This window comes from Sarcophilus harrisii, chromosome 3 (genome assembly GCF_902635505.1).
Source record: "Sarcophilus harrisii chromosome 3, mSarHar1.11, whole genome shotgun sequence".
NCBI lineage: Eukaryota > Metazoa > Chordata > Mammalia > Dasyuromorphia > Dasyuridae > Sarcophilus > Sarcophilus harrisii.
In genome coordinates, this window is record NC_045428.1 from 190,068,830 (window position 1) to 191,222,262 (window position 1,153,433).

Consider the following 1,153,433-nt stretch of genomic DNA (forward strand, 5'->3'; position numbering starts at 1 on the left):
TTCTATGGAATTTTTTTCCATTTCACAAATTCTGTTTTTTAAGAAGCTATTTTCTTTTTCTGTTTCACAAATTATGTTTTTCTGTAAGTTGCTTTCTTTTTCCAGTTTATCAAATCTATCTTTTAATGAATTATATGCTTTTTCCATTTCACTATGTCTATTTTGTGTTACCTTTTCCAAACTGTCTTGCAAGGCTTTCATTTCTTTTCCCCATTTTTCTTATAGCTCTCTCTTAGGTTGCTTTTTAAGTTCTTCTAGGAGAGCCTTGTGTGATGGGGATCCGGTTATTTCACCTTTTGGAGCTTCATCTAGAGACAATCTTTCTTTATTCTTCTGTGGATTTGACATATGTTCTTCTCTTTCCCCATAAAAGTTGTCAATTGTTAGAGTCCTCTTTACTTTTTTACTCATTTTTTTTTAAGTTAAGGTCTGCCTTTAGGGTAGGAAAGGTTATCCAAGCGACTGCAGCTGCGCTGGGTCAGTGCTGATTCACTCCTGGTGCTGGCTTTGCCATGTGGAGTCATCAGCAATGCCCTGGGACTATGTGCTGTCTGCCCTAGTACAGTAGTGCCCTAGTGTTTCTGGTTGGAATCTGCCCTGCCGTCCTGAGACTGCACTGCTCCAGGACTCTGAGCTGTCTGTGCTGGCGTTTGTGGTCACCTGCCTGGGCCTCGCTGTATCTCTCTCCTGCTTCCAATTGAAACAGACCTTCTCTGGCCTGTTTTCTCCCATAAATTCTCTGCCCCGGGACTCTGAGCTATCTGTGCTGGCCTTTGTACTGGTTGCCCGGCTGCCTCCCTCCCATTTCCAATTGAAACAGACCATTTTTTTTGGCAATCTTTGAAATTATCTTCTGCTGATAATTTGTTGTACTCCCAATATTTGTGGGTTCTGCCCATCCAAAGCTAATTCAGAGACTGAATTTTGTAATTATTGTGAGGGTTGTAAAGAATGTCAGAGAAAAACGTGTATCATTTCTGCCATTTTGACTCAACCCTCATATTGTGAATTTAAGAAAAGCAACACACAAACTTATTTAGACTGATTGTAATGTTACAGCTGTCACATATATGTCACACTTGGTCCAAGCTACTAACCACTTTAAGATTTACCAGGATGTCTGAAGGGAGGCAAACGCAGCCTACAACTGTAGCCTTTTACCATATATATATATATATATATATATATATATATATATATATATGTATATTCAGCTATGAAAGTACCACTCAGAATCTTTTCTGAGAACACTTTCTCTTTCTCTCATACCAAGGATGTCAAGTGTTCAGCAAAATAAAAAGCTTTTCATTACAAAAAGATTTTTTTTTAATCCTTAATGAATCCTTTTTAGAAAAAGAAAACTAGCATCCAAAGAAGCTAAACATAGTTATTTAGAAGCAGAGCAAGAAATAGAACCTAAACTTCTTTTCACTCAATCCAGTGTTTTCAGTATTTAGCCTTTCTGTTCCTAATTTAGAATGACTATAAAATGCAAACATGATAATGTCACATCTCACATATGTGACAACACATTGTTGTCACTGCAAAAGTCAAATGTGACTCCAAAACAAGTATTTTGTCAGAAAAGTCTACCCACAGGATTAAATGTATGCTTGCACCCTAGAGTACAGTGTTTACCATGTGGCAGGTGGCCCAGGCATATTAAGACTGCTATCAACATCAAGAACAGTACCAACCCATGAAAGCCAAGCAGATGGAATGGGTCATTTTGTTAGCTGCTTCCTATTAGACTAGCTGTATATGGCCAAGATGAGGCAATGCCATTCTGCCCAGGGCAGCAAACAGTCATTACTAAACCTTGGCTCTCAGTTCAGAATTAAGGAAGAAAAGCCAGTTCCACTATGATTCCTTAGCTTGTCTAGCTGCAATTTTCATGAAGAACTACTAAAACAAATGAAAAAGGGAGAAAATGATAGCACTTCCCATTCTGTTATACCTAGATTATCATGGTTTGAACACATGGGGGGAAATCTCTTTGCCTTGATGCTTCACTGGGAGCAGATGGTGGAATTTTTAAGTAATTGGACATTCTAACTTTAACTGGATCTCAAAGTTATTCAATATTTGTTTTTATGGAGAATATGAGAATGAGATTCTTCAGATAGCATTCTTATACTGCTTAATATGAAGTATATTAATCTAAACCAAATTATATTTACATATATTCCTATTCCATTTTCTAATACAGTGCAATTGTTATGGCTATAAAAAGTAAAAGGATTCTTACATGACTTTTGGAATCTCTCACATCATTAAATTTAATAAAAATATCCTTGAACAAAAATATATTTACCAAAACATCTGTATTCTGAAAACAGTTTGCAAGCTGAAAGAAGAAATATTTCTTTGGCACAAGTATACAGTAGGACAAAGACATTCCAAAAGAATTGTTCGTATAATTTCAATTTGATGTTGTCCATTGCTTGAGTCACATAATCTGAAATACACTGTGCCATATTATTAATTTTATTAATGTCTAATTAATAATGCATCCATAGAAAATGGCTCAGCATCCTAATCAAGTCATTGTCATGTCAAAAACATCATATATTCACTTTTTGCCACTTTATCCAGTTGTTTGTAAAATTATTTATTAAATTAGAATACAAAGAATTGCATTTTATGATATAGCAAGCATTTAAAAAAATTTTTTTCTAGAAAATAGATGTTTTAAAACCATACAAAGTCCTACTTTTGAGTGAAGTACATTTATAGGGCTTCATGAAACAACTCTTTAGAATAAAAGTTGATTTACCAAACCAGTTCTTCCCAATGTTGATGTCTTAAAAGATAGAGCCTTCCAATAATCCACTGCGCTCTCTCTCTCTCTCTCTCTCTCTCTCTCTCTCTCTCTCTCTCTCCACTTTGTTTGCAGGATGATATTTTGCAAGAGCGTCTAAGAAGAAACACATGGCCAGCTGCTATTTTGAATAAATGTTCTGGTTCAAAGAGAAAAGGCAGCTGGAAACAATGCCCGTGAATATAATTAAGGATGAACCCTAATTTTCACATGAAGCTATTAGAGGATTTTTACCAATCTTTCTCCCAAACAATTTCTCTTCAAAAGAAGAATGTAAAAATTAATCACTTGATATAACATGGGGTGTTCACGTTTAACTGGTGCTTAAGATATCAGATTCTGAATTTATTATACTTACACAGGGAACTCAATTAAAAAAGGGAAGGTCCCTTTAAAATATTTCCCAAGTTAGTAGTTCAAACCAGATCTTATTTTAAAAGTGGCTAATTAAGAAGAAAATAACATGTGATTTTTTTTTCATTTCTTCAAAAGTAAATACAAAGCATATTCTGATTATATCATACTAATCTATATTAAATAATTTGGGCTGCCAAATTAACCTTTTGATATAGAAGAATCCCTTTAATACAAGCTTGCTATACTAAAATATAATTGGCCTTGAAAGTATCACAGTGTTTTCAAAGGATCATTACTTTACAGAAAGAGGTAACCTTTGAGATCATCTAATTCAGAGGTGTCAGAAACATTCCCTGCAGATTACATGCAATTTATAGCACTTCTGGTGTGACCTGAACTAGATTAAAATGTAATTGGGAGATATTTTTTAAAAATTAAAAAAAATATAGTAAAACAGTGTTGTAATATGTAATTTTTGAAGTCAATATGAGGTTTGCATATTGTATATATTATACATTAAACCACATTATGTAGTGGCTCCTGTTTCTTTTTGAGTTTCACATCACTGATTTAGTCCAACTCCTGTGATTTTTTCAGATGAGAAAACCAAAGCCAGAGAGTTTAAGTGATTTTGCAAACCGTATCTGTAGCAAGTAACTGGGCCAGAATTTGATATCAAGTGTCTTAATTTTAAATGGAATACTGCTCCTCCTATGCCATGATATTCAAGCAATCTATATACTCTTACCCATCATTCCTTTTTTCTTCTCTATTGGATACTGGCCACAAAATTCCTTCTTATTCCAAGAGGTCAATGAAATAGTTTTTTAAAAAAGATGGAAGGTCAAAGGATATGAACAGACAATTCTCAGATAAAGAAATTGAAACTATTTCTAGTCATATGAAAAGATGCTCCAGAAGTCATTATTAATCAGAGAAATGCAAATTAAGACAACTCTAAGATACCACTACACACCTGTCAGATTGGCTAAGATGACAGGAAAAAATAATGATGATTGTTGGAGGGGATGTGGGAAAACTGGGACATTGATGCATTGTTGGTGGAGTTGTGAACGAATCCAACCATTCTGGAGAGTAGTTTGGAACTATGCCCAAAAAGTTATCAAACTGTGCATACCCTTTGATCCAGCACTGTTACTACTGGGCTTATATCCCAAAGAAATACTAAAGAAGCGAAAGGAACCTGTATGTGCATGAAGGTTTGGGGCAGCCCTTTTTGTAGTGGCTAGAAACTGGAAACTGAGTGGATGTTCATCAGTTGGAGAATGGCTGAATAAATTGTGGTATATGAATATTATAGAATACTCTGTAAGAATATGACCAACAGGATGATTTCAGAAAGGCCTGGAGAGACTTACACGAACTGATGCTGAGTGAAATGAGCAGGACCAGGAGATCATTATATACTTCAACAACAATACTATATGATGATCAGTTCTGATGGACCTGGCCATCCTCAGCAATGAGATCAACCAAATCATTTCCAGTGGAGCAGTAATGAACTGAACCAGCTACGCCCAGAGAAAGAACTCTGGGAGATGACTAAAAACCATTACATTGAATTCCCAATCCCTATATTTATGCCCACCTGCATTTTTGATTTCCTTCAAAAGGAATATTTCAGATATTTCATATAGACAATATTTCAGAGTCTGATTCTTTTTGTACAGCAAAATAATGGTTTGGTCATGTATACTTATTGTGTATCTAATTTATATTTTAATATGTTTAACATCTACTGGTCATCCTGCCATCTGGGGGAGGGGGTGGGGGGGTAAGAGGTGAAAAATTGGAACAAGAGGTTTGGCAATTGTTAATGCTGTAAAGTTACCCATACATATAACCTGTAAATAAAAGGCTATTAAATTAAAAAAAAAAGATGGAAGGAAGGAAGGAAGCAAGCAAGGAAGGAAGCAAGGAAGGAAGGAAGGAAGGAAGGAAGAAGGGAGGGAGGGAGGGAAGGAGGAAGAAAGGAAAGGAGGGAAGGAGGAAGGAAGGAAGAAAAGAAGGAAAGAAGAGAAAGGGAAGCAAAGGAAAGAAATTCTTAAGCTCTTACTACACACCAAGCAAGTACTATGTCAATAAAATCACAGGAAATTATGAATGTTCTATTTATCATAGTTTTCTATTTTTAGTACAAATAGTTATTTGTCAAGGATTGTCAACTTTGTGACAAGGAAGGAAATTAAGTGTGGTTAAGTATTGATCATTCTCTAATCATCCATGCCAATTATTCACTCCATGTCAAATTCTCTTTCACTATGCACATTTTCCCAGGCTTCCTTTCCCCAGTTTATAAATCCTGTGCTCAAGGAATGCAAATTAATTGTTATCCAGTGTTAGCTAAATTGAGAAATGGCAAACAGTATGGTTTAATATAAAGAACCAGCAGAACTGGATTCAAATTATGATTTGTTATTTAGTACCTATATGACTGTGGGCAAATCTAATTTCATATGTAAGATGAGGAAATAGATAACTTCTCAAATTCATTCTAACTCTAAATCCTATGATCCTGTCTTGTTACCAGATCCTGTGTAGTACATTCCAATGCCAGATAGAAATTACTTTTGACTCTGGTCATCCTCCTTTGTTTCTTTCCTCAATTTCCGAACTAATGAAAATAACAGATAGTTGCCTATATGTAGAAAAGAAGGAAGTCTCGTTTGAGAATCCATTCTAATTATGCCATCTATTATGGCTCTTCAAAATACAGCACCTCATTTTGCCATCAATAAAATGAATAAATAAATAACAAATGAAATCTAAAAGATGTATGACAAACTACAATAAATTCTATGTCCTTAAAGATCTTTTTCACATTTTGTAAATTTCTAGAAACTGTGTAAGTCTTTAGAATGCATGGGAAGAATCAATTCATTTCTGAGCCCAGAAAAGGTCAGGTTTGAGTTGAGACAATGGACAATAGTCAGTAATATCTTTTTTTTTAATGGCAAAATAAAGTCAAGTAATTTCACTATGATCAAGGAAGATTAGTGTCAACATACTTCATAAATTTCAAATATATGATGTGTAGAATGAATGATTCCCAAGATGAGTTTAATGTTAACAGTTTTTAATAATAGGAAGTCACCATAATTATATTTTAGCTTCTATTCTACATCCACGATATAGGCTTCTAGACGACTTCTGTAGTTCATCAGTTTTTTATTTTTCGTTTGGCTAATCATATTCACATTATTTGGAGTAATGAGCAGCCAATTAACCACATACAAATACGTTTCCAAGAACTTCCACTGGTCTTAATTTTAATTAGATTAAATGCTAGTTCCATTTCTGTCTGGTCATGCAGAAACTCTTTTAAGTTATGAAACCGAAAGTATATCATCAAAAATTCCATAAGTATTCATACCACATAGACAATAAGCTTCTTAAAAACAAAAGCTTTTAATGCATGCCTTGTGTCACCACTAGAGAAAGAATATGGATATGTATTTTCATTCATTTTCTTTCACCTCTCACAATTTAGGAAAATCTAAAGAGTAGAATTGAATCGATTGATGATGATGATGATGATAATGATACTATTTATGTATTTAGTATTGCATGCCAAGTTTTCTGCTAAGCATTTTGTAAATATTATTGCATTTGATCCTTAAAAACGCACCAGAGGGGCAGCTGTTTGGTGCAGTAGACAGAGCACCAGCCCTGAAGTCAGAAAGACCTGAGTTCAATCTGACCTCAGACACGTAACACTTCCTGGCTGTGTGACCCTGGGCAAGTCACTTAACCCAAATTGCCTCAATAACAACAAAAAAAGATGCAACAGAAAAAGTAGATCCTATTATTATCCCCATTTTACAGCTGAGGAACTGAGACAAACAGGGATTAAGTGATTGGTTCAAGGTTAAATAGCTCATAAATGGACTCCACATCCAATGCTCTATTTATTACACCGCCATTGACCCAGAAAACTTCAGTTTAATTATAAAATTAACTTTCTTATACAAACTAGGCACTGATAAAACTATTTCAGATTGGCAATTAAGTAACTTTATATATACCCTGGAGATAGAGATTTTGGTCTCTCAAACTACCATTCCAAAAGCACACTGAGTTTGTTGTGTGATTCTAATCATTGCTAAACAACCTTTCTCTAAGGAAAAAAAATCAAATCATCTCTATCCTCCTTTCCATTGACTGTGGGAACAATATTCATGATTCTACATCTCAAATACATTTTTTCAGTTATGAACACTTTCACAAAAAAAAAAGAGACACTCTAAGATAAATTTCTAAGTGTGATGGCTAATTTATTAAATAAGGATACTTTCACAGGGAATTTTAACAGTAGAGACATTTTGGCAATCTGGAGTTCCTCACTCCTAGATTCTAAGAATTCTCTACAAAAGAAATAACATTATTCTGACAAAGGCTTTTTTATATTTGCTATTCTTACTCTTCTAGGACAGCATTTCTAAACTTAATAAGACAAGTCCTGCATACAGAAAAGTTAATTACAGTTTGTAGAGTAATGGAAAAAAAAAAACAAACTATCAATTAGTAGAACTTGGGTTTTGATTGAAACTTCACTCCTATCATGTTATAAAACTTGAAGCAAATTACTTAATTCATCAAGGTTTCAGTAAAGGGTTTGGATTAGATGATCTAAATTCTATTCTAACTGCAAAAATTTGTGATTAGAACTTAAAAAACAATCAGTAATATCCATGAGCACCCACAGTACTAAATACATTAAAGTATATAATTAATATTTGGTTGTTCATTGATTTGGTGGAGCAGCATTTGTGTCAATATAATACTAGAAAATACAATTAGTGCTATATGAACTATCAAATGTCCTGAAATATAAGGACTTACTTAAGTTAATATAAAACAGTTTTTAGTAAACCATTTCCTACATTTTTGGCCTTTAAAATAATTTTCTGATTAAAAAATAAACTGAAATGTCAAAGTGTGAAAAGTATGGACATAGAGTACTTGCGGCACTGATCCTAACATGACCTATATAATCTGGGTATTTAGCTGCCAAGTCATGAGCTAGACAGGTTAGACCAGCAGATCAAGCTGGAGAAATCATAACATTGACTGAGTAATTCACTTGAGAACTCAAAATAGGCTGTGGATGAATGTTTAGTAGGTAAAAGTCATACTTAAGTTGCCTTCAATGTCACACTTACAAAGATGTCCACTGTAACAGGGTCATATTTATGGCATCACTGTTGTAAAATAATCAGAAATACACTTGGCTTACCTTTAATTTTCTTGAATAATAGTTTAGTTTTTCCAATTACATGCAAAAACAATTTTTAACATTCATTTATAAAAAAAATTGAATTCCAAATTCTTTCCTTTCCCTCCGGTTCTCTTTTCCCTTCTTTAGAAAGTAAGTAATTTGATATAGGTTATAGAGGTGTAATAGGGCATCTAGGTAACACAGTGGATAGAACACTGACCTTGAACCCAGGAAGATTCATCTTCATGAGTTCAAATGTGACCTCAGCCACTTAGTGTGTGACACTGGGCAAGACACTAAACCCTATTTGCCTCTTGCTTATCTGTAATATGACTGGAGAAAGAAATGTCAAACCACTCCAATATCTTTGCCAAGAAAATTGCAAAACCAGGTCACAGAGAGTCAAACACAACTGAAATGACTCAAGAGTAATACATGTGCAATTATATAAAACATATTTCCATATTAATCATGTTATCACAGTTTTTTCCAGAGGGTATTTAACAAATGCCTTTTTGATGATGGTGACGTAAAAAGTGTGTTTTTTACACTTAATTTATACTTATAAATAGTCATATATTTATAAATAGTCATAAGTAGTATAAGTCATACCTATAAATTCATTTTCTGAAACTATACCCTAAATTTCACTTGAAAACGCCTTCTATGAGTGCAAATATGGTCTTAATACCTAAACCATGGAAAGTAAAGCAGAGAAATAAAGCTAATAACAAATATCCCTAATAAATATTAATATAAAAATATAAAATAAAATATTTGTGGAGAGGGTAAAACAACACATTAAAAAGTTATAAACTTTAGGCTGGCTTAATACCACTGATATAAGGTTGATTTAATATTAGGAAAACCATAAATACAATATCATTTATATTAGTAATATAAACAAGTAAAATTTACATGATTATTTTTTTTTATACATGACCAAACCGTTATTTTGCTGTACAAAAAGAATCATACTCTGAAATATTGTACAATTAGCTTGTGAAGGAAATCAAAAATGCAGGTGGGCATAAATATAGGGATTGGGAATTCAATGTAATGGTTTTTAGTCATCTCCCAGAGTTCTTTCTCTGGGCGTAGGTGGTTCAGTTCATTACTGCTCCATTGGAAATGATTGGTTGATCTTATTGCTGAGGATGGCCAGGTCCATCAGAACTGGTCATCATCTAGTATTGTTGTTGAAGTATATAATGATCTCCTGGTCCTGTTCATTTCACTCAGCATCAGTTCGTGTCCTTTCTGAAATCATCCTGTTGGTCATTTCTTACCGAACAATAATATTCCATAATATTCATATACCACAATTTATTCAGCCATTCTCCAACTGATAGGCATCCACTCAGTTTCCAGTTTCTAGCCACTACAAAGAGGGCTGCCATAAACATTCGTACACATACCAGTCCCTTTCCCTTCTTTAGTATCTCTTTGGGATATAAGCCCAGTAGTAACACTGCTGGATCAAAGGGTATGCACGTTTGATAACTTTTTGAGCATAATTCCAAACTACTCTCCAGAATGGTTGGATTCGTTCACAACTCCACCAACAATGCATCAATGTCCCAGTTTTCCTGCATCCCCTCCAACAATCATTATTTTTTCCTATCATCTTAGCCAATCTGACAGGTGTGTAGTGATATCTTAGGGTTGTCTTAATTTGCATTTCTCTGATTAATAATGACTTGGAGCATCTTTTCATATGACTAGAAATAGTTTCAATTTCTTCATCTGAGAATTGTCTGTTCATATCCTTTGACCATTTTTCAATTGGAGAATGGCTTGATTTTTATAAATTAGAGTTAATTCTCTATATATTTTGGAAATGAGGCCTTTATCAGAACCTTTGACTGTAAAAATATTTTCCCAGTTTATTGCTTCCCTTCTAATCTTGTCTGCATTAGTTTTGTTTGTACAAAAACTTTTCAGTTTGGTATAGTCGAAATTTTCTATTTTGTGATCAGTAATGATCTCTAGTTCTTCTTTGGTCATAAATTCCTTCCCCTTCCACAGGTCTGAGAGGTAAACTATCCTGTGTTTATCTAATTTATTAATAATTTCTACATGATTATTTTAACAGATAAAATTGTTTGAGAAAATGTTCATTTATGTTAACAATATTAAAAACATGAATAAATAGGCCTATCCTTAATATGATATATAGTATCTATGTAAAACCAAGAATTAGCATTATTAGTAATAAGATGATTTCACAAGACCTTCACAATAATATTGAATAAATAAAAAAGCCTCCATTGTCACCACTATTACTATATTGAATGTAGTTTTAGAAATGCTAACTACAGCAATAAGACCAAAAAAAAAAAAAAAAAAAAAAAAGAAATAAATTTAAGGAATGAATGTGGTCAAGAAAAGAACCAAAACTGTCTCTTTTTTTTTTAGATGGCATGATTTTCCTAGAGTCAACAAAAAATAATGGAAATAATAACTCAATAAATATTCAGTAATTCAGTCAAGTGTTAGGATATAAAGTAAGGACACATAAACCTTAGCTTTTCTACATATTGTTAAAACTCAAAAGAGAGACAGAAAAAGGAATTTCATTTAAAATGTAGAATGTATAAAATATCTTTGGAAGTTAAATACCAAGAAACAGACAGGAATTATATGAATTCCAGTACTAACACTCTTTGCAGAAATAAGGACAACCTAAATTATTAAAGAGATATTAAGTGATTATAATTGAATTGTTCTGATATGATGAAAATAACATTAGTAACTAAATTAATTTACAGATTCAGTACAATTTGACTAAAACAAACAAAAAAAGTAGGACTAAAACCAAAACCAACTGAACAAAAAATTTACCTGGAGGAACACAAGATTCTTATCTTAAAGGAAATGATGAAAAATAATGGGAAGGACAAGCCTGCTAGTGCCAGATTTCAAATTACATAACAAAGCAGTAACCATCTTAATTATTTGGTAGATTGATCAGTAGAACAAATTACCTAAAACATACTGAGAAACAAATAAACCTAGTATCAAGTATCAGAAATATCATAAACTTAAGGATTCTAACTACTATGTGATTCACTATTTGATTAAAAAAAACCGGCTAGGAAAAGTAGAACGCAATCTAGCAATTCAGTTTAAAACAACATCTCAAGATATATATAACAATAAATTTCAAGTTGATACAAAGTCCTAGATCTTTGCTTATATACATTATTTTCATTGAGATGCATTAGATGTCTTGTCTTGTCTTTGTTAAAACTATATTTGTACTTGAGGAATTTGGTTGAATTCTTTCTTTTGCCAATGTTTAAAATAGTTATTATAATATTAAAATAAACTTTAAAAAGTAGAATTCATCTGTAGATTCATATCATTTTGGTGCTTTTCTTTCTTTGGGAATTAATTTATGGCGTGCTCAATTTCTTTTTTCTGAGGTTGGGTTATTTAAATTCACTATAACTTGTTATATTAATCAAGACATTTTATATTTTCTAAGTATTCATTTCATTTTAATTGTCATTTCTATTGGCATTTAATTAGAAAAAGAGTTTCTAACAATTTTATTTTTTTACTTTCTGTGAATTATTTGTTTTTAATACCAACAATTTGGTTTTCCTCTTTTTAAAAAAATCAAATTTTATTATGTACATATTGTACATATATCCATTATGTACATATGTACACATATGAAAACTTCTAGTTCTATTAATTCAACAGATTTTTGTTTTTAATTATATTAATTTTCTCTTTGAGTTTCAGAATTTTCATTTTGGTCTAAAAGTTCATTTTCTATGTTTTAGTTGTCAATCAAATTCATTGATCTTTTCTTTCTTTCTTTTGTTGATGAAAGTGTAAAAAAGGTAAAAATTTCCCCTAAGGTCTGCTTTGACTCTATCCTAAAATTTTTAGTATTATTGTCTCATTGTTGTAATTTTCTTTGCTGAAATAATTTATTATTTCTATGATTTTCTCTTTAATAACCAAATTATTATTTATCTAATTTTAATGTTTTCTCCAAAGGATTTTTGTGAATATAGTTTTTATTGCATTGTGGTCATTAGCAAATATTTAATATTGTCTTTCTGTCTTTCTTTATGGGGTTTTATATTTTAGTACATGGTCAGTTTTTGTTAAGGTATCATACAGTGTAGGGGTATGTGATGACCGCGTATTTTAAAATCAGCCAGAGTCAGGAATTCAGGTTAGGGGAAAATCGTCAATCTTTATTCTCAGTGAAGAAAGATCGGAGATGGAAGGGAATGGGCAATAGCAATGTGTGCAGCTGAGTCAAGAAGCTAGCTAGACCAGCAGCCACACGACCAGCAGCTGCTAGCATGGAACCCAGGCCAATCTCTCCCAGCTTCTCTTCCTGTCTCTCTCTGCCTCCACCCACCAAAATCATCATTTCCTATACAACACATCAGGACTTGCACAGAGAATGGGCGGGGGCCATTCTTTATCCAAGCATGTATATTAATAGAGTATAGTCCAATTACTATTTAGCCTCACGTGCTTGAGACCTCAGTGCATCAACTCAAGCCTCAGCCCATTGTAGGGGTATATGTATACTCCCTTATTTTCTCATTCAGTAATTACCATAGAACTAGCATATCGAACTTATTCTAAGATGCTATTGAGGTCCTTAATACCTTTGGGTTTTTCTGCCATTGTTAGATTTGTTTTTTCTGAAAGTGACACATTGAGGTTCCCAACTATTATAGTTTTATGATCTATTTCTCCTTATAACTTTTTAACTCTCTTTTCAATATTTAGATGTTAAACAATTTTGTGTCAATAGTAGTTATTTATACTAATCGCTTATGTTGCCTTTAAGCATAATGTACTTTCCAGTGATATCTTTTGAGTCTATTTTTGCTGTTGTCGTTTCTGAGATCATGATTGTTACCTATATTTTTTCACATGAGGCATGAGCCCATTAATTTAACTGTGAATCTTTGTGTTTTGAGTGTGTATATGTGTGTGTATGTGTGTATTTTTATAAATAACCTATTACTGGTTTCTGTTTGTCAATCCTCTATCTGCTTCCATTTTGTAGTTTAGTATGACTGGCTTAGAGAGCACTTGCTATGCTGATGTAACTAAGGCTTTAAGACTGCTGGTAGAAGCTGTAATAAACAGAGTTTGCACCACCTCTGCTCCCTGTCTCATCATTATTCACGATCTCTGCATTACTAGGCCTTGAGTTTCTGCTGGAAAGCAGTCCTCACTTATGTATAAGTAAGGGGTCCTAAGAATTGGTGCCTGAATATGGTCAAGGACAAACTGAATTACAATAGAGCAGAAAGCAGTGGAGGGTAAAAGACATAGAGATTCTTGCAAGAATAAAGACATACCTGCATTCCTCAGAGGTGCCTCACAGTTGGGGAAGAGTCATGTGTGGGAAGACTTGTGCATCAGCCTCTGGGAGATAGATAAGGCATACTTCAAAATTGTGAGTAACCAGCTGGTGTTAGCAGTGAGGCAACAGTTTTGTCATGGGACAAATGATTTCTCAGGTAATCATATGGCTTTCCATGATAAAGAAACACTGGGAACCATCCCAGAACAGCATCACCTCATTTATCAAGTGATTGGAAGCATTTTAAGAGTTGCAAACTGCAATCCATTAAAAGTAGGTAAGGAAGTGCAAAAGGAGAGTCATAAAACAAATGAGGATTGTAAACCAGCACTCACTAGGACTAGCCATGCCCATAAAATGGAGCTGGTGGAAGTTAGCTGTGGGAAAGAATCAGGAAGTTAATAAGAAGAAGGAGATGGATGTGATGAAAAAGGAAGAGGTAGTGAGAAAGAAGCAGAAAGTGGTTATGACGGAAAAGGAGAAGGCGATAAGGTGAGGAATGAGGGAGTAAACAGAGGGACATAAGACCTTGAGGAAAAAAAACAGTGATAAGACAAAGGAGAAGAAAACGGTGATAAGATAAGGGAGGAGAAAGTGAACAGAGGGAAGGTGGCCTCTGTCTCTGAGGCAGATCCTTCTTTCTCATCCTCTGTCTTCCCTGAGGAGATATGTCTCCCGACCACTTCCTCTATGCCCCCTTGTAAAAGCTTTGGAGATTCCCAGACAAGTTTAAGACAATACAGAAAGCTAGAAGATATGAAAAAAATGAGGAACAAATGTAATGTGATGCAGCAGTATAAGCAGCTGTGTCCCAATGTGCCCAAAGAACATTTAGCAAACTTCAAGCTTCTGGAAAGCAGAAGATAGAAGAGTTCAAAAACAGGGTTCAGTCAGGAGAAAGTTACAGGATAGTGAGAACATAGGAACTTTGTTAATGTGAGGAAAGTGTACATAAAATAGGGCAGAAAGACAAGGAAACATCTGGTGGTCTGCATAGAAACAAGCAGAATAAATTCGTAGGAGGCAGAACAGCACCACCTAGTGGAAAAACTACATAAAATGATTCAGAAGTTAAGAGAACAAGAGAGATCATGATACATTGGAGGAATTAGGACTGATTATTTGGAACTGGAGATTGCTCCAGTGATGCTCAACAATTAAATTTTGCTATAGAAACTTATGAAAGAGTTGCCTGTTGTGTTGAGAGAGCTTATGATAAAGTTCCAGCAAAAGGGCAAGCTCATCACCACTGCAAATTTTATGGAGCCCCCTGGTGAGGCTGTTACAGAAGCTCCACAAATACAGTGGATGTCTTCAGATCCCATATGGATTGACCAGTGGACCCTTAGAAAAGAAAAGTTAATGGTCTTGCATGACATAGTTCAGGAACAACTACAATTGGGACATACTGAAGAATCATTTAGTCCTTGGAATTCTCCAATGTTTGTTATAAAGAAAAAATCAGGAAAATGGAGAATGCTTACAGATTTGAGAGCAGTAAATGCATCTATGACCACTCTGGATGCTCTTCAACCAGGCTTTCCATTATCTAATATGATACCTAAATTGTGGGTTATTGACATCAAAGACTGTTTTTATAATATTCCCATCAATGTAAAAGATAGACATAGAGTTGCATTTTCTGTGCCTTCCATCAATTTGATGGAACCTTCACACAGTGAAGTGGTATGTAGATAAAGTTATTCAACCGGTTAGGCAGAGATTTCCAGACGCAATCATCATACACTAAATGGATAATATATTAGCTGTACATTTGAAGCTTAATATATTGGAAAATATGTTGGAAGAGACAGTTAGGGAGCTTAGGAAAAATGGATTAATTATTGCAGAAGAAAAGATACAAAGAAATACTTCCATAAATTATTTGGGTTATCAGATATATGATACATGTGTAAATGTGAGAGCACCAAAATTTGATTTGACAAAAGTGACTACTTTAAATGATTTTCAAAAATTGATAGGAGAAATTCCATGTTTCAGACCTAGACAGGGTATAACCACCAATCAGATGACACCTCTTTATGATATTCAGAGAGGTTCATCTGAGTTATATTCTCCTAGGGAATGGACTCCAGATGCAGTGAAATGTATTCAATTAATTGAAAATTTATTACAAAGTCAAATGATAGAAAGGATTCAGGAATGGAGTGATGTTGAGGTCTCTATACTCTTTACTATAGGATTTCACCAACAGGTGATACATATCAAAAAGAAATTGTGTTAGAGTGGGTGCATTTACCACAAGTTAAAAATAGAACTTGTCAAATTTATGCATTATTGATGGCCAATACCATTCATAAGGTCTATTGGGAAAGTTTGTGCTTTAACAAGAAGAGATCGTGATACCATTCATATACAATATACTTCACAACCAATAGAACGATGGTTGAATGGCCAAATATATACATATTTATACATATATATATATTTATACATATATATTTATATATATGTATAAATGTACATATATATTTATATATATAAATATATATATATATATATATATATATATATTTATCCTGCTACACAAGAAAAATAGGATTTAGGAAGAACATAAAAATAACCTGGGAAGAAAAGAAAAAAGCAAGCAAACAATAGCAAAAAGAGTGTAAATGCTATGTTGTGGTGCACACTCATTTTCCAGTGTTCTTTCGCTGGTTGTTCTGCTACCCCTTTATTGGGAATTAACATCTTTATTGATGCCACCAAAGATAGAAAAGCTGCTTTGTACGTTCCTGCATTGAAACAATTGGATAAATTCCAAACGACATTTACATCCACTCAACAGAATGAGATTTTTGCAGTGATCAAAGCCTTATGTTTTGATCAACCTTGTAATATTACTACTGATAGTTCATATACATCAGGATTGATTCCATGCTTAGAAACATCGTATTTCCCCAACAGAGGGGATGTCATAATTCAATTGACCCTTGAAGCACAATTAGTCATTAGAAATAGAATAAATTTCACATTATGCATATCAGATTGCATAGCAATTTACCTGGTCCCCTTGCTGAAGGCAATATTGTGATAAATCTCTTACAATTTTCTTTTTGATACATCACCTCAAGATACCCATAATAAATTACATATATCCACTAGGTCTTTAAGACACATTTATGGTATCGGTAGACATGAGTCTAGGAATATAGTGTAAAGCTGTTTTCTATGTGTACCTTTTATGCCTCCTCCATCATATAAAGCAAAGAATCTGAAAGGTGACAGTTCTAATGATATCTAGCAAATAATGTTACTCATTTTTCCCACTTTTGGGAGGCAGAAGTATATTCATGTATGTATTGATACTTTTTCAGGATTTATTATTGGAACAGCTAGGAATGGAGAGGCTTTAAAGGATGTTAGAGCACATTTGTTATATTGCTTTGCTAACCATGGTGTTCCCAGGATTTTGAAAACTGATAATGGCCCTTCCTATACTTCAAAAAGGTTTCAGGAATTTTGTTTTGAATTTGGTGTCAATCATATTACAAGAATTCCACACAACTCTATAGGTCAAGCTATTGTGAAAAGAACTAATCAGTCTTTGAAAACTTACTTGCTAAAACAAAAAGGGGGACTTTCATATATGGCTTCTTCTGATAATAAATTACAAAGAGCAATTTATACTCTGAATTATTTTAAATTTGATGATAAATTCAGCCATGAAACTTACAATTGAAACAAAAGACCAAAAAAAATCATGAAATAACTTATTAATTGTGATGATAAATTGGAAACTATAATGGACCCTCTAAAGGTCATTGTGACAGGAGGAGAATAAAGAATGGCATAGTTCAGACATTGTGCTAACCTGGGGAAAGGCTTAGGTGTGTGTATCCACGGGTATGGAGGAAGGTTGGATCCCAATAAGGAAAATCAGGATTATGGATGCTAGTGAAGATTTCACAGGGCCCTTGACAGAGAAGACAAACATTCCTCAAAAAAACTGCAGCTCTTCAATTAACCATGGCAACAAAGATAGTTTTCAATGCTCATGGATGAGAGGTTTTTTAATCTTTAGACTTGGAGACTCGATGGGATAGATGTTTTTCTTAGCTATACCAGCCAAATGCAAGAGTGTTATTATGTTTGATAGGTTTAAAACATAATCTAACTGTTTATGATAAGTATCTGGGGTTTTTGATGTTTCAGGATTGTGATACACATCACTGTTATCCATATTATGCTTAAAGATAAGGAATAGTCTGAAACACTTGTATCCTGTCATAATATGACACTTTATCCACCTGATTCCCATATAAGTGCTTTTTCATGTCAATTATATGTCAACAATAAGGATGTAGCAATAAAGGATTTGTATATAAATTGATTCTAGCTATAGGGGGACAGACAGTGCAACTGATTCCTATGAATATGAAAAATGGTAATTATACAGAGCAGATATGTTTGGGGAAAGATCATGTGTTTTTAATGGATCACTTTGGGAACCAATCACAATTAATTGTGTATAGGACTGGAATTTACTTGTTTAGACTGTACAGCTTGTCTATATATAGGACCTGAGATTACTGAGTAAGTTTTTATATTAAGGCCAAAATATGTTATGACTGTGATAAAAGCAAAAGGATGGTTTTGAACTCCTGGAGATAAGATATTTGATAGATTGGTAGAACATATATATCAATTAATGGTTGGAACAAAAAGATGATTTCATGTGTGGTACTGGGAATTACATTACTCATTGAAGCCATTCTGTCATATACAATATTAACTATGGCTGTATCTACCACACAAAACTCAGTCAGGTAAATCCATGAAGTACATAACCTTATGAAAAATGTGTCTGAAGGACTCAGAATATAGTTGAAAGTAGATAAAGAGATTTATGGTGCCATTCATACCTTACAGGAGGCCACACAATTGTTGGAGGAGGATGTGGCATATTTGGAATTACAAAAATTACAATGTGATTATCATTATAGTACCTTTTGTTTTACACCAAAGAAATATAATGAAACCCAGATGGAATAGTAACTGATAAGAGTTCAATTACATGGGCTCATACCAAATAATGTTACTTTGGAATTATCTATATTGGTGCAATTTCCATCTGATATTGATTTAAAAACTGATGCTCAGATGCAGGCTGATGTGATAACCGACAAGATCTTGAATTACTTTCAGAAAGCAGACCTATAGGATACTGTGAAAAGTTTGCTCACTCCAATAGGAACTAGTCTTGTTGGATTTTTAATTGTTATAACTGCTTTTATATTAATTTTGAAATGTACTCTGAATACTCTTCAGGATTCTGCCACATTTGCCACATTGAAGCCTAAAGACATAGCCTTCAAAAACAAAAAAGGGGGATTTATAAGGAGTTGCCAACCCTCAGGTATCTTTGGACAACCGCATGGAAGGTGATTCAGATAAATTGAGGGCGTTGCTGTAAGGGTTGAACAAGATGGCGCTGGGAGGAAGGATCCCCACCACTGTGGACAACAAGATGGTGTTGAGCAGAAGGATCCTTGCCCCTGTTGACTACATGGCATGTCTGAGATGGGAATGAGATGGGTGTGACAGTAGTTTAGTATGATTGACTTAGAGAGCTCTTGCTATGCTGATGTAACTAAGGCTTTAAGACTGCTGGTAGAAGCTGGAATAAATGGAGTTTGTACCACCTCTGCTGCTCCATGTCTCATCATTATTCACGATCTCTGCCTTGAGTTTCTGCTGGTCAGAAACTTATCTGTAAGCAAGGGGTTCTTAGGGGGCCGCCAACAAAAATGACTTAACAGTCATTTTTTGTGCTTTACAAAAACCAAACTGGAAGCCAAGTAGATGAACTGGGATAGAGTGATAATTGTAGTATGCAGGTGAACCAGAAAGCTATTATTATAATCTTAGGTGTGAGGGGATGAAGGCTTGCTATAGCAGAGGGTGGGAGCAGTTGTGTGAGAAAGAGAAAAGGGTGTATTTAAAGTATGTTGTGCAGATAGAAATGATAAGACTTGGAAACAGTTGTGTGTTTGGGGTGAAAGTGAGGAATAATTGATACTTGGGTTGCAAAAGCTTTGGGTGAGTAGCAAGATGACAGGGCTCTTGTGAGTAATGGGGAAACTAGGGAGAAAGAAAGAAAGATTTTTGGAAAAAGAGAAAATATTGTTTTGGATATGGTGAGTTGAAGAGGTCTGTAGGATATGGTGGTTGGAGCTTCAGTAGATAGCTGTCCCAACCCATTGGTGACTGGAAAGCTCTGTAGGTTCAGAGCGACAAAATCAGATGCTAATTCCTAGTCCATTGACCCTGTTTTGATTATTCATTTATAAGACTCGCTCCTGTCCATTCTGCTCTAAGGTCAGCATGACAAAGCTGTAGGCTCACTCCTGGTCCTGACTCACTGTTTTAATACACAACCATAGCCCCCAGCTACCAATTGCTGAGTCTTGCACCCAGTCTCAGATTAGGTCAGAGACACACAGTTTTAGGTTTACCTGTTTCTGCTTTCTTCTCTGGCAAGTAGCTGGAAGCAGAAACAATGCATCCAGCTTTTATGTCTCAGGCTGTCTTCCTGTGCTGACTTGGGCTGGAAAAAATGAATGTGGTGTGTCCTTGGATTTCAAAATCACCAATTTGTCTGGTACCTTTCCTTGATATTTGTTGAATTAGCAAGAGAGAACTGGGCCATTTTATTTTTCCTTCTCCAATTATCCTAATCTATATCTTGGCATTGGTCCCACAGATGGCTCTGAAAGGGAAAGTGAGGCTGGTGACTTTGCATAGTCCTCCCCATTTAAATCCAATTCACTTTCATGTTATGGTCCTCTTCAAGAATGAAGAACAAATAACTTCTACTTCTTTTTTGTTAGATCCCTTTATTAATCCTCTCTAATTCTTAAACTCCCTAGAGTCCTTAGTAACTTTAAACATTCCAAGATCTCAACGGTTTTAGGAAAACAAACAGCTTTGACTTGATCATGTTATTCCTTTCAGTTATACTCTTTCACATTCAAACTCTTAGAAAAGACATAACTGGAATTGGCTGTTTACCAATTACTTGCTTTCAACCTTTCAACTCTCAACTTCTCTCTATCTGGGGAACCCCCATTTGGGGTTTTTCTTGACAAAGATACTGGAATAATTTCTCATTTCTTTCTTCAGCTCAATTTACAAATGATGAACTGAGGCAAACAGGGTTAAGTAACTTGCCCAGGGTCACATAGCTAGCAAGTGTCTGAGACCAGATTTGTACTCAGGAGACTGAAATTTTATATTGAGCTTTCTTGACTTTCCCTAGTTTTCCCTAGCTACTTCTTTTGATCCATCATTAGCACATTGCTGCTAATATATATATATATATATATATATATATATAATTATTATTATTATTATTTTTTTGCTGAGGCAATTGGGTTTAAATGACTTGCCCAGGATCACACAATTAGGACGTCTTAAGTGTCTGAGATCAGATTTGAACTCAGGTCTTCCTGACTTCAGGGCTTCCTTCTCTTAGAGAAATTTCATATTATAAAGTTTATGTTCATGTTCCATATCTCTGATTCAGAGTGCAATTCAGAGACATTTCTGGGGGTATATACTAATCTAGGAATTTGTTTTGCTTGACTATACGTATTTATTTGAAAGGTTTGTGTTTTTCTTCTGTTCACATTGGGGCAGAATGGAAAGAATTTAGAGTTAAAATAAAATATGCTCCATGTCAAGATGATCTTAATACAAACAAATCTTGGAAACCATTTAAAAATCCTTCAACTCAGTTTGATTCAGTTTAACAAGCATGTTTTAATTATTTGTAGAAGAGTGCTAAACAAAGTTTAGATAAGTCATGGTTCCTTCTGAATATTCTTACAAAGTAACCATAATATCAAAGTAACTTAGCAAAAGATAGATAATTATCCTTAGATCAGAGAATATGAACTGAAAGAGTCTCTATGCCATCTAATCCAAATGCTTTATTTAGTAAATGAGGAAACTAGGAATCTATCTCAGTTTCAAGTCACTGAAACCAAGTACGTAAGTAAAATGAATCTAGAATGGGCTCTAGATAGGCTATTTGTGTTCTTTTCTCTGATTCAGATGTGAGATTCAAACTCTCCCTTCTCCTTCCTCTTCCTTATTTATATAATCATATTCTTGCGTAATTCTTCTTCTTTCATAAGGAAGAAACAGTCAGTGTTGCTAGTTAAGTTAAACTCCTGACATCTGACTACTTTCTTTGACTACTATCAACGATGATGATATATTAAAATAGAATTCCACCTCAGAGGAGGAGAGGTTGCTAGTCATAGAGAAGGAGAAAACAGAGGTGGCTGTGAGAAGCAAATGTATTTACTACTTCTCCTGGCCTGGTGTTCTACAGCATATGAAAAGAGGATCATACAATTCTAGTGAAAGTGTAGCCAGGGAGGCAGTGTTTTCTAGAGAAGGTCAAGTTTCCCTGAATACAAAAAAAGATGGAAAAAATATGCAAGTAAGAAATAGTTTCAAAAGCATATGAAATAGAACCTCCAGAGGTATGATAGAAGGGGAGAAAAAGATAGCAAATTCAGAGTAGGTCTGAAGTGAATAGCAGAGATTGATAGCAGAAAACAATTTTAGTAATAAAACACTGAAGTGTTATTTCTTTTAACCTTTCCAGTATGCAAAGGCTACTCTATACCAGACCTCATGAAGGACTGAGATAATGCTGATTTTCTTATCCTCTTTTGTGTCTGAATCACTGGTTTAGAGTAAGAGTTAGCAAATTATAACCCTTGGGCTGAATTTGGCTTCCCACTTTTTTTTAGTACAATCCATGTGCTAAGATTATTTTTTAGATTATTAAATAGTAGGAAAAACTCAAAATAAGACTAAGATTCAAATTTCTGTGTTCATAAAGTTTTATTTAAACACAGCCATGCTAAATTGTTTATGGGTTATCTACAGCTTCTTTTGGGCTCCAATATGAGAGTATTTGGGACAGAGACCATATATGGCAGTCATCACTCATATTGCTTCTTGGCACATTACAAATTGCAGTGATGTAATTATAATTTGACTGCAATTTGTACCATATTGCCACATTTAAAAAAATGAGCAGTGCTTACCTGTCATTATCAAAACAAGAAAAATGGACTACAAAAATAGAGTAGAGTTTGTATTGTTTTGTTACATATGTAGATGACAAAGCATTGTTTATTATGCAATAACAAGACAGCTAAGCTAAAAGAATACAGTATATATCAACATTACCAGACAAATAATTTGTTATAATATTCCCAACTCACAGGAAAGCAGTGGTAAAAAAAAATGAGAACATTTAAAATGGAATATCTAATCATAACAGAATTTCTTGACAAAAATGAAAATGAGACTGCAAATAAACTTCCAAGTAAGTTATTTGTTAGTGAAGCAAAGAAAATTGTCCACCAATGGCAAGTTAATTACATTATTTGATTATAGCAGCCAAAGAAATATGTGCAGAGAAAACAAAGTTATTTATTTGACATTTTTGCCCTTTAAATTAATTAAAATTATATGCTCATGGACTGATGTCAGTATTTGGCAATACCTATCTGTATGAAATTATGAAATACATAAAAATTTTATTACTGGTCAAGACTAATAGATGAATATTCACAATCAAGTTTGATGATTAGAAATGCTAATTTTAAACCTCAATTAAGTGAAACATTACCCTCCCCCCAAATCAATTCTTATTATTCTGTATTATGAAATTATATTATTATAACTATATATTATTATATTTTTCATTTATTTTTATTATATATAATTATAATAATTATTTATACATACATATATAATAAAAATAAAATTATAATCATTAAATTTCATCAATGAAATAACAAAATGTTTTTTGACTATTATGTAAATATCTTTATGATATACTTGATTTGGCTCTCAACCTGCACGGACTAAAATACTATTCAGCCTTTTATGGAAAAGATTTAGTGATTTTTTGGTTTAGAGGGCTGGTGAATCTTTGGACCTTTGACGGTAGCTTTTCCATAATTTTTAGATGAAAATATGGAGAACTAGACATATGTAGACCATAAAGTTTTGAAGATACAAGAGTAAATCATTAATTTTGTGCTTCTAATTATTTTTAATGCATATTTAAGCTCAGACAAGTGAGGTAGTATGGCACAATGGGTAAAAGGCTCATGCTGAAAACAGTAAGATCTGAGTTTGAATTCTGAGTACAACACTACTACCTCTGTAGTTATGAAGTCTTTTTCTTTGAGCCTCTGGTTTTTAATCTGTAAAATTGGGATAATATCTACACAATATCTACCTCACAGAGTGCTCGTGAAGATCAAATTAGAAATGCATTTGCAGTTGTCTGAACATTTTAAATCACTACATAAAAGTCAACACATCTTAGAAAATTTTGCTTTGTTATATTTTTAAAACTCTTTTGCTTTCTCTAGTAAAAAGACTGATGTCTTTAATTTTAATTGAAAGTCTCTGTGGACAAAGAAAGTTATTTCATTATTCCAGTGCATTGTATGATACATTTATTATACTTTTTTTTTTTTTTTTAATCATTCTTGGTTTTTCCATTTTCTCAACTCAGGGCACTTAATAAGGTTAAACACTCCTGTAATAATTCCTTAAGAAAAATGTCCTCAGCTTTGAGGCCATTTCCTTATTAAAAAACTTATTTCCCCCCTTAAAAATATATTGCCTCAGTGACAGTTTACTGTTATAATTTCCTAGGTGAAGGTTGCCTGTTTTTAGTGGCTTTGGTCAATGTGTTTCCTGAAGAGAAATCGGTGACAAAATAAGAGATTTTGTACATTTGATTTCTATGTTTTGAATGCATCTTCAAATCTACAGTGTAATGATTTTGCAGTGTATATATACAACATTTTCCTTAAAGCATACAGTTTTGTAATTGATCATTGTCTATCATGACAAAGCTCTGTGAGAAAAGAAGTGGCAATGTGGTAGCTTAATGTGAGAACTAAAGCCTAAAGTAGAGTCAACCATAAAAGCTGTAACAGGAAAAAAAGAACTTTCAATTATATTTTTCAGTCTAGAATAGAAATTAAATTGCCTAATTAGACAAAGAAAGGAAGACCTATATTATACTCAAAGAAATCATATTTTCCTTTAAATATTAGTTCTGTTTCAAATGACAATAAAATATACAAGGTGTTATTTGGTGCCATCTTAAAAAAAAGCATTGTTCTTTTCACTCTAAACAAACACACGTTAGTTGATACATTAATTTCATATTTTATTAATGATAACATATGATACTTAGTAACAAATTCAATAAATACTAATAACCAGAATCCCTTATGAGCGTCTGTAAACAGAATTCATAAAGTTTCATCATACACTAAATTACAAAAATGAGACATCTTTTAAAATAAAATATATTTTTCAAAAGATTGAGTCAGGATATAGAGATGGCATATATTTAATTTTTCAGTATACTACAATGCCAAAAAATGATTAAAATTGAATGCAGAAATTTCATTTAGTGGACTTATTATTCTAGTGTCCCTGCTAAAAAAAGATTTGGTCTGAAAATAACTCATGGTCTCAGCATACCTGAGAAGTTATATTGCTAAAAAATAAAAAGCTTATTCTTCTTGAGTCCATGAAGGCAAACAGAATAATGTATGATAATGTATGAAATTCTTAAATATACACACAGGCAAAGCCTAAAATAAAAAAAATAATAAAGTGTGCTTTAAGAAATCATGCCTTTAAATGAAATAACTGTTGAAGTTTATGAACATCATCATCATCTCTTATAATCATTATCTTTTCATGTCTTCACCGCTTGGATCTGATCTGGTAATGAGAGATAAAAATAAACAAGAACAAATCCTTATAAATACCAAAGTGAATACATACATACATACATACTCCATATCTATATACACACACACATTTTTATAAAGCTTTATGCTATCAATTTGAAGATAAGTGACAGCATTTATCACATTGAAATATATGATAAAAGAAAATATGAGCCAAACATATGATCTAAGGTGGATATGGAATGCTTTTATTTTTAAAGGTATTTTTAAAAGGGGGAAGGACCAAATAATTTATGGTTCTATAAAAGGAATGCATATTTTATTAAGATTTTACTAAATAATACATTTCACTTTGCTGGGTATCTAAGAATCCTGCTTTTATTTTCTAATAAATAGGTGGTTATATAAAGCCCCCAAAACAGGATATAAGAGAACATGGTCTTAGAAGTTATTGATTTGCCTTTTACATGACAATTATAAGAAGCAATTTTTCAAAATGAAGCCTACAATGTTAAATATGTGCAATATTAGCAAGAAAATGAACCCAAATTCTCTTTCCCCCCTTTATTAAGACATGAGAAGAAAAAAAAAACAAAGTAACCAAGATTTCTTGACTTTATATTTTACAATGTCTTCTTTAATAATTTAACTTCACATAGATGTCTTTGGTCAACATATCAGCAATTATATGCACTAATGAATACAATTTTGTTTATTGTTTATTTTCCAAAACAGCTTAAGCTTGGGCCCACAACCACATTTAATAAATGTCTATTTAATTAAATTATGGAAGATATTTAAGAGAATTTTAAGGTTCAGCTAAAATGAAGCTTTTTAAATGAGATGATCAAGAATATTTCCAGCCCACTAAGCTTTCCCCTTAAAAGTCCTAAAATACTGTTAAAATTTCTTATATGCTTGTCATTCTCTATTGCTATTGTAAATTACAAAATTCTTAGAAGTAGGGAGAATATCTTATTTATTCTTGTAACCCCCTTACCACTTAGCACTGGCACTTGGTAGACGTTTGATGATTATATATAGCTATACTTATATAAGGCACTTGGTAGATGTTTGATGAATGAATTCATTAAGCAATGAACATTTAAAGCTGTCTAATATTATAAAAGTCAAAACTTAACAATATTGTTCCCCAGTGAATTTACAGGTAAATTTGAATGCCAAGATGCACAAATGTTAAACTCATAATTTTAAAAAAGAATACAATTTAATCGTCAAGGCATTTTCATTGCGATTTTAGATCACTACTGACACCTAGTGGTTAGTTCAAAAAAGAATGCTTTTTTTTTTTTTTTTTTTTTTTTTTTGGGAAACCCAGTACTGTTCTTTTTAAACAGACAGTTCTGACAATCCATACTTCCTTTTCCATTCTCCTGTACAGTCATTAGTAAGCATGTGCAAAATGACTGGCCAACCAGTCAATTAATAAGCAAATGTGCTAGGCATGGTGCTAAGCACTTGGGAATACCAAGAGAGAAAAAACTACCCCTGGTCTCAAGTTGATATTTTTAATGGAGGAGCCAACAGGTACATATAAGATACATAGAGAGTACTGAGAAGATAACCTTAGAAGGGAAGGTTCTCCCAGCTTAGGATTCCTGCAGGTGGCAGCCATTGAGCAGAGTCTTGAAGGAAGGTATATGAGTCTAGGAGATAGAGCTAAAAAAAACTGGCATTCCAATCTCAGCTTGGGGACAGTCAGATCAATGGCCTGGAAATGGAGATGAGGAAGAGCAGGTAGGCATATGGGGTGGGGTGGGGAAGTAGAGTGTAAGAAAACCAGAAAGGTAGAAAAAAGACAGGTTGTGAAGAAGTTTAAATGTAAAGCATCTTAATTTTGATCTTGGTGGGTAAGTTTACTAAGTATATATGATGGTGGGTAACATCATCAGATCCACACTTTAGGAATGTCACTTTGGTAGTTGTATGAAAAATGGATCAGAGTGGGGAAGAGAGAGGAGGCAGGGACACCCAAGAGAAGGTTACAGCCATCTTCATGGGAGAAGTTTTGAGGAGCTGAAAAATGGAATGAGGGTGGTGACTGCAGAAAAAGGAACATGATGATGCTACAAAGAAAGAAAGGACAAGATGTGACAAAACTGAGAGGATATATAAAATGAGAGGAGATGAAGTTGATACTGAAGCATCTGGCCAGAGTTAGGCATGCCTTCCTTGCCTTCAGAATAAGGTGTTTCTCCCTGCAACTTAATGGCCCCATGTGGGAATTCCACAAAACCTGTAATTGATTGAAATCAGTTTCTATCACTAAGGTCACAGATCCATTGAAGAATTCTGAAATGTAACATGAATTTAGGCCAGTTTGGGCACAGATGTACTACTCTTGATGTAGAAATTTTTCTGATAGTACTTAACATGAAAGAGGCAAAGAATGATTAAACTCTGATCAAGAAGTAGAGAAAAGGGAGATTTAAAATATTAAGTCCTTGTTAATTCATTTCATTCATTATTGTGCCCTAACCAGAGTAGGAAAATACTGTTCAAAAGGTCTAACTATTTATTATCAATTGTGAGCATGAGAAATGAATCTACTATGAATGACAAGGAACAGCTGGTGTTATCTGTGTCCTTTTGAGAAGCTTTATCTTTGAACTTACAATAAATTCTGTTATTATTTACAGTGCAAATTCACGTGAAAAAAGTATCCCAGTTTTTTTCTCTCAAAATAAGATAATATTAACTAACCTACTGCATGAAACTACCCTAATGAGTAGCGTAAAATACATCTATAATTAAATTCAACAAATTTTAAAATCCATATTATGTTCAAGGCACTATGAGCATAAATATTATACTCTTTATAATGTTATGTGTAAGAAGTGGAGAGAGAGGACATGTAAGATTCTTAAAAGGACAATTTGGTTCACATTATTCATGTTATTTTCCTATCACTACGCATGCTTGAAACCAATCACAGAAATATGTTAAAAATTTGACTAAAATAACTTCTATTACTATATCATTCTGTACTTAGATTTACTGTCAAGTTTTAGAAAAATATTAATTATATTTTTCATCACTTATCAACTTTTCTGCACACAAATGCTTAAAAATATGAGAAAATGGAGTAAGATTGTGGGTACTTACTCTGTAGTTTTTTCTGACAGCAGGATTAAGTGGAAGTAAGGAAAAAAAAAGATAGATGACATAATCAAAAGAAAACTTAGAAAAGAAATAACTGAGTAGAAAGGAAACAAAAGGATGATGATATATAAAATACCAGGTATACCTTGTAGCCAGTCTACACCTTCCTGTAATCCTTCTCCCTTAATGGCATCACTAGCACTGAAACAAAAACAAAAACAAAGTAGAAATCATATAAGTGTACAAAGAGTTATATTTCAAGTCTAAGCACAGTTATCAATAACACACCACATTTTTCAAGTTTTATGAAAATTTTAAATAAGTAAAAACAGCAGATGACAACATCTGCTCAAGAGCAAAACATGAGTTATTCATAAACACATGAATTTTTGATAGTTTTGTCACCCTCAAAAAATGCTACTCTTATACCATACTGACCTAACATCGATAGAACATGCAATTTCAACTGTTTTTCCAGAACTAGCAATGGATTTATATTGGGTGATTTATACTGAACCTCCTTTGTCCTTGGCTTTTCCTTTGAAATATTTACTTTTAAGGATAATGTTATAGTCTGCCTATGGAACTGGGTCTTTTCACTGTCTAAAGATAGTTGGCATGTACAGGGACCAAACCTATAATTGTTCAGGGAAATCCTCTAATCAAATGAATTCTCCAGATTGTCTTCCAGACACACTGTTTTACAGATAGCCACAATCAAATTATAAAATCGATAAGAACATAATTTAAGATATATATATATATATATATATATATATATATATATATATGGAAGACCTGCCCTTCTTTTTCTTTTTATTATCTTTTTATTGACAGAACATATGCCTGGATAATTTTTTACAACATTATCCCTTGCACTCACTTCTGTTCCGATTTTTCCCTTCCTTCCCTCCACCCCCTTCCCCTAGATGGCAAGCAGTCAAATGTTAAATGTTAAATATGTTATAGTAATATCCTAGATATAATATATGTGTACAGAACCGAACAGTTCTCTTGTTGCACAGGGAGAATTGGATTCAGAAGGTAAAAATAACCTGGGAAGAAAAACAAAAATGCAAACAGTTTACATTCATTTCCCAGTGTTCCTTCTCTGGGTGTAGCTGCTTCTGTCCATCACTGATCAATTGGAACTGAGTTAGATCTCTTTGTCAAAGATATCCACTTCCATCAGAATACATCCTCATACAGTATCGTTGTTGAAGTTATAATGATCTCTTGGTTCTACTCATTTCACTTAGCATCAGTTCATGTAAGTCTCTCCAAGACTCTCTGTATTCATCCTGCTGGTCATTTCTTACAGAACAATAATATTCCATAACATTCATATACCACAATTTACCCAATCATTCTCCAATTGATGAGCATTCATTCATTTTCCAGTTTCTAGCTACTACAAAAAGGGCTGCCACAAACATTATGGCATATAGAGGTCCCTTTCCCTTCTTTAGTATTTCTTTGGGGTATAAGCCCAAATATATTATATTTGCCTATCCCAAATCAGAAACTATTTAGTTTAGAAATTCAGAAATTACTTAGACAATATTTGATACTTACTAAAGCATCAGAGTTTGGCTTATTATCGAATAATTTTAAGGTAGAAATAAATGCCGGACACTTGGCCTAAGTTTCTTCATTCCTCTTCATAATAAATCTCAGTAGCATTATTTCTTACTGATAAGGTTTTGATTTAGGGAACAAAAATGAAATTAGGGTTTCTAGTAGTTAGGGAGTTAAATGATAAGGTCTAGTGGGCAGGTTCGAGGTTCAGGGAACCAAATGGAGAGGTTTGGCTCCTCTGCAACCCCTTGGGATTTGGCGCAAGGATAGGGAGTTTTGCGGACTCCCTTATAGCAGCGCAGAAGATCTCTGTAAAAGAATTTACAGACCCGAAAACCTAGGTTGATAAAAGATGTTTACTATAGGGATGGGAAGTAAGGTTAGAAATCTTGACAGAGAGGCATAAAGTCTTGTTAGGTGAGGATAAAAAGAGGATGGCACTAGAAAGAGTATTCCAGTGGACAGAGGCTCCTTGGCATAGCATGGCATAGCCCAGCATGGCATAGCATGGCATGTTTGGAACCTCTGCAAAGTTGGCTCTTTTATAATGGGAGCTTTGACTACAAGCTAGAGGGGGCTCATGGGTGGAGTCCTAAGTTAGCTCATCACTGGGTTTCAGCTTGAGCTGGAATTTGAATTGAATTCAATGAGTTCCAGGACTGAGGTGACCCCACCCAGATAAGGATGAAACTGTTTGTCCCTCAGGGCGGGGTCCCTCACTGAGGCAGAATTGAAGATTTTCTCCTTTAAAGATATTTAGAGTTTCAGGGTCCTTTCTTCATTACTTTTCTCTTGTCATAGAAAAAGTGATATTCTCATTTCTTATCAACAAAAAAAGTTGAATTCTTCTATTTGTACCCTTTGTTCCATTAACTCCTACCTTCCACTGGATCCTGCTCCAACTGTTTTCTTTTTTCTCATACATCTTCAATCTTTTTCTCCTTCCTATTTATCTGCAACATGTGATTGTGTCTCACCAATCCTTTAAAAAACAAATCATCCTGCCTTTCACTCAGGGGTGAGGAAATATCCACTCTGGGGATGCGAAATCATTTGCTCAGATCCTGCTAAGGTAACTGCACCCCCCACTGCTAGAATGCTTATGAATGATAATTTTATGTGGCCCTTGAATGATGTTATAACTAAATGGCCTTGGCAAAAAAAAAAAGGTTCCCCACCTGTGCCATAACTCATTTAGCCCATTGATATACCATCTTTTCCCTCTTTACTTCACTATTACACCAGCTGGAAAAGTTGTCTGTACCCCATTTCCTCAATATGTTTTTTTTCCTCTCTTTTATTATGTGTTTTCTATCTTACTAGTCTATAGAAAGTTATCTAAACACTGCGTTCACTGTTTTTTCTTCTTAGAATTCACCCTTCATTGGTAGCTCTTGATACAACTGAACATGTCATCTTGATATTCTTTTTCCTTTCTCTGGCTTCAGCATACCCACAGAGATCTTCTACCTCTTTAATCACTCCTTTGTTTTCTTCACTAGTTTTATCATTTTTATGGACCCTTTAAGATAGACATTATGGGTACTGCCCAAGGATTTGCATGATACATACATATACATATACATTTGGATATGTCCATACAATTTTATCATTGTGAAGAACTGTGGGTGAAGAAACAGACTTTGCCAATGCAGACTGACAACCATTTTGTAACTTTACATCTTAGAAAGTTAACTTGCCTGGGGTCATATAATAACTCTTATTTCAAAAAGAAAGATCTGGATACAGGTTTTACTGCCTCCAAGACCATTTGTCTCTTCATTACTCACGATTTTCTCTATTCATGCTGCTTCTCTACTCTAACTTATCTTCTCTCTATGCTGCCTCAGCTATTTTATACCATCCTACAACTTTGCCTGTAGGATGAAGATGACTCTTAAATTCCCATCTTTGAGTTCCATGCACAATATCTTTCTTGTTTCTGACATTGTTGGCAATGTGCTCACTCTTTTTCTTCATTTTTAGATATATTATAGGGATATTATTAGATATATTCAGGGTTAACTGCTTGCAGAGTACATCTTTCTCTTTCTTGCCAGATATATTCAGCTACTATAATCCTATAAAGTTCTATAAAGTACAGCTGTGCAATATCTCCCATTATTACTCTTCTCTTTATTACCATTGCCACTACTCTAGTTTAGGCCATTATTACTACCCTCCTGAAAGTAAATGAATATGTTAATCACATTTTCTCTTTGTAACCTCTTATAAGGTTTGTAATTTAAAGGGAAAAAAAGAGAAAAGAGAAGGTGAGGGATACTAGAGAAAAACTTTGGCTACCTCACTTTTTTTAAAGCTGGAGTTGTTTCTTTTGGGATACTGTGTTAGGCAAGTATCAATTATTTAAGTAATCTAGAGACTGTTTCTCAAATATACAATAAATTCAATTCTAAAAGTAATTCATGATTTTGAAGTTCAACCTCATTAATTTTTCCAAACATCTTGCATTATTGCCACAATAACCTTAGGAACATATAATTCTGAAAACAGATATCTTAGTTTTCAAAGAAGCTTCACATCATTAATGTCTAGCTAGTCAGTATATACTGAACACACCTTTACTGCAGTATTGTAGACTAGAAAAAAGTGATCAAAGCTGAAAACTATGTTTTTAATGAAAAAGGAAAGGAAAACATAAAATTTTACCAAATATGCCATGGTTTATCTTTGATGTTTTCTAAAGACAGCAACTGAGACACTTTTACAGATGTTACCGCATCTCTAAGATCCATTTTGTTAGCAAAGAATAAAATTGGTATTCGGCGGTGTTTAATGTCTAAGAAAGAAAAAACAAAACTGCAAATCATTATATTAAATTTATCAGAAATAAAAACAAAATAGGAAAAGTACTTAATATCTGTATGTTTCTATGTTTTATAAAACACATTTTAAAATATATATGCATATATATATATATACATATATATATACACACATGATGAAATTTATAGTTTATCATAAGCAGAAGTTCTGAGCCAAACCCAAGGTAGAAGACAATAGAAAGTTTGATTCAAAGAATGATTCAAGAACTTTGGAGAAGCAATCAATTGCTTGTGAAAAAAAAAATCTCATCTCACTGGCATCACCAACAACAGGTACATTGTATTTGAACATTAAGAATCTGTTCCAAAGATTTTTAACTTATAGGGTGAATGTAAATTTCAAGAATATGTTTCTTAAATTTAAAACATAGTATATTTCATAAGTAGCTCTATAAAAGCTTTAAGTCATAGTGTGCTTTTAATAAAAAGCTTTTAATAAAAAGAAAAGCTTTAAAAGATTGAAAAAATAGTAAGAAAATGAAGCAAAGGGAATAATTTTCTGTATTATATACTGCATATTTATAAAGTTTAGAAAATTTAATTATATAAATACAGAACAGTGTATATTACCATAAAGTACAAAAGAGAAAAGTCACTTACCTGGGTGATTCAAGAGAATATCAAGTTCTTCTTTGGCTACAACCATTCTTAGTCTGTCACTACTATCAATGACAAAAATAATGGCCTGGCCTTCTCTGTGTAATATATAAAAATGAAGAAAAAAATTACAAGTCTTTACAAATTATCAACAGCTTTACTGGTAACAAATTAAAATTTCTTTTTTGATGTATAAATATATGTTCCTCCAAACACAGGAGATAGTGCTTTTAAACACATTTGTTGCTCCAACTATGGTCTTGAGGATCATAAAAAATTTTGGGAATATAGCATTCAAATTCTGTGTAGTAAAGTTGGGCAAATTTTCCATATAAGAACCTCAGAATATTAAGAGTAATGAATAACAACTGACATTTATTTAATGCTTTAAAATTTGTAAATTTTACTACATATAAAATGCATTTTCATTTCTCTGGCTTCAGCATACCCACAGAAATCTTCTACCTCTTTAATCACTTCTTTGTGAGTGCTATTACAAAAGTTGACATTACAACTTAACTTCTCTGGGCCTTATATTCCTCACCTATAAAATTACCCCAAAGGCATCCCTTCAAGCTTTCAATATCTGATTCTAGATGCCTATGAACCTTTTCAGGTAAGTACTACAACTGTTATGGTCCTTGTTTTCTATATCACAAAAAATGAGACTCATAGAGGTCCAATAGGGTTAACAGAGCTAGTTAATGTCAGAGAAAGAAGAGAATCCAGGGCTTTTTTTTTTTTTTTTTTTTGGATCCAAATTAAGCCACATAGTTTATTTTAAGCAAGGGAGTAGCAAAGTAAAATCATTTGCATCAGTTTATATTTATATATTAATTCTGTAAGTCTTTTCTTACAGTGTAATAATCCTTTTTTGCATTCATATAACACAATTTGTTCATTGTTGGATTCCGCCAACTATAAACTGATGGGCATCAACCATGTTTCCAGCTTTCTTACTAGAAAAAATGTTACTGTGTATATGGCATTTTTTTTTTTATGTATTTTTTTTTTAATGTAAACATAGGAATATGTTTACAAGTGAGTTCTCTTGAATGAAAGGGTATGGGCATTTCAGTCATTTTATTGAGATAATTCTAATTGACTTTCCAGAATATTTGGACTATTCCTATCTATTGTCATCAATGCAAATTTTATAGGTAAAATTTCAAAGCTCTGTTGCTCTGCATTTTTCTTCTTATTAGTGATTAGAGATGATCTTTTATATGCTAATGGTTTGTAATGATTTTTTCTTTTTTATTTTTGAGAATTTTTTAACTCTAGCTTTAATGATAAAGCTTAGCCCTGAAGTAGAGAGATGAGACTATATATATATATCTTCTTCCCTTCTTTGCACTTTGGGAGATTTATTAGTTAGCTTCAGTGAATTTTTCCCCCCTTGATATTCTTTGATATAAGGAATAGCTTTATGGAAAAAATAACTACCATCTATCATAGGTTCATAGATTTAGAAATAGGAGGGGCCTTAGAAGTCCTCAAATACAACCCCCTCATATTAGAACATTATAACCTAGAGAGATTAAGTGACATGCTCCAAGTATACAAGAATTAAATGGCAGAGTTGGATTTTGGACCTGAGTTCTCTAACTCCAAATCCCACAACTTTTCCAATGAAGTAGAAAGCAACAAAAATTAAAAGAAAAAAAAATTGCCATTTCCCAGGCAATTATATTGCATTTTGTGACAACTACAATATAAAAATTTGACTGACTTTATAATTGTGTAGCAAAGCTATGGATAATAATATGCTACTTTAATTCTTTTTTTTTTTTTTTTGCTACTTTAATTGTTGAATAGAAACATCAAAATAGGCTAAAATGAAATGTAATTAAAAACCTTAAAAATTTTCATTTCAAAATAAAACAATCAATTCCGTATGTTATATCATACCTCTGACTATACTGCTTGGTTGTTCCTTAAATACTGGCTTTATAAGAACATATCACAAAATCAATCATATGTAAATTAAACTAAGATACTATCACATTATGTGATAAAACTTTCAAAAGAAATATTGCTCAACCTATAATTAAAACTCAAAACCTCTAAATGAACTATTCCTCCAATGTAGTAGATTTTAAAATATAAAACCATGCAGTGGTTGTTTTTTTTTTTTTTAAACAAGTGTATTAATGTAACAAGCTAATGAAATTGCTGTCTGTGTCCCCTACTGAATGAGTTTTCTTTTGTGTTACTTCTGCACTTAATGGATTTTGAAAAGAGCAATTTGGGGCATACTTTAAAGAAGTGGAAAAATCTGAGAGAAGTTTCTCATGCTGTCCTAATTCATCTTGTTCTATCAAATATCAGTATAAAATTATTGCTGCCTAAGAGGAAGTTAGTATCAATATTTTCAAAATAAGCTATAGAATCAATGATGTTCATATTTGTATACTAAAAGTATATATAGTGTAGCATAGTATAGTGGAAAGAACACTAAACTAAAGTCAGAAGAACCTGAAATTGAATTCTGGCTTTGACACTTATTTGATGTGTAACTATTTCACCTTTTAAATTCTTACTTCCCTCATCTGTAAAATGGGGATAATAATATTTGCACTACCTATCTCACAGAGTTGTTAAGGGAGGAATCACTTTGTAAACCTTAAAATACTCTATAATTATGAGCTACTTCGGTTGTTTGGCAGTAGGACAGAACATACCAGTCAACATCAGAATCTAATCCCTCATTAATTACAGTTTTTAATCAGACAACTATACATACAAATAAAAGCAGTGCCCAGCACAGCATCTTATACATTGTCTTCTTAATAAATCATATATTTTTAATTAAATTGAATTTACCTGACTACTGAATCATCTTGTGGATGTTTCTCTTGAGATGTTAATTATTTAAATTAGGAAAGAATTTAAAATTACATATTACAAGCCCATTCAAGTCTATTAAAATGACCATTTATATGACCTGCTATAATTTGTTATTAAAACAGAAACATCCACTTCATCAATTCATATTGACACTGATTCAAATCATATTCTACAAATGCTTCTTAAAGTCCTTACTTTGTTAAACTCCGTGTTTATCATAAAAGTAAGATATAGTCTTTATCCTCAATGAGAATATTAATATATATCTCCAAAGTACTTTAATGTGAAATAGGATATTAAGTCTTTGGAAGAGGAATAAAATTCTGTGGAAAAATTAAGAATTTACTTACTTATAATAATGTTCCCATAGGTTTCTGTATCTTCCTTGACCTGACATATCAAACACTGTGAAAGCCAAACTGCAAAAGAAATTCCGGGCCAAACTATGAGTCACTAATTAGATATGTACATGTACTGTTTATTTATTTTTTTAAATTAAGAAACAACTCTGAGATAAAACCTTTAGCCCAAAGAAGCTTTAATTTTTCCCATAAAAAAAGTGACTAGTGAAATGGGATAAAATATTACTAGCAAATATGGCTTTGCACAATATAAAAAGATGTTATCTTTTTACTGGTAAAGTTACCAGAATTTATTTTAATGTAAAGTAAAATAAAAATTCACTGAACTTTGCCTTTTGATGGCTTTCAAATTATTCATTTTGGAACAAAAAGATAGTAACTAAGATTTATTAGTCACTTATATTTCAAGAAACAATACAATTAGAAGTTTGTTTTTTAAACTAACCTGAAGCAAATAAAAACTAGGAGTGCACTGGGATCCCAGATCCTCAAAACTGAATCCTCAAAACTGACAGAAGAATATTATTTGGCTTTCAGGTTATACATTTCACTGAATTTTATAACCACTGGCAGACCCAAGAGACAGCAATCTAATTGAATTGTCTCATCACTTTCCTCTAAATAACATTAAAATAACTTCAAATTGAATATTGGAGAGGTAGAAGCAAAAAAAGGTGGGGTGAAGACAGCTTAGGAAGTTAGCAAAAGAGCTTTGTCATACTGGGGAAGGGGGCCAGTCTGGTGTTCTGCAGCTGTGAAAACAACTGTGAGGTTTGGAGAAGGTTATAACAACAGCAGCAGCAGCAATTTTGGGGCTTTCAACCCAGAGATGGATTGGAGATTGGACAAATGGTCAAGAAACGATTATAGAGGGTCATAAGTTAACACTGGGCACAGAAGTAGCCTCTGCTTGACAAATCTATCACCAATATGCAGTTCTGGATCGCAATTCCATGGTGCAGAGGAGAACAGCACTTTGTGGCTACAGGGGACACAACACTTACTAGCTATGTGACCCTGGGCAAATCACTTAACCCCAAATGCCCCACAAAAAATTAGAAATTTAAAGAATGCACAGATCACTTCTTGAAAGAGATCCCCAAACAAAAATTCCCATAAATATTATAGCCAAATTCCAGAGCTGCCAGGTAGAGGAGAAAATGTTGCAAGCAGCCATAAAGAAACCATTCAAGTATCATGGAGTTATAGTCAGAATCAAACAAGATTTAGCAACTTCCATTTAAGAGGAGCTGTGAGCTTAGCATATGATATTTTGAAAGGCAAAGGAGCTAGGATTACAATAAGCAAAACAATATAATCCTTCAGAGACAAAAAAAGATATTTAATGAGATAGAGAACTTTTAAGCATTCCTAATGAAAAGATCAGAGCTGAAGAGAAAATATGATATTGAAACCCAAGATTTAAGAGAAGGTTAAACAGATAAACATGAAAGAGAAATCACAAGGGACTTAATAAGGATAAAATGTTTATATTCTTATATGAGAAAATGATATGTGTAACTCCTAAGAAATTTATCATTAGTCTATGTAGACAAAGAGTGAGTTATCATGTTGGGATGATCTAAAAAAAATGAAGAGATAAGAAAGAAAAATGCATTGCAAGAAAGAGGAAAGGAAAGAAAGAATGGGGAAAATTATCTCATATAAAAAAGGCATCCAAGGAAGAGCTTTTACAGTGAAAGGAGAATGGGAGAATGGGAAACACAAATCTCACTCTCACTGGAATTAGTTCAAAGAGGGCAGAATAATAAATAAATACACACACACACACACACACACTCACTCAATTGGTAATAGGAATCTATTTTAACCAATAGGGAAGTAGTAGAGGAAAAGGACAAGAGAAGGGGGAGGTGTTAAAAGGGAGAGCAAATAAAAGAAAGCAGTGGTCAGAAGCAAAACAAATTTTAGAGAAGGGAAAGAATGAGAAAAGGAGAGAAAGAAAGAGATGGAGAGAGGCTGATTAAAGAGAGAGTGAAAGAGAGAAAAGGATAAATAGAAAAAAAATTGGATGGAAGGAAATGTGCAGTTAGTAATCATGAATGTGGTATAAAGGGAATGAGTTCACTCATAAAATGGAAGTAGATAGTACATTATATTAGAAACCAGACTAACAATATGTTGTTTTTAAGAAACTTACTTGAAACAGAAAGACACACATAAGAATCAAAATAAGAGACTGGAGCAGAATCTATTATGCTTCAAATGAGGTAAAATGGCAGGGATGGCAATCATGCTCTCAGACAAAGCAAAAGCGAAAAATAGACTTAATTAAAAGATATATTTCTAGGAAAATGACATTTTGCTAAAAAATAGCATAAACAATTAAGTGATAAAATTTTTTACAACAAGTTTCTCTGATTAAAAACCTCATTTCTCAAATGCATCGAAAACTGAGTTAAAATTATAAAAATAAGAATATTCTCCAGTTGATAAATGATCAAAAAATATGGATAGGTAGTTTTCAGATGGAGATATCAAACTATTTAAGGTCACATGAAAAAAAATCCTCTAAATAACTATTAATTTGAGAAATGTAAATTATCAAATCATAATTATTGAACTGGCTAACACATCAGAAATGACAAATGCTAGAAGGAATGTGGAACACCAGTACACTCATGCATTGGAGATAAGAGTTGTGAATTGATCCAGCCATTCTGGAAAACAATTTGGAATTATGCCCAAAAAGGCTGTAAAACCATGTTTATCCTTTGATCCAGCAATAACATTAGATCTGTATACTATACAGTGCAAAGTAAAAGGAAAACAATCTACCTGTACAAAAGCATGTATAAAACAAGTCTAGTATATGATTGTGATGGAATCACACACACACACACACATATATTTTCACCTTTTATTTCTGGTGACATGGCAATATGGAAACATATTTTACATGATTTTAAATGTATAACTGACATCATATTGCTGGACAGAGATACTTTGAAATTCAAAATTTTTAAAAATAATCTTTAAAATAAATGAAAAAATTTCACATTCATAAGTTGTAATAAAACTGAGTTACCTGGATGTCTTAAATTTCTCTATACTGAATCCTATTGTTGGAACTATGTCTTGAGTTTGAGCCTATAAAAGAAAAAAAGTAAAGTTATAAAAATTTCAACTACCTGAGACTTTTTCTTGTTACATCAAAATATTCAATTTTAATAACATCTACCTTAACAAATCATATTAGCTAAGTAAAAATTATCTTTTGAATAGTTGTTTATAGTAGTTTATAATAGTTTTTAATAGTTGTTTTTTATAGTAGTTTATGTCTAATATTTGCCCATCTAAGTAGCATTTTATTTTGAGTTTGAGTCACCATATCCTATCCCAAAAGCACTAGAAAAAGGAAATATAGCTTTTTTAGTGTCATTGCAGGAACAACTATTATCTTATTAATGAGCTGTTTTTTGTGGTAAAAATGTCTCCAAGTCAGGTTTTTTTTTTTTTTTAACATAAATTTCTTAATTACAAAACAAAGGAAAATTCTTCCTCCTACCAATCCATAAATTACAACAATACTTTCATTAATAAAGAAAATATTCTGTATAAATCTGCTTGTAAGGAGAATCTTAAAGTCACACATCATGGTCAGACATTTTAAAAAATCACAATGTTGTCAAAAAAAAAAAAAAAAAGCAAAAAGAACAGAAATTTTTGCCAGGATTATAAGGCACCATTATATAAAATGTACTTAACAGCTATGTCAGACTTCTGATTTTGTGAATTCAGGATCAAATTCAGTATTATGTATTGGTCAAACCAGCCATTATTCAAACTCTGAGTTTTTTTCCCTAATATTAAGAAGCAACAATGAAGAGTTATTTCATGAATTTTAAAGTGAAATTATTTGAGCTAATAATAGTATGATAGGGAAAGCAGAAAAAAAGGTGGGGAGGGGGCTTTTTACTTAAAAAAAAAAAGGAAGATCAATTTGATCTCTTAAGTTATAGGGAGAAAAGAGAGCAGTAAAATGCCTATTCCTCAATTACATTTTCAAAAAACCCAACCATTTTCTCCCAAATCTGCTTTAAAATTTCATCAAATGCTTTAATCAAAATTTAACTGATAAGACTATTCTGAATTCTATGATGCTGATCAAAGTGCTATAATTATGAAGATTTTGATCTTATATAGACCTTGTATAGCAGCCTATAGTATACTAGACTAATGCAAAAATTATTCTATGTATTTTACTTACAACATACTTTATTAATAGTATTTATTACTAGCAACATTAACAAAATGTATTGTTATCACAAGCTCGCATTTATAATTTTTATAGATTTTGGCTGAAAAATGCTTTATATATGAATGGAAAAGCATTAATTAAGTGTCTATTATCTTCAAAGTACATGCACTACATATTCCACTTTTTCCATAATAACTCTAAGACAAAAACCACTAACAATACAGAGAAAATAAGATAGAAATTACATGCTTATCTTTAAATATTTTCTTTCAGTTTGGTCAGGCATTTTCCATTAGTAGGATCTCTTATAATACTAAGAACTCTATTCAAAGCAAAGCAAAACAAAGAAAACAGAACTCAGAAAAGCTTGTCCCTTGGTATCTTAAGAGTTTCCTAAGGATTGAGAGAACATAAAAACAATTATTAAGAACAACGCTTTTAATTTGTTTCTTTACTAGACATTTATCATACTGTAGTGTTGTGGTTCTAAAAACCGTAGATATCAGGTTACCTTTTACATGTAATTAACCTTTAAAAATAAAATTCTGGAATTATTAATGAAATTCTGCATTTTTTCTTGATACTTTGAAGGATCCATGATTTTACTGAACTCTATCAATAATTAACAACCATTAAACAACTTACTATGTACCAGGCACCGGAGATACAAAGAAAATTACACACATCCTTATATCTAGAAGTTTACCTTCTATTGAATATAAAAGCAGATGGCAACCTCTTTGTGCTCTCCCCTATTATAAGTTTCAAATTAAAAAAATGAAGATGAATCATTCAAACTGTGTCTATTATAGCTTATTATAGGTTTTCAAATTAGAATAGCAGATGGTGAGTCAAAAGATCTAGGTTTTAGTCCTGGTTCCTCTTTATTAACCATGAAAAAAGCAGAGACAAAATGTTGGAATAAGAGAAGACATTCCAGTGGGATCTCCTCCACAAATTCCTCTAAACAGAAAGAGAAAGTGCACTAGACTGAATTCTGATGAGGAAATCTGAACCAAGTCACAGAGAGTCATTTGTCTAGCCCAGCTAGGCATAGGGAAGCAGAGAGGTCTGTGAACTGTGGGGTTTAGAGAGGGCTGGAAGCACACTCTGCAGACATTGTAGAAAAAGAGGTTTTGCATTAGCATTAAGATACTCAGACCATATTGGGGCTCTGTCAGATTTATACTAGGGCACTACAATGACAACAGTTACCAGTTGGCAGCTTTGGAGTTCATTATGCATAGGACAAAAATACAGAGTGGAATAAGGAGACCTCATGAGGTAGGGAGGCCCTGTCGACCAATCAATAAATATTTATTAAGTGCCTACCATGTGTCAGGCACTATATTAAGTGCTGAGCATTAAAAAAGAGGCAAAATGGTTTTGCCTTATATCTAATGGGGGAGACAACAAGCAAACATACATGCATACATACATACATACATATATATACATATATATGTGTATGTATATACACATATATATGTGTACATGTATATATATAAATTAAGTTTTGTTCATGATAAATTGGAAATAATTAACAGGGGGAAGGCACTACAGTTAAAAGTGATGGGAAAGGCTTTCAGTAAAAGATAGAATTTTAATTGGGACTTAAAAGAAAGTCAGTAGGTTAGAGGTAAGGAAGGAAAGCATTCCAGAAATAGCAGGAGAAATTGCCCAGAGCTGAGAGAGGGATTATATTGTTCATGGAATAGCCAAGAAGTCAGTGTCACTGAGTTGAAGAGTACATGTCACAAATAACAGGTAAGAAGAGGCTGAGTTATGAAAGTCTTTATTGGTCAAACTGGAGTTTTTTGGGTTTAAGGATGACATGACATGGACCTGTGCTTTAGGAAAATCTCTTTAGTGGCTGAAAGGATGGATTGAAATGAGCGGAGACTTGCAACATGCACACCCAGTAGTAGACTATTACAATAATCCAGGCATGAGGTTGTAAAGTCCGGGTTAGCTCCCCAGAGGCCTCAGGAACAGCCGGAGTCAGGATAAGTAAAAGTCCTTTGTCTTCAGGGGGAGAAGTGAAGGAGACAGACAAAATGCCACAAGCTTGCCACCAACCTCCCTTTTCCTGGTCCTACTGCAAAGTGAAGTTCTCTTGCCTCTCTCACCTCACCCCTTAATCCTTGTCTACAATTATCTGTATACACCAAACATCAAGCCAGCATGGATCAGTGAGAAGGGCCATTTTTCCAAACATATGCTAATAGAATCATTGGTTGTCTGATTCAAGCACACCTTTTAAGAGTTTCAGCCCTTTACATTTCCTGTTTTCTTTTGTTTTAGTACCCAGGTGGTCACTCCATCACTGACTTCTCAGGGAGGTGAGAACCCCAAAAAGAAGATGATCACGCTCTTCCTGACTTCTCAGGGAAATGAAAAGCACCAAAGGGAAGTGGGGAATCAAGCCAGATATTGTTAGTGGGTTTCTGGGCTGAAGGATCTTACTAGAAACAGGTATGCACAAACTCATCAGCATGGTGGTGTTACACAAGCACATAGCAATAAAGCACAGGCTAGTAGTGATGACTCTCCCCACAGCCGATGCAGGCTCAATATGGTGTAACAAACATGAATTTTACATGTAAGTAGTGATATAATAAACAATACGAAAAAAATTTCCAGAAGTCCTAGAAGGAGGGTATGTAAATAACAATCACATATACGCCTCCTTTAGCAGCCAAGAGATAGTCCAAAACCAATCTATTGTCCATTCTTTTATGTGTCAGGGAATCCAATGATCCTCACAAGTTTTTGAAGTCCTGCAACAGCCTTATCATGTCTCAGAGAATCCAATGATTCCTGCACATTTTTGAAGTCTTGCAACAGTCTTATTATGTCTCAGAGAATCCAATGATTCCTGAGGGTTTTGAAGTCCTGCATCAGTCTCATTCATAATTTTTGATGTTCATGAGTCAATCACCATAACTTTCATGCTCTTTAAGTGGTGGGTTTACAATAAGCGATGGAACCACCTGATGTTTCTTGGGTCTTCTTCTTTGTAATGGGCTGAGGCTTGAGTTGATGCACTGAGGTCCCAAGCACGTGAGGCTAAATAGTAATTGGACCATACTCTATTAATATATATTCTTGGAGAAAGAATGGCCCCTGCCCACTCTCTGTGCAAGTCCTGATGTGTTGTATAGGAAATGACGATTTTGGTGGGTGGAGGCAGAGAGAGATTGCTGGCTGGGTTCTGCTCTGGTGATTTTGGGTCTCGTGGCTTCTAGTCTAGCTGACTTCTTACCTCTAATTCCCTTTTACCTCCGATCCTTCTTCACCTCTACTGAAAATAAAGACTGACGATTTTCCCCTAACCTGAATTCCTGACTCTGGCTGATTTTAAAATATGCAGTCATCACACTTCTTCATATCAAGGGTTTGCTCCGTATTTCTCCAATGGACAAGGCGAATATGGCTCATTGGCACCATCTGATTCCTTCTCCATCTGTAGAGATACAAGCAAACCCTCTCCCCCAAGCAGTTAACCTATCTGATCCCTTCCATTCACCACTTTCTGGATCTCTTCATATCACCTGGCGATTATCTAAAGACAGTGGAGTTGCTCCCACTGGACACTCCCCTTTTGGTGAGTTATAAAACCTGCCTGCTGGAGCCAGTGCATCTTTGTTAAAAATCAAGAAGTTAATAGTATAAAGAACTAAATTTAGAAATTCTCTAGGGTTACCTGTGGTTCCCCCTTTCTTTTGTTTTTGGAGGAGCATCTTAAATGACTCTGTTTCTCCTCTCTACTATTGCCTATTGAGGATTAAAAGGTATGCCAATGGTGTGTAAAATCTTATACTGTGCACAAAAATGTGCAAAATGTTTGGAAATATATGCAGGATCATTGTCTGTTTTTATTGCTTGTGGCACACCCATAATGGCAAATGCCTGTGTGAGGAATTCAGTGACCACTCGGGCTGTCTCTTTTGCTGCTGGTACTGCAAAAGTGAATCCTGAAAAGGTATCTACCATAATATGGATAAAAGACAAATGACCAAAAGATTTATAATGGCTCACATCCATTTGCCAAATTTCATTGGGTCTCAAATCATGAGGGTTCTTCCCTGGAAGGCGCGTAGGAGCATGGAAAGGAAGGCAAGCTGTACAGGCTTTTAAACTATGTTCCTAGCTTCTTCTCTTGTTATTCCAAATTGTAAACGTAAAGCTTGAGCAGCCTGATGATATTTAGAATGAGATTCTTGGGCTTCCTGATAAAAAGGAGTATTGGCCAACAAAGTTAGAAGGCTATCTGCCTTTGAATTACCATCAAAACTAGGACCTGGAAGTCCACTATGAGAATGGACATGCAAGATATAAATCTTACCTGGATGCTTTCTCACTTCCTCTTGAAGTTCCTTAAAGAGCTGATATATATTGGAAGCTACAAATTTTATTTGGGCTGTAGCAATTCTTTGTACCACACCTACTGAATAGGCCAAATCATATATTATATTTATATTTCCTGGATAATAAGTAAGAGCTAGAATGATTGCATACAATTCATTCTGCTGAGTAGACTGAAAAGGAGTTCTTACTACTGTCTTTATAGTTAAATCATGAGAGTATACAGCACAAATATTATGTTTGGATGCATTTGTAAAGATACCTTTAAGAGGAATTTTAGAAACTTTTTCAAGAATCCATTGCCAAGTATGTAATAGCTAGGTTATCTTTAAAGGAGACCTGTGTGTAAGATTTGGAACTATGGCCAATAAAATTTGCCACTCTGGGATGGTTTCACAGCATACATCAATTTGTGCATTAGTGTAAAAGGTGTATATCTTGTCAGGTCTTCTCCCAGATAATTGTACTGCTTGCTTAATAGCCTTTAATAAAATTCTAGCTACAAGCACTGGGTAAGGATTAAGGCTTTGTTCTGGTTGTGGTGGGAGGTTCACCAACTCTATCACACTGTGTCTCCTTGATGAAGGACTGCTCTGGGTGCCTCTTTTGTGGCAAAAACTGATATTTCTAAGGGTTTTTGAGTGACTCTTTCAATCACATTGGATAAAGCCAGGTCAACTTCTCTCAAAGCCTCTTGAGCTTTCATTTATAAGCTGGTGTGGTGACTTTAAAGCACTGTCTCCCTTTAAAATGTCATACACTGGTTGCAACTGATAGAAAGTCAAGCTTAACACTAGACGCATCCACTGGATATCTCCTATCAATTTCTGAAAGTCATTTAAGATGTTTAGCTTCTCTGTTTTGTTTTTTTTTTTAATTTAATAGCCTTTTATTTACAGGTTATATGTATGAGTAACTACAGCATTAACAATTGCCAAACCTCTTGTTCCAATTTTTTCACCTCTTACCCCCCCACCCTCTCCCCCAGATGGCAGGATGACCAGTAGATATTAAATATATTAAAATATAAATTACATACACAATAAGTATACATGACTAAACCGTTATTTTGCTGTACAAAAAGAATCAGACTCTGAAATATTGTACAATTAGCTTGTGAAGGAAATAAAAAATGCAGGTGGGCATAAATATAGGGATTGGGAATTCAATGTAATGGTTTTTAGTCATCACCCAGAGTTCTTTCTCTGGGCATAGCTGGTTCAGTTCATTACTGCTCCATTGGAAATGATTTGGTTGATCTCATTGCTGAGGATAGCCAGGTCCATCAGAACAGGTCATCATATAGTATTGTTGTTGAAGTATATAATGATCTCCTGGTCCTGCTCATTTCACTCAGCATCAGTTTGTGTAAGTCTCTCCAGGCCTTTCTGAAATCATCCTGTTGGTCATTTCTTACAGAACAATAATATTCCATAATATTCATATACCACAATTTATTCAGCCATTCTCCAACTGATGGGCATCCACTCAGTTTCCAGTTTCTAGCCACTTTGTAGAGGGCTGCCACAAACATTCGTGCACATACAGGTCCCTTTTCCTTCTTTATGATCTCTTTCGGATATAAGCCCAGTAGTAACACTGCTGGATCAAAGGGTATGCACAGTTTGATAACTTTTTGAGCATAGTTCCAAACTACTCTCCAGAATGGTTGGATTCGTTCACAACTCCACCAACAATGCATCAATGTCCCAGTTTTCCCGCATCCCCTCCAACAATCATCATTATTTTTTCCTGTCATCTTAGCCAATCTGACAGGTGTGTATCTTAGAGTTGTCTTAATTTGCATTTCTCTGATTAATAATGACTTGGAGCATCTTTTCATATGACTACAAATAGTTTCAATTTCTTCATCTGAGCTTCTCTGTTCTTAAGGAAAGTTTTTGTACTGTAAGAACCTTAGGGTATACTTCATATCATAAATATTGAAAAGGAGCATGTCTTTGAATTTTTTCTGGAGCTACATGCAATTTGTAGTTCCTTAATGTTTCTATGGTTTTTTGTAGACATGCTTCTAACATTTGCTCCTCAAGTGCACATTCCAAAATATCATCCATGTAATGTAATAACATTACTTTTGGAAATGCTTTTCTTACTGGAGTAAGAGCAGCAGCAGCATATATTTGACACATAGTAGGGCTGTTTTTCATTCCCTGTGGCATTCAAATCTTTTGTAAGGCTCAGCTAAGTTAGCACTGGGCACTGAAAAGGCAAATCTTTTCATATCTTCCTTATCTAGAAGGATAGAATAGAAACAATCCTTAATGTCTATAACCCAAAGAGGCCATTCTTAGGCAATTGAGTAGGAGATGGCAGTCCAGGCTGAAGAGTTCCCATATTTCCATCTATTCATCTACTTTTCTTAAATCAGTCAATATCCTCCATTTTCCAGATTTCTTTTTTCAACAAATACAGGGGAATTCCAAGGACTTAGATAAGGTTGAAAGTGCCCTTGGTCAAGTTGTTCCTGTACTATATATAATAAGGTCTGAATTTTATCTTTGGCTAAGGGTCACTGTTCTATCCATACTGGTGTATCAGTTTTCCATTGAATAGGAACAGGCGACAGTGTTGGCAGGCCTTCAACAGCAGCTCTGCCTAAAAAAAATGAAGTACTCATTTGTAATCCTAATTGTTGTAAAATGTCTCTTCCCCACATATTGATGGGGATTTTTTCAATTATAAAAGAAGTAAAAACTCCTGTTTCACCTTCAAAAGTCTATCTCAAAGGGGTCGCACTAACTTCAACTGCTATTGATCCTCCTACATCAGACATGTAGGTGTCTGCCTTAATCTTTAGCCAGTGACTGGGCCAGTTGTCACCTCTAATGAATGTACGATGGGCACCTGTGTCTACTAATCCTTCTAATGGTATGCCATTTATATAGATAATGAGCATAGGAAGGTCAGCTGTCACAGCTGCTGTACAGAATATTCCTGGATTTTGTTGCTTGGAGTCAGAATCTGGGCACCTATCACCAGATGGCTTATTAGGAGTCTGTATCAGTAAATCTGATGCTATTATTTCTCCTGATTGATAAATTCTGCATTTTCTATCTGTATTAGTGACTGGAATATTATCTACACATTCCCCAGTGTATGGATGAACATTGTTTTTGTAAGTAGTTTCAGGACGTGAAATGGTCAAGCTTACTGTGCCTGGAGGCAAAGGATCCATAGGCTGGGAGAGGAACAGATTTCACCTATCTGGGGGTATCTCAGTTGTCCCAGCTGCATACAACTCTATTCTCCCCAATTATAATCCCTTTTTCCCATCAGGTTGCTTCCTGGCTGATTGGTGATGTCTGGGTATTGAACTTCTAAAGGCTTTCTGGGTGTAGCATTGGCTGCCATCATGCCCCAATCATTTTTTGCCTTGGGCCCTGGGGCTGTGCCCCTCATCCCGTTTTCCTGATCAATCTATATTCTGATGCCCAATTTCCATGAATTCATACTTCCACCTCTGTTGCATTTTGGACATGGGCTTTTGGGTCTTGTTCTACCACTTTGTTTTCTCACTGTGTCTCTATGCCAACACTGAGCTTTCAGATTCCCTACTTTACCACAGTGAAAGCATTGACGAGTTTCTCTGGAAGTCCCTTGCCAAAAGGGACTCTGTCTTCCCATGTTTGGATCTTAGAAAGTCTGCATCAAAGACTGGCTATAAAAAGTTATTTGTGTCCACTGTGGCACAGCATCTTATGATCTTCTCTAAAGGAACATCCTTGTGTAATTGTAGTATAATTCTTCTACAAACCTCATTAGCATTTTCTTTAGCAAGTTGCCTTATCATAATTTCTGTTGCTGCATTTTCATCAAGAGTTCATATGACAACTGTCTGCAAATGTCCCACAAAATCAGCAAAGGGTTTATTTGGCCCTTGTGCTATTTTTGTGAAGGCCTTTCCTTTGTCCTGTTTAACTGAGATAAAACCCCATGCTTTGATAGCAGCAGAAGCAATTTGCTCACATACTGCTATAGGGTAATTAATCTGTGCTGAAGGGGGGCAGAGCCAAGATGGCAGAGAAGGCACATGTGACTTTCTAAGCTCTTCTCTTACCCCCTTTATCAATATTATATCGAGCCTCAAAAGTAGTCTTGACTGCTATAATTCATAAACATAAGAAGTATAACAACTCACCAGCTGAAGAAAATCTGCAGTCTCGCCAAAAAAGGTTTGTTCCAGGGCTAGGGGGGAGATCACTGTAGACTGGGAGAGAAATTAGTTTCCGAGAAGAGCCTCAAACCGAAAGTGAGAGCACAGATCTCAGCACAAGCTCGCAGCCCCAACCTGAAGTACGGGGCTTTTCTTTGGGGCAGTTGCGAACCTGCACAGCAGGAAGGCACAACCCAGATTAGCCTCTAATCTGCGCAGTGGGGGGCTTGCCTTGGGGCCATAGAGCTTTTGCAGGGCCGATTTGCATCAGGCAGAGACATTGGGGTAGAGGTCCGGGCAGAGTGCCAGTAGAATCACCTGCAATCAGCTGCTAATACCCACAGCCCCACAAGAGGCTCTGGCCTGGGGCAGTGACACTTTCACCTCTTAGTCTCTAGCCTAGGGCAATTGCTAACCCACACAGCCCAACTGGGCACTTTGATACCTTGGCCAGTGCTGAATCCACCTCCTGTTGGGGGAAGGGAAACCTCTCACTCAGAGCACTCCCATACCTCAGAGCCGGAAACTGGTTTACATCTCTCCTGTTCTGCAAAGGAAGCTGGTAACCCCCTTGCCTAGGAGGCATACCCTAAAGGCTTTAAAACATGAATAAAAAGATGAAAAGAACAGCTTCTATGCAGAAAAAGAGCAGGTCAGCAAACCTGAAGAGACTAATAGCAAACATGCACCACTGTCCTCTTTTACATGATGCTCTCAAAGAAGAGACCATTAAAAGTCTCAAAAGAGAGTTAGAAGATAAATGGGGAAATGAAAGAGAAGCCTTACAAGAGAGGAACAACTTCCTGAAATACGAATTGGAAAAAATAAAAAAATCTCAGGAAAGTAAGAATTGTGAATTGGAAAAAATAAAGAATTCACTAGAAAGTAGGATTTGTGAATTGGAAAAGACAAAGAACTCGCAAGAAAGTAGCATCTGTGAATTGGAAAAAGAAAATAATTCACTAAAAAAAAATTAGTGAAATGGAAAAAAATTCCACAGAGCAAAACACAACATTTAAAAACTCAATTGGACATATACAGAAAGAAGTAAAAAAAGCTAATGAAGAAAATAATTCTTTAAAAATTAGAACTGAACAAATAGAAACTAATGATTCATTGAGACAGCGAGAATCAGTCAAGCAAAACCAAAAAAATGACAAATTGGAAAAAACCCTGAATTATCTACTTGCAAAAACGACAGACTTGGAAAATAGATCTAGGAGAGATAATCTGAGGATCATTGGACTTTCCGAAAATGATGATGAAAAAAAGAGCCTAGATACTATTTTACAAGAAATCATCAAAGAGAACTGCCCAGATGTAATAGAATCAGAAGGTAAAATAGGCATTGAAAGAATTCATCGAACACCTTCTGAAAGAGACCCTAAAATAAAAAGCCCAAGGAATATTGTGCCCAAATTTCAGAACTATTAGATTAAGGAAAAAATTTTACAAGCAGCCAAAAAAAACAAAAAAAAAACCACAACAATTTAAATACCAAGGTGCCACAATAAGGATCACCCAAGATCTGGCTGCCTCCACATTAAAGGATCGAATAGCCTGGAATCTGATATTCCGAAAGGCAAAAGAACTTGGAATACAGCCAAGAATAAACTACCCAGCTAAGCTGAGCATTTTCTTCCAGGGAAGAAGATGGACATTTAATGAAACAAATGAATTCCATTTGTTTCTAAGGAAAAAAACAGAACTAAAAAAAAAAATTGATCTCCAACCATAGGACTCAAGAGATGCAGAAAAGGTAAAAAGAATTCTTGAGAATTGTATTTCTGTTGTAGATACAGAAAAAGAATACATGTATAATTTGATTTTACTGATATAACATAAAAAAGGGAAGTAGATATGGAAAAGGGATGATGGCAGAAAAAGGTGGGAAGGAGGGATAAAAAGAGGGAAACCACATCCCACAAAGAGGCAAATGAAACTTATCATATCTGAGGGAATTTAGAGAGGGGGAGGAACATTGTGTGAATCTTACTCTCATCAGAGTTGGCTCAAAGAAAAAATAATTGACATTTGTTTTAGAGAAAATTCTCTCTCGCCTCATTAAAAAAGGGGTAGAGGAAAAGGGAAAAGAAAAAGAGTAATAAGGGAAGGAAGGGGAAAAGATTCAAAGTGGGGGGAGGGAGGGATTCTAAAGAGGGTAAGCGTCATGATACAAGTGGGGTACGTAAATTCAAAAAGGGGTAAAGAGGTTGGGGGAGACAAGAAAAAGTAAAGCATAATCTGGGGTTATTAGGATGGTAGGAAATACAGAATTAGTAATTCTAACCGTAAATGTGAATGGGATTAACTCCCCCATAAAGAAGAGGCAGATAGCAGACTGGATCAAAAGTCAGAACCCTATAATATATTGTTTACAAGAAACATTTAAAGCAGGGAAATATAGAGTAAAGGTAAAAGGCTGGAGAAATCTATTATGCTTGGGGAATAAAAAGAGGGAGCATCCTTATCTCAGATCAAGCAAAAGCAAAAATTGATCTAATTAAAAGAGATAAGGAAGGAAACACATCCCAAGGGTAATAAACAATGAAGCAATATCAATATTAAAATATTGCACCAAGTGGAGGATCCAACTTCCTAAAGGAGAAGCTAAGAGGTTAAGAAGAAATAGACAACAAAACTGTAATAGTGGGAGATCTCAACGGCCTGCCGAATTAGAGAAATCAAACCACAAAATAAATAAGAAACAAATTAAAGAAGTAAATAGAATATTAGAAAAATTAGGTATGTTAGATCTTTGGAGAAAATTGAATGGAGATAGAAAGGAATATACTTTCTTTTCAGCAGTTCATGGAACCTATTCAAAAACCAATATTAGGGACATAAAGACCCAAATTAAAATGCAAGAAAGCAGAAATAGTAAATGCTTTTCGATCATGATGCAATAAAAACTATATTCAACAAAAAGTTAGGGTAAAAGACCAAAAAAGTAATTAAACTAAAAATATCTTAAAAAAATGATTGGTGAAGAAAATTATAGTTACAATTAATAATTTACCAAGATAATGACAATGATGAGACGTATACCAAAATTTTGGGATGAAAAAGGTAATAAGAGGAATTTTATATCCGAGGCTTACTTGAATAAAAAGAAAGAAAAAGATTAATGAATTTAAATAAAAAACTAAAAAAAAAAAAAAAAGACCAAATTAAAACCTAATCAAATACTAAATTTGAAATTTAAAATTAAAAGGAGAAATTAAAATATTGAAAGTAAAAAAAAAACTATTGAACTAATTAATAAAACTAAGAGTTGGTTTATGAAAAACCAATAAAATGATGTTTTTGGAAATCTGATTAGAAAAAAAGGGAGGAAATAAATTAGTAGTCTTAAAAAATGAAAAGGAGAACTTTCCACCAATGAAGAGGAAAATTAGGGAAAAATAGGAGTTTTTCCTAACTTTTATGACAATAAATTTGATAACCTAAGGGAAATGGATGACTACCGAAATATAGATTCCCGACTAACAGAGGAGGAAGTAATTTTTGAATAGTCCCATTTCAGAAAAAAGAAATAGAAAAAAAAAACCCCAAGAAAAAATCCCGACCAGATGGATTTACATTGAATTCTACCAAACATTTAAAGAACAATTGGTCCCAATTATATAAATTATTTGATAAAATAGGGAAATAAGGATCCTACCAAATTCCTTCTATGAACAGACATAGTATGATACCAAACCAGGTAGGTTGAAAACAGAGAAAGAAAATTATAGACCAATCTCCCTAATGAATATTGATGCTAAAATCTTAAATAAGATATTAGCAAAAAGACTACACATAATCTTCCCCAGGATAATACACTATGATCAAGTAGGATTTATACCAGAAATGCAGGGCTGGTTCAATATTAGGAAAACTATCAATATAATTGGCCATATTAATAACCAAATTAACAAAAAACATATGATCATCTCAATAGATGCAGAAAAAGCATTTGACAAAATCCAACATCCATTCCTATTAAAAACACTTGCCAACATCCGAATAAATGGACTTTTCCTTAAAATAATCAGCAGCTTCTATTTAAAACCATCAGTAAGCATCATATGTAATGGAGACAAACTGCAACCATTCCCAATAAGATCTGGAGTGAAACAAGGTTGCCCACTATCAACGTTACTATTTAATATTGTATCAGAAATGCTAGCTTTGGCAATAAGACCTGAGAAAGAGATTAAAGGAACAAGAATAGGCAATGAGGAAACCAAATTATCACTCTTTGCCGACGATATGATGGTATACTTAGAGGACCCCAAAGATTCTACTAAAAAGTGATTAGAAATAATCTACAACTTTAGCAAAGTTGCTAGTTATAAAATAAACCCACATAAGTCATCAGCATTCTTATATATCACTAACAAAATCCAACAGTTAGAGTTACAAAGAGAAATTCCATTTAAAGTAACTACTGATAATATAAAATATTTAGGAATCTATCTGCCAAGGGAAAATCAGAAACTTTATGAGCAAAATTACAGACCACTTTTCATACAAATTAAGTCTGATCTAAACAATTGGAAAAATATTAAATGCTCTTGGATAGGGCAAGCAAATATCATAAAAATGACAATATTACCTAATCTATTTATTTAGCACTATACCAATCAGACTCCCAAAAAACTATTTTAATGACCTAGAAAAAATAACAACAAAATTCATATGGAAAAACAAAAGGTCAAGAATTTCAAGGGAATTAATGAAAAAAAAATCAAATGAAGGTGGCTTAGATGTACCAGATCTAAAATTATATTATAGAGCAGCAGTTAGCAAAACCATTTGGTATTGGCTAAGGAATAGATTAGTTGATCAGTGGAATAGGTTAGGTTCAAGGGACAAAACAGTCAACCACTATAGCAACCTAGTCTTTGACAAACCCAAAGACCCCAGCTTTTGGGATAAGAACTTACTGTTTGATAAAAATTGCTGGGAAAATTGGAAACTTATATGGGAGAAACTAGGCATTGATCCACACTTAACACCGTACACCAAGATAAGGTCAAAATGGGTTCATGACCTAGGCATAAAGAATGAAATTATTAATAAATTAGAGGAACACAGGATAGTTTACCTCTCAAACCTGTGGAAGGGGAAGGACTTTATGACCAAAGGAGAACTAGAGATCATTACTGATCACAAAATAGAAAATTTCGACTATACCAAACTAAAAAGTTTTTGTACAAACAAAACTAATGCAAGACAAGATTAGAAGGGAATCAATAAACTGGGAAAATATTTTTACATTCAGAGGTTCTGATAAAGGCCTCATTTCCAAAATATATAGAGAATTGACTCTAATTTATAAAAAATCAAGCCATTTTCCAATTGAAAAATGGTCAAAGGATATGAACAGACAATTCTCAGATGAAGAAATTGAAACTATTTGTAGTCATATGAAAAGATGCTTCAAGTCATTATTAATCAGAGAAATGAAAATTAAGACAACTCTAAGATACACACCTGTCAGATTGGCTAAGATGACAGGAAAAAATAATGATTATTTTTGGAGGCGATGTGGGAAAACTGGGACATTGATACATTGTTGGTGGAGTTGTGAACGAATCCAACCATTTTGGAGAGTAGTTTGGAACTATGCTCAAAAAGTCATCAAACTGTGCATACCCTTTGATCCAGCAGTGTTACTACTGGGTTTATATCCCAAAGAGATCATAAAGAAGGCAAAGGGACCTGTATGTGCACAAATGTTTGTGGCAGCCCTCTACAAAGTGGCTAGAAACTGGAAACTGAGTGGATGCCCATCAGTTGGAGAATGGCTGAATAAATTGTGGTATATGAATATTATGGAATATTATTGTTCTGTAAGAAATGACCAACAGGATGATTTCAGAAAGGCCTGGAGAGACTTACATGAACTGATGCTGAGTGAATGAGCAGGACCAGGAGATCATTATATACTTCAACAACAATACTATATGATGACCTGTTCTGATGGACTTGGCCATCCTCAGCAATGAGATCAACCAAATCATTTCCAATGGAGCAGTAATGAACTGAACCAGCTATGCCCAGAGAAAAAACTCTGGGTGATGACTAAAAACCATTACATTGAATTCCCAATCCCTATATTTATGCCCACCTGCATTTCTGATTTACTTCACAAGCTAATTGTACAATATTTCAGAGTCTGATTCTTTTTGTACAGCAAAATAACGGTTTGGCCATGTATACTTATTTTGTATGTAATTTATATTTTAATATATTTATCTACTGGTCATCCTGCCATCTGGGGGAGAGGGTGGATGGGTAAGAGGTGAAAAATTGGAACAAGAGGTTTGGCAATTGTTAATGCTGCAAAGTTACCCATACATACAATATGTAAATAAAAGGCTATTAAATAAAAAAAATTAATCTGTGCTGAAATGTCTCCATAAGAACCTACACCTATTAGTTGGTCATAGGTGATTGGAGTATTAACTCCACTTTGACTATTTCACTGGGCTTGTGTCCTACAGAGCTCACTATATTCAGAAAACCACATTAAGTTTTGTCCAGGTTCTAAGCATGTCCTTGCTATAGATTTCCAGTCACTAGGGGTTAAGACTTCATAAGCCAAATTATGTAATAACATCTTAACATAAATTGATGTAGTCCCATAGAGAGTGAAAGCCCTTTTCTGGTCTTTGATGATTTCTAGGTCAAAAGAGGTATGTATATCTTCTATTTTCTTGACCTGAAGAGTTAAACTGTTGAATCACAGGATACATTTCTATTCTCAAATCAGCTGTATTCTGCCCTTCTGTGGCTTTAAGTTTTGCCTTTTGTAATCTAGTCATAGGAGGGAGTAATTGCTGAGGGGGGAGGTGCTGGTGATATTACTGGCCCTCCCACTCCTCCTCCTCCCTCCAACCCCAGAAGGTGAAGTAGATGGGGGTGGGGGAGAGTTCAAGGACCTGCTCTGGTGTAGGTGGGGTTGAAGCTGGGCTGTTGTGAGAGTGAGAAGAACCATGTCCTTCAAGTTCACTTAAGTCCTCATGTCCTCTGGTGATATTGCCATTAATCTGCCTTTTTTTCCTCTTTTCCCTCACACTTTTTCACCTGGCTGTTCTTAAAACTTTTCTTTTTTCTATAACTTGTGGGATTTTTTAAGGCCAATTGTATTATGTTGTATATATAGAATGTTTCCTTAGAAACTGAATCAGGACCTTTATCACTGTAGTATTCACATAGTTGATCTCCTACTAGTTTCCAATTATCTGCCTCTATTTCTTCTTCTTGAAGAACCAAAGGGACATGCATTCTAATGTATCCAAGAGTCCACCAATCTGCTCCCAAGTTACAAGCAAACCTTGTCTATTGATCAATTTAAGTATGCTTTCTATATAGTTCCCTTGGGGCAGGGCTGTGGGGGTGGAGTTGGGGGTGGGGAAGAATCTTTTCCTAATATCTGCCCTATTTCAGTTAGAAAAGGTTACTACTTTAGCCATTAATAAATTAAGTTCCCTGTTTGCCTATTAAAATACTCACCCTATTTCCTAGTCATCTGAACTTCTTCAGTGAAATTAAGGTCCTTAGTTCACCAAGGGATTGGGCTCCTTACTCCTTACAGTAATAAAGAAGATAGGAAAAAGATGATGGTAGGGGATGGCTTTAGAGGAAAAATAATGACTAAAAGTTGGAATAGTGAATTGGACATTGAGTTCAAGATGTCTAAAAGGCCATTGCAAGATTGATGTGTGCCAAGAGTTTGGCACAGTTTGGCACAGGCTAGACAATCTAAAAGTCTTCAGCGTATAGATGGTAATTAAATCCATAAGAACGGATGGGATCACCAAATAAAACAGTATAGAGGGAAAAGAAAAGAGAGTCCAGGATCAAATCCTGAAGGATCCATATATGAAGGATCCAGAAGACTGGATATGGATGTGGATCCAGTAAAAGGAGACAGAAAAGAAATATTTAGATAGGTGGGAGAACACAGAAGAGAGTGGTATTCTGAAAACTTAGTGAGAAGCTAACATCAGGGAGGAGAAAGAGAGAAGGTGTTAAACAAACCCTGTAGAGAGATTAAGAAAAGTGAGGAGAAAAGGCCATTAGATTTAGCAATTAAGAGATCATAAATAATTTTGGAGAGAGCAGTTTCAGGGGAATGATAAGATCAGAAGATAGACTGTAAGGAGTTAAGAAGAGAATGAGAGAAGGAAAAAGTTGAAACACCTATTGTATTGACCTTTTCAAGGAATTTAGAACAAAGAGCAAGAGAAATAGGATGATAGCAGGAATGAAAGGATCAAATGAGATTTTTCAAGAGGGGAGAGGACATGTTTATAAGCAGTAGACAATAAGCCATTTCACAGGAAGAGATTGAAAATTAGTGATATAGTGGGAATGATAACAGGGCAGAATTTTTTTGAAGATATGAAATGGAATGGGATCAGCCGAACAGAGAAAAAATAAGGGAAAAAATAAGACCACTTTATGTGAGACTGGAGTGAAGAAAGAGAGAGCAACAGAATGTACCTGAGGGATAGAAAGTGAAGAACAGAAAAGAATGGCCTCACTTTTTTTCTATAAAATATAAAGCAAGGTTCTACATTGAGAGTAGAGGGGGTTGTGTAATATACATTTGTAGTGAACTCAGAATGGTTACGTGATTTCTTTAGAAGCATATGTATAAGAGTGAAGGTAATAGATAATGGGAGTGATCCAAGACTGAGACTTATCCAGGCATAATTGATGACATGATAAGAGGACTAGAGATTCAAGAGAGGAGGTCAATGTAGAGGTAAATTAATTCACTAAGGTGACAAGATGGAGATAAAAGCAAAGAGTGTTTAGTGCAAGGAAGATGGCCTGAGAGAGAATTGAGGGGTCAAAAGACTGGAGGTCACAATGTTGACAAAGACTGGGGTTTGATAAGGGAAGGAAAGGAGAGGTGAAAAGTCAATAGATTATGTTTGGACAAGGGAATTTTAAAATTCTTCAACAAAGAGGTGATGACAAGATAAGAGAATGGCCATCTTTGTGTGTCTGAGATGAGGTAGCGTGGTAGTTCATGAGAAGTGAATAATTTGAGTGATTAGAGTGTTAGAGAAGTATGTGACATGTATGATAAAGTCAAGTAAAAAGGCAGAAGAAAAATTGTGAACCACGTATCCTAATAATTGAGGAAGGGCTGTGACTGACAACAGGTATAAGGATTTTGACTAGATGCTAGATATAACTAACATGAATCTAAAAGGAAGAGAGGTTACTGAGTGATAGAAGTAGGAGGAAAACCTGTAAGTAGAACAGTGTTTTAAGAGGAAATTCAGAAGCCAGTAGTGGCAACAGTGGTATGGTTCAGACTTCTAGTTCAGAGCAGGGTCTTCCTTTCAGAATCTATTATCAAAATAACCATGGCATGAATTCCAGGTTAAAAGGGAACCTAGAATTCTGTCTCTGAATTAGAAGAGCTTACTATCTGACTGATAGTGGTAGAGTTCTACAGTGGTCTACTTTTCTATACCTAAACTCAGATCAGGAACATGCAGAGCTCAAACCAAGGGAGCAACGATCAGACTTAATCTTGGTTTAAACCACTCTGAAGGGACTGAAAGCTTATAGAGCTCCAGCCTGTGTCTGAGTTCTGGAAGTATACAATATTCAAAATCCCAAGAAAGTAGCAGCTAGACCTCTTAAGACCTTCCTCTCAGAAGTATAGCCAATCCCACTCCTTACATAAAATACGAAATAAATTGGAATGATGGGTGAACAACAACAATAAAAAAGAACCTATCATAATAAGCTATTATAGAGGCAGAGATACTCAAGACAAAAAGATAAAAGTAAATGAGTCCAAAGAATCTATAAGTAATGCCTTAAAGAAAAATATAACCTGGGTATAAACTCAACTAAAATTTCTGGAAGAGACAAAATAAGAGGGTTTTTTGTTTTTAATAAATAAAATGAAAGATCTTGTTTAAGAAAAAAACTGGAAATGAAATGAGAACAATAGAAGAAAGAATTGGAAAGGGAATTAGGGGCTTTACATAAGAGGCACAAAATCTTGCCCAAACAACAAACTCTCTAAAAAGAGAATGGACCAAACAGAAATCAATGATTTCATTAGATAAGAGAAAATATCAAAATAATTAAGACTGAAAAAAAAAAGAGGAAAATGTAAAGTATCAGCAGTTACAACTAATCCAGAAAACAGGCTAAGGAGAAAAAAAATTAAGAATCATGGACTATTTGAATTCCATTAACAAAAAAGATATTATTTTTAGGAAATCTTAAAAGAAAACTATTTAGACTTTTTAGAACCAGAGGGCCAAGTGAAAATAGAAATGAACTGATGCTAAGTGATGAAATCCTAAAATAAAAACTCCAAGAAACAGCCTAACCAAAATCCAGAAGTAAAAAAAATAGTTATGCTTTCTCTACAAAACCTTTTGTTTTCTCTTCTGGAAACTGATCATGTCTATTCCTCATAAGGGAATAAGAAGATATCTACTTAAAGTATCTCTTGATACTTTAAGTGAAACTAAAGTGATACTATGAGTATCCATTCAAAACCCTATTTTAATTAAATACTATTGAGAATAAGTGATATGTAGGGTAGGGTTCAGCCTGCTAGTCCTATATGTTACAAAATGCTTTAGTTTTTGAAAAGCTTTGATAAAATCATTTAAAGTTAAATTAAGTTAAAGAAAGTTTAAGGTTGTAGAACTATAACAGCTTAACATCTCAAAATAGAAGAAATATCAACAACCTAAAACATTTTACATAAGTGCCAACAAAAAGGTAATGAGACTAGTAAGGGCAATAATAAATAATAGACATACTAAAAATACATAAATGGCACAGCTGTGAAATGGCTCATACCCTTTGAGAGATCCCACTGATAGGTTTATATCCCAAGAAAAATAAAGATAGAAATGTTAGTTGAACTTGTTACAATAATATATTTGAAAGTAAAGGTGATGCAAAAAAAAAAAACTTTTGAAAAATTAGCACATGATTTAAAAAATTAATAGCTTTTTATTTTCAAAATGTATGCAAAGATAGTTTTCAAGATTCACCCTTGCAAAACCTTGTGTTCCTGATTTTTCTTTCCATGTGTTCCCCCACCCCCTCTCTTAGAAAGCAAGTAATCCAATATATGTTAAACATGTGCAATTCTTCTATACATATTCTCACAATTACAATACTACACAAAAAATCAGATCAAAATGAAAAAACAAAAACAAAAAGCAAGCAAACAACAACAAAAAAGGTGAAAATATTATGTTAAGATGTATATTCAGTCACTACAGTTTGCGTTCTGGATGCAGATGGCTCTTTCCATCACAAGTCTATTGGAAATGGCCCGAATCATCTCATCGTTGAAAAGAGTCATGTCCAGAATTAATCATTGCATAATTATGTTGTTGCTGTGTACAATGGTTCTACTTGGTTCTACTCATTCCACTTAGCATCAGTTCATGTAAGTTTCTCCAGGCCTCTTTGAAATCATCCTGCTGATCTTTCTTATAGAACAATAATATTCTGTAACATTCATAAACTATAACTGATTCATCCATTCTCCAACTGATAGGCATCCACTCAGTTTTCTGTTCCTTGACACTACAAAAAGGGCTACTTCAAACATTTTTGCATAAGTATATATATATATTTTTTGGTTAGAAGCAATACTAAAGAAGAACATCATCAGCATAGCCTTTTAAGGATAACAATGTTATAAATGAATTACCTGTGTAAATTAACAGATTATAATGTTTCATTCACTATATGATTTAAGACTTTGATTATAATGTATTAATGGTATTATTTGCAAATTGTATTAGTTAAAGTGAGATCTGACTTTATTTTAAAGGAATGCACATAACTTTCGTTTCATATTTTAAAATGAATCTTTTGATATATTTGTCTTGAATAGCTATTCTATAATCTTGGATGCACCTTAAATATGACAAGTGCTTCTATTTAATATCAATATGAGCTTTGAAAAGTCCTTAACCAATCTGAGTCTCATTTTCCTCATCTATAAAATGTAGTGTTGAACTAATGATTACTTAAGTCCCTTTTAGCTCTGATCTGTGATCTGTACAAGTGGTAAATTAATCCCAACAACAGTAACAACAAAACAATGTGGATTTGAGTCAATTCTTGTCAAAAAAAAGTCTCCTAGCTATATTTGATTTAGGATTTTTATACAAGGAAAGTGTTTTTTAAAATTTTTTTTAAATAACTTTTTATTGACAGAACCCATGCCAGGGTAATTTTTTACAACATTATCCCTTGCACTCACTTCTGTTCTGATTTTTCCCCTCCCTCCTTCCCTCCATCCTGTCCCCCAGATGGCAAGCAGTCCTATAGATGTTAAATAGGTTACAGTATATACTAGATACAATATATGTGTGCAGAACTGAACAGTTCTCTTGTTGCACAGGGAGAATTGGATTCAGAAGGTATAAATAACCCGGGAAGAAAAACAAAAATGCAAACAGTTTACATTCGTTTCCAGTATTCTTTCTTTGAGTGTAGCTGCTTCTGTCCATCACAAGGAATGTGCTAATCAATTACTCATGAAGTAAATTTTTTTTATTTTGAAATAAAATTTTACTCTTGTGAAGGATATCATTGATAACACAACAAAAACAGATTAAAAAGTGAAAAAAATAGCATTGTCTTGTAAAAATTTTCTGACTCCCCCATTACAGCATTCCTTTCATACTTTCCTGTATCACAGAGGTAAGCCTAGGTTCTTGAATGCCAGATTAAGCACAGTAAAAATTCTAGAAATTCCCACTATAGTGCTAAAAATGCAGAGCTTTAACTGGCTTATGTTTACAATATCAAATGCAGAAGGATGATTTTTTTTTTTTTTGCCCACAACAATTCTTGAAAGGCAGGAAACAATTTTGATTTATATCAGAGGAGAACTAGATACTAGCTAGTACTAATGTAATTAGAAAGTAAAAAAAAAAATATGGATTCAAAGGTTTTAACTGGAAGCAGTAATTACTCTCATTCTCAGCTTTTAGCGTTTTCAAAAGCAAAGAAAAATTTAAGTTCATTTTTAAAAGCTTTTGTTTGCTTCTTTCTCCAGGATCTCATTTACATGGTGTCAAAGGTGTGATACTAGTATCAACATAAATTGTGCCAGAGAAGATTCGAATAATAATATTGTTAATAATAATAACTGTTATAATAATGGAAACAATTGCCTCACTTAAGGAAAACAAAGACTAAAAGAAAAATGTTAGGGATAGGTAGGTGGATAGTGGATAGAGCACCAGTCCTGAAGTCAGAAGGATCTGAATTCAAATTTGACCTCAGACACTTAACCCTTCCTAGCTGTGTGACTCTGGTTAACTCTAATTGCTTCAACAACCAAAAAAAAAAATGCTAGTAAATTATGAATGTCTACTTGAATGCAAAGATTAGGTCTACATACACAAAACTAGGTGGCACCAATTTAAAAATGGCTCACTAAAAATTAAATGACTGAATAGCAGACATAAACGAATGACTCTCTGATTTCTTGTACCATTTAACAGCCCTAGGAAACTCTTTATAATTCTAGGTAGAAAAAAAAAAGGTCCTTTAGTTCTGAAGATCTTAGGAAGTGGGTGAATTTAAGATGTTTCCCACTTAGTTACACATACTAGAATGGCAGTCTAATATAATCTTCTAGAATCATTCTGAATCCAATAAAGAACATATATACCAAGTATCCCTGGACTCAAGATTGACCCAAGGCTTGTCAAGGCCTCAGGGGTCATTGTTTTTGTGATCACTATCAGTTAATGTGATCTGGTAACTAAACTAATATCGACTTAAACTTAAGATGAAAAAACCCCTTAGGATTCTAGTGACTCATACTATATCTGACTGTTATAAACTTGGCACAATACTTTGCACTTAGGTATGCATTAAAAATCTGTTGAAGAGTAATGTTGTCCTAATACCATGTTTTACCTATCTTTGGTTTAATAGGTTTAATGCCATTTTTGGTCAGCTTAGAAAATCACATCATAGTAACTATTAAATTCAATAAAATTACATTGATATGGCAATTTTATTTTTACTATAGTCCTATTTCAATGTCTTATAAAAATAGATACTTAAAATTTATCCCATTTTCTGGTATTATTTTTATAATATTCTTCATATGTACTAAATCACCAACATTAATAAAAATAAATCATTATTTTTGTGAACCGGGTTTGATTAGGGAAAAAAAGAACTGCTCTATCATCTTATTCCACCCCCTTCCATCTGATCATATCCCAATATGCTATTTCCCTACAGAGACTTTATGTGAGGATAATGAGATAGAGAATGGAAGTATAGGTAAGAATGGATAAGTATGTCAATCACTCAAGTCTCTTGGTCTAAGGCTCAAAGTCTGGTGTGAGGTTAAAACCCAGATGCCTTATTTTTGTTCTATAACCAAATCACAGGGCCAGCCCTAGCTGAATGGTTGTGATTGTCTCCCTTCAACTATTCAGTTAGTCACATATATTTTATCTTGTTTTATCAGTTCTAGAAAAAGTCCTTGTCAGATGATATGCTTGCTGCAACTGATACTGCAACTGATAACAACAAGTTAGGAACCTTGTTCACTGCTATATAAGTTGATACACTGTGGGCTTTGTTGGTTTAAATCCTATCTCTAAATTTTTAGTTCTTGGCTCTAGCCACCTCCTTTATCATCACTGGCAATGCCCTGTCGGCATTCAGTTATTGTAAAAGACAGAACATTCATTTTGTCCAATCTATGGAGTTATGAGTGTAAAATTCATTTTTAATGACTGAGAATGCTTTATTCATAGAACTTCATTATGTTGGTCACTACTTAGGCACCTTCCTACTAAATCTGGTTCTTCAGTAAGCAAGATAATGGGAGGAAGAAAAAAATGAAACTGAAATAAACATATTAGGAAATTAGAGAGAATTTTTTAAAAGTAATGGTTGAAGTTAAATTGCGGTCATTTAAAAATCTTTTTTTTTTAGCACAAAAAATTGATAGTTGGCTATATACAAAAAATTTTAAGCAATACCTTTATTTAAGTATATTTTTAAGTATTTTTTTTTATTTAAGTGTACTACTTTATGTCCCAGTAGAGGTATTCTGCACTTATCTCAAGGTGGTATGATAGGCAAAAAGAGCATTTACACTAAGAGTTGGGAGATCTAGATCATAATCCTGGCTTTGTTCACTGTATAGCAATAGAAACTTTGGCATATCATTTAATTATGATAGGAATCAGTTTCCCAAAAAATGAGCACAAAAGGATAGATCTCTTTGGATTTTGGAGTTATGACATCAAATAACATAAGAGTTCACAGTTATACATGCTAACTTTCCCCAATTACAGATTAAAGAAATTTAAAAAGCTACTTACATTCGAAGGTTTGAGTTTGTTTATGATGGTTGTTTTGCCACTGTTATCTAGCCCAAGGCACAGAACATGAACTTCCTTCTTCTTCAGGCCAAGTAAGCCTGACAGCTTGTCCAGCAATCCCATTATGATGATTCAAATTTTCACAAACCAGCTGTGAATGCACAAATGAACACAAAAGTATTATAAAAGGCACTGCAAGTATACAGTGAATACATATGTGGGTCAAGAATATGAAGATTGGAGGGGCATTGGAAAAGCCAATGTTGCTACAGTTTGTAATCAGTAAATAGAATATAAGCAGATTATAGCAAAGAAGTATTGTCTGCAAAGCAGATTGACTGCTTATAAACCTGGGCACACAGGATAATGGATATCCTTGGAATTGCTAGACTAGTTTCATTTCAGATATAATATATTATATGGATCAGACTCACGACTGCTTTGCAGTTTTATAACAAATTTGAAGAGGGCCTCTCAGTTAACAGTGATAATTAAAGGGTTAAAATTTAAAACCTATGAAAAATGTGATGACTGAAATAAATGTACAAAAGAGGGAAAAAAACATGTTAATCATCATTTTAAAAATGTTCAACCTCATTAATAATGAATAGACATAAAAATTAAAACAAATTTTAGGAATGATCTCATATCCATTAAATTCTTAGAAATAAAAACAAAAAAACACAATGCTAATTGTATTGTGGATAAAGAAGTATGTTCACACATTGACAATGTTCACTCAGATAGTTTTTTAAAAAAATATGGTACTACACAGCAAAATTGGAAAAAAAATAACCCTTTGTACCAATAATTCTATTTTTGGAAATATACACTGAAAATGTAATCAACAACAACAAACTCTGTTTGAAGATTCTTATAGCATCATTTTCTAATTGTAAAAACAAAAATTTAAATAAAACTGGAAGCACATTCAATGAGAGAATGAAATAAAAAAATTTTGGAGAAATCGTTATTAAATATAGTAGAAAAAACAAATGTAAAGGAACAGAGTACACTACTACCACATAAGAGGAAACAAGGATAAACAAAAATGAAAAAAAGGATTACATACGTAAGGATTACACACATAAAGGATTACAGTGAATACTTACAAAGAGTAATTAAAAAGTCCTAACATTTTACCAACTGAAATTCACTGAACAAATATCTGGTAAGGCAATTTTGGTTGTATTGATAATTAAAATAATAATAAAAAAACTAATTAGTCTGGAAAACAGTACAAATGAATGACTCAATCCTTTGTTTATTAGATAGTATTAAGATGTTTTTCATTTTTACTGAGACCCAAAGTAAATAAAACAGGTTTATGTTAGATAGGAGAAATATCCTGCCTAGAATTGATAGCAAATTTTTATGAAGAGATGAAGACCATGTATTCTCCTTTCATATAGGGTTATTAAAGTATAAGATGCTATTCATTTGGAATCTTTAGATGTAGTTTAGACTATCAGGTCATGTTTCTTCACTGTGTACATGCCATTCAAGTTTTTTCCTTTCAAGCCAGAGAAAGATAAAACTGAAAGATGAAAAATGACCAATCAATTATATATATATTCCAAGTCTGGCTAAATTTCTTAATATAACAATATCCTATCACATTCATATACTATAACTTGCCCATCTATTCCACAATTAGTGGGTACTCTCTCAGATTCCTGTTATTTCAAAAAAGAGCTAAAGCTATTAAAATATATCATTAGTGTGTGTTTTGTTTAGGACTAATTTCCCTCTATTCTCTAATTCCCTCTTTCCCTTATTTTCTTGCCTTCAGATTTCATTTTGATTAAAATGCAGTTCTCTACTCAACTGTGGATATTATGTATATATAATCTCCCCTTCCTTGACCAGTTCAGAAGACAGTAAGGTTCAAATGTCAATTGTACCCCCAAACTGCTCTCTGTTTGCATAGACTTCTAACTGCACATCTCAACTGTCAGATATTTTCGCCTAGATATTTTTTAGATATTTCCTTCTTTTCATCTTCCTTTGTGTTTTCTTCCTTTCCTTTTCTGATTGTCTTTTAAGATCATTAAATATGAAATATAAAAGAATCACTTCTAGAATTTCTGTCCAATTAGATTTTATTACCACTGTAGATGACAGGGTTCAAAGTTGTGTTACATTGTGTTGTTACTTCTCAGTGATGTCTGACTGGGTTTTCCCATTTGGCATTTTCTTGGCAGAGATAACTGAAGTGATTTGCCATTTCCTTCTCCAGATTATTTTGCAGAGGAGGAAACTTAACTGAGGGTTAAGTGACTTGCTCAGGGTCACATAGCTATTAAATATGTGAGGTCAGATTTGAAATCAGGAAGAGGAACCTTCCTGACCCCAGATCCAGTACTCTATTAGGCCTTAGGGGTCAAAGGATCTCCTATCAACTTCCTATTTTAGAATGTAAGCAGTTTATCCCTGTTAGATCTTTTGTAAATTGTTGTGCTTACTCTTTTATGTTTCTCTTAACTCCTTTGTGTTTGAAATAGTTTCTATTCAGCTCTGGTCATTTTGTCAAGAATGTTAGAAAGTTCTCTTTCATTAAAGTCTCTGGATAAGTTTCTGGATAAGACTATATTGTTTGCCTTCTAGAATATCATATTCCAAGTTCTTCATTACTTTAAAGTAATGGTTAGTGAATCATGTGTGATTTTGATTGTTTCTATATATGAATTCTTTCCTTCTGACTGCTTACAGTATTCTTCTTTGACCTTGAAGCTCTAGATTTTAAATATCCTATTACTACGGTTTCTTTTAGGAGGTGACTGGTATTCTTTCCATTTCTACTTTGCCCTTTGGTTCTAAGAGTTCTGAGCAATTTTCTTTTAAAGATTTCTTTATATATGATATTTTGATTCTGGTTTTCAAATAGTTCAATGAATCTAAGGAAGCTTACTTTTTTTTTCCTCATTGGCCTATTTTCTAAGCCAGGGTTTGGTTTGGTTTTTGCTATGAGATAGATACCTTACATTTTCTTCTAACTTGTCAGCTTTTTGACTTTTGTACATTTCTTAGTAAGTTGCTTCTCCTTGATCCATTCTTATTTTGTGGGAGTATGCCACTTTGGTAAGGTTTTGTAATTTTTATTCTAGATTGTTAATTCTTTTTCCAATTATTTCTTCCATAGATTTCATTGCTTTCCTAGTTTTTCTTCTAAAATCTCTGAAGCTTTCTGAAATGAGGGCATTAGATTTTATTTCATTTATAAAAACATCCATTCTTTTTTAGAACTCACTTCATTTTTTCTAAGAATTCTAGTTGAATTTGTGCCCAAACTATGTTTTTTTTTCCTTTGAAGCTTTATTTGCAGATGTTTTGAGATCATTTTTTCTTCTGAGTTTGTATATTCAGTGTTTCTATCACCATAATAGTTTTTTTCCCCAACAAATTTCATTTTCCCAGTACCTTTTGACTTCAGACTTTATATGAAGAACAGGATCTACACACTGCTATAGGAAGGTCTAGGTTCAATTGATTGTTGCTGTCTTAAGATCAGTGAGAATTGTGTCATTTTAGACTCAGGAATACAAATGTCAGTGCTCTCAAAATTCAAGAAAAAGTTTGTTAATCTCCCTCCACTCAATCTGAGTATGAGCAACAATTCACTGCTGCTGCTGGATTAAGACACTGTGATCTAGGTAGAAAGTTCTGGTGGTTGAGAGTGACAGAACTGTAGGCCTCTTTAAAGTCTAGGGATTTCTTTCCTGATTATTCCTCTACAAGCTTCAGAATGTACTAGAAGCTAGTATTAACAGTATTCTCTGGTCACAAGTCTCTTCTTAAGGCCAATCTGGATTTGTGACAGAATTGTTATTAGGCAACAAACTTGCCAGTTAATGGCGAGTTACTATACAAAGTCATTGTATAGTACCAATCAAGTTACCAGAGAATATTTTATAGAATTAGAAAAACTAATAAAATTCATAAGGTAAGGGGAAAAATGGTGAAAAATCTCAAAGAAATTAAAAAGTGGTAAGGATAAAAGTCTGGGGATATAAAGAAATATAAAGGACAATCTTTGCTCTAAGCAGTTCATAGAGAAAATATGTAAACAAAGATATACAAATAAATTATATATACTGGTGTATGCACTGCCAGCAAATGGGGGATTTTATATTTGAATTTGAACGTGGTAGGGATCTACTACTGGAGTTTTACTAAGTTAGGAAATGGCATGGTCAGAACTTTGCTATAGGAAGATCACTTTGTAGTAGTATAATAGAATAATAATATAATATTATAATAAATTTTTATTAAATATTACTTTAATATTAAATAAATAAAAATAAAGTAGTATAATAGTAGTAGAGTAGAGTAGAGTATGGTAAGAGTTGTATCATGGAATCAGGATGTTCATGATTCAACTTTCTCCCACATAACCTGATTAGTCTCAGTTTCCTTGATGTGGCTTTCTAGTCTAGGGACATAAAATGTCCCTGACCTTTTAGTTAGTTAGCTAGACATTTAGTTAGTGGTCCCTGGGCCACTAACATTCTGGATGCCTGAGACCAAGTGAGTTCCATATTTTGATGACCCTTGTTCAGATGGAGATGTGAAGGACCATCAAACATTCCATTAAATCTAAGAGCCACTGTATCTTTGTTCATATTCTTACTGTTAAGTCTAAGCAAATTTCCTTTGTGAAATGTTCAGTGACTTATATCAAACCTGACTAAGAAGAATGCTGGCCTTGCAGTTGGAGTTGTCTTTCCCGCCGCCTTTGCCCCCCCCCACAAACAAGTAGGGAAGGCCTTGTGGCAGGCAGCTCCATTTAAGGGGATGAAGGCCTTCCTCAGAGTAATGGTGATATCAGAGGAGAGAAAAGAATGAATTTCTGATATTATGGAAATAAACTCAATAGACCAGGCGACAGGTTGAATATAGGAGAGATCAAGGAGTCTTGAGTGACATTTCCTAGTCACAAACTTAAATAAAGAGAAGGAGGAAGAGGAGAAGGAGGAGAGAAAAACGAATATTAGAAAACAGGAAGCGAAAGAAGAGGAGGAGGAAGAAAAGAAAAAGAGGAAGGAGAAAGAGGAGGAGGAAGGACAGAGGCAGAAAGAGAGGAGGAGGAAAAGAAAGAAGAGAAAGAGAAGGAAAACAGGAGAAAAAGAAAGAAGAGAAGAGAAGGAAAGGGAAGAAAAATGAAGGAGAAAAAGGAGAGAAGGAGATAATGGGGGTACCGACTCCCTTCTCCCCAATTCACACTCACCCTCGATTCACCACAGGGAATTCCCGCTGGGCGGGAATCTTCTGCGTCTCTGGTCGGGGCACAAAGGAACCCTTTCCTCAGCTCTCGGATCCCGTCCGATTCCACCTAAGAGGCCTTTCCCGTGGACCGGAGCTATTCATCTACCCAGATCTATAGGGTCGGGAAAACCAAAACTCCTATAGTCTCAGAGGAGATAGTGGAGGACCTAGCGGTATCGTAGGCGTCCCCTAGGCAACCGCGGCTCCTTCCGGTACTGAAGGACCGCCCTCCCCCCGGCTCCTCCTTTCTGCTTCCTCTTACTGAACACGGGAATTAGCTCAGTCCAGGCAGCCCTGCTGAATTTTTTTGGGGAAGATCGGAACTTCGGGGGCGTGATTGACGAGGTGGGCGGTAAGGAGGGAGTACGCATGCTTGGTTAATGAAGCGTCAGAAAGCCTCTCAGCTTTCAAGCACAATTCTAATATGGAATTGGTTGATATGGGGGTGGAGATGGGAATGAGGTATGACTGCAGGAGCCTCACGGGAAATGTAGTCCTTTTCCTTCCTCCGAAGTAATTTGTTTGCGAACCTCAGGAAGCATCTTTCGTTGCTGTGATTTCTCCCTTCCGTTTGCCCCACTCAAGGCTAGATGCCTTTGCCCGGGGCAGGCCGCCGAGTTTGTGTGGGCTTCCTTCTGTAGGAACTGACATTAGAGGATTTGCCATTTCTTGCTGGTGCCTTTTCTACATTAATGCCTTCCTCCAAGGACAGAGTAGCCTGAAGCTGGGGCGCGGAGCACACGCTCTGAGCAATGCTTGGCAGCTGCTGGGCTGCAGAGGGGAGTTTGCAAAGTTTTAACTTTTCATTTTTTTCTGTACGACAGCTTGGGGGAAGATTTAGTCCCCTCATTTTTGTTTTAAAGGACAAAGGGGGTAGAACCTTTTAGTCCTTTCGTGCTTTGGGGGAGATGGGAACAGGACCTCATTTAGCTCAGAATCCTGAAATTCTGGGGCAGAGAATAATTATCACAGATCAGTTTTATGTCAAATCTGTCAGGAACTTTGCTTGACTACTAGTTAATGATTAATCGTGCAACTGTTACTATCTTTCTTAGAAACTTTCCCTTCCCCTAAATGTTGTCTTGTTACTACACTTTATTTCATAGTGATCTCATCTGCTCTATGTATCCCTCTGTAATTTATCATTTTAGAGAGTTGCCGGAGTGCTGAGCTTTTAAGTAATTTAACTTGCACACTTCTATGCAAAATACTTCAAAATTTATAAAAGCTATCCATATCTTTCTCCTAGGCTGTAGTTCTACATCTCCAACTTTCTGCATCAAGTTCAATATGTCGAAAAAGGAATTTACTTTTGGTACAAATTCTTATTTCTCTTCGATGATGATCATCATCATGATATTACTAAAGTTTAAAAATTGTCATTTTTTAACTCTTCTCTCTCCTGCATCCTGTCTCATATGCAATAAATTGTTAAAAAAAAACAAACACCTTTCTTTTACCTTTGCAATATCTCATATCAATCTTGTTTTTTACTACTCATACACATTAGCATCACCCTAATGATCAGATCGTCTTGTTTGGATTACCATAATCTAAATAGTGTCGTATCTTTTACTTTCCTCTTTAACCTTTACCCAGCTACCCCCAAAAATATGGGCATGCTATTCCCCTTTTCAAAAAAAATAACTGACTCACTGTTGTCTATAGGATAAAATGCAACTTCCTTACCCTGACTTTATCCTACTTTTCTAGACAGAGTTGACATTATTGCCCCTGACATACTTAACAAACTAGGCTAACAATTGTTATCTAAAGTTTGTATGCCATCTTTTGGTTTTGTGCATTTTTTTTGGAATCTCCTCACCTCTAAGTTCCTTATCCTCCTTCAGGGGCAGCTAGGTGAGCAGTGAATAGAGTAAGTCTGGAATCATGAAGACCTGAATTGAAATGCAGTTTCAGACAGTAGCTCTATGACCCTGGGCAAGCCACTTAATAAAGTAGATCATATTTTTGTAGTCCAAATGATTGAAAAGTGAAGAAAATTCAAGATATCACTGTATATTGTTTATTAACTACAATAAAGCATTTGATTCAATACAGCAAAATATCTTAAAAGCTCTCTAAAGAGGTATCTTTTATGAGTGTGTAAAAATCATGTAAAATTCATTGAAAGATATAACAGCAGAGATGATTTTGTCCAGTAATGCTCTGATTATAAATAGCAAGCGGAGTATACAGGGAGATGTATAATTATCAGAAGTATTTGCTACCATTTTGGGGATTTTTATTGCAGAGTCCAAATGGAAGAGATAATTCCACTTTATCAGGTCCTCCAGAGGCTCTTGTTGGCAGATAAGTTTATGTTGCTTATGTTATTCCCAGGAACACTGCAGAGTCTTCTACATGACTTCCATAATTACTCAAAATAGTTGTCTTAACTAGCAAAAATTTAGTTGGTGAAAAATTCATTTTTCCCAATAATTATTTACTGTTGTAAAGATAACTAATGGACCTAGTCCATTTCTTGCATGGTCACTGTACATAGCTAACCAGTTTGATAAGAGTGGGTTGGATGGTCTTTATGAAACTGTGCTTTTAGTAACCCCAGAATCATCCTGAAAACAAAGACATTTAAAAAACAACAGCATTCTTCCACTGATGATATATGTCTGTCTGATATAGATTACTAGAGCCTTTGAATAACTGAAAATGAAGAATACAGAGATGCATTTCAGGTATAGTAGACTTTATATGTATTAAGGTATGTAAAAATTGAAATATATTATCATGAAGTGCTTCCACTTCATGACACCTGTCTGGACCGTGAGAAACATAATCTTGAAACTCTGTAGTTAGAAGTTTGTTACTAGCTCTTCACGCCCTAATGCAGATGGTATTTTTTACACCCCCAGATCTGCTGCCCTCAAAAAAATCTAAGACCTTGACTTGATAAAAAAGAAATACTGTCTTATTGCCTGTCTGGGAATGGCACCCTTAGTGTGATAATCTTTGCCTCTTGTCTAGGATGAAATTCCTTTAGTATGACAAATGCATTAGGGAACTTTTATGTTTCTATAAATACATGTCTCTGAAATTGCTTGATACTGACTTCCTGTTCTGGTGGGTTCAGTTGTTAGCTAGCAATAAATGCTCTTAAATTTTAATTATTCTGGCTGTCCTGTATTTTCTCTCGCCTGGGCATTTCAATCAGAGAAATGAAAAAAGAAAGAGGGACTTATATAGTAAGAACAAGATAGATATCCTATGTAATCTATTGGTACTTAATAGAATAAAAAGATGTAGACCAGAGGTATCAGCCTCAAATTCCTGCGTGCAAGGAATATGTAATTAACATGTAATTAGGAAATAGTTAACAAAATTAATAAAAATACAGTACAACACAGAAATATGAATTTTTAGATTTTTTTAAAGTCAATATATTACCTGCAGGGATCTATTTTTATTTGAGTTTGAATACTAGTTTTGAGAAATGCTGAAAGAAAACAAGTGCATTAATGCATTGTAAATCTGTGAATTAATCATTCTGGAAAGCAATTTAGAACTCTGCTCCCCAAAATCTATTAAACTGCATATTCTTTGACTTAACTAAATCACTATCAGGTTTATATCCCAAAGAGATCAAAGGCAGATCAGAAAATACAACAATATTTATAGCAGTTTTTTTTTTTTTTGTGGCAAAGAACTGGAAAATGAAGGCATACTAAATTATTGGTTAAAGGCTGAACAAGTTATGGTATATATGATGAAATGCTTTTGTGCTGTGAGAAATAATGAAGGGAATAGTTTTAGAAAAAACCTTCAGACTATAAAACTATTTATACCCTTTGATCCAAAAGTCTTAATAATAGGTCTATATCCCAAAGAGATCATAAAAGAGGGAAAAGGAGTCATGTGTGCAAAATAGTAGCATCCCTTTTTGTAGTGGCAAGGAATTGAAAATTGAGTAGATGCCCCTCAGTTGGGGAGTGGCTAAATAAGTTATGATATATGAATGTATTGGTATTTTACTGTTCTATAAGAAATGATGAGTAGGATGATTTCAGAAAAGCTTGGAGAGACTTATATGAACTGATCCTGAGTGAAGTGAGAAGAACCAAGAGAACATTGTACATAGTAACAAGATTATATGAGGATCAATTGTGATTGGGCTCTTCTCAACCATGCAGTGATTCAAGGCAATTCTAATTGATTTGGGATGGAAAATACTATCTGCATCCACAGAGAAAACTTTGGAATACTATTGAAACATAGTATTTCTCCTCCCCAAACCCATTCTGCTTTTTTTCTTTTTTTGGTTGCCTGTTTTTTTTTTTTCCTTATGTTTCTTTTCCCTTTTAGTATGATTTTCCTGCACAACATGACAAATGTGGAAATATGTTTAAAAGAATTACATATATTTAACCTATATCAGATTGCTTGCTATTTTGGGGAAGGATAAGGGAGGAAGAAAATTTGGAATACCAAGTTTTACAAAAATGAATGCTGAATAAAATACCACTGAAAAATTTAAAAATAATAAAAAAGAAAAACCTTTGAAGATCTATATGAACTGATGCAAAGTAAAATAAGCAGAAGCAAGAAAACAATTTATACAGTAGTGTTATGGGCCAGAACTCTGAACTTGAAACAAAGGATTTTTACAAGGTACTAAGTCAGTGAAATTGATAGAGACAATAGTTATCTAATTTAGTATAATTCAGTATGATTGATTTAATCCTACAAGGAGATATTGTGGGCCAGAACTTGAAACAAGTACTAAGTGGAATTGAGGAGACAATGGTTAAATCTAGTTTAGCATGGATTTAATTCTACTTTGAAACAAGTACTAAGTGGAATTGAGGAGACAATGGTTAAATCTAGTTTAGCATGGATTTAATTCTACAACAAATAATGGTTTCCTAGTGATATAATGATTGGTGTATACTCAGTGTGGGGCATATAAACAAGAAACTCTCAGGGCTAGAAAGACAAGTACAATAGAAGCTCTCGGAGCCTCAGCCAGAATCAGAACTAGGAAAGACCAGAGAAGTGGTGGCAGTCCTCCTGCCTCCCCCACAGAAACCAAGACATTCAGGAGGACCTCAAGAAGCTAGCAGAAACAGAGAAGACAAAGGACTGGTGGCAGAAGCTTAAACTCTTGGAACCAAGGAGAGAGAATAGGTCCATCTCCCCTGACTCAGTCTTCACTTGCTTCTGTGCCTGGTTCTCTGAACCCATAGTTTTTCATTTTAAACAGCTTTCATTTCTTAATACCCTAGAAATTCTTGCTCCTTTACCCAACTTGTGAATCCTTGTCCTTGGTAATCTCCACTATCTGATTCCTCCACTCTTGCTCCCAGGGCTGTTTACCATTACTAAAGCCATACTAAAGCATATCAATAAATTCATTTTAAATGACATCAACTGTATACCTTCTATTGCTCAACAATCCCTCCCTCTCCTCTACTCTTGCCGAATCCTATCACTAGTGCCTGTTCCAACTCTTCTCTTCTACCAAACCCACCTCCAGTTTCAATATTTGAAGCAGATAATTTAGCCATTTATTTCATTAAGAAGATTGAAGCCATCTTCTTTGAGAATCCTCATCTATTCTTCAAACCTTCATGCATCCGTCCATCTTTCCTTTCCTTCCTCCATTTATATTTCTAATTTAAATTAATCCCTTCACCTGTATCTTTGATCCCATTCCTTGCAATATCAGAATTTTGGTCTAGCAATTATTCACTATATCATGCATTTTCTATTTCAAATTTAGTTTGAAACCAATTCCTTTCTATCTGACTATAAACATGTTTCTATCTCCTCGATCATAATAAAGACTCTCTTGACCTCATCTATTTACTGTTCTATCTTCCTGCTGTCCTTAACAGGTGAATTATTGGGAAAAACAAACCTCAGTGCTCGATGTCTTTACTTCTTCAGTAATCTCTTACAATTTGATTTTTGTCCTCGTTGCTCTTGACTTAGGGAGAACATGGTAGATATCATCAAGTTTTTGAAGGACTGTCATTTGGAAGAGGGATAAAATTTACTTTTTATGGCCTTAGGAGGCACAACTAGAAATAATAACTTGGAGTTGTGAAAGGGTAAATTTATCTTGATCAGGAAAAATTCCTAATAATTAAAATTATTGCCAACCTTGGTGATGGAGGCCTATAATTTCTGCTAAGGAGGCTAAGGACTGATTGAACTCATTAGTTATAAATTACAGCTAATTAGATGGCTGCACTGGGAGCAGGAGGCAAAGTGACTACCAGGTTGCCTAAGGAAGGACAAAATTTCCAAGGTCAGAAATGGAAAAGATCCAATCTTTCACACCCATCACCATGGGTCACCATGGGAGAGATAGAAGATTCAGTCTCAAACAAACAGAACAATTAGAACCATAAAAAAAAAAAAAAATAAAAAGAATGGGCTCCTAAAGAAGCAGTGGGTATCCCTGCCTTGGAAATCTTCAAGAAATAAGTAAATGATGACTCGTTAGACATATTGTAAGGCAGTAGTGTCAAACTCAAATAGAAACAGATGCTTATGACTACATATTGACTCAGAAAAACACAAATTAACATTATTTGTATTTAATTATTTTTAAATTTATTTTGTTAAACATTTATCAATTATATTTTAAACTGGTTCTGCCACACTGGTGAGTTTTGCAGAGCACAGAGTTTGATATCCTTGTTGTAGATAGAATTATTTTTCAGTCATATTCCCTGTGGTATGATTAGTAAAAGTAGGGGAATTCACAAGAATGGCAGTGATAAATACAGAGGATGTGCCTGCAGATAGATGGAAAAATAATCAGAAGCTACTATCCCTACTCAGTTTAGGAACTCTCACAAGTGTCTTCTCAATTGTTTATCAGCCAGTAGCCTCAATTTTCTTTTAGAGAGATTTATTGAGTATGGTATTGTAAAAAACATTTCCTCCAGATTGGAGATATTCTTTCCATGTGTTCATAATAAGACCCTAGGATGAGTGGACTCAGATTTACAAAAGTAGTTTGGCCAACACTTATGACTAAATGGTTCCTTGAAGATCTTGGTTCCTGGAAATCCTTTTCTCATTTTGTCATCCTTGTGGGATTGCTCCAGAAACCAGTGCCTTTGCCATAGTAATTTATAGCCAACACTTCTATCTGTTGTGATGGGTCATGTCATTTCCATGTTACTATCTTTTCATCTATCTGCAGAGCTTCCTTGTTATTTATTCACTATTACTCTGATAAGCTCTGCTACTCTAATCACTACTCCACTAATCATGAGTGGAAGTTTTGATGAAACTTGAGGGTAGGGTGGGAGAGGAGGAATTTTATTTCTCCTCCAAAGCGATGTCCTCTAAAGGGCTTGATTGGAATTTGATGTCATCTAAAGGGCTTGATTGGAGTTTTTCTATCACTAGACAGTCCGCTGCTCAAATATGAGATTCTTTTTTTCTTTTAAAAACAATTTTGAATTAAAAAATAATTTATTGATAAAACAAGTGTTTTCCTAACAGTATAATAAAAAAGATGATTGTTTATGAAGCTGCAAATCTATACTCTCCTTCATTTGTCTTTGTAGCTAAAGAATGTGTGTGACACTATCTCATTTCTGTCCCTAAGCCACTAAGAACTAGTTCTTCTCTTTCTTTCTCTTCTAAATGGTTCTAGATGGTTCTAAATGGTTCTAGAAGAGAAGCAATGGTTGTGTGTTTGTGTCTGTGTGTGTGTGTGAGAGAGAGAGAGAGCGAGACAGACAGACAGACAAACAGAGAGAGACAGAGAAACAGAGACAGACAGAGACAGACAGAGACAGAGAGACAAGGAGAAAGAGAGAGAGAGAGAGAGAGAGAGAGAGAGGGAGAGAAAGAGATAGAAATAGAAAGAGAGAGAGCACAGTAGCTTCCCTGAGGTAGAAGGGATAGTTTTTATTTTTTAAGAATTAGGAAGAATTAGGAAGATAGGAAGTCAAATGGAAAGGAATAGTAAGGGAAAGAAATAGATCAATGATCAAAGAGAACAGTTGAGGGCTTGAGATGCCAAATATTTTGAAAGAGTCATCATAAGAAATAAGATTTGCTACTATTTGTTTCACAACTCTCTTCAACTTAATTTCTATTTCTCTCCCCAGCTTTAAAATATAATTGTTAAATATTTAAATATTTAAAATACTCTAATTTCAGCTCTCATTTTACACTAGTTCTTTGGAATGTAATAAATTAGTAAGAAAAGATTTAACATTCAGGACTTAAATTGCATTCTTCTTATCAGAAGTTGGTTTATCAACCAATGATACTTTAAATGTTATTTAATTTGTGTATTACAAGAATTTTAAAATAACAATAGCTAGCATTTATAGAGTTCCTTAAGGTTTACATGTGCAAACGTTGTTATCTTATTTTATCCTCCCACCTCTGAGAGATAGATACTATTTTATATATGAGGAAACTGAAGTAGATAGAGATAAGGTGACTTGCCCAGGGTCACAAGCTAGTAAGTTTCTGAAGCTAGTTTTGAGTTGAGGTTTTCCTGATTTCAGGTCTTATTCTTCAATCACGATGCCACATAGCTCTGGCCTTTAAAAGAAAATGGCAAATATGACTCTCTCTCATAGACCTTATAATTCTGAGGTGTATAGATTTTACAGAACTAATATTAAGAAGCTTTAGGCATCTTTTAGACAATGACCTTTATATGTATTTATTTTGACTATTTTTGGCATAGCACATAGCAAAAAAACAGCAAACAAAATGAAAACATTTTATAAATTAGGAAATGAACAATTATTTGATTTGTTCAAAATCTAGTAACTAGTGAGTGAATAAAATAAAATAAATAAAATTAAAAAAAATTTAAAAAGCTGGGATAAAATCCAATTTCTAATCTCATCTCTGCCACTAACTAACTGTGTGACCTTAAGCACACCTTTAACATTTTAAGGCTTTGGTTTCCTTTTAAGATGAAATAGCTTCAAACACCTCAAAGTTCCCTTGTAGATATGTGATTTAAAAAAATAAATCTGTGAAGTTCAAAGTACTAAAACAATTGACCTGAATCTCATTTTATAATCCTTTCTCTAGTATATCAATACACTATGAAAATGAAAACATTTTTCCACCAGATGTTAATTCTTATTAACATAGGATTAACATAAGATATTGGCTAGATTAGATATAGCCTAACTGAATATCCCAATATGCTCATCAGAATAATGTAGGGAATGGAATGTTGATCTGGTACCAAGTATGTAAATTTATTTTGTATAATGATAACAATAATGAATTAAGTAGACAAAATCCCTAAGGGTCTGTGATAACAATAAAGTTGCCACAATAAAAAATAAAGATATCTTGAATATATATGTATATATCAGTGAGGGCAAAGCAAAAAGTCTTGAACTCAACCACCAGAACTGTAACTTTTATTTGCTAATAACTATCTTAATAAACTTACATACTCCATATGTAAGACCTGATAATGTCTCTTAGTAAATCATAGAAAAATAAAATACAATAATAATTAGTAATTTGTACTTAGTACAAAAATCTTATTATGTTGCTCACCAGGTAGTTTTGCTAAACCCCATATTTTTTTCAGCAAATGGATGGCAAATATAATGCAGACCACCATAAAAACTTCCTAGTGTTGAGAGCTAAGCATTCTATAACACTATTAACTTGTAGGCATGCCAGCACATGAAAATTTACTCATATCGTATCATAATAGTATATTGGGTTTTTAAAAGATAAAAACAATACCATTTCAAACAGGTATGGGATACCTCACTCATGAAATAAAGTGGATAATTGGTAGACTCCTCTAGAGATGGTGGTTCAATTGTTAATACCATTTCAGTATGTTTGTCTCCCTATCATATTGTGATCAGAACTAGAAAAAATAATGTAGTATGTATTGGGAACCTGAGTGCAAGGTAACATTGGTGTTTTGAATGCTGATATTATCCCAAGAAGAAAAGTAGTTTAATTCCTTGTTTGCCTAAATTATGAGATCTTATTTCTCTGTTGCAAAATCAGATAGATACATTGTTAATGTTTATAACTAAGGCAGCCATGTTCAAAGATAAGTTCCCCAAAAGACATGCTATCATGACCTTTTATGTGGACGAAAGCAACTTTCAGCAGCAATTATATCTCTATGAAGGATAAAAACCTAGAAAGGGATAAGCTAGGTATCTTTATATAACTGTACTCTTTAGTATTCAGCCAGTCAGTAAAATTTGTAAGATTTCTGCCATAACCAAAGATTTCTTTGATTTTGATAATTGCAACTATAGAAGCTATCTACCATTTAAATTCTGACATGGTTGTTTAAATATTGTCTAAAGTGTCTCATCAAACACATATTATTATGTATACATACAGTATTACATCTTATGGCTGTGCTAGAATAGCAAACAATGAAAAGCAATCTTATTTACTTACCAATCTAATTTCACGGAAAATCCACAGAATAGAAACTCATGTTTAAAGTCCACCACATTGAATTAGAGATTCTCCTGAGATAAAACACCAAATACAACTAGAATCATCACATTCTTTCCATCAAATAGGAAGTTTTATATGTAAGAGTGTAATGACCATTTGCCTTATGGTTCTTTTGAAGGAAGGAAAGGCATGAATGCTTTTAATTTGACAACAAAATGGACAAAACAGAGTTATTGCTTAAAAAAAAGTATTAGTACATATTTCTGTCTTTCATCAATTTTTGGAGTTGATTAAAAATGAACTAATGAAGATGACCTTTTAAAATATAATTTTTTGTACTAAAATTTTATTATTATTATTATTATTATTTTGGTTAAAGCATTTTATGAACAATATGTCTTTTGAAAGTCAATGCATTTAAAAAAAAAAAAAGAGGAATAGTGGGGCAGCTAGGTGTCACAGTGCATAGAGCACCAGCCCTGAAGTCAGGAGGATGTGAGTTCAAATCTTATCTCAAACACTTAACACTTCCTGGCTGTGTGACCCTAGGCAAATAACTTAATCCTAATTGCCTCAGGGGAGAAATGAGGAATAGTGAAGATTTTGGTCATGAATCTCCTTCTTGGTTTTTATTCCTACTATCAAAATTGGAAGACTAAAGCCATAAAATGAAACAATGTTGATACTCTAGGAAGAATACAGTGATCACTGGGAAAATGATATTCATGCATATATGAGACATCTCTTTACTGTATGTTAGCTCTGAATTTTTTTTTATCATATACATTTTCCATATTTCTTAAAAAAAAATGACCAAGAAATGTTTCCCTTTCTTCAAGTTTGAAAAAGAGGGGCAAAAAGTAAATCTGTTTTAAGGACTATTTTGAAAAACTTTGACATTAGAAAAATGAAAAGCAATATGTAAATTAATAAATCCAAAATGGTTCTTTAACAATTCAGAATATCTGAAAAAAGGAGGAATTCCCTGAAGTGGGAATATTTTATTGGCATAAAAAGAAATAAAATAAAAATAGAGATTTGGATATAATTTTAAGCTCTAAGAAAGTAAAAAAAAATGTATTTCTTTGATTTTATGTAAACCTGATTAAAAATGATACCAATTAAGTAATTTATAACATATTGAACAGGCTGTTCTTTTGAACACAATCATCCCTGTTTTAGGCATATTATGTTATCAGTTTCATATTTATCTGTCTCTGACCTAAACTAGTATTAGAACATTCCTTTGAAAAGTAATGACAAATCTACTTAATAAGTTAAAAGTAATTTGAAAGGAAAACATTAAATGCATTATTGATATTTTCCAAATGCAATATGGGGATATGTTAATTATGTGAAAGCAGAATTAAAAGTGAGAAAAATATAATTATAAATAAGAACTATTTGATCAGGGTATTTTCATACAGCTACTTGTTTTTTGTCATAATTTTATATAAACATATTTGAACTTATGGTAAAATTATTTATTTGAGACATTCCTACACTGATAATAAATTTAGATTTAAAAAGTATATCACTAGAGCTTAATGTATGGTAAGCCATAATTATCTCCTTAAACCAGCATTTTACTAATCATGTAAAGAAATTACTGATTAATAATATAAAGTTATTTGTGTAGCAAATTGTCTGATTCCCTTTATCCCTCTTTTTTTGAATTATTACTTGGTCTTTTAAGGTTTTGTCCATGAATATCATCCTTTCATCTTCCCTGCTTGATTTTTCACAAAATGTGGTCATTATACTTAGTGTAAAATAACCAGTAACAATATAGTAATAAAAACAAAATTCACTTACAATTCTAAAGAGTCTGCCCTGCATACACAATTGAATTTAAACACAATGTTTGGCATGAATTTGTTATCTGTGAAGCTAGAGATACACACCTGTTAATCTTAGTGTACTATGAATAATAGTGAACTTGGCAGTTTTGAACAGCACAATACAGACCTGCAGTGTAAATCCTGTCCTAATAACATGGCATTATAGATTTTTCCAAAAAAAAAAGAAGCTTCTAACATCACTGAATTTCTTTTCATTTTGAAATCCACTAATGGAAGGGGACCTTTTCTGAAATTTTAGAATTGGAAGTCTAAAATTTAAATATATATATAATTCATGTATATAGTCACATTAATTTGCTAATTGAGAGATTGTATAGGTAACACACACACATTGTTAATACAGTGTCAAATTCCATGCTAAGAACATGTGTATGTGTGTATTCAGTGTCACTAAAGCAAATCAAAATTTAGATTACAAATTTACAGCATGTGCATATATTGTATAAAACCAAAGCTAAAGTTGCAGAGAATGGGCAGGCACAAATGGGGTATGATCTGCATCATTGGAAAGAGTACTACATCCATGAGACCACAGATCATTTGACACTTGAAACTTCATCTTTCATTCAATGCTGGAAATGTAAAACCCACAAAAATTATTATTTTTTTATTTTCCCCATGAAATCAGTGATTATTCCAAGATACTTTTAGAATAATATGACAACAAATAACTTGAATAAAAGCATTTTGTTCATCAAACAAGTTAGGTGTAGGAATAATTAATCATCATGATAGCCACAAATAGATACATTTTGTAAAATTGCATTTGTTAGCAAATTACTGTATATGATGACCTTTCCAGAATTCTCAGCCTTCTATAAGTATGAATTAATTATCATAATACCTTTGAAGATTAAGCAGTATTGTTTTAAAGACACTCAAAAATCACAGCAGTCAAATAATTAAAATAACTCAGTTGGGAAAAAAAGGTAACAAAATTTTTGCTATGATGTGATAGAATTCTCATCCTCAGAAGGAATAATAATGCTGTAGGTATTGAAATGAATGAGGTAGAAATAGTATGTAGTGGTTTCTATCCATTGCAATCAATAAAATAGGAGAATGTGTTTAAGTAAAAATTAAACAAAGAGTGTGGACTATTTCCACAATGTATTCATAGGGTTCATTTTGGTAATAACAAACATGTTATAAGCAAGATCTCCTCTAATTTTAGAATGAAAAGGTTAAAGTGAGTGGACCTGGGCAATTTAGCTCTTTTCTTCAGACCTCAATTTCCTTACTTGTAAAGTGACAGAGTAAATGATCAAATGATTTCTTGGGAGCCTTCCAGTCTTAAAATCCTAGAATTGGTACCTGAAGTTAAAAACAAACAAACAAACAAATAAAAACCCCTAGATTCATGATTCAACTTTTCTAATCTCAGTACCATTGTGGAGGGTTTCTTTTTTTTGGGGGGGGGGAAGCATAAGAGGGTATGTATATGTTTGTGTGTGTGTTCATCAATGTGGGGAACTTTTCATAGAGAAACTCCCTTTGCTAATGAAGGTGAGCAACTCATCTGAAATTTATAGCAACATAGTGTTTCTTTCCACATAGTCGTTTATGGTTATATAGTCAGTACATTTAAGAGTTAGGACTTAAACCAAAATATTCCTTATGTTATGACCAACTCTCTACTCACTATACCAAGCTTTCTAATAACAAAAAGGCAAAGTGATATGATCTTAGATTTATATAGAGTAGAAACATATCAAAGAGTCATTCATAATAGTGAAGAAGAGATTTAACTATAAAAAGTCTTTTATAGAGCTATTCAAAACAATACTACTTTTTATCTAAGTTCAAATTTAATTTGTTAAAATAAGGGAATCTAATTTCAAAGTTCTTAATACTTGCAAGCAAAAATATCTTCAGCCAGCTTTTAACCATTCAATTATTGCTTTAGCCTTTTTCTAAAAATTAATATAACATAAATAAATTTTTAAAATGTAGAACTTATAATTCTTATGTTAATGTCAATATCTTTGGGGGAAAGATGTCTATTAATCCCTATTATTGAGGCAAATTCATAAAATGAATTTTTATGATGAAGTGGAGAGTCCAGTGTTACCTAAACCAGAGGCTTGAGGTATAGCTAGGTTTTTTTTTTTTTGTTATTTTAAAGAATTATCCACTCATGTTCTAATAGGTTATTTGATTTATCTATATCTCATCACAATGTTCCAATCAAGAAAATGATCATAAAATAGAATTCCAAATGGAAATACTTAATAGTAACAAAGGATGGAGAGAAATTAGCCATACTTGAAGTCCTGGTCTTACATCGTAGACACCTTTTGATAAGACTAGCATGATTTGTATTGATATTTCTCTACTTAAATGTTTAAAGATAGGATAAATAAATGCTTTTATTTCTTCAATAAAATCTACTTCTCCCCTTTCTATTTTGCAGAAAAGATCCTTCCATTCTGAACTGTTAGTCTTTTTATCTGTCATTTTGGAGGAGGACTATAGTAGCACTCTGTTTCTAAATTCTTAGATTAACTCTAAACAGCTAAAAGAGAATTGAAGCTTACTTGTTTCTCTAGTGGATTAATACAGGTTCTTATTAGCCATTTTGGATAATTGAGAAGAAATTCCTTTCTGTTTTGGTTATGTGTAACCTTAGCTTTAGTAGACAAAAAAATGTGGTGGAATATAGAAGAGAACAAAGATTTTTTTTTTGTAGCTGGGTACAAACCAACCAAGCATTTATTAGTATTTTGTCATAGAAGCAATGGGAGAAAGTTTTTTCTATTTACTTACAAATCTGCTCTACTAACTAAAACCTAATGGATCTTTTTTTGTTTGTTTCAGGTAGAATGTTTCTAAATATGTTTTAGAATGTTCCCAAAATTGCAAATAAAAGTTCTCTTAAAATAGTTATCTCTCTAAACTCAAAGGTAAAAGAACAAAAGGCTTCAGGTAAAGACCAAATGACCTTTCTATGTCATTGTAATAAAATCCAGGATAATGTTAGATTGATGGAAACTTATCAAAAACACACTTTGAAGTTTGTTATCCATTTTCAAAACAGAATAATGTTACATTTCACTAATGTTAAGAGGGAGAACTTGGATTACCTCAAAAAAAAGTTCAGCCCACTTGCCTGATACTCAGCATCTTTGTAAAAGAAGCTAAAAAAAAGATGGGGATATTTTACTCATCTGGAACATTAAGACTTTTTTTTCCTTTTGTCTTATATATCTCTATATTAGTTATGAAGATGAGTAGTCACATCTTTCCTTTGTTAGATGGGGAATAAGCAATTGAAGTTATTCAATGCAAATTCATTAAATTTACTAGGATCATTAGATTGAGTTGGACAAGAGATAAGGAGAAATGAATGTCATTGACCAAGGGATTGTTAAGTGAAAGGGAACTTTTGAGGAATCAGCTAAGAACTTTGACAGATTGCTCTCTCTCTCTCTCCAAGTTTCAATTAACTAATATGGAAAAATGGTTTGCAAAACTCAGTAGGATGGTTTGGGAATACACCTAAGACTTAAGTTCTTGAACTGGGAATATTTAGGAAAATAGAAGTTAAGAAGTTTGTTCTATGGGAATTTGGGTCCATGTAGTTGCCACATCCACATGATTTATTATTTACTGAGCAAAGTTTCTGGGTATTTTTTCTCTGTCCCCAAAGAAAAAGCTATCCACCTAATAGAATGATGACTATAACATAAGGACTCCATGTTCCATAATGCCCATAAAAAAGAACTCTACTAAATATCAAGAGATTGAACTATGCTCGAGTTCCTGGACAAAGTTGATCACAAAAAGTCTTGTTTTGGCAATCTCTAATAAGCCTATCTCCTCCAGGAATCTCAGTTTCTAGTATTGACAGAGACAGACATTGGGTAGCAGAGATCAGGAAGCAAATCTATTTTTATTTTTCCTGATGTGCTTTATTTCTTAGTATCTTCTACAGAGCTCAAAGCAGATGCTCCATAAATACACAGAGGATTCTCTCTGCTTAGGAGAGGGGAAAAAAAAGTGGAACAGAATTAAGGAAGTGTGCATGTTTGCTTCTCTTCCCTAAATTATCAGGGAAGAATTACTTATGATCAATAAGCCAACAACTACATGTTTTGATTTCCTTCATATTTAGAGTAAAACATTGATTAGAAAGTCATAATGAATTTCTTTAGTGAAAACTCTGGAAAATGATCCCAGTTCATTTTGGAACTATCTTTTCAATTTACTTTATTTTCAGTTTTTGGTAATTATTTTCAGTTAATGGTAACCTCGAGCTAATATCCCATGTGAAGCTAAGTACTAACGAATTTTAAAGGGCAATGCAGTAGAAAATAGCACAAATCTGTTCTATTTGGCCACATGTCCATGATATAAATAACCTCTTATAGCAATTGTAACAAAATTCAATAAATATTCAAGTTTTTTTTCTACTATTGACAATTTTGCTAAATACTAGGTATTTGAACATATTGTTCAATTTATTTAAAAATTAAATTTAAAAATTTAAAATTTAAAAAATTTAAAATTTTAAATTAAATTTAGCAATTTAATATTGCTAAATACTAGGTATTTGAACATGTTATTGGTTTTCTTATTTACTTTATCTCATTCCCAAACTTTTCATTGTTTTTATTTTTTCAAATAAACATGGACTAATTATATTAGATAATGAGTCTTTGTAAAGCAGAATGAGAGCTGTTAAGGCACAAAACTCAATGGTGTGAATTCATCATTATAAAGAATAGCTTAATGCATGTGCAAATTTCAATTATGTATGTTTCTTCCTCAAGATTTACTTCTGATTTTTATGTAGGCTATTCATTTTCTTCTATTGACAAATTCTATTCTGTGCATGTAAATAATGATTTCTATGCATTAAATATATCCAGATTCAACGTGTAAACATATATTTCTCAAATTTTCCTGATAGTTTGACTATTAGCATGACTGCTAGGGCCAAATATCATAAGTGATAAACAATCTTTAGGAAAAATGGTGGATAATTATGATCCATCTTAAATGGTTAATATTTCTGATTAATTTTGCAGACCTACCCTGTCCTCTGCCCAAGTTTTGTTAAAAAATATACAATGAAATTTATTTAAAAATGTATGGGATCTAGAAAAATTCCTGTTTTACTCAAAACTGGGCTAGAAGGGTATAGAAATTATTAAGTTTTTCTTTAGGATAGTTAATAATTAAAAAATGAATAAAAACCAATAAGACCTAGTATTATCCAAGTTTTAAATAAAAGGGTATTCCATAGAGATCCTTAACCTTAAAATCACTACAATCTGTGCTTACAGAATTTTTTAGCCAATTTATAGAGATTGATTTGACCTAGAGTAAACAGAATTTGCTAGACAAAGGATAGTCCTACTGAAGATCATCATCATTTCAATTTTCACTTTCAGATCACTTTTTTCTCTTTTTGTTTTATAAAAATAAATATATTCTAAATTTGTTTATATTATTATATCTGTTCTTAATGAATATATGCATATACTTAAAGGAAGGTAAATATGGAAATTATATTACCTCTAAATGTATCTAGGTTTGTGTAAATGCATCAAACAGCTTGCATCTAGTCTACAAGAGATGCATGAACATGCAAAGGACAGCAAGAATACGCACCTAAGTTTTAGACTGATGCTGAGCTATTTCACACACACACACACATACACACACACACACACACATGCTTAACAATTGTTAATGATTGATCACCCTGGTTTTGCTTTTGTTTTAAAATTATTTAAAGGACTACTTGCAAAGGCCATCTTCTTTCTATCTGTATTAAATGTGGTTGACAAAAACAGGAGATGAATTGATAAAAGAAATTCCATTTGAGAAATCTAGTCTAATAGTATAATCAACAACGTTTTAAAACAAAAAAGAGTGTTTGTGATATTGAAGAAACTGGGGGTTGTTTCTTATGAGAATATTTTCCTTAGAAATTGTAGTTTAGGGAGAAATTTAGGAGTTTGGTAAGGTGCTGTCCTCTCTGAGATTTAAAAAAAACTTATTTGGTAAATCTTTAGAACTCTCTTTTTTCTATTTTTTATTTCAGGACTGCTTTCTCATTCCATTTCTCTTTTACAAATCCCGTTAGGAGGGTTAGTTTTTTGGTGTCTTTTACACCTAGTCACAGCAGTTACTTTTCTAGTTTCTAGTTTCCCAGAAAAAAATTTTTGTCCTTAAAATAGCTTAAGAAATAGAATTATATTGGTATGATGACTGAGCTTTAAGTCACTGAGAAATGTATTGCATAAGGTTTTTTTTTTTTGTTTTGTTTTGTTTTTTGGTGTTCATTCAAAAGTAACCAGAATGACAAAGATATCGCATTTTAGCCAGTCTGTCTCCTCATTAGTTACTATCACTTCCAAAATACACAGGTTGACATTCAATTTGTATATGATCATATGGATAGAAATGCTTCCTTTGAGGCAGAAAAGTATATTTGTATTATGTAAGATTTTGAAAATGCAGTTCACCATGATCATATTACCTTTTAAAAAAAATAATAAAAAATAAAAAAAATCTTAGCATATTAATTAATCTTAGCATATGTAATTAATTACAGACAACAGCATGGTATCATTGTCTATTTTCCTGGACCTCAGTATTAGTATAAAATAATTTTAAATTTTAAGAATGTCACTTCTATTTCATCCAAGGTATTTAAATAAAGAATAATTACTTTCTTTGCTTCTTTGATAATGATTCTTTCCCCCAAACTTCTAAAGGTAAAGCCAAGGCAGTATTTTAATTATATGTTCCCCAGTGCTTCCCTCTTTCAACTTACATGGAAGTTATTAGTGCCATATGCTCATAGCTTTTCCAGGGATGATTTTAATAATGTATTTATTAAGAATCAAAGGGAAAATGACAATAACAAACCCCTACAATCAATGCTATAGCAATTGGATGTTGGTTAAAAAAAGAAAGTGAAACTCTGGGCCTTGGATGATTTAGAAGCATTTTTTCCCCCTCTTCCTTTTCCCCTCCTCCCAATAGCTAAAAATAATGAGAATTTACCATATGAAATTATTGGTCATTTATGCAAAGAATCCTAGTATGATCAGGTACTATTTACCAACAGTTAAATTATTACAAAGTAAGTTACAGTTAAATTTAGTTAACTATAAAATAAATATTTATGTCAAATTGGAAACCACATGATCACAAAACATGAAAAGAAATCAATTACTTTTTTTTTTTTTTGATCTATCACCAAACTCTAATTAGGAAGCCACACCTGGGCAAATGGGATATTGCTTTCTATGACCATTTCCCAAATGTGATTATACAAAGTTACATATCCATGCTGAATTATTTACCAGTGTGTAGCGAGTCTGCAGTGGGCCAGTGTATTTGGCAAGTAATTGAAGGAAGAATTATGCAGTGTGATTAAAATTCCAAGTAAGAAGCATAAACATAAAATGTGTTCATAATCTGAAGAGTTGTCATTTGTGAAGTTAGGAGAATCAGAAGGGAGAAAGAAGAGAGAATATCTTCCATTTTAGAAATGCTGAGGCACAAAACATAGTTGCTTCTATAGTACGTTCATACATGATATCCCTTCTCCTGTATGTGTATCATGTGTAAACGTAAAGTCTGTATGCTGCTCATTATTCGTCTCTGGTGTCCAATGAGTATGACCCCAATTCTTCTAATATCACTGTGAGAAAAAGGAAAAAAAAAACAGGCCTAGTGATCTTAGGTGCATAAGAGAATTGGAGCATTTGCTAATCAAAGATGACTGATAAAAACAAAATGGAAACTTTAGAAAAAGTCAAGAAACAAATGAAGAAAACTTAGTGGCAAGTATATACATCAGAATATTCAAATTCAGATACTTGCATATTATAATTATACTTTTTAGAAATGGAGTTCAGATATTCCAAGAAGTACAATTTAAGTAATTATGCAAATCTTATATGTCTCAATAGGGTATGAAAATCCAGAGACAAGGTCTCTGGAACCTTGTAAAGTTTAATAAACAAAGAATCAATTCATATAGATAACTCCAATAATTTCCCCATGTGAAGCTTTTGACTTATTTAAATTATATGAATTTCTAGATTTTTCCATTGCTCTTAAAGTGGTAAAGCATTTTCTCTCTTCATGCTGACATTGACTCATTAATGGATTACTTTGGGGGAACAGCCATTCAACAAGTTCCTAATTCACTTAATAATATTATCATTTAGCCCTATAACATCTTGCCTATAAGGAATGCATTAGAGATTTTTGCCATATGCTTTGCTAAAGTCTAAATACATTATATCTATATTATTTCCCTAACCCACTGTTTCCTTTTAATCTTAAACTAATCACATCCTCCCCCAACTTTCTCTCTTTATTTTTGGTAGAAAGATCTCTTGATTAGATTCATACAAGTCCAAGAAAACATGGTTTAAAATTAATTTTTCTCAATTAATAAGTAATTTTTGTCTTTCTCTTTATCCCTCAAGAAGAAAAGAAAAACAAAATCCTTTTAAGAAATAAATTGTTTTTGAAATGATTCAGGCTAATTCCAGTAGACTTATGATTGAAGAGAGAGGACTATGGAGACTGAATGTGTATCACAACATTTCATCTTTTTTGTCTTTGTTTTTGTTTTTTGCTTGCTTGTTTTTTCTCTCTCACTTTTTCCCCCTTTTGATATGATTTTTTCTTGTGTAGCATGGTAAATGTGGAAATATAATTAGAGGAATCAACTGTGTTTGATTTATATTGGATACTTGCTGTCTTGGGGAGGGGAGAGGGAGAGCATGAAGGAGAGAGAAAAATATCTAAAACTAGATTTTGCAAGGGTGAATGTTGAAAACCATCTTTGCATGTATTTTGAAAAATAAAAAGCTATTGTAAAAAAGAAATTGTTTTTATTGGTTATTTCTGGTACACTTCATTTTTGGTGAAGAGCTCATAATTTTTATATTTAAATTGTGATCCAGAAGTATAAATTTTCTTTTTCATACACTTTCTCTTAGCCAATTGTTCAATGTCCAAATCTGTACTTTTTTCTGAAACCCTAATGTCTAACTGGCAGTTGTTATACCAACTCTACTTGTATTCCTCTTAAACTCCTTAGTTATCTTGCCCAGAAATTCCTAACCTTTAGCTATGATTTCTAGAAACTTTTTTGGAATGCATTGGAATCCACATAAATCACCTCAAGTAGGTAGTACTCAACATATTTGGTAAATCTTGGAAAACTCTTCATTACATCCTGTATTCATATTCCAAGAAAATCGCAGATGTTTCTGTTGTTCATGTCAAGTCTTCAAATGGCTGTCTCACCTGTTTATAGATGCAGGACCGTGTTCTTTGAACGCAAGACACTACTTCCTTGAGATATTGTCCCTCTGACCTCTCTAAAGAAGTTTCATACTTGTTAAACAGTTTTAAACATTCAGTATTCTTTTCCCTTCCTTTCTTTCTGTCTTACATTCTCCCACCTTTCATAATCCTGATAAAGATGAGAATTTCTCTCTTTATACCCCTTTTCTTGTCGATATCTTCCTTGATGCCCTTATTTCATTCTTTCAAGAAACACTTCATTCTCCTTAGTTTACTATTCTTATGGCTAATTTCCCTAGAGGCTATAAATGCTTCTGTATGGCCATTTCACTTTCTCCTCTAAGATGGATACAATTTGCATTTTATGCAAACATAGGCATTAGATGGTACTAGCAGAAACACAGACACAGCACATTCTCTGCAGTATCCTTCATTATTTGTTTTGTTCTTCATATTTACTTGAAATAAGAACAATTATCTATTAAGATTTAATATACATTCAGATAGTTGAGATAGTTACTATACTTAAAAAAAGACAGGATAAAAGCAGAAACAATGAAAAATAATTGAATATAATACAAAGGTAGAACTTTAATTTAATGAAACTATATTTTGTATGTATATGTTTGTAAATATATGTATATATATATATATATATATATATATACTCTATATGATGTTGATAAATAAGAAAGAATTGATTGGAATTGGTTATATTGTATGACTAATATTTGATCCAAATAACTAAATGGTATGAGTTCTGTAAGTTATGCATAACATATTTTTCAGAAAGAAGCAATTATGGCAATTATTTTTTTTATTTTTAATTAAAGCTTTTTATTTTCAAAATATATGTATGGATATTTTTTAACATTCACCCTTGTAAAACCCCATGTTGCAATTTTTTCCCTCCCTTTCTCTCACCCCCTTCCCTAAAGGCAAGTAATCAAATATATGTTAAACATGTGGAATTCTTCTATACATATTTCCACAATTATTATGCTGCACAAGGAAAATCAGGAAAAAAAGAAAAAATGAGAAAAAAAACAAAATGCAAGCAAACAATAACAAAAAGAGTGAAAATACTATGTTGTGATCCACACTCAGTTCCCTCAGTCCTCTCTCTGGGTGTAGATGGCTCTCTCCATCACAAGACTATTGGAACTGGCCTGAATCACCTCATTGATAGCAATTATTTTAAATAACCCCATGATGATTGAGAGAAAAATGTAGCCTTGGGAATCTATACTTGCTCAATATTGAGACTTCAGTATTACCTATTGCTCTTCAAAGTATTATAGAATGGCTAATTTCTACTTGGAGGCTTTCCAGAGGAAAGGATAGAGACTTGCAAATGTCATTTTAACTGTTGAAATGACAATTACAGCCACAGTGAACTAGAAATAGCATACAATTGTATAGAACTATAGCACAGCAAATAAATATGGTAGTAAGAATAGTGTCACTTACTCAATGCTCATTCTTGAAATTAAATCCAAGGTTGTAAACCCTGCTGCCATAAAGTTATTTTTATATTGGCCCATTTTAATTGAATCCAGCCAGTCACTGACTGAAATAAACAAAGGATATTCTGGGAGTTCACCAGGTGAATCTGGCATTCTGTAAAAACAAATAATAAAAAAAAAAAACAAGCAAATTATTTGAATCAGGTGAAGCAAGCTTTACTTTACTTTTACTTTTTGCTGGTTTTTTTTTTAATGCTACTAAATTTAGTAGTTTCTTTGTTTTTTTTTTTTAAAGGGACAACTTGCTCAGGGTCACATAGCTAGTAAGTGTTAAGGATCTGAGGTTGGATTTAAACTCAGGTCGTCCTGAATCCAGGGACATTGCTCTATCTACTGTGCCATCTGGCTGCTACTATACCTTTCTCTTTAAATTTTAATTAGAAATGATGTCAGAGGTCTTGTGCTTGAGTATTGGCACTGCCACTTCTTATCTGTGCAAACTTGGGCATTCTGTTTCCTATCTCTGAGTCTCATTTTCCTCATCTATTAAGTAGGAATGATACTTGCCTATGCATTTATGTGAGATTCAAATAATATGAAGTACAATATGAATGTGAATTTTCATGACTATTAATAAAAATCTTTCTCTCCAAACTCCGTATTTTAATCCTTTTCCCTTCTCAAATTACTCTATTTTTCTTAGGCCAAACATAAATTATTGTTATAAAATTTTTTTGTATGTTTACTTCCACCATTGTCGCTAACCTACCTTACACTGTGTAACAATATACCCTGAAAAAACTTCACATTCCATAAACATTTATTCTCGTTATTTCAAAGTATATGTGTAAACTTTTAAAAGTCTGTTCTGCCCAATGGAAGTTTAATTAGTCATAGGCTTGATGTAAAATGCTTTACTACATTGTTTTGTACTCTTTGCTTTCCTACATCTTTATTCCTTTTACATATTAATACTTATCTTCTTCCTTTTGCTGCTGTCTGCTAGATAAATACCATTCAAAATTTTTCATCTAGTCAAAAAGTACTCTCTTCAAAGTTACAAGTGATTTCTTAATTGTCAAATATGATGACCTTGTTTTAATTGTTATCCTTCTTGATCTTTCTGAAGTATTTGATGCTGTTAACCACAATTTCCCCCCTGGATTCTTCTTTCTCTTTTTTTCAGGTCACTGTTCTCTTGATTTTACTCCACAGTTCCCTGTGCTTATTCATCATTTGTATCATGCTTCCTAATTATGAGTGTACCCCAAGGTTCTGTCCTGACACCTCTTGTTTCTCTACACTTTCTCACTAGGTGACTTTATTAATTTCCAAGAGTTTAATTATCCTTTCCATGAAGATGATTCTCTTTTTTTCTTTCTCTCTCTCTCCTTCTTTCTCTCCTTCCCTCCCTTCCCCCCTCTCTCTCCCTTTTTCTTTTCTCCCTCTTTCCTTACCTTCTTTCCTCCCTCTCTCTCTTTCTTTCTCCCTCCCTCTCTTTCTCTTTCTTTCATTCTCTCCACCTCTTCTCCTCCCCCCTCCCCCCCAGTCAGTCATCTTGGACACTTTAAACTCATTAATCTGAAACATCTCAAACTCAACATGTCTGTGCTACTAGGAAAACATAATATGGTAATAAGTATTAATAATACACCAAGAGTAATAAATAATACAAACATAAATACATATACATATTTACAATAGAGCTCTAAGAAGTATCCTAACCTGTTATGTCAATAAAAATCATTTTAAAAAGTGTTTTTAAAAAAATCTATATTTCAGGGTAAACAAGACCTTTCCCTTTGGGAATGATTTGCCTCTTGAATGGTAGTCTCTCACTGAGCAAGGTAAATGAATCAATTCATTTATTCAACTGGTTTGCATGTTTATTCTCTGTAAGGCTCTATTAGATGTTGCAGAGGATGGGAAAATTATATATAGTTTTTGCCCTCAAGGAGTATAGACTCTAAGTAGAAATTTCTCTTCCATTCCCTTTGGGATTAAAAATGACAAAGTTTAAAAAAATGGAATAGATCAGATGACTAGAGCAATGTCCATTTCCCCCTCCTATTAAATGATACTAGAAATCTTCTTGGCTTATAATCACTCAATATGAAGGATGTGAGGAAACTTATTTCTGGGAGAAATCATGATGACTTTTAAGGGAAATGCCTTGGATTCACTGTGCTGTAATATGTGCAAAAATTCTATAACTGGTTTTTATTAACTAACCATGGGTGAAAGAGATTCTTTGAATAAATTTTGGAGGTATTCACAAGGACCTGTCATTACTAGCAATCTTCTCTTTAGTCATTCTTGGGGGAGATTGTTAATTCTTGCTCATGGTGCTAGATGAGAAACCATGTTATAAGGTATAAATATAGTATTTTCATCTTGTTGTTTGTTTTGCTTGTTCTTCTTCTTTGATCTGATTTTTCTTGCATAGCATGATGAATATGGAAATATGTTTAGAAGAATTACATATTTTAACCTATGTCAGATTGTTTGCTGTCTTGGGGACATGGGAGTGGGGAGAAAAAGGGAGAAAAATTTGGAATACAAGATTTTGCAGATGAATGTTGAAAACTATCTATATATTTGGAAAAATAAAATACTATTTAAAAATTAATTGGCATGGATTAAATGATACTGAAGTATTTGTTGAAGGCCCCTAAGAGGGAGAAATATACAGAGGTCCCAAATCAATGGAAGTAGAGAAAAGATATCCTAAACCTCTAAGGGTTAGCTCCCAGAACACTAAGAAGGGAGATATAGCTAGCTTGACCCTGAGAGTTAGAATACATTAATTACATTTATATTTAGCATTGGTATTTCTTTTTTACTCTCAATAAGTATTATCTAACAAGCAATACTATTAATAGTTATATCACACAAAATAAAAGATTCTCCCACTGTAAATTAGACACATTAGGTATATCATCTCATGTTTTCCTGATTCTTAGAATGACTACTTATGAACACTGCTTATGTCACTGAATTACTACGTCACTGATCAATGGTCAGCTCTTCTACTTTACTGTCTAACATCAACAAAGCATTACCTTCTTTGTCTATTAATGTAAATAAACCTTCACATGTCAGAAAATTATGTGTCATAATTTAGAAAAAGTAATTGTTTTCATTCTTTCCCTATCCTTTCCCAAGAAGTTTGGTGATGTTAGGTAATAAGATTAAAAAAATCTGATTCTGTCATTTCCTCTGCAAACATTTTTACTTCTGTACCAATCAATAAACTTTTATTAAATACCTACTATGTCCTAGACATTAAGCTAGATCTGCAACTTTTCTCTTCAGAAAAAATGATGGAATACTTATGGAAATTATACAATTTAGTATAATTGTTTGGTGAATGACATGAAATTTTCCAATTTTTTGTTTTTAGTTAGAAAGGTCACTAAAGAATATATTATTCACTAAACCATTCAACTAAGCTCTTTCCCTGAAAAAGGAGCCATAAATTGTTTCCAGAGTATTACTACATAATAATTTCTTTTTTTCTTCACAAAATGGTATATTATTATCCTTCTAGTAAACTTGTTACTTTTTAGTTACTTTCTATGTCATTGACAGGAAATTTAATAAGGTATTCTCATTGTTTAGAGCAACTCATGCTTTATCTTCTAATTAGCTGGGAAATGCCAGTGGCTAGAGCCTGACATCGTCACCTCCGGATAAATCATCTGGAATATTACCTAGCAAACAATAAATGTCCTTTCTTATATAGAACGATAAATTCAGCCTGTCTTTTAATGAGCATATAGATATCTCTGTTATTTGGACAGTGGCAGCTGTCCACCAGTGAGAAGTGCCTTTATTAAAACAACAAAAAACAAAAAACTGTAGCACAAGAATGTTCATGATGCAGAATGGCAGAATGTTGGGCAACTTGTCTGCGGGATTTTTTCTTAATAAAAATGAAGAGGGGTGTAATGTTAGGTTTAGAAAACCTATCAAGTGGGGCAAATTTTCTTAAGCAAAATGAACAATAAACATACATCCCTATTCTTATCAGGGGCAATTCAGACACAGTATGAACAAGCAGAGCTTACTTAGCCAGGAAGCTCTTAACTTAATGGGTATCTGCACTTAAAGTAGTACCATTTTTGACACTAAAAGGTTTTTAGATATATTGTCAATAAGCTTCTAAAACTTCCATGAATAAAAGCAAAAGTTTCCATTCTTATATGTTTTCTGTAGCTCATTGTTATCATATAACTATAAATTCTAAAGGAAACTTTAAAATGCTAAAAATGAAAGACAAGTTTACTTGTATTCAGAGGCAGAATATCTCTAAATGCCTAGCTATTAGTTCTTTAAAATAACCTTTTAAATTAAAACAAAGCAGAAAGTAACCCCAACATAATAGTATACATCATAGTATATATGAGATATATAGCAGAAAATATTTTGAGAGTACTAGATATAAATTCCTTAGTGACACAGTGCTGGTATGTAGAAAACTGCTGTGACAATCAACACTCAGTTTCTGAAAAATACTAAGAACAACAGAAAAGGATTTCTTTTGTTAGTTTCAGGGTAATAAGACTCAAGGATCCTACTGATGGCAAAAAAAAGTCAAAAAGATGCCCAACTTCAAATCTTACTTTGTTTCTGATTTTTCTATCAAGCAGAATGAAAGGCAAAATAGAAAAGATAGAATAAACAAGAATTAAAGACCCAGATCGATAAGAAAGCATTTCTTCTAAGAGCTTGGCTCCTCATGCTTGAATCCTTACAGTTCTCACAGATGGTATTAATCCATATCTGTCAATGATTATTCTTATAGCTTTGAAATAAATCTAAACCCTAATCGGGGACTGGTAAGATTCCCTGAAGTCATGATTTAGCTGCCTCATTGTTAACCCAGCTTTATTGCTGGTTCCATTCTGACCTTGTATAATAATACTAGTACTAGTACTTATATACTAGCCTAAGGAAAGGCAAGAGCTATTTTAGTGCTATCTATGTTTCTACATCTGTTCATGGATTCCAATGAGTCCTAGTATCTTAAGCATTTCCTGCTGGAGTGAAATAAAGTCTTGTTTAATATCATATATCCATGTTGTATATGGAGTACCTTTGCTGGAGTTTATGGTTCTTTCAGTGACATTTGAAGAAACCTAGAGAAATATCTTGGATCCAAAGTCCAATCAAATCCAAGTCTTATTTTGGAGTGGAAATCTAGAGAAGTATCTTGGGTTCATGGTCAAGCCAAATCCAAGCCTCATTTTGGAGTACTCATTTTCTCTGAGTACTCCAGATCAAGGTAATGAAGCAGAAAGAGTGGGATCAATCAGTCATTTAGGTTGGATGTGGTTCATATGAATCCATGGCATATAAACCCATGGTTTCACATCTGGCTTCAGACTCTTGCTAGCTATGTGAGCCTGGATAAGTCACCTAACTTCTCTGAATTTTAATTTCCTCATGTGTAAGATAGAGATAATAAAAGTACCTATCTCATAGGGTTGTTGTAAGGATCAAATGAGATAATATTTGAAAAGTGCTTTGTATGGTTCCTGGCACATAGTAGTGCATAATAAATGAACCCATGGTTCATAGTTCATATGAAGCAACATGTGGGGCTTTTTTTTTTTATTTAGAATTTTAAATTTTGAAAACAATATACTTACATGTATCATCTTACTAGATTGTCACAGTCTTGCTAGGCAGGCACTATAGGTAGCAGTTAATATTACAGTAGGCAGAATATTGAACCTAGTGGTCAAGAAGACCCTCTGAGTTAAAATCTGACCTTGATCACTTCTTAGCTATATGAATCAAGGACAGTCACTTTACCCATATCTACCTCATTTTCCTTATCTGAAAAAATGGAAATAATAATAGTATCTGATCTCATAGGATTGCTGTGAAGAAAAAAAAAAGAATATTTGTAAAGCACTTGAAGGCAGCTAGATGGTACAATGGATAAGTACTAGACTTGGAGTTGGGAAGACTTAAATTTAAATACTATGTCAGAGAATTAGCTGTGAAACACAGTAGATAGAACACTGAGTCTGGAATCACAAGATCCAAGTTTCAAATCTGGCCTCAGACTCTTGCTAGCTATGTGAGCCTGGATAAGTCACTTAACTTCTCTGAATTTCAGTTTCTTATGTGTAAGATGGAGATAATAAAAACACCTATCTCATAGAGTTGTTTTAAGGATCAAATGAGATAATATTTGAAAAGTTCTGAGTATAGTTCCTGGCACATAGTAGTGCATATAAATACGTGTTCTTTCCCACTCATCTGTTTGAATTCCTCCCTTGCTTTTCCCCACTCCATTCCCCATAAGTCACTTAATCCTTCTCAGCCTTAGTTTGCTTAACTGTAAAATGGGGATAATAACAGCACCTTTCTTACATGGTTGCATGAACACATATATACATATATACACACATACATATTTATAAATTGCTTTGTAAACCTTAAAGCATTAGATAAATGTTAGATTTTATTATTATTATTTTTGCTGAGGCAATTGGGGTAAAGTGACTTGCTTAGGGTCACACAGCTAGGAAGTGTTAAATGTCTGAGGCCAGATTTTAACCCAGGTTCTTGTGACTTCAGGGCTAGTGCTGTATCCACTGCACTACCTAGCTGCCCCTTAGATGTTTATTATTACTATTATCATTCTAATTTATAAATGAAGAAACTGAGTCTTAGGTAAAGTAATTTGACAATATCCACACAGGTAGTTAATGCCAAAGATGGAATTTGAACCCATGCTTTACTGATTTCAAGTCCAATGCCTAATGAACAATTCCCATAGAAGTTAAAAGATTTCACTAAATTCACTGTTTATTAATGACAGAACTGATAGGAAATTATGGGTTTTCTGACCCAGTTCTTTCCCTCCATACTAACTATATTCTTATATTATATAACATAGTACCTTTATTAACATTATTATAACTTTCAAGAGTTTATAAGTAATGCTTACTATACCTGATATTGGATAATTTTTCATTAGAACATTGTGTCTTCCATACTCTAAAAGTGGTATGGAGTAAGCCAAGTCTTAGCAAACTTAAACATTGAAAGAGAGTTAAAGAAACTGTAGCGATTTATCCCAGTAATGGGGAACAGCCAACTGATGATTATTTTAAAATTAGATTTACTAAGGTCACTTTGGCAGTTCTAAGTTTATGATCCAATCTTTATATACTTACTTTTTCTTAGTTGGTTTTTTTTTTGATGAAAGAAAAATCTGCAGTTCTCTATAAATTTATTACTCTTTTATTTGCCTTGGAAGATTGAGCGATTTTATTCAGATACTTTTATTTCTCCTTTGATAATTTCTGAATTCCATTCAGCGATCAAATTTTTCAAAGCTCATTAGAAGTTTTTGATTGTTAAAGCACTCAACAGCTTTGTTGGGTGCTTGATTTGAGTTATATTTCACCCTTCAGTACCCTGTGATAGATGTAATTTGCAAATATTTCTCACCCAGGAAACAGGAAATTAAAAGTCTAGGATAGTGCAGATAATGGCAGGAGCAGGTTATTTTGTATATTTTGTACATGTGGCATTAAATTAGCTCAGGAACAACTTGATCCTCATCAAACAGAGAAAAAAGGGACAAGATGTTGCCAAGCATGGTACTATTTCCAGAGCTAGAGAATTTCTATATTAATTATTAATAGCAGTGATTAGGAATGATTTGCTTAAGTTAGATAATTTAATATCTAATTTAGAATAGGTCTAATTCTGCACTCCACTCAGGCAGAATACCTACTTAATAAGAATCATGGTAAACACTTCTTGGGAGAAAGGAAAGAAATCTTCAAATGACAAAAGAAGGCATTGGTAAATCAAGTGGATCAGTACTATAACTGTGGGTATAGAGAATATAGACATGGGCAAATTTTCATTTGCATTTGTCCATCTGTAAGCAAAGGATATTTCATATAGGAAAGAAAATCCAAATGACCAACTTAGGCAGTATTGGATTTCACAAAGCAAAATGAATATTCTCTTTACAATTAGGTATCAATACAAGCAAATTATAAATGGCGAATGATTCCCATTTCATAATACTTTGGCAACTTTTAACTGTCATCCCTCTCCTCAATTACTTCAACTATAAAATGAGGATAATGATAGTACTTATCTCCCAGGGTTGTTGTGAGGATCAAATACGATAATATTTGTAAAATAATTAGCACAACACCAGGAACATAGAAGATGCTGAATAAATGCTTATTCCTCCCCTCCACCTGAAACTTTTCCCAGATTAAAGACCTCTAATTTCATCAATTAATCCACATATGATATGATTTTGAGGCACATACTAGTTACCCTCCTATAGAAACTTCTCAGCTCATCAATGTCCTCATTAAGAGAGAGTTCCCAGAATTAATCAGTGTTTCAGATATGTTCTGACCAAGGAAGAGTATTATGAGATTAACATTTCCCTTATTTTGGATATTATATCTCTTTTAATGTGTCTAAGATTAATCTTGAAGCAAATTTATTTTTTCAGATGAACACTGTTAAGCCATAGCTAATCATTTTATAACTGTGACATTGATATTTTGACCTACATATAAAACTATGTTTATTCTTAATAAATTTGATTTGATTGACTATATTTGATTGAGTCTTCTAACCTATTGATCTTTTCTGGATCTGGATTTTATTGTGGCATTCGCAAATTTGATGAGTGCCAACAAATACGAAATTGTGTATTTATCAGGCTATTAAGAAAAATAACAAGCTGCCCAGGGTCAAGTACAGATACTTGAGGTATGCTATTAGAGACCTCCTTCCAGACTGAAACTGATAAATCTTTATATCTGGGTGTTCAATCTCTTCTGAATTCACTTAAATCATGCTATCATCTAGCCCAGGGGCAGGGGATGTCCAGCCCATGGATCTTATAAGGGTTGTGAAATCATTTGCTAAGGCAAATGAAGGAGATGATGAGCTCAAAGTAAGATACAACAATCTTCTACTGACTGAGTCCTAAACTTGATAATTTTGTATGACCCATGAATGATGTTATAAATATCCAAGTGATTCTTAGCAGCCCATAAGATAACATGATAAATTTCTAACTTTTTTGTGAAATCTATTGTCCAGTAACTAGTAGCAAGTTCCACATATTTTTCAATGAATATTTATTGACTGAATGACTGAATATAATAGGGGCCAGTTGTATCTGCCACTTTAAATTTTTATTAGGATTCAGGGATAAATTCTTCAGATCAATAAAGCCCCACTAAGTCCCCAAATGCAGTTCGGGGAGAAAATGAATTATGAATTTTTAAAAATATTTTTTAAAGTCATGGACCATCTTTATGGTGAAGCCTATGGACTGCTCAGAATAATGTTTTGTGTCTTGCATTCATAATTAAAGTTTATGCTAGATATAAGTTAGCGCTGAAAAATAACCATCTGTTCTAGTCAATTCACTGTCATCATTATCAAGCTATCATTAATGGACAGGTAATGCCAAGGGCTCCAGGAACAGTAGCACCCACATCAGCCTTAGATTATTGGTCTTGATTCCGACTCACCTCTTAAAGCTTATCATTTAGGAAAACAGTGCTTTTGTAGAAGGGGCTGTCCATCCTCACCAACTGCCAGACAGCCATTTGGGAGAGGCAAGCTAATCCAGTTGAAGCAGCAAGGCATTCAGAAGAGAAATGTGAAAGCTTGCAATCACCTCAACCATGACTCCTAGCTACTGACCACCTGCCATTAATGAGCAGGTGCTACAGCTTCTGTCTTGTCAATATTCATATCTAATGAAGAGCCAGAAAAAAAAGTTCTTGATAACAAAATCATTGGTACTGTCAAATGGTTCAACATTAGAAACAGATATGGTTTTATCAATAAAAAAGTATTTTAAAAAGATGTATAAACCAGCTATTAATTTTTTTTTTTGTCCCAAATAGGATCTTTCAACTTGATTTTCTAATTAGTTGAGTCCTTTTCTATGTTTATTTCTCCCTTGAGAGCAGGGACTGTCTTGCTTTTTTATTTGTAACCCCAACACATAAGACAATGCTTTCTACATATTATGTGCTAATTAAACACTTTTTAAATCATTTATTAATTTATTTTCTGCCTTTAGTTATAATATTTTTTCTTCTCTTCTACCAGCGTCCTTCTACCTAGTTGAAGGCATTTTCAAGAAAGGCAGTATAGTATAATGGGAAGATCATTGGTAGAGGAATTACTAGAAATTATGAAACCTAAGGCACATTTAATTGTGAGGGTGGGCTTGGGTTTGGTTGAAGAACATATCCTAGTCTGTTGAAATCATACCAGAAGAAGGGATGCTTTTAGCATGATCAATAACTCCTAGCTCTCCAATCTCTGGGAGGAGGCAGGGGAAGAAAATAAGTAAGGGTAACAACAGTAGAAGCTAGGCTCTAAGAGATAGATGGGATCTTTATGGGTAAGATTATGATGCATGGGCACCACTGGCTAGATGATTACTGTTCTATATAACTATTGGAGGTTGTCTCCCTGATGTAAAACCCAAGTAGCAACCTCATTGTATCTGTAAGCATCAGGCTGGCACCTAGGATCCTGGTTCTAACATTTGCTAGCTATGTGATCTGGGGCATATCCCTTAAGGCATATCACTTAACATCTCTGTTTCAACTTCATCAGCTCTTAATTGCAGACAAGAAGATTTTCTCTGAATATTTCACAAGACTGTTGTGAGAACCAAATATTATAATGCACATTAAAGAATTTTATAAAGTATAAAGCTTTGTGCAAACATTTAATCAAGAAACATTTTTTTGGACTAAGCTTGTATACAATGATTATTCCTTATAGCTCACATTTCCTTGGGATTTTTGTGCAGATTATGTAGACTTGATATGTAACTATTCTTTCTTCAAATCTGTAAGACTTCCCACCCTATACAATTATGTTTCTTTTGATAAGAATGTCTCAGGGATTGCTGAATGAGAAAATACTTCAGTTCTCAGATCTGCTTGCAGATGTGATGCTAGAACTCTACCACTGACACATACCTGGCTTTGGTTTTGGCTTTTTTCATTTCTTTTTTCTTTTTCTCCCCTTCTTCATTGCAGGACATGCTTCAAGCAGCTGGACTAGCAGACTGTGACATATCCCAGGCTGTATAAAATGCATTTTTGCCACTGATTCTCATTTCTGAGGGGAAGTGTTAGACATACTTTGGTAAAGATTCCTTGAAAGTACACTTAATTGAACACTGATTATTGTATTGTGAACCACAGAAGATGATATTTGGGATTCTAACATCCTTCCTTCATGAAACATGATCAGACAAGAGAAAATTGCTGATACTCTGTCCTCTCTCCAATCCATCTTCAACACAGCTATCAAGATAATCTTGGTGCTGTCTGATCATGTCACTTCCCTCTCAGAAACCATCACTGGCTCCCAAGTGCTGACTGGATAAATATAAATGCTGCAGCCTGACATTTAAGGCTTTCCACAATCTGACCATAACCCTCTTTCTGACCCTATTTTACACTGTTCTCTCTTACAATTTTCTCACTTTGCATATGGCCAGAACATTCCCTACTTTTCTTCCTTCAAGGTATAGTTAAGTGGTCATGTCTTTTATGAAATCATTCTTTTTTTTTTTTAAAAAAAATAGCTTTTTATTTACAAGTTATATGTATGGGTAATTTTACAGCATTGACAATTGCCAAACCTTTTGTTCCAATTTTTCCCCGCTTTCCCCCCCACCCCCTCCCCTAGATGGCAGGATGACCAGTAGATATTAAATATATTAAAGTATAAATTAGATACACAATAAGTATACATGACCAAACTGTTATTTTGCTGTACAAAAAGAATCGGACTCCGAAATATTGTACAATTAGCCTGTGAAGGAAATCCAAAATGCAGGCAGGCAAAAATATAGGGATTGGGAATTCAATGTAATGGTTCTTAGTCATCTCCCAGAGTTCTTTCGCTGGGCGTAGCTGGTTCAGTTCATTACTGCTCCATTGGAACTGATTTGGCTCATCTCATTGTTGAAGATGGCCAGGTCCATCAGAATTGATCATCATATAGTATTGTTGCTGAAGTATATAATGATCTCCTGGTTCTGCTCGTTTCACTCAGCATCAGTTCGTGCAAGTCTCTCCAGGCCTTTCTGAAATCATCCTGTTGGTTATTTCTTACCGAACAATAATATATATGAAATCATTCTTAATCTCTCCTAGATAAAAGTACTCTTTCCCTCCTAAATGTTTTTTCTTAGAATGTTTGGTCTTGAATTCTTCTTTTTCCTGACACTTTCTACTTTGCTTCATACTTATTTTCAACATACAGGTCATATCCCATCATGAGAATGTAAAGACTGAGATTTAAAATTTTTTTTTAATCTTCTTACCCCATAGTACCCAGTACATTGCCTTGTAATAATAGAAAATTGTCAAATTTCAGAGTTGTAAAGAATCTTCAAAGATTTGAAGGATTTATCTAGTCTAATCTTTATCTGATTGGATTGAGCATCAAAACTATAGTCAAAAAGACCTGGCTTCAAATCCTACTTGAGACCTTTATTGATACAGTCTGGGACAGGTCACAACCTTTTCTAGTTTTCTGTTTTCTTATTTTTTGGGAGGGAAGGGGAATGAGGCAATTGGGATTAAGTGACTTAACCAGTCGCACGGCTAGTAACTGTTAAGTGTCAGAGGCTGGATTTGAACTCAGATCTGTGCCATTTAGCTGTCCCCACAGTTTCCTCATTTGTAAATTGAAGGAGTTGAACTGGATGATCTTATGATCCTTTCCAGTTCTAAATGCATACATTTCATTAAGTGCCAGCTTTTCCCTAAAGACTTGCAGTGAAAGGAAATTTCTTTCTCCTAGTCACCATCCTACATCTTTTGCCTTCATTCCTATATGCATGCTGCTTAATGAAGCTGAAGAAAATCAAGAAACTGTAATAATTAATTTCATCAAAAATTCATGTTGCAAGGCAATATTTTTGTACCTCCCTAATCATCCCACTAAACACAATGATTCTTCTAAACTTTTTATTTCTCCTCAAACCCCTTCCAACTCCTTTCCCCTTACTCTCAGCTGAAAACCCTGCATTATATTTTACTGAAGACAAAACAAGGCTATTTGTTGAGGCCTTCAACTTCTCTCCTCTTCCTCATTTCACACTATTAGATGCCATCTACCACTACCTCTTCCTTCATGTTTATCTCACACAGTAAGGTGGCCCTTCTCCTTACTAAGGCAAACCTTATTACATGAACAAGTGATCCCATTCTATTGGTCTTTTCCAGTTTATTGCCTTCTGTATCATACTCTCAGTTATCTTTAATCTCTTTCTGCTGGACTTTCCTACTGACTTTAAATATATTCATGTCTTCCCATGCTCAAAAGCCATTTTCTTGAGCCATCCATGGCCATATTTCCTTGCCTTTTTGTGACTAAATTCCTTCTGAAGGCCATCCACAATAGATGCCTCTACTTCCTTTTCTCTCATTCTCTTAACTCTTTGTAGACTAGCCCTCTGTTCCAAACATCCTTTTTTTTACCTATTAAAAGAATGACTAAACTCCCAGTCACCCAAATTCTCAACCTAGACGTGACCCCATAGTCAATCATTGCCAAGTCTCTGGAATTCACCCCCTTCTCTCTTCTGACATTATTACCATACTGGTGTAGTCATTCATCATTTCACACTTAGACTATAGTATTACCCAACATGTTGGTCTGTATACTACTAATCTCTATACCAGTCCAGCCTCCATTCAGGCGTCAAATTGATTTTCCTACAGCATAGATCTGACCATATTACCTCTCTACTCAATAAATTCCAGTGGCTCCATGTCACCTTCGAGATCAAATACAAAACCTTCTATTTGACATTCAAAGCCCTTTATAATATGACTTCTCCCCTCATTTTTCAATCTTTTTATACCTTGTACATTCCATATATGCTGTAATTTAGTCTCCTTACTGTTCCTTGAATAAATTGCACTATTTTCCAATTGTGAACATTTTCATCAGCTGTCCTCCACTCCTGTAATGATCTCACTCCTTGTCTTCCTGCCAACTAAAATATAACTTTCTACAGGAAGCTTTTCCTCCTATACTCCTTAATTTTAATGTCTTCCCTCTATTGATTATCTACAATCTAGCTTGTATAGATCTTAATTGTGTATACTTGTTTGCATGTGGTCTCAACCTCATTAGATTGTGAGCAGGGACAGACTTTTACCTCTCTTTGTATCCCTAATGCTTAGCACAGTGCCTAGACTTAATAGGACTTAGGGACTTAATAAATGCTTATTAATTGAACAACTAATATAATGGAAAGGGCTTCAGACTAGGAGTCATAAGCCCTGTGTTCAAATCTTGTCTCTTCTACTAACTTGTATATGGCTTTGAGCATATTTTATGTTTCATCAATTTTAAAGTGAAAGGTTGAACTATATAATCTTGAAGGTCTCATACTTATAAACCTATTGTAGGATTACAATATCTCTTTGACACTAACAGTCCTATGTTTGAAAAGCATTTCTTCTTGAAATAAGTAGAAATTTACAAGTTAAAATCTTAAAAATCAAGGAAAAGCATAGTGTCATTTTATCTTTATAAATAATCACCTAATATAGATTTTTTTTGAGAAAACTTACGATTTTGCTCATGTTTTATTGGCAAGGAAGACTGACCATTCTGGTTAGTTCTATGGTATTCTGACAATAATTTCTTAAATACTAAAATCACTCTTACAAAATTCTGATTCAAAAACTACACGATAAACATTATCTCCTCTTTGAACAGGAAAATTTACAGGTATAAATTGAAGAGTTCTCAAATGAGATTCCATTTAGTTTGTTACCTATTTTCTGATTTAACAATCATCCTTTAACTCGCTTGAATTTTTTTACATCTTTTCCCTCAAACTAAGTTTAAAATGGTTAGGGGAAATAAGAAAGCTGGTGAAAGGTTTGGAAATGATAAACTTAAAAAAAAATTGATCATTTTTTTCTTTTCATTCCAGAGGTATAGTAAGGGTAGGAGCAGAAACATATATATCTTAGTCAGGAGTTAGGATAGAGCTTGACCACCTAGAGATTAGCCCTGGGCTGAATAATTACTCCCAACTCTTTCTCTCTTTCTCCCTCCCTCTCCTTCCTTCTTCTCCATCTTTCTCTCTCTTCTGTCTCTTTCTGTCTCTCTGTCTCTCTCCTTATCTGCCTCCCAAATCTCTCTCATATACACACATGTCATATGACCATATATAAACTTAATTTATTTGTATATGTAAATTTTAATTCCCATTTTTAGTATGACCTGCTATATCAATGTGACTGAGATTTTTTCTGTTATATAGACCTTTCCTCTTGGATATCTGTTATGGGCCAGAACTTGAAACAAGGTACTAAGTGGAATTGAGGAGACAAATCTAGTTTAGCACTGATTTAATCCTACAATAAATAATGGTTTCCTAGTGATATAATGATTGGTGTATACTCAGTGTGGAGCATATAAACAGGGACTGAGAGCCACAGAGGGGAAGCTCTGAGGGTCAGAGAAGACAAGCACACTAGAAGCTCTCAGAGGCTGAGATAGATTCATTCCATCATCCAGCTTTGTGATGATTGGAGGCTGAAGCACAAATCTTTGGATTAGGAGAGATTCAGAGGGCAGAGAAGACAGGCAGGAGCTGAAGCTCTCGGAATCAAGGAGAGAGGCCTTCTAAGAAAGCTAACCGGGCCCCAGGAAAGGAGACAAGATTTTGAAAGAGATAATAAAGGATTTGGATTTTAACCCCTGGCTACTTGTGTGGTGATTACTGAACTGAAACGAAGGCTGCTCCCAGAGACCCCAAGAAAACTAAAAAAGAGAACATTACAGATACCCTCCATGAACAGTAATCCATATAGGCCACAGACTTCTCTAGGAACCTTCAGGTGACTCCCAAAACTTTGATTTGGCTTGACTATTAGCTTTTGTCCCCTTTTATTCTGTTTTCATCTTCACTCCCTCATTAACATGTTTAAAATCCAAATAAGATTCTTAGTCCTCATATTACCAAAGGGAGGGATCCAATTACTCCTTCTCCCAGAGGAAATATTCTTATAGATATAACTATTCCTTACACATTGTGACTTTTGCCATCATAGATATGATATAATGGTGCATCAGCATAAGAAATTAAATGGAAATTTTGTGGAAGCCACACATTCCAGCAGACAACATAGAGAAACTCAGAAATGCATGAAATATATATATATATATATATATATATATATATATATATATTTAGAGAGAGTTGTACAATATCAATCCCAATTTTATAACAAGGTACTATAAGTACCCCATAAAAGAAAAAGACATAATTCAGAATGGTATGAAGGGAGGGCCAAAAAATTTTATGTGGATTTTCCAGATCATGGGGGCATCATGTCTCTAAAGGATAACTATTCTGACTGCTTCTGCAGCAATTAATAGCCAAGAAACTTCATTAGTGGGAAAAAGAGACATATTAGGGTTACTCTGATGCCATGTGAAACAGTTGGCTTATGATTCTGATGACATATGCCAACCCACTTCTTCATTAATTAGATATTGAAAGTTGATTATTATTGAGGTTACCAGGTAGCAGAATGAATACTGTGAATAGAGTATGGAGGACCTGAGTCCAAATTCAGGTTGGGCAAAGTCACATAATTTGTTTGCCTTAGTTTCCTCAATTATAAAATGGGGGTAACAATAGCACTTGCCTCCCAAAGTTGTTGTGAGGATCAAATGAGATTTATAAAGTCCCTGGCAGAGTGCCTGGCACATAGTAGGCACTTAAAATACATATGCTCTTTCCCTTTTTTGTGTCATTTTATTTTCATAATAATCATCTGATGTATATTTTTTAAGAGAAAACTTATGCTTATTACCCATGTAGGGAACTCCTGGCAGAGAACAACCTTCTATGGATGTATACTGGCGTCTCATCTGCAACTTGTATTTCCAGACAGTTGTTTGCAGGCACTGAATGGTTAAGTAATTTGATCAGGCACACACACCCTATTTCAGAGGAAGGAGAACTTAAATCTAAGCCTTCCTGATTTTAAGGCTGGCTCTCCATCATATTGCTTCTAGAGAAGACTTTTCACTTTAAAGATAAGAAAAGTGATTCACAGCAAGGTTCAGGGTCACAGAGATAATGAAAGGAAGGGCAGGGACTACCTCTCAGTTTCCTATTTGTAGGAAAAATGTCCTTTATTTCAGCTTTCAGTTGTGCCTTTACTTTTAACTGCAAACTTCTTTGGGTAGATAGACTGGAGTAATAGTTTAATATCTCTAGCTATTTCATGCATGGTCTCACATTGCTGAGGTTGCCAATTAGAGGTTTGGAGCTGAACTCCTGTGTGCTCAGACCGAACTGAGACTGATTTCAAGGAGGCCTTGAACAGCCTAAAACCTTTCTAAAAACTGGCAGATTTGAATTTGTGATTCAAAGTTAACAATCTCCACATTCTGTTAATCATCCCTTGCATCATGAGATTGGGTTTTAAAAAATGTTTAGTTAGGAGATTTTTATGTAATTTTCAATTGTGGTTGGGTAAATGAAAATATTTTAAAAATTTATTAATAATTTAAATGGTATAATATTGATTCATTGTTCATTTTTTTCTTTCTTATATTCTTTCTCATGATTTTGCTTCAGAGAAGAGTCAGTTTTTAAAATTCGACCAAATATTTTTAAAATGGCATTTCACTGTCAACATTTTATTGTCATCAGTCTTTCTTGGGAAATAATGGAAGCAGAGTGAAACCATTCTATCAGGGAAATGCTCCTGCTCCTAGCCAAATCACAAATTATCCCTATTTAGTTTTCCATTTCAAACAGATTGGGAAGGGCATAGAATAGACAAGAAAATTATAAACAGGGCTTAAGTAGAGGGATTCCACTACAAATAGTAAAGAAACTTTAGTAAATAGTGAAAGAATATATAAATATCAAAGCCCACATGGGAATAATATTAAGAAAGCAATTCAAAAAAATTAGATATGGAGAGAAGAAAAACCAAGTAAACTGCTTTCTTGTGTGAAAAGAAATCCATTTTTCTTTATCGTCTTAACAATTTGCAAATTCAGCTGATAAATAAAACACTTGTCTATCAGCAGTTCAATGATGATAGATCTGAGTTTCTTATTTCTACCTCATTCTTTTCCTGGAAGTAATCACATAGTCAAGGAAAAAAGCAACTTTCTGCAACTTACACGAGTATATCCTCCACCAGAGTGTGAAGGGAACTGGGATTTCGGATCAGTTTGTCTAAGAAACTGACAATATCAGTAAATTTCGGTCGGTGATTTCTCTCTTTTTGCCAACAGTGGAGCATCAGTTGATGGAGAGATGCTGGGCAGCCCATTGGAGCTGGGAGTCTGTAGCCTTCCTCAATGGACAGAATTACCTAAACAACAGCAGCAAAAATAAGTCTATTACATCAGTCTATTACATTTAATTTAATTTCATTCAACAAGCAATTATTAAATGCCTGCTATGTGTAAGTTACCATCTTCTTGATTTTCCTTTATAATATCTCTCAGATTTGTCTCTTTCTTTATATTTGCCAGCCAAATTCACACTCTTTCTCTCTAGTCTGGGTTATTAAAATCAACTCCCAATTATAACTTCTACATATAGTCTTACCTCTTTCTGAATCATCTTTCTTGTAGAGGCCAATATAATCATTTTAAAGCATAGGTCTGACCATGTCTTCTTCCTGCTCAAGAATCTTTTGTCTCTAGAACAAAATACAAGTTCTTATATTTGACATCTAAACCCTTCACAATCTTACTTTAGTCTAGTTTCCAGATTTATTTCACGTTATTCCTCATTCATATACTCTATATTCTAGCCCAAATGGCTTGCTTTTTCTCTAATGACCTTGCATCAACAGCCTCCATGCCTTTTCATGGGCTGTTCTCTATCTAAAAAGAACAACCTTCTCACTTCTGTCTCATAGGATACTTCATTTCTTTCAAGATTCAATCAGATGTCACGTCGTATGCAGGCTTTCTTACCTGGTTAGTGCTTTTGTTTTGTTAGTGCTTTTCTTTCTCCTCAAAAGATCAATAAAGCTATTTATCTGTTTACATGTTGTATCCCATAGGAGTGATTTTTCTTTTTCTACTTTTTTTTGCTTTTGTATCTTTCTTCCCTAGTATAGCATCTTGCAAATGGAAGGTAATTTATAAATGGATGCAAAAGGAGTTGAAGGTACTGTAAGCTCAGGAACATGGATCCCTTCGTAGAGATCCTATTTCGCCTTGTTGTGTTGTGAAGATGACTGACAGTTTCATCAGCTGAGAAGGCTTTGAGTGCAGCTTAGATTTATGGCTATTGGCTGAGGACCAACTTGGCTAAGTTCAGAAAGGCCTATTGTCATAATGAATTTTTTAGCCACAATAATTCTCAAAGATCATTTACTAAATATTAGTAGGAAAAAAATCTTAGTAGTGTACAATATAGATTAATTTAATGGTGACATTGACAAAAATTACCGCTCTTAAAACAACTGAAGTAAAGAGAAACAGAGAAAAGCCAATAAGGAAAAAAAAACATCAAAACTGTGAGTTTATTGTCTGAAATAAAGAAAAAAATTATGATAAGATAAATAGGAGAATCTGCTGAATTCTACCAAGGGAGAGATCATAATAGTTCTAGTTCTGGAGGAGCCCTTAGAGGCCAACTAGTCCATCCCCTGATCATACAGATGAGAAAACTGGTGTTCACAAAGGTTGTGATTTTCAAATTCACATTGGTAATGTCAGAGACAAAATTTGAATCCATGTTCTCTGACTCCTGAAATAGTTCTTTCTGTATGGACAAAAACCAATAGCTGCTAAAAATAGGGACACCGGCACACTTTGAAGAAAAGGATTAGGTCAAGTTTGGGGGAAATCTACTGTTGTGCATTAAAGAAAAGTCCCCAAAGTTTATTTTCTGAGATTTTTGCCTAGTAAAGATGTCAGCACAAAATCAATAGGCTCTGTGCAAACTAAGAGTCATCTAAGTGAAATTTTACGTCTCCTACTGATTTGTGTCTTGTCATTTTATAATAAAATTTATAGGCAGCATTTCCTAGTTCTCACTCCTTTTCTTTTCTATACTTTTCATCTCTTCTTCATTCATTGCTGGCTTCCTCCTTATTCTGACAGTGCATGTTATTATGGCATTCTCCCATTTCTATTTTGACCAGGTAAGACTTAACTGGGCCATCACCCTGCTTATACTTGAAAGCTCACGCTTTTCTACAATCCAATCAGAGCTAGGAGAGTCCTGAAAGACCAGACAAAAAAAAGACCATAGAAAGAATAGGTATTTTTTCATTTGTAAAACAATGAAAAATGAAAATGAAAAAATGAAAAAATAAAGGCAGACAGAGAATAAGTGGTTTGCCCAGGATCACACAGTGTCTAAGGTGGGACTTGAACTCTTAGAGTCTTCCTGACTCTCAGTGTAGCATTTTATCTGCTACATGATATAGTTTCCTGTGGGATGTTGTCAAGTCATTTAACTTCTTGTCTCAGGTTACTATCTAAAAACTGTAAGGGACAGGATAGTTAATGATTTGGTTCCCTCTTGTGGCATAACAAATGCAGTTCATTAAAAAAAAAGTCACATAAAACAATATAAAAATGTCATCAAAGAAATGTTTTACTGAAAAGAAAGTGGACTATTTTCATAGGGAAAGCTGGGGAAAACTAATGGACCACAACACAGTGTCCACATATAATCAAAAGAAATATAGGATATTACTCAAGATGTTAGGTGGACCCCCTATTAAATATTTATACATATATATGGGCAAAATGAACATAGGACAGGAAGCCAGGAGGGCTTGTGATCTATACAGTTGGAGAAAGTGTTCATATCAATGTGATCATGGAGTTAATAAAGTTATTAAAGTACTGAAGTATTAAATTTGGATCCAAATGATGATATTGAAGTCCAATTATCACTTTGTCTTAGTGAAACAGTAGATTGATTTAGAAACAAGAAGACCTAAATTCAAATTCAGTCTCAAATACCTACTAGCTCTGTGACTGGGCAAGTCACATAATCTCTGCCAGCCTCAGGTTTCTTATCTGTAAACTAGGAATAATAATAGCAGATAATGTTTGTGAAGCACTTTGCAAATCTGAAATAAATGCCATTATACAGAGAAAGAATAGGTACTAGAAATGTTTTTCTTGGTTCACGAGAAATCACACAGTTTGTCTCCTGAGAGTTTTCTTTGGATCTGTATTTGCTATATAAGTGCAATAATAATTCAAAAAGAGAGTCCTTTCTGAATTTCTCAAAGGGATTTCTGTATGTTGTTTTATTCTTTTCACATCCTTTATCAGAAAGGCAAGGGAGAAGTAATAGCTTTATCTTTCGGATGAGGAAATTGAGGTACAGAGTTGGTCTTCTGAAGAAAGTCACTTATCAATTATATAGAAAAAAATACTACAAATAATGATGTGATTGAACTTTCACTGAGAAGAAAGAGCTTCTATTTTTATTTTGCAGACTCCCTTTATATTAAGTCATAGCATTGTGTACATTTATGTTAAACTTATTTACCATAATTTTAGATCCTTTCTTTAGTCAATACCTATGGATCTGCCCATAAAGTAATCAATAAATAAATATGTATAAAGCACTTACTATATGCCAGACACTATACTAAGTGCTAGGGATACAAAAAGAGGCAAAAGATATTTCCCTCAAGGAGCTTAAATTCTAATGGGGAGAAAATATGCAAATAAATATACAACAACAGGTTATGTACAGGAAAAATAAAGAATAATTAACAGAGGGAAGCAACTAGAATAGGAATTAGGAAAGGCTTCCTGTAGAAGATGGAATTTTAGTTGGGACTTAAGCCAAGAGGCAGTGATGAGGAGGAATGCATCTGTTTTATATGTCTAGATATTTTCAAGTAACAATAATGAAATGTAATCAATTGGGCCTCTCTGTATAATGGATTTTTGGATAACATTAAATAATATACAATGTCGGTGTGACCAGAACATATTACACAGACTAATTTGACATTTTCTATGTCAAACATTACATTAGTAAACATTATTTATAATTTCCAGCAATTTTCTGACTAGATGTATAATTGGAGGGATCACAAGCTTAGGGAAATTTTGAAGAATAAAGCATATATCAAAATTGTTGCAAAAGGGTAATTTTTAAAAATAAAATGTAAGAAAAGGAAATTATCATTCCATTGTGAAGCATTTTCAATCAATCAATAAGCATTTACTAAATATCTATTCCATGCCAGGTACTGTACTAATTGCTAGGGATATAAAATATAAAATGAAATGCGATGTCTTCAAGGAACTAGTCTTCTATGGAGGATAAAATGATAAAAATAATAACTAGCATTTATTTCAGATTTGCAAAGTGCTTTACAAACATTATCTGCTATTATTATTCCTAGTTTACAGATAAGAAACCTGAGGCTGGCAGAGATTATGTGACTTGCCCAGTCACAGAGCTAGTAGGTATTTGAGACTGAATTTGAATTTAGGTCTTCTTGTTTCTAAATCAATCTACTGTTTCACTAAGACTTCAATATCATCATTTGGATCCAAATTTAATACTTCAGTACTTTAATAACTTTATTAACTCCATGATCACATTGATATGAACACTTTCTCCAACTGTATAGATCACAAGCCCTCCTGGCTTCCTGTCCTATGTTCATTTTGCCCATATACATGTATAAATATTTAATAGGGGGTCCACCTAACATCTTGAGTAATATCCTATATTTCTTTTGATTATATGTGGACACTGTGTTGTGGTCCATTAGTTTTCCCCAGCTTTCCCTATGAAAATAGTCCACTTTCTTTTCAGTAAAACATTTCTTTGATGACATTTTTATATTGTTTTATGTGACTTTTTTTTTTAATGAACTGCATTTGTTATGCCACAAGAGGGAACCAAATCATTAACTATCCTGTCCCTTACAGTTTTTAGATAGTAACCTGAGACAAGAAGTTAAATGACTTGACAACATCCCACAGGAAACTATATCATGTAGCAGATAAAATGCTACACTGAGAGTCAGGAAGACTCTAAGAGTTCAAGTCCCACCTTAGACACTGTGTGATCCTGGGCAAACCACTTATTCTCTGTCTGCCTTTATTTTTTCATTTGTAAAACAATGATAATAGTAGCATTTTCCACCCAGGATTGTTAGGAGTATAAAATGGTGGTGATAGCAGTAGTAGCAGTAGCAGTAGCAGTACTAATAATTTATGGAAGGGCAGGATACTTGAGCCTATTCTGTTTAATTTTAAGGCTGGATCTCTATTCATTATGCTATGCTACCTATCAAGTATCCTGCATGATAGTTTATTAATAATGTATTGTATCCTATTCACATTCACCATAAAGTATTTAGTTGCCATTTGGGTGACCTTCGACTTGAATTCTTTGAATGGCAAAGGATCTCATGATTTAGTTTAATATCCAGCCAAAATGAAAATCTGGACAATTTTCATGTTCTTAAAAATGATTTCTTGGACAATTATTTTTAATAAGGATTTTGTTTTTGGAAAATATTTAATATTTATACCCAGGGACTACTGGAAATATTTTTTGCAGACTATTGTTCCAGAATAACTTTGCCAGAACATCCAACCTCAGTTATACAGGAGTATCATGGCTTAGTTGATTACTAGACTGGATCCGGGAGATTTAATTTCATATTTATCTTTGAAAGTCATTAGATGTGTCTGGACAAATCACTTAACTTTTTTATGTTTAAACAAGAAATTTGAACCAACCCTGGTTCTTTTACCAACAATTTCTGTGCCAGGAATTGTTTGTACAGCACAGAACTAAGATGAAATGTAAAATATCGAATCTTTAATCCCATCAACTATTTTATATTCTGATGAAGTTTAAATATTAGATTCTTAAGAGATGATTGTAAAAACAGTTATGTTGCTCAATCCTATTTTAAAATGATCAATGAACTCTTGTGAGAATCTTTCATGTGAAAGAAAGAAATAACTATTCCATACCTAATTATGTATTGAATACTTTTAAAATCTACCTTTTGGGGAAGCACAAGATAGGAGCCTAAATTTAAACTTTGAGTAATTTGTCTGGGACACTGGGTATAGGATTTTTTAATGAGATGAACAACACTAGGAAAGGTATTCTAGCTCTCTTTTATGAGAGACTTGGATCCAAAGCAGAGGGGGCTCTTTTGGAATGAGGACTTAGGTGAGATCTTTAGACTTTGGGCCCAGGAATGGTTCTATAAAATTAGAATCAAAGACTGAGAACTTAAAGGTACTTCAAGAGGGCATCTAATCCAACCCCTTCATTTTGCAAATGAAACTGATGTTTAGAGATATTAAATGACTTATCCAGAGCTATGGAAGTCATGGAAGCCCCAGATAACCAAAACATGAACCAAGACAGCTAAATATTAGAAGCAGTTTGAACAAGGTCCACTTTGATTTAGTTTTCCCCTATAATTATTCCATTCCTAGAAAAATTTTGCTTTATAATGTATTTCCTGATTTATCAGTTATAAGGGGAATTAGAAATATGCATGATATTTGACCTGCAGACCTACTTTTTTTAAGGTTAGAGAAAGGTAATAATTAACTGAGCAATGCTTTTAAACAACCGAGTTATATATTTTAATAGCATCATCCTTCTGGATAAAGGCTATATAAGGAGAGATAGCTTTTCAAAGCTGTAACAAGAAAATTAAAAGCAAAGTAAAAAAATGAAATGGTATAATTTTCATTAAAAGGTAGAAGGGATTAGCCTCCCTCCAGTAATGATTACATAAAACCAAGTTGCTTATTATAGATAAACCTTACTCGATACTTGTCATTAAAACTGCAATCTTTAATAACCTAGAAACAGCCTAAGCCACAGTAGGCACACATGGCAGATTATATTGTGCTTGCTGAATCTAATGAGTTTTTGAATTTTGTTTACTGTTTTGGAATCAAAGCAAGTGATGTTTTATTAAACAAAGAAAATCCAGATGCATTAAACAATAAAAGATGCTGAGATATTCTGGGAAGGTACATAAGCTATATGGGCATTGAGAGCAGTGCACATTATAATAACTGTTGTATTGCTTACAGAAAGAGATGGAGTACATGCACTTTTCCCCCTTAATGTTCAAAAGGAAAAGTATGAAATATCCAGGATGTATCTCCTCAAATGTATCCCATCAAAGGAATGAAAAATGACAATATTTTTGCTTTTCTTAACATTCTTTTTCCCCTTAGTTTTGGAAAGAAATTATTTCCAGGTAAAGCATTTATAGTGCATTTGTTCATATAAACTACTAAATACATTTAAGAATCTATGAGTTTATAAGTAGAAGGTCTCTTCATTACACATGTCCTCTTTTGAGGATGCATGTGATATTTATTTGTTCTTGGAAATTTAGTTTTTATGAAAGGAAATGACCAATGGGACTGCTAATGTGCTTGATTGGTGTTGAAATTGAAACGTAACTACAGTAACCAAAATACATGGTGAAAATTGTATAATTGTGGGACAGGGAGTAGAAGTTTATTGTTTTTCTTTCTTTATCACAATTTATGTCAATGGAAAAAGTTTGGCAAACAATGAAACATCAGATTCAAGAAGAAATAGGGATGTAGGTCCAATTGAAAGCATGTTGCAATGAAAATGATAGAAGTAGTTGAATATAAAGAAAGACAATAATTTTCAGATAATAATTACTTGGAAATTTATGGGATTCAGTTTCTTTACAAAGGTTGAGGTAAACTCTAGTCAGTAGAATAAACTTCCTCCCTCCCTCTTTCTCTCTCTCCCTTCCTTCCTTCCTTCTCCTCTTTCTTAAAATTCAATTAAAAAAAATGAAGATCTATCTTTTCTTTCTTTTACCTTCCCCCATTCCCCTCTTAGTAATGAAGCTAAAAAAAAGTCTTGGTATAAACACATGTAGTTAAATAAAACAAATGATTAAATTGGCCATCAACACTCCAAAGCCTCAGCCTGCTCTTTAAATCTATCACTTAGACAGACTCACAAATACTTTACATTTTCTATAGTATCTTTTTTCTTTCTTTCTTTCTTTCTTTCTTTCTTTCTTTCTTTCTTTCTTTCTTTCTTTCTTTCTTTCTTTCTTTCTTTCTTTCTTTCTATTCATTCATTTATTTGTTTGTTTATTTTGCTGAGGCAATTGGGGTTAAGTGACTTGCCCAGACTCACACAACTAGTTAAGTGTCTTGAGGCCAGATTTGAATTCAGGTCCTCCTAATTTTAGGGCTGGTTCGCTATTCACTGCACCATGCAGCTGCCCCTCTACAATGATCTTAAATGGATTTTTTTCTTTCTGTTGATTTTTGTGGATAATATCCAGAAATCCTGATGACTTGAGAGGTATTATGTTATATCCTGCCATTTTGCTTAAGTTAATTGTTTCAATTAGTTTTTTTAAAGTTTATTTTTCCTCTCACTAGGCTAAAAAGTTCTATGGTGAAGGATTATTTTATCAATTAATTTTGTATTATACTCACTTTATATATTTGTTTCCTTGTTATTTCCCCCATTAGGGCAGCCAGGTGGCACAATGTACAGAATGCTGGGCTAGGAGTCACTGAGACCTAAGTTCAAATTTATCCTTAAATACTTACTAATTTTGTGTCCACTTTGCCTCTTTTTCCTCATTTGTAAAATGAATCAGAGAAAGAACTGGCAAACCATTTCAGTAAATTTCCCAAGAAAATCTCAATTAAGGTAATGAAGAATTGGATGTGCCTGAAATAACTGAACTCTCCCCTGTTAGACTTCGAGTTCTTTGAAGGAAAGTACCATTTTTTTTCACCTCCTTTTGTGTCTAAGTGCTTAGCATACTGCCTGGAAGATAGTAGGTATTTTATAAGTGTTTATTGACTGACTACTGATTTACTCAGTGTCAAGAACAATGACTTGAACACAGGATGCGTTTAATAAATACTTGTTGACTATGATTATCATATAAGCAAAGTTTCAAAAGATCATAGAATTGAATAGGGCCATGTGAGTTGAAAAATTGTGACTGTGAATGTAAGAAAATATTATTAAAAATTTCTCCTGTTTGAGAAAAAGTGTAAATTCAAATTCTTGAAAATGATAAGATAAAAATATCTTATCAAGTTTCTCGTAGAATTCAAGAATTAGATTTTAGCTCTAGAAATAGCTCTAAATTAGAGTCTAGATAGTTAGCAATAGCTCTAGAAATTAGCAAGTGGTAGAGGAATATTCTTTTCTGTTATCTTCTCCCCAATATTGATCGATTTTGTTTATAGTGGTGAATGATTACATGACAGTCTTATTTTTCTGATTATTCCAGCTAGTGTAGCAGAGGTACTTAAAGTGATAGTTTAATTTTGTTGTTCAGTTATTTCAGTCATGTCTGACTACTTATAATCCTATTTGGAGTTTTCTTGGCAAAGCTACTGGAGTGGTTTGCCATTTCTTTTTCCAGATCATTTTTACATAGGAGGAAGCTGAACATAAGAGGGTTAAATCACTTGCCCAGAGTCACACAGCAAGTGTCTGAAGTCAGATTTGAACTCAAGAAGAGACTTCTTGTCTGACACTTTATCCAGTGAGCCAATACCTGCCCTGATAGTTTAATTTCCAAGTACTTAATTAAAATATCAGTTGTCTTTATAATACCAATAGCGGAATTAGTTGGAAAATATGGTGAGGAATAGATCCTTTCAATAATTGCTTTGATAATCAAACTAAGACAGCTGCTTCCTTAGTCATATGAAAAGCAGAATTAGTGATAATGATTGTGTTAAGCAATTATTTGTGTCTTAAATGACAGTTTCAAGGCAATGTTGTTTAATCAATTGGAGTCTGAAAAATGTGTAATAAGAGTCCCAAGTTTGAAATAGCTGAACTCTCTGAATCATAAAATCTTATGGCATTCCTGTCTGGGTAAGTAGATTTTTACATGTCCTACATTGTCAGCGCAAGCACTGACCCATACTCAAAAAAAATTGCAGAATTACAATAAGAGAAGCAGGAATTGTAATTAAATGTAAAAGTTCCCTCTCCTATTTTCATGCTTGAAGAAGTGAATAAATTCAGGCCCCCCTAAAAATCTTTAGAAAAGAAAACCCCAATACAACTTATCATTCTGTCCTGAAATGAATCTAAGAAAACAAATAAAAGTGTATCTTGTATTGCTATTGGAAAGATCCTGAAAGGAGAAGAAAAAGAAATTGCGGTAGAAGGTTTTTTTTTCTTCTCCTAGTCACTTTCAAAAATGAATTCACTTTCTGGAAAGTAGAACTACCTAAGCAACATGTGCCTAAATTAGGTTGTACTAGGATGCAGACAGTGCTTGAAATAGCTTCAAATTGAACAGTTTTATAATAACATCAGGTCAGGAAAACACAAGACTCAGTTCTTGTAATACAGATTATTAGCTTGAGCTATCTCTTCTTATTCTATTAGTGCTGGTTCTTTCTTGGACATTAGCTCTCTTGGAATTTGATTGTTTAATGTTGCCTGCTGTTCCTTTTTGACTTAATTGCACTCTACTAGCTATATACTATCTCGAGTAGTAGTTGTTATTAGAGGAGCCATCAAAATAATTTCATGGAAAGAGATGTAGTATCTGGGCAGGAATGTGCTGGTAAATTGTTTTTAAAATGGAATTTTAACCCCACATAAATACTATTCAGTATCATCTCATTCTCATCTTTTTTGGATAAAGTTATGATAGATTCAATCAGTCAGTCAATATTTATTAAGTGCTTACTATGTGCCAGGTACAGGGCACAAATATGAAAAGTTAGATAATCCCTTGCCCTCAAACAACTTACAGTCTAATGGGGGAATTTAACAAAAAAGAAAACTGAAGAGGGGTGAGGGGAGACTTCTAAGGACAAACCACTGTTCTGATATTATTTTATTTTATTTTTGTGAGTTTTAACTTCTTTAGTTAAAGACTAAATACCTACAGAGACCTAGTTAGGTCTCTATTTTGAAAACTTGAATTCTGTTTTGTTTTGACATTGCAAATATTCAATATGGGCACCATTTCTTGTTCTGAAAAGTTTATGCCTCAGTTCTGTGGTTTTTGTTATGAATTCTATTATAGCACACTACCTATTGGTGTTTGTAGTTTGCAACATATCTTCTTATTGGATCCTAAGTTCCATGAGACCAGGAATAATGGTTTATCTAAATTTTTGTACCTCCTCCAATGCAGCAGAAAAGACAAGGCATACCAAAATGCCAAGGGAACAAGATAAATTTGAGTGTTAGTACTGCAACTTACTGCTCAATCTAAATTTTTTAGACTCTGTGGGACCAAACTGCCCTCCCTGGCCATTATCTGACTCTAAGCCTATCCATTCTGGTCATCATTTGGCCTAGTGACTATAAATAACAATTCAAATCTCAATTGATCTTAGAGAAGAGAGATATTTCTCTCCATCCTTATCCCCTCTGGCCCATGACAAAAAGTTTAAGCTGACAAGGTAACTTTAAACTTACATATCTGAGGCACTTACATCTTGGTTGGACATTTCCCAGTAAGGTCTTTCTCCATAGGACATCACCTCCCACATGACAATGCCATAGCTCCATGCATCACTAGCTGATGAGAACTTCCTGTAGGCAATAGCTTCTGGGGCTGTCCATCTTATGGGGATTTTTCCACCCTGGAAAATATGTTGTAGATTATTCAGTTGATTCACAGTAGAGAATTCCAGTTCTATTTCAACCTTGGCATTACTGTCATTAAAGATCTTTTGGACAAAAAATTTCTGAACATTCCATAATGGCTTGGCAATTTAAATGGAAAATAGAAAGAAAATGGAATATTTTTAAACTGTTAGTGAATTTCTCTAAGTTGAAACAGCATTGTTAGAAAGAAATCACACTTTATAGGAAAGAAAACATTTTATTCATTAGAGATATTGGATGTTTTTGCCTTTTGTTGGAAGTTCCAGATTTGGAATATTAAAATCAAATACTACTCTGCAGTCATTTAACATTTCATTTAATTTGTAAATATAATAATTATAATAAAATAAATATTGAATTGAGAAGCACTTTGTTAAATCAGCATTGAACAGAGTAGAACTGAATTTCTTTTCTTTTCTTTATTTCTGTAATCATTTCAGTTATATTTTAATCTTTTCCTATAAATCTCTTGACATGCTAAAAATGCAGCTAAAATAGACAATTTTTGTGTAAAAGAGCTTTAAATTATTCAATACTTATGTTTTTAAGCTTTCATTCTAACAGCTGAGCTCACTGAAAAGAAAAAATTAAGGTTCAACCTATACAGTTTAGCTATTTTCTGATTTTTCAGTAGTTTGACTTTAGAAGATATAAATAACATTTTATGTATTATATTTAATTTTTTAGTAACATTTGCAGCATCTTGTTAAGAAAATTATAAAAATTTCTTTGCAATGATAATGGAAGGAACAAAATCATTTGTTCATTTCGTTTGGCATTTTAGAAATCTTTTTACCTCCTCAGTGGGAATATAATAAGTTTGTGTATATGTGCATGTGTGTTTAATGCAAGATCTCTTGAGCCATGCTTTATAAGTCCATTAGATAACAGAAGAGAACAACAAGCAGGTTTTGAACATTAATAACCAACTTTTCAGAACCCTGCAATTCATTTATAGTTAACTAATATCTTGTTTTCTTTTTTTGACAGACAGAACACATAGCAGAGGAAAATTCTGATGAGTAAACTTTGCTGCTAGTTATATTCTCAGCAGCATCTTCATAATCATCATTGTTTGAAAATCTGCTTTGTTAAGTTCTTTGTATAGACTAGAAGGAAAATCAGAAAGGAAAAAAGCTTCCTGCTTTAGAGAAAGAGTCAAGGACATTAATAATGAAACTTTAAATGCAAAAGACAATTGTTGCTTTTTAAGGTTGTATTAGGCAAATATGTGGTATTTTTGATAGAGCTCTAGGGGTATAGGCAGGAAAAAATGACTTAAATTGGGTTTTAGACCATTTACTGGTTGTATGACTGGACAAGTCTCTGAATCTCCCTCACTGGGCCTCAATTTCCTCCTCTATAAAATGAAGGTGTTAATGACATCTACTTCTGAGGGTTGTTGTATGGATAGACTGAGAAACTCTTTGTAAAGCACTTTGTTAATCTTAAAGCATGACATAAATGTAAGCTGGTTATTATTATTGTTGGGGAAAAGTGATTAATATTCAATAGGAAAAATAATGAACTGCAAGGCAAAATTAAGGATTAATTAAACACACATTTATTTAGTCATTTACTATGTACTAGGTCTAGTGTATTAGTATGAACAAGGATTTGCATATAAATTGAGAAGTACAGATCATTCAAGTTGGAAGATACCCTAGAGACCATTTGGGTGAGCCTCTTCATTGTTCAGATGAAACAACTGAAGTTCCAAGAATTGAGATGATTTGCTCAAGGTCAGATAGCAAATCAATAGCATACTTGGGATTTGAAGCTATGTCTGCTGATCTTCTCCCATTGAGCCTCAGTCCCCAATCAAAAATTCTATAGAGAACAAATCATGATTATACTTTTTAATATCCCAACATATATTAAGCATAAGAACAAAGCTGCAATTTGATAAAAAGGTCTAAAATGTGTTGTCTACCCAAATCAATATAGAATCAATTAATCAACACATATTTATTAACTATCTCTTATGTGCTAGGAAGTACAAATACAAAGAATGAAATAATCTCTACTTGCAATATCAGAAGCATTAGGCAAGTACATAATGAAAATGAAAATTCTGAATATTCAGCCACGGTAGCTAAAAGTAACATTAATTTCGAGTTAATTTGTAGCTCAATATTGGAGTAGAGTCGGTTTTAAAAATGTAATCAGATTAGTATGGGCTTTCATACAACTGAATTTTCTTTCATGGACATAGGACTGATATTTGCATGTAAGAAGAATGTCAAATAGGATTTAGGTTATAAGAAGAAAAAAAGGGCTTTAGTTTTTGTCTTTATATTTCAATGCCCAGCTCATACTAAGAACTTAATGATTATTTCTTGAGTTGGAATGAGTTGAATTAAATTGTTGAATATGTTTGGACCCTTGGATATAGATTTATGAAAAAATTCTGGTCCTAACAAAATGTTGCTACACTGAATGCATTGAATAAAGTGTTTGTAACTCAGGTCTTCCTCATCCTATCCCCCAAACTTTTCTAGCAGTGGTGAGGAAGAACACTATCTTAGTGTAGGTCACTTGGCAGATCCCAGCATTTGGTATTTCCACAGGTGTGACTTTCCACTTAATCAATACCCTCACCAGACTATTAAGGGGGAATGGGATTTTCAAAATTCTGATGCTGGGAGAGACAATGGGAATGGAAGTTGTCTAAGAGCTTTGCTTCAGATAGAGCTCATTCCACTCCCTCATCAAATCTACTCCTACCAGAAAACTGTTGGCTTATTCTATATCCAGGATACTCAGGATTTACTTACGCTTATTTTGGGGGTAATAAAAAGCATCAAAAAATCTTTCAGACAAATAATTTTTCTCTTTCATCATTTCTTAGCTCATTTGTTCTCTCCCTTCTTTCTTTCCTTCTTCCTTCCTTCCTTCCCTCGCACTCTTCCTTCCTTCTTTCCCATCTCTGTCTTTCCTTTCCTCCTCCTCCTGCTCTTCTTCCTTTTCCTCCTCCTTTTCCTCTTCCTCTTTTCTCCTCCTGCTGCTTCTTACCCTTCTCCTCCTTTTTCTCTTCCTCCTCCTCCTTTTCCTTCTTCTCTTCCCCCTCCTCCTACTCCTTTCCCGCTTTCTTCTTTTCTTTTTCTACCACTTCCTCTTCCCTTCTTCTCAAAGTGACAAAAAAAGATGAGGAAACAGGAAAATCAGGTTTTATTCTTGGAAACAGGGACAGCTTCCATGTTATTTAGATACAGCCTTTGTTCAACTTTTTATTTCTATTCATGGTAGTCATGGTGGTGGTGCTAGGTAGACTCCCAGAATAGCCAGCCTCTTGTGCTTTTCCTTCTCTTTGTTGTATTGTCCTAGGTGTGTTTGTTTACTTTTTCTTTTGATATTTTGGCATTGTCCCTCTTATTTTGGAAGCTCTCTTTTTCATACATATAGTTATAACTATTTTGTTCTTGAATCAGAATATATTGAGACCTTCTGTCCTGTCCTGTAGGCATCCAAATCAGCTACATTCCAATTCTTTGGGTAAACTAACACTACACTTTGATTACCAAGTAGGAATTGGAGTAACAGTATTTTGCCAATCACTGAAAGCACCTAAATTCCTTCACAATTTGGGCATTTGCAAATATTAGAGTGAGGTTGCCAAGATCACCACTGATTCTCTATTGTATTTTTCATCTAGTTTCATGGTCATAGACAGCATTTTTGAGCCCTTGTGGCTCTGTATTTCAAACTTGGAAATTATATTTCTAAGCTCTGCAGGTTAAACTTGAAGATCTATTTTCAAAAGGAACAAAATGACCATTTCTTTTACTGAATCTTATTTGCCATAGTGGGCAAACCAGATGCAAGAATATGGTACTAAATATTTAACAACTGATTCTCCAGGAAAAAAATAGGCATGACATTCTTATAAATTCAATATGCATTATTTATACTTTTACTACCACTTTTTAATGTCTAAACAACATGCAAAATAGTAAATCAATCCCTGATTTGTAGTGTTTGCCAATTTGCAAATGCTCACACAGAAAATTTAATAATTGGTTCTCTAGTTGGATCAGCTGACTACAGTGTATCACTGAGTATGTAGATGTTTGTATCTATCATAAGGTGGCAGAGGTTGCTCCTTTGCTGAGTCATTGTTGGTTACTCTCAAAACAGGCTTTAAAAAGAGTGAAATTTTTTGTACATTCATATGCAAGCTGTTAATTCATCATTTTTTTCTTATAGTGTAATTTACTACCAAAGGAAGACATTTTTGTTACTTTTCAAGTTGATTTAATTCATCGTCTTATCCCTTCCCTTCCCCACTCCCCCGAAAAAATCCTAATATGTTCTTTGGCATATCCAGTACTACAAAACTGTTTTTGAAAGTTAATTGACCTTGAAATTTCATGTTACAATTTTAGCTAAGAAAGTAAGAACTGGATGTCATTAAATATAACATATTCTTATTAATGTGGGATTTCCTCTTTCCCAATCTTTTTTCAGCTCCATAAGTTGAGTCTCTTAGAGGTAGTGCATCCTAAGTTTGATGTAGTCTGGGGGTGTTCTCTCTTGCATTTATAATTCATAAACTCTCTACAAGTGATATTTCCAGGCAGAGGACACAATTCGCTCAAAGTAAAGACATTTATTGAGATGGCATTTTGAGAACAATAATAATAAAATATCCCTCCTCCCAATAAAACTGGGGCTCACTTTCCCACAATTTGTTCTTTTTTGTCTGTTGTTTTCAAAGAGGACCACTAACATCACAATTGATTGATATCTTTACTCAAGCATGAACTGAATTTAAGAGTTGCAGAATTGCACAAAGTCATCAACCTTACTCTCTTTGATAGTCCTCCAAGTCCAGTGGCAAGACAAAAAGTCAAGGCGACCGGTGATGGCCGAGGACCCTGTGGATGACCTTGACATCTTTAATTTCTGACCAAGCTCTAAGCACTTCAATTTTTAAAGATCTAGAGAGCATGACTAATCCCTGATCAACCAATGTCTAATTGCCTTCTAATTCCATCAATTTTGAATAGATAATTTCTTCATACCTCAAAAAAAGGTATAAACCATATTGCAAATATGTGTTTATATATAAATATAAATTTTCCTTTAAGACTTTAACATCTCACTGACAGTGTTATTTTTTTTTTTTGAGTTATTTTCAATTGTGTATGGCTTAAGGTTTTCTTGGTAAAGATATTGGAGTGATTTTGTTATTTCCTTTTCAGTTCATTTTACAGATGAGGAAACTGAGGCAAATAGGATTAAGTGGCTTGCACAGGGTAGTGTCTGAGGTCGGATTTGAACTCAGGAAGATAAGACTTTCTTATTTTTTATTCCAGTCTTGGTGCTCTAACTACTGCATCACTAACTTCCCCATTGTTTCTGTTATTAGCCTCTTATCTTCTACTATTTAATCAACTGGGGTGGGAGGAAAACAATCACGGGTGTATGTATCATTATCCCCCTCCCTTCCCCCATTAAAATAAAATAAGAGTATTTCAGAAAGGATTAGTAAAATGGTAAAGGCATTTCAAAAATAACTAGACAATGATACAAAAAAAAGCCTTTAAAATATATTCTGGAAGTAAGAAGACTGAAGAAGGCCTAGGATCACTGCTCAGGAAGTGTGATGATACCAGATGACAGAAAAACATAGCATAAATCAATTCTTATTTTGCATCTCCTTTCTGTACTCAGGAGTGTGATTTTTAAACTTGAAAAGATGGAATAAAAATGGTACATGGGGAATTGAAATGCAAAAGTGGCAAGGGAGCATCTAGGGATCCTCAATTAGGTTGAACCCTTGGTCTGCATCTGCCTGTGTCACCTTGGATGATTCATAGAGCTTCTCTGTACTGTCTTTTGGAACCAAGAAAACTAATTTTTTTGTTGTCTACAAAATGATGACATTGGATTACAGGATGACTATGATTGCTTTTATTTCTAAAGCAGAGTGAATGGATCTATAGATCCATAGATTCTAGAAGAGATCCAGACTATAGATCATCTAGTCCAGTCCCTTTGTTTTATAATTAAAAAGTGAGGCCTCATAGGCAATAAGTAGGAGAGAAAGAATTTGAATTTGGTTTCCAAATCTAATGATAACAGCTAGCATTTATATGTGCTTTAAAATTTTATAAATTGTCTTACATATATTACACAATAATCCTGTGAGATGGGGGAATGTTATTTCCATTTTGCAGATGAAGAAATTAAGTCTGAAAGAAGTTAAGTCACTTGCTCAGTGTCACATAGCTAGTAAATGACTCAGCTCATTGACATCATAAGTTGTTGAACATTGGCAGACTATAAATTTAACTGATTTACTAGAACCATAGATCTCAAAGTATGGTCCAAAAACTGCTAGGGGTCCCCAAGGACTTTTCAGATGATCTTCAAGATCAAAACTATTATATAATAACTCTAAGACATTTTAATTTCTAATACAGTACATATTGATAACTATAAACCACATAGGGCAACAAAGTAGAAAAGTGGATAGAGTACTGGGCATAGGGATGAGAAGACCTGGGTTCACATACAGCCTCAGATATTTATTACTGTGTGATCCTGGACAAGTCATTAAATCCTGTTTGTCTCAGATTGTTCATCTATAAAATGAGATGAAGACAGAAATGACAAACCACTTCAGTATCTCTACCAAGAAAATTGGACGTGACTGAAATGCCTGAACAACAAATAACTCATATAAATAAAAGTTCTTTGAGATAGTTGTCTTTTATAATTTTTAAGTATGTAAAGAAAGTCCAAGACCAAAAAGTTAAGGAACTACTACCCTAAATGTATTTTCTGCCCTTTAAAAATCCTTTAAACATGAAAAACCTTTCATAACCTCCTCTCCTCCTGCTCTGCTCAGATTCATATTGTTTTTTTTATCCATTTACTAAATTTATAATTAGCATCTTGAATGCCAATTTTGTTTGCCTGTAATAGGACGGTGTTAATGGGACTCTTCAGAGTCATATAAATTAGGGTCCTTTTTACCTGTTTCCTCCTGAAGAGTAACAGTCCTGAAATACTCTTGATAATAATTCAGTGGCAAGTACTACTATGCAAGGGGCAAGTATTACTCTCTTTCAAAGAGAATTTAAGTGATGTATCACTTACTAAGTGATAAGTACTAAGCACTATTCTGGAGGACATCTTTTTAAATGAGGTTTATCCCTCCCCACCATATCTGCTAGAAAATGTAGGACACTATGCTACTATCATGCAATAGAATTAAAAATATACATTATGGGAGGATTGCCTTGCTTCTGAGTACATATAGCTAAATACTGAATATGGAACAGATAGATTTTCCAAAGCAGCCTCCTATCACTCTTTATAGCCTTAAACAAAAATAAAATCTACTATTTGGAAAAAGCCCCAGTGAGACAGCTGACAAGAGTTAAAAATACTGGTACTGCAGACAGTGGCACATTTCCCTTTCATCTCTCCCATTCTCCTCCCCATTCTCTTTTGCCATGCTCACTCTTCCTCCCTACCTCTTCTGCAGATGATTTTTTACTTAGGACTTTTATTTAATGGCTCCATCTTCCTGAACCATTCATCTATGTCCTCTCTGACAAAGCTCCATGGAAATTAGTATGGAAAAAATGATAGCAACAGTATTTCATTCGCAGGGAGAAAAGGCCAGTTAATTCTTTTAATCATCAAGAGCTATGAAATATAGTAGTATCACATGAAATGTGATATTCCAGTGACTTCAAAGAATTAAACAGCACTAAATACTGAGAATTGTATTTCCTCAGCAGGTAGGGAGAAACATCTTAATAATGAGAACAATAGTAATAAAGTCACTCAATCACTGAATTAAATTCCATTTCCAATCCTATAAACATGAATTTGATACTTACATATATATATATATATATATATATATATATATATACATACACACACTGTGCTAGACATGGGAGATATAAATAAGTTTATTTCCTCAAGGATCTTTCATTACACTACAGCAATAAGCAAATAGGCAAGTTTCTACACATTATAAGGTGCTTTAAAAGTTTTAGTGCAATTTTATGATTTAACAAAAATTCTTTGAAAGAGGAATCCTCAATTTTTAAGAGTGTAAATGTTCCTAAGACAAGAAAACAAGAAGTGAAGCAGAATTATTAATATCTAAGGTATCAGAAAAGGCTTCTTATAAGAGGTAGCATGTAGAAGTAAGCTTTGAAGAAAATTAGTGGAATCTAAGAAAAAGGTAGAGGATGGCAAACATTCTAGACACAGGGGATGGTATATGCTAAGGTAACAAGATCTAAATCTTGACTGATTCCTCTTATTGGAGAATTCAACAAATCTCTGAGGTAAGAAAGGGGAGTGGTTTCCAATACTTTTTCCTGCAAAGGAATTTATATTATCTTCAGGAGGAAGTATGTTAGACAGGTACATGGGTATGGTGAGGATTGAAGAGATGCAGGTCCTTGCAGAATATTGCAGTTGGACTTAGATGAACTCTTGAGCATACTCTCTTGCATGAATACAATAATATTAGAGCCTGCTGTGGAAGACAAGTTGGGAGAAAGTGTGGCAGCTGATGTCCTGATGAAGTTGGGACAGGACTGTTAATCTGGAGATATATACAGTATCTTTACAAAGTATATTTTCATAATTTTGTTCAACTAGTTACATTCCCTTATTATATGGTAAATATCAGAACCTCATTATTAGAGAGAAATGTGATAGTGAGGGGGTCTATGTGCTCCATTTTAAGAAATACAAACTGCAAAACTTACAAAATAGATATATCATAGAGTAATTATCCATTGGATTGTTGGACTAACCAAAGAACTTTCAAATAGCAGCTCCTCTAGTGCAAAGATGATTCACTGTCAGAGAAGTCAGGTGGGGGTAAGGAAATAAAATTGAAGAGAGAAGAAAAGAAGATACCTCTTAAGATATGTTAATAAGAAAATAAGAAGGGCAGTGTGATATAGTGATATAGGACCCAGCATTAAACCTCTATATGCCTCAGTTTAATAGCACCTGGGTCCCAAGATGGTTGTGAAGATCAAATAAGATAATATTTGTAAAGTGTTTAGCACAGTTTATGGTATATAATAAATCCTAGAGAAATGTTAGAAGATCCTTTAAAACTTGGCAGTGTTATATTAGGTAAGTCATTTAACTCTTTAGGACCTCAGTTCCTTCATTTGTAAACTGAGACGGTCAGACAAAATGATGTGTAAGGACACTCCTATCATCTCTAGATGCTTTTTTATTTCTTTGGAATCAAATTTTAGGGACAATGAGGCATGTTTGGAGTCAATAATTTCTCAATCTTAATAATTACAAATCTTATTTATAAACAAACATTCAAACTAGAGGTGGTAGCATGGTCTAGAGGACAGAAAAGTGATATCTGTGAATTAAGAAGAAAATCTATTCAAATCTGTTTTTAATACATACTGGTTGACTCTAGGTAAGTCCCCCCATCTCCATATTTTTGCCCTGATGTTCCACATATCTGGAATGAATTTCTTCCTTATTGCTAACTCAGAATACGAAATGTGAACAAAATTTCAAAAGGGGAGGTTACTAGCAATTTAGTGGATCAGAATATATCTCATGCAAACCTGAATCCTTAAGGAAAATAGAGACTTTATTTTTAAGTATGTTACTTTGGCATGGCTTATTTTTGATCGATCAGCTGTGGGACCTCAATAATTTCAATTATCTAAGTATTCTAGAATTCTGCCAGGAACAATTAAACTTCCTAGCCTGTGGTTTAAAAAACCTATCCTCTTCCTATTTTTGAAAGCTGAGACAGTATATGCTTGTATGTGATCTGACAGTAACTTTTCCAGTCTCTATGACTTTTCAAAAGTGATTGACAACAACAGATCCTCAATCTTATTAAAAAAGCTTTTTTTTTTTCTTTCTAGAAACCAGGAATATATTTAATAAGGAACTAATGATTTAAATTACTTCAGTACAATGTGTTCTTTTACTTATTATCTCCTCACTAATCTTGGGTTTCAATTTCCTGTGAGTCATTTTTGCTGTAGAAAGAATATATTCTAATCTGAAGATAATTTATTGATAGAGAAATATTTTAACATAGTGATAGGGGGGTGGAGCCAAGATGGTGGAGAAGGCAAACGCGACTTTCTAAGCTCCTCTCATTCCCCTCATAACCAACTATTTAATTCAATCTCAAAAATAGCTCTTCACTGCTTAAATTCATGAAGATCAGAAGCACTACAATTTACCAGCTGAAGTCAATCTGAAAGATTGCCAGGAAAGGTTTGTCCTGAGGGGCCAGGAACAGACTAGCACAGGCAGGGAGAGACTATTGTCCTGAGCAGACCAGGGGCGGGGGCTAGAGAAGGTATAGAGATGACTCTGCTATAGGCTAACTGCTCTGCCTTGATTACAAAGCAGTAAACTGGCAGAGAAATTAAAGCCTAAAACAGAGGGTACTCTAAAAAACACCAGAACCTAACAAGATCTGGCAGTAACTACTCAAACCTGGAAGTAACTCAGACAGACTGTAATGCAGCCCTGCAGCCACATCCTGCAGGGCTTTTGCAGGGGCAGTTATAAATCTGCACATCTGTAGGGGGCTTGGCCTGGGGCAATAGAACTTCCCCAGCAGGAATGTGCTTCCTGGGGGAGAGACACTTCCAGTCCTTGCAAATCCATTCATTGCTCAACTGCTAATACCCACAGCCCCAGGGCGGGATTTGGCTTGGGGTAGTGAAACTCTCACTGCTCAGCATCTAATCCCAGGGCAGTCGTTATCTCACACAGCAGGGGTTCTTTGCAGGGCACTTTCCCAGCTCTGCCCTGCAGGGCTGAATTACTTCCAGTTGGGGAACTCTTTCCCAGAGCACTCCAGTACCTCCCTGCTTTTTGTAGCTGGCTGGCAGGACAGCTACTTGTCCATATACCTTTCACTGCTCTGCAGAGGAAGCTGGTAATCTCCTGGCCCTGAAGGCAGATGCTACAGGCTTTAACAAAATGAGTAAAAAAATCAAAAGGATAGTTTCTACTCAGAAAGAGAACAGCTTTTCAACCCTGAAGAGACTAATAGCAGAGAGTCTCCAGACAATTGTTGGTCCCCACTACAAAAGGCTCTTCTAGAAGAGACTATTAAAAACCTTAAAAGAGAACTAGAAGAAAAATGGGGAAAGGAAAGAGAAGCTATGCAAGAGAGTACAGACTCACTAAAAGAAAAATTTGATGAAGTGGAAAAAGAAAACAACTTCCTGAAATGTGAATTGGAAAAGGTAAAAAACTCCCAAGAAGTGCAAGGAAACAGAATTTATGAATTGGAAAAAGAAAATAACTCACTAAAAAAAAATTAGTGAAATGGAAAAAAATTCCATAGAGCAAAACAACTCATTTAAAAACTCAATTGGACATATAAAAAAAGAAGTAAAAAAAAGCTAATGAAGAAAATAACTCATTAAAAAATCAGAACTGAACAAATAGAAATGATTGATTCATCAAGACAGGAAGAATCAGTCAAACAAAACCAAAAAAAAAAAATGAAAGATTGGAAAAAAATGTCAAATATTTACCTGGAAAAACAACAGACCTAGAAAATAGATTTAGGAGAGATAACCTGAGGATCATCGGAGTACCCAAAAAATATGATGAAAAAAGAGCCTAGATACTATTTTAAAATAGGCGTTGAAAGAATCCATCGAACACCTTCTGAAAAAGACCCTAAAATAAAGACTCTGAGGAATATTGTGACCAAACTTCCAAATTTTCAGACTAAAGAAAAAATTTTACAAGCAGCCAAGAAAAAAACAGTTTAAATACTAAGGTGCCACAATAAGGTTCACACAAGATCTGGCTGCCTCAACATTAAAGGATTGAAGAGCCTGGAATTTGATATTCCAAAAGGCAAAATAACTTGGAATGCAGCCAAGAATAAACTACCCAGCTAAGTTGAGCATTTTTTTCCATGGAAGAAGATGGACATTTAATGAAACAGGAATTCCATCTGTTTCTAAGGAAAAAAACCAGACTTAAACAAAAAATTTGATCTCCAACAACAGGACTCGAGAAAAGCAGAAAAAGATAAAAGGAATTCTTGAGAACTGTATTTCTGTTGTGGATATACATAAAAAACCACATGTATAATTTGATTTTACTGATATAGCATAAAAAAGGGAAGTAGAAATGGAAAGGGGATAGTGTCAGAAAAAGGGAAAAGGGGAGATAAAAAGAGGGAAACTACATGCGACGATGAGGCAAAGGAAACCTATCATATCTGAGGGAACTTAGAGAGAGGGAGGAACATTGAGCGAATCTTACTCTCATCAGAGTTGGCTCAAAGAGAAAATAATTGACATATTTGTTTTACAGAGAATCTTCTCTCACCTCATTAAAAAGTGGGAGAGGAAAAGGGAAAAGGAAAAAGAGTAATAAGGGAAGGGTACAAGAAAGGGGAAGGAATTCAAAGGGAGGAGGAAGGGATACTAAAGAGGGAAAGCTGGGTGATGCAAGTGGGACCAATCCGTTTAATACTAGGGAAGGGGGGGAAGAAGGGCAAGAAAAAGAAAAGCATAATCTGGGGATATTAGGATGACAGGAAATACAGAATTAGTAATTTTAACCATAAATGTGAACAGGATGAACTCTCCCATAAAGAGGAGGCGGATAGCAGACTGGATCAAAAGTCAGAACACTTGTTTACGGGAAACACATTTAAAACAGGGAGATACATACAGAGTAAAGGTAAAAGGCTGGAGCAGAATCTATTATGCTTCAGGTGAAGTAAAAAAAAGCAGGGGTAGCCATCCTTATCTCAGATCAAGCAAAAGCAAAAATTGATCTAATTAAAAGAGATAAGGAAGGAAACTATATCTTGCTAAAAGGTACTATAGACAATGAAGCAATATCAGTATTAAACATATATGCACCAAGTTGTGTAGGATCTAACTTCCTAAAGGAGAAGTTAAGGGAGTTGCGAGAAGAAATAGACAGCAAAACTATAATAGTGGGAGATCTCAATCTTGTACTCTAGATTTAGATAAATCAAATCACAAAACAAATAAGAAAGAAATTAAAGAGGTAAATAGAATATTAGAAAAATTAGGTATAGAAATACCTAGAGATAGAAATCTGGAGAAAACTGAATGGTGACAGAAAAGAATATACTTTCTTCTCAGCAGTTCATGGAACCTACACAAAAATTGACCATATATTAGGACATAAAGACCTCAAAATTAAATGCAGGAAGGCAGAAATAATAAATGCTTTCTTTTCAGATCACAATGCAATAAAAACTACATTCAACAAAAAGTTAGGTGTAAATAGACCAAAAAGTAATTGGAAACTAAATAATCTCATCTTAAAGAATGATTGGGTGAAACAGCAAATTATAGACACAATAATTTCACTCAAGATAATGACAATGGTGAGACATCATACCAAAATTTGTGAGCTGCAGCCAAAGTGGTGAGACTTACTTGAATAAAATAGAGAAAGAGAAGGTCAATGAATTGGGCTTGCAACGTAAAAAGCTAGAAAAAGACCAAATTAAAAACCCCCAATCAATTACTAAACTTGAAATTCTAAAATTAAAACGAGAAATTAATAATATTGAAAGTAAAAAAAAAACTATTGACCTAATAAATAAAACTAAGAGTTGGTTTTATGAAAAAACCAATAAAATTGATAAACCTTTAGTAAATCTGATTAGAAAAAGGAGAGAGGAAAATCAAATTAGTCGTCTTAAAAATGAAATGGGAGAACTTTCCACCAATGAAGAGGAAATTAAAGAAATAATAAGGGGTTACTTTACCCAACTTTATGCTAATAAATTTGATAACCTAAGCGAAATGGATGACTATCTCCAAAAATACAGGTTTCCCAGATTATCAGAGGAGGAAGTAAATTGCTTAAATAGTTCCATTTCAGAAAAAGAAATAGAACAAACTATTAATCAATTCCCTAAAAAAAATCCCCAGGACCAGATGGATTTACATGTGAATTCTACCAAACATTCAAAGAACAATTAGTCCCAATGCTTTATAAACTATTTGAAAAAATAGGGAATGAAGGAGTCCTACCAAATTCCTTTTATGACACAGACATGGTACTGATACCTAAACCAGATAGGTTGAAAACAGAGAAAGAAAATTATAGACCAATCTCCCTAATGAATATTATGCTAAAATTTTAAATAAAATATTAGCAAAAAGACTACAGAAAATCATCCCTAGGATAACACACCACAATCAAGTAGGATTTATACCAGGAATGTAGGGCTGGGTCAATATTAGGAAAACTATCAGTATAATTGGCTATATTAATAACCAAAGTAACAAAAACCATATGATCATCTCAATAGATGGAGAAAAAGCATTTGATAAAATCCAACATCCATTCCTATTAAAAACACTTGAGAGTATAGGAATAAATGGACTTTTCCTTAAAATAATCAGTAGCCTCTATTTAAAACCATCAGTAAGCATCATATGTAATGGGGACAAACTGCAACCATTCCCAATAAGATCAGGAGTGAAACAAGGTTGCCCACTATCACCATTACTGTTTAATATTGTATTAGAAATGCTAGCTTTGGCAATACGAGTTGAAAAAGAGATTAAAGGAATAAGAATAGGCAATGAGGAAACCAAATTATCACCCTTTGCTGATGAGATGATGGTATACTTAGATAACCCCAGAGATTCTACTAAAAAGTTATTAGAAATAATTCACAAGTTTAGCAAAGTTGCTGGTTATAAAATAAACACATACACTATTAGCATTCTTATGTATCACTAACAAAATCCAACAGTCAGAGTTACAAGGAGAAATTATATTTAAAGTAACTACTGATTATATAAAATATTTAGGACTCTATCTGCCAAGGGAAAATCAGAAACTTTATGAGCAAAACTACAAAACACTTTCCACACAAATTAAGTCTGATCTAACCAACTGGAAAAATATTAAATGCTCTTGGATTGGGCGAGCAAATATAATAAAAAATGACAATACTATTTAAACTAATCTATTTATTTAGTGTTATACCAATCAGACTCCCCAAAAACGATTTTGATGACCTAGAAAAAATAACAACAAAGTTCATGTGGAAAAACAAAAGGTCAAGAATTTCAAGAGAATTAATGAAAAAAAAAATCAAATGAAGGTGGCCTAGCTGTACCAGATCTAAAATTGTATTATAAAGCAGCGGTTACTAAAACCCTCTGGTATTGGCTAAGAAAAAGACTGGTTGATCAATGGAATAGGTTAGGTTCAAAGGACAAAACATCCAATAACTTTAATTATCTAGTGTTCGACAAACCCAAAGACCCCAGTTTTTGGGATAAGAATGCATTATTTGACAAAAAGTGCTGGGAAAATTGGAAATTAGTGTGGCAGAAATTAGACATGGACCCATACTTAACACCGTACACCAAGATAAGGTCAAAATGGGTTCATGATCTAGGCATAAAGAATGAGATTATAAATAAATTGGAAGAGCATAGGATAGTTTACCTCTCAGACCTGCCTGTGGAAGAGGAAAGAATTTATGACCAAAGAAGAACTAGAGATCACTATTGACTACAAAATAGAAAATTTTAATTATATCAAATTGAAAAGTTTTTGTACAAACAAAATTAATGCAAGATTAGAAGGGAAGCAATAAACTGGGAAAACATTTTTACAGTCAAAGGTTCTGAGAAAGGCCTCATTTCCAAAATATATAGAGAAGTGACTCTAATTTATAAGAAATCAAGCCATTCTCCAATTGATAAATGGTCAAAGGATATGAACAGACAATTCTCTGATGAAGAAATTAAAACTATTTCTAGCCATATGAAAATATGCTCCAAATCCTTATTAATCAGAGAAATGCAAATTAAGACAACTCTGAGATACCACTACACACCTGTCAGATTGGCTAGAATGACAGGGAAAGATAACGCGGAATGTTGGAGCGGATGAAGGAAAACTGGGACACTGATGTATTGTTCGTGGAGTTGTGAACAAATCCAACCATTCTGGAGAGCAATCTGGAATTATGCCCAAAAAGTTATCATACTGTGCATACCCTTTGATCCAGCAGTGTTATTACTGGGCTTATATCCCAAAAAGATCCTAAAGAAGAGAAAGGGACCTGTATGTGCCAAAATGTTTGTGGCAGCCCTCTTTGTAGTGGGTAGAAGCTGGAAAATGAATGTATGCCCATCAATTGGAGAATGGTTGAGTAAATTGTGATATATGAATGTTATGGAATATTATTGTTCTGTGAGAAATGACCAGCAGAATGAATACAGAGAGGATTGGCGAGACTTATATGAAGTGATGCTGAGTGAAATGAGCAGAACCAGGAGATCATTATATACCTCAACAACAATACTGTATGAGGATGTTTTCTGATGGAAGTGAATTTCTTCGACAAAGAGAAGATTTAAGTCAGTTTCAATTGATCAAGAATGGATAGAAGAAGCTACACCCAAAGAAAGAACACTAGGGAATGAATGTAAACTGCTTGCATTTTTCTTTTTCCTCCTGGGTTATTTGTACCTTCTGAATCCAATTCTCCCTGAGCAACAAGAGAACTGTTTGGTTCTGCACACATATATTGTATCTAAGATATACTGTAACCTCTTTAACATGTATAGGACTCCTTGCCATCTGCGGGGGGGGGGGGGGGAGAGGGCAGGGAAAAATCGGAACAGAAGTGAGTGCAAGGGATAATGTAAAAAATTACCCTGGTATGGGTTCTGGCAATAAAAAGTTATTAAAAAAAAACAAAACAAAACATGGTGATGGGTCCGTGATGTTATTCATATGAGTATTCCTCACAACAATAATCACAACTCATCCATAATTTTTCGTTTGTGATTTCCTAAAGCACAAATGTTGCCATTTCATTATCATGCTCACTGAATTCATTTGATTTCCTATTACTTGTAGTATCAACCACAGCTAGATTCCTATTAGTATGAAAAAATAATATTGTAAAGTAATCAATTTATTAAAATCTACACTATTTGAAGTATAATTATATGTAAAATATGATATTTGGTTTCAGTCCAGTGGTAATTAGAGCCATCATTTATACTAATTAACAATTAGCTATGCAAACTTCTCTGGCATTTGGCTCCCACTTACCTTTATGGGCATTTCACACATTGCTCCCCTTTTTATACATTCTATGGTTCAGCCAAACTGACATCTTTGTTGTCTTTTATAGATAATATCTAAGTATATTTCTTTTCACTGACTCCCTTTTACTCATCACTGCACTGCCCTTTCTCTTCCTAAAATCCTTAGTTTTCTACAATTTTTCATTCAGCCATTTTTGAGTTGTGTCATACTCTTTATGAAAGATACTAATATGCCATTTCCTTCTCTAGCTCTTTTACAGATGAGTAAACCAAGGAAAAATAGTGTTAAATGACTTTCACAAGATCTCACAGTTAATGTCTTAAGCTGATTTTAAACTCATGAAAAGTAGTTTTCCTCATGCCTGACTCCAGGCCAATGAATCTATCTACCATGTTACTCAGCTCTCTATTTCCTTCAAAGCTTATATTAAATGCTATCTTATTACTAAAATATTTCTTGGTCACTCCTAGCTGCTAGTGCTGGTCTCCTCAATTAACTTGTATTTTTTTTGCATATGCTTATGAAAAGTACATTGCCCTTCATAAACACTGCTCTATTGAAATGAAGCAGTTTGTGATGAAAGGGACAGAAAAAGTATTTTTATGTGAAAGAAAATAGCTATGTCAGCTGTCAAATGCTACTGTTATTATAAATGAACATTTTGATGCATAAAACAAGTAGGAAAAGAACTTTGTTTTAGTAAGAATCTTACATACACACATTGTTCAGATGGGATTTGAACAGCTTTGGACAGAAAATGAACTATGATGTAAAAATAAAGATTTAAATCACTTTGAACATTTAGAAAAAAGTATCACTTGAATGTGAACAATTTGATGATTTGATGAAAACAATGACTAGAAGGAAACACAGTTGAATAATATCAAATGGATTGGAGGACTCTGAAAAATTTTTTAACTGTAGGACTTTATGGCACTTCAGTTCATTTGCATGTAATTATGACTAGAGAGTAAAACAAACAAAAAAAAAAGACAAACAAACATTTGGAGATTAAAGTGTGATTTAAAAAGTACTATTGATTTCATACAACAAACTTGAAAAGTTATTACCTCTTAAGTGAAAAATGAGTCACATTAAGTTAAAAAGCTCTCATTTCAGCCACCAAATAACCACTGAACTTGACATAGGATCCAGAGGAGAAGAATTGAAAACACAATAAGAAACTGAAAAACTGTTCTATTGGATCTGTGGCAACTAGAAGCAGTTCACAGAAAGCATCATCTAGGGAATTTCTGATTGATGAGAGAGAAAATTCACCTTACTGGACAAGAGTTTCAGTGACAGCTATTTCCCTAAAGCTTAGGCTAATTGCTTAAGCATTACTTAGGGTTGGATAGAGGTGAAGATTCCCATAAGGATATTTGCTCTATGCTAAATCTCTAGAAAGAAAAGGGGGGAAAAAAGAAGAGGCTTTGCAATGACTTTGTATCCAGGTGAGCTAGATAGATTTGTTTGCTTAAGAATCAACTTAAATTGAATTGTGGTGAACTGTTTTGTTTGGACAATGCAACATGTGGGCGAGTGAATAAAACTAGCTGGTCTGGTTAGTATAGCCTAGAGAAAACCAGTCAAATGACTCTGAGATTCTGTGGCTCAAAAGGAATTGCTATTCATATGATGAGGTAATGCTTTCCAAATTTTATAAGGCAATTCTAAGTTGAAAGAGCTTAAATGCTAAATTAGAGTATTAAAGAGAAGAGTATTTGCCCAGCTGAAGTTTGGTATGGACCAACAGATGAACACTGAATAGAGAAGCAGTTCCACATGATGCAGATATTCCTAAATGGATTAATGACAGCTAAGCCTGCAAGTCCAGAGTTGTGCTTTACTCCAAGTTTATGAGTCCCCTCCCCCCAAGCTTCCTTTTCAAGTTTTTTGTAAATATACAACTATACTTCTCTCTATTCCCCTAGATGCTGAATGTTTTATGGAGCAGGATGCTTTTATGTGTAAATTTTTATATACTTTATTATTTTGATATGTGATTATGATTTTTTTTGCTTTATTATGAAACAAATGGTTATGCTCAGGTTCTAAAAGTATTATTGTGATTGCCTGATTTATGTAAATAGAAGTATAGTTTGAGGGTTCAAGAGCTAGAAGGGTGAGTGGGAGCAGCATATTTCCTCTCAGTAGAGTTACCCATAGAATCTTTGAGAGAATTTGAGTGTAATATATAACAGTGGCCTGTCTATTTCTAAGAGAAGACTGGAGATAATGAGCCAATCCAGAGAGAGAGAGAGTAGATGTCCACATGTCCATTGCAAACTTTGACATTGTGCAGCTATCTCATGTCACCAAAGACATCAGACTATTATATCCATCACTTATGGAAGTGATGACAACACTAATGGTTTTAAATATAGTGCTTGTTGATTGATTGATTGATTATTAAATATTTCCTCACAGAAATTAAATCCCTTCAGATTTTTTTTAGGTGATAACAATAACAGCTATATATAATGCTTTACATACATTGACATATTTTATCTTTACAACAATTCTATAAAGTAAAAGCTATGGTTATCTACATTTTACAGATAGAGAAACTGAGGCTAATTAAGTAATCTGGCCAAGATTGTATAGCTGAGAAGTGCCAAGGCAGGACTTGAGTTTTTTTCTGATCCCCATTTTAGCATTCTATCCACTATGTTATACTACTTCCCTAGGTAAAGGAAATAAAAGCAAAAAGGAGAAGAATGGCTTATTTTTGTACTTTTTTACTATTCAATCTATCCCAAAGAGTGTGATTTTCTTCTCTCCTCCGTTCCCCAACCAGCTAAGGATAACATTTTGCTGTCAAGCATTCATAACAAGCTTCAGTTTATTCTGATTTAGCATTCTTGACATAATTCCTGTAGGACTATCCCACTTTTTTGGTACTTCTTGTTATCTCTCTGCTTTAGCTTCTTCCATCTTTTGTAAGATCCAAAGATTTTATTTTTTTAAGAATCCAAATTGGATGATAAATTTCTTGTGGACATACCTTAGAGTTTTTAAATAACTCACTTTTTTCTTCCTAATTGGAATCATTAGAGTTTCATTGTTTATAGTAGTCTATTCCTTTAAAAAGATTTAAAGTTTATATTACTTTCATTTCCAAATTTATTTTCTCCTCTCCTACTCCTCAAATCATCTCTTTAAAAAAGGATACAAAAAAATCAGTTCTAAGAAACTAATTAAGTTAGCCAAATGTGATTATATGTAATGTACCATATTCATAGTCCCCCACTTATGCAAAGAAAAAGAGAGATACATTTTCTCATCTCTTCTTTCAGTACAAGCTTGGTGATTATAACCTTGCATTTAATTTCCCCATTGGTATTTTTATTATACTTTCCATTTGCATTATTTTTCTGATTCAGCTCCTTTCACTTAGAATCATCTCATATATTCTCATGCTTCTTCATATTCACCATTTCTTATGGTACAGTATAAACATTCATACATCACAATTTCTTTGGTCATTCCTCTCTTGAGCTTCTTGTAGACTATTAGATCATGAAATTCTACTTATCCTTTATCTGAGTTTTTGAAATTTTTCCTTCTTTATGTATCACGAACTCTAATGTGACAGTCATATCCTTCCAAGCTTCCTATTATTTCTTTTATGACATGTGGTGCTTATATTTTCATTTAATTTTTCATATGTCTATGTTTTGACTTCTAATTAGACTATAAATGTCACGCCCTTTTGTAAATGAGCTAAAGTGTACAGATTGTGTAGGGTGGGGAGAAGCAGGGCCTGTGGGAGGAAGAAGGGAATGGAAGAAAGGAATATGCGAATATAAAGTTAAAAGGCCAAACCAGGCTAGGTATCAGGGTATTTTAATAGTACCTAAGTCCAAAGGATTGAGAAGAGGGAATAAGCATTTATTATGTACATACTATAGTCTAAAAACTTTGCAAGTATTATCTCATTTGTTATTTTCATCTTACAGCTGAGTAAACTGAAGCAGAAGGAAGTTACATGACTTGTCAGAGGCCATAGAGCTAATAAGGATCTGAGATTAGATTTCAACTCAAGTCTTTAAGACATGTACTTTAAACTTAGTACCTTATTCATTGCATCACCTAGCTAGATATCTAGAAGGAGGTGACTATAAATGAAGAATCAGATGGGGAGGTCAGTTCAATCCTGGGCAAAATATAGACACAATGCTGAATATCTTGTTAGATTCAAAGACGCTTTAGAGCTTCAATCTCTTTATGGAGACTGGGTATATTTCGTGGTACTGCCTTAAGCAGTAATAATAACATATACTGAATAATTAGTTAAGGTCTTCTGTGACTTCTGACTCTGCCATACCATAAAAACCATAAGCTTTTTTTCTGGTTTTTGGTTTTGGACCATAAGCTTTTTGAAGTAAGAATCTGTGCATCTTTTTTCTTTCCCTTGCATCAGGTATGGACTTAGAGAGAATTCAATAAATTTATATTGAAAGAAGCAGAAAAATCCCAAGCACTGAACATCAGTGGGATGCATAGCAGGTCTAATACACACCTTTCATTTCTTCCTTGTATGCCATTATGTGTGTTGTTGATATAGGCTACTGAGCTAGAGAAAGGGAGAAGTGTCAATTTTTTCACTTTATGCATAAACCTAAGTCTGTTAAGCATTGGGGGTGCTAGAAACTCAGAGATGGATGGGTTCATTATGTTATTTTTGCTAGAAGTCTATTTCTGAAAAATTTGGTAGGAAATGCTATTTAGGGCATAACTGTCAACCTCCTAGTATGTGAGATGATTACTTTAATGTATGAAAAGTTATCCAGCTTGATTTTTCTGTCTTTATTTTTTCCTCTCTGTTAGCCCTAATTTCATTTTAGTTTGGAAGATTGACAGCCTTTTCATTCGTTGATGAGTAATGTCAATCCATTTTTTCTTTCCCAGAAGTTTTAAAAGTTCCTCAGTCTCTCCTCTTATTCTATATGCTAAGTGACCAGAGGCAAAAAAAAATCATTCTTTTTTTTTTTTAACCACAGAATTGCTTGAATGAAATATGTGCAATCATGCATTTACCCCTAGCAAGTTGAAAAGTCTAATTTTAGTTGGTTAATATATTCACATTTTATGCAGATTCTACCAGTGAGTGTTGTTTTGGCCAGAGGAATGTTTTATAGAATAAACTTTTGGTTTATTTTGTTTTAAGATGTTTTGTGAACTGAGGAATGAGTCTGAATCTATTTTTATGACTGAGGAACTTGAGGGATGCTCTCTAGCACATGTGTGAAAATCAGAATAACTTAGGCTAGTGATTATATGAGTATAGATCCAGAACTGGAAAATACACTCAAATGCCCTTTAATCCAATTCTTTTCCTTTTCACTTCCCATGTTACATGTGAAATAATTTAGGAGCAAGAAATTTGTGTCATGAAGGTAAAGATGGCTTTTGTTGTTGTTCAGTCATTTCTGTCATGTCCAACTCTTTGTGATCTCATTTGGGATATTCTTGGCAAACAAATTGAAGTGGTTTGTTATTTCCTTCTCGAGCTCATTTTACAGATAAGGAAATGAGGCTTCATCTTCCTGACTTGCTCTCCTGGCTTTCTATTCACTTAGATTTTGCCACTTAGACTATGCCACTTAGATAACCCTTCCTGACTCCATATAAAATATTAGCAGCCCGGACTGCTACAACCTAGTCCCAATTTACAAATGGTAGTGCTGAGTAGTAAATCATTGTTTGCAACCTGGGCTATGGGGAATATTAATGGCTGAATCAAGATTTCTAATCTTCCTGGCCCTTTAAAATTTATTTCTATATAATATGCTTCTGAGACTTGAGATCTGTGTCCATGGCTACGACCAAATGACTGAAATAGCAACAGATTATTTTACAAACCTTTTGTGGCTGAAGAACACCAAGTCCTCATACATTAAGATCTAATTAATTTAAATCCTACCAACTGGGAATTTGTTACAGATAAGTCTGGAATGAAATTTACCTTTCCTTAATAAAATTTTTATTTAGCGATTTTGGAAATTAGTAGCATTTGAAAAATTGCAAGGGGGGGCGGAGCCAAGATGGCAGAGAAGGCACACACGACTTTCTAAGCTGTTCTCTTACCCTCTTTATCAATATTATATCGAGCCTCAAAAATAGTCTTGACTGCTACAATTCATAAAGATAAAAAGTATAACAACTCACCAGCCAAAGAAAATCTGCAGTCCCGCCAAAAAAGGTTGGTCTCGGGGCTGGGGGGAGATCAGCGCAAGCTGGGAGAGAGGGAAGGCAACAAGTGGAACCACAAACCAGAAGTGAGAGCACAGATCACAGCACAAGCTCGCAGCCCCAACCCCCAGCTTTTCCTTGAGGCAGTTGTGAACCTGCAAGGGAGGAGGGCACAGCCCAGGTTAGCCTCTAATCTGCACAGTGGGGGGCTCGGCTTGGGGCCATAGAGCTTTCACAAGGGCTGGTTTGTGTTGGGCAGAGACTTCCCGGCAGACTTCCAGTAGAATCGGCTATCTGCAGTCAACTGCTAATACCTACAGCCCCACAAAGGGCTCTGGCCTGGGGCAGTGACACTTTCACCACTTAGTCTCTAGCCTAGGGCAGTCGCTAATCCACACAGCCCAACTGGACACTTTGATAGCTCGGCCAGTGCTGAATCCACCTCCTGTTGGGGGAAGGGAAAACTCTCACTCAGAGCACTCCCATACCTCGGAGCTGGAAACCGGTTTACATCTCTCCTGTTCTGCAGAGGAAGCTGGTAATGCCCTTGCCTAGGAGGCATACCCTAAAGGCTTTAAAACATGAATGAAAAGATGAAAAGAAGATCGACAGCTTCTATGCAGAAAAAGAGCAGGTCAGCAAACCTGAAGAGAATATCAAACATGCACCAGACAATACCCCAAAGGGGAATGTCACCTGTCCTCTTTTACATGATACTCTCATAGAAGAGACCATTAAAAGTCTCAAAAGAGAGTTAGAAGGTAAATGGGGAAAGGAAAGAGAAGCCTTACAAGAGAGCAACAACTTCCTGAAATACGAATTGGAAAAGATAAAAAATTCCCAGGAAGTGCAGGGAAATAAAATTTGTGAATTGGAAAAAGTAAAAAAATCTCAGGAATGTAAGAATTGTGAATGGAAAAAATAAAGAATTCACTATAAAGTAAGATTTGTGAATTGGAAAAGACAAATAACTTGCAAGAAAGTAGGATCTGTGAATTGGAAAAAGAAAATAATTCACTAAAAGAAAAAATTAGTGAAATGGAAAAAATTCCACAGAGCAAAACAATACATTTAAAAACTCAATTGGACATATACAGAAAGAAGTAAAAAAAGCTAATGAAGAAAATAATTCTTTAAAAATTAGAACTGAACAAATAGAAATTAATGATTCATTGAGACAGCAAGAATCAGTCAAACAAAACCAAAAAAATGACAAACTGGAAAAAAACCCTGAATTATCTTCTTTCAAAAACGACAGACTGGGAAAATAGATCTAAAAGAGATAATCTGAGGATTATTGGGCTTTACGAAAATTATGATGAAAAAAAGAGCCTAGATACTATTTTACAAGAAATCATCAAAGAGAACTGCCCAGATGTAATAGAATAGGGTAAAATAGGCATTGAAAGAATTCATCAAACACCTTCTGAAAGAGACCCTAAAATAAAAACCCCAAGGAATATTGTGGCCAAATTTCAGAACCATCAGATTAAGGAAAAAATTTTACAAGCAGCCAAAAAAAAATACAATTTAAATACTGAGGTGCCACAATAAGGATCACCCAAGATCTGACTGCCTCCACATTAAAGGATCGAAGGGCCTGGAATCTGATATTCTGAAAGGCAAAAGAACTTGAATGAGAAAATAAACTACCAACTAAGTTGGATTTTCTTCCAGGAAGAAGATGGACATTTAATAAACAAAAATTCCATTTGTTTCTAAGGAAAAAAATCAGAACTAAACAAAAAAATTTGTCTCCAACCATAGGACTAAGAGATGCAGAAAGGTAAAAAAACTTTGAGAATTGTATTTCTTTGTGGATATACAAAGAATACGTAAATTTGATTTTACTGATATAAATAAAAAGGGAAGTAGATATGGAAAAGGGATGGGCAGAATAAGGTGGGAAGGAGGGATAAAAAAGGAAACCACATCCCATGAAGAGGCAAAAGGCTTATAACCTGAGGGAATTTAGAGGGGGGAGGAATTTGTGTAATCTTTTCATCAAAGTTGGCTAAAAGAAAAAAATAATTAATTTGTTTTAGAGAAAATTCTCTCCCACCTCTTAAAAAAGGGGGGAGGAAAGGGAAAAGAAAAAGAGTAATAAGGGAAGGAAGGAAAAAAGATTCAAAGGGAGGGAGAGAGGATTCTAAAGAGGGTAAGCATCGTGGATACAAGTGGGGTACATGTTCAAAAGGGTAAAGAGGGTTGGGAAGGCAAGAAAAGTAAAAGGTAATTGGGGTTATTAGGATGGCAGGAAATAAAATTAGTAATTTCACCATAAATGTGAATGGGATGAACTTCCCATAAAGAGGAAGGGCAGAAGGACTGGATCAAAATAGAACCCCACAATATGTTGTTTACAAGAAACAATTTAAACAGGGAGATACATATAGAAAAGGTAAAAGGCTGGAGCAAAATCTAATGCTTGGTGAAGTCAAAAAAGAGGGTAGCCATCCTTATCTCAGATCACAAAAAGCAAAAAATTGATCTAATTAAAAGAGATAAGGAAGGAAACACATCCTGCTAAAGGGAAAAAAATGAAGCAATATCAATATTAAACAATATACCAAGGGGTATGGCATCCAACTTCCTAAAGGAGAAGAAGAGGTTGCAAGAAGAAATAGACAACAAAACTGTAACAGTAGGAGATTCAACCTTGCACCTCAAATTAACAAATCAAACCACAAAACAAATAAGAAAGAAATTAAAGAAGTAAATAGAATATTAGAAAAATTAGGTATGTTAATCTTTGGAGAAAATTGAATGGAGACAGAAAGGAATATACTTTCTTCTCAGCAGTTCATGGAACCATTCAAAATTGACCATAAAGGACATAAAGACCTCAAATTAAATGCAAGAAAGCAGAAATAGTAAATCTTTCTTTTCAGACTGATGCAATAAAAATACCAACAAAAGTTGGGGAAATATACCAAAAAGTAATTGGAAACTAAAAATTTCATCTTAAAGAATGATTTGAAGCAAATTATACATAAAAATAATTTCACTAAGATAATGACAATGATGGACATCATACTAAATTTGTGGGATGCAGCCAAAGGGTAATAAGAGGGATTTTTACCTTAGAGGTTTACTTAATAAAACAGAAAGAAAAGATTAATGAATTGGGCTTGCAACTAAAAAAAACTAAAAAAAGACCAAATTAAAAAACCCCCAATTGAAATTCTAAAATTAAAAGGAGAAATTAAAAAATATTGAAAGTAAAAAAAACTATTGAACTAATTAAACCTAAGAGTTGGTTTTATGAAAACCAATAAAATAGATAAACCTTTGCTAAATCTGATTAGAAAAAGGAGGGGGGAAATGAAATTAGTAGTCTTAAAATGAAAGGGAGAACTTTCCACCAATAAAGAGGAAATTAAGAAATAATAAGGATTATTTTGCTCAACTTTTATAATAAATTTGATAACCTGAATAAATGGTGACCACCTAAAAATATAATTCCCAGACAAAGAGGAGGAAGTAAATTGTTGAAAGTCTCATTTCAGAAAAAGAAAAGAACAGGGAATTAAACAACTCCCTAAGAAAAAATCCAGGACCAGATGGTTTTAATGTAATTCTACCAAAACATTTAAAGAAAAATTGGCCCCAATGTTTAATATAAATTATTTGATAAAATAGGGAATGAAGGAGTCCTACCAAATTCCTTCTATGACACAGACATGGTACTGATCCTAAACCAGATAGGTTAAAACAAGAAAGAAAATATAGACCAATACCCTAATGAATATTGATAAAATCTTTAAATAAGATATTAGCAAAAAGACTACAGAAAATCATCCCCAGGATAATACACTATGATCAAGTAGGATTTATACCAGGAATGCAGAGCTGGTTCAATATTAGGAAAACTATCAATATAATTGGCCATATTAATAAACAAATTAACAAAAACCATATGATCATCTCAATAGATGCAGAAAAAGTGTTTGACAAAATCCAACATCCATTCCTATTAAAAACACTTGAGAGTATAGGAATAAATGGACTTTTCCTTAAAATAATCAGCAGCATCTATTTAAAACCATCAGTAAGCATCATATGTAATGGAGACAAACTTCAACCACTCCCAATAAGATCTGGAGTGAAACAAGGTTGCCCACTATCACCGTTACTATTTAATATTGTATTAGAAATGCTAGCTTTGGCAATAAGAGCTGAGAAAGAGATTAAAGGAATAAGAGTAAGCAATGAGGAAACCAAATTATCACTCTTTGCCGACGATATGATGGTATACTTAGAGAACCCCAGAGATTCTGCCAAAAAGTTATTAGAAATAATCCACAACTTTAGCAAAGTTGCTGGTTATAAAATAAACCCACATAAGTCATCAGCATTCTTATATATCACTAACAAAATCCAACAGTCAGAGTTACAAAGAGAAATTCCATTTAAAGTAACTACTGATAATATAAAATATTTAGGAATCTGTCTGCCAAGGGAAAATCAGAAACTTTATGAGCAAAATTACAGACCACTTTTCACACAAATTAAATCTGATCCTAACCAATGGAAAAATATTAAATGCTCTTGGATAGGGCGAGCAAATATAATAAAGATGACAATATTACCTAAACTAATCTATTTATTTAGCGCTATACCAATCAGACTCCCAAAAAACTATTTTAATGACCTAGAAAAAATAACAACAAAATTCATATGGAAAAACAAAAGATCAAGAATTTCAAGGGAATTAATGAAAAAAAAATCAAATGAAGGTGGCTTAGCTGTACCAGATTTAAAATTATATTATAGAGCAGCAGTTACCAAAACTATTTGGTATTGGCTAAGGAATAGATTAGTTGATCAGTGGAATAGGTTAGATTCAAAGGACAAAACAGTCAACAACTATAGCAACCTAGTTTTTGACAAACCCAAAGACTCCAGCTTTTGGGATAAGAACTTACTGTTTGACAAAAATTGCTGGGAAAATTGGAAACTAATATGGCAGAAACTAGGCATTGATCCACACTTAACACCACACACCAAGATAAGGTCAAAATGGGTTCATGACCCAGGCATAAAGAATGAAATTATTAATAAATTAGAGGAACACAGGATAGTTTACCTCTCAGACCTGTGGAAGGGGAAGGACTTTATGACCAAAGCAGAACTAGAGATCATTACTGATCACAGAATTGAAAATTTCGACTATACCAAACTGAAAAGTTTTTGTACAAACAAAACTAATGCAAGACAAGATTAGAAGGGAATCAATAAACTGGGAAAATATTTTTACAGTCAAAGGTTCTGATAAAGGCCTCATTTCCAAAATATATAGAGAATTAACTCTAATTTATAAAAAAATCAAGCATTCTCTAATTCAAAAATGGTCAAAGGATATGAACAGACAATTCTCCAGTGAAGAAATTGAAACTATTTGTAGTCATATGAAAAGATGCTCCAAGTCATTATTAATCAGAGAAATGCAAATTAAGACAACTCTAAGATACCACTACACACTTGTCAAATTGGCTAAGATGACAGGAAAAAAAATGATGATTGTTGGAGGGGATGCAGGAAAATGGGACATTGATGTATTGTTGGTGGAGTTGTGAACGAATCCAACCATTCTGGAGAGTAGTTTGGAATTATGCTCAAAAAGTTATCAAACTGTGCATACCCTTTGATCCAGCAGTGTTACTACTGGGCTTATATCCCAAAGAGATCATAAAGAAGGGAAAGGGACCTGTATGTGCACGAATGTTTGTGGCAGCCCTTTTTGTAGTGGCTAGAAACTGGAAACTGAATGGATGCCCATCAGTTGGAGAATGGCTGAATAAATTGTGGTATATGAATATTATGGAATATTATTGTTCTGTAAGAAATGACCAACAGGATGATTTCAGAAAGACCTGGAGAGACTTACACGAACTGATGCTGAGTGAAATGAGCAGGACCAGGAGATCATTATATACTTCAACAACAATACTAGATGATGACCAGTTCTGATGGACCTGGCCATCCTCAGCAACGAGATCAACCAAATCATTTCCAATGGAGCAGTAATGAACTGAACCAGCTACGCCCAGAGAAAGAACTCTGGGTGATGACTAAAAACCATTACATTGAATTCCCAATCCCTATATTTATGCCCACCTGCATTTTTGATTTCCTTCACAAGCTAATTGTACAATATTTCAGAGCCTGATTCTTTTTGTACAGCAAAATAACGGTTTGGTCATGTATACTTATTGTCTATCTAATTTATATTTTAATATATTTAACATCTAGTGGTCATCCTGCCATCTGTGGGAGGGGGTACGGGGGTAAGAGTTGAAAAATTGGAACAAGATTTTTGGCAATAGTTAATGCTTTAAAGTTACTCATACATATAACCTGTAAATAAAAAGCTATTAAATTAAAAAAAGGAGAAAAATTGCAAAGGGACTGTTTTAAGTACTTGTGAGAAATATTTTTTCTTCAAGAATAGTCAAGTACATTAGAAACACTATTTACATATAATTAAAATACTAATTATAAAGCATTTTTACTTATTCATAAAACTGTATTTCCAGGGGACTTTAGCTAGATAATTTTTTCACAGAAACAAAAGATTTCAGAGCTTTAAGATATCTTCCTTATTATTTCTTTTAATGGATGAGAACATTGAGGTCCAATGAGATTGAGGAGAATGCTCATCACCACAAAGCTGTATGGCTACACCTGAATTTCTCAATTCATTTTACCACAAAATACTGTTTCCTTTGCTAACCAAATACTTGAAAAATAAGATAACATAGCCCAGAAGATAAAGGGTGCATATTCAAATCAGAAATTCTACTTGTTCAAATCCTGCTTTTGACACTATACAGGGATTATTGTTCTTTTGGTTATGCCATTTCTTTGTGACCCTTTTTTGAGATTTTCTTGACAGAAATACAGGAGTGATGTGCCATTTTCTTTTCCAGCTCTTTTTATAGATGAAGAAATGCAGGAAAACAGGGTTAAATGACTTGCCAAGGGTGACATAATTAGTAAGTTTCTGAGACTGGTTTTGAACTTGTGATTTCTTGACTCAATGTAATGTCTTTGATTATTTCTTCTAAGGCATATTTTTGCTTTTGCTTTGTCTGAGATCATAATGGCTTGTTATTAAGCTTTATAGTCATATCTGACTCTATGACCCAATGGACTCTATGTGGTTCTATTTCCACTGGAGTGGTTTGCCATTTCTTTCTCCAGTATGTTCCCATTTGAAGAATTGAAACAAATAGGGTTAAATGACTTGCACAGCATCACATAGCTAGTTAAATATATGAGACTAGATTCAAATTTGGATTTTCTTGATTTTAGATCTGATGCTTTATCCTTTGCATCACTTAGTCTCCCCTATCTATTCATGAGTAAATCACTTAAATTCTTGGTGCCTCAGGCAACTTTTCAAAATAATAAGTTACAAGCAGCTGGCTGATGGTAAGGGAATTCTTCATTATGAATACCTTGATAAAGTCACAGGTCTAGAGTTTAAAAAATGTATTTGGAAGGAATTTTAATTTTAATTATAAGTATAATATTTAATTTAACATGACAAATATTTAATAATCCCCTCTTGAGTGAAGAGTAATATGAGCACTAGAAATGCATTCAAAGGCTCTAGGTTTGAATCCTGGTTCTTCTACTTCTCAATTGTATACTCAAGGGCAAATTATACCAGTATTTTCTACTCCAGGGCTCCTTCGGAGTTCAGAATGAAGGGTTACTTCAAATCTATATTTAAGGTGGACTGAATCATTTCTTTATTTCCCACTAGTCTTTATTTCTTTGAACTTAATGTCCCACACCCCTTCAATACTGATTGATTTAAATACTTTATAACTCAGATTCCCTATTTGGATCATTTTCTACTGGGAAAGATTCTTTGAAAACAATGGATCCATAAGAAATGGATTTTTTAAAATCTAAGTAGTACAATGAATTGGGATGAGTTGTACTATATGCTCTATAAAGTTTTTTTCTAATTTTTTCGCTTTTGAAATTTGACCTCCCTATTTTGCCCAGCTGGAATTATAAGAAAATCACTGGTTTGATCTTCCCTGCTGATTGGTACCATGGGAGTTTTGACCTGCTCTGCTTTTGACGATGAATAAAGCAGTTCAACCTCAGACAGTCTAGTGGCTGGAACCAACACTGCTTGTCCTCCCCAGCTCTTGGGGGACATATTCTATTAATGCCAAAATTAGTCTAGCATATTGCAGCTCAGGATCCATGAACTCAAAGAGATCAACCATCTTTAGCTTCCCCTATAGCAAGAACTTTAAGCTTGAGTCACCACACCCAGCCCAGTTCTAAATCTTTCACTTTCTATTCATCTGGCCTAAGTATCAGAGGTTACACATAGGGACACAAACAGACACACCCAGATGCACATATACATACACATTATTATTTTTTAATTAAGACATGGTTCTTACCCACACAGAGATCTTAAAAAAAATACAATACAGAATAATATTTCCTTCAAAAAAAATAAAACAAATGAGCTGTAACTGTACTTGAACTTTACTTGGGGTTTCATGCTTAGTTATAGAAGAAGACAAATATATTTTTCTATTCTTACCTAGCTGTATGGTTTTTCTGTGTGGGTCAGCAAGTAAATTCATTTGAGAGGTCAGGTCTATGTGACCAAAGCTTAGTTTTTCTCCTTATCAACAAATTTGCCCAGGATTTTGGAGTAGTTAAATGTTTTACTGCAGAAGGCAAACCAACAAACAAAACTGGAACCAAGTTCAAAGTATTGAAACAGTTCAGGTAAATGACAGGAACAGTTACAGTTTCTATTTGTTTCATCCATTACTTAAGCACCAGAAAGGTTGTTTCATTATATTTTTTATTATAACTTTTTATTGACAGAACACATGCATGGGTAATTTTTTACAACATTATCCCTGTTCTGACTTTTCTCTTCCCTTCCTCCACTACCTTCCCTAGATGGCAGGCAGTCTTATACATGTTAAATATGTTATAGTATCTCTTAGATACAATATATGTGTGCAGAACTGTGCAGTTCTCTTGTTGCACAAGAAGAATTAGATTTAGAAGGTAAAAATAACCTGGGAAGAAAAACAAAAAATGCACAGTTCACACACATTCCCAGTATTCCTTCTCTGGGTATAGCTGATTCTGTCCATCATTGATCAATTGGAACCATATATTATGACATAAAAACCTTAACTCAAATGCAGTAAGGCAGAAATAGTAAATGCATCCTTTTCAGACCACGATGCAATAAAAATTACACTCAACAAAAAGCCAGGGGAAAGTAGACCAAAAAATAATTGGAAACTAAATAATCTCATACTAAAGAATGATTGGGTGAAACAGCAAATCATAGACATAATTAATAACTTCACCCAAGAAAATGACAATAATGAGACATCATACCAAAATGTGTGGGATGCAGCCAAAGTGGTAATAAGGGGAAATTTCATATCTCTAGAGGCCTACTTGCATAAAATAGAGAAAGAGAAGGTCAACAAATTGGGCTTGCAACTAAAAATGCTAGAAAAGGAACAAATTAAAACCCCCCAGTCAAACACTAAACTTGAAATTCTAAAAATAAAAGGAGAGATCAATAAAATTGAAAGTAAAAAAACTATTGAATTAATTAATAAAACTAAGAGTTGGTTCTATGAAAAAACCAACAAAATAGACAAATCCTTAGTAAATCTGATTAAAAAAAGGAAAGAGGAAAATCAAATTGTTAGTCTTAAAAATGAAAAGGGAGAACTCGCCACTAATGAAGAGGAAATTAGAGCAATAATTAGGAATTACTTTGCCCAACTTTATGCCAATAAATTTGACAACTTAAATGAAATGGAAGAATACCTTCAAAAATATAGCTTGCCCAGATTAACAGAGGAAGAAGTAAATATCCTAAACAGTCCCATCTTAGAAAAAGAAATAGAACAAGCTATTAACCAACTCCCTAAGAAAAAATCCCCAGGACCAGATGGATTTACATGTGAATTCTACCAAACATTTAAAGAACAATTAATTCCAATGCTATATAAACTATTTGAAAAAATAGGGATTGAAGGAATCCTACCAAACTCCTTTTACGACACAGACATGGTACTGATACCTAAACCAGGTAGGCTGAAAACAGAGAAAGAAAATTATAGACCAATCTCCCTAATGAATATTGATGCTAAAATCTTAAATAAAATATTAGCAAAAAGATTACAGAAAATCATCCTCAGGATGATACACTATGACCAAGTAGGATTTATACCAGGAATGCAGGATTGGTTCAATCTTAGGAAAACTATTAGCATAACTGATTATATCAATAACCAAACTAACAAAAAACATATGATCATCTCAATAGATGCAGAAAAAGCATTTGATAAAATCCAACATCCATTCCTAATAAAAACACGAGAGTATAGGAATAAATTGACTTTTTCTTAAAATAGTCAGGAGCATATATTTAAAACCATCAGTAAGCATCATATGCAATGGGAAAAAACTGGAACCTTTCCCAGTAAGATCTGGAGTGAAGCAAGGTTTCTCACTATCACCATTATTATTCAATATTGTATTAGAAACACTACCCTCAGCAATAAGTGTTGAGAAAGTATCTACCAAAGGAAAGTCAGGAATTATATGAACAAAATTACAAAAAAAACTTTCCACACAAATAAAGTCAGACTTAAATAATTGGAAAAATATTAAGTGCTCTTGGATAGACCGAGCGAATATAATAAAGATGACAATACTCCCTAAACTAATCTATTTATTTAGTGCTATACCAATCAGTCTCCCAAGAAACAACTTTAATAATCTGGAAAAAAATAACAACAAAATTCACATGGAAGAACAAAAGGTCGAGAATTTCAAGGGAATTAATGAGAAAAAAAAATCAAATGAAGATGGCCTAGCTGTACCTGATCTAAAACTGAATTTTAAAGCAGCAGTCACCAAAACCATTTGGTATTGGCTAAGAAATAGATTAATTGATCAGTGGAACAAGTTAGGTTTACAAGACAGAATAGTCAACTATAGCAATCTAGTGTTTGATAAACCCGAAGATCCTAACTTTTGGGATAAAAATTCATTATTTGACAAAAACTGCTGTCATAACTGGAAATTAGTATGGCAGAAATTAAACATGGGCCCACACTTAACACTGTATACCAAGATAAGATCAAAATGGGTCCATTATTTAGACATAAAGAACAAGATTATTAAATAAATTGGAGGAACATAGGATAGTTTATCTCTCAGACTTGTGGAGGAGGAAGAAATTTGTGACCAAAGACGAACTAGAGACCATTATTGATCACAAAATAGAAAATTTTGATTATATCAAATTAAAAAGCTTCTGTACAAACAAAACCAATGCAAGATTAAAAGGGAAACAACAAACTGGGAAAACATCTTCACAGTTAAAGATTCTGATAAAGGCCTCATTTCCAAAATATATAGAGAACTGACTCTAATTTATAAGAAACCAAGCCATTCTCCAATTGACAAATGGTCAAAGGATATGAACAGACAATTTTCAGACAATGAAATTGAAACTATTACCACTCATATTAAAGAGTGTTCCAAATAAACTATTAATCAGAGAAATCTAAATTAAGACAACTCTGAGATACCACTACACACCTGTCAGATTGGCTAAGATGACAGGAAAAAATAATGATGATTGTTGGAGGGGATGTGGGAAAACTGGGACACTGATACATTGTTGGTAGAGTTGTGAATGAATCCAACTATTCTGGAGAGCAATCTGGAATTATGCCCAAAAAGTTATCAAACTGTGCATACCCTTTGACCCAGCAGTGGTACTACTGGGCTTATACCCCAAAGAGATACTAAAGAAGGGAAAGGGACCTGTATGTGCCAAAATGTTTGTGGCAGCCCTGTTTGTAGTGGCTAGAAAGTGGAAAATGAATAGATGTCTATCAATTGGAGAATGGTTAGGTAAATTTTGGTATATGAATGTTATGCAATATTATTGTTCTGTAAGAAATGACTAGCAGGATGAATACAGAGAGGCTTGGAGAGACTTACATGAACTGATGCTAAGTGAAATGAGCAGAACCAAGAGATCATCAACAATGATACTGTATGAAGACGTACTCTGATGTAAGTGGATTTCTTTGACAAAGAGACCTAATTCAATTTCAATTGATCAATGATAGACAGAAGTAGCTACACCCAAAGAAAAAACACTGGGAAATGATTGTAAACTGTTTGTATTTTTGTTTTTCTTCCCGGGTTATTTTTACCTTCTGAATCCAATTCTCCCTGTGCAACAAGAAAACTGTTTGGTTCTGCACACATATATTGTATCTAGCATATACTATGACATATTCAATATATATAGGACTGCTTGCCATCTAGGGGAGGGGGTGGAGGGTGGGAGGGGAAAAATCAGAACAGAAGTGAGCGCAAGGGATAATGTTGTAAAAAAATTACCCTGGTATAGTTTCTGTCAATAAAAAGTTATTATATATAAAAAAGAATTGCTATAAATATTTTTGCAGATATTAAAAAAATAAAACATCAACTGGACATATACAAAAAGAAGTTAAAAAAAGCTAATGAAGAAAATGACACTAAAAATCAGAACTGAAGAAATAGAAATGAATAATCATTCATTGAGACATCAAGAATCAGTCAAGCAAAACCAAAAAAAAAAAAAAAAAAAAAAGAAAAATTAGGAAAAAATGTTAAATATCTACTTGGAAAAACATCAGACCTGGAAAATAGACCTAGGAGAGATAATCTGAGGATTATTGGCCTTCCTGAAAATTACGATGAAAAAAAGAGCCTAGATACTATTTTACAGGAAATCATCAAAGAGAACTGCCCAGATGTATTAGAATCCGAAGGTAAAATAGGCATTGAAAGAATTAATTGAACACCTTCTGAAAAAGAACCTAAAATAAAAACTCCAAAGAGTATTGTGGCTAAATTCCAGAACTATCAGACCAAGGAAAAAATATAACAAGCAGCGAGAAAAAAACTGTTCAGATACCAAGGAGGCACAATAAGGATCACTCAAGATCTAACTGCTTCCATATTAAAAAATCGAAAGGCCTGGAATCTGATATTCTGAAAGGCAAAAAAACTTGGAATGCATCTAAGAATAAACAACCCAGGTAGCTGAGCATTTTCTTCCAGGAAAGAAGATGGACATTTAATGAAAACAGATGAATTCCATTTGTTTCTAAGGAAATAACCAGAACTAAACACAAAATTTGATCTCCAACCATAGAACTCAAGAGAAGCAGAAAAAGGTAAAAGGAACTCTTGAGAACTGTATTTCTGTTATGGATATACATAAAGAGTACACATATAATTTTATTTTACTGATATAACATAAAAAAGGGAAGTAGAAATGGAAAGGGGATAGTATCAGAAAAAGGGAAAAGGAGAGATTACAAATAGGGAAACTATATCCCACAAAAAGGCAAAGGAAACATATCATATCTGAGGGAATTTAGGGAAGGGGAAGAACATTGTGTGACTCTTACTCTGATCAGATTTGGCACAAAGAGAAAACAATTGACGTATTTCGTTTACAGAGAAACTTCTCTCGCCTCATTAAAAGTGGGAGAAGGAAAGGGAAAAGAAAAAGAGTAATAGTGGATTGGTACAAGGAAGGGGAAAGGATTCAAAGGGGGTGGGAGGGATTCTAAAGAGGGAGAGGTGCATGAGGCAAGTAGTGCCAATAAGTTTAATACTAGGAAAGGGAGTAAGGGTGGTAAGAAAAAGAAAAGCATAATCTGGGGATAATAAGATGGCTGGAAATATAGAATTAGTAATTTTAGCCATAAATGTGAATGGGATGAACTCTTTCATAAAGCAGAGGCGAATAGCAGACTGGATTAAAAGTCACAATCCTACAATATGTTGTTTACAGGAAACACATTTAAAGCAGGAAGATACATATCGAGTAAAGGTAAACAGCTGGAGCTGAATCTATTATGTTTCAGGTGAAGTCACAAAAGCAGGGGTAGCCATCCTTATCTCAGATCAAGCAAAAGCAAAAATTGATTTAATTAAAAGAGATAAGGAAGGAAACTATATCTTGCTAAAGGGTACTATAGACAATGAAACAATAGCAACACTAAACATATGCACCAAGTGGAATAGCATCTAACTTCCTAAAGGAGAAGTTAAGAGAGTTGCAAGAAGAAATGGACAGCAAAACTATAATAGTAGAAGATTTCAACCTTGCACTCTCAGAATTAGATAAATCAAACCACAAAACAAATAAGAAAGAAAATAAAGAGGTAAATAGAATATTAGAAAAATTAGGTATGATAGATCTTTGGAGAAAACTGAATAGAAACAGAAAGGAGTATACTTTCTTCTCAGCAGTTCATGGAACCTATTCAAAAATTGACCATATGTTAGAACATAAAGACCTCAAAATTAAATGCAGAAAAGGCAGAAATAGTAAATGCATTCTTTTCAGTTCATGATTCAATAAAAACTAAATTCAATAATAATTTAGGGGTAGATAGACTATGGTGTTCTTTTTCCAAAACACAGCCAGGTGATAAAAGAGTTCAGATCTTTTATTGTGTCCTTCAATATAGCCCGGTTAGCTCAGAGGCCTATCGCTCTGCTTGGTTCCAAGAGATCTTGCAGCTTTGTCCTTTATCGCCTCCAGCTCACCTCCAACTTGTGGCTTCTCAGTCTTCAACAGAGGCGAGTAGGCTTCTGTATCTCCCAGAGTGCTCTGTCTCTGACCCCAGTCGTTTTTCCCCAGAAAATTCTCTCCAGCTCTAAGAGCTTCCTGTATATATATGATCTCCCAAAGGTTAACTGTGCCTTCTGGGGGGAGAGGGATTCTGGGTTATCTCCCAGAGTGCTCTCTGGCCCTAAGGGAGGTGTGAATTAGGATATCTCATACTAAGCCTGAAATCTCTCAAATGTGTGAACTCCATTGAGTCCTTAGATATTTATGAGCTCTCTAAAGGTGTGAATACAAGCATTGTTTCCATCAGTTGTACTTAGTACCTTGTTTCAAGTTCTGGCCCAAAATATCTCCTTCTAAGATCAAATCAATCATATTGAACCATGCTAAATTAGATAATTATTGTTTCTATCAACTCTAATGGCTTAACAGTTTGTAAAGATTCCAACATAGACCAAAAAGTAATTGGAAACTAAATAATCTCATCTTAAAGAATGATTGGGTGAAACAGCAAAATATAGACACAATAATTTCACCCAAGAAAATGACAACAATGAAACATCATACCAAAATTTGTGGGATACAGACAAAATGGTAATAAGGGGAAATTTTATATCTTTAGAGGCTTAGTTGAATAAAATAGAGAAAGAGAAGATCAATGAATTGGGTTTGCAACTTAAAAATCTATAAAAATACCAAATTTAACCCCCCCAATCAAATACTAAACTTGAAATTCTAAAATTAAAAGGAGAAATTGATAAAATTGAAAGTAAAAAAACTATTGACTTAATAAATAAAACAGAGTTGGTTATTTATGATGAAACCAATAAAATAGATAAACCTTTGGTAAATCTAATTAAAAAAAGGAAAGAGGAAAATCAAATTGTTAGTATTAAAAATGAAAAGGGAGAACTTTCCACCAATGAAAAGGAAATTAGAGAAATAATAATGAGTTACTTTGCTCAACTTTGTGCCAATAAATTCAATAACTTAGCTGAAATGGATGACTACCTCCAAAAATATAGGCTTCCCAGATTAAGAGAGGAGGAAGTAAATTGCTTAAAGAGTCCTATTTCAGAAAAAGAAATAGAACAAGCTATTAATCAACTCACTAAGAAAAAATCCCCAGGACCAGATGGATTTTCAGGTGAATTCTACCAAACATTTAAAGAACAATGAACCCCAATGCTATATAAACTATTTGAAAAAATAGGGAATTAAGGAATCCTACCAAATTCTTTTTATGACACAGACATGGTACTTATACCTAAACCAGGTAGGTTGAAAACGGAGAAGAAAAATTACAGACCAATCTCCCTAATGAATATTGATGCTAAAATTCTATATAAAATATTAGCAAAAAGATTACAGAAAATCATCCCCCGAATAATACACCATGACCAAGTAGGATTTATACCAGGAATGTAGGAATGATTCAATATTAGGAAAATTATAGCATAATTGAAGATATCAATAATCAAATTCACAAAAACCATATGATCATCTCAACAGATGCAGAAAAAGCATTTGATAAAATCCAACATCCATTCCTATTAAAAACACTCTCAACTACACAGGAATAATTGGACTTATCCTTAAAATAATCAGTAGCATCTATTTAAAACCATCAGTAAGTATCATATGTAATGGGAATAAACTGGAACCATTCCCAATAAGATCAGGAGTGAAGCAAGGTTGCCCACTATCACCATTACTATTCAGAATTAGAATGCTGTATTAGAAATGCTAGCTTCGGCAATAAGAGTTGAGAAAGAGATTAAAGGAATTAGAGGAATGAGGAAACCAAATTATCACTCTTTGCCGATGATATATTTAGAGAACCCCAGAGATTCTACTTAAAAGCTATTAGAAATAATCCACACCTTTAGCAAAGTTGCAGGATACAAAATAAACCCACATAAGTCATCAGCATTCTTATATATCATAAGCAAAATCCATCAGTTAGAGATACAAAGAGAAATTCCATTTAAAGTAACTACTGATTATATAAAATATTTAGGAATCTATCTGCCAAGGGAAAATCAGGAACTATATGAGCAAAACTACAAAACGCTTTCCACACAAATAAAGTGAGATCTAACCAATTGGAAAAATATTAAATGCTCTTGGATAGAGCAAGCAAATATAATACAGATGACAATACTACTTAAATTATTTATTTAGTGCTATACCAATCAGATTTTCCAAAAATGATTTTAATGACCTAGGAAAAAATAACAACAAAGTTCATATGGAAAAACAAAAGGTCAAGAATTTCAAGGGAATTAATGAAAAAAAATCAAATGAAGGTGTCTTGCTGTACAAGATCTAAAATTATATTATAAAGCAGCGGTTATCATTTAGTACTGGCTAAGAAATAGACTAGCTGACTAGTGGAATAGGTTAGGTTCACAGGACAATATAGTCAATAACTTTAATAATCTAGTGTTTGACAAACCCAAAGACCCCAGCTTTTGGGATAAAAACTCAATGTTTGACAAAAAAAACTGCTGGGAAAATTTAGAAATTAGTAGGGTAGAAACTAGGCATTGACCCACATTTAACACCGTACACCAAGATAAGGTCAAAGGTGTTATGACCTAGGCATAAAGAATGAAATTATAAATAAATTAGAAGAACATAGGATAGTTTATCTCCCAGACCTGTAGAAGAGGAAGGAATTTATAACCAAAGAAGAACTAGAGATCATTATTGATCACAAAACAGAAAATTTTGATTATTGAAAATTATTTGATAATTGAAAAGTTTTTGTACAAACAAAACTAATGCAGACAAGCTTAGAAGGGAAGCAATAAACTGGGAAAACATTTTTACACTCAAAGGTTCTGATAAAGGCCTCATTTCCAAAAATATATAGAGAATTGACTCTAATTTGTAAGAAATCAAGCCATTCTCCAATTGATAAATGGTCAAAGGATATGAACAGATAATTCTTAGATGAAGAAATTGAATCTATTTCTAGCCATATGAAAAGATGCTCCAAGTGATTATTAATCAGAAATGCAAATCAAGGCAACTCTGAGATACCACTACATACCTAGAATATTGGCTAGAATGACAGGGAAAGATAATGAAGAATGTTGGAGGGGGGGTGTGGGAAAACTGGGACACTGATACATTGTGGGTGGAATTGTGAATACATCCAGCCATTCTGGAGAGGGATTTGGAATTATGCCCCAAAAGTTATCAATCTGTGTATACCCTTTGATCTAGCAGTGCTACCACTGGGCTTATATGCCAAAGAGATTTTAGAGAAGGAAAGGGATCTGTATGTGCAAGAATGTTTGTGGCAGCACTCTTTGTAATAATAAATTATGATATATGAATATTATGGAATATTATTGTTGTGTAAGAAATCACCAGCAGGATGATTTCAGAGAGGCCTGGAGAGACTTACTGAACTGATGCTGAGTGAAGTGAGCAGGATCAGGAGATCATTATATACTTCAATAACAATACTATATGATGATCAATTCTGATGGACATGGCCCTCTTCAAAAATGAGATTAACCAAATCAGTTCCTATAGAGCAGTAATGAATTGAACCAGCTACATCCCACGAAATAACTCTGGGAAATGAGTATGAGTAGAATTCCCAATCCCTCAATTTTTGTCGACTTGCATTTTTTATTTCCTTCACAGGTTAGTTGTACACTATTTCAAAGTCCGATTCTTTTTGTACAGCAAAATAACTGTATGGACATGTATACATATATTGTATTTAACATATACTTTAATATATATAACATGTATTGGTCAACCTGCCATCTGGGGCAGGGGGTGGGGTGAAGGAGGGGAAAATTTGTAGCAAAAGGTTTTGCAATTGTCAATGCTGACAAATTACCCATGCATATATATCCTGTAAATAAATAGGTATAATAAAATTTTTTTTTTGGCTCAGCCTCTTTCTCAGTGTGTGACTCTGGGCCAATTACTTCACCTTTTTAACACTCTCTGTTTCTACATTTACATTTAGTGGGGACATATTTTATAGGGTTTTTTTTTTTTTGTGTGTGTGTGTATGTGAGTAGGGTGCTTTATATGTTCTAAATACTATGGAAATATGAGTGTTTAATTAAAATTTGTGGGTGTAAGGAATGGCATAAAATACATAAATAAACATAAAAAGATGGTTTGGCCACTTAAGTAAGAGTAAGGGATAAAAGATAAACACTAAACATTGCACTTTATCTAGGATAGACAAAAAATCAGGGGAAGCGATCTAGCTTGTTGGGTACCTCTTCTATGAAGAATAGTGAAAAGAATTATATTGGATAAAAGGTATAATTAAGTTGCTATCTATATAGATAAAACATTTGCATTATGGCAGAATATATGGAAGAAATGTAAGATTGGACCTAAAGAGAAAGATTTAGGCTGGAGATACAGATTTAATGGCTATCATTGTTGAGAAGCATTGGAAATGGATCAATCCCTGAGAAAATAGGTCACAGGTTGGAAGAGACAGAACAACTAGGGAAATATACAAAATAAGAGAAGTCAGAAAGGTGATAGTAAAGGGGAAAGGAGAGTTTCCAGAAGGGAATAAAAACTGTAAAGTACCATATAGAGGTCAAGGAGGGTAAGAATTTTTGAGAATGTTGGGATTTCAACCATCTTTAAAAAGCAGATAGAAGAACCTGGGGAGAAACAAAGGACATTGAAGATAGAATGGATGAAGAGCCATAGTAGAGGAAATTAGCAAGACAATATAACTAGTCAACTCAGTTGTTTTATTTTGATTAATTGAATTAATGGAATATTTCACAATTGATTGCATATTTTATAAATACATTCACTGAAAGATAAAAGAAAAATAGAGTTTCTATAGAAATAGGAAAATCTGGGTAACAGATATATTTATAAAATCACTGAATCTTAGGATTAGAAGGAATTTCAGGGGCCATTTAGCCCAACTGGGACCTGAGCAGAGATATTTGGAGAGTATTAAAACCATCTCTGGCATTTCTTTTTTCATTTCATTCTTTTGCTCAAAGGCCTTAAATATTTCCTAGGATTTATCTAGATTTATTAAGCAATTTTAGAAGTTAACTACTACAGCACTTTCATTTTACAGATAAGAAAACCAAGGCTCAAATGGGTTTTGATTTCCCTAAAGTCACACAGCTAGTCAGTCAGTCAACAAATATTTCATAGTATTTAAAAGTACTTCCTATGTACCAGATATCTTCTAACTGCTAGGGATACAAAAACAAAAGTTAAAAAAATATATTCTCTTACCTCAGGGAGCTCACATTCTAATAGGGAAGATAACTTGTGAACAACTTTGATACATATAAGACAAACACACACATATACACATATACATACATATATATATATATATATATATATATATATATATATACAGATATAGGTATATATAGATACATATATATATATATCTGTAATACACGCATACATATATAAATGGAAGATAATCTTAGAGGAAATGCTTAGTGATAGGGTGAGAAAGTGGGATTGGAAAAGGAATTTGAAGTATTACAGATAACTTGGAAGCCAAGAAGAGCTGAGGCATGATAGACAACCTGTGTCAAAGCAGAGATTATAGAGAGAGTGGGTCATATGTGGAGAATTAAAAAGTAAACCAATGCAGTAAGATCATAGTGGGAGGGAAGTAAAATATTAGAAAATTAGAAAGCTGTTAAGGGATTGTGTTATAAAGGGCTTTAAATACCCAGCAGAGGATTTTATATTTGGCTCTGGAAACAATAGAGGAACTACTGAAATTTGTTGAGTAGGGGAAACAAAGTGAGACCCATGCATTAGAAAAATTACTTTGGCAGCTGAATAGAGAATGGATTGAAATATGGAGAGACTTAAGATAGGAGACTGATTAGAAGACTATAGTAATAGTTCGGGAAAGGGGAGTTGAAGGCCTAAAAAGCTGGGGGTACTTCCATGTAGAGAATGGCATATATGCTACAGATGTTGCAAAGCTGATAAATAGCAATAGTTAATATTGAACTGAGTTCTTTCTACTACATTATCTTATGGAATCAAGGCCAAAATTTAAACAGAATGGTTTGTTATTTACTATTTGTGTTCTGTTTCATGTCAGCCTACTGAAATCCTACTTATCTTTTAAGTCTTAAATTCTTCTTTGAAGCCTTCTGTGATTCTCACCCTTTCTTATCTTTGAATTCTTTTACTTTTGTTGTTCAGTTGTTTATAGTTATTTTCAACGCTTCATGACTCCATTAGGTATCTTCTTGCAAAGATATTGTAATGTCTTGCCATTTCCTTCTCATTTTACAGATGAAGAAACTATAAACTGTTTATAGTTGTTCACCATTTTAGCAGCCTCAAGGAAAGAAATTAAATCATCAGCAATAGAAATAATGGCTTACATCCTTGGCAATTACAATCTTGATCCTCTTGCTCTTCTGCAGAATTTACAAAATAATTTGGGCCTCCAAACTCTTGACTAAATTAGGAAAAACACAGGTCTGATTTTAATAGCCTGAAAGTATATCATGTATAGTTCTTAACTTGCCTTGCCTTTGGCACTATTCATCACTATGACCTGCACCTGGCAAGTCCTATTTGCATGGCCAAGGTCTTAAATAGACCTCTCTCTAATTCATCAAAATCTTCACACACACACACACACACACACACACACACACACACACACACAAATCTTTTATTATGGGCATAGATCAACTCATTGAAATAGGAATGCTTATTTTCCAAATGAATATTCAGATTTAGATCCTATACAACCAAAGAAAAATAACTCTTCCCCAGTTTAATCTCTTCCTTTCCATTTCCTGTCCTAGGCATCTTGGGAAGTGCCTTATCATCACTTGCTTATATCTATTATAGAAGCATATTATTAATTCTGAATCCTGCCTTATTGATCACAAAAGACTACCTTGCTCTTTGTATTCCAGATCACTGGATGGTTATTTTGTGCAGTTTCTATGTTATTCACTATACAGATAAACCCAGTGATCCTAATTTACATATTCATTCACTTTCAGTGTCATCATTTTATATGGTTTCATTGCATAAACAAAGTTATAAAGCAAACTATTAAACAAAAACCAAAGTAATATATAAGCAGAACTCAGATTGTATCCTAAAAAAATTAACTGCCATTCAACAACAAAATCTTGATGACATTTCTGTCTGGTTCAGTGGCATTTAGGCATAGTATATCTGTCATTACAATGTGTCACATGCAGATTGCTGAATAACAGGATAACCATTAGTCTCATGGTGGATGGTTTGTTAGAAAGACGTAGTTAGTCTTCTTGCAGATAACTATGTAGAACTAAATCTCTGTCATTTGAATAAAGGGCAGGAAATGACTTTTGGTTTAACTTAATATTCAAAATTGCCTACAGCAATAATGTTTAAAGTGACAGTATTGTTTTTTTTTAAACTATCCTACCTCCTGGAGCCATCTTTCTTTAATTTGTTTTCAGCATCATGGTTCATGGCCACATACTACCTATCCATGAGTTCTAGCATCAGGCTATTCCTGAATCTATTAATCAACTGCATATGCTTTTGGTTTTCCACAATGGTGTCATCTTTTGAGTAATATGGTATCAGATTATCTTTCACTGATGATGTATTTCACTAAATCATCATCTGAGTGATGATAACATAATGACAATAACATATTAGCATAATTTACCTTTGTAAAAAAAAAGCTTGTACCTTTGCTCTAGGGATGTTTTTGTGATGTGTAATACTGTGGCTGTCATTCTAATGATATATTATAATAAAACTTCCTTAAAAACAAGTGTTTTGATGGAATGCCAGGGATAAACAGTTCTAGAAGTTGACTTTATTTGTTTTAGATTTGCAGTGAAGTTCAAAGACACAAGGACAACAGGTGCAAGACAGAGTTCCAGAGTAGTGTCTTCATGTCAACCAGAAAACCTAGTTGGTTTTCTGGAGGTCTTGGAGCAGCCTTCATTTCAGTCCAAATTCTTTAATGCCTCCTTGCCTGGAGCCCGGCTAGCTTTCTTGAGGCCCTAAGTGGGGGGAGCAGGAAGAGAGGCCAGCGACTCACGAGGCTGATGAAGATGGAATGAATCTGTCTCTGAGTCCAAACCAGTCTCTCCCAAAGTGAAGGAAGGAGGAGAGCCACTAGGAGCCTTATCAAAGATGGAATGAATCTCGTCCAGTCCTTGCTGGCTGTTATATACTCTATTATAATTTCATTATCATAGGTGTGAATCTTGTGGAACTATATTGAGTACTAAGTACATGTGCTGAACTAGAGAACTATTAATCACCATGATAAACTAGATAGCCATTGTCTTATCAATTCCACTGAGTTAGCACCTTATGAGAATCCTTGTTTCAAGTACAGAGTTCTGGCCCATAACATCTTCAGACACAATAAATAATGTTTAGCTCTGAGTGAGTTATTCCTGGTAAATTTTTAAAACTCACATCTCTGATAGAATACTGAGGTGGCTTCTGCAGTGTCAATGTGACCGTGAAAATGACACTGAGCTACACCGTAAAAGAAGGTCTGTCTGTTGCAGCAATACTGAACTTATTTATGAGGACAAATGAAAAGCCATTACCTACACTATGTAGCTTCTTATGTCACCTGATTAGCAAGAATTCCCAATTCATGGTGGACCTAATGCATTTCAGGTTAGCCAACTTTTTATGCATTAATCAGAAGGTCATGTGTTGCTGGTGGCATTCAATTATTTCCATGCCTATCCAATCAGATCACAGGACTCATGCAAATAAATGTCAGCTTGACTGCCCACAATTATATCAGTCTGCTCACATTCCATTCTTCTCACTCAGACTGTCATAGCACTAAGACTTCAATTTTAGGGACCATTGCCTTTGGGGGGACAGTCTACGAAAAATCAGTTGTTATTTCTTCCTTCCTAAGAAATACTAGACTAAGTATAGAAACCATTGCACATTTATCCCTCTCTCAGGCACTTTTGCTGATATTTTGCGCTCTTCAAACTATAGCCTTTATATGCCTCAAACATCAAAATAATTGCCCCTTAGAAGATAAAAGGGCATATTTTTTATTCCCTCCACCTTTTGATTAGATTGGTTTTCTTTAAACAGATACATTGAGAGAGCTACTAGATTGCCCCTGACAACACCAATGTCTCAGCTTTCTGTGCTACAGATATGCCTCCTTTACTCTGTAATTCTAATGATGCTTTTCTGTATTTTTGTTAGCTGTCTAATTTAAATGATAAGGAATCCACACTGGCAGACACTGTGCTGCTCTCTATATGGTCTGTGTAGGGCAGAACTTTTTGCTGGTACTCAATCTTCTTTATAAATGCAGTTCTTCCTGAGCCAGATAGCAAGTTTCCTTATTTATTCTCTTTTGTGCCATCAGATCACCATAAAGCTGGACAAAGGCCATTTAAATACAAGGCGTGTCACTATTTCCATTATTGTCTCAGATGTAATATAGACAATGGAGTGGACCCTAAGAAATGTTCAATGTTGTTGCTGCTTTTATTAATAGCTGGAATACAATGCATGAATTCAATAAGATACAGCAAAGGTCTTTCAATTTTAAAGATGGAGTACTATTGTATGGCTTAATAGATATGCCATTAATATAGATCTCAATGAAGATGTTGGCTACACTTTATTTTTAATGTGAAAAGTCAAACAAATTGAAATCACTGATAACTAAACCACTCATCTGAATATGAATAAGAAATATAAGATATAAGAAGCCTTTTCTCCTTTTCTTCTACTTTCAAAGTATACTACTGAATCACAAGTAAGCTTGTCAAACACAAATGTTTTAGTGTTTACTATCAAATCTTACAAAATTATTTAAAAAAGTAGTTAATGTGTTCAGGTTTTTCTTTTTCTTTTTCTTTTTTTTTAGATTCACAATCTTCTGTGAATAAAAAGGCCTGAATCAGACAAAACAAATAAACAAATGATTTTGAATTATCCTCTAAGACTACACAGTTATTTAAAAGCCCTGATCAAATATTGATTGTTTCTGAGAAATGAATTATATTTGATAGAAATGTTTCTTCATACTTTATCTTTGGAAAATATTGATTATTATTATTATTACTACATTACATATTATTATTACATTATAGATACAATTTATTAAAACATCAATGGTTTCATAACAGTTAAAATTTCTGAAGTAATATAATGCAAAGGAAAAGCAAGAAGAAAATAATTTCTTTAAAGTACTACAATTTGACTGGAGATGGGTTAGTGTTGGTATCCACAGATGTAGAGGTGGAGTTTACACATGAAGTCTATATTTTTCTACTCTGGGAATGAAGAGATACTTGAATTCACAAAGGGGATGACCCCTCATGCCTCTAGCTGGTGGAATGTTATTGTATTGCAATCCTGTGCTTTCTTGTGATAAAACTCAGCTGAACAAGGCTCTGAAAAGGAGCTTGGTCAAGGGGCAAGACATGAATCTGTCACCTGTATTTTCTGTGCTCTCAATGTGACTGACAGTTTTCTTACTTTGACTTCAAAGCAGTGCAGAAAATAGGTATTGCTGATATACATGGGCCCATGAAGGAGTTCTCATAGAATGAAGGCAAGGATGTTTAACTGTAGTTAAAATTTATGGGGACTTTGTACATAATGACTTCTTTCCTCTAGACTCAGATGAAATTTTATTTGGACCCTTCCAAACCCTAAGAAATTATCACCATCATTAAATTGAAACTCTTCCTTTAATGGATATTTCAATGTAGATGTGCAAATAAATTGTTTTCCTCAATTGGGAATTGGGATTATTGTAGTAGAAAAATCAAGCATGTGATTTGTAGGAAAAATCTAAACTGAAGCCTGGAATGGATTTTAACATGTGTATGAACTGGTTTACTGTATCTTTCTTTTACCGTCAATTCATGTAAAAAAATATAAAATGAATTAACAAAGCTCTTTCACTTGGAATTATCATAGCTAGAAAAGTCCTCAGAATTTATTTAGCTCATTTTACAGATGAAGAAATTAAGATACAAAGAGAATAAGTGAATTACTTTCTTAAAACTTCACATCTTGGCCTGAATCCACCTTTACAACCTTATTAAACATTTTATTTTTCTTCCTGCGCTTTGTGGTTTATTGAGCTTGGACTTCTTTGTATTCCTAACACATGACACTACATCTCCCATCTGTTTTTACATAGTTTATCTCCTATTCCTGGAATGTACTACTTTTTATCTTGAAATCTTTTGTTTCCTCCAAAACTCAGCTCATTTTCTACACAAAGTCTTTTCTACTCCCCCTAGTTTTTATTGTTTCCCCTCCTCCAAATCATCTCCTATATATCTTAAGTATGTATTATATATACTTAGATATGTAGCTATTGTCTTTTTTTTTGCATCCTTAGTATCTAGCACAGGCCCTAGAATGTAATAAATAAATTCTTAAATTGTTGATTGATTAATTGATGGAGTAACAATGGGATATAAGGAAAAAAGGGAGAGTAGGTGAGTACCAAAACATCAGAGAAATTGTAAACATCTCTAAATAAATATTGTCTGTAAAAAGAAATTTGAACCTGATTCTTAGTGACAGTTTGGAACCTCAGAAGAATGCTGTAGACTAGAGAACATCTTGTTTGAATGGAATGTACTAAGTGGTAAAGTTAGGACTGAAACTCTAATCATCTGACTTCAGATTCAGTAGGAAAATTAGAAAGCAGATAGTCATCTCTGAATTTTTAGCCAGAATTGGGTTTTGTTTTTATTCTATTTACTTTTTTTTTACTTATTAGATTACACATGTTCACGTAATTTCCCCCCAGGAATTCTTCAAATGCCTCTCTTTGATTCAATGTCCATTTTTTTTTTGGTTCATTAATGATTAAGTTCAAATTTATAAAACATGTTATTCTGAGTCTTTCTCTCAATTATTTGCTGAACTGGTTATCTGTCATTACAATTGTTGAATATAATCTTTACATGTCCTGGATTTTGCAAAATAGGCTTCTCCATTCATTCATTCATTTATTGGATTCTCTTTTTCTATTTCTTTATTATGTGGGTTCTGGTCAGTTTTCTTCTATTATTTCTTGCATTATGATATTCACTTTTTTTATTTGTCCTTACTTGTTAGGTAGGCAATAAGCTATAAATTGTGTCTATAATCCTGTCTTTGAAATCAATGGTTTTTGCTTTTGTAGAATTCAGATGTTCTTTTAACATTATTGCTGTTTGCTTTTCTTCAAAATTGTTCTTCACTCCAGTATATAGGCCTTCCCAATATGTTTTTTCTCTGTTATTTTCTTGGAGACTTACAACAGTGGATTGTGTTTTTTATGTTGATAATAATTTTTACTATGCAGAATATAAATTTTGTTATCTATTCCCTTGTAATTTCTCTCATGATTCTGATTTCTCTTTTGAGCTATTCTGGAATATCCTGTTTGAAGTTCTATATTCTCTTGAGAATTGGGTTAAATTTTCTTTTTACTTGCAATATTTATTGGAAAGATTTACTATCTCTTTTATAGTTTGGTATCATCTGCCTTAATCATCTGCATCAATCTTAGTGTCTTCTCAGTTGATTTATATTTAGTGTTTTTAAATGAATTTTCTTTTTGAAATCTTTAATTCTTTTTTTTCAAGTTTTTATTTTCAAAACATATGCAAGAATAATTTTTTCAACATTGACCCTTGAAAAACATTGTGTTCCAATTTTTTTTACCCCCTTCCTCTCCGCCCTCTCCCCTAGATGACATGTAATCCAATATATGTTAAACATGGTAAAAATATATGTTAAATCCAATATAAATATATGTATTTATATAATTATCTTGCTGAGCAAGAAATATCAGATCAAAAAATAAAAAAATTAGGAAAGAAAACAAAACGCAAGCAAACCACAACAAAAAGAGTGAAAATGCTATGTTGTAATTCACACTCAGTTCTTACAGCCCTCTCTCTGGGTGTAGATGGCTTTCATTGTCACAAGATCATTGGAATAGGCCTAAATCATCTCACTGTTGAAAAGAGCATGTCCATCAGAATTTATCATAATATAATCTTGTTGTTGCTGTGTACAATGATCTCCTGGTTCTGCTCATTGAACTTAGCATCATTTCATGTAAGTCTTTCCAGGTCTTTTTGAAATTATCCTGCTGATCATTTTTATAGAACAATAATATTCCATAACATTTATATACCCTTAACTTATTCAGCCATTCTTCAATTTATGGGCATCCATTAAGTTTCCAGTTTCTTGTCACTACAAAAAGGGCTGCCACAAACATTCCAAATTGCTCTCCAGAATGGTTAGATTAATCCACAATTCCACCAACAATATATTAATGTCCCAGTTTTTTCGCATCTCCAACATCCTTCATTATCTTTTCCTGTCATCTTAGCCAATTTGAGAGGTGTGTAATGATTCCTCAGAGTTGTCTTAATTTGCATTTCTCTGATCAATAATGATTTAGAGCACTTTTTAATATGATTAGAAATGGTTTCAATTTCTTCATCTGAAAATTGTCTGTTTATATCCTTTGACCATTTATCAGTTAAAGGATGGCTTGAATTCTTATACATTTGAGTCAGTTTTCTATATATTTTAGAAATGAGGCCTTTATCAGAACCCTTGAATGTAAAAATGAAACCTTTAATTCTTTTAGTTTTCTTCCCCTCTCCCTGTGGGTTACACATTTTTCCTGATTCTTTTCATTTCAATGACCAGGGTTGAATCACAAGTCAATCTCAACATCACGTCATATTGGAGGAGCTATTGAAAGATAGGACTGGATTTAGTTGGATTCAAGTTCCCTTTCCTTCAGACCCAGAACAACCACGTATGCTGGGCCTTTACTTTAGTTCCCTTTATTCTTTAGCTCTCTGGATGGGTTGAATCAACTTCTGTTTCATTTAGTGGCATTGGGGAAGGTAGGATGGTTGTCCCGGAAAGAATTTATATTCTTTTGTGGTTTCTTAACTAGGGCTCACCCCAAGCAGAGGAAATCATGGATCTTCTTCCCTCTCATATTGTCTCTTTTTTCTCACATTGATAAGCAGAGTTGACATCCTTTGCTTATTGCAACAGGACATCACGGTAAGATAGAAAGGACATGCGCAAGCAGATATAGTATAAGTTAGTTCCAAAGCACAAGCATGTTGGGGGAGATTTACATAGTGAGTGTGTTACCAATTACTATTCTCTCCTGTTAATTCATAGGGTTGTTTCTTGTTGGACTTCTTGCTTTTTTATCTTCCTGCTTAAGCCATAGTTGTTCTACTTCTGATATATAATTACTCTCTTTTTTTTTTGAGAGTTAATAGGGACTGGAGAAAATGTCTAAGTCTTCCATCTTTTTTGTATTAAAAATATCTTCACTAATACACTTGAAAGACATAATGTTATTTTGTATTTAACTTATACTTTAACATATTTAACATTCATTGGTCAACCTGCCATCTGGGGGAGTGGGTGGGAGGGAAAGAGGGGGAAAAATTGGAACAAAAGGTTCTGATTGTCAATGCTGAAAAATTACCTATGCATATATCTTGTAAATAAAAAGCTATAATAAAAAAAGAAAGACATAATGTTGGCTTTACTGTTTTCTGGGAGCTGGAAATTAATAAATTATATCACAAATTAATAAATATATAAATATGGAAATGAACACAAAGTATTTTTCTCATCTCTAATAGGAACACCAATTATGCAATGAATTTTATTTGGTTTTCAAAAGTTCCATTATCTATAGATAGGATCATTTGGCAAAATCAATCAGTTTCATATAAGTATTGTTATGGATTTAATATGTACAAAACTGTATCTTTTTCTTTTCATTTTGTGGTCATTTTAAATGTGGTAAAAATAAGAAGAAAAATCCCAGGGTTCACAGAAACAAATAAATGCCATAAAAATGTCATAAGGGAAATAATGATAAAGAAATTAGAAATCAGAGAAATTAAAATAAAAGGTCCATAATTTCATTTCAGTGAGCTAAATGTATTTAGATAAAATACTGAAATAACTCTATTTAAGATCATGTATTTTTTGGAAGATCTTTACTCTTAGTAAGACAAGTTTAAAATAAAAAACACATTAAGCTTTAGATGTAGTTAATAAAATAAAACAAAATGTTTCAAATAATAAGATAAATTCATTTAAAGATAAATGGTTCCAATCAATTCTAGTGGAATATGGTTAAAGGAAGAGGTAATGTGGCACAGGAATAAGACTATTATCCTTGGAATCAGGAAGGGTTCAAGTCCCACTTCTGATGTATAAATGTATATAGCTGATACAAACATACACATATATACACACATAGCTATATAATCACAGATAAAGTCTTTTAACGTTTTAATGTTCAAAGTGACTCTCTCACTTATAGATGAGTTGCCAATTTGCATTAATGGTAGGAATTCCACACATAAAGTTACTCTTCTTAGAATAAAAATTACATATCTAGGCAAAAACAACTTAAAGTGATTACTTTTCTTTGATTTAAATTGATGAATTAAAACAAAACACAAAGGAGAAAAGATTATATATAGATACTATAGAAGTGCCATACTACTAGATAATACATACGGGAGATTTTTACTGAAGATTTCTATTAAAAAATGTCAGCTTTGATGATCATAATCCATAGAGCCTTGTGGAAGCAAAGAAACTGTAGTATATTTTCAATACTTTGGGTAAATTCTTCTCATTTTCTTTAAATGTGAAGGGACTTATTGTAAAAGGGACTAAAGAGAAGACATTCCCTGCCTTGGAAAGATGTATGTGTATTTGTGTGTGTATATGCATATCTATACACACATACATATAAGTGCACATATGCATAATTCAAGATCCTTTTCCTGAAAGTATACATATTTTCATTCAGCATAAGGGCTAAAGAAAATATAGAAAATATATTTAGAAATTTGTCATATTGTTTTTTTCTGACAGTTTTTTTCTTTGTCTCTTAGTATGAACTGTTTGCAAGATGTCAGATTTCTGAACACATGAAACATCCATGGTGCTCAGTTGCACTTCTGCAAAAATAGACTCTATCATTCATGTGGTCATGGAGAACAAAATGATGATATAAATTAGACATTATTCAGTAGATAGCATATAGCAAGAACATTATCTTTAGTTTTTTTTTTCTTTTTAATAAAGGACCAAACACAGCACTTGAAAAAAAAAGACAAGCAAACATAAACTAAAAGGAGATAGGATATAATGTTAGTAATTAAAGTGGCAAAATGGACTCATATTATCTGAAGAGATATTGCAGATAAAAGGACTTTCATTTATCCTCTTCATGCCCCATAAAGTGCCAAAGCTTGATGCATAAATCACTTGCAGATGGAGTATAGGAAAGTCCCCCTGCAAGTCATTCATAAACAACTTTGTCTCATAAGAAAGCACATTATGGATCTGTCCATGGAATTTTTCCCTTGATCTGCACTGACATATGAAAACAATCTACCCATAACAGGAAAGGGAGTGAGATTAGACTATTGTAGGGGGAAATATAGAATACAAAGACCAAGAACTAATGTTTTTTGATGGCCACAAAGTAATCTCTTCACAATGATTGTGAGTGATTTTAGTGCAAACACTTGAAGTCTTATCTATGCACAAAGCCATACTACTGTGTATCACTGCAAACAAATGTTGGCACAAAAGTCAGAAGAGATATTGTAAGTCAGCTATAAACATATCAGTGGGGCAAGAGAAGGAAATCAAAAGGTCTGACGCACTAAAAAAAGATTTAAATAAATCTTCATGCATGGAAAATACTACTTGAGAACTAGAATAGAATATGTCTGCACAAAGTATTCTGTCATCTGCAACATTTTAAAATTTTATGTATAAAAGGATTTTCTATACATGTGCATATATAGGGCAGTTGGCATGGCTTGGGATGAAATCTAGCCTCTAATATATACTGTCTGTGTGATGCTGGGCAAGTCCCTTTACATTTCAATGCCCCAGGAAATTCTCTAATATTTTGGTAATTTAACAGCTATTCATTTGTAGTGATAGTAGGAGTTTTCTCACTAGTGAAATCACAGTTCTGAAACAAAAATATTTATGTGATAGGATAGGGATAAGAACTGTAATTTCGGAAACTCTCTGTAACTTACATTCTTAGAGAATTGTATAGGGCAGTGGTATCCAAATATATTTTTAATATAAATCCCTAGCAGTAAAAAAAGAAAAAAAAAGTTAGACTATGCATCCTCAATACATACATGCTGATTTAATAATTATATGCATTATATATTCCCAAAATAGAAATTAAAAAGGATAAGATAAAAATGAAATAGCATTGGCTAATAAGGAGTTCTTGGAATATATTGAGTAAGGAAGTGACATTGGTAGACCTTTACTTACATAAATCACTTTCACACATGTATGGAGAATAGAATGGAAAAGAAAGAGACAGAATGGAAAGAGACTGAATGAAGACTCAAGGACAGCAATTAGGAGGCTATCATAGAAAAGCAACTAGGTGGCAAGTATATAGAATAATGAAACTGAAGCCAAGAAGACTTGAATTCAAATTTTACTTCAGACATTTATTAGCTATGTGACCCTGCAGATCTGTCTCAAGTTTCTCAGAACTTTGGAGAATACTGCCAATTAGGAAGAGGGAGAGTGATGATTATTAAAGGACACTGAAAATCAGTCAAACAGAGATAGGAGAACCAATGGGAGTTGTGCCTGTCAGTCTAGAGAAACAAAAATAAGTATTGAGGAGAAGAATATAGTCAAATGCCACAGAGAGGTCATAGAGGATGAGAGTTTTAGAAAGGCCATCTGAGTTGGCAATTAATAAATCTTTGGTGAAGGGGCAGTTAGATGATGCAGTGGATAGAGCACCAGCCCTAAAGTCAGGAGGACTTGAGCTCAAATCTGGTCTCAGACAATTAATACCTCCTAGCTGTGTGACCTTGAGCTTCTCTTAACCCCAATTGTATCAGCAAAAAAAATCTTTGGTAATTTTGAAGGAAACAATTTCAATTAAGTATTCTTAGGGCTCGGTGAAAGGAACTGCACCGAAGGGCTACATTGCTAAAGGGAAGTGAAATAATTTGTGCTGAGGAACACATTTCATTGAGTGTTTTTGGAAGAAGAGTTCAGCAGGAAATGGACAGAAAATTTTGTTACTACTTCAGGCTAAAAGGCTAACCAAGAATAGGAAGATGAATTTCATTTCCATGAGAGTGTTTCTTTAAGAGAATAGTTTATAAATAACATTTATAATAATTATATTTCAAGAAGTCCAAATCTAGAAATCTAAATTCAAGGTACTTTAACAATTTATATGATAGTATCTAATTCTAAAATATACAAATTGAACTTTTTTAACTTTATGATTCAATTCATTTTTGACCAAATATATGAAAAATAAAAATATCATAAAACATTAAGAGAAAAATTAAATATAAAGTAAGATCAAATATAAACTCTCTGTTTATATTTTAAACCATTTTTAATCTGACTTCAATCTATCTTTCCAACTTTAATTCATTGTCTTCTCCACTCTGGTGCCCCAGCCAAATTGGCCTTCCTGTTTGTCACACACAATACTCCATCTTTCATGCCTTAGAATTGGCCTTATATCCCATGCCCAGATTATACTTCAGTCTCATATCTATTTTTCAAAAGTCTGTTCCTTCTATGTGAACCCTTGGCTGATTCTGTCAGCTGATAATTCCCACCCATCTTTATTTTACCTACTATTTATTTTGTGTATACAGGGCCTGTCATGCAGAAGGAATTTAAATGCTTGTTAACTGATTGATATTAAACTTTAGGTCTCCTAAAACCTTGAAAATTCTTTTGCCTTGTTAACTCTTTTACTTTATTTCTTCCTGTTAACTTGCTTTGCTCTTATTTAACTTTCCCATTCTCCCCTTCTCCCTACCATGCATCCCTCTTTTATTCTCCTCCCCCCATCCTTTCCCTCCCTCTTTATCCCTTATGAATCTACACACCTTGTCCCACTCCCATTAATTTACACACTCTTCTATACTCACTTTATCCTATTCTCTCCCATTTTATTTCTTTATAGATTTTGGAGAATGCCATACTCTACTTAATATACATATGTATTGCTCCCTCTTTAACGCATTCTTGATGTGAATAGTTTTCAGAACTATATAATTCCTTTGTGTTAGTTCTTGATGTTGCACCTCATTCATATAGTATAATTACTATTTTTACCTTTCCTTAGATTGCTTTATTTTTTAGACTCACATCATACTCAGCTCTACCCTAATCTTTCTTTTGGAACGACCAATTAATACTGTCAATCTTAGACATATAGTTTACATTTCTAGGTATAAGACATTAACATTAACAATTTTTTTCTTATTGAGTCCCTTGAAATTAGTCTTTAAAGATGGCTCTTATATGTTAAATTTTCTATTGAGTTAACTGAGTTTTCTTTTAAAAAATGTTGTTTGGCCATATTTTCCTTACTAAGGAGGAGACTTTACATATATCTTCATTTAACTTATATTTGGTCTATTGTTCTGGGCTCTCAAGGTCTTTTGGGATGCTTTCTATTAAACAATTTATTAGCTTTTCATACAAATATTGTTTGGTCTACAGTTTTTGCAAATATATCATTAATGCCTTAATTCCAAATTGCTGAAATGCTAAATAGCATAGAGCTCAAGGAAGATCATTGAATGGGTGTAGTAGAGTCTTCCCTTAAAGGTAATATCATTAATAATTATGTCTGTTGTCATAATGCTTATCTTATATAATCATATGACTATGCCATATAGCCTTTTGATTGGGTGCATCAATTCTAAATCCACCTAATGCATAGTTTATCTAGCAACATTTCAGTTATTTGCTGAAATCTAAATATATTGTATCTATAATATTTCTATGATCTAGCAGTCTGGTAATCCTGTCAAAAAAGAAAATGAATTTGGTCTAGAATAACTTTTTTCTAAACATGTCATGCTGGGGTTAATGATCATTACTTCCCTTTATAAAATTTCACAAACCATCCATTTAATGTTGTATTTTGGAGTTTGCCAGGATTTGAAGTAAAAATCATTAATTTATAATTTGCAGACTCAATCTGCTTTCTCTATTTTTGAAAATTAGGACCCCTATGTGTCTTCAATACTCAGAATTGATTTTATGTGCTATGAATGGCTCTTTGATCTCATCAATTCTTCATTGAATATACTTCATATTTACTCCTCTTCTTTGGCTCTTCATCATGGTGCTGGATATTGCCCCTGATTTATGCATAGCTCATAAATATTTTTTATTAAAATTTTCTAAGAGGCTCACTAAGACTAATGAAGTTGTGAATCCTGCTTAGCCATCCTCCTAGAAAGCTTTAGTAAAAAAGCAATGATGAAGGGAAAATTTCTTTGTATCATTAATTCAATATTTTTAAAAATAGCACTTCTTGAGTGCCTGCTCTGTGCAGAGTAGTGTTCTAGCCAACAGTGGAGGATGCACAGATCATATGATCCTGCTAGCTGCTAATTCCCTTGTTGCATATTAAGAAATCAAGAATTTCCTTTTTTTGTACATTTAATGTTATGAAATATAGCAATCTATTTAGTAAAAGGTTTTACTATGAATTGGCTTTCAATTTTCTTTGAATTTACACTGAATTGGCATTGAATTTGAAACTACTTTCCATGTTCAGTTGAAATTCTACCACTAAATATTTATTAATTTGAATTAAGCATTATCCCTTTTCATCCATACCCTGCATTCCATTCCTTTAAATTGCTATTACTCTTAGGAGGGGTAACATCAAGTGATCAATACTTTATATTGGTCACTTTATCTTTTCTTTCTGACATTAATTTTCTTTTTGAAAGGATAGAGGAAGGTACAAGAGAGCTATGGGTACCCAGAAGCTAGTTGATGCAAGGGGAGGTGTTAGAAACTACCTCCTACTAAGTTTTCCCTGCTATACTCAGTCAGGCAATAAGTATTTAAGTACTTGCCATGTACCCAGGCAAAGGTACTGATGGCTGGAAAAAAATTCTTTTTACTCTCAAGGAATTTGCAATCTAATATCACAAGATATCACTTTATAAGTCCAAGTCTTTCCATATTTTAAAAAATCCATCAACTCATCATTTTCTATACCACAGAAACTTTTTACTATATAGTTTTTCTAAATGGTATAAAACATTATTAATTAATATTGCTGATATATTGTGCAGTTTCCTTATTTTTCTCTTTTGATTAAATCTATTTTAGTTTTAACTTTGTCTAAGATCAATGATTACTATCCATGATTTTTTCCAATAAATTCCACTGTTGATCATTATGTTTATGTGTAATTCTTATTTTCTATCCTTGCTGACTTCTCTGCTTTACTACCTTGCCTTATTACTTAACCTATCCCTTCTTCAAATATCCCTCCCTTATCCTCTCTCCTAACCTTCTCACTTCCTCTTCATCCCATTCTCATTTATATACTTTTTATTCCTATTAATCTTCATTCTCTTTATCATCTTTCTGTGTATAGGAAGCCTTTATGCCCATACATATTATATACATATGTGTGTGTTTATGTTTGTATTGTTCCTTCTTTAACTCATTCCCCATGAGAATGGAGTTCCAGAACGACCAACCCTCATCCCCTATCTAATTTCTCTGTCTTTTCTATATAAATTTCCTTTTTAGAGTCACATTATACTTAGCTCTCTTCTAATCTTTCTTTCAAACTACCTAAATAATAATGGCAATCTTAAACATGTGGTTTACATTTCCATGTATAAAACATGAACAGTTTGTCCTTATCGAAGACCTTGTAATTAGCCTTTGATCTTTATCTTATATTTCTCTTGGAACTTACGTGTCAATTTTTCTATTAAGTGTAGATCATTTTGCAACAAAATCTTAAAATTACTTAATTTTTTATTCAGGATTATGTTTAACTTTCCTGGGTATGATATTTTTGGCTGCAACTCTGGTTCTTTTGTTCTTAGATATATCATGTTCCAAGATTGTGATCTTTTAGTATATCTAGTGCTAAATCTTGTGTGATTGCAATTGTGGCTTCACCATATTTATGTTACCCATAATCTTTTTTCCTTGACCTGAGGATTTCAGAATTTAACGATAATGTTCCTATATATTTTCCTTTGTAGGATTTCTTTCAGATGGTGATCAGTGGATTTTTTCTATTTCTATTTTCTTCTCTTATTCTAATATTCAGGGACAATTTTCTTTAATTATTTGATGTATTATTGTATCAAGAATCTTTTTTATTGTTATTTTCACGTAGTACTATTATACTTATGTTTTCTATTTTGATCTGTTCTCCAAATACATTGCTTTTCTTATGAGATGTTTTCCATTCTGTTTCTTTTTAATTTTTTATATTTTGTTTTATTATTTCTTGATTTCTTATGACTTTGCTACCTTTTCCTTCCTCAATTTAGTTTTAAGGAGTCATTTTCTGCCTTAAGATTCTGCATCTTCTTTTCTAATTGGTTGACTTTCTTTTCATAATCTTCTTGCTTTTCTTGGAATTTAAATTTAAATTTAGTTTCTTTCTTATTTGATTTCTAAAATCTTTTTTGAGTTCTTCTATGAATTCATATTGGACATGTGATCATTTGATATTACTCTTTGTGATATGAAGAGCATTTTTAACTTCAATATCTTTCTCTGAAATCAACCTCCAGTCTTCCTGATTCCTATAGTAACTTTCTCTAGTTAGGTTCTTTCTCCTTTGCCTGTTCATTTTTTAAAAATTATATTTGCTTATTAATGTAAAAATTTCTAGACTGGAGTGTGGGAGATGATTCCTCTGGCCTCAGATCCTCCTTCAGCTCTTTGCTCTGTCCTGGAACCCCAAACCAAGAACTCTTCCCTTCTGTAACTTTCTGCAGCCAGCAGCATCCCTGCCCAATTGTTTCTGCACTACCTGGGCATTTGATAGTTCCTTCTCACCTAGGATGATATCTTGTAGAACAACTGGTGCCTCTTGTCAGCAAAAGTTCTCTCAATCTTCCCTGATTCAAACAATGGACTTCCCTTATTGTCCACCAGACTCCCCCCACTGTCCTGGAGGTAAAATGGCTGTGGTAGGGGCTGAGGCTAGCTCCCAACCCAGTTAGTCCCAGGCCTCACCACTTGATGTTTCATCAGAGTTAGCCTGGGGGTGTTTACACTTCCCACAAGTCACTCTTGTTTTAGCATTTTTCTGGATCTTCTCAGATTGTCCTAGGAGGACCACTGTTCTGCCCCCAACTCTTTTGTTTTTACCCTTTTTATTGTCCTGCATGTGGGGGAGATCTGGAGAGCTTGCAATTTTCTGATTTACTTTGTCATCTTCCCATCCTTTCAAAAAGGATTTTTGTTTTTACAATAAGCCAGAAAACCATAAATTAAATTGCTATTATTGACACCATACCTTCAAACTTAAAATTGTATTGATAAGCTACTCAGAGGGTGATTGTATAATATGTGGTTCATAATGGTTGAAATACATTGAATATCTCAGAGGACAATTAATTTATATACGGTCCACAATTACACTAATATAAGAAGCTACTCAGTACCTCAGGGAGTAATAAGTCTGAGTCAGAGTCAATAAGTCTTAGTCAGAGTTTAAGTTTGAGTTAGAGTCAATAGACATTTATTTAGCACTTACTCTGCATTGTGCTAAGCATTGTATATACACAGACAGATATAAAGACAATTCCTGTCTTCATGGAGCTCATAATCTAATGGGATAAGATAACACATGGAGATAAGTTGAAAAGGGAAGGGAAGTTATCTGCCTTGGAGGAAAGGGAAGGATCATGAAATTCTCTATCTGGGGAAGAAAATAATTTAAAGAGGTAAGAGTTTTAGAGTTGATTTGATGAAGAATTAGTTCATGGAAATCATGAAGTGGGAAATGATGAGGCAAATTCCCAGAGAGCTCACCTTATATAATGGAGTATTGGGGAGAAGATCTCTGGGGTCCATCTTTCACTCTCTTCAATCAAGAGTAAAGGAAGCCCAAGGGAAGGAACTGCTGAGGAACTGAGAATTTAGAGTTGGTTTTTTTCTTCAATAATAATTTTTAGAGGTCATGAAGTTCAGGAAGGCATCAGTTTAGAAATGATGGTCCATAGTAGTCCAAATATAAGAAGATTTAGAATACTTCAGAAAGTGATGAGTTATCTTTTTTTAAACAGTCACAACCTCTGCACATGTATTCATGGTTTTTATGTTATTTTCTAGAATTTTCCTTAACAGTGATTACAAGGAGCTAGAATTGTTAGATGAATTTTGATGCACAGGCTGCTCTGGTAACATCAGGAGGATGTAAAAGATAGATGTTGATTAATGACTGGAAAATTTCTCCTTAATAGAAAAAAGTGTGGTAAAGTGTTCATGGTAACACTGTATCAATGAAGGCTCAAGAAGATCAGAGTTCAACTCCAACCCCAGGTATTATTTGTGAGTCATTTAACACAATGTTTGCCTCAATTTCCTCAAATGTAAATGGTGATAATGATAGTTACTTCTTAGTGTTTTGAGAGGATCAAATGAAATAATTATTTCTAAAATACTTAGCACAATGTTTGGCACATAGTAGATGCTTTGTAAATGCTAATTATTGTATTGTAAATGCTAACTATTACTACTACTAACTACTACTACTAAAAACATGCAATCAGGAGAGTCATTAGATAGTTTAATATTCATTTTAAAATAATAAAATATTTCTTTAGAAAAAGAAGTATCTTTGCTAATTGCTGCATCATCAAATTGTCTCTTTAATTGAAAACTTCTGTATTTACCCAAACTGGCAAAGATAGAGAAAAATTGTACAAATAATTTCTATTTTATAAGAAATTACAAAAATGGCCATAAAAAGAGCTCTGTGGAAAACTATTTATTGTTTTTCTGATTAGTTTCAAAAATACATTTAGCAAGTTGCTAATGTTTTCCATATTTCAAATGTAACTAGGTGAGATCATCTGTATTTATACATTCTTGCAGAGCAACTTGTCATAGTATTGAAGAAAGTATTTTGTCTTGAACAAAAGGACAGGGATATACATACTGTACACAGAGTATAGATGACAGATCAAGAGGAAAATGAGTTCTCTGAGATTTTTTCCAATGTCCTTCATTGTAAAATATAACAATCATAGTATATTCTTGGTGTATGGCGGGTTTCTTTATTATCACCCACATTCCTAGAAAATGTTTTGTTAAACTATTGAACACAAATGATTCTATTTAAAATTTAATAGGATGATTATTACTTCCAAAAAAAGCTTTTCAGGATGAATATTATAGAATCCAAACCTAGAGAGGAAATGAGAAGCACCTTGCTAAGCACTGTTAAAGGTATTGCCTGTATACTTTATGAGAGTAAATAGATGATATAGTAAAGAAAATGAAAATTATTTCGTGGATAGACAAGTATTAACTATTCTAGATATACTTCATTAAGCCTAGGACTTTTGTTCATTTCCTGGATTCAATCACATTTTCTGATTATATATACATTCACACATTTATTTACAAATGTTAATGTATATTTGTGCATTATATATGTGTACATGTACATTTGACATGTACACACACATAATATACATATGTATCTGTGTGTATGTACCCATGATTTCATCTAATATAGAGACTTCCCATTGTAGAAATTCCCTCCATGATTGACAACTAACTTTAACTTGTAGTCTTAAAGTGTTGCTTGGAGTATTTAAAGGTTAAGGGACTTCCCCATGGTCACATAATTAATATATGTCAGAATTAGGGTTTAAATCCCAGTTTTTTTTGTCTTTAATGGTGACTGTCTTTCCACTACATCATTGCCTCTCAATGTATACACGGACAAAAGCATTCCAATGTTCCAAATACTAAGATACTATATAGTGTTAAGATCTTATTATATAAAGTTTTTCTTTGTCTTGTGTTTTCTTTGTTTTTGTGGCACAGTGTTTGGAGCACCAGACCTGGAGTTAAGAAAACCTGACTTCAAATCCAATCTCAGACACTTACTAGCTGTGTGAGCAAGTCACTTAACTTTGGCTCAGTTTTCTCAACTGTAAAATAAAGTGGAGAAAGAAATGGCAAATAACTATTCCGGTACCTTTGCCAAGAAAACAGCAACTGAAATGGTTGGAGCTCAATCCTCTTACTGCTTTCTTCTTCCTCTTCTTAAAAATCCAGAGGCAAAGCTGGTATACTGTCAAACCCTTCCTCTTGTTGGAATAGCAAATTGTGCTGGCTATCCTGTCATCCACTCTATTCATTCACTGAATTGTCCCACCATAAGGTTTTGTCATTATTTTTAGAGGAATACAAATGGTATAAGGGACCCTTCAGATTGCTCCATATATCCCCTAGGGAAAAAAATTCCTTTTTCCTCTCACATATTCCCAGTTGTCCTAACTTAGATACTGTTAATATTGAATCAAGGATGCTCTTTCACAGTAACTGACTGGCAAGACTCAAAGCACTGAAAAATACTCTACCATTATGGGTCATCTGACCCATTTCTTTCATTGTTTGAATTTTGTGTATCCTGCCTCAGGATAGGATTTTTAGTCAATGACTTGAGATCAGGCTCTTTTGTTCACATTTTCTGGACAACAGGATTTTACTATGTTTTAAAGGGTTGGCTTTTTAAATTTTATTTTACGTTGACTATGTTTTAAGTTCTATTTTACTTTAAGAATTACAATGTTAAGAGCTGTCAGGAATAGTAGCCTTTCTTAGAATGTAGTCTAATTTGTAACAGGAAAAAAGAGACACCCCAAAGAAGTCAATGGATCTACTTAAGGTACAAAAACTAAGACTCAAATTCAGGTCTCTTGTGTCCAGGACAATTGTCAAGTGCAAATTATGTGTGTGTATGTATGTGTGTGTGTATGATTTTTTGGTGTGTGTGTATCTGTGCACATGTATGTGCAGTTTTGTGAAGATACTACCTTTAGCAAGTTGGTGATCTATGAAGAGTTTCACAGATTCAAACCTGAAATGAAGTCATCATGGAATTGTACTTTACTAAAACGTAGGAATACAATAATAGGAGTGCCACCTAACTATGGTAGATCTTTGGTTGCCCTCTAGTATTTTAAGTTTGAGAACTCAAAAGTTTAAAAGTGATGATGCTTCACTGGAAGAGTTGCTTGAGTGATAAGTATAAGATCTAAGCTGGTCTTTACACACAACAGTTTGGTGATATAGTGGACAGAGGACCTGGAATCAGGAAGATTTGAGTTCAAATATGGGCAAGTCACTTAACCCTGTTTGACTCAGTTTTGGTATCTGTGAAATGAGTTATAAAAAGAAATGGCAAATCATTCTAGCATCTTTGCCAAAGAAACTCCAAAAGGGGTCATGAAATATTGGACACAATCAAAAACAACTAAACAACAATAAATTAAAAATAATATCCATTTAATGCAGAATTTGTAGTATTGAACATATCCTGAAAGGTTTGAGGCTCATGGAAATCTAGAGGGAAGTCCCATGAGTCAAAGACTAATGGTGCTGCTCTATTGAATATCTATTTCAAGATAACTGCATAAAACTAAAAAACCAATATTTACTTCAACTTCTAGCTACTAATTTTCCTCTTAAGTCAACCAATTAATAAATTCAAATCATTATCATCTAAAATAGTACTGATAAGAAGGATTCGTTGTGTTGTATTTTTCTAAGCTCAAATTTGAGGTCCATAATTGTGTTTTCCTGATTTCTTTCAAGACCATAAGGGCTTTTGCATAAGCAGAGAATTGTAGAAGTCATTAAAATCTAAAAGAAATACTCATTTTCAGCTTCTGTAATTATAGAATAAACATTATGGATAGACAATAAATTAAATTATGTTTAACTAAATTTCTCTATAGCCTCAAATGGAAAAGTTACCTGTAGTTTAAAGTAATGAGAAGTTTCAAAATGCTCTTTAAAAAACTTTAGTTGTGTTTAAATAGAAAAAAATGAATAGTTAAAATGGAGAAGCACATAGCAATTTTTCTGGTCTGAGTATATTAGGAAGATTTAGCACAGAGAGCAGGTGTAAATCAATATAGCATTACTAAAATCATTTAGATGTATAATTAGAATAGAAACAATAATGTGCACTTGGTTGGAAGGCAGTTTCAGCCACTTAGCAAAGAAATGCTGCATTGTTAATATGCTTCCATTATAATTGACAAAGGTACTATTTCCGAGGAAATGAATCACCCCATAATTATCTAGACTTTCTCCTTTACTTAATAGAGAATCAGTGCTAGTATTGACCCATATCTATTTTACTTGTATGGTTATGCTATTTCAAATATATTTATCCTCATATAATCAAGATATCTCTTATTTTGATTTTAAAAATCCTTTATGGATATACTAACAGCATGCTCTCCAAATAAATTATCTTGTAGGTTGACAAAATTGTTAAGCATGGATGAAATATAAAATAGCAGGTATAGTCATCATATCTCTTTATATATGATAGTTTGTTCACAAAGGCACAGGCTTGGATTGTCAGAATCATAAATAAACCAGTATGATGGGCATGGTTCTAAATGCTGCCATTCAAGGGTGTATGTGTATATGTGTGTGTAGAGCTTCCTCCTGAGGAAAACAACTTGGAATTTGAAGCATATTATTTTTACCTTTCCCCTTTATGATTTTACTACAAGACTACAGCATATGAACTTCATCTCTTATGCTTACCATAAGCACATCCGACTTACCACCCTCAGAGTTGGTCCTGTCACTGTCATACTTCTTTTTGGGGCTAACTTCTTTCCCCATCCCTTGTCTCTCTAGGTGACTAATTCTTCTCTCAGTTTAGTCGCACTCACAATCAAACTATTGTTTGCATCACTGTCATTACCCCATACTGTCCAGCCCCAACCCAATTTAACATCTTTTTCAGGTAAAGGAATTCTCAATAATTATTTCTTTGGTAGAAAGCAGTGTAAAATTTTGATGTACATCTATCAGTAATATGCTACAATATGGGGTTCCTTTCTTTTCAATAGGAATTGTTATTATTTTCAGCAATAAGACCTGGAAAAAAGTTAGTTTTATTGGTATGTCATATCTTCTTGGAGGTTCTCTGCTATGATTTTTTTACCTTTGTTTCCGATTCCAATTGTTTATTTTTTGTATGATAAATCTCTTCTTAATAAAACTTAGCTTTATCCATCAGTGGAAATTCATTAAGTACTTGTCACATGTCCTAATTGCTGGAGATACAAATATAAGGAATGAAATATTGACTCATAAAGAACTTACATTTCAAAAGGAAGAAAGTGACATTCTATTATTGTCTTCTCTGATCTCCAGTGGTGTGTATGTGTGTGTGTGTGTGTGTGTACGTATTTTACAGTTAGATGTTGTTAAAGAGAAGTTTTTTGGGGCGGAGCCAAGATGGCGGAGAAGGCACATGCGACTTTCTAAGCTCTGCTCTTACCCTCTTTATCAATATTATATCGAGCCTCAAAAATAGTCTTGACTGCTACAATTCATAAAGATAAGAAGTATAACAACTCACCAGCTGAAGAAAATCTGCAGTCTCGCCCAAAAAGGTTTATTCTGGGGTGAGGGTGTGGGGGGGATATCAGCACAAGCTGGGAGAGAGGGAAGGCAATGAGTAGAACCACAAACCAGAAGTGAGAACACAGATTGCAGCACAAGCTTGCAGCCCCAACCTGCAGTACAGGGCTTTTCCTTGAGGCACTTGTGAACCTGAATGGCAGGAGGGCAAAGCCCAGGTTAGCCTCTAATCTGCACAGTGGAGGGCTCGGCTTGGAGCCATAGAGCTTTCACAAGGGCTGGTTTGTGTTGGGCAGAGACTTCCAGGAAGACTTCTGGGCAGACTTCCGGTAGAATTGGCTATCTGCAGTCAGCTGCTAATACCGACAGCCCCACAAAGGACTCTGGCCTGAGGCAGTGACACTTTCACCACTTAGTCTCTAGCCTAGGGCAGTCGCTAACCCACACAGCCCAACTGGGCACTTCAATAGCTGGGCCAGTGATGAATCCACCTCCTGTTGGGGGAAGGGAAAACTCTCACTCAGAGGACTCCCATATCTCAGAGCCTGAAGCTGGTTTATATCTCTCCTGGCTCTGCAGAGGAAGCTGGTAACCCCTTTGCCTAGAAGGCATACCCTAAAGGCTTTAAAAAATGAATAAAAAGATGAAAAGAACTATCAACAGTTTCTATGCAGAAAAAGAGCAGGTCAGCAAATCTGAAGAGACTAATAGCAAACATGCACCAGACAATACCCCAAAGGGGAATGTCACCTGTCCTTTTTTACATGATGCTCTTATAGAAGAGACCATTAAAAGTCTCAAAAGAGAGTTAGAAGATAAATGGGGAAAGGAAAGAGAAGCCTTACAAGAGAGCAACAACTTCCTGAAATACGAATTGGAAAAGATAAAAAATTCCCAGGAAGTACAGGGAAACAAAATTTGTGAATTGGAAAAAGTAAAAAAATCTTAGGAAAGTAAGATTTGTGAATTGGAAAAAATAAAGAATTCACTAGAAAGTAGGATTTGTGAATTGGAAAAGACAAATAACTTGCAAGAAAGTAGGATTTGTGAATTGGAAAAAGAATATAATTCACTAAAAAACAATTAGTGAAATGGAAAAAAATTCCATAGAGCAAAACTATTCATTTAAAAACTCAATTGGACACATACAGAAAGAAATAAAAAAGCTAATGAAGAAAATAATTCAATAAAAATTAGAACTGAACAAATAGAAACTAATGATTCATTAAGACAGCAAGAATCTGTCAAGCAAAACCAAAAAAAAATGACAAATTGGAAAAAACCATGAATTATCTGCTTGCAAAAATGACAGACTTGGAAAATAGATCTGGGAGAGATAATCTGAGGATTATTGGACTTTCTGAAAATTATGATGAAAAAAGAGCCTAGATACTATTTTACAAAAAATCATCAAAGAGAACTGCCCAGATGTAATAGAATCAGAAGGTAAAATAGGCATTGAAAGAATTTATCGAACGCCTTCTGAAAGAGACCCCAAAATAAAAATCCCAAGGAATATTGTGACAAAATTTCAGAACTATCAGATTAAGGAAAAATTTTACAATCAGCCAGAAAAAAACAATTTAAATATCATGGTGCCACAATAAGGATCACCCAAGATCTGGCTGCCTCCACATTGAAGGATCAAAGGGCCTGATATTCTGAAAGGCAAAAGAACTTGGATTGCAGCCAAGAATAAACTACCCAGCTAAGCTGAGCATTTTCTTCCAGGGAAGAAGATGGACATTTAATGAAACAAATGAATTCCATTTGTTTCTAAGGAAAAAACCAGAAGTAAACAAAAAATTTGATCTCTAACCACAGGACTCAAGAGATGCAGAAAAGGTAAAAAGAACTCTTGACAATTGTATTTCTCTTGTGGATATACAAAAAGACTACATGTATAATTTGATTTTACTAATATAACATAAAAAGGGAAGTAGATATGGAAAAGGGATGATGGCAGAATAACGTGGGAAGGGGGGATAAAAAGAGGGAAACCACATTCCACAAAGAGGCAAAGGAAACATCATATCTGAGGGAATTTAGAGAGGGGGAGGAACATTGTGTGAATCTTACTCTCATCAAAGTTGGCTCAAAGAGAAAATAATTGACATTTGTATTAGAGAAAATTCTCTCTTGCCTCATTAAAAACGGGGGAGAGGAAAAAGGAAAAGAAAAAGATCAATAAGGGAAGAAAGGGGAAAAGATTCAAAGGGGGAAGGGAGGGATTCTAAAGAGAATGAGTGTTGTGATACAAGTGGGGTACATAAATTTAAAAAGGGGAAAGAAGGTTGGGGGGGCAAGAAAAAGTAAAGCATAATCTGGGGTTATTAGGATGGCAGGAAATACAGAATTAGTAATTCTAACTGTAAATGTGAATGGGATGAACTCTCCCATAAAGAGGAGGCAGATAGTAGACTGGATCAAAAGTCAGAACCGTACAATATGTTGTCTACAGGAAACACATTTAAAGCAGGGAGATACATACAGAGTGAAGGTAAAAGGCTGGAGCAAAATCTATTATGCTTCAGGTGAAGTCAAAAAAGCAGGGATAGCCATCCTTATCTCAGATCAAGCAAAAGCAAAAATTGATTTAATTAAAAGAGATAAGGAAGGAAATTACATTTTGCTAAAGGGTAGCATAGACAACGAAGCATTATCAGTACTAAACATATATCTACCAAGTGGTATGGCATCCAACTTCCTAAAGGAAAAGTTAAGAGAGTTGCAAGAAGAATTAGACAACAAAACTGTAATAGTGGGAAATCTCAACCTTGTACTCTCAGAATTAGACGACTCAAACCACAAAACAAATAAGAAAGAAATTAAAGAGGTAAATAGAATATTAGAAAAATTAGGTATGTTAGATCTTTGGAGAAAATTGAATGGAGACAGAAAGGAATATAATTTCTTCTCAGCAGTTCATCGAACCTATTCAAAAATTGACCATATATTAGGGCATAAAGACCTCAAAATTAAATGCAAGAAGGCAGAAATAGTCAATGCTTTCTTTTCAGATCATGATGCAATAAAAACTACCTTGAACAAAACGTTCGGGCTAAATAGACCAAAAAGTAATTGAAAACTAAACATTCTCATCTTAAAGAATGATTGGGTGAAACAGCAAATTATAGATACAATTAATAATTTCACTCAAGATAATGACAACGATGAGACGTCATGCCAAAATTTGTGGGATGCAGCCAAGGTGGTAATAAGAGGAAATTTTATATCTTTAGAGGCTTACTTGAATAAAACAGAGAAAGAAAAGATTAATGAATTGGGCTTGCAACTAAAAAAACTAAAAAAAGACCAAATTAAAAACCCCCAATCAAATACTAAACTTGAAATTCTAAAATTAAAAGGAGAAATTAAAAATATTGAAAGTAAAAAAACTATTGAACTAATTAATAAAACTAAGAGTTGGTTCTATGAAAAAGCCAATAAAATAGATAAGCCTTTGGTAAATCTGATTAGAAAAAGGAGGGAGGAAAATGAAATTAGTAGTCTTAAAAATGAAAAGGGAGAAATTTCCACCAATGAAGAGGAAATTAGAGAAATAATAAGGAGTTATTTTTTCCAACTTTATGCCAATAAATTTGATAACCTATGTGAAATGTATGACTACTTCCAAAAATATAGACTTCCCAGACCAACAGAGGAGGAAGTAAATTGCTTGAATAGTCCCATTTCAGAAAAAAGAAATAGAACAGGCAATTAAACAACTCCCTAAGAAAAAATCCCCAGGACCAGATGGATTTACATGTGAATTCTACCAAACATTTAAAGAACAATTGGTACCAATGCTATATAAATTATTTGATAAAATAGGGGATTAAGGAGTCCTACCAAATTCCTTTTATGACACAGACATGATACTGATACCTAAACCAGGTAGATTGAAAACAGAGAAAGAAAATTATAGACCAATCTCTCTAATGAATATTGATGCTAAAATCTTAAATAAGATATTAGTAAAAAGACTACAGAAAATCATCTCCAGGATAATACACTATGATCAAGTAGGACTTATTCCAGGAATGCAGGGCTGGTTCAATATTAGGAAAACTATCAATATAATTGGCCATATTAATTACCAAATTAACAAAAACCATATGATCATCTCAATAGATGCAGAGAAAGCATTTGATAAAATCCAACATCCATTCCTATTAAAACACTTGAGAGTATAGGAATAAAAGGACTTTTTCTTAAAATAATCAGCAGCATCTATTTAAAATCTTCAGTAAGCATTATATGTAATGGGGACAAACTGCAACCATTCCCAATAAGATCAGGAGTGAAACAAGGTTGTCCACTATCACCTTTATTATTTAAAATTGTATTAGAAATGCTAGCTGTGGCAATAAGAACTGAGAAAGAGATTAAAGGAATAAGAATAGGCAACGAGGAAACCAAATTATCACTCTTTGCTGATGATATGATTGTATACTTAGGGAATCCCAGAGATTCTACTTAAAAGTTATTAGAAATAATATACAACTTTAGCAAAGTTCCTGGTTATAAAATAAACCCACATAAGCCATCAGCATTGTTATATATCACTAACAAAATCCAACAGTCAGAGTTACAAAGAGAAATTCCATTTAAAGTAACTACTGATAGTATAAAATATTTAGGAATCCATCTGCCAAGGGAAAATTAGAAACTTTATGAGCAAAATTACAGACCATTTTTCACACAAATTAAGTCTGATCTAACCAATTGGAAAAATATTAAATGCTCTTGGATAGGGTGAGCAAATATAACAAAGATGACAATACTGCCCAAACTAATCTATTTGTTTAGTGCTGTACCAAATAGACTCCCCAAAAACTATTTTAATGACCTAGAAAAAATAACAACAAAATTCATATGGAAAACCAAAAGGTCAAGAATTTCAAGGGAATTAATGAAAAAAAAATCAAATGAAGGTGGCTTAGCTGTACCAGATCTAAAATTATATTATAGAGCAGAAGTTACAAAAACCATTTGGTATTGGCTAAGGAACAGATTAGTTGATCAGTGGAATAGGTTATGTTCAAGGGACAAAACAGTCAACAACTATAGCAACCTAGTGTTTGACAAACCCAAAGACCCTGGCTTTTGGGATAAGAACTTAATGTTTGACAAAAGTTGCTGGGAAAAATTGGAAACTAATATGGCAGAAACTAGGCATTGATCCACATTTAACACCGTACACCAAGGTCAAAATGGATTTATGACCTAGGCATAAAGAATGAGTTTATAAATAAATTAGAGGAACACAGGATAGTTTACCTCTCAGACCTGTGGAAGGGGAAGGAATTTATGACCAAAGAAGAACTAGAGATCATTACTGATCACAAAATAGAAAATTTCGACTATATCAAACTGAAAAGTTTTTGTACAAACAAAACTAATGCAGACAAGATTAGAAGGGAAGCAATAAACTGGGAAAACATTTTTACAGTCAGAGGTTCTGATAAAGGCCTCATTTCCAAAATATATAGAGAATTAACTCTAATTTATAAAAAAATCAAGTCATTCTCCAATTGATAAATGGTCAAAGGATATGAACAGGCAATTCTCAGATGAAGAAATTGAAACTATTTGTAACCATATGAAAAGAGGCTTCAAGTCATTATTAATTAGAGAAATGCAAATTAAGACAACTCTGAGATACCACTACACACCTGTCAGAATAGCTAGAATGACAGGGAAAGATAATGTGGAATGTTGGAGGGGATGTGGGAAAATAGGGACACTAATACATTGTTGGTGGAACTGTGAATACATCCAACCATTCTGGAGAGCAATTTGGAACTATGTTCAAAAAGTTATCAAACTGTGCATATCCTTTGATCCAGCAGTGTTACTACTGGGCTTATATCCCAAAGAGTTCATAAAGAAGGGAAAGGGACCTGTATGTGCAGGAATGTTTGTGGCAGCCCTTTTTGTAGTGGTTAGAAACTGGAAACTGAGTGGATGCCCATCAGTTGGAGAATGGCTGAATAAATTGTGGTATATGAATATTATGGAATATTATTGTTGTGTTAGAAATGACCAACAGGATGATTTCAGAAAGGCCTGGAGAGACTTAAAGGAACTGATGCTGAGTGAAACGAGCAGGGCCAAGAGATCATTATATACTTCAACAACAATACTATATGATGACCAGTTCTGATGGACCTGGCCACCCTCAGCAATGAGATCAACCAAATCATTTCCAATGGAGCAGTAATGAACTGAACCAGCTACACCCAGCGAAAGAACTCTGGGTGATGACTAAAACCATTACATTGAATTCCCAATTCCTATATTTTTGTCCACCTGCATTTTTGATTTCCTTCACAAGTTTATTGTACAATATTTCAGAGTCTGATTTTATTTGTACAGCAAAATAACGGTTTGGTCATGTATACGTATTGTGTATCTAATTTATATTTTAATATATTTAACATCTAGTGGTCATCCTGCCATCTGGGGGAGGGAGTGGGGGGTAAGAGAAGAAAAATTGGAAGAAGAGGTTTGGCAATTGTCAATGCTGTAAAGTTACCCATACATATAACCTGTAAATAAAACGCTATTAAATAAAAAAAAAATAAATAAAAAAATAAAATAAAGAGAAGTTTTTTCTTTTCAAGGTTTTACAATTATGCTCATTTCCATTTTGAGGAATAGCATTTTTCATATTTGTCTTTGAGTTAAAACTTCCCCTGTATTATCAATTCATACTTCAAATTCTATATATTCAATAAGCTTATATTCTTATTTTTAAAAAATAACCTGTGGAAGCCTTAGTTTCTGGGTATAGTCTGTTAGGATACAAGATTCACTGATAAAGTCAAATGATTTTGAAATTCAAGAGACTCAGAATACATGCAAAAGAAATACATGTCTACAGGAAGCAGTTTAATAATACACATGCTTGGATAGGTTCATTCTGGGCACACCTTTGTCTCAGGAAATGTTTTTACTCCCATTTCACCACTACAATCACTTGAAAAAGAAGAAACTTTCAAAATTAACATTCAGCTTTGATGGAAACATATTCCAGAAAAGCTGCTTTTAAAGGAAAAGATACTAAACCAATTAATCCCACATTGTTCAGTGTCTTACACTGCATTCTTAAAGTAGGAGAGTGAGTGTCTGTTTCCACAGGACTTTTGGATAGGATACTTATGCAAAGAGGTAGCAATAATACAACTTCTCCAGGTATTAAGATTCGAGCCTTCAAATTTTCAAAGTGCTTTTTCCCCACTTAAGAGCTTTATGGTGAATAGCACATGGTGAAAAGCACAGTAGAAATGCCAAGTGATTACAGTCAAAAAAATTTATAAATACATTCATAAAAATTATATATAAGTGGGAAAATGCCACCATCTTTAAGATATTATAATTCAGTTGTCCTTTAAACTTTATTATTTATACATGATTGACTGGCTTCATGGAATGTAGGAGGAAGAGAGAAATTGGGAGATTACAAAGCAATAGAACCCTACACATTTTCAGGCAAGTATCTACTCTCATCTTTGCATGAGTTCCACTATTCCTTTCTCTGTTCATGCTATTTTTCCTCTGAACTTAAAGGAGCTTTACCTCCTCCCCTAAAAGAAAGCTGGAAATAGAATAAATTCAGGACTTATCATTAATGATACCCCTCTTCTCCCCTCCCACTCATTCCCCCTCTCCCCCCTCCTTTTCCCCTCCCCGAAGCTGAAGAACTGACTGGATAGATTTTTTCAGAGATAGGAATAGTGTGAGAAACTATTTTATGATTAAATAAATTGTGACTAAAAGGAAAAGGAATAAGAGATTGTAAGTATAAAGGTCAACAGTATGCTTCAGAAAAGAACATTTTTTTAAAAACTTGGATGTTAACAGGATTGTTTTGTAGAATCATAAAAGCATTTGGGGGTGATTTAATGGGTGAGAACTAGAACCTGAAATTGGAATTGAAAAAGACTTATTACATTATTTCATCCCTCTGATCAGTGAAGGGACAATGCAATTTTGGACCTAAATTTAATTGAGACTTAACTAGATTCTTTGAAACTTTTCCTTTTTTTATTGGAAAAGCACAAAGTACTCATCCTTTCGATAATAGTGATGGACTGCAGACTCCAATATTGTGCAGTGTATTCTAAATCAGGCCCAAGGCAGCCACAATGGGGCTGTCATAGGCACCAGATTGATCTTAGAATCTAAACTGCTCAAAGGTGTGCATTGGGAGGAAGGTGGTCTTTGGGGTAGAAAATGATCAGAATCACAGTGTTCATTTCTACTTTCTCTTCTTTTGACATAAAACTGTCTGTATTTCATCCCCTGTCTTGAGCCTTTTGCAGGAGTCTATTAACAAATCTTGCCAGGCAAAAAGAATGGATTATGAGTTTTCATTTTTAAGAGCTTATAGTTTAGCATTATTTATAGTTTATAGTTTAGCATTATTCTTTCTCACAAACAATTAAGGGAATTAAAAATACCATGCAAATAATACCAAGATTCTCATGAACCCAAGGAAGAGATATCTAAGATTAAACATATAATGTTTGAGTTTTATGACTTTCAAAAGCCATATTATCCAAAATTTGTTGGATATATTGTTATTCACAGTCTATGGTACTCTTCTAAATTCAATGGAAGTTGGGACTATGTAACAGAAACAAATGGACCGTGGGGTTAGGAAGTTTGAGTCTCAGTTCTGACACTATGTGACCATAGGTAAGTCATTTAATTCTTTTGATCTTCAAGTTTCCCATCTGTAAAATGGAAAAAAAAAACCCTACTTATCCTATGAAGCCAGTATAAGGAAAACACTTGTGTAAACCTTAAGAAGGAACATAAATGAGAATTGTCATTTTTAAAGCAAAAACCTGGTAGGCATTGTAGTACTAGATATTTATTTATCTCATCTACCATTCCTTTACATAGATACATATGAAGTCAAGTAGCTACATCTTTTATCAATATACACTTATATCATTATAGAAGAATGAGGTAAAATACAGAGAGATAAAATGGATGCTAGTATACTAGTCAATCAACCTGCTTAAGGACCATAAGGTTTTCTTAGTCTGAGAATTCTCTCTGTTCAAAAAGAAGATTCCAAGGAGAACATGCCATTTCTAATAAGCTATACATTTTAGGCAAAATGACATTATTTCCAGTAATATCTGACAGGAATCCTATAGAAAATTAGATATAAAGTTAGTTTAATTCTAGAACTTTTAAAAGATCTTAAATTTTACTTTTTTGTCATCCTTACTTATACCAAAGTAATCCAGACTTTATATTTTTAGTGAAGGAAATAAGTATTTTTTAACGTCTACCATCCTTCCCTCCTCCTTTCCTTCTCCCCTTCCTTCCTTCCTTCCTTCCTTCCTTCCTTCCTTCCTTCCTTCCTTCCTTCCATCCTTCCTTCCTTCCTTCCTTCCTTCCTTCCTTCCTTCCTTCCTTCCTTCCTTCCTTCCTTCCTTCCTTCCTTCCTTCCTTCCACGGACAAAAGACTTGCCCCCTCATCCCTGGGTCAAGGGGCCTCAGGCTTATAGGAAAATGTTTAAATTAAATTAAGGGAAGTGTTTTTTTTTTAATTTTATTTTCAGACAGAATGCTTGCCTAACAATGTCAGACATCCTGTAAGCTCCCCAGCATCCCCCTTCTCGAGCGAGAAGTCGAGTCACTGTTGTAACCGCAAGGCAGAGCAAGAATTGCTTATAAGCCTATCTCAATTTGGGTTCGCCGGTACTCTACTGAGAATCCGTCCTGGCTGGTAAATAAACAATAAATGATTTCTAAATTACAAACACCTTGGCTGTCCTGAATTTTATTGCCTGGGCTATTTCACTTCCTTCCTTCCTTCTTTCTTCCTTCCCTCTCTCCTTCCTTCCCTTCCTTCCCTCTGTCCACATAAGGTATCATGTAGGTAAAGCTACAGATGGTTTTTTCCTCCCAGATTCCTTGCTTCCTTCATTTGTTTACTCAGATTTTTTGGACTAGGTAAAAGAGGAGATTCTTTGTTTCAGTTGTTACCTAGTCTTAGTCACTGAAGGGGTACAGCCTCAATTAAACTCTAGTCACCTTGATCTATATTTTGCCGCTGGACCCAGATGGCTCTGGAGGGGAAAGTGAGGCAAGTAATTTTGCTCAGCCCTCCCTCACTTAAATCCAATTCATTTGCATGTCATGGTATCATCTCCTTGATGTCATGGTCCTCTTCCAGAACGAAGGACAAACAACAACTGTGGCATATAATTATAGGAACATTAAGAGTGCTGAATCTGAAAGTGTGATCTCTGGACTTCATGAAGTTCCCAAGACCATTTTTAGTAATTCTTAAAGTTAAAACTATTTTTTAATGACACTAAGATGTTTTAATAACCAATATGGTAAATATTGATTGATATAGCCCATGTAAATAAACAACACTGGGGAGTCCTCAAAATTTTTTAAGAATGGAAAGAGATTTGAAAATACTTTGTTTCCCCAAGCTTGTAATGATTGCTTCAAAAAAGGAAACCTGCATTTGATATGCACTTTAAGCAGGTTTTATCCATTTAGGAATGAGGGAATTCACACATTGTGATTTGTTCCTAAATCTGCAACCCACACAAATTATTTGATTTTATCCATTGGACCTGTATACAAGGCCTGACAGCATATAGAAGTTTTGTAATCATTACAAGCTTGGGGAAAAAAGTATTTTTAAATCTTTTATCACCAACCACTTAGCTTCCTATGTCTTAAATAGCTTTCTTGTACTCCTATTTCCCTTGCAGGAAGAGGACAAAATGGAGGAAATTATGAAGTTCTTGGTGTCATTGTGTTTGGTGGAATCATGAACATGAATTAAAATGTGACTTCAGACATTTATTAACTATCTTATCCTGGAAAATCATTTAACTTCTGTTTGTCTCAGTTTCCTCAACTCCAAAATAGGAATAATAAAAGCACATACTAATAGGGCAGCTATATGACCCAGTGAATAAGTTAATGAGTCTGAGTCAAAAAGACCTGAATTCAAATAGGCCCTCAGACACTTAGTACCTGTGTGACCCTGGGCACATCATTGAACACTGTTTGCCTCAGTTTCTTCATCTGTAAAATGAGCTGGAGAAGGAAATGGCAAATCACTGAAGTATCTTTGTCAAGAAGACCCCCTCAAAAAGATAAGGAAGAATTGAATATAACTGAAATGACTGAACAACAACATCTACTATGCAGGGTTGTTGTGAGAATCAAATGAGGACACATTTGTAAAAAGTGCTTAGCATAGTTCTTAGTACATAGTACTTCTATATTACTTACTATGTACTATATCACATTTCTTCCCTTCAGTTGGAAAGTAAATTATTTCAATCAATCATTATTTAGTGCTTACTATGTGCCAGGTATTTGGTATACAAAGACAAAAGTAAAAGTCCCTGATCTCAAGGAGCTTCTATACTATGATGGGAGATATAATATACTTTCACAATATGAAAATTATTAAATATGATTAAAATAAGATATGAGGTATTTGTGACAGAGTATTAGCAGCTGATATGGGGATCATTTGGCTATTTCTTTTGTAACTCTGTGATGGAGGAAAACACGAATCCTATATTATATAGACAAATTTGTATGAGTGCTGTATTGTTTATAGTTCAGTGGAAAGTGTGCTAAATTTAAAATAGAGGACTGGTTCAAATTTTCCTAACTAGCTATGTGATGTTAGACATTTCCCTTCACCTCATGAGTCCTCAACTTCCTCATCTGTAAAATGAACAAGTTAGACCAGATAGCCTCAAAGATTCTTTTTAGATAGAAATCTACCTTTAGCTTCCTTGATCCAACTCACTTTGTTGAATTTTGTTTGTCCCTGTCTTTTGATCACTATTTCTGTGACAATATCATCCTGGCTCTAGAAATTCGATTGTACTTGAGAAGTTTCTTTTTAAAAATGCCACATATTTTTAGCAAATGTTAGGCAAAACAGTACTGTTATTATTTTTTTGTCTATAAGGAAAAAAAATCATCCCAGATTTTCTATAATAATCAGCTTTCTATGGTACCATGGAGTAGACTACAATATATAAATTAAACTTGCAGATAAACCCCAAGTGACATTTGTAGCGTAGAATCATAAGCTGAAAGGGACTTTAGAGATCATGTGGCTGAATCGTCTACCAAATTCAAGAATCTGTAATAGGTAGTCATCTAATCTCTGCTTGAATACTTTTTTAGCTGATTTGACATCTTATATAAATTATTATTATTATTTTTTTGTGATATCAGTTTCTCCATCTTGTGTAGCAGCAATTAATGGGAAACTTATTCAGACTCTCACCTGACCCCTTCTCTATTATTCAGGGAAATAAGTGGAAACTAGATTCTGTCAGGCCCTTTTCTAGCACTACAACCCCTGCCTTCTCTATGGAACAGTCAAAAAAGGAAGGTTCTTTCAGTATAAAAATGGATATTTTTGTCAATAGAAATGATACTAAATAAGATATGTTTCTACACCAACTTTTTCTCTACTTAATATTCCAGTCAAATAGGATTAGTTGCCATCTGGTTCACAAGGATGTATCATCTATCCGACAGATGCATTCTTTAGACAAATCAATCAATCAGCTTTTAGCATTTAGTCAGTGCCTCTTTTATAGTAGGGTGTAGTGTTCTTGGTTTGGTTTTCTGGAGGTCTTGGGGCCAGCCTTCGGTTCAGTTCAGTAATCACCACAAGAATAGCCAGTTGTTAAAGTCCAAATTCTTTATTTTCTCCTTCACAATCTAGTTTCCTTGCCTGAGGTTCGGGCCAGCTTTCTAGAGAGCCTTTGAGATCACCTGAGGCCTTGGTCTTAGTGGGAGAAGTGCAGGGGGCCAGCCACCATGGTGGTGTGAGATGAAGATGAATGAATCTGGCTCTCACCCTGGCTGAGTTTGTCCCGGTTTATATGCTCTATTATAATTAGATCATTTACAGTATACTGAGTATAAACCAATTATTATATCACTAAGGAACCATTATTTGTTGTAAGATTAAATCAATCATACTGACCTAGAGTACTATTAATCACCATGCTAAACTAGATAACTAGATAGTATTTATTAATTCCACTGAGTTAGCACCTTGTAAGAATCCTTGTTTTAAGTACAGAGTTCTGGCCCATAACAGTAGGGGAATCATGTGTGAAGAGCAGTAAGGAGGACAATGCCATTGGATAGGGAGTAGGTATTCAGGATTGTTATTGGTGGTATAAAATTATTACTATTGTTTTTTCTTCATTTTCAAAGAGAACCATGATGTCAGAAGGTGATGCCATGAATTGGATTGAAATGAGGGAGGGCTGGGCTAGGTCACCAGCTTTACTTTCCCCTTTAGAGCCATCTGGATCCAAAGGCAACATATAGGATTACTCTGATGTAAGATACAGGAAGACTGGACAGTTGGAAGGAGTCAACTGTGAAAGGTTTTAAGAGTTGAACCAGATTTTATATTTGAATCTGAAGGCAGTACAGAACCACTGGACTTTATTGAATGGAAGATGGTGATATGTTTTAGAAAGATCAACCTGTGGGCTTCCTTCCAGAGTGCTCCTCTCTGACCCTCTCTGACTCCTGTCAATGTTCCAAAGTGACTAACCTGAAGCTAAGAGCTTCTTTATATATGATCTCCCAAAGGTCTCTCCAGTCAGCACCAAGGTGAAAGTTGGAATGAATCTGGCTCCACCTCAGAGAGTGGACTTCTTCTGAACTGACCCTGAACTGTTGAGTGGAGGTTGGATTGGAGTGAGGAAAAACTTGAGATAGAGAGACATAATATGTCATAACCAGGATGGTATTAGTGCCAGAAGAGAAGAGATATACAAGAGAGAAGTTATTAAGATAGAAAGTGAAAGTTAAAAGTGAAAGACCCTTTGGCCTTGTCATTTCAACTCCCAGTCCCCTAAGGCTCATGGAATCCTTTCAATTTACCTTGCAGTTGATCTGTGTTCTTAATATCTTCCTCCCACTAGAATAGGAACTCTTTGAGAGAAGGGGTTGTATTATTTTTCAGTGTGTACCTGTAATGTTTAGCACCATGCTTTGCACATAGTAAGAACTTAATATTTTTCATTTATTCATTCTTTTTTTTATTTAATAGCCTTTTATTTACAGGATATATACATGGGTAACTTTACAGCATTAACAATTGCCAAACCTCTTGTTCCAATTTTTCAACTCTTACCCCACCCCTCCCCTAGATGGCAGGATGACTAGTAGATGTTAAATATATTAAAATATAAATTAGATACACAATAAGTATACCTGACCAAAACGTTATTTTGCTGTAGAAAAAGAATCAGACTCTGAAATATTGTACAATTAGCTTGTGAAGGAAATCAAAAATGCAGGTGTGCATAAATATAGGGATTGGGAATTCAATGTAATGGTTTTTAGTCATCTCCCAGAGTTCTTTTTCTGGGCATAGCTAGTTCAGTTCATTACTGCTCCATTAGAAATGATTTGGTTGATCTCGGTGCTGAGGAGGGCCTGATCCATCAGAACTGGTCATCATATAGTATTGTTGTTGAAGTATATAATGATCTCCTGGTCCTGCTCATTTCACTCAGCATCAGTTCATGTAAGTCTCTCCAGGCCTTTCTGAAATTATCCTGTTGGTCATTTCTTACAGAACAGTAATATTCCATAATTTTCATATACCACAATTTATTCAACCATTCTCCAACTGATGGACATCCATTCAGTTTCCATCATTTATTCATTCTTTCATTTGTGGAGATCTAGACATAAATTTTATTTAGATTAAATTCTGAGATTTCTCAGATGTTCTTATGGGTAAGATAAAAGAGAGACAAAGAGAACCTTCCATTTCCAATTACCTTTCATTTAATTTATGTATATCTTTTTTATACACAGTTTTTGCATGTTGGACCATGTTATGAGCCAAAACTTAAAATAAGGTGATAACTCAAGGGAGATGTTAGAATCCTAGTGTTAACTCAATGGAATAGATACAATGCTTATTGGTTCACACATTAGAGCAAATGCTTACAAAGTGATGTCAGTTGCCTGATTTAGCATGGTACTTAGCAAATTCACTAACTCACTAATGTATTTAAGTACTCATTGGAGTTCACAAGTATGGGAGATTCATAAAGTTAACTTTGTAACTTTGTGAATTCACACCTTCCTTAATCCCTCCCTCAGAGAGGAGTCAATCTTTTATACCCAGCATCAATAAAGCTTCAGTGAGCCAGTCAGGGTCAGTTCAGAAGAAGCCCACTCTCGGAGGTCGAGTCAGATTCATTCCAACTTTCACTTTGGTGCTGGCTGGAGAGACCTTTGGGAGATCATATATAAAGAAACTGTTAGCTTCAGCTTAGTCACTTTGGAACATTGACAGAAGTCAGAGAGGAGCACTCTGGGAGGAAGCCCATAAGCCCACTCTCAGAGGTGAAGTCAGATTCATTCCAAACTTTCACCTTGGTGCTGGCTGGAAACATTCAGAGTTGAGCTAGAGGCAAAAGACTAGCAATGGAAAATGTGGCGGAGCCAAGATGGCGGAGAAGGCACATGCTACCTTCTAAGCTCTTCTCTTACCCTCTCTATCAATATTATATCGAGCCTCAAAAATAGTCTTGACTGCTACAATTTGTAAAGATAAGAAGTAGAACAACTCACCAGCCGAAGAAAATCTGCAGTCTCGCCAAAAAAGGTTGGTTCCGGGGCCAGGGGGGAGATCGGCGCAGACTGGGAGAGAAATTAGGTTCCAAGGAGAGTCTCAAACCGAAAGTGAAAGCACAGATCTCAGCACAAGCCGCAGCCCCAACCTGTAGTACGGGGCTTTTCCTTGGGGCAGTTGCGATCCTGCACGGCAGGAGGACACAGCCCGGGTTAGCCTCCAATCTGCACAGTGGGGGGCTCTGCTTGGGGCCATAGAGCTTTCCCAGGGCCGATTTGCATCAGAGACTTGGGGGCAGAATTCGGTGGAATCGGCAGTCTGCTGTCAGCTGCTAATACTCATAGTCCCACAAGAGGCTCCGGCCTGGGGCAGTGACACTTTCACCCCTTAGTCTCTAGCCTAGGGCAATCGCTAACCCACACAGCCCTACTGGGAGTAGGGCTCCTCCTACAGAGGAGGAAGTAAATTGCTTGAATAGTCCCATTTCAGAAAAAGAAATAGAACAGGCAATTAAACAACTCCCTAAGAAAAAATACCCAGGACCAGATGGATTTACATGTGAATTTTACCAAACATTTAAAGAACAATTGGCCCCAATGCTATATAAATTATTTGATAAAATAGGGAATGAAGGAGTCCTACCAAATTCCTTCTATGACACAGACATGGTACTGATACCTAAACCAGGTAGGCTGAAAACAGAGAAAGAAAATTATAGACCAATCTCCCTAATGAATATTGATGCTAAAATCTTAAATAAGATATTAGCAAAAAGACTACAGAAAATCATCTCCAAGATAATACACTATGATCAAGTAGGATTTATACCAGGAATGCAGGGCTGGTTCAATATTAGGAAAACTATCAATATAATTGGCCATGTTAATAACCAAATTAACAAAAACCATATGATCATCTCAATAGATGCAGAAAAAGCATTTGATAAAATCCAACATCCATTCCTATTAAAAACACTTGAGAGTATAGGAATAAATGGACTTTTCCTTAAAATAATCAGCAGCATCTATTTAAAACCATCAGTAAGCATCATATGTAATGGAGACAAACTGCAACCATTCCCAATAAGATCTGGAGTGAAACAAGGTTGCCCACTATCACTGTTACTATTTAATATTGTATTAGAAACGCTAGCTATAGCAATAAGAGCTGAGAAAGAGATTAAAGGAATAAGAATAGGCAATGAGGAAGCCAAATTATCACTCTTTGCCGATGACATGATGGTATACTTAGAGAACCCCAGAGATTCTGCTAAAAAGTTATTAGAAATAATCCACAACTTTAGCATAATTGCAAGATTGCAGAATGTGACCCTTGATTGCAAATGTTTTGGGTATCCTAAGTTCAAATATGGCCTCAGACTTACTAGCTGTGTGACCCTGAGCAAGTCATTTAACCCACTTTGCCTCAAGTTTCCTTACCTGTATAATGAACTGGAGAAGGAACTCAAAGGGGGTCACAACAAGTCACAAAAAATCAACAATTCCTCAAAAAATAATAACACAACAGACCCATACTTGAATTCTTTCTAGTTTGGTAGAATCTGCCAATGTGCTCTGCTGGTATACCCTTCAAGAAAGTATAGTCTCTTCTAAATTACAGTGAAGTATCAGCATTTAGAAGAGGAGAGATAGAATACAGAAAAGAGATTGTTAGAATAATAAGTAGTTCATGCTTAAAGTCACTTTAAGTGAAGGAATGAAAAGAAAAACTACATGGACACAAGTAAAACTGCAGGCCTTCCTCAGATATGCTCTGTGACATTCCACAGACAATTTAGAATTATTAGGGTTACTAGAATTTGCCTTAATGAGAGCATTGTCAAAATGAGGAAGATTTAACAAGTACCATAGACAACCACAAGATAAGGAAATGAAATTTGATTTAATGAGATATTAGTCAATCTTGAAAATGAAACTTGGATCACATGGCCTGAACTGAACCTTCTTAAATATACAGAACATTTAGGAATGAAAGGAACAGATGGTAGCCAACAATCCATTAAATGATAATTAGCTAAATAAGAGGTCAAGGGATGAAACTGAGAAAATTAAGCTATAAATGTTGCCAGTAGATTTGCTACAATATTGAACACATTGCCTGAGATAATAAAAGCGACTAACAGGAAAAATACAGTGATTAAACAGAGTAAGAAAATAGACTTCCTTCATTACAGAGTTTGGGGCACTATAAATACAGACTATTCTAATAAATAAGGTTAATGTTGGTTAATTTTGATGAATAGCTTTTTTATTATTCTTTTAACAATCTTAGTTTCAAGGGGATATTTTACTAGATATGGGAATGAAAATGGATGTGTGTGCAGATTAATTGCACTGTTCTACACTTTACAGTTATCTCATATGATCTCACAACACTCTGTGAGGTAGATGCTACCATTATCTTCATTTTACAGATGGGGAAACAAAGCAAACAGAGGTTAAATGTCTTGTCCACGATCACAAGACTAATAAGTGTCTGAGGCCACATTGAATTTAATCTTCCTGACTCCAGGGCCAGCACTCCATCTACTGAATCACCTAGATGCCCCTAATCTTTCTACAACATCCTACGAACTTTATATTTTAAAGAAACTTAGGAGAATCTCTGATCCACAATGTTCAATACTGATTATTTCTTTTAAAAATCTAACATTAGAACCATGCCATATTTAATGTGCATTAAAATCCATCTCATAGGCTTCAGGTTTATTTTGGCATGCATATGAAGTTTGATTGCATGAATTCATAATTGAGATTCACTTTTGATTTATTAATCAGATCCATCATATCTTCAGATGATAATTAGCATCAAAGTCATAGCAAACATATGTAAAGTTATTTATAGGAGGTTTGCAGTCATTCCTTGAATGCTAACATTGCCTAATAACATCACATTGTAGTAAAAATAACAAGCTATCTAGACCAGATCTCTTGCTTTAGTTGAAAGTTATCTGAATGAGCATTAAAATAAGACTTTCATTTTTAAAAATTTACAATATCTCTAGTTTTATTAACTTTCCCTTCCATAATTTATCATTTGTATTTTAAGGCAGCTATCATCAGTGTACATTCTTATTCAAAATGCAAGTTAATTATATGCAACAGATGTTAAAAGTGGTCCCTGATTTTTTTAAATTGTGTGCTAAAACAATATATTCTTCATTTTTCAATTGACTTTTTTACCTTTTTTCCATTTAGTTTGACTTTGGTCTAATTTTTATACTACAACACATTGCACTATTTCATATCTAGATGAAAATGTTCAGGTGAATGAATATGAAGGGAAAATTTTCCCATTCCAATGAGCTAACAGCAATCGATTATTTCATGGCATTAAGTAAGCAGTTAGGAAACTCTTAAATAGGGAATGTAATTTTTTTTTGTTTTTTCCCTGCTTTTCATTTTAAACCTGCAACTGCTTTGAAAATGATATTTGTTTCATCTTTGGTAGTAGTCAACTTTGGAGAATAGACTGATATATAGTGTAGTATCCTGGACAGTAGGTAATCTGGTAAACAGCAGACACATAGTATATGTGATGATTGGGCTGATTGAATCTTAGGGCACAAGTCCTAGCTACATAGCTGAGGTTTTTCCCTGGAGCAAATTAGAGAACTAACTACCTAGGCATAGCTTCCAACATAACTTCATTTACTCTTTCCCACGTTCCTCTGTCAAAAGGGAATTGAGCAAAGAAACAAGAAGTAGGAAAATATAATAACTAGGAGTGTTTATTGATTCCTTATTTTCTGTTAATCATTTAATCAGTTCCCCTTCTCTTTTAGTTTTATCCTTTGCTTTCAATAAATGAAACAAACCCCATCAAACCCTTCTCTTCTCTCCTTATATTATATAGGGGGGGATCATGTGTAATGTGTCTATTATAGACACATAATCATATGTATCACATAATTATAATATAGTATTATAAGTTTTTAACTTAAAAAACTGATGCTACATCCAGAAAGGGATCTTTTGTCTGTCACTGTCTCTCTTTTCTAGCATACTGAAATTTTAGAAAGTGAAACTCTTTCTAATATACAGATTATTGTAGTTCCAGATGATAGTGATGGAAGAGTATATTGTTATCTGAGGGCAAAAATAAACACCAAAAAACTGAGGCTGATCTCCAGTCTAGAATTTCAAATTCTTTTTTCATTTTATTCTCATAAAATTGTAATTTGAGGACAAGACAGTACAGTCACGAAGCCCCATCTACTCTACAATAATGTAAAATCAATCAAATAATCAATCAATCAGTCTACACATTTATTAAGCACCCTATGATTCTCAAATGACACACAAATTACAACCCAATGGATGATTATGGCTGAAAAAGAAATAACCACACACCGTGGTAAGTTCTGGGGACACAAAGTCTGAATGAAATACTCCCTATCTTCAAGGATCTTACAGATGGAAACAAAACATACAAAGGTGAATAAGTACAAAATGTATGTAAAGAGAATACAAAATAATTTCAGGGATAAAGAAACTATTAGTAAAGTGATTAGCAAAGGATGAACAGCAAAGACTGCAAGAAAGCAAAGGCTAGCAGAAAGGCTACAAGTACAAATAAGTACATGAGCTGTCTAAAACTTGAATCTAAAGTGAGAAAAAATAAAATGGAAAAAGAAAGACAGATAGTAAAAGAAAAAAAAGAAAAAATATTGTCATGTGCTCAACAGCCACTAGAAATGATTCAAAATATGTAATAATAAATATCTAGTTCAAGAAAGCATATATAATAATAGAAGGCATTGTATGCATAACTATTCATCTTTGCTTTTTTAAGTTTTTTTTTTGTTCTCTGCTGTGCACTTTTTGCTTTAATCTTTCCCCTCTTTTCTGCATAAGCTGAGTCTTGAAGAAAGATTGTTCAAGAAGTGAAGGTGAGAAGTTATAAATTAGGTCTCAAATAGTATGAATTAGAAATCCTATGAAGTGGTAGCATTATTCAGATTTGCAGTATTCAAAGTTATAATTTTATGAAAAATATGCCAATTGGTTTCAGCCCAATGGAAATATACAATGAAAATGCAAATAACATGATCATTTCATAGGGTTTCTTATTTGTACTAAAGGGGACATACATAGTTATATTTCATTCCAGGCACAAGAGAAAGAGAGTTTGTACAAGGATGTAGAGATGGGAAGTCACGTATAAGGACCAACAAATAGAATAGTTACTGTGTGAAGAACAGTAAACTATAGTGGTGATGGTTGTCCTTTGCTTGTGAAGTATTAACATGTTAGAGTCAAGTTATAGTGTGTCCAGCTGTGATTGATCAGACCAAAATGAGCTTGGAATGGTCTACCACAGTTGGGCACAAATAATGTATGTGAACATTTGGGGGTGGATGCTCTAAATTTTCGCATCTTACATTTCTTTTGAGTTGATGCAATTCTGCTTTGCTCATAGAGTACATCACCTTCTCTGATGCAGGGACACACCATGCTTAGCAGTCCTTTGCCAGTATCTACAATGTTGTGAAATCAACTCCAAAATTTTTCAGAGTGTTGTTGTGGAGAGAGTGTCCTTTTTGAGTGTCAGAGAATGTTCTTGAGAGTGTCCTTGTAAAATCTAGGAAATTAGGCTGGAACTGAGTAATGAAGGGATTTAAATACCAAATAGGGAAGTTTTCATTTGATCTGAGAAGAAAGTGGGATCCATTCGAGCACACTGAGTTGGGGAATAACATGATCCTTATATATAACATTGTCCTTTATTAATGTTAATTTGGGATCTGTGTGGAGGATGAATTAATAAGAAGAAAATCTTGCAGTAAGAAGGCTACTACAATTACAGTGAGACATAATTAGGGTCTGAATTAAAGTGGTGGCTATATGATTTACGATGAGAGAATATATTCACACATAAACACACACATATTAAAGACATGGAGATAGAAATTTTGAGACTTGAGAATTGATTGGATTGGATCTGTAGGATGAGAGGAAGTGATGGGTTAAGGGTGACTAAGTCTGAGAACTTGAATAACTGGATGGATCATGCATGGTACACTTGACAGAAGTGGCAAATACTTGTATAAAAGCAATGAAGTGATTGGAATTAAGGGCAATGGAATAAATTGACTGCATGAGAGAGATCTTCAAAATCTTAAATGGATCTGTGATTCCATCAATTGCGAATTCCCTCCAAAGATGTAAATCATACTATCTATGCCTGCCTATGGGAATTTTGTCTAGATTCTCCAATAAAATCATTACAGGAAATCTACTTAATATACTGGAGGTCTTCCTCACTCTTTTGACTTTACAAAGGTACTAATAGAACAGTCTGGCTGTTCATCTGTTATCCCTCATACTTTCTACATGACAAATCTATCTCTTCTTCCAATTATACAATTCCTTGAGAATGTCTTTAGATTATCTTATTGGTAATATATTACAGGCTATTCATATCCTCCATGTATCTATCCAGTTTTGTATATGTGATAGTCATTTTTAGTTCTTCAGTGGCAATTACACTCCATGACTCATTCAACAATCACTGGAGTGTTGATTTTTTTTTTTTAAATGGGACTTCACTTTCATAAGAAGTATGGGGTTAGGTAATACAACTTGCTCTTTTCCTTCTGTTCAACTCTATCTGTATCACAGAAAATATGTACATGTATAATATGAAATAATATTTATAAATATGTAAATATTTATATGTACATAAAATGATAGACAAACTGTAGAATATTCATTTAAAGGTATGACGAAATTTCATTTATTATTCATTTGGTTCTTCTTATGTGGAAATATGGGGCAGATAAATGGCACACTATGCTGGAAACACTTATCTTCCTGAATTCAAATGTGGCCTCAGATAATCACTAGCTTTATGACCATGAGCAAATCACTTAGCCCTGTTTGTCTCAATTTCCTTGTAAAATGAGCTGGAGAAAGAAATGATAAATCACTCCAGTATCTTTGCAAAAAAAATTCTTAAATGATGTCAGGAAGTGTCAGACAAGACTAACCAACAACAACAATGTGGAAATAAAGGTTAATTTCCTTTGAATGACTACAAATCTCTTCCAGGAGGTTCCACCATTACTATTTTTGGAACTAGAGATAATAAGCACAATGTCATTGAAGGGCCTTACTATTCAAAGGGACTTTTCAACATGTCTGACTTGGGACTTTTCCATTACGGAGGTGAATTCTTTTAGTGAACATACAACTCACAATTTTATGCTGTGATTGTATTAGAGGATTATTAAAATATTATTTATATTATTTCCTTCAAGGATTTTTGAATAATTTTGATATATTTATGGAAGAAATCTTGTTGAAAAAAACTTGCAAAGAAATGTTCTGTTTTACCAAATCAAATGCTTTTTTGGGGTAATCCATAAAAAATAAAAAGTGAGATTTTATGTTTTCCATATTTTTCAATTAATTGTGAAATAATAAAGCTATAGTCTACCATTGAATATCTCTTTTGAAGGGTCTACTTGTTGCAAAATAATAGCTCCATTAAGAATGCCTTGATCTATACATATATGGATGATTATCATAAAGATTTCATATGTATAAGAGAATAGGGTTTCATAGTCATTAATGCTCTTTTAAAAATCATATTTTGATATTAATAAGGTCTGAAAATTTTCCCTTGTCTTTGGTATTTTCTTTTCTTTCAACACTATCACAATTGTATCCCCTTCAGCACAGCTCTCCTCTACATATAATTGGTCCTAGCCAGATGCTTTTCTTATTTTTGTTTATTTTAGTGAAGTTTCTACATTCTCTAGAAACATAACTAGATCTGTGATATTAGAGTCAAAGTTCCATTTTTTTTTAAGAGAGAATTTTTACAATTATTGCTTAAAAATGTTTTCCATTTTTTATTTTGTTTATACTCCTCCTTCTACTTTTGCCTTTGAATGTCACTGGGATAATTGGTCAGCTAGCTATCTTGCCAAATTTTCTTTTAATTGGCTTTATCCTTTACTGTTTCCCTCTGGTTTATATACGGACTCTACTCATATTATTCCATTATCCTTCATATGAGATTTTCCAAATGACTTTTTATTCTTTATGCTGCTTTTGTCAGTTATCAATACCTGTTTTATAACCAAATCATAGCTTAATGTAATATATATGCTTTTATAATATGTATGTATGTATGTATGTATTCATGTATGTATGTATATCTTTATATCCTGACCTGGAGTCAGGAGGATAGTTTAAACCTGACTAAAGATGCAACTATCTATATATGTGATTTTTGGATAAGTCACTAAACCTGTGCCTTTCTTGGTTTCCTCACTGATAAAGCAATATTTACCTCCCAGATTGTTTGGAGAGATAATATTTATAAAGTGTTTTAGCAAGCCTTAAAGTGCAATATAAATGTTAGCTATTAGCAATTATTATTATTCTCATCATTGATTTTGTTATGGATTTGAATTTGCATTTAATTATTTTAGTTACTGGTGTTGATGTTATTTCCATTGTCCATTTCCAATTTTTTTTTCTATTTTCAAATAATTAAATAATTCAGGAATAAATTGTTTCAATTGAGAATCATATTTTTACTTCATTGTCATTTAAAACATTTAAAAAGAATTTTGATTTTAATTGTGGAGTCAATGGTCTTACTGTACAGAGATTGTTAGCTTAGGAATAATTCTCCAATTAACATAAGCTCCTATTTGTCAATATATTTATTTTGTTCTTTATGGCATTTGCTATGTCCATGCTTATCAAGTCTATATTTTTGAAGAAAAGGTATTGTTTTAGTATTCTGCCTAATCTAAATCTTTCATCTCTTTCAGCCTTCTTCCAAAATTATATACTTTTCTTCATCTTCGTTTTCCCCATCTTTGTTCTAAAATTGCCAGTCATCAGATGGTATACTTAATTGCCATAGCACATACATTTTCTCTGTTCCAAATGGGGACACTAAGTATTTTCCCCCGACTTGTTTCAAATGAGTTAAGGAAGCAATGTGAAGTAATAGAAAATTAAAAAAAACCCACAATGAAGTAGGAATTATTACACTTGGGATCTAGTTCCTAATGTGCTACTAAGTATCTAAATTATTTAAACATAGCAATCTTAATCTTTATTGGCAACACAGGGATTATATTTTTCACTCTTCCAATTTTATAGGGACTTTGTGATGATAAAATTAGATAATGTATGTGAAAGTTATTTGAAAACTACAAAGATCTCTAAAAGGAAGCTAAATAAAATAACATTCAAAGAAAGACATTCTAGATGCAATGCTCATTATTGGTTATTGTTTGGCCTCAAAATCATTAATATTTGAAGTTCTTTGTGATAAAAAAGAATGTTTTATGGCTTTGTCATTTCAGGACCATTTTCAATGGCCTGTTAAGATTTGATACTGACCTTGGGGCAGTTTTAATGGGACACTTCATTCAGATTAAGTTCTTTCAGAATGCTTTTAGTCTGTTGCATGTTCCATACAATATATTTTTTAAAATTTTGGTGTTGATTGATTCAGAGATATGAGGTAACTTTCTCAGTTTCTTTGCTATCTATATTAATCTTAAACAATTCTCAGTGAGCACTAATATAGTCATTACAGCTTTTTTTGCTGGAAAAAAATAAAACATTAGTGTAATGGGCTGAGGCTCGAGTTGATGCACTGAGGTCCCAAGCACATGAGGCTAAATAGTAATTGGACCATACTCTATTAATATATATGCTTGGAGAAAGAATGGCCCCCACCTACTCTTGTGCAAGTCCTGATGTGTTGTATAGGAAATGACAATTTTGGTGGCAGGGGATTGGAGAGAGAAGTGGAAGGGACTTCTGGCTGGCTTCCTGTCGCAGCTGCTCACATTGCGATCGTGATCCCCCTTCACCTCTGCTAGCTGGATCTTGTCGCAGCTTCCCATATTGCTATTGAAATCCCCCTTCACCTCAAAAAGAATAAAAATTGAAGATTTCCCCTTAACCTGAATTCCTGACTCCAGCTGATTTTCAAATACGTGATCATCACACGTTAGTAGCAAAAGAAATTAAGTTATCTGTTCATTGTCCATGTTGGCTCCATTTCCTGAGGTTTTTTAAATCAGTGTCAGTGAACAAGTGTTGGAATCTTTACTAAAGTGTTAAGACATTTCTTTACAAAGTGTTAAAGACATTGGAGTTAATTTAATCTTAGAGTTATTTTGGGCCAGAACTTGAAACAAGATACTAAGTGGAACTGATTGAACAATGCTTGTGTTCACACCTTTAGAGAGCTCAAGTATCTAAGTACTCAATGGAGTTCACATGGGAATTCAGGGCTGGCTTAGTCTGAATTCACACCTTCCTTAGGACTGGAGAGCACTCTGGGAGATAACCCAGAATCCCTCTCCTTCCAGAAGGCGGAGTTAACCTTTGGGAGATCACATAAATGAAGGAAGCTCTTGGAGCAAAAGAGAATTTCTCCAGAACATCAACAGGGCTCTGAGACAGAACACTCTGGAAGAAAAGACTACTTGCCACAGACTGGAGATTGAGAAGCCACAATTCGGAGCTGGCTGGAGGCTGAAGAAAGCAGAGGCAGAAGCCAAGGACAAAGCTACAAGATCTCATCATATAAAAAATATGATATTAAAAAATAGAGAGATAGGCATCAACTAACCGGACTAATTTGTAAGGAGAAATAAACGTTTGCATTTTTAGCAGCTGGCTGCGATTTCAAAGTAATTATTTATTGCAACTGAGACTAAGGCTGCTCTCCCAGGATAAACCACCACAAACAAGTATTTATTAAACATTTGATAAACACTAAACACAAAACTAACCACAGTGGATACAAAAATAATGTCCTCATTATTAGAGCAAGGAGCACAATTTTTATTGGAGAAAAATCATATATAACTATGTACGTGCAAGGTGCATAAATGTAAATAGAAGATAATGTCAGGGAAAGACATTAACAATGTAAGGGAGCAGGAAAGTTTCTGCTGAAGTGTTACTCTAGGCCTACAATATTTCTTTGTTCTAATTCTATATAGATGCTTAAACAATTGGGCCGCTAAATGGTGGAATCACCAATTTCTAATTTATTTTTTATAACAAATTAGTTTATGCTAAAGCTAAATAGGGCAAGGAGAACAATCCTTCATTAGGCAGGATCCATCTAGTTTTCACTACTGAAGTGATAATAATAATAAGTAACATTTATATAGAACTTACTATATGCCAGGCACTATGCTTAGCACTTTAGAATTGTGTCATTTAATCCTGCCAAGTAGGTGCTATTATTATTCTATTTTTCCAGATGAGGAAGCTGAGTCAAACAAAAAATTATGACTTGCCTGGGGGTCACATATTTATTCAGTGTCCGAGGCAGGATTTCAATTTAAGTCTTCCTGATTCTAGGACTAGCACATTATCCATGGTGCTATGAATGGCTCCTAAATCAATTCATTATAATTTAATAATAATTTATTAAATATGCACTATGTGTGAGGTATTATTCTAGATTCTTGGGGTACAAAGATAAAATTGAAAAACAATTCATACTCATAAGGAGCTAGTGTTCTAGTGGGAGTAGGAAACATGCAAATAATTATATATATTATAAGCTCCTTAAGAATAAGTATTCTCTTTTTGTTTCCCTAGTGCTTAACACAGTGCCTGGCAAATAAGAGACACTTACTGCATCTATATTGATTGAATGATAATATTTGAGGAAGAAAGAAAGAGCAACTCATAAAGAATGTTATTGATGGCCCCCTGTTCTTTTTGTCTGCCATAACCAATTCTATCACCTGAACCACTGGGGAATCTTTAATGCTGGCATTAGCTATAAATGGCCTCAAACTATTTTTATTTATTATGTTATTTTTCACAGTTATGTGTAAAATAATATTTTAACATTTTTATTGTCTATTGATCTATTTTAATAAACATTGCTTTATTAATCATGTTGGGAGAGAACAAAAGGGAAAAAATCCATGGGAAAGAAAAAGAAACAGAAAAAATAATAGCATATGTTGACTTGCATTCAATCTCCATAGTTCTTTTTCTGAATACAGATGGTGTTTTATGTTCAAAGTCTATTAGGATTACCTTGGATTACTGAATCATTGAGAAGAACCGAGTCTTTCTTAGATGATCACTACATATTCTTGCTGTTATTGTGTACAATATATTCTGCTTGTTTCATTCAGCATCAATTCATGTAAATTTTTTTCAGGCTTTTCTAAAATCAGTTTGTTCATTATTTTTTGTAGTATAATAATATTCCATTACCTTCATGCACCACAACTTGTTTAGCCATTTCCCAATTGATGGGCACCCACTCCTTTGTCCAATTCTTTGCCATCATAAAAAGAGTTGCTACAAATATTTTTGCACATATGGGTCCTTTTCCTTCCTTTATAATTTCCTTGCAATATAGACCCAGGAGTGGTATGCACTCGAAGTGTTTACACAGTTTATAGCCCTTTGGATATAGTTGCATATTGATTGCCAGAATGTTTGGATCAGTTCACAACTTCACCAACAATGTATTAGTGTCCCACTTTTCCCACATCCCCTCCAACATTTATCATTATCTTTTCCTGTTATTTTAGACAATCTGAGATATGTGAGATGATACCTCAGAGCATTTTTAATTTGCATTTCTCTAATCAATAGTGATTTAGAGTATTTTTTCATATGACTATAGATGCCTTTAATTTTATCATTTGAAAATTGTTCTATCCTTTGACCATTTTATCAGCTGGGGAATGACATGTATTCTTAAAAATTTGATAATGCTTTTGTTTTTTAGAAGTGAGATCTTTATCAGAAACAATGGCTGTAAATTTTCCCCCCAGCTTTATACTTTACTTTTAATCTTATTTCTGTTGGTTTTGTTTGCACAAACCATTTTTAATTTAATGTAATCATAGTTGTCCATTTTGCCTTTCATAATGTTCTCTAGTTCTTCTTTGGTCATAAATTCCTCCTTTTCCCAAAGATATATAATTTAGGCATAAAGGTGATTCCATAAGTAAATTAGGAGAGCAAGGAATAATTTACTTATCAGATCTTTGGAGAAAGGAGGAATTTTCCAGATACATGTGTCTACACAATAGCCTTGAATGTATTCAGGCAACATGGACCTTCTTCTGCTGTGATCCTCAGGCCTCCTTCAACTACCTTAGTCCTGTTAGAGGCAGAACTGTATCAATTGGTTGTATAGCTCATTTACCTCCTACAATTCATAAGAAACCACTAAAAAGAGGGTACCACAAGGGTGCCTGCTAAAGTCATTTTTTACACTGTTGGCTTTGATAGGGCTTAGTTCTAGAAAATTTTGCTGGTACCTGCATTTAATAATTGATAAGCTTTCTCATTAGATGCCAGAAGATAAGAAGTTCATTTTTGAATACTACTGATAGAATCTGCTTGTTGCTTGCTGTTAAGCACTCAACGTTTGCAAATACAAGCTTGGAAAAACCTTGATGTGTCTTAGATGTTGAGAATTTGGACCTGATATGTTGGATCATGCTCTTTTATAAGAAATATTTTCCTGGCTCTTCCTTGTGATAGTGGCATTTTGTTGTTCTTGAAACATTTAGTGTAATACTTGTCAAAAGTTTTAATGTTGCTTTTTTCTTCTATATGTTCTTGCCCATTGTTGGTTTTTGGATGTTTCTAGCATTTGATGACAATTCTTCATGTATCTACTGGGCTGTAGACAGCTTTGGGCTTTTTTGTTGATGGGTGATGATTACCAATGATATTAGAGGAAGAGAAAGGGTTAGGGTTAGGGTGAAGGGAAAGGTTTTTTATGATTGCTGTGATTCTCATTTGCCTTTTTTAATCATTATTTTATTATTATCAAATGATTAAGTAGATAACAAGTATAACTCTGCAAATCTTAAAATACTAAATAAATGCTAGTTATTATTATTATTACTATTGTTATTTATTATACCTGATTCTTAAAAACAGTTCTAACTTACAAATGAGTAAATAGAGTTGGAAAGGTCAAGCAATCTACTATGCCCAGCTAATACATTTCTAGCTCTCTTGACTCCAGATGGAGTCTATGCACTATACAATGCTGTTTCTTGCTATTTCTACTAAATAAAAACTTACTTCAATCTTTGGTTTTTATTATCTGACAATTTTGTAATTTTAGCATTTCTTTCCTTTCAAGTTAATCAAGTCCAAGAAACTCTATTTAGTAACATACTGCTTCTCTGACAAAAAAAGAAATTAAGTATCTAAAAATTAAAAAGTAATTGTAATTGTAGTGGCCCCTTGTGTTTTAAAATTTCTTCCTAGCTCTAAGATCTCATTCTTTCCTTCCTTGTTGAAAATGAATCTATAACACATTTCAAAAACAATAAGGAACTTGTTCAACCTGTGCAAGAAAGAAGCAATTATTATTGTTGCAGTTCACTAGATATAATGCCTTTGGTATTACCAAAAAAAGATTCTGTTCTATTCCATATTCTTTCAGCTTCCTTAGGTTAGATTTCCTTTAAGGTTTTTTGTCCCTTATTCATTTTGGGGTGGTATGTGTGTGTTAAATTTTTTAAATTAAAATTTTCAGTTTTCAATTTTCCCCTTCTTTCCTTCTTTCCACTATCCAACATGAAGGCAAGAATACAATATCCATATACATAAGAAGTCATACCAAACATATTTCTAATTGTTGTTCAGTTATATTTGACATTGACCATATTTGGGGTTTGCTTGGCAAAGACAGTGGAATTAGTTGCCATTTCCTTTTCCAACTCATTTTACAGATAAGGGAATTGAGGCAAACAAAGTTAAGTGACTTGCCCTGTTTCACATAGCTGGTAACAATCTAAGGCCAGATTTGAACTCAGGAAGATGAGTCTTCTTGACTCCAGCCCTGGCACTCTGTCCACTGTATCACTTACCTGCCAAATTTTATATTTGCCATATTATAACCCTCCAAACAAAACAAAACACAAACACAAAACAAAACACAAAAATCCAATAACAGGAAAAAATGTGAAAAAAATACGTTCCAAGCTTTACTCAGAGTTCATCAGTTCTCTCTGGAAATAGATAGCTTTTTTTCATCATGAATCCCTTGAAATTTTTCTTGGTCATTGTATTGATCAGAGTAGAGAATTTTTCACAATTGATTCCTGTTACAAAATTGGTTTTACTGTGGACAATGTTCTCCTGATTCTGCTTACTTTGCATAAATTCATGTAAATATTCCCAAGTTTTTCCTTAAACCATCCCTTTTATTAATTATTATAGGACAATGGAATTTTATCACAATCATATTGTAATGTTCTCTTCTTTTTCAAAATATGATCGTTCTTTGGGAGCAGTTTGCTTGGGGGGGAGGCGCTTCTGGAGGCAGCCTTAGTTTCAGTTCCAAGTAATAATCACACAATCCCAAACTTGTGAACTCTAATGTGTGAGCTAATGTGTGAATTCTCAAAGGTGTAAACATAAGCATTGTTTCTATCAATTCTAGTGACTTAACACCTTGTAAGGATTCTAACATCATATATCATAAATTTTTCAGCCCTTCTCTAATTCATGTGCATCCCCTCAGTTTCTAATTATTTTCTGTCACAAATTTGCTAATGTAAATACTTTTGTTTCTATTCATCCTCTTTCTTTTTCTTTGATCTCTTTGGAAAAGTCTTAGTAACAGTACTTTTGGGTCAAAGGGTATATATAGTTTTATAGCCCCTTGTGCATAATTCAAAGAAGAGAATGGATCAATTCAATGCACCAATCATGTATTACTGTACTTATTTTTTCATATCCCTTCTAGCATCTGCCATTTTCCTTTTCTGTCTTATTAGCAATTTGACAAGTGGGAGCTGATAACTTAGAGTTATTTTAATTTGAATTTCTCTAATGATTAATGATTTAGAGCATTTTTTATTTGACTATTCATAGTTTTGTTTTCTTCTTTTGAACTTCTCTCCTTATCATAATAATTTTCAGTTATTTCTTATTTCATTAAAAACAAACATTTAATAATCCTAAACTCAATTTCTAGGTTTATTGTTGCCTACACAAAACAATGTTTTTTATTGATGTTTGGATGCAGGCTTTTATGCCTTTTAAGATTTAATTCATATAGAAAATCATAACTGAGATTTAGGACTTATCAATTTATGAACCATGATCTTATCTGTTCTGAGAAGAAAAAACTTTTGAGTCAAACATATTCTATATGGGTCAGAATAGAGCCTAATCAATATGCCTTCCTCTCTGTTGTTGGTGTTTTGCTTTTTGGCACGTGGTGTAGTATGCCTTATCTTCCAAGCCTATAATTATTTTTGATCAGTGATCATTAGGAATCTTCAGTAGCTATTCTTCTATTCAATCAGCCTTGACAATTACCTCTCTCTCTCCCTCCTACTGGTGCATTTATCTTTCTAATGTGGATTGACTCCTTTTTCATTATCACTCTGGGATCTTATTTCTTTATTTTCATTATAAAAAAAAGTATAGACTGAACAATTCTGATTGACTACGATCAATCAAATAATTTGCCAAGTGAGAATTGCTACTTGGGAGAATAATTTTGTACTTGATATGTTGCATAGCTTCTCTGTGATAATGAATTTGTTTTATCCAACCTGAATCTTATTATGGTTCATTCTTCCTGAGTAGCTTTACTCAAAATCTTTCCATTGTGAGTTCTGCATTAGTTGTTCATTTTTCCAGGGTAATAATGTTAACATTATTAGTAATAGAATTTAAATTTATATAATCCTTTAGGGTCTGTAAAGTGCTTTATAGATGTTATCTCTTTTGATTCTTGAAATTGCCTGTGATATAGCTACAAATATTAGCATCCCAATGTAAAGATAAAGAAACTGAGACTCAGAGTTAGACGACTTGCTTGGAATCAGTTAGTCTAAATGAACAACTGAGTGCAAATTTTATCGACTTTAAGACTAGTGCCATGCTTCCTCTCAATCTTTTTATTGTTCCAGAATTTAAATCTTCAGGTTTCACATATTAAGAGGCACTGGTATGTTTCTTCTTTCTTTCCTTGATGTCAAGACTGCATAACTATAGGTATCTCATTAAAACTTGCCACAAAGAAATAGCTATTTCTTTTTTTTTAATTTGGATAATAAATTCCATTCAGGATTCCACATCCATTTTCTTTTTAAATCCTGTTACGCACTGCATTTTTGAAGCAATCAAATTTTGTAGTATTACATCAAAAGGTTATATCTTGTGACTTATGGCTGTTAGATCCTTTTCATTTTTAGCTAAGCTGCAACTTGAATAACAACTGTATGATCAGTCATTCTATAGCTTGGTTGATTCTCATCTAGATTAGACTTTCAGGAGAATGCACTTCACTCTATTGCTTAGTACCCAGTATCACACCCACACTATCTGCGATTTGATAGAAGTAGCATTCTCTGATAGAATTTCAAAGAATAAAATTTTGTTCTTGAAATTCAACAAATCAAAACTCTCAGCACAAATTAACACTCCCAGTGCTTTGGAAGGAATTTTGTCCCATGCTAAAAGCATTAATTTTCTTCTTATCTATTTTGAAATAATCATTGAAAAACAATGTTTACTTATGACAAAATATTCTCTATTTTGAAACATGATTAGCCAGGATTTTATTTAAATGACTCTTTCTATTTACAATAATTATACTGTAAAAAGAGATTTGGTTGAGTTGGGAAAATCAGGGCTATTCAGTAAGTCTAAGTTTAATAGAAATAACAATATTGACTATTTAAAGCACAACTATTTCTAAATAATAGTTCTTTTTGCGAGAAAAAGGGTGAGGTTTCTCAAACATTTCCATATCAGTGCTCAAATTCTAGGTATGCTTGTATACTCCCCTCATGCTTTCTCTTCTCTATTGTTCATTGATTCCTGAGTAATCAAGATTGTGTGATTCTGATATAGGAGAGCTGATGGCATTTGTCACAGTTCCCCAAACTGCTATTGTTCTGGACAGGTGGCACGAATAGAATGCTGGACTTTTAGTCAGGCATTTGAGGCCTGAGTTCAGATCTTGCCTCATATTCTTACTAATTGTCTGATATTGGGCTAGTCTCAATCTATTTGCCTCAGTTTTTTTCAACTATAAAATGAGATAATGATAACATTTATCCTTCCTCCCCACCAAGTTGTTGTAAAGATCAATGAGATATATTTGCAAAGATCTAAGCATAGTGCCTGACACACGATAAACACCTAATAAATGTTTCCTCTCATTCCTTTCCACCTTCCTTTTTCCTTTGACATAATAATGATCATTCAAAACACAATACATACTCCTTATACATATTCTACATAGATTACACTCTGTTCTCAATCTAGTACGAGGCTAGATTTCTTACAATACCTTAAATATTTTCTTTTTTTTTTACATTTATGATCCTAAGACCACATCTATCAATTTCTAGTGTCAGAAGAATATCCCAATTATTTCTTAAGGGCCAAGGGTTTATAATTATGGATAGATTTGTGTACTCTCAGATTCCCAGTCAAGTTCCTCATCACTTCTTAGGTCTTACCACCCTCCTTTCTAAGGTTCACTTTCATATTCCCTCTCTCTCAATAGCTCTCTCTTTTTCATTATATATATATATATATATATATATATATATATACATATAATGTGTATCTCTTTATATAAATTTTATATATATACATATAATTTCGCCAAATTAAAATGGAAACACCTTAAGAGTAAGTTTTTTTTTCTTTTTGTCACTGGAATTTAATATTAATATTAATATTTTGTCACTGGTCCATAATGAGTGTTAAATACATGCTTTCCCCCTTCTCCCCCCCATGATTCTTAATTTAATATTTTTTCAATAAGATTGAAATCTGATTTTTCTGGAGGATATGAACTCCTGGTCTTTTCTTTTTAGCTTTTTTTCCCCAAAATTTTCAAAATATATGCATAGTTTCCAACATTCCAACATTCCCTTGCAAAACCTTGTGTTTCAAATTTTTTCTCTCCCCCCCATCTCCTCTCCTTCCTTCCCCAGTAAGGAATACAATATATGTTAAATACTTGCAATTCTTCTCTATGTATTTCCATATTTATCATGCTGCACAAGAAAAATCATATCAAAAAGAAAAAAAAGAGAAAGAAAAGAAAATGTAGGCAAAAAAGAACAAAAAAGGTAAAAATACTATGTTGTGATCCATATTCAGTCCTCACTGTCCTCTCTCTGGATGTAGATGGCTCTCTGCATTACAAGATCTCTCTGCATCACAAGTACTGGCTTCAAACATCTCATTGTTGAAAAGAGCCTTCACATTCATCTGAATTGATCTTCGTTTAATATTGTTGTTGCTGTGTACAGTGATCTCTTGATTTTGCTCATTTCACTTAGCATCAGTTCATGTAACTCTCTTCAGTCTTCTCTGAAATCATCCTGCTGATTGTTTCTTATAGAACAATAATATTCCATAACATTCATATACCATAATTCATTCAGCCATTCTCCAATTGATGGGCATCCACTCATTTTCCAGTTTTTTGCCACTACAAAAAGGGTTGTCACAAAAATTTTTGCATATGTATGTCCCCTTTTCTCCTTTATGATACTTTTGGAATATAAGCTCGGGAGAAACAATGCTGGAGCAAAGGGGATACACAATTTGATAGCCCTTTGGATATAGTTCCAATTTGCTCTCCAGAATGTTTGGATCAGTTCACAACTCCACCAATAACGTATCAGTGCCCCAGTTTTTCCACATTCCCTCCAACATTTGTCATTATCTTTTCCTGTCATCTTAACCAATCTGAGAGGTGTGTAGTGATCAGAGTTGTCTTAACTTACATTTCTCTGATCAATAGTAATTTAGAGCACCTTTTGAAATGACTAGAAATGATTTCAATTTCTTCATCTTAAAATTGTCTGTTCATATCCTTTGACCATGTATCAATTGGAGAATGGCTTGAATACTTATAAATTTTCAATTCTCTATATGTTTAGAGAATGAGGTCTTTATCAGAACTCTTGAATGTAATTTTTCCCCCCCAGTTTATTGCTTCCCTTCTAATCTTGTCTGCATTGGTTTTGTTTGTACAAAAACTTTTAAACTTAATATAATCAAACAATGATTTTAATGATAGCTGCTTTATAAATATAGTTTTAGGTCTGGCACAGGTAGCTCACCTTCATTTGCATTTTTTTCATTAATTCCTTTGAAATTATTTACCCTTTGTTCTTTCAGATGAATTTTGTTATTATTTTTTCTAGCACAATAAAATAATTTCTTGGAATTTTGATTGATATGTCACTGAATATGTAGATTAATTTAGATAGAATTATCATTTTTATTATATTAATTTGGCCTATCCATGAACATTTTATGCTCTTCCAACTGATTTGATCTGACTATATTTGTGTGGAAAATGTTTTGTAATTGTGTTCATATAGTTCCTGACTTTGTTTTGGCTGGTAGGTTCCCAAACATTTTATATTATCTACAGTTATTTAAACAGGAATTTCTTTCTGTATCTCTTCCTGCTGGATTTTGTTGGTAATATATAGAAATGCTGATTATTTATGTGGATTTATATTACATCCTACAATTTTGCTAAAGTTATTGTTTCTAGTAGTTATTTAGTTGATTCTCTAGGATTTTCTAAGTATGCCATCATAACATCTTCAAAAAGTGATAATTTAATTTTCTCATTACCTACTCTAATTCCTTTATTTTTTCTTCTTTTATTGCAAAAGCTAGCATTTCTAATACAATATTGAATAGTAATGCTGATAGTGGGCAACTTTGTTTCACTCCTGATCTTACTGGGAATGGTTCTAACTTTTCCTCATTATATATGATGCTTGCTGATGGGTGTAAATAGATGCTTTTAACATTTTAAGGAAAATTTCATTTATTCCTATGTTCTCTAATGTTTTTAATAGGAATTTAAAAGGAATGTTGGATTTTTGTCAATTTTTTTTGGTATCTATTGAGATAATCGTGGGATTTCTGTTAGTTTGTTTATTGATACAATACATTATGTTATTAATTTTTCTAACATTGAACCAGTCCTGCATTCTTGCTAAAAATAGTCATAATGTATTATCCTGGTGATAACTTGTTGTCATTGCTTTGCTAATATTTTATTTAAGATTTGGCATCAATATCAATTAGGGAAATTGGTCTATAATTCTCTTTCTCAATTTGACCCTATCTAGTTTAAGTATCAGGACCATATCTGTGTAATAAAAAGAATTTGTTTGGACTCCTGTAATATTCTCACTGGTTTTCTGGAGGTTGTGGGACCAACCTTCGTTTCAGTTCAGTAATCACCACAAGAATAGCCAGGTGTTAAAGTCCACAAATTCTTTATTATCTCCTTGCCTGGGGCTGGCAGCTTTCTGGAGATTCTTTCCAACCAGACTTGATCTCAGTGGGGGAAGTGCAGGAGGCCAGCCACTATGGTGGTGTGAGACGAAGTGAATGAATCTGGTTCTGAGTCTCCTGGCTTGTGTTTCAGCCTCCAACCACCACAAAGGTGGACAATGGAATGAATCTACCTCTGCTCTGGATGAGTTCGTCCCAGCTTATATGCTCTACACTGAGTATAAACCAATCATTATATCACTAGGAAACCATTATTTGTTGTAATATTAAATCAATCATACTGAACTTAGAGAACTATTAATCACCATGCTAAAGTAGATAACCATTATCTTATCAATTCCATTGACTTAATACCTTGTAAGAATCCTTGGTTTAAGTAAAGAGTTCTGGCTCATTATATCTCCTGCTTTCTTTTGTTTTAGAACATAGGTGGTCATGCCCTCCCTGGCTTTTCTGGGAGGTGAGAACCCCAAAAAGGAGGTGACCATGCCCTTCCTGACTTCTCAGAAAAAGGAGGTGAAATCATCATAAAAGGAGGTGATCACACCCTCCCTGCCATCTCAAAAAGGGAGATGAAAACACCAAAGGAAAATGGGGAATCAAACCAGATTAGCGGATTTCTGAAAGTTCTGAAATATGGTCTCACTTAGAACAGGTATACATAAATCTATCAACATGGGAGGTATTACATAACAACATGAATCAACATGAGGAATTATACATGTCCATAAGTCCTAGAAATAGTCCAAAATCAATCTATTGTCCATTACTTCATGTGTCAGGAAATCCAATGATTCCTGCATGTTTTGAAGTCTTGCAATAGTATTATCATGTTTCAGGAAGTCCGATGATTCCTGCTGGTTTTGAAGTTCTGCAACAGTCTTATCAACAATTTTTCATCTCAGGGAATCCAATGATTCCTGTGGGTTTTAAAGTCCTGTATCAGTCTTCTTATGTCTCAGAGAATCCAATGATTCCTGCTGGTTTAGAAGCTCTGTAACAGTCTTATTATCAGTCATGCTCTTTCAGAGTCAGATGTTTTTTAGGTCTTCATTGTTTCAAGTTTTTTCTCTTTTTCTGTCTCTCTCAAGGTGCTTGTTGGTAACCATCTGATTCCTTCTCCATCTGTAGAGATACAAGCAAACTCTTTCTCCCAAGCAGTTAACCTATCTAGTCCCTTCCATTTCTGGATTTCTTCACTTCACCTGGCAATTACATTGGAGCTGCTCACACCAAACTCTGCCCTTTTGTAGGGTTAAAAAGCCTGTATTCTCCCCAATTGTAATCCCTTTCTCCCATTTGATTGCTTCTCTGCTAATTGATCATGTAATCCCTTTCTTCTATTATATTTCTTCTCCGCTGATTGATCATATCAGAGTATTGAGCTTCAAAAGACTCTCTGGGTGTAATCTAGGCTGCCATCATGCCCCACCTCTCATTTCCCTAGGTCAATCTACATTCTGAGGCCAGTGAAAGCCTTTGTTGCATTTTGAATATAGGGTTTTGGGTCTTCTCTCACCCTGTCTTCTCACTCTATCTCTATGCCTATGTTGAGCTTTCAAATACCCTACTTTTTTTTTCAGGTGATTTTTTTTTTTATTTTTTAATAGCCTTTTATTTACAGGTTATATGTATGGGTAACTTTACAGCATTGACAATAGCCAAGCCTCTTCTTCCAACTTTTCCCCTCTTACTCCCACCCCCTCCCCCAGATGGCAGGATGACCACTAGATGTTAAATATATTAAAATATAAATTAGATACACAATAAGTATACATGACCAAACCGTTATTTTGCTGTACAAATAGAATCAGACTCTGAAATATTGTACAATTAGCTTGTGAAGGAAATCAAAAATTCAGGTGGGCAAAAATATAGGGATTGGGAATTCAAAGTAATGGTTTTTAGTCATCTCCCAGAGTTCTTTCGCTAGGTGTAGCTGGTTCAGTTCATTACTGCTCCACTGGAAATGATTTGGTTGATCTCATTGCTGAGGGTGGCCAGGTCCATCAGAACTGGTCATCATCTAGTATTATTGTTGAAGTATATAATGATCTCCTGGTCCTGCTCATTTCACTCAGCATCAGTTCGTGTAAGTCTCTCCAGGCCTTTCTGAAATCATCCTGTTGGTCATTTCTTACAGAACAGTAATATTCCATAATATTCATATACCACAATTTATTCAGCCATTCTCCAACTGATGGACATCCATTCAGTTTCCAGTTTCTAGCCACTACAAAAAGGGCTGCCACAAACATTCGTGCACATACAGGTCCCTTTCCCTTCTTTATAATCTCTTTGGGATATAATCCCAGTAGTAACACTGCTGGATCAAAGGGTATGCACAGTTTGATAACTTTTTGAGCATAGTTCCAAACTACTCTCCAAAATGGTTGGATTCGTTCACAACTCCACCAACAATGCATCAATGTCCCAGTTTTCCCACATCCCCTCCAACATTCCACATTACCTTTCCCTGTCATTCTAGCCAATCTGACAGGTGTGTAGTGGTATCTCAGAGTTGTCTTAATTTTCATTTCTCTAATTAATAATAATATTCTCTAATTAATAATAATAATAATAATAATTAATAATAATGACTTGGAGCATCTTTTCATATGGTTGGAAATAGTTTCAATTTCTTCATCTGAGAATTGTCTGTTCATATCTTTTGACCATTTATCAATTGGAGAATGGCTTGATTTTTTTATAAATTAGAGTCAATTCTCTATATATTTTGGAAATGAGGCCTTTATCAGAAACTTTGACTGTAAAAATCTTTTCCCAGTTTATTGCTTCCCTTCTAATCTTGTCTGCATTAGTTTTGTTTGTACAAAAACTTTTCAGTTTGGTATAGTTGAAATTTTCTATTTTGTGATCAGTAATGATCTCTAGTTCTTCTTTGGTCATAAATTCCTTCCCCTTCCACGGGTCTGAGAGGTAAACTATCCTGTGCTCCTCTAATTTATTTATAATCTCATTCTTTATGCCTAGGTCATGAACCCATTTTAACTTTATCTTGGTGTATGGTGTTAAGTGTGGATCAATGTCTAGTTTCTGCCATATTAGTTTCCAATTTTCCCAGCAATTTTTGTCAAACAGTAGGTTCTTATCCCAAAAGCTGGGGTCTTTGGGTTTGTCAAAAACTAGGTTGCTATAGTTGTTGACTGTTTTGTCCCTTGAACCTAACTTATTCCACTGATCAACTAATCTGTTCCTTAGCCAATACCAAATGGTTTTGGTAACTACTGCTCTAAATATAATTTTAGATCTGGTACAGCTAAGCCACCTTCATTTGATTTTTTTTTTCATTAATTCCCTTGAAATTCTTGACTTTTTGTTTTTCCATATGAATTTTGTTGTTACTTTTTCTAGGTCATTAAAATAGTTTTTTGGGAGTCTGATTGGTATAGCGCTAAACAAATAGATCAGGTAGTATTGTCATCTTTATTATATTTGCTCGCCCTATCCAAGAGCATTTAATATTTTTCCAATTGGTTAGATCAGACTTAATTTGTGTGAAAAGTGGTTTGTAATTTTGCTCATAAAGTTTCTGATTTTCCCTTGGCAGATAGATTCCTAAATATTTTATACTATCAGTAGTTACTTTAAATGGAATTTCTCTTTGTAACTCTGACTGTTGGATTTTGTTGGTGATATATAAGAATGCTGATGTCTTATGTAGGTTTATTTTATAACCAGCAACTTTGTTAAGTTGTGGATTATTTCTAATAACTTTTTAGTAGAATCTCTGGGGTTCTCTAAGTATACCATCATATCATCAGCAAAGAGTGATAATTTGGTTTCCTCGTTGCCTATTCTTATCCCTTTAATGTCTTTCTCAGTTCTTATTGCCAAAGCTAGCATTTCTAATACAATATTAAATAGTAACGGTGATAGTGGGCAACCTTGTTTCACTCCAGATTTTATTGGGAATGCTTGCAGTTTGTGCCCATTACATATGATGCTTACTGATGGTTTTAAATCGATGCTTCTGATTATTTTAAGAAAAAATCCATTTATTCCTATACTCTCAAGTGTTTTTAATAGGAATGGATGCTGGATTTTATCAAATTCTTTTTCTGCATCTATTGAGATGATCATATGGTTTTTGTTAATTTGGTTATTAATATGGCCAATTATATTGATAGTTTTCCTAATATTGAACCAGCCCTGCATTCCTGGTATAAATCCTACTTGATCATAGTGTATTATCCTGGAGATGATTTTCTGGAGTCTTTTTGCTAATATCTTATTTAAGATTTTAGCATCAATATTCATTAGGGAGATTGGTCTATAATTTTCTTTCTCTGTTTTCAACTTACCTGGTTTAGGTATCAGTACCATGTCTGTGTCATAAAAGGAATTTGGTAGGACTCCTTCATTCCCTATTTTATCAAATAATTTATATAGCATTGGGGCCAATTGCTCTTTAAATGTTTGGTAGAATTCACATGTAAATCCATCTGGTCCTGGGGATTTTTTCTTAGGGGTTTGAGTAATAGCCTGTTCTATTTCTTTTTCTGAAATGGGACTATTCAAGCAATTTACTTCCTCCTCTGTTAGTCTGGGAAGTCTATATTTTTGGAGGTAGTCATCCATTTCACTTAGGGTTATCAAATTTATTGGCATAAAGTTGGGCAAAATAACTCCTTATTATTTCTCTAATTTCCTCTTCATTGGTGGAAAGTTCTCCCTTTTCATTTTTAAGACTACTAATATCATTTTCCTCCCTCCTTTTTCTAATCAGATTTACCAAAGGCTTATCTATTGTATTGGCTTTTTCATAGAACTAACTCTTAGTTTTATTAATTAGTTCAATAGTTTTTTTACTTTCAATATTATTCATTTCTCCTTTTAATTTTGGAATTTCAAATTTAGTATTTGGGGTTTTTTAATTTGGTCTTTTTTTTTAGTTTTTTTAGTTGCAAGCCCAATTCATTAAGCTTTTCTTTCTCTGTTTTATTCAAGTAAGCCTCTAAGGATATAAAATTTCCTCTTATTATCACTTTGGCTGCATCCCACAAATTTTGGTATGACATCTCATCGTTATCATTATATTCAGTGAAATTATTAATTGTATCTATAATTTGCTGTTTCACCCAATCATTCTTTAAGATGAGATTGTTTAGTTTCCAATTACTTTTTGGTCTATTTACCCCTAACTTTTTATTGAATGTAGTTTTTATTGCATCATGATCTGAAAAGAAAGCATTTACTATTTCTGCCTTCTTGCATTTAATGTTGAGGTCTTTATGTCCTAATATATGGTCAATTTTTGAATAGGTTCAATGAACTGCTGAGAAGAAAGCATATTCCTTTCTGTCTCCATTCAATTTTCTCCAAAGATCTAACATACCTAATTTTTCTAATATTCTATTTACCTCTTTAATTTCTTTCTTATTTATTTTGTGGTTTGATTTTTCTAATTCTGAGAGTGCAAGGTTGAGATCTCCCACTATTATAGTTTTGTTGTCTAATTCTTCATGCAACTCTCTTAACTTCTCCTTTAGGAAGTTGGATGCTATACCACTTGGTGCATATATGTTTAGTATTGATATTGCTTTGTTGTTTGTGCTACCCTTTAGCAAGATGTAGTTTCCTTCCTTATCTCTTTTAATTAGATCAATTTTTGCCTTCGCTTGATCTGAGATAAAGATGGCTACCCCTGCTTTTTTGACTTCACCTGAAGCATAATAGATTTTGCTCCAGCCTTTTACCTTTACTCTGTATGTATCTCCCTGCTTTAAATGTGTTTCCTGTAAACAACATATTGTAGGGTTCTGACTTTTGATCCAGTCTGGTATCTGCCTCCTCTTTATGGGAGAGTCCAGATTATGCTTTACTTTTTCTTGCCCCCACAACCCTCTTTCCCTTTTTTAAATTTATGTACCCCACTTGTATCACAATGCTCACTCTCTTTAGAATCCCTCCGTCCCACCTTTGAATCTTTTCCCCTTTCTTCCCTTATTACTCTTTTTCTTTTCCTTTTTCCTCTCCCCCTTTTTAATGATGTGAGAGAGAATTTTCTCTAAAAGAGATATGTCAATTATTTTTTCTTTGAGCCAACTCTGATGAGAGTAACATTCACACAATGTTCTTCCCCCTCTCTAAATTCCCTTAGATATAATAAGTTTCTTTTGCCTTTTCGTGGGATGTGGTTTCCCTCTTTTCATCCCCCCTTCCCACCTTATTCTGCCATCATCCGTTTTCCATATCTACTTCCCTTTTTTATGTTATATTAGTAAAATCAAATTATACATGTAGTCTTTTTGTATATCCACAAGAGAAATACAATTGTCAAGAGTTCTTTTTACCTTTTCTGCATCTCTTGAGTCCTATAGTTAGAGATCAAATTTTTTATTTAGTTCTGGTTTTTTCCTTAGAAACAAATGGAATTCAATTGTTTCATTAAGTGTCCATCTTCTTCCCTGGAAGAAAATCCTCAGCTTACTTGGGTAGTTTATTCTTGGCTGCAATCCAAGTTCTTTTGCCTTTTGGAATATCAGATTCCAGGCCCTTTGATCCTTCAATGTGGAGGCAGACAGATCTTGGGTGATCCTTAATGTGGCATCACGGTATTTATATTGTTTTTTTTCTGGCTGCTTGTAAAATTTTTTCCTTAATCTGATAGTTCTGAAATTTTGACACAATAATCCTTGGGGTTTTTATTTTGCCATCTCTTTCAGAAGGTGTTCGATGAATTCTTTCAATGCCTATTTTACCTTCTGATTCTATTATATCTGGGCTGTTCTCTTTGATGATTTCTTGTAAAATAGTATCTAGGCTCTTTTTTTATCATAATTTTCAGAAAGTTCAATAATCCTCAGATTATCTCTCCTAGATCTATTTTCCAAGTCTGTCATTTTTGCAAGTAGATAATTCATGGTTTTTTCCAGTTTGTCATTTTTTTTGGTTTTGCTTGACTGATTCTTGCTGTCTCAATGAATCATTAGTTTCTATTTGTTCAGTTCTAATTTTTATTGAATTATTTTCTTCATCAGCTTTTTTATTTCTTTCTGTATATGTCCAATTGAGTTTTTAAATGAATTGTTTTGTTCTATGGAATTTTTTTCCATTTCACTATTTTTTTTAGTGAATTATTTTCTTTTTCCATTTTACAGATCCTACTTTCTTGCAAGTTATTTGTCTTTTCCAATTCACAAATCTTACTTTCTAGTGAATTCTTTATTTTTTCCAATTCACAAATCTTACTTTCCTGAGATTTTTTTACTTTTTCCAATTCACAAATTTTGTTTCCCTGCACTTCCTGGGAATTTTTTATCTTTTCCAATTCATATTTCAGGAAGTTGTTGCTCTCTTGTAAAGCTTCTCTTTCCTTTCCCCATTTTCTTCTAACTCTCTTTTGAGACTTTTAATGGTCCCTTCTATGAGAACATCTGCATACTGACCTTTACCTGGTAGTTGGTCAGAGGTGATTTGTATGTTAACTCCAGTTTGCCTATTTTGTTTGGCTTGTATTCTACATAGTTCACAATACTCCAAAAGCCATAACAAATTTTGTTCAGATTCTAAACATGTCCTAGCTATAGATTTCCAATCACTAGGGGTTAAGATTTCATAAGCCAAATTCACTAATACCATCTTAACATAAGATGATTGTAGCCCTATAAAGAGTGTACCCCTTTTTTAAATCTTTGATAATTTCCAGATCAAAAGGAGTGTATCTTCTCTTGGCTTGACCTGAAGAATCAAATTCTTCAATCACAAGGAAGGCTTCTATTAAATCAGATATATCCTGTCCTTTTTTAGCTTTAACTAATTGTGTCATAGGCTTCTTCATATCACTGCCCTTCCCCTTCCTCCTTCTCCTTTTCCCTCCACCCATGAAGGGTTAATTGCAGGGGGGGGGAGTGTAATGGGCTGAGGTTTGAGTTGATGAACTGAGGTCCCAAGTACGTGAGGCTAAATAATAATTGGGCTATACTCTATTAATATACATGATTGGATAAAGAATGGCCCCCGCCCATTCTCTGTGCAAGTCCTGATGTGTTGTATAGGAAATGACGATTTTGGTGGGTGGAGGCAGAGAGAGACAGGAAGAGAAGCTGGGAGAGATTGGGCCTGGGTTCCATACTCCTAGCTGCTGGTCATGTGGCTGCTGGTCTAGCTAGCTTCTTGACTCAGCTACACACATTGCCCATTCTCTTCCACCTCTGATCCTTCTTCACTGAGAATAAAGACTGATGATTTTCCCCTAACCTGAATTCCTGACTCCAGCTGATTTTAAAATATGCGATCTTCACATTTGGTGCCCAACGGTGGGAACCAAGGACTGAAGAAGTCTCCAGTGACCAGGAACTTGGGTGAGTATTGTTAATAGACAAACAGCAAACTTATTTTCTTAAAAACTAAACCAGTAATCTTTTTTTGGCTAAAATGGGACAAATGCTAGCTAAAGACTCTCCCTCCCCGCCCCCAACCCTTCAACCCCACCCACCCCACCCACTAGTGGTGCTATAGAAAGCATGCTTAAGCTGATAGAAGGACAAGGGCTACTTATAACTTGGGAACAGGTAGCTAGACTTGTGGGTACATTAAACCGCATCTCCCCTTCGTTCATAGAGCAGGAGCAGATCTCTTGAGATAAATGGTCCCTGGTTGGGCAACAGAAATCCACATATTACAGTGAAAACGATCCTCATTCAATTTCCATCGAGGCATTTTATTTATACAATATAATTCAGTTAGCACTAAGAAACCCTATCTCTAGAAGAAAGAAAAAACCCATTGCTCCCACTCCCAGTAGCCAAATAGGGAGGCCTTATATTAAGGAGGAAGGCAATGAAGAGATTAATGACCATATCCCCACAGGGCAAGGAGACTTAAGTGAGCAAGGGTGTGGTGACTTTCCACCTCAGGAGGCAGCTTCAGCCCCACCTCAGGAGCAAGTGATTGACTCTCCTCCATCAACTCCACCCTCCGGGATGGAGGGAGGAGGGGAAGTTTGGGGGTGGGGGCAGTGACAGCACCAGCACTTCCCCCCCAGCATCTAATTATGAGTATATTGCAAGAGGGCTTAATGAAGGCCAAAGAAAAAGGCATGGATGTGAGGGAGCTCCAGCCACATATCTTTCCTGTAATTTCCTAGTTTAATGCCTCCAGTCAAGAAAGTCGAAGATACGCCCCTTTTAACATAGAAATCATCAAAGACCTGAAAAAGGCTTGCACTCTTTATGGGACTACATCAGCTTATGTTAAGATGCTATTACAGAATTTGGCTTTTGAAATCTTGACTCCTTATGACTGGAAATCTATAGCAAAGGTATGCCTAGTACCTGGACAAAATTACATGTGGCTTTCTGAATATAGTGAGCTCTGTAGGATACAAGCCCAACAAAATAGTCAAAATGCAATTCATGCTGCAATCACCTATGACCTACTAACAGGTACAGGTCCCTATGCAGATGTCACAGCACAGATTAATTATTCAGTAGCAGCATATGAACAAATTGCTGCTAATGCTATCAAAGCATGGGCTTCAATTCACAATACAAATGACAAAGGTGAGGCCTTCACAAAAATAACACAAGGGCCAGATGAGCCCTTTGCTGACTTTGTGGGATGTTTACAGACTGCTATCACAAGAACTAATGGGGAAAATGCATCAACAGATGTTTTAATAAGGCAACTTGCTAAGGAAAATGCTAATGAGGTGTGCAGAAGAATTATACTAGGACTGTGCAAGGATGCTCCTTTAGAGGAGTTCATAAGACGCTGTGCCACAGTGGACACAAATGCCTTTTATAGCCAGACTATGATGCAGACTTCCCAAGATCCCAACATGGGTAGACAGGGTCCCTTCTGGCAAGGGACTTCTAGAAAGACACATCAATGCTTTCAGTGTGGTAAAGTAGGGCATCTGAAAGCTCAATGTTGGTATAGAGGCAGAGTGAGAAAACAGGGTGGGAGAACAAGACCCAGTACCCCATGTCCAAAATGCAACAGAGGCTTCCATTGGCCCTCAGAATGTAGACAGGTTCAGGGAAATGGGATGAGGGGCCCAGCCCCAGGGTCCCACGCAAAAAACACTTGGGGCATGATGGCAGCCAATGGTGCACCCAGAGAGTGCCTAGACGTCCAATACCCCAATATGATCAATCAGCCAGGAAGCCATATGATGGCTTTATCCAATGTGGTTGAAAGAGTCACTCAAAAACCCTTGGAGATATCAGTTTTTGCCACACAAGAGGCACTCACAGCAGTCCTTCATCAAGGAGACAGTGTGATAGAGTGGGTGAACCTCCTGGCACAACCAGAACAAAGCCTTACACCCTACCCAGTGCTTGTGGCTAGAATTTTATTAAAGGCCAGTAAGCAAGCAGTACAATTATCTGGGACAAGACCTGACAAGATATACACCTTTTATACTAATACAAAAATTAATGTGTGTTGTGAGACCATCCCAGAGTGGCAAATTTTATTAGCCATGGCTCCAGATTTTATACATGGGTCTCCATTAAAGATAACTTATGTAATTGGCGATGGATTCTTAAAGAAAAAGTTTCTAAAGTTCCTCTTAAAGGACCAACTATCTTCACGGATGCATCCAAACATAATATTTGTGCTGTGTACTCTCATGATCTAACTATAAAGAGAGTAGTCAGAACTCCTTTTCAGTCCACTCAGCAGAATGAATTGTACGCGATCATTCTAGCTCTTACTTATTATCCAGGAGACATAAATATAATATCTGATTCGGCCTATTCAGTAGGTGTGGTACAAAGAATTGCCACAGCCCAAATAAAATTTGCAGCCTCTAATATATATCAGCTCTTTAAGAAACTTCAAGAGCAAATGAGAAAGTGTCCAGGTAAGATCTATATGTTACATGTCCATTCTCATAGTGGACTTCCAGGTCCCATATTTGATGGCAATTCAAAGGCAGATAACCTTCTAACTATGTTGGTCAATACCCCTTTGTTCCAAGAAGCTCAGGCATCTCATTCTAAATATCATCAGGCTGCTCGAGCTTTACGTTTACAATTTGGAATAACAAGAGAGGAAGCTAGGAGCATAGTAAAAGCCTGTACGGCTTGCCTTCCTTTCCACGCTCCTACACTGCCTCCAGGGAAGAACCCTCGTGGTTTGAGGCCCAATGAAATCTGGCAAATGGATGTGACCCATTATAAATCTTTTGGTCGTCTGTCTTTCATCCACGTTGTGGTAGACACCTTTTTGAGATTCACTTTTGCAATGCCAGCAGCAAAAGAGACAGCCCGAGTGGTCACTGAATTCCTCATACAAGCATTTGCCATTATGGGTGTGCCACAAGCAATAAAATCAGACAATGGTCCTGCTCATACTTGGAAACATTTTGCACACTTTTGTGCACAGTATAAGATTTTATACACTACGGGCATACCGTTTAATCCTCAAGGACAGTCAATAGTAGAGAGGAGAAACAGAGATATTAAGATGCTCCTCCAAAAACAAAAGAAAGGGGTGCCCCAGGTAACCCTAGAGAACTTCTGAATCTAGCCCTTTATACTATTAACTTCTTGATTTTTTTGACAAAGATTCACTGGCTCCGGCAGGTTTTATAACCCCCCGGGAGGTCAGTGTCCAGTGCGAGCAGCTCCACTATCTTTAGATAATCGCCAGATGATGTGGAGAGACCCAGAAAGTGGTGAATGGAAAGGACCAGATAGGCTAACTGCTTTGGGGAGAGGGTTTGCTTGTATCTCTACAGCTGGAGAAGGAATCAGATGGGTGCCAACGAGCCATATTCGCCTTGTCCATCACAGAGAGACAGAGCAGACCCTTGAAACAAAGGAGAAGACCCAAGAAATATCGGGTGGTGCTGTTGCTGATTGTGCTCTCCATTGAAAGAGTGTGGCAATTATGGCGTTTGACTCATGGACATCAAAGATTGTTGGACTTCAAAACCCTCAGTAATCATTGGATTCTCTGAGATATAGGACTTGAAAACCCTCAGGAATCATTGGATTCTCTGAGACATAGGACTTAATGTCCTATTTATGTCCTTATTGGATTCTCTGAGAAATGATAAGACTGTTACAGGACTTCAAAATCTGCTGGAATCATTGGATTCCCTAACACATAAAAAGACTTTTGCAGGACTTCAAAAACTCAGGAGGATCATTGGATTCCCTGACATGTGAATCAATGGACAATAGATTGGTTTTGGACTATCTCTTGGCTGCTGAAGGTGTATGTGTGACTGTTGTTTACATACCCTCCTTCTAGGACTTCTGGTGATCTTTTCCAACACCATGTTGATTTATATTGTTTGCTATTCCGCTACTTGTGTGTACAATTCATGTTTGTTACACCACATCGAGCCTGCACTGACTGTGGGGAGAGTCATCCCTAATAGCCTCTGCGTTATTGCTATGTGCTTGTGTAATACCTCCCATGCTGATGGGTTTGTGCATAATAAGACCCTTCGGCCCAGAAACCCGCTAACAACCCCCACTTCCCTTTGGTGCTTTTCATCTCCCTTCCTGAGATGTCAGGGAGGGCGTGATCATCTCCTTTTTAGTGCTTTCACCACCTTTCCTGAGAAGTCATGGAGGCTGTGATCATCTCCTTTTCGGTGTTTTCACCTCCTTCCCTGAGAAGTTAGGGAGGCTCTGATCACCTCCCCTTGGGGGCTCTGACCTCCCTGAGGAGCCAGGGATGGCATGACCACCTGTGTTCTAAAATAAAAGAAAGCGGGAGATGTAATGGGCTGAGGTTTGAGTTGATGAACTGAGGTCCCAAGTACGTGAGGCTAAATAGTAATTGGGCTATACTCTATTAATATACATGATTGGATAAAGAATGGCCCCCGCCCATTCTCTGTGCAAGTCCTGATGTGTTTTATAGGAAATGACGATTTTGGTGGGTGGAGGCAGAGAGAGACAGGAAGAGAAGCTGGGAGAGATTGGGCCTGGGTTCCATACTCCTAGTTGCTGGTCGTGTGGCTGCTGGTCGAGCTAGCTTCTTGACTCAGCTACACACATTGCTATTGCCCATTCTCTTCTACCCCTGATCCTTCTTCACTGAGAATAAAGACTGACGATTTTCCCCTAACCTGAATTCCTGATTCCAGCTGATTTTAAAATCTGTGATCTTCACAGGGGAGGGTCATGAGATGGGGAATGCCCTAATGGCTCCTGCTGTGAAGTACCACACTCCTTACTTTCATCAGAATTATACTTAACTCCTTTCTTGAATAATTCTTCATTCTTTTCACCTAGTTTGTCCTCCCCTCTTGTATTTTCTTCTTTTTCCTTATTCTAATACTTATATAATTTCCTAAAGCCAATTGTATTAAGTTATATGTATAAAACGTTTCTTTAGGAATTGAATTAGGACCATTATCATTATAATATTCACATAGCTGCTCTCCTACTAATTTTCACTCTTCCTGGATTTAATTCTTTTTCCTTAGAGAACCAAGGAGATGTGTATTTTAATATTTCAAAGAGTTCAATGATCTACTTCCAAGTTACAGTGAAACCTTGGCTTATTATTAGTCTAACCTTGCTTTCTATACGTTTTCCTTTCTAAACATTTGTCCTATGTCAGCTGAAATACTAGTTTAGCTCTTAACATAGTTTCCTTCTTGTGTGTTTTTGTACTTGCCCTAATTTCTGGGTTGCAGATGTAGGTCCTTAGTCCCACATTGGGCACAAAAATGTAAAGTTCTTTGTTGGTTTTCTGGAGGTCTTGGAGCAGCCTTCTTTTCAGCAGGGTAATCACCACAAGAATTTGCGAGGTATTAAAGTCCAAATTCTTTATTATCTTCTTCATATTCTAGTTTCTTTTCCTGAGGTCCAGGCCAGCTTTCTGGAGAGCCTTTGAGATCGGCCTTGGTCTCAGTGGGGGAAGTGTAGGAGGCCACCACCATCCTGGCGTGAGATGAAGTGAATGAATCTGTCTCTCTTTTGCTCTGAGAGCTTGAAATCCTCCTGCCTCCAGTCCACTTGTTTTCTCTGGCTCTGACTCTGGCTGAGCCTCCTAGCTTATATGCTCTCTTATAATTACATTATCATAGGTGTGAATCTTGTAGAACTATATGAAGTACTAAGTACATGTACTGAACTAGACAATTATTAAGCACGATGACAAAGTAGATAACCATTGTATTTATCAATTCTACTGGCAGCACCTTGTAAAAATCCTTGTTTCAGAGTTCTGGCCCATAATAGACTCCTTTCCATATTTTACCAAATAGTTTGCATAATATTGGAATTAATTGTTCTTTAAATGTTTGGTAGAGTTTACTTGTAAAATCTGTCTGGCCCTGAAGATTTTTTCTTAGTGAGTTGATAAATAGCTTGTTCGATTTATTTTTCTAAAATGGGATTATTTTAGTAATTTATTTTCTCCTCTGTTAATTTGGGCAATTTATATTTTTGTAAGTATTCTATTTCATTTAGATGATCAGATTTATTGGCATACAGCTGGGCAAAATAGTTCCTAATTATTGCCCTAATTTCCTCTTCTTTGGTAGTAATTTCACCCTTTTCATTTTTGATATTAGCAATTTGATTTTCTTATTGCCCTTTTCTAAACAAATTAAACATTTAGGTTTATTTTGTTTTTTTTTTTTTATAAAATCAAATTTATTTGTGTTCATTAGTTCAATAGTTTTCTTACTTTCAATTTTATTAATCTCCCCTTTTATTTTCAGAATTTCAAATTTGGTATTTAATTGGGGTTTTTAAATTTGTCCATTTTTCTAGATTTTTTTTAGTTGTTGATCTCTTTCTCTATTTTATTCAAATAATCATCTAGAGATATAAAACTTTCTCTAAGAATTGCTTTGGCTGCATTCCATAAATTTTAGTATGTTATTTCATTGTTGTCATTCTCTTGCATGAAATTATAATTGTTCCTATGATTTGTTGTTTCACCCATTTATTCTTTAGGATTAGATTATTTGGTTTCCAATTAATTTTTGGTTATTTTTCCCTGGCCATTTATTATATATAATTTTAATTGCATCATGATCTGAAAAGATGCGCTCACTATTTCTTTCTGCATCTGCTTTTGAGGATTTTATGCTTTAGGACACGGTCAGTTTTTGTGTAGATTCAATATAACTGAGAAAAATGTATATTCCTTTATGTCTCTTCAATTTTCTCCAAAGGCCTTTCATACTTACTTTTTCTAAAGTTCTGTTTACCTCCTTAACTTCTTTTAAAATTTATTTTGTGGTTCAATTTATCTATGTCTGATAGAGCAAGGTGGGGATCCCCCCACTATGGTTTTGTATTTCTTCTGACAACTCTCAACTACTCTTGTTGGAATTTGGATGCTATACCACTTGGTGCATATATCTTTAGTATTGATGTTACTTTATTATCTATGATATTCTTTAGCAAAATTTTGTTTCCTTTCTCATTTCTTTTAATTAGATCTATTTTTGCTTTTGTTAGATGTGAGATGAGGATTGCTACCCCTGCCTTTTTTACTTCAGCTGAAGCAGAATAAATTCAGCTGCAGCCTTTTACCTTTACTCTGTATGTATCTCTCTGCTTTTAATGTTTTTCTTGTAAACAACATATTGTAGCATTCTGGCTTTTAATCTGGTCTGTTATCCACTTTTATTTTATGGGAGAGTTCATCCCATTTAAATCCACAGTTAAATTACACTCTGTATTTTCCATTATCTTAATTTTCCCCAAGTTATATTTTTCTCTTTCCTTTCCCCCTTTCTCTTCTCCCCAGTGTTTTACTCCACAGTGTTCTATGATATTTGAATTGTTTCTTTCTGGCAGTATTTTACTTTGGTTTGATAATTCTGAAATTTAGCTACAATATTCACCGCCCTTAATCAGCTCTCTTCTTTTATAACCCCTGTCCTCTTTCTTATCCCTTTCTCCTTCTCCTTTTATTCTACCTTCTATTTGCCTCCCCTCTTTCCTTTCCCTTCTCCTATTTCCCTAAAGGATGACACAAGTTTCACTATCAAATTAAATGTTTGATATTCTATGTTTGAGCCAAATCTGGTGAGAGTAAGGTTCACATAACTCTCATTCCCCTTCCTTTTCTCTCTCAATTGTAATAGGTCTTTTTTGCTTCCTCATGTGATATAATTTACTCTATTTTACCTCCTTTTTCCTCTTCTTTCCGTATAATCTCTTTCCACCCCTAGTTTCATTTTTGTATCATCACAATAAAGTCAAATTATACCTACACCCTCTAAGTATGCCCCTAACAAAGGTACAGTTCTCAAAAGTTTAATATATCATCTTTCCACATAGAGATGTAATTTTTTTTACTAAAAAAAATATTTCCCCCTTTTTTCCTTTTTATCTTACTCTGGAGTTCTGTATTAGAAGATCAATTTTTCTTCAGTTCTTGTCTTTTCATTAAAAATACATGAAATTAACCTAGTTCATTGCATATACATCTTTTTCTCTGAAAGATAATGCTTAATTTTGGTGGATACCTGTCTTGGCTGCAGTCTTGCCCTCTGGAATATCATAGTTCAGGTCCTTTGATCCTTTAAAGTGGAAGTTTCTAGGTCCTGGGTAATATTGATTGTGGTTCTATGATATTTGAATTGTTTCTTTCTGGCAGTATTTTCCCTTGGTTTGATAATTCTGAAATTTAGCTACAATATTCCCTAGAGTTTTCGTTTTCGTGTCTCTTTCAAAAGGACACCTATGTATTCTTTCAATGACTATTTTACTCTCTGGTCTTAGGAGATTGGGGCAATTTTCCTTGATGATTTCTTGAAAGATGTTATCTAAACTCTTTTTTTCATCGTAGTTTTCCAGATAGTCCAATAATTCTTAGAATGTTGCTCCTGGATCTCTTTTCCAGATCAGGTTTTTTTTATGAGGTATTTTACATTCTCTTCTATTTTTCTTTCTTTTCTTTTTTGGACTGATTCTTGGTGTCTCATTGAGTCATTCAGTTTTATTTGTTTAATTCTAGTTTTTAGTGGATTATTTTCACTTAGCTTTTTTACTTCCTTAGCCATTTGACTAATTGAACTTTTAAACGAATTGTTTTATTCATTGGATTCCCCCCCTCACCTCATTTCACCAATTCTATTTTTTAGTTAGTTGTTCTCTTTTTCCACTTCATCAATTCTGTGTTTCAAGGAGTTGTTTCTTTTTGCATTTCACTAAATCTATTTTTTAAGTAGTTGTATTCTTTTTCCATTTTACCAAATTTATTTTTAAAGGCGTGTTCTTCAGATAATTTCTGTGTTTCCTTTTCCAAACTCTCTTGCAAAACTTTCATTTCTTTTCTCCATTTCTCTTTTAACTATCTTTTAAGAATTTTTCCAAGAGAACCTTTTGAGATGGAGACCAACTCATATCACCCTTTAATACTTCATTAGTGTCCTTAGGACTTGAGGTCTGTTCTTTCCTTTTTCCATAATAGTTATCTATGGTCAGAGCTCTTACTGCTGTATTGCTCATTTTTAAAAGTTGAGGTCTGTTCTTAGAGAAAAAGGTACATTGTTCCAAGCTTTCTTTACAGGCAACAGCAGCTTCTTACAGTCCTAATGCGAGTCCTGCTGGCTTCCTTCCTGTGCTGGGTGGACATGGCCAAGCATGATATGCTTGGGTTCAGGGGCCTACTATTTGTCTTCTGTAGTTCCATTAGAGGTCTCACAGCTAGTTTGCTAATCCACTGGTTTCTGAACCAGGGCAGAGTAGCTAATAGTGCTTTATTTTGGCTAAGAGTCTTCCATTAGATTCCTCTCATGAGAAAGCCCATTGAGCCTGTGCTGAGCTGTTTTCCACCATCCCCAATTGAGGGGAACATCCCCTGAAGTTCTTCCAAAATATCGTCTGCTGGAAACTTGTTACACTCCAAATATCTCTTGATTCTTTCACTTCATAACTTGTTCAGAGTTTTGATCTGGTGTGGATCTGAAGGAAGCCAGGAAGAGCTCAGACAAAAACCTGTCTACTCTCTACCATCTTGATTCCACCCTAAATAAATACTTATTAACTTTTTGCCTCATACTCTATTACAAGGTAATATAAAATATGGAGATTTTTTTTTTACTGGTTAAGATTAAACAGAGTGTACAGTCATTTCTAAATTACTTGTGCTGATGAACAACACTTATACAGTATAACAGAGAACCCGAAATTTCAAACTTTTCTCTTCTTACTTATTTTAAATTCTTTGGTTTACATTTCTGGAAATATATAAAGCACAACCAAGTCATTTTGTGTAGACCTTGCTTAGCCAGGGCTGGAAAAAAGACCCATTTGATCACCCTCTGACTACTTGCTTGCAATATATTTTAAGTATAAAGAAGCAAAATTTTTCTATGCAGAAGCCAAAATCTAGATGATTAAGACCTGATTGACATGCTACAACTTATGTAATTATGATTTTCTGTTTAAGAGAAAAGAAGTCATTTATTGTCAAGGAAAGGATAACACTTTCCCCCTCCCAAGTATTATCCAATTCTTATTATATTGGTTAATTAAAGCAATATTTTTTATCATAAATGTGAGTCCTATATACCATCTTTCTAATGTTTTTCAAAGGTAAATGAAATCCAATTTTCTTTTTTCCCCAAATTTTTAATAATAGTTGTTTATTTTCAAAATTCATGCAGTGATTGTTTTCAACATTAACCCTTGCAAAATCTTGTTTTCCAAATTTTCTCCCTCCCTTTTCCTTATCTCCTTCCCCTAGGCAGTAAATAATCCAGTCTAGGTGAAACATCTGCTATTCTTCTAAATATATTTGCACATATATCATACTGCAGAAGAAAAATCAGATCAAAAAGGAAAAAAAATGAGAAAGGAAAAAAAAATCAAACAACAACCATGCCAAAAAAATGTGGAAATACTATGTTGTGATCCATGTTCAGCCATCATAGCTCTCTTTCTGGATGCAGATGCCTCTCTCTGTCATAAGTTTTGGAATTAGCCTGAATCACCTCATTGTGGAAAAGAACCAAGATGGAACCAAATTTTCATTATTTTTAGGCAATGCTATTTAGCATTTCTAATACAGACACATACAGATTATAAGCAAATGATGATCATGATAAAACAATAGCAGAACAACAGATAAATTTATGAATAGTATATTACACCGAAGCATTCTTTAAATGGTGTAATGTTTCATTCTTTTGATTCACACAACAGATAGTTTGTGCTCTTATCACTTCTATTCTGTATATTTTCTTATATTCGTTTTTTAACTGGTTTCCTTGCTATCCCTTCTCTGATTCATCTTCCACTCAGTCATCAAATTTACATATCTAAAATGCAAATGTTCACATTACTATTTTATTTAAAAAATTTCACTCATATTTAAGCAATAGCTTAAAGGATAAAAATTTGCAAAATGTTCCATGTGAAATTTCAAGTCTTTGACAATGAGCATTCCAACTATGTTTAAAATACAACCTTATATTATTTCTCTTTATATATTCTCCATACAATTCAAATTGAATTATTTTCCATCCTTTTCCAAGTGAGGCACATAGGTGGAATAGTGTATAGAGTGTTGGACCTAGAGCCAGGCAGTTTAAAGCTGGCCTTTTTGTTATTTGTTAAGTATGTAATCACAGTCAAGTCACTTAATTTCTGGCTGTCTCAATTTCCTCATATGTAAAATGGGGATAATAGTAAAATCTATTTCCCTTCCCTCCCCAAGATCAAATGAATTAGTATTTGTCTCTAAACCTTAATGTGCTATATGCATAATATTATCATCATTTTCATCATCATCATCAGACATTCTTTCTTCCCCCAGACTCTCTTTGCAAGTTATCTCCCATATTTGGAGTAAATTTCCTATTCACTTTCATTTTTCAGAATCCCTAACTTTCTTAAAGATGGCTTAGGAGCCACCTTTAGCCGTCTAGCATAGTGTCTTAAGCATATTGGGAACTTTATAAATACTTATTATATTTAATTTAAATATGTCAAAGAGATTTTCTATTTAAATGAGTGCTACTGAATCATATTTAAAATAATGTTACCAGGAGTAAAGAATCTTCCCTTTGTAAAGTGAGGAGTAATCATCCTTAATTTATGTTTTGTGTAACTTGTTTTTTACCAGATAGAATTTGTTGGCAATGATTTGCTCCTGTTATAAGGGAATATCTGAAAATTTCAAACAACTATTAATTTAAATGAGAAATATAAGCAACCATAGAACTAAAAAATACTCATATCAAACTCAGATAGATTCATATTAAATCTCTGCAAAATATTAATGCTTATTGTGAAGTTTTCATTATAACTTTGAGATAGAATGTTTATGATGTTATTTTATACCTGTTTGGTTTAAAACTAATCTTTGTGTCTCAGGGCCATCCTTAAAGAGGTGGAGAGTCTTGAAAAAAAATCACAATGTATCTTACACTTTAGTATACCCTTCAGATATTTGAATATGAATGAATATCTGTCAAAAGGAATATCAAGATCAGTCTTATGGAAGAACAACATTCACAACACATGTAGCCTAAAATGTAGAGCTTACGAATATATGCATATGCAGATTGAATGAGGAAAAATATTATTTTTTTCACAATGATTATTATTTCTAACCCTAGCTTTTTTTGTTAAGTTAACACTTAAAGTCAGAGTTGTAACTAACAAAATCTTCACATGGGACAAGTGGCTGGAATGAAGAAAGTTGGATGTATTTTTCTATTTATTTATTTAAAAAATAATAATAGCTATTTATTTTTCAAAATACATGCTCAGATAGTTTTTTAACATTCATCCTTGCAAAACCTTGTTTTCCAAGTTTCTCTCTTTATTTTCCCCCTTCCCAATTTCCTAGACACCAAATAATTCACTATGTTAAATGTGTAATTCCTCTAAACAGATTTCTACATTTATCATTGCTGCACAAGAGAAATCAGATCAAGAAGGAAAAAATGAGAATGAAAAAAACAAGCAAGCAAACAACACAACAAAGGTGAAAATACTACTATGATCCACATTCAGTCTCCATAGTCCTCTCTCTCTGGGTGCAGATGGCTCTCTCCATCACAAATCTATTGGAATTGGCCTAAATCTCCTCATTGATGAAAAGAATCAAGTCCATCAGAGTTGATTTTCACATAATCCTGTTGTTGCTGCTGTGGATTTCTTGGTTCTACTCACTTCACTTAGCATCAATTCATGCAAGTCTCTCTAGGCCCTTCTAAAATCAGTCTACTTCTTATAGAAAAATAGTATTGCATTACATTCAAATACCATAACTTATTGAGCTATTCCCCAACTGATGAGAATTCACTCAGTTTCCAGTTCCTTGCCAGGACAAAAAGGAGTATTGCCAACATTTTTGCACATTTGGGTCCTTTTCTCTTTTTTATGATCTCTTTGGGATACAGACCCAGGAGACACACTGTTGGAACAAAGAGTATGCATATCTTTGGGGCTTCTAGTTCTAAATTGCTCCCCAGAATGCTTGGATCAGTTCATAACTTCACCAACAATGTATTAATGTTCCGCTTTTCCCACATTGTACATGTTCTTCTTGTATAATATAATGGTTCTCTGGGAGCAGGTTTCTTGGGGAAGTTTTCTGGAGGCAGCCTTAGTTTTGGTTCAGAGCAATAATCACCTCAAATACAGTCAGCTGATAAAATCCAAACGTTTATTTTCTTCTTTCAAGTCTTGTCTCTTTCCTTGGGCCCGGTTAGCTTTCTTAGAAGCTTATCTCCCTCCTTGGTTCCAAGAGCTCTTGCAGCTTGTCTTTTAACTCTTCTAGCTTCTGCCTCTAGCTCAACTCCAACTCGTGGCTTCTCAATCTCCCAGAGTGCTCTTTGGCCCTGAGAGCTTCTTGCTTATATGCTGTACATTGAGTACACACCAATCATTATATCACTGGGAAACCATTATTTGTTGTAGGATTAAATCAGTTCCAAACTAGATTTAAATATTGTCTCCTCAATTCCATTTAGTACCTTGGTTTAAGTTCTGGCCCATAACATCTCCTTGTAGGATCAGATCAATCATACTGAACCATGCTAAATTAGATAACTATTGTCTCTATCAATTCTAATGACAACACTTTGTAAGGATTCCAACACCACATCCCTTCCAACATTTATCATTATGTTTTCCTATGAGTTTAGCTAATCTGAGAAGTATGCAGTGATACCTGTTAAATTGCATCTCTAGTAGTTATTTAGAACATTTTTTCATATGATTAAAAATGGTTTCAATTTCTTCTTCTAAAAATTGTCTATTCATATCCTTTGACCATTTATCAATTGGAGAATGGCTTGTATGCTGATAAATTTGAGTCGGTTCTCTTTATATTTTAGAAATGAGGTCTTTATCAGAACCCTTGGATATAAAAATTGTTTATCAGTTTTGTACTTCCCTTCTTGTTATGAGTGAGAATTTGAAACAAGATGTTAACTCATTAGAATTAATAGAAACAATGTTTATGTTTACACCATTGAGAATTCACACATTAGCTTACATATTAGTTCACAAGTTTGGGAGATTCACAAATCAGTATTCAGTATGAGATTCATAGAATTTACAACTCCCACAATCCTACTCTCTCAGAGGAGGAATCAACCTTTAGGTTCACACCTTTAAGAGATCATATATAAGAAGCTCTCAGTCTCATCAAGGGTCAGTTGGAGATATTGAGAGCTACAAGTTGTTGGAATCCTAGTGTCAACTCAACTTGAAACAAGGTGAAAACTCAAAGGAGATGTCAGAATTCTGGTGTTAACTCAATGGAATTGATACAGTACTTATTGGTTCACACCTTAGAAGGAATCCTTACAAGGTGATAAGTCACTAATACTGATAGACAATAATGCTTGTGTTCACATCTTAGAGAGCTCCTATAAGCAAGATGTATATAAGTACTCATTGGAGTTCACATGTTTGGGAGATTTCAGGGTTTATTATGAGATAACCAAATTCGCACCTCCCTTGAAGCTCTTACGGCCAGAAAGCACTCTGGGAGAAAACCCATAATCCCATTCTCTTAGAGGAGGAGTTAACCTTTGGAAGATCATATATAAGAAGTGGACAGAGGCTTGGTCGAGAGTTCAGTTGAAAAGATTCAGAATGGAGGAGCATCAGTCAGTTCAGCAGAAGCCCACTCTTGGAAGCGCAACCAGATTCACTTCATCTCACACAGCTGTGGTGGCTGGGCTCATGCACATCCCCCACTGAGACCAACGCTGGTCTGAAAGGCTCTCCAGAAAGCTGCCTAGCCCCAGGCAAGGAGGTGCTGGCTGGAGGCTGAAGAAAGCAGAGGCAGAAGCAAAGGACAAAGCTGCAAGAGCTCTTGGAACCAAGCAGAGAGATAGGCCTCTAAGAAAACTAACTGGGCTATATTGGAGACAATAAAAGATCTGAACTTTTAGCACCTGAATGCATTTGGGTGATTATTTACTTGTAACTGAAACTAAGGCTGCCTCCAGAAAACCTTCCCAAAAAACCTGCCCAGAGAGAACCATTATATTCTATTTTAAAGAAAAAGAACACCACAACAAGTCAGTGAGGACACTTCGGGCGATTCATAAGTAAGGAGTGAAGTGAGAAGTCAGTTGAGGAGATTGAGAGCCAGAATTCAGTCGGGCAGAACTGGGGATTGGGAAGAGGAGAAGGTAGAGAGACTGAGTCAAGTTTCAGATTCAGAGAGATCTGGAGGCTGAAGCTGGCAGACAAGCTGCAAGAGGTCTTGGAACCAAGGAGTGAAATAAGCCTCTAAGAAAACTAACTGGGCTATTTTTAAGGAGACAATAAAGGATTTAAACTTTTAACACCTGGCTGCATTTGAGGTGATTATTACACCTAACCAAAACTAAGGCTGCCTCCAGAAACCTCCCCAAGAAACTTGCTCAGAGAACCATTATATTTTAGAAAAGAAGAGAACACCACACCTTCTAATCTTGGCTGCGTTAGTTTTGTTTGTGCAAAACCTTTTTAATTTAATATAATCAAAACTATTACATGTGTTTTTTTTGAAGGAAATGGTTTATTCCCTCAGGGTTTCTATCTTCTTTCCACCCTCTTCCCTAACCTTTGGCTAGGTTGTTCAATACTTCAATGGATCTTTAATATCATCAGTGTGGGCATTCTCTCTAATAATTCAGACTACAAATCCTTATTTCTGTCCCTTTACTCTTATGCATGATCTCTCATATATTCATCACTGGGAGTATTCCCAATGTGCTAAGGTTTTTCATGAATTTTCCTTGATATTACCAAGATGCTAATGGAGGACATGGGTTCTATGTTAGTCAACTCTCCCTCTTGCCACATGATCAACTCATTTTTTTGATCTTTTAAAATTCCTGTACTCAAATTTTCCTTTCTAATTTCTTGCTGGCAACATCTTGCTTCCTGACCATTATTAGGAGCTGTTTTGCTCAATTATTTGCTAAAATGACTGATAATCCATAGCTAAATAGATGGTTATTTACAAAAATATAAATTGCTCAGATTCATAGAAGAAATAGAATACTTAAATAACCCCATTTTACAAAAAGGAAATTGAACAAGTCATAAATCATTTTTGAAGAAAATATATCCTTAACGCCAGATGGATTCACAATTGAATTCTATCAAACATTTAAAAAAGCACTTAATCCCAATATCAAAGTTGTTTTTTGTTTTTTTTTGGTCACAAATGAAATAAACACAATGAGAAGAATATTCTTCATGATAACAGTTGTAAGGATCAGAGGAGGAGCCGCGCATCACATAAGAAGAAGTACAGAGGACTTGAAGCCTGAGGCACCCAGATGTAATTTCTGCAGTCAGCAGGCACGGCCTCTCAAGTGGGAACTCTGGTCATACTGAAAACACATCATCAACAGGAGACATCTCCTTCCCTTATTGACTGTTCCTGTGACCTTATAGACCCTATATAAGCAGTGGGGACCAGGAAGTAGGTGGAATTCAACAGGAGTTCAGCAGGAGTCAGCAGGAGGTAGCAGGAGGTCAGTAAGAGTGCAGGAGAGTGCATGATGAGAACACGTCGAATAAAGTCTTGAGCTCACATGCCAGTGTCTTTGGGTGCTCTGTTGGATGTGAAAACTACTGTTCGGAGAGGCAGTGGCCAGAAATCTCTGAAGACCTATGATTGGGGTAAGATTGGTAAAGAACCACTGTAGGAAAAGTGGACAGAGATTTTCTGAAGGACTGGGAACTGGGTAAGACTAATAACCAGAAATCTCTGGGTGGGAGGTTACAAACAGCAATATATACAATATATATACAATAAATAACTGTGAATGACTTGGTAATTTTCAGCAATACAGTTCTCTAAGAAAATCCCAATGGACTCATGATGAAAAATGATACCAGCCTACAACACTTATGATATTTGAATGCAAACTGAACTTTCCTTCCTTCCTTTCCTCTCTCCCTCTCTTCCTTCCTTCCTCCCTTCCTTCCTTCCTACTTCCTCCCTAAGCTCCTCCCTTTCTTCCTTCCCTCCCTCCCTTTTTTCTTCCCTCCCTACATTCCTTCCTCCCTCCCCTTCTGTCCCTCTTTTCCTTTTTTCCTTTCTTCCTTCCTTCCTTCCTTCCTTCCTTCCTTCCTTCCTTCCTTCCTTCCTTCCTTCCCCTTCCTTCCATCCTTCCTTCCTTCCTTCCTTCCTTCCTTATTCCCTTTCTCCTTCTGCCCTCCCTCCCTTCTTCCCTCCTTCCCCTCCCTTACTTCTATTCCTCCCTCCATTCCTCCTTCCCTTCTCCTCCTCCTCTATTTTCATTTTAAAATGTATTTTTTCATCTTCAGTGTAATGGGATTGCTTATAAATGAATTAAAGAAATTTCTCCCAGTTACAGATATATAAGTTTCTTAAACATTGCTTTTAGACTTCTAGGAACCATTCTTAGGTAGTAGGGAGGTTATTTAGCTAATTTCGACAACATTTTGCACCAATATTTTGTGGTCAGTGTCATTCTGTCTGTGAGAGGCATACACAGGTGGTATTCTGTTAAGCTTTGCCCTCCTAGCTGGATCTATGGCCTAAAGGACCTTAGCATAAATTGAGAACCTTCTTGTGGATTACTGAGCCTGTGGTTCCCTGCTACTTCCTTGCTGTTCTGTATAGGGCTGAATATAGGCCCAAGTCTGAACTTTAGTGACTATCCTTGCTTATCCTTGCTGCTGGTAGGGTCAGAGTTGGGTGGGGGAAGAAGAACACCAGTGGACAAAGCTTGTGCTATGAAGTACAGGTTAAAAAGTTCTTTGGTCCTCCTTACTCACCCCTGTAATGAGATGGAAAGGGAGCAAAGGTGACTGTGTAGCTTCTTATAAGTGATAGCTCTGAGCTAATTTCTTTTCTGACTCACCTTACTTATGACTCTGATCATAGTCATCTTTCTCTCAATTTAGGCAGTAATAATCTCTCTGAAAAATGATCTTTTTTTTTCCAGACTCTGGAGCAATCACAATATCTTGGGAATTAGACCTAGCTAACCAATATCTTTAAAATGTCCTTAATCTTACTGAAAAGGTTTTCTGCTGCATACCTTTTTCCCCATTTAATGAAAAACAAAAAAACAAAACCTTTTTCTATTCCAGCCCTCCAAAAACTGTGTTTTAGGAAACTTTAATACTAATGAAGCAAAAATGATAATTTCAACCGTACTATAATTACATATAAACTAAAGCTAAACTGAGCCAAACTGAAACTAGAAATATTCAATTGAGACAATGGGCTAGATTTTTGTTTTATGTGAAATATCTGTTTTTTGTCCGAAATCAAAATATCCTTGGAAAAAAGTACAAATATATGCTGTGTGGTGATACATGTAATAAAGATCTGAATGTAAATCAGCTTTTAATAATTCAGTTTCATATTGTGGGAGAAATAATCATTAGTATATGCTGTGGGGTTCCTTGAAACAAAGGTTTGACATTTCTTTCTCTAGCTCATTTTAAAGTTAAGGAAACTTGCCCAGGGTCACTCAGATTTGAACTCAGAAAGATGAGTCTTCCTGACTTTAGCCCAGGTGCTCTATCCACTATACCACTTAGCTTCCCCAATAAAAGACATTGGTGCGGTTAAAAACAATACAACCTTAGATTGTAGAATTCTAAAGTGGCATATAATAATTCTTATGTGTTATATAGTGTTCTGTACAACAGAACATACTACCTAGCATCTATGTAGACTTAGAAAATCTAAAACATCATACTATGATTAGACACTTTTGCTTTAGCTAGGTTATTGAAATAAATCTTGTTTACTAATTAAATTAATTGAGCATCTAGCTAAAAAAGAAGTGAATTTTTTAATTGTATAAATAATCTACATTTTGCTAGCCAATCACATAGTCATTTTGTTAATAAAGGTATTTTATATTTCCTTTTATATTTCAACAAATTTAATTTGTTTTATCTTTTGTAAATACTGCTTCTACCTTTTTCTAGGCTTATTAATAATGTGAGTGACAGAAGAAGCAAGCTTATCCATTTTTACCAATAATTTCAAAATTGTCTTTATGGTTGCACATTTGTAAATACTAAAAGGTGAAAAGTCATGAGCCTTGAAGCCTATAGATCATCATGATTTTTTTCATTAAAAAATGAGGTAGAATGGTATTTTTAAAAACAAATATCTTATTTACAGATACTGTAGTCTCTAGTTTTTATGAAGCCTTTTATTCAAATGAAAAAATCAGTTGATATCAACATCTTATTCATCTGTCTCTGAGAGATTAATTTATTTTCTCCAGAACTGTGACTTTTTGTTATAAAAGCTAGTGAAAATGCCACCAGAGGACCTCTTAAAACAAACAAATTTAGGGCACAAAATTCTATATTTAAAATATTGAACTTTGATTGAATCTTTTAATAACTGAATAGCAAATTTCTAAAAAAAACAAAGATCACAGGAAATGAAATAAATATTGACAAAAGATTGGAGATGAATATTTTTCATTAATATTGGATATAAGGTAAAGAAAACTGAGAATCAAATTGATTTGGCAGTTTCTGATTATTTCTCAGTGCTGTAGAATGTCAGAGCAGTGTGATAATTCACCAAAGAATGTAAGAAAAAAATATTTCATTACATTTTATTCTGTAAATTAGTAGGTATCCACAATAACTAAATAACACAAAAGATTATTGAAATTTAATGGACTTGAATTCAGTGGCATAGAAAAATATAGCTAAAAGATTTTGGAAGCTATTTTAGATTAAAGAAGTCAAGAAAAAAAGTCTGGTTATCTAACAAATTGGTCTTTGATCCCTAAGCTTTCCCTGATGATAAAACAGAAATCATCTGTAAAAACAACCTCATTTTTGGAGTCTGTCTCTGTATTGATAATAGATGTGCATTATCATGCACTTTCAAATCTTTGCATGAAATTTGCTATCAGGATGAAATGTTATTTATAATAGAACCTAACAATCGTACCAAAAACAATTCATTCATTGAGCTAAGGTCTAGCTTGTGTGATATTCAGGGGCTTCTAGTTTTTGAGATAATTTATATAAGGATTTTTAAAAAAATCTATAAGACAGTCCTGTAACTTGAATCCTAAAGATGTTATCCTAAGCACAGTCTGTCTTTTACATATTTTTTTGAATACCTTTAGAATTTATCACAATGCTTGGTACTGACTGGCTGACTGGTTGAAAGAAAAGATGAATTTGATACTTGGTTGATAATTTAATGATATAAAGAAACTTCTTAATGGATTTTTTTGTTAAATAAGAAAATATAAAATTTACCAGAATCTCATAGATCATATGGCTATCTCTAATAATGAAGCATTACAAAGAAAAGAGAATGAAATATGAAAACATATAAAATGTAGCAAATTATATGACAAAAACTTACTGTTGTTGTATAAGCAGCTTCTGGGTCATCTTCTAGTATTCGAGACAGACCAAAATCAGATACTTTGCACACTAAGTTGCTGTTGACTAGTATATTTCGAGCTGCAAGATCTCGATGTACATAACCCATATCAGAAAGGTACTTCATACCAGATGCAATCCCTCGAAGCATACCAATCAATTGAATAACTGTGAAGTGGCCATCATGTTTCTGAAAAGAAATTTTATAGGTTAAAAGTAAATTAGAAGTCCTAGGATATTAAAGATCATTTATGGTCTACATTGCACTTTCATGAGAATATTATTTTTATGTCTATTTCACTAAAAAAAAGAAAAAGGGAGAATTCTTTGGGATAAAGGTTTTTCTCCATCTTATTCCTACTGAAGAGGGGAAAATAGCTTAACATTTTAAATGGGGAGAAAAATTCAGTTGGAGATGACCAAGCAATCCTCCCAAAAAAATAATGGAGAGATTAGTAAAAGAAGAAAGTGAATTTCAAGAAGAGTATTTTTAATAGCTAAATCTTGGTGAAGATATTATTAGGATGGCAGAAAAGGACCCTGTGGAGAATTGATTTTCTTTAAGTAGTTATGGGTTCCTGAATCAACCACACCATTCTGTAGGAAAGAAAGTAAATGTAGTAGGATATCAAGTTAGTTAAACTCAGAACTCTACAAAAACCTGAAAGACAAAAGGAAATTATACAAAAAATTGCTAATAAAAACTTAGAAAAGGTCACAAAGAACAAACAAAAAGGATTGGTGTGGTTGTGTGGTGACAGCATTAGACAAGCTACACTGAAAAAGAATATATAGCTTGTGAGTTTTAAGAGACTTAAAGTTTACAGAGTAACATGCTTCATTATATAAAGCAAATCAGTAGAGAAATAAAGTTTATAATACAATGGACTCCTGGGAAAAGGAACTTTTAAGTTTCCTTAAAACAGAGGGAACAAAGAAGCAGCATGGAGTCAGTGATGGAGTGTATGCCTTAGTGTAAGTAAACATACTTGCTGTGTGATTGGTCAACTAAGTTAATCTTTTGGTGCTCTGGGGAATGTTCTAAGACTATGAGTTGTGAAGAAAACACTTAATAGTTTTAGTATAAGGCACTTATTTAACTGGAAGTTTCTGCAGCAATGAAACACAGATTTAGTCCTTAATCTTATACCTTAAAGGCAGCATGAAGACTTGGAGTTAGTCAGCTTGGGTTTGAAATCAAGCTCCATTCATTTGTATAACCCTAGCAAAGTTGATCTAACATTTCTGAGCCTTGGCTCTTTTATCTATATAATGTGGATAGTTGTACTTTCATTCCCTCCCTCATGAGATTATTGTGAAGATCATATTAGGCAAGGCGCACATATAAAAGTTTTTGTAACAGGGCAAAGCATTATTAATGAAAGTTTTGAAAAAAAGAAACAATGTCATGATAATTATTGCATTTCAGCCACATGAATTAGAATGATTAGAAGCACAAAAAATTCAATTGAGGACTAAAAGGGAGTAACTAAGATGCTATATTCTGATAATTAATTCATTTAAATCAATTAATAAACATTTCAAAGGCAATTTCTGTATTCTAGGCAATATAATAGATGTTTAGAGACACAAAACAGAAACAAAAGAGAGGCAGTCCCTATTCTATTGAGAAAGATTATACCTACATACTGATCATAAGGTGATTGCTATTGTTGTTGTCCTGAGGAAGGAAGGCTGTTGCAGTTAGAAGTTTTGACTTACGAAGTAGGATTATCATCTTACATACATAAATAGCAGATTCTTAAATGTAAGTTATTGTACAAGCTTGATTGGTTTAATAGTCAGTATAAAGTTTTTGATAAAACATTTTTGAAAATAGTGTATTATGAGTTTGCTCTTCTTAATGTTAGAGAAGAACATAAGAAAACTTCATGCCTTTAAGACTTTCGTGGCTGATTTTACAACCCATACTTTCAGACTCAATAACTGACTAAAAACAGAAAGCTCTACAATAGCTCAGACACAGGATAAAGAGAAACTTCAATATCTCTTCGATCTAAAGCAGCTGTCAAAGGGATATTAATTACACGTAGGGAGTACCTGAGCTACCAAAAGAAGCTGACTCCTCAGCTGTCATATAAACTCTCTGTGCTCCATGCAACAATGATGCATTGATCAGTTGAATGAATACAACTATTACTGTAATTGAATAAAGAAACTGGGTACTATACCATCTTATCTCCTACAATCATTATAACATCTCTCAACTTAAAGGAATACTAAGGAAATGAATACCCTTTTAAAAGAAGGGGGATGTTATTCAGCTAGGTAATTTATTCAGATCTCTACTGTAATTATATAGTAGATGTAATGTAGAAAAGATAACCCAGAGAGGGAAACTTTGGTGTTATTAGTTTTTTATGTTTCTAATACATATTCTGAGACAGAGTACTATGAGAAAAAATCTGTCTCTTCTATAAAATACTAACCTTACCTGCCTCTGAATTAAGAAACCCCAAATCTTTGGATGGAATTGAAAGCATAAATTCCTTTGGGACAGAAAGGACTAAGATAATGTAAAGGGGTAGTATTGTTGCCTATTAAAATATAGTTTTGTGGCATCATGGCTAATAGAGCATTTTAATTTCAATCAATTATTGCAGGACTAAAAAGTAGCAAGAATTATGAATTTAAACAAATATCCACCGGATAGAGGGTCATTATGCATACAAAGACAAGGAAGGCATAGTTCTTTTCCAATTAAGAAACTTTCAATCTAGTAGCAAAGGATAAGAAAGATTTGGAGACATTGTGGTATTTTTATAAGATTGTTTAATGATTGGTTGCTAATTAATCACTATAAAGTACATAGGTAAAGTAAGTGAAGAAACTTTCAATATAATTGAGAGATCATACCCACTGGAGTGAGTGAGTGGGTCAGAAATTAGAAAAATTAAGAAAAAAAATTTAGTGTGTAAATATTTGAGATAATCTTAGAAAATGGTTAGGACTTCATTAGACGGAGATGGAGTTTGTGAGGAAAGCTATTTTAGGCATAGGGAATGAAAAATAAAGGTGTAAAGGTAAGAATGGAAGCTTGCTCTATGGTTTCAACCAAAACAAGTCATTCTAAAATTGTTTCCTCACTTCTGCTTTCTGACTTCTTTAGCTTCCTTCAAGTCTTAGCTAAAGCCCTACCTTTAGCAAAAAAAATAAAATCTTTCTGGGTACCCTTAGTGCCTCTGAGTTTTAGCCTTTGTATATATTTATAGTACATAGTTGTTTGCATTTTCCCTCCCCATCATACCCTAAGATTTTAGAGAACAGGGACTATTATTTACTTTTCTTTGTATCCTCAGAATTTAGCAGAGTGCCCGGTACTTAGTAGGTGCTTGATAAATTTTTTTGTTATTGTCTATTTGATATGTGTATATATATATATATATATATATATATATATATATTTACATATATATATATTTAGATTATCTATTAAAATGGTTGGAAACAAAAATTCAATTGAGGAATAAAGGAGAGTAACTAAGATGCTATGGTTTATATTCTGAAATTAATTCATTTAAATCAATTGATAAATATTTCAAATTAAGAAACATTCAGAGATAATTATCTATTTGATATATGTATGTGTATGTATATGTTTTCTCTCTCCACTTTCTTTCCCTTCCTTTTTACCTTTCTCTGAATACTTTCTAGCTTGTTATCATTCTGCTGCTCAGAGTTGAGCTCTTTAAATGGTCTGATAAAGAGAAACCCTCATTCTGGGCACTACAGAACTCTTACTATTGTATAAAATTATATTATCTTCCCCCCCCCCCCAATTGCAGTACTCAATTGTTCACTCATAAAAGTCCCATATTTTTTTCAGATGAAGTGGTGTTTAGTCTCGTCTTTCTCATCTTGTATAATGATGAAGTGTTTTTTTTAAAATTTCATTTGAAAAGCCTTACATTTATCCTCATTAAATTTCATTTATTTATATTTAGTCCACCAGTCTGATCTGTTGAGAATTTTTTTTTGATTGTGTGTTCTCCAAATATTTCTTGTTGTTGTCTTGTGTTTTCTTTGAATTTTTATAAGCACACTATCTGTACCTTTTATCCAAAGTTTGGATTAAAAAAATAAAGGATGCACAGAATCATCCAAAAATCTCTGGGACACTCTACTAGAGACCTTTCAAGTTGAAATCAAATCATTAATACCAGTGCTTTGGATCCAGTCCATTCTGAGCCTAACTAGTGATGAGTCAGACTTAAGAAATTCTATTTATATGGATGACAGAAGACAAGCCTTTCTCAAAGGTTTGGGAGCTCATTGGACTTCCTTAATATCCTTTACTTGTCATTTCCCATTTCAGTTATGATATGTGGTCTGGCCTTTAGGTCTTACCTAAATATGACAAACAAAAGTATAACTTTCTAAAATAATTATTCTGAATTTAACAAACACCAGGTTAGATATGCATTTCCATATATACAGTAGAATAGAGAAACAGGATTTTACCTGAAACTACAATCTCTATCAGGTACAGCTTGTTTTTCTTTTAAAGTTTGTCAATTTTCAGAGCAGTTAAGTGGTGCAGTGAATAGAGCACCAATCCTGAAGTCAGGAGAACCTGAGTTCAAATATGGCCTCAGACACTTAATGCCTCCTACTTGTGTGACCAAGGTCAAGTCACTTAGCCCTAATTGCCTCAGAAACAAAAGAAAAATGTTAACTTTTTAAGTGCCCACTATGTGCCAAACCCTGTGTTAAGCCTGGGGGATTTAAGAGAAGCAAAAGACAGTGTGAAGGTCTTCTGGAGGCAGCCTTAGTCTCAGTTGAAATAAATAATTACTCCAATATCGCAGCCAGCTGGTAAAAAGGCAAACGTTTATTTCTCCTTCCAAAATAGCCCGGTTAGTTGAGGCCTAACTCTCTGCTTGAGCTCTTGCAGCTTTGTCCTTGGCTTCTGCCTCTGCTTTCTTCAGCCTCCAGCTAGCTCCGACTTGTGGCTTCTCAATCTCCAACTGAGGCGAGTACCCTCCTGTATCTCCCAGAGTGCTCTATTTATGCTACTTCTCCGAGAGTGGGATTGTGGGATATCTCCCAGCATGCTCTCTGGCCCTAAGGAAGGTGTGAATTCAGATATCTCTTTCTAGACCTTGAATCTCCCAAACTGTACTTAGATTAAGTACTTAGATACTTATAAGCTCTCTAAAGGTATGAACACAAGCATTGTTTCCATCAGTATTACCAATTTATCACCTTGTAAGGATTCGCTCTAAGGTGTGAACCAATAAGCACTGTATCAATTCTATTGAGTTAACACCAGGATTCTGACATCACCCTTGAGTTTTCACCTTGTTTCAAGTTGAGTTGACACTAGGATTCCAACAAGACAGTTCCTATCATCAAAGAACTTATAGTCTAATAATGAAGATAATATGCAAACACATTTTTCTTTCTTTTCTTCAAATTAAAGCTTTTTTATTTACCAAACATATGTATGAGTAATTTTTCTTTTTTTTTTTTTATAATAACTTTTTATTGACAGAACCCATGCCTGGGTAATTTTTTACAACATTATCCCTTGCACTCACTTCTGTTCCGATTTTTCCCCTCTCACCCTCCACCCTCTCCCCCAGATGGCAAGCAGTCCTATATATGTTGAATATGTCTCAGTATATTCTAGATACAATATATGTGTGCAGAACCAAACAGTTTTCTTGTTGCACAGGAAGAATTGGATTCAGAAGGTAAAAATAACCTGGGAAGAAAGACAAAAATGCAAACAATTTACATTCATTTCCCAGTGTTCTTTCTTTGGGTGTAGCTGCTTCTGTCCATCATTGATCAATTGAAACTGAATTAGGTCTCTTTTTCAAAGAAATCTACTTCCATCAGAATACATCTTCATACAGTAACGTTGTTGAAGTATATAACGATCTCCTGGTTCTGCTAATTTCACTTAGCATCAGTTCATGTAAGTCTCTCCAAGACTCTGTGTATTCATCCTGCTGGTCATTTCTTACAGAACAATAATATTCCATAACATTCATATACCACAATTTACCCAACCATTCTCTAATTGAAGGGCATCCATTCATTTTCCAGTTTCTAGCCATTACAAACAGGGCTGCCACAAACATTTTGGCATATACAGCTCCCTTTCCCTTCTTTAGTATCTCCTTGGGGTATAAGCCCGTAGTAGCACTGCTGGGTCAAAGGGTATGGCAGTTTGATAACTTTTTGGGCATAATTCCAGATTGCTCTCCAGAATGGTTGGATTCGTTCACAACTCCATCAACAATGTATCAGTGTCCCAGTTTTCCCGCATCCCCTCCAACAATCATCATTATTTTTTCCTGTCATCTTAGCCAATCTGACAGGTGTGTAGTGGTATCTCAGAGTTGTCTTAATTTGCATTTCTCTGATTAATAGTGATTTGGAACACTCTTTCATATGAGTGGTAATAGTTTCAATTTCATCATCTGAAAATTGTCTGTTCATATCCATGACCATTTATCAATTGGAGAATGGCTTGGTTTCTTATAAATTAGTCAATTCTCTATATATTTTGGAAATGAGGCCTTTATCAGAACCTTTAACTGTGAAGATGTTTTCCCAGTTTGTTCATTCCTTTCTAATCTTGTTTGCATTAGTTTTGTTTGTACAAAAGCCTTTTAATTTGATGTAATCAAAATTTTCTATTTTGTGATCAATAATGATCTCTACTTCTATGGTCTATACTGTTATCTTGCTGCACAAGAAAAATTAGATCAAGAAGGAAGAAAAAATTGCAAAAGAAAGCAAAATATAAGCAAATAACAACAGAAAGAATGAGAATGCTATGTTGTGGTTCACACTTAGTTCCCATGGTCTTCTCTCTAGGTATAGAAGGCTTTCTTCATCACCGAACAAGGGAAACTGGTTTGAATCATCTCATTGTTGAAGAGAGTCCATCAGAATTGATCGTCATATAGTCTTGTTGTTGCTGTGTATAATGATCTCCTGGTTCTGTTCATTTCACTTAGCATCAGTTCATGTAAGTTACTCCAGGCCTCTTGGAAATCATCCTGCTAGTCATTTTTTATAGAACAATAATATTGCATAACATTCATATAACATAATTTATTCAGCCATTCTCCAATTGATAGGCATCCATTTAGTTTCCAGTTTCTAGCCAGTACATAAAGGGCTGCTACAATTATTTTTGCACATGTATGTGGGTCCCTTTCCCTCCTTTAAGATCTCTTTGGGATATAAGTCCAGTATAAACACTGCTGGATCAAAGGATATGCACAGTTTGATAACTTTTTGAACATAGTTCCAAATTGCTCTCCAGAATGGCTGTATCCATTCACCCTTCTTATCCTTTTTCTCAATATTGCCTTTTTTCCTTCATCATCCCATCCTTCTGTCCCACATCTGCTTCTGTACTCCTTTTGCCACTTGTCTCTGTATTCTTTCTGATTATCAAAATGTAATTGCCACCCTTTTCCCACTGCCAATAGTGGTCTTTCCTGGTGAGTAACTAAAGAACTAGGTGCCCTTGCTCCCATTATATAACTTCATAAATTAATGATAAATTCATCTTATATATACTTAAAAATGCTTGAGTGCTTTGTTCCTTTCTTTTTTCTTCTGACCCATTACTTTCAACATTGAATACATCTAATTATTCTTCAAAGTTCTTTTAATCTCAGCAGTGGACTTTGACAGAGGGAGTAGTAAAAAGGTCTGGTGGAGGCACAAACAAAATGGAATGGGTCAGAAGATTGGTCAGATTGAGTTGGATAAGGAGTAAGAGAGCATCAGACTGGAGAGATGGTAGGGGAAGTCAGATTGCATTTGGGCTCTTACTTCAGTATGACAGATCTTAAGGGAATTTTAGAAGGTGTTATGAATGTTTTAGAGCTAGGGGATGGTTTATGCTAAGGAGTTGAATTAGTTCATGGAAGTTAATATGCTGAAGAGAAAGGAATGATGGTAAAAGGATTTCCATAATCTGGTACCTTTAGGCAAATTTTCTTAGTCCTGGTAAACTGAGTCTATTCAGTAATTATTCTTGTAGTTGAAGGATAGGAGTGGGATTAGATCTGAGCTGGTGACTGTTCTCCTAAAACTAAAGCCCTCAGGAAAACATGAATGTACCTAGACTTGAAACATGCAACTTTTTATCACACACTCATATGGCAGTCAATATCCTCTCACCCTCCAGCTTTTTAATATGGGATCTCATAATTGAACATGGGGGTCATGAATTATGATTTATATTATTATTAAGTTTAACTTGTAGACATTTATTTTATATACTTATATACCTGGGGTTGTGGAAAAATTTCACAGACAAAAAGGGATCCTGAATAGAAAAAATTTAAGAAGCCCTGCTCTAACTTAATCTCTGAAAAATCAACTGGCAACAAAAACTTAATATAGCAGCATAATATGGTAACTTAAGAACACAGACAGGACTGTTTCTGAACATTTTAGCCCAGGAGGGCTTTGAATTTTCATCTGTAATGGGTGCAAACTTATAATTCTTTTATTCTCATAACTACCATTTTAAAGTCTTGGAGAATGCTATCACTCAGGAAAAAACCCACAAAAACCTCTTTTTTTTCTGGCTAATTATTTTTCATTACTTCTCTTCTTCAGGGAAGGAAATTTTCTAGAACTACTCATGTGGAGCAGCAAAGGCCTTCCTTTTCCTCCTCTCATTTGGATATTTGTTTGAGAGCAGTCCTTGAATAATTTGAATAGCCTATGTGGGATGTCTTCCCTGAATCCCACATGCATAGTATAAGAGTTTTGGCCTGAGTGGCAGATGCATATGTCATGTTCTGGGAAAGAGAGGAAACAAGTAATATTGACTCCCTATAATCTTATATGATAATATATTGCAGTAGAAAGAGAATAGAGCTTAGGATGCAGAACTTGGAATTTGAATTCATTACTGAGTTTGAATCCTATTTCTGCCACGTTTTAAAAGCTGTATGAATTTAGGTAAGTCATTTAATATCTCTTGGTCTCAGTTTATATATAAATAAGAAGATAAGACTAAAAGGTGACAAAGGAATCTTTCTGCTTCGTATCTTTACCTGAAGCATGAATTTTCTTTATATTACTTTTGCTTCAAGTATTCTAGTAGTGGGTACCTTATTGCCATCGAAGGTAATGGAAAACTATCCATCAAATCAAGATTGATGGTATTTGGATTAGACTTGACTTTATATATCTTTTTATAACAAATAATAATAATAAAAATCTCTCTCGCTTTTTCTTTCTCCCTATCCACCCCTCTCCTATATCCTCAGCTTAACCATTGTGCATTTCTCCCATATCTTGGAATTTGGTGAGGGTAGCAATTACCAGGTTTTTTCTATAGTTTAGAAAAGGATAGAGTAGGGAAGAAGAGGAAGAGGGACAAGGGAATCCTAGCTTATAGTCAGTGAGAAAGGAGTCATTTCATGAGCTCTGAGCTCATGGGAAAATATAGATAAATGTTTTCTGTAGTTTTAGAACCTGAAGTAATGACACTTTCAGGAGTTTTGTTAGGCTCAATTGAGATTATGGATGTTAAACACATTGTAAACCTTAAAGAATTATATAAATGGCAGTTATTATTATTATTAATTAATTTCCAGTCATCAGATCTCAAATTCCCTGAGCTTTCTACACCATTTTTGCAGCGTTAAACAGTTTATAGGGCCATACAAGGCTTTCCTGGTAAATGTTTAATAAAGGGTGGTGTGAGGGAATAATGTAGCCATATAAATTTAAATTTAATCTGCATTACCATTTTTTCTCCCTGTTGTTTAATCATATTGCTTTGTGACTCCCATTTGGGGTTTTCTTGGCAAGGGTACTGTAATGGTTTGCCATTTACTTCTCCAGTTCATTTTACAGATGAGGAAATTGAAGCAAACTGGGTTAAAGTGACTTGCCCAGTGTCATACAGCTGCTACGCATGTGAGACTTGATTTGAACTCAGGTCTTGGTGATTCTATGCCTGGTGCTACATCCACTGTACCGTGTAGCTGTCCTAGGAATGCTTTTAAGTCTAGAAAATCAACGAAATAGTAAATTAACCTCTAAATTGTTGTTATCAATAGTTTTTGAGGTTTAAATCCTCAGTGGAGTTTAATAATGGGGCTCTTAGTAGGCTAGTTCAAGCTGGTTCCAGGACACCTCTAGACACTTCCTTTGGGGGAATCAGTATGGAACTATAGAAAAAATACTAGATTTGCAATCAGAGGACTTCTATTTGAATCCTGGCTGTGCTTATATGTATATGTTTGCTTTCACTTGTCTAGGTCTCAGTTTTTTCATAGACAAAATGAAAGGGGTTGGACTAGATCAGTGATATCAAACTTAAATAAACTAAATCTTACTTTAAGATCTCTACAGATTACATCTTGACTTAGAAAACCATTGTAACAGGTTCTTTGTTTTTACTGTATTTATGCATATTTAAAAGTATTTTTCTATTTCATTTTAATTTGGTTCTGGTTGCTCTTAGCTGGATGAGACAATTCTAAATAATTCTAAAATAGATGACCCTATGATCTTAAAGGTACCACTGTTTCAACATCTTTCAATGAATGGCTGGCTAGGTGGGTGAGGGGTTCTTGAATAGACCTATGCCTACTTTTACCCCAGTGCTTCAGCTAGGGGCTGATGTTAGTACAGGTACAACAAAAGATTTGACTTCTTAAAAGAGGCCCTAACAGATTTCTGAGGCCCCAGATATGATTTCTCTGATCATCAAGCAAATGAGAATATGTTCACTCATCCTGTATGGAGAATATGCCAATAGCATTACTTTTGCATTTAAGAATAGATTAATTGGTTTCTTTCCCCAACAAATGAAACAGTCACTTTTTTCCTCCAACAAAAGAGCCCCATCCTTTCTAGCATAGAGCCTATTTAGGATCTTAATGAAGTCTTTTCTAATTTGGCAATAGACAATATCAGTCCACATTTAGATCTTATAATTACAGATTATCTGAATTTGCTCTACCGATTTTGCAAACTAGGCTGTGGGCCCATCTGCAGGGATAGAGAACTGGTTTTCCATTTTTTGTTTAACGTAGCACTCATAGGCTAGTAACCAATATAATCTCTTGTAGAGTGTCAGTATTCAATAAATATTAATTCAAATTGAACTGGATTGTTTATGAAGGGGAAAGGAAAAATGTGAGAGCTCTGAAATTTAATATCTTAGGCCTTTCTATTGAAGATTAATCAGAAGGATATTATGAATTTTTTTTGATGACATATGGTTTCTTCCCAGGAAAGCAAATTAAGCAGTGAAAGAGTAAGTACCAACAGCATGTTTATGCAATCCATCTTGCAGCTCTCTGGCTCAGAATTTTGTTTGCCTTCATTCTTCTATTTTTTTCTCCTCAGCCTTGAAGTGGAGTCAGACTCCCTCTGTAAGAGCTTATCCTCTAACTGTCAGTTGGGGTCTTGATTAGAAGGCTAGGTTTGAAAGCTATAAATATAATGACTGCTATATCCCAAAGCAACAGAGCTGGATATAAACCTTAGAGTGCATCACACCACATATCTAAACTGGTTGTTAAGTCACAAAAGCATTGTGATAACTTGGCTCTCTCCCCAGCGGTTGATTCCTAGCATCTGATTTTGTCTGCTTTGTAAGTCTGTATCTTACAATGGCTTCAGGTACCTTTGGGTAAATACCGGGGTTTTGAGATTATGCTCAAGGAATAAATACCAGTATGTACCACTCGCTAATATATGCTTATAAATTCATATGACAAGGCAATACACTTTTTCTTTACTAAGGAAGTAAGATGCCAAAGAATTTTAATGAGTATTGAGATACATTCCTGTAATATTTATTGTGGCAAAAAGATATTTTATTATAAATGCATCAAAAATTATGAGTGAAAAAACAGAAATTACTAACTTCAATTATGAAAATAGTGCTATTCATAGAACTTTTGATAATTGATTTTTGATAATTGATTCAAAAATGTTTGTTAAGTACTTACTGAAGGCTATGGATTATCATAGGTTACAAAGATTAAAAATGATATGGAATTTGGAGAGGATAGGACAAGATCTGGAAATTGCTAGTAAGTGTAGTGTATGGAAAGCTACAAAATCTCCATATCCCACTGACACTGTCCCAGAGCAGGGAGCTTTGTCCTTCTGTCTCCTTCCATAGTTATTTCTGAAAGCAGCTTCAGGCTAATTTGAATAATCCAGGCCAACAGTTCTGAATGAATGCTTTAGGGCAGGAAGTGAAGAGATAATTAGAGAGAATGGAGCCCAAAGTGAGAAATTGCTTTCATGAATGGGAGATGAACCACTTGAATGATAGGAGAGAGAGAAGCAAGTAATATTGACATTCAATCCCATATGGTATTGAAGACAAGAGATTTGTTTAAATGGTGTAAGAAAGGAACATTCTCTCAAAGCCCTTAGAAATTTTTTTAATGAAAAGTGCAATTTGGGATGTTAAAATAAGGTTTTTATGGGAATGGAAATACTTTGGCCCTGAGGTATGCATTTGAGCTGCAAACACAGCTGGACAAGGCAAATTCTCTCAAGAGCTCATACAGGAGCCACACTGGGGCCTTTCACATATTTGAAGATTGTTACCGTGTGTTAAATCTTTTTTTAATCTAAGTTAAACATAAACATTTCATTCCAACTAATTTTCATATTCCATAAATGCTTTTGCCCTTAATATAACTTTACTCCAGCTTACTGCATCTTCCAGTATGATTCCAAATGGGACACAATTCCAAATATATTATGATTAGGACATTGTATTTCTGTCAATCTCTCTGTCTGAGCTTACAGTTTGAGTGCTCCTAATAGCTCTTCTCTCTCACATTTTCTTTTGGAGATTCTCAAATGCTAATTTAATTCTGTTGATGGCTGCATCCAACTGTCATCTGGGTTGACATCCCTGGAAAGTATATTGCCAAGATAAATGAACTTATTCATAATTATTTTCTATTTACTGTGACCAAAAATTCCATGTATGCATGGTCTAGTGTGGGCTAATGGAGACCTTATTTTCTTAGTGTTGATTATTCAGCCAAAATTAGTAGAGGTAGTAGAGAATTGATCTTTACTCTGTTGCATCTCAGCTTTAGAGGCAGTAGTTCTATCCTTTATGTCATTTCATTGTTTCATGCTTGTGAAACCTGGTCAGTCTATTAGCACCATGACAGAAGGCTGAAAATCTTCCACTTGAATTGTCTCAAGAAAATCCTGAAGATTACCTAGTAGGATAAAGTGCTGTATGCTAAGGTTTTTCTCTTGAGCTGAATTGCCAAGTATTCAAACCCTTCTGCAGAGGGTACAACTCCAATGGGCTGGCCATTGAGCTCAAATGTCAAATGAACAGTACCAAAGACTATTTTATAGGAAACTTAAAAAAAGCAAGTGCTTATACAGTGGTTAGAAGAAGCAGTACAAGGACATTCTCAAGATCTCTTTGAAGAACTTTAGTATGGATTATAAGACAATGGTTTAGGACTACACTAACATGGTGTGCCTGCCTCAAAGAAGTGCTGAATTTCATGAGCAAAGCAGAATTTCAGCAACACAAAGGAAATGTGAGCTGTGCAAATTCAGAGACATTTCTATCTACTTGTGCCTGACTTATGCTAGAGCTTCCCAAACTCAGAAATGGACTGATAAAATGCAGAAGAACATACTATATCCTGACACCAACATTGTGGTATTGATAGTCTTCTTAGAAAATGAAATACAAACAACACCTATCATTATATTAAGATAACCTAAAATCTCTTAATTTTTTCTCATTTTAATTCACATCGATTTGTATTCTACAAAACTTTCAAATATTTTTTTCATATGAACTATTTTTAAAAATGTTTTCCTAACTTGTACTTTTCCAAATGATTCTATGAATCCAAATGTAAGACTTTACATTTATCTTTATAAATTTTATCCATTTAAAATTATTAGCCCATAGTTTTAACCTGTTGAAATCATTTTGTGTTCTAGCTCTAATATCCATTGTATTAACTATATCTACTGAAAATTAATCAGTTTTCTCATCTGGAGATGAGAATAAAACTGGAGAATTGGAGAATAAAACGACAAATCTCTCTAATATCTTTGCCCAAGAAAAACCTCAAATAGGGTCAAGAAGAGTTAGGCATGACTGAAATGATGGAACAATAACATTGCTTTATACCCTGGTATATTTAATCATCATGGACTTTAATCACCATTATCCTAATCCAAGTTGATGAAAAAAGTTAGAAAATAGAACTGGGTTATGTATAGATAGTACCATGGGGCATTCTATTAGGAATATTCTTTCTCATTTCTCTCCTCCTTATCCATTCTCCACAATTGATATAGATTCATTAAATTCTTTGGATCATATTAGACAAGCATTTCTAAAAATTTACTTCATCGTATATTACAAGAAATTTTTACTGGCTCATTTGGATTAAAAAATTGCGGTTAAAAAAGCTATATCTGGGGCAGCGAGGTGATGCAGTGGATAGAATACCAGCCCTGAAGTCAGGAGGACCTGAGTTCAAATCTGACCTCAGACACTTAAACACTTCCTAGATATGTGATCCTGGGCAAGTCACTTAGTCCCAATTGCCTCAGCAAAACAAAACAAAACAAAACAAAAACTATATCTAACAGAGTTAAGCAATTGGATATCCATACATCTATGAAACTTTGATGAATCTGAGATCATATTAATGTTAATTAATTCTCCAATAGTGCAGATGGCTGTAAAATCACCCTTATACCAAATAATTGGTATCTTTTCTTTTTAAAAATATTTTGCGAATTGATCCCTCAATGCTATCAAATGGTTTTGCCTCTATTCTAGATCTATTCTATATAAAGTTGGCATATCAGCTACTTTTCTTAGTTGCTGTTTTCTGGAGTACCATTTCTACATGGAGCACATCAGGGACTGTGATGTTGGAATCCAAATATAATAATAATAAAATAGCCAGCATTTATGTAGCAATCACTATGTATCAGCCAATATGTGAAGCACTTTATAATTATTATCTCATTTGATCATCACAACAAACTTGGAAGGTAGATGCTATTACTATTTCCTTATATGGTGAGGAAACTGAGGTTAAAAGATTAAGTGACTTGCAAAGGATCACAGAGATAGGAAGTAGCTGAGACTGGATGACTTTTTCTGACTCAATGCTTGGAGATCTTATTCTTATTCTTTATACTAAAGGTTGGTATGGAAACTATAATTATTTTTATGTTGAGATTTGGAGACTGTTAAGGAAAAATGCCATAGGAGAGGACAATTAAGGTAGAGAAAATGTCTGATACTTGGAAAGAGCAAAAAAATTCTCACCACTTGGGCAACTAGGTGGTGCAATAAATAGAATACTGGACTTAGAATTAGGAAAATGCTATTGTGAATCCTGTCTCAGATATTTTCTGGGTATGTGACTTTGGATAAGTCACTTCTTAGTCTTCACATTTATATTGTTGTGAGGATCAAATGAGATACTTTATGTAAATTTTTTTCAAATTTAAATGGCCATGTAAAATTCTAGTTATTATTGTTATTGTTCTACTATCATACCTCTGTCCTTTATCACATGGAATAATATTTGAGATTGATCCTACAGTTCATCTCAATGCTATCAAATTGCTTTTTGGAAAATGAGATTTGGAAGTTATTAAGGGTCAAAATGAAAATTTAGCTGCCATTGTTTCTGTGGGAAAATATATTCCAAATTCCAACCTATTTATAAATTGGGAATTTCTCAAGTAGGTAAAATTTAACTGTAAAATTTGCCACTCTCCAATGGTTTGGTACTACATAGATATGGTATAGAAAAATTTTAATTAAAATTATGATTATTTTGTTCTTTGAGAAAAACATAGCTAAAATAGTTTCATTTTTGTATTCTCAATGTAGCTGGCATGGTGCAAAACACATAGAAGTCATTTAGCATTTGAATGAATGAATATACAAAGTTATCCACTGGGTGACACAAGAACATATCTTGATAGAAAAATATCCTTTCATTGATTTTTTTTTATTGTCAAATCTAAAATAAATGAAACGTAGATTGAGGTCATGCTTGTATCATAGGAAAATATGAACACATGCGTGCACAATTTACAAGAAAAATAGTGTCTAATAAATATAGTGTTCATTAATAAAATATAACTAACATAAAGCAAAATGTCATCTTTACTAGATTTATAATCCATAGATATACATATTTAAAAGATTTCTTTAATTTTTTAAGTTAATTTGTGCTTTGCATTTGGATTTGTTCAAAGAAACTATTCAGATGACTCATACTGCCTTTGAAACAGTGTTAGGTATTTATATATTATTTAAAACCACAGTTTCTGAGATATATCTAACAAGATTTTTTTTAATGAAAATTAAAACAATTTTTAGCAAGTAGAAAGAAAAGATTAAGGAGGTAAAAGAGCCACAGTGTATTGTAGTGTTCTGGTTAGCTTTCTGGAGGTCCTCTGAATGGGCCTTGGTTTCAGCAGAATAATCACTATAAGAATGGTCAGGAATAAAGTCCAAGTCTTTACTATCTCCTTCATAGTCTGTCTCCTTCGTCTGAGGCCAGGCTAGCTTTCTGGGGGACCTTCAGATGGGCCTTGGTCTCATGGAGAAGTGAAGAAAGACAGTCCAGCCACCACAAAGGTTTCTGTCTTCAAGTCTCTTCGAGTCCTACTCTAGGTCTGATTGACCTATTAAATACTCTATTGCAATTAAACCCATTCATCATACTGGGTATAAGCCAATCATATCCCTGGTGATATCACTAGGGAACCATTATTTGTTATAAGATTAAATCAATCATACTGAACTAGAGAACCATTAATTACCATGCTAAACTAGATAACCATTGTCTTATAAATTCCACTGAGTTAACACCTTGTGGTAAGAATCCTTGTTTCAAGTATATTTCTCCATTGTTCTGGCCCATTACAGCGTATTATATTAAAAAAAAAGATTAAACCATGTTATACTTTTAAGAGTATACATTCATGAAATTTAACTATTTTTAATCATGTTATCTTTCATGAAAGTGAATTTAATTATAAGCCAACTTCTAAAAGCATTACTTTATATCCAAGTGAGTTTTTTTTTAATTACCTATTTTTTTTGAGAAGGAAATGGCAAACCATTCCAACATCTTTGCTATGAAAATCCTATGGGAAGTCTATAGGATCACAAAAAGTAGAACACTGAGCAATGGCAACCACCACAATCTTTTTGGGAGGTTATATTTTTTGAGATAACTTGCTGAAATTAATGTAGATCTGTGTTGGTAAAAGGAATTTCTTATATGATTGAAATCACACCTACTCCCTATCTCTAACTCTTCCTGAAAATAAATACATCTACAATAGTTTTAAAAATAATCCTATGTTAATATACCTGTAATCAAATAGTACAAAATTCTCTTTTTTTGGCTTTGAAATACATTTGGAACATGTATTTCAAATTGAGTACACTGAATATTCTGTGAATTGACTTCAAAGCAAAGTAGTATCATCCATTGCAAAGTGTCCTAAGAATATTGTGCTATAGTGCTGACTAATATGGAAATATATCTAACATGATTGCACATATATGGCCTATATCAGATTGTTTGCTGTTTGGAGAGGGGAGAGGTAAAGGAGTGAGAAAGAAAATTTGGAACTGAAAACTATTAAACTCTTTTGAATTGAAAACTATCTTTACATATAATTGGAAAAATACTATTAATTGCTAAAAGAATATTATGCTAAGTCCTTCTGATTACTCAAACTTAATTGCTTTGTATTTTAGTCAGGATATTTGTTGGTGTAAGAAATTAAAAAGAATAAATTAAGAAAAATCGATATTATATAAGAAAAACTTAATTTTAAGCATTTGGAAGCCTTTGGAATGTGTAGTTTTAGAGCATTTTACTGTGAATTTTTTTTTTTGCAATTATTTTCTTTGTGCTTTCTGCTAAGTTTTCTCTTTGTAGGGTTTGGGTCAAAGTTTCACAACTTGTGATTCAGTTGATATCTGTTTCTATGTATAAACTCAAGAGCAGGGAATTCTTCCTTAGGCTCTTACAGAGCCACAGCTGAAGTAGTTTCATTCTCTTTTGGTAACTCATATTGCTATTGAGAGATAATTAAGGAAGTTTAGAAGACCCTTCTAAAGTTGAAGGCTAAAAAAGAGTATTCAATTTACAATATCATAGAAAAAGAAATTCAACTTAAATCGGCCTTATAATTGCTGTTACAAATAGTGTGAGGCATACTAATTTTTAAAAACTGGTGATTTAAACTGGTGATTTAAAATTGGTGACTGGTGATTTACTTATGGAAGAGAAACTCTCATGAGGTACTTGCAGAAGATGAAAGCCAAAGCCTTTTCTTATTCCAGAGAAGTTCTTCCCATTAGAAAAAGTGAGGGAATCTGTGTACAACTATAATAAATCCCCAGCCTATTGCTTGATTTGCTGATTCATAATTCTTTTTGGTTAGATAGATCTTGTGTATATTTGATTGGGTATCACCAAAGATCTTCAAAAAGAGGGGATTTATGAAAGCTATGAAAAGCTGTAGAAACACCCACATATTCTAGTTAACAGACTAATGAACTTGTAAAAGTTCATTACTACTATTCTTTTAAGATAAATGGGTACACTGAAAGGAATTTTCAAATGTGTGGTAGAACAACAAGGAGATCTTTTTCCATCTTAAATAAGCACAGGGATGCCCTGAAAGAACTAGATGTCTCAAACTTTTGTGATAGTTTCCTTTTGGTGAATTTACTTTAGTCAAAATGAAAGTATTTTATAATAATAACAAATAGTAGAAAAAGTGATATTTTATCCATAGCAGAAAATCCAAGACTACCTTTATAGAAGGTGCTGGATGGCTGAAACTTAAACACTGATGCCCTACTCTCCCAAGTAGAATCTGTCTTCTGGATCTTTGTTTCAGAAAATACCCAAGCCATTCTTGAGTTCACTTATGAACTGAATCTCTAGACTTCTTTTCTTTTTCCTCCTTGCCAACCACCTTTTTTCATATGGAAGAATTATCCCCCTTTTTGCATTTAAAAAAATTCTCTTACCTTCTTTTCTTGGGAGCATGGAGTGTCTTATTTGTATTTGTATTTCCATTGCTTAGCACAGTTCCTGGTATTTAGTAAGGATCTTAATAAATGCCCCTGGTATAAGTAAGGATCCTAATAAATGTCCCCACTCTTCTTTTTCTCTTTCTCTATCTCTCCCTCACTCCTCCCTCTCTGCAGTGCCTGGTGTATAATAAACACTAACAGATGTTTGTTGATGTGTTGAAAAGATTTTTTTTCCTGTAATTAGATAGAAATTATTATTTAATTCTTAAAGAACAGTTTGGAAAATATTGGAGACCCATGAGCCAGAACCAAAGCTCTGAGTTTACATCAAGTTTAGTTAACCCGACTAATGTTGGGTCTCTCACACACATCTATCTGGATCTTGTTCTCAGGGTCTTCCTTAGCTCGTTTTCTGGATTTCTGCTATTAAAAAGTAAAACGCTTTCAGCTCCTACATAAGCACTCAGGCTAACATAATTGTTGTATATAGGCCAGTCTTAATTTTACCTGATTGAAAACATAAAGGATCATAGGACTCACAGCAAAGTCTTTACTCACTCTTGGCTTTTCCATGAACTTTCTTTTTTTTTTTTTTTCAGAGATGACTGATACAGACACAACATACTACCTTAACAATAATTAACAGTTATGTAGCCCTTTAAATATTCTTGTGTAGCATTTTACATACATTTGAGCCCCTACAAAAACTCTATCAAGTAGTTACTATTGTTTTTACCATTTTACATTTTCTCATACTTAATAATATCATCCACTGGTAGTTTGATTAGTATAATGCTGGACCATCACCAATCATTTTGACTTTTGTTTTGCCACTGGATTCTGATTTTGCATAGCTTTACCTCATTTAAATAAAATTCATATAAAAGACAAGACATTACTCTTGTGACATCATTGATCTTCATCAAGAACAATGTATGAATAACCACCACCACTCCCATCATTTTACAGATGAGAAAACTGAGATTGAGATTAAACAAGTGACTTTTCCAAAATCTCACAGAATTATCAAATGTCTAAATAAAAGCTCAAACTCAAGCCTTCCCTACTTGAAGTTCAATACTACCAGTGTCAAATACACAGCTTGTTGGTTCTACCCTGCCTACAACACTCCCAAGTATAGACAGAAAACAGATTAAAATTTAATTGGGGAATATTTAATAAAATAAAAATGCAGTAAAACATAGTTAATGTAATTATATAGTTTTCTATATCATTATGCAGTCTTCAGGGATGCTTTTTTTTTAATGGTCTCTATTTCTACTTGAGTTTGACACCACTGCTCTATACCCACTAGATGACTCAAGGTTGAGACCTTTTTGAAAGGGAAATTATTCAGTATTGACTAACAGTCAAGCTATCCATCACTATGGTGAACCTGCCCTGTCATTTACCACCGTGGTCAAGTCACTTTTTATTCCTTAGCTTCTTTATTTCACAAATGAGGAAACTAAGGAATATCTATAAATTCATGAGCTTCATAACCCCTAGTGTTTTATTTAGACTTTTAGTACTACCGGATGGGACTCTCCTACTGATAATTGACTAGTAATTCACCTGAACAATACACATAATTGCTAGTACCAGTGATGGGTGAGATTTAGGTTTTCTCCTTTCCATTATGATTCATTGGATCAAGAACAATTATACTTGGTCCATAAATTACTCTACTGCATAGCCACATTGATTATATGTTTCTCTATCTAGGGCCAGATATCAAATTTCCTGAGGAAATATAGATTCCTGGATATACCTACTTCCCTGTATATGCCACAGGCCTGTCACCTTTCTTTACAAGGAGAGCTTCTCTCTGAATAAGAAAGCCTCATATTAGCTATCCCAGTCATCATGGTTTCTGCCTGCCTCTTCATTTTCTGCTTTATAACCCTCAATTAAATGGTCAAATCTAAACTCAGGTATATAACTAAAGAGTAAGGGAAATATGAGTTAACACTTTAGTGAAAAACATTGTCAAGGCCATGCATACCTCCATATTGGTAAGATTGTTAAAAGGAACTAAACTTGACAAGGAATCTCTCTGGAGGGTCCTATCACTTTTTACACATAGATTCCAGAAATTTATTTGCCATATATGGGAGCATTATATCTTTTCCTGCCAGGTAGAGGTATTGAGTAAGCATTATTGAGAGAAAGTTTATAAAACATTTTGAGTTTCTGGGATAGAACTGACTATATGAAATACAATTCCAGTTGGGAAAAAGAGAGTTCTACAATACATACATAATTATTTTTCACTTTGTAAAATCATAAAATTATACAATTGGATCTGGAAGGGACTTATAAAAATCATCTCAATTCAAACGCCTTATTGTACAGATGAAGAAGTTGAGACTGCTTGAGCAGAGTCACACATGTAGTTAGTGACAAGCACTTTATATAGAAAAGACAAAGAATTAGGAACAGAGTTAACTGTTCATAAAATCACATATTTATCATGAGAAATGATCTCAGAAATTATTTAATCTGATCCTTTTTTCAATAGATGAAGAAATTGAGTCCTAGAGAAGTGAAATGGCTTGTTTAAAGTGACAGGCAATAAACTAAATATCTAGGATAAATTCAGTTATTCTAATGTCCAAATCCAGAATTCTTTCCATAAGCTTAAAATAAATAGTGATAAGATTTATCAATATAGATTGCCTAGTTCTCCACTCATTCACTGGGACATGTAAGTTAAATAATATTATTTCAAAAGCATTTATAAATATCTCATTTTTAACTCAGCATATTTTATATAATTTGTGATTTTATAGAAAGAAGATAGCTGAAGTAAATGATTATCTTCTTGTTTGCTTCTTACTATTCCTTGCTATTATTTCCAGTTAACAATTTTAATTTTGTGTCTGTTATACTATTTGTCCTCCCAGACTGCTTCTAGATATAGTTTATAGTTGCTAGAAAAACCTACCCAAAGCATCAGTTTAGAATGAATTATTCAGATACATATCTAAACCCAAACTACTTTTTTGAAAAAAAAAACAGTAAGTATTATAATCAAATACTTCAAATACTATAGGGAGCACTTAAAAAAATTAAGACCATTAACCCTTTCTGTAGTAGAAATGAAAAACGTATAAAATAATATATCCTAAAAATGAATGGGGTGAGAGAAGAGAAAAAAAGAAAGAGGGAGGGAGGGAGGGAGAGACAGAGAGAGATACAGAGGGAGAGAGAGAGAGAGAGAAAGAGAGAGAGAGAGACAGAGAGAGAGAGAGAGAGAGAGAGAGAGAGAGAGAGAGAGACAGAGAGAGAAGGGAGAAAGAGACAGAGAGAAATGATGAAAAAATTCTGTTTCATAATACCCAGGAATTTCATTTTGCCTAAAAGAGGACACTTGGGTAGTGAGTATGTATTGTGAATGGTGTTGCTTTATAATAACCACATAATTTTGCTGAATTCAGCCTATAGCATTAAATCTGGATATTGATCCCAGGCACACTGCAAATATATCATTGCTGTTTATACAAATGGCAGTATAGAAGAAAAAGAAGGTATGATATCCAGGGGAAAAAATAAATGGAAATGAGAATCAGGAGAGAAAGATAAGATAAGCACTCACTCCTAGACTGTGTGTTATATAAATAAAAGGCCAAGGAAAACAGGATTGTTGAAGACTTTACATCCAAATGCAAAGAAGGAGAAAAATAATATTTGAAGTCTCAAATAAAAAAAAAAGAAATCTTGCCTTTTTAATAAGGTGAAATATTTTAAGGTCCCTAAATAAAGTGATTCTTAAGCTGGGATCCCTGTAATCCTGAGGTATCTGTGGATAGATTTCAGGATGGAAGGGAATTTGGAAGAGAATAACAATTTTTTTTCTTAATCTCTTTTGAAACAGCTTTCCCTTCAATCATGATTTTGAAAAGCCACATCTGAGAAGTGGGGTTCATCAGAAAGCTCAAAGTGTCCATGGCACACAAATGATTGAATGATTGAAAAATCTTATAAAATTTACAGTTTCCTATTATTTTTATCTTAGAATGTGTCTGTCACAAAAACAAAACAAATAAATCTCCCCCCCCCCCCCCCACACACACACATACCTTCTCTCTGCCTCTCTCATACTCACATTTGACTTCTCTGGGACATTTATGACAATATATTTTCCCTCCGTAATAAATGGTAGACTCATTAGTACTTAAGGGTGATGATGTTTCAAAATGTAAATTCCTGTTGAATCAGATCTTTTGTTCTATAGCACTAAATGAATTGATAAGTTTCTTGATCAGCTCTACTTTCAAGTGTAAGCATGCTTTTATATATTTGAAGAGCAAGCTTTTTTAAGTATGATCTTTTAATTTATGCAGTTTCCAAAAATGACTCTTTGCTTATGTATTCCCAGTACTTCCTTTTTCTCTTTCTTGTTAATCAGACAAACAAAGGGGAACAAAGGGGAACAAAGGTGAGAATGACCCATTTCTAATTTAAGTTATGACTACAAGTCATAATCTATTATATGTCAATTACCAGGCTAGTGCTATTTTCCCCCAAGCAAAATCTGATAGGAAAGTACTTTACAAGTGATTAAGCCAAGTGAATAGTGTGTATAAAGAACCGAAGTGGGGTTTCAATTCATTTTTTCTTTCAGTTTTTGAAATATATTTAAAACTAAATATGGTAACTATACTTATAGAAGAAATCAATTATATTATCAAGTTCAAATCTTTCACCCTCCTCTTCCTTTATACTTATGCTCTAATGTACCCAAGAAATTCACTATGAGGAAAATGCTGCTATTCTTCACTAAAAATTCCATGAATAATTTTATGTAAAAATTAATTTGTGATAAATGACTTAAATCCCTAACCCAGAACAGCTTCTTTAAATATCAGCAGAAAATGATACCTCACCCGTAGAAAGGAATCCAGGGATCCATTTTCCATATATTCAACCACAATCATTACTGGCCTGCCTGCAATGAGAACAAATGAATATATTAGGATGATGATGATGATGATTAGATGACATTTTTAGAGAATCTTAAATGGTGCAAGACCTTTTACATTCATTATATCACAATCAATTTTTACAACAACCTTGTTGGGAAAGTCCTACAGATACTGTTGTCCCTACTTTCTACAATATTATTGTTGTTATAATTGTTACAATATAACTCCTAGAAGTAGGAAATATAGATTAAAAGAAAAATGTTCAAAGTCAAAATCCATTGCTCTCCGTATTGTGTATGTTGCTTCTCATTTATGAAGTTTTATTATAGCCATCCAGCTGTTCTTCATAGATTATTTATAAATTGTTAATTAGAACATCATTTTCAAATTTCTTTTGATAATAAAAACAATAGCTTGCTTTTATTTTTTTTTCAAATTTTTAGGAGGTAGTCAGAGTTAAGTGATAGTTACTATATAAGTGTCTGAGGTAAGATTACTATTATTAGCTCCTTTTTACCAATGAAGAAACTGAAACTAAGTGACTTGTCTGAGTCAGAATTTGCACTCGTGTTCCTTACCAAAAGTTCTGTATTTTATCCACTGTGTCACCTATATATCTCTAGTATCATAGAGAAGAAATCTCTCCAGTTCTAAAATAAAATTTTAAACAAATCATTAAGCATGACTAATAAAAGGAAAGTTTGATTTGAATTATTCACTAAGTAAATATGTGAACCAAATCTAGGGTGCTTTTCTTTTCTTTAAGAAATACTCCCACAAATTGTGAACCTGATCCAATCATTCTGGAGAGCAATATGGAACTGTGCCCAAAGACATTTAAAATCATGCATTTCTTTTGATCTAGCAATAACAATTCTAGATCCCAAAAATATTTTATAAAAATGACTTATTTGTACAAAAATATTTATAGCAAAAATTTCTGTGGTGGCAAAGAATTGGAAACTGAGGGTATGCCTCAATGAACAAGTAGTGGTATATAGTTATAATTGAATACTATTGTGCTATAAGAAAAAAAATGAGCAGAATGATTTTAGAAAAACTGGGACTTACAAGAATTGTTACAAAGTGAAGTGAGCAGAACAGGGAGAATATTGTACATACCAACAGCAATATTGTATTATGAATAATTATGCTATTAGTAATAGATTTGCCAATAAACAAGAAGTAAATAATTATCTAATTAGTTATATCATCAATGTAATGTAATAAGACAATCCCAAAGGAATCATGATAAAAAAAATGCTATCTATCTATCTATCTATCTATCTATCTATCTATCTATATATATATATTTTTTTTTGCTGAGGCAACTGGGGTTAAACGATTTGCCCAGGGTCACACAGTTAGGAAGTGTTAAGCGTCTGAGGTCAAATTTGAACGCAGGTCCTCCTGACTTCAGGGCTGGTGCTCTATCCCTTGTACCATCTAGCTGCCCCGTGCTGTCTACTTCTAGCAAAAGAAATGTCATTTGAATATAGACTGAAGCTTCTTTCCTTCCTCCTTCTCTTTTTTCTCTCCTTCTCTTCTCCCTCCCTCCTTTCCTTTTTTCTCTCTCCCTCACTCTCTTCCTTCCCTTCTTTCCCTCCCTTCCTTCCTCCCTCCCATCTTCCCTTCCTCCCTCCCTTCCCTTCTTTTTTCCCTCCTTCCTTCTTTACTTCCTTCCTTCCCTCCCTCTCTATTTCTTCCAAAATAATTGATATAAAAATGTTTTACATGATTGCACTTATATCAGATTGCTTATCATCTCAGAAAAAGGGGGTAGTAAGGGAGGAAGGAATAGAATTTGGAATGCAAAATAAAAAAAAAAACAAATGTTAAAAATTTTTACATATTCTTGGGGAAAATAAAATATTATTCTAAAAATATTTGTTTTGATAAACTGCAAAATAAAAAAAACAAAACCCAAATCCAAGTCAAGGGGAAAATAAATATTATTCTAAAAATATTCATTTTGATAAACTGCAAAAAAAAAACCCCAAAACAAACCCAAAACAAAAACAAAAATAAAATACAAAACCCAAATCCAAGTCAAGGGTTTTGAAGCAGTTCAAAAAAAAAAAAAAAAAAGCAAGAAAAAAGAAAAAACACCATACAGGACTGTCTTTTGTGGTCCAGTTTTTTATAAAGCCCCGCAGTAATTATGACTGAATTATATTAAACAGAGTCTTTCCTTAAGGCAAAATGAAAGGAGACATTAATAAATTGACAGTATGCTTTATTGAAGAAAAGGACTCCTAAGCAGAAAAATTTCAGTAGATGGATGAATGCTATAAAGTTATGGGCGAGGGGCAGGGAGTGGAGGGTGGAAAGATTTTATAACTGTGCAAGATGACATTTTTATTAGACAATTATTAGATTAAATGTGGCAACTAGGTGGCACTATGTGACGAATAAGTAATTTCTTTGATGGAAGAGCCCAGTAGAGAAGCTAAAAATCAGAAGCCTCATAAAATTTGCTTCTTTTTTCATATTCCATTTTTTTGTCATTACTGATTCCAAATGCAGTAATGCTTTGTGGGATATTTGGTAGAAGTGATTTTCACTTGCTCCAGAAAACAGAATCCACTTTATTCAACCATCTCTGGCAAGTAGGAACAATGAAATTTACTTGAAATAAACATTGATGACAGATTTATTTTTGAGCTCTATTTTTCATGCTGTTCATTTGAACTTTCAAACTGCTCTATGGGCAGAGTTTTCTTTAATAAAGAATAGATCTGGGAAGAAAGTACATGTGCTCCTAATAGAACTAATAGTTTTATCATTGTAGTTTATTTTCTTGAACTTGAAGCCTTGTGGATTAGGATAGATGATTTCCAAATTAGTTATGATATCTGCAAATATTAGATTTAACACCTGAATTTTTGGTTTAAAGAAAAATGTATTAAGATTAAATTATTAAATGTATTAAATTATTAACTTTATTAAGATTAAACATGCAACATATTTCCTATCTAAACACATTTTGGGTTTAGATTCTTTCTTGTGATTAGATTCTTTCTTAGAATGAACATTAACTTTTATTCACTAATGTTCCTAAAAATAAAAATAAAAGAAAACAAATTCATGCAAATTTAAGTAACAAAAAACATAAGTGTTTTGATGAAAATACTCAGTTGAAATAGTCAAATGAATATTTAGTGCTGATAAGAACATAGATTAAAAAATTTCAGGGTATAAACCTAACAGGTTCTTAGGCAACCATATTTTAAAAGTTCTCCTTAAATGGAGAACTTTGGGAGAAAGAGACTGTAATGTAGATAGATGTATGGAAGGTATTAAAGGTGAAGGAAGAATGACAGACATGAAAATGAGAGTCAGACTCACTGTACAAGTGAAGATAATTATAGTGAAAGACATGCAATGACTTGTCCCTGGCAGAGTCAGGATTTGAATATAGGAGGTCTGCCTACAAATCCAGCAATCCCTCTATAACATCCTGCAACCTTTCTCTATCTTGTCTCATTCATTATCCTCTCTCCACTAATATAAATACTACACTCCTTTTAGGCCCATTTTAAATGCTACTTTCTCCATGGAGTATTACTATAGCAAAATTTGTTCTGATATTTCATGACTTTGATTTTTAAAATTAATTTGTCTGTACAACAGACAATAAGATTTGGGATTATACATGACCTTGAATTGCTCTCACATTTCTTCTTCATCATTCATTTCCTCTGGGGTTTCCATAATGAATAAATGGGCATACTATAGAATCTGAAATTTAATATTATGTATTTGGACTTTATTATTGGGCTTTCAAAAATTTAAGAGAATGTAGACTTTTCAGTGTGATTCTGAGGTATATTAACACAAGGTACTTTAAAATGAACAATTCTAACTATAACTCCGAGAGAGAAAGAGAGAGAGAGAGAGAGAGAGAGAGAGAGAGAGAGAGAGAGAGATACTTTGCTCAGTCTTCACTGTTATCAGTGACAAGTTTCATTGTCTCCTTGACATTAATACAGAATCAAATGTAGCCTCCTTTGTTACCTGTGAATTAGATGTTTCAACTGAGTTCTTAGATTTCCTCTTTCACTAAGAATCTTCAATTGAGAACTGCTGTTTATTAAGACCAAGTTATTTTTTTCGATAAGAATTTTAATTTTATTTTTTAAATAATTATAACTTGTTATTGACAGAACCCATGCCTGGGTAATTTTTTACAACATTATCCCTTGCACTCACTTCTGTTCCAACTTTTCCCCTCCCTTCCTCCACCCCCTCCCCCAGATGGGAAGCAATCCTATACATGTTAAATATGTCACAGTATTTCCTAGATGTAATATATGTGTGCGGAACTGAAAAGTTCTCTTGTTGCACAGGAAGAATTGGATTCAGAAGGTAAAAATAAACCGAGAAGAAAAACAAAAATGCAAACAATTTACATTCATTTCCCAGTGTTCTTTCTTTGGGTGTAGCTGCTTCTGTCCATCATTGATCAGTTGAAACTGAGTTAGATCTTCTCTTTGTCGAAGAAATCCACTTCCATCAGAATACATCGTCATATAGTATTGTTGTTGAGGTATATAATGATCTCCTGGTTCTGCTCATTTCACTCAGCATCAGTTCATGTAAGTCTCTCCAAGCCTCTCTGTATTCATCCTGCTGGTCACTTCTTATAGAACAATAATATTCCATAACATTCATATACCACAGTTTACCCAACCATTCTCCAATTGATGTGCATTTTCCAGTTTCTAGTCATTACAAAGAGGGCTGCCACAAACATTTTGGCACATACAGGTCTCTTTCCCTTCTTTAGTGTCTCTTTGGGATATAAGCCTAGTAGTAGCACTGCTGGATCAAAAGGTATGCACAGTTTGATAACTTTTTGGGCATAATTCCAGATTACTCTCCAGAATGGTTGGATTCATTCACACCTCCACCAACAGTGCATCAGTGTCCCAGTTTTCCTGCATCCCCTCCAACATTCATCATTATATTTCGTGTCATCTTAGCCAATCTGACAGGTGTGTAATAGTATCTCAGAGTTGTCTTAATTTAGATTTCTCTGATCAATAGTAATTTGGAACACTCTTTCATATGAGTGGAAATAGTTTCAATTTCATCATCTGAAAATTGTCTGTTCATATCCTTTGACCATTTATCAATTAGAGAATGGTTTGATTTCTTACAAATTAGAGTCAATTTTCTATATATTTTGGAAATGAGGCCTTTATCAGAACCTTTAACTGTGAAAATGTTTTCCCAGTTTGTTCCTTCCCTTCTAATCTTGTTTGCATTAGTTTTGTTTGTACAAAGGCTTTTTAATTTGAAATAATCAACATTTTCTATTTTGTGATAAATAATCTCTAGCTCATCTTTGGTAACAAATTTCTTCCTCCTCCACAAGTCTGAGAGGTAAACTATCCTATGTTTCTCTAATTTATTTATAATCTTGTTCTTCATGCCTAAATCATGGACCCATTTTGATCTTATCTTGATATACAGTGTTAAGTATGGGTCCATGCCTAATTTCCAGTTTTCCCAGAAGTTTTTGTCAAATAATGAATCCTTATCCCAAAATGGGTTTGTCAAACACTACATTGCTATAGTTGATTATTTTGTCTTGTGAACCTAATCTGTTCCACTGATCAACTAATCTATTTCTTAGCCAATACCAAACGGTTTTGGTGACTACTGCTTTATAATATAGTTTTAGATCAGGTACAGCTAGGCCACCTTCATTTAATTTTTTTTTCATTAATTCCCTTGAGATACTTGATCTTTTGTTATTCCATGTGAATTTTGTTGTTATTTTTTCTAGATTATTAAAATATTTTCTTGGGAGTCTGATTGGTATAGCACTAAATAAATAGATTAGTTTAGGGAGTATTGTCATCTTTATTATATTTGCTCGGCTTATCCAAGAGCACTTAATATTTTTCCAATTATTTATTTTGTGTGGAAAGTTTTTTGTAATTTTGCTCATATAATTCTTGACTTTCCTTTGGTAGATAGATTCCCAAATATTTTATGCTATCGACAGTTATTTTGAAGGGAATTTCTCTTTGTATCTCTTGCTGTTGGATTTTGTTGGTGATGTATAAAAATGCTGAGGATTTATGGGAATTTATTTTGTATCCTGCAACTTTGCTAAAGTTATGAATTATTGCTAATAGCTTTTTAGTAGAATCTCTGGCGTTCTCTAAATATATCATTATGTCATCCGCCAAGAGTGATAGTTTGGTTTCCTCATTATCTACTCTAATTCCTTTAATCTCTTTCTCGACTCTTATTGCCGAGGCTAGCATTTCTAATACAATATTGAATAATAATGGTTATAGTGGGCAACTTTGCTTCGCTCCTGATCTTACTGGGAAAGGTTCCAGCTTTTTCTCATTACATATGATGCTTACTGACAGTTTTAAATATAGGCTCCTGACTATTTTAAGGAAAAGTCCATTTATTCCTATACTTTCAAGTGTTTTTATTAGGAACGGATGTTGGATTTTATCAAATGCTTTTTCTGCATCTATTGAGATGACCATATGGTTTTTGTTAATTTGGTTATTGATATAGTCAATTATGCTGATAGTTTTCCTAATATTGAACCAGCCCTGCATTCCTGGTATAAATCCTGCTTGATCATGGTGAATTATCTTGGGGATGATTTTCTGTAGTCTTTTTGCTAATATTTTATTTAAGATTTTAGCATCAATATTCATTAGGGAGATTGGTCTATAATTTTCTTTCTCTGTTTTCAACCTACCTGGTTTAGGTATCAGTACCATGTCTGTGTCATAAAAGGAATTTGGTAGAACTCCTTCATTCCCTATTTTTCAAATAGCTTATATAGCATTGGGGCTAATTGTTCTTCAAATGTTTGGTAGAATTCACATGTAAATCCATCTGGTGCTGGGGATTTTTTCTTAGGGAGTTGATTAATAGCTTGTTGGAATCTTTACAAATTGTTAAGCCATTAGAGTTGATAGAGGCAATAATTATCTAATTTGGCATGGTTCAATGATTGATTTGATATTGGAAGGAGATGTTTTGGGCTGGAACTTCAAACAAGGTACTAAGTACAACTGATAGACAATAATGCTTGTGTTCACACCTCCCTTGAAGTTCTTAGGGCCAGAGAGCACTCTGGGACATAACCCAGAATGCCCTTCTCTCCAGAATGAGGAGTTAACCTTTGGGAGATCATATATATGGAGAAAGCTCTTAGACCTTGAAAGAATTTCTCTGGAACATTGACTGGGGTCGGAGAGGAGCACTCTGTGAACCTTTAAGCCCATAAGCCATATCTTTGAGGCAAGAGAGAACTTTTATATTTTAAAGAACAAAAACACCAACATCTTGTTCTATTTCTTTTTTCTGAAATGGGACTATATAAGCAATTTACTTCCTCCACTGTTAATCTGGGAAGCCCATATTTTTGGAGGTATCATCCATTTCACTTAGGTTATCAAATTTATTGGGATAAAGTTGGGCCAAGTAACTCCTTATTATTGCTCTAATTTCTTCTTCATTGGTGGAAAATTTCTCCTTTTCATTTTTAAGACTAACAATTTGATTTTCCTCTTTCCTCTTTCTAATCAGATTTACCAAAGGTTTATCTATTTTATTGGTTTTTTCATAAAACCAACGCTTAATTTTCTTTATTAATTCACTAGTTTTTTTAATTTCAATTATATTGATGTCTCCTTTTAATTTTAGAATTTCAAATTTAATATTTGATTGGGGGTTTTTAATTTGGTCTCTTTCTAGCTTTTTAAGCTGCAAGCACATTCATTGATCTTCTCTTTCTCTATTTTATTCAAGTAAGCTCCTAAAGATATAAAATTTTCCCTTATTACTTCTTTGGCTGCATCCCACAAATTTTGGTATGATGTCTCATCATTTCATTATCTTGAGTGAAATTATTAATTGCCTCTATAATTTGTAGTTTCACCCAATCATTCTTTAAGATGAGATTATTTAGTTTCCAATTACTTTTTTGTCTATTTACCCCTAACTTTTTGTTGAATGTAGTTTTTATTGCATCATGATCTGAAAAGAAAGCATTTACTATTTCTGCCTTCCTACATTTAATTTTGAGGTCTTTATGTCTAATATATGGTCAGTTTTTGTATCGGTTCCATGAGCTGCTGAGAAGAAAGCATATTCCTTTCTGTCACCATTCAGTTTTCTCCAAAGTTCTATCATATCTAATTTTTCTAATATTCTATTTACCTTTTTAATTTCTTTCTTATTTGTTTTGTGGTTTGATTTATCTAATTCTGAGAGTACAAGATTGAGATGTCCCACTATTAAAGTAGTTTTGCTGTCTTATTTCTTCTTGCAACACTTAACTTCTCCAGGAAATTAGATGTTATACCACTTGGTGCATATATGTTTAGTATTGATATATATATAGCTCCATTGTCTATATAGTACCCTTTAGCAAGATATTGTTTCCTTCCTTATCTCTTTTGATTAGATCAATTTTTGCTTTTGCTTGATTTGAGATAAGGATGGCTACCCCTGCTTTTTTGACTTCACCTGAGGCATAATAGATTCTGCTCCAGTCTTTTATCTTTACACTGTGTGTATCTCCCTGCTTTAAATGTGTTTCCTGTAAACAACATATTATAGGGTTCTGGCTTTTGATCCAGTCAGCTATCTGCCTTTGCTTTATGTTTACGGTTAAAATGATTAATTCTGTATTTCCTGACATCCTAATATCCCCAGATTATTCTTTTCTTTTTCTTGCCTCTCTTACCCCCTCCCTAGTATTAAACTTATGGGTCCCACTTGTGTCACGCAGCTCTCCCTCTTTAAGATCCCTCCCTCCTCCTTTTGAATTCCTTCCCCTTTCTTGTACCTTTCCCTTATTACTCTTTTCCCTTTTCCCTTTTCCTTTCCCACTTTTTAATGAGATGAGAGAAGATTCTCTGTAAAACAAATATGTCAGTTATTTCCTCTTTGAGCCAAGTCTGATGAGAATAAGATTCACACAATGTTCCTTCCCCTCTTTAAGTTCCCTTAGATATGATATGTTTCCTTTGTCTCATCATGGGATGTAGTTTCCTTCTTTTTACCTCCCCTTCTCTTTTATTCTGACACTATCCCCTTTCCATTTCTACTTCCCTTTTTTTAGGTTATAATAGTAAAATCAAATTATACATGTGGTTTTTATGTATATCTACAACAGAAGTACAGTTCTCAAGAGTTCCTTTTACCTTTTTCTACTTCTCTTGAGTCCTATGGTTGGAGATCAAATTTTTTGTTTAAATCTGGTTTTTTCCTTAGATACAAATGGAATTCCTGTTTCATTAAATGTTCATCTTCTTCCATGGAAAAAAATGATTCAGCTTAGCTGGGTAGTTTATTCTTGGCTGCAATCCAAGTTCTTTTGCCTTTTGGAATATCAGATTCCAGGCCATTCGATCTTCTAATGTTGAGGCAGCCAGATCTTGAGTGAGACCCTTATTGTGGCACCTCGGTATTTGAATTGGTTTTTTTTTGGCTGCTTGTAATATTTTTTCCTTAGTCTGATAGTTCTGAAATTTGGCCACAATATTCCTTGGAGTTTTTATTTTCAGATCTTTTTCAGAAGGTGTTCAATGAATTCTTTCAAGACCTATTTTACCTTCCAGTTCTATTACCTCTGGGCAGTTCTCTTTGGTAATTTCCTGTAAAATAGTATTTAGGCTCTTTTTTTCATCAAAATTTTCGGGTAGTCCAATGATCCTCAGGTTATCTTACCTATATCTATTTTCCAGGTTTGTTGTTTTTCCAAGTAAATATTTGACATTTTTTTCCAATCTTTCATTTTTTTTTTGTTTTGCTTGATTGATTCTTGATATCTCAATGAATCATTCATTTCTATTTGTGCAGTTCTGATTTTTAGTGAGCTATTTTCTTCAATAGCTTTTTTTACTTCTTTTTGTATATGTCCTGTGATGTTCTCTTCTTTTGTATAATAATGGTTCTCTGGGAGCATGTTTCTTGGGGAGGTTTTCTGGAGGCAGTCTTAGTTTCAGTTCAGAGTAATAATCACCTCAAATGCAGCTGGGTATTTTTAGTGAATGGTCAGTCAGACTTTTCAACCATGTTTTTAGCTTATTTGTTTTAAATGATTGCATTAAAGGTATCTGTATTAGATAGGCAGGGCTACATTTCTTGACTTATCTTTCCTAAGCATACCAAAAATAGACATAGATTTTTAAAAAGTCCTTGGAGAGATGGATCTCATGGAAACTCATTTAATATAAATTCTGCATATACTTTAAGCACAAGATCCTAGAGGGAGTTTTTGTAACAGTAATGGTAATAATAATAATATAGTATGAAAATTACATTTAATAAAGTATAATCACAAGTGGTACCTATAAGGTTTGCTCATTTGAACCTTAAGAATAGAAACAGGACTCATTTAAATATTGAGAACCAAGTATCTCTAAGTCATTTGTGATCCTGTGAAAATAATAAAATCTTGTAAAATAGGGATTTTGGCCCAGAATGGCGTCTATAAAAAAATTACTTGTGTAAGAGCAGGATTGTAGCACTAAGTTAAATGAACATAACAACTTTGTAGTGTTTTAATATTTGTATATGAATGATGATATCTCTGCTTCATCTGTTTGTAAAATTATGCTGTTTTCTGAAGTGTTTAAGGTTACTTCCAGAAATGTTAAAAACAAAAACAAAAAATCTCCCCAATAATTCAAAATCCTACTCCTCACAACCTTTCCAATGAGATTACATTTGTATGTATGATGTAAACCAATACATCTTAATTTTGTCATTTGTTTCTCTTTACAATTGCTTTTTACATCAATGAATCCTTATAATAAAAGGAAATATAATCTGTGCAGAAAGAATTGGGCTAAGGAAAAATGATACCTGTAATTTACATCAATTTACATCAACCTGTAATTACATAAAAACCTACATCAATTGCTACCTTTGTGAAGTTATTTGATTTCTAAATAGCCATGGCAAGAATTGTTTAATGTGAGAATAAATGAATGAATGAAATGGAATTTACTTATTAACTATGTATCTTAGGTACTGGGAAAGCAAATACCAAGGTGAGAGAGTCTCTATCTTAAAGGCATTTATATCCTAACAGGAAGAGACAAAACACTCAGTAGAGTAGTGGCCAGGAAAAGGGGTTTGGTTTGAAGAACCCCATGGATTAACATCCATTTTAACATCCAATTTAACAATTGACATTTGACTTGACCTTTGTAAAACCAATGGTAGTACTTACTTGATTAATAATTCTATTCAAGTCAGCAAACTTTTGTTACGTGTCTGTTATATGCCGAGTTCCTTCCCTATCCCCACAAAAGAAGTTTAATTTGATTGGAAAGGGGCAGAAGAGTTACACATACAGCAATAGAGCTGATGTAAGATGAAGCATAGTCTGGTTTTAGGCCCACTGAATACATCTCAATTCCAGGATAGGAATTTCAAAGTTGGGTGACTTGAAAGAGATTCAGGGTGGAGTCAAGATGGGAGAATAAAGTCAGGAAGCTGCTAGAGCTCTCCTAGTTTCCTTGGAAAACCACCTGAAACCTGAACAGAGCTATCCCCCACAAACACAAGGGGCCCCTGTGCTCAAAGCCAAGGCTAAGAGCTTCACAGGAAGCTTGGGACAATACCACCATTGGCCTAGGACCAGAGCTTTACCTTAAAAATAAAAAAAGGGGGAAATACCCAAAAGAAAAGGAAAGAAAATGAGAAAGAAACAGAAAAGAACTTTGACCAAGCTACTATGATGACTGGGCAGACTAAAACAAAAATTTATATGAGAACAGAATATCCACAGAAGAATTCTCAAAGAGTGAGATAAATTGGTCTCAAGCCCAAAGAGGCTTCTTGTAAATACTCTTAAAAGACTTCAAAAGGCAATCAAGAGAGGGAGAAGAGAAATAAGAAAAGAAATGAGAGGTGTGCATGAGAGAATCAACAGTCTGGAAAAGGAAGGAAAAACGTTATCTGAAGAAAATAACTACTTAAACAGTAGAATAAGCCAAATGGAAAAAGAAGTACAAAAGATAACTGAAGACAAAAAACAGAAGCAGATATCAGAGTGGATTAAAATACGGAATCCTGCAACATGCTATGTACAAGAGACACATTTGATAGAGACACATACTACCTAAAAGTAAAAGTCTGGAACAGAATTTTTTATGCGTAATGTTCTTTGGTGGGTTTTCTTGGAGTCTCTGGAGATCTTTGGGGCAGCCTTCTTTTCTTTTTTTTTTCCTTAATAGCTTTTTATTTACAAGTAATATGCATGGGTAATTTTACAGCATTGACAATTGCCAAACCTTTTGTTGCAATTTTTCCCCTCTTTCCCTCCACTCCCTCCCCTAGATGGCAGGATGACCAATACATGTTAAATATGTTAAAGTATAAATTACATACAAAACAAGTATACATGTCCAAACCATTATTTTGCTGTACAAAAAGGATCAGATTCTGAAATAGTGTACAATTAGCCTGTGAAGGAAATAAAAAATTCAGGTGGACAAAAATATAAGGATTGGGAATTCTATGTAATGATTCTTAGTCATTTCCCAGAGTTCTTTTGCTGGGTGTAGCTGGTTCAGTTCATTACTGCTCCAATGGAACTGATTTGGTTTATTTCACTGCTGAAGATGGCCAGGTCCATCAGAACTGATCATAATATAGTATTGTTGTTGAAATATATAATAATCTGCTGGTCCTGCTCATTTCACTCAGCATCAGTTCATGTAAGTCTCTCCAGGCCTTTCTGAAATCATCCTGGTGGTCATTTCTTACCGAACAATAATATTCCATAATATTCATATACTACAATTTATGCAGCCATTCTCCAATTGATGGGCATCTACTTAGTTTCCAATGTCTGGCCACTACAAAGGGAGGCAGCCTTCTTTTCAGCAGATTAATCACCACAAGAATAGCCAGGTATTACAATCCAAAAGTCTTTATAGTCTCCTTTGCCTGGTGCTCAGCTAGCTTTCTCGTGGCCTTCAGAGGGGACTTGGTTTCAGTGGAGAAAATGCAGGAGAACAGGCCTTGCCACCACAGGATGTAAAATGGGATGAATGAATCTGTCAGTCCCCCAAGCAAGCCACCAAAGAGGGAATGAATCTGTCTCTGCCTCCCAGTTTATATGCTCTACACTGAATGTAAACCAATCATTATATCACTAGGAAACCATTATTTGTTGTAAGATTAAATCAATCATACAGAACTTGGAGAACTATTAAGCACCATGCTAAACTAGACAACTACTGTATTTATCAATTCCACTGACTTAGCACCTTGTAAAAATCCTTATTTCAAGTTCAGAGTTCTGGCCCATAAAAATTATGCTTCAGCTGAAGTAAAAAAAATGGAGGTAGCAATTCTGTTCCCAGATAAAGCAAAAGTAAAAATAGATCTTATTAAAAGAGATAAGGAGGGAAAGTACATATTGATAAAAGATATTGTAATTAATGAAGTAGTAGTAATGATACTAAATATGTATGTACCATGTGGTAGAGAAAATATTAAGCCAGTTACAGGAAGAAATAGACAACAAATCTATTCTTGTGGGGAACCTCAACTTTTCCCTTCCAGAATCAGACAAATATAACCATAAAATAAACAAGAAAGAAACTAGGGAGGTTAATAGGATTCTAGAAAGCCTAGTTATGATAGACCTCTGGAGAATATTGAATAGGGACATAAAGGAATACATCTTTTTCTCGGCAGTACATTGCACCTACACAAAATTGACCATGTAGTAGGGCATAAAAACCTCACAATCAAATGCAAAAAGGCAGAAATAGCAAATCCTTCCTTTTCATACCACAAAGCAATCAAAATTATGTTCAGTAAAGGGCTAGGGAAAGATAAATTAAAATCAATTGAAAATTAAATAATTTAATTCTAAAGAATGAGTGGATCAAACAACAAATCACAGAAATAATTCATAATTTCAGCCAAGAAAATGACAAATGACAATAATGAGACAACATACCAAAACCTATTGGATTCAACCAAAGCAGTTCTTAGGGGAAATTTTATATCTTTACATAACTAGATGAATAAAATAGAGGAAGAGAGGAGAGCAATAAATTAGGAAAGCAACTAAAAAAAGCTAGAAAAAGGACAAATTAAAAACCCCTAATTAAATACCAAAATAGAAATTCTGAAATTCAAAAGGAAAGGTTAATAAAACTGAGACTAAGAAAATTATTGAACTAATAAACCAATAAGAGTTGGTTTTGTGGGAAAAAAACTAACAAAACAGATAAAGCTTTGGTTAATTTAATCAGAAAAAGGAAAGGAAAAACCCAAACCACCAGCATCAAAAATGAAAGGGATGTACTCACCACCAATGAAAAAGAAATAATTAGGACCTATTTTGCTCAACTCTATAGCAGTAAATCTGACAATATAATTGAAATGGATGAGTAAATATTGAAGCAAAAATTTTAAATAAAATATTAGCCAAGAGATTATAGCAATTTATCATCAGGATAAAATAAAACACTATGACCAAGTAGGATTTTTACCAGGAATTCTGTTTCAATATCAGGAAAACTATTACCAAAATTGACTATATCAATAACAAAACCAACAGAAATCATATGATAATCTCAATATGCACAAGAATCTTTTGACAAAACATACCACCTATTCCTATTAAAAACACTAGACAGCATAAAGGGAGCTTTCCTTAAAATAAAAAGCAGTTATTATTGGCAATAAGATCAGGGGTGAAACAAGGATACCCATTGTCATCACTATTATTCACCATTTACTAGAAATATTGGCTTTAGTAATAAGAAAAGAAAAAAAATTAAAGGAATTAAAATAGGTAATGAGGAAATAAAGTTATTACTTTTTACAGATGATATGACTATATACTTAGAGGATCCTAGAAAATCATCCAAAAACTACTGGAAACAATTCCCAGCGTTAGCAAAGTTGAAGGATATAAAATAGTCCCACAAAAAATCAGCATTTTTTATATATTACTGACAAAGCCTATCAGCAAGACATAGCAATTTTGTTTAAAATTAGTATAGACAAAATAAAATACTTGGGGGTCTACCTGCCAAGACAAACTCAAGAATAATATGAACACAATTACAAAACACTTCTCACACAAATAAAATCAGATCTAAACAAATGGGAAAATATCAATTGTTCATGGCTAGGCTGAGCTAATATAATAAAAATGACAATTCTGCCTAAATTGCTCTTTTATTATTATTATTAATATTATTAATTCAGTGCCATGCTAATTAACTGCCAAAACATTATTTTTATAGAATTAGAAAAAATAATAGCAATATTCATCTGGAAGAATGAAAGGTCTAGAATATCAAGGGAAAAAAAAATACATTGGATAGTGGCTTAGCAGTGCAAAACTAAAATTACATTATAAAGCAGCAATAATCAAAACTGTTTGTTACTGGATAAGAAATAAAGTGGTAGATTAGTGGAATAGATTAGATACATACAACAAATAATCAAGGCCTATAGAAATGTAGTATTTGATAAATCCCTAAACTCCAGCTTCTGGAATAAGAAGTCACGATTTGACAAAAATTGCTGGGAAAACTAGAAAATAATATGTCATAAAATCAGCATAGACTTACATCTCACACCCCATACCAAAAGAAGGTCAAAATGAATACATGATTTGGGCATAAAGAATGATACCAGAAAGAAAATAAGGGATATTTTACCTATCAGATCTTTGGAGAAGGAAGGAATTTAAGACCAAAGAAGAACATTATGAAAGACAAAATGAACAACTTTGATTACATCAAATCAAAAAGTTTTTGCACAAACAAAACCAACAGAAACAAGATTAAAAGGGAAGTACAAAGCTGGGACAAAATCTTTACAGATAGTATTTCTGATAAAGGTCTCATGTCTAAAATATATAAAGAACTGCATCAAATTTATGAGAATTTATCATTCCCCAATTGATAAATGCTCAAAGAATATGAACAGACAATTTTCAGATGATGAAATTAAAATCATCTTTATGGCTCTATGAAAATGCTCTAAAATATGAATATGAAAAGATGCTCTAAATCACTATTGATTAGAGAAATGCAAATGAAAACAACTCTGAGATATCACTTCACACTTTTCAGATTGGTTAAGATGACAGGAAAAGATAATGAGAAATGCTGGAGGGGATGTGGGAAAAGTGGAACACTAATGCATTATTGGTGGAGTAGTGAAATGATCCAATCATTCTGGAGAGCAATCTGGAAATATGCCCAAAGGGCTATAAAATTGTGCATACCCTTTGATCCAGTAATGCCATTATTGGGTCTGTATCTCAAGGAAATCTTAAAGGAAGGAAAAGGTACCACATATGCAAAAATATTTGTAACAGCTCTTTTTATGATAGCAAAGAAGCAGAGAAGGAATGGGTACCCATCAATTGGGGTATGGCTGAACAAGCTGTGGTACATTAAAATAATGAAATATTATTGTATGGTACATTAAGGTAATGAAATATTATTGTTTTATAAAAATGATGAACAAGCTGATTCTGGAAAGACCTGGAAAGATTTACTTGAACTGATGCTGAGCGAAATAAACAGAATCAGAAATACATTGTACACAATAACAGCAAGAATGTGCAAAGATCAACTATGAAAGGCTTGGTTCTTCTCAATGGGATCCAAAGCAATCCCAATAGGCTTTGGACAGAAAATGCCATCTGCATCCCAGAAAAAAATCTAAGGAGACTGAAAGTAAATCAACACTGTTCACTTGTTTTTTTCTGTTTTTTTTTCTCTCTCTGTCCCATGGTTTTTTCCTTTTGCACTGATTTTTTTCCCCCATTATAATTTATAAAGCAATGAGTATTAAAAATAAATACACTTTCTAAAAAAAATAAAAATAACCCCCCCAAAAAACCCTCCTCTGCCAAAGTTGAGTGAATTAACTGTCACAAGGACTGAGTCATAATTTCTAGAGATCCAATAGAGGATCTAGATCAGGGGCAATGGACAGATAGCAAGATGGCACAAATATCTAGACAAATGACATTGATGGAATGTCAAAAGTATAGTGGAAACAGTACAGTGGTACATGGAACCAAGAGGCCTGGATTTGAATCTTGATGTCATTACTTTTTTTAAGATCCAACTCAACATTTATCTTCTGTTTAAAAAAAAAAAAAAAGAAAAGAAAAGAAAAGGAAAAAAGAAAAAAGAGCGTTTCCCGATTCCCAGGAAATGTTAGTGCTTTCCCTCTGAGACAGTTTATCTTTTGCATTAGAATGTAATAGAATGCAATCTCCTTGAGGACAGTTTTTGCCTTTCCTTGTATCCCCAGAATTTAGCCCAGAGCCTGACACATTATAGGCACATAATAAATGCTTACTGAATCGACGTGACTTATTTTAGTAAATATGAATGCTCTTTAAAAATTTTTTTAATTTATTTTTTATTTTTTTAATTATTATTTTTTTTAACATGAAATGCTCTTGAGCTTATTATCTCATATGTAAAATGGAGATGATGCATTCTTTATTTCCAATGATTTGGAGGTGGTGATGGTGAGGAAAACACTATAAAATTCCTTAAAAACTAAAAATTGTTCTAATTTTTGCATTCAAATTCCAATTTTGCCTTGGGATTATTTAATGTTAGTGCCACAGGACCTGGGTTCCTCTGACTCTGGGTCTAAATGTCTCCTCATCTGCAAAAGAACAATCAAGTAGATGGTGTCTAAGGTTTCTTCCAGTTTATTGTCACGTGATTCTATGAGTACCAGACTGATTTCATATCCTGCTTCTGAAACTACTTATCTTCTTTAACCTTTATGGATTTCCGGTAATTCCTTAAGACTTCTCTAGTTGAAGTCAGGGGTTGGCAAACATACAAAAACAGGCATTTCTCACAGCTTGCAAATCCTTATTCAACTTGTATTATAGGAGTCTTCCTTGTCTAGTCAGAATTATCTTCCTTGTCTAGGAATTATCATTTCAGATAATTGACTAGTTTCTAGATCTTTTCTGTATGAGAAACCCTTATGTTAGTTTATTTTAATTCTATTTTGCTAAAAGCTGCACACAGAGTTCCCAATAAGCCAAATACTGTGAAATATAAGTTCTACCACAGGACAACTCTCACTGATCTTTGTTTCAAGTAATAGGAAAATGAAAGCAAATACATATTTTCTAATACTGATGCTTCCACCTTTACTATAGTTATGCTCCTAAGTGGTCCAGTTATTCCTGAGGTTCATAGGTTTCCTAGTGAGAATAAAATATGGCTACATTGGGAAATAATTGACAGTTGACTATCAAAATCTTCATTCATTTCCCTAATTAGAAAAACATAAACACATTATCCACCCTCTCTCCCTCCCCAGAACTATCAGATACTGTGAATGCTAAATGAAACACAAAAACTCCCAGTATAATTTTTCCTGGCCACAAAGAACTACCATTGAATGGATTAAGTAAAACTGTGAATTTAATGCTGAGATCTTAGGAAGTTTTGCCACTTGTTTGGGATCTGACCAAAATAAATGACTCGACTGTAATGTTACAACATGAAAACCCTTAGGGATAAATGTATTCTCAATTGAGAATTCTAGTAGTCACAGAAACTGAAAATATAAGTCGAGTCAGTGTGGGGAAAATAGATGCAATGAAAATTACATTAGTAAGAGCCTCCACTTATGATAATGGAAGGCTTAATTCAGGTTGTAAGGTAAACTGCTTACAATGAGTGAATATAGGTTTAAAAAAATAGCTAGTAGTAGGTCATCTAAAAGCTATTTAGTGACTGACTCTCTCAAAATGTTTCATTTCATTGGGATGGGAAAAAGATGATTTCTCCTGGAAATTATCCTGCATCTATTAATAAATATATTCTCCATTTTGATCTCTGTGCTCAAAAATATAAATGTTCCTTTCTATAGATGAATAGAATATTATTAACTTGAAAAAACTAGACATAACTCTAAAGTTTAGTGGTTTTTTTATTATCTTAGTATTGAATAGAGTGAGCAAGGTATAGTGAATAGATGAAAAACTGGTCTTGAAGTAAGGGAAAACAAGTTCAGTTTTGTCTTTTACATTGTAGCTTTATTACCTTGGATAAGTAATTTGACCTTTCACTACCTTAGGCAGTTGTCCAAGATAATAAAGTACTTATCTATACTGGGGTAGCAAGTTCCTATAGAGATGAAAAACATGTCTGATTAAAAAAATGGTGATAAATTGCAATGTTTTGATTAATTCATACTTTTATCTCATTCCTCTTGTGGCTGATGGGTTGCTCTTATGAAATATTTAGGTCTTTGTCGATGGAAGAGTGAAGACCACAGAGGGAAAAAATCTGTAGCTTAGCAGAATTATTTAGCCACCATTGCCAGCCAGCCAGGGATTTAGGGGTCTTAGATTTATAATGTGTACATTAAAAAATGACTAAGCTTCCCACAAGATGGATACCTTTTAAAAGTTGTAACTATACCTGAAATTTTGCTTATTTTTCTAGGTTAGAAAGTTTGATATGATGGAAAAAGGTCAAAGACAGCTTTAAATTTATAGAGCCTCAGCAAATACTAATATGGCAGTAGTTTGATTGTCCATGTTATCCCTTGTCTTGTCAATGTGACTTACTCCTCTTATTTTCCTTTCACATATTTCCTTGATGTTTTTCTCCTGTTTTTAGAAATTCTACATTGCTATATACTATGTTGAACCTTGTTCACAACCTTTATGCACCTTTCTGAACCTTGGTATATATTCATTTTAAAGTATTTGGAGGTTGTCATATTCGATGTATTGCTGTTATAGTGACACTGATAGAACATAAATATTAAAATATGGGCTTTTGTCTCATGGAAAGTACCTTCTACATAGTTGTCAAATATGTATTCTTAAATCATAGATATTTTCATATCAGTAATGACTCAAGACTTTTCAGTGATTCCCTATGATTTCTAGGATAAAATACAAAGTCCTTAGACTAACATTAGCCTTCCCTAGTGTGGCTCCCATCTACCTTTAGTGTCTTGTTTGAATTCTTCCTTCCCTTTTATTTTCCATTTCAATCAAAATTTCAATGTGATATTCTAACTAATTTCATTTATATTTCATTGTAGGTATTATATCTGATAATTGTGTCCAGATGGTTCTTGATCCTTTAACTACATATCCCACAAACTTTTGGACTGGGAGACTGGATCTTTTGTCCAGGAGCCTATGTCCAGAGAACAGACATCTTTAGGTCTAGAACACCTGGGAAGAAGGCTAGAGATTGGGATTTACAAGAATGGTGGTCAAGGAGAGAATCCATTAAGATACAGATTCCCTTTGTTTCTACCCTACAACTTTCTGTTCTATTACTAGAGAATTCTATCTATGTAAACTGAGGAACCAACATTGTTCCCACATCCCAATCAATGATCAAAGCAGTACCTGCTGTTGTATTGCTTCAATACAACTTCAAGAGACAAGCAGAATGCTTGTGATTTTTTGCTTGTGATTTTTTTTTCATTACAATAAAGGTGATCCTCCTTAGGGAATTTTGTGAGTGCACAGTTTTGAGTGGGTATCTGAGAAGGTTTTCTGGAGGCAGCCTTAGTCTCAGTTGAAATAAATAATTACTCCAAAATTGCAGCCAGGTGATAAAAGAGTTCAGATCTTTTATTCTGTCCTTCAAATAGCCCGGTTAGCTCAGAGGCCTATCTCTCTGCTTGGTTCCAAGAGTTCTTGCAGCTTTGTCCTTTATTGCCTCCAGCTCAACTCCGACTCATGGCTTCTCAATCTCCAACTGAGGCAAGTAGGCTTCTGTATCTCCCAGAGTGCTCTATTTATGCTACTTCTCCGAGAGTGGGATTGTGGGATATCTCCCAGCATGCTCTTTGGCCCTAAGGGAGGTGTGAATTCAGATATCTCTTTCTAAACCCTGAATCTCCCAAACGTGTGAACTCCATTGAGTACTTAGATACTTATGAGCTCTCTAAAGGTGTGAACACCAAGCATTGTTTTCCATCAGTTGTACTTAGTACCTTGTTTCAAGTTCTGGCCCAAAATATCTCTTTCTAAGATCAAATCAATCATGCTAAATTAGATAATTATTGTTTCTATCAATTCTAATGGCTTAACACTTTGTAAAGAATCCAACATCTCCCCTTTTCTTTTGATTTAGAACATAGGTGGTCATGACCTCCCTGACTTCTCATGAAGGGGAGATGAAAACACCAAAGAAAATTGAAAATCAAATCAGATTAGCGGGTTTCTAAAGGGGCTCACTTGAAACAGGTATGAAACAAGGTGTACATAAATCCATCAATATGGGAGGCATTACACATAATTACATAAGCACATAGCAACATAACACAGGCTAGTAGTAATGTAACAAACAACATGAATTAACATGAGAATTTACACATTTACACATTGTCCATTAGTTCATGTGCCAGGAATCCAATGATTGCTGTAAGCTTTGAGGTAAACAATTTTTCATAACATGAATCAACATACAACATTATACATGTCCATAAGTCCTAAAAATAGTCCCATAGAAATCCATTGTCCATTAGTTAATGTGCCAAGAATCCAATAATAGATTTTAATGTTATTTATCAGCCATGCTCTTTCAGTATCAGATGTTTCTTGAATCTTCTTTGTTTTGAAGAACTTCAAACAGTTTCTTCTTGTGTTAGAAATCCAATGATTCATGAAGATTTTAAAGTTATTTTAACAGTCTCATTGTCAGTCATGCTCCTTCAGTATCAAATGTTTCTTAAATCTTCTCCTTTGTTTAGAGGTTTTTCTCTTTTTCTGTTTCTTTCTGATGGACTCTGCCCTGTTGGGTTGAAAAATCTGTATTCTCCCCAACTGTAATCCTGATTGCTTTTCTGTTGGTTGATGACATAAGAGTCCTGAATTTCTAAAGACTCAACACTTTGTAAAGATTCCAACAGGTATCCTTGTTCACTCTAAATTGGGAGAGAATCTGAACTTTGGGAGATTTGAGTTTTTCAGTTTTTGCAATTGTGGGAGAGAAGTAGATAGCTGTAGGCTGGAAAAGGTTGCATTGGGTATTTTGACATTAACCTGCTTTTTTTTATTTATTCTATGTGATTAAAATTAGCATGCCAGTATGCCTTTGAAATTGACCTTGAAGGAAACATAGCTGAGAGTAGTTGAAGAGGGAGAATTTTGTAAGTAGGATGGAAACTGAACCACTTATATTATGGATGGAAACATCAGACCACATCCCTACATAGATGAGAAAGCAGGGCCAAATACAAAGTCAGCTGCTCTGAAAAATCAAAGAGAGGGCAACGATTTGGTATCTATCTTCTAGTATCTAGTTCTCACTGAATCTTTACTTAGGATATTGACTGTGGTAGTTAGGTGGATTGAATTGGACTGAATTCTGGACTTTTTGTCAAGAAAAACGGAGTTCAAATGCAGCTTTATATAGTTACTAGCTATGTGACATTGGGCAAGTCATTTATTCTGTGTGTCTCAGTTTTCTCTACTGCAAAATGAGGATTAAAAAAAGCACTTATCTTTTGGGATTGTTGGAAGATCAAATGACATATTTGTTTAGGCTTTAGCTTGGTGCCTAGAACACAATAGTTGCTAATCCTCCCTCCCTCCCCTTTCCTTTCAATCCTCCCTTCCTTCTTCCCTCTCTTTTCTTCCTCCCTCCTTCCCTTATTCCCTCCCTCCCTTCCTCATATTATCATTTACCTGAAACGTCTGGAGTTTTCCCCCATTTCTTATCTTCAACTTTTAGAATTGCTCTGTTTCTTCAACAGATTTTCCCTATAATGCTTTTTTTCCTCAAGCCCTTCTCTAATCTCTTGAATTTTTATGTCTATCATTTGAAATTATCTCATTTTATACGTATTTACTGGTGTAATTTTATATTCCTCTAGTAAAATATAAACTTGAAAAAAGAGTCTGTTTCATTTTTGTATCTTTTTGTATCCTCATCTTCTATCCCATTAGTTTGCATAAATGTTTGTTAATAAACATTTGTTCAGGTAAGTTGATTTGAATGTTTGCTACCTCCTCTCCATCCTGAGTTGCTTTCACTTGAATGTGCTCCAAATTTCACCTATTTCTTGCTCAAATCCTCTTTTCACAAGACTAGGAAATTAATCTATTGGAAATTAACGTATTTTTGAGAAGGAAGAGATTAAAATGAAGAAGCAGAAATTCTTATATTTATACTAGAAAGTTATGAGGGAAAATATTCAGGGATCGCTTATATAAGTGACCTATGCCTATGAAAAATGGGTTGAATTAATTTTCGGTTAGGAGAAAAGAAAAAAAAGATCAATTTTAATGAAGTAATTTTCTCATACCTTATTGATATGTAAGTCGGGGGAAAATGTAGAGAGATTTTTTTTCCTCTGATTAAAACCCCGGGGCAAATTTGACCTAAAGCAAGAGGAATCACAAAATTTTAAAGTTGGAAGAGACCTTAAAAGCAACTTAGTCTGCCTATATTTGAAAGGAATTCATACTTGTTTAAGAGTTATCCAGCCTCTATTCAAACATTTCCACTAGTGTTTGACTACTTTGCAACCCATTTCAATTTGGAACAAATAAAATAATTAAGAAGACTTTCCCCTTGCAGAAATGAAGTCTAAATTTGCCTTTCTGCATTTTCTATACATTTTTCCTATTTTTGTCTTTTGAGGCCCAAAAGAACAAACCTAATTTCTTCTGAATAGAATGGATCTTCAAGTACTTGGAGACAGCTATGATGCCCCCCTAACTCCAAATGCCTTTCCTCTCCCTCTGCCATTCTTCTATTCTTCAGGTTAAATATATCCACTTCCTTCAACTGATTCTCATGTCATAGTTAAAGCCTAATACTATCTTGGTTGTCTTCTTATCAATATTATTCTTTTTAACATAATTCTTAAAATTACATATACCCAGAAGTGAAAAAAGTACTTAAGATATGGTTTAATCAGTATGAAATCCAGAGATGTGAATGTTTCTTTATTCCTGAGTGCTGTACTTAATGCAACTCATTATCATCTGAGCTCACCTAAGACTGATGGTCTTTTCTGGACAAACTACTTTCTAATCATATTTTTCCCATTCTGTTCTTGTAAAGCTGATTTTTAAAAACCAAAACATGACTTTAATCATCATCAAATTTCATCTTAATAAATTCATCCAAGTGCTTTAGGTTGTCACAAAATCCCAATTCTGTTAACATGGATGTTAGCTATATCCCCACCTTTGCATCATTTACCAATCTGATGAGCATGACAGTTATGCCTTTGTCAAGTCAGTGAAAAAAATGTTAAATAGCATATGGCAAGTATAGGTCCCTGGTGTACTCCACTAGAAATATTTTGCTAGGTTGACATTGAGAATCATCGATAACTGTTCATTTGCATTGGTCATTCAACCACTTTAGAATCCATATAATTAAAATATTATGTTGAATAACATGATATGCTTTATCAAAAGTCTTGATAAAATCTAGGTAAACAATATTTATAATCTTCTGGTCTAGGAGTTCATTAACCTGTCAAAAATACAAAAAATAAATTATCTTTTCTTGAAGCCATGCTGACTTTTTAAATCATTCCTTCCTTTTCTCATTTTTCACTAATTATGTCTTTATGAATATGGTTTAGATTTTCCCCTGAAGAATTGAAGCTAAATTTTTTGGCTCATAGTTTTTAGACTCATTTCTCTTTCCTTTTGTGAAAATCAAGACATTTGCTCTGCTCTATTAAATCTTCTCTTTTCTATGATCTTTCTAAGATCATTGTCAGTGGTTCATCCATCACATCTGCCAGTTCTGCTGAAAACCAGGAATGTTTTTTTTTTTTTTTTTTTTGGAGTCAAGAGAATTAAATTCATCAGTGACAGACTACTACTCTATTTCTCTCTTGGTTTCAACTTTGATTAATCTCCTCCTTTCAGTGGAAAGGCCAAAACAAAGACAACATAGGCAAAATAAAAACTGAGTAACTTTGCCTTCTATTTGTTTTTAGCTAACATTCATTTTTATCCAAGCAGCAACTCATAGTTCATGTGATTCTATCCATCTTCCATCTGTACCCTTTGAAATATGTTTTCATAAGATCTAAGATGCATGTCAGATTGTGCCTTCTTTTTCCTTTGTATCACAAATTCTAGTAAGTTTCTTTACCATTTTCACCCAGCAAGTAGTTTATCCCTTTTATTTAGAATAAGACCCAATATAGTATTCTCCCTGATAGTTTTTTCTACTAAAAATTAAATTATTAAGATTACGAATTACTAAAATTTTTGTACAAACGAAATTAATGCAGCAAAGATTACAAGGAAAGCAGGAAAGTGGGGAAAATTTTAAAACAATATTTTCTGATAAAGGCCTCATTTCTCAAATATATAAAGAACTGAATAAAACTTATAAGAATATGAGTCATCCCCTGATGGACAAAGGATATAAACATGCTATATTCAGATGAAGAAATTAAAGCTATCTACAGCCACATTAAATGCTAATCATTGCTGATTAGGGAAATGCAAATAAAATTTTTTGAAATATCACCTCACATAAATCAAATTAGTTAATATGACAGAAAAGAAAATAACAATTATTGGAAGGGATGTGGAAAAACTGGGACACTAATGCATTGTTGATGGAGTTGTGAACTCCAATTATTTCAAGATTAATTTAGAACTATGTCCAAAGGGCTATCAAAGCATGTATACTTTTTAACCCTTCAGTACAACTACTATTTCTCTATCCTAAAGAGATAAAAGAAAAAGGAAAAGATCCTATATGAACAAATATATTTAAAGTAGCTCTTTTTTTTTTTTGCAGTGGCAAAGAATTGGAAATCAAAGGACGCCTATCAATTGGGGAACTGACTGAACAAGTTGTGCTACATGATTGTGATAGAACTGCGGTTGTTTAGTCATTTTCAGTCATATTTGATTCTTTGTGACCTCCATTTAGGTATTTCTGGTAAAGATACTAGAGTAGCTTGCCATTTTTTTCTCTAGCTTGTTTTATAAATGAGAAAATGGAGGGAAACAGAATTAAGTGACATAGGTCATTTAGTGACCCAGGGCCAAATAGTTATTAAGTATCTGTATCTTCATTTGAAGACTCCAAGACTGGTGTTCTATCTACAATGTCACCTAGTTTCTTTGTGATGAAATACTATTGTGATATAAGAAATGAGAAATAGGTTGGTTTCAGAAAAACCTGGGAAGATTTATATGAACTAATGCAAAGTAAAATGAGATGAGCCAGGAGATCATGGTGACAGCAACAATATTAACAATATTGTATAATGATCAACGGTGAATGACTTAGCTATTTTTAGTAATACAATGATATAAGACAATTCTGAAGGAGTAACAAAAACTGCTGTCCATCTTCAGAGTAGCAACAGCTAGAATCTGAATGCAGATAAAAAAATATTTTTTAAACTTTTTTTCTTTTATATTATTTTGGTTTGTGTTCTCTTTTGCAGCATGGCTAATGTGAAATCATTTCTGCATGACTTTACATGTATAATCTATATCAAAATGTTTGCCTTCTCAAGGAGGGGGAGAGAATTTAGAACTCAAATTATAAAAAGTGAATGTAAAAATTGTTTTTATGTGTAATTGAGAAAAATAAAATAAAAATAAATGATAATTATTCTTAAGGCAAATTAAGAATTTTTTGGCTGCTCTTTTTTTGGCAGATAATAAAGTCTTTTAAAAAGTCTGGATAATTGAAGTCTTCCATATCATTATATAATTTCTCAGTGTTTGATTTGTCATCTGAATCCCAACTTTGTTATCTAGTATCTGAAGCCATCATCCTAGGAAGTAACAGCTTGTGGAGAGATAGTTTGGCAATTGATTCAGCAGATGTTATAGTCACATTAACTAAAGACCCATACAAGGAAGTTCTTGTGATAAAAATCCTTAGCAGTGTTAGATGATTCAATGCCAAGTGATATCAGTGGAAATGATATTAAAGAGAAGACATTTTTTATCTTTGCTGTTGTATGCTAAGAACCAGGGAATCTTTTCATTTTATTAGTAGCTGAAACCTTTTAATAAGGGTAGTGTCCCCATTAAAACGTTAGCTTTTAGAACAGAGACTATTAATTTCCTATTTATATCCCTAATATTTGTATCACAGCATTTTGATTAGTAAGTGCTTAAATGAATATCTCACTCATTTATTAATCCAATCAATGACAAAACCACCGCTGTTTTTCCCTCTACTAATCTTCATTTCTCCTTCTCCATCCCTGTTATCCACTCCTGGTTTCAAATTTTCCTCTACTAAGTATGCCTTCTTAATATATAATGCTATACCACACCCTTTGGCCTATTTTGTTTCTATTAAATAAGTTCCATCCATATAGTCATATTTTATTCTTGAGTACCATCTCATCAAGTCTCAGTAATATATGAGATGTTTTCCATCCTTATATTAGGACATCTTGTATCTTGCTTATGCTTAAAATTTGTTCATAAATGCATAAAAGATGTAATAATACTGTACAAATTGGTCCCTTTGGATTCCTTTCTAGAAACTTGTATCTGTATGTCTCTCTGTCTATTTATTCCTTTTATCTATTCAGATGGAAAGTGAAACTTTGATTTCATTGGTATGGAGATCTCCCAAGTGACAATACTGCTTCTACTAATATAGGATGGTATTTTCTCTTTAATTCATGTCTTTAGAGTTGCCTGGAACACTGCAAGATAACTTGTCTAGGGTCACATAATCCATACAAGTCATGGGGAGAACATGAACCCAGGTTTTCCTCACTTCAGATGGGATCTTTTAAAAAAATTAAATTTATTTATTAATTGATTTTTATGTATTTTATTTTTTTTCAAGGCTGGGTTTTTATACATGACTTTATGCTACTTATCAAGTGTTGTGTCTGTGTGTGTTTGTGTGTGTGTATGTGCACATGTGTGGATGAAACATTAAGATATATTTTCTTCCTTCTATGATTTTTTTTATCACTAATTGAGGTGAACAATTTTAACAGAAATATTCATGATACAAAACCAAAATACCATTAAACTTTAAAATGTGTTTGTACTTCTAGTTCATTGAATTTAAAATCACATTAAGATAGGAGATATGGCCTTTCCAATTTATTCTCTTTTTCAGTCATTGGAATATCAACTATATATAACTGTTGAGGAGCAATACACACACACACACACACACACACACATATACGTGTGTGTGTGTATTTCCCATCTGCATTTAATGTTACTAAAAGCTGGATAGCACAACCTTCTTTTCCTATTACTATCCCTCAAAAACTCCTATTGTTAATACTCATATTTTTTTTAGGGGAGAGTGACCCTAGATCAGACTTCAGCATCGCTAAATTGGAAGAGACAGACTTTAATGCCCACTTCTCTGATCTCTTTCCAAATCATATATTATTATTGGCTATTAATATCCTTTTTCTTCCTATAGGCAAGGTTAGTGGAAGAGAAATAGCTTTGCCTGCCAAACTTCCACATAAGTCAATAGCTCCCCATTTACATTAGATAATAAAGCCAAATACATTTAAAAATAGCTGGCATGAAGTAATATCTTAGTGGAGAGAAGGGTATTTGAATAGAAGACTTGAAAAGAGAAATTTCTGTGTTGTAATGCTGCCAATTTTATATATAACCTTGGTATATTCTCTTAAATTTCCTGCCTTAATTTCTCACCACAGTGAAGCCGCAGATGTAGAACAAATCAGAATTAACCTGCTTATCAGATATTAAAGTGCGATATCTAATGTTTAATAGTCTTGGGTATCTGAAGATATAAGCGTATCTGGTTCTCTTATTTTGAGTCATATTTGTGATTTTCTAGGCATAGGGAATTCCTGGCATGGAACTTTCCTACACTAAACTTTTTTTTTGGAATTGCCTGGCAAACTGATTCCTAGTATGCGTCAGTGGCAGGATGGGAAACTAGGTCTTCCTAGGTCTAAGATTGTCTGCTATTCCCTGTGTCACAATGATTTTCAAATATATTTGTATTCACATAATAATGAGCTATAGCAATTTTCTTTGATATCTAAAATAGTATTTATCTACTTCATTAAGTTATAACCAAAAAGTGAAAACCTTGAAAACTGAATAGAGAAAAATGTTTAGTTCTTATTTTTAAATATAACTAAATGTTATTCTTCAACCTATAGAAGACATCCTAAAGAAAACTGCTTTTTAAAAATATCTTTTTAATAAAATTCATTATGAAAAATATCATATCTAGTAGGTTAGGGGCACAAAATTTTAGGATTATAATAGTTTACCAATATAGTTCTAAATTAAATCCTTACTAGCAAAGGTAAAAAGCAGATTTATTTATAATGACTTTTACTAGATGGTACCTGGGAGAATGTTGCCTTTCAACACTATGACTTCTTAGAATTATGACAAAAGGAAGAATAAAAAACCAGTTTTCCTAGAGGCAATCACATTTTTCAGTATTATATTGTCTATGTGTATTCCAATTCTAAAACTGGTAAATAATATATGATATATATCAGAGGCTCTGTGGCATAATGTCTAGCTTCTTATGCTGTGGTTTGTTACCCTACATAGAGTTGTGTAACTGAATGTGGAGGTTGCAAAATGATGATTTATTATGACTTATACTTACACATACACAAACACATACTTATATACCTGGAGTCACATAAAATATTTCTCAGGCAAAAAGGGGTCACAAGTAGAAAAAATTTAAAAAGCCCTGTTTAGTGGATAGAGCACTAGAAAGATCTGGGTTCAAGTTCTGTCTCTGATTAATTAGTTATGAGACCAAGAGGAATTTATTTAACTTCTCAATCTATTAGACAACTCTATAAGATTATCATTTGCAAACACATTCCTACTCTGTCTTGGTGAAGGGAGTAATCTAAGAGGAAAGTACTAGCTAATATAGATGTGTGGGCCAAAAAATTCAAAACTTAAAATAATTGTGACCATAAGATATATTAATAGCTTAATAAGTGTTTTATAATATTTTAAGGTTATTTATAATATTTTTAATGTCTAAAGCTACTAAGAGCTGGATTATTTAAGCTTACTTACACATGCTAACTAAAATATCGGTCATATGAAAAGAAAAGTTCTGGATCTCATATATGTATTGGTGGGAATTTTAACTAAACTTATCAAATTTCTGTCTGGTTATGATTGCAGTCTAAGAATTATTATTCCCTTACATTATCGATAATGCAACATTCTTTAGCTTGTCAAAATTCAGTTGTTAGTACAAACATTCCAAAAGCAGCGTTTAACCATAAAAATTATTTATATTGTATTTGACAAAAGATTTGTTAGTCAATTGCTTCACACTTCTTTCCTTTCTAAGATTTACCTCATTAATTATATTTTATTTTGGCTAATATCACAAAAATTTTTCAACCCTTGGTAGAAAAAACAGCAGGGAATTGAGCTGGATGACAGGAAAAGACCTACTTGGAAGTTTGAGTACTTAATGTGAATAATCCATAAACTAAATGAAATACAACATTAGATAAAAGGAATTGATTTTTCAAAATGATATTTACAAATATTCTAAATGATTGTCTTTTTCCTTGTTATTGTTATATGACTTTGGCAAGATTGTGTTTTTATGAAGCTCTTTGTATTCATTTTTCTAAACTAAAAAATGTCTAGTGTCTTTGCCATTTGTTGGCTTTCCTTCAAATTATTTTTCTTTAGTAAAATGGAAGTTTAATTAAGTCCCCCTAGAATCATCCTGATTGGAAATGAATCTTCCTGCCAGCCACATTTAATGGATTTTTTGGGCCATTCCTAAGAGGCCAAAATGGACAAATCCATTACTTCCTTTGTAGTCAAGTTTTAAACTTAAATTCTGCACCCAAAGTTTTTACTCAAGTGAAAACAAGACATGGGGCAAGCTCAAATTTCAGTAGGGACTTTGCTTGTTTAAGTATTATATTAATTGAGTGTTCTACTTATATATTCTCCTCTCTTAGGACTACTGTCATAGGAAAAATATTAAGTATTATAGATGTAATTCTCACATTAAAAATTCTTTTTTGTATTTTTTCTACTACATATGTATTTTTGTACTGAATCACCATGATTGTTTAATGCTGTCCTCATCTTTATTTGTGATGGGAGACAATGTTGCTTGAAATACTTACCCGTAGGAATCCTGGGGGGTAAAGATCCTCCCTCAGAAACTGGATGTGGAGCTGGAATGTTATTTAAGAAGCCTGTCCTTAAGAAGCTGGGACATAATGCCTCTACCCCAATGGATGGGAAGGATCCTTTAAGAAATAAAACACACACACACACACACACACAAAAACAAAAACTTGAAATGCATCAAAATAAATTGGATTTTTTGATTACATAAGATCAGGTGAGTATTTAATCATACTAATCAACAAGTGAATCATTATCAAGGGTGAAGCAAAAGTGCTAAACTCATTTTTATATGATTTTGTCAAATTAGCTTAATATGTGTTCATAAATAAATATATATGAATATATCATGTATTTATTTTATTTTTGTTTTTGTTTCTAAAATTTTCTTCCACCATTAAGAATGCAAGAAATACCATACCTATTACACACACACACACACACACATTTTTATAGATGTAAATACACAAATCAGTCTATCAGTCTTCTCTATATCAATCTCTAAATGAGTAACAGCTAAAAAAAAAACAAATCCCAAAGGAAAAATTATGTGTTTTCTTTTCTATATCTAAGTGTGGAACACATGGTTCTTTTTCTATAAAGACAGATTTTCTTGAGTGGACAGAATAGCTATAATTGATGTCAACAAATTGGTCTTTCAGTTGCAAAATCTTTATGAATTACATTTATGCAGGGCACAATCATCCCTAAGATCCCTAGGCATAAGAGCCATGATAGTAGCTACATCTGCAGTGTCTACCCCACCCTCCAAAGGTATCAAAAGCAACTCCTCTTGAGAAGGGCCACTCATTTCCATTAGCTGGAAAGTAACCACCCCACAAAGGGTAGGTAAGTCAGCCAAGCTGGAGAAACAAGACACTCTGAGGAAGATATAAGAGGTGACATGTGCCTGGCAATTCAAGCTACCACTTACACCTTAACTTACATCTCCCTTCAGACTTCAATGGAAAAACAACAACAACAACCCCATGGCCTTAGAAATACATGCTTCAGTTATAGCTCCTGAAGACAGAGAAAAGAAAGTTCTTACCTCTAAAACCTTTGGCTCAACAGCTGAAAGTCACATGATTTGATCAGTGGAAATGATATTAGAGGTATTAACATCTGCTTTGCTCTAAGGACCATGAGAACCTTTCTATTTAACTTGCAGTTGAAATCTTCCACAGATGTTATCTTATCCATTTCACAGATGTTATCTCACCCATTTGAAAATAAATTCCTTAAGAACAAGAACTATTTTTGTCATTCTATCTTTCTCCTAGTGCTTTGCACACAATTAATCCTTAGTAAATATTTCATTCATCTGTTTCTTTATTCATAAAATAAATATTTATAAAATCTTTATAAAAGTGGTAAATCAAATCTTTGGGAAATGAAGTGATTTTTAAGGCAGCTGAAAGAATTTGTGTTCTTTTGCTACAAAATAAGACTGAATTCTGCATTGTTTTGTTTAGTCATTTTCTCTAATTGACTCTGTGAGTTTTCTTGGCAGAGATTCTGGATTGGTTTGACTTTTCCTTCAGCTTATTTTACAAAAAAAGAAACTGAGACAAATAGGATTAAGTAATTTATCCAGAGTCAAAATAAGGTTCTCAGGCCAGATTTGAACTAAGGGATATTCTGATGAACTGAAAGGACTTCCAAAATACTCAGTAATTAAAAAGTTCTATTTAGACTCATATTCAAATACCTGATATAGACTATATTTATGAATAAAATGCTATAATTGTCTATAAGTTAAATTGAGATGAGTACATTCTACAGGCATAATTAAAATCAAATTTTGCACATAATTGACTTCAAATGAAAGGTATCACTTCTACTCAGAACCCTGAAGTTAACTTTGGTGGTTTTGGGGTTTTCAGAGAAAGTTGTACGCAAAAAGAGTTAAAAGAAATATTTTCTTAGAAGAATTTGACTCATCTAAAATTATCCTCTTTGGAAGACACTGCAGATTTTCATATAGTTTACTGTACCAATTAGCAAAAGCATAGAAAGTCATGTAAGGTAGACAATTTTTTTTTCTTCCCAAGAAAAATTATGATCATCATATAATAATAATAATTATATAACATATAATAATAATAATTATATAACATATAATATTTAGCATTAATAACACCTTAATGTAGGTTTATTAATCTATGTAGTTTTATAGTCTGTAAGCCACATTCATAAAGTTTATAGTGACTCCTAGCTATACTACAGGGAAGGCAGTGCAAATATTATCCCTATTTGACAGATGAAGAAACTGAGGCACTGGAAAATATTCTCTTTCTAAGGATCTGAGGAAAAATATTGAATCCAGATATCCTAATATATTTATAGCCATGAATATATTTAAAATATAACATAACCCTTACAATATAACTAATTATACACATTTTAACATAGCCCCTTTGGCAAAACCAGGACATTTCTAAGAGCTCCAGGGGAAAACAATTTTTTTTGTCAAGGATTATATAATTCATTCCTCAGCAGAAGTCAGAAAGTGCATTGATACAATTTAGTGGATAAAAGAGGGGGAGAATTCTAGGAAGATGGTGGAGTTGGTTAGAAAATTCCAAGTACTACAAATTTGCTCTACATACAAAACAAAATTGCTTTTCAGGGCAAACTTAGACTGGCAAAAAACAAATAAGACTTGGGACAGAACAGTGGTCCTCCTGGGAAAACCTGAGAAGAATGGAAGAAAGACCCCAGGACTGGGGTTTAACTGGTATGAAGTATAAACATTTTCTCTAGCTCTATAGAAATAGCAAGCTGGGAACTTTGGGGCTAGCTGACTTTGGATGTATCCTCAGTTGCAAGAATAGGAGCTTTCACCTCCTGGACACCATGGGGAGATGGGGGTTTGAGTTAGGAAAAGATTGTGGGAACTTCTGTTGATAAGGAATTCCAGGCCCAGATGTGTTGCTGAGATGTGGTAAGAAGGAGTCAGGACATCAGGTGAGTAATTGTGGGGCAGGGAAGCTGCTGACTAAAACGCAAAAAAAAGGAATAATAATAATTATGCTATATGAAGGAAGTACAAGAGCAAGAACTGACACAGAGGAATCGGAGGTGGGGGGGAAATGGTAATTCTGAAATCCTACTTGCATTAGAAATGGGCTAGAGGGAACAATATAAATACATTCAGATTTATATAACATCTTCCAAAATCTATGAAGAAATAAGAGGGGGAGGGAATACAATAAGGTGTAGTATGGAAGGGTGTGTAGATTAATGGGAGTAAGGGGAAAGGGATAAAGGGATGAAGGATGGAAGCTAAGTAATAGCAAGGTAAGTCAATATGCAGAAGTAGAAGAGTTAGCAAGGATAGGAAACAAAAAATACACACAAATATAATAATAATGATCAGCTCAAAAAGTTATCAAACTGTGCATACCCTTTGATCCAGCAGTGTTTCTACTGGGCTTAAAGGGACCTGTATGTGCCAAAATGTTTGTGGCAGCCCTGTTTGTAGTGGCTAGAAGCTGGAAAATGAATGGATGCCCATCAATTGGAGAATGGTTGAGTAAATTGTGGTATATGAATGTTATGGAATATTATTGTTCTGTAAGAAACGACCAGCAGGATGAATACAGAGAGGATTGGTGAGACTTACATGAACTGATGCTGAGTGAAATGAGCAGAACCAGGAGATCATTATATACCTCAACAACGATACTATATGAGGATGTATTCTAATGGAAATGGATTTCTTCGACAAAGAGAAGATCTAACTTAGTTTCAACTGATCAAGGATGGACAGAAGCAGCTACACCTAAAGAAAGAACATTAGGAAATGAATGTAAACTGCTTGTATTTTTGTTTTTCTTCCTGGGTTATCTATACCTTCTGAATCTAATTCTCTCTGAGCAACATGAGAACTGTTTGGTTCTGCACACATATATTGTATCCAAGATCTACTGTAACCTATTTAACATGTATAGGACTGCTTCCATCAGGGGAAGGGGGTGGAGGGAGGGAGGGGAAAAATCGGAACAGAAGTTAATGCAAGGGATAGATAATGTTGTAAAAATTACCCTGGCATGGGTTCTGTCAATAAAAAGTTATTTAAAAAAAAAAGAAAAGAAAAAAATAATAATGATCAGGAACAGAATTGATAGGAAAAAATAGTAGGGATAGTCATTAATCATTGATCTCAAACAAAGTCAAAATTAAAAAAAGATTCAATCAAGATGAAAACCTACAAATGACAGCCATATTAATATTGTTATAGGTGTATATGCATGTGCACATATGTATATACATGTATATGTTTGTATGTGATTATGTATATATATGCATATATAAATGTATCTATGCTTACTTGCTTGGGACAGGTAAGGGGAGGGGGAAGGGGGAAGGGGGAAAATAATAAAGTAAGGAAGGCACAGTGGAGAACAAAAGAAAATCTTCAGGGAAGCAAAGATGGATAGTTATGAATAAATGTCTTCTATTATTATATATGCCTTATTAAAATAAAAATTATTTTTACATAGCTTGAATCCTTCCTGTATTCTGCTGTGTACATGACAATGTTTTTTTTTTCTTTTTCTATTTTATATTTAAGTTGTAAAATTCTTTAAAAAGTTAAAAAAAAAAAGGAGAGGAAGATTGATGTAGTGCAAATAATGATTTTGAAGTTAAATGGCCCATATTTGAAACCTAATTTTAATACTATTAGTTGTTTGACTTTGGACATTTAACCTCTGAACTACAATTTTATCAGATCTAAAAAAGAAATTAGTAATATACAACCTCCATCATAAGACTGATGTGAGAAAAGAACTTAGAGTAATGTAAAGAGCTATAAAAAGTAAATTAATCTTCCAGAATTTGGCATACTTTTATTCATTTGGTAGCAATTGCATAATGCAATCTTAATGTCAACTCATGGTTTATTTTTCCTACAGGATATTCTTCAAGTTTTCTTCTTTCCCTATCATCCATCCATCCATCTATCCATCTATCCAATCTATCTTATCTATATCTAACTACTTACCTACCTACCAATACTTGGGAAAATATTTAAGATAGAGGTTCAATTACTGCATGGTACAGATTCTGATTCAATAAGTAGCATTTAGAAAAGTTATTTCAAACCTTCAGAGTAGGGAGAATAATTTTTTTTAAAAAGCACCAATCTTTATCAGAAGTTTTAAGTGAAATAATGGAGCATTTTGATCGATTTATGATTTCATTGTTATTTTCTCCAAAAGACCATTTTTATCTCCTTATCTTGTCCTTGGATTTATGTCCATATTTTCCATATCTATTTTATACACATTTGAATATATGAATCAATGAAAATTTTAGGTCAGTGTGAAAAATGTTAACTTTGGAATCAATGTGAAAGAAAATCAGTAAGAAAAATGTTTCCTTATGAAAGTTATTAATATTAATGATATACAATAATTTCATTAGAAAACAGCTATTTTGTTAATATTGTCAGCTTTTAACTCAAATATGTACCTTTGAAAGCTTTGAAAAATGCCAAATATAATATATTTCAATTATTATATTTTTATTATTTTGGTTTTTTATTATGTTTTTGCTATTGTTGTGAAAACCTAATGTGTTAACAAAACAATTTTCATTATTATTAAATTTAAAAGATTTGTATTTTGTTTATTCATCGTGAGTAAAAGGGACTTTGGCTTCATGGGCTTAACTATGTGCTGACATGTAAATGAAAAAATGGAAAACATTAATTGATATATAACTAATTATATACATATATATGTATATATATATATATATATATATATATACAAATTGATATTTGGTTAAAATATTATATACTGATAACTTTATACCATTTTTCTCCTTAAAGGTCAGTCATATATAGATCAAAAACTGATTATATTATTTCAGCCATTAATTATTACCATTCACTGATGGGAAATTGGATCTCATTTTTTTTTTCTCATTTCATGAAATAGTCATTGGCTTTTGAGATTTGGTATAAACTTCCTTTAGTCTGTTATGCTCTATTGTGCAGTTTAATGATTTCCTCCTAGTTTTTGTGAAAAGTGTCTTTATTTGTTGAATGCGTGTGTGTGTGTGTGTATGTGTGTGTACAAAGTTACTTTTTTTATAAAGTTGGACTTTTATTACTTTGATGCAGGAAATTCCTGCAACAGAAATTCCCTCTACTTCTGATGAACATGATCATTATCCTTAAAGCCTAGAAATGGTCCGAGACAACTGGAAGTAAAGCAGCTAGTAGATAACAGAGACAAGTCTTGAATCCAGACATTTTTGACTCCATCCCTCCATAACTGAGTAAATGGCTTTCAAAAATTGCTTTGGTCAAGCAATATTACTCCATGGTCAAACTGGTGATAGATTTCTTCAAATTTAGCTTGATTCATCATTTGTTAATAAATATATACTTTTTACTAAATTCACTCTACTGACTACTTTTTCTTCTGTACATATAGATTTACAGTTTCATGTACAATTATCTTTTCCCCTCTATTTTACTATGTTATGGAAATGTTTGTTTTATTTTTAAAATTCAGAATAAAATAAGTAAAATTTCAATTGCTAAAAATTAGAGAAGTACCTATGGAAGTGTAGGGATTGATAAAACTTAACAAGTGGATGGAAAAATCAGGTTTTAGAGAGAGGTTATAAATCTGGATGGCTGGGTGACTTGAGAAAAATGGAGAAATTTTGAGATTTAAATTTAAAATTTAAGGAGAAAATAATTAGTCATATTTTAAATATGTTGAATTTGAGATAGCTGTGGAATATCTAGATGAGGCATCTCACTGCCAATTTTTGATTTGGAACTGGAATTTGTGGAAGGAATGGGAGGGGTACAGGGAAATGTCCCAAATACAATTTGAACATAAAGGAAATTATGTAGCCATTAATACCAGGAAATGAGGAACAACCTGTCTATAAGCCAGATCAGATTCTTACCTTAGCTAGATATCTTTTGACCTATGACAATTATCCATAATTAGTGAAAACTGAAGAACACAAAAAAAAAATGAAAAATGAAAACGTCCTGTACAATAGAAATACTATATTCACTTTCTGACATTATAGTCAGAGTTGTGCTATATGAACATGTAGAAATGGCACTGAAGAAACAAAAATGGGAAGAACAGTTAGTAGAAATCACATATATATTAAGTTGATGCAGGCAACATAATTTTAAGGGATCAATACTCAAATGAAATAGGGGAGGATGTCAAAGGCAAATAAAATATTTTAGAACCTCCCCTGTTTTCCCCATAAAGGCAACTAAAAATATCAATTATTACTCACTTAGGAGCCTACTTTCCTTTTTTTGATAAATTTTTATGAATGTTGAAATACAGGAGCCACCTGCCAGTGGCTGCTGGAGGTCTAACTCAGACCTGTAGAATGATTCTCTTCATGTGAGAGGATGAGGATGATAATGAGGATGAGGATGATAATGAGGATGAGGATGATAATGAGGATGAGGATACAAGGAGACTGAGAGGCAGTTGCATTCTCTGACCTCCCTCTTATAAGAGGCAGTTGTATTCCCTAACCTGACCTCTTTTCCCTTCCCTCTTGCCCCCAATTTATTTCAATCATTATCCACAAGGAACATCTGTGTCAGCAAAGGATGCTTTGCAACTTTTTCAGATGTTATGATCCACAGCTGTGGAGACTCTCAGAGAATTGACTTTCCCCTTCACTTAGGCATGATCCTTAACTATGCCTAGTAAGATATGTTTCCCATTATTATTCCTCATACACTGTGTGTTCCAGTCAATGTTTCTTTCTGGCTGTTTCTCAAATAATCTATTCCATTTCCCACCTCAGTTCTTTTGCATAAGTTGTCCTGTTCTCTTGAGTGTTTTTTTTTTTTTTAAAGTTAGTGACCCATCTAATGACTTGAGGTGTTAAAATAAAGGTACAAGAATGGAACAGATAAGCTTTTGAAAATGATATTCAAAGTCAGAACACAATCATTACAGCTACAAAATTAACTGAAAAGTAGAGAGAATATGAAATAATATTGTGCTTGTTTGTTGATTCAAAACCAGAAACATCTTATAACCCTTGCTCTGACAAGATGTCTACTTTCTATATCTAGACTAATTAGATTGTAAGGGGTAGTGGCCCCTATGTAATTAACTCTGGAGCAGGCTACTTAGGCTCTTGTTTAAAACTGCATCTCTTATTTCTATTATTGGCAATGAAGAATACTTAGGGAAGAAGAAAACATTGTCCATGAATGTGTATGTATCACTTTCATTTTACTTCTACATTTTTTCCTGACCTCTTGTGTTTCTTTTCCCTTTTATAAATGATGCCCTCTTTCTCTCTTTTGCATCTCTTCCCTGCTTTTTCCTTTCCACTAGGAGATCTCTTCTCTCATTAATTCTAGTCCTATTTCACATTCAATCATTGAATATACTCTGGTAATTGTTTTTCATTTGAAAATAGCTGAGCTAAAAATTTCATATTTTTCTCTCTTTTGAGAAAGGGAAACAAACCCTTAATTTAAAAAATTCTGTATGTGGCTATTTATTTTTCTGGGTCAGTAGGCTTAGATAAAAAAAGAATTTCTTACTCCTATAAAATATTAGTTACTGGACTTTTTACAAACTGAACTCTTTATTAAACAATACTTTTTTTAAAAAAAAATATTAACCCTAGAATGTATGGAAGATCAGATTAAATATTTGACTTCTGCAATTGTTAAATGTAGATCATTACCAATCTCTATATAGAATATAGTGAAGTATATATTAAAAAAAGATATGTTAGCTGTTAATTTTTTCCTGTTTTTTGATATTTAGAACATAAAATATTATGCTATATTGTTCATTTTTTCTGAATTATTTTTAAATATAAGTTTCTCTTTTTGTCATAACTTGTTCCTCAAATATGTAAAACATCTTTGCTTCCAGTGAGTATAAGGCAATGAATCTTTGCAAATATTCTTATTTTTGCAAATCTGATAACTTCTAAATCATGAATGGCATCTGTGTTTGTGAAGGCTAACATATTCAAATATATTAATGCCTTTCCACGAAACCAATCATTAATTGAAGCTGGCATTATAATTTAGAGTTATGGATGTTTCCATACACAACAATGTGACACCAATCAATCAATATTATTAAGGTCCTACTAAATAACTGGCATTGTGCTAAATGTTAGGGATATAAATAATATAGAGGCCAAATCAAGTCACATGCTTGACTCAGGCTTCCTTAATTCCGTTTTATAAAGATAAATGTTCCAGCACATCTATTTTCTGTTTTGTATTTTATCTGCTGTTTATATGTATACTCTTCTTTGGTTATACCTCAAAGACAATTTCAAGGTTCTACAGTATATATGTATGGGGTTTGTGACAGGGTGAATGCACAACTAAATATAGGAAAAATGCTGACATGAGATCTTGTCTAATTATAATTTCTGCCAGACTACTTTCTAATTATCCTAATATTTTTGTCAAGTAGGATACTTCTGGGTTGCTTGAAGACTGTTCCACTACATTCAATTGTTTCTGGGTCTTATTTTTCTAATCTATTTGATTGATTAACTTTTTAATTTTTTAATTCACACCAATATTTTGCTAATTACTGTTTTGGAGTTTGAGCACTGGTATTGGTAGGCCTTCTCACCTCCTACTTTTTTCATTTCAATTGAGATTACCATCCTAAATTTCCAGGATATTTTCTCATTTTTCCTTCTTTATATTGTATATGCCAACCAAAGTGGCCTGCTTGCTGTTTCTCACATATGCCACTCCCTTTTTGATCTCAGGGTCTCAGCACAAGTTGTTTTCTCCTGTGTAGATTTTTGGTTAGTGACCCACTTCCTGCTTTAGGTCTAAGAATAATATGGATTTTTATCTGTAATATAGTTGATACAACAAAATCATAATTATTTTTTTCTCATGTGCTTGAAGAAATTCAGGTAGAAATTATTTTGGGACAAGTTGCTGGCCCATTTTTTTCTCTCTCATATTTAATATTCTGTGGACTATTTCCACAAGTAGATAAAAGAAGTGCTTTTTATATTTTAATAAATGAAAGGATTAGAATGATAGCTTATCTATCAGATCATTGACACAATTCCAATAACAATTAGAATAGAACTAGAAAACCTATCTGTCTGTCTGTCTATCTATCTATCTATCTATCTATCTAGGTCTTCTGGTTCTATTCTGCTTTTTTTATTTAATACAATAATATAAGACCTTTCATAAATGTAATGGCCAATGTTGACTTCAAAAGACATCAGTCTAATTATAGAAGTACATTTCAACTCTTAGCAAATAGGTGAAAGAAAGTAGATAGAATGATGGTAGTGAAATATACTTCAATTTGTTCCCATATTATTTGATTCTTCCATTTTGAAACTTTCTATGGAGCTGGGATATTACATAAGCAATTGATGAAGCATCAACTATTAAAATTGTTCTTAATTTTTAAAGATCAATGTTATGTATACTTGATTTTGGTAAATAATTCAGTTGATATTCTAATTCTCTGGAGGATTCTCCATTTTTCCCTCTTGTTTTTCAAGTTTTTAAAAATTGATGTTAAATTGCTTATTTTACTTTTAAACTATTTTGGCTCCTTATATTAATTACCTAAATGCATTTTGCTTGATTGGCTGCCTAAGAGGTAGTAAGGGACAAAATTAGGATTTAAACATAAGTCTCTTGATTCAGTGTTCTTCCCATTGTGTCACAATGCCTCAGAAAATGCTTTTGTTTCTTCAACAAATGTGAGTTCTTTGATGCCCCGGAATGTAATATTATTTAACTTAGAAGTGACTTAAATAGAATAAAATTATCATTGGCCATAGTTGTAATTTCATTGGGGAAGGGGGGCAAGGCTTTGCCTTAGACTTTTAAAATTTGAATTTATAGAACTTCTGATTTAGAAGTTTTATGCCAGAGTCCCAGAATCAATTGATTTTGTAGCAAGAATAATTAAAGTTGGAAAGTTCACCCAGGTATACAAAAAATGCTAGTTAGAGTCCTGTCACTTCAAAAGAGGGAAAAATGACACCCTCATTTGGGCATAAAAAGGAATTCACTTCACTCTGAAAATTCATTTTGTCCTTCCATAACTGACAAATAAGGAGTTCAGGAAAGATCCAGCTAAGCTACTTTGTGAAAGAGGAAAAAGTTGCACATTACAATCATCCCATTTACTATCCAGGAGTCTTAGTCACTTTGGGGACCTCATTGAGGAGTTTCAATGTCTTTGTGGCAGCCAGTCACATAGAGAATAAATTGCCTTTAGTCAAACGTTTGACTAATGTCTAAGAGACACTCTTCCTCTGTCATTATCAATGTGAAGTATGAGAGCTAAATTTTGTTATATTAAACTTAGAAGAGCAAATGACATTTCTATTCAGAAAGATGAAAATCAATTTTCCAGACTCTCATTTTCAAGAAGTTAGTTGAAAAGAAAGTTTTCTGTGTTGTAAATTTAATTTAATTTGTTTTGTGCTCTCATGGGGCTTCAAAGATTCTCAGTTTCTATAATAAAACTAATAGCATCTTTCTCTGACTGTGGAAGCTATCCTTCATCTAGACTTTCAAGTCAGTCCTAGAAACTGAATACCATCAAATAATCTTCAGTCTCTTTTTTGTTTTTGACTTATATTTATCATTCAAATCATTAAAGCATAAATTTTATAGATTTTTCCTTTTGCTATAGTTCTTCAAAAGGCTGAGTTAATAGATTAAAAGCAAAGAGGTCAGTTTCATATGTAGATTTTTTTGAGTTATTACATTTTTCAGAGTTCTTTGTTTAACTTCAATCTCCTCCCCAAAGTCTATTTGTTGGGTAAAATTAATTTTGTAATGCATTTTTATAAAGTTATGTCAGAACAAAAGGAAAGTCATTGCTTAGTGGACATAGTGAGGAATCTGATATTTTATGGAAAAATGTGTTGAATGTGTTTTTGAAAGCAGTAACCTTTTTATACTTATAATATGAAGTGTAAAGGGGCAGGCTGATAAAGTAGCTGCAAAGCAGGCCCTGGAGTTAGTAAGAAATGGGTTCCCAGTCCTATTTCTTACATTTACTACTTTTGTGATCAAAAGTCTTAGTATCTCTGATCAATTTTCTTAAGATTATAAACTACATGTTACTGGGCTTATATCCCAAAGAGATATTAAAGAAGGGAAAGGGACCTGTATGTGCAAAAATGTTTGTGACAGCCCTTTTTGTAGTGGCTAGAAACTGGAAATTGAATGAATGCCCATCATTTGGAGAATGGCTGAGTAAATTGTGGTATATGATGTTAATGGAATATTATTGTTCTGTAAAAAATGACCAGCAGGATTGTAATGGGCTGAGGCTTGAGTTGATGCACTGAGGTCCCAAGTACATGAGGCTAAATAGTAATTGGACTATACTCTATAAATGATTGGATAAAGAATGGTCCCTGCCCACTCTCTGTGCAAGCTCTGATGTGTAGTACAGGAAATGACGATTTTGGTGGGTGGAGGCAGACAGAGGAACAGGAAGAGAAGCTGGGAGAGATTGGGCCTGGGGTCCATTCTCCTAGCTGCTGGTTGTGTGGTTGGTGATCTAACTAGCTTCTTGACTCAGCTGCACACATTGCTATCGCCGATTCTCTTCCACCTCCGATCCTTCTTCACTGAGAATAAAGACTGACGATGTTCCCCTAACCTGAACTCCGGACTCCTGCTGATTTAAAAATACATGGTCTTCACATTTGGCACCCAACAGTGGGAACCAAGGACTGAAGAAGTCTCCGGTGACCAGGAACTTGGGTGAGTATTGTTCTTAAAAACTAAACCTTTTTAAAAAAAAAAAAAAACTAATCTTTTTTTGGCTAAAATGGGACAAATGCTAGCTAAAAACTCTCCATCCTGCCCCCAACCCCTTCAACCCCTTCAACCCCACCCACTAGTGGTGCTATAGAAAGCATGCTGAAGCTGATAGAAGGACAAGGGCTACTTATAACTTGGGAACAGGTAGCTAGACTTGTGGGTACATTAAACCGCATCTCCCCTTGGTTTGTAGAGCAGGAGCAGATCTCTCGAGATAACTGGTCCCTGGTTGGACAAGAGATGTCCACGTATTACAGTGAAAATGGTCCTCATTCAATTTCCATTGAGGCATTTTATTTATACAATATAATTTAGTTAGCACTAAGAAACCCTATCCCTAGAAGAAAGAAAAACCCCTTGCTCCTGCTCCTTCTCAGAGTAGCCATGATATTAAGGAGGAAGACAATGAAGAGATTAATGACCATATCCCCACAGGGCATGGAGACTTAAGTGAGCAAGGGTGTGGTGACTTTCCACCTCAGGAGGCAGCTTCAGCCCCACCTCAGGAGCAAGTGATTGAATCTCCTCCATCAACTCCACCCTCCAGGATGGAGGGAGGAGGGGCAGTGGGGGGCAGTGACAGCACCAGCACCTCCCCCCCAGCATCCCCAGTATCCAGTTATGAGTAGATTACAAGAGGGCTTAATGAAGGCCAAAGAAAAGGGCGTGGACGTCAGAGAGCTCCAACCACATATATTTCCTGTAATTTCCCAGTTCAATGCCTTCTGTCAACAGAGTCAAAGATACGCCCCTTTTAACATAGAAATCTTCAAAGAAAAAGGCTTGCACTCTTTATGGGGCTACATAAGCTTATGTTAAGATGCTATTACAGAATTTGGCTTTTGAAATCTTGACTCCTAATGACCGGAAATCTACAGCAAGAGTATGCCTAGAACCTGGACAAAATTACATGTGGCTTTCTGAATATAGTGAGCTCTGTAGGATACAAGCTCAACAAAATAGTCAAAATGCTGTTCATGCTGCGATCACCTGTGACCTACAAACAGGTACAGGTCCCTATGCAGATGTCACAACACAGATTAATTATCCAGTAGCAGCATATGAGCAAATTGCTGCTAATGCTATCAAAGCTTGGACTTCGATTCACAATAAAAATGACAAAGGTGAGGCCTTCACAAAAATAACACAAGGGCCAGATGAGCCCTTTGCTGACTTTGTGGGACGTTTGCAGACTGCTATCACAAGAACTAATGGGGAAAATGCATCAACAGATGTTTTAATAAGGCAACTTGCTAAGGAAAATGCTAATGAGGTGTGTAGAAGAATTATACCAGGACTGCGCAAGGATGCTCCTTTAGAGGAGTTCATAAGACGCTGTGCCACAGTGGGCACACATGCCTTTTATGGCCAGACTATGATGCAGACTTCCCAAGATCCCAACATAGGTAGATAGGGTCCCTTCTGGCAAGGGACTTCTAGAGAGACACGTCAATGCTTTCAGTGTGGTAAAGTAGGGCATCTGAAAGCTCAATGTTGGTATAGAGGCAGAGTGAGAAAGCAGGGTGGGAGAACAAGACCCAGTACCCCATGTCCAAAACGCAACAGAGGCTTCCATTGGGCCTCAGAATGTAGACAGGTTCAGGGAAACGGGATGAGGGGCCCAGCCCCAGGGCCCCAGGCAAAAAACACTTGGGGCATGATGGCAGCCAATGGTGCACCCAGAGAGTGCCTAGAAGTCCAATACCCAGACATGACCAATCAGCCAAGAAGCCATATGATGGGAGAAAGGGATTACACAATCAATCAGCCAGGAAGCAACCTGATGGGAGAAAGAGATTACAATTAGGGAAAATAGAGTTATATGCAGCTGAGACAACTGAGATTCCCCCTGGAGAGGTCAAATCTGTTCTTCTCCAGCCTATGGGCCCCTTGCCTCCAGGCACAGTAGGCTTGACCATTTTACCTCCTGAGAGTATGTACAAAACAGTGTCCATCCACACACTGATGTGGGAAACTGGGGAATGTGTAGATAATATCCCAGTCACCAATACAGGCAGACAATGTGGGACTTATCACCCAGGAGAAATAGTAGCATCAGGTTTACTCATACAGAATCCTAATAAGCAGCCTGGTGATAGTTACCCAGATTCTGATTCCAGATCACAAAATCCAGCAATTTACTGGACAGCAGCTGTAACGACTGACCGACCTATGCTCACGATCTATATAAATGGCCTTCCATTGGAAGGACTGGTAGACACTGGTGCAGATCGGACAGTCATTAGAGGTGCCAGCTGGCCCAGTCACTGTCCAAAGATTAAAGCAGACACCTACATGTCTGGCGTAGGAGGATCAATAGCAGCTGAAGTTAGTGCTGCCCCTATGAGATGGACTTTTGAAGGCAAAACAGGAGTTTTACTCCTTTTATAGTTGAAAAATCCCATCAACCTGTGGGAAGAGACGTTTACAGCAATTAGGGTTAAAATGAGTACTTCGGTTTTTTTAGCAGGGCTGCTGTTGAAGGCCTGCCAACACTTTCACCTGTTCCTATCCAATGGAAAACTGATACACCAGTGTGGATAGAACAGTGGCCCTTAAGTAATGATAAAATTCAGGCCTTATTAGATATAGTACAGGAGCAGCTTGACCAAGGACACTTAAAACCTTCTCTTAAGTCTTTGGAATTCCCCAGTGTTTGTTGTGAAAAAGAAATCTGGAAAATGGAGGATGTTAACGGATTTAAGAAAAGTAAATGAACAGATGGAAACTATGGGAACTCTTCAGCCTGGACTTCCATCTCCTACTCAGTTGCCTAGAGAATGGCCTCTTTGGGTCATAGATATTAAGGACTGTTTCTATTCTATCTCTCTGGATAAGGAGGATATGAAAAGATTTGCCTTTTCAGTGCCCAGCGTTAACTTAGCTGAGCCTTATAAAATATATGAATGGACAGTTTTGCCACAGGGAATGAAAAACAGCCCTACTATGTGGCAAATGTATGTTGCTGCTGCTCTTGCTCCAGTAAGAAAAGCATTCCCCAAAGTTATGCTATTACATTACATGGATGACATTTTGGAATGTGCACCTGAGGAACAAATGTTAGAAGCATGTCTACAAAAGACCATAGAAACACTAAGGAATTACAAATTATACATAGCCATAGCACCAGAAAAAATTCAAAGACATGCTCCTTTTCAATATTTAGGATATGAAGTATACCCTAAGGTGCTTACAGTTCAAAAACTGTCCTTAAGAACAGAAAAGCTAAACACATTGAATGATTTTCAGAAATTGATAGGAAATATCCAATGGATGAGACCAGTGTTAGGTTTGACACCATCAAACAACCATTAAGACATTTTAAGGGGAGGAGGCTTTAAATTCACCGCCAGCTTAAAAAGAAGCCAAAAGGCTTTGAGAGAAGTTAACTGGCTTTATCCAATGGGTGGAGTACCAAAACCTTTGAGATATCAGTTTTTGCCACACAAGAGGCACCCATAGCAGTCCTTCATCAAGGACACAGTGTGATAGAGTGGGTGAACCTCCCACACAAACCAGAACAAAGCCTTTACACCCCACCCAGTGCTTGTTAGAATTTTATTAAAGACCACTAAGGAGTACAATTATCTGGGAAAGACCAAAAATAAACCTTTTATACCAATACACAAATTAATGTGTGTTTGGGAGACCATCCCAGAGGGAAAATTTTATTAGCCATGGCTCCAAATTTTTACATTCTCCATTAAAGATAACTAGACTATTACATAATTGGTGGATTCTTGAAGAAAAAGTTTCTAAAGTTCCTCAAAGGACCAACTATCTTCACGGATGATCCAAACATAAATTTGGGTTGATACCTCATTCTAACTATAAAGAGAGTAGTCAGAACCCTTTTGTCCACCAGCAGAATGAATTGTACATGATCATTCTAGCCTTACTTATTATCCAGGAGACATAAATATAAATCTGATTTTACAAGGGGTGGTACAAAAATTTGCCACAGCCCAAATAAAATTTGGCCCTTATATATCAGCTCTTTAAGAAACTTCAAGAGCAAGGAGAAAGCATCCAGGTAAGATCTATATTACATGTCCACTCTCATATGGACTTCCGGTCCCATATTTGATAAAAGGAGATAGCCTTCTAACTATTTGGTCAATCCCCTTTGTTCCAAAGCCCAGGCATCTCATTCTAAATATCATCTTCTGAGCTTTTTTTACAATTTGGAATAACAAAAGAGGAAGCTAGGGAATAGTAAAGGCCTGTAAGCTTGCCCCTTTCCACATTCCTCGGGAAGAACCCTCGGGTTTGAGACACAATAAATTGGAAAGGATGTACCATTATAAATCTTTGGTCGTTTCTTCATCCATGTTTGGTAGACCTTTGATTCACTTTTGCAATGCCACAGCAAAAGAGACAGCCCAAGTGGTCATGAATTCCCATAAAGCATTTGCCATTATGGGTGTGCCACAAGCAATAAAAAAGACAATGGTCCCGAATTGAAACATTTTCAATTTTGTGCAAAGTATAAGATTTTACACAAAGATGCACTGGCTCCAGCAGACAGGTTTTATAACCCACCAGAAGGTCAGTGTCCAGTGCGAGCAGCTCCACTATCTTTAGATAATCGCCAGGTGATGTGGAGAGACCCAGAAAGGGTGAATAAAAGGACGATAGGCAACGCTTTGGGGAAAGGGTTTGCGTTTCCTACAGGTGGGAAGGAATCAGATGGGTGCCAAGAGCCAATTTGTCTTGTCCATCGCAAGAGACGGAGCAGACCTTGAAACAAAGGAGAACCCAAGAAATTGGGTGGTTCGTTGGATTGTCACCTTGAAAAGCAAGGCAGTTTGGGGTTTGACTCGGACATCGGATTTTAGATTAAAACCCTGGAATCCGGATTCTTGAGACATAGGACTTCAAAACCCTCAGGAATCATTGATTCTGGAGACATAGGACTGAAAACCCAGGAATCATTGATTTCTGAGACATAGGACTTGAAAACCCTGGAATTTTGATTCTCTGAGAAATGATCTGTTACAGGACTTCAAAACTTGGAACATTGGATTCTAACGCATAAAAAGACTTCAAAGTCAAAAGACGCAACTTCAAAAAACCGGATCATTGGATTCCCCTGACATGTGAAGCAATGGACAGTAGATTGGTTTTTGGACATTCTTTGTTGAGGTGACTGTTGCTACCCCTTCTAGGGACTTCTGGTGATCTTTTCCAACACCGTTGATTTTTATATTTTTCTATTCTGCTACTTGATGTACAACCATGTTTTACCAGGAGCTTGCAGGACTGTGGGAGTCATCCCTAATAGCCTGTTTTTGGTGTTTGTGTAATACCTCCCATGTGATGGGGTTTGTGATAATAAACCTTCAGCCCGAAACCCACTAACAACCCCCCATTCCCTTTGTTTTTATCTCCCCTTCCTGAGATGTCAGGGAGGGGGATTCTCCTTTTTAGTGCTTTCACCGCCTTTCCGGGAAGTCAGGAGGTTGATCCCTCCCCTTTTGACCCCCCTGAGGAGTCGGGGGATGGCAACCACCGTGTTCAAAAATAAAAGAAAGGGGAGATGTAATGGGCTGAGGTTGAGTTGATGCACTGAGGTCCCGACAATAAATAGTAATTGGACTATACTCTATACATGATTGGATAAAGAATGGTCCCTGCCCACTCTCTGTGCAAGTCCTGATGTGTAGTACAGGAAATGACGATTTTGGTGGGTGGAGGCAGACAGAGGAACAGGAAGAGAAGCTGGGAGAGATTGGGCCTGGGGTCCATTCTCCTGGCTGCTGGTCGTGTGGCTGGTGATCTAGCTAGCTTCTTGACTCAGCTGCACACATTGCTATCGCCGATTCTCTTCCACCTCCGATCCTTCTTCACTGAGAATAAAGACTGACGATTTTCCCCTAATCTGAACTCTGGACTCCTGCTGATTTAAAAATACACGGTCTTCACACAGGATGAATACAGAGAGGCTTGGAGACTTGATGCTAAGTAAAATGAACAGACCCAGAGATCATTATACATTTCAACACCAACTTTAAAGGAGGATCAATTCTTATGGAAGTGGCTATCTTCAACAATGAGAGAATCCAAATCAGTTCCAAATGATCAGTAATGAACAAAAGAAAAACAAAAATGCAAGCAAACAATAACAGAAAGAGTATACATGCTATGTTGTGGTCTACACTATTTCCCAGTGTTCTTTGGCTGGGTGTAGCTGGTTCTGTTTTTCTTCCCAGGTTATTTTTATCTTCTTTCTAAATCCGATTTTTTTTTTGTGTAGCAAGACAACTGCATAAATATGTATACATCTATTGTATTTAACATATACTTTAACATATTTAACATGTATGGGACTACCTGCCATCTAGGGGAGAGGGTGAAGGGAAGGAGGGGAAAAGTTGGAGAAGTTTTTGCAAGGGTCAATGTTGAAAAATTACCCATGTATATGTTTTGTCAATAAAAGCTATAATTAAAAAGATTATAAACTACAGAATAAATGCCGATCTACGTCAGTAGAAAGATTTACATAGGAAGTTTTCTAAATTAATGAAATGATATTCAGGCCAATGAATTACAAGTGTCTAAATTTATGTTCATTGAATTCTGTTCACTGATGTCCATCTACATTTATGTTTAATGTGAATTCCAATTAAGAATATGTAGAAACTTATCCTCTACTGATTATTAGATCATGTATTTATTCTTCTAATCATCTAGGATAAAATCAGGTTTCATTATCAAACAACAAAAAAAAAATCTTTGAAAACATGTAATTATGATTACAGTAGAGCTATGTATAATAGTGGAAAGAACGCTAGACTCAGAGGAAGATCTGGGGATCTGGGTTCAAATTCCACTTTTGACACTTAAAAAACTATGTGACTTTAGGTAAGTCAATAATCATTATATAACTTGGGGGCTGTCAAGGATATTATTGTTCAGTCTTTTCAGACTCCATTTGAGGTTTCTTGACAAACATATTGGAGTGGATAACCATTTCCTTCTCTATCATTTTGTAGATGAGAAAAATTAAGGCAAACATGATTAAATGACTTGCCCAGAGACATACAACTAGTAAGTGTCTGAGGCTCAATTTGAACTCAGATCTTTCTGATTTCGGGCCCTGCACTTTATACACGGAACCACTCCCCTGCTTGGGACTCTCTAGGACTTACCTCCTAAGCCATATATGTGATATGTATTGGAGAAGGGAGTTTGTATCCTGGGGATTTCCTGTACTGACAAATTAGTATAAGAATGATTATCAAAGTTCAAAGGGAATGCCTATGCATTTTTTCCCTCTTGCTTTTCAAGTTTTTAAAAATTGATCTTAAATTGCTTATTTTACTTTCATACTATTTTTGTATAATGTGAAATGTCATAGATTCATACATTTATAGATTTAGAACTGCAGTTGACCTTAGGGGGGCATCTTGTCAAGTCTTTCATTTTATAAATGAGGAAATAAGTCCCAGAAAGATTAGGAGACTTTTTGAAAAGGTACTGTTTCAGTACATAACACACTGCTTGGCAATTGCTATGTAATTAATAAATGCAAATTGGCTGATGAATAGTCTAGGATCATACAAATAATAAGTAACAGAGGCAAGATATGCCCTTGATATATCCGAAGATAGGCCTTTTTCTTTAAATTCACTGATCTAAATTTTATTTAAGAAGTCTTAATTAATCACTTGCTATGTGCCTTTTTGCAATCAAAAAGATAATTCTTGCTGTCAAGGAATTATTTTGTAATGGGAAAGACAACATAGAAAAGGATGATGAATAAAGGTGTGATAGTACCATTCATCTGATCCAAAAATACATGGTATTTTTTTAATGACCATAGGTTTTAAAGTATATCAACTCAATATAGCTGAATAAAAATATTCACATTAATACAGAGCTTTAAGATTTACAGTGGAATTTCTTCACAATATGCTTGTGAGGTAGATAGTATAACTATAGTTTGAAGAGTAATGTGGTAGTCTGCTATTTAGTATTATTTAGCAAATGATCACTCTAATTGGTTTTAATTCCCAAATTTTATTATGACAAGATATAAAGCTGAATTCTCAAAGGCTGACAGGTCCTTTGAATACTAATCCAGTGACAGTCATCTAAGGACAAATTGATTCAGATTCACAAAGGCACTAGAAGGTTGACTATTAAGTGATACATTATTTTGACCACAGCTTCCATGAATAATGCCTCCTAAAGTGTTGAAGGGATTGTGGTCTTCTTTGCTAGAGGGATTAGCCACACTGATGAAACCACAGATCTTTTGAAGTGATAAGGTAATAAATCAGTTAGTTTACTGAATTGCATATTAACAGACCACAGGAAATTATAACTTCCATACCATTTCTAATGTGTAAATAAAATGCAGGTTGGGTGGAAGAATGATTTGGCTCTATAGTTGACATATTTGTTAGTCGAAAATATTGTTATTGTTTGTCCTCCATTCTGGAAGAATAGCATCAGGGAGATGTTGTCATGATGTACAAGTGAATTGGATTTAAATGAGGGTGGGTCCTGCAAAATCATTAGTCCAGAACCAGCTGGGTCCAGTGGCAAGGTATGGATGAGGATGACTGGAGATGGCCCTGGATAATAAAGGAAATCCACTCCAAAAAAGAGGGTATCTACTCTAAAGAATAAGACAATGCAAAACTGAGTAGGTTGCTAGCAACAATACTCTAGAATTTCTGTTCCAGAATGATGTCTGAATTTGAGTGCATTTGTGTTCAGGTATTGGAATTGTATTGAAACTGGTTCAATTTGTGCTTATCTGATTAATATAGTGAGGAGTTGGGAGAGTTTATGGTTGTAGAGAAGCTTATAGGCTCATTGATCTAGAAAATCTTAGGGGCCAGAGAGTTCAGGCAATTCATTTTGTCAATGAGAAAACTGAGGTAGAGATCAAGTGACTAGCCTCAGGTCACACATTAATAATTAATTATGATGATAGATTGTAGATAGCATTTTTACTATAAAGATTGCAAAGTTTTATATATATATATATATATATATATATATATATATACATATATATGTGTGTGTGTATACACATGAGTTATATATACACACACATACACACATATACATATACATGTGATCTTATTTGAGCCTCACAACAAATGTGGGAGGTAGATGCTATTATTATTTCCCTTTTACAGATGAGAAAATTGAGGCTAAAAGAGGTTTAAATGCTGTCTTGGGTCACAGAGCTAATAAATGTCTGAGGAGAAATTTGAACTCCAGCCTGACTTCTACCCTCTATCCACTCTTCTACATTGCCTCAGTTTATGAGGCAGTTAATGACATTCCTTGAGGACAAAATAGGTTAACATATCATTTTTGGTATGTTTGATATGTATACCACTATTGCTGATGGTACTTCACATAAAGGAATTACAGAAATCCCTCCTGTGCTTTTGAGATGGTCTGGGCATTAGGTGGTGCTGTAGTTCTCAAAGTGCCGGTCCTGGAGTCAGGAAGGCTCATCTTCTTGAGTTCTAAACTAGCTTCAGACATTTATTAGCTGTGTGTTCCTGGGCAAGCCTCAGTTTCCTCATCTGTAAAATGAGCTGGAGAATGACAGATTACTCTAGTATCTTTGCCAAGAAACCCCCAAATAGGGTCACAATGAAACAGACAATTGAAATGACTGAACAACAAAGCAACAGCAAAAACAACAAATTAGTGTTTTAGTGATAGGCCAATACCTGAAAAAGCTGATTTAACTTCCAAAAGAGTTTAAATTTTTAAAACTCAAATTTAAGGTTAAATGTGAAATATGCAGTATAGTTTTGTCCTCTTTAAATGTGTAGCTGATACTACCTTGGTTTTAACTGATAATATATAGAAATTAATTGTGGGAATGGTTTTTATTGCTAATACACATGAGAGACTATAAAGACAACATAATTCTTACATTGTAGAGCTATCATTCTAAAATTGGTGTGTATATTTGAATATGTATCATATGAAAAAGGGACCAAAGGCCCAGTTAGCCCAAGGATGTCAACCCAGTACAGCTAGGGAGCACTACACTACAGTTGTAGTGCACAGAGTGTTGGGCCTGGAGTTGGGAATATTCATCTTCCTGAGTTCAAATCTGGCCTCAGACCCTAAGTCAGTCACTTAACCCTGTTTGTCTCAGTTTCTTGAACTGTAAAATGAGTTGGAAGAGGAAATGGCAAACCACTCCAGAATCTTTGTCATAACAGATCAGACACAACTGAAAAATGACTGAACAGCAACAGCCACATAAGGAAAGTTGGATATGCAAAGAAGCAAATATAAACTTCATGAAAGGAAAATTTCCCAACACTTAGAACTGTCCAGAAGTGGATTGGCCTTCCTCAAGAAGTGATAGGTTCCTGTCCTTGGAGGCTTCCGAATAAAGCCTAGACAACCACCTTGGACATAGTATAGTAAGACTTCCAAATTTTTTTATTTGTCAGTTTGATGCTACACTGAATAGAATACAAGGACTTAAGATAATGAAGAAGCGAATTCAAATCCTTTCTCAGACATTTACTAGCTATTTGACCCTGAGGAAATTTTGTACCTTAGATTCCTCATCTGTAAAATTGAGAAAAATAATAGCACCTATTTTCATAGGTTCAGTTGGTATATTTGAATAAACAGATATAAAATTCATAAAACACTTATGAATTTCTATATAAATGCTAATTATTATGTGCTGGACTAGATGGTCACTAAAATCCCCTTTAAATCTCAAATTCTATGATTCTATGCAATAAGACTTAGGGGATTCAAACATCCTTGGTTACATATACACTGGTATTGATTCCATAACAACTTTTTTCTTCAAAAAAGATTAAGGAGGACCTAGCAAGCCATGACAATCTAGGCAGTAGTAGCCTAGGAGATGGTGTCACATGAAGGAAAGAATGCTGTTTTGGGGAGTCAGAAAGCTAGGTTTGAATTCAGCCTCAAGCACTTACAAGCTGTTTGACCATAAGCAAAAATCACTTAACCTTTCTGTACCTCAATTTCTTTCCATCTATGGTTACAATGTCTAACTTCCCAAAGGTCTCGTTTTAAAACAGGAATTATAACACATGACTATGTTTTTTACTTTAAAATACCAGATATTGAGCATAAGGATATAAGATAAAGCTACAAAGCTCACGCAAATGGTTTAGAAAGTCAGTTTTTATGATATAGATTTGTAAGGGATGTGTAATTAGCATTATTCTTGGGATATGGTCAATCTTTATCACACATAACCTTAATGAAATGAACACTGAGGAACAATTAGTAACAAAGGCCATCCCCTTCCCCCAAAAATAACACCCCCTTAACACTCCTCTCATTGTTTAGCCGTGATCTGAAGAAATACTTATTCTTTCTAAAATAATAGATTTTGAATTGTAAAGGACATTGAAGTTCAATTAATAATCCTAAACTCTTCATTTTATAGATGGAGGGAAATAAGAAAAAGAGATGTCATAAAGAGTACCCAATTCCACTCAGTTAATAAATGACAGAGATAGGGTATGAATCCAGGTCTTTTGCCTATAAAACCAGTGTTATTCCTGCTAATCTTAGAGAAAATGGATACAATTTATCCAGAGAATATATGTTTAGAGAATCTGATCTAGTATTCTCCTCCTCTTTTCTGTCCTCATCACTCCTACTATTTCCACCATCATTTACTATTAATTTAAACTTGACAGGCCATTATGATGAGTATATTATGAAGATCCAAGTACATCCAGTTCTATGGAAATGCTATTAAAGAAGATTCATAGGTTTCTTTAAAAGGAGGAAAAGTATTGGTAGGTGCTATGTACTATTGAAAATGATCATATTAATGTTTTCTTAAGAACCAATTACAGGATGATTTCATACTCTTATGTGATTAGATTACTGGTTCATTTCACATAGATGCTTTTATATTGAATTTTTAATACCAGCTTGAATAAAATTGTTTATTGTTTACTAAAGTAGTCCGCTAGGGATGTTATATGATTGCAGCTGCTTGGATATGCTTTTAGTATGGGGAAAATGATTGTTTTGGGTATGATAATTGGGTGAGAGAAAGCATTTGGAAGAAGTCTGGGTGCTAATTTCTATATAGCCTATTTAGTCTTTCCAATCCTAATTTTCAAAATATTACTTAATAGATTATAGCACCCTGAAAAGTATGTTATACTTTACATATTAGTATTTTCAAACAGAATACAATACATGTTTGGAATATTAATACTACAGGGAGAAAAAAGTTTAAATTTAAAATTCATTTAAAACAAAAAGAATACTTCCAAATGAAATACAAAAGCCAATTCCATTCATAATCATGGATCAAAGATTATTAGATTATGGATTAAGACCTAGAAAAAAATTAAAGGCCATTCATACATTTTTTTCCTTTACTGATGATAAAATTGAGATCCAGAGAGTCTGATTTGTTAAATATTAATTATTATAATAGTTAACATTTATATAATGCCTACTATGTCAGGTATAATCCTAAATTCTTCACAAATATTATCACATTTGATTCTCACAATAATTCTGGGAAGTATGTATTGTTATTATTATTGACATTTTATGGATGAGGAAACTGAGACAAGCAGAGGGTAAGGGACTCGTCCAGGATCAAACAGCCATCATGAAAGAGATTTGAACTCAGTACACATACTTTAAACTCATTACTCTTTCTACCATATCATTATATCCAATTTTGATTGCTATTTACATGTACACACTATATAGCACATATAAAATGTTTTATAAATGCTTATAACATCAATTGCTTAAAAATTTTAATTTTTATCCTATATTTATATTTTTATTTCTTAACACAACTCTTTTTTACCCCTTCCAGGGAGTCGTCACATATAGAATAGATTAAAGCAGAATATAAACAACTTCAGCAAAACTAATCAATATATCAAGCCAGTTCAATGTTATACTTAGCATTCCATATCTAGAGTTCTCCATCTTTAGCAAAGAAGGGAGGCAGAGAAAAAAATGTTCTCATAGCTTTTCTTTCTTTAGAGCTATGCATGGGGAGTATAATACATGCCTATACAGTCCTGAGTTATTATTACAAGAAAAACTTCCCCATTTTTTGCTATTTTCAAAGGGAACAAATTCTCCTTCAGAAAGGAATGAATTTGGTAATCCCCAAACATTACATTTTGTCATGCTTTAAAAAATAACTTTATATTACTCCTTCTACTTGCTTTGAAATCACAAGTCTATGGATCTGCTCATTTGATTTTGGCATGTATACATTTTAACAAAGGCAGATCATTTTGTAGCCTTGTTTGAGACTTGGGATAAATAATAACATATATGAATCACCCATTAGCATCAATGAATTTGATTTCTTTATGAATTGAGGTGATGAAACTATCCCTTGGAAGTAAGCTGCTCACCCATGTGAGGCAAATTCAGTGCACTGGATGAGGCAATTTACTAAATGGTACCCTGATCCCCCCAAAGACTTAATTTACTTCAGTTGAATGAGCAGTTGGATCAGACTCAGTCATTGAGAATTACACATTCATACTTGGAAGCATCTAGATCTGAAATGGGATGTTCTTTAATTGAGTGAATAGAACTCCAGGGTAACCTGGATGTGTGATTGGGAAAGTACAAATGTGTTCTGTCTAATTAGGAAGCCCCACTTAAATTTGCTTTTCAAATTACATTTTTAGAGAACTGAACTGCAATAACCTCAGAAGATAAAATATTTTCTGAAAGGAAAAAGTGAGTGACAGTTTTGTTGCTTAACTCTAATCACAAGCTCCAGATTTTGGAATGACTCCCAGTGAATTGGTATTTAAGCATAGATTTAATTATAACTTAGCAAACTCTTATTTTTGAAAAGAAGTGCTGGTGTAATGACTGCGCTAGCACTCAGGACACCCCAGAATCAGTCGGAGTCAGAATAAGCAGAAGTTCGTCTCTTTATGCTTGGTCCCCAGACACAGGATTGAACAGGATGGAAGCAGAATCTCCTAGCCTCAAGCACTCCGCAGTCCTGACAATGCATTGAATTCAATAGTTCCAGCCCTCTACATGCTGGCAAAGACAAATACTTGATTGTAAAACAGGCATACCAAGAAGTAAACAGTGAGAAGGAGTAAGTTTTCCGAGTAATAACATATTTTGTTCAAAGATGGTACAAAGTAAAAGAGAACACTGTGGAAGAAGGAAGAACACTCAAATGTGAATCTGTCTGTACTGCTTACTAACCTAAGTCCTGTAACCCACCTGACTCTTATTTTTCTTATTTTCAAAATGAGAGGATTGGACCAAGTATGCCTTGCAGACCTTAAACATATATAGACAGAAACACACACACACACACACACACAGAGAGAGAGAGAGAGAGAAAGAGAGAGAGAGAGAGAGAGAGAGAGAGAGAGAGAGAGAGAGAGAGAGAGAGAGAGAAAGAGAGAGAGAGGAGATGGAGAGACAGAGAGACAGAGGGATAGAGACAGAGACAGAGACAGAGAGAGAGAGATAGAGAGACAGAGGGATAGAGACAGACAGAGACAGAGAAAGAGAGACAGTGAGAGATAGAGACATAGAGACATGGACACAGAGACAGAGAGATAGAAAGAAAGACACAGAGACACTGACAAACACAAGAGAGAGCCAGAGAGAAATAGACAGAGAGACAGACAGAGACACAGAGAGACACACACACTCACACACAGAGTCAGAAAGACACAGAGGAACAGAAAGAAAGAGATAAAGAGATAGATAGAAACCCAGAGACAGAGACAGAGAGAGAGAGAAAAAAACATAAACATAGAGACAGAGACAAGAGAGAGACAGAGGGAGACAAAGAGACACAAAGACAAAGAAAAAAAGACAGAGAGGTACAGAGACAAAGAGAGACAGAGACAGAGATAGAGAGACAGAGTGACAGAAACAGAGAGAGACAGAAACACATGAAGAGACAAAGACACAGAGAAAGACAGACAAACAGAGAGGGGCAGAGACAGAGACAGAGGGGACAGACAGAGATAGAGACACAGAGATAAAGACAAGAGACTAAGCTAAGAGGCAGAGAGAGACAGAAAGATAGAAAGAGAGAGACACACAGAGAAAGAGACAGAGAGAGGGAGAGAAAAAGGGAGAAAGAGAAGAGGAGGAAGAGAGAGAAGAACAGAGGGAAGGGAGAAAGGCAGGAGGGAGGGAGAAAAGGAAAGAAGGAGAGAAGGAGTATGGGAGCCAAAGAGAGCCAGAGACAGTATTGCCATCAAATATTTTTTCCTCTTGTGCTCTCCTCTGCCCATCCCCCTACCTGATATTTGATTTACTTATGTAACCTAAGGACATTAGACCTTGACTTCAGTCTCTTACTATGCCTTAAAACTTCTGGGCCTTTCCATCTGCTCAGTAGCTGAATTTTCTTTTATATGTTGCCTCCTCAAATGCTTGAGTTTCTTGAGAGTAGTGACTGTCTTGTTTTTTTCTGTTTACATTCTCAGCACTTAGCACAGCGTTTGGAATATAATAAGTAATTACTATATATTTTCTTTCAATTTTTTTCATTAATTTTCAAAATGAGAATCCCATTTCACCCATGCTGGACTCATAGTTCCAAAGGTACTACTTTTCAGCATAGGTGTCTGACGTTCTCCTCTTTCAGACCCGGCTGCTTTGTTCCTCCTTAGGCAACCTGGAGTCCCTTCCCTCATGCCTTCTCCCCAGTCTTGGATGTTCAATATACTATTGTCAATGCTCAGTGATGATAACTGTTTGGTATGGCCCATTGTACCTCAGAACTCCTGCTGTCAAGAGTTCTTCCAGATTTAGCTTTTGGTAATTGGAATTATGGACATGAATCACTTTGGTTGACTATTATTTGTGTCATGTCAAAATAATAATTTTGAAGAATTTCCTTCGAAGAACTCATTGGAACTTAAAAAACACACACCTGAATTGTACTCTGTAAAAAAGAAATTACTCAGTTGAGATAGCTAGTGAACCAGCAGATAGAGTACTGATTCTGAAGTCAGGAGGACCTGAGCTCAAGTGTGACCTCACACTAGCTATGTGCCCTTGCTAAAGTCACTTAAACATGTGTGCCTCCAAAAAACGCAAAACAAAACAAAATTGCCCAATTAAATTTAGCAAACATTTATTTAGTGTTTGAGGATTCTAAATCAAAAATGAAAGCAGTACTTGTCCTCAACTACTTCATATTCAACTGAAGAAAAACAATAAGTACAAACACAGGTTTCAGGAGTGAGAGAGCAAAAACAACTGGTGGAATGAGAAAATGCTTTGAGTAGGAAGAAGCCCTTGATCTGAATCTTGAAGAAAGCTAGAGATTCTAAAAGTCATAGATGAAAATGAATATATTTTAGGCATTAGGACTGTGCAAAGGAATGGGGGTGGAATGTCATGCCTACATAACTTGTAGTAAACAAATTTGTCCTGAAATGAAGATTTCATGAAAGAGAAAAATATGAAATATCTGGAAATATATATAAGTGGTCTCTATAGAGCAGTAATATCAAGCTCCAGAAGAAACAGATCCCTGAGGACCACATGTTGACTTAGAAAACCATAAATTAATATTATCTATTGTGTTTAATTTATTTAAGAAACATATTTTCTAATTACATTTTAATTGTGTTTTACTTTACTAGGGAGTTTTGCTGCTGCTGCATGGGAACAATAGTTCGATGCCTTTGTTGGGGAGAAACACATATTAGGAGTTCTGAAAGATATCTTTAGAGGAACATTCTGGAAGATGTTAAATTCCAACATGATAAGATAATTTTTAATCTAGGGATATATATCAGGTAGCAAATGAAAGCCAATGACCTTTTTTGAGGAAGGGAACAAAATGACCAGACCTTTATATTTGAGAGATTATTTTGGAAGATATGAGAAAGATAGGTTAGAGAAGGGAAAGATTAGAAACTGGGAAATCATTTAGAAGGCAAGATGTCTGACAAGGTACCTGAAATATAATAATAACCTTGTGAGTAGAAAGAGTCCATTACAAATCAACAGTTGCATCACCTTAGTAGGTTAAGTGATCTGTATAGATAGAGATCAAAATTAGGATCTGAGAAATGGCATTTGGACTTCATATTGTGAGTTTATTGGTAACTTCAGAAAAAGGAATTTCAGTGCTGTTATCTGCATCTTTATCTAGATAACTCCTAAATCTACTTATCAGTCTCAATTTCTTTCTTGAGCTCTAGAATCACTTTTCTAATTGACTACTGAAAATCTTTACTTGGATATAATGCTGCCACTTCATTCTTAACATATCTAAAATTTAATTCAAAATTGTATCTTTCCTACCAAACTTTCTTTTTTTTCTATTGATAGCATCACAATTCCTCATAAGTACCTAGGTTCATATCCAATCTCTTTGAATTTTCTCTGTCTCTTTCTCCACAGTCAAATAATTATTAAGTTTTTGATATTCTACACATGTAATGTCTCTATCACTTATCTTTCTAGCTATATTTACATCAGTATAATTGAAACTCTTGTCACCCTTTATCTGAGGTTAAGCTTCTTATATCTCCTGTCTCCAAAAACATTTTTTATACATCATGGTCATGAAAGTGGTTTTCCTAATGTTTGATTCATATCATGTTACTCTCCTTGCTCAAAAAATCTTCAGTGACTCATTGTAAAAAGAGAAAATTCAGATTTCCTAGTTTGCCATTTAAAGTCCTTCATAATCTCTTTTCAACTTACCTTTCCAGTCTTATTTAACCTTATTATCTTTCAAACAGAACTTATTCCAGCCAAACAAAAATCAAATAGATTCTTCAAATTCAAGGATACAGAAATATTACCTATGGAGAGAAGAAAGGACTTTTTCCTCAGTGACTAGAAAAAAAGAAAAAGATAAGTGAACATGTAGCTAGCTTTTTGAGGTATGAAAGAGGGAAGAGGAATTAACTTAACATGGAAGGCCTTGATTTTTTTTTAGTAAAGTACAAGGTAAAATTATAAACCAGGTGGTGGTATTGGTGGTGGTGGTGGTCAAGAATGGAATTTCATCAGAAGAAGAAAATTTGGAATGGGCATTGTGGGGAACGATACAGAATAATTCAGGAAAGAATAAAAGGATTGCAAAAGCAGTGAGAGCCATATTAAGATTGAATGACATGTATTTATAGAGAAACAATTTAGCACAGTTGGGTAACTTTGTTCTAAACAATAGTCACTAGTACAAGATTAGGGCTAGGAGAAGTCAGGTAGATCATGGGGGTGATGTAGAGTTAAAGATTGTTAGGCAGGGTAAAGAGTAAAAAGGAGTAAAATATTAAAGGATAGCAATCTGTTCATAAATGAATTGGTTGGATATGAGGTTAAGACTGGAAGAGCCAATTAGGACTAATTACACTTGCTGCAAAAAATAATTGAGGAAACTCCGAGGGCAGTCTGACCACAGGAACAGTCATACTGATAGAAGTAACTATGAATCTTGCTTCTATAGAAGTAGTAGGGATTGTGAAGGAGCACAGATGACTCCACAGAAGCAGAGACATAGAAAAAAAGATAATCCATTTGTTAAGCACTTTGACTGTGACAAGTAATAAGAATGTACATAACAGCAAAAAACCAGTTCTCTACCTGCAAAGAGCAGAAGAAAATATATAAAAACCATAATAAAAAGACTAGGGTGAAGAAGGAAAGTGGAAAAGAAGGAAAATACTTGGCCAAGGCCAGTAAAAAAAAGTAGAAAATTTGTGAGAATCAGGAATGAAGCCAAAAGTGATGCAGGAGCAGAGACATCTTTGGAATGAAAAAGTTAATTGCAGAAGATGAAATAGATTGAGGAATCATGAGTTTAAAGGCATGAGGATTGAGGAAACCTCTTAGATAGGGACCAGAATGTTTTCTATCATAATTAAATGATAAGGGAGGAAGCTCCAATTACTCCATACTATTTATGGTTCTAAAAATTGGAAAGGGAGAAAGGTGAAGGCAGGACAGGGGTAAAGAATTCGCAGAGGAGGAAGGGATAGAGTGATTGTAAATCACAGTGAGTATGTAATAGTTTTAGGACTGGGAGGCAGAAACATGGAATGACCAGCTATTATCTTCCTCCATCTTTTCTAAAACTTGACTGGTTCTTCCAATTCACAAATTCTATTTCGTATCCCTCCTTTGCTCTTATCTCATCCTATCCTGTGTCATACATCACACATGTCATCTCTTTCCCAACAGAAAAGAAGTTCCTTGGGGGCAAGAACTTATACAAGTTTTCATCTTTGCATCCCCACCACTTAGAACAGAGGCTCACACATAGTAGGTACTTAAGAATCCTTATTGAAATTTATTCACTTCACTCTTAACTGTGGCAATAAGAATTCACATCAAGAGAGTTCAGTAATAAGTTTGAAGAATACTTTGCAGATTTTTCAAATGCTTTGTATAGTCATCTCAGCCTTGAAAACTTATTACATGGTGACTTGAACCCCAAAGTTTTACCAGAAATCAGTGACTATGTTACAGACTAAAAGATTTCAGAGTTCTCAAATTAGAATGATCATCTTATTATTCAAGAAGGTTACTGAAAGAATAACAGTAAAATTAAATCAGAAAAGAGAACAGCTAAGTGAGTAAGGTCTGAAGTAAAAGAAGCATTCGTCAGAAAAGCAGGCTGTTTGTTGATCCAAGAAAGCTTCTATTTCAGATAAATTGCCCAGATAAAAAAGAATAAACTTGCACATTTACTTAAAAGGCTGACTAAAGGATAAGAGTAAAACTGGATTATAATAACCTCCTAGTTTTATCAAATGAAAGAATGGAAGCAATTTTATGGTGGAAAATAGCATACAAAAACTTGCAATTTGGGTTTTGATTCCCAAAATCCATTTGCATGTGTCACTGGCCTTTTATTTTACACAGTGACATTGATGTTTATAAATGCTGCAGGTTTGGCCATTTGTCTTTGGTGACTTGTCCATTTCTTAGTAAGTACTTTGTGTTCAATCTCAATTGTGTTCAATCTCTGTATTAATTTTCTGCTTAATACAGAACATAAGAAAAGAGACAATGAGCTAACAGAAGGTTTAGGAAGCTTGAATGGGTAAGGGCAGTTATCAAATACTTGCAGTCAGAATTTCCTTTTGACTTATGGGAGTTTGATTTATTACCTAGATGTAACTTGTGTCCTCTGAAGGTTAAATCATAATGAAATAATATGGGAAAAGTGGCATTTGCAATGATAGCTCAGTAGCAAGGTCACAGAGATAGTGACTTTTCTAAAGATCCAACAGTTTTTAGCTTGCAAGTTGCCTTCAGAAATATATCAAATATCACATAAATTTTGGAGAAATATCTTCAGTCTTGGAATTATAGCAAATGAGAAAGATATTAACTTTTTGATTTGTTTGGGAGTAATTTCTTATCAATCCTTTATTTTATTTTATTTCTTTATTATTTAGCATCTATTTCTTTTCTGTTCTCACAGGGATCAGTGTAACTTAGGCTGTCATTAACTTTCTAAGAAAAACACTTTGTAAATTGCAAAGGGTTACACAAATATAAAATATTATTACTTTCCTGCTGGATTCTTGCAATAGTACATGAATTATCCTCCTGGCTCCCAGTTTTTTTTTTTTTTAACTTAGTCAGGGCGTTGGGAAAATTCCCAGTATGATCACTCCCTCCACTAATTCAGATTGCAAACCAATCTTATCTTAGTAGATAAATCCCAGAGAATATCATAAAATATGGTTATTTCTTGCATTTTTGAACCTAGCTCTTCCTAAAGTTCAGCATTTTACAATGCCAAATCATATTATCTCTGGACATCCTATAATACATAAAATTCAATGTATAATTTGTTTAGTTCTTAATGGTCAAAAGTACGTAGTATACATTTATAGCACTACTTAAAGCTATCCCATTAATTGGAGGATTAAGTACAAATTCCTTTATTTGGCATGTAAGGACTTCTGCAATTTGATATTACTTTTTCAAGTTAACACACATTTTGTACTTAAAACTTTTCATTATTTTGCCCCTTCATCCTCCTTCTCCTCCTCTTCCTCCTTCTCCTCCTCCTTCTCTAATTCTTCTTTCTTCATCATCTTCTCCTTCCTTTCTCCCTCCCTCCCTCCCTCCCTCCCTTCCTTCCTTCCTTCCTTCCTTCCTTCCTTCCTTCCTTCCTTCCTTCCTTCCTTCCTTCCTCCTTCCTCTCCTTCCTTCCTCCATACCTCCCTCCCTTCCTCCTTCCTCCCTCCTCTCCTCCCTCCCTCCTCTCTTTCCTCCCTCCTCTCCTCTTTTCCTTCCTTCCTTCCCTCCTTCCGCCCTTTCCTCTTCCCTCCTCCCTTCCTCCCCTCTTACCTCCATCCCTTCCTTCCCTCCTTTCCTCCTTCCTTCCTCCCTCCCTTCCCCGCTTCCTTCCTTCCTTCCTTTTTCTTCTTCACCTTTCCAGTCTTTTTATACTTATTGCCATCTACATATTCTTTGACACAGCCATACTGTCTTGCTTTCTGTTGCAAGCTAAATTCTATATTCCATTTCTGGGCTTTTTGAACTGCCTGTTTCCCTATGCTAGAATGTTGTTCCTGCTCATCTTTCTCTCTTAGAATCCCTGGTAATCCTATGACATAAGATCAAATCAATTTGCAAAAGAACTTTCTTTGTCCTTCTCAGATTCAAGTATTAAATAACAAAGAAACAGATTCATATATATATATATATATATATAGTATTTCATTACCACTTGTGCTAAAGTATCAAAGTTAATATTATATAGTAAGCTGTTTTGAGAAACTAAGTTTCTCAATTAATTTCCTCAATTCCTCAATTAAGTTGTTAAATAATTACTCCAATGCACATTTCTCATATTAAATTTTTAATTTCATCAGAACAATAGACCTATCAACTAGAGATAGTTTGTAATTTTTCATTACTATTTGTACTTAAACATTGAAAGGATACATCAAATTAGCATTATGTAGTAAACTGTTTTGAGAAACTTTTTTCTCTCAATTGTTAAGTTGATAAATAATCACTCAAACACATCTCTCTATTCTTTTAAAAGTTGTATTCATGTCTCAGGATTATCATTCTCTAATATAATTTTTATTAATAGAACCATAAATATGCAAAAATAGAGGATACTTTTTCATCAGTGTAATTTTTCTTGACTTAATAGTACCTTCCTTGTGAAACAATCATCTCTAATAATTATTTTATTTTCTTGCTGTTCTTTAAAGCTCAGATTTAGGTACCTCTGTGTGTGTGTGTGTGTGTGTGTGTGTGTGTGTATGTGTGTGTGTGTGTGTGTGTGTGTATGTGTGTGTGTTTAGTTGATCTGTCCAAGAGCTGGATGAATTGAAGTAGTCTCATTTTTATGAGTTATGGGTTAAGAGGCCCCTTAGGAGTCAAAACTGGGCCTTTATTACTTTCTACTGTATACCTCTTTCCCCTTGGTAAATGGATTAGATATGAGGGATATCATCTCTATGCTGATGCTATTCCCCTCTATCTTTCATTCCCTACTTTCTTTTTTCTTTGACATTTGGTCTCCTATTATTCAATGCTTAGCTACCAAATACTAGAGATATTAGTTCTTCATGTTGAACAAATATAAAACTATGGCTCTTTTCCTGACCTCTGAAGATTCCCCTAAGTATTCTCAAAGGATTTAGTGGCTGGTAACAATTGTTTTAGATTTAACATTGGCTTCAGAAGCCTTTGAAGAGCTTACTCAAAATCCCTACATTAACAACAGTTATCAAGAATACTATAACTGTTTTCCTTTTGCTTCTTTTGTTGGGACCTATTCTATTATTTATGAGGTTCCATCATTTATGGATTATTTATCCTTAGGAGAAAAATTTTGGAAGCCCTTTTCAAATATGACTTTTATAACATTGCTATTAGCATTCAATCATAGTCATATAGCTTTTGTGTATTTAATGTTTCTGAATAAATCAATTTTGAACTCAGTCAATATTTTTTAATTTCTTCTTCATTATTATTTGTTGAAAGACTATTGAATATGCAACTCTTCTTTTTTTTCATTTCTTAGTATAGTGTCTGAGACATAGTAGGCACTAACAAAATTCTTGCTAATTAATTTTTGTTCCTAGTCTGATTTCTTCCTTTTACAAATATGCTCTAAAGTAATATTTCTGAATTTATTAGTCAATCAATAAGCTTTTAGAAAATAATATTATTCCCATTTAAATCTTGCATGACACTCTGATTTCCCAATGCATTCCTATGTACTATATAGTACTATGTGTACTATAGTTTATTATGTACTATATATGTGCTACTATAAATTAACTATGTGGGCAGTGAGCTGGTATAGTATATTAAGTGTCAGGTCTGGAGACATAAAGACTGGTCTTTTCCAGTTTGAATCTGGGTTCAGACACTTGTTTATTTGATCCTGGGCAAGTCATTTAACTGTATTTGCCTGTGTTTCCTCATCTATAAAATGAACTGAGGAAGGAAACATCGAATCCCTACAGTATCTTTACCAAGAAAATCTTAAATGGAATCGCAAACAATCAGACATGACTGAAAATGCCTTTAATGTACTATGTAGATTACATATTGGTATTTGTTTTCCCATTATATTCTGTTGGAATCCTAGTGTCAACTCAACTTGAAACAAGGTGAAAACTCAAGGGTGATGTCAGAATCCTGGTGTTAACTCAATAGAATTGATACAGTGCTTATTGGTTCACACCTTAGAGCCAATCCTTACAAGGTGATAAGTTGCTAATACTGATGGAAACAATGCTTGTGTTCATACCTTTAGAGAGCTCATAAGTATCTAAGTACTCAATGGAGTTCACACATTTGGGAGAGTTCAGGGTTTAGAAATAAACACTGAATTCACACCTCCCTTAGGGCCAGAGAGCACTCTGGGAGATAACCCAGAATCCCTCTCCCTCCAGAAGGCAGAGTTAACCTTTGGGAGATCACATATATACAGGGAGCTCTTGGAGCTTGGAGTTAGTTACTTGAGAGAGTTTCTTGAGAGAGGTTTTACTTGGGAGCATTCCCAGGAGTCGGAGAGGAGTACTCTGCAAGAAAGCCTACAAGCCCTATCTTCGAGGCAAAAGAGATTCATCCTATCTTCTACCTTGGTTCTGGCTGGAGTCAGAGGGACAAACCTTTGGATTTGGAGACGATTGGGCGGAGCTCTTAGAACCAGGCAGAGAGATAGGCCTGAGCTAACTGGGCTATATTGAAGGACACAATAAAACATCTAAACGTTTATCACCTGGCTGTGTTTTGGAAAAAGAACACCACAATATTCATTATGTATACAGATATCTACATATTTATATATGTAGGTAATATTTATTATTTGTCTGTATGATGTCCTATTAAATAGGAAGCTCGATAAATCAGGGAATAAACATTTTTAAAGCACTTTCTATGTGGCAGGCATTGTGTCATACATAGTTGAAATACTTCCTGTCCTCAAGGAATTGACTTTCTACTAGGGAAATGTCCACATATAAGCATATACAAAATAAATGCAATATATTTTGTGGGTCCTCTAGAACAACTTCTAAGTTGGGAAGAATTAAAAAAGGCTTCATAGAGTAAGTAGTAAGTGTGTTTAATGCTGAAGGAAAATAGGAATTCTATGAAGCAGAAGGGAGGAAAAAGTGCATTCTAGGCTGAAGAACAGTCTGAGTAAAGACCTGGAAATGGGAAACTGAATGTGTTGCATGGAGAACAGTAAAATGAGGTAGTAGCAGTGTGTTGTAGAATGTGTAAATAACATGAAAATGTGTTAAATCCTTTACATGTTAATCAGAGGAGATAGCAGTTGATACTAGAGGTAATAGAGAGTCTTTGAAGTTTATATTATAAGACATCTCTGTTAAGCATATCACTTTGGCAACTAGATGGAATCTGTCTTGGAGTGGGAGAGAATAAATATAGGGAGTCTAATTAAATAGCAATTATAAAGGTGAGATGGGATGAGGCCTGATAGGATAAAGGTTATAGCAGAAATAAGGAGGTAGGAGAGGTATAATGTAGAAAGAGTCAGCAAAATACTACATCTCATTGGATATGAAGGGGAGGATTTCTTGAAAGTTACAAAATTGCTTTGTAAACATTTTCATTATTTTTAAAGCTTCCCACTTATAGCACTAGTGTGTTCCTGTCTACCACTCAGCAAGTTTTGATTCCCATGCAAATGGAATATTTTTGGCATATAGTCCTATATATATATATATATATATATATATGTGTGTGTGTGTGTGTGTGTATATGTGTGTTCATGTATGCGTGTATAAGTGTGTATATACATGCACTCATAAACATACATATATGTGCATATGTATATATACCCAGACATACATACACACAGATATATCAGGGCACAGTGGCAAATCACCTATACTTTCTGCTATTAGAGAGACTGAGGCTGATGAATTATTTGAAGTGAGATGTTTTGAGTGCAATAGAGTTAAATCTGATTTGAGTATTTAAGTCTGATATCAATATAGTGAACTCCTAGAGAGTTTGGTGGTAGAGGAACCAGGTTGCCTAAAAAGGGAAGAAGCAGCCCAAGATAGAAATGGAATAGGATAGTTTTCATAATAATCTACAAAGGGATAGAACCAAGAAAGGTAGATGAGCTTATAACCTGAGCAAGATAAAGAGACTCAGTTTCAAAACAACAACAATAACAATAGCAGTAGCTGAAGCCGCAGCAGCAGCAGCAGCAGCAGCAGAACAATGATGATGGCAGCAGCAACAGCAATGTGCCATACTTTGTAATATTATTATTTGCTCCCCAAGATCAACTCAGCAGTGATTACCCTAGTTGTTCATTCTGAGAAGTATGGGAAAATAGGTAGAGTACTCTTGGTCTTCAAGTCAGGAAATCCTGCCTCTGATACAGACTGGCTGTGTGATTGTTGTCACTTAACTCCTCTATTTTCTAAGACTACATATTATAATCAGTACTAATGAAAAGAGTTTACATATCGAGAGGCCCCAATCCATTCATTCTGCATTCGAACTTATTAAAGACAGATTCCTTTTTATTTTAGAAATGGCATGGTAAAATAAATTATTTTGTTTCAGTTTGCTATAGCTCATTAAGAACCCATATTTTCTTTTTGGTTTTAAGTTGAATAAATCATTTGAACAAATAATTAGCACTTATTTTGTTAAGACAGTGTATAAGGAAAATGTTAAAATATGCAACGTATAAAATTAGTGATTTACAATGCTCCTGGAAAATAAATATGAGCTGTTTTCCATTTATTTGCGTGTGAGCTCATTTCTACCAGCTCCCGAAATCCATTCTTTAGGTTAAGTGTCTACTAATCTGCAAAAAGACACCAAGAAAGAACATTGTTTGAATCTTGTAGTTATTGCTATTTAAATCTAGGCCAAGAGATCCCATAAGCCTAACTATAGCCAGAATTTGGGAGAGGTATCAGTGGACTAACAGGGTTTTTAAAAATCATTCCTTCTTTTTTGAAAAGCAGAATGTAGAAAGAATAAATTGTATCCCAGTGCAATTAAAATGCCACAGGAGAAATGGAGTATTAGATTATACATGAAAGGTGTTATTGCAATCCTGTTTTTATACAATTTATGTACAGTATATTAATTGTTGCTAACCTTCTGCATGACCTAAGACAAAATGCTTAATTGAGTGCTGGATCTGGTCTTCCCATCAATAAAATTAGGCAGATTTAATTTTACATTCCATTGCAAGTGATAGCAGTTTAGTGATCTGAAACTTACTCAAAATATTGGGTGACAGATATAGTAAGTATAAGTTTAATCTTCAGGGAAATACTAACTTTCCTATATTTGGTGGCACAAACTAAGCAGGGCTACACTGGGCCAATTAAATCGCATAGCGGAAAATATTTTACTTCAGACATTGCTTTACCTCTCTCCTCTCAGCAGTCCCTTTCTATCCCCAAAGTACCTTTTTTTTTCCTATTCTCCCATACCATCTTGAGTCTAAAGGCTGTCCTATGTTTTGTAGGTGAGGACAGAAGTATCCTGAAATTTCTTAGTGGAATTTGAGCTGTATTAAGGAAATTTTCCAGAAGGGGGCAAACTTGTGAATTGAGAAGTCAGTTTTTGCTTCAAGCCCTGTGCTGTGTATTGCTTATGTAATCTTAGACAAGTCACTCAAAAAGACGAGTTGCAGAGAGTTGCTGATCTTTGTTTTTGTCTTTTTTTTTTGATTGAAGGAATTTCCTTAGCAGTAATTCCCTAAAACAAGGAAATCACTGGTTCAATTTTGTTTTCTTGTAAAGAAAACTCACAAAGCAATTCAAGGATGTGTGGGAAGAGACTTTTGGGATTCTCTAACTCAACCCCTTTGTTTTATGGATGAGGAAAGGAGAGGAATTAAAACCTAGAGAAATAAAGAGGTAGAACGCAGATAGTACTTCAAAATGAGCAGATTTTCTACTGTACTACATATGTTGCCTCTCAGTCTTGATATTGAACCTAATTTCAGGAAGTCAAAATTTGGTTCTTATTTGCATGCTATGGTTGTATGCATAGGAAATCCTCTATAGTTGGCACATTGCAGGAGTTTGCTGCATAATTACTTCTGGATTTTCTATACAAAATGAAATACAGTGATCTCTGTAAGAGGTAGCCATGCCAAAGTGAAAGCTGAACTTATTTCAAGGGAATCATTTCATTACCAGGTTGAAGAAGAGAGAAAAGCTTAATGCTTTAATCTTAGGGCTAAGAATCATAAAGTAGTCATTTTGTCTGAAAGAAAAAAGCAAAAGAATTCACTGATGTCTGAGGCTGACATTTGTGATGAGTAGAAAAGATACAATCCTCTAGATTGCAATAAATTAACATCAGTATGTATCTTCTTCTAAATTGGGAACAGAAAAACAAGGCATTTCAAGTTCTTTTCTAGCAGGACACAGTACTATACAGCATATAAAAACTCAAATGTGACTCCTTTGAATAAATCTATAAATTTCCTGACTTTAGACAACTAGAATGAAAGTCACTACTCTGCTTATGTCATCTCTACTAAATAAGAAACTTACTCAATTTCTAAATTGTGCATTTGGAATTATATGGTATATTCCCTCTTCCTATCCTGGTCTAGAAATATCAGTCCTGTTACACAGAAATATAAACTTTGGATAGCTAGGTGGTGCATGGGCAGCTAGCTGGCACAGTGGATAGAATACAGCATCTGAAGTTAGGAAGACAACTTCCTCAGTTCAAATCTGACTAGTCATGTGACCTCTTTGCCTCTGTTTCCTCATCTGGAAAGTGAGCTAAGGAAGGAAAGGCAAACCACTGCAGTATCTTTGCCAAGAAAACTCCAAATGGAGCCATGAAGAGTTGGATACAACTAAAGTGACAGAATTACCCACAAAAAACTTTATGAAGGAACCTTAAAATCATATGGTTCAAAGCTTTCATTATGTAGGTGAAATGAAGACTCAGAGAGGTTTAGGAAATTGTCCAAGTTTATAAAGTGACAAAACTGAAATTTAAACCCAAAGTTGCCCATAAACAAGTAACTGGTGCTACTAGTACTACAACTACTGCTACTACTAAAACTACTATTATTAACAGTTGTCATAACAGGAGTGGGTCACTCAATTTGGTCACTCAATATAGCTTATTATGCCATATCTTGATTTTTCATAATGGTTTAATAAGGAAGACAAGGCATGTACTATATTATTATACCAATTCTGCAGATAGATATGAGATTCATATGAACTAAATGAAAAAATTATCATGCTATTAAGTAGCAGAGATGGAACTCTATAGTTTTCTGATTTCTTGGAATGTCACATTGCCTTCTATGTACACCCCTTCTACTTTACTTGGTGAGAATCAGGTCCCATATTTTTAATTATCATCTCTATGCAATTGACTCAGATTATATATCCAGCCTTAGTCTCTCCTGAGCTCCAGTCTTTTTTCATCAATTGCCTAATGTAATTTAAAAGTGGAAGTCCCATAGACATCTCAAAATAAACTTGTCATAAGAGAACTCATTCTTTGTGGAGGTCTTTCTGGAGGCAGCCTTAGTCTCAGTTGAAATAAATAATTACTCCAAAGTTGCAGCCAGCTGGTAAAAATGCAAACGTTTATTTCTCCTTCCAAAATAGCCCCTTTAGTTGAGGCCTATCTCTCTGCCTGGCTCTAAGAGATCTTGCAGCTTTGTCCTTGGCTTCTGCCTCTGCTTTCTTCAGCCTCCAGCCAGAACCAAGGTAGAAGATGCAATGAATCTCTCTGTACCTCCAGTCAGTTCCACCAGAAGAAGTAACTTCAAGCTTCAAAAGCTCCCTATATTTATGTGATCTCCCAAAGGTTAACTCCACCTTCTGGAGGGAGAGGGATTCTGGGTTATCTCCCAGAGTGCTCTGTGGTCCTAAGGAAGGTGTGAATTCAGATATCTCTTTCTAGACCCTGAATCTCCCAAACTGTGAACTCCATTGAGTCTTAGAGCTCTCTAAAGGTGTGAACACAAACATTGTTTCCATCAGTTGTACTTAGTACCTAGTTCAAGTTCTGGCCCAAAATATCTTCTTCTAAGATCAAATCAACCCAATGTCTTTAACACTTTGTAAAGAAATGTCTTAACACTTTGTAAAGATTCCAACAATTCTTTTTATGGAACCCACTTTTCTTTCAAACTTTGCCATCACTGTTTAGGACAACACCATTTCTCCAGTTATCTAGGTTCTCAATCTTGGTGTCATTCTTAATTACTCACTCTCACTTGCTCTACATATCCAGTCAATTTCCAAATCTTGCCATTTCTATTTTTTCAATATCTCTTCCATCCATCTCCCTTTTCCACATCATCCCTTATCCATTCTTCCCTGGATTAGTGAAGTAATTTCCTAACTGGTCTTCCAGCCCAATATCTCTCTGTTCTAATCCATACACCACATAGATATTAAAGTGATATCCCTAAAATCCTAATTTTTCTAAAGTTGGATACTGTAGTCTTCTCACTCAATAAACTTCAGTGGCTCCATATTACCTCTAATGTCAGATATGATACCCTAGGTTTGGCATTTGAATCTCTGCATGATAATCATGTCCCCATTTTTCAATTCCTTTTTAGACAGTAGTTTCAGAAGAGTTTGTAATTTATTCTAGAAGCATTTGGGAGGTATTAGAAGTTCTTGAGTAGAAAACTGATACAGTTATTCATCTGCTTTAGGAACTTGCTAGTTATAATAAACTTAGAGTGGAGCAGGGGAGTGTGGAGACAGGAAAACCAGTATTTGAATATCTAGGGGTTATTTCAATATCTAAGTAAACATGATAGAAAGAAGGACCACAGGTGCAAGAAAAATATTGTGGAGATAGAATAAATAAAACCTTCCAATGCATCGAAAATGTGAAGTGAAGACAGAGAAGAATTAAAGATGATTGCAAGATTTTAAAGCTGGATGATTGGTGTTAACATCAGTAGAAATATGGAAGTAATGAGCTCTCTATCACACAAATTGGGTTTGAGATAACTGCAAGACATTCTTATTAGAAATGTCCAGTAGGCATTTGGTAATATGGGACTGGAGCTCAATGCTTACAACTTTTGATGCTATAAAATAAAAAGCATGGTCATAATCAGTCAGTCATATCAAGGTAAGTTTGCTAGAAGAGATAGTATTTCAATTGGGTTTGAAAGGAAAAATAATTCAAATGGTGGGAAGAAATTGTGTGCAGAAGACCTGAGTTCAAATCCATGCTTAGATTTTTGTATGATTCTGGGAAAGTAGCTTAACATTTGTTTTAATCAGTTTCCTCATCTTTCATGAAGATATCAATAGCACCTGTTTCCCAGAGGTTTTGTGAGAATTAAATGAGATAAAATTTGTAATTTACTTCCACGACATCTGTCATGTAGTGGGTACTATATATGTTAGCCATCACTGTGATGGTGTTAAGGATAACGCAGGGTAATAATGTGAAACAAATTTAAAGAAAAAGGATGATGCTGAGTTGTAATGGACTTTAAATGTTAAATGAGTTTGAACTTTGCTCAGCAGGCAAAGGAAGCTGTTGATTTTTGAATAGTGTGAATAATCAGAGATCTGTGACTATTTAATAACTATTTTATTATTAAGGTTGGTATGAAGAAGAGAGTAGAGATGGTACAATTTATTTAAAAATAGTATAATAGTTGAGCTCAATGATAATGAGTATTTGCTTTGGGATAGTGGTCAGTGGGAAAAGAAAGATGTTTCAGAGATGGAACCATAGAAGCTGATAATGAAATTAGGTGAGAGGATTGTAGGATCAAAGATAACTCCAAGTTTGCAAACATGAGACAAAATGAATGAAATGACTATACTACACATAGAAATAGCAAAGAAAGAATGAGGAATTGAATTTGAGAAAAGATAAATGGCTTTGGAATATGAATTTTAATTGAATAGTTAATGCAATATCCATTTGGAGATAGGATATTATTCTATATCTTCTTTATCTTGGCTTCAGAAACAAACAAAAAGGCACATACATTATTTTCTTTTTCACTACTTTTTCCTCTATTGAGCCATAATACAGGTTTCCCCACCCCCAAAGTCTTCTCACTTTCTTTTGTCATTTTCTTGAATTTTCTTTTCTCTCTGTACCACCGCATGATGCCACTTTAAGGTGGAATATTTCTTGTTATTTCACAACATACTAACACTGAATGGTGAGAAATTACTTCAAAGAGAAGTTTTGAAAAAATATTGAGGCTATATAGCCAAGAAAGCACGAGAGTTATTGATCATCATGTTTTGGCAACTATAAAAAGAAAGCAAAAACAATGGGACAGTGACTGATTGGTAGGAAGGAGAATTTAACAAATTCTGTCCTTAAAGTCTTACCTTCCTTGATTCTCTTCCTGTCTCTTCACATCTTCTCAGGGGAAAAAAATTACTTACATTTCTACTCACTTATGATTACATTTATTCAAATTAATATAGATGATTCTGTTTATTTAATAGCTCTATTTATAAAATATTCACATGTAAATTTGTTTTCATTTTTAAAATACAGAATATCCATTAAATAAAGGATCATTCTTAAATTTAATGTTTGCTAACCTGATTTTCATAGGTGGAATGAACTTAAAATAAATGTGAATGCTTACACACAAACACATAATCTTGTCACTTTGTAGAATATTCAAAGGAATATCCACAGACATTTCTCTCTCTCTCTCTCTCTCTCTCTCTCTCTCTCTCTCTCCTCTTTCCTCCCCTCCCCTCCCCCCTCCCCTCCCCTTCGCTCCCTTCCCCTCTCCTATCCTTCTCTCTCTCTCTCTCTCTCTCTCTCTCTCTCTCTCTCTCTCTCTCTCGTTCTCACTCACTTTCTCATCTACCAAACATCCCTTTATCTGTAAAGGAGCTATGGAAAAATGTGCACAAGATTTGTAAATCACTAAAAAGCATGAGTGGGCTTTAATATAATCCAATGGGAATTCCCATTTTGATGAGATCACAGATCAATTAAAATATAGAAATGTGTTTAAATCTTAAAAGTATGCATTACATTTTATACCAGTTTCTCTTCCATTCAATCATTCCATTCATTGTAAAAATGAAACAAATTGAAAATATTTCTTATTGTTGCTTCTTGATTCTCCCAACCCTGGATAACCTATTTTATTTATTTATATTCATATTTATTTATAGGGTAACCTATTTTATTTATTCTAGAGTAAAATACAAATGAGGTGGGATAATAATGGTATTATATAATCAACCAACAACCATTTATTAGGCACATACTCTGTGCCAGGTATTGTGCTACATGTTGGGTATACAAAAAGAGATTAAAGACAATTCCTGTCCTTCAGGGACTTACAATTTTGAATGACAATATGCAAATATATTCAAAACAAGATTTTACATATATATACATATATTATACATACATATGCATACATACGGATATATTTTATTTACATATACACAGACAACACACAATATACATATACACATATATGTATTTGCATATATATATGTATGTATAGTGTATACATATAGACACATATACCTATGTATGTATGTATGTATACATGTGTGCCTATTAATGGACATTTCAGAAGGAAAGAACTAGAACTAGTAGGGATTGAGGAAGACTTTCTGTGGAAGATGGAATTTTGGTTATCTTAAAAAAAACCCAGGAGAATATATAGGTAGAATTGAAGAGGGAAAGTTTTCAGCGATGGTTGACAGACTGCAAAAATTCCCAGAACCAAAATATGGAATATCTTGTTCATAGAATAGCAAAGGCCAATGTGAAAGGGAATAAAGTGTAATAAGATTTTGGAATGGTAAACAGGGCTCTGAATATCAAATAGAAGATTTTTTTTTACTAGATTCTGGATTTGATAGAGAGCCATGGAAGTTATCGAATGGGGAATGGCAGTGACATGAGAAAGTAACTTCTTCAGCAGGATTTGTAAATGGCTGGAAAAGGCAGAGAAGATGGTAGCTAAAATAGATGGTTGAAAATCTGAAGAACTTCTTAAAGTTGCTCAATCACCAAAATGCATTTAAACTTAATTTCCTGACATCAGGGCAGCTGTTGTTACCATATCTTGACAATGTCTCTTAACCTCACCTATGACATTTCCTCCTTTGCCTTCTACTCTTCCAATTTATTGCCTGCAGTGGATAGTAATGTAGCCACACTCTGCTTCCTTGAAGATTTCACCCAGTAACCTTTATTGCTTAAAGAGGGTTTGGGGGAAAATAGGGAATAGTTGCCATGACTTTAAATGACCTTCAGAAGCTTTGGGACTACTTAATTTTGGGATAGGATAATGATTGATGATTTCATAATCTGATATAATGGAAAGTAGTCCATGAAAGTAGATTCATTTGGCATATGGCCAAAAGAATTGCATGTAATTAGTACCAATGCAGCTTTAAGGTGAACATGGTAACTGCTCAGTTATTTCTCTTTTGGGTTTTCCAAGGATTAAGTGTGATGAATGAAAAATCATTTATTAAGCATTTATTAGGTATTGGATATTGTATTAAGTAAATGGCTCAAAATGTATAAGTATATACATATATAATATATATGTATAAAATATATAAGCATATACATATATAAAGTATACAAATAACAATATATTACATATAAGATATAACATAAAAACAAATAAATGGATTGTGTGTGTGTGTGTGTGTGTGTGTGTTTGTGTGTTTGTCTACACACTGGGCTAGGCCCTAGGGAAGGAGCTCCAAAGTACACAGGTGTGTTTTTGTCCATTGGGAATTCTACATTTTCAGTGAAAATTACAGTTGCTTAGCCAGTTCTTCCTATTTTAAAGTCACTTTACAATACTTAAGGACATCTAGTTGGCACAATGGATAGAGTGCTAGACATGGAGTAAGAAAGACTCATCTTACTGAGCTCAAATATGTGATCCTGGGCAAGTCACTTAATTCTGTTTGCCTCAGTTATTTTATCTATAAAATAAGTTGAAGACTGCAATAGCAAACCATTTTAGTTTTTTGTTTTTTTTTTGCCAAGAAAGTCCCAAATGGGGTTATGAAGAATTGAATATCAATGAACCAATGCAATGACCACAACAACATTCTTGAAATGATTTTTTTCAAAGAATCTTTGACACTTGTTGTGAAACATTATATTTTTTAAATTCAGAAGAGGAATTGGAGGGACCAGGGGAATGTATTTTGTTTACTGGCATGCAGTAAATCCATCATGAGTCATAGATGGCATGCACAGACTTCTGACACATAGACAAAGCTTCATGCTTTATAGAGGATTCCTATAAGAACACAGAAACTTCTCATTCTTCACTCCCCCTCAAGACTTTTTAAATGGAGATGTCACTTAACAAAAAATGAATGAGATATAAAAGAATCTTTAATGAATCTTTAATATAAATCATAATGTATTTTGTTTACAACCAAGAATGAAGAACACTGGTATGTTTACTATTTCTTAATGATTCAAGTAGAATAAAATATTTAAGAATTAAATTCTTGGAATAAATGACAAATCTTATATGTCCTAGAAAACTCATTTTAATAGAATGATCTTGATTCCAATCAAACAAAAAAAATGGGATTTTATTTTGTTAGAAAATTAAATTACTTCCTTTCATTGTATCACAACAATTCTAATTTGACTTTCTAAAGGCATTTTGGGGGCTATTATAATAAAAAAATTATCGTTGGAATTCCTTTTCATAAAAAGTACTCCAATACTATATAGCATAAACAAGATGATTATTTTTTATTGTCATGATGTTTAACATCAATAATGTACAATATTTAAATATTTTCTTCTTTTAATAGTGAGATTAAGATATTTTTTCTTTTAATAGTGAAATTTAGATAGCTTTGAAGGGAGTGAATAGCTCATACAATTGGTGTTGAGGACAGAGACCTTTATTTGGTTCACCACTTCAGTAAGTTGGAAGTGACTTATGGTTAATATCACTTCAAGGTTGTTTGATGACCTATGCAAACTAATTTATTTCTAAGGGATAGAAGTCCACTCCAAAGGAAATGTCACAGCCTAATATTCACATTCACATTGACAGTCTCAAGAAAAGGAGAATTGATTAGCAGAGTTTAGGAACTCAAGCATTCCACTAAGCATAATGGTATTATTTAATACAAACACTGACTCAGAATACAAAAAAGCTGACAAAAAATGAACAATAACTTACTTTTTGTGACAACACCTTCCAGGCGAATGATGTTTGGATGGTCAAATTGTCCCATGATACTAGCTTCTCTTAGAAAATCCCTTCTTTGCCTATCCATGTGACCACCTTTCAGAGTTTTGATGGCAACTGGGATCTCTCTTTTCCCTGGTATTTTCAAACGTCCACTGCAAACTTCTCCAAATTCACCTTGAAATAAGGACAAGAGTTTAAACACAATGTCCATATTTGAGAAGAATTGCAGTTTGAGGAGTACAAAGAAAGTACAAAGAAGTTGGAAGGCTGTCCTTTCTTATGAGTATCCTTAATTGTAGGCCTGTGTTTACCCTGGAAACCTGGTCAATTCTTTGGGGAAACACAGTTCTCAAACAATAAACAAATATTCTCCTAGAGGGAGAAAGAGGCTCAAAAATCATGTATCAAATGAGAATACTAAGTGTAGTGTCTTCTTTGCTCTCAGCCTTTAAAAAGCCCTTAGTGGAAAAGGACTTTGAGGATTCAGGCTTGGAAGTTTGGTACATCTTGCCTGACAATGGCTGCCACTCAAGATTCTGAATAGCTGTGATGACGAATCTTCTCAGCCAAGAAATTCAGATGTTGGTGCTTTCTCTGAGTGGTGATGATATATGTTGTATATTATTCGTTTGTTTGTTATAGTGTCTTTATTATTATGGCAGCCACTATGTTTGCTAATTGTGTATTTTAAGCTTTGAGTTTCTTCTTCCCTTATGTCTTATTTAAATCAAGTTTCTGAACAGTAATAAACTTCCACCTATCCTGTTAAGACTATGCCTGCTGAAAGGTGAATTCCAAATTTAGATAAATCTTACACTAGGAAGACCAGAATTAAAGAATCCTGTGAAGGATCAAGCTGTATGAATTGATTTAGTGTATTTTTTTTAACAATGGAATGAAAATATAGTAAGATGATAAAGATGATAAAAAATTGTTGATGTGCCTGGTTCTTCTGCTTAACTCATTCATGATCTTTTGGCTAAATGAGCAGTTACATGTCTGCATGTAGGAAGCACACTAAAATAACTTAAAAATTTTCTTTGGCAGAACTCACTATTTGACAAAAATTGCTAGGAAAATTGAAAAATAATGTCAGAAAATCTGCATACATTTATATCTCACACCCTATACCAAAATAAGGTCAAAATGGATACAAGATTTGGTCATAAAGGATGATACCATAAACAAATTAAGAGAAAGAGGGATAATTTACCTTTCAGATCTTTGGAAAATGGAGGAATTTATGACCAAAGAAGAACTAGAGAACATTATGAAAGGTAAATGGGCAACTTTGATTACATAAATTAAAAATGGTTTGCACAAACAAAATCAACAGAAACAAGATTAAAAGGAAAGTGTAAAACTGGGAAAAAATCTTTACAAGACAGTATTTATGATAAAAATCTTATTTCTAAAATATATAAAAAACTGTCAAATTTATAAAAAAAAAAAAAGTCATTCCCCAATTGATAAATGCTTAAGGGATATGACCAGACAATTTTCAGATGATGAAATTAAAGTCATGTATAATTATATGAAAAAAATTCTCTAAATCCCTATTGATTGGAGAAATGCAAATTAAAACAACTCTGAAGTATCACCTCACACATCTCAGATTGGCTAAGATGACAGAAAAAGATGATGATAAATATTGGAGGGGATGTGGGAAAACTAGGACATTAATGCATTGTTGGTGGAATTGCAAAACAATCCAACCATTCTGGAGAACAATTTGGAACTATGCACAAAAGGCTATAAAATTGTGCATAATCTTTGACCCAAAAGTGCCATTACTGGTCTATATCCCAAGGAAATAATAAAGAAGGGAAAAGGACCCACATATGCAAACATATTTGTTACAGCTCTTCTTGTGGTAGCAAAGAATTTGAAAAGGAGTGGATACCCATCAATTGGGGAATGGATGAACAAAATGTGGTACATGAAGGCAATGGAATATTATTGCTGTACAAAAAAGGATGAACAAGTTGATTATAGAAAGCCCTGGAAAGATTTACATGAACTGATGCTGAATGAAACAAGTAGAACTAGAAATATATTGTATACAATAACAGCAAGAATGTGCAATAATCAACTATGCCTTGCTTCTTAGCAATTCAGTAATCCAAAGCAATCCCAATAGACTTTGGACAGAAAATGCCATTTGCATCCAGAAAAAAAGATCTAAGGAGACTGAATGTAAATCAACACATGCTATGTTTACTTCTTTTTTTTCTGTTTTTTATCTCTCCCATAGCTTTTCTCTCTTGCTCTGATTTTTCTCTCCCAACATGATTTATAAAGCAATGTGTATTAAAAATAAATAAACTTACTATGATAAAAAACCAGAATTTTCTTTGACTTCACTATGTGAAAACAGCTTTGAGGATTTACTATATTTATTAAGAATAATTCTTTGTTTTTGTACTATTTGACCTGCACTGTATGAGAGATTATGAGGAAACAAGAAAAACTTTCTCTATTGTCAAAGAATTTATTATCTAGTTAGAGAAATAAGACAAATATACTTGAAACAACCAGTAAGTTATGAAAATAGTCCACAATTAAGTAGTAAATTCTTCAATTGGCTATATGTTTTGGAAATTCAGATAAAGAATATTCATGAGGTTAATGAAGGCCAGAAACTTCCTTTATAAAAAGATGGGGCTTGTTTTTGTTGTTGTTCAGTCATTTTCAGTCATGTTTGACGTTTTGTGATCCCATTTGAGGTTTTTCTTGCCAAAGATACTAGCGTGATTTGCCATTTCCTTATGTAGTTCATTTTACAGATGAGGAAGCTAAGACAAACAGGGTCAAGTGACTTGCCCAGGGTCACACAGCTAGTTAAGTACAGGGTCAGCACTCTATGCATTGGGAACACAAGATTTTGCAGAGGTGAATGTTGAAAACTATTTATGCGTATGTTTAAAAATATTTAAATTATTTTTATTTAAATAAATTATTTATTTAAAAAATAAACTTAATAAGGTGGGAAGAGAAGAAATGAGGTGCAGGCAGCTTTCAGAAAAACATAGAAAGATATAAATGAACTGATACTGATTGAAATGAGCAGAATTAGGAGAATATTTACATAGTAACAGCAACATGGAACAATTATAAATATAATATGTTTATTTCTCCTCAGCAATGCAATATTCAAAGACAATTCCAAGGAACTCATAATGGAAAATGCTATCTAAGCCAAATAAAAAAAAAGAAAGAAAGAAAGAACTATGGAGTCTTAATACAGATGGAAGCACAGTATTTTCACTTCTTTTTTCCCTTTCTTGTGATTTTTCCACTTTGTTCTGTTTCTTCTTCCACAATCTGACTAATATGGAAATACGTTTAATATGATTGTCTTTGTGCCTATATCAAATTGCTTGTTGTCTTGGGGAGAGGGGAGGGAAGGGAGGGAGAAAATTCGGAGTGCAATATCTTAAAAAGATGAAGGTTGAAAACTATCTTTACATGGAATTGCAAAATACTATTAAGTAAAATAAAAATAAAACTCTGTCTCCCACAAATCTCTATAATATTTCACATTTTTTTTAATATTTCACATTTGTAAAGGGCTCATTCATGCCTAGTTTACTTTATGATCAATTGATTCAACAGAAATTTCTAGGTGCTCTGTGATTATTAAATATGAAATCCCCCCCAAAATTTACTGACCTAATAAACAATTTATTTGCTGGGGAAATATATTTGATAGGCAAGGAGAGGCCCAGGAAACAATGTAGGAAATGAATTAAATAGACTTTCATGCCTGAATAGTTATGTTATATTTATTAATTTTTCAGAAATGCATTACCTGCTTGATTATGAGTTAGTATTTGTAATTTCTTCTATTTGAGGATTGTTTCTTTTGTTATTGTATTTATAAAAGCAATAAAATGAAAAGAAGCAAAAATTATCATAATTATTAATTTTGTTAATTAACATTAGTTAAACGTCTGGGGATGGGGAGTTTGAAAGTCATGGGCTCCAAGTTACATTTCTGATTTACTATGGATAACTTCAACTCCATTAGCACAGATAACTGAAAGTTTGCTAAATACACCTGGAGGTTTAGTTGAATATTGGCATGTAAAAGAAAAAAAAAAGATGCGAACTATAGCAAACACAGAAAGGAAATAAAGAAAACTGTCCAATTACAAAGTTTATTATATATATATATATATATATATATATATATATATATATATATATATAAAAAGATAATATATGTTAGTTTTTAAAAATGTCACAAAATATACACATTGTGCAAATATATACACATAAAACATGATTGAGTTCTCTAGCAATTCCATACAAAGGTACTAAAATTTTATCCTTGCAATTATTTTAAAATCAAAGAAAGGCCATTTTTGTTTAAGTTAAATCCTAACCAGCTTTGGGATTCACTATTCTTGTGAGCATAAAACAAAGAAATTCCAGTTATTCAATACTCTTTGTAATAGTAGCTTTATTTTTTCTTTTCTTCTGAGGAGAATAATGATAAAATATAAGGGAAGTTCATCCATGCTTTCCATATTTTTCTTTCAAGATAGAAAACTTTGAAGGAGGGAGTGAGGAATTTCTGTTTTTAATATGTGATATATCTATGCACCCTAAGGTAAATGACGATTCATCTTCGGATCACCTTGATTTACCATGATGAATATTCATGGTAAAAAACATTTTCCTATTTTTCCCCATAGTAAGACTGCTGGTAGATAGAAAGATTCAGCATCAATTTAATATCTCTTATCTGCTATAAATTGCTAATCCATGGGATTTTTCTTTCACATTTCATAATGTTTCAAGTAAACTTTTAACTATAATGAAATGAATGAACTAATCTATTGTTATTTTACTAAGTGACACAACCCTGTTTTTATTTGAATTTTTTGTTGCTTGAATTCACTTATCTTATTAACACTAGGCAGGTGTTTCTTCACATGAAACATTGCATTATCATGCTGTTATCACACTCATTCTAGTGGCACCAAACATAGTTGTCTCAATTAGGAACTCTGAAAGCATTCTTTCTGTTTATTCCTGAATTTCAGTCAGAGGGCACATCTGAATCTTTGTCTTCCAAGCTAGATATGTCAGGCAGATAGATGAAAACAAACGAATTTAACCATATAGTTTCTGATACAATTGATGACAATTTTTAATGGTGGTACTTGGTAGCTTTTGGGCAGCTTAGGTGGTTCAGCAGATAGAATTCTGGAAATGCAGTCAGGAAGCCTCATCTTCTTAGATACTTTCTAGCTGTGTGACACAGTAAATTATTTAACCCTATTGGTCTCAGTTCCTAATCTATAAAAGAGTTAAAGCTGAAATGACAAACCATTCCAGTATCTTTCCCAAGAAAATTTCAAAGGAGATGACGGGAAATTGGGCATGACTGAAATGACTGAACAACAACCCAGTATCAGTAGATTTATGTGTCTGGACTTAATATGTGAATCTTAGAGGCAGAACCTGTCCTAAAAAAGCATTCATTTCAATGGAAGAGGTAATATTGAATTACTTAGGTATATACAAAGAATGTATAAAGTGGATGGAAATAATCTGAAAAAGGAAGACATTCTCATAGGTGTGAGTGTGTGAACCAGTCAAAGTCTTCTATAGAAGGTTGGAAGTGAAGTAAAACTTGAAGCAGGTAAGAAGATTAGAGATAAAAGTGAGATTTTGGCACATTCCCGTCATTTGGGACAGTAATTTCAAAGGCACAGAAATGGAAGATGGAATGTCTTGTTCGAGGAACTTCAAGTAGTCCAGAATGGCAAGGAAGTAGCGTGTGTAGAAGGAAATAGAGCTTTAATAGTTAGAGGTGAGAAGGATCCAGATTATGAGAAACTTTAAATGCCAAACTGAGAACTTTATATTTGATCCTGCAGATAAGGAACCACTGAATACTGAGTAGAGAGATGATATGATCAGATATATGCTTCAGAAAAATCCCCATGGTACTTCAGTAGTTTAGAATGGGAGAGATTTGGAGCAGGGAGATTACCTAATTAGAAGAACTACACAACAGTTTAGGAAATAGGTGACGAAAATCTGAACTAGGGCTTTCTCACAGTCTTCACATAAAAGAGAGGAGAGACTGGATAAGAGATTTCAGTAATAATCAGATTAAATGATGATTTCTTAAGGATGGGGGAGGCGTGGCTATATTTGTAGGTACAGAAGAGTGAGTATAGAGAGAGAGATGGAAGAGAAGAGAAAAATTTTCTGGAGCAGTCTGGAAATGTCTGATTGGTGTTAGATTAGGAGGAAGGCAGTTCTAGTGTCATGTGATCAGGAAGATATCATACTAGATATTTTTCTGTTTCTTATGACATGTCACACATTTCCAAAAAATAAATTAGCTACCTAAGATAAAACGACTTTATCTGTTTTCATGGTCTAAGATACCTATCTAAAAGCCAAAAGAAGGAAACAAAATAAACAAAAAAACTCCCCTAAACTCAGGAAATGATACTCGATGATTCTGAACTCATTTATTATCCCTGCTTTCCCTCCCATGCTACCAACAGCAAAACTATATTAGCAGACCCAATATGACACAGGCTTACATGAAAGTGCACACCTAGACTCTCATCCCTATTCCTTTTTTCAGTGCTATGGATTCAGGTTGAGGAAATTTGCTAAAGTCCTAATAGCTAGCTTCACCATATCCCCTTTAGGAGCTGGAAATTACAACATGGAAGTACCAGTGCTGCAAAATTCTGAACTGCTGGTACTAGGGAAAATAAGCTCTGAACTGCCAGTGTTGGGTGAGAGAACTGAGGAACAAGAGTAGGACAGGTCCTTAGGACATAACCTGTATATGGGAGATGTACAGCACTCCTCTAAGCCTGAAGAAAAGGACACAGCATCCAGTTCTGACCAACACTTCAATTAGGGTGAGACTTTGTGAGTTGCCCAGTATGGGAAGAAGCTGAATTACTCTGAAATCCAGTCCCACAAAGAAAGCACAATCAGAGTGCAGGTAGTCAGGCATAAAGAAATAAGGAAAATAATAAAAAGAAAACACTGAAAGTATCAAAATATTCAGAAGGAAGAAAATTCAGGTTTAGAAAGAGAGTCATGAGGCTGAGGGGGCAGAGTACTCTTGGACTGAGTCTTGAAGGAAGCTAAAAATTCTAAGAGATGAAGTTGAGTAAAGTATTATAGTATTTCATTAGTATTACATTTATACAAATAAAAAGTATTACATGAGATTTATAAGACATACATGCAACCCCCATAGTAGTCTGTTCCCTGTGTTTTCCTATCTGTTAGACTTATTATCAAATACTTTTCCCTTTCCCCCATTAAAAAATTCAAACATCATGAACCTAATTATAAATATACTAGAATCTATGTTTGGTTCTGAGTAACATATAAAAGATAGAACTAGAGGAGACCAACCTTGGAAGAAAAACTGGCACTTCTAAATTAGAATGATAAATGAGCAATGTGAGGTTTCAGCCCTTCTCCTTTCCATACCTCCCTCCTCCTACTTTGTAGTAGATATTGGTGAGCTTTTTGATGAGAAGTATTTACACCAAGTGCACAAATAGCTTTCCTTCCACTCTGTCATAACTATATAACTTAATCACGTTCTTCCATAAATCTGACTTGAAAATACAACCATCAAGCTGGTGACTTTCTACTATGTCAGGGCTTCTTAACTTTTTCAATATCATGTGTCCCCTTTCAAAATAATATTTTTAAATGCATAAAGTACACAGGATTACATAGAAAAACAATAATATTAAAATGCAATCATCAAATTTTAAAAAAAGAACACTCAAAAATTTTGAATTACAAGTAGATAATTCAGCAGGATAATTCAGCAATAACAGCAGAGGTAAGTATGACCCCCATATCTAGCAATTGAATTCAGACAAAATAAAGGAAATTATAAAATAATTTATTATAATAAAATTATAAAATAAAATAAAAACCAAAATAAGGAATTCAGGCATAATTCACTGCAAAATAAGGGAAAATGAACCAATGTTTGAGGGAACAGAGGATCCTGGAGAATTTGAGAGGGATATGGACTATTCTTGAATGGTTTAAAAGAGAAATGAGATATGAGAGGAGAAACTATGTCTTGTACAGCAAAACTAATGAACAGAATAGAAAAATTGGAATCTTAAATGGCAAGTTTTATCAAAGAACCAAAAAATAAATAAAAATTTAAAAAACCCAAGAGATTGGGAATGCAAATACACAGATGTGCAAGACAATTTAGAAGAAAAGCAACCCTCCAAAAAGCAATAATCCTCCTCCCCACAACAAACATAAAATAAAATATGCTCACTATGAAAACAAAATACATTGAAATTGAACACAGAATGAAGAGAGACAACTTAAGAATCATGAATTTCCCAGAAGAATACAACAGGATAAAAAAAATACTTTATCATTACAATGAAGGAAATAATAGGAAAGAATTATGCAGAACTTTTCAATATAGATAATGTAATTACAGTGGAAAGTATTCATAGTTTGCTTCCCAAAAAAACCAATAACAACAACAATGCTAAGGCTACAACACAAAGTTGTTAAGTTTAACAGTTCAATTCAGAAATAACAAGTTTTGCAAGCCATTATTTGCAAGGACCTTCAAATATACAGAAAAGGATATTTGAATAATGGCAAGGCTAGTGGAATAATATGTTCTGAAGAGCAATGGAACTTGAAATACAACTCTGGGTTGTAATGTTCTTAGTGGTTTTCTGGAGGTCTCTGGGGTAGCCTTCTTTTCAGATGAGTAATCATCACAAGAATAGCCAGGTGTTAAAGTCCAAAATTCTTTATTGTTGCCTTCGCCTGGTGCTCAGCTAGTTTTATCGTGGCCTTCAGAGGGGATTTGGTTTCAGTGGAGAAAATGCAGGAGGACAAGCCAACCACCATAAGGCTGATGAAGATGGAATGAATCTCTCTCCTTGACTCCAAGAGCTTGAGCTACCGCATCCAGTCTGTTAGTCTTCTCTGGCTCTCCTCTGGCTGAGGCTCTCAGTTTATATGCTCTCTTATAATTACATTTTCATAGGTGTGAATCTTGTAGAACTATTTTAAGTACTAAGTACATATACTGAATTGGAGAACTATTAATCACCATGCTAAACTAGATAACTGTTGTCTTTATCAATTCCACTGACTTAACACCTTGTAAGAATCCTTGTTTAAAGTTCTGGCCCATGACACTGGGTAATGTATCCTGCATATCTGAATTTAAGTATAATGTACACAAAAGACGAACATTCTATAATGAAGAAGAATTTGAACCATTTTTACAAAGAAAACCAGAACTGAAGAGATTATGTTCCAAACTGCAGAAATGCAGAAGGCAGCAGCAAGGATAATAATAGTAATGGAGTGACAACAAAGAGAGACCAGTAGGGTGGAGGTAGGGTGAGGGTGGAAATGTAGTAGAGGTAAAAGCGAAGAGGCAGATGGGGTATTATGGATGGAATCTGTTGACATTTGCCTTTAGGTGAATTTTTCTTCAGGGGAATGATATTGCAATATAGGAGGAGGGTGCAGAAAAAGGAAGGATGAGAGCAGGAAGATGGAGAGGAATAAGCAATATGTGAGGGCCAACTCAATAGCTAGAAATGAGGGGGAAATGATTTCTGTAGTTTCAGAAGGAAAAGATTAAAAAGAGAATCAAGATTAAGTAGTGTAGAGTGCAGTTTGATTCAATAAAGCATGGAGAGAAGGAAGGAAAAAAAACATGGAGGAGAAAATAATATAATCAGTGCAAGGATGATAGTCTGGGAAAGAACTAAGGAGTAAAGGGAATAGAGGGCAAAATGAAGAAGTTGAAGAAGAGAGATAAGGAGTCTTAAGGCATAGGGAAGGAGAGAATGACAAAATATTTGTTCATATATTTATATATGAATTTTATAGTTAATGAACAACTATGTGGAATATTTGTAGGTAATAACAGAGGTGATTATCTGTATGTAAGATCAAGTATTTTTTGCATCATTGTACCCTTTGCCATCCTAGTTAAAGTCTATATTCTTCTCAGAATAATGTTTGTTATTGACATTCATAATAGAAGAAAATATTGAATTCCAGTTGGAGGTTAGTGAAAATAGAAAGCTAATCTGCCCTCACCTCACCTTTCCTGCTCCCTCTGCCACATTCAACTCTACAAACGTGCTGAAATTTATATAGGTCTAGGAGAATAGGTTACAAACGTCAGGATTATAGTTAATATATTTTACAAGCAATTTCTCTTGTTAAAATAAGATTATGAGGGAGGCCTACCAAGTCTAAGTTAAAAAGAGACTTGTGTAATTTACTGATAATCTTGGGAGGTATCTGAGACTTTAAGTTAGATAACTAAACTTGCTAGACATATACTTATTCCTCATTTTGTTTTTATTATGCAGATGGCTAGAGTAATTACTTGCTTTAGTCTAATTATATATACTAAGTCTAGGTGGAGGTGACAGAAATGTATTTAGTAGGTACCACGGGAATTCAAAATGTCTGCTGAGTAGTGAGGACAGGCAAGGAAAGGGAAAGTAAGAAAACGAGAATGTAAGATTTTCAGTAGGTTCCTAGATTTATTATTTATTTCTGGGGCAACTCGGTGCTAGAGTCAAGAAGATTTGAGTTCAAATTCAAACTTACAAGCTGTGAGACCCTGGGCAAATCATTTAACCTTCTTTTACTTCACCTTTTCTCATTCTTAAAATGGACATAATAATAGCACCTTTCTCTCAAGGTTATTGTGAAGATAAAATGAGATAATATGTGAAAAGGGCTTAGCACAGTCCTTGGTACATGGTAGACACTCTATAAATGCTATCTATCTATCTATTATTATTGTTATTATATCTTTTGGTAAATCCCATTATTATTAATGATTATTAGAATATGAACCGATCTGATGATATAAAAATCAAGAACGAAATATTGGAATCCTCCATATTATTAATGTTATCCATTTTCTCCCAGATAAATACCTCATACACTTGAATTGATATTGTTGAGAGATCTACTTGAAGAAGTTTGATTCAATAGTTAATTGAAATCTAAAAATTTCCCTATACAACTCATTAGGAAACTAACTAAATACCCAAGCATTTCTATTGCTCTTGTTTCCAAAGTTTCTACATAGTCAACTATAAGGTGATAACTTAGGATGAAGAAGCTCTGGCTTCCCTTTTTGGTTCTACCATTTGCTGGTTTTGTGATTTGGGGAAATAATTTTTATTTCAAAGATCTGATAAGTTAAATACCTTTTCTTTTTACCTCTTAAGAAATAAAGATTAATGGATTAATATGTTCAAAGTACTTTAAGTTCCTCAGAAGAAAATGTCTTTTTCTTTTTGTTCTTGTCTTCTTCTTCTTGTTGTTGTTCTCCTCCTCCTCTTTCTTTTCCTTCTCTTCTTCCTTCTTCTTTTTCTTCTTCTCAATCTTTTGGGGGATTGCCTTCCCTTTAGTATTTATAGTTTGTTAGTTTAGTAGTTAGTTAGTTTAGTAGTTGTTAGTAGTAGTTTAGTAGTATATAGTAGTTATATATTAAGATCAAACACTTTAAGGCAAATTCACCTTGAGGCTCAAGGATGAGGCCAATAGAAAGAATATTTCTGTGACCCATTTGGAGTTCTTGAACATTCTAAAACAATAACGACCTGATTCTTCTCTGACTAATTTAAATGATGGAAATGCTAGCAATGAATTATTTTCACTCTTCCTAATCCAAGCCACTTCTTTATAATTTAAAAATGATAAACTTAGTAACATATTGAGGGAGGTGACCAGGTCTGTGACTTCATCAGTATTGGGAACTCCAGGAGTAGTTCCATGTCACCAATACTAATCAACAACTTAGAATCATAGGGAGTTACCTGAGCTGCTGGGAGTCTAAATAATTGCCTCACTGTTATATAGTTAAATGCGTCAGAATTCAATTACTCTATTCAGGCTACGCTGCCTCTCTGTGTTCAGTCATTTTTCATTTGTATCTCACCTTTCCTAATTCCATTTGGGGTTTTCTTGGCAAGGATATTGGAGTTTTTACTATTTCCTTTTTCAATTCATTTTCCAGATGAGGTAGCTGAGGCAGGATTTATGCTTAATGCTTAGTACTCTATCCACTGTACTATCTATATTTCTAATTAATGCCAATAACTCCTAAAATATGAAATAAAATTAACTACATAAAACTTTTAATTTGAACTATTTATAATTTTATTATAAAAAATAGTATAATAAACATTTTTAAAAGTCTTTTTTCTGCTGATAATATGCTGTTAAATACACAACCAAGTAAATCGGAGTAGTCTCATTTTTAGCCTATTATTAACATCTAATTCTTTAAAAAAAAAAGTACTCATTAAAACATTTTAAGTCCTGTTACACACCTGACAGTAACTAACAAATGATGTCATTTAACTCAATATGTGGAAGTCTCTGGAAAAGCTCAATAAGACATTTTGAAGCATGAACAGTCATCACAATGAAGAACCAAGTGTTTTGACAGGCATGACTAAGAGCAGAGATTGGACTGTCAGTTGTAGATGGTCATGAATGGTTTTACAAAAGCAGAAAAGCATATCTTTAGGAACCCAGAGATAAATTTAAAAAGTCTAAAGAATCTTGGTACAAAGATTATTCCAGAGCTCCAAATACCTGAATAAGATGCTCAAAGCATCTTTGTCACTGGATCTAGTGGGTTATAAATAAACCAGAAATGAAAAATCGAAAAATTTTCTAAAAACTAAAGATTGCAGTTGGATGACAATATACACCATTATAAGTGAATACTTCAAGAACTTAAATAGTAAATCTGCTATGTGCAAACCTTGAACTCATCCTTTACATTTCCTTTTTCTTACTTTAAATCTAATCAGTTGCTAAGTCTAGGCATTTTATTTTTCTAACATCTTTCTATATCCAACTCCTCCTTTCTATTGCAAATACAATCAGCAAATTTCAGGTCATCCCTTCTGACCCAGATTATTGTAACAATAACAACCACAACTAACTTCTATACAGGTCTGCAAATTTGATAAGTTCTTTTATGTATGCTGTCTCATTTGAATTTTACAATTCCATGAGCTAAATGTTAAAAGTTATATATGTCTGAGACAAGAAAACCAAGACTCCAAGATCTTAAATGACTTGCTTATGGTAAAATAGATAGTAAACGTTGAAACAAATATTTAACAGCTATTTAATTTCATCAAAAAATGAAAACAAAAGTTTTATGATGAATGTACTATGTGGAAGGCATTGTATAAAGTCCTTGTTAGGATTTCTTTTGTTGTCATTTCTAGTACTCTATATAACACCTAGTAAAATTTTAGCTACTTGGTTATTTAATATATCTATTACCTTTTATCTGTGTTTCTCTCTCCCTCCTTTTCTCTCTGTTTATCCAGGCCCAGATTTCCCCTTGAACTTCAGTTATGTATCATCACTTGATTATGTAACTTTCAAACTTAATGCCTTGGAGACATCTTAAACTCAGTATGTCTAAACAGAACTCATTATTTTTTCTCTAAACACTCCTCTCTTACAAACTTCTTTTCTGTTGCAGGCATTGTAATCCTTTTTGGTATCATTGGTTTATAATAACTTCACATACCTACACAAATGCCAACAACATCTCTAATATACTATCCCTTCTCTCTGTTTATACAACTACTTGTGTAGTTCAGGCCCTCATCAACTTTCACCTAGTAATTCTTCTTGACTTAAGTTTCTTCACACTCTAGTCAGTCCATTAGATTGCTGCCTAAGTAATTTTCCTTAAATACAGATTTCCCCATGTTTTCCTATTCAACCAGTTTCCTAATTCTACATTAAAATCCTACATTAAAATACAATACAAATGCCTGTTAAGGTTTTGTACAACTTTGTCCCAAACTATCAGTAAAGCCTAATAGAAATTATTCTTCATCCCACATTTTTCAATATACCCATTCAAGGCTTCTCTCTGTTTTTCATACATGATGCTCCATCTATTTTTGTGCTTTGCTTTGGTTATATATACATGTCTGGACAACACTCCCAGATCAGCGCATTTCTTTCCTTATTTTTTAGACACTCATCTGCAGCATTAAACCTTTCCTGACAAACCCAAAGACCCCAGCTTTTGGGATAAGAACTTACTGTTTGACAAAAATTGCTAGGAAAATTGGAAATTAATATGGCAGAAACTAGGCATTGATCCACACTTAACACTGTACACCAAGATAAGGTCAAAATGGGTTCATGATCTAGGCATAAAGAATGAGATTATAAATAAATTAGAGGAACATAGGATAGTTTACCTCTCAGACCTGTGGAAGAGGAAGGAATTTATGACCAAAGAAGAACAAAGATCATTACTGATCACAAAATAGAAAATTTCGACTATACCAAACTGAAAAGTTTTTGTACAGACAAAACTAATGCAGACAAGATTAGAAGGGAAGCAATAAACTGGGAAAATATTTTTACAGTCAAAGGTTCTGATAAAGGCCTCATTTCCAAAATATATAGAGAATTAATTCTAATTTATAAAAAATCAAGCCATTCTCCAGTTGATAAATGGTCAAAGGATATGAACAGACAATTCTCAGATGAAGAAATTGAAACTATTTCTAGCCATATGAAAAGATGCTCCAAGTCACTATTAATCAGAGAAATGCAAATTAAGAGAACTCTGAGATACCACTACACACATGTCAGACTGGCTAGAATGACAGGGAAAGATAATGTGGAATGTTGGAAGGGATGTGGGAAAACAGGGACACTAATACATTGTTGGTGGAATTGTGAACACATCCAGCCATTCTGGAGAGCAATTTGGAACTATGCCCAAAAAATTATCAAACTGTGCATACCTTTTGATCCAGCAGTGTTACTACTGTGCTTATATCCCAAAGAGATCATAAAGAAGGGAAAGGGACCTGTATGTGCACGAATGTTTGTGGCAGCCCTCTTTGTAGTGGCTAGAAACTGGAAATTGAGTGGATGCCCACCAATTGGAAAATGGCTGAATAAATTGTAGTATATGAATATTATGGAATATAATTGTTCTGTAAGAAATGACCAACAGGATGATTTCAGAAAGGCCTGGAGAGACTTACACAAACTGATGCTGAGTGAAACGAGCAGGGCCGAGAGATCATTATATACTTCAACAACAATACTATATGATGACCATTTCTGATGGAGTTGGCCATCCTCAGCAATGAGATCAACCAAATCATTTCCAATGGAGCAGTAATGAACTGAACCAGCTACGCCCAGCGAAAGAACTCTGGGAGATGACTAAAAACCATTACATTGAATTCCCAATCTGTATATTTTTTGCCCACCTGCATTTTGGATTTCCTTCACAGGCTAATTGTACAATATTTCAGAGTCCTATTCTTTTTGTACAGCAATATAACAATTTGATCATGTATACTTATTGTGTATCTAATTTATATTTTAATATATTTAACATCTACTGGTCATTCTGCCATCTGATGGAGGGGGGTGGGGGGAAAAGGGGGAAAAATTGGAACAAGAGGTTTGGCAATTGTCAATGCTGTAAAGTTACCCATACATATAACCTGTAAATAAAAGGCTATTAAATTAAAAAAAAAAAAGAAAAACCTATTAATGTTTACTAAAATAACAACAAAAAAAACCTTTCCTAACTCTCCTCCCCCCATTCCAACTACTCCCTCTGAAATTAGTTTGAATTTAACTACTTTGTATATATTTGTATTTTTGTAGTAGCTATCCATAAATATATATGCGCATAAAGGTATACATATATATATATATATATATATATTCATTATCTCCCCATTGAAATATAAGTTTAATGTGAGTAGAAATTATTTGTGTTTGCATTCTTGATGTATATCTATATAGAACATAAAGATTGTACAATGGAGATACTTAATAGATAATTGTTAATTAGTCTGTTCCTCTGTAATAGTCTCCAAAATGATTTTCCTTCCTTATCTAGCTCCCTTTTCCAATCTCTGTTTCATATTATGTCCAGATAATTTTCCAAATAAATCTGACTTTTCACTCAATTTTTCATTGTCACAAACTTTAAACTCCTGATTCTTGCATTTATTACTCATCACAATCTGACTCCATTCTACCTTTTCAGCTTTATTCCCTACCAGTCCCTTAAATATAGTCTATGTTTTAAACCAAATTGAACTATTCTTTCTTCCAAATTCTCAATCTATTACATTCCATGTATGGGCCTTTGTTCACCATAGCCATTCTCTATCATAGCTAGAACAGACTCTCCATACTTATTTTCATTTATTGAAATCTTTTTTTCTTCAAGTACACAACGCCCACTAAGGTGCCAAGTGTCACCTTCTGAATAATGCTTTCCCTAATATCCTCCAGCCTACTAATATGAAAGTATCCTTATATTTTTCCCATATCAATTGGCTTGAATGTCTCCTGTCTACTTTTTGTTTAACTCTTTCTCTTGCATTATTGTTCTTTATGTATTTGTTTTCCAATCCTTTTCTCTTTTTTTTAAGTTCCCTTAAGATTTTAAGTTCCCTTAAGGCAAAGATAGTAATTTTGCTTTTCTTTGCATCCCTAGCACGTTGCACAGTACCTCACACATAGTAAAGGTTAAAAAAAAAGTTTATTAAAGAAGTACTATATATTGGGTAGTTAATTGGTATATTGGATAAAGTGTTGGGCCTGGATTAAGGAAGATTCGTTTTCATAAGTTTAAAATATGGCCTCAGATCTTTACCAACTTTGTGATCCTGATCAAGTCACTTAATCTCTATCTGCCTTCATTTCCTCATTTGTAACATGAGTTGGAGAAGGAAATGGCAAAACATTTCAATGTCTTTGTCAAGAAAACCCCAAATGGGGTCATAAAGAGTCAGACATGACTGAAATGACTGAATAATACTGTGGATTTCTTTCTCAAAATGTTATAAAAGGAAGAGAGATACTGGATAATAGGTATTGGAGATGTAAACTTGAGTAAAGGACTTTTTAAAGCTGGGGAAAATATGGATAAGTTTGTAGGTAGTAAGAAGAAAAAATATACATAATAGAAAGGCTAAGTTGTTCATCCTTTGTTTTAAAAAGTACCAATGATGGGATAGTTAGGTGGTGTAGTGGATAGAGCAGCAACCCTGAAGTCAGGAGGACCTGAGTTCAAATCTGACCTCAGACACTTAACACTTCCTGGCTGTGTGATCTTGGGCAAGTCACTTAACCCCAATTGCCTCAGCAGGAAAAAAAAAAAAAACAAGTACCAATGACATCAAGAAGTGATGTCTTGACTTTCATGTGAATTGAATTTAAGTGAGGTAGAGTTGCCCAAAGTTGTCAGACTTTGTAAAACAAAAATTAAGATAACTAGTGATAGCCTTGGAGGCAATGGTTTAGCTTGGTGTCTTTCATTACTCCAAAGAAGCTGCTTTAGCTACCTTCAAGGCCATAAGGAATGAATTGTTTTCTTTTGCCCATTCTGCTGGAAGAAATCTTCATATGCTTGGGTTAGACATTCCCCTAAATCAAGGACAGTTTTGAGGCCTGTGGATTTGGAATTGAGGTTCATGGAAAAACCTTGGCAAGATGTTGGGCAATCTATCAGAGACAGGAATGAGAACAGATATAGTAAGGAAAATGACTGAGCTTCAAGAGGAAGAAGAAATCTTTTACTATATGTTTGTTATATGAAAAACATTGGATAATAATTTTATCACTTCCTATTATAACTGCTTGACTTTGGGAAAGTTATTTTTACCTCCCATTGAAATGGGGCCTCATGTTTTCATCTGAAAAAGGAGGGGGTTTATGTTGGATGCTGACTCTTTCCAACTCTAATGTGGAATTCTGAGAAGGTCCTTAATATCTATTGAATTTCAAAACACAGCTACTAAAGGAAAAAAATACAAATAGGAGGGGGCTATTGTTTACAAAAACATTATTTCATGCAAGAAACAAAATTTGAAAATTTATATTACAAAATAGAAGCTGCCAAATACTTATAAAAACCAATCATATGAAAGTTTAGAGTAGGATGAGACATTGTCTAGCTGGGCAGGGGACAGGGAAATTTTGAACATAAATGCATCATTTGAGCTGGGTCTTGAAAGATGGGTAAAAGTTCAGTAGTTAGATAGTAGGACATCTCAAAGCCATAGTCATAGGAAAGTAAAAATATATTAATATAGAAACGTTTTTCTGGAACAACATCAAAGAGAGAATAGTATGAGATAAACTTGGAAATATAGATTAGAGTTAAATTATGGAAGGCCTTGATTGTAAATTATAGAATATAGATGAATGTGTATTGAAGAAGCAATGAGGGTCATCAAAACTACTATCATCCAAATCCCAAACTTGAAAGGCATCAAAAGATCTTAACATTAACTGGACTAATCTGTTTAAGCAGGTAGGTAGCTCACTTGATAGAGCTGGACTTAGGAGTCAGGAATACCTGAATTCAAATCCAGCCTCTGACACTTAACAATTGTGTGACCATGGAGAAGTTACTTTTGCTTTGCCTCAGTTTATTTCTCTGTAAAATGGGACTTTTTAATAATATACTTACTGTTCAGGGTTATTGTGAAGATTGAATGTGATAATATTTGAAAAGGACTTTGAAACTCTTAAAATGCTTGTAAATACTATCATTATTGCCATCATTATCATCGAGCAAAATCTTATTTATATTTATTCTGATAATCCTTTTTACAGCTCAGAGACTTTTTCTATGCTTAATTAAATAGAGAAGAAAAAGGGTTGAAGAGGAGATGATCACAATGCAAATGAAGAGAAAATTTGGGGATAAGGATAGAATATAAATGGTAGTAGGATAGAAAATAAAAATTAGGGGAATTTAAGAATTCAAGATCTTAGAAGTGATGGATTTACAAATAATGTTAAGTTTTAACAGATGGGTAAACTGTTACATAACTGAAGTAGAATAAAGGTTCATTAAGGACTTACTGGATGAAGAAAAATGTTGTTAGCTTGTGTTAATGACAGTATGGAAAGGGGAAGAATATGCTAGCAGATAAGTGACAATAATGAGAACAGGAAGTTGTTTCTAAATCATAGTGGCAGAGTAATAATCTAAAATTTACAATGGAGAATAAGAAGAATACTGACATCCCCTTCCAGCCATTGTAATTCATGGAGAATGGCAAAAAAGGACATTAAGTGGAGGAGACTGCAAGAAATGTAGTGTGCCAGGAGAATCCAAGTTTCATTTAATTAGATATATTTGATGATATAAAAAATGTAGGAGAGTTTAGTTAGGAATGCAGAGTAATGTAGGAAAAAACAGAAAAGTGTGGGAGAGTGGAATAGAAGTTGTAGTGGAAAATGGCACAGTGGAAAAGTCTGTAATCTTTTCTAATAGGTATGAAGTAAAGCTCAACTGGATCAGAATTAAATAAAAGAAGATAGTAATGAGATAGAACTAGTGCCTTAGAATGAAATATTAGATGACAGAGATGAAGGAATTTGAAAGTTGGGTGATATATTTAAGGAGAATATTAATATTTAGAAAGATTGAGAGCTGAATACATAGAATTAAAGATGTTAGTGAAATTAATAAGATTGCAAATTCATAATATGAATGTTAGCCAATATATAAGCCCAACATTTCTTGTCTGATGATCAATTCAGAATTTTTGCATGACAGAGTAAGGGTTAGAAATATATATATATATATATGTAATGCCTACGAGATGTCTAGTTTCTTAGTATTTACAAATTAACACAAACTTATATTTAGCAGTTTTCTTTGTCTTTCTTAGGGATAATAATCAAGATATATGTTTTAAAAATCATACTACCTATGTTGGTTGTTCAAGATACAAAAATGCACCCACTTTGAGAAATGTCATTTAAAAAAGTCAAAATATAGATATTATTATTCAAATATCCTCCTTTAATTTTTGGGTTTTTTTAAGGTCCCATTTCTTCAAGAAGAGTTTAAAATACAATTTATGGCCTAGTATTTGGGTGCTTTCATAGTTAACATATTACTTCACAATGTCATTACTTCCACACTTTTTATATTAGGACCCATATGACAAATTTATATTTGAATTTTCTTCCAGGTATACATTGTTAAGGGAGATTCATTTGTCCTATTTTTTTCAAATACAAACTGATAATGCCAATTTTTATTTTGGTTTTAATTTAGTTCATTCAATTTGACATTATGGTTAAGCCTTATAGTTTCTTGCTTCCATATCTTTGCTCATGTAATACTCTTTGTCTGGAATGTCTTCCTCTGCTTCCGTATGTTAAATTTTATTCATACTTTCAAGCATGTTCTCTTAAATGCCTTTTTAAGAAGTAGACAAGGTTTAAGTCCTAAATAAGTCAATCCTACTTACTGTACAAAGACAGCAGGAACATTAATAAGGGTTTAAGAAAGCTCCTTTTTTAGAAGTGTTCCTTCAAAGAGTCATGGCTGAAGTCTCTAAAATAGCTAATAATATTTAAGGAAATGAAATAGTGTTAAATATTTAAATTCATATTTAGATGATACGTAGGCTAACATTGAAAACAGAAAATATCTTTTATCAAATTAAGTGTGTCCTGTTTCATTTCTATTTCAACAAAAATGTATACATGTCTAATCTATTAGTGTAAAATACTTTAGATATAGATAAGATACATATATCTGTCTTCACAGAACTTATAGTTAAGTAAGGAGATAAGATATGATGATAAATATAATACTTTATAAATCCATTTTTGTGATGCTGTAAACTCTCTGATAAAGAAAATTCTCTCTACCAATACATATCAGAAATTATTCTGCAACTTAATTGTCTTAGAAAGATGCCTAAGACAGAGAGTATATGTGACATTCCCAGGGACACAATTATCATGTTTCAGAGATAAGACTTGAATTCAGATCATGTTGGTTACAATTCTAGCTAGCTAATCTGTAAGCCATGCTCTCTGTCTATTGAATTAAAGAGATATAGAGCAAAGCTCCATATGAAGGTTGAAGAGGAAGTATTTTACCAGTTGAGGAGAAATATGGTCCAAGGAAGAGATAGCATGTGAGTTGAGAATTCAGTAATCATAGGATTTCAACAGGGAACATTCTAAACGTAGGGAAGTGCATAGAGAAAAGGCAAGCTTTGGAAGTACAAACACACAAGGCTTGTTTTGGGGTATCAAGATAAGTAGTTTGGTTGCAAGATCAAGTATATAGAGGGATAATACAAGTTAATATTTTTAAAAGATGGTATTAGATTGTAGAATGCTTTCCATATCAAGGAAAAAACTTTAATGTTTACTTGGGAAGCAAAAGGCAATCTGATGAGGATTTTTCTCAATAACATAATTTTTGATAAAGCAAAATTTCTGGCACTGGTATAAACAGGTTGATTAAAGAGGATAGAGGCCATTATGGTCCAGGAGAGAAGTCATGGAGAATTGAAATAGGCTGGTAATTGTGTAAAAATGAAAGAAGGTTGTAGAGGTTGAATTGACACAACTCAGTAATTAATTATGTATGATAGGCGAGTGAGAGGGAAAAGTCAAAGATGACATTAAAGTTGAGAATTTACCAGAATAGAACTGAAAGAAATGGAAAATATGATAAGCTCAATTTTTTGAATATGTTGAATGTGAGGAGCTACTGAATCATCCAGGTAGAGATGCATTATGGACATTTGGATATAAGATCTTAGAGCAGAGAAGAGGTTAAGGCTGGTGCTATGGGGATTTGGGTTTAGTATGCAGAGAAGTTGTAGTTGAAGTTCTTTGATTGCCATCAGCAAGAAAGAGACAATATTGAGAAAAGAAAAACAGGATGGGATGCAAAAGGTAAATGAAGGGAAGGGAGGAGGAAATAAAAAGCAAGGAAAAGTGGTCCAAAGGCAAGTCTATAAAGAACAGCAAAGAAGACTGAAAAGGAGAAGTTAAGTTGGATGAAAACAAGGAGATTTGGATGTCTCTCAAGCAAAGAGAGAAAGAAAGCTATTATACTCGGTAGCTGTGGAAGATTAGGGAGCCTAGATAATTGTATTTCACTGAAATTGGTGATGCAGAGGTCACCAATGATAATAATTCAGGAACATTTTCTGCTACATCACTGTAAGCTCTACTTGCTTTCCTGAAATAGGAAGACAAAAGGCACAAGAGAGATTTTCTTTTTAAGAAATCATTAGCACAGGGAGTTCTTGGTGTGGAATTGTCTTCCACTTATATGGATAATCATATGAGAGGGTGGACAGGCACTGAAAAATTAAATGAATTGCCTCTGTTTACCCAATTAGTATGTAGCATAGTTAGGACTTAAAGCCAGGTCTTCTTGATTTCAAGGTTAGTCCTCAATCTATCTCAGCTTCTCATAAAATTGAATTTATAGCAGCAGTAAAGCATATGATTTGAACATCTCTGCCAACTGATATCTCCATGATTAGGACTGTTTGCTCAGATGCCAGAAACATCACTTCATCAGGAAAGTAAGAGATTTGGGTTAGGTGATTTCCAAGGTTCTGTCTAGTTATGAAATTTCATGAGCACATACACACATATATAAATATATACATGCACACATTCACATGACAAATGGCTAGAAAAATAGCTAATTATCAACTTGATGCAACTTATTTTCCAAGTTCAAGGCAAGAGCCTCTTAATTCCTTTCCCTGATTCAAGTTTATCTTCTCTCTTAAGTTCCACACAGCTGTCAAAGCAATTTTCCCAAAGGGTAGGTCTGTTTGTGGCAAGTCTTGCTGTGAGATTGTGTATTTATTGAGAAAATAGAAAAACTCTGTTATTCTCTTATTTTTCTATGAATATATCATCTTCTGTTTATCATTTTAATACCCTTCATAACCTAGCTGGGTACAGTTAAACTGGCTTTCTCTCTGTCTCCTATCTCTGTGTTTTGCATTGGCTGTTTTGCATACCTGAATATATTCCTACCTCACATGCACCTCTTAGAAGTTCTATTCCATTCCATCAGCCTCAATGAGGCCTTTCCTAACTTCTTCAGAGATGGTTATATGCCAGAAAGTACAGTATGAGCATTACTGGCATATATGGCATATACTGGCAGATACTGGCATATAACCATCTCTTTCTATTCCTAGCTCACTCTTTTTTTTTTTTTGATTCTGAAGTTCTATTCTAATGAGGTACATTTAAAGATCTAGCATCATACCATGTAGGTTGACCTTCCATGGAGCAGGGCTCCTGCTTTCTACCAAGCTCCTTATTCTTATTATTATCTCTTAGCTATTCTTAGTACAGTCCCTGTCCCTGTAGAGAACCAAATTGATGTAGTGTTATTAAACACAGTCTTATTAAAGATAAACTAGTATTTATAAACTTAAAATATTTATGGTAAGAATGAATATTATTATGGAAAATCACTTCATGTCAAAATCCCATCCACTTTTCTTTAGGGAAAAAGAAAACTTCTATTTTAATTTTTAAAAATTAACAAGTATTTTCTCTCCTTCTTAACTCTCCCTTGGGGGGGAACCACAAAACTTTTCTAACAAACATGCATAATCAAAGAAAATGAATTTCTGCATTGACCAAAAATGTTTAACTTCCAAAGCATTCCTATCTGTTGTTCTTAGGGGTATGTAATGTTCTCTCTAAAATGTAATATTCTCTGTTGAGGTCTCTGGAGGCAGCCTTCATTTCAGTTCAGTAATCACCACATGAGTAGCCAGGGGTTAAAGTCCAAATATTTTATTGTCTCTTTCCAACTCTTGATTCCTTTCCTGCAGCCTCGTTAGTTTTCTTATAGTCCCGATCCTTTATTATCTCCTTCCTGGGACTGGGCAGCTTTCTGGAGAGCCTTTCAGTCTGGCATTGGTTCTGAGAGCTTGAACTCCCGCCTGGCTTCTCTGGCTTCTGAATCTCTCCAACTGAATCCTGGCTGAGGTTCCTAGCTTATATACTCTCATCAAAAATGGGAATCTTGTACATGTAATGAACTAGAGAACTGTTAAGCACCATCCTAAATAGCCATTGTCTCTATCAATTCCACTGACTTAACACCTTGTTTCAAGTGTTGGCCCATAACAGGGGTATAGTAGACAGAGCACTGGATTTGGATTTAGGAAGACATCTTCCAAAGTTTGAATCTGGCTTCAGACACTAGCTATATGATCCTGGGCAAATTACGTAACCTTATTTTCTTCAGTTTCCTCATCTGTAAAATGAACTGGTGTAGAGGGCTGAAACTATTGAGCCAATGCACTGAAATCAGGACTGCTGAGCAATTGAGGCACTTGATTGGACAATAGTCTATGGGCATATACTTGGAAAATGGTCCTTCCCACTGTCCTGTGCTGGCTCGATGATTGGTGTATACAGAGCATTATAGGAGGGACTAGGGGGTGGAGTAAGACTGGCCAGAGTCACTCTTGTCTGTAGATGAGGAAGAAAGTGGTTGCAGAGATTCTGCTTCCATCTTGTTCAATCCTGCATCTAGGGCGGAGCCAAGATGGCGGAGAAGACACACGCGACTTTCTAAGCTCTTCTCTTACCCTCGTTACCAATATTATATTGAGCCTCAAAAATAGTCTTGACTGCTACAATTCGGAAAGATAAGAAGTAGAACAACTCACCTGCCAAAGAAAATCTGCAGTCTCGCCAAAAAAGGTTGGTTACGGGGCCAGGGGGGAGATCGGCGCAGACGGGAGAGAAATTAGGTTCCGAGGAGAGTCTCAAACCGAGGGTGAAAGCACAGATCTCAGCACAAGCGCGCAGCCCCAACCCGCAGTAAGGGCTTTTCCTTGGGGCAGTTGTGATCCTGCACGGCAGGAGGACGCAGCCCGGGTTAGCCTCCAATCTGCACAGTGGGGAGCTCGGCTTGGGGCCATAGAGCTTTTCCAGGGCCGATTTGCATTGGGCAGAGACACTGGGGCAGAGTTCCGGGCGGTCTGCGGTCTGCGCTCAGCTGCTAATACTCACAGTCCCACAAGAGGCTCCGGCCTGGGCGGTGACACTTTCACCACTTAGTCTCTAGCCGAGGGCAATCGATAATCCACTCAGCCCTACTAAGCCGTTTGATAACTCGGCCAGTGCTGAATCCGCTTCCTGTTGGGGGAAGGGAAAACTCTCACCCAGAGCACTCCCATACCTCGGAGCCGGAAATCGCTTTAAATCTTTCCCTGCTCTGCAGAGGAAGCTGTAACCCCCTTGCCTAGGAGACCTACCCTAAAGGCTTTAAAACATGAATAAAAAGATGAAAAGAATAATCGACAGCTTCTATGCAGAAAAGAGCAGGTCAGCAAAACCTGAAGAGACCTCAAACAGCAAAAATGCATCAGACTGTCCTCCTTTACATGATGCTCTCATAGAAGAGACCATTAAAAGTCTCAAAAGAGAGTTAGAAGATAAATGGGGAAAGGAAAGAGAAGCCTTACAAGAGAGCAACAACTTCCTGAAATACGAATTGGAAAAGTTAAAAAATTCCCAGGAAGTGCAAATTGGTGAATTGGAAAAATAAAAATCACAGGAAAGTAAGAATTGTGAATTGGAAAAATAAAGAATTCACTAGAAAGTAGGATCCGTGAATTGAAAAGACAAAGAACACGCAAGAAAGTAGGATCGGTGAATTGGAAAAGAAAATAATTCACTAAAAAAAAATTAGTGAAATGGAAAAATTCCACAGACCAAAACAATACATTCAAAAACTCAATTGGACATATACAGAAAGAAGTAAAAAGCTAATGAAGAAAATAATTCTTTAAAATTAGAACTGAACAAATTGAAACTAATGATGCATTGAGACAGCAAGAATCAGTCAAAGCAAAACCAAAAAATGACAAACTGAAAAAACCATGAATTATCTACTTGCTAAAATGACAGACTTGGAAAATAGATCTAGGAGAGATAATCTGAGGATTATTGGACTTCCGAAAACTATGATGAAAAAAAGAGCCTAGATACTATTTTACAAGAAATCATCAAAGAGAACTGCCAGATGTAATAGAATCAGAAGGTAAAATAGGCATTGAAAGAATTCATCGAACACCTTCTGAAAGAAACCCTAAAATAAAAACACCAAGGAATATTGTGGCAAAATTTCAGAACTATCAGATAAAGGAAAAAATTTTACAAGCAGCCAAAAACCATTTAAATACCGAGGTGCCACAATAAGGATCACCCAGGATCTGGCTGCCTCTACATTAAAGGAAAGAAGGGCCTGGAATATGATATTCCGAAAGGCACAAGAACTTGGGATGCAGCCAAGAATAAACTCCCAGCTAAGCTGAGCATTTTCTTCCAGGGAAGAAGATGGACATTTAATGAAACAAATGAATTCCATTTGTTTCTGAAGAAAAACCAGAATTAAACAAAAATTTGATCTCAAGAATAGAACTCAAGAGATGCAGGAAAAGGTAAAATAACTCTTGAGAATTGTATTTCTGTTGTGGATATACAAAAAAAATACATGTAAAATTTGATAGTACTGATATAAAAAAAAGGGAAGTAGATATGGAAAAGGGATGATGGCAGAAATAAGGTGGGAAGGAGGGATAAAAAGAGGGAAACCACATCCCACAAAGAGGCTAAGGAAACTTATCATATCTGAGGGAATTTAGAGAGGGAGGAACATTGTGTAATCTTACTCTCATCAGAGTTGGCTCAAAGGAAAATAATTGACATTTGTTTTAGAGAAAATTCTCTCTGCTCATTAAAAACGGGGAGAGGAAAGGAAAGAAAAAGAGTAATAAGGGAAGGAAGGGGAAAGACTCAAAGGGGGAGGGAGGGATTATAAAGAGGATAAGTATCGTGATACAAGAGGGGTACTAAGTTTAAAAGGGGAAAGAGGGTTGGGGAGGCAAGAATAAGTAAAGGACAATCTGGGTTTGTAGGATGGCAGGAAATACAGATTTAGTAATTCTAACCGTAAATGTGAATGGGATGAACTCCCAATAAAGAGGAGGCAGATAGCAGACTGGATCAAAGTCAGAACTCCTACAATATGTTGTTTACAAGAAACACATTTAAAGCAGGGGATACATATAGAGTAAAGGTAAAAGGCTGGAGCAAAATCTATTATGCTCAGGTGAAGTCAAAAAAGAGGGAGCCATCCTTATCTCAGATCAACAAAGTAAAAATTGATCTAATTAAAAGAGATAAGGAAGGAACTACATCCTGCTAAAGGGTACATAAACAACGAAGCAATATCAATATTAAACATATATGCACCAAGTGGTATGGCACTAGCTTCCTAAAGGAGAAGTTAAGAGAGTTGCAAGAAGAAATAGACAACAAAACTGTAATAGTAGGAGATCTCAACCTTGCACCTCAGAATTAGACAAATCAAACCACAAAACAAATAAGAAAGAAATAAAGAAGTAAACAGAATATTAGAAAAATTAGGTAGGTATTCTTTGGAGAAATTGAATGGAGATAGAAGGAATATACTTCTTCCTCAGCAGTTCATGGAACCTATTCAAAATTGACCATATATTAGGACATAAAGACCTAAATTAAATGCAAGAAAGCAGAAATAGTAAATGCTTTCTTTTCAGATCATGATGCAATAAAAACTACATTCAACAAAAAATTAGGGGGAAATAGACCAAAAGTAATTGGAAACTAAACAATCTCATCTTAAAGAATGATTGGGTGAAGCAGCAAATTATACATACAATTAATAATTTCACTCAAGATAATGACAATGATGAGACATCATACTAAAATTTGTGGGATGCAGCCAAAGCGGTAATAAGAGGGAATTTTATATCCTTAGAGGCTTACTTGAATAAAACAGAGAAAGAAAAGATTAATGAATTGGCTTGCAACTAAAAACTAAAAAGACCAAATTAAAACCCAATCAAATACTAAATTGGAAATTCTAAAATTAAAAGGAGAAATTAAAATATTGAAAGTAAAAAATCTATTGAACTAATTAATAAAACTAAGAGTTGGTTCTATGAAAAAGCCAATAAAATAGATAAGCCTTTGGTAAATCTGATTAGAAAAAGGAGGGAGGAAAATGAAATTAGTAGTCTTAAAATGAAAAGGAGAACTTTCCACCAAGGAAGAGGAAATTAGAGAAATAATAAGGAGTTATTTTGCTCAACTTTATGCCAATAAATTTGATAACCTAAGTGAAATGGATGACTACCTCCAAAAATATAGACTTCCCAGACTAACAGAGGAGGACGTAAATTGCTTGAATAGTCCCATTTCAGAAAAAGAAATAGAACAGGCAATTAAACAACTCCTAAGAAAAATCCCAGGACCAGATGGATTTACATGTGAATTTTACCAAACATTTAAAGAACAATTGGCCCCAATGCTATATATAAATTATTTGATAAAATAGGGAATGAAGGAGTCCTACCAAATTCCTTCTATGACACAGACATGGTACTGATACCTAAACCAGGTGGCTGAAAACAGAAAGAAAATTATAGACCAATCTCCCTAATGAATATTGATGCTAAAATCTTAAATAAGATATTAGCAAAAAGACTACAGAAAATCATCTCAAGATAATACACTATGATCAAGTAGGATTTATACCAGGAATGCAGGGCTGGTTCAATATTAGGAAAACTATCAATATAATTGGCCATGTTAATAACCAAATTAAAAAACCATATGATCATCTCAATAGATGCAGAAAAAGCATTTGATAAAATCCAACATCCATTCCTATTAAAACACTTGAGAGTATAGGAATAAATGGACTTTTCCTTAAAATAATCAGCAGCATCTATTTAAAACCATCAGTAAGCATCATATGTAATGGAGACAAACTGCAACCATTCAATAAGATCTGGAGTGAAACAAGGTTGCCCACTATCACCGTTACTATTTAATATTGTATTAGAAACGCTAGCTATAGCAATAAGAGCTGAGAAAGAGATTAAAGGAATAAGAATAGGCAATGAGGAAGCCAAATTATCACTCTTTGCCGATGACATGATGGTATACTTAGAGAACCCCAGAGATTCTGCTAAAAGTTATTAGAAATAATCCACAACTTTGCAAAGTTGCTGGTTATAAAATAAACCCACATAAGTCATCAGCATTCTTATATATCACTAACAAAATCCAACAGTCAGAGTTACAAAGAGAAATTCCATTTAAAGTAACTACTGATAATATAAAATATTTAGGAATCTATCTGCCAAGGGAAAATCAGAAACTTTATGAGCAAAATTACAGACCACTTTTCACACAAATTAAGTCTGATCTAACCAATTGAAAATATTAAATGCTCTTGGATAGGGCGAGCAAATATAATAAAGATGACAATATTACCTAAACTAATCTATTTATTTAGGCTATACCAATCAGACTCCAAAAACTATTTTAATGACCTAGAAAAATAACAACAAAGTTCATATGGAAAACAAAAGGTCAAGAATTTCAAGGAATTAATGAAAAAAATCAAATGATGGTGGCTTAGCTGTACCAGATCTAAAATTATATTATAGAGCAGCAGTTACCAAAACTATTTGGTATTGGCTAAGGAATAGATTAGTTGATCAGTGGAATAGAGTAGGTTCAAGGGATAAAACAGTCAACAAATATAGCAACCTAGTCTTTGACAAACCCAAAGATCCCAGCTTTTGGATAAGAACTTACTGTTTGATAAAATTGTGGGAAAATTGGAAACTAATATGGCAGAAACTAGGCATTGATCCATACTTAACGCCGATTACACCAAGATAAGGTCAAAATGGGTTCATGACCTAGGCATAAAGAATGAAATCATTAATAAATTAGAGGAACATAGGATAGTTTACCTCTCAGACCTGTGGAAGGGAAGGTCTTTATGACCAAAGAGAACTAGAGATCATTACTGACCACAAAATAGAAAATTTTGATTATACCAAACTGAAAAGTTTTTGTACAAACAAATCTAATGCAGACAAGATTAGAAGGGAAGCAATAAACTGGGAAAATATTTTTACAGTCAAAGGTTCTGATAAAGGCCTCATTTCCAAAATATATAGAGAATTAACTCTAATTTATAAAAATCAAGCCATTCTCCAATTGAAAAATGGTCAAAGGATATGAACAGACAATTCTCAGATGAAGAAATTGAAACTATTTCTAGTCATATGAAAAGATGCTCCAAGTCATTATTAATCAGAGAAATGCAAATTAAGACAACTCTAAGATACCACTACACACCTGTCAGATTGGCTAAAATGACAGGAAAAAATAATGATGATTGTTGGAGGGGATGTGGGAAAACTGGGACATTGATTCACTGTTGGTGGAGTTGTGAACGAATCCAACCATTTTGGAGAGTAGTTTGGAACTATGCTCAAAAAGTTATCAAACTGTGCATACCCTTTGATCCAGCAGTGTTACTACTGGGATTATATCCCAAAGAGATTATAAAGAAGGGAAAGGGACCTGTATGTGCACGAATGTTTGTGGCAGCCCTTTTTGTAGTGGCTAGAAACTGGAAACTGAATGGATGTCCATCAGTTGGAGAATGGCTGAATAAATTGTGGTATATGAAAATTATGGAATATTACTGTTCTGTAAGAAATGACCAACAGGATGATTTCAGAAAGGCCTGGAGAGACTTACACGAACTGATGCTGAGTGAAATGAGCAGGACCAGGAGATCATTATATACTTCAACAACAATACTAGATGATGACCAGTTCTGATGGATCAGGCCATCCTCAGCAACAAGATCAACCAAATCATTTCTAATGGAGCAGTAATGAACTGAACCAGCTATACCCAGAAAAAGAACTCTGGGGGATGACTAAAAACCATTACATTGAATTCCCAATCCCTATATTTATGCACACCTGCATTTTTGATTTCCTTCACAAGCTAATTGTACAATAATTCAGAGTCTGATTCTTTTTGTACAGCAAAATAATGTTTTGGTCATGTATACTTATTATGTATCTAAGTTATATTTTAATATATTTAACATCTACTGGTCATCCTGCCATTTGGGGGGGGGGGTAAGAGGTGAAAAATTGGAACAAGAGGTTTGGCAATTGTTAATGCTGTAAAGTTACCCATGTATATATCCTGTAAATAAAAGGCTATTAAATTAAAAAAAAAAAAAAAAAAATCCTGCATCTAAAGACCAAGAATAAAGACTAAGTACTTTTGCTTATCCTGACTCCGGCTGATTCTGGGGTGTTCTGCTAGTGCAGTCGTCACATTTAGTGCCCGAGCATGGGGCCCTGAGGACCCTAACTTCACTGAAGAAGTCTTTGGTGACCAGGAAATAGGGTGAGTATTTAAATAGACAAATAGGGAACTTTGTTAAGGGCTAAACTAGTAACCTTTTCTAGCTGAAATGGGGCAGATATTGGGAAAATATCCAATTCCAGCCCCACCCTCACCTCCAACTCCAACCCCACCCCAAAGGAGATCTGCAGGAAGCATACTCAAACTAATAAAGAGACAGTACTTATTTATGACTTGGGAGCAGATTGATGGATTCCTGGATACATTAGAACGTAAGTCCCCTTGGTTCTTTGAGGAAGAAGAGATAAGCTTAATAATTGGAAACTTGTAGGAGATCAATTATGTGACTATTATAAAGATAATGGTTCTGAGTCACTTTCCAAAGAAGCACTATGTATATATACTACATAATACAATTGGCTTTAAAAAATCCTGCAAGTTATAGAAAAAAGAAAAGTTTTCAGAACGGCCAGACGAGGAAGTATGGTGGAGGGTGTGGTGATTATCACTCTCACAAAGCAGCTTCAACCCCACCTAACTGGAACTGGTTCTTGACATGCCCCCATCAACTTCACCTTCTGGGATGGAGGGAGGAGGAGTAGTGGGAGGGGATGTAACACCACCAGCTTCTCCCTGCCCCAAATCACCCCTTCCTATGACTAGATTGCAAAAGGCAGTACTTAAAGCCACCAAAGAAGGCCAGAATTTAAGTGATTTGCAACTGGAAATGTATCCAGTGATTCAACAGTTTGACTCTTCAGGTCAAGAAAGTAAAAGATACTCTCCTTTTTACACAGAAATCCTCAAAGACCTGAAAAAGGCTTGCACTCTTTATGGGGCTACATCAGCTTATGTTAAGATGTTATTACAGAATTTGGCTTATGAACTCTTAACCCCTAGGGACTGGAAATCTATAGCAAGGACATTCTTAGAACCTAAACAAAACTTGTTGTGGCTTTCTGAATATAGTGAGCTCTGTAGGATACAAACCCAACAAAAAACCCATAGTGGACTTAATCCTCCAATCACCTGTGACCAACTAACAGGTGTAGGTTCTTATGCAGAAATTTCAGTACAGATTAATTACCCCTTAGCAGCGTATGGGCAAATTGCTGCTGCTGCTATCAAAGCATGGACTTCACTCCCCAATAAAAATGACAAGGGTGAAGTCTTCACAAAAATAACACAAGGGCCAAAAGAACCCTTTGCAGATTTTGTGGGACATTTGCAGACTGCTGTCATATGAACTAATGGTGAAAATGCAGTAACAGACATTATGATAAGGCAATTTGCTAAAGAAATTGCTAATAAGGTTTGTAGAAGAATTATACTAGGATTACTCAAGGATGCTCCTTTAGAGGAGATCATAAGATGCTGTGCCACAGTGGTCACAAATACCTTTTATACCCAGGCTATGATGCAGGCTTCCCAAAATCCAAACATAGGAAGACAAGGTCCCTTTTGGCAAGGGACTTCCAGAGAGACACATCAATGCTTACAATGTGGTAAAGTAGGGCATCTGAAAGCTCAATGTTGGCACAGAGACAGAGAAAACAGGATGGGAGAGCAAGACCCAAAACCACATGTCCAAAATGCAACAGAGACTTTCATTGGGCATCAGAATGTAGACTGATTCAGGGAAATGGAATGAGGGGCCCAGTCTCAGGGCCCAAGACAAAAAATACTTGAGGCATGATGGCAGTCGATGGTTCACCCAGAGAGTGCCTAGAAATCCAGTACCCAGACATGACCAATCAGCCAAGAAGCCATATGATGGTAAAAGGGGATAACACAATCAACCAGCTAGAAAGCAACCTGATGGGAGAAAGGGATTAGAATTGGGGAGAATAGAGTTGTATGCAGCTGGGACAACTGAGATACCCCCTGGAGAGGTGAAATCTGTTCCTCTCCAGCCTATGGATTCTTTGCCTCTAGGCTCAGTAGGCTTGACTATTTCACCTCCTGAGAGCACTTATAAAACAGTGTCCATTCATACACTGACTGATGTGGGAAACTGGGGAATGTGTAGATAATATCCCAGTTACTAATACAGGTAGACAATGTGTGACGTATCACCCAGGAGAAGTAGTAGCATCAGACTTATACAGACTCCTAATAATCAATCTGGTGATAGTTGCCCAGATTCTGACTCCAAGCAACAAAATCCAGGAATATTCTGGACAGCAGCTGTGACAGCTGACCAACCTATGCTCACTATCTATATAAATGGCCTACCATTAGAAGGATTGGTAGACACAGGTGCAGATCATACAGTCATTAGAGGTGCCAACTGGCCCAGTCACTGGCCAAAGATTAAGGCAGACACCTACATGTCTGGCATAGGGGGATCAATAGCAGCTGAAGTTAATGCTACTCCTTGAGATGGATATTTGAAGGTAACATAGGAGTTTTTACTCCTTTTATAGTTGAAAAAATCCCCATCAATCTGTGGGGAAGAGACATTTTACAACAATTAGGATTAAAAATGAGTACCTTGGTTTTTTTAGGCAGGGCTGCTGTTGAAGGCCTGCCAGCACTTTCACCTGTTCCTATCCAATGGAAAACTGATAGATCAGTGTGGATAGAACAGTGGCCCTTAGGTAGCGATAAAATTCAGGCCTTATTAGATATACTACAGGAGCGACTTGACCAAGGACAATTACAACCTTCTCTAAGTCCTTGGATTCTGCAGTATTTGTTGTAAGAAAGAAATCTGGAAAATGGAGGATGTTGACTGATTTAAGAAAGGTGAATGAACATATGGAAACTATGGGAACTGAAGAGTACAATGAAGTGTGCCACAAGCCATAAATTCTAAGCCTGGGCTTCCATCTCCTACTCAGTTGCCTAGAGAATGGCCTCTTTGGGTTATAGATATTAAGAATTGTTTCTGATACTGCATGAGGATGTATTCTGATGGAAGTGGATTTCTTCGACAAAGAGAAGATCTAACTTAGTTTCAATTAATCAAGGATGGACAGAAGCAGCTACACCCAAAGAAAGAACACTAGGAAATGAATGTAAACTGCTTGCATTTTTGTTCTTCTTCCCGGGTTATTTATACCTTCTAAATTCAATTCTCCCTGAGCTACAAGAGAACTGTTCGGTTCTGCATACATATATTGTATCCAAGATCTACTGTAACCTATTTAATATATATAGGACTGCTTGCCATCTGGGGGAGGGGGTGGAGGGAGGGAGGGAGGGGAAAAATCGGAACAGAAGTGAATGCAAGAGATAATGTTGTAAAAAATTACTCTGGCATGGGTTCTGTCAATAAAAAGTTATTTAAAAAAAAGAATTGTTTCTATTCCATCCCTCTAGATAAGGTGGATATGAAAAGATTTGCCTTTTCAGTGCCCAGCGTTAACTTAGCTGAGCCTTATAAAAGATATGAATGGATAGTTTTGCCACAGGGAATAAAAAACAGCCCTACTATGTGTCAAATGTATGTTGCTGCTGCTCTTACTCCAGTAAGAAAAGCATTTCCAAAAATTATGTTATTACATTACATGGATGATATTGGGATATGCACCTGAGGAACAAATGTTAGAAGCATGTCTACAAAAGACCATGGAAACACTAAGATACTACAAATTGCACATAGCTCCAGAAAAAATTCAGACATGCTTCTTTTCAATATTTAGGATATGAAGTATATCCTAAGGTGCTCATAGTACAAAAACTTTCCTTAAGAACAAAGAAGCTAAACACCTTAAATGACTTTCAGATATCCAATGGATGGGTCCAGTTTTAGGCCTGACTACCTATCAATTGCAACCGTTATATGACATTTTAAGGGGAGATAGTGTTTTAAAGTCACTATGCCATCTTACAAAAGAAGCTCAAGAGGCTTTGAGAGAAGTTGAATTGGCTTTATCCAATGTGGTTGAAAGAGCTGCTCAAAAACCCTTGGAAATATCAGTTTTTGCCACACAAGAGACACCCACAGCAGTCCTTCATCAAGGAAACAGTATGATAGAGTGGGTGAACTTCCCAGCACAACCAGAACAAAGCCTTACTCCTTACTCAGTGCTTGTGGCTAGAATTTTATTAAAGGCCATTAAGTGATCAGTACAATTATCTGGGATAAGACCTGACAAGATATACACCTTTTATCCAGGGGTCGTCAAACAATGGCCTGCGGGCCAGATGCCGCAGCTGAGGACATTTATCCCCCTCACCCAGGGCTATGAAGTTTCTTTATTTAAAGGTCCACAAAACAGAGTTTTTTATTTATTTTTTTTTTACAATAGTCTGGCCCTCCAAAAGTCTGAGGGACAGTGAACTGGCCCCCTATTTAAAAAGTTTGAGGACCCCTGTATTATACTAATGCATAAATTAATGTATGCTGTGGAACCATCCCAAAGTGGCAAATTTTATTAGCCATAGCTCCAAATTTTACACATTGGTATCCATTAAAGATAACCAGACTATTACATAATTGGCGATGGATTCTTGAAGAGAAGGTTTTTAAAGTTCCTCTTAAAGGACCAATTATCTTTACACATGCATCCAAACATAATATTTGCACTGTATACTCTCGTGACTTAACTATAAAGAGGGTAGTCAGAACTCCTTTTCAGTCCACTCAGAAGAATGAATTGTATACAATCATTCTAGCTCTTACTTATTATCCAGAAGATATAAATATAATATCTGATTTGGCCTATTCAGTAGGTATGGTACAAAGAATTACCATAGCCCAAATAAAATTTGTAGCCTCTAAAATATATCAGCTCTTGAAGGAACTTTAAGAGCAAGTGAGAAAGTATCCAGCTAAGATTTATATTTTGCATATCCACTCTCATAGTGGACTTCCAGGTCCTATTTTCGATGGTAATTCAAAGGCAGGTAGCCTTCTAACTATGCTGGTCAATACTCCTTTATTTCAACAAGGCCAAGAATCTCATTTTATATATCATCAGGCTGCTTGAGCTTTACGTTTCCAATTTACAATAACAAGAGAGGAAACAAGGAGCATAGTAAAAGCCTGTACAGCTTGCCTTCCTTTCCATGCTCCTACACTGCCTCCAGGGAAAAACCCTTGTAGTTTGAGACCCAATGAAATGTGGCAAATGGATGTGACCCATTATAAGTCTTTTGGTCGTCTTTTATCCATGTTGTGGTAGACACTTTTTCAGGATTCACTTTTCCAATACCAGCAGCAAAAGAGACAGCCCGAGTTTGTCACTGAATTCCTTATACAAGCATTTGCAATTATGGGTGTGCCACAAGTCATAAAAACAGACGATGGACCTGCATATACTTCTAAACATTTTGCACACTGTTGTGCACAGTATAAGATTTTACACACCACTGACTTTAATCCTCAAGGACAGGCAGTAGTAGAGAGGAGAAACAGAGACATTAAGACACTTCTCCAAAAACAAAAGAAAGGGGGAGCCACAGGTAACCCTAGAGAACTTCTAAATCTAGCCCTTTATACTATTAATTTCTTGATTTTTTACCAAGATGCACTGGCTCAGGCAGACAGGTTTTATAACTCGCCAGATGGGCAGTATCCAGTGTAAGCAGCTCCACTATCTTTAGATAACCACCAGGTAATGTGTAGAGACCCAGAAAGTGGTGAATGGAAGTGACCAGATAGGATAACTGCTTGGGGGAAAGAGTTTGCTTGTATCTCCACAGGTGGAGAAGGAATCAGATGGGTGCCAATGAGCTGTATTTGCCTTTTCCATTGGAGAGAGACAGAGCAGACCTTTGAAACAAAGAAGACCCAAGAAACATCAGATGGTTCCACTGCTTACTGTGCCCACCACTAAATGAACATGGCAATTATGGCCTTTGACTCATGGACATGGAAAATTGTTGGACTTCAAAACCCCCAAGAATCACTGGATTCTCTGAGACATGATAACATTGTTGTAGGACTTCAAAAACTTGTGGGGATCATTGGATTCCCTGACACATGAAGCAATGGACAATAGATTGGTTTTGGACTATTTCTTGGCTGCTGAAGAAGGCGTATGTGTGACTGTTGTTTACATACCCTCCTTCTAGGACTTCTGGCAATCTCTTATAATACCATATTAATTTATATTGTTTGTTATATCACTACTTCCTTATATAATTCATGTTTGTTGCACCACACTGAGCCTGCACTGCTTGTGGGGAGAGTCACAATAATAATGCAACAATAATAGCTTGTGCATTATTGCTATGTGCTTGTGTAATACCTTCCATGCTAATGGGTTTGTGCATACCTGTTTCTAATAAGAGCCTTCAGCTCAGAAACCTGCTAGCAATCCCCACTTCTCTTTGGTGCTTTTCATCTCCCTTCCTGAGATGTCGGGGAGGGTGTGATCATCTCCTTTTTAGTGCTTTCACCTCCCTTCCTGAGAAGTCGGGGGAGCATGATCACCTCCTTTTTAATGTTTTCACCTCCTTTCCTGAGAAGTCAGGGATAACATGATCACCTCCTTTTGGGGGGTCTCACCATACTGAGAAGTCAGGGATGGTGTGATCACCTATGTTCTAAAACAAAAGAAAGTGGGAGATTAGAGGGCTGAAACTATTGAGTCAATGCACTGAGGTCAGGACTGCCGAGCACTTGAGGCTAACTACTGATTGGACAATACTCTATGGGCATATGCTTGGAAAATGGTCCTTCCCACTATCCTGTGCTGGCTCAATGATTAGTGTATACAGAGGCACTAGGGGGTGGAGTAAGACTGGCCAGAGTCACTCTTGACAGTAGATGAGGAAGAAGGTGGTCATGGAGATTCTGCTTCTATTCTGTTCAATCCTGCATCTAAAGACCAAGAATAAAGACTAAGGACTTTTGCTTATCCTGACTCCGGCTGATTCTGGAGTGTTCTGGGTGCTAGCTCGGTTGTCACAAATTGGAGAGAAGGAAATGGAAAACCATTCCAGTTTCTTTGCTAAGAAAATCCAAAATGGGTTCACAAAGAGTCAGGCACAACTGAAATTACTGAGCAGTAACAAAAACAATTGCTCTTAATACCACACATTGGATCCAAGCATAATTCTTGACATATAGTAAGCACTATGTAAATGTTATACCTTTCAGTTATATTCTACTTCATTCTATTTTATTTTAATTCATTCTGTTTCATACTATTCCATTTACCTTCCATTATGTTCTGTTCTAATCTATTCCAAGGAAAACAATTCAATCATTCTGCCACATTATTACCCCTTTAATATTTAAAGATAGCTTAGGTCTTTTCTTTTTCATATTAAACACCCTGATATTCTTTATATATACACTAATACAGTTTTGAGTTCATGTACTATCTTAGTTCTACTCTTCTGGACCAGACTATCTTTCCTAAAGAATGTAGACCCAAAAAGTGACCCCAAATATATGGCGTAACCAGAATGAAGCATACATGGGGTAAGACAGATTCTAGTGAGGATAAAATTTTAGAGACTTTTCACTTTGAAAAAGACCCACGTGAATGTGTATAAAAGTCATTTTCACAGTTCAAAAGGTAAATTTTCCCTTAGAAGTAATTCTATTCACTATATAAACATGGTGACACATAAAAAAGTTACATTTTCTTACTTTGCTGAGGATAAACCCCCATAGAAAACAAGAGTGGAAAATAGCAACTCTATACAACATTTTCACAGTAATTGATATGTTGGAATTATTTTAGTGATTACAATGCTATACAATAGAAATTTCATTATATTTAGCCTAGCCAATCAAATATATTCTTATTTCCAAGTAATGAATCTACTTTATGTCAATCTGCTACTATTACAGGTTGTTCTTTAGTTTGAATATTTTTTTCTACTTAAGTTCTAAATTTGGTGCTATTTTTACATATCAGGGAATGAATAGGATTTATCTTATAAAAGAATGATTCCAATATGTTTACATGTTAAAGTGAGAAGATAAAACAATAGAAAAAACATACCTTGAGTAAAATCAATTAAATTATGTGTCCAAATGAAGGTAGCTTGATGTTTGGGTTAACCTGATTGAACTGGTTGATGACTACTAAATGAAAATATGCTTTGCTGAAGTTCTTTTTTTTTTACTTTAAAAATGCTTATTAAAATATTTTAATTTTAAAAATATATCAGAGAAAGACAGTAATAACTGAGTATATAATATCTCATTGTAAGCAACTCAAATATTAGCCAAAATGGACAAAATATTAATAGATTATTTAATTAAAACAGATTCAAAGAGTAACATATGGCAAGGTATAGAAATTTGCCCTAAACTTGACCAATCTTTATTTAAAACATGTAAGAACTTTGCTGTTGCAAGATAAAATAATTGATTTTGTTTAGTATTTAATACGGCATTTTCTATTTTCAGAATACTATTCAAACACACTTTAGTAAATATATGCTGAAACTAAGTGCTTTTTATAGGATAATATAAGTTAGTAATCATTAAAATTTTGATGTTTTGATGAATATGATCTTTTTTCTTTTTAAAATGCTAGCTTTACTTTCTCAACAAAGAACCTTATGTTATATACATAGATACTGTCAAAGTATATGGACAGATGTTATACAGATGTTGAATTTATTGTATGCTAGGAAAAAACACATTTTTGTTTGCATTAATGTGATCAGCAATAATTTATTTTTTTTATTAAATTGTCTAGGTAAAATAACAATATATGCATCATTTTTTTCTGGTTTTCACTCTCCCTGTGAAATATAAGTGAAAAGAGATGCGGACATCTGTTTTGAAAATACAGTATTTTGGTTTTTCCCCAAAATAGAAACTGTGCTTTCTTTTCTTTTCTTTTTTAAAAATTATTTATTTATTTTAGTATAGCTTTTTATTTAAAAGATACATGCATGGGTAATGTTTCAGCATTGACAATTGCAAAATCTTTTGTTCCAACTTTTCCCCTCCTTTCCCCAACCCCTTCCCCCAGATGGCAGGTTGACCAATACATGTTAAATATATTAAAGTTAAGTACAATATATGTATATATGTCCATTACATATGATGCTTACTGATGATTTTAAATAGATGCTACTGATTATTTTAAGGAAAAGTCCACTTATTCCTATATTCGCAAATGTTTATAATAGGAATAGATGTTGAATTTTATCAAATGCTTTTTCTGCATCTATTGAGATGATCATATGGTTTTTGTTAATTTGGTTATTAATATGGTCAGTTATACTAATAGTTTTCCTAATATTGAACCAGCCCTTCATTCCTGATATAAATCCCAGTTGACCATGAAATATTATCCTGGGGATGATTTTCTGTAGTTTTATTACTAAGATTTAAGATTTTAGCATCAATATTCATTAGGGAGATTTGTAAGTCAGCTATGAACATAAAACCCCTTCCTAGGACCCATCAGGAAGAAGACATTATGCCCCACCATCAACCCCCAAAGCCAATATTCTATTTAAACTACTTCCTGCATCAAAAATTTTATTTCTTTTTAATCACAAACTTCAATTTATATACTATCTCAGTATTAAATTTTTTGCAAAATGTTTTCATTATAATTACATTTTACATAAAATATGTATATAAAGTTTTACATACATATTAATGTAATTATAAATATTTATGTATATTTATATACATAACTATATATAGTTATATATAGTCTATATACTTTCTTTCTCTGTTTTCAACCTACCTGCTTTAGGTATCAATACCATGTCTGTGTCATAAAAGGAGTTTGGTAGGACTCCTTCATTCCCTATTTTTTCAAATAGTTTATATAGCATTGGGGTTAATTGTTCTTTAGATGTCTGGTAGAATTCACATGTAAATCCATCTGGTCCTGGGGATTTTTTCTTAGGGAGTTGATTAATAGCTTGTTCTATTCCTTTTTCTGAAATGGGACTATTTAAGCAACTTACTTCCTCCTCTGTTAACCTGGGAAGCCTATATTTTGGGAGGTAGTTATCCATTTCACTTAAGTTTTCAAATTTATTGGCATAAAGTTGGGCAAAGTAACTCATTATTGTTTCTGCTTCATTGATGAAAAGTTCTCCCTTTTCATTTTTAAGACTAACAATTTGATTTTCCTCTTTCCTTTTTCTAATTAGATTTACCAAAGGTTTATCTGTTTTATTGTTTTTTTCATAAAACCAACCCTTAGTTATATTTATTAATTCAATAGTTTTTTTACTTTCAATATTATTAATTTCTCCTTTTAATTTTAGAATTTCAAGTTTAGTATTTGATTGGGGGTTTTTAATTTGGTCTTTTTCTTTTTAAGTTGCAAGCCCAATTCATTGATCTTCTATTTATTTTATTCAAGTAAGCCTCTAAAGATAAAAAGTTTCCCCTTATTGCTACTGTGGCTGCATCTCACAAATTTTGGTATGTTGTCTCATCGTTGTCATTATCTTGAGTGAAATTATTAATTGTGTCTATAATTAGCTGTTTCATCCAATCATTCTTTAAGATGAGATTATTTAATTTCCAATTATTTTTTGGTCCCCTAACTTTTTGTTGAATGTAGTATTTATTGCATCGTGATCTGAAAAGAAAGCATTTACTATTTCTGCCTTCCTGCATTTAATTTTGAGGTCTTTATGTCCTAATACATGTTCAATTTTTGTATAGGTTTCATGAACTACTGAAAAGAAAGTATACTCTTTTCTGTCACCATTCAATTTTCTCCAAAGATCTATCATACCTAAATTTTCTAATATTCTATTTACCTCCTTGATTTCTTTCTCATTTGTTTTGTGGTTTGATTTATCTAATTCTGAGAGTGCAAGGTTAAGATCTTCCATTATTATAGTTTTGCTGTCTATTTCTTCTTGCAACTCTCTTAACTTCTTTAGGAAGTTCAATGCTATACCACTTGGTGCATATATGTTTGGTATTGATATTGCTTCATTATCTATAGTATCCTTTAGCAAAATATAGTTCCCTTCTTTATCTCTTTTAATTAGATCAATTTTGCTTTTGCTTTATCTGAGATAAGGATAGCTATCCTTGCTTTTTTGACTTCATCTGAAGCATACCAGATTCTGCTCCAGCCTTTTGCCTTTACTCTGTATGTATCTCCCTGCTTTAAATGTGTTTCTTATAAACAATATATTATAGGGTTCTGACTTTTGATCCAGTCTGCTATCCACCTCTGCTTTATGGGAGAGTTCATGCCATTCACACTTACGGTTAAAATTACTAATTCTGTATTTCCTGCCATCTTATTATCCCCAGATTATGCTTTTCTTTTTCTTGCCCCCAGTATTAAACTTACGGGCACCACTTGCATCATGCAGCTCTCCCTCTTTAGCATCCCTCCCTCCCCTCTTTGAATCCCTTCCCCTTTCTTGTACCCTAACCTCATTACTTGTTTCCTTTTCCCTTTTCCTCTCCCACTTTTTAATGGGGTGAGAGAAGTTTCTCTGTATTTTCTCTTTCAGCCAACTCTGATGAGAATAAGATTCACACAATGTTCCTCTCCCTCTCTAAATTCCCTTAAATATGCTCAGTGTCCTTTGCCTCATCATGGGATGTAGTTTCCCTCTTTTTATCTCCCCTTTTCCCTTTTTCTGCTATATCCCCTTTCCATTTCTACTTCCCTTTTTATGCTATATCAGCAAAATCAAATTATACATGTACTCTTCATGTATATCCACAACAGAAATACAGTTCTGAAGAGTTCTTTTTACCTTTTACTGCTTTTCTTGAGTCCTATGGATGGAGATCAAATTTTTTGTTTAGATCTGTTTTTTTCCTTAAAAATAAATGGAATTCATCTGTTTCATTAAATATCCATCTTCTTCCCTGGAAGAAAATGCTCAGCTTAGCTGGGTAGTTTATTCTTGGCTGCATTCCAAATTCTTTTGCCTTTTGGAATATCAAATTCCAGGCCCTCTGATCCTTTAATGTGGCAGTAGCCAGGTCGTGAGTGATCCTTATTGTGGCACCTCAGTATTTGAACTTTTTTTTTCTGGCTCCCTTGTAATATTTTTTTCCTTATTTTAACAGTCCTGTAATTTTGCCACAATATTCCTTGGAGTTTTTATTTTAGGATCTTTTTCAGAAGGTGTTCGATGAATTCTTTCAATGTCTATTTAACCTTGTGATTCTATTACATCTGGGCAGTTCTCTTTGATGATTTCCTGTAAAATAGTATCTAGGCTCTTTTTCTCACCATAATTTTTGGGAAGTCCAATGATCCTCAGATTATCTCTCCTAGATCTATTTTCTAGGTTTGTTGTTTTTCCAAGTACATATTTAACATTTTTTCTAGTTTTTCATCTTTTTTTTTCTTTTCTTTTCTTTTTTTTTTTTTTTTTTTTTTTTTTTTTTTTTTTTTTTTTTTTTTTTTTGGTTTGGCTATCTGATTCATGATGCCTCAGTGAATCATTCATTTCTATTTGTTCAGTTCTGATTTTTAACAAGATATTTTCTTTATTAGCTTTTTTACATCTTTTTGTATATGTCCAAATGAGATTTTAAATGAGTTGTTTTGCTGTATGGAATTTTTTTCAATTTCACTAATTTTTTTTTTTTTTACTGAGTTATTTTCTTTTTCCAATTCACAAATCCTACTTTCTTGGGAGTTCTTTATCTTTTCCAGTTCACAAATCCTGTTTTCCTGGAAGTTCTTTACCTCTTCCAATTCACAAATTCTGTTTTCCTGCACTTCCTGGGAGTTCTTTACCTTTTCGAATTCACATTTCAGGAAGTTGTTGCTCTCTTGCATAACTTCTCTTTCCATTCCCCATTTTTCTTCTAGTTGTCTTTCAAGATTTTTTATACTTTCTTCTAGGAGGGCCTTTTGTGTTGGGGACTAGATTATATCCCCCTTTGGGGTATTGTTTGGAGACTGTCTGCTTTTAGTCTCTTTGGGATTGAAAACCTGCTCTCTTTCTGTATAGAAGCTATCTATCTTCCTTTTGGTTTTTTTACTCATTTTTTTAAGCCTTTAGAGTCAGCCTTTAGGGCAAGGAACTTACCAGCATCATCTGCAGAGCAGAGATAGGTATATGGACAGTAGCTGCAATGGGCGGCCAGACTGCAAAGAGCGCTGAGCTGCGAGAGTGCTCTGGGAAAAGCTCCACCCAGAAGTGATTAGCCTGGGTATCACACTGAGCTGTGGAAGTGTGGGGAGCCCTGCTGTGAGGATTAGCAACTGCTTTGGAGCCAGAAGCTGAGCAGCAAAAGTATCACTGTCCCCCTGCAAAAGCCCACTTTGAGTATTAGCAGTTTCCCTACCCCTCAGGGTACCAGAAGTGTCTCTGCCTGGGGAGTATAGTCGAGCTAAGGAAATTTCACTGCCCCAGGCCACCCTCCCCACTATGAAGATTAGAAGCTGTCCTGGGCTGTGCCCGTGATGTGCGGATTTGAAAGTCCCTGCTGTAGAATGCCACTGCAGAACTGTGTTATGGTCTTTACTGAGTCACTTGTGGTCCTGGGTGGGCACAGCCAGATCCTGTTAGGCTCTGGCATCCTTCAGAGTACCCTCTATCCTAGGCTCTAATTTCTCTGCTGGTCTACTACTCAGCAACTAAAGCAAAGCAGTCATGCTATGGCAGAAAGCTCTCTGTAAACCTTCCAACCATGGAGGTCACCCCAGCTCCTGGTTTGTTCCAAATTTTAGCCTCTCATTCTATCCCTGCCTATACTAGTCTGTTCCTGCCGCTCAGGACAAACCTTAATCTTTCAGATTATCTTTGGCTGGTGAGTTGTTGTACTTCCAATCTTCATGAATTTTACCAGTCAAGAGCTATTTTTGAGGCTGATTTTAAAAATTGGTAATGAGGGTATGAGAGGAGCTTAGAAAGTTACATATGCCTTCTCCACCATCTTCGCTCCACCTTAAATTCTAATAATAGAGGGGTCTTAGCAGATAGAAATCCATGTTTGTAGTCAGAAAGTCATGAGCATAAGTCCTATTTCTGACATACATTGTATGTGTGTCCTGTGCAAGTCATATAACTCCTAAATGACCCATTACTCTAAGATCAAAAAATTCAGAGAACCTATTGGAAGAAGGCACTTCCTAACCAGAATTCTCTATACCAGTGAAATCATAAGTCTGGTAAAAAACAAAACAAAACCATAATAATGATATCTGCTCCAGTTAAGGTCAATAAGTATTCATAAATGTGGGAATGTTACTAAAACAGTTCACAACTTATTTATAACTTAGTCCATAAATCTTAGAAGTTTAGTTAAAGCACATATACTAACTCTGAAATGAGGTTCCTTCTATTCAAATTCTATCTTGAATACTTATTTGTGTGATCAGGTAAGGCACTTTACCCTCCCCTAAGGTTTGTTTTTTTTTTTTTAATCTGTAAAATGAGGGGTTTTATATATGTAAAACAAAACCAACCAAACAAACAAAAAGGATTAGATGTCTTTTGATGTCCCTTCCAGTTATAGCTCTATAATCCTATGATTTTAGAGAGTTAGTTGTCTCAGGGTCTTTATGGTTAAATGACTTGCCCATAGTCATATAGCCAGTAAGTGTCAGAGGCAGGCTTTGAATTCAGACACTCCATCATTCTGCAATGACTATGACATGCCCTCTGTCCTCTTTAAACTTGTTATTTATTCTAGAAATGATCATAAGCCCTGATATCCTTTGTTTCCTCAAAAAAGAATGGCATAATTCTAGTCTTCTATTATATAGTCAATTATGAGATTCCTAAGTAATAAGGACAAAAGTCTTGACAGATTGTTGAAGTTCATATTCAGTCTGAATAGTCCTAGTTTTTTAATATGGAATTGATGAAAATTCTCCAAAAAAAGAGAAATGAAGAGAAATGGATTTTATTTCATTCTCAAGTTAAATGATATAAATAAAATCTCTCTCAGACTAGATAATCTTATCAAATATTTTCAAGATAAATTAGCCATAAACATGTAAAGGACTTGGTTAGAGCTTTTCAGGTTTATAAGAAATGACCTGTGAATTCTGGTATGACTTGCATGTTATTGGTATCCCTTAATTAGCAAAGTTAGAAAATATTCAGAAAAGGACAACTAATGTGATAATCCTGATGGAGGTATTCATTATTTTTTAAAAGCCTTATAATAAAGGCTCTAACCAGAAAGACATATATGCCAATTTTTTTATTTTAATCAGTGTGATGAAGAGCAGCATTAACCCTCTCATCATGTCTTTGTAGATGTCACTCGTTTTTTATCTTAATACACACTTACAAAATTTTTCTCACAAGTAATGGCTAAAATTAAAGGCTGAACTTGTCAGATTGATGAGGTCCAGGGTGTGGTTGGCAGAAAAAGAATGAAATATTAATGAAAGGAAGAGCTCTGATAGGAATTGGTTTAGTCTCATGGTCTCACCTTCTGTAGAGGTGCTCCCCCCAGTCTTGTGGGTGCCCCCACTTTGCTGTGTCCAGAAAAGAAATCCAAGTTATGTAAAACCCCTCAGCTTAAACTTCCCCTATAAATTTATTCATGAATCATACTATCTTTGCTGAATCCCTCTTGGGGTTATAGCCCACCATGGCACTCTTCCTTGTGGTGACTTTCTCTTCATCCCTCCCCCATGCCATGTGGTATCTCTCCCTTTATCCACCACTATGCCTCATGGTATCTTTCTCCTTGTAGCCAACTTACACTTTTTTATTAAAGCCTTTTATTTTCAAAATATATGTATAGATGATTTTTCAACATTGATCCCTGCAAAACCTTATGTTCCAAATTTCTCCCTCTTTCCCCTCATCCCATCCCTTAGATAACAATCCAATATGTGTTAAACATGTTAAAATATGTTAAGTCCAATATATGTATACATATTTATAAATTATCTTGCTGTACAAGAAAAATTAGATCAAAAAGGAAAAAAAAATGAGAAAGAAAACAAAATGTAACCAAACAACAAAAAAGTGAAAATCTTATGTTGTGATCCCCACTCAGTTCCCATAGTCTTCTCTCTGGGTGCAGATGGCTCTCTTCATCACAAGATCATTGGAACTAGCCTCAATTATCTCATTCCAACTTATTCTTTTTGGATCCTAAACTCTTCTCTGGATTTAGTCTGCTAAAAAAGGTATGCTCCAACATCATGAGGGTGTTTCCTTTCTTCTGGTTCCGATAGGCAACTTGTCTTTTCTATTGTTAAAACCCCATTTCCTTGCTAACTGTATGCTCTCCCAACTCTATTTCATATTTACCATTCCTCGTGTCTATTATATCTCTTCATTTTGTTTGTAACCTCATCTAAATAAACCTACCCTTTGTCAGAGAGAATGGCCATTGTGAATGAATTCTTTACATGACAAACTCCAACATTTGGTAATTTCATCAATCTCATCATTTGGTGACCAGGAATTGCTTTCCTAGATCAAATCATTTGGTACTACAATCACATTAGGACCATAACAATAAGTGGGCAAAAATGATAACATAATATTATTACCTACCTTGGACAAAATAAACTACTTAGAGAAGATTATAGAAGATTTTCTGAAAATGAATAAGTAATGTATGAAGGGCAAGATATTTATAACTCTAGTACCTAGCACAATGCTTAATAGATAGATATTGAATTGAACTGAATTATTTCCTTTGAAGACAGTTCAAAGGGACAGGTGAGATAAAAGAAATATCCTATGGGCTAGAAGACATTAAATTGTTTTCCAAAAGAATCTCTTAAAAAATGCTATCTTGTACTTTATCACAATATAGATTCAAGACTGCTAAAGTGAAGATGATGTCTGAATGACCTTTATAAACATATTTTTATGGTGAAAAAAGTTAATATTTCTCTCTATTTTGTATCAGCAGTTTTTCTTGGTTATTCCTTTATGGAACATCATGACTCCTCCAGGATAATATGATCACCTAAAATCTCATCAACAAGTAGATTAATTCATTTTTGATATTGAATAACCTTCTTTGCTAGAGGGTAAAACAATAAACTCCTCTTAAAGCCTTCCTTTATGGTCCTGGTTGGGGATGTAGGTGTGGCAGTGTGCCAGAAGTTTGAAAGTAATTCTCCATTTTCCATCAGCAGCTCTACTAGGTTTTCACTCTATGAAATGTCATGTCCCAGATCTTTTACATATGTGATTCATATTTGTATACTGTTAGCTTTAAAAAAATACTCTCCTCCTTTTGAAGGAAACTCTAGCTTCAAACTAACAATAGAGTTGTCTCTGAAGGCAGCCATAGTGTACAAAGAAGTGATAAACCAATGAATATGAGAACTGCGGAGCCTACTTTCACCATTGAGAAGACAAGTTATATTTGTAATGAACCAAGTACATTACTGTCTATATGGTTACAGAGCAGGAAGGAGTAAGTAATTCGAGTTCCTCTGAGACACTGTGTGCCTCTCTCATTTTTGGTAGATATGACTGAGGAAAGAAATCTAGAGAGATTGTCATTTGCCCGTAATTACAAAATTGAGAGTGTTAGAGAAAGGAAGTTTATTTTGCTGAAGTCTTCTGCACCTTTCATATTAAAAAAGATTAGATTTATATTTGTTCTTGAGAATAGAATTAGGAGCTATGAGCAGAAGGTGAGAATAGACAAATTTAAGCTTGATGTTAAGGAAGTAACTGCCTAACTAGACTTAGGATTATTACCAAGTAGATGGAGACACTTCAGGAAGAAGGGAATTCTTTTTCATTGTTGGTCTTTAAACCACTGGATTGACATTTGCTAGAGATTTGGTAGAGAGGAATCTTACTTCTGAGTTACTTCTAGACATAAGTTTCTATAATCTAAAAATCTTTGGCCAAACTGAATTGTTGATACATTCCAAAGTACAAATAATCATCTTATATAAATATCTGATAGCAAAAGTGGGCACTGCATGCTTAGAATACCTTCCAAACTATGAGTCATTTCCTAGCAGAAATTATCCATGTACAGAAATATACTATTTAATAATGAAAGTATCATTATATCCCTGCTTCTGGTAGTTGTATCTGAATTTTTTTCTCTCTGCTTGACAACAATTCACATTTTTTTAAAAAAGAAAATTTACATTTTTTCGTTCTTAATAGAGAATTTGCAAAATCAAGCCACTAACTTTCTCATACTCCCCCAAGATAATTGGAAAACAATGATTCTATCCTAATTTGACTTGACTGTTTGCCTGATAATTTCTCTACTGCAAAATAGTTTATCATTTTTAGGTGTTAAAAAGTCAAGAGACAGATGTTTTTTGATAGTCCCCTAAGTGGCACAGCTCCTTACTTCATTTAAATGAAAATGTGCATTTTATGAAAATTTCAGCTTTATATTGATAAATGAAGATAAGCTACTGTTACATAACATTGTAATATCTATTTTTAGTGTCTTCCAGGAAACTTATAAAGAACAAACAGCACAAATTTCAGGAGAGAAGAAATAAGTGGATTTTAGGACCCTGTTCACTGACATATGATTAGTCCTTATCAGAGTATAAGGTTAGCCTTTTATTACAAAGCTTGAATTCGTTTTAAGTTTGGTTATAGACATTGCAAATATATTATGTAATTTTCTCCAAATTTATCTTTGTCCAGACCCACATTCATCATCTAGACATCTCTTATACGCTATCTTCATACTTCCCTTTACTCTTTCCCCACAAAGGCAGAGGAAAAAAAATCCAAATCTAAGTATATTTATTTTTATTCTATCCTTTATCATTGCATCACCAGCAAGCTTTAAGTCAGTTATTTTTAACTAGAATGGTGGATCATCAACAAATTGAAAGACTTTCTTGATTAGTTCAGAATAGCATGGAAAAGAGAGAGGGGGAAATTATTGAATATCTCACTACAGAGATTTTGCCTGAAAGAAGCCTCTGACTCCAAAAATGTATGAGGCTTTTGGTTGATTCTCTTATCTTTTTTTTTTCTAGCAACAAAACAACACCCTGACTTTTTTAGGTTCAGTTCCTGTAGTGAAAATTGTTCTGTAAGCTCTGATTGTGTTCTTCCCATTTCTCAGTCAAAGACAATTAAAATGATGACCCCGGGCTTAGCTTGGATCAAAATAATAAGAGTTTTTATGATAGGAACATTGGGCCAAGTAACTGGCTGTTGTATTCATAGTATATTTCTTATCTTATAGATAGTCATACTAACTAGTCTTATTTTGTTCAACTTATCCCTTTTCTAATACACAGTTACCAAAGTAATCCTTCTCGCTTGTTACTCCTGTGCATAAAAGCCAGCACATGATAGCTATTGCTTATAGGATAGACTTAAAAATACCTTGGGTTTTCTTCTTTTTTGGAGGTGGGGGAAATGCATATGCTTTTTTCTTTCTTTTTTTGTCATGAACTTAAGAAATATTAACAAACATGAACATTTTCTTATGAAAAGAATAGAAAAGAATATGGTAAAAATTCCGTATTTTAAAAAGTATATGCTAAGTTTCATGTAATAATAGCGACAATGTCCTATTTGCCTGATCCCTTTCTTCTGTGTATGTTTTAGTAGTTCATTAAGTCATTTTCTCTCTTTTTCTTTTGTCCTGATGCTCTACTATGCAACCTAACAATTTTGACCATAAAATAAAATTATAGGAAGTGATATGTATAGTTAACTAAAACAAAATCATACATGGGTTATGTGGAGTTATGATGGGTCATTTCATTGATCAGAATTCTAGGATTTTTCAAAGTTTCAAATGATCTATTCTGAATAGACTAGACTATTATCTGTTCCCTGAAAAATTAATTTTCTTTAGTTTCATTATCCTATTATCCTATATAAATATATAAATACATGTCTATCTGTCTATTTGTCTATCCATCTATCTATTATTCTTCCTAACAATAGTTAGCCAATCCTCTTTAAAAATAAAGACTATTTACTCATGGGCTAAAAATTAATAATACTATGCAGCCTAATTAAATCTTTAGGGTTCAAGACCAGGGTAGAATGAGTTTAATAGATGTTTTATTTTTAAAATTTATTATTATAGCTTTTTATTTAAAAAACATATGCATGGGTAATTTTTGAACACTGACCCTTGCAAAACCTGTTCAAATTTCACCCCCTCCCCTAGATGGCAGGTAGTCCAATATATGTTAAATATGTTAAAGTTTATATTAAATACAATACATGTATACATATTTATACAGTTATCTTGTTGCACAAGAAAAATTGGATTTAGAAGGAAGGTAAAAATAAACTGAGAAGGAAAACAAAAATACAAGCAGACAATAACAGGAAGAATGGAAATGTTATATTGTGATCCACACTCATTTCCCATAGTTCTTTTGCTGGGTGTAGTTGGTTCTCTTCATTACTGAACAATTGGAACTGATTTGAATCATATCATTATTGAAGAGAGCTTTGTCCATCAGAATTGATCATCATATAGTATGGTTGTTGAAATGTATAATAATCTCCTGGTTCTGCTCATTTTACTTAGCATCAGTTCATGTAAGTCTCTCCAGGACTCTCTGAAATCATCCTGCTGGTCATTTCTTACATAACAATAATATTCCATAACATTCATATACCACAATTTATTCAGCCATTCTCCAATTTATGGGCATCCATTCAGTTTCCAAGTTCTAGCCATTACAAAAAGGACTGCCACAAACATTTTCATTTGGTCCCTTTCCTTTCTTTAAGTTCTTTTTGGGATACAAGCCCAGTAGTAACTGCTGAACTAAAGGGTATGCACAGTTTCATAACTTTTTGAGCATAGTTCCAAATTGCTCTCCAGAATGGTTGAATTCATTCACAATTCCACCAACAATGTATCACTGTCCCAGTTTTCCCGCATCCCCTCCAACATTCATCATTATCTTTTCCTGTCATCTTAGCCAATCTGACAGGTGTGTAGTGGTATCTCAGAGTTTTCTTAATTTGTATTTCTCTGATGTATTCTCATGAATGTATTTCTCTGATCAATAATGATTTGGAGCATCTATGACTAGAAATAGTTTCAATTTCATCTGAAAATTGTTCATATCATTTGACCATTTATCAATTGGAGAATGGCTTGATTTCTTATAAATTAGAGCCAATTCTCTATATATTTAGGAAATGAGGCTTTTATAAGAACCTTTCACTGTAAAAATGTTTTCCCAGTTTATTGCTTCCCTTCTAATTTTGTCTGCATTACTTTTGTTTTTACAAAAACTTTTTAACTTAATATAATCAAAATTTTGTATTTTGTGATCAATAATGTTCTCTAGTTTGTCTTTGCTCACAAATTCCTTCCTCCTCCACAGGTCTATCCTATGTTCTTCGAATTTATTTATAATCTCATTCTTTATGCCTAGATCATGAACAATGGGGCTTTTCTTAACACCTCACATACCTGGAAGGTACTTTCCTCACTTACATCATGGGATTGTAAACTCTTAATATATTATGTAAATGACATTGCTATGAACTGCTATGAATTGCTATGAACTCCTTCCAAAGGGCCAGAGAAGAATACAACATTAGGAATGTATAATGGAAACCATTTATCACCTCTCTCAATGGACACAACTTTATCTACTTCCTGGTTTTGCTGAGGTAATAATTTGTGGAATTATGTACTTTCTTGGATTGACAAGGATACAATGAAATAGTTTCTTCCTATTTTTTTCCCTCTGGCATGATGAGCAAAATTCAGTAAAAACTACTAGAGAATTAGATTCTGTTGATTTATATGACTCCCAAATTAGGAGAGTTTTATGATGGTCATAGGGAAGTCATATGCATGTAGAACAATTAGAAAATGGAGTATTTTGGCTATTTGAGGATTTTATTTTAAAAAATGCTTGGTATCATGTATGATCAATTTAAAAATAATTGGAATGAAACTAAAATACAATTAATACAGACTATCATGAATAAAATTCAACCTTTCTTCATTGATTAACAACCCAAAGTCAGCATTTTAAGTATTTCTCATCATTTTACAGATTTATAGATATAGAAAATATATTGAGTAGAAATATATAGTATGTTTATAGAGATAAAAATAACCTTGGATTGAATTGGTACACATTGACCATATCATAATCTCTTGATGTTGCTTTAATATCCCAGAAATAAGTTTCCTTATTTATAATATTTCTCTTTAGTAAAAGAATACAGAGTCCATAATAAAAGAAGATCCATTAAAATGCCTTATAGTTGCATAGATCCTGGATAAATGCAAGATTTTTTGTTTATTATTTTTCATTAATCAGGTATTAATATGTTGATCTGTTACAATCCATTCGGTTTTTGTTTCAGTTACTTAAAAGCTACCATTTAGAATATATTATAGCAATAACAAATGACCAATACAAATATAATTTAAAATATAATAGTTTATAAGATAATTCAGGATGTCCCAAAATTTTAGTTTCTTTTGGTAATATTTAGTAATGTAACATATACTGAGATTTTTTAGCATAAAGTTATTTATGAAAATGTAAACAAATTTTACCTGCCCCAATAACTCTTTCAATGCGAATTCTTGAAGGATTTATTTCCTTTGCAAATTCAAGCACAGCTAGCGATGGGTCTTCATATGTATCTGGATCAGTGTAGGTTTTGATTCCTGGGAAGCTCACTGTAGAAAAATAAGCATTTTATTTTGTGTTAGATTATTTCAATGACCATGTATGTTTAAAAGCATTTAAAATGATAGACTATCAAACAAGCCATATCTTATTGCTAAATCAAGTTTTTTTTCCCTTAGTATATTTAAAATTAAGTGAGGGATTGAGTAAAAAGGGAGAAATGTTCAAAGAATATTAAATTGGGCAGACAGTTTTTTTCAAAAGCCAAATCACATGACCCTTTACAAAATTCCTACTGTAATATCTCAGCATGGTTGGAAAGTGATTTTAGGTCCTGGTATAGTTCTTAGCACATATTTGTTTTATTTAGTTGTTTCAGGCATTTCTGACTCTTTGTAACCTTTATTGGCAAAGATACTAAAGCTTGCCATTTCCTTTCCCACTGAATTAAGGCAAATAAGAGTTAAGTGACTTTTCCAAAGTCACCAAGCTATTACATATCTGAGGCTGAATTTATACTCAGAATTCCTGACTCCAATAGAGTGTGGTCCTCTATTCTCTCTGCCACTTTACTGCCTTTCCTGCTGTAGCAGGCACTTAATAAATGCTCATTGACTTGACTTTAAGACACACTTTGGCGGATTGTATCAATATAGAGAGGCCTTGAATTATATCTCTAGTGCCTTTAAAATTAAATACAAACTTTGTTTGGTGCTTAAGGCCTTTAATTATCTCATTGTTCCTTACATCTTGTATCTCTTTCCTATCTTTGTCTTTGTATTGTTTGCCTCTCATACCTGAAATGAACTCCCTATTCACCTGTAATCTTTGGAAGCATTACTTTACTTCAACACAATGATCTGTATTGACAACACAGGGATTCTTTCTGTGTGCCTTGGGCTACTTGATTATCCTGGATTTCTTCCCAGGATAATGTTTTTAAGTGCATAAAAATACATAACATTAAAAAGGAAACCAATTATATTAAAGTATAGTTATCAAAATATTAAAAAATACGTTCATGGACTCCATATTAAGAACATTTACATAAAGCTATTTCTTATTCTTCATAAAGCCATTCCTAGTTCCCCCAGATATTAGTACTTCTGTCGCCATATTTATATAATTATAAACCTATATTTGTATATGTAACCAACTCTGAAAGAATATAAGTTTCTGGAGGGCAAAAGCTATTTTACTTTGGATTGGTATCTAGCAAAGCATAATCATGTAAAAAAAGACTGATTTTGATTCCTTAGGCTATGCCATTAAGCACTGAGAAAGAATGTAGTAGAGGGTGCTAAAAATACATTATTACTAGACCATCTACTAACTATTTTAGTAGTTTCGTACTTTTAATTTACTATATCTCTGCAATTGTCAGTAAATAAGATGAACCACATTTAACTTGAAGTTCTTGCAATGAATAAAACTGAAATACAAAGAAGCTATAGATAAATGGTAAGATGGCTTTGCTGTTTCCTCGGGGAGAGATAAATAAAAGATTCTGGTGAAGCTGTTTTTATCTGATACCCCAAGTGAAGAGGGAACATGAAGAATTTTGGCATTTCACTTTAAATACTCATGATATGTGTTGAAAATAGACTCTCATGGGACTTCCAGCCAAGATGGCAGAAAGGAGGCACACAGTTGTGTAAGCTCCACGTTTTCTCTCAGAACTCATTTCATGAAAAGCCCCTGAATTAATGCTTGATTGAAAAAAAAGCCCACAAATAATTACCAAGAGAAGACATCCATGAAATTCGCCAGGAAAGGTCTGTTTTTGCTTGAGGGCGGGGGCGGTTTTAGATCAGGAGCAGGCTGAGGGCAGGCAGCAGTGAGAGCACAGAAGGCAGCTCACAGCCTAGCAGACCGGAGGAAGGTGGGGTGTGATCTCAGCCGTCTCTGCAGGGAGAGCTTTGCTACAGGATTGGATACTTTGCCCTGGCAGCAAGTCAGTAGCCTAGCAGAGAAGCTAAAAACACTGGGGGTGAAGAATACAACCCCAAACAGCTGGAGTCTCTCTGAGACCTGGCCACCTCTCCCCCCCAGTGTCTCAGCACTCCTCAGGAACACAGCCCTGCTAGTGTCTCACTGCTGCCCTCACAGTCTGTAGAGGAAACTCCATAACACCATCCAGCTCCTCCCCCCCAAAAAAGCAGATTCCATTTTGTTTTTTTTTCTTTTTTTCTTTGCTAGTTTGTCTTTGATTGTTTTGCAAAAGGCAAAAATTAAAAGACCTTAACCATTGACAGCTTTATGGAGACAGCAGATTAAACCCAGGAACTAAAAAATAGACTATCTCCAGGTGAATCCCCAAAAGAGGAGATCCTCTGTTCCTCAGCACAGATAAATCTCATAGAAGAAATTAAAAAGGCTCTCCAAAGAGGTAAAAAAGAAAAGGAGGGGAAGGGGACAAGAGGTCAAAGTCATCCCACTCATTTTAAAAAAATGGATAAAGAAATCAAATCCTTGAAAAAATAGGTTATGAACTGGAAAAAAAGAAAATAGCTCTCTAAAATAAAGTTGGTGAAATGCAAAAAAAAATTATAGAACAGAAACAATAATTGGACAATTAGAAAAAATATAAAAAAGTGGGTGAAGAAAATATTTCATTGAAAATCAGAATCAAACAAATGGTTGAATGACTCAAAAGGAGACAACAAAATCAGTCAAACAAAACCAAAAAAAAAAAAATAAACAATGGAAAAAATTGAAATACCATCTTGGGAAAAAAAATGGAAAATAGATCCAGGAGAACTTGAAATTTTGGACTGAAAAATATAATGAAAGAAAGTGGACATATTTTCAGGAAATTATCAAAGAAAACGCCAAAAGTCATAAAACAGAGGGGTAAAATAGACATTGAAAAATTCTAAATACCTCCTAAAAGGGAGCCTAAAATCAAAACACCAAAATATGGTGGCCAAAAGAACCCTCGACAAGGAAAAATACTGCAAGCGGCTGAAAAACCAAATATGAAGGGCCAAATAATATTCCCAGGATCTAGCAGCATCCACATTAAAAGATCGAAAGGGCCTGGAATATGATATTCGAAGGCTAAGGAACTTGGTATCAACCAAAAATAAACCAAAAAACAGCCGAATAGCATCTTTCCAGGGGAAAAAGATGGACATTCAACAAAAAAGTAATTTCTAATTTCTGATGAAAAAATCGAATTTAACAAAAGTTTGATCTACAAATACAAGAACTCAAGAAACCTAAAAAGGAAAAAGAAATCTGGGAACTATTTCTGCTATAAAAGATGTATAAAAGGGCATGTATAACTTTTCAGAAACTAGGGTGGAAAAGGACATTTAAAAAATAAAGTGGGGTCAACCTCATGAAGGGGAAAGGCCTTTATTCTGAGGAGAAAGAATGGAGGGATGAAGAATATAGTGGTTTCTTTGAATAAAATTTAAGAGAAAAAATTTTAGAATATTCTATTTATGGTGAAACTTCTCCCCTTTGGGAGAAGGGGAAAAGGTGAAAAGGGAAGAAAAGGGGAGGGAATGGAAGCTGTGAGGAAAAGAAGAAGGAAGAGGAACTCTAAGTCAGGAGGGATACAAAGGGAGGTTGTGAGAAGCAAGTGGTGCCCAAAGTTTAATGGAAGGGGGTAGGGGAAAAAGAAAGGAGAAAGGCATAAACAGGGGTTAACAAGATGGCAAAATACAGAATTGGTAATTTTAAATAAATGGAACGGGTAAATTCCCCATAAAGAGGAAGCGGTTAGCAGAATGGATTAAAAGCCAGAATCCCAAATGTTGTTTACAGGAAACACCCTGGAAGCAGGGAGCCCATGCAGAGTAAAGGTAAAGGTTGGGGCCAAAATCTACTATGTTGGGTGAAGTAAAAAGGGGGGTCCCCATCCTGATCAATCAAGCAAAGCAAAATTGTCAAATTAAAAAGAAATGGGAAAAAACTATATCTTCTAAAGGTAAATAGATAATGAAAATATGAATATTAAACATTATGCACCAAAATTGGTGTTGCATCTAAATTCTTAAAAGAGAAATTAAAAGAGCTGCAAAAGAGGAAATGGACAACAAAACTATAACAGTGGGAGATCTAACCTTCACTCTCAAATTAGATAAATCAAACCCAAAAATAAATAAGAAAGATTAAAGAGGTAAATAAAATACTAGAAAGAATTATTATAATATTTAATTATATATATATATATATATATTTCTGGAGAAAACGAAATGGAGATAGAAAAGGTACACTTTCTTTTCACAGTTCATGGAACCTATACAAAAATAGACCATATATTGGACATAAAACCTCAAACTCAAATGCAGTAAAAGGCGAAATAGTAAATGCATCCTTTTAACCAATACAATAAAATTACACTCAACAAAAAGCCAGGAAAGTAGACCAAAAATAATTGGAAACTAAATAATCTCATACTAAAAGAATGATTGGGGGAAACAACAAATCATAGACATAGTGTCTCCCAAGAAAATGACAATAATGAGACATCATACCAAAATGTGGGGATGTAGAAACAATAAGGAAATTTCCTATCTTAGGGCCTACTTGCATAAAATAGAAAGAGAAGGTCAATAATTGCTTGCAACTAAAAATGCTAGAAAAGGAACAAATTAAAAACCCATCAAAACACTAAACGAAATTCTAAAAAAAAAGGAGGAATCAATAAAAAAAAAAAAAAATGAATTAATTAATAAAACTAAGAGTTGGTTCTATGAAAAAAAACAAAATAGACAAATTAGTAAATCTGATTTAAAAAAGGAAAAAAGAAAATCAAATTGTTAGTCTTAAAATAAAAGGGAGAACTCGCTACTAATGAAGAAAAGGGGAAATAATTAGGATCACTTTGCCCAACTTTTATGCCAATAAATTCCAACAAATAAATGGAAGAATACCTTAAAATATAAACACCCAGATTAACGAGGAAGAAGTAAATATAAAAAATCCATCTTAGAAAAAGAAATAGAACAAGCTATTAACCAACTCCTTGAAAAAATCCCCAAGACCAAATGGTTACATTGAATTCTAAAACATTTGAACAATTAACTCAATTTATATAAACTATTTGAAAAGAGGGGATTGAAGGTCCTACCAAACTCCTTTTACGACACAACATGGTTGATACCTAAACAGGTAGGCTGAAAGAGAAAGAAAAATTATAAAATTTCTCCCTAATGAATATTGATGCTAAAATATTAAATAAAATATTAGCAAAAAGATTACAGAAAATCATCCCCAGGATAATACACTATGACTAAATAGGATTTATACCAGGAATGTAGGGTTGGTTTAATATTAGGAAAACTATCAGCATAAACGACTACATCTATAACCAAACTAACAAAAACCATATGATAATCTCAATAGATGCAGAAAAAGCATTTGATAAAATCCAACATCCATTCCTAATAAAAACACTTGAGAGTATAGGAATAAATGGACTTCCTTAAAATAGTCAGGAGCATATATTTAAAACCGTCAATATGCATCTATGCAATGGGAAAAACTGGAACCTTTAGTAAGATCTGGAGTGAAGTAATGTTGCCCTTCACCATTATTATTAATTTTTATTAGAAATTGCCTTGGCAAAAGAGTCAAGAAAAGATTAAAAGGAATTAGAGTAGGCAATGGGAAACCAAACTATCCTCTTTGAAGATACCATCCTCTATGATGGATACCTAAAAAACAAAGATTTCTAAAAAGCTTTAGAAATAATTCATAACTTTAGCAAAGTTGCGGATACAAAATAAATCCCCATAAAACCTGCATTTTTTATATATCACCAACAAATCCAACCAAGAGATAAAGAAATTCCATTCAAAATAATTGTCGATAGCATAAAATATTTGGAATCTCTCCCACCAAAAGGAAAGTCAGGAATTATATAGGGAAAATTACAAAAAACTTTCCATACAAATAAAAGTCAGATTTAAATAAAATTAGAAAAATATTAATCCTTGGATAGGCCAGGCTAATATAATAAAATTACAATACTCCCTAAACAATCTATTTATTTGGTATCCAATCAGACTTCCAAGAAAATTTTTAAGATCTAGAAAAAGAAAAAAAATTTATGGAATAATAAAGGTCAGAATCTCAAGGGAATTAATGAAAAAAATCAAATGGGTGGCCTAGCTCTTCGATCTAAAACTATATTATAAACATAGTCACAAAACCATTTGGTTTGGCTAAGAAATATATTAGTTGATCAGTGGAACAGGTTAGGTTCACAAGACAGAATAGTCAACTATAACAATTTAGTTTTTGACAAACCCAAAGATCCTAACTTTTGGGATAAGAATTCATTATTTGACAAAAACTGCTGGGATCACTAGAAATTAATATGGCAGAAATTAGTAATGGACCCACACTTAAATACCGTATACCAAGAGAAGATCAAAATGGGTCTAAGATTTAGCCATAAAGAACGAGATTATAAATAAATTAGAGGAACACAGGATAGTTTTTCTCTCAGACTTATGGAGGAGGAAGAAATTTGTGACCAAAGATGAACTAGAGACCATTACTGATCACAAAATAGAAAATTTTGATTATATCAAATTAAAAAGCCTTTGTACAAATAAAACTAATGCAAACAAGATTAGAAGGGAAGCAATAAATTGGGAAAACATCTTCACAATTAAAGGTTCTGATAAAGGCCTCGTTTCCAAAATATATAGCATTGACTCTAATTTATAAGAAATCAAGCCATTCTCCAATTGATAAATGGTCAAAGGATATGAACAGACAATTTTCAGATGATGAAATTGAAACTATTACCACTCATATGAAAGAGTGTTCCAAATCACTATTGATCAGAGAAATGCAAATTAAGACAACTCTGAGATAGCACTACACACTTGTCAGATTGGCTAAGATGACAGGAAAAAATAATGTTGAATATTGGAGGGGATGCGGGAAAACTGCGTCACTGATCCATTGTTGGTGGAGTTGTGAATGAATCCAGCCATTCTGGAGAGCAATCTGGAATTATGCCCAAAAAGTGATCAAACTGTGCATACCCTTTGACCCAGCAGTGCTACTACTGGGGTTATACCCCAAAGAGATACTAAAGAAGGGAAAGGGACCTGTATATGCCAAAATGTTTGTGGCAGCCCTGGTTGTATTGGCTACAAACTGGAAAATGAATCGATGCCCATCAATTGGAGAATGGTTGGGTAAATTGTTGTATATGAATATTATGGAATATTATTGTTCTGTAAGAAATGACCAGCAAAATGAGTACAGAGAGGCTTGGAGAGACTTACATGAACTGATGCTGAGTGAAATGGGCAGAACCAGGAGATCATTATATACTTCAACAACAATATTGTATGAAGATGTATTCTGATGGAAGTGGATTTCTTTGACAAAGAGATCTAACTCAGTTTCAATTGATCAATGATGGACAGAAGCAGCTATACCCAAAGAAAGAACACTGGGAAATGAATGTAAACTGTTTGCATTTTTGTTTTCCTTCCTGGGTTATTTCTACCTTCTAAATCCAATTCTCCCTGTGCAACAAGAGAACTGTTCGGTTCTGCACACATATATTGTATCTAGGAAATACTGTGACATATTTAACATATATAGGACTTCTTGCCATCTAGGGGAGGGGATGGAGGGAGGGAGGGGAAAAATCAGAACAGAAGTGAGTGCAAGGGATAATGTTGTAAAAAATTACCCTGGCATGGATTCTGTCAATAAAGTTATTATAATAAAAAAAAGAAAACAGACTCTCATGAATGTAATTACAGCTTATAGGTTAATATTTGCTCCTGAAAATGAAAAAGGTTAGCAATGCTATGATGTGCTTGATAGAATCTTTCAAACAAAGTAAACATTTATCTTGCCACTGTATTACTTAAATATTAAGGTGCTGTAGGGGTTACTGTTGAATAATGTAATGCAAATTTTGTACTTATAATCAAGAAATGAAAGAGGTCAAGTTATTATGTCCTACTTAGCAGTCTTTTGTATTTATAGCATGAATAACTTCATCAAGAAGACAACTGAAAGCTAATGAATATGATGGGTACTGAATAGGATTACCAAAAAAAATTATTGATATGGAAGTTATTTCAGGTGTGTGTGTGTGTGTGTGTGTGTGTGTGTGTGTTTGTATGTGTGAAGCCTTATCTTTAAATGAATCCTGGTCCTGACTATTTCAAGCAATGGAAGAAGTCATCACCAATTTATATGAAAAGATAAAGATAAGTAAATACTGTGTTTAATTACAGAAACTCCAAAGTAACTTATTTAATCAAGCTGTTTATTCTGAAAAAAAAGGAAAGAGGTGAAAATAAAGCAACTTATATAAGGATAATATTTCTTTTAAAAAGTTTTAATATTTTATCTTTTAGAATTACATGTAAAAAGCATTTTAACCTTGGTTGTTTACACCAGGTTCCCTTCCATCTTCCCTTTCATTACCCCTCATTGAGAAGGCAAGCAATTTGATAAAGGTCATACAAGTGCGGTCATGCAAAACACTTTTCCATATTAGTCATGTTGTGAAAGCAAATAAAAAACAAAACCTTCAAGAAAAAAATAAAAACAGTATGCTTGAATTTGTATTCAGATTCCATCAGTTCTTTCTCTGGATACGGATAGCATTTTTCATCACACATCTTTCAGAATTGTCTTAGATCTTTGTGTTGCTGACAATAGCTAAGTAATTCACAATTGATCATTGTGTAATCTTTCTGTTGTTGTGTACAATGTTCTAATTCTTCTCACTTCATTTTGCCTCAGTTTATATGATTCCCATGTTTTTCTGAAATCAGCTTATCATTTCTTTTTTCTTATTATTATAGCTTTTTACTGACAGAATATATGCATAGGTAATTTTTCAACAATGACCCTTGCAAACACTTCTGTTCCAACATTTCCCCTCCTTCCCTCCATCCCCTCCCCTAGATGGCAGGTAGTCTCATACATGTTAAACATGTTAAAATATATGTTAAATACAACATATGTATACATATTTATAGTTATCTTGTTGCACAAGAAAAGTCAGATTTAGAAAGAAGGTAAAAATAACCTGGAAAGAAAAACAAAAATTCAAGCAAAGAACAACAGAAAGAGTGCCAAGGCTATGTTGTAGTCCACACTCATTTCCCATTGTTGTTTTTCTGGGTATAGCTGATTCTGTTCATCATTGATCAATTGGAATTCATTTGGATTCTTTCATTTCCAAAGATAATCACAACAGAATTGATTCTCATAGTATTGTTGTTGAAGTGTATAAAGATCTCCTGGTTCTGTTCATGTAAATCTCTCCATTGCTTGTCATTTCTTTTCCATCACAATCATATACCAAAACTTATTCAGATATTCCCTAATTGATTGGGGACCCTGTCAATTTCCAATTATTGACCACCCACTACAAAAAGATCTGCTATAAATATTTCTGTTGTATATATGTTCCTTTAAATTTATCTCTTTGTAATACAGACCTAGTAGTAAAATAACTGGATCAAAGGATATACACAGACAGATTTATAGCATTTTGGGCATAGTTCCAAATTGTTCTCCAAAATGGTTGGATTAGTTCATCAATTGTGCATTAATGTTCTTATTTTTCCACATCTCCTCCAACATTTTAAATTTCCAAAAATCAAATTTTCCATGTGAGGTGGTAACTCGGATGTCTTTTAATTTGTAATTTTTGAATCAATAATGATTTAATTTTTTTTATGACTATCTATAGTTTTGATTTTTTTCATCCGAAAACTGCCTATTTATATCCTTTGACTATAGGAGAAACATTTCTTAAGAATTAGATCTATCCAAATGGGTTTATTCAGGAAATGAGCTTTCTCATCTGGATGTTCACTTGATGAGTTGTTGGAAAGATAGTTTTTTGTTCAGCTTGAGTTAGACTGGACAGTTTCTGAGTAGTCTTTCACCTATGAATTATGTAGCTTCACCCATACATTATATTTACCATTAGAAAAAGGCTAAAAGACGATAAGCGAAGAAAAAGAGATTAAAGGAATTAGAGTGGGTAATAAGAAAACCAAATTATCACTCTTTGCAAATGATATGATGTTATTCTTAGAGAACCTCAGAAAATCAACTAAAAAGTTATCCACAACCTTAGCAAAGTTGCAGAATACAAAATAAATCCAAATAAATCATCAGAATTCTTGTACATCACTAACAAAATCCAACAGCAAGAGATGCAAAGAGAAATTCCATTTAAAATAACTTGATAATATAAAATATTTGGGAATTTATCTGCCAAGGGAAAATCAGGAAGTATATAAGCAAAACTACAAAACACTTTCCACACAAATAAAGTCAGATTTAAGCAATTGGAAAAATATCAAGTGCTCATGGATAAATTGAGCAAATATAATGAAGATGACAATATTCCCTAAATTAATCTATTTTTTAGGGCTATACCAATCAAACTCCCAAGAAACTATCTTACTGTATTAGAAATAATAACAACAAAATTCATCTGGAAGAACAAAAGGTCAAGAATTTCAAAGGAATTAATGAAGAGAAAAGCAAATAAAGGCGGCCTAGCTGTACCAGATCTAAAACTATATTATAAAGCAGTGGTCATCAAAACCATTTGGTACTGACTAAGTTGATCAGTGGAATAGGTTAGGTTTGCAGAACAAAATAACCAATGACTATAACAATCTTGTAGTTGACAAAACCAAAGGCCCCACCTTTTGGGATAAGAATTCACTATTTGACAAAAACTGCTAGGAAAATTGGAAACTAATATGGCAGGAAGTAGGCATAGACCCACACCTAATACCATATGCCAAGATAAGGTTGAAATGGGTTCATGATCTAGACATAAAGAATGATAATATAAACAAATTAGAAGAACATAGGATAGTTTACCTCAGATTTGTGGAGGAAGGAATTTGTAATCAAAAAGAACTAAAGATCATAATTGATCATAAAAGAGATAATTTTGATTATATTAAGTTAAAAAAGGTTTTATACAAACAAAACTAATGCAGACAGGATTAGAAGGGAAGCAACAAATGGGGAAAATATTTTTACATCCAAAGGATCTGATAAAGACCTCATTTCTAAAATAAATAGAGAATTGACTCATTTATAATAGTTCAAGCCATTCTCTAATTGATAAATGGTCAAAGGTAATGAACAGACAATTTTCAGATGATGAAATAGAAACTATTTGTAGCCACGTGAAAAGATGCTCCAAATCACTATTGAATTAAGACAATTCTGAAATACTAAAGTATTTCAGAAATACCTGCCAGATTGACTAAGGAGAAGGAGAAGATAATGACGAATGTTGGAGGGGATGTGGGAAAACTGGGACACTGATATATTGTTGGTGGAACTGTGAAGGGATCTAACCCTTATGGAGAGCAATTTGGAACTATGCTCAGAAAGTTATCAAACTATGAATACCCTTTGACCTATCAATGTTTCTACTGAGATTATATTCCAAAGAGATCCTAAAGGAGGGAAAGGGACCTGTATGTGCAAAAATGTTTGTGGCAACCCTCTTTGTGGTGTCAAGAAAGTGGAAATGAGTGGATGCCCATCAATTGAAGAATAGCTGAATAAATTATGGTATACAAATGCCATGGACTATTATTGTTCTGTAAGAAAGGACCAGCAGGATGATTTTAGAGACACTTGGAAAGACCTACATGAACTGATGCTAAGTAAAATGAGCAGAACCAGGAGATTGTTATACATAGCAACAAGACTATACAATGATCAATTCTGATGGAAGTGGCTCTCTTTAATGGATAATTCAAACCAATTCCTCTTGTGCAGTGACAAAGACAGCCATCTACACCCAGAGAGAGAACCGTGTTGAACAGAGTGTGGAACACACATAGCATTATCACTCTCTCTGTTGTTATTTGCTTGCATTGTGTTTTCTTTCTCAGTTTTTTCTTTTTCTTCCTTCTTGATCTGATTTTTCTTGTGCTATAATTATATAAATATGTATACATATATTGGATCTAACATCTATTTCAACACATTTAACTTGTATTGAACTATCTTCCAGCTAAGAGAGGGAATGGAGGGAAGGAGGGGAAAAATTGGAACAAAAGGTTATGTAAAGATTAGAAAAATTACCCATGCACATGCTTTATAAATAAAAGGCTTTAATAATAAAAAAGAAAAAGCCCAAAAGAGTCAAGAAATTGTCTCATTCACCAACTACTTGATCTTCTTGACAGGTAGAAAAAAAATTCAGCTCAAGGGAACATATAAAATGATTTAAAACATGAAGATTTATTGAAAAATAGTATCATATGCAAAACAAAGAATAACAGTTGGAAAACTTGGTGAAAATTTGGTATGAGATAAGATAAACCAGACAAACCTGAAAGCCTTTGTAGATGAAACTGGGAGAATAGCAAAGGTAATTGAAGTAGAACGGACCTATTAGTATTATAGTAATGGTCTGGAGGAGTCTTATATACTAAGACCACAGATATGATTTCTGGCTATGTTCCTGGTACCTTTTGAATGAGAAACTGGAAAAAGTTCTGGAGTCATAGTATCTAAGTAAAATTGATTCTGCTGCTTATTACACTCTTTCAGTAAGGGGGAAGGGCCCTCTAGGCTACTATTTCCTCAACTACTTGTTACCTTCCCTTTTTGTCTCCTTGGATTATTCTATCCCATTTAAATGATAATATTATCTAGTATTTATATCCTGTCTTAAAGTTTACAAAAATGTTCCATATGTTATGTTATTTGAACACTTTCAACCTACCCTCCTTTTTGCTGTCTATCAACAATTTCAGGTGTACTTTATCCTTTAGCAGAATTTTGCTTGACCATGGCTCTTGAGTTATTTTTCTGCATTTCTTTTTTTCACAGCCAATCTTTTTGGAAGGAAGCCAACGGCACTAATTTTCTTACTTCATATTCATTTTTTAAAATTCATGATTTTGAGTTTGCTGAACTACTGAAACTGCTTTCTCAAATATTAAAGATCTCAAATGCTAATTCCAATGAATTCTTTTTCCTCATCCTTCCTGACTCTTTTGGTTCCCCCTCATTCTGGATCTTTTCTACTCCACTGGCTTCTGTGACACTACTTTCTCCATTTTCTTATGGAGAGATAGAGATTCCAATAGGAAATATACTCTGAATTACAAGTAAGAAATTATACAGTGCTTTCAACATGATCCCAAACTGCTAGGTGCTATAAAAGTTTATGTATCTAATACTAGTATTATCTTGGTGATAACATGAATATAAATCACAGAACTCTATAATTCCAGAAGAATGAAAATGGTGAGTGACACAGAGGGCTTTGGAAAGATACAGGGTTGGTCTAAATCAACTTCAACACATTGGAAATAATGATATGTGCAAAGAAATGGTGTGAAAAATATTACTAAAAAATTGACTACAAAAGGAGATGAACAAGAATGAAATATAGGAAATAAATAGAGGAAGACTTTAATCATGGTCAATAATCTATCAAAGCATTATATTATGACATTGACAAGAATTGCATAGTAGGCGAAAGAAGAGGAAATGAGATTGATTCTATTAGTGAGAGTACCTACACTGATAAAATAATATAGCCATTTAAAGTATCAGAATCTATTTATTCTGATCTCTGCTAATTACCTCTCTTCCTTTAATACTTTATTTTTTCTGCTTATCACACCACAGAACTATAATTATATAAGTCTGAAGTCAATTATGAAACTTTCTATTCTTCCTTAAGATAGGAAGCTAGGAACTCAACTTAAGGCAGATGCACCATTCCTGAGTGCCTGAAGAAATCTCTTCATTAGTGAAAACATGAAAGCAGTATGACATAGGAGAAAGCCTTTGGAATTTAAGGATTTGAGCTCAAATACTGCTTTTGGCTTTTAATAATAGTATGACTTTGGGTAAATCACTCATATTCCATGGGCTTTAGTTTCTTTACCTATAATGGAATTGGTCAGATTAAATGCCATCTGAGCTCTCTTCTAATTCTACATTTATGATACTGTAACTTTGCATTTCAGTTCCTGATTTTTATGTCTACTTTTGTTGTGAACGTGCTGATACACAGAAGAAAAGGGCACCCAGGTTATGGCTACATACTTAACCTCAGCTTTAAAGTCTCAGGAAAGGAGAATGACCAACTATGACAGTGTGATCAGGAGAATAATTAAGAGGGGATCTGAGTATCTCAGCTTTGGAAATATAATTATTTCTGGTGGTAGAAAATACCAGATACTAGAAAAGAAAACTTGCTGCTTCTAATATTCTGGAACTTTGAGAAAGACAAGACTCAAAGTTTATATTGCAAAGATAGAGAACCTTGAAATTTATCTAGTCCAGCTGCATCATTTGACAGCTGAACAATAGGAAGGCCTGGGAGGTCAGATTTGAGCTTATAGAAAGTGTTCTTTTACTAGAAGTATTAGCAGACTCATGGCTCTTATGGAATTCAGAAAGAGAAATGCCAGGAATGATAATGTGAATATGAAAGGGCATTGGATGGCAGATATATTTCCAAACATAGACACTGTAAAAATATGTTTTACTTGACTTTGCATATTTGTTATTTGGGATTTCCCTCCCACTTCTTTTCTAGGAATCACAAAATCTAGGAATTTGGGGGAAGAATCATTTGAGTAATATTAATTATATATCCAAAAAATTCTGTGTTGTCTATAAACTTTTTTATTTTGAATGAGACTTTTCTCCAAATCAGCTATCCTTTAAAATTCCTAAATAAACCAGTAGTTCTAGGGAAAAATTTGTGGAAAAATGAATAAGTTCATAATTAAGGCATAAAGCTTAGTTATAGCAGTTTGATGATTTCTTTTAGACACATCACTATATTTCCTTGATATCTAATATAGCATCTTTTAAATGATGCCTAATATCCTTGGACAAATGATAATGTGAACTTTTGAAATGATCATTTCTTGGCACATAAATCACAAACTGTCACTGTGAGTATGATTTGACCAAAACACCCCTATTTTAAAAAAATCTATTATTTATTTATTTTAACATTCATTTTTAAAATGAATATCTGAATTTTCTCCCTCTGGTTTGTATCTCAGCAACCTACTGAGAAGGCAAGAAATGTGATATCAATCATATATGTGAAATTATTCAAAACATTTCCATTTTAGCCAAGTTCCAAAAAAACAGAAAAAACAAAGAAAGAGAAAAAAATAAGCTTTTATATGTACTTAGACTCCATTAATTCTCTCTCTGGAGGTTATTACTATATTTTTATTGTTCATTATAAGTTATAATTTTCTTGGATCACTGTATTGTTGAGAATTGTTGTCACACACAATTGATTATCATACAATATTGCTTACAGTGTACAAAATTCTCCTGGTTCTTCTCATTCCACTTTGTTTCAATTCATGTAAGACTTTAGATACTTTTCTGAAATCATCCTGCTCATCATTTCTTATAATACAATATTATTTCATCACAATCATATATCATAACTTGTTCAGATGTATTCCTCTCGATTTTCAAAGAGAGCTGAAACATGTTTCTGTACATATAGATTTTTTTCCTTTTTCTTTATTCTCTTTGGAAAATAGAATCAATAATGGTAATCCTAGGTCAAAAGACGGGCAATTTTTATAGTCTTTTGGAGAGTTTCAGATTGTTTTCCAAAATGGTTGGATTAGTTCACAATTCCATCAATAGTGCATTTTTCTATATCCCCTCCAACATTTATGATTTCCCTTTTCTGTGATTTTAGCTGATCTGTTAAGTGTGATGTGGTACCTCAAAACTATTTTAATTAGCATTTCTCTAATTCATAGTTATTTAGAACTTCATCCTTCATATTGCTGTAGATAGTTTTGATTTCTTCTGCAAACTGCCTGTTCAATCCTTTAACAATTTATCAATTGGGGAAGGACTTAGACTTTTATACATTTGTTACAAATTTTATAAAAGCACACTGTAATTTCCCCATCAGTTTCGTGCTTTCTTTATAATCTTGACTGTATTGGTTTTGTTTGTGTAAAAACCTTTTAATGCAATAAAAACTATCCATTCTACTTCTTCTGTTTATCTTCATGTTCTGTTTGGTCATAAGATTTTTTTTAACTTACTTATAGAGTTGACAAATAAAATTTTCCATGCTCCCCTAATTTGTTCATAATATCATCCTTTATATATAAATGATAAATGATATATAAATATAAATTCATTTTGACCTTATTTTGATATAAGGTATGAGGTGTTGGTCCATTACTAGATTTTTTCAACTGATTTTCAGTTTTCTCATCATTCTTGGACATGTGAGATCTTGACTCAAAAGCTTGAGCTTTGGGTTTTATCAATATTACATTATTATGGTCATCCATTTCTTGCTCTGCATTTTGTACCACTTTTATTTCACTGATCTACCACTTTATTTCTTAGAAAATACCATATTGTTTTCATGATTATTGCTTTATGATACAGTTTAACATCTGCTAATGTAAGGTTGTCTTTTTTAATTTTTAAAGATTAATTCCCTTGGTATTCTTGAGTTTTTGATGTTTCAAATGAATTTTGCTATTTTTTTCTTGTTCTAAAAATAATTTCTAGTAGTTTTATTGATATGGCACTTACTAAAAATGTTAATATGCATTTTTATTATATTGGCTCAGTATACCCATGAGCAATTAATATTTTCCCAATAGTTTGGATCTGTCTTTATTCTTGTGAAAAGTATTTTGTAATTTTGTTCATATAATCCCTCTGATTTGTACTGGCAGATAGATTTCCAAGTATTTTATGTATTCTGCAATTATATTAAGTGGAATTTCTTTTTTAAAATTGTTGGTATTTTGGTATTTTGTTGGTAATATATAAAAACATTGAAAAATGATGGTAGGTCTATTTTATATCCTGTGACTCTGCTGAAATTGATAGCTGTTTTGTTGGAATCTTTACAAAGTGTTAAGATATTGGAGTTAATTTAATCTTAGAAAGATTTATTGTGGGCCAGAACTTGAACTAGGTACTAAGTGGAACTGATTGAACAATGCTTGTGTTCACACCTTTAGAGAGCTCATAAGTATCTAAGTACTCAATGGAGTTCAGGGCTAGTATGAGATCTGAATTCACACCTCTCTCAGGACCAGAGAGCACTCTGGAAGATAACCCAGAATCCCTCTCCCTCCAGAAGATGGAGTTAACCTTTGGGAGATCACATAAGTAGAGGGAGCTCTTGGAGCTTGGAACAAACTGGAGATTGAGAAGCCACGAGTTGGAGCTGACTGGAGGCTGAAGAAAGCAGAGGCAGAAGCCAAGGACAAAGCTGCAAGATCTCTTGGAGCCAGGCAGAGAGATAGGCCTCAACTAACTGGGCTAATTTGGAAGGAGAAAGTTTGCATTTTTACCAGCTGGCTGCGATATTGGAGTAATTATTTATTTCAACTGAGACTAAGGCCGCCTCCAAAAAAAAAACCTCCACATTGTTTGAACTAGGTTTTTAGTTGATTATCTAAACATACTCTATCATTTGCAAAGAATGATACATTTTTCCTTATAGCTTGTTTTTATCCTGTCAATTTTTCTTCTCCTATTGCTACCATTTCTAGTAAAATATTGAATAATAGTGTTGATAATGAGCATCCTCAATCTTACAGGGAGGGCTTCCAGCTTATTATAAATAATGCTTGCTGATGATATTAGATATCCAGTACTTATTATTTAAAGAAAAACTCCATTTCCCTCTATACTTTCTGGTGTTTTTAATAGAAATGTGTTCTGTATTTTGTCAAAAGCCTTTTTTACGTTTATTGTGATAATCATTTGATTTTTGTTGTTTTCCTTATTGACATGGTAAGTTATGCTAATAGTTTTCCTAATATAGAAACAACCTTGAATTTTTAGTATAAATCCTAGCTTGTCATAGTTTATAATGTTTGTGATATATTGCTATAGAATCCTTGATAATATTTTATTTAATTTTTATTTGCTCTATATTTTAGTATCAGCACCAATTTTTTTGCATCATAAAAGGAATTTGGTAGAATTCCTTCTTTATCTGTTTTTCTAAATAATACATATAGTATTGGGGGCAGAGCCAAGATGGTGGAGATGCATGTTTCTCCCTGACCTTCTTTACAACCCTCACAATAATTACGAAATCCATCCTCTGAATTAACTCTGGACGGGCAGAACCCACAAATATTGGGAGTGCAACAAATTAAAAGCAGAAGATAATTTCAAAGATGGCCAAAAAAAGGTCTGTTCAATTGGAAACGGGAGGGAGGCAGCCAGAGCAACCAGTACAATCACCAGTTTAGATAGCTCAGAGTCCCCAGGAGAAGAGAATTTACGGGACCAAACAGACCAGAAAAGATGTAGCCAAAGTAGTATTAAGTGGAAATTTTATATCTCTAGAGGCCTACTTGCATAAAATAGAGAAAGAGAAAATCAATGAATTAGGCTTGCAAGTAAAAAAGCTAGAAAAAAGCTAATTAAAAACCCCCAATCAAACACTAAACTTGAAATTCTAAAAATAAAAGGAGAGATTAATAAAATTGAAAGTAAAAAAAAAAACTTAAGAGTTGGTTCTACAAAAAACCCAATAAAATAGATTAGCCCTTGGCAAATTTGATTAGAAAAAGGAAAGAGGAAAATCACATTGTTAGTCTTAAAAATGAAAAGGGAAAACTATACATCAATGAAGAGGAAACTAGAGCAATTATCAGGACTTACTTTGCCCAACTTTATGCCAATAAATTTAACAACCTAAGTGAAATGAAGGAATACCTAGAAAAATGTGGATTTCATGATGGCAAAATACTAGAAATTGCAAAGATGCTCATCAATGGGGAAATGACTGAATGAGGTGTATATGTAAGTATAATGAAATAATATTGTGAAGAAATTATGAGCAGGCAGATTTCAGAAAAATCTGGTAAGAGTTGTATGAATTGATGTAAAGTAAAATGAATAAGACCAGAAAAACTATGTGTTCAGTATCAGCAATGTTGTGGGATTATCATCTATAAATGACTCAACTTTTCTCAGCAACATGATGATCTAACACAAATACAAAGAATTCACAAAGGAAAATGCCATCCACATTCAGATAAAGAACTGATGGATTCTGAGTGCAGATTGAAGCATATTTTTTCACTTCATTCTTTTTTGTGTGTTTTTTTCTTTTTCATCTGTTTCTTTTTCCATAATTGTGACAAATATGGAAATATTTTACATGACAGCTCTTGTATGACCCACATCAAATTGCTTAACATTTTCAGAAGATAGGAGGGGAGGAAGGCGAGGAGAAAAATTTGGAACTCAAAATATTGTAAAAATGAATTATAAAAATGTCTTGACATATAATTAGGAAATAAAAATCTTTTTTATATATTTTTTATTTAATAGCCTTTTATTTACAGGTTATATATATGGGTAACTTTACAGCATTAACAATTGCCAAACCTCTTGTTCCAATTTTTCACCTCTTATCCCTCATCCCCTCCCCCAGATGGCAGGATGACCAGTAGATGTTAAATATATTAAAATATAAATTAGATACACAATAAGTATACATGACCAAAACGTTATTTTGCTGTACAAAAAGAATCAGACTCTGAAATATTGTACAATTAGCTTGTGAAGGAAATCAAAAATGCAGGTGGGCATAAATATAGGGATTGGGAATTCAATGTAATGGTTTTTAGTCATCTCCCAGAGTTCTTTCTCTGGGCGTAGCTGGCTCAGTTCATTACTGCTCCATTGGAAATGATTTGGTTGATCTCATTGCTGAGGATGGCCAGGTCCATCAGAACTGGTCATTATATAGTATTGTTGTTGAAGTATATAATGATCTCCTGGTCCTGCTCAGGAAATAATATTCTTAAAGAGAAAAAAAACCCCTATCTAGCGCTGAGAAGGGAAATGTGAGATTTCCCACTAATATACTTCTACTAGCTATTTCTTCTTGTAATTCATTTAACTTTTCACTTAATGCTATTCCATTTGGTGTTTAATATTGATATTATTTCACTATTTGTGATGCCTTTTAGCAAAATATAGTCTCCCTGATGAATCTCTTTTAATTGAATACATTTTTGCTTTTACTTTATCTGGAATCATAATTGTTACCCCTCCTCTAAAAAAAAGAATAAAAACCAAACCAAAACAACAATTTAAAAAAATCCTCAGCTGATACATAATAGATTTTGCTCCAGCCCTTATTTTTACTCTGTGTTTCTCTGTCTTTTTCAAGTATGTTTCTTCTAAATAGCATATTTTTTGTGATCTGATTTCTAATCTATTCTTCCATCTGATTCTATTTCATAGGTGAATTCATCCCATTCACACCCACAGTTAACTGTGCATTTTCCTCCTTCCTATTTATTTTCTCACTCTCTCTGTCTTCCTGACTCCCCTGTACCTCTTAAATATTCTGTTTTGCCTTTTTAAATCTGCCCTCTATTCTACCAGAACATCCACTCCTCTTTTCTCATCCCCATCTCTTTCTACTTTTCTGCTGTATAAGTTAGATCTCTATACTCAAGTTAGTGTGTATGTTATATTGTGTATGTTAGTATGTATGTTATATCAAATTAATTCTGATGAGAGTGAGGATTGAGTATTGCCTTCCATCTCCTCTGTTTCCCCTTGTTATGTAAAGCTCTTTCTTGCATATCACTTTTATGTGAGAGAATTTTCCCCATTTCCCTTCCTCTTTCTTCCAGGGCAACTCTCTTTCTTGCCCCTTAATTTTTTTGATCATTGCAACATAGTTAATTCACACCCATATCCTTTATCATGTATAATATTTCTAACTGCCAACATGGGAACTATCAGTCTATGATTAGGAGAAATTCATTAGGCTGGAACTGATACTGTCATTAAATACATGATACATTGATATTCTTTTATAAAATGTTTTAAAAATTTTACTTAGACAAAAAATGCTCATAATCCATATAATGTAGATCAAATTGAGAGTGGGGAAACATTCTAAAATATAGTTTTCATTATCTTGTTACTAACTTAATTGTTCTCTCTTTCTTTAAACAATGGTTTACAGTCTTCTTAAGCATGCTCATGCTCAACCCCAGACCATTTTTGCTTTTTCTGTTTGAAGTACAGTGTATTAGAACCTATATTTTAGCTGCTATCATGGATACTAGTATTTAATTCCTTGTTATTATATTTCTGCCTTTCATGCTTAGAACTAAGGTTCTCAGAAGCTGTCAAATTTTCCTGCCATAAGACATGTTTCTGGCAGTCTGATTTCAAGACTGAGTCTGCTTTAAACCTTTTCCCCCCTCTGTTCTCTAGCATAATTGATTGATATCTGTTTTTAGTTCTTTCTTCTTGTAGTAGATTTGAAATTAACTTTGAAAATAAGGGCAAATTGTATCATTGTTTATAGCCCAGATGGTCTCTATGGTTGTTCTAATTTGTTAGAAGAAGGAACTTGGGTATATTCATATTCCAATTAAATAATAATGGTAAAAAACACAAGGTTCAAGAATTAAACAGATTTTTTCATATTCTGTAATTATATTCTGGTTAGGGAAGTTCACCTTCCTCTCATAATTTCAGTTCTTCTTAGACACAGTAATTCTCAGACAGAAATTTACAACTTAGAGGAAGGAAATGACAAAACTGATCTTAATGATATAATTATACCTTGCTTGGGAAGAGATCTTTTAAATGACTGTGCTCTTGCACAAGGCTTTTATATATATTTTAGAATTAAAAAGCTGATTTTCTAGTTTTTGAATGTTTTAATGAATTCAATCATTTTGTTTTATACTGAAAAATATATTCCCTAGGAAAAAAGTTAGGAGAATTCCCTATCATACCATGGAAAATATAGGTCTAACTAAAAGTAGATCACATTTTAGAGACACTGTGAGTCTATATATAATATATATGTGTATATATAATATATGTAGACTAATATATTATATATATGTAATATCTATATAATAACTCAATAGAATATAGTTGACTTGTATTTTTAGCAAAATTCAGCTTGTCTTGTTCTGCAGCATGCAAAAGTAGGAAAACTAATATCATCTAATGAGGAGCAGGTGTGAATTCACAGATGAACCTGAAAAACTGATGAAAAGCTTGACTTTCCAAGGGTAGGAAGTGAGAGATTTTTTAAAAAATCCAGCTTGACTGAATGAATGCAAATTTTAAATGAATTTGTGAGGCAGTATGATAGAAGGTCATGCAAGGAAAAAGCATGGAATGAGTTAACATTACTTACAATGTCCATTTTGTAAGTGATTTCTTCTTTTCTCTTCAGATTTCATTTTGGTCTTTATGTACCACTGGCACCTTTTGGAAAGGCAAACAGGATCCTATTTAAAAATCTTGTTCCCATCTCCTGAAGAATTGTGCTAGACATGAATCTGGATTATTTAGAATGAAGGGCATTAAAGTATACCTGATTCATTGAGAAATAGGAGGAAGTGTGACTTCATCACATAAGACTGGCAGAAATGAATGAACTATGATTTGTATCACTGAAAAATGCATTCTTAGCAAAGAAATCACAGATCTCCTATAATAAAGTTGCATAAAGAATAAAATCCTATACAAGGTTTTGAGTGAAAACTCAAATTGATTGCAAATGATATTAACATATCATCAAAAACAATGATGAATGAATTGAGAAATTCACTGTCCCAGTTTTATTATATTGGTGGAATGTTAGGGACTAGACAAAGTCCCCAGTAGCCAGCCACACAGATCTCACATGGCTTGTATGTTACATAACTACTACAGGCATCAAGAATTTATCTTTAATAATAAAAATAAAACATATCAGGCTTCAGGATAAGATTCTGGGGAATTTAACCAACTATTTTCATTTTGGGAGGGATCAGTCATTACGATTTTCATTTTACATCTGAAACTTTATGGAAATGTGTTCTGTTTGCTCTTAGTGCATATAATCATGTGATGAGGTGCACAAGCAGCTGCTTATCTCATACCCTGCCTCTTCAATATGAATAGACTCATCAATATCCTTATGATAAGACAGTTCATCAAATTGCTAATTCTAAATGGTGAAGCAGAAAACATCTGTAGAATACCAATTCAAACTCTTAAAGTGAAATGTGCCTCAAAGTTCTATGGAAGATTGAGTATTTTATTCAAAAATGTCTCAAACTGTCTTCAAAGAATAATTTCCAGTGAATGCTCATTTATCACCGTGTTTATATGATACTTTCAAAATGAATTTTTATCTTACATATTTGAAACAGTTCTATTCATAGGATGTTAGAAAGATAAGGAAGTTAAATCTTCTAGGCAATTGCTTAAAGAATAAAACAAAAAAAATCTCTTTAGTTCTAAACTTATGACATTATTAAGTTGGTTCCCCCCCCAAAAAAAAAAAACAATTGCAATTATATTCTAGGAATACATTTGAAGTTTAGGTTTAATGATATCGTTTAAAAATTTATTGAATTGAATTAATTTGTTCCTGAATGATCATAAATTTTTTGCTGTGCAAATAAAACCACATTCAATTAGTAACAATTTGGCCTTGATAAAATATTTTCTACTTTCTACTATTTTAATGATTATTTTTATTAAACTATTTGTATTATTTTAAAACATTAATTAAAGAAAATTTTGCAGGAAAATAAGACATTTGATAGGTATGTATAATTTAGTTAGTTGAAATAAACTCATTAAAGTCATTAAACTTTACCTGAACAAATAAATATCTCTTAATTGAATAGTTATTTAATTTAAACAAAATTCAATAATTCTGATCTTTGTGAATCAAACAATCACACTAAAGAATACATCAAACTTTTAAAATCACATATTTAAAGCAAATATGATAATTTTCTGGATGAAACATTCTAACTTAAAAATAAGCTATTGGTTTGTATCATAACTATCTTTGTGATTCCTAGACATGAGATTTCCTTTTAATGTATTCTTTTGTGATTTAATAAGTAAATCTTTAAATGAGTTACAACATTATCATTTCTTAAACTAAAATCTACTCTATCTAGAATGAATAAGCAGAATTTTAAATAACAGGAAATTTCAGTAATGATAATTGCATTTACAATAATTAAATTATTACATTAAATTAAATGAAGTCAGTCATTTGTAATAAATAGAACACTAGATTGGAATTAAGAAGAGAGGCTCAAATCCCATCTCTGATTTGGGCAAGTGATTTGAATTTATTTGTGTTTCAGGCCACTCCCAAGTAATTATTTCCAAAATTATAGATGGGGTATGATCTGTGCTATTTGGAAGATTTATGTACTCTGAGGAAATCACAGATTATTTGGATGAAGGTGAAATGTAGAGCACAGTATCAGAGTAAAGATGGTAGTATCAGCACCTACCTTATATCTTGTTATCCCTCACCAGGTTCTTACAAGGTTAAGGATTTAGTTTTTTTTTTCTTTAGCCATACTCAAATCAATTTAAACAACTTATATTTTAAATATGATGGATTCTTTAATGAATATTTTAATTTTTTCATCTTTCCTAATATTTTAACTTTTATTATTCTTTTGCTATCTCTTCTCAGTTATGACTTGTACATCTTGTTAGAATGTGCTTGACTGTGAGGAATTAGCCCTATCTAATGTGAAAGATAAGATATTTTATTCTGATTGAGGAACAAGGCTCTGACTTGTGCCTAGAAAATATGATTAGTCTGATATCTGCTAACGTCTGACAATCAAAGGATTATAGGATTATGAACTTTGAGGTAGAGTAGACCCTAGAGATCAGGTCAGCAAATTTGTAGCTTGTAATCTGCCCTGTTTATGTTTTTACCCAGCCCAATATTTTTATTGTTATAAAGATTCATGTTTTAAAACACTTCCATACATCTTTATTAGCATATCAAAGCTGTGTTTATTGAACTTGGAAACTAATGAACCATTTATCAACATAAACCACTGAGGAGCAAGGTATAATAAGTTGACAATAGCAATAGTAATAGATAGAAGCCAAGATAAAGGAACGAGTCCTCTACATCGTAGAGGATTTCATTCATACATAGTGAATTTCTGGTATAATTCATGCATTGTTTTTAAAGTTTAGAAAATCTATTTGGTGATTTTCTATTAAGTGATAAGCCCCTACAAATTCATATTCAGCACTGCCTAAATTACAGGAGAAAAAAAATGTTTTCTTTCAATACCTAAACTAACATTACATTTGGCAGCTAAAAAGCTCCCCAGATAAAAGAGGAAGGTTTCTGCACCAAGCAATAATAACTAGATAAAAGCATTATAATGTCCACATGTATAAAAAAGGATAGACTCATGGAATTAGAACTGGAAGGGACCTAAGAAATCATATAATGCAAACTTCAATTTTGCAGGTGAGGCAATTGAAATTGAGAGGCTATGAGACTTTCCCCAAATGTTTCATGCAGGAAGTGGCAGAGCTCAGATTTGAATCAGGTCTTCTCATTCTCAGTTTGTTGTTTTTATTGGTGCTAACTCATTTCTTCCCCTTCCCCTGCCACCTGCTTTACCTTTGGGGATTCTGTATTCATTCTATGAATACTTTAAATTAGTAAGTTAATTAAAAGTATATGCTTTTTTGACCTAAAAGGCACATACCCCCAAATATACAAATAGTCACTCCACAAAAAGCATGCACTATATACACAGATATACAATGACATGTAATATGTACTCAATAAATATTTTTTGACTGATTAACAATTTTATCTAGCAATATACTCATATTTCTAGCATATGTTAATTACCTTCCAGTGATTAAAAAGAACAAGGTGAGGATGACCAGAAGAGTGAATCCACCCACTGCCGCAGTGGCTATTACAAGAATCTGCCCCTGCTCTGCTGCTATATCAGAAGCTGCAATAGAAACATATAAATAGATATTAAATTTTTCTGAAATAGTTTGCCTTCTGACTATTTAATCATTCTGGGTTTTTAAACCCATAAGAAAAATGTTATTAATTTCACAAATAGGCACTATATGATTTATAACACAATGTTTTGAACATGAAATCAATACATGTTGATCCATATCAAATGCTAAAACAATGACATGATAACTTACAGGATAACTGTGGCACAAAAGCATAAAAGACAAAGACTAAAAATTCGGGGATGAATATTGGCTTTGTTACTTACACTTACATAGATACTTACACTTATAGATACTTAGTCTGATATCTGCTATATATCTATCTGCTATCTGATATAATCAAAGGATCATAGGATTATAAATTTAGAGGTGGAGTAGACCCTAGAGATCAGGTCAGCAAATTTGTAGCTTGTGTCTGCTCTGTTTATTTATGTTTATTATACATATCTCTGAGTTAATGGATCTTTTGGAAGCTCAGTCTCTTTATCTGTAATAAATAAAATAAGCACTCATAGATTGGAAAATGACTTAGCAATAAATGTTATTGAATAGTAATGAACTATTATAAATTATGAAAAATTTAGAAAAACATTAAAAGTATATGAACTGATGAAGTAAGGTAAAGAAAGCCAGGAAATCATATATATCATAACTATTATCATGAAAATGGAAAATATACAAATAAACCTAAATACTAGATAATTACAGAAGTGGGGGACTATGTGTACAGAGTGATAAAAATACTGTTAGACATAATTAATAGTTTAGTTGATTTAATTGATTTTTTCTTTTTAAAAATATTTTATAAAACTCACTGAATAATGAAAAATATGTATAGAAATGAATTGTTATAAAATTAAAAGGCTTAAATAATAGAATAAGTACAAGAAGACTAGTCTCCCCAATAAAAGTAAAATGATTATCTTGGGAATTTTTCCTGAATTATTCAGTAAATATTATCAAGACACGTTTGCCTTATAAATTCAAACCTGTCTTTGAGTTCTATTTTAACTATTATGTATTTATATTATGTTTTGCATTTCTTTTAACAGTAACATGTTTTACATTTTTTGGTCATTCTTTTATTTTACCTTCTCTAAATGAGCACTAAATAAATGCTGCTGACTGAAACAATGGCATCTAAATTGTCAGCTATAACATACATTTAGAACTACTGGGGTATTTTGAGATCACCATATCTAAAGTCCTAATAGTACAGATGAGGAATCTGAGAGCCACAGAGATAGAGTTAGGATGTGAAGCCAAGTTTTCTGATACACTGTTCAAATATGTTTGACTACATCTTCTTATATTAAAATGTATATTTTAATACATTTTGCCTCATTATATTAATTAATTAATTTAAAGTATTTTGAAATATAAAAATAGTCCCTCTTTTTATTATCCTTTGACTTGATAAGAGTTTGAATAATTGACATTTCAGATGATTTCCACAAAGAGAAAACATTAACCTCATCTAGCCTAGTAAATGTGACCAAATTAAAAACAAACTTATTCCTTGTTGCTATTAATTTGTTTAAATTTGAGTATACTGCATTTTCAAAAAAAAGCTTCTTTGCCTTGAAAAATCATGGGATTTTTTTTCTTTTGCTTTTCATTGGTTTACATGAAGAATGTTTACATATTTACAAAAATAGCATTTTGCTATGTAATGCTTGAAATTTATACACTGTTTTTGAATCTCTAGGAGACCAATGACAAAGTCTAAAAAACTTTCTATGTAGCTTAAATGTAAATAAAGACAAAGGTAATTTATGTCCCAGTTTCAGTGAGAGCAACTTATTACATCCTTGGCATTACATTTTTGTTAGTATCATTTAATCGAGATATTTTCAGGCAATCTATTACAATATTCCATTACTCTACATAAACTCCATAGAAAAGTTAACACATTTTATCCAATAAAGAACATGGGTAAGCTTTTTATTAGATAATCCCTGAATTTCCTAGTCTTCAAAAAACAGTGATATTATGGAAATTAATGTCATCCTCCAAAATGTCAGATTTCCCTAGAAGAAATTATTGAATAATGAATAGTAAAATAGCCGTCTTGAAAATAACATTAGCTATTTGAAGATAAAGAAGCTATTTGAAACAAAAACACTTATTTGCTTAGTTATTGCTGTGATAATACAATATAAAATACAACTAATTTTTTTTATTTTCACAGTATACATATATTTATGTAGCAAGGGGCTCACTCAAAGCCACCTGGTCTACACAGTTCAAGAGAAAGATCAAGTAATGAATGATAGAAAGAGAGATAAAGATATTTCACTTACATAACAAATTAAATACTATCTCACAAATATTTATGAAATTCATATTTTGTGCTGTGTACTATCAGAAATACTGAATTTCACAACTGAGAAGGACCTCAAAACTTATTTGGTTCATCATTGTTGAATAGCAATCCCATCCATGATATCCATCATAATTGGTCATCCAGACTCTACTTGGAAACTTCCACTGTTCCTGATAAAATAGCAGCCTGAGCATACATTGCCATTTCAAGAAAGCCAGCTTACAGTCAGGAAGAGTTGGGTTTAACTCTTGCCTCTGACAATTCCAACTGTGTAAGCAAGTTAATTAATTAATCTTTCAATACCCATTTTTTAAGGCTTAAAGTATTTCTAAAAATGATTAGGAAAAAAAAGACAAGAACCTATATGTTCCAAAATGTTTATAGCAGCTCTCTTTGTAGTGGCAAAGAACTGGAAATTGAGGGGATTCCCATCAATTGAAGAATAACTAAACAAGTTGTGGTATCTGTGATGTAATACTATTCTACTATAAAATGATGAGCTTGATGATCTTAGAAAAACATGGATAGACACATGAAATAACCATTCTTTTCTCCCTAACTCCCGATCTCATTCTAGGAGACTTCTCCTGAATCTATATTGATATACCTTCAAACATCCTAACTTTCCTTATTTACTTATTGTATCTTGATCTATTTTTTTTGTCCTATGACAGCTATTCGCAGAAATGGTCATATCTTTCATCTTGTCATCTTCTATTTTCGTGTACTCTAAAATTCCTTTATCTTATCACAATTTGTTGTCATTCCATTTTCCCCTCTGTCTCCAATTCCTTTCTAATTAATGCTATTGAAAAATCTTGCCTCTCAAGTCTCAGCCTTGGATTACTTCCACCCATCACATTCCTAAATCATATACTTCTGAAAGAAGATATTGAAAATCATGGAACCATGTTGACTCTTCACACAAGAACTTCCAAATCTTTTCATCCCTCCTCAAGCCTCCTATTGCTCTCTCACTCCATATTTTATACAAAAAGAGGCCATTCACCATGAGCATCTTCTTCTTCTTGCTCATTTCCTCTACTCAGATATCTTATGTCACTATTTCCTTCAACCTGTTTCACTTGATGAAGTGACCTTACTCTTTACCAAGGCTAATCTCTCTACCTACCAATTAATCTGATAACATTCTATATCTTCTAACAAATTGCCCCATCTCCTGTCATCTCTTACCAACTTTCAGTCATTCCTTATCTACTGGCTTATTCCCTGCTTATGTTCTGAAAAAGCTCTCACTTGATTTTTTTCTATCTTTAATATTGTCTTATATCTCTTCTGTACTTTGAGTCTAAACTCCTCAGAAAAGTAGATATAAAAGGTACCACCACTTTTTCTCCCCTTGTCCTCTTCTTAAGCCTTTATAACCTGGCTTTCAACTTTAGCATTCCACAGAATTATTCTTCAAAGTTACTAATAAATTTTTAGTTGCCAAATTCAATGGACTTTTCAGTTTTCATTTTTTTATCCCTCTATACCCTTTGAAACTACTAATCTACTTCTCCTCCTTGAAATTTTCCTCTCTAGTTTTTGGGGACCTAAAACTTACCTGGTTATTCTTTAATCTATTGGACCTCTCCTTTACAATATCCTTCCCTGGATCCTCATCTAGGTCACACTTGATAACCACAGGTTGTTCTCCAAGAAGTCCTCTTGTTTTCTCTATCTATACTGTTTCACTTGGTGATTTCATCAGTTACCCCTGTATTTAACAATCATATTTATGCAGATGTATTTATCCAGCATTAATCTCTCTCTTGAATGCCAGTCTTACATCTCAAACTGCCTGTTGGATATCCTAAAATGAATGTTTCAATGTTTAAAATTGAGTTCATTATCATCCTCTCAATCCTTCCTTTTTTCTAGTTTTTTCATCACTGTTGTGAGAAACATTATTTTCCAATTCACACAAGCTTACAGCCTACTTCTTATCCATGATTCCTCAATCTCTCTTACCTTTTACATTCAATAGGTTGTCATGTACTGTAAGTTTTGCCTAGGTAATATCTCTCATATATATTCCTCTTTAGTCTTTAACTGCCATCACTCCGAAGCAGAATTTTATCTCCCATACCTGGAGTATATAACCTGCAATAGCCCGCTAGTTGGTCTTCCTGCTTCAAGTATCTTTCCAATACTATTCATATTCTATTCAATCAAAATAATTTTCCTAAAGTAGAAACTTGACCTTTTATCCCCTTATTTAATCAACACCAGAAGCTACTTATTGTTTCTAGTATCAAATGTAGGATTTTATATATGTTTTAGAGACCTCCCTTTTCTCTTTTCCCATCTTATTACACTTTGTGATTGTATTGATATAAGATTTCCAGAGAGGAAGTTTCCTGTATCAGTGCAGATCAGCATTGATCTTACAGTCATCATTCTCCAGGGCACTAAAAGTTCAAGTGACTGACTGAGTGACTTACGTACATCCCATCCCAAGAGATAGAACTTAAACTTACATAATCTTGACTCAGGCTTTCTACTCACTGTTCTATATTGCCTCTTATTCATAAATATATAAATGCAAACCAATAGTTTTCTCCCCCTACAAAATAAGCTGGGATTTTAAAAAAGTAGAATAATTGCAAACACTTCTGTCATGTTGATGGAAGACTATACAACTGTAAGCTATTACTAATGTTATGTGTTTATTTTTCAATCATGATTGTAAATATATATTCAATGACTTGCAGTAGAGGAGAAATGATGTTTTACTCATGTATTTAAAACCCTAGAGCAAAGCTATCCATACTGAAATCATTGTAAAACTCAAGAAAAGAAAGAAAATTTTCTGTGAGACAAGTTTATTAGATAATGTTTCTTTCATCCTCTGACTATTATCTGGTTAGAGAAATAGAAGTACATTGAAATGTTGTATTTCATTATATGGTCAATTAAGAATAAATAAAATTAAGCTTTGTGAATAGGGGATTAATTGATTCTCTGATGTGAATTTTTTTGAGGTTTTAAAAGTAACATCTTATATTGAAGATTCAGACAATCTTTCTGTGGGGTTTAAGGAAGGCACAAGAGAAAAAAAAAACTACTTGCTATTTTTAGTGAAAGTTTTCTTTCTCTCATGCTTTCATCTCTCTCTGTAATCAAGGTTATTCTTGTTTCCATTTTGATTTCAAAGTAAAATTTGCTGTTTGTTTTTCATGTGCCATTTTATATGGAATTGTGCTCCTTGTTAAACTCTTTTTTAAAAGTGAACATTTTAAATAGTTCTGAAAGGGTAATATTGACCTGATTTTTTGGAATGCAATGTTAGCATATTTGATAGTCTGCCACTGGAAAAGAGGTAATTTGTACTCTTAATAAGAAGTTTGAACATTTTTTTTGGTTGGTGGCTATATAGATGATATTAAAAACATTGTTATTCTTACTCCACCTCCATTTTTTTAAATCAGAGATTGAGAAAACAAAAAGAAATGGTCCCAATGCTTTCCTTCTCCTTTCCCCCTACTCCTATGAACAATTTTAAATCACACAAAATATGCCTATTACAAACATCAAATTAAAGGGAAAAAATAAGAAATTAAAAATTTATTTGATTTTTGCTTTTAAAATTCCACAATTAAGGATAGTCATATGTGGTTGGCTACAATCCTTCATTGCTTCTTCAGCCTGTAGGGGTATCTTTTTCTTCAGAACTTTCCTACAATTATGGTCTGTACCATTCACATAGAACTTATTGTATGATGATGCTTTTGTCATTTTATTTCTCTCATCTATCTAGGCTTAAGTTATTGAGATGCTATTTGAATTAGAGGCCCAAACAAGGAAATAAGCAGATGTTTTTAGAAGTCAATTGTAAGCTTATAAATGTACACTAAATATCATGTCCCTTTGTTTCTCTTTCAGTTTATTCAGAGAAAATTTTAAACTCAACTCTATATCCTAAAATTTTAAGGTTAGTTATATAGTTCCCAGCAGAAAGAAACTAGCAGATTAACAGAAAGAAGTAGCAGATTAAAGTGGAGAAAAGAACTGATATATTCTGGCAGTGATAAAAGTAAGTAGTAAAGTTAAGATTCTGGAAGCAAGGTAAGAGAGAGGAAAAAAAAATCCCTATAAAACCGATATGAGACTTAAAAAAATAAACCCATCAATCAGGGACAATGTAGTGCTGTTGTTGCTTAGTTAATTAGTCATGCCTAATTCTTCATGATCCCATCGGAAGTTTTCTTGGCAAAGATACTTAAGTAGTTTCATTTCCTTCTCTGGTGAGGAAACTGAGGCAAACAGGGTTAAGTGACTTGCCTAGGATATCACAGTTAGTATTTGAGATCAGATTTTTTTTTTGCTGAGACTATTGGGGTTAGTGACTTGCCCAACATCACACAGATGGGAAGTGTTAAGTATCTGAGGTCACATTTGAACTCAGGTCCTCCTCACTTCGGGGCTAGTCCTCTACCCACTGCACCACCTAGTTGCCCCTGAGGTCAGATTTAAACTCCTCCTGACTTCAGGACCATCATTCTATTCATTGTGTGATCCAGCTGCCGCATAATTAGCATATGGTCAAACAACTCTAGCTCCTGAGAGGATATATATGATGCCACATTTAATATGTGACAGAAATGTGTGTAATACATCTTATAAATATTACCATGTCAATGATTAAAAAAACTTGGTATTTAAAGAGGCAAGCCAATAGTAATCTAAGAAACCCTGCTATCTAGAATGACTCAGGTCTTAGAATTAGAAATAATTGTGTTGGGACTCTGTAGTGAATTGGATAGAACTTGCATTTCAAATTATTTGGTTTTGAATCCTACTTCAGGCATTTAAAATCCTATATGAATTAATTTGTGACTCAGTTTCCTCATCTAAAAATGAGAACAATAATAGCATCAGTTGTTCATTCAAATATGCTAAATCTCTTGCTTTGCATGTACTTGATTAGAAAAGACTAAGAACAATATGGCATAGGAGATATGCTCAGCAAGATCTGGATTCAAATTTTGTTATGTGACTGCTGGTAAGTGACTTAAGTGCTCTGAACCATCATTTTCTCATTTTTTGAACAAGGGTAATTGTACCATTGGTTGATATTTTGAAGGAACAGGTATGTTGGTCAAAATTAAATTGAATGGTCTTTATAAATCTTAAAATATTATACAAATACCAGTTTTGCTATATTTTTATAGTAGATGATAATAATGATATAGATTTGCATATACTGGCAGATAGAAAGACTGGTGTTCTGAGTAACATTTTTGGTTGGGTTTAATAATAAGTAATACTGGTTTATTATGATATTGTAAAAACAGTTCAGCTCATATTCATGCTTTGAACTTCATAAATTCTGAGTTAAAAGAGCAGAAAATAACATGATTTGGTGAAGATTATTTAAACTTTTTCCAACTTTAGTGTTTAAAAAAGTAGATTTTGAGAAACAGATTTACTAATTAGGAGGTTTTTAGCCATTTTTTATTTCAGTTGGGAATGGAAATAGATTTCATGGGATTGAGATGTTAGTAAAGGGATTGAGGGTATGGATGTAGAAAGAGTAGATTACTGTTTGCAGAAATTTGAGAATGAAGGAGCAGAAAGAGAGGTGATATTATTTTGAGGAAATAGGAAGTCAAGGGAAATTTTCTTCTAGCAAAAGAGTGATACAAGCAGGTAAAATATCCAGCCGACAGTGCAAAATTAAAGGTGAATGAGAGATAAGGAATGACTAATGGCCAAGGTCATGTAAGATATGGAAGGGTATGTGATCAAAGTATAAGAGTTAGCTTTGGCAAGGAGGAAGCAACTCAATCCTCTAAGACTGGATGGAAAGATAAAAGTATAAATACAAATGTTGAGAGGTTTAAAGGATTCAGAGAGAGAATATATCATTATTTCAATAATCTCAGTAAAGTAGAAAGTGAGACTAGTGGCTGAAAGTGAGAGTGGAGGCAGGAAACGTGAGATATAAGAAGATGGAAATAAAACACATGGGGAATTTGATAGAAAACTATAGGATGGATAAATGGTACTGGTGAGAAAGGGTTTGTTGCTATTCACTTAGAAAGATTAAAATGATGTTGTAGTGACAGAACAGGAGATAACAAAAGTATCCCGAGTATAATTAGATAGTCTTTGGTTTGTTGAGTTATATTGTTTTAATGATTTTCTAGAAATTATTGCTTATGTTGAAAATGAATAGGAGTAACACTGCTTTCAATTGAATAGAACATGCACATATGCTGCATGGAAAAACACACACACACACACACACACTCCTCACAGTAACACTCTGATATGGGTAGTGTCATTTTATACTTGAGGGAACTGAAACAGACAAAAAGAGGGCTTGCCTATGGTCAAACATTGTGTCTGAAAATGTATTTGAAGTCAGAGTTTCCTGATTTCTGACATAGCACTTCATCCATTGCAACAAAAAGCACAGAGTGGGCATTTAATGAATATTATTCATTCATTCATGGAGACAAATTGAATGGTTGAACAAATATTTTCTCTCTATAGAGTTATTCCTATTTGGTTTCTTAGGGGGCAAATCACACTGGATACTTACCTAACCTCTTTTGAATACTACTTCATTCAAATTTTAAAAATCATTTTTAAGGGCCTACTATGTGCAGAGAAGTGTGTTAGGTTTTTGTGGAGATACAAATATAGACAACATATAAGCTCTGTATCTCAATGTCTAGGAGAAGAATAAGATGCATAAATACTCTTAATATGTAGATAACTATAATATTCAATGATATGTGATAATTACATTTGAGAATGGTATTTAAGTTCTGGTATATATGTACCCTTGATCTTTTTCTCTCTTATATTATACATTGCTTTGACTATCATCCCTTCTATCTCCCATCCTTACAAAAGACTCACTAGATTCTATTACATCCATATGCTGATGACCTGTAAGTCTAGCTGAACTTGAAAAAAGTTGTTACTTGCCTTTATTTCTTTATTATCTCTCTTTTCTAAGTCCTCTGACCTTATCAGTGAACTGAAACTGCCCTTTCAAAGTCATCAGAGATCTCTTATTTGTCAAATATTTCATGAATTCTTATCTTTTATAGGAAGATTTTCCCCAAACTCTTTTAATTCTACTGCCTTCCCTTAATTATTTTCTATTTGTATCCTGTACTTATTTGTTGGCATGGTTTCTCTCCCCTTAAATTGCAAGTTCTTTGAGTGCAAAGTCTGTCTTTTGTCTTTTTACACATACACACAAATACACAGAGAGTGAGAGAACAAGAACAAGAGTGAGAGAGAGAGAGAGAGAGACAGAGTGACAGAGAGACAGAGAGAGAGAGAGAGACAGACACAGAGAGAAACTGAAGCAGAAACAGACACATACAGACACAGACATACACACAGAGTTATTTCTCTCCACTAGGCTTCAATGTCCTTGAGGGCAGAGAATATTTTTGTCTATGTATCTTCCTTGCTTAGCACTATATCTGATACTTAGTAGGCACTCAAAAATACTTTTTTGGTTGATTAAACTTGATTTGCTTGATGATATATAATATTCTACTAAAAGGAGTCAAATGAAAATAAATTGAAAGTGCTGTTCTATTTCTTTCCTTTAGCACCAAAGATAACATAGAGGGGTGGGAGAGTAAGCAAAGAAGAGCCAATTTAAGGATAAGTATTGTAGGAAGTTGTAAATTGTAAATATCTACATCTCTCCCCTTCCCACCAAAATCATTGCCTTTTTAAGCTGTTCAGTGGCACAGTAGATATTAGAGTGCTGGACTTTGAATTTAGAAAATCTTGATTCAAATCTAGCCTTCAATATTTACTACCTGTGTGGCTTTGGACAAGTCAGTTAACCACTATCTCAGTTTTGTCACCTATAAATATGGGGATAATAATATCTGCTTCACAGAATTATGGTGAGGATCAAATGAGCTAATTTTTATAAGATGCTTAAAGAAGTTTACAATGCTATATGAATGCTATTAAGTTGTTATTATTGTTACTATTATAATTAGTATTAGTCTGAATAGCAGCAGCAGAAATACCAAGGAAAGCCTAAGGATAATTAACATAACCTTAAAAATGAAGATATTAGAAGGTTCAGAATATTTCAGAGCAAGGAAAGTCATATTTGGATGGGGAGTGTTAAATTTCTCTATATTATTTATCTTCCTTCTATTGCCATTTTGTGACCCTCTCGTTCCTTATCATGATGCTGCTTTATGCCACTGTATAAGTCTTCATCTCTGCTTTGATAGTTTTTAGGGATTAAGTCACATTTGTGCAACTTAGTAGAAAGAATACTCAATTTATATGAATAAACTCCAAAGTAGGGAAGGGGGGTAGATACCTTGTCTGTATATACGTATATTTCAAGTACAAGTGATATGTGTATATATGTTACAATACATATATGTAATTATATGTAATATATGCGCATGCATATATGTATATACACATTTACATACATACACATATGTATGTAGATGTGTGTATGTATATATATATATATATATATATATATATATATATATATACTGTTAATGATTCAGTGAACTGATAATTTAGTTTGTTGTTTAACTATGCATGCAACAAATGCAAATAGCAACTTTAATTTAAAAAATACTAAAATTCTTGGGGAAATTTTTTTAAAATGATGCTTCATTGTCCAATAGCAAAAGACTCTGTGAAATCAAACTTGCTATGAATCATGTTTTTTTTACATCTGGTGATATCATTGCCAAATAGCTAGACACCCAATTTTGTTCTTTCCTCTTTTTTCTTTCACTTAAATTCAGTAGTTGTGTTCATGCATGTGGTGCTCTAGTTTATGTATACAAATCTAAATCTTTTAAAGAGCTCAGGCTATTTGGCCAGGAATTATCTTTCCTCATTTCAAATTCATGGAACTACTATTTTTCTGGGAAAAAACGAAATAAACAATGCCCCCTGCCTTCATTTGTTCATATTGCAATTGCCACTTAATCCTTCTGTGAAGCCTTTATAATGCTTATATGTTTATGTGTTTATGACAGCAACATCTGTCCCTTCAAGTATTATGATTTCACAACAAAATGAAGTAGAAGTAGGTGCATCACATTGCGTATAAAGCATGGTTTTAGTCCAAATATAATGATTCATCAATGCAGGGATCATTATCTTGCATTGTTTAGATTTCATGTAGCATTTTTGCTATCTGTGCTTGACATACAGCCTTTTTTCCTCCCTCCTTCCCTCTCTTTTCTCCTTCCCTCTCTCCCTCCCTCCCTTCTTCCTTTCCTTTCTTCCATCCTTCTTTCCTTCCTTCTTTCCTTTCTTCCTTCCTTGTTTTTTCTCTTTTAACCTGCACTTCCATTTGTAGAAGGAACTCTCAGGTGAAAGGATTCCTTATTAAAAAAAAATCAGGAGCAGAGTCAAGATGGCAGAGAAGATACACGCTTCATTCTAAGCAGCTCTTCTACCCTGACTATTAATTACCAAATTCAGCCTCAGAAATAGTGCTTGACTGGTAAAATCTACAAATACTGGGAATACAACAAATTACCAATCGAAGATAATCTGAAAGATCACCATAAAATGTTTGTCCTGATCAGTGGGAGCAGGCCACTGCAGGCAGGGAGGCAGATTCAGAAGCTAGCACACTGGGTGGACTGGGGCAAGGGTGGTCTCCATATGGGTGGAGATTTTGCAGAGAGGAATTTACCACAGGTTAGCTGCTCTGCTCTGGCTGCAAAACAGTAGATCAGCAGAGAAGTTACAAAAAGGGAAAAGGTAGATTGTACTCCAAAAAACTCCAGAATCTAACAGGATCTGGCTACACCCACCCAGCACCAGAAGTGACTTAGCACAGACCACAGCACAGCTGTGCTGCCACATTCTGCAGCATGGTGCTTTTGCCTGGAGCAGCCACAAATCTGCACAGTGGGAGGGCTCTGCCTACAGCAATAGAACTTCCACAAGATGGCTGCGCTTCCCAGGTAGAGACACTTCCTGGTGTGAGGCTCTTCCCAGGGCAGAGACACATCTGGTGTGGAGCTCTTCCCAGGGCACTTCCACAGCTCTACTACTCTTAGCAGCCCATTTGCAGGACAGCTACTGTGCATATAGCAATCCCTGCTCTGCAGAGGAAGCTGGTAACCTCCTTGCCCTAAAGTCAGATCCTAAGAGCTTTAAAAAAAATAAGTAAAAAGGCCAAATGTACACTAACCACCAATAGCTTCTATGAATAAAGAGAGCAGGTTTTCAACTCCAAGGAGACTAATAGCAGACAGTCTCCAGACAAAACCCCAAAGGGGGATGTAATCTGATCCCCATCACACAAGGCTCTCTTAGAAGAAATTATAAAAAAAATCTTAAAAGAGAGCTAAAAGAAAAATAGGAAAAGGAAAGAGAAGCGATGCAAAAGAGTACAGAAAAGGCATATAATGTACTTAAAGAAAAATTTGATAAAGTGGAAAAAGAAAACAACTTCCAGAAATGTGAATTAGAAAAGGTAAAGAACTCCCTAGGAAACAGAATTTGTGAATTGGAAAAGATAAAGGACTCCCAAGAAAATAGTATTTGTGAAGTGGAATAAAAAATAACTCAGTAAAAAGAAATAGTGAAATGGAAAAAAATTCCTAGAGCAAAACAATTGCATTTAAAATCTCGATTGATATAAAAGAGGATTAGAAGTGGAAAGGGGATAGTATTAGAAAAAAGGGAAAAAAGATAAAAAGAGGGAAACTACATTCCACAAAGGGGCAAAAGAAATCTATCATGACTGAGGGAATTTAGGAGAGGGAGGATCATTGTGTGAATTTTACTCTCATCAGATTTTGCTCAAAGAGAAAATAATTGACATATTTGATTTACAAAGAAACTTCTCTGACCTCATTAAAAAGTGAGAGAGGAAAAGGGAAAAAGAAAAAGAGTAATAAAAGAAAGATACAAGAAAGGGGAATGGATTCAAAGGGGGTGGAAGGGATTCTAAAGAGGGAAAGCTGCATGAGGCCAGCACCACTGGCACCAGTGGTGCTTATAAGTTTAATACTGGGAAGGGAGTAAGAAAAAGAAAAGTATAATCTGGGGATAATAAGATGGCAGGAAATACAGAATTAGTAATTTTAACCCTAAATGTGAATGGGATGAACTCTCCAATAAAGTAGAGGTGGATAGCAGACTGGATCAAACAATATGTTGTTTACAGAAAACACATTTAAGCAGGGAGATTCAGATAGAATAAAGGTAAAAGGCTGGAGCAGAATCTATTATGCTTCAGGTGAAGTCAAAAAAGCAGGGATAGCCATCCTTACCTCAGATCAAGCAAAAGCAAAAATTGATTTAATTAAAAGAGAAAAGGAAGGAAACTATATCTTGCTAAAGGGTAGCATAGACAATGGAATTAGAACTGGAAGGGTCCTAGAATAAGTAAAGGACAATCTGGGGTTATTAGGATGGCAGGAAATACAGATTTAGTAATTCTAACCGTAAATGTGAATGGGATGAACTCCACCATAAAGAGGAGGCAGATAGCAGACTGGATCAAAAGTCAGAACCCTACAAAATGTTGTTTACAAGAAACACATTTAAAGCAGGGGGATACATATAGAGTAAAGGTAAAAAGGCTGGAGCAAAATCTATTATGCTTCAGGTGAAGTCAAAAAAGCAGGGGTAGCCATCCTTATCTCAGATCAAGCAAAAGTAAAAATTGATCTAATTAAAAGAGATAAGGAAGGAAACTACATCCTGCTAAAGGGTAGCATAAACAACGAAGCAATATCAATATTAAACATATATGCACCAAGTGGTATGGCACTCAACTTCCTAAAGGAGAAGTTAAGAGAGTTGCAAGAAGAAATAGACAACAAAACTGTAATAGTAGGAGATCTCAACCTTGCACTCTCAGAATTAGACAAATCAAACCACAAAACAAATAAGAAAGAAATTAAAGAATTAAATAGAATATTAGAAAAATTAGGTATGTTGGATCTTTGGAGAAAATTGAATGGAGATAGAAGGGAATATACTTTCTTCTCAGCAGTTCATGGAACCTATTCAAAAATTGACCATATATTAGGACATAAAGACCTCAAAATTAAATGCAAGAAAGCAGAAATAGTATATGCTTTCTTTTCAGATCATGATGCAATAAAAACTACATTCAACAAAAAGTTAGGGGGAAATAGACCAAAAAGTAATTGGAAACTAAACAATCTCATCTTAAAGAATGATTGGGTGAAGCAGCAAATTATAGATACAATTAATAATTTCACTCAAGATAATGACAATGATGAGACATCATACCAAAATTTGTGGGATGCAGCCAAAGCGGTAATAAGAGGGAATTTTATATCCTTAGAGGCTTACTTGAATAAAACAGAGAAAGAAAAGATTAATGAATTGGGCTTGCAACTAAAAAAACTAAAAAAAGACCAAATTAAAAACCCCCAATCAAATACTAAATTGGAAATTCTAAAATTAAAAGGAGAAATTAAAAATATTGAAAGTAAAAAAACTATTGAACTAATTAATAAAACTAAGAGTTGGTTCTATGAAAAAGCCAATAAAATAGATAAGCCTTTGGTAAATCTGATTAGAAAAAGGAGGGAGGAAAATGAAATTAGTAGTCTTAAAAATGAAAAGGGAGAACTTTCCACCAATGAAGAGGAAATTAGAGAAATAATAAGGAGTTATTTTGCTCAACTTTATGCCAATAAATTTGATAACCTAAGTGAAATGGATGACTACCTCCAAAAATATAGACTTCCCAGACTAACAGAGGAGGAAGTAAATTGCTTGAATAGTCCCATTTCAGAAAAAGAAATAGAACAGGCAATTAAACAACTCCCTAAGAAAAAATCCCCAGGACCAGATGGATTTACATGTGAATTTTACCAAACATTTAAAGAACAATTGGCCCCAATGCTATATAAATTATTTGATAAAATAGGGAATGAAGGAGTCCTACCAAATTCCTTCTATGACACAGACATGGTACTGATACCTAAACCAGGTAGGCTGAAAACAGAGAAAGAAAATTATAGACCAATCTCCCTAATGAATATTGATGCTAAAATCTTAAATAAGATATTAGCAAAAAGACTACAGAAAATCATCTCCAAGATAATACACTATGATCAAGTAGGATTTATACCAGGAATGCAGGGCTGGTTCAATATTAGGAAAACTATCAATATAATTGGCCATGTTAATAACCAAATTAACAAAAACCATATGATCATCTCAATAGATGCAGAAAAAGCATTTGATAAAATCCAACATCCATTCCTATTAAAAACACTTGAGAGTATAGGAATAAATGGACTTTTCCTTAAAATAATCAGCAGCATCTATTTAAAACCATCAGTAAGCATCATATGTAATGGAGACAAACTGCAACCATTCCCAATAAGATCTGGAGTGAAACAAGGTTGCCCACTATCACCGTTACTATTTAATATTGTATTAGAAACGCTAGCTATAGCAATAAGAGCTGAGAAAGAGATTAAAGGAATAAGAATAGGCAATGAGGAAGCCAAATTATCACTCTTTGCCGATGACATGATGGTATACTTAGAGAACCCCAGAGATTCTGCTAAAAAGTTATTAGAAATAATCCACAACTTTAGCAAAGTTGCTGGTTATAAAATAAACCCACATAAGTCATCAGCATTCTTATATATCACTAACAAAATCCAACAGTCAGAGTTACAAAGAGAAATTCCATTTAAAGTAACTACTGATAATATAAAATATTTAGGAATCTATCTGCCAAGGGAAAATCAGAAACTTTATGAGCAAAATTACAGACCACTTTTCACACAAATTAAGTCTGATCTAACCAATTGGAAAAATATTAAATGCTCTTGGATAGGGCGAGCAAATATAATAAAGATGACAATATTACCTAAACTAATCTATTTATTTAGCGCTATACCAATCAGACTCCCAAAAAACTATTTTAATGACCTAGAAAAAATAACAACAAAGTTCATATGGAAAAACAAAAGGTCAAGAATTTCAAGGGAATTAATGAAAAAAAAATCAAATGATGGTGGCTTAGCTGTACCAGATCTAAAATTATATTATAGAGCAGCAGTTACCAAAACTATTTGGTATTGGCTAAGGAATAGATTAGTTGATCAGTGGAATAGATTAGGTTCAAGGGATAAAACAGTCAACAAATATAGCAACCTAGTCTTTGACAAACCCAAAGATCCCAGCTTTTGGGATAAGAACTTACTGTTTGATAAAAATTGCTGGGAAAATTGGAAACTAATATGGCAGAAACTAGGCATTGATCCATACTTAACGCCGTACACCAAGATAAGGTCAAAATGGGTTCATGACCTAGGCATAAAGAATGAAATTATTAATAAATTAGAGGAACATAGGATAGTTTACCTCTCAGACCTGTGGAAGGGGAAGGTCTTTATGACCAAAGCAGAACTAGAGATCATTACTGATCACAAAATAGAAAATTTCGATTATACCAAACTGAAAAGTTTTTGTACAAACAAAACTAATGCAGACAAGATTAGAAGGGAAGCAATAAACTGGGAAAATATTTTTACAGTCAAAGGTTCTGATAAAGGCCTCATTTCCAAAATATATAGAGAATTAACTCTAATTTATAAAAAATCAAGCCATTCTCCAATTGAAAAATGGTCAAAGGATATGAACAGACAATTCTCAGATGAAGAAATTGAAACTATTTCTAGTCATATGAAAAGATGCTCCAAGTCATTATTAATCAGAGAAATGCAAATTAAGACAACTCTAAGATACCACTACACACCTGTCAGATTGGCTAAGATGACAGGAAAAAATAATGATGATTGTTGGAGGGGATGCGGGAAAACTGGGACATTGATGCATTGTTGGTGGAGTTGTGAACGAATCCAACCATTTTGGAGAGTAGTTTGGAACTATGCTCAAAAAGTTATCAAACTGTGCATACCCTTTGATCCAGCAGTGTTACTACTGGGATTATATCCCAAAGAGATTATAAAGAAGGGAAAGGGACCTGTATGTGCACGAATGTTTGTGGCAGCCCTTTTTGTAGTGGCTAGAAACTGGAAACTGAATGGATGTCCATCAGTTGGAGAATGGCTGAATAAATTGTGGTATATGAATATTATGGAATATTACTGTTCTGTAAGAAATGACCAACAGGATGATTTCAGAAAGGCCTGGAGAGACTTACACGAACTGATGCTGAGTGAAATGAGCAGGACCAGGAGATCATTATATACTTCAACAACAATACTATATGATGACCAGTTCTGATGGATCAGGCCATCCTCAGCAACGAGATCAACCAAATCATTTCTAATGGAGCAGTAATGAACTGAACTAGCTATGCCCAGAAAAAGAACTCTGGGAGATGACTAAAAACCATTACATTGAATTCCCAATCCCTATATTTATGCCCACCTGCATTTTTGATTTCCTTCACAAGCTAATTGTACAATATTTCAGAGTCTGATTCTTTTTCTACAGCAAAATAACGTTTTGGTTGGGTATACTTATTGTGTATCTAATTTATATTTTAATATATTTAACATCTACTGGTCATCCTGCCATCTAGGGGGAGGGGGTGGGGGGGTAAGAGGTGAAAAATTGGAACAAGAGGTTTGGCAATTGTTAATGCTGTAAAATTACCCATGTATATATCATGTAAATAAAAGGCTATTAAAAAAAAAAAAGAACTGGAAGGGTCCTAAGAAATCATTAATGCCAACTCCAATTTTGCTAGTGAGGAAATTGAAATTGAGAGGCTATGAGACTTTCCCCAAATGTGTCATGCAGGAAGTGGCAGTAGCAAAGACAACAAAGCAATATCAATACTAAACATATATGTGTTAAGTGGTATAGCGTCCAACTTTCTAAAGGAGAAATTAAGAGAGTTGCAAGAAGAAATAGACAGCAAAACTATAATACTGGGAGATCTCAACCTTGCACTCTCAGAATTAGATAAATCAAACCACAAAACAAATAAGAAAGAAGTTAAAGAGGTAAATAGAATATTAGAAAAGTTAGGTATGATAGATCTTTGGAGAAAACTGAATGGAGACAGAAAGGAGTACACTTTCTTCTTGGCAGTTCATGGAACCTATGTTAAAATTGACTATATATTAGGACATAAAGACCTGAAAATTAAATGCAGAAAGGCAAAAATAGTAAATGCATTCTTTTCAGATCACAATGCAATAAAATCTACATTCAACAAAACGGTAGGGGTAAATAGACCAAAAAGTAATTGGAAACTAAATAATCTCATCCTAAAGAATGATTGGGTGAAACAGCAAATCATAGACACTATTAATAATTTCACCCAAGAAAATAGCAATGAGACATCATACCAAAATTTGTGGGATGGAGCCAAAGTGGTAATAAGGGGAAATTTTATATCTTTAGAAGCTTACTTGAATAAAATAGAGAAAGAGAAGATCAATGAATTGGGCTCACAAATTAAAAAGCTAGGAAAAGAGCAAATTAAGAAACCCCCAATCAAATACTAAACTTGAAATTCTAAGATTAAAAGGAGAAATTAATAAAATTGAAAGTGAAAAAAACTATTGAATTAATAAATAAAACTAACAGTTGGTTATTTATGAAAAAAACAATAAAATCGATAAACCTGTGGTAAATCTGATTAGAAAAAGTAAAGAGGAAAATCAAATTGTTAGTCTTAAAAATAAAAAGGGAGAACTTTCCACCAATGAAGAGGAAATTAGAGCAATAGGAGTTACTTTGCTCAACTTTATGGCAATAAATTTTCTAACCTAGGTGAAATGGATGACTACCTTCAAAAATATAGGCTTCCCATATTAACAAAGGAGGAAGTAAATTGCTTAAATAGTCCCATTTCAGAAAAAGAAATAGAACAAGCTATAAATCAACTCCCTAAAAAAAAATCCCCAGGACTAGATGAATTTACATATAAATTCTACCAAACCTTTAAAGAACAACTAACTCCAATGTAATACAAACTTTTTGAAAAAATAGGGAATGAAGGACTTCTACCAAATTCCTTTTATGACACAGACATGGTACTGATACTTAAACTAGGTAGGTTGAAAAAAGAGAAAGAAAATAATTCCCAGGATAATACACCATAACCAAGTAGGATGTATACCAGGAATGCAGGACTGGTTCAATATTAGGAAAACTATTAGCATAATTGACTATATTAATAACCAAATTAACAAAAACCATATGATCATCTTAATAGATGCGGAAAAAGCAGATGTTAAAAGCCAACATCCATTCCTATTAAAAACACTTGAGATTATAGGAATAAATGGACTTTTCCTTAAAATAATCAGTAGCTGGGCTTATATCCCAATGAGATACTAAAGAAGGGAAAGGGACATCTATGTGCCAAACTGTTTGTAGCAGCTCTTTTTGTAGTGGATACAAAGTGGAAAATGAATGGATGCCTGTGGTGTTCTTTTCTTTTATATAATATAATGGTTCTCTCTGTGAGCAGGTTTCTTGGGGAGGTTTTCTGGAGACAGTCTTAGTTTCGGTTCAGAGTAATAATCACTCCAAATACAGCTAGCTGATAAAATCTAAAAGTTTATTTCTTCAAGAGCTCTTGGAGCTTTGTCCTTTGCTTCTGCCTCTGCTTTCTTCAGCCTCCAGCCAGCACAAAGGTGGAAGATGGAATGAATCTGACTTCACCTCTGAGAGTGGGCTTGTGGGCTTCCTCCCAGAGTGCTCTCCTCTCTGTCAATCTTCCAAACTAACTAACCTGAAACTCTAAGAGCTTCTATATATATGATCTCCCAAAGGTTGACTCCTCCTCTGAGAGAAGGATTAAGGGAGGTGTGAATTCACCAAGTTACAAAATTAACTTTGTGAATCTCCCATATTTGTGAACTCCAATGAGCACTTAAATATATTAGTGAGCTAGAGGATTTGCTAAGTACCATGCTAAATTAGGCAATTGACATCACTTTGGAAGGATTTGTTCTAAGGTGTGAACCAGTAAGCATTGTATCAATTCCATTGAGTTAACACTAGGATTCTAACATCTCCCTTATTTCAAGTTCTGGCTCATAACAGATGCCCATCAATTGGAGAATGTTGGGTAAATTGTGGTATATAAATGTTATGGAATATTATTGGTCTGTAAGAAATGACCAGCAGGATGAATACAGAGAGGCTTGGAAAGACTTACATGAACTGATGCTGAATGAAATGAGCAGAACCAGGAGATCATTATACACTTCAATAACAAAACTGTATGAGGATGTATTCTGATGGAAGTGGATATCTTCAACAAAGAGAAGATCTAATTCAGTTCCAATTGGTCAGTGATGGAAAGAATCAGGTACACCCAGAGAAGAAACACTGGAAAATGAGTGTGAACTGTTTGCATTTTTGTTTTTCTTCCCAGGTTGTTTTTACCTTCTGAATCCAATTCTTCTTGTGCAACAAGAGAACTGTACGGTTCTTCACACATATATTGTATCTAGGATATATTTAACATGTGTAAGACTGCCTGCCATCTCAGGGAGGTGGTAGAGAGAGGGAAGGAAAAAGTCAGAACAGAAGTGAGGGCAAGGGATAATGTTTTAAAAATTACCCATGCATATGTTCTTTCAAGAAAAAGTTATAATAAAAAATGACATAAAAAAGAAAATATAATCAGTAGCATCTATTGAAACTATAAGTAAGCATCATATGTAATGGGGATAAACTGGAATCATTGCCAATAAAATCAGGGATGAAACAAGGTTACCCACTATCACCATTACTATTCAATATTGTATTAGAAATGCTAGCTTTGGCAATAAGTCTTGAGAAAGAGATTAAAGGCATTTTAAATAATGAGGAAACCAAATTATCATTCTTTGCTGATAATATGATGGTATACCTAGAGAACCGCAGAGATTCTACTAAAAAGCTATTAAGAATAATCCACACCTTTAGCAAAGTTGCAGGATACAAAATAAACCCACATAAGTCATCAGCCTTCTTATATATCACTAACAAAATCCAACAGTTAGAGTTACAAAGAGAAATTCCACTTAAAGTAACTGCCAATAGTACAAAATATTTGGGAATCTATCTGTCAAGGGAAAGTCAGGAACTATATGAGCAAAACTACAAAACACTTGCCACAGAAATAAAGTCAGATGTAACCAATTGGAAAAATATTAAGTGCTCTTGGATAGGGCGAGCAAATAAAATAAAGATGACAATACTACCTAAACTAATCTATTTATTTTGTGCTATACCAATCAAACTATTTTAATGACCTAAAAAAATGACAACAAAATCCATCTGGAAGAATAAAAGGTTTCAAGGGAACTAATGAAAAAAAATCAAATGAAGGTGGCTTAGCTGTACCAGATCTAAAATTATATTTTAAAGCAGCAGTTACCAAAGCCATTTGGTACTGGCTAAGAAATGGACTAGTTAATCAATGGAATAGGTTAGATTCAAAGGACAAAATAGTCAATAATTTTAATAACCTAGTGTTTTTCAAACCCAGAGACCCCAGCTTTTGGGATAAGAACTCACTGTTTGACAAAAATTGCTGGGAAAATTGGAAATTAGTATGGCAGAAACTAGGCATTGACCCACACTTTAACACCATGTATGGCGTATCAAGATAAGGTCAAAATGGGTTCGTGATCTAGGCATAAAGAATGAGATTATAAATAAATTAGAAGAACATAGGATAGTTTACCTCTCAGACCTGTGGAGGAGGAAAGAATTTGTGACCACAGAAGAACTAGAGAACATTCTTGATCACAAAATAGAAATTTTTGATTATATCAAATTGAAAAGTTTTTGTACAAACAAAACTAATGCAGACACAATTAGAAGGGAAGCAATAAACTGGGAAAACATTTTTACAATCAAAGGTTCTGATAAAGGCCTCATTTCCAAAACATATAGAGAATTGACTCTAATTTATAAGAAATCAAGCCATTCTCCAATTGATAATTGATCAAAGGATATGAACAGACAATTTTCTGATGAAGAAATTGAATCTATTTCTAGCTATATGAAAAGATATTCCAAGTCATTATTAATCAGATAAATGCAAATTAAGACAACTCTGAGATACCACTACATATCTGTCAGATTGGCTAGGATGGCATGGAGTGATTATGCTGAAGGTTGGAGGGGATGAAGGAAAACTGAGACACTGATATATTGTTGGTGGAATTGTGAATACATCCAACCATTCTGGAGAACAATTTGGAACTATGTTCAAAAAGTTATCAAACTGTGCATACCCTTTGATCCAGCCGTGTTACTACTGAGCTTATATTCCAAAGAGATCTTAAAGAAGGGAAAGGGACCTGTATGTGGAAGAATGTTTGTAGTAGTCCTCTTTGTAGTGGCTAGAAACTGGATACTGAGTGGATGCCCATCAATTGGAGAATAGCTGAATAAATTGTGGTATATGAATGTTATGGAATATTATTGTTCTGTAAGAAATGACCAGCAGGATAATTTCAGAAAGGTCTGGAGATACTTTCATGAACTGATTCTGAGTGGAATGAACAGGACCAGGAAATCAACAATATGCTTCAACAATAATACTATAATAATAACAATAATACTATAATACTACAATAATATTATAATTCAACAATAATAACAATATAATAACAATAATATATGCTTCAACAATAATACTACATGATGATCAATTCTGACGGACGTGGCTCTCTTCAACAATGAGATGAACTAAATCAGTTCCAATTGTTCAGTAAATAGAACCAGCTATACCCAGTGAAAGAACTCTGGGAAATGAGTGTCAACCACTACATAGCATTCCCAATCCCTCTATTTTTGTCTACCTACACTTTTGATTTCCTTCACAGGTTAATTGTACATTATTTCAAAGTCTGATTCTTCTTGTGCAGCAAAATAATTGTATGGGTATGTATACATATATTGTACTTAACGTATACTTTGACATATTTAACATGTATTTGTTTACCTGCCATCTGGGGGCCAGGGTGAGGGGAAGAAGGGGAAAAATTGAAACAAAAGTTTTTGCATTTATCAGTCCTGAAAAATCACCCATGCATATGTGTTATAAATAAAAAGCTATAATAAAAAAAGAAAAAAGAAAAAGAATTGAATACAGGAAGAAGCTAAATCAGATCATAAAAACAGTCTCCACATTCTGTGCAACTTATAGTCTTACAGACTTGCCTAGAGCAGAGAGATGTTAATTCTTTGTTATTGGTCACACATTCAATATGTGTCAGAAATATAATTTCCTGGCTTTAAAGTCAGCTTTCTACTCACTATACTATATTGCTTTTTTAAAATATTATGCTTATGTTTGTAAAGCACTTAAGATATATTTTCTCATTTGGTCTTTATATCACCCCTATGAGGACAGGTGATATTATTATTATTTTACAAATAAGGTGACTAAAATTGAGGTGGTTAATTGACTCGTCCAGAGTCACACAGCTAGCTAGCATCTGAGGAAATTACATCTTCGTGATTTCAAGTCCAGTACTTTATTCACTGTGTCACCTAACTGACCTTTTCTTTTATGTGAGTAGTAAAAACTGATGTTTATATGGTGCCTTAAAGTGTGTAATGCTTTTTATATATCTCTTTTTTATTCTCATAACAACCACATAAAGTAAGTATTCTCAGGATTATCTCTATTTTATAGATGGAAAACTGATACTAAGAGTTTGGCAATGGTTACATAAGAACTGGAATAAACTGGTTCAAAACTTGGCTCTGACACTTCCTAGCTGTGTGATTATAGCCAAGATATCTACCTCTTCCTCAGTTTCCTCCTCTGTAAAAGAAGGCACATACCTCAAGGGATTATTGTGAGGTTCATAGATGGGGAGCTGGAAGAAATTTTTTAAATTTACATAATTCAATCCTCTCATTTTAAAACTTATTTTTTTAATCATTAAAAGTCTACTTTCTCACTTCCCTCTTCTCCCCTATGCTTGAGACCTCAAGAAAAACAAACAATATTACAAAAATATATAGTCAGTCATGAAATTTGTTTCCAGACTGGTCATGTCCAAAGATATTTATTTTATTTTGCACTTTGATTTCTTCATTTCTTTTTCAAGAGGTAGGTAGCATGTTTCACCATTTGTCCTCTAAAATCATGGTTGATTATTATGCTAATAAGAGATCTTTATTCTTTCAAAACTGTGTTCCTTAATCATATTGCTGTCAATTGTTTAAATTATTCTCTTAATTCTATTCACTTCTCTATGCATAAAATCTTGTCAAGTTCTTCTGAAATCACTTCCTTTAACATATCTTATAACACAATACTATCCCATAAATTATATATATGATAACTTATTCATTCATTGCCCAGTTTATGCATATTTTTCTAAAATTCCATTTTTGCCACCTCAAAATATATGCCTTTTATAAATTCTTACAATTTGTTTCACTAAGGGCTAATTCCTCCCTTTATCTACCCCCTCTTTAACTCCTTGGATTCCCTTCTCTTCTTTCTTTTCTGGTTGGTTGTTGTCTTTAAGAAGACACAAATAACATCTCTAAATTGGTATCAGACCAATATCAACTTAGAAGGCTCTACTAAGGCTCTACTAATCTACTAGAAGGCTAAGAAGTTCATATGAACATTTGAAGTGGAGATATCTTTAAATTTGCCAATCACATATTTCTTTAGAGCTGTTGTAATTTTCGTTTTATTCATGGAGCACAGTGCCTTTCACAGTACCTTCTTTGAAGTATGCTGGATGGTCCTGTGCCAGTGTCTCCCATGTCTCCCAATCAATTTCTAAATTCTTTATAGAAACCTTGAGGTGACTTTGTACTGCTTTTTGTGACCTTGATGGGAGTGCTTACCTTGTGTGAGTTTTCCATAAAATAGTCTTTTAGGCATTAAAATAACAGGGCCAACCCATCAGAGTTGGACTTTCTGCAGTAGTATTGAATTCTTGGCAGTAAAGTTGGAGAAAGGACCTCATTGAGGAGATAGGACCAAGTTGGAATAATGGCTGGATTCATTGAACTCTCCCCCAAATCACTCCAAATTCCTTTAAATCATGATTCTAAACAAATGTTAGAGCATCAGAACACACAAAAAGATGGAGTGGAATATTTTCCAGCTGAAGACAACTTAGAAAGTCAGTAGGAAAGATCTGTGGTAGTTTAGAATGCAGCCTTGGCACCAGACCTGGCACCAGCAAAGCAGGAATGGGCCTTGGGCCTCTGAAGTAGCAGTAGTATTGGTGGTTTCCAGACTTCTCAGCCCAGAGACACAAAAGGTGACTTGGAATATTACCAGGAAAGTTCTGTCAGTAGGATGAGAGGGACTTCGGGAACCAGCAAACCAGGAATGAGTGTGGGTGGTGATGACTATGACAGTTTCCAGAGGCCTTAGCAGACTGGAAGTCTCTTTACTAGCACTGAAGAAAGCCTATGTTGTTTTAGCACATTAGAATTTATAGCTACAGTAGAATAGGGATACTTTCACAGCTCTAGGGCAGAAAACAGTGCTCACTAAAGGGGCTTACTTGAAACAGGTTTGATTAAGTTCAGCTGAATTAGACAGAAGAAGGGAGCGTTGGTCAGTTCAGCAGAATCCCACTCTCGGAGGTGCAACCAGATTCACTTCATCTCACACAGCTGTGGTGGCTGGGCTCCTGCACTTCCCCCCACTGAGACCAAGGCTGGTCTGAACGGCTCTCCAGAAAACTGCCCAGCCCCAGGCAAGGAGGTTCTGGCTGGAGGCTGAAGAAAGCAGAGGCAGAAGCAAGGGACAAAGCTGCAAGAGCTTTTGGAACCAAGCAGAGAGTTATCTGCCTCTAAGAAAACTAACCGGACTATATTGGAGACAATAAAAGATCTGAACTTTTAGTACCTGGCTGCATTTGGGTAATTATTACTTTTAACTGAAATGAAGGCTGCCTCCAGAAAACCTCCCCGAGAAATCTGCACCCAGAAAGAACCATTTTATTAATATATTTAAAGAAGAAAAACACCACATTTTGGCACCCTGAATGTGGGACTGACAGGCCCCTCAGTGGATTTCCATGGAAAAGCCTGACTTCAGTGGAAAAGCTTCGATCCTGATCCAGTGGAAAAGCCTGTGATCCTGATCTAGTAGAAAAGTCTCCTCAACCCAGAAATTAGAGTGAGCACAACAAAGAAATTTTGTTAAAAGAGTTAAAGTAGCATTTCAGCTAAGATGGGACAAATATTTAGAAAATAGCCTTCCATTTCTGTTCAAGGATAATGTTTAGAGAGCATTGTCAAAGTTATGGAAAGCCAAAGTTTGATTATAATTTTGGAGCAGATCACTGAACTTTTAGAAACTGTTAAGTACATATGTCCTTGGTTTTCTATGAAAAATGAATTGGATTTAGATGAGTGGAAATTAATAGGAGAAAAACTGGGTGAATACTACAGAGCTAATTCAAACTCAATGGAGTGGAAATTTGAAAGAGAGGATCTTTTTTTATATTAAAAATGGACCTGACTCAATTTCCAAAGACATAATTAATACATATAATTTAATACAACTGGCTTTAGGGAATTTTATAAGTATTAACATAAGGAAAAAGAAGAAACAGCAGCAGGGAGAGGTGCCAACTAAACTAGGTTTGCATGCAGAATCTGATTAATAGGGTAAAGAGATGAACAGATAACAGAAAAAAGATTCTGACTGTAAAAAGTTACTATGGTGATAAGGAACATCAAAACACACACTCAGAAGAAGGTAACAAATTCAAAGCTTCTGCATCCAAAATCTTCAAGAAAAATGAGAAATTGTTTCAGATTAGGAAGGAACTCTAAAGGGATTTTCAAAATCAAGTAAGATAGGTAGAGGAAAGATTGGGAAGAGAAAGGAAAGTGATACAAAATGAAATACAAAAAGCTAATGAAGGGAAGAATGCTTTAAAAAGTAAAATTGGTCAAAAGGGAAAGGAAATACAAAAGCTCAATGAGGAAAATCATTCATTGAAAATTAGAATTGAACAAATGGAAGTTAATGACTTCCATTTAGAATTAAGAAATAGTAATACAAATTACAAAAGTAATACAAAGAATGAAAAAAAAAGAAAACAATGTGGAAACACAACTGACTTGGAAAATAGATTCAAGAGGAATAACTAAAAATTATCACTTTATTTGAAAACCATGATCAAAAAAGAGCTTATGTATCATCTTTCAAGAGATTATCAAGGAAAACTATACCAATATTCTACAACCAGAAATAATAGAAATTGAAAGAATGTTCTGATCACCTCCAATATCAGAATTCCCAGGTTAAGGAGAAAATAATGCATCAAGAAGGAAATAATTCAAATATAGTGGAACCATAATTAGTATAAAACACAATTTAACAGCTTCCCCATTATAAAACTGGAGGGCTTGAAATATGGTATTCTGTAGAGCAATGGAGCCAGAATTACAATCAATAATCACCTATCCAGCAAAACTGAATATAATCCACTTATTTCTAAAACAATTATATATAGCAATTGTTTTAGAAATAAGTTAGGGCTTAATAGAGAATGATTTAGAGTAATTTAAAATTGAATCAGATTGTAAAGCCCAATAATCCTCTCAGTATGACCTATTCAAAGAATAAATAATAGTTGCCTAATAATACTAGAGATTCTAACTACAAATATAAGCTTTTAGCTGTAGAAGGCAAACTAGATACATAAGGGCTATAATTTCAGATTTGCAGTTTAAAATTACCCGAAGGAGAAAAAGGACTGATGCTTGCAGAACCATGTGTCAGATTTGATTTTTATTTGATTTCTCTTTAATAAATAAATATTTTATTTTCTTGTTCACTCATAATTTTTGAACAAAGAATAGTGTTTAAGAACACAGACATGTAGGATGAAGTGGTCTGAAACTTCTTAAATTATGAAAGGAATAATTTAGTGTTTTTGATAAACATTTAAATAAGTGGTAGCAACACAAAAAGTGTTTTGATTAAAATGTCTGTAATAATCCTGATGTCAAATGTAGGTAAATGGTTACATGTAATGAAATTTGAAAATGCAATGTCAGTCAATTAGCAAACCAAGCAAAAAAACAACCTAGAAACATTTGTTACATGCCAGGAATTTTGCTAAGTTTGGGGGTTTAATCCCCAAACTCGGTATTTTAATATACCAAAAATATATACCATATATACCATAAACTTTGGTATTTTAATATACCAAAGTAAAGCAGATCTTATTTTCAAATAGTTGATATTTTATTAGTTAAAACTATCCCATTTCCAAGTGCTGCTTTGCTCTTCAGTTTTTTTTTTTTTTTATTAATCTTGGGATGGGGATGAGGACATATGATTTCTTTTTGGTTTTGGAGGCAAATGGGGTTAAGTTACTTGCTCAGAATTACACTGCTAGTAAGAGTCTGAGGTTGAATTTGAATTCAGGTCATCCTGACTCTAAGGCTGTTGCTATATCTATTATACTACTTGACTATCTCTGTAATCTAATTAATATAGGGTGGAACTTCCTCCAACTAAACAAATCAGTATTCTTCTTTAAATTATAGTATTCTCTAAGTCTTTGTAGGTGCTCCAGGATCTGAGGGATTAAGTGACATCGCTGGTAATAATACTAGCATGTGCCAAAGGCAGAATTGGAATCAAGAATTTCAAGACTTCAATAAACATCATAAAATCCCAAACAATATGTAATAGAATAACAAAAGGTGTGAACCTTGACTCTTAAGTTAGATGACCTGAGTTTTAATTAAAAGCCTCTTTGCTAGAACAGAACAGAGCCCTAGATGATAAGCAGAAAGGTCTTAGAATTCTGTTGCTCTGTTTATACTTGCTTGTAAAGGTGGGTGATTCATTTCATTTATGTTCTCTGTAGCTCATTTCCATAGCTGTAAAATCAAGAGATTGGACTAGATAATCTCTAAGGTTCTTTCCAGCTTTACATTTATTATTTATGAAGTAATAGCACAGATAATTCAGAAGAACAGGTGTTAGATCATCCTATTGATACCAAGTCTCAAAGTAGAGATGAGAACCTTTTTCTAGGTCATCAGTTTGCCACTGCCTTTTAGACATTATAAGGCTTTAAGCATTATAGTTCTTACCACATAGTATCTTCAGAAATTATTTCCTGTCCTATGGGGGCGTCACCAACAAAGAAAGTAGGAGAAGGGCAGTGGTGAACATTGAATGGTTTAAAAATAATTGGTTATGTTAACTTTCTTCTAAGAAGTTTAAAAATAGCTTCCTTCTATTTTACATAGAGAAAACATCTGGCAAGGTAAGTTAGAGTTATGAAATGTAATTTTAACTAGGGCATATAAATTTGTACTCAGATCTGCAGAGCTTAAGCTCAATTTGGAAGTAGTATTGTTTATGAATAATTAATATATAGTTCTGCCAATAACATTACATTGAGCTTTTAAATAGTTAGGAAAATTCCAACAAAGAAAAGTTGTTCTTTAGAATAGAATAAATATCATTTGTTTGTTTCTTTGCCTTTTTTGTGGATACTTTTTTGAATTTGATGGGAAACAACAACATTGATTGTGGGTGGTCTTTAGCATAACAGTTCACTAGTCTGGGGAAGTGGGTAGCAGTTCCAAAGAAGAGCTTGGACAATCAGGGGAAAAGTCAAGCCAAGTGTTTGAAGGACTATGTAAACTTTGCACTCTAATATTGTACTGAGTTTTTTTTAAGTTTGAGATTTAACTAAAGTCCTTGTAGGATATAGCTGTTTGCCTCATGACTTCTGGCCAAACAAATAAACCTTCATTTTGCTTCAATGTGCTCTGGCCTTCTCATAGACTTTTTATCTGAAAAAGTACTAGGCTATATAATACTAGACTTGAAGTCAGGAAGATCTGAGTTCAAATCCTTCCCTCTAAGTGCTCAGGGATACAAAAGAGGCAAAAGACCTTGCAATTGAAAGAGGAAGACAACATACAGATGAATATATACAAATTGCTTAATCTCCCAATCTTAGTCTCTTTATATGACAGATGTAAAGTGCTCTGCAAAACTTAAGGTTTATATATGCACATATATATGTATGTATATGTACATATATATGTATGTATATGTACATATATTTGTATATATATGTATGCATGTATATCACTCCTTCTCCTCCTCCTCCTCTTCCTTCTCCTACTACTACTACAGCTTCACAGAGAAAAGGAAATACTTATCATTATGTATACATCAGACATTTGTCAGGCCTTCCTCAGAGAAGATGGAAACCCACCTCTAGGAAGAACTAAGTCAGGACCCATTCTAAGTGTTTTTCTTTTTTACCTACATTTACCTACTGATAGGGACTTGGTGTGGTGACCACGTATTTTAAAATCAGCCGGAGTTAGGAATTCAGGTTAAGGGAAAATCCTTGATCTTTATTCTTTGGGGAGGTGAAGGGCAATGGTGATAGGAAATGAGAGCAGTCCCAACATGAACCCAACAAGCAGTCTCTCTGCCTCTCTCTCCCCACCCACCAAAATCGTCTCTACGTCATTTCCTATACAACACATCAAAACTTGCACGGAGAGTGGGCGGGACCATTCTTTCTCCAAGCATATATATTAATAGAGTATTGTCCAATTGCTATTTAGCCTCATGTACTTGTGACCTCAGTGCATCAACTCGACCTTCAGCCCTTTACAACTTGATATCCCTCCTCACCCACAGCAGCTGACCTAAATGCCCATGAAATGGTAATCCTGACAATGTCCCTCCAGATCTTCCTTTCACAATCAACAAATTAGAAACTACCTATTTTTTGACACTGATCCTTACACCTATTCTCCAAGTGCCTGAACATCAGGATTCCACTGCTTATTCTGCATCAGCAGCTTATTCTAACTTTTTTTTTCTGGGTAGGAGTCAGTCAGTACACCGCCCAACCCTGATAACTGATCCAGTCAGAGCAGCTTGAAGCCCTGCCCATCCCTCCTAGTCACCAAGCAAAATCTTCATGTGCATTGAATATATGATAAACAAATATATAAATACCATTTCTTTACCCATTATGCACAGTCTTCACTGATTAATCACCATAACTGACACGGGCCTATGAATTTGTAATACTTTTTAATTTTTTTTAAATACATAGACAAGAGCCCTAACAAAAACAAAACAAAAAAAATCTTGGGCAACTATGCTTCTAGACTCCAAGATTCAAGACTTCTTTATCTACTGTTTTGTATTTCCTGATGGTACTTTACACAAATCTTACTTTGGACTCATATTGATTCTCCGCCTGAATAAACCCAGAAATGATGTCCCTGGTTCTGAAAAGAATATGTATTTGTCTATTTTGTCAAAACTTAGGGTACTTGCATTAAATGACTTAACTGACAATCTATCAGAGCTGGATTACCCAATAAGCAGGTTCTATCAGTAACAAAAAAATGTAACACATTGAATACATCCCAACATCATTTATCTTTCCATTTTTCAGTTAAAAGAAACAGTCTCCATAGATTCTCTAGGTCACATTAGTATGACAATCTTTCTCTCATAGAGACTGAAGGTAAAGGTGGAATCATTTATGAAGGAGATTTTAAACTGCAAAAAGTGTTGGCATATATATTAAATTTATATGAGAAGGAACCAAGGTGGGGTAATAAAGCTTTGGAATCAGAAAAATCTGGTTCAAATCCTGCTTCTGATATTTACTCTGCAATTTGGTTTCTTTCACTGCCTACCCTCACACAAACTTTCTAAATCTTTATTACAGATGAGTTCATTGGATCACAGATTTAGAGTTGAAAGGGACCTCAGATGTCCTCTGGTTCAACCATCTAATTTTGAAGAAAAAGAATTGAGGTTAAGGCAATTGCCAAAATAATAGAAGGATTTGAATTCAGTTACCTAACTCCAGACCTAGTGTTCTTTCTATTGAAACATGAAATTGCTTATTTGCAATGGTGGGGGAGTTTTCACTACAAAAATTTGCAAAACTAAAAAAATCAATAGGTTTAACATAAAAAAAATCAAGAAGCATTTTAAATCATTTAAATCTACAAATCTTTATTCCATACATGCCCATGAAAAACACATATAAAGATTTTGTCTGTCCTTGAATAACTATAAATAACTTAAACGTATTCAAATATATTATTACCACTATTTGAATGAGATCTTTTCTAAAAGGGAATATGGAAAAGGTCACTCACATTAATTCCATAGTATTGAGATTATTTTATTAAACAAAGGAAAAAGGAAGTGAAAAAAGAAAGCCAGGCCTAACATTTATAGGGGGTTACTGTTTCCAAGTTCCACTTTTATTCACTGTCCTTGAATATATTTTTCTAGTGATGATCCAATCTGTTTTTCAGTCCAGTGAGACAATTTAATATCATTTTAATTTAGATATAAAATCAAACAACTATGGTATAACCTGCTTGATATATTTCCTGTATGTTTATTTCTTGAACCAATAATGTTCAAATGGTTGCCTTCATTGAGATGAATAAACTAACATTGGCTATATAATACCTATCTCTTTAAATCATGTTCTTACTTTGGCATTCTCTCCTCAGCATGGTTCCGTAATACTATGCTAGTACTAGGAAATGACTACACTTGCATTAGTCTTTCTATTTCATAATATATAGAATTATAGATTTAAAGCCAGGAGGGATAATACAGGCTATTTTGTCTAATTCCTTTGTCTTAAAGATGAAGAAATTGAGGTTCATGGAGATTAAATGACATGGCCAATATTGTGCAAGCATTAGGCTGCAGAGATGGCTTTTGAATTTATGCTCTCCAAATATAAATAAAATTTTCCTGTATATGACACACTTGTATCACTATACATAAAAAGAAATTGAATTTGACTTGCAGTTTAACTAAATGCTTTGGACAGCAAAACATTTTATGCTGCAGATTTGTAATCCTGTGAAATTATTGATTGAAATGCTCATACTATGATTCACATGAACACAATCTATCTGTGAAGAAAAAATAGATTATCAAATGTCTAGATATGCTAGGGTGTTGCTGATTTGACTCTTCAGTGTATATCCCTATGAGAAACTTACTTTCATCTCCTGTTTCAAATTCAAACTTCTGACTGTAGCCACTGTATCCTGCTGCAGTCCTCACTCGGATGTGAAATATGTATTTGGTGGCGGGCTTGAGACCTGTGATGATAACACTGGGGGCCTTGGACCTTGTAGAAGAATAGCTGAGCTGTTCATGCTCCTGACGAACAGAGGGAAAAAAAGGAAAGAAGACATAAAATGAAGTTATATATTATTTTTTCATGAATCACATTCCAAAGCAAAGCTTGGTGAGGGGTTACTCTGAATGTCAAGATCAAATGAGGTACAAGCATGTTTTTCTTTTAAACTGTAATTTGTTATCATCATGATGTGTATTACATGGCTTTGATTTGGAAATGTGTTAAGAAAGCTGATTTCATTGAACATAAAATGTTAATTGCATTTTTTGTTGAGTGAACTGAACTTATATTCATCATAAAGGATGGGGTTAGTGTGAAAGCATGTTCAAACATAATGGTAATTGCAGGAAACTGGCAGAATGGGCAACTGAGGAAATCAATCAACATTGGGCAGAATGAAAAAAAAAGGGATAAATGTGAGAGAACTGAAGGACCCGCTACTCACTTCTACCCTCAGGTAGTGCCAAAATGCCGGCGCTATCCGTGGGTAGACCTGTGGGTAAAAGGAAAAGAAAATAAATTAATTTTTTTAATAGGAAAACTTTTATTCTGAGCTAACTGCTTTTTATGAACTTATTTCTCTTCTACTAATAACAAGAATTGTATTACTTAGTTGGACATAGAATAATGAAAATCATATCCCTGTGGGAATAATGCCTTCAGCTATGACTGTTTATATTTTCAAGATCTGCAAAATAAATGGTCTGTTATGAAACTACATGCTTTCTTTTTTTTTGAAATCCATCTTGTGAACAAGAATTGATGGCAAAGAAAAAAAAAATCAAAGACTTATCTATGGTCACAGAGTGAATAAGTGGCAGGACTGGAGACTGTAGTCCCAATCTCCTATATTAATTGCCAAGTAACTTGGTCTCTCCTGTCTCACTAACAGGTAATCAATTTGCTAAAACATAGCCAAGGTTTGGTTCAGGTGCTCATACTTGCTATCTGACTACAGATTCAGAACAGAACATTTGATTTCATCTGTCCATATTTGAGCTCATAGTGAATCAAAGAGTAAAAGCATTGTTGATATTTGAAAAGATTATTTTGTTCTTTTGGTTTTGCTTCAGTCTCTCTTCATGTATTTATTTTGAATACTGGACCTGGAATATAATTGTAGATTTGGATGGATGATTCATTCAAATTCACCCTATTCATATTTGTTCAAAGTCCCTCTAGAGTTTTTTTTCATGTATCAAAGGAAATATTTTTGCTGTTGCTTAGTTGTTACAGCTGTGCCTGACCCTTTGCGACTCCACTTGGGATTTTCTTAGCAAAAATACTGGAGTGGCTTGCAATTTTCTTCTCCAGTTCATTTTACAGATGAGGAAATGGAGGCAAAGAAATTTAAGTGGCCTGTCCAGGATCACACAGCAAGTATTTGAGGCCAGATTTGAGTCATACCTTTATAGTTCAAGGTCTGGTATTTTATTCACTATACCACCTAGCTACCCAAAGGAGATATTACCCAGGCAAGAAGAAAAATGTGTGTACTGATGGAACATACAATGTTAGAATTATCTTGATATGATGCTTCAAGACTGAAAAATTTTAAAGCAATTTCCTCAAAAAAAATTAAAAGAAGGAAATCATTTGGTTAAAACCCAAGTATTATTTTTATTTTTATCCTGAAATCATATTTAGTTCTCTATATTGCTATAAGGTTATTTTTAAAATTGTGCTAGCTAGTTATAGATCTCATCTGACTGTCTCCTACTTTGTAAATTTATATAAGCCACCTTCCATTCCTGGAACAGAATCCCCCCTTTCCCATATCCAAATCCTATAAAATAGAACTAAGATACTTCTCTCTTAGGAAAAAAGCCTTTGTTTTCCAACTGAAGCAATCCATCCCACATGTGAACATCATATATAATGGTATGTTTCTATAGTTCTTTAAGATTTATAATATTTTCTTTGTAAATAGGTCTATAAGATCCATACTGTCAATATTTTATCCCATATTATAGATGAAATATACAAAATGCAAATAGTTTAAGTGACTTAATTCCCTGGGAGGGAAGGTCTATAAATGTTAGAGCTAAGATTCAGACCTGAGTCTTCTGACTCTAAGCATCAATGTTCTCTTCACTATATCGTGCTGCCACTGATGATAATAATTTTGACCTTTCCTAGGAACTTAACCATTTTCTCTCTTGGCTTAAAATTATTTGTCCACATTTCACATTCAACTACTACTCTAATATAAGCTCCTTGAAAGTACACATTTGGGCCCATTTGGGGTTTTCTTGGAAAAAATACTGGAATGATTTGACATTTTCTTCTTCACCTCATTTTACAGATGAGGAACTGAAGCAAACAACTGACTAAATTAGGGTTATACAGGTAGTAAGTGTCTGAGGCAGAATTTGAACCTAGATTCTCCTGATTTCAGGACTGGTGCTTTATCCACTGGGCCACATAACTGTTCTCCCTGTATATAGAAGGTACTTCCTAAATGTTGGTTAAATTGAATTTGTCAATATGTTTCTAAACAATAAAACTTTATTAAACTTGGTTTGCACTGAGAGATATAGTTAAAACACATCAAAACACAGTTGTAGGACAAAATAGTTCACACCAATAATTTCAGTTACCTAAGTGGCTAAGATTAGTAAATATCTTCAATTTGGGTAAATTAAGCTGTAGCTGATTGTGTGTTCACAGTAAGTTTGCTATTAATACCATATTGTCTAAGGCAGATAAATTGTCCTGATCAGAAGCAAATATAGTCAAAGCTCCTGATGAGACTCAGAGTGTGAATGTTCTCTCCACTTCTAGCCTGGGCAAGATAGGGAGATCTAGGCTTAGAAACAAAAATTAAAACAAAAACTCAAGTTTTACTCATCTCTATTTCTAGTCAAAATTTAAATAAAAAATAAATAATTACTAGCTTATATTTTTAGCCAGCCATATAAGTATTCTTAGAAATAATTATCTTTAAGAAAAGGAAAATTTTAAAAAAATATTCAAAAATTTCTCAGTTGACTGCCTCAAACTCACTACCTAGTACAATTATTACAATATTACAACAAAGAATCTGTTTTATTTTAAGCAATATAATTTTGTTGTGTATGTAACAATATTTCCATCTCATTAAAAAGAAGAGATATTAAGATCTCTTTTTTTCTGAAACACAAAATTTGTGGTGTCAAAATATTGACTTTTACCAAAAAGAAAGGTAGACTTAAAGAAGAGGTACAATGGTGCTTTCAAAACTTCATCCCCATGTCTATGAAAGACATGGAGACTTAAATATTTAATCCTACACTGGGGGCAGCTAGATGGCACAGTGGATAGAGCACCAGCCCTGAAGTCAGGAAGACCCGAGGTCAAATCCAGCCTCAGACATTTAATACTTCCTAGCTGTGTGACCCTGTACTAGTCACTTAACCCCAATTGCCTCAGCAAAAGAAAAACAAAACAAAACAAATCCTACATTGGCTGTTAACATCAATGAAATATGTTTTTCTTCCTTAAGCCACAAGACCCCTAATTAATTGTATGCTCACATTTAGTGAATATTTAACCATTTTGGTTAAAACCTAGAAGATAAGGACTCTTTTAGTGCTTATAATAATTTATGTAGAGTGAAATATCTTGGTATATACTCCAAAACAGGCCTCCAACAAGTCAAGTATAGTTGAGAGCTCAGTCTCAAAGTCCAATCAAATAGTTTAATATTCAGAAGGACATGACAGTCACATAAATTATGGAATAAGACTTGACCTTTAGAAATTAAGGTTGGATTTAGAGTCATTTGTATAAACAAGTCAATTAAATTGAGGAAAGCTGAGATCACAAAGGGAGAAGTGGAAAACAGAAAGAAGAGGAGGGAAATTAAATAGCTTAGAAGAGTATATGAAAAACATGATCCAGGTAATATATTCTTGGAGAAATAGATCAGACAAAATATAACTCAATGATTCCATGAGACAAAAAGAAATATTGGAAAAAAGTCCAAAGATTGAAAGTTATATGAAAGTAAAATGAACTGATCTGGAAAAGAGATAGAAGAGAAATGACTTAAAAATCATCAAACATCCTAAAATCAACTAACCAAAAAAATTAAATATATTTTGATAAATCATAAATAAAATTACCAAGAATGATTAAAAATAAATAAAAATAGAAAGGAAACTTAGGAAGAGAAATTACTAATTGGACACACCTAGAATATCAAAGCAAAAATAAAAAAAATTTTTTTCAAGAATTTTAAGAGTCATAGATAGGAGCAATACATGAGACTATATTAAATATATTTATTGGTTTGTTTGTTTTGTTTTTGTTTTTTGCTGAGGCAATTGGGGTCAAGTGACTTGCCAGGGTCACACAGCTAGGAAGTGTTAAGTGTCTGAGGTTGGATTTGAATTCAGGTCCTCCTGACTTCAGGGCTGGTGGATACTGCACCACCTAAATGCCTATAACCATGAATAACATTTAATAAACATGAGTATAATCATATAATGAAAAAATAGAACTGATTAATTTCAAGGGGTAAATGATGCTTAAGAACTTATATTTTAAAAGTGGGGGAAAAGACATGAATCATTTCAGATTTTCACTATTTTAAAACTTCACAAAGAATGTTAAATGTAGTACCTACAGTGGGTTTGTTTTGCTTTATTGATTTTAATAGAGGAAAGAAAAAAAGAGGGAGGGAAAGGAATACTTAGGCAAACTGAGACTTCGCGTGTACTAGACAAATTGAATCACCATCACCCACTACTATCTTGCTCATCAATTTCACTTAGATCCTGATGGACAAAGTCCAGAACTCTAGACCCAAGACCCTACCACTCTAGGGTAGGCTTTTATCACCTCACACCTGAATAATTGCAATAACTTTCTGGTGGGCTTGCCTACTTAAGTCTCTTTCCACTGAAATCCACATTCACTCTAGCCACCAAACTAATTTTCCTAAAGCTCAGTTATGACCACATCATTACTGGATTGTTCTTTATTTTCAGTTTCACTAACTTATTTCCTGTCTTCTTTAAGTTCCAATTAAAATTCCATTTCTTATAAGAAGTCTTTCTCAACCCTTATTTCTTTTAGAACCTATCCTTTATTATTTCCTATTTATCCTATACATAGCATAGTATATATTTGTTTGCATGTTGTTTTGTCCATTAGATTGTTAGCCTTTTGATGTGACTATCTTTTGTCTCTTTTTGTATCAGATAGTAGGTGTTTAATAAAGCTTTATTGAGTACTTGATTGAATCATAGAGGAAGAGAGAATAGGCATTTAATAAGCTTCATTTTATCTCTACCATATAAAGAAGTTTTTAACCACCACCTCCCCTTCTCCCATATCAGTGTGGTATAGATTCACTTAAAAATTCAATAAGAAAATACTTGGAGACAGAAAGAAACGTGAGGGTAGAATTTATATAGAGGAGAGTAAGGTAAGCAAAATAAACATTATCTATAGGTTTGAGGTCACAAGAATAAGGATTCAAATAGAATATTAGCAAAGCTGAATATGATAGACCTTTGGAAATCTATGAACAAGAAGAGAAATTGTTTTGCAGCATATGTCATCTTCACAAAAACTGATCATATACCAAGGCATAAAAAGCATAAAAACAGGAATATTAAATATACCAGTTAATGACCACAATGCAATAAAATTTAAAGCAATAAAGGGCAAAGAAAGAAATAAAACTTAAATGGAGAGTAAAAATTACAGCTCTAAAAATGTATGGGTCTGAATAATTAAAAAATTAAAGCAGTCAAAGAAAATGACAAAAATGTGACAGCATAACAAAACTTTCAGAAAGCAGCCAAAATAATCATTTGAACAAAGTTAAGATGTCTATCTCTCTATCAATTTTTTCAACAAAAGAGAGAAAACAGATTATGAATTGGTCATCTAATTTAAAAAATCTAGAAATTAAGTAAATCAAAATGTGAAACAACGAAAAACTTGAAAATCAAAAAAAATTAGTAAAATTGAAGATGTCAAAAATGCTCACTTAGAAAGTTGGAATTACTTTTTGAAACATCTAGTAAAATAGATAAAATATTATCTACATTAAAAAAGAAAAAACAAATCAACAAAATCGATACAAAATAGGAGAAATCACAACACAAACACTAAGAAAATTATAAGAAATAATAATTTGTCTTATAGCAACAAAATAGATAACTTAAAATAGATGAATATTTATAAAAAATATAAAATAGTAAAATATTTTACAAATGTTATTTGCAAAAAGCAAATTAAGCATTGAAATAAGCCAATCTTAGATAAAGAAATTGAATGTCAGGAAAAAACAACAAAAAAAAAATCCCCAAAATATCCATCCTTAGATAAATTTATAAGTCAATTTTATCAAATATTCAAGGATGATTTAAATCTAAAATAAAACCTGATTAGAAAAATATAGAAAGAAGACTTCTTATTAAATTCAATCCATGAAAAAAATGTGGTACTAATACCCAGACCCAGAAAAAAAGTGGAGGAAGACAATTAGAACATTCTAATGAATATTGATGTAAAATCTTAAAAAATATAGTAACATTGGCTTTATGTAAAAAACATGAGATTGATTCAATGGGGAAATTAAACATATCAGACAATGTTAAAAACAACAATAAAAATCACAATGATAGAGGCAGAAAAAGTTTTCAGAACATACAAAACCCATTTGTGTTGAAAGCACTAAAAAGCATAAATATAAATCATTCTTTTTTTTTTTTAACATGACAAATACTTATCTATCAAAATGCAAGTGCTAGCATTATTTGTGATGGGGGAAAAACTAAAGGCCTTTCCAATAAGATTAAAGATAAAGTAATGGTGTTGATTAGGAACTGTATTCTTTGATTCAAGCCATTGTAATAAGGTAAATAGACAAAAATAGACAAAATTAAAGAGAGTCAGAACTCTGGAGAAGCATACTTGAAAGAAGTATGCTTGAAACAAGGTGTTAACTCAGAGGAATTGATGAGCCAATGGTTATCTATTTTACATATACTTAGTACTTAGCATGGTGATGTAATAGCTCTCTAGTTCACACATATTCAGTATGCTGAAATGATGTAATTGTAATAGGGTATATAAGAACTGGGAACAGGAAGTCAGGCCAAAATCAGACTGGTAGACTGGCCGACTGCTAGAGGAGACTGAATCAAACTATGACAGACACAGACTGTGTAAGAGACAATAAAGGCTTTGGACTCTATTCTTGTCCATTCTAGTGGTATCTATCCTACTGAAATTATCCTACTAAGCCTTTCTTAGAGGACCTCCAGAAAGCTAGCCCAAACATTACAGTAAGCAGAGACAAAGAAGCATATTTTTTAAACCAATCCCATGATACTTTACTTGGAGAAAACTAAAGACTTAGTTAAGATTAATTGGATGATTTCTGTGTTCAATAAACTAGCAAGATACAACACAAACCTAAAAAAAACCTATAACTTTTCAATGTGTTATCAACAAAATTTATCAAGATAATAGTGAAATTCCACTCAAAACAACGGGATAATACATGAAAAATGGGAGATATCTATCAAGACACAAACATTATATAACAATAGAATAACAAAACAGTCTTTACAGAAATGAAAGAAAAGGAATAATTGGAGAGATATTGATTCCTTAAAAATGATCTAGGTTAATAGAATAAAAATGAAAATACTCTAATTTATTTGCAGATTCTATTTCATACCAATCAGATACCAAGGCATCTGGAGGAATGACAGATCAAAACTCTCCAGGGAAATAAGAAAAAAAAAAGTCAGAATGAAAAAGTCCTAGCAAAAACTGTATTCGAAATGAATACAGTTTGGTACTGGTCAGAACATAAAAACATTGATCAATGGAATGAATCATGTAAATAAAACTCATTTAGTGGTACAGCATTCAATAAATACAAGGACACCCTCTTCTGGTAGCAAAGACTTTATATTTGACAAATGACAGCAGTTTATCAGAGATTATATTTAGACCAACAATTTATACCATGTACCACAATCATAAAATGTTATATAATAAACAAATCAGAGGAAAAGAAAATGAGCTTCCTTTTACAACTAGGGGTGGTGGGGGAAGTTCTTCACAAACAAATGATTATAAAATACAAAACAGACAATTCTGAGAAGACAAAATTAAAAAGTATTCACACAAATAAAATCCATGAAGTTAGAAATGTAAGGGAAATAGTTTAACCGGAAAATAATCTTTGCTACAAATCTTTGATAGAGATAGCCAATAGAAGTTATGATAATAGCTTAGAAACACAAAATTTTGATATCTAAATGAAAACAAAAAAGCTCCAAATTATAAATTACAAGATAAAAGCAAATTAAAAACACTCTAATCTTTACTTAACATAATCAGACTTGTAAAATGATAGAAAAGGAAAAAAAGAGCTATTTGTTGAAATACTTTTGGGAAGCTTGATATACCTATTCATATTGATAGAGCTGTGGATTGATTTATGTTATAAAACAATTTGGACTAAATCACCAAAGTTAATCAATATATTATTTGTATATTCTTTGACCCATATATACCACTATTAGGGATGTGTCCCAAAGAGAGCAAATGAAAAGGAAAGAATAACTATATATAACAATTATTATCTTATTTTTTGTTATACTAAAAAGCTGGAAACAAAGTAGATACTTATAAATTGGGATATGGTTAAATTATAGCATGTGAATTAAAAGGGCACCTAGGATACAGCTCTTGGCATGGAACCAAGAAAACTTGAGTTCAAATATGGCCTCTGACACTTACTAGCCATGTAATCCTGGACAAGTTGCTTAATCCCCTTTACCGCAGTTTCCCCATCTTTAAAATGAGCTGGAGAAGGAAATGGCAAATCGTTACAATGTATTTTCCAAGAAGACCCACAAATAGTGTCACAAAGAGTTGGAGAGAATTGAAATGACTGAACAACCGCAAAATGTAAATTAATAGAATATTAATATTCCATTACAAATAGCAAATATGAAAAAAATCAGAGAAGTCTGGAAAGATTTGTATGAACTAATGCAAGTGAAACAAGCAGAATCAGAGAATAAATTGTACAAGGATTATAATAGAAAGGAAAATAATTGTGAAAGATGTAAGGACTCATCTATCCAATCAAGACATTAGAAGACTGATGATAAAGCATATTTCTTATCTAATGAGAGAGAAGAGACTAATAAACCTTACATTTTCAGACATATTTAGTGTGTTGATGTGTTTTGCTTGGTAATATTTATTTGTAAAAAGGAAGGATTTCTATTATGTGCAAGTATATGTGGAAGGAGGTGATTGTGGGGACATTTGCTAGATAATGATAGTGTTATTAAAAAGAAGAAAAGGGAGGGATTTATGAAATATTAAAAATACACAAAAGAGAACAGAAGGAAGACTAGAAAGGTTCATAGACAATTAATGCTATTTTACCATTGTTGCTGTACTGAATATACATTAAAAAACCCTCAAAATGATATGTAATAAAAGTTTATAATTTCACATACAATCCTCCTTGAATCTTTATTTATTTTATTTATTGTGTTTGACTATTTTCTGATACCAGGTAGCTAGATGTGTTGACTACATATTTTAAAATCAACAGGAGTCAGGAATTCAGGTTAAGGGAAAATCTTCAAACTTTATTCTCAGTAGAGGTGAAGAAGGATCGGAAGTGAAGGGGGGATCGCGATAGCAATGTGTGCAGCTGTGTCAAGAAGCCAGCCAGACAAGAAGCCAGCCAGCCGTCTCTTTTTGCTCCTCTCTCTGTCCCTCTGTCTCCACCCATCAAAATCATCATTTCCTATACAACACATCAGGACTTGCACAAAGAGTGGGCAGGGGCCATTCTTTCTCCAAACCTAAATTATTAGAGTATGGTTCAATTACTAATTAGCCTCATGTGCTTGGGACCTCAGTGCATCAACTTGAGCTTCAGCCCATTACATCTTTCGCTCTCTTTTGTTTTAGAACACAGGTGGTCATGCCATCCCTGATTCCTCAGGGAGGTCAGAGCCCCCAAGGGGAGGTGATCACACCCTCTCTGATTTCTCAGGAAAGGAAGTGAAAGCACTGAAAAGGAGGTGATAACGACCCCCTTGACTTCTCAGGAAGGGAGGTGAAAGCACTAAAAAGGAGATGATCACGCCCTCCCTGACATCTCAGGAAGGGAGATGAAAAGCACCAAAGGGAAGTGGGGGTTGCTAGCGAATTTCTGGGCTGAAGGGTCTTGTTATGCACAAACCCATTAGCATGGCAGGTATTACACAAGCACATAGCAATAATGCAGAGGTAGTGATGACCCTCCCCTCAGTCAGTGCAGGATCGATGTGGTGTAACAAACATGAATTGTACACGCAAGGAGCGGAATAGAAAACAATATAAATGTACATGGTGTTGTAAAAGATTGCCAGAAGTCCTAGAAGGAGGGTATGTAAACAAGAGTCACACATATGCCTTCTTCAGCAGCCAAGAGATAGTCCAAAACCAATCTATTGTCCATTGCTTCACATGTCAGGGAATCCACTGACCCGCCCAAGTTTTTGAAGTCCTGCAAAAATCTTTTTATGTATTAGGGAATCCAATGATTCCAGCAGATTTTAAAGTCCTGTAACAGTCTTATCATTTCTCAGAGAATCCAATGATTCCTAAGGGTTTTCAAGTCCTACAACAATCTTATCATGTCTCAGAGAATCCAATGATTCCTGACGGTTTTCAAGTCCAACAATTTCTGATGTCCATGAGTCAAACGCCGTAACTGCCACCCTCTCTCAATGGTGAACACAATTAGCAACAGAACCACCCGATATTTCTTGGGTCTTCTCCTTTGTTTCAAGGGTCTGCTCCATCTCTCTGTGATGGACAAGGCAAATAGGGCTCATTGGCACCCATCTGATTCCTTTTCCACCTGTAGAGATACAAGCAAACCCTCTCCCCCAAACAGTTAGCCTATATGGTCCCTTCCCTTCACCACTTTCTGGGTCTCTCCACATCACCCTACGATTATCTAAAGGCAGTGGAGCTGCTTGCACTGGACACTGCCCTTCTGGTGGGTTATAAAACCTCTCTGCTGGAGCCAATGCATCTTTGTCAAAAATCAAGAAGTTAATAGTATAAAGGGCTAGATTTAGAAGTTCTCTAGAGTTACCTGTGGCTTCCTCTTTCTTTTGTTTTTGGAGGAGCGTCTTAATGTCTCTGTTTCTCCTCTCTACTATTGCCTGTCCTTGAGGATTAAAGGGTATGCCAGTGGTGTGTAAAATCTTATACTGCGCACAAAAGTGTGCAAAATGTTTGGAAGTATAAGTAGGACCACTGTCTGTTTTTATTGCTTGTGGCAAACCCATAATTACAAATGCTTGTGTGAGGAATTCAGTGACCACTCGGGCTGTGTCTTTTGTTGCTGGCATTGCAAAAGTGAATCCTGAAAAGGTGTCTACTACAACGTGGATAAAAGACAGATGACCAAAAGATTTATAATGGGTCATATACATTTGCCAGATTTCATTGGGTCTCAAACCATGAGGGTTCTTCCCTGAAGCCAGTGTAGGAGCATGGAAAGGAAGGCAAGCCATACAGGCTTTTACTATACTCCTAGTTTCCTCTCTTGTTATTCCAAATTGTAAATGTAAAGCTCAAGCAGCCTGATGATATTTAGAATGAGATGCCTGGGCTTCTTGGAATAAAGGAGTATTGACCAACATAGTTAGAAGGCTATCTGCCTTTGAATTACCATCAAAAATGGAACCTGGAAGTCCACTATGAGAGTGGACATGCAATATATAAATCTTACCTGGATGCTTTCTCACTTGCTCTTGAAGTTTCTTAAAGAGCTGATATATATTAGAGGTTGCAAATTTTATTTGGGCTGTGGAAATTCTTTGTACCACACCTACTGAATAGGCTGAATCAAATATTATATTTATGTCTCCTGGATAATAAGTAAGAGCTAGAATGATCGCATACAATTCATTCTGCTGAGTGGACTGAAAAGGAGTTCTGACTACTCTCTTTATAGTTAAATCATGAGAGTATATAGTACAAATATTATGTTTGGATGCATCTGTGAAGATAGATGGTCCTTTAAGAAGAACTTTAGAAACTTTTTCTTCAAAAATCCATCACCAATTATGTAATAGTCTGGTTATCTTTAATGGAGACCCATGTGTAAAATTTGGAGCCATGGCTAATAAAATTTGCCCCTCTGGGATGGTCTCACAGCACACATTAATTTGTTTATTGGTATAAAAGGTGTATATCTTGTCAAGTCTTGTCCCAGATAATTGTACTTTTCGCTTAATGGCCTTTAGTAAAATTCTAGCCACAAGCACTGGGTAAGGAGTAAGGCTTTGTTCTGGTTGTGCCGGGAGATTCACCCACTCTTCCTTGATGAAGGACTGCTGTGGTGCCTCTTGTGTGGCAAAACTGATATTTTCAAAGGTCTTTAAGTGACTCTTTCAACCACATTGGATAAAGCCAGTTTAACTTTTCTCAAAGCCTCTTGAGCTTCTTTTGTAAGCTGGCGTGGTGAATTTAAAGCACTGTCTCCCCTAAAAATGTCATATAATGGTTGCAATTGATAGGGAGTCAGGCCTAACACTGGATGCATCCATTGGATATCTCCTATCAGTTTCTGAAAATCATTCAAGGTGTTTAGTTCCCCTGTTCTTAAGGACAGTTTTTGTACTGTTAGCACCTTAGGGTATACTTCATATCCTAAATATTGAAAAGGAGCATGTCTTTGAATTTTTTCTGGCACTATGTATAATTTGTAATTCCTTAGTGTTTCTATGGTCTTTTATAGACGTGCTTCTAACATTTGTTCCTCAGGTGCATACCCCAATATATCATCCATGTAATTTAATTGCATAACTTTTGGAAATGCTTTTCCTACTGGAACAAGAGCAGCAGCAACATACATTTGACACATGGTAGGGCTATTTTTCATTCCCTGTGTCAAAACTATCCATTCATATCTTTTATAAAGCTCAACTAAGTTAACGCTGGGCACTGAAAAGCAAATCTTTTCATATCCTTCTTATCCAAAGGGATAGAATAGAAACAGTCCTTAATATCTATGACCCAAAGAGGCCATTCTCTAGGCAATTGAGTAGGAGATGGAAGTCCAGGCTGAAGAGTTCTCATAGTTTCCATATGTTCATTCACCTTTCTTAAGTATGTTAACATCCTCCATTTTCCAGATTTCTTTTTCACAACAAACACTGGGGAATTCCAAGGACTTAAGAGAAGGTTGTAAGTGTCCTTGGTCAAGCTGCTCCTGTACTATATCTAATAAGGCCTGAATTTTATTGCTACCAAAGGGCTACTGTTCTATCCACACTGGTGAATCAGTTTTCCATTGGATAGGAATGGGTGAAAGTGTTGGCAGGCCTTTAACAGCAACCCTGCTTAAAAAACCGAAGTACTAATTTTCAACCCTAATTACTGTAAAACGTCTCTTCCCCACATGTTGATGGGGATTTTTTCAACTATAAAAGGAGTAAAAACTCCTGTTTTGCCTTCAAAAGTCCATCTCATAGGGGCAGCCACTAACTTCAGCTGCTATTGATCCTTCTACACCAGACATGTAGGTGTCTGCTTTAATCTTTGGCCAGTGACTAGGCCAATTGGCACCTCTAATGACTGTATGATCTGCACCTGTGTCTACCAATCTTCTAATGGTAGGCCATTTATATAGATCGTGAGCATAGGTCAGTCAGTTGTTACAGCTGCGGTCCAGTATATTCCTGGATTTTGTGGTCTGGAATCAAAATCTGGGTGACTATCACCAGGTTGCTTATTAGGATTCTGTATGAGTAAACTTGATGCTGCTACTTCTCCTGGGTAATAAGTCACACATTGTCTTCCTGTATTAGTGATTGGGATATTATCTACACATTCCCCAGTTTCCCATATCAGTGTGTGGATGGACACTGTTTTGTACGTATTCTCAGGAGGTGAAATGGTCAAGTCTACTGTGCCTCGAGGCAAGGAGAGGCTGGAGAGGAACAGATTTCACCTCTCCAGGGGGTATCTCAGTAATCCCAGCTACATACAACTCTATTCTCCCCAATTCTAATTCCTTTCTCCCATCAGGTTGCTTCCTGGCTGATTAATTGTGTAATCCCTTTCTCCCATCATATGGCTTCCTGGCTGATTGGTCATGTCTGGGTACTGGACTTCTAGGTATTCTCTGGGTGCACCATTGGCTGCCATCATGCCCCAAGTGTTTTTTGCCTGAGGCCCTGGGGATGGGCTCCTTATCCAGTTTCCCGGAATCTGTCTACATTCTGAGGCCCAATGGACATAATATCCATATTTATGAGATCATGGATCCCAAAGCAGGATAAAATTGTAAACAAGTGAGGAAATTCAGACCACAATAAAGTCCTATTTACTTTCATAATAATCTTTTATTGAAACTCTTCACTTATCACACAAACAGGGAATATTTATTTGTATGCATACAGAATTAGATTTGGACAAAATAATCTCACGGAAACAAATAGTTTCACATCTTTATAGGACCATAAAGATCATCTGGTTCCATTTTATACATGAACCAATTCAGATCTAGAAAAGTTAAATGAAATGAACATGAGCTAATGATTTAATAGACTACAGGTCTCCTTTAGCTTTAAAATGAAGTTGCATGTAACAGGGGAGGAGGTGAATATTTGGCTTTTAAAGGAAAGGTAATAGCTCCCTTTGAGGTGAATTTCATCCTTTGTGGGCAGAAACATTCCCCGCCTCCCCCCAACCTTTCTTCGTGCTTTCTTTTGGGCAAGGTTTTTTTTTTTTCTTTAGATGAGGTACTCACTTATCTTCATTGAGAAGAGGACTTTGAAATCATCATGGGAGAAAATAATAGGTGAAGTTAGAAACACTCTCTAATGAACTTAGAATGAAAACATCTAAATAAACTTCCTTTCCTCTACAATGCTGCCTAGCTCATTCATTGTCCAGGGAAATCTGGGAATGGTCCAGTTTAATTTTTTGCCTCTAGTTTGGAGAAATTTAATAACATGCTTTCAGTAGTTTCATAGAAACCTGAGAAGAGTTCTCTGAATTGAGGCAGAGTGAAGTGAGTTGAAACAAGATAAGGATTTATAAATGTTTAAAAGACTATCGAACTTGAAAGATTTTAAAACTCTGACCAAAACAATAGACAACCATGATTTCAGAGGGCTGATGCTACCCACCTCCTCATATAATGATTATGGACTTAGGATGTAGAATGAAGTATCATATTCTTTGGATAGGGTCACTGTAGGAATTTGTTTTCCTTATTTGTAACAGTGGTTTTATTTGTGGTTTTCCCTGGTGGAAGGACCGTGGGAAGGAGAGAAAATAGATTTTTAAGTGAAAAAATAAGATGAAAATGATTTCAATAAAATCTTGATTTATTTCAAGACTCCTGTTGGGACTTGTTGATTTATAAAGACAGCCTCCTCGACATTCTTTGAGGATTTCCAGAATCTTCTCATAGCTACTGAACAAATGAAACACATATAGACCAATCAGACTTTTGGGTTATCCATAATTTTCTTTATACTGGTTTATAAAAAGTTTAACTGATGAATAATATAGAGCAAAAATTTTAAAATACAAAGACAGAGTTTGGAACAAATACTTTCCCTATGAAAGAGAGAAGGAATGAGAGAAAGATATAGAAGGGGAAATTTTATTATCTTTCTTTATAGTAAAAAAGAAAGCTATAGTTTCCCCCCCCCCTTCATCAGTATTAGGTGATTTTTAGGTATCTTTGTCCTCTCTGTGGTTGTAGCGATTTTGGCAGCTACAATAGCAATAACTGTGCTGATCCTCTTGGTCCTTTTTCTTCAAGGATGAAGGGAGGGAGACTTGTCTTTTTGGGCACAGACACAGGGATTTAACTCAATAAGCATTTATAAAGACCATACTATGTCTGAGCACTGTGGTATGTGCTGAAGATACAAAGATAGGCAGAAGAAGATAGTTGCTACTTTCAAAGTGTTCATCATCTAAAAGGAGAGACCAAATGAAAATACCTAATACAAATAAGATATATATGAGAAACATTTGAGGCATTCTTAAAAGGAAAGCATTAACATGAAGGGAAGTTGGAAAAGGATTCTTGTAGAAAGTGAGATTTTTGTGTGTGGAAGGACAAGAAGACTAGTGCCATTGAATTGCAGAGTCTATGGGAGATAGTAGGGCATGAGAAGATTGGAAAGGTAGAAAAGGATCAGGTTATGATAGAAGGGCTTTAAAAATCAAACTGTTGTTTGATCCAGGAGTTAAGAGAGAGCCATGGAAGTTCAGAGAATAGGATGGTGACATAGTAAGACATGCACTTTAAGAAGGTCAATTTGACATCTGAGTATAGGAAAAACTGGAGTTATGGAGAAACTTGAGGTAAGGAGACCCACCAGAAAGACACTGGTTCTCAGGAGTCAGCTAGAGTAAATGTTGAGATTCTTTATCAGTAGGTATAGTCTCCATCAATCAGATACATAAAGATGAACTACTTATAATGGATTTTATAAACTTATCTATCCATAAAAATAACAAAATTAGAAGGAAAGGCTAGGAAAAACAACGTTTTTTAGAACTTTGTGGTATCTCTGTTTCTTCTCTTTTTGTCCCACTTGCTATTCTTCCTTTGCCCATACTTCATAGTTAAATGGTAATGAATCTTGTCTACTGAGATATGTGTGAATTGAATTGGACTTTGTAATCATAGTGTTTGTGAATGTTTGTTTCATTAAAGTGAATTAAATTGCATTTTTAAACTTTTATTGACATCTACATATGTGTTGAAAGATTTTGACTTTGGAGCCAGCAAATTTTTAGTTCAAATCTCTTTCTTCTCTGCCATATATTGACATTAAGATCCTGGAAAGTTAATTAGCTTTTCAGTGTACCAGAAAAATCTCTAAGACTTTAAATTGCAAACTAGTTGCAGCTCTAAACTTGTAAAGTAAGTCTCCTTCCCAAGACTTCCTTTATATGAATATAATACAAGTCTAGGTCTATCCACTGCCTAAATCTATACAAAATCATTGCTGAGAGCTAATGTACTTTGAGATTTATAAAAATTTTTTGGATCTAGAGAGTTGTCACTCTCAATTATAAAATTGGATCTAAGAAGTGTGAAAGAACTGATACATAGCTAAAAGTTGAAAATATATTCCTTTTGCCAAGTAACATTAGATCTGAAATTCCAAGTATTCTCATTTTTTCAATGCTACAAAACTCATCACAAATGCTAAAAATGAATCTAATTTTTATTCTAAAAATATTTATGTGAACCTCAGTCTAAATTTTTAGCTAGTTGATAGGGTTGTGCATTCTAAATTCTGGGGGAAAAAATGAACAGTTAATTTTCATTCTCAACTTTATCAGTCATTAACTTTTTAAAGACATTATATATAAACACGTCAGCCACTTAAAATGACTAGGCTAATTAAATTGATTTGATAGCAATTAGATGTCGCAGGGGTCCTCAAACTTTTTAAATAGGGGGCCAGTTCACTGTCCCTCAGACTGTTGGAGGGCCGGACGATAGTAAAAACAAAAACTTTGGTTTGTGGGCCTTTAAATAAAGAAACTTCATAGCCCTGGGTGAGGAGGATAATCATCCTCAGCTGCTGCACCTGGCCTGTGGCCATAGTTTGAGGACCCCATAGAGCATTGAGCTTGGAGTCAGAAAGCCTTATCTTCCTGTGTTTAAATTCAGCTGCAGATAACTTGAGCTGCTTTGCCTTGGTTTCCTTATCTATAAAATGAACTGAAGAAGGAACTGGTAAATTGCTCTAGTATCTCTGCCAAGAAAATCCCAAATAGGGTCATGAGAAGTTGTTGACTAAAAATAAATGAACAATAAACTAAGTTTACTAGATTTTCATATGAATTGTCTAATTCAAAACTGCCAATGGTACATCTTACATATTTGTAGCTTCCTATTTTATGTTGTTATTTCATTTTTCTTTTACCATTATCAGTAATTAAGAAGCTTATCAACACTCACTGATATAAGTAAAATTGACAATGTAATGGGCTAAGGCTTGAGTTGATGCACTGAGATCCCAAGCACATGAGGCTAAATAGTAATTGGACTATACTCTATTAATATACATGCTTGGATAAAGAATGGCCCCCTCCCACTCTCTGTGCAAGTCCTGATGTGTTGTATAGGAAATGACGATTTTGGTGGGTGGAGGCAGAGAGACAGGAAGAGAGACTGGGAGAGATTGGCCTAGGTTCTATGCTTGTAGCTGCTGGTTGTGTGGCTGCTGGTCTAGCTAGCTTCTTGACTCAGCTGCACACATTGCTATTGCCCATTCTCTTCCACCTCCGATCTTTCTTCACTGAGAATAAAGATTGACGATTTTCCCCTAACCTGAATTTCTGACTCCGGCTGATTTTAAAATATGTGGTCTTCACAGACAATACATATGTTCCATAAATATATATTAGGAAATATCTATTATATTGCAAAAATGTAATTACCATTGAATTTAAAAATATTCTTTGGCCCCTCCAAACGGTTCATTAATATTAAATGTTCTAATGTTCCCTAGAAAATTTTGTGACTCATTGTATTCTAAAGGAAAAACCATATTGTTGCCTCTTCTTTTGTGGGAAAGAATGTACAAGGAGATGCTGAACTACTTCTTTTTTATTTATAAAATTTTTAAAAATAAAACACAAGTTCTTTTTATCACCACTCATCAATTATGTATATGAACATGTCTATGAAATCAAATTAGAAGGGATGAGTCAAAATAACTTGGCTTTTTATATTTCTAAATCAGTATTCCCACAAGAAAAACAGCCTAGCATACTTAAGGAACCACATCTCAATTTAATATGATGCTCACACTAAAATATAAGCTCCTTGAAGGAGTCTTTACGTCCTTTATTTCACATTCTGCTAATGCTTTTATCTGAATCTGCACATGTTGAACACTGTGCAAAACCCATTAAGGGAATATTAAATGATTGGCAGATCTTGCAAAATTAAGTTACTATGAGATACAGATTCAATGATTAGTAACAGACATTATATGAGATCAAAACAACAATTCATTGACATAATCTTTATCCTTTTTGGCTTCTTATTTTGTGTTGTCTTCCTCCATTAGAGTATGTTCCTCAAAAGCAGGGACTTCCTTTGTGCTCATATTTTTATTTCCAGTGCCTAACACAATATTGCGTTCCCAGTAAACACTTAAGATTCCTTACCTTCTTTTTTTACTAATTTACTTTACTATATGTCAACTCCTCAGTTATTTGAAAGAAACAATTTTAACCATACATACTAGAATAGCAAAGTGAATAAAAATGTTTTCCCCAGATTATGATATGAAGCTTTATGAGTAAACTATCTCTATATTTTTTATCTATTTTGGGCAGAAAACACAAATAGATAATGAGCCGGACCCAGAATTAAGGATTTGAAGGAAGGATCTTTTAGTCCAACAATCTCCTTTTTTATATGATTGTTGGAGAGATTAAGAGACTTAGTAGTAACTGGAAGGGTTAGCATTTTAGCTTTGTGAATCTAAATTCAGCATTAAAGCATTATAAAATCAATGTTCTTTCTACTTTCCAAGTTCATTTATAGCTATATATTTACAAATGTTTACATATGTATATATATACACATATAGTAGCATTTTTGGTTCATTAGAATCATAGTTAATTGGTTTAAGTTTTAAGTCTTCCAAAATTGTTCATTTTCACAATATCATTTCTATTTTATAAATTGTTCTCTTAGCAGTCCTGCTCATTTCACTCTGCATAAGAATATATAAATAAATAAATATGTGTATGTTTGTGTATATATATATATATATATGTATGTGTGTGTGTGTGTGTGTGTGTATACAAACCCATACACCTTCACACTCATACTCACACACATACACATACATGCATTCTTACTAGATGTGAAATGAGAGGACAATTCAATAGGATGACTCATAGATTCTCATTAAAGAGAAAATTTGGTAGACTTTGTTTTATAATACATTCATAAGCATTAAGAGGCATAATTTCTTTCCCCATTTGGTTACATCATGTTATATCATCCATCATGAGCAAATTTGCAAAAGATTACTAGGAAAACAATTATAGCCAATGGTCAAAATCCATATGAAAAATGTTCCAAATCAATAATAATTAGAGAAATGAAAATTATAGCAACTCTGAGATTATTATTTTCAAGAGATTGAAAAAAATTGCCAAAAAAACTGTGAATTAGTCGAGTCATTTTGGGAGCAATCTGGACCCATGCCCCCAAAGTTATTAAGTTGTGCATACAATTTGAAATAATAATACTGCTACGTGGCCAAAGAGATTAAAGAAAAAGGGAAGAGACCCATGTGTACAAAAATATTTATAGCAGTATTTATTTGTGGCATTAAAGAGCAGTAAACTAATTAATTAATTAATTAATTAATTGAGGATAGTATAGTACTTAAAAGTAATGGATCATTAGTATTTTCTAAGAGATGATTTAATGAAAAAGTTCAAAGAAACCTTGGAATTCTTTTATTATTATTATTATTATTATTTTAATAGCTTTTTATTTACAAGTTATATGTATAGGTAATTTTACAGCATTGACAATTGCCAAATCTTTTGTTTCAATTTTTCCCCTCCTTCCCCCCACCCCCTCCCCTAGATGGCAGGGTGACCAGTAGATGTTAAATATATTAAAGTATAAATTAGATACACAATAAATATACATGACCAAACCGTTATTTTGCTGTACAAAAAGAATCAGACTCTGAAATATTGTATAATTAGGCTGTGAAGGAAATCCAAAATGCAGGTGGGCAAAAATAGAGGGATTGGGAATTCAATGTAATGGTTCTTAGTCATCTTCCAGAGTTCTTTCCCTGGGTGTAGCTGGTTCAGTTCATTTCTGCTCCATTGGAACTGATTTGATTGATCTCATTGCTGAAGATGGCCAGATCCATCAGAGTTGATCATCATATAGTATTGCTATTAAAGTATATAACGATCTCCTGGCCCTGCTCGTTTCACTCAGCATCAGTTTGTGTAAGTCCCTCCAGGCCTTTCTGAAATCATCCTGTTGGTCATTTCTTACAGAACAATAATATTCCATAATATTCATATACCACAATTTATTCAGTCATTCTCCAATTGATGGGCTGTTGGAATCCTTACAAAATGATAAGTCAGTTGCCTAATTTAGCATGGTACTTAGCAAATCCTCTAGCTCCCTAATGTATTTAAGTACTCATTGGAGTTCACAAGTATGGGAGATTCACAAAGTTAACTTTGTAATTTTGTGAATTCACACCTCCCTTAATCCCTCCCTCGGAGGAGAAATTAACCTTTTACACCTAGCATAAATAGAGCTTCAGTGAGCCAGTCAAGTCAGTTCAGAAGAAGTCCAGAGACCCAGCCAGATTCATTCACTTCATCTCATCCTGCACTTTCCCCGCTGAGACCAAGGCTGGTCTGAAAGGCTCTCCAGAAAGCTGCCCAGCCCCAGGCAAGGAGACAAGAGATTCATTCCATTTTGCACCTTTGTGCTGGCCAGAGGCTGAAGGACAAACCTTTGGATTTGGAGACATTTGGAGGGAGCTCTTGGAAACAAGCAGAGAGATAGGCCTTCAAGAAAACTAACCGGGCTATTTTGGAGGAAGCAATAAAAGATCTGAACTTTTAACACCTGGCTGCATTTGGAGTGATTATTACTTTTAACTGAAACTAATTCTGCCTGCAGAAAACATCCCCAAGAAACCTGCTCCCAGAGAGAACTACTATATTTTAAAGAAGAGAACACCACAATGGGCATCTACTCAGTTTCCAGTTTCTGGCCACTACAAAGAGACCTGCCACAAACATTCCTGTACATACAGGTCCCTTTCCCTTCTTTATGATCTCTTTGGGATATAAGCCCAATAGAAACACTGCTGGATCAAAGGATATGCACAGTTTGATAACTTTTTGAGCATAGTTCCAAATTGCTCTCCAGAATGGTTGGATATCTTCACAATGTGTTAGTGTCCCTGTTTTCCCACATCCCCTCCAACATTCCGCCTTATATTTCCCTGTCATTCTAGCCAGTCTGACAGGTATGTAGTGGTATCTCAGAGTTGTCTTAATTTGCATTTCTCTGATTAATAATGACTTGGATCATCTTTTCATATGGCTAGAAATAGTTTCAATTTCTTCATCTGAGAATTGTCTGTTCATATCCTTTGACCATTTATCAATTGGAGAATGGCTTGATTTCTTATAAATTAGAATCAATTCTCTATATATTTTGGAAATGAGTCCTTTATCAGAACCTTTGACTATAAAAATATTTTCCCAGTTTATTGCTTCCTTTCTAATACAAGATTAGTTTTGTTTGTACATTTTTTTTGCATTAGTTTTGTTTGTACAAAAACTTTTCAATTTCACATAATCAAAATTTTCTATTTTGTGATCAGTAATGATCTCTAGTTCTTCTTTGGTCATAAATTCTTTCCTCTTCCACAGGTTTGAGAGGTAAACTATCACGTGTTCCTCTAATTTATTTATAATCTCATTCTTTATGTCTAGGTCATGAACCCATTTTGACCTTATCTTGATGTACGGTGTTAAATGTGGGTTGATGCCTAGTTTCTGCCATACTGGTTTCCAATTTTCCCAGCAATTTTTGTCAAACAGTAAGTTCTTATCCCAAAAGCTGGGGTCTCTGGGTTTGTCAAACACTCTCTTGCTATAGTTATTGCCTGTTTTGTCCTTTGAACCTAACCTATTCCACTAATCAACTAATTTATTCCTTAGCCAATACCAAATGTTTTTGGTAACTGGTGTTTTATAATATAATTTTAGATCTGGTACAGCTAGGCCACCTTCATTTGATTTTTCTTTTTCAAAAATTCCTTTGAAATTCTTGACCTTTTGTTTTTCCATATGAACTTTGTTGTTATTTTTTCTAGGTCATTAAAATAGTTTTTTGGGAGTCTGATTGGTATAGCGCTAAACAAATAGATTAATTTAGGAAACCTTGGAATTCTTGAATAAACTTATGCAAAGTGAAAAGAGCAGTGCCAGAGAACAATTTGTAAAATAAAAGTACCTTTCTCAAAACAAATAACTTTGGAAATCTTAAAAGCTCTGATAAATAAAAGAATCATTCATGATTTTAATGAATCAATGTTTCATGTCACACATTATCCTGATAAAGAGATGATAGACTACATATGCAAAATGAGATCCATTTTTTGAAATAGCAAATATGGGAATTTATTTTGCTTGAATATGCATATTTACTAAGCGAGTTCCTTTTTCTTCAGGAGAAATATAGGAAGAAGGGTGTGAAGATCGAGTTAGCACCCTCGATGCCTTAGAATCAGCTGGAATCAGGATAAGCAAAAGCCCTTGGTCTTTATTCTTGGTCTTTAGGGGTAGAAGTGATGGGGATGGATGCAGGATCTCCACAACCTCCCTTCTCCTTATCCACCACCAAAGTGACTCTGGCTTGTCTTACTCCATCCCCTAATCCCTCCTACAATTCTCTGTATACACCAAAAGATCAAGCCAGCACAGAATAGTGGGAAGGGCCATTTTCCAAGCATGTGCTAATACAGTATTGTCCAATTGGTAATTAGCCTTAAATCTGATTCCAATGCATCAACTCAGAGTTTCAGCCCTTTCCAGAAGGGAAAATAAATACTTGTAAATTGAAACAATAATTTTAAAAGAAAAAAGAAAATAGTTTTGGTGTGTGTGTGTGTGTGTGTGTGTGTGTGTGTGTGTGTGTGTATGTGTGTGTGTATGTCTTTTGTAAAAGAATGATGTCACAAATTATTTCAATATAACACATACTGACTGTATTACCCTGGACAAATTACTAACCTATCAGAACCATAGATATTTCTCTGAAAGTATAAATTGTAGAGAAAGTCTAAATCAGCATTAATAGAAGGTGTTTCTTTAGCTAAGAACATCCTATAACAATGAAATCACAGGTCCTACCCTTATATTTATATCCCCCTTTTAAATGATTAGTTACTTCATTTCAAAGGTAGCTGCAGGAAATAAGAAAATATATATATATATATATATATATATATATATATATATATATATATATATATATATATATATATTGGAAAGTATAGTTCAAGAGAAAGGAACAGGAGAACCAGAAGAATGTATAATAAACAGAAATTACATTTCTATATATTATAACTACTCTGAGAAGAAAGTAGGAAGACACTAAATATAATGAGCATCAAATAACATTATAAAAATGAAAAAGAGTTTATTTTATTCAGGAAATTTGAAATATATAGAGAGGTTGGGCGGGAGATATCAAACTATTAGTCTTCTACATAGATCTAACATAGAATTGGATGACACCAACAAGGCATAGTATAGAGATAGAAAAAACAAAGACCAAGGCCAGTTCTTGAGGGGAATTATATATATATAATTCTCAGTGTATAGATATATATATAATTCTCAGTGTATATATATATATATATATATATATATATATATATATATATTCTCAGTGTAATCCACCTTTGCTATATTCATGCACACTAAGAAGGCTGACTTCCTAGCAAGCTGTCTTCTTAGTGGAAATAAATCCCCTTTTCCCACATAGATTTTGGGTTTGTGAATTCTTTTATATAGGACCTGAGGCTCCGACCAGAAGGGATCTTCCACCCTTATTTTCCACCTCATCATTTGGTTCCCTTACCTCATCATAAGTGCTCACCCATGTCTTAAAAATATAGAAAAGCATGAAGCTTTAAGGCTAATAGAGTTATTTCTATTTGCTAATTAGAAAAGTCAATTAATAATTCCATTTTAAATGTTTTGTAAATTTTGAATTGGTCCATGAAACTGGTAAACTCATCAATTTGCTGACAAATTTCACAAAGTTTACTCATATTGGATATTTCATTTTAAAATCTGAATTTAAAATTAACACTTTATCAGTGAAACAAACCCTTACTTTTGGAATTTGGAAAATCATTTGGATGAAAAATGTGACAGTGCTATTCTTGATAAATGTTTTCTTTGATTCACTAGTGCTTAACGTTGTGTCTGACACACAGTAGGCACATAATAAGTATTACTTGACTTTTCTTGGGTCCTCTCAGTTCCTTAGTTTTAGTTAAAAAGATAAAGAACAAAGAAATCAAGATGTCATATCTGTAATTTCTGAAAGTCAGTTTTAATCAAAAGAAAATGTCAAGAAAAGAAAAAATCTATTCTGGATTTTTACAAACTTAATTACAGATATGCAAAAGTAAGTCAATTCCATGAATGTAAGAAACTTAAAAATACATGAAATAAATGTGACTTTATATTGACAGAATTTTAGAACCTTTGAAATATAAAAGGTTTTCTGAAACATACTAGTTTAATATGTCTGAATAAGAAAATCTTTTATAATATAACTGAAAATAGCTAAACAAAAATCATATACTATCTCTCCCTGAACTAATATTACCTTACTACTTAGTCATTCCCAGTTACCTCAACAGATACTTGTATGTTATGCTCCCCAATTCTCTCATTATCTTTTTTATTCCGCTGGTAATAATGGTAATAAAATGATTTAAAATGCTTTAAGATTTTCACAGTGCTTTAAATACTTATTTGATCCTCATAATAACTATGTGACATTGGTATTATTGTTCTCTTCATTTTACAGATGGGGAAATTGAAACTCAGAGAGTTTAAGTAACTTTCCCAATAGCATTCAGCTGCTAAGTGTTTGAGACAGGTTTTGGATTTAGGTCTTTCTCATTCAGAGTACATGCTTGTAATGCTGGAGAAACTGAGGCAAGATAGAGATTAAGAGAGTTTTTAATATTTTATTTGGATTTCTGAGAGGAAGATATTGTGCTGGGGGGCATATTCCCCCTAGGGCTGATGTCCAAAGCATCCAGTAGTGAATGTGAGTTCTCAATGACATATATATGGCTCTATGCTCCAGTACCAAACTCTGGTGAGCAGGAATCTCCAGGCAGGGACCATCAATCTGGTTCTGACAAATTGGGGGTAGGACCATAAATTCTGACAAATTGGGAGAACTTAGGAGGTGTCCAACTAGTGCCCGGAAGTCTGAAACTTAGAGTTATAAATAATGCCAATTAGGTATCTGAAATAGGACACCTGGAGTTTTATCTTCTGGAATGTCAGATCTCCACAGCCCTAATTAACTCAGTTCTAATGAGAAGAAAAGGGGGTTGCAACCAGGGAAACTGAGGCAGAACAATTCAGGCAAACCAAGGCAGGACAATTAGGGAAACTGAGGCAGGACAATAAAAGGGAACTGTGGCACAACATGCTTTTCATAAATGTTTGGTAACCCACATATTAGATAGTCTCTTTCAAATATAAAATTTCTTTAACAAAAGGTTGCAATGCAGATCAAATCTTGTAACAATGACATGTAGAAAAATTAAGACTAATATTTATCTCTGACAGATTTCATTAAAAGAGCAAAAGAGTTTTCTATAGCACTAGGAAGGAGGAAATTGCGAGACTTCTACTTGAATTGCTAACTTGAATAGCTTTTTTTGGGGGATGGCATTTAGTTTGTCATCAATTTTTGTGCAGTCTGGAGTATTCTATACCACATCTCAGAAAGCTGATTCTTTTGGTTCAGTGGTTTTTTCCTTGTATAATTTTGTCAGTGCCTTGGGGTATCAAAAGAAAAGATGAGAGAGAATTAATTATAAAAGAGTTCCCACATCTTGAGAATGATTGTTTTTAAATAATCAAAATAAGACAATGTATAGCTAGTTAGTATGAAGGGAACAGAGAATAACAAAGTAAGTAAGTAGGCCTAAAAAGTATAAGAGTAGATGACTAGTTCTTGTTCCCTTTAGGCCCTAACACTGTTCATGCTCTGTTGCTATTTTTCTCCTTCCTGAAAGCACAAGTACATATTCCTGTAGTTTTTTATTCTCAGCAATCATTAAACAACTATTGTTTTTATTTTAGGAAGACTGCTTTTTGAGAAGTGATTACAGGACTAATGGAAGAAGTCTCTATTCTACTTCTTTACAGAAGTCACTTGAATTTCTTAATCTACTTTGTGGAGTGGTCATTGTGTTCTGTAAGAAGACAATCAGGAAGTACTCAATAGGCTATTCTAATATCAAATACAAAAGCTTTGAAATTCCCTCTAAATAATTGAAGATAACCATTAGGATAATAGCTAACCAGTCTCTTAATGGAGAGGTCATGAGGAACATTAGATATAGAACCTCTTTGATAGGTCCAAGGACCTTTTGGTGGTTTATAATTGATTTTTATGGGCAGATTTTCTTTTTGTCATATAGTAATTATATCAGTATCATTAATAATGACTGTTGCAAGGGGCTTTGATTTTCTCCCCCAAGCAAAAATCTGTTCAGAAAAGCCTCATAATTATTCCTTCTTATTCAGAATAGAATAGAGACCCAGATTTTTTTCTCCCTTATTTGAGAATCTAAAGACACTTAAAGCCTTCCCTTGAGGAATCAGGATAATAATAGCAGAACCGGGAAATGAAGCTACTTACTACAAATGGCTTACTAGGCAGGAATAAGCTAAGAGATTTTCGTTTTAATAGTTTAACTCCCAAAGCACAATTATAGTAATTATTATTATTTTAAATTTCAAAGGTCTATGCATTTCTCTGAATCATTACAAAACTTTTTTAAAATTAAAAAAAAGAATTGACAAAGAAGTTTAAATTTGAAGACATATGTGATCAATAATTTTTAAGGATACTGAATTTTCAGAAATGGCTGAAATACCCAAAATGACTCCAAGTTTATTCTTTTTTATGAAAATGGTTACATGAGTATCTTGGTTTTGTGGAAAATTTCCTAGGAAATAGGTTTGCTTTATTTGGCTTTCTATATAAAGATCATAATATAACAAACAGAAAAGAAAGTAGAGAAAGAGAAGAATAATTAATGAACATATCTGAATATTGAACTTAAGTCATGGAGTGCTGGATTGTTTTAACCATTGACACTCAACTTTTTTGAGTAGCACCATTCTATATAAGGTACTTAGGTAGCTCAAAGGATAGTGGGGAAGAGTCAGAAAAATTTATCTAGCTGAGTTCAAATATAATAACTACAGACACTACCTGTGTGACTCTGGGAAAGTCCATTAACTATGTTTGCCTCAGTTTCCTTATTTGTAAAATAAACTGAAGAATGGTAAATGGACTTATGAAGAGTTGCACACAAATGAAAAAAACTGAACAACGTCAATACTTTATATATTTTATTTCAATTTCACACACACACACAAAAGTTTGATGGCACATCTCTCCAAATGGATCTGGTTCTCATCAATCTAGATGTTCTATTCAGTGGGGCAGAGCATACTTCATTCATTCCTGCCTATCATGCAGTTTTTGTCCATGTTCTACAAATTGATCACTGGAGTTAACTCTACACAACTGCACCAATGAACATTCTACCTACTCTCTCTTGCTTATCATAGAGTGAAACCATCTTTTACACATAAGTTAATCATTTCACACATACATGCAAACAATTACTACATTTTTGGCTTCACTTCTTGGAAGTTTTTCATTTGTAATAAATCTCAGTCAGTTCACTCCTACTTTGAAATTTTCTATTGCCTTCTGTGTGTTTTAGAAAAACTTTCTTTAGTCAAGTTTTGTGATTTGTGGCCATAAAATAGGATAATGATATCTGATAAATTTTGAGCATTTTGATGAATAAAAATAATTTTGCTTTCAAAAGTTACTGACATCTCTTGAAATGATACTTTGATATGTCAAAGAATCATGGTTGAGAAGCACTATTCTTGACTGATGTTTTAATATTTTGCCAGAATATTGACTATTTTCTACATATTTCTAACATTCATGAATGATTAGAGAGAAGGTACATTCATTGTAAAACACTAACAAAAACATATATTTTTATGAAAAAAGTAAATTATTCTCTTGGGAGCTGATCAACATTAACTGATACAATATTCTTTAAATGTCTTGATAAAAGTAAAAACAACTAAAATACACTTTTGTGAATTTTCTCACATCATAGAAATGTAAAAAATGCTACTAGTAAGTGCTTTTCTGTCAGTTTTAAAATGGAAATACCTGAGATTTCTTAAGTCCAACTAAAGATAACTATCATGTTCTGTACATGTGTCTTGTAATGATAGTATAATCTTTGCATAATTAGCATTATCAAATCCTAAAATTTGAAACATTCTGATTTTTAAAATGAATCCTTATAATATCATTAAAAGCCTGTGGTGCCAGGTAGAAAGACTGGAATGATTTGCTGTACAGATTCTCACCTCTTAGTCCATTTAGAATTCTAGTGAAAAAGAAGGAAAATGTTTTGTTCAGCCAAAAAGTGAACTTCTTAATATCTTTTGGCTTTCCATGCCTTTTTGATATACCCATAAAACAGTAAAAAGTCTGAGGATAGGGTACTTGACAATATATGATTGGAACATTATATATTTTTAAAAGGGGATAATATTTTCTAGTCTTAACTTTGTGGTTTCCAGCTAAAAGCAATGATGATATGAAGTAGACTTAAAAGAGTCTTCTTAATACTCCATACATATTCTTCTGTCTTCCAAAAGAAACTGCCTATCTCAGAGATATATTCTAATATATTCTCTGGTAGTTTTACAAATATAAGGATCTTGTGAGTTAAAGATAGTATATTATATATATAATATGCATGTATATACATACTTCATACTACAGTATTATATATTATACTTCTGATTCCTGAAAAAAAGATTTTTTTTTAAATTTAAGATGGGAATCTTCCTCTCTCCCCTCCTCACTCCTCTTCTCCTTTCCTCTTCTCTTCCCTGCCTTCCCTCCTCTTCTCTTTTCTTCTTCTCGACTCTCTCCTCTCCCTCCCTCCTTCTCTCTCCCTCTATCCCTTCCTCCTTCCCCTCCCCCTCTCATTTGTCAAGTGCCATAAAGTATGATGCATTATTAGAAAAATCAGAAGGTTCTCATTTTTACAGGATCAGTTTTACTGGAGTATCTGGGAGACAGTTTCTATAATAGGAATAAGAAAAAAAAATAGAAGAGAAAGAAGACAAGTTAGAGAAAGTAAAGGAATGCAAGAGCAGAGATGTTCTTTGAAGTAGTCCCACACCACCCCTGAAGTGGAAGGGCAACTTATGCTGCTAAGAGCTAGAATATTTCATGTTTTCAAGTACTGCTGTTAGATTTGAATAATGTCTTCTTAAATAGAACTTTGGATTGCTAAGAGCAAAACATCTCCCTGACATACATAGTTCATATTTAAGAAGATAGTTTGAAAGTGAAATGTTAATGGTACTAATTTTAAATGTTTATGTGCATTATTAGCATAACCTGATGCCTAATTTTTAAAACTAATTCAGCTGTTTTATTTTTAATGTTAAAAGTTTTCACAGTTTTTAAAAGCTGAAAGTTTTTATTTTAAGCAATTAATTACCTGTTCCCAAATATGATGTTTAATCAAAGTTTTTTTCTCAAGCCATTTCTCCAAGACAATGAACTTATATTTTTGGAAGTACTTAATTGATTTTATACATACATACATATGTATATATATGTATATATGCAATTAATATTTTTCAAAATGTAGAAACTGATTCTGCTCTAAAGCATTGCTTTTAGCTTCAAGCAGATTTACCACATTCTTAAAATAAACTGAAAAATTCCTGTGAGGATCAAACTGCAAATTGGTTAATTTTGACTAGACCAACTAGGTAGTGAACTCTAGCTCAAAGATTTCTTGGGTTATAGTATTGACAAATTCAGGGACATAGTGTGTCTTAGACCTTAGAAATCACTCTATCAAACCATTCTCTTTGTTAAGAAACTGAAGCACTGGGAGTCACATGGATAATTATTTGCAGAGCTATAGGGCTAAAACACAAGTTCTTTTTTTAACCAGGTTGTTTTCCATTCTAATCATTTTTCATTCTAGTCACTCTTTTTTCTTCCATTTAAACAATTTATTCTTTTGAAAAACAAGACCAAATTCTATTATCAATTAAATAACCACACTTCCAAAAGGAGAGAAAAAGTCGACTGTCAATAGCATAAGGAGTGACAAATTTTAAAACTCTATAAATCTTTGCTGTGTCATCTTTCTCTTAATTCTATATGTCATTCCAGTTTTTATAGTCTTCCTAGTCAATTTTAGTTTCCAAACAAGGGTCATCTCCAATTGTCCTGACATTTTTTTTACATTGGACTCAGATGGTTCAACTGGAGAGAATGAAGCTGGTTACTTTGCACTGCTCTCCCTCATTTAAATCCTGCAAGTGATAGCATCATCTTTTTGATCTCATGGTCCTCTTTGAGAATGAAGGACAAACAAGTTCCCTAACAAATTCTAATGCTTTCCCAGAGTTCTTTGCATTGTATCCAAGACAATTTGATTTAAAAACTGTCTGTTTTGTTGGAATCATTATCCTGGTTAAGCATCTTTCAATTAACTATTTATAATAGCTCCTCTCTCTGACTGGTGTTCTTCATTGTTTTTTCCTATTGCTATCAGAATATCTTTTCTTTGTTCAGTATCTGATTCTTATAGAAAAATAAAGTATGGTGATTGTTCACCTTTCAAAAGTTCCCATGACTACTTTCTCCCAGTAAAAAAGGACTTATCACCTGCAGGAAGTATTGATTGTGAATGCTTTTCTTTTTCTTTATTGAACTTTTCTGATTAATGAATAAAAAGAAAAGAAATCCTAGTCACTTTGATCTTCACACAATTCTTGATTATATCCCTCTACTATTCACTACCTGGCTCCTTTCTATTCTTTTTACTCTTTACTCTCTTTTCATCTATTATTTTCTCTACTTCCATTCACTTATTTGCAATTCTTTGAGTTAACCAGTCAATTAGCATTTAGATACTATGCTAAATTTTAGGAATACAACAAAAGGCCAAAAAGGAAAAACCCTAAAACAAACATGCCCTGATTTCAGGAGAGACAACAATCCAGTGAGAGACAACAAGGAAACAAATATGTACAAAAAATCTGTGTACAAGTTTAATGAGAACAATCGCCAGTGGGAAGAAATTAAGATTGGATAAGGCCAATTTAATTCAGATTTAAAGGAAGTTAATTATATGCATTTTGTTTGATGTATTTAAAAACATTATTTGCAGATATTTATAGGCTTCATCAGACTTCCACAGTACAGAAAAGATTAAGAAAAAAAAATCTCATGAAATTCCATTTCCCAACTCCATACTTTTGCTTTGGCTGTCTACTGGTTTCTTTCAGGGGTAAGGCCAAATTTCATCTTCTTTTTCTGATATCACTGCTGTTAGTGTCCTTCCTCTGGAATTATTTTTAAAATGTGCTGTATGAATGTTTTACATATCTGCTCACTTATATGTTATCTTGTAATACCAGAGAAACTGGGCCAAGATAGAGATTAGAAAATATTTAATAATTTATTTGAAATGGAGAGATTTACTGGGACCAAAAGGATCCATGTTTTGGTCCCAGGGCTGAATGAGACTATTGTCTCCAAGAATCCAGCAAACAATGTGAATTCTCAATGACATAAAACCGTGGCCCAGATACAAGAGAAGATCGAGGCAGGGGCAGAGTCAGGGTTAGGAGAGCGGGAACAGGACTATGGATCTGATTCTCACAGGGTGGGGGAGGCATGGGGGACATCTGATAAATTAGGATTACAGAATGGAGAGAAGCACCCAACTTTTTTTTATTATAGCTTTTTATTTACAAGATATATGCATGGGTAACTTTTCAGCATTGACAGTTGCAAGACCATTTGTTCTAACTTTTCCCCTTTTTCCCCCCACCCCTTCCCACAGATGGCAGGTTGACCAATACATGTTAAATATGTTAAAGTATTACAATATATGTATACATGTCGATACAGTTATTTTGCTATACAAAAAGAATCAGATTTTGAAATAGTGTACAATTAGCCTGTGAAGGAAATAAAAAATGCAGGCAGACAAAAATAGAGGGATTGGGAATTCTATGTAGTGGTTCATAGTCATCTTTCAGAGTTCCTTCGCTGGATGTAGCTGGTTCAATTCATTACTGTTCTATTGGAACTGATTTGGTTCATCTCATTGTTGAAGAGGGCCATATCCAACAGAATTTATCATCATATAGTATTGTTGTTGAAGTATGTAATGATCTCCTGGTCCTACTCATTTCACTCAGCATCAATTCAACTAAGTCTCTCCAGGCCTTACTGAAATAATCTTGCTGGTCATTTCTTACAGAGCAATAATATTCCATAATATTCATATATCACAATTTATTCAGCCATTCTCCATTTGATGGGCATGCACTCAGTTTCCAGTTTCTGGCCACTACAAAGAGACCTTCCACAAACATTTTGGACATACAGGTCCTTTTCCCTTCTTTAACATTTCTTTGGGATATAAGCCCAGTAGTAACACTGCTGGATTGAAGGGTATGCACAGTTTGATAACTTTTTGAGCATAGTCCCAAATTGCTCTCCAGAATGGCTGGAGGTATTCACAACGCAACCAACAATGTATTAGTGTCCCTGTTTTCCCACAATATTTTGCATTATCTTTCCCTGTCATTCTTGTCTTAATTTGCATTTATCTGATTAATAGTAACTTGGAGCGTCTTTTCATATGGCTAGAAATAGTTTCAATTTTTTCATCTGAGAATTGTCTGTTCATATCCTTTGACAATTTATCAATTGGAGAATGGCTTGATTTCTTATAAATTGGAGTCAATTCTCTATATATTTTGAAAATGAAGTCTTTATCAGGACCTTAGACTGTAAAAATATTTTCCCAATTTATTGCTTCCCTTCAAATCATGCCTGCATTAGTTTTGTTTGTACAAAAACTTTTCAATTTCATATAATCAAACTTTTCCATTTTGTAGTCAATAGTGATTTCTAGTTCTTCTTTGGTCATAAATCCCTTCCTCTTCCACAGGTGTGAGAGGTAAACTCTCCTATGCTCTTCCAATTTATTTATAATTTCATTCTTTATGCCTAGATCATGAACCCATTTTGACCTTATCTTGGTGTACGGTGTTAAGTGTGGGTCAATGCCTAGTTTCTGCCGTACTAATTTCCAATTTTCCCAGCAATTTTTGTCAAATACTGCATTCTTATCCCCAAAACTGGGGTCTTTGGGTTTGTCAAACACTAGATTATTAAAGTTATTGACTATTTTGTCCTTTGAACCTAACCTATTCCACTGATCAACTAGTCTATTTCTAAGCCAATACCAAATGTTTTTGGTAATTGCTACTTTATAATATAATTTTAGATCTGGTGCAGCTAGGCTACCATCATTTGATTTTTTTTTTCATTAATTCCCTTGAAATTCTTGACCTTTTGTTTTTCTATATGAACTTTGTTGTTATCTTTTCTAGGTCATTAAAATAGTTTTTTGGGAGCCTGAGTGGTATAGCACTAAATAAATAGATTAGTTTTGTAAACAGACCATGTCTGTGTCATAAAAGGAATTTGGTAGGACTCCTTTATTCCCTATTGGGAATTCTGTTGGATATGGCCCTCTTCAACAATAAGGTAAACCAAATCAGTTCCAATAGAACAGTAATGAATTGAACCAGTTATATTTTTGGAGGTAGTATTGTCATCTTTATTATATTTGCTCACCCTATCCAAGAGCATTTAATATTTTTCCTATTGATTAGATCTGACTTTATTTGTGTGGAAAGTGTTTTGTAGTTTTGCTCATATAGTTTCTGATATTGCCATGGCAGATGATTCCTAAATAAAAATATTTATTTTTTATATAATTACTTAATTATATATAATAGTATATAATATATATTTATATATTTTAATATATACTTATATATATTTATAATATATAATAATATATAAGTATATAATTATATAAATAGTATAATACCAATTATACTATTGGTAGTTACTTTAAATAGAATTTCTCTTTGTAACTCTAACAGTTGGATTTTGTTAGAGATATATAAGAATACTGATGACGTATATGGGTTTATTTTATATCCTGCAACTTTGCTAAAGGTGTGGATTATTTCTAATAGCATTTTAGTAGGATCTCTGGAGTTCTCCAAATATATCTTCATATCATCAGCAAAGAGTGATAATTTGATTTCCTCATTTCCTACTCTAATTCCTTTTATCTCTTTCTCAACTCTTATTGCCAAAGCTAGCATTTATAATACAATATTGAATAGTAATGGTGATAGTGGGCAAACTTGTTGCCCACTCCTGATCATATTGGGAATGGTTCCAGTTTATCCCCATTATATATGATGCTTATTGATGGTTTTAAATAGATGCTACTGATTATTTTAAGGAAAAGTCCATTTATTCCTATACTCTCAAGTGTTTTTTTAATGGATGTTGGATTTTATTAAATGCTTTTTCTGCATCTCTTAAGATGATCATATGGTTTTTGTTAATTTGATTATTAATATGATCAGTTATACTAATAGTTTTCCTAATATTGAACCAGCCCTGCATTCCTGGTATAAATCCTACTTGGTCATAGTGTATTATCCTGGGGATTATTTTCTGTAGTCTTTTTGCTAATATTTTATTTAAGATTTTAGCATCAATATTCATTAGGGAGATTGGACTATAATTTTCTTTCTCTGTTTTCAACCTAGCTGGTTTAGGTATCAGTACCATGTCTGTATCGTAGGACTCCTTTATTCCCTATTTTTTCAAATAGTTTATATAGCATTGGGGTTAATTGTTCTTTACAGGTTTGGTAGAATTCACATATAAATCCATCTAGTCCTGGGGATTTTTTCTTAGGGAGCTGATTAATAGCTTGTTCAATTTCTTTTTCTAAAATGGGACTATTTAAGCAATTACTTCCTCCTCTGTTAATCTGGAATGCCTATATTTTTGGAGGTAGTCATCCATTTTACTTAGGTTATCAAATTTATTGGGATAAAATTGGGCAAAATAACTCCTTATTATTACTCTAATTTCCTCTTCATTGGTGGAAAGTCCTCCTTTTTCATTTTTAAGACTAACAATTTGATTTTCCTCTTTCCTTTTTCTAATCAGATTTTAAAAAGGTCTATCTATTTTATTGTTTTTTTCATAAAACCAACTCTTAGTTATATTTATTAATTCAATATTTTTTTTTACTTTCAATATTATTAATTTCTTCTTTTAAATTTAGAATTTCAAGTTTAGTATTTGATTGGGGGTTTTTAATTTGGTCTTTTTCTAGCTTTTTAAGATGCAAGCCCAATTCATTGATCTGTTCTTTCTCTATTTTATTCAAGTAAGCCTCTGAAGATATAAAAATTTCCCTTATTACTACTTTGGCTGCATCCCACAAATTTTGGTATGATGTCTCATCATTGTCATTATCTTGACTTTTTACTTGGAAAGTAAAAAAAAACTATTGAATTAATTAATAAAACTAAGAGTTGGTTCTATGAGACAAAGCTTTAGTAAATCTGATTAAAAAAGGAAAGAGGAAAATCAAATTGTTAGTCTTAAAAATGAAAAGGGAGAACTCAGCACTAATGAAGAGGAAATTAGAGAAAATATAGTCACTTGCCACTTTATCAATAAATTCGACAACTAAATGAAATGGAAATGCCTTCAAAATATAACATGAATTAACAGAGGAAAAAGTAAATATCCTAAACAGTCCATTTTAGAAAAAGAAATAGGACAAGCTATTAATCCACTCCCTAAGAGAAAATCCCCAGGACCAGATGGATTTACATGTGAATTCTACCAAAGATTTAAAGAACAATTAACTCCAATGCTATATAAATTATCATTATTTTTATTTATTTATTTATTTTATTATACTAACTTTTTATTGACAGAATCCATGGCAGGATAATTTTTTTACAACATTATCCCTTGCACTCACTTCTGTTCCGATTTTTCCCTCCCACTCTCCACCCCCTCCCCTAGATGGCAAGCAGTCCTATATATATGTTCAATATGTCCTAGTATATCCTAGATACAATGTATGTGTGCAGATCCAAACAATTTTCTTGTTGCACAGGGAGAATTGGCTTCAGAAGGTAGAAATAACCCGGGAAGAAAAACAAAAATGCAAACAGTTTACATTCATTTCCCAGTGTCTTTTTCTTTGGGTGTAGCTGCTTCTGTCCATCATTGATCAATTGAAATTGAATTAGGTCTCTTTGTCAAAGAAATCCACTTCCATCAGATTACATCTTCATACAGTATCGTTGTTGACGTATATAATGATCTCTTGGTTCTGCTCATTTCACTTGGCATCAGTTCATGTAATTCTCTCCCAGCTTCTCTGTATTCATCTTGCTGGTCGTTTCTTACAGAACAATAATATTCCATAACATTCATATACCACAATTTACCCAACCATTCTCCAATTGATGGGCATCCGCTCAGTTTCCAGCTTCTAGCCACTACAAACAGGGTTGCCACAAACATTTTGGCACATACTGGTCCCTTTTCCTTCTTTAGTATCTCCTTGGGGTATAAGCCCAGTAGAAACACTGCTGGATCAAAGGGTATGCACAGTTTGATAACTTTTTGGGCATAATTCCAGATTGCTCTCCAGTATGGTTGGATTCATTCACAGCTCCACCAACAATGTATCAGTGTCCCAGTTTTTCCACATCCCCTCCAACACTCATCATTATTTTTTCCTGTCATCTTAGCCAATCTGACAGGTGTGTAGTGGTATCTCAGAGTTGTCTTAATTTGCATTTCTCTGATTAATAATGATTTGGAGCATATGAGTGGTAATGATTTCAATTTCATTATCTGAAAATTGTCTGTTCATATCCTTTCACCATTTATCAATTGGAGAATGGCTTGGTTTCTTATAAATTAGAGTCAGCTCTCTATATATTTTGGAAATGAGGCCTTTATCAGAATTTTTAACTGTGAAGATGTTTTCCCAGTTTGTTGCTTCCCTTCTAATCTTGTTTACATTAGTTTTGTTTGTACAGAAGCTTTTTAATTTGATGTAATCAAAATTTTCTATTTTGTGATCAATAGTGATCTCTAGTTCATCTTTAGTCACAAATTTCTTCCTCTTCCAAAAGTCTGAGAGATAAACTATCCTATGTTCCTCCAATTTGTTTATAATCTCGTTCTTTATGTCTAAATCATGGACCCATTTTGATCTTATCTTCGTATATGGTGTTAAGTGTGGGTCCATGCCTAATTTCTGCCATACTAATTTCCAGTTATCCCAGCAGTTTTTGTCAAATAATGAATTCTTATCCCAAAAGTGAGGATCTTTGGGTTTGTCAAACACGAAATTGGTATAGTTGACTATTCTGTCTTGTGAACCTAACCTGTTCCACTGATCAACTAATATATTTCTTAGCCAATACCAAATGGTTTTGGTGACTGCTGCTTTATAATATAGTTTTAGATCAGGTACAGCTAGGCCACCTTCATTTTATTTTTTTTCATTAATTCTTTTCAGATTCTCGACATTTTATTATTCCATATGAAATTTGTTGTTATTTTCTCTAGATCAGTAAAATAGTTTCTTGGGATTCTGATTGTATAGCACTAAATAAATTGATTACTTTAGGGAATATTGTCATCTTTATTATATTTGCTCAGCCTATCCAGACACTTGATATTTTCAATTGTTTAAGTCTGGCTTTATTTGTGTGGAAAGTTTTTTGTAATTTAGCTCATATAATTCCTGACTTTCCTTTGGTAGATAAATTCCCAAATATTTTATGCTGTCAACAGTTATTCTGAATGGAATTTCTCTTTGTATCTCTTGCTGTTGGATTTTGTTGGTGATGTAAAAAAAGCTGAGGATTTACGGGGATTTATTTTATAACCTGCAACTTTGCTAAAGTTATGGATTATTTCTAATAGCTTTTTCGTAGAATCTCTAGGGTTCTCTAAGTATACCATCATGTCATCTGCAAAGAGTGATAGTTTGGTTTCCTCACTGCCTATTCTGATTCCTTTAATCTCTTTCTCGACTCTTATTGCTGAGGCTAGTGTTTCTAATACAATATTGAATAATAATGGTGACAGTGGGCAACCTTGCTTCACTCCAGATCTTACTGGGAAAGATTCCAGTTTTTCCCCATTGCATATGATGCTGACTGATGGTTTTAAATATATGCTCCTGACTATTTTAAGAAAAAGTCCATTTATTCCTATACTGTCAAGTGTTTTTATTAGGAATGGATGTTGGATTTTATCAAATTATTGTAATTTTCTTGGGGAAAGTTATTAATTATGTCTATGATTTGCTGTTTCACCCAATCATTCTTTAGTATGAGATAATTTAATTTCCAATTATTTTTTGGTCTACTTTCCCCTGGCTTTTTGTTGAGTGTAATTTTTATTGCATTGTGGTCTGAAAAGGATGCATTCACTATTTCTGCCTTACTACATTTGAGTTTGAGGTTTTTATGTCCTAATATATGGTCTATTTTTGTATAGGTTCCATGAACTGCTGAAAAGAAAGTGTACTCCTTTCTGTCTCCATTTCGTTTTCTCCAGAGGTATAATCATATCTAACTTTTCTAGTATTCTATTTACCTCTTTGACTTCTTTCATATTTATTTTGTGATTTGATTTATCTAATTCTGAGAGTGCAAGGTTGAGATCTCCCGATATTATAGTTTTGCTATCTATTTCTTCTTGCAGCTCTCTTAATTTCTCTTTTAAGGATTTAGATGCTACACCACTTGGTGCATATATGTTTAATATTGATATTGCTTCATTATTTATGCTGCCCTTTAGCAAGATATAGAGCCCTTCCTTATCTCTTTTACTTAGATCAATTTTTGTTTTTGCTTGATCTGAGATCAGGATGGCTACCCCTGCTTTTTTGACTTCACCTGAAGCATAGTAGATTTTACTCCATCCTTTTACCTTTATTCTACATGTATCTCCCTGCTTCAGGTGTGTTTCCTGTAAACAACATATTGTAGGATTCTGGCTTTTAATCCATTCTGCTAATCACTTCCTCTTTATGGGGGAGTTTACCCTGTTCACATTTATGGTTAAAATTACCCATTCTGTATTACTTGCCATCTTGTTAACCCCTATTTATGCTTTTCTCCCTTCTTTCCCTCTTACCCCCTTCCCAGTATTAAACTTGTGAGCACCCCTTGCTTGTCACAGCCCTCCCTTTTTAGTATCCCTCCTCCCCACCTTAGAGTTCCTCCCCCTATCTTACTCCTTTCCCTCTCAGTTTCTGTATTCCCTTCTGCTAAGCTTATTCCTTCCCTTTTCACTTTTCCCTTCTCACTTTTCAATGAGATGGGAGAAGTTTCACCGTATATTGAATATATCTAAAATTTTTTCTCGTAAAGTCAATTATTATGGCAGTAAAATACCCACTATATTCATCTCCCTCCATTCTTTCTCTCAGATATAATAGGTTTCCTTTGCCTCTTTGTGAGATATAGTACCCCCACTTTACCCTTTTTCTGATACAATGTCCTTTCCAACTCCAATTTCTAGAAGAAGGTATACATGTATTTTTTATACATCTTTACAACAGAAATATAGTTCCCAAGATTTCTTTTTACCTTTTTAGTCTTTTCTTGAGTTCTATATTTGCAGATCAAGCTTCTTGTTAAGTTCTGTTTTTTTCACCAAAAATAGGTGAAATTATCTTATTTCGTTGAATGACCATCTTCTTCCCTGGAAAAAGATGCTCATTCTGGCTGGGTAAGTTATTTTTGGTTGCATACCGAGTTCCTTAGCCTTTCAGAATGTCATATTCCAGGCCCTTCGATCTTTTAATGTGGATGCTGCTAGATCTTGGGTGATCCTTATTGTGGCTCCTCTATATTTGAATTGGGTTTTTCTAGCCACTTGGAGTATTTTTTCCTTTGTTTGAGGGTTCTGGCATTTGGCCACTATATTTCTTGGTGTTTTGATTTTAGGATCCCTTTCAGTGGGTGATTGATGAATCCTTTCAATGTCTATTTTACCCTCTTTTTCTATGACTTCTGGGCACTTCTCTTTGATAATTTCCTGGAAAATAGTGTCCAGGCTCTTTTTTTCATCCTATTTTTCTGGGAGTCCAATAATTCTCACGTTGTCTCTCCTCGACCTGTTTTGCAGGTCTGTTGTTTTCCCCAGAAGGTATTTCACATTTTTCTCCATTGTTTGGTTTTTTTGGTTTTGCTTGCCTGATTCTTCTTGTCTCCTTGAGTCATTCAATTCCATTTGTTCTATTCTGATTTTCAGTGAAGTGTTTTCTTCACTCACTTTTTTTATATCTTTTTCTAATTGTCCAAATTGTTCTATGCAATGTTTTTCCATTTTGCCAATTTTATTCTTTAGCGAGCTATTTTCTGTTTCCAGTTCACTAATCCTATTTTTCAAGGATTTTATTTCTTTATCCATTCTGTCTTTAAGTGAGTGTGATGACTTCTCCAGACTCTCTTGCCAAGCCTCCCTCTCCTTTTCCGAATTTTCTTCTAGCTCCCTTGTGAGAGCCTTTTTAATTTCTTCTATGAGGTTCATCTGTGCTGAGGACAGATGATCTCCTCCTGTGGGGCTTCACCTGAAGATAATCTGTTTTTAGTCTCCTCAGGGTTTAGAGTCTGTTCTCTGTCTGTATAAAAGCTGTCGATCGTTAAAGTCCTTTTTAACTTTTTGCTCATTTTATCAGAGAAGAATCAGAGACAAACTAGCAAAGAAAAAAAAAAAAAAAAAAAACACAGATGGAATCTGCTTTTTTGGGGGAGGGGCTGATTGGCGTTACCGAGCTTCCTCTACAGACTGAGGGGGCAGCAGCGAGGCACTAGCAGGACTGTGTTGCGCCTGCGCTCTGAGACTCTGAGAGCGTGCTGAGATGCTGTGGGGGAGGGGTGGCCGGTCCCAAGGAACTCCAGCTGTTTGGGGTTGTATTCTTCACCCCCCGTGTTTTTAGCTTCTCTGCTGGGCTACTGACTTGCTGCCAGGGCAAAGTATCCAATCCTGTAGTGAAGCTCTCCCCACAGAGACAGCTGAGATCACACCCCAACCCCCTCCGGTCTGCTCGGCTGTGAGCTGCCTGCCAAGCTCTCGCTGCCACTGTCTGCCCTCAGCCTGTGCCCGATCTAAAACCGTCCCGCCCTCAAGCAAAAACAGACCTTTCCTGGCTAATCTCAAGGATGTCTTCTCTTGGTAACTGTTTGTGGGATTTTTTTTCAGTCAGGCATTTATTCAGAGGCTTGTAATGAGATGGATTCTGAGAGAAAATGGGGAGCTTACACAGCTGTGTGCCTCCTCGCCACCATCTTGGCCGGAAGTCCCTCTGCTATATAAATTATTTGAAAAAATAGGGATTGAAGGAGTCCTACGAAATTCCTTTTATGACACAGACATGGTACTGATACCTAAACCAGGTAGGTTGAAAACACAGAAAGAAAATTATAGACCAATCTCCCTAATGGATATTGATGCTAAAATCTTAAATAAAATATTAGCAAAAAGATTACAGAAAATTATCCCCAGGATAATACACTATGACCAAGTAGGATTTATACCAGGAATGCAGGGCTGGCTCAATATTAGGAAAACTATTGGCATAATTAACTATATCAATAACCAAACTAACAAAAACCATATGATCATCTCAATAGATGTAGAAAAAGCATTTGATAAAATCCAAAATCCATTCCTCATAAAAACACTTGAGAGGATAGCAATAAATGAACTTTTCCTCAAAATAGTCAGTGGCATCTATTTACAACCATCAGTAAGCATCATATGCAATGGGGAAAAACTGGAACCTTTCTCAGTAAGATCAAGAGTGAAGCAAGTTTGCTCACTATCACACTATCACCATTATTATGCAATATTGTATTAGAAATGCTAGCCTTGGCAATAAGAGTTGAGAAAGAGATTAAAGGAATTAGAGTAGACAATGAGGACACCAAACTATCATTCTTTGCAGATGATATGATGGTATACTCAGAGAACCCCAGAAATTCTACTAAAAAGCTATTAGTAATAATTCGTAACTTTAGCAAAGTTGCACGATACAAAATAAATCCCCATAAATCCTCAGCATTTTTATACATCACCAACAAAATCCAACAGCAAGAGGCAGAAAGAGAAACTCCATTCAAAATAACTGTTGATAGCATAAAATATTTGGGAATCTATCTACCAAAGCAGAGTCAGGTATTATATGAGCAATATTACAAAAAAATTTCCACACAAATAAAGTCAGATTTAAATAATTTGAAAAATGTTAAGTGCTCTTGGAACGGCTGAGCGAATATAATAAAGATGACAACACTACTTAAACTAATCTATTTATTTAATGCTATACCAGACTTCCAAGAAAATATTTTAAAGAGCTAGAAAAAATAACAACAAAATTCATATGGAAGAACAAAAGGTCGAGAATTAATTTCCTTTAATTAATGAGAATTAATAAAAAAAAATGAAGGTGGCCTAGCTATACCTGATCTATAATTATATTATAAAGCACCTGACACCAAAACCATCGGGTATTGGCTAAGAAATAGATCAGTTGATCTTTTGGGATAAGAATGCATTATTTGACAAAAACTTCTGGGATAACTGGAAATTAGCATGGCAGAAATTAGGCATGGACCCATACTTAACAATCTATACCAAGATAAGCTCAAAATGGGTCCATGATTTAGGCATAAAGAATGAGATAATAAATTAGAGGAAAATAGGATAGTTTATCTCTCAGACTTATGGAGAAGGAAGAAATTTGTGACCAAAGATGAACTAGAGACCATTATTGATTGCAAAATAGAAAATTTTGATTATATCAAATTAAAAAGCCTTTTTACGAACAAAACTAATGCAAACAAGATTAGAAGGGAAGCAACAAATTGGGAAAACATGTTCACAGTTATAGGTTCTGATAAAGACCTCATTTCCAAAATATATAGAGGATTGAATCTAATTTATAAGAAATCAAGCCATTCTCCATTTGATAAATGGTCAAAGGACAAACAGACAATTTTCAGATGATGAAATTGAAACTATTACCACTCATATGAAAGTGTTCCAAATCACTATTAATCAGAGAAATGCAAATTAAGACAACTCTGAGATGCCACTACACATATTAAATTGGCTAAGATGACAGGAGAAAATAATGATGAATGTTGGAAGGGAACTGGGACACTGATGCATTGTTGGTGAAGTTGTGATCAAATCCAACCATTCTGGAGAGCAATCTGGAATTATGCCCAAAAAGTTATCAAACTGTGCATACCCTTTGATCCAGCAGTGCTACTACTGGGCTTATGCCCCAAAGAGATACTAAAGATGGGAAAGGGACCTGTATGTGCCAAAATGTTTGTGGCAGCCTTGTTTGTGGTGGCTAGAAACTGGAAAATGAATGGATGCCCATCAATTGGAGAATGGTTGGATAAACTGTGGTATATGAATGTTATGGAATATTATTGTTCTGTAAGAAATGTCCAGCAGGATGATATACAGAGAGGTTGGGAGACACTTACATGAACTGATGCTAAGTGAAATGAGCAGAACCAAGAGATCATTATATACTTCAACAACGATACTCTATGAGGATGTATTGTGATGGAAGTGGATTTCTTTGATGGAGAAGATCTAACTCAGTTTCAGTTGATCAATGATGGACAGAAGCAGCTACCCTAACCCAAAGAAAGAACACTGGGAAATGAATGTAAACTCTTTGCATTTTTGTTTTCCTTCCCAGGTTATTTTTACTTTCTGAATCCAATTCTTCCTGTGTAACAAGAGAACTGTTTGGTTCTGCACACATATGTTGCATCTAGGTTATACTGTGACATATTTAACATGTAGAGGACTGCTTGCTATCTGGGGGAGGTGGTAGAGGGAGGCAGGAGGAAAATTGGAACAAAAGTGAGTGCAAGGGATAATGTAAAAAATTATCCTGGCATAGGGTCTTTCAATAAAAAGTTATAATTATTAAAAAAAATTTCCAAAATAAATTTAAAAAAAGAAAAGGGGAGGGACATCAAGGGGGAGGAAGGGATTCTAAAAAGGGAGGGCTGCGTCTAATACTGGGGAGGAGGCTAATGGGGAAAGGAAAGAGAAAAGCATAATTTGGGGATAACAAGATGACAGGAAATACAGAAGTAGTAGTTTTAACCATAAATGTGAATGTGGTAAACTCTTCCATAAAGTAGAGGTTTATAGGAGACTGGATTAAAAGTCAGAATACTACAGTATATGTTGTTTATAGGAAACAAATGAGAAGCAGCGTGATATATACAGAGTAAAAGGCTGCAGCAGAATCTGCTCTGCTTTAGGTGAAGCCAAAAAACAGGGGCAGCCATCTGATCTTAGATCAAACAAATGCAAAAATTGATCTAATTAAAAGAGATAAGGAAGGGCAGTATGCTAAAGGGTAGCATAGATAATGAAGCAACATCAATATTAAATATATATCACAAAGTGGTGTAGCATTTAAATTCTTAAAAGAGAAATTAAGAAAGCTGCAAGAAGAAATAGACAGCAAAACTATAATAGTGGGAGATCTTAACCTTGCACTTTCAAAACTAGATAAATCAAAACAAAAATAAATATAAAAGAAGTTAAAGAAGTAAATAGAACACTAGAAAAGTTAGATATGGTAGATGTTTGGAGAAAACTAAATGGAGACAGAAAGGAGTACATGTTCTTTTCAACAGTTCATGAAATAAAAATTGACCATATATTAGGAGATAAAGACCTCAAATTCAAATGCAGACAGGCAGAAATAATAAATGCATCCTTTTCAGATCATACTGCAATAAAAATTACATTCAATAAAAAACCAGGGAAAAATAGACAAAAAGTAATTGGAAACTAAATAATCCCATCCTAAAGAATGATTGGGTGAAACAGCAAATCATAGACATAATAATTTCACCTAAGAGAATGGCAATAATAAGACATCATACCCAAATGTGTGGGATGCAGCCAAAGTGGTAATAAGGGGAAAGATTATATCTCTAGAGGCCTAGTTGCATAAAATAGACAAAGAGAAAATCAATGAATTAGGCTTGCAAATAAAAAAGAGTAGAGAAATAGGAAATTTAAAAACCCCAATGCAAACACTACACTTAAAATTCTAAAAATCAAAGGACAGATTAATAAAATTGAAAGAAAAATTGATTGAATAAATAAATAAAACTAAGAGTTGCTTTTATGAAAAAACAACAATATAGATAAACCCTTGGTAAATTTGATTACAAAAAGGAAATAGGAAAATCAAATTGCTAGTCTTAAGTATAAAAAGTGAGAAATTTCCACTAATGAAGAGGAAATTAGAGCAATAATTAGGAGTTACTTTGCCCAATATTATGCCAATAAATTTGATAATTTATATGAAATGGATGAATACCTTCAAAACTATAGGTTGCCCAGGTTAACCGAAGAAGTAAATTGAAAAATTTTAGAAAAAGAAATAGAACAATCTTTTAATCAACTCTTTAAAAAAATCCCCAGGACCAGGTGGCTTTACATGAGAATTCTACCAAACATTTAAAACACAATTAACTCCAATACTATATAAGCTATTTGAAAAAATAGGGAATTAAGGAGTACTACCAAATTCCTATTATGATAAAGACATGGTACTGATACCTAAACCACTTAGGACGAAAACAGAGAAAATTATAGACCAATCTCCCTAATAAACATCAATGTAAAAATCTTAAATTTAGCAAAAAGATTACAGAAAATCATCTCCAGGATAATATATCATGATCAAGTAGGATTTATATCAGGAATGCATGGCTGGTTTAATATTAGGAAAACAATTAGCATAATTACGTATATAAACAACCTGGTTAACAAAAACCATATGATCATCCCAATAGAAGTAGAAAAAGAATTTGATAAAATCCAACACCCAATTCCTATTAAAAAAATCTAGAGAGTATAGCAAGAAATGGACTTTTCTTTAAAATAGTCAATAGTATCTATTTAAGACCATCAGTAAGCAGCATATGTAATGGTGATAAACTGGAAACATTCCCGGTAAAATCAGGAGTGAAACAAGTTTGCCCACTTTCACCATTACTATTCAATATTGGATTAGAAATGCTAGCTTCAGGAATGCGATGAAAAATCGAAGGAATTAGAACAGGTAAAGAGGAAACCAAATTATCACTCTTTGCAGATGATATCCTGATGGTATAATTAGAGAACCCTAGAGATTCTATTAAAAAGTTATTAGAAATAATCCACAACTTTAGTAAAGTTGCAGGATACAAAATAAATCCATATAGATTATCAGCATTTTTATACATAAACAACAAAATATAACAGCAAGAGATACAAAGAGAAATTCCATTTAAAATAACTGTCTATAGCATTAAATATTTGGGAATCTATCTGCCAAGGGAAAGTTAGGAACTATATGAGCAACTCTATAAAACACTTTCCACAGAAATAAGGTAGAAACAATTAGAAAAATATTAAGTGCTCCTGGATAAGCTGAGCAAATATAATAAAGATCACACTACCTAAACTAATCTATTTATTTAGCGCTATACCAATTAGACTCCCAAAAAACTGTTTTAATGACCTAGAAAAAATAACAACAAAGTTCATCTGGAAGAACAAAAGATCAAGAACTTCCAGGAAATTAATGGGAAAAAAATCAAATGAATGTAGCCTAGCTGTACCTGATCTAAAACTATATTATAAAGCAGTGGTCACCAAAACCATTTGTTATTGGATAAAAACTAGACTAGTTAATCAATGGAATAGGTTAGGTTCACAGAACAAAACAGTCAATAACTATAGCAATCTAGTGTTTGACAGTTGACACTAGGATTCCTCTGGAGGCAGCCTTAGTCTCAGTTACAATCAATAATTACTCCAAAAAAATAATTACTCCAAACTGACAGATGCTCCCTTCTTTAATCTAATTCAGCTGAACTCTTCTCTCAGTGTTTTCAGCTCAACAGCCCCAGAGAGCCTCTGCCTGTTTCTTATATAGGATCTCTTCTGAGAGAGAGGGATTATGGGTTATCTCCCAGAGTGCTCTCTGGCCCTAAGGGAAGTGTGAATTCGGATCTCATACTAAGCCCTGAACTCTCCCAAACGTGTGAACTCCATTGAGTACTTAGATACTTATGAGCTCTCTAAAGGTATGAACACAAGCATTGTTTCCATCAGTATTAGCAACTTATTACCTTGTAAGGATTCGCTCTAAGGTGTGAACCAATAAGCACTGTATCAATTCTATTGAGCTAACACCAGGATTCTGACATCATCCTAGAGTTTTCACCTTGTTTCAAGTTGAGTTGACACTAGGATTCCAACATCTGACAAACCCAATGACTGCAGTCTTTGGGATAAGAATTCATTATTTGACAATAATTGCTGGGAAAATTGGAAATTAGTATGGCAGAACCTAGGCATTGATACATACTTAGCACCATATACCAAGATAAGATCAAAATGTCTTCATGATTTAGGCATAAAGAATGAGATTATAAATAAATTAGAAGAACATATGATGATTTACTTCTTAGAACTGTGGATGAGGAAGGAATTTGTGATCAAAGAAGAGGTAGAGTTCATTATTGATCACAAAATAGAAAATTTCGATTACATTAAGTTAAAAAGCTTTTGTACAAGTCAAACTAATGTGGACAGGATTAGAAGGGAAGCAATAAACTGGGAAAACACTTTTACAAGTAAACGTTCTGTAAAGGCTTCATCTCTAAAATATATAGAGAATTGATTCTAATTTATAAAAAAATCAAGCCATTCTCCAATTGATAAATGGTCAAAGGATATGAACAGACAATGTTTAGATAAAGAAATTAAAACTATTTCTTAGTCATATGAAACTCAAATCATTATTAATCAGAGAAATGCAAATTAAGACAACTTGGAGATACTACTATACATTTGTCAGATTGGCTAAGATATCAGGAAAAGATAATGCTGAATGTTGGAGGGGATGTGGAAAAACTGGGTCACTGACATGGAATTGTGAATGGATGCAACCATTTTGGAGAGCAATTTGGAACTATACTCAGAAAGTTATCAAACTGTGCATACCCTTTGATCCAGCTGTGTTACTATTGGGTTTATATCCCAAAAGGATATTAAAGAAGGGAAAGGGACCCATATATGCAAAAATGTGGCTAGAAACTGGAAATTTATGGGATTACCAGCAATTGGAGAATGGTTGACTAAATTGTGGTATATGAATGTTATGGAATATTATTTTTTTATAAGAAATGACCAGCAGGATGAATATGGAGAGGATTGGAGAGACATACATGAACTGATGCTAAGTGAAATGAGCAGAACCAGGAGATCATTATACACTTCAACAACAATACTATATGAGGATTACTTCTGATGGAAGTGGCTCTCTTCAACCATCAGAGTATCAAAATCAGTTCCAATTGAGCTGTAATTAACAGAATCAGCTACACCCAGAGAAAGAACACTGGGAAATGAGCATGGACCACAATATAACATTTCCACTCTTTTTGTTATTGTTTTCTTGCATTTTTGTTTTTTTCTTCTCAGGTTATTTTTATCTTCTTTCAAAATCTGATCTTTCTTGTGCAACAAGATAACTATAGATATCGATATATTCTATATAATATATACTTTAACATATTTAACATGTATGGGACTACCTACCATTTAGGGGAAGGGATGGAGGGAAGGAGGGGAAAAGTTAAAACAGCAGTTTTTGCCAGGGGCAGTGTTGAAAAATTACCCATACTATTTTTTTGAATATAAAAAGCTATAAATAAATTAAATCAGAAAAAAGAGAAACTTTTTGAATTGCAGAAATATCTTTAAAAACCTAATAATCAGAAACAGATAATAAAGGGAAAATGTATCTTTAATGGATTAACTGAGGGACACTTCAGATTAGAGTATGCATATAGAAAATTATACATTTTCCCTTCTGTTTTACATGCCATAGCTTTCTTCATTAAGGTCAAAGAGACCATTAACATACAAAAGAGCTAGGAAATCAAATCCCTGCAGTATTAAGACATTTAGACATCAAACTGTAACTATTTAGGTATGAAAAGCCTTTTAAAATGTGAGAGAGGATCAAGGGTAGGATTTTGTTAGAAACAGCATCAATTTATTTTTGTTGGAAATGTCTAAGTGAGAAATTTCCTAAATGAGAAAACTTAAGGCTGCTTTTCAGCATCAGATCTAAGACATCTCTATAGTGCATAAATGGTTTAAGTATCTTTCTATCCATTTTAAAATGGGAAATCTGAAACACAGAGATTAATTGACTTTCTTCAGGATTCTTGGCTTCTAATTTGGTGCTTAATTGTTAGTAATAGATCATGCCATTTTCAAAATACATTCCCCCAAATCGTTTTATTCTAGTCCTGAAATCAAACTACATGAAAAATGTATTGACATAGGCACAAATGTTTCAAGGGCCACATGCCATATTGACTGATACTTTCTTGGAGAATTAATATTCTGTTGTCACATATGATTAATAGTTTTTTTTCACTGACTTTATAAATATATTCATCTATCAATCTTTATGAATAGGATCTACATTTTGTTGTTATGGAACTCTATTAAGAGGAAATTTCCATTACTAATGAACTTAGTAGCTTATAGTCATAAAGAATTATTTAGAGAAATGAGAAGTTAAATTATTTACTCATAGTAATATACACATGCCAGGGACATACACACATATACATACATACTCATATAATATATATCAGTCAGTAAAAATAAATTATTATCATTATATTATTATTTGAGAGTGGTAAGGATAAGTGGTATCCTTATCTACTCCTGAACTATATTTAAAACCAATTCTTTCTGTCTATCCACTATATATTTCGCATATCCAAAAAATATCTATGAACTTGGTCATCTGTGGGGATATATTGTCTTTAAATATAAATAATTGATCCAAATGCCAAGGACTATTATTATCAAGCAATTCCTTCCTCCCATATTTCCCCTTTTTTTCTTAAAAACTGCATATAAGATGCAATGGTTTTGGCTAGAGTAAGGATGTACTTTAGTTTGTTTTCATATTATACATTGATGATGATTACATTTGTAAAATTCTTCCTAAATGAATTAAATACCAATGTTTTCACAAAGTACAAATTGATAGGGACATACTATTTCCAAATATACTACAAAGTTCCCTATTCACAACAGAGGTGAATATCTTAAATCTTCTAATTTAATCTGACATAAAATAGAATCAATAACAAATTAAAAAGAAAACAAGAAATTCACATGAAATCAAAAGAATATATATTACAAGGATTAAGCAAACAAAAATAAAAACCAGTAATCAAAATAAAATAATCCAGTGTAGTATCAAAAGTCAGAACATACTAAATATATGTATATATACCCACATATATGCGTATTGATGATTATAGAGATGTATATTTGTATTGTTTTTCTGGGAGCTCCAAATACAACCTACTTTCTCATAGTACTTGATCTCGTAGTCCAGAATGGCTCCATTGGAAAACTCAGGTGCTTGCCATGAGAGGGCAATGCTATTTTGGGATGCCCAGTCCTTCCTTACATTACCTATCAGAGATGGTGCTGAAAGGGAAAGAGAATAACTAAGAGTTAATAGGCAAGCACTTTCCATATTCTTTTCCCGAATTCTTTTACTTCCCAGAAAAACTTCAAAAAAGGAAATTCTAACTGAGGGCGAGATAGACGATCTAATAAATGGCTTATGTGATTTTTTCTTTTTATATTTAAATCTTAGAATCTATTACAAGAAACTCTAGTTTAAATCTATCTATCTATCTATCTATCTATCTATCTATATCTTTAGAAACAACACTAAGGAAATATAGAATAATGAAACAATCCCAAACTTTCTAAGAATAGAGAACCATATTTAGCATATATTGCTATTCCAGAATGTTAATATAAAAAATTGGTTTCAACCTGTGCTCAGAAGTTCAATTAGTCTATCATTTCTGCATAATGACAATTTAAAAGTCATTATTTACAACAAAATAGTAAGAGAAATTATAATCTCAAAAATGGACATTTTCTTTAGCTTTCTTAGGATATTTTAAATATCAATATCTAACTACTCTCCAGAGCTTTGATTTAGATTTTATATAACATTATTGACAATATTTTACTATTGTATCCTATTTAGCTTCTAAATGGGATTACTATGAAATGACTTTCTTTTTGTATAATATTATTTAAAATGTTTGTGAGAAAATGGAGAGATTTTGCATAGTTATAAAAGCCTTTAGTTCCCACTTCTCTTTGCCTTCCCCATAACCTTATCTTATACATACAATATGCATCTAAAATGGACCTTGGTTTGGGAATACAATCACAAATATATAAGGCATAAAAATTAGATTACATGATTTAAAAGTAGCTTATTCAAATAGGTGATTTCTATCATTTTCTGTGAAATGTTTTCTTTAAAAGTTGCATCCAAACGGTTAAAAAATAGGGACTTAAATAATAGTGGCAGTTTACTAGGTAATTATTAATTAACATAATTTAGCATAAAATTTAATATCTGTTTTCAAACTTTGATCATTAAGATTAGCTATTTATATTACCAAATTAACTAGAAAATAAGTATATGTTCTCTTTTGCTTTGGTCATGTAGTTCTAATTAGAATTAAAATAATAAAGTTAATTTATTTCATAATAACTATCAATCAATCAGCAATTAATATTTATTAAGTTTCTACTAAATGCTAGTCATTGTGCTAAGTCCTGGAGCTACAAAGAGAGGTAAAATTTCTTATCTTCAAGAATCTCACATTCTCACAAGGAAGATAGCATATACATAAGTTGGTAAATATAAGATATATTCAGAACACATCAGAGATAGTTTCAGAGAGGGAGATAGATATTAGTAACTTGGAGGATTAGGAGAAGCCTACTGGAGAAAGTGGAATATCAAAATGTTTTGAAGGCAGGTTGGAAAAGTAAGCTGTAGAAATACATTCTAATCATTGGAGATGGCTTGTGCAAAGGTCAGAGGTAAGAGATGGCATATTGTCAATGAGGAATACTAGGCAGATTAGTATTGCTTGATAACAGAGTATATGAAACAGAATAAAGTTTAAAAAAATTGGAAGGCATCAGGTTATTAAGAGGTTTATATTCTAAATAGAGAGCTTCACAAACAATTGAATACCTTGCTAAAACACTTTGGCTATATCCCCTTTTTCTTTCCACAAAAACCTTAGATTCCATACCTGGGACTATCCTGGACTTTGATAAGTGAATTTTAGCCCTTTGGGAAGTGGTGGCACTCTTCATTCAATGTTGAACATTTTCAAAACTTAATTATCAGATATGTTTACCTTTGATATCCCAATGATTTTTAATGATGACCTATAATTCACCATCCAAATTCCATTCTCACCTCCCAGTTCCTTATTCCCATCTCCCTCAACCTGTCTCAAGGAATGGCTTGGTCCATAGGCAAGAAACATCTTTTCATCTTCTTCCTCTCCCATTCCTTCCATCTATTAAATAATACTGATTGACACTGATTAGATAATACAGAATTAACATGCCTTATTGCAAAACCCAGAAAGCCTGTAAAGGGTTAAAGAGACTGTACCATTAAGAGGCCAGTTGGTTCTCCAAAAGCCCCCACAGGTGTGAGTCACAACACACTTGAAGGAATTGCAAATCAGCCTTTACTGACTCAGATGTTGCCTGCGAATTGGGAATGAAATAAATTGGAGACAAGAGGGAAGAGGAGAGAGGTCAGAGGATGCAAATGTCTCTCACTCTCCTTGTAGCATTATCATCCTCTCACATGAAGTGATCTATTCTGCTGGATAGAATTAGATCCTCCAGCAGCCACTAGCAGATTGCTCCTGTAACACCTTGTTCCTGGATGATATCAAAGTCTTCTTGGGCACTCTTTCCAGGACTGGCAATACCACTCATTTTCTTCAGCTCACTTTGCAAGAAAGGGGAGTTGGAATACTCTTTGCTTTCCATTGTCACTTTCAGGTTCTTTCCCTATTTCTATTACGCAGTAATTCCTCCTCCTTTAAGTTTCATGATATTTCTATCTATCAACCAATCAAGATCTTGGTGCTATTGTTTCTAAACCTTCTGGATATTCTTCATAGTCTACAATTTTTCTCTACTACTCAAGTCTCTCCTTTCCTCATACTATAGAAATTCAAGATCTATATCTATTTCTATATCTATCTATCTATTTTTTCCCCTCAAACACTATAACTTCTCAGTTTCTCAACCTATTTATTTACCACAAACTACTTCATCATTTCCATTTTATTTGGCCATACACAAAGATAGTCATACTCTTAATTCTGTCATCACCTACAAATATTCATCACCTCTATTCAAGAAATCTGAAATTTTACAACCTGACTATAATTTGTTAGCTTTTCATCTCTTGTTTTCATTCCCTTATGAAATCCCACTCTTTGTCTATACTGTGCTCTCTAATACCTTGCTTCTTCAATTTTCTCCCAGTCCTTTTCCCCTTGTCAACATTAGTCATTCTCTCTTCTTTTTCCTATCCTTGACCCAACCTTGGCAAGGTAATTCAACTCTACACTGTTCTCTTTTGAGTCTCTATTCCTTTAAGCATTTTCTCCAATTAATCCCTGTCAAGTCTCAGCTTTGGATTACTCACATCATTCATCCCCTTCCCTCATACACGTATCATGCTGGATGAAGACAGTGAAAATTATGCAACCATTCTGACTTGGTACAAATTTATGCTATACAACCTCAACTTGGTCTTCATTGGAGCTAGAGAATTTTTCTATACTAAAATAAGTATATCAGCTTACTATCCTGTTTGCCATAGGAGCTCTTTTTTAACCCTTTTATCCTTTTTAAAACTTCCCATAGGTCTCCCTCCCCACAGCTTTCAGCTGAGAAGTTTGCCTAATATTTTATTAAAAATGAGGCCTCTTGCCATGAGCTGCCTCTTATCTTCTCTCCCTTTTCACATAACACTCAGATGCCATCTGTCACTATCTTCTTCACTCATATCTAACATGATGATGTGGCCTTACTCCTTGTCAAAGCTAGCTCTTTAATCTGTACAAACAATCCCATTTCTTCCCATCATCTCTGCAGATTGCTCTATTTGGCACCACTATTATATAACTTATTTTCCTTGTCTACTGGTTCATCTCCTAGAGACATGTATTTAAAATCCTGAAAAAAACCTCACTTTGGGGCGGTTAGATGGCACAGGGGATAGAGAACTGACCTAGAGTCAGGATAGTGGCTTTGATTTATGCAATGGGTACAAGTGAAAATCTGACTTGCAATGGTGGAAATATTGGATTGATTTGTGCTATAATGGCTTAATAATTTTCTGAGTTGCTTTCTTTTTCTTTTTCTTTCTTTTTTTGCTGAGGCATTTGGGGTTAAGTGACTTGCCCAGGGTCACACAGTTAGGAAGTTAAGTGTCTGAGACCAGATTTGAACTCAGGTCCTCCTGACTTTAGGGCTGGGGTTCTACCCACTGCACCATCTAGCTATCCCCTGAATTGCTTTATTTTTAGAAAAATACCTTACCTTATACTGTACAAGGTAAGGTTTACTCCAGTCTAGTGGGAACAGCATTGGATTGGATTGGATTGGATTGGATGTGGAATATTATTTTCTGTTTGGGAGATCTGATATTGATATTGATTGATATTGATTAGTTCTGTGAATGCAGCTAAGATCAAAACTAGTTGTGTGATCTTGCCTTATCGACTGGGACATTGTGAAGGTAATATTGAAATTATACATGTTAATGTATTTCAGTATTTAAACATGAAAGAAAACTATTACCTAGTGTCTTTACTCTCCATACAATCCAGCTGATCTTTCCCCCCAAAAAACTGCTATTTCCAAAGTTATCATTGGTCTTTTTGTTGCCAAATTCAACTTTTCTCAAAACTCATTTTCTTTCACCTTTTTGAAGTCTTTGATAGAGTTGACAGTTTCTCCTCTTTAGGCTTGCAGTATTCTGCAATTTCTCTCCTGTTTCTCCTCCTACCTATTTGATTTCTCCTTCTCCATCTCCTAACCTGATTCCTCATTTAGACCATACCCTGTAACAATAAATGTCTCACAGAATTATAAACTGGGTCTTTTTCTCTTTCCCCCTACTCCCATAGATTTAATTTCAAATTTTGATGAATCTCAAGTCTAAATATCCTGACTCAATTGCTTTTCTAACCTCTAATATCAAATCTCCTTATGCCTTTCTGGATGTCCAGTAGACATCGTAAACATAAAATGTTCATCTCCTCATCTGTGTTTGCTGGCTTCCTAAATCTCAGCTGAAATTTAATTTTCTACAAAAACTACTTTTCAATTCGAGTGCCTTTAATTTTAGTGTCTTTTAATTCTAGTGTCTTATATGTTATTTTCTATTTATCCTCTTTATAGACTATGTATATTTGTTGTCTCCCTCATTATATTGTGAACTCTTTGGAATTGGATGTAGGAATTGGAGTTGTTGGAAACTTGATTCAGGGAGAACAATTAAAAGCCAAAGGTACTATTAAGGCCTTGATCATTATTGACATCCCCACCATTGGTCTATGCCCCACAAGTCTGCCCTGATGGTTAATAGAAGCCCTTTCCAAAAGGATAATTGAGAGTATTGTCTAGGTCCTTCAAGATTGCTGCTGAGATGTCAGGAAGCAGAATGTGCCCTCCTTCTTTCCCTAGTCTTTAGTTTATTGTCTTATCCATTTTGTATGTTGTTATAGGATAGTTTACCTCTCAGATCTGTGGAAGAGGAAGGAATTTATGATCAAAGAAAAACTAGAGATTATTATTGATCACAAAATAGAAAATTTTGATTATATCAAATTGAAAAGTTTTGTACAAACAAAACCAGTGATTTTTCCTGCTGCTTTCATTATAACCTTCAGAATTCTTCTTTCTTGACTAACAAATTTTTTTCACTTTAGACTTTTCCTCTTTCTTTTTCCCTATTCTGGCACTCACAGAGACTTGGCTTTACCTCAGTGTGAGTTTCTTTGGCTATGATCTCCAGAACCAGAAATAGTCTTGCACATCCTTCAAGATAATTTCAAGATAATTTTCCCAAAAGAGGGAGCCAGAATTTTTCTTTCCCCCTATTCCAAACTTTCCCTTTGCTTTTATCACTCAACCACCTCTTCTATTTTAAGAAGCATGCCATCCAAATTTATTACTCAATCTAGATCTTGGCCGCAGTTATTTAATGGCTGACAGGATATTTTCTCTCCTTTCTGAAAGAATTCAGTATCTGGCACACATTCTTTCTCCTCACCTAAATCTCTGTTCTCACACTAGGGAACAGCAACATACATATTGATTCTTCCCTCAAACTCCCAAACCCCTATGATCTCAGACTCACTTAGGCCACACTCTGATCTGGTTGTTACACATAAGCATTCCTTTTCCATAAGCAAACTAAGTTTTTCTCTCTATATTTTACTTCTTCCAAACTTATTCTTCCTTCTCATTAGGTCCTCCATTTATTCAATGTGTCAATATTTTCTTAGGCTATCACCTCTTTTTAAACTTTACTTTCCTCCCTTTTTGATCTTGAGGATATGGAAAACCACTGCAACCTTGCATCATGCTGTATGGTTGAAGCTATTGATCCCATGAACTATTTGTATTCACATTTTGCCAATCCAATTCTGGATCATTTCAATCATCTATCTCCCCATTTCTACTTAAATGCCTTTAGAATCAAATATAAATCTTAATTTTTCAAGATCTTCATACCATGACCCCAATATACCTTGCTAATGTTCTTATAAAATATAAATAAATAATATGGAATTAAAAATATATGTTCTTATATACAAATAGTTTTTATTCCTCCTCACATAGAGTACTCTTTATTCTGCTTCCATGCTTTCATCACTATGCCTATTCCATATGTCTAGAATGAATGAATTTTCTCTTCTTCTCCTCTTCCTCTGCTCTTCAAAATACAGTTTAAGTCCTATCTTCTACCTGAGATAGGATTCTACCTGAAGTCTTTCCTGTTGCCTTAATAATAAGTACCTCCATATCTCCAAATTCTCTTGTATTCAGTTTGAATCTATTATATATATACTTTTGCATGCAAATGTTGATTGGATATAACATAAGCTCCTTGGTGGCAAGGACTAATCTTTTTCCTCATTCATCTAGCAATTTCCTGATTATATTGTGGAGACGAGAATGTTGGTCAGAACAGTATTCTGATTTGATCTACTATTTTATTTCTTACTGAAAAAGTTCAAGTTGATGTGTGGGGCTGTATATTATTCTCTTTCATGTATTTGTTAGTACAAACTTGTTCACCAAGTGTAATTATTTCTGAGGGAACTGATAAAATTGAGCTTTTCAGTTCTGCATGTTTCCCTTTTACTTCTGCAGTGGCAGTTGAAGAGTGACAGAAGTGATGCAGAGGATGCTGAGGATTTTACCATTTTAGGCTATCTATAAGCAATAGTTTAACTGTGAAGACTCTAAAAATTATATTATTATCTGTGAATTCCAAATGAGGTGAAAAGGTCCTGAAAAAACTAAAATTCACATAGATTAATACTTTAGAACCAGCTTGTTAGAGAGGAAAGAACACTGGCTCTGGAATCAAAGGCTATGGATTCAAATCCTACCTCTGAAGTCAATTTACTGCCTATGCTACTTAACTTTCATAGGCCTCAGCTGTAAAAGGAACGAACTGATCTCTGAGACCCCTCTCAGTTCTACCACTATGACTACAGATTTTGCACAAATGAGGCCTAAAGATGTAACGAGGCTGCAACTTTTAGAACAATGACTCCCAGTTTCTTCAAGAATTGAATACAAAGTTATTAGATTTCTTGTCATAGGGTTTCTGTGGCTGGCAATAATAACAACAATATTTTGCACGAAATGCTTAGTCTTCTCTGCAGTGTAGATAGAGAAAACAGGCAAATAACTTATCATAATCATATTTGCAACTTATACATCAACATCTATTAGTAGGGATGATGAAAAAGAAGTATTTTAAGATAACTGGACAATATAGCTTGGAATAAAATATACTTTAATGACATGGTGGATAATATGCTTTAGAATATGGCCAATGATTAAAAACTGAAAAATGTCAAAAGCTTCTAAGTTACTTCTAAGACTCATGTTCATACAGCATGTATATTTTCTTTAAAAATCCAGTTAGAATACAATGAGTATTGTCAAGGCAAAACAACTTTAGGGATAAAGGGAAAAACTTATTCTATAATTTTATTGGTATAGGAGATGCCCAGATGAGGAAAATCATACTAGCAATGTAGCTGGACTTCTTATAGTCAGTATATATTCATAGTTGCCTACAGAGAGATTTAAAAAACTTACATAAAGTCATACAATCAGTTTATTTCAGAAGCTGAATTTGAATGAGGTTCAAGGTTGTCCTATTGATTATACTACACTACCAAATAACTTTTCCAAACTAAAATTAACTACATGTTAACAAACATATATGATTAAGGAATGGGAGTCATTTCAGAATCAGCAATCATTGTGAAGCTAGGCTAGAGCAAAGATCAAAACACCAAATTGGAAGGTATAGTGTTCTTTGTTTGGTTTTCCAGAAGTCTTGGGGCAGCCTTCTTTTCAGTTGTTAAAGTACAAAAGTCTTTATTATCTCTTTCACCTGGTGCTCAGCTAGCTTTTTCATGGCCTTCAGAGGGGACTTGGTTTCAGTGGAGAAAATACAAGAGGACAGGTCACCACGAGGCTGATGAAGATGGAACAAAATCTCTCTCCTTGGCTCCAAGAGCCTGAGCTCCTGCTCCCTGGTGGCTTGTCTTCTCTAGCTCTGAATGAAACTGGCTGAGGCTCCTAGCTTATATGCTCTATACTGAGTATAAACCAATCATTATATCATTAAGAAACCATTATTTGTTGAAAGATTAAATCAATCATGCTGAACTTAGAGAACTTAGTCACCATGCTAAACTAGATAACCATTGTCTCATCAATTCTACCGACTTAACATTTTGTAAGAATCCTTGTTTCAGAGTTCTGGCCCATAACATCTCCCGCTTTCTTTTGTTTTAGAACATGAGGTTTTTAGTGATGTAACAAATAACATGAGTTAACATGAGGAATTATACATATCCATAAGTCCTAGAAATAGTCCAAAACCAATCTATGTCCATGACTTCACATGTCAAGAATCCAATAATTCCTGCAAGTTTTGAAGTCCTGCATCAGTCTCATTATGTGTTAACAACATTTTTTCAACTCAAGGAATCCAATGATTCTTGCAGATTTTGAAGTTCTATAACAGTCTCATTGTGTCAGTTTCTTAGGTCTTCTCCTTTGTTTGAGGCTTTTCTCTTTTTCTGTCTCTCTCCAATGGACAAGATAAACATGGCTCTTTAGCACCCATCTGATTCCTTCTCCATCTGTAGAAATACAAGCAAACCCTCTCCCCCAAGCAGTTAACCTATCTAGTTCCTTCTATTCACAATTTTTGGTATCTCTTCTCATCATCTGGAGATTATATTGGAGCTGCTTGCACTGGACACTGCCCTTCTGTTGGATTAAAAAGCCTATATTCTCTCCAATTTTAATCCCTTTCTCCCATCTGATTGCTTTTTGGCTGACTGATCATGTAATCCCTTTCTTCCATCTGATTGCTTCTTTGCTGATTGATCATATCAGAGTCCTGAACTACTAAAGACTCTCTGGGTGTAATCCAGAGGCTACCATCATGTCCCACGTGTTTTGTTGTTTGAGATCTTGGAACTGAGCCCCCATCTCTCATTTCCCTGGGTTAATATACATTCTGAGGCTAAATGGAAGCCCTTGTTGGCATTTTGTACATAGGGTTTTGGGTCATGTTCTTCTATCCTGTTTTCTTACTCTATCTCTATGCCTACATTGAACTTTCAGATGTCCTACTTTACCACATTGAAAGCATTGATGAGTCTCTCTGGAAGTCCTTTGCCAAGAGGGAACCTATCTTCCCATGCAGACATCATAGCCTGGGTATTAAAGGCATTTGTGCCCACTGTGGCACAGCATCTTATGATTTTCTTTAAAGGAGCATCTTTTTGTTGTCCCAGTGTAATTCTTCTACAAACCTCATTAGCATTTTCTTTATCAAGTTGTTTGACACACTATTCCTGTAGTTGCATTTTCACCAATACTTCATATGGCAGTTGTCTGCAGACATCCCACAAAATCAGCAAAGGATTAATTTGGATCTTGCTCTATTTTCGTGAAGTCTTCCCCTCTATCTTGCTTTCCTGGAAGGGAGCCCCATGCTTTTATAGCAGCAGCAGCAGCAATTTGCTCATATGCTGCTATGGTGTAATTAATCTGTGCTGAAGTGTCTGCATACTGACCTTTACTTGCTAGGTGGTCAAAGGTGATGTGTATATTGACTCCAGTCTGCCTATTTCATTGGGTTTGCATCCTACAGAGTTCACTATACTCCAAAAGCCACAACAAGTTTTGTCCAGGTTCTAAACATATTCTAGCTGATAGATTTCCAATCACTAGGGGTTAAAATTTCATAAGCCAGATTCTCTAGTAACATTTTAATGTAAGATGATGTTGCCCCATAAAGAGTGCAGCCCTTTTTTAAATCTTCTATAATTTCCAGATCAAAAAGAGTGTATCTTCTCCTGGCTTGACCTGAAGAATCAAATTCTCTAATCACAGGGTATGCATTTATTTTTAAATCAGATATATCCTGTCCTTTTTTAGCTTTAATCTTGTCATAGGGGGTGGTCAAAATTCCTGCATGGGTGGTGCTGATAGTGTCACCGCCCCTCCCCCTCCTCCTTTTCCCTCCACCTATGAAGGGTTAATTGAAAGGGGTAGGTCAGAGTATGGGGAATGCCCTAATGGCTCCTGCTGTGAAGGACCACATTCTTTAATTTCATCAGAATTGTAATTAACTCCATTGTTATCTGATTCTTCCTGCTTTTGACCTAATTTGTCAATTTCAGCAGAATTGTACTTAACTCCTTTCTTGTCTAATTCTCCATGCTTGTCACCTCATTTGTCAGCATCCCCACTTTCTTCCCCTCCACTTTCTTCTTTTTCCTTATTCTAGTACTTACATAATTTACTAAAGCCAATTGTATTGTTATATGTATAAAATGTTTCTTTGGAAATCAAATCAGCACCATTATCATTGTATTATTCACATAGTTGCTCTCCTACTAATTTCTACTCATCTGGATCTAATTCTTTTACTTTAGAGAACCAAGGAGATGTGTATTTTAATATTTCAAAGAGCTCAATGATCTGCATCCAAGTTACAATCAAACCTTGGTTTTTTATCAGTCTAACCAAGCTTTCAATACATTTTAATTGAGGTGGAAAAGAAGGCTCCTTTCCAAAAATTTGTCCCATTTCAGCTGAAGCACTAGTTTATCCCTTTACAAAGTTTCCTTCTTGTCTATTTTTGTACTTAACCTAATTTCTGGGTCACAGATATAGCTTCTTAGTCCCTGTTCAGGCACCAAAATGTAATGTTTTTGTTTTGGCTTTCTGGAGGTCTTGGGAGAGGCTTCTTTTCAGTTGAGTTATCACCACAAGAATAGCCAGATGTTAAAGTCTTTATTGTCTCCTTTGCCTGGTGCTCAGCTAGCTTTCTCGTGGCCTTCAGAAGGGACTTGCTTTCAGTTGAGAAAATGCAGGACAGATCACCGCAAGGCTGATGAAGACGGTCTGTCCAAGAGCTTGAGCTCCTGCCCCTCTGATGGCTTGTCTTCTCTAGCTCTGAATGAAACTGGCTGAGGCTCCTAGCTTATATGCTCTACATTGAGTATAAACCAATCATTATATCACTAGGAAACCATTATTTGTTGCAAGATTAAATCAATCATGCCGAACTTGGAGAACTATTAGTCACCTACTAAACCAGATAACCATTGTCTCATCAATTCCACCGACTTAACATCTTGTAAGAATCCTTGTTTCATTGTTCTGGCCCATAACAGGAAGGAAAGGTAAGGATGAGAAATACATCCTATTATAACACTTCTTACTGAGCCATTCAAAACAGACCATTAATTGAAGAAAAATTGAAATTCACCATTTTAAGGACATTTGATATAAAACAGTTGCCACAATGAGGTCCAGAAACCCTCTTCCCCAATAAATATTTAATCATCTTGCCAAATCAAAAGACTTGACAGTCTAGAACTTGGAAATCTAGTAATAAATATAAGTTCATTCACAAAAATCAATCTTAGAGAAGAGTAATGGAAGATTACAAAGCATATTTCCACACTGATAAATACTGAATGAGAAAACAAGTCAATAAAAATCTCAGCTAAGCCAGATCATTGCTAAGAGCATTTGTAGATGAAACTGAAATAAAACACACAAATATGAATTGCAAACATTTCTATAGCTATTTATTCTCAAATTTGATGACAGTAGAAGCATTGTACATGGAGTCTAGTACCTCAGTTCTTGATGTGTTAAAATAGGAAATGGAAAATAACATCTAAGAAAATTAAATAATGAAATGTGGCAATTTCAGAACAAATGTCAGGGAAATGTGTGTTTCCTATTACACAAATATAAAGGAACACAGAAATAAAGTTTCAAGATATCTCAAAGTTAGGAAAATTCCAGAAGACTAAGAAATTGATAGTTACTACTGATAATTACCAAAAAAAATGAGTGAAAAGACAGGATTGTTGTCATACACCTGCTTTTTCATAAAGATTTCTTTGTGAAAATTGTCTCCACCTCTTTTAAGAGTACTCTTATTTTGAAAATATGAAAATAGGACAGGCAGGCTTTTATAAATGATTCTCTATAATAGGCCACATCTTCAAAGACATACAATCGATTCTATTAAGGAGACAGGGTCCCCCAGAACTTTTTGTAGTTGTTATTGTTAGTTTCATAAAAGCATTTGAATTTGTACGAGTCTCCCTTAACAATAGAGTCTTTTCCCTTTAACAAAGTATTACATATATATATATATATATATATATATATATATATATGTTAAGATCTTTCAAGTTTCCATGTCAGATACATATACAGTGTCACCTTTTTCTCAGTGCTCTTCTGGGTATCAAATGAGACATAGAATAGATATTTATATGCTCATTAAAGGTGTTTACAACTCTCATGGAGGTTGTCTTGTGAAAAGATTAATTCTCAATTCTCACCAGAGAGCAAACTGGCCTTAGGAAAGGCCATTGTACTGATTTCATCAATCTTTAGTCAGTCAGTGAAATTTATCAAGTAAATATATATGAAGCATTGTGAAAAGCTTTGTTCATACAAAGAAAAGCAAAACCACTGTTTGCTCTATTTTCTCCACAATAAACTCTGAAAACAACTCAGCAGAAGTTGACCTAGCAAACCCAAATAGATTAAGAATACACATTGCCTAGATTATTACACATAACTGAATGGGTAGCTTACTTAGTAAGTCATTCAATATATGTAGCTTATAAAAAATTTCAGATGGACTTAGAACTGAACCTAAAATTGAATAATAGGATAGCCCTGACCTCTTTTATAACTTACACTGCTTGATCTGTACTTGAAATATGTGATTCCTACTACAGTAGGAATCTATAGTAGGAGGAACTCATCTAATATTGGAACTTACTTTAACATATATTTAATATTGATCAGGAAAACTGAGTAGCAGAATTGACACTTGAGTAGTAGTTTGTAAGGTAATTATATGTCTAAGAAAAGACAAAAGTTTATCTTTGTTAAAAAGAAAACATGCTTTTCTCATATTTTTGTTCAATGTGGAATTTTCTTAACAATGAGATAATTGTTATTTGAAGTCAGATTTAAATTAGTGTGTTGACAGGATAGTTGGTGCATTAATGTATTATTTGAAATAAATCTCAAGGAAAATCCTATTTTATACAAAACAATAATAGCAAAAATAGCAAAAAAAAACCACTTAAAAAGGCATGGAAGTCCCTTTTTAAAGATAATCAAAATTAACATCTCAAGTCAAGAGACTTACTGAATTATCAATGACTATAAAAGATGGAAATGATTAATGTTGGATTGTGAGAAAACAGGTAACACTATTACACTGTTGGTTAGCCTGTAAATTAGTACACATATGTGAAAAGAAATTTAAAATTGTGAAAAAAATAGTAAACTGACAGGAAGGTTCCGCATAAGCATCAAAATATTTGTAGAAGTTTTATCTTCAGTAGCAGAAGTTAGAATAAAGTATGTTTGTGCCAAATGGTGAATGACTAAATATGGATCTGTTAATGTGTTAAATTGTAATTGTGTCATAACTATCAAATATTTGTAAAAAGTGGATATTGAAAAATAATACTGATGATTATAATAATATAAAAGAAGACTACACTAAAACCTGAAAGAATTCAGGTCAAATACTAACTCTGGCTTTTCTTTTCTTTCTTCTATTTGAAAATATAATTGTCAGTTTATTATTATTATTTTGTTTATTATTTTAGATGCGTATTGGGAAGCACTAATCATTGGATAGAATGATAACTACGAATTATTGAGATTGGTGAGTAACATAAAGAGCAATGAAATTATCAGGAAAAATAAATATGCATGATATTTAAAAGGACACATAAAATCCAAAGAAATTTTTCATTATATTGAATGCTCTTCATGAATAGAAATGCTCGTCAGGTCTTTGGAGTACTTAGTTCTTCTCAGGAGTAGAACGATTTAAGACAATTTCAAAAGACTCATGATGGAAAATATTATCCATATCCAGAGAAACACCTATGGAATCTGAATGTAGTTTGATTTACACTGTTTTCTCTTTTCTGTTATTAAATGGTGTCTTATAGAGCAATGATAGCTTCAAAGTAAACTATGCAAATTAGTAATGATTAAATATAAAATTAACTTATTTTTGAAAAATGCTTTTCCTTAATTCAAAATATCTTCAATAAACAGAAAAGGAATAATATGAAAAAAGGCAATGAATGTAGAAGAGCACAATATGTATATAAGGAGTAGTGAGAATGGTACAACACAAGCTATAGATTTTGAATGATAATTATTTAGAAATACATCACTATAAAACATAGGCTCTTTGAAGGAAGGAGTCACAACTTTTGAATCTGTATTTGAATCACAAGGACCTAGCATAGTGGTAGGCTCCCATTGGGTACATAAAATAAATGTCAAGTGATTGATCAACTAATACAATTCTAAAGAGGGGCTAATTCATCTTTCACCTTCAGGACATCTTTTTTTCTTTCTTTTTAAAATATGTTTATTAGTTTTTGACATTTATAAAATTTTGATTTCCATTTTTCTCTCTCCTTCCCCTCATTGCTCCTCAAGATGGCAATAAATCTGATGCTTGTACAACCATATTAAACATTTCCACAGTAGTCATTTTGTAAAAGAATTAGAAGAAAAGGGAGAAACTACAAGCAAAAACAACAGAAAAGTGAAAAAAAGTGTGCTTCAATCTACATTCAGATTCCATAAGTGTTTCTCTGAATGTGGATAATATTTTCCATGATGAATCTTTTGAAATTGTCTTAAATCATTCTATTACTGAGAAGAGCTAAGTCTATTAACATTGATCATCTGCATAATGTTGTTGTTACTGTATATAATGTGATTCTGGTTCTGCTCATTTCATTTAGCATCAGTTCATGTAAGTTTTTCCGAAATCCATATGCTCATCATTTCTTAAAGAAAAAAATAGCATTCAATTATATTAATGTGCAACAGTTTGTTTACTCATTCCCCAATTGCTGCATAAACTTTCAATTTTTAAGTCTTTGCCACTACAAAAAGAGCTGCTATAAGTTTTTCTGTACACATAGGTCCTTTCTCTTTTTCTTGATCTCTTTGAGATCTATAATAATTGAAAAGTCGTTGATCTAAGGATCCAAATGAACAAAATTGAGTTATACATTGCTATCCAGATTATGATTAACACTTAGAATAACAATTGGTGGAATGCATTCAACATTAAATATGGTTGGATATTATATTATTTATTATTATATTATTAAATTAAATTATAAAATTATAAAAAAAATTAAAAATTATATTATTATATTATTAAATATAAGTGGACAATGAGTTAGGCTTAAAATCAAACTAGAGAAAAAGCATGGATTGGATTATTTTCTGGAAACTTCAAATCTCCTTTAATAGCCCCATATTTCTCTAAGAAATAAAGCTCCATTTTTGTGATAACAATATTTCGTTGATATCATGTGGCCTTATGGATACAAAGTGACTAAAGGATTCAAAATGAATATTACGGATATTACTGTGTAGGCACATGAAAAACATATATGTGTGTGTGTGTGTGTGTGTGTATAAATGTGTTTGTGTGATGAGTAGGTTGCAACAAAGAAATTAAGTAACTACAAAGAAGAATTGGAATAAAGAATATTATTAAAGAAATGCATGGAAAGGAAAAGAAATGGATCTGTCACAGCAGGAAATACCTGAGGGGCATCATATTTGCTCCATTGGGCCAATGGACCCAATGTTATGTGTTTTGGGCCAGAACTCTTGAATTTGAAACAAGGATTCTTACAAGGATTGAAACAAGTCAGTCCAATTGATAAAGACAATGGTTATCTAGTTTAGTATGGTGCTTAATCATTCTCTAGTTCAGTTATGCACTTACTACTTAATATAGTTCCACAAGATTCACACCTATGATAATGGAGTATATAACAGCCAGCAAAGCCTGACGGAGATTCATTCCATCTTCAGTCAGGCTCTTGATGGCTCTCCCGGGGGACCGAGAGGCTCGGAGACAGAGCCAGAGAAGACAAGCAGACTGGAGGCAGGAGCTCAAGCTCTCAGAGCCAAGGAGAGAGAGATTAATTTTCATCTTCATCAGCCATGTAGTGGCTGGCCTGTCCTCCTGCATTTTCTTAACTGAAACCAAGTCCCCTTGGAAGGCCACAAGAAAGCTAGCTGAGCACCAGGCGAAGGAGACAATAAAGACTTTTAGACTTTAACACCCATTATTAACTTTTGGACTTTAACACCTATTATTAACAGCTATTCTTGTGGTGATATTCAACTGAAAAGAAGGCTGCCCCAGAGACCTCTAGAAAATCACCAAGAACATTACACTTATGTCAACAGGATAATACTTTCTGATCTGCTTCACCTTCACACTACCTATCCTGTCTTCCTGAGAAAGACTACATCCTAAGACTAACTTAGTGATCATTGTGTACTTTTCAGAACTAATATGTGTGTGTATGTGTATATTATATATATATGTGTGTGTGTGTGTTTGTATGTATATATTATATATATAATATCAGAAGAACAATAATGGTGCTTCCTTTCTTTGGTACAAAATCCAATCTGTTCTATCTCCATATTGACTGCTTTGCCTTTTCTATCATGGTTTTCACCTGCCCCTTCATATGTTTCTCTTTCTCCATTAGAAGGCAAGCTTTGTGAAAGTAGAGTCTATCCTTTTGTTTTTGGGTCACTAGTCCTTAGCACAGTCTGGCATAAGTAAGTGCTTAATAAATGCTCTATTTATCTGTCTGTCTATCTATCTATTAAAGATAGTAAGAAAATTGGATCCCTCTGTGGTAATGTTCTGAATGAATATAGGCAGCAGTTGCCTTGAACACCAGAAATAAAAGCCAAAATGGGGAGAGAATAATGCATGGCTGAAGAGAAGATCCATATTTGTGAGATGAATATTTGTGCATTCAAATATTTCAGTTTTGGAATCAGCATCCCATAAATGGAAAGTCACTATTAAGTAAATATGATTATTTAATGATTAATTAAAATAATTTTCTATTTATTTGGGGTTTTTTGAAAATTTTGTTCACTTTATTTTTAATTATGTAATAAGATAAACATTACCATAACACAGTACAATAAAAATAATGATTGCCCATAAAACTATATAATTACCATGTAATTTTGGGTTTTTTTCTCCTTTTTTTTCTTCTCTCTCCTAGCCTTAGAGATGGCTATCATTTGAAAAAAAAAAAAAAACTATTGCTTTTTTTAAAACTTCCAATTTTTTTTTCTGAGGCAATTGGGGTTAAGTGACTTTCCCAGGGTCAGCTAGAAAGTGTTAGTTGTCTGAGGCCAGATTTGAACTCAGGTCCTCCTGACTTCAGAACTGATGCTCTATCCACTGTGCCACCTAGCTGCCCCTAAACTTTCAATTATTAAAAGAATCAATGAAAGATAAAAATATAGAAATAATATCTTGGGGGAATGTTTCAGAACAGATGCTAAACCATTTGAAATTCCAAACAATATTTCATAAATACTAATTGTGCATTCAAAATAATACATAAAATATTGAATTTTCAACACATATTATATATCTTTGCAACTTTACCTTCTACTTTTAGAATTGCAATATAGATTGTTACATACTTGAAAAAGTACATATTGAAAAAGAATGTTTAAAAAACAACTGACTCTTGTACATGTTGAGTTTATGATCAATTAATGTGTTACATATGAATAATGCATACAATTTTAAGGTATCATTGCCTATTTAAAATAACATAAGTATTGTTTTTCTTACAAGTATACATAATGGACCAAGTACACTTGGTTACTACAGTTACTGAATTTCAGACAGCTAGATTTTGTAATTGATAGAGTGGAATCAGGAATCAGGAAGATTTTAATTCATATCTAATCTTAAATACTTACTAGCTTTGTGACCTTTGGTAAGTCATATAACCTCTGTTTTCCTCAGTTTCCTTAATTGTGAAATGAGGTTAGTAATACCAAATTCCCAGGGATGTTGTGAAGATCAAATAAGATAATATTTGTAAAGTTCTCAGAACAGAGTCTGGCATTTAGTAGTTGCTAAATAACTTAATTACTATAATTGTTATTGTTATTATTAATTATAGCATGCCATTCTAAGAAACGTGTAATCACTAAGCCCTGAAATGAAACTGATTTTTAGAGGTTTGTCTTCTAAGACAGATAAGAATAAACATAAAATAATTTAAATAGAAAAAGAAAAAAGGCTAAAAGATATTAGGATTACATCCTAATATCTATTGAATATAGTCCTCTCTAAGCCAAAGTTATTACCTAAAATAATTTGTTCAGTTCTTTCAATTGTGTCTGACTCTTAATGACTCCATTTTTTAAAAGAAAGATACTGGAGTTGTTTGCCATTTCTTTTTCTATTCATTTTATAGATGAGGAAACTGAGGCAAATAGAATTAAATGATTTGCTAAAGATCATACAACAAGTAAGTGTCTAAAAACAGATATGTTTTCAGAAATATGAGTCTTTCTGATTCCAGGGCTGGCTTTCTATCCCTTGTATCACCTAAAAATAATTATATGATAAAGGCATTTCCGATAGCAAACATATCAGATAAGTAGGGCTATGAAAAATGAAACAATTTGCTTTCAGTCAAACAATTAGCAAGTATCTAAGGAAGGATTTGTATTCAGTTGTCACCACTCAAAGTCTATCATGTCACTGTACCACAATTATGCACCAATTATGAAGTCTTCACCGCAAAACCAATGCATACTATTCAAACAAGGCTTTACTGTTATTTCTAACTTTCCAACACTGATTACAGAATTAAAGGACAAGTATCATGAGTTGTTTTGATTTTTGAGAAAATAGTCAGGCTTTATGATGTGATCATTGTGCTTATGGATTTTCATTGATTATATATACTCATTTAATTGATTATATATACTCATTAGAGCATAGCTTTAAAATTATAAGGTGTCTTAGATTTTTTCTAGTATACAATACCAACAGAAATAATAATAATTAGCATTTATATAACATTTTAAGGTTTGCGATATACTTTACAGATAGTAACACATTTTACCTGTACAACAAGCCTGGAAGTTAGATGTTATGGTTCTCATTTGACAGACAAGGAAACTGAATCAGTTAGAGGCTTGTCCTGTGGTACTCAACTAGTAAGTATCCAAGGGGGGATTTGAACTCATTTCTCTAACTCTAGGTCTTTCCAATATACTACACAATAATCCCCTGCTTTTTATAGATGAGGGAAATGAGGATCAGAGAGACTAAACAATTTACTTAAACTCACACAGCTAGTAAAATGACAGGTTAGAATTAAAATCCAGATCCTTTGACTTCAAATCTTGTGCCTTTTCAAATATACCACATTTTTTAATGATTTACTAACTTAGGGATTTGTGGTTGTATTGCAGGACTGTATTAGAGTATAAGCTTCTTGAGGGCAGAAATTGTCTTTTGCTTTCTTTTGTATTGTAGATATAATAAATGTTGATCGATTGCTAAGTTGCTAGTTAGACAATTTTAGAATGAATATGATGAATACTATCTGCAATAAATGACTTCAATTAAGTTTTTTCTTGGTTAGCCAGATTTAATTTTCTGTTATTTTTCTTTATGTTTCTAGTTGGAAAGTGATTTTTGAGCTTTGTGGGTAAATCTGACTGCAATGTATTTCTGCCCCCTGGCTCTACTTCCAAATTCTGTCTCATTATATGTTTCCTTCTTTCATCCTGGTGATGAATCAGTGTAATTGCCCAGCGAGTCAAGGTAGAAGGTTTCACTCTGTATTTCCAGGGAAAGGACAGTCAAGTCATCCCCATTAAGATTTTATTACTCATGAACTTTTATAATAACGCTTCTTATTGACTGGGTGAAACTATTCTCAATGTTACAAAACTTCCTGAACTCTTTCTTAGTACTTCTTATTTAAGTTTGTGTTCTTGTGGGATGCATAATGTATTCTATTTATGTGTAACTTTGGAAGCTTTTTTCTCTTTGCCTTCCCCCTCCCCCATTTTGTCAGAGCTTAATAGTAATACCTGAATGCTGATATCTATTTATTTCCATGGTTTCTCTCTCTAGCAATGTGATTCTCAGACACAGGTTCATACATAAAAAGCAAGCTGTCTTAGTTTCATGCTCTTCAGCTGTCACAGTATTTACCTCATCATTCATATCTGTGAAGGTAATTATTCTATTCTCATCAACATTCATTGAAAGTCTAATGGCAGATCCCTAAACAGCTTAATTTACTTCAATGTGTTTCAGCTAAAATTGAAAAACTGAGCATCAAATAGTTGTCACTTGTTGTCCCACATCTTTCTCTCTCTCCTCTCTCTTTTTGCTTGCATTTTTGAAGACTTGAAATAAAGATTACAAGAGGAAAATATGAATTTTTAAAATACATAGAGGTCATTCATGCTTTATAGTCACTCCTTTTGTGACAGTGGGATGCTGATGTAGCATGACATAATGCTAGTGAAAAATATGTGTCAATGTCCACAATGAACACTTGGTATTCACTACCTGTGGAGGCCATGATAAAAGTCTCCTTATTAATTATGAGTCAAATGTCTCAGCAGGGTCAACATTTGTCTAGGTGTACTTGAGACTTGCTCCTTTATCTATGAGCATTCTTTTAAGCACAGTTTGTCTCTTTTTAATTTTCCTCTTATTAGCCTTATGGCTAGATGATTTAAAACATTCTCTGGGGCTCCTCTTTACTCTGCTATTTTTAATAATATGTACCACAGATTTCTGCCAAATACTATTTAATTCCACAGTCTTTTGAGAAACTGTTTAATGTGACAGATGTTATTTGAAAAAAAAACTTGTATTGTGGTATGAAATATAAAGGAAAAAGCTTCTCACCAGAGCACTCAGGGAAGTTGCTGACCATATTGTTATTTCTTGTCAAAACAGAGTGAAAAAAAGAATGTATCAAGTCAGGAGTTTCCTGGTTTTTAATATGATTTATTCAGGATATCTTTAGGAGAGAATGAGAAAATGATTTAGATATTGAATTTGAAGAGTCTCAAGGAAAGTATGTCTGGCTGCTAAGTACATGTGAAAAAAAGGAAAAGACAAGAAAAAGAAAAAAAAGTTCCTCCCCATCATCTTCACTGTTGTTGATATCTAGTCATTCATTCAAATCCTACCCTTCATGACCCCTATGGAACGTAGCACTCCATACCCTTCTGTCCTCCATTATCTCTATTTATTCAAGTTTGTGTTCATTGTTCCTAAGACATTATCTGACACTATTTCATTCTCTGCAGTCCCTTTTCCTTTTGCCTTCAATCTTTCCCAATATCAGGGTCAACATTTTCATTCTAGGCTCTTCTTTTCTTACTTCACATGCTCTACCAAAGACTAATGGGGAATGAAGATTTCTACTGATCCCACTATGGAAGGGACAGTTGTGTACCTAATCTACTGTTTGATGTGCATCCTACTTCAGTTTAAATATATAGTGTTAAACCTTTGCCTGATAAAACACTGTAAAGCAATAATTTTTAAATCTTTTAGGATGTCAACTAAAAATCAATATATTTTCACTAAAAACTACAAATCATGTATAAATGGGAGAAATCATGTAGAGTATTGGGAAAAGAGAAGAGAGCCAAGAGACTAATGAGGTAGCAATTATAGTAGTCCAGGTAAAAGTGGCTATGTTAGTAGAGAGAAAAGGATATATTAAGAGATGTGGAGGCAGAATGGAGATTTGACTTCTCACTGAATATAATGATTAAGTAGAGGTAAAAGTCTAGGATACTTGTAAACTAAATAGAACTTGGGTTTGAGTAAAGAACTTTATGAATTTTAAAGGGCTAGTTAGATGTGATCTATGTTTTCTGTTCTCTTCAGTGAATGAAAAGCTTTTGTTTATCAAAACTGAGCATCGTCAAGATGCTCAATATAATTAATATTTATCGAATATCTAGGTGGCAGTATACCAGACAGATACAGCACATATAATTATGTCAGACACACAGAATGTATTTAAGTAAAACATAATCTAGTAAGGAGGAAATGTTTTGAATATTTGAAAGATGATTGAGTCTAATGACATGTTTGATCTGCCATCTAGATGGGATAGAAGAAAAAAAGAATAAAAAAAGTAAAAGGAAATAGAGGCATTCAGAAATTTGAAAGACCAGCATGTCAGAAGTCCTAGGATGAAAGAATTTTAAGAAGACAATGTCAGGACTTCTAGAGGCAGAGACAAAATGGTGGAAATGACAGACATTTTTCTCTGACCTTCTCCACAACCCTCACAATAATTATGAAATCCAACCTCTGAATTAGCTCTGAACTGGCAGAACCCACAAATATTGAGAGTGCAACAAATCATCATCAGAAGGTAATTTCGGAGATTGCCAGAAAAGATTTGTTTCAATTGGAAACAGGAGGGAACCAGGCAGTGAAACCAGCTGAGTACAAACCGCAGCCCAGACAGCACAGAGTCCTGGGGCAGTGCAGTCTCAGTGTGGAGGTGCAGACTCTGCATGGCAGAAACTACAGGAGGAAATAGTAGGGAGGCAGCCTAACACAAACGGCTGACCACAAATGCCAGTACAGGCAGCACAGAACCCCTGGGCATTGCTGACTCCACCTGGCAGAGAATCTATGGGAATTCACAGGAAACTACAGCAATGATGGCCAAAATGTCCTGGTTACAAACCAATAGAGCAGCAGAAAAGTCATAAAACATACAACATGAACACAAAAGATCAATAGTGAGACCCCAAAAACGCCAGAACCTAACAAGATCTGCCTGTAACCACTCAAACTTGGAAGTGACTCGGGCAGACCCAAAACACAGCTCTGCAGCCACATCGGAGTTTTTGCAGGGGCAGTTGCAAATATGCACGGCAGGGGAAGCACAGCATGGGCAGCCTCTAATTGGCACAGTGTGGGGCTCGGCCTGGGGCAATAGAACTTCCCCAGCAGGACTGTGCTTCCAGGGCAGAGACACTTCCGGCCCCTGCAAATCCATTCACTGCTCAACTGCTAATACCCACAGCCCCAGGGTGGGATTTGGCTTGGGGTAGTGAACCTCTCACTGCTCAGCATCTAGCCTCAGGGCAGTCATTATCTCACACAGCAGTGGTTCTTTGCAGGGCACTTTCCCAGCTCTGCCCTGCAGTCCTGAGTTACTTCCAGGTGGGGAACTCTTTCCCAGAGCACTCCAGTACCTCACTGTTTTTTGTAGCTGGCTGGCAAGACAGCTACCCGGCCATACAACTTTCACTGCTCTGCAGAGGAAGCTGGTAACCTCCTGGCCCTGAAGGCAGACCTTACAGGCTTTAACAAAATGAGTAAAAAAAAATCAAAAGGACGATTGATAGTTTCTATTCAAAAAGAGAACAGCTTTTCAACCCTGAAGAGACTAATAGCAGACAGTCTCCAGACAATTGTTGGTCCACAATACAAAAGGCTCTCCTAGAAGAGACTATTAAAAACCTTAAAAGAGAACTAGAAGAAAAATGGGGAAAGGAAAGAGAACCTATGCAAGAGAGTACAGAAAAAGATATAACTCACTAAAAGAAAAATTTGATAAAGTGGAAAATGAAAACAACTTCCTGAAATGTGAATTGGAAAGGGTAAAAAGCTCCCAAGAAGTGCAGGGAAACAGAATTTGTGAATTGGAAAAAAAAATAACTCACTAAAAAAAAAATTAGCGAAATGGAAAAAAATTCCAGAGCAAAACAACTTATTTAAAAACTCAATTGGACATATACAAAAAGAAGTAAAAAACCTAATGAAGAAAATAACTCACTAAAAATCAGAACTGAACAAATAGAAATGACTGATTCACTGAGACAATAAGAATCAGTCAAACAAAACCAAAAAAATGAAAGATTGGAAAAAAATGTCAAATATTTACTTGGAAAAACAACAGACCTGGAAAATAGATCTAGGAGAGATGACCTGAGGATCATCGGACTACTCGAAAATTATGATGAAAAAAAAGTCTAGATACTATTTTACAGGAAATCATCAAAGAAAACTGCCCAGAAGTAATAGAACCAGAAGGTAAAATAGGCATTGAAAGAATCCATCGAACACCTTTTGAAAAAGACCCTAAAATAAAGACTCCTAGAAATATTGTGGCCAAACTTCAGAATTTTCAGACTAAAGAAAAAATATTACAAGCAGCCAGGAAAAAAGAGTTCAAATACCAAAGTGTCACAATAAGGGTCATGCAAGATCTGGCTGCCTCAACATTAAAGGATCGAAGGGCCTGGAATTTGATATTCCAAAAGGCAAAAGAACTTGGAATGCAGCTAAGAATAAACTATCCAGCTAAGCTGAGCATTTTTTTTCCATGGAAGAAGATGTACATTTAATGAAACAGAGGAATTCCCTCTGTTTCTAAGGAAAAAAAATTAAATAAAAAATTTGTTCTCCAACAACAGGACTCAAGAGAAGTAGAAAAAGGTAAAAGGAACTCTTGAGAACTGTATTTCTGTTGTGGATATACATAAAAACCACATGTATAATTTGATTTTACTTATATAGCATAAAAAAGGGAAGTATAAATGGAAAGGGGATAGTGTCAGAAAAAGGGAAAAGGGGAGATAAAAAGAGGGAAACTACAGATGACGATGAGGCAAAGGAATCCTATCATATCTGAGGAAACTTAGAGAGGGAGAGGAACATTGTGTGAATCTTACTCTCATCAGAGTTGGCTCAAAGAGGAAATAATTGACATATTTGTTTTACAGAGAATCTTCTCTCACTTCATTAAAAAGTGGGAGAGGAAAAGGGAAAAAGAAAAAGAGCAATAAGGGAGGGGTACAAGAAAGAGGAAGGGATTCAAAGGGAGCAGGGAAAGATACTAAAGAGGGAGAGCTGGGTGATGCAAGTGGAACCAATAAGTTTAATACTAGGGAAGGGGGGAAGGAGGGCAAGAAAAAGAAAAGAATAATCTGGGGATATTAGGATGGCAGGAAATACATAATTAGTAATTTTAACCGTGAATGGGAATGGGATGAACATTCCTATAAAGCAGAGCCAGATAGCAGACTGGATCAAAAGTCAGAACCCTACAATATGTTGTTTACAGGAAACACATTTAAAGCAGGGAGATACATACAGAGTAAAGGTAAAAGGCAGGAGCAGAATCTATTATGCTTCAAGTGAAGTCAAAAAAGCAGGGGTAGCCATCCTTATCTCAGATCAAGCAAAAGCAAAAATTGTTCTAATTAAAAGAGATAAGGAAGGAAACTATATCTTGCTAAAAGGTACTATAGACAATGTAGCAATATCAATACTAAACATATATGCATCAAGTAGTATAGCATCGAACTTCCTAAAGGAGAAGTTAAGAGAGTTGCAAGAAGAACTAGAGAGCAAAACTATAATAGTGGGAGATCCCAATTTTTCACTCTCAGAATTAGATAAATTAAACCACAAAAAAAATAAGAAAGAAATTAAAGAGATAAATGAAATATTAGAAAAATTAAATATGATTGATCTTTGGAGAAAACTAAGTGGTGACAGAAAAGAGTATACTTTCTTCTCAGCAATTCATGGAATCTATTTGCAAAAATTGACCAGGCAGAGATAGTAAATGCTTCCTTTTCAGATCACAATGTAATAAAAACTACATAGAACAAAAAGTTCAGGTTAAATAGACCAAAAAGTAATTGGAAATTAAATATTCTCATCTTAAAGAATGAGTGGCTGAAACAGCAAATTATAGACACAATAATTTCACTCAAGATAATGACAATGATGAGACATCATACCAAAATTTGTGGGATGGCTGCAAAGCAGTAATAAGGGAAAATTTTATATATTTAAAGATTTACTTGAATAAAGAGAAAGAAGAGATTAATGAATTGGGCTTGCAACTTAAAAAGCTAGAAAAAGACCAAATTTAAAACTCCAATCAAATTTGAACTTGAATTTGATGTTGAAATTCTAAAATTAAAAGGAGAAATTAATAATATTGAAAGTTAAAAAAAACTATTGAATTAATAATTAAAACTAAGTGTAGGTTTTATGAAAAAATAATAAAATAGATAAACCTTTGGTAAATCTGATTAGAAAAAGGAGAGAGGAAAATCAAATTAGTAGTCTTAAAAATGAAAAGGGAGAATTTTCCACCAATGAAGTATAAGGAGTTACTTTGCCCAACTTTAAGCCAATAAATTTGATAACTTAAGTAAAATGGATGACTACCTCCAAAAATATAGGCTTCCCAGATTAAGAGAGTGGGAAGTAAATTGCATAAATAGTCCTATTTCAGAAAAATAAATAGAAAAAACTATTAATCAGCTCCCTAAGAAAAAATCCCTAGTACTATATGTATTTACATGTGAATTCTACCCAAACATTTAAAGAACAAATTAATCCCAATGCTATATAATCTATTTGAAAAAATAGGGAATGAAGAAGTCCTACCAAATTCCTTTTATGACACAGATATGGTACTGATACCTAAACCAGGTAGGTTGAAAACAGTGAAAGACAATTAAACACCAATCTCCCTAATGAATATTTATGCAAACATCTTAAATAAAGTACAAGCAAGAAGATTACAGAAAACATCTCCAGGATAATACAGCATGACCAAGTAGGATTTATACCAGGAAGGGAGGGCTAGTTCAATATTAGGAAAACTATTAGCATAATTGACCATATCAATAATCAAATTAACAAAAACCATATTATCATCTCAATAGATGCAGAAAAAGCATTTAATAAAATCCAACTTCCATTCCTATTAAAAAAATTTGAGAATATAGGAATAAATGGTCTTTTCCTTAAAATAATCAGTGGTATCTATTTAAAACCATCAGTAAGCCTCATATGTAAGAGTGATATACTGGAACCATTTCCAATAAAATCAGCAGCAAAACAAGGTTACCCATTATTGCCATTACTATTCAATATTGTATCAGAAATGCTAGCTTCAGCAATAAAAGATGAAAAAGAGATTAAAGGAATTAGAGTAGGTAATGAGGAAACTAAATTATCACTCTTTGCAGATGATAGGATGGTATACTTAGAGAAACTCAAAGATTTTACTCAAAAGCTTTTAGAAATAATCCACACCTTTAGCAAAGTTGCAAGATACAAAATAAACCCACATAAGTCATCATCATTCTTATTTATCAGTCACAAAATCTAACAGTTAGAGTTACAAAGAGAAATTACATTTAAAGTTAGTACTGATAGTATAAAATATTTAGGAATCCATCTGCCAAGGCAAAATCAGAAACTATATAAACAAAAGTACAAAACACTTTCCACACAAATAAAGTCAGATCTAACCAATAAAAAAAATATTAAATGCTCTTGGACTGGGCGAGCAAATATAATAAAGATGACAATACTACATAAATTAATCTATTTATTTAGTGCTATACCATTTAGATTCCCAAAAAACAATTTCAATGACCTAGAAAAAATAACAACAAAATTCATCTGGAAAAACAAAAGATCAAGACTTTCAAGGGCACTAATGGAAAAAAAAATCAAATGAAGATGGCCTAGCTGTACCAGATCTAAAATTATATTATAAAGCAGCGGTTACTAAAACCATTTGGTGTTGGCTAAGAAATAGATTAGTTGATCAGTGGAATAGGTTAGGGTCAAAGGAAAAAACAGCCAATACCTTTAATAATCTAGTGTTTGACAAACCCAAAGACCCCAGCTTTTGGGATAAGAACTCACTATTTCACAAAAATTGCTGGGAAAATTGGAAATTAGTATAGCAGAAACTAAGCACTGACCCACACTTAACACCGTACACCAAGATAAGGTCAAAATGGGTTCATAACCTAGGCATAAAGAATAAAGATTATAAATAAATTGGAAGAGCATAGGATAGTTTATGTCTCAGACCTGTGGAAGAGGAAGGGATTTATGACTAAAAAAGAACTAGAGATCTTTATTGATCAAAAAATAGAAAAATTTGATTATATCAAATTGAAAAGTTTTTGTACAAACAAAACTAATGCAGACAAGATTAGAAGGGAAGCAATAAACCGGGAAAATATTTTTACAGTCAAAGGTTCTGATAAAGGGCTCACTTCCAAAATATATAAAGAATTGACTTTAATTTATAAGAAATCAAGCCATTCTCCAATAGATGGTCAAAGGATATGAACAGACAATTCTCAGATTAAGAAATTGAAACTATTTCTAGCCATATGAAAAGATGCTCCAAGTCATTATTAATCAGAGAAATGCAAATTGAGATAACTCAGAGATACCACTACACATCTGTCAGATTGGCTATAATGACAGGGAAAGATAAAGTACAATTTTGGAGGGATTGTGGGAAAACTGGGACACTGATACATTATTGATGGAATTGTGAATACATTCAGCCATTCTGGAGAGCAATTTGGAACCATGCTCAAAAAGCTATCAAACTGTGCATACTCTTTGACCAAGCAGTGTTACTGCTGGGCTTATATCCCAAAGAGATTTTTTAAAAAGGAAAGGGACCTTTTTGTGCAAAAATGTTTTTGGCAGTCCTCTTTGTAGTGGCCAGAAACTGTAAACTGAGTGGATGCCCATAAATTGGAGAATGGCTGAATAAATTGTGGTATATGAATATTATGGAATATTATTATTGTGTAAGAAATGACCAGTAGGGTCATCTTGCCATCTAGGGGAGGGGGTGGGGGGGGTAAGAGGTGAAAAATTGGAACAAGAGGTTTGGCAATTGTTAATGCTGTAAAGTTACCCATGTATATATCCTGTAAATAAAAGGGTATTAAATAAAAAAAAAAAAAAGAAATTAAAAAAAAAGAAATGACCAGCAAGATGATTTCAGAAAGGCTTGGAGAAACAGACTTACATGAACTGATGTTGAGTGAAATGAGCACAACCAAAAGATCATTATTTACTTCAATAACTATACTATATGATGATCAATTCTGATGGCGTGGCCCACTTCACCAATGAGATGAACCAAATCAGTTCCAATAGAGCAGTAATGAACTGAACCAGCTACTCCCAGCGAAAGAACTCTAGGAGATGACTATGAACCACTGCATAGAATTCTCAGTCCCTCTATTTTTGTCTACCTGCATTTTTTATTTCCTTCACAGGCTAATTGTACACTATTTCAAAGTCCGACTTTTTTATGCAGCAACATAACTGTTTGGACATGTATACATATATTGTATTTAACTTATACTTTACCATATTTAACATGTATTGGTCAATATACCATCTGGGGGACGGGGTGGGGGAAGGAGGGAAAAAGTTGCAACAAAAGGATTTGCAACTGTCAATATTGAAAATTTATCTATGCATTTATTTGTAAATAAAAAGCTATAATTTAAAAAATTGTTTCAGGGAGGATTTTAGTATTAATTTTACTCCTCTCTGCCAAAGGATAGTTACTGAGCTTCAGGTTTTCAATAGAAATGGGTTTGAATTTGTAGTTTAAGTAAAAGCTCCAATTCAAATCACAATTGAGGATTATTATACTAACAAAAACCTGCTTATTATTCATTTGGAAACTGGGAAAGATGGAAATTGATACAATAAGAGGTGTGAAAGCCATTCATTATTCTCTTAGATAAAACACTGACAGGCTAGAAGTCAAAATAGCTCAACTACCAAAAGCAATGGGGGTCAAACTTCTTTCCTTGCCGGATTCAATGAAGGATCTATTAGTAAATGTTTACAAACAGGTTCTCTAGGAAAAAAGCAACAACAAGAAAAATTTTAAAAAATTACAAAGGTAAGCATGATAAAAATTTAAGTTTAATTTTTAATAGCAATTTATTTAATTTTTTAAAGTTTAGACAATAAGACAATAAATTAAGCCCTGAATCATATATATTTTAATGATTTCTTTTTTTTTACTTTTCTTTTTTCATTATAATGACTTTTTATTGACAGATATCAATATGTTGCAGTATATCCTAGATACAATATATGTGTGCAGAACCAAACAGTTCTCTTGTTGCACAAGGAGAATTGGATTCAGAAGATAGAAATAACCTAGGAAGAAAAACAAAAATGCAAACAGTTTACATTCATTTCCCAGTGTTCTTTCTTTGGGTGTAGCTTCTGTCCATCACTGATCAATTGAAACTGAATTAGGTCTCTTTGTCAAAGAAATCCACTTCCATCAGAATACATCTTCATACAGTATCGTTGTTGAAGTATATAATGATCTCCTGGTTTGGCTCATATCACTTAGCATCAGTTCATGTAAGTCTCTCCAAACCTCTTTGTATTCATCCTGCTGGTCGTTTCTTACACAACAATAATATTCCATAACATTCATATACCACAATTTACCCAACAATTCTCCAATTGATAGGCATCCATTCAGTTTCCAGTTTCTAGCCACTACAAACAGGGCTGCCACAAACATTTTGGCACATACAGGTCCCTTTCCCTTCTTTAGTATCTCTTTGGGGTATAAGCCCAGTAGTAGCACGCTGGGTCAAAGGGTATGCACAGTTTGATAACTTTTTAGGCATAATTCCAGATTGCTCTCCAGAATGGTTGGATTCATTTACAACTCCACCAACAATGCATCAGTGTCCCAGTTTTCCTGCATCCCCTCCAACATTTATCATTATTTTTTCCTGTCATCTTAGCCAATCTGTCAGGTGTGTAGTAGTATCTCAGAGTTGTCTTAATTTCCATTTCTCTGATCAATAGTGATTGGGAACACTCTTTCATATGAGTGGTAATAGTTTCAGTTTCATCATCTGAAAATTATCTGTTCATATCCTTTGACCATTTATCCATTGGAGAATGGCTTGGTTTCTTATAAATTAGAGTCAATTCTCTATATATTTTGGAAATGTGGCCTTTATCAGAACCTTTAACTATGAAGATGTTTTCCCAGTTTGTTGCATTAGTTTTGTTTGTACAAAGGCTTTCTAATTTGATGTAATCAAAATTTTCTATTTTGTCATCAGTAATGGTCTCTAGTTCATCTTTGGTCACAAATTTCTTCCTCCTCCACAGGTCTGAGAGATAACCTATCCTATGTTCCTCTAATTTATTTATAATCTCGTTCTTTATGCCTAAATCATGGACCCATTTTGATCTTATCTTGGTATACGGTGTTAAGTGTGGGTCCATGCCTAACCTCTGCCATACTAATTTCCAGTTATCCAAGCAGTTTTTGTCAAATAATGAATTCTTATTCCAAATGTTAGGATCTTTGGGTTTGTCAAACATTAGATTGCTATAGTTGACTATTTTGTCTTGTGAACCCTATTCCACTGATCAAATAATCTATTTCTTAGCCGATATCAAATGCTTTTGATGACTGCTGCTTTATAATATAGTTTTAGATCAGGTACAGCTAGGCCACCTTCATTTGATTTTTTAAAATAATTCCCTTGAGATTTTTGACCTTTTATTATTCCATATGAATTTTGATGTTATATTTTCTAGCTCTTTAAAATATTTTCTTTGAAGTCTCATTGGTATGGCACTAAATAAATAGATTGGTTGAGGGCATATTGTCTTTTATTATATTTACTCTGCCTATCCAAGAGTACTTAATATTTTTCTAATTATTTAAATCTGACTTTATTTGTGTGGAAAGTTTTTTTGTAATTTTGCTCATATAATTCCTGATTTTCCTTTGATAGATAGATTCCCAAATATTTTATGGTATCGACAGTTATTTTGAATGGAATCTCTCTTTGTATCTCTTGCTGTTGGATTTTGTTGGTGATGTATAAAAATGCTGAGGATTTATGGGGATTTATTTGATATCCTGGAACTTTGCTAAAGTTACGAATTATTACTAATAGCTTTTTAGTAAAATCTCTGGGGTTCTCTAGGTATACCATGATATTGTTTCCAAAGAATGATAGTTTGGTTTCCTCATTGCCTACTCTAATTCCTTTAATCTCTTTCTTGACACTTATTGCCGAGGCTAGTGTTTCTAATACAATATTGAAAAATAATGGTGATAGTGGTCAACCTTGCTTCAGTCCAGATCTTACTGGGAAAGGTTCCAGTTTTTCCCCATTGCATATGATGCTTACTGACGGTTTTAAATATTTGCTCCTGACTATTTTAAGGAAAAGTCCATTTATTCTTATACTCTCAAGTGTTTTTATTAGGAATGAATGTTGGATTTTATCAAATGCTTTTTCTGCATCTATTGAGATGATCATATGGTTTTTGTTAGTTTGGTTATTGATATAGTCTATTATGCTAATAGTTTTCCTAATATTGAACCAGCCTTGTATTCCTGGTATAAATCCTGCTTGGTCATAGTGTATTATCCTGGGCATGATTTTATGTAATCTTTTTGCTAATATTTTATTTAATATTTTAGCATTAATATTCATTAGGGAGATTGGTCTATAATTTTCTTTCTGTTTTCAGCCTACCTGGTTTAGGTATCAGTACCATGTCTGTGTCATAAAAGGAGTTTGGTAGGACTCCGTCAATCCCTATTTTTTCAAATAGTTTATATAACATTGGAGTTAATTGTTCTTTAAATGTTTGGTAGAATTCACATGTAAATCCATCTGGTCCTGGGGATTTTTTCATAGGGAGCTGGTTAATAGCTTGTTCTATTTCTTTTTCTAAGATGGGACTGTTTAGGATATTTACTTCTTATATTTACTTCTTCCTCTGTTAATGTGGGTTAGCTATATTTTTGAAGGTATTCTTCCATTTCATTTAAGTTGTCGAATTTATTGGCATAAAGTTAGGCAAAGTAACTCCTAATTATTGCACAAATTTCCTCTTCATTAGTGGTGAGTTCTCCCTTTTCATTTTTAAGACTAACAATTTGATTTTCCTCTTTCCTTTTTTAAATCAGATTTACTAAGGTTTTGTCTATTTTGTTGGTTTTTTCATAGAACCAATTCTTAGTTTTATTAATTCAATTTTTTTTTACTTTCAATTTTATTGATCTCTCCTTTTAGTTTTAGAATTTCAAGTTTAGTGTTTGACTGGAGGTTTTTAATTTGTTCCTTTTCTAGCATTTTTAGTTGCAAGCCCAATTCATTGACTTTCTCTTTCTCTATCTTACACAAGTAGGACTCTAGAAATATGAAATTTCCCCTTGCCTGCCAAACTACCCTGTACAATTGTATTTAATCCCTTTATTTGTGATGTACATATTTTATATGTTTTTTTCTGACTCTTCATCAAAAGAAGTCATTATTTTTCATACATTTTTTTCATTTCTTTGTATTTGTATCTCTAGTGCCTAGAACACTGTAGGCATTTAGTAAATATAAACTGATTGAGTAATTGATTTTGGACGCTAGTATAGATTACTCTAATCTTTAAAAAAAACTTTATGCATTAAATTATAAGTTATCTAAACAATATTGCACTTTCAGTTAAAGATTCAAGGAGAGTACTTACTTCTGAAACAAAGTTGACTGCTCTATTAATATAAATATCTTGTCTTATAGTCACATGTATTTTGGGGGAGAATTTTAATCTTGCAGTAGGCAGCATTTTCTTTTTTTGGTAAGCAGAATGAGATTAGCAGAAGTAAAAAAAAATATTCTGACTGTGACTTCAGAAGCTGTTGCCATTTGCACACATTATGCTTTATTACTTAATCTAGTCATGAGTAGCAAAATCACATTTCAAGTATCATTCTAAAATTGGCTAAAATGTGAAATAGATATCTAAAGTTTTTAAAGATAGACTTTAGATATTTTAATTTATTTTCAACTTCAATTTTATTGACTATTCAGTTAGTTCATCACGTGTTTCTGCAGTAAAAGAATGAAAACTCTCACCAAAATGTGAGCCCAAGGCATCTCATATGGAAGAGAAACTAAAATGTAGTTTTAAGGGTTGTGGAGTCTTATAAAGAAGATATATTTTAAGGAGCAAATGAAACAGTACAATCTATTCCTGTTATAATTGCTTTAAATAACCTCTAGGAAAAATCAACAGAATCACTTTGTAATTTATCATGTCCTTCACTCTGAACATGGTCTTTAAAGTTTATGTGAAAGCCATGACATCTGCAAACACGATTTGTTTCAGATTGACTATCCATGATTAATGTTTTCTTTTACTATGACCTAAATGATTTCTCTTTCCAAGAAAACTGTAACTATCTTCACTTTCCTTGCCAAATACTGGGTAAAACTGAATATTTCCTTTATTATGATGTTTTTCTTACTTGCTTCCTTAAATGATACATCTTTTAGAATAATTTGAATACACATTAAAAATATAGAGTGATAAAATAGAGCCCTAAATATTGTAGAAGCTGGTTAATTAACTCTTATTAAAAAGTTTCTAATTAATAGTAACAGACTTCAATCTATAATTCTATTTATATAATAATCAAGGAGTGATTCACCTAGCAACATCACACTGAAGTGGTTCTAATTAATTTTTGTATATTTCTTAAAATCCAAAAAGCCAGCATACAATTCAATGAAAATTACTTAACAATTTTTCCTAACAGTTCTGCAATCCTCAACTAAAATTGTATTTTGAAGTCAAATACCAAAATAGATAAGATGCTATATTGCTGTGTTAAATAGCTTTTTTTTTTTGGTTTTTGAAACCCTTTTGAGGAGGTTCAGAATAAAAGGAATAAGATGAATCAGAGACAGACAGAGAGACAGAGAAAGACAGGGCAGGAGGGAGGGAGGGAGGGAGAGAGAAAGAGAGAGAGAGAGAGAAAGAGAGAAAGAGAAAGAGAAAGAGAGAAAGAGAGAAGAGAGAAAGAGAGGAAAGATACATTGTGCAAAATCATAACTATGAAGGTGAATGGGATGAAATTACATATTTAAAAAGAAGCAGATATCATAGTGGATATATTACAACATGTTTACAAGAAACACACTTGATGCAGTTAAAATAAATGACTTACAAATCTATTATGCTTTCAGGGGAGTTAAAAAAATAACTAAGGTTAATAATTTGATCTCAAAAAAGCAGAAGCAAAAATATATCTAATTAAAAGAGATAAGTAGAGAAACTATATTGTACTAAAAGTATCATAAACAGTGAAGTAATAGCAACACTAAACAAATCTTTCTAACTAAGTAGGTTTTTATTTTTTTTCTTTATTGTGGAAGAAGACCATGATATCAGGGAAATCATGCCATGATATGCAAGCGAATTGGATTTAAGTGAAGGATGGCTATGCAAGGTCATCTGCCTCACTTTTTCCTCCAGAACCATTTGGATCCAGTGACAAAATACAGATCACGATGACTGGAAATAATTTAAGGTATAAGGGGAGACACTGGCCTTTTTTTAAGCTAAGGTTTTCAATAAGTCTTAGTTAGACTGAGGCAGCATCCATTTGGTAATTGAGGCAAAGCATCTCTTCTTTACCCAGTCCAAAAATAAAGAGAGAGGCACATATAAAGAAATATAAACTTATTTTGAGTCCTTTTTTTCTCCATTTCTCTTTCTTCCTGGTTATTTACTAATCTATCTATCAAGTGGTATCACATTCAAGTTACTAAAAGAAAACTTAAATGAGTTAGAGAAGAAAATTAGTAGTAATACTACACTAATACAAGATCTAACTTTCCTCTCTCAAAACTAGATAAATTTAACCTAGAAATAAACAATAAAGAAGCTGGTGATTAATAGAACTTTAGAAAGAAGTTGGATATAATAGACTTCTTGAGAAAATTGAAGTGAAATAGAAATAAATATACCTTTTTTTCTGGGCTACCTAACCTGTCCCCCCCCCAAGAAAAACAATATATGTGTACATATTTATACAGTTCTCTTATTGCACAAGAAGAAGCAGATTTAGAAAGGTAAAAATATCCTGGGAAGAAAAACAAAAATGGAAGCAGTCAACACTTGTTTATCAGTTTTCTTTCTCTGGATGTAGCTGATTCTGTTCACCACTGATCAATTGGAACTGAATTGGATTCTCTCATTACCAAACATATCCACACTTCCATCAGAATTAATCCTCGTATAGTATTGTTGTTAAAGTGTATAATGATCGCCTGATTCTGCTCATTTCACTCAGCATCAGTTCATGTAAGTCTCTCCAGGCCTTTCTGAAATCATCCTGTTGGTCATTTCTTACAGAACAATAATATTCCATAACATATAGCACAATTTATCCAACTATTCTCCAATTGATGGGTATCCATTCAATTTCCAGTTTCTAGCCACTACAAAAAGGGCTGCCACAAACAGTTTTGCATATACAGATCTTTTTCCCTTCTTTAATATCTCTTTGGGGTATAAGCCCAGTAGTAACACTGTTGGATCAAAGGATATGCACAGTTTGATAACTTTTTGAGCATTGCTCTCCAGTATGGTTGGATCCATTTACAACTCCACCAACAATACATAAATGTCCCAGTTTTCCTTCATCCCCTCCAACATTTGTTGTTGTCTTAATTTGCATTTCTCTGATCAATAATCCTTTGGAACACATTTTCATATGGGTAGAAATAGTTTCAATTTCATCATCTGAAAACTGCCTATTCATATCCTTTAACTATTGATTTTTTATCAATTAGATTCAATTCTGTATATATTTTGGAAATGAAGCTTTTATCAGAATCTTTAAGTGTAAAAATGTTTTCCCAGTTTATTGTTTCCTTTCTAATCTTGCCTGCATTAGTTTTTTTATTATAATAACTTTTTATTGACAGAACCCATGCCAGGGTAATTTTTTTTTTACAACATTATCCCTTGCACTCACTTCTGTTCCAATTTTTTCCCCTCTCTCCCTCCATCCCCTCCCCTAGTTGGCAAGCAGTCCTATATATGTTGAATATGTCGCAGTATTCCTAGATACAATATATGTGTGCAGAACCAAACAGTTCTCTTGTTGCACAGGGAGAATTGGATTCAGAAGGTAAAAATAACCTGGGAAGAAAAACAAAAATTCAAACAGTTTACATTCATTTCCCAATGTTCTTTCTTTGGGTGTAGCTGCTTCTGTCCATCATTGATCAATTGAAACTGAATTAGGTCTCTTTGTCAAAGAAATCCACTTCTATCAGAATACATCTTCATACAGTATCGTTGTTGAAGTATATAAAGATCTCCTGGTTCTGCTCATTTCACTTAGCATTAGTTCATGTAAGTCTCTCCAAGCCTCTCTGTATTTATTCTGCTGGTCGTTTCTTACACAACAATAATATTCCACAACATTGATATACCACAATTTACCCAAGCATTCTCCAATTGATGGGCATCCATTCAGTTTCCAGTTTCTAGCCACTACAATCAGGGCTGCCACAAACATTTTGGCACTTACAGGCCCCTTTCCCTTCTTTAGTATCTCTTTGGGGTACAAGCCTAGTAGTAGCACTGCTGGGTCAAAGGGTATGCACAGTTTGATAACTTTTTGGGCATAATTCCAGATTGCTCTCCAGAATGGTTGGATTCATTCACAACTCCACCAACAATGCATCAGTGTCCCAGTTTTCCCGCATCCCCTCCAACATTCATCATTATTTTTTCCTGTCATCTTAGCCAATCTGACAGGTGTATAGTGGTATCTCAGAGTTGTCTTAATTTCCATTTCTCTGATCAATAGTGATTGGGAACACTCTTTCATATGAGTGGTAAGAGTTTCAGTTTCATCATCTGAAAATTGTCTGTTCATATCCTTTGACCATTTATCATTTGGAGAATTGCCTGCATTAATTTTATTTGTACAAAGGCTTTTTAACTTGATATAATCAAAATTTTCTATTTTGTGGTCAATAATGATCTCTAGTTCATCTTTGGTCACAAATTCCTTCCTCCTCCACAAGTCTGAGAGGTAAATTATCCTATGTTCTTCTAATGTATTTATAATCTTTTTCTTTATGCCTAACCCATTTTGATCTTATTTTGGTGTGTGGTGTTAAGTGTGGGTCTGTGCCTAGTTTCTGCCATACCAATTTCCAATTTTCCCAGCAGTTTTTGTCAAACAGTCAATTCTTATCCCAAAAGCTGGGGTCTTTGGGTTTGCCAAACAATATATTATCAAAGTTATTGACAATTTTATCCTGTGAATGTAATTTATTCCATCAAGTAGTCTATTTCTTAGCCAATACCAAATAGCTTTGGTGACCGCTGCTTCATAATATAGTTTTAGGTCAGGTACAACTAGGCCACTTTCATTTGATTTTTTTTTCATTAGTTCCCTTGAAATTCTTTATCTTTTGTTCTTCCATATGAATTTTGTTTTTATTTTTTCTAGGTCATTAAAATAGTTTTTTGGGAGTCTGATTGGTATAAATTTTATTAAAGAAAATGACAATATATCAACATTCATGGCATGCAGCCAAAGCAGTACTTATGGAAATTAATACTTCTAAATGCTTACATCAATAAAATGGACAAAGAATAAATTAATGAATTTGCCATGCAATCAGAAAAAAAATTAGAAAGAAAGCAAATTTTAATATACCCAGTTAAACATCAAATTTATTATCTTGAAAATCAAAGGAGAAATACATATAATTAAAAGCAAATAAACCTTTAATTAATAAATAATGCTTGAGCCTGGTTTTATTACAAAAACAAATAAAATTGAGAAAATATCACAAATCAAATTACTGGCATCAAAAATAAGAAAGTTTAATTAGCAACCAATGAAAAGGGAATTAAAACCATTCTTAAGAGCTATTTTGTCTAAATATGTGCCAATAAATCTAAATAAAATGGATGAATATTCACAAAAATACAAATTTCTCTGATTAAGAGTAAAGAAGGTTAGATAAGCTTCTTTTAGAAAAAAGAGATAGCAAAAATCATCATGAACACCCTAAGAAAAAAGTCTCCAACCAAAAAAACTATTTTAATGATCTAGAAAAAATAACAACAAAATTCATATGGAAAAACAAAAGGTCAAGAATTTCAAGGGAATTAATGAAAAAAAATCAAATAAAGGTTGCTTAACTGTACCAGATCTAAAATTATAATATATAGCAGCAGTTACCAAAACCATTTGGTATTGGCTAAGGAATAGAATAGTTGATCAGTGAAATAGATTAGGTTCAAGGGATAAAACAGTCAACAAATATAGCAACCTAGTCTTTGACAAACCCAAAGACCCCAGCTTTTGAGATAAGAACTTACTGTTTGATAAAAATTGCTGGGAAAATTGGAAACTAATATGGCAGAAACTAGGCATTGATCCACACTTAACACCGTACACCAAGATAAGGTCAAAATGGGTTCATGACCTAGGCATAAAGAATGAAATTATTAATAAATTAGAGGAACACAGGATAGTTTACCTCTCAGACCTGTGGAAGGGGAAGGACTTTATGACCAAAGCAGAACTAGAGATCATTACTTATCACAAAATAGAAAATTTCGACTATACCAAACTGAAAAGTTTTTGTACAAACAAAACTAATGCAGACAAGATTAGAAGGGAAGCAATAAACTGGGAAAATATTTTTACAGTCAAACGTTCTGATAAAGGCCTCATTTCCAAAATATATAGAGAATTACCTCTAATTTATAAAAAATCAAGCCATTCTCCAATTGAAAAATGGTCAAAGGATATGAACAGACAATTCTCAGATGAAGAAATTGAAACTATTTCTAGTCATATGAAAAGATGCTCCAAGTCATTATTAATCAGAGAAATGCAAATTAAGACCACTCTAAGATACCACTACACACCTGTCAGATTGGCTAAAATGACAGGAAAAAATAATGATGATTGTTGGAGGGGATGCGGGAAAACTGGGACATTGATGCATTGTTGGTGGAGTTGTGAATGAATCCAACCATTTTGGAGAGTAGTTTGGATCTATGCTCAAAAAGTTATCAAACTGTGCATACCCTTTGATCCAGCAGTGTTACTACTGGGCTTATATCCCAAAGAGATTATAAAGAAGGGAAAGGGACCTGTATGTGCACGAATGTTTGTGGCAGCCCTTTTTGTAGTGGCTAGAAACTGGAAACTGAATGGATGTCCATCAGTTGGAGAATGGCTGAATAAATTGTGGTATATGAATATTATGGAATATTACTGTTCTGTAAGAAATGACCAACAGGATGATTTCAGAAAGGCCTGGAGAGACTTACTCGAACTGATGCTGAGTGAAATGAGCAGGACCAGGAGATCATTATATACTTCAACAACAATATTATATGATGACCAGTTCTGATGGACCTGGCCATCCTCAGCAACGAGATCAACCAAATCATTTCCAATGGAGCAGTAATGAACTGAACCAGCTACGCCCAGAGAAAGAACTCTGGGAGATGACTAAAAACCATTACATTGAATTCCCAATCCCTATATTTATGCCACCTGCATTTTTGATTTCCTTCACAAGCTAATTGTACAATATTTTAAAGTCTGATTCTTTTTGTACAGCAAAATAACATTTTGGTCATGTATACTTATTGTGTATCTAATTTATATTTTAATGTATTTAACATCTACTGGTCATCCTGCCATCTAGGGGGGGGGGGGAGGGGGTAAGAGGTGAAAAATTGGAACAAGAGGTTTGGCAATTGTTAATGCTGTAAAGTTACCCATGCATATAACCTGTAAATAAAAGGCTATTAAAAAAAGTCTCCAAGCTGAAATGGATTCACAAGTGAGTTCTACCAAAAAATTAAAGAACAATTAAATCCAATGCAATGTAAACTATTTGGGTGAAAAAATTGGTTAAAGAAGCAACCTTACCAAATACCTTTTACAACACAAATATGGTGATAAATCTGGCAGAGAAAAAACACTAGGCGAATTTTTCTAATTTAAAGCAAAAGTTTTCAATACAGTGCTAGGAAGGATATTACAGCTATATGATATTTGTATTAGGAATATGCAGCTTGGTTCAATGTTAGCAAAAACATCAATATAATTGACTATATCAATAACAAAACCAACAGAAATCATATGATTATCTCCATCATTATAGATATGTAAAAAAGCTTTATGACAAAATACAATAGTCATTCATAATAAAAGTTCTAGAAAGTAGAGGAATAAATGGAGTTTTCTTTAATACGGTAAGTAATTGTTATATTAAACCATCAGCAAATGTTATATATAGTTGGGAGAAGCTAGAAACTTTCTCATTAAGTTCAGGGATGAAACAAGTATGTCCATTATCACCACTATTTTTCAACATTTTTCTAGAAATGCTAACTATAATAATAAGAGAAGAAAAAGAAATTGAAAGAAATAGAATTGTTCTTCCATATGAATTTTGTTTTTATTTTTTCTAGGTCATTAAAATAGTTTTTTGGGAGTCTGATTGGTATAAATTTTATTAAAGAAAATGACAATATATCAACATTCATGGCATGCAGCCAAAGCAGTACTTATGGAAATTAATACTTCTAAATGCTTACATCAATAAAATGGACAAAGAATAAATTAATGAATTTGCCATGCAATCAGAAAAAAAAATAGAAAGAAAGCGCAAATTCATGAGGAAACAAAATCATCCATCACTCTTTGGAGGTAATATCAATGGAGAATACCCGAGATTTAATTAAAAATTAGCTGAAATAATTGAAAACTTTAGCACAGCTTTAAGATATAAAATAAACCCATATAAACCATCATGTTTATGTATTACTAAAAAAAAATAGTCGAACAGGAAGAGATTAAAAGAGAAATTCCACTTAAAATAACTGTAGATTGTATGAAATATTTGGAAGTCTGCCTGTCAAGACAAACCAGGAATTAAGTGAACACAATTACAAAACACTTTATACACAAATGAAATCATATCTAAACGACTGAAAAAGACACTAATTGCATATGGTTTGGGTGACAATGTAATAAAAATAACAATTCTATCTATCTAAGTATATTTACTTATTCAATGCCATACAAACCAATGTACTAAATATTTATTTTTGTATAATTAAAAATGTATTAACAAAATTCATCTTTTAAAACAAAAGAACAATAATGTTAATAAAATTAACATTATTAATGGAATTAATGGATTTTTTTTCAGTAGTTCAGGCAGGTGGTAAACTATCCCATGCTCTTTTAATTTGTTTGTGGTATTACACTTTGTGTCTAAATTGTGTACCCATTTTAGTCTTGTCTTACTATATAACATTAGATGTTGGTCTATACTATAGTTTCTGTCAAACTGTTTTCAAGTTATCCCAGCAGTTTTTGGGAAATAGTGAATTCTTTCCCCAAAAGTCTGGATCTTCGCATTTATCAAGCACATTACTATGGTCATTTCCCATTGTTTATTTATCTGGTCCACTGCTTAATATAGCCTCTTCAATTGCTGAACATTTCCTTTATTAACTGTGATCTATCTGCTCAGCATCACTTCTACTTTATATGAAAATTAAAAAGGAGAATTCATAAGCTGAAATATGATGAGATATCTTCAACCATTTACTTTGAGTCTACTACAATATTTTTGCCTTAGAATACAATATTTTTCAGACCTGTTTGGAAAACCACATTGGAAACCTGTTTTTAAAAGAATTACTTCTTGCCTGTGAACATACACACTCCACTTTGTCTTCCTTGCTCTCTGCTTTCTAGTCCTGCCATTATCAAATCAATTACTATTGGAATCAGTGTGTCACCTTGATCCTATACTCAATGATCCTTACTCAATGAACCTATGGTTCCATTTACTATTCCTGGTATCTTCCAAATGAAACTTCATTTCATAATTCCACATCATAACTCCATTATGTGTATCATTGTCCTCCTTAAGGTTCAGGATTTTCTCATTTTTTATTAGCACTTTAAATAGTACTTAACATACAGCAAAGACTTAGTTATTTTTCATTTATTCATTCTTTATTCATTCCCATATGGACAATAAACAGGATGATGTGAATTATTTTCTTTAATTTTAACATTAAATTTGAAGTATTTAACATTAAACTTAAACCTTGACAAAAAATTTGTGAATTACTTTTTGAATTTTATCTGTGTTATTCTTCTATTTTCCTTTTCATTTCTCTTACCACTCAACATAACCCTTAACACAAGTTTCTTTTCTTTCTTTTAAACCATCAGGAAGAATTTGTTAATAACTTGCCAAATTACATTAATTCTAACCTGAGGACCAAAAAAAGGGTGGAGAATTCATGAAGATGGAGACATAGGTGAAATTTCAGACATAAGCACATTAAAATTAGGGAAATGTTTTTGGTGCAGAGTTTTATCTTAACCATAGAGCATATTAGATATAAGCTAGTATAATTATCCTTGCTGCAAATTATAAGTTGGATGCAGCACTTCTATATCTCCACAGTTAAATTTACATTACTGTAATGCTTCAAAAGTAGTTTCTTATGATTAAAACAAATTAAAAGAATCCTAAAAATAATTAATAACCTCCATTAAAGAGTACTTTATTAGGCTACTTGCTACTAATATGATTATTACTCATATTGTCAAAATATACTATAATATTTGCTTCTGTCTTAAATATTACTACATATTGGCTGTGTATATAATGCTGTTTTGTTTTATGTAAACTTGCTTTCCTTATTATGGTACTTATTAGGAAATTACCATATAGACACATATATTTCTGAGACAGATTTTAAAAATCTATTTTTCCAACATAATTTATTGGAATATAAGCTTGATTTAGGATAGCAAGACAGTTTAGACACATTTGTTTGTCCTGTCAGGCTGTCCTAAATTATAGCACCATAAGAACATCAATGTTGGACTAAATAACATTAAAATTTGATTTTGATATAAAACAAACACATTTAACTTGGATAATGCCGTCCTCCCTCCAAAATTCAAAATTTCAAGTCTTCTAGATGTCAATCAGATTAGAGTTTGTTTGCCCACCACTAAATATAAGTCCACAAGTAATTAAATTTTAACATATGTATTCAAATTATTGAAATTAGCTTTAGATAAAACTTGTTAAAAGTTTATATAGATATCAGAGAGAAGTATAAGTAAGGGAAGTCCTACTACAAATGGCCAAACAAATCCTTAATCATCATTAAATAGCAGCACTAAGAATTATCATTAAAAATACATTTCTACATGCTTGGGAGCAATAAACACTATAAAATCTCTTTGGTAAAGTACAAAACTGATATTAAAGAGATGCTTTATTTATAGCCCTACAAAGAAATTGAAAAGTAGATTTGATGACATCTTTTGGGCCAAGAGTTTATATACATAAAGATATAGATAGATAGATAGATGATAGATAGGTAGTAGATAGCTATACAAACACTATATATATATATATATATATATATATATATATATATATATACCTATATATGTGTGTGCAAAAGTATTTATGTTTATATAAATATTTCACTAAGAATTGCATTATTGTTTGTATCTCATATTTATCATAAGATTCTCCCTTAATTTTATAATTTACTTTCAGATTAAATGCCAAAGAGATGATAGTTTATTAATAATACACTGAACATATACAGCCGTGTATTAAGTTTGGAGGTACATATAGCAAATTTTTATATAGACTGAATCAGGAAAAATTGCAGATTAAAGAAAATAGGAAAGAGAATTTCCTTTTGGGCTTTCCCTAATATTTTCTCAAGCATATGAATCAAACTATCAAAACTAAGGAAGGAGGTAATCAGCATAATTGATTGTATATAACTGAGATAGTTTTGAAAGATAAAAAACACTTTAAAGTACACTAATGATAGGGAATTCATTTTTCATGTTCTGAAACAACAGAGACATGTTCTGAAAATGTGACTGACATGATACATCTACTTTTCTAATCAACGAGGTGTTATTGCCATACATACTTCTTTTACAAAAGTATAAAATATCTTTGGGAAGTCTTCAACAATTTCCTTTCAAAAACTTCATTTTTATTTAAGTATTGAAGAATTAAGAATAAGAATTGAATTAAATATGAATTGAAAGAATTGAATTGAATTAGGTATTGAATAAGAATTGAATAAGTATTTAAGTATTGAATAAGAAAATAATTGAATTTAAGAATTGAATTAAGTATATTAATTTTCTCATGTTATTAGTGATACTTTATAATGAACATTGATACTTTATATTTTATTTATATTTTATTGATACTTAATATTTTATATTAATATTTCAATATGGACTAGACCAAAATGAGTATATTAGCAATATATTCTAAAATAAAGCAAAATTCAGTCTATTATCAATTGATTTTTCAAAAATTTTCTCTTAAGAGAATATTTAAATGAATTAAATGAATGTAAGTGGTAGATGAGCACCTCTCCAAAGTCTTAAAATTGTAGTGGAAATTAAGTGTATTTTACCATTCATATTTGTTTTTCTATGTATATTTGTTTTTGTTTTTTTTGTTGTAAGAAAGTTCTTTTCAGCTAAAGACACATTTGATTTAACAAATTAATGTATTAAAACATTAAGCTTTTCTTTTATTATTCTCTCTTTAAGAAAAATACATTTGTAAATTGAATAGAAAGCATGTTTTTTCTCTTAATATTTATCTGTCTATCTATCCAGTATCTACATATCCATTTACCTACTCTAACATTGTTAACTTAGTCAAAAACAATGTTGGAGAGGAAATTAGTTACATACAGAAAATGTTTTAACTTAAACATTATTCATCAAATAAATGATACTATCATGGAATTTTATAATCTTATAGTTAGATTTAATTATAACTAAATATTACCAATTAGAGAAATATTAAATATTCCATATAATTCATTATTCAGTGGTTGTAAAATCATACTGATAATGATAATATTATATGATATGGTCTATGCTATTGTAAAACTAGGCTGAGACTCTGCAATTTATAGTTCAATAATATAAAATTTGACATAGCTCACTTGAAGTCTTAATAACTGATCTGATGCCATTTATATGACAATCTATCTAAGTGTCAAGAAACCAGTTTCACTCTGAATATGAACCCATTATTCAAAAATGGGTTATCAGCATACTTTAAATAAAAAAGAAAAGACAAATAAAAGCACTCACCATCTTGATTAGTGGTCACTGTGATAGCTGTGAATGGCTTTGGAGAAAAACTCAGATCAGAAACACCATTCATGGCTTCTATTTCAAAGGTGTAATTCACATGAGACACAAAGTCAACCACAGTCACAGAGGAATTGGTAAGACCAGTATGTCTTGGGATGAAGCGAATCCCTCCTCCACAGACCTCACACTTATTTGCATCTAATCCACACTTTTTACAGATAACACTGTATGTGAGATCCTTCCTTCCTCCTGTGTCACTTGGTGGACTCCACTCCAAAATAAGTGCTGTTTCATTAATGTTAAAAATCACATTCCTTGGAGCTGATGGTGGTCCTAGAGAAAATAAAATGAAGGCATCATTAAGGTGACAAAAATTAAGGTGGTAATACTGATTACTTTATAGCAATAAGCACATTTTTGGTTGATTGTGAAAATTATTATGGACCAAATTTTCATAAGGACATGTGTACATACCCCTGGATTGTCAGTGAACTGATATCTCTCTCTTATTCTATATTACTAAAAATGAGAAAAAAGTTGAGAAAGGTAGAGGAAGTAAAATTTTCATGGGAATTATTTTAATATTATAAAGTTGAAAAATAAGCTACATAAGTTAGAGTTAGTGTTTGTAACAGTTATGCTATAACATTGAGTCATCTTGAGTAAATTGATAGTAAAAACACTTAAAACTTTAGAAAGTAAAATAAAGTAAGTTTTCTTAATATCCCAGTATTATACTGGTTAATTTTCATGTTATTGGGTGTTTTTTTTTTCATCCAGAAACACAGAGTTGGAAAAGATATCAGAAATCATTTAGCTTAACCCATACCTGGAGAAATAATTTCCTCTACAATATGTCAAACACATGATCATTCCTTGATTGAAGACTTCAGGTTGTTGGTCAAAAATTTTTTTTCCTGGTATAAACTTTTAATAATCCTTTTTAAATAATCCTTAACTATTTATTCTTAAGTTTGTCTCCTGTACCCAAAAGAAACAAATTTAATATCTCTTAAGAATTTTATAATTAACTACACTGAATTCTTACTTATTAGAACTGACCCAATAGTCTAACCTGTCTTGACCTATCAAATTATATTTCTCTATTATGTATTTCTCCATATTGTAAACATAAATAGCATGAATGTCAAATGCATTGCTGAAATTTATGCATACTACGTATATATATATATATATATATATATATATATACACACACACACACACACACACACACACACACACACAATATTCTTCAAATAGCTATCTAATGTCTGTCAAAAAAAGGAAACAAAGTGGAAATAACATGACCTTTTCTCCATGAAGACATTACTGAGAAGTGATAATTGCTTCCTTTTCTTGACGTCGTCTAGTCATTCCTTTTTTTTTTTTTAAAGGAATTTTTTAAGGAATCAGGGAGAATTTTCTAAGGAATTAAGGCATATAGGTATATAGCTTATAAACTGTGTTCTGTTTTTTTGAAAATCATGGTCCAACAGCTAGATCACACAGTGGATAGAGCACTGGCCCTGAAGTCAGAAGGACCCAGTTCAAATCTGGCCTCACATATTTACTACTTCCTAGCTGGGCGAGTCATAACTCCAATTACCTCAATCAAAAAAAATAAAGAAAATCAGGGCATTTTCATCATTTCTTCCATTCTTTCTGATCTTTCTAACACTCACAAGTATTTGTTTTTTCAGTATCTTGAGATGTAACCTACTATATGGAACTGGTGAAATAAACAAATCAAGGTCACCTAGCTGTTCCATTACTATTACCTGACAATGTGAGATTTATAGAATCACAGATTTAGAGCTAGAAGAGAAATTTAAGGCAATGAATGTAACCTCCTTTTATTTATGAGGAAACTGAGGGTGAGAGAGACTAAGTTGCTTGTTCAGAGTCACATGGAAACTATCTACACCAGAATTAAATTCTTCTTCCTGACTTCAAGTCCAGGTCTTTATTCAATGACCCATCTCATTGCCTGTATGATTCAATATCATAACTATTAAAAATTTATGTGACATGCTTGCTGTCCTTCATTCTTGAATAGGACCAAAATAACATCACTATGTTAATTGAGTTACAGTGTGTCTGACTGTAGCTGATCAGACTAAGATTAGCTCAGAACGCTCTACAACAGATCGGACATAAATAGTCCCTATGAACATTGGGGGTGGACTCTCTAACTTTGCACATCTCATGTTTCTCCTGAGCTAATTTAATTATTCTTTGCTCATAGAACATAGCATCTTCTCTGATGAGGGCAGTCTTGTGCCAGCATCTCCCATATCACACAATCAATTCTAAAGTTGTTAAGAGAGATCTTGAGAGAGTCCTTGTATCACTACTAATTTTTCAGTGACCTTCATTAAGAGTATGGCATGTGTATCCCTGCAATAATCAAGACTATTTTACTCTATGGTCAAAATGCAGATGGTTTAGCTCTTTTTTATTATAACTTTTTATTTACAAGATACATAGATGGGTAATTTTTCAGCATTGACCCTTGTAAAACCTTCTGTTCCAAATTTCCGCCTCCTTTCTCCCACCCACTCCCCTAGATGGCAGGTAGATCAATACATGTTAAATATGTTAAAAGTATATGTTAAATATAATATATGTATACATCTCCATACAGTTGTTTTGCTGCACAAGAAAAATCGGACTTAGAAATAAGGTAAAATTATCTTGAGAAGGAAATCAAAAATGCAAGGAGACAAAACCAGAGAGATTAGAAATGCTATGTAGTGGTTCACACTCATTTCCCAGAGTTCTTTCCTTGGGTGTAGTTGGTTCTCTTCATTATTGAACAAATGGAAGATAGATTCTAAATACAAAGCACATTCCTAGCCAAGATGGTGGAGAAGGCACACGCAACTTTCTAAGCTCTTCTATTACCCTCTTTATCAATACTATATCAAGCCTCAAAAATAGTCTTGACTGCTACAATTCATAAAGATTAGAAGTATAACAACTCACCAGCCAAAGAAAATCTGCAGTCTTACCAAAAAAGGTTTGTCCTGGGGCAGGGGAAGAGATCAGCATTAGCTGGGAGAGGGAAGGCTCCAAGAAAAACCTCAAACCAGAAGTGAGAGCACAGATCCCAGCACAAACTTGCAGCACCAATGCACAGTACGGGGATTTTCCTGGGGACAGTTGCTAACCTGCACAGCAGGAGGGCACAGCCCAGGTTAGCCTCTAATCTGCACAGTGGGGGGCTTGGCTTGGGGCCATAGAGCTTTTGCAGGGCCGATTTGCAGGCAGAGACTTCCAGGCAGACTTCCAGTAGAGCCAGCTATCTGTGGTCAGCTGCTAATACCCACAGCCCCACAAGGGGCTCTGGCCTGGGGCAGTGACACTTTCACTGCTTAGTCTCTATCCTTAGGGCAGTCGCTAATCCACACAGCCAACTGGGTACTTTGATAGCTCGGCCAGTGCTGAATTGAACTCCAGTTGGGGGAAGGGAAAACTCTCACTCAGAGCACTCCCATACCTCAGAGCCAGAAGCTGGTTTACATCTCTCCCTGTTCTGCAGAGGAAGCTGGTAAGCCCCTTGCCTGGAAAGCATACCCTAAAGGCTTTAAAAAATGAATAAAAAGATGAAAAGAACGATTGACAGCTTCTATGCAGAAAAAGAGCAGGTCAGCAAAGCTGAAGAGACTAATAGCAAACAGGCACCAGACAATACCCCAAAGGGGAATCTCACCTGTCCCCTTTTACATGATGCTCTCATAGAAGAGACCATGAAAGAGAAGCTTTACAAAAGAGCAACAACTTGCTGAAATACGAATTGAAAAAGATAAAAAATTCCCAGGAAGTGCAGGGAAACAAAATTTGTGAATTGAAAAAAGTAAAAAAAACTCAGGAAAGTAAGATTTGTGAATTGGAAAAAATAAAGAATTCACTAGAAAGTAGGATTTGTGAAGTGGAAAAGACAAAGAATTCGCAAGAAAGTAGGATCTGTGAATTGGAAAAAGAAAATAATTCACTAAAAAAAAATTAGTAAAATGGAAAAAAATTCCATAGAGCAAAACAATTCATTTAAAAACTCAATTGGACATATATAGAAAGAAATAAAAAAGTTAATGAAGAAAATAATTCATTAAAAATTAGAACTGAACAAATAGAAACTAATGATTCATTGAGACAGCAAGAATCAGTCAAGCAAAACCAAAAAAAGGACAAACTGGAAAAAACCCTGAATTATCTACTTGCAAAAACAACAGACTTGGAAAATAGATCTAGGAGAGATAATCTGAGGATTATTGGATTTTCCGAAAATTATGATGAAAAAAAAAAGATCCTAGATACTATTTTACAAGAAATCATCAAAGAGAACTACTCAGATGTAATAGAATCAGAAGGTAAAATAGGCATTGAAAGAATTCATCGAACACCTTCTGAAAGAGACCCCAAAATAAAAACCCCAAGGACTATTGTGGCCAAATATCAGAACTATCAGATTAAGGAAAAATTTTTACAAGCAGCCAGAAAAAAAAAAAAAACAATTTAAATATCGTGGTGACACAATAAGGATCACCCAAGATCTGGCTGCCTCCACATTGCAGGATCAAAGGGCCTGGAATCTGATATTCTGAAAGGCAAAAGAACTTGGATTGCAGCCAAGAATAAACTACCCAGCTAAGCTGAGCATTTTCTTCCAGGGAAGAAGATGGACATTTAATGAAACAAATGAATTCCATTTGTTTCTAAGGAAAAAACCAGAACTAAACAAAAAATTTCATCTCTAGCCATAGGACTCAGAAAAGGTAAAAGGAACCCTTGAGAATTGTATTTCTGTTGTGGATATACAAAAAGAATACATGTATAATTTGATTTTACTGATATAACATAAAAAAGGGAAGTAGATATGGAAAAAGGATGATGGCAGAATAAGGTGAGAAGGGGGGATAAAAAGAGGGAAACCACATCCCATGAAGAGGCAAAGGAAACTTAACATATCTGAGGGAATTTAGAGAGGGGGAGGAACATTGTGTGAATCTTACTCTCATCAGAGTTGGCTCAAAGAGAAAATAATTGACATATCTGCTTTAGAGAAAATTCTCTGTCCCCTCATTAAAAAGGGGATGAGGAAAAAGGAAAAGAAAAAGACTAATAAGGGAAGAAAGGGAAAAGATCCGAAGCCGGGAGGAAGGGATTCTAAAGAGAGTGAGCGTCGTGATACAAGTGGGGTACATAAATTTAAAAAGGTGAAAGAGGGTTGGGAGGGCAAGAAAAAGTAAAGCATAATCTGGGGATATTAAGATGGCAGGAAATACAGAATTAGTAATTCTAACTGTAAATGTGAATGGGATGAACTCCCCCATAAAGAGTAGGCAGATAGCAGACTGGATCAAAAGTCAGAACCCTACAATATGTTGTTTACAGGAAACACATTTAAAACAGGAGATACATACAGAGTAAAAGTAAAAGGCTGGAGCAGAATCTATTATGCTTCAGGTGAAGTCAAAAAAGCAAGGGTAGCCATCCTTATCTCAGATCAAGCAAAAGCAAAAATTGATCTAATTAAAAGAGATAAGGAAGGAAACTACATCTTGCTAAAGGGTAGCATAGACAACGAAGCAATATCAATACTAAACATATATGCACCAAGTGGTATAGCATCCAACTTCCTAAAGGAGAAGTTAAGAGATTTGCAAGAAGAATTAGACAACAAAACTGTAATACTGGGAGATCTCAACCTTGCACTCTCAGAATTAGACAAATCAAACCACAAAACAAATACGAAAGAAATAAAGAGGTAAATAGAATATTAGAGAAATTAGGTATGTTAGATCTTTGGAGAAAATTGAATGGAGATAGAAAGGAATATACTTTCTTCTCAGCAGTTCATGGAACCTATTCAAAAATTGACTATATATTAGGACATAAAGACCTCAAAATTAAATGCAAGAAAGCAGAAATAGTAAATGCTTTCTTTTCAGATCACAATGCAATAAAAACTACATTCAACAAAAGTTAGGGGTAAATAGACCAAAAAGTAATTGGAAACTAAACAATCTCATCTTAAAGAATGATTGGGTGAAACAGCAAATTATAGATACAATTAATAATTTCACTCAAGATAATGACAATGATGAGATGTCATACCAAAATACGTGGGATGCAGCCAAAGAGGTAATAAGAGGAAATTTTATATCCTTAGAGGCTTACTTGAATAAAACAGAGAAAGAAAAGATTAATCAATTGGGCTAGCAACTAAAAAAACTAAAAAAAGACCAAATTAAAAACCCCCAATCAAATACTAAATTTGAAATTCTAAAATTAAAAGGAGAAATTAATAATATTGAAAGTAAAAAAAAAAACTATTGAACTAATTAATAAAACTAAGAGTTGGTTCTATGAAAAAGCCAATACAATAGATAAGCCTTTGGTTAATCTCATTACAAAAAGGAGGGAGGAAAATGAAATTAGTAGTCTTAAAAATGAAAAGGGAGAAATTTCCACCAATGAAGAGAAAATTAGAGAAATAATAAGGAGTTATTTTGCTCAACTTTATGCCAATAAATTTGATAAGCTAAGTGAAATGGATGACTACTTCTAAAAATATAGACTTCCCAGCCTAACAGAGGAGGAAGTAAATTGCTTGAATAGTCCCATTTCAGAAAAAGAAATAGAACAGGCTATTAATCAATTCCCTAAGAAAAAATCCCCAGGACCAGAAAGATTTACATGTGAATTCTACCAAACATTTAAAGAACAATTGGTCCCAATGCTATATAAATTATTTGATAAAATAGGGAATGAAGGAGTCCTACCAAATTCCTTTTATTACACAGACATGGTACTGATACCTAAACCAGGTAGGTTGAAAACAGAGAAAGAAAATTAAAGACCAATCTCCCTAATGAATATTGATGCTAAAATCTTAAATAAGATATTAGCAAAAAGACTACAGAAAATCATCTCCAGGATAATACACTATGATCAAGTAGGATTTATACCAGGAATGCAGGGCTGGTTCAATATTAGGAAAACTATCAATATAATTGGCCATGTTAATAACCAAATTAACAAAAACCATATGATCATCTCAATAGATGCAGAAAAAGCATTTGATAAAATCCAACATCCATTCCTATTAAAAACACTTGAGAGTATAGGAATAAATGGACTTTTCCTTAAAATAATCAGCAGCATCTATTTAAAACCATCAGTAAGCATCATATGTAATGGAGACAAACTGCAACCATTCCCAATAAGATCTGGAGTGAAACAAGGTTGCCCACTATCACCGTTACTATTTAATATTGTATTAGAAACGCTAGCTATAGCAATAAGAGCTGAGAAAGAGATTAAAGGAATAAGAATAGGCAATGAGGAAGCCAAATTATCACTCTTTGCCGATGACATGATGGTATACTTAGAGAACCCCAGAGATTCTGCTAAAAAGTTATTAGAAATAATCCACAACTTTAGCAAAGTTGCTGGTTATAAAATAAACCCACATAAGTCATCAGCATTCTTATATATCACTAACAAAATCCAACAGTCAGAGTTACAAAGAGAAATTCCATTTAAAGTAACTACTGATAATATAAAATATTTAGGAATCTATCTGCCAAGGGAAAATCAGAAACTTTATGAGCAAAATTACAGACCACTTTTCACACAAATTAAGTCTGATCTAACCAATTGGAAAAATATTAAATGCTCTTGGATAGGGCGAGCAAATATAATAAAGATGACAATATTACCTAAACTAATCTATTTATTTAGCGCTATACCAATCAGACTCCCAAAAAACTATTTTAATGACCTAGAAAAAATAACAACAAAGTTCATATGGAAAAACAAAAGGTCAAGAATTTCAAGGGAATTAATGAAAAAAAAATCAAATGATGGTGGCTTAGCTGTACCAGATCTAAAATTATATTATAGAGCAGCAGTTACCAAAACTATTTGGTATTGGCTAAGGAATAGATTAGTTGATCAGTGGAATAGATTAGGTTCAAGGGATAAAACAGTCAACAAATATAGCAACCTAGTCTTTGACAAACCCAAAGATCCCAGCTTTTGGGATAAGAACTTACTGTTTGATAAAAATTGCTGGGAAAATTGGAAACTAATATGGCAGAAACTAGGCATTGATCCATACTTAACGCCGTACACCAAGATAAGGTCAAAATGGGTTCATGACCTAGGCATAAAGAATGAAATTATTAATAAATTAGAGGAACATAGGATAGTTTACCTCTCAGACCTGTGGAAGGGGAAGGTCTTTATGACCAAAGCAGAACTAGAGATCATTACTGATCACAAAATAGAAAATTTCGATTATACCAAACTGAAAAGTTTTTGTACAAACAAAACTAATGCAGACAAGATTAGAAGGGAAGCAATAAACTGGGAAAATATTTTTACAGTCAAAGGTTCTGATAAAGGCCTCATTTCCAAAATATATAGAGAATTAACTCTAATTTATAAAAAATCAAGCCATTCTCCAATTGAAAAATGGTCAAAGGATATGAACAGACAATTCTCAGATGAAGAAATTGAAACTATTTCTAGTCATATGAAAAGATGCTCCAAGTCATTATTAATCAGAGAAATGCAAATTAAGACAACTCTAAGATACCACTACACACCTGTCAGATTGGCTAAGATGACAGGAAAAAATAATGATGATTGTTGGAGGGGATGCGGGAAAACTGGGACATTGATGCATTGTTGGTGGAGTTGTGAACGAATCCAACCATTTTGGAGAGTAGTTTGGAACTATGCTCAAAAAGTTATCAAACTGTGCATACCCTTTGATCCAGCAGTGTTACTACTGGGATTATATCCCAAAGAGATTATAAAGAAGGGAAAGGGACCTGTATGTGCACGAATGTTTGTGGCAGCCCTTTTTGTAGTGGCTAGAAACTGGAAACTGAATGGATGTCCATCAGTTGGAGAATGGCTGAATAAATTGTGGTATATGAAAATTATGGAATATTACTGTTCTGTAAGAAATGACCAACAGGATGATTTCAGAAAGGCCTGGAGAGACTTACACGAACTGATGCTGAGTGAAATGAGCAGGACCAGTAGATCATTATATACTTCAACAACAATACTAGATGATGACCAGTTCTGATGGATCAGGCCATCCTCAGCAACGAGATCAACCAAATCATTTCCAATGGAGCAGTAATGAACTGAACTAGCTATACCCAGAAAAAGAACTCTGGGAGATGACTAAAAACCATTACATTGAATTCCCAATCCCTATATTTATGCACACATGCATTTTTGATTTCCTTCACAAGCTAATTGTACAATAATTCAGAGTCTGATTCTTTTTGTACAGCAAAATAATGTTTTGTGACGTATACTTATTGTGTATCTAAGTTATATTTTAATATATTTAACATCTACTGGTCATCCTGCCATTTAGGGGAGGGGGTGGGGGGGGTAAGAGGTGAAAAATTGGAACAAGAGGTTTGGCAATTGTTAATGCTGTAAAGTTACCCATGTATATATCCTGTAAATAAAAGGCTATTAAATAAAAAAAAATAAGTTTAGGAGACTAATTCTCATGTAAAACAGTTACTAAAATCAGCTGTGACATCTGAAACGTCCAATAAGAAGGCAAACATGCACACCACTACTCTAATCACTTTATAGTTACACAGATATGCCTATGTCAAAGAAAGTCTTTATCCATAATGGCAATACAATTCTGCTTTTTGTGGACCTTTAGAAGCATGCAATTGAAAAGGTTAAAAAGAAGAAAAGGGAGACAGTGAAAGGACAAACAAATTAGAAGAAGATAATAGATTCCATTAGACTGCAGTGATCAATGATGCTAAATTCTAGGATGTCAAAAAGAATGAGACTGAAGAGAGGCCATTGAAATTACTACCAAGTTCCACAATGGTGAATAATCCATAACTATTACAGTGAGATCTACTCATCTTTCTTCTTAAATACCTCTGTATTCCCACAATATCACTGAAATACACCTTAACCATAAATGGCTGAGCACCTTTCCTTGCTGAAGTGCTAAAACACACTGTGGTTTCACTCTTGCTAGAATACTGACAATAACTCCTTATATATATCCTCTCCTTCCCTCTCAGTAATGGTAAAACTCTAGGATATATTGTGTCTGATTTCCTAACCTTTTTGCCCCAATTCATAAACACAATAACAAAAAAAAAAAACCTTTCACAGAATTACAATATGTGATAATTAGAAGGAATTCAGAAGCCATCTTATCCAATTTACAAATGAAAGCAACCTCCACTATAATAACACACGACTTTATTTCCAATTTTGATTTGAGGAACATTCCATTTTAATGTTTCTCTAGTCATAATATTTGCATCGTTCCCCCCTTACCTAAGTTTCTGTCACTCTTGGCCTGGTAATTATTTTCCCACTATAACAGCAGTCGTTCAGCTTCTCTTTGCTTCTAAAAAGCTAAGTGTAGCTGAAGAAAATGGAAAAATCAAGCAGATTTAATTCACTACAAATTTATAGTGTATGATTATAAATGACTACTTATAAAAACATAAGGGACCAAATAAATCTTTTACTCTGCTTTTGTTACTTTTCTATTTCATCATACATACTGTCTCAAGCATTTCCCCTTCATATTCACATATATTTCCACTCCATACAAGTCCATCAGATGACTATCTCCCTCTCTCTTTACTACAAAGACTATGGTCATTGGACTATTATCTGTCTTGTCTCATCTTCCTTTATGCAAAATTCTTAGCATAATCATTCTATTAGGTTTCTTTCTAGACACCCTCAATATACTTTGCCTCTTCATCCCATTCCTTTTCTACTTCACCAGGACCTTGCCTCAACAATTATCTCTTTTTTAAAAGGTATCTTCAATCTTCCCCCCTCAATCTACCTCCAATGTTGTTCTCAGTTCTTCACAATCATATAAGTTCCTTGAGGACAAAATTTTTTTCATTGTTTATATTTATATCACTACAATTTTGGGCAGTACTGATACACAATACGTGCTTGTTAGAGGCTGGTTGATTATTCATCTTATCAATCATAAAAGACTTCCCATTTACTCTTATATACTTTTCACTTTACTGTATTTCTTCTCCTCTTTATTTTTAAATGAATATTCATCAACATCCAATATTTCCATCTCCTAAATTCCTTTCCTGGCCCTTGCAATTAGGTGGCTATATCCAATATTCCACATAAAAGTCTCTCATAATCTATTACAGTCATCTAATTGTCAAATCCAATGGGATTTTTCAGTCCTCCTTATCTTTGATCTAATAACATTTAATATTTTTGTTTATTCCTCCCTTATTCCAATTGTTCATTTTCTCTCTTTCATTGGTTCCTTGTCTACTAGGATTCCTTTCTAGAAAAATAAAAGAGGAGGACATGTTATGAACCATTAATGAAATGCAAAATAGTAACTTATCTATAGAAGGAAGAAGTAAACTTTCTTATATCTTTAGACTGCAACCATAGCATCAGGTAGATGTTTCAGCAGTTTTTGTCTTGGAATTTCTCTATTTTCCCTCTTGTTGAAGTGTATATGAAATGACTGATCTTTTAAAATTTCAATTTTTGTATGATTTTAATTTTTATATTTATGAAAATGTCACTATTTATTCTCTTGAAAATACATAAATATATTTAAAAGTATCAGAATATTGTGTGACCTTTAATTTCTCATAATTTTAATTTCTACTGAGACCAATTCTTTTATAACTGGAAAAGGCTATATGATTTTATGCCTCAGGTGGAAAACTTTTTTAAAGGAGCTGGCTTATGTGGAAGTAAATTGAAGATTTCCAAAACAAATAAAGAAAAAAAAACTCAATTCAATTGTGTGGGTGCACATGTATTTTCGTGAATGTGCTAGATCATTGGCAGCCTCTAATAGGCATTGGACACTATTTTCAGACATTATATATATACATACACATATGTATATATATATATATACATATATATTCAAAATTGTGAATATTCAAAAACCCAAAGCATATGTGGTACTTCATTTGTACATTGTGAACATATATAATTAAGAGATAAAAAGTAGGGAAAGAAAGTAGGGAAAGAAATTGGGGTATAGGGAGTAATAGAAGAACAGCAGAAAAGCTAGGGAAGAAAGTAGAAGAAGAAAGAAGGACAAAATGAAATACAGAAAGAGCAAAAGAGAAATAAAAAGACAATACTATTTAAAATGATTGTCAAAATTTCTTATAGAAATACTGTAGGATAATCTTTTACTAAATCAATTAAATTCTCATATCCTCAGTTAAGCCTTCTTATTTTAGCACCCAATTTCCTGGATTTTTAAAGCATTTATTGTCCATTAGTTGAGAAAAGCCGATTTAGATTGTAGTAATCCAGTTGTATGTATATCCTTTCTCCCCAACTTTTTGAGGTCAGAGAATTTGGCTTGTATTCTTTGACTCTTTGGCAGACTGACTAGTACAAGGACTAGACATAATATGAAAGCAAATTGTGTATATTTTTAAATTTAATTTCTTATTTTTATTGCTAAGGGTCTGTGGCACATGCAAAATTTCTGCTCCAAACTAAAGGATGAGAACTAGATTCAAAATTAAATAATTATTGTATAATTATTAATAGTAGATACAAACTTAATTTCCTAAAATACTTCACAGGTTCATATAAAAGTCTTCTGATATCTCCATATTGTGAACTTTCTCTGTTCCTTTTCAAAGCTTATCTTATCTGTGTCTTCAGGGTTCTTCTGTTACCTTAGACTTAATCATATGACTATGTGCCAGTAAATTAAGCCTCAAACTTAAAAGTTCTGGTTTTATCCTAGTTGGTGTAGTTTCTCTATCCTTCCTATATCTCCCTTACTTTACTTGGTTCACTTTTCATCTGTGAGTTCACTCACATCTGTGAGTTTACTACTATAAAAGATTATCTACTATACTTACTTTATAAGATTCTCTGAGAAATAAGGAACTTCAATAGTATTTTTGTTTGTTAGTTAGGCAATTGGAGTTAAGTGACTTGCCCAGGATCACACAGCTAATAAGTGTTAAGTATCTAAGGCTGAATTTGTTTCCTCCTAAATTTAGGGCCAGTGCTCTATCCACTGCACTATTTAGCTACCCACCTTCACAAGTTTTTTTGAGGAAAACTTCATGCCAGGATTATTATTTTCATACATTATACAGGGGCTTCTGGCTAAGATACAAATGGAACTAAATAATCTCTGAAGTTCCTTCAGTTCTTCAATTTGATATTTAATAAGGGACAGGGAAAATGTCCTGAATCTTCTCAACATATTCTTCTTTAGCATATAACATTCTCAATGTGACAAGAAAACTATGACAATGATTCAGAAAAAAAATACCCAATTGTTTTCAAAAATGGGGGGCAGCTAATGGACAAATCGTAGGACTGAAGTTCAAATGTAACTTGAGACACTTACTAGCTGTGTGACCTTGGGCAAGTAATTTAACACCAATTGCCTTACTAAAAATAAAAATAGGCATTGGGCATTTGTGGTTTTTCTTTTTCCCACCTAAATTTCTGCTTGGGAGAATAGAAGACATTATCTTTCAAATAATCTCTTCCTACTAGGTGATAAATTCATTTGTTGATCTTTTCCTCATTTATAGTGGAAAGCATGAATATGAATGTTAATTCATATTTTTATGAATAGAAAGAATGTTATCATGCGATGTGATGTGATATGTCTGCAAGGATAAAACTATCTGCCTGCAGCTATTTAAAAAAAAAAAAGCAGATGCTCTTCTAATACAACACCCTTATGCCCATTTGCATGACAATTAAATATCTTTTTAATTGCCATTAAATTATGCCAGCTAAACTGTTATTTCATGCAAGTATTAAGCTATAATGACATGCAGTGAATCACTTACTAAGATTTAGAACTTGGAACGAAGAGAGACAATTAATTCTAATCCTCAGAATGGACTAAATTATATATCACTGGGCTTTTATGAATGCGGCCTGATTGCTTTGTTATCATTTATAAATTATACAAAGTTTATGTGACACATGGAAAAAATTTGGCAGCAATAACCCTTGTGGAGACATCTGTGTTGAATGCTCTCAGAGATTCCTTATGCTGATTCCCAATCTTATCCCTCTTAATGAAAACAAGTACTACATACAAATGAAATTTAAACTCCATCCTCCTTTCTCTCACTAACCATTCAAAAGAAATGTTTTGTTATTCTTGTTGCACCTCAGCTACTTTTCATGTCAATAATATAAAATTTTGCAAGAAAACAAAGTTATTTTGCTCATATATTTGAATTATATTTTAGCTTGATATATCAATTACTTGAAATTTAAGTTTGTTAAGACTGAAGTCTTTTTTTGACTTAATGGAGTCATTAAAAAAGTTCTGGTCATTCTCCCTCCTCCTCTGCCTCCCCATTCATCCTTTAATCCACTGTGCTTCTATATCTTGCCACTGGACTCAGACAGCTCTGGGGGATAGGAGGGGTGGAGGAAGCGAGGTGGATGACCTTGCATACTCCTCTGTCCCTTAAATTCTATTCACTTGTATGTCATAGCATCACCTCCTTGATATCATGGTCCTCCTCCAGAACAAAGGACAAAAAACAATCTCTGTGAGGAATACTGGCCTGGAATCAATTAGTTGGAAGTCTCCTTTTCTTATTTCTTCCCTTCTTTTTCCTTCCTTCCTTCCTTCCTTCCTTCCTTCCTTCCTTCCTTCCTTCCTTCCTTCCTTCCTTCCTTCCTTTCTTCCTTCCTTCCTTCCTTCCTTCCTTCTTTCCTTCCTTCCTTCCTTCTTTCCTTCCTTCCTTCCTTCTTTCCTTCCTTCCTTTCTTCCTTCCCTCCTTCCTTTCTTCCCTCCATCCCTCCCTCCTTCCCTCTCACCTTCTTTTCTTTGCTCCCTCTATCCACAAAAAAGGTATCATACCCTTACTCACAAATGCTCTTAACAACAATTTTCTCTTTTGTACTTCTCACCTCCAAAGACATCTTGGAGTTTACTGGCTAGATTTCTTTCTTAAGGACCAGGCATTAAATAAAAAACCAATATGATTCTAATTGGTCACCAATAGTTCCTAGTGAAAAGCCTCATTTGCTCATTGTTTGGGTCCTGATTGATTCATATTGAATGTAAATAGCAATTATTTCTGCTTTGGCCAGAAATCCTGAGGGTCTTCTCCTCCCAGATTCATTCATTCATTCATTTTTTTTGGACTAGGTAAAAGAGGATAGTCTTTGTCTCAACTGCTACCTAGATTCCATTATTGAATAGGTCCAGGCTCATTCAAAGGAAGATCTGTTGAAGAGCTTAGCTTACAAAGGCCAAAGTCTCCCATTTTTTTCAGGGTCTTCAAAGGTCATCTGGACCAAGATGGGATCTTGAGGGGAAAGTGAGTTGGGTAATCATGAACATCCCTTTCTCACTTAAATCCAATTCACTTGCATGTCATGGTCCTCTTCTAGAATAAAGGACAAACTACAACATCGTTTCATTAATTTCTATGGTTCCTAAAGTGAAGACAGTAGAACAATTATTTTTTTTTTGGGGGGGGGGGAGGATCAGCACATGAAGATGCTGTCCATTTATTTTTCAGATAAACATGTATTCCTTCTGATGAATATATTGAATAATAGAGTTGCAAGATACTTTAAAGATCATTTGTCCTCTTTCTTTATTTTATAAGCAAACAGAAAGAGACACACAGTTAAGTGATTCACCAAAAGTCATAAGTTGGTTCCTAGTGAAACAGGTATTAAAATTGATGTATCTTAGTTCATAGTTTGATACTCTTTCAATTTACTATATTGCCTCTCCAGTCATTCCAGAGTGGAGGTCATATGTGTAATAGTTCTGAATTTTATTTTGGTCTATTTATGGACTTATAATTAAACTGCAAAAACCTGAAAACGATCTCCTTTTCCTTTAAAGAAATAAACTTTTTTGTTTTACTTTTAGCACATGCCTACATTGTTAAAATACATTTCCCATAAACATTTTAAACTTTGCATACTAAAAACAAGATCCCACAATAATGGAAAGCCTTGACTTGAAAAAAATCTAAATTCAAATCTACTCTCAGATATTTAGTAAAGAGCTGATTAAGCCATTCATACTCTCTCATCCTGAGATTCTTACATTGCAAAATCAGATTATTCAAAATATCTATTTCATAGAACTTGTAAGGATCAAATAACAAATATAGTACTTTGTAAATTTCAAAGACTATATTAATGCTGCTTTTTATTATTGATATTTTTAATTTCATGTAAAATAACTTGTAAATTACTGCATGCTTTGAAAAGGAATAATTACTTGCTGTTGTTTCTGAGGTGATGATGATGAAAATAATGATGAGTATCATTTTTAAGGAAATTATTTTTAATCACTAGCAAAACAAATATATTTGCTAATACATTTTTGAAGGTATTTCTCCTGATATTGGTTAGTGAGAAACAGCAGGATCATTTGTATCTTTAAAGTGGCTGGCTATGTGATAGTAGACCAGAAGAGTATTCACAAAAACTAGGGCTCTAATCCTGCCTTGAGGAATGAAAACAATAACTACATGCTGTAGCTGTATATTATACAAGCATCAGCAGTGAGATTACAAATAGATTCATAGAGCTTTAGAGTAGGAAATATCACAGAGAACATTTAATTCAATGTTTTATGAATTCTGTACATAAGCAAACTAAAGCCCAGAGAATGTAAATGAGTTGGCCAAAATCATACAAGTGGTTTAGTCATATATCTGGAATGAAGAAACAAGACTCCAGATGTCCAATTGAGTTCTTTTCATATACCATACCAATCCAAAATGAGAGTAAACTAACATCTAAATAATGTTTTACAAATGATTTCTCATTTCTTTTTCATAAATCTAATATTAAAAATTCAAGCTCTATAATATATAAAATAGCAAAATTTTTAGAAGATATTTCCTAAAATAGATCCTTTCTAAAAGATCAATTTACACACAGACATACAAATATATATATATATATATAGATATAGATATATAAATATATCTATATCTATATATATATATAAATTAGGAATTTCTATTCATCAATATTAGCAAATCTACATATTTATTAGACTTTCAAAATTAATATGCATTATTTTATTTTTTGTAATAAAATAAGAAAAATTCAAAATTGTCTTCATCCCTGTCTTTTCAGGTTAACTAATTTTATTTAAAATTAAGTTTATAATAGCTAAAATAGATTTAATTAAAATAAAAAATTAAAAGAAACAAATAGGGAAAATATATTATGATAAAAGATACCAAAAATGAAGCAAAATTAATATTCTTCCCATATACCAAATGTTATAACATCAAATATTTTTTAAAGGAAAAGTTAAATGAATTACATGTGTAAATAGATAGTAATACTATAGTAGTGGGGAATTATAAGCTTTCCCTTTAAGAATTAGATAAATCTAATTAAAAAATCAATAAGAAAAAAAATTAAGGAGGTGAACAGAATCTTAAATATCTATTAAAAGATATCTAGAGAGAATTGAACGGAAACATAAAGGAACATACTTTTTTTTCTCAGTAGCACATGCTACCTTTATAAAAATTGATCATTTATTAGGGCATGAAAATTTTATATCTATATGCAGAAAAGCAAATATATTAAATCCACCCTTTGCAGATCATTATGCAATAAAAATTATAATCTATAGGGAGCATGGAAACACAGTTTAAAAATTAATTGGAGACTAAAGAAGCTTAAAAATTGAGTGGGTAAAAGAACAAATCATGTAAATAATAAATAATTTCATGAAATAAAATGATAAAAATAAAACAACATATATATACCTATGGGATGCAGTCAAAGCACTAATCAGAGGAAGAATTTTAATGTCTAAATGTTTATATTAATAATATAGAAAAATAGCATACTAAAACATTGGAAATGCAATAAAAAAGCTTTAAAAAAGTCTCCTATTAAACACTAAATTGTAAATCTTAAAAATTAAAAGTCAGATTAATAAAATTGAGGGTAAGAATTATTGTCAAAACTATCTGGCATTGAATAAAAAACAGAAAAGTAGATCAGTGTAATAGAGTAGACATAATGATTATAGTAACTTTGTGTTTCACAAATATAAAGATTTTAGCTTTAGGGATCAGAATTAATTATTTGATAAAAATTGTTGTGAAAGTTGGAGATTAGCCTAACAAAATTTGAGAATAGATCAATATCTTATATACCATTTACCAATATAAAGTCAAAATAGATGTATAGCGTATGTATAAATAGAGCTGTCATAAAACATTAAAAGAACATGTAACATTAATTATCAGTCTTATGAACAAGAGAATGATTTATTAATGAACAAGATATCGAGAATATAGTATTGTAAAGTACAAAATGGGTAATTTCAATTACATTAAATGAAAAGTGTCCAAATACAGTCAATGTAGCCAAAATTAGAAGGAAAACAAGACTGGGAGGAAAACAAATTTTAGAAAATTTTTGACATTAATATTTCACATCTCAAATATATAAATAATCAAATTTATGACTACAAGTCATCCTCAAATTGATAAATGGTCAAAGAATATGAACAGGCATTTATTCATGAGGAAATTAAAACTATTATAGTCATATAAAAATGCTTTAAATCACTATGTGGAATTGTGAAACATTCCAACAATTTTGGAGCACAATCTGGAACAAGTCCCCAAGAGTTATAAAATTATGTATACCTTTGACCCAGCAATACTACTATTAGATACATTTCATAAAATTATTAGAGGAGAGGGAAAATCACTGATGTGTTTTGAAATATTTATAGCAGTTCTCTTCGTGGTGAAAAAGAACTAGAAATTGTGGGGATGTCTATCAATTGGGAAATGGCTAAAGAAGATGTAGTACATGACTGTGATGATATACTATTGTGCTATAAGAAATAATGCCTTGGTTGATTTTAGAAAAACATGGAAAAATTTGCATGAAATAATGAAAAGCAAAATAACCATTGTTATTTACATACCTTCCTTCTAGGACTTTTGGAAATCATTTACAATACCATGTGGATTCATATTGTTTGTTATATTACTACTTGCATGTACAATTCATGTTTGTTACACCACATTGAGCCTGCACTGGATGTGGGGAGAGTCATCACTGCTAGCCTGTACTTTATTGCTATGTACTTGTGTAATACCTCCTATGCTGTTGGGTTTGTGTATACCTGTTTCTAGTAAGACCCTTCAGCCCAGAAATCCGCTAATCTGGCTTGACTCACGACTTCCCTTTGGTGTTTTTCATCTCTCTTCTTGAGAAGTCAGGGAGGGTGTGATCACCTCCTTTTGGAGGTTCTCACCTCCCTGAAAATTCAGAGATGTCATGGCCACCTGTGTTCTAAAACAAAAGAAAGTGGGAGATGTAGAGGGCTGAAACTCCAAAAAGGTATGTGTGAATCAGACAACTGAGCACTTTGGGCTAATTACCTATTCGATGTGAGACAATGACTCTATTAGCATATGTTTGGATAAATCACTCTTCTCAGAGTTGATGCTGGCTGAATGTTTGGTGTTAAGATAATCGTAGACAAATATTAGAGGGTGGGGTGAGAGAGGCCAGAGTCACTTGGCAGCAGGATAAAAGGAGAAAGGTGGAGATTCTGCATGGCAGACTTTGGCAAGACTCATGGAAGCTTTCTTACTCCCTTCACTTCTCCCCTTAAAGACCAAGGACTTTAGTTCATCCTGACTCTGGCTGAACCTGACTATCCAGTAAGTACTATGCAGACAATGACCGAGACATTATTGTAATGATTAATAATAATATTATTCTAAGAACTTTGAAAGACTAAGTCATTTCAACTATTATAAATATTTGGATTCATTCATTTTCCACTTTCTAGCCACTACAAAAAGGGCAGCCACAAACATTTTGGCACATATAGGTCCCTTTCCCTTCTTTAGTATGACTTTGGGATATAAGCACGTAGTAACACTGCTGGATGAAAAAGTGTGGGCATAATTCAGATTGTTCTCCAGAATGGTTGGATTAGTTCACAACTGCACCAACAATGCATCAATGTCCCAGTTTTCCCGCATCCTCTCCAATATTCATAATTTTTTTTGTTGTCATCTTAGCCAATCTGATAGGTGTGTAATGGTATCTCAGAGTTGTCTTAATTTCCATTTCTCTGATCAATATTGATTTGGAATGGCCTTTCATATGAGTAGAAATAGTTTCAATTTCATCATCTAAAAATTGTTGTTGACCATTTATCAATTAGAGAATGACTTGATTTTTTATAAATTAGAGTCAATTCTCTATATATTTTGGAAATGAGGCCTTTATCAGAACCTTTAACGTAAAAATATTTTTCTACTTTATTACTTCCCTTCTAATATTGTTTGCATTAGTTTTGTTTGTACAAAGGCTTTTTAATTTGGTATAATCAAATTTTTCTATTTTGTGATCAATAATAACTATACTATATTCTAATTTATTTATAATCTCATGTTTATGACTGGATCATGAAATCATTTTGATCCTATCTTGGTATACGGTGTTAAGTATGGGTCAATGCCTAGTTTCTGCCATACTAATTTCCTGTTTTCCCAGCTGTTTTTGTCAAGTAGTGAATTCTTATCCTAAAAGTTGGGATCTTAGAGTTTGTCAAACACTAGATTGGTATAGTTATTGACTATTTTGTCCTGTGAACCTCACCTATTCCACTGATCAACTAATCTTTTTCTTAGCCAGTACCAAATATAGTTTTACATAAGATACAGCTAGGCTGTCTTCATTTTATTTTTTTTATTAATTCCCTTAAAATTCTTGACCTTTTATTCTTCAGTATGAATTTTGGTGTAATATTTTCTAGGCCATTAAAATAGTTTCTTGGGAGTCTGATTGGTATGGCACTAAATAAATAGATTAGTTTAGGTAGTATTGTCATCTTTATTATATTTGCGCACCCTATCCAAGAGCACTTAATATTTTTCCAATTAGTTAAATATGACTTTATTTGTGTGGAAAGTGTTTTGTAATTTTGCTCATATAATTCCTGACTTTCCTTTGACAGGTAGATTCCCAAATATTTTATGCTATCGACAATTATTTTGAATGGAATATCTCTTTGTATCTCTAACTGTTGGATTTTGTTGGTGATGTATAAAAATGCTGAGGATTTATGTCGATTTATTTTGTATCCTGCAACTTTACTAAAGTTGGGAATTATTTCTAATAGCTTTTTAGTAGAATCAGGGGTTCTCTAAGTATACCATCATATCATCTGCAAAAGTGATAATTCGGTTTCCTTATTACATATTCTAATTCCTTTAATCTCTTTCTCAACTTTTATTGCCAAAGCTAGCATTTCTAATACAATATTGAATAATAAGGGTGATAGTGGGCAACCTTGTTTCACTCTTGATCTTACTAGGAATGATTCCAGCTTATCACCATTATATATGATGCCTACTGATGGTTTTAAATTAATGCTCCTGACTATTTTAAGGAAAATTCTGTTTATTCCTAAACTTGCAAGTATTTTTATTAGGAATGGATGTTGGATTGTACCAATGCTTTTTTCTGCATATATTGAGATTATCATGTGTTTTTTGTTAATTTGGTTATTGATATAGTCAATTATGCTAATAGTTTTCCTATTATTGAACCATCCCTGTATTCCTGGTATAAATCCTACTTGTTCATAGTGTATTATCCTGGGGATAATTTTCTGTAATCCTTTTTTCTAATAAAAATGTATTTGAGGTTTTTAGCATTAATATTCATTAGGGAGATTCGTCAATAATTTTCTTTCTCTGTTTTCAACCTCCTTAGTTTAGGTATCAGTAATGTCTGTGTCATAAAACAAATTGAGTAGGACTTTTCAATCCCTATTTTTTCAAATAGTTTATTTAAATTGGAGTTAATTGTTCCTTAAATGTTTGGTAGAGTTCACATTTAAATCCATCTGGTCCTGGGGATGTTTTCTTAGGGAGTTGATTAATAGCTTGTTCTATTTCTTTTTCTAAGATAAGACTGTTTAACCAATTTACTTCTTCCTCTCTTAATCTGGGAAAGCTATACTTTTGAAGGTATTCTTCCATTTCTTGTAAATTATCAAATTTATTGGCATAAAGTTGGGCAAAGTAACTACTAATTATTGCTATAATTTCCTCTTCATTAGTGGTGAGTTCTCCCTTTTCATTTTTAAGACTAACAATTATATTTTCCTCTTTCTTTTTAAAATCAGATTTACTAAGGGTTTGTCTATTTTTTTGGTCTTTTCATAGAACCAACTCTTAGTTTTATTAATTCAATAGTTTTTTTTTTACCTTCAATTTTATTAATCTCTCCTTTTATTTTTAGAAGTTCAACTTTAGTGTTTGGGGATTTTTAATTTGTTCCTTTTCTAGAATTTTTAGTTGCAAGCACAATTCATTGACCTTCTCTTTCTCTATTTTATGGAAGTAGGTCTCTAGAGATATAAAATTTCCCCATATTATCACTTGCGCTGCAAGCCACACATTTTGGTATTGGTAATGTATTTTGTTATGTGGTAATGTATTTTGGTAACATTTTGGTATGTAGTAATGTATTTTGGTAATGTATCTCATTATTTTCATTTTCTTGGCTGAAATTATCAATTATGTCTATGATTTGCTCTTTCACCCAATCATTCTTAGTGTGAGATTATTTAGTTTCCAATTATTTGTGGTCTATTTTCCCCTGGCTTTTTATTGAATGCAATTTTCATTGCATCATGATCTGAAAAGGATGCCTTTACTATTTCTGGCTTTCTGCATTTGAATTTCAAGGCTTTATGTCCTAATATATACTCAGTTTTTGTATAGATAGGTTCCATGAACTGCTGAGAGGACAATGTACTCCTTTCTGTCTCCATTTAGTTTTCTCCAAAGATCTATCATACATAACTTTTCTAGTATTCCATTTACCTCTTTGACTTCTTTCTTACTTATTTTGTGGTTTGATTTATCTAATTCTGAGAGTGCAAGGTTGAGAACTCCCACTATAGTTTTGTTATCTATTTCTTCTTGCAGCTCTCTTAATTTCTAAGAATTGAGATGCTACAGTACTTGGTGCATATATGTTTAATATTGATATTGCTTCATTATCTATGCTGCCCTTTAGAAAGATATAGTGCCTTATCTCTTTTACTTAGATCAATTTTTGCTTTTGCTTGATCTGAGATAAGGATGGCTACCCTTGCTTTTTTGAGTTCATCTGAAGCATAATAGATTTTGCTCAAGCCTTTTATGTTTCCTCTGTATGTACTGCCCTTCTTCAAGTGTGTTTCCTTTAAGCAACATATTGTAGAATTTGGCTTTTAATCTATTCTGCTAACTGCTTCCTCTTTATGGGGGAGTTTACCCCATTCACATTTATGGTTAAAATGACTAATTCTGTATTTCTTGCCATTTTGTTAACCCCTGCTTGTGAAGACCACGTATTTTAAAAATCAGCCGGAGTCAGGAATTCAGATTAGGGGAAAATTGTCAATCTTTATTCTCAGTGAAGAAAGATCAGAGGTGGAAGGGAATGGGCGATAGCAATGTGTGCAGCTGAGTCAAGAAGCTAGCTAGATCAGCAGCTACATGACCAGCAGCCACAAGCATAGAACCCAGGCTCAATCTCTCCCAGCCTCTCTTCCTGTCTCTCTCTGCCTCCACCCACCAAAATCGTCATTTCCTCTACAACACATCAGGACTTGCACAGAGAGTGGGCAGGGGCCATTCTTTATCCAATACTCTATATTAATAGAGTATAGTCCAATTACTATTTAGCCTCACGTTCTTGGGACCTCAGTGCATCAACTCAAGCCTCAGCCCATTACACCTACTTATGCTTTTCTCCTTTCCTTCTCCCTTACCCCCTTCCCCAGTATTAAACTTGTAAGCATCATTTGCTTCTCATCACCTTCCCTTTTTAGGATCCCTCCCTACACCTTAGAGTTCCTCCCCATTTCTTATCCCCTTTTCTCACAATTTCTGCTTTCCCTTCAGCATAGCTTACTCCTTCCCTTTTCACTTTTCCCTTCTCACTTTTTAAGGAGGTGGGAAAAGTTTCTTGTAAACTGAATATGTCTAATATTTTTCCTTTAAGCCAATTCTGAGAGAGTAAGATACACACTATGTTCATCCCCCTCCTTTCTTTCTTTCAGATATAATAGGTTTCCTCTTCCTGAGATGTAGTACTGCCATTTTACCCTTTTTTGTGGTACAATTTCCTTTCTACCTCTAGTTTCTAGAACAAATTACACATGTGGTCTTTATATATCTTATAACAGAAATGTAGTTCCCAAGATTTCTTTTTACCTTTTTATGTTTCTCTTGACTTCTATATTTGGAAATCAAACATTTTTTTTTAGTTCCAGTTTTTTCATCAGAAATAGATGAAATTCACCTATTTCATTGAATGTTCATCTTCCCTGAAAAAAATGCTCATTTTGGCAGGTAAGTTATTCTTGGCTGCATAACAAGTTCCTTAGCCTTTCAGAATATCATATTTCAGGCTCTTCTATCTTTTAATGTGGACATTGCTAGATCCTGAGTAATCCTTATTGTGGCTCCTCTATATTTGAATTTTTTTCCTAGCAGTTTGTAGTATTTTTTTCCTTGGTTTGATAGTTCTGGAATTTAGCCACAATATTTCTTAGAATTTTGATTTTTAGGGCCCCTTTCAGTAAGTGGTCAATAAATTCTTTCAATATCTATTTTTCTATTTTACCCTATGTTTCTATAACATCTGTGCAGTTCTCTTTGATAATTTCCTGGAAAATAGTGTCCAGGCTCTTTTTTTCATCATACTTTTCAGGAAGTCCAATAATTTTCAGATTATCTCTCCTAGATCTATTTTTCAGGTCTGTTGTTTTCCCAAGAAGATATTTGACATTTTTTCCACTGTTTCTTTTTTTTTTTTTTTTTTGGTTTTGCTTGACTGATTCTTGGTGTCTCCTTGAGTCATTCAATTCTATTTGTTCAATTCTGATTTTTAATGAATTATTTTCTTCACTCACTTTTTTTATTTCTTTTTCTAATTGTCCAATTGAGTTTTTAAGTGAGTTGTTTTGTTCTATGGAATTTTTTTCCATTTCACCAATTTTATTTTTAGAGAGCTATTTATTTTCTTTTTCTAATTCACTAATTCTGTTTTCCTTGGAATTGTTTTACTTTTTTCAATTTACTAATGCTGTTTTTCAAGGATTTGTTTTCTTTATCCATTCTTTCTTTAAATGAGTAGGATGATTTATCCAGACTCTTTTGCCAAGCTTCCCTTTCCTTTGCCCATTTTTCTTCTAGCTCTCTTACAAGAGCCTTTTAATTTCTTCTCTCTGAGTCTTTTGTGTTGAGGACCAGATAATATCCCCCTTTGGGGATTCATCTGGAGACACTGTTTTTAGTTTCCTCAGGGTTTAAAATCTGCTTTCTATCCGTATAGAAGCTCTCAATTGTTAGAACTCACTTTAATTTTTTGCTCATTTTGTCAAAGAAGAATCAAAGAAAACAAACTAACAAAAAAAGCAAATGTACTCTGGTTTTTTTGGATGGGGGGGGGGGAGGCTAGATGGTATTACCAAGCTTCCTGTATAGATTTCAGGGGGCAGCAGTGAGGCACTAGCAGGACAGCAATGGCTGTGCTGTGTCTGTGCTCTGAGAGTCTGAGAGTGTGCTGAATCACTTTGGGTAGGTGTAGCCAGGTCCTGAGAGACCTTAGCTTTTCAGGGTTATAGTCTTTACCTCCTGTGTTTATAGATTCTCTGCTGATCTACTGGCTTGTTGCCAGGCAAAGTAGCCACACTGTGGTAAAATTATCTTGGCAGAAACAGCCGAGATCACACCCCACCCCCCTCAGATCTGCTGAGTGTGAGCTGCCTTCTGCTATATTCTGCCATATTTTAATAATTTGTTTTCTTTGATGATAAACAAGACAGTCTAGTCTGCGCTCCAAGGTCCTGTTTACATAAGCATAGAGAGATTTATCAACAGTACACCGCCACTCTGAAAAATGCTTGGGTCATGACTCTCAGTCCTGTCCAGCACTTTGGTTTCTGTATTAATGAAGTTAGGATGTTAGACTGTCAGAAAGCTGAACAGAATCTGTTAAGAATTAATAAATTTTGGACTTTTGATAAAATATGATTCTGTACGAATATGATTTTTAACAAAATTTCCCCTTACTCTCCTTGTAAGATCATTGTCCAGTGATCAACAAATAAACAAGAGAAGTTGAGTTCTAGAAATCTTGACAACCTCAATATAAATGAGGAAACAGAAGAGAGTCTTAGCTCACAAAATCTGCTGAGACAAAAATGAATTTTCAAGAAATGACTTTGTCATATATTGAAAGATGACAACAACAAAAGGATCATTTTATGGGCTGTTTTGACATCTAATTTTATAAAACTCCTGAACAGTACTTGCAAAATGTTACCATAAAAAATAATTGCAGCAACTATGGTGTAAAGGATGAGGAGGTGAAGGAATTCTATTTTTTAAAAAAACCCTCTGTAATACGTTCCAAATGTAATACACCATATGCTTTGATTATATACATTATTTCTGATCCTTTTGCCATAGAAGTTTTGGGAGGAGTTTTTTTACTCAAGTCTTTCAAACACAAGAGCAGAGGCAATGGAAGGTAGTGGGAGATGAGTGCCAAAGCTGATGCAACTTCATTATAGATGAGTTTGCACAGTTGTAAAAACAGGCACTGAAAGGCAAAAAAAAATCATCATTTTAGAATGTAAATTATGCAGAATATTATTCCATTCTGGGAGTCTGCAAATAAAATTTTCCTTACAATTTGTGATAGAGTACCTCTTCCACACTCTTTTTTTAAAATTATTATTAATATAGCCTTTTATTGACAAAACATATGCATGTGTAATTTTTCAACATTGACCCTTGCAAAAACTTCTCTTCCAACTTTTCCCCTCCTTCCCCTCACCACCTCCCCTTATTGGCAGGCAGTCCCAAACATGTTAAACATGTTAAAGTATATGGATAACCAAAATTTTTATGGCATATATTCTCAACAAACATCAAGTCTCAAGACAAAGCTGTCTAGGAATACATATGTCTTCCACACTCTTTAGGGAAAATTAACAATACAACATAAGGACATATTGGAATCTTTTTGCAATGATAATCATAGTTATTCACAGATAACATCTTTTGGAATTTTTCATTTTTGTTTTTAAATACATCAAATTTGTTTTCAAGCCTAACCTATCCTTTTACCCTCTCCCCCAGTTTAAATTAGATTTTAGCAACTTGAGCAAACTATTTACTCAGATTCCCTTTCTGAAATTTCATCTTTAAAGACTAGAGTTTAAAAACAACTACGACTTAATATCAAAGAAGTAAAGTTGGAAAAATCTTAAAAATGCCTAATCTAACAACTCATTTGATAGTTGGGGACACTGAAGTTTATAGATTTTAAGTGATTTAGGTGTATTATTTTTATGTGAGAATCACTTCTTACTGAAACACACATCTGATTTTTGGGCTGCTAGATGGCCACAAAGAATTGCATGCATGGCCTGGATTTAGGTAGACTCAGGTTCAAAATTTGGTTTCAGACATAATAGCGATGTGGCAGTGGGCAAGTCACTTAACCCTGGTTGTCTTAGTATCTTCAATTGTAAATTGGAAATATTAATAGCATTGCCTCCCAGGGTTGCTGCAAAGAAGATGAAATGAAGTAATATTTACAAAGAGTATTTAGTGTAATTCCAATTACATAGTTCATACTATAGAAATGATTATTCCCTTTCTCTTTTACTCCTTTGTGACTGTAGTCATTTTTCAAAAAGGACTGAGAGAGAAGAAGAAAAAAAGAAGCTTCTGACAAAGCCATGCATTCTCTGGAATATTTTAAAGCCTTTCACAACTGAAAGAAATAAAATTTTTAGGAAAAAGAGCTTACTCCCTTTCTTGAGCGTGTCCCTATCCTCTCTACACACATCTTTCTCTTAATGTTCTACACAAAACCCTAGTTCTATTACTGAGAATTAAAGTCAGGAAAGTAATTTGCATTCTCAAGTACCTAATTATTCCTGCAATAGAAGCCTCAATTTTAAAAAATGTGGTTGTATAGCATTAATGTTGGTAGCCTTGTGTACTTTACTGATTCTGAAGTTCATTTGTTAAGAAACCACACATTAATTTATATATAAAGGTCAAGGGGAAAGGATTCAAGGTATTGCTTTAATAAGAAATTTGACAAAAAAAGAAAAATAAAAATGCTAATAAAATGCATTGGCTTTGGTCCGCTTCTAGCTTATTTTGTAGTCCTTTATAGAACTAGATTATTAAATATTTTGTTATAGAAGTGAGTATTTAAATCCTCTGGGAATGTGCCAAAAATTCTGGAGTAAAGATTCTACCAGTATTTTGAATTTCACTTGATATCTTAAACATTTTTATGAAATATATCTTTTGTTTTCACCTTGTCTGAAATTCTCTCTCTATCTGTTACCTTCTACCCTCCTAAATTATATTACCCATTATGAAAGAAAGGATTTTGTAAAGAAAAAAAAAGAAAAATATCTTTACTGTCATATTCAATCTGGATATCTTTCACATAAATGGAGTGTGAGGAAATTTTGCTGTATTTATTTAATGTTGCTTTCCATTCTTTTTTTTTAATTTTTGCTTTCCATCCTTTCATTTCTTTACTTATAGAGTTTATCATTAATTGACTTGAGCACAAGGAAATTAGTTTTATTATTTTAACAATAAGGGGAAAAAAACAAAGATTTTAGTTCTTCCAAGCAAGTTAAAAAAAATAAACAAACAGTAAATCGAAGTGGCATTATGGATAGAAAGGTAGTCTCAAAGACAATAAAACGTGAATTCAAATACTGCTTCTGTCTCATACTAACAGCATGATGTTGGACAAGTCTTTTAACTTCTCAGTGTTCTAGCCACCTGACCAAAACTAAAAACTTATACTGCTGATATGATTCAGTATTTTGAGGTCATTTCTTTTTTTTCTAGACTTCTTCTGCACATCTACATTGGTTGTACTGTTCCCTGGACATGTACCAAATGCATTTTCTATCATGTTGCTATTATATAAAAGTTTGTTAAAAGACAAATTATAGGTTAGAAGAGGAGAGGGAATTAGCATTTATAGTGTCAATCCTAAGTACTTTATAAATATTGCATTTGATCCTTATAACACCTCTAGGAAGTAACTACTATTATTATCTTTATTTCTAGTTAAGGAAGTGAGGCAGGCTGTATTTGAACTCAGGTATTATTGACTTCAGGTCCTCTATCTACTGCACTACACAATAAACACTTTTGTTTACCACACTTCTCAAGATAGAGAAAAATTGTCACAAAAATCAGTATTTCTTCATATTTCCACTACAAGGAATAAAAGACAGAGGGGACTTAGTGAGAAGATGTTATTTTGTACTTGTTGGAGACAGGAAAAAAAAACTTAAGGATAATAGATTCATTGTCTATTCCTATTTGGATTTGGAAGAAAGAAAAAGAAGAGAAAGAAAAAAGACCAAAGAGAGAGAAGAAAGAGAAAAAAGAAGGTTCGACTAGGCAGGGATTCTCTGCTGTAGTCTATGGCTTCTCAGAAATGAAGGAAGTACATTTTTAATGGAAAAAGTCTTCTAATCCCTTCCCTGGACATATCACTACCTACCCTCTTCCCACTCATCTGTTTCTTCATGTACCACACAAAGTAGTACTTCTTCTGTTACTGAGCATGAAAGTCTAGAAAACAATATGATTTCTCAAATACGCAATAATTCCTAAAATAAAAGTTCCAATTTTAAAAATCTGACCATATAGCAGAAGAAATAACCTTTTCTTCTTTATATTAAACCTACTCATTGATTCTGAAGCTCATTTATCACAAATGAATGATTTAAAGAATCTTTTGAACTTGTAACTTGAGAATGTAATAATCGTGCTAATATTTTCAGTTAATCAATAAACATTTTAAATGGTTGCTCAGAATGTCCTAGAACTACCCCCAGAGAAAATCTGCTCAAATCTAAATTTAAATTCAAGAAAGCTAGGTTCAAATCCCACCTCATAAACATTGTTAGAACCTGGAATTTCTCATCCTAAAATGGGACAATAATCTTTTTACTACCTACCTTTCAAATTTGTAAAGAATGTGCTTTGCAGAACTTAGAGATATGTAAATTTGAGTTATTACTAGACTGAATTTGTCTTTGAGTTCCTTGATATATTCCTTCTGTCAGAAGAAAAGCTAAAAAAGTCTTTAGGATATGTGTGGATGAATTTCCACGTATGTTTATGAGAAAAGAAAACTGGGTCACTAGGTGAGGTTTGCAGGGACAACCTAAAGTACTGATAAAATTACTTCCCGGAGGCAAGCAGGGGATGGGATGGCACTGAAGGGATCAGCTCAGCCTTATAGTCCCATTCCTGTGGAAGACTTGGGAAACCACTTTACTGCATCCAGCCATGTCAAATCCCCAAGTTAAATTTCTCCTATAAATATTTGTATGGACCCAGATCATCTTTGCTGAAATCTTTTTGTAATAACTAGCCACAGTGATTGGCCTAGTGGAGCCATTCTTTTTACCTCATGCCTGATGGTGTCTTTCTCCTTACCAACTCTTTTAGGATGCTTAATTATTCTATGGATTTAGCCTGCCGGTCAATGGAATATTCCCACTTCAGGGTATATTCCCTTTTTCCTGATTAACTGTGAGTTCCATTAGGGAACTTGTCTTTTCTATTGTTAATTGTTAAAAACCACTTTCCTATCCTACTATGTGCTCTACTAAATCTATTTCATATTTACCATTCTTGGTGTCTGTTATAACTCTTCATTTTATCTGTAACCTCTTCTCCTAAATAAGCTTATCTTTTGCCAAAGAGAATGGCCAATATGAATTCTTCACATGACCAAAGCCCAATATTTTGATGCCTACACCAATCAAATCTGGTGTTGAATCTCTAACACCTCAATAAAAACCAAAGGAAAGACTCTTTGTTAATAGAACTGTAAGTAGAATGAGATGATGAGGACATTACTTAGCAAATTCTCTCTTAGGGGACTTGCCTGCCCTGTTAGGTAAAGCTAATTTTCTGATCTGCCACTTCATTCCTCAATTTTTAGAAGTGGGGGTGGGGTTAAATTAACAACATATATTGGGGCTGTGGGTCGCTGTGGTGAGATATCTCAAAATACTTTGTAGACTTAGACCATTTCCAAATCAAGAGGCAAAAATGTTTTTCTTATGCTGTTAGAAGCAGACTAAATTCCCCCCCAAAAATAGTAATTAATTTGGGGAAAGACATGAACTAAGTTTCCTAGGGGCAACGTGTCATTAACAAGAAAAAAGATGTCATAATAAGGGGGAAGATACGTTAAGGCAGGCAAAGTTCCAAGATTACTTGGTACCAAAACGTGAACAATTTCTAGTGGACCCACTATTGTGATGCTTAGTAAGTTGGCAAAGTTCTTAAAGAATTTACTATTGAGAGGGCGGTGGAGCCAAGATAGTGGAGAGGACAGATGCTTCATTTTGAGTTCCTTTATGCCCTCACTTATTGATTACCAAATTTAGCCCCTGAAATAATGCTTGACTGGTAGAATCCACAAATATTGGGAGTACAAACAAATTACCAGTAGAAGATAATCTGGAAGATTGTCAAAAAAGGTCTGTCTTGATCGGGTGGGAGGAGGCCAGCAGAAGCAGGGAGGCAGAACATGGAGGCTAGTACATGTTGAGTGGACCAGGGGTGGGGAGTGGTCTCTGCTGGTGGAGAATTTACAGGGAGGATTCTACCACAAGTTGGCTGCTCTGCTTTGGTTGCAAAGTAGTAGATCAGTAGAGAAGTTACACACATGCCAAAGGGAGAGTGTACCTCAAAACGCCAGACTTTAACAGGACCTGGTCACACCCACTCAGCAGTGGGAGTGACTCAGCAAAACCACAGTGTAGCTGTGCAGCCTCATTACAACAATGTGGAACTTTGCCCAGGGGGGTTACACTTCTGCTCTTCAGCCACTTTTCCCAGGGCAGCCACTGTTCTGCAGCTCAGCAGCTTGTCCTGGGGCAGCCACTGTTCCACACAGCAGGGTTCTGCCCAGGGCAGCCGCATTTCCACAGCATGGTCTCTTCATAGCCTGTGTGCAGGACAGCTACTGTCCATCTATCCCTGTTTTGAAGAGGAAGTTGAGAAACTCCTTGCCTTGAAGGCAGACCCAAGGACTTTAAAAAAATTGAGTAAAAAAGACAAAGCAAGCTTTAACTATAGATAGTTTCTATACAGAAAGAGAGCAGATTTCCAACCCTGAGGACAGTAATAGATAGTCTCCAGATAAAACCCCAAAGGGGATATAACCTGGACCCGATCACAGAAGGCACTCCAAGAAGAAATTATAAAAGAGCTTAAGAAAGAGCTAGAAGAAAATTGGGGAAAGGGAAGAGAAGCTCTGCAAGAGAGTATGGAAAAAGCATATAACTCATTAAAAGAAAGATTTGAAAAAGTGGAAAAAGAAAACAACTTCCTGAAATGCGAACTGGAAAAGGTAAAGAACTCCCAGGGAAACAGAATTTGTGAATTGAAAAAGATAAAGAACTCCCAGGAAAGTAGGATTTGTGAATTGGAAAAAGAAAATAATTCAGTAAAAATTAGTGAAATGGAAAAAAAAATTCCACAGAGCAAAACAACTCATTTAAAAACTCAATTAGACACATACAAAATATTTTTAAAAGTTAATGAAAAAATAATTCATTAAAAATCAGAACTAAACAAATAGAAATGAATGATTCATTGAGACATGAAGAATCAGTTAAGCAAAACCAAAAAAAAAATTAAAAATAGGAAAAAATGTTAAATATCTACTTGGAAAACCAACAGACCTGGAAAATGGATCTAGGAGAGATAATTTGAGGATTATTGGACTTCCTGAAAATTATGATGAAAAAAGAGCCTAGACACTATTTTACAGGAAATCATCAAAGAGAACTGCCCAGATGTAAAAGAATCAGAATGTAAAATAGGCACTCGAACACCTTCTGAAATAGATCCCCAAATAAAAACTCCAAGGAATATTGAGGCTAAGTTTCAGATCTATCAGAATAAGGAAAAATATTACAAGTAGCTAGAAAAAGCAATTCAGATACCAAGGAGCCACAATAAGGGTCACTCAAGATCTAGCTAGTTTCACATTAAAGGATCAAAGGGCTTGGAATCCAATATTCTGAAAGGCAAACAAACTTGAAATGCAGCCAAGAATAAACTACCCAGCTAAACTGAGCATTTTCTTCCAGTAAAGAAGATGAACATTCAAAGAAACAGGTGAATTCCATTTATTCCTAATGAAAAAGCCAGAACTAAACAAAAAATTTGACCTCCAACCATAGGACTCAAGAGAAGCATAAAAGATAAAAAGAACTCTTGCGGACTATATTTCTGTTATAGGCATACACAAAGAGTGTATGTATAATTTGATTTTGCTATTATAAAAAGGGAAGTAGAAGTGGAAAGGGGATTTTATCAAAAAAAGGGAAAAGGGAAGATAAAAAGAGGGAAATTACATCCCACTAAGAGGCAAAAGAAACATATCATATGTAAGGTAATTAAGGGAGGGAGAGGAATATTGTGTGGATCTTACTCTCATCAGATTTGTCTCAAAGAAAAAAATATTAGACATATTTGATTTACAGAGAAACTTCTCTCACTGCATTAAAAAGTGGGAGAGGAAAACGGAAAAGGAAAATGGTAGGCTAAATAGAAGGGAATATAGAAAAAATAAGGGTAAAGTATAAGAAAGGGGGAGGCACTCAAAGGGGGTGGGAGGAATTCTAAAAAGGGAGAGCTGCATGAGGCAAGTGGTGCCCATAAGTTCAATACTGGGGATGGGGATAGCGGGGAAAGAAAAAGAAAAGTAAAATCTGAAGATAAGATGGCAGGAAAAAAATTACATCAATTTTTACTTTTGCTTGAGCTGAGGTAAGGATGGCTACTCCTGCTTTTTGACTTTACCTGAAGCATAATAGATTCTGCTCCAGCCTTTTACCTTTACTCTGTACATATTTCCCTACTTTAAATAGTAGTTTTAACTGTAAATGCGAATGGAATGAACTCTCCCATAAAGCGGAGGCAGATAGCAGACTGGATCAAAAGCTAGAATCCTACAATATCTTTACAGGAAACACATTTAAAGTAGGGAAATATGTAATTAAAAGAGATGAGGAAGGAAACTATATCATGCTAAAGGGTAGCATAGACAATGAAGCAATATCAATACTTAATATATATGCACCAAATGGTATAGCATCTAAATACCTAAAGGAGAAGTTAAGAGAGTTGCAAGAAGATATAGACAGTAAAACTGTAATAGTGGGAGATCTCAACCTGGCACTCACAGAATTAGATAAATCAAACCAGAAAACAAATAAAAAAGAAGTCAAAGAGGTAAATAGAATATTAGAAAGGTATGATAGATCTTTGGAGAAAATTGAATGGATACAGAAAGGAGTACACTTTCTTCTCAGCAGTTCATGGAACCTATACAAAAATTGACCATATATATCTCCAATTGATCATAAAGACCTCAAAATTAAATGCTGAGAGACAGAAATAGGAAATGTATTCTTAGATCATGATGCAATAAAAACTACATTCAACAAAAAGCTAGGGATAAATAGACCAAAAAGTAATTTGAAATTAAATAATCTCATCCTAAAGTATGAATGGGTGAGAACTTTTGGGATAAGAATTCATTATTTGACAAAAACTGCTGTAAAAACTAAAAATTAATATGGCAGAAATCAGGCATGGACCCACACTTAACACCATACACCAAAATAAGAGTAAATTGGGTCTGATTTAGGCATAAAGAACGAGATCACAAATAAATTAGAGGAACATAGGATAGTTTATCTCACAGACTTATGGAAGAGGAAGGAATTTGTGACCAAAGAAGGAACAGAGATCATTATTGATCATAAAATAGAAAATTTTGATTATATCAAATTAAAAAGCTTTTGTACAAACAAAACTAATTAGAAGGCAAACAATAACCAGGGAAAAACATTTTTACAGTCAAATGTTCTGATAAAGGGCTCATTTCCAAAATATATAGCGAATTGACTCTAATTGATAAGAAATCAAACCATTCTCCAGTTGATAAATAACCAAAGGATATAAACAGACAATTTTCAGATGATGAAATTGAAACCATTTCCACTCTTATGAAAGAGTGTTCTAAATCACTATTGATCAGAAAAATGCAAATTAGGACAACTCTGAGATACCACTACACACCTGTCAGATTGGCTAAGATGACAGGAAAAAATAATGATGAATGTTGGAGGGGATGTGGGAAAACTGGGACATTGATTCATTGTTGGTGGAGTTGTGAATGAATCCAACCATTCTGGGGAGCAATTTGGAATTATGCCCAGAAAGTTATCAAACTGCGCATATCCTTTGATCCAGCAGTATTACTACTGGGCTTATATCCCAAAGAGATCATAAAGAAGGGAAAGGGACCTGCATGTGCCAAAATGTTTGTGATTGTCATTTTTGTAGTGGCTAGAAACTTGAACATGAATGGATACCCATCAACTGGAGATGGTTGGGTAAATTGTGTTATATGAATGTTATGGAATATTCTTGTTCTGTAAGAAATGACCAGCAGGATGAATACAGAGAGGCTTGGAGAGACTTACATCACTTGATGATAAGTGAAATGAACAAAACCAGGAGATCATTATATACTTAAACAACTATACTGTATGAAGATGTATTCTGATGGAAGTGGATTTCTTTGAAAAAGAGACCTAATTCAGTTTCAATTGATCAATGATGGACAGAAGCAGCTACACCCAAAGAAAGAACCCTGGGAAATGACTGTAAACTGTTTGCATTTTTGTTTTTCTTCCCGGGTTATTTTTACCTTCTGAATCCAATTCTCCCTGTGCAACAAGGGAACTGTTCAGTTCTGCACACATATATTGTATCTAGGTTATACTATAACATATTTAACATGTATAAGACTGGTTGTCATCTAGGAGAAGGGGTAGAGGGAGGGAATGGAAAAATCAGAACAGAAGTGAGTGCAAAAGGATAATGTTGTAAAAAATTACCCATGCATATGTATTGTCAATGAAAAGTTATAATAAAAAAAGAAAGAGAAAAAAAAAGAAAAAAAGAATGAATGGGTGAAACAGCAGAGGACGAGTGGGAGGGGCAGTGATATCATCAGCACCTCCCCCCCACCCCCCTGCAATCACCCCCTCCTACAACTCAATTACAAAAGGCACTAGTTAAAGCCAAAGAGGAAGGGCAGAATACAGCTGATTTGAGAACAGAAATGTATCCTGTGATAGAATAGCTTGACTCTTCAGGTCAAGAAAGCAGAAGATACACTCCTTTTGATCTACAAATCATCAAAGTCCTAAAAAAAGCCTTGCACTCTTTATGGGGCTACATCATCTTATGTTAAGATGTTATTACAGAATTTGGCTTATGAAATTTTAACCCCTAGTAACTGGAAATCTATAGCAAGAAAATGCTTAGAACCTGAACAAAATTTGTGGCAGTCTGAATACAATGAGCTCTGTAGGATACAAGCCCAAAGAAACAGGGAAACTGGAGCTAACACTCCAATCACCTGTGACCAACTAACAAGTGTAGGTTCTTATGCAGACATGTCAGCGCAGATTAACTACCCCATAGAGTATATGAGTGGATTGCTTCTGCTGCTATCAAAGCATGAGGTGTTATCCCAGGTAAACTGGACAGAGGAGAGGCCTTCATGAAAATATCACAAAGGCCAAATGAACCCTTTGCTGATTTTGTGGGACAGCTGTTATATGAACTATTGATGAAAATGAAGCGCAGATATTATAATAAGGAAACTTGATTAAGAAAATGCTAATGAGGTTTGGAAAAGAATTATACTGGGACTACACTAGGATGATCCTTTAGAGGAGATCATAAGTGCCCACTGTGGGCACAAATACCTTTTATAGCCAGGCTATGATGCAGACCTCCCAAGATCCGAACATGGGAAGACAGGGTCCCTTTTTGCAAGGGACTTCCAGAGAGACTCATCAATGCTTTCAATCTGGTAAAGTAGGACATCTATCTATCTATCTAGTTCAATGTTGGCATAGAGACAGAGTGAAAAAACAGGTCTGGGAGAATAAGATCCAAAACCCCATGTCTAAAATGCAACAGAGGGTTCCATTGGGCATCAGAATGTAGATGTATTTAGGGAAATGGGATGAGGGGCCCAGCCCCAGGGCCCAAGGCAAAAAAATACCTGATCACAGGTCGATGCTACACCCAGAGAACCTTTAGAAGTTCAATAGCCAGACATGACCAATCAGCCAGGAAGCAACCTGATAGGAGAAAGGGATTACAATTGGGGAGAATAAAGTTGTATGCAGCTGGGACAACTGAGATACCCCCTAGAAAGGTGAAATCTGTTCCTCTCCAGCCCTTGCCTCCAGGCACAGTAGGCTAGACCATTTCACCTCCTAAGAGTACTTACAAAACAGTGTTCATTCACACACTGACGTGGGAAAACTGACAAATGTGTAGGTAATATCCCAGTCACTAATACAGGTAGACAATGTGTGACTTATCAACCAGGAGAAGTAGTAGCATCAAGTTTACTGATACAGACTCCTAATAAGCAATCTGGTGATAGTCACCCAGATTCTGATTCCAAGCAACAAAATCCAGGAATATACTGGACAGTAACTGTGACAGCTCACAACCTATGCTCACTATATGTTGGAATCGTAAATTGTAAGCCATTAGAATTGATAGAAATAATAATTATCTAATTTAGCATGGTTCAATATGATTGATTTGATCTTAGAAGGAGATATTTTGGGCCAGAACTTGAAACAAGGTACTAAGTACAACTGATAGAAACGCTGCTTGAGTTCACACCTTTAGAGAGCTCATAAGTATCTAAGTACTCAATGGAGTTCACACATTTGGGAGATTTCAGGCTTAGTATGAGATATCCGAATTCACACCTCCCTTAGGGCCAAAGAGCACTCTGGGAGATAACCCAGAATCCCTCTCCCTCCAGAAGGCGGAGTTAACCTTTGGGAGATCACAGGAACCTCTTAGAGCTAGAGAGAGTTTTTCTTGGGAGCATTCCCAGGAGTCGGAGAGGAGCACTCTGCAAGAAAGCCCACAAGCCCTATCTTCAAGGCAAGAGAGATTCATCCTATCTTCTACCTTGGCGCTGGCTAGAGTCTGAAGGACAAACCTTTGGATTTGGAGACATTCGGGCGGAGGCTCTTAGAACCAATCGGAGAGATAGGCCTCTGGGCTAACTCTGGGCTATATTGAAGGACACAATAAAAGATCTGAACTCTTTTATCACATGGCTGTGTTTTGGAAAAAGATCACCACAACTATCTATATAAATGGCATACCATTAGAAGGATGGTATTCACTGCTGCAAATCATACAGTCATTAGAGGTGCCAACTGGCCCAGTCAGTGACCAAAGATTAAGACAGACACCTACATGTCTGGTGTAAGAGGATCAATAGCAGCTGAAGTTAGTGTTACCCCTTTGAGATGGACATTTGAAGGTGAAACAGGAATTTTTACTCCTTTTATAGTTGAAAAAATCCCCATAAATCTGTGGGGAAGAGACATTTTACAACAATTAGGATTATAAATGAGTAGTTCAGTTTTTTAGGCAGGGCTGCTGTTGAAGGCCTGACAACACTTTCACCTGTTCCTCTCCAATGGAAAATGGATACACTAGTGCGGATAGAACAGTGGCCCATAGCCAAAGATAAAATTCAGGCCTTATTAGATACAGTATAGGAGCAACTTGAACAAGGACACTTAAAACCCTCTCTAAGTCCTTGGATTCCCCAGTATTTGTAGTAAGAAAGAAATCTGGAAAATGGAGGATTTTGACTGATTTAAGAAAGGTGAATGAACAGATGAAAACTAGCGGAACTCTTCAGTCTGGACTTCCATCTCCTACTCAGTTGCCTAGAGAATGGCCTCTTTGGATTATATATAGATATTAAAGATTGTTTCTATTCTATTCCTCTAGATAAGGAGGATATAAAAAGAGTTGCCTTTTCAGTGCCCAACATTAACTTAGCTGAGCCTTACAAAAGATATGAATGGACAGTTTTGCCACAGGGAATGAAAAACAGACCTACTATGTGTCAAATGTATGTTGCTGCTGCTCTTAAAAATCTGCAGGAATCATTGGATTCCCTAACACATAAATAGACTATTGCAGGACTTCAAAAACTTCTAGGGATCATTAGATTTCTTGACATGTGAAGCACTGGACAATAGATTGGTTTTGGATTATCTCTTGGCTGCTAAAGGAGGTGTATGTGTGATTGTTGTTTAAATATCCTCCTTCTAGGACTTCTGGAAATCTTTTCCAACACCATGTTGATTTATAGTGTTTGTTATGTCACTACTTGCATGCATAATTCATATTTGTTACACCACATTGAGTCTGCACTAGCCTGTGTTTTATTGCTATGTGCTTGTGTAATACCTCCCATGCTGATGGGTTTGTGCAGACCTTCATCCCAGAAACCTGCTAGCACTATTTGGCTTGATTCCCCATTTCCCTTTGGTGTTTTTCCTCTTCCTTCCTGAGAAGTCAGAGAGGGCATGATCATCTCTTTTTTAGTGCTTTCACCACCTCCCCTTCCTGAGAAGTCAAGGGGGGGGGATATGATCACCTCCTTTTTGGTGTTTTCACCTCCTTTCCTGAGAAGTCAGGGAGGGCGTGATCACCTCCTTTTAGGGGCTCTCATCTCTCTGAGAAGTCAGGAATGGTGTGGCCACCTGTGTTCTAAAACAAAAGAAAGCAGGAGATGTAAAGGGCTGAAACTCTGAGTAGATGCACTGGAATCAGACAACCGAGCACTTAAGGCTAATTATTTATTAGACAATACTCTTTTAGCATATGCTTGGAAAATGGCCCTTCCCACTATTCTGTACTGGTTCCATCTTTTGGTCTCTACAGATAATTGTAGGAGGGATTAAGGGGTTAGTCACTTGGGCAGTAGACAAGGAGAAGAGAGGTCATGGAGAGCTTGCGTCCATTCCCTTCACTTCTACCCCTAAAGACCAAGAATAAAGACCAAGGATTTTGCTTATCCTGACTTTGGTTGATTCTAAAGCATCCAGGGTGCTAACTTGGTCTTCACAGGTAAAAGGTCAAAGGATATGAACAATTTTCAGATGATGAAATTGAAACTATTTCTAGTCATGTGAAAGAGTGTTCCAAATCACTATTGATCAGAGAAATGCAAATTAAGACAATTCTAAGATATCATTATACACCTGTCAGATTGGCTAATATGACAGGAAACAATAATGATAAATGTTGGCAGGGATGCGGGAAAACTGGGACATTGATGCATTGTTGGTGGAGTTGTCAATGAATGAATCCACATTCACAGTTGAATTTGAATGAATTCTGGAGAGCAATCTGGAATTATGGCCAAAAAGTTCTCAAACTGTGCAAAGCCTTTGATCCAACAGTGCTACTACTGGGTTTATATCCCAAAGAAATACTAAAGAAGGGAAAGGGACCTGCATGTGCCAAAATGTTTGTGGCAGCTCTTTTTTGTAGTGGCTAGAAATTGGAAAATGAATGGATGACCATTAATTGGTGAATGGTTGGGTAAATTGTGTTATATGAATTTTATGGAATATTATTGTTCTGTAAGAAATGACCAGCAGGATGATTTCAGAAAGGCCTGAAGAGACTTACATGAACTAATGCTGAGTGAAATAAGCAGTACCAGGAGATCATTATATACTTCAACAACAATACTATATGATGATCAGTTCTGATGGACATGGCTCTCTTCAACAATGAGATGAACTAAATCAGTTCCATTTGTTCAATAATGAAGAGAACTAGGTACACCCAGTGAAAGAACTATGGGAAATGAGTGTGAACCACAACATAGCATTTTCACTCCCTCTGTTCTTGTCTGCTTGCAGATTTTTGTCTGTTTTGATTTCCTTCTCAGGTTATTTTTACCTTATTTCTAAGTCCTATTTTTTTCTTGTGTAGCAAAATCACTGTATAAATACGTATACATATATTGTATTTAACATATACTTTAATATATACAACATATATTGGTACAACAATATATGTTGTATTGGTCTACCTTCCATGGAGGGGAGGGGTGAAGTTGGAACAGAAAGTTTTGCAAGGGTCAGTGCTGAAAAATTACCTATGCATATATCTTGTAAATAAAAAAGTATAAAAAAAATACTATTTTGTCATTTAACAAATCGATTAAGTTCCAAAAGGTAGGTAACAAAGAAGCAGGGTACAAGTAAATTCTTTTACAAGAAAAAAATAATCTGGGGAGAGGGATTTGACATCTAAATGTCAGATGGATACAGAACTTGTCATGCAAGAAATTTAACAAGGCTCCATTGCAACACAGGTCCACTTAAGGGCAAGAAAGGGGCCAACTTAAAGACAAGATAACCCTGTCAATGCTCCTTCCAGTTTATCTCAGGAACATCCACTTAAATTCCACAAAAGCCTTCTCAATTCAATTGCCTCTCCCTAAGGCCCTATCTGCCAGAGACCTGGTTTCTTTTTGCTGGGGCCTTAATCACTCCACCACAATCACAAAAGAGTGAAAATAATATTTGTTGAGGTCCACTTTTCCAATTCTGGTTATGATGTAATATAGCTTCTAAGGGAAAAAGCAATGATTTTGAGATATTCTGATTTTAGGAGGGGTGGGGAGGTGCTTCTATTCTTACAATACATCAGTAATCCTAAATCTTCTGGCTTTGGAGTCTGTCTCAGGGACTTCCCATACCCAATCTAAGAACAACAATCTGTCTGATTCTGTAGAGACCATTCCTCAATTCATAGCTGACTGTCAGATAGTTTTTGGCCCTAGGATTGTCCCACAGAACAATTTCTTGAGACAAAAGTCATTATTGGTCAGTGAGAACCAAATTCCAGAGACTACTCCCTGGCCCTACCTCTGAGCTATAGTGTTAGCATGGCAATGATAGACAGCTGAATAAAGATATCCTCTCCCTCTTAGCACTAAAGCTGATTTCTTTTGGAATTTAGCCCACTGCAATTGGCATTACAGTTACAATAAAACTTTGCCCCTTGATATTAGGAAATAGGTTCAAGACTGCAAATTCTTTTGAGACACCTTGAGACAACAAATTTTTGGGGTCCCCTTCCCAAACTCAACAGTTGTGTTCAGGATGATAGCAGATGGAAGACCTCCTAGAATAAGCATTATAAAAACTGCTCCAAAACTAATATTTAATCACAGTTAAATTAGAAATTATGCACAGAATTTCCCCATGCCTATTTCAACATTTACATTCCCTTCCCCAACATAAAATATGCAATTAAATAAAACAATTCTTCAAGGTATAATTTTCTGAGTAAATCAATAAAGGCATCTAGTCTTTTTGTATTTATATTGAAACTATTCTTAATCTCTATCTATAATAAGACAATTACTTAAATTTATACAGATATGTTTCTATGTTGCTGAAGAATTTCTAAATTGTTATTTTTAAGTTAAAAAAAGTAGGACATTACTATTAGTATTTACAAAATACACATGGAACAGAATATTTTTTATCCAATTTTTGTCTTCCTAAGAATACTTAAGATTTTCCACATCTCTATTGACACCAATACTTAGCCTAAGAAAATAATTCACTATAAACCCTTTATGGTTAGCCACATTTTTGTAAACAACTAGAGACATAATTTCAAACTTGTATAAATAGGCCAATCCATTTATTAAGTCTGGTTATTAATAGTATAGTATAAATATTTTACAAATATATTGCTGATCTAATGACAAGACTTTTCGAGGTAAATCAACTATTGGCATAGGACACATGGTCTAATAATTTAGGGAAGGTGAGGAGTGAAATAAATATAAAAATGTAAGCAATTTTATTTAAAGATAAATGTCAAAGGAATGCTAATATCCATAGATAGTAAAATCCAAGATTTTTAAACTGATCCTTACCTTGATGCTTCAATCACACTTCCCCCACCTTCCTTCTTCCTTCTGCCCCCCCCCCCAACAAAATCTATGGGACTTTTTGTGTCCTACCTGCTGTAAAGCCTTCTCAGCTATTCTTGGTCTGATCAGCTGCAGACCATCCTTATTTGACCTTGACATAGTGGTGAGCATGAAGGACAGCAACCAGATCAGATCAGGCATGGGACTAAATTGTTGTGACTTAGAATGATGAAGAGCTGAGCCAAATGTACCAATATCTGTAGAGCAGTTTTACTGTTTAAATTATGTTGTGTCTTTGCAAGCCACTCAACTTTTCAGTTAAGAGGCAAATGGGTTTTCAAGTCCCTACACTTAAGCCTAAGTTTTGAACACAGAAGAGCAAATATACTTATTGAAGGACAAAATGAAAATCTTATAACATAACTTATAAGTTAAAAAACCCAACTTTTCCCTTGATTATTGGCAAAGACAAATAGAATCTTAAATTTTAAAAAATAAAATAAAGAAGCAAAATGGGCAAAAGAATTCCAAACACTAAATAATCAGACTTACTGGTACATGCCATAGAAGATGGATCTTTTTCAGCTCGGAAATAACCTTTTTCACACTGGCAGATAGATGTTGCTTCCATATAGGTTAAACTATGTGGAGGGCACTTAGAGCACTTTATATTCCCAGCAAATGCTTTATAGAATCCTGGTCTGCATGCTGTAAAAAAACAAAAACAAAAACAAAACAAAAAAAAACGGGAAAATGTTTTATTCAGTTATTAGTATGCATATATTATTTTATAAGTGAAACATGTTTAATATATTTCTAATGTTACTTTCCTTCTGGATTTCCTGATTCTTTCCAGATCAACATGACAAAATTATCCATAGAATTATCTTCATCATAGAGATAACATAGTTATTGATTATATAATAGAAGCTGCTCTTGCTAATCAGTTAAAGTAAATGACCAAAATGTGATGTTAGGTTTCTAATCACATACTGTTAGTAAGGAAATGAATGCTGAACAAATATTTATCATTTTTTTCATATAAAGTAATAATGACAACAGAATTTTAATAATGCTTCATGGTTTATAAAGCATTTAACATATTTTGTTGCTCAATCATTTTTCAACCATGTCCAATTCTTCAGAACCCAATTTAGGGTTTTCTTGGCAAAGATACTGGAATGGTTTGTTGTTTCCTTCTCCAGTTCATTTTACAGATGAGGCAACTAAAATAACTTTCCCAGCATCATACAGCTACTGTGTCTGAGGTTGGATTTGAACCTATAAAGATGAGTTTTTCAGACTCCAAGTTCAGTATTCTATCTACTTCGCTGAAAGAAATTTTTTTTTATTTTATGTGACTCTCACAATATTACTGTCTGTCATCCTATTAAGTCAGAAAGCTGATTGAGCAGTGGATAGAGCTCTGGGCATGGACCCAGGAAAATAGGAGTTCAGATTTTAACTCAGACATTTACTGTGTGAACCTGGGAAAGTCCTTTAAACTCTGTTTCCTTCAAATTCTTTAACTGCAAAATAGAGATAATAATAGGAGTTACTTAAAAAGAGATAATATATGCTTAATATACTGCCTAGCACATAATAGGTGCTATATAAATGTTCATTTCCTCTGTTCTCTCTCTTTCCCATTTTTACAGATAGAGAAAAGTAAATATCAGAGAGATCAAGTGCCTATACATAGTCACACAATTTAACTAAGTGTTTGAGGTATTAAACTTGTTAAATATAGGTCTTTCTCACTTCAAGATAACATAACAAAAATAGTTTTTTCAGAGCATTTCAAAGTTTCCAGCATTTGTTTTTCCTGAGGATTTTATTTCCCAGGTAAATAAAGATGAAGTCTATAAAAGCACATACAGCTTTCTGTAATTTATTTGAAACTATACCTCAAGGACACTTGGTATATTTGTTCAAGAAATGTAATTGAAATCTGTTTGTTCATTTTTATAAAACATCTGTTTCTGTCTCTGGGCCATTATGCACATGCCTCAGCCATGATTACTCCACATAAAGATTATGCTATTATATCTCTAATTGCATACAGCAAAACAATGTTTATTTTCATATTTTTTTCAGACATACAGATATTTGCAACAGTGCCGAAGGTCACCTATGTTTAGGTAGATGACTAAGTTTAATGACTCTCCCAGCCAGATAACTGCTTCTTAGAGTCACTGGCTACTTAATCTCAGAAGAGTAATATTTTTGTTGTCTGGAGGATAAAATGGGGACTTTCAGTCAGTAAGATCTGAGTTTGAATTCTGTCTCAGAAATAAATTTATTTTCTGCTTGGCATACACTTCTTTAACTTCTCCACAATGCTTCCTCTCTTTCCTCCCTCCTCAAATGGATTATTCCTTGAAGACAGGCATTGACTTCCTTACTGATATGTATATCCTTAGCACTTAAGAGTGCCAGCCACATAGGTTTACATTAATAAATGTTTCCTTCTTATTAGAATATTTTAAAAATATTTTTATTTATTTCATTAAACATTCCAAATTATATGTAAAAAATGTTTGAACAATTTTTAAAAATGCCAAATTCTCTTTTCTTACTCCTTGAGAAGACAATTTGTTATTGATTATCAATGTAAAATAATGCAAAATGTTAACTATTTGTAAAAGAAAACACAATGAAATAAAATTTTAAAATAGCATATTTTAATTCCCATTCAGAATTCATCAGTGTTCTCTCTCTCTCTCTCTCTCTCTCTCTCTCTCTCTCTCTCTCTCTCTCTTTCTCGATGGAAAACATTTTTCATCATGGATCTTTGAAATTGTCTGGAATTATCATATTGATCAGAATAAGCAAATCATTCCAAGTTGATCATTATACAATATTGATGGTTCTGTGTACAATGTTCTTCTGGTTCTGCTCACTTCACTTTGTATGAATTCTTTTAAGTCTTTCCAGGTTTTTCTTTAAAATGTTTCTTATTTCTTATAGTGCAATAGTATTCCAAACTATATATAATATTATATATATTCCCCAATGTTTTCTGCCATTCTCCAATTGATGGGCATCTCTTTGATCTTTAATTATTTTGCCACTATTTTACTTTTTTATAAAGCTGCTATTATTGCTTTTAAGTCCTGTGCAACTCTCCATGACTCCATTTGGGATTTTTTTTGACAAAGATCTTGGAGTGATTTACCATCTCCTTCTCTACTTTTTAGATGAGGAAACTGAGATAGAGTTAAATGACTTGTCCAGGATCACACAGCTAGTAAATGTCTGAGGCCAAATTTGAATCCAGATCTTCCTGACTCCAGGCCTGATACTTTATCCATTGTCCTACCAAGCTGCCACTGCTATTTTTATTAGACTATCATTATTTGGACTGATTATGTGACTCTTTCACAGTCACTTTATCTTCCTTCCTTGATTTTCCCCATCTTTAAAGTTAGCATAATAATAGTATTTATCTTGGCAGGATTGTAAGGATCAAATGGGGTAATATGAAAAAATGTTTAAAAGACTTGAAGCACTATGTAAATGTACATTATTACTATAATTATATATTACCCTTTTAGAAGAGAAAGGAAAGTAGACATGCCTTTAATCTTCAATCTCAGTAAGAGTTGTTATTCTATTTCCTTCCAAGCTGAGATAGTAGGATTTTTCTCCCCTGTTATTTCTCTTCACTAATTTTTGAATTCTGAATCCCTTTGACACTAGTGATCTTATAAAGGGAAAATATTTCCTATGAATATGCCATCTCTTTGTTACCTTTCTGTGAACTTAATCTCCTTTCAGGTGGTTGGTTGTCCTTTGTTTTTGATAATAATCAAAAAGACATCATTTTGTTAGAATCATGTTACAGTGTCTGACTGTGGCTGATCAGATCAATATGAGCTTAGAATGCTCTGCCACAGGTCAGACACAAATGTCCATTTAAATATTTGGAGTAGCTTTTCTAATTTTGTGTATTTCATGTTTCCTCTGGTCTAATTTAACTCATCTTTACTTATAGAGCACAGCATGTTCTGTGATGAGGGAATGTTATTCTACGTAGTCCTGTGCCAGTGTCTCCCATGTCATACAATCAATTTTAAAATATTTAAGAGAAACATTGAGATTGTCTTTGTATTGCTCTTGCTTTCTACCTTTTGAGCACTTGCCCTGTGTGATTTCTCCAATAAAATAATCTTTTTGGCAAGTGTAAATTTGGTATTAAAACAATGTGGCCATCCCAGTGGAGCAGTACTCTCTGTAGTAGAGTTGGAATGGTTGGCAATTTAGTGCAAGAAAGGACCTCAATATCTGGAATCTTATCCTGCCAAGTGATCTTCAGAGTCTTCCTTTCAGTAGAGTGCAAATAGATGGATGATTAGATGGAGAATTTTTAATAAATAATAAAGTAAAGAACATCATTTAAGTACCTAAATAAGGTTCAAAAATTGTTCTGGGCTTTAAAATAAGAAAATATAAAATAGTACTGAAAGAAAGGAATGTCTATCAAGGGAAATGAACATCCCACAAATGTGTACTATGTATCAACTGTCTATCTATCTATCCCCCTATTTATCTATCTTTCCATCCATCCATCTATTTATCTTTTATCTATCACCTCTTACTCTATTATTCTATCTATCCATCCATCAATTTAGCTATCATCTATTTTTCTAGCTATCTATCGTCTCTCTATCTATAAACACACACACATATATACATAAACACACTCTTATACCCACATACACACAAAGTAAACACAAAATAATTTCAGCTGTAAGCATCAGTAAGTGACTGAGGTTGAGAAAAGTCTCATACAAGAGAGAATAGTTGAGCTCAGCTCTTTAGTTTTCAGGTATTCAAATATCCTGAGACAGTAGAAATGAGAAGGTTATACAGAAGTATGAAGACACAAAATGACATGTAAAATTGGGGGGGGGGAAACAAGAGAACCAGTTGGGCTGGACTGCTAAGTATTTAAAGGAGAATAATGTGTGATAATTCTGGAAAAGTATGTTGAAGACAGTGTGTGAAAAAGATTTCATGCCTGAGGAGACAATACCTTATCCTAGGGGAAATTTACTGAACATATCACAGTACTTAGAATGACAGCTGGTAGAACCATTCTGAGAAATACAGAAAGGAAGAGATGTGGGATAGAGAATTTTTGATTCTTTGAGAACCATTGGAAACATGACACTTTCTTACCACTCTTATTGGATAAAGTAAAGCACTATGACCAGCAAGTTGAACAGAGGATTTACATAGTTTCTAAGACTTCTTATTTAATAGGATCGGTTTGGTAATTAGCAGTGCCATACAGTGGTTAAAATAAGATGGTGACCATTGTGGCATCCTGTTACACTCTACAATTTTTGCATTGATGTTTAAGAGTATTTATATTTTAGGATTAAGTGAACAACACGAAAGTTACTGTGGTAAACTTCAGTAATTATTTAGATTATGGATACTAATGCAATTAGTATATTTTCATAAGTGAATCTTGTATGTTTTTTTTTTAATTTTTGCTCACCTACTTACTACCTGTGTAAAATTGGGCAATTCTACTTGTTCTATCTGGACCTTACTTTGCTCAACTGAAAATGAAGGAATTAGACTACATGACCTCTCAAGTCATTTTTAGTCTAAGGCCACAATCTTATGAGACTAATAACCTATGAACTAAGTCAACTTTAAAGTCAACTACTTTTTAGAAAGGGCCTTTATACTTTAGTATGATAAAAATTGATAAAAGCATTTGATTTAAAATACAATGGGTTATCAATTGGAGAATGGTTGAGTAAATTATGGTATATGAATGTTATAGAATATTATTGTTCTTTAAGAAATGACCAGCAGGATGAATAAAGAGAGGCTTGGCGAGACTTACATGAACTGATGCTAAGTGAAATGAGCAGAACCAGGAGATCCTTATATACCTCAAAAACGATACTGTATAAGGATGTATTCTGATGGAGGTGGATTTCTTCGACAAAGAGATCTAACTCAGTTTCAATTGATCAAGGATGGACAGAAGCAGCTACACCCAAAGAAAAAATACTTGGAAATGAATGTAAACTGTTTTCATTTTTGTTTTTCTTTCCAGGGTATTTTTTACTTTCTGAATTCAATTCTTCCTGTGCAACAAGAGAACTGTTCAGTTCTGCACACATATATTGTATCTAGGATATATGGTGACATATTCAACATGTATAGGACTGTTTGCCATCTGGGGGAGGGGGTGAAGGGAGGGAGGAAAAAAGTTGGAACAGAATTGAGTGCAAGGGATAATATTATAAAAAAAATTACCCAGGCATGGGTTCTCTCAATAAAAAGTTATAATAAATAAATAAATAAATAAAAATGCAATGGGTTCTGTGGTGTTTTTCTTCTTTAAAATATAATGGTTCTCTCTGGGAGCAGGTTTCTTGGGGAGGTAGCCCTAGTATCAGTTCAGATCAATAATCACTCCAAATGCAGCCAGGGATTAAAAGTACAGTCATTTATTGGCTCTTCCAAAATCTTATCTCATTCACTTGGGGCTCAGCTAGTTTTCTGGAGGCATTCTCTCTCCTTGGTTCCAAGAGCTCTTGTGGCTAGTCCTTTGCCTCTGCTCCCTTCAGCCTCCTGCCAGCACAAAGATGGAAGATGGAATGAATCTGACTCCTCGAGCTCAACTCCGAATGTCTCCAGCCAGCACCAAGGTGAAAGTTGGAATGAATCTGTCTTGCCTCTGACAGAGAGCTTCTAGCTCTCAATTTCCCAGAGTGCTCCTGTGTCTGTCCCAGAGTGCTCTCTGGCCCCAAGAGATTCTTTCTTATATGAGCTCTCTAAAGATGTGAACATAAGCATTGTTTCTATCAGTTCTACTTAGTACCTTGTTTCAAGTTCTGGCCCATAACATCTCCTCAATCATACTGAACCATGCTAAATTAGATAATTATTGTCTCTATCAATTCTAATGACTTAACACTTTGTAAGGATTCCAAAACGTTCAAAGTAATCTGGATCTGTTTCTGGGTACTTTTGTGACCTTTTGCAAAGTACGTTGATAAATTTAATAATAAAAATAATAACAAAGGTTACAATTATTATTATTGTTATTATCAAACACTTTGAATATTTTGAATCCTCTGAGTCTGTTTCCTTATCTTTAAAGGAAAGATTGTGCTAAATGATTATTTCTTAGGACTCTCCCAACATTGTTTATGATGGTATGATTCTTTTATTTTTCTTTTTTTTTTATTTAATAGCCCTTTATTTACAGGTTATATGTATGGGTAACTTTACAGCAATAACAATTGCCAAACCTCTTGTTCCAATTTTTCACCTCTTACCGCCCACCTCCTTCCCCAGACAGCAGGATGACCTGTAGATGTTAAATATATTAAAATATAAATTAGATACATAATAAGTATACATGATCAAACCGTTATTTTGCTGTACAAAAAGAATCAGACTCTGAAATATTGTACAATTAGCTTGTGAAGGAAATAAAAAATGCAGGTGGGCATAAATATAGGGATTGGGAATTCAAAGTAATGGTTTTTAGTCATCTCCCAGAGTTCTTTCTCTGGGCGTAGCTGATTCAGTTCATTACTGCTCCATTGAAAATGATTTGGTTGATCTCATTACTGAGGATGGCCAGGTCCATCAGAACTGGTCATCATATAGTATTGTAGTTGAAGTATATAATGATCTCCTGGGCCTGATCATTTCACTCAGCATCAGTTCGTGTAAGTCTCTCCAGACCTTTCTGAAATCATCCTGTTGGTCATTTCTTACAGAAAAATAATATTCCATAATATTCCTATACCTCAATTTATTCATATTCTCCAATGATGGGCACCAAGTTTAGTTTCTAGCACCAAAGAGGGCTGCCACAACCACTGGTGCACATACAGGTCCCTTTCCCTTCTTTATGATCTCTTTGGGATATAAGCCCAGTAGTAACACTGCTGGATCAAAGGGTATGCACAGTTTGATAACTTTGTGAGCATACTTCCAAACATTTCCAGAATAGTTGGATTCGTTACAACCCACCAAAAATGCATCAATGTCCCAGTTTTCCTACATCCCTCCAACAATCATATTATTTTTCCCATCTTAAATCTACAGGTGTTAGTGATATCTTAGAGTTGTCTTAATTTGCATTTCTCTGATTAATTGACTTGGAGCATCTTTTCATTGACTAGAAATTTTATTTTTCATCTGAGAATTGTCTGTTCATATCCTTTGACCATTTTTCAGTTGAGAATTTTGATTTTTTTATAAATTAGAGAATTTCATATATTTTGGAAATGAGGCCTTTATCAGAACCTTTGACTGTAAAAATATTTTCCAGTTTATTCTTCCTTCTAATCTTGTCTGATTGTTTTTTTTGTACAAAAACTTTCAGTTTGGTATAGTCGAAATTTTCTATTTTGTGACGTAAGATTCTAGTTCTTTTTGGTCATAAATTTTCCCTTCCACAGGTCTGAGAGGTAAAACTATCCTGTGTTCCTAATTTATTAAAATTTCATTCTTATGCCTATAGAACCCATTTTGACCTTTATCTTGAGTATGGTGTTAAGTGGATCAATGCCTAGTTTTCATATTGTTTCAATATTCCCGAATTTTTATCAAATAGTAAGTTTTTCCCAAAAGTGGGATTTTGGGTTGTAAAGATAGGTTGCTATAGTTGTTGACTGTTTTGTCCTTGAACCTAATATTCCATAATCAATAATTATTCCTTTACCAAATGGTTTTTTAATTTGCCTCAAATATAATTTTAGATCTGGTACAGTGCATTTTATTTGATTTTTTTTTTCATTAATTCCATTGAAATTTTGACCTTTTTTTTCCATATGAATTTTGTTGTTATTTTTCTAGGACATTAAATAGTTTTTAGGAGTCTAATTCTAAACAAATAAATAGATTAGTTTAGGTAATATTGTTTCTTTTTTATATTTGCCCCATCCAAGAGATTTAAATTTTATCCAATTGGTTAGATGATTAATTTGTGTAAAAAGTGGTCTGTTTTTGTAAAAGGTTCTGATTTTCCCTTGGGAGATTTTAAATATTTTATACTATCAATAGTTACATTAAATGGAATTTCTTTTGTAACCTGACTGTTGGATTTTGTTATGATATATAAGAATGTGATGACTTATGGGGTTTTTTTTATAAATAACTTTTTAAAGTTGTGGATTTTTTAATAATTTTAGTAGAATTTGGGGTTTTTATATACATCATTCATCAAAAAGAGTGATAATTTGGTTTTATTGCCTATTCTTATTTTTTAATCTTTTCCTTTTATTCCAAAGCTAATTTCTAATACAATATTAAATAGTAATAAAGATAGTGCGAACCTTGTTTACTCAGATCTTATTGTGAATGGTTGCAGTTTGTTCCATTAATATGATGTTATGATGGTTTTAAATAGATGCTGCTGATTATTTTTAAGGAAAAGTCCATTTATTCCTATACCTCAAGTGTTTTTTAATAGGAATGGATGTTGATTTTTGTCAAAGTTTTCCTATTTTGAGATGATCATATTGTTTTTTGTTAATTTTTATTTACCAATTATATTGATAGTTTTCCTTACTGAACCAGCCCGCATTCCTGGTATAAATCCTACCTGATCAAGTGTATTATCCTGGGATGATTTTCTGTGTCTTTCTGCTAATATCTTATTTAAGATTTTACCATGATATTCATTAGGGAGGTTTCTATAATTTTCTCTGTTTTCCCTACCTGGTTTAGGGTATCAGTACCAGTTCAGGTATAAAAGGAATTTCGTAGGACTCTTCATTCCCTATTTTTATCCAGTAATTTATATAGCATTGGGGTGAATTGTTCTTAAATGTTTTAGAATTACATGTAAATCCATCTGGTCCTGGGATTTTTTTCTTAGGGAGTTGTTTAATTGCCTGTTCTATTTCTTTTTCTGAAATGGGATATTCAAGCAAACTTCCTCCTCTGTTAGTCTAAGTCTATATTTTGGAGGTACTATCCATTTACTTAGGTTATCAAAAGGCATAAAGTTGAGAAAATAACTCTTATTATTTCTCTAATTTCCTCTTCATTGGTGGAACGTTCTCCTTTTCATTTTTAAGACATAATTTCATTTTCCTCCCTTCTTTTTCTAATCAGATTTACCAAAGGCTTATAATTTTATACGCTTTTTTCATAGAACCAACTCTTAGTCTTGTTAATTGTTAATGTTTTTTTTTTCAATATTATTAATTTTCCTTTAATTTTAGAATTTCAAATTTAGTATTTGATTGGGGTTTTAAATTTGGTCTTTTTTAGTTTTTTTAGGAAGCCAATTTATTAATCTTTTCTTTCTGTTTTATTAAGTGTCTAAGGATATAAAATTCTCTTTATTACCGTTCTGGCTGCATCTCACAAATTTTTGGATGATATCTCATCATTTTCATTATCTTGAGGAAATTATTAATTGTATCTATAATTTGCTGCTTCACCCAATCATTCTTTAAGATGAGATTGTTTATTTCCAATTACCTTTGGTCTATTTACCCTTAACTTTTGTTGAATGTAGTTTTTATTGCATCATGATCTGAAAAGAAAGTTTTATTTCTGCTTTTTTATTTGATTTTTGAGGTCTTTTGTCCTAAATATGGTCAATTTTTGAATAGGTTCCATGAACTGTGAGAAGAAAGTATATTCCTTTCTATCTCCATTCAATTTTTCTAGAGATCAAATACCTAATTTTTTTATTCTGTTTACCCTTTTTAATTTTTTCTTATTTGTTTTGTGATTTGATTTGTCTAATTTGAGAGTGCAAGGTTGAGATCTCCACTATTACAGTTTTGTTATCTATTTTTCTTAACCTCTTAATTCTCCTTTAGGAAGTTGGGCATAACTTGGTATATATGTTTTATTGATATTACTTGTTTTGTACCCTTTAGCAGGATGTGTTTTTAATTTATATTTTAATATACTAAATCTACTTGTCATCCGCCATTGGGAGGGGTTGGAGGGGTAAGAGGTGAAAAATTGGAACAAGAGGTTTGGCAATTGTTAATGCTGTAAAGTTACCCATGCATATAACCTGTAAATAAAAGGCTATTAAAAAAAAGAAAGAAAAACAGAGCGTAGACACTATTTTTCAGGAAATAATAAGAGAACTGCCAAGATGTTATAGAATCAGGAGTTAAAGAATTCATCAAACACCTTCTGAAAGACCCCAAAATAAAAACTCCAAGGAATATTTTGGTTAAATTTCAGAACTATCAGACTAAGAAAAAATATTATAAGCAGCCAGAAAAACATAATTCAAATACTGAGGAGCCACAATAAGGATCGCTCAGGATCTAGCAGCCTCCACATTATCGGATCAAAGGACCTGAAATAGGATATTCTAAAAGGCAAAAAAACTTTTACTGCCACCAAGAATAAACTAGCCAGCTAAACTGAGTATTTTCTTCCAGGAGGGAAGATGGAAATTCAATGAAATAGGTGAATTCCATTTATTTCAAATAAAAAAAAAACAGAGCTAAATAAAAAATTGACCTCCAACTATTGAACTCAAGAGAAGCATAAAAAGGTAAAAAGAACCCTTGAGAACTGTATTTATGTTATGATTTTACTGTTATAATATAAAAAAGGAACTAGAATTAGAAAAGAGATTGTTCCAGAAAAAGGGAAAAGTGGAGGTAAAAAGAGGGAAATTACATCTCATGAAGAGGCAAAGGAAACCTATCATGTTTGAGGGAATTAAGGGAGGGGAGGGAACATTGCAGGAATCTTACTCTCATCATATTTGGCTCAAAGATAAAATATTAGACATATTTGGTTTGCAGAGAAACTTCTTGCACCTCATTGAAAAGTGGGAGAAGAAAAGGGAAAAGGAAAGGAGTAGACTAGAAATAGAAAGGAATACACAAATAGTAAGGGAAAGGTATAGGAAAGGGGGAGGGACTCTAAGTAGAGAGAGATTTTAAAGAGGAAGAGCTGTGTGTCAAGTGGTGCTCACAAGTTTAATACTGAGGAGGGGTTTAAGGGGGAAAGAGAAAAGTATAATCTGGGGACAATAAGATAGCAGGAAATATAGAATTAGTAATAACTAATTCTAGTAAATTAGTGTACTAATTTACACTAACTGTAAATGTGAATGGGACAAACTCTCCCATAAACATTTGTACCAGATCTAAAACTATATTATAAAGCAACAGTCACCAAAGCCATTTGGGCATTGGCTAAGGGTCACAGGACAAAATAATTAATAATTATAACAATGTAGTGTTTGACAAACCCAATGACCACAGATTTTGGGATAGGAATTTACTGCTTGACAAAAACTGCTGGGAAAATTGAAAATTATTATGGCAGAAAGTAGGCATTGACCCACACTTAATAGCATACACCAAAATAAGGCCAAACTTCATTCATAATCAAGGCATAAAGAATGAGATTAAAAATAAATTAGAAGAACATAGAATAGTTTACCTCTCAGACCTGTGGAGAAGGAAGAAATTTGTACAAAGAACTAGAGATCATTATTAATCACAAAATAGTAAATTTTGATTATATCAAGTTAAAACAAAATTAATGCAGACAAGATCAGAAAGAAAGTAATAAACTGGAAAAGCATTTTTCCACTCAAAGGTTCTAATAAAGGTCTCATTTCCAAAATATATAGGGAATTGATTCTAATTTATAAGAAATCAATTCTCCAATTGATAAATGGTCAAAGGATATGAACAGATATTTTTCAGATGAAGAAATTGAAACTATTCCTATCATATGAAAAGATGCTCCAAATCATTATTGATCAGAGAAATGCAAATTAAGACAACTCTGAGATACTACTACAAACCCGTCAGATTGACTAGATGACAGGAAAAGATAATGATGAATGTTGGAGGGGATGTGGGAAAACTGGGACATTGGTGGAATTGTGAATGCATACAAACATTCTGGAGAGCAATTTAGAACTATGCTCAAAAAGTTATCAAACTTTGATCCGGCAGTGTTATTACTAGGCTTAAATTTCAAAGAGATCTAAAAAAAGGGAAAAGGATCTGTATGTGCAAAAATGTTTATGGCAGCCCTTTTTGTAGTGGATAGAAACTGGAAAGGCAAAAGAACTTGGAATGCAGCCAAGAATAAACTACCCAACTAAGCTGAGCATTTTCTTCCAGGGAAGAAGATGGACATTTAATGAAACAGAGGAATTCCATTTGTTTCTAAGAAAAAAACCAGATCTGAACAAAAAAATTGACCTCCAACTATAGGATTCAAGAGAAGCAGAAAAAGATAAAAAGAACTCTTGAGTATTGTATTTCTGTTATGGATATACACAAAAAGTACCCGTATAATTTGATTTTACTGATATAACATAAAAAAGTGAAGTACAAATGTCAAGGGGATAGTAGAAGGAAAAAGGAAAAGGGGAGATAAAAAGAAGGAAACTGGACTTCTGGCCAAGATGCCGGTGAGGAGGCACATAGCTGTGTAAGCTCCGCAAATTTCTCTCAGAATCCATCTCATTACAAGCCTCTGAATTAATGCCTGGCTGAAAAAAAAACCCACAAACAGTTACCAAGAGAAGACATCCTTGAGATTCACCAGGAAAGGTCTGTTTTTGCTCGAGGGCGGGACGGTTTTAGATCGGGCAAAGGCTGAGGGCAGCAGCAGCAAGAGCTCAGCAGGTAGCTCACAGCTGACCAGACCGGAGGGGTTTGGGGTGTGATCTCAGCCGTCTCTGTGGGGAGAGCTTCGCTACAGGATTGGATACTTTGCCCTGGAAGCAAGTCAGTAGCCCAAGAGAGAAGCTAAAAACAAAAGGGGGTGAAGAATACAACCCCAAATAGCTGGAGTTCCTTGGGACCGGTCACCCTTCCCCAACAGCGTCTCAGCATGCTCTCAGAGTCTTAGAGTGCAGGCGCAGCACAGTCCTGCTAGTGCCTCGCTGCTGCCCCCGCAGTCTGTAGAGGAAGCTCGGTAACGCCACCCAGCCCCTCCCCCAAAAAGGCAGACTCCATTTGGTTTTTTTTTCCTTTTTTTCTTTGCTAGTTTGTCTCTGATTCTTCTCTGACAAAATGAGCAAAAAGTTGAAAAGGACCTTAAAGATTGACAGCTTTTATACAGAGAGAGAGCAGACTCTAAATCCTGAGGAGACTAAAAACAGACTGTCCCCAGGTGAATCCCCACAGGAGGAGATCATCCCTTCCTCAGCACAGATGAATCTCATAGAAGAAATTAAAAAGGCTCTCACAAGAGAGCTAGAAGAAAAATGGGAAAAGGAGAGGGAGGCTTGGCAAGAGAGTCTGGAGAAGTCATCACACTCACTTAAAGGCAGAATGGATAAAGAAATAAAATCCTTGAAAAATAGGATTAGTGAACTGGAAACAGAAAATAGCTCGCTAAAGAATAAAATTGGCAAAATGGAAAAACATTCCATAGAACAAATTGGACAATTAGAAAAAGATATAAAAAAAGTGAGTGAAGAAAACACTTCACTGAAAATCAGAATAGAACAAATGGAATTGAATGACTCAAGGAGACAAGAAGAATCTAGGCAAGCAAAACCAAAAACCAAACAATGGGAGAAAATGTGAAATACCTTCTGGGAAAACAACAGACCTGGAAAACAGGTCGAGGAGAGACAACGGGAGAATTATTGACCCCAGAAAAACGATGGAAAAAGAGCCTTGACACTATTTTCCAGGAAATTATCAAAGAGAAGTGCCAGAAAAAAGAGGGTAAAATAGACATTGAGAGGATTCATCAATCACCCACTGAAAGGGATCCAAAATCAAAACACAAAAATTAGTGGCCAAATGCCAGAACCCCAAACAAAGGAAAAACCCAAGTGGCTAGAAAACCCAATTAAAATAGAGGAGCCACAAAAGGATCACCCAAGATCTAGCAATCCAAAAGATCGAAGGGCCAATAGATATTCAAAGGCTAAGGAACTGGCATTACCCCAAAATACTTACTCCAGCCAGAATGAGCATCTTTTACAGGGAAGAAGATGGTCATTCAATGAAATAAGTGAATTTCACCTATTTTTTGGTGAAAAACCAGAACTTAACAAGAAGTTTGATCTAAAATGAAGAAAAAACCAAAGGTAAAAAGAAATCTTGGGGAACAATATTTCTGCTGTAAAGATGTAAAAAAATACATGATACCTTTGTTCTGAAATTAAAGTGGAAAGGAATTGTATCAGAAAAAGGGAAAGGGGGGTACTATATCTCACAAAGAGGCAAAGGAAACCTATTATATCTCAGAGAAAGAATGGAGGGGATGAAATGTGGGATTTTGCTGCCAAAGAATTGACTTTTAAGAGAAAAAAAGTTTAGACATATTAATAGGAGGAAATTCCCATCCATTGAAAAGGCGAAGGAAAAGTGAAAATGGAAGGAATAAGCAAGCAGAAGGGAATATGGAAACTGTGAGGAAAGGAGTAAGGAGGGGAGGAACCAAGGTAGGGAGGAGGGATACCAAAAAAGGGGAGGGCGGAGAAGCAAAGTGGTGCCCAAAAGTTTAAATACTGGGAAGGGGTAAGGGGAAAGAAGGGAAAAGCAAAATAGGGGAACAAGATGGGAAACAGAATTGGTCATTTTAACCATAAATGAAAGGGTAAACCCCCAAAAGAGGAAGGATTAGCAGAATGGATTAAAAAGCCAGAACCTACAATATGTTGTTTAAGGAAACACACCTGAAGAGGGAGATACATGCAGAATAAAGGTAAAGGATGGAGCAAAATCTACTATGCCGGTGAAGTCAAAAAAAGGTAGCCATCCATCTCAGATCACAAAAAAAAAAATTGATCTCATCAAAAAAGAGATAAGGAAGGACAATTATCTTGCTGGGTAATAAATAATGAAGCAATATCATTAAACATATATGCACCAAGTGGTATAGCATCTAAATTTTAAAGAGAAATTGAGAGTGCAAGAAGAAAAGACAAAAACCTAATAGGGGGATCTCAACCTTGCACCTCAGAAAGATAAATCAAACCAAAAAAATAAAAAGAAGTCAAAGAGGTAAAAGAATATAGAAAAGTTAGATATGATAGACCCTGAGAAAACGAAATGGAGACAGAAAGGAGTAACTTTCTTTTCAGCAGTTCATGGACCCATACAAAAATAGACCATATATTGAATAAAATCAAACTCTGCGGGCAGAAATAGTAAATGCATCATTTTCAGACCACGATGCAATAAAAATTACACCCAACAAAAAGGGAAAGGATAAAAAAAATTGAAACTAAATAACTAACTAAAGAATGAGGTGAAAAGAAATCATAGAATAATTAATAACTTCACCCAAGAAAATGACAATAATGAGAATCATACCAAAAGGTGGGATGCCCAAAGCATAATAAGGGAAATTTAATTCAGAGGCCTACTTGCAAAAATAGAGAAAGAGAAGGCTGAATTGGGTTTAACTAAAAAAAGTAGAAAAGGAACAAATTAAAACCCCCAGTCAAACACTAAACTTGAAATTTAAAATAAAAGGAGAGATCAATAAAATTGAAAGTAAAAAAAAGTACTGAATTAATTAATTTCCAAGAGTTGGTTTTATGAAAACCAAAAAAAGACAAACCCCATAAATCTGATTAAAAAAGGAAAGATGAAAATCAAATTGTTATCTTAAAAAATGAAAAGGAGAATCACACTTGAAGAGGGAAATTAGAGCAATAAAGGAATTACTTTGCCCAACTTTATCGCAATAAATTCAACAACTGAAATGGAATAATACCTTAAGAAATATGGTTCCCAGAAAAAGGGAAGAAAAATATCATAAACAGTCCCATCTTAGAAAAAAAATAGAACAACTATTAACCAATCCCTAAGAAAAACCCCGAAGATGGATTTACGTAATTCACCAAAATTTGAACAATTAACCCCAATGCTATATAAACTATTTGAAAAATAGGGACTGAAGGAGTCCTACCAAACCCTTTCAACACAGATTGGTACATACCTAAACCGTGGGTGAAAACAGAAAAGAAAATTATAGACCAATCTCCTAATGAAATTCGATGCTAAAACTTAAATAAAATATTAGCAAAAGATTACAAAAATCATTCCTAGGATAATAAAATATGACCAAGAGCATTTATACCAAATGCAGGGCGGTTCAATATTGGGAAAACTATTAGCATAATTGAAAATATCAATAAAAAACCATAGATATTTAATAGATGCAGAAAAAGCATTTGATAAAATCCAACATCCATTCCAATAAAAAACCGAGAGTATGGAATAAATGGACTTTTTCTTTAAAATAGTCAGGAGCATAATTTAAACCATCAGTAACATCATATGCAAAAAACTGGAATCTTTCCTGTAAGACTTGAGGAAAAGGGCCCCTGTCACCATTTTATTCAAATTGTATTAGAAACACTAGCCCGGCAATAAACGAAAAGATTAAAGGAATCAGAAGGGCAGTGAAAACCAAATATCATATTTAGATGATAGATGGTATACTTAGAAACCCAAATTCTAGAAAAGCTATTAAAATAATCCATAACTTTGAAAGTTGCGGTTATAAAATAAATCCCCATAAACCTCACATTTTATACATCACCAACAAAAAATCCAACACAAGCAATAAAAGAAAGAAAATTCCATTGAATAACTTTGACAGCATAAAATATTTGGGAATCTATCTCCAAAGGAAAGTCAGAATTATATGAGCAAAATTACAAAAAACTTTCTACACAAATAAAGTCAGACCTAAACAATTGGAAAAATATTAAGTGTTCCTGGATAGGTTGAGCAAATATAATAAAGATGGCAATCTCCCTAAATAACCCAATTTTGCTTCCAACGTGAAAATTTTGCAAAAATAAAACAAAATTCAAGGAATAATGGGCAAGAACAAAGAAAATGAAAAAAAATCAAAGAAGGTGGCCGCACCGACAAAACAAATGCGCGTCCCAAAAACCTTTGCATTGGGTGATTGTTGATCTTGGGGTTAGGCCGCAGAATAGCAAAGGTATAGCAAATTTTTAAAATAAGTCCTCACTTTGGGATAAGAATTCATTTTTGACAAAAACTGCTGGGATAATGGAAATTTATGGGTTGGATGGACCCACACTTAACACCAATACCAAGATAAGATCAAAAATGGGTCCATGATTTAGATATAAAACAAGATTATAAACAAATTAAGGAAATAGGATATATATCTCTCAGACTTGTGGAGGAGGAAGAAATTTGTGACTAAAGACGAACTGAGACCATTAGTCACAAATAAAAATTTTGATTCATCAAATTTAAAAAACTTCTGTACAAACAAACTAATGTAAACAAGATTAGAAGGAAGAACAAACGGGAAAACATCTTCACAGTTAAAGGTTTGTAAAGGCCTCATTTCCAAAATATAAGAAATTAACTCTAATTTATGAAACCCCATTCTCCAATTGATAAATGGTCAAAGGATATGAACAGGCAATTTTCAGACGATGAAATTGTTTAACCACCAATAAAGAGTGTCAAATCATTATTAATCAAGAGAAATGCAAATTAAGACGACTCTGAGATACCATCACACCGTCAGATTGGTTAAGATGACAGGAAAAAAATAATATGATTTTGGAGGGATGGGGACACGATACATTGTTGGTGGAGCTGGAAGAATCCAACCATTCTGGAGAGTAATCTGGAGTTTGCCAAAAATTATCAAACTGTAATAATTTTTGATCCACAGTGTTTCTACTGGGCTTATACCCGGAGATGTGGGGAAAGGGACCAATATGTGCCAAAATGTTTGTGGCAGCCCTGTTTGTAGGGGTAGAAGGGAAACTGGGGATGCCCATAATTGGAGAATTTGGGTAAACTGTGGTATATGAATGTTTGGAATATTATTGTTCTGTAAAAGAAAGGATGAATACAGAGGTTGGAGGAAACATGAACTGGTATGAAATGAGAGTCAAGGACATTATACACTTCAACAATGATACTGTAGAAATGAATCTGATGGAAGTGGTTTCTTTAAAAAGAGACCTAATTCAGTTTCAACTGATCAATGATGGACAGAAGAGTACACCCAAAGAAAAACACTGGGAAATGAATGTAAACAGTTTGCATTTTGTTTTTCTTCCCGGGTTTTTTTAACTTCTGAATCCAACTCCCTGTAACAAGAAAGTGTTTTGGATCTGCAATATTGGTATCTGGATATACGAATTTATTTAACATGTATGGACTTTGCCATCTAGGGAGGGATTGAGGGGTGGGGGAATAATCGGAACAAAGTGAGTAAAGGAAATGTTTGTAAAAAAATTACTCTGGCATGGATTCTGTCAATAAAAAGTTACTACAATAAGAAAAAAAAAGAATAAAATGTCTTAAGAAATGACCAGCAGGATGATTTCAGAAAGGCCTGGAGAGACTTACACAAACTGATGCTGAGTGAAATGAGCAGAACCAGGAGATCATTTTATACTTCAACAACAATACATATTGACCAGTTTATGGACTTGGCCATCATCACAATGAATGAACCAAATCAGTACTTGGGATAAAAACTGGACCAACCATAACCCAGTGAAAAAACTCTGGGAGATGACTAAGTACCATTACATTGAATTCCCAATCCCTATATTTTTGCCCACCTGCGTTTTTTATTTCCTTCTCTGGCTAAATGTACAATATTTCAAAGTCCAATTCTTTTTGTACAGCAAAATAACGGTTTGGACATGTATACATATTTTGTATTTAATTTTTTAATATTTTAAATTATTGGTCATCCACATCTAGGGAAGGGGGAAGGAGGGGAAATTGGAACGGTTTGGCAACGCTAAAAACCCAAATTAACTTTAAATTAAAAGCTATAAAAATTTTTAAAAAGAATAAAATGTCTTTGAACAAGCAAAATATGTAAACTTTAAATTAGAATAAATGAATCAAATTTTCAGGATCTTGGACTTTTTCCCTCCAATAAATTCATATTTGTACTCTTCTATTTTTTCATAGATGTCTGTGTGTGTGGGAGAAAGAGAGAGGAGTGAGAGAGAGAGAGAGAGAGAGAGAAAGAGAGAGAGAGACAGAGAGAGAGAGAGAAGAGAGAGAGAGAGTCAGACACATAAACACAAAGAGAGAGACAGAAAGTAAGAGACAGACATGGCTGAAATGAGTAATCTGTGATGTTCCTCTCTATTGTTAGCTGAGTTGGTCCTTAAAAAAATAAACTGTATATATAATATATATATATATATATATATATATACAAATACATATTCAGATATATATTGTATTCTATTGCATTACATTACATTATATTATATCATATACATCAATTTATATATACACATACACACATACATATGTTGCACCACCTAACTACCTATAGCTAGGTTAGATTGTGCTGTGAGTAGAGTCTTGGGCATGGAATAAGGAGGACTTATCTTTCTAAGTTCAAATCTGGCCAAAGACACTTATTAGATATGTGGTCTTGGGCAAGTAATTTAACCCTGCTTGCCTCAGTTTTCTCATCTATAAAATTAGCCAAAGATAGAAATGTCAAATCAATCCAGTATCTTTGTTAAGCAAAGCTCAAATGGGATCACAAAATGATTTAACAACTATTATAAGGATTTATATAGTAATTTAAGATTTAGTATTATATTGAGTCATTTAAAGACACAAATGTATAAATATTTATTAACATAATAGACAACAATCTCCCATTCTTGTTCCAGGTAGGATTTCCTAATGACATCACACCTCTCAACTGGTACTGGTACATCATCCTACTTAACATTTCTCTATCTCTCTCTGTTTCTCTCTTTGTGTCTGTCTGTCTGTCTCTGTCTTTCTCTCCCTTCTTCCTCCCCCCACTCCCTAGCTGATAATTCCATTGAATTAAGGAACTCCAAGAGACAAATCTCCTTCAATCAATGTGGATTAGCAACTGTTCTTTTTTAATCTCTCATTTTCATTTAGAAAGTTATCTGGGATCACTGAGAGATTAAACTACACCAAATCAATATCTCTCTGACATTACTTCTCAGGTACACTTTTTATTGTACAATTAAACAAAAGAACTAAAAAAACTGCAGAGTTATTTCATCAATAATTGCTTCATATCAGAAGAAGAGGAAATATAATAAAGCAAGGGTAATTATTTCATCAGTGTCATGGACCCTTCTGTTTTTCTGATGAAATCTATGAACCCCTCTTTAGATTAATATTTTAAATGCAAGAAATTCATACTTTAAAAAAACACACAAATAAATTGAAATATAATTATCAAAAATAAATTTTTAAGTTCACAGTGCCTCTATTCAAGAATCCCTATATAAAGTCAAAGTTATCTTAGGATATTCCTTTCAACCTTATTCAGAATTATTGAGAATGCAAGCAGTTTGGTCTGTTCCAGTAATATGTACTTTAAAAGTGTTTTAGATAAAATATTTACAATATTTTGTTAATGTCACCTATATAATTATGAACACATGGGAAATTAATAGAATACAATTGAAAGAGAGCCACGCCAAAATAAAAAGTAGAGAGAAAACATATACATATACATAAAGGATCACAATTCTAGAAGAAAAAAGGGCATCACAAGCTATCTTATCCAAACTCCTCATTTTAGAGATAAGGAAACTGAGGCTTGGGGACATGATTATTAATCATAATACTACTAATTATCCTTTAAGGAAAAGTTTCAAGTTTTTGAAGCACTTTGCATATTATCTTTTTTCAGCTTTACAACAACCCTGTAAGGTAGGTATTATTATTATTAATCTAACTTAACAAATGAGGAAACTGAGGTTTTACATTAGGTGACTTGTCCAGGTTCACAAAGCCAATAAATAATTACATCACTTTTCTAAAGGAAGTAATTAGAAAGGAAAAAAAAATGTCACCAAAGCAAGTGACTAAATCAGTCATGTAAATGTTTTATATAAATGTCTTAAGGGAGAAAATTGCATCCATGGATCATTACAAGTAAGTTAAAGTTAAATAAGATATGTCAAAGAAAAGGTGGGAAAATAACAGGATGTTTTTGAAAAAAAAATTCTCTCCTCTCTAAGGAACATATATTCTCATAAGGTAAGGAATTATAATGCACTTTTTAGTCCTTAAGTTAAAAAGACAATGATGAAAGCAAAATTGCCTTGCATTCTATCAGAAATATAGTGTATTTTTTTACTTCTCAGTTTAAAAATCAAAAGTTATCAGAAGGAAATGACATTTTTGAAGAATTAAAATTATTTACCTATTCATGCATATCCCAACACCAATTTGCATATTTTAAAAAATATCAAAACCAAACCACTGCCCCTTATTGATTATATTTTTAAGTATAATATTTATGATGAATGTTTAGAGAAATATTTAATTTGATCTGCATGGTAAAGAATGCTGGGTTTGAAGTTAAAAGACCAGATTTAAGCAATCTGTCAAGCAACAAACAGAAGGTATTAATTACAAATGAGCAAAGCTGTTAATGTCTTTACCATGAAAGAAAAAACTCTGGTGAAATTTAAAAAAAGATAATTCTATTTTATCATAATCCACAAAATCAGTTTCTCCTTCAAGCAACATTTTCTGACCTGTTAAATTAAAGACATGATAATGAAAGAAATAGCACAACAGGAAAAGAACTGTTTAAAATACCATTTTGTCAGAAAATGTTAGTGTCACAGAAGGAAATTTTGGGACAATAGAGTTGAGTTGAAAGAGAAATCGAATATTCAGATTGGAAGACTGCTGAGATTATACACAAAGAATTATCTGCCTGTCCCTAGATTGAAAGAAAAAAAAAAGGCAGAAGAGGATTACATGAACCTTTATATCAAATAGCTTAGTAGCTATCTTGCATTGGGAACGAATGGAACTTCCAATGATGATAAATAAATAAATATGTGTGTGTGTGTGTGTGTGTGTGTGTGTGTGTGTGTGTGCGTGTGTGTTATGGATGCTTTATCATCAAAATCCAAGACATATTCAAGGTGAGGATGGCAAGATTTCCAAACAGAAGGATCAAATATAAAGTATTTTAAGAAACTCAAAGGCAGAGGGGAATCCTTTGACATAAAAGTATAAACATTTCTTAATATATCAATATATAACACTAGACACATTAAGAAAAAGATCAGAGGGACAGTTAGGTAATGCAGTGGATAGAGAACCAGCCCTGAAGTCAGGAGGACCTGAGTTCAAATCTAGCCTCGGACCCTTAGTACTTCTTAGCTAGATGACCTTGGGAAAGTCACTTAACCCCAACTGCCTCAGCAGGAAAAAGAAAAAAAAGAACAAAGGATGAAGCAACAGAAAGCGGCATTGCTATATGTCATATACCAATGGAGCTTTCCTTTTTTCACTGGGTATTCTATAAGAAAAATAAATTTTATCTATAATGGATCCCATTGGGGCATATGAAATGCTGAAATAAGCTAAGAATATCATTCTCAAAACATGTACTACAGTGGGAATAAGAAAAAAATAGAGGAAATATACTCTGAAAAGACTAAAACCAATGGTTAGAGATTTGCTCCTAAGTCTATATTTTATTTACATAATATTATTTGGTATTGCTTACTTGTAGACATTTGGCAAGATACTCAAAGACTTCAATTAAGCAAACTATATTTCTCTTATTGTATTAAGTGTATGTACATACTTCTCTAAAAACCATCAATTGAATCTAGGGATTACTGTCATAAAAGAGAGTAGAAAAGAGTGCATGATGAGTAGGGATAATAAAGGAGAAATTTATATACCCGCCATATATTTGTGATTGTTTATTTCTTTTGTTTTTATTTAATAGCCTTTTATTTACAGGTTATATGTATGGGTAACTTTACAGCATTAACAATTGCCAAACTTCTTGTTCCAATTTTTCCCCTCTTTTCCCCCCACCACCTCCCCCATATAGCAGGATGACCAGTAGATGTTAAATATATTAAAATATAAATTAGATACACAATAAGTATATATGACCAAACAGTTATTTTGCTGTACAAAAAGAATCAGACTCTGAAATATTGTACAATTTACCTGTGAAGGAAATCAAAAATGCAGGTGGGCAAAAATATAGGGATTGGGAATTCAATGTAATGGTTTTTAGTCATCTCTCAGAGTTTTTTTGCTGGGCATAGTTGGTTTAGTTCATTACTGCTCCATTGGAAATGATTTGGTTGATCTCATTGCTGAGGATGGCCAAGTCCATCAGAATTGGTCATCATATAGTATTGTTGTTGAAGTATATAATGATCTCTTGAAAAGCTTCATTTCTAAAATATAGAGAGAACTGACTCAAATTTATAATAGTTCAATTCATTCTCCAGTTAATTAATGGGGAGAGGATATGAACAATTTTCAGATGAAGAAATTGAAACTCTTTTATTCACATGAAAAGGTTTTCCAAATCATTATTGTTCAGAGAATTGCAAATTAAGCCAACTCTGAGATACATACCTGTCAAATTGGCTAAAATGACAGGAAAAGATAATGCTGAATGTTGGAGGGGATGTGGGAAAACTGGTGCAACTGTGAATGGATCCAACTATTCTGGAGAGCAGTTTGGAACTATGCTCAAAAAGTTATCAAATTGTGTATACCCTTTGGTCCAGCAGTGTTTCTACTTGGAATTATATCTCAAAGAGATCTTGAAAGATGGAAAGGGACCCACATGTGCAAGAATCTTTGTGGCAGCCCTATTTGTAGTGGCAGGAAACTGGAAACTGAGTGGATGCCCATCATTTGAAGAATGACTGAACAAATGATGGTACATGAATATTATGGAATACTGTTGTTGTGTAAGAAATGACCACCAGGATGATTTCAGAAAGGCTTGGAGAAACCTACATGAACTGATGTGAAGTGAAATGAGCAGAACTAGGAGATCATTATACATAGCAACAACAAAACTATATGGTTATCAATTCTGATTGGAATGGCTCTCTTCAACATTGAGAAGATTCAAACCAGTTGTACTTGTGCAATGATGAAGAGAGCCAAAGAGAGAACCATGGGAACAGAGCATGGAACACAACATAACATTCTCACTCTATGTTGTTATTTGCTTGCATTTTTTCTCAGTATTTTTCCTTCCTTCTCGATCTTATTTTTCTTGTGCAACCAGATAAATGTATAAATATGTATATACATATTGGATCTAACATGTATTTCAACATATTTAACATGTATTAAACTACCTGCCAGATGGGGAAGGGGGTTTGGGGAAGAAGGGAAAATGTGCAACAAAAAATTATGCAACGGTCAATGTTGGAAAAATTACCCACGCTTTGTAAATAAAAAGCTTTCATAAAAATGTAATATGCATGTTATATAGGAATACTGTATAATATACAATTAAATTATAATTAAATGATAGCTTCATTCTTTTAATCAATGTTAATAAAATATAATTAAAGAGTAAGATATTCAGTTCAATGAAAAGCAAAATGCAAATAATTTACAGCTATTGGGATAGAAGTACTCAATGATTTTAATATTAACTGCTGTTAATTAAAGTTTATGTGTAGATGTGAATAAGTAATGATCATAATAGAGACATAGAAACTTAAATATTTTAGAGAAACAAAATTGATTATAATTAAGTAAATAGAATGGACCATGGGAGCCTGAAAGGGGTTGTTTTGAAAAGAAATTATTCTGTTAATAGCTAGAACACAAATAACAATATTCAAAAAATCTTCAAAAAGTTACTATGTATTCTAGTGAAACTTTATTAAAGTTACTTAGATAATATTAGCTGCTGAAGTGAAATTTTAAAAAAAATTCCAACTTATAAACTATGTACAATCATCTCAGAGATGAATTTGCAAAGCATAATGTTAAGCTCCATAAACATACTATGATAACATTTCCTGACAACTAGTTTATACACACATCAAAATCAGGATTAAACATATTTAAAATACTTTTCAATGTTTTATCAAAAGTATTCAATAGTGGAGCAGAGCCAAGATGCCGGAGAGGACACATACTTCATTCTAAGGTCCCCTTTTACCCTCACTAATGATTACCAAATTCAACCTCTGAAATAGTGCCTGACTGGTAGAATCCATGAATATTGGGAGTACAACAAATTACCAGCCAAAGATGTAGATTGAAGATCGCCAGAAAAGGTTAATCCTGATTGGTGGGAGGAGGCCAGCTCAGGCAGGGAGGTAGAACACAGAGGCTAGGAAGCTCAGTGGACCGAGGGCAGGTGCGGTAGCTGCGGGTGGAAAATTTGTCGGAAGGACTCTACCACAGTTTGGCTGCTCTACTTTAGTTGCAAAGCAGTAGATCTGCAGAGAACTTACACAAGTGCCAAAGGTAGAGTGTATTCCACAAAAACACCAGAATTTAACAGGACTTGGCCACACCCAACCAGCATTAGAAGCACAGACCACAGTGAAACTGCCCAGCTCTGCCTGGGGCAATCACACTTATGCATAGTATTGGGGGGTGGGGTCCTACCTGGAGCAGAGACTCTTCCACTGCACAGCTCTGCCTAGGGAAGTTGCACTTTCGCTTCCCCAGAGCAGTGGCACTTCAACAGCTCAGCTGCTCTTTGGAGCCAGCTTGCAAGACAGTTACTATACATCTCTCCCTGTTCTGTAGAGGAAGCTGTTAATATCCTTGCCCTGAAGGCAGACCCTAAGGTTTTTTTTTTAAAAAATTAGCAAAAAAGTCAAATGAAATCTAAATATAGATAGCTTCTATATATAGAAAGAGAATAGTTTCCCAACTCTGAGGAGGCTAATAGCAGACAGTCTCCAGACAAAACCCCAAAGGGGGATATAGCATGATCCCCTTCACATTAGGCTTTCCTAGAAGAAATTATAAAAGATCTTAAAAGAGAGCTAGAAGAAAAATGGGGAAAGGAAAGAGAAGCTCTGCAAGAGAGTGTGGAAAAGGGATATAACACATTACAAGAAAAATTTGATAAAGAGGGAAAACAACTGTGAATTTGAAAAGGTAAAGACTCCCGGGGAAACAGAATTTGTGAACTGGAAAAGATAAAGAACTCCCAGGAAAGTAGGATTTGTGAACTGGAAAAAAGAAAATAACTCAGTAAAACATTAGTGAAATGGGAAAAAATTTCCATAGAGCAAAACAACTCATTTAAAAACTCAATTGGACATATATATAAAAAAATAAAAAAGCTAATAAAGAAAATAACTCATTAAAAATCAGAACTGAACAAACAGAAATGATTCATGGAGACATCAAGAATCAAAACCAAAAGAATGAAAAAATAGGAAAAAAATGTTAAATATCTACTTGGAAAAACAACAGATCTGGAAAATAAATCTAGAAGAGATAATCTGAGGATTATTTGACTTCCTTAAAATTATGATGAAAAAAAAGCCTAGACACTATTTTATAGGAAATCATCAAAGAGGAACTACTAAGATGTGAAAGAATTCATTGAATACTTTCTGGAAGATACCCTAAAATAAAAACTCAAAGTAATATTGTGGCTAAATTTCAGAAGTATCAGAAAAAATAGTACAAGCAGCCAGAAAAATAAAAAAAAACCACAACAACAACAACAATTCAAATACCGAGGAACAATAAGCATCACTCAGGATTTAGTTACTTCCACATTAAAAGATCGAAGAGCCTGGAATCTGATATTCTGAAAGGCAAAAGAACTTGGAATGCAGCCAAGAATAAGCTATCCAGCTAAACTGAGCGTTTTCTTCCAGGGAAGAATATGGACATTCAAAGAAACAGGTGAATTCCATTTATTCCTAATGAAAAAACCAGAGCTAAGCAAAAACTTTGACCTCCAAATATAGAACTCAAGAGAAGCATAAAAGATAAAAAGAACTCTTGAGTACTATATTTCTATTATAGACATACATAAAGAGCACATGTATAATTTAATTTTACTGTTATAATACAAAAAAAGGAAGTAAAAGTGGAAAGGGGATAACATCAGGAAAAGGGAAAAGAGGAGATAAAAAGAGGGAAATTACATCCCATGAAGGGTCAAAGGAAACCTCTAATGTCTTAGGGAATTTAGGGTGAGGGAGAGGGAGGAATATTATATGAATCTTCCTCTCATCAGATTTGCTCAAAGAGAAAATATTAGACATATTTGGTTTACAGAGAAACATCATTAAAAAGTGGGAGAAGGAAAGGGAAAAGGAAAAGAGTCATTTGGGACAGGTATAAAAAAGGAAAAGGGACTCAAAGGATGTGGGAGGGATTCTAAAGAGAGAGAGTTGCATGATGCAAGTAGTTCCCATAAGTTTAATACTAAGAAAAAGGGTAAGGGGGAAAGAAAAAGAAAAGCATAATCTGGGGATAATAAGATGTCAGGAAATGCAGAATTAGTAGTTTTAATTGTAAATGTGAATGGGATGAACTCTCCCATAAAGCAAAGGTGAATAGCAGAATTGGATCAAAAGCCAGAATCCTACAATATATTGTTTATAAGAAACACATTTAAAGCAGGATGATACATATAGTGGAAAGGGAAAAAGCTAGAGCAGAATCTATTATGCTTCAGGTAAAGTTAAAAAAAAAAAAAGCAGGGGTAGCCATCCTTATCTCAGATTAAGCAAAAGCAAAAAAAAAAAAAAAAGATCTAATTAAAAGACATAAGGAAGGAAAGTATATTTTGCTAAAGGGTAGCATAGAAAATGAAGCAATATCAATAGTAAACATGTATACACCAAATGGTATAGTTCTAACTTCCTAAAGGAAAAGTTAAGAGAGTTGCATGAAGAAATAGATAGCAAAACTATAATAGTGGGAGATCTCAACCTTGCACTCTCAGAATTAGAAAAATCAAACCAAAAAACAAATAAGAAAGAAGCTAATATTAGAATATTATAAAAGTTTAGTATGATAGATTTTTAAAAATAGCTTTTTATTTAAAAGTTATATGCATGGGTAATTTTACAGCATTGACAATTGCCAAATCTTTTGTTCCAATGTTTCACCTCCTTCTCCCCACCCCCTCCCCTAGATGGCAGGATGACCAATACATGTTAAATATATTAGAGTATAAATTAAATACAAAATAAGTATACATGTCCAAACCGTTTTTTGCTATACAAAAAGAATTGGATTCCAAAATATTGTACAGTTAGCCTGTGAAGGAAATAAAAAATGCACGTAGGCAAAAGTATAGGGATTGGGAATTCCATGTAATGGTTTTTAGTCATCTCCCAGTTCTTTTGCTGGGTGTAGCTAGTTCAGTAATAAGATAGATTTTTAGAGAAAATTGAATGGAGACAGAAAGGAGTATATTTTCTTCTCAGCAGTTCATGGAACCTATATAAAAATTGACCGTATATTAGGACATAAAGACATCAAAATTAAATGCTGAAAGGCAGAAATAGCAAATGCATTCTTTTCAGATCATGATGCAATAAAAAATTCAACAAAAAGCTAGGGGTAAGTAGACCAAAAAGTAATTGGAAATTAAATAATCTCATCCTAAAGAATGAATGAGTGAAAGAGCAAATCATAGGAACAATTAATAATTTCACCAAAGAAAATGACAACAATGAAACAACATACCAAAATGGAATGCAGCCAAAGCACTAATAAGGGGAAATTTTACATCTTTAGAGACTTAATTGAATAAAATATAGGAAGAGAAGGTCAAGGATTTGGGCTTGCAATTTAAAAAGGTAGAAAAGGAGCAAATTAAAAAACTGCAATCAAATACTAAACTTTGAAATTCTAAAATTAAAAGGAGAAATTAATAAAATTAAAAGTAAAAAAAAACTATTGAATTAATAAATAAAACTAAAAGTTGGTTTTATTAAAAAAAACTAACAAAATAGATAAACCTTTGGTAAATTTGATCAGATTAAAAAAAAGAGGAAAATCAAATTGTTAGTCTGAAAAATGAAAAGGGAGAACTTTCCACCAATTAAGAGGAAATTAGAGCAATATAAGAGTTATTTTGCCCAACACTATCTTAATGAATTTCATAACCTAAGTGCAATGGATGATTACCTTCAAAAATATAGGCTTCCCAGATTAACAGAGGCGGAAGTAATTTGCTTAAATAGTCTCATTTTAGAAAAAGAAATAGAACAAGCTATTAATGAACTCCCTAAGAAAAAATCTCTAGGACCAGATAGATTTACATGTGAATTCTACCAAACACTTAAAGAAAAATTAATGCCAATTTTATATAAACTATTTGAAAAAATAGGGAAATAAGGACTTCTACCAAATTCCTTTTATGACACAGACATGATACTGATACCTAAACCAGATAGTTTGAAAATGGAGAAAGGAAAATATAGACCAATGTCCCTAATGAATATTGATGCAATAGTCTTAAATAAAATTTTAGCAAAAAGGTTACACAAAAGCATCCCGAGGATAATACCCTACAATCAAGTAGGATTTATACCAGGAATGCAGGGCTGGTTCAATATTAGTATAACTATTAGCATAATTGAGTATTAGCAAAAACCATATGATCATTTAAATAGATGCAGAAAAAACATTTGCTAAAATCCCACATCCATTCATATTAAAAACACTTGAGAGTATAGATGTAAACTGGCTTTTCCTTAAAATAATCAGTAACATTTATTTAAAATTATCAGTGAGCATCATATGTAATGGCTATTAAACTGGAACCATTCCCAATAAGATCAGGAGTGAAAAACAAGGTTGTCCACTTTCACCATTGCTATTTAATATTGTATTAGAAATGCTAGCTTCAGCAATAAGAGTTGAAAAAGAGATCAAAGGAATTAGAATAGGTAATGAGGAAACCAAATTATCACTCTTTGCAGATGACATGGCGGTATACTTAGAGAACCCCAGAGATTCTAATAAAAAGCTATTAGAAATAATTCACAACTTTAGCAAAGTTGCAGGATACAAAATAAACCCACATAAATCAAAGCATTCTTATATATCACTAACAAAATCCAACAGTTAGATATACAAAAAGAAATTCCATTTAAATAACTGCTGATAATATGAAATCTTTGGGAATCTATCTACAAACAGAAAGTCATGAACCATATGAACAAATTATAAAACACTTTCCATACAAATAATGTCAGATCTAATCAACTGGAAAAATGTTAAGTGCTCTTAGATAGATTGAGTGAATATAATAAAGATGAAAATTCATTTATCTAATCTAAAGTAATTCATTTATTTAATGCTATAACAATCAGATTCACAAAATGCTATTTTAATGACCTAGAAAAAATAACAAGAAAATTAATCTGGAAGAACAAAAGATCAAGATTTTCAAGGGAACTAATGATAAAAAAATCAAATGAAGGTGGCCTAGCTCTAACAGATCTAAAACTATATTATAAAGCAGCATTCACCAAAACCATTTTGTATTGGCTAAGAAATAGACTACTTGATCAGTGGAATAGGTTAGGTTCACAAGACAAAATAGTCAACTATAGCAATCTAGTGTTTGACAAACCCAAAGACCCCAGCTTTTGGAATAAGAATTCACTGTTTGACAAAAACTGCTGGGAAAATTGGAAATTAATATGGCAGAAACTAGTCATTGACCCACACTTAACACTATAAACCAAGATAAGGTCAAAATGGGCTTATGATCTAGGCATAAAGAATGAGATTATAAATAAATTAGAAATACATAGGATAGTTTATCTGTCAGACCTGGGAAGGAGGAAGGAATTTGTGAACAAAGAACTAGAGATCATTATTGATCACAAAATAGAAAATTTTAATTATATCAAATTAAAAAGCTTTTGTACAAACAAAACTATTGCAGACAAGATTTGAAGGGAAGCAATAAACTGAGAAAACATTTTTACAGTCAAAGGTTCTGCTAAAGGCCTCATTTATAGAGAATTGACTCTATAAGAAATCAAGCTATTCTCCAATTGATAAATTGTCAAAGGATATGAACAATTTTCAGATGAATAAAATGAAACTATTTCTAGCCATATGAAAATATGCTCCAAATCATTATTAATCAGAGAAATGCAAATTAAGACAACTGAGAGATACCACTACACACCTGTCAGACTGGCTAGAATGACTTGGAAAGATAATGTGGAATGTTGAAGGGGATGTGGGAAAACAGGGATACTGATAGATTGTTGGTAGAATTGCGAATACATCCCACCATTCTGGAGAACAATTTGGAACTATGCTCAAAAAGATATCAAACTGTGTATACCCTTTGATCCAGCAGTGACTTCTGGGCTTATATCCCAAAGAGATGTTAAGAAGGGAAAGGGACTTCTATGTACAAGAATGTTTGTGGCAGCAATCTTTGTAGTGGCCAGAAATTGGAAACTGAGTAGATGCCTATCAATTGGAGAATGGTTGAAGAAATTGTGTTACATGAATGTTATGGAATATTATTGTTCTGTAAGAAATGACCAGCAGGATGATTTCAGAAAGGCCTGGAGAGACTTAAATGAATTAATGCTGAGTGAAATGAGCAGGAACAGGAGATCATTATATACTTCTACAACAATACTATATGATGATCATTTCTGATGGACGTGGCTCTCTTCAACAATGAGATGAACCAAATCAATGCCATTTGTTCAATAATGAAGAGAACCAGCTACACTCAGCAAAAAACCTCTGGGAAATTAGTGTGAATCACAATATAGCATTTCCAATTCAACTTGCATTTTTGATTTCTTTCTCAGGTTAATTTTACCTTATTTCTGAGTCTGATTTTCTTGTACAGCCAAATAACTGTATGGATATGTACACATTTATTATATTTAACACATACTCTAACATATCTAACATGTATTGGTCTACCTGCCATCTAGGGGAGGGTGTGGGGGAAAGGAGGGGAAATGTTGGAATAGAAGGTTTTACAAGGGTTAATGCTGACAAATTACCCATGCATATATTTTGTAAATAAAAAGCTATAATAAAAAAGTAAAAGGTAACTGAAATCTGTATTTAATTTTACACACTTAATTTTGACAAGGATAATTTAATAGACTGAAATTTACTCCCCATTTTATAAGTACAATCAGATGTTATTTGGAAGCATTCCTATCATCTGAGAGATTATTTTATAAGTTTACATTTCCAATCTTCTCAAACCATTGCTTTAAAAATAGGATCAGGTACTACTGAAGTGTTTTTGGCCCAAACTCTGAAACAAGGATTCCTACAAGGTGTTAAGTCAGTAGAATTGATGAGGCAATGGTTATCTAGTTTAGCATGGTACTTCATGGTTTTCTAAGTTCAGTATGATTGATTTAATCTTATAACAAATCATGCTTTCTTAGTGATATAATGAATTGTTTATACTCAGTGTAGAGCATACAAGCTGGGATTCAGAGGGCAAAGAAGACAAAGGACCGGAGGCGGGAGCTCAAGCTCTTGGAACCAAGGAAAGAGATTCATTCCATCTTCGGTCAGGTGGCTCTCCTGGGAGATTGAGAAACAGATTTTTTCATCCCATCTCACACCCTATGGTGGCAGGCCTGTCCTCCTGCATTTTCTCCACTGAAAAGAAGTCCCCTCTCAAGGCCAGAAGAAAGCTAGCAGAGCACCAGGCAAAGGAGACAATAAAAACTTTTGGACTTTAACATCTGGCTATTCTTGTCATGATTACTCTACTGAAAAGAAGGCTGCTCCAAGACCTCCAGAAAACCCACCAAGAACATTACACTGAAGTATTCATATTGTTAATGTATAATTTTTCCTCAAATTAACTCAGAAAATAATTTTGTATTCTGAAAAATGCACACCTATCTTTCACACTTTTTAGGGCATTTGGGAAGATGGAGGAAAACAGCTATTTCATATCACCTAACATCTTTATAAAATTCACAGTGTAAAGAATTGTATTCAGACATTAATTTTTTTATCAAATAAATTCATAACAAATCTGACCTGCAAATTCATCATCTTAAGTGCAATGTAAATTGATTTTCCTTCCTTACCATGGCAGGAACCATCTACTTCCTCATATCCTATACTGCAGATACAACGTCCCAGAGGAACTAGCCAATCTCCATCAGCTCCACAATATAATTTTGGTGTGTCCCGCTCTTCAGCACTTTTAACACAGGAACCCCGAACTTCCACCAAAGAGGAAGAATCAAGCCTTGGTATAGTATCAGGAAACATAGCCAAGTTACGAATAGTCAATGGGCACTTTTTGTAGAAAACTCGAACAGAAACCAGAGCAATGCATGCTCCAATGTCCTGAAAAGCAAGAAAAAATCCTTTCCTGTTTATTGGTCCCACCTCACGAATTTCAGTATTGAGCTTAAGGATGCGGTCACCCAAATCCATCTGGGTAAAACTCTCATCAGCAGCAATAGTATCGATTTTAGTATATTGGCTTGGCCTGAATTTAACTCCATGGGACTCATCAGATTCCATGTAGAAGAGATTAAAAGTTTCTTTACAAGTTCCCAATACCCAAGGAATACTGTTGCAATCTCTCAGAGTAAACTTCATTTCCACATAAATTTTTTGGGCTGCCTCTCGGGAAATCCAGTTTGTATGAAGCCAGTTGTTTTGGTTTGGTTCCATTACGTTGCATACTTGGTAAGTATGAATGGGTCGATTGTGTTCATCCATTTCAGTGATGGCATCCCACTGCATAAAAAAATAAAAAGATTAAGAAATTAAACCAATAAAATAACTTCTAAAAGATTGAATTGTATGACCCAAAGTAACTCAAAACATAAAAATGAAGTTACTTGTGAGGTTTCCCAAAGAAAGAATGTAGAATTTCTTGCAAAATGTTCATTTGAGAGGTTATATCTATTTCTTCAAATTAAATGAAACACAACAAATTCAATTTTGTTGCTTCACCATCTTTAATGCCTGATTATGATTAGCATTAGCATCGGATGTGTTATAAAACCTGAAGTTTTAGAGGATGGCAGATATAAGCTGGGGTTTATGCAAAATAAAATGTTTATCATTCTTAATATCCTCTGTAACAATGATGTTAATACTATGCTCACCTTAGACACTCAATAATTAGTTAGGAACAAAATTAGGAGGCAACAAGTAATTTTTAAGCAACTTTTATATGACAAGTACTGTGGGTTATAAATATTGTCTCATTTGATCCTTACAAGTGATAAGGATCTTAGGAGGTAGGTGCATGACCCCTCATTTTAAAGCTGAGAGAAAATGAAGCAAACATATTTAATGACTTGCCCAGATTCATATATCTACTAAATGTTTTAGGTCATGTTTGAACCTAGGCTATTACTGACTTAGAATATGCCACTGTAACACCTAACAGCCTAGCTGAATAATCATTGTTTTTATTTGTTGGTGTATTACTCTTCTTAACTAGCAGCTGTTTTCTTTTTCAAAAAAGTTAAAAATAAATAAGCTAGCATCAAAAATAAAAGTTAAAAAAAAATCTCTATTCCATATATAAAAATGAAAGCAAGGTAAAATAGGACTAAGAAATAACACACACACACACATACACACACACACACACACATCACACACACAATTTCCATAAGGTTAAATAATAATAATAATAATATAAAACATTGTTAGAATCTGAAGATCCATGAGATTTACTAAAAATATCACAATTAAAAAATATTATAAGTCCTCTTTCAATTCTCTCTCTTTCTCTCTCTCTCTCTCTCTTTCTCAGAAGGGGTGGGGAGGTATCATTATAGTGTCATTAAAATAGAAGTTCTAAGTGTTGTCATGTACTTAAATTGAAATGTAGTATGCTGAAATCTCTTTATCATATGGCATATCAATCAAAAGACACCAATATCATGCCTCACAAAGCTCAAAATATAAAAATTAACAGACAAAACAAAATATATTTTGTATAGTTTTTTAAGGTTCCAAGACACTTTTCTTACCTCGTAGAAGAGAAAATGCAAGTGCTAATCTTTTTTGGAATTTCCATTTTACATTTGGGGAAACTAAGGCTCACAAGGATCACATGAAATCAAAGAGGTTATTAACACATATTCACAAAGCTAATTTCAGTATCAGGAATTAAATACAGTTTACCAGATTTGGCTCAATTTTCTTTTCTGTATATTCAGGTATTGTTTCCTGTACTATCAAAAATTACTATGTGCATAAAATTCTGTGGGTGAGTTATATGATTATGATATGACTGTGGAGACACCTGCAGAAAATCTTAGTATTTGTTACATGCCACACACACACACACACACGTGTACACACAATGAGACAGCTAATAGTGCAGTAGATCTTCATAGGAGAGATATATATCATATACTCTAGGCTGTGTTTGTCAAAGGAAGCTTCAAGAAAGGATCTGACCTTAATTCAGACTATGAAGGATGAGTATGATACACAGAGGAATGGCTAGACAAATCATATCATTGTCACATTATATCATTTGTAAGGAATAATTTGTATCTATGTTACAGTAGGCATATGACTATTTCTAGATTACTATATATCACCATAATGGGAAGGCTATTTTAGAAATTTTAATGTTCATCATAAGAATGCCAATCAATATGCTCACTGGTTTCTCTTAAGTAAGTATTCTCTAGATGATTCCCATCTTTAATTTTATATTCACATATTCCCAATCCTAAATTTATTAGGAATGAATTTTATTTTGTCCTTTTTTTTTAAATAGCATTCAAATAAGTATACTTAAAAATATTAACATAATAAAGAATTGTATTAATGGAAATAATTACATTCTGCTGATTCAATTCTAATCAATTTCTGCCATTTAGGTGGTTTTGAGCTATTGAAAGAAATGATTACTATAACCAGTGATTTGGGGAGGTTCAGATTTTCCTTGTTTTCTTTTAACCTCATTTCAAGACCTCAGTCTCTGACTTACATGAACTGATGCTGAATAAAATGAGCAGGACTAGAAGATCATTATATACTTCAATAACAATACTATATGATGATCAATTCTGATGGACGTCGCCCTATTCAACAATGAGATGAACCAAATCAGTTCCAATAGAGCAGTAATGAATGAACCAGCTCACCCAGTGAAAGAAATCTGGGAGATGACTATGAACCACTACATAGAATTCCCAATCCCTCTATTTTTGTCCACCTGCATTTTTTTATTTCTTTCACAGACTAATTGTACACTATTTCAAAGTCTGATTCTTTTTGTACAGCAAAATAACTGTTTGGACATGTATACATATATTGTATTTAACTTATACTTTAATATATTTAACATGTATTGGTCAACCTGCCATCTGGGGGAAGGGTTGGGGGGGAAGGAGGGGAAAAGTTGGAACAAAAGGTTTTGCAATTGTCAATGCTGAAAAATTACCCACGCATATATCTTGTAAATAAAAAGATATAATAAAAAAAAAGTAAAAAAGAAAAAAACTCTCAGTCTCTGAAGAAGAAACAATTTTTTACCTCTCTCCAAACCCCAACCAGATGGATTAGCCATGTTTTATTCAGATTTAGGTGGAGTTAATTTTTTAAATACATTGCCCATGACTGGGGTTAATTTAAAAAGTAAATGACTTAATCAAGTTCAGGTCCAGACTCTCATTGTGATATTCCTTCTCTTATTAATTGTTAACCAATCAGAGTTGATTGCTGTTTTTCTCGAAACACTTTTCTTCCAATAGGCATGTAAGTTGAGTCCACCACCAAGATTGTCTTTGTACTAAGAGAGAGATGCTAAATGTCTATCCTTTTATTAAAATGTTGGAATTATTAATAAAAAATTAAATTATATCTCTCAAAACTTTTTATATGTCATATATAACATATGAAATTATTTTTATTCATTTCCCTAAACTTTTTCTTTATTATACCTGTTTACTTACAAGATATATGCATTGCCCTGCTTCAAGTGTGTTTCCTGTAAACAACATATGTAGAATTCTGGCTTTTAATTCAGTCTGCCATCTGCCTCTGCTTTGTGAAAGAGTATAGCTCATTCACATCTATGGTTAAAATTAAGAATTTTGTATTTTCTGCCATGTTGTTAACTCCAGATTTATGCTTTTCTCTTTCCTTTTCCTCTCACCCCTCTCCCCAGTGTTAAATTTATAAGCACCACTTGCCTCACAAAGCATAGGATCCCTCCCACCACCTTAGAGTCCCTCCCCTGTTCTTAATTTGTGACCAAGGAAGAACTAGAGATTGTTATTGATCACAAAATAGAAAATTTTGATTATATCAAGTTAAAAAGTTTTCGTACAGACTAATGCAGACAAGATTAGGAGGGAATCAGTAAACAGGGAAAACATTTTTACTATCAAAGGTTCTGATAAAGGCCTCATTTTCAAAATATATGGGGAATTGACTCAAATTTATAAGAAATCAAGCCATTCTCCAATTGATAAATAGTGAAAGGATATGAACAGACAATTTTCAGATTTAGAAATTGAAACTATTTCTAGTCATATGAAAAGTGTTCCAAATCACCACTGATCAGAGAAATACAAATTAAGACAACTCTGGGATATTACTGCACACTTTCAAATTGGCTTGGATGACAGGAAAAGATAATGATGAATATTGGAGGGGATGTGGGAAAACTGGGAGATTGATACATTATTGGTGGAATTGTGAATGCATGCAACCATTTTGGAGAGGAATTTGGAACTATGCTCAAAAAGTTATCAAACAGTGTATACTCTTTGATCCAGCAGGGTTACTATTGGGCTTATATCCCAAAGAGATATTAAAGAAGTAAAAAGGACCCATATGTGCAAAAATGTTTGTGGCAGCTCTTTCTGTAGTGGCTAGACACTGGAAATTGAATGGATGCCCATCAATTGAAGAATGGTGGAATAAACTGTGGTATATGAATGTTAAGGAACATTGTTCTGTAAGAAATGACCAGCAGGATGATTTCAGAGATGATTGGAGAGACTTATATAAACTGATGCTAAGTGAAATGAGCAGAACCAGGATATATTATACTCTTCAACAACAATAATATAAAATTATTAATTCTGATCGATGTTGCTCTCTTCAATAATGAGATGATCCAAATTAGTTCCAATTATTCAGTAATGAAGAGAACCAGCTACACCCAGTGAAAGAACTATGGGAAATGAGTGTGGGCCACAACATAGCATTTTCACTCCTTCTGTTATTGTCTGCTGCATTTTTGTTTCCCTTCTTTCTTATGCAGCAAGATAGGTATATAAACATGTATACATGTATTATATTTAACATATACTTTAACATATTTCACATGGATTGTACTACATGCCATCTAGGAAAAGAGATGGAGGGAAGGAGGGGAAAAGTTGGAACAGGTTTTGCAAGAGTCAATGCTGAAAAATTACCTGTGCATATGTCTTGTAAATAAAAAGCTATAATAAAAATAAAATAAAATAAATACCTTTCCCTTACAATTTCTGTATCTATTTCTATTTAGACTGCCCCTTTCCTTTTTTCTTTTACCCTTCCACTTTTTAATAAGGTGGGAGATGTTTCTCTGTACACCAAATATGTCTAATATTTTCTCTTTGAGCCAATTCTGATGAGAGTAAGATTCACACTATGTTCATCGCCTTCCCTTCTTTCCCTCAGACATAATAGGTTTCCTTTTCTTCTTCATAAGATGAAGTATCCTCCACTTTCTCCTTTTTCTGGTACAATTTCCTTTCCACCTCTAGATCCTTTTTATATTATAACAGTAAAAGCAAATTCTACATGTACTCTTTATGTATACCAATAACAGAAATACAATTATCAAGAGTTACTTTTACCTTTTTATGTTTCTCTTGAGTTTTATATTTGAGTGTAAACCTTTTTGTTTAGCTCTGGTTTTTTTCAACAGAAATAAATGGAATTCATCTATCTCATTGAATGTCCATCTTCTTCCCTGGGGGAAAAATATCCTCATTTTGGCTGCGCAAGTTATTCTTGGTTGCATACGAAATTCCTTTGCCTTTCAGAATATCAGATTCCAGGTCCTTTGATCTTTTAATGTAGATGATGCTAGATCCTGAGTAATCCTTATTGTGCCTCCTTGGTATTTGTATTTGTTTTTTTTCTAGCTGTTGTAGTATTTTTTCTTTGGTCTAATAATTCTGGAATTTAGCCACAATATATTTTGGAGTTTTCATTTTGAGATCTCTTTTAATAGGTGATCCATGAATTTTTTCAATGTCTAATTTTACCTTCTGATTCTATAACATCTGGGCAGTTCTCCTTGATGATTACCTGAAAAATAGTGTCTAGACTCTTTTTTTTTAAATCATGATTTTCAGGGAGTCTAATAATCCTTAGATTATGTCTCTTAGATCTATTTATCAGGTCTGTTGTTTTCCCAAGTAGGTATTTAACTTTTTTCTATTTTTTTCATTTTTTTTTGGTTTTACTTGACTGATTCTCAGTGTCTCCTCAAGTTATTCATTTCCATTTGTTCAATTCTGATTTTTAATGAATTATTTTCTTAATTTACTTTTGTTATTTCTTTCTGTAATTGTACAATTAAGTTTTCAAATGAGTTGATTTGTTCCATGATTTTTTTTTCTTTTACATTTCTCTAATTTTATTTTTTAAGGAATTATTTTCTTTCTCCCAGTCACAAATTCTGTTTTTCAGGAAGTTGTTTTCTTTATCCACTCTATCTTTTAATGAGTTACTTGCCTTATCCAGACCTTCTTACACAGCTTCCATTTCCATTCTCCATTTTTCTTCTAGCTCTTTTTTAAGAGCCTTTTAAATTTCTCCTATGAAAGCCTTATGTGGTGGGGACCAGATCATATCCATCTTTGGGTTTTCCTCTAGAGACAAACTGTTTTTAGTCTCCTCAGGGTTTGAAATCTGCTCTCTTTCAGTATAGAAGCTATCTATAGTTTGAGCATATTTTGCCTTTTTACTCATTTTAAGAAAAAAAAAAAGCTGCAGTCTCCTTTTGGGGCAATGAGGAGTTACAGAGCTTCCTCAACATAAAACAGGAAGTGGCAGTGAAGTGGTAGCAGAAGGCAATGGCTGGGCTAGGGTTAGTGGCTTCCTGCTGAGATTGTGCTGAGTCCCTTTCCATGCTGGGTGGGTATAGCCAGGTCCCAAAAGACTCTAGCATTTGGGGGTTGTAGTCTTTACCCTCTGTGTTTATAGCTTCTCTGCTGATCTACTGACTTGCTATGAGGGTAGATTTTCTACTGGCTGAGACAAGACCCCCCCTCCAGTCTGCTCAGCATGAGCTGTCTTCTATACTCTCACTGACTATCTGCCTGAGTCTGAGCCTGGCCTACCACTGTTCTCTTTCCACAGGCGAGCAAAAACAGACCTTATCTGGTGGATTTTGAGATTATCTTCTGTTGGTAATGTGTTGTACTCTCAGTATTCATGGGTTTTGATTGTCAAGCACTAATTCAGAGAATGAGTTTCGAAAAAAATAGTTTGAGGGTAGAGGAGAGCTCAGAAAGATGTGTGGCCTCTCCACCATCTTGGCTTTACCCCCCAGTATATTTTTAATTGAATAGAGCAAAAACTTAATAGAAGACGCCTTCAGGCAAAGCCCCACCCCCACCCCGAACACCAAAAGTGTATAGTTTTTAAAGCTTTAACTGGCTTTGAACTAAACAAATCTCTTGTTACTTTTAACCCTATTTCTTTTCAGGTGGGACAATTCCCTTCTCCTGAATAAAAAGGTTTACTATCAGAATCTTGTCTGTCCTAGTTTTTCATAGTTATTTCTAGGCTTTGAGGAAAAACCAAAATTAGTTTGCTGCAAAAAAAAAAGTTCCTGCTTAGGTAACTTTAGAAAACTTCTTTACAAAGAATAGAATAGATCCACCTTGCTCTTTTTCCTCTACCAAACAAACCTTCTATATCATGTAACAATACCAGAGTTGTTTTAGCTTTTTCTAATTCCAGAGAAATATGCCTGCCTATCTAAACATATGTATAACCACAAGAAATTAAGCCACTAATAAGCAATGTCCTCATTTTTACTTTTCCATGACAAATTAGCCATGTTTTAGACTTTAAAAATATTTTAACTGCAAGATATTAAGTACCATCCAAATTCTACATTGAGGAGAAAGTGGGAAATATAAGATCATAGATTTTGAATAGAAAGGGACCAAGGGGATTATTTAGTTTACTTTCCCTATTTTATAGATGTGGAAACTGACACTTAAGTTACTTGTCCAAGATAGTGCAACAGCACAGCCAGGACTGAACTAAGGTTGTCCCACTTCAAATATTATACACTTATCCATATATCTTCCTGCCACCTTATGAAGAAAGACATTATTTTTTTAATTTAAAAAGGTGTCTTTCTGAACTTTTTACTTAGAGGACCATAAGTTAGACTTGTTTCTCTGCCTAGCAAGAACTAATCCCATACAGTTGGTAATAGTGCAGTTGGAAGAGAATTACTTCTAGAGTCTGAAGACCTGGGCTCAATAGCCACTTTTGCTATGTATTTCTTCTGTGACCTTGGATAATTCACTTATTGTCCTCCTATGTTAATGAGAAGTAGATTAAATGACTTTCCATTTTCCTCTGAGGTCCAGTTCTAATACCATTATCTTTTAGTGCTTTTGTATCACTTTGAGTACTAGTAAGTTGATTTTTCAAATAAATACCTAAAGAATATTTAATTTTATGGTCCACCCTCATTTTGTTGTAGAATTACAATTTTCAATTAATACTTATTTTCATTTTGAGCTTTAATATTTTTATTTTCCTCAGATACATGTAAAACAATATATATACACATATATATACATATATATAACACACACATTAATATTCTGAGCTTCAGATTTTCTCCTTTCCTCTCCCATCAGCATTGAGAATACACATGGGAAGTTATGCAAAACATTTCCATAAAAGTCATGTTTCAAAAGAAAACAAATATTCCCTTATAAAAAGAAACTCAAGAAAAATAAAGTTAAAAAAAGTTTCAATCTGTCTACACACACAGTCAGTTTTTTCTTTGGTTATGGATAGCATATTTCATTAGAGTAGTTCTGGATGATTGTATTGCTGAAAATAGCAATACAAACTGTTTTAAAGTCTTATACTATAGTTATTGTTTTGTACACAGTACAAATGTACTCTTTGAATCCATGAAAGACTTTCCAGGATTTTCTGAGAGCATCCTGCTCATCTTCTTACAGGATAACAATATTTTATTATAATAGCATACCACAATTTATCCAGCCATTCCTGAATTGATGGGCATTGTCTCAATTTGCAAAATTCTTTGCACTGAGAAAAGAGCTGCTATAGATGTTTTTGTAAATATAGGTTATTTTCCCCTTAAAAAAATCTTTCTTAGAATTCATGCCTACTAGTGGTATTATTAAATCAAAGGATATGAATGATTGTATAGCCTTTTGGGTATAGTTTATACTTTTTTGATCTTTTATTAATTGGGGAATGGCTCTTATTTTTTTTTTAATTTGATTCAGTTCATTATGTATTTGAGAAATTAGGCCTTCATCAGAGAAAATTGCCTCGAAGTTATTTACACAAATACTAATGCCAATACTAACTGTATTTCCTCCCTGTTCATTTTATTCTTTCTTTCCTTTTACTCTATCTCTTCTCAAAAGTGTTTTGCTACTGACCTCCTCCAATATGTCTTCTTTTCTGTCATCATTCTCCCTTCTCTTAATCCTTTTGTCTCCTAATTTCCTTCAGGGTAAGATAGAACTTATACCCATATTGAGAGTGTATGTTGTGTCCTCTTTGAGCCAATTCTGTTGAGAATAAGGTTCATTCCTGATGCCAGGTGAAACGAGCAGGGCCAAGAGATCCTTATATACTTCAACAACAATACTATATGATGATCAATTCTGAAGGACATGGCCATCTGCAGCAATGAGATGAACCAAATCAGTTCCAATGAAGCAGTAATGAACTGAACCAGCTATGCCTAGTGAAAGAACTCTGGGAGATGACTAAGAACTATTACATTGAATTCCCAATCCCTATATTTTTGCCTGCTTGCATTTTGGATTTCCTTCTCAGGTTAATTGTACAATATTTCAGAGTCCAATTCTTTTTGTACAGCAAAATAACAGTTTGGCCATGTATACTTATTGTGTATCTAATTTAAAGTTTAATATATTTTATTCCACCATCTAGGGGAGGGAGTAGGGGGAAGGAGGGGAAAAATTGGAACAAAAGGTTTGGCAATTGTCAATGTTGTAGAATTACCCATACATAAAACATAAATAAAAAGACATGAAATAAAAAAATATTAAAAAAGAGAATATTGTAAAAGCTTTTTTCAAATTTTTTTAATGACAGATAATACATACCTTTACACCTCTCTCTTTCCCTTTCTCCCTGTACAATACTTTCTCACCTATTATTTTATTTCTTCTGGATATTATCTTGTCATATTCAATTCATTGTGTGTATATATATATATATATATATATATATATATATATATACTGATCATGGACTTCAGGTAGATGAATAATTCTTAAAATTATCTCTCAGATGTATTTTCCAGGTCAGTTGTTTTTTCAATGGGATATTTCACATTGCCTTCTCTTTTTCATTCTTTTACTTTTACTTCATTGTTTCTTCATTTTTCATAAAGTCATTAGCTTCCATTTGTTCAATTCTAATTTTTAAGGAATTATTTTCCTCAATGATCTTTGGAACTGCTTTCCCTTTTGGCAAATTATGCTTGTTAAGGCGTTCTATTCATTAGCTTTTTTGTATTTCATTTTGTAGTGTTTTCATTTTTCTTCCCAATTTTTCCTCTACTCTTTTACTTGATTTTCAAAATTTCTTTTGAGCTGTTTTATGGCCTGAGACCAAGTCTTACTTTTCTTGGAGGTTTGGGACACAGAAGCTTTGTTTTCTTCTTGGGATACTTTGTTATTTTCTTCTGAGTGTGTCTTCCTTGTGTCTGAGAGTGTCTTCCTTGTCACCATAGTGACTTTTTGTGATCAAATTATTTTTCTGTTTGCTCATTTCCTCAGCATATTACATGGCTTCTAAATATTTCTTAAAGTAGGGCTCTGTTTCCAGGGTGGAAGGTGTAATGTCCCAAGCTTGAAAGATTTTGTACAACTCTTTCTGAGATCCTTCTAGGGACCTTCAAGTCTTCACTTCTTCTAGGGTGTAATGATATAAGGAGAAATGTGCTTTAGTGACCACCAGTACTCTTTTCTACTCTGAAATCATTGCCCTATTTCACTGTGGCTGTAAGTTCTAGTGAGATATTGCAACAGAGTTCTTTCTCAGTGTTAATAAGGAGAACTTCTTCTGATCAGTTTGAGACCTTTACTCTCTGTGACCAGAAGCCACTTGCCTGTGCTGCCCACACTGTTGTTTTCACTGCCAATTCAGTTGCTCCCAAGGCCAAGGAACAAAGGAAGGGAAGAAGGGAGGAAAGAAGGAAGAGAGAGAAGGAAGAAAGGAAAGGATGAAGGAAGAAAGAAGGGAAGAAAAATAAAAAAGAAGAATGAAAAAAGACAGAGAACAAATGAAAGAAAGAAAGCTACTATGGCAACAGGAAAGTTTGAAATGCAAAGTCATATCATTATACACAGCCACAAGATTATAAAATGATCAATTCTGATGTACAAACCTCTTTTTAACAATGAGATGATTTAAACCAGTTCCAATTATTCAGTGATGAAGAGAGCCATCTACATCCAGAAAGAGGACTATGGGCACTGAATGTGGTTCACAACATAGTATTTTCACTGTTTATGTGGCTGTTTGCTTTGCATTTTACTTTGCTTATATTTTACTGCTTTGATTTTATTTTTCTTGTGCAGCATATGTATGCATATAATTGGATTTAAAATATATTTCTACCATGTTTAATATATAATGGACTATTTGCCATCTAGAGGAGGTGTGGGAGAAGAAAGGGAAATTGCATCACAAGGTTTTGCAAGGGCTAATGTTGAAAAATTGTTGACACATATATTTAGAAAATTAAAAAAAAGTTTTAATAAAAGAAAAAATACAAACTCAGAAGAGTCAAAAGCCTACATAAGTAGTTTCAAAGGGGAACATGCACTAGTGAAAAAAGAAATTATGATAAGGCAACTTACTAAAGAAAATAATAATGAGGTTTGTAGAAGAATTATACTAGGACTACATAAGTATGCACCTTTAGAGGAGATCATAAGACTCTGTGCCACAGTGGGCACAAATACCTTTTAGAGCCAAGATATGATGCAGACTTCCCAAGATCTGAACATGAGAAGACAGGGTCCTTTTTGGCAAGGGACTTCCAAAAAGATTTGTCAATGCTTTCAATGTGATAAAGTAGGGCATCTGAAAACTCAATGTTAGCATAGAGACAGAGTGAGAAAACAGGGTGGAAGAACAAGACCCCAAAATTCCATGTAGAAAATGCAACAGAGGCTTTCATTGGACATCAGAATGTAGACTGATTCAGGGAAATGGGATGAAGGGCCCAGCCACAAGGCAAAAAATACTTGGGGCATGATGGCAGCCAATGCTACACCCAGAGTGCCTTTAAAAGTTCAATACCAAGACATGACCAATGAGCCAGGAAGCAATTGATAGGAGAAAAGAATTATACAATCAATCAGCCAGGAAGCAACCTGATGGGAGAAAGGGATTGCAATTGGGAAGAATAGACTTGTATGTATCTGAATCAATTGAGATACCCTCTGGAGAGGTAAAATCTGTTCCTCTCCAGCCTATGGATCCCTTTCCTCCAGGCACAGTAGGCTTGACCATTTCATCTCCTGAGAGTACTTACAAAACAGTGTTTATCCATACACTGATGTGGGAAACTAGGGAATGTGTAGATAATATTCCTATCACTAATACAGGTACACAATGTGTGATTTATCAGCCAGGAGAAGTAGTTGCACAAGGTTTACTGATATAGACTCCTAATAGGCAATCTGTTGATAGCTGCCCAGATTCTGACTCCAAGCAACAGAATCCAGGAATATTCTGAAATGCAGCAGTTACAGCTAACCATCTATCCTCATTATCTATATAAATGGCATACCACTAGAAAACACAAGTGCAGATCATACAGTCATTAGTTGAAAAAACCCTTTTTATAGTTGAAAAAATCCCCATCAATCTGTGGGGAAGAGACATTTTACAACAGTTAGGATTACAAATGAGTACTTTGGTTTTTTTAGTCAGGGCTGCTGTTGAAGGCCTGCCAACAGTCTCACCTGTTCCTATTCAGTAGAAAACTGATACACCAGTGTGGCTAGAACAGTGGCCCTTAACAAGTGAAAAAATTCAGGCCTTATTAGATATAGTATGGGAGCAACTTGACCAATGACACAACCTTCTCTAAATCTTTGGAATTCCCCTGATTTGTTGTTAGAAAGAAATCTGGAAAATGGAGGATGTTGATGGAAACTATGGGAACTCTTTAGCCTGGACTACCATTTCCTACTCAGTTGCCTAGAGAATGGCCTCTTTGGGTTATAGACATTAAGCATTGTTTCTATTCTATCCTTCTAAATGAGGAGGATATGAAAAGATATCCCTTTTCAGTGCCCAGAATTAACTTAGCTGAGCCTTATAAAAGATATAAATTGACAGTTTTGCCACAGGGAATGAAAAACAACCCTACTATGTGCCAAATGTATGTTTCAGCTGCTCTTACTTCACTAAGAAAAGCATTTCTAAAAGTAATATTATTACATTGCATGGATGATATATTGGGATGTGCACCTGAGGAACAAATGTTAGAAGCAGGACTATAAAAGACCACAGAAACACTTTAGTGCTTCTGCATATAGCTCCAGAAAAAAATTCAATGACATGTTCCTTTTTCAATATTTAGGATATGAAGCATAAGATGCTTATAGTATAAAAACTTTCCTTAAGAACAGAGAAGCTAAACACCTTAAATAACTTTCAGAAATTGAGAGGAGATATCCAATGGATGCATCCAGTGTTAGACTTGACTATCTAGAAATTGCAACCATTATATGATTATTTTAAAGGGAGACAGTGCTTTAAACTCACCACACCAGCTTACAAAAGAAGCTCAAGAGGCTTTGAGAGAAGTTGTACTGGCTTTATCCAATGTGGTTGAAAGGGTCACACAAAAACCCTTGGAAATATAGTTTGTGCTACAAAAGAGGCACCCACAGCAGTCCTTCATCAAGGAGACAGTGTGTCTCCCAGTGAACCTCCCAGCACAACCAGAACAAAGCCTATCCGGGATAAGACCTGACAAGATATACACCTTTTATACTAATGTACAAATAAATGTATGCTGTGAAACCATCCCAGAGTAGCAAATTTTATTAGCCATGGCTCCAAATTTTACACATGGGTCTCCATTAAACACATAATTGGCAATGGATTCTTGAAGAAAAGGTTTCTAAAGTTTCTCTTAAAGGACCAATTGTCTTTACAGATGCATCCAAACATAATATCTGTGCTTTATACTCTTGTGACTTAACTATAAAGAGAGTAGTAAGAACTCATTCTCAGTCCACACAGCAGAATGAATTGTATGCCATCTAGCTCTTACTTATTATCCAGGAGATATAAACATAATATTTAAATCAGCCTATTTAGTAGGTGTGATAGAAAGAATTGCTACAGCCCAAATAAACTTTGTAGCTTCCAATATATAGCAGCTCTTTAAGGAACTTCAAGAGCAAGTGAGAAAGCATTGAGCTAAGATTTATATCTTGCATGTACACTCTCATATTGGACTAGCAGGTCCTATTTTTGATGGTAATTCAAAGGCAGATAGCCTTCTTGCCATGTTGGCCAATACTCCTTTATTTCAAGAAGCCCAAGAATCTCATTCTAAATATCATTAGGCTGCTCGAACTTTACGTTTACAATTTGGAATAACAAGAGAGAAAGCTAGGAGCATAGTACATCTTGCATTCCTTTCCATTCCCTATGCTTCCTCCAAAGAAGAACCCTCATGGTTTGAGATCCAATGACATCTGGCAAATGGATATGGCCAATTATAAATCTTTTGGTCATCTGTCTTTTATCCATGTTGTGGTAGACAACCTTTTCAGGATTCACTTTTGCAATACCAGCAGCAAAAGAGACTGCCCTAGTGGTCACTGAATTCCTTCTACAATCATTTAGAATTATGGGTGTGCCACAAGAAACAAAAACAGATAATGGAGCTGCATATACTTCTAAATATTTTGCACATTTTTGTGCACAGTATAAGATTTTACACACCACTAGCAAACTCTTTAATCCTCAAGGACAGGCAATAGTAGAGAGGAGAAACAGAGACATTAAGATGCTCCTCCAAAAACAAAAGAAAGGTCAAGCCACAGGTAACCCTAGAGAACTTCTAAATTTAGCTCTTTATACTATTATCTTCTTGCTTTTTGACAAAGATGCACTGGATTTGGCAAACAGGTTTTATAACCCACTGGAAAGGTAGTGTTCAGTGCAAGTGACTCTACTATCTTTAGATAATTGCCAAGTGATGTAGAGAGATCCAGAAAGTGGTGAATGGATGGGACCAGATAGGTTAACTGCTTGAGGGAGAAGGTCTGCTTGTATCTCTACAGATGGGGAAGAAATCAGATGGGTGCCAATGAGCCGTATTTACTTTGTCCATCAGAGAGAGATGGAGCAGACCGTTGAAATGAAGGAAAAGACCCAAGAAACATCAGGTGGTTCCATCGCTGATTGTGCCTACTACTGAAATAGGATGACAGTTATGGAAATTGACTCATGGACATCAAAAATTGTAGGACTTCAAAATCCTCAGAAATCATTCGATTCTCTGAGAAATGATAAGACTTTTGCAGGACTTCAAAAACTTGCAGAGATCATTGGATTCCCTGACAAGTGAAGTAATGGACAATAGATTGGTTTTGGACTATCTCTTAGTTGCTGAAGGGGACATATGTGTAATTGTTATTTCCATACCCTCCTTCTAGGACTTCTGGAAATCTTTTAAAACACAATGTTGATTCATATTGTTTGTTATATCACTACTTGCATGTACAATTCATGTTTGTTACACCATATTTGAGGCTACACCAGTTGTGGGGAGAGTCATCACTGCTAGCCTGTGCTTTATTGCTATGTGCTTATGTAATACCTACCATGCTGATTATGTAATACCCTCCCATTTGTGCATAGCTGTTTCTAGTAAGACCCTTCAGCCCAGAAACCCGCTAACAATATCTGGATTGACTACCCTCTTCTCTTTGGTGCTTTTCATCTCTCTTCCTGAGAAATCAGGGAGGGTTTGATCATCTCATTTTTAGTGCTTTCACCTCCCTTCCTGAGAAGTCAAGGAGGACGTGATCACTTCCTTTTTGGTGTTTTCACCTCCTTTCCTGAGAAGTCAGGGAGGGTGTGATCACTGCCTTTTTAGGGTTCTCACCTCCCTGAGAAATCAGGGAGGGCGTGATCACCTGTGCTCTGAAATAAAAGAAAGGAGATGCAAAAGGCTGAAACACTTAAGAGGTGTGCTTGAATTAGACAACCGAGCACTTAAGGCTAATTACCAGAGGATTTCCGGGGATGTAGGCAAGCTGGCAGAGGAGGCACATGCGACTTTCTAAGCCCTTCTCATGCCCCTCATAACCACCTATTTTATCCAGCATCAGAAATAGCTCTTCACTGCTTAAATTCATGAAGATCAGAAGCATACAACTTACCAGCTGAAGTCAATCTGGAAGATCGCCAGGAAAGGTTTGTCCTGAGGGGCCAGGAACAGACTAGCACAGGCAGTGAGAGACTAATGTCCTGAGCAGACCAGGGACGGGGGTGATCTCTGTGGCTAGAGAAGTTATAGAGACCACTCTGTTATAGGCTAACTGCTCTGCCTTGATTACAAAGCAGTAAACTGGCAGAGAAATTAAAGCCTAAGACAGAGGGTACTCTAAAAAACGCCAGAACCTAACAAGATCTGGCTGTAGCTACTCAAACTCGGGAAGTGACTCAGGCAGACTGAAATCCAGCCCTGCAGCCACATCCTGCAGTTTGAGGCTTTTGTGAGGGCAGTTATAAATCTGCACATCTGTGGGGCACAGCCTGGGCATCCTCTAATTGGCACAGTGGGGGACTCAGCCTGGAGAAATAGAATTTCCCCAGCAGACTGTGCTTCCTGTGGCAGAAGCACTTCCAGTCTCTGCAAATCCATTCACTGCTCAACTGCTAATACCCACAGCCCCAGGGCAGGATTTGGCTTGGGGTAGTGAAACTCTCACTGCTCAGCGTCTAGCCCCAGGGCAATTGTTATCTCACAGAGCAGGGGTTCTTTAAAGGGCACTTTCCCAGCTCTGCCCTCAGGCCTGAGTTACTTCTGGGTGGGGAACTCTTTCCCAGAGCATTCCAGTACCTCCCTGCTTTTTGCAGCTAGCTAGCAGGACAGCTACCGGTCTATACACCTTTCACTGCTCTGCAGAGGAAGCTGGTAACCTCCTGGCCCCAAAGGCAGACCCTACAGATTTTAACAAAATGAGTAAGAAAATCAAAAGGACAATTGATAGTTTCTACTCAGAAAGAGAGCAGCTTTTCAACCCTGAAGAGACTAATAGCAGACAGTCTCCAGACAATTGTTGGTCCACAATACAAAAGGCTCTCCTAGAAGAGACTATTAAAAACCTTAAAAGAGAACTAGAAGAAAACTGGGGAAAGGAAAGAGAAGCTATGCAAGAGAGTACAGAAAAGACATATAACTCACTAAAAGAAAAATTTGGTAAAGTGGAAAAAGAAAACAACTTGATGAAATGGGAATTGGAAAAGGTAAAAGACTCCCAAGAAGTGCAGGGAAACAGAATTTCTGAATTGGAGAAAGAAAATAACTCACTAAAAAAATTAGTGAAATGGAAAAAAATTCCATAAAGCAAAACGACTCATTTAAAAATTCAATTGGACATATACAAAAAGAAGGAAAAAAAGCTAATGAAGAAAATAACATGCTAAAAATCAGAACTGAACAAATAGAAAAGACTGATTCATTGAGACAGGAAGAATCAGTCAAGCAAAACCAGAAAAATGAACGATTGGAAAGAAAAAGTCAAATATTTACTTGGAAAAACAACAGACCTGGAAAATAGATCTAGGAGAGATAACCTAAGGATCATCGGACTACCTGAAAATTATGATGAAAAAAAAGAGCCTAGATACTATTTTACAGGAAATCATTAAAGAGAACTGAAAGAATCCATTAAACACCTCCTGAAAAAGACCCTAAAATAAAGACTCTGAGGAATATTGTGGCCAAACTTCAGAATTTTCAGACTAAAGAAAAAATTCTACAAGCAGCCAGGAAAAAGAACAGTTCAAATACCAAGGTGCCACAATAAGGGTGACACAAGATCTGGCTGCCTCAACATTAAAGGATTGAAGGTCCTGGAATTTGATATTCTGAAGGGCAAAAGAACTTGGAATGCAGCCAAGAATAAACTACCCAGCTAAGCTGAGCATTTTTTTTTCCCATGGAAGAAGATGGATATTTAATGAAACAGAGGAATTCCATATCTTTCTAAAGAAAAAAAAATACACTTAAACAAACAATTTGGTCTCCAACAACAGAACTCAAGACAAGTAGAAAAAGGTAAAAGGAACTCTTCAGAGCTGTATTTCTGTTGTTGATATACATAAAAACCATATGTATAATTTGATTTTACTGATATAGCATAAAAAAGGGAAGTCTAAATGGAAAAGGGATGATGTCAGAAAAAGGGGAAAAGGGGAGATAAAAAGAGGGAAACCACATGTGAAAATGAGGCAAAGGAAACCTATCATATCTGAGGGAACTTAGAGAAGGGGAGGAACATTGTGCAAATCTTACTCTCATCAGAGTTGGCTCAAAGAGGAAATAATTGACATATTTTTTTTACAGAGAATCTTCTCTCACCCCATTAAAAAGTGGGAGAGGAAAAGGGAAAAGGAAAAAGAGTAATAAGGGAAGGGTACAAGAAAGGGGAAGGGATTCAAAGGGAGGAGGGAGGGATACTAAAGAGGGAGAGCTGGTGACACAAGTAGGACCAATAAATTTAATACTAAGGAAGTGGGGAAGGAGGGCAAGAAAAAGAAAAGCATAATCTGGGGATATTAGGATGGCAGGAAATATAGAATTAGTAATCTTAACTGTAAGTGTGAATGGGAAGAACTCCCCCATAAAGAGGAGGCAGATAGCAGACTGGATCAAAAGTCAGAACCCTACAATATGTTGTTTACAGGAAACACATTTAAAACAGGGAGATAAATACAGAGTAAAGGTAAAAGGCTGGAGCAGAGTCTATTATGTTTCAGGTGAAGTCAAAAAAGCAGGGGTAGCCATCCTTATCTCAGATCAAGCAAAAGCAAAAATTGCTCTAATTAAAAGAGATAAGGAAGGAAACCATATCTTGCTAAAAGGTACTATAGACAATGAAGCAATATCAGTATTAAACATATATGCACCAAGTGGTATAGCATCTAACTTCCTAAAGGAGAAGTTAAGAGAAAGAAATAATAAGAAGAAATAGACAGCAAAGCTATAATAGCAGGAGACCTCAATCTTGCACCCTCAGATTTAGATAAATCAAATCACAAAACAAATAAGAAAGAAATTAAAGAGGTAGATAGAATATTAGAAAGACTAGGTATGATAGATCTCTGGAGAAACTGAATGGTGACAGAAAGGAGTATACTTTCTTCCCAGCAGTTCATGGAACCTACACAAAAATTGACCATATATTAGGACATAAAGACCTCAAAATTAAATGCAGGAAGGCAGAAATAGTAAATACTTTCTTTTCAGATCACAATGCAATAGAAACTACATTAAAAAAAAAAAACTTAGGTATAAATGGATGAAAAAGTAATTGGAAACTAAATAATCTCATCTTGAAGAATGATTGGGTGAAACAGCAAATTATAGACACAATTAATAATTTCACTAACGATAATGACAACGGTGAGACATCATATCAAATTTTGTGGGATGCAGCCAAAGCGGTAATAAGGGGAAATTTTATATCCTTAGGGGCTTACTTGAACAAAATAGAGAAAGAGAAGGTCAATGAATTGGGCTTGCAACTTAAAAAGCTAGAAAAAGACCAAATTAAAAACCCCCAATCAATTACTAAACTTGAAATTCTAAAATTAAAAGGAGAAATTAATAATATTGAAAGTAAAAAAAAAAGTATTGAACTAATAAATAAAACTAAGAGTTGTTTTTTTTTTAAAAAACCAACAAAATTGATAAACGTTTGGTAAATCTCATTAGAAAAAGGAGGAAGGAAAATCAAATTAGTAGTCTTAAAAATGAAAAAGGAGAACTTTCCATCAATGGAGAGGAAATTAAAGAAATAATAAGGGGTTACTTTGCCCAACTTTAAGCCAATAAATTTGATAACCTAAGCGAAATGGATGACTACCTCTAAAAATATAGGCTTCCCCGATTATCAGAGGAGGAAGTAAATTGCTTAAATAGTCCCATTTCAGAAAAAGAAATAGAACAAGCTATTAATCAACTCCCTAACCCAGGACCAGATGGATTTACATGTGAATTCTACCAAATATTCAAAGAACAATTAGCCCCAATGCTTTGTAAACTATTCAAAGAAATAGGGAATGAAGGAGTCCTACCAAATTCCTTTTATGACACAGACATGGTACTGATACCTAAACAAGGTAGGTTGAAAACAGAGAAAGAAAATTATAGACCAATCTCCCTAATGAATATTGATGCTAAAATCTTGAATAAAATATTAGCAAAAAGACTACAGAAAATCATCCCCAGGATAATACACCACGATCAAGTAGAATTTATACCAGGATTGCAGGGCTGGTTCAATATTAGGAAAACTGTCAGTATAATTGGCCATATTAATAACCAAATTAACAAAAACCATATGATCATCTCAATAGATCCAGAAAAAAGATTTTGATAAAATCCAACATCCATTCCTATTAAAAACACTTGAGAGTATAGGAATAAATGGGCTTTTCCTTAAAATAATCAGTAGTATTTATTTTAAACCAGTAGTAAGCATCATTATGTAATGGGGACAAACTGCAGCCATTCCCAATAAGATCAGGACCTTGTTTCCAAGGTTGCCCACTATCACCGTTACTATTTAATTTAACTTAATTTAACCAAATTATCACTCTTTGCTGATGATATGATGGTATACTTAGAGAACCCCAGAGATTCTAACAAAAAGTTATTAGAAATAATCCACAACTTCAGCAAAGTTGCTGGTTATAAAACAAACCCACATAAGTCATTAGCATTCTTATATATCACTAACAAAATCCAACAGTCAGAGTTACAAAGAGAAATTCCATTTAAAGTAACTACTGATAGTATAAAATATTTAGGAATCTATCTGACAAGGGAAAAATCAGAAACTTTATGAGCAAAACTACAAAACACTTTCCACACAAATTAAGTCTGATCTAACCAACTGGAAAAATATTAAATACTCTTGGATTGGGTGAGCAAATATAATACAGATGACAGTACTACATGAACTAATCTATTTATTTAGTGCTATACCAATCAGACTTCCCAATAACTATTTTGATGACCTAGAAAAAATAACAACAAAGTTCATATGGAAAAACAAAAGATCAAGAATTTCAAGGGAATTAACGAAAAAAAAAAATCAAATGAAGGTGGCCTAGCTGTATCCGATCTAAAATTATATTATAAAGCAGCGGTTACTAAAACCATCTGGTATTGGCTAAGAAATAGACTAGTTGATCAATTTGATAGGTTAAGTTCAAAGGACAAAAACAGCCAATAACTTTAATTATCTAGTGTTTGACAAACCCAAAGACCCCAGTTTTTGGGAGAAGAATGCATTATTTGATAAAAATTCCTGGGAAAATTGGAAATTAGTATGGCAGAAACTAGGCATTGACCCATACTTAACACATACATCAAGATAAGGTCAAAATGAGTTCATGATCTAGGCATAAAGAATGAGATTATAAATAAATTGGAAGAGCATAGGATAGTTTACATCTCAGACCTGTGGAAGAGGAAGGAATTTATGACCAAAGAAGAAGTAGAGCTCACTATTGACTACAAAATTGAAAAGTTTTTGTACAAACAAAACTAATGTAGGCAAGATTAGAAAGGAAACAATAAACTGGGAAAACATTTTTACAGTCAAAGGTTCTGGTAAAGGACTCATTTCCAAAATATATAGAGAATTGACTCTAATTTATAAGAAATCAAGCCATTCTCCAATTGATAAATGGTCAAAGGATATGAAGACAATTTTCAGATGATGAAATTGAAACTATTACCACTCATATGAAAGAGTGTTCCAAATCACTATTGATCAGAGAAATGCAAATTAAGACAACTCTGAGATACCACTACACACCTGTCAGATTGGCTAGAATGACAGGGAAAGATAACGCGGAATGTTGGAGGGGATGTGGGAAGATAGGGAAACTGATATATTGTTGGTGGAATTGTGAACACATCCAGTCATTCTGGAGAGCAATTTGGAACTATGCTCAAAAAGTTATCAAACTGTACATACGCTTTGATCCAGCCGTGTTTCTACTGGGCTTATACCCCAAAGAGATACTAAAGAAGGGAAAGGGACCTGTATGTGCCAAAATGTTTGCGGCAGCCCTGTGTGTAGTGGCTAGAAGCTGGAAAATGAATGGATGCCCATCAATTGGAGAGTAGTTGAGTAAATTATGGAATATGAATGTTATGGAATATTATTGTTCTGTAAGAAATGACCAGCAGAATGAATACAGAGAGGATTGGCGAGACTTACATGAACTGATGCTGAGTGAAATGAGCAGAACCAGGAAATCATTATATACCTCAACAACGACACTGTATGAGGATGTATTCTGATGGAAGTGGATTTCTTTGACAAAGAGAAGATCTAACTCAGTTTCATTTGATCAAGGATGGACAGAAGCAGCTACACTCAAAGAAAAAACACTAAGAAATGAATGTAAACTGCTTGCCTTTTTGTTCTTCTTCCCGGGTTTTTTATACCTTCTAAATCCAATTCTCCCTGAGCAACAAGAGAACTGTTCGGTTCTGCACACATATATTGCATCCAAAATCTACTGTAACCTATTTTACATGTATAGGACTGCTTGCAATCTGGGGGAGAGGTTGGAGGGAGGGAAGGAAAAAATCGGAACCGACGTGGGTGCAAGGGATAATGTTGTAAAAAATTACCTTGGCATGGGTTCTGTCAATAAAAAGTTATTTTTAAAAAGGCTAACTACCTATTTGATATGAGAAAATGATTCTATTAACATATGTTTGGAAGAATGCCCATTTCTCATTGTTCAGAGCTTACTCAATGTTTGGTGTATACAGATAATAGTCAAGGATTAGAGAGTGGGGGAAAAACAATCCAGACTTTATTTAGCCACAGGATGGAGAGGAGAAAGGTGGGGCGAATCTGGACTCTAGAATCAAGGAGGGATCCTTGACAGTTTTGTCCATCTCCTTTACTCCTCCCCCTAAAGACCAAAGATTTTTGCTTATTCTTACTCTGGCTCACCCTGAGGCCTCCAGGGATCTAGTCTGGACTTCATAAAACTTGTAATACTGTTTAAGCTAATTTTTCCACTCAATGTCATAAGAATTGAAGTGTTAACATATTACAATATAAAATTTAAGACACACTGAAATTCACAATAAGAAAATGTCATGAATGTTAAAGAAATAACAAAAAAAGTTATTGGGATTGGAACCAAAATGGTGTGTAATGTCAGGAAGCTGCTCAAGCTCTCCCAGTTTCTCTCAAATTCCATATGAAACCAAAGCTGAACAGAATCTGATGGAATGAAACCAATTTCTAGTTCAAGATATACTAAATGAAACTTCAGGAAGGGTCAGTTTCACTGGAGCAAAAAGGTTGTTCAGCTCAGATCAGATAGATGCTGGGAAAATGGATGAGAAGGTCTTAATCACAACAATACAGCATCTATGATCCTCAGTACTTGCTCAGTAGAGGAGCAAAATGGGGGGCAACTTCCCATCCCTGCTCAGAAGACAAACTCTGGGAAACCAGGCTTTTTCCTGAAAAGATAGCTTTGCCTATACTCTCCAAAAACATGGGTTGCCAGTGCTCAAAGCCAAGGCTCAGAGATGCACAAAAAGCTTGGGACAGCACCACCTTTATCCCAGGAGTAAAGCTCCACATTAAAAGTAAAATAAGAGGAAATACCAAAAGGAAAGGAAATAAAATAGAGCAAGAAACCAAAACAACTCTTGGTCATATAAAGTTATTATGGTGACAGGGCAGACCAAAACACAAGCCCCGAGAGGTCACAATGTCCATAGAAGAAATCTCAGAATGAGATAAATTGGTTGCTCACAGAGCCAAAGAGCTTTCTTGTAAATGCTCATAAAAGACTTCAAAAGGAAAATAAGAAAGGTAGAAGAAAAAAATGAGAAAAGAAATGGAAGGTATACATGAGAGAGTCAATAGTTTGGAAAAGGAAGAAAAATTGTCTGAAGAAAACAACTCTTTAAACAGTAGATTAAACTAATTGGAAAAAGAGATATAAAAAATAACTGAAGAAAATCACACATTAAAAACTAGAACAGGGCAAATGGAAGCTAATGACTTTGTGAGATAGCAGGATTGAATCAAACAAACTAATAAGAATGGAAAAATGGAAGGAAATGTGAAATACTCCATTGGCAAAACAGTTGACTTGGAAAATAGATCTAGAAGAGACAATTTAAATATTATTTGTCTACCTGAAGATCATGACCAAAAAAGATCCTAAATAGCATTCTACAAGAGGTCATTAAAGAAAAATACTCCAATATTCTATAAACAGAGGGGGACATACTGGTTGAAAGATTTCAATGATCACTTGTGCAAAGAGATCCCTCAAGGAAAACCCTAAGGAGCATTGTTACAAAACTCCAAAGCTATAATCTCAAAGAAAAAATACTGAAAGCTGCCAGACAAAAACAATTCAATTCAAATATCAAGGAGCAATAGTCAGGATTACCCAGAATCTGTCAGCTTCCACAATAAAGCATCAGAAGGCCTGGAATGCTATGGCATTTGGGGAGGCAAAGGACCTGGGGTTACAATCAAGAATTAACTACCCAACAAGACTCAGCATCATCTTTCAGGGGAGAAGATGGAGCTTCAATGAAGTAGGAGAATTTCAATCATTTCTATTAAAAAAAACAGAACTAAACAGGAAATTTAATCTACAAACACAGAACTCAGAACCACAGAAAGGTAAACAGAAGAATATATATATGTTAATATATTTAAACATATACATATATAGATACATTGTATCTGACAATGGGACAGACAAAGGGGAACATCACATAGACTGAGGGTGTAGTTGTGAATTGACTCTGATATGATGACATCAAAGGAAAAGGCGTTAAAGGGTGGGAAACAGTCTTATACTAAAACAAAAAAAAAAGAAAGGGGATGGGACAATTAATTCACAGGAAGAGGCACAAAAGACCTATTGCAATTGAAGGAAAGAAAGAAGGGGGATGAGCACTGTCTGAAGCTTGATCTCATAAGTTTTAGCTTTAAACAGAAAAGAGAAATAACAAAATGAAGAAAGAAAACAAAAGACCTAGCAATTCTATATCTCAAATTATCCAACAAAGCTGTTATTAATTAAAATAAATTCATAATTATTAAGAAATTAAGAGACCATTCAGTGGAGTAAATTAGACGTGGAAGCATATGTTTTTAATCATTTGATAAACATGAAGATAATTGTGATAAGAACTCATTAACTGATAATGAAGTATGAGAAAACTGGATATGGAAGATATTAAATTTGGATCAATGCCTCAAATATAAAAAGAAAGGCTCAAATTATGTACATGGGTAAATGATCTTTTTCTCAAAGTTCACATTATAAGTAAGTTAGAGAATCACCAGAAAATTACCTCTCAGTTCTATTGATAATATTCTTTTTCTTAAAATAATTCAAAATTCTTTACCACCTTTTCTCCTTTCTCATTTTCCTAAAAAATCAAGTGATTTGATAATAATTTATACATGTGAAGTCATGCAAAACATTTCCATATTACCCATGTTTCAAAAGGGGCAGCTGGGTGGCATATTGAACCTGGAGTCAAGAGGCCCTTAAAATCAAATCTGGCCTCAGATACTTACTAGCAGTGTGACTATGGACAAGTCACTTAACCCTGTTTGCCTCATTTTCCTCATCTGTAAAATGAACTGGAGAAGTAAATGGCAACCCAATCCAGTATCTTTTGCCAAGAAAACTCCAAATGGGATCATGAAGAGTCAGACACAACTGAAAAAAAAAAAACTAAACAAAAAAGATTAATGAAGATCAAAACAGCAGCAAGAACAACAAAACCTAAAAATAATGAAACAAAAAGTATTCTTTCAATGAAATTCAGACATTATAACATTCTTAGTTCTTTCAGTGAATATGGATAGCATTTTCAATCAAAAGTTCTTTGGAAATATCTTGAATCATTATATTGCTGACAATAAGATATTCACAATGTATCCTCATATACTATTGCTATTACTGTGCACACTGTTCTGGTTTTCCTCATTTCACTATGCATTAGGTTATATAAGGCTTTCTCAATTTCTACCTATATATTGTGAATTACTTTTTTGATTGATATGCTATTTCTCTCAAAATTATTCTTTTTTTTTTGATTCATCACAAATAAGAACAATAAAACCATTTAATATGTGGCATTTTTAGAGAACATACTATTGTAAGGTCTGGATGATAAGGGAAGTTTAGAGAAAACATGGAGCCTACACCATGAGAATTCAATAGAATTCATAAATAAAGTCATCTTAGAAAGAGTAATTGAACTCCCTAATAAAAAATCCTCAGGGCCACATGGGTTCAAAAGTAAATTCCACCAAACATTTAAAGAACAAATAAGTCTAATACTACATATACTATTTGGAAAAATAGGTAAAGAAAGAGTCCCACAAACTCCTTTTATGAAGCAAATATTATCTTCATACTTAAATGAGAAACAGCCAAAACTGAGAAAGGAAATTAGAGACCAATTACTTTATGAATATTGTTGGAAAAATCTTGAAGAAAACACTCGTGAGGTGATTACATCAAAATATCACAGGACTATACACTATGACCCAACAAGGTTTTATGCCAGGAATGCAGGGTTGGGCCAATATTAGGCCCACATCAATAATTGACCACATCAATAATAAAAACAATAGAAATTCTATGATTATCTTCATAGATGCAGGGGAAAGAAAAGATTTTGAAAATTACAACATTGATTCCTATGAAAAACAACAGAAAGTATAGAAATAAAGGGAACATTCCCTAAAATAAGCACTGTGTACACATACACACATACCCCATCAACAAGCATTACATGTATTGGAAATAAGTTAGAAGTTTTCTCAGGAAGACCAGGGTCAAGAAAGACTCCCCATTATCACTACTATTATTCAATATTATATTAGAAATATTAGGTTTAGTAATAAGAGAAGAAAAACAAAATGAAGAAATTAGAATAGGAAATGAAGAAACAAAACTATCACTCTTTGTAGATGATGATATATTTAGAGAACCTTAGAGAATCAACTAAAAATACCATGAAATAATTAACAATTTTAGCAAACTTCAAATTCGAAAATTCAAAGATTCAAATCAACCTATACAAATTAACAATATTTTTGTATATTGCCAATAAAGCCCAGCAGCAAGAGAAAAAAAGAAATCCCATTTAACATTGTTATAAATAATATAAACCACTTAAGAGTCTACCTGCCAAGACAAACCCATAAACTATATAAAGACAGTTACAAAGTACTTTTCACACAAATAAAGTCAGATCTAAACAAGCAGAAAACTACCAATTGCTCATGGATAGGCTGAGCTAATTTAATAAAAATGGCAATTCTGTCTAAACTAATTTACTTATTAAGTGCTTCACTAATCAAATTATCAAAATTTATTTTATAGAAATAAAGTAACAAAATTCATTTGGAAGAACAAAAAATAAATAATATCAAAGGGATTAATGAAAAACAAAATACAAAGGAAAGTGGTCTAGCAATACCACATCTCAAATTATATTATAAAATAGTAATCGTCAAAACTATTTGGTACTCACTAAGGAATAAAGTAGGGGATCAGTGGAATAGATTAGGTGCAAGAAATGATTATAGTACGCTCGTCTTTGATCAATCCAAAGTCCCCAGTTTTTTGATATGTTACATAGTATTTGACAAAAACTGTTGGGGGAACTAGAAAATAATAGACTAAATAGAAAAAATTGATTACATTGAAACAAAAAGCTTTCATAAAAACAAAACAATGGAACCAAGATTATAGAAACAATCTATATATCAAATGGCTCTGCTAAAAATCTCTTTTCAAATTTATAGAAAACACTCAATTTTATAAGGATACAAGTTATTCCTCAAAAGATAATTTGTCAAAGGCTATTAAAAGAGTTTTCATATGAAAAGAATCAAAATTATCTATAGAAATATTAAAATCTACTGGTCATCCTGCCATCTAGGGGAGGGGGTGGGGGGGTAAGAGGTGAAAAATTGGAACAAGAGGTTTGGCAATTGTTAATGCTGTAAAGTTACCCATGTATATATCCTGTAAATAAAAGGCTATTAAATTAAAAAAAAAAAAAGAAATATGGAGAAGTACTCCAAATCACTTTTGATTAGAGACATGAAAATTAAAACAACTCTCAGATACTTCTTCACAATTATCAAATTGGCCAATCTGACAAAAAAGGAAAGTGACAATTATGTCGGAGGATGTGGGAAAGTTGGGATACATATGCACTGTTGATGGAGTTGCTAATTAAGCCAACTATTCTCGACAGCAATTTGGAGCTATGCTGAAAGAGCTATAAAACTGTGTACTCTTTGATCCAGCAATACCACTAATAGGTCTGTAATCCAAAAAAAATCATAAAAAAGAGAAAAGCATCTACATGTAAAAATATATGTAGATATATTTACAGTAGTCCTTTTCATGGGGGCAATTATTTGAAAATTGAAGGAATGCCTAAAAGTGGGGATGGCTGAATAAGTTATGGTATTTGAATGTAATGGAATACTATTATGCAATAAGAAAATATGGATAGGCAGATTTCAGAAAAAGTAAAAAAAAAAAATGGAAAGATTTGTATGAATTGATGTAAAGTGAAATCAGCAGAACCAGGAAAATTTTGTACAAAATATTACCAGTGTTGTGTGATGATAAACTATGATAGACTCAGATCTCAGTAACACAATGATCCAAGACTATTACCAATTCATATTCATATAAATGATAAACTTTGAATACAGATCAAAGATATTTTTTACTTCATTCTTTGTTGTGTTTTTTTCTTTTGATTTATTTCTTCTTTCACAACCATGACTAATGTGGAAATATGTTTTAAATTGTTTAATAATATATATTTTTTATTTTTAAAATACATGCAAAGATCATTTTCAACATCCACCCTTACAAAATCTTGTGTTCCAAATTTTTCTCCCTTCCTTCTCCCAAACACCCTCTGTTAGACAGCAAAAAATCCAATATAGGTTAAGCATGTACAATTCTGGAAATATGTTTTACCATGATAGCATGTTTTACATGATATATAGCCTATATCAAATTGCTTACTATTTTAGGGAGGGGAGGGAAGATGAAGGGAGGGGAAAAAAAATTCAAACTCGAAATCTTATAAAAATGAATGTGAAAAAATGTTTTGACATTCGATTTTGAGAAAAAAAAATACTGTTAAAAAAAGCAACTTTGAAGGTTTTATTTTCAAGCCTAAATACAATAGTGAAAAAATGGAGAATAGACTAGCTATCCATATCTGAAGACATTTGCAATAAATTGAGAAATTTTAAAAAGGTTTGTTACATCATATTCAGTTTTATAATCAGATTCAGCTTTTAATCATCTGTCCCACACTTAAAATATAGCAAGAAGAAAGCCTCATCTCCATATTATTACTGTTTCCCCTCATTAACATATGCCAATACAAATTTAAATTATGCCACCTACTTTAATTTAACTTCTAATACCTAAAAATATATATTTTAAACCAGAATACACCACAATGATTATTAGTGACATAAGGTTTTCACTTAAAGTGATGAGTTGTCTCAGAAAACATTTTAGAGAAAGTATGAAAAATCCCCTGAATTATAGTGACATAGCATATGAATGTAGTTTGATTCCATCAAGAAAAGAAAACTTGTCCAGGCTTTATGAATCTATAAAATATGTAAAATATCAGTTTTGAAAATGAGAGTCATCCTAAGGGTGGGAGCAAGTTTGGTTTTCTAGCAGGAAATTTTTATAATGGGGGTTGGAGAGAGGAGAAATCTTAGTTTTAGTATTAGGTCCATTTCTCCCCTTTTTGGCAAATAAGGGACATTTCAAGTTTTGAACTTCCCTATCTTCCATTATCTTTCTAAGTATCAAAGCCTTCCATTGTCTGACATTAGTGTCTTCACTGGAAGACAAAGGCAGACATTGCAAATTCACCATGTTTAAGAGAAACTTGTTATCTTAAAAATAGGAGGAAAAGATTTCTACAAATTAGGGGCTATGAATTATTTATTTTCCACATGTGCTTTCTAAGTTTGAGTTTGCCTTTCCTTGGAATCTTATCCAGTTGTAGGAGAACCCATCATAGATGTTGATTTGGTATCATTCTGTCTTACTGTGGTCACCCATTTCTAATATCTATTTCACACTAAATGACTAAATTGATTTTCAACTGATATTTTTGGGTAAGGGTGGATACTCTCAGTGAGGAATCAAGGATTCTCATCCCATTGGAATGCAAATTTCTTTGTATCTCAAATACTTAACCCATAGCAAGTGCTTAAGAAATTCTTATTCGATGACTTAATTCATCCCAACTCCTACTCTTACAATCTAGTCTTCAGAACATATCAGATATATATCTTCTGAGGATTCTAGGAGTCAACCTGAGGAGACAGAACAATTCTGTACTGTCATTAGCCTGAATCCTCACATCAGATATACTAGAACGAAAACAAAATTATTTCACATCACCTTGTCATATTTCTTTTAGCATATATACTATTTTGATTATTTAATCTGTACTGTAAATCCTTTCACTGAGTACCCAGATAGAAATTTACCTATGTCTTTGCTATTAAAAAACAAAACAAAACAAAACAATTGTACTTGCTTTTCAATTCAACATTCTAACCCTCTCCCCTTCCCTAGAAGGCAAGAAAAAACTAAGCCTATTAAAATATGTATAGTATGTTCATGCAAAACAAATTTCTTCATTATTCATTTTTCAAAGAGAAAAGAAAGAAAACGGAAAAAGGAAGACAGGAAGGAAGAAAAAAGAAGGCAGGAAGGAAGGAAGGGCAAAAAGGAAAGAGGTAGGGAGAAAGAAAGAAGTAAAAAGAAAGAGAAAAAAAGGAAGGAAGGAAAAGAAAGAAAAGAAAAAATTAATCTGTGCATGAAGCAAATGATTTTCAGTTTGGAGGTGAATACCATATTTTATCATGGGTTCTTTGAATTTGTGGTTACTCATTGTGATGATAATTACTAAGGTTTTAAGAGTTTATTTTCTTTACAATATTGCTATTGCTATATAGATTGTTCTTTTTTTTATTCTGCTGACTTCACTTTATATTAGTTCATATAAGTGAATCAGGTTTTTTTCTGAAACCATCCTATTCATCATTTTTCACAGCAAAGTTATATTCCATTATATTTATATATCATAACTTTTTCAGTTGTTCCCTAATTGGCACCTCCTCAATTTCCAGTTATTTGCTATCACACACAGAGTTGTTAATATTTTTGTACATATGAATGAGTCCCTTTCTTCTTTCTTTTTTTCTCTAGAGAGTATAAATATAGGAGCAGGATCAAAAAGGCCTTTACCATGCTTGTACTTATCCTTAAAATGAATCTGTCTTCTTTGCCAAAAGGAAGCCTACATCAAATTCTTTATTTTCCATAGTTTTACATTATTATAGATGTGAATCTCAGAATTAATATAATTGAATTGATAATGAAGGTTGCCAAACCACAATCTCTTTTTAGGTAGCATCTTTGACTGATGGTTTGGGGAGTTTGGAAGAATAAGCATTTGCTTGAAGGTTTTAAACCACTTTTCTTTCCTTCTCGCTCAAGTTGCATCCATTATCTTATTTTTCCCCTTCTCTCCCCATATCTCCCCTGAAAAACAAAATTTTAAATATTTTCTTTTCTATCTCCCTTTCCTTTATTACTTCCTCTTTTTTCTTATTCAACTCCAATACTTTTTTTTTTTAATTTAACATGTCAATTTTCATCTGAACACTGAAAATAGACTGAAGTTGGGCCCGAGTAGTAGCTGGGATAAATTCAATTTGTAGTTTAGCCTACAGTTCTAGTACTGATCTTGTATTTTTCTCCTCTTTTCCACATGACTAGTATTACTTATAAATATATAATGGTCTTCCTTATATCTTTCGTCTATCTTTTGATCTGTTTGCATGAGTTGCTGCAACATCTCTTAAAGTGACAATCTACCCTCCCTTCCATTCAGATTGGTTTCTTAATAACATGCTTTTCCAGTATAATTCTTTTACTCATCACAGAAAAAATGCTCATTATAGAACAATTTTAACTATTTCTATTTTAAAATTGAGAAGACTCATATTTTACTCTTCAGAGCATACTTACTTAAAATCATAATAAGTACTTCCATTTACTCGTGTAACTTTTTTGCATTGTGATAAACGAAATAATTATACTTAAAAATGTTTTTTTAAAAAGGTGATCATACATAATATATTTTAGTTAGTTAAACGTGTCCCCATGGTCCCCAAGGAAATGATTATTTATGGAATGAGGTATATGTCAGATGAATTATATATCCATATATATCGATTTTCAAAGGAAAACTCTGTGGATGCCATGTGTAAGACTTGCCATCAGGCCAAAGTAGTTATATTCTTTTCTATGTGAAGATTTTATTTTATCAAAAACAATCTCATAATAGAAGCATATAATTTTAAACTTTCCTTAGGCATAACTATAAAGGAAAAAAGGTTATTGAGGCCCTTGAAACAAATTAAATGAGAAAAATACCATGCTTCAGCTGCTTAGCTCAAAGTCTGAGTTGAACAAAAATAAACATTAGCTATTGTAATTAATTAGCCAAACATTGTTACAAGATGAAAATCTTATAAAATATTCATTTTATTAGATTGTCAAGAATCATCAGTGTCCTTAATCTATATCTCATTTGATAAAAGGATATTTATAATAACTTAAAATATTATTCCCATTTCTAAGATTCCAAACACAATGAACTTCACCTCCAATTAACTCAGTTTTTGTCAATTATTGATGTATTAAAATATAAACCTTATGAAATAAGAAGATTCCAAAGCACCATGGGGATTTAAAAATATATTCAAAAACTCTATTTGGAATGATGTAAGTTAACCTGAAAACATCATTTTGCACACTCAGAAAAGATTCCTAATTTAAAAAAATTAAAATGTGTGTGTTTCCTGGAAATTTAGCTAACCTGGCTCCAAAGGAGCTGCAGCCTGTATATCCATAGTAGACGTATCACCAGGTTCTGTGATGGTAGTTCTCTTCAGGGCCTTCCTTCTTGACTTTTCCCCCCTTTAAGCAGTGTTGGAAATGGGTCTGGAAAAGCATAGGAAAGCTAAATCAAATTTTCCTTAGGGTTTTTTTTTCATACTTTGTTAGTAACTTTGCATCATAAAGATGCACTATGAGATTAAATATTCATTTCCACTAATGACTTTTTCCATATTAAAATAATTTTATCCTCAGAAATTACTAAAATGACACTGTATTAAATTGAATTATAACATATTTGAAAATATTCTGGTGTTTGTTAAATTAGAAGCATGGCTAATACTCCATGCATTATACTCGTATGCTTTTCAAGGTATCATTACCTAATTGAGGATGATGTGTATATACATGAGTGTGCATATAGACACAAAGAAAAATGTCTTATTTCTATAACAAGAATATCTGAGAATTATAAGTCCAACATATAAATGGAAAATATAAACAAAAATGCTCTTATATAGTTTAAAAATATTACTCATTAATGAAAACAAACAGTATAACATTTAAATAACAGAGGATACTAATATAGCACATCATTAAGGCAAACAATTTTAATTATCCCTACATTTGCTGCCACTTGAAACTATCTAGAAATACGTATGGAAATAGTATATATTGAAATATATTATAGGGGAAGAAGAGCATAAGATGTATCTTGTGGCACTTTTCTATTTTATTATGGGTTTAGTATGTACATTAATTTTGATAAATAATGTTGACTAAGTTCAGGCTATTTGTAATTATAATAATTCTCTCTTGTTAAATTTTGAAGGGTAATTTTTTTAATCATTCAAATTTCACTATTTAGGGCATAAAACTTTTATAAAAGTGTTAGTTTAATTTTATAATTTATCTGTTTTAATTTGAAAGTTTATTCTTCACTCAGATTATTTGAAATCATTATTATTTTAGGCTCATCAGTATCTGATAATATTTTCTGCTTAACTCTGAAGACTTTTCAGGTAAATAATTTAAAAATAGGTTCCTTTGTAAAATGATATAGAAAAGAAATTTATTCATATGCACACACAAAATTTAGCATCATCTTATTAGTATGTAATTTGTATAAACACACAATTTGAATTTTCCTAGTTCTGTTTTACAAATTTGGCTTTTGTTTTCCACAAATTTTGATACTAAAACTAATACAAAATCCAGAAGATAAAGTAAGATTTACTTTAATGCAAAATAATGTTCAAGAAAATGGTATTGTGCAGATAAGACTAGAAATCATAACTAAATAATGCTAATTGCTTAAAAAATGTCAAATAAAGTAATTTATCTTAAATTCCAACAAATAAGTAACAAAAATATACTAAATGTTTAATAAATTAATGACAAATATATAGTAAAAGCTAACTGATTATTATGTCTGGAGAAATAATTTCCATCAAAAATAACCTGAACAGTTTAGGGAACCACAAAGGTTTTATAAATTTTCCAACTGTTTACAGAGTAAACATGTAGTTCCATATTACATAATAAGATTTTGGACATTTTTTTTCCTCCCTGAAAATAGTTCATGAGAACATATTAGCTATTTCCAAGTAGAAATGATTTTGATATTTTAATAACAAAATAATCAACAAGCATTTATTATATATTTGTTATTTTCCAGGCATTATGCTAAATAAAGAGAGAAAAAAGAAAATATAGTTCTGACTTTTAAGTTGCTCATGGTCTACTAACAAGAGATAATCTGTAAGCAACTATGCAAAATAATATATACCTAGAATAAACTGAAAATCATTTTAGAAAGAAAGCACTAAATTAAAGAACTTAATAGAAATCAAGAAAGTTAAGAGACAAAAATGGGGAAAAACTAATTTCAGGCTGCAGGTACAGCTTTTGATAATAATGCAGGATGGAAGAGGGAGTACTTGATGTGAGAAACATCAATGAGTAAGAACAAAAAGGTAATAAGGCACTTTAAGAACAAACCTGGGGATAATATACTTGAATCTGGAAGTAACAAAGGAATCACTGAAGTTTATTGAGTCAAAGGTGCCATGGTATGACCTGTTCTTTAGGAATATCACTTTGATAGCTGAGCAAATTATTAAGAGAGATGAGGCAGAATGGCCAAGCAGTGGTCTATTGCAACTGTACACCCAGGAGATGATGGGCAACTGAAACAGAAGACATATAGGAAGACAATCTGAAAAGAAGTATCCAAAAAAAACTTAGAGAAAGAAAGGAGAATATCAAGAAGAAAATGGTCCAGAATATCAAAGAATACGAAGAAGTAAAGAAGGATGAGAATATAGAAAAGGACATTAAATTTGGTAATTAAAAGCTAAAAGATTAGTGACTTTGGAAAGGGCAGTTTCAGGTAAATTATGAGACTGGAAGCCAGACTTCAAGAAATCAAAAAGAGAATGAGAAAAAAAGGAAATTAAAAAAGAACATTTTGTAGACAGCTTGATAAAAGCTATCAAGTGACAGTATGCATCCAAAATAGTATCCTTAATTTTTAAAGAAAATAAGATAATAATATAAAAATTAGAAAACCGGTTGTAGTAAAAGTAGTAGTATTGGTGTTTTACCAGAAGTGACTATGAGAGAAGGCATAAGAAGGGTATAACAAAGTAAAGGACAACTAACAGAAACAAATATAACTTTCCATTTTAGAAATATAGTTTGTTCATAAAAAATTCCATTTGCTATTTAGTTTTGAATTTAAAAAGGACAGAAATAAAAGAGAAAATAAGAGCATAACTTGTGGTTTATCTTGATTTTTATAAGGCTTTTATAAAAATTGTATCAGTTTGTCTTTTGTTAAAAACATCAGGAATCAATATCAAAATGAAAAAATTGAGAATTGGTGAACACACATACACATACACACACACACACCCCTAAATAGGACAAGAAAAAAAAAAGAAAGGAAAAAAAAAACTTTTATTATTCAGCACTTACTATATGGTATATAGTAAGTCTGGCGACACTGTGTTAGTGAGGATTCAAATATAAAGAAAACATTGATGTCTTGGAGGAAATTACATTTAGTAGAGAGGAAACAAACATATATAATTAAAATTATATAGAAAATAGAAAAGTTGTGGAACTTCTAGGGGCAGAATTAAGATGACAGAGTAGAAGTAGCACTATAGATGATATCTACACATATTTCCCTTTAAATAACTTTTTAAAATAACACCTCAAATTGAATCCTGAAGTTTCAGAGTCTACAAAAGTTTGGGACAAGATATTATCCAGCCAAAGACAATTTCAAAAGCCAGAAGGACAGGTTTAGGATGCTGTGGTAGAGAATGGGCTAAAGAATACTTGGTAGCAACTACACACTTACTGATGGATCAAAGTTCCAGAGTCTATGAGAGTATTTGCAGTTCCAAGAGAACAGAGATTCTGTAAATTTAAAATTATCTTAGCAACTACATTACAAAAGGAAAATATATCAGTCTCCAAATTATAACTTGTAAAAAATGTCAAATTTATAGTACATTGATATTCTGTGAATTTATATTTTTAAAACAATAATTTTTTTTAAAAGTCCTTAAAGGCACATATGCTATCTCTGCAGTGACATGAGTCTTATTCTTTGGGCAAAGTCCACTAATTGCTGTCTTTGTCTTTCATCCCCAAAGGCCATATGATGTACTGATATCCATAGTTTTCTGGAGGGGCCTTTTGATTACAAAGAGAACGAAGTCTGTCAAAATCAGACAATGGATTGGGAAATTATTCTGCTAATGGAGTATGAAAAGAAGGGGATTTCAGAAATTAATTTTAGAAAAATAGATTAAATAAAATAAAGTCATAGAGATGGTAAAGAACATGGAAACTCAAATAATAGCATGCAGATTAGTTTGGCAAGTGTTTAAGGGAAAAAATTCGTGGTAAGATTACAAAGACAATGTGGAACTAGATAGTGGAGGACCCTGAATATCAATCTAGAAGGATTGAGGTTTACTTAGGAGGCAAATGTTTTCTCTTGTGTCATCTTCCACACAAATTACTTTTAAAACATATATTGTATACATTCTGTATTTACTTTATGTTTTTAATCCCACTCAAATGTAAACTCCTTAATAGTTTTGATTCTTGATTTTTCTTTTTATTTGCAGGTCTGTTCAGTGCCTTCATTTATATAAGTACTCAACAAATTCTTATTAAGGTTAATTTAATTGAAGCAATAAAGAGAAAGAGAAATTTTAACAGAAGAGTGACATAACCAGATGTATACATGTAAAAAAATATTTTTGCAGTAAAATGAAAGATTCAGTGGAAGAAGAAATATAATCAAGAGGATTGTAAGGTGATTGCCTGCAATCTTCCCAGAAAATTGTAATAAGTTTGTATTAGGATGTATATTAGGAAGAGAGTGAAGGTAAGCAGATACAATATATCAGGTGCTCTTAAACTTTTTTCCACTCATGGCCCTTTTTCACCTGAGAAATTTTTATGAGGTATATAGGTATATAAATAGGTATACAAATCAGACATTCACTGATAAAAAATCATAATTTTATGATCCCCATATTCAGTTTATGACTCTATGGGGTCACAATCCACAGTTTAAGATGCTTTTCAATATATGTGAATCCAACAAATTTAATTAGCTATTTTATAAAAGAGCTGAGCATGAATCCCAAAATTATAAAAAGTGAGACAAGGAGCCAAATGAAAGAACAGAGTCAGGAAGAAGCAAGCTTGTAAGGAAGGATACAAATAAAGCCATTGCTTCTATTTTTAACCTATATCCATTTGCTTATCTCAATAATCAATGTACATAGTAGTCTTGGAGGATTTTTTTGTTTGTTTGATTTTATTTTTGATATTTCTTTTTTTTACTTAATAGCCTTTTATTTACAGATTATATGTATGGGTAACTATACAGCATTAACAATTGCCAAACCTCTTGTTCCAATTTTTCACCTCTTACCCTCCACCCCCTCCCCCAGATGGCAGAATGACCAGTAGATGTTAAATACATTAAAATATAAATTAGATACACAATAAGTATATGTGACCAAACCATTATTTTGCTGTACAAAAAGAATCAGACTCTGAAATATTGTACAATTAGCTTGTCAAGGAAATCAAAAATGCAGGTGGGCATAAATATGGGGATTGGGAATTCAATGTAATGGTTTTTAGTCATCTCCCAGATTTCTTTCTCTAGGCTAGCTGGTTCAGTTCATTACTGCTCCATTGAAATGATTTGGTTGATCTCATTACATGAGGATAGCAGGAGCCATCAGAACTGGTCATCATATAGTATTGTTTTGAAGTATATAATGATCTCCTGGTCACTGCTCTATTTCACTCAGCATCAGTTTGTGTAAGTCTCTCCAGACTTTCTGAAATCATCCTGTTGGTCATTTCTTACAGAACAATAATATTCCATTATATTCATATACCACAATTTATTCAGGCATTCTCCAACTGATGGGCATCCACTCAGTTTCCAGTTTCTAGCCACTACAAAGAGGGCTGCTACAAATATTCGTGCACATACAGGCCCCTTTCCCTTCTTTATGATCTCTTTGGGATATAAGCCCAGTAGTAACACTGCTGGATCAAAGGGTATGCACAGTTTGATAACTTTTTGAGCATAGTTCCAAACTACTCTCCAGAATGGTTGGATTCATTCACAACTCCACCAACAATGCATCAATGTTCCAGTTTTCCCGCATCCCCTCCAACAATCATTATTTTTTCCTGTCATCTTAGCCAATCTGACAGGTGTGTAGTGGTATCTTAGAGTGCTCTTAATTTGCATTTCTCTGATTAATAATGACTTGGAGCATCTTTTCATATGACTAGAAATAGTTTCAATTTCTTCATCTGAGAATGGTCTGTTCATATCCTTTGACCATTTTTCAATTGGAGAAAGGCTTGATTTTTTATAAATTAGAGTTAATTCTCTATATATTTTGGAAATGAGGCCTTTATCAGAACCTTTGACTGTAAAAATATTTTCCCAGTTTATTACTTCCCTTCTAATCTTGTCTGCATTAGTTTTGTTTGTACAAAAACTTTTCAGTTTGGTATAGTTGAAATTTTCTATTTTGTGATCAGTAATGATCTCTAGTTCTTCTTTGGTCATATATTCCTTCCCCTTCCACAGGTCTGAGAGGTAAACTATCCTGTGTTCCTCTAATTTAAATAATTTCATTTTTTATGCCTAGGTCATGAACCCATTTTGACCTTATCTTGGTGTACGGTGGAAAGTGGGGATCAATGCCTAGTTTCTGCCATATTAGTTTCCAATTTTCCCAGCAATTTTTGTCAAATAGTAAGTTCTTATCCCAAAAGCTGGGGTCTTTGGATTTTTCAAAGACTAGGTTGCTATAGTTGTTGACTGCTTTGTCCCTTGAACCTAACCTATTCCACTGATCAACTAATCTATTCCTTAGCCAATACCAAATGGTTTTGGTAACTGCTGCTCTATAATACAATTTTAGATCTGGTACAGCTAAGCCACCTTCATTTGATTTTTTTTTCATTAATTTCCTTGAAATTCTTGACCTTTTGTTTTTCCATATGAATTTTGTTGTTATTTTTTCTAGGTCATTAAAATAGTTTTTTGGGAGTCTGATTGGTATAGCGCTAAATAAATAGATTAGTTTAGATAATGTTGTCATCTTTATTATATTTGCTCACCCTATCCAAGAGCATTTAATATTTTTTTTTTTTGATATTTCAAAGTAAAGTATTAGAACTATGGAATTTTAGAAAGGGAAAGTGTAATGGGCTGAGGTTTGAGCTGATGCACTGAGGTCCCAAGTACATGAGGCTAGGTAGTAACTGGGCTATACTCTATTAATATACATGATTGGATAAAGAATGGTCCCTGCCCACTCTCAGTGCAAGTCCTGATGTGTTGTATAGGAAATGACGATTTTGGTGGGTGGAGGCAGAGAGAGAGACAGGAAGAGAAGCAGGGAGAGATTGGGCTGGGTTCGAGACTCCAAGCTTCTGGTTGTGTGGCTGCTGGTCGAGCTAGCTTCTTGACTCAGCTGCACACATTGCTATCGCCGATTCTCTTCCACCTCCGATCCTTCTTCACTGAGAATAAAGACTGACGATTTTCCCCTAACCTGAATTCCTGTCTCGTGCTGATCTTAAAATACACGATCTTCACATTTGGTGCCTAACGGTGGGAACCAAGGACTGAAGAAGTCTCCGGTGACCAGGAACTTGGGTGAGTATTGTTAATAGACAAATAAGGAACTTATTTTCTTAAAAACTAAACCAGTAATCTTTTTTTTTTTTTGGCTAAAATGGGACAAATGCTAGCTAAAGACTCTCCATCCCCGCCCCCAACCCCACCCAAGAGTGGTGCTATGGAAAGCATGATTAAGCTGACAGAAATACATGGGTTACTTATAACTTGGGAACAGATAGCGAGATTTGTGGGTATATTAAACTGCATCTCCCCTTGGATCGTAGAGGAGGAGCAGATCTCTCGAGATAACTGGTCCAGGGTTGGACAAGAGATGTCCATACATTTCAGAGAATATGGTCCTCATTCAATTTCCATGGAGGCATTTTATTTATACAATGTATTTCAGTTAGCACTAAGAATCCCTAGAAGAAAGAAAAACCCTGGGCTCCTTCCACTCCTCCCTCAAATTAGACCATGATATTAAGGAGGAAGACAATGAAGAGATTAATGACCATATCCCCACAGGGCATGGAGACTTAAGTGAGCAAGGGTGGTGACCTTCCCTCAGGAGGTGGCTTCCAGCCCCACCCCAGGAGCAAGTGATTGACTCTCCTACCAACTCCACCCTCTGGGATGGAGGGAGGAGGGGCAGTGGGGGGCAGTGACAGGACCAATCTTGAGTAGGCTTCAAGAGGGCTTAATGAAGGCCAAAGAAAAGGGTGTGGACATCCGGGAGCTTCAGCCACTTATGTTTCCTGTAATTTCCCAGTCTAATGACTCAGGTCAACAAAGTCAAAGATACGCCCCTTTTAACATAGAAATCATTAAAGATCTTAAAAGGCCTGCACTAGTATGAGGGCTACATCAGCTTATGTATAAGATGCTGTTACAGAATTTGGCTTTCAAGTCTTGACTCTGATGACTGGAAATCTATAGCAAGGGTATGCCTAGAACCTGGACAAAATTACATGTGGCTTTCTGAATATAGTGAGCTCTGCAGGATACAAGCCCAACAAAATAGTCAAAATGCTGTTCATGCTGCGATCACCTATGACCTACTACAAGGTATAGATCCATATGCAGACATCACAGTACAGGTTAATTATTCAGTAGCAGCATATGAGCAAATTGCTGCTAATGCTATCAAAGCATGGGATTCGATTCACAATAAAAATGATAAAGGTGAGGCCTTCACAAAAATAATGCAAGGGCCAGATGAGCCCTTTGCTGACTTTGTGGGACGTTTGCAGACTGCTATCACAAGAACTAATGGGGAAAATCCAACAACAGATGTCTTAATAAGGCAACTTGCTAAGGAAAATGCTAATGAGGTGTGCAGAAGGATTATTCTAGGACTGTGTAAGGATGCTCATTTAGAGGAGTTCATAAGACTCTGTGCCACAGTGGGCACAAATGCCTTTTATAGCCAGACTATGATGCAGACTTCCCAAGATCCCAGCATGGGTAGACAGGGTCCCTTCCGGCAAGGGACTTCTAGAGAGAAACGGCAATGCTTTCAGTGTGGTAAAGTAGGGCATCTGAAAGCTCAATGTTGGTATAGAGGCAGAATGAGAAAACAGGGTGGGAGAACAAGACCCAGTATCCCATGTCCAAAATGCAACAGAGGCTTCCATTGGGCCTCAGAATGTGAGACAGGTTCAGGGAAACGGGATGAGGGCCCAGCCCCAGGCCCCAGGCAAAAACACTTGGGCATGATGGCAGCCAATGGTGCACCCAGAGAGTGCCTAGACGGCCAATACCCCAATATGACCAATCAGCCAGGAAGCCATATGATGGCAGAAAGGGATTACACAATCAATCAGCCAGAAGCAACCTGATGGAAGAAAGGGATTACAATTAGGGAGAATGAGACTTGTATGCAGCTGAGACAACTGAGATACCCCTGAGAGGTGAAATCTGTTCCTCTCCAGCCTATGGATCCCTTGCCCCAGGCACAGTAGCTTGACCATTTTACCTCCTGAGAGTACGTACAAAACAGTGTCCATCCACATACTGATGTGGGAAACTGGGAATGTGTAGATAATATCCCAGTCACCAATACAGGCAGACAATGTGTGACTTATCAGGAGAAATAGTAGCATCAGGTTTACTCATACAGAATCCTAATAAGCAGCCTGGTGATAGTACACCAGATTCTGATTCCAGATCACAAAATCCAGCAATTTACTGGACAGCAGCTAGAACAACTGACCGACCTATGCTCACGATCTATATAAATGGCCTTCCATTGGAAGGATTGGTAACACTGGTGCAGATCGGACAGTCATTAGAGTGCCAGCTGGCCCAGTCACTGGCCAAAGATTAAACAGACAGCTACATGTCTGGTGTAGGAGGATCAATAGCAGCTGAAGTGTAGTCTGCCCCTATGAGATGGACTTTGAAGGCAAAACAGGAGTTTTACTCCTTTTAAGTTGAAAAATCCCCATCAATCTGTGGGGAAGAGACGTTTTACAGCAATTAGGGTTAAAAATGAGTACTTCGTTTTTTAAGCAGGGCTGCTGTTGAAGGCCTGCCAACACTTTCACCTGTTCCTATCCAATGGAAAACTGATACCCCAGTGTGGATAGAGCAGTGGCCCTTAAGTAAAGATAAAATTCAGGCCTTATTAGATATAGTACAGGAACAGCTTGACCAAGGACACTTAAAACCTTCTAAGTCCTTGAATTCCCAATGTTTGTTGTGAAAAAGAAATCTGGAAAATGGAGGATGTTAACGGATTTAAGAAAAGTAGAATGAACAGATGGAAACTATGGAACTCTTCCAGCCTGGACTTCCATCTCCTACTCAGTTGCCTAGAGAATGGCCTCTTTGGAGTCATAGATATTAAGATTGTTTCTATTCTATCCCTCTGGATAAGGAGGATATGAAAACATTTGCCTTTTCAGTGCCCAGCGTTAACTTATCTAGAGCCTTATAAAAGATATGAATGGACAGTTTTGCCACAGGAATGAAAAACAGCCCTACTATGTATCAAAGTATGTTGCTGCTGCTCTTGCTCAGTAAGAAAAGCATTCCCAAAAGTTATGCTATTACATTACATGGATGAGATTTTGGGATGTGCACCTGAGGAATAAATGTTAGAGGCATGTCTACAAAAGACCATAGAAACACTAGGAATTACAAATTATACATAGCACCAGAAAAATTCAAAGACATGCTCCTTTTCAATATTTAGGATATGAAGTATACCTAAGTGCTTACAGTTCAAAACTCTCCTTAAGAACAGAAAAAGCTAAACACATTGAATGATTTTCAGAAATTGATAGGAGATATCCAATGGATACGACCAGTGTTAGGTTTGACTACCTATCAGTTACAACCAGTTATATGACATTTTAAGGGGAGACAGTGCTTTAAATTCACCACGCCAGCTTACAAAAGAAGCTCAAGATGCTTTGAGAGAAGTTGAACTGGCTTTATCCAATGTGGTTGAAAGAGTCACTCAAAAAGCCTTGGAGATATCAGTTTTTGCCACAAAAGAGGCACCCACAGCAGTCCTTCATCAAGGACACTGTGATAGAGTGGGTGAACCTCCTGGCACAACCAGATCAAAGCCTTACACCCTACCCAGTGCTTGTGGCTAGAATTTTATTAAAGGCCACTAAACGAGCAGTACAATTATCTGGGACAAGACCTGATAAGATATACACCTTTTATACCAATACACAAATTAATGTGTGTTGTGAGACCATCCCAGAGTGGCAAATTTTATTAGCCATGGCTCCAAATTTTTTACATGGGTGTCCATTAAAGATAACTAGACTATTACATAATTGGCGATGGACTCTTGAAGAAAAAGTTTCTAAAGTTCCTCTTCAAGGACCAACAATCTTCACGGATGCATCCAAACATAATATTTAGTGCTGACTCTCATGATCTAACTATAAAAGAGTAGTCAGAACTCCTTTTCAGATCCACTCAGCAGAATGAATTGTACGCGATCATTCTAGCTCTTACTTATTATCCAGGAGACATAAATATAATATCTGATTCAGCCTGTTCAGTAGGTGTGGTACAAAGAATTGCCACAGCCCAAATAAAATTTGCAGCCTAGAGGCAAGTGAGAAAGCATCCAGGTAAGATCTATATATTACATGTCCATTCTCATAGTGGACTTCCAGGTCCCATATTTGATGGCAATTCAAAGGCAGATAGCCTTCTAACTATGTTGGTCAATACCCCTTTGTTCCAAGAAGCTCAGGCATCTCATTCTAAATATCATCAGGCTGCTCGAGCTTTAAGTTTACAATTTGGAATAACAAGAGAGGAAGCTAGGAGCATAGTAAAAGCCTGTAGGGCTTGCCTTCCTTTCCACACTCCTACACTGCCTCCAGGGAAGAACCCTGGTGGTTTGAGACCCAGTGAAATCTGGCAAATGGATGTGACCCATTATAAATCTTTTGGTCATCTGTCTTTCATCCATGTTGTGGTAGACACCTTTTCAGGATTCACTTTTGCAATGCCAGCAGCAAAAGAGACAGCCCGAGTGGTCACTGAATTCCTCATACAAGCATTTGCCATTATGGGTGTGCCACAAGCAATAAAAACAGACAATGGTCCTGCTTATACTTGAAGCATTTGCACACTTTTGTGCACAGTATAAGATTTTACACACCACGGCATACCTTTTAATCCTCAAGGACAGGCAATATTGGAGAGGAGAAACAGAGATATTAAGACACTACTCCAAAAACAAAAGAAAGGGGGAGCCACAGGTAACCCTAGAGAACTTCTAAATCTAGCTCTTTATACTATTAACTTCTTGATTTTTGACAAAGATGCACTGGCTCCAGCTGACAGGTTTTATAACCCACCGGAAGGTCAGTGTCCAGTGTGAGCAGCTCCACTATCTTTAGATAATTGCCAGGTGATGTGGAGAGACCCAGAAAGTGGTGAATATTCGCCTTGTCCATCGCAGAGAGACGGAGCAGACCTTTGAAACAAAGGAGAAGACCCAAGAAATATCGGGTGGTGCTGTTGCTGATTGTGCTCACCATTGAAAGAGCGTGGCAGTTATGGCGTTTGACTCATGGACATCAAAGATTGTTGGACTTCAAAACCCTCAGGAATCATTGGATTCTCTGAGACATAGGACTTGAAAACTCTCAGGAATCATTGGATTCTCTGAGAAATGATAAGACTGTTACAACACTTCAAAATCTGCTGGAATCATTGGATTCCCTAACACATAAAAAGACTTTTTCAGGACTTCAAAACTCAGGGGATCATTAGGATTCCTGACATGTGAAACAATGGACAATAGATTGGTTTTGGACTATCTCTTGGCTGCTGAAGAAGGTGTATGTGTGACTGTTGTTTACATAGCCACCTTCTAGGACTTCTGGTGATCTTTTCCAATGCCATGTTGATTTATATTGTTTACTATTCCGCTACTTGTGTGTACAATTCATGTTTGTTACACCACATTGAGCCTGCACTGACTGAGGGGAGGGTCATCCCTAATAGCCTCTGCGTTGTTGCTATGCTTGTGTAATATCTCCCATGCTGATGGGTTTGTGCATAATAAGACCCTTCAGCCCAGAAACCCCTAGCAACCCCATTTCCCTTTGGTGCTTTTCATCTCCTTCCTGAGATGTCAGGTAGGGCGTGATCATCTCCTTTAGTGCTTTCACCGCCTTTTCTGAGAAGTCAGGAGGCTGTGATCACCTCCTTTCAGTGCTTTCATCTCCTTCCCTGAGAAGTTAGGGAGGCTGTGATCACCCCTTGGGGCTCTGACCTCCCTGAGGAGTCAGGATGGCATGACCACCTGTGTTCTAAAATAAAAGAAAATGGGAGATGTAATGGGCTGAGGTTTGAGCTGATGCACTGAGGTCCCAAGTACATGAGGCTAGATAGTAATTGGGCTATACTCTATTAATATATATGATTGGATAAAGAATGGTCCCTGCCCACTCTCCGTGCAAGTCCTGATGTGTTGTATAGGAAATGACGATTTTGGTGTGTGGAGGCAGAGAGAGAGACAGGAAGAGAAGCGGGGAGAGATTGGGCTGGGTTCGAGACTCCGAGCTTCTGGTTGTGTGGCTGCTGGTCGAGCTAGCTTCTTGACTCAGCTGCACACATTGCTATCGCCGATTCTCTTCCACCTCCGATCCTTCTTCACTGAGAATAAAGACTGACGATTTTCCCCTAACCTGAATTCCTGTCTCGTGCTGATCTTAAAATACACGATCTTCACAGGAAAGAACTTTAAAGATCATAACCCTCACTTAGTTTTTACATTTTACAGTTAATGAAATTAAGCATTGATTAAGTTAATGACTTGTTCTTTATCCAAAATCACAAAAATAATATTGGAGTTGAGCCTAGAACTCCTCTATTGACATCCATTGCTAGCTTTCTTTCTCCTCCCTCATTATACCACACTATCACAGCATTGGTTTTCAAAATTTCCTGCATATAATTCCAATAGTTGCAATATTTTTCTAATTAGATCTACTATATATTTATGTGTATATATATATATATACACATATATACATACATTTTAAGCACACATACACATATGTGTATTTCTTGTTCTCCTTCTTCCTTTCTTCATCCATATGTTTCTAATCTTTGCTGTTGTTATTTCTTTGTGTTCAACACAAATTCTTTTCTCTAGCCAGACTAGTATCCTCACTGTTTATTGTACTCACCATTTTTACCCACATGTCTATTTCTTATACACAATCCCTTCTATCTCAAATAATATTCCTCCTCGTATCTACTCAATTCCTTCAAAACACAACCCACATCACAACTCTATGAAATTTAATTGCCAACTTCATCTATATCTGTGTACATGTAGTTCTTTAAAAAGTGAATACTTTCTCCTTGTATTCATATGTTCACAAATATCATATTACTTAAATTTTCAGTGCATAAAAAGCAAGCCTGATTCTGAACAAATTTCATATGAGTTGTCTCATGCCAACAATTAGGATTTCATATCTTATTATAAGTTTAGTGACATTCTCATAAACTTCTTTATCTCACTTCAGTTTTATACATATGTATACACACACACACATACACAGAGCATAATGTTTTTATTCTGGATAATAAGGAGGAGCGAATTAAATATATCTTTTGTTAAAAAAAAAAGGTGTGGGAAAGAGGTAGCAATGTTTACATTGTCCAATTTGTTTCTTAAATAATATTTATTATTTCTGAATATTCGGTATAGATTTTTCTATTTCTTTTATTCCTGCTAAGAGTTATATTCTTGACAAAGAGCTGTAAATTAAATAGTAGAAAGATATTTTCTATCTATAACAAAAAATACATTGAAATGCGTTACCAAGGAATGATAGCTAATAGGGTGTTTGATTTAAACAATGGATTTAAGTCACTAGTCAGAAAGTTTTAACATTATTAATTTTTTTGTTTCCAACAAAATACATGTTTAGATTTAATGAGCGTTAATCTTGAATTTAATATATATGTAGTATAAAATTTTAAAGGCATTTATTACTCAAAATAGGGATTTCTTATTATTATAGTTTTTAAAATTATTTTCAAATCTCTAAAATAAATATAATTTGCTTCTTTTGCTAAATGAGCTTAAACAAAGGCTAGAAATTGTTTGGGAGATGAATTATATTTTAATGTTTATCATATTATAAGATAATCTTATATATTATATTATGAGGGTAATACCCACAATAAGAAACAGTTAAATGGAAATATTATTTTTAACCAAAGCAAAAATATGAATTGCATACAGATTTGTTTTTTCAATAACATAATATGATAATTTAATAAAAATGATAAATTCTATTTCAATTATTATAAAAATGAAATTACATATTTAAAATAAATATTTAATTTCATTATTATAATAATTGAAATATAATTTTTAAAATAAAAATTTTAGATTTTATCTGTGAAGCAACTGAACAATGTTCAAGCGTTTAATTCGTGCAATTCATTCCATTTTGGCCTTTGTCTTTAGGGTACTTATTTTCCCTGATATTAGAATTTTAAAATGATTTCTTAACATATAATGATTAATCCCAAAGGTGAACTATTACTTTTGTTTCCATAGTACTGATTTCTTTCATCTTACATTTACTACTTCACTGTCACAGGTAACTTTGGAATTACATTTTCAGGTATATTCTACTGAGACTAACCTGAAACCCATTATCAGATAATTTGACCATTTAGCAATTCCTCTTGCCTCCATAGAAACATATATTGGTTCACAATTAGATTTCCCAGGGATTCGAAGAACAACACACTGTCAGTCCCCAATATTCATGATTTTGACTGTCATGACTTCAAAGAACTCACTTGTATTATTAGTCACTTCATTTTTACTTTCATGTTGGCAACCATGCACATTTCTAGGCATATGCAGTATAGAGTAAAAATGAGAAATATGATATGCACAAATTTGTGGAACAGATGGCATCATGCTAGGATATATTATTTCAAGCTGGTGTGTCCTTCATGATCTTCGATGCCTTTCACTTCCAGTAAAAGTCAAAGTGTCAGAAGTGATATTTCTTCAGAAAGTAGCAACTAAACTACCAGCAAATTGTCACTTGTTTTTCAGAGGGCAGTCAATGTAAAAGACATTAATTGAAGTATAGTATATAGTAAAATGTCATCACTTTGCCCTCTGACCTAGTGGAAGGTAAGAACTGAAATATCTTAATTTTAAAAACTGTATCTGCTGTATAGTATTTATGTATTATATATACTCTAATTTCAGGTAATAGTCATTTTTTTCATAATGCTATGTTTCTTTTCATTGAGATGTTAGCATAAAGAATAATAGAATTCTGGGGAATTATTACTGAGAAAAATGCTTTGCATGTTACTGAATCTATTTTGGGTATTGCATTTTATTTTAGAGTTATCTTATTTTAAAATTTCTGTGTTAAGAAAAGTGCATAATATCAGAATTAATGTTTCTTTTATAAAGAATATATATACATATTCTGCAAATATATATGCAGAAGAGTGTATTTCCTGAAATCTCTATTGAAAGACAATAGGTTTTGGTGGTTTCCTGGCCTGATTAAATTATTTTGCATACATTCAATATGTCAATATTTGCACGTTTTAGTTTTGTGCTATTTTTTAGAATCAATTACTCTCATGAAAATTGAGAATGTCTTTGGATCAGGGCAAGTTTGCTGTTCAGAGAATAAACATACATATTCAAGAATGATAAGGTCCCTACAAGACACTTAAAGGTCAGAATTTCTCGGAGAAAATAAATATTAATTCATTATCACTAATCACTCAGCAACACTTGTCTACACAAAATGAATGATATGACCACATATTTAAAGTTAGCAAGGATTTTAGAAACAAACCTGTTCAACCCCTTCTTTTTATAGATGAAGACACTGAGTACTTTCCTAAGGTCATACCACATTTCAAATCATTGTAAAAATGTGACTTTTCCCATGTGAACCTAATCGCCATCCGAACCATGTGAACCCAATCTCCATGTGAATGACTTTCCCCATGTGAACCTAATCCCCATGTGAACCATGTGAACCTAATCAAGGTATGATGTGACTTCTGTGAGAACTTGACCATTCCCTAACCCATAAGAGCATATGTTTTAGCTCCTTCTCCTGTGGGCCATTCCCTAACCTATAAGGACGTGTTTTATTTAGCTCTTTCTCTTTTGAGCACTTAACCATTCTCACACCCATAGGAGTATATGTTTTAGCTCCTTCTCCCATGAGAACTTGACCATTTTTTAACCTATAAGCTGGGAACATACCACATGTGTTTTAGCTCCAACTAAATAATTCCAGGAACATGCCACTCCTTGGAACATTTGTTGTTGATAAGGACTAGCCCTCTTGTCAATGCAATACTTGACTACAACTAACTGGAGCCCTTGTTAGTACTTCCCTGTCTTATATGATGTCTTTATTTGGCTCAAAGCCTTCTTTGTCCTGACTCCTATAAAAGGTGGGTAAAGTATTCTCTAGTTGAAACCACACCTACGCTGATGATGATCTGCCTAGGGTTTTCCCGTTGGGGACTCAAAGGCTGAATTATCGGGATTTCCCAACCACTGTAAACAAAGTAGAGTCAGAGCTCTCCTGATTGGTGATGTATTCTCTCTCTGTCTACTATCCTAATCATAATTCTCATTATTCTTTGTCTTTTATGTATTATTTGCTGTATTAGTTGTTATTGTAAGCATCCTATTCTGTGTATTGTGTAATTAAATTTTACTTTCACTTCAATTGAGTCCGAGAGTGTCATTTATAGGAGCGGATCTGAACTTTTCCCTAAAATCACAAAATACCATTCTATAAGTTTTTACTTAGAATGAAAGTATAGGCTTTCTGGTTATATTCAATTCATGCACTTATCCTTTTAATGAAAACAGTTAACTATTTTCATTTTGCTTATTTAACTATTTTATATTGTTTATTAAGAGATTCTTAATATGAAGGAAATATATTTTATTTTGAAATTGTAGGGAGGGGAATGCTGGTGAATGAAGCATTTGCAGAGAAAGAACAAGGAAATGAATAGTGGAGGAAGAGAATGTTAATATCTTCTTAACTCCTTTATTCCTTCTTCTTGTATGTAAAAAGACATTAAAGAATTCAGCTAAAAAGAAAACAGATAGAGGTAAAAATAAATGCACCACAAATTTCCTTTTCATTATCATGTATGTTCATATAATCCTCATGAGTTTTAAAAGGAAGACAGCATGAGAGTTTGGTCTTCACAAAGAAGCTAGATAGCAATAGGGAATTCATATGATGATAAATAAATACATGGAAAATTCATATATATTGCATTTATATTTATATTAACTGATAACTCTGTTTAGCCCAATTGAGAAAAGTGTGTTATATCTCTATGTATTTTAATAGGATATTAAAGAAAATACAAGTGTTACTAAGTGAAATAACAAGAAAATTGAACAGATAATGTTGCTTTAATTTCTCCTCAGTAAAGTGGAATCTATATCTATCTTGTTCATTGAGGATTTCCCTGGCCTTTCTGGAAGAATTTATCTTAATCTAGGAATAATAGGCAGAGTTTCCAGTAATTCATATATAATTTGATTTAAGAATTTAGTGGCTGTTTGAGGAACAGGTTTAAAAAAATAGGTGAGTCATCATAATTATGGAACCTCACTCCCATTTTCTTAGAATGTAGTTATAAATTCTATTTTTTAAAAAATTTAATAGCCTTTTATTTACAGGTTATATGCATGGGTAACTTTACAGCATTAACAATTGCCAAACCTCTTGTTCCAATTTTTCACCTCTTACCCTCCACCTTCTCCCCTAGATGGCAGGATGACCAGTAGATGTTAAATACATTAAAATATAAATTAGATACACAATAAGTATACATGACCAAAACGTTATTTTGCTGTACAAAAAGAATCAGACTCTGAAATATTGTACTTGTGAAGTAAATATTGTAGCTTGTGAAGGAAATCAAAAATGCAGGTGGGCATAAATATAGGGATTGGGAATTCAATGTAATGATTTTTAGTCATCTCCCAGAGTTCTTTCTCTGGGCGTAGGCTGGTTCAGTTCATTACTGCTCCACTGGAAATGATTTGGTTGATCTCTTTGCTGAGGATGGCCAGGGCCATCAGAACTGGTCATCATATAGTATTGTTGTTGAAGTATATAATGATCCCAATTCTTGACCTTTTGTTTTTCCATATGAATTTTGTGGTTATTTTTTCTAGGTCATTAAAATAGTTTTTTGGGAGTCTGATTGGTATAGCACTAAATAAATAGATTAGTTTAGATAATACCAGCGTCAGTTCGTGTAAGTCTCTCCAGGCCTTTCTGAAATCATCCTGTTGGTCATTTCTTACAGAACAGTAATATTCCATAATATTCATAACCACAATTTATTCAGCCATTCTCCAACTGATGGATATCCATTCATTTTCCAGTTTCTAGCCACTACAAAAAGGGCTGCCACAAAGATTCCTGCACATACAGGTCCCTTTCCCTTCTTTATGATCTCTTTGGGATATAAGCACAGTAGTAACACTGCTGGATCAAAGGGTATGCACAGTTTGATAACTTTTTGAGCATAGTTCCAAACTACTCTCCAAAATGGTTGGATTCGTTCACGACTCCACCAACGATGCATCAATGTCCCAGTTTTCCCACATCCCCTCCAACAATCATCATTATTTTTTCCTGTCATCTTAGCCAATCTGACAGGTGTGTAGTGGTATCTTAGAGTGCTCTTATTTTGCATTTCTCTGATTAATAATGACTTGGAGTATCTTTTCATATGACTAGAAATAGTTTCAATTTCTTCATCTGAGAATTGTCTGTTCATATCCTTTGACCATTTTTCAATTGGAGAATGGCTTGATTTTTTATAAATTAGAGTTAATTCTCTATATATTTTGGAAATGAGGCCTTTATCAGAACCTTTGACTGTAAAAATATTTTCCCAGTTTATTGCTTCCCTTCTAATCTTGTCTGCATTAGTTTTGTTTGTACAGAAACTTTTCAGTTTGGTATAATCGAAATTTTCTATTTTGTGATCACTAATGATCTCTAGTTCTGCTTTGGTCATAAAGTCCTTCCCCTTCCACAGGTCTGAGAGGTAAACTATCCTGTGTTCCTCTAATTTATTAATAATTTCATTCTTTATGCCTATGTCATGAACCCATTTTGACCTTATCTTGGTGTACGGTGTTAAGTGTGGATCAATGCCTAGTTTCTGCCATATTAGTTTCCAATTTTCCCAGCAATTTTTATCAAACAGTAAGTTCTTATCCCAAAAGCTGGGATCTTTGGGTTTGTCAAAGACTAGGTTGCTATATTTGTTGACTGTTTTATCCCTTGAACCTAACCTATTCCATTGATCAACTAATCTATTCCTTAGCCAATACCAAATGGTTTTGGTAACTGCTACTCTATAATATAATTTTAGATCTGGTACAGCTAAGCCACCTTCATTTGATTTTTTTTTCATTAATTGCCTTGAAATTCTTGACCTTTTGTTTTTCCATATGAATTTTGTGGTTATTTTTTCTAGGTCATTAAAATAGTTTTTTGGGAGTCTGATTGGTATAGCACTAAATAAATAGATTAGTTTAGATAATACTGTCATCTTTATTATATTTGCTCGCCCTATCCAAGAGCATTTAATATTTTTCCAATTGGTTAGATCAGACTTAATTTGCGTGAAAAGTGGTCTGTAATTTTGCTCATAAAGTTTCTGATTTTCCCTTGGCAGATAGAGTCCTAAATATTTTATATTATCAGTAGTTACTTTAAATGGAATTTCTCTTTGTAACTCTGACTGTTGGATTAGTTATAAATTCTAAAGAAATGCTACCAAAAAGAATGATAAAAGTGATTTTGTAAATCGTTCATTTTATTAGTGAACAAATTGAAGGTCAGAGAAGAAAAATGATTTATTCAAAGTCACACACTTAATTAGTGGTAGAGAGTAGTCTCCATACTGCTACTTCATTGTTACTTTTTCAACATCAGAATGCCATCAATATTCACACTTAATGGTGTATTATCAATTCCCATTAAAATCATTAGACAAATAAAATATGCTATGAGATTTTGAAAGCTATTTAATTAGACACTTGGGGATAATTATTCACCAATTAATTAATATTAATTAATTAATAAAATATCCCCAAAATAAAGGATATAAGAAAGACTATCAGGAATCCTTAATCCTTGATTGACCCTGAACTTCATAAGAAAAAAAAAATTCCAAAATCTTGATAATTCTCTTAGTAAGATTTCTGCTTAAATTTAGTAAGATTTCTTGAATTACGTATCTTTTTAAAATTACATTCATCTCAAAAAGGAAGAAAGCTTCTTACCATGTATTAAACATTTTTGCAGGTCAAACAGTTTATCAAAGTTTAGTATTTCTTTTAAAATGACATTCATGTGTTATAGATAGGTTAGAATATTCATTACAAATTATACTATAAATGTTCATTCAATTCAACAGAACTAGTATGCTTATAATGTACTGGGCAAATTAATGATGTCACATTATAAATCTGACAGGACCTTGTAATCTCTTGCTACTAAGACATTGTAGAACTTCAAATTCTCTTTCATTTAATAATCAAAACTTAATTCTAAAGAGGCATTTTTGAATTTAAAAGTAACTCATTCATTATTTCAATGGACACAGACAGACTTTTTCCTTTTCTTTCTTTTTTTTTTTCTTGAAAAAGGGCATGATTACTCACTCATTAAATCTTTCTTTTACAAGCCTAATTGCTTTCTAATTGAAGGTTTAAATTAATCTGCTTTCAAAATTTGTACAACAATGGATGGCATGTAGAGTTTGTCAATATGTGTGTACACCAAATTTTATTTTCAATAATTTAGTTTCTGGAAGTTGTGTAAATTATATTCATTAAATATAATGTATTCAAATTGATAGTAACAGTGATATTTTATTTGCTATTAACAATGTTCAAAATAGTCAAAATGATGCCTACAGTTCTAATTAGTAGCTAATATTATAGATTCACAACAATAAGAAAAGAGTTGTATTTCTATTTTATGAAAGGCTATCTATCATTTTTGAATTTTTTTCTGTCAAATTACTTTTAGATTGAAATTTTTGTGGGAAATGTTGGTTCAAAGTACAATTTTTGAGGAATAATACTAAGATTTTGAAGATAGAAACTTGTAGTAGAAATATCAATTTATCACTAACTAGCTTCTGAATTGATTTTAGTCAAATCACTTCAACACTCTGGAAATTTTCTCCTAAACTAAAAAAAGAGGAACAGATTAGATCTACAGAATATCACTTACTTCTTGCTTCTAATAATATATGAGCATTATTATATGTCCCCATTATAGCACATTTTTCTATGTTCCAACTCTAGTACTAAAGATATTATTGAAAAGGAATTATATGGTTGGTGTTAGTACTGAAAGGAAACATAATAGTTACCAAATCTCAGTTCCCATAAATATAAATACAGCTACTGCATTCCCAACAAAGCTCTATTCAGTCTCTATGTAAATACAGAGGTAGTCAAACTTGTAATCAAGGGAAATTAAAATTAGTCCAGTAGTTGTTTATGATTTACACATTACAATTTCAGATTATTGCCAACATGTTTTCCTATTCTTATGTATTCTCATTCCATTTAAAGTCTTCACCATAATGACTGGGTTCTCTACACATTTATATTGCCTCATTTCAACAGGACATTTATATATTTAAAACATATAAAACATTTTTTATTCAGTAAAGAATTTTCAAACCATTATCCAAAACATATTAATTCAAAGCATGGATTCACATGACAAATCCAACTGGATCTTGTAATCCTTTATTACTAGTAACTAATATAAAGTCTTTGACAAAAAGAATTTTGTGCTCTCAATGATGCATAATCTCAGTAATGTGGGTATTCCCTCCAATATAGCTAATCGTAAATTTTGCATGCTTTCTCATCTCCTGATTTTTGTTATCATCTTTACATATATTTTTAAGAGTATTTACTCAATTTAATATATCACTTTCTGTTATGGGCCAGAACTCTGAACTTGAAACAAAGGATTCTTACAAGGTACTAAGTCAGTGGAATTGATAAAGCCAATAGTTATCTAATTTAGGATGGTTCAGTATGATTGATTTAATCCTACAAGGAGATGTTATGGGTCAGAACTTGAAACAAAGTACTAAGTGGAATTGAGAAGATAATGGTTAAATATAGTTTATCATTCATTTAATCCTACAACAAATAATGGTTTCCTAGTGATATGATTTGTGTATACCCAGTGTAGAACATATAAGCGAGAAGTTCTCAGGGGCAGAAAGGACAAGTGCACTAGAAGCCCTCAGAGGCTGAGGCAGATTAATTCCATCTTTCACCTTTGTTGTGGCTGCAAGCTGAAGCACAAACCTTTGGAGATCCAGGAGTTTCAGAAGCCAGAGAAGGCTGGTGGGAGCTCAAGCTCTCGGAACCAAGGAGAGAGATAGGCCTCCAGAAAAACTAGCCGAGCCCCAAGAGAAGGAGACAAGACTTAGAAAGAGACAATAAAGGATTTTAACGTTAATCCCTGTCTATATTTGTGGTGATTACTGAACTGAAATGAAGGCTGCTTCCAGAGACCCCAAGAAAACCTCAACAAAGATTATTACATTTTAGATAGAATATTAAAACTTTCTGTATGACTTTTATATTCTACTACCACGAAAGCACTTAGGCTATATCTAGTTTCCCTCAATCTTGCTATAAGGAAATATTTTTCCTAATTAAAAATTTCCTTGTCATTTCTTACTTGCAAGATAATAGGATATATACTGCACTTTAAAAAAAAACTGTAACTTGTATGTCCATTCTGCTGTGCGATAACTGCAAATTCAATTCTTTAGAATTTTTTGCTTTTCATGATTTGTGGACAAATAGTATCACTGGAAGAATAATGTTAAAAGAATGGATTTTAGTAGTAGAGATCACCTTAGATTCACTAAAAGCCTAAGTTTTTCTAAATGCTATTAACATTTACTTTTTCTCATCAATAATGGATTTAATCTGTCCATGTAGTAATGCCTCCCAAATTATATGTAATGATCGATTAACTCAACAAATTGCCTGTCATTTCATTTGAAAAATGTCTGTTCAATGTATTAGTCATCCTGCCCTCTAGGGGAGGGGGTAGAGGGAAGGAAGGGAAAAATTGGAACAAAAAGTTTGGCAATTGTCAATGCTGTAAAATTATCCATGCATACAACTTGTAAACAAAAAGCTATTTTAAAAAAAGAAAAGAGTACCCTTTTTTACCTAATTTTAAAAAGTGTCTGTTCATATCCTTTGACCATTTGTCAATTGGAGAATGGCTTGATTTCTTGGAAATTTGAGTCAATTATCTATACATTTCGGAAATGAGGCCTTTATGAGAGCCTTTGAATGTAAAAACGTTTTCCCAGTTTATTGTTTCCCTTCTAATCTTGTCTGCATTTGTTTTGTTTGTACAAAAGCTTTTTAACTTAATATAACTGAAATTTTCTATTTTGTGATCATAATGATCTCTAATTCTTCTTTGGTCAAAAATTCCTTCCTCCTCCACAAATCTGAGAGGTAAACTATCCTATGTTCTTTGAATTTATTTATAAATTCATTCTTTATGCCTAGATCATGAACCCATTTTGACCTTATCTTGGTATATGGTGTTAAGTGTGGGTCTGCCATACTAATTTCCTTTTCCCAGCAGTTTTTGTCAAATAGTGAGTTCTTATCAAAAAACCTGGGGTTTATTGGCATAGAGTTGGGCAATGTAACTTCTAATTATTGCTCTAATTACCTCTTCCTTTGTGGAAAGTTCTCCCTTTTCATTTTTAAGACTAACAATTTGATTTTCCTTTTTTCTTTTTTAAATTCAATTTACCAAAGGTTTATCTATTGTGTTGTTTTTTTCATAAAACAAACTATTAGTTTTATTTATTAATCCAATAGTTATTTTTTCTTTCAATTTTATTGATCTCCCCTTTTATTTTTAGTATTTCAAGTTTAGTATTTGATTGGCAGTTTTTAATTTACTTTTTTCCTAGCTTTTTTAGTGGCAAGCCCAATTCATTGACCTTCTCTTTTTCTATTTTATGCAAGTAAGCCTCTAGAGATATAAAATTTCCCCTTATTATCACTTTGGCTGCATTCCACACATTTTGGTATGATGTCTCATTATTGTCTTTCTCTTGGATGAAATTATTAATTATGTCTAAGATTTACTGTGTCACTCATTCATTCTTTAGGATGAGATCATGTAGTTTCCAATTACTTTTTGGTCTATTTTCTCCTGGCTTTTTATTGCATGTAATTTTTATTGCATCATGATCTGAAAAGGATGCATTTACTATTTCTGCTTTTCTGCATTTGATTTTGAGGTCCTTATGTCCTAATATATGGTCGATTTTTTTTATAGGTTCCATAAACTGATGAGCTGAAAGCATACTCCTTTTTGTTTCCATTCAGTTTTCTCCAAAGATCTATCATACCTAACTTTTCTAATATTATATTTACTTCTTTAACTTCTTTCATATTTGTTTTGTGGTTTGATTTATTTAGTTCTGAGAGTGCAAGTCTGAGATCTCCCACTATTATAGTTTTGCTGTCTATTTCTTCTTGCAGCTCTCTTAATGTCTTCTGTAGGAATTTAGATGCTGTATGGTGCATATATGTTTAGTACTGACATAACTTCATTTTCTATTGTACTCTTTAGCAAGATATATTTTTCTTCCTTATTTCTTTTAATTAGATCAATTTTTGCTTTTGCTTGATCTGAGATCAGGCTGGCTATCCTTGCTTTTTTACTTCATCTGAAGTATAATAGATTCTGCTCCAGCCTTTTATTTATAGTCAACAGTTACCACCCTGATATAAATGTGTTTCCTGTAAACAACATATTGTAGGATTCTGGCTTTTAATATAGTGTACTATCTGCTTATGCTTTATAGGAGAGTTCATCCCATTCATATTTATGGTTGAAACAACTAATTCTGGATTTCTTAGCATCTTATTATCCCTAAATTATACTTTTCTCTTTCCTTTCCCCCTCATCCCCCTCTCCAGTATTTAACTTATGGGCATCACGTGCCTCAAGCAGCCCTCTACCTTTAGAATCCCTCCCCCATGAGTCCCTTTCCCTTTCTTATCACTTTCCTCTACTATTTCTGCATTCCTTTCTATTTAGCCTATCCTTTCTCTTTTTACTTTTCCCGCCCATTTTTTAATGAGGGGAGAGAAGTTTCTTTGTAAATCAAATATGTCTAATATTTTCTCTCTGAGCCAAATTTGATGAGAGTAAGATACACACAATATTCATCCCCCTCCCTTTTTGCCCTCAGATATACAACACGTTTCCTTTTCCTCTTCACGAGATATAATTTCCCTCTTTTTATCTCCACTTTTCTCTTTTTCTGGTACAATCCCCTTTCCACTTCTAGTTCTTTTTAAATATAATAACAATAAAATTACATTATACATGCACTCTCTATGTATGCACATAACAGAAATACAGTTCTGTTTTTTTTATGCTTCTCTTGAGTCCTATATTAGGAGGACAAAAATTTTGTAACAAAAAGTTTTGTTTTCATCAGAAATAAATGGAATTCACCTGTTTCATTTAATGCCCATCTTCTTTCCTGGAAAAAAATGCTCAGTTTAGCTGGATAGTTTATTCTTGGCTGCATTTCTTGTTCCTTTGCATTTCAGAATATCAGATTCCAGGCCCTTCCATCCTTTAATGTGGAAGCTGCTACATCCTGAGTGATCCTTATTGTGGTCTCTATATTTGAATTTGAATTGTTAACCTGGTCTCATAGTTTTGGAATTTAGCCACAATATTCCTTGGAGTTTAAATTTTGGGGTCTCTTTCAGTGGGTGTTTGATGAATTCTTTCAATGGCTATTTTACCTTCTGATTCTATGACATCTGGGCAGTTCTCTTTGATGATTTTCTGAAAAATAGTGTCTAGGCTCTTTTCTATCAAGATTTTCAGGGAGTCCAATAATCCCTAGATTGTTTCTCCTAGAAATATTTTCCAAGTTAGTTGTTTTCCCAATTAGGTATTTTCCTTTTTTTTTTCCTATTTTTTTGTTTGGTTTTGCTTGAGTGATTCTTGATGTCTCCTTGAGTCATTCATTTCTATTTTTTCAATACTGATTTTTAATGAAGTATTTTCTTTATTTTCTTTTTCTACTTTTTTTGTAATTGTCCATTTGAGTTTTCAAATGAGTTGTTTTTTCCTACGGAATTTTTTTTCCAATTCATAATTTTTTTAAAGTAGTTATTTTAGGACATCTGGCCCAGATGGTGGAGAGAACATACACATCTATCTAAGGCTCTTTCTTACCCTCAGAATACTTTTTTCATGATATGGCATCAAATTAGTGCTTGACTGAAAAAAAACCCATGAATACATTTCCAACAGAAGATATCCTTGAAATTCACCAGAAAAGGTCTGGGGTGGGGACAGTTAGACCAAGCACAGACTGCAGGCAGGCAGGCAGGCAGCGAGAGCACAGAAGGTAGCTCATACTGAGCAGAGTGGAGGGGGGTGGAGTGTAGACTCATCCATCAGAAAATTTGCTGGGAGAAATTTACCCAGTGTGAGCTTCTTTGCCCTGGCAGCAAACCAGTAGATCAGCAGAGAAGCTATAAACACAGGGGGTAAAGACTTCAATCATGAAACACTGGGGTGCATCTCTTGGGACCTAATCACACCCACCCAATACCCAGAGTGACTCACCATGCTCTCAAGAGTCTCAGAGAGAAACCACTGTGCAGGCAGTGCAGCTATTGCTTTTCCACTGTTGCTTCATTGCTACCTCCTGTAGACTGTGGAGGAAGCTTGGTAATGTCATACTGCCCAAAAGGCTTTTTGTTTGTTTTCTTTGGTTCTTTTTTGTCAAAATGAGCAAAAAATAAAGCGTGTTCCTACTATTGATAGCTTCTATATGGATAGAGAGCAGACTTCAAACCCTGAGGAGTCTAAAAACAGATTGTCTCCAGATGAATTCCCAAAGGGGGATATGATCTGTTCCCCACCACACAAGACTCTAATAGAAGAAATTAAAAAGACTCTTTCAAGAGAGCTAGAAGAAAGATGGGGAAAGGAAAAGGAAGCTTGGCAAGAGACTTTAAGTCATCCCACTCATTTAAAGATATAGTTGATAAAGAAATCACATACTGGAAAAAACAGAATTAGTGAATTGGAAAAGGTAAACAATTCCAAGGAAAACAGAATTAGTGAATTGGAAAAAGAAAATAGCTTTCCAAAAAATAAAATTGGTAAAATGGAAAAAAACCTTCCATAGAACAAAACAACTCACGTAAAAACTCAATTGGACAATCCAAAAAGAAATAAAAAAAGTAAATGAAGAAAATAATTTATTAAAACTCAGAATTAAACAAATGGAAATGAATGACTCTAGGAGACATCAAGAAGCAGTCAAGCAAACCCCGCCTCCAAAAAAATGAAACAATAGAAAAAATGTCAAATATCTATTTGGGAAAACAACAGACCTGGAAAATACATCTAGAAGACATAATCTGAGAATTATTAGACTTCGTGAAAATTATGTTGGAAAAAAAAGCCTAGAAACTATTTTCCAGGAAATCACCAAAGAGAACTGCCCAGGTGTTATAGAAACAGAGGGTAAAATAGACATTGAAAGAATTCATTGATAACCTATTGAAAGAGACCCCAAAATATTGTGGCTAAATTCCAGAATTATCAGACCAAGGAAAAAATATTACAATCAGCAAGAAAAAAACAATTCAAATATAGAGGAGCCACAATAAGGATTACTTAGGATATAGAAGCACCCACATTAAAGGATCATAGGGCCTACAATCTGATAATTTGAAAGACTAAGGAATATGTTATGCAGCCAAGAATAATTTATCCAGCCAAAATGAGCATTTTTTTCCTAGGGAAGAAGATGGACATTCAATGAAATAGGTGAATTTCAACTATTTCTGATGAAAAAAAAAAAAAAGAACAAAAAAGAAAAGGTTGAGATCCAAATATAGGAATCAAGAGAAACATAAATAGGTAAAAAGAAACATTGGGAACTATATTTATGTTATAAATATATATAAAGAACACATGTATAATTTGGTTTTACAGTAATAATATAAAAAGAGAAACTAGAGGTGGAAAGAAAATTATACCAGAAAAAGGATAAAGTAGGGGTACTAAATCTCATGAAGGGGCAAAGGAAACCTATTATATATAAGGGAAAGAAGGGATTGGAATGAACACAGTGTTTATCTTACTCTCACCAGAATTGGCTTAAAATAGACATATTCGATTTACAGAGAACCTTCTCCCACCTCATTGAAAAGTGGGAGGGGAAAGTGAAAAGGGAAGGAGTAAGCTAAATGGAAGAGAAAACAGAAATTGTGAGGAAAAGGGGTAAGAAAAGGGGAGGAACTCTAAGGTGAGGGGAGCGATCATAAAAAGGGAGGGCTGGGAAAGGCAAGTTGTGCTCACAAGTTTAATACTGGAAAGGGGAGTAAGTGGGAAGGTACTTTTCTCCTTTGAAAAGCATAAGGTTGGGTTAACAAGATGGCAAGAAATACAGAATTAGTAATTTTAACCATAAATGTGAATGGGGTAAATTCCCCCATAAAGCAGAAGCAGATAGCAAACTGGATTAAAAGCCAGAATCCTAAAATATATTGTTTACAGGATCCACACTTGAAGCAGGGTGATACATACAGAGTAAAGAAGCAGAATCCACTAAGCTTCAGATGAAGTCAAAAAAGCAGGGGTAGCCATCCTGATCTCAGATTAAGTGAAAGCAAAGATTGATCTAATTAAAAGAGATAAGGACTATATCTTGCTAAAGGGTAGCATAGATAATGAAGCATATCAATATTAAATATATATTCACCAAGTGTTGTAGCATCTAAATTCGTAAAATAGAAATTAAGAGAGCTGCAAGAAGAAACAGACAGCAAAATTATAATAGTGGGAGATCTGAAACTTGCACTCTCAGAATCAGATAAATCAAACCACAAAATAAATAAGAAAGAAGTCAAAGAGGTCAATAGAATACTACAAAAGTTAGGTAAGACAGATAATTGGAGAAAACTAAATGGAGACAGAGAGCAGTACACTTTCTTTTCCACAGTTCATGGAACCTAAACAAAAATTGACCATATATTAGGACATAAAATCTCAAATTCAAATGCAAAAAGGCAGAAATGGTAAATGCATCCTTTTCAGATCATGATGCAATGAAAATTACATTCAATAAAAAGCCAGGGAAAAACAGACCAAAAAATATTTGGAAACTAAATAATCTCATCCTAAAGATTAATTGGATGAAACAGCAAATCAAAGACATAATTAATAATTTCATCCAAGAAAATGACAATAATGAGACGTCATATCAAAATGTGTGGGATGAAGCCAAAGCAGTAATAAGGGGAAATTTTATATCTCTAGAAGCCTACTTGCATAAAATAGAGAAAGAGGTCAATGAATTGGGCTTGCAACTAAAAAAGCAAGAAAAGGAACAAGTTAACCCCGCCCCCCAGTTAAACACTAATCTTGAAATTCTAAAAATAAGAGATTAACAAAATTGAAAGTAAATAAACTATTGAATTAATAAATAAAACTAAGTGTTGGTTTCATGAAAAAATCAACAAAATAGATAAACCATTAGTAAATTTGAATAAAAAAAGGAAAGAGGAAAATCAAATTGTTACTCTTAAAAATGAAAAGGAAGAACTAGTCACTAATGAAGAAGAAATTAGAGCAATAATTAGGAGTTACTTTGTCTAACTTCATGTGAATAAATTCGATAACTAAAAAGAAATGGAAGAATATCTTCAAAAATATAGCTTGCCCAGATTAACAGAGGAAGAAGTAAATTGGTTAAACAATCCCATTTTAGAAAAAGAAATAGAACAAACTGTTAACCAACTTCCTAAGGAAAAATCCTCAGGACCGGATGGATTTACATGTGAATTATACCAAACATTTAAAGTTCAAGTAACTCCAATGCTATATAAATTATTTGAAAAAATAGGTATTGAAGCAGTCCTACCAAATTCCTTTTATGACACAAACATGATACCTAAACCAGGTAGGTTAAAAACAGAAAAAGAAAATTATAGACCAATCTCCCTAATGAATATAGATACAAAAATCTTAAATAAAATATTAGCAAAAAGATTACAGAAAATCATTCCCAGGATAATGCACCATGACCAAGTAGGAATTATACCAGGAATGCAGGGTTGGTTCCATACTAGGGAAACTATTAGAATAATTGATTATATCAATAACCACATTAACAAAAAGCCTCATCTCAATAGATGCAGAAAAAGCACTGGAGAAACTCTAACATCCATTCCTAATAAAAACCCTTGAGAGTACATGAATAAATTGATTTTTCCTTATAATAGTCATGAGCATCTATTTAAAACAGTCAGTAAGCATCATATGTAATGGGGATAAACTGAAACCATGCCCAATAAGATCAGGAGTGAAAATAGGTTACCCACTATCACCATTATTATTCAATATTTTATTAGAAACAGTAGTTTTGGCAATAAGAGTTGAGAAAGAGATTAAAGGAATTAGAGTAGGCAATGAAGAAAGCAAATATCAGTCTTCTAAGATGATATGATGGTGTAATTAGAGATCTCAGAGAATCTACTAAAAAGCTATTAGAAATAATTCACAACTTTAGCAAAATTACAGGATACAAAATAAACCCACCTAAATGCACAGCATTTTTATACATCACCAACAAAATCCAACAGCAAGAGATACAAAGAGAAATTCCATTCAAAATAATTGTCGAAAGCATTTGGGAATCTATCTGCCAAAGGAAAGACAGGAATTATATAAACAAAACTACAAAACACTTTCCACAAAAATAAAGTTAGATTTAAACAATTGGAAAAATATAAAGTGCTCTTGGAAAAGTCTAGCAAATATAATAAAGATGACAATACTATCTAACCTAATCTATTTATTTACTGTTATATCAATCAGACTCCCAAGAAACTATGTTAATGATCAAGAAATAATTGCATGAAATATTTACTTGGAAAAATGACAGACCTGGAAAATAGATCTAGGAGAGACAATCTGAGGATTATTGGGCTTTCCAAAGATTATGATGAAAAAATAGCCTAGATACTATTTTATAGGAAATCATCAAAGAGAACTGTCCAGAGGTAATAGAACCAGAAGGTAAAATACACATTGAAAGACTTTGTCAAACACCTTCTGAAAAAAGACCCTAAAATGAAAACTCCAAGGAATATTGTGGCCAAATTTCAGAACTACCTGATTAAGGAAAAAATATTACAAGCAGCCAGGAAAAAAAAAAAAAAAAACAATTCAAATACCGAGGTGCCACAACAAGGATCACCCAAGATCTGGCTGCCTCCACATTAAAGGATCGAAGGGCCTGGAATCTGATATTCCAAAAGGCAAAAGAACTTGGAATGCAACCAAGAATAAACTGCCCAGCCAAACTGAGCATTTCCTTCCAGGGAAGAAGATAGACATTTAATGAAACAAATGAATTCCATTTGTTTCTAAGGAAAAAACCAGAACTAAACAAAAAATTTGATCTCCAACCATAGGACTCAAGAGAAGCAGAAAAGGTAATAGGAACTCTTGAGAACTGTATTTCTGTTGTGGATATACAAAAAAACTACATATATAATTTGATTTTTACTGATATAGCATAAAAAAGGAAGTAGAAATGGAAAAGGGATAATGTCAGAAAAGGGGGAAAAGGGGGATAAAAAGAGGGAAACTACATCCCACAAAGAGTCAAGGGAAACTTATAATATCCAAGGGAATTTAGAGAGGGGGAAGAACACTGTGTGAATCTTACTTTCATCAGTGTTGGCCCAAAGAGAAAATAATTGACATACTTGTTTTACAAAAAATCTTCTCTTACCTCATTAAAAAGGGTAAGAGGAAAAGGGAAAAGGAAAAGAATAATAAGGGAAGGGTACAAGAAAGGGGAAGAGATACAAAGGAGTAGGGACAGATCCTAAAGAGGGTGGGCAGCGTGATAGAAGTGGGGCACATAAGTTTAAAACTGGGAAAGCAGGTCGGGGGGGGGCAAGTAAAAGGAAAAATATAATCTGCTGGGGATAATAAGATGTCAGGAAATACAGAATTAGTAATTTTAACCATAAATGAGAATGGGATGAACTCTCCCATAAAGAGGAGGCAGATAGCAGACTGGATCAAAAGTCAGAACCCTACAGTATGTTGTTTACAGGAAACATATTTAAAGTAGGGAGATACATACAGAGTAAAGGTAAAAGGTTGGAGCAGAATCTATTCTGCTTCAGTTGAAGTCAAAAAAGCAGGGGTAGCCATCCTGATCTCAGATGAAGCAAAAGCAAAAATTGATTTAATTAAAAGAGATAAGGAAGGAAACTATATCTTGCTAAGGGTAGCATAGACAATGAAGTAATATCAATACTAAACATATATAAACCAAGTGGGTATAGCATCTAACTTTGTAAAGAGAAGTAAAGATTGTTTCAAGAACTGTTTGACAAACCCAATAGTAATTGGACTATACTCTATTAATATATATGCTTGGAGAAAGAATGGCCCCACCCACTCTCTGTATAGGAAATGACGATTTGGGTGGGTGGAGGCAGAGAGGCAGGAAGAGAGGCAGAGAGAGATTGCTGGCTGGGTTCTGCTCTGGTGGCTTCTGGTCTCGTGGCTTCTGGTCTGGCTGGCTTCTTGACTCAGTTCCCCTTTACCTTTGATCCCCTTCTACCTCCGATCCTTCTTCATCTCTACTGAGAATAAAGATTGAAGATTTTCCCCTAACCTGAATCAGACTCTGGCTGATTTTAAAATATTCGGTCATCACAAAGGGGCGCATAACCAAACAATTTAAGAAGCTCTGATAGATTATTTTATAACTCTAAAATCCTATACTCTTGTGACTGATTCCATTCAACAAGCATGTTTTAAAGTATTATTTGGAAAGCACTGGATTAGGTAATGGTGAAAAAAATATCCCTGTTCTCACAAAATTTAAAATTTAACAGGCTATAGCACATATAAAAATAATTACAATTAATATTAATTATAATCAGAGAAAAATGTTTTCTCTAAGGAAAGAGTGTTCTTATTAGTGAGGTCAAGAAGTATTTATTACTTTATAGAATAAATCCTTAATGGAATTTGGTGATATCTGAAGTAGACCTTCAAGGATGAGAGATTTCAACTGGCAAAAATAGAGGGGCAGACATGAGCAAAGAGAGATGTGACAAAAATGCTAGGCCGTAAGACAGTTGATGGCAATATATTTTTTTAAAAAGCTAGACTAATGGAGACTTACAGAATCCATAGGAAATATATTTGTATCCAAACTTTTGCGTGCTTCTAAGGTAACATTAATTTTGTCAAATCCTCAGGGATTTCTTTAAATCAATTCTCTCAGAAGTTTACAGTAAGGACTCAAGAATCACAGTAGATTTTAAAACTGACTCTAATGACTGCTAGGTATGATTTTGGTCTGTTTAATTTAAGTCTTTTTTCTCATTTATACAATGTGGTTAGGGAGGTAAGGAAGCAATTGGAATATCAACTAGGTCCCTTTTAGATCTAAAATTCTGTGACAAAGTAATACTATGAACTATACTAATAGCTTAACCAACATTTTATTTTCATTAGTTTTATCTCCATGCTAGGCTACTTTAGGAAAATTCTTATTTTTTTTTTGAATTTTCAACAATTACAACAAAGTATTGAGAATATAGAATCAAAGTATGTCGTTTGTTTCTTGAATTCACCAGATTGTAATGATTCATCACAATCATAGACAATATTCCCTGCTTCTTGTCCATGATCTGTAGCAATCATTGAGGGAAAAAACAATTGTAAAGAATGAGAGAGCTCTCTCCACCAAGTGGAAACCTGATACCAATAGGGCAGACAATTCAGCTTAGCTGAAGCAGCAAAGCACCCTGAGGAAGAAATACGGATAAGCAGGCACTATGCTAGCCAAAATCACTACCACACTTTCCCTTATAAACTTAGCTTTAGAGTTCAGGAACGTAGTGTTATTTCAATCTCTCTTCGACCCTTAATGTACTGGTCCTTCTATAAGCCTAGCTACAAATGCCATCATTCAGAGAATTAACTATTTGGGGGATGCAAACTTCTTGGTACTTACCTACTGCTAGATATAAGAAACAATTTTATCAATAGACATAATGTTAACAAGATGCATGGATGCTTTTCCATTATACTCTGAGAAGCTTGAGACATTCCCACCTAATTTGCAACTAAAACTCCCATATATGCTTTTCCCATTAAAATGTGAGGTAGTTGAAACTGAGGAATACTTTGCTTGAAGTCATGGTGCTTCATTCAGACTGGTACTACAGATGTGATTTCTGGAAACTATTTTAATAAATAGATAAAACTTTTAGTTTCAATTTCTGTATACGTTCCATGAACTGCCGAGAAGAAAGTGTATTCCTTGAGGTTTCAATTTAATTTTCTCCAAAGATCTATCATACCTAACTTCTCTAGTCTTCTATTTACCTCGTTAAATTCTTTTTTATTTATTTTGTGTTTTGATTTTTCTAGTTTTGAGAGTGCAAGGTTGAGATCTCCCACTATTATAATTTTGCTATCTATTTCTTCTTACAATTCTCTTAACTTCTCATTTAGGAATTTAGATGCTATTCCACTTGTTGCTTATATGTTTAGTGTGCATATTGCTTCATTATTTATGCTACCCTTTAGCAAGATATAGTGCCCTTCCTTATCTCTTTTAATTAGATCAATTTTTGATTTTGTTTGATCTGAGATCAGGATGGCTATCCCTGCTTTTTTGACTTCACAAAAAGCATGGTAGATTTTGCTCCAGCCTTTTTACCTTTACTCTGTATGCATTGCTCTACTTCAAGTATGTTTTCTGTAAACAACATATTGTAGGATTCTGGCTTTTAATCCAGTCTGCTATCTGCTTCTGCTTTATGGGGGAGTTTACCCCATTCACATTTATGGTTAAAATGACTAATTCTGTATTTCCTGCCATTGGGTTAACCCCAGATTATAATTTTCTCTTTCCTTTCCTCCTTACCCTCCACCCTAGTATTAAGCTTTTGAGCACAACTTGCTTCACACAGTCCTCCCTCTTTAGGATCCCTCATTTCCCCTTAGATTCGCTCCTCTTTTCTTTTCTTTCCTTTTTTTTTATTTAATAGCCTTTTATTTACAGGTTATATGTATGAGTAACATTACAGCATTGACAATTGCCAAACCTCTTGTTCCAATTTTTCCCCTCTTTCCCCTCACCCTCTTCCCCCAGATGGCAGGACGAGCAGTAGATGTTAAATATATTAAAATATAAATTAGATACATAATAAGTATACATGACAAAACCGTTATTTTGCTATACAAAAAGAATCGGACTCTGAAATATTGTAAAATTTGCCTGTGAAGGAAATAAAAAATATAGGTGGGTAAAAATATAGGGATTGGGAATTCAATGTAATGGTTTTTAGTCATCTCCCAGAGGTCTTTCCCTGGGCATAACTGGTTCAGTTAATTACTGCTCCATTGGAAATGATTTAGTTGAGCTCATTGCTGATGATGGCCAAGTCCCTCAGAAATGGTCATCTTATAGTATTGTTGTTGAAGTATATAATGATCTCTTGGACCTGCTCGTTTCACTCAGCATCACTTCATGTAAGTCTCTCCAGGCCTTTCTGAAATCATCAGAAAGTTGGTCATTTCTTACAGAACAATAATATTCCATAATATTCATATACCACAATTTCTTCAGCCATTCTCCAATTGATGGGCATCCACTCACTTTCCAGTTTCTAGCCACTACAAAGAGACCTGCCACAAACATTTGTGCACATACAGATCCCTTTCCCTTCTTTATGATCTCTTTGGGATATCAGCCCAGTAGTAATACTGCTGGATCAAAGGGTAGGCACAGTTTAATAAATTTTGAGCATAATTCCAAATTGCTCTCCAGAATGATTGGATATATTCACAGTTCCACCAACAATGTCCCTGTTCTCCCACATCTCTTGCAACATTCCGCATTATCTTTCCCATCATTCTAGCCAGTCTGACAGGTATGTAGTGGTATCTCAGAGTTGTCTTAATTTGTATTTCTCTGATTAATAATGACTTGGAGCATCTTTTCATATGGCTATAAATAGTTTCAATTTCTTCATCTGAGAATTGTCTGTTCATATCCTTTGACCATTTATCAAATGGAGAATGGCTTGATTTTTTATAAATTGGAGTCAATTCTCTATATATTTTGGAAATGAGGCCTTTATCAGAACTTTTGACTGTAAAAAATATTTTCCCAGTTTATTGCTTCCCTTCTAATCTTGTCTGCATTAGTTTTGTTTGTACAAAAACTTTTCAGTTTGGTATAGTGAAATTTTCTATTTTGTGATCAGTAATGATCTCTAGTTCTTCTTTGGTCATAAATTCCTTCCTCTTCCACAGGTCTGAGAGGTAAACTAACCTGTGTTACTCTAATTTATTTATAATCTCATTCTTTATGCCTAGGTCATGAACCCATTTTGACCTTATCTTGGTGTATGGTGTTAAGTGTGGGCCGATGCCTAGTTTCTGCCATATTAGTTTCCAATTTTCCCAGCAACTTTTGTCAAACAGTAAGTTCTTATCCCAAAAGCTGCAGTCTTTCGGTTTGTCAAAGACTGGGTTGCTATAGTTGTTGACTGTTTTGTCCCTTGAACCTAACCTATTCCACTGATCAACTAATCGATTCCTTACCAATACCAAATGGTTTTGATAACTGCTGCTCTATAATATAATTTTAGATGTGGTACAGCTAAGCCACCTTCATTTGATTTTTTTTTCATTAATTCCCTTGAAATTCTTGACCTTTTGTTTTTCCATATGAATTTTGTTGTTATTTTTTCTAGGTCATTAAAATAGTTTTTTGGGAGTCTGATTGGTATAGCACTAAACAAATAGATTACTTTAGGTAGTATTGTTATCTTTATTATATTTGGTCACCCTATCCAAGAGCATTTAATATTTTAATATTTCTAATTGTTGGTTAGATCAGACTTAATTCGTTTGGAAAGTGTTTTGTAGTTTTGCTCATAAAGTTTGTGATTTACCCTTGGCAGATAGATTCCTAAGAATTTTATATTATCAGTAGTTACTTTAAATGGAATTTCTTTTTTTAACTATGACTGTTGGATTTTGTTAGTGATATATAAGAATGCTGATGATTTATGTGGATCTATTTTGTATCTTACAACTTTGCTAAAGTTGTGGATTATTTCTAATAACTTTTTAGTAGAATCTCTGGGGTTCTCTAATATACTATCATATCATCAGCAAAGAGTGATAATTTGCTTTCCTCATTGCCTACTCTAATTCCTTTAATCTCTTTCTCAACTCTTATTGCCAAAGCTAACATTTCTAATACAATATTGAATAGTAACAGTGATAGTGGGCAACCTTGTTTCACTCCTGATCTTATTGGTAATGGTTGCAGGTTTTCCCCATTACATATGATGCTTACTGATAGTTTTAAATAAATGCTGCTGATTATTTAAAGGAAAAGTCCATTTATTCCTATACTCTCAAGTGTTTTTAATAGGAATGGATGTTGGATTTAATCAAATGCTTTTTCTGCATCTATTGAGATGATCATATGGTTTTTGTTAATCTGGTTATTAATATGGCCAATTATATTGATAGTTTTCCTAATATTGATCCAGCCCTGCATTCCTGGTATAAATCCTACTTGATCATAGTGTATTATCCTGGGGATGATTTTCTGTAGCTTTTTTGCTAATATCTTATTTAAGATTTTAGCATCAATATTCATTAGGGACATTGCTCTATAATTTTCTTTCTCTGTTTTCAACCTACCTGGTTTAGGTATCAGTACCATGTCTGTGTCATAAAAGGAATTTGGTAGGACTCCTTCATTCCTAATTTTATCAAATAATTTATATAACATTGGGATCAATTTTTCTTTAAATGTTTGGACAAATTCACATTTAAAGCCATCTGGTCCTGAGGATTTTTAATTAGGGAGTTGATTAATAGCCTGTTCTATTTCTTTTTCTGAAATGGGACTATTCAAGCAATTTACTTCCTCCTCTGTTAGTCTGGGAAGTCTATATTTTTGGAGGTAGTCATCCACTTCACTTAGGTTATCAAATTTATTGACATAAAGTTTGGCAAAATAACTCCTTATTATTTTTCTCATTTCCTCTTCATTGGTGGATAGTTCTCCTTTTTCATTTTTAAGACTACTAATTTCATTTTCCTTCCTCCTTTTTCTAATCAGATTTACCAAAGCCTTATCTATTTTATTGGCTTTTTTATAGAACCAATTCTTAGTTTTATTAATTAGTTCAATAGTTTTTTTTGTTTTTTACTTTCAATAGTATTAATTTCTCTTTTAAATTTTAGAATTTCAAATTTAGTATTTGATTGGGGGTTTTTAATTTGGTGTTTTTTTTAGTTTTTTTTAGTTGCAAGCCCAATTCATTAATCTTCTCTTTCTGTTTTATTCACGTAAGCCTCTAAGGATATAAAATTTCCTCTTATTACCGCTTTGGCTGCATCTCACAAATTTTGGTATGACATCTCATCGTTGTCATTATCTTGAGTGAAATTATTAATTGTATCTATATTTTTCTGTTTCACCCAATCATTCTTTAAGATGAGATTGTTTAGTTTCCAATTACTTTTTGTTCTATTTTCCCCGAACTTTTTCTTGAATGTAGTTTTTATTGCATTGTGATCTGAAAAGAAAGCATTTACTATTTCTACCTTCTTCCATTTAATTTTGAGGGCTTTAGGTCCTAATATATGGTCAATTTTTGAATAGGTTCCATCAACTGTTGAGAAGAAAGTATATTCCTTTATGTCTCCATTCAATTTTCTCCAAAGATCTGACATACCTAATTTTTCTAATATTTTATTTACCTCTTTAATTTCTTTCTTATTTGTTTTGTGGTTTGATTTGTCTAATTCTGAGAGTGCAAGGTTGAGATCTCCCACTATTACAGTTTTGTTGTCTATTTCTTCTTGCAACTCTCTTAACTTCTCCTTTAGGGAGTTGGATGCTATACCACTTGGTGCATCTATGTTTATTATTGATATTGCTTCGTTGTCTATGCAACCCTTTTGCAAGATGTAGTTTCCTTCCTTATCTCTTTTAATTAGATCAATTTTTGCTTTTGCTTGATCTGAGATAAGGATGGCTACCCCTGCTTTTTTGACTTCTCCTGAAGCACAATAAATTTTGCTCCTTGCTTTAAATGTGTTTCTTGTAAAGAACATATTGTAGGGTTCTGACTTGATCCAGTCTGCTATCTGCCTCCTCTTTATGGGAGAGCTCATCCCATTCACATTTATGGTTAAAATTACTAATTCTGTATTTCCTGCCATCCTAAGATTATGCTCTACTTTTTCTTGCCCCCCCCCAACCCTCTTTCCCCTTTTAAAACTTATGTGCTAAACTTGTATCATGACGCTCACCCTCTTTAGAATACCTCCCTCCCCCGCTTTGAATCTTTTCACCTTTCTTCCCTTATTACTCTTTTTCTTTTCCCTTTTCCTCTCCCCCTTTTTAATGAGGCGAGGGAGAATTTTCTCTAAAACAAATATGTCAATTATTTTCTCTTTGAGCCAACTCTGATGACAGTAAGATTCACACAATGTTCCTCCCCCTCTCTAAATTCCCTCAGATATGATAAGTTTCCTTTGCCTCTTCGTGGGATGTGGTTTCCCTCTTTTTATCCCCCCTTTCCACCTTTTCTGCCATCATCTCTTTATTATATCTACTTCCCTTTTTTATCTTATATCAGTAAAATCAAATTATACATATAGTCTTTTTGTATATCCACAACAGAAATACAATTCTCTCTCTCTCTCTCTCTCTTTTTTTTTTTTTTTTTTTTTTTTTTGGTTTAAGCAGTTTATTTTATTTATTTATTTTTTTTTACTTTTTTAAAATTTAATAGCCTTTTATTTACAGGTTATATGTATGGGTAACTTTACAGCATTAACAATTGCCAAACCTCTAGTTCCAATTTTTCACCCCTTACCCCCCACCCCCTCCCCCAGATGGCAGGATGACCAGTAGATGTTTAATATATTAAAATATAAATTAGATACACAATAAGTATACATGACCAAACCGTTATTTTGCTCTACAAAAAGAATCAGACTCTGAAATATTGTACAATTAGCTTGTGAAGGAAATCAAAAATGCAGGTGGGCATAAATATAGGGACTGGGAATTCAATGTAATGGTTTTTAGTCATCTCCCAGAATTCTTTCTCTGGGCATAGCTGGTTCAGTTCATTACTGATCCATTGGAAATGATTTGGTTGATCTCGTTGCTGAGGATGGCCAGGGCCATCAGAACTGGTCATCATATAGTGTTGTTGTTAAAGTATATAATGATCTCCTGGTCCTGCTCATTTCACTCAGCATCAGTTTGTGTAAGTCTCTCCAGGCCTTTCGGAAATCATCCTGTTGGTCATTTCTTACAGAACAATAATATTCCATAATATTCATATACCACAATTTATTCAGCCATTCTCCAACTGATGGGCATCCATTCAGTTTCCAGTTTCTAGCCACTACAAAGAGGGCTGCTACAAACATTCGTGCACATACAGGTCCCTTTCCCTTCTTTATAATCTCTTTGGGATATAAGCCCAGTAGTAACACTGCTGGATCAAAGGGTATGCACAGTTTGATAACTTTTTGAGCATAGTTCCAAACTACTCTCCAAAATGGTTGGATTCGTTCACAACTGCACCAACAATGCATCAATGTCCCAGAGAAACACAATTCTCAAGAGTTCTTTTTATCTTTTCTGTATCTCTTGAGTCCTATGGTTGGATATCAAATTTTTTGTCTAGTTCTGTTTTTTTCCTTAGAAACAAATGGAATTCATTTGTTTCATTAAATGTCCATCTTTTTCCCTGGATGAAAATGCTCAGCTTAGCTGGGTACTTTATTCTTAACTGCATTCCAAGTTCTTTGGCCTTTTGGAATATCAGATTCCAGGCCCTTCAATTCTTTAATGTGGAGCCAGCCAGATCTTGGGTGATCCTTATTGTGGCACCTCAGTATTTAAATTGTTATTTTCTTGCTGCTTGTAAAATTTTTTCCTCAAACTGATACTTCTGAAATTTGGCCACAATATTCCTTGGGGTTTTTATTTTAGGGGCTTTTTCAGAAGATGTTCGATGAATTCTTTCAATGCCTATTTTACCTTCTGATTCTATTACATCTAGGCAGTTCTCTTTGATGATTTCTTGTAAAATAGTATCTAGGCTCTTTTTTCATCATAATTTTCAGAAAGTCCAATAATCCTCAGATTATCTCTCCTAGATCTGTTTTCCAAGTCTGTCGTTTTTGCAAGTAGATAATTCATGGTTTTTTCCAGTTTGTCATTTTTTTGGTTTTGCTTGACTGATTCTTGCTGTCTCAATGAATCATTTCTATTTGTTCAGTTCTGATTTTTAATGAATTATTTTCTTCATTAGTTTATTTTACTTCTTTCTGTATATGTCCAATTGAGATTTTAAATGAATTGTTTTGCTCTATGGACTTTTTTTCCATTTCACTAATTTTTTTTTAGTGAATTTTTTTCTTTTTCCAATTCACAGATCTTTGTTCTTTGTCTTTTCCAATTCGCCAATCCCACTTTCTAGTGAATTCTTTATTTTTTCCAATTCACAATTCACAAATCTTACTTCCCTGAGATTTTTTTACTTTTTCCAATTCACAAATTTTGTTTCCGTGTACTTCCTGGGAATTTTTTATCTTTTCCACTTCATATTTCAGGAAGTTGTTGCTCTCTTGTAAGGCTTCTCTTTCCTTTCCCATTTTTCTTCTAACTCTCTTTTGAGATTTTTAATGGTCTCTTCTATGAGAGCATCATGTAAAAGGTTCAGTTGACATTCCCCTTTGGGGTATTGTCTGGTGCCTGTTTACTATTAGTCTCTTCAAGTTTGCAGACCTCCTCTTTTTTCTGTATAGAAACTGTCAATCGTTCTTTTCATTTTTTTTTCATTTTTTAAAACCTTTAGGGTATGCCTTCTAGGCAAGGGGATTACCAGCTTCCTCTGCAGAGCAGGGAGAGATGTAAACCGGCTTCCCCCTCCAAGGTATGGGAGTGCTCTGAGTGAGAGTTTTCCCGTCCCCCAACCGGAGGTGGATTTAGCACTGGCCGAGCTATCGAAGTGCCTAGTTGAGCTGTGTTGTTGCTCTAAGGCTAGAGACTAAGTGGTGAAAGTGTCACTGTCCCAGGCCAGAGCCCCTTATGTGGCTGTGGGTATTAGCAGCTGACCAGCAGATACCCCGGAAGTCTGCCCAGAAGTTTCTGCCCAGACGTCTCTTCCCCACGCAAATCACCCTGGGAAAGCTCTATTGCCGTAAGCCAAGCCCCTCACTGTGCAGATTAGAGGCTAACCTGGGTTGTGCCCTCCTGCCATGCAGGTTTGCAACTGTCCCAAGAAAAACCCTGTACCGTGGGTTGGGGCTGCAAGTTTGAGCTTCGATCTGTGCTCTCACTTCTGGTTTGGGGCTCTGTTCGGAGCCTTAGTTCTCTCCCTGCCTGTGCTGATCCACCCCACCTCCACCCCTACCCACCCCACCCCCCTCCGGCCCCGGGACAAACCTTTTTTAGCGAGACTGCAAATTTTTTTTGACTGGTGAGTTGTTATACTTCTAATCTTTATGAATTGTAGCAGTCAAGATGATTTTTAAGGCTCGATATAATATTGATAAAGAGGGTAAGAGAAGAGCTTACAAAGTCACATGTGCCTTCTCCGCCCCTTTGGGGGATCTTTAAAGCCTTTAGGGTATGCCTTCTAGGCAAGGGGATTACCCTTGCTCTGCACCCCCCCCCCTCTTTTCTTAAACATTTCCCTTACAATTACTGTATTCCCTTCTATTTAGCCTACCCATTCTCTTTTTGCTTTTCCCCTTCTACTTTTCAATGAGATGGGAAAAGGTTCTTTGTAAATTGAATATGTATAATAATTCCTCAGAACCAATTCTGATGAGAGTAAGATTCACACTATGTTCATCCCCATCCCTTCTTTCCCTCAGGTATAATAGACTTCCTTTGTCTATTAATGAGGTGTAGTAACTCCACATTTTACTTTTTCTGGTACAATTTCCTTTTGCACCTCTAGATTCTTTTTTATATTACAATAGTAAAACCAAATTTTACATGTACTCTTTATTTATATACCCTTAATACAAACACAGTTCTTTTTACCTTTTTATGTTTCCCATATGTTTTATGTTTTTATGTATTCCCCCAAATATATTATATTTGGAGGTCAAACTTTTTGTTTACCTCTGGTTTTTCATCAGAATAAATGGAATTCACCTATTTCACTGAATGTCCCTCTTCTTCCCTAGAAAAAAATGCTTAGTTTGGCTGGGTAAGTTATTCTTGGCTGTATACCAAGTTCCTTTGCCTTTCAGAATAGCAGATTCCAGGTCCTTTGATCCTTTAATGTGAATGCTGCTAGTTCTTGAGTAATCCTTATTGTGGCTCTTCCGTATTTGAATTGTTTTTTTCTGACTACTTGTAGCATTTTTTCTTATTCTGATACTTCTAGAATTTAGCCACAATTTAATTTTGGGATCTCTTTTAGTAGGTGATTGATGAATTTTTCAATGTCTATTTTACCTTCTGTGATTCTATGATATCTGGGCAGTTCTCTTTGATGATTTCCTGAAAAATAGTGTCTAGGCTCTTTTTTTATCATGGTTTTCAGGGAGTCCAATAATTCTTATTATCTCTCCTATATCTATTTTCCAGGTCTGTTGTTTTCCCAAGTAGGTATTTAATATATTTTCCTAGTTTTTTATTTATTTATTTATTTATTGGTTTTGCTTGATTGATTCTTGGTATCTCCTCTAGTCATTCATTTCCCTTTGTTCAATTCCAATTTTTAATGAATTATTTTCTTCGTTTACTTTTTTATTTCTTTTTGTAATTGTCCAATTGAGTTTTTAAATGAGTTGTTTTGTTCTATGGAATATGTTTCCATATTCTTGTCATGGGTAAATACTAGTACTTTGGAAAATCTGCCTTATGACTATTTAATTGTTTGCAATTCTTTGTAGAGAATTATGTGTTCATATATATTTTACCTCATATGTAGGGGAATGACCCTAATTTTTTTCTTTTTCTTTTTTTTTCTTAAGTAGAATTTCAATTTCCATTATCTATTTTATCTTGTTTAATTGACTATATTACTTTTTTTATTAAGTATATACATTTCCAAATTTTTACATGCAAGGGTTTTGATAAAGTCATCATTTCTAAAATATATAGATAATTGACTCAAATTTATAAGAATACAAGCCAATCTCCAACTGATAAATGGGCAAAGGATATGAACAAACAATTTTCAGTTGAAGAAATTGAAACCGTTTCTAGTCATATGAAAAAAAAATTCTCTAAATCACTTGATTAGAGAAATGCACATTAAGATAACTCATGGGTACCACTACACACCTCTCAGATTGGATAAGTTTACAGGACAATGATGAATGTTGGAGGGGATATGGGAAAACTGGGACATTATTATATTGATGATGGAACTATGATCAAATCCAACCATTCTGCAGAGCAATAGGAACTATGCCCAAAGAGCCATCAAAATGTCCATATCTTTTGATTCAGCAGTGTCCTCTATTAGACTTTCATCCCAAAGAGATAATATAAATGGGAAAAGTACATGTGCAAAAATGTTTGTGGCAGCCTTTCTGTGGTGGCAAGGAATTGGAAAATTAAGAGAATGACTAAATAAATCATGGTATATGTGATCAGTAGGAGGATTTCAGAAAGGGCTGGAGAGACTTATTTAAACTGATACTAAGTGAAATTAGTAGAACCAAGAGAGCATTGTACACAGCAAAAAGAAGATTTTATTATGATCAATTCTGATGGACATGGCTCTTTTCAACCATGAAATGATTTAGGGTAGTTCCGATGGTTTTGTGATGAAGAAAGCCATCTACACAGAGAGAGAGAGAGAGGACTGAGTATGGATCACAACACAGTATTTTCACGTTTTTGTTATTGCCTAGTTGAATTTTGTTTTCTTTATCATTTTTTCCTTTTCAATCTGATTTTTTCTGGTACAGCATGATAATTGTAGATATGTATAGAAGAACTGCCCATGTTTAACATATATTGAATTATTTGCCATCAACCAGAAGAGATGGGAGGGAAGGGAGAGAGAAAAAAATAATTTGGAACAAAAGGTTTAGCAAGAGTGAATGTTAAAAAAAACTACCTATATGTGTGTTTTGAAGATAAAAAAGCTTTATTTAAAAAGTATAATACTGACAAAGCACTCAGCAAGAGATAAGAGTAATTCCATCTAAAATTACTGTAGACAAAATAAAATACTTGGGGGTCTACCTGCCAAGACAAACGCAAGAACTATATGAACACAATTACAAAACATTTCTCACACAAAGTGAGATCTAAACAAATAGAAAAAATATCAATTGTTCTTGGATAGGCAAAGCTAGTATAATAAAAATGACAGTTTTGCCTAAACGGGTTTACTTGTTCAGTGGCATATCAATCAAACTACCAAAACATTATTTTATAGAACTAGGAAAATAGCAACTAAATTCATCAGCAAGAACAAAAGGTCAAACATATGAAGGAAATTAATGAAAAAAAATACAAAGGATGGCCCAAAATTATACTATAAATCTATAGTCATCAAAACCAATTAGTAATGGCTAAAAAATAAAGTGGTAGATTAGATAGAGACTACATAATAATCAGGGCAATATAGGATTTGATAAACCTTCAAACTTGAGCTTCTGGAAGAACAACTCAATATCTGATATAAAACAAAGTTCTGGGAAAACTGGATAATAATATGTCAGAAACTTGGCATAGACCATCTCATAGACCATACCAAAATGAGGTCAAAAATGGGTACATGATGTGAGCATAAAGAATGATAATATAAACAAATTAGCAAAGCAAGGGATAATTTGTCTATCAAATCATTGGAAAAGGGAAGAATTAGTGACCAAAGAAGAACTAGAGAATATTATAAAAGGCAAAATGGATAACATTGAATACTTTAAATTAAAAATATTTTGCACAAACAAAACCACTAGAAACAAGATTAAAAGAGAAGTACAAAATTCTTTAAAGCCAGTATTTCTGATGTCTCATTTCTAAAATATAGAAAGAACTTTGGGAAATGTATAAGAATATAAATCATTCCATAATTGATAAATGGTTAAAGGATATGAATAGATAATGTTCGGTGATGAAATTAATGCCATCCATAGTTATATGAAAAATGTTCTAAATCAGTATTGATTAGAAAAATGCAAATTAAGACAACTCTGAGGTATCACCTCATAATTGGCTCTCATTGGCTAAGATGATGGGAAAAGATAATGACGAATACTGAAAATGTGGGAATACTGGAGCACTAATGTATAGTTTTGAAATGATCCAACCATTCTAGAAAGCAATCTGGAACTATGCACAAAGGGCTATAAAACTGCATACCCTTTGACCCAGCAAGTGCCATTACTGGGTCTGTATCTCAAGGAAATCATGAAGGAGGGAAAAGAATTTACATGTACCAAAAAAAAAAAGTTATCTCAAAAGATGCATAAAAAGGATTTGACCAAACACAATAGCCACTCCTAAATAAAAAAACATTGGAGAACATAGGAATACATGAAGTTATCCTTAAACTGTTAAGTAGTATCTGTCTAAAACCATCAACAAGCATTATACATGGATAATGTAGAAGCATTTCCAATAAGATAAGGGGTGAAACAAAGTTGCTCAGACACTATTATCCAATATTATTCTAGAAATATTAGCTTTAGCAATAAAAGAAGAAAAAGAAATTGAAAGAATTAGAATAGGTAATGAGAAAATAAAACTGTCACTTTTTGCAGATGATATTATGGGTATATTTAAAGAAACTTACTAAATCAATAAAAAAATATTAGAAAAAAAATTAACACCTTTAGCAAAGTTGAAGGATATAAAACAAACCCCAATATATCCTCAGCATTTCTATATATTACCATCAAGGACCAGAAGTAAAAGATAGAAAGAGAAATCCCATTAAAAATAACTGTAAACAATATAATTTATTTTGGAGTTGAACTGCCAAGACAAACCCAGAAACTTTATGAACACATATTCCCCACAAATAAAGTTAGATCTAAACAATAGGGAAAAATATAAATTGCTCATGGGTAAATTAATATAATAAAAATGGAAATTCTATCTAAATTAATTGACTTATTCAGTGCTATAGCAATCAAACTGTCAAGAAATTATACAGCTAGAAAAAATAATGACAAAATTCATCTGGAAGAACAAAATGTCAATAATGGAATTAATGAGAAATGCAAAGAAAAGTAGTCTGCTTATCAAATATTGAAAGATATTTAAAACTATCTTCACATGTATTGGGAAAAAAATTAAATACTATTTTTAAAGTATATTTTGATGAAGTAAAAAAAATCAAATATATTATATATATGTATATATATATATATGCTAAGTATATATATATATACACATATATAGTATATACTATAGTATATAGTACTAAAAGTATATAATATATAATTATACACAGTAGTCAATGAGTATAGTAATTTAGTATTTAATAAACCCAAGATTATAGCTTCTGGGATAAGAACTTACTCTTTGACAAAAATTGCTGAGAAAACTGGAAAATAATATGGCAAAAAACTAAGTACTGACCAACATTTTACACCCTATACCAAGATAAGATAAAAATGGGTGATATTATAAGCAAATTAGAAGAGCAAGAAATAGTCTACCTGTCGTATTTTTGGAGAAGAGAGGAATTTATAGCCAAAAAAAGAACTAGAGAACATTATGAAATGTAAAATGGACAATTTTGATTATGTGAAATTAAAAAGTTATTTGCACAAACAAAACCAAGACAAACAAGACTAGAAGAGAAGCAGAAAGCTGAAAATTTTTTTTACAACCAATGTTTCTGATAAAGGTGTTTTTTTGAAATTGTATAGAGAATGGATACAAATTTATAAGAATATAAGTCATTCCCCAATTGATAAATGATCAAAGAATATGAACAAATAATTTTAAGATAATGAAATTAAAATTATTTATAGGCATATAAAATGTTTTAAATTATTACTAATCAGAGAAATTCAAATTAAGACAGCTATGAGGTGCTATTCAAATCAGCTAAAATGATAGAAAAGATAGGGATAAATGTTGAAGGGAATATGGGAAAATTAGGACACTAATGCATTGTTGGAGCTATTGTGAATTGCTCTAACCATTCTGAAAAGTAATTAGGAACTATGTCTAAAGGCCTACAAAACTGGGCAAATCCTTTGATCCAGCAGTCTGTACTGGCTTTGTATACTAAAGAGATAGCATCCACATGTACAAAAATTTTTGTAGCAGCTAGTTGGGGATTGGCTGAATAAATGATGGAATTTGAATGTAATGGAATATTGTTGCTGTATAAGAAATGATGAGTATCCTGGAAAGACTTACATGAACAGAACCAAGAGAACATTATACACAGCAACAACAAGATTAAATGATAATCAGCTGTGCTGGATTTGATTCTTTTCAACAATGATGGGAATAGAATTCCAATAGATTTGTGATGGAAAGTGCCATCCTCATCTAGAGAGAGAACTATGGAGACTGAATGTGGATCAAAACATGGTATTTTCATCATTTTTGTTGTTTATTTTTTTCTTTCTCATGGTGTTTTTTCCCCTTTTTGTCTGATTTTTCTTGTACAATATAAGTATGGAAATAAATTTAAAAGGATTGACCATTATTTAATCCATATCAGATTGCTGCTTTCTTAGGGAGCAGGGAGAAAAATTTGGAACGCACAATCCTACAAAAATTAATATTGAAAACTTCTTTACAAAGATTGGAAAAAAGTTAAATACTATTTTTAAAAAATATATTTTGAGGAAGTAAAAGAAAGGAGTCAAGTTTAAGGAAGTCTGAATTGCCATATTAGTAAGAGGCATAGTTTAGATTTGAATCCTGTTTCTCCAACTCCAGAGACAATACTCTTATCACTGTATTACATTGCTTGCGCCCTTGATCAGACCAGAAATTGTTCAGTTGACCCCAATGGTAAAATCACTTATCTCTAATATTGGTCTAGTCTTGTTCTATCCTTGGATATCACTGGGGAAAAGAAAAAAAATCCAATGTCTTTAATCAATGGTTCATCTTTTTTTCTGAGAACATGTTTACATTGCATTAATTTATTCATCTATATCTCTTCATAAAAATTTTTTAATAGCCTTTTATTTACAGGATTTATACATGGGTAACTTTACAGCATTAACAATTGTCAAACCTCTTGTTCCAATTTTTCACCTCTTACCTCCCCCCACCCCCTCCCCTAGATGGCAAGATGACCAGTAGATGTTAAATATATTAAAATATAACTTAGATACACAATAAGTATACATGACCAAAACATTATTTTGCTGTACAAAAAGAATCAGACTCTGAATTATTGTACAATTAGCTTGTGAAGGAAATCAAAAATGCATGTGTGCATAAATATAGGGATTGGGAATTTAATGTAATAGTTTTTAGTCATCTCCCAGAGTTATTTTTCTGGGCATAGCTAGCTCAGTTCATTACTGCTCCATTAGAAATGATTTGGTTGATCTCGGTGCTGAGGAGGGCCTGATCCATAAGAACTGGTCATCATCTAGTATTGTTGTTGAAGTATATAATGATCTCCTGGTCCTGCTCATTTCACTCAGCATCAGTTCGTGTAAGTCTCTCCAGGCCTTTCTGAAATCATCATGTTGGTCATTTCTTACAGAACAGTAATATTCCATAATTTTCATATACCACAATTTATTCAGCCATTCTCCAACTGATGGACATCCATTCAGTTTCCAGTTTCTAGCCACTACAAAAAGGGCTGCCACAAACATTCGTGCACATACAGGTCCCTTTCCCTTCTTTATAATCTCTTTGGGATATAATCCCAGTAGTAACACTGCTGGATCAAAGGGTATGCACAGTTTGATAACTTTTTGAGCATAGTTCCAAACTACTCTCCAAAATGGTTGGATTCGTTCACAACTCCACCAACAATGCATCAATGTCCCAGTTTTCCCGCATCCCCTCCAACAATCATCATTATTTTTTCCTGTCATCTTAGCCAATCTGACAGGTGTGTAGTGGTATCTTAGAGTTGTCTTAATTTGCATTTCTCTGATTAATAATGACTTGGAGCATCTTTTCATATGACTAGAAATAGTTTCAATTTCTTCATCTGAGAATTGTCTGTTCATATCCTTTGACCATTTTTCAATTGGAGAATGGCTTGATTTTTTATAAATTAGAGTTAATTCTCTATATATTTTGGAAATGAGGCCTTTATCAGAACCTTTGACTGTAAAAATATTTTCCCAGTTTATTGCTTCCCTTCTAATCTTGTCTGCATTAGTTTTGTTTGTACAAAAACTTTTCAGTTTGGTATAATCGAAATTTTCTATTTTGTGATCAGTAATGATCTCTAGTTCTGCTTTGGTCATAAAGACCTTCCCCTTCCACAGGTCTGAGAGGTAAACTATCCTATGTTCCTCTAATTTATTAATAATTTCATTCTTTATGCCTAGGTCATGAACCCATTTTGACCTTATCTTGGTGTACGGCGTTAAGTATGGATCAATGCCTAGTTTCTGCCATATTAGTTTCCAATTTTCCCAGCAATTTTTATCAAACAGTAAGTTCTTATCCCAAAAGCTGGGATCTTTGGGTTTGTCAAAGACTAGGTTGCTATATTTGTTGACTGTTTTATCCCTTGAACCTAATCTATTCCACTGATCAACTAATCTATTCCTTAGCCAATACCAAATAGTTTTGGTAACTGCTGCTCTATAATATAATTTTAGATCTGGTACAGCTAAGCCACCATCATTTGATTTTTTTTTCATTAATTCCCTTGAAATTCTTGACCTTTTGTTTTTCCATATGAACTTTGTTGTTATTTTTTCTAGGTCATTAAAATAGTTTTTTGGGAGTCTGATTGGTATAGCGCTAAATAAATAGATTAGTTTAGGTAATATTGTCATCTTTATTATATTTGCTCGCCCTATCCAAGAGCATTTAATATTTTTCCAATTGGTTAGATCAGACTTAATTTGTGTGAAAAGTGGTCTGTAATTTTGCTCATAAAGTTTCTGATTTTCCCTTGGCAGATAGATTCCTAAATATTTTATATTATCAGTAGTTACTTTAAATGGAATTTCTCTTTGTAACTCTGACTGTTGGATTTTGTTAGTGATATATAAGAATGCTGATGACTTATGTGGGTTTATTTTATAACCAGCAACTTTGCTAAAGTTGTGGATTATTTCTAATAACTTTTTAGCAGAATCTCTGGGGTTCTCTAAGTATACCATCATGTCATTGGCAAAGAGTGATAATTTGGCTTCCTCATTGCCTATTCTTATTCCTTTAATCTTTTTCTCAGCTCTTATTGCTATAGCTAGTGTTTCTAATACAATATTAAATAGTAACGGTGATAGTGGGCAACCTTGTTTCACTCCAGATCTTATTGGGAATGGTTGCAGTTTGTCTCCATTACATATGATGCTTACTGATGGTTTTAAATAGATGCTGTTGATTATTTTAAGGAAAAGTCCATTTATTCCTATACTCTCAAGTGTTTTTAATAGGAATGGATGTTGGATTTTATCAAATGCTTTTTCTGCATCTATTGAGATGATCATATGGTTTTTGTTAATTTGGTTATTAACATGGCCAATTATATTGATAGTTTTCCTAATATTGAACCAGCCCTGCATCTTCATAAAATTTGTAAATATTATCTACTTCTTTTAGAGCCTTCTGAGCTCCTATTTGACTGATCAGTCATAGCCAAATGCATTATACTTTGAACTTAATATCATATTGCCATTGGTCCTCTTCAATTATTTTAAGGATAAACAATGACCATGGACTAGTCAGTTAACTCTTTGGGCAACGATTTCCTGGAGTAAGATGAAATGACTTTGAAGGGACTTCTTTCTCCAAATCTATGGCTATAAGAGAGAAAATAAGTGTAAATTATCATTTATATTAATTCATATTAATTTTATTGTGTATTTAATTTTTTCTGATATCAAAAATGTCAGAAGTACATCATTTATTTTAGTTTAATTAACTACAAGCAAAGAAATGTATTTGCATAAATATTAATGAAAGCTTTACAGTGGGAGGTACTGTACATGAAATTTAGAAACCATTAATTTAGGATCGTTAGAATTATAACATCATCACATAGAAAATATTAACATAGAGCCTAGTATTGCAATCACAATCAATTCATTTTCATGAAATGTTAAATGTTCTCTAAGGTAAAAGGCTAAAACAATCTTGTAGAACAAAAAAAAAATCACACCAATATTCTAGAAAAATGGAAAATGTATCTTTTTTTAGTAAAGTTACAGGACAAAATATTATTTTGCCATATATATTTTAATTAAAATTTCACTTTCCTTGAGATAGTTTTCATTTTTTCATGAGGCAATTGGGGTTAAGTGATTTGCCTAAGGTTACACAGCTAATAAGAGTTCATTGTCTGAGGTGATATTTGAATGCAGGTCCTTCTGAATATATGGCTGGTCCTCTAACTTTTGAGCCATCTAATAGGCCCCTATTTTTTTTTCAAATAATAAAAAATCCTTCCTTTCCCCCCTACTCTCTCCTTGTTCCAACAGAGACAGTAAAACCAAAATTTTTTTGCAGATAATGTATAGTGAAGCAAAAAAAATCCTTACACTAAAAATGTGCATTTATAAACATACATGAACATATGCATGTGCATATACACATAGATACATATTAAATGATGTAGAAGTGCACAGATGTATCTCCACATAATGGATATGTGTATGTAAACACATATTCATATATATGTGTGTATATACACACTTACATATATATGTTATGTCTATCCATATATGTTAATCTTTGAAATATATCACTTCTGTCAGAGTTGCAAAGCATGTTTCATGAAGAATCATCTAAAATATGAGTGTCGTATATTGATTAGAATTTCTAAGTTTTTTATTTTAGAGTGAAGAATTTTTTTTTAATTTTACTAATTTTTTATTGACAGAATCAATGCCAGGGTAATTTTTTACATCATTATCCCTTGCAAACACTTCTGTTCTGATTTTTTCCCTCCCTCCCTCCCCACCCTCCCCCAAATGGCAAGCAGTTTTATACATGTTAAATAGGTTACAGTATATCTTAGATACAATATATGTGTGTAGAACTGAACAGTTCTCTTGTTGCACAGGGAGAATTGGATTCAGAAGGTATAAATAAACTGGGCAGAAAAACAAAAATACAAGCAGTTTGCATTCAATTCCCTGTGTTCTTTCTTTGGGTTTAGCTGCTTCTGTCCATCCTTGATCAACTGAAACTGAGTTAGATCTTCTCTTTGTCAAAGAAAACCACTTCCATCAGAATACATTTTCATACAGTGTCGTTGTTGAGGTATATAATGGTCTCCTGGTTCTGCTCATTTCACTTAGCATCAATTCATGTAAGTCTCGCCAATCCTCTCTGTATTCATCCTGCTGGTCATTTCTTACAGAACAATAATATTCCATAATATTCATATACCACAATTTATACAATCATTTTCCAATAGATGGGCATCCATTCATTTTCCAGTTTCTGCCACAAAAATTTGGCAAATACACATCCCTTTCCCTTCCTTAGTATCTCTTTAGGGTATAAGACCAGTAGAAACACTGCTGGATCAAAGGGTATGCACAGTTTGATAACTTTTTGAGCACAGTTCCAAATTGCTCTCCAGAATGGCTGGATGTGTTCACAGTTCCACCAACAATGTATCAGTGTCTCTGTTTTCCCACATCCCCTCCAACATTCTGCGTTACCTTTCCCTATCACTCTAGCCAATCTGACAGGTGTGTAGTGGTATCTCAGGATTCTCTTAATTTGCATTTCTCTGATTAATAATGATTTGGAGCATATTTTCATATGGCTAGAAACAGTTTTAATTTCTTTGTCTGAGAATTGTCTGTTCATATCCGTTGATCATTTATCAATTGGAGAATGGCTTGATTTCTTTAAATTACAGTTAATTCTCTATATATTTTGGAAATGAGGCCTTTATCAGAACCTTTGACTGTAAAAATATTTTCCCAGTTTATTGTTTCCCTTCTAATCTTGCCTGCATTAGTTTTGTTTGTACAAAAACTTTTCAATTTCATATAATAAAAATTTTCTATTTTGTAGTCAATAGTGATCTCTAGTTCTTCTTTGGTCATAAATTCCTCCTCTTCCACAGGTGTGAGAAGTAAACTATCCTATCATCTTCCAATTTATTTATAATCTCATTCTTTATGCCTAGATGATGAACCCATTTTGACCTTAGCTTGGTGTACAGTGTTAAGTGTCAGTCAATGCCTAGTTTCTGCCATACTAATTTCCAATTTTCCCTGCAATTTTTGTCAAATAATGCATTCTGATCCCAAAAACTGGGGTCTTTGGGTTTGTCAAACACTAGATAATTAAAGTTATTGGCTGTTTTGTCCTTTGAACCTAAGCCTGTTCCACTGATCAACTAATCTATTCCTTAGCCAATACCAGATGGTTTTAGTAACCACTGCTTTATAATATAATTTTAGATCTTGTACAGCTGGACCATCTTCATTTGATTTATTTTTTTCATTAATTCCCTTGAAATTCTTGACCTTTTGTTTTTCCATATGAACTTGTTGTTATTTTTTCTAGGTCATCAAAATAGTTTTTTGGGAGTCTGATTGGCACAGCGCTAAATAAATAGATTAGTTTAGGGAGTATTTTCATCTTTATTATATTTACTCGCCCAATCCAAGAGCATTTAATCTTTTGCCAGTTGGTTAGATCAGACTTAATTTGTGTGGAAAGTGTTTGGTAGTTTTCCTCATAAAGTTTCTGATTTTCCCTTAGCAGATAGATTCCTAAATATTTTATACAATCAGTAGTTACTTTATTTTTTATTTTTTTTATTATTATAGTAACTTTTTATTGACAGAACCCATGCCAGGGTAATTTTGTTTACAACATTATCCCTTGCACTAACTTATGTTTCGATTTTTCCCTCACACCCTCCACCCCCTCCCCTAGATGGCAAACAGGGCTACCACAAATATTTTGGCACATACAGGTCCCTTTCCCTTCTTTAGTATCTCCTTGGGGTATAAGCCCAGTAGAAACACTGCTGGATCAAAGAGTATGCACAGTTTGATAACTTTTGGGGCATAACTCCAGATTGCCCTCCAGAATGTTTGGATTCATTGACAACTCCACCAACAATGGATCAGAGTCCCAATTTTCCCGCATCCACTCCAACAATCATCATTATTTTTTCCTGTCATCTTAGCCAATCTGACAGGTGTGTAGTGGTATCTCACAGTTGTCTTAATTTGCATTTCTCTGATTAATAATGATTTGGAACACTCTTTCATATGAGTGGTAATAATTTCAATTTCATCATCTGAAAATTATCTGTTCATATCCTTTGACCCTTTGTCAATTGGAGAATGGCTTGGTTTCTTATAAATTAGTCAGTTCTCTATATATATTGGAAATGAGGCCTTTATCAGAACCTTTAACTGGGAAGATGTTTTCCCAGTTTGTTGCTTCCATTCTAATCTTGTTTGCATTAGTTTGGTTTGTACAGAAGCTTTTTACTTTGATGTAATCGAAATTTTCTATTTTGTGATCAATAATGGTCTGTAGTTCGTCTTTAGTCACAAATTTATTCCTCCTCCACAAGTCTGAGAAATAAACTATCCTATGTTCCTCCAATTTATTTAAAATCTCATTCTTTATGTCTGAATCATGGACCCATTTTGATCTTATCTTGGTATACTGTGTTAAGTGTGGGTCCATACCTAATTTCTGCCATACTAATTTCCAGTTATCCCAGCAGTTTTTGTCAAATAATGAATTCTTATCCCAAAAGTTAGGATCTTTGGGTGTGTAAAATACTAAACTGCTATAGTTCACTATTCTGTCTTGTGAACCTAACCTGTTCCACTTATCAACTAATCTATTTCTTAGCCAATACCAAATGGTTTTGGTGACTGCTGCTTTATAATATAGTTTTAGATCAGATACAGCTAGGCCACCTTCATTTGATTTTTTTTTCATTAATTCTTTTGAGATTCTAGACTTTTATTATTCTATATGAATTTTGTCATTTTTTCTACATCATTAAAATATTTTCTTGGAAGTCTGATTGGTACAGCACTAAATAAATAGATTAGTTTAGGGAGTATTGTCATCTTCATTATATTCACTCGACCTATCCAGGAGCACTTAATATTTTTTCAATTATTTAAGTCTGACTTAATTTGTATGGCAACTTTTTGTAATTTTGCTCATATAATTCCTGACCTTATTTTGGGAGATAGATTCCCAAATATTTTATGCTGTCGACAGTTATTCTGAATAAAACTTCTCTTTGTATCTCTTGCTGTTGGATTTTGTTGGTGATGTATAAAAATGCTGAGCATTTATGGGGATTTATTTTATAACCTACAACATTGCTAAAGTTATGGATTATTTCTAATAGCTTTTTAGTAGAATCTCTGGGGTTCTCTAAGTATACAATCATATCATCTGCAAAGAGTGATAGTTTGGTTTCCTCATTGCCTTTTCTAATTTCTTTATTCTCTTTATTGACTCTTATTGCTGAGGCTAGTGTTTCTAATACAATATTGAATAATAATGGTGATAGGGGCAAACTTGCTTCACTCCAGATCTTACTGGGAAAGGTTCCAGTTTTTCCCCATTGCATATGATGCTTACTGATGGTTTTAAATATATGCTCCTGACTATTTTAAGGAAAAGTCTATTTATTCCTAAACTCTCAAGTGTTTTTATTAGGAATGGATGTTGGATTTTATCAAATGCTTTTTCTGCATCTATTGAGATGATCATATGGTTTTTGTTAGTTTGCTTATTGATATAGAAAATCATGCTAATAGTTTTCCTAACTTCTTCTTAAGTTCTGGTTTTTTCATCAAAAATGGGTGAAATTCACTTATTTCGTTGGCTGGGTAAGTTATTTTTGGTTGCATACCGAGTTCCTTAGCCTTTCAGAATATCATATTCCAGGCCCTTGGATCTTTTAATGTGGATGCTGCTAGATCTTGGGTGATCCTTATTGTGGCTCCTCTATATTTGAATTGGGTTTTTCTAGCCACTTGGAGTATTTTTTCCTTCGTTTGAGGGTTCTGGCATTTGGCCACTATATTTCTTGGTGTTTTGATTTTAGGATCCCTTTCAGTGGGTGATCGATGAATCATTTCAATGTCTATTTTACCCTCTGTTTCTATGACTTCTGGGCAGTTCTCTTTGATAATTTCCTGGAAAATAGTGTCCAGGCTCTTTTTTTCATTGTGATTTTCTGGGAGTCCAATAATTCTCAGATTGTCTCTCCTAGACCTATTTTCCAGGTCTGTTGTTTTCCCAAGAAGGTATTTCACATTTTTCTCCATTGTTTGATTTTTTTGGTTTTGCTTGACTGATTCTTCTTGTCTCTTTGAGTCATGCAATTCCATTTGTTCAATTCTGATTTTTCAATGATGTATTTTCTTCGTTCACTTTTTTTATATCTTTTTCTAATTGTCCAATTTGTTTCATGGAATGTTTTTCCATTTCACCAATTTTATTCTTTAGAGAGCTATTTTCTGTTTCTAGTTCACTAATCCTGTTTTTCAAGGATTTGTTTTCTTCATCCATTCTGTCTTTAAGTAAGTGGGATAACTTCTCCAGACTCTCTTGCCAAGCCTCCCTCTCCTTTTCCCATTTTTCTTCTAGCTCTCTTGTGAGAGCCTTTTTAATTTCTTCTATGAGATTCATCTGTGCTAAGGAACAGATGATCTCCTCCTGTGGGGATTCACCTGGAGACAGTTTGATTTCAGTGTCCTCAGGGTTTAGAGTCTGCTCTCTGTCCATATAAAAGCTGTCAGTCATTAAGGTCCTTTTCAATTTTTTGCTCAATTTTTCAGAGAAGAATCAGAGACAAACTAGCAAAGAAAAAAGGAAAAAAAAACCCAAATGGAATCTGCTTTTTTGGGGGGAGGGGCTGGGTGGTTTTACCGAGCTTCCTCTTCACACTGTGGGGCCAGCAGCGAGGCACTAGCAGTACTGTGCTGGGCCTGTGCTCTGAGACTCTGTTGAGATGCTATGGGGGAGGGGTGGCCAGGTCCCAAGGAACTCCAGCTGTTTGGGGTTGAATTCTTCACCCCCAGTGTTTTTAACTTCTCTGCTGGGCTACTGACTTGCTGCCAGGACAAAGTATCCAATCCTGTAGCGAAGCTCCCCCACAGAGATGGCTGAGATCACACCCTACCCCCTCCGGTCTGCTGGGTTGTGCGCTGCTGGCCAAGCTCTTGCTGCCGCTGCCCTCAGCCTGTCCCCAATCTAAAACTGTCCCACCCTTGAGCAAAAACTGACCTTTCCTGTCGACTCTCAAGGATGTCTTCTCTTGGTAACTATTTATGGGGTTTTTTTCAGTAAGGCATCAATTCAGAGGTTTGTAATGAGATGGATTCTGAGAGAAAATGCTAAGCATACACAGCTCTGTGCCTCCTCCCTGCCATCTTGGCCCGGAAGAATCAGTAGTTACTTTAAATGGAATTTCTCTTTGTAACTCTAACTGTTGGGTTTTGTTAGTGATATATAAGAATGCTGATGACTTTTGTGTGTTTATTTTGTACCCTGCAACTTTGCTAAAGATGTGGATTGTTTCTAATAACTTTTTAATAGAATCTCTGGGATTTTCCAAGTATACCATCATATCATCAGCAAAGAGTGATAATTTTGTTTCCTCATTGCCTATTCTTATTCCTTTAATCTCTTTCTAAACTCTTATTTCCAAAGTTATCATTTCCAATACAATATTAAAAAGTAATGGTGATAGTGGGCAACCTTCTTTCACTCCTGATCTTATTGGGAATGGTTGCAGTTTGTCCCCATTACATATTATGTTTACTGATGGTTTTAAATAGATGATATTGATTATTTTAAGGAAAAGTCCATTTATTCCTATACTCTCAAATGTTTTTTAATAGGAATAGATATTGGATTTTATCAAATGCTTTTTCTGCATTTATTGAGTTGATCATAAGGTTTTTATTAATTTGTTTATTAATATCGCCAATTATACTGATAGTTTTCCTAATATTGAACCAGTCCTGCATTACTGGTATAAACCTTCTTGATCGTGGTGTATTATCCTGGGGATGATTTTCTGTAGTCTTTTTGCCAATATCTTATTTAAGATTTTAGCATCAATATCATTAGGTAGATTAGTGTATAATTTTCTTTCTCTGTTTTCAACCTACCTCGTTTACGTATCAGTACCATGTCTGTGTCAGAAAAGGAATTTGGTAGGACTCCTTCATTTCCTATTTTTTCAAATAGTTTATAAAGCACTGGGGCTAATTGTTCTTTGAATGTTTGATAGAATTCACATGTAAATCCATCTGGTCCTGGGGATTTTTTTAGGGAGTTGATTAATAGCTTGTTCTATTTCTTTTTCTGAAATGGGACTATTTACACAATTTACTTCCTCCTCTGATAATCTGGGAAGCCTATATTTTTGGAGGTAATCATGCATTTCGCTTAGGTTATCAAATTTATTGGCATAAAATTGGGCAAAGTAACCCTTTATTATTTCTTTAATTTCCTCTTCATTTATGGAAAGTTCTCTCTTTTCATTGTTAAGACTACTAATTTGATTTTCCTCTCCCCTTTTTCTAATCAGATTTACTAAAGGTTTCTCAATTTTATTGGTTTTTTTCATAAAACCAACTGTTAGTTTTATCTATTAGTTCAATAGTTTTTTTTTTACTTTCAATATTATTAAATTCTTTTAATTTTAGAATTTCAAGTTTAGTAATTAATTGGGGGCTTTTAATTTGGTCTTTTTCTAGCTTTTTAAGTTGCAAGCCCAATTCATTGATCTTCTCTTTCTCTATTTTATTCATGTAAGCCTCGAAGTATATAAAATGTCCACTTATTACCACTTTGGCTGCATCCCACAAATTTTGGTATGATGTCTCACTGCTGTCATTATCTTGAGTGAAATTATTAATTGTGTCTATAATTTGCTGTTTCACCCTTTCTTTAAAATGAGATTATTTAGTTTCCAATTACTTTTTGGTCTATTTACACATAACTTTTTGTTGAATGTAGTTTTTATTGCATTGTGATCTGAAAAGAAAACATTTACTATTTTTGCCTTCTTGCAGTTAATTTTGAAGTGTTTATGTCCTGATATATGTTCTTTTTTGTGTAGGTTCCATGAACTGCTGAGAAGAATGTATATTCCTTTCTGTCACCATTCAGTTTTCTCCAGAGATCTATCATACCTAATTTTTCTAATATTCTATTTACCTCTTTAATTTTTTTCTTATTTGTTTTGTGATTTGATTTATCTAAATCTGAGAGTGCAAGATTGAGATCTCCTGCTATTATAGTTTTGCTGTATTTCTTCTCTCAACTCTCTTAACTTCTCCTTTAGGAAGTTAGATGCCAAACCACTTGGTACATATATGTTTACTATTGATATTGCTTCATTGTCTATAGTACCCTTTAGCAAGATATGGTTTCCTTCCTTGTCTCTTTTAATTAGATCAATTTTTGCTTTTGCTTGATCTGAGATAAGGATGGCTACCCCTGCTTTTTTCACTTCACCTGAAGCATAATAGATTCTGCTCCAGCCTTTTACCTTTACTCTGTATGTATCTCCCTGCTTTAAATGTGTTTCCTGTAAACAACATATTGTAGGGTTCTGAGTTTTGATCTAGTCTGTTATCTGCCTCCTCTTTGTGGGAGAGTTCATCCCATTCACATTTATGGTTAAAATGACTAATTCTGTATTTCCTGCCATCCTAATATCCCCAGATTATGGTTTTCTTGTCCTCCTTCTCCCCTTCCCTAGTATTAAAGTTATTGGTCCCACTTGTGTCACGCAGCTCTTCTTCTTTAGGATCCCTCCCTCCTCGCTTTGAATCCATTCCCCCTTTTTTTACCCTTCCCTTATTACTCTTTTTCCTTTTCCCTTTTCCTCTCCCACTTTTTAATGAGGTGAGAGAAGATTCTCAGTAAAACAAATATGTCAATTATTTCCTCTTTGAGCCAAATCTGATGAGAGTAGGATTCACACAATGTTCCTCTCCCTCTCTATGTTCCCTCAGATATGATAGGTTTCCTTTGCCTCATCGTCATATGTAGTTTTCCTCTTTTTATCTCCCCTTTTCCCTTTTTCTGACACTATCACCTTTCCATTTATACTTCCCTTTTTTAATGTTATATCAGTAAAATCCAATTATACATGTGGTTTTTATGTATATCCACAACAGAAATACAATTCTTAAGAATTCCTTTTACCTTTTTCTACTTTGTGTGAGTCTTGTTGTTCAAGATCAAATTTTTTGTTTAAGTCTGGCTTTTTCCTTAGAAACAGATGGAATTTTTCTGTTTCATTGAATGTCCATCTTCTTCCATGGAAAAAATGCTCAGCTTAGCTGGGTAGTTTATTCTTGGCTGCATTCCAAGTTCTTTTGCCTTTCAGAATACCAAATTTCAGGCCCTTTGATCCTTTAATGTTGAGTCGGCCAGATCTTGCGTGACCCTTATTGTGGCACTAGGTATTTGAACTGTTTTTTCCTGGCTGCTTGCAAAATTTTTATTTTAGTCTTAAAATTCTGAAGTTTGGCCACAATATTCCTCGGAGTCTTTAGGGTCTTTTTTAGAAGGTGTTTGATGGATTCTTTCAATGCCTATTTTACTTTCCAGTTGGATTACTTCTGGGCAGTTCTCTTTGATGATTTCATGTAAAATAGGATCTAGGCTCATTTTTCATCTTAATTTTCGGGTAGTCCAATGATCCTCAGGTTATCTCTCCTAGATCTATTTGCCAAGTCTGTTGTTTTTCCAAGTAAATATTTGACATTTTTTCCAGTCGTTCATTTTTTTGGTTTTGCTTGACTGATTCTTCCTGTCTCAATGAATCAGTCATTTCTATTTGTTCAGTTCTAATCTTTAGTGAATTATTTTCTTCGTTAGCTTTTTTTACTTCTTTTTGTATATGTCCAATTGAGTTTTTAAATGAGTTGTTTTTCTCTATGGAATTTTTTTCCATTTCATTAATTTTTTTTAGTGAGTTATTTTCTTTTTCCAGTTCACAAATTCGGTTTCCCTGCACTTCTTGGGTTTTTTTTTAACCTTTTCCAATTCCCATTTCAGGAAGTTGTTTTCTTTTTCCACTTTATCAAATTTTTCTTTTAGTGAGTTATATGTCTTTTCTGTGCTCTCTTGCATAGTTTCTCTTTCCCCATTTTTCTTCTAGTTCTCTTTTAAGGATTTCAATAGACTCTTATAGGAGAATCTTTCGTATTGGGGACCAACAATTGTCTGGAGACTGTCTGCTATTAGTCTCTTCAGGGTTGAAAAGCTGTTCTCTTTCTATATAGAAGCTATCAATCATCCTTTTGATTTTTTTACTCATTTTGTTAAAGCCTGTAGGGTCTGCCTTCAAGGCCAGGAGGTTACCAGCTTCCTCTGCAGAGCAGTGAAAGGTGTATAGACCGGTAGCTGTCCTGCTAGCTGGCTGCAAAAAGCAGGGAGGTACTGGAATGCTCTGGGAAAGAGTTCCCCACCCAGAAGTAACTCAGGCCTGAGGGCAGAGCTGGGAAAGTGCCCTGCAAAGAACCCCTGCTGTGTGAGATAACAACTGCCCTGGGGCTAGATGCTGAGCAGTAAGAGTTTCACTACCCCAAGCCAAATCCCGCCCTGGGGCTGTGGGTATGAGCAGTGAATGGATTTGCAGGGACTGGAAGTACTTCTGCCACGTGAAGCACAGTCTTCTGGGGAAATTCTATTGCCCAGGCTGAGCCCCCCACTCTGCCGATTAGAGGCAGCTCAGGCTGTGCCCCACTGCCATGCAGATTTATAACTGCCCCTGCAAAAACCCTGAACTGCAGGATGTGGCTGCAGGGCTGCATTACAGTCTGCCTGAGTCACTTCTGGGTTTGAGTAGTTACAGGCAGATTTTGTTAGGTTCTGGTGTTTTTTTTTTAGAGTACTCTCTGTTTTAGGCTTTAATTTCTCTGCCAATTTACTGCTTTTTAATCAAGGCAGAACAGTTAGCCTATGGCAGAGTCGTCTCTATAATTTCTCTAGTCACAGAGATCACCCCCACCCCTGGTCTGCTCAGGACGCTAGTCTCTCGCTGCCTGTGCTAGTCTGTTCCTGGCCCCTCAGGAGAAACCTTTCTTGGTGATCTTCTAGATTGACTTGGGCTAGTAAGTTGTAGTCCTTCTGATCTTCATGAATTTAAGCAGTGAAGAGCTATTTTTGAGGCTGAATGAAATAGTTGGTTATGAGGGGAATGAGAGGAGCTTAGAAAGTCATGTTTGCCTTCTCTGCCATCTTGGCTCCACCCCGTAGAGTGCACAGTTTCTAAGTCTTTTAAAGTTCTTCACAATATCTGTCTTAATGAATACTTCATTTTTCTGATTCTGCTTACCTGATTTTCTCTGAAATCATCTATTTTTTGATTTCTTACAAGATAACAATAATCTATCAAATTTTTGTAGCATAATTTTTAGTCATTCCCAGATGATGAATACTTCTTTAATCTCTAATTCTTTGCTACAAAATAAATTAACATAACATATAAGTTAATATTATATATGTATGTATGTTTTATATATATATATATATACATATATAAATATATATGAAAGTTAATGTAAACATGTTTATATATCCTTAGTGTTTTTTGTGTCGTTATTTCTTTTTGTTTAGAACTAGTTCTCTTAATCTTATTTTCCTTATCTTTTTCCACTCTCACATTCCTGTTGTGTGAATGTATTTCTATACCTAACTATGTTTCTATTTGTCCCTGATATAAACTGAGATCTTTTAGGGGAAAGAGTTGGAAAGGCCCTGATGTGAACTGTGTATCCTTTAATCTGTGGGGGAAGGGTAATTCCGGGTCTCAAACTGTCCTTTAGGAGGGGCACATCCTCCTGTGCATAAAGGAAACATCCAAAATAAGTAATCTCATTCAATTTTGAATTGAATTGAATTGAAATATCAGTCTTTCAGATTTGTCTGGAGTTGGACCTCCAGTTCAGGGTCAAACATCAAAGCAGCTCCAATATATCTAGTGCTGTATGCCCAGATATTTTGCAGAATCCTAATAGGATTTTGCCCACTGATGAAGATATTTTCTTCTGTGTTAACTCACCTTTGCTAATTTCTAATTAGGAGTTTGCCCACTAAGAAATCAGTCTTCCTAGCAAGGTTTCTTAGTGTAAATAAATTCCATTCTTTGCCACAAACCTCCTGCCTGTATTTATTAAGGTTTGCGAATTCTTTCACATCCAATCATCCAAGGGGATCCCATTGCTGTTAGGGAGATCTCTTACTCTCAGTTTTCACATTACTATCACTGCTTTGATCAGTTTAAATTAAAGGAAGATTCACATGTCATCAGCTCTCCACCCTTTCATCCTTTTTGAAAATATGAATTTCTTGGATAATCCAATTATGTGAAATAATTTTATTTTTTCATTCCCCTTTCTCTATCACACTTAGTGCATTTCTCTTCTCCACCCTTTACAATACATTTTTTAATATCTTCAAAACATATGTGAACTGACCCAGGCCTTCTACAATCTCTCCTCTGATCCCTGATAATTATAAGGTATAAGAGGACACATTATCATCTCCCCATATTAGGATATTAGGTTTTTTTGGTCAATGTTCTTATGAATTTTACTCAACTTTATCTGTTAATTGTCCTGAATTTTTTAAATCTTATTTTTGCAAATGTCTTGCAGATATATACTTTTCATCATGAGTGTTCAGAAAGTCTTCTTTTGTTAAAGGGCAGTTTCTTTTCCTGTTGTATTATACTTTGTTGGAATCTTTACAAAGTGTTAAGACATTTCTTTACAAAGTGTTAAAGACATTGGAGTTGATTTGATCTTAGAAGAAGATATTTTGGGCCAGAACTTGAACTAGGTACTAAGTACAACTGATGCAAACAATGCTTGTGTTCACACCTTTAGAGAGCTCTAAGAACTCAATGGAGTTCACAGTTTGGGGGATTCAGGGTCTAGAAAGAGATATCTGCATTCACACCTTCCTTAGGACCAGAGAGCACTCTGGGAGATAACCCAGAATCCCTCTCCCTCCAGAAGGTGGAGTTAACCTTTGGGAGATCACATAAATATAGGGAGCTTTTGAAGCTTGAAGTTCTTCTGGTGGAACTGACTGGAGGTACAGAGAGATTCATTGCATCTTCCAACTTGGTGCTGGCTGGAGGCTGAAGAAAGCAGAGGCAGAAGCCAAGGACAAAGCTGCAAGATCTCTTGGAGCCAGGCAGAGAGATAGGCCTCAACTAACTGGGCTAATTTGGAAGGAGAAATAAACGTTTGCATTTTTACCAGCTGGCTGCGATAATGGAGTAATTATTTACTTCAACTGAGACTAAGGCTGCCTCCAAGAAAACCTCCACAATACTTACTTATGCTGTTACAGTTATTTTGGGTTATAAGCCTATTTCTTTTCTTTTTTAGACTATGGCACTCTAATAACCTCTCTACCCCTTCACTGCAGCAGCTGCTATGGGGAACTTAACCTTAGCTCCTTGAAACTTGAAATCTTTCTTTCTGGCTTCTTACATAATCTGGAAGATTTGGATTTTGATTATGATGTTTCTGAGAGTTTGTATTTTGAAATATCTTTTCAGCATGTGACCAGTATACACATAGATACATATTAAATGATGTAGAAGTGCACACTTTACCATGGTCAGAATCACACATTGGAGAAAGTCATTTAGCATTTCAATGCTTTAAGCAACTAAGATTATAAATTGCAGATTATATATACCTTCATATGTAGATTATGTTTTTTCAACAGAGACCTCCCCTGTACAGGGGAATTCTGGAAAGGTATATGTGAATCAAAGACAGCAGTATGCTTATAGTTAAGTACCTATTCAGTGTGATTGATGGGATAACAGTTGTCTAGTTAAACATATACTTAATGTGATGTAATGGTGTAAAGTATAGTTGGCATATATTTAGTGTAATATGGTGATGTAATGTTCTAGCTACACCCACTATTGAGTTGAAAATTAGTCCAGGAACTGTGTGTGTGTGTGTGTGTGTGTGTGTGTGTACTTCAAATATACCCTTAGGAAACTAGATTTCAATAAAGTCCATTTTAATTCAAATGAAAGTACTTGACTATTCATTTAAACCCAAGTCACTCAGCCCAACCCTCATTGTTTGGATTTGTTTGATTTGTATGGCTCTGAGTGAGTGAGTATAAATACCAATAGTAGTACCAGAAATTCAAGAGGATCTTCCCCTTCCAAAATGATTCCTTTGGAAGGCAAACTAGACCATCTTTTGCCACAATTCTTACTTAGTCTATAATTACTGAATTGCCTCAGACAAAACAAGAATTGGGAAATATGTTAGCTTAAAAAGGCCGAAGTCTTTCACTACAACACGGGCCATCTCCAATCCTCTAGACTACAATGATAAGGTATAAGTGCTAGGGAAAATATAGCAATACCCTAAGACTTTCTGGTTGTCAATAATTACAAAGTTTCTGAGAATTCAGAAGAGGGGTGTATATATATATATATATATATATATATATATATATATTTTCCCCTTAATCCTGATTCTTTGCTAAATTCCCTGAGAACTTGTACTGCTGGCAGCAGTATAATAAATTTTTGCCTTTTAACAAGGAGACAAACAAAGCTTGCTAATTCTTTCACAATATCCTTGACAGGGAAGAGAGAATGAGACTGATGACTTTGTACAGATCTCCTTCATTTAAATCCAATTCACTTGCAAGGCAAGACATCATTTTCCTCTTTTCATTGGTCTTATTTATTTATTTTTGAGAATGAAGATCAAACAACAAACAATAGACTTTGAAAGAAACTGAAAACTTTAGTTGATGTTTTTGTCCCACCTTTAATACATTCTGACTTTAATATCTTGGGCAATAAACTTAACCTTTCTGTTTTCTACACTGGTCTTTAAGAGTATAAATTGCAAAGAAATTCTCAAACTATATTGGTAGAGGAAATTTCCTCATGTGGGATTTTCTCATACCAATGAAATCAATCTCTATAACTATGCATATACATTATATGTAAGAATCCTTGTTACAAATTCAGAGTTCTGACCCATAACATCTCCTGCTTTCTTTTGTTTTAGAACATAGGTAGTCACACTCTTCCTGACTTCTCAGGGAGGTGAAAACCCCAAAAAGGAGGTCATCACACCTTCCCTGACTTCTCAAAAAAGGGGTGAAAACACTGAAAAAGAAAGTGATCACATCCTCCCTGATGTCTCAGGAAGGAAAATGAAAACCAAAGGAAAATGGGGAATCAAAACCAGATTAGCGGGTTTCTGAAGGGTCTCACTTGAAATAGGTATACATAAATCTATCAACATGGGAGTTATTACATAAGTATATAGCAATATAACACAGGCTAGTAGTGATGTAACAAATAACATGAGTCAATATGAGGAATTATACATGTCCATAAGTCCTAGAATAGTCCAAAACCAATCTATTGTCCATTACTTCATGTGTTTTGAAATCTAATGATTCCTGCAAGTTTTGAAGTCCTGCATCAGTCTTATCAACAATTTTTCATCTTAGGGAATCCAATGACTCCTGCTGGTTTTAAAGTTCTGCAACAGTCTTAACAATTTTTCATCTCCGGAAATCCAATGATTCCTGTTGTTCTTGAAGTTCTATAACAGTCTCATTATCAGCTATGTTCTTTCAGTGTCAGATGTTTTGTCAGATGTCCTCTCCTTTGTTTTGAGGTTTTTTTCTCTTTTTCTTTCTCTCAAGGTGCTCGTTGCCACCCATCTGATTCCTTCTCCATCTGTAGAGATACAAGTAAACCCTTTCTCCCAAGCAGTTAACCAATCTATTCCCTTCCATTCACCACTTTCTAAATCTCTTCTTATCACTTGGCAATTACATTGGAGCTGCTCGCACTGGACACTGCCCTTCTGTTGGGTTAAAAAGCCTCCCCAGTTGTATTCTCCCCAATTGTAATCCCTTTCTCCCATCTTATTGCTTCTCTGCTGATTGATCACATCAGAGTCCTGAACTTCTAAACACTCTCTGGGTATAACCTCAGCTGCCATCATTCCCCAACCTGTTTTTTGTTTGAGGTCTTGGAGCTGGGCCCTACCTCTCGTTTCCCTAGGTCAGTCTACATTCTGAGGCCCAGTAAAAACCCTTATTGCATGGGGTCTTGTGTCTTGTTTCCTCACTCTGTCTTCTCACTCTATCTCTATGCCTACATCAAGCTTTCAGATGTCCTACTTTACCACACTGAAAGCATTGACAAGTCTCTCTGGAAGTCCCTTGCCATGAGGGACCCTGTAGTCCCATGTTCTGCATCATAGTCTGTGTAGAAAAGGCATTTATGCCCACTGTGGTACAGTGTCTTATGATCTCCTCTAAAAGAGCATCTTTGTGTAGTCCCAGAATAATTCTTCTACAAACCTCTTTAGCATTTTCCTTAGCTAGTTGTCTTATAATCCCTATACCTGCATTTTCTGCAATTGTTTGTATGACAGCTGTCTGCAAACATCCCACAAAATCAGTAAAGGGTTCATTTGAACTTTGCTGTATTTTCATGAAGACTTCCCCTCTATCTTGCTTTCCTGGGAGGGAGCCCCAGGATTTTATAGCATCAGGAGCCATTTGCTCATATGCCCATAGCAGCCTATGGGGTAATTAATCTGTACTGAAGTGTCTGCATACTGACCTTTACCTGCTAGTTAGTCAAAGGTGATTTGTATATTAACTCCAGTTTGCTTATTTCATTGGGCTTGTATCCTGCATTCACTATACTCCGAAAGCCACAACAAGTTTTGTCCAGGTTCTAAACAAGTCCTTGGTATAGATTTCCAATCACTAGGGGTTAAAATTTCATAAGCCAAATTCTCTAATATCATCTTAACATAAGATGATGTAGCCCCATTAAGAGTGCAACCCTTTTTCAAATTCTTGATTTTTTTCTGGATCAAAAGGAATGTAGCTTCTCCTTTGTTAACCTGTAGAGTCAAACTCTTCAATAACAGGGTATACATTTATCAAATCAGATATAGCCTGTCCTTCTTTTTTAGCTTTAACTAGTGCCTTTTGTAATCTTGACATAGGCTGCTTCATAGGTGGTGCTGATTATGTCACTGCCTCTCCTCCTTCTCCCTCTACCCATGAAGGGTTAATTGATGGGGTAAGTCAGGGGTTGGGGAATGCCCTAATGGCTCCTGCTGTGAAGCACCACACTCCTTTATTTCATCAGACTTGTACTTAACTCCTTTCTTGTCTAATTCTTCATCTTTTATGCCTAGTTTGTCAGTATCCTCCCCCTCCTGCACTTTCTTCTTTTTCTTTATTCTATAATTTATATAATTTCCTAAAGTCAATTTATTAAGTTATATGTATAAAATGTCTCTTTGGAAATTGAATCAGTACCATTATCACTATAGTATTCACATAATTGCTCTCCTACTAATTTCCACTCCTCTGGATCTAATTCTTTTTCCTTAGAGAACCAAGGAGATGTTTCTAAAAGTTCAATGATCTGCTCCCAAGTTACAATCAAACCTTGGCTTTTAATGACTTTAACTATGCTTTCGATACATTTTTCTTGAAGTGAAAAAGGCTCCTTTCTATACATTTGTCCCATTTCAGCTTTAGCCCTTAACAAAGTTTCCTTCTTGTCTACTTTTGTACTTACTCTAATTTCTGAGTCACAGAAGTGGGTTCTTAGCCCCACATTGGGTGCCAAAATGTAATGTTTTTGTTTGGTTTTCTGGAGGTTTTGGGGGCAGGCTTCTTTTCAGCAGATTAATCACCACAAGAATAGGCAGGTTTTAAAGTCCAAAAGTCTTTATTGTCTCCTTCACCTGGTGCTCAGCTAACTTTCTCGTGGCCTTCAAATGGGACTTGGTTTCAGTGGAGAAAATACAGGAGGCCAGGCCAGCCACCACGAGGCTGATGAAGATGGAATTGAATCTCTCTGAGTCCCCCCTGACTCATATGCTCTATTCTAATATAAGCCAATCATTATATCATTAGGAAACCATTATTTGTTGTAAGATTAAATCAATCATACTGAACTTAGAGAACTATTAAGCACCATGCTAAGCTAGATAACCATTGTCTCATCAATTCCTTGGCATCTTGTAAGAATCCTTGTTTCAAGTTCAGAGTTCTGGCCCATAACACTTATACATACATACATACATACATACATACACACACACACACACACACACACACACACTATATATATATATATATATATATATATATATATATATATATATATATATAGTGTGTGTATACAAATGTGTGAGAAAATTTGTTTCGTATATATTTGTTCATGAGATGTCTAAAATGTTAAGCTTGTTCCATCAATATTTAAACAATTTTCAAAAAAAATTTCTCCAGGATTTAAGCAATTACATTTTCTTTTATTCTGAAATGGTGTATTTCAACAAAGTATTAACCTTTTTGAAGAATGTAAGGTATTCTTAATAACTACCACTTGCATACTGAAGTAAATAACTGACATTCATGGTTATATTAAAATAAGACCAAGGTAAAAGTAAATCATTATCTTTTGACAACGATTAAAGAACTTTTAAAAATCAAAAGTAGGGGCAACTAAATATGCAATGGATAGAACATTGGTTCTGGAATCAGGAGGTTCTGAATTCATATTTAACTTCAGACACTTAACACTTAACACTTACTAGCTGTTAGACCCTGAGCAAGTCACTTAATTCCAATTGTGTTCCAAAAGAAAATCAGAAGTAAAAACCAATAGTTATTTCATGATTCTTACTATATGTTTTACATTTTACAAACTCATTCTGTTTTCTTTTCAATATAAGAGTATTTTCCATTATCTTCTTTGTGACTGTATTTCATTTTTGCCCATTAACATTGTCATATATGTGCTAAAACATACACAAGATGGAGAAAGTAGGAAAGATAAGAGTAAACATGTAAAATCCTATATAATAAAGTATGAATATTTTAACTCTTTTAGAAAATAATCACAACACTTGGGATACTGTTTAAACTTAATTTCCTTTCTGGTCCTGACTTAAAATTTAAAGACTGGAGATTTTTCTTCCTTCATTCATTAGTTCTAAGAGTGGAAAAACCATTTTCTCAAAAAAAAGTGAAATTGATTTTAAACTTAGTAATAGTTTTGTTATCATTGCTATCTGTTGTGCTGTTTGCACAAATTAAGAACAAACTTAATATACTTTGTGTGACTATAGGCACTTAACATCTTTAAACCTTACTTTAAAAAAAAGAAAATAGAAGCCATGAAGAGATTTGCAAACTTTAACTCCAAATATACATATTACTTTATACATTATCATTCTGAAGATTGTAACATATTAACACTTAAATGAATATTTTGAATTCAGAAGTTCTTTGCAGTGATGTAAATCACAGTTCTTCAATTCCCATTCACATTTGGGAATTCTTGTTCATTTTCTCCCAAATATTACCACTGAGAGACCAACACATTTTGGTGGAGACTTTTTACTTTTTTTCTTGCAATGTTGAAGTTATCAATGAAACACTTTGGCTATCATCTTTTCAATAGTCAATTTTGCTACAAAACCATGCCATTTTTTTCTTACTGTCAGACAATTATTTCATCATGTCCTTTCTTTTTGAAGAAGCTCTTTGAAACTCTGCAATAGTTACATGCTGAAGATAACACATACCTAACATATACAAATAATGACAGCTGTAGTTAGTCATTCTTAAATTTATATAACCAAAACACATTGCTAGAACCTACCATAGACAAAAAGCTTTCATATACATAACTATAATAAGAAATAACATGGTATAATGGAAGAAACATATGATTAGAACTATTGATTTAGAATTTACCTTAATTTAAATCTTAGCTGGCTTTGTCAGTTACTCTCCATATGAGATTGAACAGGTCATAAACACTGTGGGTTTCAATTTTCCAGGTAGGTAACATGATGGGCCTGAACTAGATGACTTGATCCCTTTGAATGCTAAAACCACAGATGACCAGTTCTTAGGGAATCATATGAAATTCTCAGCCATACTATCATTTCTTATTTATCTGTCATAAATGTAACTAAATATACATAATCATGACAACATCTGTTTTTCCCTCTTTCCTATGAATTCTTTATTAGTGCCTCAAAGTCTTTCTGTACTCTTACATATGAACATCCTACTATAAACTATTACAATACCTTTCTCAAATACTCAGCACCCCTTCTTACTCAATAATAAAAAACAAATCAATATCCAACAGTGTTGAGACAACCATCATAAAAGCAGATAAACTTCAGAATAATATTCACTATTTCATGTCCACCCAATTATATGTAAAAGTAATTTAATTTTTTTTCTTTTAAGTTTCAAATCTCTCTTTCCCTATCCCCTTTCCCTATTGAGAAGGCAAGCAATTTGATACAGATTATAGATGTACAGTTATGAAAAACATATTGTCATATAATTTGTGTTATAAGGAAAGAAGAGAGCAAAACCCCCATAAAAATGGAATAAAGAAAAAGTAGCTTTCACTCTGTTTTGAGATTTCATTAATTCTTTCTGGGAAGATAGTATTTTTCATCATAATTTTGCTAAGAATAGCCAAGTTATTCACAGCTGATCATCATACAATATTTTTATTAATGTAGACCCATTTCACTTTGCTTGTAAGTTTTTCAAGGTTTTTTCAGAACATTTTGCTCACCCACCATTTCTCACAGAAAAATAGTATTTCATCACAATCATGTACAACTTGTGCAGCCATCCTAATTGATGGGTACATTCTCAATTTTCAATTTTTTGTCACCATTAAAAAAGAGTTCTTATAAATGTTCTTATACATACAGGGCCTTTTTCCTGTTTTTTTTTATTTGGGATATAGATCTGGTAGTTATATTGCTTGGTCAGGATATACATAGGCCTTTAATTATAGTTCCGAATTGCTCTCCAGAATGGTTGTATCAATATCCAACTTCACCAACAATGCATTCATGTCTTAATTATCTCACATCCCCTCCAACATTTGTGATTTATTGTAAAGAAATTTCAAGATGATGTCAAGATAAATACTATGATGGAATTGTTTTAGTTTCATTTCTGTAACTAAGAGTGATTTAGAACATTTTATATGATAATAGTAGTTTTGATTACTTTATCTGAAAACTACTTGTTCATATGCTTTACCATTTATCAACTGGAGAATGACTCTTATTTCTAAAAAAAAATTGATTCAGTTCTCTATTTCTAAAAAAAATTGATTCAGTTCTCTATATATTTGAAAAATGATGTCTTTTCAGAGAAATTTCCTATACTTTTCTCCCCTACAGCAATGATTACTATATTTTCTTCCATCCTATTTTCCCCATTTTTTTCCTGCTCTCATTATCTCCTTTCACTCTGTCCTCTAATGGGTCTTCATTTGACTGAAGCCATACCCATTCATTGATTAAGACAAGGTAGTGATAAAGACAAAGTATGGCATCTAGTACAAAAAAGAAAGGCATCTACTCAAAAGGGAAATGGTTGCTATTTATATTCACTCTGTGTAATCCAGGACCCAAACTATGACTAATTGAGGCTTGACCTGGAACTTATTGTTGACCAATTAATGAAAGAGTGATTTGGATTTGAGGCATAGCCTTTAAGAAAATTTTTCTTTTTTGGACTAGGGGAAAGAGGCTTAGTCCCAATCAATGGATGGGTGTGGCCTCAGTCAAACTGAGACCTATGAAAGACCTTAGCTTAAAAAGGCCAAGGTCTCCCACTATATCCAGGGCCATTTCCAGTAATCCTTTAGTATATCTGGCTACTGGACCCAGATGGCTCTGGAGGAAAAAACTGAAGCAGGTGGACAGCCTGTCTTCACTCAAATTCAATTCACTTGCAAATCATGGCATCACCTCCCTGTTGTCAGGGTATTCTTTGAAAATGAAGGAGAAAAATGGCAATCTTGCCCAATCTCAAAAGTGCTTTGCTTCTGACTTAATTTCTCTACTCTGACCTCTTTTCTATCAGTAAAACCTAATCTACCCTCACCCTGCCAATCTTCTCATATCCTCCCCTTCATGTTTTCCTGTATGTAGCAAGAGAGATTTCCATACCCAACTAAATGTATATGTTATTCCTTCTTTGAGTCAATAATGACGAGAATAGTGTTCACATGTTCCCCCCTCCACTTCTTTTTTGCTCCTCTTTTACATCAGATAATTTACTCTATATAGTAATATACTAGTATATTAGAGCAGCAGCAGATAAGAGTAAATTATCTGATGTAAAAGAGGAGCAAAAAAAGGGATTTTTTGAATATATTAGAAGTAGTTTTAGAGAGAGTTCAGTAGAATCCATGCCTTTTCTCAGCCATTTTGTCCAGAGGATGTTTTGTGTTTCTTGGTATTCTTATCATTTAGCTTAGAGCAGGGAACATTGTAGGCTTAATAAATTGTTGAGTGATTGCCTTATAGAATTTCTGATATTTTTCCATTTTACAGAATTATTTTATTAAACCACCCTCGTATACCACAATTTGTTTGGAAATTCACAACCATTGGGCACTTTGTCTTTTTCTAGTTCTTTTAAATTCTTTTAAAATTTTCACCTTAAGCTCAAAAAAAGTGATAAAAGAATATTTTCACACATATAAGAGAATACAAAAAAAAAAGAGGATTCTGTATGAAACTGTGAATTTCCATTTCACTCTACTTACTTTTTAAAAGAATATATAGCAAGGGAGGTGGAGTCAAGATAATTCCATTTAAAGTAACTGTAGACAATATAAATATTTGATAGTATATCCACCAATATAAATCCAGGAATAATATGTATAAAATTATAAAATGTTTTTCACAAAAATAATGTCATATCAAAACCAATAGGCAGAAATAACATAATGAAAATAACAATTCTACCAAAATTACTTATTCAATGTCATTTCAGTGCATATATTCAGTGCCAATAAAACTAGCAAAAAATAATTTTATAGCACTAGAAAAAATAATAAGAAAATTCATCTGGAAGAGCAAAAGGTCAAGAATATCAAGGGAATTAATGAAAGAAAAATACAAACAAAGGTGGTCTAGTAATACCAAATCTCAAACTATGATGATTACGCTAGCACCCCAGTAACTCAGATTCAGCCCAAGTCAGGATAAGCACAAGTCCTTAGATTGAACAGGATGGAAGCAGAATCTCTGTGACAGCCTTTTCCCTCATCTACTGCCAAAAGTGTGACTCTGGCCAGTCTTACTCCACCCCCTAGTCCTTCCTACAATTGTCTGTATACACCAGTCATTGAGCCAGCATGGATAGTGGAAAGGACCATTTTCCAAGCACATGCCCATAGAGTGCTGTCCAATTGGTAGTTAGCCTCAAGTGCTTGGAAGTCCTGACCTCAGTGCATCGACTCAATAGTTTCAGTCCTCTACATCAAACTATATTATAAAGCAGCTATTATGAAAACTATTTGGTGCTGCCTAAGAAAAAAAGTGATGGATCAATGAAACATGTTAGATACAGAAGACACAGTAATAATCTGTTTGAAAACTCAAAGACTTCATCTAAAAGTACTGGGAAAACTGGAAAATAGTATGACAGAAACTAGGCATAGACCAACATTTCACACTCTATGCCAAGATAAAGTTAAAATTGGTACATGATTTAGACATTAAGGGTGATACCATAGACAAATTATAAGAGTAAGGAATAGTTTGCCTGTCAGACCTATTAAGGGACAAATTTGCAACCAAACAAGAGATAGAAAATTATAAATTGAAAATTAGATAATTTTGATTATACTAATATATATATATATATATATATATGTATATAACTAGTGTCTCAGATAAAGGTTTATAAGAACTGCACATGTTTGACCTATATTGGATTGTTTGCTATCTGGGGGAGGAAGAAAGAGGAGGGAGACAGATTTAGATCACAGGGTTTGCTGGGGTGGATGTTAAAAACTATCAAATTGGCTAAAATGACAGAAAAAGAAAATGATATATATTGGAGATGTGGGAAAGTCAAGATAGTAATGATAGAGTTGTGAATTGATCCTACCATTTTGGAAAACAATATGAAACTAAGCCAAAAGAGCTAATAAACTGTGCATACCCTTTGATCTTGTAATAATACTGTTCCATCTGTCTTCCAAAGAAATCATAAAAAAAGGGAAAAGAACCCACGAGTACAAAAATATTTGGAGCATCTCTTTTCCTGGTAGCAAAGAATTAGAAACTGAGGAAAATGGCTAAACAAGTCCTAATGTATGAATGTAATGGAATACTATTGTTCTATAGCAATGATAAGCAGGCAAATTTCAACAACAACAACAACAACAACAACAAAAAGCTTGAAAAAACTTAGATGAACTGATGCTGAGTGAAATGCATAGAATTGGAAAAACATCATGAATAGTAACAGCAACACTGTATAATTATCAATTATGATATACTTAGCTCTTCTCGACAATGATCCAGATAATTATAAGGAAATTGTGATAGAATATGCTTACCACATCCAGAGAAAGAACTATGGATTCTCAATGCAGATTGGAGCATACTATTTTCACTTTTTTTTCTTTCTTGTAGTTTTTCCCTTTTGTTCTCAGTCTTCTTTCACAACATGACTAATGTGAAAATGTTTAACATGACAATCTGTGTCAGATTGCTTGCTGTCTTGGGAAGAGTGATGGGAAGAAAGGGAAGGAAAAAATTTGGAGCACAAAATCTTACAAAGATGAATGTTGAAAACAATTTTTATATGTAATTGGGAAAAATGCTATTAATAAAAAAGTGACCAATAATTTTACTGTATAAGAATTCTTTACTCCATAGACAAATACTTTATAAATTTAAAATGCTATGTGAATCTATTGTTTTTTTAATAATTATATTATCTCTATCTAATCCAAACTAAGGGGAAAAATAAATTCTAAAATGCTACTTTAAGTATAATTTTCCAGTATCTTTTTTCAATAATGATTTACATGTTCAGGAACATTCTGTATATTTCAGGAAAATCCATATTACTGTAACATGAATATTACTACATTTGATTAATATGCTGTTATTATCTAATAGGATAATCTATGTAAAAATAGAATTTTCCTCAGCTTTGTTACAAGTATTAATGCCTTCTAATGTTTTTATGAATATATTTCAGTAAATAAACCTGGAAGCATGTGACATGATTATATAACTTTTATAAAAATAAGAAACTAAAGCTTTATATAAAGAACTGAAATGAATTTAGGAATTCATAGTTTTAAATTACATTTTGATGGAATTTTCAATATTCTTAGTAAATAATCTCAGGATATTTAGAAAATAAAAAGAAGCATATTATATATTTTATTATATTTAGAACTTCTAAATTTGCTTATTTATGTATTATATTTTGCATTATACATTTATATATACACATATATATATATATAAATTTATAAGTACTAAATATTATGTGAATATAACATCCTTCTTATATTGCTCTATCTACATATACACACACAAATTTGCATACATGTACACATATCATTAATGTAAAGATTGAAATTGTGTCATATTGTATATTTAATTTTAGATGTTTAGATATGTCATCCAATAGTAACTGTTTTGCTGTAAAAATACAAAATTATATTTTGAAACTCAGGACATAGATTGTTGACAAGAAATTGTAGTATGAAAAGCTTGGGAGAAAGTTGTGCAAGAACTGACCTTGAGCATTAACTATTTTGTTTTGTTTCATTATTTTTAAAGGAAAGTAAAAATTTTGCTTAAAGGCACTTATATATTTTTTATTTTATCCTAAAAAGAAAATCATTCAAAATTACAATAATACCAAACGTGACAAGGTGTTAATAAGAATCATAAAAGAATATAAATTTTTAAAAAATGGCTAGTGTACTTTGCATTTCTAATATATTACCATGCTAAATAAGGAAAGGAAGTTATTTCCAAGTTTCTAAGATTTAACTGAGTCTACAAACATATAAACACAATCTTTCTGTAGGAGATTAAAATAATCTCTATTATTGAACAAACCCAGAGTTACATCAACAATCCAACCAAAATTAACATAATAAATATATGAGTGATTAAATATTTTTATATTAAGGTTTTTTTTTTCTGAAGTGTATAAAAGTTCCAGGCAAAAATAACTACAAATACACAAAGATGTTTCTTTGAAGTAACAAGATATGTTGTCCTACATAAATGTTTATTTATCTTTTGGGGAAATCCTGTGCTCATCTACTACATACTTTAAACCTTTAAGTATAATACTTAGAAAGAAATTCTTCAAATAAAGTCTATCACAGAATCACAATGTGATAGAACTGGAACTTGAAGGAATCCTGGATGTTATTAAACAAAATCTCTTCATATTAGAGAAGAAGATATTTATGATCCTGAAAAATTAAATGACTTGAACAAAAGTTGGGATTTGAATATAAATATTCTGTCTTTCAATTTAGCTAAAGTTATTGGGCTTCATAACAATAAGCACAATTAATAATATTGTAAATTCGAGAAATACTATTTTCCTATTTTAAGAACTCTTAATGAGAACTGATGTGTTAGTATAGGTATAATTTGTTAATGTATTAGCAGCTTCAGTTAAAGTTTCCTAACATCTAATTTGTGTGCATATACACACACCCATATAGGGATTGTATGTGTGCATGCCTTTATGTATTCTTATTCAGTCATTTAAAATAGTAAACGTAAGGGGAAAAAAACACTGAAAATTGTTTAGAGTCTTAATTTTGATAATATATGTAATTATGAGGGGTTTCTAAAGTTTATGACTGCATAAGTACTATATAAATGGGCATTTTCTATTCTGCATGTTAAAAGAGTACTTGACTTGTATCTTCATTTTAACATTAGCTATAATTCTGATATTTTTATCTGCAGGCCATGATTTACATATAAAAATTCACATCAGTCATATCATTAAAGTTATCCTCCACTTGAAAGCATTGCTTAAACATTTTATTTGTACAAGTAATTAATAAGCAAGACAACATTTATGAGCCTTTTTGACTTACCCCATTTAATGGATAAGTTTTCCAGCCTAGTTCTCCAAGCACAGTTGTTGTATCAAGCAAGACAACTGAAATAAAAAAACAAAAACAAAAACAAATATTATTTTTCAATTAAAAAAAACAATATTTGAAAAGTAGTTGAAACAAATTCTATATAATTATTTTATTTACTCTATAAATTACTAATTTAATATTCAGAAAAAGTCTTAATGCTAATTAACTAATGAACCAATGAAAAATCTGTTATTTGATAATGATAATTTTAAAATATGATCATACCAATGAAGTTGCAGAATAGATAATTTAATGTCTTTATTTTAATTTTTCCCCTGGAGTAATTTTATGGGGGGATTCATGACTCCATGGTATAAATTTTGTACTTTATATAGATAATGGAAAAACAAAAAGAAATCATCAAGGTCTCTGAGTGATATATTATAAACATTTCAAGCCAGTTTGAATATATCAGAGAATGTGGAAAGAAGTATATTCTACAATATAGGTAAGGATCAGGTTCAAAAAAGGGTTTTTTTTTTTAAATCTAATGATTTTTGTTTAATATGTATAAGACTGCCTGCCATCTAGGGGAGAGGGTGGAGGGAGGGAAAGGAAAAGTTTGAACACAAGTGAGTGCAAGGGACAGTGTTGTAAAAATTACCCATGCATATAAAAAGCTATAATTAAAATATATATATATATATATATATATATACATAATGATTTTAAAAATCTAAAATGGGGAGCCAAGATGTCAGATTAGTGGTGACACAAATTTAGCTGAATTCTTTTTTTGCTCATTAAAGCTTTCTATTTACTAAATATATGCATGGGTAATTTTTCCAACATTGACACATAATCTTTTGCTCCAAATTTTCCCCTCCTTTCCCCTACCCCCTCTCCTAGCTGGCAGGTCATCCAATACATGTGAAATATGTTAAAATATATGTTAAATCCAATATATGTATACATATTTATACATTTATCTTACTGCACAAGAAAAATCAGATCAAGAAGGAAAAAAATGAGAAAGAAAACAAAATGCAAGCAAACAACAAATTCTTGAGAGTGAGAATGTTATGTTGTGGTCCACACCCAGTTTCCATGGTCCTCTTTCTAGGTGTATATGGCTCTCTTCATCACTGAATAAATGACATTGGTTTGAATCATATCATTGTTGAAGAGAGCCACATCCATCAGAATTGATCGTTGTATAGTATTGTTGTTGCTTTTTATAATGATTTCCTGGTTCTGCTATTTCATTAGCATCAGTGCATATAAGACTCTCCAGACCTCCCTGAAGTCATCCTGGTGGTCGTTTCTTACAGAATAATAATAGTCCATAGCATTAATATACCATAATTTATTCAGCCATTCTCCAACTGATGGACATACATCAGTTTCCATTTTTTTTCTGCCACTACAAAAAGGCTGCCACAAATATTTTTGCACATGTGGGTCCCTTTCCCTCTTTTTAGATCTCTCTGTGATATAATGACAGTAGAAACACTGCTGGATCAAAGGGTATGCACAGATTGATAATTTTTTAGCACCACTCCAAATTGCTCTCCAGAATGGTTGGATCCCTTCACAGTTACAACAATGTATCAATGTCCCAGTTTTCCCATTTCCATTCCAACACTGGTCATTATTGTGTCTTCTCATCTTCGCCAATTTGACAGGTATGTAGTGATATCTCAAAGCTGTCTTACTTTGTCTTAATAGTGATTTGGAGCACTTTTCATATGACTATAAATAGTTTCAATTTCTTCATCTGAAAAGTGTCTGTTTGTTTCCTTGGATCATTTATCAGTTGGAGAATGGCTTGAATTCTTATAAATTTAAGTCAGTTTTTTATATATTTTAGAAATGAGGGTTTTATCAGAACCTTGGAATCTAAAAATGTTTCCGAGTTTATTTCTTCCCTTCTAATCTTGTCTATATTAGCTTTGTTTGTACAAAAACTTTTAAACTTAATATGATCAAAATTATCTATTTTCTGATCAATAATGATCTCTCGTTCTTCTTTGGTTGTAAATTCACTCATCCTTCACAGATCTGAGAGGTAAACTATACTATGTTCTTCTAATTTGTTTATAATATGTATTTATGTCTAGATCATGAAACCATTTCAACATTATCTTGGTATATGATAATAAGTGTGGGTTAATGTCTACTTTCTGCAATACCAGTTTACAATTTGCCCAGCAGTTTTTGTCAAATAGGGAATTCTTATAAAAAAAAAAACACTGGAGTCTTTGGGTTTTCTTTTTCTTTCTTTGCTTTTTATATTATTATAGCTTTTTATTAACAAAACATGCATGGGTAATTTTTCAACATTGACTTTTGCAAAAACTTGTGTTCCAACTTTTCCCCTCCTTCCCTCCACCCCCTCCCCTAGATGGCAGGTAGTCCACACATATTAAATATGTTAAAGTGCAGGTTAAATACAATATATGTATACATATTTATACTGTCAATTTGTTGCACAAGAAAAAATGGATTTAGAAAGAAGGTAAAAATAACCTGGGAAGAAAAACAAAAAGGAAGCAAACAATAATAGAAAGAATGGAAATGCTATTTTGTGGTCCACACTCATTTCACAGTGTTCTTCCACTGAGTAAATACCACTATTTATTCAACCATTCTCCAATTGATGGGTGCATTCTGGCCACTACAAAGAGGACTATCACAAACATTCTTGCACATACAAGTCCCTTTCCCTTCTTTAAAATCTCTTTGGGATATAAGCCCACTAGTAATATTGCGGGATGAAAGGGCATGCACAATTTGATACCTTTTTGAGTATAGTTCCAAATTGTTCTCCAGAATGGTTGGATTCATTCACAACTCCACCAACTAATGCATCAGTGTCCCAGTTTTCCCACATCCCCTCTAACATTTGTCGATATTATTTCCTGTGATCTTAGCCAATGTGACAGGTGTGTGTGTAGTGGTATCACAGAGTTGTCTTAATTTGCATTTCTCTGCTCAATAATGATTTGTAACACTTTTTCATGTGAGTAGAAATAGTTTCAATTTTATCACCCGAAAACTGTCTGTTCACATTCTCTGACCATTTATAAATTGGAGAATGTCTTGATTTCTTATAAATTAGAGTCAATTCTCTATATATTTTATCAGAATATATATTATATATATTTATCAGAACCTTTAACTGTAAAAATGGTTGCCACTTTATTGCTTCCCTTCTAATCTTGTTTGCATTAGTTTTGTTTGTACAAAAGCTTTTTAACTTGATATAATCAAAATTTTCTATTTTGTGATCAATGATGATCTCTAGTTCTCCTTTAGTTACAAATTCCTTCCTCCTCCACAAGTCTGAGAGGTAAACTATTCTGTGTTCTTCTAATTTATTTATAATTTCATTTTTTATGCCTATATCATAAGCTCATTTTGATCTTATCTTGGTGTACAGTGATAAGTGTGAGGCAATACCTAGTTTATGCCATACTAATTTCCAATTTTTCCAGTAGTTTTTGTAAAACAGAAAATTCTCATCCCAAAAGTTGGGGTCTTTGGGTTTGTCAAACAATAGATAATTATTACTTATTGACTATTTTGTTCTGTAAACCTAATATATTCCACTGATCAACTAGTCTATTTCTTAGCCAATACCAAATGGTTGTGGTGACCGCTGCTTTATAATACAGTTTTAGATCAGGTACAGCTATGCCATCTTCATTTCATTTTTTCCCTTTGAAATTCTTGATCATTTCTTCTTCCATATGAATTTTGTTGTTATTTTTCTACATCATTTAAATAGTTTCTTGGGAGTCTGATTTGTATAGCATTAAATAAATACTGATTTAGGTAGTATTGCCAGCTTTATCATATTAGTTCAACATATCTAAGAGCATTTAATTTTTCCAATCGTTTAGATCTGACATTATTTGTGTGGAAAGTGTTTTGTAGTTTTGCTTATATAGTTTCTGACTTTCCCTTGGCAGATAGATTCTCCAATATTTTATACTACTGATAGTTATATTAAATGGGATTTCTCTTTGTATCTCTTGCTGTTGGATTTTGTTAGTGATGTATAAAAATGCTTAGGATTTGTGTGGATTTATTTTGTGTCCTGCAACTTTACTAAAAGTGTGGATTATTTCTAATAGCTTTTTAGTAGAACTTCTGGGATTCTCTAAGTATATCATCATGTCATCTGCAAAGAGTGATGATTTGCTTTTTTCATTACCTACTTTAATCTCTTTTTCTTCTCTTATTGTCGAAGCAAGCATTTCTAATACAATATTGTAGAGTAATGGTGATGCGGGAAAGATTCCAATCTTTGATTCCCAATCCCCCTAGCTAATGTAAATTACCCTTTGACTCACAAATCCTGGTCCCTTTGAATTTCAATAGAAGGTCTGGACCTGTCCCAGCCCCACCCAGATCTGAGCCAACTTTGGGGCTACACCCCAAAGCCCCTCGAGCTAAGTCTCTGACTTAAAAGGACCACACTAGGAACCCCTCTTTGCAGAGATTCCAAACCTGGTTGCCATGTGAGGACCCTCTGTCCACTGGACCCTCTGTCCAGTGCCCTCCTTATCTCTACCTTCACCTATCTCCTACTTCTAAACTCAATAATAAACCTCTTTTATTAATCTAGCTCTCTGGGCCAATAAATGCTTTTATTGGCAAGCCGCGCCGCTTCTAGACCTCATATACAGCCATATCCTTGCGCCGAATCTAAGGGGGTTGCAGGGGAACTCTGTTTGACTCCCTGTACCCCAAACCTGCCACTAGACCTTAACTAAACCCTAATTTCATTTAGGTACCCCAAATGTAGACCTCAACATGTGGTCTACACCTCAACATTCGGTTCCTGACCTCAACAATGGTAATAGTAGGCAAACTTGTTTCACCCCTGATTTTATTGGGAATGGTTCCAGTTTATCACCATTACATGTGATGCTTACTGATGGCTTTAAATTGATGCTATTGACTATATTAAGGAAAAGTCCACTTATTCCTATAATCTCTAGTGTTTTTAATAGAAATAGGTGTTGGATTTTATTAAATGCTTATTCTGCATCTATTGAAATGATCATATGCTTTTTGTTAATTTTGTTATTGATATATTCAATTATGTTAATAGTTCTCCTAATGTTGAACCAGCCCTGAATTCCAGGTATAAATCCTTCTTGGTCATGGTGTATCATCCTGGGGATGATTTTCTGTAATGTTTTTGCTAATACTTTATTTAAGATTTTTGCATCAATGTTCATTAAGTAGATTGGTCTATATATTTTTTTCTCTAATTTCTTTCTACCTGGTTTAAGTATCAGTACCATGTCTGTGTCACAAAAGGAATTTGATAGGACTCCTTCAATCCTTACTTTTTCAAATAATTTATATAGTATTGGAATTAATTGTTCTTTAAATGTTTGGTAGAATTCTCATGTAAATGAATTTGGTCCTGGGGATTTTTTCTTAGGCAGTTGATTAATAGCTTGTTCCATTTCTTTTTCTAAAATGGGACTATTTAAGCAATCTACTTCTTCCTCTGTTAATCAGGCAACCTATATTTTTAAAGGTATTAAGTTGGGCAAATTAGCTCCTAATTATTGCTCTAATTTCCCCTTCATTAATGGAAAGCTCTCCCTTTTCATTTTTAAAACTATCAATTTAATTTTCCTCTTTCCTTTTTTAAATCAAATTTTCCAAGGGTTTATCTATTTTGTTATTTCATAAAATCAACTCTTAGTGTTATTCATTAATTCAATACTTATTTTACTTTCACTTTTATTAATCTCTCCTTTTAATTTTAGAATTTCAAGTTTACCGTTTGATTGTTTTTTTAATTTGCTATTTTTATAAGCTTTTTTATTTGCAAGACTAATTCATTGAATTTCTCTTTCTCTATTTTATGCAAGTAGGCCTCTAGAGATATAAAATTTCCCATTATTACCACTTTGGCTCCATCCCAAACATTTTGGTATGTCGTCTCATTATTACCTTTTTCTTGGATGAAATTATTCATTGTGTCTATGATTTGCTGTTTCATCCATTCATTTTTTAGGATAAGATTATTTTGTTTCCAATTAATTTTTGGTCTGTTTTCTCCTGGCTTTTTTACTGAATGTTATTTTTCTTGCATTGTGATCTGAAAAGGATGCATTTACTTTTTCTCCCTTTCTGTATTTGAATTTGAGGTCTTTATATCACAATATATCATCAATTTTTATATAGGTCCATGAACTGCTGAGAAGAAAGTGTACTCCTTTCTGTCTCCATTTAGTTTTCTCCAAAGATCTAGCATACCTAACTTTTCCAGTGTTCTATTTACCTCTTTAATTTCTTTCTTATTTATTTTAAGGTTTGATTTATCTAGTTCTAAGAGTGCCATTAAGATATCTCACTATTATAGTTTTGTTGTCTATTCCTTCTTGCATTTCTTTTAACTTCTCCTTTAGGAATTTAGATGCTATTCCATTTGTAGCATTTATGTTTAGTATGGATATTGCTTCATTATTTATGCCACCCTTTGGCAAGATATAGTGCCTTTCCTTATCTCTTTTATTTATATAATTTTTTGCTTTTGCTTAATCTGAGATCAGGATGCCTACCCATGCTTTTTTGACATCACCTGCAAATAGTGGATTCTGTTTCAGCCTTTTACCTTTACTCTATATGTATTGCCCTGCTTCACTTGTGTTTCCTATAAATAACACATTGTAGTATTCTGGTTTTTAATCCAGTCTGGTATCTGCCTCCACTTTTGGGGGAGTTTGCCCCATTCACATTTATGTTTAAAATGACTAATTCTGTATTTCCTGCCACCGTGTTAACCCCAGATTATGCTTTTCTCTTTTTTTTCCTCCTTACCCCCCTATACAATATTAAACTTATGAGTACCACTTGCTAAATGCAATTCTCCTTCTTTAGCATCCCTTCCTCCCTTAAAGTCCCTCCCCTTTTCTTAAAACTTTCCCTTACAATTTCTGTATTCTTTTCTATTTAACCTACTCTTTCCTTTTTCACTTTTCTCCCCCCACTTTTCAATGAGATGGGAGAGAAACTGTATTCTGTAAAGCAAATATGTCTAATATTTTCTCTTTGAGCCAATTCTGATGAGAGTAAGATTCACACAATGTTCATTCCCCTCCCTTCTTTCCCTTGGATATAATAGGTTTCCTTTGCTTGTTCATGAGATATAGAACCTCCACTTTCCCCTTTTTCTGGTACAATTTCCTTTTTACCTCTAGGTCCTTTGTTTATAACAGTAAAACCAAATTATATATGTACTTTTTATGTATACCCCAAGAAGAAAACAGTGCTCAAGAGTTCTTTTTGCTTTTTTATGCTTCTCTTGAGTCCTATATTTGGAGATCAAACTTTTTGTTTAGCTCTATTATTTTTTTTGTCAGAAATAAATGGAATTCACCTATTTTATTGAATGTCCATCTTCTTCCTTGGAAGAAAATGTGCAATTTGATTGAGTAAATTATTCTTGGCTGCATACCATCTTCCTTTGCCTTTCAGAATATCAGATTCCAGGCCCTTTGATCTTTTAATGTGTATGCTGCTTGATCCTGAGTAATCCTTATTGTGGATCCTCTGTATTAGAATTGTTTTTTTCTGGCTGCTTGGAGTATTTTTTTCCTTGCTCTGATAGTTCTGAAATTTAGCCACATATTTCTTGGAGTTTTAATTTTGGGATCAATGAATTCTTTCAGTGTCTATTTTACCTTCTGTTTCTATGACATCTAGGAAGTTCTCTTTAATGATTTCCTGAAAATAATGTACAGCCTCTTTTTTTCATCATGATTTTCAGGGAGTACAATAATCCTTAGATTATCTCTCCTACATCTATTTTCCAGGTCTGTTCTTTTCCCAGGTATATATTTAACTTTTTTTTTCCTTTTTGGTTTTGCTTGACTGATTCTTGATGTCTCCTTGAGTCCTTCATTTCCATTTGTTCCATTCCATTGATTTTTAATGAATTATTTTCCTCATTTACCTTTTTTATTTCCCTTTGCAATTGTTCAATTGAGTTTTAAAATGAGGTGCTTGTTCTATGGAATTTTTTCTGTTTTCCCAATTTTATTTTTGAGGAGTTATTTTCTTTTTTCCACTTCACTAATTCTGTTTTTCAGGGAATTGTTTTCTTTTTCCACTCTATTGTTTAATGAGTTACATGCCTTATGCAGACATTCTTGCAAACCTTCCCTTTCCTTTCCCCTTTTTCTTCTAGCTCTCTTTTAAGAGCCTTTTTAATTTCCTCTACGAGAGCCTTATTTGGTGGAAATCAGATAATCTTTATCTTTGGATCCAGAGACAAACTGTTTTTAATCTCCTCAGTTTCTGAAATCTGCTCTTTTTTCAGTATAGAAATTATCTATAATTAGAGCCCACTTTGCATTTTTACTCATTTTAACTGAAAAAAAGAAAGACAACCCCCCCAAAACAAACAAACAAAAATGCTGCAGTCTGCTTAAGGATTTTAGTGGGGTATTTCCAGGCTGCCTCTACAGACAACAGGAAGTAGCAGTGAAGCATCAGCGTAAGACAGTGGCTGTGCTGGGATCAGTGTCTGCACTGGGATTAGTAGCTGCACTGAGTAGCCAACACTGTGGGAGAGTTCTCCCTGCAAATTTTCTGCTTGCTGAAGCCACACCCTTCCCTCCTCTTCTCTGCTCAGCATGAGCTGTTTTCCATGCTCTCCCTGCCTATCTGCCTGAATCTGCACCTGGGCTAACCCTATTCCATCCCCACATGTGAGCTAAATAGACCTTTTCTGGCCAATTTTGAGATTATCTTCTTTGGGTAATGTGTTGTACTCCCAATATTCTTGGGTTTTGACAGTCAAGCACTAATTCGGAAGCTGAGTTTTGAAAAAAATATTTTAAGGATAAAGGAGAGCTCAGAAAGGCTCATGACTCATCTCTGCCATTTTGGCTCCACCATTTTCTTTGAATTTTCTTTGATAATTTTTCCAGAAGTTTTGGTCAAAAAGTGAATTCTTATCTCAAACATTAGGGTTTTTGCATTTGTCAAATACTACATTGCTATCTATCATCATTGACTATTTTGTTCTATAACCTCACCTATTCCACTGATCAACTGTTCTATTTCTGACTGCTGCTTTATAATATAGTTTTAGGTCTGGTACACCTAGACCACCTTCATTTGCTTTTCTTTTCATTAATTCCCTTGAAATTCTTGACTTTTTGTTCTTACAGATGAATTTTGTTGTAATTTTTTCTTGGTCGGTAAAATAGTTTCTTGTGAGTTGGATTGGTATAGCACTAAATAAGTAGATTAGTTTAGGTAGTGGTGTCATCTTTATTATATTCGCTTGGCCTATCTAAGAGCAGCTGATATTTTTCCTATTGCTCAGGTCTGACTTTTTATTTTATTTCATTTTTTAATTAAAGCTTTTTATTCACAATGCATATGCATGAGTACTTTTTCCAACATTGACCCTTGCATAACATCCTGCTGCAAATTTTCCCCTTCTTCCCCCCATCCTCTACCCCACCTCACAGGCAGTTAAATACATGCTAAGTATGCTGAGATACATGCCAGAGCCAATATGTGTATAAATATTCACACATACATCCAGTTGGGCAGAAAAAATATCAGATCAAGAAGAAAGAAAAAGAAAAACTGAGAAAAAAGAAACAAAATCCAAGCAAATAATAACAGAGAGTAAAAATGCTATGCTGTGTTCCACTCTCTGTTCCTATGGTACTCTCTCTGGGTGTAGATGGTTCTCTTCATCACTGCACAAATGAAACTAGCCTGAATCATCTCAATGTTGAAGAGAACCATGTCCATTAGGATTGATTGTCATTTAGTCTTGTTATTGCTGTATATAATGATCTCATGGTTCTGCTCATTTCACTTTGTATCAATTCATGTAGGTCTCTCCACCCTTCTCTGAACTCATCCTGCTGGTCGTTTCTCACACAACAATAGTGTTCCATAGCATTCATATACCATCATTTATCCAGCCATTCAGCATCCACTCAGTTTCCAATTTTTTGCCATTATGAAAAGGGCTGCCACACATATTTTTGTACATGTGCGTCCCTTTCTCTCTTTTAAGATCTCTTTGGGATATAATCCCAATAGAAATATTGTTGGATCAAAGAGTATGCCAAATTTGATAACTTTTCGAGCATAGTTCCAAACTCCAAAATGGTTGGATGTGTTCACAGTTCCACCAACAATGTATCACTGTCCCACTTTTCCCATATCCCCTCCACATTCAGCATTATCTTTTCCTGTCATCTTAACGAATCTGACAGATATGTGTAGTTGTCTTAATTTGCATTTCTCTGATCAATAGTAATTTGGAGCACCTTTTCATGTGGCTACAAATAATTTCATTTCCTTCACCTGAAAATTATCTGTTCATATCCTTTGGTGAACAGCTATTATAAATTTGAGTCAATTCTGTATATGTTTTAGAAAGGAGGCCTTTATCAGGTCTACTGAATGTAAAAACGTTTTCCCAGTTCCCCTTCTAATCTTGTCTGCATTAATTTTGTTTGTACAAAAACTTTTTAATTTAATATAATCAAAATTATCTATTTTATGATCAACAATGATCTCTCATTCTTCTTTGGTCACAAATTCCTTCTTCTTCCACAAATCTGAGAGGTAAACTATCCTATGTTCTTCTAATTTGTTTATTGTATCGTTCTTTATGTCTAGATTATGAACCCATTTTGACCTTATCTTGGTATACAGAGTCAGATAGGGTCTATGCCTAGTTTCTGTTATACTAAATTTCCAATTTTCCCAGCAGTTTTTGTCAAATGGTGAATCCTTATCCCAAAATGTGGAGTTTTGGGGTTTGTTAAATACTAGATTCTTATAGTTGTTGGCTATGTTGTTCTGTGAAACTAACCTATTCCATTGATCAAATTCTCTATTTCTTAACCAGTACCAAATGGTTTTGTTGATCACTGCTATATAAAATAGTTTTAGATCTGGTACAGCTAGACCACATTCACTTACTTTTTTCTTCATCAATTCCTTTGAAATTCTTGATCTTTTGTAGTTCCAGATGAATTTTGTCATTTTTTTCTGGTTCAGTAAAGTAGTTTCTTGGGAATTTGATTGGTATAGCATTAAATAAATAGATTAGTTTAGGAAGTATTGTCATCTTTATTCTATTTGCTCCACCTATTCACAAGCACTTGATATTTTTCCAATTGCTTAGACCTGATTTTATTTGTGTGGAAAATGTTTTGTAGTTTTGCTTATATAGTTCCTAACTTTCCCTTGACAGATAGATCCCCAGGTATTTTATACTATGGACAGTTATTTTAAATGGAATTTCTCTTTGATTCTCTTGCTGTTGGATTGTGTTAGTGATGTATAAAAATGCTGATGATTACGTGGATTTATTTTGTATTCTGCAACTTTGCTTAAGTTGTGGATTATTTCTAATAGCTTTTTAGTAGAATCTCTGGGGTTCTCTAAGTATACCATTATATCATCAGCAAAGAGTGATTATTTGATTTCCTCATTACCTACTCTAATTCCTTTAATCTCTTTCTCAACTCTTATTGCCAAAGGTAGCCATTTCTAATGCAATATTGAATAGTAATTGTGATGGGGGTAACCTTGTTTCACTCTTGATCTTATTGGAAATGGTCCCAGTTTATCCCCATTACATATGATGCTTACTGATAGTTTTAAATAGATGCTATTGATTATTTTAAGGAAAAGTCCATTTATTCCTATACTCTCAAATGTTTTAAATTTGCTGAATTTGTGGATTATTGTTAATAGCTTTTTAGCTGATTCCCTGGGGTTCTCTAAGTATATCATCATGCCATCTGCAAAGAGTGATAATTGGTTTCCTAATTACCTACGCTAATTCTTTTTTCCTTTAATATCTTTTTCTTCTCTTATTGCCAAAGCTAGCATTTCTAATACAATATTGACAAACAGTGGTGATAATGGGTAAGTTTATTTCACCCCTGATCTAATTAGGAATGGTCCCAGTTTATCCCCATTACTTGCTTGCTTGCTAATGGTTTTAAATAGATGCTACTAATTATTTTAAGGCAAAGTCCATTTATTCCTATATTCACTATGTTTTTAATAGGAATAGGTGTTGGATTTTCTCAAATACTTTTTCTGCCTCTATTGAGATAATCACATAGTTTTTGTTAATTTGGTTATTGATACAGCCAATTATGCTAATAGTTTTCCTAATATTGAACCAGCTCTGCATTCCTAGTATAAATCCTACTTGGCATGGTATATTATCCTGGGGATGGTTTTCTGTAATCTTTTTGGTAATATTTTATTTAAGATTTTTGCATCAATAGTCATTAGGGAGATTGGTCTATAATTTTCTTTCTCTGTTTTCATCCTACTAGTATAGATATCAATACCACATCTGTGTCACCAAAGGAATTTGGTAGTCCTCCATTCCCTATGTTTTCAAATGGTTTATATAGTATTGGAGTTAATTGTTCTTTAAATATTTGGTAGAATTCACATCTAAATCCATCTGGTCCTGGGGATTTTTTCTTAGGGAGTTGATTAATAGTGTGTTCTATTTCCTTTTCTAAAATAGGACTATTTAAGTAATTTGTTTCCTCTTCAGTTAATCTGGACAATCAATATTTTTGTAGTTATTCCCCCATTTCACTTATGTTGTCAAATTTATTGGCATAAAGTTGGGCAAAGTAACTCCTGATAATTGCTCTAGTTTCCTCTTCATTCCTCTTTTCATTTCTGAGGCTAACAATTTCATTTTCTTCTCTTATTTTTCTAATCAAATTAACTAAAAGGTTATCTATTCTGTTTTTTGAAATAAAACCAACCTTTATTTTCATTTATTAATTCAGTAGATTTTCAGTTTCAGTTTTATTGATCTCTCCTTTTATTTGTAGAATTTCAAGTTTGGTATTTGATTGAGGGTTTTTAATTTGTTCTTTTTGTAGCTTTTTTATTTGGAAGCACAATTTATTGATCTTTTCTTTCTCTATTGTATGAAAGTAAACAACTAGAGATATAAATTTCCCCTTATTACCACTTTGGCTACATTCCACAAATTTTGGTATATAGTCTCATTTTTGTCATTCTCTTAGATTATATTATTGATTGTGTCTTATGATTTGCTGTTTCACCAATTCATTCTTTAGGATGAGATTATTTAGTTTCCAATTTGTTTTTGGTCTATTTTCCCCTGGACCTTTTTTGAATGTAATTTTTATTGCATCATGATCTGAAAAAATGTATTTACACTTTTATCAAGTAGGCATTTTGTATTTTTTTTCTGTTTTTTTCTTTTTCTTTTTTTTTGGTTTTGCTTGATTGATTCTTGTTTTCTCATTGGGTTATTCATTTCCATTTGCTCAGTTCTGAATTTTAGTGTATTATTTTCTTTCCTTTTTTCTTCTTTTTGTATTTGTCTAATGGATTTTTAAAATTAATTCTTTTGTTCTATAATTTTTTTTATTTCACAAATTCTGGTTTTTTTAGGAGTCTTTTTCCATTTCATCAAATCTTGTAATGAGTTATATGCCTTTTGCAAACCCTCTTGCAAAAAGTTTCATTTCCTTTCCCCATTTCTCTTCTTCCTCTCTTTTAAGATTCTTTTAAATTTCTTCTAGGAGAGTCTTGTGTGATGGGGACTAGATTATATCACCTTTGGGGGTTTCATCTGGAAACCATCTGCTTTTAGTCTCCTCAGAGTTTGAACTCTGCTCTCTTTCATCATAAAAACTGTTTATTATCAGTTCACTCTTTTTTTAAAGTTAATGTCTGCTTTTAGAACAGGGGACGTTTTCCAAACTTCCTCTGTAAATGGCAGTGGCTGCACTGGGTCAGTGCTGACTCACTGCTGGTACTAGGTGGGCATAGCCAGGTCCTGTGAGATTCTGGCATTTTGTCATTCACTATAACCTTTGTGTTGGATGTTTTATAACTGCTCTGCTGATCTGCTGGCTTGCAACCTGGGCAAAATAACTAATACTGCTGTAGATTCCTCCCCATAGATTCTATGTCCTGCAGAATCCACACCTCACTGGGACTCTGCGCTGCCATCTGTCCTTAGCCTGCTTGTGCTTGGCCTGTCTCCCTCTGTTATTGTTAAAAAACAGACCTTTTCTGGTGATCTTCAAAATTATCTTCTGCTGGTAATTTGCTGCACTCCCAATATTCATGGATTCTGCAGGTCCAGAGCTAATTCAGAGGCTGTTTTTGCTAATTAGCATGAGGATCATGGAAAAAGATCAGAAAGAAATGTACATCCTCTCTGCCATTTTGGCTTTGCACCTTGACTTCATTTTTTAAAATTCCTTAAAATTCCATCTCTCCTACCACATTTGGTTATACTGATTGTCTCAGAATCTTTCCAGTAACATAGTTGTTTTTTTCCACTTCTATCACAATCAGATTCCAAATTTTAATGATCTTACCTCTACGATAAATATCCCTCCCTTCCTTTTCCTTCTTATCATCCACTTTGCTTCTAGTTCATATCCTCACCACTTTTCATTTAGATATTGCAACATCTTCCTAATTAATCTCCCTTTTCTATCATCACAATTTTTTAAATTCATAATACACATAGCTATCAAATTTATATTCTTAAAACACAGATCTAACAATGTCATTCAATTCATCAAAATTCTTCTTTGGTCCTCAGTGCCTGTAGGATAAAATATAAACTTCTCATCTAGTCACTGAATCCATAACATGGCTTCTATCTATCTTAAAATTTTATTATCATAATTATCTCACCTCTCCTCTCTTCAAATATTCTCCATTTCAAGAAAAATCATCTTGCTTGCTATTCATTCACATAATTCTATCTCTCACTTTTTACACAAGTAGTCCTTCACCTCTGGATTTTTTAGCCTCTTAGATGCCCTGCCTTCTTTCAAATTTTAGATTAAAAGACATTAGAAAATAAGAATTTCTTTCTTAGTATTCCCCCACAATTAGTACTATTACCTCTTAAAATTATTTTGCTTTGTTATGAGTTTTTGCATGAAAACATTTTATTGTTCGATTTGAGTAGCAATAAGAGAAAGAATAAAAAGAAATTCTTTTGCACAGATTTTATTTACCTAGCTTTATATATAGTTTTCTACAAATCATGCCCCCTCTCTCCCAATGTGAAAGTAAGTTTCTAAGAGGCCTGTCTTTGACAATATATAATTATAAAAATCCAATTTAAAAATTAACATGGATTTTTAAATATAAATTTGCAACATTTGCTTGGATAAATAAGTTTTTTCTTAAAGTTTATTGGACTTATCAAACTCTGAAAAATTAATTTAATTAAATTAAATCCATCAAACATGCATGAAATATATTTCATGCATGTTTGATGGATTTAATTTAAAAATTGGTTGATGGTAGTACAAGTACATTAAATTAATTTTTCAGAGTTTGATAAGTCCAATAAACTTTAAGAAAAAACTTATTTATCCAAGCAAATGTTGCAAATTTATATTTAAAAATCCATGTTAATTTTTAAATTGGATTTTAAAATTATGTTTTACATATTATTTATATATATATATATATTTACAAACACACATATGATTCAGCATCAAGTGCTACTTTTAAAAGTTAATAATACATGACTATATAAAGAAAATAAAGAAAACAAATTATACTGACCTACATGGCACAAAATATAATATAGCAATGAAGAAATCAAACAAAAATTATAGAAACAAAAATAATTACATATAGAAAATAATTAAGAAAAAAGCAAAATTTATGAAATGAATCTAAAATTTAATAGTCTATTTAGTATTAAAAGAATAAAAATATAATGAGGCTGATCCAAGATGGCAGGGCTAAAATCACAAAGAAACGTGCCCAGCAGATTATGTCTTTTTTTTTTTTTTTTGGCATAGTCAACCAGTCTCAGATTCAGGAATTCAAGGAAGTCTTCAACATGATTGATCAGAATCAAGATGCAAAAAAAAGAAAATCTCCATGATATTCTGGCTTTCCTCAGGAAGGATCCCCAGGATGACTATCTGAAAGAAATAAATGAATTCCGTGGGGACATTAATTTTACTATGTTGAGATGTACCTGAAAGGTACCCCTTGACAAAAAGGGCAATTTCAACTATGTGGAATTCACCCAGATCTTAAAGCATGGGGCTAAGGACAAAGATGATCAATCTCCACATCCTTCCTATTCCTTGTAGCCACCATACCTTTCACCCTACTCCCACCTTTCATGTTCCTTATTCCCTTTGCATTCCACACAGCTTCTTTGTACCAAGAAGATTGATGACCCATTTGCAGAGCAAGAATGCTGAGAACCTCTGAGCTTTGTGAATGGGACTCCTTTTAAAGGGAATGGGATCTCAGGCCTCTAGACTACCTGAAGGGATATTTAGGGGAAAGTGTATGTCTTCCTCGGCAGGTTCCTGGGTTCCAGGAAACACTTCATTCATAGCTTAACCACCACATATTATAATCTAAAACCCCAAACAAGGGAAGATCCAGTTCAAGTCATCTGCCCTCTTTTCCATTGGCCAACTCTCCTCAGCCTCAGTCCTTTACCACTCTCTCATGTAATTATTGAAGCCTATTTCATGGTGTTCTTCCAAGGGATTTTAAAATATTCCACCATTTCTTTTGTGTCCCCCTTCACACACCTTACCCCTTCAAAATCATCCACTTGTTTCATTGAAAGTACACAAAGGACAGAAGCATGACACAAATACTCTATCTAGCTTCCTGATAGGGGTTTGAATAGGTTTATAAAGAAGAATGTCATATTGGGTATACCCCATGAATGTTAAAGCAAGTGTATGGCTTGTGTGAATCTATGTGTATATGTGATTATATGTGTATATACATATATCTGTAAAATGTAATATCTCCAGATGCATGTGTTTCCGAAGATTAATACTGACTTTACATTTCTGGAAAGAGAAAAAAAAAAGATTACCTAAATAGAAAACACTAGCCCAACTTAACTCAATTCTCTGTGCATTGGAGAGGGTAAAGAATGGGGAGAACCCATTTGGAATTTTAAGATTAGATAATTGGGGGACAGAGTAAGCATTTTTCTAAAGGCTCTAGCCTGACATCTTCAGCACAGTTTTGTCCCACCCTGTTCTATTCCCCAGCTCTGGTATTCTCCTAGCTGGCCGCCTAAAGATCTGTTATTCTTCTGAACTACAGCCCTCATTACTCAGGATACATGTTCCCTTCTCCATTCTCAGAAAATCCTCTTTTGTTTTTATCTCTGCCTTCCCATGCCAGAAGAAATAAAAAGAAGTCAGAACTCGAGTTCAAGTCTGTTTTGGTATTCTTTTTCTATGGGTTTTTCATCCAAACATTATTTCTGACTCTTTTGGTTTCTCATCTAGAAAAGGTGTTATGTCTGAGCATCTATTCCTCTCCCCTTGTCTCCTCTACATTGACATTTTCTCTCCTCTCTTTCCATGATCAGAACTAATTTCATAATTATACTGAAATTGTAGTATGTAATGCCATAAATATCAAAAGATATAATTCATAAACAACATATTTGAAATTATTCATCAAAGTGAATTACAGAATGACATTACAAACAAAAGTATCAGAAATTGTTTTATTTTTCTATCATAGAACAACTTAGGAGGTTAAAAGGAGAGATCTATAGCAGTGGGGGAGGAGGGTAGCCCTGAAAACAGTACACACAATACCAGTTGTGGGCCTAGGAGATAGAAATGTCTGCAATAGCACCTGGTCTAGGAGCACTTACCACATGGAGATGATAAGGGGATTGATCTTCTGAACATAAAAATTATAGGAGAGTTATATGTTAGAATTGAGTACGAGTGCAGGAATAATTTTTCAACTTCATTGCAAATTTCCCATTTCTATTTTGCATTTTCAGATAGAGTACTTGTTGGAAGGTCCCCTACTTGGATGCCCAATTCCAGAGAAGAGAGGAGTTGCGGTCATTAGAAAGCAGTTGTCCTACTTAGATATGGAACCTCAGACCAATAGAGCAATGATCACACTTCTCCCTAAATTACATCACTGTAGAAACAATGATATCATGCAGACCACTAGCTTCAATCTTGGGAAAATGACCCTTCTAATTCTAGCTGAGGAAAGTTCAGCTCTAACAATCAAAGTCTAATACTAAGAAATATGTTGGGAAAGTGAGCAAAATAAAATAACAATAAAAGAACCTGATCACTAAAAAATAACTCTGGTCACAGGAAAGTTCACAATACAGATGATGAAGAACACAAGGACGTGAATATATCTAAAAGGAATGTCTCAGAGAAAAATACTAGAAAAGCTAAAGAGATAAAAAGAACAATTTTTAAAAATCAAATAACATTGGTAGAGGAAAGAAAAGAAATTAGAGCAATGCAAGAAAATTATGAAAACACAAAATAATAATAGGCTGATTTTATTAATATAGGGAATTTTCAATGAAAATATAATTTTCATGAAATATGAAAAATAATATAAATTTGAAATTGTTCTGCAAATTATGGTTTCAGAGATAGAGAAGTTAAGTGATATGATCAGAGTTACAAAGAAAGTGTGCTTTATAAGTGGCACTTGAACCTTGAAATTCCTTTGTCTAAGGAGAGCTAACAATCCACTATCCTTATGCTTTTTATTACAGCATATATTACTCTTTTATTTTTATTTTCTTATTAATAATTCTTTTTTCCTATCCTTATTTTAGTATATGCTGCTACAGCCTAAAGACATCTCTTATTTCTTCATATTCTGCACAAAAGATTTCCTGAGAATATGTAAATTACCTTATACTTTAAATAATGAAAAATAATTAAATTTAGAACTAGAAAGGACTTTTACAACCTATATAAATCTCAGATAGGGTAATTTGCCCAAAGTCATCAAGTTGGAATGACAGAAAGCAGAACTGCTATTTCACTTAAGGTTGTGTGATTCATTGGTTTCCTACTATATCAGACAGCTTTCAAATTGATGATGATTTCAGAAGTATATAAATTAATATGAGATGAAACAGATAGTCATAAACTGAAGAGAAAGATCAAAAGCTCAGAGTGAGAGAAGAAGAGTTCAGTATAGAGCCAGAGGAATATAAAGGTTAGAACTAGCCAATAGAACCACTCCTTGAAACACATAAAGTATTCTTTGTTTACTGCATAACCATAGAAATGTATAATGAAGTACAATTAAGGTGTCCTCATAATTCAGACAATTTGTAGGTATTCTGTCAGTTTAATATCTGCTTACCAAGTGGTGACAAAATGTTTTTCATTAGCTATTGAGTTAAGTCTGAGTCTGCATACAAAAGACACAAATTATGAAAGTATTTTGTTTTTTATCCATCTTTTCTTCCTTGTCTATCCCTTCTTCTTTTTTCTCCTCATTCCCTCTCTTTTCAAAATTCTTGAGGAAGAAGAAATGTTCTAAGCCCTTATGAAATAATCCCTTGCCCATTTAGCCTTATTTTAAGATTTAGCCTTGATTACATGGTACTTTTGTTTCTTCTATCTTAGTTATGTTTATTCTTTCTTAATTCTAGGTGAATATCAGAAATAAAATGACCTTGTGAGTTTTACAAATTTAGAACCTGTCAGAGGTCCTAGAATGAGATTCCATGATAATGCCTATTATACATGAAGCAGCCAAGCTTGGTGATCTATTGTAACCCTGAACCATAAATTGTTTGACCTAGCCCAACAGTTGAGAGGTGATACCGCAGGCAAACAAGAGAAAGATTTGTCCACTGGCTATACCACACCTATATGTGAACTTTATTAGACTCATACTTTATAGCTATTACTTCAAATTTGAGTCCAATATTTCTAGAAACTGCAGTGGCAAAGGATATTTTGACTCAGTTGTGGGGTAGAGAAAATGTAGAGAAACTTCTTTAGATCCACTCTCTCCAAGGTGCTAGGGGGGACAGTGTGATTTGGTTTGGGGGAAAGATCTGTAATTTAGTTCTTATTATATCTTCTCAATAAACATCACTTTATAAAAGCTAACTTATTAAAATGCTATCAGAGCTATCTATGAGTTATCAACTGATCAAATAATATTAGAATAGTAATCACTGGAAATTAATATTGAAGGGGTTACAGATTAGTTGAAATTACATAGACATTAACTTGATTAAAACTAGGAGGAACACAATGGATTAGGTTTAGTGAATTATAGGATTAGAAAAGTTATTTCAATTCTTCAAAATATTCTTAGAGCCCAAAGTCAAGATGAAATACCATCCTATTTTGTAGACCCAACCTTCTAGTTTAGGAGAGTGAGCAAAGAGAGCCTATATGTGCCAAATGGGATTTCTGGGAAACCTTGTAAAATTAATTTATTTTGAATATTTGGATAGTGGGTACTAATAAAAGTGGCTGAATAAACACATTATCAAAGAAAAATATGTAAAAGAACATTGGTTTTGGTCACCTCTTAAGTAAAAACCAACGTATAATGATTTTTTTTCATTTTGAATATATATATATATGTATGTGTGTGTGTGTGTGTGTGTGTGTGTGTATGTATGTATTCAATTGTGAACCTTGAATTTTTTAAAGGAATGATTTAATGTGCCCTATTTACAGCCTAATCTCTCTAAGAATGAAAGAGACAAATACAAAACCATTACTTTTCTAATAAACAATAAAATATTACAGTTGACATTTTTAAGAGATTGATTCTGAATTTTATAATACTTCAAACCTAATCTGCTTAACTGGACCAAGGTAATGTAAAAATTTTATGATTCAAAAGCTGTAGACATTTGTATTTGGTCAGCATCTTCTGAACTGAAAGCCAGCCAGGGAACTAAACTTCATGTCTTATTTACTTCAGCTTTGAAGGTTGCTTGGGAGCACAACTCGAATTTTTATAAACATACTCCCCTTAAGAAATTTTGGTGTTCATATTCTCCTGAGGAAAGGCAGAAAGTAGTTACTGAGTGTAAGAGGACAAAAAAAAATCTTAAATTTAAAAAGATAAATAAAAATTTTAAAAATAAATGACATTCATGAATATGGCTGTAAATATGGTCATATATGCTTAAAATGGTTACCGCCCTTTGAAATATAATAAAAATAAATAATATAGAAATGGATAGGATAAAAAGGATCTCATTAGGACTAGAATAAAATATGTCCAATTTAAATTATGGCTATTGCTTCATTATATCTAGATCAAATATTTGAAGAATATAGTTAAATGAGAAAAAATTATAGACGTAAAAGTTTTTTTTAAAAAAAGTTTTCCCCGTTCCTGTTTTTTAATAAAGAAATTGAAGATTAATTATGTATTTTTCCCATGGTCAGATTTTTAAAATATTTCAATGTATTATTAGATTATATTACATTCTCTTAATCAAAATCTAATGTCTTTATTATGTTTTAACCTATGTATAATTTTATATTTTTTCTTGGTTTCAACTTTGCCACCTTCATTTGAAAAAAAAAGAAAAAAAACACTTGTAATAAATATGCAAAGATAAGTAAAGCAAATGCCCTTTATTGGCCATGTCCACAAAAGCAAGTTTAATTCTGCTAAGTCAATCACTTCTCTTTCAAGAAATGGATAGCATGCTCTATTAACTCTCCTTTGATATTCTGGTTTCTTATTTCATTGACTAGAATTCTTAATTCCCACAGATTTGTTTGTCGTAACTTTCTCTTCTAACAAAGTTCTCGCTTAATTTTCTAGTATTGTTTTATATTACTCCTTTCATTAAAATATTCTTAGTCAAATTAGCCTGCTTATTTCTGGTAAATGATATTCGATCACTTTGCATATGTGGTCTTCCACACCTGTAATGTTCTCACTTTCATATCTGTTCTTCCAGTTTAATGCTCCCACCACATTATTGCTTCTCTAAGACTCTTATTAAATTAATATTTGGTATTGCTCTAACTTTGCCTGCTGAAAATCTTTCCAAAGTACCCAAATCCATTTATTATCCTTATTAAAACCTAACAATTTCAAACATAACTGAATAATTACCTGATAACAAGTTTTTGCAACCTCAATGTCATAACTCTAAAATAAAATTGAAATAACTATGAAATATTTGAGAAACATGACTAAAATATTCTGGGCCTATGTAAACCCATTGGATTCTGACATTAAAAAATGAATCCTTACATTTTCCTCTCTGATATACCTAGTCAGAAGAGAATTTAGGGAGCATATAGTTTATTTATTTATTTATTTTCAGATGAGGAAATCAAGTTCCAGATTTGTCCCAAATGACTTAAGTAGTCAGGTTCAAAATCTGGATTCAAAAATAGGACCTCTCAAAATTCAATAAATTAGTACATAAACTAAAAAAATAAAGGGAATGTGTAGCAGCAAGAATTGTAATATATTAAAAAAAAATCAATTAGATGAAGTTCATTATTTAAACCAGAAATCAATTCCAACAATTCTAGTCTGTATTTGAGGGCATCAGTTAATAGCTAACCAGGACTGTAATGTTATTTTTCTTGATGTAGATTGTCCCCTAAAATAGGACTATATATACACACAGACACACATGTATGCTTGTGTATATATATATATACACACATATATGCATACTCATTATGCACACAAAATACATCTATACATGTATGTATAAATATGTACATATGTATGTATGTATGAATTCATGTATACAAAAATATCAGAGAATACACTTTAGTTTGTATTGGTTTAGCCTTCATTTAGGAAATGACTGATTATACATAGAGTACTGAACTGATTCTATAAGCAGTTAATTGATATGCAGAGAAATCACTATTTAGATGAAATATCAAAATAGAGATATTGGAAGAAAATATAAAATTAGTCAAAGATACTACATTTGGTAATAATAGCTTGATCAAAACAGGTCAGAAACTACAAAAATAGAAAGACAAAAATATTGTTCTATCTCAATTTCTTAGAAAAATTTAATTATTGTGAGAAAATATTATCATAATGAGTTGGCCAAAAGAAAGATTAAAAGTGAAGCTATCAAATGATATTCTTTCTATGTGAAAGAAGATATCAATTAATGATAATATTGATGAGGAATACAAGTTCATTTTCAAAATGTTATGTTGGTGGAGGATGGGAGAATATGACAGTAGAGATAACTATTTCACAAATCAGGAGTAAAGGCAGTTAAGCAAGAAATTGACTTTAGAAAGTCTGACGCATGATTCCACCAAGTCAAGTTTTTAGAGCTTTATAAATTTAGTTGCTTTGGACATTTATTTTAGATATAGCAGGCATCATACAAAATATTTCTTGTACTCCCCTTATTTTACAGACCAAGAAACTGAACTACAGAGAAGCTAGCTAATTTGCCCAAATTTACAAAGCTAGGTAGCATCTGAAGTGAAATGAGAACACAGAACTTCATATTTCTCTTATAGTACTCTACAAATTTATAGATAAATACAGAAAAAAGATAGCAGATAAAAAGTGAAACCAAACTGTGGGTGGAAGTCTAGTTTCATTTTCAGATACTGGTTTAGCCACTCTGTGTTCTATCTTCTTGATATATTAATAGCTAACATTAATAAAGCACTTAAGATTATACATAGTTTACACATATCTCACTTTATGCTAACAGATTTTCAGGGAGATGGGTAGTATTATTCTCATTTTATAAAGACAGATTGAATTCAAGTCACTTCTCAGTATCTGAGGAAGGATTTGAATTGTGATCTTCTGATTCTAGTTCTACATCTCTATCCAATGTATCAGGTGATTATTATTTAAAAACATAAAAATCAAGTCAAATGGTATAAAATGATTAAAGACTTAAAGAAAAAAATATGATGAATTTATTTAAAATGTATTTAGGATTTGATTTTAAAGATATCTCAAATTAGAGAAGATTCCAAAACAAACATCAACTATGATAACTACTGAATCATATGTTTACTTGTCTCATAAAAATCTTCATAAGAATTTTTTAAAATGCCCATGAAACACATCCTTGATGAAAATAGGGGAAAATTACAGTCAGAAAAATACCATGGGACTTCTGGCCAAGATAGCAGAGAGGAAGCACATAGCTGTGTAAGCTCCACATTTTCTCTTAGAATTCATTTCATGACAAGCCTTTGAATTAATGCTTGACTGAAAAAAAAAAACCCACAAATAGTTACCAAGAGAAGAAATTCTTGAAATTTGCCATGAAAGGTCTGTTTTTGCTCGAGGGTGGGGATGGTTTTAGATGGGGCACAGAGTGAGGGCAGGCAGCTCACAGCTGAGCAGACTGGAGGGGGGTGGGGTGTGACCTCAGCTGTTTCTGGGGGGAGAGCTTTGCTACAGGATAGGATACTTTGCCCTGGCAGCAAGTCAGTAGCCCAGCAGAGAAGCTAAAAACACCGGGGATGAAGAATACAACCCCAAACAGCTGGAGTCTCTCTAAGACCTGGCTGTCCCTCCCCCACAGTGTTTCAGCATGCTCTCAGAGTCTCAGAGGTCAGGCACAGCACAGTTCTAATAGTGCCTCGCTGCTGCCCCCCTGCCCCCTGCAGTCTGTAGAGGAAGCTCAGTAACATCACCCAGCCCCTCCCCCTAAAAAACAGATTCCATTTGGGTTTTTTTCTTTTTTTCTTTACTAGTTTGTCTCTGATTCTTCTCTGACAAAATGAGCAAAAAATTGAAAATTACCTTAACCACTGACAGCTTCTTTATGGATAGAGACAAGACTCCAAATCCCGAGGAGACTAAAAACAGACTTTCTCCAGGTGAATCCCCAAAGGAGAAGATCATCTGTTTCTCAGCACAGATAAATCTCATAGAAGTAATTAAAAAGGCTCTCACAAGAGAGCTAGAAGAAGAATGGGAAAAGGAGAGAGAAGCTTGGCAAGAGAGTCTGGAGAAATCATCCGACTCATTTGAAGACAGAGTAGATAAATAAATCAAATCCTTGAAAAATAATATTAGTGAACTGGAAACAGAAAATAGCTCTCTAAAAAGTAAAATTGGCAAAATGGAAAAAAATTCCATAAAACAAAACAATTCAATTGGACAATTAGAAAAAGATATAAAAAAAGTGAGTGAAGAAAATACTTCATTGAAAATCAGAACCAAATAAATGGAATTGAACGACTCAAGGAGACAAGAAGAATCAGTCAAGCAAAACCAAAAAAATCAAACAATGGAAAAAATGTGAAATACCTTCTTGGGAAAACAACAGATCTGGAAAATGGATCTAGGAGAGACAATCTGAGAATTATTGGACTCCCAGAAAAATATGATGAAAAAAAGAGGATGGATACTATTTTCCAGGAAATTATCAAAGAGAACTGCCCAGAAGTCACAGAAAAAGAGGGTAAAATAGACATTGAAAGAATTCATCGATCACCTACTGAAAGGGATCCTAAAACCAAAACACCAAGAAATATAGTGGCCAAATGCCAGAACCCTCAAACAAAGGAAAAAATACTCCAAGAGGCTAGAATAAAACAATTCAAGTATAGAGGAGACACAACAACGATTACACAGGATCTAATAGCATCCACATTAAAATATCAAAGGGCCTGGAATATGATATTCCAAAAGGCTAAGGAACGCAGTATGCAACCAAAAATAACTTACCCAGCCAGAATCAGCATCTTTATTCCAGGGAAGGAGATGGTCATTCAACAAAATAAGTGAATTTCACATATTTTTGATGAAAAAACCAGAACTTAACAAAAAGTTTGATTTACAAATACAGAACTCAAGAGAAACCTAAAAAGGTAAAAAGAAATTTGGTAACTATATTTCTGCTATAAAGATGTATAAAGAATACATGTATACCTTGTTCGAGAAACTAGAGATGGAAAGGACATTGTACTAGCAAAAGGGTAAAGTGGGGGTACTACATCTCACAAAGAGGCAAAGGAAACCTATTATATCTGAGACAAAGAATGGAGGGGAATGAATATAGTGGGTGTCTTACTGCCATCAGAATTGGCTTTAAGAGAAAAATTTTAGACATAATCAATTTATGATGAAACTTCTCCCAACTCATTGAAAAGTGAGAAGGGAAAAGTGAAAAGGGAAGGAATAAGCTAAGTAGAAGGGAATATTGAAACTGTGAGGGAAAGGAGTAAGAAAGGGGGAGGAACTCTAAGATGGGGGAAGGGATACTAAAAAGGGAGGGCTATGAGAAGCAAGTGGTGCTCACAAGTTTAATACTGGGAAGGGGGGTTAAGGGGGAAAGAAGGGAGAAAAGCATAAACAAAGGTTAACAAGATGGCAAGTAATACAGAATTGGTAATTTTAACCATAAATATGAACGGGGTAAACTGTCCCATAAAGAGAAAGCGATTAGCAGAATGGATTAAAAGCCAAAATCCTACAATATGTTGTTTACAGGAAACACACCTGAAGCAGGGAGATGCATGCAGATAAAGGTAAAAGGTTAAAACAGAATCTACTATGCTTCAGGTAAAGTAAAAATGTAGGGGTAGCCATCCTGATCTCAGATCAAGCAAAAACAAAAATTGATCTAATTAAAAGAGATAAGGAAGGGCACTATTATGTTGCTAAAAGATAGCATAGATAATGAAGCAATATCAGTATTAAACATATATGCGCCAAGTGGTGTTGCATCTAAATTCTTAAAAGAGAAATTAAGAGAGCTGCAAAAAGAAATAGACAGCAAAGCTATAATAGTGGGAGATCTCAACCTTGCACTCTCAGAATTAGATAAATCAAACAACAAAATAAATAAGAAAGAAGTCAAAGAGGTAAATAGAATACTAGAAAAGTTAGATATGATGGATTTCTTGAGAAAACGAAATGGAGACAGAAAGGAGTACATTTTCTTTTCAGCAGTTCATGGAACCTATACAAAAACAGACCATATATTAGGACATAAAAACCTCAAACTCAAATGCAATAAGACAGAAATAGTAAATGCATTCTTTTCAGACCACAATGCAATGAAAATTAATTCAATACAAAGCCGGGGAAAATAGACCAAAAAATAATTGGAAACTAAATAATCTCATACTAAAGAATGATTGGGTGAAACAGCAAATCAAAGACATAATTAATAACTTTCCCCAAGAAAATTACAATAATGAGACATCATACCAAAATGTGTGGGATGCAGCCAAAGTGGTAATAAGGGGAAATTTCATATCTCTAGAGGCCTACTTGCATAAAATTGAGAAAGAGAAGGTCAGTGAATTGGGCTTGCAATTAAAAATGCTAGAAAAGGAACAAATTAAAACCCCCCAGTCAAACACTAAACTTGAAATTCTAAAAATAAAAGGAGAGATCAATAAAATTCAAAGTAATAAAACTATTGAATTAATTAATAAAACTAAGGGTTGGTTCTATGAAAAAAACAACAAAATAGACAAACCCTTAGTAAATCTGATTAAAAAAAGTAAAGAGGAAAATCAAATTGTTAGTCTTAAAAATGAAAAGGGAGAACTCACCACTAACGAAGAAGAAATTAGAACAACAATTAGGAATTACTTTTCCCAACTTTATGTCAAGAAATTCGACAATTTAAATGAAATGGAAGAATACTTTCAGAAATATAGCTGGCCCAGATTAACAAAGGAAGAAATAAATATCCTAAACAGTCCCATCTTAGAAAAAGAAATAGAACAAGCTATTAACCTACTCCTGAAGAAAAAATCCTGGGGGCAGAACCAAGATGGTGGAGAAGGCACACGCAACTTTCTAAGCTCCTCTCATTCCCCTCATAACCAACTATTTCATTCAGTCTCAAAAATAGCTCTTCACTGCTTCAATTCATGAAGATCAGAAGCACTACAATTTACCAGTTTAAGTCAATCTGGAAGATTGCCAGGAAAGGTTTGTCCTGAGGGGTCAGGAACAGACTAGCACAGGCAGTGAGAGACTAGTGTCCTGAGCAGACCAGGGCTGGGGTGATCTCTTTGGCTAGAGAAGTTATAAAGATGACTCTGCTATAGGCTAACTGCTCTGCCTTGATTACAAAGCAGTAAACTGGCAGAGAAATTAAAGCCTAAAACAGAGGGTACTCTAACCTAACAAGATCTGGCTGTAACTACTCAAACCCGGAAGTGACTCAGGCAGACTGTAATGCAGCCCTGCAGCCATGTCCTGCAGTTCAGGGCTTTTGTGGGGGCATTTATAAATCTGCACATCTGTGGGGCACAGCCTGGCCAGCCTCTAATTGGCACAGTGGGGGACTCGACCTGGGGCAATAGAACTTCCCCAGCAGGACTGTGCTTCCTGGAGCAGAGACACTTCCAATCCCTGCAAATCCATTCACTGCTCAACTACTAATACCCAGAGCCCCAGGGCAGGATTTGGCTTGGGGTAGTGAAACTCTCACTGCTCAGCCTAACTCCAGGGCTGTCATTATCTCACAAAGTGAGGGTTCTTTGCAGGGCACTTTCCCAGTTCTGCCCTGCAGGCCTGAGTTACTTCCAGGTGAGGAACTCTTTCCCAGAGCACTCCACTATCTTGCTGCTTTTTGCAGCCAGCTAGCTGGACAGCTACCGCGTCCATAAATCTTTCACTGCTCTGCAGAGGAAGCTGGTAACCTCCTGGCCTTGAAGGCAGACCCTACAGGCTTTAACAAAATGAGTAAAAAAATCAAAAGGATGATTGAGAGTTTCTATTCAGAAAGCAAACAGCTTTTCAATCCTGAAGAGACTAATAGCAGACAGTCTCCAGACAATTGTTGGTCTCCAATATGAAAGGCTCTCCTAGAAGAGACTATTAAAAACCTTAAAAGAGAACTAGAAGAAAAAACGGGGAAAGGAAAGAGAAGCTATGCAAGAGAGTACAGAAAAGACATATAACTCACTGAAAGAAAAATTTGATAAAGTGGAGAAAGAAAACAACTTGATGAAATGGGAATTGGAAAAGGTAAAAAACTCCCAAGAAGTGCAGGGAAACCAAATTTGTGAATTGGAAAAAGAAAATAACTCACTAAAACAAAACAATTAGTGAAATGGGAATAAATTCCATAGAGCAAACAACTCATTTAAAAACTCAATTAGACATATACAAAAAGAAGTAAAAAAAGCTAATGAAGAAAATAATTAACTAAAAATCAGAACTGAACAAATAGAAATGACTGAGTCATTGAGACAGGAAGAATCAGTCAAGCAAAACCAAAAAAATGAGAGATTGGAAAAAAATGTCAAATATTTACTTGGAAAAACAACAGACCTGGAAAATAGATCTAGGAGAGATAACCTGAGGATCATCAGACTACCCGAAAATTATGATGAAAAAAAAGAGCCTAGATACTATTTTACAGGAAATCATCAAAGAGAATTGCCCAGAAGTAATACATATGGAAGGTAAAATAGGCGTTGAAAGAATCCATCGAATACCTTCTGAAAAAGATCCTGCACACATATATTGTATCTAGGATATACTGTAACCTATTTAACATGTATAGGACTGCTTGCCATCTGGGGAAGGGGATGGAGGGAGGGAGGGAGGGAGAGGAAAAATTGGAACAGAAGTGAGTGCAAGGGATAATGTTGCAAAAAATTACCCTAGCATGGATTCTGTCAATAAAAATTTATTAAAAAAAAAAAGGAATGGATGCTGGATTTTATCAAATGTTTTTACTGAATCTATTGATATGATCAATGGTTTTTGTTAATTTTGTTTTGATATAGTCAATTATGCAAATAGTTTTCCTAATATTGAACTAGCCCTGCATTCCTGGTATAAATTCAACTTGGTCATGGTGTATTATCCTGGAGATGATTTTCTATAATCATTTTGCCAATGTTTTATTTAAGATTTTTGCATCAATGTTCATTAGGGAGATTGGTCTATAATTGTCTTTGTTTCCATCCAATCTATTTTAGGTATCAGTACCATGTTTGTGTCATAAAAGGAATTTGGTAGGACTTCTTCAATACCTATTTTTGAAAATAGTTTATATAGCATTGGAGTTAATTGTTCTTTAAATGTTTGGTAGAATTCACATGTAAATCCATCTGGTCCTGAGGATTTATTCTAAAGGAGTTCACTAATACCTTGTTCTATTTCTTATTTTTCTAAAATGGGACTATTTAACTAATTTATTTCCTCTGGTAATCCAGGTATCTTATATTTTTGAAATTATTCATCCATTTCATTTAAGTCATCGAATTTATTGGCATAAAGTTGGGTAAAGTAACTCCTAATCATTTCTATAATTTCCTCTTCATTTGTGGCAAGTTGTCCTTTTTAAATTTTAAGACTAGCATTTTATTTTTTCCCTTTCCTTTTTCTAATCAAATTTCCCAAGGGTTTATCTATTTTGTTGGTTTTTTCAGAGAACCAACTCTTAGTTTTATTTTTTTAATTCAATAGTTTATTTACTTTCAATTTTATTATTGTCTCCTGTTATTTTTAGAATGACAAGTTTAGTGTTTTACTGGGGTTTTTAATTTGCTTTTTTTTCCCAAGCCTACTTCATTGATCTTATCTTTCTCTATTTTACATAAATAGGCTTCTAGTGATATAAAATTTCATCTTATTATCGCTTTGGCTGCATCCCACATATTTTGTTATGGTGTTTCATTGTCATTCTCTTTGGTGAAATTATTAACTGTAGTTATGATTTGCTGTTTCACCCATTCATTCTTTAGGATGAGATTATTTAGTTTCCCATTACTTTTTAATCTGTTTTCCCCGGGCTTTTTATTGAATGTAATTTTTATTACATCATGATCTGAAAAGGATGGATTTACTATTTCTACCTTTGTGTATTTGAATTTGAGATTTTTATGTCCTAATACATGGACAGTTTTGGTATAGGTTCCATGAACTCCCAAGATGAAAGTGTACTCCTTTCTGTCTCCATTTAGTTTTCTCCAAAGATCTATCATACCTAAATTTCTAGTGTTCTGTTTACCTCTTTAACTGCTTTCTTATTTATTTTGTCATTTGATTTATCTAGTTCTGAGAGTGCAAGGTTGATTTCTACCACTGTTATGGTTTTGGTCTCTATTTCTTCTTGTATCTCTCTTAACTTCTCCTTTAGGAATTTAAATGCTATACCACTTGACACATATATCTTTAGTATTGATATTGCTTCACTATGTATGGTATCTGTTAGCAAGATATAGTGCCCTTCCTTATTTCTTTTAATTAGATCAACTTTTGCTATTGCTTCACCTGATTTAAGGCTACCCCTGCTTTTTTTTTTTACTTCACCTGAAACCTAGTAAATTCTGCTCCAGCCTGTTACCTTTACTCTGTATGTATCACCCTGCTTCAAGTGTGTTTCCTGTAAACAACATATGGTAGGGTTTTGGCTTTTAATCCAGTCTGCTATCTGTCTCTACTTTATTGGTGAGTTTATCCCATTCACATTTATGTCTAAAATGTATTTCCTGCCATCTTCTTAAACTTCAGAATATGCTTTTCTCTTTCCTTTTCCCGTTATCCCCCTCCCCAATATTAAACTTATGAGCACCACTTGCCTCATGCAGCCCTCCCTCTTTAGGATCCCTCCACACCTTAGAGTCCCTCCTTTTTTCTTAAACCTTTTCCTTACAATTTCTGTATTCCCTTCTTTTTAGCCTACTACATCCCTTTTCGCTTTTCCCCTCCCACTTTTCAATAAGGTGGGAGATGTTTCTTTGTAAATTGAATATGTCTAATTTTCTCTTTGAGCCGCTTCTGATGAGAGTAAGATTCACATTATGTTCATTCCCCTCCCTTTTTTCCCCTCAAATATAATAATTTTCCTTTGTCTCTTTGTGAGTTGTAGTACCTTCACTTTTCCCTTTTTCTGGTACAATTTCCTTTCCATCTCTAGATCCTTTTTATATTATAACAGTAAAACCAAATTATACATGTACTCTTTATGTATACTCATAACAGAAATATAGTTCTCAAGAGTTCTTTTTACCTTTTTATGCTTCTCTTGAGTCCTATATTTGGAGACCAAACTTTTTGTTTAGCTCTGATTTTTTTTGGCAGAAATAAATGTAATTCACCTATTTCGTTGAATTTCCATCTTCTTTCCTGGAAGAAAATGCTCAGTTTGCCCAAGTAAGTCATTCTTGACTACATACCAAATTCCTTAGTCTTTCAGAATATGACATCCCAGGCTTTTCAGTCCTTTAATGTGGATACTGCTAGATCCTGAGTAATCCTTATTCTGGCTCCTCTGTATTTGAATTTTGAAAAAAATTTTTTCTGCCTGCTTGTAGCATTTTTAACTTGGTCTGAAAGTTCTGGAATTTAACCACAATATTTCTTAGACTTTTGATTTTGGAATCTCAGTAAGTGATCAATGAATTCTTTCAATGTCTATTTTACCTTCTGTTTCTATAATATCTGGGCAGTTCTCTTTGATGATTTATTTCTTGAAACATAGTGTCTAGGCTCTTATTTTAAATTATGATATTCAGGGAGTCCAAAAAATCTTTATATTATCTCTCTTAGATCTATTTTCTAGGTCTGTTGTTTTCCCAAGTAGGTAATTAACATTTTTTCCCTATTTTTTCTTTTTTTTTTTTTTTTGGTTTTGCTTGACTAATTCTTGGTGTCTCCTTGAGTCATTCATTTCCATGTGTTCAATTCTTATTTTTAATGAATTATTTTCTTCATTTATTTTTAAAATTTCTTTTTGCAATTGTCCAACTGAGTTTTTAAATGAGTTGTTTTGTTCTATGGATTTTTTCCCATTTCACTAATTTTATTTTTTAAGTTGTTATTTTCTTTTTCCAATTCACTAATTCTGTTTTTCAGGGAGTTGATTTCTTTATCCACTCTATCTTTTAATGAGTTACATGTTTTATCCAGACCATCTTGCAAAGCTTCCCTTTCCTTTCCCTATTTTTCTTCTAGCTCTCTTTTAAGAGCCTTTTAAATTTCTTCTATGAGAGCCTTATGTGATAGGGAGCAAATCATATCCATCTTTAGGCTTTCATCTAGAGACACACTTTTTTTGTCTCCAAGGGGTTTCAAATCTGCTCTCTTTCAATATAGAAGCTATCTATAGACAGAGCACACTTTGGCTTTTTACTCATTTTAACTTTAACAAAAACAACAAAAAGTTGCAGTGTGCTTTCTGCCTTTGTTGCAATGTGGGGTTACCAAGGTTCAGACAACCAGAAGTAGCAGTGAAGTAGCAGTGGGACAGCAAAGGCTGGGCTGGTATTAGCATTTATGCTGGGATTGGTCTCTGGGCTGGGATCAGCGGTTGTCACTGAGATCTTGCCGAGTTCCTCCTGGTGCTAGGTGGGTGTGGCCAGGTCCAGAGAGACTCTAGAATTTTCCAATTTTAGTCCTCACCCTCTGGGTTTATAGCTTCTCTGTTGATCTACTGGCTTGCTGCCAGAGCAGAATAACTGACACTGTAGTACTGTTCTCCCAACAAATTTTCAACAGGCAAAGACCACCCCCACTCCCTTCTGGTTTGCTCATTGTGAACTGTTTCCTATGCTCTCACTACTTGCCTGAGTCTGCACCTGGCCTAAACCCATTTTGTCACCACATGGCAGCAAAAACAGACCTTCTCTGGTGAATTTTGAGATTATATTTTGTTGGTAATGTGTTGTATTCCCAATATTTGTGGGTTTTGACAATCAAGCACTATTTCCAAGACTGTGTTTCATAAAAAAAATAGTCTGATGGTAAAGCAGAGCTCAGAAAACTGGGTGTATCCTCTCTGGCATCTTGGTTCTGCCCCCTCCAATTGTTTTTAGTCTATTTTCCCCTGGTTTTTTTATTGAATGTAATTTTTATTGCATTGAGATTTGAAAAGGATGCATTTACTATTTTTGCCTTTCTGCATTTGAATTTGAGGTCTTTATGTCCAAATACATGGACAGTTTTTGTATAGGTTCCATGAACTACCGAGAAGAAAGTGTACTTCTTTCTGTCTCCATTTAGTTTTCTTGAAAGATCTATCATATCTAAATGTCTAGTGTTCTATTTACCTCTCTAACTTCTTTCTTATTTATTTTGTGGTTTGATTTATCTAGTTCTGGAGACTGCAAGGTTGTGATCTACCACTATTATAGTTTTGCTGTCTATTTCTTCTTGCAGCTCTCTTAACTTCTCCTTTAGGAATTTAGATGCTATACCACTTGGTGTATATATCTTTAGTATTGATATTGCTTCATTTACCCATGCTGCCCTTTAGGAAATAGTGGCCTTCTTTATTGCTTTTAATTAGATCAATTTTTGCTTTTGATTTTGCTTGATCTGAGGTCAGGATGGGTGCCCCCACTTTCTTGACTTCACCTGAAACATAGTAGATTTTTTTCCAATCTTTTATTTTTACTCTATATGTATTGCCCTGCTTCAATCTGTTTCCTGTAAACAACATATTGTAGGGTTCTGGTTTTTAATCCAGTGTGCTATTTGCCTCCACTTTATGGGAGAGTTTATCCCATTCACATTTATGGTTAAAATTACTAATCCTGTATTTCCTGCCATCTTGTTAGTCTCAGATTATGCTTTTCTCTTGTCTTTTCCCCTTACCATCCTCCCCAGTATTAAACTTACAAGCATCACTTGCCTCACGCAGCCTTCCCTCTTTAGTATCCCTCTATCCTTCTTAGAGTTTCTCCCTTTTTCTTAAACCTTTCCATATTAATTTCTTTATTCTCTTATATTTTTCTACCCTTTCCCTTTTCACTTTTCTCCTCCCACTTTTCAATGAGGTGGGAGAAGTTTCTTTGTAAACTGAATATGTCTAATATTTTCTCTTTGATCCAATTTTGATAAGAGTAAGATTCACACTATGATCATACCTCTCCTTATAATGTTCTTGTTGGTTTTCTGGAGGTCTTGGGACCAGCCTTTGTTTTAGCAGAGAAATCACCACAAGAATAGCCAGGTGTTAAGTCCAAATTATTTATTGTCTCTTTCTCTGCGGCTTGGCTATCTTTGTTTTAGTGGATGAAATGCAGGAGGACAGGCTTGCCACCATGGGGCTTATGAAAATGGAATGAATCTGTCTCTCCTTGGCTCCAAGAGCTTAAGCTCCCACCTCCAGTCCTCTGTACCAGTTTCTTTCAAAGTGCAGGAAGGAGGAGAGCCACCAGGAGCCTGGTCAAAAGATGGAATGAATCTCTCTCCTTGGCTGTAAGAGCTTGAGCTCCCACCTTTAGTCCTCTGTCTTCTCTGGCTCTGACTCTAAGTTTGTCCCAGCTTTATATTCTCTATAATAATTACATCATAGGTATGAAACTTGTAGAACTATATTAAATATTAAGTACACGTACTTAACTAGAGAACTATTAATCACCATGCTGAATTAGATAACCATTGTCTTATCAGTTCCACTGAGTTAGTGACCTTGTAAGACTCCTTGTTTCAAGTACAGAGCTTTGGCCCATAACAACTCCCTTCTTTCCCTCAGATATAATAGGTTTCCTTTGCCTCTTCACAATTTGCTGTCCACATCTAGATCTTTTTTTATATTATAACAGTAAATCAAATTACACATGTACTCTTTAAGTATACCTGTAATAGAAATAACATTCTCAAGAGTTCTTTTTACTCAAGAGAAGAAGTCTTCTCTTGAGTCCTATATTTGGAGGTCAAACTTTCTATTTAGTTCTGGTTTTTTCATCAGAAATATATAGAATTTGCCTATTTCATTGAATGTTCATCTTCTTCCCTGAAAGAAAATGCTCAGTTTGGCTGGGTAAGTTATCCTTGGCTGCATATCAAGTTCCTTAGACTTTCACAATATCAGATTCCAGACCCTTTGATCCTTTAATGTGGAAGCTACTGCATCCTGAGTAACCCTTATTGTGTTTCCTCTGTGTTTAATTTTTTTTCTGGCTTCTTGTAGTATTTTTTTTAAGTCTGATTTTTCTAGAATTTAGCCACAATATTTCTTGGTGTTTTAATTTTGGGATTTTTTTTTCCTGTGGGTCATTGATGAATCATTTCAATATTTATTTTGCTTTCTGTTTCTATGATATCTGGGAAGTTCTCCTTGATGATTTCCTGAAAAATAGTGTCTAGGCTCTGTTTTTTATCATGTATTTCAGGGAGTCCAATAATCCTTAGATTTTCTCTTCTAGCTCTATTTTCCAGGTTGGTTGTTTTCCCCATTAGGTATATTATATTTTTTCCCTATTTTTTCATGTTTTTGGTTTTGCTTGACTGATTCTTGTTACCTTATTGAGTCATTCATTTCCATTTGTTCAATTTGGAATTTTAGCATTTTATTTTCTTCATTTGCTTTTTAAACTTTTTTTTTATTTGTCCAATTGAATTTTTGAATGAGTTGTTTTGTTCTATGGAATTTTTTTTCCATTTCACAAATTTTGTTTTTTAAGAAGTTAATTTCTTTTTCTGTTTCACAAATTATGTTTTTGGGGGATTTGTCTTCTTTTTCCAGTTTATCAAATCTATCTTTAATGAGTTTAATGCTTTTTTCCATCTCACTATGCCTATTTTGTGTTCCTTTTCCAAACTCTCTTGCAATGCTTTCATTTCCTTTCCCTATTTTTCTTCTAGTTGTCTTGTAAAATCCTATTTAAGTTCTTCTAGGAGAGCCTTGTGTGATAGGGACCAGGTTATTTCATCTTTTGGAGCTTAATCTCAAAACAATCTGCCTTTAGTCTCTTCTGGGTTTCAAATCTGTTCTTCTCTTTTGCCATAAAACCTGACAATTGTTAGAGTCTTCTTTACTTTCTTACTCATTTTTTTAAATGTTAAATTAAGATGTGTCTTTAAAGCGGGAAAGGTTTTCCAAGATACTGCAGCTGTGCTGGGTCAGTGCTGATTCACTTTTGATGCATGGAGTTGTTAGCAATGGCCTGGAGCACTGTGCTGTCTGCCCTTGTGTTTGTGGTAGTATTCTGCTCAGCCACCCTTAGAATGCATGGCTCTGGGATCCTGAGTTGTCTGCACTGGTGTTTGTGGTCAACTGCCGAGCTGTGCTGTCTCTCTTCCACTTCCAACTGAAATAGACCTTTTCTAGTCTGCTTCCTCCCACAAACTCTCTGCCCTGAGGAAGTCACTGTTCTGCCTCCCTCCGGTTTCCAATTGAAACAAATCTTTTTTGTCAATCTTTGAAATTATCTTCCACTGATAATTTGTTCTACGCCCAATATTTGTGGGTTCTGCCCATTTAGAGCTAATTCAGAGGCTAGATTTTGTAATTATTGTGAGGGATGTAAAGAAGGTCAGAGAGAAAAGAGTGTCATCTCCACCGTATTGGCTCCACCCCCAGAAGTCTGAGGCTAGATTGAATTTGAGGAATTATGCAATGCTTTCCATGATCCCAAATTTTTTACTGTGCCAAAATTTTATCTCATTCATATAAGTATACTTTTAGTGATGCTACTTAATCTCCACTACACTATTATGCCAAAGCCTTATTGGGGTGCAAATATGATCCTCAATTCTCAAAAGTTATAATAATTGTGGGGGAAATTTCAGATTCTGGTAGGCCCTTCTAAACCAAAAAATGCTTCAAAAATATGGTTTCAGCAGTAGACTATAACTAAGAAATATAAGAAGTAAATCAAATTCAAAGAGCTTCATCATTATTTTTGATCATATTAACTCTTGAAGACTGTTGAATGGACTATGTTTTACACCAGAGGAGCACTCCACTTAAAATCATAGTTTCCTGAGATATTGAAATTTTTATCACTGAAAATCATGTAATTATTCATTCTTGAATAGAATCGTTATTTTTGAAAAGTTTTTGTAAATGTTTTTTGAAATATAAAATATACATATAAATATAAAAATACAAATACATATAAATATAAAAATGAAATATAAAAAATACATAATGTGTTAATTATAGTAACACTATATTTCACATACTGACTTATCCTTTAGAAGTGTGGCAGAAGGAATAATTGTGCATAATTATGCATAAAAAGAAGTTATCATTTAAGAGGGAAAAAAGAGGTACATAGCCCCGTGAGTTCATTGGTACTTTTGGCATTAAAAAATGAGAAAAGGGTCTCCAACACAATTAAATTAATTGAGCAGATCTTTAGAAAACTTACAGACTTAGAGAACTTATGGGAAATTTACTCTGGTTGAAGACTTTTGATGTGTTCTGTTGAATTGAGTTTTGTCAATGCAGGATGCCCCAAAAGTCTTAGTGCTGTTTTAAACTATTAAAGCTTATATATTGAAAAGGATAGAGTTTTGGGAGCACCCACAAGTAATAAGTATAGATTGAATGAAGTTCTAAAAATGGAGAGAGAGAGAAGTAGTTAGTCAAGTAAGCTCATACAAAAAAATCACTTCCCCACATAATTTGCTCCACTTCTCTTTGATAAAAGTAATTATTGTCAGATATTTTATAAGTATTTATAATCCTGACTCTTTGAAGAATTCTGTTGTAAATTCTTCAAATCTCAAAGCTCCATAGATTTCTTTTCTAAGAATCTAATTTTTGGAACTTCTCCTTTTGATTTTGTGCCATAAAACAGTGAGCTTCCTTCTTGATTTAAAATCTAAATCTATTTCTGTAAAGTTCTGGTTGGTTTTCTGGAGGTCTCTGAACCAGCCTTCTTTTCAGTCAGAGTAATCATCACCAGAATAGCCAGGTGTTAAAGTCCAAATTCTTTATTGCCTTCTTCCCTGGGGCCCTGCTAGCTTTCTTGAGGCCCTTCAGACGGCCTTGGTCTCATTGGGGGAAGTGCAGGAAGCCAGCCACCACAGTGGTATGAAATGAAGTGAATCTGTCTCTTAGTCTGTCCCAGATTATAAACTCTATTTTAATTATATTATCATAGCCGTGAATCTTGTAAAACTATATTTAGTACTAAGTACATGTCCTGAACTAGAGAACTATTACCATGCTAAACTAGATAACCATTGTCTTATCAATTGCACTGACTTAACATCTTGTAATAATCTTTGTTTCAAGTACAAGAGTTCTGGCCCATAACATCTCCTGCTTTTTTTTGTTTTAGAACATAGAGGGGGTCACCCCTCCCTGACTTCTCAGGGAGGTGAGAATCTCAAAAAAGGAGGTGATCATGCCTTCTTTGACTCCTCAAAAAAGGGGTGAAAACACCAAAAACACAAAAACGCCTGATGTCTCAGGAAGGGAGATGAAAACCAAAGGAAAATGGGGAATCAAACCAGATTAGCAGGTTTCCAAAAGGTCTCACTTGGAACAAGTATACATAAATCCATCAACATGGGAGGTATTACATAACAAACAACATGGGGGGCGGAGCCAGAATGACAGAGAAGGCACACGATACTTTCTAAGCTCTTCTCTTACCCTCTCTATCAATATTATATCAAGCCTCAAAAATAGTCTTGACTGCTACAATTCATAAAAGTAAGTAGAACAACTCACCAGCAGAAGAAAATCTGCAGTCTCGCCAAAAAAGTTTGGTTCCGGGGCCAGGGGGGAGATCAAAGCAGACTGGGAGAGAAATTAGGTTCCGAGGAGAGCCTCAAACCGAAAGTGAAAGCACAGATCTCAGCACAAGCAGGCAGCCCCAACCCGCAGTACGGGGCTTTTCCTTGGGGCAGTTGTGATCCTGCACAGCAGGAGGACACAACCCGTGTTAGCTTCCAATCTGCGCAGTGGGGGGCTCGGCTTGGGGCCATAGAGCTTTCCCAGGGCCGATCTGCATCCGCTGGGGCAGAATTTGGTGGAATCGGCAGTCTGCGGTCAGCTGCTAATACTCACAGTCCCACAAGAGGCTCTGGCCTGGGGCAGTGACACTTTCACCCCTTAGTCTCTAGCCTAGGGCAATCGCTAACCCTCACAGCCCTACTGAGCACTTCCATAGCTAGGCCAGTGCTGAGTCCACTTCCTGTTGGGGGAAGGGAAAACTCTCACTCAGAGCACTCCCATACCTCGGAGCCGGAAATAGGTTTACATCTCTCCCTGTTCTGCAGAGGAAGCTGGTAACCCCCTTGCCTAGAAGACATACCCTAAAGGCTCTAAAACATGAATAAAAAGATTAAAAGAACGATTGACAGCTTCTATGCAGAAAAAGAGCAGGTCAGCAAACCTGAAGAGACTTCAAACAGCAAAAATGCATCAGACTGTCCTCCTATACATGATACTCTACAGAAGGACCATTTAAAAGCTCAAAAGAGAGTTAGAAGATAAATGGGGAAAGGAAAGAGAAGCCTTTACAAGAGAGCAACAACTTCCTGAAATACAAATTGAAAAGTTAAAAATTCAGGAAGTGCATGAAACAAAATTGGTGAATTGGAAAATAAAGAATTCACTAGGAAAGTAGGATTTGTGAAATGGAAAAGACAAAGAATCGAAGAAATTAGGATCTGTGAATTGAAAAGAAAAAAATCATTAAAAAAAATTAGTGAAATGGACAAAAATCCAAAGACCAAAACAATAATTTAAAACCTAATTGACATATAAGAAAGAAGTAAAAAAGCTAATGAAGAAAATAATTTTAAAAATTAGAACTGAAAAATAGAAACTAATGATTCATTGAGAAGAACCAGTCAAGCAAAACAAAAAATGGCAAACTGAAAAACCAAGAATTATCTATTTGCAAAACGACAGACTTGGAAAAATAGATCTTGGAAGAGAAAAATCTGAGGATTATTGACTTCCGAAAACTATGATGAAAAAAAAGAGCCTAGATACTATTTTACAAGAAATCATCAAAGAGAACTGCCCAGATGTAATAGAATCAGAAGGTAAAATAGGCATTGAAAGAATTCATCGGACACCTTCTGAAAGAAACCTAAAATAAAACCCAAGGAATATTGTGCAAATTTCAGAACATCAGATTAAGGAAAAATTTTACAAGCAACCGAAAAACATTTAAATACCGAGGTGCCACAATAGATTTACCAAGATCTGGCTGCCCACATTAAAGGAACGAAGGTGGCCTGGAATATGATATCTGAAAGGCACAAGAACTGGATGCAGCAAGAATAAACTACCAGCTAAGCTGGAGCATTTTTCCATGAAGAAGATAGATTTTAATGAAACAAATGAATCCATTTGTTTCTGAAGAAAACCAGAACTAAAAAAAATTTGATCTCCAACCACAGAACTCAAGAGATGAAAAGGTAAAATAACTTGAGAATTGTATTTTGTTGTGGAATACACAAAAGAATACATCTATAATTTGATTGTACTGATATAAATAAAAAGGGAAAGATATGGAAAAGGGATGATGGCAGAATAAGGTGGGAAGGAGGGATAAAAGAGGGAAACCACATCCCACAAAAGAGGCAAAGGAAACTTATCATATCTGAGAAAATTTAGAGAGGGGGAGGAACATTGTGTGAATCTTACTCTCATCAGAGTTGGCTCAAAGAAAAAATAATTGACATTTTGTATTAGAGAAATTTCCTCGCCTCATTAAAACGGGGAGAGAAAAGGAAAAGAAAAAGAGTAATAAGAGAAGGAAGGGAAAAAGCTTCAAAGGGGAGGGAGGATTATAAGAGGGTAAGCATCGTGAACAAGTGGGACAAAAGTTCAAAAGAGAAAAGAGAGTTGGGGAGGCAAGAAAAGGTGCTATAATCTGGGGGTTATTAGGATGGCAGGAAATACAGATTTAGTACTTCTAACCGTAACTGTGAATGGGATGAACTCCCCCAAAAAGAGGAGGCAGATAGCAGACTGGATCAAAAGTCAGAACCCTACAATATGTTGTTTACAAGAACCACATTTAAAGCAGGGAGATAAATATAGAGTAAAGGTAAAAGGCTGGAGCAAAATCTATTATGCTTCAGGTGAAGTCAAAAAAGGAGGGGTAGCCACCCTTATCTCAGATCAAGCAAAAGCAAAAATTGATCTAATTAAAAGAGATAAGGAAGGTAACTACATCCTGCTAAAGGGCAGCATAAACAACGAAGCAATATCAATATCAAAATATATGCACCAAGTGGTATGGCATCCAACTTCCTAAAGGGAAGTTAAGAGAGTTGCAAGAAGAAATAGACCACAAAACTGTAATAGTGGAGATCTCAACCTTGCACCTCAGAATTAGACAAATTAAACCACAAAACAAATAAGAAAGAAATTAAAGAAGTAAATAGAATATTAGAAAATTAGGTATGTTAGATCTTGAGAAAATTGAATGGAGATAGAAAGGAATATACTTTCCTCAGCAGTTCATGGAACCTATTCAAAATTGACCATATATTAGGACATAAAGACCTTAATTAAATGCAAGAAAGCAGAAATAGTAAATGCTTTTTCTCAGATCATGATGCAATAAAACTACATTCAACAAAAAGTTAGGGGAAATAGACCAAAAAAGTAATTGAAACTAAAAACTCATCTTACAGAATGATTGGGAAGCAGCAAATTATAGATACAATTAATAATTTCAACCAAGATAATGACAATGATGAGACGTCATACCAAAATTTATGGGATGCAGCCAAAGCGGTAATAAGAGGGAATTTTATATCTTTAGAGGCTTACTTAAAGAAAACAGAGAAAGAAAAGATTAATGAATTGGGCTTGCAACTAAAAAAACTAAAAAAAGACCAAATTAAAAATCCGCAATCAAATACTAAATTTGAAATTCTAAAATTAAAAGTACTGAAAGTAAAAAAACTATTGAACTAATTAATAAAACTAAGAGTTGGTTCTATGAAAAAGCCAATAAAATAGATGCCTTTGGTAAATCTGATTAGAAAAGGAGGGAGGAAAATGAAATTAGTAGTCTTAAAATGAAAAGGAGAACTTTCCACCAATGAAGAGGAAATTAGAGAAATAATAAGGAGTTATTTTGCTCAACTTTATGCAAAAATTTGATAACCTAAGATGACTACCCAAAATATAGACTTCCCAGACTAAAGAGGAGGAAGTAAATTGTTGAATAATCCTATTTGAGAAAAAGAAATAGAACAGGAATTAAACAATCCCCAAGAAAAAAATCCCCAGGACCAGATGGATTTATATGTGAATTTTACCAAACATTTAAAGAACAATTGGCCCCAATGTTATATAAATTATTTGATAAAATAGGGAATGAAGGAGTCCACCAAATTCTTCTATGACACAGACATGGTACTGATACCTAAACCAGGTAGGCTGAAAGCAGAGAAAGAAAATTATAGACCAATCTCCCTAATGAATATTGATGCTAAAACTTAAATAAGATATTAGCAAAAGACTACAGAAAATCATCCCAGGATAATACACTATGATCAAGTAGGATTTATACCAGGAATGCAGGGCTGGTTCAATATTAGGAAAACTATCAATATAATTGGTTAATAACCAAATTAACAAAACCATATGATTCCTCAAAGATGCAGAAAAAGCATTTGATAAAAATCCAACATCCATTCCTATTAAAAATACTTGAGAGTATAGAATAAATGGACTTTTCCTTTAAAATAATCAGCAGCATCTATTTAAAACCATCAGTAAGCATCATATGTAATGGAGACAAACTGCAACCATTCCTAATAAGATCTGGAGTGAAACAATCTATCACCGTTACTATTTAATATTGTATTAGAAACGCTAGCTTTGGCAATAAGAGCTGAGAAAGAGATGAAAGGAATAAGAATAGGCAATGAGGAAACCAAATTATCACTCTTTGCCGATGATATAATGGTATACTTAGAGTACCCCAGAGATTCTACTAAAAAGTTATTAGAAATAATCTACAACTTTAGCAAAGTTGCTGGTTATAAAATAAACCCACATAAGTCATCAGCATTCTTATATATCACTAACAAAATCCAACAGTCAGTGTTACAAAGAGAAATTCCATTTAAAGTAACTACTGATAATATAAAATATTTAGGAATCTATCTGCCAAGGGAAAATCAGAAACTTTTATGAGCAAAATTATAGACCATTTTTCACACAAATTAAGTCTGATCTAACCAACTGGAAAAATATTAAATGCTCTTGGATAGGGTGAGCAAATATAATAAAAATGATAAAATTACCTAAACTTATCTATTTATTTAGCACTATACCAATCAGACTCCCAAAAAACTATTTTAATGACCTAGAAAAAATAACAACAAAATTCATACGGAAAAACAAAAGGTCAAGAATTTCAATGGAATTAATGAAAAAAAAAATCAAATGAAGGTGGCTTAGCTGTACCAGATCTAAAATTATATTATAGAGCAGCAGTTACCAAAACTATTTGGTATTGACTAAGTAATAGATTAGTTGATCAGTGGAATAGGTTAGGTTCAAGGGATAAAACAGTCAACAAATATAGCAACCTAGTCCTTGACAAACCCAAAGACCCCGGCTTTTGGGATAAGAACTTACTGTTTGATAAAAATTGCTGGGAAAATTGGAAACTAATATGGCAGAAACGAGGCATTGATCCAACTTTAACACCATACACCAAGATAAGGTCAAATGGGTTCAAGGACCAGGCATAAAGAATGAAATTATTAATAAATTAGAGAAACACAGGATAGTTTACCTCTCAGACCTGTGGAAGGGGAAGGTCTTTATGCCCAAAGAAGAACTAGAGATCATTACTGACCACAAAATAGAAAATTTCGATTATACCAAACTGAAAAGTTTTTGTACAAACAACACTAATGCAGACAAGATTAGAAGGGAAGCAATAAACTGGGAAAATATTTTTACAGTCAAAGGTTCTGATAAAGGCCTCATTTCCAAAATATATAGAGAATTAACTCTAATTATAAATTAACTCTATATAGAGACAATGGAAAAATGGTCAAAGGATATGAACAGACAATTCTCAGATGAAGAAATTGAAACTATTTCTAGTCATATGAAAAGATGCTCCAAGTCAGTATTCATCAGAGAAATGCAAATTAAGACAACTCTAAGATACCACTACACACCTGTCAGATTGGCTAAAATGACTGGAAAAAATAATGAAGACTGTTGGAGGGGATGCGGGAAAACTGGGACATGGATGCATTGTTGGTGGAGTTGTGAACGAATCCCACCATTCTGGACAGCAGTTTGGAACTATGCTCAAAAAGTTATCAAACTGTGCATACCCTTTGATCCAGCAGTGTTATTACTGGGATTATCTCCCAAAGAGATTATAAAGAAGGGAAAGGGACCTGTATGTGCACGAATGTTTGTGGCAGCCCTTTTTGTAGTGGCTAGAAACTGGAAACTGAATGGATGTCCATCAGTTGGAGAATGGCTGAATAAATTGTGGTATATGAAAATTATGGAATATTACTGTTCTGTAACAAATGACCAACAGGATGATTTCAGAAAGGCCTGGAGAGACTTACACAAACTGATGCTGAGTGAAATGAGCAGGACCAGGAGATCATTATATACTTCAACAACAATACTATATGATGACCAGTTCTGATGGACCAGGCCATCCTCAGCAACGAGATCAACCAAATCATTTCTAATGGAGCAGTAATGAACTGAACTAGCTATACCCAGAGAAAGAACTCTGGGAGATGACTAAAAACCATTACATTGAATTCCCAATCCCTATATTTATGCCCACATGCATTTTTGATTTCCTTCACAAGCTAATTGTACAATATTTTACAGTCTGATTCTTTTTGCACAGCAAAATAACGTTTTGGTCATATATACTTATTGTGTATCTAATTTATATTTTAATGTACTGGTCATCCTGCCATCTGGGGGAGGGGGTGGGGGGTAAGAGGTGAAAAATTGGAACAAGAGGTTTGGCAGTTGTTAATGCTGTAAAGTTACCCATGCATATATCCTGTAAATAAAAGGCTATTAAATAAAAAAAAAAAAAGAAAACTATTCATCTTTGTCCTAAATTATATCACCAATAATTTTTCAGCCAGGACTTTAATATTATTTTTTTCATCTTAAGGGATAGTACGAAACTGTTTTCATAATAACAGTTTTAAAGAGCAATGTTGATATGGTGATAAAATTTATGAATTACTTTAACTAATTTGCTTTTAGTCTCTCAATTGAAAAACACATGTTCCACTTATAGAATGCATTTTCTTTCAATAAAGTACATAAGAAAAGCCTTATGTAGAATTCTGCTCTCAGCCTCAAATAAACAAAATTTTTCTAAATTTTAATTTCAGTGAGAAAAAATGTTTTAATCTCCTCTTAGAAGGCAAACACTTTGAAAGAAGGGATTAATTTGCTTTTGAACCCCCAGTGCCAGGCATTTAGCAAGCTGTTAATAAATGCTTTACTTTGTATTCATTTATCATATCCTAGCAATATATGTATTTTTCTTTTGTATATATATGTATATATATACATAGTAAATAATATAAGTTTAATAAACAACTGATAGATTTATGATAAGAAGTGAAATATGAATAGGCTATATATTGTCATGTTATTTATTTAATGTAAATACAGAGTAATTCATGAGAAATGCCAGACTAGATGAATCAAAAGCTGAAATTAAGGTTACTGGGAGAACTAAAAACAATTTCAGATATATAGATGATACTATTCCAATGACAGAAAGTAAAGAGGAGTTAAGAAGCATTTTATGAAGGTGAAAGAGGAAAGTGTAAAAGTTAACTTGAAGCATAACATTAAAAAAAAAAACTTGCTAACTGGTCCCATCATTTCCTGGCAAATAGAGGGAGAAATGGAAGCCGTGTCAGATTCTTAGGCTCAAAGATCACTTCTTATAATGATTGAAACTATGCTCCTTAGAGGGAAAACTATGACAAATCTGATCAGCATGCTAAAAAGCAATCATATCACTTTGCTGGCAAAAGTTCATATATTCAAATCTATAGTTTTAAGGGTAGCATTATAATGATAGCTGAGCAAGTATCAATACTTTCAAACTGTGGTACTTGAGAAAACTTTTGAGAATTCCTTGAACAGTAAGAAGACCAAATCAATCAATACCTAAAGAAATTAATACAGGCTTTTCAGTGTAAAGTCAAATATTGAAACTGAAACTTAAATACTTTGGTCACAAAATGAGAAGATGATGTTGTGAAAGATGAAAGACGAAAAGTAAAGAGGATGGCAGAGGATAGGATGGATAGATATATCTCAGAAACAGTGAAAATTAATTTAAGACTTCAAGAAATAGTGGAGGACAGAAGGTTCCTGGGATCATGAAGAGTCAAACATGGTTGAAAAAACTGAACAACAATAAAACTCTGATTCACAAGTCAGTATTCTGTCCACTCACTGTACCACAATCTAAAACAATCCAAATTAATCTAACACCCAAAATATGAAAAGGGACAATCAATGGCATTTAATAAAAGAAAATATGAGATGGGTTTTGGTGGTTCACCTATGCTTCCTCATTCTTGTTATATAATTAGTCACTTTCTTTTATGTGTGCAGAGAGTGTTTGTGTGTGTATGTATATAAATATGTATATATACATATATATGTAGGTACATACTGAGAGAAAGAAGAGTCACTGACAGTGCCTTCTTTAGTCTATCTGTGCTACTTCTTGAAAAATAACTAATCTGCCTCCTTTGCTTTATATATGCATATACTTACATGCATATATGTATGTATATGTAAATGCATTATGTGTACTTTGCATACATACATGCATATAGGAAGGGCTTGAGTGTATTGGGAGGACACATAAAAAACTAAGCACATGGGCAGGAATCAAATGGAATTGAGAAGACATAGAATAGTTAAGAAATACACTGGTGAAAGGAATACTCAAAAATTGATTGTACTAACCTATTGAAGCATAGCAGTATTCTCAATCTATCTCACATAACAAGTTTCATATAGTCAAATAGTATATCCTTTATTACTACCTAAAATCACATTAGAAATTTAAAAAAATTCTAAACTTTCAAATAAATTAAACTTATTAAGGAATGATACTGTTTTATTTATCTCAAAATTTTGTATACCATGGTGCACATCTAGTTGTGTGTTCATAAATTTTTATTAAGTAAGTGTGTATATTCTGTTTTCCTAACTGGCATCTAAGTTCCTTAAGGACATCATCAATATGCTATTCATATTTGTATACCTTAGAAAGCCTAGAATAACCTTGTATATGCTCAGCACTGAAACATAAGTTGAATGACTTAATATTTTTATGTTGTTGTCTTCATAAATTAAAATTTAAACTGTCATTGAAAGAGTAACAAAGGAGAAAATGTTACTCCTGAGCTAGTTTGACAAAGTTTAAAAATTCTAAAGTGATATGTTTTGCATATATGCACATTTGTATATGCACACACACACACACACACACACACACACACACACACCTATATTATATAATATAGTTTTTGTTTCCAGAGAATACCTCTAGGCATATATTCAGTTTTAAAAAAATGAATCATTTGTGGAATCTTAAAATTGGAATAAGATGAAACTTTTATCTTGCTGTGGTCTTGCTAGCATTTCTAGGTTATATTAAAAACAACAATAACATTTTAACAAAAATATCTCTTTCCCCTTAAAAAAAATGAAAACCAAATCTACAATAACTTCTCAACTTTCCACATCTCTTTATGTGCACTCTGGAATGGTAGAACAGTGTAGTATGGTAGAATTGTGCTGTACTTGGAAGTAGGAGTTCAATTTGATTCATTGTGAGCACAAACAAGTCACAATTTTAATATACTTGAGTTTTCTCACTGTCATGCAATTATGCTAATATCTGTAGTATCCAATTTGAAGGACTGGCATTTGTTACAAATGAAATATAGAGTCTTTAAAACACTGTTTTAGTTGCTATTTTTGAGGAAGAATGCTAAAAAAAATAACAGATACATTTCATGTCTTAAATTAATCTATGTAAAAGATAGCATACTATTTTCCTTCGTTAAAAAATATTATTTTGTGTTAAAAAAAGGCAGTAATATGAATGCCACTATTTTATAATGAAGTATTTCCAGAATTTTGCATTCTAGATACAGATTTCCAATTCTGTTCCTTAAAAATAAATCCAAATAGCCATGGAAATCTCTTTACCAATCTTTCTATTCATTGAATATATACTTTACTATAAGCAAAGCAAGCAATACTCAATATTGTGGCGCTCCAAAAGGTTTTTGAGATTTTACTCTTTATCTCTCAGTTATGCTGCTTGCTTAACCATATTTAATTTAGATATTAGAAAGGGTAATTCTAAATATTCTGTAATTTTAATCTATGTGGTACCTCCATTAGTTTCTTTGCCTACATATAATTACTAATTATGTTCATATTTGTTAGATTGATTTATTTATTGCATTTGAGTCTAATTATACATATAAAATATTTTTGATCTATAGAAACTTTTCTATTGTATTTTCTCCATGTGATGTTAATGAAAGAAATAAGCAGCTATTAATTTTATAATTATCAGTGGCAAATATCTATATCTAAAATAAAACAAGTTTCTAAAATTAATCTTTCTTTTTCATTTTTGAATTTGTATCCGGTGAGTGCATATTTTAACTTTAAAATATTTTTCACTGGGATATCAATTTCAGAACACAGCTGCCACCCAATTCTAGGTTGTTATTCCATGTTAATGTCTAATTATTCTTTTTTCATACACAAGAAAATTCCTTTAGCTTTTAAGAATTATGTATTTTTGAAGTTTCACAATATTATTCTATATGAACCCCATTAATCTTTTCAATTCTTGTTAAGCATTTCCTGCTGGGTTTTTTACCTTGGCTATTTACCCCCAGTGATGTTAACGCATTATAATTTCCTGGAACATAAAACTAAAATTTTTCCCTTAAGGAGATTAAAATTAATCCAAATCATGATTGCAATAGATAGTTGAGCTCCCACTGATAAAATTATTTTAGGAAGCCTTAGGCTCTTTTATTGAGACAAAATTTTGTTTGGTGGGGTTATTTGTTATTTTTATTTTTGAAGAGCATTTTATAGGCTTATATTAAATGTGTTAAAAGCAAGTTACATCTTTAATATTTATGTACTTATTAATATATAATTGGATTAATACTTCAATGATTAAATTCATGTTTTGTAATGTCATTTGAGCTATTATATGAAGACATTTCTTTTTTTAAATCACACCAGACATGATATATAAAAACTGATAACTAAAGCTGAAAAAACAAAAAAACATGTGTTATATCTCCCTATTATTGTAGGAAGATGTTAACATAGTCCTACTATTCATACAGTCAGTATACAATGTTCAGCCAAATGTTATACAATAAAGTATCAGGAAGAGAGATGTGTTCTCAATTATATTCCCCAATGCACACCATTAAATGGACCAAAAGCTAGAAAACAGGCAATAGGTTCAGCAATATACTGACAAAATAGCTGAGCAACAGCTCAATACAGTGCTGCAACTCCTACACTCATGCTGATTTCCTTTTCAAAGCTTAGAAAAAGTATATGCTTGGGGCTCTGTTACTGAATCTTCCCTATGACTTTCAGATTTTAAATAATGAGTACAAAGACCTGGGAACTTCTGGACCAGACCAGTTTATTTGCTATCACAGAAGGAATCATATATTTTCAATCTCTTAATCTAAATAAAATGTTTAAAAAGCAACTCTTTCATTATTTCCTTCATCCACATTTCTGGTTTTGTATAATATTATGCAATAATCTGCTTGCCATTCATACTATAAAATACTGTCAAAATGCACAATTAAAAAATAATCTCCTTTGTTCATGAAATTATTTAGGCCTATGGGATAGAAATTTTCTTATGAGTTGTTAAATTGCTTTGCAAAGTTTTAAATTATATACAAATATTAGAGATTATGATATATATATATAAATGTATAAAATGCTTTATCTATATTTGTGTTTAAAAGAAAAATGTTTATATGCCATTAATTTAGCTTTCCTATGATTACTGAACACATTTAGCAGTACCTCCTTGCTTTATTTAAAAATGTCATGGACAATATCATAAAGACCATAAAGATGTCAAATTAATTTACTTTAAAATTTTGATTTTCTCTTTTATAATGATATATCCATGGTATAATGAGCATAAAAACAAAGACAAGTAACAGTATACTTATTAAAATTTTGAGTATCACTTATGTAACTCTGGGAAATGTAGGGCATATCTTTTCTTATTTATAAAATGAAGACTTTAGACTAGATGATTATGGTTTCCTTCTCTCTCTAGATCACATGATGAATTACATTTTATTGGGTATTCTAATATTCATATTAGAATGAAATGTAAAAGGAAAAACTGGGAAATAGTTTTGACAATGAGATTTGTGACATAAATCAGGAATAGAGCAAACAAAAATATATAGGGAGAAGTAAGGAGGCATAGAAATGGAAATAACATTTCAAGAAATTAAAAGAAGAAAAAAAGACAGTGGAAATGAACAAAATAACTTTGTATTAACCCAACACATTCATCTCCAGACACATATACAGAGCAAAAAAAGTAAAAGGACTGCTTCAGAAAAAAAAATACAAACAAATTATTATTAAAGGACAGAAATATTTAAATGATGTTTGAACTATGTAGAACCCAGTTAATAAGTTATTAATACCAAATGATATTAAATGTTTAACATATTTTTTAATTTGATTCTCATAACAATCAATCCTGTAAAATTAATGGTATAAACACTATTATCCCCATTTTGTAGTTAAGGGAAAAACTCAGAAATATAAAGCCATTTGGCCAAGGTCACAGAATTAAGGTCAGACCTAGAATTCAAACTTCATTCTGATAGATTACTGTACTTTTATCTATTTTATTACCACTACAAACTCTGGCCACAGTTCTTAATCAATTCTCAAAAATGAAATGCTCTGTACTCCTATAGGGTTTTAATTTTCATTATGAAAAAATTATAAGGCTTCCTTTCAAAATCCTATTGTGAAGTCCTATATGTTGAACTATCCTAACCTCAAAGAACCTAGTTCTGTGCCTTGAATATAGGAAGCATTTAATAAGTGATTAGTGCACTTGGAATATAGACAGGAATTTTATAGACAGGAAGAAAAATGCAATATCTACTTGAACAAAATTGTCTGTGAAAAAACAAAAAAAAAGTCACTTTACAGTATTTAAGCAAATATTTAACAAGATCTGAAAATAAGATTTTGATGGCTATGTAACAAATATGAAATTTCTAAATCTTTATGTTTGATTGTATAACAATACAGTAATTATAGTAAGAATTATTAAACTTATTTTTGTTAGTATTAAGATACATGCAATTTATTAAAAGTTTTTTTTTTAATTACTTTCTTTAATGGGCTACATTAACTTACTTTTGCCTAGTGAACACTGCTCACTGAGTCTGGATAAGATTCATACAAATTAAATATAAATTTAAGTCTGGTTTCCTGTTTTCCAAGTATGACATTATTTGTTTCTCACAAAGGGAACTTCTTGATAAAAAAATGAGATGTATTCACTTTTCCAATTAATAATTTCCTAATGGTATAAACAATAACAATTCATAGTTGACTATCTAGCCCTAGGACCTATATTGATAATGTTTGGGTATAGGTGAGAATGGAAATATACCATTGAATCTACTAAGAAAAAAGAATAAAATCTTATGATCTACTTATTTGAAAATTCAAATTGTGTGGACATTTTGATGCTGAAACTCATCTCCATATTAGCAAAGTATTAACTTTATAATGTATTCAAAACAAGAAGCTGAATAGTTGTTTTTTTTTTTTTTTTTTATTTAATAGCCTTTTATTTACAGGTTATATGCATGGGTAACTTTACAGCATTAACAATTGCCAAACCTCTTGTTCCACTTTTTCCACCTCTTTACCCCCTCTCCCCAGATGGCAGGATGACAGTAGATGTTAAATATATTAAAATATAAATTAGATACACAATAAGTATACATGACCAAACCATTATTTTGCTGTACAAAAAGAATCAGACTCTGAAATATTGTACAATTAGCTTGTGAAGGAAATCAAAAATGCAGGTGGGCATAAATATGGGTGTAATGGGTTGAGGTTTGAGCTGATGCACTGAGGTCCCAAGTACATGAGGCTAGATAGTAATTGGGCTATACTCTATTAATATACATGATTGGATAAAGAATGGTCCCTGCCCACTCTCAGTGCAAGTCCTGATGTGTTGTATAGGAAATGACGATTTTGGTGGGTGGAGGAGAGAGAGAGACAGTAAGAGAAGCTGGGGGAGATTGGGCTGGGTTCGAGACTCTGAGCGTCTGGTTGTGTGGCTGCTGGTCGAGCTAGCTTCTTGACTCAGCTGCACACATTGCTATCGCCGATTCTCTTCCACCTCCGATCCTTCTTCACTGAGAATAAAGACTGACGATTTTCCCCTAACCTGAATTCCTGTCTTGTGCTGATCTTAAAATACACGATCTTCACATTTGGTGCTTAACGGTGGGAACCAAGGACTGAAGAAGTCTCAGGTGACCAGGAACTTGGGTGAGTATTGTTAATAGACAAATAAGGAACTTATTTTCTTAAAAACTAAACCAGTAATCTTTTTTTTTTTTTTTTTTGGCTAAAATGGGACAAATGCTAGCTAAAGACCTCCATCCCTGCCCCAACCCCACCCAAGAGTGGTGCTATGGAAAGCATGATTAAGCTGACAGAAATACATGGGTTACTTATAACTTGGGAACAGATAGCGAGATTTGTGGGTATATTAAACTGCATCTCCCCTTGGATCGTAGAGGAGGAGCAGATCTCTCAAGATAACTGGTCCCGGATTGGACAAGAGATGTCCATACATTTCAGAGAATATGGTCCTTATTCAATTTCCATGGAGGCATTTTATTTATACAATGTATTTCAGTTAGCACTAAGAATCCCTAGAAGAAAGAAAAAACCCTGGGCTCCTTCCACTCCTCCTCAAATTAGCCATGATATTAAGGAGGAAGACAATGAAGAGATTAATGACCATATCCCCACAGGGCATGGAGACTTAAGTGAGCAAGGGTGTGGTGACCTTCCCTCAGGAGATGGCTTCCAGCCCCACCCCAGGAGCAAGTGATTGACTCTCCTCCACTAACCCACCCTCCGGGATGGAGGGAGGCGGGGTAGTGGGGGCAGTGACAGGACCAATCTTGAGTAGGCTTCAAGAGGGCTTAATGAAGGCCAAAGAAAAGGGTGTGGACATCCGGGAGCTTCAGCCACTTATGTTTCCTGTAATTTCCCAGTCTAATGCAGGTCAACAAAGTCGAAGATACGCCCCTTTTAACATAGAAATCATTAAAGATCTTAAAAAGGCCTGCACTAATTATGGGGCTACATCAGCTTATGTTAAGATGCTGTTACAGAATTTGGCTTTCGAAGTCTTGACTCCTGATGACTGGAAATCTATAGCAAGGGTATGCCTAGAACCTGGACAAAATTACATGTGGCTTTCTGAATATAGTGAGCTCTGTAGGATACGAGCCCAACAAAATAGTCAAAATGATGTTCATGCTGCGATCACCTATGACCTACTACAAGGTATAGGTCCATATGCAGACTTCACAGCACAGGTTAATTATTCAGTAGCAGCATATGAGCAAATTGCTACTAATGCTATCAAAGCGTGGGATTTGATTCACAATAAAAATGATAAAGGTGAGGCCTTCACAAAAATAATGCAAGGGCCAGATGAGCCCTTTGCTGACTTTGTGGGACGTTTGCAGACTGCTATCACAAGAACTAATGGGGAAAATCCAACAACAGATGTTTTAATAAGGCAACTTGCTAAGGAAAATGCTAATGAGGTGTGCAGAAGGATTATTCTAGGACTGCGTAAGGATGCTCCTTTAGAGGAGTTCATAAGACGCTGTGCCACAGTGGGCACAAATGCCTTTTATAGCCAGACTATGATGCAGACTTCCCAAGATCCCAACATGGGTAGACAGGGTCCCTTCCGGCAAGGGACTTCTGAGAGCCAGTCAATGCTTTCAGTGTGGTAAAGTAGGGCATCTGAAAGCTCAATGTTGGTATAGAGGCAGAATGAGAAAACAGGTGGGAGAACGAGACCAGTATCCCATGTCCAAAATGCAACAGAGGCTTCCATTGGGCCTCAGAATGTAGACAGGTTCAGGGAATGGATGAGGGGCCCAGCCCCAGGGCCCCAGGCAAAAAACACTTGGGGCATGATGGCAGCCAATGGTGCACCCAGAGAGTGCCTAGACGGCCAATACCCCAATATGACCAATCAGCCAGGAAGCCATATGATGGCAGAAAGGGATTACACAATCAATCAGCCAGGAAGCACCCTGATGGAAGAAAGGGATTACAATTAGGGAGAATAGACTTGTATGCAGCTGAGACAACTGAGATACCCCCTGGAGAGGTGAAATCTGTTCCTCTCCAGCCTATGGATCCCTTGCCTCCAGGCACAGTAGGCCTGACCATTTTACTCCTGAGAGTACGTACAAAACAGTGTCCATCCACATACTGATGTGGGAAACTGGGGAATGTGTAGATAATATCCCAGTCACCAATAGGCAGACAATGTGTGACTTATCACCCAGGAGAAATAGTAGCATCAGGTTTACCATACAGAACTTAATAAGCAGCCTGGTGATAGTCACCCAGATTCTGATTCCAGATCACAAAATCCAGCAATTTACTGGACAGCAGTGTAAAACTGACTGACCTATGCTTACGATCTATATAAATGGCCTTCCATTGGAAGGATTGGTAGACACTGGTGCAGATCGACGGTCATTAGATGGTGCCAGCTGGCCCATTCACTGGCCAAAGATTAAAGCAGACAGCTACATGTCTGGTGTAGGAGGATCAATAGCAGCTGAAGTTAGTGCTGCCCCTATGAGATGGACTTTGAAGGCAAAACAGGAGTTTTACCCTTTTATAGTTGAAAAATCCCCATCAATCTGTGGGGAAGAGACGTTTTACAGCAATTAGGATTAAAATGAGTACTTGGTTTTTAAGCAGGGCTGCTGTTGAAGGCCTGCCAACACTTTCACCTGTTCCTATCCAATGGAAAACTGATACCCAGTGTGGATAGAGCAGTGGCCCTAAGTAAAGATAAAATCTAGGCCTTATTAGATATAGTACAGGAACAGTTTTGACCAAGGACACTAAAGTGTCCTTTCTAAGTCCTTGGAATTCCCAGTGTTTGTTGTGAAAAGAAATCTGAAAATGGAGGATGTTAACGGATTTAAGAAAAGTGAATGAACAGATGGAAACTATGGGAACTCTTCAGCCTGGACTTCCATCTCCTACTCAGTTGCCTAGAGAATGGCCTCTTTGGGTCATAGATATTAAGGATTGTTTCTATTCTATCCCTCTGGATAAGGAGGATATGAAAACATTTGCCTTTTCAGTGCCCAGCGTTAACTTATCTGAGCCTTATAAAAGATATGAATGGACAGTTTTGCCACAGGGAATGAAAAACAGCCCTACTATGTGTCAAATATATGTTGCTGCTGCTCTTGCTCCAGTAAGAAAAGTATTCCCAAAAGTTATGCTATTACATTACATGGATGACATTTTGGGATGTGCACCTGAGGAACAAATGTTAGAGGCATGTCTACAAAAGACCATAGAAACACTAAGGAATTACAAATTATATATAGCACCAGAAAAAATTCAAAGACATGCTCCTTTTCAATATTTAGGATATGAAGTATACCCTAAGGTGCTTACAATTCAAAAACTCTCCTTAAGAACAGAAAAGCTAAACACATTGAATGATTTTCAGAAATTGATAGGAGATATCCAATGGATGCGACCAGTGTTAGGTTTGACTACCTATCAGTTACAACCGTTATATGACATTTTAACGGGAGACAGTCCTTTAAATTCACCACGCCGGCTTACAAAAGAAGCTCAAGAGGCTTTGAGAGAAGTTGAACTGGCTTTATCCAATGTGGTTGAAAGAGTCACCAAAACCCTTGAGATATCAGTTTTGCCACACAAGAGGTACCCACAGCAGTCCTTCATCAAGGACACAGTGTGATAGAGTGGTGAACCTCCGGCACAACCAGATCAAAGCCTTACACTCCTACCCAGTGCTTGTGGCTAGAATTTTATTAAAGGCCACTAAGTCTGAGAGTACAATTATCTGGGACAAGACCTGATAAGATATACACCTTTTATACCAATACACAAAATAATGTGTGTTATGAGACCATCCCAGAGTGGCAAATTTTATTAGCCATGGCTCCAAATTTTTTACATGGGTGTCCATTAAAGATAACTAGACTATTACATAATTGGCGATGGACTTGAAGAAAAAGTTCAAAGTTCCTCTTCAAGGACCAACAATCTTCAGGATGCATCCAAACATAATATTTGTGCTGTGTACTCATGATCTAACTATAAAGAGAGTAGTCAGAACTCCTTTTCAGTCCACTCAGCAGAATGAATTGTGCATCATTCTAACTCTTACTTATTATCCAGGAGAATAAATATAATATCTGATTCGGCCTATTCAATAGGTGTGGTACAAAGAATTGCCACAGCCCAAATAAAATTTGCAGCTCTTATATATCAGCTCTTTAAGAAACTCAAGAGCAAGGAGAAAGCATCCAGATAAGATCTATATATATATTAATGTCCATTTCATAGTGGACTTCCAGGTCCCATATTTGATGGCAATTCAAAGGCAGATAGCCTTCTAACTATGTTGGTCAATACCCTTTGTTCCAAGAAGCCAGGATCTCATGCTAAATATCATCAGGCTGCCTGAGCTTTATGTTTACAATTTGAATAACAAAAGAGGAAGCTAGAGCATAGTAAAAGCCTGTAGGGCTTGCCTTCCTTTCCTGCTCCTACACTGCCTCCAGGGAAGAACCCTGTGGTTTGAGACCCAATGAAATCTGGCAAATGCATGTGACCCATTATAAATCTTTGGTCGTCTGTCTTTCATCCATGTTGTGGTAGACACCTTTCAGGATTCACTTTTGCAATGCCAGCAGCAAAAAGAGACAGCCTGAGTGGTCACTGAATTCCTCATACAAGCATTTGCCATTATGGTGTGCCAAAGCAATAAAAACAGACAATGGTCCTGCTTATATTTTGAAACATTTTGCACACTTTTGTGCAAGTATAAGATTTTACACTATGGGATACCTTTAATCCTCAAGGACAGGCACAGTGGAGAGGGAGAAACAGAGAATTAAGACACTACTCCAAAAACAAAAGAAAGGGGGAGCCAAGGTAACCCTAGAGAACTTCTAAATCTAGCTCTTTATACTATTAACTTCTTTGATTTTTGACAAAGATGCACTGGTCTGCTGACAGGTTTTATAACCCACTGAAGGTCAGTGTCCAGTGCGAGTAGCCCACTATCTTAGATAATTGCCAGGTGATGTGGAGAGACCCAGAAAGTGGTGAATGGAAAGGACCAGATAGGCTAACTGCTTTGGGGAGAGGGTTTGTTGATCTCTACAGGTGGAGAAGGAATCAGATGGTGCCAACGAGCCATATTTGCCTTGTCCATCGCAGACCTTTGAAAACAAAAAGAGAAGACCCAAGAAATATCGGGTGGTGCTGTTGTGATTGTGCTCACCATTGAAAGAGCGTGGCAGTTATGGCGTTTGACTATGGACATCAAAGATTGTTGGACTTCAAACCCTCAGGAATCATTGGATTCTCTGAGAAATGATAAGACTGTTACAACACTTCAAAATCTGCTGGAATCATTGAATTTCCCTAACACATAAAAGACTTTTTCAGGACTTCAAAAACTCAGGGGGACTATTGATTCTGACATGTGGAAACAATGGACAATAGGATTGGTTTTGGACTATCTCTTTGGTTGCTGAAGAAGGTAAAACTGTTGTTTACATACCCACCTTTCTAGGACTTCTTGGTGATCTTTTTCCAACACCATGTTGATTTATATTGTTTGTTATTCCGCTACTTGGGTACAATTCATGTTTGTTACACCACATCGAGCCTGCATTGACTGAGGGGGGTCATGCCTAATAGCCTCTGCGTTATTGCTATGTGCTTGTGAATACCTCCCATGCTGATGGGTTTGTGTTATAAGACCCTTCAGTCCAGAAACCTGCTAGCAACCCCCATTTCCCTTTGGTGCTTTTCATCTCCCTTCCTGAGATGTCAGGTAGGGCGTGATCATCTCTTTTTTAGTGCTTTCACGCCTTTTCTGAGAAGTCAGGAGGCTGTGATCACCTCCCTTTCGGTGCTTTTACCTCCTTCCCTGAGAAGTTAGAGGCTGTGATCACCTCCCCTTTGGGGTTTGACCTCCCTGAGGAGTCAGGGATGGCATGACCACCTGTGTTCTAAAATAAAAGAAAGCGGGAGATGTAGTGGGCTGAGGTTTGAGCTGATGCACTGAGGTCCCAAGTACATGAGGCTAGATAGTAAATGGGCTATACTCTATTAATATACATGATTGGATAAAGAATGGTCCCTGCCCACTCTCCGTGCAAGTCCTGATGTGTTGTATAGGAAATGACGATTTTGGTGGGTGGAGGAGAGAGAGAGACAGGAAGAGAAGCTGGGGGAGATTGGGCTGGGTTCGAGACTCTGAGCTTCTGGTTGTGTGGCTGCTGGTCGAGCTAGCTTCTTGACTCAGCTGCACACATTGCTATCGCCGATTCTCTTCCACCTCCGATCCTTCTTCACTGAGAATAAAGACTGACGATTTTCCCCTAACCTGAATTCCTGTCTCGTGCTGATCTTAAAATACACGATCTTCACATATGGGGATTGGGAATTCAATGTAATGGTTTTTACTCATCTCCCAGAGTTCTTTTTCTGGGCGTAGCTGATTCAGGTCATTACTGCTCCATTGGAAATGATTTGGTTGATCTCGTTGCTGAGTATGGCCAGGTCCATCAGAACTGGTCATCATATAGTATTGTTGTTGAAGTATATAATGATCTCCTGGTCCTGCTCATTTCACTCAGCATCAGTTCGTGTAAGTTGAATAGTTGTTTTTTTTAATTTATTAAAATATCACCTGAAGTTTTCTCTAACTGCATATATCCTTCCTCAAAGGAAGAAGCTATCATATGCAAAATCATTATGACTGATGCTAAACACCATCTCTTGATTCCCCTTATGTTATACTGAGTTCATCCTTATTTCTGCCCTTATATCTAACTTATTTTAAAACCTCACAGCATGCTTCAATCTATACAACCATTTTATCAAGATGTTATAATCTATCCAACAAGGATATCTAGCCATTTGACCCAAAAAGCACATTATGATTAGAATTATCCTATTAGTCCCTGATATAATTAAAAACACCATGAGCGCAGGAGTAGCCACACTCATTGGCACAGGGCCTAGAAAGGTACAGTTGCTTATTCAATTCTTGTTGATTGCTTTATGGTGAATAAGAAATTAGCTTCTATTAAACATATGCTTGGACTTTTGAAATTTATCAAACATTTACTTTTATTTATGTCTATTCTCAATAGAATAAAGAATGTGTTATCCTAGATTTTGTGTTACAAAACATTCAATATTACAATTATGAATAAATGTCCAAATAACTTAGGTGTCACCTTAATTAAGTCTTTAAAATTTACTGTGTTCTCCACTATTAGATGTATTTATCAGGAACATTTTGATATTATCATAAAAATACAAGCTTAGAATTAAAATATGCTAGTGTTTCAAGGAAATTTTAATTTCATTAAAATATCTGATCCAATTTTATTTTTCTTGAATTTTTAATATTCAAAAAGAAAATAAAGAAAAGGCATTATTTTCAATTTCTTCCAAAAGAAATATGTACCTCATAATATTTAAAGTAGAACAGGTAGTATAGTGAATAGAGTACTAGACCTGGAGTCAAAAAGACTGACCTGAGTTTAAATCCAGACTCATACACTTTCTTTTTTTGCGTGACCCTGGACAAATCACTGACCCCTGTTTGTCTCAGATTCTTCAACTGTAGAATGAGCTTGAAAAGGAAATTACAAAGTGCTCTAATATCTTTACCATGAAAAGCCCAAAGGGGATTACAAAGAGTCATACAGAACTGAAAATAACTAAATAATAACAACAAAAATCTTAAGCAAGATAAGGAAAACAGGATAATGGATGATTTCTTAGGGGAAAGAGTACCAGGTGTTATGGGACAGAACTCTGAAACAAGGATTCTTACAAGGTGCTAAGTAGAATTGATGACAAAATGATTATCTAGTTTAGCATGATGTTTAACAGTTCTTTAAATTCAGTATGACTGACTTAATCTTACAACAAATAATGGTTTCCTAGTTATATAATGATTGGTTTATATATACTCGGTGTAGAACATATAAGCTAGGAGCCTCAACCAGGTTGATGGAGATTAAGAGGCAGAGGCAGATAAGACAAGAGAACAAGAGAATCAAGAAAGATTCATTCGATCTTTGGTCAGGAACCAAGAGAGATTCATTCGATCTTTGGTCAGGCTCCTGGTGTCTGGCCTGGCCTCCTGCACTTCTCCACTGAAACCAAAACTACAGAAGGCCTTTAAGAAAGCTAACCGAATCCCAGAAAAGGAGACAAGATTTTGAAAGAGATAATAAAGGATTTGGATTTTAACCCCTGGCTACTCTTGTGGTGATTACTGAACTGAAAGGAAGGCTGCTCCCAGACACCCCCAGGGAAACTGAACCAGAGAACATTACAACCAGGCCTGGACTCAGGAAGATCATAATTCATGTTTGGCCTTAGATATTTGGCAGCTATGTGACTCTGGGCAAGTCATTTAACTCTGCCACAGTTTTCTCTTCTAAAAATGAATTGCAAATGTAACTGGCAAAGTACTCCAGTATCTTTGCCAAGAAAATACAAAAAGAAGTCATGAAGAATCCTATATGACTGAAAAAAAAACTAAATAGACAAATACTTGTTATATGATTTTGACCAAATTCTAGCCAGTGTCATATAACACTGATGACCTCATTAGCCTCAGAATGATTGGACAAGGAAGGGTACAAAGAGTGTGTCTTCACTGTTATACAAATAGAAATAAGGTTTCTAGATCACCTGAAGTCATCACATGTGGCAGTTAAATAATAGTTGAAGGGCAATGCAATGATCTGATATCGTAGTAAGGTTAAAAGGGATTATAGTAGACAAAGAAAAGAAGCAAAAGTTAAACAAGAAAAACAAAAACAAAAACATCACCTTCTCTTCACACATAGTTCACAATCATATTAGTTACTGGGTTGATAAAAATTTAAACTTATTTAAATTTAATTTAAATTGAAATTCTTTAAATTTTTCTCTGTCTTCTTTAGCAATAGTATTGTGTAATGCAAAAAAACCAGTAAATTTACACTTAGTATTAAGTCCAAGGCTTGTCACTTATAAAGCTGTGACCTTATAAAGTATAACCTTACTTAAATTATTTAATCTGTTTGCTCATTTGTTAGAAGGAAGTAATAATTGCATTGCAACATAGAAATATATGAGAAAGAATATGTAAATAAAATAGGAACTGGACCTGTGATTTAATTAGAATTGAAAACTCCCAGTTTATAACATTTCCCCCACCAATGTAGGGCTATACTTTCATTATAACATCTAGCTTTAGAGATGCTAACTTAGAACAGAAACCTTAAGTGATTTTTCCAGGGATTCACAGCTAATATATGCCAGAAACAGGAATTGAACTGAGGGTATGTTCACTATGCCATGCTACTTCCTAGAATACGTTACTATAAAAACAGTTTTAGTGGTAAGCTTATTAGAAGTTAGACAGTGCTTGTTTTTTCCCCCTCCACAATACTGTGAATTCAGGACTTCTTTCATTGTATTCTGATGACGAATATTGTCTTAATTGCAGATCCTAATTTAATAAAGAAGTTTTATTATAGGAAAATGTATAATATTAATCTTCACCTACAGTAATGACCTCCTTCAAAGTAAGTGGTTCACTATACAGGCCCTTTCAATCTTCTTTTAAGACTAAAGCAAATTACAATACTCGATTTTGCAAGAAGGCTGGCCTTTTTTAATCTAGATATTTTTGTTAGTCTGTTTGTTTGTTTGGATGCAAGGATTTATGATTTTATCAGTAAAGGTAGCATGAATTCTTTCCTCCAATGTATATCCCAAATGTATATATGACTTAGTAGACAAGCTCTAAAGAGATTAGTGAAGCAGCTACTTACCCAAAGTATTGACCTACCTAGAGTCATTGACAGAATTTGAGCTGACTTTCTAAGTTCCTTCTGTCTCTAAGTTAAGTAGCCTCTCCACTATATCGTCTTTCTTCTATACTCGTCTATATGTTACCTTCAAAGAAGAGTATAGTCTTAAAATTTTTAGACATAAGGAAGAAACAAGTCTTGGATTCATCTTTCTTATGACTATCAGCAGCCTGTTCCTAAAAACATAACCAAACTAATGGTCTTAAGACTAAAACTTTTATGAATTTTAACTTTTAAATTTAAACTTTTTTTAAAATTAACATTTAAAATTTACAATGCTATCATTAGAAATTTTCAAGAATTCCTAATCATACCACCTGAAGATTATCTTTCCATTTCTTTCCATTCTACCAGAGAAAATGCATATTCCTATATATTAGGTACCTAAGTCATAGTTCCTGCTAGATGAGTAATCTACTTACATCAAATACCTAATCAGTTAATTTGATTTTAATGACCAATTGGTTCATAATAATACATTCAGTGAAAGGTAAGATTGACACTTTAGCTCAGTAAAATTTCATTTTCCATATTCTGGAATCTAGAGTAAGAATTGATCAATTATGACTACAAAGTGCTTCTCAATAATTATAAGATTTATTTACCAATAAACCCAGGTAGATAAAATGGTATCTGAGTGACTAGGGTGGGAATAGAATATTTTTAAAGGATATCTGGATTCCTAGATATGGCAAACATTAATCAAGAACCTAAATCAAGAATTCATGTTTAAGTGGAATAGGAGGTAAAGGAATAAGGTGCTGATCCAATATAAATGATATAATTAATCTCTTAATTAGATGAGCAGATTTAGAAGGTTCCTCTATCTTCATTCTTTGAAAAGTGATTATAGTGTTATACAAGAAAGCCAGATTGATTTATACTGGTCTTATAGAAAGCATTTCAACACTCAATTAACAGACAGGAATCCTCGGAGCCAAGATGGCGGAGAAGGCACATGTGACTTTCTAAGCTCTTCTCTTACCCTCTATCAATATTATATCAAGCCTGAAAAATAGTCTTGAGTGGGACAATTCATGAAGATAAGAAGTATAACAACTCACCAGCCAAAGAAAATCTGCAAAAAAGGTTTGTTCCAGGGCCGGGGAAGGGGGGTTGGGGGGAGATCAGCACAGACTGGAAGAGAAATTAGTTTTCTAGGAGAGCCTCAAACCGGAAGTGAGAGCACGGATCTCAATACAAGCTCACAGCCCCAACCTGAAGTATGGGGCTTTTACTTGGGGCAGTTGCAAACCTGCATGGCAGGATGGCACAGCCCAGTTTAGCCTCTAATCTGCGCAGTGGGGGGCTCGGCTTGGGGCCATAAAGCTTTCCCAGGGCCGATTTGCATAGGGCAGAGACTTACGGGCAGACTTCTCGTAGAGCCGGGCTATCAGCGGTCAGCTGCTAATACCCACAGCCCCACAAAGAGCTCTGGCCTGGGGCAGTGACATTTTCACCGCTTAGTCTCTAGCTTAGGGCATTCGCTAACCCACACAGCCCAGCTGGGCACTTCAATAGCTCGGCCAGTGATCCACCTCCTGTTGGGGGAAGGGAAAACTCTCAGAGCACTCCGATACCTTGGAGCCAGAAGCTGGTTTACATCTCTCCCTGCTCTACAGAGGAAGCAGCTTTAAAACATGAATAAAAAAATGAAAGGAACGATTGACAGCTTCTATGCAGAAAAAGAGCAGGTCAGCAAACCTGAAGAGACTAATAGCAAACAGGCACCAGACAATACACCAAAGGGGAATATCACCTGTCCCCTTTTACATGATGCTCTCATAGAAAAGACCATTAAAAGTCTCAAAAGAGAGTTAGAAGAAAAATGGGGAAAGGAAAGAGAAGCTTTACAAGAGAGCAACAACTTCCTGAAATATGAATTGGAAAAGATAAAAAATTCCCAGGAAGTGCAGGGAAACAAAATTTGTGAATTTGAAAAAGTAAAAAAAATCTCAGGAAAGTAAGATTTGTGAACTGGAAAGAATAAAGAATTCACTAGAAAGTAGGATTTGTGAATTTGAAAAGAAAAAGAACTCGCAAGAAAGAAGGATCTGTGAATTGTAAAAAGAAAATAATTCACTAAAAAAAATTAGTGAAATGGAAAAAAATTCCATAGCGAAAACAATTCATTTAAAAACTCAATTGGACATATACAGAAAGAAATAAAAAAAGCTAATGAAGAAAATAATTCATTAAAAATTAGAGCTGAACAAATAGAAACTAATGATTCATTGAGACAGCAAAAATCAGTCAAGCAAAACAAAAAAAAAATGACAAACTGGAAAAAAACCATGAATTATCTACTTGCAAAAATGACAGACTTGGAAAATAGATCTAGGAGAGAGAACCTGAGGATTATTGGACTTTCCGAAAATTATGATGAAAAAAATAGCCTAGATACTATTTTACAAGAAATCATCAAAGAGAACTGCCTAGATGTAATAGAATCAGAAGGTAAAATAGGCATTGAAAGAATTCATCGAACACCTTCTGAAAAAGACCCTAAAATAAAAACCCCAAGGAATATTGTGCCCAAATTTCAGAACTATCAGATTAACAAAACAATTTTGCAAGCAGCCAGAAAAAAAAAAAAAATTTAAATACCATGGTGCCACAATAAGGATCACCCAAGATCTGGCTGCCTCCACATTGAAGGATCGAAGGGCCTGGAATCTGATATTCTGAAAGGCAAAAGAACTTGGATTGCAGCTGAGAATAAACTACCCAGCTAAGCTGAGCATTTTCTTCCAGGGAAGAAGATGGACATTTAATGAAACAAATGAATTCCATTTATTTCTAAGGAAAAAACCAGAACTAAACAAAAAATTTGATCTCTAACCATAGGACTCAAGAGATGCAGAAAAGGTAAAAAGAACTCTTGAGAATTGTATTTCTGTTGTGGATATACAAAAAGACTACATGTATAATTTGATTTTACTGATATAACATAAAAAAGGGAAGTAGATATGGAAGAAGGATGATGGCAGAATAAGGTGGGAAGAGGGGATAAAAAGAGGGAAACCACATCCCACGAAAGAGGCAAAGGAAACTTATCATGTCTGAGGGAATTTAGAGAGGGGGAGGAACATTGTGTGAATATTACTCTCATCAGAGTTGGCTCAAAGAGAAAATGATTCACATATTTGTTTTAGAGAAAATTTTCTCTCGCCTCATAAAAAAAAGGGGGAGAGGAAAAGGGAAAAGAAAAAAAGTAATAAGGGAAGAAAGGGTAAAAGATTCAAAGGTGGGAGGGAGGAATTCTAAAGAGAGTGAGCATTGTGATACACGTGGGGTATATAAATTTAAAAAGGGGAAAGAGAGTTGGGGGGGCAAGAAAAAGTAAAGCATAATCTGGGGATATTCCGAGGGCAAGAAATACAGAATTAGTAATTTTAACCATAAATGTGAATGGGATGAACTCTCCCATAAAGAGGAGGCAGATAGCAGACTGGATCAAAAGTCAGAACACTACAATATGTTGTTTACAGGAAACACATTTAAAGCAGGGAGATACATACAGTGTAAAGGTAAAAGGCTGAGCAAATCTTTTGCTTCAGGGTGAAGTTAAAAAGGTACATCCTTATCTCAGATCAAGCAAAAGCAAAATTATCAATTAAAAGAGATAAGGAAAGGCAATCCCTAAAAGGATAGACAAGAACAATATAATACTAAACATATATACACCAAGTGGTATAATCCAACTTCCTAAAGGAAAGAAAGAAGAAAAATAGACAACAAAACTGTAATGTGAGAATCTCAACCTTTAATCTCAAATTGACAAATCAAACCACAAAACAAATAAGAAAAGAAATTAAATGGAAATAGAATATTAGAAAAATTAGGATGTTAAACTTTGGAAAATTGAATGAAAAGAAAGGAATATACTTTTCTCAACGTTCATGGAACCATTTTAAAATTACCATATTTAGGACATAAAGACCTCAAAATTAAATCAAGAAAGGCAGAAATAGTAAATGCTTTCTTGTCAGATTGCAATAAAAACTACCAAAAAAAGTTAGGGAAATAGACCAAAAAGTAATTGGAAAAAAAATCCATCTTAAAGAATGATTGGGTGAAACGAAAATTATAGATACAAATTTTAATTTCCTCAAATTGACAACGATGAGACGTCATAAAAATTTGGGGATGCAGCCAGGCGGTAATAAAGAGGAACTTTTATATCCAGAGGTTATTAAAAAAAGAAAAGAAAAGATTAATGAATTTTCCAACTGAACAAAAAAAAAAGACCAAATTAAAAACCCCAATCAAATACTAAATTTGAAATTTAAAATTAAAAGGAAAATTAATTTGAAAGTAAAAAACTATTGAATTTAATAAAACAAGAGTTGGCGAAAAAAAAAAAAAGTCCTTTGTAAATTTGATTAGAAAAAAGGGAGGAAAATGAAATTAAACCTTAAAAATGAAAAGGAGAAATTTCCCAATAAGGAAATTAGAGGAAATAATAAGGTTATTTTGCCATAAATAAATTTATAACCCTAATGAAATGGATATACCTAAAATATAGACTTCCCAGACTAACAGGAGGAATAAATTGTTGAATAGTCCCATTTCAGAAAAGAAAAGAAAGGCAATTAAACCTTCCCTAAAAAAAATCCCCAGGACCAGATGGTTTAATGGAATTCTCCAAACATTTAAAGAACAATTGGTCCCAATCTTTAAAATTTATTTGATAAAAAGGGGAAAGAGTCCACAAAATTCCTTTCTGACACGACATGGTACTGATACCTAAACCAGGTAGGTTGAAAACAGAAAAGAAAATTAAGAAAATCTTAATGAATATTATGCTAAAATCTTAAATAAGATATTAGCAAAGACTAAGAAAATCATCCCCAGGAAAACACTTGATCAAGTACGATTTATACCAGGGAATGATGGTTAATATTAGGAAAACTATCAGTATAATTGGCCATATAAAAATAACAAAAAATCATATGATCATCTCAATAGATGCAGAAAAAGCATTTGATAAAAATCAACATCCATTCCTAAAAAACACTTGAGGTATAGGAATAAATGGACTTTTCTTAAAATAACAGCATCTATTTAAAACCATTAGTAACATCATATGTAATGGAGACAAATCAACCACTCCCAATAAGATCAGGAGGCAACAAAGGTTTATCACCATTATTATTTAATTTGTTTAAAATGCCTTTGGCAATAAAACTGAGAAAGAGATTAAAGGAATAAGAAAGCAAAAAACCAAATTATCACTCTTTGCTGATGATATGGTGGTATCTTAAGAACCCCCAGAATTTACTAAAAGTTATTAGAAATAATCCACAACTTTAGCAAAATTTTGGATTATAAATAAACCCACATAAGTCATCAATTCTTATATATCACTAACAAAAATCCAAAGTCGGTTACAAAGAAATTATTTAAAGTAATTGATAGTATAAAATATTTAGGAATCTATCTGAAGTGAAAATAAAAAACTTTAGGCAAATTACAAACCACTTTTCACAAATTAAGTCGTCTAACCAATTGAAAAATAAAATGCTCTTGGATAGGGTAAAATATAATAAAGATTGACAATATACCCAAACTAATCTATTTTTTCTTTCCAATCAGACTCCCAAAAACTATTTTAATACCAGAAAAAATAACAACAAAATTCATATGGAAAAAAAAGGTCAAAATTTCAAAGGAATTAATGAAAAAAAAATCAATTCTTGTTTAAGATCAAATTAATTATAGAACAGTTCCAAAACCATTTTATTGGCTAAGGAAAATTGTTGATCAGTGAATAGGTTAGGTTCAAGGGACAAAACAGTCAACAACATGGAACCTGTCTTTGACAAACCCAAAGACCCCATTTGGGATAAAGAACTTCCTTTTGACAAAAATTTCTGGGAAAATTGGAAACTAATATGGCAGAAACTGGTGATCCCATAAACCGTACCCAAGATAAGGTCAAAATGGGTTCAGACCATTAAATAATGGATTATAAATAAATTAAGGAACACAGGAAGTTTACCCTCGACCTGTGGAAGGGGAAGGAATTTAACCAAAAGAAAATAGAATCAATGATCACAAAATAGAAAATTTTGACTATATCAAACTGAAAAGTTTTTGACAAACAAAACTAATGCAGACAAATTAGAAGGAAGCAAACTGGGAAAACATTTTACAGTCGGTTTGATCAGGCCCATTTCAAAATATATGAAATTGCCAATTTATAAAAATCAAGCCCTCAATTGAAAATGGTAAAGGATATGAAAGACAATTCTCAGATGAAGAAATTGAAACTATTTCTAATCATCGAAAAGATGCTCAAGTCATTATTAATTAGAAAATCAAATTGAGACAACTCTGAATACTACTACCCACCAGATTGGCTAGAAGCAGGGAAAATTGCGGAATTTGGAGGGATAAAACAACAATACATTGTTGGTGGGAATACATCCAACCATTCTGGCAATTTAGAACTTCAAAAGTTATAAACGCATACCCGTCCACAGGTTACTGGGCTTTATCCCAAAGAGATCATAAAGAAGGAAAGGCTGTGTGCACGAATGTTTGTGGGCCTTTTTGTAGTGGTGAAACTGGAAACGGTGGATGCCCACGTTGGAGTTGAATAAATTGTCATATAAATTATGGAATATTATTGTTCTGTTAGAAATGACCAACAGGATGATTTCTGAAAGACCTGGAGAAACACGAACGTGCTGGGTGAAACAACAGAAAGGAGATCATTTATACTTCAGCAATAATAGATGATGACCATTTTGATGGACCTGGCCTCCCAGCAATGACATCAACCAAATCTTTTCCAGGGCAGAATGAACTGAAAACCGAAGTAAGAACCGGAGATGACAAAAGATTACAAATTCCCAATCCCTATTTTTTGCCCATGTTTTGATCTCCTTACAAGCTAATTGTACAATATTTCAGGTCTGCTTTTGTCAACAAAATAACGTTCGTCTAATCATTTTATCAATTTATTTTTAATATATTTAAATCTACTGGTCTCCTGCCATCTGGGAGGGGTGGGGGATAAGAGGGGAAAAATTGGAACAAGAGGTTTGGCAATTGTCAATGCTGTAAAGTTACCCATACATATAACCTGTAAATAAAAGGCTATTAAATAAAAAAAAGAGAGAGAGAGAGAGACAGGAATCCAGCTTTTCACTCTATGAAATTCTAGTTCTTAGCATACCTAAGATTTGCTTTGAAGCTATCACACCATTAAAATCAAGAATTTTTCTTTTGCGGTGTTTTTCTGATAAAGGTTTGAGATAAATTTTAAAGACAGAAAATGTAAGTTAAGTGTTTTGTTTATGTATGTATTAATCAGGAAAACAAATTTAAGTAAAACAGAAGTGTTATTTTATTAAAATTCTGTCAAGAAAAATTTAAAGTAAGATTTTTCATACCTGCAAATTCAGTGATCGATGAAACAAAAAAAAAATTGCAATCAGTATGGAAAACATGTCTATGAAATCCAACTTTTTTCATGTCAGAATGCACAATTTTTTATTGTAATATGTCATATTTTTGTTTAATGATTTTATTCTCTCTGATGATTAGATTATACTTTAATTTTTATATTCTTGTGTATTTTTTAAATATTGTGCTTCAATAAATCATGTTCAACTGTGCTTCAATTCTCATGTTCAAAGTGAAGTAATGTATGAAACTAGAAGGTTTTGAAGCTTTGACCCTTAAGAGTTAGATCTTTTTTCTGCTTATCTACTATAATGCTGTAATTTCTATTTATTTCACATAAAATCTTTGGAATGCATACATGACTTCAGGCAATTAAAATTATTCTATAATTATGGTTTTATTTAAAATGGATAAGGAAATTAATTTCAGTAATAGCCTAATGTAGAGAAAGTTCTCTCCACTGTTTTTCCCCTAATTAAATTCTGGATGATTTTAAATGTGCTGGTTTTAATTCATATGGTATAACTTGCTTGTTGTAGGTACTTGATGTTTGATAAAGTGAACCATAGTTCAATTACAATAATGCTCCATTAAATTTTTTTCACTTAAAAAAAGACAGATGATCATCTTAATCGATATGCCAACATCTTCTTTGTAATTAACTTATGAAACTTAAAACAAAACATAAAGGTCCAAATACAAGTTTAGAGTTGGGAGTTTAGGGATCACCTTTTGCAATTTCTTTCCTAGTGTAAGAATCCATTCTATTGCATTCTGTCTTCAAATATCTCTCTAGTCAACACAGTAAATATTCTATATGAAATAGTTTAATGTGATGGAATAATATCATTAATGAAATCATTAAATCAGTATAACAAAGCCTATCAAATTTAAATTTAAGATTCTCTTTTACACATAACTTTATCAATTTTATGTAGGATACCTTGTTACTTAAAATTGGACCCTTTTAACAACACAAGTATTGTCTTATAAGAGGGAGAAAACAAGGTTTAATTATGTAATATAAACTGATAGAGGAAATCCCCCTTTCATGAAACTTCTGAACATATTTATAATCAGTATGTCCTTCTTTTCTTATTAAAAAGAGACCAACAAAAGCTAGATTGGAAAAAATCATAGCATTATTAACTTCTATTTTCAAGCAAGGTAGAAGTATTATATACAAACCTTGATCACTGGAAAATCTATGAAAAGAGATGGGAGTGGGGTTTCTTAGCAATATACTTGAAAGCACGGCATTAAATGTGGCAGGTGTGTTTAAATAGATGACAGAATTAACATATTTAAAATATGTATTAAATTGCATTTAATTGATTTTTGACTTGCAAAACTAATGTGAGATAAGATGATAATCAAATTTCACTTCTTCAGAAATAATAAAATTAAGTACAGAATAATGATTTCTTCAATATTAAAAAAAATAACCTCCTGTGGGGGAGGGTAGAAATCTTTAACAAAAAACAAAACACTATACAACTTTTTCCCATGTAAAAACAGATCACACAAATATTAGTTACAATAGACCAATATATTATCTCCTTCCCATACACATACATACATACATCTATCCCCTCTTACCTGAAATATCACTTTTGGGGCAAATTTTAATGGGCTTCCATATTTAATATAATTATTTTAATAGTTAAATAGTTTAGCTCTTTGAGTTACCTGTACCATATCTTTTCCTCCATTAAATAAGAAAATGAAAGCATTCTGTTAACTACAAACAGATAACTGACAATTTTTATACAACTTTTTACAAGTGACATAAGAGGAATTTTTGACATTTTTCTTCAAAATGCACAATTAGATATTTCCTAATATTTTCTAAGATTTCACTTCATGTAGGTTTTGAAATAGAGGAAAAGTCCAAAATTCATATCTCTCAGTCCTCTTGACTGAAATATCAAAACTTACTTGCCACTTTGAAACACCAGCTACCATACTAAATCAAAAATAAATAAATAAATAAAAAGTAAAGGATACATAAAGACAAACTAAAAGTTACTTCCACTTTCTGAACTGCAGCAAGGAAGAAACACCTTATCGCCCTTACCCCAAAAAACAATCCATATAGAAAAAAAAGTCAGACGGTACATAGATTCCTGTTTATATATATCTTCGAATCAACCTTTCAAATTACTTAGCAAAGGACTTTTAGACAGCCTATTTCTTTTAAAAAGGCAAGCCCGGGTGAATGGATAATTATGCTCTTCACCAGAAAGGGAAAATCTCATTTCATAAAAAACAATTCTCTTCCCTAAAGTAAATAAGACCAGACTTCCCATTCTTCGGAAGAGGGGGAAAAGCTGGCCGGAATCGGAAGTCTTCATTAAGTCTAAGTGGCACCCTAAGCAGATATATTGTTTTGGGAGGCCTAGCATTCCAGGGCCCAGAGGTAGTGTACGTCCTGCTAACCCTCACGCATTAATTTCCAAGGGCATTTGAAATAAGGACGGAAACAAGTGCTGCTTCCCAAGGGATTTCAATTTATCAGTCTTAGGCTCAGGAGGCGTTGTCCAGAAGTGAGCTCTGGTAGGAAACGAAATCCACTGAACCCCCTGCCGAGTAAGAACCAAGGAGCTGATACTAGGATAAAGTTGTAGTCGCAAGCAAAATTTGCTCACTGGTCCCAACAGCAGCCCACCTCCTTCCCATTCCCTCCCTCCTCTCCAACCCATCTTCTTACCTTGGTTGTTGGAGACCTGACTGCAGTCGACAGGCAAAGGTATCAACAAAGGGAAGAACAGGCCAAATTGCAAAAAAAAAACCCGGATCTCGCAACCCGCCATAATTGCCCACAGTCCCCTTCCACACTCTCTAGAGAGATGGGGCAGCCCAATACTACGCCCTGTGTCTGGTGGTCTTCGTCTTCCTCCTCCTCCTCTTCCTTTTCCACCCAGTCCGTAGTGGGTAACGGGGGGCGCTTTCTGCTCGAGGCCCCGGGGGCAGGGCACAAGGGTCCAGGCTGCCCAACTGCAGGTGAAGCTGCTGCAGCTGAGGATGCTGCCTCTGTCGCCCAGGAATTGCTGGTGGTAGGAGGAGAGCGGTTGCATCCACCCGTGTGTCCCACTCAAGGGGGAATATTCACCCGACCCGGGAGAGCGCGCGCGCAGGAGCAAGCTAAGAGCTGTGGTTTGGGGGAGGGGAGAAAAGACTGGGGTAGGGTGGAGTGAGGAGGAAGGAGGTGGGGAAGGAGGTAGCGTTTCACATTTGGAGTAGGGAGGTCCAGAGAGCAGATTCCTCTGGCCAAAGCACTCCTCTTTTCATAGAACCGGGCACTTGGACAGTTAAATTCAAGGGGCGGCCTGGAGGTTGCAGGAAGTTTCCTTGCGCTGGTCTGGAAAAAGAAAAAAAGGAGAGAAAGACTAGGGACAAGGTTCTGTGTGTCTGGGCGTTGCAGGAAGAAGACGATGCTATTGCTCCCTTGCTTTCACCACCAACACCTGCAACTGGGGTTCAGCAGTTTCTGCACCAGCCCTTTAAGCATCTGTGGCCGTTTTATAATGACTGAGAATGCTTTGAGTCTACGAAGCACTTTTCCCCCTCATTCCGCAGCAACACCGCTGATTATTACTATGTTTCGTTATTGCGATGGTTCAATGGAGGTGGGATTGCGAGAGAGCTGCCATATGTTTTTTTTTTCTTTATTTTATGTTAATTCCCCATATATTCGTCTGTACTGGGTAGTGAAATAACAGCAAGTAGAGCAGCTTCTTCCGATTTCAATGCTAATTTCCCTAGCAGCGACTACTGATATGATGGACAGCTCACTCCAGTTCCCTAGATGAGTTATCTTATAAAGGAAAATACCAATTTTCACTGTTGTCCTTACTTGCAGCAACAGTCCTGAGGAAAGTCAAGGAAAATATTTTTTAAAATAAAAATTTTAAAAGGGAAGAGGGAGTGCGAGGTGTGAAAATAATATCTGGCGAACCTGCTGTATGTGGGTTGACTTGCACAAGTAGACTTCCAATTCATATGGGCTGTGGTTACTTCTCAGGTACTCTTTAGCGCATATTAACATCATCACTGTCATGATGATATGCCTTTATGATTACAAAAGCTTAGAAATGCTGATAACGTTCGGGGAGACCAGCCGACAGATTTGTTGGATTTTCTTTGAAAGGAGTGAAAAACAGCCAGGTTTTAATATAAATAAGAGCACTTAAGTGACCACACATTCCTTCCCCTAAATACATCTCCTTCTCCAAGATAAACACAGGCACGCTCAGTTTCAATTCCATTCTTCCTTTCAAGTCAGGAAGAAATCGCAGGAATGACGATCAATAATATATAATTATATAAATAGAAATATAAAACGTAGTGAAGACCGTGAAGGTCATCGGGTAGGGCATCCGAGGCTCCACTGCCTCTTCCTGGATTCTCCTAGGAAAAAAGGAGAGATCTGGGGTGCATAGAAAACAGAAAAGCTGAACCGTGAAGAGTGAATGCTAAGACAAAAAGCTTCCTTCCCCACTTTCTCAGCCCTCAGGTCAAAATGCTGCCAGTTAAGCACTAGAGGGGGGTAGTTGACAAGACAAAATTTCCTTTTCTTTCCTTGTAAGGTGAATGTGTGGCTGTTCACCAGTAACCTAAAGGGAAGAGAGATGTGCTTAGAGTAAACTTAGCTCCTTTGTTGAAGATGTACTTTTAGTGTGTAAATTTATTGCATAGCCTAATTTTTCAGAAGGGAATCTGAAACAGATATGGGTTAGATTGTTGGGGAAAACCGGTGCCGGTGTTCTCAAAATAGTTGAAATTTTAGGCAACTTAAAGTGACAATTTTTAAATAAGCAAAGGACAAAAAATTGTAAGGGGTAGAAAGAATATTTTGAAAATGTGACAGGGTCATGAAGTATAGGAAATAGAGTGATATGATCATTCAAGGGTTAGTTTGGTAGCAGGCAGTCTACTGAAGTTAATAAATTTGAAAAGAATAATGGAACATGATTTGAAGCTTACAAAATTCTAGAAAGGCATTTTTTCCTATTCTATTAAAATATAAATAAAGAAGTTCCAGTAAATATATAGATTTATATGTACATATATATTTTGTGTAAATATGTTGTATCTATAGTATGTGTGTTTATATATATATATATATATATATATATATATATATATGTATATATATATATATGTGTGTTGGAATCTTTACAAATTAAGTCATTAGAGTTGATAGACACAATAATTATCTAATTTAGCATGGTTCAGTATGATTAATCTGATCCTACGAGGAGATGTTATGGGCCAGAACTTGAAACAAGGTACTAAGTACAACTGATACACAATAATCCTTGTGTTCACACCTCCCTTGAACTTCTTAGGGCCAGAGAGCACTCTGGGAGATAATCCATAATCCCATTCTCTCAGAGGAGGAGTTAACGTTTGAGAGATCATATATATATAGAGGAAGCTCTTAGAGCTTGGAGGGTCTTACTTCGGAACATTGACTGGGGTTGGAGAAGAGCACTCTGGGAGGAAGCCCACAAGCCCTCTGAGGCAAGAGAGATTCATTTTCATCTTCCACCTTGGTGCTGGCTGGAGGCTGAAGAAAGCAGAGGCAGAAGCAAAGGACAAAGCTGCAAGAGCTCTTAGAACCAAGTACAGAGATAGGCCTCAACTAACAGGGCTATTTTGGAAGAAGAAAATAAATGTTTGCATTTTTACCAGCTGGCTGCATTTTGGGTGATTATTTACTTTCAACTGAAATTAAGGCTGCCTCCAGAAAATCTGCCTGCTCCCAGAGAGAATCATCTTATATTATAAAGAACAAAAACACCAACATTATAAAGAACAAAAACACCAACATGTTATCTACCCATATGTATCCTATCATCATATCTGAGGAACAACATATGACTAATTTTCAATTATTTTATGTGAGAGGGGAATTCTAAATTTCTAAGAGAAATTCTTAGAGAAAGAGATAAAATTTAAGGATTTTAAAAGAATGAATAATTTGTTCAAATTGGCAGCTGTTCCTACTATAACATGTAAATCAATGTCTCCCTTGGATGGTTCCTAAACCAGAATGTATGCCAATCATATATAGTGATATAGCCATGAATAGTTTTTATGATGGCACTTCAAGTGGGAGAATCTCAGATTTTCCTGTGTATTCCAGAATTCATTTGGCACTAGCAGTTATTAAAGAATTGTAGTTTTAAAATGAAGTTAGAAAGAAAAATACAAATATATATGACAAAATAAAAGCATGGCAAAATAGTATTTATACTAAGACTAATGTTTGTTTCAAAATTAACCAATACAATATTGTTTATTGGTATAAACTATTTGTAGAATTCAAACAATTTCAATTATGTGTGTGAATATGTGTCAAGGAAGGTCCTATACCCATGACCTTTTTGAAAGTAACTTTTGGTTGTTAAATAAACATTGACTCACACGAGAGTAGTACTGTACATTTCATTAGCTTCCATAAAAACCTACAATTGAGAAAAAAAATGACATTCAAGGAGACATTTCCTTCTAAGAAAGGCTTAAGAACAATATATTCTAACCACAGTAACATCATTTATCTTTTCTGAGTTTCAATTTTAGAACCATAACCTAGATTAATCCATTTTTATTGTTTTTGTTAGCCAAATTATCAAAGGACAAATTTCACTTATTTGGAATTCATTAAAATGAAGTTTTTAAAAAATCCACAAATTAATCAATTTTTGTAAATAGGTAAATTCAAAATGAATTTAGATACTACTTTATTCTAAATGTTATCATTTTAAATTCAAATGAACCTTTTGGATTGTTATGAAACAATAAAAGCAAATTAATAAAAATATAAATGAATATATGTATGTTTCTAGAGGCATAAACTTAAGATTCACTTGTCAACCTCATGCATGGTTTCCAATTATAATGTATATATGTTATAGTACCTGAATTATAGCAGTATTTTTTAATATAAAGCAACAATGATGCTAAGATTAAGATGGTTTTTCATTTGTACCATCCAAATGAACACAAACCATTTTCTTTGGAATTAAATATAATTCAGAAACCATATCTTCAAGAATTCTTTTTTTTCCATTAAGTAACCAATATAATTTTACTATATAATGCCACTTAAAATATTCACATTTTGCACATAATGTCAAACTATTGCTAAATATTTGGCTGGTCATAAAACATTATATTGACTAAGAAGTAAAATTAAAAAGTAATTTTCTTATCCAATTCTATTAGATTATATGTGACAAAAATTATTTAATCTAGATCTCAATTTCATTTCCTATAAAATAAGATCATGGTAAATCGGGGTTCTTAACTGTGTGTGTGTGTGTGTGTGTGTGTGTGTGTGTAATGGAACCCTTTGTCTGATGAAACTATGGGCCTTCCTCAGAATAATATGTTTAAATGCATACCATACAATATATAGAACTGCAAAGGAAATCAATTATGATTATAATAAACTATATATAAGTACAGTTTTCAAAACAATTTTTATAAAAATCTTTTTACACAAAACCTAAATTAATAGTTTCTGGATTAGATGATCTCTAATGTCCTTTCTTGTTATAAAAAGCTATGATTCTATGATACATGATACTAACATGGAGAGATATTAAATTTTTAATTCTAACTATTTAAGTGGAGTTTATTTTATGCTTATTATTTTAATACAATTTTAAATTTTATATCCCTATAATCCCCTTCATTTTCCATTTGAAAGCATTAGTAGAACATTTCATTTCATTTAGTAAAGATAATTTAAAAGAAGAAATTATTTCATACTTACACAGCATTCATTATCTTCTCTGAATTGAAAGCAATTAGCACACTCAATGGATATTATTAATCATGAATGTATTTCCTTTTATATTTTCTAGCCCTGTTGATACATTTGCTGACACATGACAATTTCTAAATTATCAACCATTTAGTGAATCAAATGCTATACAATCATATAGATGTCTTTGCACTTGTCTATCTGACTCATGCTTATATTTGAAAAAAGCATTCATGTTTCTATTTACAGTTATTATTAAAAAATTTTCATACACTTTTGAATCATTGCTCATGATGATATATGTGGCTTGGAACTACATGAGAATGATGGAATTTTTATTTGATAAACATTATAATCTACTACTTTAAGTTCCTGTTTATAATAGAAATTGTGAGGATATTTCTTCATTAAAAAAGGAAGAGAAGAATATTCCATTCGCAATTAATTATTTGTGAAAAATAAAGCAGTTTTTAAACATTTGAATGATCAAGTACTTGTTATATTTTTAAGTATAAGTATCCTAATAAATTGTAATGAATAAATTTAAGGAAACAATGTTTTATCTAAGGAAATTATGCTATAGCATAAAGTCAGAAGTTTGTTAAGTACATATAATCAATTTTGATGATTACTGAAGTACTTTTAATAATTTTTTTGCTATTTAATTTTACAAAACATTATTTGGCATATTAAATAAAGCCAAATATAAAAGAGTATGTTGCTCAGAATTTGCATGTTGACTCTTTGGAATATATAAAAATGAAAATATCACAATGAATATTATAATGAAAGTAAACAAATGAATTAAGATATTAAAAATACAAAGGATATTTAACATAATTAAATGACTAAACTTGATGTAATAAATGAAAAAAAAATCTGAGTTTAGATGAAATATATATTTACATCAATATAAAAAAGCATTTCACCTAAAAGCAAAGGTGTTTTCCCCTTTGTACTTCCTAAAATTAAAATGTATCTTTTCTTTCTAGAGAACTAAAAATTAAAAAAAAAAAAAACTTCTTTCCTCACTTTAATGATTTCTCTTTTAATGTTGTGATAAGCCTTGTTTCAAGTTTAAAAATGTATGATGGTGGTAGTGGGAAATATATAACATAATTTTAATATGCACAAAAACCTCAAATAAGAACATGAATTTTTAAAATTTTATCTAATGTAAATGAGCATTAGAATTGAGGTATAATATAAATTAACTTTAAAGCAAAAGCTGTTATATGTAGCTTTTTTGCATTAAAAACTTTTAAACCAATTCTTCAGCAATTGTATAGACCCAATTTCAGGCATACTTTAAATTTATCTGAAACATGACTTTTGCTTGAACAATAATTTTATATCTTTAATATTTTGTGCAAGTTATTTTTATTCTTAGTATAATAAGAATAATGTATTAATTATTTCAAATATTTAAAAATATATATACATTCAACCCCATCTCCATTATGCCTAACAACTAATTTCACTAGATTTTTCACTAAATTGACTAATTAAATTGTGCATTTCCATGGAGACAGAATATAAGAGTTTTGCTGATTTATTCATTTGAATATAGAACATCACAAATGATTTCATGCCCTTGGAAAGATTTTCATGTTCTTAAAATGGCCAGCTGTATGAAAATATCCTTTGTTCCCTTAAATAAATATAAAGTAAAATCACTTAACCTAACATAAACAATTAAAGTGTTAAAATAATAGCCTTTCAAATACTTTTCACATTCAATTATTTTTATAATTAGTGAAGTTATAAAATTACATATGAATAGTAGATTCTTATTATTTTTATTAACAGCTATAAAAACACTCCAGATGCTAGTTGTTTGTTAATTACTAGAAATTAAATAAAGTAGTAATTTTAAAATATTTTATGAGATTATTCATAAAATTTTAGACTTGTGATAATGAAGGCAAAAAGTATGACTTACCATAGATACTCTTGTATATTGAATTCATCAACTATCTGTCAGGATATGGGTATCAATCTTCATTGTCAGTCTTCTAGAATCAAGGTCGGTCCCTGCTTCTATCAGAGTTTTTTATTTTTGCAAAGCTGCTCAATTTTAATTTTTGTTTTAGTATAAATTTGCTTTTGGTTTTGTTGACTTCACCTTGTATTAGTTCATACAAATGTTCCCACAATTCTCAGAAACCATATTTTTTTTTGTTTTGAATAGCATTCCATTAGGTTAACATATCATATTTATCCTACAATTCCCCAAATGTTAAGGGCTCTTCTTAGTTTCCAGTTCTATGCCAACACAAAAAGAGCCATTATGGGTCTTTTTCCTTTTTTTTTTTTTTTTTTTTTTGGTCCATTTGAGAAACATAGACTGGCAGTGGTACTGATGAATAAATGTTTATGAAAATTGCTTGTGTAGTTTATGAATCTTAGGTAGATCTTCAAAATAATTTTCAGAAAGTCTGGCCCTATTTACAATTCTACCAGTGCAATAATGTGCCTCTTTTCATGCTGATTCTCTAACTTTTGTCATTTTTATTTTTGGCAACTTGGACATTTTGATTGATATCAGATATAAACTCAGAATACCATCAAATTTTGCTTCCTTAATTGTCAGCAAATTTGGGGAATCTTCATATCTTCATTTGTTGCTTAAATTTCTGTAAAAGGAAATACATCTTACTAAAAATACACTATATAAAAAATAAAAATACACTATAATTAATGTCACACAAATACATATAGATAAAGATTAAATAAATTACAGAAAGAAATAGATAGCAAATGTGTACTAGGTGGGAGACCTCAACGTTTGACTCTAAGTATTAAATAAATATAACAAGTAAATAAAAATATGTTAAGGAGATGAATAAAATCTGAGAAAATTTAGGTATGATAGATCTCTGAAAAAATTGAAAGAGAACTGAAAAAAATATATTCATTTATCTCAGTTGTACAGTTTCTCAACACCTTTACAAAAATTAACCAAGTATTGAGTTATAAAAATGTCAGAAAGACATAAATATTAAATGTACCTTTTTAGACCATAAAATTTAAGTAAATGCTGTGGAAGCATTAAACATATGTATAAATGTATGTATATACACATATATGCAATTACATATATGTGTGCACTTATATTAAACATATCTATAATATATTAAACCTATCTAATCATATATATTATATTAAATATAAATATATTATATACCATGATATAATATGTATTATACCTACATATCTTTATAGCATTGTATATCTATCTATCTATATACAAATACACATATACATATACATACACATACACATATAAAGCCATGATGAAGCAGGAGGGAACTTTTTCCTTTACTGAAGTTGTGTTCCCTTTAAGAAACTGTATTTCCTTTTGATCTGTGATCCTTTTAGAGTCTCAGCCTTTTCTGGTGAAGGCATATCTCCCCAGATAAGTTGTCTTTCTGGGATGCCAGAGCCTTTGATTCAATTAGAAATCCTGGTCAAAAGGCACTCCTTTGAAGTGTTGTTAATTCCAATAGGAGATCCGGGCTGAAAATTGATAAGCATCTAAGCCTGAAGCTCCAGGACGCCTTAAAAAGGGCAGCATCTGGAGTTGCTCTTTGCAAAAAACAAAACAAAACAAACAAACAAACAAAAAAAAAAAAAACAGTTGCTCAACCAACTTACTAGGACCCTTTTGCCCACTGAGAAAGCATTCTGAGCACCAAATCCCATTTCCCTAATAGATCTCTGCCACTATAGAAGTCAGTCCCTTTGCAAACTGATTTCTATCCAAGAATAAACTTTCATTTTGGAACTAATAATTTGGGAATTAGTGAATTATTTCACTTTTCAACCTGTGGCCAATTAAAGAGAATACTTAACAGCTCTCTTATTGTCACTAATCTCATGACTACCAGGAATTGAGGGCATTCAAATCACATTAATATGCTACATACTTCTCTTTAATAGTTCTTTTTCTGTATGTAAATAACATTTTTCTTCATAGGACCTTTGATGTTCATTTTGGCATTTATAATGCTCAAAATGACTTAGTTTTTCAAAGTTGTTTTTTGAAGAAAGATATTGATCCCATGTACAGCATTAGTTAGCTTTTGCTCATTTTGTTCCTCATTATTTCATGGGAATCTTTCCATTTTTTTTTAAATCAACCAGTTCATCATGTTCAGAGCCAAGATGCTATTACAATCATATGCAACAACTTATTTAGCCATTACACAAATGATGGGCATTCCCTCAATTTCCAGTTCTTTTTAACTAGAAAGAGATCTGCTATAAATATTTTAGAACATATGCTTAGATAAGTTCACAGTTGCATCAACAATGAATTAGCATTCCACTTTTGCCATTTCCTCTTCAATACTTGTTGCTTTCCCTTTCTATCATTTTAGCCTGAGAGGAATAAGATGATAATCTCAAAGTTATTTTACTTTGCATTTACTTTGTACTATTTAATCAATAGTGATATAGAATATGTTTTCATTTTTTCTGTTATCCATAATTCACACAAGCATGCCATCATGAAATTGACATACAATATTGATGAAATGTTTTGAACAGTCAAATTTTGACAGTTTCCCATAGGCCGTCATAACTAACATTATCAAAGATCTTGGTTATGTCTATAAAAATTGTGTAAAGACAGCTGTTCTGTTCCTAGAATTTGTCCAGTAGTTGTCAGTCCATAAAGAAGGAGACTCTGGGAGGCACTGGCACATAATTGGCCAGCTTGGTGATTTCTCATCAGAGAAGATACTGTGCCATATGAGCAAAGCAAAATAAAAATAGCTAAAAGTAAAAAGAAAATGTGCAGATTTATAGAATCCATCCCAAATGTACCCCTGAAATATTAGTGCCTGACTTGTGCTAGAGTATTCTAAGATTTTATTGTTCTAATTAACCACAGTTGGACATACAATAACTTGATTCTAATATATTAATGTCATTTTGTTCTTCTTCAGGTTTGAAGGACAAAAACCAACCAATCAATCAGTCTGTATATAGTCTTTGACCATTTATCAATTGGGTAATAACTCATATTTTTATAAATTTGAAAAAGTTATTTATAATATTTGAGAGATGAGACTTCATCTGAGAAACTGCCTAAATTTATTTTTTTTCTCTCAATATTCTATTTTCCTTCTTATCTTGTCTATCTGGGCTTTATTTGTACAAAATTTTTAATTTAATGTCATCAAGCAAAGCCAAGATGGTGGAGTAAAGCCAGGGCCTCACTTCAGCTCTTCCTCAACCCCCTCCCAATCCCGTTAAATAAAGACTCTAAATCAGTTTTGGAGCACCAGAAAAAGATGGAGTGGAACAATTTTCCAGCTAAAGACAATTTAGAAAGGCAGCAAGAAAGGTCTGTTGCACCAATTAAGAGTAGACAAGTCAAGCTAGCACAATCCTGACCCCAGAAATCAGAAGTAGATTTTGGGGCCTCTAGTTCAGTGGCAGCACTGGTAGTTTCCAGATCTCTCCAGACCACAGACACCAAAGATCATTTGGAAGGTTAACAGGAAAGGTTTATCTCATTAGGGTGAGAGAGCCTTGGGAAATCATCAAATCAGAAGCTTGCTAGATGTTAGATGCTGTACCAGCATTGATAATAAAGCAGTGGTAGCAGCAGCAGCAGCTGAGGTAGAAGCTTTTGGAGCTCTCAATTAACAGACAATAGAGGGGTCCAACAGAAGGAAGGACTCTGTTTCTTAGCTCATACTAAGATCCAGGAAGTAGTCCCAGAGCAAGAGGGAGCATTAGCATATTTGAATTTATAACCACAGAGGATTAGGGTCCCTCCTCAAAGTTCCAGGGCAGGAAAGAGTTCTTTTTGTAACTCATAAAGGAGAGTCCAGGCCAAAAGAGTAATAAACACACTCTCCTTGGAACACACCACCTTGGAAAAGTAAAATCATATGGGTCCCTAGAAGGATCTCTGAAAGCAGATGCACAAAACCTCTAAATCTTGGGACATTGCACCCTCTGTGGTAAAAACAGTACCAGAATTAGTGAAATAAAATTAGTGAAATAAAAAAGTCTATAACTCACTAAAAGATAGATTGACAAAATGGGAAAAGAAAACAAGTCCCTGAAAAACAGAATTTGTGAAATTGGGGGAAAAAATCTGTAGAAAAAACAAGTCATTTAAAGACTCAAGACTCAATTTGACAAATACAAAAAGAAGTACAAAAAAAGTAAATAAAGAAAAGAATTCACTAAAAATCAGAACTAAACAAATGGAAATGAATGACTCAATGTCATCACAAATCAGTCAAGGACTTCCAGGAGCAGAGCCAAAATGGTGGAGATGAAACACGTTTCTTTCTGACGTTTTTACAGTACTCACAATAATTACCAAATTTAACCTCTTAATAAGCTCTGGACAGGCAGAACCCACAAATAGTGGGAGTGCAACAAATTATGAGCAGAAGATAATTTCAAAGGTCTGTTTCAATTGGAAATAGGAAGGAGGAAGTCTGGGTATTCAGTACAAACACTAGAGCAAACAGCTCAGAGTCCCAGGGCAAAGAATTTATGGGAGGAAACCCACCAAAAAAGATGTTTCAATCAGAAATGGGAGAGAGGCAGCAAAGCACAAACAGCTGACCACAAACGCCAGTGCAGACAGAGCCCTGGGGCAGATCAGTCACAGTGTGGCTGTGTGACCTCTGTGGGGAAGGAAGTTTGTGGGAGGAAGCAGACCAGAAAAGGTCTGCTTCAATCATAAGCAGGAGAGAAACAGTGAGGCTCGGGCAGCTGACCACAAACGCCATCCCAGACAGCTCAGAGTCCCAGAGCAGTACAGTCTCAGGGTGGCAGGGCAGATTCTAACCAGAAACCCCAGCACAAACAACACAGGAAGCAGGGGCATTGTTGACTCCATGTGGCAGGCCCAGCACCAGGAGTAAATCAGCACTGACCCAGCACAGCTGTGGTGGGTTGGAAAAGCTCTCCTGCCCTAAAGGCAGACCTTAACTTAACTTAAAAAAATGAGTAAAAAAGTAAAAACTACTCTAAAAATAAACAGCTTTTATGTTGAAAGAGAAGAATAGATTTCAAACCCTGAGGAGACTAAAGGCAGATTGTCTCGAGATGAAGCTCCAAAAGGTGATATAACCTGGTCTCCATTACACAAGGCTCTTCAAGAAGAACTCAAGGGGCAGAGCCAAGGTGGCGGAAAAGGCACACGCAACTGTCTAAGCTCTTCTCTTACCTTCTTTATCGAGCCTTAAAAATAGTCTTGACTGATACAATTCATAAAGATAAGAAGTATAACAACTCACCAGCCTAAGAAAATCTGCAGTCTCGCCAAAAAAGGTTTGTTCCAGGGCCAGGAAGGAGATCAGCGAAGACTGGGAGAAAAATTAGGTTCCAAGGAGAGCCTCAAACCGAAAGTGAAAGCACAGATCTCAGCACAAGCTCTCAGCCCCAAAACGCAGTACGGGGCTTTTCTTTGGGGCATTTGCAAACCTGCATGGCAGGAGGGCACAGCCCAGGTTAGCCGCTAATCTGTGCTGTGGGGAGCTCAGCTTGGGGCCATAGAGCTTTCACAGGGTCGATTTGCAATTGTGCAGAGACATTGGGGCAGAGACGTTGGGGCAGAGTTCTGAGCAGACCTCAGGTAGAATCAGCGATCTGCGGTCAGCTGCTAATACCCACAGCCTCACAAGAGGCTCTGACCTGGGGGGAGTGACACTTTCACCACTTAGTCTCTAGCCTAGGGCAATCGCTAACCCACATAGCCCAACTGGGCACTTTGAAAGCTCGGCCAGTGCTGAATCCACCTCCTGTTGGGGAAGGGAAAACTCTCACTCAGAGCACTCCCATACCTCGGAGCCGGAAACCGGTTTACATCTCTCCTATTCTGCAGAGGAAGCTAATAAACCCCTTGCCTAGGAGGCATACCCTAAAGGCTTTAAAACATGAATAAAAAGATGAAAAGAACGATCAACAGCTTCTATGCAGAAAAAGAGCAAGTCAGCAAACCTGAAGAGACTAACAGCAAACATGCACCAGACTGTGCTCTTTTACATGATGCTCTCATATAAGAGACCATTAAAAGTCTCAAAAGAGAGTTCAAAGATAAATGGGGAAAGGAAAGAGAAGCCTTACACGGGAGCAACACCTTCCTGAAATATGAATTGGAAAAAATAAAAAAAATCTCAGGAAAGTAAAAATTGTGAATTGGAAAAAATAAAGAATTCACTAGAAAGTGGGATTTGTGAATTGGAAAAGACAAGAACTCGCAAGAAAGTAGGATCTGTGAATTGGAAAAAGAAAATAATTCACTAAAGAAAAATTAGTGAAATTGAAAAAAAATTCCATAGATAAAAACAATTCACTCAAAAACTCAATTGGACATATACAGAAAGAAATTTTAAAAAGCTAATGAAGAAAATAATTCTTTAAAAATTAGAACTGAACAAATAGAAACTAATGATTCATTGAGACAGCAAGGATCAGTCAAGCAAAACCAAAAAAATGACAAACTGGAAAAAACCATGAATTATCTACTTGCAAAAACAACAGACTTCAAAAATAGATCTAGGAGAGATAATCTGAGGATTACTGGACTTTCCGAAAATTATGATGAAAAAAAGAGCCTAGATACAATTTTAGAAGAAATCATCAAAGAGAACTGCCCAGATGTAATAGAATCAGAAGGTAAAATAGGCATTGAAAGAATTCATCGTTATTATATTATATTATATTAAATTCGCCCTATCCAAGAGCATTTAATATTTTTCCAATTGGTTAGATCAGACTTAATTTGTGTGAAAAGTGGTCTGTAATTTTGCTCATAAAGTTTCTGATTTTCATTCAGATAGATTCAAATATTTTATATTATCAGTAGTTACTTAAATAGAATTTCTCCTTTGTAACTTGACGTTGGATTTTGTTAGTATATAAGAATGTTGATGACTTATGTGGGTTTATTTTATAACCAGCAACTTTGCTAAAGTTGTAGATTATTTCTAATAATTTTAAGCAGAATTTGGGGTTCTTAAATACCATCATGTCATCAAAAGAGGATAATTTGTTTCCTAGCCATTCTTATTCCTTTAATCTCTTTTCAGCCTTTTCTATAGCTAGCGTTTCTTATAATATTAAATAGTAAGGTGATATAACCTTGTTTCACCCGATCTTATTGGGAATGGTTAGTTTGTCTCCAACATATGGGCTTACTGATGGTTTTGAATAGATGTTGATTATTTTAAGGAAAAGTCCATTTATTCCTATACCTCAAGTTTTTTAAGGAATGGAGTTGGATTTTATCAAATGCTTTTTCTGCATCTAGTGAGATGATCAATTTTTGTTAATTTGGTTATTAAATGGCCAATTATATTGATAGTTTTCCCCAAATTGAATCAGCCCTCATTCCTGGTATAAATCCTACTTGATCAAGGTATTATCTTGGAGAGATTTTCAGGGTCTTTTTGCTAATATTTATTTAAGATTTTAGCATCAATATTCATTAGAGATTGGTCTATAATTTTCTTTCTGTTTTCAGCCTCCTTTGGTTTAGGTATCAGTACTGTTGTTAATTGATGAAGGAATTTGGTAGGACTCCATCATTCCCTATTTTATCAAATAATATATTACCTAAACTAATCTATTTATTTAGCGCTATACCAATCAGACTCCCAAAAAACTATTTTAATGACCTAGAAAAAATAACAACAAAATTCATATGGAAAACAAAAGGTCAAGAATTTCAAAGGAATTAATGAAAAAAAAAAAATTAAATGAAGGTGGCTTAGCTGTACCAGATCTAAAATTATATTATAGAGCAGCAGTTACCAAAACTATTTGGTATTAGCTAAGGAATAGATTAGCTATAGTGGAATAGATTGGTTAAGGGATAAAAACATCAAAAATAGCAACCTAGTCTTTGAAAACCCAGAGATCCCAGCTTTTGGGATAAGAACTTACTGTTTGATAAAAAATTGCTGGGAAAATTAAACTAATATGGCAGAAACAGGCATTGATCCATACTTAAACCGTACACGAAGATAAGGTCAAAATGGGTCATGGCCAGGATAAAGAAATAAATTATTAATAAATGAGAGGGAAACCAGGATAGTTTACCTCTCAGACTTGGGAAGGGGAAGGTCTTATGACCAAAGAGAACTAAGATCATTATATCAAAATAGAAAATTTGATATACCAAACTGAAAAGTTTTGACAAACAAAACTAATGCAGACAAGATTGAAGGGAAGAAAAAACTGGGAAAATATTTTACAGTCAAAGGTTCTGATAAAGGCCCATTTCCAAAATATATAGAATTAACTCTAATTTATAAAAACGTTTTCCAATTGAAAATGGTCAAAGGATATGAAAAATCAGATGAAGAAATTGAAATATTTCTAGTCATATGAAAAGATGCTCCAAGTCAGTATTAATCAGAGAAATGCAAATTAAGACAACTCTAAGAATCCCAAACATTAATTTTTAAGATGACAGGAAAAATAAATATTGGGAGGGGGGATGCGGGAAAACTGGGAATTGATGCATTGTTTGGGAGTTGTGAACGAATCCAACCATTCTGGAGAGAGTTTGAACTTGCTCAAAAAGTTATCAAACTGTGATGCCTTTTGATCCAAAGGATTTACTGGGCTTATATCCCAAAGAGATTTAAAAGAAGGGAAAAGGACCTTGTATGTGAGAATATTTTGGGGTTTGTGTGGCTGAAACTGGAAACTGAATAAATTGTGGTATCTGAATATTATGGAATATGATTGTTCTGTTAGAAATGACCAACAGGATGATTTCGAAAGGCCGGGAGACTTAAAACTAGTGTGAGTGAAATAGGGACCGGAGATTATTATATACTTCAACAATTTATATGATGACCAGTTCTGATGGACCTGGATCCTCAGCAAGGAGATCAACCAAATATTTCCAATGGAGCAGAATAACTTTAGCACGTCCAGAGAAAAACTTGGGGATGATAAAAACATTGTCCCCAATCCCTATATTTATGCCCCACCTGCATTTTTTATTTCCTTACAATCTAATTGACAATATTTGAGTCTGATTTTTTTGAAGAAAATAATTTTTCATGTATACTTAATTTGTGATCTAATTTATATTTTAATATATTTAAACATTGGCACCCATCGGAGGGGCTGGGGTGTAAGAAGTGAAAAATTGGAACAAGAGGTTTGGCCATTGTTAATGCTGTAAAGTTACCCATGCATATAACCTGTAAATAAAAGGCTATTAAATAAATAAAAAAAGAGAGAGAAATAGGTACCCAAAGCAAATTAAAATGGAACTTTTTCAGTTACCCTGATTCCAAAAGGAATCATCCATAAGACCTTCAAACTTCAGATTACTGAGCTGACAGCATTTAATAATCTAAATTTTGATAACATTGAACAAGGAAAAACATCATCACCTCTGATTAAGTAAATGTACCTAAAGTTTAAGTAAATAATTTACACACCGACTTATTAGGTCAAGAGAATAGAAATATAATAAAAAGATAAAATAAGAAAGAAATTTAAAATTCCTGTGTTCTTATTATCTCACCAGCAGTGTTTCTACTGGGCTTATATTCCAAAGAGATTTTTTTTTAAATTTAATAGCCTTTTATTTACAGGTTATATGTATGGGTAACTTTACATTGAAATTCAAACCTCTTGTTTAATTTTTTTCCTTTTCCTCCACCTTCCCCAGATGGGGTAAGAGATGTTAAAATATTAAAAATAAATTAGATAAAATTAAAAACAAAAACGTTATTTTTACTGTAAAAAATAATCGGATTGAAATATTTACAATTAGCCTGTGAAGGAACCCAAAATGCAGATAGGGCAAAATATAGGGATTGGGAATTAAAATAATGGTTTTAGTCATCTCCCCGAGTTCTTCATGTGTAACTTTCAGTCATTACGTCTTAAATGTTTTTTTGATTCTTGCTGAGGATGGCCAAATCCACGAATTTCAAATATAGTATTATTGTTGGATATAATACCCAGCCCTGCTCCTTTCACTCAGCAGCAGTTGTATAAGCTCTCCTTTTTTTGAAATCATACTGTTTATTTTAAAGAACAATATATTCCATATTCATATACCATGATTTATCTATTTCCCAACTGAGGGCATCCACCAGTCACCAGTTTTCACTTTAAAAGAGACCTCACAAACATTTGTGCACAACAGGTCCTTTTCCTTTTTATGATCTCTTTGGGATATGGTAGGAAACGGATGGGTATACAGTTTGAAATTTTTGAGCATAGTTCCAAACGACTTCCAGAACGGTTGATGTATTCACAGTTCCACCAACAATGTGTTAGTGTCCCTTGTTTTCCCAAACCCTTCCAATATCACATTACCTTTCCCCTGTTATTCTAAGTCTGAAGGGGTGTGTAGTGGATCTAGAGTTGTCTAATTTGATTTCTCTGATTAATAATACTTACATTTTTCATATTTAGAAAGAGTTTCAATTTCTTCATCTGAGAATTGTCTGTTCATATCCTTTGACCATTTATCAATTAAATTTTGATTTTTTATAAATTGCACAATTTATACATTTTGGAAATGGGCCTTTATCAGAACCTTTGACTGTAAAATATTTTCCCAGTGTATTGCTTCTCTTCTAATCTTGTCTGATTAGTTTTGCTTGTACAAAACTTTTCAGTTTGGTATAGTCAAAATTTTCTATTTTGTGATCAATAATGATCTCTAGTTCTTCTTTGGTCATAAATTCCTTCCTCTTCCACAGGTCTGAGAAGTAAGCTATCCTGTGTTCCTCTAATTTATTTATAATCCCATTCTTTATATCTATGTCATGAACCCATTTTGACCTTATCTTCGTGTATGGTGTTAAGTGTGGATCAATGCCTAGTTTCAGCCATATTAGTTTCCAATTTTCCCAGCAATTTTTGTCAAACAGTAAGTTCTTATCCCAAAAGCTGGGGTCTTTGGGTTTGTCAAACACTAGGTTGCTGTAGTTGTTGACTGTTTTGTCCCTTGAACCTAACCTATTCCACTGATCAACTAATCTATTCCTTAGCCAATATCAAATGGTTTGGGTAACTGCTGCTCTATAATATAATTTTAGATCTGGTACTGCTAAGCCACCTTCATTTGTTTTTTTTTCATTACTTCCCTTGAAATTCTTGACATTTTGTTTTTCCATATGAATTTTGTTGTTATTTTTTCTAGGTCATTAATATAGTTTTTGGGGAGTCTGATTGTTATAGCACTAAAGAAATAGATTAGTTTAGGTAGTATTGTCATCTTTATTATATTTGCTCACCCTATCCTAAAGCATTTAATATTTTTCCAATTGGTTAGATCAGACTTAATTTGTGTGAAAAGTGGTTTGTAGTTTTGCTCATAAATTTTCTGATTTTCTCTTGGCAGATAGATTCCTAAGTATTTTATACTATCAGTAGTTACTTTAAATGGAATTTCTCTTTGTAACTCTGACTGTTGCATTTTGTTAGTGATATATAAGAATGCTGATGATTTATGTGGGTTTATTTTTTATGCACCTTTGCTAATGTTATGGATTATTTCTAATAACTTTTTAGTAGAATCTCTAGGGTTCTCTAACAATACCATCATATCATCAGCAAAGAGTGATAATTTGGTTTCCTCATTGCCTAATCTAATTCCTTTAATCTCTTTCTCAACTTTTATTGCCAAACCTAGCATTTCTAATACAATATTGATTAGTAACAGTGATGGTGGGCAGCCTTATTTCTCTCCTGATCTTATTGGGAATGGTTGCAGTTTTTCCCCATTACATATGATGCTTACTGATGGTTTTAAATAGATGCTTAAATAGATTATTTTAAGGAAAAGTCCATTTATTTCTATACTCTCAAGTGTCTTTAATAGGAATGGATGTTGGGTTTTATCAAATGCTTTTTCTGCATCTATTGAGATGATCATATGGTTTTTGTTAATTTGGTTATTAATATGGTCAATTATATTGATAGTTTTCCTAATATTGAAGCAGCCCTGAATTTCTGGTGTAAATCCTACTTGATCGTAGTGTATTATCCTGGGGATGATTTTCTGTAATCTTTTTGCTAATATCTTATTTAAGATTTTAGCATCAATATTCATTAGGGAGATTGGTCTATAATTTTCTTTCTCTGTTTTCAGTCTTCCTGGTTTAGGTATCAGTACCATGTCTGTGTCATAAAAGGAATTTGGTAGGACTCCTTCATTCCTAATTTTATCAAATAATTTATATAGCATTGGGGCCAATTGTTCTTTAAATGTTTGGTAGAATTCACATGTAAATCCATCTGGTCCTGGGGATTTTTTCTTAGGGAGTTGATTAATAGCCTGCTGTATTTATTTTTCTGAAATGGGACTATTCAAGCAATTTACTTCCTCCTCTGTTAGTTTGGGAAGTTTATATTTTTGGAGGTAGTCATCCATTTCACTTAGGTTATCAAATTTATTGGCATAAAGTTAGGCAAAATAACTCCTTAGTAGTTCTCTAATTTCCTTTTCATTGGTGGAAAATTCTCCCTTTTCATTTTTAAGACTACTAATTTCATTTTCTTCCCTCCTTTTATTCATCAAACCAAAACCATTTTATTGTCTTTTTCATAGAACCAACTCTTAGTTTTATTAATTAGTTCAATAGTTTTTTTTACTTTCAATATTATTAATTTCTCCTTTTAATTTTAGAATTTCAAATTTAGTATTTGATTGGGGGGTTTTTTAATTTGGTCTTTTTTAGTTTTTATAGTTGCAAGTCCAATTCATTAATCTTCTCTTTCTCTGTTTTATTCAAGTAAGCCTCTAAGCATATAAAATTTCCTCTTATTACTGCTTTGGCTGCATCCCACAAATTTTGGTATGATGTCTCATCGTTGTCATTATCTTGAGTGAAATTATTAATTGTATCTATAATTTGTTGTTTCACCCAATCATTCTTTAAGATTATATATTTAGTTTCCAATTACTTTTTGGTCTATTTACCCCTAACTTTTTGTTGAATGTAGTTTTTATTGCATTGTGGTCTGAAAAGAAAGCATTTACTATTTCTGCCTTCTTGCATTTAATTTTGAGGTCTTTATGTCCCAATCTATGGTCAATTTTTGAATAGGTTCCATGAACTGCTGAGAAGAAAGTATAGTCCTTTCTGTATCCATTCAATTTTCTCCAAAGATGTAACATACCTAATTTTTCTAATATTCTATTTACCTCTTTAATTTCTTTCTTATTTGTTTTGTGGTTTGACAAAAAAACACACACACACATACACACACAGTGAAAAATTGATAGGAGAAAAAAAAGAATAATTGTATTGAGATTTGGATAGATATTTGCAGACCAAATGAATCCCAGAAAGTCAATGCAATCACCATGTGCAGTGATTTAATCAAGAGAATATTGGTTTGTAACCATAGATAGGAAATTAGGGCACAAAGAATGATTTAGCAAAGATAACTCTCCTCAGAGAGTAGTTCTAGTAGTTCTAGTTATAATGGAAAAAAGATATTAAAGAGGAGAATTAAATTATGTACTGTCATTTTTGTCATTTTTCAATCATGTCTAACTTTTCATGACTCATAACTTTCTATGACTCCAACTGAGGTTTTTTTGACTGAGACTGGAGTAATTTATCCATTCCATCTCCAGCTTATTTTACAGATGAGGAAACTGAGTTAAATAAGGTTATGTGATTTGCCCAGGAACACACTACTGGTAAATGTCTGAGGCTAGTTTTGAACTCGGGTCTTTTTGTGTTCAGGCCCTGTGCTGTATTTATTTTATTCACTATATCCAAGAGGAAGATTAGTATATGTCAAATGTTTCAGAGAGCTCTGAGATAGAAGTTTGAGAAAAGAGATTATTGGCCTCATTAGAAAGAATATTTTCTGTTAAGTGCTGATCTTTTCTAATCACAGAGATGAAACTTTAATGGAATAGTAAGAAAAGAAAGTAATGTTGGAATAACTGTTCCCCCAGGAGAATGAAAACAAATAATATGAATCTATAAGAGGGATGACAGGATTAACCAAAAAGGTCTAAGCTGTTATTGCTTTTTCTTTTTTCTCTTTCCATAAGGGAAAGGAGGAATGTATATAGTCGGTAAAAGAAAGAATTGATTGATAAGATTTAGAAAGCGGGATGACTGAAAACCCAAGATAAGAAGGAATTCAATCCAAGACAGGGAATTTGTTTGGCCTTGGTAATGGAAAATAAAACTTCTCCCCAGACACAAGTAACAAAGTGGAAGAAATGTGGAATGATATGTCGGGAATTTGAAATGTAAGTCTGGAGAAAAAAAGAGAATTATCGATAGATACCCTTAATTTTACATACACACACACACACACACACACACACACACACACACACATAAAAAAAAACCAGGTAAAAATATTCTAAGAGGGAAATGGGAAAAGTCATTATAGATTTCTTGGAGAGAAAAGATTTGGAATAATTGTTATAAAGTGGTATAATCTAAAAAGAAAGTTAAATAATTGTCATGGTTTTGTGATTTCTTCTAGCAACACTCAATAGTAAGGGAGTAGGAAGGAGAAGGTAGATGGCAAGAGTAATACAAAATCAGGATTTGGAAAAATATAAATATAGAAAAGGAGGCATGGGATTGACAAGCCAAACTATGAAACAGGTAATATTTTTATTATCAAAATTTAAAAGAGAAGAAAGTAAGGGCAGAAGTAGCTTCATGGACTGGGAAAGCAGGTAAGGATTAATTGATGACATATAGTAGGCCTGGCATATAGTAGGTACTTAAAATATAACTTAAAATATATTAAGTAGTATAACTAAATATAACAAGTATATATTTGTTGTGGTTGTTAAAAATGAAGAATAGGTTTAGGGTGGGGCAGATAGAAGGAGAAATGTATAATTATAGCATAGAGCAGTGGATTTCAAAGTATGGTTCAGAGACTGCTTTGGGTAAAATCAAAACTATTTTCATAACAATATTAAGATATGCAATTTCTAATATGATAAATATAAACAGATATAGTATAGTTAAATAAGTTATTTAAGGGATTATCAATAATTTTAAGAGTAAATATAAGAGCAAAAGGTAGAAGAATTTCTTCAAGGGAGAGGAATAAGGAAATTAGTGAAATATTCTTCATAAAAAAATAATAATGCTTTAAGTACCCTAACTGCAGAAGTGCTTGTACCTTGTCCCTTCTTTCTACCATCATCACTTTGACTCTGACCTCATTTTAGAGTTTAAAATACATGAAAATTAGAATGAAAAGCAATAGAGCCATACAGGGAGATCAGTTAATAAAAATGTTTTATTATTCACAAAACAGAGGAGAAAAATGATGACAACAAACACATAAATAAGCAAAATAAACAAATGAATGAGTAAAATGGTTGGGGAGAAAAGCAAAACAGAAACAATCTCAGTGAGTTATCTTCATTAACCCTGCTCACCAGCTAACAGCAACCCATAATATGATGACTTCTAGAAGTAGAACCATGAAAAGCCTTTCACACTGCTGGCAAAGATTCAAAGTACTTTAGGTTCAAACATACATAGAGTTAGAAAATCAGTCAGCATCAAAATAAGAAAATATTCTATCAGCCATAGGAGAAGTTAATAGGATAGCCAGAACCAAAGAAATGAGAGTATTTTCTTTTTTTAAAAACTTAAATATTTTTATTTACTTCATTTTCAACATATATGCAAAAATAAGTTTCCACATCCACGCTTCCAAAATCTTGTATCCCAAATTTTTTTTACCTCCCTTTCCTCTACCCCTTCACCTAGACAGCAAGTAACCTAATATATGTTAAACATGTGCAATTCTTCAACACATATTTCCACAATTATCATGCTGTACCAGAAAAATCAGAACAAAAAGGAAAAAGTAAGAAATAAAACAAAATGCAAGCAAACAACAAAACAAAAGAGTGAAAATACTATGTTGTGATCCACATTCAGTTCCCAGAGTCCTCTCTCTGGGTGCAGATGTGTCTCTCCATCCTAAATATTTTGGAAATGGTCCAAATCATATCATTGTTGAAAAGAGCCACGTCCATCAGAATTGGTCATTGCATAATCTTGTTCTTGCTGTTTACAATGTTCTCTTGGTTCTGGTCACTTCACTTAGTATCAATTCATTTAAGTATCTTCAGGCTTCTCTGAAATCATCCTACTGATAATTTCTTATTGAACAATAATATTCTATCACATTCATATACTATAACTTATTCAGCTACTCTCCAACTGATGGGCATCCACTCAGTTTCTAGTTTCTTGACATTACAAAAAGGACTACTACAATCATTTTTGTATATGTGGGTCCTTTTCCCTCCTTTAAGATCTCTTTGGGATGCAGAAGCAGTAGAGACACTGCTGGATCAAAGGATATATACTGTTTGATAGCCCTTTGAGCATAGTTCCAAACTGCTGTCTGTAGAGGACTGAAAGTCTGAATAGGTGTACTTGAATCTGAGAATGCAGAGAACTTAAGGCTAATTACCTATTCGATGTGAGACAATGGCTTTATTAGCATATAGTTGGATCATGGCTCTCCTCACCTTTGGTGTTTGCTGAATATTTGGTAGTAAGATAATCTTAGGCAAGGATTGGGGGGTGGAGTGAGAGAAGGGAGAGTGACTTGGCAGCAGGATGAGGAGGAGAGAGGTTGGTGACTCGGGACTCCAGAATCTAGGATACATCTTTGGCAAGCCTTGTGGCAGCTTGCCTGCCTCCTTCACTTCTCCTCTAAAGACCAGACTTTAATGCATCCTGACTCTGGCTGATCCTGAAGCCCTCCAGGGTGCTAGCCAGTACATTACAGCTCTCCAAAATGATTAGATAAGTTCACAACTCCAATAGCAATATATTAGTGTCCCAGTTTTCCCTCATCTCCTCCAACATTTATCATTATCTTTTTCTGTTATCTTAGCCAATCAAAGAGGTGTGTAGTGATACCTCAGAGTTGTTTTAATTTGCTTTTCTCTGATCAATAGTGATTTAGAGTATTTTATCCATATGACTAGAAATGGATTTAATTTCTTCATTTGAAAATTATATCTTTATATCCTTTGGCCATATATCAGTTGGGGAATGGCTTGCATTCTTATACATTTGAGGCAATTTTCTATGTATTTTAGAAATGAGTCCTTTATCAGAACCCTTGGATGCAAAAAAAGAAAAAAAAAAAAACTTTTCCCCCAGTCTTCTGCTTCCTCTCTAATCTTGCCTGCATTGGTTTTGTTTGTACAGAATCTTTTTAACTTAATATAATAAAATGTATCCATTTTGCATTTAATAATATTCTCTAGTTCTTCTTTGACTATAAATTCTATTCTTCTCCAAGAGTATTTTGAGCATGTAATAAGGAATAAGGAATGAAGGTCAGAGACCTAGGGAACTTAATTCTAGCTAAGCTAGACCAGCAAGAAACTAGTGAGAGTTGGGTCAGAATTAGAGATTATTCTCTGGGTATATTAATTTTGGAATACTGGTGGTGGGGGGTAAGGGTCCATACATTCAAATGAGTCAATAAAAAATTATTTTTTAGATATATTACTTTTTTCTTTCTACCTTTTTCCTTCCCTTTCTTCCTCCTTTCTTCCCTCCTTAATTTTCTTCCTTCTTTACTTTCTTTCTTCTTTCCTTCCTTCTTTCTTTACTTCTTTCTTTTTTCTTTCATTCTTTCATTTATTCATTCTTTCTTTCTTTCCTTCTTTCTTCCTTCCTTCCTTCCTTTCTTTCTTTTTTCCTTTCTTCTCTCCTTCCTTCCTTCATCCTTCTCTCTCTCTGTTTCTTCCTCCTCCCTCTCTTTTCTTACAACTTTGTCTTTTTAATTTTCCTAAGTAGAATTGCAGGAGAATAACTAAAAATATTTATCTTACATTGAAATTCTTACTTCTTTCCCCATTTAGGTAATTCACATATTTAAAATATCTTAATTTTTGAAAATTATAATTAATGAAACATCATAATAAAATTCTATGCATCAAAATGCCTCTCAGTTTTAGGTTAGTCATATTCTTTCCCAGAAATGAAAGTTTGTCATATTAGATGTTCAGTTAAGGTCTTCGAATAAATGAACAAATAGAAGGCATATATTCTTATCTATTTAAGAAAAAGGATAAATGTATGTGAATCTTTTGGACAATGCATGTGATTTCACTTTTCAGGTTTGCTCTCCATTTCATTATCCCCACTAGTTTTACAATCTTTTTGCTGTAGCTGTATCTAAACCTGAATGGCTATAGGCCCACCCCTAACCCCTGAGATTGGGAATGTTTTTATTTTTAAACACTGTCAAACACTGCAGAAATATCTTAAGGGAAAGTGTGGCTATGAATAGTGACAATGATAATTGATCAATACACACAAAACAAATTTGTCATAGCATTGTGCTTTGTGTTCAACAATTCCATAGTGAATTCATGAAGAATGTAGTCTAAATGGAAGTAGGATGAAAAGATGAATTTTGAATTGTGAATGGAACACAGATGAAGGTGAAGCAAAGGGGAAATTCTTTAATATGGCATTTTTTAATAAACAATCTGTTTTTTTTAAAGTAAATTATCAGAGTTCATATAGGAGTTCTAGGGGTAATATTAAAAACTTAATTTTGTTTTATCACAAAAAAGATAGGTATTATCAGAAACATAGTAAGCATCAAGAAATTATTATAAACAAAAGCAGAAATAACATCTATTACTCAATCATTGAGTCTGGGGAGTCAAAAGTTCAGTTTCTATTTTTATAAGCACAATGAAGCAAAATAAAAATTGCTTTAAAGAACTAACTCTTAGCTTTGAGGGTGAATTATTTTATATTTCTGAAATAAGAGATTAAAGGATACAACCTCTCTAGATAAAAAAGTAAGATATGGGATCCCTATGAGCAAGGTTATTGCTTAGGAATAACAAAAACCAGCATTCATATAATGATTAAAGCTTTACAAAATGTATAACTTATATTATTCATTTATTCCTCACTATGGCCATGTGAAGTAAATAGTATATTATCTCTATTTTACAGATAAGGAATGGGAAACATAAAGATGTTAATTAATTTATCATGATCAAACAATAATTGAAACTTATGTTCAATTTCCTTTTTCCCTTTTTCCACATCCCAATTCCTTCCTAAGTATCTGTATTAGATGCTAGGCAAATAACTTAATTTCTCTGAACCTCAATTCTCTTGCCAGAAAAATAGGGATAATACCAGCATCTATCTCATTGTTATAAAGATCAAAATTGCAAAAGTGAACAAAATATTTGCAAACCTTAAGAACTATATGTGACCTAGTTTTATTTCCAATATCATTATTTAGCCTATTTCAAATACTTAAGAAAGTTGTACATGATATTGGAATGTGTATTTGTACATGGAGTTGTAGAATACATCTTTGGGCCTCAGTTTTCTCAAATAAGAGAAGACCTCTGCATATAATAGGTGCTTAATAAATATTCATTGACCAACTGATTGAATCAGGTGAAACCTATAGACATGTTAACACAATATTTTTTAAAATTGTAAAATAAAATAGATCATAAAAAAGAAACCTATTATGTTGAAATTTAATTTTCATTTTAAGGACATGGACATTAGGTTAAGAAGCCATTCTATAAGAACTTGCAAGTAGAGATTATTTCATTCTTTCTACTTGTTTCCCCCTTAATAAATAAATATTTAAAATGATTGATTGATTTCTTGATCTAAGTTTTTTTCTGACTCTATATGATCCCCTTCTCTATGTGCTGTTTGAGGAGGTTTAGCACCTCTGGTGTAGAAACTTGCCAAACGTTTTTCAGATCTGCTTTTCCAGATATGGTATCAACAATCACCTAACTATCCATTAGGATAATTCCTCTGAGTTAGATAGGAAAATTAGGAGCATTTGTATTCCAGTTATGACTGCTGAGAGACTGTTTTGTTTCTTTGTTTTTTTTGGAAAATAACAGTAGATGTAAGTATTGATGTATGGGTTGGCAATATAATTCTGCAAAGGTAGGCAAATGTTTTGAATATGTTAACTAATTTGATTCTCATAACCACTCTGATGTTGGTGATTTGGGAGAACAAATGTGTCTTATTTTTAGTTCTTAAATAATTATATGACTTTGGATATAGTATTATACTTCCCTGGCTGTCTCTTATGCTTAACAAACATTCCTTTAACACTTTCACTTCACAAAATGTCTCTCTTCCCTCAACATACAGTTCATTCTTCTACATGAATATTTATGATATCAATACTAATGCTCTCCCTTTTAAATTACCTCATATTTAATTACTTTGTATTTATTTTATATTCTCTTTAATTTTATTATGTGTGTGCAATGTTTATATATATATATATATATGCATGCGTGTATATAGATACATACATACATACATACACATGCATGTATGAATACATTTGGACATGGATGTATAGATGAATCTTCTTGTCCATCACATTATAATGTAAGATTCTTGATGAGGAAAAATTATCTAAGTCATTTATTTTTTGTATCCTTAATTCTCAGAACAGATCCTGTCCCTTGGAAGGCACTCAATAAATATTTGATTTCTTGAGACAGATGTTTCATCTGTGAAATGAAATTAATAATGCTGTTCCTACCTATGTCATAGGGTCACTATTAGACTCTAATAAGAATTTAATTATGTGAAAGCCTTTCAGAAAAAAAAATAATTACACAAATAGTTTTCTCATATTTTGCTTCAAAATTGCTTGTCATTAATCATGATACTAGTATTTGCTACAATATATGCAATGTGTTTGCTAAATACAGATAAGAAAGTTGTTATTTTTGCACATGTATAGATGAACACACAAATTTACATAAACTCTATTCATTATTTGATAAGCTTGCCTTATGACAATATAGTAATGTTAGGGAGATGAAGCTTATAGTGTTGAATCTCCATGTGACCCAGTGCTGTAAGCACATATTTTACAAATGCATGTCACCAGTCTCAAGACTGTATAAACAAGATACTGTGAATGTTTCAATGGGATTAACAAATTCTTTTTTGTTCAGTAATTGCTGTCATGTCTGATATTTCGTAACCTGATTTGGGGTTTCTTGACAAAGATTTTGAAGTGTTGGCAATTTCCTTCTCCATCTCATTTTATACATAAGGAAACTGAGACAAATATGGTAAAGTTGTTCCTGACTTTACTCCTCAACATCTATCCACAGTACCACTTAGTCACCCCTATCCAATGCCACTGGGAAAAAAATTATGTAAACTAATCATGGATTAGTAGAATCATTTTTATAAAAAAATATGAGTAAAGGGACTTCTTAAATTGAAAACAATACTAAAAATCTCTCTACCTAAAGCCACAGTTGTGTAAATGTACATACTGATACAAAATCATAGGGGACAAAAATATGTCTTAAAGCTTAGGGTATTAGACTAGGAATCAAGAGTTCTGAATTCAAGTTAAACTCTGCTCCCAATTTTTTTTTAATGAACTTTAAAAATGTGACAACCTCTTCTTAATATTAGTCTTCTAAAACTATGGATACCTCCATGATTTTTTGTCAATTAATGCCAGAGTTATGATAATCATCACTATCATCATCATTATCATCAAGATAATATAATAATTAGCTAACACATAATGCTTAAATCATCCTGGAACTTCACTTACTGACACTGGAGAAATAAACTTAAGAATTTTGTTTTGTGCACTTTCTGCTCTATTCAAGTAATTGTCCCTTGAGAATAGTATATCTTAACCAAGCTGGAAAATCAATAAAGAGATCCTTTTCAAGAAGCAGAGGAAATGGGGCAATTAGGTGGTGCAGTGGATAGAGTCCCAGCCTTGAAGTCAAATCTGAGACTTGAGTTCAAATATAGTCTTAGACACTGAACACTTCCTAGCTATGTGTGACCCTGGGCAAGTCACTTAACTCCAATTGTCTCAGGGGAAAAAAAGAAAGCAGAGGAAACTTTAAAAAGAACAAGAAAAAAATGAAAAGACTGGATGTGATGACCACAATTCTTTGAGTTAAACACCAATATACTTTCAAAGCAACAATTGTTAAATTTGCGTTGTTTCAACTTAATTTAACTGACCAAATCACATCACATTCAAAGTACAGTAAGTACTCATCATTATTTGTAGGAACTAAACATATGTTACCATTCACAGTTGTCTAAGGAGAGCTCATTATTCAGCTCCAAAATGTTAATGTTGCCATTAAACAGATGCCAAAGAAACAGAAGCATAATAGCTCACGTACTAGAAAGACTGAAAGTGGGAGAGCTAAATATAAAGCAATCTTTACAGAGGCACAAGAAGGGAAATAATTCTAATTATAATAATGTTATATTATTAGACATTCAGAATTGTCATGATGTCTTTTATCTGGCTTTTTTTCCCTCTTTATTAAGGCAAATTTTTGATGGTAAGGTGCAGATTTGTTTCAAATTTTAATTTCTAATTCACCCCCAAATCTTGTTTTAGCTGTGAATGTTATGGTATTACTATTATATATTCTAACTTTTCTCTTTCTAGTTTCTTTTTTTCCCCTAGTTTCTCATACATAAAGAGGAAGATGATGAATTCATGTTATATGAAAGATAGTTCAATACCAAGTAATTTAATTCCATAGTAATTGTGTGACTTGACTCTTCATGTATTTTTGAAGAGATATTCTTGGAATGGAAGAGCCAAGATGCTTCATTCTGAGCTCCCTTCTACCCTCATTACTGACTGCCAAATTCAGCCTCTGAAATAGTGCTTGACTGGTAGAATCCAGGAATATTGGGAATACAACAAATTACCAGCTGAAGATAACTTGGAAGATCACCAGAAAAGGTCTGTTTTGTTGGGCACGAGGAGGCCAGCACAAGCAGGGAGTCAGAATACAGGCTAGTGCACACTGAGCAGACACTGGGGTGGGGTACTGTCTCCATGGGTGGAGAATTTGCAGGGAGTACGCTACTACAGGTTGGCTGCTCTACTTTTGTCACAAAGCAGTAGATCAACAGAGAAGTTGCAGAAACGCTAAAGGTAGAATGTACCTCCAAATACCAGAGTTTCACAGGATCTGGCCATACCCACCCAGCACCAGGAGTGATTCAGCATGACCACAGTGTAGGTCCACAGCTGCATTCCACAGCAAGAGGCTCTGCAAAGGGTAGTTACACTTCCACACAGTGGAGCAGCCTGGCTGCACTTTGCAGCCCATTCCAGGACAGCTATTGTCCATCTGTTACTGTTCTGTGGAGGACACTGGGAATCTCCTTGCCCTGAAGGTAGACTTCAAAGCATTTTTTAAAATGAGTAAAAAAAAAAAAAAAAAAAAAAAGCAGAGCAAGCTTTACCTATACTGAAAGAGAGCAGATTTCCAACTCTGAGGAGACTAATAGACTAATAGCAGACAGTCCCCACACAAAACCCCAAAGGGGGATATAATCTGGTCCCCATCACATAAGGCTTTCCTAGAAGAAATTAAAAGAAAAATATCAAAAGAGAACTAGAAGAAAAATGGGGAAAGGAAAGAGAAGCTCTACATGAAAGTAGGGAAAAGGCACATAACTAATTAAAAGAAAGATTTGATAAAGTGGGGAAAAAACCAACTTCCTGAACTGTCAATTAGAAAAGGTAAAGAACTCCCAGGGAAACAGAATTTGTGAATTGGAAGATAAAGAACTCCCAGGAAAGTAGGATTTGTGAATTAGAAAAAGAAAATAACTTATTTTAAAAAAAATTAGTGAAATGGAAAAAAATTCCATAGAGCAAAACAACTCATTTAAAAACTCAATTGGACATATAAAAAAGAAGTAAAAAAAAAGTTAATGAAGAAAATAACTCATTAAAAATCAGAACTAAACAAATAGAAATGAATGATTCATTGAGACTTCAAGAATCAGTCAAGCAAAACCAAAAAAAATATGAAAAATTAGAAAAAAAGTTAAATATGTATTTAGAAAAACAACAGACCTGGAAAATACATGTAGGAGAGGTAATCTAAAGATTATAGAGCTCCCTGAAAACCATGGTGAAAACAAGAGCCTAGAAATTATTTTTTGGGAAATCATCAAAGAGAACTTCCCAGATGTCATAGAATCAGAAGGTAAAGTAAGTGTTGAAAGAATCCATCGATCACCTGCTGAAATAAAATAAAAACTCCAAGGAATATTGTGGCTAAATTTCAGAACTATCAGACTAAGGAAAAAATACCACAAGCAGCCAGAAAAAAAAAAAAAAAACAATTCAAATACTTAGGATCTAGCAGCTTCCACATTAAAAGATCGAAGGGCATGGAATCTGATATTGTGAAAGGCAAAAGAGCTTGGAATTCAACCAAGAATAAACTACCCAGCTAAGCTGAGCATTTTCTTCCAGGGAAGAAGATGGACATTCAAAGAAACAGGTGAATTCCATTTATTCCTAATGAAAAATACAAAGCTAAATAAAAAATTTCACCTCCAAATATAGGACACAAAAGAAGCATAAAAAGATTAAAAAAAACTCTTGAGAACTGTATTTCGGTTACAGGAATACATAAAGAGCAGGTGTATAATTTGATTTTACGATTATAATATTTAAAAAAGGGAATTAGAAGTGGAAAGGGGATTGTAACAGAAAGAGGGAAAAGTGGAGGTCAAAAGAGGGAAAATACATCTCAAAAAGAGGCAAAGGAAACCTATCATATTTGAGGGAATTAAAGGAGGGGGAGGAACATTGTGTGAATCTTACTCTCATCAGATTTGGCTAAAAGAGAAAATATTAGACATATTTGGTTTACAGAGAAACTTCTCTCATCTCATTAAAAACTGGGAGAGGAAAAGGGAAAAGAATAAGAGTAGGTTAAATAGAAGGGAATACAGAAAAAAATAAGGAAAAGGTATAAGAAAGGGGGAAGGTCTCAAAGGGGGTAAAGGGGATTCTAAAGAAAGAGAGCTGCATAAGGCAAGTGGTGCCCATAAGTTTAATACTGGGAAGGGGGCAAGGGGGAAAAGAAAAGCAAAAGTATAATTGGGGAATAATAAGATGGCAGGAAGTACAGAATTAGTAGTTTTAACTGTAAATGTGAATGGGATGAACTCTCCCATAAAGCAAAGGTGGATACCAGACTGGATCAAAAGCCAGAATCCCACAATATGTTGTTTACAGGAAACACATTTAAAGCAGAATAATACATACAAAGTAAAGGTAAGAGGCTGGAGAAAAATTTATTGTGGTTCAGGTGAAGTTAAAAAAAGCTGGGGTAGTCATCCTTATCTCAGATTAAGCAAAAGCAAAAATTGATCTAATTAAAAGATATAAGGAAGGAAACTATAACTTATTAAAAGGTAACATGAACAATGAAGCAATATCAATACTAAACATATATACACCAAGTAGTATAACATCTAAATTCCTAAAGGAGAAGTTAAGAGAGTTGCAAGAAAAAATAGACAGCAAAAGTATAATAGTGGGAGATCTCAACCTTGCACTCTCAGAATTAGATAAATTAAACCACAAAACAAATAAGAAAGAAGTTAAAGACATAAATAGAACACCAGAAAAGTTAGGTATACTAGATCTTTGGAGAAAACTAAAAGGAGACAGAAAGGAATTCACTTTCTCCTTGGCAGTTCATGGAACCTATACAAAAATTGACTCTATATTAGGACACAAAGACCTCAAAATTAAAGGAAGAAAGGCAGAAATAGTAAATACAATCGATTCAGATCACGATGCAAAAACTATATTCAATAAAAAGCTAGGGGTAAATAGACCAAAAAGTAATTGGAAACTAAATAATCTCATCCTAAAGAAGGAGTGGGTTTTGAAACAGCCAATCATAGACAAAATTAATAATTTCACTCAAGAGAATGACAATAATGAGGAAACATACCAAAATTTGTAGGATGCAGCCAAAGTGGTAGTAAAGGGAAATTTTATATCTCTACAGACTTACTTGAATAAAATAGAGAAAGAGAAGAACAATGAATTGGGCTTGTGACTTAAAAAGCTAGAAAAAAATTCAAATTAGCCCCCCCAATAAAATGTTAAAATTGAAATTCTAAAATTTAAAGGAAAAATTAATAAAATTGAAAGTAAAAAAAAAAACTATTGAATTAATAAATAAAAGTGAGAGTTGGTTTCATGAAAAAACCAACAGAATAGATAAAACTTTGGTAAATTTGATTAGAAAAAGGAAAGAGGAAATCAAATTCTTAGTCATAAAAATGAAAGGGGAGAATTTTCCACCAATGAAGAGGAAATTACAGCAATAATGAGTTGCTTTGCCCAACTTTATTTCAGTAAATTTGACAACCTAAGTGAAATGGATGACTACCTTCAAAAATATAGGCTGCCCAGATTAACAGAGTAGTAAACAGAAGTAAAGTGCTTAAATAGTCCCATTTTTTAAAAAGTAACAGAACAAGCTATTAACCTCCCTAAACTCCCTAAGACAAAATCCCCAGGACCAGATGAAATTCTACCAAACATTTAAAATTTGGTAGAACTGTGAATTCTACCAAACATTTAAAGAACAATTAACTCCAATGTTATAAAAACTATTTTAAAAGATAGGGAATGAAGGACTCCTACCAAATTTCTTTAATGACACAGACATGGTACTGATATCTAAACCAAGAAGGTTGAAAAGAGAAAGAAAATTATAGACCAATCTCCCTAATGAATATTGATGTCAAATTCTTAAATAAATATCAGCAAAAAGATTACAGAAAATCATCTCCAAGATAATACATTATGATTAAATAGGATTTATACCAGGAATGCAGGGCTGTTTCAATATTAGGAAAAATATTAGCATAATTGACTATAGCAAAAACCAAATTAATAAAACCAGATGATCATCTCAATAGATGCAGAAAAAAAATTTGAAATCCAACATCCATTCCTATTAAAAATACTTGAGAGTATAGGAATAAATGGACTTTTCCTTAAAATAGTCAATATTATCTATTTAAAACCATCAGTAAGCATCATATGTAATGGGGATAAAACTGAAACCATTCCCAATAATATCAGGAGGTAAACAACATAACCCACTCTCACCATTACTATTCAATATTGTATTAGAAATGCTAGCTTTAGCAATAGGAGTTGAATGATTAAACGAATTAGAGTAGGCAATGAAGAAACCAAATTATCACTCTTTGCAGATGATATGATGATATACTTAGAGAACCCCAGATATTCTACTAAAAAAGCTATTAGAAATAATTCACAACCTTAGCAAAGTTGCAGGATACAAAATAAGTCCACATAAATCCTCATCATGTTTATACATCATCAACAAAATCTAACAGCTAGAGATACAAAGAGAAATTCCATTTAGAGTAACTGCCAATAGTATAAAATATTTTGGAATCTATTTGCCAAGGCCAAGTCAGGAACTGCAAAATTACAAAACACTTTCCACACAAATAAAGTCATATCTATCCAATTGGAAAAATATTAAGTGCTCTTGGATGGGTCAAGCAAATATAATAACGATGTCACAACTCCCTAAACTAATTTATTTATTTAGTGCTATACCAAACAGACTACAAAAAACTATTTTAATGACCTAGAAAAAATAACAACAAAATTCATCTGCAAGAACAAAAGGTCAAGACTTTCAAGGGAACTAATGAAAAAAAAATCAAATGAAGGTGGCCTAGCTGTACCAGATCTAATTCTACAGTATAAAGTAGTAGTCACCAAAACCATATGGTATTGGCTAAGAAATAGACTAGTTAATCAATGAAATAGGTTAGGTTCACAAGACAAAATAGCCAATAACTTTAATAACTAGTGTTTGACAAAGCCCCAAACCCCAGATTTTGGGATACGAATTCAGTTTGGCAAAAACTACTGGGAAAATTGGAAATTAGTATGGCAGAAACTAGGCATTGACCCACTCTTAACACCATACACCAAGATAAGATCAAAATAGGTTCAAGATCTAGACATAAAGAATGAGACTATAAATAAATTAGAAGAATATAGGATAGTTTATCTTTCAGACCTGTGGAGGAGGAAGGAATTTGTGACCAAAGAAGAACTAGAGATCATTATTGATCACAAAACAGAAAATTTTGATTTTATCAAGATAAAAAGTTTTTTGTACAAACAACACTAATGCAGACCAGATTAGAAGAAAAACAGTAAACTGGGTTGCAGTCAAAGGTTCTGATAAAGGATTCATTTCCAAAATATATAGAGAATTGACTCAAATTTGTAAGAAACCAAGCTATTCTCCAATTGATAAATGGTCAAAGGATATGAACAGACAATTTTCAGATGAAGAAATTGGAACTATTTCTAGCCATATCAAAAGATGCTCCAAGTCATTATTAATCAGAGAAATGCAAATTAAGACAACTCTGAGATACTACTACACACCTCTCAGATTGTCTAGGATGACAGGAAAAGTTAATGTTGGAGGGGATGTGGGAAAACTGGGACACTGATACATTGTTGGTGGAATTGGAAATACATCCAGCCATTCTGGAGATCAATTTGGAACTATGCTCAAAAAGTTATCAAACTGTGCAAATCCTTTGATCAGCAGTGTTACTATTTGGCTTATATTCCAAAGAGATACTAAAGAAGGGAAAGGGACCTGTATGTACCAAAATGTTTGTGCCGGCCCTTTTTGTGGTGGTTAGAAACTGGAAATCGAATGGATGCCCATCAAATGGAAAATGGCTGAATAAATTGTGGTATATGAATGTCATGGAATATTATTATTTTGTAAGAAATGACCAGAAAGACGATTTCAGAAAAGCCTGGAGATACTTACATGAACTGATGCTGAGTGAAATGAGCAGGATTAGAAGAACATTATATACTTCAATAACAATACTATATAATGATCAATTCTGATGGAGGTGGCTCTCTTCAACAATGAGATGAACCAAATTAATTCCATTTGTTCAATAATGAATAGAAGCAGCTACACCCAGTAAAAGAACTCTGGGAAATGAATGTGAACCACTACATAGCATTTCCAATCCCTCTTCTTTTGTCCACCTGCATTTTTGATTTCCTTCTCAGGTTAATTTTACCTTATTTCAAAGTCCAATTTTTCTTGCGCAGCAAAATAACTGGATCTATAAATATTGTGTTTAACATATACTTTAACATATTTAACACGTATTGGTCTACCTGCCATCTAGGAGAGGGGGTGGGGGGAAGGAGGGGAAATGTTGCAATAGAAGGTGTTGCAAGGGTCAATACTGAAAAAATACCCATGCATATATCTTATAAATAAAAAGCTATAATAAAAAAATTAAATAAAGGGAAAAAAGAAGAGATATTCTTCATGAGCTAAAAAAATTATCATTCATTTATTTTTCCATCTAAAATTATTTAAAATATTAAACCTGAAAAATAATAAACCTGCCATCCTTTTTGCACAACATCTGAAAAGTCAGTAACAATATTACCTCTTCTTCCGATGGCAAATCAAGATGAAATGGAAATGTCTTCCCCCCCCCCAACCCATGCCAAGGGTCGACTGACCTGCTAAAAACTGTGGGAAGACTCCCTGGTTTATAATTCAATATGATATGTCAGTCACTTGAGCAAAATTGAGAGTGGGGATACACTATTCTTCAGAAGGTTCATGATACCTAAAGGAGTTACCTCCTGTCCTTAGGACAGTAGCTTGAGGTTCTAACTCTTCTTCGATTACATGATCTGCTGAGCATAATCAACAACACTGCTGTGGAGCTATAGGGCAGAAGTAGAAAAGGTCTCTTTGATTAGGAAGGGCCACCCCACTTCCACTCCTCACAATACAATACAGAGAAATGTATACTTTTGTTTTCTCTGATTCTGTAGGAAATTCTGTAATTGCTTGAAATCTGGTAGTTATTTTTTATGACAATTTGACTTCAATGTAAGCACAGCTCTATATTTCTGGCATTTCAAATTTTGGGGTATGTGTCTCCTATTTCTTTCACATTCCCAAGAGGGAGAGGAGATTTCTATAGGTTCTTATGTAGAAAGCAGATCAGCTGTTAGGTCTTCTGAGGAGAGGTAGCTATACAGCAGTAGTTCCTGGGTCTAGCTTCACAATAGTCCAAAGCTGGACCAGTTCCTCGGAAGACTTCATAAGTCACCAAGGGAAGAGGTCAGGTTGATAAGGTGCCCATTGTGATGTGTTTAGCCATTTATCAAATTCAAAGTCTGGTATGAAATCCAGTTCAGGGAATTATTTCAGGTGGAACTCCAGAAAATCATTAGCCAGGATGCTGTGGAATTTAAATTCATCAACACAGTTCCTAAAGAAATTGTCCCTTATGGAGTTTTATTATAGGTATAAAAATCAAAACTTGGCTCAATCTTCATTTGGAGAGTGTTCAGGATTTGGGTAATCAGTTGCCACAGGTCTCTCTCTGAGTGTAGATGGCCCTCTTCATCATTGAACAATTGGAATTGGTTTGTATCATCTCATTGTGGAAGAGAACCATGTCCATAAGAAATGATCATTGTATAATCTTGTTACTGTTCTGCTCATTTCACTTAGCATCAGTTTATGTAAGTCTCTCCAGACCTCTCTGAAATCATCCTGCTGGTCATTTCATTTCTTACAGAACAATAATATTCCATAACATTAATATACCATAATACATTCAGCCATTCTCCAATTGATTGGCATCCATTCAGTTTCCAGTTTGAACCCACTACAAAAAGGACTGCTAAAAATATTTTTGCACATGTGCAAATCCTTTGATCAGCAGTGTTACCATTTGGCTTATATTCCAATCTCTTTGGGATATAATCCCAGTAGAAACACTGCTGAGTTAAATGGTATGCACAGTAAGATAACATTTTGACTCTGATTCCAAATATGCTCTCCAGAATGGTTGGATCCATTCACAATTCCAGCAACTGATGTGTGCCAGTTTTCCCACATCTGCTCCAACATTTGTCATTATGTTTTCCTGTCATTTTAGCCAGTCTGAGAGGTGTCTATTGTATTAATTTGTACTTCTCTGATCAATAGTGATTTGGAGCAACTTTTAATATGACTAGACATAGTTTCAATTTCTTCATCTGAAAATTGTCTGTTCATATCCTTTGACCATTTATTAATTGGAGAATGGGTTTGAATTCTTATAAATTTGAATCAATTTTCTATATATTTTAGAAATGAGGCCTTTATAAAAAACTTTGAATGTAAAACTATTTTCCCAATTTATTGCTTCCCTTCTAATCTTGTCCATGTTGGCTTTGTTTGTATAAAATCTTTTTTACCTTAATATAATCAAAATTATATATTTTGTTATCAATAATGATCTTTAGTTATTCTTTGGTCACAAATTCCTTCTACTTCCACAGATCTGAGAGGTAACTATCCTATGTTCTTCTAATTTGTTTATAATATTTTTTATGTCTAGATCATGAATCCATTTCAACTTATCTTGGTATATAGTGTTAGTTATGGGTCAATGCCTAATTTCTGCCATATTAGTTTCTAATTTTCCCAGCAGTTTTTGTTTTTGTCAAATTCTTATCCTAAAACCTGGGGTCTTTGAGCTTGTCAAACACTAGATTGCTATATCATTGACTATTTTGTTTAGTGAACCTAACCTATTCCACTGATAGACTGCTCAATTTCTTAGCCAGTACCAAACAGTTTGATGATTGCTGCTTTGGAACATAGTTTTAGATCTAGTTAAGCTAGGCCACCTTCATTTCTTTTTTTTATTTTCATTAATTCCCTTGCAAATCTTGACCTTTTGTTCTTCCAGATGATTTTTATTATTATTTTTTCTAGGTCAATAAAATAGTTTCTTGGGAGTTTAATTGGTATAGCACTAAATAAACAGATTAGTTGTTATCTTTATTATATTCACTTGACTTATCCAAGAGCACTTGATATTTTCCAATTGTTTAGATCTGACTTGTTTTGTGTGGAAAGTGTTTTGTAGTTTTGCTCATATAGTTTCTGACTTACCCTTGGCAGATAGATTCTCAAATATTTTATACTATTGACAGTTGTTTTAAATGGGATTTCTCTTTGTATCTCTTGCTGTTGAATTTTGTTAGTAATGTATAAGTGCTGATGATTTATATAGATTTATTTTGTATCCTGCAACTTTGTTAAAGTTGTGGATTATTTCTAACAGTTTTTAATTGATTCTCTAGGATTCTCCTCATATCATCTGCAGAGTGATAATTTGGCTTCCTCATTACCTACTCTAATTCCTTTTATCTCTTTTTCTTCTCTTATTACCAAAGCTAGCATTTCTAATACAATATTGTATAGGAATGGTGATAGTGGGCAATGTTGTTTAACCCCTGATCTTATTGGGAATGGTTCCAGTTTAACACCATTATGCATGATGCTTGCTGATGGATTTAAATAGATGCTATTGACTATTTTAAGGAAAAGTCCATTTATTCCTGTATTTTCTAATATTTTTAATAGGAATGGCTGTTGGATTTCATGAAATTCTTTTTTTGCATTTATTGAGCTAATCATATGGCTTTTGTTAATGTGGTTATTGATAAATTTAATTATGTTAATAGTTTTACTAATATTGAACTAGTATATTTATACCATTCCTGATATAAATCCTACTTGGTCATGGTATATTATCCGGGGGATGATTTTCTGCAATTTCTTTGCTTATATTTTATTTAAGCTTGTTGCATCATTATTCATTAGGGATATTGGTCTATAATTTTCTTTCTCTGTTTTCGTCCTACCTGGTTTCGGTATCAGTACCATGTCTGTGTCATATATACTATTGGAATTAATTGTTCTTTAAATGTTTGGTAGCACTCACATATAAAACCATCTGGTTCTGGGGATTTTTTTCTTAGGGAGTTGATTAATAGCTTGTTCTATTTCTTTTTCTAAAATGGGATTATTTAAGTAATTTATTTCCTCTTCTATTAATCTGGGCAATCTATATATTTGCAGGCATTCCTCCATTTCACTTAAGTTATCAAATTTATTGGCATAAAATTGTACAAAATAATTACTAATTATTGCCCTAATTTCCTTCTCATTGGTGGAAAGTTCTCCCTTTTCATTTTTGAGACTAACAATTTGATTTTTCTCTTTCCTTTTTCAAATCAAATCATCTAAAGTTTTTCTATTTTTTTTAATAAAACCAATTATTAATTTTATTTATTAATTCGCTAGTATCTTACTTTCAATTTTGTTAATCTCTTATTTTTATAATTTCAAGTTTGGTATTTGGGGGTTTTTAATTTGTTCTTTTTCTAGCTTTTTTACTTGCAAGCCCAATTCATTAATCTTTCTCTCTTTTATGCAAGTAAGCATCTAGAGTTATAAATTTTCTCCTTATTACTGCTTTGACTGCACCCTACAAATTTTGGTATATTGTCTTATTTTTGTCATTCTCTTGGATGAAATTATTGATTGTATCTCTATGATTTGTTTTTTTACCCATTCATTCTTCAGGATGAGATTATTTAGTTTCCAATTATTTTTTGGTCTATTTTCTCCTGGCCTTTTATTGAATGCAATTTTTATTGTACTGTGATCTGAAAAAAAAAGCATTTACTTTTTCTGCCTTTCTGCATTTGATTTTGAGGTCTTTGTGTCCTAACATATGGTCCATTGAACCATGGACCATGAACTGTTGAGAAGAAAATGTATTCCTTTCTGTCTCCATTCATTCTCTTCAATTTTGAATTCCTTGTTGCCACAAAACAGAGGTCCTACAAAGGTTTTTGTATATGTGGGTCCTTTTTACTCTTTTATAGTCTCTTTGGGATATAGACCCAGTATTGGCACTGCTGAATTAAAGGATAGGCACAATTTTGTAGCCCTTTAAGCATAATTCCAAATTGCTCTCCAGAATGGTTGGATCATTTCACAAGTCCACCAACAATGCAATAGTATCTCTGTATTCTCACATTCCTGTTCAACATTTATCTTTTTTCTTTTTCTGTCATCCTCATCAGTTTGATAAGTTTGAGGAAGTACTTCAAAGTTTTTTTTTAATTTTCATTTCTCTGGTCATTAGAGATTGAGAGCATTGTTTCATATCATTATAGATAGCTTTCATTTCCTCATCTCAAAGCGTATATTCATACCCTCTGACCATTTATAAATTGGGGAATGACTTGCATTCAGAAAAGGCCTTTATCAGAAACATTGGCTGTAAAAATATTTTACTAGCTTTTTGCTTCCCTTCTAATCTTAGATGCATTTGTTTTGTTTGTAGAAAACTTCATTTAATATAATCAAAATTATTCATTTTGAATTTTATGATATTCATTATCTCTTGTTTGTTCATAAATTCTTCCCTTTCCATAGCTATAACAGGTAAACTATCCCCTGCTCTTCTGATTTGCTCATAGTGTCTCCATTTATCTCTAGATCATGAACTTGTTTTAACCTTTCCTTGATATACAGTGAGGAATGTGGCTCTATCCCTACTTTCTGCCTTACTATTTTCCAGTTTTTCCAAAAGTTTTTGTCAAATAATGAGTTTTTATTCCAAAAGCTGGAGTTATCAATCAGTAGATTACTATAATCATTGATTACTGTGTCTTGTATAACTAACTTACTAGACTGATTCTACACTCTGTTGTGAGTCAGTACTAAATGTTATTCAGGCATGAATCTCAGATATTAATTCAGTCACAAAGTCTATAATTCAGTTCTGAGACTGGCAAGGCTAGGCTAGCATCCTTTGCATTATTTTTTTTTCATGAGTTTCCTTCACATTACTGATCTTTGTTCTTGCAAATGAATTTTGTTATTATTTTTCTAGCTCTATAAGATAATGTTTTGATAGTTTGTTACAGCACTGGATCAGTAGATTAATTTAGGTAGAATGGTCATACTTATTATATTAACTCAGCTTACCTTTGTTAAATTGATATTTTTCAAATTGTTTAGATTTTATTTTATTTGTGTGAAAAGGGTTTTATGATTGTGTTCATATAGTTCTAGGGTTTGTCTTGAAAAATAGACTCCAAAATATTTAATATTGTGTATAATTACATTAAATGAAATTTATCTTTCTATCTCTTGCTGCTGGGCTATGCTGCAGAAATTATAGAAATGTTGATTTGTAATCTCTCCCACTCTGAGGCTACTGATTGCCAGGGCCATACATAATAATTTTCCCCGGATAGACATGGAGAAGAGACGATGTTAATGTGCCAAACAGCCTTTCTTTATTGGTTATCTTAGCAGGGGTTAGCAGGAAACAAGAGCAGGTGTATGTATGTCTCTGCTTCTCTCTTTCTGCATCTCTGAATCTCTCTACATCTTTGCCTCTTTCTACTTCTCTTGCCTTCATCCTTCTCTTGCCTGTGGCAAAGCTGTCCATTTATATTTACTCTCCTCTGGGATTACCTTGTGCCTAGCCCACTCAACACTGAGTAAGTGGATCCGCAGAAGTGAGACTCCTGGAGTTAGTGCTGCATCCTAAGGAAAAATCTAACACCTGTACCTGTATCTAACACCTGTACCTGTATCTAACAACCTCTTGCCTCAGAGGCCAAGCCCTTTTCTACCTCCTACAGGTCCACCCTACCAGCTGACATGACATACATGGCAATTCTCAGAAGGTAAGTCTCTAACATATCCTTCTTTATGTTTAGCAGGGAACACTCATAAAACCAGCTTTGATATTAAAAATATGTATATAACATAGGCTTGAGTTTAAAAAGTACAAAGATGAAATAAAGGGATGAGAAGGGAAGTGCATTTGAGATTCATCTGTGGCAAAGGGACAAAGGCCTTATCTTCTATAACTTTTTTAAGCTGACTAGGGGCATAGTGCTGACTCTACCCAATGGGGTTCGGACTGAAGAAGGAGAATGAGTGACTTGTAGGCATCACCAGCAGCATTGGGTACCAAATGTCAAGATCAGGTCTAAAGTGATTTCAGGTTGGCCAAATAGTTGGTATTTCTGGAATGCTTCTGAAATCTAGTGGCCTTCCCCATCAAGACCTGCAAGACAGAAATATTCTGGCCCTCTCCAAAGTACTAAGGTTGGACCTTGCCATTGTCCTTTCTCATCCTTTCATAGGACTTTTTGAATGTTCTGATGCGTAAAACCCTGTTTTAAGATGTTATCCACATCCACCCATCTGGCGCTCTCTAACTTACATACTACAGCTGTATCACCGGGCATGATCAAGGGCAAACTTATACCCTAACCCATTATGCATTCCTGCCTTCCAGTTTCTCAGTGAGGCTGTTGAATTTTTCTTTGCGGAGCCTGGCAATCCTCACTTGTAATCTCTCCCTCAGAGATTACTGATTGCCAGCGTGTCTAATCCCAGGCATTTGAACTTCTTCAGCCACTGCCTCATCAAGCAGTGGTTCTTGTTCAACAGAACACCTGGACACAGGAGCTTGTGAGCTCAAACTTGAAAGACACTGGAGCCAACATTCTCCCATCTTTTCATCATCTCCTCAAGGTTTGCATTCTTATCTAAGGAGGCTTTCCGGCAATGGACATTTCTCTCTAGCTAATTTCTGGATAAGAAAACGAGCTCCTTCTCCTTTATCTACTAACCTCTCAACAGCCACCTGTAAGTGAGACAAAATCAGGGAAAGGTTATGGAGATTTAACCCTGTAAGTGTTAACTGCCTCTTTCAATTCTTCCATTCCAATGGGGCCCATGTTCTTTCCTGGGGGCTATCAAATATGCCAAATCCAGCACAGAGGCTGAAAAGCAGTCATCGTCCAAATTAACCGTACTATAATTATCCTTAATCTGACTATCTACATCATAGCCACTCTAACCACATTTTTAACCCTCAACCTCTCAAACACCACCAAAATCAAATCCCTAGGCGGTTCATTTGCTGCCTTCTGTAACACACATCCTAATATCTATCTACTTCCTGCTTCCTTCCCCACTGCCTCTTCCAGTTATGCCACATCTATTTCTGGCTTGCTTTATCAGTCTTGGGGTCTTGTCTCCCTTCTCATGATTGGACCAGCTGAACTCATGAGGTCCCTAGCCAATCCCATCCCTGTTCTTTGGAATCTATTTGTAACCTCCCACTCTGAGGAATTACTGATTGCCAAGGCTATATGTAGTGTTCTGGTTGGTTTTCTGGAGGTCTCTGGGGAAGCCTTCTTTTCAGCAAATTAATCAACAGGAGAATAGTCAAATGTTAAAATCCAAATTCTTTATTTTCTCCTTGCTTGAGGTCGGGGCTAGCTTGGTCTCAGGGGAGGAAATGCAGGAGGACAGATCAGCCACCACGGTGGTATGAGATAGAGTGAATCTCTCTTCTTGGGTCCAAGAGCTTGAGCTCCCACCTCCACGTCTCTGTCTTCTCCAAGTCTGACCCAGGCTGAATTTGTCCCAGTTTATATGCTCTATTTATTATTATATCTATTTATTAATATTAGATCATTTACAGTATACTGAGTAAAAAGCAATCATTATATCACTAGGGAACCATTATTTGTGGTAAGATTAAATCAATCATACTGAATTAGAGAACTATTAATCAGCATGCTAAACTGGATAACCATTGTCTTATCAATTCCAATGAGTTAGCACCTTGTAAGAGTCTGTTTCAAGTACAGAGTTCTGGCCCATACCAATCTTCCCCGGATAAACATGGAAACTAGACCAATGTTAAAGTGCCAAACAGCCTTTCTTTATTGGCAATCTTAGCAGGGGTTAGTAGGAAGCAAGAGCAGATGTATGTCTCTTCTTCTCTCTTTTTGCATCTCTGAATCTCTCTACATGTCTGCCTCTCTCTACTTCTCTCCACATCTTTCTCTTGCCTATGGCAAAGCAGGCCATTTATATTTACTCTCTTCTGGGATTACCCTGTGCCTAACCCACTCAGCACTGCATAAGTGGAACCACAGAAGGAAGACACCTGGAGTTATTGCTGCATCCTAAGAAAAGATTTAACACCTGTAACACACAGCCTCAGAGGCCAAGCTCCATTCTATCTCCTGGGCTCACCCTGCCAGCTGACATGGCATACATGGCAATTCTCAGAAGGAAAGTCTCTAACAATGATTTATGTGAATTTGTATAATATCCTGTAACTTTGTTAAAGTTTCATTGTTGCAAGTAGTTAGTTAGATAACTCTAAGATTCTCTAACTATACTACTATATCATTTGCAAAGAATTATAGTTTTGTTTTTTCATTGCTTATTCTAATTCCTTCAATTTCTTTTTCTTCTCATCACTAAAGCTAACATGTCTAGTAAAATATTGAATAATGGTGATAATTGGCATCTTTGTTTCATCCCTGATTTTATTGAGAATCCTTCTTATTCCCATTGCATGTTTGCTGATGATTTTAGATAACTGTTACTTAACATTTTAGGGAAAATTCCATTTATTCCTTGCTCTGCAATGTTTTTTGTTGTTGTTGTTGTTGTTTTTAGTAAAAATTGGCAATATATTTTGTCAAAAGCTTTTTCTGTATGATTTGTCATTTGTATTATTTTGATATGGTCAATCATGCTGATAGTTTCCTGATATTCAACCAGCTTTGCATTTCTAGTATAAATTACACTTGGTCATAGTGTATTATCCTAGTGATAAAAAGTTGGAATCTCTTTGTAAATATTTTATTTTAAAAATTTCCATTAATATTCAGCTGTACCCAAGCCTGAAATTTGGGACAATGCCCCTTCCACACTGGAAGTAGAGTTTACTTTACCTGCTTTATCAAAGAGTTAGAAGTCAAATTATAGACTAGGAAAATGAGCAAACAATGGAAAAATATTCTCACCTTAGAAAATTACTACTGTGACAAAGAAGATCAAAACATACACTCAGAAAGAATACAGCAAAATCAAAGTTATTGTATTCAAAGCATACAACAAAATATAAATTGATCTCAGGTCATGTAAGAGGTCAAAAAAGATTTTGAAAATCAAGAGAGAAAGGTAGAAGAAACATTGGGAAGAGAAATGAGTGTAATACAAGAAAATCATGAAAAAAGTCAACAGTTTCCTGAAGGAGACACCAAAAGCAAAATGAATGGGCCAAATGACAAAGGAAGCACAAAAAGCCAGTAAGGAGAAGAATGCCTTAAAGAGTAGAATTAGCTAAATGGGGAGGAGGGGGAATCCACTGAAGAAAACAACTCCTCTAAAAGTAGAATTAAATAAATGGAGGAGGTACAAAAGCTCACTCAAAAAATAATTCCTTAAATATTAAAGTTGATTGAATTGAAGTTAATGATTTTATGAGAATCAAGTAACAATAAAACAAAACCAAGAGATTGAAAAAATAGAAGACAATATGAAATATCTGAATGGCAAAACAATTAACTTGGACCATAGACCCAGGAGAGATAATTTTAAAATTCTTAGACTACCTGAAACCCATGATCAAAAAAAAAGAGCTGGACATCATCTTTCAAGAAATTGTCAGTGAAAATTGTCCCAATATTCTAGAACCAGAGGGCAAAATAGAAATGAAAAGAATTCATTGATCACCTTCTGAAGGAGATCCCAAAATGAAAATGCTCAGGTATATTATAGCCAAATTTCAAAGTTCCCCAATCAAGGGAAAATATTGCAATCCACCAGAAGGAAACAATTCAATGGTGATGGAGCCACAGCCATGATAACATAAGATTTAGCAGCTTTTACATTTAAAGGATTGGGGAAATTAGAATATGATATTCTAAAGGACAAAGGAACCAGAATCCCAATCAAGAATCACTTATGCATCAAAACTGAGCAAAAACTTTCACGGGGAAAAATGGGCATTCAATGAAATAAAAATATTTTCAAGTATTCATGATGAAAAGACCAGACCTGAATATAAAATTCGACTTTCAAATATAAGACTCTAAAAAAGCTTAAAAAGCTAAACATAAAAGGGAAATCATAAGGAACTTAATAATGTTAAACTCTTTAAATTCCTATGTGGGAAGATGATACTTATAAGTAAAGATTTTCTCATTTTAGGACAGTTAGAAAGGTCAGATATATAGATAGATAGATAGATAGATAGAGGCACAAGTGTTAGTTGAACAGAAGGGCAGATATTTTTAAAAAAGGGGGGGTGATAAAGTTATACTGGAAGAAAGGGAAAAGAAGAAGGAGAATGAAGCAAATTATCACACATAAAAGAGGAAAGAAAAAAATTAATGGCAAGAAAGTGGAGGGCGTAAGGGGTAGTGAATGTACCTTACTCTCATCTGAATTGGCTCAGAAGGAATGATATATAAACTAAATTGGGTAAGAAATCTGTCTTATACCATAAGATAGTAGGAGGGAAAAAGAAAGAAAAGAGGGGGTTGATAGAAGGGAGGACAGATTGAGAGAGGAGAGAATCAAAACATTTTGAGGAGGTACTGGGTAAGAGAGAAAATAGAAGAAACCTGGGGTGGGGGAAAGAGGAGGGATACAGTTAGCAAGAGTAATTGTACAAAAGAAAAAGGACCTAAAGTATTTGTAGCTTCTTTTTGTGGTGGCAAGTTGTGGGATATGGCTAGACCACCTTTCCCAAATTAACTAATCAGAGACATCTTCAGGTACAAAGAGAAAGCATTTATTTAGTCTCTGCAGGGAGAAGCCCAAACACACCCAGGAGTTATCCCAAGCTTCCACCATGTGTTCATGGACCTAACAAGCCAGAAGCTTGTCAGGATTTAAATAACAAAAACCCACCCCTTTTCATTGGATAGACTAAAAGAAAGTAACCATCCTTGACCAATGGTCACCAATATTGTCTGCTTCTTGTGGGTCATGTCATTTCCTGTAGCTGACCTAAAGTCGTCAATCATTTAGAGATCTCTAGGCCTATAAATCATGTGACTCCCTTCGACCTTGGCCCAAAACATGATCTTCTGGCTCTGGGAATAGGGATCATGTGACTTAGGCCTAGACTCAGACTTGAGAAATCTCTACCCAGTCCCATTCATAAGGAATTGAAAATTGAGGGATTTCCATCAGCGGGGCAATAGCTGAATAAGTTATAGCATGTGGATGTAATGGAATTCTCTTCTTCTATAAGAAATGATGATCAGCTAACTTCAGAAAAACCTGAAAAAATAATACTCAACACTGAAAACCAGATATCAAAGAAAATTTATTAAAGAAAAATCTTAAGGAATCATGTTAACATTTTTGGCTAGAAGCAGGACCCACTCCACTTAGGGAAGAGGGAGCACTGAGTACAGAAATAGGGAAACCTTTGTATTTGCTCATGTGATACAGCTCCTCCCTTCAGAGAAGGGCCTGGTTCATTTTATTCGAATTACAGTCTTTCTGATATGCTCACTAGGTTTCCCCTTAATATGTATAAAACATGCAACCCCACCCCCCATCATACATCCGATGTTCAAAAATGGAAGAAAACTCCTCTGGAGTGTGGTATTTAATATTCAATTAGCCTATTAAGCAGGAGCAGTAATGATTTGGTCAAGTCAAGTCACATAAATTGTACGTGACAGATACAGTATTTTAACCAAGATCTTCTGAATCCAACTCCAGTATTATACTTTATATGTGTCTCTTTATGTATATGTAAGTATATAGATAGATAGATAATGTGTGTATATATGTATATACATATGTAATACGTATATATGTACATGTAATATGTAAGGATATGGAAAGATCAGAATCTAAGATGTTTTTATATTAATTTAGTTGCCTAGATGTTCTTAGATAAGAAAGATTTCAAGCAGCGAAACCTCTGGTCACTACAGGAAGATATAACTTGCTTATTTATTTATTAGTATATATATACACACATACTATATATATATATATATATATATATATATATATATATATATATAACTAAATATAGTCAAGAGAGACTACATATAATTATATATTTCCCTATAAGAAATATTTTGCAAATATTTCATGGAATTTGCAAATGTTTTTTCTCGTTCCCAACCCCCATATGTTGGGAATGGTTCTTCTTGTGGTCCATAGAGGCAATGCTTTCTTTCCTCAAATAATTCTATTGCTTGGGACTGTTTTTTTCTCCATATAGAAGGCCAATTCCCTGAACTATTAGGCTTCTAAGTTAGGCAAACCTGAAGCTGATATTACCCATTTAATCTCCATTATCTCTCTAGAAAACGAGATTATAGATTCATGATGTTCAAGAAATGGCCTTCCATCTTTTAATTAGGAGTCAGCCATTCAAAAACATTGTTCATGTGTTTGCATATTGGGCTATATGGGTAATAATGCATAAACAGATAATGATGTCTCTTCCACTGGAGAAGTTTTGGTCTCTGACTTGTGCTTATAAAGGAATAAATAATGTTGTAAATCAACAAGCAACCAGAAATCCCAGATCATCCTGTCTACAGCTATTTCAAAAGAATTATGTATGTTTTACCATAAGGAAGAGACAAGAAAGGCCAACCAACTCTGCTCCCAAATGCACATATACCTGTTTCCCTTTTTTGATTCTCTTGAGCAGAAAGGTATAAAAGAATAAAAATCAAAAGTCATCTGTAATTTCTCTTTGAGGAAGAGAAAAGTGACATTTTTGACAAGAATCTATTCTCCAGGCAATGCAATTCATCAATGAAAACTATGTTCCTAGAGACATCACAGACCAACAATAATATGGGGATGTAATTTAATGTCTCAAGGTATCATCATCATCTTATAAACTATTTGAAGTGATGGTCCTTCCCCACCTTGACTGGGGAACTTTTAATCAACTGCCTATATATAAATTCTATAGGGAATAAAAATTATAAGGCAGGCCACCATTTCAATTGCCCATGACCCAGGTAGTTACATCTATGTTGCTTTAAAATATTGAAACAGTTTAAAAAATCCAAGATGACAATTCCTTTGGGGACATTGTAACTGGCAAAATCAAGTCAGGAATCCTAATGGTCCCCAATGAAAATGTAACCTGAAGGTGTAGCTGTAACACTGATTTGCCTTGTTCTCCTTTGTACATTTTAACAATTGTACAAACTCAGTTAAAAAAATAAGTAAGAAACTATATTTCAACACTGGTTGTTTCTCATTTTGTAATAGTTAAAAGAACAAAAATTGAACTTTTTCTAATACATTAGTATTTAATAAACAGTAGAAAAAATATCCCTAAATATCCTTCAACCAGGGCTGTCCCTCTGATAGCTTTTTGAAATGCCATTTCTTAATCTTATAACCTGGAGCTCTGTGCCTCTGTTCCTTTAAGTGTAAAATGTTTCTCATTTTATTTATTTCCTTGGATTTTTATGGTATCTTTCAATCAGTGCTTAAAAAGCTATGTCCATGCTTACAAAGAGTTTTCAAATCCCAAGATGAAGATGGTTTAAAACTGCAAGAGATCATCAACAGTAATTTGTCTTATACAATCAACTCAATCATATATCTGTTTCTCCACAGGGAGAAGTTCTGGTCCAAGATTTCACTGATACATAGAATCCAAATGAACAAATACCCTCTACCAATCCAGATCAGCATCGCCTTGATAATTTCTAGTCTTGCAGAATTGCCTGCTGGGATGTATTGGTAAATGTTGTTTAATAATGAGCTCTCTTCTCCATAACTTCCACTCCAATTTCTCTGTCCAGTGGTATTTGTAATGGGTGTGTCTGATTCATACTTGCTTCCTTCTGTACTGAGCAAAATGAGAGAGGCCTAGCACAGTGGCAAGTGCACATTAAGTTTACTAAAATATCACCTCCTAAAGAACACTCCTTCTGATTCATATTCTCTCTCTCTCTCTCTCTCTCTCTCTCTCTCTCTCTCTCTCTCCCTGTCCCTTTCTCTTTCTGTCTCTCTCCTCTCTCTTCTCCCCAATTCTCTTTAATCTTAGTTATTTTTTCCATTAATTGACTACCTCCAAGTTGTCCTCTAATCACACACACACACACACACACACACACATTTATGTGTTTATAGCTGTATTAAATTGTTTGTATATTGTCTCTCTAATTACACTGTGAGCTTCTTGGGAGTAGTGACTGTCTTTTGCACCTCATAGCATCCCTTGGATTTATTGTAATTGCTGCTTAGCCATATCTAATCCTTCATGATTCCATGGACCACAGAACTTCAATATTGCTTATTGAGTTTTTTGGTAAACATATTGGAGTAATTTGCCATTTCCTTCTCCAGTGGATTAAAGAAAACAGAGGTTAACTGACTTGCCCAGAATCACACATGTGCTTAAGGGTCTGAGACCAGATTTGAATTCTGGTCTTCCTAGGTACAGTGCTCTATATATTTAGTCACCCAGCTAACTCAGATAAATAATTCACAATATTCAAAATTTAAGGAATTTCCAGGTATGTTGACTTTCCTGTGGTTCCAAAACTATCTGTTAGAAGTGATACTTCAAACAAATCAAGACTTGCTTTCTAACCATTATACAAAATTACCTCTTATATGTTTCACATAATATAGGTGTTTCTATATAAAAATAGAGATCTTAAGTTGCAATTTATTGTTCCGTAGCATTTGCTAAACTAAAGTTGCCAAATAGCTAAATAAACCTTTAGTCTCTTAAGTATATTCATTCTGGTAAAATCACAAGATTTATTATTACATTATTGCTTGATACATTGGATGATTAGCTATTTAACTCAACCATAGTCCTGGGTTTGATTTCATGTATGGGATGGTACTCTCTTCTTTGGTCACAAAATGCACTATCAAATCTGAATTTATGCACATGACCAAAAAAGAGAAAATGATTTCAGTACTCTAATGAACTAAGGTGAGAGAAGCATGATATAATGAAAAAAGACACTAAATGAATTGTAGTTAAGATTTGGGATATATTCCTGCTACTACCTCCCCCCTCAGATGTTTGTTCTTTAATAAAGCATACAAATTTCTCAGGCAGCAGGGAATTAAAGGGATTAGATTAAAATGACCTAGAGTTTGAGTTTGGGATTAGATACAAATAAACCTAGAGTTTGAGATTAGATTAAAAAAAACATTATTGAAAAAAATGTAAGTTCTACTGAGAAACTATCATTTCTTACAAATAGCTTAATTGTTATAACTTTCCAACTTTTAAAAAATGTCTTTAAACTAACATCATAGATACATTGGCACATATGGGACTTTATTCTAAGGCATCAACTTTTAATAGGACACATTTTGTTCTTTATAACAATCTTTCCCCAGCTTTTCCTTTGCCTGATAGCATGATTATATCAATTCAGGCAGTAGAAGGAAGGTTATTCAATTCTGACTAAACCAAAAAATAGTAATAGTGTTTTTAAATAGAAGAATACAAAATATATTCTTAGAAGGAAATGTGTGATATAGGAAACTAATCCAACTATATCTTAATTTTTGATTTGATTCATTTACTAAAGAAAAGTGCTATATTCTTCTCACAGATAAAAGTGCAAACTAAAGATTTTGTTTATGGAAATAAGTGTGCTTTTAGCTTTTTGGAGTTTTATATGAAAAGTACTTTAGTAATCTAAGTTTCCATTATAAAATAAAATTTAACTTAATAAAATTTAATCTTTTAAATATGATTGCATGGATTTCACTCATTTGACAACTCCCAGTGTGGAACCACTCCATTAATGCAGATTATAACTCATTTGCACACCTCCAGGATACCAAGTCTAGAGATAAATATTGTAAGGAGAGGAGGTTGTTTTGTTGTGTTTGGAAAAAAAAGTATTTAAGCACGTAGTTAAAAAAAACAACACAAGAGTATTTAATAGAAGGTTATCCTTGCAATTAAAAATCCTACAATGTGCATTTGTGTGTGTATTTATAATGTATGTAAATAATGACTTAAAGAAAAATGTACTGTTAATGTAAAAGTTTTAAAGTGTTACTTTTTTTCTGTGCTGTTTTATTCAGATGCTGGGGCAAGTTGTGGTGTTGTCTTGTCATTTATTTAATGTCTAAAAATTAGCTTGTCCAAAGAATTCACTTTTTTAAAATGAAATGAAAAAAAAATGTGTCAAAATGTTCTGTTCACTTCATGCCTTATTGCAAGTCCTTTTCTTTTCTTTTTTTCTTTTTTCCAATTTAAAACAGAAGGAAAGGCCAAAATACAAACTCAAAATTACAACAGCAATTTCTCTTACTCCTGAAAAGTAGCATCTGAAAATGGGTTTGCAGGACTTCCAGCTACTATATGATAAAAGAAAAGCATCTGAAAGTTGTTTACCTAGGTCTAATCTAAGGAGTTTGCTCTCTTTGCAAATCACCAGATAACAAAACAAGGAATATAAGATCATAAATCCATCTTGGAGATGATAGAAGTGACAGGTATCATTAAACCTAGAACTCTACATTCTGGTAGACAAGATATTATCATCTCTACAAAGGAGATAAAAGAGACCCAGAAAGAATCAATTATTACTAGCCCTAAATCATTCAACTGTTGAAGAGATTGAGGAAAGTCTGGAACTGTTGCCTTCTGTCTCATAGCACAGACTTTTCTTTCAACTGGTAGAAACTTCAACAAAAGCTCTCTAAATATTTGCCAACAACAACAACAACAACTCACAACCCCCCTAAAACTATACCTAGTTTGCATGGAATTCTAGTCCCTGGTTGAACATATGCAAATAATTCAAACTTTTAAGGAAGGGAAAGCATTGTAAAAATTATACTATTACTGTTAAAGAATCCATACCTGCATATTTTTAACAAGGACCTTATTTATTCTTTATTACTTAACAATCAGATAATAACTATATAACAACTCTTTTGAGTATGGCCACAAGAAAGAAGGATTTAGATCTTTTACATTTTAGACTGTGGCTAAATGCAATCCTCCAAATCCTAGATTAGCCAAAAGAAAATATGTTATTGGAGTGTGGGGACGAGAGAAAGAAGAGTAGGTTGGAGATAGAAAAATGTTAAGGAAAATGTCATTTGTTAATTAATTTGTTAATTCATTTATTAAATGAATATTATTTTAGGTAACATGATAGGCACTAAGAAATATAAAACTAAAATAAAGTATAGTAATTGCTCTGAAAGTATTTGTAATCTTTTCTGGCAAATGGCAAATCATAGAGTACAAAATAGTATATTAAGAGAAAAACAAACAAGGTGCTACAAAAAATCATTTTTCTCTCAGTGTCATAAAGGAAAATATAATTTAGGCATTAGCATTTGAGTTTGGCCTAGAAATATGGATGGGCATGTTCAAAGCTGTTTAATGACTTTCATGAATGGTTAATAATATAAGCTGTTTCAGAGTCAAGAAATCTCAGCACTTATTTGAAAGATGCATTATGATTTTTCAGTCATTCCTACATATACATATATATATATATACATATATGCATATAGATATAATATATATAGTGTATATATGTATATATCCTATGTAGCATTAGATTAGTATTTATGCCACATTAATATTTTTTGTATAAAAGAAAATATAAAAACTGTCTTATTAAAATATTACTTCCCTGTTTTACTCCATATTGGAATAAAATTGTAATAATTATTGTTACCACTATTGTTAATAATAATTGTTGTCATCTAGATGGAATTTTAAATTTTGCAAAGCCTTTTGCATATGTTATCACACAGTAATCCCATGACGTAGGGATTATAATAAGCAAAATTTTACAGAAGAGAAAACTAAAAGAAAAGAGAGTCCATAAGTGACTTGTCCAAAGTTACTCACTACTAGTTATCTGAGACATTGGAAGTCAGATTTGCCTGATTGCAAGTCTATCATTCTGCCCACCACTTGCCTCTATGAAATACCAGACACCATTCATATATTACTACAGTTCATGTTGGCATTTCTTTGTAGTTGTGATAAAGTCACCATCTGCTTAATAGGGTGAGTATACAATTACACCTATGAACTTCAATAAAATATATATAATTAATTTACCATAAGCAGTTATTTTTAAGTGAAAATGTAAAAGTCCTTAAACAAATGTCCATATTTGTTTGGGAAAATAGTCGTGATTGCTGAAACAATGAGGAATGAAGAATCTAAATACCAAAGTGAAAAAATAACTGGAATGCTAATTTCTATGAAGAATAATTAATGAAAATGAACCTAAGTTTTCAGTATCCCCTATGTTCAAGGCACTATGGATACTAAGGAAAAAAGGAAACGATCTTTGACTTTAAAATGTTTATTATATCCTACTTAAGTTATACAAACACCCAAATACATAAACACAAAGTTTTTACTCAATATTCCAAAGTAATTTCATTTGAGAAATTGCAAAAGACAAGAAAGGCCAATTATAAGATTGTGGGAGCTATGTTTTAAAGGAAGGTAAGAGATTCCATTTGACAAATATAAGGAGGAAATGCTTTTCAATATAGTAGACTATTTTTGTAAATATTTGGCAGTGGGAAATGACATTAAGCAGAAAAAAGATATGAAGCCCAGAATAAAGAGTATACAAAGGGAAACAAAATAAAATAATACTCAAAATATAAAATAAGCTTGATATCTAGGAACCAAAGTGTATGAGGACTTTGTAATGTCATGATCAGATGCATATTTTAGGAATAGCATTTAGCAGAAGGATAAATTAAGATAATGTTGCATCTGTCCAGATTAATATTGATTGGTTCCTCAATTAAGGTATATTTTACAGAAACACAGAGATCTAGATAGATGTAAGATATGTGAATATAGGCTTTGCAGACTTTGTAATTGATGGAACTTTTTATTTGAAGTTAATAACAGAATTTTATATTTTTCTGTTTTCTGCTTTTGTCTAAATGGTCTTAAATTACCTTTATAAATTTAATTCAAATAAACTCCCAATGAGTAATTAATGATTTTTTTGGGGGGGTCAATATTCAAGTAATTTAAGACATATGATATCATTTGAGCTGTTTATAAAATTTTAAAAGATCAGTAAGCATATGTCCATGAAAAGAAATAAATGATTCATTTTTCAAATGACACATTCCTTTTAATTCAATTAAATAAAATCCAATATGATTTAATTGCTTGCTGCTTTTATCACTGTATTGGTCCTTTTAGAGATATAAAAGAGTCATAAGATATACTTCAAGGAGCTTACAATCTCATTTAATGAATATATATACACATGTGTATAAATAAAAATCTTTAAGTAATATATTTCAGTATATAATTAAAAGATAAGTGGTAGGTGATAAATCATACTGCTTGTCATTTCTTACAGAACAATACTTTTCCCTAACATTTATATACCACAATTTATTCAGTCATTCTCCAACTGATGGGCATCCATTCAATTTCCAGTTTTTAGCCACTACAAAAAGGGCTGCTACAAACATTGTTGCATATACAATGCAAACATATGCATTGTTGCATCCCTTCTTTAATATATTTTTGGGATATAAGCCCAGTAGTAACACTGCTGGATCAAAGAGAGTATGTACAGTTTTATAACTTTTTGAGCATAGTTCCAAATTGCTCTCCAGAATAGTTGGATGTGTTCACAATTCCACCAACAATGTCCCCATTTTCCAATATTTGTCGTTATCTTTTCCTGCCATCTTAGCCAATCTGAGAGGTATACAGTGGTATCTCAAAGTTGTCTCAATTTGCATTTTTCTGATCACTAATGATTTGGAGCACCTTTTCATATGACCTGAAAAAGTTTCAATTTCTTCATCTGAAAATTGCCTGTTCATATCCTTTGAACATTTATTAATTGGAGACTGACCTGATTTCTTATAGAGTCAATTCTCTATATATTTTGGAAATGAGGCCTTTATCAGACCTTTGACTGTAAAAATGTTTTCCCAGTTTATAACTTCCCTACTAATCTTGTCTGCATTAGTGTTGTTTGTACAAAATCTTTTTATCTTGATATAAACAAAATTTTCTATTTTGTGATCAGTAATGATCTCTAGTTCTTCTTTGATCACAAATTTCTTCCTCCTCCACAGGTCTGAAAGGTAAATTATCCTATGTTCTTCTAATTTATTTATAATTTCATTGTTTATGCCTAGATCATGAACCCATTTTGACCTTATCTTGGTGTACAGTGTTAAGTGTGGATCAATGCCTAGTTTCTGCCATACTAATTTCCAATTTTTCCAGCAGTTTTTGTCAAATAGTGAATTCTTATACCCAAAGTTTGGGTCTTTGGGTTTGTCAAACATTAGATTGCTATAGTTATTGACTATTTTGTGCTGTGATCCTAACCTATTCCCCTGATCAACTAGTCTATTTCTTAGCCAATACCAGATGGTTTTGGTGACTGCTGCTTTATAATACAGTTTTAGATCTGGTACAGCTAGGTCACCTTCACTTGCTTTTTTATAAAAGTGATGTTTATAAATTACTCACTAAGTTGTAAGAGAGCAACTAAAAATAAGGTTTTGTCTCTGCTTCAATGATCATTTTCTCTAAACAATGCCAAGCTGATATAATAAAACTCTGGATGTCCCTGATCTTTATGGAGGGTAGGTCACCTGGCTTGGGGAAATTCCTAAAAATGATCCCCACCCTTCTACCTGGTTCCCACAGGAATCTCCCATTTCCCAATTAATCTGGGAATCACTTTGGTCTGGAAAACAATTACCACCCTTTATTGATTTGAAAATTTGTTTCCTAGCCCCAAACCATAGAAGGCTAATAAAAGACAAGATTCTGTACCCAAACCTTTATTAATTTCATCCTGGAGCTGGCCCACTGGGAAATTATTTCTCAGTGAAAATAAACCCATTGTTTTGCTAAAAACCTTGCCTGAGATCAGGACTGCAAATTCTTTTGCAAAAACCTGGGACATCACCCTGGGAACCCCTTTGCTGTTAGGGTATTTCTCACCCCTCAATATCTGGTGGCCTGTATGGGAATCCCCGAAATTTTGGTTGAAGTAAGCCTCCTCATGTCTCTTTGTTTATTCTTTAGCTAGGACATCCAAACACCTGGAAATGTTTGGGCTGTCGGAAGCTCTACACTCAGCAGACTTCCTTGACTGGGGATACCTGGCCTGGGAATTCCTGCATTTTAGCAGAAGTACCCTTAACCAAAGGAACTTCTGTCACCTGCCTCCCTCTCTAGCGACACCTGAGAGGACGGGGCTCTATACAACTTGGAAAATCTAAGATTTGTGGCAAAAAATGGGACAATCCACCTCTGTCTCTATTCCTAAAGATTTTCCCTTAGGCTGTCTCTTAAAAAAACAGAAAATTTGGCCCACAAGATCTCAAAACTAAAATAAACTTAAATTGAAACAGCACTGCAGGATGTTGCTAAAATTTACTGGAGGGGAATCAAAATTAGATACTAACCTTTTAATTGACCTTTTCCTTTCTACTCCACAAGGGATACAGGATCCTTCCTCTGTACCTGCACTCTGCATTTTTTTTGATTGGGGGATGTTTCTGTTAGGAACAACAGTTGTTCATGTGGCCTGAGCTGCTTTTTCTTTCCTGAAGGATCTCTGAAGGCCCTTCTTAGGATAATCAGTATTTTGACTTTCTTGCTATGTTATGAACAAAAGGATCATTTCATGACAAATTCAGGTTAGAAATTTTACTAGAACTTCAGCTTCCTTGCAATGAATGTTTGTAGGACCTATCATAGGAGGGAACTCAAGATAGCAGAGAGAGACCAAGAAGTCCCTTGAGCTTCCCTCAGAAACAATGCCAAATCAGGCCTCTAAAAGAATTCTGGATCTATGGAATGCACAAAACACAGAATGAAACAATTTTCCAGCCCCAGAAAGCTCAGATATAAAAAGCTTCCGTAAAAATTCGTCTCACTTATATAAATAGGAGAGCATAGGCAATATCTGAGCAACCCAGGGGGAAGCTTTTACCCACAGCTAGCTTAGTAACTGAGGCTCCTAGCTCAGCAGGCTGGTAGTATAGCAGATCCCCTGTGCAGCTACCAGCCCTGTAACAGAGGATAAATTGCAAACCTCAGAACCCAAGCACAATAAATATGACTAGACCAGACTACAATGATACAGTGGCACTTCAGGCCTCAGAGAAGAAAGCTTAGGACAATACTCTCTGTCACTCCGGAGCAGAACTTAACTTTAAAAATGAGCAAAAATAAAACCAAAGGAAGCTGTATGGTGACAGGGGAGATCAAATAACATACTCAAAAGAGGACAATATTAAAATGCCTGCATGCAAAATTTCTTTTTTTTTCTTTCTTTTTTTTCTTCTTTTTTTTTCTTTTGTTTTTCCTTTTTTTTCTTTTTTTTTTCTCTTTTTTTCTTTTTTTTCTTTTTTTCCTTTTTTTTTCTTCTTCTTTTTCCCTTTTTTCTTTTTCTTTCTTTTTCTTTTTTTTCTTTTTTTCTTTTTTTTTCCTTTTTTTTTTCTGTTTACTTCATGCAAAATTTCAAGGGGAATATGAATTTATCTCAATCCTCAAAATGCTTCTTTGAAGAGCTCAAAAAAGAATTTAAAAATTAAACAAAAGGTTGAAAAAACTTGGGAAATGAAATGAAAGATATGCAAGGCAGAGTCAATATTTTGTAAAAGGAAGGATAAAAGTTGAAGGTTCTTAGTCAAAATAAAGCAGCATTAGCTACTCTATCCTGGTTTGGAAGCCAGTGGATCAGCAAACTAGCTATGAGATATCCAACACAATTACAAAAGGAAAATGGTTGGGACTTAGCTATGCTCACCCAAGCAAGGGAAGGAAGACAGCAGCAACCTTCCCCAGACAGTGTGAAGCTGCTGTTGCCTATAGAGGAAGCTTGGGACAATTTCCCCTTTTCCCTAAGAATAAAAGTCAACCATTAAAATGAACAAAAATGCAAAAAGAGCTCTGACCATAGACAGCTTTTATGGAGACAGAGAACAGAGTTCAAATCCTGAGGACACTACAGGCAAAACATCTCAAGATGAAGCCCCAAATGGTGATATGAGCTGGTCTCCATCTCACAAGGCTCTTTTGGAAGAATTTTTAAAAATTCAAAAATGATCTATCTTAGAAGTGTTAGAAGAAAAATGGGGTAAGAAAGTGAGAACTTTGCAGAAGTTTGGAAAAAGAAGCACAGAAATGATCTGAAAAAATACTTTTTACAAAGTGATGAAATGGAAAAAGAAAACAACCTATAAAACAGAATTAGTGAAATGGAAAAGAAATCCAATGAACAACAAAGCATCTTATTGAAAAGTTCAATTGGCCAAATGAAAAAGGAGATACAAAAACTAACTGAAGAAAATAATTCACTAAAAATTAGAACTGAAGAAATATAAGTGAATGACCCAATGAACCATATAGAATCAGTCAAATAAAACCAAAAAAATTGAAAAATTAGAAGAAACTATAAAATACCACATTGGAAAAACAAGTAACCTGGAAAATAGATCCAGGAGAGACAATCTAAGAATTATTGGACTCCTTAAAACCAGATGAAAAAAAAAGAGCCTAGACAACATCGTTCAACAAACATCAAGGAAAACCACCCTAGAATGAGAGGGTAAAATAACTATCAAAAGAATTCACCAGTCACTTGGCCTGAGTGAAATGCCCTAAATGAAAACTCCAAAAAATATCATAGCTAAATTTTAGAATTCTCAGATAAAGTTAAAAATATTGCAAGCAGCTGGAAAGAAACAATTCAGATATCTAGGAGCCACAATCAAGTTTACCCAGGACCTAGTAGCTTTCACTTTAAAGCATCAAAGGGCTTGGAATCTGATATTCCAAAAGGCAAAGGAGCTTAAATTTCAGCCAAGAACCAGCTAACCAGCATTATCTTTTAGGGGAAAAGATGGATAGTCAATGAAATAGGTGAATTTCATTTATTTTTGATAAAAAGACCAGCACTGAACCGAAAATATAATCTTTAAATATAGTACTTAAGAGAAGCATAAAAATATAAAAGAAAAAAGAAATGTTTCTTTCAAAAGTTAAAAAGATCTATTTAAAACCATCAGCAAGCATCATATGTAAACTACAACCATTCCTAGTAAGATGAGTGGTTATCATTACTGTTCAATGTTATATTGGAAATATTAGCTTTAACAGTAATAGACAATTTTCAGATGAAGAAATTGAAATAATTTCTAGTTATATAAAAATGCTCTAAATCATTATTGATCAGAGAAATGCATGATTACTTCTCTGAGGTACTTCTCATATTGACTAAGATGACAGGAACAGATAATGATGAAAGTTGGGGGTGTGTGGGAGAATTGGGACACTAATACATCATTGGTGTATTTGTGAACTGATGCAACCATTTTGCAGAGCAATTTGGAACTACACCTAAAGAGCTATCAAATTCTGCATACCTTTTTATCTAACAGTTTCTCTACTGGGCCTGTATAACAAAGAAGTCATAAAAGAGGAAAAGGGACTCATATGTGCAAAAATGTTTGTGGAGGCTCTTTTTGTGTTGGCAAGAAATTGGAAACTGAGTGGATGCCCATAAGTTGAATGACTGAATAAGTTATGGTATATACATTTTATGGAATATTATTGTTTGATAAGAAATAAATAGCTGGATTATTTCAGAGATATCTGGAAAGACATAGATGAAATAATGCAAAAGGAAGTGAGCAGAACCAGTAGAATACCATCTAAAGCAACAAATACAATGATTAATTCTGAAGGATGTGGCTCTTTTCAGCAGTGAGGTGATTCAGGGCAGTTCCAATAATCCCTCCCTCACTTTTTCCCTTTATATACTGAGATCAACTTTGTGATGAGACTTCATTCCATCATCTCTACAATTTGGGTAAAGAGTGACCAAAAGCAAAAAAGACAGGGATGGATATTTTAGTGGATTTTTGGCCAAGACAATTCCAACAGACTTCAGATGGAAAATGCCAGTTGCATGGACGCTGAATGCATCCTATTTTAACTTTTCATTTAGTTTTTATTTCTTGTGGTTTTCCCCTTTTTCGTGATATTTCTTTCCCAGGAAGACTAATATGGAAAGATGAGAAAAATGATTCTACATTCAAAACCTTTATTAAATTGATTGTTCTTGTAGAAAGGGGGAAAGGGAGGGAGAGAGAAAAAATTTGGAACACAAAATATCACAAAACTGAATGTTGAAACTCTATATGTAATTGAGGAAATGAAACAGTATTACTTTAAAAAAATTTTTTTCAATGGGACTTCTGGGGGCAGAACCAAGACTCACTGGGAGCAGAGTCTACACAGCCACAGTTGCAGCCTTTTGTAAAGGAAGCTGCTGCTTATAGAGGAAGCTTGTAAAACTTCTTCTGCCCCCAAAGCAGATCTTAACTTTTTAAAAAAAAATGAGTAAAAAAGGAAAAAGAACTCTGACCATAGACAGTTTTTGTGGTGAAAGTGAAGAACAGATGTCAAACCCTGAGGTGACTAAAAGAGATCATCTCCAGATGAACCCCCAAAAAGTGATATAAACTGGTCCCCATCACACAAGGCTTTCCTAGAACAAATTAAAAAGGATCTTAAAAGAAAGCTAGAAGAAAAATGGGGAAAAGAAAAATGAAAACTTTGCAAATAGGATTGGAAAAAGCATATAACTCATTAAAAGAGTGATTTGATAAAATGGAAAAAGAAAACAACTCCCAGAAAAACAGAATTTGTGAAAAAGAAAAAGAAAATAATTCCTTAAAAAACAGAATATGTGAAATGGAAAAAATTCCATTGAACAAAACAAGCATTGAAAAATTCAATTGGACAAATGCAAAAAAGAAGTAAAAAAAAAAGTTAAATGAAGAAAATAATTCACTAAACTTCAGAAGTGAACAAATGGAAATAAATGATTCAATGAGACAACAAGAATCAATCAAAAAACAACAACAAAATGAAAAAAAAATTTAAAAATATAAAATACCTACTTAATAAAACAACTGACCTGGAAAATAGATCTAGGAGAGACAATCAAAAGATTACTGGACTCCCTGAAAACCATGATGAAAAAAAGAGCCTAGACATTATTTGTCAGGAAATCATCAAAGAGAACTGCCTGGATGTCATAGAAACAAAAGGTAAAATAACCATTGAAAGAATTGACCTGCTAAACTGAACATTTTCTTTTTTTTTAATTGAAAAATAATTTTATTTAATTTATTTAAATAAATATTTATTTATCATTTTTCCCAGTTACATTCTTTTTTTTCCTGGTCTTTTTGCAATAAGTTTTCTTATTAATTGTTGTTTTTGTTTTCGTGTGATAAATCCAATTAATGATTAACCAGTCATATGATCGGAAAATTAATTTTGCATTCGTTTCTGTAAACGGCCATTTACATTGATTGGTTTAGATATGTCTCAAACATACATCACTATAACTGCTTTGTATTCATCTCCAAATGATATGATGATTAATATTTGAGTGCATTGAATAGAACAAGTATCTAAAAGATAGTGAAGCATAATCACAAGAGTCCTGTTTTAGGAATTGGATAGCTGCAGTCTAGTTCCAAAAACTGATGTATAGGGAATACACTTTTCTCACATTCTTCAGCTGTGTATTATCTACACTGAAGATCATAATTCTCTTTCTAATATATCTTTTTTTTATTTTATTTTTTTATTATAATAATTTTTATACACAGAACCCATACCGGGGTAGTTTGTTACAACACTGCACTCACTTCTGTTCCTTTCTGTTCTGATTTTTCCCCTCTCTCTCTCCACTCCCTCACCTAGATGGCAAAAAGTCCTATATATGTTGAATATGTGCTAGATACAATATATGTGTGCAGAACCAAACAGTTCTATTTTGCACAGGGAGAATTGAATTCAGAAGGTAAAAAGAACCTGAAAAGAAAAACAAAAATGAAAACAGTTTACATTCATTTCCCAGTGTTCTTTCTTTGAGTGTAGCTGCTTCTGTTCATCATTGATCAACTGAAACTGAATTAGGTCTCTTTGTCAAAGAAATCCACTTCCATCAGAATACATCTTCATACATTATCGTTGTTGAAGTATATAATGATCTGGTTCTGCTCATTTCACTTAGCATGATTTCATATAAATCTCGTCAAGCCTCTCTGTATTCATCCTGCTGGTCATTTCTTACAGAATAATAATATTCCATAACATTCATATACCACAATTAACCCAACCATTCTCCAATTGATGGGCATCCATTCATTTTCTAGTTTCTAGCCACTACAAACAGGGCTGCCACAAACATTTTGGCAATACAGATCCCTTTCCCTTCTTTAGCATCTCCTTGGGGTATAAACCCAATAGTAGCACTGCTGGGTCAAAGGGTATGCACAGTTTGATAACTTTTTGGGCATAATTCCAGATTGCTCTCCAGAATGGTTGGATTCGTTCACAACTCCACCAACAATGCATCAGTGTCCCAGTTTTCCCACATCCCCTCCAACATTCATCATTATTTTGTCCTGTCATCTTAGCCAATCTGAAAGATGTGTAGTGGTATATCAGAGTTGTGTTAATTTGCATTTCTCTGATCAATAATGATTTGGAACACTCTTTCATATGAGTGATATTAGTTTCAATTTCATCATCTGAAAATTGTATGTTCATATCCTTTGACCATTGACCATTCTCAATGGAGAAAGGCTTGGTTTCTTATAAATTAGAATCAATTCTCTATATATTTTGGAAATGAAGCCTTTATCAGAACCTTTAACTGTGAAGATGTTTTCCTAGTTTGTTGCTTCCCTTCTAGTCTTGTTTGCATTAGCTTTGTTTCTACAAAAGCTTTTTAATTTGATGTAATCAAAATTTTCTATTTGGGATCAATAATGGTCTCTAGTTCGTCTTTAGTCACAAATTTCTTCCTCCTCCACAAGTCTGAGAGATAAACTATCCTATGTTCCTCAAATTTGTTTATAATCTTGCTCTTTATGTCTAAATCATGGACCCATTTTGATCTTATCTTGGTGTACGGTGTTCAGTGTGGGTCCATGCCTGAATTCTGCCATACTAATTTCCAGTTATCCCAGCAGTTTTTGTCAAATACTGAATTCTTATCCCAAAAGTTAGGATCTTGGATTTGTCAAACACTAGATTGCTATAGTTGACTATTCTGTCTTGTGAACCTAACCTATTGCAATGCTCAACTAATCTATTTCTTAGCCAATACCAAATGGTTTTGGTGACTGCTGCTTTATAATATAATTTTAGATTAGGTACAGCTAGGCCACCTTCATTTGAATTTTTTTTCACTAATTCCTTTGAGATTCTGCTCCTTTTATTATTCCATATGAATTTTGTTGTTATTTTTTCTAGATCATTAAAATATTTTCTTGCAAGTCTGATTGGTATAGCACTAAATAAATAGATTATTTTGGGGAGTATTGTCATCTTTATTATATTCGCTTGGCTTCAAAGAGCACTTAATATTTTTCCAATAATTTAAGTCTGACTTTATTTGTGTGAAAAGTTTTTTTTTTGTAATTTTGCTCATATAATTCCTGACTTTACTTTGGTAGATGGATTCCCAAATATTTTGTGCTGTCGACAGTTATTTTGAATGGAATTTCTCTTTGTATCTCTTGCTGTTGGATTTTGTTGGTGATGTATAAAAATGTTGAGGATTTAGGGGATTTATTTTATATCCTGCAACTGTGCTAAACTTATAAATTATTTTTCATAGCTTTTTAGTAGAATCTTTGGGGTTCTCTAAGTATACCATCATATCATCTGCAAAAACTGATAGTTTGGTTTCACATTGCCTATTCTAATTCCTTTAATCACTTTCTCGACTCTTATTGCCTAGGCTAGTGTTTCTAATACAATATTGAATAAAAATGGTGATAGTGGGCAACTTTGCTTCACTCCAGATCTTACTGGGAAAGGTTCCAGTTTTTCCCCTTTGCATACGATGCTTACTGATGGATTAAATAGATGCTCCTGATTATTTTAAGGAAAAGTCCATTTATTCCTATAATCTTAAGTGTTTTTATTAGGAATGGATGTTGGATTTTATCAAATGCTTTTTCTGCATCTATTGAGATGATCATGTGGTTTTTGTTAGTTTAGTTATTGATATATTTAATTATGTTAATAGTTTTCCTAATATTGAACCAGCCCTGCATTCCTGGTATAATTCCTACTTGGTCATAGTGTATTATCCTGGGGATGATTTTCTGTAATCTTTTTGATAATATTTTGTTTAAGATTTTAGCATCAATATTCACTAGGGAGATTGGTCTATAATTTTCTTTCTCTGTTTTCAACCTACCTGGTTTAGTTATCAGTACCATATCTGTGTCGTATAAGGAGTTTGGTAGGGCTCCTTCAATCCCTATTTCTTCAAATAGTTTATATAGCATTGGAGTTAATTGTCCTTTAAATGTTTGGTAGAATTCACATGTAAATCCATCTGGTTCTGTGGATTTTTTCTTAGGGAGTTGGTTAATAGCTTGTTCTATTTCTTTTTCTAAGATGATACTGTTTAGGATATTTACTTCTTCCTATGTTAATCTGGGCAAGCTATATTTTTGAAGGTATTCTTCCATTTCATTTAAGTTGTCGAATGTATCGCCATAAAGTTAGGCAAAGTAATTCCTAATTATTGCTCTAATTTCCTCTTTGTTAGTGGCGATTTCTCCCTTTTCATTTTTAAGACTAACAATTTGATTTTCCTCTTTCCTTTTTTTAATCAGATTTACTAAGGGTTTGTCTATTTTGTTGGTTTTTTGATAGAACCAACTCTTAGTTTTATTAATTAATTCAATAGTTTTTTTTTTTACTTTCAATTTTATTGATCTCTCCTTTTATTTTTAGAATTTCAAGTTTAGTGTTTGACTGGGGTTTTTTAATTTGTTCCTTTTCTAGCATTTTTAGTTGCCAGCCCAATTTGTTGACCTTCTCTTTCTCAATTTTATGGAAGTAGGCCTCTAGAGATATGAAATTTCCCCTTATTACCTCTTTGGCTGCATCCCACACATTTTGCTGTGATGACTCATTATTGTCGTTTTCTTGGGTGAAGTTATTAATTATGTCTATGATCTGCTGTTTCACCCAATCATTCTTTAATATGAGATTATTTAGTTTCCAATTATTTTTTGGTCTACTTTCCCCTGTCTTTTTGTTGAGTGTAATTTTTATTGCATTGTGGTCTGAAAAGGATGTATTTAGTATTTCTGCCTTACTGTATTTGAGTTTGAGGTTTTTATGTCCTAATATATGGTCTATTTTTGGATCAGTTTCATGAACTGCTGAAAAGAAAGTGTACTGCTTTCTGTCTGCATTTTGTTTTCTCCAGAAATCTATCATATCTAACTTTTCTAGTATTCTATTTACCTCTTTGACTTCTTTCTTATGTATTTTGTGGTTTGATTTATCTAATTCTGAGAGTGCAAGGTTGAGATCTACCACTATTTAGTTTTGCTGTCTATTTCTTCTTGCAGCTCTCTTAATTTCTCTTTTAAGAATTTAGATGCTATATTTAAAACTTTCAGTAAGCATCATATGCAATGGAGAAAAACTGGAACCTTTCCCAGTAAGATCTGGAGTGAAGCAAAGTTGCCCACTGTCACCATTATTATTCAATATTGTATTAGAAACACTAGCCTCGGCAATAAGAGTCCAGAAGGAGATTAAAGGAATCAGAATAGGCAATGAGGAAACCAAACTATCACTCTTTGCAGATGATATGATGGTATACTTAGAGAACCCCAGAGATTCGACTAAAAAGCTATTAGAAATAATCCATAACTTTAGCAAAGTTGCAGGTTATAAAATAAATCCCCATAAATCCTCAGCATTTTTATACATCACCAACAAAATCCAACAGCAAGAGATACAAAGAGAAATTCCATTCAGAATAACTGTTGACAGCATAAAGTATTTGGGAATCTATCTTCCAAAGGAATGTCAGGAATTATATGAGCAAAATTACAAAAAACTTTCCACACAAATAAAGTCAGACTTAAAAAACTGGAAAAATATTAAGTGCTCCTGGATAGATCGAGCAAATATAATAAAGATGACAATACTCCCTAAATTAATTTATTTATTTAGTGCTATACCAATCAGACTTTCAAGAAAATATTTTAATGATCTAGAAAAAATAACAACAAAATCCAGAGGGAATAATAAAAGGTCAAGAATCTCAAAAGAATTAATGAAAAAAAATCAAACGAAGGTGGCCTAGCTGTAACTGATCTAAATCTATATTATAAAGCAGCAGTCACCAAAACCATTTGGTATTGGCTAAGAAATAGATTAGTTGATCAGTTGAACAGGTTAAGTTCACAATACAGAATAGTAAACTATATCAATCTAATGTTTGACAAACCCAAGATCCTAACTTTTGGGATAAGAATTCAGTATTTGACAAAAACTGCTGGCATAACTGGAAATTAGTGTGGCAGAATTCAGGCATGGACCCACACTTAACACCGGATACCAAGATAAGATCAAAATGGGTCCCTGATTTAGACATAAAGAATGAGATTATAAATAAATTTGAGGAACATAGGATAGTTTATCTCTCAGACTTGTGGAGGAGGTAGAAATTTGTGACTAAAGACAAACTAGAGACCATTATTGATCACAAAATAAAAAATTTTGATTACATCAAATTAAAAAGCTTCTGTACAAAAAAAAAAAAAAACTAATGCAAACAAGATTAGAAGGGAAGCAAACTGGGAAAACATCTTCACAGTTAAAGGTTCTGATAAAGGGCTCATTTCCAAAATATATAGAGAACTGACTCTAATTTATAAGAAACCAAGCCATTCTCCAATTGACAAATGGTCAAAGGATATGAACATACAATTTTCAGATGATGAAATCGAAATTATTACCACTCATATAAAAGAGTGTTCCAAATCATTATTAATCAGAGAAATGCAAATTAAGACAATTCTGAGATACCACTACACACCTGTCAGATTGGCTAAGATGACAGGAAAAAAATAATGATGATTTTTGGAGGGGATGAGGGAAAATTGGGACACTGATACATTGTTGGTGGAGTTGTGAACGAATCCAACCATTCTGGAGAGCAATCTGGAATTATGCTCAAAAAGTTCATAAACTGTGTATGCCCTTTGATCCAGCAGTGTTTCTACTGGGTTTATACACCAAGGAGAAACTAAATAAAGGAAAGGGACCAGTATGTGCCACAATGTTTGTGGCAGCCCTGCTAGTGGCTAGTGGCTAGTAGTGGCAAGAAACTGGAAAATGAATGGATGCCCAACAATTGGAGATTGGTTGGGTAAATTGTGGTATATGAATGTTATAGAATATTATGGTTCTATAAGAAATGACCAGTAGGATGAATACAAAGAGGCTTGGAGAGAATTACATGAACTGATGCTAAGTGAAATGAGCAGAACCAAGAGATCATTATATACGTCAGCAACAATATTGTATGAAGATATAATGTGATGGAAGTGGATTTCTTTGACAAAGAGACCTAATTCAGTTTCAATTGATCAATGATGGACAGAAGCAGCTACACCCAAAGAAAAAACACTGGGAAATGAATGTAAACTGTTTGTATTTTTGTTTTTCTTCCCGGGTTATTTTTACCTTCTGAATCCAATTTTCCCTGTGCAACAAGAAAACTGTTTGAATCTGCACACATACATTGTATCTACGATATACTACGACATCTTCAACATATATAGGACTGCTTGCCACCTTGGCGAGGGGTTGGAGGGTGGGAGGGAAAAATCGGAACAGAAGTGAGAGCAAGGGATAATGTTGTAAAAAAATAATTACCCTGGCATGGCTTCTGTCAATAAAAAGTTACTATTAAAAAAAAATAGAAAGCAGAGAGATAGAGCAATATTTCAATTTAATAAATGCATGATTATTTCTGCAGCCAAAGCAACAGAAAAGCTTTAAAATGAATAAGCTCTAAGTACTGCTGTGATTTGAAGGATCAATTGAAAATTTCCTTTTTTTTTATTTGGAATGAAGAAAAGCAGCATTTAGAAGATTTCCAGCCAGGAAAGGAAGTCAATTACACTTCACAGCTAAGGTTTGACTATGGACATTTAAGTCTCAAAGAATAATTAGATAACTGAAAATGTTATTTTCAAAGCTATTGTCTGAATTATTTCTATAAAGAAAGCAAGCTCGATTTTCTGTACTAATGAAAGGCAGCTGAAACATAAGCAATCTCAAAATAAATTTATCTTTGACTTTGGAAAAAAAAAAGAATTTAGATGCTACACCACTTAGTGCATATATGTTTAAGATTGATAATTCTTCATTATCTGTGCTACCCTTTAGCTAGATATAGTGCCCTTCCTTATCTCTTTTAATTAGATCAGTTTTTGCTTTTGCTTGATCTGAGATCAGGATGGCCATCCCTGCTTTTTTGACTTCAGTTGAAGCATAATAGATTTTGCTCCAATCTTTTACCGTTACCCTGCATGTATCTCCCTGCTTCAGGTGTATTTCCTGTAAATAACGTATTGTAGGATTCTCGCTTTTAATCCATTCTGGTAACCACTTCCTCTTTATGGGGGAGTTTACCCCGGTCACATTTATCGTTACAAATACCAATTCTGTATTACTTGCCATCTTGTTATCCCCTGTTTATGCTTTTTTCCTTTCTCTCTCCCTTAACCCCTTCCAAGTATTAAACTTGTGAGCACCACTTGCTTCTCACTGCCCTCCCTTTTTAGTATCCCTCCCCCCCCCCGCCTCAGAATTCCTCCCCCATCTTACTCCTTTCCCTCACAGTTTCCGTATTCCCTTCTCCTTAGCTTATTCCTTCCCTTTTCACTTTTCCCTTCTCACTTTTCAATGAGATAGGAGAAGTTTCACCATATATTGAATATGTCTAAAATTTTTTCTCTTAAAGCTAATTCTGATGGCAGTAAAATACCCACTATATTCATCTCCCTCCATTCTTTCTCTCAGATATAATAGGTTTCCTTTGTCTCTTTGTGAGATATAGTACCCCCATTTTACCCTTTTTCTGGTACAATGTCTTTTCCACCTCTAATTTCTAGAACAAGGTATACATGTATTTTTTTTTACATATTTACAGCAGAAATATAGTTCCCAAGATTTCTTTTTACCTTTTTAAGTTTCTCTTGAGTTCTATATTTAATAGATCAAACTTCTTGTTAAATTCTGTTTTTTTTTCATCAAAAATAGGTGAAATTTGCTTATTTTCTTGAATGACCATCTTCTTCCCTGGAAAAAGATGCTCATTCTGCCTGGGTAAGTGATTTCTAGTTGTATACTGAGTTCCTTAGACTTTTGGAATATCATATTCCAGATCCTTCGATCTTTTAATGTAGATGATGCTAGATCCTGGGTGATCCTTATTGTGGCTCCTCTATATTTGAATTGGGTTTTTCTGGCCGCTTGCAGTATTTTTTCCTTCGTCTGAAGGTTCTGGCATTTAGCCACTATATTTCTTGGTGTTTTGATTTTAGGATCCCTTTCAGTAGGTGACCGATGAGTTCTTTCAATGTCTATTTTGCTCTCTGTTTCTATGACTTCTGGGCAGTTCTCTTTGATAATTTCCTGGAAAATAGTGTCCAGGCTCTTTTTTTCATCATATTTTTCTGGGAGTCCAATAATTCTCAGATTGTCTGGCCTAGACCTATTTTCCAGGTCTGTTGTTTTCCCGAGAAGGTATTTCACATTTTTCTCCATTGTCTGATTTTTTTGGTTTTGCTTGACTGATTCTTGTTGCCTCCTCGAGTCATTCAATTCCAATTCTTCGATTCTAATTTTCAATGAAGTATTTTCTTCACTCACTTTTTTTATATCTTTTTCTAATTGTCCAATTGAATTGTTTTGTTCTATGAGATGTTTTTCCATTTTGCCAATTTTATTTTATAGAGAGCTATTTTCTGTTTCCAGTTCTTTATTCATTCTCTGTCTTTAAGTGAGTAGGATGACTTCTCCAGACACTCTTTCCAAGTTTCCCTTTCCTTTTCCCATTTTTCTTCTAGCTCTCTTGTGAGAGCCTTTTTAATTTCTTGTGTGAGATTTCATCTGTGCTGAGGAACAGATGATCTCCTCCTTTGGAGATTCACCTGGACACACTCTGTTTTTAGTCTCCTCAGGGTTTAGAGTCTGCTCTCTATCCATATAGAAGCTGTCTATTGTTAAGGTCCTTTTCAATTTTTTGCTCATTTTGTCAGAGAAGAATCAGAGACAAACTAGCAAAGAAAAAAAGAAAACACCCTGAAATGGAATCTGCTTTTTTGGGGGGAGGGGCTGGGTGGTGTTACCAAGCTTCCTCTACAGACTGCGGGGGGCAGCAGCGAGGCACTAGCAGGACTGTGCTGGGCCTGTGCTCTGAGACTCTGAGAGCATGCCGAGATGCTGTGGGGGAGGGGTGGCCAGGTCTCAGAGAGACTCCAGCTGTTTGGGGCTGTATTCTTCACCCCCAGTGTTTTTAGCTTCTCTGTTGGGCTACTGACTTGCTGCCAGGGCAAAGTATCCAATCCTGTAGCAAAGCTCTCCCCACAGAGACGGCTGAGATCACACCCAACCCTGCTCCAATCTGCTTGCTTGTGAGCTGACTGTTGAGTTCTCACTGCTGCTACCCTCAGCCTGTGCCGGATCTAAAACTGTCCCTGCCCTAGAGCAAAAAGAGAACTTTCCTGTCGAATCTCAAGGATGTCTTCTCTTAGTAACTATTTGTGAGGTTTTTTTTCAGTCAAGCATTAATTCAGAGGCTTGTCATGAAATGAATTCTGAGAGAAAACATGGAGCTTATACAGCTGTGTGCTTCTTCGCCGCCATCTTGGCCACAAGTTTGAGCATTTTCTTTCAGGAAAAAAGATGGTCATTCAATGAAACTGGTAAATTCCATTTATTTTTGATGAAAAGATCAGAGCTGATCAAAAACTTTGATCTCCAAATATACAACTCAAGAGGAACATAAAAAAGTAAAAAGAAAAGACTTCTTGAAAACTCTGTTTCTTTTATAGATATACATCATAATATAGAAAAGAAGCTAGAGGTGTAAAGGGGTATGTACCAGGAAAAAGGGGAAAGTTAAGATGAAATTAGGGAAATCAAAACTCAGGAAGAGGCAAAGAAAACTTATTATAATTGAGGGAAAGAAGTGAGGATAATGAACATTGTGTGAATCTTCTTCTCATCAAATTTGGCTCAAAGAAAGAATATTAGATATATTTGGTTTCACTGAGAAATTTCTCTCACCTTACAGAAGGGGAAAGGGGAAAATGGATATGCTAAAGAGAAGGGAAAATAAAAATAGTAGGGGGTAACTATAAGAAAGGGGGAGGGACTCAAGGTGAGGAGGGTTCCTTGAGGCAAGTGGTACTCATAAATAAAATACAGGGGACAAGCAGAAAGAGACAAAGGAAAGAGAAAAGAATAATCTGAAGATAATAAGAGGACAGGAAATACAGAATTAGTAGTTTTAACGGTAAATATGAATGGAGTGAACTCTCCCATACAGCATAAAAGCCAGAGTTCTATAATATGCTGTTTACAAGAAACACATTTAAAGCAGAATGATACATGCAATGTAAATGTAAAAGGCTGGAGCAGAACCTATTATGCTTCAGGTGAAGTGAAAAAAGCAGGCAAGGCATACCTTTCCTGATCTCAGATCAAGCAAAAGCAAAAATTGATCTAATTAAAAAGATAAGGAAGGAAGTTACATATTGCTAAAGGGTATCATAGGTAATGAAGCAATACCAATATTAAACATATATGCACCAAGCAATGTAGCATATGAATTCCTAAAATAGAAATTAAGAGAATTGCAAGAAAAAATAGACAGCAAAATTATACTAGTGGAAGACCTCAACTTTACCCTCTCAGAAATAGAAAAACCACAATATAAATAAGAAAGAAGTTAAAAAGGTAAATAGAATACTAGAAAAGTTATGTTTGACAGGTCTTTGGAGAAAATTGAATAAAGACAGAAAGGAATATACATTCTTCTCAAAAATTTTTGGAACTATGCAAAATTTGACCATGTATTAGGACATAAAGACCTCAAAAGCAAATACAGAAAGGCAGAAATAGTAAATGCATTTTTTTCAGATCATGATGCAATAAAAATTACATTAAAAAAGTAGTCCAAGGAGAAATAGACCAAAAGTAATATGAAACTAAATAATCTCAAGTGAAAGAATGAATGGGTAAAAGAACAAATCATAGATACAATCAATAATTTCATCCAAGAGAATGACAAAAATAAGGCAATATACCAAAATTTGTGGGATGCAGCCAAAGCAGTAATAAAGGGAAATTTTATAACTCTAGATGCTTACTTGCATAAAATAGAGAAAGAGAAGATCAATGAATTGGGTTTGCAAGTAAAAAAAACTAGAAAAAGAATAAATTAAAAAAAAACCCAAACACCAAACTACTAAAAATAAAAGGAGAGATTAATAAAATTGAAAAAAAATATTGAATTAATAAAAGTAACAGTAGGTTTTATAAAAACAACAACAACAACAACAAAATAGAAAAACCTTTGGTAACTTTGATTAGAAAAAGGAAAGAGGAAAATCAAATAGTTAGTGTGAAAAATGAAAAGGGAGAACTTTCTACCAATGAAGAGGAAATTATAGGAATAATTAGGAGGGTTTTTTTGCTAACTTGATGCCAATAAATTAGATAACCTCAGCAAAATGGAGGAATACCTACAAAAATATAGATTCCCCATTCAATAGAAGAGGAAATAAATTACCTGAATAGCCTCATTTTAGAAAATGAAATAGAACAAGATATTAATCAGATCCCTAAGAAAAAAATCCCCAGCACCAGATGGATTTACATGTGAATTCTACCAAACATTTAAAGAGCAATAATTACAATACTAAACCATTTGAAAAAATAGGGAAAGAAGGACTTGTACCTAAATCCTTTTAGGACACAGCTATGGTACTGATACCTAAACCGGTAGGATGATAACAGAGAGAGAAAATTATTGACTAATCTCCTAATGAATATTGATTGAAAAATCTTAAATGAAATATTAGTAAAGAGATTACAGAAAATTATCCCCAGGATGATACATCATTACCAAACAGGATTTTTATCAGGAATGTAGGGCTGGTTCAATATTAGGAAAACTATAAGCATAATTGACTTTATCAATAACCAAATTAACAAAAAACATTTTATTATCTCCATAGATGCAGAAAAAGAATTTACTAAAATCCAACATCCATTCCTATTAAAAACATTTGAGATATTAATCAATACTGGAACATTTGAAAATGGAAGTAGGACTTGACTTTAAATCCATTTTAGAGCATCACTATGGTAACTGAGATAAACCTGAAACCATCCCAGATAGATAACAGAGGAGACAAAGTTAGTTACTATCTCACCATGTATTGATTAAATCTAAAATTGAAATATTAGTAAGAATTAGAGCAATTATCAGGCATGATACATATACAAAAGAGATTTGATAGGAATTAAGTAGGTCAATAGGAAAACTATAAGCTATCTGTCTTATGCAGATGACAAATTAAAAAAAATGTTATTACTATAGATGAAAAAGAATCAACTAAACTATCGAACATCATTCCACTTAAACATTTGAGCTATCTAATAAATGGACTTAAAAAGTAGCATCAGCATTCTTATACCATCACTAACAATCATATGTAAAGAGATACAACTGAACCATTCCCATAAGATTAGGAGGAATAAGTCCACTAGTCACCATCAGCTAATAAAATTTAGTATTGAGAGATTAGATTAGTAGGCCATAATAGATGAGGAAAGTCAGGAAGTCAATAGAGCTAAAATAAACAACCAAATATCTATCTCAATCTATCATACATAAACTGAAAAATATCAAAGAAATTCTTTGATAATGTCAAAGATAATATAATATTGCATATATAGATATATATAATATATATCATCATCTAATATGAAATATCAACATTTTATAGTCACAAGATATATATATATATATACATATATATATATATACATACATATATATACATATATGTATATATATACATAGATATATACATAGATAGATAGATACATACATATATACATATATCAGTCAAACTCCCATAAAACTATTTTACTGACCTAGAAATAATAACAACAAAATTCATCTGGAACAACAAAAGGTCAAGAATTTCAATTAATGGGAAAAAAAAAGCAAAGGAAGGTGGCCTAGCTGTACCAGATCTAAAACTATATTATAAAGCAGTTATCATCAAAACCATTTGGTACTGGCTAAGAAATAGCAGTTGATCAGTGGAATAGGTTAGGTTCACAGAAGAGAATAGTCAATGACTATAGCAATCTAGTATTTGACAAACCTAAAGACTCCAGCTTTGGGGATAAAAATTCACTATTTGATAAAAACTGCTGGGGAAATTGGAAATTAGTATGGCAGAAACTAGGCACTGAACCATTCATAACAACAAGATATGGTCGAAATGGGTACATGATTTAAACATAAAAATGAAATTATGAACAAATTAGAAGCACATAGGCTAGTTTCCCTCTCAGATCTGTGGAGAAGGAAGGATTTTGTAACCAAAGAAGAACCAGAGATCATTACTAATCATAAAATATATAATTTTGATTATATTAAATTAAAAAAGTTTTTGTACAAACTATACTAATGCTGAAAAGATTAGAAGGGAAGCAATAAACTGGAAAACATTTTTACATTTAAAGGTTCTGATTGATAAAGGCAACATTTCTAAAATATATAGAGAATTGACTCAAATCTATAAGAATTTAAGCCATTCTCCTATTGATAAATGTTCAAAGGATATGAATAGATAATTTTCAGATGAAATTGAAACTATTTCTAGTCATACGAAAATGTCCTCCAAATCATTATTGATCAGAGAATAATAATAAAATAATCTGGGAAACTACATTTTTCTTAAAGGTACCATAAACATTGAGGTAACATCAAAAAAAAAACCCAATTACACAATGTTTCTATGATAAAAGCCTCATTTCCCAAATACATGAAGAACTCAGACAAATTTATTTATTTTTATTTATTTATTTATTTATTTTTATTTAATAGCCTTTTATTTACAGGTTATATGTATGGGTAACTTTACAGCATTGACAATTGCCAAACGTCTTGTTCCAATGTTTCCCTTCCTTCCCCTACCCCCTCCCCAAGATGGCAGGATGACCAGTAGATGTTTAAATATATTAAAAATTAAATTAGATACACAATAAGTATTCATGACCAAACCGTTATTTTGCTGTATAAAAAGAATCGGACTCTGAAATATTGTACAATTAACCTGTGAAGGAAATCAAAAATGCAGGTGGGCAAAAATATAGGGATTGGGAATTCAATGTAATGATTTTTAGTCATCTCCCAGAGTTCTTTCGCTGGGCATAGCTGGTTCAGTTCATTACTGCTCCATTGGAAATGATTTGGTTGAACTCATTGCTAAGGATGGCCAGGTCTATGAGAACTGGTCATCATCTAGTATTATTGTTGAAGTCTCAGCTCATGTAAGTCTCTCCAGGCCTTTCTGAAATCATCCTGTTGGTCATTTCTAACAGAACAATAATATTCCATAATATTCATATACCACAATTTATTCAGCCATTCTCCAACTGATGGGCATCCACTCAGTTTCCAGTTTCTAGCCACTACAAAAAGGGCTGCCATAAACATTCGTGCACATACAGGTCCCTTTCCCTTCTTTATGATCTCTTTGGGATATAAGCCCAGTAGTAACACTGCTGGATCAAAGGGTATGCATAGTTTGATAACTTTTTGAGCATAGTTCCAAATTGCTCTCCAGAATGGTTGGATGTATTCACAGTTCCACCAACAATGTATTAGTGTCCCTGTTTTCCCACATCCCCTCCAACATTCCACATTATCTTTCCCTGTCATTCTAGCCAATCACTCAGACAAATTTATAAAAATCAGAACCATTTCCAGTTGATTAATGGTCAAGTAATGTAAGCAGGCAGTTTTCTGAGGAAGAAATAAAAGTTTTCTATATTTATATAAAAATACTCTGTTGCTGTTGACTAGTGAAATGCAAATTTAAATAGGTACGACTTCATATCCATCAGAATTGACAAATATTAGATGGTACAAGGGAAAATTAAATACATGAATAAGCTTTTGGCGAAGTTGTGAACTGACCTGTTTTGGAGAACAATGTGGAACTATGTCCAAGGACTCTAAAACTGTCCATAGCCTTAAAATTAATAATATACTAATAGGCTTATAGACCAAAGAAATAAAAGAAAATGAAAAAGGAGCTTTGGGTAGGAAAAAAAAAATTGTAGCAGCTATTTTTGTAGTGGAACAATATATGCATATCTATAAAATTCTTGGAACAGGGAGATGAAAGAATAGAAGAAAGGAATTTTTAAAGAGTCATACTCCTATCAGATTTGGGTATAAATATCTACATTTATAAAGAAATAAAAAGGTAATTGAATAGGATAAGGGGAGTATAGAAGAGGAATAATACCAATGTGTAGATTGCTGGGAATGGGATAAACAGTAAACAGCATATATATGAAGAGCCATAAAGGTCTTATAAATTCATAAAAAGCAAGAGATCAAGGGGAAAGATTCAGGGAAGAAGATAAAGGAGAGATCCTTGGTAGAGTAGCTTAAGTAACAAGAGGGCAAGATAGTGGATAGAAGTAAAGCAAAGAAGTCAGGAGGGATATGAAATAAGAGAAACACACAAACATAAAATAAAGTTCAGGAGTAGAATTTATTATTTAAAAAAGTAGGGTAGCAATCATTTTCTCAAAGTTAAAGCTAAACTGTATTAACCAAAAGTGGGAAAAAAGGGAAACTACACTATATGTCAGCCATATTAATTAAAATTAACTTAGACTATTTAAAATGACTGGATAGTATCAGATAGTATCAGACTAGATACTATATTTCTGTGGTATAGGAAATGATGAGTTGGCGGAGTTAGAAAAATATGGAAAGACTTGGGATTTATGAAAGAAAATGTTACATATTTTCAGAGAAACAGAAGACAAATAAACAGCATAATCTTACCAAAATGTATATACTTATATATGTGTATGATTAGAGATATCTATGTGGTATGAATATATACATATTTGTATGCATGTGTATATATATATGTGTTTCTGTGTATATTTATATATACATATATATGTATGCATATATGTGTGTATGTTTGTATGTATGTCTTCAGTTAGACACTGGCATGGGCATTATCCAAGCACTTTATTAGCCCTTCAGTCCTTATTCTTAGAATGTTACCTTTAGTAATGGTTCAATTGACATTATTGACTACACCTGTGAATAACCTATTTGAAGATAGTTCTTCAGGATGGATGGAGGATGAAGAAAGTTCTAATATTTCTTTTTCTATCTTTTCATTGAAGAAATGAATAGTTCTAGATTAGGAATTCTTTACCCTTTGGGTGTTATAGTCACCTCCAACATTTTTTAGAATAAATTTTTTTTACAATAAGGCTTTCAAATGCTTTACAAAATAAATAGGATTACAATGGAAACTATTTTTGTTGAAATACAATTATCAAGCTATTTAAAAAAAAACAACAAGATTCAGAATCTCTGTTTCTAGACAGAAAAACCTGGTTTCATCTTTTATGCTCTCAGTAACCAAAATGAGAAAAAAGTTTTTAAATCCTTTTTTTAAGATCAATCCTCTAGATTTAAACTTGTATCAAGAAATGGCTGTCTTTGTAAAGAATATCTCATGCATAGTATGGTGTGTTGTATTACAAAAAATTGTACATGATTGACAGGTGAACAATGACAACGAAAGATTTTAAATGGTTGCTTCTCAAAAAGGCTTGTTGTATTATTCCCTTAACCATTCATGGAGTTTAAGAAATGAGGTGGCTCATGCTAAGACGTTTAGCCATTCCCCTGAAAAGTACTTGTTAGGTTTTCCAGCTTGTTTCAGTATCCTGGATGGATCAGGATCACATTTTATATATGTCTCTGATATCTGTTCTGTAACAAGAAAAGGATTCCTGTGAAAAGAAGTCATACTGCAAATTTCCCAAGAAAACTTTCAGTAATGTTAATCTCCCAACAAGTATTTTGAGTAGTAGATGTATCTGAATAATGCAAAAATTTCTACAGAATTTATGAAGTAACATTGTGGAGATCTTTGCTAGTTATAAGTATACAAGTCAATTTTCATCTTACATTTTTCTGTTTATCAACTGTAATTTTATGCACTACATTATACTGAAGGTAATTTATTATTTATAAGTTTTGGGCTTTCTCATCATGTGAAATCAAGATGATATTATGCCAGATGTTCTACCTTTTTACTACAGTCACTATGGATCCTTATAATGCATTTAAAGTCATAATCTCTCACAGTGTCTCTTATTGCAGAATTTGAACATAGCTACTTTGAATTTGCAAGAAGAGACTCAGGGCAACTCTGTATCTTCAACAGATGCTAATTTTTCTGAACTGATTTTTGGTTTGGTGAAGTCTAAGTTCTCTCTATTTTTTTCTAATCCAGTGGCTAAGGAATACACATAGGACAAGAAATTTGTTATCTGGAACTTAACTTAACTTCAGACCTGTGTCTCACTAGCAGTGTAACTTTGGGAGTCATTGACTCTTAATTTCTTCTATAAAATAAAAGTATTTGGAGCCTCAGGGATAGAGCAAAAATAGCTGAGTGAAACCAAAGCTGCTCAAGCTTTCTGAGTTTCCCTCAAAAACTACATGAAATGAAGCCTTTGAACAGAGCCTAGAAGGACAGGGCTTACAAAAAAGAAAAAAAAATCATAAAATGAAACAATTTTCCATCTCAAGATAGATTAGAAGAACTTCAAGAAAGGTCAGTGTCACCAAGAATAAAATGGTTGCCCAGCTCAGTTGATGCCCAGGAAATTCACTGGGAGGGTCTTAATCATAGTGGATAAGCACCCAAAACCTTTATTAATGGCTCAATAAAACAGCACTAAAACAGTACAAGTGAGACAGCCTATGGTAATCACAGAAGACAAATCACTATCCCAGGAAACCAGGTAACAACAGACTGGGCTAGGTTGGGCTAGCCCCAGCTGTGAGCAAGACAGAAAAACAAGGGACCCCTGTGTTCAAAGCCAAGGCTCAGAGTTGAACAAGAAATTTGGGAGAATGGCTGCTGTTCCCCAGAAGCAGGACTCAAGTTAAAAGTCACAGAATAGGAGTAAAAAGAAAGAAAATGAACAAGAAAAAGAAAAGGAATTTTAATCACAGAAAACTACTATGGTGACAGGGAAGATCAAAACACCCACTCAGAAAAGGACAAAATGCCTCCCTGTAAAAACTCAAAGGAAGATTTGAATTAGTGTCAAGCCCAAAAAGTCTTCTTGAAATAGCTCATAAAGGATTTTAAAAGTCAAATAAAAATGTTATAAGAAAAATGGGAAAAGAAACAAGAGATATACAAGATACCAACATCTTGGAAAAGGAAAGCAATTTCTTAAAAAAAAATACAATTAGGCAATTGCAAAAAATAAATCCACTGAAGAAAAAACATATAATTTGGTTTCCTCTTACCTCTGCCAATTCCTTTCATCTCTTTCTCAACTCTTATTGCTGAAGTTAGTGTTTCTAACACAATATTCAATAATAATGGTGATAGTGGGCAAACTTGTTACACTTCTGATTTTACTGGGAATGGTTTCAGTTTATCCCCATTACATATGATACTTACAGACAGTTTTAAATAGATGCTCCTGACTATTTTAAAGAAAAGTCCATTTATTCCTATACTCTCAAATGTTTTTATTAGGAATGGATGCTGGATTTTACCAAATGCTTTTTCTACATCTATTGAGATGCTCAGATGGTTTTTGTTAATTTTGTTATTGATATAGTAAATTTTGCTAATAGTTTTCCTAATATTGAACCAGCCCTACATTTCTGATATAAATTCTGCTTGGTCATGGTCTGTTTTCCTGGGGATGATTTTCTTAATCTTTTTGCTAATATTTTATTTAAGATTTTTGCATCAATATCCATGAGGGAGATTGATCTATAATTTTCTTTCTCTGTTTTCAACCTACCTGGTTTAGATATCAGCACCATGTCTGTATCATAAAAGGAATTTGGTATGACTCCTTCAATCCCTATTTTTTCATATATTTTAAATAGCATTGGAGATAATTGTTTTTTAGATGTTTGGTAGAATTCACATGTAAATCCATGTGGTCCTGAGGATTTTTTCTTAGGGAGTTGATGAATAGCTTGTTCTATTTCTTTTTCTAAAATGGGACCACTTAAGCAATTTATTTCTTCCTCTGTTAATCTGGGCAAGCACTATTTTTGAAGGTATTCTTCCATTTTATTTATCAAATTTATTGTCATAAAGTTGGGCAAAGTAATTCCTACTTATTGCTCTAATTTCCTCTTCATTAGTGGTGAGTTCTCCCTTTTCACTTTTAAGACTAACAATTTGATTTTTCTCTTTCCTTTTTTAAAATCAGATTTATTGTGTTTATCTATTTTGTTGTTTTTTTTTTTTGCAAAATCAACTCTTAGTTTTATTTATTATTTCAATAGTTTTTTTTTTACTTTCAAATTTATTAATCTCTTATTTTTAAAACTTCAAGTTTAGTGTTTCTCTGGGGGTTTTAATTTGTCCCTTTTTTAAACTTTTTTAGTTGGAAGCCCAATTCATTGACCTCTTTCTCTATTTTTTGCAAGTAGGCCTCTAGAGAGATAAAATTTCCCCTTATTATCACTTTGGCTGCATCCTACACATTTTGATATGATGTCTCATAATAGTCATTTTCTTGGGTGAAGTTATTAATTAGTAATATGATTTGCTGTTTCACCCAATCATTTTTAGGATGAGATTATTTACTTTTTGAATTATTATTCCCTGGCTTTTTATAGAATGTAATTTTCACTGCATTGTGATCTGAAAAGGATGCATTTACTATTTCTGCCTTTCTGCATATGAATTTCAGGTTTTTATGTCCTAATATATGGTCAAGTTTTATATAGGTTCCATGAACTGCTCAGAAGAAAATGTACTCCTTTCTGCCTCAATTAAGTTTTCTCCAAAGATCTATCATACCTAAATTTCTAGCATTCTATTTACCTCTTTGACTTCTTTCTTATTTATTCTATGGTATGATTTATCTAATTTTGAGAGTGCTAAGTTGAGATCTGCCACTATTATAGTTTTACTGTCTATTTCTTCTTGCAGCTCTCTTAATTTCTCTTTTCAGAATTTAGATGCAACACCACTTGGTGCACATATGTTTAATATGGATATTGCTTCATTATTTATGCTACATTGTAGCAAGATAATAGTGCCCCTCCTTATCTCTGTTAAGTAGATCAATTTTTTCTTTTGCTTGAACTGATATAAGGATGGCTGCCCTGGCTACCCTTGCTTTTTTGACTTCACCTGAAGCATAGTAGATTTTGCTCCAGCCTTTTACCTTTATTCTGTATCACCCTGCTTCAAGTGTGTTTCCTGTAAACAACATATTGTAGGATTCTGGCTTTTAATCCAGTCTGCTATCCACTTCTGCTTTATGGGGGACTTCACCACATTTATGTTTATAGTTAAACGTACTAATTCTGTATTACTTGGCATCTTGTTGACCCCTGCTTATATATTTATCCTTTCCTTCCCCCTTATCCCCTCCCCAGTTTTAAACTTGTGAGTACCACTTGCCTCTCACAGTCCTCCCTTTATAGGATCCCTACTCCCACCTTAGTGTTCCTCCTCTTTCTTATCCCTTTTCATCACAATTTCTGCCTTCCCTTCCATTTAGCTTACTCCTTTGCTTTTCACTTTTCCCTTCCCACTTTTCAATGAGATGAGAGAAGTTTCTCTGTAATCAAATATGTCTAATAGTTTTCCCTTTAAGCCAATTCTGATGAGAGCAAGATACATACTGTGTTTGTTCATCCCCCTCCCTTCTTTCCCTCATAGGTTACCTTTGTCTCATCATGAGATGGATTACCCCCACTTTACCCTTTTTCTGGTACAATTTCCTTTCTATCTCTAGATTCTTTTAATACTATATATGTATACTTTATGCTATAAATGTAAAATCAAATTACACATGTGTTCTTTGTATATATTTATGACAGAAATACAGTTCCCAAGATTTCTTTTTATCTTTTTATGTTTCCCCTGAGTCCAATATTTGGATATCAAACTTTTTGTTTAGCTCTGGTTTTATCATCAGAAATAAATGAAATCCAACTATTTTATTGAATGTCCATCTTCCCAGGAAAAAAATGCTCATTTTGGCTGCATACCAAATTCCTTAGCCTTTTGGAATATCAGATTCCAGACACTTCCATCCTTTAATGAAGATGCTGCTAGATCCTCAGTAATCCTTATTGTGACTCCTCTATATTTGAATTGTTTTTGTCTAGCTGCTTTTTACTATTTTTTCCTTGGTCTGATAACCACAATATTTCTTAGAGTATTGATTTTGGGATCTCTTTTAATAGGTGATCAATGAATTATTTCAATGTCTACTTTATCCTCTGTTTATATAATATCTGAACAGTTCTCTTTAATAATTTCCTAGAAAATAGTGTCTAGGCTCTTTTGTTCATCATAATTTTCTGGAAGTGACTTCCAAACAAGATGGCGGAGAGGAGGCACACAGCTGCGAAAGCTCCATGTTTTCTGCCAGAATTCATTTCATGACAAGCCTCTGAATTAATGCTTGACTGAAAAAACCCCCACAAATAGTTACCAAGAGAAGACATCCTTGAGATTCAACAGGAAAGGTCTGTTTTACCTCGATAGTAGGGATGGTTTTAGATCAGGTACATGCTGAGGGCCGCGGCAACAACAGCACGGGAGGAAGCTCACAGCCAAGCAGACCCGAGGCGGGTGGGATGTGATCTCAGCTGTCTCTGTGGGGAAAAGTTTGCTACAGGATTGGATACTTTGCTCTGGCAAGTCAGTAGCCCAGCAGAGAAGCTAAAAACACCAGGGGTGAAGAATACAGCCCCAAACAGCTGGAGTCTCTCCGAGACCTGGTCACCTCTCCCCCAGTGTCTCAGCACACTCTCAAAGTCTCAAAGAACAGGCACAGCACAGTCCTGCTAGTGCCTCGCTGCTGCCTCTGTCCCCCTACCCCCCACAGTCTGTAGGGGAAGCTCTGTAGCACCACCCAATCCCTCCCCCCCAAAAAAAAAAGCAGATTCCATTTGGGGTTTTTTCCTTTTTTTCTTTGCTAGTTTGTCTCTGATTCTTCTCTGACAAAATGAGCAAAAAATTGAAAAGGACCTTAACCATTGACAACTTTTATACAGAGAGAGAGCAGACTCTAAACCCTAAGGAGACTTAAAACAGACTGTCTCCAGGTGAATCCCCAAAGGAGGAGATCATCTGCTCCTCAGCACAGATGAATCTCATAGAAGAAATTAAAAAGGCTCTCACAAGAGAGATAGAAGAAAAATGGGAAAAGGAGAGGGAGGCTTGGCAAGAGAGTCTGGAGAAGTCATCCCATTCATTTATAGACAAAGTGGAAAAGAAATCAAATCCTTGAAAAATAGGATTAGTGAACTGGAAACAGAAAATAGCTCCCTAAAAAATAAAATTGGCAAAATGGAAAAAAATTCCATAGAACAAAACAACACAATTGGACAATTAGAAAAAGATATTTAAAAAGTGAGTGAAGAAAACACTTCATTGAAAATCAGAATCGAACAAATGGAATTGAATGACTTGAGGAGACAACAAGAATCAATCAAGCAAGACCAAAAAAAGCAAACAGTGAAGAAAAATGTGAAATACCTTCTTGGGAAAACAACAGACATGGAAAATAGGTTGAGGAGAGACAATCTGAGAATTATTGGACTCCCAGAAAAATATGATGAAAAAAATGGCCTGGACAATATTTTCCAGGAAATTATCAAAGAGAACTGCCCAGAACTCATAGAAACTGAGGGTAAAATAAATATTGAAAGAACTCATTGATCACCCATTGAAAGGGATCCTAAAATCAAAACACCAAAAAATATAGTGGCCAAATGCCAGAACCCTCAGACAAAGGAAAAAATACTGCAAGCAGCTAGAAAAATCCAATTCAAATATAGAGGAGCCACAAGAAGGATCACCCAGGATCTAGCAGCATTCACATTAAAAGATTGAAAGGCCTGGAACATGATATTCCGAAAGGCTAAGGAACTCAGTATGCAACCAAAAATCACTTACCCAGCCAGAATGAGCATCTTTTTCCAGGGAAGAAAATGGTCATTCAACAAAATAAGTGAATTTCACCTATTTTTGATGAAAAAAACAGAACTTAACAAAAAGTTTGAGCTACAAATATAGAACTCAAGAGAAACCTAAAAAGGTAAAAAGAAATCTTGGGACCTATATTTCTACTAGAAAGATGCATAAAGACTACATTTATACCTTGTTCTAGAAACTAGAGGTGGAAAGGATATTGTACCAGAAAAAGGGTAAATTGGGGGTCCTACATCTCACGAAGAGGCAAGGGAAAACTATTATATCTGAGAGAAGGAATGGAGGGGAATGAATATAGTGGGTATCTTACTGCCATCAGAATTAGCTTTAAGAGAAAAATTTTAGACATATTCAATTTATGGTAAAACTTCTCCCACCTCATTGAAAAGTGAGAAGGGAAAAGTGAAAAGGGAAGGAATAAGCTAAGTGGAAGGGAATACAGAAACTGTGAGGGAAAGGAGTAAGATAGGGGGAGGAACTCTAAGGTGGGGCAGAGGGATACTGAAAAGGGTGGGTTGTGAGAAGCAAGTGGTGCTCACAAGTTTAATACTGGGAAGTGGGGTAAGGGAGAGAGAAAGGAAAAAAGCATAAACAGGGGTTAACAAGATGGCAAATAATACAGAATTGGTAATTTTAACGACAAATGTGAACGGGGTAAACTCCCCATAAAGAGGAAGTGGTTAGCAGAATGGATTAAAACCCAGAATCCTACAATATATTGTTTACAGGAAACACACCTGAAGCAGAAGGACACATGCAGATTAAAGGTAAAAGGTTGGAGCAAAATCTATTATGCTTCAGGTGAAGTAAAAAAAGCAGGGGTAGCCATCCTTATCTCAGATCAAGCAAAAGCAAAAATGGATCTAATTAAAAGAGATAAGGAAGGAAATTACATCTTGCTAAAGGGTAGCATAGACAATGAAGCAATATTGATACTAAACATATATGCACCAAATTGTAGAGCATCCAACTTCCTAAAGGAGAAGTTAAGAGAGTTGCAAGAAGAAATAGACAGCAAAACTATATTAGTGGGAGACCTCAACCTTGCACTCTCAGAATTAGATAAATTAAACCACAAAATAAATAAGAAAGAAATCAAAGAGGAAAATAGAATACTAGAAAAGTTAGATATGATAGATCTCTGGAGAAAATGAAATGGAGACAGAAAGGAGTACACTTTCTTGTCAGCAGTTCATGGAACCTATACAAAAATAGATCATATATTAGCACATAAAAACCTCAAACTCAAATGCAGTAAGGCAGAAATAGTAAATGCATCCTTTTTACACCAAGAAGCAATAAAAATTACATTCAACAAAAAGCCAGGGGAAAGCAGACCAAAAAATAATTGGAAACTAAATAATCTCATACAAAAGAATGATTGGGTGAAACAGCAAATCATAGATATAATTAATAACTTCACCCAAGAAAATGACAATAATGAGACATCATAGCAAAATGTGTGGGATGCAGCCAAAGCGGTAATAAGGGGAAATTTCATATCTCTAGAGGCCTACTTGCATAAAATAGAGAAAGAGAAGGTCAATGAATTGGGCTTGCAACTAAAAATGCTAGAAAAGGAACAAATTAAAAACCCCCAGTCAAACACTAAACTTGAAATTCTAAAAATAAAAGAAGAGATCAATAAACTTGAAAGTAAAAAAAAAAAACTGTTGAATTAATTAATAAAACAAAGAGTTGGTTCTATGAAAAAACCAACAAAATAGACAAACCCTTAGTAAACCAGATTAAAAAAAGGAAAGAAGAAAATCAAATTGTTATTCTTAAAAAATGAAAAGGGAGAACTTGCCACTAACGAAGAGGAAATTAGAGCAATAATTAGGAATTACTTTGCCCAACTTTATGCCAATAAATTTGACAACTTAAATGAAATGGAAGAATACCTTCAAAAATATAGCTTGCCCAGATTAACAGAGGAAGAAGTAAATATCCTAAACAGTCTCATCTTAGAAAAAGAAATAGAACAAGCTATTAACCAACTCCCTAAGAAAAAATCCCCAGGACCAGATGGATTTACATGTGAATTCTACCAAACATTTAAAGAACAATTAACTCCAATGCTATATAAACTATTTTTAAAAATATGGATCGAAGGAGTCTCACCAAATTTCTTTTACGACAAAGATATGGTACTGATACCTGAACAAGGTAGGTTGAAAACAGAGAAAGAAAATTATAGACCAATCTCCCTAATGAATATTGATGCTAAAATTTTAAATAAAATATTAGTAAAAAGATTACAGAAAATCTTCCCCAGGACCAAGTAGGATTTATACCAGGAATGCAGGGCTGGTTCAATATTAGAAAAACTAATAGCATAATTGACTATATCAATAATCAAACTAACAAAACCCATATGATCATCTCAATAGATGCAGAAAAAGCATTTGATAAAATCCAACATCCATTCCTAATAAAAACACTTAAGATTATAGGAATAAATGGACTTTTCCTTAAAATAGTCAAGAGCATCTGTTTAAACCATCAGTAAGCATCATATGCAATGGGGAAAAACTGGAACCTTTCCCAGTAAGATCTGGAGTGAAGCAAGGTTGCCCACTATCACCATTATTATTCAATATTGTATTAGAAACACTAGCCTAGGCAATAAGAGTCGAGAAAGTGATTAAAGGAATCAGAATAGGCAATGAGGAAACCAAACTATCACTCTTTGCAGATGATATGATGGTATACTTAGAGAACCCCAGAGATTCTACTAAAAAGCTATGAGAAATAATTTATAAGTTTAGCACAGTTGCAGGATATAAAATAAATCCCCTAAATCCTCAACATTTTTATACATCACCAACAAAATCTAATAGCAGGAGATACAAAGAGAAATTCCATTCAAAATAGCTGTCGACAGCACAAAATATTTGGGAATCCATCTACCAAAGGAAAATCCGGAATTATAATGAGCAAAATTACAAAAAACTTTCACACAAATAAAGTCAGACTTAAATAATTCAAAAAATATTAAGTGCTTTTTGATAGGCCAAGCAAATATTATAAAGATAACAATATTCCCTAAACTAATCTATTTATTTAGTGCTATGTCAATCAGACTTCCATGAAAATATTTTAATGATCTAGAAAAAATTACAACAAAATTCATATGGAATAATAAAAGGTTGAGAATCTCAAGGGAATTATTGAAAAAAAAATCAAATGAAGGTGGCCTAGCTCTACCTGATCTAAACCTATATTATAAAGGAACAGTCAACAAAACCATTTGGTATTGGCTAAGAAATAGATTAGTTGATCAGTGGAACAGGTTAAGTTGACAAGACAGAATAGTCAACTATAGCAATGTAGTGTTTGAGAAACACAAAAATCCTAACTTTTGGGATAAGAATTCAGTATTTGACAAAAACTGCTGGCATAACTAGAAATTAGTATGGCAGAAATTAGGCATGGACCCACACTTAACACCAGATACCAAGATAAGATCAAAATAGGTCCATGACTTAGGCATAAAGAACAAGATTATAAATAAATTAGAGGAAACAAGATGCTAATCTCTCAGACTTGCGGAGGAGGAAGAAATTTGTGACCAAAGATGAACTAGAGACCATTATTGATCACAAAATAGAAAATTTTGATTACATCAAATGAAAAAGTCTTTGTACAAACAAAACTAATGTAAACAAGATTAGAAGGGAGGCGACAAACTGGAAAAACATCTTCACAGTTAAAAGTTCTGATAAAGGCCTCATTTCCAAAGTCTATACAGAATTGTCTCTAATTTATAAGAAACCAAGCCATTCTCCAATTGATAAATGGTCAAAGGATATAAACAGACAATTTTCAGATGAGAAAATTGAAACTATTACCACTCACATGAAAGAGTGTTCCAAATCACTATTAATCAGAGAAATGCAAATTAAGACAACTGTGAGATACCATTACACATCTGTCAGATTGTCTAAAATGACAGGAAAAAATAATGATGAATGTTGGAGGGGATGCAGGACACTGATGCATTGTTGGTGGAATTGTGAATGAATCCAACCATTCTAGAGAGAAATTTGCAATTATGCCCAAAAAGTTATCAACTATGTATATCCTTTGACCTAGCAGTGCTACTACTGGACTTATTATACCCAAGGAGATATTAAAGAAGGGAAACGGACCTGTATGTGCCAAAATGTTTGTGGCAGCCCTGTTTGTAGTGGCTAGAAGCTGGAAACTGAGTGAATGCCCATCAATTGGAGAATGGTTTGGCAAATTGTGGTATATGAATGTTATGGAATATTATTGTTCTGTAAGAAATGACCAGCAGGATGAATATAGAGAGGCTTAGAGACACTTACATGAACTGATGCTAAGTGAAATGAGCAGAACCAGAAGATCATTATATACTTCAGCAACGATACTGTGTGAAGATGTATTCTGATGGAAGTGGATTTCTTTGACAAAGAGACCTAACTCAGTTTCAATTGATCAATGATGGACAGAAGCAGCTACACCCAAAGAAAGAACACTAGGACATGAATGTAAACTGTTTGCATTTTTGGTTTTCTTCCCGGGTTATTTATACCTTCTGAATCCAATTCTCCCTGTGCAATAAGAGAACTGTTTGGTTCTGCACACATATATTGTATCTAGGATAAACTGTAACATATTTAACATATATAGCACTGCTTGACATCTAGGAGTGGGGGTGGAGGGAGAGAGGGGAAAAATCGTAACAGAAGTGAGTGCAAGGCATAATGTTGTAAAAAAATTACTCTGGCATGGGTTCTGTCAATAAAAAAGTTATAATAAATAAAAATTTTTTTAAAAATTTTAAAAAATAATTTTCAGGAAATCCAATAATTCTCTGATTATCTCTCCTATATCCATATTCCATGTCTGTTGTTTTGCCAAGTAGGTATAACATTTTTTTCCATTGTTTCTTTTTTTTTTTTTTTTTTTTTTTTTTGGTTTTGCATGACTAATTCTTGGTGTCTCCTTGAGTCATTCATTTCCATTTCTTCAATTCTTATTTTTAATGAATTATTTTCTTCATTTACTTTTTTACTTCTTTTTGTGATTGTCCAATTGAGTTTTTAAGTGAGTTGTTTTATTTTATGAATTTTTTTCCATTTTGTCAATTTTATTTTTTAGAGAGCTATTTTTTCTCCAATTCACTAATTCTCTTTTCCTTGGAATTGTTTAACTTTTCCAATTAACTAATTCTATTTTTTCAGTGATTTGATTTCTTTATCAACTCTATCTTTAAATGAATGGGATGACTTATCCAGATCCTTTTGCCAAGCTTCCCTTTTTTTCCCCCATTTTTCTTCTAGCTCTCTTGTAAGAGTCTTTTTAATTTCTTTTATGAGAGTCTTGTGTGTTGGAGATGAGGTCATATCTCCCTTTCAGAATTTATCTGGAGATAAATCTGGTTTCCTTATCTTCAGGATTTGAACTCTGCTATCTATCTGTATGGAAGCTATCTATAGTTAGAGCATACTTTAATTTTTTGCTTATTTTGTCAAAAAAAGAATCAAAGAAAGAAAGAAAGAAAGAAGCAAACAATAAAGCAAACACAGTCTCCTTTTTTGGGCCATATGGTATTACCATATGGTATTTCTTCCTCTACAGATTGCAGGAGGTAGCAGCAGGACAACAATGGCTTGCTGCCTCTGCACTCTGAGACTCTGAGAGCACTCCTGGTGCTGGGTGCATGTGGCCAGGTCCTGAGAGACCCTACGTTTTTGGAATTATAGCCTTTACCCCCTGTGTTTATAGAGTCTCTGCTGATCTACTGACTTGCTGCCAGGGTAAAGTCACCACACCGTGGTAAAGTTCTCCCCACTGATTTCTGCTGGTTGAGATCACACCTCACTCCCTTATGGTCTACTTAGTGTGAACTGCTATCCATGTTCTCATTGCCTGCCTGCAGTCTGTAACTGTTCTAACCATCCCAGCTTGTGAACAGAAAAAGACCTTTTTTGGCGAATTTCAAGGATATCTTCTGTTGGTAATGTATTTATGGGTTTTTTCAGTCAAGCACTAAATCCCATGCCTTGTCATGAAAAAAAAAGTATTCTGAGGGCAAGAAAGAGCTTAGATAGATGCATGTGTCCTCTCTGCCATCTTGGCTGGAAGTCTTCTGCTATCTTTGCTTCATTCTCTTTCCAGTTTTTTTCTTAAATCCACTTATTCATTATTTCTTATAGCATAAGAATATTCCATTACATTCATATATCACAATGTTTTTGTCCAGACCTCAATTGATGAGAATTCTCTTAATTTTCCAACTTTTTGCCATCACAAAGCAAACTGCTAAAATTATTTTTGTATAAGTATATATTTCATCTCCAGCTTTGTTTTTATTTCTTTGGGAAACAGATCCAGTAGTAATATTGTTGAATAAAAGGTTATGCATTATTTGATTGTCCTTTGGACATAATTTCAAATTGCTCTCCAGAGTTGTTGATCAGTTCACTACTCCTCCAGTATTGCCATAATAATGCCCACAATTTTCCACATCTCCACCAACATATTTCATTTTCTCTTTCCATCATACTAGCCAATAATTTTGATTAACAAGCATTTATTTTTTCTCCTTTTCATCCCCCAATCTTGCAAAAAAAATTTATGACCTATAAACAGAGTCAAGAAAATCGAATTCCTACATTGCCCATGTCCAAAATGGATCTCATTTTGTAAATTTATTGTATCATCTTTCTATCAGGAGGGAAGAAACATAATTCTTCATTGGTTTTCTGGTGTCTTAACTTATTAGAATTGTTAAGTCTTTCAAAATTATTTCATTTTTACAACATTACAGTAGAAATTATTATCATGCTTCTACTCATTTCATTCCACATTGGTTCAAACAAGTTTGCCAAGGCCTAAACTACTCCTTTCTTTTTTATTACAGCAAACAGTATTCTGTTATATTTATTTACTATTTTTTTCTTCCATTTTTCAACTGAGTAACATCTCCTTAGTGAATTTATAAATTTATAGTATTAATAGTATTTATTATTTATTAAATCTATTAAAAGCAAAATTTTAATGACTTTGGGAAAATATTTCCAAATTGCTTTCCAGAATTTGCCACTCCTCAAATGCACGAAAAGTGCATCAATATATCTATGTTCTTGAACCCTTCTAACATTTGTAAATTTTCTTTTCTGTCAATTATACCAATCCTTGTGTGTAGGACAGAAACTAAGAATTGGTTTAATTTTCATTTTTCTAATTATTTATGATTTTCAGCATTTTTCTTTTTTCTCAATAATATTCTATTTTTCCATATATATATATATATATACACACACACAATAGTTTTCAATATTAATTCTTTTAAGATATTGTGTTCCAATTTTTCTCCCTCCTTTCCTGACCTTAACTCTCTGTAGAGAGTGTATTGTAATTCAGCTAGCAAACTGACAGATCATACATGCCCAATCCTTTTAACATATTTTCACCTTTGTCATGTTATATAAGAAAAATCAGAGAAGAGGGGGGAAAATACAAGAAACAAAAAGCAAACAAACAAACAAAAAGAAGATGAAAATAGTATGCTTTGCTTGAAAAAACTTACATGAAGTGAGGTTAAGTGAAGTGAGTAGAACTAAGAGAATATTTTACATAGCAACAAGAAGATTATGTAATGATCAAATGTGATGGACTTGGATCTTTCCAACAGTGAGGTAGTTTAAGAAAATTCCAATAGATTTATGGTGGGAAGAGTCATCCATATCAAGCGATATGGGGACTGTATGTGGATCATAGCATAGTTATTTTACCTTTTTTTTGATGTTCTTTGCTTATTCCTTTTTTCCTTTCCTTTTGTTCAGCATGATAAATGTGGAAATATGTTAAAAGGATTTGCACTCATATTGAATTATTTGCTGTCTAAGGGAGGAAGGAGGGGAGAAAGTGGGGAGAACAATTTGGAAAATAAGTTTTGTAAAAGTGAATGTTGCAAAACTATCTTTGCATGTATTTTGTAAAATAAAAGGCTATTATTATTTTAAAATATGATGCTTTGATCTACATGTAGTGTCCATAGTTCTCTCTCTGGATATTGATGACATTTTCCATTCCAAATGTATTGGAATTGTCTTAGATTACCACATTGCTGAGAGTAGCTATGTCTCTTATAGTTGATTGTTATACAATCTTGCTGTTGCTGCGTACAATGTTCTCTTGGTTCTGGTCACTTTACTCAGCATCAATACCTGTAAATCTTTCCAAGTTTTTTTTTTTCTGAAATCAGCTTGCTATCATTTATTATAGAATGATAATATTCCATTACATTAATATACTAAAATTTATTCAGCCAATGCCCAATTGATGGACATTTATTCAATTTCTAATTCCTTGCCACTACAAAAAGAGCTGCTACAAACATTTTTGCACATGTGAGTCATTTTTCCTTTTTTATGATCTCTTTGTGATATAGATCCAGTAGTAGCACTACGGAATCAAAGAGTATGTACAATTTTACAGCCTTTTGGACATGGTTCCACCTTAAAGCATTTTTTTTTTCTTAACACCATAGAGAGCTTGCTTTTGTATTTTTGAAAATTGTCTGTCCTTAGCATTTAATAATTTATCAACTGAGGATTGTATCCTAAATTTGAGTAAGTTTTTTACATATATTAATTATAAGAACTTAATCAGAATCAACAGCTATAAGTCTATAAGCCTAAGTGTTACAATATACTAAAGGTACCGTCTATATCTTGTCTGTGAACCTAAATGTATTACCAAAAAGTCTTAGCCTATATCATCTTTAATTTCTTTGATATATACCAGTACCTTCTCACTATCAGTTACTATGGTTAAGATAGCACCACTAAATGAGTCATTTTGTATGTTGACTCATTTGTTCAAACCTGGTTAGATAGAATTAGTATTACACAAGTAGTCAGAATTCATATGAACTCAGCAATCAGGTTTGATCATGGGGAACCACTATCTAAAAACAAGCAAAACAGGTAGGTAGATAGATTAAAAAAAATTCTTATTTTGTACACATATACACACAAACCCTGAGAGTCCATACATAACATTATGAGAAAGAGAATCTTTACTTACTCTTCTACTCTGTCAAATATAACATTGACAGATTTTTCTTTCACTCTCCAGCTCTTTGCATTGCATATATTAGATAACTAAGAAATGCTTATTAATTGAGTGTTGGAGCACATGTTCATAACAATTTAATGTATTATTAAAGAACAGATGGAAACATTAAAACACAGATGGAAATTCACTGTAAAATGCTTAATATTATAGCTGTCAAAAAAATCCTCATTTGACTCAAAATAGTCGCCACAAAAAAACAATTTAATGTAAGATATGACACCTTTTTAAAAGTTAATATTCATTCTTATGAATAATAAGTTTGACATACAGGTATATATTCTTTTTCATTAAACAGGATTCTGTCTGTGTCTATGTGTGTGTTTGGGGGGAGGGGTGAGAATCTGAGTTTCTTAAGTTATCAGTCATGCATTGTAGCTACTCTTTCAGCCCATCAAGTACTTTTTAGCTCACTGAAGCAGTAATTTACTTAATTCTCTTCTGGTGACTTGATCCAATTGATGCAATTTCCAAAGGTGCTTGACTTTTGAATCGACAATCCTTTAGTGACTATTTAAGTAAGGATTACTTCAGTGGATTAAATAGCACTCTATTGGCCTAAAAGAGCTAATGTTCCTTCCAGAAATACGAGGGCCAATGGAAGAGGGCAATTCCAGTGCCAGCTTTTTAAGCAGGGGGTCAATTTTTGCACCATGAGAATCTGGCTAAGCTATCAATAGCTGATCCACTTTTGCATGCAGATACTAACCTTAAAAATATAACTTCCCCTAAATTTCTATGATAATGTGAATTATAAAGACTTCAATAGAATCTTACATATGGTGGGTGCTCAATAAATCTTTTTTCTTATTGATAATATACTATGAAAGATTCCCCTTTTAAAATAAGAAACATAGCTAGAATTTAAATAGTGCTTTAAGGACTACAAAGTGCTTTACATATGTTATCTCAATTGATACAATAATCCTGTGAGAAACATTTACATTGTATGCTAGTTATCCTGATGAGAAAACTGAGATTGAGAGACATTAAGTGACTTGCTCGGAGTCTGGGACTGGATTTGTAGCCAGATCTTCTTGACTCCTGGTTCCATTCTCTATCCACTATAACATTTAGCTGCCACTATACCACCTATCACTTATGACATTTAGCAGCCATATATAATGCCTAAATAATGAATTCAGGGAAAAGTAAAAAAATGAGACATCATTATAATTTCCAAATTTAACCAATTTCTTGAAGATAATTTGGACTATTGTTCTTGTGAGACATATTTATTGCCAGAAACAAATTATAGAAGATTGATTTGGTAGAATATCTTCTATTCTTTTTATTTATATAGATGAAAAGAAAAAAAATCAGATGTTTCATGTATACATGCTTCAGATGTTTATTTGAAATTATTGTGAATGAAATAGAGTGACTGACTACATTATTCTAGCCATTCCAAATAACACTAACAAGTTTGAACATAGGTTTGTGCCAAGGTGATATTCAAGAACCTTCTGGATTACTTTTTTTGTAGATTCTACAATTCAATTATATGAAAATATTTTTAAAGCATTTGACATAGTTTTGGCACATAACCAGTGCTTAATAAGTGCTTCTTTACTTTCCTTGCCTTCCCTTTCCTTGCCCTCACTTTCCAGAAGTCACAGGGATTCATTTCCCTAACTTTAAGTAAAATGATCTTCAATTCAACAGGAGGAGGAAAGACATCCATGATCCGGGTTCAGATAATGTTCTACACCTGATTTCTAGCACCTATACTAATCTTATCACTTATATAACATGAAAAAAAATTGTACAAAAAGAGATCTACTTAGCCACATAGGGAGAAGGACTGTAGTAGATTAAGGAACTTCTGTTTAGCTTGAATATAAATTCCTTGTGTTTATATTGTCCACACGATAGTTTCTGGCTAAAACCCAAAAAACCATCTAAAGCTCCTTATGTATTAGATATTTTATCTGGTGCAGAGTACAGAGTACCTGACATTTCCCCCATGGTGAAGAGGAAGTGTATCCTTTCAAGAGTGTCATAATGACATAGAAAGAAGTACCTTGGATAGCCTCAAAATACATGCAACATTCAATGTCATAGGCATTCTGTAATTGATTCTTATGAGCTAAACTAAGAGAATACTATTCATTGTAGGAGCATTTAAAACCTGTCAGCTTTGGCCTTGGGTTCTGTCTGAGTGCTCCTGGGGTATCTCATTCAGTTTTTTTTTTTCCCACATGACATATGGAGAGAGACTGTTGTAAGTGGAGAGCTCTTGTTGCCATGTGACCTTATGAATAGATCTCAGAATTGGTACTCTTTTTTGGTTGGTTTTGTTTTTCCATTTTAGCTGAAGGAAATTTATCTGGGAGTCAGTATCACAGTGGAGTGTAACACAGGAATCCAGGATTCAGAATCCAGATGAGATCTTGCAGCTGGCTCAAGCTTGACGCTCCAAGAAAGATATGACTTTCAAAAGCAATAACATTTTAGCAGTAGGTGAGATAGTACAAATTCATTTAAGATGTTGTCTTTGGTTGTGAACTTGTTGGGAGTAATGCAATTTGAGTCTCCTCATCCAGTAAAGCTGGTAGAGTTAGAGTGAAATGTTTTGCCCTAGCATAACTTCTTTTTTATTTATTTTTTTTATTTTAATAGCCTTTTATTTACAGGTTATATGTATGGGTAATTTTGCATCATTGACAACTGCCAAACCTCTTGTTCCAATTTTTCCCCTCCTTCCCCCCACCCCCTCCCCGAGATGGCAGGATGACCAGTAGATGTTAAATATATTAAAAATTAAATTAGATACTCAATAAGTCTACATGACCAAACCGTTATTTTGCTGTACAAAAAGAATCGGACTCTGAAATATTGTACAATTAACCTGTGAAGGAAATCAAAAATGCAGGTGGGCAAAAATATAGGGATAGGGAATTCAATGTAATGGTTTTTAGTCATCTCCCAGAGTTCTTTCGCTGGGCATAGCTGTTTCAGTTCATTACTGCTCTATTGGAACTGATTTGGTTCATCTCATTGCTGAGGATGGCCAGGTCCATCAGAATTGGTCCTCATACAGTATTGTTGTTGAAATATATAATAATATCCTGGCCCTGCTCATTTTACTCAGCATCAGTTCGTGTAAGTGTCTCCAGGCCTTTCTGAAATCATCATGTTGGTCATTTCTTACAGAACAATAATATTCCATAATATTCATATACCACAATTTATTCAGCTATTCTCCAACTGATGGGCATCCACTCAGTTTCCAGTTTCTGGCCACTGCAAAGAGGGCTGCCACAAACATTTGTGCACATACAGGTCCCTTTCCCTTCTTTATGATCTCTTTGGGATATAAGCCCAGTAGTAACACTGCTGGATCAAAGGGTATGCATAGTTTGATAACTTTTTAAGCATAGTTCCAAATTGCTCTCCAGAATGGTTGGATATATTCACAATTCCACCAACAATGTTTTAGTGTCCCTATTTTCCATATCCCCTCCAACATTCTGCATTATCTTTTCTTGTCATTCTAGCCAGTCTGACAGGTGTGTAGTGGTATCTCAGAGTTGTCTTAATTTGTATTTCTCTGGTTAATAATGACTTAGAGCATCTTTTCATATGGCTAGAAATAGTTTCAATTTCTTCATCTGAGAATTGTTTGTTCATATCCTTTGACCATTTATCAATTGGAGACTGGCTTGATGTCTTATAAATTAGAGTCAATTCTCTATATATTTTGGAAATGAGTCCTTTATCAGAACCTTTTACTGTAAAAATATTTTCCCAGTTTATTGCTTCCCTTCTAATCTTGTCTGCATTAGTTTTGTTTGTACAAAAACTTTTCAGTTTGTTATAATCAAAATTTGGATGTGGGAAAATTGGGACACTGATACATTGTAGGTGGAATTGTGAATGCATCCAACCACTCTGGAGAGCAATTTGGAAGTATGGTTAAAAGGTTATGAAACTGTGCATACCCTTTGACCCAGCAGTGTTAATACTGGGCTTATATCCCAAAGAGATCTTAAAGAAGGGAGAGGGACCTGTATGTGCAAGAATATTTGTGGCAGCCCTCTTTGTAGTGGCCAGAAACTGGAAATTGGATAGATTCCTATCAATTGGAGAATGGCTGAATAAATTGTGGTATATGAATGTTATGTAATATCATTGTTCTGTAAGAACTGACCATGAGGATGATTTCACAAAGGCCTGGAGAGACTTGTATGAACTGATGCTGAGTGAAATGAACAGGACCAGGAGATCATTATATATTTCAACAACAATACTATATGATGATCAATTCTGATGGATGTGACTCTCTTCAACAATGAGATGAACCAAATCAGTTTCATTTGTTCAATAATGAAGGGAACCAGCTACACTGTTTTTATCTGTTTGCATTTTTGATTTACTTTTCAGACTGTTTTTAACTTATTTCTTAGTCTGATTTTTCTTGTGCAACAAAATAACTGTATGCATATGTATATATATATATATTGTGTTTGACATATTTTAACATATTTAACATGTATTGATCCACCTGCCATCTAGTGGAGGGTTTGGGAGGAAGGAGGGGAAATTTGGAAAGGAAGGTTTTGCAAGGGTCAGTGCTGAAAAACTGGCCATGCATATATCTTGTAAATAAAAAGCTATAATAAAATATAAAAAAAATATAAAAAAACACACTTAGAAGTATACATTTTCTTCAAAAAACTATTTGTTTTACTATATTGTTTTATTGTTGTGATTTTTTCTTTGAATTTTAGGATTGTTTCTATTTTTTTCTTTGACTCATAAATTCTTTAGTTATATTACCTCAGTTTCTAATTATGTTTTAATTCTTTATACAATAGTTCTTTTTTGAATACTTATTTGGTGAAGTGTGAGCAATAAATTATGTAATTAGAATGTTTGCTTTTCCCCACTTTTATGGGGCAAAGTATTTATGCACTCATATGTGATCAAGATACTTATAAAAGTGTACTATTACTGTAAAGAATTGTGTGAATTCCTTTCTATTGTTAGTCAGTAATCAACAGATATCCAATTCTACTTCTTATAAAGTTCTATTCATATTCTTTTTTATCTTTGGTTAAATTTTTCTAAACCTTAAAAGGATACCTTAAAGCATCCAGGTGTTACATCTTATTACTTTTGTCTCTAATTTTATTAATTTGTCATATAATATTTAGACGCTATGTTTTTAGGTGCATATAGCTTAGTGATAGTGATTAGTAATTTAATAGACTGCTAATGAGTGGAATTGCTGAGTAATCTACAATGTCTTTAAACACAGTATAATTTCTCTAATTTTAATTTTTTATCATATCTATATTAATATAGTCTTAAAATAATTTTAATAAACAAAAAAGTAGTTGTAAAATAAAAATTTTCCAGTCCTTAATTTAAATCTAACTAAATCTTTTAAAATTTAATTGTGCTGCTTGTATTCAATATTTCTCATCTATTCTGCTATATTCTTATATTTTATAGATGTGTTCATGCTACATACTTTAATCATTATGTTTATTTGTCTCTTTCTATATTGTTACCTTTTACTCTTTTTTCTTGTTTGCTTCTACTCTACCTCTGATTTACCAATAAGAATGTGATGACTGAGAAAGAGTTTGCCTGACAATGATGATTTATAAGTGAAAGAGCATGCTCTTTCTTGATTCTTCTTGATTGTGCTCCATAACTGAATGACTCTCTTAAATTCTCTTTTAGGCTTTATCTAAAGTATTTCCTTTATGCTTCTGAGCTTTTGCTGAGGATTTTGAAAATTCTGAAGGTTAGTCTGTCTAAAGTCTTCCTATTTCCTCTGAGTTCCATACCATTAGTGGTATTCCCTAGAGACTTCTATCTTCTTTTGAGCTCTTTAATTTATGCACTTAGATGTCCATTTCAATAGTCCAAAGACTATTGGTTCAAAGTGAACTTAGTTCAAATGCCTAAACTCTTTTTTTTATGCTTCACTCTCACCCTATCTTAACTTGTTTATCACATTGGTCTCCACAAGGTTTGGAGCAAGGGAACAAATGCTGGCTCTAAATAACTCTAAAATCAAACTCATAGTAGTAACATTTATACTCCAGGAAACAGAAGGGAGGGGAAAGGAACAAATCAGTACATAATTTAGGTTTTTTTTTTTCTTTTGTTTATTTTGACTTTTTTCTCCACCTGCCTGCTCTACTCATCCTTAAATGAATGAGATGAAAAGTGAATAAGGGAAAACCCCTTATTTCTTTCTATATTTTAGAGGGTGATGTATTTTTATGGTATATATGAGCTGTTGTCAATGTAAAAAGGTTTTCGGAACTTTGAGCCCTCCTTCTCTCTCTAAAGCTTCTGTCTCTATTCTTCCTCTGCACCTCATTTGCATAACATAAATTAATATTTTTACCTTAACTCTGTCCCAGTCTTTATTTTCAGCTATCTAATTGTTGATGTTAATCTTAAATGTAAGTGATACATTTCCATAAAAAAATTAATTTGTCCATGTTAAGTTCCTTGAAATTGATCTTTGATCTTGGCTCTTAAAATTATAAAAATCTGCATTTTTATTCAATATTCTTTTTTTCAATCATTATGAATATTTTTGATGTATATTTATTTTGGCCACAGGCCTAGTTCTTTTAATTGCCTGTAGATATGATCCCAGAACTTACAGTCTTTTATTGTGGCAGCTAAGTCCTGTAAAATTCTAATTGTAGCTCCAGAATACTTGAATGGTATATTTTTTCTTGTTTCTTGAAAATTTTTCTCTTTGATCTGGGGATTTCAAAATTTGGCAAATATATTATTTGTGTTTTCCACAAAGGATCTTTTTAAGGTGATGGTCAGTAGATTTTTCCTATTTCTGCTTTCCCACATGTGCTATCACTCTAGAACAATTTTCTTGAATTATTCCTTGCATTATTGTGCCAAGGTTTTTTTTTTTGTCATAACTTTCAGGTAGTCTAATTATTTTCATATTTTCTCTTCTTCATCTTTTCTCTACATCTGTTATTTCTCTTATAAAAAGCTTTGCATTCTGTTCATTCTTTATATTCTGTTTTGTTATTCTTAGTCTCTCATAGCTTCACAGGCTTCTCCTTGCCCAGTTCTAATTCTGAAAGAGAAATTTTCTTCTAGACTCTGTATTCCCTTGTCTAGTTGGTTAACTTTTTTCATAATCTTGTTTTTTCTTGGACGGTTTTTAATTTATTCATTTATTTTTTTTTGTTTTGCCTCAATATCTCTTGTTGGATTTTTTTATCTTTAGTTCTTCTATAAATTGTATCTGAGTTAATAATCATTACTGGCATAGATTATTTTTACTTCAGTGTCCTCCTCTGAAGGTGAAGCATGGTCTTCTATTTTCTTAGTAAGTTTCTATGTTTGGGGTTCTGCCTTCTTTAACAATTCATTTTTTAAGGAGAAGTATTAATGTAAGCACCTCTGGAATCCCAACCCAAGAGCTCCACCCTTATGCAAGTGATTGCAGCCAGCAGTGTCCCTGGCTCCACTGCTTCTGCACTCACCTAGTATGTTGGTTTCTTCTCAATGAGTCTCTGCAGTGAAGTTAGTGCTGGTATTCCTAATCATCTGAGGTTTCCTCAGTATTCCCAGATTCAGACCCCTAACTACACAAGTTGTCCAGAAATGAAAATTTCTATGATTCCTGCTGAAGCTCCAATCAAACCCAATGAGAATCAATTCCTCATTTGGTGTTTCTGTGGAACTGCCTTTTAGGTGTTTTAATTTCACAGTGGTTAATCCCTGGCCTGGGGTCTTCAGATCATCTTGTGTTGTGCCAGGAGAACTCCCATTCTGCCCCAAGTCTTCTTGACTTTTTACCAATCTATATTTGCTCTGAGACGCAAATTTATTCTGTTTATGGAAGAAATTATAAAAGCTATAAAAAATAGCTTGAAATTAAATGATCTACTCCACCATTTTCTAGAATGTTCCCCTTATTTTAATTTATTTTTACAATAATGCAATCCTGAAGATGTCAGAGAGGACACACACATGTACTGAAGCTCCGTCTTTTCTCTCAGAATAATTTATTTCGTGACAAGCCTTGAAATTAGTGCTTGACTGAAAAAAAAATAATTACCAAGAGAAGATATCCTCAAAATTTGATCGTGGGTGCCTTAGAGCAGGCACAAACTGAAGGCAGGCAGCGGCAGCACAGTAGACAGAATAAGGCAGGCAGCTCACAGCTGAGCAGACAAGAGGGGGGTGGGGTGTGATCACAGCCATTTCTGTGGGGAGAGCATTACTACAGTTTTGGCTACTTTACCCTAGCAGCAAGCCAGTAGACAAGCAAAGAAGCTAAAAACACAGGGGGTAAAGACTATAACCCCCAAAAAGCTAGCATCTCTCAGGATCTGGCCACACACACCTGGAGTGTCTCAGCACACTCTCAGAGTCTCAGAGTCTCAAAGCTCAGATGTAGTGCAGCCATTGCTGTCCTGCTAGTGCCTCGCTGCTGCCCCCAGCAGTCTATATAGGAAGCTCAGTAATACCATCCAGCCCTCCCCCCCCCAAAAAAAAAGCAGTCTGCATTTGTTTTTCTTGTTAGTTTGTTTTCTTTGATTCTTCTTTAACAAAATGAGCAAAAAATTAAAATGAACTGTAACTATTAATAGCTTCTATAAAGATAGAGAGCAGACTTTAAACCCTGAGTAGACTAAAAACAGAATGTCTCCAGATGAGTCACCAAAGGTGGATATGATCTGGTCCTCAACACACAAGACTCTCATAGAAGAAATTAAAAAGGCTCTCACAAGAGAGCTAGAAGAAAAATGGGAAAAGGAAAGGGAGGCTTGGCAAAAGAGTCTGGATAAGTTATCCCACTCATTGAAAGACAGAGTGGATAAAGAAATCAAATCCTTGAAAAATAAAATTAGTGAACTGGAAAAAGAAAATAGCTCTCTAAAAAATAAAATTGGCGAAATGGAAAAAAATTCAACAGAACAAAACAACTCCCTTAAAAGCTCAATTGGAAAATTAGAAAGATATAAAAAAGTGATTGAAGAAAATAACTCATTAAAAATCAGAATCAAACAAATGGAAATGAATGACTCAAGGAGACACCAACAATGAGTCATGCAAAATAAAAAAAAAATGAAACAATGGGAAAAAATGTCAAATACCTTCTTGGGAAAAAAACAGATCTGGAAAATAGATCTAGGAGAGAGAATCTGAGAATTATTGCACATTCTGAAAAATATGATTAAAAAAAAGATCCTGGACACTATTTTCCAGGAAATTATCAAAGAGAACTGCGCAGATATTATAGAAACAGAGGGCAAAATAGAAATTAACAGAATTCATTGATCACCTACTGAAAGGGACTCTAAAATCAAAACTCCAAGAAATATAGTGGTCAAATTCCAGAACTATCATATGAAGGAAAAAATACTGCAGGCTGCTAGAAAAAAATCAATTCAAACACAGAGGAGCCACAAATAAGGGTTACTCAGGATCTAGCAGTGTCTACATTGAAGAATCAAAGGACCTCGAATATAATATTCCCAAAGGCTAAGGAACTTGGTATGCAGCCAAAAATAACACCCAGCCAAAATGAGCATCTTTTTCCAGGGAAGACATATGTCGATTTATGGTAAAACTTCTTCCACCTCATTGAAAAATGGGAGGGGAAAAGTGAAAAGTGGAAGGGAATACAGAAATTGTAAGGAAAAGGGGTAAGATAGGGGGAGGAACTCTAAGGTGGAGGAAGGGATACTAAAAAGGGAGGGGTGTGAGAAGCAAGTAGTGTTCACAAGTTTAATACTGGGGAGGGGGTAAAGGGGAAGGAAAGGAGAAAAGCATAAACAGGGGTTTACAAGATGGCAAATAATACAGAATTGGTAATGTTAACCATAAATGTGAATGGGGTAAACTCCCCCATAAAGAGGAAGCGGTTAGCAGACTGGATTGAAAGTCAGAATCCTACAATATGTTGTTTACAGGAAACACACTTGCAGCAGGGAAATACGTACAGAGTATGTATGTATTACAGAGTAAAAGTAAAAGGTTGGAGCAGAACCTACTATGCTTCAGGTGAAGTAAAAAAAAAAAAAAAGTAGGGGTAGCCATCTTGATCTCAGATCAAGTAAAAGTAAAAATTGATCTAATTAAAAGAGATAAGGAAGTGGACTATATCTTACTAAAGAGTAGCATAGATAATGAAGCAATATCAATATTAAACATATATGCACCAAGTAGTGTAGCAACTAAATTCTTAAAAGAGAAATTAAGAGAGTTGCAAGAAGAAATAGGCAGCAAAACTATAACAGTGGGAGATCTCAACTTTGCACTCTCAGAATTATATAAATCAAATGACAAAACAAATAAGAAAGAAGTCAAAAAGGTAAATAGAATACTAGAAAAGTTAGCTATGATAGACCTTTAGAGAAAACTAAAAGGAGACAGAAAGGAGTACACTTTCTTTTCAGCAGTTCATGGAACCTATACAAAAATTCACCAATATTAAGACATTAACAACCTCAAACTCAAATGCAGTAAGGCAGAAATAGTAAATGCATCCTTTTCAGACCATGATGCAATGAAAATTACATTCAATAAAAAATACATTTGAGGAAAATAGACCAAAAAATAATTGGAAACAAAATAATCTCATACTAAAGAATGATTGGGTGAAACAGCAAATTATAGATATAATTAATAGCTTCACCCAAGAAAACGCCAATAATGAGACATCATACCAAAATGTGTGGGATGCAGCCAAAGTGGTAATAAAAGGAAATTTTATACCTCTATGGCTACTTGCATAAAATAGAGAAAGAGAAGGTCAATGAATTGGGCTTGCAACTATAAATGCTAGAAAAGGAACAAATTAAAAACCCCCAGTCAGTCACTAAACTTGAAATTCTAAAAATAAAATGAGAGGTTGATAAAATTGGAAGTAAAAAGAAAAAAAACTATTGAATTAGTTAATAAAACTAAGAGTTTGTTCTATGAAAAAAAGCCAACAAAATAGATAAACCCTTAGTAAATCTGATTAAAAAAAGGAAAGAGGAAAATCAAATGGTTAATCTTTAAATTGAAAAGAGAGAACTTGCAACTAATGAAAAGGAAATTAGAGCAATAATTAAAAGTTCCTTTGCCAGCTTTATGCCAATAAATTCAATAACTTAAATGATATGGAAGAATACCTTCAAAAATAATAACTTTGCCGAGATTAACAAAGGAAGAAGGAAATAGTCTAAACAGTGCCATTTTAGAAAAAAAAAAAAACAAGCTATTAATCAACTCCCTAAGAAAAAAATTCCCCGAACCAGATGGATTGACATGTGCATTCTACCAAACATTTAAAGAACAATTAATTCCAATGCTATATAAACTATTTGAAAAAATAGGGAATGAAGGAGTCCTACCAAATTCCTTTTATGACACAGACATTGTACTGATACCTAAATCAGGTAGGCTGAAAACAAAGAAGGAAAATTATACACCAATCTCCCTAATGAATATTGATGCTAAAATCTGAAATAAAATATTAGCAAAAATATTACAGAAAATAATTCCCAGGAAAATACACTATGACCAAGTAGGATTTATACCAGGAATGGAGGGCTGGTTCAACATCAGGAAAACTATTAGCATAATTGATTATATTAATGACCAAATTAGCAAAAAACATATGATCATCTCAATAGATGCAGGATAAGCATTTGATAAAATCCAACATCCATTCCTAATTTTAAAAAATCACTTGAGAGGATAGGAATAAATGGACTTTTCCTTAAAATAGTTAGGAGCATATAATTAAACCATCAGTAAGCATCATATGTAACGAGAATAAAGTGGAACCATTCCCAGTAATATTAGGAATTAAACAAGATTGCCCATTATCACCATTATTATTTAATATTGTATTAGAAATGCTAGCCTTGGCAATAAGAGTTGAGAAAGAGATTAAAGGAATTAGAGTAGGAAATGAGGAAACCAAATTATCATTCTTTGCAGATAATATGATGGTATACTTAGAGAACCCCAGAATTTCTACTAAAAAGCTTTTAGAAATAATTCACAACTTTAGCAAAGTTGCAGGATGCAAAATAAATCCACATAAATCTTCAGAATTTTTATACATCACCAACAAAATCAAACAGCAAGAGATACAAAGAGAAATTCCAATTAAAGTAAGTGCCCATAGTATAAAATATTTGGGAATCTATCTACCAAAGGAAAGGCAGGAATTACATGAGAAAAATTACAAAACACTTTCCACACAAATAAAGTCAGATTTAAATAATTAGAAAAATATTAAGTGCTCTTGAATAGGCAAGATAATATAAAAAATATGACAATACTACCTAAACTAATCTATTTATTTAGTGCTATACCAATTAGACTCCCAAGATACTATTTTAATGATTTAGAAAAAATATCAACAAAATTCATATGGAAGAACAAAAGGTCGAGAATTTCAAGAGAATTAATGAAAAAAAAAAGCAAAAGGAGGTGGCCTAACTGTACCTTATCTAAAATTATATTATAAAGCAGTGGTCACCAAATTCATTTGGTATTGGCTAAGAAATAGATAAGTTGATCATTGGAATAGGTTTAGATTCACAGGACAAAATAGTCAGTAACTATAGCAATCTAGTGTTTGACAAACCCAAGGATCCCAACTTTTGGGATAAGAATTCATTATTTGACAAAAACTGTTGGGAAAAGTGGAAATTAGTATGGCAGAAATAAAGCATGGATCCACACTTAACACCATACACCAAGATAAAATCAAAATGGGTCCATGATTTAGGCATAAAGCACTAGATTATAAATAAATTAGAGGAACATAGGATAGTTTACCTCTCAGACTTGTGGAGGAGGAAGAAATTTGTGACCAAAGATGAACTAGAGATCATTATTGATTACAAAATAGAAAATGTTGATTGTATCAAATTAAAAAGCCTTTGTAGTAACCAAACTAATGCAAACAAGATTAGAAGGGAAGCAACAACCTGGGAAAACATTTTTACAACTAAAGGTTCTGATAAAGGCCTCATTTCCAAAATATATAGAGAATTGACTCTAATCTATAAGAAATCAAGCCATTCTCCCATTCATAAATGGTCAAAGGATATGAACAGACAACTTTCAGATGATGAAATTGAAACTATTTCCACTCATATGAGTGTTCCACATCACTAGTGTTCAGAAAAATTCAAATTAAGACAACTCTGAGATACCACTGCACAGCTGTCAGATTGGCTAAGATGACAGGAAAAAATAATGATGAATGTTGGAGGGGATGTGGGAAAACTGGACAGTGATGCATTCTTGGTGGAGTTGGGAACAAATCCAACCATTCTGGAGAACAATCTGGAATTATGCCCCAAAAGTTATCAATCTGTGCATATCCTTTGATTCAGCAGTGTTACTACTGGGCTTATAATCACAAAAGATCTTCAAGAAGGGAAAGGGACTTGTATGTGCCAAAATGTTTGTGGCAGCCCTGTTTGTAGTGGCTAGAAACTAGAAATTGAATAAATGCCAATCAATTGGAGCATAGTTGGGTAAATTGTGGCATATGAATATTATGAAATATTATTGTTCTATAAGAAATGCCCCATAGGGTGAATACAGAGATGCTTGGAAAGACTTACATGAACTGATGCTGAGTGAAATGAGCAGAACCAGGAGATCATTATACACTTCAACAACAATACTGTATGAGGATGTATTCTGATGGAAGATATCTTCGACAAAGAGAAGAACTAATTCAGTTCCAATTTATCAATGATGGAAAGAATCAGCTACACCCAAAGATAAAACATTGGGAAATGAATGTAAACTGTTTGCATTTTTGTTTTTCTTCCATCTTTGTTATTTCTTCCTTCTGAATCCAATTCTCCCTGTGCAACAAGAGAACTGTTCGGTTCTGCACACATATATTATATCTAGGATATACTATAACATATTTATTATGTTTTAACACTGCCTGCCATCTAGGGGAGGGAATGGAGGGAGGGAAGGTAAAAGTCAGAACAGAAGTGTGTGTAAGGGATAATGTTGTAAAAAATTACCCATGCATATGTACTGTCAATAAAAAGTTATTAAAAAATAAAAAAAAATTCAATCCTAAGAAAAGGCATCGGAGACACAGGAATGAATATGAAATTCTTTGTGTCAGTTTGCCCAGAGTATCAGTATACAAAGATATCATGATTATAAGCCAAGGGAAGGCCATTTAGTTTAATTAGTATAATTTAGTTTTAATTCCATTAAACTGGAATTCCTCATTTGAATTGAAAGTGGACATAAAGTAATTATACAGTTAAAATAAAAACAAACAAAAAAAATAATTATTTGGATTTCAAAAACAAATATATTTTAGCCAAATTTATTTAACTAAAAGTTTAAGGTCTCTAATATATTCTTCTTCCAAAACTATAGAATTTAAAGGAAAAATTATGCTATTTTTATCAATATCATAAATTTTATTAGTGTAATTTGTTAGTCAGCAATAACTTAATACCTCATTAGTGTCATATATTGGAAGACATAAAGAAGCTTAGGTAAAAAACCCATGTGGTCCATAAGATAATCCCTGAGTTTTCTATTCCTAAATTTTTTTTTACTTGATTTTTCAATTTCATGGAGCAGGAGCAAAGTATTAGAAATGGAAGCTTTTGGTGAATGAGCAGCATTATTCTTCATTATTCTTTTTTATTATTATTATAGTAACTTTTTATTGACAGAATCCATGCCAGGGTAATTTTTTTTACAACATTATCCCTTGCCCTCACTTCTATTCCGATTTTTCCCTCCCACCCTCCACCCCCTCCCCTAGATGGCAAGCAGACTATATATGTTGAATATGTCCTAGTATATCCTAGATACAATGTATGTGTGCAGATACAAACAGTTTTCTTGTTGCACAGGGAGAATTGGATTCAGAAGGTAGAAATAACCCGGGAAGAAAAACAAAAATGCAAACAGTTTACATTCATTTCCCAGTGTTTTTTCTTTGCATGTAGCTGCTTCTGTCCATCATTGATCAATTGAAACTGAATTAGGTCTCTTTGTCAAAGAAATCCACTTCCATCAGATTACATCTTCATACCGTATCGTTGTTGACGTATATAATGATCTCTTGGTTCTGCTCATTTCACTTAGCATCAGTTCATGTAATTCTCTCCAAGCTTCTCTGTATTCATCTTGCTGGTCATTTCTTACAGAACAATAATATTCCATAACATTCATATACCACAATTTACCCAATCATTCTCCAATTGATGGGCATTCACTCAGTTTCCAGCTTCTAGCCACTACAAACAGGGCTGCCACAAACATTTTGGCACATACTGGTCCCTTTTCCTTCTTTAGTATCAACTTGGGGTATAAGCCCAGTAGAAACACTGCTGGATCAAAGGGTATGCACAGTTTGATAACTTTTTGGGCATAATTCCAGATTGCTCTCCAGAATGGTTGGATTAGTTCACAGCTCCACCAACAATGTATCAGTGTCCCAGTTTTCCCGCATCCCCTCCAACACTCATCATTATTTTTTCCTGTCATCTTAGCCAATCTGACAGGTGTGTAGTGGTAACTCAGAGTTGTCTTAATTTGCATTTCTCTGATTAATAATGATTTGGAACACTCTTTCATATGAGTGATAATGATTTCAATTTCATCATCGGAAAATTGTCTGTTCATATCCTTTGACCATTTATCAATTGGAGAATGGCTTGGTTTCTTATAAATTAGAGTCAACTTTCTATATATTTTGGAAATGAGGCCTTTATCAGAACCTTTAACTGTGAAGATGTTTTCCCAGTTTGTTGCTTCCCTTCTAATCTTGTTTACATTAGTTTTGTTTGTACAGAAGCTTTTTAATTTGATGTAATCAAAATTTTCTATTTTGTGATCAATAATGGTCTCTAGTTCGTCTTTAGTCACAAATTTCTTCCTCTTCCACAAGTCTGAGAGATAAACTATCCTATGTTCCTCCAATTTGTTTATAATCTCGCTCTTTATGTCTAAATCATGGACCCATTTTGAACTTATCTTGGTATACGGTGTGGGTCCATGTCTAATTTCTGCCATACTAATTTCCAGTTATCCCAGCAGTTTTTGTCAAATAATGAATTCTTATTCCAAAAGTTAGGATCTTTGGGTTTGTCAATTACTAAATTGCTATAGTTGACTATTCTGTCTTGTGAACCTAACCTGTTCCACTGATCAACTAATCTATTTCTTAGCCAATACCAAATGGTTTTGGTGACTGCTCCTTTATAATATAGTTTTAGATCAGGTACAGCTAGGCCACCTTCATTTGATTTTTTTTCATTAATTCTTTTGAGATTCTTGACCTTTTATTATTCCATATGAATTTTGTTGTTATTTTTTCTAGAACATTAAAATATTTTCTTGGAAGTCTGATTGGTATAGCACTAAATAAATAGATTAGTTTAGGGAGTATTGTCATCTTTATTATATTTGCTTGACCTATCCAAGAGCACTTGATATTTTTCCAATTGTTTAAGTTTGACTTTATTTGTGTGGAAAGTTTTTTGCAATTTTGCTCATATAATTCCTGACTTTCCTTTGGTAGATAGATTCTCAAATATTTTATGCTGTCGACAGTTATTCTGAATGGAATTTCTCTTTGTATCTCTTGCTGTTGGATTTTGTTGGTTCCATTATTCTTTATACTATTACTCTCCTCCCTTTATCTGTGAAGCCTGCAAAAGATCAGACCAATAGATAAGGAAAATGAAAGATAATTTGCAAACTGAATAAACTATCTCCAAATAATCGAAACTTGTTCTTCCATAATGCCAACTGTGGAACCGTGGGGGAATAAATATCATTGAAAAGAATAAAAAGTATTTAGCTGCCTCTGAATAAAAAGGATTTAGCTGACTCTAAATCCCAAAGAAAACTGCTTCCCAAAGTGTTGACACTTACTATTTTCCCTCTCTTTCTCAAGTTTGCTTGTGTGACTGAACATATGGCTCAGATAGGCCCACTTTAATGAAAAGTGTTATTTTTACAGTTTGTAGATGGTGCGAAGTGCTTCTCATCATGTGAACATTAAGATTACTTCACTACCTAATGCTTGTGGATGTTTTAAAAAATCTTTCAGATAAATGTAAATATTATTTCATATATCCTTTTAAAATTTCTCTATTCTTAGTAGCTCTTCATCTTTAAATCTGCAAAACTTTAACCATATTGACATACTCAGATTTTTTTCCTAAGCACTTTTATTTTAGGAAATAGAACACAACTATATTTTATTTTCTTTTTCTTAGGCAAGGATATTATGGAGAACCTTGTCGTTGTAGCAAGAAAAAATGCAGTTTATCTACTTTTAAATTAAAAATCCATAACAACTCTTCCTTTAGGGATGTGAAGCATGAAGAACATTTTTACCTGCTTAATGAGAGTATGGTGAGGGAAAAGATCATTGCCCCATCTCATACTTAAACACCATTCTCCATGAACTTAAAGCTGCTCCCATCTCTTTTCCATTTATTCTTTATTAATTTTAGATATCCTTTAGTGGACATGTCCAAGACCTAGAGGAAACTTGTGAATTTAAAGGATTGGAGGGTGTTAAGTTTCATAAGGGGCAGGTAATGGCATAGTGAATAGAATGTTGTGTTTGGAGTCAGAAAGATTCATGAGTTCCAATCCATCCTGAAAAACTTACTAGCTGTGCGATTGAGCAAGTCCATTAACTCAGTTTCTCTCAGTTACTCTTCTATAACATGAACTGGAGAAGGAAATGGAAAACTACTTCAGTTCTTTGTCAAGAGGACCTCAAATGGCAATAGAGGGATAGTGGTCAGGAAACCATTTACATTAAGAGAAGATCATTACCAAAAAAGAAATATTTGTGTGATCCCATGCTGAGGTGAAATATTAAATGCTTATATATTAACCAATCAGCTATTTTAAATCTTTGTTGTATTTTATTCATGTGATCCATACTATTATAAAAGTACAGTCAATCCTCATCTTTTCCAAATTTTTTTAAATTTGTTTTTAGAAAATGGAATGGGAATCAAAAAAACAAAAATGTTGATACATAGAACTTACAATGAATAAGGGTTAGGTTCTTATGACCATGAAAAACTTTTTCCCTATATATTGCTGAAAATGAATTTTTATTTACAGAATCTAACAAAACATTAATTTTGATAACATGAACTTTCCAAATATAATAACCATAAAATAACTCATAAAATGAAGAACACAAAATAAAATTGATGAATCAAAATGTTTTTTTCATTATTAATTCCCTAGACTTCTGTTATCTTTGGTTCTTTCAGACAATATTTGCTTTTCATAACTCAAATCTACCATACTATATTTGTGGTATTATACTAGTATGATAAATACTATACAACAAGTAAAACATTTTCTAATCTGAATATCTTCCACTATATCAGTTAGCAGTGTGATGACATTTTACCATATATTATACTGTTGTCAACCTCTTTACCTTGCCACCCTCTAAAAAGAAAGGGAAAGATTCCTAGAACTACTCTCAGAAAAAGCTGAGATGAGAAAGGTTTCAACATTACCTCTGACATTCTGACTTATACTTCTGGTGGATGGCATTAGAGATCATTAAGGTCACATCAGCTTGAAATTATCCATCAACAATGTCTGCCTCATGTGCCATTTGAAATTTTTTAGGGGTGAGCATGAAAGCATGAGAGAGATGAGTCAACATTAAACTTGAAGCCATAATAGATTACAGGATTTTCTGCCTTGATGTCTTTAGCCAGTTGATTAATTATGCTGTTACACTTTAAGTTTGAAAACTGTGGATAGAACAATCTAGGGGATTTTTTTCATCATCATCTTTGGTGTCCTAAAGGCATTTCTGAGATACCATTTTTTTTCTTTCTTTTTTTTTAATTAAAGCTTTTATATTTACAAAACATATGCATAGGTAATTTAGCAACACTGACCCTTGCAAAACCTTGTGTTCCAAATTTTCCCCTTCTTACCCTCACTCTCTCCTCTAGATTGCAAGTAATCCAAAACATGTTAAAATATATGTTAAATCCAATGTATTTATACATATTTATATAGCTATCTTGTTGTACAAGAAAAAATCAAATCAAGAAGAAAGAAAACTGAGAAGAAAACAAAATGCAAGCAAACAACAACAGAAAGGATGAAAATGCTATGTTGTGGTCCACACTCAGTTTCCATAGGTCCCCTCTCTGGGTGTAGATGGCTCTCTTCAAACAAGATTATTAGAAATGATCTGAATAATGTCATTTTTTTATTGTAGCTTTTTATTTACAAGTTTTATGCATGGGTAATTTTACAGCATTGACAATTGCCAAACCTTTTGTTCCAATTTTTCCCCTCCTTCTCCCCATCCCCTATCCCCAATGGCAGATTGACCAATACATATTAAGTATGTTAAAGTATAAATTAATACAATATAAGCATACATGTCCTAATAGTTATTTTGCTGTACAAAAAGAATCAGAGTTTGAAATAGTGTACTATTTACCTGTGTAGGAAATAAAAAATGCAGGCGGACAAAAATATAGGGATTGGGAATTCTATGTAATGGTTCATAGTCATCTCCAAGAGTTCTTTCACTGGGTGTAGCTGGTTCAATTCATTACTGCTCTATTGGAGCTGATTTGGTTCATCTCATTGTTGAAGAGGGCCTCGTCCATCAGATTTGATCATTATATAGTATTGTTGTTGAAGTATATAATGATCTCTTGGCCCTGCTTGTTTCACTCAGCATCAGTTCATGTAAGTCTCTCCAGGCCTTTCTAAAATCCTCCTGCTGGCCATTATAAGTGTTAAAAAGCCTCTAGAAGCGAGGAGTTCAGTTCAAGGCATGTGGGAGGACCTGAGGGATGGGAGGTACCAAGGCGCAGGTGAGTCCTACGTGGAGGTGGGGCATAGCCCCAGGAGGCGGTGTCTGACCCCAGGTAGCACATTCACTCCTTAGTGCTCTCAAAGCCTAGCATGCCTCCCTCCTTCTTCTTGGGCCAATCCCATTATGCCAGGTTCCCGGAGGACGTTCCCTTCCCCCAGAACCTCAGGGGCATATAAATATGTGCTATCTAAGAATAAAGTTCTCGTTCACTTTGCCCTTGGTTCCTGGTGGTCTGTCTCTGTGGGATCCAGGTTGGTGCCCAAAGATGAGTAAGTGTAGCCTGGCTGTGCTGTTGATGAACAGGCATTAATGGTAGCTCAATGGGGAGCTACCAGGTTAGAGTAGTCCATAGGGGCGTAGCAGTCATTTCTTACCAAACAGTAATATTCCATAATATTCATATACCACAACTTATTCAGCCATTCTCCAATTAATGGGCATACACTCTGTTTCCACTTTCTGGCTACTACAAAGAGACCTGCTGCAAACATTTGTGCACATACAAGTTCCTTTCTTTTCTTTAAGATTTCTTTGGGATATAAGTCCAGTAGAAATATTGCTGTATCAAAGAGTATGCACAGTTTGATAACTTTTTGAACATAGTTCCAAGTTGATCTCAAGCATGGCTGGATGTATTCATAATTCCACCAACACTGTATTAATGTCCTTGTTTTCCCACATCCCCTCCGACATGCTGCATTATCATTCTCTGTCATTCTAGCCAATCTGATAGGCATGTAGTGGTATCTCAGAGTTGTCTTAATTTGCCTTTCTCTGATTAATAATGACTTGGAGCATATTTTCATATGGCTAGAAATAGTTTCAAATTCTTTGTCTGAGAATTGTCTATTCATATCCTTTGACCATTTATCAATTGGAGAATGGCTTGATTTCTTATAATTAGAGTCAATTCTCTATATATTTTGGAAATGAGACCTTTATCAGAACTTCTGACTGTAAAAATATTTTCCCAGTTTATTGCTTCCCTTCTAATCTTGTCTGCATCAGTTTTGTTTGTACAAAAACTTTTCAATTTGATATGATCAAAATTTTCTATTTTGTGATCAATAATGATCTCTAGTTCTTCTTTGGTCATAAATTCCTTCCTCTTCCACAGGTCTGAGAAGTAAACTATCCTGTGCTCTTCTAATTTACTTATAAATTCATTCTTTATGCCTAGGTCATGAACCCATTTTGACGTTATCTTGGTGTACAGTGTTAAGTGTGGATCCATGCCTAGTTTCTGCCATACTAATTTCCAATTTTCCCAGCAATTTTTGTCAAATAGTGCGTTCTTATCCTAAAAACAGGGGTCTTTGGGTTTGTCAGACACTAGATTATTAAAGTTATTGGCTGTTTTGTCCTTTGAACCTAACCTATTCCATTGATCAACTAATGTATTTCTTAGCCAATACCAAATGGTTTGGGTAACTGTTGCTTTATAATATAATTTTAGATCTGGTACAACTAGGCCACTTTTTTTGATTTTTTTTTTCATTAATTCCCTTGAAATTCTCAACCTTTTGTTTTTCCATATGAACTTTGTTGTTATTTTTTTCTAGGTCATTAAAATAGTTTTTTGGGAGTCTGATTGGTATAGAGCTAAATAGATTAGTTTAGGTAGTATTGTCATCTTTATTATATTTGCTCACTCTGTCCAAGAACATTTAAAATTTTTCCAATTAGTTAGATCTTACTTTATTTATATAGAAAGAGTTTTTTAGTTTTGCTCATATAGTTTCTGAATTTCCCTTGGCAGATAGATTCCTAAGTATTTTATACTATCAGTAGTTACTTTAAATGGAATTTGTCTTTGCAATTCTAACTATTGGATTTTGTTAGTGATATGTAAGAATTCTGATGATTTATGTGGGTTCATTTTGTATCCTGCAACTTTGCTAAAAGTGTGGATTATTTCCAATAGCTTTTTAGTAGAATTTCTGGGGTTCTCTAAGTATACCATCATATCATCAGCAAAGAGCGATAATTTGGTTTCCTCACTACCTACTCTAATTCCTTTAATTTCTTCCTCAGCAATTATTGCCAAAACTAACATTTCTAATACAATATTGAATAGTAATTGTGATAAAGGGCAACCTTGCTTCACTCCTTATCTTATTGGGAATGGTTCCAGTTTATCCCCATTACATATAATGCTTACTGATGGTTTTAAATAGATGCTACTGATTATTTTAAGAAAAGATCATTTATTCCTATGCTCCCAAGTGTTTCTAATAGGAATGGATATTCGATTTTATCAAATGCTTTTTCTGCATCTATTTAGATGATCATATGTTTTTTGTTAATTTGGTTGTTAAGGGGGGCGGAGCCAAGATGGCGGAGAAGACACACGCGACTTTCTAAGCTCTTCTCTTACCCTCTTTATCAATATTATATCGAGCCTCAAAAATAGTCTTGACTGCTACAATTTGTAAAGATAAGAAGTAGAACAACTCACCGGCCGAAGAAAATCTGCAGTCTCACCAAAAAAGGTTGGTTCCGGGGCCAGGGGGGAGATCGGCGCAGACGGGGAGAGAAATTAGGTTCCGAGGAGAGTCTCAAACCGAGGGTGAAAGCACAGATCTCAGCACAAGCGCACAGCCCCAACCAGAAGTAAGGGCTTTTCCTTGGGGCAGTTGTGATCCTGCACGGCAGGAGGACGCAGCCCGGGTTAGCCTCCAATCTGCACAGTGGGGAGCTCGGCTTGGGCCATAGAGCTTTTCCAGGGCCGATTTGCATTGGGCAGAGACACTGGGGCAGAGTTCCGGGCGGTCTGCGCTCAGCTGCTAATACTCACAGTCCCACAAGAGGCTCTGGCCTGGGGCAGTGACACTTTCACCACTTAGTCTCTAGCCTAGGGCAATCGATAATCCACTCAGCCCTACTAAGCCGTTTGATAGCTCGGCCAGTGCTGAATCCACTTCCTGTTGGGGGAAGGGAAAACTCTCAATCGGAGCACTCACAACCTCGGAGCCGGAAATCGTTTAAATCTTCCCTGCTCTGCAGAGGAAGCTGGTAACCCCTGCCTAGGAGACCACCCTAAAGGCTTTAAAACATGAATAAAAAGATGAAAAGAACGATCGACAGCTTCTATGCAGAAAAGAGCAGGTCAGCAAACCTGAAGAGACCTCAAACAGCAAAAATGCATCAGACTGTCCTCCTTTACATAATGCTCTCATAGAAGAGACCATTAAAAGTCTCAAAAGAGAGTTGAAGATAAATGGGGAAAGGAAAGAGAAGCCTTACAAGAGAGCAACAACTTCCTGAAATACAAATTGGAAAAGATAAAACATTCCCAGGAAGTGCAAATTGGTGAATTGGAAAAAATAAAAAAATCACAGGAAAGTAAGAATTGTGAATTGAAAAAAAAGAATCTCACTAGAAAGTAGGATCCGTGAATTGGAAAAGACAAAGAACACGCAAGAAAGTAGGATCGGTGAATTGGAAAAAGAAAATAATTCACTAAAAAAAAAAATTAGTGAAATGGAAAAAAATTCCACAGACCAAAACAATACATTCAAAACTCAATTGACATATACAGAAAGAAGTAAAAAGCTAATGAAGAAAAAATTTTAAAAATTAGAACTGAACAAATTGAAACTAATGATGCATTGAGACAGCAAGAATCAGTCAAGCAAAACCAAAAAATGACAAACTGAAAACCATGAATTATCTACTTGCTAAATGACAGACTTGGAAAATAGATCTAGGAGAGATAATCTGAGGATTATTGACTTTCCAAAACTATGATGAAAAAAAAGAGCCTAGATACTATTTTACAAGAAATCATCAAAGAAACTGCCCAGATGTAATAGAATCAGAAGGTAAAATAGGCATTGAAAGAATTCATCGAACACCTTCTGAAAGAAAACCCTAAAATAAAACCCCAAGGAATATTGTGGCCAATTTCAGAACTATCAGATTAAGGAAAAAATTTTACAAGCAGCCAAAACCATTTAAATACCGAGGTGCCACAATAAGGATCACCCAAGATCTGGCTGCCTCTACATTAAAGGAAAGAAGGGCCTGAATATGATATTCTGAAAGGCACAAGAACTTGGGATGCAGCCAAGAATAAACTACCCAGCTAAGTGAGCATTTTCTTCCAGGGAAGAAGATGACATTTAATGAAACAAATGAATTCCATTTGTTTCTGAAGAAAACCAGAATTAAACAAAAAATTTGATCTCCAAGAATAGAACCTCAAGAGATGCAGAAAAAGGTAAAATAACTCTTGAGAATTGTATTTCTGTTGTGGATATACAAAAAATACATGTAAAATTTGATAGTACTGATATAACATAAAAAGGGAAGTAGATATGGAAAAGGGATGATGGCAGAATAAGGTGGGAAGGAGGGATAAAAAGAGGGAAACCACATATCCCACAAAGAGGCTAAAGGAAACTTATCATATCTGAGGGAATTTAGAGAGGGGAGGAACATTGTGTGAATCTTACTCTCATCAGAGTTGGCTCAAAGGAAAAATAATTGACATTTGTTTTAGAGAAAATTTTCTCGCCTCATTAAAACGGGGAGAGGAAAAGGGAAAAGAAAAGAGTAATAAGGGAAGGAAGGGGGAAAGACTCAAAGGGGAGAGGGAGGGATTATAAAAAGGATAAGTATCGTGATACAAGAGGGGTACATAAGTTTAAAAAGGGGAAAGAGGTTGGGGAGGCAAGAATAAGTAAGCAAAATCTGGGGTTATTAGGATGGCAGGAAATAAGATTTAGTAATTCTAACGTAAATGTGAATGGGATGAACTCCCCATAAAGAGGGAGGCAGATAAGCAGACTGGATCAAAAGTCAGAACCCTACAAATGTTGTTTACAAGAAACACATTTAAAGCAGGGGGATACATATAGAGTAAAGGTAAAAGGCTGGAGCAAAATCTATTATGCTTCAGGTGAAGTCAAAAAGTAGGTAGCCATCCTTATCTCAGATCAAGCAAAAGTAAAAATTGATCTAATTAAAAGAGATAAGGAAGGAAACACATCCTGCAAAGGGTAGCATAAACAATGAAGCAATATCAATATTAAACTATATGCACCAAGTGGTATGGCACTAGCTTCCTAAAGGAGAAGTTAAGAGAGTTGCAAGAAGAAATAGACAACAAAACTGTAATAGTAGGAGATCTCAACCTTGCCCTCTCAGAATTAGACAAATCAAACCACAAAACAAATAAGAAAGAAATTAAAGAAGTAAACAGAATATTAGAAAAATTAGGTATGTTGGATCTTTGGAGAAAATTGAATGGAGATAGAAGGGAATATACTTTCTTTCCTCAGCAGTTCATGGAACCTATTCAAAAATTGACCATATATTAGACATAAAGACCTCAAAATTAAATGCAAGAAAGCAGAAATAGTAAATGCTTTCTTTTCAGATCATGATGCAATAAAACTACATTCAACAAAAAATTAGGGGGAAATAGACCAAAAGTAATTGAAACTAAACAATCTCATCTTAAAGAATGATTGGGAAGCAGCAAATTATAGATACAATTAATAATTTCACTCAAGATAATGACAATGATGAGACATCATACCAAAATTTGTGGGATGCAGCCAAAGCGGTAATAAGAGGGAATTTTATATCCTTAGAGGCTTACTTGAATAAAACAGAGAAAGAAAAGATTAATGAATTGGGCTTGCAAACTAAAAAAACTAAAAAGACCAAATTAAAAACCCCAATCAAATACTAAATTGAAATTTAAAATTAAAAGGAGAAAATTAAAATATTGAAAGTAAAAATCTATTGAACTAATTAATAAAACTAAGAGTTGGTTCTATGAAAAGCCAATAAAATAGATAAGCCTTTGGTAAATCTGATTAGAAAAAGGAGGGAGGAAAATGAAATTAGTAGTCTTAAAATGAAAAGGGAGAACTTTCCACCAAGGAAGAGGAAATTAGAGAAATAATAAGGAGTTATTTTGCTCAACTTTATGCCAATAAATTTGATAACCTAAGTGAAATGGATGACTACCTCCAAAAATATAGACTTCCCAGACTAACAGAGGAGGACGTAAATTGCTTGAATAGTCCCATTTCAGAAAAAGAAATAGAACAGGCAATTAAACAACTCCCTAAGAAAAAACCCCAGGACCAGATGGATTTACATGTGAATTTTACCAAACATTTAAAGAACAATTGGCCCCAATGCTATATATAAATTATTTGATAAAATAGGGAATGAAGGAGTCCTACCAAATTCTTCTATGACACAGACATGGTACTGATACCTAAACCAGGTAGGCTGAAAACAGAGAAAGAAAATTATAGACCAATCTCCCTAATGAATATGATGCTAAAATCTTAAATAAGATATTAGCAAAAAGACTACAGAAAAGCATCTCCAAGATAATACACTATGATCAAGTAGGATTTATAGGAATGCAGGGTTGGTTCAATATTAGGAAAACTATCAATATAATTGGCCATGTTAATAACCAAATTAACAAAACCATATGATCATCTCAATAGATGCAGAAAAAGCATTTGATAAAATCCAACATCCATTCCTATTAAAAACACTTGAGAGTATAGGAATAAATGGACTTTTCCTTAAAATAATCAGCAGCATCATATAAAACCATCAGTAACATCATATGTAATGGAGACAAACTGCAACTATTCCCTAATAAGATCTGAGTGAAACAAGGCCCACCATCACCGTTACTATTTAATATTGTATTAGAAACGCTAGCTATAGCAATAAGAGCTGAGAAAGAGATTAAAGGAATAAGAATAGGCAATGAGGAAGCCAAATTATCACTCTTTGCCGATGACATGATGGTATACTTAGAGAACCCCAGAGATTCTCTAAAAGTTATTAGAAATAATCCACAACTTTAGCAAAGTTGCTGGTTAAAAAATAAACCCACATAAGTCATCAGCATTCTTATATATCACTAACAAAATCCAACAGTCAGAGTTACAAAGAGAAATTCATTTAAAGTAACTAATGATAATATAAAATATTTAGGAATCTATTCGCCAAGGGAAAATCAGAAACTTTATGAGCAAAATTACAGACCTACTTTTCACACAAATTAAGTCTGATCTAACCAATTGAAAATATTAAATGCTCTTTGATAGGGCGAAGCAAATATAATAAAGATGACAATATTACCTAAACTAATTCATTTACTTTAGGCTATACCAACTAGACTCCCAAAAAACTATTTTAATGACCTCAGAAAAAATAACAATCAAAGTTCATATGGAAAACAAAAGGTCAAGAATTTCATGGAATTAATGAAAAAATCAAATGATGGTGGCTTAGCTGTACCAGATCTAAAATTATATTATAGAGCAGCAGTTACCAAAACTATTTGGTATTGGCTAAGGAATAGATTAGTTGATCAGTGGAATAGAGTAGGTCTATGGATAAAACAGTCAACAAATATGGCAACCTAGTCTTTGACAAAACCCAAAGATCCCAGCTTTTGGGATAAGAACTTACTGTTTGATAAAAATTGCTGGGAAAATTGGAAACCAATATGGCAGAAACTAGGATTGATCCATACTTAACGTATTGACCAAGATAAGTGTCAAAATGGGTTCATGACCTAGGCATAAAGAATGAAATCATTAATAAATTAGAGGAACATAGGATAGTTTACATCTCAGACCTGTGGAAGGGAAGGTCTTTATGACCAAAGCAGAACTGAGATCATTACTGATCACAAAATAGAAAAATTTTGATTATACTAAACTGAAAAGTTTTGTACAAACAAAACTAATGCAGACAAGATTAGAAGGGAAGCAATAAACTGGAAAAATATTTTACAGTCAAAGGTTCTGATAAAGGCCTCATTTCCAAAATATATAGAGAATTAACTCTAATTTATAAAAATCAAGCTCATTCTCCAATTGAAAAATGGTCAAAGGATATGAACAGACATCCTCAGATGAAGAAATTGAAACTATTTCTAGTCATATGAAAAGATGCTCCAAGTCATTATTAATCAGAGAAATGCAAATTAAGACAACTCTAAGATACAGACACACCTGTCAGATTGGCTAAGATGACAGGAAAAAATAATGATGATTGTTGGAGGGGATTGGGAAAACTGGGACATTGATTCATTGTTGGTGGAGTTGTGAACGAATCCAACCATTTTGAGAGTAGTTTGGAACTATGCTCAAAAAGTTATCAAACTGTGCATACCCTTTGATCCAGCAGTAGTTTACTACTGGGATTATATTCCAAAGAGATTATAAAGAAGGAAAGGACCTGTATGTGCACGAATGTTTGTGGCAGCCCTTTTGTAGTGGCTAGAAACTGGAAACTGAATGGATGTCCATCAGTTGGAGAATGGCTGAATAAATTGTGGTATATGAAAAATTATGGAATATTACTGTTCTGTAAGAAATGACCAACAGGATGATTTCAGAAAGGCCTGGAGAGACTTACACGAACTGATGCTGAGTGAAATGAGCAGGACCAGGAGATCATTATATACTTCAACAACAATTACTAGATGATGACTCAGTTCTGATGGATCAGGCCATCCTCAGCAACAAGATCAACCAAATCATTTCTAATGGAGCAGTAATGAACTGAACAGCTATACTCCAGAAAAGAACTTGGGAGATGACTTAAAACCATTACATTGAATTCTAGTCCCTATATTTATGAACCTTGCATTTTTTGATTTCCTTCAGCAAGCTTAATTGTACAATAATTCAGAGTCTGAATTTTTTGTACAGCAAAATAATGTTTTTGCATGTATAACTTATTATGTATCTAAGTTATATTTTAATATATTTAACATCTACTGGTACATCCTGCCATTTAGGGAGGGGTGGGGGGTAAGAGGTGAAAAATTGGAACAAGAGGTTTGGCAATTGTTAATGCTGTAAAGTTACCCATGTATATATCCTGTAAATAAAAGGCTATTAAATTAAAAAAAAATAATTTGGTTGTTAATATGGTCAATCATATTAATAGTTTTCCTAATATTGAATCAGCCCTGCATTCCTGGTGTAAATCCTACTTGATCATGGTGTATTATCCTGGGGATGATTTTCTGTAGTCTTTTTTTCTAGTATCTTATTTAAGATTTTAGCATCAATATTCATTAGGGAGATTGCTCTATAATTTTCTCTCTCTGTTTTCAATCTACCTGGTTTAGGTATCAGTATCATGTCTGTGTCATAAAAGGAATTTGGTAGGACTCCTGCATTTCCTATTTTTTTTCAAATAGTTTATATAGCATGGGAGCTAATTGTTCTTTAAATGTTTGGTAGAATTCACATGTAAATCTTTCTGGTCCTGGGAATTTTTTCTTAGGGAGTTGATTAATAGCTTGTTCTATTTCTTTTTCTAAGATGGTAGTATTTAAACAATATACTTTCTCTTCTGTTAATCTGGGAAGCCTATATTTTTTAATGTTTCAAAGAGTTCAATGATCTGCTTCCAATTTACAATCAAACCTTGGTTTTTTAAATTAGGTTTTCTATGCATTGTACATACTTCCTTAGGAGTGGGGAAGGCTCTTTTCTAAGCATTTGTCCCCTTTCAGATGAAACACTAGTTTAACCCTTAACAAAGTTTCCTGCTTGTCTATTTTTGTACTCCCCCTATTTCTGGGTCACAGATGTAGGTCCTTAGTCCTTGTTCGGGTGCCAATATGTAAGATTCTGGTTAGCTTTCTGGAGGGTTTTTTTTCAGCAGAATAATCACCATGAGAATAGGCAGGGATAAAGTCCAAAAGTCTTTAGTATCTCCTTTACAATCTGTCTCATTCAGAAAAAAAAAAATGATTTATATTGCATCTTTGACACCTTTTTAGCATTGAGATCATAGACAAATTATTAAATAGCTCTCAACTGATATCCCTTATCTATAAGAAGGAGATCATTATACTTGGAGTTCTAAGTTTTGATGCTCCAGTGAGAAAATATATGAAAAACAATTTGAAAATTTTAAAAGATAGACAAATATCCATTGTTCTTAGTATAACTCTGTCTTCTTCTTGTGAGTATCTAATTGGTATCAGATTTAATCTTACATCTAATACCATGAGTTCAGTGTGCCAGCACTTTGGTAAGGCAGAAAGTATTCTTACCTATGAGCTAAGACATACATTGTCAGTAATTAGTGTTGTTATATTAGATAACTGACAATCTTCCTGAGTCTGTTTCTTCTTAAGGGTCCAAGTAAAAGCATAGATAGAGAAGTAAGCTGAGAGTCAGGAAGACCTGAGTTTAAATTCAAACTCAGACACTTCTAGCTGTAGCAAAATCACTTAATCCCTGTTTGTCTCAGTTTCCTCATCTATAAAACAGGTATGATGATGGTACCTACATCCCAGGGTTTTATGAATATTAAATGATAGAATACTTACAGTATAGCACAGTGCCTGGCACATAGAAAGTATTATATAAATGTTAGCTATTATTAATATTGTTAGCTATCCTTTTGACTTTTTAACTTTCATCTCAGTTTTATGAATAAATGAAATTAATTGGGTACATCATAACAACTTAGAATTTGAATAATGGAATTAAGCTTTATAAGGCATAGAAGTAATTGAATACCAATTCAAGCAGAGTACAGCTCTCACTTGGCAGGGACATTGTAAAAATTCTACTTCTAGAAAATATCCTAAGTAGTTTCTAAGATTTCTTTCAAATCTCTGGGGTTTTTTTTAAACTTTTAAAAGGGAAAAGGAAAATAAAGGCGTTAATGATAGTCTTTAAGCTCAAATGTTTAGGAGTCTATGAAGTGTGAAGACAGTATTTAATTTAGTCAGATAATATTGATTCTGTACAATATAATAAATTTAAGTAAACATTCAAATCAGATATATTCTTGATTAAAAGAAAGTAAAAATAGACCTACCAAATCCAAGAAATGTCAGAGATAATGATGATGAGGATTAGGATAACATTTGTAAGGTGTTTTAAGGTTTACATATTGTTTTATCCACATCTGCCTTATTCTCCTTAACAACCCTGTGGTGAAGATTCTATTATTTTCTCCATTTTATGGATAAAAAAAACAAGGGACATAGAAGTTAAATGATTTGTCCAATGTCAATCAGTATAAAAGGATGAATTTGAACTCAGATCTTCTTTTAAATCTCTGACCAAGGGCAGTTAAATAATTCTGTGGATAAAGTGCTGGTCCTGAAGTGAGGAAGACCCATCTTGCTTATCTCAGACATATGATAAGCTGTATAAGTCAGGAGGAGTCACATAACCCTATTTTCATCAGTTTCCTCAGCTGTAAAATGAGCTGGAGAATGAAATGTCAAATTACTCTAGTATCTTTTCCAAGAAAACCACAAATATAATCACAAAGTATTAGGCATGACTGAAAATGACTAACACATACTTCCTTTTGTAAATAACAGTTTTATTGTCCAAATACATGAAAAAATGCTTTTCAGCATGCATCCATGCAAAACCTTGGGTTCCAATTTTTCCCTCCCTTCTCCTCACCTTCTTCTCTAGGTAACAAGTAATCCAATATATTGCAGTTACTTTAAACATATTTCCACCTTTATTATGCTGCACACAAAAAAAAAGAAGAAAAGGGAAAGAATGAAAAAGAAAAAAAATTAAGCAAACCACAATAATGGGGAAAACACTATGATGTTTTGGAACATTCTATTGTCAATTGGAACATTCTAATTTTTAGTGAATTATTTTCTTCAATTAGGTTTTATCTCCATTTGCATCTAGCCAGTTGAACTTTTAAATGAGCTGTTTTGTTCATTGGATTTTTTTCCATTTCAAAAATTCTGTTTTACAAGGTTTTGTTTTTCCATTTAACGAAAACTATTTTTAAGAAGTGATTTCTCTTCAGAAAATTTCTGTGTTTCCTTTTCCAGAGTTTTTTTCTCTTTTCCTTTCCCCATTTTTCTTCTAATTCTCTTTGAAGATACTTTTTGAATTCTTCCTAGAGAGCCTTTTGAGAAGAAGACCAACTTATACCACCCTTTGAGGCTTTATTTGGAGAGGTTTTGCCTTTAGGACTCAGGGTTTAAGGTCTGTTCTTCCATATCTCTACATAACTGTCTATTGTCAGAGCTCTTTTGTTTGTTTGTTTGTTTTGAATTTTGCTCATTTTTAAACAGTTGAAGTCTGCTCTTAGGCAAAGGGGAGATTGTCCCAAACTTCTTCTACAGGTGATAAGGACTTCACCCTGACTTGGGGCCAGTACTACAGGCTTCCTTCTCATACTGGGTGAACATGAACTAGTTCTGCTTATTATACTGGGGTTTAGGGGCTCTCTATTTGCTTTCTTAGTTGTGTTGGAGGTCTCACAGCTAGTCTGCTGATCTGTTGGTTTTTGAACCAGAATAGAGTAGCAAATGCTGTTGTAATTTGGCTGAGAGCCTCCCTGCCTGCAAAGGTGCTCTCCCCTGGGTCTCTCTGCACTGTGCTGTACTTGCACTGAGCTACAACCCCCACTGCCTGACATAGATTTTTCCTGAATTTCTTCCAAAATATTTTCTGCTGGAGATTTGTTACACTCCAAATATTTGTGGGTTCTCTCACCCTAAAACTCGTTTAGAAGTTTAATCTAGTCTTGATCTGAGGGAAGCCAGGAAAAGCTCAAAGACCTGTCTATTCTCTGTCATCCTCTCTTCATTTACAGAACTCAAGGATAATTTTATAGTTGGGCTCAATTCACCTCTGGAGGTGTAGACAATGTCTACCCTCATATGTTCTGCTGGTTTCACAGATAAGTTTGGGGGTCTGTCAATTTCTGATGTTTCCAAGAAGATGTGATATGAGAAAATGTCTGGACATTGCCCTTTTGGTCTATGCTTTGGTCCTTATTACAGCAGGCTCCCTTCTTCCTAACAACTACTTTCTAATCTGAAAATGAGACCCAGAACTCGGAAGTATGCAAAGAAGCTGCCACATGGTATTTTATGTCCAGGAAGTCTTCTGGTGCTAATGTCTAGTCTTCTTATCATACCTGTGCCCTGTATGAAGCTAAGACTGTTACCTCAGGAATTACTGTTAGTTCCTCCATCTAACAAATATTGTCATTTGTGCTGCCCTGTGCTATCAGCCAGCTCCAAACCAATTGTCCACACATATGTATTTGGATCAAACTAAGCTTTTATTTTGACAAATGATTGCGTGACTTTTTTATATTAACTTGAGGAGAATTCAGCTTTATATACTTTTTAAAGTTTTTAAAAGAATTTTATTGGGAGAGTTTGGCAGAAATGTTTACGTCATGCCATCATTTTGACTCTACTTCCTTCATATGGCATTTGATCAAAATTTGATCATATAGAAGAGAAGAAAAAATATATATATATATAATGTATAACACACACACATATATGCACATTTTTGTATGTTTGTAGTTAAGAGAATTATACCAATGATAAAGTATGCTAAGATATGTGGGGTAAAATTATATCAATCATCAAAATTTAAAGCTGTAAGCACAGAGCAATAAATGAGAAAACAGTGTCTCAGTGCCTTTAGCCAACAACAGCAGCTGGTAAAAGATTGTATATAATGTTATTGTCATTGTTGAAATGGGCAGGCACAAAATGATGATGATGATGATGATGACAATGATGACAATGATGATAACAGCAGCAAGTTAATATCTACTTAGAAACACTGAAAAGGGTTCAAGACATTTTAGCCTCTCAAAAGAAAGCCCAAAAAGGACCTGAGACAAAGCAACTTCTCAAAGAAAAAAAAGACTTACAAAAGGCAAAGATAATCTAAATATTTTGTTTTCCAGGGGCTCTTTAAATATATAACTACCCTGCTAACACCCTTGTCCCAGATCTTATTTCTCCAATTCCACTGAGACTGCTGAGCTAAGACCCTAGAAAATAATGACTCAATCTCCTCAAGCTTTTAGAGGCATACTGAGATCTCATTTTATATATGTGTATGTATTTTAATGCACATAATTAAAGGTTATTAGAATATTATATAATTTCTACACTAAAATATATGCAAATAAAATATATGCTCAAAAATGTGATCCATATGATCCATATGGGTCCATCAATATACATTATCTCTTTCCTTTTTTCTTCCAAAAATAACATTAGTTGCAATATGGGTAGATAAATCTTTCTTACCCTTCAGGAAAATAGAATAAAGAAGGAGGGGAATGGAATATGGGAAGGGCCAAGAGTGATAAAAGAGGTTATTCTGGGGGAGTGAATGATCAGTACCAAAATACTTTTGAGGAGGGATGGAGAAAAAGGAGAGGGAGAGAGAGAATAAATGCAATAGCAATTGTAAAGAGAATTTTGAAACAAATTCTCCTTTCTCAAACATAATCAAATTTATAAAATTAAAAAAAAATCATAAATTGATCATTTGTAGATATACATATATAAATATGACATATATAGATATACATCTATAAATATAACAGTTATAATATATAATAAGCATATTGTATAATAAATATAGTTGTAAAACATAAATTTACATATGAATATATAACTTCTAAATTATTTTTAAAAATTAAAAAGCCATGGCCCAATTGATAAATGATCAAAAGATATAATCTGTGCCCAAAGGGCTATAAATTCATGCATATCCCTTGAACTAAGGATATAATGAGGCATGAATACCAAAAAAGATTTTTTAAAAAGAAAAATGATCTACATGCATAAAAAATATTCATAGCAGCTTTCTTCTCAGGGCAAAAAAAAAAGGTAAATTTAAGGGATGCCCATCAATTGGAGAAGGGATCAATAAACTTTGATATGTATTTGTGATGGAATACTATTTTTCTATTTTAAATGATGATAAAAAGGATGCTCTCAAAAAAACCAAAAAAACTTGGAAAGTTCTCAATAAACTCAAGCAAAGTGAAATAGTACTGAATACAAAGTAATAGCAATGTTCTGGGATGACCAGCTGTAAATGCCTTTGCTATTCTCAGTAGTACAATTATCCATGAGAACTCTGAGGGATTTATGCTGAAAAATCCTATTCATATCTAGAGAAGGAACTGATTGTGTCTGAATACAGATTGAAGCATTATCTCTTTCTCTCTCTTTTTTAACTTAAAAATTAAATTAAATTAAATTCCTCTCAGTAATGAAATCATGGCTGTCTATATAAATATGAAGATATGACAGGATTAATACCAGGAGGGTGAAGGAAAAAATGCAACTAAAGTATACATGAGAATAATAAAACATAGGGAAATACCTTAGAAATTATGAGTAAAGTATTACCAAAGGTATAATGAAGATAAGTTTGTTCCCTGGACTTAACTATTTTTTTTTATTTAATAGCCTTTTATTTACAGGATATATGCATGGATAACTTTACAGCATTAACAATTGCCAAACCTCTTTTTCCAATTTTTCACCTCTTACCCCCCACCCTCTCCCCAAGATGGCAGGATGACCAGTAGATGTTAAGTACGTTAAAATATAAATTAGATACACAATAAGTATACATGACCAAAATGTTATTTTGCTGTACAAAAAGACTCAGACTCTGAAATATTGTACAATTAGCTTGTGAAGGAAATAAAAAATGCATGTGGGCATAAATATAGGGATTGGGAATTCAATGTAATGGTTTTTAGTCATCTCCCAGAGTTCTTTCTCTGGGTATAGCTGGTTCAGTTCATTACTGCTCCATTGGAAATGATTTGGTTGATCTTGTTGCTGAGGATGGCCAGGTCCATCAGAACTGGTCATCATATAGTATTGTTGTTGAAGTATATAATGATCTCCTGGTCCTGCTCATTTCACTCAGCATCAGTTTGTGTAAGTCTCTCCAGGCCTTTCTGAAATCATCTTGTTGGTCATTTCTTACAGAACAGTAATATTCCATAATATTCATATACCACAATTTATTCAGCCATTCTCCAACTGATGGACATCCATTCAGTTTCCAGTTTCTAGCCACTACAAAAAGGGCTGCCACAAACATTTGTGCATATACAATGGACTTAACTATTTTATATTAGGCTACTATTTTGTGATGAACTGTTTATGTTTTTTTTTTTTTTAATAACTAGCGTCTAGCCCATAGCTAAAGCTACAACAAAATCACCAGCCTTCAGTCTGGTCTTTCATTATGACAAGACTGGTTCTTGAATTTTCTATATTTGAAACTCAAATAACCCCTGTTTTAACTTGAGGGCAAGTCTGAATGACTGACAAGGATTTGTTAACTTGGCAGGGAATCACCTCAGTGAGGCAAACAGTAAAAATAAAACAGAACCTATTTTTCTTAATGAGATACTTTCCATTTGCTCTTTTAATAAAGCAGATAAAGAATAACAGGGTGGACTTTCAAAATACAAGCTGAGTGCCTGTTTTTTATTATTAGTCAAAAATTTAAATTTATATATTAAAAATATATATTAGAATTTATATAACTTAGCAAAGAAAAGAAGTAGCACTATACTGATGCTATTTCTTAGTTTCTTTTTTTGATTATTTTTTATAATTATAATAAATTTTTAAATTTTTTATTATAATTTTTAATTTTTTAATTATTTTAAAATATTTATTATTATTAGTTTTATAATTATAATTTTTTCATTATAATATTTAAAATTATAATTAATCAAGAGCTAGAAGAGATCATATAATATAATGCCTATCTTTTTCATCTTTTTGTAGCCACAAAGTAGGCACTTAATACATGCTTATTGAATGAGCAAAAAATGAATCTCTCCCCCATTTTTATTTACCCTTCAACATGGTAGTGATCCTATTCTAGAAATCCAAAAGGGCCAATATGAGGTTAGACTGTGGTAATCAAGAAAGCCTTAATGACAGTTCTGTGGGTTGATCGATCCTGAGGCTGCATAAATCTATATAGATAGTCAGTGGTCATGAAATTTTCTTATGTAGAACTAGTGATTCTTTGCTTAGCTCTGAAAATTTCAGTACACTTCCAATCAGTTCATACATTGATTCCATATTCAATGTTCTTTTCATGAACATTGTTGCCAACTGCATGTTAATCATTGGCTTAGTGCAAGTTTAGCAAGAACATTAGTGAACTTCCCTGATTGGTATAAGTCTGGATAATGTAGTATTTATATAGTTCATTTCAATAATCTCTCTTAAGATGTTTCTCATCTGTTCATGTATATATTAATTTAAAATACAAGACTGCTAATTTGATGGCACACTGAATATAATCTTTCTTTTTTTTCAGTAGTTTTATGCTATTCTTTGTTTCTATCTTAAAACTGGGCTTCCTCAGCTTCAGTATAATTGTAAATGTTGAGAGGAGGAAAAGAAAAGAAATAATGTAGAGACCTTGGAAAGTATACTACATTATAGCTTCACTTGGTTGCTTTTTTTAGTTTGTGGATGATTTCTAAGTTTGACGTGTAGAAAAAAAAAATTTTTTTTTAAACTTTATTTTTAGTTCCTTAGGAAGAAATAAGACTCAGGGAGAAAGTGTCTTAAGAAAAATGAGAAAAAAGTACAGCTGCTTTGTTATGGAAAGATTTATTGGACCAGCCTTAAGTTGACTGTTAAATTCAAGGTAGTTGACTGGTTGCACTGAGAACTTTATCAGTGATTATCAGAATAACACATGGTGGGAACCACAGGAAATCAGACTGATGATTTATTTCAAGTGGAGTTATTGTTTGGATTGTTTTAAAGTTAGTATAAATTTATATCTATGAGTATTTGACTAAGTTTCATTGCTAGCTTTGAGAAATTAAGTCTAATTCATGGTTTCATTATACTAATTAGCATAAGTAATGAAAAATTGTTTTTCTATGTTTATCATATATGAAAAGATCAGGAGTCCCATGAATAGTCAAGTCTTGAGACAAATATGAAGACAGAAGTGCATTTAAAAAGTATAGCAAAGATTTAGTCAATAGATGTGGTCATACATCTAGGCAACTGGAAGGCCCATAAGAGCAAAGCAGAGTGGCTTTGGTACAAATCATAATTGAGATCAAGTCCTATTTAATCAGGATGACTTATTTAAGCTGTGGGTCTATTTTATCTTCTGTGAGATAAAGGATTTGGATTAGATAATTTTATATGTTCATACTTTAAAAATGGGATACATTTCAAGCAAATGTGGGACGTAGAATTTATTGTTATAACAAAATAAGGTAATTGAGCACATGTGGCTAAATCACATTTATTTTCTATCAAACATCACCATATGATAGATATAACTCCAGGTACCAGGGATATGAACATGATGAATAAAAGAATTTTGGGTTCTGGAAGTAAATATATAAATATATATATATATATATATATATATAGAATAAATATTAAGAAAACAAATATTAATAAACACAAAGTAATTGGCAACAAAACATTTTGTGAGGTGGGAACATAAACATTTGATATGAACAGGGAAGTTTTTATTGAGATAGTGGCACTTGATTTGTTCTGGAAAGAAGACAGATATTCCATGATGAAGGAGCATATCAGGCATTTAAATGTGGTGTGATTTAAACTATTAAATGTGTAGCCTTTAAGATTTTCCTTAGTTTCTTCTTTCCTTCTAACTTGGGATGCATTGATTTTATTTTTGCAAGAATTTGATCACAAAATCACCTTTTATCCATATATACGACAGTTGACTTTCCATACACTTGCTTATGATGGCACATTTAATGTCAAAATTGTATGTCATTTTGATATTATCTTGATATATGGTGTGAGATGCTGGCCTATACCTAAGTTTCTTGCTCCAAAACCTTGGATCTTTTGGTTTATCAAATACTAGAATACTATGTTGATTTACTAGTATAAAATGTGCATGTAATCTACTTCCCTGAACAACTACCCTCTTTCTTGAACAATATTGTGTTGTTTTGAAGATGACTGCTTTGTAGAACTGTTTTAGATCTCATACCATTGGGTTACCTTCCCACATATTTTTTTTAATGATTTCTTTGATTTTCTTGATTTATTGCTCTTCTGATAAATGTTGTTGATTTTTTCTAGTTCTATCAAGTAGTTTTTTGGTACTTTAGCTTATTATGACATTGACCAAATAAATTAACTTTAGTAAAAGTTTCACATTATATTATATTGACTTGACCTATCCATGAGAAATGAATAATTCACCAATTATTGAGATTCACTTTACTTGTTTGGAAGAGGTTTTGTAATTGAGATTCACTTTACTTGTTTGGAAGACATTTTGTAAAGTCCCTGGGATTTTCTTAGAAGGTAGAATATACAGTTATTTTAAATTAAAAATTTAAATTTCACCTTCTTTCTCTTCTTTCTGGACATTGGTAATATATAGAAATGTTGATGATTTCTTTGAATTTATTTTATGTACATCTACCTTGCTAAAACTGATTATTTCAACTGCTTTTTGGTTGATTCTCTAGGGTTCCCTATACATACCATCACTTCATCTGCAAACATGATAATTTTGTCCTCATTAACTGTTCTTATTTATTCAATTTATTTTTTCTTCTATTATGCTATTACATCTAGCAGCTCTAATTTAATAATGATAAAAATGGATATTACTTCACATCTGATCTTATTAGTAAGGTTTCTTACTTAATTGTTACCAGTTTTATTGGTATACAGATGGGCAAAGAAACTCCTATTATCACTTTGATATCATCTTCTTCAGAGACTTATTAATCTTTTTCATTTTCAGTATTGATAACTTTTTGTTTTTTATTTTTTTTTAAATAAAGAAGCCCATTTTTCTCTCCACATTTTTTGTTTATTTTTCTCTTTTTTTTTTCATTTTACTGTGTTCTTTCTCAAAAGTCATTTTAGCTTCTGACTACTGCCTTCCAAAATTTGGCTCCCTTATATCAATTCTCCCCCCACACTTTCTCTTATCTATTATCTTCCTTTCCCACTTTTCTATTGGTGAGATGCATTTGATGAGGGATTTGGCTGAATTCAAATGAGAATGAGGTAAAGGTATTGCTTCCTTCACCTATTTACTCTTCTACTATAAAATTCTTTCTTTGCATATCTTTTATATGAGAGAATTTCTCCAGTCTTCCATTCCTTTCTTTCTTTTCCCATTCCATCCATCTTTCTTACTATCCATTCATTTAGATCATTCTATCCATAGACAGTTCAATCCTGTGCCCTCTGCCTAGGTAGAGTCCATCTAATTTCCCTAATAATTTCAAAGTTCTTAGAGTCATGTATCATTTTTTTCATCTAGTAAGTAAACAGTTTAATCTTAATGAATTCTTTATGATTTCTCTTTAATGATTACCTTTTTATGCTTCTCTTGAGTCTTGTATTTGAAAGTCAAATTTTCTATTCAATTTTTATCTTTTCATCAGGAATGCTTGAAAGTACTCCATTTCATTAATCCCTGAACAAGTCTCATTTTTTTCCTAGTTTGCTTATTCTTGTTTTTTTTTTATCTTAGCTCTTATATCTTTATGAATTTATATCCCAAGCCCTCTGTTTCTTTAATGTGGTGGCAGTTAAATCTTGTGCATTTCTTATTGAATTTATAGTATCTGAATAATTTTTTTTTCTGGATGGTTAAAGCTTTTTCTTTGGAATTTGGCTATAATATTTCTAGAAGTTTCCATTCTTGGGTCTTTAGTCATTTTATACTTCTTAACAGCCTGTATTCATCTGAGGATTTCTAGGTTCCCTTGAAATTCCCACAGGGATGAGATGAAAGAGTACCTGTTTGCTTTTTTATTCAATTTTTGTTGGTTATATTGTTCCCAATGCTTTGAGTAGTGAATAAGAAAATGTTATACTGTGGGCTAAAATCTGTTCATTCTGATATGGTTATAATTTTGTCTATATATCTCATTTTATTTTGCTCTATCACCATCACAGGCTTCTGTTTCCTTCTTTCCACTCCAGTTATATTAACACTATTTGATCATAACTTCCTAATGCTTGGCAGTCTTGATCAGGCTCACATTTTCCTCCACCACCTTAAACTCTATCACACTCTCCAAAATGTTTCAAAACCAGAAGCAGCTATTCATGAAATGACCATTATCTTGTCTATATTCAACCTGAAGTTATCATTGGTAACTTCAAAAAGGTCTTAAAATGAAGGAAAATCTCTTGAATGAATGAATGTCATCTTTTGAACAAAGATAGAGAAAAAATGAAATTAGAAAGCCTCTGGCTTGCACAAGCCTGGGGTGAATGAACGGAAGGTTAACAAATCCTTAATATCTATGGGAAAGAAGGGTTTACAATTTATGAAAGACAATAAATCTGCAAAAGACATGTACAAATAAGGTACTGCTTATATTTTAGCATCAGTAGACTCAAAGTATAAAGACTTCACTTGTGTTAGTTTCCATCAAAGACTAGTTCTTTTTTTGTGTGTCTTGTTTGCCTTAATTTGAATTAATTCAAACTCTCTAGGGACTGCTTAGAAAAATTATCCTTTTATAATTATCTTCCCCCCCCCCTAATATTTTCATTCTTCACTGTGTATCAGTTCTTAGACTTAGGTATTATCAGAATTGGTATCTGAGAGCTCATGGCAAATACTAAGTTTTATATAAAAAAAGTTTTTATGTAAAGTCTTATTTCATGAAACACATTTGAGACTTTCATAGCCTTAGTTACGAAATAGAAAATCTTTGTGAGGGACAGTAAAAAAAAAAAACAGTAGATTTTTTTTTTACCTTACCATCTTTGAATGATGCATTCATTTTATAAATCCATTAATGTGAAATGTCTTAAATGTGAAGTGTCTTAATATATATATTTTGAGGGAAGCCGCTTTGTCTATGTTGCATTCTAATTGTTACTTGCTGGACTACCCAGCAACAGCTCCTCAGGATCTGTAAAGATAGAACTGGTTTCCTTGGCAACAGCCTTATAGCAGAATGCATGAAAAATTATGAAAGTTGCTCAATCAGCTCCCCTGGAGCTCTGTTTTCCTCTCATTTTAGCACTTCACATCATATGCTGCATGGTTGACCAAATATCTGTATTCAGTCTGAATTTTTCAAGCAAACTAAGGAGAGGCAAGTAAGGTCAGTGTCCTGCTAAGTGGAGCAAGACTATCTTTCATTTCACAATAGAGACATGACAGAGTATGCCATAATTATAGCTTCTCCATTCTCATGTGTTGCATAAGAAAAATATAACTTTTTTTCTAAAAGATCCAACCTCAAACATGACATTACATATGGAAGAACATACACCAGTAGAGTTGTTTCACATTCAGAAAACTTAAGTGATAGTCCCAAATTTCATACAATTAGTACCAGTGCCAGGATTTAAATTCAGGTCTTATGAATATAGGTCAGTATTTATTCCACAATACCATATATTGTATCAATGTAACATGGAAGTGTAGCAAAGCAAAGACCAAAAACCCAACTTGACAGAAAACAAATCCTTTATACATATACATGTGTATGTAAAGATAATCATGATCATGATCATAATAATGACATGAAGCTAAATGGTGCACAAATAGAGTTTCCTAACTAGAGTTAGGAAAATCTGAGTTCTGGATAAAGATATGAAACTATACCTAAAGAGCTATGAAATTGTTCATACCCTTTGATCCAGAAGTATGGGTTTGTATCCCAAAGACATTATAAAAAAAGGAAAAAGGACCCATATGCATAAAATATCCCAGTAGCTGTAGTCCTTGGGTTTATCAAACATTAAATTACTAGAGTCATTGGTTACTGTGTCTTGTGAAACTAACTTACTCCTCTGATTGACTACATTATTTCTTAGCCAGTACCAAATGGTTTTGATGACCTCTGCTTTATAATATAGTTTTAGGTCTGTTACAGCTGGGCCACATTCATTTGCATTTTTTCCATTAATTCCTTTGAATATTTTTACTTTTTTCTCTTCCAGATGAATTCTGTTATTATTTTTTCACTGTAAAAAGTAATTTCTTGACAGTTTGATTAATTTATGTATAATTATCATATTTAGTACTAGGTCTACCTACCCATGAGCACTTGCTATTATTCTTCCAATTGTTTTTATTTGTATTGAAATTGTCTGGTAATCATGTTCATAAAGTTACCGGTTTTGACTTGGCAGGAAGACTCTCAAATATTGCATATTATCTACAATTATTTTAAATACTTAAAAATATTTAAATTATTTTAAATTAAATTTTAAATTTATTTCTCTTAGTATCTCTTGCTGCTGGACTTTGTATCATATAGAAATGCCAATGATTTTTGTGGGCTTATTTTGTATCCTGCCACTTTGCTAAAATTGTGAATTGTTTCTAGTAATTTTAGTTGATTTTTTTTTTTTTTTTTTTTTATTTAATAGCCTTTAATTTACACGATATATACATGGGTAACTTTACAGCATTAACAATTGCCAAACCTCTTGTTCCAATTTTTCACCTCTTACCCCCCCCCCACCCCCTCCCCTAGATGGCAGGATGACCAGTAGATGTTAAATATATTAAAATATAACTTAGATACACAATAAGTATACATGACCAAAACATTATTTTGCTGTACAAAAGAATCAGACTCTGAATTATTGTACAATTAGCATTGAAGGAAATCAAAGATGCAGGTGTGCATAAATATAGGGACTAGGAATTCAATGTAATGGTTTTAGTCATCTCCCAGAGTTCTTTTTCTGGGTATAGTTAGTTCAGTTCATTACTGCTCCATTAGAAATGATTTGGTTGATCTTGTTGCTGAGGATGGCCTGATCCATCAGGACTAGTCATCATCTAGTATTGTTGTTGAAGTATATAATGATCTCCTGGTCCTGCTCATTTCACTCAGCATCAGTTCGTGTAAGTCTCTCCAGGCCTTTCTGAAATCATCCTGTTGGTCATTTCTTACAGAACAGTAATATTCCATAATTTTCATATACCACAATTTATTCAGCCATTCTCCAACTGATGGACATCCATTCAGTTTCCAGTTTCTAGCCACTACAAAAGGGCTGCCACAAACATTCGTGCACATACAGGTCCCTTTCCTTCTTTATAATCTCTTTGGGATATAATCCCAGTAGTAACACTGCTGGATCAAAGGGTATGCACAGTTTGATAACTTTTTGAGCATAGTTCCAAACTACTCTCCAAAATGGTTGGATTCGTTCACAACTCCACCAACAATGAATCAATGTCCCAGTTTTCCCACATCCCCTCCAACAATCATCATTATTTTTTCCTGTCATCTTAGCCAATCTGACAGGTGTGTAGTGGTATCTTAGAGTTGTCTTAATTTGCATTTCTCTGATTAATAATGACTTGGAGCATCTTTTCATATGACTAGAAATAGTTTCAATTTCTTCATCTGAGAATTGTCTGTTCATATCCTTTGACCATTTTTCAATTGGAGAATGGCTTGATTTTTTATAAATTAGAGTTAATTCTCTATATATTTTGGAAATGAGGCCTTTATCAGAACCTTTAATTTTAGTTGATTTTTGAGAATTCTCTAAGTATACCAAAATATCATCTGCAAAGAATGATAATTTTATTTCCTCCTTGTCTGCTCTAATTCCTTCAATTTATTTTTCTTCTCTTATTGATAAAGCTACCATTTCTAATACAATATTAAATAATAATGATGATAAAGGGTAAATTTGTTTCATTCCTGATTAAAGTGAGAATGTTTCTAATTTACCCCCATTACAAATGATGTTGCTTATGGTTTTACAGACATGCTATTTAATAAATGATGTAAAGTCTTATTTTTATTTAATTTATTCCTAGGCTTTTTAATGTTTTAATAATAATTGGTATAGCGTTTCATGAAATGCCTTTTCTACATCTATTGATACAATCATATGATTTCTGTTAGTTTGGTTATTGATATAGGCAATTATTCTAATAGTTTTCCTAATTTTGAGTCAGCTATGCATTCCTGATATAAATCCTACTTGGTCATAATATATTATACTAGTGATAAGTTGCTGTAATCTTTTTTTTTGTTATTATTATAACTTTTTATTGACAGAACCCATGCCAGGGTAATTTTATTACATTATCCCTTGCACTACTTCTGTTCTGATTTTTCCCCTCTCTCCCTTCACCCCTACCCCCAGATGGCAAGCAGGCTTATATATGTTGAATATGTCACAGTATATGCTAGATACAATATATGTGTGCAGAACCGAACAGTTCTCTTGTTGCACAGGGAGAATTGGATTCAGAAGGTAAAAATAACCTAGGAAGAAAAACAAAGATGCAAACAGTTTACATTCATTTCCAAGTGTTCTTTCTTTGGGTATAACTGCTTCTGTCCATCATTGATCAATGGAAACTGAATTAGGTCTCTTTGTCAAAGAAATCCACTTCCATCAGAATACATCTTCATACAGTATCGTTGTTGACGTATATAATAATATCCTGGTTCTACTCATTTCACTTAGCATCAGTTCATATAAGTCTCTCCAAGACTCTCTATATTCATCCTGTTGGTCAGTTCTTACAGAACCATAATATTCCATAACATTCATATACCACAATTTACCCAACCATTCTCCAATTGATGGGCATCCATTCATTTTCCAATTTCAAGCCACTACAAACAGGGCTGCCACAAGCATTTTAGCACATACAGGTCCCTTTCCCTTCTTTAGTATCTTCTTGGGGTATAAGCCCAGGAGTAGTACTTCTGGGTCAAATGGGTATGCACAGTTTGATAACTTTTTGGGCATAATTCCAGATTGCTCTCCAGAATGGTTGGATTTGTTCACACCTCCACCAACAATACATCAGTGTCCCAGTTTTCCCGCATCCTCTCCACCATTCATCATTATTTTTTCCTGTCATCGTAGCCAATCTGACAGGTGTGTAGTGGTATCTCAGAGTTGTCTTAATTTGCATTTCTCTGAATAATAGTGATTTGGCACACTCTTTCATATGAGTGGTAATAGTTTCAATTTCATCATCTGAAAATTGTCTGTTCATATCTTTTGACCATTTATCAATTGGAGAATGGCTTGGTTTCTTATAAATTTGAGTCAATTCTGTATAGATTTTTGAAATGTGGCTTTTATCAGAGCCTTTAACTGTGGAGATGTTTTCCCAGTTTATTTCTTTCTTCTAATCTTGTTTGCATTAGTTTTGTTTGTACAAAAGCTTTTTAATTTGATGTAATCAAAATTTTTCATTTTGTGATAAATAATGGTCTCTAGTTCATCTTTGGTCACAAGTTTCTTCCTCCTCCATAGGTCTGAGAGATCCTATGTTCCTCTAATTTATTTATAATCTCGTTCTTTATATCTAAATCATGGACCCATTTTGAGCTTATCTTGGAATACGGTGTTAAGTGTGGGTCCCTGCCTAATTTCTGCCATACTAATTTCTAGTTATCCCAGAAGTTTTTGTCAAATAATGAATTCTTATCCCAAAAGTTAGGATCTTTGGTTTTGTCAAACACTACACTGTTATAGTTGATTATTCTGTTTTGTGAACCTAACCTGTTCCACTGATCAACTAATCTATTTCTTAGCCAATACCAAATGGTTTTGGTGACTGCTCCTTTATAATATAGTTTTAGATCAGGTACAGCTAGGCCACCTTCATTTGATTTTTTTTTTCATTAATTCTCTTGTGATTCTCAACCTTTTATTATTCCATATGAATTTTATTATTTCTAGATCATTAAAATATTTTCTTGGAAGTCTGATTGGTATAGCACTAAATAAATAGATTAGTTTAGGGAGTACATCATTATTATATTCACTAGGCCTATCCAAGAGCACTTAATATTTTTCCAATTATTTAAGTCTGACTTTATTTGTGTGGAAAGGTTTTTGTAATTTTGCTCATATAATTCCTGACTTTCCTTTGGTAGATGGATTCCCAAATATTTTATGCTGTCAACAGTTATTTTGAATGGAATTTCCCTTTATATCTCTTGCTGTTGGATTTTGTTGGTGATGTATAAAAATGCTGAGGATTTAGGGGATTTATTTTATATCCTTCAACTTTGCTAAAGTTATGAATTATTTCTAATAGATTTTTAGTGGAACCTCCGGGATTCTCTAAATATACCATCATATCATCTGCAAAGAGTGATAGTTTGATTTCCTCATTGCCTACTCTAATTCCTTTAATGCCTTTCTTGACTCTTATTGCCGAGGCTAGTGTTTCTAATATAATATTGAATAATAATGATGATAGTGGGCAACCTTGCTTCACTCCAGATCTTACTAGAAAAGGTTCCAGTTTTTCCCATTGCATATGATGTTTACTGATGGTTTCAAATATATGCTCCTATTTTAAGAAAAAGTCCATTTATTCCTTATACTCTCAAGTGTATTTATTAACAATGGATGTTGGATTTTATCAAATGCTTTTTCTGCATCTATTGAGATGATCATATGGTTTTTTGTTAGTTTGCTTATTGATATAGTCAATTATGCTAATAGTTTTCCTAATATTGAACCAGCGCTGCATTCCTGGTATAAATCCTACTTGGTCATAGTGTATTATCCTGGGGATGATTTTCTGTAATCAATCAATTTTTGCTTTTGCTTGATCTGAGATCAGGATGGCTACGCCTACTTTTTTGACTTCACCTGAACCATAGTAAATTTTGCTCCAACCTTTTACCTTTAATCTGCATGTGTCCCCCTGCTTCAGGTGTGTTTCCTGTAAACAACATATTGTAGGATTCTGGGTTTTAATCCATTCTGCTAACCACTTCCTCTTTATGGGGGAGTTTACCCCGTTCACATTTGTCATTAAAATTACCAATTCTGTATTACTTGCCATCTTGTTAACCCCTGTTTATGCTTTTTTCCTTTCTCTCTCCCTTACCCCCCTTCCCAGTATTAAACTTGTGAGCACCACTTGCTTCTCACAGCCTTCCCTTTTCAGTATCCCTCTGCCCCACCTTAGAGTCCCTCCCCCTATCTTACTCCTTTCCCTCACAGTTTCTGTATTCCCTTCCACATAGCTTATTCCTTCCCTTTTCAATTTTCCCTTCTCATTTTTCAATGAGGTGGGAGAAGTTTTACCATAAATTGAATATGTCTAAAATTTTTCTCTTAAAGCTAATTCTGATGGCAGTAAGATACCCACTATATTCATTCCCCTCCATTCTTTCTCTCAGATATAATAGGTTTCCCTTGTCTCTTCGTGAGATGTAGGACCCTCAATTTACCCTTTTTCTGGTACAATATCCTTTCCACCTCTAATTTCTAGAACAAGGTATATACATGTAGTCTTTATGCATCTTTCTAGTAGAAATATAGGTCCCAAGATTTATTTTTACCTTTTTAGGTTTCTCTTGAGTTCTATATTTGTAGATCAAACTTTTTGTTAAGTTCTGTTTTTTTCATCAAAAATAGGTGAAATTCACTTATTTTGTTGAATGACCATTTTCTTCCCTGGAAAAAGATGCTCATTCTGGCTGGGTAAGTGATTTTTGGTTGCATACTGAGTTCCTTAGCCTTTCGGAATATCATACTCCAGGCCTTTCAGTCTTTTAATGTGAATGCTGCTAGATCCTGGATGATCCTTCTTGTGGCTCCTCTATATTTGAATTGGGTTTTTCTAGCTGCTTGCAGTATTTTTTCCTTTGTCTGAGGGTTCTGGCATTTGGCCACTATATTTTTTGGTGTTTTGATTTTAGGATCCCTTTCAATGGGTGATCGATGAGTTCTTTCAATGTCTATTTTACCCTCAGTTTCTATGAGTTCTGGACAGTTCTCTTTGATAATTTCTTGGAAAATATTGTCCAGGCCATTTTTTTCATCATATTTTTCTGGGAGTCCAATAATTCTCAGATTGTCTCTCCTCGACCTATTTTCCATGTCTGTTGTTTTCCCAAGAAGGTATTTCACATTTTTCTCCACTGTTTGCTTTTTTTGGTCTTGCTTGACTGATTCTTGTTGTCTCCTTGAGCCATTCAATTCCATTTATTTGATTCTGATTTTCAATGAAGCATTTTCTTCACTCCCTTTTTTTATATCTTTTTTTTAATTGTCCAAGTTTGTTCTATGGAATTTTTTTTCCATTTTGCCAATTTTATTTTTTAGGGAGCTATTTTCTGTTTCCAGTTCACTAATCCTATTTTTCAAGGATTTGATTTCTTTTCCACTTTGTCTATAAATGAATGGGATGACTTCTCCAGACTCTCTTGCCAAGCCTCCCTCTCCTTTTCCCATTTTTCTTCTATCTCTCTTGTGAGAGCCTTTTTAATTTCTTCTATGAGATTCATCTGTGCTGAGGAACAGATGATCTCCTCCTTTGGGGATTCACCTGGAGACAGTCTGTTTTAAGTCTCCTTAGGGTTTAGAGTCTGTTCTCTCTCTGTATAAAAGTTGTCAATGGTTAAGGTCCTTTTCAATTTTTTGCTCATTTTGTCAGAGAAGAATCAGAGACAAACCAGCAAAGAAAAAAAGAAAAAAAAAACCCAAATGGAATCTTCTTTTTTGGGGGGAGGGGCTGGGTGGTGTTACCGAGCTTCTTCTACAGACTGTGGGTGGCAGACAAATAAGGAACTTATTTTCTTAAAAACTAAACCAGTAATTTTTTTTTTTTTTTTTTGGCTAAAATTGGACAAAGGCTAGCTAAAGACTCTCCATCCTCCCACCCACCCAAGAGTGATGCTATGAAAGCATGATTAAGCTGACAAAATACATGGGTTACTTATAACTTGGGACAGATGGCAGATTTGTGGTATATTAAACTGCATCTCCCCTTGGATCGTAGAGGAGGAGCAGATCTCTGATAACTGGTCCCGGGTTGGACAAGAGATGTTCATACATTTCAGAGAATATGGTCCTCATTCAATTCCCATGGAGGCATTTTATTTATACAATGTATTTCAGTTAGCTCTAAGAATCCCTAGAAGAAAGAAAAAGCCCTTGACTCCTTCCACTCCTCCTCAAATTAGCCATGATATTAGGAGGAAGACAATGAAAGAGATTAATGACCATATCCCCACAGGGCATGGAGACTTTAAGTGAGCAAGGGTGTGGTGACCTTTCTCCCTCAGGGGGCTGGCACCCAGGAGCAAGTGATTGACTCTCTCCACCAACTCCACCCTTGGGGAATGGAGGAGGAGGGCAGTGGGGGGCAGTGGGGGACCAACCTTGAGCAGGCTTCAAGAGGAGCTTAATGAAGGCCAAAGAAAGGGTGTGGACATCCGGGAGCTACAACCACTTATGTTTCCTGTATTTCCCAGTCTAATGCCTCAGGTCAACAAAGTCGAAGATACGCTCCTTTTAAGGTAGAAATATTAAAGATCTTAAAAGGCCTGCACTAATTATGGGGCTACATCAGCTTATGTTAAGATGCTGTTGACAGAATTTGGCTTTCAAGTCTTGACTCCTGATGACTGGAAATCTATAGACAAGGGTATGCCTAGAACCTGGACTAAAATTACATGTGCTTTCGAATATAGTGAGGCTCTGCAAGGATACATGCCCAACAAAATAGTCATAAATGCTGTTCATGCTGGATCACCTATGACCTACTACAGGTATAGGTCCATATGCAGAACGTCACAGCACAGAGTTAATGTATTCAGTAGCAGCATATCCAGAGCAAATTGCTGCTAATGCTATCAAAGCGTGGGATTCGATTCACAATAAAATGATAAAGGTGAAGGCCTTCACAAAAAAATAATGCAAGGGCCAGATGAGCCCTTTGCTGACTGAATGGGACGTTTGCAGACTGACTATCACAAGAACTAATGGGAAAATCAACAACAGATGTTTTAATAAGGCAACTTACTAAGGAAAATGCTAATGAGGTGTGCAGAAGGATTATACTAGGACTGCCCAAGGATGCTCCTTTAGAGGGTTCATAAGACGCTGTGCCAATACAGTGGATCAAATGCCTTTTATAAGAGACTATGATGCAGACTTCCCAAGATCCCAACATGGGTAGACAGGGTCCCTTCAGCAAGGGACTTCTAGAGAGAAACAGCAATGCTTTCAGTGTTGGTAAAGTAGGGCACTGAAAGCTCAATGTTAGTATAGAGGCAGAGTGAGAAAGCAAGGTGGAGAACAGACCCAGATCCCATGTCCAAAATGCATACAGAGGCTTCCATTGAGGCCTCAGAATGTAGACACGAGTTCAGGGAAACGGGATGAGGGGCCCAGCCCCAGCCTAGGCAAAAACACTTGGGGCATGATGGCAGCCAAGGTGCACCCAGAGGTGCCTAGACTGCCAATACCCCAATATGACCAATCAAGCCAGGAAGCCATATGATGGCAGAAAGGGATTACACAATCAATCAGCCAGGAAGCAACCTGATGGAAGAAAGGGATTACAATTAGGAGAATAGACTTATGGCTGAGCAACTGGAGATACCCCTGGAGAGGTGAAATCTGTTCCTCTCCAGCCTATGATCCCTTGCCTCCAGGCACAGTAGGACTTGACCATTTTACCTCCTGAGAGTACATACAAAACAGTGTCCATCCACATACTGATGTGGGAAACTGGGAATGGTAGATAATATCCCAGTCACCAATACAGGCCAGACAATATGTGACTTATCACCTAGGAGAAATAGTAGCATCAGGTTTACTCATCAGAATCCTAATAAGCAGCCTGGTGGTAGATCACCCAGATTCCTGATTCCAGATCACAAAATCCAGCAGTTTACTGGACAGCAGCTGTAACAACTGACCGACTATGCTCACGATCTATATAAAATGGCCTTCCATTGGAAGGATTGGTGAACGCTGGTGCAGATCGGACGGTCATTAGAGATTGCCAGCTGGCCCAGTCACTGGCCAAGATTAAAGCAGACACCTACATGTCTGGTGTAGGAGGATCAATAGCAGCTGAAGTTAGTGCGCCCCTATAAGATGGACTTTTGAAGGCAAAACAGGGTTTTCACTCCTTTTATAGTTGAAAAATCCCCATCAATCTGTAGGGAAGAGACGTTTACAGCAATTAGGATTAAAAATGAGTACTTCGGTTTTTTAACAGGGCTGCTGTTGAAGGCCTGCCAACACTTTCACCTGTTCCTATCCAATGGAAAACTGATACACCATGTGGATAGAGCAGTGGCCCATAAGTAATAGATAAAATTCAGGCCTTATTAGATATAGTACAGGAACAGCTTGACCAAGGACACTTAAAACCTTCTCTAAGTCCTTGGAATTCCCCAGTGTTTATGTGAAAAAGAAATCTGGAAAATGGAGGATGTTAAACGGATTTAAGAAAAAGTGAATGAACAGATGGAAACTATGGAACTCTTCAGCCTGTACTCATCTCCTACTAGTTGCCCTAGAGAATGGCCTCTTTGGGTCTAGATATTAAGGATTGTTTCTATTCTATCCCTCTGGATAAGGAGGATATGAAAGATTTGCCTTTTCAGTGCCCAGCTTAACTTAGCTGAGCCTTATAAAAGATATGAATGGACAGTTTGCCACAGGGAATGAAAAACAGCCCTACTATATGTCAAATGTATGTTGCTGTTGCTCTTGGTCCAGTAAGAAAAGCATTCCAAAAGTTATCTATTCATTACATGGATGACATTTTGGATGTGCACCTGAGGAACAAATGTTAGAGGCATGTCTACAAAGACCATAGAAAACACTAGGAATTACAAATTATACATAGCACCAGAAAAAATTCAAAGACATGATCCTTTTCAATATTTAGGATATGAAGTATACCCTAAGGTGCTTACCGTTCAAAAATTCTCCTTAAGAACAGAAAAGCTAAACACATTGAATGATTTTCAGAAATTGATAGGAGATATCCAATGGATGCGACCAGTGTTGGAGCTTGACTACCTATCAGTTAACCTTATATGACATTTTAAGGGAGACAGTGCTTTAAATTCCCATCCAGCTTACAAAAGAAGCTCAAGAGGCTTTGAGAGAAGTTGAACTGGCTTTATCCAATGTGGTTGAAAGAGTCACTCAAAAACCCTTGGTGATATCAGTTTTTGCTACACAAGAGGTACCCACAGCAGTCCTTCATCAAGGACACAGTGTGATAGAGTGGGTGAACCTCCCAGCACAACCAGGTCAAAGCCTTACACCCTACCCAGTGCTTGTGGCTAGAGTTTTATTAAAGGCCACTAAGCGAGCAGTACAATTATCTGGGACAAGACCTGATAAGATATACACCTTTTATACCAATACACAAATTAATGTGTGTTGTGAGACCATCCCAAGTGGCAAATTTTATTAGCCATGGCTCCAAATTTTTACATGGGTCTCCATTAAAGATAACTTAGACTATTACATAATTGGCGATGGACTCTTGAAGAAAAGTTTCTAAAGTTCCTCTTCAAGGACCAACAATCTTCACGGATGCATCCAAACATAATATTTGTGTGATGTACTCTCATGATCTAGCTATAAAGAGAGTAGTCAGAACTCCTTTTCAGTCCACTCAGCAGAATGAATTGTCGGATCATTCTAGCTCTTACTTATTATCAGGAGACATAAATATAATATCTGATTCAGCCTATTCAGTAGTGTGGTACAAAGAATTGCCACAGCCCAAATAAAATTTGCAGCCTCTAATATATATCAGCTCTTTAAGAAACTTCAAGAGCAAGTGAGAAATCATCCAGGTAAGATCTATATATTACTGTCACATTCTCATAGTGGACTTCCAGGTCCCATATTTGATGGCAATTCAAAGGCAGATAGCCCTTCTAACTATGTTCGGTCAATACCCCTTTGTTCCAAGAAGCTCAGGCATCTCATTCTAAATATCATCAGGCTGCTCGAGCTTTACGTTTACAATTTGGAATAACAAAAGGAAGCTAGGAGCATAGTAAAGCCTGTACGGCTTGCTCCTTCCTTTCCACACTCTACACTGCCCCAGGGAAGAACCCTGTGGTTTGAGACCCAATGAAATCTGGCAAATGGATGTGACCCATTATAAATTTTTGGTCGTCTGTCTTTCATCCATGTTGTGGTAGACACCTTTTCAGGATTCACTTTTGCAATGCCAGCAGCAAAAGAGACAGCCAGTGGTCACTGAATTCCTCACTCAAGCATTTGCCATATATGGGTGTGCATAACAATAAAAGCAGACAATGGTCCTGCTTATACTTCGAAACATTTTGCAGACTTTTGTGCACAGTATAAGATTTTACACACCACAGGAATACTTTTAATCCTCAAGGACAGGCAAGAGTGGAGAGGAGAAACAGAGATATTAAGACACTACTCCAAAAACAAAAGAAAGGGGGAGCCACAGGTAACCCTAGAGAACTTCTAAATCTAACTCTTTATACTATTAACTTCTTGATTTTTGACAAAGATACTGGCTCCAGTACAGGTTTTATAACCCACCGGAAGGTCAGTGTCCAGTGTGAAGCTCCACTATCTTTAGATAATCCATGGTGATGGGAGAGACCCAGAAGTGGTGAATGGAAAGGACCAGATAGGCTAACTGCTTTGGGGAGAGGGTTTGCTTGTATCTCTACAGGTGGAGAAGGAATCAGATGGGTGCCAACGAGACCATATTCGCCTTGTCCATCGCGAGAGACGGAGCAGACCTTTGAAACAAAGGAGAAGACCCAAGAAATATCAGGTGGTGCTGTTGCTGATTGCTCACCATTGAAAGAGCGATGGCAGTTATGGCATTTGACTCATGGACATCAAAGATTGTCGGACTTCAAAACCCTCAGGAATCATTGGATTCTCGAGCCATAGGACTTAAAACCCTCAGGAATCATTGGATTCTCTGAGCCATAGGACTTGAAACTCTCAGGAATCATTGGATTCTCTGAGACATAGGACTTGAGAAACCCTCAGGAATATTGGATTCTCTGAGACATAGGGACTTGAAAACTCTCAGGAATCATTGGATTCTCTGAGACATAGGACTTGAAAACTCTCAGGAATCATGGATTCTCTGAGAAATGATAAGACTGTTACAACATTCAAAATCTGCTGGGAATCATTGGATTCCCTAACACATAAAAAGACTTTTCAGGACTTCAAAAACTCAGGGGACTCATTGGATTCCCTGACATGTGAAACAATGGACAATAGATTGGTTTTGGACTATCTCTTGGCTGCTGAAGAAGGTGTATGTGATGACTGTTGTTTCATACCCACCTTCTAGGACTTCTGGTGATCTTTTCCAACACATGTTGATTTTATATTGTTTGCTATCTGCTACTTGTGTGTACAATTCATGTTTGTTACACCACATCGAGCCTGCACTGACTGAGGGAGGGTCACCCTAATAGCCTCTCGTTTAATGTGCTTGTGTAATACCTCCCATGCTGATGGGTTTGTGCATATAAGACCCTGTCAGCCCAGAAACCCGCTAGCAACCTCCATTTCCCTTTGGTGCTTTTCATCTCCCTTCCTGAGGATGTCAGGGAGGGCGTGATCATCTCCTTTTAGTGCTTTCACCGCCTTTCCTGAGAGTCGGGAGGCTGTGATCACCTCCTTTTCAGTACTTTCACCTCCTTCCCTGAGAAGTTAGGGAGGCTGTGATCACCTCCCTTGAGAGGCTCTGACCTCCCTGAGAGTCAGGATGGTATGACCACCGTGTTCTAAAAATAAAAAGCGGGAAATGTAATGGGCTGAGATTTGAGCTGATGCACTGAGGTCCCAAGTACATGAGGCTAGATAGTAATTGGGCTATACTCTATTAATATACATGATTGGATAAAGAATGGTCCCTGCCCACTCTCCGTGCAAATCCTGATGTGTTGTATAGGAAATGACGATTTTGGTGGGTGGAGGCAGAGAGAGAGCGAGGAAGTGGGGGGAGATTGGGCTGAGTTTGAGACTCCGAGCTGCTGGTTGTGTGGCTGCTGGTCGAGCTAGCTTCTTGACTCAGCTGCACACATTGCTATCGCTGATTCTCTTCCACCTCCGATCCTTCTTCACTGAGAATAAAGACTGACGATTTTCCCCTAACCTGAATTCCTGTCTCGTGCTGATCTTAAAATATACAATCTTAACATCTCTGAGCGTGTGATGAGACACTGTGGGGGAGGGGTGGCCAGGTCTCAGAGAGACTTCCGCTGTTTGGGGTTGTATTCTTCATCCCTGGTGTTTTTAGCTTCTCTGCTGGGCTACTGACTTGCTACCAGAGCAAAGTATCCAATCCTGTAGCAAAGCTCTCCCCGCAGAGACAGCTAAGATCACACCCTGACCCCGCCACCACCACCACCACCACTGGGTCTGCTTAGCTGTGAGCTGCCTCCCGTGCTCTTGCTGCCACTGCATTCAGCCTAAGCCCGATATAAATCCTTCCCTGCCCCTGAGCAAAAACAAACCTTTCCTGTAGAATCTCAATGATGTCTTCTCTTGGTAACTATTTGTGAGGTTTTTTTCAGTCAGTCATTAATTCAGAGGCTTGTCATGAAATGAATTCTGAGAGAAAACACAGAGCTTACACAGCTGTGTGCCTCCTCTCCGCCATCTTGGCCTGAAGTCTGTATCTGCTGTAATCTTTTTGTTAATATTTTATTTAAGATGTTTGTTCCAATATTTCTGAGGGAAATTAGAAATTTCTCTGTCTTGACCCTACCTGGTTCAAGTATCAGCACCATATCTGGCACCTAAATTTATTGATAATTCTTTGACATAAAATATTACCACAAAATATTATTTGTGCTTCATATGTTGTTGTAGTGTAATAGGTATGAAGTTCTGATTTCCTAGAAATTAAAGATATTTTCTAAAATATTGTTAATATTGTACACACTATTCTCCTCATTCTGTTCATTTTGGCACTCCAAGGTTATTATGGGGGGAACTTGTTGCTACTTTTTTATATTAAGTTATATCATTAAACTATTTTGATTAACCCTAAATTCTTTTTTTTGCTAATTATTAAATGAAACCTGTTAGATAGAGATTTATTGGCTTTTTAAGTAAATATAGATATCCAAAAATTATCTTTTGCCTAACACAATGACAATGTGTGCTTAGATTGGCAACTTTAAAAATATCTTCAGGCCACCATTTTTTATTTCTGTGTTATTATTTTTGCACTACTCCTTAGGAATCTATCTTGTACTTTGTGCTTTCCTCACCCAGGACTTCAACCTGGGCATCACCTCATGTCTTTGCTTCTAACTATTGAGTGTTACATCATTGCTATCCCCATAGCTCCTCCTTAGCCCTTTCTTAAAATTGGAGTAAATGCTACCAAATTTTATTTAACTCCATTCTCAACTTCCATAGTTTTAGACAAACTTGGTTATTGAGGTAAGACAAAAAAATTCTTCTAATTAAAATAAGAGTCTTTACATCATGAAAATAGACTCTTTCAAAAGACAGAACAGCTAATTTCTATGGGAGATCTTTAGCTTTTTTTGAACTTATTTCTTCCTGGTAGAAGGATAAATGACCTTGGAATAGAAAGCTAAATTGCACTGCCATTATTTGGGGCAGTTAGATGACTTGGTGAATAGAGCATGGAACCTGGAATCAGAAAGACATTAATTTCATACTAATTTTAAGCAGTTAGCATCTGTTTGATCCCAGACAAACCATTTAACATGTCAGCTTTAGCTTTCTCCATTATGACAAGAGGAAAATAGTTTTTGTTGTTCAATCATCCCCAACATCAGGATCTTCTCCAATGATTCCCATCTTTTCACTATGTGGTCAAAGTATTTAAGCTTCATCTTCAGTATTTGTCCTTCCAATGATTTGTGTGAATGAATTTCTTTGTGGTAAGGCCTGATTTGATCTTCTTGCTTTCCAAAGAACTCTCTAATGTTTTCTCCATTACCAAAGTTCAAAAGCATCCATTTTGCAGAGTTCAGTTTTCCTTCTTGTTCATATCTGACAGTCTTATATTACTAGTGAAAATAAACCATAGCTTTGAGTATATATACCTTTGTGGCAAAGTAATGTAATTAGTTTTTGTTTGTATGATTTTTTATGTATCTATAGTTTTGGAGTTTGTTTATGCTTATCAGATTTGCATAGCAATCCTTTCAAAAGGCAAGTGTCTTTTCATTTAATTACTTCAATCACCACCTGCAATGATCTCGGAACTCAAGAATATAAACTCTGACATTTTCGAGTTCTTCTCCCTCAGTTTGCCAAAAAAAAAAGTTTTGGGACCAGTTTTGTCATAATCTTAGTGTTTTTGTTTTACTATCAAATTTCAAACCAGCTTTTATACTCTCCTTTTTCACATTTATCAAGGACTTCTTAATTCTTCATTTTCAGGAAATATCATCTTCATATCTGAGATTATTGATAAGATTATATTTATTGATATGTATCCTCATAAAACCATATAATCACAAACAACAGTGAGTTATCTGGAGGTGAGACACTACAATTTTCATTCCCCCTAAAAACAGTTTGGGTCTTTAGATGCCTATGGATTTGGATAAGTACAATACCTACACTAAAAGACTAATGTCAATGTCATCCTCCTGGTATAACCAGTGCAATTATTTGGTATATGGAGTCAGCAACAAACTTTTAAGGTTTGTCTTGCCATATAATTACAGAGACAATGTGGGGAAATTGGGACACTAATTCATTGTTGGTGGAGTTGTGAAATGATTTTGCCATTTTGGAGAATTGTCTGAATTTGTGCCATGTTATTAAGCTACCTCCACTTTTTGGTCTAGCAGTACAACTTCCAGGTATGTTTCCAAAATTTATAAGAGAAAAAGGAAAGTAACATACATGCTCTAAAGTATTTGTAAAGCTCTTTTTTAGTGGGAAAAACCTGGAAATTGCAGGGATCTCAACCATTTGGGAAATGGCTGAACAAGTTGTAGTGTATGCCTGTGATAGAATATTACTTTGCTATAAGAAATGTTCTTAGAATGATCTTAGAAATGATCTTAGAAAAATATGGAAACTTTAAACAAAATAATGAGGAGCAAAATGATCAGAATGAGGAGAGCATCACATAAGATAAAAGCAATATTATTTTAAGAACCACTTTGAGTGAACAAATCATTTGGACTATTATAATACCAAATTAACTTAAAGGGTATATGAAGAAAGAGGCTATCTATATGCAGAAAAAGAACTGATAAGTAGAAGTATGTGTAAAATAACTGTCCACATGTCATATCAATTTGTGTCTAATCTCTGGTGAGGGGGGGAGAAAAAAAGGGAAATATATGTGATATCGTCATTAAATATTTTAAAGCAATAGCAAGTTGTAAATAATAGATTCACCATTTTATTATGTAGTCATATTATAATTATACTATTGTGGAAATGTTTTCATAGATTTACAATAAAATTAAAAAAAGAAGTTCTGAGCTTTTTAGTTGAAAAGGATAATAGAAGAATTCTTGAACATACTTGAACAATATTGCCTGTACATTGTACCTGACAAGTGGCTATCCAGCTTCTGCTCAAAGTTTTACAGTGAGAAAGAACAAACTCCTTTCCAGAATTGTTAGGAAGCTCTTCCTTACTTTAATTAAGTATCTTTTTTCTTGCCTTGAGTCCACATCCACACATTGTTCCTGCCCTCTGTAGTCAGAGAATATTTTTTCTTCCTTGAATACCTTCCTTAGTCATCCATGAATTCCCTCTAACAATGTTAACATACATCTTCATTGTATAAAACATGTTTATTTTTTTTCTTCTTAAGCATAAATTACTTATTTTCAACCTTTAATAATTGGTTCTGGTTCTACCCTTTGATACAGAGCACATCTAATCTCAAATCCATTTGACATTCCTCTAACAATATGAAAGACATTTGTTAATTGTAGAAATCTCAAGTTAATAGCCATGAGAAAAAAAAATGAGAAATACAAATTGTAGAATATACTATAGAACAATATTAAAGGATAAATACCACATACACATTGAAATTAGCCTAAATCATCTTTGCCTGCCAAGTTTTCAAAATTTAACCTCTGCTTTATAGTGAGACATATTTATATCATTTCTACATAGAACTAAGACTGGAAAATATAACAGGGCACTTTGGATAGCTATGCTTTGTGATGAAGCTCATTCTCTCCAAATTATATGTAAATCTGTACATGAATAACACATTGATATAAACTGAGATTTTTCTATATATATAAAACAAAGACACTCCAGAGCATACAGAATACCATTATGAAGATCATAGTGCGATTTTCTTGGGTTTTTGTCTCTAGCACTTATAGCAGCTGGATTTACTAGGAATTAAGGGGCAAGATGACTGTCAAATTAGCAAAGTTCACTATTCTTAGTATAGGTAAAGGAACAAAACCATTAAGTAGTATGTGTGCTAGATGGCTAATATCAAATATATGCAGCTCAGTGAAATTTCTTTGATTACAGATGAATTACATTTTTATTCCAAGAAATTTATACCTCTGAATTTAAATTCCTGAAAAGATGCCAAAAGTAGTAAAAAGAAGGAATTTCAATTCCCACTAAATTACAGGTAAGTTAATATTTTTCAATCAGAAAATTTTAATTTTCATTTTATGATACAACAATTTCATTTTAAGTGATGGTTAGATTTTTAAAAGCTTATTTTATTTATAAATTTTGGGTTTTTCAAAGTCATCTTCATTTCTAAATTTAACTTTCACCTTTATCTAATGCAGTAAGTCATTCTATGTAATGAAAATAAAGAAGAAAAATGTTATTCAGCAAAATAATCAATAATCCACTGTCACACATAAACCTTATTTCTTCAAAAAATGTGAGACAAAGAAATACATATTTTATATTCTTCTTCAAGACCAAGCTTTGGTCAGTAAATCTTTTTAAGTTTTTTTTTTCATTATAAATTCAATAGTTATCAACAATTCTGAATATGTCCATACATAATGAACAAGAAGTGAAACTGACTTTTAAGCCATATTAATTTTTAAAGTAAGCAAATATCAGCTTTTATATGTTGTTAGAAACATATCCCCTAGTGTTTTTGTACCTTTTGAACTTCCTCTGTGCTGTTCTGTATTGATTAATACTCTCATTTTATTGCTCATTCTCTCTCTCTCTCTCTTTCTCTCTCTCTCTCTCTCTCTCTCTCTCTCTCTCTCATTTATAATACTCTCATTATTGCTATCTTTTCACTCTCTCTCATTTAAACCTCTTCTGTATATCAAATAAGTAGACCAAACAAAATAGTTGTACTATATTGGTCATTTCTGAAAATGCACATCTCCAAAACATTTAGGCCAGAGCCAAGATGGTAGAGTAGAAAAAGTACTCATCTGATCCCTTCTAACATTTTCTTCTAAACAACTTTAAAATAAGACCTCAAATCAAATTTTAGAACGGCAGCATCAACAACAGAAGAAAACTTAGGAATTTGGAAAGAAATATATCTGTAGCATGATGGTGAAGGTTGATCTAGAGCCCACATGGATGAAATATCAATGATGACACTGAATGTTGACAACAAAAATGGCAGATTGTAAGGGAACCTAGCAAATGTTCATATCGAGACCACAGGGGATCCCTTTACTTGCACTAGATGCAAGATTAAATGTTATTTGGCAATTCAATTCCCTATACCTACTTTTGGATCATAGTTCAAGGACAGGGAGGACAAGAAGAAATGGAAGGAACTTCCAGGAACAGAGCCAAGATGACAGAGTAGAGAATGCATTCATCTGATCTTTCTCAAATCTAAACATTTTTAGAATAATGCCTTCATTAAATTCTAGCATGGAGGAGCAAACAAGACATTCTTCCAAGGTAAAATAACATGGGAGATTGGAAAGAGACATGAGATATGACATGAGAGAGGAGAGTGAGCAAGAGCCTACATAAACAAAATTCCAGTGGTGGGACTAAGTGGTGATAAAGAAGCAGCAATTCCTTGAAAACACCAAAAACTTCTAATCTCCCTCACCTAACTCTAAAAGCAGTAATCCCTCCCCCCCCCCAAAAAAAAAATCCTGAACCTTGACATGGTTCTCCTACTTACTATCTCAGGAAGAGATTTCAACATGAAGATAAAGTTCCAAATTAAAAACTAAAGAGGAAAAGTGATCAAAAATCTGATAGTGCGGTAGGGAAAATTAAGACTCAAATTTGAGAACAAACAAGAAAAAAACAATAAAGTCAGAACTGCTACAAGCAAAGCCTCAAAGTAAAAAAAAATGAATTATACACAAACCCAACAAGAATACATCAAAATGTTAAACCATGATGACTTTCATAAACAAAGAGTGTTAGAAGAAAAATGGGTAAAGCAAAGAAAATAAAATATGGACAATTAACAGCTTTGTATAAAAGACACAAAAATACTGAAGAAAATAACACCTTATAGAAAATAAATGTTATATGAAATATTCTTTTTGCACAAAAATTCACTCAAAAATGATTTCTTAAAAATTAGATTTGACCAAAAGGAAATAAGGTACAAAACTCCCTAAAAATTAGAATTGGGCAAGTGAAAAGAGTGATTGATTACATGAGACACCAAAGAACAATAAAACAAAAGTCAAAAGAAAGAAAAAAGATGAAAAAATTAAATATATCATAAGCAAACAATTGACATGCGAAACAGATCAAAGAGAGACAATTAAAGAAGCATCATACTTTATGAAAACCATAACCCCCCCCCCCCGCAAAAAAAGGTCTAGACATTGTATGTCAAAAAAAAAATATCAAGAAAAGCTACCTCCAAATACGTGAACCAGAGGATAAAATAGAAATTAAAAATTCTATCAACACCTGACAGAGATACCCAAGTGAAAATTCCCAGCAATATTGTTGTCCCAAAATCCCATGGTCAACGAGGAAATACTTCAAGTAGACAAAAGGAAATAATTTAAAAATCATGGAATCACAATCATAATCACACAGGAATTAAGAGTTTCCACATTAAATTAGTGGAAGATTGGAGTATGACAATCCAGAGAGCAAATAAACTAGGATTACAACCATGTCTTAACAACCTAAACAGTGAAATTGAGCATAAATCTTCAAAGGATTTAATGAAGTAGAGGACATTTACGCTTGCTTAATGAAAAGGCCAGAACTGAATAGCAAATCAACTTTCAAATATAAGATTCAAGAGAAACAAAGAAATGTAAACAGGAAAGAGGAATTCATAAGCTACTCAAAGATAAATATCTATCTTTCTATATGAGAAGATAATACATATATTTTCTACAAACTTTACCATTATTACAACATCAAGAATTATACATAGAGGGTATTGGAATGATTCAATTATGAAAGGATGTTGTAAAAAAAAGCATAAATAGACACAACATGAGGGAAGAGTAAATTGAGAGGAAAATGTAAAAATTTTCTTGCAAGAAAGAGAGATGCAAGGAAAAGCTTTTATGTTGGAGTAAAAAATGGGAAAGTTGGACTATGCTTGAATATCACCCACATCTAAAGTAGTTTGAAGAGGGAATATCTATCTATCTATTTATCTATCTATCTATCTTAAATTAGCAATATAAATCTATCTTAGCATGAAAGTTGGAAGGAAAAAGGAAAAGAGAAAGGGTGTGAATGTTGATGGAAAGAAAGATCAAATAAAAGTCAGTGGTCAGAATCAAAATAGACAAGTATATGGAAGAGAAAGAAGGAGGGAAGGAAAGAAAAGGATAAAAAGAAGAAAAGAAGATGGAGAGAAATGTGAATGGAATTAAATCATTCATCTAAGAGAAGTGTTAGCAAAATGGATTTAAAAACAGAATCCAACAATATGTTGTTTACAAAAAACATCCTTGAAACAGAGAGATACATATAGAGTTCAAAATAAAGGCTTGGAGCAGTCTAGAAGCACAGTTAAAAATTAATTGGAAACTATATAATTATTCCTAAATAATGAATGGGTCAAGGAATAAATCATAAAAATCTTCAAGTACTTTATACTGGCAACAATTGACAACGTTCCAAAATTAGTGGGATATAGCCAAATTAGCACTTGGAGGAAAATTTATATCTAATGTTTGACAAATTCCAACACTTCCAAGATTCTGAACTAAGAACTAAATATTTAACAAAAATTGCTGGGGGAAATGAAAAACAATTTGGCAGAAACTACACATAAACCAAGATCTTACTGTGTATACAAGATAAAGCAAAAATAGAAAAATTGCTTGGACATAAAGTGAATATCATAAATAAATTTAAAAAGCACTGAAAAATGTATCTATCTGATCTATGGACAAGGGAAGAGTTGGTGAATATTATGAGAAGTAAAATATATAATTTTAATTACATGAAATTTAAAACTTTATGAACAAACAAAATTAATGCAGCCAAAATTAGAAGGAAAATGGTAAACAGTAGAAATTTTCACAACTCTTTTTCTTTTTAAATATAATTTAGTTTTTCTATATTCTAAGCTGTATTAGTTGATATTATTTGTTAGTCTATATTCTAATATTCCTTCTTGCGCCAACATTTTTATGTCTTAAGAAGCTGAATTTGCTCTAGGTTCTAAATGAGAAGTGTAATGGATGTAGTGCAGAGAAACAGCAATATAATGCAAAGAACTCTTCTGTCTATATTCTATGTTCTAACATTGTATTTTAATGTTATAAGTTCTCTTAAATTAAGGACTAACATTTCATAAAATCCTAAGGTAGGTGGAGATAACCAGGGTCATTTAGTTTGACTCATTCTATATTATTTGTTTCAATATTCTGTATCCTAAATTGTAATGATCAATGTCCTTTGTTTTAATAGTCTATATTCTAAGATGCCTTCTTGCTCCAACATTTTGTTTTAAAAAAATCCTTCCCAATTTTAAAAATCTATCATTTAACATCCATTGTCCTCGGAGTAACTAGGTGACATAATAGTTAGAATATGTACCCTGAAGTCAGGAGGACTTCATTCAATTCAAATGTGGTTTTAGACACTTATTCTTTCTGTTATCCTGGACAAGTCATATACACCTGGTTGCCTTGAAAAGAAAAGAAACATTCAGTATTTTAAGATCAGAGATGCTAACATTCTCCATTTCTATTGGTTATAGTCTATAATTCCCCCTTCCTACATTTCATACATATATGTATTTATATAAACATAGATGTCTTTTAGGGTTGACTTGATAGAATATCCTGTTGAATAATTTGTTCTTGAACAGGTAATCTTTTCTGGAAAGTATGGGCAAGATTTTAGAGAATGAGGACCAGGGAAGGTCCCCAATACCCAACATCCCCTCTCCCCAAACATAGAGTGAATTGTTTCCACCCGGTGTTTACCCCTTTAGTAATGAGGCTTAGCTTAAGGCAGGTGAAAGAATAAAGCAATCATATCTATTTACAAAGACCTTTTCCAAAGGGATATTTTGAATATATGCTCAGAATCTTAGAGTGTCACAGATGGAAGGTTCCTTAGAACCTATTTGGCAAAAGATGCAATATAAAATGTTAGAGTTGGAAAGAATGTTAAAGCTAAAAGAGGCTTTCCATATCTTAGGAACTTTTAATACTGACCCACTCCCTGAATTTATTCTCCTATCTTGGTTTCCCTGAAGCTGGGTCTCTCCTATCTGATCATTTTTTTAAAATAATAACTTTTTATTGACAGAACCCATGCCAGGGTAATTTTTTACAACATTATCCCTTGAACTCACTTCTGTTCTGATTTTTCCCCTCTCTCCCTCCATCCCCTCCCCTAGATGGCAAGCAGTCTTATATATTTTAAATATGTCGCAGTATATCCTAGATACAATATATGTGTGCAGAACCGAACAGTTCTCTTGTTGCACAGGAAGAATTAGATTCAGAAGGTAGAAATAACCCAGGAAGAAAAACAAAAATGGAAACAGTTTACATTCATTTCCCAGTGTTCTTTCTTTGGGTGTAGCTGCTTCTGTCCATTATTTATCAATTGAAACTGAGTTCTCTTTGTCAAAGAAATCCACTTCCATCAGAATACATCTTCATACAGTATCATTGTTGAAGTATATAATGATCTCCTGGTTCTGCTCATTTCACTTAGCATATCTGATCATTTTCCACAACTTTCTATGATAATAGCCTAATATCTCAGAAATAGATTACTGAGTCATATTAATAAAAATAAAAGCCATTACCTAGTTGGCAAATGGCCAAAAGATATGAACAAGTAGTTTTAGAAGAAAAAGTCAAAACTATTAATAGTCAAATAAAAAATACTCTAAATCACAACTGATTATAGGAATGCAAATTAAAATCTGAAATACAACTTTATACCTATCATATTGGGTAAAAAGACAAAATTAAAATGATAATGCTGGAGGGGATGTAGCAAAATTAAGAAACAGTAACTTTCTGGAATTGTGAAGTAATCTAAACCACTCTGAAAATCAATTTAGAACTATAAACAAAGTAGTATGAAACTGTTCATACCTATATCCTAGCAGTAGCACTAACACGTCTATATTCCAAGAGATCTAACAAAAGGAAATAATCCCTATTTGTATACAAATACCTATATCAGTTCTTTTTTTTGTGGGGAAAGAATTGTATATCAAGTTGATATCCATCCAGGAAATGGCTGGACAAGATATTGTATATAATCATAAGGGAGTACCATTTCTTACAAGAAATAATAAGAAAGCTAGTTCCAGAAACACTTTAGAAGACATATGAACTCATGCTAAATGAAGTGAACAGAACTAGGACATTGTACATAGTAATAGCAATGCTGAAAGAATGACCAACTGTCATTAGCAAATCTGATCAAAATAATGACTCAAGACAATAACAAAGAAGCAATGATAGAAAACTCTGCTTCCAGAAAGAAAGTGAATAAAATTGGAATATAAATTGAAGCATATATTTTTTTTAATTAAACTTGCATTATTTTATTCTTTTATTTTGTTTGTGTCTTCTTTTACAACATGGATAATTTGGATTGTATTTTACAATATTTCACACATGTAATCAATATCATTTTTGTTTTCTCAAAGATGGAAAGGTTGGGGAAGAAGGAACAAAATTTGAAACTCAAATTTGTAAAAATAAGTAATAAAAATTTACATGGATTGAAAATATTTAAGGAAGTTAAAATAGTTTAAATTAAATATACATATCCATTCCATAAGTAGAAATCATTACCAATATGTGGGAAGCATTTTTTCTTCATTGTTCTTTTGTAGGTAAAATTATTTATTGTATTGATCAGAATTTTGTATGTGTTTCTGACTTATTTTCCATTTTAATTGCATTGTTAATTTGTAAATAGTTCTGGTTATCCTCACTTTATCTTAATCCATTTATCTTCCCAAATTTCTCTGGATTCATTCTTTTTTTTTTTTCATTTCTTAAAGAAAAATTATATCCCTTTATGCTACATTTCATAATTTTTCAGCTATTACCCAATTGTTTTACATTTTTGCTTACATTTTTATTTGTTTACATGTTTCTGTAACAAAATTGTTATTCTTTATATTTTTTAATATATGACTTCTTCCCTTCTGTTTTTGTTATTCTGTGGGACAAAAGCCTAGTTTTTGATTATAATTCTAAATAGATTTCCAGAATGATTGAATTATTTAACAGATCAACTAAGGGCATCAGTAAAATTTAAAGACATTTGTGCCTTTATTTATATCGATCAAAGTTAAGCTATCACCTTGAGGATCTCCAAAATAGTCTACATCGCAAAATAGTCTGCGTCCTTTGTTCTATTCAGCAACTTTAAATAGTTCTCTTTCTACATCCCCCCAACAAACATGCAGGTGCATAAATTTTCCCATACAACACACTTTCTAGGAAACATAGCTTTAAAACAAACAAAAAGAAATAAAATATGGTTTCTCCTCATTCAATGATTAGGTACTCCTGTTTCTCTTCCATTTTTTTTTTCTTTTCAGCAAAAACCACTAATAGGAGTACTTTTTTTTTTTTTTTTTTTTTTTGCTTTACAGGATATTCTACAAAAATGAGAAAGGAAGTGGAGTCAACATTTGTTTTCAGATATTTTACATTTATTGACAAAACATTGGCCTAAACATCTACTTGCATTAAAAAAAAAAAAAACGGAAGCAAGTGGTCTAGGTTGAACTCAGCTTATTTATTAATCTCATTCATCAAACTTTAGTAAGAAAAAAAAGAAAACAAATCTGTCCTAGAAATATTAAAAGACCAAAGATGCCATTCATTACATTCTAAGCCATTTAAATCTATAATCACTAAAGGAAACAGGTTAGGTTAAGTATTTTGATTATATATATTGAGGGCATGTAACATTTACAATTGGATATGGACATAGAGATTAACTAATTAAAAAATACTCATTTAACAAAAGAAAATCCTAAGACTCAGAGGAGTGAACTGACCTTCCCAAGGTTTCACAGATAGTAATCAACAGGATTCAATTTCCAATTCAAAGTTTTTTGCTCCAAATCCAGTGCTCTTCAATTTGGAACTATGCACAAAAAGTTATCAAACTGTGCATACCCTTTGATCCAGCAGTGTTACTACTGGGCTTATATCCCAAAGATATCATAAAGAAGGGAAAGGGACCCGTATGTGCACAAATGTTTATGGCAGCCCTCTTTGTAGTGGCTAGAAACTGGAAAATGAGTGGATGCCCATCAGTTGGAGAATGGCTGAATAAATTGTGGTATATGAATATTATGGAATATTATTGTTCTGTAAGAAATGATCAACAGGAAGATTTCAGAAAGGCCTGGAGAGACTTACACGAACTGATGCGGAGTGAAACGAGCAGGACCAGGAGATCATTATATACTTCAACAACAATACTATATGATGACCAATTCTGATGGACTTGGCCATCCTCAGCAATGTGATCAACCAAATCATTTCCAATGGAGCAGTAATGAACTGAACCAGCTATGCCCAGAGAAAGAACTCTGGGAGATGACTAAGAACCATTACATTGAATTCCCAATCCCCATATTTTTGCCCACCTGCATTTTTTATTTCCTTCACAGGCTAGTTGTACAATATTTCAGAGTCTGATTCTTGTTGTACAGCAAAATAATGGTTTGGTCATGTATACTTACTGTGTATCCAATATATATTTTAATGTATTTAACATCTAGTTGTTGGAATCTTTACAAAGTGTTAAGAGTTGATAGAAACAATTATCTAATTTAGCATGGTTCAATACGATTGATATGATCTTAGAAGAAGATATTTTGGGCCAGAACTTGAAACAAGGTACTAAGTGGAACTGATAGAACAATGCTTGTGTTCACACCTTTAGAGAGCTCATAAGTATCTAAGTACTCAATGGAGTTCACACGTTTGGGAGAATGCAGGGCTTAGTATGGCTTAGTCCGAATTCACACCTCCCTTGAAGTTCTTAGGACCAGAGAGATACTCTGGGAGTATAACCCATAATCCCTGCTTCGAGAAGGAGGAGTTAAACTTTGGGAGATGACATATATGGAGGAAGCTCTTAGAGCTAGGGGAAATTTTTCCAGAATATCAACGAGGGTCGGAGACAGGACACTCTGGAAGAAAGCCTGCAAGCCCCATCTTCGAGGCAAGAGAGATCCATTGCATCTTCTATCTTGGTGCTGGCTGGAGGCTGAAGAAAGCAGAGGCAGAAGCCAAGGACAAAGCTGCAAGAGCTCAAGCAGAGAGATAGGTCTCTGGGCTAACCGGGCTAGAAATAAACGTTTGCATTTTTACCAGCTGGCTGCATTTTGGAGTAATTATTTAACCGAGACTAAGGCTGCCTCCAGAAAACCTTCACATCTACTGGTCATCTTGCCATTTGGGGGAGGGGGTGGGGGAAAGAGGGGAAAAATTGGAACAAGAGATTTGGCAGTTGTCAATGCTGTAAAGTTACCCATACATATAACCTGTAAATAAAAGGCTATTAAATTTTAAAAAAAGAGAGAGAGAAATTTAAATAAAATAGTTGCTTTAAACAAAAAAAACCAAAACAAACAAACAAACAAAAACAAATCCAGTGCTCTTTCCACAATATTGTGCCTCCTGCATGAAGGCACATTTGAACATACTGCAACTCCAAATAATTAAAAAATGAAAATTTCAAGCAAATTATTCTTTTCTTTCATACATGATCAATCACAATCCAATAAATATTCATTAAGTTCCTAATATGCACCATATGCTGCTTGAAGGGAGAAAAATAATTAAGGCATAGGCACTATGCTTAAGGCTGCTGTACTCTGATAATGGAGTGGAATAAAGTATGACTCATATTCATATTTACAATAATATAAAAGTGTGGTCAAAATTATATAATTAAAAAAAAACATAAAAAGGAGTCAAAGGTGATATCTAAAGATAGAAAAGGAAAAGATTATGCCACGAGTCTTTTTTAATTTATATAATAATCAATAAAAATAAATAATAATTTATCAATAAAACAGTAGTTTTATATATATATGTATGTATATATATATATATATATATATAAAATTGTGTCTCATATGTAAAGAACAGTAGAAAGCTGAAAGTACATATAACTCTTGACTCTTATAGAAGAGCCATTGGTCAACGATTTATTCAGGTATTCAGATATTCATTAAGAATATCACACATTGCAACTTCTCTGACTGAAATTATGCTTTATTAGTTTATAATTAATTATTCTTTGTTTATTAACTGTTTGCAAACTATATTGCAAATTATAAGTTGCAAATTACATTGATTATCATCATCTTAAAATTAATTAAAATGTTTAACAAATGCCTACCTTTCCTTTCCTTGAATGTAAATATCTCCTATATTGTTAGTTTCAATTAATGTATTGTTCAATATTACTAAACAGTTTTTTCTTCATCTTTTCTTTTATATTTATTTTTGCAAATGATATATGCTAGGTATAGCAAATTTTCAGAAAGTATTATAAAATAAGTGATAGCATTAAGAATTTTTAAAAATAAGTTAGCTTTGGACAAAGAGGGAATTTTGCACATAAATTTATATGTAGAATAATAATTATTTAGCACAAATTTATATATCCACTCCATGAACTAGCATAAATTGTATGACACTGAGACTTTCAAATGCTTCAATTTATGTTCTCTTGACTTGAAAAATACATTGCTAGTAAATTTCTGAGACTTAGAGCAGAATAGTACTATCAGTGAAAATATGCCAACTGCCACTTGCAAAGTTTGACTTGTAAATAAATTATGAAGGTTCCTGCCCCCTAAGAGAATGGAAATTGAAATCATATATACACATACATATATATATATATATATATATACACACACACACACACATACAAATGTATGCTAAAAGTGTATACTCTAGCTAAATCTCCATAAGATCAAGTCTTGTAAAAGGTCACCTTTGTCAGTAATCTAACTTGGAGTTTTGCAAAAGCCATTATCTTTGAAGTCAGTCTGTTGGAGATAAGGAATTTGAATCTTATGGAGATTTAGCTAGAGTATACACTTTTAGCACTAGAGGACTACTTGGTTTACTCGTCAGCTGTGCTCAAGCAATATGTTTATGCTGATAAATGTTTAACAACAGCATCACTGGATGGGAATGGGGTTGGGGAAGAGGAAGTTGATCACACATTTTTAAATTATTAAATTATTAACTTTCCTAAGTCTAGAAAACCACTAAATCTAGCCCTTATTTATAATAGGTGCTGATTTTTGAGATATGTGTTCACGCACAAAATTTTAAAGCTGACTCAAATATATCCCCATTAATATATTGACATTATAAATTAATTTTTTCTTCAAAGGAACTTTAATATATACTATGCCTAATTTCTTCCTTATCCCATTAATTTTATAATAAGTTTTCAGTTATCTACCTAACATTTCACTGCTAGTAACTCTCTGGCATAGATGAGTATAGCTTTAACAAAATAAAGAGAAAGACAATTTGTCTGCCAAATTGGGTTAACACTTTCAAGTTATCCAGATTCAAAAAATTGAGTCTCTCCTATGCTACTTATTCAGTTCTACCTAGCAAGTTCCCCAGAAGTCTATTGGAGTTTAGAGAAATTTTGAGAATGAGAACTTAACTTCATGGATCCTTACATCACACTGGTATTAGTGGATAGAGGCAAGATTTAAATAAAGGTCTACTGTTTCTACAGCCAATACTCATGGAATATTGGGCAAGGTAAGACTAGGAACCCACGATCTTGTAGATAAGATGTACAAAAATAATGAATATATACGAAGTAATGTGTTAATACCAAAAGACAAATACAGATAGAGTGTTATTTGTATTATGAGAATCTAGAGATTATATGTGACTAAATTTCACTGGGGGAGAGTAATCAGGAAAATTTTTGTCATAAAAAGCTGCCCAAAGGACAAAATTGGACTGCATTTGAGAACTTGTCACCCTTTATTTAAAAAAAAAATGAACATTGAAATAATAACATATATAGATGCTGTATATTTCTTCATATTCAGTTGTTAATATTAATTTGACTATAGTTCTTCCTCTGTTTTGTATTAAGTTTTCTGATTGGATGCCACAAGTTCTGCTTGATATATATCTATTTACTTTTTTAAAAAATCCTGCTTAGTTAGAGGCAATCAGGATTCAAGTAGTAATAGCATATCATGCTTCTATTTGATCCCTATGGAGTAGGAGGCCCCAAGTTGACATTTATGTTTCTATTTAAGGAAGGTTATTATTGAACTGATATACTGGATAAGGTGATCTAATTCTGCAGAAATTGTAAAACTGAAGAAGAGGATAATCATATTTGAAGTGTCAGTTTATTCACCCAACAGAAAATGGAGAAAAGCAGTATAATAATAGGCATAATGTTCTTATTTACCACAAGGTAAGGAGTTTTAAAAAGGCATGCCAATTTAAAATCCTCCATGAATAAAATTCTTCCTATTAATTTATATGTCAGAAAATACAGAAAAGCAAATACCTTCCATGCTATTCTAGTCTTTTATATATTTAGGTAATCATTAAGCAACAAGTGATTCATTTGGATGATTTTTAAGATTCCTGTTAAAATGTATTGGAAATCCAATGACCCCTTGCAGTTTTTCAAATCACTGCTTAATTTCTCAGCGCTTTAAGAAATGACAGTTGAAGTTATTGAAGGAGATTGAAAATGATGAATGGAAATGAAGAGGAAAGAATAGAGTCAACTGAAACATATCAACATGCAATATGCTCCCCCCTCAATTACTTATGTACATTTGTACTTCAGATGAGGGACTGGAGGAGAGTTATCACACTAAAGTGAACTAACCTTACACATTTTTTGATCCAATTTGATCCAACTCTAATTCATATAAAGTCATCATATTATTAAGACCCCATGTAAATTGATCACTCAAGGTTATATGCAAAATAGCAATTCCTTGGCTACACTGAAAGTAATGATTTGGGAATGGATTCCTCTGTGTAATGTAGCCAAAATGTAATGTACACATGACAAAAGATTCCTTTAAGAAAAGACAAAAAACTATAGGTTCACCAATAAATATAATTTTATCTATAATGTAGGTATGGTTAATTTCCTGTTTCTTAAAAATCTTGTATTTTAAAGGTTAATATCATTCTAATAATTACTAATTGAAAGGAAAATCTTGATCCTGCACTGGAGGGGAGGAAGCTTTGGTCCTGCAAAAACTATTTGCTTGTAAAATCACTAGAGAAAATGGGGAAAATAATGTTTAAATAAAAATATTATTTGTGTTAATGCCATTTTCATTTTCAAATCTATATACTTTTTCTCCTACTCCTATGAAGAGAGACATCCCTTTTAAAAATTTTTGAATAGTATTTTACTTTTCCAAATATTTGCAAAACTATTTTTCAACAATTATCTTCGGAAAACCTTGTTCTTCTAAATTTTTCTAAGTATATATCCATATTCATCATGCTGAGCAAGAAAAATCAGATCAAAAGAAATATAATAAACAAAAATAAACAAGCAAACAATAATAACCAAAAATAAGGTGAAAATACTATGTTCTCATAAAAATTCAATATCTATAGTTCTCTTTCTGGATGGGTATGGCATTTTGCATCTCAAGTCTATTGGAATTGCTTTGAATCACCTAATTGTTGAAAAGAGCCAGTTGATCATCACATAAACGTCTTACTGCTATGTACAATGTTCTCTGAGTTCTGCTCATTTCCCTTAGCATTAGTTCATGTAAGTCTTTCCAGGTTGGGTAAGGCATCTCTTGCAAAAAAAATAGGAAGGAAAGAAGCAAGGAAGGGACAAAAAGCAGTCTAGCAAAACTAACATTCAATAATGCCTGAGAGTAAAAGTAATTTTATACAACCTTCATGATCCATATCTGGAAAATAGGAAGGAAGGTGCATTTTCTCATTTCTAACTAAATCGTGCTTGATCTTCACAATCATGCAATATTCTGTTTCATTTTTGTCATTTTTCTTTCATTTAATTTATTGTAGTTATTTCAAATTATTTTTCTAGGATTTGTTCACTAGTAACTCTTTCCACATTTCTCTGAATTCTTTATATTTTAATTATTTCTCATCATCCAGTGATAGTCCAATCCATTCATGTATAACAATTTCTTTACCCATTCCCTAATTAAGTCATTTTGGTTCAAGTTCTTTTCTACGACAAAAGATGATACAATTAAATTAAAATGCATGGGACATTTTGTTCCATCCTTAGGAAATATGTCTAGCAGTTGTGATGTATGAGCAAGAAAATAATAGCTAAAATTAAAGATGGCACTTTGGAATCTGTAAAATTTTTTTTATATTATCACATTTGATTCTCATTATTTCTTTGGGAGGTAAATAGTATTATTTCACCATCGTATAGATAAACAAAGTATACCTAAGTATGGCTAAGTGACTTATTCAAGGTCATAGGGGTTTCAGACTTACTGAAATTTAGATCTCATTTCCAAGTAAAACTCTCTATCCCCTATTTTTCTTTGTGTCTGTGCATTGGGAACTATGAAAGCATAAACAATTCATTTCAAGGAGTTTGTTACATAGTAGGAGTTTTCACATATCCCAAAGTAAATAGAATTGAAATTAGACCATTTTAGTACATACAAATACATAATAATACATTTCATTGTTAAACAGTACTTTCCCCAGTCACGTGTCAAGAAAAATTTTAGCATTCATATTAATAAAACTTTGAGTTCTAATATTTTCTCCCTTTTTACCCTCCCTTCTTCTGAGAATAGTAGGAAGTTTGATATAATTTATACATGTGCTGTCATGTAAAACACTTCCATATTAGTGACTCAAGTTGTGAAAAAAGAAACAGATCAGAAGGAAAAATATAAGAAAGAATAAAATAAGTGAAAAAAATATGCTTCAATCTGCATTACAAATCCTTCAGTTCTTTATCTGGTAATGCTAGCATTTTCCTTTGTATGTACTTTACACTTGAACTGAATCGTTGTGTGGATGTGTGTGTGTGTGTGTGTATGTGTAGTACATATAGGCATTATAGGTCATTTTCACTTTTTAATGATCTCTTTGTGATACAAACCTAGTACTGGGTATTATTGGATAAAAGAGTATTCAGTATTGTTATCCTTTGGACATAGTTTCAAATTGCTCTTCAGAATGCTTGGATCAATTTACAACAATTTCCTCACATCTCCTCCAACATTTATCACTTTCCTTTTTTCATCATATTGCCCATTCTGATAGGGCAATATACTTTATACCTGACAGGTGTAAAGTAGTATATTGGAATTGGTTTAATTTGCATTTCTCTAATCACAAGTGATTTAGAATTCTTCATAAACCTATAGATAGTTTTGATTTTTTTAATCTAAAAACTGCATGTTCATATCATTTAACTATTTATCCTTTTGATCAATTGGGGAATAACTTGCACATTTATAAATTTGACTTAGGTTCATTATTTTTAAAAAATGAAACCTTTATTAAAGACAGTTACTGTGAAAATTGTTTACCAGCTCTCTGCTTTCCTTCTCATCTTGGTTATATTCATTTTGTCACAACAAAAGCTTTCTAATTTAATAATCAAAATTATATATTTTGCATGCTCTCTCTCTTATTTGATCATGTATCCCCTTCCCATAGGTTGATCTAGAATTCTTCATAAACCTATAGATAGTTTTGATTTCTTTTAATCTAAAAACTGCATGTTCATATCATTTAACTATTTAACCTTTTGATCAATTGGGGAATAACTTGTACATTTATAAATTTGACTTAGGTTCACTATTTTTAAAAAATGAAACCTTTATTAAAGACAGTTACTGTGAAAATTGTTTACCAGCTCTCTGATTTCCTTCTCATCTTGGTTATATTCGTTTTGTCACAACAAAAGCTTTCTAATTTAATAGTCAAAATTATATATTTTGCATGCTCTCTCTCTTATTTGATCATGTATCCCCTCCCCTTACACATAAACTATTCCTTGCTATTCTAATTTGCTTATGGTAATCACTCTTACATCTAATGATTATGTACCTGTTTTGAACTTATCTTGGTATAAAGTGCTGGTCTATAACCAATTTGTGTCCTGTTGTTTTCTAGATTTTCCAGCAGCTTTTGTCAAAATAGGTTACCAATAGTCATTGACTATTCTGTCTTGTGTACCACGTTTATTCCTCTGAACCACCACTATTTCTTAGCCAGTACAACACAGTTTTAATAATTACAGCTTTATAACTGCTTCATAAAATAGTTTAAGATCTGATATTTGTTTGGCTAACTTATTTTGTATTTTTTTTCAGTTCTTAATTGTTTGTTCTTCCAATTAAATTTTATTTATTTTGGGGTGGTTAATAGCACTTTATTTACTTAATTGTAATTCATTTTGCTTTATGAATCATGTTGGGAGAGAAAAAGTCAGAACAAAAGAGAAAAACCATGGGAGAGGGAAAACAATAGAAAGAAGTGAACATAGCATGTATTGATTTACATTCAAATTCCATAGTTCTTTTTTTTCTGAATGCAGATGGCATTTTCTGTCCAAACACTGTAAAATACAAGCTAGCTCCCTGGAGGGCTTCAAGGTCAGCTAGACTCAGGATAAATCAAAGTCCTTGGTTTTTAGAGGGAGAAGTGAAGAAAGCAGGCAAACTTCCATGAGGCTAGCCAAAGATGATGTCCTGCTGCTAAGAGCCTCTCTGGCCCCTCTCCCTCAGCCCTCCAATTCTTGCCTATGACTATCTTAACACCAAATATTCAGCAAGCACCAATGGTGAGAAGAGCCTTTTATCCAAACATATGCTAACAGAGTCATTGTCTTACATCAAATAGGTAATTAGCCTTAAGGGCTCTGTTGTCTGATTCAAGTATACCTTTTCAGAATTTTTGCCCTCTACAAAACACCATTAGGATTGCCTTGGATCACTGAATCACTTAGAAGAACCAATCTTTCATAATCAATCATTTCATATTGGTTTTGTTATTGTGTACAATGTACAATGGTTCTGTTTGTTTTGCTCAATATCAGTTCATATAAATCTGTCCAGGCTTTTCTAAAATCAATTTGTTTTCAGCCATTCCCTAATTGATCATTTTTCCAATTCTTTGCTATGACAAAAAGAGATACTAAGAACAATTTTGCACATATGGCCCTTCTTTAGGATTTCCTTAGGCTACAGAGGGTCAAAGGGAATGGATATGCAGTTTTACAGCACTTCTGGCACAGTTCCAAATTGATTTCCAGAATGGATGGAACATTTCACAGTATTACCATATACCTTCCAAAATGTATCATTATCCTTCCCTGTCACCAGAATTTTATTTTTTTTCTAGTTCTATAAGATAGATTTTTGTAGTTTGATTGATATGTCACTAACTAAATAAATTACTTTAGGCAGAATTGTACTTTATATTATATGGGCTTCATGTACCCATGAGCAATCGATATTTCCCAATTGTTTAGATCTGACTTTAATTGTGTGAAAGTTATTTTGTATTCATGTTCATATAGTTCCTGGGTTTGTCTTGGCAAAAAGATTCCTAAGTATTTTATATTGTTTATACTCATTTTTCTTTCTATCTCTTACTGCTGGGTTTTATTGATCATATCAAGAAATGCTGATGATTTGTGTGGATGTATCCTCTTTTGCAACAATTTTTTAACATTGTTAATCATTTCAAGTAATTTTTTACTTGATATTCTAGAGTATTCTAAGAATATATAATCATATTATTTTAAAATAGTGATAATTTTGTTTCCCAATTCCCATTCCAATTTCTTCAATTACGTTTACATATCTTGTTTAAAGCCAACATTTCTAGATGCTCCAAGTCATTATTAATTAGAGAAATGCAAATTAAGACATCTCTAAGATACCACTATACACTTGTCAGATTGGCTAAGATGACAGGAAAAAATAATGATGATTGTTGGAGGGGATGCGGGAAAACTGGGACATTGATGCATTGTTTGTGGACTTGTGAACGAATCCAACCATTCTGGAGAGTAGTTTGGAACTATGCTCAAAAAGTTATCAAACTGTGCATACCCTTTGATCCAGCAGTGTTACTACTGGGATTATATCCCAAAGAGATTATAAAGAAGGGAAAGGGACCTGTATGTGCACGAATGTTTGTGGCAGCCCTTTTTGTAGTGGCTAGAAACTGGAAACTGAATGGATGTCCATCAGTTGGAGAATGGCTGAATAAATTGTGGTATATGAATATACTGTTCTGTAAGAAATGACCAACAGGATGATTTCAGAAAGGCCTGGAGAGACTTACACGAACTGATGCTGAGTGAAATGAGCAGGACCAGGAGATCATTATATATACTTCAACAACAATACTATATGATGACCAGTTCTGATGGACCAGGCCATCCTCAGCAACGAGATCAACCAAATCATTTCTAATGGAGCAGTAATGAACTGAACTAGCTATACCCAGAAAAAGAACTCTGGGAGATGACTAAAAACCATTACATTGAATTCCCAATCCCTATATTTATGCACACCTGCATTTTTTATTTCCTTCACAAGCTAATTGTACAATATTTCAGAGTCTGATTATTTTTGTACAACAAAATAACATTTTGGTCATGTATACTTATTGTGTATCTAATTTATATTTTAATGTACTTAACATCTACTGGTCATCCTGCCATCTGGGGGAGGGGGTGGGGGGTAAGAGGTGAAATATTGGAACAAGAGGTTTGGCAATTGTTAATGCTGTAAAGTTACTCATGCATATATCCTGTAAATAAAAGGCTATTAAATAAAAAAAAAGCCAACATTTCTACTATTATAATCAATAATAGTGGTGATACCAAGCATCCTTACTTCATCCCTTATCTCACTGGGAAAGCTTATAATTATTATTTCAGATAGTGCTTGCTGATGGTTTTAGATAGATATCCCTTATCATTTTAATGAACATTTCCTTTATTCCTATGCTTTATGGTAGTTTTAATAGGAATATTTTGTCAAAAAGCTTTTTCAACATCTACTCAGATAATCATATGATTTTTGTGAGTTTTTCTATTGATATTGGCAATTATTTTGATGGTTTCCCTAATGTTGAACCAACCCTGTATTCTTATTACAAATTCCCCTTGGTCATAACATATAATTCTTTTTATATATTGCTGTAATTACTTTGCTAGCATTTTGTCCAAAATTTATGCATAGATATTCATTTGGGAAAGTGATATATAATTTTCCTTTTTTTCTTTGTTTTACTTAGTAGTAGTATATTCTTTTCAATTAAATGCAAAGGGAGTTTCCAGTATTAACTTATTATAATATTTTGAATTCCAATTATTTTTGCCTACTAACCAAGATGAGAAGCAATCTTATATAGGTTATAGATATACAATCATATTAAACAACGTTTCCCATTAGTCATGTTATGAAAGAAGAATAGGAAGAAAAGAGGGTAACTACAGGAAGAAAGCAACAACAACAAAAAGATGAAATAACATACTATTTCAATATTTCATACTATACTTCAATCTGCATTCAGATCCATCATGAGTCTGTTAGAGTTGTCTTAGATAATTATATTGCTCAGAAGAATTGAATCTATCAAAGCTAATCATTGCACAATTTTGCTGTTACTGTGCCTGCTCCCCTGATTTCAGCAAGACCCGGAAAGACTTAGATGAACTAATAGTAAGTAAAGTGAATAGGACCAAGAGAACAATGAAGACAGCAACTACATGATCAACTGTGATAGACTTGGCTCTTTTCAACAGGAAGGTGATTCAGGTTAGTTCCAATAGACTTATGATGGAGAGAGCCATTTGCATCCATAGAGATAATTATGAGGACAAAGTGGATCACAACATATTTTTTCCTTTTTTGTTGTTGTCATTGTTGTTTGCTTGCATGTTTTTTTTTTCATGTTTCCCTTTTTGATCTGTTTTTTCTTGTGCAGCATGATAAATGTGAAAACATGTTTAACCTATGTTGAACTATTTGCTGTCTAGAGGAGATAGGGAGAAAATGTGAAAAAAAAAAACAAGCTTTTGCAAGGATGAATGTTAAAAAAAAATCTATCTTTGCATGTATTTTGAAAACTCAAAATCTATTACAAAAATTAAATTAAATTTAAAATGAATAAATAGAATCTACCTGCTCATCATTTCTTATAGGGCTTTATTCCATAGTATTCACATACCACAATTTCTTCAACCATTTCCCCAACTGATGGACACCTCCTGAATTTACAATTTTTTGTTATCAAAAATATAGATGGAACAATATTTTTGTACATAAGGGCTCCTTTTCATTTTTTGTGATCTCTGTAGAACACAGACTGGGATTGTTGGGGTCAAAGGGTATGGATAGTATTCTTGTCCTTTGGATAAAGTTCCAAATTGTTTATCAGAATGGTTGGATCATTTCATAACTTCGCCAAAAGTACAGTAATATTTCTTTCCAACATTTATCATTTCTACTTTTTGTCATATTATCCAATCTGAGAAACGGGAGGTGCTACCTTAGAGCTGCTTTAATTTACATTTCTCTAATCAATAATAATTCAAATAACTTTTCAAATAACTGGATAATTTTAGTTTCTTCATCTCAAAATTACTTGTTCATATCCTTTGACCATTTATCAATTAGGGAATGATCTGTAGTTCTTTTAAATTTGACCCAATTCTTTATACATATTTTAAAATGAGACTTTTTAGAAACACTTGCTATAAAAATTATTTCCCAGCTTTCCATTTCCCTTTTAATCTTGGTTCCATTGGCTTTCTTTGTGCATTTTTTTTTCAATTCAAGTAATTCAAAATTATCTGTGTCACATTTCATAATGTTCTCTATCTCCAGTGCGGTAAGCTACTCTATTTATTTGCTTAAAGTTTATGTCAAAAATATATATATTCATTTTGACTTTATTTTGGTATACAATATGAGATATTGGTCAAGCCTAGTTTCTGTCATAATATTTTCCAGTTTTTTTGACAAGTTTTGACAAATACTAAGGGTAATGTTCTTCTTTTCTAAAATATGATGGTTCTGGGACCAGATTTCTTGGGGAGCTTCTGGGGGCAACCTTAGTTCCAATTCAATAAAATCACCTCAAATACAGGCAGCTGTTAAAGTACAATCCTTTATTATCTCTTCCAAAATAGCCCAATTAGTTTTCTTAGAGGCCTATCTCTCTCCTTGGTTCCAAGAGCTCTTGCAGCTTGTCCTTTGTCTCTTTCAGCTTCAGCTTCAGCTTCAACCTCCAGCTCCCTCTGAATCTCCAGTTCTTTTCAACTGACTCCTGCTTTCTCCATCTCTTCCACTGATTCCTCGCTGAGGCTCGTCCTCTTTTAGAGGTGTAAACTCAAAGGTTAACTCTGAGTGTGGGAGCTATGACTTGTGAACTCTAATGTGTGAGCTAATGTGTGAACTCTCAAAGGTGTAAACTTAAGTACATAAGCATTGTTTCTATCAATTCCAGTGAATTAACACTTTGTAAGGATTCTAACAACTAAGTTCATATTCCAGTGTGTTGCCAGGACCAAATAGTGCTGATAATTGCCACTTTATAATATAGCTTCAGATATAGTACAACTAAGCTGTCTTCCTATGCATTTTTTTTCATTACTTCCTTTGCTATTCTTGACCTTTTGATCTTCCAAATATATTTTTTATTTTGTTTGTTTGTTTGGTTTTGTTTTTTAGCTTTATAAAATGTGTTTGGTAGTTTGATTGATATTGCACTGAATAAGAAAATTAATTGTCATTTTTGTTATTATCTCAGTCTTCCCATGAGTAACTGATATTTTTCCAACTAGTTAGGTCTAACTTTATTTGTGTAAGAAGTATTGTAATTGATTTCAGCTACTTCCTGGTTTTATCTTGACAGGCAGACTCCCAAATATTTTATATCATCTACATTGATTTTAAAAGGAATTTCTCTATCTATCTCTTGCCTCTGGGCTTTGTTAATAACATACAGAAATGCTGATGATTTTTGTGGATTTATTTTATATCTTGCAGATTAAAGTTTTTAATTATTTCAAGTATTTTTAATTGAATCTCTAAGATTTTTAAATATACTATCATATCATTTGCAAATATTGATAGTTTTATTTCACCATTTCTAATTCCCTCAATTCCTTTTTCTTTTCTTTTCTTATTACCAAAGCTGACATTTGTAATATATTATATAAAATATATATATAAATGCTTGCTGATGGCTTTAGATAAATAACCCTTATTATTTTCAGGAAAACTCCATTTGTTTCTATGCTCTCTTTTTAAGAGAAATGCCTGCTATATCTTGTCCAATATTTTTTTTCTATATCTATTCAGAAAATTACAGGATTTTTCTTACTTTTTTTAATCATATGATCAATCACACAGACAGTTTTCCCAATATTGAATCTACTTTGAATTACTGATATAAATACCCCCTGGTCATAATGTTTTTCTTGGTGACAAATTACTACGTTCACTTTCATGGTATTTAATTTGGAATTTTTGTATCATATTCATTAGAAAGATTGATCTATAATTAACTTTATCTGTTTTGAGTCTTCCTGATTTAGGTATAAAACCATATAGGTGTCATTAAAAAAGAATTTGGCATTACTCCCTACTTCACCTATATTTGTGAATAGATTTTGTAGTTTAGGAATTGATTGTTTTTAATGGTTGGTAGAATTCTCTTTCTAATACATCTGTCTCTGAAGATTTTTTCTTAGGAAATTCATTGATGGCTTGTGCAATTTCATTTTCTAAAATGGGATTGTATAATATTATATTTTATCTATTAATCTGGAAAATTTATGTGCTTTAAAAAATATTCATCTATCTTGGGGCAGGTGATTGATGCAGTAGATAGAATACCACCCCTGAAGTCAGGAAGACCTGAGTTCAAATCTGGCCTCAGTCATTTAATATGTTCTGGCTGTGTGACCCTGGGCAAGTCACTTAACCCCAATTGGGTTTCATCATCATCATCATCATATTCATCTATCTCACTTAAATTGTCAGATTTATCGGCATGCAATTGGGCAAAATAAATCCTAATTATTGTTCTAATTTCCATTTTACTAAAGTTAAATTAACCCTTTCATTTGTGTATCATTTTTGATATTAATCATTTGTTTTTTTTTCCTTATCAAATTAATCAAAGGGTAATTTATTTCATTGATTTATTTTTGTAGAACCAGATCTTTGTTTTATTTATTAGTTCAATAGTTTTCTTACTTTTAATTTTAGAAAGGTTGCCTCTGGTTTTCAGAATTACTAATCTGTCATTTAAGTGGGGATTTTTAATTTGGTCCTTTTCTTATTTTTTATTTGCAAGCTCAGCTCATTGATCTCTTTTTTCTCTATTTTATTTATGTAGTCATTTAGTGTTGGGGGTCACAATCCCAACTCCTGAGTGGAACAGGCCTTATGTGACCAGCACTGACTATCCACTTGAATGATGAAGACTGTGAGTAATGAGGGGTGAGAGCCAGGGTGGTGTGAGACTCCATTTATTACAAAGACTGCAGGTCCTTTTATCATCTTGGTGTTTAGTTCTAGTTACTACTTCATAATCACATTCTAGCCTACAGTAGATACATGATTCTCTACAAGAAGCTATACATAGATGATCGTATCTATGTGTAGATTCCTTTCCTAATTAGGATATTCAAGGTATATATAAGGTCCAGTATGCCTCTCCTGGGAACTGCCATGTTATTCCTTTGGGTGAGACCCCCTTCCTCCCAGTGCCATCTTGTTTACCCTTACAAGGCTACCCTCAGATTACTTGAGCCATGCCCTGTGCGATGTCCAAGGCTGGAGGGAGCAGGAAGGGGGTTGGCAGGCCCTCTTACAATTTAGAGACAAAATTTCCTTTTAGAACTGCTTTGACTGCACCCCAATAATTTTGTTAGGTTTATAATTTTCTTTCTCCATTTTGGTTTTTCCTGATTTAAGTATCAGAAGTATATTTTGTCATAAAAGGAGTTTGGTAGGTTCCTTTTTTGTCTATTTTCCCAAATAGTTTATATACTATTAGAAATCATTGTTTTTTAAATGGTTGGTAGAATTCACTAATGAACCCATTTGACCCTACAGATTTTCTCCTAGGAAGTTTTTAATAGCTTTTTCAATTTCTTTTTCTAAGATGGGGTTATTTATGGTTTCTATTTTTTGATCTATTAATCTAGGTAATTTACTTTTTCATAAACATCAATTTTTACCCCATACATAATTAGGCAAAACTTTTCCTAATTTTTCCTCTCATTTATTTTCTGGTGATTTCTTTCTTCATTTTTGATACTGGCTGTTTTTTATTTTTTTCTTTTTAAATCAAATTTATCAATGTTATATATTTTATTTTTTTAATTTTTCCATAAAACTTACTCCTAGATTTATTGTTGTTGTTTTCCTTTTTCTTTTCCTTTTTTTTTTCCTTTTAATCTTATTAATCCTATCTTTGATTTGCAAGATACAATTTGTTACTGAATTGGGGATTTTTAATTTATTCTTTTTCAAATTTTTGTTTAGATTTTTTGATTTTTTTTAAATTACATTACCAAATTATTGATTTTTTTTTAACATTTTGTTGAGGTAAAATGTGGTAAAATAAAATTTTCCCTAAGTACTGATTTGGCTGCATCCCATAAATTATGGCTATTGTCTAATTGTCATTCTCTTTAATGAAATTTTTATTTCTATGATTTACTCATTGATTCAGTTATTCTTTAGGATTGGATCATTTATTCTCCAATTAATTTTCTTTAATGTGTCTTTCCACTGGCCTTTGTTGAATGTAATTCTTATTCCATTTTTTTTCTGGAAAAAATACATTTAGTCATTTATTGTTTTGCATTTGATTTGTTTGTTTTTTCCCCCCGCACTATTACAATTCTATTTTTGTGTAAATAGCATATGATGCTGAGAAAAAAAAAAAGTATATTCCCTCCAACATTTTTACATCGGGAAGCAGCTGGTAGGCAGGGGTTGAAAGTCTCATTTCAAGTTTGAAGAGAGGGAAGAGATGAAGTTCCTTGGGGTCCTAGTTGTCACAGCTTCGGGGAAGGAGCATGATCAGACCTGACTCCCCTAAATTGGTGGGATTAGGGGAAGGAGTAAAGGACAGAGACATCCAGTGTCCTGGAAGCAGGGTCATGTGATTCAGGAAAGAATCAGTCAAGTGGGGCAAGCTGCTGGCCTGGCTAGAAAGGGAAAGATTGTGAACATGAGAGGCGAGCGCTGCCCAATCCAAGATGGCGATTAAAGGAATTTATAAAGATACAGTGGAGAAGCAGGTTGTCAATAGAATATAAAATCTGGAAAAAGAATACCCCATTTTTGTGTGACTTAATTATGACATGTGCCTTTGAATGGCCCAGTCTTGCACTTCAATGGCTTCCTGATGTACCTACCTGTTTCCTGGTCTGTCACTGGTGGTTTTTTACTTAAGAATTGAATAAAGTCCAGGGATTTGGAAGGGAAAATAATCCCCAGAAGTAAAAATGAAAAAGGAATTGAATGAGCCATCAATTAATTCCCTAAGGAAAAAAAAAAATCTTTAGAACCAGATGCATTTTCATGTGAACTCTATCAAACCTTTAAAAAACAATGAATGAGGGTGGTTCACAACATAGTATTTTTAATTTTTGTCATTGTTTTCTTCCTCATTTTTCCTTTTGGATTGGATATGTCTTGTGTAGCATGATAATTGTGGAAATATGCATAGAAGAATTGGACATATTTAACATATATTTGATTATATGCTGATAGGAGAGGGGCTGGAGAAAAGGGTGGGGAAAAATTTTGAAACAAAAAGTTTTGCAAGAATGAATGTTGAAATCTATACTATCTTTACATTGCCAATTCTTTCTCCTTTATATCTTCTTTCTCTCTTCACCTTTTCCTACCTTACTCATGTTTTTCTCCTGTCTTACAGGCTCTCCTAATTTGCCCTCCTTTTGCTCAACCCCTACCCCTACTTTAATCTCTTCCCTTCCTACTTACCTGCCAGGTAAGAACAGACTTCTACATTCAACTTATTTTGTATATTATTTCCTCTTTGATCCAATCCATATGAGAGTAAAGTTCAAGTGATGTTCATTATCTACTCTTCTATCTTCCCATCCATTTTAATAAGTCTTTCATAGCTTTGTATATGATATAATTTACACCTCTCCATTACACATTTTACTTCCCCAGTATACATTCTACCTTTCCCTTCCTTTTTCACCCAGTATACTTCTATTTCTCTCCCCTTTTTTTGTCATTCCCTCATTAATATTACACCTATGTTTTCTGTCTGTGTATATTTTTTCTAGCAGTACAATTAATGATACAACTATTAAATATTACTAGTATTATTTTCCCAAACTGTACAGAGTTTGCCTCTATTGAGTCCCTTATGCTTTCTTTTGTTTTTGTTTTTGTTTTTTTTAGCTGTTTATGTTTTTCCTGGTTTCAATATTGGAGGTAAAAATTATTTACTTCTGATATTCTTATGAAACCTTAAAATACTTATATTCCATCAAATGACCAATTTTCCCTTAAAGTATTATGCCTAATTTAATCAGGAAAATGATCCTATGTTTTAGTATTAGCTCCTTTCCCTTCAAGAATATCATGCTCTTATGATCTCCAGTTCCTTACTGATGCAGCTACTGAGTCCTGTGTAATGCTAATTGTGAGTCTTTAATTTATGAATAATTTCTTTCTGGCTGGGAATACACCAAAATAGTGGGTAATTCCCAGATCTAAAAACTACTAATTCCCCTAGTTTTGCCAAGGCATGTGGGACTCTTGGTGTTGACCTCTATCTGTTGCACCCTTTGTTCAATTCTGATTTTCAATGAAGTATTTTCTTCACTCACTTTCTTTATATCTTTTTCTAATTGTCCAATTGAGTTTTTAAGTGAGTTGTTTTGTTCTATGGAATTTTTTTCCATTTCTCCAATTTTACTTTTTAGAGAGTATTTTCTTTTTCCAACTCACTAATTCTGTTTTTCAAGGATTTGATTTCTTTATCCATTCTATCTTTAAATGAGTGTGATGACTTATCCAGCTCTTTTGCCAAGCTTCCCTTTCCTTTTCCCATTTTTTTCTAGCTCTCTTGTGAAAGCCTTTTATGAGTGTCTTATATGTTGAGGACCAGATCATATCCCCCTTTGGGGATTCATCTGGAGGCAGTCTGTTTTTAGTCTCCTCAGGGTTTAAAGTCTGTTCTCTATCCATATAGAAGCTATCAATTGTGAGGGTCCATTTAAATTTTTTGCTCATTTTATCAAAGAAGAGTTAAAGAAAATAAACTAACAAGAAAAACAAATGGTCTGCTTTTATTTATTTATTATTTATTTTTTTTTGGGGGGGAGCAGGGGGGCTGGAGGGTATTACCAAGCTTCCTCTATAGACTGCAGGGGGCAGCAGCGAGGCACTAACAGGACAACAATGGCTGCTCTGTTTCTGTGCTCTGAGACTCTGAGAGTGTGTTGCGACACTGTGGGTGGGTGTGGCCAGGTTCTGAGAGACCCTAGCTTTTTGGAGTTATAGTTTTTATCCCCTTTGTTTTTAGCTTCTCTGCTTGTCTACTGGCTTGCTGCCAGGGCAAAGTATCCAATACTGTGGTAAAGCTCTTCCCGCAGAGATGGCTGAGATCACACCCCACCCCCCTCTGATCTGCTCAGCTGTGAGCTCCCTGCCGTGGTCTTGCTGCCTCTGCCTGCCCTCAGCCTGAGCCGGATCTAAAACTGTCCCTGCCCTCGAGCAAAAACAGATCTTTTCTGGTGAATTTCAAGGATGTCTTCTCTTTATAATTATTTGTGGGTTTTTTTTTTTTTCAGTCAAGCACTGATTCCCAGGCTTTTCATGAAATAAATTCTGAGAGAAAATGTGGAGCTTAAGTAGATGTGTACATACTCTCTGCCATCTTGGCTGGAAGTCCTTGATGCGTTGGCTCTTATAATAGACTTATTGTCTGATATGACTATTTAAGTCCTATTATAATGTTTATATTGCCTTTTTGAAGCCTGCAGGGTTTCAGGGAGTCAGTCTTAATTCTTTTTTAGAGCCCAGTGTCTAGTGGACAGAGAAAACAAAGTGAAGGAATTCTTCAAGATTCTCCTAACATGTGAGCCCCTCCACATATTTCCATATCCTTCTAGGTAGAAATGAGCATTCTCTCAGAACTGCTGAATCCATTTATTTGCATATTTCTCTCTAAAATTATTTTATTTTTCTGACATTTTTATTTCCCAATATATTATTCCTTTTGCCTTGTAGCCATTCCTGATAGCTAAGATTAAAAAAAGAAACATAGTTTAATTAACCAATTCATAGGCAAGTTCAAGAAGATATGCAATGTTGTATTCTCACACATTGTTAAGAATTCATATTTAAGATGTACATGGAAAAATATTTTAGAAGAAAATCATCTTAATTCTGTAACTATGTAAAGTTACTCTGTAAAAAAGAGAGTAAATGTCCTATCTAGCCATTTTTTAGAGACAGTAATGAATTCATTGCATTCCATGTTGTTTTATTGTGGTTATTATTGAGATTGTTATTTCCATTCATATTTATGTTATATCCATTAATTATATATAAATATATATATATGTTATTACATTTTCTTGGTTCCACATAATTTAATGTGCACCAATGAACATAAGTCTTTTCATACTATTTGTAATTATAATTGTTAGAATTTCCTAATATTTCAATGCATTCACAAGCCAGGACTTGTTTTGCTACTTCCTAATCAATGGGTATCTAACTTTTTGTCAAATTTTGATACTAAAATAAAGTATTGGCATAAATATTTTGGTGTATATTAAAGTTTTTGTCATTGGCCACATTGGAATAAATTACTAGGAGTATAATCTCTGGATCAAAAGGTAGGGGTGTTTTATTTCTTCTCTTAGAATCATTCTAAATTACTTGTTTTTTTCAGAATGATTGATCTAATTCACAGATCTCCTGAAATAGCGTTAACTATTTCTATCTTGCCATATCTTTGCCAGTTTTTTAGGTATGAGTGAAATCTCAAAGATATTTGTTGTTTTGATTAATATTTCTCCTATTCAATTTGAAACATTTTCATATTATTGTCAAAAGTTTGTCATTTTGCTTTTCACAAATTGTTCACTTACTTTGACTGTTAGAGGATAATTTTCTTCTAAAATATTTGTTTCGTCTCCCTCTACATCTTAGATACAAAATTCTTTTTTGCTATCTTGCTGCGCAAGAAAAATCAGATCAAGAAGAAAAAAAAAAAAAACAGAAAGAAAAAAATGCAAATAAACAATAACAGAAAGAGTGAAAATGCTATGTTGTGGTCCACAGTCCTCTCTCTGAGTGTAGATGGCTATCTTCATCACTGAACTATTGGAACTGGTTTGAATCATCTCATTGTTGAAGAGAGTCACATCTATCAGAATTGATCAAAAAGGATAATTTTATGGTCTATTTCATTTCACTAATATCTAAATAATCTTCATGTCTGAAGGTAAAGTAATTTTAATATTATACTGATTATATTGGATGTTCTTTAAACTCCAGATAATTCATGCCTTTCCTTAAACAATATAATCCCTAGACCTGAATATAATAGTATGGAGAGAGACCCAAGACTGAGTACAATAAAGCAATCACTTCCTAATTTCTAGATGTTATGATCCTGAATGCACCCTAAAAAATTTTGTTTTCATGGATGCCATATCATATGGCTAGCTCATACTGAGTTTATATTCCACTAAATTCAGTATACTCTTTTTTTCAAGCTTCCAGTTATTTCTGCCTCTGCCATCTTATATGGTGAAGCTAATTTTTGGAACCTATGTAAAATTTTACATTTATCCACATTAAATTTCATCATTCAGTAAAAAATAATTAAATAAATGAATTATCTGCAGCCACAATTAAAACTAGTTTTGGGAAAATAGTTAATTTATAAAGGAACATAGTATCCAATATATTGTTGGGTTTCATGATTAATAATAATTACATAATATGTTAAATTCTTTTGAACTGAATGTCAAATCATGTAACAATTATTGTAACATAATAGAGGACATGTTGCATAATAATTTTTATATGTCCCAAGTTATAAAGTTTATTTCATGTTTTTATACATTCAAAATACATTTATGCAAACATAGTATATATATAATATGTAAAGCAAAATTATAATTACTTTAAAATTACTAAATTAAAGGCAAAAGAAGTAATAATGAGTAATAATAATGATATAACAAACATATATATATATATAAAATTTGTTCCCCCCCCCAGAGAATTTGCAAATTCTTGTAAGATTTAGGATGGGAAGGATTCCAAGATTTTTATGTAGTGTGTGTGTGTGTGTGTGTGTGTGTGTGTGTGTGTGAGACAGAGAGAGAGAAAGAGGGAGAAAAAGAGAGAGAGAGAGAGAGGGAGAGAGAGAGAGTATTGCTGACAGACTAGTCTCCACTTTTGCTTTTAACTGATCAGGTTTACTTAATTTTCTCTATCATTGACTGATCTGAGATATTTCATATACTATGAGGGGGTATTCTTTTCCCTTGTCCATACTCATATTGCTACTATATAAACTCTATTAGGTTCCCAAAGGTAATCCTGGTTTGGGAAGAAATATATTTTCAATAATAACCATTGTAGTTCCTAAGACTTAGCCAATGTTGAGTCTTAATGTACAATGAACAAAATAAGTCACAGTGGAATCACTGATTCTTAAATATAAAAGATTTATTTTAAAGAGACAAAAACAAAAATTATTATGTGTCAACTATGTCTATATCTTTATTTTAAAAACTTCACAAATGTCTTATTTGAGCTTTACAATAATCTGTGGAGGTAAATTCCATTATTATCCCGATTTTACAGTTGTAGAAACTGAGGTAGACAGAGTGTAAGTGACTTGCCCAAGATCACACAGGCCAAATGTTTAAGTAATCTCTTTCAAAGTCATCTCTTTCAAAGTCTTCCAAGCTCTGGGTCAAGTAGTCTACTCACAGAATAACCCAAGAAGCAAGAATAATTATACCTTTTACCAGTCATAAGGTAAAATCAGAAATACTTACAAAAAATGACTAAATTAAGGGCAAAAACAGCAATAATAATGAAGACATGACAAACTTATAAATACGTGTCATGCCATTCTCACCAATGCTTATAGTGTCCATGGAAGAAATGGATACAAATTAAAGTCTAAAACCTAGTAGGGAGATGTCAAAATAAAGAAATCCATATGCTCCTCACAATTCTGAATAGCAGGTTTTGATGTCCCTATTGTCTTTATAAAACAATTTTTATTATGTATTACCCACTGAGAAAAGTTACTCCTTTGCAATATTCAGGCAATTGAAACAGTGTCATGACCTTTTAGCACCCTGCCACTTTTGTCAAAGTAGAAAGAAAACATTATTCTTTCAGCAAAATATATCTCCATCACTCAAATGAGTTGTAAAATCTATCTTCCTCCTACTACCCCTTAATAGCTTAAACTATAGAGAACAGAAGGCAATTAGAATATACAAACTGATTATTACATACCAGGTACTACCTACAGTAAAAAACAACACAGGATTTCTTGAGAAGTTTCTCCTGTTGGTTTCTAAAGGACAGTAAAGAACAAAAACCCCATAAAGCCATTCAAATAGCATAAGATTCTGCTTTCTTCCTCTCTTCTTGCCTCATTTCCAATCAGCATGATCACCAGTAAAAGAGCATGCTGATTAGCTTAGCTTTTGTCATCTATATTATTTCTTCTCATCCTTCTTCCTCCTTTCCCGTCCCTTCCCATCTTCTTCTTCATCATCAGTTCACCTCCTCTTTCTAATAACTTCTGTGTCTTATTTATTAAGTGCCTTCTATATGCCTTAAATCAAAGCTCTCTAACAAATAGTACAAAACTCAAAAAAATCTACTTTTTTTCACGTATAACATAAAGTCCTTATATAATGATCTCTTAGTCATACCAAAATAATTTTACTGATATTTTTCAGGGAGAATCTTTATTTATAGTTATATTGAACTCAGTATATTCTGTTTTCAAATATTTCTCCTCACTGCATATACACACTACAATTACAGTTTGTTTGTTTGTTTGTTTTTCATCTCTCTCAAATCATCAGGGGAGTTACGTCTGTTGGAATCCTAGTGTCAACTCAACTTGAAACAAGGTGAAAAACTCAAGGGTGATGTCAGAATCCTGGTGTTAACTCAATAGAATTGATACAGTGCTTATTGGTTCACACCTTAGAATGAATCCTTACAAGGTGATAAGTTGCTAATACTAATTGAACAATGCTTGTGTTTACACCTTTAGAGAGCTCATAAGTATCTAAGTACTCAATGGAGTTCACACATGTAGGGCTTAGTCTGAATTCACACCTCTCTCAGGACCAGAGAGCACTCTGGGAGATAACCCAGAATCCCTCTCCCTCCAGAAGGCGGAGTTAACCTTTGGGAGATCACATAAATAGAGGGAGCTCTTGGAGCTTGGGACAGACTGGAGATTGAGAAGCCACGAGTTGGAGCTGACTGGAGGCTGAAGAAAGCAGAGGCAGAAGCCAAGAACAAAGCTGCAAGATCTCTTGGAGCCAGGCAGAGAGATAGGCTTCAACTAACCGGGCTAAATTTGGAAGGAGAAATAAAATGTTTGCATTTTTACCAGCTGGCTGTGATATTTGGAGTAATTATTTATTTCAACTGAGACTAAGGCTGCCTCCGGGAAAACCTCCACATTTTGGCACCCAACTTGGGGCTGACAGGACTCTCAGCTGATTTCAGTGGAAAAGCTCCGATCCTGATTTCAGTAGAAAAGCTCTTATCCTGATTTAAGTGGAAAAGCCTGATCGAGTGGAAAAGTCTCTTCAAACTCAGAAATTAGAGTGAGTACAACAAAGAAATTTTGTTAAAAGAGTTAAAGTAGAATTTCAGCTAAGATGGGACAGATCTTTAGAAAACAGCCTTCTGTTTCTGTTCAAGGAAAATGTTCGGAGAGCATTGTTAAAGTTATGGAAAGCTAAGGTTTGATTATAATTATGGAGCAAATCACTAAACTTTTACAAACTGTTAAGAACATATGTCCTTGTTTCTCTCTGGAGAAAGAGTTGGATCTGGATGAATGGAACTTAGTAGGAGAGGATCTTTGTCAATTCTGTAATAAAAATGGCCCTAACTCAATTTCTAAAGACATATTTAATACATATAATTTAATACAACTGGCTATAAAAAGTTATTCAAGTGTTAAAATGAAAAAGAAGAAAGTGCCAACTAAACTAGGTAATAAGAAGGAAAATTCAGATAATGACGTTAAAGTACAATTCTGAGTGTGATACTTCACAGCAGGAGGAATTAGATCATTTCTCATCTCAGGAAGAAGAGGAAGAAAGAGAGGCAGAGATACAGTCAGCTTCTCCTGTGAAGCAGAATATGACAAGATTAGAAGAAGCATTAATTAAAGCAAAAAATAAAGGAGAAGATATATCTGATTTTATGCATGCATATCCTGTAATGGAAAAGATTGACTCTTCAGGTCAAAAAGAGAGACAATACACTCCTTTTAATTTGGAAAAACTTAAAGATTTAAAAAAGGGTTGCACTCTTTATGGGGCTACATCATCTTATGTGAAGATGTTGCTAGATAATTTGTCTTATGAAATCTTCACCCCGAATGATTGGAAATCCATAGCGAAAACATGCTTAGAACCGGGACAAAATTTGTTGTGGCTTTCAGAGTTTCATCAATTATGTAGGATTCAAGCCAAAGGCAATAGGCAAACAGGAACTATTGGACAAATCACTTTTGACCAACTAGCTGGTGAAGGTCAGTATGCAGAGAATTCAGAACAGATTTATTATCCCATTACAGCATATGAGCAAATTTCTAAGGCTGCAATAAAAGCTTGGAATTCTCTCCCTGGACAGAAAGATGAAAATAAAGCTTTCACAAAAATAGAGCAAGGTCCCAATGAACCTTTTGCAGATTTTGTGGGACGTTTGCAAACAGCTGTAATCAGAACCATTGGAGATAATGCTGCTACAGAAATAATGACAAGACATCTGGCTAAGGAAAATGCCAATGAGATTTCCAAAAGAATTATATGGGGACTAGACAACGATGCTCCTTTAGAGGAGATCATAAGACGCTGTGCCACAGTGGGCACAAATGCTTATTATACCCAAACTATGATGAACATGGAAAGACAGGGTCCCTCTTGGCAAGGAACTTCTAGAGAAATTCGTCGATGTTTTCAGTGGGGAAAAGTTGGACATTTGAGGGCCAAATGCAGATATGGAGATAGAATGAGAAGACAGGGTGAGAGAAAACCCAAAACCCTATGTCCAAAATGCAATCAAGGCTTTCACTGGGCCTCTGAATGTGGATTGACCCAGAGAAGTAAGAGGCAGGGCTCAGCTCCCAAGTATCAATCAAAGGACAGGTGGGGCATGATAGCAACTGAGGTTACACCCAGAGAGTCTTTTGAAATTCAGGACTCTGATGTCATCAACCAACAGAAAAGCAATCAGGATTACAGTTGGGGAGAATACAGGCCTTTTTACCAAACAGGGCAGTGTCCAGTGCAAACAGCTCCAATATAATTACCAGATGATAAAGAGAAAGACTTCAAAACAAAGGAGAAGATTCAAGGAAACATTTGACACTGAAGGAGCATGGCTGACAATGAAACTATTAAAAACTTTAAAATCTTCAGGAATCATTGGATTTCTAACACAAGAAGAGACTGTTTCAAGTTCTTCAAAACAAAGAAGATTCAAGAAACATTTGATACTAAAAGAGCATGGCTGATATTGGATTCTTGGCACATTAATGGACAATGGATTTCTTTGGGACTATTTCTAGGACTTATGGACAATTGTACAAATTCTCATGTTGATTCATGTTGTTTGTTACATTACTACTAGCCTGTGTTATACTGCTATGTGCTTACGTAACTATGTGTAATGCCTACCATATTGATGGATTTATGTATACCTTGTTTCAAGTGAGCCCCTTTAGAAACTCGCTAATCTGATTTGATTTTCTAATTCCTTTGGTACTTTCATCTCCCTTCCTGAGATGTCAGGGAAGGCGTGATCACCTTTTTGGAGTTCTCACCTCCTTAAGAAGTCAAGGAGGTTATGACCACTTATGTTCTAAATCAAAAGAAAAGGGGAGATGTTGGAATCTTTATAAAGTGTTAAGACATTTCTTTACAAAGTGTTAAGCCACTGGAGTTGATTTAATCTTAGAAAGAGTTATTTTGGGCCAGAACTTGAACTAGGTACTAAGTACAACTGATGGAAACAATGCTTGTGTTCACACCTCTAGAGAGCTCATAAATATCTAAGTACTCAATGGAGTTCACAGTTTGGGAGATTCAGGGTCTAGAAAGAGATATCTGAATTCACACCTTCCTTAGGGCCAGAGAGCATGCTGGGAGATATCCCACAATCCCACTCTCAGAGAAGTAGCATAAATAGAGCACTCTGGGAGATACAGGAGGGTACTTGCCTCAGTTGGAGATTGAGAAGCCATGAGTCAGAGCTGACTGGAGGCTGAAGAAAGCAGAGGCAGAAGCCAAGGACAAAGCTGCAAGATCTCTTGGAGCCAGGCAGAGATAGGCCTCAACTAACCGGGCTAATTTGTAAGGAGAAATAAACGCTTGCATTTTTACCAGCTGGCTGCGATTTTGGAATAATTATTTATTTCAACTGAGACTAAGGCTGCCTCCAGGAAAACCACTACACGTCTCTGTATTTGTTCTGAAACAGTTTTTAGCAATCTTTCTTAAATAGGCTTTTACTATTATTTCAGCTAACAAAATGACTATCTATAAAGAAGTAATAACTTTCATCTATATACATACAGAATGAGTATTTGTCAATGTAAATTAATGTATGCATATGTGCACATTGTAGAAACTAGAGAAGAAAATAGCAAACCATTCCAATACAAGAAAGAAAACAAAAAATGTGGTCATGAAGAGTTAGACATGAATGAAATAACTGCCCCACAGCATCAACTGTTGTGGAAGAGATGAGAGACTGAGACAGAGACACAGGGGAAAGAACAGAGAAAGAGAGACAGAGACAGAAAGACAAATAAATGGAGAAACAGAGACAGAGAGACAGAAACAGAATCAGAGACAGAAAGAGAAAGAAAAAGTATGAGGGGGGGAAAGTGAGTCAAGAAGTTAGAGAGTAGGTAGACAGGGCTTTGTCTGAATTTTTCCTAGCTTCCTTCAGAATCAACACTAGATCAGGCTTCTCATTGGAATTTTTTTTTTCCATTTCACAAATTCTGTCTTTCAATGACTTGGCTTCTTTTTCAAGTGTATTTTGTAAGGAGCTATATGCTTTATACATTTCATCAAGTTTATTTTTAGGAGTTTTATCATTTTTCCATTTCACTAAATCTATTTTCTAAGGAATTTCCTTCAGTTATTTGTGTTTACTTTTCCAAACTCTCTTGCCAAGTTCTTATTTCCTTCCTCCATTTTTCTTCTAACTTTCTCTTGAGATCTCTTTTGCATTCTTTCAAGAGAGCCTTGTGAGCTGGGGACTAATTCATAATCACCCTTTTAGGCTCCATTGGAGAGGATATGCCTTTTGTGTACTAAGTATTTGAGATCTTTTCTTCCCTTGCTCCATAAAAGTAATCTTTGTTCAGAGTTCTTTTTTTTTTTTTTTTTTTTTTTTTTTTGCTCATTTAAAAAAAGTTGATATCTGCTCTTAAGGCAAAGAAAGATTTCCCAAAGCTTTTGCTATAGGTCCCAGTTGCTTTAGGCTGCCCTGCTCCCATCCTGCTGATTTCTTTCCTGTGCTGGGTGGGCATAGACAAGTCTTGCATCATTCTGGGGTTCAGAGGCTCACTATTTGCCTTTTGTATTTGTGTTGGATATCTCATAGATAATTTGCTGATTCACTGGCTTCTGAACTAAGACAAAATAGCCAACGCTGCCGTATTTTGATTAAGAGGCTTTCAGTTGATATCCCAGCACTGGGATGGAGCACCTCCCTGAGTCCCTGGACTGCACCTGCACTAGGCCTCCTCTCTACTGTGACCAAATGAAACAGAACTTTCATGAAGTTCTACCAAACTATCTTCTGCTAGAAATTTGTTACATTTCAACTATTTATGGGTTCTGTCACTCCAAAACAAGTCCAATGCTTGATCTGGTAGGAAGCATTCCTAACTCTTCAGCATCTTGGCTCTGCCCTCTCCTACCAGTCTGCCTTATACATTTTTAATGATCCTAATGATCTATTAAAATCTCTGAATTACTGGTGCAAATTAGAGAAAGCATAAGATGAAGAATTTTCAGAAATATTTAGCAAAGTTGCAGGATACAAAATAAACCCACATAAGTCATCAGCATTCTTATATATCACTAACAAAATCCAACTGCTAGAGTTACAAAGGGAAATTCCATTTAAAGTAACTACTGATAGTATAAAATATTTAGGAATCTATCTATCAAGGGAGAATCAGAAACTCTATGAGCAAAGCTACAAAACACTTTCCACACAAATTGAGTGTGATCTAACTAACTGGAAAAATATTAAATGCTCTTGGATTGGGCAAGCAAATATAATAAAGATGACAATACTACCTAAACCAATCTATTTAGCTCTATACCATCAGACTCCCAAAAAACTAATGACCTAGAAAAAAATAACAACAAAGTTCATATGGAAAAACAAAAGGTCAAGAATTTCAAGGGAATTAATGAAAAAAAAATGAAATTGGCCTAGCTGTACCAGATCTAAAATTATATTATAAATCAGTGGTTATCAAAACCATTTGGTATTGGCTAAGAAATAGACTTGTTGATCAATGGAATAGATTAGATTCAAAGGTCAAAACAGACAATAACTTTAATAATCTTGTGTTTGACAACCCCAAAGATTCCAGTTTTTGGTATAAGAACTCACTATTTGACAAAAATTGCTTGGAAAATTGGAAATTAGTATGGCAGAAAGTAAGCATTGGCCCACACTTAACACCATACACCAAGATAAGACCCAAATAGATTCATGACCTAAGCATAACAGATGAGATTATAAATAAATTGGAAGAGCACATGGTAGTTTAGTAACTTCACCCAAGAAAATGACAATAATGAGACGTCATACCAAAATTTGTGGGATGCAGCCAAAGTCGTAATAAGGAGAAATTTTATATCGCTAGAAACCTACTTGCATAAAATAGAGAAAAAGAAAAGCAATGAATTAATCTTGCAAGAAAAAGAGCAAATTAAAAAACCCCAATCAAACTCTAAATGTGAAATTCTCAAATTAATAGAAGAGATTAATAAAATTGAAAGAAAAAAAACTATTGAATTAATAAATAAAAGTAAGAGTTGGATCTATGAAAAAAGCCAACAAAATAGATAAACCCTTGGTAAATTTGATTAGAAAAAAGAAAGAGAAAAATAAAATTGCTAGTCTTAAAAATGAAAAGGGAGAACTTTCCACCAATGAAGAGGAAATTAGAGCAATAATTAGGAGTTACTTTGCTCAACTTTATGCCAATAAGTTTGATAACTTAAATGAAATGGATGAATACATTCAAAAATATAGGTTGCCCAGAATAACAGAGGAAGAAGTAAATTGCTTAAACAGTCCAATTTTAGAAAAAGATATAGAACAAGCTATTCATCAGCTCCCTAAAAAAATATCCCCAGGACCACATGGATTTACATGTGAATTCTACCAAATATTTAAAGAACAATTAACTCCAATGCTATATAAACTATATGAAAAAATGGGGATTGAAGGAGTCTTACCAAATTCCTTTTATGACACAAACATGGTGCTGATATCTAAACCAGGAGGTTGAAAACAGAGAAAGAAAATTATAGACCAATCTCCCTAATGAATATTGATGCAAAAATCTGAAATAAAATATTAGCAAAAAGATTAAGAAAATGATCCCCAGGAAAATACACCATGACCAAATAGGATTTATACCAGGAATGCAGGGCTGGTTCAATATTAGGAAAACTATTAGCATAGCTGACTATATCAATAACCAAATTAACAAAAACCATATAAGCATCTAAATAGATGCAGAAAAAGCATTTGGTAAAATCCAGCATCCATTCCTATTAAAAACACTTGAGAGTATAGGAATAAATGGACTTTTCCTTAAAATAGTCAGGAGCATCTATATAAAACCATCAGTAAGCATCATATGTAATGGGGATAAACTGGAACCATTGTCAGTAAGAGTAGGAGTGAAACAAGTTTGCCCACTATCACCATTACTATTCAATACTGTATTAGAAATGCTAACTTCGGCAATAAGAGTTGAAAAAGTGATTAAAAGAATTAGAATAGAACTAGAATAGAAAAGAAGAAACCAAATTATCATTCTTTGCAGATGATGTGATGTTATACTTAGAGAACCCCAGAGATTCTACTAAAAAGCTATTAGAAATAATCTACAACTTTAGCAAAGTGGCAGGATGCAAAATAAATCTACATAAATCCTCAGCATTTTTATACATCACCAACAAATTCCAAGAGTAAGAGATACAAAAAGAAATTCCATTTAAAATAATTGTCAATAGCATAAAATATTTGGGAATCTATATGCCAAAGGAAAGTCAGGAATTATATGAGCAAAACTACAAAACATTTTCCACACAAATAAAGTCAGATCTAACAAATTGGAAAAATATTAAGTGCTCTTGGATAGGCTGAGCAAATATAATAAAGATGACAATACTACCTAAACTAATATATTTATTTAGTGCTATACCAATCAGACCCTCAAGAAGCTATTTTAATGACCTAGAAAAAATAACAACAAAATTCATCTGGAAGAACAAAAGGTCAAGAATTTCAAGGGAACTAATGAAAATAAAATCAAATGAAGGTGGCCTACCTGTACCTGATCTAAAATTATATTATAAAGCAGAGGTCACCAATACTATTTGGTATTGACTAAGAAATAGACTAATTGATCAGTGAGATAGGTTAGATTCACAGGACAAAATAATCAATAACTATACCAATCTAGAGTTTGACAAACCCAAAGACTCCAATTTTGGCAATAAGAATGCACTATTTGATACAAAACTGCTTGGAAAATTGGAAATTAGTATAGCAGAAACTAGACATTGACCCACATTTAACACTGTACATCAAGATAAGATCAAAATAGTTTCCTTGATCTACCCAAAAAGAATGATGTTATACATAAATTAAAAAATATGGCATTGTTTCCCTCTCAGACCTATGGAGGAGGAAGGAATTTGTGACCAAAGAAGAAATAAAGATCATTATTGATCAGAAAATAGAAAATTTTGATTATATCAAGTTAAAAAGTTTGTACAAACAAAACTAATGCAAGTAAGATAAGAAGGGAAGCTATAAACTGAGAAAATATTTTTACAGTTAAACGTTCTGATAAAGGTCTCCTTTCGAGAATATATAATTGATTCGAATATATAAGAAATCAAACTATTCTCCAATTAATATATGCTCAAAAGATATGAACAGACGATTTTCAGATGATGAAATTGAAAGTATTTCTACCCATATGAAAAGGTGTTCAATCCATATCATTATTGATCAGAGAAATGCAAATTAAGACAATTCTGAGATTCCACTACACACCTTTCAGATTAGCTAAGATAACAGGAAAAGATAGTGTCAAATGTTGGAGTGAATGTGGGAAAACTGGGACACTGATGCACTGTTTGTGGAATTGTGAATGGATCCAACCATTATGGAGAGCAATTTGAATTACACTCAAGAAGTTGTCAAACTATGTGCTTACCCTTTGATCCGCAGTGTTAATACTGAGCTTATATGCCTTAGAAATATTAAAAAATGGAAAGGAACCTCTATGTACAAAATTGTTTGTGGAAGCCCTTTTTGTATTGGCTAGAAACTGGAAATTGAATAGATGCCAATCAGTTGGAGAATGGCTGAGTAAATTGTGGTTTATGAATGTTATTGCATATTATTGTTCCGTAAGAAATGACCACCAGCATGAATATAGAGAAGCTTAGAGAGACTTACATAAACTGATGCTAAGTGAAATGAGCAGAACCAGGAGATCATTATACACTTCAACAACAATACTATATGAAGTGGCTATCTTCAACAATGAGAGGATCCAAATCAGTTCCATTTTATCAGTAATGAACAGAATGAGCTACACGTAGTGAAAAACACACTGGGAAATGAGTATGGACTACAACATAGCATTTGCACTCTTTCTGTTATTATTTGCTTGCATTTTTGTTTTTCTTCCCACGTTATTTTTGCCTTCTTTCTAAATCTGACTTTTCTTGTGTAGCAAGACAATTGTATCAATATGTATACATATATTGTATTTAACCTATACTTTAACATATTTAACATGTATAGGAGGGGTTGGAGGGAAGGAGAGGAAAAGTTGGAACAGAAGTTTTGTAAGGGTCAGTGTTGAAAAATTACCCATACAGAGGTTTTGTCAATAAAAAGCTATAATAAAAGAAATTATTAATTGTTTTTCTAGAGAAATTATTTTCTTTCAGTAGAACTTAAGATCATTGTTGGCAAAAATTGTTTTATATTTTTCTTCATTATTCTATATTTTTTATTATTGGTGCATAGAATATAGTACATGGACTACCCTAACAATAAATGAATTAAATTTCTCTTTTCTTTTGAAAAATTAAAACAGAGAAAGTCCTCTAATATACTAGAGGCTGGTAGAAGTATGGGAGGCCATTTATATGGAGGATTTTTAAAAATGCAAGAACAAGAATTGTATAGTTTGAAAGAGTTGGAATAAGTAATGATCTTCATGGATTCCAATAAGCTCACAGATTTCTTTAAATTTCTGAAGAAGCTAAGCCCTGACTGTTGTGAAAAATGATCAGTTAGCCCCTTTCTTGTTTTCACATATAGATTGCAGAGATAGGCTTAGAACAGTGATTTAAAGAAGCAACAACTAATGTCTATTATCAGAATTTACAAGTTTCAAAGAACTCACATATTCTCATGATTTCTCAATCTCCTTTCTGAGTCCATTTTACTCATTATATGTCACCTTTCTGTCAATTTTCATTACTCTGTGCTACTTACAAAAATGGAAAAAATCAACTCCAGTCTCTGGATTGTTTTTGTTTTTGTTGTTTGCTTTGGTTTGGTTTGTGTGTGCGACTTTTTACTTATGTATTTGAACTAGCAACACAGATAGGTCATAGTTATATGAGAGAAACAGTATGTTGTCATAGAAATTTGGATTTTTTTCATATTTCTTGTACATTTATATGATACTGTTCTGTGGCTTCCCAGAAATTTTAGTTTTGTAACAATATCTACAAAAAGTTGAAAATTATTTGTGTGTCTATGTGTGTGTGTGTATAATATATACACAAATAATACATTCTCAGCTTAATTCAATAAACATCAAGCATTTACAATGGCCAGAATTAGATGCATTTTAATTATGTATCAGAAAAAACAAAACAGTATAGTATTTGAGTCATTTCTGAATATTTTTTAAGTCACAAAATTAGAGAAATATATGACAATAGACTTGTGGTCTGAACATTTGGAATTGGACTCGTGGTTATGACCCTATTTCTGTTAACATAAGCAAATAATATAGCTCTGAGCGTTAGTTTCTTCCTCTGTAAAGCAGAGATAACAATTTAACAACACCTGGGCTATTTGCTTCCCAGAATCTTGATAAAGAGAGCACTTAGGAGTCATCACTTCTTCCTTCTTCAGTTTATCTCTTTGATTAACACAGTTAGTCAATTTTCAAATATTTCAATTCCTTTAATATAACATTCCTTATCCTCATCACTTACCTTCTTCCCATGACTACCAGCCTAACTCAAGCCTTATCACAATTTTCTCTGTCTGCTTGAATATCCTCCTCATTGAATAGATTGCTTCCAGTTTCTTCTTTCTGCAATCCAACCTTCACATGGCTGCTAAACTGATATTTCTCTTTTTTAGCTTTTTTTAAAAATTTAGTTATTTAAAACTAAATACAAAATTAAAAAAATAAATAGAAAAAGAAAGAAAAGGGAAAAAACAAAATAGTCTCATGTGACCAGCAAAACATCAAGGAGAATTCAAAATATGTAACAGTAAAGTTCCATTTCAAGAATAGTCTTAGAAAACATTATGTTCATAGTGCTCTAGCTTTTCTTTCTTCCTTAATAACAAGGAAGTTTTTTTTTCTGTTTTTGTTCTCTGCTATGAATTATTAATTTTATTTTTTTTCCTGTTTTCATCTCCCTTACCTTCTCCAAGCAGGATACAGTTAAATAAAGATATATTTATGTATACATATATACACACACATACACACACCTACATTCACACCTGTATGCATATATGTATATACATGTGTGTTTGTACACAAATGTATTTGCATATAGAAAGCATTATTTCTGAAGCATTATTAGTGTGGTTTACATATAATGTCATATAATTACATATAATCTCACTTGATTGAATCTTCAAGTTTGACTTTGACATAAATGACTGCTACCCCTACTTTTTTATTTTTCTTATAAATTCAACTCCTGATCTGAGGTTTTTGTGTTTATGTATGCCTCTTATTTCCTATCCCTAACTCTTCTACTTTACTTCTACACATTTATTTGCCTTGCTATCACTTAATCTCCCTCACCCATGAATCCCCCCTTCTCTTCTCCCCAATTTCTCTCCCTTCCCCTTTATTCCATTCCCATTAATCTAAACACTGTATCTTACTATCCTTAATCTACACTGTCTTCTGTAGCCCACCTTATCCTATGCTGCCCTTTCCCTCCCTCTTTATCCCTTTCCTGTTAATCTGCATACCTTGTCTCAATGCCCCCTAATATGTCACCTAATATTATTACTTTCCCCTTTATTTCTTTATACATTCTGAAGGGATATGATAATATCCTTCATGGCACACATACATAAATACTCATTCACACATATGTATGCATAAACATATGCACATATACATTCATATATATGTATGTGTGTATGTATTGTTATTAATTTAACTCATTCCTGATGTGAATAAAGTTTTCAAAACTATCAGCCTTCTGTCCTCCTTCTAATACCTTTGTGTCAGTTCTTCTTCTGCACTTCATTCATATAGCATAATTACTATTTTTACCTTTTCCTTGATGGTTTTGCTTTTTTCAAGTCAGAATATTACCCAGATCTTGCCCAATTTTTCTTTTGCACTAACCAGTTACTAAGGTCAGTCTTAAAATTATGGTTTACATTTCAACATATTAAAATGTAAATAGTTTTTCCTTACTGAATCCCTTGAAATCAAACTTTTATAATGGCTCTAATATGCTAAATTTTACATTGAATTCAGATTTAATTGAGACAAAATCCTTAAAATCTGCAAATTCACTGAATGGCCTTTTTTTTATTCAACATTATGCTTACTTTTGTTGGATATAACATTTTTGGTGAATATATAATAATAATAATAATAATAACCCTGAAGTTTTTTATGATAGCTGCTGATAGATACTGTACAATTCTAATTGTAGTTCCAGCATATTTAATTGTTTTGTTTGTTTGCTGCAAAATGTTCTCTTTGATTGAAGGGTTCTAAAATTTAACAGTAATGTTCCTATATGTTTTCGTTGTAGGATCTGTTAGATGCCATGATGGGTAGATTTATTTTCTATTTCTATTTTATCATTTCAAGACAATTTTTTAGTTTTTTTCCCTTTCTATTATTGTGTCAAGGTTGGTTTTGTTTGTTTTGGTGGCACAGCTTTCAAGTAGTCCAATTATTCTTATGTTTTTTTTTTTTTTTTGATTTGTTCTCCAGATCTGTTGGTTTTTTCATATTGTATTACATTTCTCTTTTATTTTTTCATTCTTTATATTTTGTTTTGTTTTTTCTTTATCTCATAGCTTTACTGGTTTCCCCTTGCTCTATTAGAATTTTCAAATAAATTTTTTTTGAGACTCTGGATCTCCTCTCTAGTTGCTTGACTTGCTTTTCATAATCCTCTTATTTTTCTTGGATGGTCTGTTTTGGATTGGTTTGGTTTGATTGTGTGTGTATGTGTGTGTGTGTTTGTGTGTGTTTGTGTGTGTTTGTGTGTGTGTGTATTTTGTTGTTGTTATTGTTTCTTTGTTTTTCCTTAATCTCTCTCATTTGGCTTTTAAAGTCTTTTGAGTTCTTCCATAAAATCTTTCTGGGCAGATAGCTATTCAAAGCTATTCTTTCTGGTAGGCGAGAATTTTTTAAAATTTCACTGTCCTTCTCTGAACCTATGTTTGGGTTCAGAACTACCTCTAAGAAGTACCACTAATCCTGGAGTGAGAAAGAAGATTATGTATCTGGCTTCACTTTAGCTCTCCCCTTTGACCTGGAATCCCATACCAAGAACTTCACTCTCTTATAAATCCCTGCAGCCACTTCCCTTCCATACTACTTCTGCACTCGTCCAGGTATGCGGGTTTCTTCTTGCCCAGGGCCGAGTCACTGAAGCACATCTAGACCTGGATTTCTATCATCAGATATTCCCTTAGTCTTTACTACTTACTCCTCATGCAATCCAGGAGGTAAAAGTTACTGTGATTATGATTGAGGTAACTTTCAAATCCAGTTCATCACTATGCTTCTAATTCTATGCCAGAATTATTTCAACATTTGTTTTATCGCTATTTCAATGAACATAAAAATGTGATCCCTTGCCTTTTTGAAGATTAACCAATCTGCTCAAACAAGTATTTATTAAACATCTACTACAGATTCTCTGAAACTCAATGTCAGAAAAATAAAAGAAAAATTACTGTCTCTGTATTTAAAGAACTCATTTTTATTTTTATCTTCAATAGCATTTTATTTTCCAAATATATTTGAAGATAACTTTCAACATTTATCATTGTAAGACTTTGTGTTCCAGATTTTCCTTCTTCTCTCCCTTAACTTATCCCACTCCAAGATAGCAAGCAATCTGACATAGTTTAAATATATACAATTCTTTTAAACTTTTTTTCTTATTTCTCATGTTATGTGAGAAAAATTAGGCAAAAAACAAAAGAAACACAAGAAAGTAAAAAGTTGAAATCAACATTCAGTTGGATACAGTTGGTATTTTCCATCCCAGGTCTATTCACATTGTCTTGAATTACCATATTTTTGAGAAAAAGCAAGTCTATCACAGTTGATCATTATATAATCTTTTTGTTATATTATGTACCATGTTCTCTTGGTTCTACTCACTTCATTCAGCATCAGCTCATGTTAAGTCTCTCCAGGCCTTTTTGAAATCAGTCTGCTAATCTTCTTTTAAAAATATAATATTCCATCACATTCATAAACCATAACTTATTCAGCTTTTCCCTCCAGAGGGTCACAGTCAGTGGGGAAACTCTGGTATAAGGTATATGTATATAGGTATAAGACCTTTCAGCCTAGAGGAATCTGCTAACAATGTCTGGTTCGGCTCCCCGTGTTCCCTAAGGGCTCTTGGCCTTCCTGAAAAGTCAGAGGGCAACAACCTGTGTTGAGATTGAAGCAGAGTGATACCAGATGGCAAATTACGTACAATAGCAAGTTGTTTATGTGATCCCACGTGCACAGTATTGTTTTGTTACATAAATACACAGTATTGTTTTGTTATATAAAAAGGATAGTCCTTGAAATAAATGGATTCCATTTTTCCACCGTCCTCAGGCGTCCCGCTTCATCACTTCTTCACTAGGAAGGTATATTTTAATCACCTCAGCATGGGGGGGGGGGAGTCTAGAAAGCAGGACACAACAGTTCCCCAACTGATGGAAATACACTCAATTTCTATGTCCTTGCTACTACAAAGAGGGCTGCCACAAACATTTTTGCACATATGAGTCCTTTTCTATCTTTTATGACCTCTAGGATATAGAATAAGTATTGAGATTTTTGGATCAAACGTTATGCACAGCTTTATAGACCTTTGAACACAACAACTCAAATTTCCTTAGATGAATGTAATTGCTAAAATTTGAACACACAATATGCATTATAGTTTTTTTTCATTTATCCCAGCATTTTCCTTTAATGTGTATATGTATATATGCATATTTTGTGTATGCTTATTGAAAATAAGAAAACACACAAGGTGGATATTTAAATGTTGGAAAGTGAGTTTTTATTAATCCACTTTAATTGAGGCAAGATCTAGAATAAATGAATGTTAATGGCTTTGAATAGTCATGTTAAATCCTATTTGGTATCAGTTATGTACTGCAATAATTAAAATCTTTGTTAGAAAGAGGGAAGAAATAAAACTATCTGTAAGGTATTAAACATTTAAATATTTCAAAACATCCAGATAACTGACTGAATGCTATTGATTTCCATGCAGATATTTAGTATCATATATAGTGTCAAACCTTAACACCAATAATTTTAGATGCAATTATTGGAACTTGTACCTAAAGGGCAGAGTAATAAATGGTTAAAGATGAAAGTGGTGATTTATAAATCCTATCTATGTGCAGACATTAAACTGGACACTACAAGAGCTAATCAGCTTATTTCAGCTGCCTTCAAGATCTATACCTATTGTCATAGCTAAATTGGTTATACATTGATTATACTCCAGCCAGCATCAGTCACTAAGTCTGCTGACATAGACCTAAATTCTTGGATGGATCTAGCTATGGTGGGAGACAAGTTACTAGAGGTGACTGAAGTAAGGTAGTGGCCAGTCCTGGAAGTAATGAATAAAACAATCTACTGAATCATTGTTTCATTTGGCCACAATGACAGAAAATGGATCACAGCAGAGTATTTTCACTTTTTTCTGATTTAAATCCATCACTAGGGTCATATCAATTGATAAAGTGTCTACAGCAATTATTTTCTACAATTAATTTATATAACATTGCACTGGCCACATAGAAACATGCATTTTTTCCATATTCTGTTGGAATCCTACTGTCAGCTCAATTTGAAACAAGGTGAAAACTCAAGGGAGATGTCAGAATCCTAGTGTTAACTAACTCAATAGAATTGATACAATGCTTATTGGTTCACACCTTAGAGAGAATTCTTACAAGGTGATAAGTTGCTAATACTGATAGACAATAATGCTTGTGTTCACACCTTTAGAGAGCTCTTATAAGCATGAAGTATTTAAGTACTCATTGGAGTTCACACATTTGGGAGATTTCAGGGTTTAGTATGAGACATCTGAATTCACACCTCCCTTGAAGTTCTTAAGGCCAGAGAGCACTCTGGGAGATAACCCATAATCCAATTATCTCAGAGGAGGAGTTAACCTTTGGGAGATCATATATATAGAGGAAGCTCTTAGAGTTTCAAGAGAGTTATTTGGGAACATTCCCAGGGGTCAGAGAGGAGCACTCTGCGAGGAAGCCCACAAGCCCTATCTTCGAGGGAAGAGAGATTCATTGCATCTTCCAACTTGGTGCTGGCTGGAGGCTGAAGAAAGCAGAGGCAGAAGCCAAGGACAAAGCTGCAAGAGCTCTTGAACCAAGCAGAGAGATAGGCCTGAGTAACCGGGCTATATTGAAGGACACAATAAAAGATCTGAACTTTTATCAGCTGGCTGCGATTTTGGAGTAATCCTTTATTTCAACTGAAACTAAGGCTGCCTCCAGAAAACCTCCCCAAGAAACCCTCTCTCCCAGAGAGAACCATCTTATTATTATATTTTAAAGAGAAAAAACACCAACATAGGGTCATTGAATTTTTTTTGTGTGAACCTAACCTATTCAACTGTTTGACTACTCTATTTCTTTTTTTATATATAGCTTTTCATTTGCAAGATATGCATAGGTAATTTTTCAACATTGACCCTTGCAAAACCTTCTCTTGCAACTTTTCCCCTCCTTCCCCCTACCACTTCCCCTTGATGGCAGGTAGACCCGTATATGTTAAAGTATATGTTAAATACAATATATGTATACATATCCATACAGTTATTTTGCTGCACAAGAAAAATCAAACTTAGAAATAAGGTAAAAATAACCTGAGAAGGAAACAAAAAATGCAAGCAGACAAAAACAGAAGGAGTGGAAATGCTATGTGGTGGTTCACACTCATTTCCCATAGTTCTTTTCCTGGGTGTAGCTGGTTATCTTCATTATTGAACAAATGGAACTGATTTGATTTATCTCATTGTTGAAGAGAGTCATGTCCATCAGAATTGATCATCATATAATATTGTTGTTGAAGTGTATAATGATCTCCTGGGCCTGCTCATTTCACTCAGCATAATTCATGTAAGCCTTTCCAGGCCTTTCTGAAATCAACCTGCTGGTCATTTCTTACAGAACAATAATATTACATAACATTTATATACCATGATTTATTCAGTCATTCTCCAATTGATGGGCATCCATTCAATTTCCATTTTCTAGCCAGTACAAGAAGGGCTGCCACAAACATTTTCGAACACACAGGTCCATTTCCCTTCTTTAAGATCTCTTTGGGATATAAGCACAGAAGTAACACAGCTGGATCAAAGGATATGTACAGTTTGACAACTTTTTGAGCATAGTTACAAATTGCTCTCCAGAATGATTGGATCCTTTCACAATTTTCTTCCTCCCCCACCCTCAGTGTGGGCTATACTCGATGTTCTGTTTCCCTGCCTGCGCTGGCCTCTTGCCTCTTGATCAAGGCTGACTTTTTCTGGAGATCTTCCAAGTTATCTTTGGCTGGTAATTAGTTGTACTCCAAATATTCATGGATTTTACCAGTCAAGCACTATTTCTGAGGCAGAATTAGGTAATTAGAAAGTGAGGGTAGAAGAGAGCTCAGATTGAAGTGTTTGTATTCTCCACCATCTTAGTTCTGCCATTCTATTTCTTAACTAGTACCAAATGGTTTTGATGACAGCTGCATTATAATATAGTTTTAGGTCTGTTATAGCTTGGCCACCTTCATTTGCATTTTTTTTCATTAATTCCCTTGAAACTTTTGAACTTTTGTTCAGATTAATTTTGTTATTATTTTTTCTATCTCTATGAAGTAATTTCATGGGAGTTTGATTAATACAGCACTGAATAAGTAGATTAATTTAAGTAGTTGTATTACTTTTATTGTATTAGGTCAACCTACCTATGAGCACTTGATATTTTTTCCAAGAGATTAGATCTGACTTTATGTGGAAAGTGTTTTGTAGTTTTGTTTATATAGTTCTTGACTTAACCTTGACAGGTAGATTCACAAATATTTTATATTATCTTATGTTAAATGGAATTTCTTTTTGTATCTCTTACTGCTGGACTTTGTTAGGAATATATAAAAATGCTGATGACTTATGTGGATTTATTTTGTATCCTGCAACTTTGCTAAAGTTTTGAACTATTTCTAGTAGTTTTTTTATTTGATTCTCTAAGTATATCATCATATCATCTGCAATGAGTGATAATTTGGTTTCTTCTTTATTCTAATTCTGTTATTTCTTTTTCTTCTCTTATTAAAAGTTGACATTTCTAATACAATAGTAATGGTAATAGTGGGCAATCTTGTTTCATCTATGATCTTATTGGGAATGGTTCTAGTTTATCCCCATTACATGTGATACTTGCTTATGGCTTTAAATAGATGTAATTGATCATTTAAAAAAAACTACATTTATTCCTATACTCTCTGGTGTTTTTAATAGAAATGGGTATTGGATTTTGTCAAATGGCTTTTCTACATTTATTGTGATAACCATTTGATTTTTGTTAGTTTGACTATTGATATAATCAACTATACTAATAGTTTTCCTAATTTGGTCCAACCCTGCCTTCCTGATATAAATCCTAGTTGGTCATGGTTCATTATCCTGAGGACAATTTGCTATAATCTCTTTACTAATATTTTATTTAAGATTTTTGCATCAATATTTATTAGCAATATTGGTTTACAATTTTCTTTCTCTGTTTTGACCCCACCTGCTTTAGGAATCAGTGCCATTTCTGTGTAATAAAAAGAATTTGGTAGGATTCCTTCTTTCCTTATTTTTCAAAGAATTTGCATAATACTGCAATTAATTGTTATTTAAATGTTTGTTAGAAATCACATGTAAATACATCTGGCCCTGAAGATTTTTTCTTATGGAGTTCATTAATAATTTGGTTCAATTCTTATTCTAAAATGGGACTATTTGAGTAATTTACTTTTTCTGTTAATGTGGACAATCTATATTTTTGTAAATATTCATCCATTTCATTTAGATTTTATGGGAGAATTCATCACATTCACAGTTACAGTTAATATGACTAATTCTGTATTTCCCACCATCTTATTTACTCTGTTATGCTTTTCTCTTTCTTTTCCCCCTTTCCCTCCTCCCCAGTATTTTGCTTCTGATCACAAACTTCCTGAAACAGTCCTCGCTCTTTCTTATATTTTTTTTCCTACTACACCTGCTTCCCCTTCTATTAGCTTCCTGCTTTCCTTTCCTCTTTCCCCTCCCATTTCCCTATAGGGCAAGACAAGTTTCTCTGTGAAGCCAAATATGTGTGATGTTCCCTCTTTGAGCGAAATCTGATGAGAGTAAAATTCACACAGTGTTCATTTCCCTCAATTATAATAGGTCTTCTTTGCCTCTTCATGAGATGTAATTTCCCTTATTTTACCTCCATTTTCCTCTTTTTTTCCAGTACAATCCCCTTTCCACCTCTAGTTTCTTTTTTATAGCATCATAATAAAATAAAATTGTACCTGCACTTTCTAAATATACCTATAAATAAAGATAAAGTTCTTCAAGAGTTCTTTCCTTTTAACCTTTTTATTCTTCTCTTGAATTCAGTATTTGGAGATCAAATTTTTTGTTCAGCTCTGGTCTTTTCATCAGAAATAAATAAAATTTACACATATCATTGAATGTCCATTTTCTTCCCTGAAAGATAATGCTCAATTTAGCTGGATATTTGATTCATGGCTACAATCCATGTTCCTTTCTCTTTCACAACATCAGATTCCAGGTCCTTCAGTCCTTTAAGGTGGAAGCTGCCAGAGTCTAAGTAATCATGATTGTGGCTCCTCAATATTTGTATTGTTCCTTTCTGGTTGCTTGCAATATTTGTTCCTTGGTTCAATAATTCTTTTTTATTTATTTATTTTTATTATTATAGGTTTTTTTTTATTTTCAAAACATATACATGGGTAATTTTTCAACATTGACCCTTGCAAAACTTTCTGTTCCAACTTTCCCTCTCCTTCCCCTCCCTCCCCTAGATGGCAGGTAGTCCAATACATGTTAAATCTGTTAAAGTATGTGTTATAGATGATATATATATACATATTTATGCAGTTATCTTGCTGCCCAAGAAAAATTGGATTTAGAAAGAAGGCAAAAATAATCTGAGAAGGAAAACAAGAATGTAAGCAAACAATAACAGAAAGAGTGGAAGTGCTATTTTGTGGTGCACACTCGTTTCCCATATTTCTTTCACTGAGTGTAGCTGGTTCTCTTCATTACTGAATAATTAGAACTGATTTGGATAATCTTGCTGAAGACAGCCATGTGCATCAGAATTAATCATCATAAAGTATTGTTGGTGAAGTGTATAATTATCTTCTGATTCTGCTCATTTCACTTAGTATGGTTCAATAATTCTGAAATTTACCCACAATATTCATTGGAATTTTCATTTGGGGGTCTCTTTCAGGAGCTACTCAGTGAATTTTTTTAGCTTCTGGTTCTATTATATCAGTGCAGTTTTCTTCAATGATTTCTTGAAAGATGATGTCTATGCTTTATTTTTTTAATCATGGTTTTCAGGAAGTTCAATAACCCTTAGATTATCTCTCCTAGATCTATTTTCTAGGTCAGTTGTTTTTCCAATGATGTATTTTACATTTTCTTCTATTTTTTTCTTTTTTCTTTTTTGGTTTTGTTTGACTCTTGATCTTTCATTGAGTCATTAATTTCCATTTGTGCAATTCTAATTTTTAGTGAATTATTTTCTTCATTTACATTTTTAGCTCATTTTATATTTGGGCAATTGAATTTTGAATGAGTTGTTTTGTTCAATGGATTTTTTTTCCCATTTCACAAATTCTGTTTTTCAAGGATCTGTTTTCTTTTACCATTTTTTCAAGTCTATTTTTAAAGAGTTATTTGTTTTTTTTCCATTTCACTAAGTCTATTATTTTAGACTTTTTTTTTATTTAATAGCCTTTTATTTACAGGTTATATGCATGGCTAATTTTACCGCATTAACAATTGCCAAACCTCTTGTTCCAATTTTTCACCTCTTAACCCCCACCCCCTCCCCCAGATGGCAGCATGACCAGTAGATGTTAAATATATTAAAATATAAATTAGATACATAATAAGTATACATGACCAAACCGTTATTTTGCTGTACAAAAAGAATCAGACTCTGAAATATTGTACAATTAGCTTGTGAAGGAAATCAAAAATGCAGGTGGGCATAAATATAGGGATTGGGAATTCAATGTAATGGTTTTTAGTCATCTCCCAGAGTTCTTTCTCTGGGCACAGCTGGTTCAGTTCATTACTGCTCCATTGGAAATGATTTGGTTGATCTCGTTGCTGAGGATGGCCAGGTCCATCAGAACTGGTCATCATATAGTATTGTTGCTGAAGTATATAATGATCTCCTGGTCCTGCTCATTTCACTCAGCATCAGTTCGTGTAAGTCTCTCCAGGCCTTTCTGAAATCATCCTGTTGGTCATTTCTTACAGAACAATAATATTCCATAATATTCATATACCACAATTTATTCAGCCTTTCTCCAACTGATGGGCATCCATTCAGTTTCCAGTTTCTAGCCTCTACAAAAAGGGCTGCCACAAACATTCGTGCACATACAGGTCCCTTTCCCTTCTTTATAATCTCTTTGGGATATAAGCCCAGTAGTAACACTACTGGATCAAAGGGTATGCACAGTTTGATAACTTTTTGAACATAGTTCCAAACTACTCTCCAGAATGGTTGGATTCATTCACAACTCCACCAACAATGCATCAATGTCCCAGTTTTCCCTTATCCCCTCCAACAATCATCATTATTTTTTCCTGTCATCTTAGCCAATCTGACAGGTGTGTAGTGGTATCTTAGAGTTGTCTTAATTTGCATGTCTCTGATTAATAATGCACTAAGTCTATTTTTAAGGAGGTTTCTTCAGCTAATTTCTGTGTTTCTTCTTTTGCAAAGTTCTACTTTCCTTTTGCCATTTTTCTTCTAACTCTCTGGTAATGTCCTTTTTGCCCAGTGCTGGGTGGGTATGGCCAAGTCCCACATTATTCTGGGGTTAAATAGGGGCTCACTATTTGCTTTTTCTATTTGTGTTGGATGTCTTGTGGATAAATTGCTGATCTATTGACTTGCAACCAGGACAAAGTAGTCAGGATTCCTGTAGATTCCTCCCCTTATATTTCCTGGGTTGTGAGATGTCACATTACCCTAGATCTCTGCCCTCATCTGCATTTGGCCCCTCCCTCCAACCTTAATTGAAACAAACCATTTCTTATATATGGTCCAATAATATTCCATAACATTAGTATACCATTTTATTAAGCTATTCTCCTACTGATGGCCATGCACTCATTTTCCAGTTTCTTGCCACAAAAAAAAAAAAAAAAATGAGCTGCCACAAAAAATTTTCACATGTGGGTCCCTTTCATTTCTTTGTGATCTCTTTGGGATACAACTCCAGTAAAAAAAACACTGCTATATCAAAAAGTAGCCACAGTTTGATAGCCCTTTGGGCATATTTCCAAATTGCTCTTCAGAAGGGATGAATCTGTTCAAAACTTCACCAACAATGTATTAATATCCCAGTTTGGGGAGTTTTTTTAGTATGGGATTGAATAGGTAGATTAACTTAGACATCTTTTTAAAAAATTTTTTTATTACAATAACTTTTTATTGACAGAACCCATGCCAGGGTAATTTTTTTACAACATTATCCCTTGCGCTCACTTCTGTTCCGATTTTTTCCCTCTCTCCCTCCATCCCCTCCCCTAGATGGCAAGAAGTCCTATATATGTTGAATATGTCACAGTATATCCTAGATACAATATATGTGTGCAGAACCAAACAGTTCTCTTGTTGCACAGGGAGAATTGGATTCAGAAGGTAAAAATAACCTGGGAAGAAAAACAAAAATGCAAACAGTTTACATTCATTTCCCAGTGTTCTTTCTTTGGGTGTAGCTGCTTCTGTCCATCATTGATCAATTGAAACTAAATTAGGTCTCTTTGTCAAGGAAATCCACTTCCATCAGAATACATCTTCATACAGTATCATTGTTGAAGTATATAATGATCTCCTGGTTCTGCTCATTACACTTAGCATCAGTTCATGTAAGTCTCTCCAAGCCTCTCTATATTCATTCTGCTGGTCATTTCTTACAGAACAATAATATTCCATAACATTCATATACCACAATTTACCCAACCATTCTCCAATTGATGGGCATTTGTAGAATTGTAGAATTTAAATTATGAACTATTTTTAAAATTTGATTCATTTATAGCAACATGAAGATGGCAATGTGTTTCCTTCCATAGATATTACTAAAGAAATTCATTTTCCTGATGATTAGATAAGTCATTCTACTAAAACAATCTATATAACAATTATCTCAGTAGAGTATTTGGCATTCATATTTCAATAAAATATAAATTTAGAAAATTTATTATTACAAGAAAAAATCTCATCTCCAACATAGGAATTAGTTTTGTAGCAAAAATGTTACAATCTAATAAAAATTCAAGAGAAAAGTGCCATGTACTTCTGAAAGACCATTACTGTCAACAACTGAATGGTAATTTGCTTTTTATCTCCTGCTAATTATTTTCAATACTTGAACATTTAATTTATTGTCTAGCATTGATGATCTTTATGAGGTTTTTTTCAAAATTAATTTAGACTGTTTGGTTAAGTTCTCCTTGAGAAAAATGGTGCAATAGATAAAAACAAGGGGAAATAATTTTCCAAGATCAAGCAACCAAACAAAAAATGTAATCTGGGTTTGATTTTTCTCAGTAGCAACAGTGAACTAAATGCTGTCCATGGGCTTTAGAATATTATTTATGTTTATGAGCTCTATATTTTCCAAAATGATAGATATATGGACCAGTATTAGAAAACCCATTATAAATCATATGTGATATTTCCAACCTTAATCAATGTACCCGGATCAAGTATATAGAGAAACCACTTGATTAGAATCACTTTTCTAGGTTGTAGCCACAATGATTAATAAAAGAATGGTATCTTCACTACACACCTGTCAGATTGGCTAAGATGACAGGAAAAAATAATGATGATTGTTGGAGGGGATGTGGGAAAACTGGGACATTGATTCATTGTTGGTGGAGTTGTGAACGAATCCAACCATTTTGGAGAGTAGTTTGGAACTATGCTCAAAAAGTTATCAAACTGTGCATACCCTTTGATCCAGCAGTGTTACTACTGGGATTATATCCCAAAGAGATTATAAAGAAGGGAAAGGGACCTGTATGTGCACGAATGTTTGTGGCAGCCCTTTTTGTAGTGGCTAGAAACTGGAAACTGAATGGATGTCCATCAGTTGGAGAATGGCTGAATAAATTGTGGTATATGAAAATTATGGAATATTACTGTTCTGTAAGAAATGACCAACAGGATGATTTCAGAAAGGCCTGGAGAGACTTACACGAACTGATGCTAAGTGAAATGAGCAGGACCAGGAGATCATTATATACTTCAACAACAATACTAGATGATGACCAGTCCTGATGGATCAGGCCATCCTCAGCAACGAGATCAACCAAATCATTTCTAATGGAGCAGTAATGAACTGAACTAGCTATACCCAGAAAAAGAACTCTGGGAGATGACTAAAAACCATTACATTGAATTCCCAATCCCTATATTTATGCACACCTGCATCTTTGATTTCCTTCACAAGCTAATTGTACAATAATTCAGAGTCTGATTCTTTTTGTACAGCAAAATAATGTTTTGGTCATGTATACTTATTGTGTATCTAAGTTATATTTTAATATATTTAACATCTAAAAAAAAATAAATAAAAGAATGGTATCTTAATGAAAACCTAGGTAACTGCTACTTAGACTAAAGCATTTTTTCCATAAAAGTAATAGCTGAGGGTGGTTGGTATTAACATCCATTTTCTTTATAAATAGCATTGTTGTTGTTGTTGTTTTCCTTAAAACTCTCATATCTAAATTACTAGCTTGGTACTACTCTCCAAGGACATCCTCCTGGCTTTATTTAGTGATAGATTTGCCAAGTCTTGGTGGCCCAGATTGACATCTAATAGAAAAAGCAATCTGTTGCTTGACAGATTTCCTTGTTATAGTGTGATCTATCTAGTATGCTATAGGTCCAGCTATGGATACCTAGTTACCTTCAGGAAGATTACATAATTTAAATTGTTAATAGAATTGAAAACTCTTTGAGTTTTCAGATAGTAAATGGATATGGTAATATGCACTGTGCATATAAATCTTTACAAAATTCATGATATTTCATATAAAACTGATTACTTCATAACCTGTGAGGTTTGCATTTCTGTTTTCAATGTTATAAAGAAAGTATTTTCAGGTGTCATTTTTCATCTCTGAAATATACAGGGGTAAACTTGTCAGGTATAAACAGAGGGAAAAGTGCAAATAAAAACCACCTCACACAGTTTCCTAGAAACCATCCTGAATGTGCTAGTTGAGACTGAATATGACTAAATTTTATTAGACTTGAACTGTATTGTGGGTAATTATCCAGTAATAACCTTTGCTAAATTATATGAAGCCTTTACTTTACTTAACAGAGAACATAGACTCCCCAACCTTTGATATTACCATCATTCAAGATAATGAGCAACACCAACCATTCTATTACCAATCTAAAAGCAATAAATGTCAAAATAAAGAAGTATGCAATATTCTAGCCAGAAAGAACAAAGGACAAAAGTAATAATAATACCTTTTTTATATTTGCAGTCTATTATGTCATGTATGACAAATGGCCCTGTAATTGTAGACAGTGTTATTTTAGCAGGCTATAAAGAGAAGATGGTAAAAGAGGTGAGGGAGTGTTTTCACTATTGTTGTTTTTTTTTAAGTGCACTTTGGATATTAACTTGAAATATCTGATAAAAGGAAAATTCTGTTTTGCTATGCATTCAGTTTTATTTTTTTGTTCAATTTGTGTAAGCTGAAAAGTCAGTCTTCAGTCTTGTAATTTCAGACGTCAAGCTCACTTCAGTTTCCTGAAGGTAGAAAAGACATAGGACAACTAAACGCTATAGTAAAATGCTCTCCAACCTAATCATGATGAAAGGTAAATTTTGGGGGCAGTAAAGAGGCCATATGAAGGAGAAGCAGTTATACTGCATGTCTTAACTAGTAATTTCAAATCACCTTTTTTGTTTTGTTTTGTTTTTTTAATGTTTCAATAGTAATATCATATTAAAGACAAAAAAGGGCTCAATCTTAGTCTTAAAGAATTCTAATAAGCATGAAATGAAAAGAAGATCTATAAATAACGTGTCAAAGGACCTAGATTCAAATTCCCGATAAGACACTTTGTCTATAAGCCTGTGACCTAAGACAAGGCACTTAAAGTCCTAGGCTTCATCTGTAAAATAAGAGTAGTCTAAAATCTCTTCTAACTCTACTCCCTACTATATTTTCTGCAAATAAAACCATTAGAAGTTACTTTGCATATGATTCACTAAGCTCAGGTTTGACCATATACTGTACACAACACTAATATTTCTTTTATTGAATGAATTATTTTTATATTTAGCAATTTATGCCCCGACTTATATGATGCAAAAAAGTGCTATGGATATAGTTTTAAACCTCTTTTATTTTTACTTAATTAAAAACAATTATTTTTCAAAAAGTACTATTCTGCCAACATAGTCTGTAAATGTATATTATAAAATATTATTTTATTTGTTTTTAAGGTTTACATCATTTCCAGATATATACTTTCTGGACCCAATAAGTTAATAGTTACAGCAAAGAATAAAAAAGACAGAAAAAGCAATAAAACAAAAAAGTCAAACACTTCAACTATCCTTTATGTAATATTCAATATTTTACAACATAATCTCTTTTTCCTATGTAAAGAAGGGATAAAACTCCTTTTCACAATTATGTTACAGAATCAAGCATTTTATTATAATTATATAATATTTTATACCGTTGTCTTGTTCTTTTTATATTATCACATTAATTGTGATGTGAATCCAAAATTACCAAACTCACTTGCAATGAAGCCATCAACCATTCTTTTAAAATAACACAACTTTTATTTTTCTAATGATCCTAGTCACAAAGATACAATTTCTGCCCTATGTTTCTGTACAATTATAAGTGATTGCTGTAAAACATGAATATGAGTTCTTAACAACAGAGTTTAGATGTGTGTTTAATTGAAATTGATAATCTATTATAATGAAGAAATAATTTGAAAAGGTAGGAAGAAAGATTACCAAATGGATCTCTGTATTTTAGATGGACATTAAAAAAGTGATAATAAAGCAGTGCACTAATAATTTGCCTTAGATCATTTTAAATTCTTTTTTCTTTTTCATTATTTTCTAAGGAATGAAAAAAATTATATTTTAGATTGCAGAATTATATATATATATATATATATATATATATATATATATATATATATATATATAGTATTATAAAGCTACAGGGATGCTTTGAGAATATTAATTTTTAATTAATTAAAAGGCCTGATTGTCAATGGCTTTTGGAATTTAATACAAAAGAATTCTTAATATAGTAAGCATATATTACATACATATTTACATACTTACACATGTGACATAAACTGAGAACTTCTGGGGGCCCAGAAATTGTACCCTCCTGAGGGAATACCCAGACCCTGGGAAAAGTCTGCAAACCCCCAGTTTGAATAAAGTGGTTTTATGCAACTGGAGAACTTGGTCAATCACCACTTCATTGAATTGCCACAAACAATTCTCAGCAGTTCAGACTACCAGTTAAGTGATTTTATTCAATTGAAGATCTCTCACAGCACCAGGCCAAGACTTATCCCACACAATCAAGATTGTGTTGATCCATCTCTGCCAAATTCCTAATCGGAGTTTTATCCACTAAGAAAGCTTCCTTCTTAGTGAACAATAAAAAACACATGCACCTGTGCCTCCACCAAAGAGTATATCTCTCCCTATTATAGCATCTCATTACATGGACCATCTTCTTTCTGGGTGGTATCTGATCTCTTAAGACAGAGGTAAACTATTTTTCCCCTACTCTGGCTCTTTAAATCTTTATCTCTGTGATCTGGTAGTACTCTCATCAAATGTAAGTTTACTCACTGTCTACTGTTTCCTAGAAAGAGGAAGAGAAGGAAGAAGATATAATCACTCTAAAAAGTATAGAAGATATAGAATAGCTATTTATTTTCTTCACAAAAAAAGAAATGTTTAACAGAAATACAAACACATGAACAAAATCTTTAAAATTAAATATTAATATATCTGTTATACTCTAGTGGGACACTGATACTTAATGTTTCAAAACATGAAGCATTTTGTGGGATTGATAAATTGAAAATCTCAATAAATCTGGACTCCACATAACTGAAATAACTCATTTAAGGTCCATGTTATCTGACAAGCCACTCTAGGATTTGGGGCTTCTTATCATTCCTCTGTGGTCATTTTTTCTGATTTTGGTGTAGTTGCCCCTAGAGCTCCAAAACACAGGAGCATCATAGCTGGACTCAAATATGTTATTATTGTTTGCAGCTTAGTGTTACTATGGGGTAGAAAAGAGATCCTCTCTTCCATCCAACAGTGTTCTGGCAAATACTTAAGAATATGCTCTATGGGGGGGAAGGGGAGGGGGATCCAAGATGGTGGAGATGACACACATTTCTCTCTGACCTTCACAACCCTCACAATAATTATGAAATTCAGCCTTTGAATTAGCGCTGGATTGGCAAAACCCACAAATATTGGGAGTGCAACAAATTATCAGCAAAAGATAATTTCAAAAATCGCCAAAAAAAAGATCTGTTTCAATTAAAAACAGGAGGGAGGCATCCAGAAACCTGCTGTCAGTACAGTACAAATGCCAGTGCAGATAGCTCAGTGTCCCAGGGCAGAGAATTTGTGGGAGGAAACAGAACAGAAAAGATCTGTTTCATTCAGAAACAGGAGAGAGACAGTGAGGCCCAGGCAGCTGACCACAAATGCCAGCACTGACAGCTCAGAATCTGGGAGCAGTACAGTCTCAGGGTGCCTGAGCAGATTCTGACCACAAACACCAGGGAAGACAGCACAGAGCCCTGAGGCATTGCTGATGACTCCACATTGCAGAGCCAGCACCAGGAGTGAATCAGCATTGACCCAGCTCAGCTGCCATTGCTTGGAAAACCTCTTACACCCTAAAAGTAGATCTTAACTTAACTTTAAAAAAATATGAGTAAAAAAGTAAATTGACAATTGAAAGCTTTTCAAATTCTGAGGAGACTAAAGGGAGATTGACTCCAGATGAAGCTCCAAGGGGTGAAATAACCTAGTACCCATCACATAAGGCTCTCCTAGAAGAACTGAGAAAGGTTCTTAAAAGAGAGCTAGAGGAAAAATGGGAAAAGGAAATGAAAGTCTTGCAAGAGAGTCTGGAAAAAGCAACACAAAATAGACATAGTGATATGGAAAAAGCACATAACTCATTAAAAATAGATTTGATAAACTGGAAAAAGAAAACAATTCCCAGAAAAACAGAATTTAAGAAACAGAAAAAGAAAATAACTTCTTAAAAATAAAATTTGTAAAATTCGAAAAGAAATTAACTCCCTAAAACATAGCATTTGTGAGATGGAAAAAAAATTCATAGAACAAAACAACTCATTCAAAAATTCAATTAGACAAATACAAAAAGAAGTAAAAAAAAAAAAGTAAATGAAGAAAATAACACACTAAAATTCAGACTTGAAAAAATGGAAATGAATGACTCGAGGAGACACCAAGAATAAGTCAAGCAAAACAAAACAAAACAAAAAAAAAAATGTAAAATACCTAGTGGGGAAAACAACAGACCTGGAAAATAGATCTAGGAGAGACAATCTAAGGATTATTAGACTTTCTGAAATACATGATGAAAAAAAAGAGCCTAGACAATATGCAAATCATCAAAGAGAACTGCCCAGATGTCAAAGAAACAGAAGATAAAATAGACATTGAAAGAATTCATCAATCACCTACAGAAAAAGATCCCAAAATTAAATTGTGGCTATATTCCAGAATAATAAGACCAAGGAAAAAATACTACAAGCAGCCAGAAAAACCAGTTCAAATACTGAGGAGCCACAATAAGGATCACTCAGGATGTAGCAGCTTCCACATTAAAGGATCAAAGGGTCTGGAATCAGATATCCCAAAAGGCAAAAGAACTTGGTATGCAGCCAAGAATAAATTACCCTGCTGAATTGAGCATTTTGTTCCAGGGAAGAATATAGAAATTCAATGAAATACATGAATTCCATATATTTCTGATGAAAAAACAAAACAAAACAAAACAGAGCTAAACAAAGTTTGACCTTCAAATATAGGACCCAAGAGAAGCATAAAAAGGTAAAAAGAACTCTTGAGAATTGTATTTTTGTTATGGGTATATGTAAAGAGTACCTGTATAATTTGGTTTACTGTTATAATATAAAATATAATACAAAAAAAGGATCTAGAGGTGGAAAAAAAAATTATACCAGAAAAAAAGAAAAGTGGAGGCAAGAGACAGAAACTACATCTCACAAAGAGGCAAAGGAAACCTATTGTATCTGAGGAAAAGGAAGGAGAGGGATGATTATGGTGTGAATCTTACTCTCATCGGAATTGGCTCAAAGAGAAATTATTAGACATATTAGGTTTATAGAGAAACTTCTCCCACCTCATTGAAAAGTGGGAAGGGAAAAAGTGAAAAGGAAAACAATAAGATAAATAGAAGGGAATACAGAAATTGAACGGGAAAGGTTTAAGAAAAGGGTAGAGACACTTAGAGGGAGGGAGGAATCCTACAGAGGGAGGGCTGTATGAGGCAAGTGATGCTCATTAATACTGGGGAGGTGGATAATGGGAAAAGGGAAGACAAAACCATAATCTATGGTCAACAAAATGGCAGGAAATGGAGAATTAGTAATTTTAACCATAAATGTGAATAGGGTAAACTCCCCCATAAAGTGGAGACAGATAGAAGACTGGATTAAAAGCCAGAATCCTGCAATATGTTGTTTACAGGAAACATACTTGAAGCAGGGTGATACATAGAGAGTAAAGGTAAAAGGTTGGAGCAGAATCTACTATGCTTCAGGTGAAGTAAAAAAGTAGGAGTAGTCATCCTGTTCTCAGATCAAGCAAAAGCAAAAAATTGATCTAATTAAAAGAGATAAGGAAGGGCAATATATCTTGCTAAAGGGCAGTATAAATAATGAAGCAATATCAAATGAAGTATGTATATACATACTTCATTTGATATTGCTTCATTTTATATATATCTAACCAATTGGAAAAATATTAAATGCTCTTGGATAGGGCGAGCAAATATAATAAAGATGACAATATTACCTAAACTAATCTATTTATTTAGTGCTATAACAATCAGACTCCCAAAAAACTATTTTAATAGCCTAGAAAAAATAACAATAAAATTCATCTTGAAGAACAGAAGGTCAAGAATTTCAAGGGAACTAATGAAAAAAAATTAAATGAAGGTGGCTTAGCTGTACCTGATCTAAACTATACTATAAAGTAGCAGTCACCAATACTATTTGGTATTGGCTAAGAAATAGACTAGTTGATCAGTGGAACAGGTTAGATTCACAGGACAAAATAATCAATAACTATAGCAATGTAGTGTTTGCCAAACCCAAAGATCCCAACTTTGGGGATAAAAATGCACTATTTGACAAAAACTGCTGGGAAAATTGGAAATTAGTATGGCAGAAAATAGGCATTGACCATACTTAACATCGTATACCAAGATAAGATCAAAATGTGTTCCTGATCTAGGCATAAAGAATGAGATTATAAATAAATTAGAAGAACATAGGACGGTTTACCTCTCAGATGCAAATGTGGAAGAGGAAGGAATTTGTGACCAAAGAAGAATTAAAGATCATTATTGATCACAAAATAGAAAATTTTGATTATATCAAGTTAAAAAGCTTTTGTACAAATAAAACTAATGCAGAAGAGATTAGAAGGAAAGCAATAAACTGGGGAAACTTCTTTACAATTCAAGGTTCTGATTAAAGCATCATTTTTCCAAAATATCTAGATTTCCAAAATATCTAGAGAATTCACTCAAATTTATAAAAAATCAAGCCATTCTCCAATTAATAAATGGTAAAAGGATATGAACAGACAATTTTCAGACAATGAAAGTGAAAGTATTTCTACCCATATGAAAAGATGTTCCAAATCATTATTGATCAGAGAAATGCAAATTAAAACAACCCTGAAATACCACTATACACCTCTCAAATTGGCTAAGATGATAGGAAAAGATAGTGACAAGTATTGGAGTGGCTGTGGGGAAACTGGGACACTGATGCATTGTTGGTGGAATTGTTAATGGATCCAGTCATTCTGGAGAGCAATTTGGAACTATTGGGGTATTAAATTCTGTACAGTTTTCTCATATTCAATTCAGGTTGTTCTTGTTGTGGTTTGTTTTATTTGTCATGTTCTTCCAAAAAAATATATGGTCCTTAGTGAGTCTCTTTAACTTATACAGAAAGCAATTGTTCTTTTAACATAATTGCATTTTTTTACTTCTGCAAATTTTTTCTCCACTGTAGCATTTTTGACATCACAAGTCTATTCATTTTAAATTTCATTTTCTATAGAAATTCCATTATGGAATCATTTTTTATAATATTTTGAGTATGTTATTTTTGCATTGAGAAATCTGAGATCTTTTATAGATTTAATTTCTCTTTTAAAACATGCTAGTATTTCTTATTCTATGATCTTTTGACAATTCAGAAAATTTAGTATTTCTACAGACCTTGATTAATTAGTTCAAATATTTTTTGGAGAGAACTTTGCAATGTTGTTGATGATTTAATACTCACCCTTACTTTTAGATTTAGGAAGTTCTATTGATTTATCTGCCTGTGCTGTGAACTTTTATTTCATTTCTTACTCTTAGATGTTTTAATATTTTTTCTGTCTATATTTCATATCTCACCATTTAACTTATGTATGGATACAATCTCAAAATTGGGGTATATTGGCAGACTAGCAAAGTGTATCTTAGGTAATGTTCTAGACACAAGATTTAGGTTATTTTGAATAGCCCTGACTAGAAAATGCTTTGAAAAGAGTATTCTCCAATAATGGGGCAGCTAGGTGGCACAGTGAATAGATTTCTGGTTTTGCAGCTACAAGAACCTGAGTTCAAATCCAAAACCTAAGTTCAGAAACTTATTAGCTATGTGAATTGGAGAGATCAATTAACTCTCTTTGCTTTGATTTCCTCAACTGCAAAATGAAATGGAAAAGGAAATGACAAAGCATTACAATACTTTTGCTAAGGAAATCTCAATTAGGGGCACCAGTAGTTGAACATGCCTAAACAACAAGATTCTCAATATTGATTTTATAATGATTTTACCTTCCCAGAGCTTTTTTCTTCTTTTTTTCTATCCTATAGGTATAATTTCTATGTGATAATTTGTGATAATAATAATCAATTTGTGATAATATGTGATAATAATAAAGTGATAATTTCTATGCATTTGTTATATTAGTCTTCTTTTTTCTAAAATTTGGAGAATGAGCAAGGCCTTATAAAAAGTGACTAAGTTGTTATTGTAATGGAAAATCTAAATTATTTTCCTTTTTAAAAGTTTCATTATAAGTTATGATATATGAAAGTAATGGAATATTATTGTTTTATAAGAAATGCTGAGACAGACTGATTTCAGCCTGGAAAGAATTGATGATGAGTGAAATGAGCTTCTGCATTGAGAAAGACCAAGAGAATATTGAACACTGAAACAACAATTAACAAGAACACTGTAACAACTGTGATGGACTTGGCTCTTTTCAACAATATAGTGATTCAATGCACTTCCAATAGACTTGGGATTGAAATGCCAATTTCATCCAGAGAGAAAACTGTGTAAATTAAATGTGAATTGAAGTATAGTATTTTCACATTTTAAAAATGTTTGTTTGTTTTCTTTCTTGTGATGTTTTCCCTTTTCCCTTGTTCAGATTTTTCTGGTACAACATTAACAAATACTAAAATATGTTTAAAAGGATTGCAATTATTTAACCTATATCAGATTGTGTAATGTTCTATCTAGCTTTCTGGGGGGCCTCAAGAGCAACTTTGGTCTCCCCAGAATAATGACCATGAGACTAGTCAGGAATAGAGTTCAAAATCTTTATTGTCTTCTTCAGTCTCCCAATCTGTATCAGCTGTCTCAGTCAGTCAGCCAGTCAGCAGTCTGCACATCTCAGTCTCTGCTACTTAGGTCTGTCTGACTCTGATCTTTTAAATACTCTATTACAATTAAATCAATTCATCATACTGAGTATAAGCCAATCATTATATCACTAGGGAACTAATTATTTCATCAATTCCATTGACTCAATATCTTGTTGTAGGATTAAATCAATCATACTGAGTCTTAAGTATACCTTTTCAGAGTTCCTGCCCTATATATCTCCCACTTACTTTTGTTTTAGAACTTAGGTGGTTATGCCCTCCCTGCCTTCTCAGGGAGGTGAGAATCTCAAGGGCAAAAAGACTAAAAAAGCAGGATCATGCTCTCCCTGACATCTCAGGAAAGGAGGTGAAAACACCAAAGGACAATGGGGAGTCAAAGCAGATTTTATTAGTGGGTTTCCTCATGGCTAAAATTGAAACGGGTATACACAAATCCATCAGCATGGGAGGTACTACACAAGCACATAACAAAATAGAACAGTCTAGTAGTGATGGCTCTCCTCATAGGTAGCACAGGCTCAGTGTGGTGTAACAAACATAAATTGTACATGCAAGTAGTGATATAACAAACAATATGAATCAACATGAGGAATTATACATGTACACAAGTGCTAGAAGGAGGGTATATATATAACAATCACTCATACACCTCCTTTAGCAGCCAAGACATAATCCAAAACCAATCTATTGTCCATTACTTCATGTGTCAGGGAATCCAATGATTCCTGCAAGTTTTGAGGTCCTGCAATAGTCTCATCATGTCTCAGGAAATCAAATGATTCCTAAGGGTTTTCAAATCCTGCAACAATCTGATCTTTTGTCAGGTAATTCAATGACTCCAGAGGGTTTTGAAGTTCTGCATCAGTCTTAACAACAATTTTTCATCTCAGGAAATTTAATGATTCCTGTGGGCTTTGAAGTTCTTTAACAGTCTTATCAACAATTTTTGATGTTCATGAGTCAATTGCCACACACACTGGGTTATCAGGCATGCTTTTTCAGTGGCAAATATAGTCAGAGGTGGAACCACCCAGTGTTTCTTGAGTTTTCTTCTTTGTTTCGAGGTTCTTCTCTTTTTCTATCTCTCTCAGATGGACAAGGAGAATACAACTTGTTGGCACCCATCTGATACCTTCCTTCTCCATCTGTAGAGATACAAGAAAACCCTCTCCACTAAAGAGTTAACCTATCTGGTCCCTTCCATTCACCACTTTCTGGATCACTCCACATCACCTGGTGATTATATAAAGACAATGGAGCTACTCACATTGGACACTGCCCTTCCAGTGAATTATAAAACCTGTCTGCTGGAGCCAATGCATTTTTTTCGAAAATTTAAAAATTAATGGTATAGAGAGCTAAATTTAGAAGTTCTCTGGGGTTACCTGTGGCTCCCCCTCTCTTTTGTTTTTGGAGGAGTGTCTTGATATCTCTGTTTTTCCTCTCTACTATTACCTGCCCTTGAGGATTAAAAGGTATGCCAATGCTGCGTAAATCCTTATACTGTAAAGAAAAGTGTACAAAATGTTTAGAAGTATATGCAGGTCCATTATCTGTTTTTGTTGCTTTTGTCACACCCACAATTGCAAAAGCTTGTTTAAGGAACTCAGTGACCACTCAGGTAGTCATTTTTGCTGCTGGTATTGCAAAAGTAAATCCTGAAAAGGTGTCTACTACAACATGGATAAAAGACAGACTACCAAAAGATTTATAATGGGTCCCATCCATTTGGCAAATTTCATTGGGTTTCAAACCATGAGTGGTTTTCCATAGAAGGAGCGTAGGAGCATGGAAAGGAAGACTAGCTTTTTACTATGATCCTAGCTTCTTCTTTTTTATCCCAATTTGGAAGTTGCAATCCCAAAATTCCAATTCCCAAATTGCAAATGTAAAGCTCAAGTAGCCTGATGATATTTAAGATGAGATTCTTGGGCTGCCTGAAATAAAGGCGTATTGGCTAATATGGTTAGAAGACTATCTGCCTTTGAATTTCCATCAAAAATAAGACTTGGAAGTCTACTCTGCTAGTGGACATGGAAGATATAAATCTTGCCTGAAAGCTTTCTCATGTGCTCTTCAAGTTCCTTCAAGAGCTGATATGTATTAAAAGCTAAAAATTTTATTTGGGTTGTGGCAATTCATTGTACCACACCTACTGAATAGTCCGATTTAGATATTATATTTACATCTCCTGGATAATAAGAGCTAGAAAAATTGCATACAATTCATTCTGCTGAGTAGGCTGAAAAAGAGTTTTCCCTCCTCTATAGTTATGTCATGAGAATATACTGCACAAATGTAATGTTTGAATGCATCTGTAAAGATAGTTGGTCCTTTAAGAGGACCTTAGAAACCTTCTCTTTAAAAATCCATTGTCAATTGTGTAACAGTCAGGTTATCTTTAATGAGGACCCCTGTGTAAATTTAGAGCTGTGGCCAATAAAATTTGGCACTCTGGGATGGTTTCACAGCATACATTAATTTGTGCATTGAGATAAAAGGTGTATAACTTGTCAGGTCTTATCCCAGATAATTGCGCTACTCACTTAATGGCCTTTAATAAAATTCTAGCCACAAGCACTGGGTAAGAAGTAATGTATTGTTCTGGTTGACACTCAATCACACTGTGTCCTGGAGGAAGGACTGCTGTGGATGCCTCTTTTGTAGCAAAAACTGATATTTCCAAGGGTTTTTGAGTGACTCTTTCAGCCACATTGGATAAAGTCAGTTCAACTTCTCTCAAAGTCTTTTGAGCTTCTTTTGTAAGCAGGTGTGGTGAGTTAAAAGCAGTGTCTCCCTTTAAAATATCATACAATGGTTGTAATTGATATGTAGTTAAGCCTAACACTAGGTGCATCCATTGGATATCTTCTATCAATTTCTGAAAGTCACTTAATGTGTTCAACTTCTCTGTTCTTAAAGAAAGTTTTTGTACTGTAAGCACCTTAGCATATATTTCATATCCTAAATATTGAAAAGTAGTGCGCCTTTGACTTTTTTCTGGAGATATATTCAATTTGTAGTTCCTTGGTGTTTCCATGGTCTTTTGTAGACAAGCTTCTAACATTTCCTTCTCAGGTGCGCACCCCAAAATATCATCTATGTAATGTAACAACATAACTTTTGGGAATGTTTTTCTTACTGGAGTAAGAGCAGCAGCAACATACATTTGACACGTAATAGGGCTATTTTTCATTCCCTGTGGCAAAACTGTCCATTCATGTCTTTTATAAGTCCTAGCTAAATTAACGCTGGGTACTGAAAAGGCAAATCTTTTCATATCCTCCTTATCTAGAGGGATAGAAAAGAAACAATCCTTAATGTCTATAACCCAAAGAGGCCATCTCTAGTTAATTGAGTAGAAGATTGAAGTCCAGGCTGAAGAGTTTCCATAGTTTCCATCTGTTCATTTACTTTTCTTAAATCATTCAACATCCTCCATTTTCCAGATTTCTTTTTTTTTTTAAACAAATACAGGGGAATTCCAAGGACTTAGAAAAGGTTGTAAGTGTCCTTGGTCAAGCTGCTACTGTACTATATCTAACAAGGCCTGATTTTATTGCTAGCTAAGGGCCACTGTTCTATCCACACGGGTGGATCCATTTCATTGAATAGGATTGGGTGAGAGAGTTGGCAGGCCTTCAACATCAGTGCTGCCTAAAAAACCTAAGTACTCATTTGTAATCCTAACTGTTGTTAAATGTCTCTTCCCCACAGATTGATGGGGATTTTTTCAAGTATAAAAGGAGTAAAAACTCCTGTTTCGCTTTCAAATGTTCATTTCAAAGGGGTAGCACTAACTTCAGCTGCTATTGGTTCTCCTACGCCAGGCATATAGGTGTCTACCTTAATTTTTGGCCAATGATTGGGCCTGACTGCATGATCTGCACCTGTGTCTACGACCTTTTCCAGTAGTATGCCATTTACATAGATAGTGAACATAAGACAGTCAGCTGTAACAGCTGTAATCCAAAATATTCCTGAATTCTGTTGCTGAGAGTAAAAATCTGGGCAAATATTACCAGATTGCCTATTAAGAGTCTATATCAGTAAACCTGATGCTACTACTTCTCCTGATTGATGTCACACATTATCTACCTGTATTAGTGACTGGGATATTAGCTACACATTCCCCAATTTCCTGCATCAGTGTATGGGTGAACACTGTTTTGTAAGCACTCTTAAGACATGAAATGTCAAGCCTACTGTTCCTGGAAGCAAAGGATCCATAGGCTGGACAGGGACAGATTTCACTTCTCCAGTGGATATCTCAGTAGTCCCAGCTGCAATCTCCCTAATTGCAATCCCTTTTTCCCATTTGATTGCTTCTTGACTGATAGATCATGTAATCCCTTTCTTACAACAGGATTGCTTTTTCACTGATTGTTCAAGTGTGAGTAGTAAACTTCTACAGACTCTCTGGGTGTAACCTTGGCTGCCATCATGCCCCACCTTTTTTTTTTTTTTTTTGCCTGGGGCCTGGAGCTGGGCCTTACTTTCCATTTCCCTGAGTCAATTTACATTCTGATGTCCAATGGAAGCCTCTGTTGTATTTTGGACATAGGGTTTTGGGTCTTGTTCTCTGACCTTGTCTTCTCACTCTATCTCTATGCCAACACTGAACTTTCAAATGCCCTACTTTACCACATTGAAAGCATTGATAAAAAATACCAGAACCTAACAAGATTTGGTGGTAACCACTCAAACCTAGAGGTGACCCAGGCAGACTGTAACATAGCCTTGCAGCCACATTCTGCATTTGGGGCTTTTGCAGGGGCAGTTATAAATCTGCACGGCAGGGGGACATAGCCCTGGGAAGCATCTAATCTGCACAGAGAGGGGCTTGGCTTGGGGCAATAGAACTTCCCCAGCAGACTATGACTCCCAGGGCAGAGACACTTCTGGTCCCTGCAAATCCATTCACTGCTCAACTGCTAATACCCACAGCCCCAGGGCAAGCTTTGGCTTAGGATAGTGAAACTCTCAATGCTCAGCGTCTAGTCCTGGGGCAGTCGTTATCTCACACAGTGAGGGTTCTTTGCACGGCACTTTCCCAGCTCAGCCCTGCAGGCCTGAGTTACTTCCGGGTGGGGATCTCTTTCCCAGAGCTCTCCAGTACCTCACTGCTTTTTGTAGCCAGCTGGCAGGACAGCTACCCATCCATACACTTATCACCAATCTGCAGAAAAAGCTGGTAACCTCCTGGCTCTGAAGGCAGACCCTGCAGGCTTTAACAAAATGGGTAAAAAAATCAAAAGGATGATTGATAGGTCTATACAGAAAGAGAACAGCTGAAGAGCTGTTCAACCCTGAAGAGACTAAGAGCAGACAGTCTCCAGACAATTGTTGGTCCCCAATACAAAAGGCTCCCCTAGAAGAGACTATTAGAAACCTTAAAAGAGAACTAGAAGAAAAATGGGGAAAGGAAAGAGAAGCTATGCACGAGAGTGCAAAAAAGGCATATAACTCACTAAAAGAAAAATTTGATAAAGTGGAAAAAGAAAACAACTTCCTGAAATGGGAATTGGAAAAGGTAAAAAAAAAACTCCCAAGAAGTGCAGGGAAACAGAATTTGTGAATTGGAAAAAGAAAATAACACTAAAAAACAAAATAGTGAAATGGAAAAAAATTCCATAGAGAAAAACAACTCATTTAAAAACTCAATTGGACATATAAAAAAGGAGTAAAAAGCTAATGAAGTAAATAACTCAGTAAAAATCAGAACTGAACAAATAGAAATGACTGATTCATTGAGACATCAAGAATCAGTCAAGCAAAACCAAAAAAAAAAAACCGAAAGATTGGAAAAAAATATCAAATATTTACTTGGAAAAACAACAAACCTGGAAAATAGATCTAGGAGAGAGAACCTGAGGATCATGGAACTACCCGAAAATTATGATAAAAAAAGAGCCTAGATACTATTTTACAGGAAATCATCAAAGAAAACCGTCCAGAAGGAACAGAACTGGAAGGTAAAATAGGCATTGAAAGAATTCATCAAACACCTTGTGAAAAAGACCCTAAAATAAAAATTCAGAGGATATTGTGGCCAAATTTCAGAATTTTCAAACTAAAAGAAAAAATATTACAAGCAGCCAGGAAAAAACAATTCAAATACCGAGGTGCCACAATAAGGGTCACTCAAGATCTGGCTGCCTCAACATTAAAGGATCTGGAATCTGATATTCTGAAAGGCAAAAGAACTTGGAACGCAGACAAGAATAAACTACCCAGCTCAGCATTTTTTTTCCCATGGAAGAAGATGGACATTTAATGAAACAGAGGAATTCCATTTGTTTCTAAGGAAAAAAAGCAGAATTAAACAAAAAATTTGATCTCCAACAACAGGACTGAAGAGAAGTCGAAAAAGGGAAAAGGAACTCTTGAGAACTGTATTTCTGTTGTGGATATACACGAAAACCACATGTATAATTTTATTTTACTGGTATAACATAAAAAAGGCAGTAGAAATGGAAAGGGGATCGTGTCAGAAAAAGGGAAAGGGGGAGATAAAAAGAGGGAAACTACATGCAACGATGAGGAAAAGAAAATCTACCATATCTGAGGGAACTTAGAGAAGGGGAGGAACATTGTGTGAATCCTGCTCTCATCAGAGTTGGCTCAAAGAGGAAATACTTGACATATTTGTTTTATAGAGAATCTTCTCTCACCTCATTAAAAAGTGGGAGAGGAAAGGGGAAAAAGAAAAAGATTAATAAGGGAAGGGTAGAAGAAAGGGGAAGGGATTTAAAGGGAGGAGGGAGGGACACTAAAGAGGGAAAGCCACATGATGCAAGTGGGACCAATAAGGTTAATAGTAGGGAAGGGGAGAAGGAGGGCAAGAAAAAGAAAAGCATAATCTGGGTATATTAGGATGACAGGAAATACAGAATTAGTAAGTTTAATTGTAAATGGGAATGGGATGAACTGTCCCATAAAGAGGAGGTGGATAGCAGACTGCATCAAGAGTCAGAACTGTACAATATGTAGTTTAAAGGAAACACATTTTAAACAGGGAGATACATACAGAGTAAAGGTAAAAGGCTGGAGCAGAATCTATTGTGCTTCAAGTGAAGTCAAGAAAGCAGGGGTAGCCATTCTTATCGCAAATCAAGTAAAAGCAAACATTGATCTAATTAAAAGAGATAAGGGAAGGAAACTATATCTTGCTAAAGGGTACTATAGACAATGAAGCAATATCAGTATTAAACATATATGCACCAAGTGGTATAGCATCTAACTTCCTAAAGGAGAAGTTAAGAGAATTCCAAAAAGAAATAGACAGCAAAACTATAATAGTGGGAGATCTCAATCTTGCACTCTCAGATATAGATAAATCAAATCACAAAACAAACAAGAAAGAAATTAAAGAGGTAAATAGAATATTAGGAAAACGAGGTATGATAGAACTCTGGAGAAAACTGAATGGTGAAAGAAAGGAATATATTTCTTCTCAGCAGTTCATGGAACCTACACAAAAATTGACCATATATTATGAGAAGACCTCAAAATGAACCATAGGAAGGCAGAAATAGTAAATGTTTTCTTTTCAGACCACAATGCAATAAAAACTAATAGAACAAAAAGTAATTAGAAACTAAATAATCTCATCTTAAAGAATGATTGGGTGAAACAGCAAATTATAGACACAATTAATAATTTCACTCAAGATAATGACAACGGTGAGACATCATACCAAAATTTGTGGGATGTGCCCAAAGTGGTAATAAGGGGAAATTTTATATCCTTAGAGGCTTACTTGAATAAAATAGAGAAAGAGAAGATCAATGAATTGGGCTTGCAACTTAAAAAGCTAGAAAAAGACCAAATTAAAAACCCCCAATCAATTACTAAACTTGAAATACTAAAATTAAAAGGAGAAATTAATAATATTGAAAGTAAAAAAAAATTATCAAACTAATAAATAAAACTAAGAGTTGGTGTTTATGAAAAAACAACAAAATTGATAAACCTTTGGTAAATCTGATTAGAAAAAGGAGAGAGGAAAATCAAATTAGTAGTTTTAAAAATGAAAAGGGAGAACTTTCCACCAATGAAGAGGAAATTAAAGAAATAATAAGGGATTACTTTGCCCAACTGTATGCCAAAAATTTTGATAACCTAAGTGAAATGTATGACTACCTCCAAAAATATAGGCTTTCCAGATTATCAGAGGAGGAAGAAAATTGCTTCAATAGTTCCATTTCAGAAAAAGAAATCAAATAAGCTATTAATCAATTCCCTAAAAAAAAATCCCCAGGACCAGATGGATTTACATGTGAATTCTACCAAACATTCAAAGAACAATTAGCCCCAATGCTTTGTAAACTATTCAAAGAAATAGGGAATGAAGGAGTCCTACCAAATTCCTTTTATGACACAGACATGGTACTGATACCTAAACCAGGTAGGTTGAAAACAGAGAAAGAAAATTATAGGCCAATCTCCCTAATGAATATTGATGCTAAAATCGTAAATAAAATATTAGTAAAAAGACTACAGAAAATCATCCCCAGGATAATTCACCATGATCAAGTAGGATTTATACCAGGAATGCAGGACTGGTTCAATATTAGGAAAACTATCAGCATAATTGGCCATATTAATAACCAAACTAACAAAAACCATATGATCATCTCAATAGATGCAGAAAAAGCATTTGACAAAATCCAACATCCATTCCTATTAAAAACACTTGAGAGTATAGGAATAAATTGACTTTTCCTTAAAATAATCAGTAGCATCTATTTAAAACCATCAGTAAGCATCATATGTAATGGGGACAACTGCAGCCATTCCCAATAAGATCAGGAGTGAAATAAGGTTGCCCTCTATAACCGTTACTATTTAATATTGTATTAGAAATGCTAGCTTTGGCAATAAGAGTTGAGAAAGAGATTAAAGGAATAAGAATAGGCAATGAGGAAACCAAATTATCACTCTTTACTGATGACATGATGGTATACTTAGAGAACCCTAGAGATTCTACTAAAAAGTTATTAGAAATAATCCATACCTTTAAGAAAGTTGCAGGATACAAAATAAACTCACAAAAGACATCAGCATTCTTATATATCACTAACAAAACCCAACAGTTAAGAGTTACAAAGAGAAATGCCATTTAAAGTAAGTACTGATTGTATAAAATATTTAAGAATCTATCTGCCCAGGGAAAATCAGAAACTTTATGAGCAAAACTAAAAAATACTTTCCACACAAATTAACTCTGGTCTAACCAATTGGAAAAATATTAAATGCTCTTGGATTGGGCGAGCAAATATAATAAAGATGACAGCACTACCTAAACTAATCTATTTATTTAGAGCTATACCAATCAGACTACTCCCAAAATTTTGATGACCTAGAAAAAAAAAAAAACAAATTCCATATGGAAAAACAAAACTTCAAGAATTTCAAGGGAATTAATGGGGAAAAAAATCAAGCGAATGTGGCCTAGCTGTACCAGATGTAAAATTATATTATAAAGCAGCAGTTACTAAAACCATCTGGTATTGGCTAGATCAATAAAATAGGTGAGGTTCAAAGGACAAAACAGCCAATAACTTTAATAATCTAGTGTTTGACAAACCCAAAGACCCCATTTTTGGGGATAAGTGCATTATTTGACAAAAATTGCTGGGAAAATGGGAAATCAGTATGGCAGAAACTAGGCATTAATCCACACTTAACACCATACACCAAGATAAGGTCAAAATGGGTCATGACCTAGGCACAAAGAATGAGATTATAAATAAATTGAAAGAGCATAGGATAGTTTACTTCTCAAATCTGTGGAAGAGGAAGGAATTTATGAACAAAGAAGAACTAGAGATCACTATTGACTACAAAAGAGAAAATTCTGATTATATCAAATTGAAAAGTATTTGTACAAACAAAACTAATGCAGACAAGATTAGAAGGGAAACAATAAACTGGGAAAACATTTTTACAGTCAAAGGTTCCGATAAAGGCCTCATTTCCAAAATATATAGAGAATTTATAAGAAATCTAATTTATAGGCAATCAAGCCATTCTCCAATTGGTCAAAGGATATGAACAGACAATTCTCAGATGAAGAAATTAAAACTATTTCTAGCCATATGAAAATATGCTCCAAATCATTATTAATCAGAGAAATGCAAATTAAGACAACTCTGAGATACCATTCCACACCTGTCTGAATGGCTAGAATGAAAGGGAAATATAATGTGGAATGTTGGAGGGGATGTAGGAAAACAGGGACACTGATACATTGTTGGTGGAATTGTGAACACATTCAGCCATTCTGGAGAGCAATTTGGCACTATGCTCAAAAAGTTATCAAACTGTGCTTACTCTTTGATCCAGCAGTGTTTCTATTGGGCTGATACTCCAAAGAAATACTAAAGAAGGGAAAGGGATCTGTATGTGCCAAAATGTTTGTGGCAGCCCTGTTTGTAGTGGCTAGAAGCTGGAAAATGAATGGATTGCCCATCAATTGGAGAATGGTTGAATAAACTGTGGTATAGGAAAGCTATGGAATATTATTGTTCTGTAAGAAATGACCAGCAGGATGAATACAGAGAAGATTGGCGAGAGTTACATGAACTGATGCTAAGTGAAATGAGCATACTGTATGATACTGTATGAGGATGTATTCTGATGAAAGTCGATTTCTTCGACAAAGAGTTCTAACTCAGTTTCATTTGATCAAGGATGGACAGAAGCAGCTACACCCAAAGAAAGAACACTAGCAAATGAATGTAAACATTCACCCTTGCAAAACTTTGTGTTCCAAATATTTGCCTTCCCTTTTCCCCACTCCCTCCCCAGAAGACAAGCAATCCAATATATGTTAAACATGTGCAATTATTCTATGCATATTTCCACGATTATTATGATGCACAAGAAAAGTCAGATCAAAAAGAGGAAAATGAGAAAGAAAACAAAATGCAAGCAAACAACAACAAAATAGTTGAAAATACAATGTTGTGATCCACACTCAGTCCCCACAGTCCTCTCTCTGGGTGCGGATGACTCTGTAAGAGAAATTCTGATGGGAGACTCAATAAATTTGATAAATACCAATACAAACTAGATGAGATTGCAATATTTGGACCTTTTTAAGAATAGAACTTCCTTTGGAGGTGCATATGAAACCCAGCTTCTTGTTGAGAAAGCAGAGGATACAGAAGATTTCTTCTGATTAGTCAGAAGGTACCTGACAAATAAGGGGAGATTTTTGTTGAGACTTACCTTTGCACTAGATCTTCCAAATTTATATTAAGTAAGTGTGTGCTTTGAATGGCTCAGAGAATTATCCTTTTGCACCTCACCCACCCACCCAAGTAGAAAAAAAGATTGATTTGCTTAAAGAAGCTCATTGTGAGTCTGGGCAATCTTTTTGAGCTGCCCTCTTTTTTAAAAATTTTCCTTTCCATGCAAAATTTGGACACTTCAGGATCTGATAATGAAATTTTGGAGCAGCAGAGCCATGAAAAAGTCCAGATGAGACTTTTCCACCATTACTTAAGAGGTCAATGGTCTAAGATTGTGAAATGGGGGTCATCCCAAAATACAGGTGACAGTAGCATCAGCTAAAAACCTCAGAAGCATTTGTGATAGCACCAGCAACAGTTTCTGGAGCTCTCAACCCAGATATGATAAGAATGTAGATCAGTAGGTCAGAAATAAATTATAGGATACCATTTGCTAATACTGTCTATAATTAGAACTGATTGACATTTCTTTGTACATATGCAGCTCTGAATAAGAGTGTTTGTGCTTGGTCACAAGGGAACCATTATAAGGCAGAGAGGAGAACTAGGCATTGCAATGGAAGAAGAAAAGAGGTCCTAGTTAGAGTTCCTGGCTACTAGTACTTGTGGCTGTAAGGAAGCAGGGCCTCTTCTGCATAAAAACCAGACTGAGAGTAGAGACTACACATCTCCCCAGATCATACACCTTAGAAGTAATGAAAACATGCAAACTTCCAAAATTAATTCTGAAAACAAAAGCGCAAACAAATAGAAAGCTTGGGATGGTGCCTTCCCACCAGTAGTTTAGCAGAATCCAACTTTAACATAAAATTCAAAATTAAGAAATGGGCTGAGAAAATGAGCAAACAACAACATAACAAAAAGTACCTGACCATCAAAATTTACTATGTTGATATGGAAGAACAAGACAAAATTACGACAAAAATGTGAAAACATCTATGAGTAAAATCTTAAAGAAAAATAAAATGTTAATTTGACACAAACTCAAGAAGTGTACTTGGAAAAGTTAAAAAAAAAAAGAAACAAGAAATAAGAATAATAGAGAAAATGGGAGAAAAATTAAAAGTGATGCCAAAAATGAAAAAAATTAACAACATGGTAAAAGTTGCACAAAAACAAATACTGAAGAAAATAACAGCTTAAAAAAAAACTTGTTCTGATTAAAAGCAGATAAAAAATTCACTGAGGAAAATAAGCCTTCAACATTAGCATTGGGCACCTGGAAACTAATAACACAATAAGACATTAAGATACAATAAAACCAATTCAAAAGAATGAAAAAATGAGAGAAAAGCTGAGTTATCTCATCAGAAAAACAACTAATCTGATAACTAGATCAAGGAAAGTTAATTTAAGAATTAGTGGATCAAGAAGAACCTAGATATCATTTGTCAAGAAATTATCAAGAAAAACTGCTCTGATATGTTAGATGTTGAGGATAAAATAGAAATTAAAAGAATTTACTGATCACCTCCTGCAAGAGATCTCAAAATGGGAGGGCATGAAGCCAAGATGGCAGACACAACACACATTTCTCTCTGACCTTCTTTACAGCCCTCACATTAATTATGAAATCCAGCCTCTGAATTAGCTCTGGATGGGCAGAACCCACAAATATTGGGAGTGCAAAAAATTATCAATAGGAGATAATTTCTTTATATATAACCTACAAAAACTGACCACATATTAGGACATAAAGACCTCAACTTCAAATTCAGAAAGGCAGAAATAGTAAATGCATCCTTTTCAGATCACAATGTAATAAAAATTACATTAAATAAAAAGCCAGGGGAAAATAGACTAAAAAGTAATTGAACACCTGCTGAAAGAGACCCCAAAATTAAAACTCCAAGAAATATTGTGGCTAAATTCCAGAACTATCAGACCAAGGTAAAAATACTACAAGCAGGCAGGAAAAAAACAATTCAAATACTGAGGAGTCAAAATAAGGATCATTCAGGATCTAGCAAGTTGCACATTAAAGGATTGATGGGCCTGGAATGTGATATTCTGAAAGGCAAAGGAACTTGGTATGCAACCAAGAATAACTTACCCAGCTAAACTGAACATTTTCTTCAAGGGAAGAAGATGGACATTCAATGAAATAGGTGAATTCCATTTATTTATGATGAAAAAAACCAGAGCTTAGCCAAAAGTTTGACCTCCAAATATAGAGCTCAAGAGAAGCATAAAAAGGTAAAAAGAACTCTTGAGAACAGTATTTTTGTTATGGGTAGAAATAAAGAGTACATGTATAATTTGTTTTACTGTTATAATATCTAGAAGTGGAAAGGAAATTGTGTCAGAAAAAGGGAAAAGTAGAGGTACTACATCTCATGAAGAGGCAAAGGAAACCTATAATACTTGAGGGAAACAAGGAAGGGGGAAGATCATAGTGTGACTCTTATTCTCATCAGAATTGTCTCAAAGAGAAAAGATTAAACATATTTGTCTAATAACCATATTTGGTTTACAGAGAAACTTCTCCCAACTAATTGAAAAGTGGGAGTGGAAAAGAAAAAAGGGAAGAGGTAGGATAAATAGAAGGGAATAAGGCAGAGGGAGAGATCCTAAAGAAGGAGGACTGCATGAGGCAAGTGGTGCTCATAAATTTAATACTGGGGACGGGGGTAAGAAGAAAAGGAAAGAGAAAAGCATAATCTGGGGTTTACAAGATGGCAAGAAATACAGATTTAGTAGTCTTAACCATAAAGGTAAATGGGCTAAACTCCCCTACAAAGTGGAGGAGGATAGTCAACTGGATTAAAAGCCAGAATCCCACAATATGTTGTTTACAGGAAACACACTTGAAGCAGGGTGATATATATAGATTAAAGGTAAAAAGCTGGAGCAGAATCTACTATGTTTCAGGTGAAGTCAAAAAAGCAGGGGTAGCTATCCTGATCTCAGATCAAGCATAAGCAAAAATTGATCTAATTAAAAGAAATAAGGAAGGGTACTATATCTTGCTAAAGAGCAGCATACATAATGAAGCAATATCAATATTAAACATATATGCATCAAGTGGTATAGAATCAAATTTCTAAAAGAGAAGTTAAGAAAGTTGCAAGAAAAAATAGACAGAAAAACTATAATAGTGGGAGATCTCAAACTTTCACTCTCAGAACTAGATAAATCAAACCACAAAATAAATAAGAAAGAAGTTAAAGAGGTAAATAGAACACTAGAAGAGTTAGGTATGATAGATCTTTGGAGAAAACTAAATGGAGACAGAAATGAGTACACTTTCTTCTTAGCAGTTCATGGAACCTATACAAAAAGTGACCACATATTAGGACATAAAGACCTCAAATTCAAATTCAGAAAGGCAGAAATAGTAAAGGCATCCTTTTTCAGATTACGATGCAATAAAAATTATATTCAATAAAATGCCAGGTGAAAATAGACTAAAAAGTAATTAGAAACTAAATGATCTCATCCTAAAGAATGAATGTGTGAAACAGCAAATCATAGAAACAATAATTTTAGCCAAGAGAATGACAGTCATAGCATAACAAAATGTGTGCGATGCAGCAAAAGCAGTAATAAGAGGAAATTTTATATCTCTAAAGGCCTACTTGCATAAAATAGAGAAAGAGGAAAATAAATGAATTAGGCTTACAACTAAAAAAGCTTTTATAGCTTTTTTTAGCTCTTTGTTAGAGCAAATTAAAATGCCCCAATCAAACACTAAACTTGAACTTCTAAAAATAAAAGGAGAGATTAATAAAATTGAAAGAAAAAAACTACTGAATTAATAAATAAAACTCAGAGTTGATTCTATGAAAAAAAATCAACAAAATAGATAAACCCTTGGTGAATTTGCTTAGAAAAAGGAAAGAGGAAAATTAAATTGTTAGTCTCAAAAATGAAAAGGGAGAACTTTCCACTAATGAAGAGAAAATTAGAGCAATAACTGGAGTTACTTTGCCCAACTTTATGCCAATAAATTTGATAACTTAAATGAAATGGATAAATGCTTTCAAATATATAGGTTGCCCAGATTAACAGAGGAAGAAGTAAATTGTTGAATAGTCTCATTTTAGAAAAAGAAATAGAACAAGCTATTAATCTACTCTCAGAGAAAAAATCCTCAGGATCAGATAGATTTACATGTGAATTCTACCAAGCATTTAAAAAGCAAGTAACTCCAATGCTATATAAACTATTTGAAAAATAGGTAACGAAGAAGTCCTAACAAATTCCTTTGATGACACAGATATGGTACTGATAATTAAACAAGTAGGTTGAAAACAGAGAAAGAAAATTATAGACCAATCTCCCTAATGAATATTGATGCAAAAATCTGAAATAAAATATTATCAAAAAGATTTCAGAAAATCATCCCCAAGATAATATACCATGGCCAAGTACAATTTCTACCAGGAATGCAGGGTTGCTTCAACATTAGGAAAACCACTAGCATGATTAACTATATCAATAACCAAATTATCAAAAACCATATGATCATCTCAATAGATGCAGCAAAAGCATTTGATAAAATCTAACATTCTTTCCTAATAAAAACACTTGAGAGTATAGGAATAAATGGACTTTTCCTTAAAATAGTCAAGAGCATATATTTAAAACCGTCATTTACTATCATATGTAATGGGGATAAACTGGTACCATTCCCAATAAAATCAGGAGTGAAACAAGTTTGCCCACTTTCACCATCACTATTAAATATTGTATTAGAAATGCTAGCTTTAGCAATAAGAGATGAAAAAGAGATTAAAGGAATTAGAGTAAATAATGAAGAAACCAAATTATCATTCTTTGCAGATATGATGGTATACTTAGAAAACCCCAGAGATTCTACTAAAATGCTATTAGAAATAATCCACAACTTTAGCAAAGTTGCAGGACACAAAATAAATGCACATAAATCATCAGCATTTTTATACATCACTAACAAAATCCAACAACAAGAGATACAAAGAGAAATTCCATTTAAAATAAGTGCTGATAGTATAAAATATTTGAAAATCTATCTGCCAAGGCAAAGTCAGGAAGTATATGAGCAAAACTAGAAAACACTTTCCACACAAATAAAGACAGATCTAATCAATTGCAAAAATATTAAGTGCTCTTGCATAGGTAGAGCAAATATAATAAAGATGACGATACTACCTAAACTAATCTATTTATTTAGGGGTATAGCAATGAGATTCCCAATATAATATTTTAATGACCTAGAAAAAAATAACAACAAAATTCATCTGGAAGCACAAAAGTTCAAGAATTTCAAGGGAAATTTCATTTTAAATGAAAAAAAAATAAAATGAAGGTGGCCTAGCTTCTAAGCCTAGATCTAAAACTATATTATAAAGCAGTGCTACCAAAACCAATTAGTATTGGCTAAGAAATAGACTCGTTGATCAGTGGATTGGGTTAGGTTCACAGGAGAAAATAATCTGTAACTGTAATAATCTAGTGTTTGATTAACCCAAAGACCCCAGCTTTTGGGATAAGAATTCACTGTTTGACAAAAACTGCTGGGAAAATTGGAAACTAGTATGGGAGAAACTAGGCATCAACCCACACTTAACACCATACATCAAGATAAGGTCAAAATAGTTTCATAATCTAGGCACATAGAATGAGATTCTAAATAAATTGAATGTACTTTTTATTGCATCATGATCTGAAAAAGATGCATTTACTATTTCTGCCTTTCTGCATTTGAATTTGAGGTCTTTATGTCCTAATATATGGTCAGTTTTCGTGTAGGTTCCATGAACTGCCGAAAATTAAGTGTACTCCTTTCTGTCTCCATTCAATTTTCTCCAAAAATCTATCATACCTAAATTTTCTAGTGTTCTATTTACCTATTTAACTTCTTTCTTATTTATTTTGTGGTTTAATTTGTCTAGTTCTGAGAGTACAAGTTTGAGATCTCTCACAATTACAGTTTTGCTGTCTATTTCTTCTTGCAGCTCTCTTAACTTCTCCTTTAGGAATTTAGATACTATACCACTTGGTGCATATATGTTTAATATTGATATTGCTTTATTATCTATGCTTCCCTTTAGCATGATATAGTTCCCTTCCTTACCTCTTTTAATTAGATCAATTTTTGCTTTTGCTTGATCTAAGATCAAGATGGGTCCCCTGCTTTTTTGACTTCACCTGAAGTAGCAGATTCTTCAAATGTGTTTCCTGTAAACAACATATTGTAGGATTCTGGCTTTTAATCCAATCTGCTATCTATTTATACTTTATGGGAGAGTTCACCCCAATTCACATTTAGTTAAAACTACTAATTCTGTATTTCCTGCCATCTTATTATCCCTAGATTATGCTTTTCTCTTTCCTTTCCCCCTTACCCCTTCCTCTTTAGAATCCCTCCCTCTGCCTTAGAGTTCCTCCCCCTTTCTTAAACATTTCCCCTACTATTTCTGTATTCCCTTCTATTTACCCTACCCCTTCTCTTTTCACTTTTCCCCTCCCACTTTTCAATGAGGTGGGGGAAGTTTCTCTGTAAACCATATATGTCTAATATTTTCTCTTTGAGCCAAATCTGATGAGAGTCACACAATTTTCATCCCCCTTCCTTCTTTCCCTCAGATATAATAGGTTTCCTTTGCCTCTTCATGACAAGTAGTTTCCCTCTTTTTACCTCCACTTTTCCCTTTTTCTGGTACAATTTCCTTTCTACCTCTAGTTCCTTTTTATATTATAACAGTAAAATCAAATTATACATGTATTCTTTATGTATATGCATAACAGAAATACAGTTCTCAAGAGTCTCTTTTTATACTTCTATTGAGTCCGATATTTGGAGATCAAATTTTTTGTTTAGCTCTGGTTTTTCATCATAAATAAATATAATTAACCATTTTCCTTGAATGTCCTTCTTCTTCCCTGGATGAAAAGGCTCAGTTTAGCTGGGTAATTTATTTTTGGCTGCATTTTCAGTTCCTTTGCCTTTCTAAATATCAAATTCCAGACCCTTTTTCCCTTTAATGTGGACGCTGCTAGATCCTGAGTAATCCTTATTATGACTCCTCTGGATTTGAATTAATTTTTTTCTGGCTGCTTGTATTTTTCCCGTGGTCTGATACTTCTGGAATTTAGCCACAATATTCCTTGGAATTTTAATTTTGGTGTCTTTTTCAGCAGATGTTCCATGAATTTTTACAATGGCTATTTTACCTTCTGATTCTATGACATCTGAGCAGTTCTCTTTGATAATTTTCTGAAAAATAGTATCTAGGCTCTTTTTTTCATCATGATTTTCAGGGAGTACAATAATCTTTAGATTAACTCTCTTAGATCTATTTTTACAGGTTTGTTATTTTCCTAAGTATATATTTAACAATTTTTTTCTATTTCTTCATTTTTTTGGTTTGTCCATGAGTTGTTTCGCTCTATGGAATTTTTTTTCCATTTCACCATTTTTAAGGAGTTATTTTCTTTTTCCAATTCACAAATTCTGTTTTTCAAGGAGTTGCTTTCTTTTTCCACTCTGTCTTTTAAGGAGTTATATGCCTTATCCAGACCCTCTTGCAAGGTTTTTCTTTCCTTTCTTTATTCTTCTTCTAGCTCTCTTTTAAGATCCTTTTATATTTCTTCTATGAGACCTTTGTGTAGTGGGGACTAGGTCATATTCTTCTTTGGAGCTTCATTTGGAGACAATCTGCTTTTAGTCTCTTCAGGGTTTGAAATCTGCTCTCTTTCAGTATAGATGCTATCTGTAGTTAGAGCCCACCTTGCCTTTCTTCTCATTTAAAAAAAATGCTGTGGTCTGCTTTTGGGGCAATTAGTACTTTTCAATCTTCCTCAACAAGAAACAGGAAGTGCCAGAGAAGTGCCATCAGAATGACAGCAGCTGTGCTTGGATCACACTGAATCATTCCTGGTGCTGGGTGGGTGTTCTCACATCCCGTGAGACTCTGGTGCTTTAGGGTACATTCTCTCTTTACCCTCTGTGTTTATGTTGGAAGTTTTATAACTTCTCTGCTGATCTGATGGCTTGTAACCAGAGTATACTAGTCAACACTGTGGTAAAGTACTCCCTGCAGATTTTCTCCTTATGGCGACCACACCCCACCCCCAGGTCTGCTCAGTGTGTGCTGTCCTTTGTGCTCTGCCTATCTACCTGCCTGTATCTGTGCCTGATCTGGCCTTCTCCTTGCCTGTGCATGTAATCAAAACAGACATTTTCTGGCAATGTTCTAGATTATCTTCTTTTTAATAATGTGTTGTACTCCCAATATTCATGGGTTCTGACAGTCCAGCATTAATTTGTAAATAGTTTGAGGGTAGAGGAGAGCTCAGAAAGAAATGTGTCCTCTCCGCCATCTTGACTCCACCCCCAAAATTTGATATTCAAACATAAAACTAAAAAGAAACACAAAAAGCTAAGCATAAAAAAGAAATCATAAAGGGGTTCAATAAGTTTAAAGTGTTTATTTATATTGCCATATAGTAAGATAATATATTTAACTCCTCATTATTCGGGCAGTCAGAAAAAAGATAGATAGATAGATAGACAGACAGATAGATAGATAGATGCCTTGAGAATAAACCAGTTTTATTGTGATGACCACAAATGAAAAATAAAATGAAGAAATAAGAAATTGTGATGCACTAAAAGAAGAGATGAGAGAAATAAGACAAAGAAAATGTTCTCACATATAAAAGCTATTCAAGAAAGAGTTTTTACAGTGAAAAGGGAAATGAGGAGGGTAGTAGGCAATGCTTGAACCTCACTTTCATCAGAGTTGGTTTAAAAAGAAAAGAATATATATATATATATTTACACACACACACACACACACACACACACATTCAGTGACAGAAATATATCTTATGCAACAAGGGAAAAGAAGGGAAAGAAAATAAAAGAAAAGGTAAGGAATTATAAAAAGAAGGATGATTTTAGGGGGACAATAGCCAGAAGCAAAACAGATTTTTGAGGATAGGATGAAAAGAAAGAAAGAGGAGGTGACCTCAGACAAATTAAAAGCAAAAAGTAGATCCTAATTAAAGGAAATAACTGAGGAAACCATATGTCATTTTTAATAGTATTTTATTTTCCCAAATATATGCAAGGATAGTTTTCAACATATATGTTTGTAAAATATTGTGTTCTAAATTTTTCTCCTTCCCTTCCTACCTCTTTCACCTCCCCTAGCAATCTGATATAAGTTAAATATGTACAATTCTTTTGAATATATTTACATATTTGCCATGTTGGAAAAAAGAAAAAAAACTCATGAGAAAGAAAAATAAACAAACAAAAAGGTGAAAATACTATTCAGTCTCCATAGTTCCCTCTCTGGATGTTATTGGCATTTTCCATAACAAGTTTATTGGAATTGCCTTTGAATCACAACCTTGTTGAGAAAAGCCAAGTCCATCACAGTTGGTTATTCAATAATCATGTTGTTACTATATACAATGTTTTCCAGGTTCTTGTCACTTCACTTAGAATCAGAACTACATCAGCATGTAGGTCTTTCCAGGCTTTTCTGAAATCAGCCAAAACTATATATTATTTTAAAATGATATGAACACTAAGGTAATATTATAAAATTTATCTCAAATATATATGGAACTAAGCCAAATTATTAACTAAGAATCGTTCCCCATTTGATAAGTAATCAAAGTATATGAACAGCCAGTTTTCAGAAGAAATCAAACCTGTCTATAATTATATGAAAAATGCTCTAAATATCTAATTACTAGAGAAATATACATTTAAACAATTCTGAAGTACAACTGTTGGTTTCCAAACATTTGGGAGAACAGTTTGGAATCATGTCCAAAGGAATAGAAAATTGTGCATATTTTTTAATCTAGAAATACCAATACTAGGCCTGTACCCCAAAGATATCAAATAAACAGGAAAAGAACTTAACACATAGAGATATTTATAACCGATCTGTTTGGATCTAAGAATTGAAAGCTGAGGGGATGCTCATCAATTAGAAATTGGCAGAATAAGTTGTAGTATGTAATTCTGATAGAGTACTAAAAGAAATGACAAAAGGGATGACTTCAGAAATACATGAGAAGACCTTTATAAAATGATTCAAAGAGAAGTCAGCAGAACCAGGAAATAACTACACACAGAAATAGAAATATAATGATGATGAACTGTGAAAGACTTAGCTACTGTTATCAACTTAATTATCCAACATAATTTTCCAATTATTTTTGGATTTTTTGGCTAATTTCCAATTATCCAACAAAGAACAATGATGAAAAATGTCTCCAGAAAGAACTGATGGATTATAAGTGCAAACTGAAGTAGAATTTTTCACTTTATTTTTTCTTTTTTTAAAACATGGCTAATGTGCAAATATATTTTTCATGATTTCACAAGTATGATTGTTATAATATAATTGCCTTCTCAATGAGTAGAGAAGGATGTAGGAGGGAGAGAATTTAGAACTCAAAATTTCTTTAAGAAAATGTTAAAAATAAACAAATAATATTTAAAAATACTTATTAACCTGAGATTCCTGTAAAGAGCCCAGTTGAATTTTTTTTTTAAAAAATCCTTATTCAGTAATGCCAAAAATGCCTTTGCTTTTGGGGGGATGGCAGAGAAGGAATGTCTACCTCAGAGTTAGGGTTATCCAAATCTGAGGGGATCTAAACACAAACCAAGAGTAAAACAATTGAGTGGGATGGTAATATATTTTTTTTTAATCAAATGACCCTCAGGATTCTACTATGAAGCCCACAGTAAGGTCACTCTCAGCAATACATGGCATTATTTTAGGTATACTTTGTCTTTAAGTGCAGAGTTCTTATTGATTTTTTTTTATTGCATGTTATTCAGTATATTTTAGATGTCCAAGAAATGCTTGGTTACTGTTTGTTATCAATCCTGGGAAAACACCATAAGACTAGCTCCATAAAAGTAAGTAGGAAGAGGATTTAATTCCTTATCCTCATCTCTTTGCATACAGCTTGGACCAAAAAAGCAGAAGAGTATTCCAGATTAATTATAGCTTAATCAGTTTTTAGATATTAAAATGTTATCATGGAAAGTATTATGGAAGGTTGCAATTTTTGAAGTTTGATTAAAATTCCTCACTTTGTCCTCAAAATATTATAGAAATGGTCTTATTAAATAGTGATTAAAATATCTCATTAATGTTATAGAATTTTGAAAGGTTTTTTTAAGCTTGATAAAAAATAATATCTGTTTTTCATAGTAGTATCCTAAAAGGTGAGGAGGTGTCCTAAATGACATTCAAATTTCTTTATCATGTTCAGGTTTAAGAGGAATTTAATAAATACATAGAAATTATAATGTACATTATATAGATATACATCTGATATAGATATAGATATATAGCTATATCTGTATAATATATACAGATTAGATTATTTCAATTTTGTTGCTTTCTTAAGTCCCAGATCTATGGTCTCATACTAGGAAACTCTTTGATATGGAAAACTCTCTCCTAATGTGCTGATCAGCAAATTCTCTAGAAATCTTGCAAAGTTTTCTAGGGGACTAAGAGCGGTTAAGTAACCTTATTGTGGGTACCAAAATATATGTTCTAGAATCTACATTTGAATCCAGGTCTTCAAGACTCCAGAACCAATTCTCATACTTAAATATAATAATTAAATATAATAATAATTCTCATACTAAAGCCATACTTACTTTGTTCAGTTTAATCCAATTATATTAGACAAAGATATAGTTTGAAGTTTAAGAGAATTATTATGGACTGAAATCTGCCATTATATTCATTATGTATCTTGATGGGAGCAATAACCCATCTTGGTACTCCTTAGGTACGTAGTCTATTTTTTCATCAAAAAATTAATTTAATTGGCATATAGGACTAAAATGCCACAATGTTGATAATCACTTTGTGCTAGCCCAAGTACAAAATAGCTATGAAGAGCTTCAGACACTCTCAGATACTTAGCTATTAGACCAAGATGAACATTTCAAAGGCTGAAGAGCTTCCCTCATCTGAATCAATTTGGTATGTTTTCAAAGTAATATCCTTGTTGAATATGCTTCTCTTGCTATATAAGTAAATGGTTTTTGTTAACTATTTGTTAACCATTATGAATAGTGTATTTCACTATTATATAGAACATAATTTCCAACAAATTTGACCTTAGATAGTCCAGCACAGAACAAGCAAGAAGGCAATATAAATACTGCACCTTCAAAGTAGCTCAAAGGAATTACTGAAATGTTCAGTAATTAACACTCAAATTATCCCATTGCAAAGGATTCACCCCAAAATATAAAATCCTAAAGTTAGGCCTTCATTGAGAAAATACTATGTAGGAGGTCAGAACCCCAAAGGGCAATAGACAAATATAAATTCTTCATACATAAAAGCTGAACAAATCTGAGATTCTCTAGTCCATGCCCCTTATTTTACAGATGAGGAAATTGAGGATCACAGAAGTTGTCATTTTTCCAAAGTCACACAGGTGGTAAGTGGCAGAGGTAATATTTGAACAAAGGTACTCTAACTTCAAATCCGGTACAATTTTCCTCAAACCATAGTGCTTCCTTTGGAATTTTTAATTTATATTAAAGATATGTTTTGGAAGCATTAGCATATCAGTGGGGCTGTGGAACTATCTTACATTAGGGAATTTTTCAAATCATTTCATATAAACTAGGAGGAAAGGCCTAGATTGGCACAATGAAGTTTATTCTACTTGCCTGCTCCAGGTTCCCAGGTGGGAACCAATCATAACAATACTGTAAATGATCTAAAGTTATTCCAAAATCTATACAAAGGAAGGTCTTCTAATCCTTAGCCCAGGCTGAAGTTTACAAAATGAAATGAACAATTTTCTGCAGTAAGTTGGCAATAGTATATACTTGTTTAATACTTAATTGGTCCCAGTTCAGATGATGGCTGGTTAAGGAACAGTCAAATAAATGTGTGAGGATAAATGGGGAATTGGAGGAAGGAAGAATATTTGGATTATCCTGAAAACTGAAGAGAGATTGTTTACTTATAAACATGGAAAAAAAAACATTACTGACAAAACAACTTGTGAAAAATAATAACTTTTAATAGAAAATAGAGTTTTTAAATATAAAAATAGCTTTTAATAGAAATTATTTTCAAATAAAGGATTTGAAGTTATAAGTTTAAAAAAGAAACACATAGATTTTTCCCTCATAAAGTATGAGTTTATTATTGTAGTATGCATGAAAGAGGGGCAATTTAGGAAAATTTATACTACAAGTAAAAAAAAAAACCTTTGTGAAATAAGTCGTCAACAATGATTCATACTGCACGAAAAAAATGAGAGCAATATTAAGGTATCCTGTCACAGAGGAGAAAACATTTTTAAGACAAATGGAAATTCAGCTACTTGAATGTAATCCCAGGTCTGAAATAAGTTCAAAGGAATTTTTCAACCAAATGAATTTTGGTATATATATATACATATATATATATATATATATATATTTTTTTAGCTCTGTGAAATAATTTCTTTGGAGTTTGATTGGTTTGATACTGAATAAGTAGATTAATTTAGGTAGAATTGTCATTTTATTGGGCTGGCCTACTCATGAGCACTTGGTATTCTTCCTATTGATTATATCTGACTTTTTTATGTGGAAAGTATCTTGCAACTGTGTTCATTCATATAATTCCTGACTTTCTTTTGGCAGGTAGACTCCCAAATATTTTATATTATCTACAATAATTTAAAATGGAATTTCTCTTTGTATCTCTTGCTGCTGGACTTGGTTGGTAACAAAGGGCAGATATTTGTGTTCACTTGTCAGCATTTACTTTCATGAGGCTGAGATCACCAAAACAACAATAATTAATAATATTAAATTGCAATAGTAGTAATAACTTCTGCAAATCCTAACCTACTTATCTATTAGCATCTTATTAAAAGTATAAGATAATGGAACTGATTATTTTAGACAATGGCAAATTGACCCTCATTGAAATTATTTAAACAAAAATTCATAACTCTAGTCAGAGACAGTTTAACTAGAATAATGGAATTCCTTAATGGGTTGGACTCAATTCCTTGGGGTAACTACCTAACATAACTGATGGAGCACTAAGAAAGACCTGAGTTCAAATCCTGCCTGAAATATTTAAACTCACAATGTGACTTTGAAAGAGGCTTTAAATTTCTTTCCAACTCTGTGCCCTTATCCATAAAATGGGGATCATAACATCTCTCTCATGGGGTTGTAGTTAATAATCAAATGAGATTATCTATGTAAAGAGCTTTGAAAACCTGAAAGCATTCAATTTCTGCCTTTAATTTGTTTAAAACATTAAAAACAGAGGTAACTGGATGATACAGTGCAGGACTTCTTAAAGTTTTTCCACTTGTGACCCCTTTCCACCAGAGAAATATTTATATGATGCTGGATATATAGATATATAAAATATAGGTAAATAAAATTAAAAGTGTGTTACTCCCCCTAATCTACAGGTAGAAAAATAAGTCACAAGAAAATTAAGTAATTTACTAGGGATAATAATATTAGGAAATACCAGAGCTAAAATGGCATTTGATTCTCATGACTTTCAGATACTCTTTTTTTTATCCTCTTGTGCATTTAAGGACAGTAAAGTCTGAGTCAAAAAAAACTTTCATTTTTCTACTGTGTATTTTTCATCTCTAAATATAACTTTTGTACAATGATAAAAAGGGCTAACTGATATTTTAACCAGTTTCTACCTTTCATTCATTTAAAATATTAACAGGAGTCAACTGGGTAATATAGTGCAGGGGTTCTTAAACTTTTTCCACTCATGAACACTTTTCAACAGAGAAATTTTTACATGACCCTGGGCATAAAAGTATATAAAATAGGTATACAAATCAAACATTTACTGGTAACAAATCATAATTTCATGATCCCCACATTCAGTTACAATATCACATATGAAATTCAGAATCTGCTATATAGTGATAGAATGTTAGACTGAGTTCAAGTTTAGCCTCAGAGAAAACTTATTTTCTATATGACCTCAGGTAAGTCATTTAATTTCTTTATTCCTCACTTTCCTCACCTGTCAAATAGGGATAATAGTAGCATTTATCTCACAGGATTTTTGTGAGGATCAAATAGATCACATATATAAAGAAAATAATTTTTTTTTTGCCAACTGACCTTTACATTTCACCTGCACTGCCACACCATGAGGATTTCTATACTTTCTTCTGATAAATGGTTTCTCAAAAGATGCTTCTTTCCCTATGCAACCAATGTTCCAAAATTTTTATTGGTATGGGACTTTTTCCTCTTCAGTGGACATAAAGGCCTTCTCTGATTGAGAAGTGGGGTGAAATTAGAGAGAGTGAGAGAGAGCTGCTGCCTTCTTCATCCCTCCTTTCCAAATTTCAAGTCTTCTTCAAGTTTTGAGTCACTCTTCTAATTTCTAGCTTTGCGAGAACAGATGGAAGAGGCCAATCCCACTCAGGTTGCTGAAGGAAAAAGCTCTGGAAAGGAATGAGTGTTGCCAGTTTCAATCATAACCTTATTATGGAGATTGGACCTAGTGTTCTATGGTTGAACTGTTCTTTAGTGGAAAAAGCATATAGAGCTTGGGATCCTAATTCCCTCCATTAATGACACAGTCATCAGAAATTCAATTAAACCTTATCCTATTACCCAGCTAATTGTTTTTAAGGCAGGGGATAGATAAAATTTTCCTTCTATACCCTGTTCTCAGGAGAGCAGAAAACTTCAGTCACATTTTCCTCCTTTCCTTTCTAGCAGGAATTAAGATCTATATTGGAGAATCGTAGAGGGAGCAGAGACTGGAGATGTCCATTCTGCCTCTCTTCAAGCCACATGGAAAGACTTCAGGCAATTAGCTAAGTCTTACATAGTCTCTATTTGTGGGATTCTCTTTCTACATTTATAGTCATCTCTCTAGATGAAATCTAAAACAGTAGACTGTTTTAATGAAGCATGAAATATTGTTGTTGTCCTCAATGTCTCTCCCTTTCTCTCTATCCTTCTCCATCTTTTCCTCTTTCTTTCCTTCTTTCTTCCTTCCTCTCTCTGATTTTTTCTATCCATTTTTCTGAATGTCTCTCTCTGTCTCTCTCTCTCTTTCTTTCTCTGTCTCTGATTCTCTGCCTCTGTTTCTGTCTTCTTTCTCTCTTACTCTGTTTCTCTCTGTGTCTCTCTCTGTCTTTCTTTCTCTTTCTCTCTCTCTCTCTCTCTCGTTCTCTCTTTTTCTCTCTTTCAAATACACACACACACACACACACACACACACACTCATGGAGCTAGTATGCTTTAATCCATAGCATACATTTTTCCTGGACTTCCTATAAGGGGTTTTTAAATAGTCTTCTACTAATAGGCTTCTACTAAATTTCTAGATTTTTAAACTTTTCCTTTCCTTTTGTCTTAAGTATGGTCACATTTCTTTTCTCCTAAAATTGAAAAAAGTGATGGAAATTTCTACTAAAAATACTGACTTTGAAGATATTTATAAAATAACTTCATTTAAAATATACGTGGAAATATATTGACTAATTTTACAGTCTATTAGTAGATGGATCCTGAGATATTCCCAGCTATCCTTTATGATTCCTGAAATGTATTAATTGACTGTAATATTATATGTTTCTTTAATTCACAATTCACTAATTCTTTAATTAGTAATTTTCTTCAGCTTTAGTAGCAGATTATCATCACATTATTGTATTCAACCATTTTCACTGTTTCCTGAAAATCACAGCATCTCTACTTGGAAAGGACCTCAAAAAACATATACATATTTTAATTTATCTCTGAACTAGAATACCCTCCACAAGTAACCTGACTTTTGGCCAAACAAATTTTTTTTCAATCAGAAGCATGCTTAATCCTGAGGCTTTTTTCACTAGTGGGGATGTCTGAGAAAGTTTTTCTGGACATCATGCTGAAATCTACTTCTATGCAACCTTTAACCATTGCTTCTAATAGTGCCCTCTAGGCCAAACAAAATAAATTTAATCCCTCTAAAATTTTCAAATATTTTAAGACAGTTATCATAGCCTACTGATTCTTCCTAAAGCTACTACAAAATTTTTTTCAACTCATCTTTGTCTTAGATCAAGCTATCTTCCAAAAAAAAAAAAAAAGGTAATTATTTCCCTACTGGATAGACACACGAGTTGAGATAAACCTAATATTTTTAAGTAAACTGATCATAATGTATCTTAGGAAGGCTTTGATTGAGAAAAATAGTACCTATCGATATTCAACAAGTAATGGGGTAATCCTAGATTCAAAAACATGAAAACTTCCTTGTATCACTTGTAATCCAAATAATAATCAATATTAATATTAATAACAATAAGAATCTATTGTTTATATCACATTTTGAGATTTCATGTTTTCATGTCATCTCATTTAGTCTTCAAAACAAACCTGTGAGCTAAGTGCTTCTATTAACCCAATTATACCGATGCAGAAACTGAGATTCAGAAAAGTTAGTGATTTACCCAAGGTTACATAGCCAGTTAATTGCATGACACAGGGTTTTAATTCAGGTCTTCTTCAATCTAAGTCTATTGTTACAAATGTAACATCTATTTTCCCAAAAGAAGAATTATTTTGTTCTCAGTTCCCCAGTAAGGAATTTCCAAAGAGTTCTCTTCAATGGTCCCACCAAATCTATTTCTGGGTATCACATTTTAGAAGGGACTTTGGCAGCCTAAAGCACAAGATTATCATGATGGTGAGGAGACTGGAAATCACATTCATGAAATCAATAAAAGGAATTAGGACTGTTTAGCTTGAAGAAGACTTGGCACAATAATTGCCTTCAAGTATTTTAAAAGTTTAACTCACATATTCTTTCTAGAATCAGAAAGTAAATGACAGAAACTTCAGAGTCAGATATCATCTTCATGTAAGAAAAATAACCTAAAAAACAAGAAACATATAGGATGTTCTTTGTAGCATTAATTTACTTTTATTTGATTCCTGGTTCTGGATAAGATCCAAACCCAGTTACTTCATTTCTGTGTAACTTTAGAAATGTCAGTTCTCCTCTCTGAGTCTCAGTTTTCACATTTGCAAAATGAGGTTGGGCTAGATGGCCTCTAAAATTATTTTCTGTCTTTCTGCTCAAAATCTATGATCCTAAGAATTGGATCTCTCTAAAATGTGGTGTACAACCTTAGGAAATAACAGATTTTTGATCATAACATTATCTTCAAATTTTAAAAAGTATAATATATTAAATGGTTCATTTTGTTGTGGTGGTTGTTATTAGTTATTAGTTACTGTATTTTGTTTATGTTTTATTTCTTTTTTTGGAGGCTGACTCCCCATCACCCCTAAGCTGGAAGTGCAACATTTCATGGACCAGATCCTACCACTGACTGGAATGGAAGCTCTTAGCAGCTCCATTTCTGATCTGTATTGATTCACCTTTGCCTAAGCAATTGGTGATCCTCTGCTTTACAGGGCTAAACCCATTCGTAGTAGAATTAGTGAGTTCACCCAATCACATAATTGAGTGAAGATCATAACTTTTAAATTCAAGCAATCCTACCAGGAAGCAGAAAGCCTAAGGGGTGAGTGTAAAGAAGATTCCTGTTGTACTGGAGTACTATCGTGCTATAAAAATGACTAAAAATGACATGTAACTTCAGAATAAAATGGCAAGACTTCTATAAATTGGTGCAGAGTGAAGTGAAAAGGTTTGGAAATGATTGCACAGTAACAGAAATGTCAGAATGGTAATCAATTGTGAAAGACTTGGCTACCCTGGACAATACAATGATCCAACAATATCCCAAAGAACTCATGATGAAAAAATGTTATCCACTTGCAAAGAGAGAACTTACAGACTCTGAGTGAAAATTAAAGTGTAACTTTATTTCCTTCTTAATTTTTTAAATTGCAATGTGGTTGAGATGGAAATATATTTTACAGATCTCAGGTTTATTATTGATGTCATTTTGCTTGACTTAGTGATTGGGAAGGATGTGGAAGGGAGGGAAAGAATTTGGAATTTAAAATATGAAAAAAGTTAAAATAAGTAAATTTATTTAAAACAAACATTTTTTAAAGAGTTGACCACAGAGAATACTGAGAAGTATGGAGTGATATAAAGTGAAGTAAACAGAAACCAGAGTACAATTTTTATATAACATTGAAAAAAACAAAACAAAACACTGATCAATACAATGACTAATGTGTATCCAAGGCACCCTAGAAGAAATATTATCCACCTGATAGAAATGATTGATTCAAAATACAGAAACAAGCATACAATTTAAACATCTTTATTGTTTAGTTATAATGCTTATTTATTTTCAGGTTTTTTCTTTTTCCTTTACCTTTGTTATGATAGGGAGGGGGAGGGTTAGAGGATATTAAGATATTAGTAATATTAATATTGTTAGATATAATATTTATATAATTATATAATATATTACATAATAATATATAATATTTTATAATAACAATAATGTTAAATAAAAACTCATTGGAACATTTTTAGATGCAAAGAAAATAATAGAAAATTTAGAAGGAAAAACAAATGAACCGAAGGATATAAAAGATGCGTAGAATTTCCAATACAACATTAAATAATAGTGGTGATAATGAGCATCCTTGTTTCATCCTTGATCTTATCAGAAATGCTTTTAGCATATCACCATAAGAGATAATGCTAAAAATCTTTCTGATAAAATCATGGATGAAACAAGGATGCTCATTATCACCACTATTATTTAATGTTGTACTGGAAATATTAACTATAGCAATAAGACAAGAAAAAAGAAATTGAAGGAATTAATTGAAGTCAATAAGGAAACAAAACTATCACTTTTTTCAGAATATATTGGGATACTTAAAAATTCCCAGAGAAACAACTAAAAAGACTAGTTGAAATCATCAACAACATCAACAGAGTTGTAGGATATAAAATAAATCCACATAAATCATTAGTATTTGTATGTAGGTATGTAACATGCTCTTATAGCATTTACTATTACCAGTCTCTCCTGATTCCTAGGCCCTCAGAGTACCTCTGGCCACTGACCTTTGCAGTGTCAACTAATTCTACTAACTCTCCTCCTCTGAGGCCTTCAGAGGCCTCTGGCCACAATTTCTTGAATCGTAGTTTAATAACCAATAGCTCGCTCAAGAACAGCCAGCCACATATAAACAGGTAGTTATCAGAAAAAGAAATCAAAGCTGTCTATGAAGAAATGATGTTCATGTACATGTAAACAATATGTTTATTATTGTTTATGAAGAAACATATGTTTCTTATGAAGAAAAATGTTCTAATTCACTATTGATTAGAGAAATGCAAACTGAAACAATTCTGATGTACCATCTCACACCCATCAAATTGACTGAAATGACATAAAAAATGACAAATATTACTAAAAGTGGTAAAATTGGGACACTAATGCACCATTGGTGAAGTTGTGAACTGATCCAATCATTTTGTAAAGTATTTTAAAACTACGCCCAAAGGGCTATGAAACAGTTAATTCTCTTTGATCCAGCAATAGTATAGCTGTGTCTACACTTCAAAGAGATTGTGTAAAGGAAAGACCTACTTGAACAAGAATAATTGTAGTATTTTTTCTTGTGGCTAAGAATTAAAAACTGAGGAGATGTTCTTCAAATAGTGAAGTGCTGAACAAGCTGTGACATATGATTGTGATGGAATACTATAGTACCATAAGTAGGAAGAGTAACATGCTTTCAGAAAATCTTGAGAAGACTTACATGAACTGACTCAAAATAAAATGAGCAGAACTAGTAGGAGAATGTACACAATAATAGTAATATTATATGATAATCAACTATGAATGATTTAGCTACTTACATCAAAAAATATTACAATCCAAGACAATTCTAAAGGATTTATGATGAAAAAATGACATTCCTCTCCAGAGAAAGAACTTCTTGAGTCTAAATTCATACTGAAACGCCATTTTAAAACTTTCTTTATTATTCCCTTTTTTGGGGAGATTGTTTTATTTGCAATATGGTTATTATGGAAAAACATTATATGACTATATATCTATAATCTATATCAAATTCCTTTTTTTCCCAAGAAAAAGGAAAGATAGAGAGAGAGGAAGAGAACACAGAATTCAAAATTTTATAAGATGAATCCTAAAAACATTTGTTTACATGTAATTGAGAAATAAATATACAAATTTTATGAAACAGAATTTTTAATCCATGTTTTCATATATAACACTTATTATACTTTATTTTGTGAATAGAAATTCTCAGTATTTTCAGTATTCATGTTCAAAATTTTAAAATAATATTAAAATGTGAACAAGGGAGGGCAGAGCCAAGATGGTGGAGAAGACACACAAACGTCATTCTAAGCTCCTCTTCTACCCTCACTACTAATTACCAAATTCAGCTGGGAATACAACAGATTGCCAGAAAAGGTTTGTCCTGATCGGTGGGAGCAGGCCAGTGCAGGCAGGGAGGTAGAACACAGAGGCTAGCACACTGAGCAGATGGGGTGGGGGCAGTCTCCCCAGGTGGAGATTTTGCCGGGAGGATTCTACCACAGGTTCACTGCTCTGCTTTGGTTGCAAAACAATAGATCAGCAGAGAACTTATGAAAAAGCCAAAGGTAGAGTGTACTCCAAAAAACGCCAGAATCTAACAGCATCTGGCTTCACCCACCCAGCACTGAAAGTGACTTAGCACAGACCACCCATTCTGCTGTATGGGGCTTTTGCCTGTGTAAACCACAAATCTGCACAACAGGGAAGGGCTGCCTGAGGCAGCCACAAATCTACAAGGGGTGGGTCTGTCTAGGGCAGCCACAAATCTGCACAGCAGGAGGGCCCTGCCCAGGGCAATAGAACTTCCACAGCCATGGGCTGAGATGCGCAGGGCAGAAACACTTCCGGTGCAAAGCACATCCCAGGGCACTTCTGCAGCCCAGCCACTCTTAGCAGCCCATTTGCAGAACAGCTACTGTATATATATATATATACCTGCTCTAAAGAGGAAGCTGGTAACCCCCTTGCCCTGAAGGAAGACCCTAAGGGCTTTAAAAAGATGAATAAGAAGGACAAGTGTATGCTAACCATCAATACCTTCTATATAGAAAGAAAGCAGGTTTTCAACCAGGAAGAGACTAATAGCAGATAGTATCCAGACAAAACCCCATAGGGGGATGTAATCTGGTCCCCATCACACAAGGCTCTCCTAGAAGAAATTATAAAAGATTTTAAAAGAGAGCTAGAAGAAAAATGGGGAAAGGAAAGAGAAGCTCTGCAAGAGAGTACAGAAAAGGCATATAATTCACTTGAAGAAAAATTTGATTAAGTGGAAAAAGAAAACAACTTCCTGAAATGTGAATTGCAAAAAATAAAGCACTCCCAGGGAAACAGAATTTGTGACTTTGAAAAGATAAAGAATGCCCAGAAAGTGGGATTTGTGAACTGGAAAAGATAAAGAACTCCCAGGAAAGTAGGATTTGTAAATTGGAAAAACAAAATAACTCAGTAAAACAAAATTAATGAAATGGGGAAAAAATCCCATAAAGCAGAACAACTCATTTAAAAACTCAATTGGACATATACAAAAAGAAGCTAAAAAAAAAAAAAAAGCTAATGAAGAAAATAACTCATTAAAAATCAGAACTGAACAAATAAAAATGAATGATTCGTTGAGCCATCAAGAATCAGTCAAGCAACCCCCCCAAAAAACTGAAAAATAGAAAAAAAAAGTTAAATGTATACTTAGAAAAACAAAGACCTCTAAAATAGATCAAGGAAAGGTAATTTGAGGATTACTGGATATCCTGAGAAGTATGATGAAAAGTATGATGACACTATTTTACAGGAAAACATCAAAGAGAACTGCCCAAATGAAATGGAATCAGAAGGTAAAATAGGCATTGAAAGAATTCACCAAACACCTTCTGGAAAAGACCTTAAAATAAAAATTCCAAGAAATATTGTGGCTAAATTTCAGAAATACCAGACTAGTATTATAGGCAGCCAGAAAAAAACAATTCAGATTCTGAGAAACCACAATAAGGATCACTAAGGATCTAGCTGCTTCCGCATTAAAGGATCAAAGGGCCTGGAATTTGATATTCCAAAAGGCAAAAGAATTGGAATGCAGGCAAGAATAAACTACCCAGCTAAGCTGAGCATTTTCTTTGATGGAAGAAGATGGACATTCAATGAAATAGGTGGATTCCACTTTTTTTCTAATGAAAAAAGCAGAGCTAAACAAAAAATTTGACTTCCAACTATAGAACTTAAGAGAAGCAGAAAAAGGTAAAAAAAAAAAAAAAAAACCTCTTGAGAACTGTATTTCTGTTATGGACATGCATAAAGAGTGCGTGTACCATTTGATTTTACTGATACAAAAAAGGGAAGTAGAAATGAATAAAGGATAGTATCAGAAAAAGGGAAAAGGAGAGATAAAAAGAAGGAAACTACATCCCAGGAAACCTATCATATCTGAGGGAATTTAGGGAGGGGGAGAAACATTGTGTGAACATTACTTTCATCAGATTTGGCTCAAAGAGAAAATAAGTGACATATTTGGATTACAGAGAAACTTCTCTCACCTCATTAAAAAAGTGGTAAAAGGAAAAGGGAAAAGGGAAAGAGTAATAAGGGAAAGGTATAAGAAAGGGGAAGGGATTCAAATGGGGTGGGAGGGATTCTAAAGAGGAAGAGCTCTGTGAGACAAGTGGTGCTCATAAGGTTTATATTGGGTGGGGATAAGGGAGGAGGCAAGAAAAAGAAAACCATAATCTGGGGATAATAAGATGGCTAATTTTAACCGTAAATGTGAATGGGATGAACACTCCCATAAAGTGAAGGCGGATAGCAGACTGGATCAAAAGCCAGAAGCCTACAATATATTGTTTACAGGAAACACATTTAAAGCAGGGAGTTACATACCAGTAAAGCTATGTAAAGTTAAAAGAGTGGAGCAGAATCTATTATGCTTCAAGTGAAGTCGAAAAAGAAGGGGTAGCCATCTATATCCCAGATCAAGCAAAAGTAAAAATTAATTAAAAGAGATAAGGAAGGAAACTATATCTTGCTAAAGGATAGCATAGACAATGAAGCAATATCAATACTACACATATATGCACCAAGTTGTATAGCATCGAACTTCCTAAAGGAGAAGTTAAGAGAGTTGCAAGAAGAAATAGACAGCAAAACTATAATAGTGGGAGATCTCAAACTTGCACTCTCAGAATTAGATAAATCAAACGATAAAACAAATAAGAAAGAAAATAAAAAGGTAAATAGAATAGTACAAAAGTTGGGTATGATAATCTTTGGAGAAAACTGAACTGAGACAGAAAGGCATGTACTTTCCTCTCAGCTGTTCATGCATATAAATAAAAATTGACCATATATTAGGACATAAAGACCTCAAAAATTAAATGCAGAAAGGCAGAAATAATAAATGCATATTTTTAAGATCATGATGCAATAAAAACTACATTCAACCAAAAGCTAGGGGTAAATAGACAAAAAAGTAATTGGAAACTCAATAATTTCATCCTAAAGGATGATTGGGTAAAACAGCAAACCATAGATACAATTAATAATTTCACTAAGGAGAATGACAACAATGAGACAACATACCAATATTTGTGGGATGCAGCCAAAGCAATAACAAGGGGAAATTTTATATCTTTAGAGACTTATTTGAATAAAATAGAGAAAGAGAAGATCAATGAATTGGGATTGCAACTTAAAAAGCTAGGAAAAGACCAAATTTAAAACCCCCAAGCAAACACTAAAGTTGAAATTCTAAAAATAAAAGGAGAGAATAAAATTGAAAGGAAAAAACTATTGAATTAAGTAATAAAACTAAGAGTTGGTTCTATGAAAAAACCAACAAAATAGATAAACCCTTAGCAAATCTGATACAAAAAAGGAAAGAGGAAAATAAAATTGTTAGTCTTAAAAAATTAAAAGGGAGAACTAGCCAATAATGAACAGGAAATAAGAGCTATAATAAGGAATTCCTTTGTCCAACATTATGCCAATAAATTTGATAACCTAAGTGAAATAGATGACTACCTTCAAAAATATAGAAGATTAACAGAGGAGGAAGTAAATTGCTTAAATAGTCCCATTTTAGAAAAAGAAATAGAACAACCTAATAATCAACTCCCTAAGAAAAAAGCCTCAGGACAAGATGGATTTACATGTGAATTCTACTAAAGAGTTAAAAACAATTAACTCCAAACTATTTGAAAAAATGGGGAATGAAGGAGTTATAGCAAATTTCTTTTATGAAACAGACATGGTACTGATATCTAAACCAGGTAGGAAGAAAGCAGAAAAAGAAAATTATACACGAATCTCCCTAATGAATATTGATGCAAAAATCTTTTTTTTAAACTGGCTTTTAAATTCCTTTATTAGAGCTTATATGTTTATATAACTATTTTTTTTCATAATTATAACATTTTATTGACAGAACCCATGCCTAGGTAATTTTTTACAACATTATCCCTTGCACTCATTTCTGTTCCGACTTTTCCCCTGCCTCCCTTCACCCCCTCCTCCAGATGGCAAGCTATTTCTAACCATATGAAAATATGATCCAAGTCATTATTAATCAGAGCAATGCAAATTAAGACAACTCTGAGATACCACTACATACCTGTCTGATTGGCTAGGATAAGAGGAAAAAAATAATACTGAGTGTTGGAGGGAATGTGGGAAAACTGGGACATTGGCACATTGTTGGTGGAATTGTGCATACATTAAGCCATTCTAGAGAGCGATTTGGAACAATGGTTAAAAAGTCATCAAATTATTCATACCCTTTGATCTAGCAGTGTTACTACTGGGCTTATATCCCAAAGAGACCTTTTTTTATTATAACTTTTTATTGACAAATCATATGCATGGATAATACATGTTAAATATGGCACAGTATATCCTAGATACAATATATGTGTGCAGAACCGAACAGTTCTCTTGTGATGCAAAAATCTTAAATAAAATATTAGCAACGAGATTAGAGAAAGTCATCCTCAAAATAATATAACATGACCAAGTAGGATTTATTCCAGGAATGCAGAGCTGGCTCAATATTAGAAAAACTATTAGCATAATTGACTATATCAATAACCAAATTAACAATAACAATATGATCATCTCAATAGAAGCAGAAAAAGCATTTGATAAAATCCAACATCTATTCCTAATAAAAACACTTGCGAGTATAGCAATAAATGGACTTTTTCTTAAAATAGTCACTAGCATCTATTTAGTACCATCAATAAGTATAATAAATAATGGGGATAAACTGGAACCATTTCCAATAAGATCAGCAGTGAAACAAGGTTGTCCACTATCACCATTACTATTCAATATTTTATTAGAAATGCTAGCTTCAGCAATAAAAGTTGAGAAAGAGATTAAAAGAATTAGAGTAAGTAATGAGAAAACCAAATTATCACTCTTTGCAGATGATATGACAGTATTCTTTGAGAACCCCAGAGGTTCTGCTAAAAAGCTATTAGAAATAATCCACAACCTTAGCCAAGTTGCATGATACAAAATAAACCCACATAAAACATCAGACTTCTTATATATCACTAACAAAACCCAACAGTTGGAGTTACAAAGAGAAATTCCACTTAAAGTAACTGCAGATAGTATAAAAAATTTTGGAATCTATCTGCCAAGAGAAAGTCAGGAACTATATGAGCAAAACTACAAAACATTTTCCACACAAATAAAGTCAGATCTAACCAATTTGAAAAATAGCATGTGCTCTTGCATAGGGTGAGCAAAAATAATAAAGATGGCAGTACTACGAAAACTAATCTATTTATTTGGTGCTATACCAATCAGATTCCCCAAAACCTATTTTAATGACCTAGAAAAATAACAACAAAGTTCACATGGAAGGGAAAAAAGGTCAAGATTTTCAAGGGAACTAATGAAAAAAAAATCAAATGAAGGTGGCCTAGCTATACCAGATGTAAAACTATATTATAGAGCAGTCGTTACCAAAACCATGTGGTATTGGCTAAGAAATAGACTAGTTGATCAGTGGAATAGGTTAGGTTCAAAGGACAAAATAGTCAATAACTTTAATAATCTAGTGTTTGACAAACACAAAGACCCCAACTTTTCAGATAAGAATTCACTGTTTGACAAAAATGTTGGGAAAATTGGAAATTAGTAAGGCAGAAACTAGGCATTCACCAACACTTAACACCGTACATCAAGATAAGGTCAAAATTGGTTCATGATCTAGGCATAAATAATGAGATTATAAATAAATTAGAAGAAGATAGGATAGTTTAACTCTCAGACCTGTGGAGGAGGATGTAATTTGTGACCAAAGAAGAAATAGAGATCATTATTGATCACAAAATAGAAAATTTTAATTATATCAAATTGAAAAGCTATTGCACAAACAAAACTAATGCAGACAAGATTAGAAGGGAAAAATAAACTGGGAAAACATTTTTACAGTCAAAGATTCTGATAAAAGTCTCATTTCCAAAATATACAGAGAATTGACTCTAATTTATAAGAAATCAAGCCATTCTCCAATTAATAAATGGTCAAAGGATATAAACAGACAATTTTCACATGAAGAAATTGAAACTATTTCTAGCCATATGAAAAGATGCTCCAAATCATTATTAATCAGAGCAATGCAAAATAAGACAACTCTAAGATACCACTACAGATTGGCTAGGAAGACAGGAAAAAAATAATGCTGAATGTTGGAGGGAATGTGGGAAAACTGGGACATTGACACATTGTTGGTGGAATTGTGAATACATTCAAAATTTATTTACTTATAATCTCATTCTTCATGCCTAAATCACGGACCCATTTTGATCTTATCTTGACGTATGGTGTTAAGTATGGGTCCATACCTAAATTCGCCATACTAATTTCCAGTTTTCCCAGCAGTTTTTGTCAAATAATGAATTTTTATCCCAAAACTTGGATCTTTGGGTTTGTCAAACACTAGAGTGCTATAGTTATTGACTAACCTATTCCATTGATCAACTAATCTATTTCTCAGGCAATACCAAATGGTTTTGGTGACTGCTGCTTTATATAGTTTATTATATTATATTGGATATATGTTATATATATGCTTATATATATTATATTACATTTATATGGTACAGCTAGGGCATAGGTTATATACATATAATTACATATGTGTGTATATATATATATATATATATATATATATATATATGGTACAGCTAGGCCACCTTCATTGTTTTTTTTTTTTCATTAATTCCCTTGAAATTCTTGACTTTTTTCTTTTATATGAAGTTTGTTATGATTTTTTCTAGTTTTTCTAGGTAATTAAAATAGTTTCTTTGGAGTCTGATTGGGATACCACTAAATAAATAGATTAGTTTAGGGAGTATTGTCATCTTTATTATATTCCCTCACCTTATGCAAGAGCACTTAATATTTTTCCAATTATTTAAATCTGACTTTATTTGTATGGAAAGTGTTTCATAATTTTGCTCATATAATTCCTGACTTTCCTTTGGTAGATAGATTCTCAAATATTTTATGCTATCAGCCGTTAATTTGAATGGAATTTCTCTTTGTATCTCTTGCTATTGTATTTTGTTGGTGATGTATAAAAATGCTGAGAAATTATGTGGATTTATTTTGTATCCTGCAACTTGGCTAAAGTTGTAGATTATTTCTAATAGCTTTTTAGGAGAATCTCTGGGATTCTTGAAGTATACCGTCATATCATCTGTAAAGAGTGATAATTTGGTTTCCTCATTACCTACTCTAATTCCTCTTTCTCAACTTTTATTGCTGAAGCTAGCATTTCTAATAAAATATTGAATAGTAATGGTGATAGTGGGCAACCTTGTTTCACTGCTGATCTTATTGGGAATGGTTCCAGTTTATCCCCATTACTTATTATGCTTATTGATGGTATTAAATAGATGCTAGTGACTATTTTAAGGAAAAGTCCATTTATTGCTATACTTGTAAGTGTTTTTATTAGGAATGGATGTTGGATTTTATCAAATGCTTTTTCTGCATCTATTGAGATGATCATATAGTTTTTGTCAATTTGGTTAATATTGAGCCAGCCCTGCATTCCTGGTATAAATCCTACTTGGTCATGTTATATTATTTTGGGGATGACTTTCTCTAATCTCTTTGTTAATATTTTATTTAAGATTTTTACATCAATATTGATTAGGGAGATTGGTCTATAATATTCTTTCTCTGTTTTCAACCTACCTGGTTTAGGTATCAGTACTATGTCTGTGTCATATAATGAATTTGGTAGGACTCCTTCAATCCCTATTTTTTCAAATAGTTTATATAGCATTGGAGTTAACTGGTGTTTAAATGTTTGGTAGAATTCACATGTAAATTCATCTTGTCCTGGTGATTTTTTCTTAGGGAGTTGATTAATAGCTTGTTCTATTTCTTTTTAAAAATGTGACTACTTAAGCAATTTACTTCCTCCTCTCTTAATCTGGAAAACCTATATTTTTGAAGGTAGTCATCCATTTCACTTAGGTTATCAAATTTATTGGCATAAAATTGGGCAAAGTTACTCCTTATTATTGCTCTTATTTTCTCTTCATTATTGGCAAGTTCTCTTCATTTTTAAGACTAACAATTTGATTTTCCTCTTTCCTTTTTTGTATCAGATTTACTAAAGATTTATCTATTTTGTTTTTTTTCATAGAAATAACTCTTAGTTTTATTAATTAATTCAATAGTCTTTTATTTTCAGTTTTAGCAATCTATCCTTCTATTTTTAGAATTTCAAGTTTAGTATTTGACTGGGGGTTTTAATTTGTTCCTTTTCTAGCATTTTTAGTTGCAAGCCCAATTCATTGACCTTCTCTTTCTCTATTTTACGCAATAGGCCTCTAGAGATATAAAAGTTCCCCTTATTACCACTTTGGCTGCATTCAACATATTTTGGTATGATATCTCATTATTGTCATTTTCTTGGGTGAAGTTATTCATTATATCTATGATTTGCTGTTTCACCCAATCATTCTTTAGTATGAGATTATTTATTTTCCAATTATTTTTTGGTCTATTTTCCCCTGGCTTTTTATTGAATGTATTTTTCATTGTATTGTGGTCTGGAAAGGATGTATTTAGTATTTCTGCCTTACTGCATAAGAATTTCAGGTTTTTCTGTCCCAATATATGATCAATTTTTGTATAGATTCCATGAACTGCTGAGAAAAAACCGTACTCTTTTCTATCTCCATTTAGTTTTCTCCAAAGATCTATCATATCTAACTTTTCCACTATTCTATTTAGCTCTTTTACTTCTTTCTTATTTATTTGTGGTTTGATTTACCTAATTCTGAGAGTGCAAGGTTGAGATCTCCCACTATTATAGTTTGGCTGTCCATTTCTTCTTGCAAGTCTTTTCATTTCTCTTTTAAGAATTTAGATGCTACACCACTTGGTGCATATATGTTGAATATTGATATTGCACAATGCTACCCTTTAGCAAGATATAGTGCCCTTCTTTATCTCTTTTAATTAGATCAATTTTTGCTTTTGCTTTATCTGAGATCAGGATAGCTATCCCTGCTTTTTTGACTTCACCTGAAACATAGTAGATTCTGCTCCAACCTTTTACCTTTACTCTGTACTTAATGCCCTGCTTCAATTGTGTTTCCTGTAAACAACATATTGTAGGATTTGGGGTTTTAATCCAGTCTGCTAACCACTTCTTTTCTATGGGGGAATTTACCCATTTATATTTATGGTTAAAATTACTAATTCTGTATTACTTGCCATCTTGTTAACCCCTGCTTATGCTTTTCTCCTTTCTTTTCCCCTTCTCCCTCCCCCAGTATTAAACTTATGAGCACCACTTGTTTCACATAACCCTTTTCAATGTCCCTTTCCCCACCTCAGAGTTCCTCCCCCTTTATTACACTTTTTCATCACAATTTCTGCATTCCCTTCCGCTTAAGTTACTCCTTGCCTTTTCACTTTTCCCCTCCCACTTTTCAATGAGGTGGGAGAAGTTTCCCCATAAATCGATTATGGCTAATATTTTTCTCTTTAAGTCAATTCTGATGAGAGTAAGATACGCACTATATTCATCTCCCTCCATTCTTCCTCTCAGATATAATAGGTTTTCTTTGTCTCTTCATGAGATGTAGTGCCCCCACTTTACCCTTTTTCTGGTACAATTTCCTTTCCACCTCTAGTTTCTAGAACAAATTATATATGTGTTCTTTATATATCTTTATAACAGAAATATAATTCCCAAAATTTATTTTTTATCTTTTTAGGCTTCTCTTGATTTCTATATTTGACAGTCAAACTTTTTCTTTAGTTCTGGTTTTTTTCATCAGAAATTGATGAAATTCACTTATTTTATTGAATGTCCATCTTCTTCCCTGGGGAAAAAATATGCTCATTTTGGCTGGGTAAATTATTTTTGGCTCCATACCAAGTTCTTTAGCCTTTTGGAATATCAGATTCCAGGCCCTTTGATTCTTTGATGTGGATGCTGCTAGATCCTGGTTAATCCTTATTGTGGCTCCTCTATATTTGAATTGCTTTTTTCTGGCAGCTTGTTGTATTTTTTTTCCCTTGGTGTGACAGTTCTAGAATTTAGCCACAATATTTAGGGCCTATTTCAGTAGGTGATCGATGAATTATTTCAATGTCTATTTTACCATCTGGGCAGTTATCTTTGATAATTTGCTGGAAAATAGTATCCAGGCTCTTTTTTTCATAATATTTTTCAGGAAGTCCAATAATTCTCAGATTATCTCTCCTATCACTATTTTCCAGGTCAGTCGTTTTCCCAAGAAAGTATTTGATCTTTTTTCCCATTGTTTCATTTTTTTGGTTTTGCTTGACTGATTCTTGTTGTCTTCTTGAGTCATTCAATTCCATTTGTTCATTTCTAATTTTTTTAATGAACTATTTTCTTCACTCACTTTTTTTTCTCTTTTTCTAATTGTACAACTGAGTTTTTAAATTAGTTGTTTTGTTCCATGGATTTTTTTTTCCATTTCGCCAATTTTATTTTTGAGAGACCCATTTTCTTTTTCCAATTCACTAATTCTGTTTTCCTTGAAGTTGTTCACCTTTTCCAGTTCACTAATTCTGTTTTTCAAAGATTTGATTTCTTTATCCACTCTGCCTTTAAATGAATGGGATGACTTATCCAGATCCTCTTGCCAAGCTTCCCTTTCCTTTTCCCATTTTTCTTCTAGCTCACTTGTGAGAGCCTTTTTAATTTCTTCTACAAGAGTCTTGTGTGTTGAGAACCACATCATATCCCCTTTTGGGGATTCATCTGGAGACAGTCAGTTTTTAATCTCCTCAATGTTTAAAGTCTGCTCTTTATCCATATAGAAGCTACCAATAATTAGAATCCCTTTTAATTTTTTGCTCATTTTGTCAAATAAGTATTAAAGAAAACAAACCAATCAAAAAATGCAGTCTGTTTCTTTTTTTGGGGGGGAGGGCGGTTGGGGAAGAGGGCTGGATGGTATTACCGAGCTTCCTCTATACACTGCAGCGGGCAGCATTGAGGCACTAGCAGGACAGCAATGGCTTCACTGTGCCTGTACTCTGAAACTCTGAGAGCATTCTGAGACACTCCATCTGGGTGTGGCCAGGTCCCAAGAGACCCTAGCTTTTTGGGGTTATAGTCTTTACCCCCTGTGTTTATAGCTTCTCTGCTCATCTACTGGCTTGCTGCCAGGGCAAAGTAGCTATACTGTGGTAAACTTCTCCCCACAGAAACTGCTGAGATCACACCCCACCCCCCTAAGGTCTGCTCAGTGTGAGCTGCCTGCCATATTACTTGCCTTCAGTCTGTGCCCGATCTAACCATCCCCACCTGCAAGCAAAAAGACCTTTTCTGGCAAATTTCGAGGATATCTTCTGTTGGTAATTATTTGTGGTTTTTCAGTTAAGCACTAATTCCAAGATCTTCTCATAAAATAAAGTATTCTGAGAGCAAAGATGGATCTTAAATAAATGCATGTGTCCTCTCCACCATCTTGGCTGGAACTTCCCCAAAGAGATCTTAAAGAAGGGAAAGGGACCGGTATGTGCAATGTTTGTGGTAGCCCTCTTTGTAGTTGTCAGAAACTGGAAACTGAGTGGATGTCCATCAATTGAAGAATGGCTGAATAAATTGTGGTATATGAATGTTATGGAATATTATTGTCCTGTAAGAAATGACCAGCAGAATGATTTCTGAAAGGCCTGGAGAGAATTACATGAACTGATGCTGAGTGAAATGAGCAGGATCAGGAGATCATTATATACTTCAACAACAATACTATATGATGATCAATTCTGATGGACGTGACTCTAATTCATCAATGACATGAACCAAATCAGTTCTATTTGTTTAGTAATGAATAGAACCAGCTACACCCAGTGAAAGAACTCTGCAAAATGAGTGTGAACCTCTACATAGCATTTCCAATCCCTCTCTTTTTGTCCACCTGCATTTTTTTATTTCCTTCACAGGTTAATTGTACATTATTTCAAAGTCCAATTCATCTTGTGCAGCAGAATAACTGTATGGATAAGTATACATATATTGTATTTATTGTATACTTTAACATATTTAACATGTATTGGTCTACCTGCCATCTGGGGGTGGGGTGGGGGTAGGAGGGGAAAAATTGGAACAAATGGTTAAAGTCTTTGAAAACACACATAAAAAATAGAAAAGATGCTAGGTATCTGCTGGTGGAATAAGCTGATACTGAAAAACATGATTTAAATAATATTTTAAAGAAGAATCAAATAAAATGTGTTCCTTGTAGATTCCCTCATTTAATGTAAATGTTAGTTATCTCTTTCATATATAAATCTCTTCATTTTTTATCTCAGACAGATTCTCATTAAATTCAGGAGAAAATTGTTTGACAAAGAACTTAAATAGTAAGCCCAAGCAGGCCAGAAATCATAAAAATTTACATGTTTTGTGTCTACATAAAGATAATCTCAATTTTCTGGGGCCAAGACTCTCTTAATTCTAAATGTACTTGGCAGAAAATGCAGAAAGTCAGAAGCACATGTTTTGCATTCTTTTGGCAAAAATATAAGAACTGTTGATAGCTTGTGAATTTTCTGTAAGATTTTGCCCTTATAATATCACTTTGTTTAGTCACAGTGATAGATCTAATTTAACAGCTTTTCAGTCAATCAACAGACATTTACTATGTGACAGGACTTTGCTAAATATTTGGAATAAAAAAGAAATAATGAATCTGTTTTGAACCCAAAGAACTTAATTTTAATAGAGAAAAGACATGTATGTACATATAACTATATACAACAGTATATAAGTCAACAGTAACAAATACAAAAAAGGAGATCGAAGATGAGAACTGAGAAGGTGCCATTAGATTAAGCATTTTACTTATCACAATAATTTGAAAGGGAGAAATTTCATTTAAAGGATGAATATTCAGAAGCTAGATTACTGATTGGTAAAAGAAAGTTATATATAGAATATATACACAGATAATATAAGGTAGTTATTGGAAAATCGAGAAAGGAACCCTCTTTTTGTGTTTTGCTGTATGTATGAAAAATTTCAATATTTTGCATATTTGCATTCAAAATTTTCACATGGATGGTTAGTTGCTTGATTGTTCTTCATTCTCAAAGAGGACCAAAATGGCATCATTGTTGGAATCTAGGTATGGTGTATTTAGCTGTTGCTAATCAGATCAATAGAAGCCTGGGAGGCTCTACCACAAGTTAGACACAGGTTTGGATCTTTCAGGTAGTATTTTGAGGTAGTTATCCCTTTGGAAGCTAAGTATAGTTTGGACTGGAGTGGGTAGAGGAGACTGAAATGGAGTAGTCAGAAAAGTAGAAAGAAAAACAGAAGAAAACTGTGTCTCAGAATTCAAAGAAGAAACAATATTCAGGAAAATATGGTGGTCAACAGTAACAAATACAAAAAGGAGATCGAAGATGAGAACTGAGAAGGTGCCATTAGATTAAGCATTTTACTTATCACAATAACTTGAAAGGGAGAAATTTCATCTAAAGGATGAATATTCAGAAGCTAAATTACTGATTGGTAAAAGAAAGTAAAAGGAGAGGAACTGAAAACACCAAATGCAGGTAGCTTTTTCAAAGAGTTTGGATAAGAAATGAAAATTCTATACATAGATTAATATTTAGCAAGGATGGTAGGCTATAATAAAGTTTTTGCTTTTGTTCTTTTATTTTTGCTTTTAAGGATGGATAAGAGGTGGGCTGTGTGTATAAAAAGCAGAAAAACTTCTGCCAAAAATCATGCCCCAGCTTACCCCAACTTTGCAAGTAAGTCAGAATATGGAAAATACTCTCTCATTTGGCTTGTACATTGAATATTTTTTTTCCTGAAATGCATTTCCCCCCACTTCTTTCTTTTTAAAATCATGGTTATAATATGGGGAGGTAAAACATATATGTATGTATGTATGTATGTATGTGTGTACACATATATATTTGAATATCTGTATGCACACATAACATATGTACATATGTTATACATGTGTATATATAAAAATATATGTAGATATACATATATGTGTGTCAACACATACATATATATACATATATACAAATTTGAAAATTAGAGTGATATAAAAAAGATTTTTTTAAAATCAGAATATGGCATTTATTTTATCAATAAATCTGAATTTGGGATTTGCAATACCATGCATCATTTTATATTCCATAAAGTAATTGTTTTCCTGATAATAACTCACAAATTCTATTAGTATTCTTCTTCCTCTCTAACACTTCATTCTCTTTCAGAGAGAGTTTTCTCTTTTATACTTGTGATTGGGAAGTAAAACAACCTTATACAACTTTTTGTATAAGCATTAAGTCCAAATTTTCTACTGTGGGAAAATCTCTAACACAGAAACTTCCTTCACCAAAGCAGATTAGAAATGCCTCTGTAACTTGTTTATGGACACATGGCTAGTATATTTCAGAGGCAGTACTAGAACATAAACCTTCCTATTTCAAAAGCCAGTCCTCTGGAAGTAGTGGGAAAGTAACTATGACAACCAGTCAACAAATATTTATTAGGTACTTATATGCCTGGCACTGTGCTAAGCATTGTAAAAATTAAAAAAAAAAAATCTCTGTCATCAAGGAGTTTATAATCTAATGGGAGAATACAAAAGGGAGGCTGGCAGTGAGTGGTGGATAGAAGGGACCCAAAATGAGGGCATTATGGAAAGTTCCAAAGAAGTTCAAAAGCAGTGTAAACAGGAAAAAATAGAGATTAAAAACTGTGCTAAACCGCTTCAAAGAGCACAATGTCTAGAGTACTGAACTTGGAGTTAGGAAGGTCTGAAATAAAATCTTGGCTCAGGTGACCATGGGTAAATTAGTTGATGATTCTCAAACTCAGTTAGTTTTCTATTCTGTAAAATGGAGACAATAATAACAATGATTTTATGGGGTTGTTGTAAAGATATAAAATCGCATCTATAAAGTGCTTTGTAAATTTTAATTCTCTCTCCATATATATATATATATATATATATATATATATATATAAATGTATATGTATATGCATATGTGTATGTATATGGATATGTATATGCATATGTGTATGAATATGTATATGTGTATATGCAAATGTGTGTATACATGCATATATAAATATAAATAGATAAAACTCTCCATATATAAAAATATGAGTTGGTATTATTCAATGATGCCTCCCAAATGTCTTAAGGTAAGCAAAACATGGAATGAATGTTCTTCAGGACAAATACTACTACTACAATATTCTGGTAAGCTTATGTAGTAGAGAATATATATACAGGATTAAAATTCAGGCCATTTATCTTCCTGCTTTTCCTTTTAAAATATCACATACATCTCTATACATATATAATATATATACATATGTGTACATGTAATATCTTATGTTTTTATTAATCATTTACTTTTAAATATATCTTCCCTTTCACTCTATACCCATATCCATTTATGTAGCATGGCACAATGAAAACAGTTCTGAAGTTACAAGACTTGAATTCAAATTTTGCATTTTCATACTGTTTATGAAGCTTTTAAAAAGAAACAAGTTCTCCGGGCCCCATTTTCTTCATCCACAAAAATGAAGACGTTAAAATATATATATATATATATTTTTTTTTTATTTAATAGCCTTTAATTTACAGGATATATACATGGGTAACTTTACAGCATTAACAATTGCCAAACCTCTTGTTCCAATTTTTCACCTCTTACCCCACCCCTCCCTAAATGGCAGGATGACCAGTAGATGTTAAATATATTAAAATATAACTTAGATACACAATAAGTATACATGACCAAAACATTATTTTGCTGTACAAAAAGAATCAGACTCTGAATTATTGTACAATTAGCTTGTGAAGGAAATCAAAGATGCAGGTGTGCATAAATATAGGGATTGGGAATTCAATGTAATGGTTTTTAGTCATCTCCCAGAGTTCTTTTTCTGGGTATAGCTAGTTCAGTTCATTACTGCTCCATTAGAAATGATTTGGTTGATCTCCTTGCTGAAGATGGCCTGATCCATCAGGACTGGTCATCATCTAGTATTGTTGTTGAAGTATATAATGATCTCCTGGTCCTGCTCATTTCACTTAGCATCAGTTCGTGTAAGTCTCTCCAGGCCTTTCTGAAATCATCCTGTTGGTCATTTCTTACAGAACAGTAATATTCCATAATTTTCATATACCACAATTTATTCAGCCATTCTCCAACTGATGGACATCCATTCAGTTTCCAGTTTCTAGCCACTACAAAAAGGGCTGCCACAAACATTCGTGCACATACAGGTCCCTTTCCCTTCTTTATAATCTCTTTGGGATATAATCCCAGTAGTAACACTGCTGGATCAAAGGGTATGCACAGTTTGATAACTTTTTGAGCATAGTTCCAAACTACTCTCCAAAATGGTTGGATTCTGTTCACAACCCCACCAAAATGAATCAATGTCCCAGTTTTCCCACATCCCTCCAACAATCATCATTATTTTTTCCTGTCATTTTAGCCAATCTGACAGGTGTGTAGTGGTATCTTAGAGTTGTCTTAATTTGCATTTCTCTGATTAATAATGACTTGGAGCATCTTTTCATATGACTAGAAATAGTTTCAATTTCTTCATCTGAGAATTGTCTGTTCATATCCTTTGACCATTTTTCAATTGAGAATGGCTTGATTTTTTATAAATTAGAGTTAATTCTATATATTTTGGAAATGAGGCCTTTATCAGAACCTTTGACTGTAAAAATATTTTCCCAGTTTATTGCTTCCTTCTAATCTTGTCTGCATTAGTTTTGTTTGTACAAAACTTTTCAGTTTGGTATAATCGAAATTTTCTATTTTGTGATCAGTAATGATCTCTAGTTCTGCTTTGGTCATAAAAACCTTCCCTTCCACAGGTCTGAGAGGTAAACTATCCTATGTTCCTCTAATTTATTAATAATTTCTATTCTTTATGCCTAGGTCATGAACCCATTTTGACCTTATCTTGGTGTACGGCGTTAAGTATGGATCAATGCCTAGTTTCTGCCATATTAGTTTCCAATTTTCCCAGCAATTTTTATCAAACAGTAAGTTCTTATCCCAAAAGCTGGATCTTTGGGTTTGTCAAAGACTAGGTTGCTATATTTGTTGACTGTTTTATCCCTTGAACCTAATCTATTCCACTGATCAGCTAATCTATTCCTTAGCCAATACCAAATAGTTTTGGTAACTGCTGCTCTATAGTATAGTTTTAGATCTGGTACAGCTAAGCCACCATCATTTGATTTTTTTTCATTAATTCCCTTGAAATTTTTGACCTTTTGTTTTTCCATATGAACTTTGTTGTTATTTTTTCTAGGTCATTAAAATAGTTTTTGGGACTCTGATTGGTATAGCGCTAAATAAATAGATTAGTTTAGGTAATATTGTCATCTTTATTATATTTGCTCGCCCTATCCAAGAGCATTTAATATTTTTCCAATTGGTTAGATCAGACTTAATTTGTGTGAAAAGTGGTCTGTAATTTTGCTCATAAAGTTTCTGATTTTCCTTGGCAGATAGATTCCTAAATATTTTATATTATCAGTAGTTACTTTAAATGGAATTTCTCTTGTAACTCTGACTGTTGGATTTTGTTAGTGATATATAAGAATGCTGATGACTTATGTGGGTTTATTTTATAACCAGCAACTTTGCTAAAGTTGTGGATTATTTCTAATAACTTTTTAGCAGAATCTCTGGGGTTCTCTAAGTATACATCATGTCATCTGCAAAGAGTGATAATTTGGCTTCTCATTGCCTATTCTTATTCCTTTAATCTCTTCTCAGCTCTTATTGCTATAGCTAGCGTTTCTAATACAATATTAAATAGTAACGGTGATAGTGGGCAACCTTGTTTCACTCCAGATCTTATTGGGAATGGTTGCAGTTTGTCTCCATTACATATGATGCTTACTGATGGTTTTAAATAGATGCTGCTGATTATTTTAAGGAAAAGTCCATTTATTCCTATACTCTCAAGTGTTTTTAATAGGAATGGATGTTGGATTTTATCAAATGCTTTTTCTGCATCTATTGAGATGATCATATGGTTTTTGTTAATTTGGTTATTGACATGGCCAATTATATTGATAGTTTTCCTAATATTGAACCAGCCCTGCATTCCTGGTATAAATCCTACTTGATCATAGTGTATTATCTTGGAGATGATTTTCGAGTCTTTTGCTAATATCTTATTTAAGATTTTAGCATCAATATTCATTAGGGAGATTGGTCTATAATTTTCTTTCTCTGTTTTCAGCCTACCTGGTTTAGGTATCAGTACTATGTTTGTGTCATAGAAGGAGTTTGGTAGGACTCCTTCATTCCCTATTTTATCAAATAATTTATATAGCATTGGGGCCAATTGTTCTTTAAATGTTTGGTAAAATTCACATGTAAATCCATCTGGTCCTGGGGATTTTTTCTTAGGGAGTTGTTTAATTGCCTGTTCTATTTCTTTTTCTGAAATGGGACTATTCAAGCAATTTACTTCTTCCTCTGTTAGTCTGGGAAGTCTGTATTTTTGGAGGTAGTCATCTATTTCACTTAGGTTATCAAATTTATTGGCATAAAGTTGAGCAAAATAACTCCTTATTATTTCTCTAATTTCCTCTTCATTGGTGGGAAGACGTTAAAATAGATATCCTTTGAACTCTTTTCTATTCCCATATCTTTGACACTTTAATTCTTACAATAAGGATTAAAGGAAAAGAGCCAAAGAAAGTTATGCAAATCTAGCACATCTACAATGTCTGATAACATATGCAATATTTCACATCTGTAGGACCCCACTTCTGTAGTGAAAGGAATGAAATTCTGCCTTTTTCCCCCCTATTTCCCTATACACACACACACACACACACACACACACACACACACAAAACCTATGTGTCCCAAATGATTCAACTGCCAGGCAAAACATTTAACTGATTTTTTTTCCTTTCTATCTCCCAACACTCTGTCTTTTAAATCAAATATTTCAAATCCTAAACACACAAGTGAATACTTTTCCATGGCACTTGGCAACCAAAAATAGCCTGTGATAGATCAGAAATTGGAATTGGTGACAAGCTGAGTATAATATGGTTCTTTTCCAGGAATGTCATATTTATTGCCTTGAGTGCCTCAAATCAAATTGCAAGAAACTTACCCAAATTTTGTAGTAAATATTCCTATGGACATAATCACTTATCCACCCATTCTTAGGCAGTGACACATAATTTAAAAAGCATCCTACAAATAGGAGAAGAATGTATTAGTTCCATTTAGAGAATAGTAGCCTATAAACCTTCTCAACGAATCTTTTACTAGTATATGCTTATAAATTTTAATCAAGGTTGTAGATCACAAAATCATAGCTTTAGACCTTATCGCACAGCTGTCTAGTTGAAATCTAACATTTTATAGACAAAGAACTTAGACCCAGCAAAATAACTGGTTCTCAAAAGTAACAAATAGAAGAGCCAGTATTTGAACCAAAGTCCTTTGACTCTATCTGTAATGTTATTTTCAATGAGCCAAAGCTTCCAAATTATACTTATTGTGTTGTTTGAGCCAAAAATAGACTAAGAAATGTCCAGATCGATTATCTAATATATCAAATATCCATAATTTTGTATAAGTTTTTTCCCTTTTATTTTTAGTTTATAGAAAATACAGTCCCAACTGATATATTGTTGGTGGAATTGTGAACGGATCCAACCATTCTGGAGAACAACTTGGAACTATGTTCAAAAAGTTATCAAACTGTGCATGCCCTTTGACCCAGCAGTGTTACTACTGGGCTTATATCCCAAAGAGATCTTAAAAGAGGGAAAGAGACTCACATGTGCAAAAATATTTGTGGCAGTCCTTTTTGTAATGGCTAGAAACTGGAAACTGAATGGATGTCCATTGTTCTGTAAGATATCATCAACAGGGTGATTTCAGAGTGGCCTGGAGAGACTTACATGAATTGATGTTAAGTGAAATAAGCAGAACCAGGAGATCATTAAACACAGCAACAGCAAAACTATATGATGATCAATTCTGGTGGATGTGGCTCTTTTCAACAATGAGGTGATTCAAACCAATTCTAATTGTTCAGTCATGAAGAGAGCCGTCTACACTAGAGGGAGGACTATGGGAACTGAGTGTGGACCACAAATTAGTATTTTTACTCTTCCTTATTATTGTCTGCTTGCATTTTTGTTTTCCTTCTCAGGTTTTCTTTCTAGATCTGATTTTTCTTATGCAGCAAGATAACTGTATAAAAATGTATACATATATTGGATTTAACATATATTTTAACATATTTAATATATATTGGACTACCTGCCATCTAGGAGAGGAAGTGGGGGAAGGAGAAAATTTGGAACAGAAGGTTTTGCAAGGGTCAGGGTTGAAAGATTACCCATGCATATGTTTTGTAAATAAAAAGCTATAATAAAATACATTTTTAAAAGTAAAAAATAAAATAAAATAAAATTTAATATGCAATGTTAAAGAAAATACAGTCCCACAGCAATTAACCTAAGATCTAATTACTCTTTAGTGGCACCACCCTAGTGGTTTCCAGAGAGACACTGTACAGAGAACTGGGCTTGGTATTAGGAAAGCACATTTTCCTAAGTTCAAATCTGGCCTCAGGTGGTTACAAGCTGTGAGTTCCTGGGAAAATCACTTGACCCAGTTTGTTTCAGTTCCTCCTCTATAAAAGTAGCTGGAGAATATCACAAACCACTATAGTATCTTTGCTATGAAAACTCCAGTTGGGTTCACAAAGCATCAGATGTGACTAAAATGATTGAATAACAGTAGCAAAATTAGGAAATTAATTGCTTGAGAATATTTGTAAATTTTAATTGTGGGTGGTTTTGTGAGAAAGGCAAATGTGTAAAACAAGAAAAATTGCCAAATACTACATTATTGTATAATCCAGAGGTATCATGCTCACAAGAAAGGATTCTGCAATATTTATCTTTTAAACTTAAATACAAGACAAAAAAAAGTGATATATACACAACAGAACACAGGAGAGGATTCAATATAGAACAATAAATTTCCATTTCAAGAAAACCTACATATCTTTAAGTCTCACATTTGAACTTTTAGGATATAGGATTTTGGAATTAGGAGAGCCTTCTCTATAACTTACAAGATGCCCAGGTCTCTCTCATCCTCAAATTTTTCCTCATTGATAAACTTTTTCTAATGAGTAATGTTAGCAGTGAATGAGAAGGGGTTGATAGCAAAATTAGTTTATAGGACAAAAGGTCACGCATTTTTCTGGTGAATGGCTGGATGGGATATGAAGCATATATGGAGATAACTGAGTACATATTAGATTAAGGTAGTTTTCATACACTTAAAACACAAATAAGAATAGATAGAGCAGGACAGAATGTTCAAACTAAGTGGATTCCAAGTATCTGGAGTCCAGAAATTGTAGCATCACTTTTCCTGTTGGAGAGGAAAGTAACAATAGGGAAGATGGCAATATGTCCATGATGGACAAGCTCTAGCTTCTCAGTGCAAGACTAACCACCAGGTAATTAGTTTCTTAGCCATAGGAGCTCATTAAACATTACGGTTTGTGATCTGAAATCACTAACTGGATGAAATGATGAACCAGTCAAGTGAACGTTAGAAAATGTAGAACTAGGAACAACCTAAGTCAGTCAAGTAAACAGTTTTTAAGTGAGTACTAAGTGTTAAGCATTGTGCTAAATATTCAAAATAGAAAAGACAAAAGACAATACTTTTTCTCAAAAAGCACAAGATATGTGCCAAGATTCTATTTACAGGATAAATTGGAAATAATAAAGAAAAGGAAGTCACTAGAATTAAAAGGAGTTGGGAAAGGATTTTTGTAGAAGATGGGATTTTAGCTTGAATTTAAAGGAAGCCAAGAGGCAGAAATTAGGAGGGAAGATCATGGAAGGATAGTCAAAAAAGATCTCCAGAGCCAAGATGTCTTTGACATGGAAAAGTTAGGAGGCCAATGCTACTGGGTCAAAGAGTATGTAAATAGAAATAAGGGATATTAAAATTGGAAAAAAATTATGAAAAGCTTGAACATCTAACAGAATATTTGTATTCCAAATAGGGAGTCACTAGAGTTTATTGAATAAAACAGTAGCATGGTCAGACTCTGTTAGCAAAATAAAGAATGTATTAGAGAGGTAGAACATATTGCAATAGCTCAGCCTTGAAAAGATAACAGTCTGAACCAGAGTCATGGCAGTGTCATAGAAGAAAAGGAAGCATTTTCAAAACATATTGCATGGCTGAAATTGAAAGGCTTTGGCAACATATTGGATACAGAGAATAAGAGATAATGAGTTGAGAATGACAAGAAACTTAAGATCCCCAGGGACTAAAAGGATGGGGTTGCCTGTTACAGTAACAAGAAGGTAAGTGTTAGGGACATTTTACGCAGAAAGATAATGATTTCAGTTTTGGATTCATGGTTGAGTTTAAGATATTTACTGGATATCTAGTTTTAGGTTTCTGGAATACAGTAGAAAATGTGGAATTAGAAGTTAGCAGAGAGGTTGCCACAAGATAGTTGCAAAGACCAAAAAGATTCCAGTTTTCTTTCTTTTCATCCACTGTTATCTCTATTAGAAAGATATGAGATTTTTGTCTAAAACCTATGGAATATTAGTTTCTTAAGAGTTCACAATTCTACTGAAAGATAAAATAATTTATTTCAAGAAAATCTGAAGTTTTGCAATTTCATGGTTATTTACTTACAGCCACATAAAAGAGGAAAAAAAAAACTTAATTCACTTTGAAGCATAAATGATGCAATTTGGTGTTGTTCAGAGATTTAAGATTGCAAAGGGAGTCTAGTCATGTAGCAGGTTCAGCATTGATATACAGCTCTGGTGCTACATTTGTTAATTTGAAATCTTGAAAGATATAAAGAATGGCTTCCAGATTATTGGATGGACTTTGGAAGAAAATGTGGACAAGAATTGGAAAGCATCAGAAAGCAATCTGTACCCTTTGGAGGGAGCGATCAAATCAAAGAAATCATGAATCTACTGAAGAATTGTATTAAATCCATGGAAATATAAATCATTCTGTTCTTCATTTTATGGATGTTATGTGAAAGTTATGTGGTTCATTAGATATACTGCTGGACCAGGAGTCAAGAAGGCATGAGTTCAAATCCAGTGTCAGATACTTACTTGAGCCTGAGCAAGTCTCTATTTTCCTTAATTTTGTTATGTGTAAAATAGGGAAAACAAAAGCACCTATCTCTCTAGACCTTTATGAGGCTAAATGAGATAATAATTGTAAAGTCCTTAGCATAGTTTGTGGCACATAACAAGTACTACATAAATGTTAGTTATTATTATTATGTAGGCAAATCAAAAGAAGACAAGTTTGAATTATTCCAAAAATAAGAAACCAACATAGTTCTAGCAATCTCAGTTGTTCTTTTATCTAAAAGTTTGTCCCTCTTAAATATCTTACCTAATCAGATTCAGTGATATCAAATCTAAATGGACATTCGATGATATGTGCTTCTCTTTTATTACCTATTTGGTATCTTTACCAAAGGAACTAAGTTTTTCCCATAAATGTTTTTCCAAGAAAGAAACAAAAAAATAAGTTTTCAGACTTTATGAAACTCACAGGAAAAGAAAAAGAATAACAGTTTTTATAAAAGTGTATTTTACTTGGCTACAGACTGCAGTATGCTACTGTAAACATACTGTGCATAATCATTTATAAATTTTATTATTGCAATTTTTAAGTCTAGTAATAATTTTAAACTTAACAATAACAATGTAGTATATAAATATTAATTTTCTCCTGAAATAATTCATTATTTACATGTTAGAGAGAAATCATTATCTGACAAAGAAGCAGTTCATAGGATTTAGACCAGAAATTATGCTTTCATTTTGCAGATGAGGAAACTGAGACTCAGAAATTAATAGATTTTCATAAAATCATAGAGGTAATTAGTGTCAGAGTTAAGGTTTGAGCTTTGCTCTTAGTCTCCCAAGCTAATGTTCTATCTACTAGTAGCTGGTTGTATTCTCTTGTTTTTCATTGTATTGCTATGGAAACTAAAGAAGAATCTGAATTGCATTGTATTCCAATTTCTGCATCTGTAAACATGTAAATAATGATGATTTTTTAACATAATAGCTCAGGGAATGACAATAATTAAAATGTCACTTATTTACCTATGAGAAGCATCATCATATATTGACTAGAAAGTTGACTTTGGCTAGGGAGTTGACCTATATTCTAATCATGCCTCTAACATAATCCAGTTCTGATACCATGAGTTTACCATGTTACCCATCTTTGCCCACGGCAACTAAGATAAGTTACCACAGGTCATTTTATCCAGTGTATGGAGGCTGTATAAGGGAAGAAGAGAATGGGAAAAAGGAAGGGAAGGAGATAAAAATGAAAGTAATAATAACAGATAATAATAGCTAGCATTTCTATAGTGCTTATTATGTGCCAAGTACATTCCTTAGTACTTTATAAATATCTCATTTGAACTTTAAAACAATGACGTAGGTGCTGTTATTATCTATTTACTGATGAAAAATGGAAGTAAATTGAGGTTAAGTGACTTGCCCAAGGTCATACAATTAGTAAGCATCTAAGATTGTATTTGTTTGAATCCAGATTTTATGTTCTAATCACTGTGTGACATAGGTACCTCAAAAGTAGAAAAAAGAAAGAAACAAAGCGAAATGAAGGGAGTGAAAGCAAGGAGAGAGGGAGAGAAGGAAAATGGGGGAAAAGCATTCAAGAATACTCAAAATATTTCACATTGTTATTGATGACTAACTTCAAATCTGGGATTATTAATTATTTCAATCCCTAGTCACCAGAGAAGAAAAATTTCTTCTTGAAAATGTTTGGCATATTGTTGATCAGCATGACCCCAGATATCCTAATAAAAAATAAAGTGTCCGGTTATTCATGTAGGTGTTTCTAGTGATTGGCATAGTCTAGACTAATTAACAAAGTTTTCTATTTATTATCCAGATATTTGCCATTACACAAAGAAAGCTCCATACATTTCTATTCCCTCAACACTTCTCATGTTTATTTTAGATAAATTGTTTCATTTGTTTTTTTCATTTCTAGGTGTAGGTGGCTGGCACACTCTTAGACCCAGGAGTTCAAGTCCTGGAAACTTTGGAGGCATGATGCTAGAGTTCATGTGCAGTCAGGCAACCCAACAGGGAAACCTTAAAAAACTAGTTTTTCTCAAGACTCAAGTCCAAGGGAATCTTTGGACTTCTAACTTAGTGGGACTGTGACACAATATATAGGAACTGACAAAGCTGTGAATTTAATCTCCTTCCCATCCCTAGAATATGAGACAAGTGTTGAAGTAAATGTTTATAAGTTTGTTCTTTTTATACCATTGAAATAAATATATTTTATAAATTTATATAAATTTATATATTATTTATATATTATATATATATATATATATATTATATAAATTTATATATTTATAAATTATTTTATAAATGCTAATCCTACTATTAAGTGGTTATATGAAACTCAAGCATGAAGATGTACTGTTTACATGCCTTTTACTGGAGAACCATAGGAAGGAATAAAATGTAAAACACCTGGCCTCCAGGCAGTGAGGACAAGAGTAATTTATACAATTTTTTACAGCAATATTCTAATAAATGTCTAACAATTAGCTATTTTTAATTTTAAATAATAAATTTTTATTTTCAAAATATATGCAAATATAGTTGTTAACATTCATCCTTGCAAAACCTTGTGTTCCAAATTTTTCTTCCTTCCTTCCCTCCACCTCAACCCTAGAAAGCAAGTAATCCAATATATGTTAAACATATGTGATTCTTCTATATTTATTTACACAATTATCATGATGCGCAAGTAAAAAGTAAAGATCAAAAAGAATTTTAAAAAAAGAATAAAAAAGAAAACAAAAAGCAAGCAAACAACAACAAAAAAAGGTTAAAATACTATGTTGTGATTCACATTCAGTCTGCACAGTCCTCTTTTTGGATACAGATGAGTATTTCCATCACAAGTCTACAAGTCTACTATTTTTTTAAATTAAATTTTAGGGGGCAGCTAGGTGGCACAGTGGATACAGCACCAGCCCTGAACTCAGGAGGACCTAAAAAGAAGTATATTTTAGGTTCATCATACTTTAATGTACTTTTAGGTTTTTCTGCATGGTTTTAACACTTTGTAAATCACTTTTCTTAAATCTAGGCAAATCAACAAAACAATAATTCCAGTCTGGATTTGTAGCTTCTACTGATATCTGAATTATGAATTTTAAGATTGAAAATTTAACAATTGGCTCTTGCAAACTGGTATGAAGTAGACACCCTATCTTTCTGTTGCTGTGCCCTCAAAGTCCTCACCATGCAGTCTCAATTATGCCTCTGTTGGGACAACTATTTCCACAGTCATTCCCTGTAAGTAAAATAAATATTTACATATCTGATTGTGTCCTTTAGTTTTAACTTTCTATAAATTCATGGACACCAAAGTAAAGATCAGTAAGAAAGAAGGGAAAAGGAAAATGGGGATTGTACAGGGTGTTCCAAAAAGTCTTAATATTACACTAAGCCCTTTGTTAAAAGCCCTTGTTAAAGCCCTTCTTAATATTACACTATATACGAAAGCAAAGTGGAGAATCTGGAGGTGTCTTTAGGAAAATGTTTCAAAATACAAGTTTGATTTACTTTGGGTACTCAGCTTTGTTCTGATTACTTTCCTCCTGTTTTTTGCTTTTGTTTTGTTTTGTTATTCTCTTTTTTAATAAAAATGCAACTTTTTAAATTTGCAAAATGATGTTTTAATGATTTTGAGAAAACCATTCACAGAATCAGTCATAGACCATTAACAGCAGGATCCTAGAGCTACACTTGTGTAATCACTTTACACATGAGTAAACTGAGACCAAGAAAACAAAAGACCTTTGCCCAAGGTGACACTACCCAAGAGTAACTTGAGAAACTAGGTAGTATAACTCCCAATTCTATCTCTTTTTTCCACTATTGCATTGCATAAATCTCTCTGAGCAATATACATATTTTAGCTTTGTATCTCTAGTTCTTATGTGTATTAATAAGGACTAAGAGGCTAGTCAGGCTGTAAAAATATTTATTTTGTAAATATTTCTTAAGTATTTTCTCAGCAATATATGTCCTGCCAAGATACAGGATTTTGTAGAACACCTGACCTGAGTCCAGACATAGGTACAGATGCCTTCCTACAGCTGAGCATCTTACTGACATGCTGACAGACACTGTAAAGCAATGCATACTAAAAAAGACAGTAAGTTGAAGCAAAATTGATGATTGAGATAAAGTCAAATGTTACTTTTTAAAATAAGATTTTCTTCTTGTCTTCACACTTGGATGGTCAGACTATTTTCCATTCAAGAGTCAAAGTATTCATTCAGATTGCTTGGAATGCCTCTGAATAGTGTTTAGTTTATGTCCAGGACAAAAGCAGCCAATACCTCCTGTTTGTTTCTATGATAAAATACAAAACCATATAGCTTTCTTTTCAGAAGTGATAATTAAATGAAAAAAAAAGTCATTTCACACAGAGAGGAAAGGAAACAGGTTTTTAATTTTTTGTTCATAAATTAAAAACTCCTCCAAAATATGAAACTTTTCAAAGGATAATAGAAAGGAAATGAACAGAGTCCTTAAACCATTCTCTCTTTTTGTTTTGACACATCCACAATTGAACATGGCATTCAATATGTGTTACAATGAAGAAACAGAAGAATACAATCTGGATGCACAGTGCTTAATTCAGTCTGACTCATTCTTCAGGACAGAAATATCCAGTAGAATGTATTTAAAGAAATTAGCCTTTGTAAGTAGAAATAAAGAAAGAAAATTTGGGCATAATATGTAACCCCTCTGTGTTTCAGTTATGATAAAGCAGGCAAGGAAATTGTACATAGAAAATTGGCCCATAGAAAAGTATTTGGCAGTCAACCTATAAAAGCAGAGAAAAGGTCTGAATGAGAATAGTTCTAAGAAAACTATTTCATCTTCAAAAACAATAACCAAACAAAGCAAAGAAAGAAAGCAGGTTAAATTGGAAGAGAGAAAAAAATGAAAATGAATAGAAATATGAAAATAGAAAAAGACAAGAAAGAGAAGAAAAGAAAGTGGTTCATATGTAATAGAACTACTTTATAGCCAGTGTTCCTATAGATAGGTTATCTATATCTTAACTAGAAAGTCATCTCCATCTTTGATCACCCTTGACTGACATATTGAAATATCTGAATGAATAAATGATGAATAATCACCAAGTGGAACAACCATAAAATTCTCACATGTCCTTAATTCTCTGTTTTCTACTTCTCATTATATAAACAACTCCCTCAAAGAAATTAGATTCTATCCTATTTCACAGCCTCCTTCACAATCTTCCAATACTTAACAGTTTTCCACTGTGTAGTAATTCTCACATTCACAGACTTTTCTATCTATAAAGGACTTTAGAAATTAGCTAGTCATAGAATCATGAAGTTTTCAATATTAAAAGTCCTCTAGTACAAAGCTTAAATCTTCTTTATAATGCCTCTTTAACTGAACGTGCCTAATGAACTCACTTGTAGTATCAAAAAGCAAGCAAATGCAATAACTTTAAGGGATTTGAAAAGGTCATACTAGCCAACATAATAATAGCTCAAAATCTAAAACCTCACAATTTAGGAAAGAACCTTCTCAAAATAACCATATGAAATAGGACTCTCCAAATACTATCTTTATTTTATAAATGAGAAACATGAGTTTTAGCAATATTATGGTAATTAGGTGGCCCAGTGAATGTAGCCTAGGAAGTCCTTTTCCTTCCTTTCAGGAAGTCCTGAAATCAAAACTGGCTTCTGACTCTTAATAGTGATGTAACATGAGGCAAATCACTTAGCCTCTATTTGCTTCTATTTCCTTATCTATGAAATGGGGATAATGGTAACAGCTGTCTCTCAGGGTTACTGTAGAATCAAATGAGATATTTATAAAATGTTTAGTCTGGTGATTGACATGTAGTAGGTACTATATTAATAATACTGTTTATTGTTATCATCATTACTAACAAGGGTTTGCCTGTGATTACCCATCTAATAAATTGCAGAATTAGGATTTGACAAACTGCATTTCCTTTGATCCAGCAATATCACTTTTTTCTTTCTTATTTTCTTTCTGTAAGATCCACATGCCAAATAGATCATAAAAAAGAGACAAGGATCTCGAAGAAGAAAAATATTTATAGCAAGTCTTTTTGTGGAGGCTAAAAATAGTAAACTGAAGAGTAGCCCATCAATTAGGGAATGGCTCAATAAGTTGTGGTGTATGATTGTAATAGAATATTATTATTTTGTAAGAATGATTAAGTGGATTTCAGAAAAAAATCTGGAAAGACTTACTTGAAAAGTCAATAAACAGAACTAGTAACATTATACAAGGATCAACTATGATTGGCTTAGTTCTTTTCAGCAATACAACTCCAAAATATTCATGATGGAAATTTCTATCCAAATCCAAAGAAAAAACTAATGGAGTCTGAATGCAGATGGAGGCATGCTATTTTCATCTTTTTTCACTTTTTCCCTTTTTTTCTGTTTCTTTTTTCACAGTATGACTAATAAGGAAATATATTTTACATGAGTGCACATATATAATTTATGTCAAATTGCTTACTGTCTTAGGGAAGAGGGAAAGAAAGGAGGGAGAAAGAAAACTTGAAACTCAAATATTTTTTAAAATTAATGTTAAAATTATCTTTACATGAAATTTGAAAAAATAAATCTTATTAAGGAATTTAAAAAGAATTATGATTTGAATGTCTTCTGACTTACAAGTTCCATTCGCTTAACTATTTTACTTCCTCTAAATCCCAATTCCCATAAACTATGTTTTCAATTAAATGCTTCTTGTTAGATTTCAGTGAAGAACCAACTGCTTGCTGCTATCTGTATAACAAAGAACCTTTCACACACCCAAAAAACTATCTGTAAAGCAGTCTTATAGCCCTCTCTGCTTGAATGTATAAACTTAGTTTTCTTAAATCTTTTCTCCTAAGTAGGGGTGACTTTATTCATAAGCCAAATTAATTGACTATGAGTTATAATTTAAATAGTATGAGTAAAGGCATACAACCTTAAGTGACACTAAAAATTAATTTGGAATTATTTTCAAATTAAATTAATCTTTGAGAGAACTGTTCATTCAATTATTCATACTGTAATGCAAATTGGTATTATTCTTTACTTTTCCTCTGAATTTCTAATTGATGTTTATTAAATTAAGAGAATTGGAACTTTGAAGGGGAAAAAAGGCTTATGAGATAAAAAAAACTTATGGTTTTATGGAAATTTTCCAGAAAGGAGAGGTGTGAGTATTGAGCAAAAATGAGGACTTTAGGATGGAATAAAGAGGAAGAAGGAGATGGGAAAGGAAAACAGGCATGCTTGTTTCTGGGTCTTATTTTTCTAAGCCTTTTAGTGTGTGTGTGTGTGTGTGTGTGTGTGTGTGTGTGTGTGTATGTTTCACTCAGCACTGTTCAAGTTTTCCATCTTTGGTAGCAAGGCCTGACATGGTACCATACTACTCTTACAAAACATTTGTCACTTAGTCCACTATAAAAATAGGTCTCCTGTGCCATTTAAAAACATACATCTAAAGACAAAGCATGCCCTTCCAAAATACCCTCGGTTTAAAAAAAAAAACAGCTAATGGATGGAATATTTTCAATATTATAAAAACCATATAATGGGCTACTTAGTTCCACATAGCAGTGAAGCAGCAACTTCTTTAATTTTTCGTGATCCTATTTGATAATAAATGACCTTCTATTCTCTTTTATTTGACAGTTTGCTATAATTACAGTCACAAGAAAGAGCCATTTCCTATGGAGTGCAAAACTACTTTGGTCAACATTTACAAACCAAAGCAATGGAAAGACAGAGAGAGAGAGAGAGAGAGAGAGAGAGAGAGAGAGAGAGAGAATCAAGAATCTGAAGCTTTTAAAAAAATCAAACAAAAAAAGAAAAAGTCTTGCAAAATTGTGTGACACGAAAAATTGAATACAAATATTAATTGGCCTTAATTTTTTCCTACTTCGTCATGGGATTTAGTACTATGTAAAAAATAACTATTGCAAAATGTAAGGAAATTATTTTTAATAGTCTCATTTGATTAAAAAAGCCCACTTTTCAGCAGTAGCAACAGCATTGCACAATTCTGTCCATCTAAACATTTTCTCCTGCTCAAATAAAATAGCCAATGAATGATTGTTTCTAATTATTCCAATAAACATAAAATAATTTGCATTGAATGATTTACTTATTTAGCTGAACAAGATCTCAAAAAGTACTTACCTACATAATATAATATCTGGTTGTTTCCCCATACATCTAATCAAATCTCTAAATTAAAACTGCATTTTCATTTGGCTTTATCTCATTCACAAAATCCAAAAGCTCTAGAATTGACCATAATAGTTCTAATTCTAGAAAAAACTAATAAAGAGAAGAGAAAAGTGTGTGTGCATGTGTGCATGCATATATGCACACGGCATGTAGGTAAGGTATACATCATATATGTGTGCAATTATAGATGCATATATGATATTTTCATACATATATAGCATGTATGATGTATACATAATTAAATAAGATTTATATTATTGTATTAAAAATTGGAAGTCATTTTCATAAAGGTAGCATATATGTGTATCAACATTATTATTGTGTCATCAAATGGAAAGTCACCTCCCTTTATCATGCAAATAATGGGAATGACTTGCAATATGATGACAGTAAATTGTGCATCATTAATAAGTATGTTATTTATCAATCTAATTTTGACCTCAATATGCATGTGAGCAGCTAATTTTCCACGTTTCTTATAAAATTAGTTACAGTCTGAGTATAATACTTTGACAGGATTCACAATGACATATACTTAGGTGGCTAAGATATGAACCAGTCTTTCTTTATACAATGGGCAACAATACAAGCCAGCTTTGGAAGCCAAGATGCATTTTTATTTCTTGTTATCACAACTGCAAAATTTATAGCTTCTCTAAAGTATGGGAGAAAAATGTTCTCAGCAAACAGTGTAATGACCCTACACAGATGGGGTCTGTTCTATTATAGTCAAGCAGGATGTACAGCCTGGGGGGCAGAATTTTAACACTTTTTGTTTCCCCACATGCCTTTATATAATTAGGAGTGGGTAATGATCATTAGAGTAAAATATTAAGAAAGCTTTAGTTTGTGTTTCATGACATTTGCCACAAATGGATTTTTTTTCAAATGTTTACATGAATTGTTTGCTACCTGATAAAAGAAGAAAGAAAACAGAGAAGGTCCTCCAGCAAAAATATTCCAATCAAAATTAGGCCACAATTCATGGCAATCAACTGTTAAGGCAAGTAAAGCATTGCAGAAGAAGACAATATAGAGATGATTTTGTTAGAGTATCCAATCCAATTTGGAGATTACATCTAAAATGTCTGAAATCAGAAGCATAACAGTTTAGAGGATAGTTATTACACAATATTTCAAAAAATATTGTAAAAAATAGCTGCTTCTCACCTAATCAGCCAGAAAAATTAAAGTAGGTCCATTTTCCCCCTTATTGGCCCCATTCCATGTGAGCTCTTCCCTGACTTGTTCCTAAGACTTGCTTCCCTACTACCTCTGTTTACACTAAAAATACCTTTGTTGTTCCAAGGTCTCCAGGAATGGAGGCCAACCCCTCACAAATAAATTTGTTTTAAAATAATTGATTTGAGAGGTTCTTTGAGCTGATTGTCCCAGACATTAAAAGTGCTCATTATAGCTTTGACTGGACACCAAAGTTAGCTTCCCTCAATTCCTTTTTTTCTTCATTTCTGCTATTTTCAGATTCATTTCTTCTTTCATACACTTCCCACAGGGTTCCCCTATTTTGACTAAAATAGAATTGTATGAGGTGTTGGCGTCCTTGTTTCTTGAACAAAACGTTCTGTCTCCTAATTCTAGGCATTTTCACTAGCTGGAATTTTCATTCCTGGAATTCTCTCCTTCTCATCTGTATCTCATGGCTTCCTTAGACTTCTTCAAGTTCCACCTAAAATCAATATTCTTTTTATCTATCTATTTATTTATTTTTAAAAAGTTATTTTAAACCCATGCCAGGGTAATTTTTTACAACATGATCCCTTGCATTCACTTCTGTTCCGATTTTTCCCCTCCCTCCCTCCACCCCCTCCCCCAGATGGCAAGGAGTCCTATACATGTTAAATAGGTTACAGTAGATCTTGGATACAATATATGTGTGCAGAACCGAACAGTTCTCTTGTTGCTCAGGGAGAATTGGAAGAAGAACAAAAATGCAAGCAGTTTACATTCATTTCCTAGTGTTCTTTCTTTGGGTGTAGCCGCTTCTGTCCACCCTTGATCAATTGAAACTAAGTTAGATCTTCTCTTTGTCGAAGAAATCCACTTCCATCAGAATACATCCTCATACAGTATTGTTGTTGAGGTATATAATGATCTCCTGGTTCTGCTCATTTCACTCAGCATCAATTCATTTAAGTCTTTCTAAGCCTCTCTGTATTCATTCTTCTGGTCGTTTCTTACAGAACAATAATATTCCATAACATTCATATACCACAATTTACTCAACCATTCTCCAATTGATGGGTATCCATTCATTTTCCAGCTTCTAGCCACTACAAACAGGGTTGCCGCAAACATTTTGGCACATACAGATCTCTTTCCCTTCTTTAGTATCTCTTTGGGGTATAAGCCCAGTAGAAACACTGCTGGATCAAAGGGTATGTACAGTTTGATAACTTTTTGAGCATAGTTCCAAATTGCTCTCCAGAATGGCTTGGATGTGTTCACAATTCCACCAACAATGTATCATTGTCCCTGTTTTCCCACATTCCCTCCAACATTCCACGTTATCTTTCCCTGTCATTCTAGCCAATCTGACAAGTGTGTAGTGGTATCTCAGAGTTGTCTTAATTTGCATTAAAATCAATATTCTACAGGGATCTTTTCCTGATCTTGCTTAATACTAGTGTCTTTTCTCTATTGATTATCTCTAATTTATTCTGTATAAATCTTGTTTGAACATAGCTGTTTGTATGTTCTCTCTTCTATTATATTGTAAGCTCTTTGAGAGGGGAGATGATCCTTTGCCTAGAAATGTCACAATTATATTTATTTCTATGGAACTCATAATTTATTAGTCTACAAAGCTCTTGGTGTATTAAAAGATCCTAGTAGTTCAATAAGATTGAACATTGTCAGTTTGCAAAACACTGTTGTGTTTATGTTTATGTAATGCTTTGTCCTTCTTGAGTTAAACTCTATACCTAGGAATACAGATGGCATTTTGGATATATGTAATTCAAGTATTAGCACACATAGTATAGAGTTTATTTCCAGATCCTCGCCTATCCTGAAGACAGTATTGGTTCCCCTGCTTCTTAACAAGTTTTCATTGAATGTCACAATATTGGCAGTGGCTCTGATAAACAACCAAAGCCCTAGTCTTTTTTTTTCCAGTCTGAACATGAGTGATTTTAACAGCAAAAATTCTTACAGTGATATGGCAAAATCCCTGACTAAGGTCAGTAACAACTTACACCTCACTAGGATTTTGTCCTTACTGGATACTCTTCCCTCCCTTCCATACTTTGACATAACTTTGGGATTAAAACATTTAGCTTCTCATTCAGTAAACTGATTGACCAATTTGAATATTCTAACTATTAAGGAGACTCTTTGTACCTCTTCCAAAATATAACAAATTAGTTCAAAAGTAGAACATTAAAGACTCCAAACTTTCACTATTATTAAGCTCTTCTATCAATATTCATGATAACATTTCTACATCTTACTAAATAATTTATTTGAATTTTTTATGACCAAAAGTCCTGATATGGAATCTTCTAGTGAATAACCTCTCTGAAAAAAAAAATAATGTGGATTTTCAGACCCCCCCACCTCTGTGTGTGTGTGTGTGTATGTGTGTGTGTGTGTGTGTGTATGTGTGTTTGTCTTTTTCTATACACATTGGAACAAATTCTTACTCAATCATGAAGGCATGATTTTAAATATAATATGTGTTACAAACTCTTTATAAAGTTTAGAAAATCAACAGAATAACAATAAATCAAGTGCTGATTGGTTATTATTCCTGACTATTAGGACTGATATAATTTAAGGCTGGCTACTCTAGGATCATAAATTGTAAATGTTTAATCTCAGATAAAGGGGAGATCTTCTATTTCAGACACCCTGGCTCCTAAGTCCTCCTAAATTATCAAGAATTTATGGTCCTCATCCTCCAACCAGTCAGAACCAGATTTATGGTCCATTCCTGGAAATTTCCACCCACCAGTGAACACTCTATCCCTCCCCCTTCTGCCTTTTTGTTCCCTGATTGCTAGAACTCTATAAAAATCATTGTAATCTCACATTTGATGTTGAATTCTTTGAGACAAAAGTCCAATTCAGTCCTGGGGGTAAAATGGATTCTGTTCTGCCCCCAGACAATCTCTCCCTCTTAGAAACTCTCTAATCTCTATCTTGCCTCAGTTTCTCCAGCATTACATGATATGAAGGGTTTGACAAATATTAAATGTAAATGCTCACCCCCCCAAATTAAACAATTTTCTAACTGAAAAGTTAGTACACTCCTGACCTTGAAGTATAGGGAAAGCAGTTTGGATTATTTGAATGCCAACTCTGCATTCACAACTGTTTTGAAGGCTCTTGTTAATGCCCACTCAGCATTCACTACTGCCAGCCTCTTTTAATTCTGAGGTCCTCAGAGAAATCTCTGGTCACTGTCTTTTGCAGTGCTTAAAACCAATTTTATCAAGCTTACCTCTGTCTGAGATCTTCAGAGATTTCTGGTCATCACTTCATGGATGATGATTTTAATATATGATAGAGTGCTCAAGAACAGCCATGTGTAAGCTTAAAATCTTTTATTCACATGTTCACATCCTGCCCCTAGCTGACCTCTTGCTGATTCCTAGTGAACTTCTGATGAACTCTACTTCTTCATCCCCACAGCTTAAATAGGGCCTATGAGGTCATGCCTCCCATTAATGATATAGATCTTGCTGGTTCACAGAAAACCACTTCTGGGGATCTTAGGCTTCAAAGCTTATTTCTCTCCTGTTGCACTGTATACTTCTCCCATGACCTTTACAGAATTAGATTAGATTTGGTGGGAAATAAGACAGAAAGATATCAATGAAGAGTTTTAAACAGGGAAAAACTTGATGATACCAATAGTTAATGAATTTTATATCTGTCCTTAGTATGCTGAAAGTTTGAAGTGGAAGAAAGATGAAAGTTAATGAAACTAGGCACAGTATTGAGGGTGATATTGAGGGTGGTGGCAGGATTACATACAAAGTAGTAGACTTGAATGATGTTTATAGAATAAAGATCTAGAAAAAATTTCAGAGGATATTTAGTCAATTCCTCATCTGACATTTAAGAAAAATCAGTTTCCTCAACTATAAAATTGGAATGATAATAACACTTATGTCCCAGAATATGAGGAACAAATGAGGTAATATTTGCAAAACATTTAGCATAATGTCTAGCTCATAGTTAACACTTATTAAGTGCTTTTTCCTTCATTCCTCTATAGGAGCTATATGGTACCACTCATTGATTGTAGAACACCATTAAATTGAGAATCCATTGACATCCTCTTTTCAGAAAAATTTGTACATTCCATATCATTTGAGGATCTCTTTAAAGATTTAATTTTCATTCTAAAGGAATCATTTTTGCTAGATTAATATTATTCTAGGTACTTTTCCCTGAGAGTCCATATGTTCAATGGTCCTCATTAAATACCCTTATCTTAAGTAAAATTCCATATGTTCTCTTTGAAGACCACAAAGTAGATGAAGCCATCACCTCCCAAGGCAGCCCATTCTACTTTTAGATAGTTTTTAAAGGAATTGTTCTAAAGAAGTTTTTCCATCTTATATCAAGCCTAAAATTTTGCCTTATTTAAAATTCAATCCATTGCCACTGCTGCTGGTTTTATTCTCTGGGGTTAAACAGAACAAGTATCATCTCTCTTCCACCTGAAGACTTTATTCCCCTGTTCTGAGTATTCTCTTCTCCAGCCTACTCATCCCCAATTATTGATCAAGCCATCATCTGAAACTGAAGTTTTGCATTGCATCTCTGCTTTATTTTTTTATAACCATAAAAGTAATAATTATTAAAATAGCTTAAAAACATAGAGATCTTTCAGTCTATGTGTTTCCAAAGAGATTATGTAATTTACATGAAATTTGACTATTTGTGTGAAGGATAATAAACATGATGGATAATAAAACTGTCAAATTTATCTATTTTAAATAAGCATAAATCAGGCAAGGGAACAGGCCTTAAAAAGAACAGAACAGCTATGCTTTGGATAAAGATATCCAAAGTGTTTTCACAGGGTATATCCATTAGTGCAAAGTTATTGTTGGATAAGCAGCTGGAGTTTTCCAGTACATTATGTGGTCACCCTGTAGCTCCCAGTAATCACAAAACCACATGCATATCAATATATAATACCATTTATTTAATATTCTTTTTATGCTTAATACTTTACAATAAAAACTAAACAATTTATTAAGCAATTTAAAAAGTAATTCAAATCAAAAATACTTTTATGTGTACAAATTAATATATTACAGTTTAAGAAAAGCTTTATATCTTCTTGAAACTTACAATCTAACCAGAGGAACAGCATAATGAAAAAATAATTTATATTGCTAAATTCTTATTCATAATTATTTCCCCATAAAGATTAAGGAAATAATAATAAGGATTGCCTCATTTTCTTTGAAATGATCTTAGGGCTTTGTCTATATGCAGAGCTAAAAGTAACATGGGCCAAAAAGGCTTTTGCCCCAGGAGTCAGCCTTGTTGGAGGTGGAAAGAAAAGGATATGCTTCCTCCCAATAAAGATTGTACATTCAATGATTTCTTTCTCCCATCACCATGCTATCCAACATTAAATTCAATCCAATTCAATAAACATTTATTAAAAACCTATTATTTATCAAACAGTGCTAAGTCCTGCAGATACAAAAAGAGGCAAAAGACAGCTGCTGAAATCAAGAAGTTTACAATATAATGGGGTAAAATAATATACAAAATTATGCCCGGGATACTTGGCATTGGTGCATGAAATTCTGAATCAATGCTACACAATTTTGTGAAGTAGAAATCAAGCAGAATCTCTGATGAAAAGAGGAGAATTACCAGCAGAGTTTTGAGTTCTCCTGGTAGAAAGGTTTAGAGGATAACATTGTTTTATCCTCTAACGCTAAAATTGGAGGGAGAGAGGCAAATGAGGGAGTAGAAAAGGTTTTGAGTATCAAATACTGAGTCAATCTACATAGAGATGAGATTTTAGATTACCATCTTTTCCTGGAGGAGGAATGATGTTCCATAGAGTCCAAACCAAGCAGAGTTACTGATGAAAAAATGAAGGATTGCATCATCACAAACTCACATCCTTTCCTGTCTCCACCTATAACTTATCCACCATTGCATAGACCTAATTCCATTCAACTGGAATGGATTGTTTTCAATATTTGTCTGGACTAGCAAGCCAGAAACTGATAGGATACTCAGGATAGACAGTATTAGTAGTATATACAAGTGTCTGTAACTTTCTCACCTCCCCTGAATTTGTCCCAGATGCCAGAATTCCTAACTTTAATTCCATCCAATTGAAAAAAATTATTTGGAATTGAATAGATCTGAAAATATTCAAGCAAACTAGATGAATTTAAGTATAAAATCTATTTTTCCCCATTCTAGCATAACTACACCTTGATTTCCAGATAATCATCTCAATTAAATAGCTGTCCCATTTTCCTGGAAGTTATATGGCCAATATTTACTGTATATGTTTACCAGACAGAGAACTTTTCTTAGGTAGTTTTTTTTTCATGATTAACACCATTTTTTCTATTATATACCTTTATAACTATAAAATCCAACTATTTTATATTACTTTTTAAATAAATACCAAAAATATAATAAATATGAATAACAATGTTTCCTGGGTTAAAATTGTCCTAAAATATAGATAAATGAATCATTGTCTTTATTACTCTGGATATCCCCTGAGAAGGTGATAATTTTAACTTCTTTCCACTTTCTTATCCAGACTCATTCTTGGACTATTTCCTATTTTAAACCCTTCAGTAACTATCCATACAGTACTATGAGTAATAGAATTGCATCACTAGTAAAAAACACAAATACAAATAAATCTTTGTAAGCTGCATATTAACTTAAATACTTTAAATTAAATTAACTTAAATTTAACTTAATATAATTAAATTAAAATTTAAAAAAACTTTTAAAAACACAAATTAAAATTATCTGTGTTGTATGGTATTTGAGTTTAGTTTGTAAATATTTCCCATTTAAATTTTAATTTGATTCAGGCAACTCTTGGGAGTTTTCACTGGCAGGCAACAAATCTGACATCTCTGGTGCTACAAAATCAAATATTTAGAGAATATCTGGTCCTATTCCCTTATTTAACAGATAGGAATGTTGAGGTCAAGGAAACTAAAATGACTTGCCCAAGGTCATACAACTAAGTTTTTTTTAAAATTGAAAACAATAATGTGCTACTCATGTTGTCTCTAAATACTTGTTGCTATTTTTAATTCTTATTTTTTGCTATCCTAAACTTGGCAAACACAAACAAGTCCATACACAAAGAACAAAAAAGTTTTATTGAAACTGAATCTCTAAAAAGCCAGCTTAATTCCTTATTTGCAGCATGTGTTAAATTCAGCACATTAATTTCAAAGCTGATTGGCTTGTTTCTTTCTAGACATTTTCTTTTTTGCATGTACAAATGTGTGCATATAGCTAAGAATATATATAGCTATACACACATATGCATACAAAATAGTTTTTCTTTTCTCTTTTTCTCCTTTTTAAAATCACTTCTACTGGCTCCCTCTATGAGCCAAACAAAACAAAAACCACACTTACAAGTATATTCAGATGAAGCAAGCTCATATATTAGCTAAATCTAAATATATATGGCTCATTTTTTACTTCTAATCCATTGTCCTACATCAGGGGGCACAAAGTATGTTTTATTATTGATCCTCTAGCATTTCCTTATTATGTTGTTTCCTGGTTCGGCTCACTTTATTATATATAAATTTGTAGAAGTCCTGCTTCTAGGTTTCTCTGAATTTCTCTCCTTTAATACAATAATATTTCATCACATTGATGTACAATAAATTGTTAAATCATTATCCAAATAATGGGGATACATTTAGTTTTTATTTCTTTGCTGTAACAAAATTGATAAATATTTATGTACATATGGTTTATGGTTCCAAATTGTTTTCCAGAATAATAACCAATTCACAACTCTACCAAAAAAGTTAAAGTTTTAACCCTCCAAAAATTGACATTATCTTTTTTTTTCATCTCTGTCCATCTTGATAGTTAATTCAATTTGAATTTCAGTTATTTTGGTGATTCAGAGTATTTATTTTCCCCCATGAGGCTGTTGATAGTTTGTTTTTACCTTTATAAAACTACTTGTTTATATCCTTTGACCATTTATTTATATTGGATTCTCTTTTTCTTATATTTGAATTAATTCCCTAAATATAAGGAATACCCTACCTTTACCAAAGAAACTATCAATCATATTTTGGATGATATGACTTTGGGGTTCTGTTTTTCTCCTTGTGGCAATTATTTTTCATTGGTTAAACTATGCAAGAAAATGGTAATTGTCCAATTTAATGCCTTCATTGTTACTTGTTTTCTATATTTCAGCACTGACAGGTTGTATAGAAGAGTCAAAATGGAGCCGTAAGAATTGAACACAGTGTCATTTATCACTTTTCTTACTACTAATTTGGTATTTATTTTGAACTTTGTGCTAGCCAATCAAAGGTTTTGACTGAATACAGCAGCTAATTCAGAAACAGTTGCTACATCTGTAATCATTTGCTTATTTTCTTTTAAAGAATAATCAATTCTATCACCTGTGATGTTACAAGACATGAACAACATAGATCAATTTAGTCTCTCTTGAAGAAAGCTTTCTCACAAATACACAAAAGTCAAAGAATATGTTCAATTTTCAAAGAACTGAAAATTATCACCAAGTAGATAAAAGAACTCCTAATTGTTAATGAGAAAGTATAAATTAAAACAACTCTAAGCTTTTACCTCATAGCCATCAACTTGGAAAAAATGAGAAAAAGTAAACATTGTCAATGTTCCTAGGATAACGAGATCTTCCTTTTTTTTTCTTTTTTTTTTTCTTTTTCTTTTTTTTTTTTGCTGAGGCAATTGGGGTTAAGTGACTTGCCCAGGATCACACAGCTAGGGAAGTGTTAAGTGTCTGAGATCAGATTTGAATTGAGGTCCTCCTGACTTCAGGGCTGGTGCTGTATCCACTGCACCACCTATTTGGCCCAAGATCTTCCTTTTACAGATGAGAAAACTGAACCTCAGAGTTTGTGACTTGTTTTATTAGTTGCTGTATTACACTGTTGACTTATATTGAATTTGCTGTCCATGATAACTCCTAGTGAGAGTTTTCAGATAAAGTATAGTCTAGCTATTTCTCCTGTATCTTGAACTCATGAATGTGATTTTTTAACCAAGTATATAAGATATATTTATTTTATAAATACATCAGAATTGTATTTATCCCTATTAAATTGCATCTTTTAAGTTTGCACCCAACTTCTACATAATTTTATTGATAGTGTGCCATGAAAGTACTGTGTTTATTGTAAAGTAAATACAGTAAAGTCTTTACTGTGTCAGGAAAGTGCCAAACTTAGAGTACAGGAAAGGAATAAGCTTTTCTTACATGATTACAACTTGCCAAGTTTTCTGCTAATTATTTTGCAAATATTATCTCATTTAATCTTCACCACAACTGTGTGAGGTAAGTATAAAGACATCCTCATTTTACTGAAGTACACAGAGTTTTAGTGATTTGCCCAACTCAGATATTATTGATTGCAGTTCCAATACTCTATTCAACTGAGCTACCTATCTGCCTCAAACTAAACATGTTTGTACCTTATTGGTGAAGCAGTTAATCAATATAGCCATTTTGGAACAACAGGGAATATCTGAAATAAAGTGACAAAAATATCCATAATTTTTGAACCAGAGATTTTACTACTAGGCATTTATTCCCTAATAGATCACTGCGAAGTACAGCCTCTTATGTAACAAAATAATGTTTTGGCAAAAATTAATACACAGGCAGTGAGTAACTTTTGGCAAAAAACAAATATGGCAGCATCTTTTGATGAAAACAAAGCACTAAAAACAAAAGATATGATCATCAACTGGGAAATGTTAAATAAATCTTTGACCCTCGTTGTTTTGTAAAGTGAATTCTACAAACATAATATTATTGCACTTGCAATAAGGAAAGAGAGACAGAGAGAAAACAAAGAGGGAAAGGGAGAGAGAAAGACAGAAGGGGAGAGAGAAGAGAGGAAGAGAAAGAGAGAGAGAGGAAGAGAGAGAGAGAGAGAGAGAGAGAGAGAGAGAGAGAGAGAGAGAGAGAAACAGAGAGAGAAAGACAGAGACAGAGAGACAGAGAGACAGAGAAACAGAGAGAGACAGAGACAGAGACAGAGAGACAGAGGGACAAAGAAAGAGAGAGAGAGGTATCATGGACAGCATCCAAAAACAAACAAACAAAAAATCTTCAGTAAATATTAAACAATGGATTTTGAAGTGGCAGTGAGTGCTAAAAACTCAATGCTTCTGCCTTTTTCAGTCAATTGTTGTTGTTTGCCCTTAGTTCTTTAAGGGAATGATGACATCAAGAAGGTGATATTGTCATAACTTGTGCCCCAGAACAAAATCAACAGCCTTGCTATTTTCTGCTCATCCATCTGTCTTCAGAGATAAGATCAGGATAACCAGTCTCAGTTTGTCTGAGGCAATGCTCACTCAGTAACTAGGGTTAGGTAAGAAATGCTGCAAACCATGACCTCTTTTACCTACTCAAAAAAAAAAATCAAACTAGGAAGAGAAGAACCTCAGGATTAATCTCATGAAATCTGGCTCAAAATGAGAATATTATACATATTTAGTATGATAGAGAAACTACTACCCTATAGGGAAGTAGAAGAGGAAAGGAGGAAGGAAATGTCAGATTAATAGAAGGGAGAACAGAATTAGAAGGAGGAAAAGATTAGAAAAGGAGGAGAGGTTGAAAAGGGGAGGGCTGTTTGAGAGAGGTGGTGGTCAGAAACAAAACATTGGGGAGGAGGGAAAAGGAGAAAGGAAAGAGAAAAGTATAATGTGACAGAAATAAAATGGTGGGAAATACACTATTAGTAATGTTAACTGTGAATGTGAATGGGATGAATTCTTCCATAAAATGGAAGTAGATAGCACACTGGATTAAAAGCCAGAATCTTTCAATATATTGTTTACAAGAAATACATTTAAAGCAGAGTCATACAAAAGAGTAAAGTTAAAAGACTGGAGCATAATATATTATGCTTCAGCTAAAGTTAAAAAAAAAAAAAAAAAAACAGGGGTAGCAATCCTGATCTTAGATCAAACAAAAGTAAAAAATAGATCTAATTAAAAGAGATAAGGAGGAACCTCAATTTTCATAAAGGGTACCATACATAATGAAGTAAATATCAATACTAAGCATATAAGAATGAATTGGTATAGCTGACAAATTCCTAGTGGAGAAGGTTAAAGAGCTACAAGAAGAAATAGCAAAATTATAATAGTGGGGATCTCAGCATTGCTCTGTCAGAACTAGATAAATCCAATCACAAATTAAATAAGAAAGAAGCTAGGAAAGTATATGGAATTTTAGAAAAAATAGATACTTTAGACCTTTGGAGAACTGAATGGGGACAGAAATAATATACATTTTTCTCAACAGTACATGGACTTACACAAAAACTGACCATGTATCAGGGCATAAAAACTTTAAAATCAAATTCAGAAAAGTAAAAACAGTAAATGCATCTTTTTTAGATCACAATGCAATAAAAATTACATATATTAAAGGGGAAAAGAAACCAAAAATTAATTGGAAACTAAATAATCTAATCCTAAAGAATGAATGGGTGAAACAACAAATCATAGACACATTTGATAATTTCATCCAAAACAATGATAATAATGAAACAACACCAAAATATATGGAATGCAGTCAAAGCAGTTTTCAGGGGAAGTTTTATATCTCTAGATGCTTATTTGCATAAAATAGAGAAAGAGAAGATCAAAGAATTGGGAGTACAACTAAAAAGTTAGAAAAAGAACAAATATATATATATATATATATATAGAGAGAGAGAGAGAGTCAGACATTATTGATATGTTAATTAACATTGCTGAACTTTCCCCTTTTCCATTTTTAACATTTATCTGGGCAATAGCGAAAGAATATATTTGGAAATGAATGGCGCAGAAAACAAAAAGTAACAATAATAAGAATTTTAAAAGAAAACATTTCCATATGCTTCCAGGGACAAATTAAGACAAGTGGGCATAAATTACAGGGAAACACATTAGCCCACTATATAAAAATATGTTCTAATGACTAAAGTCTTACTAAAATGGAATGGGTACATTTATGGGGATAAAATAAAAAATCATTTCAATAATTGTAATAGTGAGAAGCATACATAATGCCTCTTGTTTGGGTACTTAGCCATGGAATGTTTAGTGAGCTAGCCACATAGTGTAGAATCATCACACCTTTACCTATGGAAACCCATTCACCTTCTGAACTACTTCATTTAGTCTAACATCTTTTGAGAAGTAGAACTTCCCAGAGAAAGGCCACCAGCATGAGTTACACAAAACAATTTCTGTCTACAAGAAATTTACACTTTATTAAATTTTTATATCTAAGATGGACATTTGGGTGAAAACAGGTTTAGTCTAATCTGCATATGTTAGCATCTGTCATGAAAGTATGCTGTCAGATTATGTTTGGATTTAGCCATTAAACAACAGGTCAGCACTGATTCTCCTAATCTGCACCTACTACATACCTTGCACTGTCCTGATTCCTTTAAAAATATTATCTCATTTGATCTTCACAACAACTCTGGGAAGTAAGTGCTTTTGTTAACTTCACTTTACAGATGACAAAGCTGAAGCAGACATAGATCAAATGACTGCTATAGAGTAACACAGTTAGGAAGCATCCAAGACCAATTTTTAACACATAGATATTCCTGATTCTTAACTATCCTTCCACAAGGTAACATTATATATTATTTAGATAATAAAGGGAATGCTTTGAATGTTATAATCTCTCTCTCTCTCTCTCTTTGCCTAAATAAAGTATTTAAGTTATTTGTAACCATAAAGCACTAAATAAAGTAGCATGGTTAAATGAAATCCATGTGTGAGTACAAAGCAAAAAAACCTAAGTTTTAAATCCTGCTTTAGTAGTTCAATGCTTGCATGATGTAAAACAAGTCACTTTTCATCACTGGACTTCAGCCTCCTCATTTATGAAATGAAGAGACTGAACTATGATATTTGATATTTCTTTTAGCTATACTCTTACCATGAACAGTTCATGACCTCTGATACTTCAGGCCCAGGTAAGGTATTAAAAGTCTGTAAATAACAATAAATCTGAAGCTTCTGCACCTACCCTGACATTTTCCTGGGGACATCAGAATCTACCTCATTTTTGCTTCTCTACAAAAGGCCCCTGAGCTCCTTATAAACACTTAACAAATAAAAGCATTAAACAGGACAGATTTTATCTGTAAGAGAAATGGCCATAGGAAGGACTTGTGTTTGCATCTGTAGCAAATCAAGCAGTCTTCCAAATAGAATGCCCCTTTACCCAGAGATTTAGGTCACAGTCCCCAATCCAAGTCCCAATCCAAATCCAAGCATGACCCTCCACATATACCTACTGTCAAGCTCTCTCCTATTTAGTTTCCTCAAGTTACTCTCTTCCTTTCTGGTTCCAACCCATAAATTTTTTCGTCCCTTGTGTTATGCTGAAGAAAACTGCATACAAGTACACACATTATATTAACTTTTATTATACAGGATTCAGTAAATAATTGACAACTATATCCTCTATTCTTGGAACACAAATAGCTTGACTCCTTTTTGTGCTTTTCTTTCTCTTTAATTTATATTTTTGTACTGTGTATCTGCATTATATACATGTATATAGAGAGATTAGCATAGGTTATAATCTATTGTCATTCTACTTTTCCCCTGCCTTGCAACTACAAACCCCATTCTTCATTCTCATCACAATTTCCAACTTCTATATATTTTAGCTCTTTCTCATTCCATTACCCTACACTAAATACAGTCTCTCCTCTATCTTTACTTATTGGTGATCTAGTTCAACTTCACACTGTCCTCTTCTTTCAAGTCCTTTACTTCTTTTCTGTTAAATATCATGTCCTGCCAAAGCCCAGCTTCAGATTTCTGTCACCATCTACAATTTCTTTTTCTTTATACTTACTACTGAATGAAGCTGGTGAATAATTGTGAAATGTGTGAAAATATGCTGATTAGATCAACAACAAATGAATGAGACTTCCAGTGGCAGAGCCAAGATGGCAGAGACAAAACAAATTTCTCTCTGACTTTCTATACCACCCTCACAATAATTATGAAATCCAACCTCTGAATTAGCTCCAGATGGGCAGAACCCACAAATATTGGGAGTACAACAAATTATCAGTAGAAGATAATTTCAAAGATCACCAAAAAAGGTCTGTTTCAATTGGAAACAGTAGGGAGGCAGCCAGGGCAACCAGTGCAAATGCCAGCATAGATATCATAGTGTCCCGGGGCAGAGAATTTGTGGGAGGAAACAGACCAGAAAAGATTTGTTTCAATCAGAAATGGGAGATAGGCAGTAAAGCACAAACAGCTGACTAGAGATACCAGCTCAGACAGAGCAGGGCCCCAGGGTAGAACAGTCTCATTGTGGCCATATGACCTCTGTGGAGCAGAGAGTTTACTGGAGGAAGCATACCAGAAAAGGTTTGCTTCAGTTGGAAGCAGGAGAGAGACAGCTTGGACAGGCAGAACAGATTTCAAAACCTGGGGAGACTAAAAGTAGATTATCTCCGGCTGAAACTCCAAGGAGTGAACTAACCTGGATCCCATCACACAAGGCTCTCTTAGAAGAACTTAGAAAGGACCTTAAAAGAGAGGTAGGAAAAAATGGGGAAGGGAAATGAAAGCCTTACAAGAGAGTCTGGAAAAGGCAACACAAAACAGACATAGTGATATGGAAAAAACATATAACTCAAAAAAAGAGATTTGATAAACTAGAAAAAGAAAAGAACTCCCAGAAAAATAGAATTTGTGAAATGGAAAAAAATTCCATAGAACAAAACAACTCAATCAAAAATTCAATTGGACAAATACAAAAAGAAGTAAATGAAGAAAATAACACACTAAAGTTTGGATGTAAAATACCTAATGGGAAAAACAACGGACCTGGAAAATAGATCTGGGAAAGACAATCTAAGAATTATTGGACTCCCTGAAATACATGATGAAAAAAGGAATCTAGTCACTATTTTTCAGGAAATCATCAAACTGTCCAGATGTCATAGAAACAGAAGGTAAAATAGACATTGAAAGAATTCACCAATCACCTACAGAAAGTGATCCCAAAATTAAAACTCCAAGGAATATTGTGGCTAAATTCCAGAACTATCAGACCAAGGAAAAAATACTATAAGCAGCCAGGAAAAAAGTTCAAATGCTGAGGAGTCACAATAAAAATCACTCAGGACCTAGCAGCTTCACATTAAAGGATTGAAGGGCCTGGAATATGAAATTCTGAAAGGCAAAGGAACTTGGTATGCAGCCAAGAATAAACTACCCTGGTAAACTGAGCATTTCATCCAGGGAAGAAGATGCAAATTCAATGAAATAGGTGAATTCCATATATTTCTGATGAAAAAACCAGAGCTAAGCAAAAAGTTTGACCTCCAGATATAGGACTCAAGAGAAGCATAACAAGGTAAAAAGAATTCTTGAGAACTGTATTTCTGTTATGGGTATACATAAAGAGTACATGTATAATTTGGTTTACTGTTATAATATAAAAAAGGATCTAGAAGTGAAAAGGAAATTGTACCAGAAAAAGGGAAAAGCAGAGGTAAAAAGAGGAAAACTACATCTCATGAAGAGGCAAAGGAAATAAATCTATTATATCTGAGGGGAAGAAAGGAGGGGGATGATCAGAAATGGCTCAAAGAGAAAATATTAGACAAATTTGGTTTACAGAGAAACTTCTCCCACCTCATTGAAAAGTGGGTGGGGAAAAGAGAAAAAGGAAGGGGTAGGATAAATAGAAGATAATATAGAAATTGAAGGGGAAAGGTTTAAGGAAAGAGGAAGGACTCTAAGGGGGGGAGGGAGGAATCCTAAAGAGGGAGGGCTGTGTAAGGTCAGTGGTGCTCATAAATTTAATACTGGGGAGGGGGATAAGGGGAAAAGGAAAGAGAAAAGCATAATCTGGGGTTAACAAAATGGCAGGAAATACAGAATTAGTAATCTAAACTATAAATGTGAATGAGGTAAACTCCTCCATAAAATGGAGGCAGGTAGCAGACTGGATTAAAAACCAGAATCGCACAATATGTTGTTTTCGGGAAACACACTTAAAGCAGGGTGATACATACAGAGTAAAGGTAAAAGGCTAGGCTAGAATCTACTATGCTTCAGGTGAAGGCAAAAAAGTAGGGGTAGCCATCCTAATCTCAGGTGGAACAAAAGCAAAAACTGAACTAATTAAGAGAGATAAGGAAGGAAACAATATCTTGCTAAAGGGTAGCATAGATAATGAAGCAATATCAAGATTAAACATATATGCAACAAGTGGTATAGCATCTAAATTCCTAAAGGAAAAGTTAAGAGAGCTTTAAGAAGAAATATACAGCAAAACTACAATAGTGGGAGATCTCAACCTTGCACTCTCAGATCTATATAAATCAAGTCACAAAATAAATAAGAAAGAAGGTAAAAAGGTAAATAGAACACTAGAAACGTTAGATATGATAAATCTTTGGAGAAAACTAAATGGAGACAGAAAGGAGTACACTTTCTTTTAGGTAGTCCATGGAACCTATGAAAAAAGGTTATGCAAAAAGTGATCATATATTAGGACATAAAGATCTCAAATTCAAATGCAGAAAGGCAGAAATAATAAAGGCATGCTTTTCAGATTATGATGCAATAAAAATTACATTCAATAAAAAGCTAGGGGAAATTAGACTAAAAAGTAATTAGAAACTAAATAATCTCATCCTAAAGAATGAATGGGTGAAACAGCAAATCATAGAAATAATAATTTCACCCAAGAGAATGACAATAATGAGATGACATACCAAAATGTGTGATCTGCAGCCAAAGTGGTAATAAGGGGAAATTTTATATCTCTAGAGGCCTACTTGCATAAAATAGAGAAAAAGAAAATCAATGAATTAGGCTTGCAACTTAAAAAGCTAGAAAAAGACCAAATTAAAATCCCCCAATCAAAAAATAAATTTGAAATTCTAAAAATAAAAGGAGAGATTAGTAAAATTGAAAGTATAATAAAAATATTGAATTAATAAATAAAACTCAGAGTTGGTTCTATGAAAAAGCCAAGAAAATAGATAAACCTTTGGTAAATTTGATTACAAAAAGGAAGGGGAAAAAATCAAATTGTTAGTCTTAAAAATGAAAAGGGAAAACTTGCCACTAATGAAGATGAAATTGATGCAATAATTAGGGGTTACTTTGCCCACCTTTATGCCAATAAATTTGATAACTTAAATGAAATGGATGAATACCGTCAAAAACACAGGAAGAAGTAAATTGGTTATAAAGTCCATTTTAGAAAAAGAAATAGAACAAGCTATTAATCAACTCCCTAAGAAAAAATCCCCAGGACCAGATGAATTTACATGTGAATTCTACCAAACATTTAAAGAACAATTAACTCCAATGCTATATAAACTATTTGAAAAAATAGGAACTGAAGGAGTCCTACCAAATTTCTTTTATGACACAGACATGGTACTGATACCTAAACCAGGTAGGACTAAAACAGAAAAAGAAAATTGCAGATCAATATCCCTATTAAACATTGAAGCAAAAATCTTAAATAAAATATTAGCAAAAAGATTACAGAAAATCAGCTCTAGGATAATATACCATGACCAAGTAGGATTGATGCCAGGAATGCAGGGCTGGTTCAATATTAGGAAAACTATTAACATAATTGAGTATATCAATAACCAAATTAACAAAAATCATATTATCATCTCAACAGATGAAGAAAAAGCATTTAATAAAATCCAACTCCCATTCCTGTTTAAAAAAAAAAAGACACTGGAGAGTATAGGAATAAATGGACTTTAAAATATTCAGTAGCATCTATTAAAACCATCAGTAAACATTATAGGTAATGGTGATAGTAACTGGAACCATTCTCAAGAAAATCAGGAGTGAAACAAGGTTGCCCACTATCACCGTTACTATTCAATATTATGTTAGAAATGCTAGCTTTGCCAATAAGAGATGCAAAAGAGATTAAAGAATTAGAATATGTAATGAGGAAACCAAATTATCACTCTTTGCAGATGATATGATGGTATACTTAAGAGACCCCCAGAGATTCTATTAAAAAGCTATTAGAAATAATCCACAACTTTAGCAAAATTGCAGTATACAAAATAAATCCATATAAATCATTAGCATTTTTATACATCACTAACAAAATCCAACAGCAAAAGATACAAAGAGAAATTCCATTTAAATTAACTTTCGATAGAATAAAATATTTGGGAATCGATGTGCCAAGAAAAAATCATAAACTATATGAGCAAAACTACAAAACACTTTCCACAATAATAAAGTCAGATCTAAACAATTGGAAAAATATTAAGTACTGTTTGATAGATGGAGTGAATATAATAAATAGGACAATATTCCCTAAATTAATCTATGTATTTAGTGCCATACCAATCAGACTCCCATGAAACTATAGAAAAAATAACAACAAAATTCATCTGGAAGAACAAAAGGTCAAGAGTTGCAAGAGAATTAATGGAAAAAAAAATGCAAGTGATGGTGGCCTAAGTGTACCAGATCTAATACTATATTATAAAGGAGCAGTCATCAAAACTATTTGGTAATGGCTAAGAAATAGAATAGTCAATCGGTGCAATAGGTTAGATTCACTGGACAAAACAGTCAAAAACTATAGGAAGGTAGTGTTTGACAAGCCCAAAGCCCCCACCTTTTGGGATAAAAATGCACTATTTGACAAAAATTATTGGGAAAATTGGAAATTAGTATGGCAGAAACTAGGCATTGACTCACACTCAACACCATGCACCAATAAAAGATCAAAATGAGTTCATGATCTAGGCATAAAGAATGAGATTATAAATAAGTAAGAAGAACAGAGGATAGTGTACCTCTCAGACCTGTGGAGGAGGAGAGAATTTGTGACCAAAGAAGAATTAGAGATCATTATTTATCACAAAAGAGAAAATTTTTATATTAAGTTAAAAAGCTTTTGTACAAACAAAATCAGGAAAGCAATAAACTGGGAAAACATCTTTACAATTCAAGGTAATCCTTTTTATATACCAGTCATTATATCATTTATGACAATGTCTTTTTCAAAACCTTTTTATCCCTTTTCCCAACCTTCTAAAATTTATTCCCCCGCCTATATAGAGACCCTTGCCTCATATTTCATTGAAAACAATGAGATCCTTCACCAAGATCTTCCTCTTCTTATCTACTCTTTATCTTACATAGTTCAGATGCTTTTTGCTACTATCTCTCCCTTCACTCCATTTCACATAGGTTCATTTTCATGATCATTCTCTCATCCCTATCCCCTTCAACAAAATTTCTCTAACCTCCAATACTAAAGCTAAATAGCATTCTCTGGAATATCACATTTCTTGGATAACAAAGTGAATTTCTTCTTAAGCTTTTGCATTCTCACTTGTTCCATTTTCGTCATTCTTTAAGACCAAGTATCTATCTAATAACAGTTTCCCTGGTTCTTCTCCCAATTGTCTAAACATTCCTTAGTTTTTTTTTTTTATTTTTTTGGGGGGAGGGGGTTGTTTTGTTTGTTTTTATGATCTCTTTATCCCAATAATACTCACTAACAGTGATGTTCTCTAAATTCTCAATTCCCATTTCCCTTATCTTCTCCCTTTGTATTCTTTCACTTGGTGATGACATTAGCTGGAATAGTTTCAATGATTATTTCTGTATCTATTTGTCCAACCCTTATCTCTTCTGACCTCCAAGCTCACACTGACAACATCCTGCTAAAAATCTTAAATAGATGTCATATAGATATCTAAAATTTAACATGCCCAAAATTGAACTCTATGTCTCCCCCATCTCTCCTCTCTTCATAACTTATATATCACAGTCAAAGATATCACCATCATCCCAGTCTCACAAGCTACCAACCTAGGTATCAGATTATTTTTTTCCTCTTACCTTGCCACATATAGCAAATTGATAAGTTTTGTGCTCTTTCCTTTCATCAGATTTCTTGTAGATGTACCCTCCTCTCCTCTTGACAACTCAGCTACCTTAATTCAGACTCTCAATACTTCACACTTGCACTATTGCAATAACCAACTGGTTTTCTTTCACTGTATGACTTAGATGAAAAGGTGTTTGCATGACTACACATGTATGACTACTGTCAAATTGCTTGCCTTTTCAATGGGAGGGAAAGGAGAGAATTTAGAACTCAAAATAAAAACAAACAAACAAAAAAAAAAACAAATGTTAAAACTGTTTTTAAGTGTAATTGAGATAAAAATAAAAAATATTTTTAAAAATATAACCTCCTGGTTTGTTTCCCTACCTTGTTTCTCTCCACTCTCATACAGTCTCTACTACTACTGGAACATGGTATAATATGTAAGCAGGACTGCTGAATCAACCTATTAGGGATTATAAAGTTTTTCTATTGTTTACTTTTTATAGGACCATTCTTTCTGTCTTTGACCTTCTTGGAACATGAATCTTTCTAAAGGAAATCAACATTTTAAAACGTTGTTAAATGGTCAATTTAGAAGAGTAATTCAGATAGAAATTCATGTATCCAAAGTTAATCTACCTTCCCTTCACCATGTGGTGAACTAACAAAAATAATTTACCAAATAACCACACAACCTTCCAGTGTCTCCAAGGTATTTCTCTTGCATGTCATAAGAATTCCTCTTTATTAATTCAAGTTAAAATATTGTAAAGGAAGGAGAGAAGAAGACCAAGAATGAAGACTTGGCAAAGCCCTGTTATTAGTAAGCACAATATTGACAAAGATTTAGCAAAAGAAATTGAGGCATGGTCAGACATTTAGTAGGAGAATAAGGAGAGATTGGTGTCATGAAAACCTAAAGAGAAGAAATTGTCAGGGAGAAAAAGGTGACTGACAATATGGAGTTTGGGATTTAATTTTTTTCTATAAAATTGATTTAGAGAACTTCTAGATGAGAAATTTCTCTTTATTAAAAAATTGACACTTTCCTTAAAAATTATTGTCCTGTACAGTTGTCTATAGCAATGAAAGTTTAAATAATTTGTGCCACCATCAATGGCAATGTCAGAGGTAAAACTTAAAACTAGTTTAATTTTTACTCCAAGGTCAGTTCTCTACCACTGTGACATATAGCCTAACATTATTCTGAATAATCCTTGCTATCGAAGTAAAGAGGTTACGGGGGAGCATACGATTAAAATGCCAGTCACATAAAATGACTAATATGACTAGTATCTTCAAATGAAAGCTTCTAAGGAGATGCTTCTGGAAGAATCATGATGAAATGGCAAGAGAAATGCATTCAAGAAACTGGAACATGCTGTGGATGTTTGCTAATTGGTTCTGCTCAGCTAACTATATAGTGAAGGGAAGATAGATTGATTTCTGAGGCATGAAGTTCCACACAAAAACCTCTGTTTTATTGGACTATTTAACAACAGTTTTTGTGAAGGTTTTCTGGAGGCAGCCTTAGTCTCAGTTGAAATAAATAATTACTCCAAAATCGCAGCCAGGTGTTAAAAGTGCAAACATTTATTTCTCCTTCCAAAATAGCCCAGTTAGTTGAGGCCTATCCCTCTGCTTGGTTCTAAGAGCTCCGCCCGAATGTCTCCAAATCCAAAGGTTTGTCCTTCCGACTCCAGCCAGCACCAAGGTAGAAGATACGATGACTCTCTCTTGCCTCGAAGATAGGGCTTGTAGGCTTTCTTCCACAGTGCTCCGCTCTGACCCCAGTCAAAGTTCACAAGAGAACTCTTTCGAGTGGCTTACTGGAGCTGTATTTATGCTACTTCTCTGAGAGTGGGATTGTGGGATATCTCCTAGCATGCACCCTGACCCTACAGGAGGTGTGAATTCAGATATCTCTTTCTAAACCCTGAATCTCCCAAACGTGTGAACTCCATTGAGTACTTAGATACTTATGAGCTCTCTAAAGGTATGAACACAAGCATTGTTTCTATCTGTATTAGCAACTTATCACCTTGTAAGGATATCTTCTAAGGTATGAACCAATAAGCACTGTATCAATTCTATTGAGTTAACACCAGGATTCTGACATCACCCTTGAGTTTTCTTTCACCTTGTTTCAAGTTGAGTTGACACTAGGATTCCAACAAGTTTTACATATAAAACTTCCTCAGAAAGAGTCCTCCCAAAGGAAAAAAAATAACTCAGGGTCAATCTGCGGGTTCAAATACATTTTGATGATCTATGAAATATCCCCCAAAGTATAAATAATGAGAAATCTACAATGATGTTATGCAGATATGATAAATGGAAATCAGTATGGCATAAAATATATAGATCCATATCTAAATTCCAGAGCAATGACTTCCCTAAACTTGTTTTTTCTAAGAAATTGAAAGTCAAAATTGAATTTAAAATCCTGACGTGGATGCTTATCCACGTCAATAACCAATCCAATAAACAAACCAAATAACATAAGACAAATTTATTATAAGGTGGAGCAGGGAGGAGAAAAGGAAGATAGAATTTAGATTGCAAATCAATTTCCACATGTAATCGTGTACTTTTCCCAAAATGTAATCTCTTAAAACTATTCTCATAATTGTTTCTGCCAGAGAAACTACTCTATACAATCAAGTGCTCAACCTTCAGGTACCCATATTTTCCTCTCAAAAGAATGTGAACAGATAGTTAACAAAGCTATCTTATTTCAAATATTCTAATGTATTATAATTAATGAAATGTGAAGAAAATCATACCTAGGAGCTTGACAAAATATGTTCTTGTCCACAATCATTTCCAAATCTAAAATTACAAGACTTTAACATCTAAAAAAACTTTCACAACAAATAAATGAACCCAACAGAGTACGGAGGCCTACGTTTTTTTTCCCATTTTTTTTTTCCTATTTAAATGGAAATTTGCTTCTTGTCTCCTTTCATCGTTTCTATGGTGATACTGAATTGAAAATGTTCCAGACCAGTGGTGTTTATGACTATAAGGTAAACAGGATTTGCAGAAAGAGAACCTAGTGTTTCAGCTTTTGTATTAGACTACAAGGTGACAACATACCAAGTTGTCAGAAATGCTGCTTCTTTATTCACTGTTTGAGTATCACATCCATCATTATTGTCCATACCAGAGCTCTGAAAACTGAATTCATTTTCAAAACAGACTCCAGAACAAATTCCTCAAGCTCACCTGAGTTTTAAGAAGTGCATACAGTAAATAAAGAAAGCACAAAAAATCTTGCAAAACTATGGGATATTGCCATACTGATGTGAATAAACTCAAAATAAATTTGGTGTCAACATGATGGTCATTTAAATATTATCTTGTAATTAACTTTTGGTCAAAGACATGAATTGATTAAACAAGTAATAGAAGTTATACACATATTTTTGCCTCAATATTTCTGGGTTTTGTGATTTAATCCTTATACTCGCATCACTTATGCATACAGCTATTCCCCCATACCTTAAAAAACAGTTTTTAATGAGATGTTAAAATAAAAAAAAGAAATCATCACCTAATGACTAACTCTCTAGCATTAAAATCTCTGGACTTAGATTAGTTCTTGGCTGATATGTGATGTATAATCCATCAGTATCTAGTACTGACTGAATGCCTTTCCACATCAATGTCAAGAAATTTGAATGCTATAAAGATGGGATCAGGATAAGGATGCAGAGACTACTATTCACAGCACAGAAGTTTCCTTCAGAGCTGTCACTACTGTTACAGAAGTTAGGACTTTAATTTTCACTTCAATGATGATGATTCTCAGATCTACCTATATTGCCTCTACTGCTGAACTTCATTCAGACATCTCAAACTGAAAGTCCAGTAAACAAATTAAACTCAGCATGTGCAAAACAGAACTTATTATCTTTCCTTATAAACTCTTGCCCTCTCTCATCCAAAATTTCTATTTTCCCTGTAACTATAAAAGACAAAACCATCCTCCCAGACCCTCAGGGCCCCAATTTAAATGTCATACTCAAGCTCACCTCTCCCCTTCTTCACATCTAAGCTATTCTGAATGCCTTTTGACTTTATCTTGCAATTTTCTTATTTATGCCCTCTTTTCTCCTCTTAGACTAGTCAGTACAAGTTGTTATTACCACATGCATAGACTACTATAACAACCCAGTGATGAGTGTGCCTGTCTCAAGTCTCTTCCCACTGCACCCCATTCAGTGAACAAAATGATTTTCCTAAAGCATAAGTCTAACCATGTCAGTCCTCTACTCCATAATCTCCAATGCCCCTTCTCACCTTCAAAATTAAATAAAAATCTTCTGATTTTGTCTTCAAAGTCATTCATAAACTATGCCCAAAGGGCTAAAAAATCATGCATGCCCTTTGATCCAGCTGGTAAATAGATACATGGAGATGTATCCCCAAAGAGTTTATTTTATTTTTAAAAAGGAAAGGGATCCATTTGTATAAAAAAATATTTACAGCAGTTCTTTTCTAAGGGCAAATAGCTGGAAATTGAGTAGCTGCTCATCAGTTGGAGAATGCCTGGATAAATTGTGGCATGTGATTATGCTGGAATATTATTGTTCTATGAGAAATGATGAACAGGAGGCTTTCAAATAAACCTTGAAAATCTTCCATGAGCTCATGCTCATGAAATCTACCATTCACAAATAATAGTAATGCTGTGGGATGATCAGCTGTGAATGATTTTACAATTCTCAGCAATACAATAATCCAAGTCTACTCTGAAGAACTTAAGATGAAAAAAAATCTATTTTTACCCAGAGAAAGAACTGACTCTGCCTGAATACAGATTGAAGCATACTTTGTTTTTCAATTACTTTTTTCTTGATGTTGTTTTTTGGGAGGAGTTAGGGAGATTTGTGTTTTCTTTTGCAACATGAATTTTATGGAAATTTTTGCATAACTTCACATGTGACTTCTCAATGGGGGAAAAGGGAGAGAATATGTGACTCAAAATTTTAAACAGAAATGTTAAAATATTGTTTTAATATTTTTACATTTCTTTATTTTTTACATGTTTTACATGTAATTGGGAAAAACAAAATATTAAAACAAAAAACTGGAAAAAAACCAAAGTTCTTTATAACCTAACTTCTTTCTACTTCTCCAATATTTTACCCCTTACTTTTATACACATCTCAACTTCTTTCTACTTCTCCAATATTTTACCCCTTACTTCTATACACATCTCTTTGATATATAGACAGTGGCCTCCTGACATTCCTTTTTTCAATTCCAGAAATTTTCCCTGGTTTTCCCCCCCATACCTGAAATGTTCTCTCTCTTCTCTGTTCCAGCTACTTATCTCCCTGACTTCTTTTAATTCCAACTAAAATGCCACCATTTACAAAAAGCCTGTCCTAACTAATTTTAATTCTAGTACTTACCCTCTATTAATGTTTTCCTATTTATTCAGTATATAGCATGTTTTGCACATATGTTTGCATAGTGTTTCCCCAGTAGATTATATGACTCTTGAGGTCAAAGACTATCTTTTGCCTCCTTTTTGCATCCCCATTGATTAGTATAGTGCTTGACACATATGTCCTTAATTAATATTAATTAATTGGTTGATTGATACAGATGATTATAATTCCTTACTAGTATTCAATGTTGTCAGAAAGTAGAAATATTGCTTACATAAAGAAAGATAAATAATTAAATTGTCTTTGGTTCAGTGTTAAGAGCATGAGAGAAAAGCTGATGTTTATAGTCAGCAATTTATCTACCATTTAATAAATGATAGATAAATTCTCTCTCTGCAGTTGAGTTTAAGTGATTTACCCAGGGTCACACAATTCATAAGTATCTGAGGCCAGAATTGAACTCAGGTTCTTCTGACTCCCAGGCCAGTGCTCTATGCACTGAACCATCAAGCTACCCCTAGCATTCTCTCAAGAGTATATATTATTCTGTTGTTTATGGCTTAATTGTTTTAGTAGCCTGATACCATGGATACTACAATAAAACAGGCATATGCTAGAGCCAACTCAAGCCAGCTTATATCAGCTAATTTGCAAATTTTCAGTGTGACCACGTAAATCAGCAATGGCTATAGTTCAGGGCTTGATGATTTTGATTACCTAGACTTAAGAAAATGATATAGGAAATGTTAGTAATATAGACTAAATTTAAAAGTGTGTCATTGCATAGAATTTTTTCCCTCAGAAGTTAGTTGTCAAACATTTACCAGCTTATCACCAAGGTAAGTAGTGATCATAGCTAGCAGATGAGATTCAGTAGTTTGGTGCTGTATATACAAATCACATCAGCTGAGCTTGCTTCCAATACCTACACATAAAGAGGAGCAAGAAGATAGTATGAATGATACAGACTTACACCTAGTAAAATGTGTCAAAGTATGTGCTTTTCAAGTACAACCTTAACAAGCTCAGGTCACCTCAATTCTACAGTGAAGCACCAAGGTGAAACTTCAAGAGATTCCAATGAATAGCATTTATTAATCTATTTGAAATAAAAGTGACTTGAATGACCTTATTATACTATCTATGCCACAGATGATAATAATAATCCCAGCAAAGGAACAAAACTATCACAAAGAAGTGTATGGAATAGAGAGATAAGGTATAGAATTTACAGAAATGTATGAATTCTTTTTCTGTATTTTATTTTCATTATTTCTATATTTCCCTTATGACCTGTATAATATGTGCAGGTCTATATTTACTTGAGCCTTGGCCAGCTATAAACATATTTACTTAACCTGGGTTGATGACATTTATCAGTATTTGGCATTTATCGATATTTAGTCCATTAGCTTGACCACTATCTACTTGATTAAGCCTGAAGGCCTGATTTTCTGTTTCCTAGAAATCAGGTGATTTTGGGGAAACAGAAACCTCCCATTCCAATCTCCCCGAATAGCAACAACCAATTAGATGCCTCCCCCTCCCCTTCTCAATGCTCTCTTACTTGTGATGTAATCTCTTGTATAAAAGCTATGAATCTTTACTACTTCTTTAGCCCTTCCACCACGAGCTTTCTCTTTCTTATCTTGTGATGGGATGGCTCATGATCTGGAGGTTTTAATAAACAACCTATCTGCTTTCTATTTTGAGTGTTCTCTGAGTAGTCATTTTGGGTAAGGGTCTTCTACATCCCTCACAGTAGCAACCCTCTTATTTCAAGTAAGAACTTGAAGAGTTCTGAGCCATATTTCTAGACAAGAACTTCCGGGAGGTTGATGGCCAAGTTTTCTGAGGCAAAAGTGAGGCCTGGGGATTAACTAAGTTTTCAACAATTATTCCAATAAAATTTTAAGTCCCTGTGAGTATTTTATATATATATATACATATATATATATATATATATACATATATATATATATATATATTTGTTTTTGTATCCCACAGTGATACTAACATCTGTTAGTTAGTCTGAACCTGTGAGAACTAATGTAGGATAGATAGTAAACCTTGACATCAGGAATATCTGGAATAAGTTCCAGAGTAAATTCTGAAATATAAATATCCTCTCTGATACCACCTTCTTAGTCAGCTGTTCAGCTCCCAAATCTTTTTTGTTTTTCTCTCCAGTGTCTTACTTTCAATGGCCAACAATGAAAAACAAATACAATCTATGGTTTTCAGTTTCAAGGCTTAAAACTATAATATATGACTAAATCTTCCAATTCATTTCTGACAATAATATTTGTGCCCATATCAGTCCTCAGAGGCAGCTAATAAACATCTATCTTAATAAGTCTTTGGAAGATTTCTTTATTATTATTTGTATACATACCCTGAGAAGAACAATGTTTTTATCCCTAATTCAGGTCATCAATAACACCTCTGTTACTTGAAGAGGGAGTCATAAACTACTAATGCTTTTCTCCTCTTCTCTTATTAGACAATCTTTCATATGATAACTTCTGTCATTTCACTTTATCTTTCTTTGGAGGAAAATCAGGTACTTCTTCCCAAAAGCAGACAGTTCTTTCTAATTCAAGGAAGAGAGCAATTTCAGTCATACCCAACTCTTTCTTAACCTTTTTGGGGTTTATTTAGCAGATATGAGAGTGGTTTGCCATTTTCTTCACAGATAAGGAAATCGAGGCAAACATAGTGAAATGACTTACCCAGAATCACAAAGCTAGCAAGTGTTTGAGTTCATATTTAAACTCATGAAGGAATTCCTAATTCTAAACCTGATCTATCCATTGCACCACTTAGCTACCCAGCTATAAGCACCAATTGTCCTGTTTCTTTCCTTCATAATCTTCAGATGTTACTTTACTCTCCAGCTTCTTGAAAAGAGTAAAGTTTCCCTGCAACCATTTCAGTCCCATCGAAGCCCCATGCTATTGATAGAGTTTTCATGAGAAAAGTACTTTATAAGTATTTATGTGTTCTATAAATGTCAGGGCTTTTACTAGAACATATTGATCCATATTCTGTTGTTTTTACTTTATTTTTATTGAGTTCTTTTTGAGGAAGAGGGAAAGCTGTATGTTTTCTTTCACAATATGATTTTTACAGAAATGTTTTGCATAACTTCACATGTTCCTTCTTAATGGCATTGGTAGAGGTGGTTATTAAAACTCAAAAGTTTTAAAAACAAATGTAAAAAATGTTTTATATGTAACTGCAGAAAATATTAAAGTAAAAGATTAAATAATAATAAAAAAAATTTTCCACAAAGCTTTTACTAGGAATTATGGCACTTGAAGAAAATTTAGCTGAGAGATGAAAAGATAGAGGAAAGATATAAATTATTAATTAAGCACATTAATTTGGATTAAACAGATGGGAAATAGAAATTCTATAGGAGTTGATGTGGTCAAAGAACTAGGAGGCCAAAAAAATCAAAAGATAATTTGTCCTTCAAAAAGTAAAAGAACCAAACTTATTATATATTTTGCTGTCACAGAAACTTTTAGAAGATAAGTTATGACTATATTATCATGCTAAGATTGGTATGCATACATGACAGAAATCTCAATCCAACAATGATAGAATTAAATACTCCAAATAGATTTTTTTAATAGTTAACAGTTCTCTGACTTATGCCAATATTATACAAACATGCTAAAGTTCCCTGATATAAGATTATGTCAAATATATTATACTTATGAAATCATATATTGAAGATATTATAGTTTATGTATATATATGTGTGTGTATATGTATGCATATACATATGTGATATGATATATATTTCACACAATATAACTTACATATATAATACACATACATGTTTATATTTATTTATGTCGTGTTACTTTACAGTAACATATTTGTTTTCCTTCCTTGAATTTATAAACCTCATTATAATTAGAGGTCATATTGTTAAATGTCAAATTGCACAGATATATTTTACATATGGTAGATTTGATAAGGATAGAGATTAGGTCTGTGATTTCATTGGTACAAGGAGCTCTTGGTGAGTATTTCCCTTGACTAATGAACATGGAACCTCCTGAATCATATAATCATAGAATTGCTTAGAGCACAAAGATAAATTTACTAGGATCATACAACCAAGATATGTCATAGTGATGGGATTAGATTCAAGGAGCCAAAATAATGAGATTAGGGTACCCGGTGGTCAGGGAATTAGATGATAAAGTTAGTGGCAGGTTCAGGGTTCAGGGAATGAACCCAATGAAGGGGTTTGGGCTCCCCTAAGTTCCCTTTAGGATTCAATGCAGGGTAGGGAGCTGTAGGAACTCCCTTCTGGTGGTACAGAGGTCCTTTGTAAGGAATTTACCAACCCAAAAAGCTAGACTGATTAAAAAGAAGTTTATTATTGGCATTAGGGAAGTCAGTCTTTGCTATGCATGAATAAAAAGGCTGAATTCCTAAGTGGCAAGGTTCAACAGAGAGATATAAAGTCTTGTTAGGGAAATAGGTGAGGGAGATAAAGAGAGGGTAATGCTGAAAGAGAATATTATTTCAGTGGGCAGAGGTTTCCTTGGCATAATATGGCATGGCATGGCATGGCATTTTAGGTCCTCTGCAAGGACTGAGTTTAAAATTGGTTCTTTTTATAATAGAAATCTTAGCTACAAGCTGGGGTTGCTCTTGATGGGGGCTGGTGGGTGGAGTTTAAACTGGAATGAAATAGAATTGAATGAGTGTCTCTAGCTTTGATCTTTAATTCAATGGGAAGCTTAATCAATAGTGAGTGTTATCAGTGGGAGTGGTGCTGGTCTCTCAGGAAAACAGAATGAAGCTACTAGGATGTTTCCCTAGGGCAGGGCCCCCTACAGAGGCAGGATTCAAGGAGACTTTCTTCTTGAAGAAGTTTCTTGAGTGCTCTACCTCATGGCTCATTCCCAAAGTAAGAGAGAAAGAAAGAGAAAGAGTTTCGGGGCTCCCTTCATCAACGGATGGGACTGGAGCCCAAGTTTTTTTGACTCGAGGCCGGCTCTCTGATCACTGTGCCATTTTGCTTCTTTTACAAAAAAAAACAATCAAAAAGAAAGAAAAATGAAGAAAAAAATTCCTTGGCTTTTATTTTTTAAATTGGTGGGGGGGGATGCCTGAATTTTCTTTTATCCTTTCTTCTGGATTCACCTACTCAGCTTATGAATAGACAGAGGAAAGTTTTTCTAACTTTTTAAAATAACTTTTGACCAAGGAGGTTTTTCTATTTATTTGCTATATAAATGAAATCTTGATGTCTTCTAGGTACATAGAGATATGTCCTGGTACTAAAGAAAGGAGAGAGAAAATTCCAATAATAAAGTCCTAGACTCTATTTAGAAGGAGCCTCTAATGCAATGAGGAAACATTGTTTGGGGACATATCTCTTGGGATGGATTGTTCTATGTGCAGGTCAGAAGATTTAATCCTATGAAGTACTCCTCATTCAAGTACCCAATCTGACTTCACTCTGCCCTTCTTTAGGCTTCCTCAATTATAGTGACACTTCAGCTCTAAAGCTCATTCATAGATCTCTAGCATCTGTTCTCAAAATGATAGACAGAGAATTACTCAGTGAAAAGTGACTTACAGATTACTTAATACTACTATCTTACTTGATAGAAAAAAAATACTGAGGACAGGGAGGCTAAGGGAGATTCCTTCAATTATATGGGGCTATTTTCATCCTAAAGCTTTTTTTTTTCTTGACAGCCATTCAAGAAATTCATGTTAGGATCTCTAGGCTAGTAGCCAATATTTAATTTTTAGAGAGGTTGAAAATGTCTATACAAAAAAAGAAAAGAAAAATGGGGTGGAGGAATTAGTAATTAAATGAGAAATAAATTTTAAATGGCTTTAAAAATCAATAATTTCATAATTCAAAACCATTTCATGGCTTTGTTTCCCTTTAGTTTAAATGTAATATGGAATTTAAGAATGAAAGGATAAATCTGAAGTGGGAGTTAAACTGTTCCCTTTACTGTGTTCCTTTTTCCTTAAAAATTATCATTCTGAAATTGTGTCCCCTTTTTTGATATGAGAGATTAGGATCTCCCAGGCTCCAAGAAGTATAGAGAGGGTCCATCCTCCCAGTATGAAAGAAGTAACACTTTTCAAGAGCAAATCAACTCCCATTGACTTTTAATTCATACCTTGTTCTCCTCATTGGTTCAGACAGTAATTATCCAATGCTTTCTATCTGTCTTATGGTTAGAGCTGGTAAAACTTTGTAAGGGTAAAGTTGCTTTTTTTGGCTTCTAGCTTCAAGAGAGGACACATATGATTCCAGGCTCTCTCCAAGGAGAAACCCCTAAAGGCATAGAAAGACTGAGAAGAATCCAAAGTCAAAATAGATGGGGAGCAAAAAAAAGTAGAATCTTTTGCAAATGCCCAGGCTTGCAAATGCATTAGTTATACAAATAGGTTAAAATAATGAAATAGGTTTGTTTTCAACTATACTGCATCAGAAAAATATATTCAATATTTAATTGCTGAGCAATTCCTTAAGTCTCTTTTTGAATAGTACATGTAAATCAATAGATTTGCTGCTATGAAATAAGCAGCATTTAAGGATAGTTTGGTTACTATATTGCTAGATTTTTCCATGTAGAATATGTTGCCTTAAAAAAAATTCTTCAAATTACTTATATATTTCCTTATCAAACCATCTTTTTTCTCTAATAAATGAAGTTCTTTGAGAGATTGTGTCTGATCTAAAATTCCCCAGAATACCTAAGGATGTACACTTTTTGGATGATCAGCAAATAATGGATGATCAGCTCTGCCTCACTTAAATCCAATTCACTTGCAAGACAAGACATTACCCTCTTAATGATTTGGTCCTCCTCCATGACAAAGCACAAACAAAGATCTTAAAATCATAGAAGAATCTTAGACATAGCTTGACCCTCTCATTTTACAGATAAGGATGCTAAAGCCCAAGGAAGTAAAGTTCCAAAACTGTTAAGCAATAATAAAAACAGCAATAAAGATAGCAAAGGTAAAGAACACAAGAAGGATATTTTAGATTGGGGTCCCTAACAAAGAGCCCCTGGATATAGGATATAGACCAATTATTTTAAAACATTGCTCTAAAAAGGCATCATTAAGTCTCACAGAACTACAAAATGGATCCATGATATTTAAAAATTTAAAAAAAAAGTTAAAGACCAAAGTTTTAGAAAGCAACAATCTGTAAATCTTCATGACAGAATATTTATAGTTCATAGTCACAAACTATCTCTAGTACATTTTAACTTTTTTTTGTATTTCCAAGATGTTTGGAATGAAATAAAATGCATTTCCTCAATCTCTTGCAATATACTCAGAAGGCAAGGACAGAATTCATATTAATTTTTTCTAAATCCTTGGCAAAATTTTGCTATCACCAGACTAAATCAAACATCATATGATATAAGTAGATTAAAATAATAAAATACTATTGTTATCAATTTAAAATCAGCTAAAATATGAAATAAAAGAAATATATCTCTGAAGGAATTATTTACAGGGATTTGCTGAAGCCAGCTCTAATCAACATTAGAAAGTCAATTGTTAAAATTTCAGTGTGAACATCCATATCTCAGAAATTGCCAAGCAGGTCAAATCAAGATCTTTTTTGTTTTAAAATTGTGTATAATTTAAAAAGTGTTGAAGAAATTGTAATATTGCAGATTAAATT

General features: G+C 33.8%; 2 protein-coding genes across 7 annotated transcripts; both read right to left on the reverse strand.

Moving 5' to 3' along the window:
* Positions 1-25,002: 25,002 nt before the first annotated feature.
* On the reverse strand, positions 25,003-70,646 carry ARL6 (ADP ribosylation factor like GTPase 6). 3 transcript variants are annotated; one of them, XM_031958887.1, is made up of 9 exons: positions 70,272-70,641; positions 65,045-65,195; positions 39,956-40,017; positions 36,895-36,963; positions 33,698-33,792; positions 32,922-33,051; positions 28,819-28,874; positions 28,677-28,689; positions 25,003-25,581 (listed from the first exon to the last, which is right to left on the reverse strand). In XM_031958887.1, exons 2-9 carry the CDS (start codon positions 65,165-65,167, stop codon positions 25,548-25,550), a joined length of 582 nt encoding a protein of 193 aa, XP_031814747.1. In that variant the 5' UTR covers positions 65,168-65,195; positions 70,272-70,641; the 3' UTR covers positions 25,003-25,547. The 3 variants fall into 3 exon arrangements, 2 of the variants coding, with proteins under 2 accessions (XP_031814747.1, XP_003765580.1); XM_003765532.4 differs by lacking the exon at positions 28,677-28,689 and having other exon boundaries at positions 70,272-70,635; XR_004232885.1 differs by lacking the exons at positions 25,003-25,581; positions 28,677-28,689 and adding an exon at positions 31,132-31,233 and having other exon boundaries at positions 70,272-70,646.
* An 18,034-nt stretch (positions 70,647-88,680) lies between these two features.
* On the reverse strand, positions 88,681-834,395 carry EPHA6 (EPH receptor A6). 4 transcript variants are annotated; one of them, XM_031958889.1, is made up of 19 exons: positions 833,627-834,395; positions 760,696-760,760; positions 647,173-647,836; positions 613,911-614,066; positions 570,330-570,665; positions 524,174-524,298; positions 473,236-473,283; positions 472,648-472,810; positions 439,216-439,324; positions 435,718-435,788; positions 413,444-413,569; positions 359,962-360,147; positions 311,470-311,595; positions 280,297-280,358; positions 256,304-256,513; positions 122,886-123,035; positions 111,570-111,763; positions 93,337-93,486; positions 88,681-90,241 (listed from the first exon to the last, which is right to left on the reverse strand). In XM_031958889.1, exons 1-19 carry the CDS (start codon positions 833,991-833,993, stop codon positions 90,127-90,129), a joined length of 3,423 nt encoding a protein of 1,140 aa, XP_031814749.1. In that variant the 5' UTR covers positions 833,994-834,395; the 3' UTR covers positions 88,681-90,126. The 4 variants fall into 4 exon arrangements, with proteins under 4 accessions (XP_031814749.1, XP_031814751.1, XP_031814750.1 ...); XM_031958891.1 differs by lacking the exon at positions 833,627-834,395 and adding an exon at positions 680,628-680,752 and having other exon boundaries at positions 760,696-760,752; XM_031958890.1 differs by lacking the exon at positions 311,470-311,595 and having other exon boundaries at positions 833,627-834,393.
* Positions 834,396-1,153,433: the final 319,038 nt, after the last annotated feature.

Excerpts from the sequence above, each read along its gene's own strand:
- ARL6 (XM_031958887.1), bottom strand. The coding sequence starts at position 65,167 with ATGGGATTGCTGGACAAGCTGTCAGGCTTACTTGGCCTGAAGAAGAAG. Across the intron at positions 33,793-36,894 it reads CTATGGGAACATTATTATAA|AGAAGGCCAGGCCATTATTT; the intron begins GTAAGTAAATTC and ends TATATTACACAG. Across the intron at positions 33,052-33,697 it reads TATTCTCTTGAATCACCCAG|ACATTAAACACCGCCGAATA; the intron begins GTAAGTGACTTT and ends TTTCTTTCTTAG.
- EPHA6 (XM_031958889.1), bottom strand. The coding sequence starts at position 833,993 with ATGCAACCGCTCTCCTCCTACCACCAGCAATTCCTGGGCGACAGAGGC. Across the intron at positions 473,284-524,173 it reads AGATCAAGTACTATGAGAAA|GTCTACCCACGGATAGCGCC; the intron begins GTAGGTTGTATT and ends TTTTACCCACAG. Across the intron at positions 123,036-256,303 it reads AAGCTGCTTATACAACAACA|GGTGGAAAAATCCCCATAAG; the intron begins GTAAGTTTTTGT and ends CATATTTTCCAG.